The sequence below is a fragment of the Lissotriton vulgaris genome, chromosome 4_1 (genome assembly GCF_964263255.1).
Source record: "Lissotriton vulgaris chromosome 4_1, aLisVul1.2, whole genome shotgun sequence".
Classification (NCBI taxonomy): domain Eukaryota; kingdom Metazoa; phylum Chordata; class Amphibia; order Caudata; family Salamandridae; genus Lissotriton; species Lissotriton vulgaris.
This window is the reverse complement of record NC_141691.1, coordinates 1,112,148,490-1,113,215,799: the sequence shown is the minus strand read 5'-3', so window position 1 is coordinate 1,113,215,799 and position 1,067,310 is coordinate 1,112,148,490. Positions and strand designations below refer to the sequence as shown.

Genomic DNA, 1,067,310 nt, shown 5'->3' with positions numbered 1-1,067,310 from the left:
CTTTAAACTGGAGTGTAAACACTCATCAGATTGATGTACACTATCACTTTCCTAAACACACATCACTACCTTAAACCCAAAACAAATGCATTATGTAATAACACTCTTCCAAGATGATGAGTATCCTTTTCATTCCCTCATGTAGCTTAAAATCCTAATGTGCATGAAAAAAATAGCTTTGTACTCCTTTAAGGTTATCTCTGAAATAGTACTTTAAACTACCCATGTTAGTTTCCAAAATACTGTTTACCAATAAAGGGTGTGGCTCTAATCAGTAAGGCTGAGCACTTGATCTATCAATAACGAAAGAAATGCCAATACTGATACATTAATTGAAATATTTCAACCAAAGGTGTAAGAATCATCAAACAATACACCCATAAGCTCACAAATAGCTTTTATTTCGTAGCACAATTTATTTTCAATTTTTTCAAAAGGAAACACAATACTCAATGTGATGCACAAGAAATAAATAAATACACTGAGAATCCAATCCAACACCAGAACAAACAATAAATCAACTTACATTCACATACATCCAAACCCATTCACTCAAAATCACACCATACACATACAATTCACTTACTCCAAAAAAGAGTGCTTCACCTAGAAAACACCTAAAATGCCCAACACAAATAAGCTTAACTAAGATAGAAATTCTTCTCTTTATATATGTACCCTATACAATATTTACACTAATCTATACGAGATGGAATATTTACATTAATTGGGCACAACCCAAGTCAACCTAGTTAACAAAACCAATGTTGGGCAAAAAACGTGATCTACGCGTTTCGAATCCCTTTAATCCTGGGATTCGGTTCAGGACCAGAAACCACTGTTGAGAAAAACCCATCAGGTCAATTTTCAAAAGAGTACTGGTGTCTAGAAGCTCTGTGATATAATCAATGTCGCTCTGGCGATTCGTAAATCACGCCCTCAATGTCACGCCTAAATGTCTCGACCAAGTTGAAAACATGAAAACCGGGGTTCCCCTTTGCAAACGTTAGTGGCACCATTGTTTGTTACTAACGTTTGCAAAGGGGAACCCCGGTTTTCATGTTTTCAACTTAGTCGAGGCATTTACCAGTTTTTCAAAATACGGATAGGACGACAAGAAACAGAAGCTTTTCCGCATGCCGGCTGGCACTGGAGGATTCCATCATTCTTGATCTCTTGATCTGTTTGAACATTGAGGGCGTGATTCACGAATCGCCAGAACAAAATTGATTATATCACAGAGCTTCGAGACACCAGTACTCTCTTGAAAATTGGCCTGATGGCTTTTTCTTAATAGTGGTTTCTGGTCCTGAACAGAATCCCAGGATTAAAGGGATTCGAAACGCGTAGACCAAGGTTTTTGCAAAACATTGGTTTTGTTAACTAGGTTGACATGGGTTGTGCCCGATTCATGTACATTTTCCATCTTGTATAGATTAGTATAAATATTGTATAGGGTACATATATAAAGAGAAGAATTTCTATCTTAGTTAAGCTTATTTGTAGTTTGGCATTTTAGGTGTTTTCTAGGTGAAGCACTCCTTTTTTGGAATAAGTGAATTGTATTTGTATGGTGTGATTTTGAGTGAATCGGTTTGGAAGTATGTAAATGTAAATGTGAGTGTCTTGTAAAGCGCACTGCTACCCGGAGGTGTCCTGGCACTATAGACCGCTGGGGAACCAGTCCTGGCTTTCCCTGTGAGATGTTCCCTCCTGGGTATCTCCAAGGTGAAACCAGGCATCCCCGGCGTTTGTGGGGGGCCGTTGTGGAGATGAGGCAATCTAATGCCCAGAGTTGCCGAGTGTGATCCCTGGTTGAGTAGGCACCGAGGCGAGAATTATCAAGTCCTCCGACCCTGGTTCACGACCCTGCCGCGTCGGAAATTGAACCCTGGTCCTGGGCCGTCCTCTGCTTCTGGGTCTGCCGCCTCTAACCAGTGAGCCACACCACTCCACCAGTATGTGAATGTAAGTTAATTTATTGTTTGTTCTGGTGTTGGATTGTATTCTCAGTTTATTTATTTCTTTTGCATCACATTGAGTATTGTGTTCCCATTTGAAAACATTGAAAATAAAATGTTTTACGAAATATAAGCTATTTATGAGCTTATGAGTTTCCAAAATACAGCTTCCATAGAATTTTCCTCTGAATTCACCTTCAAAGTCAATTTTTCAGAGGTAAAACCATGGCCAAGATTTTGACACGGTCTGGTGACAAGGTTGTGGCTGCAGCAACAAACAATGCAATGATGCTTTGAACCAAGCATACATTTACACTATATATTTTCAAGATGGCCACCATCATTTCCTGTCATTGTAAGACCTCTGTGACATCTTGGGAAATGTTGATTCTGATGCTTGCCTTTGGCATGTATGCACAGCATTTTGCCAACATTCTGATTGCATCGCCAACCCTTTCTTCACCCAAAATGAGTGTAGCTCTTGTGACTTCATAATATAATGCTCAACAGGTGCACAAGTACCTGAAGGCGAGCCTGCCATTATCGAATGAGATCCTGGCAGTCCAAAATGCATATTATGCAATCCCACCTCAAAGTAAACGTTCATCTTCCCGACTGGACAAAAAGGGCACAGAACGTATCAACAAATTAGAACATTTTAACCTAAGGGTAGTTAATAGTCTCTTCCCATTGGATAGCCCACCAACAGCCTCTTACCACAATCGTAGAAGTAGTTCCCTTATCAACTGCACAATTATCAACCTCTCTGATCCATCTTGTTGATAGCTTTCAATTGGCAGCAAGAGGAGAGAGCGACACCTACCACAGGAATTGAGCCAAGCTAATTAACCTTGCCCATCATACGCCAGTCGAAGAAAACACACTGCTCAGTTTATACATTTACCAATAACAGAATGAAATGGTCAACTGGCTCTGCCCACAGTCTCCCAGAGCTTGCAAACATTGAAAAAATTACAGTGCTCAGTTCACCAGGAGGTTTGCTGAGCAACAAACTGTGCCATCGGTGAACCCCGGTCAATAGATGGAAGCATAAGGATCCCAGCCTCTCGCATATTAAGACCTAAAACACAAAGTAAATCAAGTGCTACGGGTAAGCCAAAAGCTGCTAGGTGATAATCTCTTAAAGCTGCAGCTGCAAGAGCAGCCAACAGGAAACACACCTGGGAGCTAAAGAGAAGCTAAAGACAAATTATGGCCAGGCTGTTGCATGACATCAGAACCAACAGACCTCAGAGAATTATGGAAGACCGTGAACAAATTAAGTGGCCTAATAAAAAAAAATCACAACAACTTCAAATATACCGAAAGAGAACTTGTCAGAGTTTTTGTTGAACCATTTCTACTACTCCACACTAAGGAATAACAACAAGAGTGAACCACTGAATGTTGTGTTCCGCTGTAAAAGGGCCAAAGGCCCTCAGAAAGACCAACCAGGGTAAGAAGCCGGACTCAACTCAAGCTTAGCGAGACCGCAAACAATCATAGGGAAATTAGTCCTCTAGAGCTGCAAGCAGAGATTATGAATCCCTTCGCTGCTAGGCCTTCTCCCATGCCCCCACCCCGTGCTAAGCCTTTTTTGGCTATATGGGGTAGTCCGCTCTTAAGCCCCTGTAATATTTTGCCCATATAAGGTATGTACACCAAATTTGCGTACTTTTCTTCCAACATCCTTAGGATTCAAAAGGTGCCCTTGGTTTGTGAATTCCCCCTGGAGGGGACTGAGCAATTAACCAAAATATAGCTAAATGTTATTTGTTTTTTTTGGGTGGGGGGGTTGGGGTAGTGCTGCAGATGAAAGAGTCTGCTTTTTTCACTGCAAATTGTATCAACAAAGGGTTTATGGTGCTGAAATCACCATCTTCCCAGCTTTCAGAAACAGACAGACTTTTGTTAAAAAACTAAAAGGTTTCTACACAGTTATGGCATTTTACTGGGACATAGCCTATTTTTCCTATTTTGTTTTATGCTTTCAACCTCCTTGTTAGTGGTAGAAATGGGTGTGAAAACAATAATGGATCCTGGAAAGCTATACATTTCTAAAAAGTAGACAACATTTTGAATTCAGCAAGGTATCTTTTGTGTAGATCCTTCAAGGTTTTCCTATAGAAACTAACCGTTGATATGAAAAAATATTGAAATGGCGTTGGAAAAAAACCCCCGCCATTTGTGCCGTTTTCACCTTTAACTCCTAAGTATGATGGATTTTTTTAAAGCAATATACTGTTATATTTGCTGGAGCCTTTTGGTTGCAGGGATATATAGGACTTGTAGGTTGACCAACAACCTGAGGTAACCAAAGCCAGTAACAAAGCTGCGCCTTGCAATGTTTTTTCATTGTGTACCGGGTATATAGCAATTCATTTAGCAAAATGTAAAGAGTGAAAAGTAGGTATCGAAGAAACCTACGTATTTCTGAAATGGGAGCAAAATCTAGAGTTTAGATGTAGTGGTTATTTGCACATCTCCAAAATTGTGGGTAGCCATACTAGCATGTGAATTAAAGGGCGTTTTTCAAAATAACGACTTTTTTTTTTTTTACACTTGGTCTTTCATATGGAAGGCAGAAATGCATTGAAAGTCAATTGGTTATAAGACTTGTCCTACCATTCTGTGTTCCCCTAAGTCTTCCAATGAAAATGGTACCCCCCTTGTGTGAGTAGTCCTAGTGCCTGAGACAGAAAAAGGCCCAAAACACAATGTGTACACATCTTATTTCTCCAGTGAAACTGACCTTTTTTTCACAATATGCCTAGCTGTTCATTTTGGACCCTACTTCAGCTGGCACCTAGGGAAACCAAGGAAACTAGACGCCGAGGAGAATCCAGGATGGGATGACTTGTGTGGCTTTCACCGGGTTCTGTTACCCAGAATCCCTTGCAAACCTCATACTTTGTAAAAAAAAAAAAAAAACGAATTTTCCTCACATTTCTGTGATGGAAAGTTCTAGAATTTACAGGAAACCTGACGACTCGGAGGAACATGGCGGCCACATTCTAACAGCCGCGGTCTCGCTCCCTCCGGCTCTACATGGCAGCTAGAAACCGAGGCTCAAATGAGCGTTTATTGTTAGTTTAAATCTTCCCTTTACCTCAGTTCCTCCTCGTTAGCTGTGTTTTTACGGTTGTTTCTGGATATGCGGGGGAGCCCGCTCATGCCTGTGCGAGATGACCCAGCTGTTCTCAGCGTTTCTGTTGGCGAGGGCGGAGCAGACACCAGGATACCGCGTTGGAGGTGGAGAGTTGCCGCGCTCGAGCAGAGGCGCAGGGATTCCGTTTCCCTACTGCTCCGCTTCACCAAGGGAAGGTCCAGCATTTCTGCGGAGGCTTGTCCAGGCTCCAGGTTTGAGTGGTCTTCAGAGGACAGTGCGCAGGTAGGGGGGCCTCAGTCCTCGCAACTTGCCCCTGTTGAAGATTTTAAGGCCTTCAGTTCCTCAGTAAATGACCTGCTGGCGGGTAAGTCAGTGTATGAAACCTTGACTGGCAGAGAGTGGACTTTGTGCAAATAGTGGTTTTTGTCTCGGTGGAGGTTGGGAAGCCTCTTTCTTGCATGGAGAGGAGTGTTGGGACTCAAGAGGGAACCCCCCCCCCCAAATTAAGTAGGTGCACCTTGCGAGCAATAGCAGCTCATTTTTCATCTAACACCGTGATTACTCATTCAGTTATACCTCCACGAGTCTCCCCCCCCCCCCCCCCCCCCAAAGCAAAAGTTGGAACGTCAGTCAGACAGCGCAAACAAGGGGGAGTAGTAGCGGGTTTGTAACCCCAGTAAAAGCCAAAACAATCAAGGGCAAGTGGAATCCTCTGGAAAGAAAACGTCAACTACAAAATCAAAAATCACTCCGTCCCCTGAAAACTTTTTACCAAGTCATGTCTCTGTCTTCGACAACTTCTTTGTCCCCGTCCTCGTCAACGTTTGCGATCACGAGCACGCTCAAGCCCAACCCTGTGTTCACTTCTATATCTACATTGGCCTCTACACTGTCCTCTGCTCCTGTTCCGGCGGGTCCAACATGTTCAACGGGAAAGGCATCAATGGGTGAAGGTAGCGAGCCCCCAATTAAAGCCACTCAGTCGAAGCCGCCCCAGACCCCAACTTCTGTTAACACTACTGGCACGGAGTTGGTGGTCCACCTGGCGATTAGCCTCACTAAGTGCTGGGATCATAAGATGATCAAGGGCAGAGCAAGAGTAGAGCTGAACAAGAGCATGTACAGGAGTTGGAGCCAGAACAGTGGGGGGGAGCAGGTATTGGCACAAATGTTGGACCTGGGTAGCCTGGGCTTTCAAAACCGCTGTAAAAATTTAAATCTTCCTCCCCCCTACTTGCTCAGAAGTTGGAGGAAGTCACTGCGAGGACTGAGGCAATTGAGGTTGAAATCCCCAAATTAAAAGAATCGATCGAAACAACCACCCCTCACTTGGCAAAATTATCGAATCAAAATAAGGAATTGAAGTGTAGAAAACGAGCCCATAATCCTATCGATGCCCAGGCCGCTGGCGCAAACCGCCTCTTAGCTCCCATGTTGATCAGTTACCAAAATAAAGAGACGGGCGCTGGAAGCAGGAATCAAGAGCAGAATTTATTTCTCATGAGGAGAGCATGTCATTTCGGACACGAAACACAGTGTCTTTCGGGAGGTGCTCTAGCAAGTGAGCTGAGACTCTTGCTTTTATACCCTACAGAACACTTGATAACACAATCAGGACTGTATGACGCAAAAGAAAGACATCCCTATAACCCTCGTGGTGATCCTATAATCCTCGTGGTGATCCTACCCACATACATTCACAATGGGGACCCTTGACCTGCTGATAAGAGGGGAGGGCAATCACGCAGCTGAGTGTCTCGTAGGATGTGTACGCCTGATCATAGCCCAGGGGATGGGGTGGCTAAGATCAATAGAGGATCCTTTGAAGAGGAGTGACTTCATATAATAAGGGCAGTAAATGGTATCTCCTGACCCAGGCGATGGCCTCGGACATGTGTGGTCAGCCGGACTCGGGGGGAAAGGGTCATCAAAGGAGTGGTATTCATGCCGCGTGGACAATCGAGCGCGGAGGGAAGGCTTTGTCAACAGAGGGGCATTTCATGGAAGGGAAGGAGGTGTTGGTCAGGCGCAGCCGTGACTCTCAAGGACAGGGCCTTGCAGAAGAAGAGGGTTTATGACTTGCCCACGTGAGGAGAAGGGAGGGGTAGCCAGGGTGGACACAAGGGTAGAGTCACACAGAGAGCGAGAGATCTTATGACCCGTATATGAGAGAGCGGGGGCAGTCAGGTGCAGCTGGGGAGGGCTACGTCAGCTAAGGCGAAGGATACCTCTCCAAGAAGGAATAGGGGGGGGTTTGTATGAGTCAAGGGGGAGAGTTGCCTTTCACAGCGGGGTCGCGCAGAGGGAGAGAGTTCCATGGTCTATGCATGAGAGAGGGGGGGGTTAAGATACGCGCAGGAGGGAAACCAGAGATCCTAATGGGTAAAAAGGCCATGGTGCCTAAACTGCTGTACATATGCACAGGGGTAGGGGCTTTTACGGGCAGAGTGATACGGTCAATAGTTTACGGTATTCATGGTGCGTGCAGGGAGAGGAGTGGGAAAAGGGAAATGAACGTTGCTTATGTACATCAATATTTCTAATTTTCTACAGTCGCCCCTTTTTACATAGCAAAAGTTCATTTTCGTGATCGATGATGGTACATATAAACAGGCACGGTCGCAGAATTAGCATTGTCAAGATTAGCATATGGTATATAATCATGGACAGTTGATGTGTTTGGTAGATTACGGCACATAGGAGATTGCATTTGTCGAGTTCCTACCATTTCAAAGCACTACATAGCATAAATGTTTCTGACTAAAAAAAATGTAACCAATGAACAGTTTTGACCAGGTAGTTGAGAGCGGAATTCAGTTCAATATACAATATTTCTTCGTCCCAGTGTCTTTTTGTCAGTGAGCCATCACTGGTAGGCTCTAGTCCGAGTACTTTCGTTGGCGCTGTTGAGCACCGGCGGTGGAGCTATAGGTCCAGCTCTGTTCTATCCTTTCGCGTTGCAGGGTGCGGTCAGTCCTCTGCTGTTAGACCACAGTCCTGTTCCCTAAACAATCCGGTTGGTGGCGCCTTATGCTCGGCACCCATAGTTCTATGGCAGCACCCTATTCCCAGTGGAATGCAGTTCTTTCCCTTGGCAAAAAGTCACGTGGAAAAGAGGGTGAGTGTGGTTCAAAATGTCGATAGGTGAGAGGGCGGAGTTGGGTCAGAGTTCCTGGGACACGCAAAAGGGACCAAGGGAGCAAAGGATAACAAGCAGGCAGGCCCATCAATCGGGCCCAAAGAAGGGGGACGGAGACTCCAGGCACGCGTGGGTTCAGCAGACGGAGGGCTTCAAGGCGGCCCGTCATTTTTCATTTTCCACGTTGAAATTGCGGTCTCGTCCCGTATCTTGTCGCTCTGTGGCTCCACCTTTGGTCGAGGTCACGCGTGTCCCAAGATCTGCAGTCAGGCTGTACGTCACATCTGACCCATCTCCTTCGGTGATCGTGAATCTTTGAATAGGTACAAAACAGGGTTTTAGAGAAATGGCAGAAGAAGATATCTACGCATGTGAATTCCTCCCCCAATTCTACGCATTTGGGAGACACGCTCATTGGTCACAGTCAGAGGTCCTATTACCAAGCAGTGCATGTGTCAATATTCCTACTGGGTTCATGGCAGGTCTATCCATCGTCTTATTTATAAATCAAGTGTGGTAAATGGGGTTCCCATTAATTGTGTATTACATCATATTCAGCATTTACAGAGCATTTCCCATCAGGACTGGCTAACCTTTTTGAACAGGGCGGGGGTGCCATTTTCGAGAGTCAGAAAAAACAGGGTCTTTTCGAGGGTCAACAGCTACTCATGTGCATCAAGTTTATATTCGGGACAGCAATTGGGGTTTATCAAAAATGAGGCGGGGATGCTTCGGGCGCTTGCGCTTGGGTGCAAAAAAGGGGGGGGGGTGGGGCAATCCGGGCGTTGGGGGTTCAATCTGGACGTTGGCGTTTGTCTCTGAAGAACAGACATAAGGTGCCATTGACTTACAGTTCCCCTATAAATGGCCAGATTTGGGGGACCTTAGTCGTCTTACCCGTCCTTTCCTTCTCAGCCAATTCAAGTTCATTCATTTTGCAGAAAGGAGAGGCAGTAATATGGCAAGGTACAATCATTTTAGTTTCAGTCAATTTCGCTGAACACCTTCGCGTTCAATAAATATCCAATCAGACTGGTGCCGGTGGGGCACAATTTTACCAAAAGAGAGAGAGAGAAAATAGGAAGACTCTCATAGAGAGTGAGAGTCGTCCGCAATCTAAACGAGCCATTCGGTACACGTATGACATGTAGGGAGAGAGAGAGAGAGAGAGAGAGAGAGAGGGAGAGAGAGAGAGAGAGAGACGTGTACAAAAATAGGTCATTTAGTGCGCTCACAACACAGAACAGCAAAGGTTAGGTAACATGCAGATACAGACAGAGGGAAGACATAAATCCGTACATTATACACAAACTCAGACAGGGAAGACGGCACATGTATTACACATATATAAGACATTCACGACAAGACAGGAAACAATTGTTAGCCTACAAGATCTGTTTTTATATATAGATATCCCACGTATCTTTACTATCCTATTTATTTACGTTCCTAGCTCTTTCTACCCTTCCCCCCTTTTCCCTTCTCGCTTGTCACGCCTGCGAGCGTTCCCTATTACCAATACTCACACCTCGGTTGGTCGATCAGTAATTAACCTGGTCGTGCTAGTTACCCATGGTTGGATCTTAAGCCATCTTTCTGTTTCCTCCTTTGGTGGGAAGTTCTTCAGGCTGAGGCAACGGCAAGTATTGATCGGAAAAACAGTCGGACAGCTTGGCTATATCTATAAGAGTGTGAGAAAGGGGGTAGCGCATTTTGAACATCAGCAACATTTCTAACTTCCTAGACGGGTGGCGCTGTGGCAACCCTTACCCGTATAATTTTTCTTTGTCCTTTCCCTACCTAGTCAAACGTCCAGTTACATTATTTAACACGTCATTTCTAGTCAATTTTTCGTCATTCAGTACCTGTCCAGTTTCTATGTCAGTCCATCCTCTCAGTCGCTATGTCCTAAGGAGGAACAGTCATGTTAGGCCTACGTCTTTTGTTTTAAAAAAACTTATTGTTATAACGACTGAACACATATTCCCCCTTTCCCTTTTTCGTCGGTGGTCCAACCGTCGCTCTTCCACACCTCAGTCGACGTTCTGACGTGACCTGCAGAAGGGAGGAAAAGAAGGGGTGGGGGGCAGCGTTCGAAGCACATCATCATGCAGTAGTTTGAAAAATATTTTTACCTACCATATACTCGCCCTATCTCCTCGTACTGCATTCCCTTGCCATCTCGGCATTTCAGCCCAGAGGGACCAGTGGTGTCAGATAATCATTGACGATCTGAGTATCTACATGAGCTACTTGGTCGTAACCCTCTTTATCGGGTGCAAGGGTGATGGTCAGGTGGCATTTTCTGTGGTATCATTTTAAGGGTATCTGAAACACTTTTCCGGCTGCTTGTGGCACATAAGGTGGCTGCTAAATATCTGATCCCTTTTGATCTACATCCTTCATCATACTTACTCTTCACTCACAGTAGTAAGGCATCCAAAACTCATTAATGCAACTGCTACGACCATGCTTTCTTCTTCAAAATACTTTTAATAAACGAAATTGGTGGCAGTTCATTGCATAAAGTGCAGCAGTGCAAATAAAATCGTATTAAAATTTCCTTACAGAGCAAGCATGATGCATGTTCAAGAATTCATTTTTAATTAATTCAAAAATTTATTATCCAATACTCGTTCGTTATCTAAGTTACACCAATTCATTTTCCAAATCATAATCAGTACCCACCCTGAGTCAATTCATTATCCAAGCACATACTCAACGCCCTTCATATCTACTTTCATTATCCAAAAAAAAACTGCACATAGATCTCGGGACAACAAGCTGCGTAATCTGGGTGCAACAGAGTTTATTCAAAGTACGTTTCATTTTGCGGCGGCGCCATTTTAGGTGGGGTCAGGCAAGTTCCAGTACAGTCAGAAAGTCTCTAGTCTCGCGTGGTTGGCCCAGAACTTTCCGTTGGTAGTTCAAAAAGTTTTGCGCTATGTGGTTAACAGTTTAGTAAATGTGGACCATGAGTCAAAGAGTGGGAAGGGCGGCAACAGTTTTCCTACCGGGTCATCCTGGCGTTCCTCCGGAACTGAACAAGTCCGTGCCGTGGCTTCATTTTAGCCATTTCCAATCCGAGGCTGGTGCCGGCAGGAGTTGCACCGGTGTCGTGGTTCCCAGTGAAGGGGGCGGGGGCACCCATGCGGAGGGATCGGGGTGCCCCCCGGCTCTTATAGAATCTTCAAGGTTGAGGGGAGAAGGCATGGAGCGTGTGCCCGTCCTGGGCAGAGGACCGCTTTATGATGTTGACCCTCTTTAAGTAAGAGCATTGGGGTGCCGCTGGAAGCCTCCACCTGGAGGGAGGTGGGGGAGGCTCGTTCGCGTCACCTCCCCCTTCCAGCGACCCCGCGCCGTTACTCGGCTCCGTCGTTTCGATATTGGCCGTGCTGGCTATTGAAGATGGGGGGGGGGTGGTCGGCGGCTGAGGCAAGACAGCCCCCCCCCCCTTTCTCTTGACATGTGGCGGGACTATCTGCAACTGTCCAGGCGTCGACATGTGGCGGCACTACCTGTAACTATCCAGGAATTTGACGTGTGGCGGGACTACTTGATTTGCCGCCATTCTCGCCCCTGGCTTCGGCCTTCTTCGTGGGTCGGACCAGGCGAGAGACAGAAGGGGGGGGTGGTCGGTGGCTGAGGCAAGACAGCCCCCCCCTGTGGCCTGCAGGGCAGGGGAAGAGGAGAGAAGGAGAGGACTCTGCCATTCTTTGGACCGCCTGCCCAACATCATCTCCTCCCGACCGTGGTCAGGCGAGCCCCTCGTGCCTCGAGGCCTCACCTTCCGGATGGGCGTAACCGCGGACCTGTTGCATTTTGGGAGCTTCCGGAATGGGGGTAGGTACCTATTGGATTGTTTCTATTTCATGTAATCGCTATTTGGGCGTGGCGGGCAATGAGGCAGGCATGTTGGGAGCAGGAACAGGCGTTAAAGCCTAGCTACCTCGTGGCTATCTTTGCTGCCAAACTTTTCGCCATTTTATATTTCTTATTATGAACTATTTCTAATGTTTCTTATTTTTAGTGAAGTCAAAAGCTCATCAGGGGGTTACTGACTTAGCCTGATTTCTTTTTAGTTTTCTTTCTCTTCCTTAGCGTGTTTCGAGCTAAGGCTTTCTGTTAGTAGGGAACGGTGATCACTTCATATTTTTATGTGTCCTTTTCACTAGGGAGTACTTCGGGGCGGACCAGACGAGTTCCCTCCAATAAATGGTCCGGGGTGGAACGAGATTATCGATCAAAAGGGGAACATATATTCCTTCATTGGGGTATCATCCTGGACAGACCGAGCGATGTACTTCCATCTACTAGGGTAGCCTCCTGGACGGACCAGATGGTCTACCTCCACTAAATGGCCCATGAGCGGGGAGTATATGTCCTCCATAAGGGTAGTCTCCTGGGCGGACCATGCGAGCTACCCCCCAAACAGTGGGGAGTGGGTAGGACTGACGAATTCACAAAGGGGCATAACCTACCCTTTACTACTTGCAAAGACTAGATAGAATATTTCTATTCCACGTTGTTTGCAGGCAGAAAATACCTCAAACAAAACAATTCCTGGAACAACAATGTCCAGGCAACCAACCAATCAGTGGGGAGAAAAACAGGCATGACGGATTACAACGGGGACAAATGTCTGCATTACCTGCCCTTCGCTATCCAAAAAGGGAGACAGAATATTTCTACTCGTCTCAGTTTGTAGACAGGGAAGATCTCAAAGAACAACAATCGACTATCAACCGACTTCAAACAATTCTCAAAGAACAACAATCGATTATTAATCGACTTCAACAATTCTTAAAGAACAACAATCGATTATCAATCGACTTCAAACAATTCAGTGGGGAGAAAAGTAGGCACGACGGATTAATACCGGGGACAAAAGTCTGTATTACCCACCCTTCTCTATCTGCAAAGAGGGACGACGTTCCTATTCGCCGCTGTTTGAAAATAGAGAATGTCTCGTTCTCAGAAGAGAACCAATATGTCAAGTAGCTCTCAAAGCTAAATGGACCAATACCAACAATTTCGGTATACAAATACCGATTTTCAATACAAACAATCAATCAATCAGGTGGATAGAACCACCCTACCAATCAGGCGTAAAAACGCCCTACTTAATCTTACCCGGACCGGACCATACGGACAGTTCTTCGATTTCCTCCTCCAGCGCCTGTTCGTTCTCTTACTCCATGTAGCATTCCTGTGGGATTCCAGTCAGGACAATAGGTCACTTCAAGAGAGGTCCGTTCAGAATTGGTGAAGCTCTGTCGATCGGCAGCCGGGCGAGGGCCCTCTCAAGGCAGGCATGCTCCGATCATTTAGATGTTCACTTCTTCGTCTGGATCTCTCTTACCGCACCCCATGTCACTGATGGACCCCGCGTTGGGACGCCAATTGTAGAAAACGAGCCCATAATCCTATCGATGCCCAGGCCGCTGGCGCAAACCGCCTCTTAGCTCCCATGTTGATCAGTTACCAAAATAAAGAGACGGGCGCTGGAAGCAGGAATCAAGAGCAGAATTTATTTCTCATGAGGAGAGCATGTCATTTCGGACACGAAACAGTGTCTTTCGGGAGGTGCTCTAGCAAGTGAGCTGAGACTCTTGCTTTTATACCCTACAGAACACTTGATAACACAATCAGGACTGTATGACGCAAAAGAAAGACATCCCTATAACCCTCGTGGTGATCCTATAATCCTCGTGGTGATCCTACCCACATACATTCACAATGGGGACCCTTGACCTGCTGATAAGAGGGGAGGGCAATCACGCAGCTGAGTGTCTCGTAGGATGTGTACGCCTGATCATAGCCCAGGGGATGGGGTGGCTAAGATCAATAGAGGATCCTTTGAAGAGGAGTGACTTCATATAATAAGGGCAGTAAATGGTATCTCCTGACCCAGGCGATGGCCTCGGACATGTGTGGTCAGCCGGTCTCGGGGGGAAAGGGTCATCAAAGGAGTGGTATTCATGCCGCGTGGACAATCGAGCGCGGAGGGAAGGCTTTGTCAACAGAGGGGCATTTCATGGAAGGGAAGGAGGTGTTGGTCAGGCGCAGCCGTGACTCTCAAGGACAGGGCCTTGCAGAAGAAGAGGGTTTATGACTTGCCCACGTGAGGAGAAGGGAGGGGTAGCCAGGGTGGACACAAGGGTAGAGTCACACAGAGAGCGAGAGATCTTATGACCCGTATATGAGAGAGCGGGGGCAGTCAGGTGCAGCTGGGGAGGGCTACGTCAGCTAAGGCGAAGGATACCTCTCCAAGAAGGAATAGGGGGGGGGTTTGTATGAGTCAAGGGGGAGAGTTGCCTTTCACAGCGGGGTCGCGCAGAGGGAGAGAGTTCCATGGTCTATGCATGAGAGAGGGGGGGGTTAAGATACGCGCAGGAGGGAAACCAGAGATCCTAATGGGTAAAAAGGCCATGGTGCCTAAACTGCTGTACATATGCACAGGGGTAGGGGCTTTTACGGGCAGAGTGATACGGTCAATAGTTTACGGTATTCATGGTGCGTGCAGGGAGAGGAGTGGGAAAAGGGAAATGAACGTTGCTTATGTACATCAATATTTCTAATTTTCTACAGAAGGACGACCTCGAACGATTGGAGAACCATTGAAGGAAAAACAACCTGAAGCTCTTAAATATTCCGGAAGCTCTTGAGGGGGGAGGATATTAGGGGGGTTTTGATCTCCTTACTGAAGGGTACTGTTCTTAAGAATCATCCAAACATCGATCTTAACTACGAAATCCAAAGAGTCCATAGGGACCCTTTTAAAAGGAACCCAGGAAGACAGAAACCCCGGAAAATATTGGTACATTTTTTGTCATACTCAGTCAAAGAGTTGATTTTGACTGCCGCTCTAAAGGAATGGGTCATACCTTCCCCATTCTCAGATCGATCTCCCTTCTCTTTCTCCATCAGATCCGACATTTCGCACATAACAGCCACAAGACAGTGGGAGTTGGGGAAGAGGTTGGCAGAACTAAACAGTCTAGGGGCCAAGGCCCAACTGAGGTTCCCTGTTACACTGCATGTGGTGTGGAATGACCACATGCACATGATTCGTTCAACTGATAGAAGTGTATACCCTTATGGCAAGGATACAATACGAGAAAGAGGGAGGGAAATAAAGGAGAAAGTAGAGGCTTTTTGAGAGCTCGGTTTCTAGATCCTAAGCATTTAACAATTCAATGTTATTAAATTAAGGCCAGAGGGGGCGGTGTCCGAATAGGCATCGCCTATTGGAAGGGAGGGTTCCTCAGCGTGCAGGGGTGCATAGGGGTCACGGGGGGAGTGGGGAGGTAGGGGGGAGCACTGGGTGGGAAGCAGAGAGGAAAAAAATATTGCTCATCATTTGTTTATTAAGGAATGCCATATAATTCAAGCAAAGGGTGCCCAAACTATATTAAAAGGGGTCGTAAAATTTGTTTAATTTCCTGGAATCTGAATGGTTTGAGATGCCCGCGTAAGAAAAGGTTGATCTTTAAGTACTTAGAACTTTCCACAGCACAGGTCTGTCTTCTGCAGGAGACTCACCTGAGTTCAACTAAGTCACAGACAGTTTTTTCAAAAATTCCCTGGATATAGTGTTTTTGTTTCTTTCAGCAATCAATAAATAGTCGCGGGGTTGCAATTGTGGTGAAGAAAGGGACTCCTTGTAGGATTAAATCTGTACAGACAGATCAAACAGGAAGATGGATCGTGGCTTGGTTGGATTTTGAGGGGGGGAGATGACTTGTTCTTCTTTTTATAGTCCAAACACTGACAACCCCACATATTTAGGTAAACTACAAGATAAACTGATCACGGCGAATCCTCCCTTTATAATAGGAGGTGATGTTAACAATCCCCTTGATCCTTCTAAAGACCGTTCTAACTCGAGTCATGTTATAGGGGCCCGCGATCACGCAGGGTTATGAAGAATCTGTTATTTAATGTAAATGTGGTAGATCTCTGGAGGGCTAAGATGGGTGATGCCCAAGGATTCACCTTTTATTGTAAAAAATACCATCACTCCTCTAGAATAGATTACGTTTTAGTCAACAGGGAAATCTTAGATAACCTTTGGAATATATCTGTTTTGCCTACATTTATCTGACCATGCCTCTCTTTTGTTTTTATATTCCATGGACGGCAATAGTTGACAAATGAGATGGACATTGAATAGATCAATGTTGTCGGACCCTGGAATTGTTCAGTCTATCAGAATGTCCTCTCTAGAATTTTTCTCATTTAATTTAGGCTCCACGTTATTAGAGTATGTTCGGGAAGCTTACAAAGCCAGTTTGAGAGGCATGCTACATGGCCTAATAAGCTCTAAGATTCGAGCAAAGTCCTTGGAATAACAGGTCATGGAGAGTAGGATATCTGAACTAGAATTGGAAAGGGGCTATACTAATCAGGAGAATGCAGAAAAACTGAAGCAGGTAGGAAGAAATCTGGAGGAGGCCGGGCAGGACTTCAGGTGCTTGCTGGATCAGAAATGTAAGATGCAATGGCAAGAGAGGAATATGGAACATTTTGAGTATGGGGAAAGAGCAGGGGCCATACTAGCCTGGAAGGCCAGGATTGACCGGTCAAAAAATATCAATGAACTCATTATTGATAGTAGTGGAGGAAAATCTAGTAAGCCTGAAGAATTGCAAAAATGCCTTCTTTCTCTCTTCTCAGATCTGTATAGGGAGAATCTTGACCCCTCCCAGGACATGATAACCTTCTGGCTAAGAGATAAATCTTTACCTGTTCTAACTGAACCCTGCAGGGATGTTCTTGACGCTCCCATAACCATCGAAGAGATCAGGGATCAAATAAAGAAGTCTAAAAATAAAAAAGCTGCCGGTTCGGATGCGCTTCCTAATGAAGTATATAAACTTCTTTCGGATGAACTCGCCTCAGTACTTCATACCCTATTTAATTCAGTTTATTGCACCTCAGGAGTGGTACTCAGATCTTGGAAAGAAGCCACGATCGTTTTAATATTGAACCCAGGGAAGGACCCACTGAAGGCTGATTCCTACCGTCCGCTCTCCCTGCTGAATGCTGATGATAAGATCTTTATGGGCATTCTGGCAGGGAGACTGGCTAAATTGGCACCGAGCATGATTAATATCGACCAGAAGGATTCTATGGTAGGGAGATTTATTCTGGAGCAGACGCAACTACTGATAGGGACCATCGATTTGGCCGAGATGAGGGCGGATCCTTTAGCAGTAATGGCCTTAGACGCTGCTAAGGCCTTTGACCGGGTGTGTTGAAGGTGCCTTTGGGGGGTCCTGGAAGCTATGGGTATGGGGCCTATCTTTGTGCAGACCCTAAGGAATTGTTATCAAGGAGCATCCGCAAAGATCCTCCTGAATGGCTCCCTGACTTCCAGCTTTGACATCCAGAGGGACCAGACGGGGGGTTCCCCCGTATCCCCCCTCGTATTCAACATTTATATCGAGCCCCTAGCACAAACTATTAGGTTGGATGATACTATCAGCCTGTTTAATTAAAAAAAACTATCAGTGTAAAATAGCATTGTATGCTGATGATGTTCTAGTGTACACCAGTAATCCGGAGACATCTATTCCACTGCTCGAGAGCCTGTTGGCGGAGTTTGGCTTGATTTCAGGATATCTCCCCAACTCTGCGAAAACTGAAGTCATGTGTTGGAACACCGACTACAGAAGCGGCCCCACCAGCATAGAATTTAGGTGTCTAGATATAAAAATTGTGAAGGACCTGAATAAAATACCTCTGATAAATCTGGGGAAAATTGAAAAGGAAATTGACTACCTCTTCGCCAGATGGAGTAACCTCCCTTTGACGATCTAGGGAAAGGTCAATCTGGTGAAGATGAGTGTCTTACCCAAACTGACGTACCTATTTAATGCAGTTCCCTTAATTTGCCCCCATAAGAACATAAGTAAGATTCCAGGGGAAAATTGGGAGTTTCATATGAGAAGATAAAAGTTCTATGATGTCCTGGAAAAAACTAAGAAGAAAACTTTTAAAAGGTGGGTTGGTTCTCCCGGATATCAATTGGTATTTCACGGCCTTCCAATTTAAGAGGCATCAGGATGCTGCTTTCTATTCCAGAGGAAACAAAGTGGGGCAGACTTTTTGGCGAAATTGTAATGGCTGAGGGAGGTAGTGGACAAGGAGGGTTTCTATACAAGTTTGGGGCCCCAAGGTACTTTAAACATGTTGGTCTTAAGGTTCTTAAGGCTGCCTTGACGACATGGTAAAAAGGGAGACGCACTTGGGGAATAGGATACTCCGATTTTGCCCCATTTGGCATTCCCCAGGGACCCCTCTTTGCCGGAGTAATAGCTTGGCGACTCCGATCAAGAGAGCTGGTTTGGTGAAATGGTCGGATCTGGTGGACACAGATGGGATTCTTCCATGGGAGATCTTATGTGCTCAGATAGGCCCCACATTTTCTAGGTTTAAGTTTGTTCAACTTAGATCATGGTATGAGGCAGAAGTGGGCGAAATGACAGGGAGTTGGAAACTCGAGTGGCTATTGCAAGATCCTCAGCCAAAAAAGAAAGAAATATCTTTGTGGTACACAAGGTTTATCGAAGCAGAATATCTGGAGATTCCTTCCCAAACATGGTCTGGAACCAAACATCACTTGCCCACGTTATTGAAGACTTTTTTGGCCCATCCCTTAAATTACTTTATTAATATATTAAGCCTGCTAGTTTAAAGAATAATATTTTTTTTGTTATTCAAATTATTCAACGCAGACGATATCCACATTTTCTTCGAATGTCCGGAGTTAAGATCTTTTTGGAAAAATGTGGGGTTCTCTATCATCCATCCTTGAAATTGATATTGAGATCAATCCCCATCTGGTGATTTTTGGCGATAATAATCTTATAGAAGGGGCGCTATCACAGATTCATAAGGGGTTGCTGTTATACCTTATATTGTTAGCCCGGAGGGAGATTTGTATAAGGTTGAAGGATTCGATCCCCCCTGATTAGAGAGGGCTGGCTGAAAGCTGTGTTTGGTATGGCACGTTTAGAACAAGATGGTAGCGAGGAAAACCTACATAATATTTGGCATCCTTTGTTAAGCTGGGGGACGGCGTCTGCGATTGTTAACCTGTTAAGTGATGGTTTCCCACCCGGGTCCTATGATTACACCAAGCCTCCATCACGTGAGCCAGGCCGGGTTGGCCTAGACAAACTCAGTTAGCCAAGAGGCGCCTAGAAGCAAAATAAGACGGCTTGTGCTGATGTCTTTTGGTGCGATAAGGATAAAAAAAATGTTTAAAGAATTGCGGGAAACCACAAACTTCCACCCACCCAGAATTCTCCCATGTCTCCTGATCAAAATGGTTCCTCATGTGTGTGGGTAAACCTTGTGCCTGTGACAGGAACTGGCCAAAATGCAACATGGACACATCACATTTTTCCAGTGAAAAATTACCCTTTTTTTTGGGGGGGGGGGGGGGGGTAACGCTGGGTGGTGGGACATTTGTGCCTTCGCGGTGACCCCAGACAGAAATGTGTGTAAAATATTATTTTTTTAGCTAAATTTGAGGTTTGCAAGGGATTCTGGGTAGGAAAACGATCGGGGATCCACGTAAGCCATACTTCCCTGAATTTCCTCGGGTGTCTAGTTTTAAGAAATGTTTGGGTTTGATAGGTTCCCCTAGATGGCCGCTGAGCTTGACCAAAAACACAGTTTCCCCCCAAGGAAAGCCAGGTCGGGGACAGAAAGAATGTGGCCATTTTTGTTTCGGGGGTGGGGGCGGCATTGGCATGACCATTCTGGGCAGCCCCCAACCCTACAAATAGAAACCAAAATAGTCCTTAGTGGGGGAGGGGGGGGGGGGGGGGGTTGATCAGGGGCTATTGCTCCCATATGCTCTGGGGGGCAGAAAGATTGTGCACATTTTTATGGGGGGCGGGGAGGCAGCTCCCCTTGTGTGACTGACTAGAGTGAATGCACAAACAGCCCAACTGTCACCCTCCCTCAGACGTGGATTCCACAGGCAGGCCGAGGTACAGAATAATAAAGCTAGAAAAGGCCCACTTTCTGAAAGTGTCATTTTCAAATATACAATTTAAGAACCAACTTCACTAAAAGATGTATTTTGAAATTGAGAGTTCAGGGACCACAAACTCCAAATCTCTATATCTTCCCAATTGGAAGTTACACTTGTAAGATGTTGCAAGGCAGCTCCAATGATAACCTAATGGGAGAGATAGTCCTTGCAATGGTGAAAAACGATATTAGCAGTATTTCACTATCAGGACATGTAAAACGTACCAGTACATCTCCTATCTTTTAAATACACTGCACCTGGGGTGCAATACATGTAGGAAAATGGAAGGTTAGGGCCTGGATAGTGGGTGAGCTTGCCAGGTCGACATGGCACTGTAAAACTGCACACACAGACACTGCAAGGGCAGGTCTGAGACATGTTTGCAGGGTTACTCATGTGGTTGGCACAATCAGTGCTGCAGGCCCGCTAGTAGCATTTGAATTACAGGTCCTGGGCACACCAAGTGCACTTTACTATGGACTTACTAGTAAATCAAATATGTCAATCATGGAGAACCCAACCACCAATACAATTTACACAGAGAGCTTACGCACTTCAACACTGATTAGCAGTGGTAAAGTGCCCAGAGTCCTAAAGCCATCAAAACTAGGACAGAATAAAAAGGAGGAAAGATGCTAAATGTTTGGGGATAACCCTGCAAAAAGGGCCAGGTCCAACAATATAGAATATATGTTACTGTGTCTTTTTTTCAATTGTATCTATCTAGCTAGGCGTTTTTTTTTTATTCTTGAGCAATGTTTTATGTAGCACATAAGATTAGTCATAAATGTTTTATGTTTCAGTTGAATAATAGAGGATAATATTTAGTAATGCATGTCATTGGAATGTAATGATACCATGAGGAATGGAAGGTAATGATGCAATCTGGCAAGGTTATTTTTCCTTTTGATCCAATTGGGGATTTTAGAGGCTGTCACTGTGCTGAAAGCTGTATTGATGAACTGTTTCAATAAACTCATTTTGAATCCTCAGCTTGTTTCCTGAAATTGTGATTAAAAGAAGAAAACAACTACAACAGTTGGTAATGCAATGCCTGTACCTAAACGTAAAACAGGGTGATGGAAATGAAACTTTTTTTTGGTAGCTCCCAGGAGAGGAATAATGTTGCAAGCACAGGCATCCCTTCAGTGGCAAACCAGTGAATGTGTCAGACGAGGCCCAGTACCAACCATCTGTGGGAAGAAAGCAAATTGTTCCATGAAACCTATGTAAGAAAATATAATAACTACCATTCTTGGCTAGTCACTCTCACTGCAAATCAATTACTTGTCTTCAATTAAAAGTGTAGTCTGAAAAAATTACAACTGCAATAGAACGGCACTGTTTTGCTGTCCAAAATTGTGTGTGCTTTCTACCAGGTGGCAGACAGATACACAATTGCTTTGCGAATGGGACTCAATGGGGGCAAGTGCAAATCCATGAACTTATTAAAACTTTTCCAAAGTGTTCATGTAGGAAAGCAATTTGGGTGTGCCAACCTACATCCGACGTCATCTACAGGGCATAAATCGGGGGTAGACACTGGTGTAGAGAGTCCCCCCGTAGCGTCCTCCTCTGCCTGGGTACCCGCCGATGACTACGCCACATACATAGCTTAGTATTACACGTCTTTATTATTCTGCGTGTAACTGCAAAATCAACATACTAAACAAAGCTTTTGTTGCATTCTGCTTTAACACCCACATCACAGCTCTACGGAGTCTGGTAGGAACCAAAAGGGTACCATCATAAAAACTCAGACACTACATCTCCCCCTCTCTTAAATGAAAATTACTTTTTCCTGTTTTTTCAGATCAGCATATATATACATACATATACATCTCTACAATTATTCTTTTTGGCGCTGTAATCCTACAACCCGATCTGGTTAATGGAAGTTGGGAGCTGTTGTCTTCAATGTCCCGGATCTTCAAAGATGGTGAAGAAGCAACAACAATCATTGTTTTTTCAGACTCAGCCTTTCATTCACAACTTCGATCAGGAGCCAAATGAGTTATGCCTAAAGTGAGAAGAGTCTCTGGTTACAGACTTCCCAGGACACTGGGCAGGATATGTCCCTTGTTGTATGCCACACAGAAGGGTTCAACATCATAGGGAACATCAGATTTTCTTTGTTTCATCTGCCGGGCAATCACAAGATCTCCTTCTGGGAACATGAGGTTCTTTGCCCGTTGCCTCTTGTCTGCATAGGTTTTCATTTTCTGCATGTTAACCGAGTCCTTTATGCGTGTGGTATTTTCACTGCTTTCTCATTGGTTGGTCCATTGAGGTAATTTGGTTGTCTTTGCCCTCCTGTACATCAAAGTCGCAGGACTATGACCAGTGATCGAATGCGGTGTTGAACAATAGGCTTGTTGTAGGGTAAAATTCAGTATAGTTTTCAACTTTAGCACTTTAGAGTTGCACGCTGTAATGCTTTCTTTAGCGTACTCATTAAAAATTCAACAAGTCTTTTGGCCTGTAGCCACAAAGGTGTATTCTTCTTATGCGTTATGTTCAAATGCTGTAGGAAATTCTTAAAGTCCCACCTATTAAAGGGCGAGCCATTATCAAACTTCATAATGGCTGGAATGCCCTATGTCACAAAGATGTTATCGAGTTTCTCAATCACCAGTTCATGAGTGGTGCATGAAAGATCTTCTATGAAGAGAAAGCGGGAATATTCATCAACAATTACTAGCAAATGATGTCTGTTACCAAGTGAACCAAATAAATTGATGGCATTCTCTCCCATGCATGCTTAGAGAGTTCTGAAATATTCAATTTATGTTGAGTCGCATTTGTAGAAAGGCACTTCCATAGATGACAAGCCTTGAGTTCCTTTTCAACTCGCTCATCTTGGGCTCTTTGTGGCAACTATACCACAATGTCTTCGTGAGTTACTTCAATCATTCTCTTTGTAGCAGCCTCTCCGGAATTAGAATTAACAACTCTCGTAGTATGACTCCTTCCTGAGTCATGGACAGTTCATCCATAAGGTTCATGTATTTTTGATATTCACCATCATTGGTTAGGGGTCAAGTGTGTCGGTCCCATGACTGATATGTAATTATCTCTCTTAATTTTAGCATATCACTGGTCACTATAATGACTTGTGGCAGTGATTATCATGGCTAATGATATGGCAGCTGGTGTCTTTGTTTTGACAATTAAATTGATATAGGCCTCAGGCGTCTTGTATGGAGTAAGTTGACCTTGTAGAGTCACTCTGGAAAAGTAGTCAGCTGGATTCTGAACCTTTACTGGGCGATGCACAATGGTATAATTGTACTCTTACAATCATAATCCCCATCTTTCAATCCAAGGAGGCATCTTTGCTTTAAGATTGCCAAACTTAGTCAGTAAAGCTTGATGATCAGTTACCAACGTAAAAAGTTTTCCATATAGGAGCACATAGAAGTATTTTTAAGCTCATACGACAGCTAATTTCTATTTCTCAGGTTGTCAGTTGGTACGTTCTATCTGGGGAAAACATCTACTGGCAATAGCAACAATATGCCTTTGTGCATTTGGATGTCCACTGTGCTATGCAAAAATAGCGCTTAACCTTACATGGCTAGCATCAACAATAACCTTTGTATGAAGCTTTGGATTGAAGTAGGCTATTTCAGCAGCACTTTCAATGGTTTGTTTAATCGTCTTAAAACTTTTTGTGCAATCTTGCGACCACTGAAATTAAACATTTTTCTTGTAATTGAGCGCTTACAGTATCAAAGTTTTGTATGTTTTGTGAACAGTAGCATGACACGCCAATAAATGAAAGTAGCATAGAGGCCTCTTTTGGGGGATCAACATTTGATAGTGCTTGTCGTTTTGCAAGATCAGGAATCATGCCCCCATCTGAAAAAATATGGCCCAAGAATTTCAACTTCATATTGTGGCACTCACATTTGTCTGCATTTAATGTCAAACTGCTTCTGCAAGTAGACTACATACTTGGGTGCGAGCTTTATCGTGCCCATTCAGTGTATCTCCAAAAACCATTGCTATAGTTGAATGCATTCACAACTGGCTGTATGATGCGCCGAATGACGTCTTGTAAAATTTCTGCAGCAGATGACACACCAACATGTAGTCTCCTGTAACAAAACAGACAAACATTTATAGAAAATGTTGTAATGTACCTGCAATCTTTTTCGAGTTCCAACTGATAATAACCTTTGTTTAAATCAAGATGAGAGAACACTTTTCCACTGTTTAACTGGGTTATCATGTCAGCAATGTGTGGACCTGGATGTCTTTCACTTTCAATTGTCTTGTTTGCCTGTCGCATGTCAACCCATATGTGTACAGTTCCTTCACTGTCCTTTTTAGGCACTACCACTGTGGGAGAAACCCATGGTGTCGGACCAGTAGAACAATCTATGTCTAGGCCAAGGCTGAGTTTCAACGGAGTTATCGAAAAACTGCGAGATTCCACGAGCAGGCAGAGTATCAGAATTCCGCTTGATGAGCATGCTGCACACTTGTTAATCACTCTAGGGTAGTTGCCAGCGCAGGCCTGGCTTGTCTGTTTACATGATTTTCTCAAGGGAAGTTCAGCCATACCGCAGGGCGTACAGTATGTGGTGTACAGTACACAGAGGGCTGTATTGAGGGTGAGTCTGCTGCATGCACTGTCTGTGCACAAACTCCCGCCTCCCGCTGCTTGCGTGAGCCACTCACCGGAGAGTCGTAGCAGTAGGTGCACTCAAAGCATGGGGATGTAGGGCACTAGAACCTCCCCCAAATCTGCAGCCATTTTTGCCTGCCCATGGAGTGCACCAGCGGCTGTCCCACCAAGGTACCGGTCCTGTTCAGCTATTTTACAGTGCCCTCTTTTCCCATCTGCAGCCTTCCTATGTGTGTACACTTCATAGTGCCTCCGGGGCACAAGCAAGAACCTACTGGATTGCTTCTACCATGGTGTCACAGTCAGTAGTCTCCCGGGGCACAAGCAGGCATCCACTTGGTGCAGACCATACGACTACGCGTCCCTTCTCCAGCTCGAGGGGCCTGCCTGAATCCACCAGCAAGAGAGGAACCGAAGAGTGGGGGAATTGGATGCCAATCCTGAGAGCCGTGACAGGGACTCTGCTTGTGACGCTGGTCCTAAGTGGTACTGGGAATAGGAGCGAGTCCCGCTGAAGCTGTCCAGCACTTCTTCGCGGGCAGCTCTGTGCTTGCCTAAGTTATAATTGGTGAGAGCGCTGGTAAACTTTGCTCAGCCGGCGGCAAGCAGAGGTTTTGCCGAACAACACTCCAAGCGGTGTAAACTCCGCAAACTCTGCCGGCAGAGGGGAGTCTGTGCCCAGCCCAAATAATGTCATGCCTAAGTAACAATTCAAGTTGTTTTTCAACAGCTTCTTGTAAGTGGAAAGTGTTAGACCTGACACCTTGGCGTGAGTCTCCATTCCACTTTTTGCTGATGTGCCTCAGATGTCTTGCTGGTGTTCGATGCTCAGGGCACTGCGCCACGACCGATCCGTGCCGCAGTGCAAGTGCTTCCAATGTAAAGTGTATGTGTAATTGATTTCCACGATTGGATTATTTGGTTTACTGTCAGTCCCCAGTAAAGTGCACGAGGCGTGCCGGGGCTTGTAGATACAAATGCCGCTAGTGGGCCTGCAGCGCTGGTTGCGCCACCCACAGAAGCGGCCTCGTAAGATGTCTCAGGTCCGCCATTGCTGACCCCGCGTACAGTCCCGTACTATCACGCTGACTGTGCAAGTGCCCACACTTCCCAGTCCCAGAACCTTCCCTCACCTTCATATCAGTCACCCCTATGGTAGGCATACGGGCAGGGTGCATTGTAAGCGTAAGGTAGGACACGCCTAGAGTGTGGCATGTCCTAGTAGTGAATTACCACCTCTCTCGTTCTTTACTATTGAAGGGCTACCTGTTCTCTTAGGCCAGATGAGCTGTCGGAGCTATTACACGCTATAGTCCCGGCAGGCTCAGGGAACACGGTAGCAGGTCGAGTTTAGTATGCCTGAACTCAGAATAATAAAATACTTCCTTTAGTAAGGTTTATTTTAATATCCTGTGTTTGCAAATGCTACTTTTAGAAAGTTAGCCTTTGCTCGCCGAACTGTTCAGCCCGCCTCTGCCAGGATGTGTATCTGCTGTCTGGGTTTGTGTGAGTGACCGGGCTGGGAGATTCCCGGGGGATAGTCGGGTGCTCCAGGTGGTGAATGAGATGCTTGCACCAGGATGGATGGGCGGAGTAGTCCTTGACTCTGAATACGGTTGTGCTCCACCACCACAATTCTGGCTCCACCTCCTGCGGAGGGTCTGATGTCTCTGCCCTGCACCCTGAAAGAAGACGGCAGCATCCTGTCAACAAAGTACTTCAGAACCGGGTTGAACCAGGCTCAGGCCCCCTGGCCTGCAAAGACAAAAGAAATGCAGGTTGTTACAAAATATTAAGATCACAGGAAACTTTATAAGGTCAAAGTTCGTAACCTAAGAAAAAACGTTCAAACTCAAATCACGTTTTTTCTTGGGTTATGAACTTTGACCTAGCGAGCAAGTGGTTACTTCCGGCTCACTTAATTTGGTTGACTCACGAATACTGCCCCTTAGGAATACTATCTTGGTAAGAACATACTACACATTGGTGCATCTATCTGCTTCTTCCTTATGGTTTTTCTTTCTGGACCTTGGGCTTTTTTCTCTCTTTTCTTGTACTCTCAGGTCTGGATTATCTTCTCTTAATCGCACTTATAAAGTTTCCTGTGATCTTAATATTTTGTAAAAAACTCATTTCCTTTCTTCCTCTTATTTGGTGTGTTTTTTAAATATTTTCTTGAGCTGTTTGGTTCTAGTCATATGTCTCTTGTCTGAATTTATCCTTTACCTATTGCTTTGTGATTAGTATTAAATATACTTGGATACAGACATGGGTCAGTCTTTTTATGTTGTAAATAGAACAGCTTGGAACAGTCCTCTCCAGGCTACAAGCATTTGTAAATATAATTATTTAATCTGTCTCCATAAACCACTAGCATCATTACCACAACATCAGTGAAGACATGCAATCAGATATTTTTTTTAATGGGCCATACTGACTGTTGTATTATATTTTCTGTGATCTGTTGTTTGTTGGGTTAGTCTAATTCAGTTTAGTGTTGTGAATACTTTTGTCCACATGTGACATGCTTTTTGTATTTGTATTTTTATGTGTTTATATAGGTTTGTAATTTTTACAGCCCTGACGAAGTTCCTTAAGGCAAATGGGAACGAAACGTGTTGGCTGTGCCTTTGTTTCACTAATAACCTTTGAATAAAGAAGAAGATATTTATAAATTACTTTTGTCACTGACTTCATTTGAGTGCACCTTCCATTCTGTTTCTTTGTATTTTTGATACAACCATACGACTGGTGTCCATTTGTGGTGGGTCAGTGGGTTTACTGTGTGTGATCATGAATGCTTAACTTACTATCGCCCTGAGGATTAGCCTTGTCTGCTCGCGCCACACTACCTAGAGGGTGAGCAGGGGTTATTCAAAGGAGTAGTTCCCTTGCCCTGACGTGGAGCTGAGGGTCCTTGCTTGTCACAAGTACATACCTGTGCCAACCAGAGACCTCTGGTTCTAACAGAAAGCAATTTGTCTATGTCCCTAAGCAACAGGACACACATCTGCATGAATATGCAATTTCACTAGTGGAAAGCAATTTGTCTGTCTCTAAGCAGCAAGACGGACATATTCATTAATATGCAATTTCACTTTCATGGTCATTAGCCTTTCTAACCATGAAACAACAAAGAGATTGACTTACAATTTTTTGTGATATGCATTAATTTTGTATTTCACAGAAATCAGTCCCATATCAGCAGGTGTGCTGAAGCTGAGTAGACCGGCACTTGACGCTGCACCTGGAAGCACATGGATGGGTGCTTCCTTTTCTTGTGTTTGATCTTCACGACAAACAAACCTTGACGTTTTATGTGAAGAGATTCAGCCCATGTATACATTTTTGTTTTCAATGGCATGAGTCGCGTAGTGGAGACAGTTCATTATATTTCTCTTCAGGCATTATTTTTATTGAGGCACCACTGTTGATGACAAAAGGTATTGGACATCCATTTATTTTCAATGTAATCTTTTGACAATATTTGTGTGACTTTTGAACTTTAGCATGTCGATTTTTATGTAACTGAATTTTTTTTTCTCATGCGGTCCAACATGCGCATGTTTCTCTGAGGTAAACATCAGCATGGCAATACCATCTTCTTTCGCTTTCACTCGATATTGAGGCAGATGAAGAGTTCGAGCGCAGCTTGGCCTTGTGGTTTTGAGTCAAACTTTGCTTCTAGAAGGTTCTGGCAGCCATTTTGTCTTGGCGCTTTGATGTACCTACATTTGCCTTCACTTTGCAAACTGCCAGAAGATGGTTCTTCTTCCCACCATCTTTACATGACTGCCCCATGTTGGGACATTTACCAAACAAAAACAAAATCCATATCTAAAACACAACTTATTTTTACCTGTAGACATCACTTTGTGTCCATCTGTCTTTGGCTTACTTTTTACGCTCATGACTGTTTCACTCCGGGCACCTCAGGCATCTATGTCAGCTGCTTGTCTTTTAATATGCTCTTCAGCTCTGGCAGACATCAAGTCAAGTCAGAGAATTTACATAGCGCACTACATACCCAGAGGGTCTCAAGGCGCTTAGAAAGGGGAGGAGGATTACTTGTCAAATATCCACGTTTTAAGTTGCTTTCTGAATGCTAGGTGGTTCTGGGTAAGGCGAAGGTAAGCGGGGAGTGAGTTCCATGTTTTAGCAGCCAGGTATGAGAAGGATCTGCCTCCCATGGTGGTCTTGTTGATGCGGGGTACAGTGGCGAGGGCTTGGCTGGAACTTAGAACGTAGTTGGCGGGGGGGGGTGTAGAAGGACAGTCGTGAGTTGAGGCATTCTGGTCCGATGTCGTAGAGTGATTTGTGTGCGTGGGTTAGCAGTCGGAAAGTGATCCTCTTATTGACGGGTAGCCAGTGGAGGTCTTTAAGGTGACCAGAGATGTGTTCGTTGCGTGGGATGTCTAATATGATCCTGGCTGAGGCGTTTTGGATTCGTTGAAGTTTCTTCTGGAGTTTAGCGGTAGTGCCAGCGTAGAGGGTGTTTCCGTAGTCCAGTCGGCTCGTGACCAGAGCATGGGTGACTGTTTTCCTTGTTTCGGTGGGGATCCAGCGAAATGTTTTTTTGAGCATGCGAAGGATGTTGAAGCAGGATGAGGATATGGCGCTGACTTGTCTGTTCATTGAGAGTGAAGAATCCAGGATGACGCCTAGGTTCCGTGCGTGGGCTGTCGGGATGGGTGCTTTTCCAAGGGCATCCGGCCACCAGGAGTCGTCCCATGCAGAGGGGTATGTACCTAAGATGAGGACTTCTGTTTTGTCTGAGTTCAGTTTCAGACAGCTTTGTTTCATCCATTCGGCAACTTCTTTCATTCCTTCGTGTAGGTTAGTTTTGGCGGTGCTGGGGTCATTGGTGAGAGAAAGGATTAGTTGAGTGTCATCCGCGTAAGAGATGATGTTGAGGTTGTGTTGGCGGGCGATGGTCGCGAGGGGGCTCATGTATACGTTGAAGAGGGTGGGGCTGAGTGAGGATCCTTGTGGTACGCCACAGATGACTTCAGTGGCCTCGGACTTGAATGGTGGGAGGTGGACTCTCTGTGTTCTTCCGGTGAGGAACGAGGTGATCCATTCAAGTGCTTTTCCTTGTATTCCGATGTTATTGAGGCGTTGTAAAAGAGTGCTGTGGCAGACTGTGTCGAATGCTGCAGAGAGGTCGAGGAGGATGAGGGCGACTGTGTCTCCATTGTCCAGTAGAGTTCGAATGGCGTCTGTTGCTGCAATGAGGGCGGTCTCAGTGCTGTGTTTTGCTCGGAAGCCAGATTGTGAGGAGTCGAGGGATTTGTTGGCTTCGAGGAAAGCGGCGAGCTGGTTGTTGACAGCTTTCTCGATGACTTTGGCCGGGAATGGAAGGAGCGAAATGGGGCGGTAGTTTTTGAGTTCGGTGGGGTCCGCTGTGGGTTTTTTCAGAAGGGCGGTGAGTTCAGCGTGTTTCCAGTCTTCCGGGAAGATGGCGGAGTTGAAGGAGCAGTTGATGACGTCTCGGAGGTGCGGTGCTATGACGGAGTCTGCTTTGTTGAAGATGTGGTGAGGACATGGGTCTGTGGGGGATCCTGAGTGGATGGAATTCATCAGGCGGATTGTGTCCTCAGTGGAGATTGGGTTCCAGTCGTTAAGGGTGTTCACGGGGGGAGAATGTTCAGCAAATGGAAGGGTGGGTTGGTCTCCAGGTTGGTTGTCGAAGCTGTTGTGGATGTCTGCAATCTTGTTGTGGAAGAATGAGGCTAGGGAGTCGCAGAGGGCTTGAGAGGGGGTGATGTCGTTGGAGTTGGCCGAGGGATTGGAAAATTCCTTGACGATGTTGAAAAGTTCCTTGCTGTTGTGGGCGTTGTTGTCAAGTCGATCCTTGAATGCTGTTTTCTTGGCCTTTCGGATTAGTTGGTGGTGAGTGCGGGTGGCGTTTTTGAAGGCGTCCTTGGTGCTAGTGGTTGGGTCTTTTTTCCAGGCCTTTTCAAGGGAGCGGCAGAGTTTCTTGGACTTCTTAAGATCGTCGTTGAACCATGATGCCTTCTTGCTGCCAGGTCTGCTTTGACGTTTTTTCAGTGGTGCTAAGGTGTCGGCGGTGTTGGATAACCATAGGGTGAGGTTGGCGGCGGCTTGGTTTGGGTTAGAAGAGTGTGCTGGGGTGTTTAGAAGGAGCGATGCGGAGATCTGGTCCGTAGTGATTTTGTTCCAGTTTCTTTGCAGAGTTGGTTGAAGGTGGTTGGTGAGTTTTGGTTTGTTGTAGGTGAAGTGGACGCAGCTGTGGTCAGTCCAGAGGAGATCCGTAGTGTGGCTGAAGGAGACATGATTGCTGGAGGTGAAGATGGGGTCGAGTGTGTGACCTGCGATGTGGGTGGGGGAAGTGACTAGTTGTTTAAGTCCGATGTTGGCGAGGTTGTCTAGGAGGGTGGTGGTGTTGCGGTCGTTGATCTTTTCAAGGTGAAAGTTGAGGTCTCCCAGAAGGATGTAGTCTTTGGAGGGGAGTGTGTGTGGGGTGATGAAGTCCGTGATGTCATCACTGAATTTTGCGCGGGGTCCTGGTGGTCTGTAGAGGAGGGTGCCTCTGAGTGTGGTCTTGGGGTCGATGTGGATCTGGAAGTGAAGGTGTTCGGAGTTGGCGAGATTGACGTCAGAGCTGGTTGAGATGCGGATTGATTTTTTATGGACAATAGCGATTCCTCCTCCTGTGTGTCCGGTACGGTCCTTGCGTGTGATCTTATAGTCTTCCGGGATGGCAATGGTGATGTCTCGCTCCAGACTAAGAGTTTCTCTCAGCATTTGTTGTCTAAATGAATCTGACGAGCATCCATCTATAACTCAAACATGCGTATCTTCTTCATCATTAAATTAATTGAACTTAGTGGTTGATGAGCGTATCAAGTCTGTCCACAATTTCATCAATGGTTTCAGCATTTTTTGCGTTCTTGGTTGAGAATGTATCTTTCGTAGTCAACTTTTGGGACTGGATTGAACTTGAGATTTAACTTTTCTTTAATCTGACAGTATATGATTCCTTCGTCCGTTCGCAGTGTTTTCTTTGACTTCTTTTACACCTTCACCAGAAAGATTTTGGAGATGCATTATAATATTTTTGTTATTAGTCTCATCAAGTGCATCAACAAAATCTTCAAATGTCTCTATCTATCACAAATATTTTTCTTTTTGGCAGTGTGGAAAGGTGGTAGTGGTGGTGGTATAAGGAACACAGCAAAGTTGTAGACCAGTGTGAACTTAACCACACCACTGGTAAATTTCTTGGACTTGGTATGGATAATTCATCTGTGACACCTTGCGACGTGCTGGCTTCTAACTCATCTCTAATTATGGCAGTAAACGTGAATTTCTTCGCAGCCATCTGAGAAATATCACTATTCCGAAAGGCGCTCTCTGCTCTTTTATTCTTCAAAGACCTGTTAAGTTGTTTTGAACCCTACTTTGCAGTTTTGGTGGCTGGCCATTTCACGTATGGACAGCTTAGTAAACACAATCCCGGGCACTTCTCCCTGAGCCATCTCACCAAGTGCTGTGGTACAATGACTCTCTTTAACGGAAACAGTAAGTCATTACCTCCTCGTTAGTCTTCCTCGCCACATGACTAACAAAGTGAGCTTCAGCTCCACACCAGAACCCTCCAAAGCAAAAACGTCAGCCTCCCATGCCTCCCATCCCTTCCCAATATGGCTGACCCATTACACCCCAGACCTCTATAAGAGGCGGGCCGGCCCAACCCTTCAGCCTGTTATTTTGGTTCTGTGTTGCAGATTCTCCAGAGCGTCTGATCAGGTAAGTTGGGCTGAGGTCCTGCTCCAGCAGGTCCCGGTGCCCTGGAGGGGGAGGCCCTGCTCCAGCAGGCTCACACTCTAGATTCCCCCGCCTTCTGGCCCTCGCCATGTCCCTTGGGGTTCACAGCTCTGCTCTAGCGGGCTCCTAGTGATTGCGGGCTCTTGGGAGTTCTGCCCTACGCCCCCTCCATTTTCTGTTTTCTGCCCTGCTTTAGCAGGCTTTCTATTTGGGCCCTGCCGTCTCTGTGGTAGGCACCTCTGGTGGGTTGGCTGGTGGGCTCTGGCAGGGTGTGCTCTCCTCTCCCGGGTGGCTGCAGGCTTCCTTTGTGTCTCGCTTCTCCTCCGGGTGGGTTTTTATCTCTTGGGCCTTGTGGAACAGGGCTCTGACCTTTCCGATCAGTGTGAGGCCCTGGCCTGTCGGTTTATGTGTTACTCGGCCCGTCTCAGCCTGCAGCGTTTTTTTTGCCCCCTCCTGTGGCGAGACTCCCGCTAACGACCCAGGCATCTCCTGGGGAGTTTTTTGCCTTGCATGCTGGTGGCAGCGCACCTCCATTCTAGCGGCCGCGCCCCCTTGCTGTCTGGCATCTGGGACATTTCACGCCATCCACGGCGGCGTGTTTTCTCGGGCTGCATTCTAATGTGGGGCTATGCTGTTGCCCATGTCAGCCAGCTATTCTGGTCGCATCTGAGCTGTGTGTCTTTCCGGCCGGGCTTCCGTGACTGGCTCAGTTCCCGGCACTGGCTCTCCCCTCACGGCCTCTCCAACCAGTGCATATGGCGGCGCAGGCGGCTTCCGCGCTGACTCCGGCTGGGGTTCCTGGCGGGTCGTCCTGCGGGGGTGTGGGCCTCCTTCGGCCTCAGCTCTGACCTCGGTTCCCTGATGCGGGGTTTGGGTCCTCCCTCCTGATGGGTCCTGCTTTCCACAGACTCACCTTCGGCTGGGGCGGGTGCAGTCCTCAGCGCTGCCTGGGGATTCCGCGCGGCGGGAAATGGCTTGTTGCCTCCGGCTTCAGTCTGTCCTGCGGGAGTTTGGCGGGAGCCGACTGTGCGGCCGGGGCTCCCTGGCGGGGTCCTGCACTTTTGGTGTGGCTTTGTGTCCTCACTTTTTTGTCCCTGGGTTTGGGGCTCTGTATGAGAAAATCAATGTGATTATAGCAGTTACATAAACTAGCTAGCATGCCACTAAACTAAATAGGCATAACGGATTGAATGTGAGACATCCTGAGATTGGTAGTATTTCAACAATCCATAAAATAGATCAGTAAGCATGTGAGTGAGAATGAGTGTATACTCAGGACCCGGTGAGTGTATGGAGTGTGAATGGAACCCCACATGAAGCTGTGGATAGAACCACAATCCCTGAGTACAGTGGGGAGGGAAACAGGGTCATATATGCCATAAGACTGAGCTTAAGACTATAATGTATAGTGTACAATATTAGGAGTGGGTTTAGAAACCAATGGTCGCTATGTGAATAACAATTAGGTATAATGTTGATGTTCACATTTACGTGCAAGAAATGTATGCTGTAATAGTTTTCATGAATAAAACACGAGGAATCAGAAGGGGATAGAGAAATTAAGACTAACAAACCCATTGAGAATTAGATATACGTCGATGCTTAAATTTATGTGTATGATATGCATATTGTAATGTTTTTTTAATAATGTATTGATATATGTTTTTTATATATTTTCATTTAGATTATTGAAAAAATGTGTTTATATGCAATAAGAAAAGAGACATTCAAATATTGTGGTCTTGAGAAAGGTGGTGCGTACCCAGCAGCTCACCAAAACGCGTTGACGCTTCTGTCATATTAAAATCAAGGTACTGTTTGGGATATTGATGATTCTTACCCAACAGTGACTATAAATCCTAATGAATTAATAATCTAGGATGTGTCCACATTGATTCACCTATTATTGTCTATTTTTGGTTTTTAATTGTTTTTATGAAATATTTGGGAAATTATTGAGATGATCTATATAGTTGATTATGTTTTTATATGTGTTTTATGCTTGTATTGAATACATTGATCTATTTTTTCTAATTTGGGATTTTTTCAGTTTCTTTGTGCTTATATTCACAGTTGGCAGAGGGTGTATCATTTGATATTGTATTTGAGTTGTGGTGAGAATGAGAGTATGATTGATATCTAAACCAAGGGAAATTCTTTGATTACTCTGGTTGTGTTGGCACCCTGTCCCTTGGATAGTTGGACCACTCCCTTTTTATTTTCATATTTGGAGCTCTGGGGCCTGTTGGCTCGGTGGCTTTCTGGGGGTGTTGATGTGGCTTGGGTTTGTTTAGCCATGTTTTCTCCTGGATGCTCGCTTTGTGGAGCGTTCCTGGGACGGCGGTCTCGGCCCGCCGCGCTGCGTGTCCCTTCCTTCGGGCTGTGTGTTTTTTTTATTTCTTCTGCTTAGGGTCTTCTGGGGGAGTCCCTGTGGCCTAGTGGTTGTGGTCTTATGCTCTTCCCCTCAGAGTTGAGTGTTTCGGTTCCAGGCGTTCGATGTTTCTTTTCCTCCTGTACGGAGGTAAGCACCTCTGGTTTCTTTTACTGGCCGTTCGCTTCCTTTCTAGTAGCTTGGCCTGGTCCCTTCCGCTCTTCGGCCTCCATGGGCGGGCCTCTGGGCCTTCTGCCTTGCTCGGTTGGCTGGTTGGGTTCCCTTGGTGGCCGGGTCTCTTCGGTGTCGTTTCCGGCTCCTTCATGGGTCTTTTTTGGCCATGTGCCTGCCTCTGTTCTCTCGTAGTCACGGTCCTTTCCGGGGGTCCCTTGTGTTGGCCTCCCTTGCAGTGTTGCTGTGTTTGTCGGACTGCGTCTCTCTTGCTGCAGTGGCTTTTTTGTTGGTCGCTGTGGTGGGGTTGCCCTCTGTGTCATGGGCTCTTGCCCCCCCTCTCCCTTTTGGCTGTCCGTTGGGCTGTCTTGGTGGGTTGCTGCTTTCTCTTCTGGGACCTGTTGCTGTTGCTTTTGGCTCTGTGCTGTCTGGTGCCGTGCATTCTCTGTCCTCCTTCGGTCTTTCCTGGGGATGCTTATTTTGACAGCACTTCGTGTCTCAGGGTCCGGGTTTTCGGCCTTTCCGTTGTCTTTTGGTCCCAGGCTGGTTCTTCTGGCTCGTGGTTGCCTTTCTTGGGTGGTTCTTCCGCTCGTCTGGCCTGTTTGGTTTGTCCTCTTCCGTGGGGGTCCCATTCTGGTCCGTTGGTTTCTTGTGAGTTTCCATGAAGCCACTTGGCTTTGGTATTTGCTCACTTTGTTAGTCATGTGGCGAGGAAGACCAACGAGGAGGTAATGCCCCGATTACTTACCGGTAATCTTCATTACTCCAAGTATAGTCTTCCTCGCCACATGAGTTCCATCCCTCCCTCCCTGTCTGGCTATCGGCTTCATGTTTATGCTTGGTAGTTTCAGGCTGATGGGTTGGGCCGACCCGCCTCTCTTATAGAGGTCAGGGGTGTAATGGGTCGGCCATATTGGGATGGGATGGGATGGGATGGGATGCATGGGAGGCTGACTTTTTTGCTTTGGAGGGTTTTGGTGTGGAGCTGAAGCTCACTTTGTTAGTCATGTGGCGAGGAAGACTATACTCGGAGTAATGAAGATTACCGGTAAGTAATCGGGGCATTATTTCTTGTCTTCTAAATGTAAATTTGCATTTTCTTATACCTAGTTGACCTCTGCCTGGAGCGCTTCTGTTTGCACTGTTATTTTGCAAGTTATGATTATCCGCAGCTGCACTTCGTAAACCTGTCTGACTCCCCCTTCAGCGTTAAAGCTCCATATAATGTACAACTTTATCTTGCGTGGCAGCATGTTACCTTCATGTATGGCCTGACCAACAGTTTCCCTGCCAGCCATGTGTCTATTATTTGCACTGTTTTTGTAATATTCAATTGTTTCACAGTGGCTGGAGCTGAGCTTTGACTCCACATGCATTAAGCGTAGATTCCGTACTTTGACAGTGACACGTGGCATGCATGAGCAGTCTGGCTGGACCACAGCAAACTCTCTGGAAGAGCACGGTTGTTCTTCTGGCTACTTATCCCCTATCCCATCACCAGTTGGTATCCACCCCAGCCTGGGTACCGCCCAATGACTACAACACACAGAGCTTAGTATTAAATGTATTTAGTCTTCTGAAGCCACAGACAGCCTGTTGGAGGGAGTGATTTAGAAAAGGGGGTGGAAGGGTATTCTCAGATGTGAGACCCTTGCTCATTGCACCATCAGGATTCAAGCAAACCGGGCCGAAGACGGCTGTAATGCCAGAAACCGGTCCCCGGGAGCTTGTTTCCTTCCCAGTGTAAGAATTGGCTTTTGTAGTTTGGTTTGCCCTGTTCCCATCATGCACTGGGACAGGAACAGACTAATTTGCATACAGCCAGGTTCTGAAACTGGGATGGTGCAGTGAGCTAAAAAACGGTGTTGGATCTAGCCCTGATCTCTTGACTGGGTGAGAGCTTTCTGCTTAATTCAGAGACTCTGTCCCTCACCACCCCTTGTTGTAAATATTTTTGTCCACCCTAAGCGTGGAAGGGTATTCTCAGATGTGAGACCCTTGCTCATTGCACCATCAGGATTCAAGCAAACCGGGCCGAAGACGGCTGTAATGCCAGAATCCGGTCCCCGGGAGCTTGTTTCCTTCCCAGTGTAAGAATTGGCTTTTGTAGTTTGGTTTGCCCTGTTCCCATCATGCACTGGGACAGGAACAGACTAATTTGCATACAGCCAGGTTCTGAAACTGGGATGGTGCAGTGAGCTAAAAAACGGTGTTGGATCTAGCCCTGATCTCTTGACTGGGTGAGAGCTTTCTGCTTAATTCAGAGACTCTGTCCCTCACCACCCCTTGTTGTAAATATGTTGGAGGGAGTGAGGCTGTCTCAATTTCGCTGCCACCGCTTGGAAGACTACACTTCCCAGACACCCCTGCTTGCTTGGATACTCGCAGACAAAAAGCGCGCTACGCTTTCGTGGCCCTGAAGCCGTGGACAGCCTGTTGGAGGGGGTGAGGCTGTGTCAATTTCGCTGCCACCACTGGGGAGACTAAACCTCCCATACATCCATTCTTGCTGTGATACTCGCGCATAAGAAGCTCGCTACGCCCCTGCGGAGCAGGACACGCCCAGACCAAGGGCGGGACCGTCCACGCCTGTTGGAGCCCAGAGGTTTCCCCCCCTAATGTGGGAGTTTTGTAAACAGGGCAGGAGAGACAGAACTTTCGGCAGATGAAGAAACGCAAATCCAACCCTGCAACTCATGGAGGTGTGTCTGCTCGCACCCTCGACTCGTTTCTCACTGGGGTATCTGAAGCTTTAAACAAGGAAATTCATATTGCAGAGCATAGACTCTCCTTGGGGAATTAGGCCCTAGGAATGAGCAATCACCCATTGGGGACTTTATCTGAAACTGGTAATAATCCTACAAATCCTGCACATCTAACAACCAGTACATCGATCACACGAACTAACCGCTCTAAATGCCAAACCCCATCGAATTCCACATTGGGCAATATTCCATCTTATCTGCCAGAACGCCCGACTAAAAAGAAAAAAGGGGGAGACCAAGTAAGCTTTCTCCCTCTCCACCAGGGTTTTCTGGGGATACTCCATTGGTTTCTGAGGCACCGATCTCCAAAATCGAACCGTCAATTATTAATCTGTTACAACCTCTCTGGGAGAGATTATCTAATATGGAGACTACTATAGCGTCACTAATTTCAATAAGGGGAGGGGCTCTTCCGAGTCATTTGATTAACCTGGTACCTGCAGTTTCTGCATCTAATGATTTAACAACGCTCCCCATGTGTCCCATCCAAAAGCCTGATGGCCCTCAGGCTTCAACGCAGATTGGTGGAGGGGGAGGGAGCAAAGGCCCCTTAACAAGCTTGTACCTTACAATGCTCGGAGGGCTCCTACAAGTGAAGCCCATTGCTCATCACAGCCAACAAATTGCTTGCCCCCACTCCCCTCCTGCTCCCACTAACTCAAATGTACCACAACCACAGAGACTAGCTAGGGACTGGGATTTGGAACCCTTTAACTTGGAATCAAGACCTGAATAACGATATATAGCAGTTCAAAAGACACATGTAGGACCTCATATAAGACTGGCTCTCCCACCAGAAGCGCGTCCCAGAGCTAAATGGTAATCAAAAGAAATCCGCGGAACAATTAATGTTTAAAGTGTGCCATTGGATTAACAAACATGTGGGGGATCGGGGGAAATCTTTTCTAAGATAATGGCAAGAAGGGTGAGTTGGGTGGGGAATTCAGAGAAAACTTTTAGGGGGGACTGTATGGTTGTACATTTTAACTCTCATTTAACGGCTCAGCAATTGCTTTGATTACTACAGAAAGGTCCATCACCTGACACACATATGTTTTCATTGCCATTAGTCTTTTTTTTTAAACCAATAAGGCTTTACTTTTGTGGTCAGGGCCCTGTGGTCCTCCCCAACTAGCCTTACTCATCGACCCAAGCCCCCTCTATGAGGCAAACTATTAACCCCATTCCAATTCGCAATCGGTTTACTGCATTAGCAGACCTAGAAGCTTGTGATTGACAGAGGATGAACAGAAGGACTGTCGCCTCCCTTCCCGTTAGGGATAGAATAGGGTCCGTGTACCCGCCTTATGCTACAGGAAAAGATGATCATATTTGTAGTAAATAAGGCAGTCTGTACACGAAAGTCACTTGGGCTTATGATGATTTATTTAAGCATAAGCGTAGAGAAAAACCCGACCAGCAAGACCGGGATCAAACGGGCATTCAACCGCCATTAGTCCGAACGCTCAGCCCATGACACCACAAACAGGTCACGAGCTCAGCGCGAGACACAGGCTCAGATAGATAAGAGCACAATATAAATATAACACATCTCCTTTCTTTTAACAACAAACAATGTGGATAAACATAAAATTAATCAAAACATAAAAACAAAGGGTGTACACATACACACCATAAAGGATGTTTTAAAGTCAAAACTATCTTGAATGTTTCAGTGTATAAAGTTTCAAGGTTTCATTAAACATTGTAACCCGACTCCTTTCCTAACCAACAATATTAAACAAAATCTTTTAAATAAGCAGGTGAAACTCTTTTACGAAGCGGTCTGCATTCCTTTTCCACAACAACTTTCTTAGTGCCTGATTCTGGATTTGTTCGCTTTTCTTTCTTTTGGTAAAGTGTTACCCTGCGGACATTCCAAGTTTGCCCAATCTGTAACTTTACATAGTTACCAACAACCGATTTTACTTGGTAGGGCCCTCGAAATTTGTTAAACATCCTCTGATTTCCGCCAGGTTTCACTTTAACCAAGTCACCTTCCGCTATGTTAGTAGAACTATTGTATTTACTTAACACATTGCGATCCACCCCCACCACTTTTTCCTGTAACCATGTGGGAATTAACTTTGTACCTGCTGATCTCCCTCTCATGAGTTCAAAAGGTGTCTTAGACATATTGTTATGTATTGTTGTCCGATATGCCCACAGCATTTCTTTTAACTCTTTCTGTACTGAACGATTTGAGGCTAATGCCAGTTGCTGTCCGTTACCTGACAAAGTATCGGAACGCTGCTTTGCGCTTCGCGCTCTATCTGCTGCATTGATATTTTAAACTACCCGTTTATTATTTGTGTTTTCCTCTGTTGCTTTTCCCCTGATTTTAATTAGGGATTTATCTCTCCTCTCACTTGCATTGTAATCGGTACACTCACCGCTTTTTAGAGCGAGTCCGGTTCCTGGGGTGGGGATCTCTTTTAGGCGCCATCTTTGAGTGGTGTGGGCTGATTAGAAGGCATAATCTGCGAGCGCTCTACGAAGCGCAGCAGGATCGCGCAGCGGGTGCGCCTTCGCTGCGCCTGAGTCGTGCCAGAGTCCTGCCCGTCTGCGCCCGTCCGCGTCCGGACGCGTTGGACAGGGCAGGACTCTATTTTTTGGCTCAGTGGTGGATGCAATGCTCAGCTACTCGAGGGACGTTCTTTTGTCCATCAGACAGCAAGTCTCTAGATGTGATGTGGCTCCGGTGAGCCCTTTGTGTGGGCCCCTACCAGTGTGCTTGCGGTAGGTGGTCGCTTTGTACCCCCGCCCTTCCCCGTTGTATGGGTAAGGTTTCAGTCCCTAGAAGTAAACGTCCCCTGCGTGAGCTTAGTATCTGGAATTTGAATGTTAGGTCGCTGGTGAAACACTACCAAGCTATCCATGACCTTATTAAGGATGAGTCACCTGATATTTTCTGTATTACTGAGACCTGGTTGCAGGAGGCTGACACGGCTATTCTTAACTTGGCTTTCCCCTCTGAGTACTCGGTATACACGCTTAATCGCTCAACTAGAGGAGGGGGAATAGCGCTTGCTGTCAGGTCCTGTTACCCCTGTGATTGGAGAGGCCTAAAAATTATTGGCTGTGAAAGTGCCTCGTTTAAGATTTCCATCACCCCCCACTTCTCTTTTTCTGGCATGTTGATCTATCGTCCTCCAGGTAGTGACGTGGCGTTTAGGGAGGCACTTCCAGACGCTATCAGTACGCTGGCTGTAGGGTGTGCCAATGTTTCCATCCTTGGGGATTTGAATCTCCATTTTGATCATTTGACCGCTCCTGCTGTGAGTAGCACTCTGGCCGATTTGGAGGCCTTTCAACTGTCTCAACTGGTCACTTATCCCACTCATGTAGGAGGCCATACTCTGGACCCTTTTTTTACGAATCTTGCAGAGGCCAGGGTAACAAGTTCTACCCCCCTGGCCTGGACTGATCATTCCTTAGTGACGATCCAGTGCCCATTGTATGAGCACCCTCTTAAACCTACGGCTAGAGTTGTCCCTAGACGACACTGGAATAAACTAAAGTTAGAGGATTTTTACCGCCTTTTGACTGAGGACCCATTGGACCTGTCAGATACTGTGGAAACGGGATATGACCTCTTCTGCGAGTGGGTCACTCGGGCTCTCGATTCCCTCATTCCGGTGACTCGGGGCAAATGTGGATCAAGGGACCCCAGCCCTTGGTATGATGGATCCTTACGTGCACTAAAAAGTACGTGTAGACACGCAGAAAGAGAATGGCGGAAAACATACGATACTAGTAAAAAAGTCCTGTATCTCGCCACCATCAAATCCTACCACCGCGCTGTCTGTAGAGCTCGTGCGGCGTTCTATGCCCTTGAATTCCGCAATAGCTCGAATCCTTCTAAAACCATTTTTAAGGCTCTTAAAGATCTGATGGCAAAAAAGGCCTCTGTGAATGAAACTTGTTCCATTTCACATTGTGAGACCTTGGCGGTCTTTTTTCTTGAAAAAGTCCAAGCCATTTATCGAGCCTTTCCTACTGCTATGCCGTATGATGGAGTCTCTCTTAGTCCTCAAGTGCATGATGTTTTGCATACTCTTCCCTGCTTGTTACCTGAAAGTTTTAAGAAACTGGCACAGCAAATTAAGTATGGTTCATCGGCAGACCCGCTAAGAACGGCTTTGTTTAGAGACCCGTCATCCTTCGGTCTTCTACCGGTCTGTTCTCTGATTAATCTCTCGCTTACCTCAGGTTTGGTTCCCGCAAAGTGGAAGCAGGCGGTGGTTATGCCCATCCTGAAGAAGCCTTCTCTGGACTCTCGTAAACCCGAGAACTACCGTCCGATATCGCTTCTTCCGTGGCCTGCAAAAGTAGCGGAGGCCCATGTGAATCTGGCCCTCTCAGACCATCTTTCGCGGGCCAATATCCTGGACGCCACGCAGAACGGTTTCCGTGCTGGTCACAGCACGGAGACAGCCCTCCTTTTTATGGTAGAACACCTGCGCACTGTGCTAGATTCGGGTCAAATGGCGGCGCTTGTTCTATTAGATCTTAGCGCCGCCTTTGACACCGTTTCGCACAGGATTCTTCTTCAGCGCCTGGAGGAAGCTGGCGTCGTCGGACCCGCCCTTCAGTGGTTCCGCTCTTTTCTTGCTGATCGATCTTTTTGCGTGGCTATTCCGCCCCACCAGTCAAAATCACATCCTCTGGATCTTGGGGTCCCTCAGGGATCCTCGCTGAGCCCCACGTTGTTCAACCTTTACGTGAGGCCGCTGGCTGATGTCGTCAAGCAGTGGGGAATGACTATGGTCTCATACGCTGACGACACTCAGCTGGCGGTCACGCTCAGCGGGGACTCTCGTTTGGATGCCCCTAGATTCCAGAATGGACTTCGGGCGGTTGCCAGCTGGATGAATTCCAACTGTCTCCAGCTGAACGCAAAAAAAACGGAGATCATGATCATCGGCAAGCAGGCGGAACTCTGGGGCGATATGTGTTGGCCTCCGGAACTTGGGCCCACCCCGACTCCGGCTACGGAGATAAAAAATCTCGGGGTGTGGTTAGATCCTGCCCTTAGCTTTGTCTGCCACACTAAGAGAACTGCTGCATGCTGTTTCGGCATCCTGCGTGGTCTAAGACCAGTGTTGAAATTCTTTGACGCTTCGACCAGGCAGCTTGTGGTGCAGGCGACGGTGATTTCCCGGCTTGATTATGCCAGCTCCCTCTTGGTAGGGATTAACCAGGCTGAAATCACTCGTTTACAACGTGTGCAGAATGCGGCAGCTGGAGCAGTGGTGGATCTGCCCAGGTTCTGTTCCGCTGCCAACACCTTGCGCTCCCTTCATTGGCTGCCGGTTAAGCAGAGAATCCAATTCAAAGTGCTTTGTCTCTCTTATAAGATCCTCAAGGGCTTCTCTGCCCAGATTCTTTTGAATCTCCTGTCTCCTTATGTTCCTGCCCGCTCTTTACGTTCCTTGGGCCATGAACTTGCAGTGGTACCCCGGTTCAAGCGTAGTCGAGCTGGTGGTCGCTCATTTCGAGTACGTGCTGCGGCCCTGTGGAACTCCCTTCCTTTAAAGATCCGTACCCTGGATGATTTTTTTTTCATTTCGTAGGGCCATTAAGACTTTTCCATTTTCTTAACCTGCTGCTTCTCTTAGTCTGCTGCCTTTTTTAGCTGTGTTGTGCTGTTACCTTGTCAAGCGCCAGGACGCTCCTTCGCTGAAGCAGCTGTGCGCGTTATTAATTTTCGTAACTTAACATAACATAACATTGTGGGTTGTAAAGTGAGGTACGTAAATGTTTTAAACCCAAAAATGTAAAATAATCTTCCATCACCCCAGAAGTAAGCTGTGTGCCATTGTCCGTTAAAACCATAGAAGGGATTCCTTCACGTCTGAAGATTTCATTAAGAACCTTAATAGTGGATTCTGCAGTGAAGCTCTTCATGAAAGCAACCTCCACCCATCTAGAAACTGAATCCACTAACACCAATGCAAATTTCTCAGTATCCTGCAAGTCATGAAACGGACCTATGAAGTCAATGCAAATTTTCTGCCATACACCTTCCTCAGATACTATTTGTCCCATAGAATTTCGACTTGTTCCAACTTGTAACCTCTTCTCCGATTCTTTGCAGGGCTGACATTGTTCTACCCAAGTCTTGACCTGTGCATCTATTCCCGGCCACCAAAAGTTAACTTTACTGCGTTTACCAGTGAGAGTTTGGCCCAAATGGCCCTCATGTGCTAACGCAATTATACGGGGTCTAAGAGATGTAGGTGGTATATACTTTTCACCCCTTACTAAAATAAACTGTCCCTGCAATGAAATTTCGTGCTGTAACTGTACGTAAGGCCTAAGGCTAGACGAGACAGTACTTTGTCTGGATACACCCTCTTTACACATTTTAACTAAACTTTCCATGATAAGATCATTTTTCATTTCTTCAATCCACTCCTGCTTAGAATTAGAGCTAGGTAAGTCACTCTCCAAATCATCTAAGTATGCAACAACACTTTCAGTTATCATTTCCTTCGGCTCTACCTTTGTGTCTGGCAATCTTGATAAACAATCCGCAACGTTATTGTACCATCCTGGTACATACTCCACATTGCACGTGAACTCTTGCACACTAACCGCAAGTCTTGCTAACCTTCCTGAGCAATTTCTAATTCCTCCCGGAGCCAAAACTTTTAGTAATGGCTTGTGGTCAGTTCTTAGTGTATATTAAATTCCCCACAAATACACCCTGAAATAGCGTGTGGCCCATGCAGCTGCTAATGCCTCTCGCTCTATGACCAAGTAATTCCTCTCAGTCTCGGTCAAAGAACGCGACGCAAACGCAACCGTGTTCTGCTTTTCTTGAAACCTTTTTGTGTCAAAACTGCTCCGATTCCAACAGAGCTTGCATCTACAGTGAGAATGGTGTGCAAAGACTGTACAAAGCTAGAAAGTATATTTGCATCCAAAATATTCTGTTTGATTAACTTGAATGCATTCTTTTGTTCCGTCCCCCAAACAAAACCTTTCCCTTTTCTCAAGATGTTTCTCAAAGGCTCTACTTTCTCTGCAAAATTTTTCACAAATTTTGCATAGTATTCCGCCATGCCCATAAATGATCTCAATTTTTCTTTGTCATCAGATTCAGACACATTACATATTGCGCTAACTAGATCTTGTTTCGGTTGTATCCCACTCCCAGATACATGGTATCCCAAATAATCTACTTCTTCTACAGCAAATACACATTTCTCTTTTCGCAATGTTAATCCAGCACTTGAGAGAGTGGTTAAAACTTAATCCAAAATCATATTATGATCATTTGAATTTAAACCATAAATCAAAATGTCGTCCTGAAAGAAGATAACCCGTTCAATGTTCTTAAGAACATCACTGATGATTCTCTGAAAAGCACTTGCTGCTGAACACAGTCCAAATGTAAGTCTCTTGAACTGATACGTTCCTTCCTGAGAGATGCATGATGTGTACTCCTTAGAATTTGGGTGAAGTTTAATCTGATGATATGCACTTCGAAGGTCCAATTTAGAAAATACCTTCCCCCCACCCAAACTTAGTACAATTTCATTTATATTAGGAAGAGGAAAATTATCCATTATTACTGCCTTATTCAAACTTCGCATGTCCACACAGAAACGCAGAGACTTATCCGGTTTTTGAGTGATCACAACTGGACTCAACCATTGTGTGGCTTCTACAGGTACAATTATGTTATCATCCAATAACTGTTTAATAATTTTCCTCACCTCATCTCTAGCAGATAAAGGTATCTTTCTCGCAGTATGCTTTATAGGTGCAACAAATTTCCTAGTTTTTATGACATGTTGCTATCCAATGGCTTCTCCTAATTTTTCACTAAAAATATTCTCATGTTTTTTTAGAATACTTTCTAAATTCTCTTGGATGCTATTGCATTCATTCTCACCATCTACACACATCACTGGTGGATCTGCCCTTGGATCCACTCTAATATTCAGTTCGTACTGGTGTAACCACCCCAGTATCGCAGGACCATGAGGAGATACATCAACTTTTCCCTGTGTAACTCTCCCTTTAAACTTAATACTAGCTTCAAAGAAACCAAGTACACAAACGCTTACCCCTTGATATCCTTTTAGTATAACACCAGATGTGACCATCTTAGCCTTTGTACATGAACAGTCATTTAATTTTTGAGGAATAATCGTATATAACGATCCAGTATCCACCATTAGGGTAAAAATTTCCCCATTCACTTCAAAATCTGCCTTAGGCCGAGATAAGACAATTTCCTCTGTAATCTTTTGACTCTCTGTGCACGTAATCATCATTACTTCCGCTTCATCATCCGTGACCTCACATTCAACCATTGCAACCTTCTTAGATGTGCTAGTACGACACATACGTGCAAAATGCCCTTTCCTCCCGCATTTCAAACAATCTCTAGATAGGACTGAACAATTCTTAGAGTCAGCTAGGTGAAAAGGACTACCACATCTGTTGCATGAACGTGTGTTTTGTCTAAACTGTTTGTTACTCCAGTTTTATTATATAGTGCTGTAGCTTTCCCTCCTTTTATTGCTTGTTTCCCATGTATTAGACTAACACCTTCCGATGCATCACCTTGTAAGGTTGCAATTTCTTGACTATTTGCATGCCCTTGTTGTATTCTTTTCAATTCTTTCATGCACTTATCACTTTCCTCTGCAACCTTAGCAATGGTGATAGCTTCTGTTAGAGTTGGGTTCTTAGCAGCCCATAACTTTTCTTGTGTCTTTTTGCTAACACACTGCACAATCAAATGATCGCGAATCATTTCATCTTGTATGTTCCCAAATTGGCATCTCACTGATAGTTCTCTTAACCTAGACACAAAGTCATCAATTGTTTCATTTTCTTTTTGGGGAGCAGTGTAAAACTTATGCCTCCGCATAACCACATTTTCTTGCTTTGCAAACCTAGTATATAACCTAAACAGCGCGTCTTTATATACATCATCAATATCTACTGGTGGATTTGGCAAATATTTAAAGATTCTCTGTCCCTCCTTTCCTAAGGCATCCAATAACAAGGCCTTCTTCCTGACAGCAGAGAACGTCGTGCCATCCAATGCCACAATATAATTCTCGAACGCCTCACACCAATCATCCCATTCCATGGATGGTTCACCTGGGACACCCAGAAAAGAAACAGGAGCTTGTATTGTATTGTTTACATTCATTTTTTAAAACAAAAAAAAAAAAAATAATAAACTGACCCCTCAAAGCAATTTAATACTTTAAAATATATATAGGTCAAGGACTGTTGCAGAATACAATACTCCAACTAGCTTATTTGTAGTCTTCCAAAAATTAGTGAGTGTATCACTGCTGTATGTTTGCAACACACTTCATACGCCAAATATTAAAGTGTGTGTCACTGTACCACTTCTGTAGGTATGTGACACACTGCATACACGAAGTATTAAAGTGTGTGTGTCACTGTAGTTAATGCCCAATCCAAACGCTCTTGAAGACTTTACGATATTTTCTTTAGGCAATGTCACCAATTCTCATGCCTCGTTATGCCATTTAACGCCTCATTTCACGTTTCTTTAAGTGTCGGTCCGCTCATTTTACATTTCCCCTTTAACAATATTGCCCTTTTAATTTCCTCCGTTAGGGGGTGCTGTTGTCCACGTTGACGAGCCAAAAATAACAGTTAAACCAAGCTCCGTCACGCCTCCTGAGGACAGTCTCAAATCTCCCCGGTGAGTTTTATTCCTCTAAATCAGGAACATACCTTTCTGCAATCCTTACTTTACTCGTAATCAGTAAAACGATCTCCTCACTCAGATCGTAGGCTGCTTACTCTGTCATCGGGGTTTTCTCCGTGTTTCTTCGTGTTGACTACTCCGCTTGCCGATGTGTCACTCTCTGCCTTCTCCAAAATGATGTCGCCATAAAATGTAGTAAATAAGGCAGTCTGTACACGAAAGTCATTTGGGCTTATGATGATTTATTTAAGCATAAGCGTATAGAAAAACCCGACCAGTAAGGCATCTAACCGCAGTTAGTCCGAACGCTCAGCCCATGACACCACACACAGGTCACGAGCTTAGCGCGAGACACAGGCTCAGATAGATAAGAGCACAATACAAATATAACAATATTAAATTAATTACTTGGAATATTGCAGGTCTAGGCTCCACATTAAATGATCAAGAATAGATCAACTTGGCGTGGCCAAGATGGCGTCGGAGTAAGACGCACTTTCGAGTCCCTCCGGCGCCCGACCAGCTTAGCGTTGTATACCATCGTCCACTGGGTGCTGATCGGCCTCCAGACACTTGCGGAGGCCACTGACATCGAGTGGAGCGGCCCGGCGCCTCCAGCGGGGCAGCGGGAGGCCAGAGAACACCATTGGGAGAAAGGCGACTTCCGGCCTTGTAAGCACCAGACTCGCGTGAGAAGGAGGCCGGCCCTGGCGTGCGGAGGCACCCGGCGCCGACTGGGCGTGGTGTCGAAGAGCCGCGGAGCCGCGGGTTCCATCTGCCTTCCATAAGACTTACCAGTTCTGTGGCACACCATCGAAGAAGGCCTGGCGGTTTGGGGCGCTCGGCTACAGTCGGTTGTGGGGAGTTGGAAGCCGGCCGGCCACGTGGAGAGTGCGATCGGGATATCGGCGGAGCTGAGAGAGGCTGGGAGCGGCCATTAGTGGAGCACGCCGGAGGTGCTGGTTGCAGCCACTGGAGGAGGAGGACGACCCTACTGCAGAGCACCTTTGGGATTTCTGGTGCACTGACCGCAGCGTGAAACAGCTGGTGACGAGGGGCAGGCCCGGACCTGAAAGCACCGGTCTGGAGTGAGAGCGCAACCGGGCCTTGAGGACGCCGCGGAGCTCCGCGGTAAGAAGACTCGGGCCCCCTGGTCGAATTGCCTAGCATCTGGAGCCGAGACGCGACGTTTGGTTCCCTAGGAGAGAGGGCTGGGGAGTCTGGCGGCCAGCGACACGCCTAAACCCACGGTGGCGATACGGCCTGCATCGCCTAGCGACCTGAAGAACTGGTCTGGTCTACTCCTCCAGCGGTGGCCGTGACATAGCCCTGAGAGGAGTGCATGGGAGCAGGGGGGTCCGGACTAGTGGCCCCGATCTACAGTGGCGGAGGTCCCGGGGACGGGCACAGCGCACTCTGCGGCCTTGACTGCCGGTCGAACGTATTAATGCATTAACTTTGGAAGCTTTTACGACACCATCTTGGCTGGGCAGCCACTGATTGTGGCGCAGTTACGCGGGGGCCGAGACTAGATACCTGGTGAGGTCTGGAGTTGCACCTGAGCGCCCCTTATTCTTGGGGAGTGAGCGACGGCCCTGGTCCCGCACCACAGCCGGAAATCCAAGATGTCTAACACGCTTCGTAAGGGAAGGCCGGGAAAGGACGGCACCTCTAAATCCACGCAGCAGCCGGCCTCCCCCGGGGCCAGTGGTTCATCCAAGTAGTCGGATGATGAAGCGCCCGCTACCAAGGCCTTTATGACTGAGCTATTCACCTCTATTAAAGAGGACATCTCTGAGCTCCGCGCCCTGTTGGCATCGGATCTCCGAGAGGTGCGGAGAGAGGTAGATGGAATTGGTGAACGTGTGGCGACGTTGGAGGATCATGATCTGAGTGTAGGGAACGACGTGCACCAACTACAACAGGACATCATCCGTCTTACTGAACAGAATTTGGACCTGCAGACCCACACGGAGGACTTAGAGAATCGTTCCCGGAGGAATTACATTCGCATTAAGGCGGTCCCATGGGACGGAGAAGCTGGGGACCTCCGTGGCTATGTCCAAGCTCTGTTCCTACAGATTTTAGACGAGGAAGATGTGCAAGAAATTAAAATGGATAGGGTACACAGAGTTGGCCTGCCTAGAAGGGGAGGGGGTCCCCCTCCGGACATCCTCGTTTGTGTACATGATTTTCAGTTGAAGGAGCGCATCTTGGGAAAGGCTAGAGCCATCACTTCCTTGCAATTCAGGGACCACCGCCCACAGCTCTACCAGGATCTGGCGGCGTCGACACTCCAGAAGCGGAGGGAATTCCGCCCCGTAACCTCCTTCCTGCGGGAACGCAACATTTCGTACTCCTGGGGGCACCCCTTCCGTATCATATTCCGGTGGCAAAACAGGCTGGCACAAATTCGCTCCCTACAGGTGGCAAAGGATCTTCAGGGTCTGGAGGACGTTCCTCCCTCCCAAGCAACTCGTTCCTCGCCATCGAGGAGACGACACCGGTCTTCCTCCTGGCATAGAATTGGTTCGTCCCCGAACCGGCGGCGACCGGATCGCGCTGCCAGCTTGCAGGAAAGAGGGGATGCGATGGCATCGGTGGCCTCGACCACATTAGCAGATTCTCAACAAAGCTCTGGAGCAGCGTGATCCCAGGTTTTGTGAAGGTTGGGCGCCGGAGGGACTCTGGCCCTAAGGTCCCGGGGTACTATTGTACTTTTGGAGAAGACACCCCGGACCGTGGCCCTGGGGGTCCCGGAGTTGGTGCCCCCACCCCGATTCCAGTCCGATGAGGGCCTTGTGTTTTGAGTTATGCCTTGTTGGGTTTTTGGCTGCAGGGGGGGGTGGAAGGTGGGGGGTTTCAGGGTTAAGGGGTACAGGGGGGGTTGGGGTGTGGGGCAAAGGGGGAGGGGAGAGTGGTGGTGACCGAAAACTGTGTGTGTGAGGTATTGTTTGCGCGGGTGATGTTCTTCATTGCAATCGCCATCTTGAGCCTTAATGAGTGTAGGAGAGTAGGGTCTGCAATCCTATGATCACCCAGATTTTTTGCTTTTGTTTCACTGGTTTACGACTTTCTCTGGCTGTGGGCCTGCCAATCAGACCCACAGCCTGGCTGTTCTCTTTCAAAATTACGACATGTACCCTAGGTGCATTTACCAATTGGTACTGGGCCACCTTATCAGACCCTGTAACTCAGGGCATAGGTGTACCCAGGGCTGCCAGGGGCTGCAGCATGTATTATGCCACCCCTGGCTGGCCTCTTAAATTTGACACAACTGGCTGCATGACAGCTGGGGCAAAGTCGTGTAACCACACTTTGCTGTAGGTGTAGTATACCTATACCTAACCCTAAAATGGACACACAGATTCCTATCAGTCACTCCTATGGCAGGCCTTGACAATCCTGAAGGCAGAGTGCTTGGAATCGTGTGAGATGGTGCTCTGGCATGAGCTGAGCCTGTCTGCAGCTTGTGGAACCAAGTCCTAATAGCTGTTCCATGATATCGCATACCATATACTCTTAAGTGCATTATAATCCTCGCGGTTAAATGCTAACTTTGGTATTGCTTTATCAAAACATGTTGAGTAAGGTGTCATACGAATTGGAATACTAACCCCTCGCCAATTCTGGCGACGGGGTTAGCATTCCACCCTTCCAGAGGGACACGACATGTATGTAACTGTGAACCCCGGTTAAAGTTAACTGAAGCCTCAGCTCCACAAAATGGATGCTGCCACCACAGACACGAGTCTGACCCCCTGCAGCTGGGAGTCCTTCCAGCGAGGGGAGCCTGGACAAAGGGTTTCCTGTCAGGGGCGGTGCTAGCACCGTCCCAGACATGGTTTTGTGTATCCTGGGTAGGCAGGGCTTTTCAGGAAGGTGACTGCTGAGTGGCACCCCGGTGCTCACTACGCATAGGCCGGTCTGAACCAGTTCCAGGGGCACACCAGCCCCTGGCCTGGGGAAGTCCGGCATGGCAGAGGGGTGTAACCACCCCCCTCCAAGTCCCACCCATAGGCAGGACCTAGTCACCGGGTCAGCCCCCTTTTTTTAGTATAAAGATGGGAGCGGGCCCCCTGTTCAAATTAGATCATCTTTGGAATCAAGACACGACTTTCTGCGAAAGGACTTCACGATTTCTTCATCAAGATTCTCCCTTGCGGCTAAGGAGTAGTCACCCTGCATCCGCAGGCACCATCCTAAAGAACACTGCGGTCTGCTGCAAGTCCTTCATCACGAATCCGACGACCCAGCTCGACAAGACCCGGCTTCCCTGGCACCTCTGACCTCTACTCACCTCTACAGCCAAGCTGAGAACCGTGAGTGCGACGAGACCTCGAGGGACCGACGATCGCCAAGACTGCACGACATCTTTACTGCAAGCCCACCGTGTCCTCCACGGGTGAGTGCTTTGGGGTCCGAGAAGCCCCGACCCTGCACAGCTCCAGCACCCAAGATCAGCCTCCCTGCATCTCCACGATCTGCGTGGGGCCCTTCTGCTGTTTGCTGTGCACCGAGTTGTTTGGCTACTAGCCGGCTGGCTTGTGGCCTACTGAACGACGCCAAACGACATCACTGCTGCTGGTCTGGTTGCTCCAGACTGGCCCTTGCTTCCTTCTTGAAGAGAGGCACCCCGGACCCTCTTGGTCCACTCCAGACGCCATTTTAGGTCCACCGCGTGGGCTTGAATTTGCCAAGGCTTTGTTGCCCAATCCTGGGTCCAGCGACGCCGACAGCTTCTATCTTCGTGGGACAGCTCGATCCTTCTTCCTGGTCGCCGACAACGCCTCCTGGTCCGTGAGATCTCCGAGCCCAGCGTCACCCACACGCCTTGTCGAGGTGGCTACCATCCGGTGCCCTCCTGGTGCCCACTGACTACTGGCTAGTAGTCTCGAACTTGGTCCCCTCTGCTTTCAGGTGTCATCTTCCATCGATCCAGGCTTGGATCCACCGAACTTTCTTCACTGGTCGCCTGCCAGCAACTTCTTTCTTCCAGGCTCCTGGTCCGTCAACGAGGATTCCCGACGTCTTTTGAGTCCTATGCAGCTGCAGCCCCTGGGCTAGGTAACTTCGGCATTTCGGTGCCCCAGCATAGCCTCAGTATCCAAGGGTCAGAATCTACTTTCGTTTTCTCCCTACCAGGTCGGGTTCGCCCGAGAACACTAACTTTGCAAATTCTAGCTACCATAGACTTTGTCCCGCATCTCGCGTGAGAGTGCACACACTGCACCCGAGTCCCCTGGGTCTCCTAGAAGTAATCTAACGATTCTATAGTCAAGTCCTAGCGATTCCAAAGCCTATTAGTACTGTACTTACCTGCTAGTATTTTCGCATTCCACTTTTCAAGTATATGGTTTTCCGTGCCCCTCGGGCATTTGTATATACTGTGCTAACTTAAGTATTTTCGTAAGAGTTTTGGTTTGTGCTTAGTACCCTGTCCTCATAAAGAGTACAGGGCTGTTGTGATCCTTAATAAATAACTGTTTATTTTCATAACACTTGTGTGGTGTCCTTTCACTTGGTGTTCAAGGGGTATATGTGGTATAACAGCTGGCTTAACACGCCCTCTCGAGTCTTTAGCCTTAGACTGCTCGTATCCACGCTACTAGGATAGCTGGTCTATAAGGTTGACTTACAACCAATCATCAATAAGGGTTGCTGGACTGATACATAGTGTTCACTAGAATAGTGACCACTGCATATCAGGCTACCTTCTCACATTGGTGAGCAGCGGTTGGGATTTGAGCTTGCTGTTGTTTTACCACACGTATCCTAAGAATATCTTGTTGAAAGATCACATAAGTACTGTTAGTACATATAACTAAGCTTAGAATACTCTGAGTTCTACTGAACCAGCTGTTGCAGCTCCTCAAGACCTAGCACACCTTGGCTGCAACTCTTAGCAAGGGATCAGTAGGTAAACACATAGTGTAGGTAGGTGCATCACTTACACCACACTAGAAACAGTATGTCGGACAAAGGAGGAAACTCTTTGTCTCCCCTTGTGTCAGTTGACCCTCCACAGGTCATCCATTCAAGATATACTGCGCTTAACTTCCATGAGTTACGACAAGTATGTACCTCTAGGAAGATTAAGCAAGGGGCTAACCCCACCACCTCCTTTCTGATTGGTCTCTTGGAGACTTATGATGCCAGAAAAGCTGAGAAACTTCTCAGCTCTTCTAATCCAGAAGGAGGCATGCCTCCCCTTGAGGGAACCAGAGGAGACCCTGACCTCATCCACCTCTCAGCTGAGAATGAAGATGTGGAGGAGGATGAGGATGAGGATCCCTCTGGGGATGAGGCAGATAAGGGACAGGTAGAAGTCGGTAGACTAAGCAGGTCCAACTTAAGCAAACATGACAGTGGTACTGGGGGACCCCTGGGGCCACTATCAGGTCAGCTTAACATTGGGAATGGACGAGCCAGATCTCTGTCAAGAGGCTCTGGCAGATCCCTTCAAACCAATGGCTCTCACAACTCTTCTCAAAGAGGGATGACATCCCCTCAGAGGAGAGTGTATGAAGCTAAAGAAAGGGCAGCCAATCTGGGGATTGAAAGGGAAGAACTTGCCCTGGCCAAAGAGAGGCTTGCCTTTGCTAGAGAGCAACAGTTAAGTGGGGTAGTCCCCACTGGTGGCAGCATTGTACCTAGCAATAGGGAAAGGAGTTTTGATACAAAGCACCTTGGTAAGATAGTGCCCCCCTTTAAACAAGGGGATGACATCCACAAATGGATTACTGCTTTGGAGAGGGCCTGCACTGTGCAAGGTGTTCCCCAGAGTCAGTGGGCAGCTATCTTGTGGCTCTCCTTTGAAGGTAAAGGCAGAGACAAGCTCCTCACCACAAGGGTAGAGGATGCTAACAATTACAAAATCTTGAAGAATACACTGGTTGAAGGGTTTGGCCTAACCACTGAGCAGTACAGGGTGCTGTTCAGGGATACCCAGAAAACTCAGTCTCAAGATTGGTCTGACTTTGTAGATTGTGCCACTAAGGCTTTTGAGGGCTGGTTGCTGGGCAGTAAGGTTACTGATTATAAAGGATTGTATAATTTGATGATGAGAGAACAAATTTTAAACAATTGTCAGAACCAGTTGTTGCATCAGCATCTTGTTGACTCAGATCTGACCTCTCCCCAAGAATTGGGAAAGAAGGCAGACAGATGGGTTAGAACAAGAGTTAAACAGAACCAGGGCCAGAATCAAGGTGGTCAGAAGAAAGCAGACCAGAAGGGTAAAGATTCTAAGGGGGAACAAAATGACCAGAAGTCTTCGACAGGTCCCCAACAACCCAAAGAGGGTGGGGGTCAGGCTCCCCAAAAGAAGAAAGAAGGCCAATCTAAAAGATGGTGCCAATACTGCAAAAGTAAAACTCACTGGTTTAGTGAGTGCACCAAGAATAGAGGAGGGCAGACTCCTGCCACTGCAGCCCCTAAGGCACCTGTGCCCCCTAGTACAGCCAGCAGTGGTAGTGCACCTCCCAAGGGTTTAGTAGGGTTAACCCTGGGTTCTGAGGGGTGTGACAACTCAGTTGGTACACTCACTCAGGCTGTCCTTGTCAGTACAGGGGATATGGATATGTCCCCTGACATAAGTCCCAATACTTTGGGCAAATACAGACAGACACCTTTCATTAATGGAAAAATGGCTCAGGCCTATAGGGACACTTGTGCCAGTGTCACAATGGTGACACCTAACTTTGTGGACCCTGGACAGATCATGCCAGGTACAGAATTCCTGGTGACCAATGCAAGCAATGTCACTACCAATCACAGTATGGCAATTGTAGCTTTCTCCTGGGGAGGCGTAACTGGCCAAAAGAAGGTTGTAGTTAGTTCAGACCTCCCAGTGGATTGTTTGTTGGGCAATGATTTGGAGTCATCACAATGGTCAGAAGTGGAGCAGAGGACTCACATGGAAATGTTAGGTTTGCCAGCACATGTGTTTGCTGTGACCAGGTCACAGGTCAGGAAATGCCCCACTGAACAGGTGCTGGATCCTGGAACAATGGACCAGACACCTTCCAAGAAAAAGAGCAGCAGGGTTAAGGCTGTGCCTTCCCCCTTGCCCCAGGTTGAGGATCAAGTCTCAGAGGAGGCTGACCTACAGGAATTGAGGGAAACTGAGCCCAGAGAGTTTGAACTTGATCAAGTTGAATTCTTGGGTTCAGGGGGACCCTCAAGGGAAGACCTGGGGAAGGACCAGTTAAGCTGCCCTTCTCTTGAACCCCTCAGACAGCAGGCTGCTGCTGAGGCTGCTGGGAACGCCACAGGTACCCACAAGGTATACTGGGAAGATGGACTCCTGTACACTGAGTCAAGAGACCCCAAGCCTGGCATGACCAGGAGGCTGGTTGTACCCTTGTCTCAGAGAGGTTTCCTACTTACCTTGGCCCATGAGATTCCCGTAGCAGGTCACTTAGGCCAGACAAAGACTTGGGACAGGCTTGTCTCACACTTTCACTGGCCTCACATGAATGAGGATACCAAGGAGTTTTGTCGCTCCTGTGTCACTTGCCAAGCCAGTGGTAAGTCAGGTGGCACAACAAAGGCCCCCCTTATACCAATGCCTGTGGTGGGGGTGCCCTTTGAAAGAGTGGGGATTGACATTGTTGGTCCAATGGAACCCCAGACAGCATCAGGGCACAAGTTTATACTGGTGGTAGTGGATCATGCCACCAGGTATCCTGAAGCTATTCCACTTAGGACCACCACAGCACCTGTGGTGGCAAGGGCCCTAGTTGGAGTGTTCTCCAGAGTGGGCTTCCCTAAGGAGGTTGTCTCTGAAAGAGGTGCAAACTTCATGTCAAGCTACTTAACTGCTATGTGGAAGGAATGTGGTGTCAATTACAAATTCACTACACCCTATCATCCACAATGCAATGGGCTTGTTGAAAGGTTCAACAGGACCCTAAAAGGGATGATTCATGGACTACCTGAAAAGCTCAGGCATAGATGGGATGTCCTGATTCCCTGCCTTCTGTTTGCTTACAGAGAGGTCCCACAAAAGGGGGTTGGCTACAGCCCTTTTGAACTTTTGTATGGGCATCCTGTGAGAGGCCCCCTGTGTTTGGTGAAGGAAGGATGGGAGAGACCTCTCAAAAAGCCTGCAACCAGCATAGTGGACTATGTACTTGGTCTCCGCTCCAGGATGGCTGAGTATATGGAGAAGGCATCAGAAAACCTTAAGGCCAGTCAAGAACTTCAAAAAGCTTGGCATGACCAAAAGGCTGTCCTGACTGTTTATCAGCCTGGACAGAAGGTGTGGGTGTTGGAGCCAGTGGCCCCAACAGCACTCAAAGACAAATGGTCTGGGCCCCACACAATTCTTGAGCAAAAGGGAGAGGTCACCTACCTGGTGGACCTTGGAACTCCCAGGAGCCCCCACAGGGTGCTCCATGTCAACAGGCTCAAAGCATATGTCGACAGGAAGGACATGAGTTTGCTCATGGCCATAGATGAGGGACAGGAGGAAGAGAGTGACCCTCTCCCAGACCTGCTCACTCAGAATCCTGATGATGGATCAGTAGATGGTGTTGTCTTTTGTGGCAGCCTCTCTGAGCATCAACAGAAAGACTGTAAACAGGTTCTTCAGTCTTTCAGACATATGTTTTCTCTGACACCCAGTCAGACCAATTGGTGTACCCATGAGGTTGACACTGGTGACAGTCTGCCAGTTAAGAGTAAAATCTACAGGCAGCCTGATCATGTTAGAGACTGCATAAAAACTGAAGTGCAGAAAATGTTGGAGTTGGGAGTCATTGAACCCTCAGATAGCCCTTGGGCTAGTCCAGTAGTTCTAGTGCCAAAGCCTCACACCCAGGGTGGTAAGAGAGAGATGAGGTTTTGCGTAGACTACAGGGGTCTCAATGCAGTCACTAAGACTGATGCCCACCCAATACCAAGGGCAGATGAGCTGATAGATAGATTGGCTTCTGCCAACTACTTAAGCACATTTGACTTAACAGCTGGGTATTGGCAAATCAGGTTAGCTGAGGATGCCAAGCCCAAGACAGCCTTTTCAACCCCTGGTGGGCATTATCAATTTGTGGTAATGCCCTTTGGTCTGAAAAATGCACCTGCCACCTTCCAAAGGTTGGTGAATAAAGTCCTTACTGGGCTGGATGACTTCTGTGCAGCATATCTAGATGATATTGCTGTCTTTAGCTCCACCTGGGAGGATCAACTGGTCCACCTGAGGAAAGTGTTAGAGGCTCTGCAAGCAGCAGGCCTCACTATCAAGGCCACTAAGTGCCAGATAGGGCAGACACAGGTTGTATACCTGGGCCACCTTGTAGGTGGAGGCCAGGTTCAGCCACTGGAGAGCAAAATACAGTCAATCAGGGACTGGGCTCCTCCAACCACCCAGACTCAGGTTCGAGCTTTCTTGGGCCTGACTGGTTACTATAGGAAGTTTGTCAGGAACTATGGTTCAATTGTGACACCATTAAATGAACTGACAAGTAAGAAAATGCCAAAAAAGGTTCAGTGGACAGCAGGCTGTCAAAAAGCATTCGATGACCTAAAGCAGGCCATGTGCACAGCACCTATCCTTAAGAGTCCAGACTACTCCAAACCATTCATTGTCCAAACAGATGCTTCTGAGTTGGGTGTGGGAGCTGTTCTTTCTCAACTGAATTTTGATGGTCAAGACCAGCCCATTGCGTTTATAAGCAGAAGGCTGACCCCCAGAGAGAAGAATTGGTCAGCTATTGAGAGGGAGGCCTTTGCTGTGGTTTGGGCCCTGAAGAAGCTGAGGCCATACTTGTTTGGCACTCACTTCAAGATTCAGACCGACCATAAGCCCCTCTTGTGGCTAAATCAGATGAAGGGTGAAAACCCCAAACTGCTTAGGTGGTCCATTTCCCTACAGGGGATGGACTTTACAGTGGAACATAGACCTGGTACTGATCATGGCAATGCCGATGGGCTCTCCAGATATTTCCACTTAGAACAAGAAGACTCACCTGGTCAAGGTTAGCTTATTGTCCCAAAGTTTGGGGGGGGGTCATGTAGGAGAGTAGGGTCTGCAATCCTATGATCACCCAGATTTTTTGCTTTTGTTTCACTGGTTTACGACTTTCTCTGGCTGTGGGCCTGCCAATCAGACCCACAGCCTGGCTGTTCTCTTTCTAAATTACGACATGTACCCTAGGTGCATTTACCAATTGGTACTGGGCCACCTTATCAGACCCTGTAACTCAGGGCATAGGTGTACCCAGGGCTGCCAGGGGCTGCAGCATGTATTATGCCACCCCTGGCTGGCCTCTTAAATTTGACACAACTGGCTGCATGACAGCTGGGGCAAAGTCGTGTAACCACACTTTGCTGTAGGTGTAGTATACCTATACCTAACCCTAAAATGGACACACAGATTCCTATCAGTCACTCCTATGGCAGGCCTTGACAATCCTGAAGGCAGAGTGCTTGGAATCGTGTGAGATGGTGCTCTGGCATGAGCTGAGCCTGTCTGCAGCTTGCGGAACCAAGTCCTAATAGCTGTTCCATGATATCGCATACCATATACTCTTAAGTGCATTATAATCCTCGCGGTTAAATGCTAACTTTGGTATTGCTTTATCAAAACATGTCGAGTAAGGTGTCATACGAATTGGAATACTAACCCCTCGCCAATTCTGGCGACGGGGTTAGCATTCCACCCTTCTAGAGGGACACGACATGTATGTAACTGTGAACCCCGGTTAAAGTTAACTGAAGCCTCAGCTCCACAAAATGGATGCTGCCACCACAGACACGAGTCTGACCCCCTGCAGCTGGGAGTCCTTCCAGCGAGGGGAGCCTGGACAAAGGGTTTCCTGTCAGGGGCGGTGCTAGCACCGTCCCAGACATGGTTTTGTGTATCCTGGGTGCTCACTACGCATAGGCCGGTCTGAACCAGTTCCAGGGGCACACCAGCCCCTGGCCTGGGGAAGTCCGGCATGGCAGAGGGGTGTAACCACCCCCCTCCTAGTCCCACCCATAGGCAGGACCTAGTCACCGGGTCAGCCCCCTTTTTTTAGTATAAAGATGGGAGCGGGCCCCCTGTTCAAATTAGATCATCTTTGGAATCAAGACACGACTTTCTGCGAAAGGACTTCACGATTTCTTCATCAAGATTCTCCCTTGTGGCTAAGGAGTAGTCACCCTGCATCCGCAGGCACCATCCTAAAGAACACTGCGGTCTGCTGCAAGTCCTTCATCACGAATCCGACGACCCAGCTTGACGAGACCCGGCTTCCCTGGCACCTCTGACCTCTACTCACCTCTACAGCCAAGCTGAGAACCGTGAGTGCGACGAGACCTCGAGGGACCGACGATCGCCAAGACTGCACGACATCTTTACTGCAAGCCCACCGTGTCCTCCACGGGTGAGTGCTTTGGGGTCCGAGAAGCCCCGACCCTGCACAGCTCCAGCACCCAAGATCAGCCTCCCTGCATCTCCACGATCTGCGTGGGGCCCTTCTGCTGTTTGCTGTGCACCGCGTTGTTTGGCTACTAGCCGGCTGGCTTGTGGCCTTCTGAACGACGCCAAACGACATCACTGCTGCTGGTCTGGTTGCTCCAGACTGGCCCTTGCTTCCTTCTTGAAGAGAGGCACCCCGGACCCTCCTGGTCCACTCCAGACGCCATTTTAGGTCCACCGCGTGGGCTTGAATTTGCCAAGGCTTTGTTGCCCAATCCTGGGTCCAGCGACGCCGACAGCTTCTATCTTCGTGGGACAGCTCGATCCTCCTTCCTGGTCGCCGACAACGCCTCCTGGTCCGTGAGATCTCCGAGCCCAGCGTCACCCACACGCCTTGTCGAGGTGGCTACCATCCGGTGCCCTCCTGGTGCCCACTGACTACTGGCTAGTAGTCTCGAACTTGGTCCCCTCTGCTTTCAGGTGTCATCTTCCATCGATCCAGGCTTGGATCCACCGAACTTTCTTCACTGGTCGCCTGCCAGCAACTTCTTTCTTCCAGGCTCCTGGTCCGTCAACGAGGATTCCCGACGTCTTTTGAGTCCTATGCAGCTGCAGCCCCTGGGCTAGGTAACTTCGGCATTTCGGTGCCCCAGCATAGCCTCAGTATCCAAGGGTCAGAATCTACTTTCGTTTTCTCCCTACCAGGTCGGGTTCGCCCGAGAACACTAACTTTGCAAATTCTAGCTACCATAGACTTTGTCCCGCATCTCGCGTGAGAGTGCACACACTGCACCCGAGTCCCCTGGGTCTCCTAGAAGTAATCTAACGATTCTATAGTCAAGTCCTAGCGATTCCAAAGCCTATTAGTACTGTACTTACCTGCTAGTATTTTCGCATTCCACTTTTCAAGTATATGGTTTTCCGTGCCCCTCGGGCATTTGTATATACTGTGCTAACTTAAGTATTTTCGTAAGAGTTTTGGTTTGTGCTTAGTACCCTGTCCTCATAAAGAGTACAGGGCTGTTGTGATCCTTAATAAATAACTGTTTATTTTCATAACACTTGTGTGGTGTCCTTTCACTTGGTGTTCAAGGGGTATATGTGGTATAACAGCTGGCTTAACACGCCCTCTCGAGTCTTTAGCCTTAGACTGCTCGTATCCACGCTACTAGGATAGCTGGTCTATAAGGTTGACTTACAACCAATCATCAATAAGGGTTGCTGGACTGATACATAGTGTTCACTAGAATAGTGACCACTGCATATCAGGCCACCTTCTCACAATGAGGAGTATACATTTTCTGATGTTTGCATGGAGGGGGGATGTCTGGAACTCTGGAGAGGGGTGTGTACTGTCCCCATGGGCAGGGGGTGCTTGGGACATTGTTCTTGGTGTCTTTATCCGATTGTTCTCAATGTGTGGATCTCTGCGGGACGTTTTATCTGCCTGGCTTTGAGTGGTCCGATGGTGTGGAATTACTGGGGGGAGGGGGAGATCTGCGGATTGGAGGAGGTTGTTGGGGGGTGGGTCGCGCCCAGGGGTGTGACCGGAGACTGGGCACTGATCCTTCTGCCAAGCTCACAGAGCGGAGTTTCCCACCATCACTATGCCTGTTAGTATAGGTACCTGGAATGTGAAGGGTCTCAATTCCCCGCAAAAGCGTCAGAAACTCTGGAAGTACCTGTCTGATCACCATCTTGATGTAGTTGCCCTCCAGGAAACCCACTTAGCTAGGAAAGATGAACTAAGGCTCCGACATAAACATTTTCCCCTTATCTATAGGGCGTCAGCATCCACCAAGCATAGAGGGGTGGCCCTCATGTTCCGGGCGTCTCTCCACTTTCAACCTCTGGGGGTGAGTAGTGATAAGGAGGGTCGTTGGATAATGGTGAAGGGGTCACTATATGGTCGACAATGTACGTTTGTGGTGGTTTATGCTCCTAATGCTGGACAAAATGTTTTTTTACAAGGCCTGATGGACAAGATGGGGGACTTTATAGAAGGGCACTTGTTCCTGTTGGGGGACTTCAATATGGTGTGGGACAGGGATCTGGATAGTTCAGGGGCGCGCAGGGCAGACTCTGGTGTCTTTTCAGAAGAAACGCAGCAGCAAATAGGCGATTTGGGATTGGTGGACAGCTGGCGCTTCTTACACCCCCAGACCAAGGATTATACATTTTTCTCACATGTCCATCGCTCATACTCTCGTATAGACCATATTTGTATTAGCCAGGCCCTCAGGGGGGATGTCCGAATAGCTAGGGTTTTCCCACTCTCAGTTTCTGACCATAGCCTGGTGGTTCTTGGGTTGCATTGGACCGTGGGGGGGGACGGTTGGCGGAAATGGTACTTCCCAGCGGCGTTGGTATGGGATGAGGTGTCTTGTAAGGAGTTGCGAAGGGCTATGGGAGAGTTTTTTGCTCTTAACCCGCCCTCTGATACATCTGTGTATACTACATGGGATGCATGCAAGGCCTCAATACGGGGTACATTCCTCGCCCTCAATGCGAATCTTAACATGCTTCGGAGGAAAGAGAGGGAAGCCCTGGAGACGGAACTCGCTGCTTTGGAACAGGCGCACAAGTCAAACCCCTCTAGGGTGACCCTCCGACCATTAACGGCGGTGAGAGGAAAATTGAAAGCCCACTACAACAACCGGGCTGAGTTTACCCTCCTGCGCCTTTGATGCGTCTCCTATTCTCAGGGGAACAAGGTGGGGCGTCACCTGGCCCGGCAGCTTTGTGATAAACGCGAGAAGGATTATATTGGGGGCATACAGGACCGTACGGGCTCTGTTCGGCACAGGGATGCGGACAAAGCAGCTCTTTTTGGCCGCTTTTATGCAGATCTCTATTCGGGCGACGCCCTTGATCCAGATGCCCAATCTGCGTTCTTGAATGGTCTCCCTATACCACAGGTTTCCAGGGAATGTAACGGCTTACTGTCTTCCCTCATCACTAGGGAGGAGGTGTTAGACGCCATTAAGGCTCTGAAACTCCACAAGGCCCCGGGCCCTGACGGTTACACGGCCCTGTTCTACAAGACGTTTGCGTCGGACCTCTGCGATTACCTAGTCTCCCTCTTTAATACAATGGCATCTGAGGGGAGAACCTCTGAAACTATGGCCGAGGCTCTGATTACCGTCCTCCCCAAACCGGGGAAGGATCTTACTAAATGCGCATCTTATCGCCCGATAGCGCTCCTCAATCTGGACGCTAAGTTGTATTCTTCTATTCTCGCTGGTAGGCTACAGGATTTGATGCCGGCCCTTATCCACCCGGACCAGTCCGGGTTTATAAAAGGTCGGCAAACTTGAGGCGCGTGATCCATCTAATCGAGAAGGCTAATAGATTTCACATACCGGCGGTATTAGTTGGGCTCGACGCGGAGAAAGCCATTGATCGCGTCGATTGGGGCTTTTTACATCGCACGCTGGAGGCCTTCGGCTTTTTGCCCCACTTCATAAGAATGCTTGAGGCTAACTATAACAACCCCACCTCTCGGGTGCTGATTAATGGCCATAGATCCGGGAGTTTCCACCATTCCCGCGAGACTCGTCAGGGGTGCCCGCTCTCCCCACTCCTCTTTGCCTTAAGCATTGAACCGTTGGCCCTAGCGATTCGGGAGAACGAACAAATTTTGGGCCTCCCCTTCTCAGGTGAACAACATAAGATATCGCTCTTCGCAGACGACGTGTTACTTTCAGTCAGGGATCCGGCATTATCGTTACCCCATGTCCATACAGTACTCTCGGACTTTGAGACGGTGGCGGGATTCAGAGTCAATTTCGACAAATCGTATATTCTGAACCTAACTACCTCCCGTAGAGGTGCACCGGACTCAAGCGCTTACACCACTATCATGGTCGACTTCGTCCCTATTATATCTGGGTGTGAGACTGACCTCTACTCTAGGCGCACTGTTCCATTCCAACTTTCCCCCGATGCTGGCGGCGATGCGTGCGGAGCTGGAGAGATGGAAGCCGAAGTACATCTCGTGGTTGGGTAGGATTCATGCGCTTAAAATGGTCCTCCTACCAAAACTTTTATATCTCTTCCAGGCATTGCCCATTCCGGTGGAATTGGACTATTTCCGTCGACTAAAGACCCTGATGTTGAAATTTGTAAGGCAAGGCAGCCGGGCGCGACTTTCCTATGCAGTGCTTCGACATCCACGAATGGAAGGGGGGGTGGGGTTCCCAGACATGCACTTGTATTATAAAGCTGCCCAATTAAGAGTACTGGTGGAATGGTCCCAACAGCTCTCAGAGAAGCACTGGCTCCATATGGATCGGAGTGTGGCCGGCAGATCCATCTGGGACCTGGCCTGGAAACCTAAGGCGGACCGGCCCAAAAACGCGTATATTAGCACCCCCACCAGCACAGTGTTGAAGGTCTGGGACACGGTCAGTGGCGACGACCGGTGGACCACCTTCCCGTCCCCATTTACTCCCATCCACTTCAACCCGGCCTTTCCTCCGGCCCTGACGGATGGACCCTTTGGTGTCTGGAGAGAGGGTGGTTGCAGAGCCCTCACTCACCTGTTTCATGGTACGGCGCCTCTTACCTTCCATAACTGTATGCGGGATTACTGGGTTTTGCCCACTGAGCGCTTTCGGCACCTCTAACTCCTACTCTGGGCGACGTCGCCTGGAGTGGTGGATGCCGCTATTAGACCATTGACGAAATTTGAGGCCTTTATTCTTCGCACATCCACCATGAAGGGAACGATTTCCTTCATTTATGGAATGCTACTAGCCACCACGGTGTCCCCCCGACCTCGATACATGGACCACTGGGAGACCACATTGGGTAGGGACATTTCTGACAACGAGTGGAGGAGCCTTTGGCGAGATGTAGCGGCACATAATCATTCAACAGATCTTAGAGAGGCCCATATGAAGCTTATATTTGACTGGTATCTGTATCCATCTAAGTTACATCAGTTATTTCCGACGACCTCCGATAAGTGCTGGCGTGGCTGTGGTATGCTGGGTGACTTCCGCCACATCTGGTGGGACTGTCCTACCATCCGACCATTCTGGTCTGAGATCCTATCCCACATCAAGGATGTGATGGGCTATCCAATTCCGGATTCAATGGAGTATGTCCTGTTGGGGCTTAGAGACCCGCTGTTGGAACACCGAACTAGGGCCGACAAACGCATTATATGGCTGTGCCTGGGAGCGGCCAAATTGACTTTGGCAGCCGCTTGGAAAAGCCCGACAGCTCCGGCCATTTCTTTATGGCACGCACGGTTATGGCGACTACTGAGTATGGAGAGACTGTCAGATATCTTCTTGGGGAATTTTAAAAATTTCATGTTTCACTGGGGCCCCTTGGTTAGGTTTTTGTCTCGAGGTTTGCCATCTGCGGTCTGCCCCTCAGCTCTTCGTGCATTACATCTCTTTCAAATTTAACCACCTGCTTGTATGACATTGTTTTGAGTGCATGATGGTCGCCACCACCGGGGACAGGGTGGGGGGTGGTGGGGAGGTGGGGGTGAGGGGGTTGTTAGGTTGGGGTTGTTGATCTACTTTTGGTTGCGACAAATTTGCATGTGAAGACGGATTACATGGCCTTTCTATATGATTGTGAGCCTGGTTGGGACACCACCTACATTTGAGATCTTTGGACTGTCTGCTGAGACATTGGTGCTCCCTCCGATCGATGGGGACTGGCAAACAATGACATTTGCACTGCATCTACCAAGCTACTGGCCGTCTTCCTTTATGTGATTTTGATTTTTTTCTGCAGCACTGTTCTGCAGCACCCCCTGTGTGGGGTTTTATGGCGGGATGTCGCCTGTTCCTTTATTCTCGTCTCCTCTTTTTCTCACCTTCTTTTCTCCTCTTTTTTTTCTTCCTTCTGCTTAAAATCTTGAATAAATAAAAATTTAACAAAAAAAGAATAGATCAACTTAATCACGACCTACGATCTGATTTGCTTACAAGAAAAATGGGAAACAGGCCCTGTTTACATAGGTGGGTTTCAGTCCTTCTACACTCCTGCTCTCCCATCCGAATCAGGTCGTGCAAGGGGAGGGATTTTGACATTACTGAACAACACCCACAGATTGGAAGCCGTGTCTATTCACAATGATTCCCCTTATTATAACTTGTTACATCTAAAAGGTCCAGGAGCTATTACAGTGTTGTTAATTAACTACTATAATAACTTTGCGGGAGAAATGAAAAATGTTGTTGACCTATTTATGAATGCTGTACCCCAGAACTGGAACTACTGATCTTTAAAATTAACATCTTACCCAAGGGCAGCTGGAAAGGGGCTTTGTTGTATCGCCCCCCTGGGCCATGTGCCAACTTTTCCATCTCGCTAGTGGAAGCGCTGGCCCCCTATGTCAATGAAGAACGTGATTTCATACTTCTGGGGGATTTCAATGTTCATAGTGAACTAAAGGAGTGCAAATAAGTTCAGTCCTTATTGACTGATCTGTCTTTACTGGGCCTAACACAAGCTAATAGCGGTACGACACATCAGGCAGGGCATACCTTGGACTTAATCTTGTCCAATTCCCCCATGATAAACTGTCTACCTCCATTACAGGTAAACTGGACTTATCATTTTATTGTGGAATTTTATACTCCTAACCTTAGCTCACTACCGTCATGCCCAGTGGCCCTGCCTACTAAACGGAGACAATGGCATAAAATGACCCAAGAACCCTTCAATGAGAGGTTTGTTGAACCCACCATCACTCCCACAGAGGGCATTGAGGTCGCTCTTACTAAATTTGAAGAGGCAATTACGACTGTGGTGGATATTATTGCCCCCTTGAAATTATTCAAACCACGTCCAGCACATAAGCAGGAAGTTTGGTTTTCAGAACATTTAAGGCTCTTGAAACAAGGTGCCAGAAAACTTGAAAAGATATGGAGATCTTCCCATTTGGACAAGAACCATAACTGGATGGCCCTCACTACATATCATAAAGCTATTCGCGCGGCACGCAAGAATCATCTTGCCTCCCAACTCACAGCTGCTGCTAATGCTCCGAGAGTCTTATACCAAATTCTACAGTCCTTTGTTAAGCCCGTAGCTTGCAAGATCTCTGAGTTAGCATCACAGAAACTGTGTGATGAAATCTCTCAGTTCTTTACAAATAAAATAGATGGGATATATGAAAAAATCATTAGCTCAAATCTGTCCTTTAGTGGAGATACAACACGACCACAAGTTATGGAAGAATCTCACCCTACCACGCACACCCTCGACATATTCCCTCCTATTTCTTTAGAAGAGGTAGAATCTTTAATGATTCAGATTAAGAGTGGATGCCCAGCTGATATTATCCGAGCTAGAATAATGCCCGTGGTTGGCAACAAGCTGGGTCCTGGGATCCAGCAACTTGTGAATCTGTCTCGGTCTGAAAGGGTGGTCCCCAGAGGGTGGGAAAAGGCTCTGGTAAGACCCATTAGGAAAAACTCTACAATCCCCTGGACAGACCTGTCCAATCTTAGACCGATATCACTGCTTCCGTTCATGAGTAAACTCACAGAAAAACATGTGAATCGACATCTATCAAATTACATCGAACAGGCTGGAGGCCTAGATTATTCTCAATCCGGCTTTAGGCCGAAGCACAGTACAGAGTCAGCTTTACTGTCAGTTACAGACGACCTGCATATGTATCAGGACAAGGGCTACTCCGTTGTCCTGATACGACGAGATCTATCGGCAGAGTTCGATACTGTGTCCCATAACATCTTGATTGGACGAATCACAAGCATCGGTCTTGAGAATAAGGCACTGGCCTGGTTAAGGAGCTTTTTATCCAACCGCACCTAATGCGTCATCATGGGTGCGCATCGCTCAGTGGAGGTAGAGATTACTAAGGGGGTGCCACAGGGCTCCTGTTTGAGCCCGACTCTCTTCAACATTTATGTGGCCCCCCTGGCTGGAATTATGAGAGCTTTTGGTTTCATCCCAGTGTCATACGCGGATGACACACAGCTCCTTTTTCCCTTCAAATCTCTCACCACTGAGGTTAAAACCTCCTTTTCTCGGGGCATGAATGCTGTGGCCCAGTGGATCTCCTCGAATTGCCTACAGTGTAACGTAGGGAAGATCGAAGTCATGCTCTTCGGGGAGGCTAAAATCCTATGGACTCCGGACTGATGGCCACAAGATCTTGGCCCAGTCCCCGACCCTAAACAAGTCGTGAAGAACTTAGGAGTTCGATTAGATCAGGAGCTCTCGCTGAAGCAGCATGGTAACTACATTGTGGGCTCATGCTTTCACGTGATAGGCCTTCTACGGAAAGTGTTTCCCCTGCTTCCTAACTCCATCAGGAAAACATTGGTACAGACCCTCGTCCTTAGTCGTATCGACTATTGTAATGGGCTGTTGCTATCAGCAAATGAAGGAGTATTGGCTAAACTCCAAGTTGTGCAGAATACTGCGGCCCGACTGGTCCTGAACGCCCCTCCCAGATCTGCGTCCAAACCTCTTTTGGACAAACTACATTGGCTGTCGGTCCGCCAAAGAATTAGGTTAAAGACTTGTTGTTTAATTCACAAGAGCCTAAACGGACTAGGGCCCTCATATTTAATAGACAAATTTGTACGTTATACTCCTGTGCGGTCCCCTAGGTCTAGTAACCAGCTGCTATTGTGTGTGCCCCGTGCAAAGAAGGCCAGACACGGAAGCAAAACTCTGTCAGTAGTCGGGCCCGCACTATGGAATAAACTCCCCTTAGCTCTCAGACAATGTTCGGAACATCTGCTGTTTAGGAAGCGGCTTAAAACTTTCCTGTTTCAAATCTAAGTCGTGTAAGTGTCCTTCCTTTGATTGTGCTTGTTGTGTTCTTAGGGCGCAGAGATACTCCTTTGGGAGTCGATTCGAGCGCGATATAAACCCGCAAATAAAGGGAAAAATCAATACACTTTAATAGTTTTAATCAGATACCTTGCCTCTTGTGGTTGGGTGGTTTTAACGCTCATAGCTGCTGTTTTTTAAACAAAGCAATATGCCGTCTTACAGACGAGGCAGGTGAGAGCATCCCTCATTTTATGCACAACCCTTGCATAGGCTCATTATCACCAAAGACCTACAAATAAGGAACTCCGCTGATGCAAGTACAGGTTCACTCCAAAAAACCTTTGGTAATATAACTCAGGGATCTACCATCGACTATATTATAGTCTCGGATTTTATCAAAAATCTTATATCTGATCTCCAAAGTGATTTTTCCAATTACTGCGATCATGCTGCTATTTCCTGTCAATTGTTATGGGAGGGTATTTATAGCAAGCAAATGAGGCATGTTAAACCTAAAATAACAAGATAAATGGTTTACCCTCAAATAGACATTAACCAACAAAGAAAAAATTATTCTCACGGTGGTCGCAAATGGATATAATGAAATTATGACCTGTTTAGATATGTACAATATCCGTCTATGGTTAGAACTGCCTTTGACTCAATTTTTTGTAAAGAAAAGGAGTGTGGTCCTGGGGTGCAGGGGAAGCTGGACCAGTTAAATGTGAGCAATAAAGAATTTGCTAACCCCCACGAAAATTATTATATGAAGAATTTTTCAGAAAAGCACAAACAAAGAAAATCTTCTGCTTGTGCAGGTATTTTATTTAAACCTGTTTCAATTTTTTATCAAATTTGTGTTTTCATGGAAGAGAAAGGTACTTATGAACCACATTTATACATATTTACAACATTTAAACGACAAACATATATACAAATATTGACAATTATTGCACAATCTTCTTTTACAAAAGCTACGTATTCACAAATATTTACTCTTTGTGAAATATTTCTCACTTGTGATTACCGACGCGTTTCGAATCTGAAGGTGAATGACAGATTCTCATCACGGCTCTTTCATTGGGGGTAATCTGAATAAAAAATGTGAAAGAAGATCATTCAGTAACTGGATCTGAAAACTTATTGCTCCCTTTACAGAAGACTGATGTCACACAGCCTGTTACCTTAATCTATGGGCAACGCGGTCCCGCGGGTCCAATATGTGTAACGAAGCTTATGACTTCTTGGGTCTTTTTGCTGTAGCTGTGGACCTAATGTGTAAAATGAGGGATATTTGCTGTTTACATTGATAGCCACTCAGAAGACAGTCTGTTATACAGACAAAAAAGCTGAAAATTCATACCTCTATTGGTGTCGGTAACGTGGAGGTTTCTTTTTTTTTTTTTTTTATTAGAAATTCCGAGGTTGTTGGAGATGTCCTCCGTACTCACACGGGGATTCCACACTCCTAGAAGGCATGGGGAATAACGCTTGTAAGAGCCTATTCTTTATTTTTGCTGTCCGCTGGATAATATTTAAAACGAGAGCCCAACGTACCTGTGCTGTTTTCTTTTGCTGCACACAGAGTTTTTAATCTTCGCGGGCCTCGTATATCTGTACTGTATTGATATCGCCGGTTAGGACCATCGTTCAGCGTCCTTCGCGGTAGAAAAGACAGCGTTTCAATTCGCGCTGTACATCTGCAATAAAGTATTGCGGTTTGGGTTAGGGAACTGGTACATGGATTTATGAAACAGCGGTCGCCCCCCTTCCTCGCTCACCTTCCTCTCAGTATGAATTCCTATCGTTGTGGACCATCCACCAATACCGTAGCCACGGATTGGCTCTTCCACTATATTTAGTCACCGCTAAGCATTATGGTCTCTGTAGTTTAAAAATCGTTTATGGAGATTCCAAGTGCTTCAAAGCCTCGAAATCTCGGACAATGAATTCAAGCCTGTTTGGGCGCTATTAAATTTAAAAATCAAGTAAGCCTCCTTTTTGAGCAACACTTGTTCTATATTGATTCCAGGTTTCATTTGGTTCATGCTGTACAAAACAGTCCACTGAAAGTCATTATCCACATGATTATTTTCAATGAAGTGTTGTACAAGGGTTGCAGTCTGGGCTTTATTTTTGAGACGTGATCGATGTTGTGTCATGCGTGCATTTACTTGTTGGGTCGTTTTCCCTATATACACTTTTGGGCAGGGACAAACGGTGGCGTATACTACATTTTTTGTCCTGCAGTTTGAAAATGCAGTGTGTGGCCAGCTCAAATTTGCGTGGTGAAAAGTATTGCCTTCGACGGTGGAATCACATGCCACACAGTTTCCACACCTGTGGTGACTTTCGATGGGTTTTAAGCCCCATTGTGATAATAAATCACTTTTGGGTTTGTTTAACCTTATGTCTGCACGGACAATCTGCATACGCAAAGGTCGGGCGTGGAAAGGGTACTTCAAGTTCTTCTAGAAGATGCCAATGTTTGAGCACCATTTGCCTTATGTTATGTGTCTCTGCGCAGAAGGTAGTAACGCACACCAGATTCTCTAGGTCTCGTTTAACTTTAGTCTCAAAGAGACACTCTTTCGGGGTATAGCGTGCTCTTTTGTAAGAATGTTTTAGCAACTTACTGGGATATCCCCTTTGGCACATTTCTTCACAGAAGGTCTGTCCATGTTGGTCAAAGTGTTTAATGTCTGAGCAATTTCTTCTAATGCGAAGAAGTTTTCCATATGGGACATTTGCCCTTAGGTTCCTTGGGTGTGAGCTCCTATAATGGAGAATGGCGTTTTTATCTGTTGCTTTCTTGTACAAGGAGGAACTTAGTCTGCCATCCGCATTTATTATTTCAACGTCCAAGAATGTCATTTTCAGATTGCTTGAATCTACAGAAAACTTGATGTCCTTATGTCTAGCATTGAGCCAATTGTGGAAGTCAATCAATTCAGTGTGGCTCCCCTGCCACAGGAGCCACACGTCGTCGATATATCTGTACCAATGGATTATGTGATGTTGGAAGGGATTGTTATCTTCCACGTATTTTTTCTCATACTCGGCCATGAACAGTACGGCCATCTCAGGTGCATAAGGGCACCCCATCGCGGTGCCCTTAATTTGCATAAAGAAATCATCGTTAAAATGGAAATAATTCCTTTTCAATGTGATTTCCGCTAGTTTGAGAATGAAGGACGTAGGGACTCTATGAGGTCTTTCTCTAGAGTCCAGGTAGAGCTCTATCACTTCCAACGCCTCATCCTGTGGGATCTGCGTATAAAGTGAAGTGACGTCCATGGTCACCATCAGTTGGGTAGTTTGATCAAACAGGGTTCCTTCAACTTTTTAAAAAAAATCTGATGTGTCTCTCAAATACGCTTTAACTTGTGTCACAAATGGCTTCAAAAAGAAGTCAACGTATTTGGATAGGGGCTCAAGGCATGAGTCACACCCCGAGACTATTGGACGTCCCGGGGGGTTAGACAGGTCTTTATGTATTTTGGGTAAAAAGTATGCCACTGGGGTTCTTGAGAATTTTTTTTAATAGGAAGTCTCCCTCTTTGGGGCCTAAAAACCCACTTTCCTTTCCAATTTCGACAATATTCGAAATTGAGGCCTGGATTTGTTGTAATGGATCTTCTTTCAACTTTCTGTACCATTCTGGATTATTGACTTGGGAAAACCCTTCTGCCAGATATTTTTCCCTGGGCCAAACCACAACTGCACCGCCTTTGTCGGCCTGTTTTATGACCACTGTGGGGTCTTCTTTAAGAGTCTTGAGTGCGGCCTGTTGTCCTTTAGTGATGTTGTGTTTTACAAACTTTTTCTTACTTTCCAGTTTGTTAATGGATGACAACAAAATTTGCTCAAAGGCATATATTTGTTTGGGGATGTTATGACTGGGAACAAAAGAAGATTTGTTCCTGAGTCCAGTGGTTTCGGTGATGGTATTAGGTGGTTGGTTGGCAAAAAAGGCTCTTAGTCTAATTTTACGGCAGAATTCAATAGTTTCCAGCTTAATTTTGGTAAAGTCCGTCTGCCTGGAAGGAACAAATTTAAGGCCCAGATTAAGGACTGATTCTTCATCTTTTGTTAATACTCTAGTGGAGAGATTAACTATAGTGGAAGAGCCTCCTACGACTTGTAAAAGTTTCGCCGCGTTCTCATCTCCCATGGCTGCTTGAATCGTACTTTTGGCTGTTGGCCTTTGTCTAAAAAAGGAGCTTGTTTTTTATTCCCTCTTGAGTCTGACCCTGATGATTCAGAAGAAGAAGTTTCTGAAAAGGTTTTAAACCTATTGCGTGACCTCCCTTGGAAGTTAGAGAGTGCTCCACGAGAATCCGTTTGGGAGTAGTAATCGTCTTTTAAAAAGGGATAAGCCCTTTCTAACGTAAAAGATTTGGAATCCCGTTCGTACTGGGCAGATTTGCCGTTGATGGTATTATCTTTAAAGATCTGAATTTCTTTGTCTAGCTTCTATAAGAGAGCCTTGGAGTCTGTAATCACCTCGCTGTCTCTGATGGCTTGAGTTAGTTCCTCAATTTCCTGTAATTCTTTCGCACAAAGTCTCTGGGCAGTTTCGATGGTATGGACCATCAGGTCCCGGCTGCACTTGGTGTTAATGCAGCTAAAGCCTTTCTTATAGTCTGCATCCTCAGTGAAAATCACTGGGACATTCTTGACCTGGAGCCCCCACGGGATGGTCCCACCTTTAAGGTGCTTCAGGAGGAAATGCCTGTGAAGTTCAGTGCGGATGTGCTTTTTGCGAAGTCTGGTGAGTTTGTCCGTTTCGTTCTGCTGTTGGGCTGAAGAACTTAATGTGACATCAGAAAAGGGGGAGGTGGCCAACAAGTTTTGAATATGGCTCTCGGAAAAAGATAAAGTATCTTTCTCTCCCATAACTTAGGAGGGACAAGATGTCACTCCTTGCTGTTAATTCAAAAAATGGTTATACAGCATTGAGTAAATCTTGGTACCCTTCAAACTCTCGCGGATGGAAACCCGCTCAACAATTTGTAAAGAAAAGGAGTGTGGTCCTGGGGTGCAGGGGAAGCTGGACCAGTTAAATGTGAGCAATAAAGAATTTGCTAACCCCCACGAAAATGATTATATGAAGAATTTTTCAGAAAAGCACAAACAAAGAAAATCTTCTGCTTGTGCATGTGCATATCTCTCATTTTACACATTAGGTCCACAGCTACAGCAAAAAGACCCAAGAAGTCATAAGCTTCGTTACACATATTGGACCCGCGGGACCGCGTTGCCCATAGATTAAGGTAACAGGCTGTGTGACATCAGTCTTCTGTAAAGGGAGCAATAAGTTTTCAGATCCAGTTACTGAATGATCTTCTTTCACATTTTTTATTCAGATTACCCCCAATGAAAGAGCCCTGATGAGAATCTGTCATTCACCTTCAGATTCGAAACGCGTCGGTAATCACAAGTGAGAAATATTTCACAAAGAGTAAATATTTGTGAATACGTAGCTTTTGTAAAAGAAGATTGTGCAATAATTGTCAATATCTGTATATATGTTTGTCGTTTAAATGTTTTAAATATGTATAAATGTGGTTCATAAGTACCTTTCTCTTCCATGAAAACACAAATTTGATAAAAAATTGAAACAGGTTTAAATAAAATACCTGCACAAGCAGAAGATTTTCTTTGTTTGTGCTTTTCTGAAAAATTCTTCATATAATCATTTTCGTGGGGGTTAGCAAATTCTTTATTGCTCACATTTGACTCAATTTTAGCAGAGGTGAAAAATAATCTAACCAGAAAAGGCCCCACTACTAACTCTGTAGCCCCTATTTGGTTTGACCATGATTGTACAAGGCTATTATCTAGTCTTCGTAAGCCACTTAGGATCATCCCTAGTGATGTAGAACAAGTGAAGTTCCTGCGCCATGGGGCGCTAGAGGGCGCACACACGGAATGGCTGCCTAAGTGTGCAGCTCCCGTTCCTTGGAGCAATATCCTACACTTATCCGCGGCCACTGGAGACTAAATCTAAGTTGCTGCTTGCCATCTGCTGCAACGAGTGACCCTCTGTGATCGTCCAAAAGTTTGGGTCTCTGGCGTCTGCTGGGACGGAGCAATCACCGTCCAAACATTCACCGTGGCGGCCCTCGGAGACTGTTGAACACGGGGGCCAGCCAGATAGAGCTACGCGAGGCCGCTGCTCGCCACGAGGCCGCGGGCCCCGCTTGCGCCTGCTTTCTGGCGGATCCCTGAGCCGGCTCGGACTTTGCGACTCCTGCTGCAGGTGGGGACTACTGCGGACTGCGGGGACGGGCTGCCCCCTGTGAGAGCTCGTCTGGTGGCCCAATCCCGCTCCTAACACATTCGCCTCCGGGGGCCTACGCTGACCGTCCCGGTGCGACCTGGATTCCAGCGGCGGGGGGAGTTGCCCGGGAGCCCTGCTTTCCCGCTGCAGAGGGGAGGCGAGTGGAGCTGGACTGCCGGCGGCGGCCTGATTGCCCGGGGAGCGGCGGTGAGTGAAAACCTGTGTTCTCGCCGAGCGGGCGCCCTTTGCTGCACCTACAAGGACTGCTCCTCTTAGGGGCACTAGACGGCAGCTCCTTCCTGCCGCACACCCCGGATGACACTCCATGCTCTAGCGGCCTGCAGCGACGGTGGGGGCCCACTGTAGCGGAATCGCCTGACCACTCTGCCCTATGCCTCTGAAACTGCAGTACTTACTATTGGCCCGACTATATCAGGACACCACGCTGCTGACCCTCCTGTGCTTGGCTCCTTGACTGGATGGTGGCGCGATGCACTAGCGCCCGAGAGACACCCCATGAAGCATCTCCCTGATCTGCTGGCACTGGGGCGCTCCATGTACCTATCCTTGCCGTGCAATTGAACCATATCAGCTGACCAATGTACTGACTGTTCTCCCTGCTCGCCGCATTACTTTCCTCAGCATTGGGCTCACTGCGTGGATTTAAGAGGCGCTGACCGTGGCGGGCGGCGATTACTGACGGCGCTCTTCCAAGCTCGCGACAAGCACAGAGGGTGGACTACCGGGCGGAGGGTGCTCAGCTGGCGAAATGGTGCGCCCCGAGAACCGCCAAACTAAAATTAGCTTTGATGGTGCGAGGAAGGGTGCCAAGTCGGGGCCTACCGACCCCGGACCCAGTGATGCGAACTCCTCTGCTATTGCCTCCCCTGCCAAGGACCTCGACCTGCACCGCATCTTTCAGGAGATGCGGCAGGGGTTTGCCACGGTCGTGGAAAAAGTCAATGGGATGACGTCTCGGCTAGACGCTCTGGTGCATAAGGTGGATCAGCACGAGGAGAGGATTGCTTCCACTGAGCAACGCATCTCGGACAATGATGACATCACCTCCTCCCATACCACGCAACTGGCCCGTATGGACAACTTGCTGCGCATCATAGCTGCCAAGAATGAGGATTTGGAAGCCCGTAGCCGCCGCAACAACATACGCGTCACGGGCATTCCGGAATCCACGGACACGGGCAGAATGGAACTCTACATCGAGAAGCTCCTCAAGGGGTCGGTGGGAGGAGACGTGTTCTCTCCCCAATTTATTGTCGAACGAGCGCACAGATCCTTGGCCCCTGTGCCCAAGCCCGGCCTGCCGCCCAGGCGATCATTGCCAAATTGCTTAATTACCGCGATCGAGATGTGGCGCTACGGGCTGCCTGGACCCAGCAAACCCTGCGATACAATGGACTCACTTTCTCCATATATCCTGACTTTACCCCGCTGGTGCAGGAGGAACGGCGAAAATTCCTGCCCCTGAAGAAAAAACTGCGAGATGCTCAGGTGGATTATGCTTTGCTCTATCCGGCGAAGCTACGCATCACGCACCAGGGGAAGGCTCGTTTTTTTCTAATCCGCAGAAAGCTGAAGACTTCCTAAAGACAATTCGAAGAGCTCGACAGGGCGGCCGAGATGCTGAGGCGGACTCGGGGGCAGATGACCCGTCCGTAGACTAGAATGAACACTAGCCCCATGGCCTTGTCTGGCCTGGACTTGCCATCTCCTTTCACGATCACTGTTGGCCCCCGCTTGAAGTCTGTTTGGGACATGGACACTTCGACTGCAGACTGGGATTGCTGATCTATCCAGTGGTAATGTATTCCAAGGACCACTATCTCTGCCCTGGCCTCCACCGAGGGTCATATAGTATGGGAGGCCAGTGGCGGGAGAAGTGGTTGTGCGTCCTTGCTGTTGTTTCCCTCACCGGTGCTCCCCATGTATTATAGCCGGATGTTGCAGATGTTGGGGGGGAGGGGGTGGGGGAGGGACATTGGGTGGGGAAAGGTGGCAACTGGCATGATTGGGATGCTGGGGTGGGTGGAGGGTTGGGTTGGTTCTGGGAGAGGCTTTTTTCGCTTGGAATGTTTGCTCGAGCTATACAATGTCATGCTTGCCTATGTTGGCTATTTAGAGTAAGCTTTGGTTCATCACATAGGCCACGGCGGGAACAATTGTTATTCTTCTGTCCATGGCTGCCCTGAATGCTAATGCACAATTGACCTGTCTGTCATGGAATGTTAGGGGGCTCAATGATGCTAAAAAATGTCGGAATGTCATCGCTTATCTCAATAGACCCCGTATACAGGTAGCCATGTTGCAAGAAACTCATTTGTCACCGCAGGGGAGGACTACCTTTGCGAGTAAGTGGGCTGGGGCCCGCACCTTCTCCTCTTATTCTACTTATGCGAGAGGAGTCACCATTCTTATTGCTCGCAATGTACCGTTTCATAAAACTGGGGAACTTGTGGATAGTGAGAGGTGATATGCTCTGTTGTGGGGCAGACTGGGTCGTGACACGTACACATTTGTTGTAAGCTATGCTCCTAACGTAGACACACCTGCTTTCTTTACCACATTTTGGGGCAAGATCATTGATGTTGGCTCTCGCCACGTTGTCTGGGGTGGAGACTTTAATTTGACACTGGTACCACACCTGGATAGGGCAGATGGAGTAGGCTGCTATAAGCCTAGGGCACGCGAAGCGCTGGAGGGAGTGATTACGGAGGGCGAACTGGTAGACATATGGCGACACCTACACCCCCTTGGGAGGGAAGGCACACACTTTACCTCATACACGGGAACATGGGCGCGACTAGACTATTTTCTTCTTACCAGAGGGATTGCTTCAGAGGTGCTGAGGGTGACACACTTACCACGGACCTACTCTGATCATAGCCCAGTGTTGCTACACTTCCGCGTACCCGGGTGAGATAGCCCCAGACCTTATTGGAGACTAAAGCCTGAGATCCTGTTGGACAGTCTGTTCCGATTCGAGCTGGGTGAAGAGATAGCTGCTTTTTTCCCCAGAAATAGAGGATCGGTGGATTCTGTCGAACACATTTGGGAGGCCTTTAAGGTAACCATAAGGGGATACTGCATTTCCAAGGGCTTTGGGGTCCTGCGGGATATCCAAAACACTATTCACACACTAGAGAGGGATCTGCGAACATTAGAACTACGCATGGTGGCAGATAATAGCCCTGACACGCAGGCGGCTTTCCGGGACACGTTGTCAAAGTATGAGGAAGAAGCTTCTAGGGAGGCTAAGTTTCGTGGGAAACACTGGCAGGCCAGAAAATACTGTGAGGGGGATAGGCCGGGAAGGGCACTAGCGACACTCACGCGAGCCTCTCGAGAATGTAACACCATACTTGAACTTATTGACGCTCATGGGACCACAGTCAGGGACTCAGACGGGCTACTCAACACTTTTACATCTCATTATCATACACTTTATACTTCAGACGTGGTGTCCGATGCATCTCATGCTGCTTATCTCGGGGATGTGGCACTCTGCTGGCTCAGCGATGGGGATAGGGCGTTTTTGGCGGCTCCCTTCGAACTGGATGAGATTCGCGAGGCCATTATGTCCCTCAAGAATGGCAAGGCTCCCGGCCTCGACGGTATCCCTGCTGAATTCTATAAGGCATACATAGATATTATGGCCCCTGTCCTCAGAGAGGTTTACGAAGAGTCGCTGAGTGACGGCATTCTCCCTGGCACTATGCGGAGGTGGTTATTACCTCTCTCTTGAAGCCCGACAAAGATCCCAGCTCTGGTAATTCTTACCGTCCGCTTTCCCTCCTAAATTGTGATGTTAAGATCCTTGCTAAAGTCTTGGCTACTCGCCTATCCCTACTCATGTCCAGGATCGTCCTGCCCGACCAATCTGGGTTTGTGGCCGGCCGCTCTACTTCACATAACCTCCGTACTTTATTCTCTTTACTTCGCACTTTGCACCCCGATATACCAGTCGCAGCCGTCTTCCTTGATGCCTCCAAGGCGTTTGACTCGGTTGAGTAGTCTTACTTATTTTCTGTCTTAGCCAACATAGGGTTTCCGAAACTCTTTATATCCTGGGTCCGTCTGCTCTATACTCGACCCACGGCGAGGGTACTTGTAAATGGTCAACTCTCACGCCCTATTGACATTACTAGAGGCACGCGTCAGGGATGCCCCATATCTCCTCTTTTGTTTGCTATAGCTGTTGAACCACTCGCTTGTCGTCTTCGTCAACTGCATCGGGAGGGAGCGATACAATGCTTGCAGCGGCAAATAGATGTATCACTGTACGCTGATGACATCACGCTTTATGTTAAACACCCTGAGAAGCACCTTAACCCACTACTCCGAGAATTTGTCATGTTTGGCGGCATGTCAGGTGTGCACATTAATTGGTCCAAGTCGCAGTTTTTCCCTTTAACGGAAGCGATCGCCGACTTTACCCTCGACTATCCGCTGGAGTGGTGTTGGACCGATCTCCGATACCTAGGTATCCAAATCTCCCGAGATAAGAACGAAACTCTACGGTCCAACTACGGAGTAGCAATCACTAAACTAGCTGCTACAATAGACCATTGGCTAACTTTACCACTCTCAATGGCCGGCAGAGCATCCCTTATAAAAATGGTGATTCTTCCCCGCTTCCTTTATCTTTTTCTTAACATTCCCTATTTTCCTGGTGCTTTTTTCTTTAAAACTCTGAAGTCGGAGCTGCGTCGATTATTCTGGGGGGGTAAGAACCCACGACTGCAATGGGCCACGCTCACCCTTCCATATGACAAGGGAGGCTTTGACGTCCCTGACTTTGAAGCGTATTATCAATGTGCACAAGCGCAGTTTGCCTATCACTGGATGGCCCCTACCCCCTTCATGCCACACATAGCGGTGGAAGACTGGATTGTACATCCCATTCCGCTCAATGGGCTGCTCCACTGGCCGGAATCATCCATATCCACACCGAACACCTCGGTCTCATGTACACTCGATGCCTGGCGCCGTATTGCCAAGAGCGTGTCCTGCCGCATACCATACTCGCCCAAGCTGCCGCTGTCTTATCATCCTGATCTTGCCCTGCTGCAGGAACAGGGCTTCCGTAACCTATGTGCGAGGATACGAGTTATGTGTTGGGGTGATCTGTTCTCCAACGGTAAGTTAAAGTCTGCAGAGCTGTTTTTTGCATCTTATAGCCACACACCGCTTGAAATCTTCTATTACATGCGCCTGCGCGCGGGGATGAGGGTCATTCTTCCGAATTTCCCTGATGAACCTGAAATCCTGCTACCGCTTCATTTCATACTATGCTCACAGGACGGGACACATCTGGTCTCTGGACTTTACCGCTAACTCCGGACTGCGGCTTCAATGCCCGGGACTGGTGCCCGGTTGCACTGGAATGCTGAGCTAGCTGCGGACCTCACTGATGAGCAATGGCAATACTGCTGCACACTTACATCTCGTATATCCTCGAGCAGTAGACTAAAGATTATACATTACAAATTCCTACAACGGATGTATTATACATCGGTGAGGAAACATAAATTTGGATTAGCGGATGATGACCGGTGCAGGCGTTGCCATGCCGAACACGCAGACTTCCTGCACTTGGCGTGGGAATGTCCTTTGGTACAGAGTTATTGGCGGCAGGTAACGGACGCCCTCACTGCGATGACGAAGGACACTGTGCCCATGGATCCGTTGATAGCCCTTCTCGGGCATACCCAGCATATCCCTAGATCATGTCGGAAGTTTGTTGATACTGCACTGCTCCTGGCTAAGAGGCGGGTAGCATGCCGCTGGGGCCGAGGCAGAGCGCCTAAATTTAAGGATTGGATAGCAGACCTGACTTACTGTCAAGAGCAACATACTACTTTCGCTGAACTGTTACCTATCATGAGTCGACCTAAGGATATTTGGGACCCACTAGTGAGCTATTTACTTGCGCAAGCGGATGCGGACGATGCACCGGTTGAGGACCGTGCTGGTGATTAGTGTCACTTCTGGGACTTAGAGTAGAGCCACAATCCTCAGCAACACATATACACTGCATCTCCTTTATGAGGGGGGTTGTCTCCTTTTTCCCGTGCCATGGGTCCCCGCTCTGCACAGCACACCCTAAGTGACGCTCACGGCCATTGATCTATCGTGGGGGCGTCTGTCCCCTTGCTGTCTCTGGGAGCCATTTATACCATTTTTGATGTAGTCCTGCCTCCCTCACTTTCAGTAACATTCCATGACACTACACATGATGCTTGCTGCAGCACTAATTGTACATCGCTAGGACGTTTTTGTTATCTGCATGGTATGATATGTATAGCCTTAAAATACTCCGCATTACTCTATCGACTCGGACCTTCATGACCAAGTGTGTTCATATAGCCTCATAGTTTGTTTAATGTTGGGAAGTTTTTTTCACCGTTAAGAAATGTAAACTGAAAACACTGTTCCACTGTACTGTATCCTCCATTGCCCTACAGCGCTGGAAGCGCCTCTGCTTTCACTTGATCCTTTGACACGCTGCCGGGCCTCCGGGATGCCGGCCACAAGGCTGTGTTCTATCTGATTTTCACGCTGCCGGCCTCCGGGTTGTAGGCGCAAGAAGCTGTGTATTGTCTTCTCTGTACAATAAAGCAGGTTTGAACACCAAAAAAAAAAAAAAAAAAAAGTTCCTGCGCCATCAGTATAAACAGGCTACGAAGACCAGAATAAAAATGTTGACGGAGGAAGCATGGAAACAACTTCTTCAGGCTGCCATCACAAATAACTATAGTGACTTCTGGAAGGTAATTAATGCTCCTTTTCTAAAAGCACCCACGGGCCTAAATTTAGATTCCCATGTAGACGAAAAATCTTGGGTTGCCCATTTTTCTAATATATTTGATCCTTTTGGTGTAGGAGGGAACCAAACAGTTCCCCTATTATTTTCATGGTGTACGTGTTGATTCTGTTAACTGAAGTAATATTAAATAACAATAATGTCAACTTTGGTAAACAACTTTTTTGTTGTCATTTATATGTATATTAACCCGTTAACCACGGCGGTAATTCCGCCGCGGTGCGGGCGTTTCCGTGCGCGGGTGGGGCCGCGGCGGCCATTGGCCGACGGCAGCACTGGGGAGGTAGCGCTGCCGTCGGCCATTGGCCGACGGCAGCAAGGAAAGGGTTAATAGCCAAGGCTTCTTCAGGAGTATGTTATATGTTACAGTAAAACTGCATTTGTTTTGTTTTGTAGTCAGGATAGCTACATTTGTTTTAAATGTTATAAAAGAAGTCTTTGTGCCAAAACATGAATATGATATTTCATTTGTATTTATTTTTCAACATTGTGTAAAAAAAAGTGTTTTTGCCTGCAGGTTTACATTGGAAGTAAATAACTTAGCTTTGTAAGCAAATCGTCGAGATGCAGTCTTTATTTTATTTATTGTATTTATGTAGTACACCCTAACTAATGTCCAACAGTGCGCTCTGCAGGAGTTACTCCTTGCCAAGAGAACATTCAGTGACAAAACAGATAATTTTGGGTTTAGTATTTTGAAAAGGTGTTTTCAAGATTTGCTGTCAGACACATCCAAGGTACACCGTGGGCAGCATCAGATCAAAAATCTTCACATGCACAGGACAGGACCAGCATGGCCATATTTCAAGATCTTACTGCCCACCAGAGGCATAGCTAGAGCTTGCGGCGCCCGGGGCTATCCCCCAGATTGCCGCCCCCCTGGGGTGGGGGGGGGTGTCCCATGACGCACTGCAGCAGCGCAGAGAAAGAGCGCCGTGCCCTGCCACCACCCCACTGCCCCTGCTCACACCCATTACCAGCGTCCTGAGCTGGAAAGAGGCTGCCCCCATGTGGGGGTTCGGCCAGGGTCGGTAGGTGTACAGAGGGGGTCTCGAACAGACTCGCACACACGGGTTGTCGGGGTAGTGCAGGTTTTATTATTTTATACAATCGGCGTTTTTGTACAGGCACTCTGTAAAATGGTAATGGCGGTTCCGCCTCCTCCGTCGTGGATCTTCCTCCTCCGGATCGTCTGTCCCAAGGTCTCCTGGGAGTTGTAGGCCTTTTCCCCGCCGTCTCGCTGGTCTCGTTGCGCCGGTACACCGAAAAAGGAAAGAGGAAAGTCCGTCTCAGTACAGGTGCTCAATAGAACTTCTCTCAGGGAAGGGTGTGAGGGAAAACACACGTGCAACCTCCTATCCTGCCTTCGGGACGTGAGCCCTTGTGCCAAGCCAAATAACAACAAGGGTGTGAAGTGGTGTTCTCGTCTTTAAGAGGGCTTCCCTCGTCTAGAGCCTTCCCACCCTGTGCCTTTGGACCGTACCTGGTTGAGCCACACTTCCGTGTTAGTGTGGCTGGGCGATGCGCGTTCCACAGAGCCTCCTGGCTTCCCGCGGTAGTCACCCTCAGGTTCGTTCTCTGGTCCTGCCTCAGCCTTCCCTCCTGGAGTCGCCTCGTAGCTCCGCCTCGCCTCCGGTTGTCTCCCCGTCCACCTTCGAGGTCTCTCTCCGCTTCCCTCGCCGTGCCTGCGATGATCTTGCACCTCCTCCGCCTCCGTACTACTCTCTCCGTCCTCCTCGTCCTCCGTCCTCCGATCTTCCTCTGTCTTCCTCGCGTCGTCCTCCTCCGTCCACTCCGCTCCGCTGTCTCGCCACTCGCTCCACCAATCTCCTACTCCGCCTCCGGGTGTCTCGCACACCTGGGTGGACTCCGGGATGGGTTTTACCTCGTCGGTGAGGGCGTGCCGCCATTCCAACTCCGCCCCCTTAAAGGTGTAGTCCTGTCGGAACTCTGCTTCGGGCCGTCTCCGTACGACATCAGGGGTGTTCCACGCCTCTGTATGCTGGATAGAAAGGGCAGACACGTTAATAGGCATACCAGGGGGCCCCTCGTCCGGGTCCCCCGTGTCACACATCCCCCCCCTAGGATTCTCCCGATCGGGGAGAGGGTACCGAGAAAGGAAGTCCGCATGGACATTCTCGGATCCCTTCTGGTGCCGGACCTGGAACCAGAAGGGTTGCAAGGCCAGGAACCACCTCATTACACGAGGGTTGTTGGAGATGTTCCTCGCCATCCATAAGAGAGGGGCATGGTCGGTGTACAGCAGGAAAGAACGCCCCTCCAGGTAGTAGCGCAGCTTGTCTACCGCCCACCTGATGGCAAGGCACTCCTTCTCAATGGTCGGGTACCTGACCTCCCGGGGAAACAACTTTCGGCTGATGTAGAGAACGGGCCGAAGGCCCCCATCCCCAGTGTCTTGGGACAACACCGCCCCGATACCAAAGTCGGAAGCATCAGTATGCAACACAAAGGTTTTGTTGAAATCGGGTGACGTAAGAACTGGCCTGGTGGTGATAGCCTTCTTAAGGGTCTGAAAGGCCGTCCACATGGCCGGCGTTGGGTTGTGGAAGTCTGGGCGGGTCTTCGTTTTCCTGAGGGTATCGGTCAGGGGTGTCGCGACCTCCGAAAAGGCGGGTATGAACCGACGGTAGTACCCTACCAGGCCTAAAAAGGCACGCATGTCCTTCAGGGTTTTAGGAAATGGGGTTTCTGCGATAGCCCTCACTTTCTCGACCTGTGGTTCAATGATACCATGTCCCAGAAGGTACCCCAAATACTTGACCTTATGGTATCCGATTCTGGACTTCTTGGAGTTGACATGGAGACCCGCGGATGCGAGTAGATTGAACACGACATCGAGATGGTGCAAGTGAGCCTCCCAGGAGGGACTGAAAATGATGATGTCATCAAGATATGCGGAGCAATATTGATGATGACCCCGTAGGACCGTATTCATGAGTCTCTGAAACGTTGCGGGGGCCCCGTGTAGACCAAAGGGCAGAACTGTGAATTCAAACAGTCCCTCAGAGGTAGCGAATGCCGTTTTTCTCCTGTCTTCCTCCCGCAGGGGTACCTGCCAATACCCCTTGGTCAGGTCCAGGGTACTAATATATTTTGCATCCCCGAGTTTCTCGATGAGTTCATCGATCCGGGGTATTGGGTATGAATCGAATGCTGACACTTCGTTTAATGCCCGGAAGTCCATACAAAAACGGCTACTGCCATCTGGTTTAGGCACCATGACAATAGGGGATGACCATTCACTCCTGGATGGCCGAATCACACCTAGCCTGAGCATTTCCGCAACCTCTTTAGCTATGGCTTCCCTTTTTGCCTCGGGAATCCTATACGGACGCTGCTTGACTACGGTACCAACAGGTGTCTCGATTCTGTGCTCTGCCAAGGTGGTTTTACCGGGAAGGTCGGAGAAAATGTGGGCGTATTTCCTCAGAACTTGTCGGAGCCCCTCCTGCTTGTCTTCATACAATTCCTCACTGACAACCAAGTCATCCACGGTGGTTGAGAGGGCCATCTTGGGGTTAGTCACCAGGTTTGCTGCCACAGGAGTAGTTCCTAGCCATTTTTTCAACAGATTTATGTGGAAAATCTGGGTCTTCCTGGTGGTGAGACGGAGCCGATACGTTGTCTTGCCTATCGTCTCGATGACTTCATAGGGGCCCTGCCACTCGTTACGGAACTTTTTGGCCATTGAAGGCAGTAATACCAGGGCCCAGTCACCGATTTTTAGCGACCTCCATTTCTTTCCCTTGTTATACTGGGTCTGCTGGTGTTTCTGGCTTTCCTCCAAGTGGGTAAAAGCGAGTTCCCTGATTTTCCCTAACTTGTTCCTCAAGTTCGTGCTGTACTCGAGAAGAGTTCTGGTTTCTCCGCCTTGTTCAGTTTCCCACATTTCTTTTGTCATGTCTAGCAAGCTCCGGGGTTGTCTCCCATAGAGCATCTCGAAGGATGAACACCCAAGACTACTTTGTCGCTGGCCTCTTATCACGTACAGGGCTAACGGCAACAACGAATCCCAGTCGGTGTGATTCACCTCTACCATTTTCTTCAGGACCGTTTTTAACGTCCTGTTGTACCGTTCGACTAACCCGTCTGTTTGAGGGTGGTACACGGAAGTCTTTATCTGGTGTAAACCCAACATTTGGCAAACTTCCTGCATAACCTTGGACATGAATGGGGTCCCTTGGTCTGTGAGGATCTCTTTAGGGAACCCCACTCGAGAAAACAATTCAAGAAACTTGTCAGCTATGTTCCTAGAGGTGGGCGCTTTTAGAGGAAACGCCTCAGGAAATCTGGTGGCGTAGTCCACAATGATGAGAGCGTATCTGAAACCTTTTTTTGTGGTGGATAAGGGGCCTATCAGATCCATCCCCACCCTCTCGAATGGGGTCCCGATGACTGGCAGAGGTTGTAAAGGTACTGCCGCAGGTCGTTGGGTATTTTTCCGTTGGCAAAGGTCACAGGTTTGGCAATGCTTTTTTATATCACTATAGATACCGGGCCAGTAAAAATTCCTGAGGACGTTTTGGGTCGTTTTCTCGCTCCCTATGTGTCCCGCAGTAGGTGGGTATGTGCGTAGTACATAATCTGCTCGCGAAAGCAGGCTGGCACCAACAGTTGCATCGGCTCACCCCTAGAGGCCAGTCTATACAGAAGATCATCCTTAATCACGAAGCTGGGGTAAGTGGGATTAGGATTGGTTAAACCGACGTGTGCCTGTTCCCAGGCATTGATGAGGGTGTCGTCATTGGCTTGGGCGAATCGAAATGACCTGTCCCCTTCCCAAGGACCCGTGGACAATAGGTTAGTTACTGCTACCCCCTGGTCACTGTCCAGGCGTAACTGGCCTTTGAAGAGGTTCAGGAAGTTCGGATTATCGGTGCCCAGGATCAGGGGTTCGGGTAGGGTGTCCATTACTCCCACTTTTACTACCATCCTTTCCATCCCCTCTAGACCTAGGGGAATGTGAGCCACCGGGTATTCCTTCACATCCCCGTGTACACATTTTATAAACACACTGTTCTCAGGCATCAACTGTAGAGGAGTCACATAGGTCCCTTGGATGACCGATTGCTTACAGCCGGAATCAAGGAGGGCCCTGACCACCACCCCATTAACCGTAACACTCACATGGAAGGAGCCTCCTCGTTCGGCTGAATACAACACCGCCTTTGGAAGATAGTTGATGTCCATTGGTTCTTCCTGGGTTCGTTTCTGGGGGCACAGACGTGCTATGTGGCCCCACTGTCCACAGTCAAAACACTGCGGACCCCGGAAAGTGGGGTGTTCGACAGCTGCTGGTCGCGGGAGAGGAGGGAGGGGTCCCGGCTGAGCCCTCACTCGGCGCTCGGGTCTAGTCGGTCCCTTTGTTAACCTGTCCGGTTCCACATTGTGAAGACGGGGTTGGGCTCGGGCGTAGGTGGTGGCCATCTCCATGGCCTGAGCCGTGGTCAAGTTAGAATGCTGGCGTAGCCACCGCTGTGTCCCATAGGGAAGGGCTTCCAGATACTGTTCGAGATATATTCTGTCCATGATTTGGTCTTTAGAACTCGTGGTTGGGGTAAGCCACTTGTCTGCTGCGGTTTTCAATCTAAAGAATAAGGTTTTGGGGTTGTCTCCGGCTTGTCCCCTCTCCTAGCGGAACCGAACCCTATAGGCTTCTGAGTCCAAGCCTAGGTGATCCAATATTATAGTCTTGATCTGAGCATAAGGGGTAGTGCCATTGCTGTTGGCTACCTGATATGCTGCCTGTGCCTCTCCACTCAACAATGGTGCCAAGAAAAATGGCCACTTGTCCACAGGCCAGCCACATGCCAGGGCCACCCTTTCAAAGTTCGTTAGGAAGGCGTCTGGGTCCTCCCCTGTGACGTATTTTTGTAAGGATATACCCGCTGGTGTTGGGGGTGCCCGGGTCTCACGGACGGGGACACTGGCGGGGTCTCCCGTAGCCCTCATTCCTTCCAATTGCTGTACCACTGTGCTTCGGAACGTGTCCCTGTCCAATTGGGCCGCCGCGAGTTGCTGCTCGACTGCCCATGCTAGTTGTTCTTGGCCCTTCACGAGGGTCTGCAGGATCGCGTCCATCGTTGTGTCCTCGATGTCAATCACTGGCTGACTGCCCGCATTCTCCACCACTTGTGGGGGTTCGGCCAGGGTCGGTAGGTGTACAGAGGGGGTCTCGAACAGACTCGCACACACGGGTTGTCGGGGTAGTGCAGGTTTTATTATTTTATACAATCGGCGTTTTTGTACAGGCACTCTGTAAAATGGTAATGGCGGTTCCGCCTCCTCCGTCGTGGATCTTCCTCCTCCGGATCGTCTGTCCCAAGGTCTCCTGGGAGTTGTAGGCCTTTTCCCCGCCGTCTCGCTGGTCTCGTTGCGCCGGTACACCGAAAAAAGAAAGAGGAAAGTCCGTCTCAGTACAGGTGCTCAATAGAACTTCTCTCAGGGAAGGGAGTGAGGGAAAACACACGTGCAACCTCCTATCCTGCCTTCGGGACGTGAGCCCTTGTGCCAAGCCAAATAACAACAAGGGTGTGAAGTGGTGTTCTCGTCTTTAAGAGGGCTTCCCTCGTCTAGAGCCTCCCCACCCTGTGCCTTTGGACCGTACCTGGTTGAGCCACACTTCCGTGTTAGTGTGGCTGGGCGATGCGCGTTCCACAGAGCCTCCTGGCTTCCCGCGGTAGTCACCCTCAGGTTCGTTCTCTGGTCCTGCCTCCGCCTTCCCTCCTGGAGTCGCCTCGTAGCTCCGCCTCGCCTCCGGTTGTCTCCCCGTCCACCTTCGAGGTCTCTCTCTCCGCTTCCCTCGCCGTGCCTGCGATGATCTTGCACCTCCTCCGCCTCCGTACTACTCTCTCCGTCCTCCTCGTCCTCCGTCCTCCGATCTTCCTCTGTCTTCCTCTCGTCGTCCTCCTCCGTCCACTCCGCTCCGCTGTCTCGCCACTCGCTCCACCAATCTCCTACTCCGCCTCCGGGTGTCTCGCACACCTGGGTGGACTCCGGGATGGGTTTTACCTCGTCGGTGAGGGCGTGCCGCCATTCCAACTCCGCCCCCTTAAAGGTGTAGTCCTGTCGGAACTCTGCTTCGGGCCGTCTCCGTACGACATCAGGGGTGTTCCACGCCTCTGTATGCTGGATAGAAAGGGCAGACACGTTAATAGGCATACCAGGGGGCCCCTCGTCCGGGTCCCCCGTGTCACACCCCAAAACTGCAATGTAAAATCCAATCCAATCCGTGGTTGCCGAGCAATCCCCCACAATCCCTTCAGGTCTCGGCACCTCTCACAGGCGCATCTCTACAAGCTCGTCAGTTCAACCACCTTAACTGCAACTCTAAACCTAGAACACAAACCTCAACCACAAACCTGCGGCAAGACCCAACCGAAACCACCTGTGATCATCCAAACCCCAAAACTAACTTGCAATCTACGCATAATCACACATCCATCTCTAAACCTATTGTCAATCCAAGCAATGCTAACAATTCCAGTCCTCGCTCCACCCCTATCCCACTCATCCAACCTTCACCCTAATCCTAGTTGCAACCCAACTCTTTCCAATACCAATACCAACTGTCACCCCAACTCAAACACCAATACCAGCTCCAAGGCAACCCCCATCTCATGCCCTAACTCGAGAATTGCAGATCTTGTTTCAGTGCAAGATCTGTGCATGCTGTGGTGCCCAATGTTAAAAACAAGATCTGCATACCTTAGTCCAGTGTCTAGATGTCTCCAGGCAGGCATGTGAAACCACCCCACTCCCTGGCCCATCGAGCCTGGCTTCCCCAACATTACCATCAATCTCAGCAGCAAGGCTTACTGCAAACATGGAAAGGGCAGACCACAGCTCATCAGTTCGAGAATGTCTGAGCTCACTCCCAGTAGAGAAACACTGCATACCCAGTACGGTGTGCACAACCCTCAAAGCCCCTCACCAACCCACTCAGCATCAGCAACCATGCGTCACTGGGCAAAACAGAAACCCCAAAAACAAAGAAGCACCGATGCCTGTAGCTCTGAAACTCAACACACAAAAACCGGATGGCCCTATCTAGAGACTGGCGAATGGAATACTCTGCCACGCAGCGGCACACATCCTGTGCTCTGTACACAAAGTCCCCAGGCTACAATGCATTTGTGTCTGAGTATCCCATCTGCCAAACTCCAAAGTAGGCCCTCGCTCCTTCCTAACAACACCACCCAGAACATGGATTTCTCACCTATCCAACAAAACTCCATATTCATGCATCACAACACCCAATACTAACACCTACGTCTGTGACATCCAACTGCAGCTTTCCACAGCACCTGCACTGCCACACATGCAGTGTCATTCCCAAATCAAATATTGTAGCACGAAGAACAAACTGACAACCCAACGCTCACTATAAGACAACACGTCTTTGCCAAAATGGATCCATATGACTTGGATGCACCTCTCAAAATATGCATCTACAAATTGCAAAATGCTGTGACATCATCCCGAACACCTCTTTGCAAATATGCATGTTCACCATTTGGAATCACTTCTCAGATTCCCCTGCAAAAAAATAAACTGTAGAGTACTTCAACGTCATCCGCATGTGGCACAAAATTTGAAACAAAAACAGAAATCACCAGCACTCGCAGGGCTCTACACTCCATGGAATGCTCTCCAACACCCCACTGCACAACCAGCGGCCATGTCCACGCCTCTGCAGCTGCAGGGCAATGCCCACAATGTTCAGCTCATGGCCTGTGCAAGTCGAGTCAAAAAAGAATTCACTGAGTCTCTGTTGACCTTGCCAAACTCAAACTAGAAGTTCACCAAAGAGAGAACGTACATACAAACAAACACATGCATTGGACTCCATGCTGGTCCACTGCGCTAGCAAATCCACCATTCCAAACATATTTGCAGTGCTCCCGCAGTGCTCCCAACCCTTCCAACGAACTCTGGGTCTCATGCACAGGCTCTATGGTTGCAAAGCCTGCCCGCAACCCGAAAAAGTCAATGGTGAATGCAAAACAGCGGCGGCAGACAGCAGCACGCATCCCCAGGCCCCTGAACACACACTCAAACACGACCATTTAGCAAAAGAAAAATGTTTCCTACCCTGGGTAGAACCCGAACCAACTGAAAACTCTGGAAAAAGGAGGCCCTGCACCTCGAGGAAAGCCAAGCTGACAGTGTGTGTGTGTCAACTCTGCGCCACACCATCCTGCTGCCGCGGCTGCCCTGAAGGTGTCGAGGTCAGGGAGGTCAGGGAAGGAGGACAACCAAACTCCCACCGGCGGTATGGGCAACTCCTTGGGGCCAGGCCCACCGGCAGTAAATTGGAGAAAAAAAACACACAACGGTGGTGCCTGCCTCTGAACGGTGCAACATTGTTGTCTTCCCACGTGACCCGACAGACCGGCGCCAGCGTTCGGGTCCCACTCCAGCAGAGGGCCAATTCGACTCCAAATGCCCAGGTGTGATCCTCGGCGCACTGTGTCACAAGCGGCGTCCGCCGCCGCCAAAAGGTGTCAGTGGAACAATAGGGAGTGGGTGGGGTGGCAGCCTCCTCCCCCCCCTCCCCCCCACCAGGGCAGCAGAGCAGGAACACAGAGCCTCTTGTCTAGAAATCTGACACCAAACACACACGCACCACAAGCTACCCTCCTCAAGTGTCAGAGGGGCTGGCGCTGCAAGAGTCGTGCCTCCACTTCCCACCCTCCTCTCCGAATTTTTCCGCGACACTCCTAGTTAGGCTTGTCAAGGCATATACTATGGTGGTCTGCAAAATGCTCATTTCTGTGGCATGCATCGTGCTGATCCTAAGAGCGTATTCCAAGGTGTGTTGTATAATGTCTTTACCGTTCCATGCCTAGTTGGACACCTAGTGGTACAAAATGGGGTGGTGTTGGACGGAGCATCTGAAACACTCGCACCCAGTCAACCGATCTGGGTTTAATCCATCACCGTTCTTTAGCCCACTCTGCCACCCCAGTTTAGACATGGCAATATGCAAATCAGTCTGACCCTGTGCCTCATGGGAACAGTCCAGACCGAACTGCCAAGCCATGCCGTCCCTGGACCGGAAACCAGCTTCCTAGGACCGGTTTCTGGCATTACAGCCGTCTTCAGCCAGGCTTGCTTGAATCCAGTGGCAAAGTGAGCAAGGGACTCACGTCTGAGCATACCCTGCCAACTTATGGCGAACAAAGCGGTACAAAAGGGGGTGGTGATGGACGGAGCATCTGAACCAATCAAACACTCACACCCAGTCAACAGATCTGGGTTTAAACCATCAACGTTCTTTAGCCCACTCTGCCACCCCAGTTCAGACATGGCCATACACAAATCAGTCTGACCCTGTGCCTCATGGGAACAGTCCAGCTCGAACTGCCAAGCCATGCCTTCCCTGGACCGGAAACAAGCTTCCTAGGACCTGTTTCTGGCATTACAGCCGTCTTCAGCCAGGCTTGCTTGAATCCAGTGGCAAAGTGAGCAAGGGACTCACGTCTGAGCATACCCTGCCAACTTATTGCGAACAAAGCGGTACAAAAGGGGGTGGTGATGGACGGAGCATCAAAGTTAGTTGGACACCTAAGCATATACCATGGCTGTTTGCATAATGCTCATTTCTGTGGCTTGCATCATGCTGATCCTGAGAGCGTATTCCAAGGTGGGTTGTATAATGCCTTTATCATTCCACCCATAGTTGGACACCAGAGCATATAACATGGCTAGTTGGATGAAACTCACGAGCAACACACCGGTCCTCCTCATGTGTCAGAGGGGCTGGTGCTGCAAGAGTCGTGCCTCCACTTACCACCCTCCTCTCCGAACCCCCGCATGAGCATCGCAAATTAACTATGATGCAGCTGCTTTGGAAAGAGCCCTGTGGCATGGGAATCTGCACAACGTCGCAGGCCCCGCCCGGCAGGTGCCACTCACTCTCTCGATCTAGTGAGGTCAGGGTCAGGCCGTAGTCTGACTGACTGGTGGCCCGTTGCGGTGGCCTTCACAATCTGCCTGGGGACTGGGGACACTGACTGACACTACTCTAAAGTGTCAGACAGTGAGTGTCCTCAAGTAAACTACCAAGGCCGCTGCAACGGCCCACCAGTGCCGCGCGGCCGCCTCCCAAATAGTGCCACCTGGGGTGGTCCGGCCCCTCATAGCTACGCCACTGCTGCCCACAGACTCCCCTATCAGTACTACTGCACAATTATGCAAGCATCACTGCTCCTTGAAAAACTTGGATTTCTCTAACTGGATGACTTTAAATTGGTTAATAGTCAGACAAGAACACATGAAAAGATACAGGAGTGTTTGCTGCAGAGGAAGAGGCATAACTTGCAGCAAATTGAGGTACCCATCACAGTTCAATAAGAGATTGCAGGAAATGTGATACTTGATGCATTGGTGTAAGAAAGTGGCTCTGTTTATACTGGACCAAAGCAAGGACAATTTAAAACTGAATTCTAGGCAAATTGTTTGTATACAAAATATATAGTTGTTTTATTTTAGAACCAGCAAGGTATCAAAATATACTTTCTCAGAATGAGTTACTTTAGTTAAGTACTTATCAAATAGGCAATAGACTTTTGAATGCAATAGTTACAGTTGTTGCAATAGGCAACCCAATTTCAAACACAATGTTACATTGAGCTCAATGGGAATTTCTCGTTAAATGTAATTAATTACTATAAGGATTACTTTTCTAACCACAGGACTGGATCTAGATTCAGTCCTGGGACATCTCCTGTAAACAGTTGAGTAAAAGCGTTTTAGTTATAGTTGTGATTTTGAAGGAATATTATTGTATTTTAAAAGTTGACACAAAAACTTTTTCACATAGAATCACCAATGTTATCCTATGGGAGGAAATTCACTTAGCAGGTAAATAGTCTTAACGTTACTTTTTCTTACTCAGTGTTGGATCCTGGATCCAGCACTGGTGCATTTCCTGTAAATAATTGAAAGAATGCGTTTAAGTCATGCAGGCGATTTTTAAGGAATATTTGTAGTTTTTGAAAATCAACACAAAACGTTTCTGGTGAAAACCAGTCAATGGATTCCTATGGAAGGAAATTCAAGTTACTGGTAAGTACGGTTAAAATTACTTTTCAGGGTCAGTGCTGGGCTGAAAGATGCAGCACTGGGTTCTCTCCTGATAACAGGTGACTAATTCGGAATTCGTTATTCGGCTGATTTTAGATGAATATTTTAAAGTTTCAAAACTCCACACTTAAAAGAATTTCAAGTGAAACCAGTCAATGTTACCCTATGGAAGAAAAGTGAGTTATTGGCTTTTGGTTAAGTACTCGAATGGCAGATTTAAGGTTCAGGGCATAGAATTAGGGGTCTCCCAGGGTCAGGTAGGTACAGTTGTTACACCCTCAGCGGCACAGGGGCAGCCGGGTGCAGAAAGAGAAGTCCCAATGTTATCCTATGGGCGGCAGGGGGCCTTTGGTTGGTGGCTGCTGGCAAGCAGGCCACCCGGCTGTGGGAGCTGGGCTCCTGGTCACGTGTTAAGGGCAAAGGGGGAAGTAGATCAGGACAGAGGTTGCACTCCCAGGGGCACTCGGGCTGCTGGGTGCAGGGTGCTTTTGAGCCGTCGGCGATAAATGTTATCCAATGGAAAAGCTGGAAGGTGAACAAAGGCTGCAGGCTCGGGGAAGGAGATTCTTCAGGTGCAATCACCACTTCGAGAGGTAAGTTGGGTTCTTGGAGGATAGGTAGGCACCCAGGAGTTGGGCACAGGGGACCGTGGGGCGCCGGGTACAGGGGTGTCTTTTGACGTCGAGGAAATCTTACCCTCAGCTGGTCGCGGTTGGAGGGGTCCCTGGTTGTGAGGCTGCAGGCATCGGCTGGGTCATCGAGGAGTGTCCTTAGACACTGGATTTCAGGTCGCAATCGCCGGGGGGACGTCCTCAGGGTCTTTGTCCACTCAGGCACAGGCCGGGCTCGGCGGGTGCAGAGTGGGCTGGATTTGTGTTTCCTGGCTGGCACCAGTCTTTTAGTTGAGCAAGGCAGGCAGGTCCTCCGGGGTTTTCGAGGTTGCTGTCTGTAGGAGACACCAGGGTTTAGCAGAAGCAGGTTCAAGGATCAACAGGCCAGTAGGGCTGGGGTCAAGTCAGTTGGTTTTGTCCTCTTGTTAGCAGCTGCGCAGCAGGTTGTCCTTCTTCTTGTTCTTCTTTCTTGATTTCAAATCAGGGAACTGCTGAAGGAAGGTTCAGGGTGCCCCTAAATACTACATTTAGGGGCATTACAGGTAGGGTAAGGGCAGGGACCATTGGGTCCCTGTCCTGGGGTGAGTACACCCCCTATCCTGCTCCTCTCCTGTGGGAGGGGGGCAGGGGCCTATCTCTGATTGGGCAGGGCTCCCCATCCTCAAGATGGCGGGAGCCCGGAGTTGTGCTTCACCTCGCCTCTCCCACCTGCGGGGTGGGGTTGGCAGAGGCTTGCACACCCCCTTCTCTTCCTTTGTTTTTCTCGTCTGTCTTCCCGCCAGAGTGGGGGTCAGAATCGGTGGGGACCAGTTGCTAAAATACAGCAAGTGGCCTGGAGAAGCTCACATGCCTTTGAAGCTCCCCCTGCCCAGCCTGGGGGAGGAGACCTAGCACCTCGTCCCAGGATGTGCATTGTTGCAGGCCCAGGAGAGAGGATGGCTCTCTACCCAGGGGTCCAGCAACATGTCTGCTGTGTGGCAGCCTAGGTAGCCTCTCAGTCAGGACACTGGTAGTTGGTTAGGTTTCAGGGGGCATCTCTAAGATGCCCTCTATAGTGCATTTTACATTAGAGTCCACACAGGCATCAGTGTGGGTTTAATGTGCTGAGGAGTTTGATACCAAACTTCTCAGTCTTCAGTGTAGCCATTATGGTGCTGTGGAGTTCGTAATGACAACCTCCCAGCACCATATACTCTTAATGGCATCACTGCACTTACAGTGCCCAGGAATGACCCTGGGTACTGTAGGGGCACAGGGCTTATGCACCTGTGCCCACACCACTGACATAGTGCACCCAGCTAGAGGGGTGACTGATGTATGCCAGGGCAGTGTGTTTGTGGGCATGGCACACAGGGATGTGTGCCATGTCGAATCTCTGTTTAGTTCTGTACCAAGACACTCAGCCTGCCAAGGCTGTGTAAGTGTGTCAGGGTACAGGGCCCTTAAGGGTGGCACAATAAGTGCTGCAGCCCTTAGGGGTCTTCTCTGGTCACAGTGCCCGGATACCTAGGGTACCATTTACTAGGGGCTTACCTGTGGCCAGAGATGCCAATTGGGTTTAGGCTTTAGTACAGTTTTTAGGGAAGGAACACAGGCCTGGGTACTTGATTGGCAGGGACCCAGGGCACACCAGGGAGAAGTGCATCAGGTATCAGGCAAAAAGTGGGGGCGGGGTTACTGCAACAGAAACCCACTTCACTACAATTGGTTGGTGTGAAAAAACAGAGAACACTCGAATCCTGTACTTAAAATGAGCTGGAGCGGTGTGCCCGTTTCTCAAGGTCACTTGTGTCATTTTATGTCCAGTTTCAGAAGCCCTCTCAGTCCTGCACGTAGCTCTAATGCTGTGTGCATTTCTCACAGGCTGACCCAGTGCATTGAAGCTATCTCTAGAGGTTACATCAGGCTTATTGTGTTGCATTCTAGAGGTCACTACTGGTATACTCATTTCGGCAGACCACCTTTGGCTTATTGTACCAGTTTGAGTGCTACTTCTGGCAATAAATGTCCAATTCACAAACTACATTAGAGGTATTGTGCCCAGTTCATGATGGCTATTCCAGCCTATGTTGTCCAGAATGAAAGGCTTCATCTGAAGTACTTCATCCAGCGCCGTAGACCACCTCTTATTGTATCCCCTGGCTTTACACAATCTGCAGCATTTCTCAATTTCTCACTAAGGGTTTGCAGCTACAAAGAGTCCATTGTAGTTTCTGGATGACTAGGGGCATGTCAAAGTACTTTTAGATAGTACTGCAAAACGTATGGGCTGAGTTTTATTGAATAGGCTGGAGAAATGGGCCATCGATAATAACGTCCTGATTCTAGTGCAATATGGTTTTAGAAAGGGGAGGACCTTTGCTTAAATTTAAGTCTCTTGATTGCTAAGTACGCCCAAGCCAAACAAGGCAGGTTATACTTAGCATTTTTGGACTTATCCGCAGCATCTGATTGCGTTTCACACCTCTACTTATGGAGAATAATGAAGGAGATGGGCATTGATAAGGCTATCATTACTTTTATAAGGCAGCCATATTCTGCTGCTTTAGCATGCATCCGCTATGGGAGGGAGGGAGAGTGCACCAAGTGGTTTCCGATAAACTGGGTTCGCCAAGGTTGCGTCCTGGCCCTATTTCTTTTTTCAATTTACACGAATGGAGTGGAAGCCCCCCTGTTAGAAGCCACACAGGATATCCCAATGATGAACCAGAAGCGCATCTCCATTCACCACTACGCGGATGATACAGTGCTTATTGCTCGCACTGGGATAGCACTCCAGAAATGATTAGACACATATGTTACCTTTATGCACAAATAGAATCTGAAAACTAATGAGACAAAATCCTTCGTTTTAATTACTGGTCATAAGGAAAAGAAGGCGCCATCATTTTATATAGAAGGTAGGAAAGAAGCCCCAACAGACACTTTTTCATATTTAGGGGTGACTTTTGATAGATCACTAAACTGCTCCTACATGATAACTATAAGGGGCCTAATGCTGGAAAACAGCATTAACGACCATTCGAAAAGTCCGAGTTCCTCCCTACCGAATTACTGTGGAACTCACGGATGATGGACCTTTATTGCCTGCTGAGAAGTGTAGAGGGGAGAAACAATTCATTCAAACAGGATCCCAATTTAAAAGAACTATGTCTGTGAAGAATCACAGACTCCGAATTATAAGTTAGTGGGGTTTGTACGAAGCCAAAAATAGCTGGTTGCACAAGCGCCTCATTACGAGGTTGAAGAAGTACATGAGAACTAATAAAAATCCAAACCTACGGGCTAACTTTTTGAGATGGATCATAAACGAAATGACAATCTCAAGAAGCAGAACACAGGCAATGATTGCCCCACATCTAGTTTGGACTTCATCTGCTGGGAATGAATGAAAAGCATTAGTCAGTCCCTACACTACCACTATTGTGACATCCCTACTTAGCATTTCCCAGGCAAGATCAGGGAAAAGGTGTCAGCCTGTGAAGACTTCCTAAGAAGTACACGCAGGTCGTATGAGTCAAGTAGCCAAGGCGAGTTCTAAGATGCTGCTCTCGCCTTCTCTCCTCACTCCTTCTCCTGACTCCACCCAGAGACACTATACAAAACACAAACACATAGAATCTCACACACCATCACCTCCTCTCGCTGGACACTTCCCATAGGTGCTTTTCCACACGGCGTCAGTGCTCCCAGATCCTAGCTCAATGACCTTGAGTCCTAGGCCTCCCTCAATGAGAAAGAACACCAGCTCCCAATTATCAGCTCTCCTCACCAACATGTATCATATCCTCCCGAACCTAACTTGTCCTAAACAAAAGACGTTATTCTAACTAACAAAGATGTCTTTCTCCACCTGCAACAGAAACATGAGAAGAGAACAAATTCAACATGCACATGAAGTTTCTCACAGCCTTGCTCAGAGCTCTCAGGGAAAATACAACTCAGGCCTACAGAAATCGGCCAACATAAGAGTGAAACACAAAGGCCTCTCAAATACATGTAAGTGAACATTTAATTTAGGCCTTTATATCTCATTACATTACAGAAGCACATCAAATACATGTTAACTGTAAGCAACTTATGAAAGTCTACAGGTAAATGCAATTAAGTCGTGTCTATGTGCAACTTTAATGTGGTGCATGTTTCAATCATACACAGTAAACAAGTTATTGTTCCAGAGCAAAGGACAGATTAGAGATTAGAATAAGTCAGTTCAGAAATAAGTAGTCCAGATGTACATCCAAATTGTGAAAGTTCAAAAAGAAATGTTTCTTTTATGTTCTTTTTTCTTTTGTTCGCATCACAGTTGCATAGATTTCAAACAATGATTCTTGTTGACGAGTTGATTAACATCACCAAATGCAGCCAAGCAGCCGACACGTGTTTCGTCTCGGGGAACAATCACCCAATGACTTCATCAGGGCAAAAACAAATCTTTGCGAATACAATCCCCACATTCCAGGTATGGCCTGTGTGTGGTCCCATACAACATGGGTCTAAAATAATTATATTTCTCCAATATAAATCACGTATCCTTCAGTTGTTTGGTATAATATATGGGCAAATTTCTCAAAAGGGACAATAATCTGGTCCAGCAAAAATGAGGTATATTCAGTTTGTAATGTTGCTGCAGTTGTAGTTACGGAACAGAGGACCCTAGTGATCAACGATCAACCGAATGATAGACATATACTAAATAGTATATATGACTTCTGTCCAGCCGGACAGAGTTGTTTATTTTCAGATATAAGGTTAAATGTGTCAGTATAACATTTATACAAAAGTGGGCACAACCTGTGACCCACAAAGGACAAGACAAGACATATGACAAACCAATTACGTAAAAGCGCACAAAGGCGGTCTGTACTAATAATCCATTTTACAGACTGGAATTAAACCATAGCAACCCATTGTTTAACGCAATATGTACATTGAAATAAAACATATGGTGCAATAAGGTCGACGACGTTTCGATGCAATTACCAAATGCATGCATCATCATCAGGACAGAAGCTTGTGTGTCAAGTTTGTCTTGAGAGGTTTTACAAGCTCAATACCCCTTAACTATGCATGATAGCATTCTTGGGGGTGATCGGTCTTTAATACGTAGAAACAGCTATAAAAGCTTATGTTGTTTAACACAATGTCCAAGCGTGTGAGGGAATAATCACAACGCCTTAGCCGGTGGGAATTAAGGTAATGCAGCCATGCTCGCGTTCTCAGCGGTTCAGAATTCCATAATTGGGTTCTCTGGGGGAGCAGAGGTTATCACAATGTCCCTGCGTGTGAGGGAATAATCACAACGCTTTTGCCGTTTGGAGTTCAAGTAATGGAGCCGTGCTCGCGTTCTCGGCGGTTTAAAAATCCGTGATAGGGTTATATTTCAGACATTGCCTGATAGCCGGACAGATGGGTTCTGGCGGCGATCCCCGCCAGAACCCATCTGTCCGGCTATCAGGCAATGTCCGAAATATAACCCTATCATGGATTTTTAAACCTCCGAGAACGCGAGCAAGGCTCCATTACTTGAACTCCAAACGGCAAAAGCGTTGTGATTATTCCCTCACACGCAGGGACATTGTGATAACCTCTGCTCCCCCAGAGAACCCAATTATGGAATTCTGAACCGCTGAGAACGCGAGCATGGCTGCATTACATTAACTCCCACCGGCTAAGGCGTTGTGATTATTCCCTCACACGCTTGGACATTGTATTAAACAACATAAGCTTTTATAGCTGTTTCTACGTATTAAAGGCCGATCACCCCCAAGAATGCTATCATGCATAGTTAAGGGGTATTGAGCTTGTAAAACCTCTCAAGACAAACTTGACACACAAGCTTCTGTCCTGATGATGATGCATGCATTTGGTAATTGCATCGAAACGTCGTCGACCTTATTGCACCATATGTTTTATTTCAATTTACATATTGCGTTAAACAATGGGTTGCTATGGTTTAATTCCAGTCTGTAAAATGGATTATTAGTACAGACCGCCTTTGTGTGCTTTTACGTAATTGGTTTGTCATATGTCTTGTCTTGTCCTTTGTGGGTCACAGGTTGTGCCCACTTTTGTATAAATGTTATACTGACACATTTAACCTTATATCTGAAAATAAACAACTCTGTCCGGCTGGACAGAAGTCATATATACTATTTAGTATATGTCTATCATTCGGTTGATCGTTGATCACTAGGGTCCTCTGTTCCGTAAAATATACTACTGCCCAAGGACCCCAGTGGCATTCCTTTTGGGTTTCCCTTGTCTTTTGAAAATGCAGTTGTAGTTACGGCCTAAGAGGCCTGCTGCGCCACACTGCATGACATGCTGCGCTGCTTCGAATAACAGTGTCGGACTGCTGGCACCACCCTGTGCGTCGTGTACGTGTGACACTTTTTGCTGGACCCGATTAATAGTCCCTTTTGAGAACTCCCTTTTTCGTCTCTGTTACTGTCAGTTTACCGGCTTTTTCTTCACCTGTTTGAGGCTCCTGGTGTTGCGTATTAGCAGAGAAGGAGCCGACGCTCTCCTCCCAGAGTATTGAAACCCGTTTTTATCAGTAGAGAGCTCCCAAGCTACATGCCACGTCCTTAATTGTTACGTGTATATATATATATATATATATATATAATGTACCAAAAGGACGTGGCGTGTAGCTTGGGATCTATCTATCTGTCTGTCTATCTACACACACATACACCACCACCAATATAGGTAACCTTACGTACTTTCTGTGTAAAAACCATAGACATTTGAAGGCAGATTTCTATCTGGCTTTAGATGGAAATACAGAAGCGCATGCACATGTTTGCTCGTGATAAGTGCTTGTACTCTATCCTAAAGTGTTTTTATAGCAGAACTGAGAAGCACAGGTACTCTCCTTTTCAAATTACTCCGTACCGGACCATTTAAAGCACTGCTAAAGCCACAACAAATCGCTAGTTTAAGTGAGTGCATGTGTGCATTGTCAATTTTAAAAAATGTGGAAAAATACTAACTGTAGAGTCGTCTTTTGCTTGTGGCAAAAATAAATGTGGATGAATACAGAAAAAATGGCCAAAAAATAAATATGGATAAATACAGACGGAAATGGCAAAAAATAAATACCATAAAACCGGGAGCCCTATTCAAAATATCCCTTACCGTAAAATATAATAAGCAACAAACTACATGTAATACCATATGTCAAAGGAAGATGGTGATAATGAATACCTTCGCCCATAGATGCAGGCAACTGCATACACACATAGCAATCTCTTACATCCATCATGTTAACGTATTCATAAAGCAGCTTGGCGTAAGCATTAAGCTTGTAATCACCTTTAGACAAATCTACGTGTAACATATGACTAGTCTGATCTAACATAGCCTTTTCAGCTCCTATAATACCTTCTTTTTTAGTGCTAAAAGTAACAGGTGTGGTTGTCCCCTTCACTTCCACCCCTTCAACTTCAGCATCATGTGAAATTTTTACAGAAACAATATTAACTACTGCTATTACTATTATCACTCCTAGTATGAATGTACCTCTCATACACTGAGACCCACGATTCGAATTTCCAGACTCCATTTTAATTTGTCGATTTGACGCAGCAAGAGGATTTGCACCAAGTTTTTTTCTCCTCTTATTGCTGCTATCCAGTTTAGTGCAAATCTCTGAAGTTCTGGAAATAAATTCACTGTTAGTTATTTTTCTTTTCATTTACACAGTTCAAAAAGACTTCCTTTTGGGGTGTGGCGTAGCGTGCAAGCATGGTGGACGCTGCCTAAAGGAGCTCCGTCCTGCCCGTAATCTATCCGACTAACTATCCTGTCTCCCCGGTCCTGGCTGCTACCCAGAGCGGCGGTCGAGCCTGCGGAACCCTCACGACACCCTCCGGTGCTGTTTTCGGGGTCTGGGGATCCGGGTCACGGAGCGGCAGAGAGGGACGGATCGGGGCCTGGCTGGGTGCCGTGCAGCTGTGGCCTCGAGTTTGGCGACCCCGAGCCTGAGGCATACTTCGTGGCGGGACCAGGGGGTGCGGGAGCGCCCCGGACTCCGCTGGTGTACAGCGGGGGCCCAACAGATATCTGGCACTGGCGGCAGGGGCAAGTGGAGCGCCTGAGCCCCCATAACGTGACGGAGATGCGGGGACCCTCGCGACGCAAGGCCTGGTTTCCCACGTGAAGCCGGGGCTTAAATTTTGGCTACAGTGGTGGGGGAACCCGGGAAGTGGGCGCCCCTGGCCGGGGGGCAGTCGGCCCTTCAGGGAGATACTGCGACACGACTGGCCCAGGTCTGGAGGCCACAGTGGGGAACGGCCACAGTGGACCATACCGGTCCAACTGATTTAATATTGGAGGTGTGCTGCCCTGGGCCAGAGCAGCTCGGTGGCCGCACCGGCAACACTTTCAAGAGGCCCTGGAAACTACCGCCGAGGACAGACAGTGGAGGGAGTGGCCTGGGCTCCAGAGCAGACCGGTGGTGTGGTGACCTTCTGCGGCGGGAGCGGACGGTCAGTGGTGTGGTCGGGGAGCGGGGTGCCTCCTGCAGGGATGCCCCCAGTGCTGCGACATCGTGAGGAAGGAGTTGGGGGACACATCAGCCTCTGGGGGTGGCCGTAGCAGTGCATGAGGCCAGGAGTGGAGGTCGCAGCATCAATTGGGCCTGAGGAAGTGCCGTGGCCTATGTGGGGTTCTGGTCGGAGAGCTGGAAGGTGCTATCCGTGGAGGCAGCAAGGGGCCAGGAACAGTGGTGAGCGGCGGAGTGATGCAAAGTGAGCCTGTGCGGTGGTGGCCCGCCTGCCCCTGATCGGTCCTGGTGAGACTGTCCGGCAAGTCGAGTACAGGACGTGGTGAGACCCCACTGGTTCCTTCCTCCCAGCGGCACAAGTGCGAACATCCCGGGGTTCGGGCATTGGGCCCCAAGGTGACTGCCACGGCCGCGGTCCAAGATGACTAGAGGTGGCAGTGGCGGAGGGACTTCGAAGCAGGGTCCCATTGATAAATTCACGGGGCCGAGTGGCGGCGCTGGGGCCACCGGAAGCCCACAGGGCTCGGGCCGGACAATGCAGTGGTTCTGGCGGCGATAACCCAATCCCAGGATATGTTGGATGCAAAATAGGAGCGGTGGGGGCAGATGTCACACTGTTGCGCCAGGACCTGCGCAATGCCGTGGCCCGCATCACAGAGGCTGAAACCAGGATATCGGGTGTGGAGGACGATGTGGCGGTCTTGAAACAGAAGGTGGCCAGTATGGAGGGGATCCAGAAAGGCCTAGCGCTCAGAGTCGAGGATGTGGAACGACGGGCCCGACGGAACAACTTGAGATTTGTAGGATTTCCGGAGGGCTGCGAGAAGGGCAACATGGAGAGTTTCCAGACCAGGTGGCTGGAGGGCTGGCACCCACCCGATTCCCTCTCCAGATGTTTCGTCATAGAGCGGGCACATAGGGCTATTATACAAAAACCGCCTGTGGGGTCACACCCCCGGCCAGTAATAGCCAAACTATTGAACTATCATGATCGGGACACTCTTCTGCGGCAGGCGCGGGCGAAGGAACCCCTCATGTGCAACAACCAAAAGATCCTGATCTTTCCGGACTACACCAGGCTCGTCCAGCAGCAGAGGCAGTCATTCACGGCAGCCAAGGCACGTCTACGGAATCTTAAGCTCCCCTATGCTTTACTATACCCAGCCCGCCTGCGAGTGGTGTACCAGTCCCGCACATTATTCTTCGACACCCCTGAGGAGGTGTTCCATTGGACCGATGAGACGGTGAAGGTGAGGGTGCATACTCCCCCGGGCCGCGACTCGGATTCTTCATCAAGCGGGGCACCGGGGAGGACTCCCGGACGCTCCCGGAGCCAAAACAACTGGAGATCCAGAGCTCTAACTATGCGTGGCAGATCTGCGGAGTATATGACCGTCTGCGGTACCTGGTAGGATGGGGACACCCTAAGACGTAATCCTGGGGCTGCAAGGAATGGCTAACATAGACTGCTGAACTGTAGTGATATTGCTTGTTTGGGGTGGCAGGGGGAAGGGGGCGATGTATTATGGGCGGACGCTTTCCCCCTGGTTTAGAGTTCCATTTTCTGGGGAGGCAGGTTGGGTGAATGGGCAGGTTGTTGGGGATCCATTGGCGTGGGCGCTCTCGGGTCCCACGTTCGGGGTCAGGGGTTGCTCACGCCGCGACAGGTACTTCAGAGGTTTTTTTTAGGTATGGGGGGTTAGGTGTGTTGAGGGGGAGGGTGTTTGCGGGGGGATGTTTGAGGTTGATTTGGGGGGGGAGCACGGTCCGGGCAATGTTGCAGTGGGGTTGAGTGTACACATACTTGGCGCATGTGGTACTTCTTTGATACAAGGGGTCCTTGATGTCCCGTCCGGATGCTGGGGCCGCGGGGCTTAGTGGAATGTAAGGGGAGTGCTGGATAAGATCAAGCGGGGGGCGGTCCTGAAGCAGGCCAAAAGGGCAGAGGCGGATGTAGTGATGTTGCAAGAAACACATCTAATGGGCAATAAAACACTATGCCTCCAGCGATATGGCTATCATCAGGTTTTCCATGCTGGTTTCGCAAGGGGTTCCAGAGGGGTAGCCAAACTGGTGCACCGCAGGGTCACATATGTCCACTCCACTCACTGGGTGGATGCACAGGGCTGCTACGTCTTTGTTCAGGGTACATTAGGGGAGGTAACTGTTGTGTTTGGCTGTGTTTATGCCCCACCCCGTTGCCATGGTCTCTGGTGGAAAAGATACTGGCGGTGTGGGCTGATATCCCGAATGCACTGGCAGTTATAGGTGGTGACTGGAATGATGTGGTTGATAGTGCACGCGATAGGTGCAGGCCGGGGGGGGGGGGGGCGATGGCAGCTGGACATACCAAACTGAGTACTATGATTAGGAACCTGGGCTGGTGGACACATGGAGGCACATACATGGCGTACGACGAGAATACACCTTTCTCTCACCAGTCCATAAATCTATCTCCAGACTCGACTACATATTTGTTCCTCTGGCGGCTCAGGGCAGGGTAGAGGCTGCAGACATAATGCCGCGAGGGCTGTCGGATCACTCCCCTACGGCTGTCACTATAGGTTTGGATCGACGGCGGCGGCCATTTCATTGGCGCCTCTCTGTCTGGCACTTGCAACTAGGCACAGGGGCAGCCGGGTGCAGAAAGAGAAGTCCCAATGTTATCCTATGGGCGGCAGGGGGCCTTTGGTTGGTGGCTGCTGGCAAGCAGGCCACCCGGCTGTGGGAGCTGGGCTCCTGGTCACGTGTTAAGGGCAAAGGGGGAAGTAGATCAGGACAGAGGTTGCACTCCCAGGGGCACTCGGGCTGCTGGGTGCAGGGTGCTTTTGAGCCGTCGGCGATAAATGTTATCCAATGGAAAAGCTGGAAGGTGAACAAAGGCTGCAGGCTCGGGGAAGGAGATTCTTCAGGTGCAATCACCACTTCGAGAGGTAAGTTGGGTTCTTGGAGGATAGGTAGGCACCCAGGAGTTGGGCACAGGGGACCGTGGGGCGCCGGGTACAGGGGTGTCTTTTGACGTCGAGGAAATCTTACCCTCAGCTGGTCGCGATTGGAGGGGTCCCTGGTTGTGAGGCTGCAGGCATCGGCTGGGTCGTCGAGGAGTGTCCTTAGACACTGGATTTCAGGTCCCAATCGCCGGGGGGACGTCCTCAGGGTCTTTGTCCACTCAGGCACAGGCCGGGCTCGGCGGGTGCAGAGTGGGCTGGATTTGTGTTTCCTGGCTGGCACCAGTCTTTTAGTTGAGCAAGGCAGGCAGGTCCTCCGGGGTTTTCGAGGTTGCTGTCTGTAGGAGACACCAGGGTTTAGCAGAAGCAGGTTCAAGGATCAACAGGCCAGTAGGGCTGGGGTCAAGTCAGTTGGTTTTGTCCTCTTGTTAGCAGCTGCGCGGCAGGTTGTCCTTCTTCTTGTTCTTCTTTCTTGATTTCAAATCAGGGAACTGCTGAAGGAAGGTTCAGGGTGCCCCTAAATACTACATTTAGGGGCATTACAGGTAGGGTAAGGGCAGGGACCATTGGCTCCCTGTCCTGGGGTGAGTACACCCCCTATCCTGCTCCTCTCCTGTGGGAGGGGGGCAGGGGCCTATCTCTGATTGGGCAGGGCTCCCCATCCTCAAGATGGCGGGAGCCCGGAGTTGTGCTTCACCTCGCCTCTCCCACCTGCGGAGTGGGGTTGGCAGAGGCTTGCACACCCCCTTCTCTTCCTTTGTTTTTCTCGTCTGTCTTCCCGCCAGAGTGGGGGTCAGAATCGGTGGGGACCAGTTGCTAAAATACAGCAAGTGGCCTGGAGAAGCTCACATGCCTTTGAAGCTCCCCCTGCCCAGCCTGGGGGAGAAGACCTAGCACCTCGTCCCAGGATGTGCATTGTTGTAGGCCCAGGAGAGAGGATGGCTCTCTGCCCAGGGGTCCAGCAACAAGTCTGCTGTGTGGCAGCCTAGGTAGCCTCTCAGTCAGGACACTGGTAGTTGGTTAGGTTTCAGGGGGCATCTCTAAGATGCCCTCTATAGTGCATTTTACATTAGAGTCCACACAGGCATCAGTGTGGGTTTAATGTGCTGAGGAGTTTGATACCAAACTTCTCAGTCTTCAGTGTAGCCATTATGGTGCTGTGGAGTTCGTAATGACAACCTCCCAGCACCATATACTCTTAATGGCATCACTGCACTTACAGTGCGCAGGAATGACCCTGGGTACTGTAGGGGCACAGGGCTTATGCACCTGTGCCCACACCACTGACATAGTGCACCCAGCTAGAGGGGTGACTGATGTATGCCAGGGCAGTGTGTTTGTGGGCAAGGCACACAGGGATGTGTGCCATGTCGAATCTCTGTTTAGTTCTGTACCAAGACACTCAGCCTGCCAAGGCTGTGTAAGTGTGTCAGGGTACAGGGCCCTTAAGGGTGGCACAATAAGTGCTGCAGCCCTTAGGGGTCTTCTCTGGTCACAGTGCCCGGGTACCTAGGGTACCATTTACTAGGGGCTTACCTGTGGCCAGAGATGCCAATTGGGTTTAGGCTTTAGTACAGTTTTTAGGGAAGGAACACAGGCCTGGGTACTTGATTGGCAGGGACCCAGGGCACACCAGGGAGAAGTGCATCAGGTATCAGGCAAAAAGTGGGGGCGGGGTTACTGCAACAGAAACCCACTTCACTACAATTGGTTGGTGTGAAAAAACAGAGAACACTCGAATCCTGTACTTAAAATGAGCTGGAGCGGTGTGCCCATTTCTCAAGGTCACTTGTGTCATTTTATGTCCAGTTTCAGAAGCCCTCTCAGTCCTGCATGTAGCTCTAATGCTGTGTGCATTTCTCACAGGCTGACCCAGTGCATTGAAGCTATCTCTAGAGGTTACATCAGGCTTATTGTGTTGCATTCTAGAGGTCACTACTGGTATACTCATTTCGGCAGACCACCTTTGGCTTATTGTACCAGTTTGAGTGCTACTTCTGGCAATAAATGTCCAATTCACAAACTACATTAGAGGTGTTGTGCCCAGTTCATGATGGCTATTCCAGCCTATGTTGTCCAGAATGAAAGGCTTCATCTGAAGTACTTCATCCAGCGCCGTAGACCACCTCTTATTGTATCCCCTGGCTTTACACAATCTGCAGCATTTCTCAATTTCTCACTAAGGGTTTGCAGCTACAAAGAGTCCATTGTAGTTTCTGGATTACTAGGGGCATGTCAAAGTACTTTTAGATAGTACTGCAAAACGTATGGGCCGAGTTTTATTGAATAGGCTGGAGAAATGGGCCATCGATAATAATGTCCTGATTCTAGTGCAATATGGTTTTAGAAAGGGGAGGACCTTTGCTTAAATTTAAGTCTCTTGATTGCTAAGTACGCCCAAGCCAAACAAGGCAGGTTATACTTGGCATTTTTGGACTTATCCGCAGCATCTGATTGCGTTTCACACCTCTACTTATGGAGAATAATGAAGGAGATGGGCATTGATAAGGCTATCATTACTTTTATAAGGCAGCCATATTCTGCTGCTTTAGCATGCATCCGCTATGGGAGGGAGGGAGAGTGCACCAAGTGGTTTCCGATAAACTGGGTTCGCCAAGGTTGCGTCCTGGCCCTATTTCTTTTTTCAATTTACACGAATGGAGTGGAAGCCCCCCTGTTAGAAGCCACACAGGATATCCCAATGATGAACCAGAAGCGCATCTCCATTCACCACTACGCGGATGACCCAGTGCTTATTGCTCGCACTGGGATAGCACTCCAGAAATGATTAGACACATATGTTACCTTTATGCACGAATAGAATCTGAAAACTAATGAGGCAAAATCCTTCGTTTTAATTACTGGTCATAAGGAAAAGAAGGCGCCATCATTTTATATAGAAGGTAGGAAAGAAGCCCCAACAGACACTTTTTCATATTTAGGGGTGACTTTTGATAGATCACTAAACTGCTCCTACATGATAACTATAAGGGGCCTAATGCTGGAAAACAGCATTAACGACCATTCGAAAAGTCCGAGTTCCTCCCTACCGAATTACTGTGGAACTCACGGATGATGGACCTTTATTGCCTGCTGAGAAGTGTAGAGGGGAGAAACAATTCATTCAAACAGGATCCCAATTTAAAAGAACTATGTCTGTGAAGAATCACAGACTCCGAATTATAAGTTAGTGGGGTTTGTACGAAGCCAAAAATAGCTGGTTGCACAAGCGCCTCATTACGAGGTTGAAGAAGTACATGAGAACTAATACAAATCCAAACCTACGGGCTAACTTTTTGAGATGGATCATAAACGAAATGACAATCTCAAGAAGCAGAACACAGGCAATGATTGCCCCACGTCTAGTTTGGACTTCATCTGCGGGGGATGAATGAAAAGCATTAGTCAGTCCCTACACTACCACTATCGTGACATCCCTACTTAGCATTTCCCAGGCAAGATCAGGGAAAAGGTGTCAGCCCGTGAAGACTTCCTAAGAAGTACACGCAGGTCGTATGAGTCAAGTAGCCAAGGCTAGTTCTAAGATGCTGCTCTCGCCTTCTCTCCTCACTCCTTCTCCTGACTCCACCCAGAGACACTATACAAAACACAAACACATAGAACACACCCACAGATCACCTCCTCTCGCTGGACACTTCCCATAGGTGCTTTTCCACACGGCGTCAGTGCTCCCAGAGCCTAGCGCAATGACCTTGAGTCCTAGGCCTCCCTCAATGAGAAAGAACACCAGCTCCCAATTATCAGCTCTCCTCACCAACATGTATCATATCCTCCCGAACCTAACTTGTCCTAAACAAAAGACGTTATTCTAACTAACAAAGATGTCTTTCTCCACCTGCAACAGAAACATGAGAAGAGAACAAATTCAACATGCACATGAAGTTTCTCACAGCCTTGCTCAGAGCTCTCAGGGAAAATACAACTCAGGCCTACAGAAATCGGCCAACATAAGAGTGAAACACAAAGGCCTCTCAAATACATGTAAGTGAACATTTAATTTAGGCCTTTATATCTCATTACATTACAGAAGCACATCAAATACATGTTAACTGTAAGCAACTTATGAAAGTCTACAGGTAAATGCAATTAAGTCGCGTCTATGTGCAACTTTAATGTGGTGCATGTTTCAATCATACACAGTAAACAAGTTATTGTTCCAGAGCAAAGGACAGATTAGAGATTAGAATAAGTCAGTTCAGAAATAAGTAGTCCAGATGTACATCCAAATTGTGAAAGTTCAAAAAGAAATGTTTCTTTTATGTTCTTTTTTCTTTTGTTCGCATCACAGTTGCATAGATTTCAAACAATGATTCTTGTTGACGAGTTGATTAACATCACCAAATGCAGCCAAGCAGCCGACACGTGTTTCGTCTCGGGGAACAATCACCCAATGACTTCATCAGGGCAAAAACAAATCTTTGCGAATACAATCCCCACATTCCAGGTATGGCCTGTGTGTGGTCCCATACAACATGGGTCTAAAATAATTATATTTCTCCCATATAAATCACGTATCCTTCAGTTGTTTGGTATAATATATGGGCAAATTTCTCAAAAGGGACAATTATCAGGTCCAGCAAAAATGAGGTATATTCAGTTTGTAATGTTGCTGCAGTTGTAGTTACGGCTAAGAGGCCTGCTGCGCCACACTGCATGACATGCTGCGCTGCTTCAAATAACAGTGTCGGACTGCTGGCACCACCCTGTGCGTCGTGTACGTGTGACACTTTTTGCTGGACCCGATTAATAGTCCCTTTTGAGAACTCCCTTTTTCGTCTCTGTTACTGTCAGTTTACCGGCTTTTTCTTCACCTGTTTGAGGCTCCTGGTGTTGCGTATTAGCAGAGAAGGAGCCGACGCTCTCCTCCCAGAGTATTGAAACCCGTTTTTATCAGTAGAGAGCTCCCAAGCTACATGCCACGTCCTTAATTGTTACGTGTATATATATATATATATATATATATATATATATATATATATATATATATATATATAATGTACCAAAAGGACGTGGCGTGTAGCTTGGGATCTATCTATCTGTCTGTCTATCTACACACACACACACCACCACCAATATAGGTAACCTTACGTACTTTCTGTGTGAAAACCATAGACATTTGAAGGCAGATTTCTATCTGGCTTTAGATGGAAATACAGAAGCACATGCACATGTTTGCTCGTGATAAGTGCTTGTACTCTATCCTAAAGTGTTTTTATAGCAGAACTGAGAAGCACAGGTACTCTCCTTTTCAAATTACTCCGTACCGGACCATTTAAAGCACTGCTAAAGCCACAACAAATCGCTAGTTTAAGTAAGCGCATGTGTGCATTGTCAATTTTAAAAAATGTGGAAAAATACTAACTGTAGAGTCGTCTTTTGCTTGTGGCAAAAATAAATGTGGATGAATACAGAAAAAATGGCCAAAAAATAAATATGGATAAATACAGACGGAAATGGCAAAAAAATAAATACCATAAAACCGGGAGCCCTATTCAAAATATCCCTTACCGTAAAATATAATAAGCAACAAACTACATGTAATACCATATGTCAAAGGAAGATGGTGATAATGAATACCTTCGCCCATAGATGCAGGCAACTGCATACACACATAGCAATCTCTTACATCCATCATGTTAACGTATTCCTAAAGCAGCTTGGCGTAAGCATTAAGCTTGTAATCACCTTTAGACAAATCTACGTGTAACATATGACTAGTCTGATCTAACATAGCCTTTTCAGCTCCTACAATACCTTCTTTTTTAGTGCTAAAAGTAACAGGTGTGGTTGTCCCCTTCACTTCCACCCCTTCAACTTCAGCATCATGTGAAATTTTTACAGAAACAATATTAACTACTGCTATTACTATTATCACTCCTAGTATGAATGTACCTCTCATACACTGAGACCCACGATTCGAATTTCCAGACTCCATTTTAATTTGTCGATTTGACGCAGCAAGAGGATTTGCACCAAGTTTTTTTCTCCTCTTATTGCTGCTATCCAGTTTAGTGCAAATCTCTGAAGTTCTGGAAATAAATTCACTGTTAGTTATTTTTCTTTTCATTTACACAGTTCAAAAAGACTTCCTTTTGGGGTGTGGCGTAGCGGGCAAGCATGGTGGACGCTGCCTAAAGGAGCTCCGTCCTGCCCGTAATCTATCCGACTAACTATCCTGTCTCCCCGGTCCTGGCTGCTACCCAGAGCGGCGGTCGAGCCTGTAGAACCCTCACGACACCCTCCGGTGTTGTTTTCCGGGGTCTGGGGATCCGGGTCACGGAGCGGCAGAGAGGGACGGATCGGGGCCTGGCTGGGTGCCGTGCAGCTGTGGCCTCGAGTTTGGCGACCCCGAGCCTGAGGCATACTTCTTGGCGGGACCCGGGGGTGCGGGAGCGCCCCGGACTCCGCTGGTGTACAGCGGGGGCCCAACAGATATCTGGCACTGGCGGCAGGGGCAAGCGGAGCGCCTGAGCCCCCATAACGTGACGGAGCTGCGGGGACCCTCGCGGCGCGAGGCCTGGTTTCCCACGTGAAGCCGGGGCTTAAATTTTGGCGACAGTGGTGGGGGAACCCGGGAAGTGGGCGCCCCTGGCCGGGGGGCAGTCGGCCCTTCAGGGAGATACTGCGACACGACTGGCCCAGGTCTGGAGGCCACAGTGGGGAACGGCCACAGTGGACCATACCGGTCCAACTGATTTAATATTGGAGGTGTGCTGCCCTGGGCCAGAGCAGCTCGGCGGCCGCACCGGCAACACTTTCAAGAGGCCCTGGAAACTACCGCCGAGGACAGACAGTGGAGGGAGTGGCCTGGGCTCCAGAGCAGACCGGTGGTGTGGTGACCTTCTGCGGCGGGAACGGACGGTCAGTGGTGTGGTCGGGGAGCGGGGTGCCTCCTGCAGGGATGCCCCCAGTACTGCGACATCGTGAGGAAGGAGTTGGGGGACACATCAGCCTCTGGGGGTGGCCGTAGCAGTGCATGAGGTCAGGAGTGGAGGTCGCCGCATCAATTGGGCCTGAGGAAGTGCCGTGGCCTATGTGGGGTTCTGGTCAGAGAGCTGGAAGGTGCTATCCGTGGAGGCAGCAAGGGGCCAGGAACAGTGGTGAGCGGCGGAGTGACGCAAAGTGAGCCTGTGCGGCGGTGGCCCGCCTGCCCCTGATCGGTCCTGGTGAGACTGTCCGGCAAGTCGAGTACAGGACGTGGTGAGACCCCACTGGTTCCTTCCTCCCAGCGGCACAAGTGTGAACATCCCGGGGTTCGGGCACTGGGCCCCAAGGTGACTGCCACGGCCGCGGTCCAAGATGACTAGAGGCGGCAGTGGCGGAGGGACTTCGAAGCAGGGTCCCATTGATAAATTCACGGGGCCGAGTGGCGGCGCTGGGGCCACCGGAAGCCCACAGGGCTCGGGCCGGACAATGCAGCGATTCTGGCGGCGATAACCCAATCCCAGGATATGTTGGATGCGAAAATAGGAGCGGTGGGGGCAGATGTCACACTGTTGCGCCAGGACCTGCGCAATGCCGTGGCCCGCATCACGGAGGCTGAAACCAGGATATCGGGTGTGGAGGACGATGTGGCGGTCTTGAAACAGAAGGTGGCCATATGGAGAGGATCCAGAAAGGCCTAGCGCTCAGAGTCGAGGATGTGGGAGGACGGGCCCGACGGAACAACTTGAGATTTGTAGGATTTCCGGAGGGCTGCGAGAAGGGCAACATGGAGAGTTTCCAGACCAGGTGGCTGGAGGGCTGGCACCCACCCGATTCCCTCTCCAGATGTTTCGTCATAGAGCGGGCGCATAGGGCTATTATACAAAAACCGCCTGTGGGGTCACACCCCCGGCCAGTAATAGCCAAACTATTGAACTATCATGATCGGGACACTCTTCTGCGGCAGGCGCGGGCGAAGGAACCCCTCATGTGCGACAACCAAAAGATCCTGATCTTTCCGGACTACACCAGGCTCGTCCAGCAGCAGAGGCAGTCATTCACGGCGGCCAAGGCACGTCTACGGAATCTTAAGCTCCCCTATGCTTTACTATACCCAGCCCACCTGCGAGTGGTGTACCAGTCCCGCACATTATTCTTCTACACCCCGGAGGAGGTGTTCCATTGGACCGATGAGACGGTGAAGGTGAGGGTGCATACTCCCCCGGGCCGCGACTCGGATTCTTCATCAAGCGGGGCACCGGGGAGGACTCCCGGATGCTCCCGGACCCAAAACAACTGGAGATCCAGAGCTCTAACTATGTGTGGCAGATCTGCGGAGTATATGACCGTCTGCGGTACCTGGTAGGATGGGGACACCCTAAGACGTAATCCTGGGGCTGCAAGGAATGGCTAACATAGACTGCTGAACTGTAGTGATATTGCTTGTTTGGGGTGGCAGGGGGAAGGGGGCGATGTATTATGGGCGGACGCTTTCCCCCTGGTTTAGAGTTCCATTTTCTGGGGAGGCAGGTTGGGTGAATGGGCGGGTTGTTGGGGATCCATTGGCGTGGGCGCTCTCGGGTCCCACGTTCGGGGTCAGGGGTTGCTCACGCCGCGACAGGTACTTCCGAGGTTTTTTTTAGGTATGAGGGGTTAGGTGTGTTGAAGGGGAGGGTGTTTGCGGGGGGATGTTTGAGGTTGATTTGGGGGGGGAGCACGGTCCGGGCAATGTTGCAGTGGGGTTGAGTGTACACATACTTGGCGCATGTGGTAGTTCTTTGATACAAGGGGTCCTTGATGTCCCGTCCGGATACTGGGGCCGCGGGGCTTAGTGGAATGTAAGGGGAGTGCTGGATAAGATCAAGCGGGGGCGGTCCTGAAGCAGGCCAAAAGGGCAGAGGCGGATGTAGTGATGTTGCAAGAAACACATCTAATGGGCAATAAAACACTATGCCTCCAGCGATATGGCTATCATCAGGTTTTCCATGCTGGTTTCGCAAGGGGTTCCAGAGGGGTAGCCAAACTGGTGCACCGCAGGGTCACATATGTCCACTCCACTCACTGGGTGGATACACAGGGCTGCTACGTCTTTGTTCAGGGTACATTAGGGGAGGAATCTGTTGTGTTTGGCTGTGTTTATGCCCCACCCCGTTGCCATGGTCTCTGGTGGAAAAGATACTGGCGGTGTGGGCTGATATCCCGAATGCACTGGCAGTTATAGGTGGTGACTGGAATGATGTGGTTGATAGTGCACGCGATAGGTGCAGGCCAGGGGGGGGGGGCGGTGGCAGCTGGACATACCAAACTGAGTACTATGATTAGGAACCTGGGCTGGTGGACACATGGAGGCACATACATGGCGTACGACGAGAATACACCTTTCTCTCACCAGTCCATAAATCTATCTCCAGACTCGACTACATATTTGTTCCTCTGGCGGCTCAGGGCAGGGTAGAGGCTGCAGACATATTGCCGCGAGGGCTGTCGGATCACTCCCCTACGGCTGTCACTATAGGTTTGTATCGACGGCGGCGGCCATTTCATTGGCGCCTCTCTGTCTGGCACTTCCAACTAGGAGATTACCAAGCGCACATGCGAGAGGCAATAGCGCAGTACTTGGCCGAGAATGTCGGGACAGTGGCGTACAAGGCGACGCTATGGGAGGCTATGAAGCCCACCTTGCGGGGCACAGACATTGCTTGGTGTGTGGCGGCCCGGAAGAGGCATAGGGAGGCCCTAGACCAGGCTGTGGGGAGATTAGGGATTTGGAGCAATGCAGTAGCCCTGAGGGGGAGAGCCGGACTGTGGAGCAGTTGATGTTGGCGCAGCAGTCCTATGCCTCGTTGCTACTGGATGAGGCACGGCAGCAGTGGCTGGCGAACCAGAGCAGAATATATCAATGGGGGGATAAAGCTGGGACGATGCTCCATAGACTGTGTCAGGGCCAGTTTCAGGCTCAGACCCCTACGAGGATCTTAGATGATTCCGTTTCCCTGATTATACACCCCAAGTCGCTTGCGGAGGGCTTTGCAGCTTATTACGCTGATTTATACTCCCCGCATGAATGCATATCTGCAGACCTAGTGGATAGATTCATAGCTGATTTGCCGCCGCGAGCAGTTTTGGATGAAGCCCGAGACCGCCTTGACTGTCCACTAACAAAGGACGAGCTGGGAGTCGCCCTGGGGGAGTTGAACACTGGGAAGGCCCCTGGCCCTAATGGCTTCCCCAGCGAATTCTTTAAGAAGTTCCATCTACAATTGGGGGCTCATTATAGAGCGGTGGTAGAAGAGGCTAGGGAGTGTGGCAGCTTGCCCCCGGACTGGAGACATGCGGAGGTGGTGGTGTTCCACAAACCTGGTCGGCTCCCAGAGCAGTACGCCTCATACCGCCCAATCTCCCTTTTAAACATGGAGGCCAAGGTATTGGCCAAGGTGCTCGCCAATAGGTTGTTGCCGTATATCACTGAACTTATACACCCTGATCAGGCCGGCTTTATGCCCCAACGGGTGACACGCCACAATATCCGGTGGGCCCATGTTGCAGTAGCGGCGATTCAGTCCACCGGGGCGCAGGCGGCGCTATTCCTGGCTGATATGGACAGGGCGTTTGATTCGCTTAGTTGGACATATCTGTTCTCGCTCCTGCCGCGGCTGAATCTGGGGCCCGTCTTCATGTCTTATGTGAAGTTGCTGTATACAGACCTGACGGCTTCTGTCGGGGTGGCGGGGAGTTGTCCTCGGGCTTTGTCATCAAGAGGGGCACCAGGCAGGGTTGCCCCCTCTCGCCCTCCCTATTCGCCTTGGCCATGGAGCCCCTAGCTGCTTGGGTCGGGGTGGATGCACGGATGAGGGGGTTCGAGTGGGGGCGGGGCCTGTCTGATCGAATTGCGGTTCATGCGGATGACGTCCTTTTTTTTTTTACGGATCTTAATAGGTCGGAGCCTCGTCTCCTACGCATCCTGCAAATCTTTGGCGAGACATCTGGCCTATATATGAACCCACGCAAATCTACCCTCTGGGTGTTGGGGAGTGGCCCGGCAGTTGGAGATTGGGCATCGGAGCTTCAGAGGGCGGTCGGGGGCATCAAATATCTAGGTGTGGTCCTGTCCGAGATCCCCGCAGTTTCATGGGAGTGAAATGTGGTGCCAGTCTGGGACCGGACCCGGGCGGATATCAAAATATGGTCCCGCATGCCACTGACCATTTATGGTAGATTGGCCATATTTAAAATGGTGGCCCTGCCTCGACTACTATATCAGTTGCAAAATCATCCGCATTTTATCCCGCCTTCTTGGTTTAAGCAAGTGGACTCAGTCCTGGGGCAATTCCTTTGGGTGGGCGGTTCGGTCCGGGTGCCGCTGCATACATGTTTCCGTTCGACGTACAGTGGGGGGTTGGCGACTTCGGATGTTCTTTCCTATTACCAAGCGTCACATCTCTTAGTATTGAATGATTGGTGGTATGGGGACAGGGGAGACCCGGCCTATGCACTGGAGCGGTTTCTGATGGAGCCACACACACTCCACAAATTGATCTATGCGACGAGTCGGCGCAAGGCCTTACCACCGGTGACGCAGGTTGTCTTTGATGTTTGGAGGTGAGCGCTGCGGCGGATGGGATGGTGGCAGACCCTGACCGAAGAAACCCCCCTTTGGCGAAATGGCCGCCTACCAGGCCTAGCGGCCCTTTCGGGATTTACGGGGTGGGACGACATTGGAATATCCAAATTGGGTGGTGTCATGATGGGGACGAGTGAGGAATATAATATGCCTCGCACACAATTCTTCCGCTATGTACAATTTCACCATGCCCTGGCACCTGAACTGGAGGGATTGACCTCGTTTCCTGAATTTAGTCCGTTGGAGGCCCAAGTTTTCATGGGGGAGATCGAGAATAAAAAGATTTCACGCATATACCAATCCCTGGTCATACACTGTTCCTCTGACTTGCAAATACTAAAGGAGGCCTGGGAGGCTGATGTTGGGACATTGGAGGAGGAGGACTGGAATGAAGCGCTGGCGGGTCCCAGGGGCGCGGCCATTTCGGTTCGCCTCAGGCTAATTCAGTTCAAATACCTTCACAGGGTGTATTACACATGGCAGAGGCTGTGGAGTGCGGGCATCATTGCGTCCCCAGAATGTACTAGGTGTGGATGTGAGGAGGGCACTTTCTTTCATACGAGGTGGAGTTGTGGACGTCTAGATGGATTCTGGTGTGGAGTTTGGAATGGTTTGGATGAGGCGTTGGGCTGGGTGCTCCCGCGCACGCCGCGATTGGGATTGTTGCATGTGTTAGATGGAGTGGGAGGCAACCTTTATAAGAGACATTTATTGTTACTAGGACTCACGGTGGCCAAACGAGATATAGTGAGGGCGTGGAAGGACCCGAGGGCCCCGTCACTTGTAGCATGGAAAAGGCGCCTAGATTTTTGTATGGGGATGGAGAAGCCTATATTTCTTGCTCGAGGCTGCCCCCGTAAGCATTACAAAATTTGGAAGCGATGGGTCGACTACAGGGGCCTGTGGCTAGGGCCTCCACCAGAGCAAGACCCGGACTTGGATGTATGAGCGAGCTGTGCCACTAGAAGTGTGTACACGGATGGTTGGACTTGTCAGAGACCGTGCAGGGGGGGAGGGATCCGGGTGGGATGGGAGTTGGGGGTAGTTGGGGGGGGGGGTTGGGTTCATTATTTGCAATGATACTACATGTTAAAATTATGATGGATTGCATTGTTTTATATATGTACCTATGACTGGCAGATACCTCTGGGGTACAGGGTTCTGTGATTTTTGTGTGATCAATAAACTCTGTTTTGAAAAAAAAAAGACTTCCTTTGCCCTCTTTCTTTCTCTATAGAAAGTTCCCTAAATGTATTCTTCTTCCACTCGGGCCTGAGTTATCATCTTTAAAGCAATGTATTTACAATTCACAGTCTAATCAACAGTCTCCTATGAGCTCAGAGCCAATTTCGGCTATGACAGGTTGCAAAATCTCAAGACGAACAGCTGTAATTTCCTGAACTGGTGCCTGAAATCCAAAAGTTGGAAAAGACATATCTTAGAGGATAAGAACTCGCACTTTGCTCAATATCGGATGCCTTGGCACTGTCAATGTCAACACCCCCTCTACTTCCAGTCCAGGAACTATCAGTTCAACATCAATTTTCAGTTCAGGGGTCCTGCTGACCACTCGTGAAGACCTCAGCCTCCCGGTCCCCGCTACCCCTGGCATCGGTAGCTAGGTAAGTCCATCTGGAGCAGCATATCTCTGACAAGGCACCCTCGCCCTTCTCAACCTTCACAGATTCTCCTGAGCTTGTTCTGCATCACTCACCTCCGATTCAGACGTCTCAGGCGCAAGATCTCTTTCAGGTGCCAATCTTAGATTCAATCTCCTTTGTCTCCCAGGCCACGTTTCCTCTGCTAACTCTGCCCTTCATGTCTGCCCCTTGCGCACCAGTTCTTTCAGCTGAGTCTGACTCTACATCACTTGCAACATTACCGTCTCCCTCAGAGTCAATACTTGGGCCTTGTTTAGCGTGACCCCCCCTCAGCTTGCTCTGGTGGGCAACCAGCTTCATCAGTAACCCTCACAGTTTGGCCTGTCCTCTCGTGTGGCCTCCCAACCACAGGTGGATTTTCTTCTTGGAGAGGAGCTGTTTCTTCCAACGGTTCTGAAACTCTGCAGATGTGGGAGGCGTGTATCCTGTACGGCAAGCCTCTGCACTTCACAGCTGTATTTGTCACTAGGATCACTTGATATGGGCCCTTCCAACGAGCTTCAAGGCAACTCTTCCTCACATGCTTGCGAACGAGTAGCCAGTCACCCGGACACATATCATGGCACAGGTCCTTCGAGGTCGGGACAGTCGCAGTTTTTACCTAGCGAGACACAGAATGGAGTATGTCAGCCAGTCCTTTGCAATAATCAAGTATCAAATCATCTGTAATGTTTATCAAAGCTGTAGATGGCACTGTTGGCAAGCGCATCGCCCTCCCCATCAGGATCTCATGAGGCGAGAGACCAGTCCTCCTGTCGGGGGTACTACGGATACTCTTCAACACCAAAGGCAATGCATCAGGCCATTTCAAAGATATAGATGAACACACTTTTGCCATACTCATCTTGAGAGTTCCATTTATTTGCTCCACCATTCATGATTAAGCATGGGCGGAAAATCCGTTACGCTCGCGGATTTTGCGGATTTTCGGGAAATTCACAATCCGCGAGATTTGCGAATTTCCCGCAAAATCCGCAAATTCGCACGCAGCGGATTTTTTTTGCGGCGCGCAGCGTTGGTGATACAATTTTTGCAGCACGCTGCGTTTATCATCGTTTGCCGAGTTGTTTTTCTCGATATTTTGCGAGTGCTGCGCCATTTTGGATCTTGCTGTGTGATCCCGCGGGAATTTGGCGAGCGAGATTACGTCATCGCGGCTTGCCAACTTGCACAGCGAGAGTTTGTCAACGCGAGTACGGCGAGATCACGTCTTGCGGTACTTCGCAATTGCGAGATTTGAGATGCGGCGAGCAGCAACAATCTCGCACAAGCGAAAATATAAAATTTGCAATTCTGCACAAGAAATCCACCAGCAAGCAGCATAAACCTTCTTGAAATGATGATTTTTATCTGAATAACTCCTTAGGTTGACATTTGCCTGCACTTTTTTAGCGAGGAGTCCATTTTGGGGAGGGGGGGAGGGGGGTGGGAGGAAGGAAGTGCCCCACAACTTCCTGTTCCTGTCCAGCAGGCTCCTCCCAGTGCTTTGTCCATCTCCTGGTCACTTTTCATTTGGATCTGGAGCTGGAAGGATTACTTTTTGTGGATGCTGCTGGATATTTGGATTTGAGGCCTTTTTGACTTTCTTTGGATCACTGTTGGATTAGAAATTTTACAAGTAAGTTTGTTTGGGGCATTACAGTTGCTGCAACTAAAATTTTGGAATTTTCGATTTTTGGGCTGTTTTGGGGCCTTTTGCCCAGGGGTACTCAGTGGTGGGTGGACTGAGTCTTTCTGTGGGTTGTCTTGAACTTAAACATCATGGAGGGCATGGATGGAATGGGATTGTGCTGATTTTTCAGTGATTTTCGTTTTTTGGGGCTGTACTTGTGGCCTTTTCACCAGGGGTATTTGAGTCTAGCATGGGCCTAGTCTTTCTGTGGGGTGTCTTGAACTTAAACATCATGGAGGGCATGGATGGAATGGGATTGTGCTGATTTTTCAGTGATTTTCGTTTTTTGGGGCTGTACTTGTGGCCTTTTCACCAGGGGTATTTGAGTCTAGCATGGGCCTAGTCTTTCTGTGGGCTGTCTTGAACTTAAACATCATGGAGGGCATGGATGGAATGGGATTGTGCTGATTTTGCAGTGATTTTCGATTTTTGGGGGTGTTCATGGGGAGGGACAGGCCATGTGGCTGGGGGCCATTTTGAGTGCTGCTACAGGCCCTGGCCATGTGCTGGGAGGCAAGTGGCCATTTTGAATGCAGGCTTTGTTGTTAGGCCTGCAACCATTTTGCCTACTTTTCAACCTTTATGCCCAGGGGTAGTGAGTCTTGCATGGGCCTAGTCTTTCTGTGGGTTGTCTTGAATTTAAACATCATGGAGGGCATGGATGGATTGGGATTGTGCTGATTTTTTAGTGATTTTCGTTTTTTGGGGCTGTACTTGTGGCCTTTTCACCAGGGGTATTTGAGTCTAGCATGGGCCTAGTCTTTCTGTGGGGTGTCTTGAACTTAAACATCATGGAGGGCATGGATGGAATGGGATTGTGCTGATTTTGCAGTGTTTTTCGATTTTTGGGGGTGTTTATGGGGAGGGACAGGCCATGTGGCTGGGGGCCATTTTGAGTGCTGCTACAGGCCCTCCCCTGGCCATGTGCTGGGAGGCAAGTGGCCATTTTAAATGCAGGCATTGTTGTTAGGCCTGCAACCATTTTGCCTACTTTTCAACCTTTATGCCCAGGGGTAGTGAGTCTTGCATGGGCCTAGTCTTTCTGTGGGTTGTCTTGAATTTAAACATCATGGAGGGCATGGATGGAATGGGATTGTGCTGATTTTGCAGTGTTTTTCGATTTTTGGGGGTGTTCATGGGGAGGGACAGGCCATGTGGCTGGGGGCCATTTTGAGTGCTGCTACAGGCCCTCCCCTGGCCATGTGCTGGGAGGCAAGTGGCCATTTTGAATGCAGGCATTGTTGTTAGGCCTGCAACCATTTTGCCTACTTTTCAACCTTTATGCCCAGGGGTAGTGAGTCTTGCATGGGCCTAGTCTTTCTGTGGGCTGTCTTGAATTTAAACATCATGGAGGGCATGGATGGAATGGGATTGTGCTGATTTTTCAGTGATTTTCGTTTTTTGGGGCTGTGCTTGTGGCCTTTTCAGCAGGGGTATTTGAGTCTAGCATGGGCCTAGTCTTTCTGTGGGGTGTCTTGAACTTAAACATCATGGAGGGCATGTATGGAATGGGATTGTGCTGATTTTGCAGTGTTTTTCGATTTTTGGGGGTGTTCATGGGGAGGGACAGGCCATGTGGCTGGGGGCCATTTTGAGTGCTGCTACAGGCCCTCCCCTGGCCATGTACTGGGAGGCAAGTGGCCATTTTGAATGCAGGCATTGTTGTTAGGCCTGCAACCATTTTGCCTACTTTTCAACCTTTATGCCCAGGGGTAGTGAGTCTTGCATGGGCCTAGTCTTTCTGTGGGCTGTCTTGAATTTAAACATCATGGAGGGCATGGATGGAATGGGATTGTGCTGATTTTTCAGTGATTTTCGTTTTTGGGGCTGTACTTGTGGCCTTTTCACCAGGGGTATTTGAGTCTAGCATGGGCCTAGTCTTTCTGTGGGGTGTCTTGAACTTAAACATCATGTAGGGCATGGATGGAATGGGATTGTGCTGATTTTTCAGTGATTTCCATTTTTTGGGGCTGTACTTGTGGCCTTTTCACCAGGGGTATTTGAGTCTAGCATGGGCCTAGTCTTTCTGTGGGCTGTCTTGAACTTAAACATCATGGAGGGCATGGATGGAATGGGATTGTGCTGATTTTGCAGTGATTTTCGATTTTTGGGGGTGTTCATGGGGAGGGACAGGCCATGTGGCTGGGGGCCATTTTGAGTGCTGCTACAGGCCCTCCCCTGGCCATGTGCTGGGAGGCAAGTGGCCATTTTGAATGCAGGCATTGTTGTTAGGCCTGCAACCATTTTGCCTACTTTTCAACCTTTATGCCCAGGGGTAGTGAGTCTTGCATGGGCCTAGTCTTTCTGTGGGTTGTCTTGAATTTAAACATCATGGAGGGCATGGATGGAATGGGATTGTGCTTATTTTTCAGTGATTTTCTGTTTTTGGGGCTGTACTTGTGGCCTTTTCACCAGGGGTATTGAGTCTTGCATGGGCCTAGTCTTTCTGTGGGGTGTCTTGAACTTAAACATCATGGAGGGCATGGATGGAATGGGGTTGTGCTGATTTTTCTGGGTTTTTTTTCGATTTTTTGGGGGTGTATAACTGAACTGATGTTCCTCTGTCTTCCATTGTTTTTAGGTGCACAAGACTCAAGAGAACCACCAGTGCCAGGAAGAAGTCCTGCAGCGGTGTGTGTGTGCAGCATAACGTCACGCGACGTCACGTCTGGCCTCAGACAACTCTACAATTCGTGCAACTGTGGCCTGCTGTCTGACCTGCTCTGAAGAAGATGGCCCCAAAAAAAGGTCTCCGTAGCTCCTCTAGCAAGAAAGTTGCTAGTAAGGAGCAGAAGAAGCAAGTTACCAAGGAGGCTGGTGTGCCAACCGCCACGTTTTTTGGGAGCAAAAAAAAAATACGCCTGCAGCAGCAGGATCTGCTGGGGACCAAGCTGGGAGCGGCACCCACGCTCCATTGGGTTCAGTGCCTCCACCCCCACGCCAACATAAGTCAAAGCCCTTGAGTGCTTCAGAGGCAGTCAGTGTACTTCTCCAATCACCATCGACCAGTGATGTTGGCTCATCGCAAGAAAGTAGCAGCAATGTCCCTGAATCAACACAGGTTGTTGTAACTCATCTGACAAGTGTTGAACAACCACAGCCGCAACAACAACATGTGCAAGTATTACAAGCCCAAGTACATGTGGAAGGAGAGGCAGCGCAAGGAGATGCGCAAGTAGAGGTGCATGGAGGGTCACAACAAGTTCCCACAATAGTTGTCCCTCCCGAAGTAGGGGCACATCAGGAAATCGACAATCAAGCCGAGGTATCATTGGAAGCCACTCCTCCTGATGATTATTCATTGTCTTCCACATCCCTAGCAAGGAAAAGATCAAGGGGGGTGTCTACATCTTCTTCAAGCCCACCTCCTTCTGATGATCTGGATGAAACTTGGAAACCACCACGGCCGTCTGAGAGTGAGGCACACCATGATCTGACAAAGATACCTAAGCGTAAAAGGAAGGTCGTCGAAAAACTCATACCTATGGAGTGTGATGAGGCTCAACAAGAAGTGACGCATACTGCTGCTGATGAAGCCCTTCACGACGACGATCCAGTCATCATAAATGTCACTGCAGCCCCAGCGGGCATGCAGCAAAGAGACATTTTGACCCTATCCCGAGAAGCTGCTGAGCGTGATGATGATGTCGACGAGGAGGCAATGGAAATGGAAACACAACAATCATTACATTTGGAGTTAACTAGTACACCAACACCTACCGCTTCCATATTTCTTCCTCGCAAGAAGGGACCCACCTCGACCTCAATTCGTGGTGGTGAAAGTGCAAAACGTACTGAAGTTCGGCAATCCACATCCTCCACTTCATCTGGCATTAGCAGCAGGACCACCACCACCAGTATCGCCGCCTCCTCCGGCCCCCAAAGACATTTCAGTCTCCAGTTTGGGACTTCTTTAGTGTTTGCCCAAAAATGGGAAACGTAGCCATTTGTAGCATTTGTAAGCTTCGAGTTAGTCGTGGTAAGTTTGGTTCTAACTATGGTACCAGAGGCCAGAGAGGTCATCTTAGGAGAGCGCACCCTGTCCAATGGTTTCCGCACCTAGAGGCGGTCAAGGAAGCCGGAATTGCACGTAATGAAAACGTTGATTTTTCATCTGATGATGACGAGGAGGAAGAAGACGATTCAAACACTTCACTTACACCCAGTACCCCTGTCAGCAGCACACCCCATGTGAGGCACACTAAGAGTGTGGGAGAGAGTGAGACATCAATGCGGAAAAGTTCATCAGCGAGCGTAACTGGGTCGAAGATATCATCATCATCCCGTAAATCCTTGGTCCAGGGCAACATTAAAAAGATGTTGTTTACAGAAGCGCAATATGAACGCAACCACCCACTGACGCGTCTGTATAACACTAAGCTGGCTAAAATGCTAGCTCTGGACCTTCTCCCTTTTTCTTTTGTAGAAGGGGTTGGTTTTCTAGAATTAGTGGCAGCGCTCTGCCCTAAATGGAAGGTTCCTAGCCGGTTCTATTTTGCCCGAGTTGCGGTTCCAGCACTACATGAAGATGTTCTGAAGGTGATTGGGGCAGCTTTGCAGAAGAGTGCTGTTCACACTATACATATGACAACAGACATGTGGACCAGTGGCGCAGGCGCTGATTACATGTGCATCACTGCACACTGGGTCTCTTTTTCAGGGGTTAAAGCAAAGCTAAACACAGGTGTTGACACAGACATTGTTTTTAAAGCTGCTCGGAAACATGCAACACTAGCCATGTTTGGTTTGGAGAAACGTCACACAGCAGAAAACATTTTGGATGTCTTTAACACAAAGGTCCTTAACTGGCTGTCCCCACTAAAACGCCAGGTTGGTTATGTTTCCACGGACAATGGCGCCAATATAGTTAAGGCCATGAGGGAGGGTAACTATTTCAGAGTGCCGTGTTTGGCGCACTGTATAAACCTGGTTGTCCAAAAATTCTTGGGTAATAAAGGCAGTGCAGCGTACAGAGTATTGGACACCTGCCGAAAAATGTGCAACCATTTCAGCCATTCTTTTAAGGCCCGGAAGCAGCTGAGGAGCCTGCTATATCAACGTAAAATGCCAGTGAAAGCACTCATCCAGGAGGTGGTAACACGTTGGAACTCAACCTTCTACATGCTTGAGCGTCTGTATGAGCAGTATACGGTACTCGATCAATATTTCCTTACAGAGGGTACAGAGGACCTGAGGATGGGTGCGGCGCAATGGAACATAGTTCAAAGCCTGACACGCATGCTTCGTCCTTTTGAGTTCTTCACGCGTGCAGTCAGCAAGGAGGACTGTAATTTGGGAAAAGCTATCCCATTGTTATACATACTGGAGGACCAACTGAAGGAGGTGTGTTCTGTGTTTGAAAAAGATGTAAAAAACCAAGACGCTTTTCTTCTGGCTGAGAAATTATTAGAGCTCCTACAAGGTGATGAACGTCTTAAAAATATCCACTCAGAAGAGCATTACATTTGTTCTACTATTCTGGATCCACGCTACAAAAAGGCGCTGGCAGGCCAAGCATTCTTTCCTTTTGATGATGAACATGTTCCAAAGTACAAACATTGGCTAGCCTTGTCAGCCAAGAGGTTTGAAAGAGAACGGCTGAAAATAGAAGGAAATGGCAGTACATCAGCAGGCCATCCCCAGTCAAAACAATCCACTTCTGCACCTGTGGCTGTGGCACAAGTGACCTCTCAGCCGTTAAAGACACCGGCAACCGGATCATCTGCACCAGACACAACAGAAACATTGGAGGCTGAAGAGGATTGGCTAGCTCTGCGTGGGTTTGGTTCTCAAAAGGTCAGAGGCACAGCAAGAGCTAAGCAAAGTGGAGGAACCTTGGATGAGGACCTTGAGTCGATAGTGAAGGACTATCTGAATGACTCAACAGAGGTCTATGTTAATTCTGACCCATTGGCGTATTGGCATGGGAAAAAAGAATTGTGGCCACAGCTCACCAACCTGGCTTTAAACTACTTGTCTTGCCCACTCGCAAGCGTGTCTTCTGAACGGGTTTTCAGTGCTGCTGGTGGCATTGTAACTCCCAAACGGAGCCGCCTCTCGCCCAAAAATGTGGAGAGGTTAACAATGATCAAGATGAATCAGCACCTCATACCACCAGATTTCAGAGTACGAGAAAGCGCGCCTGATGAAGACGAGGTGGCCAGCAACATAGATGAGGGAATTTCTACTCTGTCAGGTGACACTGAGCTCACCCTGCCTGAATTCGCAGAGTATGATGACGAAGCCTTATTCTCATTCCTGGACCGTGATACCGAGCCCTGAAAATGAGACAACGAATCAATAACTTTCTTTTTCGTCCTTATTCACTTTTATTCCTGTGTGTCTGTCTTTCTTTGGTGTGCACAGTTAATATATTTCAAACTTTAATCAGATAATCACAAAACAAGCCCATCAGAAGAACTGTCTTCACTGGTTTGCTAATTGATTTGAAGTTGCCGCAGTCTGCATTCCTCAGGTTCACAAGTTCAGAAGAACATGCTCCTCTATCCTCCTCCTTCAGACTCCTATTTCCATCAAACCAGAGGGCTGGTTTACGCCCAATGAAGAAAGACTCAGCACTTGTGGGGGTGTTGTTCTACCTCTTTGCAGGTGAGTTGACGGCTCTGGGACCATTGTTGGGAAGCTCTAATACCTGATAAAAGTGGTTTGGACCAAATCCGAGGCGCACATTTTTTAGTGTTTTTGCTGACTTGCTTGCCTTTGAGGTGCTCTTAGGGGGGGTTCCGTCTGTTTGTGGGTGAGTTTCGGGGTCTGGGAGCACTGCTGGGACACTCTAATCTTGATTGCATTTGCTTTTCAGGAAATCCGTGGTGGCAACCCCGACTTATGGCCTAGCTACGCAGCGCGTTTGGACCGAAGGCCGAGAAATATTGCAAGTATGAGATTTTGCTTTTGGCCTGTTTGGGGGTGTTATGCTTTTTGGCTGGTGGGTTGGCGGGTCTTGGGGCATTCCTGGGAAGGTCTAATACCGGGTTGAAGTGGTTGGGACAAAATCCTCGCGGAAAAGCCTTTTGGCACTTTTTGTAACTTAGGGTTCGTTAGGGTTAGCCCTAGCAGCAGGATTGCATGTGTTTCGGGGTGTTCTAGATTTTTGCAACTGAGTTCTGGGGTCTTAGAGCACTCGTGAGAATGTGTAATTTTGGTTGCAAGTCATTTGAAGAAAATCCATGGTGGGAAAGGGGGGATTTGGCATAGTTAAATAAAGCCTTTGCCACTATTCTTAACTTAGGGTTCGTTAGGGTTAGCAGTATTTCTTTTGCTTGTGTTTGGGTGGGGGGGGTTTTGAGTCTTGGAGCGATGCTGGCTATGGATACTTTTGCTTGGTTGCTTGCAAGTGGTTTGAATGCAATCCACGGTGGGTAAGGGGGTACTTGGGCCTACTTTTACTTTCAAAGTACGTTTTGTCACCAGTTTTCTGCTAGGCCTCGTTTTTTGAGATTTGATTGGGGGTCTTCTACATTTTTGCGACTGGCTTTAGTAAGGGTCTGGGACCGTGGGAGCACTGCTGGGAAGATCTAATTTTGTTCTAAAACACAGTTTACAGTACACCTAGCTTGAGGGGAAAGATCCGCTACATTAATTTGCCCCTACTTATTTATCCTTCAAAAGGTGACTCAGACAGAGTACGCACTTTCAAAAATATTGTACTGTCTACTAGGAAAATCAAAGTGTGACTTTTTGCACTCCACAGCCTACATACCTTATATTTATTTATCAGTGGTGTTGTAATATTATATCACTTCCTGTTTTTCGTTGAATAATTACAGGCCGGGTTTCAGTCTCTGCAATGGGGAAAAAAGGATGGAGTCAGGCTTCACATTAGCGACCCACAATTCAGCATCAGGCAGGCAGTGGACAGAGTGTCTTCTGGTCACCAACATTGATGGACGAAGCGTCAGCTGCAATGGAGGAGTGCCGCTAATGAGAGGAATTTTTTTCTGAATGCAACTTACTTACCAAATTCAACAGGACAACTACAACAACATACAGATACAGTATCCTTAGTGTTTTTCTCTGACTGTGACTGCATTTCTTGGATCTCTCTCTGCTTCTAAATTGATCCCTTAACACATCACTTAGTCCACTCCACTATCACATCTGCACCACACATAGTCATTTGTAAGTGCTCCTACGTAATTCGCAAGTCGCAGCACGCCCCAGCCCGTAGAGGACTGGGATGGCCCCAATGATGAAGCATGTCACCAAGGGGCAACCCTGGTGAGTGAGGGGACACCTAAAAAAAAAGCAATTTCTCCTTTTCTATCTACTATACCTTCCAGACCAACCCCATTGAGTGTTGTGAATGGATTTATAGTGACCAGCAAGGCTCTCAGGTATCTGGCTACAGAGACCTTATGTTGAATATAGTTATCAATATTTCCACACACGCCCTGTACTGTCGCATTCTTTCTTCCACAGTTGTCGAAAGTACTACTTACTTTTCACTGACATGCATGCAGTAGTGCATGCACTTTCAAAGATTGATGGATAGGTTTGTACCCAAAGATTTGTTTATGTTCAATTGTTTGTCCATGCTGTGCTTTTTTTACAGGGTGTCTTCTGGTGACCAACATCGATGGACGAAGCGTCGGCTGCATTGGTGGAGTGCCGCTAATAAGAGGATTTTTTTTCTGCAGGCAGCTTACTTACCACTTTCAACAGGACAACTACAACAACATACAGATACAGTATCCCTTGCCTTTTTCTCTGACTGTGACTGCATTTCTTGGATCTCTCTCTGCTTCTAAATTGATCCCTTAACACATCACTTAGTCCACTCCACTATCACATCTGCACCACACATAGTCATTTGTAAGTGCTCCTACGTAATTCGCAAGTCGCAGCACGCCCCAGCCCGTAGAGGACTGGGATGGCCCCAATGATGAAGCATGTCACCAAGGGGCAACCCTGGCGAGTGAGGGGACACCTAGAAAAAGAGCAATTTCTCCTTTTCTATCTACTATACCTTCCAGACCAACCCCATTGAGTGTTGTGAATGGATTTATAGTGACCAGCAAGGCTCTCAGGTATCTGGCAACAGAGACCTTATGTTGAATATAGTTATCAATAATTCCACACACGCCCTGTACTGTCGCATTCTTTCTTCCACAGTTGTCGAAAGTACTACTTACTTTTCACTGACATGCATGCAGTAGTGCATGCACTTTCAAAGATTGATGGATAGGTTTGTACCCAAAGATTTGTTTATGTTCACAATTGTTTGTCCATGCTGTGCTATTTTTTCTTGTCTCCCAAAACCTTTCCCAAAAACCCCCGTACCCATCCATTTTTCAAACCCTAACCCTCTTCCCCCGGGCTGTGTGGTTTTGATTGATGTGTGACTAAATTACAGCAATAAATCCACACACTTGCTGGGGAGGATAAGGTGATAGCAACAGGCTGGTGAAGAAATCCGAGGATATATTCTTACTCTGCTTGACAAAGACCCATGGCTAATGTCAAAGAACTTCAACCGAATTAGTTATACTTAAACATTTGTTAGGCTACAATGTGGCACTGTTCTAGTGTACTTCTGTCACCTGCTATATTCTCTATTGTACCGTTGTATTGCTCAGGAGGACAAACCAGATTTCATTTTCTTTTTTTTCATAGGCATGCAACTGCCACTGTGTCACACCACTAGTACCACCGCTATGAGGAAATTTTATCCGCCCAGGATTGCCAACCTTATTCGCTGTTTCCCGTGGAGCCAGCCCTGGGCCTAGCCCTACTTGCAAACAGAAATTACAGGTAAGATAGGCGTTTGGTTGGAGGTAGTATAATGGAGTATTAGGAGAGACGAGAGATTGGATTGACGGTAGTACTACTAAAGTCCTAGGACTATTCAGGAAAACAAACTTATTGTTAAACCCCCACCCACCAGACTCAAAAGCAGTAAAAAACAGGTATGGTCAGATAAAGTTTCAAAAAGTATATTTTTATAGCCCTAACAAAAGAATCTCCCGCAAGACCCTCCCTAACCCCAACGATTGTCCTTCAAAAGTCCCCAAAAATCCCAACTCCCAATTCCCACCCCCCAAAAGTCTCTAAAAAAGGGGCAAGGGACACTATGGCAGGGTGCTGTTGGAATTAGCTGCCAGGGCATCATGCTCCTTGCGGAGGGTGGCAAGTTCGAAGCGGAGGCCCTCCACCACGTTCTTATAGTTATGGACCTCCTGCTCCAGGTAGGACAGTCTGAGGGATAAGCGGCGCCGGTGTGCCTTGCAAATCCTGTGAGGGGCAGCTGCTTTCTTTGCAGCTGGGCGGTGGCGTTTGGCTTTGGTAGCCCGGCTCCGTACCGCTGGAGCACTGCGCTGGCTGGCAGCCCGCACGGAGGAGGATGCAGCTGTCCCAGTGGACGTTGTTGTTGTACCAGACTGCGTCTCCTCCTCCTCCAGGGCCACCAGCCGCCGATATTCAGCGACAGTGGCATCCAGCCTCCGTTGCCGGGCCATTCGAGCCAGCTCCTTCCTCCTTGATGGTGCCTTGGATTTGGAAGGAGCAACTACATGAAAAAAGAAAGACATAGTCTGTAACCAATGCTCCTTAAGATTAACACAAAATGATTGAGCAGAAAGTTGTCACAGTACAAGTAGCAAATTGAAAGCACAGTACATAACTATTAAGGACAGTATCTATGTAACCTCCGACTTCTTCATCCTTGTTCTAACATTAGTGGGAGTTTCAGGAACAAATTCTACGAGCACTATGGACTTCCATTACAGTCGACTATGACAGTACACCACTCTTATTCTTCTTCTTCTCTCTTGTTTAGGAAAATTGGTACGTTATCTAATGCAAGCCGGCATAATGCCAGCGCAGTGAACTTGCACCCGAGAAAAACAGACGCACACCATGGTGAGTGAGACAGACTTGCGTTACTGTACCGGTCCAGTACATGCAGGTGGTGAAGCTCTTACTTTTCTATTACGGGTGGCACTGAGAATACTCTGTTAAAAGGGCTACTGCTTAATTAATTTAGCTTTCACCCTACAGTGCAAATGAGTATTAGAAAAGGAAAATGAAGAAGCTAAATTATCTGGTTATCTATCACTTCACATGGGATGTATTTGATGACATATGGGATGACTTTAGGTGCTTTGCTTATTATTGAGTGAACAGTGATACCCCCACACATGAATGACGTACTACTACTAAACTAAAGTTATTAAGGGAGGTAGGGAGTGTCCACCGTAATAACCGGATATATGCTGTGCTTGCAGTTGCAATACAAACTACTGCTACTATTCATGGTAGTATTTGGACAACGTTACAACTTCTTTTCCTTGCCTTTCCTACACTGGAACGGACGTGCGGGTGCGGTGTTACATGCTCTTCAAAGTAACACTTAGTTCATCCAGTGACCGTCTACTCTCTCTAGATACACATATGCTATCTAAGAGTCAGATAGTACCATGAATGATCCAGGCATCCATCAATTCAAAGTATATTGCACACATACAGTTTCTGTCTCACCCACCCAGGCTGTTCTCCTTCCACCCATCCTTGCTTCATCATTCACCCAGCCATGCACCATACCATTTTCTTACCTTCCCAGCCACCTCGGGGACCAAGCAAACACATATCATTCTTCTTTGCCAGTCATCATTACATTTCTCGTGCTTCCACACTTACTTATACCCTTCTTTCGCTTTTCGTTCATCCCATCCATCAAGTTCACCTCAGATCTGATTGGGATTCTTCTCGCCAAAAACTTCACAGCTAAGACGAAGTACATTTAGAGGAGGCTACTACCTGCTTTTTTTATAATACACCCGTGCAGAAAGCACACTCTGCAGTCTTCAATCTCAATGACTAAGGAATGTATAGCTTACCTCTGCCCGCCACCACCGTGTGAACCCTCACAGGCATGTCCTTGTCCGGCACTTGCACCGCCTCCTCCCCAGAGTTGTCCTCCTCGTCCAATGCCACCACCACCTCCGCGCTGGCCCCGTCTCCAGATGTTCTACCTACAAAGTACATTTAATAATCTTAGAATACACCACTCACTACTATATAATATTTGGTATAGGAGGAAGAAAGAAATGTGAAAAAAACAGTGTACAATTTAATAATTTATGACTGTGTACTCTAGAGTAAAAATGTCCCTTTTTCCAGGGAAGGCTGTTGTCTTGCTGCACTTTTTGGCACAACTGATGAATGTTTGCTTTTTACTTTTTAACACGCACCACTTTTTCTCCTAACAGACAGAACCTTGACTTCTAAGAACACGAGCAGGATCAAGTTCAAACCAGGTGAGAGCTCGGCTCGACCACAAGAAATGTGTCCAATTAATCGTCAGCACTAAGCACTTTTCCATTTTCAGTTACACCTTCACTTTTATGACAAACTTGAATTTAATAAATGTGTTTACTTTTAATAAAGCTTTTAAACTTAAATAGACTCTGTGGTTTTTGGTCCTCCAGACTAGAGTGGATGAGCTAAAGGTTTTCGAATTTTTGCAAGCATGAGTCCGTGCCTCTGCCATTGGTGACTTTGGGAGCTAAATGACTCTGCCACACTATCTAGTCAGTAAGGAGATTGGGGGTTCAACTACAAAGTCTGTTATCACTGAGGTATGTGGAAAGTCTAACAGTTACAGCACCTATTATAATTGATAAGCTAAGCGATGCATTATTTAGTGTCCATAGTTCTGTTTGTGCAGATTTGTCCCTGCAACAGTAGTAGAATGGATTGTCCTCCTATCCAAACCAAAAGTAAAGTAGTATCTTATTCTTTCTTGGTGGTGGTCATTCACCTTTTTATTGTTGGCAATGGTCAAAGCATAATCATTTAGAATACTTGAAAAGACATTATGGACAATCCCAGAGGACTGCACTCAGTGCATAGAGCTATTGCTGACTAGAATGGGAGTCCAATGGAAATGCCAAATGTGCAATCTTAGTTAGCTACACAGACAGACTAATAAGAATAATCTAGTAATACCACACGGAGTCATAGTCGAGGCAGGATAAGAATTTAGATCCTGTCTACAAGAAGATCAAAGACGATTTAGAAAAAATCGAATGAGGAACGCTAGGAAAAAATAAGTACTCTATATTAAAATTAAAACTTACTGGGGCCAGCAAAGGAGCCCTCGCCTGCCCGGTCCTGGCCTGCATCGTCAACAGCACCCTCCTCCTCCTCCTCCTGTGTCCTCCTCTTGCCCCTGGGGGAAGCTGATGTACAACATGAAAGAAAGAAAAACAGAAAACATGGATGATATTTCTCAACCAAATCAAACATTTCAAAAGAACTAACAAAGTAACAAAATATTTTTGCGAAATAGCAAATAGGGAACGACTCCACAGGATATATTATTGACCAATCTCATGTGGTCGACTACGTCATTACTTTAGTATTGCTTGATTTGCGGACCGTCAAATTGGAAACTACCCTATGTAACTCACTAAACAAAGTACTAAAAAGGTTTGCCTAGGATTGGCAGGCAGCAGTCCGCAGCACGCAAAGTGACGGCCAAAGTCCATCGTGATTGAAGATCAGCGACAACACTAAAGTTTCCTACTACATTAACCAGTCATTAAAATACTCAAACTATTAATCCACCACCACTATTTCTTCTTATCGCCATGTGTACAAAGGAAGGACTGGACTTGAGTCTGTAGGGGCTGATTTAGAAGGCCCTTGCGGCTCTTTTGCTCCATTGTTGCGTGACTTTTGTGACGCAGCGACAGCACAAAAGAGGCGCAATGGTGCTGCGTTTATTAACAAAGTGACGCATATGGGAGATGCATCACGTTGTAAAGCCCTGCGCCAATAGGGGGCGTTCCGGCGCAAGGGAGGGCGTTCCTGCGCAGGAACGCATCCTAAAAGTGGCTGAGGGAAATCTACAAGATTTCAATCAGTCACTTTGAGGACAATGATGCGTGACTCAAACCATGCGCCTGCTTGAAGCAGACGTACGGCTTGACGCAGCATTGGGGAGATAGGGCACCCCAGAGCATTGATGGAGCTGCACCATCGTTGCGACGCAACTCCAGCAATGCGCCGCCTTTACGGCACAGATGCGTAACGCTTTGGTGACGTTTTGGGCCCATGGCGCGCCGCATTGTAAATACGGCGCACCATGGGTGATGGCGGCGTGACGCACAATTACTGGCGCATCCCTGCTACTTTGCAGGGATGCGCCGGTAATTAAAAATCTGAACCTTAGTGTGTAGCATTACGCAGTTCTTTCAACTACACTCATACATAATTTCACAGGCCAATGAAATGAACACAAAATCTAAAACAAATAAGCATAGTAGCAACACTACTGAGAAGAAGGAGAGCAGTGTACCTGAAATGCACAGAAGATTTTGAAATATAATTTACCTACAATGTAATGAGCAGCATTATTGCTCTTGGTAAAAAACAAAAATTTGCAATATAATAACACAGCAGGAGAAAACATAGTAGTAAAGACATAGCTACTACTACTCACCAAGCCCGGGGATCTCAAGGCCAAGGAGGTCGAGCAGATCTCGCTCACGGGTCAGGACATCCGTCCAGCGGTGGGTGGCCTGGTTGTAGGTGCGCCAGACCCGAGAGTGGTGGTAAATGGCCTGGCACACCTTCTCCCACCGCTTCCGGCGCTCCCGGGCCCCGTACCCGGCACTGATCTTGCCGCCTCCCATGATGGTCCTGGGGAGGCGGCGCTGAACATAAAAAACGAGTTGGCCCACCTCCTCCGGGGTAAAGATCTCTCGTGGCATCACTAGCTCCCCCCTCAAACGCCCGCACGGGAGCCGGACACGGGGTGCGGGACCCTTCCCCTTCTCTGGATGATTCCCGGCTCCCTTCACCATGGTCTGGGCGGAAAGGAATAAAGAAAATAGAATAGGGAATAGAAGAAAAGAAAAGAGTTTACAAAAGTAGTTTAAAATTAACCAAAAGTAGCAGTAAACACAAAAATATAGGGCTAGAAAAATAAAGGGATAGATAATAAGTAAAATAGATTAAAAAAAACTTCAAACAAGCAAAGGATGGCAGAGATTGACAGAGGATACAAAGACCATGCCCAGAACCATAGCAATGAATGAGAAACAAGATGGCTGCGCCCGTTCACGACCGCGCGGGTAAGTTCACGCGAGATTTTCCTTGCGAACACGCGCGAAACTGTACTGGCAAGCCGCGGACTTTGCGAGATTACACTTCGCGCCCAGAAACGGAAATACGTCAGGCAAACAAGATGGCTGCGCCCTTGAACGACCGCGAGGGTAACTCCGCGCCTTGCGCTACGAGCGGCTCGCAAAAACGCACAAAACCTTGCCAACTAACACGCCGCAAAAAAACCCAAATTACATATTCGCACAAATTTGCGGCTTCCGAATCCGATCTCGCGCGTGTTCGCGCCCCGCGAACCCCGCGAAATTGCAGAAAAACGAGTTTTTCAAAACTGAAAGCACTCGGCAGGGGCAAGAGTTCAAACTCATCATTAGTAACAATTCCCGGTAGTGCTTCCTGACTGGGGCCCCTCCAGAATTCAGTTGCTAGTTGCAACAATTGTATGACCCTGCTCTGACCCTCACAGCAGGCTCATAGAATAGCTACAAGTAGGCCACAAAGGTCCTGGGGAAAAAAAATGCACTGCAACAGAAAGCATAATTACAGATAAGGAAGCAGGTGCCAGACTGGAATTTTAAAACAGTGACACATTAATAAACTAACCCCAAATTAATTCATCTCGGTTGAAGCAGGGCTGGTGTGCTTGCTTTTCCCCCCCATAATCTACAGTAATGATGAACCAGAGGGTGGCATTGATGTAACAGAGGGTTGCAGTGGTGAAACAGAGGGTGCTGGGAACCTGTGATGATGAACCAGACGTAGAAACAACATAATTCGCGACCGTTGCGCGCCGAAATGTAAGTTCGCAATTGCGAACTGGTACGAAACCCTCGCGAACTGGCAGAAATCCTTGCGAACACAAAAAAAAAATCCGCAAACTCGCAAGAATTCGCGGATTTTGCAGATTGCGAGTTCGCAAATCCGCAAAATTCGCGAACGCGAGATTCGCAAAATTCGCCCATACTTATTCATGATGCCTCAGGCCTATAGCTACAATGCAGTCTCTGATCAACTTGTAAAGCGGCACAAAGCATCCTCAAGATCTCACTATGGAAATGCATTACTCTACCCTACTCCAATGAAGTTGGAAATCGGAAACGTGGTATAAGCTCTTTAAGCAATAACTTTGCTACCGTGAGACTATCACACCTCCTTGTCTGATAATCTTCCGCCCATCATGAGAAAACACACACGACAACCAAAATGTACCTCAATCCATTGCACCTAGGCATCTCTACAAAGTCAAGTTGGATTCTCTTAAAGGATCATCCTGACTTCCCAATGTGACTCAATTCAACCACAATCTTCTTTCCAGCATTCATTTGTTGACAGGTAATACATCTGTGACACATTGCTTCAGCAAACCCACAAAACCGTGGATTGAACCAGGTCTGCCTGAACACTCGCACTATGGCATCCCTTCCATGGTGCACTGCTTCATGAATCTGTCTTGTCATAGGGCTCAGTAAATCATATGCTAACACTGCTTGACCATCGGCTGAAACCCAAATGCCCTCATCTCTTTTCCCACAACCTGCTTTAATCCAACCAGCTTCTTCCTGTCCTGATAATTCTCCCTGCAGGAGCTTGACCTCATCCCAAGTGTCTGCTATGGCTAACATCATGCTGAGCTCGGTTCTTTCAGGGCTCTCTGCAGTATATTCTCCTGTGTAAATGCACCCTTGTTCAGCACAGAAATGTGCAACTTCATCAGCATACCTATTCCCAAGCATGACAAAGTCCTCCCCCCTCCCATGGGTGGCATATTTAACCACAGCAATTTCTTTTGGACATTGCAAAGCCTTCAACAACTTCCTCATATATTCCCCATTCCTGATCGGAGATACTGATGACGTTAGAAATCCCCTCTGTCACCATAGCTGTCTGAAGTCATGAACCACACCGAAACCATACTATCGGTGTAGATGGTGACTCTGAATTGCTCGGCAACTAAGCAATGATCTCAGCCAATTGTGCGGAGTATACTCCCTGTAAACAAGCAGCTTCCACAACTCCAGAAATGGTGCAGGTAGCAAATGCTGATCTCAGATGGCCCACATTGTCTCTTGGGCAAGAAGATTTCATCAGATTCAGACAGAGGTTTGTCGACAATGTCGGGTCTGGGTTTGGTGCAAAGTTCATTCACATCAAGACTGTCATGGTCCTCACAATCTCCATCATCAGCATTTGGCAAAGGCATCAAAATAGCAGGATTCAGTACAGAACATCTTTTCAAGAGTCACATTCTCTGAAGCGAGTATGACTTGCTCATAGCATGAGTCTGTTATTGGTCAAATACTGTGTTTTGATTCTCATCATCAGGAGCTCAACTGAGTGTGGAATATATACAGTTAAAGGGTGACCCATGACTATGCTCTCACGTCTTTTAATGCTGACACCTGTTGCAGCAACGGATTTGAGACATACGGGCAACGCTGAAGCTACTGGGTCCAAGGTAGCTGAGAAGTAAGCAACTGGTCTAAGGACACCTCCATGGGTCTGCATTAGTACTGACAGTGCGCAACCTTCTCTCTCATAGCAAAACAGTGGCAAGGACTCATAATCCGGCATTCCCAGAGCCGGAGGGCAACAAAGGCTTTCTCTGAGCTCCAAGAAGGCACCCAAACATTAATTATCCCATGGCACCAGATCACTTCCATCCTTGTTTGTCAATATCTGCAAGGGCTTCGCCTTCAATAAAAAGTTGGGTATCCATTGACGGCAGTACCCAACTATTTCCGGAAATATCCTGACTACTTTCTGTGTGGAAGACACAGTCATATTCATGATCGCCTTGATGCGGTCTGGTGACACTTTCCTCTAGCCTTTCTCAATTCGGTGACCCAAATACTAAACCTCAGTCAAATAGTACTGTAATTTGTTTGGCCACACCTTGTGTCCATTCTCAGCTAGATGATTCAACAATGCAATACTATCAATCCTGCAAGTATCTTCCGTTTCAGACATGATCAAGAGGTCATCAATATACTGCACGAGAACTGAATTTGGGGCAGTACGAGACCCTCAAGATTCTTCTTCAGGATCTGATTGAAAATCGATGGACTCTCTGTTTAACCTTGTGGGATACAACACCATGTTAACACAGATCTTCCAGACAGAAAGCAAATAAAAATTGGCTTTCTTCATGCAAGGATATTGAGAAGAATGGCTGACACAAGTCAATCACTGCGAACCACTCAACTTCACATAGTATCTGAAACAGGATCACTGATGGATTCGGTACCATAGGTCAACATGGAACTGCAATCGTGTTGACCTTTCGCAGGTCCGGCACAATTCTGAACTTCCTACTCGGTTTCTGCAATCCCATTATACGGGAATTATATGGGCTCCCCATTATCTCCTTCAGGATTCCCTGCTGGTTCATGGACTCAATTACAGGCTTGATTCCCGCCACTGTTTCCGGCATCAGATTGTATTGTGGCGTTCTTGGGAAATCAGCATTTGGCTTGACCTGAATATTAACTGGCTCAACTCCTTTGAACAATCAATCAATCAATCAATCAAGAGTATTTGTAAAGCGCGCTACTCACCCGCTAGGGTCTCAAGGCGCTGGGGGTCTGCTACTGCTTGAAAAGCCAGGTCTTGAGTTGCTTCCTGAAGGAGAGATGGTACTGGGTGAGTCGTAGGTGGGTGGGGAAGGTGTTCCAGGTCTTGGCTGCCAGGTAGGTGAAGGATCTTCCTCCGCTGGTGGTTCTGCGGATCCATGGGACGGTGGCGAGGGCGAGACTGGCGGAGCGGAGCTGGCGGGTTGGCGTGTAGAACGTGATGGGGTTGTTGAGGTATTCGGGGCCCAATTCGTGGAGAGCCTTGTGTGCGTGAATGAGGAGTCTGAACGTGATCCTTTTGCTGACGGGGAGCCAGTGCAGGTCCCTCCGGTGGGCGGAGATTTGCTGGAGTCTTTTCTGTAGTTTGGCGGGGGTCCCAGCGTAGAGGGCATTCCCGTAGTCCAGACAGCTGGTGACGAGGGCCTGGGTGACCGTTTTCCTGGTTCCAGTGGGGATCCAGCGGAAGATCTTACGGAGCATGCGGAGAGTGTTGAAGCAGGAGGAGGTAACGGCGTTAACTTGCTTGGCCATCGTGAGGGAGGAGTCATGGATGAAGCCCAAGTTGCGTGCGTGGTCCGTGGGCTTGGGTGGGGGGCCCAGAGCAGGGGGCCACCAGAAGTGGTCCCAGGCGGAGATGGTTGGGCCGAGGATGAGGACTTCCGTCTTGTCTGAGTTCAGTTTCAGGTGGCTGAGCTTCATCCAGTCTGCAATGTCTTTCATTCCGTCCTGGAAGCTGGCTCTGGCGGAGGTGGGGTCATTGGTATCTGTGAAATCCCATACTTCCAAAGAGAGAGAGTCTCTCAAATCAAGCAGTAAGTCTTCAACTGTCAACACAGGGAACATCTCTATGCGGAGATTCTAGTTCGCCAGTGTAAATGCAATGTCATCATGATTAGTCTGCAACTCAACTCCTTTGGGCATGCAATAGATGGTGCAATTCAATTTACACAAAAGACCATGACCCAACAAACAGACTGGACTCGAATCACACACCACAAATTGGTGTTGATAGTGAAATGTTCCTATTCTCACAGGTATCTCATCTGTCAATGGATTGGTCATTCTCTTATTTGCAACCCCTACAAAGTGGATCGATTGTCCCGAGAGGGGTAGGTTTAGGACTACTGCTGATCTCACAGTAGAACGGGTAGCACCAGTATCAATCAGAAAGGTGATAGGGTGACCATCAACATCTGCCTTTACATATGGTCCTCTCTGGTCTACCTCCAAGACTACTCCAAGGGTACAGGCTTCCTCCCCCTCAGGCACCGTCATTGTAATGGGTCTGGATCGAACTCCTAGAAAGTCTCAATGAGTGGCATCTGCTGATAAACTCTGCTAGCTTGTGGGATTCTCAGCGGTTGGGGAACTTGCACTTGTGGTCCTAAGCTTTCCCCTTGTACAGACCTGGGTTTTACTGTGGTAGTTAACCTCTCAGGTACCTGTACTATCTCTTCATCTTGGACAAGGTTAGTGAGATTTAACCTGCACTCATGCTTCCAATGCCCAATTTTGTGACAATAATGGCATGCAGTAGTCTTCTTCAGAGTACCAACATCCACTCCTGTCGTGGGGTCCACAGGTTTCCCTCTTCCCTGACCTGACGGGTTTTGGGCCTCCCTCTGTCTTCGTACTAGTGTGCCTCCGCTCAGCTGTGCCTGATCTATCCTTTCTGCATTTCTCATCTGGACCAGCATTAACTTATCCGTGAGTTTCTTATGCTTTGAGTCTACTTCATCACTACAGTATCTAGCATATCATAGAATTTCATCCACTGATTTGTTTTACCAACAGATCAGATGCTGTTGGATCATGAAGCTAATCTCTTGTCTTAACCCGAACACGAACTTGGAGACAAACTGTCCCATGTCTTTGGAATCTAAGTTATATAGCCCACTGTACTGCTTAAAGGCCTGCAAGAGCCTTTCATAATAATCATGAACTAACTCTTGGGTAGTTCGATCTATCTAAACCCAATCAATATCTTGTGGCAAAATCTTTTACTGTAACCATGTAAATACCTGATTCAACTCTTTCATAACCCCAGTTGAAGGACTATGGGTAATAGGATCTCGTTCTGGTTCTGACATTGGCCACTCAACAGCGATCTTACAAGCTGACCACAAATCACTTGGTACTATAATGTTGTCAGAGGGGTGGGGGGGGAAACAGAAGCGGGGAGGCCGTATGTGAGCAATAACAAGATAGTATTTATTATAACAAAAGGGATTCTCTAGGTGTTACACTTGTATGCTTTCTACAGTTCAGTTCCCCCATAGATACAGTCCTTCACACGATCCCTGTTAATTCCAAGGTGCAGTCCTTCACACCAACTGTTTTTTCAAAAGGGTTGACATATAGGAAAGGAGTGGTTCTTCCCTTCCTTCTGTGTAGTTTGGCTGGGTTTCCCAGGTTCACCTCTCGTAGGACGTCGCGAACATAACACAACAAAAAAAAAAGAAAAGAAAGGAACAATGAGCCTTTGTGCTCTAACTGGCTCTGTTTGGCTATCACCACACCACTGTGCAAAAAGCGTCGCTGAATGGACCGTGAAGGTGAGGGGATTTCATTGCATAAAAGAAAAAAGGTAAGAAGTAATCCAGTTGGCAACCGTTCGGGTGTCTCCCCGTTCCATGGTCCTAGGGTGATCAACAAAAATCCCACACTCGATGTGCCCCACCTTCTCCCCTCCTAATCACGTACCTCTCACTGCTGCAAGTCTCCTGAGTTGCGGCGGCTAGTGCTCATCTTCGTGGACCCACCAGTCCTCACACCACACTTCTGGAGGTTCCAGTTCTCCCGCGTCTCCTTCTACGGTGCTTCACTTCTGGCGTCTGTTCCTCAGGCGTCTGCTTCTTCGGTGTCTGGATTTTTTCGTCCTGTAGTTCTCTCCACTCTTCCTCGTCTCTGCTCCCGAACACCCCCCCCTCAGGCGGTTCCTCCCCCGCTCTTATTGGCCACCAGCACCTTTCCCTTCCAGCCTCGGACTGGGATGCGAACGTAACTCCGCCCGTCCAGGGTTCGGCTGCTCTGTTCTCTCGGGTCACTTCCTGTATAGAAGGATAGTCCATTTTCACTGTTGGCATCCACTTTCGGCTCCTGTCACCATCATTCGGCCCTCAGATGAAAGGAACCCACAGTGAAGGTACGGAATAGGGATCGGAACGGTTGATGGGCTTCCCGGGTACTCCCTCACAAATGTCAAACAATGTATTCAAATCAATCCACAATACTTGCTTGTACGATTCGACAGGTTTTTCCCTCAGCCGAGGAAAATCATTGGTGAATGCTGCCAAATCACCCCCGCTCCAAGGAATATGCACATACCCCCTTAGACCACCTCTCTTCCCACTTGTCAAGCATGCTTCATGAGCGTATCCCTACAAACAAATCTTGAATGTGTGTTTTTCAATTGTATGACTCTTTTCTCTTCCAATTCCTGATCACTGTAATTTAGCCTATGACTTCCCTGTAACATTTTCGTTTTGGACAGATTCACATCATACCTCTGTGCCTACTCTGTCAGTTTTTCATGAGCTTTACTTGCCTTACGAGTCACATCCTTCGCCGCAAACAGCAGCTCATCTTGCTCATAAAGTTCCATTCTTTCCAAAGTGCTACGCAAACAAATGATGGACGGAATGTTGAACAAAACATACATTCACCCCTAGTCAAGAGATCTGCGTTAAATCCATTGCTCTTTTGCTCACCATTTCACCCCAGTTGAGACCCAGCCATATGCAAATCAGTCTTGACCCTGTGCCTCATGGGAACAGTCCAGACCGAACTGCCAAGCCAGGTCCTCCCTGGATGCTTGTTTCCAGTCCAGGGGAGGACCTGGCATGGCAGTTCAGGCTGGACTGTTTCCCTGAGGCACAGGGTCAAGACTGATTTGCACATGGCTGGGTTCAAACTGGAATGGTATGGTGAGCAAAAAAACGATGGATTTAGGCTGTACTGGGGTGAATCTATAACATTGTTCTGCATTCTGTCCATCAACTGTTTCTTTTTCCATTCTTTCCAAATGCAAGTTTCTGCTTATAATTTCATCCGCTTCTGCCTTCAACCTCACCACGTCTAGCACTTTGGCCCTTATAGCAGATTTAATTGTTCCCTGACTTGATGTACTGTTTGCTCTCCACTTTCACTGTTCTGGTTTCCTCAGTGACTCCCTTCAACTATGGACTGTGAGACACCTTGAATCCCCGAAATTCCTGGATTCATCCCTCCTTCTGCTATTCTCCCCATGGGACCTCTGACTGGAGGTTCCGACATCCTCAAATCAGAACATGAGTCTGCTAACAACACTGATCTTACTGTTCTAGACTCAGTATACCCTCTAGAAAAATCTGCAGTAGCTGGCAATGGAGTACTAGCCTCTAAAGGTTGCCCAAGAGGACCAGTTCTACTCACTGTACCATTTTCTCCAGCACTGATACCTTCTCTTGCTGCTGGTAACTGTCTTTGACTACCGTTTTCTGCTTGATCTGGATCATACACTGACATTATGGGACCAATGGTGACCGGCACCGTAAGGGCATCCGGTAACTGTGTAACAGCATTAGCTCCACTCATGTCTGTATCTCTCAATTGCTGCATTCCCAGTCCCTCGAATCCTGTTGAAATCTTCACCAGTACTCTCACACTAGGACTTGTCTGCGATTCACCTGTCCCTTCTGTAAGTGCTTGTCTTCCCTCCTCCGATGTTGGATTATATGGAGGCGGACTCTCTGCTAACATCCTTTCCAAATAGCTATTGTCTGTGTTGCTATCATCCTTTTCTTCCTTTCTATTTTGGGCATCGCCTACTTTCACTAACAACAGAAATAGCCTTTCTCCCTCAATAGTCTCTACTCTCCATCTTTTCGCCAATGCATCCCATTGTGCATCTTGAATCGCCCTAATCAAACTAATTATTAAGGAAGTGAGCAACCCGGAATACCCTTGAGGGCTTGGGTAAGTAAATATAGAAAGGTAAAGATGCCTTCAAGGGACTTTGTTCAATCTAAGTTTTGTTATTTAAAATTAATATGAGAAGAACCAATTTATTGTCCTTACAATGAGTGAATCAAAACTGATCAAATTGTGTTGTCAACATGAAACATATAAACAAAGACACAGGGTGTATACGAAAAAAGTGTTTTTATCAAATAATTCATTGAGAAAAATCAGCTTCATATACAGACAAATAAGCGAATAAGATTTTAGGACTGTGGGTACACATAAAAATAAATTGCTAAGTGACTCAACAGAACCTAAAAAACACCTATCCCAAAACACATTGAGTAAAACAAAGCAAGGGATGAAGTGCAAAGTCGACGTTTCGGTTTCTTAGCAGTTATTTGATGAAACCATCCTCAGGACTGTAATCAGTTCAGATCTGTATAGAAATATTGTAGTCTGCAAGTTAAAAGATATTTACAGTTACAATATTACATTGGCTATATTCAACACACCCTGGTGACAAAACAATTACACTAAACTGTAGCGACAAAAGACATTATATTTACAACATATACGTGAACATAAAGTTCATGCTTCTAAAGACAATATCACTTTGTGGTTCATTAATTTAAAAGACAACAAGCATTGCATTGGTTTAATCTGTCCACAATAAACATTTACTTCTCATGTTCTATTTGTAGTAAAATCAAAAACATTCTAGAACCATTTTGTGTTCAAACAAACCATTTAACTCTTGGGTTGAAAGACCTATATTACATCAGGGTCATTGTATCCATATCAAACAAATGGGCGCATACATTAAATCATTGCTATGACGACTTCATAGTTGTAAATCTATATGTTCAGCATTAATGCAAAATCATTCAGTTGAAGAAATTATATATAGGATGTTATATGAAACCCTTTATGAATCAGTAGTGGTGTCCATCTATTAGTCTAGGTCTGTATGCTTTGTAAATACCTGTTTGCGGATTATCGTCATCCGCAAGAAGATCTTGGAAGGATCACAGTATCCTAGGGACCTGACTGGAAATTAAGAACTTATATTTTAGATCTGTGTATTAGTGGTCACAAGAAAAAAACCTATTTAGATGTTAAAGGACATACCTATCGAATGCGGAGATCGCTCATCCAAGTTGGATGTAGCGTCTGAACTTCACTCATATAGGGTTCACGTATTCATACACAGTAGAGTTCATCTAGAAAAAGTAATGGTAAATATTTTCACGATGTATTCAGTTTTTATAGAGAGAGCCCATTACTACTTAGAGGTAGATCTTACCCAGTGTATGTTAGGTGAATTATTATCAAATTTCTGAGACAAATCAGGGGTCGATGCACATAATTTGCGCTTAAACGAGCCTGTGAGCAGTCAGAGATCCTGCAGTGTCTGTCAGAGGGTACAAGAAAGGGTGCACATTAGATGCTAAAGTTTTTTTAAATCTATTGGCATTATAATACTTGTAATAGCCTGTGGAGCATCCCACGATATACAATAGTCTTAGGTTTAAGCTTTAGGTGGGTCACTATCATTTGTGCTGCGCAGACAGTATTTTAAGCGGGAGCGACCTAGTTGTAGGTGCATATAGGTACGAAATTATGTACACGCTGCTCACGTTGTGTTCATTTAATCCCAGCCAAACGCTATCAGAAATGCAAGCACGCGTTACTAACGTTGTGTGCGTTTGTGGCAATTGGACGCTGTTAAAATTATGGGCAACTTAATGCACAGAAGTTAAAATAAAAATGAAACTGGGCAGCCTGACCACAAGCGAATTTCAATTACAAAAGGCGACAAATTTCGTCTGCTACCTTACTCTATAAAGAGCGCAGCATGGTTTTAAGCGCATTTAGTTTCAGCTGGGCGGCCGTATGATTCTTACCTTAAGATGCAGCGAGGTGAAGTCAATAACGCGTGTGATCAAAGTGAAGCCACGGTTTGTTATCGGTCTCGCTGACATTTAAAGTCAGTGTTTGGAGATCCAAATGGGACTAAGTGTTTGGAAATCGAAATGGGACTAAGTGTTTGGAAATCGAAAAGGGACTAAGTTTGTCAGCCATTTTGAACTAGTCAAATGAATGCTGAGGACATATATTTGTCACGTTGGAATAAAACAAGGGAAATTATTCTGGAATTACTCATAGAACATCCGTATTTTCATTTTATGGAAGCAGTACACTTATTTTACAGAAAATAGATTACATTTATGGCATACAAAAAATTTTTTTTTAACTGCATAAACATATCGATATGTACAGCTGTTATTTCAGTGTTGGATATGTATTATACAGAGGCATAGTGGGAAACTCAGTCTAAATCGAGGATTATCCTAATTAGTAACTAAAGAACCTACATCATAGTTTGTTGAATGGTTCACGTAAGGCATGCAAGAGAATGCCATTCTGTGGCTGAGTTCAATCCTCGTTTTACAGTGTCAGTCAGGCAAATCAGTTTGCCTTCTCGCAATGTCAGGACTTTGTTGACATTGTTTTGCCTTTTGTTAGATTTTATAACTTCCAGCACCCACCATGTCATGTCAGTTTCTTTGTGTCCGAGTCGCAGGAAATGCTCCACTAGGGGAGCAGTTTCCTTCTTGCAGCGAATGCGCGACTGGTGTTGTAAGATGCGCTTCTTTATAGGTTGAATTGTTTTTCCCAGGTAATGTAGCAGACAGGGGCACTGAATGCAATAAACCACATTGGTGGTATTGCAATTCGAGAAACTTTTGTTTGTAAACTGGATGTTATTGATTGTGCAGTTCTTGACCGTCATAGTAGTAGCACAAGCAGCACAGTTATTACATTTAAAGTGGCCAACTACAGGGCTGAGTTGCCTCATGTTATCTACAATGTTGTCATTCAAAGGATGGTCATATGCATGGATCAGCCTGTCTTGTAAATTAGTGCCTCTTTTAAAGGCAAATAGTGGTTTCTGTGTAAATTCTGGGAAGGAATGGAGTAGATTCCATTGTTTTGACATGATTTTCTTAATCGCATTGGAATGCGTGCCAAAGGTGGTAACACAAACTATATTGGGTTCATTTGTCCGGTTCTTCACTGTCAGTAAGGCCTCACGGTCTTGGTACCAGGCCCTTTTCATTGATCTCCTTAGTAGTTTTCCTGGGTAACCACGGGTAAATAGTTTGTCTTTTAGTTTTTTAGCTTCCTGAAAATAATCATCTTTATATGTACAGTTTCGCCTAAGGCGAAGAAACTGTCCAAAGGGTAGACCGTCTTTCAACGCCTGCGGATGATGGCTGGTATACTTAAGTAGCGTGTTTCTGGCAGTTTTTTTAGTAAATAAGGTGGTGAAAAGTTGATTATTCATATCCACCTTAATTGTAATGTCCAGAAATGGCATCTCAGTATTGTTGTATTCCAGAGTGAATTGGAGATTAGTATTTCTGGTGTTAAGCCAGGTGTGAAATTCTTTCAATTGGTCAACAGTACCTTCCCAAATTAAAAACACGTCATCAATATAACGTAGCCATTTAAGAATTCTTGATGAGAAAGGGTTAGAGGGATGCCAGATGTAATCGTCCTCAAATTGGGCAACATAGATATTCGCAATATCTGGGGCAAAAACTGCGCCCATGGCTACCCCTTTCTGCTGTTGGTAAAACGTGTTTTGATATAGAAAAAAGTTTTCACACAGAGGTAATCTTGTGCATTCTATGATAAATTCAGTTGGAACAGAGTGGGGTCTGGGTCTGGATTCCAAAAGTTTGTGAAGTAAATCTAGGGCTTCAATCTGTGGAATATTAGTATACAGACTTTCTATGTCCATAGAAGCAAGTATACTGGTTGTTGAGTCAAAGTGGAATTTCTCAATTTGATTTATTACTGCTGTTGTGTCCCTGATGTATGTAGAGCGTTCAACAGCAAATGGCCTAATGAAAAAATCTGCGTATTGCGCCAATGGTTTAAGGACTGAATTGCACCCCGAGACAATTGGACGTCCCGGAGGGTTGTTTTGGTCCTTATGTACCTTCGGGAGCATATAAATCACTGGTGTAGTGGGTGTTTTATTGACTAGGAATGAAGCCTCCTTCTCATTAAGCCATCCCCCTTTCAAACCTTTTTGACTTAGATTTGTAATTTCTGTAGTTAGTCTTTTGGTCGGGTCACAAGTAAGTTTTTTGTAATGAGCAGGGACGGAAAGTTGTTTGAGCATTTCATCGTCATATTTTGATTTCTGCCATAAGACTATGCCACCCCCCTTATCAGCCGGTTTGAGTAGTGCATCCGGTAGCCTCTGGAGATTTTGAAGGGCTATTTGTTGTTCTTTGGGTAAGTTGGAGGTGTATCTTCGTGGAGTTTTAAAAAGATTTTCTATCTCCAGTAATGTTGCGTTCTCAAAGGTGATGATGTCTTTATTGACCATGGCATTGGGTGGATAAAAGGTAGAGGGATTCCTGAGTCCTGTGTAGCCTGGTTTTGGATCGGATGTGTTACTTGCGAAAAAGTTTTTTAACCTGACTGTTCGAAAGAAGCGGTAAAGTTCCAATTTTGTTTGGAAAAGATCGTTCTTGTAGGTTGGCACGAAACTGAGGCCGTTTGAAAGAACTGCAATTTCTTGTTCAGACAGTTTGTAAGTTGATAGATTAAAAATGGGAATTGTAAGGTTCTGATTTACCATTCGTAGTACCGGTTCGGGGTTTGGCGAAAGCCCGGGGTGTATTGTTTCCGGTACCATCCCCGTTTCGGTGGTTGATGTCTCCCTGGAGGCCTGGAGCCTCGTTGGCCCTGTCCTAAAAAAGGGGATTGGTGAGATGTTGAGGGTTCTTGGTCGTTGTGACGATAGTTGGAGTTGAATGATCTGTCACCCCCAGATTCTGAACCACTTTCAGAAAATGTGACTCTTTTGGAGGACTGGTTGGTGGGACCTTGTGATGTATAAAAGTCCTTTCTTAGATATGGATAGGTGTTTTCTTTATTATATCTTTTTATGTCGTTCTGGAGTTTTTCAGTTTTTTTGTGGGAGTTAAATTCCTCAAACTCTTTGATGGTCTGTTGTATTTTATCCAATAGAAGTTTACTATTGGTGATGGTACTGTCACCAGAGATCTTTTTCTCTAAAGCCTCTATTTCTTTAGTCAATTTTTGGATTTGGCGAAGGGCAGTTTCAATGCTTAACACCATCCAGGTGCGCGAGCACCGGTTGGCAGAAAAGCTGAAACCAATTTTAAATTCTTCGTCATCCACAAAAATTATTGGAACATTACGAATCTGTAGGCCCGCCGGTATGATATTGGCGTTGAGACAGTCAGTTAAGAATTTTGAATGAAGTTCCGTGCGTACCAATATCTTTTTAAGTCTCTCTAGTTGGTTTAGATCTGACTCGTAAGGTGAAGTGATGACTGGACCTTTATTCCCTAGAAGAGAGGGACCAGACGCAATTTTTAACATATACTCATCAGTATAGGCTAAGGTTTCAGCCTCAGACATTGATTGATGAGATTTTTAAGAAACAATATAGAGAAAACCACTGATTAAAGCGGCTCACACCAGACAGTCGTCTGTGCAAAAAGTAATTATTAAGGAAGTGAGCAACCCGGAATACCCTTGAGGGCTTGGGTAAGTAAATATAGAAAGGTAAAGATGCCTTCAACGGACTTTGTTCAATCTAAGTTTTGTTATTTAAAATTAATATGAGAAGAACCAATTTATTGTCCTTACAATGAGTGAATCAAAACTGATCAAATTGTGTTGTCAACATGAAACATATAAACAAAGACACAGGGTGTATACGAAAAAAGTGTTTTTATCAAATAATTCATTGAGAAAAATCAGCTTCATATACAGACAAATAAGCTAATAAGATTTTAGGACTGTGGGTACACATAAAAATAAATTGCTAAGTGACTCAACAGAACCTAAAAAACACCTATCCCAAAACACATTGAGTAAAACAAAGCAAGGGATGAAGTGCAAAGTCGACGTTTCGGTTTCTTAGCAGTTATTTGATGAAACCATCCTCAGGACTGTAATCAGTTCAGATCTGTATAGAAATATTGTAGTCTGCAAGTTAAAAGATATTTACAGTTACAATATTACATTGGCTATATTCAACACACCCTGGTGACAAAACAATTACACTAAACTGTAGCGACAAAAGACATTATATTTACAACATATACGTGAACATAAAGTTCATGCTTCTAAAGACAATATCACTTTGTGGTTCATTAATTTAAAAGACAACAAGCATTGCATTGGTTTAATCTGGCCACAATAAACATTTACTTCTCATGTTCTATTTGTAGTAAAATCAAAAACATTCTAGAACCATTTTGTGTTCAAACAAACCATTTAACTCTTGGGTTGAAAGACCTATATTACATCAGGGTCATTGTATCCATATCAAACAAATGGGCGCATACATTAAATCATTGCTATGACGACTTCATAGTTGTAAATCTATATGTTCAGCATTAATGCGAAATCATTCAGTTGAAGAAATTATATATAGGATGTTATATGAAACCCTTTATGAATCAGTAGTGGTGTCCATCTATTAGTCTAGGTCTGTATGCTTTGTAAATACCTGTTTGCGGATTATCGTCATCCGCAAGAAGATCTTGGAAGGATCACAGTATCCTAGGGACCTGACTGGAAATTAAGAACTTATATTTTAGATCTGTGTATTAGTGGTCACAAGAAAAAAACCTATTTAGATGTTAAAGGACATACCTATCGAATGCGGAGATCGCTCATCCAAGTTGGATGTAGCGTCTGAACTTCACTCACATAGGGTTCACGTATTCATACACAGTAGAGTTCATCTAGAAAAAGTAATGGTAAATATTTTCACGATGTATTCAGTTTTTATAGAGAGAGCCCATTACTACTTAGAGGTAGATCTTACCCAGTGTATGTTAGGTGAATTATTATCAAATTTCTGAGACAAATCAGGGGTCGATGCACATAATTTGCGCTTAAACGAGCCTGTGAGCAGTCAGAGATCCTGCAGTGTCTGTCAGAGGGTACAAGAAAGGGTGCACATTAGATGCTAAAGTTTTTTAAATCTATTGGCATTATAATACTTGTAATAGCCTGTGGAGCATCCCACGATATACAATAGTCTTAGGTTTAAGCTTTAGACAGTTTCTTCGCCTTAGGCGAAACTGTACATATAAAGATGATTATTTTCAGGAAGCTAAAAAACTAAAAGACAAACTATTTACCCGTGGTTACCCAGGAAAACTACTAAGGAGATCAATGAAAAGGGCCTGGTACCAAGACCGTGAGGCCTTACTGACAGTGAAGAACCGGACAAATGAACCCAATATAGTTTGTGTTACCACCTTTGGCACGCATTCCAATGCGATTAAGAAAATCGTGTCAAAACAATGGAATCTACTCCATTCCTTCCCAGAATTTACACAGAAACCACTATTTGCCTTTAAAAGAGGCACTAATTTACAAGACAGGCTGATCCATGCATATGACCATCCTTTGAATGACAACATTGTAGATAACATGAGGCAACTCAGCCCTGTAGTTGGCCACTTTAAATGTAATAACTGTGCTGCTTGTGCTACTACTATGACGGTCAAGAACTGCACAATCAATAACATCCAGTTTACAAACAAAAGTTTCTCGAATTGCAATACCACCAATGTGGTTTATTGCATTCAGTGCCCCTGTCTGCTACATTACCTGGGAAAAACAATTCAACCTATAAAGAAGCGCATCTTACAACACCAGTCGCGCATTCGCTGCAAGAAGGAAACTGCTCCCCTAGTGGAGCATTTCCTGCGACTCGGACACAAAGAAACTGACATGACATGGTGGGTGCTGGAAGTTATAAAATCTAACAAAAGGCAAAACAATGTCAACAAAGTGCTGACATTGCGAGAAGGCAAACTGATTTGCCTGACTGACACTGTAAAACGAGGATTGAACTCAGCCACAGAATGGCATTCTCTTGCATGCCTTACGTGAACCATTCAACAAACTATGATGTAGGTTCTTTAGTTACTAATTAGGATAATCCTCGATTTAGACTGAGTTTCCCACTATGCCTCTGTATAATACATATCCAACACTGAAATAACAGCTGTACATATCGATATGTTTATGCAGTTAAAAAAAAAAAATTTGTATGCCATAAATGTAATCTATTTTCTGTAAAATAAGTGTACTGCTTCCATAAAATGAAAATACGGATGTTCTATGAGTAATTCCAGAATAATTTCCCTTGTTTTATTCCAACGTGACACATATATGTCCTCAGCATTCATTTGACTAGTTCAAAATGGCTGACAAACTTAGTCCCTTTTCGATTTCCAAACACTTAGTCCCATTTCGATTTCCAAACACTTAGTCCCATTTGGATCTCCAAACACTGACTTTAAATGTCAGCGAGACCGATAACAAACCGTGGCTTCACTTTGATCACACGCGTTATTGACTTCACCTCGCTGCATCTTAAGGTAAGAATCATACGGCCGCCCAGCTGAAACTAAATGCGCTTAAAACCATGCTGCGCTCTTTATAGAGTAAGGTAGCAGACGAAATTTGTCGCCTTTTGTAATTGAAATTCGCTTGTGGTCGGGCTGCCCAGTTTCATTTTTATTTTAACTTCTGTGCATTAAGTTGCCCATAATTTTAACAGCGTCCAATTGCCACAAACGCACACAACGTTAGTAACGCGTGCTTGCATTTCTGATAGCGTTTGGCTGGGATTAAATGAACACAACGTGAGCAGCGTGTACATAATTTCGTACCTATATGCACCTACAACTAGGTCGCTCCCGCTTAAAATACTGTCTGCGCAGCACAAATGATAGTGACCCACCTAAAGCTTAAACCTAAGACTATTGTATATCGTGGGATGCTCCACAGGCTATTACAAGTATTATAATGCCAATAGATTTAAAAAACTTTAGCATCTAATGTGCACCCTTTCTTGTACCCTCTGACAGACACTGCAGGATCTCTGACTGCTCACAGGCTCGTTTAAGCGCAAATTATGTGCATCGACCCCTGATTTGTCTCAGAAATTTGATAATAATCCACCTAACATACACTGGGTAAGATCTACCTCTAAGTAGTAATGGGCTCTCTCTATAAAAACTGAATACATCGTGAAAATATTTACCATTACTTTTTCTAGATGAACTCTACTGTGTATGAATACGTGAACCCTATGTGAGTGAAGTTCAGACGCTACATCCAACTTGGATGAGCGATCTCCGCATTCGATAGGTATGTCCTTTAACATCTAAATAGGTTTTTTTCTTGTGACCACTAATACACAGATCTACAATATAAGTTCTTAATTTCCAGTCAGGTCCCTAGGATACTGTGATCCTTCCAAGATCTTCTTGCGGATGACGATAATCCGCAAACAGGTATTTACAAAGCATACAGACCTAGACTAATAGATGGACACCACTACTGATTCATAAAGGGTTTCATATAACATCCTATATATAATTTCTTCAACTGAATGATTTCGCATTAATGCTGAACATATAGATTTACAACTATGAAGTCGTCATAGCAATGATTTAATGTATGCGCCCATTTGTTTGATATGGATACAATGACCCTGATGTAATATAGGTCTTTCAACCCAAGAGTTAAATGGTTTGTTTGAACACAAAATGGTTCTAGAATGTTTTTGATTTTACTACAAATAGAACATGAGAAGTAAATGTTTATTGTGGACAGATTAAACCAATGCAATGCTTGTTGTCTTTTAAATTAATGAACCACAAAGTGATATTGTCTTTAGAAGCATGAACTTTATGTTCACGTATATGTTGTAAATATAATGTCTTTTGTCGCTACAGTTTAGTGTAATTGTTTTGTCACCAGGGTGTGTTGAATATAGCCAATGTAATATTGTAACTGTAAATATCTTTTAACTTGCAGACTACAATATTTCTATACAGATCTGAACTGATTACAGTCCTGAGGATGGTTTCATCAAATAACTGCTAAGAAACCGAAACGTCGACTTTGCACTTCATCCCTTGCTTTGTTTTACTCAATGTGTTTTGGGATAGGTGTTTTTTAGGTTCTGTTGAGTCACTTAGCAATTTATTTTTATGTGTACCCACAGTCCTAAAATCTTATTCGCTTATTTGTCTGTATATGAAGCTGATTTTTCTCAATGATTTATTTGATAAAAACACTTTTTTCGTATACACCCTGTGTCTTTGTTTATATGTTTCATGTTGACAACACAATTTGATCAGTTTTGATTCACTCATTGTAAGGACAATAAATTGGTTCTTCTCATATTAATTTTAAATAACAAAACTTAGATTGAACAAAGTCCCTTGAAGGCATCTTTACCTTTCTATATTTACTTACCCAAGCCCTCAAGGGTATTCCGGGTTGCTCACTTCCTTAATAATTACTTTTTGCACAGACGACTGTCTGGTGTGAGCCGCTTTAATCAGTGGTTTTCTCTATATTGTTTCTTAAAAATCTCATCAATCAATGTCTGAGGCTGAAACCTTAGCCTATACTGATGAGTATATGTTAAAAATTGCGTCTGGTCCCTCTCTTCTAGGGAATAAAGGTCCAGTCATCACTTCACCTTACGAGTCAGATCTAAACCAACTAGAGAGACTTAAAAAGAAATTGGTACGCACGGAACTTCATTCAAAATTCTTAACTGACTGTCTCAACGCCAATATCATACCGGCGGGCCTACAGATTCGTAATGTTCCAATAATTTTTGTGGATGACGAAGAATTTAAAATTGGTTTCAGCTTTTCTGCCAACCGGTGCTCGCGCACCTGGATGGTGTTAAGCATTGAAACTGCCCTTCGCCAAATCCAAAAATTGACTAAAGAAATAGAGGCTTTAGAGAAAAAGATCTCTGGTGACAGTACCATCACCAATAGTAAACTTCTATTGGATAAAATACAACAGACCATCAAAGAGTTTGAGGAATTTAACTCCCACAAAAAAACTGAAAAACTCCAGAACGACATAAAAAGATATAATAAAGAAAACACCTATCCATATCTAAGAAAGGACTTTTATACATCACAAGGTCCCACCAACCAGTCCTCCACAAGAGTCACATTTTCTGAAAGTGGTTCAGAATCTGGGGGTGACAGATCATTCAACTCCAACTATCGTCACAACGACCAAGAACCCTCAACATCTCACCAATCCCCTTTTTTAGGACAGGGCCAACGAGGCTCCAGGCCTCCAGGGAGACATCAACCACCGAAACGGGGATGGTACCGGAAACAATACACCCCGGGCTTTCGCCAAACCCCGAACCGGTACTACGAATGGTAAATCAGAACCTTACAATTCCCATTTTTAATCTATCAACTTACAAACTGTCTGAACAAGAAATTGCAGTTCTTTCAAACGGCCTCAGTTTCGTGCCAACCTACAAGAACGATCTTTTCCAAACAAAATTGGAACTTTACCGCTTCTTTCGAACAGTCAGGTTAAAAAACTTTTTCGCAAGTAACACATCCGATCCAAAACCAGGCTACACAGGACTCAGGAATCCCTCTACCTTTTATCCACCCAATGCCATGGTCAATAAAGACATCATCACCTTTGAGAACGCAACATTACTGGAGATAGAAAATCTTTTTAAAACTCCATGAAGATACACCTCCAACTTACCCAAAGAACAACAAATAGCCCTTCAAAATCTCCAGAGGCTACCGGATGCACTACTCAAACCGGCTGATAAGGGGGGTGGCATAGTCTTATGGCAGAAATCAAAATATGACGATGAAATGCTCAAACAACTTTCCGTCCCTGCTCATTACAAAAAACTTACTTGTGACCCGACCAAAAGACTAACTACAGAAATTACAAATCTAAGTCAAAAAGGTTTGAAAGGGGGATGGCTTAATGAGAAGGAGGCTTCATTCCTAGTCAATAAAACACCCACTACACCAGTGATTTATATGCTCCCGAAGGTAGATAAGGACCAAAACAACCCTCCGGGACGTCCAATGGTCTCGGGGTGCAATTCAGTCCTTAAACCATTGGCGCAATACGCAGATTTTTTCATTAGGCCATTTGCTGTTGAACGCTCTACATACATCAGGGACACAACAGCAGTAATAAATCAAATTGAGAAATTCCACTTTGACTCAACAACCAGTATACTTGCTTCTATGGACATAGAAAGTCTGTATACTAATATTCCACAGATTGAAGCCCTAGATTTACTTCACAAACTTTTGGAATCCAGACCCAGACCCCACTCTGTTCCAACTGAATTTATCATAGAATGCACAAGATTACCTCTGTGTGAAAACTTTTTTCTATATCAAAACACGTTTTACCAACAGCAGAAAGGGGTAGCCATGGGCGCAGTTTTTGCCCCAGATATTGCGAATATCTATGTTGCCCAATTTGAGGACGATTACATCTGGCATCCCTATAACCCTTTCTCATCAAGAATTCTTAAATGGCTACGTTATATTGATGACGTGTTTTTAATTTGGGAAGGTACTGTTGACCAATTGAAAGAATTTCACACCTGGCTTAACACCAGAAATACTAATCTCCAATTCACTCTGGAATACAACAATACTGAGATGCCATTTCTGGACATTACAATTAAGGTGGATATGAATAATCAACTTTTCACCACCTTATTTACAAAAAAAACTGCCAGAAACACGCTACTTAAGTATACCAGCCATCATCCGCAGGCGTTGAAAGACGGTCTACCCTTTGGACAGTTTCTTCGCCTTAGGCGAAACTGTACATATAAAGATGATTATTTTCAGGAAGCTAAAAAACTAAAAGACAAACTATTTACCCGTGGTTACCCAGGAAAACTACTAAGGAGATCAATGAAAAGGGCCTGGTACCAAGACCGTGAGGCCTTACTGACAGTGAAGAACCGGACAAATGAACCCAATATAGTTTGTGTTACCACCTTTGGCACGCATTCCAATGCGATTAAGAAAATCGTGTCAAAACAATGGAATCTACTCCATTCCTTCCCAGAATTTACACAGAAACCACTATTTGCCTTTAAAAGAGGCACTAATTTACAAGACAGGCTGATCCATGCATATGACCATCCTTTGAATGACAACATCGTAGATAACATGAGGCAACTCAGCCCTGTAGTTGGCCACTTTAAATGTAATAACTGTGCTGCTTGTGCTACTACTATGACGGTCAAGAACTGCACCATCAATAACATCCAGTTTACAAACAAAAGTTTCTCGAATTGCAATACCACCAATGTGGTTTATTGCATTCAGTGCCCCTGTCTGCTACATTACCTGGGAAAAACAATTCAACCTATAAAGAAGCGCATCTTACAACACCAGTCGCGCATTCGCTGCAAGAAGGAAACTGCTCCCCTAGTGGAGCATTTCCTGCGACTCGGACACAAAGAAACTGACATGACATGGTGGGTTCTGGAAGTTATAAAATCTAACAAAAGGCAAAACAATGTCAACAAAGTGCTGACATTGCGAGAAGGCAAACTGATTTGCCTGACTGACACTGTAAAACGAGGATTGAACTCAGCCACAGAATGGCATTCTCTTGCATGCCTTACGTGAACCATTCAACAAACTATGATGTAGGTTCTTTAGTTACTAATTAGGATAATCCTCGATTTAGACTGAGTTTCCCACTATGCCTCTGTATAATACATATCCAACACTGAAATAACAGCTGTACATATCGATATGTTTATGCAGTTAAAAAAAAAATTTTTGTATGCCATAAATGTAATCTATTTTCTGTAAAATAAGTGTACTGCTTCCATAAAATGAAAATACGGATGTTCTATGAGTAATTCCAGAATAATTTCCCTTGTTTTATTCCAACGTGACACATATATGTCCTCAGCATTCATTTGACTAGTTCAAAATGGCTGACAAACTTAGTCCCTTTTCGATTTCCAAACACTTAGTCCCATTTCGATTTCCAAACACTTAGTCCCATTTGGATCTCCAAACACTGACTTTAAATGTCAGCGAGACCGATAACAAACCGTGGCTTCACTTTGATGACACGCGTTATTGACTTCACCTCGCTGCATCTTAAGGTAAGAATCATACGGCCGCCCAGCTGAAACTAAATGCGCTTAAAACCATGCTGCGCTCTTTATAGAGTAAGGTAGCAGACGAAATTTGTCGCCTTTTGTAATTGAAATTCGCTTGTGGTCAGGCTGCCCAGTTTCATTTTTATTTCAACTTCTGTGCATTAAGTTGCCCATAATTTTAACAGCGTCCAATTGCCACAAACGCACACAACGTTAGTAACGCGTGCTTGCATTTCTGATAGCGTTTGGCTGGGATTAAATGAACACAACGTGAGCAGCGTGTACATAATTTCGTACCTATATGCACCTACAACTAGGTCGCTCCCGCTTAAAATACTGTCTGCGCAGCACAAATGATAGTGACCCACCTAAAGCTTAAACCTAAGACTATTGTATATCGTGGGATGCTCCACAGGCTATTACAAGTATTATAATGCCAATAGATTTAAAAAACTTTAGCATCTAATGTGCACCCTTTCTTGTACCCTCTGACAGACACTGCAGGATCTCTGACTGCTCACAGGCTCGTTTAAGCGCAAATTATGTGCATCGACCCCTGATTTGTCTCAGAAATGTGATAATAATTCACCTAACATACACTGGGTAAGATCTACCTCTAAGTAGTAATGGGCTCTCTCTATAAAAACTGAATACATCATGAAAATATTTACCATTACTTTTTCTAGATGAACTCTACTGTGTATGAATACGTGAACCCTATGTGAGTGAAGTTCAGACGCTACATCCAACTTGGATGAGCGATCTCCGCATTCGATAGGTATGTCCTTTAACATCTAAATAGGTTTTTTTCTTGTGACCACTAATACACAGATCTAAAATATAAGTTCTTAATTTCCAGTCAGGTCCCTAGGATACTGTGATCCTTCCAAGATCTTCTTGCGGATGACGATAATCCGCAAACAGGTATTTACAAAGCATACAGACCTAGACTAATAGATGGACACCACTACTGATTCATAAAGGGTTTCATATAACATCCTATATATAATTTCTTCAACTGAATGATTTCGCATTAATGCTGAACATATAGATTTACAACTATGAAGTCGTCATAGCAATGATTTAATGTATGCGCCCATTTGTTTGATATGGATACAATGACCCTGATGTAATATAGGTCTTTCAACCCAAGAGTTAAATGGTTTGTTTGAACACAAAATGGTTCTAGAATGTTTTTGATTTTACTACAAATAGAACATGAGAAGTAAATGTTTATTGTGGACAGATTAAACCAATGCAATGCTTGTTGTCTTTTAAATTAATGAACCACAAAGTGATATTGTCTTTAGAAGCATGAACCTTATGTTCACGTATATGTTGTAAATATAATGTCTTTTGTCGCTACAGTTTAGTGTAATTGTTTTGTCACCAGGGTGTGTTGAATATAGCCAATGTAATATTGTAACTGTAAATATCTTTACATTGCAGACTACAATATTTCTATACAGATCTGAACTGATTACAGTCCTGAGGATGGTTTCATCAAATAACTGCTAAGAAACCGAAACGTCGACTTTGCACTTCATCCCTTGCTTTGTTTTACTCAATGTGTTTTGGGATAGGTGTTTTTTAGCTTCTGTTGAGTCACTTAGCAATTTATTTTTATGTATACCCACAGTCCTAAAATCTTATTCGCTTATTTGTCTGTATATGAAGCTGATTTTTCTCAATGAATTATTTGATAAAAACACTTTTTTCGTATACACCCTGTGTCTTTGTTTATATGTTTCATGTTGACAACACAATTTGATCAGTTTTGATTCACTCATTGTAAGGACAATAAATTGGTTCTTCTCATATTAATTTTAAATAACAAAACTTAGATTGAACAAAGTCCCTTGAAGGCATCTTTACCTTTCTAATCAAACTAAGCCATTACTGCCCTCAAATGTTTTTGTTTTTACTTCCTGATGACAATCCACTAATCCCAGCGCGGCTTTACACCAACCGACCTATTGCAGCACGGCACACTCCGACATCACTCTTCCTCCTCACTCAGCTTAGCAGTTTACCCTCCTTTACAATCTCTTCCTTACACATTCACGCACCTCATTCATAGAAACAAGTAACTGTCTGTCCACAAAACGACCGGACAGTCTCACAAGTAATTGTCTGCCTCAACTTTGGTAACTGTCTGTCCGGGAAACGACCGGACAGTCACCTCAACTGTCTGCCTACGCACGGCTGGACAGTCATGTAATTAATTGATAGGACCACCCGCTCAAATCATTCATACACACAGTGACCCACAACCTGCGTTGGCCACTTGAATCGCTGTGGTCTGCCCCTGTGCACTAGCTTCCCACACAACTCTCTCAAGCTCTCTCACATACTTTCCATATCTCCCAGTGGGTTTTGTCAATGATGTCTCATGACTCCCACAATCACTGGTCAGACAATTACAGCTCTGGTGTCTTCACTCCACAAATCGATCCCGGGATCTTAGGCTGCTCTTCAAGCCTGACATCAAAACAAAACAAATTGTTTCACATGGACCGCGCGCATTCGGCCCAAAACCACAATCACTCGACTGTCAATCCAACTCCGCAAGACTTCAAACAATCAAATCATCACCGCAATCTAACACACACATCCCTATTCATACTCACTCCACAGTGAACTGCTGTCCCTGCCGCACTGTCACTCTCCGTTGGTCTCCGCCAAAGTCCGTCATCCTCCGCCTTCAATCTTCTGACCTTTCATCTTCTGGGCTTTTTGGGACTCCCTAATATTCCTATCTTCTCCCCTCACTGCAGAGGCAACCGTTGCTCTCCTATCAACTGAAAAGGCAGCGTTCCTCCCTACCAAATTACTGTGGAACTCACGGCAAATGGACCTTTATTGCCTACTGAGAAGTGTTGAGGGGAAAAACAATTCATTTAAACAGGATCACAATTTATAAGAACTATGTCTCAGAAGAATATCAGACTCCGGAATCCAAGTTAGTGGGGTTTATTACTAAGCCAAAAAGAGCTCGATGTACAAGCACCTAATTTCCAGGTTGTAGAAGTACATGGGAACTAATACAAATCCAAACCTATGGGCTAACTTTATGCAATAGTTCATAAACAAAATGACAATCTCCAGAAGCAGAACACAGGCAATGATTGCCCCCACGTCAAGTTCGGACTTCATCTGCGGAGAATGAATGAAAAGCATTAGTCTGTCCCTACACTACCACTATTTTTTACATCCCGACTTAGCATTTCCCAGGCAAGATCGGGAGAAAGGTGTCAGCCCGTGAAGACTTCCTAAAAAGTACACTCACATTGTATGAGTCAAGTAGCCAAAGCTACAGAGCTCGTTCTAAGATGCTCCTTCTCTCTCTCCTTCTCTTTTCACTCCTTCTCCTGACTCCACAAAGGGACACTATTCCTATTACAAAACATAGACACATAGAACACGCTCACAGATTACCTCATCTCGCTGGACACTACCGATAGGTGTTTTCAACACGGCATCGGTGCTCCCAGCTCCTGGCTCGATGACCTTGAGTCCTAGGCCTACCTCAATTAGAAAGAACACCGGCTCCCAATTATCAGCTCTCCTCACCAAAATGTATCACATTCTCCCGAACCTAACTTCTCCTAGACAAAATACGTTATTCTAACTAACAAAGGCTACTTTCTCCACCTGCAACAGATACATGACAACAGAACAAATTCAAAATGCACAAGAAGTTTCTAACAGCCCTGCTCAGGGCCCTGAGGGAAAATACAAGTCTGGCCTACAGAAATTGACCAACATAAGAGTGAAACATATAGGCCTCTCAAATACACATAAGTGAACATTTCATTTAGGCTTTTATATCTCATTACATTACAGAAGCACATCAAATTCATGTTAACTGCAAGCAACTTATGAAAGTCTACGTGTTAAATGCGATTAAGTCACGTCTATGTGCATCTTTAATATGGTGTATGTTTAAATCACACACATCACATCACATGTAAGCTATTTCGTTAGTCAAATGGCATCAAATACTATGAATTACAATATCCTAACATGAATGCTATGAAGTCTCTTTACATGGCACAACACCTTTCCCACCACTTACACTTTCAAATGTTATTACTGAACACTTTCTAACGGTCAAATGTTAATACATCATAGGAGTATATGCGAATGCGGACTACCCGTGAATATGATGCACCCCTACAAATTACAGAACACAATGGTGCTCCATCACCCTCTACTCTTTTATTAAAAAGCTGGGTGTGAAACCATTAGACATGCTCAAAATAGTATATATGGCTAAATTAATCTCAGTTGGAACATATGGGGTGAGAATCGAAATTTGCCTAGCTTACGTAACGGTAAGTTTCAATTCTATTAAGGACACGGAGACGAGGATTATGCTATATCTTCCTTCGCTTTATTAACATAAAGAAACCACAGCAGCTTAGGAAAAGATATAATAAGAACAAAAAATGCTTTAAACATAAAGCATTGACGTAATGTTCAACAAAAAATCAACAACAACTCCCAAGAGTCTCTTTGTTATAATCATAGTCCACAGTCCTTTGTCACTGTTCATCATCCCTATATAACCGGACTTCCCATCATCTTCCTCCTCTTTCTTCGCGCAGATCACGCTAAGCCTCATTGGTCCTGTTTAGCACCGTCGTTGCCTGCCAAAAAAGGAACAGCATCAGCGAGGTGGCCCAGGAAAAAGTTACAACAAGGCGAGGAGCATTCAGTGAAACAACACAGTACAGACAACGTAAAGGAAAACGCTTTACTTACTGCCATACGGGTGGGTAGAGACACCACCGTAGTCCGGGTGGGATAATCCTCGCCTCCGTGTCCTTAATAGAATTGAAACTTACCGTTACGTAAGCTAGGCAAATTTCGATTCTATGTCAGGACCGGAGGCTTCAGATTATGCTAGTTTAAAGCTTACTTACCACCAACTGAGCTAAATCCGCCACCGGCTTAAAATAAAACCTCTTGAAGGTGGAATCCGAGGACCAGTCCGCCGCTCGCATAAGGTCCTCCAGACGAGCACCCACCGAGAACGCCTTAGAGGCCATGGCCCCCCTGGCGGAGTGTGCTCCAAAGAGAGAAGTATTGATGCCCGCTTCTTGCATGACCCAACGCACCCACCTAGCGATAGTGGGGGAGGAGACAGCTTTGTGTGGCTTCCGCAGGGCAATCAACAACTGACGCTCGCCCGGAGGGCGAAGATCCAATGTCAGGTCCTCATATGCTTTGAGGCATTGCACAACACACAACTTAGGAGTGTCAGTAAAGGCTGGATAAGAAATGGAACGCGACGACGTCTTAGTGCGTCGACCCACCGTAAAAGTAACCCCCTCCGGGGAACAAATGCGTGCAGAAACATCCAGCGCGCGCACGTCCGAGACGCGCCTACAAGAGACCAGACATAACAACATGGCTAATTTCGCCGAAAGCTCCTTCAGAGACAGATAAGAATTCGCTGGCCACGATAGGAACAGGTTCAGGACCAAATTGACGTCCCAAAGGACGGAGTACCTGGGCTCTGGCGGCAGCGCGAGGCGAACCGCCCGCAGAAGCCGGCACACAAAAGGGTGTTCCCCTACCGGATGGCCATCTATGTTATCATGGCCCGCAGAAATCGCCGACCGGATAGCATTGATCGTTCTATACGCCAAACCCTTGTCGGCCAAATGAGCCAGGAAATTCAGCACGGGAACAAGGCCGGCGACCATGGGATCCAAATCCCTTCGTAAACACCAACGCATCCACTTAAGCCAAGCGGATCTGTAACGCTTCGTCGTACTATCGGCCCATGCTTTGGAGAGCAAGTGCTCAGCCGACCCCGAAAGGCCCGGGAGCGTCCAGCGTCTCCTGAGAGCCTCCACGCCACGAGGCGGAGAGTGTTCTGCATGACGAGAGGGTGAGGTTCCCGATCCGGGCTCGTCAGGAGCAGAGGAAACAGGGGGAGTAGGATTGGAAAATCCCAGGAAAGTTCCAGAAGAACCGGAAACCACACTTGAGACCTCCACAGCGGTGTAACCAACACCAGGTCCGCACCCTGGCGGCGTATTTGAGCCGCCGTTCGCATGATCATGGAGAACGGGGGAAACGCAAACGGCTGTTCCCGACTCCAATCCTGCAAGAACGCGTCCGTGGCCTCCGCCAGAGGGTCCGGCCTCCAGCTGTAAAACCTCGGCAGCTGGTGGTCGAGACGGGACGCGAAGAGGTCCACCGAGAAGGGGCCCCAAAGGGAGTGTAGCCACCGGAAGACTCCCGGATCCAGTTTCCACTGGCTGGCATCCCTGAGATGTCGAGAGTGCCAATCCCCTACCTGATTGGACTGGCCTGGCAGATACTCCGCCGTCACCGCAATGTGACGAGACAGGCAATAATCCCAGAAGTCCTTCGCTAAATCCGCCAAGGCGCGGGACCGAGGACCTCCCAGGTGGTTCACATATCGGACCGCTGAAACATTGTCCATCCGGAGCAGGACACAAGCCTTGACCGAATCCTTGGTCCAACAGCGAACCGCGAAGGAGCCCGCAAGGAGCTCCAAACAATTGATATGCAATTGTTGTTCTTCTGACGACCAGGCGCCGCCGGTGGAAAAATCCCCGCACCGGGCGCCCCAGCCCGACCTGCTGGCGTCGGACTCTATAATTAAGTCCGGAGCCGACCCGAAGATCGCTCGCCCATTCCATGCCTCCATGTGAGACAGCCACCATGACATCTCCTCCTTCACTTCGTCCGTGAGGGGAACCCACTGATCGTAACACATCCCACGGCGCAAATGCTGCGCTTTCAGGCGCTGAAGAGCCCTGTAGTGCAGCGGGCCCGGGAAAATCGCCTGGATGGAGGACGACAGAAGACCCACCACCTTGGCGACATGGCGCAGTGACGTCCGATCCCTCGCGATCGTCTGCCGAAGCAGGTGCCGTATCTGTGCGACCTTCCGGCTCGGTAGGCTCAAGACCGCCTGCACCGAGTCCACCACGAAACCTTAAAAGGTGATCTGCTGAGTGGGAACCAAGACCGACTTGGAGCCGTTGACGACGAACCCCAGTCTCTGAAGCAGGCCGACCGCTTGACGCAGTTGTCCTGCCAGCACCTCCGGGCACTGCCCCATGAGGAGGATGTCGTCTAGGTAAACTATCATACGGACCCCCTGGCTTCTGAGAAACTCCACTACCGGGTGAAGGACCTTCGTGAAGCACCACGGGGCCGAAGAAAGGCCGAACGGCAGGGCGGTGAATTCGAACACCTGGCCGTCCCACAGGAATTGTAGGAAACGACGATGAGGGGGGTGGATGGGAACGACCAAGTAGGCATCCTTGAGATCCAGTCGCACCATCCAATCCCGAGGGAGGAGCACGTCCCGAAGGAGGTGGATCCCCTCCATCTTGAAGTGACGGTAGACCAACCACCCATTGAATTCCTTGAGGTTGATCACAGGCCTCTTGCCCCCATCCGTCTTGTCTACCAAGAAGACGTTGCTGAGGAACCCATGCGGATGGCGCGTTGATAGGCGGATGGCTCCCTTGCGCAGCAAGTCCGAGACCTCCCCGTCTATCAATCGCGCGTCGGAATCTGAGAAAACCATTGGGCGCGGGGGCCTCACCTGAGTTGGCTGGTCGTGAAACTCTATATGGAAACCTCTCACAGTTTGCAAAACCCAAACATCGGCAGTGAGCAACTCCCACTCCCCGTAAAAGCTTGCCAGCCGCCCCCCAATCGGAACTTGATCCAAGCAAAGTACACTTACCGGGGGCATTTCCTTGTCCGGACTTCTTTTGGAATCCTCTTCCACCATAGCGTTGTCCCCTCGTGGGGTAGAAATTGGTGTAGTTGGCCGAGGTCTGGTACTGACCTCTTCCGGAGCCTTGTCCACGGTTGTTGGTCTGCTGACCACGGCCGATCGCGCGGCCCCTGCCGCGACCGGCCCCTCCAGAAAAACGCTGGTGAAACACCCTCTTGATGCTGGACTGGGCCTTGTCCAGCGACGTGAACGTGTTCACGAACTTTCCAAGCTCGCGGATGAAAGGTTCACCGAAGAGGCCACCCTGGGCCACTGCACCTGCCTCCGACGAGGCCAGGTCCCCCAGCTTCGGGTCCAGTTTAATAAGGAGCGACCGCCGCCGCTCCGTGGACAGGGCACAGTTGGCGTTGCCCAAGAAGACGATCACCCTCTGGGCCCAGTTGGAGAGCACCTCCGGTGAAATGGCGGTGCCATTCGCTCGAGCCTCCTCGGCCATATCGAGGATCTTCGTGGCGGGCCCGACCGCATCCAACAGCTTGTCCTGGCAGGCCCGCCAGGACCGATCGATCCCCTTCCTGGGGTCCTTCATGAATTTCGCCAGGAAGGTGGCCATCTTGGGGTCCAATTCTGGGGTCATAGCCACCTTCCCCTCCAACGTAGGCCGCGGGCATTCCCCGCGCAGGCAACCCCTCGCCTCCTTCTCCAGGGGCTTGCGCAGCCGGCCCGCGACAAACTTCGCCACCGTCTCCCCCGGGGCCCAGGCCGCGGATCGGGGGTGGACGATCTCGTCCGGGTCCAGCATGCCCGACTCATCTCGGGGCATCTCCTTTCCCGAAGGCGCCGGGAGCCAAGACCGGGTCGACTCCCCGTCGTCATCCGTGTCCGGAGAGTCGTAGATCGGGGAAGCGGCGCCGTTGACAGACCGCCCGAGGTGCCAGGGTCCACCAAGGGCGTCGGAGGCACCGCCGTCGCCTTGGCCAGGAAGGCGTCAGGAAGACGCTCGAAGGCGCCCTTATCCACGCCTTGGGCCTCCGATGAAGGCCCCTCACCCCGGGGTCTCTTCGGAGCGGGCGGCAACCCGCCGGACGTCCCCGGGAGCTCGGGGGCGGCGGCACCTGCGCCGCTGCCAGCTTGGCACACTCCTCTACGATGCGGGCCGAAAGGCGGTCCTCCATGGGCCCTACCACCTCCGTCACACAACGATAGATGGAGCTGTCCACCGCCTGATAAAACTCATCATCCTGCAGATAGGGGCAGGCCTCCTCATCATACTCCCCTTCCATGTCGGAACCAAGGGCAAATGCGGGGCACCCAAGAGGGCGGCAACCGAGAAAGTTCTCGAATGTGGGCAGGCCCAGCGGCTGCGATCACGTTTTGGGCCAGCTGACGTGGCAGGTGGGCTGCACCAACCCCCAAGCGCGCAGACCCTCCTCGCCGGGACCGGGTCTACGTACCCCTCAAGCGCGCTAGGCCACACACGAATAAAGAGGTGCACAGATCTCGCCCGAAGGCGATCCACGCGGTCAAACCGCCATACAGACCCCAAAGGGCGTCAATTTGTGAAGTACAGACCCGGAGCACCAGGTGTCAGAGGGGTACGCGAGGGTCGGCCCCTGCGCAAGCAGACCCCACGGCGCGGCTCCTCGCACCGCGGAGGCGCGCCGGAGGGTCGGCGAGGCGACAGGCCGCCCCCTTGCGGTCTATGTACACACCGCACACAAGTGGGAAAAAAGTCGCGTAGGAACGGCAGAACGTTCCCGCAACTAGGGGACTCTGAAAGGAAATAAACCATGCAAGGAGTCCCCAAAGACCGCAAGACACAAGTACAATACAAGAAGACAAATAGAAAAGCACTTATCTGGCTGCGGGAGCAGCGAAGAAAGAGGAGGAAGATGATGGGAAGTCCGGTTATATAGGGATGATGAACAGTGACAAAGGACTGTGGACTATGATTATAACAAAGAGACTCTTGGGAGTTGTTGTTGATTTTTTGTTGAACATTACGTCAATGCTTTATGTTTAAAGCATTTTTTGTTCTTATTATATCTTTTCCTAAGCTGCTGTGGTTTCTTTATGTTAATAAAGCGAAGGAAGATATAGCATAATCTGAAGCCTCCGGTCCTGACATAGAATCTGGGGATATTCTAATGTTTCAATTTTACAGACCATTGAAAACACCTTTTGGAAACAATTAGCAGGCCTTCCCAAAAGTTGTTCCAATATTATTTGCCATCTAGAATTGGATGTTCCATTTATGTCTGATCTGAGTAGACTTGCTCCAATTCTCTTATGGCATTCAGTCTGGAGAAGTGAATCTGTCAATTTGACCCCAAAGTTCATTGCAGATTGTCTTTCATTGAAGGATTTGCAAAAGAGCCCTTGGCTCATGTATGCCATAGACAGTGCAATCTCCCTAAGCTTAGAACAAATATTTGAAATCCCAAGTAACTGTTCTACCATTTCTAAAAAGGAGATCAAAACACGATTTCTGAATCAGACGGCAAAATCTAGATTAAAACGAATAGCCTAAATCACTCTGTAAATTCTTACTTAGAGGGTCAGATTACTTATAAAGGCATAGCCCCATATTTACTTTCTGCAATAACTCAACGACATAGAGTTATTTTAATCCGGTTTTGCCTAAATTTGATTCCCTGCATGCTAGCCAATCCATCGGAAATGTATTCATTTTTTTTTAAAGAATTTTTATTGCAGACTCATAGGTTACACAATACTTCCATGCAGGTGTTCCATTTCTGGTGTTGACTGGGCGCCAGTTGCTGTTCCGTTCCATACACAGCCATTAAGCCCACATCCCGGAGGTCCGGAAATGTATTCATTACAGGAACTTTCACCTTGTTCATGTGATAGTGTGTCCACACAATCCAATTTGCACATTCTTGTTTTTTGTAAGTTTTATGTGGAACAACATAAAAAATTTATATTGCCAATCATGCGTAAATATAATTTTAGGCAATGTCGTCCAGGGTTGTACTTTGTAAAATCGTTGCCTGCCCTCTTTGTCTGCTATAGCGTTACGTCCATTTTTATGCCTCTACTGGAAGACCAGGAAATGAGCTACTATTTGAGAACAAAATTTATGTTTTATCTTGTTTTTAACTTACATTCTAATATATTTTAATATTCTGTATAATGACGAATGTATTGTTATATATGTTTTCATGATCTTATTGAATAAGGATCAAATAAAATAATTGACTGACTGACTACTCTTCTGTGTGTAACTGAACTCAACATTCTAAACCAAGCTTACATTGCATTCCGCTCTAACGCTTCCATAACAGCTTTATGGAGTCTGGTAGGAACCAAAAGGGTTACTTAATAGCTCGTAAGACACTACAACTCCCACTATTTTTAAAAAGAGGAATCCAGTCCCCTTAGCCGGAGGCTGAGAGGTGTTACTTTATGATCTTCAAACATGAAGCACTTTTGTGTTTTGCAGCTAGCTAAAGAACATCAGCAAACAAATAAACATGCATTAACAGCAATTTTTTAACCACTTTATTTTGATTTTAAAAATTACAGTATCATAAATCAACCATGTCACTCACAGATTACACAAAACTTTGCCACAGCCTATACCATATGCGTAATATACATTATGTTGCCCAGCAATTCGAAGGAACTCTTCAGCATCATTCAGGAATTCACCAAACCCCTCCAGCGAAGCCTCAGAAGTCACACCTTCCCAGGACCTCTGCATCAAACTTGCCTCCTTCTTCCATCTCAAGATCAAGTCCCTCTACGACAACTCCAAGGAACAGACACCAGACACTGAAACCCCTCCTACCTCCAGCAGCGCCAGCCAGCCTACCATCTCCGCCTGGCCCGATCGCCACCGAAGACACTGGCACAACCATGAAGAGCATTCTCTCAGGAGCGCCCATGGGCCCCTGCCTGCCGCACATCTTCCACAAAGCCTGAACCGCCATAGCACCCGAGCTACGACACACCTTCATCGCCACTTTCCAATCCGGCTCATTCCCCGATGACTGGAAACAAGCAGAAGTCGAACTGCTCCTCAAAAAGCCCTCCACAGACCAAAAGGACCTCAAAAACTACAGACCCATCTCTCTCCTCCCCTTCGTGGCTAAAGTCACTGAAAAGATCGTCAACATTCAGTTCACAAACTTCATCAAAGCAAACTCCATCATCAACTCTTCCCAATCCGGATTACGCAGCAACCACAGACACAGACACCCCTCCTCGCCAACACAGACGACATATGCCCTCTCCTTGACCAGGACCACACTGCAGCCCTCATCTTACTAGGCCTCTCTGCAGCCATCGACACAGTTTACTCACGCCTACAAATCTCTCCACAACACAGGACCCCCAATGCCTCAACGAAAGAGTCTCCTTCCACGTACCCAAGAGAAACCTCCGCTCTGCTGACCTCGCGGATCCCCGTGCATCCGCAGAGCCAGAGCGGGTAGAAGAGCCTTCTCCTACATCACAGCAAAGACCTGGAACTAGCTCCCGCTCAACATCAGACGTTCCCCCTCTTTGCACACCTTCAGGAAGAGCCTCAAGACCTGGCTCTATGGCTGCATCGGAGCTGCACGCCCAAGTGCCTTGAGACCTCACCCTTGACTTGCGTGCTTCACAAATCCCTGATTGATTGAATGATTGGTTGCCAAGCTGAAATACAGAGAAAATCGGGGAAGTTATCTGCATCAGAAACACTGCTTGAACTAGTGTTTATGACATGAAGCCAAGCTTTTCGAATCAGTTCTAAGACCGGGCCAGTCTCCAAAAGTTTACCATGCATCATGTAGGTTCGAAAAGGAAGCCAGGTGGCTTTGAATGTATCCATCCTGTCGCGCAGCTGCTCAGTTAGTCTCTCAAGAGTATAAATTGACCATTTCTTTCCCCCACCAAATGGATAACGGTGGGATGCTTCCAAAATTACACAAGAGCCACCTGTACCGACACTTGCATGTGGGTAATGAGTTTGCCTGTGAAGTGGTTAATGGGTATATGCTCGTTTCGCTCGTATCACCTAACAGCAGCAAGATTGGGCGTCCGCAGGGAGGGGCAAGGGGGGGCACTGGCCCCTCCCTGGATCGGCGGTCCGTCTGGTGCGGAGTGTACTGGGGTGACGTGAACAGAATGGGTGCAAGGGAAGCATTATCCCCAGTATAAAACGGATGTGGGAAACAATAGCCTTCCAGTAGGTTTATGTGTGCAAGCCACCATGTATGGTAGAAGGTGCCCCTCTAGCCATAATTTTGCCAGCAGGATTCAGGGCTGCCAAACAGTGCATGGACATTAAAAGCAAGTTAAATGTTTAAAAAGGACACCAAGCGCATGTTGTTTAGTCACTAAAAGAAGTTTAACATTTTAATTTTACAAGGTCCACATGTTTGGGAGTTGTCCACTTCTTTTGCACATTAAAAGTATCATAAATTGAGCTGATGCTAATCTAGTTGTGTTTACACTGTCCTCGATCTTGTATCAATGTTACTGACTGTCCCGGGTTAATTGTTGATGTTCTTTGTGTTCAAATAAAGAATTGCAAAACTAACACTGATAAATTGAGAGATGCTCCTACAGACCTTTCGGCTCCCTATCTAACCAAGGACATTTCAACTGTCCCCGGCTATTGCCATATAATGTATCAATTGGATTGCCGAATTAACTATGAAAATGTCTGCAAACTCAAAGTAGTTGTGTGATGAGAGAATCTTCAACTATATTTTGTAGTAAATTGTTTCTTATTGCTCGATTCCTATTGGTGCATTTCCTGAGAGTACTGTACCTATGTACAATGTCCTTGTCTAAAGTCCTATAAAATAACCTGAAGATTTCTAGGTGGGAGAGACGCTTCCACCCACCTTAGAGGCAATTTTAATGCGGATTCACTCAGAATTGTACTAAATTCTTTGTACTTATGAAATGTACGCTTTGCGACTAAAAGTTTCCTATGGAATACTGTATGTAATTTGCCTGTTAATTTTATATAAAGCAATGGAAAAACAACCCTTGACTTCATTCTTACGAGAATGTCATCACCTGCTACTCTGTTAAATTGACTTAATTGACGTGACGTCTCCAGTCGAGGAGCACCAAAGCCGGTATCAGGTCTACACTGCTCCCAGTTCTAGCTGTTGGCGCCCCTTATGAGTCGGGTGTAACTTAGGATGTTCCATATTGACACGTCTGTTTTTTGTCACTTTCAGCCATTTCCAAGCTCAGTTCCAAGATCTTTGCATATGTGAAATGTTGGACTTGGCCCTTTTTGCAGGGTCATCCCTGGACATTTAGCCTTCCTCCTATATTTTATCTGACCTGTTGTTGGCTATTTTATGACTCTGGGCACTTTACCACTGTTGATCAGTGCTAAAGTGCATATGCTCTCCCTACTGTAAATTAATTTATGTATTGATTAGTGGTTCCATGATTGGATATTTGGTTTACTTGTCAGACCCTAGTACAGTGCACTGAGTGTGCCCAGGGCGTGTAAAGTTGTTCTTTTAGTATTTCTTTTTTATTGTGTTTTTTAGTAAAACAGACTCTTTTAGTAAGAATTAGAAGTGCAAGGCATCACTTCTCATGATGCCACTTCCTGCATAGTCATTTGTGAATTGCACATGATAATTAGTCCTCCTATCACCCCGCTATTTTCCTTACATGAAAATTGAAATTTATGTGTTGCGTGTCTCCAAAAGGCGTAATGCTACGTTTTTTAGGTCGACCCTGGGCAGTAAAAGCGTTGCTCTGTGGTGCATGCTTTATTAGAGTATGGACTTTCAGTCCCGCCCCCTGGGCGCCATATTTGTTATTGTATTGTGTCATTGTCCTTTATAAGTGCTGGCTTCTGACACGGTAATAGTTTTGTTAGTCCCTCCTTGTCTTCATTTGTAACCTCCCATGAGGACTGGCCTTTTTAGGTCTTGCCTCGTGCAGCGCATGCAATGCACTAGAAGAGGGCTCTTGGAATCACTTCAGACTTCCAAGAGCCTTCTCCGTGTGGGTGTGCGTCCTCTCACACATCCCATTGGCCTTTGCGTGTGACTTTCAATAATTGACAAAACACCACTGGGTCCGGGCTCCCAACTGTAAGGCCAAGCCTCTGACCTAATACGAAACTGAACAATTTGCCAATACTGTTGTATGCGATTCTTCTTAATTTTCACAGCACATTGGAATTAAACCAAATATGGGATTAAGACTGCAAGTTTAGTCTGAATAAATCATTATTTTATTAAGCTATTCAAAGAACATCCATCAATTAGTTTATAACATTTGTACAATTTTTTACAACCTACACACCAAAGAAACAATTTATACAATGACTAATACATAACACTGTACACATTCCAAAAAGATTTACTCACACTCAATCACCACAATACTTTTTCACAACCTTCCTCACACACCACAAAATACAAACATCTATTTACATTTAATTTCTCATATATACAAAAGCCATAGAAAAAACATTCCATGTAATTATATTTTGATTGGAACAATAAGATAATCCTTTGAGATCTATTGACGTACAAACTAGCGGTCTAAGCGTTTCGAACTCTGATCGTTAGGGAGTTCTCATCAGGACCTTAATGCTCCTACTGAAGAAGAGCCAAGTCAATCACTTCAGGGTAATACCTTTACTCCCACAACTTGTGGGTATCTCTAAGTGTTAGGGTTTTGTGTAGGAACTCGTTTGCAGTCTCTCGTCTTTGAGTAAAAGTTTAAAGTTTTCTCCCAGCTTTAGTTTGAGAGCGGCGATGCACTATGTCCACCTTCAGCTCCGTTTGTCATCGGTCACTCAAAGATGAGTCTGTTTTACATACAACAAATATAAGTAAGTATATGTGTATCACATGCTCCAGTTTTATAGAGGTGCACCTATACACAGAGGGAGGGACGTTTTCAGGTATTCCTGGGCAGATTTACGTAGTAGCCCTTATCACAAAGCAATTTAATTAACACAGATACACTGTGTCTAACATCTGCATTTAATTACTTGTGCGCTACTATCTATTTCCTACTTTGCTTAGCGCTGCTTATGAAGTCATTATGTGCTCCTTGGTTGCTATAGTCCTACTTCTGTGTTTGTGAAATGTCCCAGTTTTTTTGTTTTAAAAACCAGGTCACCCTCCTTGGCTGAGATAAAGAAGACTTGGTTTCAGTTTGCACATTATAGCTTTCCAGTTCCGTCAGTGGCGACAGAATGCCCATTCCCTACTTTCTCAGTTGCCCTGGATGCCAAAGGTGGACAGCCTGGTGGGTTCGAGCACTGGAAGCTGCCCAACCCATCATGTTTTAATTCCCTCTGACCAAGCAGGCTTTTTTCAAGTTCACCCATAGTTTTTGCCCTTATTTTGACTACTAGTTATTGGTGTTTAAGGCAGTTCTTAATTTGAGCCGCTTGTTTCCGATGCTCGGCACAGACAGTTGATTGTCAACACCTGCATGTGTGACAGTCTGCCACAAGGTGGTGCTGTCTTGCTAATTTAGAAATGACCATTACAGCAGTTAATTATCAATTAAATATACATTAAAAGTGACTATTACCTGCCGCCAAGCCATTCTTATAGCTTTGGGGGCCTGAAATAGTCTAAACTGTCACATTTGTAGGAATGTTATGGTTAGTAGTTGTGTTGTTACTACCATTGGCAACATGACAGGGGTAGTGTGTGGTGCAAGCTGCAGTGATCTCCTGACGAGAGCCATAGTACTTAGTTGTTTTTAGGTCTCGACTATAGCATTGCTTTAGCAATGCTTGTTTGTCGAAATTATAGTAAGGCTTTCAAAAGTCTACCCAAAACTGCGGATCGGGTACAGTTCAGGTGAGACAGGCGCGTGCACATCGTCAGCCACATCGCACATCGCACATCACATACCATTTGTCTGAGCCTCGGCATCAGACTTCAAAGGAATGCGCTCAACCCGCCCCAGCCACAGCAATGCCGAGAGCTTGTCTTCCACATACTGTAGCTGAGAGGGTTGAAATGTGAGCTCCGCTCTGCAGATCGCTGTCCCCTGTCTGCCCAAAATGAGCACCTGCATAATACAACATCGCAGAATCTCTCTCGAGTTAAAATTCACCCTGGTTCTGCTTTCATTCTTGTTTTCCTCCCCATCAACATCAATTTACTACACTTAAACAAAGGTGCTGGTGCGTTCGTTGTCAGCAGTTTGTCGGCTTCAAACACTTCCCCCGTTCTCCCTGCGTGACTGCGCTGGCCTGTTCTGCTGCTATGGGCGGAGATCCCTACTACAGCCCCTGCAGAGCAGGCACGAAAGACTGCTGCAGGTTTGTTTACATCGGGTAGATGGCCCTTCTCCTTTCATCTTCATCTGAAGATAATCTGGGTCACTTGAAGGGCAGTGGGAATTAATGGGCCTGGGTGGCTCTGCTTGTATTAGCACTTTGCGGATCTAGAGCGAACCCGACCGGAATGTATTGGAGGGTTTTACGAGAGCAGCACTTCTATTCCAGTGGCTGCTCATGGCGCTTTGCTCCTAGGCTTACTTACGGAAAACCATTCATTCGACAAACGGCTCTCACCCTCTTTTTCCTCGATTTGTTCCCCTGTGAAATGGATCCAAAAACACTTTGGCTTAAAATGTCTTCAGACATTTTTATATTCGAACATGCAGCCGTAGATTTAGAAATGAGGTGGGGGTAGGGGTGGTGCAGCCCTTTTTCTCTTCCCATTGCTTGTTTTTAATTTCCATGTAACTGTTACTGCATTTGTCACGATCATTGTGAGGGGCTGAAAGTGCACTATATTGGGGCAATGCTTGACTGCGGTGCCCTACTCGCAGTGAGGCCTCCTACTTGCAATAAGGATTACGTGGGAAGCATTTTACTGTTGTGTGTTAATTACCAGAGTACTTTTATAGTGTCCGTTGGTGCACTCTATTTTCACATGTAATCTTTTTTCTTCATGTAGTTTTTTGTGCTACAGTCTCCAAGTGTTTTGTCTGAAAACACTGTCTATATAAATCGATGCAAGGAAAAGAGGGGATTCCACTTTTGGCGGAGTTGTGCACACTTGTACTTAAGACCTTAAGGTCTATCTCACATTCATTCAGTAAAAATGATTTCTTCAAACGTATTCTCTTTGAAAAAGTATTCCAATATTTATTTCATATGTATACTTTTATCTTCATTTTATTTTCAAATCCATGTCACTTTTTAAATTCCACGTGTACCCAATGCATTTCGGGTAAACATAATGAATAGATAATCTCTACTCAAGAAAACAGAACAAACTGAATCCAAACCCACAGTATGTGTTCTAAAACATTCAATGCAAACCATTCAGATCACTAAAATCATGAGAAAACATTGGTCTATAATTACGCAGGAACCAGACCTCCAGCCATTATTTGCAGATCGTATCACATTTGCATACAACAGATCAAAAAACATCAAAGAACTGTTGAAAAGACGAAACTCAAAGTCACAAGATACAACATTCAAAGGCATGCAAAATGTGAAAATTGTACACACTGCAACAATGTTATATTAGGTCCAACATTTACACACCCTATGACGGGAAAACAAATCCCTTTACGACATTCCAGTACACGTGACACGAAAGGAGTAATCTATACCATTAAATGCCCCTGTGGAAAAGTGTATGTGAGTCAAACTGAGCTTAAAGTAAAAATAAGAATCACAGAACATAAGAGTAATATACGCCAGAAAAACCAGAAGTCTACAGTAGCAATGCACTGGATGAATGAAGGACACAATATTTCTCAACTGAGATTCACCATAGTGGAAGTGATTAAACCCCAACCAGATATGGATGTACACAAAAAAAGACTGAGAATAGAGTACTTTTGGATTCGAAAACTGTGTAGCCTACAGCCAGAAGGATTAAATGAAAGAATAGAACTGTCGTGTTTTTTGTAAATAATGAACTAGGAATGAACCCTTGACTTTCTCTGCACCCAACATCTAGATTGAAAGTAACCCACTCTAAGATGGCCGACCGTGTCATTGTTAAATGGAACTGTAGTCACACCATCAGAACAATGAAGCTTTAAATTCTCCTATTCTTTATTGTTTTTTTAAACTGAAATTACATGTGAAAGTGGGATCATTGATGTAACTTTAGATAATTTTTGTTATATTTTGCATCATTTCTAAAATTTCATCGATTTTGTCTACATACTTATTGGGATTCGATTCGACAACAACAAGTGTCTACCTAGATAATTTGTTGAGAAAAATTGACTATAATTACTTAGTATAGGGTACTTTTCGTAACATATTGTTACAGGGATCACGTGACCGCAATGTAGTCCAATCAAGGCATCTGTTATTATTTAGAGAAACAACATAGGCCGTTACGAAGATTTCTATTGGATTTGAATTATACACTAGGATGGTCCTTTTTAAGAGTATCATGTCACTTGTGCAGAGAACCAATCATATCGTACTACACTACTTTTAGTAAGCCCACAGGTAGTTAGCGTAACCAAGATTGGCCGAATATCGAGTGAGAAGTCACTTTTTCCATCTGTAAGTAACAGGGCGAAAACGAAACGCCGCTTTTCCAAATTGTAGGTTTATTTAACTTAAAAGTGTTTTGTTGGTTTATTCAACTTTTAATTAAGAATGTTCAACATCATAGTCTTTATGAGATAACCATTTCGTTTTAGTAGGTGAAGTACTAGCACATTATTTTCGTTTGTGGAAATTAGGAGACATATTATATATGTGTGTGTAATGTTAAACCATCCACTTTGTATATGGTTGCAACCCATTTCAACTTTCAACTGTTTATTAACTCATTAATCATTAGATAGTGATAACTATTTCCGAAAGGCATTGATTTTTTTGATTAAGCTTACGATTATGAAACATGAGTATATAATATTATGTTGTACAAGGCTGGCTCATAGTATCCTTGTTTCTTCCGCATACAGACCCCTGAGGAAGGGTAATCCTTTACCCGAAATGCATTGGGTACACGTGGAATTTAAAAAGTGACATGGATTTGAAAATAAAATGAAGATAAAAGTATACATATGAAATAAATATTGGAATACTTTTTCAAAGAGAATACGTTTGAAGAAATCATTTTTACTGAATGAATGTGAGTTAGACCTTATGGTCTTAAGTACAAGTGTGCACAACTCCGCCAAAAGTGGAATCCCCACTTTTCCTTGCATCGTTTTAATTACCAGAGTGGCACTCTTATCCTTTCTAGGTGCGCATCGGTGTGAGGGAGAAAGAAAAGTAACTCAGCCAGACCTGGTGTTTTCTTAGGTTTCGTTACAGAGTGTTTTGAAAACAAAGGTACAAACGGATCTACAAGTACCAGAATTTATTTATTTAAAATATTTATAAAGCGCGACTGTCACCTGGCAGGTATCCTGGCGCTGGTAGCTGCTCTTGTGGTTTATTGACAGGGGTGGACTGGGACTGGCCGGTTTTTAAAGGGACAGGGGAAAGAGCCATGTTTTGATACATTTCCTGAATGGGAGGAGATGAGGGATATGACGAATGTCGACAGGTAGACTGTTCCATAGCTTGGCTGCAGCTACTCTGAACGATCTTCCTCCCATCCTGGCCTTCTTACATCTGGGCACTCTCGCGAGGCAGGCAGTTGTGGACCTGAGTGTTCTGGTGGGGGTATACCAGGAGAACAGACGTTGAAGAGGTCTGGGCCCTATTCCATGTAGTGCCTTGAAGACCAGGCAAAGGGCCTTGAAGGCAATGCGTTGCCTCAAAGGCAGCCAATGCAACTCGGCCAGTGCGGCAGTGGCCGAGGATCTCCTAGTCCATCCCAGAGTCAGTTTGGCTGCTGCCGACTGGACTCGTTGGAGTCTGTCCAGTAGAGTCGCAGGAGATTCAAGCAGCAGGGCGTTGCAGTAGTCAAGGCGACTAAGAATAGTACACCTGACTACTTGTGCTCTGGCGGAGGATGGAAGTAGAGGCAAGACTTTGCGCAGTGACGCCATAAGGCCGGCGCAGGTTGCGACTGTTCTTGAGACCTGTGTTTCCATGCTTAATTGATGGTTGAGCATGACGCCCAGGTTGCGAACGGTGGTAACTGGTGGGGGGTTGTTGGAGTTTTCCGGGGGCCAGAACTCAGCGGGCAGCGGGCGGGGTATGCGACTCGCAGGGCAGTACATCACCTCGGTCTTCGAGGAGTTGAACTGAAGTGAGTTCCGGTGCAACCAGCATGCCGTGTCTCGTAGGCAGTCATGGAAGGCTTGCAAGGAGATGGAGTCTTCGCCTTCCCACGAGAGAAGGAGCTGTGTGTCGTCCGCATAGTTTACTGTGGTCATGTTGTGTGACTTGATTAACGTGACCAGAGGTTTTAAGTAAACGTTAAAAAGAATCGGACTGATAGAGGAACCCTGGGGAACACCGTGAGGGACCCGGGAAAAGACCGATTGGAAAGGGGGGAGGGAAACAGCCTGTTTTCTGTCGCTGAGGTATGAGTGAAACCAGATCAGGGCCGTGCCGTCGATCCCTGCCGCTCTCAACCGCTGGAGCAGGACCCTATGATTGACAGTATCGAATACGGCAGACAAGTCAAGTAAAATGAGGGCCACAGCTTGGCCCCTGTCTGCGCGCATTCGAAGCTCCTCCATGGCCGTGAGCACCGCGGTTTCAGTGCCATGGGCTGGGCGAAACCCAAATTGGAATTCGTCCAAGAAGTGGTGCTGCTCGAGGTGGGTTGAGAGGCATTTACTGACCCAGCGTTCGAGCACCTTCACTGGGAAAGGCAGGAGTGATATGGGGCGGAAGTTGGACAGACAATCTGGGTTTAGCGTGGGTTTCTTTAGCAGCGGGGTTATAAGCGCTTGCTTCCAGGAGCGGGGAACGACGCCGCAGCTCAGGGATTGATTACAAATCAACCGGAGGGTGTGAAATAGTTGGTGCCCGCAGATTTTCCATATTTTCGGTGGCAGAGGGTCAAGGGGGGATCCGGAAGTGATGCCCTGTGCGACTATTTCAAATTCTGCTTGAGAAATAAGAGGGAAAGCCAGCAATTTATTCGTGGGAGGACAGGTTGGCCTCAGAGATTCAGGGTTGGTGGGGTTGATTTCGGGGAGGGTGGAGAGAGTGGAAGACGGGGGCGTTGCCAGGTTATTAATGATAGTCTCAATTTTATCAGTAAAAAACTGAGCGAGGCTATCACAAAGGGACTGAGAAGGGGGGATGGAGTTTTTGACGCAGTCAGGGTGTAAGATATTGTCCAGAATCTGAAATATGCTTTTTGGACTGTTGGCCGCATTGGTAATGGTGGAGCAGTAGTAATTCGCTTTACTCTCTGCAATAGCGGACTTGTAGTCACGGAGTGCCTTCTTCCAGAGTGTTTTGTTGTTGTTACAGTATCCGTGTCTCCACTTTCTCTCAGCTTGTTTGCAGGCTGATTTGAGGGTTTTCAAAAAATCGTTGTACCAGGGAGCCGGGGCTCTACCTTTCGGTTTACAGAGTTTAAGAGGGGCAGCAGAGTCCGCAAGGGAGGTGATTCTCGAGCTAAAGGACCTGTAGTTATCTTCCACTGAGTTGGTAATAGTGAAACTGTCTTCCACCTCGAAGATTCTGGTGGAGGTGCTGAGTTTTTCTAGTGCTTTCCAGTTTCGGTACGAAAATTGTGGGGGCGGGTGGGATTTGGTTTTGCTTGTTGTGGCATTATTAATGTAGAGTTTGATGAGCGAGTGGTCTGTCCAACTCATAGGCAGGATGTCGCCTACTTGGGTCAGACCTGGGCTAGAGAAGATAAGATCGAGTCGGTTGCCTGCGGAGTGAGTGGGGTCCTTTATCAGTTGTTGGAGGCCTACACTGTCACAGGACAGCCGAAGGTTGTCTAGTCCTGCGTCTAGGCTGCCGTTTGGCCAGAGGTTAAAGTCTCCTAGAAGTACTAGTTTACTGTGAGAGGTTGCCATGTTGGTGATAGTCGTGAGGAGGGCTTGCTGTTGCGAGAGAGAAAAGGCCCCAGGTGGGCGGTAGCAGATGATTACCGTAAAGGTATCTCCTTGATGGCAGTTTATAGACAGACCAAAGAGCTCGATTCCAGGTGTCGGGTCTATGTCTAGGATGTTCGTTTGCCACGAGGCTTTGAAGATGACACCAACTCCGCCGCCGCGGCCTTTGGGTCTAGGAAGGTGGAGAATGTTAAAGTTTAGCGGACAGGCGGCTGCTAGGTCGGTCTCACAGTTTGCGTGTGTCCAAGTCTCAGTTATAAAGAGTACATCTAGATGGTGAGACTCGATAAGAAGATTGATTTCGGTGGCATGTTTTGGTAAGGATCTTACGTTCAAGAGGCCTCCTACAATTAAGTCCTTTTGTGTGAAGTCAGTTAAAGGGAAGGCCGTCTCTTCGAAGGAGAGCTTACCTTCATGCGCATACCCTTCATGCTCAGCAAGAACTCTAACAGTACACAAGCTACACATGTGGGATCTGAGACTTCGCTCTTCTCATACCGCGCTGTTCTGAGTCGCCTCTGGGCACTTGTTTATTAGGACGCTGGATGCCAAACTAAATGTGCGAGTGAAATAGCTTTGAGAGAGGTTTGTGCCTAATCCATGCAGGTAGTAGTAACAACGGTAATATTTCCCAAAGTCTGATGCACAGTGAAACAGTGCTCTCGGGACCGCAGAGACTACCTTTTGGATAAAGACCCTGACAACTACATGATCACAAATAAGAAGTTTTGTCTTGAATAAGCCCTTGCCCTGCCGGCCATACGGGCGAAACATATGTTGGCTGTTCTTTTTCTAGCTGCACTTTTGGAATAACAATAAAAATAGCATATCATCCTTTAAAAAAGTACATTGGACTTTGGCCATTATTACCCATGTTACTAGTACCGGGATAGATTACACAGACCTCTCTCAAAGCCCAATGAGGGTTTTGAAAGCTGTGCTACTCTCCCATTACAACTACTCGAACCATTTTCCCCCTCGTGCCCTGTGCACGCACCAAAACTTTGGAGGCAATCATCACTTGTTTTATTTTTTATTACAAATTAAGCACTGGTGTATTGGCTCTCAAATGCCTTGAGCCCTTCTGACCAGGACTTAATGCATGGTCCTCTGACCCTTAAAGATACATGTGTAATTGGCTTCCAATTAGCATTACCTTAACTTATTTGTAAGTCTGTAGTACATGTTAACATGAGTGCCTAGGGTGTGTAAGTTAAAGTATCCCCCAGGGACTCCAGCACTTCTTGTACCACCCGGAGAGTGACAAAGGAAACACGACTCCCAGGCTGGCGTTGCTTGCTGGCAGAGCAGTTTTAACTTCAAATTCGACTTTGAAATGCAAACCAATGTCAAAGCACAAACATCCCTTTTTAGGTCTCGCCTATTGTGTTCAATCTCGGCGGTGCTACTGTGACAGGGCGATGCCAGAGTGCATCCGTCTGTGGTACTCCCTGCCCCCACAGTTGGCAACCCTCCCCGGGCCGGGCACTTACAATATGTCCATCTAGCGCTTGGTGCCCGGGAGGGAGGGAGCACCTCATCGGCCCTGTAGTCTACCACCATGTGCAAATGATGTGTATACATGTGCACACGGGTGAGGCGGCCGCGAGTTTGCGTTCAGTCTCGGCTGCAGTTGGTGGTGGGCGGTGCCAACCTTGAAAGTACGGAGCGATACAAAAGGGGATGATGGACGGAGCGTCTGAGCAAATCAAACACTCACCCTCAGTCAACTAATCTGGGTTTAATCCATCACCATTCTTTAGCTCACTCAGCCACCCCAGTTCAGACATGGCCATATGCAAATCAGTCTGACCCTGTGCCTCATGGAAACAGTCCAGCCCGAACTGCCAAGCCATGTCTTCCCTGGACCGGAAACAAGCATCCTGGGACCGGTTTCGGATTCATAATCCTCATCAGCCAGGCTATCTTGAATCCAGTGGCCAAGTGAGCAAGGGACTCATGTCTGAGCATACCCTGCCAACTTAGGGCGAACAAAGCAATACAAAAGGGGATGATGGACGGATACTTATTTCCTGTCCAGGGAAGACATGGCTTGGCAATTCGGGCTGGACTGTTCCCATGAGGCACAGGGTCAGACTGATTTGCATATGGCCATGTCTGAACTGGGGTGGCGGAGTGAGCTAAAGAATGGTGATGGATTAAACCCAGATCAGTTGACTGGGGGAAAGTGTTTGATTTGCTCAAACGCTCCGTCCATCATCCCCTTTGTATCGCTTTGTTCGCCCTAAGTTGGCAGGGTATGCTCAGACGTGAGTCCCCTGCTCACTTTGCCATGGATTCAAGATAGCCTGGCTGATGATGATTATGAATCTGAAACCGGTCCCAGGATGCTTGTTTCCGGTCCAGGGAAGACATGGCTTGGCAGTTCGGGCTGGACTGTTCCCATGAGGCACAGGGTCAGACTGATTTGCATATGGCCATGTCTGAACTGGGGTGGCTGAGTAAGCTAAAGAATGGTGATGGATTCAACTCAGATCAGTTGACTGGGGGTGAGTGTTTGAATCGCTCAAACGCTCCGTCCATCATCCCCTTTTGCATCGCTTTGTTCGCCCTAAGTTGGCAGGGTATGCTCAGACGTGAGTCCCTTGCTCACTTTGCCACTGGATTCAAGATAGCCTGGCTGATGATGATTATGAATCTGAAACCGGTCCCAGGATGCTTGTTTCCTGTCCATGGAAGACATGGCTTGGCAGTTCGGGCTGGACTATTCCCATGAGGCACAGGGTCAGACTGATTTGCATATGGCCATGTCTGAACTGGGGTGGCGGAGTGAGCTAAAGAATGGTGATGGATTAAACCCAGATCAGTTGACTGGGGGTGAGTGTTTGATTTGCTCAAACGCTCCGTCCATCATCCCCTTTTGTATCGCTTTCAACCTTAAAAGTACAGCGTGATCCAGCTTAATGTCGGCATATCTGGGCCTCGCCGCCGAAAGGCATCTGGGTGAAAGTTACGCCTTGGTGTATTCTTCGAGCCCGCTCAGTGGGGTCAGGTGAGGACGGCCTGACCTAGCACATTTGTAGGACACAGCAGACTGGCATTTATCTAAATAACTTTACATAACGGGACTACTGTGCTCTATCTGGTGCGTAGAATAACGTTGCTTTGTAAAAGTCATATTCTCTACACTCACACAGACACGTACAAACTTCCTTTATAATGCATGCACTAGGACATTTGCATATTCCCGGAACTTCGTCTACATAGCAAAGAATTCAGTGCTGATATTAAAGCATGTTTGTAAATATATTGCACGCATATTGGTCTGGTTTACAACGTCTGGAACTCTTGTTGGAAAGAGAGTGGGCGTTTAACACTCCCACAGAGAGAGGCCTGCCGAAGTCTTGGCCCCGACTGAAGTCGGCACAACTGATGCTTCACTTCGCACAGACAGGCCCGACAAGTGTCTCCCTGGCTCACAATCTTTTTTTATTTAACTTTACATTTCCTTTGAGTAAAGTAAAATCGCCGAACCTTTTATCATCAATAAGTCTGTGAGCAGACATCAACACTTTACAAACGCCACACAACTGCTTAGTTGACTAATAATTTACAACAATTTGTAGCCCGTTTGTGCAAACAATTTCGAAGGCGCAGTTGCCACTAGTTGTTACCATATATCATTGGCTGAGCTTTGGTAAACAAGCACAGTGCTTGCTCCCTTAAAGATACAGGCCTTGCACGGCAGCATGTGTTTCTGATTGCGTGCCGGCTTCGGCCCAATGCAACTTGAACGCTGTATTTTCGTGACCTTGGCATTCATAAGGTAATAAGCATTTACAATACAACGGTCTCGCCTTTGCAAAATTTAGAGCTATTGGCATTGTAAATGACAAAAGTGTTATTATTGTGTAGGTTTTGAAAACAGATAAATAAATGGCATTGCCATTTACAATGCCAATAGCTTAATCTCTCTCAAATGCGAGACCTATTGCATTTGCACCCACACACACACAGAGCCACACACACACAGAGCCACATACACCCACAGAGCCAGACACACCCACATACCCACACAGAGACACACACAGAGCCACACACACAGCCACACTCACACAGAGCCACACACACACACACACACACAGAGCCACACACACACACACACACACGCACACAGCCACACACACACACAGAGCCACACACAGCCACAGAGCCACACACACAGAGCCACACACACACATACACACAGAGCGCCACACTCCTACACACACAGAGCACCACACTCCCACACACACAGAGCGCCACAAACACAGAGTGCCACACACACAGAGCGCCACCCACACAGAGAGCCACACACACACAGAGCACCACACACACAGAGCCACACACACACAACCACACACACATACACGGAGCCACACACACACACATACACGGAGCCACACACACATACACAGAGCCCCAGAGCATAATTCCAAGAGCCAGCAAAGGCTGGAAGCATAGGAACCAGGTTACACAGTAGTCCCTTTTCATGGCTGCCTGTCCCCTCCTTCCTCCTGCCCCCCCTCCTCTCAGCAGCATGTTCTCAACTGATCATTGATTCAGAGCAGATTTCCAAAGCTGGCCAGTCAGCATTTGGGCAGTCATTCCCCAGTTTAGGCCGATCACCTACTTACCTACTCATTGCCCGAGTTGTCTAACCTTGTTCCCACAGCTGCCCCGCCTCTGCACATCTACTGAATAACACAGCAGCACTGCACTGCGCTAAGACCCCATGGGTCGCCAGAAATGTCAATAGCTGCTTAAGAGGCATCTGCAATTACATTCCCTGGGTGTGTAACAGTCTTTAATGACATTTCCACGATCGTAAAGAATCTAGAATTATGCAGTTAGGCTTCCTTGTAACCTTTGACATTGGTAGTTGTTGGACCCGGCCTCGTGGCGTGGCCCGACCCCTCCCGCATGGCGGGTCCCGGACTACCGTTACCCCTGTTCCCCGGACAAGAGCCGCACCTTCCGCCCTCCGGGCTACCCCAGCTATTCCCCGATGGAACTCAAACTCATGTCCGCAACCTTCTCGGCTGGCCCGGACCCCTTTTCCCAGAACCCCGTCTCCGGCCCAACCGCCATCTTGGACCCTCCACGACCAGGCCTCGTGGCCTAGGGTCGACCTCAGCCTCAGGCCCAGCCAGGCCCCGACATCGAGGCACCACCATCCACCCAGGGGGTAAAGAGACCACTTGGCGAGTCAATGGGAGAAGGAGTGTCGATGGCTCCCATCCGCCTGGTTTCGATCGCCCCCAGCCTCCCTGGGCGCTGGCTCCACCCCCCTGCTGGGTGTCTGGACTCCCTCATCCTGGACCCCCCGACCTCCAAGTGCGAGGGTCCGTACATCAAAGGGCACCAGACCTATAACTGGGGCAGCTCCAGAGCAGGAAGCCAGTTGTATCCTGGAGTCGAGAGACACCGAGACAAACTCATCCTTGGAGGCCTGCTGGAGCTGCTGCAGCTCCTCTTCGTGAACCATCTTTGAAGGCCTGCTGGCGCTGCCGCGGCTCATCCTCGTGAACTATCCTTGAAGGCCTGCTGGCGCTGGCGCGGCTCATCCTCGTGAACCATCTTTGAAGGCCTGCTGGTGCTGCCGCGGCTCATCCTCGTGAACTATCTTCGAAGGCCTGCTGGCGCTGCCGCGGCTCATCCTCGTGAACTATCCTTGAAGGCCTGCTGGCGCTGCCGTGGCTCATCTCCGTGAACTATCTTTGAAGGCCTGCTGGCACTGCCGCGGCTCATCTTCGTGAACCATCCTTGAAGGCCTGCTGGCGCTGCCGCGGCTCATCTTCGTGCACCATCCTTGAGGGCCTGCTGGCGCTGCCGCGGCCCCTACTAGAGAACCCTCCAGCTCGAGGATTGAGAGCTGACCACCCGAGACCCCTGTACCAGACCGGTACCGAGACTGTCCCGCTACCCCCTTCCCACAGAGACTAGAATTGCAGGGATCCCAGTATCCTGCTCTTTCTGTAACGTTCTGATAACCTGCCTAAGAATACTGATAAAAGTGTTGAGAACCTATCTTTGTGTGGTGTCCATCTGTGGGGGGGGTGGTTGCCCGTCTGTACGATCTGAGGAGAGGACCCTCGCCAGGAGGCCTCTCCCCCTTGCTCGGCCGACCCTCAGGTTTCCCGTCTAACATTGGTGGAGAGCGGCGCGATTCGAGCCAACGCAAATCGTACGGAGAGTAACTCGCCCCACTACAAACGAAAAACACACAGCGACCATGTCGACAAAAGAAACCGGAACAACCGCAAAATTCCAGATGGAAAGGCTGGAAGAGTACAGTCACAAAGAATTGGAGCAATTCTGCATAGACTTGGGTATCGCTACCACGGGACTAAGTACCAAAGACGACCTCAAGCACGCTTTGCAGACTTGGGTGGAGACGGGAGCATCACCACCCCAAAACAAAAACATCGTGATCACAGAAATCATTGCAACCCCCGAGGAGGAGAGAAGCGCGGGCCTCTCTCCCGAGGAGGCCCGAGAACGAGAAAGGAGCCGGCTCCACGAGTTAGAACTGGCTAGACTCCGCTTAGATGGGGAACTGAAACTAGCAGAAAAAAAGATAGCCCTTGAACACTTGCGATTACAGGGAGAACGGGAAGAGAAAAAAAGCCAGAGGGAGCTGGAGGAAAAGAAGCTCGCTTATGAACATGAGCGCGGGTTAAAAGAACTAGAAATAAGAAAGCAAAACAGGGACCTCGGCGTCCCTGAGAACCAGAGCTCCACTCCCTCTACGGACACCAAGGTCCACATTCCGAAAGATGTCGTCCGAGAGTACTACCGGAACGACGACATCCAGCAATGGTTTAAGGCATACGAAGTAGCCATGACCTCCCACCGTGTCCCGCGAAAAGACTGGGGGGCCAGATTGTGGGGGAGATTCGTTAAAGAAGGAAGAGATGCCCTGCTACAGCTCCCCAATGCTGAGATGACCTCTTACGAGCATATGAAAGCCGCCCTTCTCACTCGCTATGGGCTCACACCCGAGATGTACCGGCAGCGATTCCGAGACTGTAAACGGATCCCCGGTACCACCTGGGTGAAATATGTGAACTTTTTTAGCAGAGCCTTAGAGGGGTGGATCAAAGGCAGCCAGGTCACCACCTACGAACAATTAGTCGATCTCATTGTGTGGGAGCACCTCTCCAATAACTGTTTCGTCGAACTAAGGCAGCATCTCCTCGACAGCAAACTGACTGAACCCAGGAAACTCGCCATTGAAGCGGATCGATGGGAAAGCACCCGGGTCCCCAGGAATTGGGCGGGTGACCAAGGCCGAGCCTCCCAGGGGTTCCACCGCCCGCGAGGAGGAGGAGGAGGCCAGGGTCGGGGCCGGGACACCACCACGATGCCCCCCACCAGCACTCCACCGGCCGGAAGAGGAAGTCCTCCGACGCGGCCGGGATTCCGCACCAACGTTGTCTGCCACAAATGCCAGCGACCAGGTCATTACGCCAATGACCCCAACTGTCCCAGAAACCAGCCAGGCCAGGCCATGGGTCAACTGAACCGCCAGATCACCGCCGTCGCCCTCGGAGAAGAGCGAGGCGAAGAAGAAGCCGAAGATTGTGAACCATACCCGGCAGAGTGGGAACCCGCAGCCATGTCCCTGGTGTGTCTAGGGGAGAGAGACAGGGTCCCTCGGGCCCCCATCCCGGCCAACACGCAGAAGTACAGCCAGTGGGTCACCATCAATGGACGCCGGGCCGAAGCCCTCCGCGACACAGGAGCCAGCGTAACAGCCATCCGTTGCCATCTGGTGATCCCAGATCAAATCTTGCCCAACGTACTGTTAGACGGTGACCAGAAGGGTCGGCCGAGTACAGGGGGAGAGGCCTCTGGTGAGGGCCTTCTCCGGTGATCGTACAGACAAGTAACTTCCCCCCACAGATGGACACCACACAAAGATGAGTTCTATACACTTTATAAAGGAATTTTGAGGCAAGGTGATAAACGATACAGTGGGACCAGGATACGAGGATCCTGCCAATTCTAGTCTCTTTAGGGAAAAGGGGTAGCGGGACAGTCTTAGTACCGGTCCGGTATGGGAGCAGTAGGAGATGGAGCTCACAATCCTCGAGCTGGAGAGTTCGCAAGGATGGGCCCCGGCAGCGCCAGCCGGCTTCGACGATAGTTCACGATGAGGAGCCGCGGCAGCGCCAGCAGGCTTGGACGATGGTTCACGATGAGGAGCCGCGGCAGCGCCAGCAGGCTTTGACGATGGTTCACAATGAGGAGCCGCGGCAGCGCCAGCAGGCTTTGACGATGGTTCACGATGAGGAGGGCCTCGGCAGCGCCAGCAGGCTTCGAAGATGGTTTCACGATGAAGAGGGCCGCGGCAGTGCCAGCAGGCTTCGAAGATGGTTTCACGATGAAGAGGGCCGCGGCAGCGCCAGCAGGCTTCGAAGGTGGTTCACAAGAAGGAGCCGCGGCAGCGCCAGCAGGCCTCCGAGGATGAGTTCGTCTCGGTGTCTCTCAACTCCAGGATACAACTCCTTCCTATTCTGGAGCTGCCCCAGTTATAGGTCTGGCGCCCTTTGATGTCCGGACCCTCGCACTTGGAGGTCGGGAGGTCCGGGATGAGGGAGTCCAGACACCCAGCAGGGGGGTGGAGCCAGTGCCCGGGGAGGCTGGGGGCGATCGACACCTGGCGGAGGGGAGCCATCGACACTCCTTCTCTCATTGACCTGCCAAGTGGTCTCTTCACCCCCTGGGTGGATGGTGGTGCCTCAATGTCGGGGCCTGGCCAGGCCCGGGGTTGGGGTCGATCCGAGGCCACGCGGCCTCGTCATGTAGTGTCCAAAATGGCGGCTGGGCCGGGGGCCGGGGTGCTGAAAGGAGCCCGGGCCAGCCGATACCGGGGGGTTCAGGAGCTGGGGTTCCGTTGGTGATGGGCCGGGGGTTGCCCCGGTGGGTTGCCGGGATGGTTCTTGTGGAGGACATAGGAGGAGCAGGGGTCCGGGCCCCACCATGCGGGGAGGGACCGGGCCTTCCATGAGGCCTGTCCAACATGCGTCCCCCCCAGCTGAAGGCAGGGAGAGTCACCCATCTCCTAGGGTACTCTCCTCGCCAAGGCGGAAGAAGCGTGACAGGTCGTCTGCGTTGGCGTGGTCTTGGCCTGGACAATGCGCCACAGTGAAGTCCATCCCCTGCAGGGAGATGGACCAGCGCAACAACTTTGGGTTCTCTCCCCGCATCTGCATTAGCCATTGCAGGGGGCGGTGATCCGTTTGCACCCGGAAGTGGGTACCGAAGAGATAGGGCCGGAGCTTCTTGAGGGCCCACACCACGGCGAAGGCCTCCCGTTCGATGGTGCTCCAGCGCTGCTCTCGGGCCAGCAGGCGTTGGCTGATGAAGGCCACTGGTTGGTCAACTCCCTCGGTGTTGAGTTGGGAGAGGACTGCCCCCACGCCATGATCTGAGGCGTCTGTCTGCACTATGAACTCCCGGCTGTAGTCGGGGGCCTGGAGCACGGGGGCGGTGCACATGGCGGACTTCAATCTCTCAAAAGCCGCCTGGCAGTCAGGAGTCCAGTTGACGTTTTTGGGCTTCTTCTTGGATGTGAGTTCTGTGAGGGGCCCCACAATGCTGCTATAGTTTTTTACAAAGCGCCGGTAGTACCCGGTGAGCCCCAAGAAGGTTCGGACCTCTGTTTGGGTGACCGGAGGTTCCCAGGCCTGGATGGCAGCGATCTTGAGCTGGAGGGGGTCCACCAGGCCGCTTCCCACTTGGTGTCCCAGGTATGTCACGGACCCTTGGCAAATCTGGCACTTGCTGGCTTTGATGGTAAGCCCGGCCTGCCGGAGGGCATTCAGGACCTCCTGGAGGTGGTGGAGGTGTTCTGCCCAGTGGCGACTGTACACAGCAATATCGTCCAGATAGGCGGCGCTGAATTCCTCGAGCCCCGCCAGTACCTGGTTCACGAGTCTCTGGAAGGTGGCGGGGGCGTTCTTCATGCCTGAAGTGGTAGTGGCCATCCGGGGAAGAGAAGGCGGATCGCTCTTGGGCCCCTGGGGTGAGGCCGATCTGCCAGTAGCCCGCTGTTAAGTCGAAGATGCTCAGGTAGCGGGCGGCCCCCAAGCAGTCAATCAGCTCATCTGCCCGGGGGATGGGATGAGCGTCGGTCCTGGTAACGGCGTTCAGGCCCCGATAGTCCACGCAGAACCTGAGCTCGGGGGCGACGCCCGGGGCGGCCGCCTTGGGGACCAGCACGACCGGGCTGGCCCAGGGGCTGTCAGATGGCTCGATCACTCCCAGAGCCAGCATTTTGGAGACTTCTGTCTGGATGCAGGCGCGTACTCGATCCGGCACTCGGTACGCCCTGTGTCGGATAGGGGGGCTATCCCCGGTATCTACGTCGTGAAGGCACCAGGGGGTGACCCCGGGGATGAGGGAAAACAGGTCGGCAAATTGGAGCAGAAGGTCTCGACAGTCTTGGTGTTGCTCTGGGGACAGGGCATCGGAGAGTCTGACCCCTTCCACGGAGCCGTCTTTTTCGAGCGTTTTCAGCAGGTCAGGGAGGGGCTTGGAGTCTTCTTCAGCCCCACTGTCGGTAGCCATCAGGAGGCTAAGTTCCGAGCGCACGAAGTGGGGTTTGAGTCTGTTTGCGTGGAGGACACGTAGGGGGTTCCGGGGTGACTCCATGTCGATCAGGTAGGTGACTGGACCCTTGCGCTCTACTACTTTGAAGGGCCCCATCCATTTGTCCTGTAGGGCGCAAGGTTCAACCGGGGACATCACCCAGACCTGTTGTCCCGGCTCGAACTCGATGGAGGAGGCATGCTGATCATACCATCGCTTCATATCTTCTTGACTGGCTTCCAGGTTGGCCTTGGCAAGTTCCCTGAATCGCCGGGTCTGGTTACGGAGGGTCAGGAGGTACTTGTATACATCCCGAGGAGTCTTCTGAGGAGCCACCTCCCACCCTTCTTTGACCAGGCTGAGGGGGCCCCGGACGGGGTGTCCATACAGTAGTTCGAACGGACTGAAGCCCAGGGATTTCTGGGGGACTTCCCTGTAAGCGAACAGGAGGCACGGGAGCAGCACGTCCCATTGGTGACGTAGGGGTTCTTCCAGGCCCATGATCATCCCATTGAGGGTGTGGTTAAACCGCTCTACCAGCCCATTTCCTTGCGGGTGGTAGGGGGTCGTGAATTTGTAGGTGACGCCGCACTGTTGCCATAGGGACTTCATGTACTTGGAGATAAAGTTCGTGCCCCTGTCACTGACGACTTCCCGGGGGAAGAACACCCGTGAGAAGATCCCCATCAGGGCTCGGCCCACCACGGGCGCCGTCACGGTCCGAAGAGGAATGGCCTCGGGATAGCGGGTGGCGTGGTCCACCAGGACCAGGATGAACCGGTGTCCTTGTGCTGTCCGGGGCTCCAGGGGCCCCACAATGTCTATTCCCACCCGTTCAAACGGGGTGGTGACGATGGGAAAAGGCTGCAGGGGTCCTTTGAGTTTTCGGCCGCTCTTCCCGCTGGCCTGGCAGGTTGGGCAGGCCCGGCAGTGGTTTGTCACATCATTCCGCATCTTCGGCCAGTAGAAGTGGGTCACCAGGCGGCTGTATGTTTTGTCCTGCCCCAGGTGTCCGGCAAGAGGCACATCGTGTGCTAGGTTCAGGAGGAAGTCTCTGAAGCGGAGGGGGACCACCAGCACCCGGCTGGCCCCCAACTGGCAATCTTTTGCTCACTGTAGAGCAGGTCATTGTCCCAATAAATCCAGTGGGCCCCCGAGGAGTCTCCTGCGTTCTGGGTGAGGGCTTGCTGTCGGAGTCCCTCGAGGGAGGGACACGTTCTCTGCTCCTGTCGGAATTGTTCCTGAGTAGGGCCACCCTCTTGACGCCACTGGGCCAGTTCTGGAAGGTCCCGGAGCCGATCAAGTCCTTCTTCTCTGGACTCCGGGGAACTGGGCTCCGGGGCTGCTCCTTCGGGGACGATCGGCGGAGGGGGTTCTGGCCATTCTGGTTCTTCGGGGCTGGAGATGGCGCGGGGGGCCATGGACCGGGTTGTTACGCAGACCCATTCAGGGAGGCCCAGCATCCCCAGGTGCTCTTTCCGCTCCACGGCTGACCAGGGGGAACTTTCGAGGTCGTTCCCCAGGAGGCAGTCTACTGGGGCATCGTCGCGGACAGTCACTTTCAGCATGCCGGATACCCCTCCCCACTCGAAGGGGACGCAGGCCATCCGACACAGGCTCTCGGAGTTGTCGGCCGACCGTACTGGGCAAAGAACATTTGGTAAGATCTGGTCCGGGGTCACCAGATGGCAGCGGACTGCGGTCACACTGGCCCCGGTGTCGCGGAGGGCTTCAGCCCGTTGTCCATTAATGGTGACCCATTGGCTGTACTTCTGCGTGTTGGTGGGAAGGGGTGCCCGCGGAACCAGGTCTCTTTCCCCTAGACAGACCAGGGACATGGCGGCGGGTTCCCACTCGGGCTGGTCTGGCCCGTACTCTTCGGTATCTTCTGGGGCCTGTTCTTCTCCCAGGGCGGCGGCAGCGACCTGGCGGGGCATGGGACTCTGGTTTTTCGGGCAGTTGGGATCATTGGCGTAGTGGCCGGGTCGTTGGCATCGGTGGCAGGTAACATTGGCGCAGAACCCTGGTCGCGTCGGAGGGCTTCCTCTTCCGGCCGGGGGCGGGGTGTTGCCGGTGGTGGCCACCGGGACGGTGTCTCGGCCCCAACCCTGGCCTCCTCCTCCCCCCCGAGGACGGTGGGGCCCTTGGGAGGCTCTGTTCTGTTCGCTGGACCAGTTTCGAGGAACTCGGGTGCTCTCCCATCGGTCTGCTTCGATGGCGAGTTTTCGGGGTTCAGTCAGTTTACTGTCAAGGAGGTGCTGCCTGAGCTCGACGAAGTAGTTATTGGAGAGGTGCTCCCATACAATAAGGTCGAATAGCTGCTCGCAAGTGGTCACCTGGCTGCCCTTGATCCACCCCTCGAAGGCTCGGCTGAAGAAGTTTACGTACTCCACCCAAGTCGTACCCGGGATCCGTTTGCAGTCGCGGAACCTCTGGCGGTACATCTCGGGCGTGAGCCCGTATCGAGTGAGGAGGGCGGCTTTCATGTGGTCGTAGGACATCATCTGATGGTCAGGGAGTTGCAGCAGGGCGTCTCACCCTTCGTTGACAAACCTTCCCCATAACCCGGCTCCCCAGTCGCTCCGTGGGATCCGGTGGGAGGTCATTGCTACTTCGTAGGCTTTGAACCATTGCTGGATATCATCCTTTCGGTAATATTCTCTGACGACATCCTTGGGGATGTGGACCTTGGGGTCCGTAGTGACCGGGGGGCTCTGGTGCCCAGGAACTCCGAGGTCTTTGTTCTGTCTCCGAATCTCTAGTTCCTTCAAGTTGCGCTCATGCTCATAGGCTAGTCTTTTCTCTTCCAGCTCCCTTTGACTCTTTTTCTCTTCTCGCTCCTCTCGGAGCCGTAAGTGTTCTAGCGTTATTTTTTGTTCCGCTAATTTGAGTTCTCCATCTAAGCGAAGTCGAGCCAGTTCCAATTCGTGGAGCCGGCTCTTTCCCCGTTCTCGGGCCTCCTCGGACGAGAGGCCCGGTCTTCTTTCCTCTGTAGGAGCGGTGCTTGTTTCGGTGGTCTCGAGGCTTTGGTTTTGGGGTAAGGGCGTTTCCGTCTCTGCCCAAGCCTCCAAGGCGTGTTTGAGGTCATCTTTCGTGCTCAGTCCTGTGGTAGCAATGCCCAGTTCTATACAGAATTGTTTTAGTTCTTTGTGGCTGTATTCTTCTAGTTTCTCCATCAGGAATTTTTCCGTTGTTCCACTCTCCTTTGTCGTCATGGTGGCTGTGTGTCGTGGGGTGAGTTACTCTCTGTACGATTATGCGTCGGCTCGGATCGCGCCGCTGGCCACCAATGTTAGACGGGGACCCGAAGGGTCGGCCGAGTACAGGGGGAGAGGCCTCTGGTGAGGGCCTTCTCCGGTTATCGTACAGATAAGTAACTTCCCCCCCACAGATGGACACCACACAAAGATGAGTTCCATACACTTTATATAGGAATCTTGAGGCAAGGTGATAAACGATACAGCGGGACCAGGATACGAGGATCCTGCCAATTCTAGTCTCTTTGGGGAAAAGGGGTAGCGGGACAGTCTTAGTACTGGTCCGGTACGGGAGCAGTAGGAGATGGAGCTCACAATCCTCGAGCTGGAGAGTTCGCAAGGATGGGCCGCGGCAGCGCCAGCAGGCTTTGACGATGGTTCACGATGAGGAGCCGCGGCAGCGCCAGCAGGCTTTGACGATGGTTCACGATGAGGAGGGCCGCGGCAGCGCCAGCAGGCTTCGAAGATGGTTTCACGATGAAGAGGGCCGCGGCAGTGCCAGCAGGCTTCGAAGATGGTTTCACGATGAAGAGGGCCACGGCAGCGCCAGCAGGCTTCGAAGGTGGTTCACAAGAAGGAGCCGCGGCAGCGCCAGCAGGCCTCCAAGGATGAGTTTGTCTCGGTGTCTCTCGACTCCAGGATACAACTCCTTCCTGTTCTGGAGCTGCCCCAGTTATAGGTCTGGCGCCCTTTGATGTCCGGACCCTCGCACTTGGAGGTCGGGAGGTCCGGGATGAGGGAGTCCAGACATCCAGCAGGGGGGTGGAGCCAGCGCCCGGGGAGGCTGGGGGCGATCGACACCTGGCGGAGGGGAGCCATCGACACTCCTTCTCCCATTGACCTGCCAAGTGGTCTCTTCACCCCCTGGGTGGATGGTGGTGCCTCGATGTCGGGGCCTGGCCAGGCCCGGGGTTGGGGTCGATCCGAGGCCTCGTCGTGTAGTGTCCAAAATGGCAGCTGGGCCGGGGGCCGGGGTGAGGAAAGGAGCCCGGGTCAGCCGATACCGGGGTACCGGGGGGTTCAGGAGCTGGGGTTCCGTTGGTGATGGGCCGGGGGTTTCCCCGGTGGGTTGCCGGGATGGTTCTTGTGGAGGACATAGGAGGAGCAGGGGTCCGGGCCCCGGCATGCGGGGAGGGACCGGGCCTTCCATGAGGCCTGTCCAACACGTACTATGCCCAGTACGGTCTGCCGACAACTCTGAAAGCCTGTGCCTGATGGCCCGCATCCCCTTCGAATGGGGGAAGTATCGGGCATGCTGAAAGTGACCGTCCGCGACGATGCCCCCGTGGACTGCCTCCTGGGGAACGACCTGGAAAGCTCCCCCTGGGCGGCCGTTGAACGAAGGGAGCACCTGGGGATGCTTGGCCTTCCTGAATGGGTCTGTGCGACGACCCGATCCATGGCCGCCCGCGCCATCCCCTCCACTGAAGAACCCGAGTGGCCCGAACCTCCACCGCCCGTCACCTCTGAGGACGCCACCCCGGACGCCGACCCACAGGGGCCCGACGACGAAGCATCGGAACTACTCCGCGACCTCCCGGAGGTGGCCCAGTGGCGCCAGGAAGGTGGCCCCACTCAAGAACTGTTCCCCCAAGAACAAAAAACGTGTCCCTCCCTCGAGGGGATCCGACAGCAAGCCGCAGCCCAGAGCGCAGGGGATGCCTCGGGGGCTCACTGGATCTATTGGGACAATGAGCTCCTCTACAGCGAACAGAAGGTTGCCGAGCTAGGGGCCAGCCGGGTGCTGGTGGTCCCCCTTCGCTTCCGAGACTTCCTCCTGAACCTGTCTCATGATGTCCCTCTCGCTGGGCACCTGGGACAGGACAAGACTTACAGCCGCCTGGTGACCCATTTCTACTGGCCCAAGATGAGGAACGATGTGATCAACCACTGCCGAGCCTGCCCCACCTGCCAGGCCAGCGGAAAGAGCGGCCGAAAACTGAAGGTCCCCCTGCAACCCTTTCCCATCGTCAACACTCCCTTCGAACGGGTGGGGATTGACATTGTGGAGCCCCTGGAGCCCCGGACATCGCAAGGTCACCGGTTCATACTCGTCCTGGTGGATCATGCCACCCGCTATCCCAAAGCCATACCCCTCCGGACCGTGACAGTGCCCGTGGTGGGCCGAGCCCTGATGGGGATCTTCTCCCGGGTGGGCCTCCCCCGAGAAGTCGTCAGTGATCGGGGCACGAACTTCATCTCCCAATACATGAAGTCCCTATGGCAACAGTGCGGGGTCACCTACAAATTTACGACCCCCTACCACCCGCAAGGGAACGGACTCGTGGAACGCTTCAATCGCACCCTCAAGGGTATGATCATGGGCCTGGAGGAGCCCCTACGACGCCAATGGGACGTTTTGCTGCCCTGCTTGCTATTTGCCTACCGGGAGGTCCCACAGAAGTCCCTGGGATTCAGCCCCTTCGAACTATTGTATGGGCACCCCGTCCGGGGTCCCCTAAGTCTGGTCAAAGAGGGATGGGAGGTGACCCCCCAGAATGCTCCTCCTGATGTATACAAATACCTCTTGACCCTCCGGAACCAAACTCGGCGATTCAGGGAGCTTGCCAAGGCCAACCTCGAAGCCAGCCAAGAAGACATGAAACGTTGGTACGATCAAAACGCCTCGTCCATCGAGTTCGAGCCGGGACAACAGGTCTGGGTCATGTCCCCGGTCGAACCTTGCGCCCTCCAGGACAAATGGACAGGACCCTTCAAGGTGGTGGAGCGCAAGGGCCCCGTCACCTACCTGGTGGACCTGGAGTCCCCCAGGAACCCCCTCCGGGTCCTCCATGCCAACAGACTTAAGCCTCACTTTGTGCGCTCCGAACTTAGTCTCCTGATGGCTACCGACAGTGGGGCTGAAGAGGACTCCGAGCCCCTCCCGGACCTCCTGAAGACCCTCGACAAGGAGGGCTCCGTGGAAGGAGTCAACCTCTCTTCCGCCCTGACCCCAGCACAACGCCAAAGCTGCCAAGACTTGCTACAGCAGTTTGCCGACCTGTTCTCCCTCACCCCTGGGGTCACTCCCTGGTACCTCCATGATGTCGACACCGGGGATAGCCCTCCTATCCGGCACAGGGCCTACCGAGTGCCCGATCGAGTACGCGCCTGCATCCAGGCAGAAGTGTCCAAGATGCTGGCTCTGGGAGTGATCGAGCCCTCCAACAGCCCCTGGGCCAGCCCGGTCGTGCTGGTCCCCAAGGCCGCCGCCCCTGGCATCGACCCCAAACTCAGATTTTGTGTGGACTACCGGGGCTTGAACGCCGTCACCCGAACAGACGCTCACCCCATCCCCCGGGCTGATGAGCTGATCGACCGCCTGGGGGCTGCCCGCTACCTAAGCACCATTGACTTAACTGCGGGCTACTGGCAGATCGGCCTCACCCCGGGCGCCCAAGAGCGATCCGCCTTCTCCACTCCGGATGGCCACTATCACTTCAAGGTGATGCCCTTCGGGATGAAAAACGCCCCCGCCACGTTCCAGAGACTCGTGAACAAGGTGCTGGCGGGGCTCGAGGAGTTCAGCGCCGCCTATCTGGACGATATTGCCGTGTACAGCCTCCACTGGGCCGAACACCTCCAACACATCAGGGAGGTCTTGGCCGCCCTCCGGCGAGCAGGACTAACAATCAAGGCCAGCAAATGCCAAATCGGCCAAGGGTCCGTGACCTACCTAGGGCACCAGGTGGGAAGTGGCCAGGTGGCCCCCCTTCAACCCAAGATCGCCGCCATCCGGGCCTGGGAACCCCCGGTCACCCAGACAGAAGTCCGAGCCTTCCTGGGGCCCACCGGATACTACCGGCGCTTCGTGAAGGACTATGGCAGCATTGTGGGGCCCCTCACAGAACTAACGTCAAAGAAGCACCCCCCGAAGGTACACTGGACCCCCGAGTGTCAGGCCGCCTTTGAGACCCTCAAGACAGCGATGTGCTCCGCACCCGTGCTCCAAGCTCCCGACTACAGCCGGGAATTCGTGGTACAGACCGATGCCTCCGATCACGGCATCGGAGCCGTTCTCTCCCAAATCAATGCAGAGGGAATTGACCAGCCGGTAGCCTTCATCAGCCGACGTCTGCTGGCCCGAGAACAGCGCTGGAGCACCATTGAGAGAGAGGCCTTCGCCGTGGTATGGGCCCTCAAGAAGCTCCGAGCCTACCTCTTCGGCACCCACTTCCGGGTACAAATGGACCACCGACCTCTGCAATGGCTGATGCAGATGCGAGGGGAGAATCTGAAGCTGTTGCGTTGGTCCATCTCCCTGCAAGGGATGAACTTCACTGTGGAACATCGCCCAGGCAACGACCACGCCAACGCCGACGGCCTGTCCCGCTTCTTCCGCCTCGGCGAGGAGAATACCCAAGGAGATGGGTGACTCTCTTTGCCTTCAGCTGGGGGGGACGCATGTTGGACCCGGCCTCGTGGCATGGCCCGACCCCTCCCTCATGGCGGGGACCCGGACTACCGTTACCCCTGTTCCCCGGACAAGAGACGCACCTTCCACCCTCCGGGCTACCCCAGCTATTCCCCCATGGAACTCAAACTCATGTCCGCAACCTTCTCAGCTGGCCCGGACCCCTTTTCCCGGACCCCCGTCTCCGGCCCAGCCGCCATCTTGGACCCTCCACGACCAGGCCTCGTGGCCTAAGGTCGACCTCAGCCTCAGGCTCAGCCAAGCCCCGACATCGAGGCACCACCATCCACCCAGGGGGTAAAGAGACCACTTGGCGAGTCAATGGGAGAAGGAGTGTCGATGGCTCCCATCCGCCTGGTTTCGATCGCCCCCAGCCTCCCTGGGCGCTGGCTCCACCCCCCTGCTGGGTGTCTGGACTCCCTCATCCCGGACCCCCCGACCTCCAAGTGCGAGGGTCCGGACATCAAAGGGCACCAGACCTATAACTGGGGCAGCTCCAGAGCAGGAAGCCAGTTGTATCCTGGAGTTGAGAGACACCGAGACAAACTCATCCTTGGAGGCCTGCTGGCGCTGCTGCGGCTCCTCTTCGTTAACCATCTTTGAAGGCCTGCTGGCACTGCCGCGGCTCATCCTCGTGAACTATCCTTGAAGGCCTGCTGGCGCTGGCGCGGCTCATCCTCATGAACCATCTTTGAAGGCCTGCTGGTGCTGCCGCGGCTCATCCTCGTGAACTAGCTTCGAAGGCCTGCTGGCGCTGCCGCGGCTCATCCCCGTGAACTATCCTTGAAGGCCTGCTGGCGCTGCCGTGGCTCATCTCCGTGAACTATCTTTGAAGGCCTGCTGGCGCTGCCCCGGCTCATCTTCGTGAACCATCCTTGAAGGCCTGCTGGCGCTGCAGCGGCTCATCTTCGTGCACCATCCTTGAGGGCCTGCTGGCGCTGCCGCTGCCCCTACTAGAGAACCCTCCAGCTCGAGGATTGAGAGCTGACCACCCGAGACCCCTGTACCAGACCGGTACCGAGACTGTCCCGCTACCCCCTTCCCACAGAGACTAGAATTGCAGGGATCCCAGTATCCTGCTCTTTCTGTAACGTTCTGATAACCTGCCTAAGAATACTGATAAAAGTGTTGAGAACCTATCTTTGTGTGGTGTCCATCTGTGGGGGGGTGGTTGCCCGTCCGTACGATCTGAGGAGAGGACCCTCGCCAGGAGGCCTCTCCCCCTTGCTCGGCCGACCCTCAGGTTTCCCGTCTAAGATTGGTGGACAGCGGCGCGATTCGAGCCGACGCAAATCGTACGGAGAGTAACTCGCCCCACTACAAACGAAAAACACACAGCGACCATGTCGACAAAAGAAACCGGAACAACCACAAAATTCCAGATGGAACGGCTGGAAGAGTACAGTCACAAGGAAATGAAGCAATTCTGCATAGACTTGGGTATCGCTACCACGGGACTAAGTACCAAAGACGACCTCAAGCACGCTTTGCAGACTTGGGTGGAGACGGGAGCATCACCACCCCAAAACAAAAACATCGCGACCGCAGAAATCATTGCAACCCCCGAGGAGGAGAGAAGCGCGGGCCTCTCTCCCGAGGAGGCCCGAGAACGAGAAAGGAGCCGGCTCCACGAGTTAGAACTGGCTAGACTCCGCTTAGATGGGGAACTGAAACTAGCAGAAAAAAAGATAGCCCTTGAACACTTGCGATTACAGGGAGAACGGGAAGAGAAAAAAAGCCAGAGGGAGCTGGAGGAAAAGAAGCTCGCGTATGAACATGAGCGCGGGTTAAAAGAACTAGAAAAAAGAAAGCAAAACAGGGACCTCGGCGTCCCCGAGAACCAGAGCTCCACTCCCTCTACGGACACCAAGGTCCACATTCCCAAAGATGTCGTCCGAGAGTACTACCGGAACGACGACATCCAGCAATGGTTTAAGGCATACGAAGTAGCCATGACCTCCCACCGTGTCCCGTGAAAAGACTGGGGAGCCGGATTGTGGGGGAGATCCGTTAACGAAGGAAGAGATGCCCTGCTACAGCTCCCCAACGCTGAGATGACCTCTTACGAGCATATGAAAGCCGCCCTTCTCACTCGCTATGGGCTCACACCCGAGATGTACCGGCAGCGATTCCGAGACTGTAAACGGATCCCCGGTACCACCTGGGTGAAATATGTGAACTTTTTTAGCAGAGCCTTAGAGGGGTGGATCAAAGGCAGCCAGGTCACCACCTACGAACAATTAGTCGATCTCATTGTGTGGGAGCACCTCTCCAATAACTGTTTCGTCGAACTAAGGCAGCATCTCCTCGACAGCAAACTGACTGAACCCAGGAAACTCGCCATTGAAGCGGATCGATGGGAAAGCACCCGGGTCCCCAGGAATTGGGCGGGTGACCAAGGCCGAGCCTCCCAGGGGTCCCACCGCCCGCCAGGAGGAGGAGGAGGCCAGGGTCGGGCCGGGACACCACCACGATGCCCCCCACCAGCACTCCACCGGCCGGAAGAGGAAGTCCTCCGACGCGGCCTGGATTCCGCACCAACGTTGTCTGCCACAAATGCCAGTGACCCGGTCATTACGCCAATGACCCCAACTGTCCCAGAAACCAGCCAGGCCAGGCCACGGGTCAGCTGAACCGCCAGATCACCGCCTTCGCCCTCGGAGAAGAGCGAGGCGAAGAAGAAGCCGAAGATTGTGAACCATACCCGGCAGAGTGGGAACCCGCAGCCATGTCCCTGGTGTGTCTAGGGGAGAGAGACAGGGTCCCTCGGGCCCCCATCCCGGCCAACACGCAGAAGTACAGCCAGTGGGTCACCATCAATGGACGCCGGGCCGAAGCCCTCCGCGACACAGGAGCCAGCGTAACAGCCGTCCGTTGCCATCTGGTGATCCCAGATCAAATCTTGCCCAACGTACTGTTAGACGGTGACCCGAAGGGTCGTCCGAGTACAGGGGGAGAGGCCTCTGGTGAGGGCCTTCTCCGGTGATCGTACAGACAAGTAACTTCCCCCCCACAGTTGGACACCACACAAAGATGAGTTCTATACACTTTATATAGGAATCTTGAGGCAAGGTGATAAACGATACAGCGGGACCAGGATACGAGGATCCTGCCAATTCTAGTCTCTTTGGGGAAAAGGGGTAGCGGGACAGTCTTAGTACTGGTCGGTATGGGAGCAGTAGGAGATGGAGCTCACAATCCTCGAGCTGGAGAGTTCGCAAGGATGGGCCGCGGCAGCGCCAGCCGGCTTCGACAATAGTTCACGACGAGGAGCCGCGGCAGCGCCAGCAGGCTTGCACGATGGTTCACGATGAGGAGCCGCGGCAGCGCCAGCAGGCTTTGACGATCGTTCACGATGAGGAGAGAATCCGAAGCTGTTGCGTTGGTCCATCTCCCTGCAAGGGATGAACTTCACTGTGGAACATCGCCCAGGCAACGACCACGCCAACGCCGACGGCCTGTCCTGCTTCTTCCGCCTCGGCGAGGAGAATACCCAAGGAGATGGGTGACTCTCCCTGCCTTCAGCTAGGGGGACGCATGTTGGACCCGGCCTCGTGGCGTGGCCCGACCCCTCCCGCATGGCGGGTCCCGGACTACCGTTACCCCTGTTCCCCGGACAAGAGCCGCACCTTCCGCCCTCCGGGCTACCCCAGCTATTCCCCCATGGAACTCAAACTCATGTCCGCAACCTTCTCAGCTGGCCCGGACCCCATTTTCCCGGACCCCCGTCTCCGTACCAGCCGCCATCTTGGACCCTCCACGACCAGGCCTCGTGGCCTAGGGTCGACCTCAGCCTCAGGCCCAGCCAGGCCCCGACATCGGGGCACCACCATCCACCCAGGGGGTAAATAGACCACTTGGCGAGTCAATGGGAGAAGGAGTGTCGATGGCTCCCATCCGCCTGGTTTCGATCGCCCCCAGCTTCCCTGGGCGCTGGCTCCACCCCCCTGCTGGGTGTCTGGACTCCCTCATCCCAGACCCCCCGACCTCCAAGTGCGAGGGTCCGGACATCAAAGGGCACCAGACCTATAACTGGGGCAGCTCCAGAGCAGGAAGCAAGTTGTATCCTGGAGTCGAGAGACACCGAGACAAACTCATCCTTGGAGGCCTGCTGGCGCTGCCGCGGCTCCTCTTCGTGAACCATCTTTGAAGGCCTGCTGGCGCTGCCGCGGCTCATCCTCATGAACTATCCTTGAAGGCCTGCTGGCGCTGCCGCGGCTCATCCTCGTGAACCATCTTTGAAGGCCTGCTGGCGCTGCCGAGGCTCATCCTCGTGAAACATCTTCGAAGGCCTGCTGGCGCTGCCGCGGCTCATCCTCGTGAACTATCCTTGAAGGCCTGCTGGCGCTGCCGCGGCTCATCTCCGTGAACAATCTTTGAAGGCCTGCTGGCGCTGCCGCGGCTCATCTTCGTGAACCATCCTTGAAGGCCTGCTGGCGCTGCCACGGCTCATCTTCGTGCACCATCCATGAGGGCCTGCTGGCGCTGCCGCGGCCCCTACTAGAGAACCCTCCAGCTCGAGGATTGAGAGCTGACCACCCGAGACCCCTGTACCAGACCGGTACCGAGACTGTCCCGCTACCCCCTTCCCACAGAGACTAGAATTGCAGGGATCCCAGTATCCTGCTCTTTCTGTAACGTTCTGATAACCTGCCTAAGAATACTGATAAAAGTGTTGAGAACCTATCTTTGTTTGGTGTCCATTCTTGGGGGGGTGGTTGCCCGTCCGTACGATGTGAGGAGAGGAGAGGACCCTCACCAGGAGGCCTCTCCCCCTTGCTCGGCAGACCCTCAGGTTTTCCGTCTAACAGTAGTCACACTACAAGCGTAACAGGATATATACAGCTACATACTACAGGGACATTTACACACCTACGTTTCCTGGCTGTGGAGGTTACATCATCTAGTAATTCCAGTGAGTACACATGTATGGTTACATTCCACAATCATTCCTTTGTATTAAGACATCTGGGACGGTACTTTCAGGGCATCCAGGCGTCTACAGCAACAATGCTTTTACAGGCAGCCATCTAGGCTTACATTCCCTTTGTAGGCAGGCGCTAGTTACATTCCCTTCACAGACAGGCCTCTTGGCACTGTCCCCCGTGAGGACAGGCGTCTAAGGTTACACACCCTTGTTAGGGAGAATCACTGGTTACATTCCCTGGGTATCCTGGCATCCTCCGCTACCCTCCTGTGGTAATGTGTGAGGGTGAGGGTGAGGGGATGTGAGGATGAGGGGGCAGTGAGGGTGAGGGTGTGTGTGAGGGTGAAGGTGTGTGAGGGTGAGGGTGTGTGAGGGTGTGTGTGAGGGTGAGGGTGTGTGTGAGGGTGAGGGGGTGTGAGGGTGAAGGGGTATGAGGGTGAGGGAGTATAAGGGGGTGCGAGGATGTGAGGGTGAGGGGTGTGAGGGTGAGGATGTGTGAGAGTGAGAGGGTGTGTGAGTGAGGGTGAGAGGGTGTGTGAGGGTGAGAGGGTGTGTGAGGTTGAGGGTGTGAGGGTGAGGGGGTGTGAGGGTGAGAGGATGTGTGAGGGTGAGGGGGAGTGAGGGTGATAGGGTGTGTGAGGGTGTGAGGGTGAGAAGGTGTGAGGGTGTGTGAGGGTGTTTGAGGGTGAGAGGGGGTGAGAGGGTGTGTGTGGGTGACAGGGTGAGAGTGTGTTTGAGGGTGAGAGGATGGGTGAGAGGATGTGTGAGGGTGAGAGGGAGGGTGAGAGGGTGTGTGAGGGTGGTGGGTGAGGGTGAGAGGGTGTGTGAGGGGTGAGAGGGTGGGTGATGGTGAGTACGGGTGAGAGGGTGGGTGAGGGTGAGAGGGTGAGTGAGGGTAAGGGGGTGTAAGGGTGAGGGGTGAGGGGGTGTGAGGGTGAGGGGTGTGAGAGGGTGAGTGAGGGTGAGAGGGTGAGTGAGGGTGAGGGTAAGGGTAAGGTGGTGTAAGGGTGAGGGGTGAGGGGTGAGGGGTGAGGGGGTGTGAGGGTGAGGGGGAGGAGTGTAAGGGTGAGGGTGAGGGGGTGGGTGAGGGTGAGAGGGTGAGTGAGAGGGTGAGTGAGAGGGTGGGTGAGAGGGTGAGAGGGCGAGTGAGGGTGAGAGGGTAAGGGGGTGTGAGGGTGAGAGGGTGAGGGGGGTGAGGGTGAGGGGGGTGTGAGGGTGAGAGGGATGTGAGGGTGAGAGGGTGAGGGTGTGTGAGGGTGTGAGGGTGGGTGAGGGTGAGAGGGTGGGTGAGGGCGAGTGAGGGTGAGAGGGTGAGTGTTAGACCCGGCCTCGTGGCGTGGTCCTCCCTGACCCGTAGCAACCCCCTTCTGAGCTTACACCACAACAGACCCCTGAGTCCCCCGTCCTAGCCAACCCTTCCCTCCATGTTAGTCCTGACCCTTCCCGGACTTCCCAGCCCGTGCCTCCATCTTCCCGGCCCGTAGTGTGCCCACTTTTCGGCACCTAAGATGGCCGCCCGAGCCAGCGCGGCCTAGGCTGAGAGGCGCCACCCTGGCGGGAGGACAGAGCACTCCCCGCGAGTGAGAAAGGGAGGAACAGTATCCTTCACACCTCCGACCTCTCCTCGAAAAGTGGGTTTCGATCGGAGATGTGAAGGATACTGCTCCTCCCTTTCTCACTCGCGGGGAGCGCTTTGTCCTCCCGCCAGGGTGGCGCCTCTCGGCCTAGGCCGCGCTGGCTCGGGCGGCCATCTTAGGTGCTGAAAAGTGGGCACACAGGGCCTATGGGCCGGGAAGATGGAGGCATGGGCTGGGAAGTCCGGGAAGGGTCAGGACTAACATGGAGGGAAGGGTTGGCTAGGACGGGGGACTCAGGGGTCTGTTGTGGTGTAAGCTCGGAAGGGGGTTGCTACGGGTCAGGGAGGACCACAAACACGAGGCCGGGTCTAACATGCGTCCGCCAGCTGAAAGTCGGGGAGAACTACCCATCCTCTTAGGGGTTCTCTTCGTTGAGGCGGAATAACCTGGAGAGGCCGTCAGCGTTGGCGCGGTTGGTACCAGGGCGATGCTCTACAGTGAAATCCATCCCCTGGAGGGAGATCGACCATCGCAGCAGTTTGGGGTTCTCGCCCCCCATCTGCATCAGCCACCGCAATGGTCGATGATCCGTCTGGACTCGGAAATGGGTTCCGAACAAGTAGGGCCGTAACTTCTTTAGGGCCCAGACTACGGCGAACGCTTCTCGCTCGATGGTGCTCCACCTCTGCTCTCTGGGGAGTAGCCTCCGGCTAATGAAGGCTACGGGCTGGTCTAGACCTTCCTCATTCAGTTGGGATAGTACGGCCCCAATGCCTTGTTCCGAGGCATCAGTCTGTACCACAAACTCCTTGGAGTAGTCAGGGGCTTGTAGCACAGGGGCAGTATACATGGCTCTCTTGAGGGCCTCGAACGCCTCTTGGCAGGCAGGGGTCCACTGCACTTTCTGGGGCTGCTTTTTGGACGCTAACTCCGTGAGGGGACCTACGAGGCTGCCGTACCCTCGGATGAACCTCCGGTAGTAACCAGTGAGGCCCAGGAAGGCCCGAACCTCTGTTTGGGTGGTGGGGGGTTCCCAGGCTTGGATGGCGTCGATTTTAGGCTGCAGAGAGGCAACATGCCCACTTCTGACCTGGTGCCCCAGCTAGACCACCGATCCTTGCCCGATTTGGCAATTGCTAGCTTTCACTGTGAGGCCTGCCTGGCGCAGGGCCATCAACACTCTCCGGAGGTGCCGGAGGTGCTCGCTCCATTCTGAACTGAAAACCGTGATATCGTCCAGATAGGCGGCACTGAACTCTTCCAGCCCGGCCAGGACTTTGTTTACTAGTCTCTGAAAAGTGGCCGGGGCATTTTTCATCTCGAAGGGCATCACGCAAAAGCGATAATGCCCGTCCGGGGTGGAGAGGGCGGACCGCTCCTTGGCTCCCTCTGTGTGCGCAATTTGCCAGTATCCGCAGGTCAAGGCAAAGGTGCTGAGGAAATGAGCAGACCCGAGACGGTCAATAAGCTCATCTGCGTGGGGAATCTGAGGGTTCGACCACCCCCCAAGGACAACATCTTCGAGACCTCGGCCTGGATGCAGGACCGGACTCGATCTGGGACTAGGTAGGCTCTGTGTCACACCGGCAGGCTGTCTCCGGTGTCCACGTCGTGACACACCAGTCGGTGACCTTGGGGACGAGAGAGAACAGGTCTGAGAACTGCCCCAGGAGCTGGCGGCAGTCTTCGCGTTGCTGGGGAGTGAGGGAGGGAGAGAGGTTCACTCCTTCCACGGAGCCATCTTTCTCTTTGGCGCACAGGAGGTCAGGGAGAGGCTCCGTTTCCTCTTCCGCCCCGTCATCTCTGGCCAGTAGCAGGCTCAACTCCGTCCGCACGAAGTGAGGCTTGAGGCGGTTCATGTGCAGGACCCGCAGGGGATTCCTGGGGGACTGGACGTCCACCAAGTATGTGACTTGGCTTTTCCGCTCAATCACCTTGAAGGGCCCTGTCCACTTATCTTGAAGGGCGCGCGGTTTTACTGGGGCCATGACCCATACCTGCTGACCCGGCTGGAACTCGACCAGAGTGGCATTCTGGTCGTACCAGCGCTTCATTTCTTCCTGGCTCGCCTCCAGGTTGGCTCTGGCCAGTTCTCGGAATTTCCTAGTCTGATTTCGGAGGGTCAGAATGTACCGGAACACCTCCTGAGGAGGGTCGCGGGGGGCCATCTCCCAACCCTCTTGGACCAGGCTGAGGGCCCCTGGACAGGGTGTCCGTACAGTAATTAGAACAGGCTGAGAAACTAAAGATCGAAGGCGAAATAAAATTAGCAGAAAAGAAACTGGCGTCGAGCAAATTAAGGTACAAGGAGAACTAGAGGAGAAGAAACTCCAGCGGGAGCATGAAGGTAGGAGACTTCAGCTGGAACACGAGCGAAGCTTGAAGGAGCTCGAACTCAAGGCAAGGAATGAAGAGAACTGGCCCCTGGGGAACCGAGAGACCGTCACCTCGGCCCAGCCGAAGGTCCACATCCCCAAGGATGTGGTCAAAGAGTATTACAAAAATGACGACATCCAGCAATGGTTCAAGGCCTACGAAGTCGCCATGACCTCCCACGAGTCCCACAAAATGTGAATGTGAATGTGTTTCGATTTATATAGCGCACTATAACCCAGGGGCCTCTAGGCGCTTGCTTAGGGAACCCGTCCTGGTATTCCCCTGTGAGATACCCCGGCCGGGTGTCCAAAAGGTGAAAGCCAGGCATCCCGCCGCGAGGGGCCGGATTGTGGGGTCAATTCCTGAGCGAGGGGAGAGACACCCTGCTCGATCTACCATCCTCCGAACAGACTTCCTACAGCCACATGAAGGAGGCCCTCCTGACTAGGTACGGCCTCACCCCCGCAATGTACCGCCGGCGGTTCCGGGACTGCAAGAAGATTCCTGGCATCACCTGGGTAGAATACGTAAACTTTTTTAGCCGAGCATTCGACGGATGGGTCAAGGGCAGCAAAGTGACCACCATGGAAGAACTAACTGACCTCATGCTATGGGAACATTTGTCCACGAATTGTTTTGTAGAACTCCGCCAGCATCTGCTCAACAGTAAGCTCGCAGATCTGAGGAAGCTGGCCGTCGAGGTGGATCGCTGGGTGAACACCCGGGTCTCCAGGGGCCCCATAGAGGATTCTCCCCGCACCAATCAAGGACCACCCCGCCAGAGAGGAGGTGGAAACCAAGGAGGACCCAGGGACGCCCAGTCTGGTCCCCAGCGTAGCCCCACGAAAAAAAAACAACAGAATTTCCCCACACCTCCACCCGCCACTGCTGGTCCCCCGGGCAGGCCGCACAAGGTGACCATCACATGCTTTAGATGTCAGAAGCCCGGTCACTACGCCAGTGATCCTCTCCACTCCCCCAGCTAGGCAGATAGCGAATGTAGCTTTAGGGGAAGAGTTTGAGGACACCGAGGAACGGGAACCTGCTGCCATGGCCCTAGTATCCCTGGGAGATAGGGAGATGGTCCCCGGGAACTCCCTGCCCCCCAAAACCGAGAAGTACTGCCAGTCCGTCATAGTGAATGGCCACCGAGTGGAGGCCCTCCGTGACACCGGCGCCAGCATCACAGGTGTCCTTAGCCATTTAGTACGAGAAGACCAGATCCTCCCCAATGTCCTGTGCCCTGTAATTTCAGCAGATAACACGGAGAGCTTGTGTAAGGTAGCCCTGATACCATTTGAATGGGAAGGAGTAGCAGGAAAATTAAAAGTAGCAGTACGGACCTCCCAGCCTGTTGACTGTCTCCTGGGGAACGACCTGGAAAGTTCTCCATGGAAGCAGGTCGAGCTCCGCACCCACCTTGGGATGATGGGTCTTCCCGAGTGGGTGTGCTCCACCACCCGATCTATGGCAGCCCGACTGCCCCCCCGACAGAGAAATCGAGGACGACCCGGCCAGCCTTCCCCCTGTGGATGGCGACCGGACCGATCCAGCCGAGGCCTTCGACCTCGTCCCACAAGGAGAGGAGGACCCTAACGACAAAACCATACACCCAGACCCCGAACAGATCACCGAGCTGGGTGATCTGCCCGAATTGGCACAGTGGAGCCACGAGGGGGGCCCCCGCCAGAGAGGAGTTCTGCCGAGAACAAGCTACCTGTCCTTCCCTGGTCGGGCCCCGGCGACAGGCCAAAGCCCAGGCGGCGGGCGACTAATCGGGTACGCACTGGCTGTACTGGGAGAATGACCTCCTTTACAGCGAGCATAAGTCAGCAGAGCTACGGTCAGCCCGGGTGCTGGTGGTACCCCTACGCTTCCCCAACTTCCTCCTGGGTTTGGCCCACGATGTCCCCCTAGCACGCCACTTAGGCCAAGACAAAACATATAGCCGCCTGGTTACGCACTTCTATTGGCCCAAGATGAATACGGACGTAGAGGCCCACTGCAAGTCCTGTCACACGTGCCAGGCTAGTGGAAAAAGCGGAGGAAAGCACAAGGCTCCCCTCCAACCATTCCCCGTCGTCAGTACCCCCTTTGAACGGGTCGGAATTGACATTGTGGGGCCCTTAGACCCCAAAACATCTCAAGGTCACCGCTTCAACCTTGTCCTAGTGGATCATGGCACTCGATACCCGGAAGCCATACCCCTATGCACCGAGAAGTCGTGAGCGACGGCGGGACGAACTTGGTGGCGACTTCTTTCCCGATCTGCGAGCGCTTCCGGCGATAGGCCCCCGTCTGGTACAGTGCTTCGTACCGGGCTGCTGCCGTTTTCTGTCTGGGGGAGTCCTGGTCGGTCTGGCTGTGCCGCCGCTCCTTCTGTGCGGGGGGTTCTGGACTCCACCCAAGTTTTTTGTTTTTTTTTAATTTTTAAAAACCTTTATTGTGCAATATCAGCAAACAATTACGGGCCTACAACCATCCGGCCGGCCTCGACGTCAGTTTAAGCACTTATGCAAGTTATACGGTGACTCAGCAGTACCTCAATATAAAATAGCGAGCATTCCGAATTACACTGAAGACTTATCAGACTGCTGAGAAACAGGAGGAATTAAGGTTCATTTTTTAATTTTTTAGGGTAAATATTAAAGTAGAAAATAAGAAGGATCAGAGTCCATACAGTCCACCGAAGGCACAGGGTGGGCAATGCATACCACAAAACATCGAACGAGCGGAGAAACATAATCGGATTAGCGGCACGAAGATACATATAGAAGGGTAAAAAAGCACACAGTATGTTTGGTGCCAGTCATTACCCACCCCATACCGAGCCTCCCTGCTGACCCAAAAGCAGAAAGAAGAAAGATAAAAAGAACTGAGGAAAGGAGAGAGAAGAAATGAAGGCCCATAGAAACTTAAAACGGACAAAACAACCCCCCCCCAACCCCCACCCTACACGCATGCAGAGGCTACGGCCTACCCCCCCCCCTAGCAGTGTGCCTGTCGCCCAGGAAAAGAGTACCCGAAATATAGACACAGAAATGAGAAAGAAAGGAAAGATAAAGGAATCATATAAAACCAGAGGAGGGCCATCCATATGTGCTCCCTGTCTCCCCTACCACGAATTTATACTCCACCCCAAGAGCAAAAGTCAACAACAGCAAGCAATGGATACGGTAATAAATGGGGAGAGTTATCACATACTGCGCAGCTAAGTGTGTCATAGAAACATTCCAACCCGATCCTCCGCCAGCCAAATAAACATCATTCGCGAAAGGGAACCACTTAGCCCTGGCCTGTTCGTGTGAGTCCCCCAAGGTATGACCGCTGGGTAAAGCCCGTCCCATCCAACACGAAGGAACAAAATGTCCACGCAGCGCAGAGGAGCGGCATGCAAATACAAAATGGACGTCGCCAGTCACCAATAGATCCATCTTCACTGACGGTCATCACCCCCAGTCCCGTCCGATGACATGCATTCCACAGCAAGGAAAGTAGGGCGTGGAAGGAGGAGGCAGTCACGGGAGCCAACAGTTGCAAAAACATTGTCCGGGTCAATAGTGGTGATACAATGGACGAAGTCACAGTCATCAGCTGAGAGAGGAATCCTTCAGTGTAGCAGAAGTAGACGGACAGCTGTCCGTAGGCACCAACGCAGTCCGGGATAGTGCTCGTCTTCGTACCTAGGGAGGTGGGTCCCAGGGTGGTCAGGTGCACTTCCTGCCCTCCCCTGAGGTCGCCTTCTAACATTGGTGGCAAGCGACGGGATACAAGCCGCAATCTAGAGATCGTACAGTACACGACTAATGTACTACCAAGCAAAGACAACAGAAGAAACTACCGTGAGTATCATTGAAGCTGACGCAAGTACGGCATTCCGTGTAGAACAACTGGAGGACTACACACACAAAGAACTAAAGGAATTCTGCAAAGAACTAGGAATCACTACCACTGGCCTCAACACAAAAGAAGACATGCAGAAAGCATTAAAAACTTGGGTGGAGTCCGGAACCCCCCGCACAAAAGGAGCGGCGGCGCAGCCAGACCGACCGGTGTGAGAAGTTGGCCTGATATGCAGTGCTCACTATTCTAGTGATCACTATGTATCAGTCCAAACAACCCTTATTGATGATTGGTTGTAAGTCAACCGATAGACCAGCTTTCCTAGTAGCATGGACAAGAGCAGTCTTTAGGCTAGACTCTAGAGGGCGTGTTAAGCCAGCTGTTATACCATCACATATACCCCTTGAACACCAAGTGAAAGGACACCACACAAGTTGTTATGAAAATAAAGTATATTTATTTAGAACACAACAACCCTGGACTCTTTAAGAGGACAGGGTGCTAAGCACAATAAAAAGCTCTTAGGAAAATACGCAAAGTTGCACAATTTACACAAATGCCCGAGGGGCACGAAAAACCATATACTCTAAAAGTGGAATGCGAAATTACTAGCAGGTAAGTACTACTCTATTAGACTTTAGGATCGCTAGGACTTGACTACTGAACCTTCAGATTACTAGCAGGAGGCCTAGGGAGATCGGGTGCAGAGTGTGCACTCTCACGCGGGATGCGGGACAAAGTCTATGGTTGCTAGGAATTACAAAGTTAGTGTTATCGGACGAATCCGACTAGGTAGAGCTGAAACGAAAAAGGATCTGGACCCTTGGATAGTGAGGCTATGCTGGGGCACCGAAATGCCGAAGTTACCTAGCCCAGGGGCTGCGGCTGCATAGGTCTGGAAAGACGTCGGGAATCCTCGTTGCAGTCTATGGAGCCTGAAAGAAGAAGTTGCTGGCAGGCGACCAGTGAAGAGATTCGGATGGATCCAAGCCTGGATCGAAGATGGAGGATACCTGTAAGCAGAGGGGACCAAGTTCTGAATCACTAGCCAGTGATTAGATGGGCACCAGGATGGCACCGGATGGAGTCACCTCGACCAGGTGAGTGGGCGACGCTGGGCTCTGCAGTCTCACGGACCAGGAGGCGTTGTTGGCGACCAGGATGGAGGTGCGAGCTGTCCCACGATGGTATCTGCTGTCGACGTCGCTGGACCCAGGATTGGGGCAACAAGTCTTGGCAAATGCAAGCCCACGCGGTGGACTCAAAATGGCGTCTGGAGTGGACCAGGGGGGTCCGGGGTGCTCATCTTTTGGAGGGGAGCAAGAGCCAATCTGGAGCAACCAGACCAGCGGTGTTGATGTCGTCGTTCGTCGTCGGGAAGGCCACAAGCCAGCGGGCTAGTAGCCAGACAACGCTGTGAGCAGCAAAGAGCAGAAGGGCCCCACGCAGATCTCGTGGAGGCTGGGAGGCTGAACTTCGGTGCTGGAGCTGCTCAGGGTTGGGGCTTCTCACACCCCAAAGCACTCACTCGAGGATCCCTCGGCGGTCGTGCTGGGCAAGCGTCATGCAGTCTTGAAGATGGCCGGTCCCTCGAGGTCTCGTCGCACCCACGGATCTCAGCTGAGCTGACGATGTGGGTAGAGGTCAGAGGTGCCAGGGAAGCCGGGTTTCGTCGTGCTGGTCAGTCGGATTCCGGAGGAAGGACGTGCAGCAAACCGCAGTGTTCTTAGATGGTGCCTGCGGGTGCAGGGTGACTACTCCTTAGTCACAAGGGAGAAATCTTGAGAAGAAGTCGAGAGTTCCTTTCGTAGAAAGTAGTTTCAGGATTCAAAGATGATCTAATTTGGAAGGGGGCCCGCTCCTATATTTATACTAGGAAAAGGGGCTGGCACGCGACTAGGTCCTGCCCATGGGTGGGACCAGGAAGGGGGGTGGTTACACCCATCTCCCATGCCGGACTTTCCCCAGCTCAGGGGCTGGTGTGCCCCTGGAACTGGTTCTAGCCGGCAGATGCATTGTGAGCACCGGGGTGCCACTTGCAGTCACCTTCCTCTAAAGCCCTGCCTACCCAGGATACACAAAACCCTGTCTGGGATGGTGCTAGCACCGCCCCTGACAGGAAACCCTTTGTCCAAGCCTCCCTCGCTGGAAGGACTCCCAGCAGCAGGAGGTCAGACTTGTGTCTGTGGTGGCAGCATCCATTTTGTGATGCTGAGGCTTGAGTTAACTTTAACCGGGGTTCACAGTTACATACATGTCGTGTCCCTCTGGAAGGGTGGAATGCTAACCCCGTCGCCAGAATTGGTGAGGAGTTAGTATTCCAATTCGTATGACACCTTACTCGACATGTTTTGATAAAGCGATACCAGAGTTGGCATTTAACCGCGAGGATTATAATGCACTTAAGAGTATATGGTATGCGTTATCATGGAACAGCTATTAGGACTTGGTTCCGCAAGCTGCAAACGGGCTCAGCTCATGCCAGAGCACCATCTCACACAATTCCAAGCACTCTGCCTTCAGGATTGTTAAGGCCTGCCATAGGAGTGACTGATAGGAATACGAGTGTCCATTTTAGGGTTATTATATAGGTATACTATATCTACAGCAAAGGGTGATTACACCACCTTGCCCCAGCTGTCATGCAGCCAGTTGTGTCAGATTTAGATGGCCAGCCAGGGGTGGCATAATACATGCTGCAGCCCCTGGTAGGCCCTGGGTACACCTATGCCCTGAGTTACAGGGTCTGATAAGGTGTCCCAGTACCAATTGGTAAATGCACCTAAGGTACACGTGTCAATTTAGTGAGAGAACAGCAAGGCTGTGGGTCTGATTAGCAGGCCCACAGCCAGAGAAGTCGTAAACCAGTGAAGCAAAAAGCAAAAATCTGGGGTGATCATAGGATTGCAGACCCTACTCTCCTACATGACCCCCCCCCCCAAACTTTGGGACAATAAACTAACCTTGACCAGGTGAGTCTTCTTGCTCTAAGTGGAAATACCTGGAGAGCCCATCTGCATTGCCATGATCAGTGCCAGGTCTATGCTCCACTGTAAAATCCATCCCCTGTAGGGAAATGGACCACCTAAGCAGTTTGGGGTTTTCACCCTTCATCTGATTTAGCTTCAAGAGGGGCTTATGGTCGGTCTGAATCTTGAAATGAGTGCCAAAAAAATATGGCCTCAGTTTCTTCAGAGCCCAAACCACAGCAAAGGCCTCCCTCTCAATGGCTGACCAATTTTTCTCTCTGGGGGTCAGCCTTCTGCTTATAAAAGCAATGGGCTGGTCATGACCATCAAAATTCAGTTGAGATAGAACAGCTCCCACACCCAACTCAGAAGCATCTGTTTGGACAATGAATGGTTTGGAGTAGTCTGGACTCTTTAGGATAGGTGCTGTGCACATGGCCTGCTTTAGGTCATCGAATGCTTTTTGACAGCTTGCTGTCCACTGAACTTTCTTTGGCATCTTTTTACTTGTCAGTTCATTAAGTGGAGTCACAATTGATCCATAATTTCTGACAAATTTCCTGTAGTAACCAGTCAGGCCCAAGAAAGCTCGAATCTGAGTCTGTGTGGCTGGAGGAGCCCAGTCCCTGATGGACTGTATCTTGCTCTCCAGTGGCTGAACCTGGCCTCCACCTACAAGGTGGCCCAGGTATACAACCTGTGTCTGCCCTATCTGGCACTTTGTGGCCTTGATAGTGAGACCTGCTGCTTGCAGTGCCTCTAACACTTTCCTCAGATGGACCAGGTGATCCTCCCAGGTGGAACTAAAGACAGCTATATCATCCAGATATGCTGGGGGGCGTGGCTAAGCGCGCGATGTGAGCAGACGCACCCGGGCTGAGCTCCGAGTGAAGCTCCCCTACCACGGGCCATTTCTCCTCCATTATCGGCAGTGGCGAGCCCAAACTTGCAACGAGTGCACCCGGGAGCCTCATCCGCCGCCAGGGCGATTTTCAGGCGGATTGGAGCGACGGACCCTCCGACCGGCCACAACCCCGGCACCTACCCGCCCTGGGCTCACTTCCGGCCGGCGGACCCAACTACTAGAGGCCGGGGATCCGGGCCTACGAGGTAGGCCGCGAAGCATGCGTCCTTCCCTGCGCACCCTGGAGCGGGGAACGAGATCGCGCCACAGCGCCTGGTGTCCCCGGCAACCCCACCACTCGGGGGCCCCGGAGGCTGACGGCGGTCACGACACCCTGTCCCACCGCGAGCTGTGACGCCAGCCCACCTCTGCCTGACGAAGCTGGGAACACCCAGCCGGGCCCCCACTGACATTATTGCCCCCTGGGCCCCGGCGACCACCAACGGAGGCTGTGAGGTCCTGTTTCCTGGGCCCCTGTCCCTACCGTCCGCCCTGCAGCAGCCGCTAACCGGCGACGAACCTGGCCGACACTCAGGGACCCAGCCCACGCGGCACACAGAACACGACCACAACTAAACAGCCCCACCGGCGGCCGGCCCTACACAGAGGAGACTACCCTGTGCCAGCGTGAGTGAGGAATCAGTGTGGCACCGCACTCATCACCACTGCTAGTCCCGGACTGAACCACTCGGTGCCCCACACAGAGCTAGGCGGTGTCCAGAGTCGCCTAGCCAAGCGTACCCTTCCAGGCCCGAGGGGCGGACACGACCGGAGAGACCACGCGGCCCGGCCTAGCGGACCAACACGTGGCGCTGCCAGGGGGGCGGTTCGCCATTGAGACACTTACAGTGACGGCCAGCGGCACATGAGGGCTCCCACATCAGTCGAGACGCCGCCATCTCGCCCTCCCCTGATGGTGTCATAGAGCAGGATCCTGAGGGCCTGGCAGCATAACGGTCCCCCCCCCGCTAACCGCGCACCGCCCGTTATGAGTGGAACAGAGAGCCTAACCTTGTGGCCATCACGCACAGGACTCAACAGTGTTCATTGAGGGGGCCTACCCACCCGGCTGCCTTGCAGCGTCGACCAGCCCCATGTCAGGGGGGACCAGAGCGAAGACCGGCACCGGCGGGACACTGAACAAAGGGAAGATGGTGAAGAACTCTGATGCTGACCAAACTGCCTCCAAATTGGACACTATGCTGGCGGCCATGGAGCGCCTGGAGGAATCCATGCAGCTGACCCGTACATCGTTGGAGACCAAGATCGATAAGGTGGCGGTGGACCTGACGCATCTCCGAGCGGACCACAAGAAATTGTCCGAACGCACCACGGCCCTGGAACAAACGATGACGGAGACCTCGCCCAAGCTGGCACAGACGGACAAGCACGTACGTGACCTGCTCAACCGGGTGGAGTTCCTCGAGGACAGAGCGGAGGATTCGGAGGGACAGGCCAGGAGAATCAATGTACGCATAGTAGGCCTGCCGGAACGATGGGAGCGGAGGGAGACAGCGGAGCACATGGAGGCCTGGCTCCGAGAACTATTGCCAGAGGGCACACTTTCACCGCATTTTATAGTGGAAAGAGCGCACAGAGTGCCATCTCCCGTCCACCCCCGGATGGCTCCAACCCGAGACCAATGCTTATGCGGGTACTAAACTACCGTGATCGTGACGCCATCCTTCGCGAAACATGGAAACTATCGGATATAAAGGTGGACAACGCCAAGGTGATGTTCTTCCCCGACTACACAGTGCAGGTCCAACGACAACGTCAATCGTTCTTAGCGGTGAAACAACGCCTCAGACGTCTGGCTCTCAAGTACTCACTACTGTTCCCGGCACGCCTCCGAGTGGTGGCACAGGACAAGACCCACTTCTTTGATACTCCTGAGGCAGCGGAGACCTGGTTGGATTCTGGGGTAGATACGGGTCACGGGTCCGCACCGACGGAGCAACGCAGGAACCGAGGCACCCGCAGACGAAGACACCGGCGCACCTCGAGGGCCGGATCACCAGCCGCGGACACCGAGATAGGCCCCACACCGGAGCAAATTCAGAATGAACAGCAAGAGGCCCTCGGGATAGCAGCTGAGATCAGTGGATCACAGTCACCCATCCTGATCTCCAACGCAAGCCCGCGATCACGCGGGAGCGAAGACGACGAATATTTGTACGGACTGCCAGATGATCCGAATACAGAGGGCCTACCAGATGTCACACCCCAAACGGCGGACCTGATAGCATAGCAACCCTCCTCACCCTAGCCCTGGCTGGGCCACTGCAACTGGCGACACTCAGCAGTTTGTACCCTACCATGGTTGACCCACTTGGGGACCCCCACCGGCACTCCTAGAGACCCCGGCGGCCACAGCCGGTTCTATCCCCGGGGCCTGTGCTCTGCTTCCGACCCCCCCCACCTCCCAGATAGACCATGTGCTGCCACTGCCGCTGGGAAGGGGGGACGGAGCCGTTCCACTCGAGTTACATCGGAAACACTGTGTTGGAGGGGTGGACGGACCCCTAGAGGTGAGTGCCCCCTCGGGGTAAAAGCAGATGAGGTCCCCCCCGGAACTAAACATCCGAGTCATGTGACATTAGACACTCTGGCCCTGCTTGAGGGCACTGCCATTGACTTCTGCTGCCATTTGGCCCACTGCCCGTGAAGGGGAGCCACCACGGCTCCCTTGGCCTAGTGAACTACTTTGTTTTACCTACGTGACGTACTTTGTCATCCCCCCACTGAACTCACGGATTGATTGAGCTCGTTGGAGCGTTTGGGCGACGACCTGTTTTGTTGTTGCCCTTTTGGTATTATGGTTCTGTTCCTGTTCTTTTTGAGACTAGTGTCGGCACTGCAGTGTTACAGCGCGCATTCCTGGGTCTGTGTGGGATGGCGGGTGGGAAAAATGGCCATTGATAACTGCTGCTGTGCGTGTGTGGGCGGGGCGGGCTGGGGGTTGGGGGGGCGAGTGCTTGGGCGAGATGGATACTGTGATGTCTACGGTTAAATTTTGTACCTGGAATGTCAGGGGCATGCACACACCCTCGCGTAGATACCAGGTGTACTCCTATCTTAAAAGACATCAGATACAGATTGCACTACTACAGGAGACCCACCTGGTCGCCACTGAGGTAGCCACACTTCGCCGTAGGTGGAGGGGGCAAATATTCGCCACGACCTTTTCAGCGTTTGCACGAGGGACTCTGATCTGGGTACGGCCGGGGGTTTCCTTTGCACTGACACACAGCAGTGTTGACAGTGGGGAAACAGAACACTTTGCTCCATTGCCGTGGGGGCCAATTGCATTCCGCTTACCTGCCCAGGAGATAGGAGCATCGCTGCCTGCACCAGGGACCCCACGCTGTCTGTCACCCCTGCCGCCGCTGCCTGCTTCACCGTGCGGCCGCCGAGGGGGAGAGACTACAGCTCCCAGGTAGCAGGGCAGTAGCAACGCCCACTTCCGCCCACCATCGCGCCCGGAGGCGCTCAAAAGGAAGGGGCAATTTCGGTGGAGCGGGGAAACAGAACACTTTGCTCCGTTGCCGTGGGGGCCAATTGCATTCCGCTTACCTGCCCAGGAGATAGGAGCATCGCTGCCTGCACCAGGGACCCCACGCTGTCTGTCACCCCTGCCGCCGCTGCCTGCTTCACCGTGCGGCCGCCGAGGGGGAGAGACTACAGCTCCCAGGTAGCAGGGCAGTAGCAACGCCCACTTCCGCCCACCATCGCGCCCGGAGGCGCTCAAAAGGAAGGGGCAATTTCGGTGGAGCGGGGAAACAGAACACTTTGCTCCGCTGCCGTGGGGGCCAATTGCATTCCGCTTACCTGCCCAGGAGATAGGAGCATCGCTGCCTGCACCAGGGACCCCACGCTGTCTGTCACCCCTGCCGCCGCTGCCTGCTTCACCGTGCGGCCGCCGAGGGGGAGAGACTACAGCTCCCAGGTAGCAGGGCAGTAGCAACGCCCACTTCCGCCCACCATCGCGCCCGGAGGCGCTCAAAAGGAAGGGGCAATTTCGGTGGAGCGGGGAAACAGAACACTTTGCTCCGTTGCCGTGGGGGCCAATTGCATTCTGCTTACCTGCCCAGGAGATAGGAGCATCGCTGCCTGCACCAGGGACCCCACGCTGTCTGTCACCCCTGCCGCCGCTGCCTGCTTCACCGTGCGGCCGCCGAGGGGGAGAGACTACAGCTCCCAGGTAGCAGGGCAGTAGCAACGCCCACTTCCGCCCACCATCGCGCCCGGAGGCGCTCAAAAGGAAGGGGCAATTTCGGTGGAGCGGGGAAACAGAACACTTTGCTCCGTTGCCGTGGGGGCCAATTGCATTCCGCTTACCTGCCCAGGAGATAGGAGCATCGCTGCCTGCACCAGGGACCCCACGCTGTCTGTCACCCCTGCCGCCGCTGCCTGCTTCACCGTGCGGCCGCCGAGGGGGAGAGACTACAGCTCCCAGGTAGCAGGGCAGTAGCAACGCCCACTTCCGCCCACCATCGCGCCCGGAGGCGCTCAAAAGGAAGGGGCAATTCCCGCGTCGCGGGACGCGCGCGGGCGGAGCCCGGGCAGAGGGCGGGCCGTCTTAGGCCGTCAGTGGCCGGAGGAGGCCGGGCTGGGCCACCCCCCCCCTTGGCTGCAGGAACGAGTAAGTGACCCGACGTCCGTAAAATATGTACTGCGGCTACCGAGGAGGTATTTGTGTGTTGTGTGGTTCCTAATTCTCCACACTTCTTTTGTTGTTACCCTGGCCCATTACTGTGGAATAACAACTTATAACAGTCTATAATGTCGATACAAACCACCTTAACGGATAATTATTTGCTCAAAGTTGTTAGCAGGATTAACAGTGAGAGAAGAAAATCTCTGGGGCAAAGTAATTTACCTGAGCCACAACTTGACTTAAACCTGGAATCCGCCAACGAAATTAACAACTCCCCCACTGTGACAGTTGAGTTTAAGGACACTAGTTGTAACATTGGAACTACTTCTGTAGAAATGTTAGATGACTCTATCTCTGTGGAAAACCTACCGGAAAGTACTGACGGTACCCCGCAACCATGCACAAGGGCTACACGTTCTATGAGAGCATGCAAGAAACTAATTACCAAGCGGGGAGGCCACATGTCCAGGAAAAAAAAGGAACCTACACCCAAGAAAACTATCTGCGACAAAGGGACATTAACCAAGGACAATTGCGTTACTTTAAATACTGAGCAATTCGATCTGTTGGTGGGTTGCATCGACAGTAAATTGAGGCTGATTGTTGATCCACTATTTGTTAAAATTGATGCCTTAACAGCAGAAGTATTAAGATTGGGATCCCAGCTAGATGTGTACGCAGCCAAGTTATCTAATATTGGACCGGCTAGTAAGGATGCCCTTAGCATTAATTCTGCCCCTAAGCCAATTAATGGGAGGTCCTGCTCTACGAAAAATGCAACTTCTGGCCCCAATATGACTAGTCTGACCCCGCAGGTCCCATCTGCCTTACCAAGTACGAGTATGTCACCAGCATGTCATCCAGGGAGGGTAATGCAGGCACCACCCGTGACGGCTACGGTTGGTGGATCTGCTGTGGGACCTTCTAGCAATATATCAGTTCTTAAGGCAGGTGGGGCAGCTCAGTTACCTGCAATGCCAGCCACGGCCGCAGTTACTGAGTCTGTAGGGGCCTCTGCTGCCTATAATCGCCCGGTGGACCTCCCACCCGAGTGTGTGCCTTACGTTGTGGTTCTAACGAACGTCCCATCCTTACCACCCAGCCAGGCCTCACCTCCCCATGAGCCGCGGGACTCGTTAAAGAACAAAACGGTCGCCTGGCTACATAGACACTGTGGGTTCCCCATCAATTTCTCTGACCAAATTCTTTCTACTAGAAGGGTTACATGGGTTGGTAACATTAGAAAGAATTGTGGGGGAGACTGCGTGATTGTTAATTTCAAACACCCCCAGCATGTGGCGACGGTCCTACTGAGAGCTGCTGCAATAACCCAGTATGAGACCGACGTAATCGCACGTCCTTTGGGCTATTTTTACAATAATCTTAATAAGTTACCGCTTTCCATTAGTAGAGATAGGACTTTTACCCCCAACATTGTATCCAATAGCGAGAGATCCTTTCAACCTAACCCTAATTTTGCTCCAACTGGTAATAGATTTTTCCTGCCTACACCAAACCCTATACCTACTGTAGATGTTTTTTTTTCATCCAACCCCTTTTTTCCATCTAATGATGTTAGATCTTTTCCACAAACCCAGGGGATGGGGATGGTTTACGAAGTCCCTGTCCAGAACAGGTATCAACTCCTGAGTTCCCTGGATCAGAATGATTGACTCCCTAGGAGACTTGGCCTTGAAGGGGATGCCAATAGGGGTGCCATTCTGATTAATTCCAGTGAGGTAAATGTGGACATTGAGAGTCAACAGTCTAATGATATCTTGGGCAATAATTGTAGTAGGGCAAACGTGTCTTATGCTGCTGTGATCTCTGAAGACCCCGTGAAGGATGCTGATACCAATAATGGGAGGTCCACAAATGAACATTGTAGCAAAGGCAAGAATCCTAATAATGCAGGGGATAGTTCTAATAATGACCTTACCATGGGGATTTCAATTGTTAGTTGGAATATTGCCGGCTGGGCTTCTAAGGCACATAAAATGGAGTGGGAGGGCATTATAAGGTCTTATGACATTTTATGCCTACAGGAGACATGGTGTGTTGCCAAACCAAGTTTTGAAGGGTATACATGCTATAGTCTAGAAGCTACTGAATCAAGGCATGGTAGGGCAAAGGGAGGTTTACTTTTTCTAATTTCAGTGGATCTAAAATTGACAATTATTAAACATCTGTTAGTCGAACCCCACTCGCAAATTCTTTGGGTCCGTACAAAGGACGGCACTGACGTGCTTTTAATAAATTTTTACAACAATAATTTTAACAATTTACGGCACAAAGTAATTGAGGAGTTAGATTGTGCCCTCATGAAGCTGATATCTGAGGCAAAATGCACTTTTACTTATATTTGGCTAGGGGATTTCAACTTAACAGTTTGCAGTCTGTCCTCGTCGAGGGCATGTGGGATTCAAACCAATAGTGGGGATTGCATGGCACACTTCCCACACCACGCCTATGGGGAAGCTATTAATAATGTGATGGCTTCCTACGACCTTGAGCTAGTAAGTGCTGACCTAGGGGGTAGTGATAGTCCCATTCCAACCTTTATTGGGCGGAATAGTGGATCCATAATTGACCATATTATGGTTTCATCTAATCTGGTACCTCACTGCCTGACCATGGTAAGGGATGCTTCTTCCCTGAGTGATCACAACTATATCACTATGCAAATTACTATATGGGAATGCAGAGTAGAACTGCCAACAAAGACTTTGGGGGGTGTTGAGCCACACAGGGCTAATGGGACCAGGCTAAGGTGGAAAGGGGAAAAAGCATCTATAGTGGAACCCATTATTGTAAATAAATGCCGTGCAGATATAGATATTATCCTGACTCCAGGATGTCCGCCTGCCTCTGTTATGACTCATTTCCTTAACATTAACAACATCATCAATAACATCTTCACGGGGACCAGTTCGGGTAGAAGCGAAAAAGGGATAGGCTGGTTTGACCATACATGTACGTCCCTTCTTTCGCAACTTAAACACGCTCTAGCCCCTACACCGAGAGATAAGAATAGAGTCAGACTTTTAAGAATTGAATACAAAAAGGCGTTATCTAAAAGGAAGAAGGAACTACAGCAGGAGGCCTGGGATCTTCTAACCAAGTCTGCAGAAACTGCTGACAGCCGCTTATTTTGGTCCACCATTAACTCCCCTTTCCTCCAAGATGATAATAACCCACAGCTCTCCTCCAATGTTGGGAGTGAGGAATGGGTGAAACACTTTTCCGCAATCTTTCAGGAAGATACCAACACGTCCGAGGACCAAAGGCTTTGGCCTGTGGTGCCTCTAGATATCGCCCTGAAGGAAGTGGAATGTAGTATTAAATCCAGCAAGGGTGGTAACGCCCAGGGGCCAGATGGAGTCCCACTTGATGTGTTCCGGGCTCAGCCGCAGCTCTGGGCACCAATACTTACTTTGGCACTCAATGCTGCGGTTACCACTCTGATCCCGCCTTCTTGGGGTGATTCCATCATTGTCCCCATTTACAAAAAGGGAGATAAGGCATCAGCTTGCAATTATCGGCCTATTAGCCTGCTTGACTCTTCGGTTAAAATTATGAGTCGAGTGTTGTTATATAGATTAGAAGAGTGGGCTGATGAGAATGGGATTCTTGCCGATTCACAATATGGATTCAGGAGGGGGCGGGGGACATTAGACCAGTGCCTGAATCTTGAATTGTTCATTGGCAAGTATACTAGAGCAAAGCCCGGAAATTTATATCTCTGCTTTGCTGACCTAAGCAGTGCTTTCGATTTGGTAAATCATTCTCTCCTGTGGTCAGTTCTGCTAGATATGGGTGCCCCCAAAGAGATTATTTTTTTCCTTGCTAGATTGTACAGTAAGATGCAAACATGTGTTCGCTATGGGGTTGGTGGGGAGTGTACCCCAAATTTTAACGTTAAACGAGGGATTAGACAGGGATGTGTCCTTGCCCCCTTGCTGTTTAGTCTTTTTATTAATGGGGTTGACTCTGCTTTGAAAACTGTTAAGGCTGATGCCCCACAGGTTGCTGGTAATAGTGTCCCTGTTCTGCTTTATGCAGATGACGCGGTACTTCTGTCCCGAACACCTGTTGGTTTGCAGCGCCTGATGGACAGGTTTACACTCTTTATTGGGAGTAGGAGGATGCTGATTAATAAAAACAAAACTCACACTATGACCTGTGGGACAAAGACGGGAAAAAATTGTGCCTTTTTTATAGAAGGGGTAAAGGTTCAGCATGTTAACAGCTTTTGTTACCTGGGGGTTACCTTTTCTAGCGATGGTAGCTGGGGGCAAGAATTAACCAATGTTAGGACGAAAATGAGAAAAAGCTCCTTTGGTATCTTCAAATTTGCCTCTAAACTGGGAGATAGGCGAATTAAGGATATGATGGAGATCTACAAGGCGCGCAGTGTATCTATCGCCCTTTATGGGGCGGGACTCTGGGGTTATTGCAACGTTGAGCATCTGCAGAGGGAAGAGAATGACTTTATAAAGAAATTACTATGTCTCCCTAAATCTGCCCCAACTGAGCTGATACACAAAGAGGTAGGGGTCGCATACTTGGGGGACCTGGCTTTACTTAGGCCTCTACTACTCTATCGAGCGACCTGGCTCAAGGAAGAGACAGAGTTTAATCAACTTGTCATTAGGGATTGCCTTGGTTTAGACAACTGGTCGATGATACCATGGCTTAAATACGTTGTGGACAGCTATTTGAGCATTTTTGATATTAATTTTCTGTTAGACCACTGTCCCCCACAAGGTCTTGTCAAACAGGACATGAAAAACACCCTTAAGTCCTATAGAACTCTGAAACGCTCAGCTGTGACCAATACCCTTGTTACTGTTAATCTCTACAATAAATATATTGCTACCGAGGGATTTCAGAATTACCTGAATGTGGTAACCAGGTCGGCGCATCGATTTGTGCTAACTAGACTGAGAGCTGGAATCGCCCATGTTTTGGTGGCCTTTCCACACCAAAAAAAGCACGCGGTTGGCCCTTGTCCCTGCGACGGGCATTCAAAACAAAGCACCATGCACTTTATGCTTATCTGTACGTTGTTTCAAAATGTAAGGATTGCATATTTGAAACCAATATTTCTTAGGTATGGTATTCGTACTGTGGAGGATGCAATGTGTATTTTATACAATATGGACTGCCCTTTTATATGTTTTTATGCTGCGAGTTTTATTTGTAAATCTATGACTTTCAGGAAAAGTATGATTTTTTAACATTACTGTCACTTACTGTATTTTATCTTGTTGCATTTTGCTATGTGCTTTTATGGTCATCGATTGTTATGATCCGAATAAAGCTTCATGAAATGAAATGACACTGAGGGGCGCTATGTTTTCATACAGGGCAGACTAGACGGGCAACAGATTGTTATAGCCTCCATCTACGCACCTAATGTCAAACAGGGAAAATTTCTAACACGATTATCGGCAGTGATTGCACCTTGGCCTGACGTACCCCTGCTGCTGGGTGGGGATTACAACAGTGTGCTAGATGTCTCCCTTGACCGCTCGTCCCCCCCCACGATGATCGCCCCTGCGCAAGCAACCTCCAGGGCCCTACTTGATTGGGCGGCGCAGCCACACCCTGCTCTTGGACAGATTGAAGAGCTTTGGGATTAAGGGCTCGGCGCTGCAGTGGTTGGAATCCTTCCTTACAGGCAGGACCCAAAGGATACAACTGGGGGATGAAACATCTGAGGTCGGGGTTTTAGAGTGTGGAGTACCGCAGGGGTCGGCCCTGTCCCCTCTTCTATTCAACCTATACCTGCAACCCCTGATCGCTGCGCTGGCTGCGATGGACTGTAAAGTCTTCAACTATGCGGACGATACGCAGTTGCTGCTAAGTATAAATGACACCTCGGCCGCACAACTCCAATCCCAGAACATCCTGGGGTTCACGGTACGATGGATGACAGATAACCTTTTAAAAGTCAATCTTGACAAAACTGAGATCTTGGTTATACCATCCACCCTCTCACCTTGGAGTGACCTCTACTGGCCCATGGAGTTGGGCCCGGCCCCTAAACCAAGCCTGGCTGTAAAAAGCTTGGGGATTCGGTTGGACGCTGACCTATCGATGGCGCCCCAGATCGCGTCGGTGGTAGGCAGCTGTACTAATATCATCCGGCAACTGCGGAAGTTATCCCCTATCCTTTCAGAGCCCATGATGCGCTCAATAGTAACTGCCACTATCATTTCCAGAATTGACTATGGGAATGCCCTCTATCTTGGCCTACCGAAAACCCTTACTAATAGGCTTCAGATTCTAATGAATGATGCTGCCCGACTGATTTTTAGACTCCCTAGGAGGTCTAGAGCCACTCCTCTACTACAAAACCTACATTGGCTTCCAATAAAAGAGAGAGTGGAATTCAAGAGTCTGTGTATAGCCCATAAGGTCATCTACGGTAAGGCTCCGGCCTATATCAAGGAGCGCCTACAACTGTACTGCCCGACGAGATCACTTCGGTCCTCGGACCTGCAGTTGTTGACTTGCTCTCGGTACAGGCTAGTGACGAAGGGAGGCAGAGCCTTCTCGGTATTGGTTCCCCAGCTGTGGAACAACTTGCCTGGAGGGCTACGTGAGGAAGGAAACCTCTTAAAATTTCGAAAGAGCCTGAAAACGCTACTGTTCAGGAGAAGCCTGAGCATGGCTTAATCCAATGCGATCTTTTGTTCTGACCTGTTGTGTTATTGTCCTATTCCATCTTTCCGGGCGCTTAGAGGCCTGCAGGTGATTAGGCGCGGTATAAAATTAAAATAACAATAACAATAACAATAACAATAACAAGATGCCTGGCGAGTCAGAAACCCCACCGCCCGGGTGTATTCCTACTACTCTGGGGCCCATTCGTTGCACGTCAGACTAGATAGATATATGATGCCCCGCGACCTGATCCCTTCCGTGACAGACACTGACTATCTGGGGCGGACACACTCAGACCACAACCCACACACTCTAGTTTATGGATGGAGGCGACCACGCCCTCCTGTACCCACATGGCGCCTGCAACCGGATCTCCTTCTCGACACCCCATTCCGAGAGGAGATATCTAGGAGGGTGATACAGTACTTTGAGGACAATAGCGACTCGACCTCGTCCCCGAAAATTGAGTGGGACGCCTTCAAGGCAGTGATCAGGGGGAGCTGCCTAGGAGTACAGGCGGGCCTACGGGGGACAGGTGGAGAGAGACCTGATACGGGCGGAAGAGGCGCTACTAGACAAAGAACGGGAGGCGGCGGAGGGCGATGACTCCCGGCTGGCCTCGGCCAGGGCGGATCACGCTCTATTGATGGAGAGGCTAAAGAACATTAATTTCGTGGCGCACTCCTGTAATGGCAGAGTTTTTGGCTTTATTTAGCAGTGATATAGATCATTAATCTTGCTCGCATCTAGTATAGGTATTCTTAGCCTGTGTTGGCCCTTTTAAGCCCTTTTTTCCAGACCTAGAAGAGGATAGCTGCTTAATATGCCTTTATTCTTGACTTTAACCTGTCTATTGCCTATTGGCTTTGACATATTAGACACATTGGTATGGTTTATGTAGGTATTCTGACAGAGCTAAGGAGCATTTCACCCCTTTCAGGCCTACAGGCCTAGAGCTAGAGGGACTCCATCTTGATGAAGCTGAGAGGCTTTTCAGGGCAAAGGCAAAGTTTATAGTTAAGGCTGTTGTTCGCTTGGAGAGAACCGGCTCGGGCTGGCCCCTATCGAAGGAATGTATTTTTCTCCACTCCGAAGACACAACTTCAGGCTGGCCAGCTGGGAACGTGTCCTTGGTACGGGGAGGTACAAGAATTTGGTGGGCGGCAGGTTACTGGCCGTAACTTCCCATGAAAGGACAAGCTTCCATATTAGTGAGCTACAGGAGAGGAGGAGTGGTCAGTTCAGTTTGGAGTTCAGTCCAGCGTGGTGTGCAGTTCAGCGTGGTGCTCAGAACAGCTTGGAGCACGGAACAGCTGGGAGCTCAGAACAGCTTGGAGCTCAGAACAGCTTGCAGAGAGAGAGAGAGCATCTGCTGGAGCTGCAGAATAGAGTGCAGTTCTTAAATGGAGAAAGAAGGCAGACGATTGCTGAAGATGAGGAGAGAGAAAGCAGTGCAGAGAGCATCAAAGAAGGCTGTCAGCTGGAGCAACTGAACCAGAGGCGTGGTGATGTGGTGAAGGAGGGAGAGACAGAGAGAGCCCTAATCCCACCAGAGGCAGAGAGAGAGCCCTAATCCCACCAGAGGCAGAGAGAGAAATCTTCCTTCTAATAGGTGAGGTAGTCTGAATTAGTTACACTTACACTTTATGTCTAATCTTTTCCCTTTCAGCGGAGTGTTCCTGTTATGTTTAATCCTTCTCTTTCAGCGGTGTGTCCTACCTATAGTCTTTGTCAGTTCTGTGTAAAGGTTTATATTGTACTAATAATAAATGACCCCATTAATTAGTGAATTAGTGTGCATGAGTTCTTTTATGATAAAGTTATCCTGGCTTCAAGCCAGTTGCTGTTGAGCCACTGATGGATCAAAAGGGAGTAGGAGCGCTTAAATCAAGAAATAACTCAATCACATAGTGTGTATATCTTTGTCCCCATACAGTGAGGGTAATCTTTCCTGGTAGGTATTGCTGTTTGAACAGATGCTACCCCTGATCAGGTAAGTAATAGTGAGGGAGAGAGGAGACTTGCAACTAAGGGACTAAGTTAGTACACCATCCCATAATATTATTGTAGTAGCAGACCCTTAGTGAAGAGACTTCCCAATATATATATATATATGTATAGGTGTTCATAGGAATGTGGTCGTCGTTGATATGCGGCGTTAATGAGAACACTGGGTAGGAGACCAGTGTGTATACCCACTAGATTGTGGCTTGAATAAATGAGAGCGCTAGGAGGTCGAACTAGCGTGTAGTTTTGCAGGATTGCAAACAGTTTGGAAAAGAGAGCATTGGGTTCTGCAGGCCCATGTGTAGACGCACCGGATTGTGTGTCATATCTGCCCTAGGGTAGAACGGTCTGGGTCAGGGTGGCCGCGAGACCAACTGATGTGAATAAGTGTGGTGTAGGGTATGGATATCCCTAGTAATCAGTGAGTATTCTTAGTATCCCTATAGATTTAGTGGTGTTTTTAATAATATGAGCTTGTATATTGCGAGTTCCCCATCCTCAGGTAGGTACCAGGTGCCTGGATAGTTGGTCCTGAGGAGGGATGTGATTACGTTCTGGCTGGGTTGGAGGGGCCCCTGGGGGCTGATCCCACCTACTCAGAAAATCCAGCCATAACATTTGGCGTAGTCGTCATCTTACGAAACCTGTGTGATCTGGCCATGTGCTTAGATTGTTTCCCATGTGTTCTGAGGGAGTGCCCTGAACGCTGGTTCCATCTGATGTAATGTTGCAGTTTATGTAGCCTGTTAGACCTATGGGCTTGAACAGTTGCAGCGTGAGGAGATTGCATTACATCATGGCATTTGGTTTATTTAGTGTGGAAGGAATGGTTTTCATCTTGGTGTTTAAAGTGTCAGGGTTGAAGGATGGCATTACATGAGGAAGCCAGTTACATCTTTGTGATGGTCCAATTGTATAAATGTGTGTAAAAAGTGCTTTTAAATTGCCCATTAAATTGCTTGCTGCATCTGCTTATGCTGTGCAATGTGAAATGTGTTCATTGTTCTATGGTTTGTGGAGTTCTTTGAATATAGCTCCTTGTAAATATGACTTGTGAATAGCGCCATGTTAATGTGGCTTGTGAGGTGCAGGTTCTCATGTTGATCTATTGTGTTCCTTGTGCATTGCGCCTTGGAAATATTGTTTGTGAAAAGCTTGTCTTGTAAATATGGCTTGTGAATAGCGCCATATTATTGTGGCTTGTGAGGTGCATGTTCTCATGTTGATCTGCTGTGTTCCTTGTGCATTGCGCCTTGGAAATATTGTTTGTGAAAAGTTTGTCTTGTAAATATGGCTTGTGAATAGCGCCATGTGGTCATGGCTTGGACAGGGCATGTTATCATTACGTTAGGCAGGAGAGAGCTGGATCTCTCTCGGGTGCTTGGGGATAACGTTTTTGAAAATATGTGGACGTGTTATCTGTAAACGTGAAGAAATGTGCTCATGACTTTCCCATGTATCCATGGACATTGGGGAATGATTGTGCTTGAGCTGCCAAAGGGTTAATATCTTGAGTTGAGATGGCAGTCTTTATTTTTAACATGCTGTCAACATGCATGGTTATCTGACCTGACTATAAAAGTCAGTGGATTATTTGATGGTTTGATTTTGACTTTTTTTTTGGTTCCTTGGTCTGCCTATGTGCTTTGTCAACTTCTTGACGGGAAGGTAACATCTTGTGCTTTGTAAAGGGTTTTGTTCATTTCACATTCTTTTTGAAATGCGTCTACGAATTTGTGTGGGTTTGCCTTGGAACTGATGTGGTTATAAATCAACCAGTCGGATTGAGATAAAGGGTTTGCACGGAGAGAGAAAATGAGTGAAATGTTAAAAAAAATTGCCCTGTTAGAGTGCACGCTACGGAGCTGTTTTCATTAATTATTTCTTTGAGGGGTTTCCATCTAGATAGGAATGTGCTGGTTGCAATGATCACAGGTTGAGAATAATCAATCTTGCCCGACAGTGCATGGTAACGTGTGCTTTTAATTAGTGGAAGGCAACCGTGTGCCTTTGAAAAAATGTTAAATGTAACATTATTATTTTCCCAAATGTAAATTATAATGTATTCTTTTATAAAATGTGTCAGCAAAACCTTTCTTGGTAAGTTAACCAATTCAGTTAGAAAATAATACGCTGTTTATTAGTGTAGGAATGTGGCCCTTTTATTAGGTTGGCTTACATGGCTTACATGTTAAATTACATTGTAATGTACAATTATGTTGTTTTAAAATTATTTCTCTTTCAGCAGCCATGTTAATTCGTTTTTTTTTCTCTTCAAATGCAGAATGTATAATCTTGTGTGCAAAACTTAGTTGCCCCTTTCTAAATAAGTGCCCATAGCTGAATTAGTTAGACAAAAGTCTTTTTAGAAACTGGAGCTTTTAATTAGCAGTACACTGTAACAGAATTGTTTTTTTTTTAAATGCTAGCTTTCGTTGGTTAGCACAATCAGGCCTGGGAACAGGCAAGGAATTTGTTTGTCGACCTTGGCAGACCAGCTGGTTTGTGCAGACGAGTTTTTTTTCCTTTCCTCTGCAGGTTCCGATCATGTCCCTGTTCGTTGTGATTGGCAACAATCCAATTTTCTTCCGCGGATGGCTTGTTTATTTAAGGGCGGGGGACCTCGCTCTTCCTGGCTGTTGACGCAGGCGGCTTCATTGCCTGCTGATAAGGGACTCTTGCAGACTCTTGCCCTTGGCGTTAGTTAGTTGCAGTGAGCCTGGGCGGGCTTCTCTGACCAGGGAAATGGGAGGCTTGCAGTGCCCTGCTCCTGCTGTGAGCTCATCACTTGGCGGTAATTCAAATTACTTCATACTGTAGCCTGGCTCCTGCTCTGAAGGGAGGGGCTGGCTTAGAGAGGATTAGGGTATGTTAGGCCCTGCTAAATGTCATTAAAAGTTAAATTTTGAATGTTTTTAATTAATTAGGATATTTTCTTTTCAATAATGAAAGGCACCCGGGGTGCTTTTTAAATGGAAAATTTTATTTTGCAAGATTAATGATACTTGTTTTCTTGTCTCTAGGATTGCTGGGTTGTGGTTATGCGTGGGTCCCTCCCCCTTCCGCTTCCTTTCTTGTTTTAGTTTTTTACTTTCATGTTTTTATTTTAGTTTATTATTTTTGGATGATGGAACCAGACCAGACCAGACCGGAAGGGTGATGGATGGCCGCATCGGAGGAAGTGTCCGGATATCGAAGATGCAGGGTGGTGGCCTACACTGAAGAAACAAAAAATTGACTTTTTTTTCCAAATGAACTTTTTCCATAATTCCTTGGCCTGCATTTTTTTTTCTTGACATCACTACGAGCAGGCCCCACTTTTAAGAAAAAAAAACACAAACATGTTTTATTTGTGACAGAATCATACAGGGATTTGGTTCCATAATCCCTTGGACAAGCAGGCCCCACTTTTAAAGCAAAAAACATGTCACCTATTATAGTTTTCCTGTTTTCTTCAAAACAGTTTTTGCCAATGAAGGACTTTTTTTTTTTTTGAATGGTGGTGCACACATGTGTTCCACAGTATGATATAAAATGGATGTTTTAAGCTTGGTGTTATACCAGCTATCTTGTAGAAATGGGGTTGTTTTTTTTTACTGTTCTTACATTTTCACCTTGATTGATCAAAGGGTGGTTACCTTAGACTTTGGATTGTTCTGGGTGGTGTGTCTTTTAGTATGATTATGTATTGATGTTTGCCCAAACCTTGACACAGTTTGTCATGTCTACTTCTCAGATTTCACTTTAAATTGACAAATGTCAGTAGGTAGGCCTCATTTAGGCCCATTGTTATTTTCATCCCACAAACAAGCCCCTACACCAATAGTTTCATGAGTCATCATTAGCTTAAGTTGCCTATAGTAGGTAGGGCTCATTTAGGCCCTTTCTTGTTTTCTCATTAGGAGTTGAAACACATTTAGTTCTTAAGTTGACAATAGTAGGTAGGCCTCATTTAGGCTTAAGTTGTCCGAAGTAGGCCCCATTTAGGCCCCTTGCTGTTTTCATTCAACACATAAGTCCCTACATCACTAGATTTCACCAGTTATCATTAGAAGTTGAGGCACATTTAGTTTGAGGATGCTTTGGTTACTTTCTGTTGTTACCAGATCCAATCTCAGATATGTTTCAGCATTCAAGTCAAGGGTGCTTTGATTTGTTTTCAGTTGGTTGTTAGGTTTCTATTCCCTACAATTGAGTTTCAGGTGGAATTTCTTTGAGTTGTCATTGTTTTTAGGGAGTTTTTTAGGTTTTGATTTGTTGATAGATTGTGTTGATGTTTGTTTATTTGGATGTTATTGTTTATAAGATGTTCGCAAGATAAGGATCTAAGGGTGGATGGCAGAGTTTTTGGGCTCTATTTAGCAGTGATATAGATCATTAATCTTGCTCACATCTAGGATAGGTATTCTTAGCCTATGTTGGATAGATTATGTTGATGTTTGTTTAGATGGTTGTTGTTGTTTACTGATGCTCGCAAGATAAGGATCTAAGGGTGCAGTGTAATGGCAGAGTTTTTGGCTTTATTTAGCAGTGATATAGATCATTAATCTTGCTCGCATCTAGTATAGGTATTCTTAGCCTGTGTTGGCCCTTTTAAGCCCTTTTTTCCAGACCTAGAAGAGGATAGCTGCTTAATATGCCTTTATTCTTGACTTTAACCTGTCTATTGCCTATTGGCTTTGACATATTAGACACATTGGTATGGTTTATGTAGGTATTCTGACAGAGCTAAGGAGCATTTCACCCCTTTCAGGCCTACAGGCCTAGAGCTAGAGGGACTCCATCTTGATGAAGCTGAGAGGCTTTTCAGGGCAAAGGCAAAGTTTATAGTTAAGGCTGTTGTTCGCTTGGAGAGAACCGGCTCGGGCTGGCCCCTATCGAAGGAATGTATTTTTCTCCACTCCGAAGACACAACTTCAGGCTGGCCAGTTGGGAACGTGTCCTTGGTACGGGGAGGTACAAGAATTTGGTGGGCGGCAGGTTACTGGCCGTAACTTTCCATGAAAGGACAAGCTTCCATATTAGTGAGCTACAGGAGAGGAGGAGTGGTCAGTTCAGTTTGGAGTTCAGTCCAGCGTGGTGTGCAGTTCAGCGTGGTGCTCAGAACAGCTTGGAGCACGGAACAGCTGGGAGCTCAGAACAGCTTGGAGCTCAGAACAGCTTGCAGAGAGAGAGAGAGCGTCTGCTGGAGCTGCAGAATAGAGTTCAGTTCTTAAATGGAGAAAGAAGGCAGACGATTGCTGAAGATGAGGAGAGAGAAAGCAGTGCAGAGAGCATCAAAGAAGGCTGTCAGCTGGAGCAACTGAACCAGAGGCGTGGTGATGTGGTGAAGGAGGGAGAGACAGAGAGAGCCCTAATCCCACCAGAGGCAGAGAGAGAGCCCTAATCCCACCAGAGGCAGAGAGAGAAATCTTCCTTCTAATAGGTGAGGTAGTCTGAATTAGTTACACTTACACTTTATGTCTAATCTTTTCCCTTTCAGCTGAGTGTTCCTGTTATGTTTAATCCTTCTCTTTCAGCGGTGTGTCCTACCTATAGTCTTTGTCAGTTCTGTGTAAAGGTTTATATTGTACTAATAATAAATGACCCCATTAATTAGTGAATTAGTGTGCATGAGTTCTTTTATGATAAAGTTATCCTGGCTTCAAGCCAGTTGCTGTTGAGCCACTGATGGATCAAAAGGGAGTAGGAGCGCTTAAATCAAGAAATAACTCAATCACATAGTGTGTATATCTTTGTCCCCATACAGTGAGGGTAATCTTTCCTGGTAGGTATTGCTGTTTGAACAGATGCTACCCCTGATCAGGTAAGTAATAGTGAGGGAGAGAGGAGACTTGCAACTAAGGGACTAAGTTAGTACACCTTCCCATAATATTATTGTAGTAGCAGACCCTTAGTGAAGAGACTTCCCAATATATATATATATATGTATAGGTGTTCATAGGAATGTGGTCGTCGTTGATATGCGGCGTTAATGAGAACACTGGGTAGGAGACCAGTGTGTATACCCACTAGATTGTGGCTTGAATAAATGAGAGCGCTAGGAGGTCGAACTAGCGTGTAGTTTTGCAGGATTGCAAACAGTTTGGAAAAGAGAGCATTGGGTTCTGCAGGCCCATGTGTAGACGCACCGGATTGTGTGTCATATCTGCCCTAGGGTAGAACGGTCTGGGTCAGGGTGGCCGCGAGACCAACTGATGTGAATAAGTGTGGTGTAGGGTATGGATATCCCTAGTAATCAGTGAGTATTCTTAGTATCCCTATAGATTTAGTGGTGTTTTTAATAATATGAGCTTGTATATTGCGAGTTCCCCATCCTCAGGTAGGTACCAGGTGCCTGGATAGTTGGTCCTGAGGAGGGATGTGATTACGTTCTGGCTGGGTTGGAGGGGCCCCTGGGGGCTGATCCCACCTACTCAGAAAATCCAGCCATAACAACTCCGCACGCACCCATAACGCAGGTGATAAACCTGGCAGGCTCTTGTCGTGGCTGATACGACAGGACACCCAGTCCGTGTCGGTGCTATCGATCCGTACGACTCAGGGCGTTGAAGTCTACACCCAGAAACAGATACACGAAGCGTTCACGTCGCATTACAGGTCCTTATACAGCTCACGGCTGCGGGCCACCGTGGTGGAGATCACGGACTATCTGGCGACACTACAACTTCCGACAGCCACTCCTGCCCACCAGACGGAGCTCGGTGCTGCACTTACCAGCGAGGAACTACGGGAGGTGATTTTTTCCCTCTCCAATGGCAAGGCACCGGGCCCTGACGGGCTCCCGGCTGAATTCTACAAGGCCTACTCATTGGTGTTAATACCGGAACTGTTGAAGGTGTATAAGGCGGCATCGGAAGATGCTGAACTCCCAGCGTACTTGAATGAAGCCAACGTGATCTCCCTGCTAAAACCAGGTAGAGAGGCAACCGAGCTCGGCTCGTACAGACCATTAGCGCTCCTCAACACCGATTACAAAATCTTAGCAGCGACATTGGCCCGGAGGCTTGCACCACTAGTCCCCATGCTGGTACACTCTGACCAGAATGGCTTTGTGCCCACCCGGAGCACGTCTTACAATCTGCGCCGCTTTTTCAGAGTCCAACGGTATGCGACTCCCACCTGGCCACGTTCAGGATGCATAGTACTTGATCTGGAAAAAGCGTTTGACTCGGTGGAATGGCCCTATCTCCTCCGCGTCCTCGAGAAGTACGAGCTGGGCGACGCCTATGTCCAGATGGTGGGGCTCCTCTACCAGGCACCCAAGGTACGAGTCCGGACTGGGCGATTGTTCTCTGACAGGATTCGGATTGGGAGGGGCACCAGGCAGGGCTGTCCCCTCTCCCCCCTATTATTTGCCCTTGTGATGGAGCCATTGGCAGAACTGCTCCGTGCCTCCGGCGACACCTGGGGTATCCCGCTGGCAGATGGCGTCCACTCGGTGTCTCTGTATGCCGACGACTTATTGTTATATATCAGGGACCTCGCCCATATACCCGCGGCAATCATGGACATCTTTCAAACGTTCGGGGACATGTCAGGACTCCGCGTTAACTGGGCTAAATCGGGAGCTTATGCGTTCAGTGACACGATGCCACAATGTGATGTGCGCATGATGGGAGAGACAATCCGATGGCACCCGACGGTATTCAGGTATCTAGGGATCCTCATATATCGGGACCTATAGATCTCCTGGAGGGCAACCTCGTGAGAGCCATATCCTCGCTATCGGCCCAGGTCACGTTCTGGAACTCCCTCCCATTGAATGTACCGGCCCGAGTGGCGCTAACCAAGATGATTATGCTCCCCCGGCTCCTCTACTTTTATGCTAACCTACCAGTGTATGTACCGGCACGCATATTCAATGGGTTGGAGGCCCTCACCAGGCGCCTCATCTGGAATAAAGGGCGCCCCCGAGTAGCATTGAGGACCCTCTACGCGGCCTCGGACTCTGGTGGCTTGGCAGTTCCCAATCAGGAACTTTATTATTTAGCGGCCCAGCTACAATGGGTTGCCTACTGGCTGAGTGGTAAGAACCTGATGGATACGGCCACGATCGACACTACCCTGTCCCCCGTACAAGTGCTGACACTCTTCCACCCCCTGACGCGGGGCCGACCCCCCGTTCAGATCCATGTGGCAGTCGCGAGGCAGTGCTATGTGTGGAGCCTCAGACTCACCAACAGTACGGTACCCTATGCCCCGAACCTGCCTCTACTGGGGACCCCCCTGGGTACTGGCGCGCTGTCTTCAACCGAGCTACGCAGCTGGACTGCGGCAGACTTGGACGAACTAGGCGGCCTGTATAGTGACGGAGAGCTGTTGCCTTTCGAGACCTTGGCCGCAGACACCGGCCTGCCAGTGAGCCAATTTCTGGTGCACGCCAGGCTTCTCTGCGAGCTAACGAAGGCATGGGGTGACTTGGCCCACGAGCCGTCCACACATATGCTAATCCAGTATCTACATGTGATGGGTGACGGTTCCCATATAGTGCATTGGTTGGAACAAGCGCTACACAGTCATACTCAATTCTCCTCCCAAAGGCTGAGAGAGAAGTGGACGACCGACCGGGGTAGTGTCTGGTCAGACAAACAGTGGGCTGCGGTATTGGCAGGCGCCGGAAATATTCCACGCAACGAGCGATTTAAGATCATCCAATATTACATAATACCCCGCGCATATTTGTCCCCAGACAAACTGAATCGCTACTTCGGACTCACATCGTCGGCGTGCCCCAGGTGCGGCCTCCAGAACTCAGACTTCCTACACGCACTCTGGAGTTGCGCCCAACTCACCTTGTACTGGTCGGCGGTCGCTGACACATTGACGGCGGCCACGGGCGATACCCTCCCCAAGACGTGGGAAGCATGCATACTGGGGCTCTACAAGAGAACCAAACAGACCAAACTAAGGGCACGTTTCTGGGACCTAGGTCTCATTACAGCTAAGCGGCTCATCACGAAACGATGGAAGAGTGCCGCCCCCCGCGCCCTGTTGACTGGCGCCGCTCTTTTGACAACTGGGCTTGCGCGGAGAGTGTGTCTCTGCACAGGGAGGAGACCGCGGGCCTTCGGAAGTACCCGATTGCCCAAGACTGGGACGCTGCCCTGACCGCGTACCACCGGGCGTGCACCCGGGCCGGCATAGGGTAACCGCCCCGACGCGGAACAGTGAGGGTCCTGTCGTCTACCGTCCGGTTGTGGAGTGAGCCCCCCCCCTCCCTTCCCTCCCCCGGCCACCGAGGTCCTGCCCAGCGGGAGGAGCCCCCTGTCGTTTCCCCCCCCGCCCCGCGATCGCAGCAGCCATACATACTCAGCCGCCCCCGCCCCCACACGGCCCACATAGGGTGCAACACACACAGCTAGGATCACTGATACATTACTGTACACGCACATACTAGTCAGACTGTTGTTTAAATGTTTCTCCCTCCCCCCATCTTTTACTTCCCTGTTGTGCTTCCTGGCTGGCAGTGTGATTGTTTCTACTGTACCCATGATGATGTCCGATTTCCCCTCCCCGTTTACTCTTCACACAATGCCTGTTGGACACTGCCAAGATCAGGAGACTGTAACCCAGCGACCCATGTAACAGTGTGGGATGTGATCCTGCCTTTGACCACTTCTGTGCCGACCAGGAAAAGCGGCCTAAGACAATGGTTGTTGGCTTACGAGACCACCTTGGTCCTTTTGCAGTGCTGCGGGCTACGAGCACCGCAACCCGAGACTTTTCCTGGCACTGCCGTTTGCGGACTAATGCATCTCCCCAGGCTACTGTTTATTTTCACTTATGTATGACTGACATGTCAATGCATGCTACTAGCTGGGTAACGTTTGTAGTAATTATTCTTTTTTATGACATTGTGTGATCAACTGCCTTATTACCTGTGAAACTAAATAAAGTTTGGGACCATTGGTCTTAAAAAAAAAAAAATCATCCAGATATGCTGCACAGAAGTCATCCAGCCCAGTGAGAACTTGATTCACCAGCCTTTGGAAGGTGGCAGGTGCATTTTTCAGACCAAAGGGCATTACCACAAATTGATAATGTCCACCAGGGGTTGAAAATGCTGTCTTGGGCTTGGCATCCTCAGATAACCTGATTTGCCAATACCCAGCTGTCAGGTCAAATGTACTTAAGTAGTTGGCAGAAGCCAATCTATCTATAAGTTCATCTGCCCTTGGTATTGGGTGGGCATCAGTCTTAGTGACTGCATTGAGGCCTCTGTAGTCTATGCAAAACCTCATCTCTTTCTTACCACCCTGGGTGTGAGGCTTTGGCACTAGAACTACTGGACTAGCCCAAGGGCTATCTGAGGGCTCAATGACTCCCAGCTCCAACATTTTCTGCACTTCTGTCTTGATGCAGTCTCTAACATGATCAGGCTGCCTGTAGATTTTACTCTTAACTGGCAGGCTGTCACCAGTGTCAACCTCATGGGTACACCAATTGGTCTGACTGGGTGTCAGAGAGGACATATGACGGATTGAAGAACCTGTTTGCAATCCTTCTGTTGATGGTCAGAGAGGCTGCCACAAAAGACAACACCATCTACTGATCCATCATCAGGATTCTGAGTGAGCAGATCTGGGAGAGGGTCACTCTCTTCCTCCTGTCGGGCATGAGCAAGCTCATGTCCTTCCTGTCAACAAATGCTTTGAGCCTGTTCACATGGAGCACCCTGTGGGGGCTCCTGGGAGTTCCAAGGTCCACCAGGTAGGTGACCTCTCCCTTTTGCTCAAGGATTGTGTGGGGCCCAGACCATTTGTCTTTGAGTGCTGCTGGGGCCACTGGCTCCAACACCCACACCTTCTGTCCAGGCTTGTACACAGTCAGAACAGCCTTTTGGTCATGCCAAGCTTTTTGGAGTTCTTGGCTTGCCTCAACGTTTTTAGAAGCCTTTTCCATATACTCAGCCATCCTGGAGCGGAGACCAAGTACATAGTCCACTATGTTGGTTGCAGGCTTTTTGAGAGGTCTCTCCCATCCTTCCTTCACCAAACATAGGGGTCCTCTTACAGGATGCCCGTACAGAAGTTCAAAAGGGCTGAAGCCAACCCCCTTTTGTGGGACCTCTCTGTAAGCAAACAAAAGGCAGGGTATCAGGACATCCCATCTACGCCTGAGCTTTTCAGGTAGTCCATGAATCATCCCTTTTAGGGTCCTGTTGAACCTTTCAACAAGCCCATTGCATTGTGGGTGATAGGGTGTAGTGAACTTGTAGTTGACACCACATTCCTTCCACATAGCAGTCAAATATCCTGACATGAAGTTTGCACCTCTGTCAGAGACAACCTCCTTAGGGAAGCCCACTCTGGAGAACACTCCAACCAGGGCTCGTGCCACAACAGGTGCTGTAGTGGTCCTAAGGGGAATAGCTTCAGGATACCTGGTGGCATGGTCCACCACCACCAGTATAAACTTGTGCCCTGATGCTGTCTGGGGTTCCATTGGACCAACAATGTCAATCCCCACTCTTTCAAAGGGCACCCCCACCACAGGCATTGGTATAAGGGGGGGCCTTTGTTGTGCCACCTGACTTACCACTGGCTTGGCAAGTGACACAGGAGCGACAAAACTCCTTGGTATCCTCATTCATGTGAGGCCAGTGAAAGTGTGAGACAATTCTGTCCCAAGTCTTGTTCTGGCCTAAGTGTCCTGGAAGGGGAATCTCACGGGCCAAGGTGAGAAAGAAACCTCTCAGAGACAAGGGGATGACCAGCCTCCTGGTTGCACCAGGTTTGGGGTCTCTTGACTCAGAGTACAGGAGTCCATCTTCCCAGTATACCTTGTGGGCACCTGTGGCGTTCCCTGCAGCCTCAGCAGCAGCCTGCTGTCTGAGGGGTTCAAGAGAAGGGCAGGATAACTGTTCCTTCCCCAGGTCTTCTCTGGAGGGTCCCCCTGAACCCAGAAACTCAACCTGATCAGGTTCAAGTTCTTTAGGCTCAGTTTCCCTCAGCACTTTGAGGTCAGCCTCCTCTGAGACTTGATTCACAACCTGGGGCAAGGGGGAAGGCATGCCTTAACCCTACTTCTCTTCTTCTTGGAAGGTGTCTGGTCCATTGTTCCAGGATCCAGCACCTGTTCAGTGGGGCATCTTCTGGCCTGTGACCTAGTCACAGCAAGGACATGTGCTGGCACACCTAACATTTCCATGTGAGTCCTCTGCTCCACTTCTGACCATAGGGATGACTCCAAATCATTGCCCAACAAACATTCAACTGGGAGGTCTGAACTAACAACAACCTTCTTTTGGCCACTTACCCCTCCCCAGGAGAAATCAACAATTGCATACTATGGTGGGTAGTGACATTGCTGGCATTGGCCACTAGGTACTCTGGTCCTAGCATGATCTGTCCAGGGTCCACAAAGTTAGGTGTCACCATTGTGACACTGGCACAAGTGTCCCTGTAGGCCTGAGCCATCTAGCCATTGATAAAAAGGTGTCTGTCTGTATTTGCCCAAAGTATTGGGACTGGCATCAGGGGATATATCCACATCCCCTGTACAGACAAGGACAGCCTGAGTGAGTGTGCCAACTAAGTTGTCATACCCCTCAGAACCCAAGGTTAACCCAACTAATCCCTTGGGAGGTGTACTACCACTGCTGACTGTACTAGGGGGTGCAGGTGCCTTAGGGGCTGCAGTGGCAGGAGTTTGCCCTCCTTTCTTGGTGCACTCACTAAACCAGTGAGTTTTACTTTTATAGTACTGGCACCACCTTTTAGACTGGCCTTCTTGAGTCTTCTTCTTCTGGGAAGCCTGACCCCCCCCCTCTTTGGTTTGTTGGGGACCTGTCGAAGACTTCTGGTCATTTTGTTCACCTTTGGTATTATTACCCTTCTGGTCTGCTTTCTTCTGACCACCCTGGTTCTGGCCCTGGTTCTGCTTGACCCTTGTTCTGACCCATATGTCTGCCTTCTTTCCCAATTCTTGGGGAGAGGTCAGATCTGAGTCAACAAGGTGCTGATGCAACAACTGGTTCTGACAATTGTTTAAAATCTGTTCCCTCATGATCAGATTGTACAATCCTGTATAATCAGTAACCTTACTGCCCAGCAACCAGCCCTCCAAAGCCTTAGTGGCACATTCTACAAAATCAGACCAATCCTGAGACTGAGTTTTCTGGGTATCCCCGAACAGCAACCTGTACTGCTCAGTGGTTAGTCCAAACCCATCAATCAGTGTACTTTTCAGGACGTGGTAATTGTTAGCATCCTCAGCTCTAGTAGTGAGGAGCGTATCTCTACCTTTGCCTTCAAAGGAGAGCCACAAGACAGCTGCCCACTGACTCTGGGGGACGCACTGGACAGTGCAGGCCCTCTCCAAAGCAGTTATCCATTTGTGGATATCATCCCCTTGTTTAAAGGGGGCACTATCTTACTAAGGTGTCTAGTGTCTAAACTCCTGTCTTTTTCTCTTGGGAGAATGCTGCCACCAGTGGGATCTAGCCCACTTAACTTTTGCTCTCTAGCAAAGGCAAGCCTCTCTTTGGCCAGGGCAAGTTCTTCCCTTTCAATACTCAGATTGGCTTCCCTCATCTTAGCTTCATGCTCCCTTCTCTTAGGGGATGACATCCCTCTATGAGAAGAGGTCTGAGAGCCATTGGTTCGAATGGATCTGTTAGAGCCTCTGGATAGAGACCTAACTCGTCCATTCCCAATGTTAAGTCCACCTGAGAGTGGCCCTGGGGGTCCCCCAAGGGTTCCCTCTAAGGGGGGCATATTCCCATCTGGATGAGAAGGATCTGTGTTGGCAGTCCTCCTGGCATCATACGTCTCTAAGAGACCAATCAGAAAAGAAATGGTAGGGTTAGAACCCTGTTTTAGCTTCCTGGATGTACAGATTTGTCTCATCTCCTGGAAGCTAAGAGCAGCATATCGTGAAGTGACCTGTGGAGGGTCCACTGACACAAGGGGGGCTTCTGAGTTCCCTCCTTTGTCCGACATGCTTCTAGTGTGGTGTAAGTGATGCACCTACCTACACTGTTTGTTTGCCTACTGATCCCTTGCTAAGAGTTGTAGTCAGGGTGTGCTAGGCCCTGTTGAACTACAACAGCTGGTTCAGTAGAACTCAGAGTATTCTAAGCTAAGTTATATGTACCTGGGTACTTATGTGATCTTTCACAATGATATTCTTAGGATACGTATGGTAAAACAACAGCAAGCTCAAATCCCAACCGCTGCTCACCAATGTGAGAAGTTGGCCTGATATGCAGTGCTCACTGTTCTAGTGATCACTATGTATCAGTCCAAACAACCCTTATTGATGATTGGTTGTAAGTCAACCGATAGACCAGCTATCCTAGTAGCATGGACAAGAGCAGTCTTTAGGCTAGACTCTAGAGGGCGTATTAAACCAGCTGTTATACCATCACATATACCCCTTGAACACCAAGTGAAAGGACACCACACAAGTTGTTATGAAAATAAAGTATATTTATTTAGAACACAACAACCCTGGACTCTTTATGAGGACAGGGTGCTAAGCACAATATAAAGCTCCTAGGAAAATACGCAAAGTTGCACAATTTACACAAATGCCCGAGGAGCACGAAAAACCATATACTCTAAAAGTGGAATGCGAAATTACTAGCAGGTAAGTACTACTCTATTAGACTTTAGGATCGCTAGGACTTGACTACTGAACCTTCAGATTACTAGCAGGAGGCCTAGGGAGATCGGGTGCAGAGTGTGCACTCTCACGTGGGATGCGGGACAAAGCCTATGGTTGCTAGGAATTACAAAGTTAGTGTTATCGGACGAATCCGGCTAGGTAGAGCTGAAACGAAAAAGGATATGGACCCTTGGATAGTGAGGCTATGCTGGGGCACCGAAATGCCGAAGTTACCTAGCCCAGGGGCTGCGGCTGCATAGGTCTGGAAAGACATCGGGAATCCTCGTTGCAGTCTATGTAGCCTGAAAGAAGAAGTTGCTGGCAGGCGACTAGTGAAGAGATTCGGATGGATCCAAGCCTGGATCGAAGATGGAGGATTTCTGTAAGCAGAGGGGACCAAGTTCTGAATCACTAGCCAGTGATTAGATGGGCACCAGGATGGCACCGGATGGAGTCACCTCGACCAGGTGAATGGGCGACGATGGGCTCTGCAGTCTCACGGACCAGGAGGCGTTGTCGGCAACCAGGATGGAGGTGCGAGCTGTCCCACGATGGTATCTGCTGTCGACGTCACTGGACCCAGGATTGGGGCAACAAGTCTTGGCAAATGCAAGCCCACGCGGTGGACTCAAAATGGCGTCTGGAGTGGACCAGGAGGGTCCGGGGTGCTCCTCTTTTGGAGGGGAGCAAGAGCCAGTCTGAAGCAACCAGACCAGCGGTGTTGATGTCGTTGTTCATCGTCGGGAAGGCCACAAGCCAGCGGGCTAGTAGCCAGACAACCCGGTGAGCAGCAAAGAGCAGAAGGGCCCCACGCAGATCTCATGGAGGCTGGGAGGCTGAACATCGGTGCTGGAGCTGCTCAGGGTTGGGGCTTCTCACACCCCAAAGCACTCACTCGAGGATCCCTCGGCGGTCGTGCTGGGCAAGCGTCGTGCAGTCTTGAAGATGGCCGGTCCCTCGTCGCACCCACGGATCTCAGCTGAGCTGACGATGTGGGTAGAGGTCAGAGGTGCCAGGGAAGCCGGGTCTCGTCGTGCTGGTCAGTCGGATTCCAGAGGAAGGACGTGCAGCACACCGCAGTGTTCTTGGATGGTGCCTGCGGGTGCAGGGTGACTACTCCTTAGTCACAAGGGAGAAATCTTGAGAAGAAGTCGAGAGTTCCTTTCGTAGAAAGTAGTTTCAGGATTCAAAGATGATCTAATTTGGAAGGGGGCCCGCTCCTATATTTATACTAGGAAAAGGGGCTGGCACGCGACTAGGTCCTGCCCATGGGTGGGACCAGGAAGGGGGGTGGTTACACCCCTCTCCCTTGCCGGACTTTCCCCAGCTCAGGGGCTGGTGTGCCCCTGGAACTGGTTCTAGGTGGCAGATGCATAGTGAGCACCGGGGTGCCACTTGCAGACACCTTCCTCTAAAGCCCTGCCTACCCAGGATACACAAAACCCTGTCTGGGATGGTGCTAGCACCGCCCCTGACAGGAAACCCTTTGTCCAAGCCTCCCTCGCTGGAAGGACTCCCAGCAGCAGGAGGTCAGACTTGTGTCTGTGGTGGCAGCATCCATTTTGTGATGCTGAGGCTTGAGTTAACTTTAACCGGGGTTCACAGTTACATACATGTCGTGTCCCTCTAGAAGGGTGGAATGCTAACCCTGTCTCCAGAATTGGCGAGGGGTTAGTATTCCAATTCGTATGACACCTTACTTGACATGTTTTGATAAAGCGATACCAGAGTTGGCATATAACCGCGAGGATTACAATGCACTTAAGAGTATATGGTATGCGTTATCATGGAACAGCTATTAGGACTTGGTTCCGCAAGCTGCAAACGGGCTCAGCTCATGCCAGAGCACCATCTCACACGATTCCAAGCACTCTGCCTTCAGGATTGTTAAGGCCTGCCATAGGAGTGACTGATAGGAATACGAGTGTCCATTTTAGGGTTAGATATAGGTATACTATATCTACAGCAAAGGGTGATTACACCCCCTTGCCCCAGCTGTCGTGCAGCCAGTTGTGTCAGATTTAGATGGCCAGCCAGAGGTGGCATAATACATGCTGCAGCCCCTGGTAGGCCCTGGGTACACCTATGCCCTGAGTTACAGGGTCTGATAAGGTGGCCCAGTACCAATTGGTAAATGCACCTAAGGTACACGTGTCAATTTAGTGAGAGAACAGCAAGGCTGTGGGTCTGATTAGCAGGCCCACAGCCAGAGAAGTTGTAAACCAGTGAAGCAAAAAGCTAAAATCTGGGGTGATCATAGGATTGCAGACCCTACTCTCCTACAACCGGGACTCCCCAGACAGAAAACGGCAGCAGCCCGGTACGAAGCACTGTACCAGACAGGGGCCTATCCCCGGAAGCGCTCGCAGATCGAGAAAGAAGTCGCCACCATGAGCTCGAGATGGCGAAACTAAAGATCGAAGGCGAAATAAAATTAGCAGAAAAGAAACTGGCGGTCGAGCAAATTAAGGTACAAGGAGAACTAGAGGAGAAGAAACTCCAGCGGGAGCATGAAGGTAGGAGACTTCAGCTGGAACACGAGCGAAGCTTGAAGGAGCTCGAACTCAAGTCAAGAAACGAAGAGAACCGGCCCCTGGGGAACGCAGAGACCGTCCCCCCCGGCCGAGCCGAATGTCCACATCCCCAAGGATGTGGTCAAAGAGTATTACAAAAATGACGACATCCAGCAATGGTTCAAGGCCTACGAAGTCGCCATGACCTCCCACCGAGTCCCACAAAAGGATTGGGGGGCCGGATTGTGGGGTCGATTCCTGAACGAGGGGAGAGACACCCTACTCGATCTACCATCATCCTGAGGAAATATAAATGTTATGGTCAAGTAATGTTCCCTAACGTGCACCCCACCGTCTCCATGTACCAGCTTAAAGTGCATGTAACTTCCCTCCTGTGCCAGCTATAAAGACGCAAATACATTTGCGTCCAACGTTAACATGTCCTCTTTCAGACCCACCCTGAATGGGTTGATTATTCCGTTTCTAAGTATGCTATGCCAACGTCTTTTTATGATGTACTTTACACGTTTTTCAGCTCTGGCAAAGTAGGCCCTGAATTCTGCCATCGAGCCTTTTTCCTGCTTTCTGACTCCGAAAGCCTCAGCCCAGGCTGTCTCTGTACCCGTGACCACTGCCTTAATCCCCGTGCGGCTCACGGCGCTTAGCTCGGCCTGCTGCCTGCCAAGACTGTATTCAACCTTCGAATTATCTGTTCCGCTCCTCGAAAATGCATTCCTGCCTACTAGTTTAAGTAAACATTCCCCCAGCTGCAGAGCAAAGGGCCCGGCCTCACTGTCTCCGTGCAAGTAATTCATAGCCTCTGTTACCATGGTAGGCCCATGCCCCTCGCATTCTCATGCAGACACTTAGGCGCTTATACACGCACTCACAGTCAGTATAGAATAGCTTCTGCCCCAGAGACCTATTCCTTCTAGATAATATGGTTCCCAAACATCAGATATCAGATATGATAGAAGTACGAGTTGATCTGACATGCCAGACTTCTGTCTCTTTCCGCCAGTGTAAATGTCAAGTCCCCTGCACCCTCCAGTTTCACGTCAATCACACGTCATGCAGCTGCGCGCGCATCCAGGTCTCAGATTTTTGCTGACATTACAAGATTCTGCTTTTGTTGCCACCCACTTGTGACACCTACCTGTGACGTTTCTAGCACACACCTCTATGTTCACGCCTAGTTCACGCCTTCTAATTACGTATCACTACCACGTGTGTGTTTTATCTTGTTTCTCTCAGCTGTTACGCATACTGTATTGGTTCCTATAATGTGACTTAAGTATATAAGCTATGTACTATCAATAAAATGTTGCTCTATCCCTTCCTACACCCCAGTGGTGGTAGGAACATGATATCCGGTCTGACCATTCCTTTTTAAGGAATAAAACCCCTAAGAACTCTAACACCACGGACTCTGCCTCTTTTTTTCCGATTGAGTTATTATTGATTAAGTACTTACCTGCATAGAAATTAGGACGGTAAATCAAATATTTACCACATTATTCTGGCGCCCGAATAGGGACCCCTCCCCCACCCCACGCGCCGGTTGGTGCGTTGCAAGCTCTGTCCCCTGCCATCAGTTAGACGGAACTACGCGTACTGGCAGGATTTCCTGTATCTCCCTCTGGCCCACGGAGGTGACGAAGACTGCGATCAGCACCCAGACGAGGCGGTGAGGAGTGCGGAGGATCCCGACCAGAGCCTAGCCGAAAGAAGCAAGGTCCGAGGTGTCAAGAGGCCCACCAGTTTCCGAAGTATCCACGTGTCGAGTCGAGTCCGGTCCAGTCCAGTCGAGTTTTCCGAGGCCTTCTGTTTCCGTGCTTCCCGGTGAGTACCATTGCTGGGACGTATCTAGACGGGTGCATTATTATGTATCCGGTAAAGACGGGTTTGGGTACACAAATTCGGTCTGCACTGTTTTAGACAGTGTATCTGTACTGTTTAGCAGTATATCCGTTATTCTAGTTCTTGCACTGTTCTTAGCAGTGTATCGGTGCTGTTTAGCAGTACATCCAGTATAGGGGGGTAGTCATATATGTCTCAAATGTCTTTCATGTGATTAATGTCGTGGTATGAGTGACTGTTTTTAATGTGCATTATTGTGTTTTTGTGTAACTAGCTGTGTTCAGAATTAAGTAGCAAGGATTGAGCATTCAGTACTAAGTAAACAAGATGCCGTTTTTCAATAAGTTAAAGCAGATAGGAACTAGGGGCCTTATTTATGAAGGACTTGCGCTGCCGATGCGTCACTTTTTCCCATGTTAAAAGTGACGCACCGGCGGCGCAAGTCCTTCATAAATAAGGCCCTAGGAAAGGGATACTAGAGGAAGAAATTCCTATCCCCCCTAGGGACACTCCTGGAAATTTCATGTACCAGAAACATGGCATAGACGCCATATTGTATCTAGATTTATGGGCCGATTATACTAAGCATCTAGACGAGAGACACAGATGGCCTGTTACCGGAACATGGGATGCCGAGTGCATCATGAAGGTAGAAGAAGCACTATGGAAAAAGAAAGCCAGACAATCTCAGAAAGACGCCATAGAATTTTGGCGTAAAGAATCACATAAACGTGCTGAAAAAGCACTCCGTAGAGAAGACAGACATAGAGAAGAATCAGATAAAGCCCGAGAAAACGAACTAGTTACTGAAGGGATCCGAGTAAAATCAGAACAAGTAGACCGCGCACGAAACAATCTTGTAAATGGTATGTATCTTGTGGCCGAGCGTTCGCCTGAAGCCACTTCAGAAATACCGAAAGATCTGCCGCCACCATTGGTTCCAACTAAAGTAAATCACAGGACTACTAAGGACATATTTCTGAATTCCTATCTAAACGATGTAGCACCCGCTTACACCAATCCACATGCCCACGTCCCGCCTACTGACGGTGACGGAGATGGCAACACGCCTCCAGACCATATCCCGCCATTACCGCAACAAGGTTTCCCCGTCCGACAGCCTGTCGTTCCTCCTCCTCCACCACTTCCTGCACCTAAAATTAATATACCAAATCCGTTTCTACCTGATCCTACTAAAAGACAAGTTCAAGTACATATACAGACTCCACAGAGGGATAATGCCCAAGCCTCTGCCTCAGGAGGTGCGACCGGGGGTTACCAGACCCCGCCAGCAACACACAGATTACACCTTAGGGACATGCAGAACCACCTTACGCCCCAATCACCCCGTCTCGACAGACTCAAAGGACCGCTTTCAGTTTGCAGATATGATCCAGTACCCGGCAAAGACGATAGAATGTTGATAGCATCGCTACGCTTACGACAAGCTACAGATTACCTAATATTGTTCGCAGGAATGAAAGAGCACCTAGATAGAATATATCATTTTGTCCAGACTGGGGAAGACCCTGAAAGTATTAAGGAGGCCATGGCACATCAGAAAGTTGACACTCAAGCATATATACTACGTTTTTTCATAAATTGCTTAATAAGAGAACGAGACAGGCCTGAGACAGAACAGGATGAATTAGAGGCACTCAACAAGTGGGGTCAAAATATATCCGAAGGAAAACATGATATAGGGGGTTGCATAGCCAGTATGTACAGGAAAATAATAAAAGCAGTGATAGAAATACACGAAAAAGAGAAAGAAAAAGCTTCCTCCGAGGAGGAGGAAGAACCTGAAGAACCAGAAAAGACTACAGATACGATAGCGTATGTAGGTAAGGGAACTTACCTTAGGAAAGGCATTCGTCCAGAAAGCAAGAGAGTTTTTCTCTCTGGCATATCAAAACCGAATTCTCCTGAACATCAGTTCCAAGAGACTGATAAAATGCTTCGAGAACGAATGGGGTACCATGTACTCAATTCTATGGATGAACAAGAACTAGCCCGGTCAGCAGTACTATGGGCTGACAATCCGAACATATACAATGATGACACAGTAGCGCAGACATTTCTGAACCTTTCCCCAGACGAGCAGAAATTAGCAGGTGTATACATGATTCAGCACCTCCTCACGTTATACAGAAACCAACATTCTGATCCAGGTCCCTTACACGATACATTAGAAGCACTACTCATGGACAGATGGAGAGGCCTAAGTACCAAGTTAATACAAATAATTCTAGAACAACGGCACAGATATAACACCTTTTTAATTTCACAATATGTTCCCGCTCTGCCCCCAGAAAGAAAAATGTACCATATGGAGCGTCTGCATGGCATTGAAAGTCAGAACCCCTTACGAGAAGTACATCCAGTTATGGGTACCGATAATACCTTGAAACGTGTGTATGTACACACACCTCTGACCAAGTTAGAACTATTGGAAATGAAGAAACTAGTACCCTGTCATGATAAAGACCCTGCAGGTTTTCACAGAGAACTTAAAGACATGTTACTGATGGGGGATTACACATATGCAGATATCATGAAAATGTTAAAGGTATTGTTGCCCACAGGCATCTACGAGAAACTTAAGGAAAGAGAATGGGAGGTGGGAGACAAAAAGATAATATGGGCAGAAATAGAAGACGAGGAAAAACTTCGTACCCCAGGGCTAGGCCTTGGGGAGAAAACTAAAGCATTACCAGGTTTGATAGTACAGGTTCTGCCAAGATTACTGACAACTAGAAAGGAAGACTGGGATGCAATCTCAGCCTGTAAACAGAAACACGATGAAGATACTAGTGACTTCTATTCAAGATTCGAGAAATGTTTCCTTATTAATAGTGGCCTTAAACCAAGTAGCGAATCGTACCCGCACCTTTTTGTATCAAAGTTAGTCGAGAATTCCCTGGCAGCAGTTAAAACTCGTGTATATAAAGTTGAAAGTACATGGCAAGCAAATACGCCATCCCAGATGTTACAAATGTTACAATACCATCAGAACAGAATCAGGGAAGAACAGGATCATGAACAGAAACGCATGAAAGATACGAAAATGAAAATGTTAGTGGCCCAGTCGGTTCCAGCCGACGGCCAGAGAAAGGGTACGACCCAGACCCAGAATTCAGCAGCTCCCGTTAAAGGGACATGCAACTATTGCAAGCAGCCAGGTCACTACGTACATGAATGCTCAGTCTTGAAACATAATATATCAACAGGTAAAACTAAAGAAAGACCGCGTCCACCTAGACAAGACCAGGTTCAGCAACAGACTTCACAGAATATACAGCCTATGCAGAATACACAGCCTATGCATGTTTCATCACATACAGCACAGACGGTAGCGGTACCACAGCCACAGCCCATTGCTGCAACTCAGCAAGTTTCACAACAGATGTACCAGTATGCCCAATCTGATTACCCCGATTATCCACGATACACATGAAACAGCCTAGAGAGGGAGTTTGGCTTGCCTCTTATTGAGATTCCTGTAGATCAAGAGGGTCCTTATGTACACAGTCAAGTATTGGGAAAAGACAGAAAGTTTTTAATTGACACAGGGGCAAGCCGCACAACAATCAGCCATGACGAAGTCCCAGGGGCACCCCTCTCAGGCTCACAGAATGTTTCCCTTGGTTTTTCAGGACAACCTATTGTAAATGAGGTATCGAAACCCGTCCCCCTGGCTGTGGGTCCATTATCACGTGTTACAGACTTGTTACTTACAAAATCATGTCCAGAAAATCTGTTAGGTATCAAGACATTGAAGGCTCTAGGAGCAGTGATATGTTGTTCTCCGGAAGGAGTTAGACTGTTTTTGCGAGATTTCAAGGGTCACTATGTATTACGAGAGTTTGATGTCAGATTGAAAAATGTACCGGATCTCTTGTGGGCACAAGGCCCAACCGATGTAGGCTGCATTCACATTACACCATACCGTGTTACACTGAAACCAGGTGTTGTTTTACCACGAATCAGACAATACAAGTTACCACCCGATGCTGTAGTGGCTTTACTGAAAATCATTGAAGAGCTCATTGCCCAAGGAGTGGTCGTAGAGACCGACTCCAACATCTGTAATTCCCCTATCATTCCGATTCTTAAACGTACTGATCCCAATGCACCGCCAGTATATCGGCTGGTGATTGATTTACGAGAACTGAATAAATGCATTGTACCACAGTACCCTGTGGTTCCCGACATCTCTTCCCTATTGACTGCCATTGATTCAGAAGCAACGTTCTTTACTGTAATTGACCTCAAGAACGCCTTCTTCAGTGTGCCTATTGACCCAGAGAGCCAATACCTTTTCGGATTCAGTTTAAATGGACGAAGTTTCAAATTTTCACGCGCACCTCAAGGATTCACAGAAAGCCCCAGCATCTATAGTCAAGCACTGAAAAGACAACTTGATTGTATTCAAATGCCAGTTAACACCGCCTTACTACAATACGTCGATGATCTGCTGATCACCGCACGAAGCGAACCCGAATGTGAACAAGCATCACTGACAGTTTTACATTTTCTGGCCGACAAGGGACACAAGGTGTCTCCTTCGAAGCTACAATTCTGTGTTCAGCAAGTTGTGTACTTGGGTCACTTGCTGTCCAAAGTGGGGAGACAGCTCACTCCTGACCGCATCCAGTTAATTGTAAATATGCCACAACCCCAGACACAAAAGGAAGTGCGGGCCTTCATAGGCCTCACCTCGTACTGCAGACAATGGATTCCTCAGTATGCATTTCTAGCTAAACCACTCATTCAGTTGACAACACAGGAGGCAGCGACTTCGACTGTCCTTCCTTGGACTCAGGAACATACACAGGCCTTTGAGGAATTAAAGAAAGCTTTATGCCAAGCACCAGTTTTAGCGACACCATGTTACAGCAAACCTTTTACACTTTTTGTTACAGAACGTGATGGTACAGCATTGTCTGTCCTCACTCAAGACCAAGCAGGTTCACATAAGCCTTGCGCTTATTTTTCAAGTACATTGGATTCAGTAGCCCAAGCACTCCCTGCGTGCCTAAAGTCAGTAGCAGCAACAGCCTTAGCAATCAGGCAGAGCGATTCAATTGTATTAGGACATCCATTAACAGTACAAGTTCCACATTCTGTAGAGGTTCTTTTAAACAGAACTCAGACTCAACACTTGACTATAGCACGACTGACAGGTTATGAATTAACGCTATTCCAGCCACACATAGAAATCAGACGCTGCAGCATTCTAAACCCCGCAACATTGTTACCTTCAATTATGACAGATCCAGCTCCGCATGATTGTATAGAGATCATTAATGCAGTAACAAAGCCCCGACGAGACTTAACCGATGTCCCATTGACAAATCCAGACCTGACACTTTACGTGGATGGTTCATGTATGAGAACAAGTACAGGAGAATTAGTGGCCGCGTATGCAGTGACCACTGAAACTGAAGTTAAAGAAACATATCGTATTGAGACACTGTCCGCTCAAGCGGCAGAGCTTATTGCTCTGACCCGAGCCTGTATACTAGCCAAGAACAGAAATGTTAACATATACACTGATTCCCGTTATGCTTTCGGAGTCGTACACGACTTCGGAATGTTATGGCAAGAACGAGGTTTTTTGACCTCTCACGGTGCCAAGATCCAACACGGTCCCCTCATTCAAGCACTGTTAGAAGCAATACATCTGCCTTCAGGCATATCCGTCATGAAGTGTAAAGCACATACTAAAGTTACAGATTCTGTTTCCCAGGGTAACGACCTGGCAGACCAGACAGCAAAACATACAGCATTGACTCACACCCAGACAACTGACGTGACAAAGACAATAGTACCGACACATTGTATGACAGTCAGGGATCCCACACTAGATGTAATCGATATCCAGACACATGCTACTACAGATGAAATAAAGAAATGGACTGAACTAGGAGGGATCCAGACAGATCAAGGTTGGATGACGAAGGGAAAATCTACATGGTTTCTCCCCGACTCTATGGTTCAAGTCATAATCAATACAGCACATAGTCCAGCACATCTAGGAGAAAAAGCGATGTTAGACAGTTTACAGAATCTCTGGTACAACAAACACTTACGAGCAGCAGCAAAACAGAAAGTGCGTACTTGCATGATCTGTTGTCAGTTCAATCCAGGTAAAAGCGTCCCTGTAGAGCAAGGTGGATTTCATCCTCCCGATCACCCTTTTGAAGTCCTCCAGATGGATTATATCCAGATGGACCGTTGTCGAGGATTCAAGTACGTCCTCGTAATTGTTTGTGCACTTTCCCGTTGGACCGAAGCATATCCAGTCCCAGATTACACTGCTCCGACCACTGCCAGGCAGCTGGTTCGAGAATTCTTCCCACGATACGGCTTGCCTCGTGTCGTGTACTCAGATAACGGACAGCCATTCTCATCCGAACTCATGAAACAGGTTTCCCTGCTGCTAGGATATCAGTGGAAATTCCATTGTGTCCGACATCCCAAAGCCGCTGGCCTTGTAGAGAGGCATAACCAGACACTAAAGACCCGCCTTGCTAAAATCTGTAAAGAGAAAGGGGTCGACTGGATAGTCGCCCTGCCAGTTGCATTGTTCTATATGAGAATGGTCGCACATTCGAGATCAGGACTATCCCCGTATGAAGTGGTCTTTGGCAGACCACCGAATATGTGGGGGACGCCCATACCTAAGAAAATTACCGATGTTGATTGTAATATGCTGACAGATTACCTTGCCTCCTTGATGTCTGCACTCCAATCATGTCGTTCACAGGTTGCCGCAGCCTTCCCTGACAACACTGATGTAAAGCCGCATGATGTCCGTCCCGGTGACACAGTCCTAATTAGGAACTTCGACAGGAAAAGTCCGCTGGAGCCCCGCTGGAAAGAGCCGAAGACCGTCCTTCTTACAACACAGACCGCTATCAAGGTGGAAGGCCGAAAGGGGTGGATACATACGAGTCATATAAAAAAATGCAATGAACTGATGCCAGAAACAGACTCGTCCACCCCCTCCAAAGACTGCATCGAACCTAAAGACTTTAAAGTTACCAAACAAGAGAAAACTCCCCAAGAGGAGTACCGCATGAAACTTCGATCTAGCAAGTCAGACAGTTTAATTGTTTAAGTCCTCCCCTAGGTGAATCGGTTAAATAGTTTCTGACATGTATCCCCTAGATCGAGATAGAGAGAGAGAGAGAGAACTCAAGAAACGTACATATTGCAAATCACTCCGTAGTCACTGTATAGTGACATTATTGATTATGTTTTTTCTAAGTCTTCTGATTATTGTTGCTAGTATATTGCTTCCCATATACTACCCTATCTTCAAGCGTGAACAATCTGCTTACAATGTTTCTGCTGAACATTCTTTTAGTGAATTACCTCCCCACCAACTTTCTTACAGACTCGCGCTGCGCAACAACACTTTCATTAGTATGTTACACCACTCCCATCAGACTAACAATGCTACAAACTGTTGGATATGTGGCCGACTCCCTCCCTACCAGAAATACAAGGGAGTTCTGCCCCTCTTTCCGTACCCGTTCACTCACAATGGCTCCTGTGGTGCATGGTTTAGAATAATTAATTCCTTAGATCCTGATGTCGCTGTTTTTAAAGGGAGCTGGGTTTGGGGAAACTTGAACTTAGTTCTGCTTAATGCCTGTTACCCTGACAAGAAGGGACTTCCCATTAGAATAGGAACTGACCTAGAAAATGAAGTATATGGATTAGGTAATTACACAATTAACCTTATGATTCTTACTGTCGAAGCCGAAGCTGCACCAGTTCTCCCTGCTATGTCAGTATTACCAGTCACTGGTGATTTATGTGTCAGTAAGAAGGGTTCAGTACACTTAGGTCATAGCAAATGTACTACTGTGGTCGAATTCAGTGACCAAGGCAAATCTTCCTTTAGAGCTACTCGTCATTCCTACTTTGTTTGTGGCCATACCGCATACATACGCTTACCTCCAGATTGGGATGGTACCTGTTACCTTGCATTCCTTCTGCCACCTGTTTTTCTAGCCCCTCCTGATTATCATAGAAATACAAATCTAGTAAAGAATAGACTCCGAAGAGATCTCCCGATTGTCGACTATACTGAAACGGCATGGGAGCAATACACAGATTTCAATAAAGGATTCTTTTTCTTCACAGGCCCCGTCCAAAATAGTAAACTAATACGCAGATTAACTAGAACACTTGAAGCAGTAGTGAATGAAACTGCCTCCGCCCTAGGTAACTTAACAGAGGAGCAGTCCGCCATGCGGGTTGTTGTTCTTCAGAATCGTCTTGTTATTGAAGTCATCTTGGCAGACAGAGGTGAAGCTTGTAAGGTCATCGGGTCAAGTTGCTGTGTTTTCATTCCAGAAAACGCGCCAACGGTATACCAAGCTATTACACGTCTTCATAAAATTGCAAATCAGATACAACAGAATCCAGGCACCTGGACTTGGTCCGGTTGGTTCTGGACAACGTTAACCGCTTGGGGATGGAAGATCCTATCCTTCCTAGGCATTGCCCTTGTCATAGTATTCAGTTGCTGCCTGTGCCTACAGTGTGGGGCAGCGATTTGTGGACTGTGTGCCACATCGTGCATTGAACATTCCAGTTTTCTCTCAAAACGTGAAAGGAAGAAAGAAGAACAAATGATGTTACAAGAACAGACTGATCGATTCATGAGGATCGATATATCATGAAGGGTCCGTAGGGAACAAGGAGGGAATGAGGAAATATAAATTTTATGGTCAAGTAATGTTCCCTAACGTGCACCCCACTGTCTCCATGTACCAGCTTAAAGTGCATGTAACTTCCCTCCTGTGCCAGCTATAAAGACGCAAATACATTTGCGTCCAACGTTAACATGTCCTCTTTCAGACCCACCCTGAATGGGTTGAATATTCCGTTTCTAAGTATGCTATGCCAACGTCTTTTTATGATGTACTTTACACGTTTTTCAGCTCTGGCAAAGTAGGCCCTGAATTCTGCCATCGAGCCTTTTTCCTGCTTTCTGACTCCGAAAGCCTCAGCCCAGGCTGTCTCTGTACCCGTGACCTCTGCCTTACTCCCCGTGCGGCTCACGGCGCTTAGCTCGGCCTGCTGCCTGCCAAGACTGTATTCAACCTTCGAATTATCTGTTCCGCTCCTCGAAAATGCATTCCTGCCTACTAGTTTAAGTAAACATTCCCCCAGCTGCAGAGCAAAGGGCCCGGCCTCACTGTCTCAGTGCAAGTAATTCATAGCCTCTGTTACCATGGTAGGCCCATGCCCCTCGCATTCTCATGCAGACACTTAGGCGCTTAAACACGCACTCACAGTCAGTATAGAATAGCTTATGCCCCAGAGACCTATTCCTTCTAGATAATATGGTTCCCAAACATCAGATATCAGATATGATAAAAGTACGAGTTGATCTGACATGCCAGACTTCTGTCTCTTTCCGCCAGTGTAAATGTCAAGTCCCCTGCACCCTCCAGTTTCACGTCAATCACACGTCATGCAGCTGCGCGCGCATCCAGGTCTCAGATTTTTGCTGACATTACAAGATTCTGCTTTTGTTGCCACCCACTTGTGACACCTACCTGTGACGTTTCTAGCACACACCTCTATGTTCACGCCTAGTTCACGCCTTCTAATTACGTATCACTACCACGTGTGTGTTTTATCTTGTTTCTCTCAGCTGTTACGCCTACTGTATTGGTTCCTATAATGTGACTTAAGTATATAAGCTATGTACTATCAATAAAATGTTGCTCTATCCCTTCCTACACCCCAGTGGTGGTAGGAACATGATATCCGGTCTGACCATTCCTTTTTAAGGAATAAAACCCCTAAGAACTCTAAAACCACGGAATCTGCCTCTTTCTTTCCGATTGAGTTATTATTGATTAAGTACTTACCTGCATAGAAATTAGGACGGTAAATCAAATATTTACCACAATCCGAACAGACTTCCTACAGCCACATGAAGGAGGCCCTCCTGACGAGGTACGGCCTCACCCCCGAAATGTACTGCCAGCAGTTCCGGGACTGCAAGATGATTCCTGGCACCACCTGGGTAGAGTACGTAAACTTTTTTAGCCGAGCATTCGACGGATGGGTCAAGGGCAGCAAAGTGATCTTCATGGAAGAACTAACTGACCTCATGCTATGGGAACATTTGTCCACAAATTGTTTTGTAGTACTCTGCCAGAATCTGCTCCACAGCTAGCTTGCAGGTCCGAGGAAGCTGGCCGTCGAGGCAGATCGCTGGGTGAACACCCGGGTCTCCAGGGGCCCCATAGGGGATTCTCCCCGCACCAATCAAGGACCACCCCGCCAGAGAGGAGGGGGAAACAAAGGAGGAGCCAGGGACGCCCAGTCTGGTCTTCAGCGTAGCCCCCCGAGAAACACCCAACCGAATTTCCCTGCACCTCCACCCGCCACTGCCGGTCCCCCGGGCAGGCCGCACAAGGTGACCATCACATGCTTTAGATGTCAGAAGCCCGGTCACTACGCCAGTGATCCTCTGTGTCCCATGGCCCCACGTATCCCTTCCACCACTCCCTCAGCTAGGCAGATAGCGAATCTAGCATTAGGAGAAGAGTTTGAGGACACTGAGGAATGGGAACCTACTGCCATGGCCCTAGAAACCCTGGGAGATAGGGAGATGGTCCCCGGGAACACCCTGCCCCCCAACACCGAGAAGTACCGCCAGTCCATCACAGTGAATGGCCACCGAGTGGAGGCCCTCCGTGACACCGGCGCCAGCATCACAGGTGTCCCTAGCCATTTAGTACGAGAAGACCAGATCCTCCCCAATGTCCTGTGCCCTGTAATTTCAGCAGATAACACGGAGAGCTTGTGTAAGGTAGCCCTGATACCATTTGAATGGGAAGAAGTAGCAGGAAAATTAAAAGTAGCAGTACGGACCTCCCAGCCTGTTGACTGCCTCCTGGGGAACGACCTGGAAAGTTCTCCATGGAAGCAGGTCGAGCGCCGCACCCACCTCGGGATGATGGGCCTTCCCGAGTGGGTGTGCGCCACCACCCGATCTATGGCAGCCCGACTGCCCCCCGACAGAGAAATCGAGGACGACCCGGCCAGCCTTCCCCCTGTGGATGGCGACTGGGCCGATCCAGCCGAGGCCTCTGACCTCGTCCCACAAGGAGAGGAGGACCCTAACGACGAAACCATACACCCAGACCCCGCACAGATCACCGAGCTGGGTGATCTGCCCGAAATGGCACAGTGGCGCCACAAATGGGGACCCTCCTGAGAGGAGTTCTGCCGAGAACAAGCTACCTGTCCTTCCCTGGTCGGGCCCCGGCGACAGGCCGAGGCCCAGGCGGTGGGTGACCAATCAGGTACGCACTGGCTGTACTGGGAGAATGACCTCCTTTACAGCGAGCAAAAGTCAGCGGAGCTAGGGTCAACCCGGGTGCTGGTGGTACCCCTACGCTTCCGCAACTTCCTCCTGGGTTTGGCCCACAATATCCCCCTAGCAGGCCACTTGGGCCAAGACAAAACATATAGCCGCCTGGTTACGCACTTCTATTGGCCCAAGATGAAGACGGACGTAGAGGCCCACTGCAAGTCCTGTTCCACGTGCCAGGCTAGTGGAAAAAGTGGAGGAAAGCGCAAGGGTCCCCTCCAACCATTCCCTGTCATCAGTACCCCCTTTGAACGGGTCGGAATCGACATTGTGGGGCCTTAGACCCCACAACTTCTCAAGGTCACCGCTTCCTCCTCGTCCTTGTGGATCATGCCACTCGATACCCGAAAGCCATACCCCTACGCACCGTCACGGCCCCCGTGGTGGGCCGGGGGCTGATGGGAATCTTTTCTCGTGTAGGATTTCCCCAAGAAGTCGTGAGCGACCGCGGGACGAACTTTATCTCCTGGTACATGACATCCCTTTGGCAGCAATGTGGAGTGTCCTATCGTTTCACCACTCCGTACCACCCCCAAGGAAATGGCCTAGTAGAGTGGTTTAACCGGGCTCTAAAGGGGATGATCATGGGCCTAGAGGAGCCCCTCCGGCGTAAGTGGGACGTCCTGATCCCCTGCCCCTTGTTCGCCTACCGGGAAGTTCCCCAGAAATCCTTGGGGTTCAGCCCGTCGAATTACTGTACGGACACCCTGTCCGGGGGCCCCTCAGCCTGGTCCGAGAGGGTTGGGAGACGGCCCCCGTGACCCTCCTCAGGAGGTGTTCCGGTACATTCTGACCCTCCGAAATCAGACTAGGAAGTTCCGAGAACTGGCCGAAGCCAACCTGGAGGCGAGCCAGGATGAAATGAAGCGCTGGTATCACCAGAATGCCACTCTGGTTGAGTTCCAGCCGGGTCAGCAGGTATGGGTCATGGTACCAGTAAAACCGTGCGCCCTTCAAATTAAGTGGACAGGGCCCTTCAAGGTGATCGAGCGGGAAAAAACAAGTCACATACTTGGTGGACGTCCAGTCCCCCTGGAACCCCCTGCGGGTCCTGCACGTGAACCGCCTCAAGCCTCACTTCGTGCGGACAGAGTTGAGCCTGCTACCGGCCACAGATGACGGGGCGGAAGAGGAAACGGAGGCTCTCCCTGACCTCCTGTGCGCCAAAGAGAAAGATGGCTCCGTGGAAGGAGTGAACCTCTCTCCCTCCCTCAATCCCCAGCAACGCGAAGACTGCCGCCAGCTCCTGGGGCAGTTCTCAGACCTGTTCTCTCTCGTCCCCAAGGTCACTGACTGGTGTGTCCACGACGTGGACACCGGAGACAGCCCGCCGGTGCGACACAGAGCCTACCGAGTCCCCGATCGAGTCCGGTCCTGCATCCAGGCCGAGGTCTCGAAGATGTTGTCCTTGGGGGGTGGTCGAACCCTCAGATAGCCCCTGGGCCAGCCCAGTGGTGCTAGTCCCGAAAGCCGCTGCCCCTGGTGTCGCCCCTGAACTGAGGTTCTGCGTGGACTACCGGGGGCTCAATGCAGTGACCCGAGCCGACGCCCACCCCATTCCCCGCGCAGATGAGCTTATTGACCGTCTCGGTCTGCTCATTCCCTCAGCACCTTTGACTTGACCTGCGGATACTGGCAAATTGCGCTCACAGAGGGAGCCAAGGAGCGGTCCGCCTTCTCCACCCCGGACGGGCATTATCGCTTTCGCGTGATGCCCTTCGGGATGAAAAACGCCCCGGCCACTTTTCAGAGACTAGTAAACAAAGTCCTGGCCGGGCTGGAAGAGTTCAGTGCCGCCTAGCTGGACGATATTGCGGTTTTCAGTTCAGAATGGAGCGAGCACCTCCGGCACCTCCGGAGAGTGTTGATGGCCCTGCGCCAGGCAGGCCTCACAGTGAAACCCAGCAAATGCCAAATCGGGCAAGGATCGGTGGTCTAGCTGAGGCACCAGGTCGGAAGTGGGCATGTCGCCCCTCTGCAGCCTAAAATCGACGCCATCCAAGCCTGGGAACCCCCCACCACCCAAACAGAGGTTCGGGCCTTCCTGGGCCTCACCGGTTACTACCGGAGGTTCATCCGAGGGTACGGCAGCCTCGTAGGTCCCCTCACAGAGTTAACGTCCAAAAAGCAGCCCCAGAAAGTGCAGTGGACCCCTGCCGCCAAGAGGCGTTCGACGCCCTCAAGAGAGCCATGTGTACTGCCCCTGTGCTACAAGCCCCTGACTACTCCAAGGAGTTTGTGGTACAGACTGATGCCTCGCAACACGGCATTGGGGCCGTACTATCCCAACTGAATGAGGAAGGTCTAGACCAGCCCGTAGCCTTAATTAGCCGGAGGCTACTCCCCAGAGAGCAGAGGTGGAGCACCATCGAGCGAGAAGCGTTCGCCGTAGTCTGGGCCCTAAAGAAGTTACGGCCCTACTTGTTCGGAACCCATTTCTGAGTCCAGACAATCATCGACCATTGCGGTGGCTGATGCAGATGCGGGGAGAGAACCCCAAACTGCTGCGATGGTCGATCTCCCTCCAGGAGATGGATTTCACTGTAGAGCATAGCCCTGGTACCAACCACGCCAACGCTGATGGCCTCTCCAGGTTATTCCGTCTCAGCGAAGAGAACTCCCAAGAGGATGGGTAGTTCTCCCCGACTTTCAGCTGGCGGACGCATGTTAGACCCGGCCTCGTGTTTGTGGTCCTCCCTGACCCGTAGCAACCCCCTTCCGAGCTTACACCACAACAGACCCCTGAGTCCCCCATCCTAGCCAACCCTTCCCTACATGTTAGTCCTGACCCTTCCCGGACTTCCCAGCCCATGCCCAGCCCGTGCCTCCATCTTCCCGGCCCATAGGCCCTGTGTGCCCACTTTTCGGCACCTAAGATGGCCGCCCGAGCCGAGAGGCGCCACCCTGGCGGGAGGACAAAGCGCTCCCCGCGAGTGAGAAAGGGAGGAGCAGTATCCTTCACACCTCCGACCTCTCCTCGAGAAGTGGGTTTCGATCGCCCCTCAACGCTGGCTCCACGTCTGCTGTGTGTCTGGGACTCCTCCCGAACCCGACCTGAATGGATCAAAGGGCCGCGTGGCAGGAAACCCCAACAAGCGCCCCCCAGGTGCCAAGTCCCCTGCAGACCAGACTCCGGAGATCAAAGAGGAGCAGTCCTATAACTGGGGTTGCTCCGGGACTATCCCGAGATTCGATCCTGGAACGACGAGAGCCCTGCTGACGTGGTTGCGGCTCGTTTGGCAGAGAAGGACTTCTGCTGGAACCACCTGAGCCCTGCTGAGGGACTCGCGGCTCCCCTGCAACCTTGAAACACCGAGCCCTGCTGAGTGACTCGCGGCTCTCCTGCAACTTTGAAACACTGAGCCCTGCTGAGTGACTCGCGGCTCCTCTTGCAACTTTGAAACACCTGAGCCCTGCTGAGTGACTCGCTGCTCCCCCGAAGAACGGAAGACCTCCAACATCTTGCTTGAGCCCTGCTGAATGACTCGTGGCTCTTGGACTCTCCTGGTCCGGCCGGACCCTGAAAGATCGCCCCCTATCCCCCGGCTCGAGGATTGAGAGCTGTGCGTTGGGTACGCAACGATATTGACACTAATCCCATAAGACTGTCCCGCTACCCCGACCCTGACCAAGACTCCTTGAGCACTTGCTCTACTTGTACTACCAGCTTTCTCTGATCATAAAGATCCCTTGAATCACGAGATAAAGAAACGTTCTTAAGAAGATACGTGTGGTGTCTCTTTGTCGTGTGGTGCTTGTGTAGTGTGTACGATCCTAGATTCGAGACTCTCCCCCTGAGGAGTCTCCCTCCAGTGCTCGTCTTCGTACCTAGGGAGGTGGGTCCCAGGGTGGTCAGGTATACTTCCTGCCCTCCTCTGAGGTCGCCTTCTAAGAGTGAGTGAGGATGAGAGGGTGTGTGAGGGTGAGAGGGGGTGTGAGTGTGAGAGGGTGTGCACCAGTGAGAGGGTGTGTGAGGGTGTGTGAGGGTGTGAGGGTGAGGGTGGGTGAGAGGGTGAGTGAGGGTGAGAGGGTGGGTGAGGGTAAGGGGGTGTGAGGGTGAGGGGGTTTGAGGGTGAGGGTGTGTGAAGGTGAGGGAGTGAGGGTGAGAGGGTGGGTGAGGGTGAGAGGGTGGTTGAGGGTGAGTGAGGGTGAGAGGGTGGATGAGGGTCAGTAAGAGGGTGACAGGGTGAGTGAGGGTGAGAGGGTGAGGGTGAGAGGGTGTGTGAGCGTGAGAGGGTGAGAGGTAGGGTGAGAGGGGGTGTGTGGGTGAGAGGGTGTGTGAGGGTGAGAGGGTGTGTGAGGGTGAGAGGGTGTGTGAGGGTGGGTGGGTGTGTGAGGGTGAGAGGTGTGTGAGGGTGGGTGAGGGTGAGAGTGTGGGTGAGGGTGAGGGGGTGTGAGGGTAAGGGGGTGTGAGGGTGTGAGGGTGAGGGGTATGAGGGTGAGGGGGTGTGAGGGTGAGGGGGTGTGAGGGTGTGAGGGTGAGGGTGAGGATGTGTGAGAGTGAGAGGGTGTGTCAGGGCCTGAGGGTGAGAGGGTGTGTGATGATGAGGGTGTGAGGGTGAGGGGGTGTGAGGGTGAGAGGATGTGTGAGGGTGAGGGTGTGTGTGAGGGTGAGGGGGTGTTTGAGGGTGAGAGGGGGTGAGAGGGTGTGTGTGGGTGAGAGGGTGAGAGGGTGTGTGAGGGTGTGAGAGTTGGTGAGAAGGTGTGTGAGGGTGAGAGGGTGAGTGAGGGTAAGGGGGTGTAAGGGTGAGGGGTGAGGGGGTGTGAGGGTGAGGGTAAGGGGGTGTGAGAGGGTGAGTGAGGGTGAGAGGGTGAGTGAGGGTAAGGGTAAGGGGGTGTAAGGGTGAGGGGGGTGAGGTGGTGGGTGAGGGTGAGTGAGTGGGTGAGTGAGAGGGTGAGAGAGTGAGTGAGGGTGAGAGGGTAAGGGGGTGTGAGGGTGAGAGGGTGAGAGGGTGTGTGAGGGTGTGAGAGTTGGTGAGAAGGTGTGTGAGGGTGAGAGGGTGAGGGTGAGAGGGAGGGTGAGAGGGAGTGTGAGGGTGAGAGGGTGGGTGAGGGTGGTGGGTGAGGGTGAGAGGATGCGTGAGGAGTGTGAGGGTGAGTGAGGGTAAGAGGGTGGGTGAGGGTGAGAGGGTGAGTGAGGGTAAGGGGGTGTAAGGGTGAGGGGTGTGAGGGTGAGGGTGAGGGGGTGTGAGAGGGTGAGTGAGGGTGAGAGGGTGAGTGAGGGTAAGGGTAAGGGGGTGTGAGGGTGAGAGGGTGTGTGAGGGTGTGAGAGTTGGTGAGAAGGTGTGTGAGGGTGAGAGGGTGAGAGGGAGGGTGAGAGGGAGTGTGAGGGTGAGAGGGTGGGTGAGGGTGGGTGAGGGTGGTGGGTGAGGGTGAGAGGATGCGTGAGGAGTGTGAGGGTGAGTGAGGGTAAGAGGGTGGGTGAGGGTGAGGGTGAGAGGGTGAGTGAGGGTAAGGGGGTGTAAGGGTGAGGGGTGAGGGAGTGTGAGGGTGAGGGTGAGGGGGTGTGAGATGGTGAGTGAGGGTGAGAGGGTGAGTGAGGGTAAGGGTAAGGGGGTGTAAGGGTGAGGGGGGTGAGGGGGTGGGTGAGGGTGAGTGAGTGGGTGAGTGAGAGGGTGAGAGAGTGAGTGAGGGTGAGAGGGTAAGGGGGTGTGAGGGTGAGAGGGTAAGGGGTGTGAGGGTAAGGGGCTGTAAGGGTGAGGGGGTAAGGGGTGTGAGGGGGTGTGAGGGTGAGGGGGTGGGTGAGGGTGAGTGAGAGGGTGAGTGAGGGTGAGAAGGTGAGTGAGGGTAAGGGGGTGTAAGGGTGAGGGGTGAGGGGGTGTGAGTGTGAGGGTGAGGGGGTGTGAGAGGGTGAGTGAGGGTGAGAGGGTGAGTGAGGGTAAGGGGGTGTAAGTAGTGTGGCTCACTGGTTAGAGGCGGCAGACCCGAGAGCAGAGGACGGCCCGGGACCAGGGTTCGATTCCCAACGCGGCAGGTTTCTGGACCAGGGTCAGCGGACTCGATAATTCTCTCGCCTCGGTGCCCACTCTGATCAGCGATCACACTCGGCAACTCTGGGGACTAGCTTGCCTCATCTTCACTAACGGCCCCCCCAGACCGCCGGGGATGCCTGGTCTCACCCTGGAGATACCCATTAAGGGACCATCTCTCAGGGAAGCCAGGAAGGGTTTCGCAGCGGTCGAAGCGCGGAGGTACCCCTTCGGGAGTGATTCCAGCGCTATATAAGCACATAATTAATTAATGAATTAATTAATTAATTAATTACGGGTGAGGGGGGTAAGGGGGTGTGAGGGTGAGAGGGTGAGTAGTGGGGGTGTGAGGAGGGTGAGGGTGAAGGTGTGTAAGGGTGAGGGTGAGTGAGAGGGTGAGTGAGGGTGAGAGAGTGAGTGAGGGTGAGAGGGTAAGGGGGTGTGAGGGTGAGAGGGTAAGGGGGTGTGAGGGTGAGAGGGTGAGGGGGTGGGTGTGTGAGGAGGGTGAGGGTGAGAGGGTGAAGGTGTGTAAGGGTGAGAGGGTGAGGGTGAGAGGGTGGGTGAGGGCGAGTGAGGGTGAGAGGGTGGGTGGGTGAGAGGGTGAGTGAGGGTGAGAGGGTGTGTGGGGGTGTGAGGGTGAGAGGGTGGGTGACGGTGTGAGGGTGAGGGTGGGTGAGAGGGTGAGTGAGGGTGAGAGGGTGGGTGAGAGTAAGGGGGTGTGAGGGTGAGGGGGTGTGAGGGTGAGGGTGTGTGAAGGTAAGGTGTGAGGGTTAGAGGGTGGGTGAGGGTGAGAGGGTGGGTGAGGGTGAGTGAGGGTGAGAGGGTGGATGAGGGTGGGTAAGAGGGTATGTGAGGGTGAGAGGGTGAGTGAGGGTGAGGGTGTGAGGGTGAGAGAGTGTGTGAGGGTGAGAGGGAGGGTGAGATGGTGTGTGTGGGTGAGAGGGTGTTTGAGGGTGAGAGGGTGGGTGAGGGTGGGTGGGTGTGTGAGGGTGGGTGGGTGAGGGTATAGAGGGTGTGTGAGGGTCAGAGGTGTGTGAGGTTGAGAGGGTGGGTGAGGGTGAGAGGGTGGGTGATGGTGAGAGGGTGAGTGAGGGTAGGGGGTGTAGGGGTGAGGGGTGTGAGGGGTGAGGGGTGTGAGAAGGTGAGAGGGTGTGTGAGGGTGAGAGGGTGTGTGAGGGTGAGAGGGTGTGTGAGGGTGAGAGGGTAGGTGAGGTTGAGAGGGTGGGTGAGAGGGTGAGTGAGGGTGGGTGGATGGGTGAGAGGGTGGGTGATGGTGGGGGAGAGGATGATTGAGGGTGAGAGGGTAAGGGGGTGGGGTGACGGTGAGGGGGTGTGAGGGTGAGAGGGTGAGGGGGTGTTAGGGTGAGGGTGATGGATTAAACCCAGATCAGTTGACTGGGGGTGAGTGTTTGTATTGTCAACGCTCCGTCCATCACCACCTTTGTTTTTTCTTTGTTCGCCCTAAGTTGGCAGGGTATGCTCAGACGTGAGTCCCTTGCTCACTTTGCCACTGGAGTCAAGCAAGCCCGGCTGAAGACGGCTGTAATGTCAGAAACCGGTCCTGGGAAGCTTGATTTCGGTCCAGGGAAGACATGGCTTGACAGTTCGGGCTGGACTGTTCCCATGAGGCACAGGGCCAGACTGATTTGCATATGGCCATGTCTGAACTGGGGTGGCGGAGTGAATTAAAGAACGATGATGGTTTAAACCCAGATCAGTTGACTGGGGGTGAGTGTTTGTATTGTCAACGCTCCGTTCATCACCACCTTTGGCTTTTCAAGGTGTATCTCCAATGTACAAAGAGCAAATTTAAAAACACATAGGCATTAAAACAGAGGTTAAAAACACATAGATCGTATGCAAAAACCCGTTTCTCAAAGTGCCCCAAATGGTATTCTAAATAGCCTCAGTGCAACAGTAGTCCTGCAGTAGTGCGAATTAGTTATTTTTTCATTAGAAAAGGTGGTCTCTCCCGGCTGAGCCTCAGGAGGACTTCTCTGATCGCGCTCGCACTTGCATCTGTTTTTGTACCGGCAGGGTCTCCCAACGCTAGACCGCTGACCGGAATACAATCAAGATGGCATTTAGGTGTATCTCAAATGTGCAAAGAGCAAATTAAAAAACACATAGGCATTAAAACAGAGGTTAAAAACACATAAATCGTATTTAAAAACCCGTTTCTCAAAGTGCCCCAAATGGTATTCTAAATAGCATCAGTGCAACAGTAGTCCTGCAGAAGTGCGAATTAGGTATTTTAAATTAGAAAAGGTGGTCTCTCCCGGCTGAGCCTCAAGAGGACTGAGAGGGAGGGTGGGTGAGAGGGTGAGAGGGTGAGTGAGGGTGAGTGAGGATGAGAGGGTGAGTGAGGGCGAGGGTGAGGTGGTGTGAGGGTGAGGGGGTGAGAGTGGGGGTGAGGGTGAGAGGGGGTGAGGGTGTGTGAGGGTGTGATGGTGTGTGAGGGTGAGAGAGTGTGAGGGAGTGAGGGGTGAGTCAGAGGGGGTGAGAGGAGGTGAGAGGGCATGAGGGTGGGTGAGGGTGGGTGGGTGAGGGTGGGTGGGTGAGTGAAGGTGGGGGCAAGGGTGTGTGAGGGTGAGAGGGTGAGGGGGGTGGGGTTGAGGGTGAGGGGGTGTGAGGGTGAGGGTGAGGGGGTGTTAAGGTGAGGGTGTGTGAAGGTGAGGGGGTGGGTGAGGGTGCAAGGGTGGGTAAGGGTGAGAGGGTGGGTGAGAGGGTGAGTGAGAGGTGAGTGAGAGGGTGAATAAGGGTGAGAGAGGGTGAGTGAGGGTGAGAGGGTGGGTGAGGGTGAGTGAGGGTGAGAGGGTGGGTGAGGGTGAGAGGGTGGGTGAGAGGTTGAGTGAGAGGGTGATTGAGGTGAGAGGGCAAGTGAGGTGAGAGGGTGAAGGTGAGGGGGTGTTAAGTTGAGAGGATGAGGGGGTGAGGGTGAGGGGGTGTGAGGGTGAGAGGATGAGGGGATGAGGGGGTGAGGGTGAGGGGGTGTCAGGGTGAGAGGATGAGGGTGTGTGAGGGTGTGAGGTGAGGGTGAGAATGTGGGTGAGGTTGAGTAGGGTGGGAGAGGGTGGGAGAGGGTGAGATGGTGAGTGAGGGTGCGAGGGTGGGTGAAGGTGAGAGGGTGGGTGAGGGTGGGTGAGAGGGTGAGTGAGGGTGAGGGTTAGGTGGTGTGAGGGTGGGAGGGTGAGGGGGTGAGAGTGAGGGTGTTAGAAATGGGATCTCTGGCTGGCCAAGGCTCGCGCCAAAGTCAGTCAGAGACCACCACTCTAAGTCAGGGCAAGGGAGTTACATGCCAAGATAACCCCTGCTCACCCCCTTGGTAACGTGATACGAGCAATAAGGCTAAACTCGGAGGCTATGTAGGTTAAGTGTTTGCGCGCGCACCCAGCAACAACACCAAAGGCCCACCACAAAGGAAACTCCACACAAGGTTATATAAAAAATAGCCTTTGTATTATACCAAAACACATTAGATAAAAACACACACTTTACAATGTGCCAACAGGCACGGGCAGAATTTACAGGGGATATGTATAAGACAGGGCCACCTGGACCACTGTCAGGAATAGGCACTTTTAGAACTTAGCACTTTTAGGAATAGTAATTAGCACATAGAAAACTTGTAGCATCAAATAGCAAATGTAGCACAAAATATAAAAATAGAGCACACAACCAGTAACTACTGGTAACAGGCAAGTACCACCTACGCAACCCTAACCACCTTAGGAGAATATTACGCAGGGAACCTGGACCTTACTAGCAACACCTGTACTAGCAAGAACAACCACCTAAGTATCACCAAACAGTTAGGGGTATAGGCAAGAACACAAAACACATGATGCATAAAAACACAAATTCAGCGTTGTAAGAACAATTGCGCAGAACTCACATAAGTCACCACCTGTGACTGTCCCTAGGCCAACTGGCCTTGTTGGGGCTAGGACGCCCTGTGTCCCAAAGTCAGGGCAGGCTGCAGGCAGCCAAGAACAAGCCTAAACGTGGCAGCGGCCCACTAAGTGCTGGGCAGCTGGGAACTCAAGTCTGGCCCCAGCGTGCCTCCTGGCTCTTCTTCTGGGGCTTAAAATAAACTGTGCCCCCAAAACAAGGTGTGAGCCACGTGGGAGCCCCGCTCGGGGGACTCAAAGAACAATGGCCCCTCGGGGCCCCGTGGGCTCTGTGAATAAAACAAAATGCCCTCTTTGAGCCTCGAGGGTTCTTGAAACAGAGTGGGGGGGCAAGTGGGAGCCTTGGGGGCTCAAAGGAATGTGCCAGCACTGAGGGGAGCGGCCAGCTGCCAGCTGGGGCCGCTCTACCACCCTCAATGCCCCTCAAAACGTTGGAGTCCCTCTCGGGGAATTCGAGAGGTAACTATGCCCTCTGAGCCTCACAGGCGCTAAACGCACAAAAATGCCCCGGAGCCCTCGTGGGCTTGAATTACTAAGAATGCGCCCGAGCCTTGCAGGCTCTAAAGAAACTAGGGCCCCTAGAGCCTTGACTGGTTCTTAAACAAATATGCCCCTACAAGCCTCTCTGGGCTCGCAACGAACGGAATGCCTGGAGCCTCTCGGGGCTCTTCTGTTGCCACCCTGCCCAGAGCGGAGGAGCGACCCTGGGGACGCCCGCACTCACCAGCTGTCTGAGGTGGCGGCTCATAGCGGCGTTGGCTCCTCTCCGCTGGGCTTTTCCGGGTGGCAGTGGTGGGGCTCTCACCTCAGGAGAACCTCGCCGGAGGACGGCTCTGCCTTTCTCCAGGGCCTTCTTTTTCGTTGCAGGAGCGCGGGGTGGGCTTCCGTCGGCTTCCTGTTGTCCCGCCCCCGGCCTGCCTTACTTCCGATTCGGGCGCCGGGGACAATCTCGGCCAAACGAGGGGTAGGCACCCGCTTTAATTAAAATATAAAGCGAGGTGGGCACTCGCTCGGGTCATATAAAGAAATCACCGCAAGGTCCCTGGCGGGGTGGGCACTCGCCAGGGATACAAAAACCGGCAAATCAACGGGGCAAATGCCGGATGGGCACCCGCTGAGACCAAAAGCGCTCCCAGGCGCTAGGCTGAGAATCACAGCGCTCCCAAGCGCTGAAGGGCAAGATAAAGTGCTCTCAAGCGCTATAAGTAAAATAAAGCGCTCCCAAGCGCTAGAAGCAAGGTCCAGATCCAGCAAAGTTCTTTAGGTAGGCAGGGGGGCAAGGGCTGGTCCCAGAGCCAGCTCACTGGGCCTCCAGGCAGGGAGGCAGTCCAAGTGGCGGTCCTCCTGGCGCTCAGCAGCAGCAGCAGCCCCCCTCAGATAGGATCCTGGAAGAGAACAGTTTGTGTGTGGACACAGCCCCTTTTTATATACAGCATTCCTTTGTCTTTGCTCAGGGTGAGGGGAAAAACCATTTGCAGCTGGTTTGTGAGCACTCTTGATGTGCTCAGCCCCTCACTCTATTCACTGTCAGGGCTAGGGACATTAGACGCACCACAGGGGGCGGAGCCAGCATTGTGTGGGGAAAGTCCAGCCCTATTCAGGAACCAGGTGCACCCCTCCCTCACATCGGCATGCTAATCTCACCACTCACCACCGGGCAGACCCATCCAGACTCCTAGAGCCAGGCTCACCAGCCACCTCCAGGCAATCACGTGCCAGCACACTCACTGCACACGCACACCCATGTCTAGAAGCGGCACTTCCGTACTACAAACAAACACGTCGCACGCATCATTGCGCAGCTTTCAATCACACGAGTTTGCACATACCAAACTCGAGCCTGCTCACCTCACGCATCAGGAACTACCAGGGACACAGACATTCCCCATACATTCCTATAGGAGGGCAGGCAAACCTTACTCCACGCACTCAGAGTGCGCACGCATTTTCCACTGGGACACAGTGAAAGTGCGCAGAAACCAAAAATCACTACCACCAATTCACATATAAAAAGCAAAAAGTTTAGGGGTGAACCTGCCAGAAGGGCCAAGTCCAACAGAGGGTGAGGGTGAAGGGGTGTGAGGGTGTGTGAGGGTGTGTGAGGGTGAGGGGGTGGGAGGTGTGAGGGAGTGAGAGGGTGGGTCAGAGGGGGAGAGAGGAGGTGAGAGGGCGTGAGGGTGGATGAGGGTGTGAGAGGGTGGGTGAGGGTGAGAGGGTGGGTGAGAGGGTGAGTGAGGGTGATAGGGTGAGTGAGGGTGAGGGTTAGGGGGTGAGAGGGTGAAGGGGGTGAGGGTGTGTGAGGGTGTGTGAGGGTGAGGGGGTGGGAGGTATGAGGGAGTGAGGGTGGGTCAGAGGGGGAGAGAGGAGGTGAGAGGGCGTGAGGGTGGATGAGGGTGTGAGAGGGTGGGTGAGGGTGAGAGGGTGGGTGAGAGGGTGAGTGAGGGTGAGAGGGTGAGTGAGGGTGAGGGTTAGGGGGTGAGAGGGTGAAGGGGGTGAGGGTGTGTGAGGGTGAGAGGGGGAGGGGGTGAGGGGGTGTAAGGGTGTGGGGGGTGTGAGGGTGAGGGGGTGAGAGGGTGTGATGGGGTGAGAGGGTGGGTCAGAGGGGTGAGAGGTCGAGAGGAGGTGAGAGGGCGTGAGGGTGTGAGAGGGTGAGGGGTGTGAGGGTGAGAGGGTGGGTGAGGGTGAGAGGATGAGTGAGGGTGAGAGGGTGGGTGAGAGAGTGGGTGAGAGGGTGAGTGGGGGTGAGAGGGTGTGTTGGGGTGAGAAGGTGTGTGAGGGTGAGAGGGTGTGTGAGGGTGGGTGGGTGTGTGAGGGTGAGAGGGTGGGGGAGGGTGAGATGGTGGGTGAGGTTGAGAGGGTGGGTGAGGGTGAGATGGTGGGTGGGTGGGTGGGTGAGAGGGTGGATGAGGGTGGGGGAGAGGGTGAGTGAGGATGAGTGAGGGTGAGAGGGTAAGGGGGTGTGATGGTGAGGGGGTGGGGGTGAGGGTGAGGGGGTGTGAAGGTGGGGTGGGTGAGGGTGAGAGGGTGGGTGAGAGGGTGAGTGAGAAGGTGAGTGAGAGGGTGAGTGAGGGTGAGAGGGTGGGTGAGGGTGAGAGGGTGGGTGTGAGGGTGAGTGAGAGGGTGAGTAAGGGTGAGAGGGTGAGGGTAAGCGGGTGTGAGGGTGAGAGGGTGAGGGGGTGAGGATGAGGGGGTGTGAGGGTGAGAGGCTGAGGGGGTGTGTGGGTGTGAGGTGAGGGTGAGAATGTGGGTGAGGTTGAGAGGGTGGGAGAGGGTGAGAGGGTGGGTGAGGGTAAGATGGTGAGGTAGGGTGAGAGGGTGGGTGAGGGTGGGTGAGTGAGGGTGAGAGGGTGAGTGAGGGTGAGAGGGTGAGGTTTTCTGAGGGTGTGAGGGAGTGAGAGGGTGGGTCAGAGGGGGTGAGAGGAGGTGAGAGGGATGTGAGGGTGGGTGAGGGTGTGAGGGGGTGGGTGAGAGTGAGAGGGTGAGTGAGGGTGAGAGGGTGAGTGAGGGTGAGGGTTAGGGGGTGTGAGGGTGAAGGGGGTGAAGGTGAGGGTGAGGGTGAGAGGGGGCGAGGGTGTGTGGGGGTGTGAGGGTGTGGGGGTGTGAGGGTGAGGGGGTGAGAGGGTGTGAGGGGGTGAGAGGGTGTGAGGGGGTGAGAGGGTGGGTCAGAGGGGTGAGAGGGTGAGAGGAGGTGAGAGGGCGTGAGGGTGGGTGAGGGTGTGTGAGGGTGTGTGAGGGTGAGAGGGTGGGTGAGGGTGAGAGGATGAGTGAGGGTGAGAGGGTAAAGGTGGGTGAGGGTGAGAGGGTGGGTGAGGGTGAGACAGTGGGTGAGAGGGTGAGTGGGTGAGTGAAGGTGAGAGGCAGTGTGAGGGTGAGGGGGTGTGAGGTTGAGCGTGAGGGGGTGTGAGGGTGGGTGAGGGAGTGAGGGTGAGGGGGGTGAGAGGGTGAGAGGAGGTCAGAGGGTGAGCGAGGGTGAGAGGGTGAGTGAAGGTGAGAGGGTGAGTGAGGGTGAGGGGGTGTGAGGGTGAGAGGGTGAGGGGGTGTGAGGGTGAGGGGGTGTGAGGGTGAGCGTGAGGGGTGTGAGGGTGGATGAGGGAGTGAGGGTGAGGGGTGAGAGGATGAGAGGGTGGGTGAGAGGGGGTGAGAGGAGCTGAGAGGGTGAGGGTGTGGGGTGAGAGAGTGGGTGAGGGTGAGAGGAGGAGAGAGGGTAAGAGGGTGAGAGGGTGAGGTGGTGGTGGTTGATAGAGCGCACAGGTCGCCCGACCCTAAGTTTTACCAGATTTCACCCACTTGGGCCCATGACGTGATTAATTGACAAATATTTTTGTGAGTCGGGTGGGTTTACACACCACTATCAGTACTTTGTATGTGTTTACCTTTAACACTACTACTTATGTACCTGACTTACCACAGGCACATATTCTCCTGATGAATCAGGAGCTAGCAGTGGACAAGATATAAGATAATAATCTAAAACACTTTATTCATCCTATAACACTTTGAATTATATTGACCACAGACACCTGGAGGGTTTTAAAAGTTTTATATAGTAAGTAAAATTCAGAGTGACAAGAGTATAAGACTTATACAGATCAAAATATCAATAATCAGGATAACATCTATAATGTAGCTATGGATGAGGGCAAGTACCATTAAGTGCGAATGGAAATCTACTGGGTAAGGGTAACAGGGAACATGCTATTCCGATTCAGGCTTATACTAAGGTAGGTGAATTTAAAACACATTAGTCAGTGAATTTCTAGAGACCTATAAGTGAAAACTGATCTTGGTCTAACTAATTCAAACCTAAATTCTAAAAACACCAGTGAATTTAGTTCACACTAATTAAGTAAAAACAGTTTCAATAATATCCTACAGGTAGGGGAAAAATGGAACACAGCTAATAAACAGTTTGCATATACGACATTGGAGATGAAAGAGAGAATATCATGGGCATAGAGGCTTTATTTAAAGAGCAGGAGGAAGGTGGATAGAAAGACGAACACTCACAGATAATATTTACCTAGGACAGGAATGAGGACTAACCCTGGCCACGGGTCAGCTTTGGGAAAGACGAGGACAAGGACCCTCAAGGATTTAGGATGCCAGTAGGTGAGCAGGTACAGCTCACGGACAATCAGGACAGGATACCCCTCAGGATTTGGGTCAGGACTGGGCTCACCAAAGGGCACGACCAACACCTACAGCTTCGGATGCAACGCCTGCGCTACCCCCTCTCTGCAGGGAATCCGCCAGTAACCCCGATTGGGTTCTTGAATCTCCCAGCAAAGTGCTTCGCCAGCACTTTAAGACTATTTCCACCCTTTGGAGTTTGTGGAAATTTCGGACAGAGCACTCCGCAGCCCTCTGTATCAATCCCCTATAGAGTTCGTAGGGTCGGTGACAGGTCAGCTACTCGGACAAGTCGGACAACTTCTCTAACTAAACTAGGCTAGTTATACCCTTTTCGGGTCCCTAGACCACCCACAAATGTTGCAAGTGACAGGGTCCCCAACTTATGATTGGTCAGGAGAGGTGGTTAGGTCATTGTCACCACCTAAAATTCTGGGTTCCCATATTTAATATTCAATTTTCAGTACCCACCCCTTACATTCCTGTTCCAAGGCATACGTGTAGAAGAGAACAATAGAGCACACAGTGGAAAGAAACAAATGTAACGATTTCAGGTGAAATTCAGCTTCTTCTCCCTGGGTCAGGGGGCAGGTTCCCAGGAGCATCTCAGCTTCTGTAGCCAGCTGGCTGAGTTCCACTGATGCAAGGCTCGGTTCTCATGTCACGTGATCAGGTCCGCATAGACTTCTAAGATGGAGAGGCTCCCCACTCCCAGGCCCCCAGATACACGGTACATGAAAAGGAAGCGAAAACAAATTAGAAACACAGGAAAAATTGAATACACTGTACACCATGATAATCTACACTGCACCCCTTACTTTATAATAACTATAGCGGTTAGGAGTTATTGCAGAAATAGACAGAAGTGCAAAGCGGCATGGGCAAGCAGAGAGCGTGTTTAAAGACAAGCGGCCATTTTAGCAATAATGCGTATGAGCGAAAACATCCCTCCAAAAATGCGAGTGCGTCACATCACATGGGTATGACCGACGCATGCGCAGACTGGATTTCTGCGAAGCAGCCATTCTGTAGTATGCAAGCTTTGTTAGGATTAATAGACACATAGGCAAGCGTCTCTGGGACACCCGCATGTACTGTAAAAAATGCGATATTAATGACAAACGGGATTGGTAATACTATTACAGGTTTAACGAGGTTCATGAATGTGAGCAAGTCACTTTACGTGCGAATCCTTGCTCCATCAATCCCCTCTTTGATGATATTTACTATCATCACTATTAATGGTACAGATGCCAACTTCGTTTCTCACCTATCACTCATCTCGATTTCAACAAATTTGTTATTGAGCTTCTTCTCAGCATCCTTGGATGGAAACTCTTAGCCTTTTTATAGATTTGGTTTCTCAACTCTTCTAATTCAAGTTCGTCAATATTTCTCTTGACTCCTCTCTTGTTTACCATATACTTCTTTCTGCACTTTTGACATTTGCAGCAAATAATTATAATAAACACAATCAAACTTATTCCAGCTATTGGCATCAGCATTTTCCCAACAAGACTGCGTCCTATGTTCGAAAACCAACTACCTACAGAGGAGAGACCATCAGTCAGTCTCTTCCAGGCACTATCAACCTCCAGTGGTTTGAGTTCTTTTTCCAAATTAGTTATGTTTCGCACATATTTCTTAATTTCTACACTCTTATCAGGAATGTAAGTGCAACAATGTTGCGCCTTCAGCATCCTGCAGACTCCGCCCTCTTTTGCCCATAAGGTATCAAGAGCAAGTCGATTCTGCAAAACCATTGATCTGATCGCAACCATTTCAGTATTGACCAACAGGAATCCAGCAGCAGTGTCAGTAGATAACCGATCCACTACTGTAGATAATTTGCAAATACGGTGAATATTCAGAACCCCTCCCACTCCAGGTATTGGTGCACTAAATATATCACCTATAATTTCTCCTACACTTTCACGTCTACTACGTACTAAACCATTAGTATTTTCATTGCTTCCAGCAGCGTTGTTCACATGGTATATTTTTGGGAACACAATGCCAAAATAGCAGCTTCCATACCAGTTATCTGGCAATTTGAAACAAGCCTTGTTTCCACATATATATTAAATTCCGGGAAACACAGGTTCTGACCCATTTTTGAAACCCCAATCTCCAATTACCTTGTAATTATGTTCGCATTCACTGGAACCGATGAATACATTGTTATAATAACTAGTCTTTTCTCTATGAAGACAGAGTTTCCCTTTCCGTTCAAAATCCAGCAACAGTGCAGGATTTGCTTCGCCATTTGAGGTGTTTTCCATGTATTCAGCCCATTTAGGAGTTTTCTGTCTCTTATCATTGGCCTTTCTTTGGAAACTCTCCCTTCTCTTTTCTGCCATTTTCAAAAACATCTTCTCCTGCTCATGTAATGAACAAGTCAAATTACCTCTGCGAGCTTCATTTAAATCTATGTCACCTATAGTCAGGAAGTATTCTCCCAAGTAATGAGTCACTTCGCTTCTAACATGTACAATGTTCAGGTTTCCCCGAATAGGAAGTTCAGAAAAAATCACGTCAGTGTTTGAATAGTAGTACTGTAAAGTGCTTCTATAAACAAGCTTGCTAATATACTACAGGAAATTCCATAGGTCAGGGGTAAATGGTGATAGGTCACGCCTTCAGCTACTGAAGTGGGTAGCTTCATGCAGACATAACAATCTTCTATTTCCATAGCTTCTACATAATGCACTAAAAGATTAGCAAAGACATTTAAATGTGTTCTGTTTCTCATTCTGTGAAAATGTAGTCCTTACTCATCTCGTGCTTCTAAGTCAGGTCGTGTTTGTTTCAGGCTAACTGAATTATCACGTCTTTCTACACTTCGTGGTGTTTCTTCGATATGTACAACTTCTGTGTCTGGGGTCATCGATTTAGTAGGGTACAAGTTAGTATCTTTACTTATCATGAAAGGTATAAAGACTGTTAGTCCTTGTAGGAAGGTAGATACCTGACTATGGTTACCCCCAACTTTTTTTGCCTGGTGTTTTGCTGGTTTTCCGACTTAGTTGACCTGGGGCCCTGCCAATCAGGACCCCAGGCCTACTGCTCTCTCTCTAAAATGGATTCCATGTACCTTAGGTACATTTCCAATTGGTACTGGACCACCTTGTCAGACCCTGTAACTCAGGGCATCGGTGTACCCAGGGCCTACCAGGGGCTGAAGCATGTATTATGCCCCCCCTGGATGGCCATCTAAATCTGACACAACTGGCTGCACGACAGCTGGGGCAAGGTGGTGTAATCACCCTTTGCTTTAGATATAGTATACCTATATCTAACCCTAAAATGGACACCCGGATTCCTATCAGTCACTCCTATGGCAGGTCTTGACAATCCTGAAGGCAGAGTGCGTGGAATCGTGTGAATTGGCGCTCTGGCATGAGCCGAGCCCGGTTGCAGCTTGCGGAACCAAGTCCCAATGGCTGTTCCATGATAACGCGTACCATCTACTCTTTAATGCTAACTTCGGTATCGCGTTATCAAAACATGTCGAGTAAGGTGTCATACGAATCGGGATACTGACCCCTCACCAATGCTGGCGGCGGGGTTAGCATTCCACCCTTCTAGAGGGACACGACATGTACATAACTGTGAACCCCGGTTAATGTTAACTGAAGCCTCAGCTCCACAAAATGGATGCTGCCTCCACAGACACGAGTCTGACCTCCGGCTGCTGGGAGTCCTTCCAGCAAGGAGAGCTTGGACAAAGAGTTTCCTGTCCGGGGCGGTGCTCGCACCATCCCAGACAGGGTTTTGTGTATCCTGGGTAGGCAGGGCTTTACAGGAAGGTGACTGCGGAGTGGCACCCTGGTGCTCACTACGCATCTGCCGGCTAGAACCAGTTCCAGGGGCACCCCAGCCCCTGACCTGGGGAAAGTCCGGCATGGGAGAGGGGTGTAACCACCCCCCTTCCTGGTCCCACCCCTAGGGCAGGACCTAGTCGCGTACCCACCCCTTTCTTTAGGATAAAGGCAGGAGCGGGGACCCTTCCAAATTAGATCATCTTTGAATCCTGAAACTACTTTCTACGAAAGGAACTCTCGACTTCTTCTCAAGATTTCTCCCTTGTGGCTAAGGAGTAGTCACCCTGCATCCGCAGGCACCATCTAAGAACTCTGCGGTTTGCTGCACGTCCTTCCTCAGGAATCCGACTGCCCAGCTCGACGAGAACCGGCTTCCCTGGCACCTCTGACCTCTACCCACATCGTCAGCTCAGCTGAGATCCGTGGGTGCGACGAGACCTCGAGGGACCGGCCATCATCAGAACCTGCATGACTTCTAAACCGGCACGACCGCCGAGGGATCCTCTGGTGAGTGCTTTGGGGTCCGAGAAGCCCCGACCCTGAGCAGCTCCAGCACCGAAGTTCAGCCTCTCAGCATCTCCACGATCTGCGTGGGGCCCTTCTTCTTTTTGCTGCTCATCACGTTGTCTGGCTACTAGCCCGCTGGCTTGTGGCCTTCTCGACGACGCCCGACAACAACGCTGCTGGTCTGGTTGCTCCAGACTGGCCCTTGCTCCCTTCTGAAAGAAGAGCACCCCGGACCCTCCTGGTCCACTCAAGACGCCATTTTAGGTCCACAACGTGGCCCTGAATTTGCCAAGGCTTGTTGCCCCAATCCTGGGCCCAGCGACGCCGACAGCATCAATCTTCGTGGGACAGCTCGCACCTCCATCCTGGTCGCCGACAACGCCGCCTGGTCCGTGAGACTGCCGAGCCTAGCGTCGCCCACTCACCTAGTCGAGGTGACGATCATCCGGTGCCCTCCTGGTACCCTCTGACTACTGGCTAGTAGTTCCGAACTTGGTCCCCTCTGCTTTCAGGTGTCATCCATCTCTGATCCAGGCTTGGATCTCTACGAACTATCTCCACTGGTCGCCGGCCAGCAACTCCTTCCTTCCGGCTCCTGGTTCGTCAGCGAGGATTCCCGACGTCTGTAAAGACTTATGCAGCCGCAGCCCCTGGGCTAGGTAACTTCGGCATTTCGGTGCCCCAGCATAGCCTCATTATCTAAGGGTCCCGAGTCACTGTCGCTTCCGACTTACCTTATCGGGTTCGCCCGAGAACACTAAACTTTCCGTGCCCTCGGGCATTTGTGTACATTGTGCACTTGAAGTATTTTCCTAAGGGTTTTGTTGTGTGCTTAGTACCCTGTCCTCACAAAGAGTACAGGGCTGTTGTGATTCTAATAAATACACTGTTTTATTTTCATAACACTTGTGTGGTGTCCTTTCACTGGGTGTTCAAGGGGTATAGGTGATGGTATAACAGCTGGCTTAACACGCCCTCTAGAGTTTAGCCCGAAGACTGCTCGTATCCACGCTACTAGGATAGCTGGTCTAAGGTTGACTTACAACCAATCACCATAAGGGTCGTTTGGACTGATGCATAGTGATCACTATAATAGTGAGCACTGCATATCCGGCCAACTTCTCACATTGGTGAGCAGCGGTTGGGATTTGAGCTTGCTGTTGTTTTACCACACGTATCCTAAGAATATCTTGTGAAAGATCACATAAGTACTTCAGGTACATATAACTTAGCTTAGAATACTCTGAGTTCTACTGCTGTTGTAGCTCCTCAAGGCTTAGCACACCTTGGCTGCAACTCTTAGCAAGGGATCAGTAGGAAAACATATAGTGTAGGTAGGTGCATCACTTACACCACACTAGAATCAGCATGTCAGACAAAGGAGGAAACTCTGAGTCTCCCCTTGTGTCAGTGGACCCTCCACAGGTCACTTCCAGATTTGCTGCTCTTAGCTTCCAGGAGATGAGACAAGTGTGTACCTCCAGGAAACTAAAACAGGGGTCTAACCCCACAATTCCCTTTCTGATTGGTCTCTTAGAGACTTATGATGCCAGGAGGGCTGGTAACCCAGACCCTTCTAATCCAGATGGGAACATGCCTCCCCTAGAGGGAACCACAGGTGACCCTGACCTTATCCATCTCTCTGCAGAAGGTGAAGAGGATGAGGATCTAGAGCCATATGAGGATGAGGCAGACAAAGGTCCAGAAGTAGTTAGCCAGCTAACTAGGGACAACTTAAGCAGGCATGAGAATGGTACTAGGAGACCCCTGGGGCCCCTCTCAGGCCAGCTTAACATTGGGAATGGACGAGTTAGGTCTCTATCAAGAGGCTCTAACAGATCCATTCGAACCAATGGCTCTCAGGCCTCTTCTCAAAGGAGGATGACATCCCCTCTGAGGGGAGTATATGAAGCCAAGGAAAGGGAAGTCAATCTGAGGATTGAAAGGGAAGAACTTGCCCTGGCCAAAGAAAGACTTGCCTTTGCTAGAGAGCAAGAATTGAGTGGGACAAATCCCACTGGTGGCAGCATTCTCCCAAGAGAAAAAGACAGGAGTTTAGACACTAGACACCTGAGTAAGATAGTGCCCCCCTTTAAACAAGGGGATGACATCCACAAATGGATGACTGCTTTGGAGAGGGCCTGCACTGTACAGTGTGTCCCCCAGAGTCAGTGGGCAGCTATCTTGTGGCTCTCCTTTGAAGGCAAAGGTAGAGATAAGCTCCTCACTACTAGAGCTGAGGATGCTAACAATTACCAAGTCCTGAAAAATACACTGGTTGATGGGTTTGGTTTAACCACTGAACAGTACAGGTTGATGTTCAGAGATACCCAGAAAACTCAGTCTCAGGATTGGACTGACTTTGTTGATTGTGCCACTAAGGCTTTTGAAGGCTGGCTACTGGGAAGTAAGGTTACTGATTTTAAAGGATTGTACAATCTAATTATGAGAGAGCAAATCTTAAGTAATTGTCAGAACCAGTTATTACACCAACACCTGGTAGACTCTGATCTGACCTCTCCACAAGAATTGGGCAAGAGGGCAGACAAATGGGTCAGAACCAGGGTCAGGCCTAAGAACCAGGGTGGTGACCAAAAGAAGGAATCAACCAAGCCTCAAGAGAAGGGTGGGAATAAATCTTCTGATCAAACCACAGGGCCCCAAAATTCCTCTGAAAAGAGTGGGTCCCAAACTTCTCCCAAAACCCAAAAGAAACCTTATTGTCATACCTGCAAACAGGTAGGCCATTACAAAAGTGACAACAGTTGTCCCAAAGCCAACAACAATAAGGAGAACATACCCCCAAATAAAGCTTCCCAGCCTCCTGTTACTACTAGTAGTAATCCCCCAGGTGGTGGGAGTGCCCCCAAGAATCTGGGTGCATTTTCTTTGGGAGTGCCTGGGGACTCTGGCCTAACCAGGTCCCCTGACTTAGATACTCTTGTCTGTGAGACTGGCATGGGGTTTGCCAACTTCACAACCTGTCCCAGCACTTTGGGCAGGTACAGACAGGAGCCCCTCATCAATGGTTCAAAAGTTGAGGCCTACAGAGACACAGGGGCTAGCATCACCATGGTGGCTGAGAGCCTAGTCCCCTCAAGGCAACTTATGCCTGGTGCCACATACCAGGTAGTGAACATTGATGGAGTGCAGAGAGATCATCCCATAGCAGTGGTAAATCTCAGCTGGGGAGGTGTCACTGGTCACAAAAGAGTGGCAGTGTCACCAAACTTGCCTGTAGATTGCCTACTGGGGAATGATTTAGAGACCTCAGCCTGGGCTGAGGTAGAGCAAAAAACCCATTTTAAAATGGTAAACCTCCATGGTAAGGTTAGTGGGGCAGTGATAGCCACAGCCCCAGTCCAAGATGTCCTCCCTGAACAGGTCAGGAGGGCTGTGCCAGTCACAGCCCTATCCCAGAAAGATGCCTTTCCTGAACAGGTTGGCAAGGCTGTGATGGTCACAGCCCAAACCCAAACTGAGTCCCTTCCTGAAAAGGTTGGTGGAGTTGTGATGGCCACAGCTCAAACTCAGACAGATAATAGTGTTGTGAAGCCTGAAACAATGGATCACTCCACTCAAACTGAGAGCATTGAGGAGGAAGAAAAGTCTTCCATCTCCCAGACACTAGGTGAGAGCCAGCCTCCTCAGGGAACTGACTCTACCCCTGGTGAAGGAACTGCCCCAGAGGTAGCCAGGCCTAGCCTGGCAGAGCCCCTGATGGCAGTGGACCCTTCCCAGGTGGGACCCAGTCTGGATCAGGTAGCCTGCCCCTCTCAACCCTGCCTCCATCAGCCCAGGGCTGTAGAGGTCAGGGAGGCCAGTGGTGGACCCCAAAGGGCCCCCTGTCCAAAAGAACTTCCCAATCAGCAGATTAGGATCACTGAAGCTAGTAGTCCTAGCCAAGTGAAAATAAAACACACTCCTGAGGGATCCCCCTTAAACTTAGTTAGGGAACTCCCACAGCTGGACACTGCTGGGCACAGCCAAACCTGGGGCCTAAAAACCCCAAACCTGACCTGTCCCTCCAGTAAGCCAAAAAGAGGGACTCAGCCTCCAGCTTTAGGTAGCCAGAGTTTGACCCTGAGAGCTCATAGCAACTCAGTACTGGAAAGAAAGGCACATATGGTGGATAGTGATTGGAGGAAGTTGAGCCCAATAGTAGTGGAGTCTCATTTCAGTACTCCATTCCCACACCAGCCTTTTACTTTGCCAAAGCACACCACAGGTAGTGATTCCTTATGGTGGAGACCCTCAGATACCCTTAGGGTGAGGGGTTGCTTAGTGGACCATGATACAGGGGGTAACCATGCCAGTGCATGTACCACCTCATATGGCCACTCAGGCAATATAGGCTTACCTGGACAAGGATAGCCTTATCTCCTTTCGTTTGTGGGGGGGGGTTGTGTAGGAAGGTAGATACCTGACTATGGTTACCCCCAACTTTTTTTGCCTGGTGTATTGCTGGTTTTCCGACTTAGTTGACCTGGGGCCCTGCCAATCAGGACCCCAGGCCTACTGCTCTCTCTCTAAAATGGATTCCATTTACCTTAGGTACATTTCCAATTGGTACTGTACCACCTTGTCAGACCCTGTAACTCAGGGCATCGGTATACCCAGGGCCTACCAGGGGCTGAAGCATGTATTATGCCCCCCCTGGATGGCCATCTAAATCTGACACAACTACCTGCACGACAGCTGGGGCAAGGTGGTGTAATCACCCTTTGCTTTAGATATAGTATACCTATATCTAACCCTAAAATGGACACCCGGATTCCTATCAGTCACTCCTATGGCAGGCCTTGACAATCCTGAAGGCAGAGTGTGTGGAATCGTGTGAATTGGCGCTCTGGCATGAGCCGAGCCCGGTTGCAGCTTGCGGAACCAAGTCCCAATGGCTGTTCCATGATAACGCGTACCATCTACTCTTTAATATTAACTTCGGTATCGCGTTATCAAAACATGTCGAGTAAGGTGTCATACGAATCGGGATACTGACCCCTCACCAATGCTGGCGGCGGGGTTAGCATTCCACCCTTCTAGAGGGACACAACATGTACGTAACTGTGAACCCCGGTTAAAGTTAACTGAAGCCTCAGCTCCACAAAATGGATGCTGCCTCCACAGACACGAGTCTGACCTCCTGCTGCTGGGAGTCCTTGCAGCAAGGAGAGCTTGGGCAAAGGGTTTCTTGTCCGGGGCGGTGCTCGCACCATCCCAGACAGGGTTTTGTGTATCCTGGGTAGGCAGGGCTTTACAGGAAGGTGACTGCGGAGTGGCACCCCGGTGCTCACTATGCATCTGCCGGCTAGAACCAGTTCCAGGGGCACCCCAGCCCCTGACCTGGGGAAAGTCCGGCATGGGAGAGGGGTGTAACCACCCCCTTCCTGGTCCCACCCCTAGGGCAGGACCAGGGCCGGACTGGGAACCAGAACTGGCCCTGGCAAAGAGCTCGGCCGGCCCCCCTAACCCCCCTGCCCCCCCTTCGGGAGGAGAGGGGAGGGGGAGTGGTGCGGCCGCGCTCTGTGACAGGGCCGGTTTTCGGACGTTTTTGTTACAGGGCCGTTTTTGCAGCCTAACGCCCCTGTAACAAAAACGGCCCCAGGGGCCCAAAACCGGCCCCTAACCATGCGGCCCACCGGGGGATTGCCCGGTGCCCTCAACGGCCAATCCGGGCCTGGGCAGGACCTAGTCGCGTACCCACCCCTTTCTTTAGGATAAAGGCAGGAGCGGGGACCCTTCCAAATTAGATCATCTTTGAATCCTGAAACTACTTTCTTCGAAAGGAACTCTCGACTTCTTCTCAAGATTTCTCCCTTGTGGCTAAGGAGTAGTCACCCTGCATCCGCAGGCACCATCTAAGAACTCTGCGGTTTGCTGCACGTCCTTCCTCAGGAATCCGACTGCCCAGCTCGACGAGAACCGGCTTCCCTGGCACCTCTGACCTCTACCCACATCGTCAGCTCAGCTGAGATCCGTGGGTGCGACGAGACCTCGAGGGACCGGCCATCATCAGAACCTGCACGACTTCTAAACCGGCACGACCGCCGAGGGATCCTCTGGTGAGTGCTTTGGGGTCCGAGAAGCCCCGACCCTGAGCAGCTCCAGCACCGAAGTTCAGCCTCCCAGCATATCCACGATCTGCGTGGGGCCCTTCTGCTTTTTGCTGCTCATCACGTTGTCTGGCTACTAGCCCGCTGGCTTGTGGCCTTCTCGACGACGCCCGACAACAACGCTGCTGGTCTGGTTGCTCCAGACTGGCCCTTGTTCCCTTCTGAAAGAAGAGCACCCCGGACCCTCCTGGTCCACTCAAGACGCCATTTTAGGTCCACCACGTGGCCCTGAATTTGCCAAGGCTTGTTTTCCCAATCCTGGGCCCAGCGACGCCGACAGCATCAATCTTCGTGGGACAGCTCGCACCTCCATCCTGGTCGCCGACAACGCCGCCTGGTCCGTGAGACTGCCGAGCCTAGCGTCGCCCACTCACCTAGTCGAGGTGACGATCATCCGGTGCCCTCCTGGTACCCTCTGACTACTGGCTAGTAGTTACAAACTTGGTCCCCTCTGCTTTCAGGTGTCATCCATCTCTGATCCAGGCTTGGATCTCTACGAACTATCTCCACTGGTCGCCGGCCAGCAACTCCTTCCTTCCGGCTCCTGGTTCGTCAGCGAGGATTCCCGACGTCTGTAAAGACTTATGCAGCCGCAGCCCCTGGGCTAGGTAACTTCGGCATTTCGGTGCCCCAGCATAGCCTCATTATCTAAGGGTCCCGAGTCACTGTCGCTTCCGACTTACCTTATCGGGTTCGCCCGAGAACACTAAACTTTCCGTGCCCTCGGGCATTTGTGTACATTGTGCACTTGAAGTATTTTCCTAAGAGTTTTGTTGTGTGCTTAGTACCCTGTCCTCACAAAGAGTACAGGGCTGTTGTGATTCTAATAAATACACTGTTTTATTTTCATAACACTTGTGTGGTGTCCTTTCACTGGGTGTTCAAGGGGTATATGTGATGGTATAACAGCTGACTTAACACGCCCTCTAGAGTTTAGCTCGAAGACTGCTCGTATCCACGCTACTAGGATAGCTGGTCTAAGGTTGACTTACAACCAATCACCATAAGGGTCGTTTGGACTGATGCATAGTGATCACTAGAATAGTGAGCACTGCATATCAGGCCAACTTCTCACAGTCCTATCCATACTACTATTGCTATTGCTACACTACATAAGCATATTTTACAGCAAGTTTTACAACAATTCCCTCTAGGTCTTCCATTCACATTTGAATCAGACATTTTTGCTCACAGGTGGCTTTCCAACCCCTCTTTGTTTCTCAACACAAGAGGCTTACGCAGTTTTACTTTCAAGTTGGGTCCTCTTCCTCAGGACTCAGATCCTCAATCGAATCTTGATCGCTTCTGTCGCTTATTTCGGGATCATCAATTTCTTCCAACACCAAATAGGTCCATTCAAGACTTCGGTAGTTTTTGTTTTGTCTTTTTATCCTGGTACTGCGTCTGTTTTGCTGAGATCCTGCTCTCTGTCTTTCACTAGAAGCTCTTTTCCGGTCTTCTATTTTCTCTTCCACTGTTTTTAGTCTTAATTTCAGTCTCTCTTTATGTATCTGGGTTCACTTTTCTTCTTGAGCCTTTTTGCTATTACTGTAGTTTGGCCCTCTTCACAAGCTCTTTTATTTTCGTTCTGTTGTGGCACTATTGTTTTGGCAGTGTCTTTTTCCCTTCCTGTCTGACTAGTTCCAGGTCTTTCTTCAGTTTCTTCTGCCTGGTTTCTAAGCTGGCCTTGTTCAGGTATATATTGGATTGGTCTTTGGTTTTCAACTGTTTCTGGCTCTGCCTCCTGAACACGTTCGTCTATGTCTATCTGTTCCTGTTCATGCACTTCGAACCCTTGATTTTCTTCCGCATGAACTTCAGCTCTAATTACTGTCTGTCCCTTCTCAGTTTCTGGAGTCTTTGGAGGTGTCTCGATGACTTGGTCTGTCCCTACTTGACCTATTTCCTGATCAGGTCTGACGTGAATCTCGATAACCTGACCTTCTTCTTCTAGCCCTGTCTCATCCTCACTAACCCACTCTCTATCTAGATAGGAATATTTTCTGGTTCTTATTGGATCAAGAATCAGATCGTCTGCTGGGAACCATTCGTCTTGACTGGTGCTCGGTAGTATGACATCAGCTAGATCTGGACCCTCGTCTGGAGTCTCCTCGGCTGCACCACCTTCAGCTTCAGTCGCTTCTTCTTCGGGTACCTTCTTGGTATGGCTGGCGTGGATCCACTTTGGCACGCCGGCGCACTTCACAGCAGTGGTAGTGACAAGGATCACTTGCCTCGGTTTTCCCCACTTTGGTGCAAGGCAACTCTTCCGGGTGTGTTTCTTTAACACAACCCAATCCCCAGGTTTCAGTTTATGGGCTGGAGTTGTTGGCCATTCGACAGCAGCCTCCCCAATCTGGTGAGAGATAGAACGCACTTGGTCACCCAGCTGCCTGCAGTATTCTAGTACCAAATCATCAGAAATACTTAGCAGTTTGTGTCCAGGTACCCATGCCTGTCGCATCACTCTTCCCATTAGTATCTCATGGGGGCTCAGGCCTGTTTTTCGGTTTGGAATGCTTCTTAATCCCATCAGGACAAGAGGTAATGCCTCTATCCAGTTCAATTTTGTAGAATTACACATTTTGTGCCAGTCTTGATTTTATAGTGCCATTCACTTGTTCGACTATTCCAGAAGCCTCTGGATGATATGCACAGTGTAGCTTAGGCTCAATCTTGAACGCTGTATAGAGCTGTGTTAAAACTTCGTTGGCAAAGTGCCCACCTCTGTCTGTTTCAATTGTTTCTGGAAATCCATACCTAGGTATTAGCTCCCTGAGTAAAAATGTTGCTACAGTAATGGCATCATTTTTCTTTGCTGGGTATGCTTCCACCCACCTTGAGAATAGGCAAACTATCACTAAGACATACCTATACCCTTTGCACATGGGTAACTGAATAAAGTCTGCCTGTAGTCTGACGAAGGGGCCTTCTGCCTTTCCAATTGTACTTTGTTCCACTACAGTCCTCTTCCCTGGGTTAAACTGCTGGCACACCAAACACCTATGGCAAAGCATCTCCGCAATGTTTCTGAACTTTGAGTTATAGAACACCTCATGGAACATACGGCACATCGCATCCCTCCCAATATGTGTGTCTCCATGGATCATCCGGGCCATTGGGGCAACCATGCTATCTCGTAACACAGGCACACCCGTCTTATCAACCATAACACCATCCCTTTCTCTGGGCTGACATTCCACAGTCTCCCATCTTTGCTTTTCCTCCTCTTCTGCTGCTTGCTGCAACTCTTTCAAGTCAAGTCAAGTCAAGTCAAAACATTTATATAGCGCACTACATACCCAGAGGGTTTCAAGGCGCTTAGGAAGGGGAGGTGGATTATTTGTCAAAAAATCCACGTTTTAAGCTGCTTTCTGAACGCTAGGTGGTTCTGGGTGAGGCGAAGGTAAGCGGGGAGTGAGTTCCATGTTTTGGCAGCCAGGTATGAGAAGGATCTGCCTCCCATGGTGGTCTTGTTGATGCGAGGAACAGTGGCGAAGGCTTGGCTGGAAGAGCGAAGTTGGCGGGAGGGGGTGTAGAAGGACAGTCGAGAGTTGAGGCAATCTGGTCCGATGTCGTAGAGTGATCTGTGTGCGTGGGTAAGCAGTCGGAAAGTGATCCTCTTATTGACGGGTAGCCAGTGGAGGTCTTTAAGGTGACCAGAGATGTGTTCGTTGCGTGGGATGTCTAATATGAGCCTGGCTGAGGCGTTTTGGATTCGTTGTAGTTTCTTCTGGAGTTTGCCGGTGGTACCTGCGTAGAGGGTGTTTCCGTAGTCCAGTCGGCTCGTGACTAGAGCGTGGGTGACTGTTTTCCTTGTTTCGGAGGGGATCCAGCGAAATGTTTTTCTGAGCATGCGAAGAATGTTAAAGCAGGAAGAGGATACGGCGCTGACTTGTCTGTTCATTGAGAGTGAAGAATCAAGGATGACGCCAAGGTTCCGTGCGTGGTCTGTCGGGATGGGTGCATTTCCGAGGGCTTCCGGCCACCAGGAGTCGTCCCATGCAGAGGGGGATTTGCCTAAGATGAGGACTTCTGTTTTGTCTGAGTTCAGTTTCAGACGGCTTTGTTTCATCCATTCGGCGACTTCTTTCATTCCTTCGTGTAGGTTAGTTTTAGCGGTGCTGGGGTCCTTGGTGAGAGATAGGATCAGTTGAGTGTCATGCGCGTAAGAGATGATGTTGAGGTTGTGTTGGCGGGCGATGGCCGCGAGGGGGCTCATGTATACGTTGAAGAGGGTGGGACTGAGTGAGGATCCTTGTGGTACGCCGCAGATGATTTCAGAGGCCTCGGACTTGAATGGTGGGAGGCGGACTCTCTGGGTTCTTCCGGTGAGGAACGAGGTGATCCATTCCAGTGCCTTTCCTTGGATTCCGATGTTTCTGAGGCGTTGTAAAAGGGTGCTGTGGCAGACTGTGTCGAAGGCTGCAGAGAGGTAGAGGAGGATGAGGGCGACTGTGTCTCCATTGTCCAGTAGAGTTCGAATGTCGTCTGTTGCTGCGATGAGGGCGGTCTCAGTGCTGTGTTTGGCTCGGAAGCCAGATTGTGAGGGGTCGAGTGATTTGTTGGCTTCGAGGAAGGCGGCGAGCTGGTTGTTGACAGCTTTCTCGATGACTTTGGCCGGGAATGGAAGAAGCGAGATGGGGCGGTAGTTTTTGAGTTCGGTGGGGTCTGCTGTTGGTTTTTTCAGAAGGGCGGTGAGTTCAGCGTGTTTCCAATCTTCTGGGAAGATAGCGGAGTTGAAGGAGCAGTTGATGACGTCTCGGAGGTGAGGTGCTATGACGGAGTCTGCTTTGTTGAAGATGTGGTGAGGGCATGGGTCTGTGGGGGATCCAGAGTGGATGGAATTCATCAGGCGGATGGTGTCCTCAGTGGAGATTGGGTTCCAGGCGTTAAGGGTGTTGACGGGGGGAAGATGGTCAGCAGCTGGTAGGGTGGGTTGGTTTTCGGGTTGGTTGTCAAAGCTGTTGTGGATGTCTGCAATCTTGTTGTGGAAAAAAGAGGCTAGGGAGTCACAGAGGGTTTGAGAGGGGGTGATGTCGTTGGAGTTGGCCGAGGGGTTGGAAAATTTCTTGACGATGTTGAAAAGTTCCTTGCTGTTGTGGGCGTTGTTGTCAAGTCGATCCTTGAATGCTGTTTTCTTGGCTTTTCGGATCAGTTGGTGGTGAGTGCGGGTGGCGCTTTTGAAGGCGTCCTTGGTGCTGGTGGTTGGGTCTTTTTTCCAGGCTTTTTCAAGGGAGCGGCAGAGTTTCTTGGATTTCTTAAGATCATCGTTGAACCATGAGGCCTTCTTGCTGCCTGGTTTGCTTTGCCGTTTTTTCAGTGGTGCTAAGGTGTCGGCGGTGTTGGATAACCATAGGGTGAGGTTGGCGGCGGCTTCGTTGGCGTTAGAGGAGAGGGCTGGGGAGGTTTGAAGGAGTGATGTGGAGATCTGGTCTGTGGTGATTTTGTTCCAGTTTCTTTGTAGAGTTGGTTGGAGGTGGATGATGGGTTTCGGCTTGTTGTAGGTGAAGTGAACACAGCTGTGGTCAGTCCAGAGGAGATCTGAAGTGTGGCTGAAGGAGACATGGTTGCTGGAGGTGAAGATGGGGTCGAGAGTGTGACCTGCGATGTGGGTGGGGGAAGTGACCAGTTGTTTAAGTCCGAGGTTGGCGAGGTTGTCTAAGAGGGTGGCGGTGTTGCGGTCGTTGATCTTTTCAAGGTGGAAGTTGAGGTCTCCCAGAAGGATGTAGTCTTTGGAGGGGAGCGCGTGTGGGGTGATGAAGTCATTTTGTATCGGGCACAATATTGTGCAATTTGGTCAGCATATCTATTTCCGGCTGTCACATCGTCATTACCAGATTTGTGAGCAGCACATTTGACCACTGCCAATTCTTTGGGTAACTGGATTGCTTCCAGTAGGTTTTGTACCACTTTTCCATTTCTGATAGGGGTACCTGAGGAAATCATGAATTCTCTTTGCAACCATAGCTGGCCGAAGTCATGAACAACCCTGTAACCATATTGACTGTCAGTGTATATGGTTACTCTCTTATTTTTCCCTTGCTTGCAAGCTCTTGCCAAGGCAATTAACTCGGCTACTTGGGCAGATTTTATTTCACTTAAATAGGATGCTTCCAGGGTTGTTTCTAGAGTGACCACGGCATAGGCAGCACTCAACCCTCCATCCTCATGTCTCAAGCAGGAGCCATCCACAAACATCACAAGGTCCTCTACAGGTAGAGCTGTTTCTTTTATATCAGGTCGTGGTTTGGTGCTAAACTCAGTGAAGTCAATGCAATTATGTTCAATTTCACCCTCCACTTCTGCATTTTGGGTGATTGGTAACAAGGTTGCAGGGTTCAAGACATTACATCGGGAAATTATCACATTCTCTGCACCAATAAGAATTCTCTCATACTTAGTCAGCCGACTAGGTGTGAGGTACTGGGTCTTGGTTCGGGTCAACAGAATCACAACTGAGTGTGGAACATAAACCGTTACAGGATGTCCCATGACAATGTTTTCACTTTGTTCCAGACTAACACAAGTGGCAGCTACTGCTTTCAGACACCCAGGCAGTCCAGCAGCCACTGGGTCCAGAGTAGCTGAAAAGTAGGCCACTGGACGTCTGGTCAGTCCATGTTCTTGTGTTAGGACTGAGAGTGCACAATTGTCTCGCGTATCACAGAACAATTCAAAGTTCTTGGAATAATCAGGCATTCCTAATGCAGAAGCTGAGCACAGACAATTTCGTAATTTTATCCAGGCAGTCATGCTTTCATCATCCCAGCTAACTGGATCATCTACTCCTTTCTTGGTCATCTTTATCAATGGCTTGGCTAAAACAGCAAATCCCACAATCCACTGTCTGCAGTATCCCACAACCCCTAGGAACATTCTGACTTCCTTCTGGGTTCTAGGTAACTCCATATCTCAAATTATTCTAATTCTTTCTGAAGTAACCCTTCTGATACCTTTTTCTATCTGGTGCCCCAGATATTTCACCGAATTTTTACAGAACTGCAATTTGTCAGGTGATACTTTATGTCCTCCTTTGCCTAAATGATTCAATAAGGCAATGGTATCAGTAACACAGTCGCTTTGACTTTTAGACGCCACTAGAAGGTCGTCTATGTACTGAACCAAAACGGATTCTTTTGGCAAGACCAAGGACTCAAGGCATCTTTTTAAGATCTGATTAAAAATGGAAGGACTTTCTGTGTACCCCTGGGGGACGCGATTCCAGACGTAGACATGACTGTCGAACTCAAAAGAGAAAAGAAATTTGCTGTCTGGATGCAATGGGATGGAAAAGAATGCATGACATAAGTCAATGACAGTGAACCATTCCGCATTCCATGGAATCTGGTACAAGATCACTGCAGGGTTTGGTACAATAGGACAGCAAGGTACAACGATCTGGTTTACCTTTCGCAGGTCCTGCACTACCCTGTACTTCCCGCTAGGCTTTTTAATTCCAATTATGGGAGAGTTACAAGGACTGCTCATGACTTCCTGTATGATGTTTGACTCAGGTAACCTGTTAACTTCCATTGCGACTCCAGCTTTTACTTCTGCACTCATGTTATACTGTCTAGTTTTCGGGTAGGTAGCATTGGGTTTAATGGCTATTTTAACTGGGTCCACATTTGCCATTAATCCTACATCTCTCCCAGTGAAATCCCACACCTCTGGTATCACCTTTTGTTGGAGTTCTTCAGGTAAGTCGTGAATTGTCAGAGCTTTAATTGCTGCATCTGGCCTTAGCAACATATGTTTGTGCAGGCCATCTTCGTCTGGGGTCTGAATTTCGACGCCTTTTGGTGTGCAAAAGATGGTACAGTTCATTTTGCACAGCAAATCACGTCCCAGTAGATTCACTGGACTAGAGTCACAGGCAACAAATCTGTGCATTTCTTTGAAATTCCCTATAGAAATCTCCATTGGTTCAGTCACAGGAGTACTAATTATCTGATTTGATACGCCCACTACTTGGATAGCTTCTCCCGAGAGGGGTGGGTTTGGAACGTCCGCTGTTCTCACAGTCGAACGGGTAGCACCAGTGTGTAACAGAAAGGTGATGTCATTTCCTTCAACCTTTCCTTCAATGTATGGCCCTGTCTGGTCTACCGGTAAGGAGGCGCCAAGCACGCACTCCTCTTCCTCCCCCCTCAGGCTCCGTCAGTATGGTTCATCGCAGAGGAATGTATCATTTAACAGGAATTGTGAAGTCGCTGCATTTCTCTCATTCCCTCCTTCCCATACCTCAACCCCCTCATTCTGTTGAGCCTGATTCTTGTAATTATGTCTAGGAGCTCAAGGCAATGGATGCTGATTTACCTGTTGCTGATTCTTTCGTGGCCCCTCTTTCTGCACCTGTGGATTTAAACCATTTATGGGGGCATTACCAGCCTGCAAATGTGGACACTCGTCTCTCCAGTGCCCTATCTGACCGCACCCGTGGCAGGGGAACTTTTTCTTAGCCTCTTCTTTGCTCATCTTTACTCGGGGCATCCCTCCTCCCCCAGAGTTAGTGTTTTGATTATTGTTATTCATTTTACTTAACTGTTTCTCCTGTTGCTCAGCCAATTTTACTTGTGCCCACATAACCTTCTCCTTCAGGGCCTTCTTTTTGTTCTCCATCTCATCCTCACAGTACTTGGCGTACTTGAGAACCTCATCTATGGGCTTTCCCTGCCAACAGATTTTATTATCCCTGATCCACGGGGATATTTCAGGTCTCAAACCCAGCACAAATCGATAAATGAAATGGGTCATGTCCTTCATTTCAATGTTATCGATCCCACTGTAGGTTTTGAATACCTGCAATAATCTTTCATAATAGGAATGCACAGTTTGGTTATGATCCTGAGTAGTTCTATCTATTCGGGTCAAATCAGTTTCTTTTGCTGGCACTTTTCCTTTTAGATATTGTATGACTTGATCATACTTTCTCATTACATCAGGAGAAGGAGCTCCGGTTCGGGAGTCTCTCGCATATTCATCACTGGGCCAATCAATTGCAACCTTGCACTCAGTCCATAAATCTACAGGAACTACAATGTCAAAGAACCCATCCAGGTCCTTCAGGAGACACTTTTGGACTTTCACAAATCGCTCCACCTGCCTATACCACTCCACTGGCTTCTCTCTTAATTTTGGGAAGTCATTGGTAAAAGACACAATGTCTTGTCGGGACCACGGGACATGTACATATTTCCCACCTGGCACTTCTCTCATGGGATACCGTTTTTCTGCTTGGCCTACTTCTTTTAACACGTATTCGGAAGTCTTTGGTTTGGCCTTACTATCTTCCTTTTTCTTTGCCCATCTGGCTTTCCATTTGTCCAGATCTCCCCATTTCTGTAGTATGTTCAGTAATTCCTTTATCTGTATTTTCTTCCCTGACACATTCATGTTCTCCAAATCCTTGTCGGAGAATTCTGCCATATATGGTTTCTGCAAGACTTTGGTTCGACTTACACCAATTCCCATATCAGCAGCAGTGTCCATTAATTTTTCGTGGAGCACTCTGGTATTTCGGGTAAGGCTTTTGCTGATAAACAGCAACTCTTCTTCATTAAGAGTATTCAATCTGTCTAATCCCACATTTCCGGCCATTAGTTCTTCCATTTCTATCCTTAGTCTGTAGATGTCTAAAGGCTTGGGCTGGGGAGTTTCCCTTTCTATCTCTTTGGTCCATCTATCCAGTTCTTCTGGAGTTACCACTGTGGCACTCCTGGTCCCTGAAGTTGTTTCAATTAGGACTTCCTTTGCCTTAGCCTGATTTCCTGCCCGTGGTTCACTGGTTCCAGGCTCCCTTATGGGCAAATCCATTAAGGAGATCACGGACTCACATTCACTTGCCTGGTCATCAACTATGAGCGGCTCTTTTCTTGGGGGCGCTGCAATTGGAGTAATTACTGGAGTTTTTGGACTAGCCTGCCTATCCCCATAAAGAGGTATAGCAGGACCAATAGTTACTGGGATTGTTAGGGAGTCAGGACTGGGATGTATCTGAGCTATAGTCTGAATTAGGTCATTTCGCTGCTTAATCAGGGTCTCTCTTACCCGTTCATGCAACACCCTTTCCGTCGAGTTGTCATGCATCACTTGGGGTACTAAAGGAGGGTATATACTCGGGGCAGTTGGGATTGCTAATCCTGGTCTGTCTTCCCCAAAAGGTCGGTAATTTGGGACTGCGGTACTAGGTCTGCAAAAATCGTCACTATTACTGGGTTTGCTACCAACACCAGATACATCTGTCTCGCTGGCCCTTCTACTTCTTGGATGTCGGAAAAAAGGATTTTTCGAGCTTAGGGTCCCAGACTCTTCAGCATAAGAAGGTGGATTTTTCATTAACAAACCTTCCAGGTATTCATCCTCTGAATCCCCCATGGCCATTAGATGTCGAGTCTTCTCTACCTTTTTTCCTCCCCCTTGTTCAGTTACCCCAAACATCGGAAATAATCCCTCAACCATCATATTCTGCCTCCACTGCTTCATCTTTTGCTCTTTTGTTTCTCGCTGCAACTTTGGATACCATTTACTCACTCCCTTATCCATCCGGGGCCTGTCTCGCTCTAGAGCCTCAATCTACCATTCCTCTAAAGCTTCATATTGCGTTAATCTGGGTCGGGGGTGTAATTCATTCATTCGAGTTCTTAAGTTAAATAGGATTCTACCATTAAAGGTACCATCGAGGGGAAATGCTATGACTCCGTCATCTTCAGTATACTTCACCCAATTTTCCAAACATACACAGGTATGATATCCTTTATCAAACATCATAAAGGATGCGGGAGTATTAGAAGGTGGAATGATCACACCCTCCCTAGTTCTAATTCTTAAAATAATTCTTGATCTTTTCGGCGAATGACAATTTTCTCTTTCCTCCGTACATATTGTAAGGTCTACCTCTTAGCATCTGTTCCTTATGAAAACCTAGGTTTTGCGGATTAGGTAAGAATTCGGGATACCACATACACCTTTCCAAACTATCTTCAAGCTCAGATTGATTAATTTTGTTTACTTATGTGCTTCCAATGCCAGCGCGTCTTCCAACTCACGGCAACCAATCAGCACTGAGGTGGCAAACTCTGTTGACCAATGGGTGTGCGGCCCCTTCGTGAGACGCGGTCTCACTCTTCTGCGCTCACCCTTCCCTTACAATTCTGGCTTCGCTACACTCCCGCTGGCTCAACCAATACCAGCGCGGCACGGAGTGACATCAGTGCAGCCTTGCAACCGACTCCCTCCTTCACAAAGTAACGGAAACTTTGAATTTTTCTTAAAGGTCAAGTGCTGATTTTTGTTAACAACGTATAACGTTCGCCACTGTGCTTGAGGGTTTTAAAAAGAAAGAGGGTTTTTCTTTTACTGCAAGTAAACCACTTTTGTCTACTTTTCATTCACTACAGATAGATCTCTTCTGCCTATCCTCTCACACAAGCAATAGAGAACCTGCTACTCCTCCGACTAATCCACTTCTTTCCGGGATATATACTAAGTCAAACTTTCACCAGCGAACTCTTTTTGCTGTCACTCAAGCTCCAAAGAACCTATTACTCCTGCCGCACGTGACCCTTACTAGGTGATATCACAGCGGGAGTTTCATCAGGGTACTTGTAGCTAACATTTACACCTCAAAATTCAGGAAAAATCCTAATTAGCGCTTCCAGTTCTGCCTAACCATGCACTAATCTCCCTCTTAGCCAGTGACCTCACATCCAAGTGGATTCTACTTACCACCTGCTATTTTATTTCCCCGGGGATTCTAAACAACATAGAACACTTACTCACAATTTTACATGCAATAATATAGCAGCATTTCATGAGATATAAAAAACCCTTATTTCATAACATTTAAATGCAAAAACGTATTTTAGCAGCACAAATTTTAGCAGCACATTTTATTTTTCACAGTTCATCAGAAATTATCCTATCTACTTATCTTAACTAGCCCTAACCATCTATCGGCTACCAGAAAATACTGATAGAGCGCGCAGGTCGCCCTACCCTAAGTTTTACCAGATTTCACGAACTTGGGCCCATGACGTGATTAATTGAAAAATATTTTTGTGAGTCGGGCGGGTTTACGCACCACTATCAGTACTTTGTATGTGTTTACCTTTAACACTACTACTTATGTACCTGACTTACCACAGGCACATATTCTCCTGATGAATCAGGAGCTAGCAGTGGACAAGAGATAAGATAATAATCTAAAACACTTTATTCATCCTATAACACTTTGAATTATATTGACCACAGACACCTGGAGGGTTTTAAAAGTTTTATATAGTAAGTAAAATTCAGAGTGACAAGAGTAAAAGACTTATACAGATCAAAATATCAATAATCAGGATAACAACTATAATGTAGCTATGGATGAGGGCAAGTACCATTGAGTGCGAATGGAAATCTACTGGGTAAGGGTAACAGGGAACATGCTATTCCGATTCAGGCTTATACTAAGGTAGGTGAGTTTAAAACACATTAGTGAGTGAATTTCTAGAGACCTATAAGTGAAAACTGATCTTGGTCTAACTGCTAATTCAAACCTAAATTCAAAAAACACCAGTGAATTTAGTTCACACTATTTAAGTAAAAACAGTTTCAATAATATCCTACAGGTAGGGGAAAAATGGAACACAGGTAAGAAACAGTTTGCATATACGACATTGGAGATGAAGGAGAGAATATCATGGGCATAGAGGCTTTATTTAAAGAGCAGGAGGAAGGTGGATAGAAAGACGAACACCCACAGATAATATTTACCTAGGACAGGAATGAGGACTAACCCTGGCCACGGGTCAGCTTTGGGAAAGACGAGGACAAGGATCCTCAAGGATTTAGGATGCCAGTAGGTGAGCAGGTACAGCTCATGGACAATCAGGACAGGATACCCCTCAGGATTTGGGTCAGGACTGGGCTCACCAAAGGGCACGGCCAACACCTGCAGCTTCGGATGTAACGCCTGCGCTACCCCCTCTCTGCGCGGAATCCGCCAGTAACCACGATTGGGTTCTTGAATCTCCCAGCAAAGTGTGACAGAGTGCTCCGCAGCCCTCCGCAGCCCTCTGTATCAATCACCTATAGAGTTTGTAGGGTCGGTGACAGGTCAGCTACTCGGACAAGTCGGACAACTTCTCTAACTAAACTAGGCTAGTTATACCCTTTTCGGGTCCCTAGACCACCCACAAATGTTGCAAGTGACAGGGTCCCCAACTTATGATTGGTCAGGAGAGGTGTTTAGGTCATTGTCACCACCTAAAATTCTGGGTTCCCATATTTAATATTTAATTTTCAGTACCCACCCCTTACATTCCTGTTCCCAGGCATACGTGTAGAAGAGAACAATAGAGCACACAGTGGAAAGAAACAAATGTAACGATTTCAGGTGAAATTCAGCTTCTTCTCCCTGGGTCAGGGGGCAGGTTCCCAGGAGCATCTCAGCTTCTGTAGCCAGATGGCTGAGTTCCACTGATGCAAGGCTCGGTTCTCATGTCACGTGATCAGGTCCGCATAGACTTCTAAGATGGAGAGGCTCCCCACTCCCAGGCCCCCAGATACACGGTACATGAAAAGGAAGCGAAAACAAATTAGAAACACAGGAAAAATTGAATACACTGTACACCATGATAATCTACACTGCACCCCTTACTTTATAATAACTATAGCGGTTAGGAGTTATGCAGAAATAGACAGAAGTGCAAAGCGGCATGGGCAAGCAGAGAGCGTGTTTAAAGACAAGCGGCCATTTTAGCAATAATGCGCATGAGCGAAAACATCCCCCCAAAACTGCGAGTGCGTCACATCACATGGGTATGACCGACGCATGCGCAGACTGGATTTCTGCGAAGCAGCCATTCTGTAGTATGCAAGCCTTGTTAGGATTAATAGACACATAGGCAAGCGTCTCTGGGACACCCGCGTGTACTGTAAAAAATGCGATATTAATGACAAACGGGATTGGTTAATACTATTACAGGTTTAACGAGGTTCATGAATGTGAGCAAGTCGCTTTACGTGCGAATCCTTGCTCCATCAGTGGTCACGCACTTACCGTTCACGTCCGCAGCAGCCGTTCTTTCATCTCACAGGCGGAGTGCGGCCGCACACAGGACTGTCGGTTCAGCAGACGAGGGGGTCCCAAGCGTCCCTTAAACCCCGTTTCAGAAGGCTCCACAAACTCCTAATGGGCCAGGAAGAGGCTTACTTCTCCGGGCGGCAGCGTTGTATGTGACAAGAGGGGTGGACGCCAGAGAAAAACCTCAACACGACAGTCATTACCTGCTCCTCACCGTCAGTCTCGGGGAGACTGCAACACTTGTTCCTGTCGCCCCAGCATCTCGGGAGGGGTGCATACCATCACCGCAGCCTGATCCTGCGCCATTGACTCAGGAGGGGGCTACATTTCCCATAGTCTTCCTGTCACGCCTGTCATCGCGTCTGCACCCAAGTGCCAGGAGGCGCCATTAAAACATCTGTGGGCCCCCGCGTCGTGGGACGCCCGAGGAAAACCTCACCACAACAGTCATTACCTGCTCCTTGCCGTCAGTCTCGGGGAGACTGCAACGCTAGTTCCTGCCGCCCCAGCAGTCTCGGGAGGGGCTGCATACCATCACCGTGGCCTGATCCTGGGCCATTGACTCAGGAGGGGATTACATTTCCCTTAGTCCTCCTGTCTCGCCAGTCATTGCATCTGCGCCCCAGCGCCAGGAGGCACCATTAAAACATCCGTAGGCCCCCGCGGCGCGGGACGCGCGCGGGCGAAGGGCGGGCCCGTCCTTGCCCGTCATCGTCGGGAGGAGACTGGGCTGGACCACCCCTCTAATTCCTGGAGCTCTGGGCGCTTTGCTCTATTGCCTGGATCTGAAGGTACTGTGATCCGATTTTTATCTGTTTGTTGCCGCATTCACTAAAATTCTTTCGATGGCACCACCAATTCCCCTTACTCGTGCGCAAGGGAAACACGCCTGTGCAGCAAAGCGTACTGTTCCTAAATCGAATCCCCCGTCACCTCTAGTCCCCACAGCAATTGGCTTAATGCTTCAAAGGGCAATCAGAGTAGTCACTACAGAAATTGAATTAACCGAAAGACGTCTCTCAATCACACCTGATTGCTTTCCATTGACCTCTTCTCTACCAACTGACTCAATGAACTCATTAGAACTAATTGGGAGTCCAAATATGGTTGTGGACAGTAATGAACATACTACCTTATCAAGTTCTGTGCCCAGACATGAGGACCCTCCATCTAATGCTCGTCTGCCAAGAACAAGGACTCTGGGTAGTAAACGGGGTCCTAAAGCAAAAAAATCTAGGGGTGGTCTTGGCAGTAGCAAAGGTCTCGACAAGACAAAAAAAGGTGATACCACTCTAGCTACCGCTAACAAGTGTCCAGCAGACCAGACCTACCCCCGATGGGCCAAAGCTTTAGTGGTAGACCTGTTGTCCCAGTGTAGAATGATGGTAAGGGAAGAGATTGCTCCTATTTTACAGCACATTCAAAAATGTTTACTTCCTAAAAATCCAACAGAAACTATTCCTAACAATGAAGCCATTATCAATCCAATTGTTAGTTTACCCAATGCTGGGCCGCCTGTTTCTTTGGACCCACTTTTGAGTTTGCCAACTAAGGTACCCAATGTTGTTAAAGCGCCCCAAATACAAGCCCCTTCTACTACCGAAGTTAAAAACTCATCTGGTGATAGAGGGTTGCCATTTAATGGCCTAGGATCTGCATCAATACCTGCCCACCAAGGTGGCCAAGAGAATACTTCTAAACTGCCGAAGCCGCTTACTGCCAGAAACATCCCATCTAGTAAAAATCTATTTGATGGTGATCTAAGTGTTTTGCCTCCTGCTGAGGAGAACCCAGGGAGTGGAAATGGTATGTCTCAGCAATCTACTCTTCCTAAAATCAACCTCCCCCTGAGGCTGTTCCTTATGTAATTATTCTGGCAGGAATTCCAGAACTCAAGGAAGGCCGTAAAGAGTCACAGCTTGAACTCCGTAACAAGATTTTGTACTGATTTGTAAAAAATAGGCAGTTCATGTATGACAAGGCAGGCAAAATCGTGTTGGTAAGGAGGGTAGCTTGGGTGGGCCCTACACAGAAGTTAATTGTAGATGATTTTGTGATTATCAACTTCAGGGACCCAGAAATTATCCAAGGCTTAGTGGCTCAATCCCCATTTTGTATTAATCACTCTATGTCTATCAGAGCACTTACCTTGGATTTTTTCTACCCAAGACCATGGAGGGCAGGCTTCCCCTGCCCCCTAGTTGATTTCGATAGATAGGTCAAACCTCGTTACATGGCTCCCACTACTCCATATCTATATCTATCGCATTATAGCATTCCGTAGCTAATCGGTTTGCCCCATTGGAGGATGTTGATTGACTGGCAGAGCGGGTTGTTTTAAATAATGTTCAAATCCCACCCAGGCCCTTGGATAATCCCTCTATTCAAAGTTTGATCTCTATAAATCTGGGGTTAGATAATAACTGTCACAATTGGGATAACCTAGAAAATAAAAAATCTGCAAAAATCAGATCCTGGTAGTTTTGATGGTCACTATTCATCACCCTCTGTTTTTCCCATTTTGCAAACCATGGAGAAGGAAACCATTGATTTTGAACTCCAAAAGAGCAATTGTCCCTCTAATGGCCCAGTTTTGGGCAACAGGACCCCAATTGAAAACTGTGACAGGTCTCAGATCTGTGATGATAAAATTTCTATTCTGTCTTGGAATGTGGCTGGGCTCACCAATAAATTGGCCAACCCCGATTGGGGACTTTTTATAGACAAATTTGATATTTGTTTTCTTCAGGAGACGTGGTCTAGGGAAAACTTCCACAGGCCGGGTTACCTGTCAATTAGTAATTTGGCTTCGAGTGGTATCAGGGGAAGACCGTTTGGGGGCCTGACTACTCTTATTGGCTCCCATTTAGGTTGTACCATGACCCAATTAAATTCCCCTTCCCCATATCTTTTATGTATTCGACTTTCTTTTTGGTCAAAATTAAGTGTGACCCTTATTAATGTTTATTCAAGACCTACTAAGTTGGGTAAAGAATCTTTAATATTGGATTCTCTTGACAACCTTATTTCTACGGTTAAGGGGGCGAGCACTTTGATTGTTGCAGGAGAATTCAATTGTCAGTATGAGCCACTCCCGGGTAGGATTGATCCTATTTCCAGTATAGAAGTCTCCTTGTGGTCCATTCCTGATTTGCTAATATCTCCGATAAAGGCTTGGTCACCAATAGCTCTCCAACTGACTTCCATCACGTTGGCCCACTCACTGAGAGCTTGCAATGGTCGTACAAAATCGGATTTGGAGGGTAAGAACACCTTTAATCGTCTAGGGCAATCCTCCTGTATTGATTACATCTTGGTTGAGGCCTGCATTTGGTCCAGGGTAATTGACTTTGTGGTCCTAACTCGCCATGATAGTGACCATAATGCCCTTGCTCTTGAGTTGGGTTTTGCAGAGTTGAGCATAAATAAGGGAACAGCAGATGTAAATTGTGTACCATTGGTAATATCTAATGATAGAAGAAGGTTAAAATGGCCAATGGTAAAGGGTTCTCATGAACTAATGAGTTCTCTTTATTAAACAGACCTTCGGGCACTTGACGATCTAAGTTGCTAATTAGATCTGGGGCAGGACCCTCCTGGAGCCCAAATTCTTAACATCCATGCTGGGCTAGTTACCCCCATTACCTCATTGTTTAATCCACCAATGGGAAAACCTAGGAATAACAAGAAAAACAATACATGGTATGATTCCAACTGTGGGATGGCAAAGGGGGCTCTTTTAGCTGCAATTAAAGCCTCAAATAGATCATTAATAAAAATTAAGAGGCTTGAGTACAAGAGAGTGCAGTCTGAGGCTAAACAGACGTGGGAGAACACTAAATGGGCTGCTATAAAAAATGCACTTGGCCGTAGGGACATGAGAGAATTCTGGTCCATAGTCCGCTCTGGTAGCAAGGAAGGTCAAAATCCCCCTATTCCTAATATTGCACCGGAGAGTTGGGTGGACCCTTTTCAGAGCCCATATGCCGCTCCTGCTGAAGAAATTCTCCTAGCAGAGATTCCCGATCAGCTCCCAGACCAGAACTCGCTCCCAATTAGTTGAATGGAGCTTCCCACTGTGGGTTACCTTACCAACGAATGTTTAGAGCCCATAAAAATAACTATGAAGGAGCTAGAGTCAGCTATAAATAGGCTCCCAGCTGGTAAGGCGCCAGGCCTTCAAAAAATCCCTGGCGATCTTTACAAAGATCAAAATGGGATTTGGATCCACTATCTTTACTTGTTGTTCAATGCCATTCTACAGGGTGCTAAATTACCTGACACATGGGTAGGAGCAGAGATCATACCTGTTTTCAAAAAAGGTTCGCCACTTCTTCCGCTCAATTACCGTCCGATCAGCTTGATTGTTGTGAGTCAAAAACTATTCTTGCGCATCATTCTTGATCGGCTCAAGAATTGGATGGAAGAACGGCAGATCCTTAGCCCTTTTCAGGCTGGTTTTAGGGAAAAGACTTCCACGGTCGACCAATTACTAAGGCTCCAACTATTGTATTTGAAGACCGTGAGAGTAGAGGGTGGCAGCCTTTACTTATTCTTTGTCGACCTCAAGACAGCCTTTGATCTGGTGCCTCGTAAAATCTTGTGGGATGTTTTGGCGGATATGGGGGTTCCAACCGATCTCCTTAACATCATCAGGAGACTCCACTATGATAACTTTGCCCAAGTTAGGAGTGATAAATGGGGTAGTCTTAGAACCAAAATCCCAATCAATAGAGGTGTTAGACAGGGGTGCGTGCTGGTGCCCGACCCAATTTTGTCTGTTCATTAATGCTCTGATTACCCACCTTAGAGGTGTTAAAGACATCGACGGCCCAAAACTGAGACATGAACAGGTGGTGGCATTAATGTTCGCCGACGATACTCTTCTATTGTCAAAATCACCCATGGGAATCCAACGTGTCCTGGAAAGCTTTGCCAATTTTTGACATCTAAGGGGGTTGGAGATCAACACTCAAAAAAACAAATTTATGGTCTGTAATTCGACCAAGACCAGATGTCCCAACCCCTCCTTGAATGGCATAGCTTTGGACAGGGTCACTGTTTTTGAATACCTGGGTATCACTCTCACGGACAAAATGGATTGGGGCCCCCAATTTGGCAAAGGCCAAACTTAGACTTGCCCAAATTACGGGAGGCATTGTTAAAATGCATTGAGAGTCCATAACCAAGCCAGTTGCATCAATTATTGAAATCCATAAAGCACAGGCTAGGGGAGCAATCCCATACAGAGTTGAATTGTGGGGGCATCGTCCGGTGGGTGGTATTAGCAAGACGGAAAATCAATTCTTAAGATCCTTGCTGGCCCTCCCACCCAGTACCCCCCTCACCCCATTAAGAATGGACCTTGGCATTAGACCTCTAGAAGACGAAGTTGCCCTATGCCCCATAATTTACTGGCGTAGGCTGTGGGTGACCCCTGAACTAATCCATTTTAGGTCAGCCTTGGAAGAGGTATTAGCCCTCCCTGGGGCAGGGAAAATACCTTGGTTTGCTTTCATAAAAAAGGAGTTTGCAAGACTAGACTTACCTGGCTTTTGGTCTAATCCTGCTGTTGCCTGTGCCCAGCTGTCGCGTGATGATTTGGTTAAGCTGGACCATGGAAATAGGCTTGAGGCCATTCTTGCTAGTTCTTCTTTGGGCCCACTTACTACTCAGTTTTTTAATCTAAAAGATGCTTATAGAGTTGAACCATTTTTAGATGAAATGTTAGCTTCCACAGCGAGGAAATATTATATACAATTCAGACTTGGAACACTACCGCTTAGGATCTTCTCCAACAAATGGTCGCCCATTAAATCCGTAGAATGCCCAGCGTGTGGGGCAAAGGAAGAATAAGAGTCTCACGTTTTCTTTTTTTGCCCGACATATAAAACCATACGGCAACGCTGGCTTATTCAACTTTGTAAAAACTTGGTATTCAGGCATTACAAAGAGGCCCTTAGAATACTTAAGAGTAATACTTCTACCCCAGTTGTATTCTCGGTGTCACGCTTTATTGATGCCATGTGGAGAAGGAGAAGATCTTATTTGTAGGTTAAATTCTTATCTGTGGAATTGATTTATGAAATGTATTTATGTGCTTTTAATGCTGTTCAGTTTTTACATTTTTATTCTTGTATTTATTATTAGTGTCCACGGACAGTGTGTTTATTTTTGATTTGGATGGTTACTCTGCATCTTTTATGATATACGATCGAAATAAAGATTACCTGACTGACTGAAAACCAGCGCTCGGAACAAGCACTTGGGATGACGTCAACTTTCCGCTTTTAGAGCAGTCCTTTTCAGACTGGCTTGGCCTGACTTGCTGGTGGCGTAAAAGCTTGTTTATCTTCTTTATGGGGCCATCTGTTGGCCCCATAAAGAAAATAAGAAAGCTTTTACGCCAGCAGGAAGTCAAGTCAGCCAGTCTGAAAAGGACGAGGCTTAAAGAGAAAGAAATACATCATGGCGACCTCTTCTCTAATGGCTGGCCACCGTTTAGGAGGCCAGCCAATGGAGAAGAGGGGCTGGGCTTAACCCTCGCTAGAGAAACTCACCCTAAAACATAATATCTCTCGAGCTTGACTGCGCATGTGCGCAGTACACCACGCAAGACCTAAAAAGGAAGCTTTTTTTCATCAACACATTACAAATTGCCTCATGCGAAACTGCTTGAAAGCAGAAGCGTTCGGTTGCCTTCAAATGCACAATTCATTTGCGTCTTCATTAACTGGAAGCAGGACTTTCAGACTGAAGCAGACGCTGGATTTGAAAACTTTTTCTTCATTGCTTAATTTGTATAATTATATACAATAACTTTTACTGTTGTTTTTTTCGCCGACATCTCTCCATATGTACACACTATTGGCAGAAGAGAGGAGAAAGCGTGGTTGCAGCCAGCGATGGCTGCTTTGAGAGACACCTGGTTTCTTTGATCTCCTCCGGGTGATTTAATGTCTTTCCTCTTGATCTGTGATAAGGCTGTGAGTGACCAGTTTATTGCCATGCTTTTGCCTGTTCTTTCCCCAGCCTGTGTAATCAGTGCTTGGATACGTCCCAGACATGCACAAATACAGCCTCTGGAAGGGCAGAGTTATTGTTGTGGGCCCTTTGAAATTTAGATAAACAACCCAATTTACAAACATCAGTGAGGCAGGGCAACTTACCCTGACTCTGTACCTCCTCATCCCTCCTGATTACAGTAATGCTAATAAACTTCCATTGTTTTATTTCACTTTTTCAGTTCGAATTGTCTCTGCATTTTTGTTTCAAAACTTGCTTATAACCGCCCTTTAATTTGTGAATGCTACAAACTCTGTTGCAGGAATACAGTTGGGGAATGCCTCTGCCACCAAACACAAGGAAAGGAAGTCCGACTACAAAGTCAGAGGATTTAACGGTGTGACTTGTTTTAAAAAGCCACTATCACAAAACTTTGTTTTCAAAAGCTTGTATGAACTAAAGGGCACTTTTAAGAGAACCAGATGGTCACATATTAACAGTTTTTTGGTAGCGCAGAAGGCATTGCTCACATCTGCAGAGCGATAAATAGGGCACATTCTGTCAGAGTGACATGGGAAGCCACAGCTGAACAGTCCTGTGTAGAGCAAACTACAATCCCCCCCAACAACCCATATCACCACTTGAACAACCTCATGTAACACTTGATGTGTTTGTGGAGATACATGAAAAGATCTGTTTCCAACCTAAATATGCAGCCGTTGTTTTTTTCTTTTTCAGTATTTAGTGAAAAAAATGTGTGTGCAATTTTTGTGCTTCTGATTTCTTTCCCTCCCACTTCCTCAAAAGAGAACCCTCCCCGGTCTTCAACTTGATGACCATTGGGACAATGCTGATGCCTTCTGGGCATGGCATGATGGCCTCTTCAAAAGGCTGTGCCCTTTTCATTATTTCTGCACGGCAATGTGGCTGCTGCAGGCCCTCGCACCCTGCTGTACCAGTAAGTATGTGTCCTTGGGAGCGAGCTCCTTCTCATGCGCTTTGAAAATGGCAAAAATAGTAATTGTATAGCTATTTAATCCCTGGCAGCACACCACCCAGGATTATATACTGCATAGCTAAGCATTTACAAGGTCCCAAAGGCGAGACCTATTGACTATGCCATTGCTTGTTTCTTCGGCTGTTACACAGTAAGTCTTATTTCGTCTTCAAGCAGTATTTTCTTTAATAGGTTTCTCCTTCTGCCGACACCACATGCTTTCCTAAAACATTCAGTGCGCCATGCATGCTTTCCCTTTCCAATCAATAGGTCTCTGTATTAACAAGAGTTTGAACTATTTGCATTGTAAATGATAATGCCTTTTATTTGTGTTAATAATCAAAACAGATAAATAAAAGGCATTGTCATTTACAACGCCAATAACTTAAAACTCTCGCAAATGCGAGACCTATTGCATTTTAAATGCCTCTTCTCTTTTGTCGTTTTTTCGGTTTTAGCCCTCCTCTGGGGAAACCACCTCTCCGCATCAACAAATAAACAGGGAGAGTAGGCAGCTATCGCCCGCTTCGGAACGAATTGAACTTAAAGACCCATCTGTCTGGAAAAAAATGCGGGTTGCCAGTTAAGGACCTGTCGAGTAAATACAGCAACTGCAGCATGAGGAATTTATTTATAGGTTTGACAATATTAACCTATATAAAAGTGAAAGATCTAGCACGCAGTGCCGAAATACGAACCTTGGGGCAGATTTTAACCTTTAAGGAAATTTATAGTAAACCTTGGGCTTGTAACCTACTGGCAGAACGTACACTCAATACATTAATTGACGTGCTTTCGGAACGATTAGTTCCGATTGAGTACGGACGTTTAGTTCCGCATAAAGACAAAAGAAAGACTTAACTTCAGACTTTTTTATTAAAACAAAAACTTTATTGAAAATATCTTGACTGGCCAGAAACCTGGAAGAAAGACTCATGCGCACACTATTTAAAATCGCAAATCCTGGGCTGTACAATAATCAGAAGGGTCTCTCGCACTCTGGCGATTAGCACTCACCATGGATGTGCTTTCAGAACGTGGGCTACCACCGACCGACGCGTCGTCACTCGTGGACCGGTACTATACTCGCTGGTACAAGCCAGGTAATTTATCTCATCTTTTCGACTCGGTCACTGTCATTCACTATGAGTTTATTTTTATTTTTCTGGTTGCCGTTTTCTATAGTAAGAACTAGACCGAAGGTATCGGAGCGCTTTACATAGCACCAAACGAGTCTGAGTACTGTTCACTGATGACCATGCGTACCGGGTTTGCTGTGACCGAACATATTTTAGTGCATCTGACTGCCCCCCGCCCCCCGCCCCCCAAGTGAAACACTGCGTCCGGACTTATGTGACTAATCCTTGTACTAACCTTTCTATGAGTCTCTTGATAATGCTTACGGAAGTGCTTTACGTGGGATGAAAAAAGTGTGTGGATGTTGGGGATGTTTGGTGGGGTCGATTTGGGTGTTCTGAAAGGAGGTGTTGCCTAAGTAATTAAGGCCATGGATTAAACACGTAAATTACATTTCTGTGATATCCCTAATGTCCCACCCGACCATTATTTTGCTGTCTCGCTGAGCTTTCTGTTATTACATCCAGATATGTACGCCACCAAAACCAGTTAAAGTTTATTAACTTTCTTAATGGTTGTTAGTTATTTGAGACAAATAAGTAACAACAATGATTTTGCTATAAATAATTACGATTGAAAATGTTTCACTTCTGACATTATGAGACTGTAAAATAAACACTACCGAGGTCTGTGAAAGGTGCAGAGTGTCTCAGTCGCACTTGTTATGTTCACTCTATGTTAACACATATATACACTTTTTCTCTATATATTCTCCTCCTGCACATTTTACACCATATATCTTTTTTCTTTTAGTACCTTCTTTCACTCTCCCAAATGCTTTTGCTTGCTTCTCCTTTATTTCCAAGCACAACGCACCCAAAGCCCTGTTATCACTATATTTTCTTTTACTTTTGCCTAGTCAATATTTTAATATCTTTGTACCTCCTTCATACACATTTACACAGAATCCTAGTTGCAAGTAGATTACACAATAATTTGTCTATGCGGTCTTCAGAGTGGCTAAGGATTGGATAACCGTGTATTCTGAACAACTTTTTGATTCACTGTGAGAAACTCGCACTACCTTCGGCCTCAACTCCAGAGTTCCTTCCTATTTATGGCCTGTTATAAGCACCTGGAGTCACTATACAAGAGTAATATACAACACCCCAAAAAATACAAAAGCACACAATCCCAGAAATGGTTAACATTCTTAGGGAATGCTAGATTAAAGAAAACATGCTAGAAACTACATAGCTGACATGAATTAATAGTTCATAGTTCAATAATCTTTATTCGGATACAAAGATCCATAAAAGCACAGTTCAATCACCACCAACAGAAATACAACTCCTATTAAAAATTCTCATATAGTTTCATATTTAAAATATTATTTAAATGCGCTGTGCCTAAGACTAGCTAGAACACATACATTTGATAAGAAAAATTACAACTATATACAATATGTAAAAGAGTATAATATACGCCAGCACAACCATATTAGCAATTTGCGAGTAAACAAACCAATAAAATTAGTGTTTAAAAACCATTAGACTGGCATGTAGAAGCAACATCATATTAAAATAAAGTGCGATTAGATGTGAGGAATATTAACAGCATATTTAAGCTTCCATGCCTGCGCAAAAGTTAAAAAGGGTTGGACATGCTTTGATATATTCATTGGTCATAAATCCATCGGTGATTTTGATTGTGAAGTTAAGGACATAAATAGAGGACCTGAAAGGAACCTGCTTTATAGTTCTTTTTTTAGGTCTCGCTAGAGCCACCTCATGCTCTGGTCTGGTGAGACATTTAGTAGCTGCTTCAAAAGTGCAAATTTGCCGGCCACCAGCTTGCTATTACGCGCACAAGCGCGTGTGATGTGCACAGCACTTTTTCCCGTCGCATGCGCGCGCACAGCTCACTTTTTATAAACTTAATTTTTGCGAGCACAGAGCGCGTCATCGCGATAACTTTCGCTTTCATCGCGATGATTTTCGCAGCCGCGCACCGTTACTTTTACGGCAGCGTGGCCAATGCTTGTTATTATAGACTGTTCTATTCATATGTTCCAAACATTACATTAATCTTTTCTTTGTTCACTCATTAATTAATTCTTCAACTTTTTGTGTCCCTTCGCTTACCTTACATAGCCTCACTAGCGCTTGCAGTTCCATAATGGGCGCCTAATGGATTCCTCCCGTGGGGATCGAGCGCTTTGAAACCAAACGCTACGATCGGAGCATTTTAAATTCCTGACTGTCACTCATGAAAGGGGACGTTTATTTGTGTATAAATATAGGCCATTTCATGTAAATCTGTGTAAGCTCACGAGTGAGGCACCTCAGACTTAACCATATAGTGGTGACGTGGCTGCTCATTATCTGTGCGATAATGTTAATGCGTGTTTACAAACCTTCAAAACACCTTCAGGTTGGAAGAGGCTCATTAAGCAGCTGCCAAAGAGCCGCTTAATTACGTTTATGAATGCTCCATTCCAAGTGTGCCTTAGTTAATGGGGTATATGTCACTTTGTGAAAGTGTCTCGGGTCGCCTGTTGTGAACTGAGGGCTGTTCAGTGTAATGCAGTCTGGAAAGGCGACCATAAAATACAGACACAGTGAACTGAACTTTACAGGGAACGGGAGCCGAACAATGGGGGGGGGGGTTAGATTTATGCCCTTCAGATTGTGTGGTAGAGTTATTGAGGCGACTAGACTACTGCCCCCTCCACGGATTTTGTAGTTTGGTGGAAATTGAAGATTAAACAGAATGTGAGGCGCTGTGACCTCAGCAGGACACTATGACCTCTGCTTTCTTTGTTTTGTTAGATATTTATTTACACTCAGTGAGCGAGGAGCCGCTTCTAAAATTGTTTTGTTGTCAAATGAAGTTAGAATAGCTGGCTGTGACATCAACACAACAAGCATTGGAAATGTCAATGTCTCGACTTTTGCATGTTGGTTTTGCAATGGTTTTTATTAATGCTGTGCAGCACCTCCTGAAGCTGAGCAGCATGGCTTTAGCGACATGTAAAACAAGCATTGGCATAGCCAGTAGGTCTCCTCACTTTTGAGACCTTATAAGTGTTTAGTTATCCAGCACAATATCCTTGGTGCAACAACATCAACTGTTGCATGCCTAAACACGAATAAGATCCCAAAGGTGATACCTATTGACTATGCCAATGCTTGTTTATAATCCCTACAGGGTCTTAGACCTGGAGGGACCCTGCCCATTTAAAGCCCTGGTTTATGGCGTGGTGGAAATGTGTGTATCTTTTTACCAGTGCAGCTGGTTAGGGCGGCTCTCCATACTCCTTGGCAGCAGGGTTAGGGTCCTAAGAATACCAGTGAGTAAGTAGGGCCACTGCATCTTAACAACCTGGAACTACATGGCACGCCTGGGGAGTAGGCAGGGGGAGTAGTTGGGGGAAGGGTGTTTGCAGGTGAAATGGCATAAAAATACGGGTGCAGAGCCGAGGGCAAATATTGTGTTATTCTCACAACCTGAAGGGAATAATGCCATAGGCATTATATGTAGACCTACTTGTATCTCACATAACCTGGTTGTAATTTTGCTAACTGACCGGGGCATGACTTCTAGGCCCCCTTCTTGTATGTAAAATCAATAAAATTTGTTTGAAAAAGAGGGTCCTGAGGATACGTCAAAACCACCGTCCCCAAGAAGGCTGTTCCTCCACATAAGACACTCGCGCCCACTAACCTATACTATCCTTTCTAGACATCACCAGTCAATTGACCTTGCCAATAAGAGGAGCTACGCTCAGGCGCCCGCCCTCACTCTAGTTAGCCTCCTCACTCCTGTCTCTTTGTGGTTATTTTCATTGAGGCGGGCCTAGTGCCCCCAGCACTGCACAGGGGTTGCAGCTGAAGTTATGTGATATATCAGCATGTCACACTGTTTTGGGCTTCGTTGCAAAATTGTTACAAAAACGAGTGTGTGTATTAATCATGCAACCTCAAGTTAGAGCAGTAGGTCATTCATTGCGGTTCTTCTTCTCGGAGCGAGAGGAAGAAATCCGCCCAAAAAAATAGGAGGCAGACACACTGAAGCAACAAAGTGACACTACCCAGCAGGCAATTAAAGAAATAGGGTACACAGAAGATAGGCAGAATGTTCTTGTGAAACTACAGATGAAATGGATATAGCACGATATACTATGCCAAAATGGCTCCATCAAGCATTAGCAATGCCAATTGGGCTGTTTTCGTTTTTTTTTAAAGTGCCTCCTCATTCAATGCTGGGTTAAGTTATTGTGAGAACAAAATAGGGCTGGCTCTAATCAGCAAGGCTGAGCCTATATAGCAAATAACAAAAGAGGATGCCAGTGCTGATAATATTCACTTAGGGCTCGGATTAATCCTCCACAAACAGAAAATAGAATTCCAGAAAGGGAGCTGCTGTCTAGTAGCAATTTTATTTGTAGAAAATCAACAATATATTATAAAATTCATTTTTACATTAAGGGAGAAAACATTAGGAAGAAATCAAGGTGAAAACGGACACATAAGAGTACATTCAATTGAGGCAATCCACCATTCGAAACTGCAATCATGTCACATCCGCAACACATTCAAATTTGACTCAAGCATACCACATAACACTGTTCTAAAGAAAAGGGGTGTAAAACTGGGTCTGCCTTAGTTAATCAAAAAGGTTCAGAATCATTATTTGGAAAAATAGTACAAAACCAAGGATTTATACAATTTTAAACATTCATTGCAAATAGAAATCAATAGGTAATGTACATAAGTTATTGGTCTTGCACTCTTCTACAACTCATATTAGCAATCCTGCGACCATTCATCATCCCACTGACTCACTTTTGCATTCGGCTACTTACACAACTACAATAAACTCACAAACAAATGCAGGATAAATAAAAAGAAAACATGGTGCTGTCTGAACTTGGCAGTAACAAATAAAATTAAATATAGCAACAGTTGGCCATCTTGTTATGGTATTGTACTTGGTGGTTTTGAAGTTTTTAAGTTCCCTCAGGGCCCCCACATTTTAAAATCAATGTGTGGGCAATCTTGGAATGATGATACAAAAGGGGGTGGTGATGGACGGAGCATCTGAATCAATCAAACACTCACACCCAGTCAAAAGATCTGGGTTTAATCCATCACCGTTCTTTAGCCCACTCTGCCACCCCAGTTCAGACATGGCTATATGCAAATCGGTCTGACCCTGTGCCTCATGGGAACAGTCCAGCACAAACTGCCAAGCCATGTCTTCCCTGGACCGGAAACTAGCTTCCGAGGACCGGTTTCTGGCATTCCAGCCGTCTTCAGCCCGGCTTGCTTGAATCCAGTGGCAAAGTGAGCAAGGGACTCACGTCTGAGCATACCCTGCCACACTTATGGTGGCCAAAAGCGGTATGGCCATGTCTGAACCGGGGTGGCGGAGTGAGCTAAAGAACGGTGATGGATTAAACCCAGATCAGTTGACTGGGGGTGAGTGTTTGTATTGTCAACGCTCCGTCCGTCCATCATCCCCCTTTGGTTTTTCTTTGTTTGCCCTAAGTTGGCAGGGTATGCTCAGACGTGAGTCCCTTGCTCACTTTGCCACTGGATTCAAGCAAGCCCGGCCGAAGACGGCTGGCATGCCAGAAACCGGTCCTGGGAAGCTTGATTCCGGTCCAGGGAAGACATGGCTTGGCAGTTCGGGCTGGACTGTTCCTATGAGGTTCAGGGTCAGACTGATTTGCATATGGCCATGTCTGAACTGGGGTGGCGGAGTGAGCTAAAGAACGGTGATGGATTAAACGTAAATCAGTTGACTGGGGGTGAGTGTTTGTATTGTCAACGCTCCGTCCCATCACCCTTTTTTTTTTTTTTTTTTTGTAAATTTTTTTTTATCTTGGAATGATAACACAGTGAAACTGTGGATAATGCCATTCCATGATGATTGTCTCTTATAGAAGCTGTGACCTCCTAGTATGCTGTGCACTGCAGATGAAACGAGTGGCAACCAGCCTGTTTGCACTATCCGTGGAGCTGCAGTATCTCAATTAATTAAAAGATGAGAAGGAAAGAAAGGAGAGGGAAACAAATGGAAAACCGAAAGATTGGCATGGCAGTCCTGGCACTGAAGGGCTGAAGTTTTTAGGTGGATGCAGACGGGGTCTGAAAAATTCAATTGCTCATGGGGCAGTTGAGCCAATATATGAAGTGGCTGACCCATTGACCTATGCTGAATGATATGATGTATGCAAGCAATCTGCTTCAACCTTTGGCTCTATTCCATTGGCTTTATTTCCCAGTGAATTACAGATTTGTTTTAACTGCCGTCTGTGTGTCTATCGTATTTTTTATGTTTTTTATTATAATAATTGTGGCAGATAAGTAAGCCTGTATGTCCTTTTGAAGAGATTCTAACAAGAATTATTAGAGTGCAAATCCTTTAATCCTTCCTCCTACGCCTGGGTTTGTTACTGGGGACGATCAACACCAAAATCTTTGCCCACAATGGAAGTCTGTAAGATTTTATTAATTATTTACATGCCTGCAGGCTTAACATGGTATAATAATAATAATCCATCCTTGAAGAATTATTGGCTTTAACACAGACATAATAAAAACAAGCATTTGCAATGCAATAGGTCTCGCATTTACGCAAGTTTGAGCTATTGACGTTGCAAATGGCAATGCCTTTTATTTTTGTTTTTAAAATGTAAATAAATGCCATAGCCATTTACAATGCCAATTGCTTAACCAGACCCCCCAGGATATAGCGGCATGAACTAGTAAATTTAGCGGCACAAATCAGGAAATTTAGCGGCACAAATCTGGGAATTTAGCGGCATTTAGCGGCATTTTATTTTGGGTTTTTTTCTACAACAAACACAGATATCTTACTGTTTGAGTTAATTCACAACAGCAGGCCCCCACAGTACATGTGCACACACAAAGAGGGGTGTAGAGTACACAAAAGCCACAAGACAAACTAAGGCAAATCCATAAATTGGAAAAAACTGCCCTCACTCACATAGCGAAGTATGTGACATGCTTCATCATAGGGCCTGCTTACAATACGCCCTGGTGTAGCCACACTCAGGGCGGAGCATAAGGGAGGGGGAACAAATAATAAATTCCACACAACACAACGTATGACCATAAAACATAGACAACACGTAACATATAATGTGGTGAAGCCTGTGGAATTCACCCAGTGATGAAATAAATAGAGCGTCAAGTGCAGTTAATGGCCCCCACAGTACATGCACACTCAATAAATTAGGCGATATCCTGGAGGGTCTGAACAATGTCCATAACGTCAGAGGAGTTCTTAATTCCAAGTACGTTAACGGAACAAAAAAGAGAACATGTGCAAACACACAAGTCTTATCCAAGATAATATAAACACCATCTGTTGTGTAGAAAAATATCCACTCACTAGCTAGGTTTCCATTGGTCAGGATTCGCCCTGCCAGTTTTTATTTAACACATTTTACAATTTGGAAGATTGGCTCTTCAAGCAAAATGGGTTATTAAACAGCCAAACCTGTGTGATTATGAAACACAAACAAGTGTTCGGTGCGATACGAAAAGCAGAGCCCGGCATGACTTACTGAAGAACCCAGATGACAGGCGGGCAGCGCGCGTCTCCCCTCACTTCAGTAGAAGTTTTCCATGTAAAACTGAGGAAGGGAAGAGGCGGGGCAGGGAGAGCCCTGGCAGATTACGTCTGCACTGGCGGAGGAGACACCAAGAGGCCTCAGAGCACACATTGCTTCGGGAGTGGGGACAGCAGCCACATCACCACTAGCAAATTTCAAAGTCACACAACACGAGGGGCAGCGCTTTAATTTACTGCGCAACAGTAGAGGAGGCACACCTGTGACTGCTGCCCGAGGGGACTGGGGCATGCAATGAACCTTGGACCACTGTAGCGCTCATTTGTGTTTCCGAGGTTCAGAATGCTGCGCGCCTTTGTTCAGCAGGCGTCGGCACGGTACCAACCGCTCCCCAAGGGCACGCTGATGTACGAATCGGAGCTCGAGCGTGTGTACATCACACCTGAAGGTAAGGCCTGGACACCAGGCACCGGACAGTGGAGGGCTCTGCGCCCTCACAATATAATGGCGGAAGGCGGAGATGGCTCAAAATCCTGGAATGGCTGGCAAAACGGCGGATTTCGCGGGCGTTTGGGCAAATATCGCGGGATTTGCGGCGTTCGGCCGATTTCGCGATTTTTGTGCAAATCGCGAAATCGCGATATCCTGGAGGGTCTGCTTAACATTGCGTAAATGCGAAACCTATTGCATGATAAATGCTTATCTCCTGCTGGAACCGTAATCCTGCCTTCCTGTCTCTGCTTAGAGGGCTGCTTAGGAATGAGCTTCCCGGAGATAAGCAACTGTTTCATGAGGTCTTTGAGCTCAGCATGAAGACCCCTTGAAGTTTACAATCAGTTGTGTTCGGACTGTTGTATTTCTGGCCTTCACAGTCGGATGCCAGAAGCTTTTTAGATGTTAGCTGTATATGGGTTTGTGTTGTAATTGTGCTGCATGCAAAAAAGGCTCGCTTTTCAGCCAGCCATAAGCGGTATTTGGTGCTTTAATGAATGTTTAGTATGAAAATAAGTTAAATAGTAGGGAAGTAACTCCCCTGCTGGGCCGACTATTGTTCAAAAGACCCATAAAGTCTCTTTTTAAGAAAAGCCTCACAAATTTTCTCATAAGCATAGCGCATGTTAGAGCTGAGTTCTCCGCTATTTTTCAAACAAAAAGTGAAGACTCTGAAGAAGTCCTTCCCGAGATGAGCCATGGTGTACGAAAGAAGCACTCTTTTCATAGGTGCGTTTGAAATGCAGTAATAAAAACCTGTATATGTTCCAAAGCAATTTAATAACCCGCATATGAAGTGTGTACCAGCACGTTGCCGTACGCACAGGCGCATAAGATAGGCCAGTATATTCAGAATTTGTAAGAAATGTGGCATACATTCTTTAAAGATCTTGCGCTTGCGTGAGGAGCACTTCATCCACTTATACTAATTTAAAAATGCCAAGCGCCGAATGCTCAGTACTCACAGCTAAACTATTTAACGACTCCTCTTATGGCGCATGCTTGGTCTTCGGGTAGGTCATCACCTCGAAGCAAAACGCTGTACTCCTTCAGCCCACACTGTGCACAATCCTATTCAGCCGCAATAATCCTCACAGACACCGGACTGCCAGCCAGGCAAACATTAATTGTGTGTGCGGTTTGAGAAATAAAGGAAATGCTTGGCCCCACTGGGTTACCCGATGAGGTTTTTGTTTTTCAGCCGCCAGCCTCTCACCCCCGCTTTGCCAATGTGGCCTCTCCCCGCTGGATTGGCCCCGCTGGTTATTTCGACATCATGAAGTAATGGCAACACGTTGGACGGCTCAGGCGGCGCCCGAGGAAGATGGCAAAAGGAGGATGCGGCACCGCCTGGGGTCTGAGGACGAGGTAGAGAGCCCACCTGATGCACATTTTGAAAAAAGGTGTCGGCATTGTGAAACAAGCATTTGCCCGCAAAACCTGGGAGGGCGGGGGATGCCCGCGCATGCGCGGCATTTCTAACTTTAATTCTGAGAGCCCCGGCCCCTGTTAGAAATGCCGCGCATGCGCGGGCAGCCCCCGCTCTACCAGGTCCACCAGCTCCAGTCCCGTCGTGAATCGGCTGCCAGCTCCCGTCGTGAAGAACATCGAAAGGGCCGAACATCAACATGCCTAAGGGGCGCCGCCTGGGGTCTGAGGACGAGGTAGAGAGCCCACCTGATGCACATTTTGAAAAAAGCTGTCGGCATTGTGAAACAAGCATTTGCCCGCGAAACCTGGGAGGGCGGGGGCTGCCCGCGCATGCGCGGCATTTCTAACTTTCATTCTGAGAGCCCCGGCCCCTGTTAGAAATGCAGCGCATGCGCGGGCAGCCCCCGCTCTACCAGGTCCACCAGCTCCAGTCCCGTCGTGAATCGGCTGCCAGCTCCCGTCGTGAAGAACATCGAAAGCGCCGAACATTAACATGCCTAAGGGGAGAGGAGCCCGGTGAGTGGGGGTGAGGGTGGGGGTGTACGCGCGTGTGTCTGCGTGTGTCTGTTCGAGTGTGTCCTTGCGTGCGTCTGTTAAAGGGGGGGTGCGTGTATGTATGCAGTGTGTGTGTGTGTCTGTTTAAGGGGGGGTGCGTGTGTGTATGCAGTGTGTGTGTGTGCCTGTGTATGTGCGCATGCGTGAGTGTGGCTTTGTTTGCGAATGGGAATGAGAGGCACGGCGACGCGACGTGCGCGCTCCCGGGGTGAAATCTCCTCTGTCCACATTCCCCCAAAAGTAACAACATAAGCTGTCTCGCCCTAGACGCAAAAGCTTCGCTTTTGCTTCGTCTAGACGAGACCTAAAAAAGAGCCCTACTTCATTTTTTGTGTAGCTTTTATTAACACAGAATAGATCTGTGGTGTCTGTCTATGGCTTCGGACACAACTTTTACCAGGACCCAATCATGTCTGTACCCTCTAACATTGGCTTGTTATCATAACCAACGCAGTACTACTGTACTGAGCTTAAGCTTTCCAACAGGACAACCATCACGTGAACAGTCACAAGATTAAAAATGTACCCAATATTACAGTTGGCAAAACAAAATACCTGGGACCCTATGACACATAGGGTGCCCTTTTCCTTTTTGCACACCTTTAAATAGGGGCACCTATTTAAATGGAGCGAAGAATGAAGTGCGCTTCCTATTCCAGTGACTGCCCTGCCTCTAGGGCAGCCGTCTATGCGGGCAGCGCATTTAAGTGAAATACTGTCAGGTTCCCCACAAGCACCTTTTTCTTGTGGAGAGTTCTCGCAGAGACAACACGAGCTATCACCCCCACACCACCCTACTCTGGATAAGGAACAAACCAAGATAAGGATGGGAGTGGGGATGGTAGCCAATATTTAAGGATCAGGATGGTGTTAGGTAGGTAGTAGTGGACGTCCCTCTACTTGGATGGACCTTGGGCACCAGCTGGACAGGAAGACAAGGGAACACAGGTTACCAATAAATCGCCAACCTGGCAACCACTCGCAAACATACACTCATGTTGGAAACAGCTTACCTCCTATTAGTCCATAGAAGCTCTGCTACCATCAAAGAAAAGAATCTGAAAGTTATAAGCGCTCCTGCGCTATGTGTCAAAGAAAACCAGAAGCGCTCCAGCGCTATGTACAGTCGTTAGTATGTAGGGCACATGTGCTGCATAACAAGACACCCAGATGCGCTCTTGCGCTATGCAAAAACAACAAGCGCTCCTGCACTAAGTACCAAGAAATAATAACAAAAGCGCTCCTGCGCTATGCCCTAGGAAATGTAAGAAGCGCTCATGCGCTATGACTAAAGAAGGAAAACCATAAGCGCTCCTGCGCTACGACAAAGGAAAAGTCATAAGCGCTCCTGCGCTATGCCCAAGGAAATGTTATAAGTGCTCCTGCGCTAAAATGTAAGTATCCCAAACGCGCTCCTGCGCTAAATACCCTGGGCGTTCTTACGCTAGTAACTTACGGAGTTCAGGTGGAGAAGGATCCAGCAGCAGAACTGCGCTCCTGAGGTGTTGGGGAAACTGCGGCTGAATCTGAAACCGGGTACTGTAGAAAGCGCTCCTGCGCGGTCGGGAACGGGTTTTGGCAACGAGGTATCCGGAACCAGGAAGCAGGCTGAAGAAAGTATACGAAGCGCCGTAACCTGGGAAGTCGCATCTGATAAGCGATCTTCCCCGGAAGCGCTGATGACGTAACTGCACTTCAGGCCATAGGCTGCACCGCTAACGTGCCGAGGCCGGTAGTGAGGAAGCTGTGTCCCACGCGAGTGACGGCAAACACATACTGGCAACAGGTAAGCTGGAGGGGGGGAAACCAGGGACCATGACCAATACAAAGTGGCTGCTTCAAAGCCACACCATGTTTTATTGTGCAGCAACAACGCGCCTACACTTTAAAGAGTGATAAGAGATCCCTTTACTGGCATGTGCAGTGAGTGACTGCACCCGCCTGCAAGGGGATGTCTGAGGACTGCCATCAGTAGGTGCACTGAGGGTGTGCCGCCTTTTTATGTCGCACTTTTAATGCACCTCCTGACAGCTTCTTGGTGCCCGCGTCCCTAATACCGCGTAAGCGCAGAGGTAAAAAGATTCCCTCATTTGCATGGGGCCACGCCTCCATCCAAATGTGGGAATGCCCTCTTGAGATAGCATTGGCGCTACATGTGTGTCAGTGTATCTTTGTAATTGACACCTAAACCCTTGCCTACTACAATAAACTGTGAGATTCTATATCTGCTCATTTTAATAGCATAATAACAATACACTCAAATGCCTATTGACTTTAACATATCTACTTCACAATAAATGTCAGGCACACTGACGTTATTGTAAGTTTTCATACTAAGCCTATCTAACTTATATCCCTAAACATTAGCTTGCTGCCATAACCAACAAAGCGCATCTATATTGAGAATAAGCTTTCACACATGACAAATAGAAAACATCAAACAAATAATTATTTGATAATGGTGCAGACACAGAATATCGAGTCATAAATATTGAGTTGCACAAATATCGAGGAATAAAAATCGTGGGTCAGAAATATCAACAGCAAGAATATCGCGGTCAAGAATATCTATTTAAGGGGGGAGGAGCCAAGCAGGCATTCGAAATGGCCGCATAGTCTCTCGGCTCCGCGAGCCCTTTCGCCCCACACGTCTATCCTGACCCACGGAGGCATACTTTGATAAAGGAAAGAAAACGAGCACCTACCTTTGCCTCCGAAGCTCCTGTGTGCCGCCGATCCTGGGAATTCTCCCCGACTGCTCTGCGGCCCATGCAATGGTGAGACCGGGGCGTTGATTAGGCGGGGCCTACGGCCGCAGTTGCAGCACCAACGACCGTTGATGGCGGCGGAGAGCCTGCCGGTGGGGGCCGATGATATGAAGCACCGCTGCCAGCGGTGATGACCCGACCGCTTGTCGGGGACCCTTGAGGGGCAGCGTGGTGGCGCAGGATTGAGGGGGGTGCTTGACTCCTGCCCCCTCTCCAAATTTTGTTGCCCGGGCATAGCCAAAGATTGCCCCCGACATAGGCGGGCGACTCCCGGGGCCCTGCAGGACTTTAGTCTTTTGGTGGCTCTCCTTTCTGGACCCTGCCCCGCAGTTCGTTTGCCATGGGTACGCATCCTGCGGTGCCCTCACAGTAAGGCCTGATCCCTGAATATGGTGAAGAGGGACGGGCCGACTGGATTAAGATGGCGGCCGGTGCCCCTCTCTGCGGCTCACGTCCAGGTTGGGCGGCTTTTGCAAGGAAGGGGCCGGGATGCCCGCAACGCATGACAGAGTTCACATCCTGGGACGTGTTGGCTGCCCTAACAGTTTTGCACGAAACTATTGATTGCCATGCCCGAGACCTGGGTACAAGGATGGACGCCATTGCTGTTTCGCAATCTATGGCGGCCACGGTCCTATTCCAGGGATCGGCCGATGGACTCTCTGCTGTATCCGTGAAGGAGGTTTCGGATCCTCGGGGGCACCTTGGGTCACTTGAAGACCGGGCTTCCGTGCCCGCGCGGACTGTCTTGGTCGCTCGTGTGGAGGTGTCCTTGGGACACATGTCCGGCTGGTGGCTGGGGGTGGAGCTCTGTTTTCCTTCTTGGACTGGCCTGGTTGTGTCGCGGTGGTGGCCAAACTATTTGACTCTCCTTTCCTGGATGATGTTATTATTTGCCAGCTTTGGGAGGTTCATGGGACCGGCGTTGTTGTTGCCTGATCTTTGCTCTCTATATTTGGACAGATTTGGATTACTATGCTCTTTCATGGCTTTGCCCCGTCCGGACTCATTTATACTGTTTGGACCCTCGGGACTGTGCTTTACATTGATTAACGAGAGGACTTCGGGTGGTACTACTGCCAAACAGGGTCAGGGATGAGGTGGTTTACAATCTATCTGCTTTATTGCTGACAGACGGTGCAGTGGGTAACTTCAATCGATATTTCACTGTTTTTGTGCTCTGGGTGTGTTGTTCTTCCTTATGGTATTGTTTCCTATTTGGGATTTCCGAAGTGTAGGGGTGAAGGGCGGGGCCGTGCGGCAAGATGAGGGCCCTCCTCCGCTTATTTTCTCTTCCTCCCTTTTTTTTTTTTCTTTTTTTTTCCCTCTTTCCTATCTTTCTATATTTCGGGTTCTATTAGGGCGACAGGCACGCGGCTGGGGGGTAGGCCTTGACCTTCTGCGGGTGTGCAGGGTGGGGGGTTGCGGGATGGGTGTTAGATTAGTATTTCTTTTGTTTCCATGGCCCTTAGTCCTTTTTCTTTTCTATAGTGTCGTCTTCACTCATGGTTCCTGAAACAATTTATTGTTTTAAGAGGTGGGGTTAGAGTTTGCTACCCATTGGATTTGTGCCTACGTTTCTCCTGATTTGTATGCCTTTCCCCACTACTTCGTTTGTATTTATGCTAATTGTTGATATCCTGATTGCGTGCTGTGTTGCAGGACCGCATGTGATTGTATGGCACTTTTTCAGTTCTTATAAATTAAAAAATGAACCTCCAGTAATCCTGATTTCGGACCTGATCGTTTGTCCACGAGTTGTCTCCTGATCTACGTATCGTCCTGGCTTTTGAACTGTCCTGACTTTCCGCATTGATTGCTACACTTTTACTCTGCTTCGCGGCCGGCCGAGAAGGTTGTAGGCCTGTACCTGTAATTGATTGCAAGACTAATAAAGGTTTAAAAAAAAAAAAAGAGTATCTATTTAAGGTAAGTAATGTCGATTTTAAAAATATCGTATTCAATATCCTTTGCAAAAATATAGTTTAAAAATATAGTTTTTAGTGTTATGTACTTTAGTATATATTTTAAATGTATGTGATGTGTATTTTTGTATATAATGTTTGTATTTTTAATATGTTACATTTTTCATAGTTATTTTTGTTTATTGTTTGCATTTTGCGCTTTTAGTTCCGTTGTGGATTTATAGGGGACTAGGGTGGGAAGTAATTTAATTATGTTAAATGTATTGATTGATATTTATTTATTAATATTTATTTTAATTTATTGATATTTGTTCAATTGAGATTTTAGTGTTAAATGTGTAAAGTACATTATTTAATTGGTTTTTAATTTTAATTGGTTATTAATTTTGGTAATTGTGTAATGAATTTTAGATGTGATGTTTTTATAGGTGTGAAGTAATTTATTTCTAATTGAATTAATAATTGGTTAATTTGAATTAATAATTAATTATTGTAATTGTGTGATTAATTTTAGGTGTGTGTTGTGGTGTTTATAGGAGTAAAGGGTGGTAAGTAATTTGTGTTTAATATGTAGTTGGTAATGTTAATTATTTGATATTTATTTTGGGTAATTGTTTATATTTTTGTGTTTTTTACTTTTAAAGGGGTAAAGGGTGGGTATTAAATGTAATTATTTAATTATTATTTGTTGATAGTAATAGTTTTAAATTTTAAAATAAGTTTTAATTGTTTTTTATTTTATAGTTTTAGTTAGGTGTGTCTTGTGGATAATATAGTGTTAAAGTTTGTGTAATTAATGTGTTTTTATTAATATTTTTTTTAATTGTTTATTTACTGTTAAGTTAAGGGGGCGTGGCTAGCAGGCCAACATGGCGGACGGAGTTTGCTAGTGCTCCGGTGCCGCTGGGAGAGGTAAAGATCCTGTAGCCTACGCCGAGGGTCATCTCCACCTGGAAATGGTTGTTTTCGGAGGCGCTTCTCCCCCGACTGCTCCGATGAAAACCCTGGAGCTCTGGTGACCGGGGTTCCGGACTTACGCCGTGGCTAACAGAGGGGCCTAGTGTCACGCTGCAGACCGGGGCCTAGAGTGACAGGGGTGCCCGGAGAAAGAGGACGGTGAGGCAACAGAGCACCGGAGCCTCCGATCCTGAAGGCGGACACCTGCACCTGGGATCCTGACCCTGCGGCTGCCGAGGGGCGAGGACGGCGCCTTGTGTACCCGAACGTCGGGAGGAGGAACGGAGGCTGTGGACGGACCGGTGCTGCAGGCTGGGACGCTGAGACGCGGGCGCCGAGGGCCGGACATTCCCGCCGCCGGCAGTGCCTACCTGCTGCGGGGCCCCCCCGCCTGGCTTGCTGTCTGCCCGAACTGCATTGAAGGTGAGGAGCCCCGGGAGAGTGCGGGGCGGACCCCTGGGACCCTGCACTGGGCGGCGAGCCGGGTCTCGTGTGCCATTGCTGCCCTGTTTCCTGAGAGGGCGGACTGCGGAGAAGCGGGGACCCCTGGATTGGGGACCGGGTCCGGCTGGGGCGCCCTGGACGCCTGGCAGAGACAAGGCTGGAACACGCTGGTGAAGGGACTATCCCCACGCGGTGGGCTGAGGACTGGGGCGCCGGAGAAACATGCAGCAGCACAGCTAACGCCCCCCAAAACGGCACTGTTACTGCGCTACAACCCATTCCCTCTGTAACTACGTTGTGTCCATACATAGCTGGGGGCCCAGGCGGGGCGGCGCCCAACTGCTCCTACTGCCGTTCTTGACTGCTGCGGATGGCCTGGTGAGGTGGGGGACATAGCGCTTCAGGGTGGTAGGCCCAGTGAAAACCCTCGGCGCTCATATACGCTGGGTGTGGTGGAAAGCGGCCCCTCCCCCCTGCGGAGACGCGGACACTGCCAACAGCCTCCCCAAGGTGGGAGCATCAGGTGAGACCGGTGGGGAAACAACTGGAACATAAGACGCACACTAGACGGCAAATACTCGCCCTGACCCGCGCTCCTACCGCCAACCAGGCGCCTGACGTCTAATATGGTGCGCAAAGGCGTGAAGAACACGGAGGGCAAGGAGGGTCCGGGCATAGGACCTGCCCAAGATACGGACCCTGGGGGTTGTGCACCGCTGACACTGACCTCCAGCATCTCAGAGAGCCAGCAAAGCGACAAACTAGACCTTATCCTAAAAGAGATCAGAGACTCTAGGGCCATGATGGAGACGCAGATGGACACCCTCACCACTAACCTATCCTTGCTTAAGGCGGACCACGAGAAATTGGCGGATAAAGTTAAAGATCAAGGTCTGGGGGGGCGCTAGAGGGCGCCGAGCAAGATGGCCGCACGTATGTGAGGCTCTGCCGGGACCGTCTATAATCTGCATTAAAATCCTGCATTTCCCGTTGCCTGCCGCCCCCAACTCGACGGCAATGCACATCTAAGGACCCGGGGGCACGACTGGTGAATTTTCGCCCGCCTGGACGGCTGTCCGGAGGAGATATTGGGCTAACCGTCGGCTGGCGGTTTGCCGCCCGGATCTGAGCGGGCTGGTGGCGCTGCTGGCGCGCCGGTTGGAGCCCTCCGATCGGCCACTGGCTTCCTGTCTCTATATCGACTTCGGTGCTACTTGGGGGCCTGTGAACGACATCGACGGCTCAGTGACGACCCTCTGGTGCTGGGGCCTAGAGGAGTGGAGCCCTGTCCGGCGAGCGGTGGTGAGCGGGGGGCTGGCCGACGCGAGACCGGGGCTGCGGAAGCGGAGCTAGGCCTCGCGGGGTTTCCCCTGCAAGCTGCCCTCGGCTGGGAGGTGAACGAGAGGCGAGAGAGAGACGAGCTACAGCGACTGGTGGCTGGGTGAACACACGGCACTTTTGCGCCTTGCAGACTTCGCCCACGGCAGACCCGTTGAGTGTGGGCCCCTGCTTCTTTGCCGGCGGCTGCCGGCGCGCAGCTTGGGGGAGCCTGTGCCACGTGGGCGGTGGATCCTTCGGCCGGGGAGTTGTCAGGGCCACGTAGCCGCAACATGGGCAGGCAGGATCGCACCCAGCCCAAAATCAACTTTGAAACGAGGAGAACGACGACCTCTCTATCACAATCGCCAACGGATGCAGGGACATCGGGGGCCGTTGGCGGGGCCCCGACCCTGGAAAACACTTTGGTCGCCATGCAGAAGACATTGCAATCCATAGAATGCACCATGGAGGCGGTCAATCACAGACTCGACCATTTGGCCTCGCAGTTCGATCGCCAGAATGAAAGGATGGGTGAGGTGGAGCAGAGGGTGTCGGCGACGGAGGATGGACTGGCCACTATGTCCGCCAAGGTATTTAACATGGAGAGGGTACTGGCGGTCATCCAAGCTAAGAACGAGGACTTAGAAGGGAGGTCCAGGCGCAATAACATCCGCGTCACGGGCCTTCCGGAGACCACAAACGTGGGCCGCATGGAAGATTTTATGGAGAGAATGCTGGTGGACATTTTTGGCGCTGAAAAGTTCTCGAAAGTGTTTATAGTGGAGCGCGCACACAGATCGCTAGCTAAACGGCCGGCAACGGGTGCTCCTCCGCGCCCAATTATTGCCCGGCTCCTCAACTACAGAGACCGGGACCTGGTGCTACGTCTCGCCAGGGAGAAGGGCACCATTGACTATCAAGGCAGCCGCCTGGAGTTCTTCCCCGATTTTACTATGGCGGTTCAAACCGCGCGCAAGGAATTTGCTCAGGTGAAGCAACTGCTTCGGGACGAGAACATTCCATACGCCATGTTGTACCCGGCTCGCCTGCGGATAGGACCACCCATGGATAACAAAATTTTTGCTACTCCCAAGACGGCCATGGACTACGCGAAGGAGCAAAAGAAACGCAAGAGGGACGCTAATATGCAACGGGATCCAGGGGAGGACGCCATGGAGGATGTCGAGTAGCTGATTGTGGTCCGAGGAGTGTTGCTGTGCCGATTGGAGACGTGCGGAACGTAGCCTCTTGAGATATTGGAGGATGTTGCTCTTATCCCTGCTTTGGATGGTGAGGGGGGGCCACCTGGGACACGCACTGCTGCTGCGATGGTGGACTTGGCCCTCCTAGGTAACTGTTGAAACCTTTTTTTTTTTTCCTCCATCATATTCGTACTGCTCTATGTGGAGGCATTGCGTGAGAACTTACAGATCTCTTGCTGAGAGGGACAGCTGCTTGCCTGGACCCACAGGGTGGTAATATTTGTTGAGAATGATAAGTGCTTTGCTGTTGGGGGGGGGGGGGGGACGGGGAAGGCGCCCATCACTTGTACGGTCCGCTCTCTTGTCAGTTTTCTGGCGGGAGAAGTGCGCCGCTACGTCCCCGCATATGGGAGATCCCCACACAGTTTTGAACTCACAGTTGGGCTTGTTGGGGGATGGGGGAGGGGGTCGGCTTTGGCAGGTTGGGGATGCTGAAGTGGGTGGTGGGGGAACGGGGGGAAAGTTTGTGTCCTGGGCTCGGTCATGGTATTACAATCAATGTGCTGGGAGGTATGTGTGGCATAGGCCTTGGCGGGGGCAGGGTAAGGCCTGGTATATTTCTAAGTGGTATGCTGTCTTGTTTGCTCCGGTGGGTTTGTACGAGGGATTGGTGCTGCATTTGGGGGGTGAACTGCTATCCATCAGTCTAGGCTATTGGGAAGGTTAAATGACGGGGGGGGGTAAACTTGTTTGTATTACGTGGAATGTCAGAGGCTTGAATCGCCCGCAAAAATCTCGACAAGTCTTGGCCTTTCTTAACAGACATGGCGCGCACGTTGCCTTTCTGCAAGAAACGCACTTGTGGGGTGCGGCGGCGGACACTGTGGGTAAGAAGTGGGCGGGAGTTCGACTTGCATCCAGCTACTCTTCATATGCACGCGGGGTGATGATTTTGGTTAAAAGGAATGTGCCTTTTATTGTTCAACATGCAGACGTGGATGTGGGAGGTAGATATATTATTGTGCAGGGTACTTTGTATGGCTCACCACTTACGCTTATAAATGTGTATGGGCCTAATATTGATGACCCAGATTTCTATGTTACGCTCTGGAATAAGGTGCATACTTTACCTCAATCGGCTGTGCTCTGCGGGGGTGACTTCAATGTGGTCCTGGATGGGGAGTTGGATAAGAAGCGGGACAGGCCGTGGGTGCGAAAGAGGGCAACTGATGAGATTGTGGGGGGTATGCGAGAATTGGGACTGGTTGATGTGTGGCGTCTGCAGCACCCCGGGAGGGCAGAGGGCACTTGCTATACTTCTGCGCACGACACTTGGTCACGTCTGGACTATTGGCTGGTGACTCGGGATGTGAGTGGATGGGTGTTGGATGTTGCGCATCTACCGCGTACACTGTCTGATCATGCTCCGGTCTGCCTGCTATTGCAGATGCCGTCGTGTGCGCCCGCTCCATTCACTTGGCGCCTGTCACCGGGCACCCTGACTGATCCAGTGCTCTGTGAAAGGCTCAGGGAGATTATCGAGGAGTTTTTTGAAAAAAATGTCGGCTCGGTTGATGATGCATGCACGGTATGGGAGGCCTTCAAGGTCACTGTTCGAGGGGCGTGTATAGGACTGCGCTCCGGGGTGCTAAAGTCCTTACGTGACTCCATGTCCCGGCTGGAGAGGGAGCTGAATGGGTTGGAAAGGCGCCTGGAGGAACGTTCTGAGGACGCACTCCTGGCTGATATACGATCAAAAGTGACTGAATATAATGAACTGGCTGATCAAGAGGTTAAATTCTTGTCTAAGCATACCAGAGCGCGCTACTATGGCGAGGGGGGAAGACCAGGCAAGGGGCTTGCGGACCGCATACGCCAGCCGTGGGCCAAGCACTGTACTGTTCAGGAGCTGGTGGAGGACGGAGAGGTTGTCACGGACACTCCTGGCATTTTGCAGTGCTTTACCAGGTATTATGAAGGCATGTACGGATATACCGAGACTGCTTCAGAGGCTGAAATCGCTGACTACTTTGCTGACATAGCCTTAGTGTGGCTCTCGCGGGGGCAGCAGGAATTCTTGATGCATCACATCACTGAGGCAGAATTGCGGGAGGCGATAGCAGCTCTACCTAACGGGAAGGCTGCTGGCACTGACGGCCTACCGGCTGAATTCTATAAAGAATATGTGGATGTCCTACTCCCGCAGTTGGCTATGGTGCTAGAGGAATCTGTGGAACGGGGCCGCTTCCCGTCCACGATGAGGGAGGCTCTGTTGGTGGCATTGCCAAAGCCTGGGAAGCCTCCGGATCGTTGTGAGTCCTACCGCCCCCTTTCGCTCATGAATACTGACGTTAAAATTATAGCCAAGGTTCTGGCCACTCGGCTACGGCTATTGCTTCCGGTGATGGTCCTTCCGGACCAGTCGGGGTTTATACCGCTCCGCTCGACCACACACAATCTAAGGGCCCTATTCGCTGTGTTACATCTCCTTAAACCGGACCTGGCTGCGGTGGCGGTGTTATTAGATGCTGCGAAAGCGTTTGATTCGGTGGCGTGGCGGTACATGACTGCTATCTTGCATCGCATGGGTGTTCCCTTTTTTTTCACCTCGCTGGTGACTCTCCTGTACACTGACCCTATGGCGCGGGTTCGAGTTAATGGCCATGTCTCGGCTGCGTTCCCGGTGAGGAGGGGCACCCGGCAGGGTTGCCCTCTCTCCCCTCTATTGTTTGCACTTGTTATGGAGCCGCTAGCCTGCGTCCTGAGACAGAGGTATGCTGCTGCAGCCCTGAAATTCCCCCTCCGCTCGCTGGCTGTCTCTATGTATGCTGACGATATGGTGCTTTATGTGCGGGAGCCTGCCCTGCATCTAGAACCTATCCTGCGGGAATTTATTCGGTTCGGGCGATATTCCGGATTGACCATCAATTGGGATAAATCTATCCTACTGCCTCTCACGGATATCACTGTACCATTCCCACTGGAGTTTCCTCTGGAGTGGGCTGAAGAATCGGTACGGTATCTTGGGATCCAAATCCACCGGGACAGTCAGGAAGTTATCAGGGCCAACTACGGGGTGGCTGTATCGAAGCTAGAGGACCAAGTGGCCCGATGGGTCAGGCTCCCTCTTACCCTAGCGGATCGCGTGGCTTTAATCAAAATGGTTGTGCTACCGAAGTTTTTGTATCTCTTTGTTAACGTACCCCTGCGGCTGACTTCTCACTTTTTTGCACAACTGCGCTCGTTGCTGATCTCCCTGGTCTGGGCGGGAAAGAAGCCTAGGGTGACGTGGGAGGTGTTGACTAAGCCTTACTCGCTTGGCGGTTATGCTGTCCCGGATATGAAACTGTACTACCTCTGTGCACAGGCTCATTTTGCTGCATATTGGATTTCTGCTCCCCCGTACACGCCTCATGTAGCGCTCGAAGCCAGTGCCGTTCTACCTTATCCTTTGCGAGCCATGATGGGCAATACCCACTCGATCTTTGAGAAAGGGGAGGTGGACACAGTTCGCTCTACGGCTGAGGCGTGGCACGAACTGGGCAGGAGAGCCGATAGACTGCCACTCTATGCCCCCGACATGCCGCTGCTGTATCATTCCGGTGTCTCTGTGTCGAGCGAAATTGGAGGCCTACAAGTGCTCCAAGGAGCCGGACTTCACACTATGGGGACGCTGTTCCCGGGGGCCCAGTTCCTGCCGCTACGAGCACTGACAGACCAGGCCACCAACGAGACCATGGCTACCTTCCTTTATGTTCGGCTCCGCGCGGCTGTACGCTCCTTATACCCTACGTTCCCGGAAGAACCCCCGACATTGTGTTCTTTACAACTGCTCTATACCACGACGGACAGGGTAAAGTTGCTCTCCAGACTATACAAGGCTGCCCAGGAAGATGAAGGGGGGGGGGCTTTGCTGGCCAAGGCGAGATGGGACCGGGACTTACCTGAACCCCTGACTGACGAGGAGTGGTCTGAATCCTGCTCCATGACCGGCAGTTATGTGGCCAACGACAATTTTCGCCTGCTTCATTATAAATTTCTCCATCAGTGGTATTATACTCCCAAACAGTTGGCTCGGTATGGCCTTAGAGATGCTGCGACATGTGTTAGGTGCGGAGCGAATGATGCAGACTTTGTGCACTTAGCGTGGGGTTGTCCCAAGGTGTATGATTTTTGGCTGGCTGTGACGGAAGCCCTTGCTAAGATGACGGCCACGGAGGTGCCGATGGATGTGCGCCTGTGTTTGTTGGGGATTGCCTCGGGAGTGCCCAGTAAGGAACGGAAACTGATCGTGCTGGCTTTACAACTCGCTAAGCGGAGAGTGGCTATGGGTTGGGGGGGGTAGGAGGGCGCCTGATGCACATTTATGGTTGAAAGATATGGCTTATTGCAGGGACCAGCTGACATGCTATGCAGAAACACTTCCGGAGAAGTCCCGACCCCGGGACATCTGGGCCTCGTACACTGCCTACATGCTTGGTTTGGAAGACACTGACAGCCCTGCAGACGGGGATGGGGTGGGCTTGCTTGTAGACGGAATGCCTGAAGATTAGCTTGTATGTTTGAATCTTTGATGACACTTGCACCGGGATGTATGGATCTGATTTCAATGGGTTCCTGGGGGGCGGTTTGGGTTTACAGTCTCCCATGTCCTGCGCACCACCTGATGGAGTGAGATTCCTCGTGCCTCTGAGTTGATATCGCCTAACTGCCGCTGAGCAGTCGCTAGCGTACCTTTTGCACTGATTACTACTTTTGCACTACTACTAAGCACTTTACTTGATCTGAGACCGGGATGGTTTATTTGGGGGAGGGGGGTTTGTTACTTTTCTTGAAAATAATGCAAAATAAGACCTACAGGGCTTAAGTGGGGAACGCTTGTAGAGGCTCATATTTCTTTGGACTATGGACATTCGTTGCTCTCTACAGACTTGACTTGTCCCTGCCTGTTATCCTTGATATGTGCTTACTGACCCGCAATGTTGTTATGATAGCAGCCGGCCCTGTACGGGTTGTAGGCAAAATGCTGTGTATGTGAGCACGTTTACCAATAAAGGTCTTCAAAAAAAAAAAAAAAAAAAAAAAGATCAAGGTCTGTCGATAACTGAACTCGCCCCGACAGTGGCGGAACACACGGACTCCATCCAAGTGATCCAACGTCAAGTCAAAACCCTGCTGGAACGCGTGGAGGACGAGGAAGGGCGCAATCGGCGCAATAACATTTGCGTTATTGGCCTGCCGGAAAGAAGCGAGGGGTCCCGGCCGGCAGAGTTCATGGAACAGTGGTTCCGAGATAACGTTGCCCCTGAGGGTCTGTCGCCGTTCTTCTGTGTAGAGAGGGCACATAGAATCCCAACTGGCCAGCCAAAACCGGGACAGACACCACGGCCGCTTATTGTCCGGATCCTCAACTACCGGGATAGAGACATGCTGCTAACTCAAGCCAGAATCAAATCGGTCATACCGTGGGAGAATAAACGAATTTCACTATACCCGGACTATACCACTCAAGTGCAAAAACAACGGTCCTCCTACTATGAAGTAAAACAGAGGCTCCAAAAGGCTAAACTGCGCTACGCAGGTTTAGAGGCTGCGCCTTTACAGTTGGGGTTTGGGATAGGGAGGGTACTGTCTCCTGGGGGGCACGGAAGAATCACTCAATAGGACATATGGGAACACTACTTTTGACACCAACACGGGGCTATGACTGACACACACTGAAAGTATAGGCTGGTCACCTGGAATGTGAGAGGGCTGGGGGCAGTGCAGAAGAGACACAGAGTACACGCTTTCTTACTACGGCAAAGGGCACACATAGTGTTCCTACAAGAGTCACACCTGACACACTCCGAGGCACTCCTATTAAGAAAGAAAAGGAGGGGTACTGTTTTTTTCTACAACATACTCTGCCTTCTCAAGAGGGGCCACAATATGGGTGCGCCATGGTACTCCATTTGTGGAACTGGAAAGGCGGACTGACGAACGGGGACGCTATGTGTTGGTGAGAGGCACCTTGGACGGGGAGGTGGTAGTGCTGGGCAGCATTTATGCCCCGAATTTTGACCAGGACAGGTTCCTTACTGCAGTGGGCCGGGCTTTAGCGGATTGGGTGGACGTCTCCTGGATTCTGGGTGGTGACTGGAACATGATCTTAGATGTGACCCTCGACAGATCACACCCCCCCCCTCCAGGCGGCGGGAATACATAAACTATCAGAGTCATTTGGGACGTGGCTTCGGGGTTGGAGTCTGGCGGACATCTGGCGCACACTGCACCCGACACACAAAGAATACTCATGCTACTCCCCTGTACACAAATTACATACCAGATTGGATAGGTTTGTATGCTCTAACTCTGTAGTGACTAGGTGTGCCACAGCAGATTACCTTGCTAAAACGTTCTCGGACCACCGACAGCTGGCGATTGACCTACACTGGGGTAGAGTACCCTCACCAGTTCCTACCTGGAGGCTTAACCCTGCGCTGCTCGAGGATGGCCCGTTTCGAGCACATTTAGCTGACGCCTTAACTGATTACTTCAATACCAATTGGGATTCCGCATCCTCGAACCTAGTGGTGTGGGACGGAATGAAGGCTGTAATACGGGGGGCTGCTATAGGCCGACAGGTGGTAGCCAGACAGGAGATCCACGGTAAGCTATGTGAGGTGGAACAGCGCTTGCGCGACCTAGAAAATGCGGTGGGGCAGGACCCTGGCCGTACAGCTGAGCTACAGCAGTGTAATATTGACCACGCAGAATTGCTAGAAACCCTGAGGGTGATGGACTATGGGGCCTATCTGAAAAGACAACAGGCGGAGGCGGACAGATCCGGCGCGCTGCTTGCCCGGCTAGTTCGGGATGCCCCCGAATGCCCTACCATAACGACTATTAGGAACGCAGCGGGTACACAGGTGCACACTCAAATGGGGATTAACACGGTATTTAAGACTCACTTGGATAACCTCTACGCCCCCCCCCTCTGTAGGGACCAGGGAAGACATAATGGGATTCCTAGATGAACTAACGCTCCCAGTGCTGACCCCGGGAATCCAGGCGGCTATAGCCGGGCCTATTACACAACACGAAATAAAGGTAGCAATCCATACACTTAACCGGGGCAAAACCCCGGGCATGGATGGCCTGCCGGGGGAATTTTATCAAACCTACGCTGATGTGCTGGCCCCCGTCCTGGAGAAAATTTACAACACCGCCTACGAGGTTGGCCACCTCCCGACTACCACCATGCAGGCCTTGGTGATCTCTATCCCGAAGCCCGGCAGGGATGCTCAAGATGTGGGTAATTACAGACCCCTATCCATGGTCTCCACGGAGTATAAGATCCTTAGTAAGGCTATTGCCATGCGGATCCAGCACCACCTCCCTGGCCTGATCCATTCTGATCAATGTGGCTTCCTTCCAGGGAGGAGTACCTCCCAGAACTCGAGGCGACTCCACGCTCTCATGACAACTACACCTCACAACTTACCGCACGCTGGCTGCATAGCCCTTGACCTCCGTCAGGCTTTCGATTCCCTGATGTGGGACTTCATGTTTGAAGTCCTGCATCGTTTTGGGTTCCCAGAGGCCCTTATAAAATGGATCCGCTTGTTGTACACAGGCCCGACGGCTAGGGCACGCACGGGAAGACACACATCTGACTGTTATGAGGTCCATAGGGGCACACGGCAGGGCTGCCCACTGTCGCCACTGCTGTTTGTGCTGACGTTGGAACCCCTGGCTATTGCGCTTCGCATTAGAGCTGCGGAGGAAGGCATACCAGTAGAGGGCACCGACCACATGGTCTCAATATATGCTGACGACATCTTGGTATTTCTTCGGAACATGCGAGGGGACCACTCGCCCCTGGCGACTGTTTTCAGACGCTTTGAGATCATATCTGGACTGGCTATAAACCCGGGAAAGTCCCTGGGCTTCTTCTTCCGAGAGGGCCAACAGCCCCCCTACATACAGTTCGGGGCCTATGAAATTCAAGTGGCACCAACCACGTTCAAATATCTCGGGATACAGGTCTACCGGGACCCAGAGGCTCAAATTGACGGTAATATCCGTAAGGCCATTACTGGCCTGCGAGGTAGCATAGGTTTCTGGACGTCCCTACCCCTATCGGTAATGGGACGGGTGGCGGTCTCGAAGATGGTCCTGCTCCCCCGCATATTATATTACTTTGTAAACCTGCCGGTCCTGCTCCCGCGACAGATTTTCACCACACTTGATACATTATTGGTCAGCCTCATAAGGGGATCGGGGAGAAGACGAATCAGCCTTAAAAAACTGCAACTTAACACCAGACGGGGCGGCCTGGGCGTACCGGACCTGCGAAGCTACTACTATGCCAGCCAGCTCCAATGGTTGACCCGATGGGTGGCGGGTAGAGACTTGCATGAGATCGGTTACACGACGGACAAATTAGCACGTGGAGACCTACACTCCCTCCTCTTGCCCAATGCTAGGACCCCCAGAGACTGCCACCCCCTCCTGCATGTGGCCCTGACCTGCTGGAAGAAATCGATGTCATACACGGCGGGGACCTCTACATATGCGGATAATATCCCTCTACTGGGGCTCCCGACACCACAGGGGACTCTAACACAGCGCAGACTACGCCCATGGACGGAGGCCGGGGTGGACAGGGTGGGAGACCTGTTCGGCGATGACACCATACTGGACCATGCCTCATTTGTGCAGGTCACAGGAACCCCTTCACGTTTATACCTCCTACACGCCTCGGTAACGCACTACATGCGATGGACCTGGGCCCCACAACGTACAAAACCAGATCAACATGAGTTAGTACACCTCATGCATTATATGGGCACGGGGGGACACTTAGTGAAATGGCTGTATGTTGGTATCAGAGAACATGTGACGTCGCCGATCGCCACACTCAGGGAGACCTGGACTGTAGACGCGGGTGAAGACATATCGGACGGAGAGTGGAAGATAATTCTTGGTCATCATAGACGGGTATCTAGGAATGTTAAATTTCAGTTCATACAAGCCATGATTCTCCATAGAGCTTACCTTACGCCCCAGAGACTACACAGAATGTTCCCTACCGCTGCACACTGCTGCCCGAGATGTCAACAAGACGAGGCACATATTCTTCACATGCTATGGGCATGCCCGAAATTACATACTTACTGGGGGACGATCAAACACATGCTGCACTCCATAACAACACTCCGGATCACGGAGGGAGCATTACCCTGTCTACTAGGGAACAGGAAACGGCCCAAAACATGCAAGGCACAACTGAAGTTTGCGGACCTGGCGCTAGTGCTGGCGATCAGGGTGCTCACTATGAGGTGGAAGTCGCCCAGGGCCCCGCAAGTAGCAGTGTGGCGCAGCGACATGCTGAAATGGGGTAAAGCAGAATCTGCAGCTTTGGGGGAGGAGGAGAGCAAGGGCCTTCGCAAATACCCCATAGCACAGGAATGGGACCAAATGCTGATAGAACTGGAAGAGACAGACCTGGACAGCCCAGGAGACCCGGTGGGATGAACTTACACAGATGGCAGGGGGGGGCTGAGGCTCACGAGCAATGGGGCAACTCACTGGGGTTAGACCAGACCTAGGACCTTACACAAATTCCAGATAGACAGAGCCACCTTGGCCCGGGATATCGAGTGTAGGAGAGAGACCAACCAGGAGACAGAGGGGGGCGGGCGGGGAGGGGGGGACAGTTGGGGTTTGCCATAATGAAAACCATGATTATGGTGTTTGAAACACATACTTGGGATGCATTCGGGGAATGTTATGATAAGTACCTCATAACTGAAATGTTATACCCCCACAATTAATGGTTAAGAAAATGGAAAAGACTGCTGAGTGATATGAGGTGCAATTAAACAGAAATGTATGTCATCCTGAAACAGTCACGAATAAAGAGTTTAAAAAAAAACAAAAAACTGTTAAGTTAAGTGTTTTGTTATTGATGTGATATAGCTTAGGAAATAAAAACATTTAGGATTTATTTATTTTTATGTTTGTAAATTTTGTAGTTTAAAAGAATTTTTAAAAAAATGTAGTAATTTTATATAATATTTCTAGGTTTTTGTTATGTATTTAATGTGTTCTTTTATTATGTTTAATACTTTTGGATTTCTTAAATATTGTTATTTTTTATTACATTTTTAAAGTGTTTGAGTGTGAATAGTATTTTTTTTTTCTCCGCTAGCCAAGACTTTCCTTACTGTTGCAGTCACTGGAGCGGGCAAAGTAATTTTTCGCTCTCCGCTATCCAATACTTATTCTACTGTTGCACTCACTGGAGTGGGAATAGTAATTTTTACCTCTCTGCTATCCAATACTTATTCTACTGTTGCACTCACTGGAGTGGGAATAGTAATTTTGACCTCTCTGCTATCCAATACTTATTCTACTGTTGCTCTCAGTGAATTGGGAATAGTAATTTTGACCCCTCTGCTATTTAGCACTTTCTCTACTGTTGCTCTTACTGGGGTGGGAATAGTCATTTTTTTCCCCTCCGCTATCCAACACTTTCCCTACTGTTGCTCTCACTGTGCTATCACATTGTTTTCCTCATCTCCCTGTTGTGTTTCCTTCCCTCCCCCACCGCCTCACCCCGTGATGCTGTGGCTGCCTCCCCTTTTCTATCCCTGCGTGGAACCGTGGAGTCAGCTACCTTTATTGTTTCTGTTTGATCTTGTATATCCCGCCATCTTGGGTTAATGCTATCTGTCTTTCACTTTGACTGTTTTTTTTCCCCCTGAAGTCCTTTTCCTCCTTGCTGGTCTGTCTGACACAATCTGCAGTCCTTACCCCTGTTTACCGTTCCCCCTCTACTTTTCATTCCCCATAAGATGTGTGTCTTGGCTATGCTAAGCGCCAATAACTCCTATTTTGTGTAATCTCATGTTTTTCTCCTATGTCTAAATTTGGCTCCTGTAATTGATGTAATTATGTAACCTGTAACTCGCCGATCCTCATTTAAAGCTCTCTGATATCTCCCGGTCTAGCCAGCGCGATATAACATTTTGCAAATACAATAAGTAGTGGGAATAGTAATTTTTGTAAACATTTTTTTTTGTAAACAAGGAATAGTAATTTTTACCCCATTGCTATCCAACACTTTCCCTACTGTTGGACTCATTGGAGCTGGAATACTAAATTTTATTATTTTGCTATCCAACACTTTCTCTACTGTAGCACTTATTTTATGGGGCAATTGAAGTTTAAATATTTTTTTATAGTTTAATGTTTTAATTTATTCTAGAATTAAAAAAATATATTTTAGATTTTTTTAATATAAAATATGTATATTATGCTGCTAAACTGTTTCCGACGGGTGCCTCCGGCATGCATGTAGCTTGCACACTTAAACATAATCACCAAACTTCCTCCACCAGGAAAAACGTAGCACTCTTACGGGTATGGCAATGCATTTATTCAGCTCAATACTTCCTTTTCCTTAAATGAACATTTCTTTCTCAAGCATGACACATTTTGGCGAACAGCCTTTTTCAAATGCTTCCAGTGAAAGTCCATTCTGTGCCGGTGGCTATGTAGTTTGCAATGCTCCTCCTGTAATAGAGACAAAAGAGGACTATGATTTTGTTGTTGTTCTTTCGATTTCTAGCTCCGCCATCTTCAAATGTTTTTAATGCCATTAAGTAATATTAATCTCAGTGATCGCATTTCATTTTGAGTAACTTTTCGTATCGCATCAACTTTTATTCGGTTATCACATAGCAAAACCATAAAAAGTACATAAAATATTGCAATACGTGTTAAATTCACGATATTTTGATACAGATAAAAACTATTAAGCATTTAAAAACCTTTAGTAAAAATAATTCATTAAAATGCTGTGCAAGGGAGCATGGAAGCATGTAAACAGAAGCTCAAACTTTACAGCGGATTTTTAAACATGCTTTTAAAAAACAGGCTACACACTTAGCAGCATATTGGGAATCTAGTAACTGCAGGGCCAAATAAGCAGGCCGGTAGGTTCTCAGGCCCATTTCTCGAAGGAGGGGAATAATCCAGCGCTTGCGGGGGTGCTCATAAAATCTGCAGAACAAAGTTACATGCATTGTGATGATATTCCGTCACATGGACATTTCATTAAATCATGCGACCAGTCAAATTCATTGGGGAAAGTAACAAGGCGGAAAAAGGAATTTAAATCGAAACCTAGTCAAAACATATTTTTCGTGGTTAGTTAAGACAAAAGTTAAGTATGGTTGAATACCAGGAGCTGACTGGACCGTTAGGATCTGCACATTAGATGGTTTAATTACTTCTAGGGAAAGACGCAAATCTCTGAGATAGATTAGACCGAGATTTTTCAGGACTTTCCTGGTGATGTCTGACATTGTGGTGGGCTCAGAGAAGTAAGATGTACAGTTCAAATCCTTGAGGAAATTGGAGACGTATAGTAGCCAAGGAATTTTGCTCCAATTTGTCAGGGATAAGCAGTCGGTTATTAGTGAACGGGTTAAATGGCATTGCGTTTTAGTCCAAATACGGTGCCACAGAAGCATCGGCTGGCATCTGATGTTATCTGTCAGGTAGTCGATGCCCAGCTCAATGTGGCAACCGTATATTGGGGCACTTTGGGGAAGTGCCAAAATGTATTTTAAAAACCTGTTTTGAACCTTTTGTAAGTTATCTACAGGAGCGTAACCCCAAACCCCTGCGCCGTAAGTTGCTACGCTATGGCATTTGGCGTGGTAGATTTTGAGCAACTCGGCTGGGGCAGGTTTGCCCAGTTTTCTCAAGAAGGAAACAAGAGCTGAAGTTGCTCTCTGAAAGAGTAACTTTTTACTTATCATGGCTTGTTTCCAGGATAGTCGGTCGTCCATTAAAATTCCTAAATAAGGATATTCACTGGTACGTTCCAATCTAACTTGTTCTATGAAGACTGGGTTTGGGTTTTTCGCCTTGGGGCCGATGTGCATAACAAAGGTTTTATTTTCATTTACTTTCAACCCCAAGGAAAGCATAAACTGGCAGTATTTGTCCAACTGTCTTTGTAACTGAATTAATGTTCTTGCTAAAATTACAGAGTCGTCCGCGTAAAGCAGTGCGGGAATAGGGCGGTGATTAATAGATGGAAGGTCCTGGCTCCCTACTAACATGGCCGATTCCAGCCCGTTGGTATAAAGATTAAATAAAAAAGCGGCCAGGACACAGCCCTGTCTAACTCCTTTATTTACTGGAAACAATGGGGATAGTTCGCCGCCAATCCCATATCTCACGCAAGCAGTAGCATCGTAGTAGAGTTCGCGGAGAAATTGAATAGGAGGAGGGTCTACCCCCAATTCACTGAGAATGGACCACAGCTTTGAGTGTATCACACAGTCAAATGCTGCGCTGAGATCGACGTAAACTAGGTACAGGTTACCTCTTTTTGCTCCTACGTATTTACCTATCAGAAGGGTTAGGTTCAGTGCTTGCTCAACAGTACCAAGTCCCTCCTGAAAACCATATTGGAGATCTGTCAGGATGTTGTTCACAGACGCCCAGTCCTGGAGACGTTCCAAGATCAGCTGACCAGCGACTTTCCCCAGGGAGTCCAGGAGGGAGATGGGCCTGTAACAAGCTGGATTATTACGTTCACCCTTCTTGAAGATTGGGAGCAGGCTAGAAGAAGACCAAGAATCTATTAGGCCTATCTTTGTGACTGCCGCCATTACCTGGGTGACAAGGGGTGACCAGAGTTCCATATTACTTACAAAGATATCTAGTGGAACCCGATCCGGACCGGGGGCTTTACCAGTTTTGGAAGCTGATAGCGCGTTGATGACCTTATTATAGTCAAAATGAAGGTCAATTGGAAATATTTGGTCCCCGATACATTCGCTTTCCATCTGAACCTCGGTTGTAATATCGGCGGAGGGACCACCAAATATCTTTGAAAAGTGAGCCACCCACTCGTCAGCCGTCACTGCCACATCTAGATGTTGGGAAGATGTGGCATCTACCAAAAAGGGTGATTTGACTGTGCGCCAAAACAGGAAGCTGTCTTTACATAGGCAGCTCTCATGTAATTGGGCCCAAAGATTTTTCTTTATTTCCTTTTTACGGTTGTGCTGTGCCAGTTTGTAAACCTTTCTAAGTTTAACTAACTCGGCAGTGTCTCTATCTTGGTAGTGGAGTGCTCTTTTTAGGTCGGTTAAAGCTTTACGACAAGTTGAGTTAAACCAACCTTTGGATTCCTGTTTCCGGGATTCATGGTGAAGAAATAATTCTGCCGGTATAATTTTAATAATTTCCAGAAAACTAGATATAATCAACTGGGGTGAGGAATCTACTGCCAAACAATTAATCATCCATGGAAGGGCTTTGGATATCACTTTACCAGTAATTACTTCGGGGTCAACTTTGGACCATTTTACGGAAAAGCCATTTACTTTATCCATGGACAATGTTTGTTGGTTTAGTAAGCTGACCCTGGAAAGCTGAGGTAGAGCAGTGTTAATTGACAGGGTGACACTATTAGGAAAGTGGTCACTGCTAATATCTGAACCTGTTTTAAAAGATTGCAGCTGACCCTTTAGTATCTGGGAGCATAGAATATAGTCAATGAGACTTGACAGACCCCTTCTGTGAAATGTTGGAAGAAATTCAACGGGTGGATCCACAAGGTCATTCGCATATTCCAACTCCAATGAGAAAAGACACTCATTCAGGGTATTACCTAGATTCGTATGTAGAAAATGGGTCAGGGAGCAATCGTTTTCATCTTGAAGGCCACAGATACCATTCTTGTGATTATTGCACAGATGAACATTAAAATCTCCCCCCCCCCCCCCCAATCACATAGCAGGTAAGAGAGGTGTACTTGTTTCGTTGTTCTTTTATAAAGGATGTAAATTCGACTAGAGTTTTTACACAATCGACGGGCTTGAGGTTGGTATAGAAGTTGACAAAAAAATGCAACGTGCACTATGATTTGAAAGTTCTCGCTGGTAAGAAGAACAGTTACGTTCATGAATGGTAAATTATTTGAGATGTATACTACTAGACCTCCCTTGGGTCTACCATGAGTTATAAGACTAGCTGGAACATAGTATGTTTTGTAACCCTGAATGTGTATAGGCTCAGTGGCCCAGGTTTCCTGTAAACATGCTATTTGGTGTGCATTTACTGTGTCTAGCCATGGTTTGTAGTTTATCTTGGAGCGGAGGCCTGCTACGTTCCAAAATAAAACAGAAAGGATCTGGGTAGGGATTACCGGATCACTTATGTTAGAGGGGGCATTGGAAGCTATAGTACCTGGCCGTGGAGGTGAGTGTGATATCGAAACGGTGGAATGTAATTCAGAGTGGTCATCACAGGTAATAGGGTTCGCTAGCAGTAAATCTGGGTCTATTGGTGTTGGGAGAGCTACCTTCCTAGTATTATCAGGTAGCTCGGTAAATATTATTACGTCTGAGGACATAGATGGTTCAGAGGTTGTTTCTACGGGAGAGGATGGTATTAATATTCTAGGTTCTATCATCGTATCAGAGATACCGTTTGTAAAAAATGATCTCGAGGAGCGTAAAGTTGATTGCAAGGATTTAGACTCCAGGAGCGAGAGACCTGTACTATCCTGACTATTACACACTGATGGTCAATCCACCATTTCTAGGCAGTCAAATCTATTTGCAAGTGGAATGCCTCTCCATCCCAAAGGTGGAGCAACATCTCTGCCTCCATAACCTGGCCAGTCAACCCAATCTCTTCTCCTGTCCCAATTTCCTACTTGGGTCCAGTTCCATTCTGGTCCTTCATTATATCGAGGTGTTGGCGGGTAGAAATAAGAGTCTTTTGATATCTATCCCGTCATTTGCTGATTGCATACCCCAGGAGCAAATGTGCTCAACTGTGAGTGGGTCATCAAAATGGACAATGACTCAGTCTCCCCGGATTCTTTTCGGCTCTTTGCCTATCCAAGGGACCCTGCGAACCATTGAAACTCTACTAGCTGAATACGGTGGTAGAGGTCCATTGAGAGACAACCAGTGCAGTACTTTGTTTTTTGGAGACCAGCCTGGTTCTTCCGTGTTTGTACTCAGCTCAGGAACCCCAGTCATAATCACCACATATGGACTTGCTTCTGGTGGTAGGTGAATAGGGTGTCCACCCCTCCCCCTGGACCTAGGGTTAGTATTTTGTACCCCTGGTGGCTTAGCTTGAACAGGCGCCTGAGTTATGGGGGGAGCTGGAGTTTTTGTTGTAACAGGAACTTTCTTCACCACTTTTGTCGTACAGATGACACTAAGGTTGCCGGTTTTGTGACTTGTGCCCCTTCCTTAGTGGTTTTGATATTAGTTTTTTGCACCACTATTTGACCAGGACCCGTCTCCTTTTGGGGTTTTGGAGCTGCAGTCAAAGCTGCTATCTGCTTTTCTATCTTTAGGAGGGTCTGTTCAATGGGTTGCACATAGGTTTTAATTAGTTCCCCTAATCTAGTCAGCAGTTGATTGTTTATACCGCAAATTTTGCTCCCTCTTCCCACGTTGCTGTTTTCACGAAGATGTGCTATGTTTGTGGAAAGGTTAATTGTTTCTGCGGGTGAGGAGATTAACTCTCATTGTTTATTTTATTTGAGTCTTATATAGCGCATGGTTACCCTTGGGCATCCCAGCGCTTATCAAGGAGTCCGTCAGGCCGATGCGAAGCTATCCAGCGTGTTAAGATGGAAAAAGGTGTGTTTTCAGAGACTTCCGAAAACGAAGGATGCAAGTCTCACGACGCAGTTGCATAGGGAGCGAATTCCAAAGGGTGGCTGTATGCACCGAGAATCTTCTGCCTCCAGTGCAAGCTTTGTGGACTCTGGGGACCTGTAGCAAAAATTTTTGATCAGAGCGAAGAGCTCTGTTGGGCTTGTAAGGCACCACCAGCTTCCTCAAAGAAGGGGGTCCTTTCCCTTGAAGAATCTTGTGGGCCGTACAGAGAGCCTTAAACTTGACCCTCTCTCTTACCGGGAGCCAATGCAATGCTTCCAAGGCGGGCTTAGCTGATTATCTCCTTGATGTGTTAGTCAGCAGCCTAGCCGCAGCATTTTGCACCTGCTGCAGCTTACTGAGCGTGGCTTCCGGAGCACCAAGGAATATGGCGTTGCAGTAATCAAGCCTGGAGATAATTAACCCCTGGATGAGTACCCTCCTCGATGGCAAGGGGAGGAGGGGCAGGACTTTACGGGCTGAACGAAGAAGCCCAAAGCAAACCCCCGCCGTTTTCTTGGCCTGAGTTTTAAAGGAGAGATCCTGCTCCAACCAGACTCCCAAGCTCTTGATCTCCTGCTTGGGGCTGGGGAGCTCCCCCAGACAGCTGGGCCAAACGGTTAAGGGGAGAGGGGGAGTCTTGTGCCCTAACAGCATTATCTCCGTCTTGGAACCGTTTAGTTTGAGCGACGATTCACACATCCAGGTGTGTAAATTGGTCAGGCATAGGCGCAGCGCATCTGGGTTCTTCTCCAGTTGAGACAATGCGACCACCAGCTGGGTATCGTCAGCATAGCTGACGATTTTTATCCCAAAAGGGGCCACCACATCCTCCAGGGGGGCCATATAGACGTTAAACAACGTAGGACTCAACGAGGAGCCCTGTGGCACACCACACTGGAGGGGGATAGATGGAGACTTCTCGCTGCCTTCCCAGACCTGATAGGTACGGCCATGCAGAAACGACCTAAGCCATTGCAACGCCACTCCTGTGACCCCCACATTGGACAGCCGTTGGATCAACAATTGATGATTTACAGTGTCAAAGGCAGCACTGAGGTCCAGAAGGATCACTGCCACTGACCCTCCTGAATCCAGAATGCTCCTTGCTTCCTCAACAACTGCCAAGAGGGCAGTGTCTGTGCACTGTCCTGGCCGAAAGCCGGTTTGAGAGTCTCTCAGCAAGCCATTGGATTCCAGAAAGACGGATAGTTGTCGATTAACCAGTCTTTCAGCGATCTTACCAAGACCCGGCAGCAGAGAGATGGGCCTGAAGTTAGCTAAATCTGACGAATCCAGATTGGGTTTCTTCAGAAGAGCCTTTACAACTTCTCTTTTCCAGCTCGGCGGCACCACACCCTGGGTAAGTGATGCATTAATCAGGTTCGCTATAGGAGCTGCAACCACAGATGTTGCCTGTTTCAAAAATCTCATTGGAGCTGGATCCTCTGGTGAACCACTCTTCATGGATCTTAGCTCCTTTGCGACCTCAGCTATAGGGATTGGACCGAAGGTATCCTGGCAGGGACCTTCTCCTGCTATCTGATTGCCTATTTGTGCAACCTGTACGACTTGGGGCAGGGCAGCTATGATGTTTTCAATTTTTAGATGGAAAAATTCTGCTAGCTCTCTACACTTCTCAGCAGGATTATCCTGAGTTGGTGGGGGCTCCGGGATTTTGAGGAGTTCCTTTACCACTGTAAAGGTCTCTCTCGAAGAATTGGAGGCACTCTTTATCCTTTCTTCAAAGAATTGCGCCTTAGCACTGTGACGGGCGTTTTTATATGTTCTTATTGCAGTGCGATATTCATCCCGGCTTGCCACCTCCCAGTTTTTTCTCCAAGTTCTCTCCAGCCTCTTGCATCCTTTCCTAAGGATGCGTAAGTCCGGCGAATACCAAGGGGCGGAACCCAACCTTTTTTTTTTTCCCCTCTTTGCTACTCTTTTTTTTGGGGGGGGAGAATGACATCCAGGGAGTTGGTTATCCGCAGCACAAAGTCTGTATCAGCTGTAACCGGATCCGCTGCTACCGGGGGGCATGAGCTCTCAAGTCTCGCAATCCAGTTATCAACTGATAGCCTCGCCAAGCTCTCTCCAGAGTACAAACTCTCGGAGAGGGAGCCACTCTCTGGTCAACCTGCAGACTGACCTGAACCAGAAAATGGTCAGTCCAAGGCAACGGACAGGTGGGCAGAGCTGTAAGATACGGAATATTTGAGAAAATAGGATCAAGAAGGCGACCCTTGGAGTGGGAGGGTCCCAGGTTTTTTAGGATAAGATTATAAGTTTTCAGATCACTCAGCAGATCCGCCGCCACAGAATCCGTTGGATCGTTAAAATGGAGATTCAAATCTCCTAGCAGCATAAAATTAGTTGTCGCGGAAGCCAGCTGCGTGACTGTTTCCATCAGAGAGTCAACAAAACTCCCTAGCACTCCCGGTGGGCGATAGATCAAGATGCCTGACAGTCACCGTAGGAGACACCTGTAAAGAGAACTGACAGCTCTCACAGTCCAGTAGGTCGCAGTTATGCGCCTTACACACCAATGTGTCTCTATATATAATGGCGATACCGCCACCCTGCCCCTTAGGTCTATCAAGATGGTATATCAGAAAACCAGGGGGAAGGGCTTGAACCATGTCTGTGCCTGAGCTGGCAACAATCCAAGTCTCCGTCAGGAACAGGATGTCCAGTTCATGATCTTGTATCAGGAAATTAATTTCCAAAGCATGACATGGGAGAGATCTACAATTAAGCAGCGCCATTAAAAGGGTGCTTTTTCCCTTATCTAGTTGCATAGTAAGGCAAGTCTTACAGGCGGTGTAGGGTGACGAATCCTTATAGATGTACTTACATGAAGGCTTTTTAGGAGCGCGCAGCGACATAATGTCCTCTCGAGAGTACGTTATCAGCGTCTCTGAAGAAAGAGCCAGAGATTCAGGCCCTAGGCCCGTCTGGGCCCGGACGGGCACAGACGGCCTGGACTCTGACTCTGACTCTGGCATGACTCCTGCGCAATTACGGCGCACCCGCTGCGCGTCACCGCTGCGCGTTTCCATGTGAGGATTAAGTAGGGAGCTCGTGTGTCCAAGAAAACACTAGACAACTAACTAGAAAGGCCAGTCACGTCCCAACCTCCACCCAATATGGCCGACACGCTTTCCCCAAGACCAGCAAGACCAGCAACCAGCTAATGGCCCACCAAACAGCGGTGAAGATCACCAAGTTAGAGTGCAGGTAGGCGCTCTAATAGCAGTGCGAAAACGGCGATTTTAGCAGCATAGACGGCGCATTTAAAACTGGGGCAAATACAACTAAAATACAAAACAGGGAAAGCAAATTAAAAAAGCGCGAACGCTTAGAATACAGTGGCTGTAATACTAATAAAAACGCTGGGAAGTGCAGGGCAGCGTCATGCAGGTAGCCTTGAACCAGCTTGACTTGGAGACTGAATGGTAGATAAGACTTTATGATTAGGTTGTTTCCTGGAATGAATCGCTTTATGCGATTTATTTATTTATTTATTTTAAAAAATGTTTTGGTTTCTTGCGTTTGGGTATGGCTCCCTCCCTTAATCCCCTACTTGGTGTTGTGTTGGAGTCCTCCCTGGTCGGGCTCGCAAAAAGAACATGGGTTTTCTCCAACATCATTGATGACTGTGAGTCTGAGAACTCTAAAGATGCAGGCAGGTCAACAGTACATGGGACAGTGTGTGTTTCTACGTGCACTTCCAGTAGTGACCTGGGTTCTAGAGGGCGTGAAGGTGTTTTGGCAACAGCAAGGGAGCCCAACGAGGACCGTTTGGCCATGGCCAAATCCTGCGAAACCCTTCGTTCTAGCACGATTATACCCTGGTCAATTGCCTCGTTAGCCCTAGTGATAAATTGGTCAATTGGGCCAGTTATCTGAGCAGCACCTTGTGCTGTTTTGCTTCTGCTACCTCTAGTTGTCATGGTCAGATTGGGGGATAATCAGGAATAATACAATATATCAATTGTGCAGCAGCGTGACGGTGAAGTAATGCCCAAATATTTCCTGTTCATGAGCAGTGACCCTCGTAAGATTTCCGAGCTCCGCCGGGTATTGAGAGCCTTTGTAGCGCCTCCTGGCGCTCTGGTGACGTGAGCAGCCTGCGCCCGCCGCAGGGGTTGGTGGGAGTGCGAGTCCTCCGCTCAGCGGCCGCAGTGATGGTGAAGGCGGCGGGAGGACTCGTGCAGCAGTGTGACGGTGAAGTAATGCCCAGATATTTCCTGTTCATGAGCAGTGACCCTCGTAAGTAAGTAACTTTTCATAATATTGTTTCTGATGATGGCATTTTTCATTTCACGCTGTGATTCAGGGGTAACTACAGGGCACATTGTCCCGTTCGTCAGCTGCATATCTCCCATACAGGATTGCAATGCCTGAAGGTGTTGGTTATAGTGACTGCCTCCTTGCCATCTAAGTCATGCCTAACTCTGTGTCAGCAGACAAAGTTCAATTTTTGGGCTGAGGCGGTTCTGGCAGATCCTTATTCACAATCCAACAACTGCCGAACTCTTTCCGACGGGTGCCTCTGGCGTGCATGTAGCTTGCATGCTTAAACGCTACTGGCATTGTAAATGACAATGCCTTTTATTTATGTTTTAAAAACGAAAACAAAAGTAAAAGGCATTGTCATTTACAATGTCAATAGCTCAAACTGGTGTACATGCTAGACCTATTGCATTGCAAATGCTTGTTTTTTTGTATTGTGATACAGTTAGAACTTCCCCAGTCTTTCATTATTCTAATGTTGCTAAAAAGAGTTTGTTTGAGCAGAAATACATTTTTATTAATAAAGCCAACCACTGGGGTACGCTCTAAATCCTGCAGTTTGTGCTTCTCCAGATCAAACCCTCTTAAAATATACTGCCCACCAGTATGGATTACGTGATTCCTACACCTTGTAATCCTCATATGGTTTATGTAACATTCCGTATAGACTGATTTACATACTTGTATGATTCATTGTCTCTGTATAATGTGTACATGATGTAAAGCACTGCGACACTTTACACTGATATGCGTAGCGCAACATATAGTATACAACTAATGAAATGCATATGAGAGAGGGGCTACAGAGAGATGTTGGAGGGTGTTAGTAATCGTATCTGCAGAAACAGAAGTCATTGGTGGGACGCCAAAAAAGACTTTCACACTAGTGCTGATGCCAGCCTGTGATGGCCTTTCTATATTATTTATTCAATTAGCAGGCAGGTCATTAGGGCAACTGAGTAACATATATTTTTTTTAAATAAATCTTTTTATTGTTTAAAGCAAAAATTAGACAGACATATCTGGTGCCATACATACATCCAATAATGACAGGGTGAAATGGTACATAAAAACAGGATAGTCGTGGAATAGCAAGGATATTCGAGAGGCTCGCACTATTAAGCACAAAATAAAATTGCATAAGTATAACCGGTTAACGTTTAGTTGCAGGCCCTCAAAACCTTCCCACCCATAAAATCAAAACTGCAGGAGAATCATGGCAACCAGATACAAGAGGTTAAGGATCAACGTCAGGATATTTCGCCAATGTTACGAGTAAAGGAAAGACGGAGAATAAATTGAAAAAGAGAAAATACCATATGGGCGATAACAGAAAGAAAACAATAAACCCATCCCCCCACCCTGCACCCCTGCAAACGGCTATCGCCTAACCCCCAGTAGCAGCGTGCCTGTCGCCCCAACTAACTAAGTTCTAAAAGAAGAAATCTACCGAAGTAGAGAAGAGAAGTGGAGGAGGGCATATTCGTACAGGCTCCCAGTCCCCCCCACCCCACCCCCACCCGGCAGAACCAAGGACCCCCAAATTGAAGTCAAAAAATCAATCGGACAGCATATATGTGTCTTGACAAGGGGATCTTCAAACACCGCCCAGCCTTACTATAGCATAAGTTTAGCAAATCTCGTGCCCATCAATACTTGAGTCAAACCCAGTCTTTCGATCTCATCATTGCCCTTTCCGATCAGACACATGAGTCCCCTCCTGATAAGCCACCTCTTCCGCAAGACAGTCCGAGGAAAATATAATAGAACTCAATGCAAGACAAAGTAGTAGAACGAGAGTGCCGTGAACGTCATAAGGTCCAGAGACTCCCTTCCCCATTGTAAACTCCCAGCGTTGATTAGTCCGCCATCTTAGCAGCTCCGATACATAGGGAAGTGAAGCAGTGTCATTACAATAACAATTCTCATCAAATATTTCTGGGGTGGGAACATCAATTAGTCCTTCCATAGTCGGCAACGATCGTATGTTTAACAATCCATTGGTGGCATTGAACTTGTGTTCATCTTTCAAAACACTGGTCAAAGGCTCCGATACCTCACACAATGGGGGGTCTACTTCCTTCACCAGAGTGGCCATATTGGGTGTCTCTGTTGTCGCTGTTTCTTGTAATGGAGTAGGGTCCGGTCCGATTCGTACCATCTCAATCAAGCGCTCCATCGTCATCTGAATGCGGTCTTCAATGTACACGTGAAGTGACCCAATGGCCGCCAACACAGTTCGCAGCGACGGTTCACTCACAGTCTGTTCAACCACTCTTGGATCGGTAACGATCATGATCGCTTCCCCCAGCGGCTCGATCTCTCAGAGGGGAACGGGCAAATAGGAAACGGTCGACTGCAGAGGGAGACATATATTGTTTCGATGATATCCTGGGGCTGCCACCGCAGTCGGAGAACCAAACCCAGCAAACACCAGCAGGCCCGTTACAGGGTCACCAGGCAGGGCCCCCGTCCACAACTGCTAGCGTTGGGCTGTCACCCCTCCTCCGACCCTCACCAAGGCAGCCAACCATCATCCGCATTTATCCGAAAAAGCGAAAGAGAAATTTCCTTTTTCCACTCCGGTAGACTGGATCCAATCACACCACCACAGCCGATGTTGTTCAACTGGAACCCGGATGGGCCAGCACTCGAGACCCCGGCTTCCGGGCAGATCTAGGCCGCAAACTTCCACTCGACATATCTTTGTCAGCCGAGCAAGTAGAGATCTCGGGATAGCACCTTGAATCTCACGGCAGGTTCATACACATTGCGGCTGGGCGCAAAGTCAGGATAAATGACAGGATATTCCGGCGGGAGGCAGAGGTCGGCGGAGCCGGGAGCCTACGCGGCCATCTTGGTTGCTAGCGTGGCTCCTCCCCCCTGAGTAACGTATTTTAAAGTGCATGCTAATGATATTTACTGCTATATTCAATGTTTTAAGTTTGAAGGTGATTTTACTAATTGTTTTTACCGGGAATAATGAAAGTGGAGCTGGATGAAGGCTGAAATGGGGCTGCCACCTGGTTACATCCAGTCACCGTGGAAGCAACTCTTTTCCCCATTGCCGGAGCCTACTAAACCAAGACAAAAGTTTATATTTAAAGTTTGAGGGGAAGGAGCAAACACACAGGGTATATATACTTTAAAAAAGTAGCCAGAGTTAGAAAAAGGTCCAGAGAGTAGCTTGAAAACCGAGGGAGGGGAAGGAGAGAAACTCTCACGTAGCCTACAGCAGCCCTGAGTAACCCTTCTAAAGCAATAGCGTCTCTCCTCCGTGCCAGAAGCCAGCCAAGTCCCTCTTCGATAGTGACATTACCTGAACGTCACAAAGGCTACGCCCACAATATTAAAGTGATCCACACCAGGCTGAACTTTTAAAGTAGCGTCCATAAGCGTGTGCTGCGCTGTTGTCCTCAAAATGCATCAACTTTGTATAAGTGTAATAAAAAAAGAGGTTTGCTTATTTTAACAAGGACAAACACATTTAAAATCGGCGCTAAAAATACCAATGGCTTTAGAGGAGAGAGTCGAGAACCGAATCGAGGAAGCATGAGAGGGGCGCGGCTAAGTCGAAAGGAATGCGTGACGCCCTGCAGTAGTATTGCTGGGAGGAAAATGCAGAAGCACAACGTGACTCGTGAGATGACTGTTTCTGGGGAAGGAATAAGGTTAAGGAAGTCGCGGCCACACCGGAGACGTGCACGCTGGCTCCCCAGGAGCCGTGCTACAAGAGGGAGCAGAGAGGCGACTGGCAAGTGGGACCCATGGCAGGCGCGTGCCTGTCATGTTGTGCTTTGAAACGTACAACATGCATTTTTAGCATTGCGGCGGGCGGTGCTTTCAGCGCCGCCCGCCGCAATGTTAAAAATGCGTGATGCACCCACCACTGTGGCGGGTGCATCCTAATTCGAGGCACGACACCTCCGCCCCTGTAGCGGACGGTCCCGTCCCCCGACAGGACTTTGTCCGTCCGCCATCCTAATTGACCCCTTAGTTTGTGAATGTCATCTTTGGAGGAGGTTTCTAGATAGATCTGGGTGTCATCTGCATAGAGGTGGAAAAGGATGTTAGCATTTTTGAGTAGGTTGGCAAGGGGTTCCATGTGTATGTTGAACAGTTGAATTGAGAGCACTGAACCTTGTGGGACACCCCTGTTGACGGGGTGTAGGTCGGAGGTAAAGTTTTTTTTATTTTTACCCTTTTTGAGGGGCTGTGTAAGAAGGAGGAGAACCAGCGTAGGACCACCTAATCGGCACCTACCCTTTCTTGCAAAGCCTTGATGGGAAGTTGATGATCAACCGTGTCAAAGGCTGCCGATAGGTCCAGGAGAATGAGGAGGCAACATTGGTTGGAATCGAGGGATTTGTGGATGTCGTCTGTGATGTTAAGGATGGCGGTCTCGGTGCTATAGCCTTTTCTGAAACCCGATTGGTGGGGGTCAAGAAGGTTGATGCTATCCATGTGCTGAGTCGGTTGTTGGACGCATTTTTCAAAGATTTTGGATAGGAGGGGGAGATTAGAGACTGGTCTGAAGTTATTTAGTTCCTTGGAGTCAAGGCCTGTTTTTTATTAGTAGTGGTGTGACTTGGCCAACTTTGAGGCATTCAGGTATGCTGCCAATTCTCAGGGAGCTGTTTATGATCTTGCACCAGAACGGTGCTATGGAGAGTTTCAGTTTTTTGGTCAGTTGGGTGGGTATCGGGTCAAGGACGTGATAGGCTGGTTTGGAGGAGGAGATCAGTTTGAGGATCTCGGTTTCCGGGATCGGTTGAAGGACTTCCAGGATTTTTTGGGGTGCTTGGGGATGCTATCTACTGTCACTGGGGGCAGGCTTTTGCAGATGGGGTTGACATTGATGTCCAGTGAGAGCTCAATCTTGGTGATTTTTTCTTCAAAGAAGTTGGCAAAGTTTTCACACAAGTCCTTGGAGACCTGTAGGGAGGATTCCGGGGGCTTGGAGGTTTGTGTCCTGATGATTTTGAACAGTTCGTTGGGCCTGTTTTTTGCGTTATCCAGGGCGGCACAGAAGAAGGTGGTTTTTCGCTGCTGATGTATTTTTTGTATTTCCTTCGGGCTGCTTTGAGTTGTTTGAATATGCTTGAGGAGGGGTTGCTCCTCCATAGACTTTCTGTATTGCTTAACTGTCTTCTTTCGTTGTTAATGTCCGTGTTGAACCAAGATCTGGATGATTAGTTCCTGGGTTTTTTTAGTTTCAAGGTTGCTACCTGATCTAGAATGGATGTCATGTTTGTGTTGTAGTGGGAGGTGAGTTCTGTTGTGGAAAGATCTTTGGAGGCAGTGAGGAGAGAGTTAACCCTTCCCTCTAGGTCAGTCATGTTAATCAGAGTGAAGTTTCTAATCCATTTCGGAGGGTCTTGGGTGGGGGGTTTAAGTGTGATCTGCTGAGTGAGGTGGAAAAGGATTAAGTAGTGGTCAGACCGGTCCACGGGTAGGGTGCGGTCTATTGTGACAGTGTCGTGCTGGGCGATGATGGAGTCTAGGATTGTTCCTTTGTTGTGGGTTTCCTCTCACCAGTGTTGGTTAAGGTTGTTGCTGTGAAGCAGCTCCTTCAGGTTCTGGATTTGCAGGTTGTTTTTTTCATTCCAGTGTAGATTGAGGTCGCCCAGAATAAGGTTGTTCGTGTCTCGTAGGGAGCAGTCGGCAATCAGGTTAGACAGGTGATCAGTGAATTTGGTGGTGTTGCCTGGGGGGTGGTAAATAAGGTGGCAGATACGTGTTTTGTTGCTAGTGTTGATGTTGGCGGTTAGGCACTCAAAGCTGTTGTAGTTGAAGGAGTCTATTTCCGTCACAGAAATATTGTTTTTGTGGATGATTGCTATGCCTCCACCTCTTTGATCTTTTCTGTCTTTGTTGGTGATTACAAAGCCAGTGGGGACAAGAGTATCCATGAGTGGACATGAGGAGTCATTTCGCAATGTCTAAGTGATGAATGCTATGTCTGTCGTGGGTGAGGATGGATTCCGCTAGCTTTGTGGCTTGCTTGGTGGCTGATCTGCAGTTTATGAGCATGCAGTTTGTGGGGGATGTCTCTGTTGCAGGTTTTTTCGTTTGGGGGGCCGTGGAGATAATGCATGTGGCCGGGGGTCTAGGGGATTTCGGAGGGGCCTGTTCTCTTCCCAGTCTGGTGATCACCTGTATTTTGGATTGGAGGGTGGCAGTAATAGGATTGTCGTATGAGGAAGCGAGAGCTGCCGCTTCACTCGCAGATGTTTACTCTCTAGTTCTTTTAGGTCTCTGTGTCTGATTGGAGAGGGGAGTAGAGATCCCTTTCGGGTGGGGAGCCTTGGAAAACCGCTGAGTGAGAGAGGGGAAGGAAGGTAAACGGTGAGGCTATAGGGGTGCGGCGAGGTTGGTATGGATTTCACTAAGACCCTGGATTATGGTTATCTGGTTTTCAAGCCGGGTGAGGCGCTGCTCAGTCTCTGTTCATGTGGGTGTTTTGGGCGGATAAGTTAAACTGGGGGGAGAGCCTAACGTTGTTAAGTTGCTCATCATAGGGAAGGAGGGCTGGGGTCGGGTGAGGGTGGTTGCCGGAGGGGGGTAGAGGGGTCTTGTTCTCTCTGGTAGTGTTGGGGGTGGTGTTTTGCAGCTGGCCGAGGGTGCTGGGAGGCGGGGGCTGTGTTGGGGCGTCGGTGTTAATTTGCATGTGGGTTTGGGGAGGGGGTAGGTAGTCACATGCTGTGTCTTGAAGTGGGTTGGGAGGGGTGGAGGATGTGGGTCGGGTGAGGGTGGTTGCCGGAGGGGGGTAGGGGGGTCTTGTTCTTTCTGGTAGTTGTGGGGGTGGTGTCTTGCGGCGGGAGGTGGGTGTTATTCCTAGGGTGCACCGGAATAATGGGTGAGTACGTTTGCGCGACGGGTTCTTCAGGGAGAGGAGGATGGGCGGGCAGGGGAGGAGTGCGTGGTAGGGGGGAAGTCCGGAGGGATGGGAAGCGGGCATCAAAGGATTCTAGATTGACATTGTTGGCTTGTATCAGGACTGTTGGAGTAGATGGTCGCAGTGGTGTTCCCATTTTGCCTAGTGCGGTTAGGGGCTTAGAAAGTCAGTTCGCAGCTATGGGAGGTGTTAGTCATTTTGGAGATATTGAGTTGCAATCGGAGGATGGAGTTCCATATTTCGGGTCTTTCCGTGTGGAAGATGAGATCCGTTTTTACCTGTCCTTTGGAGGTGCAGTGATAGATGTCTGAAAATACTGATTGAGGATGTTGTCCGATCAGTTTTTGTTTAAAGTTTTTTTTCGGTTTGGGTGAGAGGTTAGGGGGGAAACTGATCGAGAAGGACTTCGGGCTGTCTGGTTTTAAGTGGTTCGCGTAGGCCGGTTGGAGTAGGCTGACGTGACGGATGGCATAGTGACTATGTGGGACGGGGGGCAGGCGCCCTATATGTAAGGGTGGGCTAGAGTTTCCAGAGCCGTCCTTTGAGGGTAAAGTGTGAGTGGTAGAGAGATTCATGCTATTGCTCTAGGGCTGGTCGTGGACTCTCGGGAGCATAAGGCTGAGGGTGACTCTTGGGGAGCCATTGAGTGGCGAGATAACAAGAGTCAATGGGGTATGTTTAAAAGCTTTGGAGGCATTTTTTTGAGAGATTAGTGGGGTACGAGAGTGAATATGAATTCCTACCTTCAGGTTTCAGATGAGACCCTGTCATGGTTATGATTGAACTAGCTTCCCAGACCACCATTCAGAGTTAAAGGTAGTGACAGTGCCTAATTACAACTTAATATTACTTTTTATATCCCGTGGGTTCATCATCCGGACCTGGGTCCACTTTCCTGCTGGAATGCCAAAGGGAAATGCCACAGAATTGTAGTGATCTAGGACACTGAGCCCAGTGTCAGTTACAAACAATGAGGGCAACACGCTGAGAGACTGTAGATCTGCAGTGATAGTGATCTCATACCTATATTTGCAGTGATGGTGATCTCACACCAATATCTGCAGTGATGATGATCTCACACCAATGTCAACAGTGATCGAGATCACACACCTATATCTGCAGTGATAGTGATCTCATGCCTATATCTGCAGTGATAGTGATCTCACACCTATATCTGCAGTGATAGTGATCTCACACCTATATCTGCAGTGACGGTGATCTCACACCTATATCTGCAGTGACGGTGATCTCATCTATATCTGCAGTGATGTGATCTCACACCTATAGCTGCAGTGATGTGTATCTCTCACCAATATCTACAGTGATGGGGATCTCACACCTATATCTGCAGTGACAGTGATCTCACACCTATATCTGCAGTGATGGTGATATCGCACCTATACCTGCGGTGAAGGTGATCTCATACCAATATCTGTAGTGATGGTGATCTCACACCAATATCTGCAGTGATGGTGATCTCACACCAATATCTGCAGTGATGGTGATCTCACACCAATATCTGCAGTGATGGTGATCTCACACCAATATCTGCAGTGATGGTGATCTCACACCAATATCTGCTGTGCTGGTGATCTCACACCTATATCTGCAGTGCTGGTGATCTCACACCTATATCTGCAGTGCTGGTGATCTCACACCTCTATCAGCAGTGATGGTGATCTCACACCTTTTTACTGTTAGCACACCACTACAGCAAGGCCAAGCGAAAGGAGCCCCTTGGGCGTGAAGGGGCGTCTTGAGACCTCAATAAACAACAAAGGAAGGCTGGACTCTGGTGTTGAGCAGTGACTGGTTGAAGAGTTGAAAGGAGCCTCGGCGGCTGGCAGAGGGGGGAGATGATGCTCACTTGTACTCTGGAGGCAGAGGGGGGAGATGTTGTATGCATATCGGCACAGAAATCAGTTTAAACTAAACATTAGATTTAGGGTGAGGAAAAACATTCACTTGCATGAACGTTTTATTTCGGTGTAGACTGTGCGCTGTGCTGTTTTGTAATGTCATCACTGGCAGACATAATCACATTTAGGAAAAAAAACAGACTTCGGAAACATGATCCGTCACTACACGCCTCCTTTAGATAAGAAATACCCTCACAACAGCTGATAAGCAAACGATCCAGTCCAGATGGGCTGTCCCAAAAGGAGACAGGGCGGTAACAAAGAAGCCTCATTTTCAATCTGAGGCCACAGTTTAGCATAAACGATGACATCAGCCAGGCTGGGCTGCAAGGCTCGGAGCCACCAGGTATGAAGCGGTTGAGCAGCGCGCATGCTCTCCGGCATCCTACATCCACCTTGCTGTGCCGGCACGCGGAAGCCATGTAGACGTCATCAATGTTGCAGCTGATCCTTCACCTGAGACCGCCTGTTGGGGGATTGAGGACACAACACCAGCAGGACCTACACTGGACTTTGTGTGCAGTGGGAGATCTGCAGCTGTAGTCCTTTGGACCCCAAATTCCAGCCTCCGTCGCTAGAAGAAGTGAAGAGGGGCTTGTCCCTGCTTTCGCTGTCACTGCAAAGCCCGGGCTAAGTGTGGGCTTGTCTGCGCTGGGCCACTCTCTTAGCTGATGACGCAGGCATTCTATCTTTTAGGTACTGTTGCACTGTTTGAAATTTCTATAGTGGTTTTTAGGTATGCGCTGCTCTGGCGAGACTTTTAGTAAGTGTGCTTCAAAAAGCTCACCACACGCTTTTTGTGTAACCTAAACCGTGCGGTTACGCGCACAGGCGTCATCTGGCTTTCCTCTTCATGGCTCATTAAGCGCATCGCTTGCGGGTACCCTTACACTCGCGGGAAGCTGCAGCTGCCGCGTGCGCACCACTCGCGTGCTTTTTTAAAATGTCCTTTTAGTGCGCGCGCACACAACTCCCAGGCTCGTTAAACGTGTGATATGTTAATATAAAATTATACAGATGCGTGTTCTGTAAGAAAACTGAATTGTTCTAGTTTCAAGTTTGGACAGCAGTGTCTCAAAGATCGAAGTATCCATTATTGTTGAGATAGGTGTACTGCTAGCGGCAATGCAACGTTTAGGGTTCAGCCTTTTGGTTTGCTGACCCCCAGGAATCTAGTACTTTACACATGTGTTCTGTAAGTGATCTGTAAATCGATATACACATAAAAATCAACGCTGCACAGATCTTGTTTTTTCCCATGCACTTCTGTTCTTGACATTTCTGAATTCGTCTTATTGGTGTGATGTTTGTTAAAGTAGAGTGAAACCCTTGTTTGTTTGCTTAAAGTGCACTGCACCCTCGAGTCCGTCTCTACTCAACACTAGTCTAATATAAACAGCAATTGAATTTTAATTTAAAAAAAATACCAAATTTAAGTCAGCCCCATGACAAACCCGCATAAATGGTTTGTCCATTTGTTTCGTGTAGTCTGCCTGTTGGCATCGTATTTACTATTCTTTTTAAAGCAAATAGGGTTTCACAGCTGACGTTTTTTTTTTTTTTAAATTTGTTTTTATTGTTGCATCACAATATCAAATTCAGTATCACAAGCATAACGACGAGTGGCGTCAACATTCCGCCAGCTGTCATCAGGATCGCAACTTTTTCATTTTTTATAACTAACAACGATAACATCCAGGTGTGTAACTTGGTTTGACAGAAGCTTATTATGTACACATTACCATCTAGGCATTGCATGTCTACCTCTACATCCCTCCCCCCATAGACAACCACCTATTCTCTTATGCCTAAGGGACTCTGGAGACCCAGTGTGCCCGTGTCCATCCCCTCATGCCCGTTCTCCTTCTACTTCATCGTCCTCTTCTGAGCTATCCCCTTCATCGTCTTCGGGCAATGGTTCGCATGGCTCCCCTCTATATGTATTCCACGGTAGCCATATTTTGTTCCACTTACGTGGATTCGCCCTCTGTTGGTATATCGCCCGTTCCGTCATCATGATCATGTCCATATTTTTACACCACTGTGCCAAAGTCGGTATCTCTGCCGCTCCCCATTTCTGTGCTATATCTCGCTTTGCTAGCATCATCCCTATGACCACCCATAGTCGCCCTTGTGGCGTGAGGTCGGTCGGGCCCCACACATTCAGCAAACAAATTCTAGGGTCTGGAGTGAACGGGAGTTGTAACGTCTGGGCGACCGTGCGTGCCACTTGCTTCCAGTATTCTACTACGTATGGACAGGACCACAGGGTGTGAAACAATGTGCCCTCCTCCCCACAGTTTCGTAAGCAATATGGGTGTTCTGCCCTCTGGAATTTGTGGATTGTGGTGCGCGTGTAGTATACTCGGTGTAGTATCTTGAACTGTATCAGACGGAATCTCGCTGATATTCCCGCCTCTCTAGGTGATGCCATTGCGGCATTCCAGTTTGCCTCATCCAGGTCCCCGACATCATCCTCCCATTTCTCTTTCAATTGTTGTAATGGGTCAGGCAAGTTATTTACTAATTTGCGATATGTGAGGGAGGTGGCGCTGGCTTCCATGTAATCAGTGAGTAGTCGGTCTTCCAAAGGGGCCGATTCCGGGACGTTGGTTCCCGGTGTTAGTACTGCTAGCAATGCGTGCCTAATCTGAATGTAGCGGTATGTCTCAGTGGTGTTCAGCTCATACTGTTCTCTCAGGGTGTCAAATGGGACCACCCCCTCCCGTGTCCATAGATCCCCCACCGTGGAGATCCCTATAGTGTCCCATTGATCAAATCCTTTACTACGTCTCAAGTTGCCCAGTGCCCTAGAGTCCCACAAGGGTGTAAGCTGTGTAATCACCCCTCCCCATTTCAGACGAGATTGGGCTTTGTGCCATAAAGTTACAGTGTGCTTAGTCGGGCCTATTAGTTTCGCTGTCAGGCCCTTGTTGTAGAGTGGGGCAAGTAGTGTATTAGTGCCAAGCTGACGTCTGTCCGCTAAGTATGCCGGGTCCTCCTGCGGCGCATGCATCCATTGGTTAATCACCTTGAGGTGTGCTGCCCAGTAGTATAGTTCCAGATTCGGGAGTGCAATCCCCCCACTGTACCAGTCCCTAACCAGCTTCGCCTGTGCTACCCTCGCCGGTTTATCTCCCCATAGTAGGCCTGACAGTTGCCCCGCTATCTGTTTGAAAAAGGAAGGTGGGACCAGTGCCGGCGTATTTTCCAAAACATATAGGAACCTGGGTAGCGCCATCATTTTGAAAAGTGCGGCTCTGCCCAGTAACGTCAGCGGGAGTGTCCTCCAATGGCGCACGTCCGCCTTCAGTCTATCGAGCAGGGGCCTGAGGTTGAGATCCTGAAAGGTCACCTGATCTCGGGTGATCCGAATCCCTAGATATCGAAAGGAGATGGTTTCCACCACCAAGGGGCAGTCCGCCTCCAAACACGGTGGGGTCCCATACAGCATGTAGATCACCGATTTCATCCAGTTAATCTTGTACCCTGAGGCTATTCCCTGTCGTTCACATAATGCCAGCAACACTGGAATTCCCTCTGCCGGGTTCTCCAGGTAGATTAGCATATCATCCGCGTATAAGGACACTCTGTCCTCCCAGCCTTCACCCCAGGTAATGCCACGCAGCAGCGGTGTGGTCCTAATTGTAGCCAACGGCTCAAGTACCAGGGCAAATAGTAGCGGGGAGAGCGGGCAGCCTTGTCTCGTGCCCCTTGTCAATGTAATGATTCTCGAGAGATGGCCATTAGCCGTCACTCGCGCCGTGGGAGCACTATATAGGAGCCTGATCCATGCTATGAATTTTGGGCCGAAGCCCATATGTTGTAGGACTGCAAAAAGGTACCTCCATTCCACCAAGTCGAACGCCATCTTGGCGTCCAACGAGAGGATTGCTGCATCAGTTTTCAACAACGGGGCCCTTGCCATAACACCGTGCAGGCGCCTGAGATTCAGCGCCGTGCTTCTGTGCGGCATAAATCCCGATTGGTCCGGATGGATAAGGTGACTAAGGTGAGGCAACAGCCTGTTGGCCAATAATTTGGCCAGGATTTTGCTTTCAGCATTGAGGAGGGAGATCGGTCTATAAGAACCGCAATCCTCAGGGGGCTTGCCCGGTTTCGGGATTGCCACAATAGTGGCCATGCACTGATCTGGCGGCAGGTGTCCTCGTTCCAAGCTATCTATATACATGTTTAGTAGTGGGGTCGAAAGCGATTCCGACATGGTTTTATACCACTCAATCGGGATTCCGTTGGGTCCCACGGCTTTCCCTGGACGTAGTGCCGCGATAGCTGCCTGTACCTCCTCAGCCGTCAGGTCTGCATCTAGGTCCTTAGCATTATCTGGCAGCAGGGTTCGGGTGGGCACCCCCACAAGTGCCACCTCCGCCATCTCCCGTGTAACCTCTATCTCAGAGGTATACACCATCTGGAAATGATCAGCCAGGATTTCCGCTATCTGGGCAGGGCGGGTGTGCAGCGCCCCTCCCCCATCCTTCAACTGCAAGATATTCCTCTGCCCCTCCCTTTTTTTTTCTAGCCAGGCTAGGAGCTTACTTGCCTTATCTCCCACCTCGTATATCCTATTCGTAGTGGCTGCTATGTTTTCAATCACTCTACGTCTCAGGAGATCAGCATGGCGTTTCTGACACAGTTGAAGTGTGTGGAGCGTGTCCCCGGTCGGGTCAGCCGTATGAAGCTCGTTTGCCTCGGCAAGTCTGTCCTCTAGGTCTAGCAGTTCTACTTTCTGGGTGTGTTTGTAATTCGTTATAGTGGAGATTGCTTGACCTCGGAGTACCGTTTTATAGGCCTCCCAGAGAGTCGACGGGGAGGAAACCGAGCCGGTGTTTTCTGCGAGGTAACATCTTGTCGCTATTTTAAGAGCTTTGGTCACCTGTGGGACCCTGAGGTATCCTGGGAATATCGGGTATATGCGCTTTTGGGACCGCTCTGGGTTTGAGAGGGTCAGCGTCAACGGGGAATGGTCCGAGACGCCCCTTGGTTTGATCTGTATATCGTCGACAGTAAGGAGACCCTGCCCCGGGGTAAGAAAATAATCGATCCGTGACAGACTGTCGTGGACCGCTGAGTGATAAGTGTAGTGACGGTCTGTTGGGTGCATGTGCCTCCAAAGGTCTATCAGGCCCTGCGCTTCCAGGAAATCATGCAGCCGGGAGGGCCCTGGTGTTTGTGTTCGTGATGGGAACCTATCTAGCGTGTTGTGTGCCACTGCGTTGAAATCCCCCCCTATTATGAGGTCACCTTCTGGGAGTTCCAACAGAAATTTACCCAATTCTGGGAGAGCTATCGTGTGCAGTGCCGGTGGAATGTATACCGAGACCACATTCAGCCGCCTCCCCTCCCACTGTCCAAGTGCCGCTGCGAAGCGCCCCTGTGTGTCTACCTTCGTGGATTGGAGTATAAATTTGGAGGATCGATGCATTAATATTCCTGTCCCCCGGGACCCCTTCGTGAACTCCGAGTGGGCAATCATCCGGTAGCCTTTCCTATCTAAGGCATGTGTGGCTGTGCCTGTGAGGTGCGTTTCTTGCAGTAGGACCAGAGCCGGGCCGAACCTCCTTATACTGTGTAACACCAGCCCTCGCTTGACCTTGTCTCCCAGGCCTCTAACGTTCCATGACATAAGCAGTAGTGGCTCCACAGGTCCTGTCTCAGGATCCCCCCTCCGTATGTCATACCGTGTAGTGTGTGTCATTGTTTCCGTGGTAGAGAAAATCCATGTATCGTATGGAGTGAGGTGCAGGGCCCTGGCCTGCGCGTGCCCTGTGCAATGTGTGCATCCCGTGGTACCATTCTACACCTGTAAAACAAGTCAAAAGAACCGAAACCCCCCAACCCCAACTTCCCCCCTCCCTGCCCCCCTGCTTGACGGACCCAGAACTGCCCGCCCCCCCAACTTAGCAGAGTGCCTGACCCGAAACCCAAACACAGTACTTGCTCGTCGGGGTGAGGGACTCTCCGGAGTCGGCGGCCTCCCTCCATGTCCGCGGAGGACCTCCGCCCGGTGTCCTTGACGACCAGTCCAATCAGCAGTACATTTGGTCTACACCATTAGGTCCGGGATTTCATTGTTCATCGTTATTCTCAGTGTCATGTGCCTCACTCAGTGGGGAGTGCGGATCCAGGTCTCCTCCTGATGCTTGGGAGCCCGGACGAGATCCACTTGCACAGTATTTATTTGGGCGTGTGGAGCGGCGAGGTGGGCCCGTTTGTCTCCATCCTTCCAGCCAGTCATGTGCAGCCTCCGAAGTGTCGAAGAACCAAGTTTTGTTGTCTGCCACCACTCTCAACTTGGCTGGAAACAACATGGCATAAGGGAGTTCTCTTGCCCTCAGTTCCTTTTTTAGGTTTAAAGTATTTTATTAAGGCATAAAAAACACGGGGAGGGGAGCAGGAGGTCAGGCAAACATACATTACAACAAGCGAAACGTTGCAGCGAGTCAGAAGAAGAAGAGGGAGGCAGGGTGCCCCAGAGGGTAACAAGGCAAAAAACATGAGGCAGTAAGGCACTGTAAACAACCCCCCATAGGCCCCCACTCCCTAAGCAAGGCCAAGTCAAAATAACACTCTGCGGCACAGCAAAAAAGAAGCATACCACACCACCAGCCCCTCGACCCCAGAAAAAGAGAAGAAAAGCAAGGAGGAAAGGAAGGAAAACAACACCCCAACATCCCCGTCCGAAAAGCAGCATTAGAAGTATATAGCCCCACTCCCCTCCCCAGCCCCCGGTCCCCAATCCGCACAATCACTCCGCCGCAGGCGCCGGTGGAGTCAGCCTAAGGAGGCGCAAGTACCGTGGGCACGTCAGCTCGCGAAATTCCGTGGACAGCAGTGCCAAAAAGGGATGCCAGAGCTCCTCGAACTGGTCAACATTCCCAGCCACCGTTAGTGATATCTTCTCCATACCCAGTACCTGCCAGAGCCTATGCAACCAACCAGTGATAGAGGGGGCAGTGGGGGTGCGCCAGAGGACAAGTATGTTCTGAACGGCTGAGCCGAGCGCAATCGCAATCTGCCTGCCCCTGCGGGATTTCAGCGGGTACATCAAGTCATTGGGGAGGCCAAGCAAGACATACGCGGGGAAGCGCGGGAGCTCAATCTCAAAATGCCTATCCACCTCATCTAAGACTTCCTTCCAGTAGGCCGACAGCACCGGGCACTCCCAGAGAATGTGCGTGAGGGTGCCCTCCTGTCCGCAGCCGCGCCAGCAACCCTTATCGCCTAGTTTGCGCATCTCGTAGAGCCGCTCCGGGGTGTAGTACCAATAGGTGGACACTTTAGTGAAGGTTTCCGTCAGCCCAGTGTGGTACGCAGAGTGCCTCGCCCGATACGCAATCTTGTCCCACTCCTTGTGGCTCAGGGTCCTTCCCAGTTCCCTGTGCCAGCGTTCCCTCCCCGGGTTATGGTAGTGAAACGGCGGGGGTTGGAGAAATTTATACAAATCAGTGATGAGTTTGGCGTCCGAGGCCCGGGTCACCAACCATCGCTCATAGGGTGTAATCGTACGGGCGGCGACGTCACGCACTGAGGGTTGAAGAGCCCAGTGGCGGACCTGCATGTAACGCAGTCTGTCCCCCTCCGTCAGGCCAAACTCCTGTCGGAGCTGCTGGAAGGGGAGCACGCCCTCCGGCCCGTAGATCTGGAAGAGCGCTCTACATCCCGCACTCACCCAGTGGGAAAAGGCCCCCGGCTCCAGGCCCGGAGTGAAGTCCGGGTTGTCAGCAATGGGAGAGAACGGCGACGGAAAAGTGGTGAGCTCCCGCAGCTCACACACCGCGTCCCACACTCTTAGCGGGACCCGGGTGATAAAGGAAGCGTAGAGATTAGGCGGGCGGTGAGCGCGCCGTAGGAACGGGACCTCCTGGAGGGTACGGCCCGCAACTGCCTGGTCTTGAAAGAGCCAGTGTTTGTCCGATTCCCACCGGCTCCACTCCACCAGGTACCGGAGCTGCGCCGCCTGAAAGTACTTCCGGAGGTCCGGGACCCCGAGACCTCCCGCCTCTGGGGCAAGCATGGAGAGGACCCGCTTCATCCGAGGCTTACGGCCTTGCCACACAAAGCGGGAGATGTCTGCCTGCGCCTGCCGTATCCAGCCCACGGGGGGCTGAAGAGGTAGAGCGCGGAAAAGATACAGGATCTGGGGCAGTATCGTCATCTTCACCGCCGCAATACGGCCCAGCCACGAAAGCAGGCCCTTGTTCCAACGGCCGAGTTCCTCCTTTATCTTTGTGCCTAGAGAGGAATAGTTAGCTGCGACCATGGCAGGCAGGGTGGGAGCAAGCAAAATGCCCAAGTAAGGCACCGTGGAGGAGGACCACTGCAAAGGGAAGAGACTTTGAAGGTCCCGTCTGGTGTCGGCAGAGAGCGACACATCCAGTGCAGCCGACTTGGTCATGTTCATTTTAAAGCCCGCAACGCGGGCAAAAGCGTTCAACTCCTGGACGCAGGCAGGGAGCGACCGCCTGGGGTCATCTAGGGTCAACAAGACATCGTCCGCGTATAAGCTGACAGTGTGTGTGTATTGCCCCATCTTCACCCCAATAGCGTCCGGGTTGTCGCGGATCCTCTGCGCAAACGGCTCCATATAAAGGGCAAAGAGGAGCGGCGAGAGAGGGCAACCCTGTCTCGTGCCGCGCTCAATGGTGAAGCTGCTGGAGCTGTGTCCATTGACCCGCACTGACGCCGACGGTCTCCTGTAGCAGTTAAAGACCATAGTGCGGAACTTCTCGCCGATCCCCAGTTTCCCAAGGACCAGCTCGAGGTATGGCCAATGAACTCTATCAAAGGCCTTCTCCGCGTCGACTGATAGCAGCATCCGCTCCCCCGGAACGCGTGAGGCCTTTTCCAGGACGTGCGTCACTCTCTTCGTGTTGTCGACCGTTTGCCTACCGGGTACAAAACCGGCCTGATCTGCCTCCACCAAACCTGGTAAGTGTAGACCCAATCTGGCCGCCAAGATTCCGGTATAAAGCTTGAGGTCCACATTTAGGAGCGAAATGGGCCGGTACGAGCCGCACAAGGTCCGGTCCTTCCCCGGTTTGGGGATAACCGACACAGTCGCCGAGAGGAGGTCCGGTGGGATGGCGCCCGGTTCGGAGAAGGAGTTGAACAAGCGAGCCAGGAGAGGGGCGATAGTGGGACAGAAGGTCTTGTAGAACAAGGCCGTGTAACCATCCGGGCCCGGGGCCTTGCCATGCTTCAGCCGTGCGATCGCGGAGATGACCTCCTCCACGTGAATGTCCCTCTCTAGATGGTCCGCCTGGGAGGGGTCCAAGGCCGGGAGGGTCACGGATTCCAGATAGGCCTCAGCCTCTCCCGGTGGGGAAGATTCTGAAGCGTACAGTGCCTCGTAAAAGGATCGAAAGGTATCCGCCACCTCCGCGTCACCAGAAACCGGGATCCCATCCACACCCACCAGCTCCTTCACCACATTGCGTTGCTGCGCAACCCTAAGCCTATGGGCCAGGAGCTTACCGCACCTGTCTCCGCCGGTGTAAAAGGCATGTTTCAGGCGCAGCGCTGCGTATTCCGCCCGATCCAGATCCAGCGCAGAGAGGAGTTTCCGTGCCGCCTTCAGTTGCTTCCAAACCCGAGGTGCCCCCGTCCGGCGGTGGACCTGCTCAAGCTCCCTAACCTGCGCCGTCAGTTCTTCCCTCTTGCGCTGGCGTTCCTTATTTTCCGCCGAGGAAATGGAGATAAACTCTCCCCTGACGACCGTTTTCAAAGCTGCCCACTGTGTAGCCAGGGACGTGTCAGAGTTGCTATTGTGGGTCAGGTAGTCCTGGATGACCTCCTCCACTCGCTTCACCACCGATTTCTTATGAAGAAGCGTGTCCCGAAGCCGCCACATCCCTCTCGAGGGGGGGGGCGCCGGCCACGCAAAAACTCCGGAGACCGGCGCATGATCGGACAGAGACAAGACCCCGATGTCCGCCGCCGTAGCGGCCGAGCGAAGTGGGCCGCTCACCAAAAGATAATCCAACCGCGAATAAGTGCGGTGTGCGTGGGAAAAGTAGGAGTAGTCCCTATCGGTGGGATGCATGGTGCGCCAGAGATCATGCAGGTCCATCTCTGCAATCTGGTCCCGCACCGCTTTAGAAAGTTCCCCTGTCTGCGGAAAACGCTGGGCAGACCTATCAAGAGTGGAGTCGAAGACCATATTCAGGTCTCCCCCCAAGATGACATGGCGGTCGGGCGAGGCAGTAACGTCCACCAACACCGAGTCCAGGAAACGATCCTGGTGATCGTTTGGGCTATAGACCGAACCAACCGTAAAGGTAACACCTCCTAAGCGCATGCGATACACTAAGAGCCTCCCCTTCTGCTCGGCATGTTTATACAGCACCTCCCCCCTAAAGGAACTGGCTAGGAGAATGGCCACCCCAGCGGTCTTAGTCGCAGCAGAGGAAAAAAGTTGCGTGGGGAACTTGGCAGAGCGCAACCTATGGCAATCTCTGGAGAGTAAATGGGTCTCCTGCAGGAGGCAAATATCCGCCTGCGACCCCTCCAATAGGGAGAGGATCGCCCTACGCTTTACGGGGTTATTCAGACCCTTGACATTAAGGGTCACTACCTTCAAGGGTGGCATCGCCTCCAGGGAAACAGCGCGCTATGCAGCAGGCGGGGGATCAGCGGAGGGGGCGCGCGGGGTAGGGGCGCAGGGAAGGCCAGAGGCGGCATCGTACTCATTCGGACAACTTCGGACGGGACCCCCCCCACGACAAACCAACAATGAAACCCCCCCAAAAACCATTGATGGCAACCAGCCAAAACAAAAAGCAAAAAACAACACCCCATAGTCTCAGTCTAGCCCAAATGGGCGAGTCTGCAGAAAACAATCAAGTGGACGTCCAGCCACACACCACCCCCCCGCCCCCCAGCCCCCAGCCCAGCATCGTGAAAGCTAAGAGTCTCTCCCCCCGGAGAAAATTAGGCCGTCAAGGCCACGCCAGTAGATTCAGGCAAGTTCCTGGCCGCAGTCCTCAGGGCCTCCGCCATGTCAGCTCTGATGGTGGGCGAGTCCGGGCGACTCACCGGCGCTGACGATGGGCGCCTTCTCGACCTCCGTCGGCCCCGCCGCTCAGGGCGCCTCCATGCGGGTGTAGCCCCGTCCTCCTCCGTAGCAGTAAGACCCAGCACCCCGCAGACATCTTGTAAGGAGCGCAGCTGATGCAACACCCCATTCCATCGAAAGATAAGACGGAAGGGGTGACCCCAGGAGTAGGCTGTCTCGTGCTCTCGCAGGAAGTCCGTAGCGATGCGGAAAGACCTGCGCTTTTGCAGTGTGATGGCAGACAGGTCCTGATAGAGCGCCACAGGTCTGTCGCGGAAGGTCAATGGTTGCTTCCTACGGGCCTCAGCCATGATGCGCTCCTTTAGAGGGAAATCCGGCAAGAATGCCAGGATATCAGGCGGGGGTGCCGATGACTGGCGCTGGCGGCCCACCCTGTGTGCTCTGTCAATGCGGATGGGGAAATCCTCGCCCTCCTCCAAGATGTCACGGAACAGGTCCCGCAGATATGCCACCAGGTCCGCACCCTCATCAGCGGATGGAACACCTCGGACCCGGATGTTGTTCCTCCTGGACCTGTTCTCGAGGTCCTCCGAGTGGGCCTGGAGCTCGACACATTGCTCCCGGAGGCGGAGGACGTCCTGTTGGAGATGGGTTATCTCCTCATCGCGGCGTTGAGCCGCCGTCTCCACAGTCTCGACCCGTTCGCCCAGGCCCTCAACTTCCCTGCGCACCTCCCGGACCTCTCCAGCCACTTCGGTCTTAAGAGTCTGAAATTCCTCCTTGAGGGAGGCGAATAAGTCCTCCATGAAGGACCGCGTGATCGGCGGCTCGCCCGCAGTTGCGTCCGTTGATGCCCGGGAGGCCCCCGGGGACGGCTGCGTCCTGTCGCGTAGTTGCTGGGACCTGCCGAGCATTTCCGGCAAGGTGCGATCACCCCGTGCCGCGCCACGTCTTCCAGTCATCTTGGGGCCCGGCAAAGCCCAGAATCAGTTGTTGTAGGCGAGCGCCACCGCTCGCGGGCACCAGATGTGAGGCCTTCGCCGAGGACAAGAGTAGTGCGTCACAGGCGACAAAATGGCGGTCCGGGCATGGGCAAGACGGCTCTCGGGCCAGCAGGACAGGTAGCAATGTCCGAAGAGTAGGCCTCCCGTTTCGTGTTCCCAGGGAGGGCAGTAGATGAGCTGGCACCAGAACGAGTCAAGGCTCCCGTGTGAGAAGGGCGCGGGCAGGGGCCATCGGGCTCAGCCACACAAAGACAAGATGGCGGGAGGGTGGGACCCAGGAAGGCAGCCCGGGCCAGCAAGTCCGTGGGCAACTCTCAAATGATAACGGGTCCGGAAAGCGCGAACCCGGTGCCTCCCCTGATCACCAGTCGATTGCCCAGCACGGGCACTGCTCGGACTCCGCCATCCAGCGCCTCCGGGCGCGGAGTTCGCAAGGCGTCGCCCCTCGAGACCCCGGATAGTGGGGGGATCGCCGGTACAGGCTAAAGTCCGTCTCCCAGCAATGGTGCCTGCCACCAGGGCACCGCCAGGAAGCCACCTCGCTCCGCGGAGTCCGTCTAGTCCGCTCCTTCGGGATCTCCGGCGTTCCGCTGTTCAGCACTCGGGCCAGCCAAGGCGCGCGGACAGCGCCGCGCTACGCTCCGCCTCCAGGCTCCTCTCCTCGGGGCGACCCTGGCTCTAATCCTCGGAGCGATCTCCGAATAAACTTTTCGGGAACTTCCCCCGGGGCTTCAGAAGTCAAAGTGGCACCAAAATGTGCCCCAGGAACTCCGGCACAACACCCTCGCCCGCAGTGCGGCCGCGGGGGGAGAGAGGCGCAGGAATCGGGGCTCGAGCTGAGCCGGGCTGGAGGAGCTACGGGAGGAAGCGTCTGCTCACCCCGCCATCTTGGCCACCTCAGTTCCTTTTTTACTTCAAAGAATGTCCTCCTTCTACGTGCGACCTCCGCCGTGTAGTCTGGAAAGAACGCCAGAGTTGAGTTTTGGATCTTAACTGGAGGTGAGTTTCTAGCCGCTTGCAGGATCGCGTCTCTGTCTCTGAAATTGAAGAGACGGGCAATGATCGGCCGAGGTGCTGCGCCTTGCTTTGGTCTGCCCCCTGGGATCCGGTGTGCCCTTTCCACAAAGAAGGCGGATAGGCCCTTGGGTTTGAGTTCTTGTTCAATCAAGTTTTCCACGTAGAGGTCCATTGCTCTCGTGTCCTCTGATTCCGGAACCCCTATAATGCGGATGTTGTTCCGCCTTGAGCGCCCTTCCTGCTCATCCAGCTTTGCACGTAGGTCTTTGTTTTCGTTCGAGATTCGCTCCACATTGATCTGGAGTTCCGAGACGTCTTCTACCAAAGATTTGGTCACAACCTCCATTGATGAAACTTTTTCGGACATCTTATGGAAGTCAGCTCTTATCAGGGTTATTTCCGTTGAGATCGATCCCACCGTAACCTGAACTTGCGTCAGGGCTCGCATAACGTCTTCAAGGGTTGCTTTTTTGTCCCCCTTTTGGTCGGCCGGCTTGCTCGCCTGTGCTTTGGCATCTGGTGGGCAGGCGGCCGGTTTTTCAAACGCATATCTCTCAAGACGCGACTGTGCATTGCCTCCCTTCGGACCTTTGCCCGCCATGTCCTTCGTAGTTGCCCCAAGGCGGTCGCTGTGAGCAGAGCAGTCAGGAAGATATATTTCCTCAGATGGAGTCCCGGTGTGTGCCCACCGTCGTGACTGCGGCCTTGAGGTGCGGCCGGCCAAAGGAGCTATTTTCAACGACCCTGTTCCCAGGTCCCTCGGTGAGGTTAGCTGATGGGGTTGCTCTACCGTGTGGTCCGCCGGACCTGCAGATCTGTGTCCCTGAGGGGGCGTACTTCGCTCTTAGACTGGGCGGCGTGCGTTTCCAGCTGACCCTCTCCTTGGCCCCCCTCGGTCCTCTATAGTACCTGATGCCTCTCCACCTCAAGCCGTGATGCGTCCGCCACATCCAGGGGCGCGCCTACCAGTCTGCGTGTCTGAGAGGACCGACAATAGACCAGGAGCCTCTTCCGTGTTTTCTGCGGTCCCGCCGCTCCCAGTCTCAGCTGGATGTTTGAGGGTGTGTGCGCCCAGGATGGTCGGCGCAGACCGGCAGGGTGAGGTGCCGCCTTAGCAGTGCGGCCGTTTTTCCAGTTCCCCAATGGCCGTCCCCGTACCCCCTCTCGGGATCCTGGTGTCCCCCGTGTCAGGTCCTCCGCTGGGTGACGGCTGTTTGCCACGTCGGGTCGGCAAACACGGCCCCCCGGCGGGGCTGATGTCTGGATCCTCCGACGATCGGGAGGCAAGATGGCTGCCCTGGGTTCCGACGGGACGGGTCCGGCCGCCCCCGGACCGATGTCTAGTTCGCCCGTTCACTCACCGGGCTTCAGTCTATGTGTGGCTCTCTCCCTCTTGTAGGCCACAGACGTGTCGCCGGCCACTCCGAGCTGCTCACCGCTCGTGTCCCTGGTGTTCCGCTGTGGGCGATCACTTCCGGCCCTTCCACGCCGACTCCGCGGCACTTCCTGTCGGCCCCGTCTCGCCAGGCGGTCCCCCGGCTCCTGTGTCCTCCCAAGGCCAGAGCGGGCGAGTCGGATATCTTGACTTCCCGCAGTCGGATTTTCCGTCTGTGTGCTGTCGGGTGTGCCGCCCGGTCCCGGACTTCAGTCCCTGCCCGCAAAGTGAAATTTTGCACCGGATTAGTGCTCGGATAGATCTGGAGGCCGCTTCAACCGCGGAGCTCGCCCTCTAAGCTGCCACCATCTTAGGCTGCTAGCCACGCCCCCCACAGCTGACGTTTTTGACAGGATTTTATTTAGTTATCGGCTATATTAAGACTGGTATTTGTATCGTTTTTGGTACCCTTTCGATAAACTAACAGTTGATTTGTATGGCTTGCTAATTTGTTGACAGTTATTCTCGTACTAGTGAAATAAAAAAGTAAGCTGTTCGTTGCTAACCGAAATGGTAAAAATGCCTGATCTGTAGGATTGGGAGGCTGGAGCAGTAGCAACATGTTGAAGTATTTGAACCAGTGACCTGAGCCCTGTGGATTCAGAATTCATGCCTGTTTATCTTCGTGTTTTTACCAGGAAATGCTGCGCATAGTAACTTGGTAGTACATTCGATCACTGCAGATAATTGAATTAAATGCACATGTAACATTTTGTGTCCACCTCCCCCTCTGCACAGAGACCGCAGAAGGTTGATCTAGTTTGTCTGCAACCCCACAGTGACTAGTATAGTTATAACGTGAGATTTTATCCCATGTTTTGAGGTTCCACAGCAAGCAAAGCACATCTGTTTTAGGGATGTTTGCATAATTTGCTTTCTTGTAAGTGTACAAAATTACGCACAATGCATATCTGTAATTTCGTGCTCTGTTTTAGTGCGAAATGCGTCTTTGCCTTATTTGATGTGAGTTTGCATTAAATAAAAGCACCGTGATTAACGGCTACTTCTGTTCTATTATGTTTCTGCACAATCAATTAAATTTTTTTCCACAAATGGCACATACTTATGCAAAGTGACGTAATTTCTAGAATTTCATTTAAGCATAATTTGTAGTTCTCAAAATGAAGCAAATTGCATGGCGCCATTTAAATTCCCCCCAGGTCTAACCTACTTTCACCCCATTGTCGTGGAAGAGCGATAAGATTTTCACATCTTAGCCTCATGATTCAACAAGCATTGGCATAGCCAATAGGTCTCGCCTTTGGGGCCTTATAGGTGTTTAGCCATGCAACAGTTGATGTTGTTGCAGGAACTATATTGTACTGCATAACTAAATACTTATAAGGCCCCAAAGGCGAGACCTATTGGCTATGCCAATGCTTGTTGGTATTTGTGCTATGCTACAGTTGAACTATTTGATCAAGTCTTTTCTGTAATAGTACATGGGGAAAAGGAACGCTGGGGAAGGGGCGACTGTGACATCGGCTGCTGGGAACTGTGTGTTCGATCGTATTGATAACCTTATCACTGAATGTGTGGCTATTGTAAACCCCACCCCAGCTGCTAGTGGTAATTCCCACTCAGTTGGAGCTCTTAAGCAGATTCCTAAGATGTTTCATAAAGCTAAGAGGGGTCGAGGTTTATTGTCCGAGGTATTACAAGCTGACCCTCTCAGACCTTGCAAGTGTGTAACTCCTCTGGCAGATATCGATGAAACAGTAATTGAATGTCATCATCGCTTTTCGATCCTCTGCCCTGATGTTGATACAAGCGAAGAGACCTGTAGTGATATTCCTAGATCTCCTTCACAGGATTGCTACTCTATGCTCCACTGTTTGATGGGTGTGATAGAGGATTTAAGGAACAAAATAGTGTCTCTTACGAAGATGGTAGCGAGCCTTGAGGAGAAGGAGATATTGAGGAATATTCTAAAGCTTCTGGAACATTGTTACAGGAAAAGATGGATGCACATGTATCCATAAACCAGGGGGTCACTAATGAAATGTTGAATATTAAGCCTATTAAGGAAATCCCCCGCAACAACTCCCCAACATGTTGTAGCACCAAACTCCCAAGCATAGCTCCTACCATGGGGACTTTCGCTATGGTGCCAGGAGTAATCATATGTTTGCGAGGGACATGGAAGTTGGCTGAGGGAGCGGAGGGGACCTAGGTTACCGTTTGTGCAATATCATCCTCCAGTTAATACCTACCCACCCTGCCCTAGGGGAGTGATGAGAAATAGTTGTTATGTAAATCATCCGGATAATGTTCTTACACAAGTTTTTTTCTTACTTCAGTTCCCAGGTTGCTTGCTGGTGGTAAGGAAGGTCTCAAGTCCCTTATAAATGAAGTTGTTCACTGGTCTAGGACAGTTCGCCAGTGTTGTTCCATCATAAGAAGCTACATTGTGGGTGCCGAAAGATTGTCAAGCCTAAATGTAGAAAATGATAGTGTCGGGGGACGTGGTTTGGCCACGCCGTAAGATGGCGCCTAAAGAATAAGCTCCAGCATGAGATGGGTCCCTGGCAGGATTTCTTCACTTACCTGCATCCGCAGGGCTTCATTTTCCTGCCCAGCTGTTGTCGAAAGGCATGAGGACAGGTTTGACCTAGTTTCCTGGTGGCTGACGATGGCGGTTTCCCGACGCTAGAGCATTGGTGAGGTGGCCCTTCGGCTCCGCTCTGCACCGCGATTCCCGTCCAGCACGTCACCCTAGGCCACGCCTTCTCTCCCTCACAAGGCCGCACCTTCTATGCCGTCGGGAATAGCGAGCGCCACCTCAGCCTGAACCGTGCCTCCTTCTACTAATGAAGCCGCGCCTCCTGGTAACTTCAGCCTGGCCGCAGGGGAGGTAAAACTTTTCAATGTCTAAATAGCATTCCTCAGACCTTGTCAGACAGGTCCATTTCTCCTCATCTTCTACAGCGAGTGCGCCTCTTTCTGCAGTTTTAAGAGGCTTCTTTTGTCTAATGGGACCGCGCCTCCTGTTCCTGCTTTAGTGACATATTTATGAGTTACTGAAGCTGTGCCTTTCACCTCAAATACAATTGAGCCTTTATTGTCACATATTGGTGTCTTTAGTGGGAATTGACAGCATAAATTATTATTTTCTCCTCACATTTATTATTAAGGAGAGTTTCTTGACATTCCTCAGCATATGCTTACCTTGAACTTGCTTCCCTCCTTTTATTTGACTGCATTTTTCAAAAGTATACTTATATATGCCATTTTATATATAAGTTTGTGAATTGAGGAGGAGACCAGCAATAATTAATTTTCCAGCGGAATTTGTCTCTCCTTTTCTCCTCAAAATGTACGTAACTTCTCAGCCATTGTCTGTGCAATTCTAGTATATTGTGGATATCTCTCATGAAATCTTCTCTTTGCCTCCACACATGCTCTTTATAACAAACTGAGTTTGGCTACTAATGTACCTGACATACTGCTTATCTATGCATTTATTGACTAAACAGTTACCAGCTGTGATATTGTTGTAAGCATTTTTAAAAATTTCTTCAGCTGTCTTTCACAATAAGTTTTTTCAAATCGACTATATACAATTTCTTTACGTCACAAAATAAAGTCTCTACGCTACTGTAAAGTTTCTATCAAACGTAACATCCGAATGTCTACTAATAAGCATGGAAGCAAAAATCCTAAACAACCTCTCTTCGCAGAAGTTCTAAAACAATCTAACGCTATGCCAATGAAAGGAAATTCATCATCTTCAACCAATTTATCTCCGGCTTCGCCCCCTGCTACTGAACAGGCCTCAGCGGAGACCATACAACATATAGTACACAACATTTCTGGGGTCAGTCGCCGACTGGAAGGTATAGCTGCCACAATTGCATCTTTGGCTGGAGATATTAAGTCAATTGGAGCATACATCACAAGCTTTCATACCAGAATTGAAGGTCTTGACTCTAGAATACTGGTAATGGAAAATGGTCTTGGAATGGAGTGGAATGGAATGAGGATTTGTAACGCGCGTTGGCTACCCAGGGGCGTCCCAGCGCTGAAGAGAGCTTGAACTGGTTCAGGGAGGTGAGAGGCGGAGTGAGGTTTTAAACCGAAGTTTTGCTGAATAGCCAGGTTTTGAGAGTTTTCCGGAAAGTGAGGAGGTTAGGTTCGGATCTGATGTGGAGAGGGAGGGAATTCCAGATCCTGGCTAGATTGTAGGAGAGCGCTCGACCACCACATCTGGCCTTCCTGATGCGTGGTACTGAGGCGAGGTGGGAGGTCGCAGATCTGAGAGAGCGGGTGGGCTGATAGGCTTTCACCAGGGGGGAATTGATGAGGGGGCCTGTTCCCCAGTAAGAGCGATGTGCAATGCACATGCTCTTAAATTCGATTCTGGCTCTCACCAGGAGCCAGGGAAGGTCTCTCAGTCTGGCTCTTACTGAGGTTCGGCGAGGAACGTTCAGGAGGATTCTTGCCGCACAGTTTTGAATAACCTGGAGTCGGTTTAGTGTGGATTGGGGTGCTCCGAGGTATAGGGCATTTCCACAATCGAGGCGGGAGAGGATCAGTCTTTGAACCATAATTCGTCTCTAATGGAATGGAATGGGAGGAGAGGTAGAATTTTGTGCAGCAGTCTCATCAACCCAAAGCAAGTGGCAGCTAGCTTGGTAGCCTGATGGTTGAAAGAGAGGGTGTCGTCCAGCCAGATGCCTTGGCTCTTGATTTGCTCCTTGGGTTGCGGGGGATTACCTAAACAGAGAGGCCAGATGGAATCAATGGTTTTTGCGATGTTATTTCCAAGGAGCATTATCTCTGTTTTGTCCCCGTTAAGTTTGAGACAAGAGCCGGACATCCAGGTGGCGACTGCTTCCAGGCATTTGTGTAGGCTGTGATGAGAGTTTAGGGGGGGTCCAATGATACCACTAGCTGCGTGTCGTCCACGTAAGAGACGATTTTCACACCAAATGGGCGGACGACATCAGCTAGGGGGCGTAGATAGACATTAAAAAGGGTGGGGCTCAGGGAGGAGCCCTGAGGAACTCCACAATTAAGAGGTCTACTGGCAGAGGAAAAGTCCTTCTTAAAAACCCTGAAGGATCTGTCAGTCAGGAAAGATCTCATCCAGCTGAGAGCGGTCCCCGACAATCCTATTCCCTCCAGACGCTGGAGTAGGATGTTATGATTGACAGTGTCGAAGGCGGCACTTAGGTCAAGTAGGACGATGGCCGTGGATCCGCCATCGTCCAAGATCCTTCGCGCCTCCTCCGTAACTGCAATCAGTGCCGTCTCCGTTCCGTGACGTGGCCTGAAGCCGGTCTGGGAGAGATCTAGGATGTTATTGGCTTCTAAGAAGTCAGTGAGAACGGAGTTGACATGCTTCTCGAGGAGTTTACTGAGCCATGGTAAGAGGGAGATGGGACGGTAATTGGCGGGGTTAGATTGGTCAGGATTATTTTTTTTTAATAGAGCTCTGACCATTGCTCTCTTCCCTAGAGGAGGGACAATACCAGTATGGAGTGAGGAGTTGAGCAGGTCTAGAATGGTGGGCGAGATCAGATGAGTAATCTGGGTGAGGGTACTGGGAGGTGCTGGGTCGGTAGGTGATCCAGATTTAACCTGTCCCATAAGTTTCTCCAGCTTGGTGAGATCTAAAGGAGGAAAGCTGTTGAGAACGTGAGAAGGGACTATCGTACACCCTGTGTTGACGAAATCTGTGGGTAGAGTGCCGGGGTGGGGAAAAGAAGAATTGATGGTTTCTATTTTCTGGTGAAAGAAGTCAGCTATTTCCTCACAGTGGATCTGAGTGTTATTATGGTGCTTTGCAGGTTCTGGGAGTTGCAGGAGGGTTTTGGCTATTCGATAGATCTCTTTGGGTTTGGAAGCTGCGTTCTCAATCCTGAGTTCGAAGTATTTAGATTGCGCTAGATGAATTTCCGTTTTGTAATTTTTAATTGCTGTTCTGTAACTAGTTTTGTCTGATGGGAGGTAGCTGAGGCGCCATTTCCTCTCCAGTCGTTTACATACACGTTTGGCCTCTCGTAGTTCATTTGTGTACCACGGGGCTGTAGGATTGCCCCGCTTGGGGTGGGAGTTTTTTAGAGGTAAAACTGTATCAAGGGAGCTGGTGATCCATAGGTTGTAGGTATCATTGTCTTGGGTGGGAGTAGAAGTATTGGTGGGTTTGGTACTTTGTAGGAGATCCTCCCACTCCGGTAGGTGGAGTTGAGACCAGTTGCGAGATCGTTGTATCATCGGGGGTTTGGGGGGGGTGAGAGGGCAGGGTCCAGGTGAGCGGGATGAGGAAGTGGTCGGACCAGGGAAGGGGAGAAGGATTTCCGATGTGAAGGTTATTACAGTTGCTGAAGACAGGGTCCAGGAGATGACCCTTTAGATGGATGGGCCAAGAGACATGCTGGTGTAGTTCAAGGGCGCTTAAGCCGAAGGATAGTTCCCTTGCTATGGAGTCATTTGGGTCATCCAAGTGGATGTTAAGGTCACCCAGAATTGTGAAATTTGCAGCGCTAACTGCAAGACTTGCCGCGATCGAGGTGAGGTCTGTTAGAAACTGCCTTTGTGGTCCAGGAGGACGATATATAAGCATACCCGAGAAGGTATGTGTAGCACTTAATTTTATGAAAAAAGGAAGGCACTCGCAGTCTGGGAAGTCTACAGGGGTGCTGGTGACAATATAATCTGATTTGTAGATTATAGCTAGACCGCCGCCGATGCCCTTTTTTCGATCGAGGCGGAGTATTTGATAGCCCGGTGGAAGTGCTTGTACCAGGTCGGGTTCTGAGTGTTCCTGTAACCAGGTCTCTGTGGCGAAAAAGACGTCTGGGCTTCTCTCTTCTAACAATAGAGAGATTTCCGCAGAGTGTTTGGGAAGCGAACGGCAATTAAGCAGCAGCATGGAGAATGATGTGGGATTCTTTATACCATGAGAGAAACTAAATCCGCACTGATTGCAGGCGGGGTGTGTTGGGTAGAGGGGTCCCATGTATGTAGACAGGATAGCCCACCTGTTTGGTTTAGTTGCCGAATGGATTGCGGGAGATAGGTTATGGTCTGGATTAATGGTTGGCAAGGGGGGGTGGCCCCTGGTCCCGGTCGGTCACGGACGGGCGCAGACGGGCTTGCCTTAGGCGCGCCTTCGGCACGCAAACGTCACGCCCGCTGCGCGACCGGAAGAAGCACACGATTTATACTGTGCCAGTGATTGAGGACCGTGGGGGCGTGGCCTAAAAAGGGGGTTTGGCCTCTGCTTGTGGCGCGAGGAGTGTTTGACGGTTTGCGTGCTGTGTCAGCGCTGGCTCCGCTGTTTCCAGCAGCTAAATTCCGACAAGTGAGTGATTTTAAACAATTTACACAAGTAATTCTGTGACAATTTACAGTTTTAAAAATGAAGTCTCTCCCGGCTTCCGCCTCAGGAGTGCAGCTCAAAGCTTCTACTTGGCGCCCTTGAATCGGCGTCTATAAGTAGGAGTCGGCGGGGGCGGGCCTAAAAAGGGGCGTGGCCTCTGCTCGTGGCGCGAGGAGTGTTTGACGGTTTGCGTGCTGTGTCAGCGCTGGCTCCGCTGTTTCCAGCAGCTAAATTCCGACAAGTGAGTGATTTTAAAAAACAATTTACACAAGTGATTCTGTGACAATTTACAGTTTTAAAAATAAAGTCACTCCCGGCTTCAGCCTCAGGAGTGCAGCTCAAAGCTTCTACTTGGCGCCCTTGAATCGGCGTCTATAAGTAGGAGTCGGCAGGGGCGTGGCCTCTTAATTCAGTTCAAAACACAGACCAAGAACTTCTCTTTCTTCACAGCAAAATCGTTGACATAGAAGATCGCAGTAGAAGAGACAACATTTGCTACTTTGGATTTCCAGAACATTTGGAAGGCCAAAACACCGGAACATTTCTTTGCGGTATCCTTCCAAACCTGACTGGCATTTCCTTTACTCCACCTCTAGAAATTCAAAGAGCTCACAGAATTGGCCCTCCACGTAAAGACCCTGCAGCGTGTCCGAGACCAACTATAGCCTGTTTTCTTCGTCATGAGCAAACAAGACAATGACTGGCTGCAGCTCGCTCGCAAGGCTCCTTTTCGTTTAAGGGTCATATCATCCACATGGCAGCTGATTTTTCTAAGGAGACGAATGAAAGACGAAGGCATTTCTCTCCATGAGACCTCAATTACGACAACTAGACATCAAGTATGGTCTGTTTGAACCTGCGCTCTACTGCATCACCAGAAATGGAGATACTAAGGACTTTTATTATCCAGAACATCTACAGAAATTTCTGGATGGTATCAGGTATCAAGCCTCAAGACATGGAAACACAACCCTCACAACATGACCGGTTTTAACTATCCTCTTCCTTCTCCTCCCAGTTGCCGGAGTACAGTCAACGAAATCTTAGTAACTTTAGGCACCGTGGTAGGGATTTGGAAAGAGCCAGTCGCTCCCAAAAAGATAAAAACCCAGCTTTGCAATCAGTTTCTACTTTCACCCAAGAACCGCATAGAGCTAAATCTAGGTCCCCTCTTAAAACTCCCTCAGATGCGGACTGAACAATTTACTGTTATTCAATTGGTTATTTATATGCTTAGATATAGGTAATAGTACACATTGTATTTATTCTTGGTCTTTATTCATTAATATTAATACTAGAATTAATTTGTTTGCCTCTGCATGTTATTATATTCATACATTATTAGATGAATTATAGTCCTTATTATTCCTCTGATGCGGACTGATCAACTTCCTGTTATTCAACTGGTTCTTATATGCTTAGATATAGTTAATACTCATACTTATTCTTCATTCATTATTAATACTAGAATTCATTTGTTTGCCTATGCATATTATAACATTCAAACATTATTAGATGAACTATAGTCAGTATTATTACTCTACTCTCTATTTATCCCATTCTATATCTATGGTGATATTTTCACTTATGAGTGCCTGCTTTTCCATCATATTATAGTACATTACGTTACCTTCAATTACAGTATACTATTTCAATATATATTTTTCTATTCATACCTCTGATATTAATTACTAGTATGTTCCACACCCTTTTAAGCTCTTTTCATTGCTAGTACCTACATTACGAGTAATTCACATTTTTTTTCTTTCTTCCTATTATGAAGAATTCATTAATTACTAAATTCTCATTTTGGTTTTATTCACTCTTCTGCCATCTTCTGTCGTATTCATGTATCTTTACCAATATGTTATCATGGGCTCTCTATCATATACTATTACCTGCCCTATTAATTCCTTCTTTTGCCCGGTGGGGTCCTTTGTCGCGGTGGTGCTCTAGTGCGCCCAGACCCGCAGTTCACAGACTAGGATCCCCAACTTTCTTTTATCTGTACCCTCTTGTCTCATTTAACTCCTTCCCTCCCTCTTTCCATTCTTCTACTCCCAAAAAACAAACCTCTTATTACATTGTTTCCACTTTATTATCTATCTAACCCTATTTCTTCATGTTTGATTGTTCTCGTTTAACCAACTACTTATGTTTTTGTGCCGAGCCAGGGTACCTTTTTTCCTTTTCTCCTTCTACTTGTAATTTCTTGCTTTTCCTCCTAGCTAAGGATAATGAACCTCGTTTTATTTTCTATTATCAATATTGGTTCTGCTTTTATATGACAAAAACACACCCCTTATGCACAGTCACATGGTCTCACCCATTACATTAAACAGAAGAAAGTACTTTCTTATCTTCAGTCCAAACATATGAATGTGGCCTTGTTGCAAGAAACACATTGAGACACACTAGAATCTGACAAGCTATGCAGGGAGCAGGTGGGAAAGGTCATTCACAGTAGTGTTCAAAAATGTGAATCCACAGACGCTGGCCCTCTCCGCAAATGTGGAGTTGCAATCTTTCTTCACAAATCACTTCCAGTAACTGTCTTAAAAGAGTGGTCCGACTCTGATGGGTGTTCTGTCTTTGCTAAACTGTAAATTGGTGTCTCACACATTTGTGTAGGATCTGTTTATGCTCTGACGGGTACCGAAAAGTAATTCTCTTGAGTTGTCCTGTCTATTAACAGAAATGAATGCATCACAATATCTGATTGGCAGGGATTGGAATCTGACACAAGATCAAATTCTAGATAAAGCAGGTCCATTAGACAGGGGAAAGGCTGCAGATAGGGCTTTATTAGGTGACATAATATTGGATAATGGATTAGTTGACCATTGGCGTTTTAGTCATCCAACAGATATTGCATACACCTTCTTGTCTTCCGCTCATGGCACATTTACTCGTTTAGATTATTTTTTTGACATCACAAAAAGTTGCTCAGTTGATCACGGACTCCTGCATCCTGGAAATATCTTTGTCTGATCATTCCCCTGTCCTCTATCCCTTGAATTGGGACTTTCTAAACCAGGACGTAAACCCTGGCGCATGAGCACACAATGTCATAGAATTCCGAAGGGCAAGTCTCAATTACAATCATAATCTCCAAGATTATCTCTAAACTAATCGGGGTTCTGTAACTTCTAGCAGGACTATTTGGGCTGCAGTTGAAGCCACTCTTAGAGGTCAAGTAATGCGAGATGCAGCACTTATCAATAAACAAAACGCCAGACGGCAAACAAATTGAATGGGATATTCAATATTATACTCGATTGTAGGCACTAACCCCAACATTGCAAAATCGTAAATCACTTGAACAAGCTTGCATGGCCCTAAATAGCCTTTTCACATCCAAAGCAGAATATGCTTTGCTGAAAATGAAAGGACTGCATTACGAACTGGGTGAAAAAGCAGGAAGTATATTTTCTGCACAACTACGCCAGAGAGAGGCGGCTACGGCTATCCTGGACATTCTGATAGCACAAGGTGATCTGCTTACAAAGCCTCAAGACATTGTCAAAAAGTTTGCCTCCTTTTACTAATCTCTGTATACTCCAGATAATCACATAGACTTAGATAAGCTGTCTACATTTCTTACCAAGGTGGATCTCCTCCGTCTATGAGATGATGGTAGAGCCCTACTTGAAGGTGAAATCACTAAAGTTGAGATTTCCCGTACTATAGCTGCCCTGCCTTATCCTAAAGCTCCTGTGAGGATGGATTCCCTGCTGAATTTTATCATTGCAGACGCCGCACGCGAGCAGACAGAGCAGGTCGCTCCTTCCGAACAATTAGCTTGATTAAGAAATCTATCTACAAACTACGAGGTCGTCATTCATGTGAGACGAAGTCTTTGATCTATCAGAGCCAGTTGCTCCTTTCGAACTAAACAGCTTGCTCACGATATATGCCAATGAACCACGAGGCCGTTATCTATACTTACAGTTTCAAGAAAACTTCTCTACCGATTGCGTTTAAGACGCATTCTCATGTGAAGAATTCCGGCATTCTCGAGGCCATCTAACTGCAACGATACATGAGTGACGTTCAAGTGGCATGTTCAGTTTCGGCTCCATCCAGTCCGTGTCCTGAGAAGAACTCATACTAATATTGTGGTTTGAAACGCGTTGACCCCAAGCCTGGGAAAAAAAAGAAGGGTGCCACTAGGGTCGTTCAAAACTCAATACATTCTGTTATCCCTAGTTTTGCAATCCTATAATTCACTTCTTGATCCCCGGCCTAGTAAGACAGGCAGGCAGTGCTCATAAACTGTTTGTCCGCTTGTCTTCTTGTACCTAATACAAAGGACTGGTTCCTAGCGTGGAATAATTGTTAGGTATCTGATTAAATTGTTTTGGTGTTGTTTCTAAAAAAGTGATAGTATTGATTGTAAGGATTTTGCACACTTGTATATATTACGCACATTTTATTTGTCTGTATGTATTTTTCACTGTTTGATAACTGTCTGTTTGATGATATATGTAAATCAAATGAGAAAATGTTTTGCTAAAAATATACAAAAAATACTAAAATAAAATATGGGTTCATATAGAACGTTATTTTTTTTCCACAGATTCAGGTCTCTTTCTTTTGTATGGTAGTGGTACTAGTCGTTTTGATTCTAAAAACCCAATTTTATCTGGTATGCATAAATCTTGGCAAAGAGGACATAGTTTGTTAGGTTTCAGCCCACGTATTCAAAGCAAGGCTCCCCTCTGGCATAACTCAGGTATTCGTATTAATGGACGTACTTTATCTTGGCCTGTGTGTCAAGCAGCAGGTATTCACTACCCGGATCAACTTTTTCATAATGGCGACTTCAAATCATTCTCACAATTAAGTAAGGAATTTAATCTTTCTACACAACATTCTTCCAAGTATCTTCAACTCCAACAGTGTTTGAAAAAGCATCTGGGGCCGCCCCCTTGGTCATTACACGCTTCTCCAATACTGTCCTATTTAAATACATGAGGGAAACTTAAAGGAGTGACTTCCGGTGTCTACAAAATCTTTGCATCTCATCTTTTTTTCTAAACCCCTCTCTCATGATCTTCAATGTAAATGGCAATCTCGTTTATCAATCTCTTACACAGACACTGAATGGGAATAGCTCCTGGAGAATCTACATAAAGGAGCCCGTGAAGCAAGGCTCAAATTTTGTTTATTCAAAATACTTCATGATTGCCACTGGTCACCAGTCACATTACATAAAGCTGGTCTTGTTCCCCATACTACCTGCTGGAGATGCTCCAATTCTGGATGCGACACAACACACATTATCTGCGAATGTCCAAGTATACAATCTTTTTGGATTTATATTGGTACTACTTTGCACTCCACAATGCAATTGCATCTACCACTCACACCAGCTAATATTCTCTTGCATGATTTAAGACATTCCCCAAAACTTTCCAAACCACAACATCGTCTTTTTCACACTGCTTTGGCCCCAGCTAAAATCTGCATTCTACGTCATTGGAAAGCTTCTTCACCACCTTCACAGGAAGAATGGTTGGTAGCTATGATACAAACAGCTTCACATGAAAGAACAATCTATAATCTTCAAGATCAAGCTGACATATTTCTTCAGACGCGGTCTCCCTTTCTAATAACAAAAGTTGTTGATCCTTCTGTCCCTCTAGTTGTTCCTACCTCTAGTTGTTCCTAAAACACCCAATCAAGAAGACTAATTACTCTATATCCTTGAGTACTCTGTTTTATAACCTCTTTTACTCTTCTATCCTTCTCATATTCTTCCCTTTTCTTTTCCTTTCTTTTCTTCCTACATACTTTCCCTTTCTTTTTCTCTCCCTCTTTTCTCCGTATCCTGGCTCATTCCCTTGTATTAATCCTCCTGCCTTATATTTTTCTTCTCTTCTCATCTTTTATATTATGACATTCTTTATCCCTAATCTACTTTGTCTTAAACTTGACAAGGTAAGTACTTTCCTTTGATAACACTTATTTATATCATTTACATATTTATTAATTCTTACTCTTCCTGCATTTCTCCCCCCTCCCCTTTGTCTATTTAAATATTTAATAGTACTATAGTTATTCACATGTCATGTCTGCATACTTTATTTAAATAACAAATGCCATGTAATTATTGCTACTTTTGACTTTTACAAATGTTGTTATTTATTTATTACCAATCTTATTGCCGCCTCTTCGTCCACAGGCATGTAGTGGATGGCCTGATGGCCATGGAGGCTAAAACTAAACCCCAGGCAAAAACCCAAATTGTGATCAAATATCAGAACAAGGAAATGGGTGTTAGCACCACTACAAGAGCTCTGCTCCTGGCTTTGGGGGTTGGGGTGTGTGTGTGTGTGTGTGTGTGTGTGTGTGTGTGTGTGTGTGTGTGTGTGTGTGTGTGTGGGGGGGGGGGAGTTAACCATCACAAGTAGACTGTTCCACCTTCCCCTTTTTCGGCTGTAGAGTCAGTGGTTAGTGAGTGTTCCCCCCATTCAACCAAATGGTCCTCCGTTGTAATGTTTGTCATGGAATGTTGCTGGAATCTCAAAATTGCATCCTGATTTGGAATAGGGCAACTTTATTGATTCCCACGATGTTTGCCTCTTTCAAGTGATCTGGACTTTCCCACCCATCAATAGATCTAGGTTCACATCTGTAAATGTAAACGTAACCCGGTGTGGATGGGGCAGACTCTCAGGTGGCCTAGGGATTTGAGTTAAAACCTCTCTTCCATGCCAAATTTAGAAAATTAATAATGACTCACTAAATTGGATGGTGGTCGAGATTCTTTTGCCCTTTAGTATGGCTTCAACCATCTTTAATGTTTATAATAGAGCGAGGATCGGTCTAGCAGAGCCGGTTGTCCTTAATTTCCTTGAAACGGCAATCACAGAACAAATTGGGAGGGGTTTCCTTTTGCAGGAGACTTTAATAAAACATTTGAACCCCAGACTGATAACCAACTGGAATTTACGGCAGATTATGATGGTCTGTAGGGTATTCCCCAGCTGGATTTGCCTCCGGTATGCTGGTCTTTAAAAGCCAGACAGGTTTTGGCCCTCCCACTTAATTTTAAGAGCTGAAAATAGCAGGACACCATTTGATCGTTTAACTATAATAACTTTTAATAGACCTAGTTATCAGAGTCGGATTGATTACTTTCTTGTAGATGTGAAGTTATGGTCTCATATAATTGATATGGAACTTGTCGATAGATAGTTTGTGGGGGCATTGAAATCCAACATGCGCCATAATATAACCAACAGTAAGTCCAAATATAGACAGGCTTTGTCAAGGTTAGGAAGGAGTAGGAGGACAAAATGTGGCTAACTCTTCATTCTGCCATGATTTTTAAAAATAGCCCTACATTCTGGTGCCTGGCCTCCACTACATAGTATCCAAACCGTGTTGGATCTTTGTATACAACAAAATGATTGGGTGGACCATTTCAGTAAGCTACATTCTAGCAGTGGAGCAATAGCTTTGGATGGTAAACAGAGTTACTGTGTCTATGCTCAGGAATTTAATAACACTTGTGTCTTTATTTTATCAGAGACTCTAAATGCCAATAATTCATGCATTCCTGCCAGTGCCCTGGGTCGGGATAGGTTTCCTAACGATTTATTTAAAGCTAGCACTGAAGTGTGGGGTCAGTATATAAATATTCTGTCAAATGCTATATATTGCAATTCCACTGTCCTGGAAGTTTGCTGAGATCCTGCCAATCTTCAAGAATGGGGATCGGGCAAGCCCGGCAAACTATTGTACCATAAGGTTGATTGATTCACTGCAAAACATTTTCTGCAAACAAGCATTGTTTTACTTGAAGAATTGGATTAATGAGTAGGGTATTCTATCTGACTTCCAGGTGGGTTTTTGCAGTAGTATCAATACCCTGAAACAGGTGCTTAGGTTCCTATGTTTATATTGGCATGAGGTGTTACTCCATGGAGGGCAGTTGTATGTCACTTGTAGACTTTCATTCAACCTTGTTGTCAGTAAAAGCTTTATTCGATTTAAATTTTCAAATCATAAAAGCATAACATTCATAAAACATACATTGCAATAACACAAAATATCTACAAGTTAAAATATGAGCCCATCCTTTAGATGCAAATTACTATCTAATTATGTTCATTTAATTGGATTTAGCATTTGAAACAATACCGTTACAGCTGGTTGTCCCTTAATTAAAACAATTAATCACAAACAAGGTGAATCTATTGAAACTTTTCCATATGTAAGTTAAGGGTAGCGGTTATACAATGGTTCAAAACAGTTAAACGTGGAGATATTACAGCCACTCAATGCGCGGACACTTCCGCCCATCGGGTGGCTATACTTAGCGGTCGGTCTTGATGAGCGAAAGCATGACATAGTAGGGTAAAAGTCATGTAGATCCCAGGTGGATATAGGGCCATCTCCTTTTTGGGGCTGCCAAGTCTGAAGATATGGAACAACGTGTTTGTTCCTGAATTTTACTAGAACCAGGTCACCGGGGATATCTTTTCTGACCACCCTTCTAACTCTCATGATTCTCCCATCTATAGTGAGGGGCAGGGGTCTATTTTTTGTTAGCCAAAAAGTAACCTTATTTAATAGGTCCTGTTGCCTTTCTGTTTTTCCACTTGTGAGTGCTGGCACTCCGAGAGAACGCAGACAAATGGAGCAGCTTCCGGTGGTAGGTGAATGTGATTAAGTGATCTTGGCATATTGCCGTGGTTAGGAACTGTCCCCTTATGGAATGTTGGATCTTTACTCCATCCTACTCTGTCGGAAGTGCACTGTACTAATGTGGGGTTAATGGATACTCTAGGAGTATCTGTCACTGGCGTGAGTGAGGCTACTGGTTGAATTTGGACCTTAGTACTTTGTGCAGATGGTTTAGGCACTTCTGTGGTAGCGAGAGACTGGGGTTGGTTAGATTTTGTAATGCTTTTTATGAGTTGTCGAACTGGCCTTGATTGTTTCCTCTAATCCCGTGAGCCTATCCCCTAGAATGTTCATTTTTTTAATCACTGGAGATATTATAGATTCTACCAGATGTTCAATCTGGGCCAATAGTTTTTCATCAATGGAAGGTGCAAAAAAATTAGAATTTTTTGAATTTAGATTTAAATTTGAATTAGAGGCGACCACTGCGGCTGGCGGGGGAAGTGATAATGGCCAAAAGGGGGCTTGGGCACAATTTCAGTTGTTTTGCCTGGCTTCCCTGATGTGTAATCCCGTTTTGCTTTCTTTTAGCCGAGGGATCCGGAGGGAGCGCTAGATTTAGGGTGATAGCTTTTGCAGATAGCGAGTGGGGGGTACCTAACAGACTATCATTTTGGTGGAATGGTGTACTATTCTGGGGATTAGTGCTTGCTGTGGGGCAGTTAAATGCGGCAGTTTGCTTAATTCTTGGTTCCAGCAAAGCATACTTTGTTTTACATATATTATTTAGTTCCTCCAGTAGAGATAGATTTTGTGCTGTGTCGACTACCTGTAAGGGAGATCGCTTGTTAGGTGTACTGTCTATGGACTGGGATAGTTCTAAACTCTCTGTTTCATGGGGTATAGAGAATATTGTCCTACTTAGGTAATGGTCAAGTGTCCCGTTCACCGAATCCCTCTGGGGGGTGGCATTTTTGGTAGCCCCCTTGCGAATCATAATGTAACTAAATTTAAAAACATTGAGTGCCAAAACTGCAGCAGGATCTGGTAATAACAGAGTTCACAAAACCAAACAAAAATAAACGTTGGGGAGGTCTGTAAATAAGAAAGTGCGAGTCTCTTTACCTCCTCATGTTCTGATGCCAAGGGGGGTGACCCGTCCCGTTCTCTTCATGCCTCTGAGGGCCACAGAGGGCCCGCCCTTTGCCCGGCGTCCCGCGAGGGAGGGCTGTCGTAAGTTTTATGCGCCTCCTGGCGCTGCACTGCGGTCGCGTGGTTCCCTGGGCTGCTGGGGATTGCAGTTCCCTGACCTGCACTCCACACGGTGGCCAGCGCTTCCCCAGATGGAAGTGGGAGTGGGCAGCGGGAGGCAGGCAGCAACCCCAGCAAGTCGGAAAAGGCAGCAACCCTTCACCCGGGCTCCCCAGCGTCAACAGGCAAGTCCCAATGCGCTCCCCCCGCTCTGCAGGGCTGTCGTAAGTTTTATGCACCTCCTGGCGCTGCACTTCGGTCACCTGGTTCCCTGGGCTGCTGGGGATTGCAGTTCCTTGACCTGCACTCCACACGGCGGCCAGCGATTCCCCAGATGGAAGTGGGAGCGGGCAGCGGGAGGCAGGCAGCAACCCCAGCAAGTCGGAAAAGGCAGCAACCCTTCACCCGGGCTCCCCAGCGTCAACAGGCAAGTCCCAATGCGCTCCCCTTGTTAACTGGGCAAGTATGTGAGAGTACTGGAAAACCTGAGCATTCCCCCTCCCTATTGAACATTTTGGTGAGACTCCATGTGGGAAATAAGCCTCAGGTTTGATGGAGCTCAGATGGGCAGCTTACTGATCCATTTGGGGTGGTGCAAGGAGTCCGACAGGGCTGTGTTTTAGCTCCTGCTCTTTTTTTCTTTGGATAATAATGGGGTGATTGACCACCTTAGTAAGGAGGGGTGTAATGCGCCAAGTCTCTAGGGAAGGAGGGCTTAAGCCCTCCTTTTCGCCCATGATACTGTATTAATTGCTAAGCATCCACAAGGCCTACAACTGCTATTAAAGCATTTTTATTCATTCTGTGCTAAGAGGGGCCTTGAGCTAAAGCGTACCAAAACCAATTGTATATTTTTCTCTAGAGCCTGACATTTTCGTTGCAGAATTCATATATCCTGGTAGAAAACATGCCAATCTATCATGTGTACTTCTTTGATTACTTACGCGTTCGGTTGATACCTAATCTGAGCTGGGCCCAGCAGATTGAAAAGGCACAATCAATGCTTACCAAACAGTCTGTAAATCTGATGAGGGTCCACCGAAGAACTTCCAGGCGAGTGGCTCCTGTTTTGGAGATTTATAATGTTAAAGTTATTGGGTATGCATTGTATAGTGCTGAAGCGTGGGAGATCTTCAAACCATAATAGCCTTTCTATGGCTGAGACCAATGAGGTCTATCCTTTCACTTCCAATGAGTACGCCGCTTGTCTCTCTGTATCTGGCTCTTGCCCAGAGGAAGATATTGCACAAAATTGAATGTTGAATGTTGCTGTTTGGTATCGTTTATGGACCTCAGCCGATCTTGAACCCAATCACGAAGGTGTCAGAGATTTGTTGACTCATCCGGGTGTAATAAAAATCCTCTGGTTCCATGTTATCAACATTTCTTACAGAGGTTGAGTCTACATGATTGTTGGCTTTTCCTGGACAATTGTGCCAGTTAACTAGCGATAAGATCAAAAATTTGAATTGGGAAGCAGCAGCTATGGACATAGTGACTAGTCACACAGGTAGCCTCACTTTATCCTTTGTTGATTTTTAAACTATTTATGAGCTTTAAGACATCCATTGATGAAATCGAACCCTCTTTTGCACGAAAACAAGATTTGCAGTTTAGAAATTGTATCCTTCCAGTTAAATCTTTTATTTTGAACTGGTCCGTTGGGAATGAGGGTGATGATGACCAATGCCCGCCATGTGGAGGTAGGACATTGGAACACCTATTGTTCTTTCGTCCCTAGTATAGTAGGTTGCGAGCAAAGTGGATTTTTCCACTATGTAAGAATATTGGTACTAAGAAACACCAGATTGTTTTTAGAACTTTAAGTACCAGCACAGCTGGGCCTTTGGGTTGTCACATTTATTATGGAAACCTGGATAAGGTGCTCCAAGTGCCTATTAGGTGTGTAAGTCACCTCTTGGGCAGTATAACCAAGTCAAATACAGTGGAATGTTTTGTAAACTGTATATATGTTTAGGACATATATTGTTTTATCTTGTTTTTATAATTGTATACATTTTATGATAACCGCTGGACTGTCCTTTTTATCTATTTAGTACTCTGTAAACTATGTCTATTTTCTACTTTGTTGATCTGTGTGATTGAAATAAAGTATTTTGACTGACTTAAATTAGTGAGGCTGATGCAAAGACTATTAACTTCCCTAAAGGCATCATGCCAAATGTGGTTTTCATAATAAGCTATTGTTTGGATATGTATTGTTGAAAGTTGTAGTTCCTCTTTTATTTCAGATGTGGCACTCTTAAAAATATTTTTGAAAGGTAAATATAACATTTTTGACTTTGGCATAGTAGTTTTGACTATGAAAGAAAATTCCCTTCCTTGATATAGAAGCCTCCATCCTGTCTTGTAAATTATGCGACCTGTGAAAACATGAGGTTTTGTTGATCCATAATACAGGGAGAAAAATATTTGTCATGGTTGCACTTAGAAACTTGGTTTTGTAGTACGCTGCAGGACTTTTTAAAGCGGGTTATGCTGCTTCTGGTTAATTTGAGCAGAGGTCACTCAAGAGGTTTACAGAGTTAAATTTTCCGTAAGCTCCAACGTTGTGCTAATGTAATTCCATTGTATTGTCCATCTGCAGTGAGAGTTACTATTGTGCATCAAACTAGAAAGAATATCAGTTTACATCTGCCCATTCTGAATTCAGTATTTGTAATATTTCCATAAAACACATTCAAGACCTTGAAAGGGCTAAAACTCCCTTGCATTCTAAATATCCAATCTACTGCAATTGTGGAAGCTGGACCAAAATTTGGGTTGTATATCTTTACAACTAATGCCATTAACACTCATGCGATATAACATGTTGATCTTTACAACACGGTGCATTACATTGTGAACCTTTATCACACATTTCTGTGTATTATTCTCGCTCTCGCTCTCTCTCTCTCTCTCTCTCTCTCTCTCTCTCTATATATAAAATCATTATTGCAGATTCCTTAAAGTCTCGCAACAATAAGGTAGAGTCGCACTCAGGAATATATTATAGAGAATAAAGTTGTATTGACTGATGCGTTTCAACCTCATGGTCTTTGTCAAAGTCACTCCTCGACCCAGAAGTGGCTGTATATAAAGATTTTTAAAAAAATGTCAAAGTATAAACCTAAAAGAAATACATACATGTTGGGGTCTGAACAAAAAATTAAAAAATACTCCACTCACGTTTTAATGCAAATGTCAATTACATCACATTTGGTGTAGATACATGGTATATATACATGTACATAACGTGAAACTACATAATAAAAATTAAAACAATCCGTTCTTCAAGTGCAGGTTTTTGTTTGCAAAGTCTCGCAGGTGCTGTCTAATATTAATAAATAGTATACGTGCTGAGTTTCAACAAAATGCTTATGGCCTCTCAAGCATACTGGTGCACATTTATTATCTGCCTATAAAGCAACCCAGTGGTTGAGAGATGCCCACGTGCAGTGACTGCGCCTAGTGGCCGTGTGGATCAGTGGTAAGGACGAAACCAGTAAATGCACGCACAATAAAAATAAAAATGGCAAGTGGTATGTCGTCATGAAAATTGCCACAATAGTACACCATGAATACTGACTGGCAAGGTATGGAGACTTTACTGCCCCACTGCTAATAGAAAAAATAAGTAACAAAAATACACAGCTATTTCAGTCTTGATAACAAATATTACATCCAACTATCTGGAGTAGCTATGGGAAACTGCGTAGCACCTGCCTACGCCAATCTCTTCATGCATGAATATGAAACCTCCAACATACTTACAATTACACACTGGCAGAATCCTCTCAAATTCTAGTGCAGATACATTGATGACATTTTTTTGTTATGGTCCGGTTCAGAGGAGCAATTGGTTTCAGCCATACTCACGCTTAACACAGTTAACGACTGGATACAGTTCACTCATACCATCAACAAATCAAGAATATCGCTTTTGGACGTCGACATCAAATTCAATGGTAGCAGCTTGGAAACCTCCATCTTCATCAAACCCACAGACCGCAATAATTTCCTTCTTCAATCAAGTTTTCACCAACCAATCTCAAGAAACACTTACCATACTCGCAATTACTCTGAGCTAAAAGAATTTCTTCTACTGAGGAAAATTACAAACATGACAGTAGGATTATCATGGAGTAGCAGGTATTGAACGTCATGACTTGTTAAAATCCAAAGATGCCAAATGTTCATCTGAAACACGCAGTGTTCATATCTAAATTTTCCAACGACAGTAAAATGATCAAAAATATCATTAAACGTCATTGGCAAGTTCTTGAACTGGAACCAGATTTTAATAAAATCTTTGAACAACAACCAATCTTCGCATATCAGGGATCCAAGAACCTACAACAAATGTTGAAATTTTCACAAGATGAACCCATGATCTACAAGGGCACGATTCCATGCCAAAATTGTTCTAACTGCCACAGTATCATTCCTGGGAACACTGCACCCTACTCGAGGCACGTCAATTCGCCTTAAAGTCAACGCAACCTGTGATACCACTAATGTGGTTTACCTTCTGAAATGTCCTTGTGGCCTCCCATATGTGGGAAAACTGAGCGCAAAATAAAAACTAGACTTACTGAACATCGAAGTAATCTTCGAACCAAGAATCTAAAATCCAGCTTAGCAGCTCATTACATCCAGCAAAATCACAACCCCAGCCAAATTCGTTTCCAGATTCTTGAAGTTGTGAAAAAACCAACGGGCATTGACCCGAATAAATTTCTTTTGCAAAGAGAACTGTTCTGGATTCACAAAATGCATTCCTTGAATCGAAAAGGACTCAATTCAATTCAAGGGTTCTTTATTCGATGATTAAAAATCACCATAAAAGCACATACATATATACATAAGTAAAAATTCATTAAATCATTTTCAAGATCCCGATTATAGTAATTATTGTTTACATGTTACAAAAAGGTAAAAACAGATTTTAACTCATTACGAAAGATTAATAACAATTTTTAAACATCATTCTTCTCCTCTAGTTACCCTTAAACGAACTGCCACTTTAATAAAATTCATTATGCAGCATAATGTTAAAGGGTCAGATGCTTTCTGCAGGTAGATTAAGGCCTCTTTAGCATGTTCCAAATTGGCTTGTTTTAAAATTTCCACTAGACATCTGCGCCTAGGCATGGTAAAAAAAGGGCTGAGTAGTACAAAGTGAAGGGAGTCCTGCGAAGACCTATTGTCGCAGCCGCAGGATCCCTTCTGCTCGATTGTTGTTGAGAACCCTGCTGTGATGCCAGTATGTATGGGAGTAAATTTAGTCTAAAGCGACACATCAGAAATCTGTCCTGAGCATTGTGCATGAGATACAAATATGGCTCCATTCCCTCGACGCTCTTGACCAGGTTGTGAGCCCTCACTGTCTTTTTAAGCCCTTCAGCCTCAGCTCTCTGTTGTACTTTTTGCTCTAAAAAAGCTTTTTTTACTAACAACTTGTGCTGGGATACAATTGCTACAGGGTTGGTGAAGAGGTTCCTATAGCCAAGGGCCTCTAAGGTAAACTTTACATAATTGAGCCATGGTATTCTCATACATTTGTCCCTTTCTAAGCAATCATTTAAAATTTCTCTGCTTAGAGACGCTTCAGGGTTGACTCAAGTTTTTAACCAGGCCACTATTGGCCTAAGTTTTACCAGATCTTCTAGGTAAGGCCTCCCTATGTCCCTGTGTGTTATAAAGCCCGCAGTGCTTGGGGGTACCCTCAGGATGGTTCTTAGATATTTATTTTCCTCCCGCTGGATTTTTGCAGTGTTAACAAAGCCCCATACCTCTGCCCCATAGATCACTTTGGAGCAGCATATGGAGCTATACAAGTTCATCACCTGTTCAAGGCTCCATCTACCTACCCTCCTGCCATAGCTTGCTATTGCCCCATTGGTAGCGATCATTTTACTGCAGCGCTCCTCAACAAGGAAGTTAAATTGTAAAGCCCCGTCAAAAGTTACACCTAGATAGGGAAATGTTTTAACCTCTTCTATTTTGTGGTTTCCTATTGTGTACTTAAATTTGGTGCAAGGTTTATTACCAGCCAGCAGCACATATGATTTGCCCAAATTTACAAAGAGGTCTAGGGAGCCCATAAATTTAACAAATCCGTCAATCAGAATCTGTAAGCTCCTAGGCGTGCGTGCGAGCAGGACCGCGTCATCTGCGTAAAGCAGAACGGGGATATGACGCGTCCCCGCCCTTGGGCAATCTGTCTTTAGATTTAACAAAAAGTGCTCCAAATTATTTATATAAAGGGAGAATAAAAAAGGGGCAAGAATGCAACCTTGCCGAACCCCGCTTTTGCAAGAAAATGAGTCGGTCAGCCCCCCCCCTCCCTGTTAAAACTAACCTTAGCAGAGGTATCGCTGTGAAGTTCCCTTAGGATATTAATTCGGCCACCCTCTATCCCCATAAGAGACATCATGACCCAAAGTTACTCCCTATTAACATGATCGAATGCCGCTGCCAGATCCATGAACCCCATATAGATGGCTTCATTGCTGGCCATGGTGTATTTGGCTGTCAGCATATAGAGGTTCAGGCATTGATCACTGGTGGACCTCCCCGTCCTGAATCAATATTGGGTGTCCGAGAAGGTGTTATTTTCTTCGGTCCACTCGGACAGCCTATTAAGGATCGCCCTTCCCAGGAGTTTGGCAGATACATCAATCAGGGAAATCGGGCGATAACACTTAGGGTCATCCTTATTGCCCTTCTTAAAAATAGGGACGATTATGGCCTTATACCAGGACGGTGGCAGGCCACAGGTGATGGGGGTATTTATGACCCTGGTCATTATGGGAGCCCAGAGTTCTACACAGCTCAAAAACAAATCAGGGGGGATTCCGTCAGGGCCAGGGGCTTTATTTTTTGTCAATCCCTCTATTCCAGCCGTGATCTCCTTGATGGTGAACACTACTGTAGAGTCCTGATGTAAAATCTCAGGATACTCTTTAGTGGTTCCTGGCTCGTAGTTATACAGCCCCTTGTAATGAGAGACCCAATGTTCTGGTAGGATATTAGATCCTATCTCCGCGGTGTTATTTTCCTGGAAAGTAGGTTGATTAATAATTCTCCAGAACCCGGACATGTCCCTTTTGTCCCCCGCTTCTCTTAGGTCTGCCCACGCTCTCCCTGTAAAGCTAATTTCCTCCTCTTAATCTCCCTCTTATATTTATTCCTACACGCCATAATTTGTAGGGTGTCCCTTGGTTTGTTTTTAAGACTGCTTTTGAGCTCCCTCAAAGCCTTTGAGCAGTCTCTATCGAACCAACGTGGGTTACTATGGTTCCTTATGGGCGCGCTGGTTTTTAATAGACCGTCTATAAGGTCAGAAATCTGGCCAAATGCTTCAAGTAACCTCGGACCTTGAACATCCATATCTAAACAGTCATCAATGGCGGGTTTACCAGAGTCCATCAGGGATTTATAAAAAGTTTCCCCGTCTATTTTGGACCACCTTAATCTCCTACCCTGGTCTGTTACCTTCTCCGTAATTGTGCCTTGGTATCTACTTTTTGAGCCCGCCCGATACAACAACCCCAATACAAGGGGGTTGTGATCCCTAAAGCTGCTCCATTCAATCCCTACACTGGTGACTCTATTTATTAGTAATCTAGAAACCAAAATATAATCAATAATAGATGAACATCCTCTCCCCTTGAATGTGGGTGGGAGGGTGCCATCCCTCTGCACACCCATCATATTGATAGTGTGCTCTAGATCCTAATTAAGCCGGAGCTTCCTAAAAGCTAACCCATCCGGCGTGTAGGAGAAATGCGGCCCATTCTCTACAGGGCAATGAGACCATTCTGCGTCTATTGGGACCAGTGCCGGGCATAGGTGACAGTTAAAGTCTCCCATGACCAGCAGAGCAGGTACCTGCCCCCTTTTCTGCGCTGTAATTTCCTGACCCAATCTGTCTGCCAACTCTCCTACAAATGAGATATGGTCGCCCCCTGCCCCATTGTTGTAAATATTGAAAACAGTAAGTCTTAGCCCCTTCCTGGAAAACCGTACTGCTTGTATGGCATGGGATTTCCAGTCTGTGGTGGACCAGGTGCCCGGCAGGTTTAAATCTACATATATGGATAGTCCTCCCATGGCTCTCCCCGATCTCGTTTTTTGCGCCGGAACAAAAAACATTTATACCCCTGCATATGGAAGTTCTGTAGTAGGAGATCTCTGTGTATAGTCATAATCTAGTGAATAGTCCCGCCCATGTGCGTGGACCCCGGCAATCAAAAATAATCTCTTAAGTTGTCAAAATAATGCAGAAACTGCAAAGACACTTAAGAGAGAATTTAAAGACAAATAATGCAGCCTATATCCACAGGCTACACTGTCCAGTACTTCAACTAGAAATTCCACCAAAATTCACCACACACAGTACAGCCTGCTGGTTTCTATCATAGAGAAACCTGCCTCCCCAGTCAAAGACTCAGGAATGATAGAGAGGAAGGCAGGGACAGACAAGCCCCATAGGCTGCCATTATGTGGCTTAAATAGGATACTGTGCCTTTAAGAGAACTTTCCAGAACTTCTCCCAGTATCCCAGAATGCATAGCAGGTCCCTCTTACTTCAGTTCTTTTTTCCGGCTCCTGCTTACAGGACCCTGGCATTGAGCTCTCCCTTTCTCAAGGGTTTATTGGATTTGTTTTTTGCACTTTTGAATTTTAAAAGTGTTACAGTTTATTTCTTGGTGCTCTCCTCTCCCTTTTGTGCTGTTTTAGGTGTTTTGGGGCTCCAAAATGCCTGGCCTTTTTGTGAAGTGCCCAGCATGTGAGAGGAAGAAGGCCAAGAGTGATCCCCATGAGGTCTGCATCGTGTGCCTTCCGGAAGATCATGTCCCTGAGGAGTGTGTAATCTGCCAGCAGCTTTCTGCTCGGACCTTGAGGGACAGATTGAAGATCAGGCTGGCTGGCCTGGAGGATAGGCGTCTGCGGGCTGCAGGTGGGTCTAGGCAGCCTGGGAAGGTTCCCTCTGCCTCTGCTGAGGCCCCCGGGGGGCTCCCCGGGGGCAGGAAGTCCAGCAATCGGTCCCATTCTCCGTCGACGTCGATGGCATCGACGACGGCGTCGAGAGGGATGACGACGGCGTGCTCCCCTTCTCCCCGGGGCTCCGGGTCGAGACGGCGGGATGGCTCGACGGCGAAGGAGAAGCCGACGTCGAAGCCGCCGTCGACGTCATCGTCGTCGACGTCGAGATCTTCCTACCGTCGACGAAGGCACAGTGACGTGTATCGACGCTCGCCGTCGAAGCGGCGCCGACGCTCGCCGTCGAGGCGACACCGTCGGTCGTCGTCGAGGCGACACCGTCGATCGCCGTCGAGGCGACACCGCCGATCGACGTCGGGGCTCCTCGACGTCGGGATCATCAAGACGGCGGCGCTCGTCGTCGAGGGCGGGCCGCCCGACGTCGAGAGGACGACGGGAGAGGTCGCGAAAGAAGAGGTCGACGTCGAGGAGTCGGCGTTCGACGCCGAGGAGAAGAGGGTCGACGCCGAGGAGACGCGTTCGACGCCGGAGTCCAGGAGATGTCATTCGACGCCGGAGAAGCGTCGTTCTGCGTCCAGCAGACAGCGGTCAGCGTCGGAGTAGGTCACCCTCTCCAAAACGGCGGAAAAGGGACTCTGGTCCCAGGAGTCACGCTGCGTCCAGTGGAGGTCGCAAGAGGAAGAGGTCGCCTGCTGATGGGGATGGCTCTCCGCACCCCTCGCCTAAGGGATCACCGGGCTCGGTGTACGAGGAAGTGTACACTCCGTCTCGGCCCAGGACTCCTACTCCTCCCCCCGTGCCTAAGGAGGACCCTCCACCCAAACCACCGCTGCCTTCGGGAGATCCCTCTCCACCTCCGATCCCTCCGCATGGGCCCACACCGCAGCCGAAGGTTCCTCCGCCGAGGTCCACTTCCCTGCCGTCCCTGCCTGTTCCTCCTAAGGGGACTCCGAAACCAAAACCCCGGGAGGAGCCGAAGAAACCCCGTGATGGACCACGGAAGACCCCCCCACGTAAACCAAAGGAGCGCCCACGAGCTGGCAGGTCACGCTCTCGCTCTGGGCGGAAGGAGAGATCGCGGCACAGATCATCCACGCGATCGCGGCACCGCCATAGGAGGCGCGAATCGCGCTCACACACGAGGTCCTCTGGGACCAGGGATTATTCACCTACCCTATCGGGGTCACCGGACACCAGAGTGTCCCCGATAGATGACCTGGTTGCCTTTCAGAACGTCCTGTTGAGGGGAGCGGCGAAGCTAGGCATATCCCTGACCGTGCCTACGCCGAAGACATCGGTCATTTTCGAGACTCTACATCAGAAGCATCTGTCTCGTCCCCTCCTGCCCCTGGTGCCGGGCCTGGAAGAACCGGCTATGGCTCTGTTTCTCACCCCGGCGGTGACGAGGGCGGCTCCGTCGATTACCAAAGAAGTACCGGGCTCCCGACTCGGATCCGGCCTTTTTGAGATCTGAGCCCCCGCCTGACTCCGTCATCGTCACGGCGGCCCGCAAGCAGCATGCCACCACTCCGACCTCCACGGTCTCCCCGGACAAGGAATCTCGGTGGATGGATTCGGCGGGGAGGAAAGTCTGTGGAACTTCCGCTACCTCCATGAAGGCGGCAAGTGCCACAGCTTTGTTGGAACGCTACGACCGCGCCCTCTGGGACTCCCTTGAGCGCTTTGCGGAGCATTTGCCCCGGGAGCAGCGTGAAGACTTCATGGAAGTCCTGAGTGAGGGGATGCTGGTGGCCAACCAGATAATCAGCGCGGCTGCGGACTCTTCCCTGTTGGCGGCTCACGGATTTTGCCACGGGATCAACCAGCGGCGCCACGCTTGGCTCCGGCTTATGTCCCTGAAACCGGACGCACAGCAGAGGGTGGCCAATCTGCCGTTCTTCGGTGAGACCCTCTTCGGGAAGCATGCGGATGATGAAATGGCCCGCATGAAGGCGGAGGCAGAAACGCTGACGGCTGTGGGCCTGGAGAAGCCCAAAGAGACCAAGAAGCAGTACCGCCCCTTCCAACGGCGGTTCGGCGGACAAGGCCGTGGACGAGGACAGGCTTCGGGGCACTCGCAACAGCAGCAGCCGTTCCGTAAGCCGTTCCAGAAGCGGCAGAAGGGCAGGGGAGGCCAGCAGTCGGCTCCAGCGCCCAAGGGCCAGGCGGGGTCTAGGCCCTAGGAACTTACTTCCCCCGGATCCGTTACCCACTCCGGTAGGGGGAAGCATACAACTTTTTCTGGCAGAGTGGAGAAAAATTACTCAGGACAAGTGGGTGCTGAATATTGTTTGCAATGGATACAGTCTTCGGTTCACCAGCCCTCCTCCGGCTATTCCCCCGGTCGGCTCGCAGTTTCAGCTGCGCGTGCTTCAGGCGGAAGCGGATGTCCTGTTAAGGAAAAGGGCGATAGAAGATGTACCTCTGTCTCAGAGAGGAAGAGGTCTGTACTCCCGATTCTTTCTGGTTCGCAAGAAGGACAAGAACGAGTTCAGGCCCATTCTGGATTTGCGACAGGCAAACAAATGGATTCGCAGAGAAAAGTTCCGCATGCTGTCGTTGCATCAGATTTATCCTCAGTTGCAACAGGGAGACTGGCTTTGCGCTATAGACCTACAGGATGCTTACTTCCATGTGCCCATTGCACACAAACACAGGAAGTTCCTGCGGTTCCAAGTCGGCACCAATCATTATCAATACACAGTACTCCCATTCGGACTGAAGTCTGCGCCGAGAACATTCTCGAAGTGCATGGCGGTGGTAGCAGCACACCTGAGGAAGAACAAGGTGTTCGTCTACCCTTACCTGGACGATTGGTTGATCAAGGCATCCTCCTTCTCGGAAGCGCGAGCGCACTTCCAGAAGACGTGCGTTCTCCTGAACAATCTGGGGCTGCACATCAACATGGCCAAGTCTGTCCCGACTCCGGTCCAATGCATACAGTACTTGGGAGCCTCCATCAATACGCTGTCAGCAAGCGTGTCTCCTTCGGAAGAGCGACGATTATCACTCCTTCGGAAGGCTCAGGCTCTTATGACGACTCCATCTACAACAGTGAGGACGGTGTCTTCTCTACTGGGATCGATGGCCTCTTGTATCTTCCTGACGCCACACGCACGGCTGCATATGAGACCGTTGCAGGAGTGCTTGGAGGACCAGTGGGATCAGAGGAAAGGATCTTGGGACGACAAGATTCGACTGTCGCTGCATGCTCTTCAGTCTCTGAAGTGGTGGTGTTCGGCGGAGAATCTCCTCAGAGGGGTTCCCTTTCACAAGGACATTCCCACGCAGACTGTCGTGACGGATGCGTCTCTTCTGGGATGGGGAGCGCACTCCGGGACTCTACAGATTCAGGGCACGTGGTCACCGATGGAGACCACGTATCGCATCAATTTCCTGGAACTCAGGGCTGTTCACTTGGCGCTGAAGGCCTTTCTTCCGTCCTTCCAGACCAACTCTCTGCTTGTACAGACGGACAAAACCACCACGATGTATTACCTCAACAAGCAGGGGGGCTCGAGATCGCGCACCCTGTCGCAGGAGGCGCAGACGATCTGGCACTGGCTCCTGGCCAGAGGACTGACGATAACGGCCACCCATCTACCAGGTGTGCAGAATGTTCAGGCAGACGCACTGAGCAGACAGCTGCAGGAAAACCACGAATGGGTCATAAACGACGAAGTACTAGGAGAAGTCTTCGCAAGGTGGGGAACTCCAGACGTAGATTTGTTCGCCACCGCCGAAAACAGCAAGTGCAGAGACTTCGCCTCCAGATACTTCCAACAAGGGACTCTGGGGAATGCGTTATGGATCAACTGGACGAACAACTTTCTGTACGCCTTTCCTCCCATTCCCCTGATTCCGGCGGTGCTCATCAAGCTGGCCCGGTCCAGAGCTCGGATGATACTCATCGCCCCGGAGTGGCCCAGGCAGTGGTGGTTCACGGACCTACTTCACCGGTCTCTCCTTCCTCACATTCGGTTGCCGTGCAGGCCGGACCTTCTCACGAAGTTCGGGGGACGGATGTTACACCCCAACCTCTCGTCTTTGAGTTTGGCGGCATGGCTCCCGAGATAGTGCAATATGGCCATCTGAATCTGCCCGATGATTGCATGGACATACTGAAGGAGTCTAAGAGACCTTCCACTCGGACTTCATATGCTTACAAGTGGAAGAGGTTTTGTATCTGGTGCCAGTCTAAGAACCATGACCCTACGACATGCAAGGAAGATGTCATCCTTCCTTACCTTTTACATTTAGCGCAGTCTGGCCTTAATGTCCATTCCATTAAGGTTCATCTTGCTGCATTGACTGCCTACAGGAAATGCCCTTCACAGACTTCCTTTTTCCAGATCCCTGTGATCAAAGACTTTCTGGAAGGCTTGAAGAAAGTATTCCCTCCTGTCAGGCTTCCCTCGCCTTCATGGGAATTGAATGTGGTGCTGTCCAGATTGATGAAGGAGCCTTTTGAACCTATTCATAAGGCTTCATTGCAGCACCTGTCCTGGAAGGCGGCGTTCCTCGTGGCCATTACATCGGCCCGCAGGGTGAGTGAAATTCAGGCGTTGTGTTGTAATGAACCTTATACTGTATTTCATGCTGCTAAGGTTGTTATGCGTACTCACCCTAAATTTCTTCCCAAGGTTATTTCTGATTTTCATGTCAACCAGACTATAACTTTGCCTACGTTTTTTCAGAACCCTTCATCCCCAGCGGAGAGGTCTCTCCATTCCCTGGATGTTAGGAGGGTGTTGAAATTTTATCTGGATAAAACCAAGGATATTCGTAGGTCTGACCAGTTGTTTATCAATTATGGGTCGGTCAGGACGGGTCTTGCGACCTCGAAGCAGTCCATCTCTAGGTGGATTGTGTCCTGCATACAATTGTGTTACCAGAAGGCTAATAAGACCTTAGGAGGTAAGCCTAAGGCTCATTCCACCAGGGGCAAAGCTGCCACGACGGCTCTGCTCCGTAACGTGCCGATTGCTGAAATCTGCAAGGCAGCCACTTGGAAGTCGGTTCATACCTTTGCTAAGCATTACTGCCTGGACACTGACGCCAGGGCAGACGCTCAGGTTGGCCAGGCTTCGCTGCGGAATTTGTTCGCACAGTAGTGGCGTTATGTATTTATTCTCCACCGCCGCTTTGGTGTGGGGATGGGCTTGCCATTCTATTCACTAGATTATGACTATACACAGAGATCCCCTACTACAGAAGGAGTATTTTCTGTCCTGTAACTCCAGTTCTGTAGTAGGGGTATCTCTGTTATAGTCATAAGCGCCCGCCCTCCTCCCCGGTGGAGATTTTTTCATCATACTAGAATGCGACAGGTCTGGCGTGCTTCGCCTTCAAAAAGAACTGAAGTAAGAGGGACCTGCTATGCATTCTGGGATACTGGGAGATGTTCTGGAAAGTTCTCTTAAAGGCACAGTATCCTATTTAAGCCACATAATGGCAGCCTATGGGGCTTGTCTGTCCCTGCCTTCCTCTCTATCATTCCTGAGTCTTTGACTGGGGGAGGCAGGTTTCTCTATGGTAGAAACTAGCAGGCTGTACTGTGTGTGGTGAATTTTGGTGGAATTTCTAGTTGAAGTACTGGACAGTGTAGCCTGTGGATATAGGCTGCATTATTTGTCTTTAAATTCTCTCTTAAGTGTCTTTGCAGTTTCTGCATTATTTTGACAATTTAAGAGATTATTTTTGATTGCCGGGGTCCACGCACATGGGCGGGACTATTCACTAGATTATGACTATAACAGAGATACCCCTACTACAGAACTGGAGTTACAGGACAGAAACTACTCCTTACTATTGTCAAGGGCCCATGTCTCCTGGAGGCTAATTACATGAAAATTACTGATATAATTGCGCCACTCTTTGTTATTAAATTTGGCTGCCAAACCTGCTATGTTCCAGGAGATGATTCTCAGAGCCTCGTTGACTTGCTCAATTCCCCCATAAAGCTCAGATTGTTCCACAGTCTCCACCCGACCCGTTTCCAGCCCGTTTCCTCCCCCTGTAAGATCAGTGGCTGTAATCATGGGCACATGTGCCTCAGTCCTCCTAACGCTACTAGATGAAGTTTGTTGTGCCGGGGGGCTTTGCTGCTCCAATTCCAATATTGAGTCCCCTGTTTTTACAGCTCCTGGGGATGCAGTTCCCATTGTGTTGATATATCTGACCGTGTGTCAATCAATCCCCTCAAGTCCATTCAGGCAACTAAATCGATTGAAACTGTGGAAGGGTAACTCCGGGCGATGAACGACTGGCCGAGCGTTGAAATCGTGGTGTCTGCCCCTCCGAGCGACCCTCGTCCAGGTGTCAAAGACTTGATTGGGGTGTATTGGGTTAGGGGGTAAAAAAAAAGACACATGGAGGGTCTGAATGGTTGATTCCAGTGATCTGTTCTTCCCTCGACATATATACTTAACAGTCCCAGCATCTCTAAAACTCACCAAAATGCAATCCCCTAATATAGATTTATTTGATTTGCCCACCCAAGGCACCCTTCTCACCATAATGATTTCGTTATTGAGATGTACCGGGAGGGGTCTGTTCACATTCAACCACTTAATTACCTTACTTTTCAATGAGCAAAAGTTCTCAACTTCGCCCGCTTCAAGTGGGGGAACACCCGCCATGACTACCATAAAATCGTTTGCCTCTGGGGGGAGATTGGGCCTACGTGGCCTAGGAGGAGGCTTCATTGGGAGTGGGGGAGCAGTACTACCAGTAGTTGGTATAGGGGGAGCTGGAACTGGAATTGTAGGTGAGGGTAGCCTGTTAGGATTAGGTGGATGGGCTAGGACTGAGTTAACCGTGAGTGGTTGTAGATGGGGAGCAACAGTGATGACCCGGGGGGAGGCTAAACTAGCTGCCCTGGTAGAGGGCTTCTGAGGGGCCATGGGAGAGGGAATAGTCTCAGGAGATCTGCCCTGGAGGCCCACCGAGGATTTCATGCTATTTAATGTAGCCTCCAAAATGGTGAGTCTGATCTCAACCTTTTTAATACTCTCGCTAATTGGCAATAGTAGGGACCTGAGCAAAAATTCAAGATTTCCTAGCGGGACAACAGAAAGGGGGATATTGGAAGCATTATTAACCGTGGCATCTGCCAAGTCGGTAACAGTGGTAACCTTTTCAGGGGGTGTTGAGTGTACCTCTTCCACTAACCTCTCAGTGGGTGGGGGGGTTTTTGTTGTCCTCCCGAAATACGAATGGGGGATTTTGGTTTTAATTTTTCCTTGGCCACCCCTCGACTTCCTCCTGCGTTTATTCGGTGGGGGTCCATATACCCCTTGCACGGAGGTTAACTTGGGTTTAGCTTTCCTGGCTTTAGTAGCCGGTGGGGGCTGGGAAATTAGGTCAATGGTCACACTGCTTGGGCTGTTAGAGGGGTTTAATTTAATAGTTGGATCAGTCTGGTTGTTGGTACAATCCCTCAGCAGAAGGGGAACATCGTCCAGTGAGGTTGACGCCTCACTAAGTGATATGGCATTGTCTCCTAGGGACCTATTTTTCAGATTTTCTATAGAGGGGAAATAGTTATCTAGAGTCCTATTTTTTACCACTCCCGGCTTCATGGGAGTGCCCTCTTAGCCGGGGAAGGCATGACTAACCGTGATGGGTGCAAAACTAGAGAGAAGTTTAACAGGCAAATAAACCAATATTCAAGAGACAAGCTAAAGAGGGTGGGCCCAGGCCGGCCTACGACGGCCTTAGACGGTCCCGCCCTTATCCCGGGCTTCTCCCGGCGCGCTCCCGCGAAGCGGTAGCACTGGTCACCTTTAAACTAACTACAGCACACTCATAGGCTGATAGGCGGGGGGGCGTGGCCAGCGGGAAGAGCAGCCCATGTGTCTTCAATCGGGCGCGCAGGTATTCCTGGACACTGGAGTCCCGGCGTTTATGCTCGCAGCCCTGCTGACGCTGTCACCTGACCCGCGCTCCTCTCCACAGGTTCCCAGTCAAACAGCAGTTTTAGGAGCAAGACGCTGCGGGACCCGCGAAGCGGGTCCGGCGAGGCGCTGAAGTAATCCCAAGTGCAGAAAGTCACAGGGACACAGAACAATCCGACAACATTTATTTTATTTATTTATTTAGAAGTTTTCTATAGCGCTAACAAGACCCGAAGGTATCTGAGCGCTTCACAGTAGAGGACATGAAAAAGAGAACAACATGAGACAAACCCAATAAAAGCAATCGGCGAGAGACAATTTGGAAAGAAGAAAAGTTCGGACAGCAGGGCTTCTTGGTGCTGGATTCAACATTACCGCATGGATTCTGAGACGTTTGCAGCTCCAAGTTATCCACAACCAAGGGAGCGGATAAGGCACAAGGATTTAAGTTGGCTCTTGAATTCTGAATAGGACGGTAGAGTTCTGATGTGCGGGGGGATGGCGTTCCATATTTTGGGGGCATTTCCTGAGAAAGAGCAGTCCGCAGTTCTCTTCCTTCTGGATTTTGGTAGGATGAGCAGCAGGGAGTTAGAGCTTCTCAAATTTCTGGCATGACCTGCTTTTTTGAGCTTGTTAGCCAGGTATTCCGGTTTGCCGGTGTGGACGGCCTTGTGGGTTAGGCAGGCTGTTCTGAAGGTACTTCGCATTTCCGCAGGGAGCCATTCGAGTTCTTTGAGTGCCGGGGAGATGTGGTCATATTTTTTGCAGTCTGTGATCATTCTTGCTGCCGCGTGAAGTGTTGTTTTTAGTGGTGCCAGGTGCGATTTGGGGATGCCTGTTAGGATTGAGTTCCCATAGTCCAGTCTTGATAAAACTAGCGATTGCGTGGCTAGTTTGAGGTCCTTGTTGGGAATGTAAGGTTTAATTTTGTTCAAAAGTGTGAGGTTGAAGAATGCGCTTTTCGCTGAGTTCTTGATGTGGTTTGTCAGGGTTAGTTTGGGGTCTAGGGTGAAGCCCAGGGATTTAACAGAGTTGGCTAGCGTAAGGTTACCTTTGAGAGCATCGATCGACTTTAGCCACTCGGTGATTTGAGGGTTATCTTCTTTGTTTGAGATGAGGAATGTTTCTGTCTTATCGGGGTTGAGTTTCAGGTGATTCTTTGTCAGCCAGGCTTGCACTTCATTTAGGACATCGTTGAGTCTGTGGATGTCTTTGAGAGAGGAGGTTTCCAGGTAAATCTGCGTGTCATCCGCGTAGAGGTGGAAGTGGATGTTGGCGTTCCTGAGTAACTTGGCGAGTGGTTCCATGTAGATGTTAAAGAGCTGGGGGGAGAGCACTGATCCTTGAGGGACACCCTTGTTGACTTGCTGGGTATCGGAGGTGAAGTTCTTGATTTTTATTAATTGCGAACGGTTATGTAAAAAGGAGGAAAACCACTTGAGAACTACTTCGCCAAGGCCGGCTCTTTCTTGAAGAGTCATGATGAGGAGCTTGTGGTCCACCGTGTCGAACGCTGCTGAGAGATCAAGGAGTATGAGGAGGCAGCGCTTGTCAGCGTCAAGAGATCCATGGATGTCGTCTATGATGTTCAGCATCGCGGTTTCAGTGCTGCGGCCTTGTCTGAAGCCAGATTGGAGGGGGTCCAGGAGATTGATGTTATCCAGATGTTGCGTCAGTTGCAGGAGTACACAGCGTTCAAGTGTTTTCGAGAGTAAAGGGTGGTTGGATATCGGTCTGAAATTGTTCAAGTCAGTTGAGTCGAGACCGGGGTTTTTTTTTTTTTTTTTTTTTGCTGTGTCCTCATATTTGCCCTTGGAAACCAAACAATAACGATCAGTTTAGAGGGGATTACTGAGACACTGACCCAGATTAACTGAGGGGGACTTTCTTGGATCCTACCGGGGTATCCCGCAGTGCCAAGCATCCACACCTCAATGATCGAATAATGGTACCAACTGGACTAGCGTACTGCTCAATACAACCCAGATTGTGACCGATGTCGCCCTAGTTGGGTATGTATAAAAGGCGAGGATCGAGTAAACGACCCCACAGGCAGCGAAATCATAGGACATGGGGGGAAAAAGAAAAAAAAAAACCCCATTACCAATTCAAAAGCAGCCAAAATCTTCTCTTGTGTTGGTTACCTTCCCTAGCCATGTCTAATTTAGACATCTGTAGCATTGCTGCACGCCAATCGGTAAGGAGAGGGGGTGTCTTATCTTTCCACCGTCTGCATATTTCTCTTCTGGCTAGCAGGCAGCTATAGAAAACCAATTTTTTACACATGCCGTCTGCTCTGGTATAATGCCAAAGAAAATTAGCATGGGACTAGGGTTAACATGCGAGCCTATTGCTAACGAGAGAGAAGCACAGATTTCATTCCAAAATAATGATATAAACGGACACTCAAAAAACATATGAATATCTGATGCTGCTACCAAGCCACATCTAGGGCATGCCACTTGATCATTATTGGGGAACTTTAATAGACGTAATGGAGAGTAATACACCCTATGCAGAGTAAACAGATGGTTGCGACGGAGCCAAGATGGTTTAACGATCTCACCCAAAATCCTAAATGATTTTATCCATAGGCCCTCCACGTCAATGTCAGATATAAAGGTTTTCCAAAGCGAAAGGGGTAACAGAAACTCGCCATCAGTCTCGTCTAGAATAAGATTGTACCAAAATGTAATTTCTTTTTTAAAAGGTGGTTTATCCATCAGGTGGGTTAGTAAATTACTCTCGATACCTATTTTAAACCTACCCCTTCCTTGGCTATAGGCCTGTGACCAACTCTGCATTTGGAGATATTTAAATCGTGAAAAACGAGTTCCTATAGTTAGGCTCAACGTCTCCCATGTGAGTAAAGTTCCTTCAACAAATAGATCCCCCCCATGATGAAAGTCCGGCTGCCCTAATTGGGAGAGCTAAACTATCTAAGAGGTGTACCTGGGAAGTCCCAAAGGGGGGCCCTACTAGAATAGTAATCCAATTTGAGTGTTCGTCTTAGACTAGCCCATGTTCTAGCCAGGTCCCTTAAAACCTTTAGTTTGACCTTCTTGAAATATTTAGGGTCGCCAAATTTTAATAGAAAATTCGTCAGCCCGATTTTTTCCCCCCTTAAAAGTGCTGAAAATAGCTTCCCACATCCAGCATTATTAGGGGTCTTTAAGAGCATCCTGGTATGTGAGAGTTGGAAGGCCCAGCCATAGAGTTGCAAGTCTGGTGCTGCAAGACCTCCTTTTTCTCGACGACGTCTAATCTTCTTCCAAGATAGTCTAGGCGTATGACTGTTCCATATAAATCTATTTATTTCAGTTTGAAGTTTGGCAATCAAGGATGAATCAAAAAAAAGAGGGATTGTATTGAATAGGTATGTGATCTTGGGCAAAATGGACATTTTGACGAGGTTAGACCTGCCTATTAGAGAGATAGGGAGAGCAGACCATAATCTCATCGATCTTCGAGCCGCCTTAGCTACTTCAGCAAAGTTTAGGGGGACAATCTTATTGATATCAGTGTAGATGTTTAACCCAAGATATCTGAGGGTAGAGCTGGGCTGTACTCCTACAGTCGGTACAGGATGATTCCAAACCATGATATCAGTTTTGGATGCATTGACTTCGTATCCGGATATAGCCCCGAATTCTTCCGCTATAGATATAACGGTAGGAAAGGACGAGTTCAGCTCGAGTGAAAAAATAAGAACATCATCCGCATACAATGCTACTTTCTTCTCCCATCCTTCAAAAATAAAAGGTTTTATATTAAGGTTATCCCGAATTAACTGAGCAAAAGGTTCAATATATAAGTCAAACAAGAGTGGTGAGAGAGAGGACACCCCTGACGAGTTCCACGCGAGATGTTAAATGGCTCAGTAAGTTCACCGTTAACAAGTAGTGAGGCAGAAGGGCTTTTATATAGTAACTTAATAGCTCGCCTAAAGTTATCACCTAAGTTAAATTTACTCAACACTTCCTCTAGGTAAACCCAGTTTACCCTATCAAAAGCTTTTGTTGCATCAAGGGTAAAGACTGCTAAAGGTAAAGATGCTGATGTGGCCATGTCTATTGCTCCAATAAGGTCGTAAGTCAATTCATAGAGTTGCCTTCCTTTTACAAATCCCTTCTGATTGGCATGTAAGATGTTGTTTGCAACTTCCCCCAATCTGTTTGCGAGGACCGATGTAAAGAGTTTATAATCTGTACAAAGAATTGAGATCGGCCTGTATGACCCATAGCTAGTTGTGGGTTTACCGGGTTTTAAAATCAAGGTTATAGAGGCCCTATCCCAGGATGCAGGAGGTAAGGCACCATCGACTAAGATACTGTTAAAGAGGTTTGTTAGATGGGCAAGAATTATAGGGGACAAAAATTTATATATTTCAGAAGGTAGCCCATCGGGACCTGCAGCTTTATTTTTTTTACTTTTAGAGATGGCAAGGTTTACTTCCTTCTGTGTAAAAGGGCGGTTTAAGAAAACCCTTTGTTCTGAATTTAAGGATGGTAGAGATATACCAGTTAGCCAGTCCCTTGCTTGACTAGGTTGTACCCTCTTATCCTCTTGATATATATCCGTAAAGAAACTTTTAAAAGCTCCACTGATTTCCTCATCTGCAGAAAATAGAACTCCATCTTTACAAATGGAACTAACATTATTTCGGACCCTATCTGTCTTAGCCTTCCAGGCCAGGAGCTTCCCGGCACCTTCCCCATATTCAAAGTGGGCCAACTTACTAGCCTCCCATCTCTCTAAGACCCGAGCATTTAGAACTGAGGAGAGATCTCCTTTCAAGACCTTTAATTTATCTTGCAGCTCCACTAGTGGGGACCCTAGATTTAGATCGATCTCTTCTTGAAGGCCTGCAATCCCTAATTCAAGCGAGGCTACTGCATCCCTGTAGGTCTTATTTTTATATGAGGATAAGTTGGTTAAATAACCCCTTAGCGTGGCTTTAAAGGCATCCCAGGTGATCCCGGGTGAGGCAGTCCCCTGATTAATCACCCAGAAGGACTTAGATTCCTGTATTAATGCTTCTACCATATTGGATGAGGCTAGAATTGATCTATCAAAAGACCAATTTCTTAAAGAGGGCCTAGAAACAGCGTCAAGCTCCAGAAGGATGGCAGTGTGGTCAGAAAGATGAAAAGGTAAATGAGAGATTGATTTTACCTGTTTAACTAAAATATGGCTAATCAATATAAAATCTATACGAGACTGGTGGTGAAATTTAAAGTTCTTAAATGTCACCCCCCTTTGAGACCCATGGAGTTTCCTCCAAATATCAATGTAATTCAATGCTTTCATGTTATTTAATAAATACATCCTAGTTTTGGATAGGGATTTAGCCCTATTGGAGGGTGACTTGTCCAATACTGGGTCCAATACTATGTTATAATCGCCAGCCAAAATAACAGGTTCTGGGAATAGGTACAAGTGAGAAAAAAGTGTGGTTAAAACAGATGGATCGTCCTGGTTAGGGCCATAATACCCTACTATCGTGAATGCTGAGCCCAAAGCAATAACAGAGGCTATTGCCCATCTACCATAAGGGTCTACCTGTTTAGAAATTAGCCTTGCCTTGATAGATTTTTAAAAAAGAATGGCCACCCCCCTAATGTGTGAAGTTTGTGAAGTAATGACCCCAAAGTCTATCCATTTGTTCTTACAGAGCAGATTTTGCATTTCAATCTCTGCCAAGTGTGTCTCCTGGAGCACTAATACTTGTGCAACCGAATCTCGTAAATAATGCATGATAATGTTCCTTCTTGGGGTAGAGCGGAGACCATTAGTGTGCCAGGATAAAATGTGTATATTATGCATTATACTGAAACTGAGTTACCAGAACCAGGGGCCAATACTGCCAATCTATGAATACTGAATTGTACATATTCATAACTTTCCCCTCCAAGAACTGTTTTAAAGGACATTTAAGAGGACAATTTTTGCTTTTTCCCCGCCCCCTACCACCCCTCCCCCCCAGACCCCCCACCCGTGGGAAACCCCTACTCTATCTATCTGGATAACCAGAGAGATAGCACCCTGCTATGAACCCCCGCCACCATCGAAAAAGTACCAAAATTTGGAGGGAAGACCTAAAGAGAATCAAAAGTTGGGAAAGAGAATCATGAATAAATATAATATTATTTCCCAGTTTGAGAAGAACCTTTTGAGAGGAGATAGAAGTTTTTTTTAAAATTTTTCCTCCTTTCCTTTCTTCTTACCCCCATTTTTTTTTTGTATTTTCTCTATCTTTTTTTTTTTTTTTCTCCTTTTTTTTTTTTTTTTTTTTTTCTTTTTACACGTATGCTTTTCACTGTGTACTATATACCTCCCATAGTATTATATTATTGTATATTATTTTTGTATTTAGAGTGTTTAGTCTCCTTATCTCAATACAAGGAATAGAAACTTAAACCCTTTACAAGATAATCTAAGCAAGCCTCAAAGACTCGACTGAGATCAGACAAGGGAAATAAAAAAGTAACTAGTATATACAGAGAAGCAGATAGTATAGGAAAGTAGACCGAAACTACTTAGGAGACTCCGACCTTCTACCCATACTTAAGAGGAAATTATCTGCGGCCTGCACTGATCTTATATTGTGCATTGTGTTTTTATACATTACTCTTAGTGCCGCAGGGAAGACCAGCTGGGCTACGGCCCCCTGACTCCTGAACGCTTCCAACCTCTTACCCAGCTCCCACTGCCTATCCAGCGTTATCCTAGACAGGTCTGATCTGATCTGAAAGTTGAACCCCTTAGCATTAACCACCTTCTGTTTCAATGCTGTATTCAGAATGGTTTCTTTAAGAGAGTAGGTAAGAAAGTTGACCAAAACTTTTCTGGGTTTGGTTCTCTGAGGATTCTTTCGAAAAGGCTCTCTATGAATGCGCTGGATATCCAGAGCTATTTCTTGCTCAGAGAAGTCCAGTCTTAACGCTTCTTTTAACAGGGAAACCACGAATTGTTTGATGTCAGAGCCCTCTTTCTCCTCGGGAATATTCAGAATTCGTAGATTGTTCCTCCGAGCGTGATTTTCCAAAGTCTCCATCCTATCGGACAAACTCTGGTTTTCCTGTCTGAGGTTTGTTAGTTCAGTTTTTGTGGCGTTCAGGTTAATATTTACTTCCGTGACAGAATCTTCAAGTGTTTCCGTTCTAGTGGTAAGATCCCCTAGCTTACTGTCCAGTGATTGACAGTAACATCGGATATCGGCTTGATTGGATGCGGAAGTCTCAAACCCCTTTTTAATATCTGCCGCCAGAGATGTAAACATTGTCTGGAAAGAGGCCTGCAGTGTGGACACGAGATCACTATTCAAGGCCTGGGTGGTATCCTGGAAAGAGCTAGGATCTTCCTGGTTCCTAGTAGAGGCCTTAGAGCCTGTTTCTTGAAGGATTGACTGCAGGCTTAGCCCTGCTGCTATGCTCGGAGGGGCAAGCGGTAGTGGTGGAGCTAAGGGATTGAACAGAACCAATGAAGACACAGAAGGCACTGAAGGCATAGCCTGCTCCAAATTAGAAGGGATCTGACAATCGACTAGCCCCACTTGACTGACCTCTCCTAATGTAGGGGAGAGAAGTTGATCGTCGTTGGTTTCCATGCCCTTATCAGTGTTATTATGGATAACCATATTGCTGTTTGTAAGGGTGTTTGTACTCGCTGCACCCTCCAAATCCTCCATATCCGCAATAGGGGAACCTAACACCAATTTAGCCGCTCTCCGAATTTCAAAAGCAGTATCACCTTCGTTTCCTAACCGCAGTACTTGGGGAACCACTTTAAAGTAGGAACGCAGTGAGGGGGTTATTTTGGAGGTAGAGACCAAGGTCTTTGATTTAGTTTTGGCTATTTTGGCTGTTTTAGGGGTAAATGAACGCTTTGCCTTAACCTGACCTGTTAAGTAGGTTGATAGTTTTTTATTCTCAATTCCAGCTGTATTCGTGACAGTAACAGTGTCAGCGTCAGCGTCAATAACAGCATCAAGTCCCTTTAACCCTGGACCCCTCACACCATCAATTGTGCAGTCCAGATCCTCAACATCAATAATAGTGGTGGCTGTAATAACTTCAGAGGCGGGGGGAGTATCTTTTGGTTCCAAGGTTTGGGGAATAGGTGATTTACATACTTCTTTTGAAATAATGGAGACCCATTTCTTCCTTAAAGCTGCTTTCACCTTTCCTTTCCCCCTCCCTTTGCCCCCTCTGCCCCCTCTGGTGGTTTCCTTCGTGTTAGCTGTTACCCCTTCAGAAGACAAGGTAGCTGGATTACACCCACTGGCCCCTTCCCCACCGTTACCAGCGATACCTCTGACACCTTTTTTGCAGCGCCGGCTGTATTGCGTGTGCTGTGGATTCTGCTTTACTTGATGAAAATCCTCGTCCAGATTCTCCCCTTCGCGTTGGTCAGCCTGCTCCCAAAACGCTACCATGGAAGCATGTCGCCTCGGCAGAGTGTCGCGTACTCGACGACCTCTCCTGAGCTCCAGGGCGGCTCTGATCCAAATCAATCCCCCCGCCAGCAAATGCGGGGGTCCCTGCACCGGCTGCCCAGAGTCGCCTGCCGGGATCGAAGATGCTACTACCGCTACAGCGGAATGTCTTACACCGGTCCGCTCCGCGGCCGCTGCTAGGGGAGCTGCTGCACTAGTCTCCTCCCCCAGGCACATAGGCTGTAAAGGAATGGCGGAGAGACACCTCCGCTGTTGGAAAGCTGCAGAACCTGAAAAACTTGCAAAAACGAACGGCCACCTCGAGAAAAAAAAAAAGCAGAGAACACCAGCTGATCCAGACCGCGCTGTCGGCAGTTCGGCTTCAGCGGTAAGGTCTAACCCTCGGAATCATTGCTTACGACGGGAGTCCAAAAGCAGAGAGCTGCCGCGGCTCAACCTGCCGCCGCCATGTTTCCCCCCCACAACAAAAACCCGAGACCGGGTTTTTTCAGAAGAGGAGTGACTTGTCCCATTTTTAGTAGAACAAGGGGAGCTTGGCCCTAGGGGACAAGTGAGGAGGCTGGGCCTGAAATTAGGAATCAAATGAGTGTGCCTCTCACTATTCAATCAAAGCCAAAAGTCAGGGCGTTTGAAGACGCTATTTGTCGTATTCAACACGGTATTTTTATTTTTACCAATTACTTTTGTAGTTTGTCAAATATTTGTCGCACACAACATATGATCAGCAGAAAAGACCTGTACAACACAGCAATTTTTACACAAAGTTTGAATCAATCATTGCAACACATTGTCAAACTTAAACGTAGACCTGAATGCGGTCAACAGATAGAAACATTAAACATATGTGACAAGGTACATAGTGCAACACATATTTATATCAGTGCAAAATTTGATTAAAGCAAAAGCATAGCAAAGAAAGAAAAGATTAGAAAAAAGGAACGCGAAAGTGAATTCGAAACTCTATATTGTCATCAGCAATGACTTAAATTCGAATTGTCCTTTTCTAATTCGCCGACGCGTTTCGAATACAGAAATTAACTGTCAGGATTCTCATCAGGGCATAGTTTATCTATCTGTGAATTTAAACAAAGGGGGAAAAAGATTTCAGTGTCATGGTTTGACGTGAGGACAACTCTCCTTATGCTGTGACAATCAGCATTGACCTACCGCTTTTTAGAAGAAGCTGATTTCAGCCTGGGATTGCAAGTGCAGACTCAAGATTGGGTCCAAAATTGAAGCGCCTACAATTAAAATGGGCGTACATTTTAGCACGAATTGTACATTTGATTGTTTACACTTAAAAAACAAATCTCCACTGAGCATACCGTTATTGGGTTTGAAGTCGATCAAAACGGCTGCTTGATGCGGGGTGAGGGCTCCGCAGCGTGTTCGCTGCCTATGAGAGGGCAGTAGCGCTGTGTGCAAAAAAGGGTTTGTATATTGGTACTGAATGAGTTACAGACTGGGTCTTAAAACAATTCTTTACCGGCTGGCGGGGAGTGGTACCTTTTGCGTTATACCGCTGCTTTGGTCCAAAATGGGATCCTATTCCCTGAAGGGCGCAGTCACCTTTTTAACGTTTAGTTGGCGTGCTCCAACTCCGCTGGGGAAGAACGAAGTTGTTGTTAGTCAACAGCCAGAGTCAGCCCTAGCGAGCGCGCTGGAACGCGGCGCTTTGCCTGCAGGAGCATTGCTTACCTCGAAGTGGTTCAGTTGGCGGCTCACAGCATACTGTTTGGTTTCCCAAGATGGATGCTGCTGCAGTTACTATGGTGATGCATCATTAGGGTGCCGCTTTGCATTGTGGGATTTGTAGTTTGTGTAATTGTCAATTATTTAGTAGGGAAGAATCCGTGTTGCATTTAAAACATACTGAGACGCGACCAAGTCGGTCATCTAGAAAAACAAGACACTATTGAATTAGAGTCTAGCGACTTCAGATAAAGTATTAAGGCCCCTCTGCACGCTATTAAATTTCAATATCAGATAAGCTTCTGTTTTTAAAAGCATCCTATCGATATCCACATTACTTTGTGCCGGGCGTAGTGTATACAACACTGTCCATTTGAGGTGATTGACATCATGGCTTGCATTTATGAAGTGCTCCACCATGGGGGCAGTCATGATTTTATTCTTGATCCTGGATCGATGTTGGCAAATGCGTGTGTTCACTTGTTGTGTGGTTTTGCCGATATAAATCAGATCACAGGGGCACTGGACCAGGTAAACGACATTCTTGGTCTTACAATTTGAAAAGTCTGAATGCTTCCATCTGGTAGTTCCATGTTGGAACTCGTCACCTTCGATAGTGTTTGGGCATACAACACAGGTACCGCACTTATGGTGCCCTGTGATTGGTTTGAGGTTCCATTGACTCAGAAGGTCACTTTTCTTTTTTGGTAAAGTGACGTCCGCCCTCATAAGTTGTTGGCCTACATTTTGATTCCTCCTGTAGGCGAACAGAGGGTTGGATAGTGGGCAATCTAAGTTCGCCAATAGGTGCCAATTGCTCAGCACCGTTTTTCTCAGTTTGTGGGTGTCTGGTCCAAAGGTGGTAACGCAGACCAACCTTTCAAGCGTGGGTTTGGGCCGTACTTGCAGTAAAGTTTCACGGGGGGTGAAGCGCGCTCTTGTTAGGGAGTGCTTGAGTAATTTTTTAGGATACCCCCTCTCCTGCATTTCTTGGCAAAACGTCTCTGCATGAGACGTAAAGTCCCTCAGGTTCGAACAGTTCCTCCTTATGCGCAACACAGCGCTACTGCCCTCTCATAGGCAGCGAACACGCTGCGGAGCCCTCACCCCGCATCAAGCAGCCGTTTTGATCGACTTCAAACCCAATAACGGTATGCTCAGTGGAGATTTGTTTTTTAAGTGTAAACAATCAAATGTACAATTCGTGCTAAAATGTACGCCCATTTTAATTGTAGGCGCTTCAATTTTGGACCCAATCTTGAGTCTGCACTTGCAATCCCAGGCTGAAATCAGCTTCTTCTAAAAAGCGGTAGGTCAATGCTGATTGTCACAGCATAAGGAGAGTTGTCCTCACGTCAAACCATGACACTGAAATCTTTTTCCCCCTTTGTTTAAATTCACAGATAGATAAACTATGCCCTGATGAGAATCCTGACAGTTAATTTCTGGATTCGAAACGCGTCGGCGAATTAGAAAAGGACAATTCGAATTTAAGTCATTGCTGATGACAATATAGAGTTTCGAATTCACTTTCGCGTTCCTTTTTTCTAATTTTTTCTAACCTTTTCTTTCTTTGCTATGCTTTTGCTTTAATCAAATTTTGCACTGATATAAATATGTGTTGCACTATGTACCTTGTCACATATGTTTAATGTTTCTATCTGTTGATCGCATTCAGGTCTACGTTTAAGTTTGACAATGTGTTGCAATGATTGATTCAAACTTTGTGTAAAAATTGCTGTGTTGTACAGGTCTTTTCTGCTGATCATATGTTGTGTGCGACAAATATTTGACAAACTACAAAAGTAATTGGTAAAAATAAAAATACTGTGTTGAATACGACAAATAGCGTCTTCAAACGCCCTGACTTTTGGCTTTGATTGAATAGTGAGAGGCACACTCATTTGATTCCTTGTCCCATTTTTAGACAATCGGGGACCACACCGCTTTGTAAGGAGCTGTTTATGATTCTTCCCCAAATGGGCGCTAAGGTAAGCTTCATTTTTTTTTTATTAAAGATGGGGGAATGGGGTCTGAAATGTGTGCTGAAGGTTTGGAGGTCGAAATCAGCGCGATTATCTCAGTTTCCTCGACGGGGCGAAAGCTTAGCCAGGGGGAGGGAAAGGAGTCGGATGGGAGTGCCACTGGGGTGGCCGAGTAGCTCTTCTGGAGGTGTGGGTTGTTGATGTCTAGAGTTCGATTTTTAGGACTTTATCGTTGAAGTTGGCAAAGTTGTCACAGAGTTCTTTGGAAACCTGTAGGGTTGAGGGCAGGGGCTTTGTTGTTTGTTGTCTGATTATGTTGTAGAGTTCTTTGGGTCTGTTTTTGGATTTGACCAATGCCTCGCGGAAGAAGCTGGATTTCTTGTTTTTGATATGGTTGTTGTACTTCCTACGGGCTGATTTTAGTTGAAGGCGGAGAATGGCGGTTGGGTTGTTTCTCCACTTTCTTTCTTTGGTTCTCAGGTTTCTTCTTTCTGCGTTGAGGTCCACAGTGAACCAGGTTCTGGATGGAGTGGCTCGGCTTCTTTTGAGCTTTAGAGGAGCTAGATTGTCAAGTATGGAGACTACCCCCGAGTTATAGTGGTCGACGAGGTCGTTGGTCGAGAGGTGCATTGTGTTATTTGGAAGAAGTGCGCTTAGTTGACCTTCCAAAATGCCTTGGGGTACTTGGGAGAGGTTTCTCGACCATTTAGGGGGGTCTTGCGGAGATTTAAGCGAGACGATGGGGTGATTGATGTGGAATAAGATCATGTGGTGATCTGACCAGTCAACTGGTAGTATGTGGTTGACCGTGATAGAATTCTTATGGGCAATGATGGTAGGGCGTGCACACAGCTTCCAAAAGGACTCAATGAAAGACTGGAGCATAGTAGTTTTTAGGTCTCGTGACCTACAATGCGCGCAAGCGCAGTTAGGGAGCGAGAATTCAAGTGCTCAAAATCCTCGTGAAACCACGGGCTTTTTGCTGCGGTTTCCGTCGAGTTCACGTGGCCTCAGGCACGCCCTTCTGGGCCATAAACTTGCATTTCTCCTCCCCCTCCCCAGCCAGCTTCCCCCAGGCCGTAGCAGCACTCCTCCCACACCTTTGAAGTGAAGCTTAGCTTCACTTCAAAGGCCCCTGCTGCTTCACACCGTGTCGCATTTCTCCTCCCCCTCCCCTTCTCTGCCTTCCCTCCGTCTTGTTGTTAGCTGCCTCCTATCTAAAATTGCTTCTGCTTCAACAGAAGTCAATGATGACATTTTTAAATGTTGTCGTGTGGCAGTGGTATTGTCACTTCAGTGCATTGCTTTTTTTTAAGAAACTTTGAGTGTTGTGCACCAAGACATATTTTAATTTGCCTGCAGACATGTTTATGTCGCACGCTTTCATATATGGGCATGGATAAGCTTAATGACCCTGCATTGTTTGGCCTGTTGTCTATGGTTTTAACTGTGCGTACGGAGGTAGATAGATTTTGGACATTGGAAAAAGTGAGGGTTCCGTTGGTTAAATACAATGTTTATGGCTACCAACAAACACAACAGACACACCAATAACCAGTTCCAATACTAAAATTGGATTTTCTTCATAGCGGATCATTAGCGCAAATCCCATTTGCCTCGACTGGTTCCACTACGATCCATTTGTAACTGGCCTGGTGACATTTCCACCAGGGGAACATGTTTTCACAAATTAAACCATGCTTTGAACACCGTTTGTTTTGGGGGAACATGAATAGGTTAATGGTAACCCATTGCTTTTCGTAGAGGCCGGAAGTGTGCTGAGCTCCCAGAGTGGAAGTTGTGCTTTTCATACCGACCTACAATGATCGATGTGACATGTTGGTTTGAGTCCTAAATCTCGACATCCCAGAAACAAAAGACTTCCCGGCTGCGGGTGGCTTTTGTCTGCTGTAGAAAGGTAGCAGTCAGCGTCCAGTGCGCCGGACCTCTGCTCGGGCCGCAGCTGGCGCTGACCTTAAGTATCACAGCCATATGCTTGCTTCGGGGAAGCGCTTTCAAAGGCCCCGAAAGGGTTGCGTTTGTGTTTGGCTATTGACGTTTGCTTTACTGGAGGCTCCGCCCTCCCCATCAGATAAATAAAACGCTGCAAGGGCTCTGTATATATCCCTTTCCCTCATGCCCCTCACCCAACCTTCACAGCTGTCAGTCAGGCAGGCTCCTCACCCAAAATGGTACCCGACGGAACGAGGCTGTGACGCTGAATAGACTCTTTTTTTCCGCAGAACCAGCTCTCCCCCCCCCTCCCCTCTTTTCACTGAGACATCTGCCATCTTTCCACTGCACTTTAAAACACATTTGCTGCAGCTGCAGTAACAGGCTGCCAAGGGTTCAAATGGGACTGTAAGTAATGCCCCTTGACATACTAGCGAAAATGGCTGCACAAGTGTGCAAAAAAAAACCACTCCTGTTCAAAATATTCCTGGAAGTATGTTACAAAATGTTCTGAGTGCCTGCTTGGCTGTCTTTAAAATGTATTTGTTTCCTTACTTCTGTTGGACTTCCTTAGTGAGAACTTACACGATGACCATTACCATGGCAGGATGCTGTGTGCCCTTGGGCAAAGCAAAGAAAATGGCCCCTTTCACTGCTGTTGAGGTAGTCATATATAGCAATCACCAGGGTTCCATGTGCCCCGGTGCTACCGCACCTGCTGCGCCAATGGTATCTACGCCCCTGATGACTACAAAAGGAATCTTTTGTCAGAAATATAGCATTCACATGTCATTACGCTTTGTTGCAAATCTATTGACCGTAATCTCTCGCCGAATAATAGAATGTTTGACCTAAATGCCTTCTGTGTTTGCAGATGGGGCTCTGTGGGCCATACGATGGGCTCCCCTGGCCCAGGGCAGAGTCTAGCCCCTCCTTTTCTGCGTTTGCGGCGAGGTAAAGTGGATTCCTGTAAGCAAACCTTACTCACCTATTTCCAAGGTTTACGGACTGAAAATTAGGCCCCAAGGCAGAGAAATACAAAATAGAACTGAAAAGCTAGATTAACAAAACAAGTAGGAAAATAAAAAACGAGGGTACAGAAAAATAAAATATACTAAAAAGTGCAAATCATGTATGCAAAAAATACATAAGTTGGGGCTGGTTTAAGAGGTAGGTTGGGCAAAGGTTAGGGCTATGTTTAGGTTATGTTCAGCACTTACAGTTAGAATACATTATGGTGTGAGCGCAGATGCAAGGTAGGGTGTGGAGTAAATGTTCGGGTGGCAGTCAGGGTAAGTGTTTGGCAAGGAGTTAGTAGTTGGATTTAGGTTAAGTTAACTTAAGTGGCTGACTTAGTGTTAGACTGAAGAACTGAGTAAGGGAAGGTGTTAATGTTGGAGTAACAGTTAATTGATAGGATTGGGTGACAATTAGGTTTGGTGTATGGTATGGGTAAAAGTTATATTAAGTGTAGCGGTTTAGTTAGCATTTGATACATTGAAAGAATAAACAAGCACTGGTTTATAATGCATCCGATTTGATCAATCTTTCTGTTCTTTCCTTGGCAGCGCACCCATTTTTCTCTTAATATCTTGTTTTCTCTTCATGGTTCTTTTTATTCTTCCTTTTTTTTTTCTCTTTTTTTCTCTTCTCTTCCAGAATTCTTTTTTTTTTTCTCTTACTTCTCCTTACATATGTGGACTATCATTCCTATTTTTGGTCTTATTCTAGCACACCTACCCATTTCAAATACTTATTCCTCTTTTCTTGTGTTTTCTTCTAATTTACCTTCACTTTCCTAATGTTATGTGTTGTTACCATGATATGTCTTTTCAGTCTATTCAGTGTTACAGATTGCACGTATTATTTCATTACTGCCATTCGTTTCACTAGTTAATTCATTGCTTATTTGTTATACCACGTTCGTTCCTTATTTAAGCGTATTGTACACATTTCTCTACTTCGTATCTTTATTAGTCCGTTTGTTTACATTCATCACTCCATGGTTTGTCCCTTGTCCGTTCACGCTGTTGCCAGCTCTGCGTATCACACTTTGGATTTCCTCCCACTTAGTCCTATTTCTATGCGCACCAACCTGAAGTTTCACTCGTTAGTCTAGCGGTTTTGAGTGCTTATCATGGCGCTCTGCACGCACTGGAACTTGTTTCTACTTTCTGATTACAGCGTCATACCCGTACACATCGGTGAGTTTTTTTGAACAGTTTCCTTGGGATACGGTATTTTTCAGCATGTACTGGTCTCACCGTGCCATTATGGTGACTCGCTCACGAGTTCGGGGCACAGTTTACATCGTTCTTTCACTTATAATGCTTTCTTGACCATGTTTTCACTTCATGTAGCGTTCACTCACGTTTTTCGCTACTTTGGTCTATTTTCCAAGTTTTTGTGTCCAGCTTCTCCTTCTTAGGGAACTGTACCATATCTTAATGAACAATTCTTGGTTACTAGGCATCACCACGAACATATATAGTTCCTTCACTATCGTTTTTCTTGGCATGTCACCTTTTCAATTGTTAGTCATGCATGTCCACGCCACTTGCTTTTTGTTTTATCTGTTTAGCCTCGGGCTCTTGATAAAATCAGTTTTACATTTGCTTTCTCCTTAGACATCGTACCCCCTGAAGAAGAGCCAAGCCCGGCTCGAAATGCATCGGGGTCATTCAGTACTGTTATGAAAAATGATGTCCACGTTTTGATATCCTCATGACTTTTTGCGACCAAGAATTACATTGGAATAACGCAATTTCTACATTTGAAAAATTGATATTTTGAATACATTGATGACTACAAAGCGTTGGCATGCTCAAGAGATCCACCTTACCCTTGTAAGGTTCTTTTGCTAGTTACAGGGAAGACAAGACAGTCCAGATACCAATAAGCTTACAGGGCTGGAGGGAGGGAGGGAGGGAGGTATGAGAGAACCAAGGCAGAGATTGTGAATACCCCGTGGCGAGGGTTAAACCCACATCAGGTAAATAAAAAGATAACAGTATATACAGTGTCCAAAAGAGTGTAAGGGCACCACTTGTATACAGTATATTCTCTGTTCTAGATAGACATGAAGGCATTCCTCACAATTGAGGCCTCTGGGAGTCTTGCTATGTAGGCGGATGAAATATTCTGATTCCAGGCGCCGTAGGCTGCGTTCACGGTCACCTCTACGCGGATAAGCTGCAATCCTGTCAATACCACAATAGGAGATCTTAGAGCTGATGTGAGTAATTTACCCATGTTCCAATGCGTGGCAACTGTGTAGGTCAAGTCCCTGTTCCTAATATCGCACAGGTGCTCTAGTATAAGTTTTTTGACTGTAAAGATTGTGCTACCAACATAGCGCAAGCCACAAAAACAGATTAGGACGTAGACAACTAATTCAAAGTTGCAATCAATGAGTGAATGTATTTTTTCACTTCTAGTAACTGGCAGTTGATCGCTTTTCACATTGCGACTGTTACTGCAGGCCTTGCACCGGCCACATTTATGAAACGCAGGGAGTTCCCACAACCATGTGCCTGTTGATCTACACTTTTGTCTCGGATGACTGTGCACCAGTGTGTCCTGTAAAGCCTTGCATTTACGTATTTGATGTGGGGTTTTGGACTAACCAATGTGCCTATGATTTTATATCTATCTATCTATCTATCTATCTATCTATCTATCTATCTATCTATCTATCTATCTATCTATCTCGGCACAAAGAAGTCAATCTTTTTTAATAGATTTATTCCACCGGTGTGAGGAGGTGCCATCTTTCTTGCATGGTATGCCCCCACTTTTTGAATTGCTGATGTGCTTTGACTGAGTGTGCCCTGGGCTCCTGTCAATCAGGTGCCCAGGGCCTGTGTTCCTTCACTAAAACTGTGTTGAAACTAAAACCCAATTGGCATCTTTGGCCACGTCAGCCCCTGGTAAATGGTACCCTAGGCACCCAGGGCATTGTGGCCAGAGAAGACCCCAAAGGCTGCAGCACTTGTGCCACCCTTGGGGGTCCTGCACTCTGAAACACACACACACTGCCTTTGCAGACTGAGTGTCCTGGTGCAGAACTAAACAGTCGACATGGCTCACCTCCCTGTGTGCCATGCCCACAAACCCACTGCCCTGCATACATCAATCACCCCTCTAGCTGGGTGCCCTATGCCAGTGGTGTGAGTACAGGTGCATGATCCCTGTGCCCCTACAGGGCCAGTCCTGGGCACTGCAAGTGCAGTGATTCCATTAAGATTATATGGTGCTGGGAGGTTGTCCTTACGAACTACACAGCACCATAATGGCCACACTGAAGACTGACAAGTTTGATATCCAACTTCTCAGCACATTAAACCCACACTGATGCCAGTGTGGGAATTAATGTAAAATGCACTACATAGGGCATCCTAGAGATGCCTACTGAAACCTAACCTACAACCAACGTCTTTTCAGAGAGGCTGCATAGGCTGCCACACAGCAGACATGTTGCTGGGCCCCTGGGTAGAGAGCCATCCGCTCTCCTGGGCCTGCAACAATGCACGTCCTGGGCGAGGTGCTAGGTCTTTTTCCCCAGGATGGGCAGGGGAAGCTTCAAAAGGCATGCCATCTTTGTGAGCTTCTCCAGGCCTCTTGCTGTACTCCGCAACTGACCCCCACCAGTTCTAACCCCCACTCTGGCGGGAAGAATGGCGGAAACTCTCAGTGAGGAAAGGGGGTGTACCAGCCTGTGCCAACTCCACCCCTCAGGTGGGAGAGGCAAGGTGAAGCACAACTCCGGGCTCCGGCCATCTTGAAGATGGGGAGCCCTGCCCAATCAGAGATAGGCTCCTGCCCCCCTCCCGCAGGAGAGGAGCAGGATAGGGGGTGTACTCACCCCAGGACAGGGACCTATTGGTCCCTGCTCTTGCCCTACCTGTAACTCCCCTAAATTTAGTATTTAGGGGCACCCTGAACCTTCCCTCCTCCGATCCCTCGATAACCAGAAAGAAGATCAAGAAGAAGAAAACCCGCTGTGCAGCTTCTAACAAGAGGACGACACCAACTGACTTGGCCCCAGCCCTACAGGCCTGTTGATCCTTGATCCTCTAACCTGCTCCTGCTAAATCCCGGCGACTCCTGCGGACAGCAACCTTGAAAACCCCGGAGGACCTGCCTGCCTTGAACCTCTTAAAGACTGGGACTGCCATGAGCAGTGGTTCTGCTCAAACCGCAATACTCCTGGTGCCAGCCAGGAACCGCGAATCCAGCACACTCTGCACCCGCCGAGCCCGGCCTGTGCCTGAGTGGACAAAGACCCTGAGGACGTCCCCCTGGCGATTCTGACCTGGAATCCAGTGCCCAAGGACCCTCCTCGATGACCCAGATGACGCCTGCAGCCTCACAGCAAGGTACCCCTCCAACCGCGACCAGCAGAGGGTAAGATTTCCCGACGTCAAAAGACACCCCTGCACCCGGCGCCCCACGGCCCCCCTGTGCCCAACTCCTGAGTGCCTACCTATCCTCCAAAATCCCAACTTACCTCTCGAAGTGTTGGTCGCTCCTGAAGAATCTCCGTCCCCGAGCCTGTAGCCTTTGTTCACTTTCCAAGATCTCCATTGAAAAACATTGAACACCTGACGGCTCAAAAGCACCCTACACCCAGCGACCCGAGTGCCCCTGGCAGTGCAACCTTGGTCCTAACCTACTTCCCCATTTTCCCTGAGCAATTGACCAGGAGCCCAGCTCCCACAGCCGCGTGGCCTGCTTACCAGCAGCCACCAACCGAAGGCCCCCTGCCTCTCGTTGGATAACATTGGGCCGAACTACCTCTGCACCTGTGCCGCTGAGGGTGTACCAACTGTACCTACCTGACCCTGGGAGACCCCTGAGTCTATGCCCAGAACCCTTAACTCTGCCAATCGAATACTTACCCAAAAGCCGATAGCTCACTAGTCTTCTAATAGGCTAACATTGACTGGTTTCACTTGGAAATTCTTCTAAGTGTGGAGTTTTGAAAATTTAAAATATTCACCTAAAATCAGCTGAACAATGAATTCCGATTTACTCGCCTGTTATCAGGAGAGAACCCAGTGCTTCATCTTTTAGCCCAGCATTGACCCTGGAAAGTAATTCTAACCGTACTTACCAGTAACTTGAATTTCCTTCCCTAGGAATCCATTGTCTGGTTTTCATCAGAAAAGTTTCTAAGTGTCGATTTTCAGAAACTACAAATGTTCCTTAAAAATCGCCTGTATGACTTAAATGCATTCTTGCAACTGTTTACAGGAGATGCACCAGTGCTGGATCCAGGATCCAACCCTGAGTAAGAAAAAGTAATCATAACACTACTTACTTGCTAAGAGAATTTCCTCCTGTAGGATAACATTGGTGATTCTATGTGAAAAGGTTTTGAAGCGTCAACTTTTAAAATACAATAATATTCCTTAAAAATCACTACTGTCACCAAAAATGCTTTTACGAAAATGTTTACAGGAAATGTCCCAGGACTGAATCTAGGATCCAGTCCTGTGGTTAAAAAAGTAATCTACAAAGTAACTAATTGATTTTAACTAGAAATTCCAATTGAGCTCAATGTTGCATTGTGTTGCCTATTGCAACAACTGTAACTATTGTAATCAAAAAGTCTATTGCCTATTTGAAAAGTATTTAACTAAAGTAACTCATTCTGAGAAAGTATATTTTGATACCTTGTTGGTTATAAAAAGAAAACAACTATATATTTTGATGCAAAACAATTGGCCTGGAGTTCAGTTCTTGTGTGTGAGACCATTTGCTGACTGTGTACAACAAATGCTTCACACTGTCCTCTGATACTGCCTTACTGCTCGACCAAGCTACCACTTTAGAGAGTAAGGTTCAGTCTAACTTTAGCCTCTGCCAAACCTCTGGGGACTGTGGTCTCTGTTCACACTGTACCTTACTTTGGTCCAGTATATACAGTGCCACTTTCTTACATTGGTGGCAGCGGTGGGATACAAACTTGCATATGTTGGACTACTTGGTTACCGTCTGATCACACGACTGAACTCCTAAATTGCCTTTAGAATTCTGTTCGTCCTAAATTGGTTTCTATAAAATACTAAAAGTCTTGTCAGGGCCTTGCTTAAGTCCAAATAGTATTTTAAAGAAATAAAAGTCACTGTAGTCAAGAGTACAGGGTTAGAATGTCTCAACAGCCCCCAACTATTAGTGAAGATAATAATATGCAGGACCTGGTTGAGGAGCTCGACCTCACACCTTACTTACACTTGTCTTTCAAGGAATTGAGGTCCTTATGCAAACCTAAAAATATACCAATGGTCCTGCATCCAACCAAACTAGGGCTCCAGGAGCTCCTGGCTGAGTATGCTAAAGGCCACCCCTCTGAACATGGTGATGACCAGTCAGAGGGGGAAGAGGTGACGGAGGAGGATAATCCCCCCCCCCCCCATCATCTCTAGGGAGAGGAGGGCCCCCATACCCTTCACTCCAAGAATCACCCTTCGGGATCCTACACAGGTGGACCAGGGCCCAGAGAAAACATTGGGAATAGCCCCAGTGAAGAGGACAGCTTGTTAGCCAAGCTGGCTAAGAGATTAGACCTAGAGTCCAGACTCCTGGCTCTAGAAAAAGAATGGAGAGAGATGGGTTTAGCACCCATCAATGGTGGCAGTAATACTAAAGATAAGGATAGGGAGGAAAGTTCTGATCCTAAAATCCCCAAAGGGATTGTCCCTAAATTTGAGGAAGGTGAGGACATCACCAAGTGGTTCACAGCCTTTGAGAGGGCGTGTGAAATAAGAAGAGTAAAGTAACCTCTCTGGGGGGCACTCCTGTGGTAACTGTTCTCTGGTAACTGCAAAGTCGGGCTTCCGACCCTCTCTTGGCCAGATGCTGGGTCCTATGATCTCATGAAGAACACTCTGAGGGATTTTGACTCACTACTGAGGAGTACAGAACTAGATTCAGGGGGCTCACAAAACCCAGACCCTGTCCTGGATTGACTTTGTGGACTACTCAATAAAGACACTGGATGGCTGGTTAGCTGGTCATGATGTGCATGATTTTACTGGACTTTACAAAATGTTTATGAAGGAACATATATTAAGTAATTGCACAAATAAAATGTTGCATCAGCATTTGGTAGACCTAGGTCGAATTTCTCCCCAAGAATTGGGAAAGAAGGCAGACCATTGGGTCAAGACCAGGGTGACCAGGACAGCCACTAGGGGTGACCAGAAGAAGGTGGTCACAAAACCTCCCCAGGGGAAAGGTGGTGAGAAACCCCAAGATAAAAGGTCTGAGTCTTCCAAAAGGCCCCAAAAACCTGTACAGGTGGGTGGGTCCCAAACTACTCTCATGTGCCTCCGCTCTATAGGGGAAAGAACTTTGATCCCTCAATAGCCTATTGTAACAACTGTAAGAAGTTGGGACATTTAACTGTAGATAGAAATTGTCCCCACAACAAGGCCCCTAAGGCACCCAGTAAGCTAATCCTGGGGCAGCAAGTCTACAAATGTGATCAAAATAGTGCCCTGAGCAAATCTGGACGCACACTCCAGCAAGTCTAGGTTGAGTTTGGCAATGTAGCTGTGGGGCCACCCAACTTAAAGAAGTATTTACAGTACCCCTGGGTGAAAGGGAATAGGATAGAAGCTCTGAGGGATACAGGTGCCAGTGTCACTATGGTGAGAAATGCACTGGTTTCCCCTGAGCAATACTTGATTGGGAAAACCTACCCAGTCACCAATGCTGACAGTGTTACCACTAATCATCCAATGGCTATGGTGATATTAGGCTGGGGGGGGGGGGGTTACTGGCCTGAAACAGGTAGTGGTCTCTCAAAGTTACCAGCTGACTGCCTGCTGGGCAATGACCTGGAAACCTCAGCCTGGGCTGAGGTTGAGTTGAAAACCCATGCAGCCATGCTGGGTATCCCTGAATTGGTGTGTGTGCAAACAAGAGTACAGAGCAAAACGAGGGGTGAACAAGTAGGTTTGGAGCCTGAAAGAATGGCCCAACCAACCAAGAGAAAAAGCAAGAAGACTAGGGAACCAGCTTCTACACAGCAAACCTATCTGGACCCCTCTCCTCGGGGAGAGGACTTGGAAACCTTAGAGGGAACTGAGCCCATGGAGCTTGAGCCTTACCAGGTTGAACTCCTGGGCCCAGGGAGACCCACTATGGAAGAGCTGTGCGAGGGTCAGCAAGACTGTCCCACTCTTGAAAGCCTTAGGCAGCAAGCTGTTTCAGAAGCACAGGGAGAGGTCAGTGGTACCCACAGAGCTTTATTGGGAAGAGGGATTACTGTATGCTGAGGCAAGAAACCCCACTCCTGGCACCACCAGGAGAGTGGTAGTGCCACAGAAGTACAGGGAGTCCCCCCCCCTAACTGTGGCTCATGACATCCCCCTAGCTGGACATCTGGGGCAAACAAAAACTTGGGAAAGGCTAGTTAGTCACTTCTACTGGCCCCAGATGTACCAAAAGGTGAAGGAGTTTGTTAGCTCCTGTGTCACTGGTCAGGCCAGTGACAAGACAGGTGGCCACCCAAAGCCCCCCTTGATACCACTGCCAGTGGTGGGGGTTCCCTTTGGAAGGGTAGGTGTGGACATTGTGTGTCCACTTGAGCCTCCCACAGCCTCAGGGAACAAATTAATTCTAGTAGTAGTTGATCATGCTACAAGGTACCCTGAAGCAATTCCACTAAGGACTACTACAGCACCTGCAGTAGCCAAGACCCTCCTGGGTGTTTTCACCAGGGGGGGTTTCCTAAGGAGGTGGTTTCAGACAGAGGTTCTAACTTCATGTCTGCTTACCTAAAGCACATGTGGAAGGAGTGGTGTGGAGTGCAGTACAAGTTTACTACCCCATACCATCCACAAACCAATGGCCTTGTTGAAAGGTTCAACAAAACATTGAAAGGCATGATCAAGGGACTTGCTGAAAAACTCAAGAGGAGATGGGATGTCCAGTTGCCATGCCTGCTTTTCGCTTATAGGGAAGTGCCACAGAAGGGAGTAGGGCTTTCCCCTTTTGTTATGTTATGTTATGTTAAAAGGGGTGCTTCTATAGCGCACGGCTACTCCGAGGAGTGTCCCGGCGCTGTCGGAGCCTCACAGGTCAAAGGGAAAAGCAAAAAGAAACAGGCGGTACAGGCAGCATGATAAGAGGACCAGGTGGAAGAACTTATTGCTGAAACAGCCAGGTTTTCAAATCCTTCCTGAATGTCAAAAGATTGGAGCAGGATCTGAGCGCGAGAGGAAGATCGTTCCAAGCAGGGGCGCCAGATGTTTAAAGGCGCGTCCGCCGAGGCGAGCCCGATGTATCCTAAGGGTGACTGCCCTAGCTTGTGACAAAGAGCGAAGGGATCTCGAGGGAAGGTAGAAAGTGATCCACTTCTGAAGATAGCGGGCGCCTAAACCATGTAGTGCTTTAAAGGCGATGGTCAGGGCCTTCAAAGCGATCCGCTTCTTAATGGGCAGCCAATGAAGAGTTCTGAGGAGCTCAGTCGCCCTGGCCCTTCTGGTAAGGCCAAATATGATCAGGTTTAATTTTATAGTTTTGAAAGTGAACTCCATAAACAAGGTGAAACCGAAAAGGGACAAGGAAAAGAAGGAAAAGGGGAGAAAGAGGGGGGGAGAAGGAGAAGAAGATGGCAAGGCAAAGGAGCATAGAAAATCGGTAAGGCACATATTCAGGGGGAGAGGCAGGAACTTCCGCATCATGAAAAACCATTTCAAATAAGCACACATGTGTAAGGGGAGCAAGAAACAGGATTACGTCACGTGAAAACCTGGGTGGAGGGATTAGCTATGGTGAGAGACGAATTTCCGGTTGGACTACCTCTGGGGGCAAACAAATGTCACCTCTATACGAATTCCAGGCACCCCAGACCAGCCCACACATCTTGGGCTTACCCCGGGCTAAGTAGACAGTTTTCTCCCGGAGCATGCACCAGTCCATGTTGGTTTTCCAAAGACTCACAGTGGGGGGGGGCTGGAGCACCCCATCTCTGGGCAATGTCCCTCTTGGCCACCATATTCCCCAGGGTGACCCAGCGGGTCTGAGCGGTATTGTAGTCGGTCGGACCCCACACATTCAGCAAGCAGCGTTGAGCCTCCTCAGGCAAATTCACACCAGTCACAACCCGCATAACAGCATGCACACGCTCCCAATAAGAGGCTACGACATGGCACTCCCAAATGGTATGCATGAAAGTGGCCGTCGCACCACCTCCCCTCCTGCAAAGGCCATCCTGAGAAAGCCCCATACGAATCAACCTGGGGCCAGTGACATACACCCTGTGGAGCACTTTCAGCTGGACCAAGCGCAGTCTGGCCGAAATAGCCACCTCCTTAGGGGAGGAAACCGCAGACTGCCAGTCCTCGTCATCCATCTCAATCCCATCATTCATCCAGAGGTCTCGTACTTTCACCAACCGGTCCGACCGAACATTAATAAGTTTTTTGTAGGTATAAGGCCAAATATGGCCCGGGCTGCCGAGTTCTGTACTATCTGAAGGCGCGATATGAGATATTCCGGTAGGCCAAGGTACAGAAGGTTAGCGTAGTCCAGGCAAGAGCCAATCGGGGCCTGCACCGTGGTCTTTCTGTGCTCGATGGATAGAAGGGGCAGGAACTTCCTCAGCATTCTCAGGATCGCAAAGCATCTGTGTGATCGTGGGCGAACGGCGGACTGGAAAATCAGGCGAGGAGGCCGGATATAGTGAGCGATAGTAATTTATTAAGTCTTTGTACAGCGGATTACGGGGACAGGGGAAGAGGTCAGGTCCAAAAACCCCGGGCCGGGTATGCGTCTTCTTCTCTGGTTGGTCGATTCTTCCGAGGGTCAGATGGGCGTCCGGGTCTTGCGTGTAGCTGCCTCGGTATGGTCGGAGAACACCTCGGAGGGCAATAAGAGAAGAAAGGGAGCCGTTAGTTACTTGGACTCGAGATCCGATCCCATCACCGTTACCCGGTCGTGTGAGGAAGCGAAAGGGAAGTGAGGGAGGTACGGGTGGGGGAAGGTACGGGCGAGAGTTGGAAGGGGAAGTAAAAGAAGTGCACAGGGTGGTGGGGAAAGGGGTGCGCTTTATACAGTGCTAAGTGCGTATATACAATTTGCCTAGTGCCTACTGGTGACGTGCCTAGGATAGCGGGGAACAAATTTACACAGGGAGGGGATTCCTAATATGTACACAGTGCACCTAATGTGCTTAAGAGGGGAGCTGGTACTCACGCGCTCCGCCGTAACTCTCCTCCGAGTTACGGCCGCTCTTCAGCCACCTCCGTGGGACTCCACCACTCTTTGGACCACTCCTCGCTGTCTCCGTTCCCGTCTTCTCCGTCCGTCACCGCTCTAGCCGAAAGCTCCTGCCACGATCCTTCGACGGCGTCAGTCTCTCTCCTTCCGTCTTTTCTGTATCCGGCCGTCTGTAGAGAGGCGGGACTTCCGGGGTCATAGGGCAGTCCTTCGTTCCACCTGATTGGACCCTGCAAAGGAGAGAGGGGCGGGATTTCGGTTGTCAAGGACGCTGTTGTTGGGGACCCCTCGCGCCTACGCGGGCATGATGCGGAGCGAGGTGACAACAGAGGTGAGGGGGTGACTCGCAGTTGGGTGTCCCGTGTGGCGGAATCACATTCCCTTCCCCTAGCTGTCTTTCTTGTACCCGGTGAGGAAATAGGGTATCGAGACAGATAGTCGGCGTTACCTTGGTCTAAACCTTTCCTATGCACGGTTGTGAAGTGGTATGGTTGAAGGGACAAGAACCATCGGAGGACTCGATCGTTGTGCCCTTTATTCCGAGCCATCCACTCTAGGGGAGCATGGTCGGTATAGATGGTGAATTGTCTTCCTTCTAGATAGTACCGGAGGGTTTCTACCGCCCACTTGATGGCGAGGGCTTCCTTCTCTACCACGGCATAGTTTCTTTCTCGTGGGAACCGTTTCCTACTGAGGAAGAGAATGGGTTTCTCGTCTCCCTGGGGGTTCTTTTGTGATAGGACGGCCCGAGTCCTTGTTCGGAGGCGTCAGTCTGTAGTATAAAGGGTAGTGTATAGTCGGGGCTTACTAGTACTGGATGGGAAGTCAGAGCGTTTTTCAGATCGGAAAACGCCTGTACCAAGACGGTCGTGGGCGTTTTAAGAAGGGCGTCCGTTTTCATGGATTTCTTTAAGAGGTCCGTGAGGGGGGCCGCTCTTTGGGAAAAGTTGGGTACGAAGCGTCTGTAGTACCCCAGGAGCCCTAGGAAAGCACGGAGGTCTCTTTTGGTTTGGAGAAAAGGGAGGGATTGGATGGCTTCAATTTTACTTTCCTGCGGTCTTATCAATCCTTCACCCAGGAGGTAGCCCAGATATTTAACGGTCTGCGCTGCTAGAGTAGTTTTCGCAGGATTTATGGTGAAGCCATAGTTCCCCAGGGATGTGATGACCTGGTGAAGGTGCTCCAGATGCTGTGTCCAGTGGTCACTGTAAATGACGATATCGTCCAGATACGCGCCTGCATATAGTGAGTGAGGCCGTAAGATAGTATTCATGGCGCCCCAGCCACGTTCCAACGGGCCATGAAGACCGAAAGGGAGGACTAGAAATTGGTACAACCCATCAGGGGTGGAAAAGGCAGTCTTTTTTCGGTCCTCTTCTCTGAGGGGGATTTGCCAATACCCCTTACAGAGGTCTAGCGTGGAGATATACTGTGCCTTCCCTATACGTTCAACCATTTCGTCGACGCGGGGTAATGGATAGGTGTCGAAGGAGGATATTTTGTTGACTTCCCTGAAGTCTATGCAGAAGCGGACAGACCCGTCCGGTTTGGGCACAAGGACTATCGGGGAGTTCCACTCGCTCACTGATGGTTCGATGATTCCCATCTTTAACATCTGTTCTGTCTCGTTTCGTATTACCTCCCTGCGGGCCTCTGGGACTCTATAGGGCCTTTGTCGTATTACCTTTCCGGGCACTGTTTGTATAGTGTGTTCAGTAATGGTGGTGTATCCCGGAGAAGAGGAAAAGACTTGTCGCAATGGGAAAAGGACTGTCTCAAGTTCCTGCCTCTGTTGTGACGTGATATCGCGGTCAATACAGGGGGTGAAGGAAAGGGGACCCGGGTGAGGTGCTCCAGATAAAACCGGACGAGGGCCCTCCCACTTTTTGAGATGATTGACGTGATATATTTGAGTTACCCCACGGGCGTGATCAATGTCTAGTTCGTAAGTGACTGGGGTCACCTGACGTAGGATGGGATAAGGGCCCTGCCACTGTCCCAGGAGTTTTTGATCGGAGGAGGGTAACATCAATAACACAAGATCGTCTACTGCGAAGGTTCTGGGTTTGGTGCCTTTATCATACTGTCCCTTTTGCTTGTTCTGGGCACTCTCGAGATTCTGTCGTACTATGTCTCTGATGACTGCTAGATGGGTTTTTAGATTTTCCATGTATTCTGGAAGGGGCCGAGTACGGTCTGGTTCTGCTTCCCATGCTTCTTGGGCCATGTCAAGCAGGGTACGAGGGGCCGCCCATATAACAATTCGTAGGGCGAGTATCCGGTGCTACTCTGGGTGGCGCATCGGATGGCAAACAGGGCCAGGGGTAGCATATCCTCCCACCGTTTGGCTTCCAACCCCAGCAGTTTCTTAAGGGTCTGTTTCAGGGTGGCATTGTACCTCTCGACTAGTCCGTCGGTCTGAGGGTGGTATGCAGAAGTTCGGATTTGTTTGATTCCTAGGTGGGAACAGACCTGTTTCATCAGGGCAGAGACAAAAGGAGTACCTTGATCGGTTAAAATTTCTCTGGGAAAACCTACCCTAGTAAATACTGAAATGAGGGCCTTTGCAATGTTCTGTGTGGTGGGCTGTCGCAAGGGAAGGGCTTCAGGGAAGCGGGTTGCATAGTCCACAATAACCAGGGCGTAGCGACATCCGCTGCGGGAAGGTAACAGGGGTCCGATTATGTCCATCCCTACTCTGCTGAAGGGGACATCAATCACGGGAAGGGGTTGTAGCGGTGCCCTAGGGGGTCTGTACCTACTATGTTTCTGACACACGGGGCATTCTTTGCAAAACCTTTTGATGTGTTGGAAAATCCCGGCCAATAGAATTTGTCCAAGATTGTTTGGCTAGTCTTTTCTTCTCCGAAGTGACCTCCCAGAAGGTGACTATGGGCTAGGAAGAGCACCTTCTCCTGAAAGGGGCCGGGGACCAGGGGTTGGGGTTTCTGTTGATTCCCACCCTGGCGATACAATAGCCCGTTTTTCTTGAAGAAGTAGGGACCTACGGTAAGGGGATCCTCTTGCTCCACGGCCCTTCCCCAGGCTTCCTGTAGTAGAGGGTCTTCCTGTTGTGCTGCCCTAAATTCTCGGTCTGTTTGCCAAGGATGGTCCTCCGGGATCACTGGGTAGGCGCCTGTATATTCTCTTCTTTCTTTTTTCTTCTGTGCTTTGGATCTGGTTGGTTTGCGTGCCTGTACGGGGGAGGACAGTCCTTTTGGAAAGGGTGCTTCTTCTCACCAGTGGGACAGGGATTCAGTGGTGTCTCGTAACAGTTCTGGTAATCCTGGATAATCGCTCCCCAGAATCGCCTGTTCCGGTAGGGTGGGGATCAGTCCTACAGTGAGAGCGGTTCCGGGATCCTTGTCGTGCTGGACTTTTACCAGTGTGGTGGGGTACGTCTTTGTGTCCCCATGAACACACTGTATGGCTACCGTGTTGGACGAAGGTTTAATAGGGTGCGATAAAGCCTGAGGTCTGAGGACGCTCTGTCGACACCCTGTGTCGGTTAGGGCCATTAAGGTTTGTCCATCAAAACTCACTGGACATCGAAATGGAGGGGGGGGGTGGCCCCGGGTATGGAACATACATAGTTACGCGCCAAACCCACTTCCATCGGCTCTTCTTTGTGCGGACACATTCTGGCGATGTGACCAAATCCGCCACAGCTGTAGCATTGGGGACCAGGATTGATAGGACGTTGTATCATCGGAGCGGGGGAACACAAGAGGAGGGTCAGGCCTTCTGGGAACAGGGGGGCGAGGGGGTCGTGAACCGGTAGGAGGATGGGATCTGTGGGGGTGATCCTCTCTTCCCCTCTGGACCTCCTGGGCCCGGCTATAAGCGCTTGCAATTTCAATTGCCGTGTCCAGGGTTAGGTGGGCATGCTGGCGCACCCATCTTTGTGTGCTTGGGAGCAGGGATGACAGGAATTGTTCCAGGTATATCTTTTCTAGAATGTTCTCTTTAGTGGAGGTATCGGGTTTTAGCCAGCGGTTGGCTAGGTCTTTTATCCGGAAGGAGAGGGCTCTGGGGGTCTCCTGGGGTCCTTCCTTTACCTGACGTAATCGTACTCGGTACGTTTCCTCGTCAATGCCCAACCGTTCAAGGATGCATTTCTTTACATCCGCATATGGACTGTTGCCCTGAATGTTTGCTTGCTGGTAGGCGGCCTGTAGGTCACCCGTTAGCAGAGGTCCAAGATAATAAGCCCACCGATCTGCAGGCCAGGTGGCCGCCTGTGCTAGCCGTTCAAAGTTAGTAAAAAAAGAAGTCAGGGTCCTCCCCCGGCACATAGTTCTGAAGAACCACCGACGGGAGGGAGGACATCGGCCTTGGTTGACCTAAGACATCGGTCAACTTCCCCATGGCTTGTTCATGGGTGGTCCCCTGTCCTTTTAGTACATCATGGAGTTGTCCATGGTCATCCTCAGCTGTTTTTAGGAACTGATCCATTAGCTTTCCCAGCTGTTCCTGGGATTCCGCCATCCTCTTCATCACGGCCTCCATACCTCCAGTTAATCCCACTTCTGACACCAGATGTGATCGTGGGCGAACGGCGGACTGGAAAATCAGGCGAGGAGGCCGGATATAGTGAGCGATAGTAATTTATTAAGTCTTTGTACAGCGGATTACGGGGACAGGGGAAGAGGTCAGGTCCAAAAACCCCGGGCCGGGTATGCAGTGCTAAGTGCGTATATACAATTTGCCTAGTGCCTACTGGTGACGTGCCTAGGATAGCGGGGAACAAATTTACACAGGGAGGGGATTCCTAATATGTACACAGTGCACCTAATGTGCTTAAGAGGGGAGCTGGTACTCACGCGCTCCGCCGTAACTCTCCTCCGAGTTACGGCCGCTCTTCAGCCACCTCCGTGGGACTCCACCACTCTTCGGACCACTCCTCGCTGTCTCCGTTCCCGTCTTCTCCGTCCGTCACCGCTCTAGCCGAAAGCTCCTGCCACGATCCTTCGACGGCGTCAGTCTCTCTCCTTCCGTCTTTTCTGTATCCGGCCGTCTGTAGAGAGGCGGGACTTCCGGGGTCATAGGGCAGTCCTTCGTTCCACCTGATTGGACCCTGCAAAGGAGAGAGGGGCGGGATTTCGGTTGTCAAGGACGCTGTTGTTGGGGACCCCTCGCGCCTACGCGGGCATGATGCGGAGCGAGGTGACAACAGAGGTGAGGGGGCGACTCGGGGTTGGGTGTCCCGTGTGGCGGGATCACAATCTGCCAGCCAGGCCCGACACTTGACCCCTGAAAGAGAGGCAGTTGTCGACCTGGATACCTAGATTCTTCGCCGACCCAGAGTCACTGTCAGGAGGGAACATAGCGGCCGGCCACCACTCCTTCCACCTGGGATCAGCAGGGCAGCCGAAGAAGAGTACTTCCGACTTTTCGGAATTGCACTTGAGGCAGTGTTGGCTGAACCAGTCAAACACTGCCCCAAGGCAGTCCCGTATAGCAGTCCCGTCAAAGTCGTGGCCCTTGTCGCAGGTGAACAGGAGTTTTGTGTCATCAGCGTACGACACGATCTGGGCCCCAAGGCCCTCCGCGAGTGCCGCCAAAGGGTTCGTGTAAATGTGGAAAAGCGAAGGGCTCAAGATTGAGCCCTGCGGAACTCCGACCTCCAGAGGTGGCATCGCGGCGGAAAAAGGTGGGGCCTAGATAGTTTGCTGACGGTTAGAGAGGAAGGACCGGAACCAGTTGAACACCGTCCCCCTCAGACCCACCTCCAAGAGTCTTCCAAGGAGGCGGTTATGGGGGACGGTGTCGAAGGCCGCAGAGAGGTCGAGCATCACCAGCATGACTTTTCCTCCCTTGTCCAAGGTTGCCTTGATCACTTCAGTGACCTCGAGGAGCGGTTTCAGTGCTTTTGAACTTCTGTTTGGTCATCCCGTGAGGGGACCACTTTGTCTTGTGAAAGAGGGTTGGGAGGGGCTCTCCAAGAACCCAAGCAAGACATTGTGGACTATGTACTTGGCCTAAGCTCCAGAATGGCTGAGTACATGGAAAAGGCATCCAAGAATCTTGAGGCCAGCCAGGAGCTTCAGAAGAACTGGTATGACCAAAAAGCTGCACCGGTTGAATTTCACCCTGGGCAACAGGTGTGGGTTTTGGAGCCAGTGGCACCAAGGGCTCTCCCAGACAGATGGAGTGGCCCTTACCCTATCCTAGAGAAAAAGAGTGAGGTCACTTACTTAGTTGACCTAGGCACAAGTAGTACACTCAAAAGGGTTATCAATGTGAACCCCCTAAAGCTCTACAATGACAGGGCTGACATCACCATGTTGATGGTGACTGATGAGGAACAGGAAGCAGAGAGTGAACATCTCCCTGGTCTCCTCTCCTACAGCCCAAAAGATGGGTCAGAAGATGGGGTTGTCTTTTCAGACACCCTCTCTGCCCAACAGCAGACTGACTGCAAGCAAGTCTTCCAATAGTATGCTAGTCTCTTTTCCCTGACCCCTGGTCTGACAAACTGGTGTACCCATGATGTGGATACTGGTGACAGTTTACCTGTCAAAAACAAGATCGATCGCCAGTCAGACCAAGTCCAGGAAAGCTAGTGGTTCTGATCCCCAAACCTCATCAACAGGGTGAAAAGAGAGAGATGAGATTCTGTGTGGACTATAGAGGGCTCAACTCTGTCACCAAGACAGATGCTCACCCTAGTCCAAGAGCAGATAAACTGATAGACAAATTGGGGGCAGCCACTTTTCTCAGTACCTTTGACTTGACTGCAGGGTATTGGCAGATTGGCATGGCCCCAGGAGCAAAAGAGAAAACAGCTTTCTCCGCCCCTGATTTTGTGTGAGAAAGTGACATCTTTCTTGCATTGTATGCCCCCACTTTTTGCTGAATTGCTTATGTGCTTTGACTGAGTGTGCCCTGGGCTCCTGCCAATCAGGTGCCCAGTGCCTGTGTTCTTTTCCTAAAACTGTTGAAACTAAAACCCAATTGGCATCTCTGGCCACGTCAGCCCCTGGTAAATGGAACCCTAGGTACCCAGGGCAGGGCTCGACAAATCCACTCGCACGCTCGCATTTGCGAGGAAGAATGGATGAGGACGAGCTATTTTTAGGTACTACTCTCCCTTTTCTGGAGAGTAGGAAGACAAACTAACTTTTGTCCTCTGTCTTTGAAAACGGAGCAAAAGTGACAAGATAACAAGATTTAAAGGCATTTTTATTGCTGAACAATAAAGATGGCATTAAATCTTGTTAACTTGTCACTTTTGCTCCGTTTTCAGAGACAGGGGTCAAGTAGGTTGCAGTTGGGTTGAGGGGATTTTCCAAGTTACTAGACCTGCAGGACTAGTACAATTTTTCAGATTTGTAGAGCCCTGCAGGGCATTTGGGCCAGAGAAGACCCCTAAGGGCTGCAGCACTTGTTGTGCCACCCTTAGGGGCGGACAAAAATATTTACAACAAGGGGTGGTGAGGGACAGAGTCTCTGAATTAAGCAGAAATCTCTCACCCAGTCAAGAGATCAGGGCTAGATCCAACACCGTTTTTTAGCTCACTGCACCATCCCAGTTTCAGAACCTGGCTGTATGCAAATTAGTCTGTTCCTGTCCCAGTGCATGATGGGGACAGGGCAAACCAAACTACAAAAGCCAATTCTTACACTGGGAAGGAAACAAGCTCCCGGGGACCGGTTTCTGGCATTACAGCCGTCTTCGGCCCGGTTTGCTTGAATGGATGGATCAAGCCCTGATCTTTGGACTGGGTAAGAGTGGTCTGCTTAATTCAGACACTCTGTTCATCACTACCCCCTTTTCTAAATCGTTTTTGGCCACTATAGGTGTGGCAGGGTATACTCAGACATGAGTCCCTTTCTCACTGCTCCATCAGGATTCAAGCAAGCCGGGCCGAAGACGGCTGAAATGCCAGAAACCGGTCCCCGGTAGCTTGTCTCCTTTCTGGTGAAGAATTGGCTTGGTAGTTTAGTCTGCCCTGTTCCCATGATGCACTGGGCCAGGGACAGACTGATTTGCATATAGCCAGGTTCTGAGCTGGGATGGGGCAGTGAGATAAATAACGGTGATGGATCAAGCCCTGATCTTTGGACTGGGTAAGAGTGGTCTGCTTAATTCAGACACTCTGTTCATCACCACCCCCTTTTCTAAATCGTTTTTGGCCACTATAGGTGTGGCAGGGTAGACTCAGACATGAGTCTCTTTCTCACTGCTCCATCAGGATTCAAGCAAGCCGGGCCGAAGACGGCTGAAATGCCAGAAACTGGTCCCCGGTAGCTTGTCTCCTTTCTGGTGAAGAATTGGCTTGGTAGTTTAGTCTGCCCTGTTCCCATGATGCACTGGGCCAGGGACAGACTGATTTGCATATAGCCAGGTTCTGAGCTGGGATGGGGCAGTGAGATAAATAACGGTGATGGATCAAGCCCTGATCTTTGGACTGGGTAAGAGTGGTCTGCTTAATTCAGACACTCTGTTCATCACCACCCCCTTTTCTAAACCCTTAGGGGCCCTGCACCCTGACACACACACTGACTTTGCAGGCTGATTGTCCTGGTGCAGAACTAAACAAAGAGTCGACATGGCACACCTCCCTGTGTGCCATGCCCGCAAACCCACTGCCATGGCATACAACAGTCACCCCTCTAGCTGGGTTCCCTATGCCAGTGGTGTGGGCACATGTGCATGAGCTCTGTGCCCCTACAGTACCCAGGGCCGTTCCTGGGCACTGCAAGTGCTGTGATGCCATTAAGAGTATATTGTGCTGGGAGGCTGTCATTACGAACTCCACAGCACCATAATGGCTACACTGAAGACTGAGAAGTTTGATATCAAACTTCTCAGCACATTAAAGCCACAAGATAATAAAGCACTTATTTAATTTTTTTCATTTCTCTGAATGTGATAAATGAAGATTGTGGGTACTTTTGTACACCATGTGATGCCAATAACTATATTGGAACTTCCAAGGTCGAGTTGGAAGATTTTATTCTGCTGATTAAAAGCAACCTTTAAGACAGACAGTGGTACTTGGGATCTAAAACCTTTCATTGATAAGTCCAAGATTCTATATATTACAACTTGTATGTAGCAGTGATCAAAAATAAACATTTTACCGGTTTCAGGAACTACATACATAATCATTGCAGTTTCAGTAGGGAATTTGTTCACTCTCTGAAAGTAAGAATACGATTGTTAAGATGATCACAACAACATTGGTGAATGAATAGGCTAAATAAAAGCATATTAAAAGAGCAATCTGTTTTCTCATAACTTCTTTTTATTAGGCACATTAGCAGTTCACAGAATGAATGTATGTCGCACAAAAGAGTATGTTGCAGCTAACCCCACATTTAACACATTGTCTAACAAAGTCACACTTTCACTAGAAAGTGGGAAGGATGTCGCCAACCTTCATTCCCGACAGCACATCCTGTCTGACTCAAGAAGTACATCATTAAAGGTTTTAGAAAAAACCCACCCCCCTCCCCTTACCCACCCTCAACAAGGTAACTTAACTACGAAGAGGCAGTCCTTATCAGAACGATTGCTGGGCTCAGGATCTAGTTCTGTTTGACTGTAAACATTGGGTACACTTCTGCTGTCCTGCTGGTTTTCCAAGATGATCAAGTGGTTACTAACTAAAACTGGAATAGGTGCATATCCCGTAATGAGGGAGTGCATACCGCCAAGGGGAGATCACTTGTAAGGTAGGCGACAAGAGAGCCCCACTTCTATTCACATTTTTATAGTCTGTGAAAATATCCACCATCCTTTCCATAGACTGAATTTTCCAGAGACGGGCATGCCACTGAGAAAGCACTGGCGCAGCCTTTTTAGGTCGAGCTGGACTAGCATCCGTAGGATGCTGTCCAAGTTCGACAACTATAGTCATCGACTTCGGGGGGATTAGGACAAGAGGGTGCCACGCGCTTTAAACTGTGGATTTGACCTCGTGCACGCGCACGTCGGCTCCGTCCACATTCGCAGCAATTCCCGCGCCGTGCACATCCCCACACATACACACATGCATGCGCATACAGACAGACACTCGCTCACACACACACACACACACACACTCTCTCCCCCCGCCGCAGTCATCGGGCTCTTTTAAACACAGACACGCATACACACACAGACTCCAAGACACATACACACACGCACGCTCACACACATACAGAGCGCCCCACACACACACACATGCCCCCCGCCCTCGCAGCTCAGCAAAGGCCCCCACTCACCGGTACTTGTCTCCAGGCGAGGGCTCGTTGCAGGCGGCGGCGGTCTCATCCTTCTGTGCGTGCGAGGCTCTCACCTCACGGAAGTGTCTTGACGTCCCGCCCCCGGCCTGCCTGTCTTCCGCCCGGGATGTCTATGTCTACTATGAAAGAAGTACTATTATTCCAACACATTTCCATTTGTGGCGTGCCTTACTTGAGTATACAATGGTGATTATTTGTAATAATTGTGCTTCTAGTAACCCACTGCAGTAACTGCGTGATTACAATGCGTGCTACAGATCAGGATGTTGCTGCTTCTTTCCCTTTGATGGCGGGCTCATGCACCTGTTGTAACTATCGCTGTGCAACCAGCCTGACACATTTTAGGATCCCCGTTACTAAGCGTTTTTATGTTTCTGCTCCCTCTAGTGACAATTTAGTGCATAAAAGACATTCTGAAAATAAACGCTGTTACAGTAGAAAATAAATATTATTTCGGAACATTCCCAACGAAGAGAATGAACTTAGACTGAGGCAAACTCTGATATCCATTGAGGTACACCCCTCCTTTCTTGAGCCATTACAAGGAAACGCAGACCAACAACAGATTCAGGAATATAAGGGAGACAGAGAACTTGAACGGCAAAGCTTCAGTGGTTCCCAAACTGGTGCGCATCTGTTCGCGGCGCCCCTGGCTTGTATTGACAGCACAACGGACTGCCCTGACACACAGATTGGGAACCGCTGGATTTGCCCCAATATTAAATGAGGATTCCCCCTTCAAAAAATAAAGTGGAAGGGCAGAATATCACTAAGGGGCCCCACTGTGTTTCCGATTAAAATACCTCCTGGAGAAAATCCATGGACTAAAAGCTGACTATGAGAGTTGAAGAGTGTGTTTTTTAGGTCGAGCTGGACTACACGGACACCACCACTGCCATGCACACACGGACACCACCACTGCCATACACACACGGACACCACCACTGCCATGCACACACAGACACCACCACTGCCGTACACACCACCACTGCCATGCACACACAGACACCACCACTGCCATGCACACACAGACACCACCACTGTCATGCACACACGGACACCACCACTGTCATGCACACACGGACACCACCACTGCCATACACACCCAGACACCACCACTGCCATGCACACACAGACCCCACCACTGCCATGCACACACGGACACCACCACTGCCATGCACACACGGACACCACCACTGCCATGCACACACGGACACCACCACTGCCATGCACACACGGACACCACCACTGCCATGCACACACGGACACCACCACTGCCATGCACACACGGACACCACCACTGCCATGCACACACGGACACCACCACTGCCATGCACACACGGACACCACCACTGCCATGCACACACGGACACCACCACTGTCATGCACACACGGACACCACCACTGCCATACACACACGGACACCACCACTGCCATACACACACAGACCCCATCACTGCCCTGCACACACGGACAGCAAAAAATAAATTTAATGCAAAGCATTGTCATTTACAATGCCAGTAACTCAAACTTTAATGCTGCGAGACCTATTGCATTGCAAATGCTTGTTCTTTCAGGCTGCTGCGATTGTTACTTTGGCCGCCTCATAGCAAGTCCACATTATTGCCTTGTTTGCTGCTCTAGGTCTGGATCTCTCAGTAATAATAGTGCTCCTTCCTTCGTGGTAGGGAGAGGGTAACCCAGGATATCTTTCATATGAGACAAAATCGCCTCCCAGAAGGGTCGGATTGAGGGGCAATCCCACCATATATGACTGAAGTCCCCTAAGAGGCCGCTCCCTCTCCAACACAAATCAGGAGACTCTGGGAAAATCTTTTTGAGTTTCTTTGGTAAAAGTACTAATCAAAGAGAATCTTATAGTGTCCTCCCTTAGGTCTAGTGAGTGATTATCTTTGGCAATATCCCTCCACAGATGTTTCCATTCTGTATCTGAGATCTCTCTCCCGGTCCATTGTTCCTATGTCTGCATATAACGGGGTCTTGGCGAGTGTTCGGTTACAAAAGAAAGATCACCCCTCTCATGGATCCCACCTTATGTACAAATTTTTCCATGGTGTCATTTCCCGAGTCGCATCCTCCCTGACCTGCAGATGGAGGGCCCAGTGTTTGAGTTGGAATAATGGAAGTGCTCACTGGGCACAACCTTGAAATCCCTTTAACAGCTGGCAAAGGTGAGCATGTCGGAATTATGAAACGGGTCTAATAGCATCAGACAAGCCCCCTCCCTCCATAAGTCAAGTGGACCCTCTCGCAGCGCTGGGGGGAATTCAGGATTGAAGTGAATAGGAGTGTAGGGTGAAGGGAAAGTAGAGCACTCTAGTCCCCTGGAGACCTCATCCCAAACTTTGTGTGGTGCGTGTGGGAGTTCTAATGTACGCGTTTAGTGGCCTGTCTTTCTTGGACTTCCATATCAAATTCCCATATTGTTCTTCCCATCACTGCCCTGTCCATATACAGCCTGTGTTTATCTGATTCTGTCTTTGAACACTCCCCTAAAATATGGAGCTGGGCTGCTTTAAAATATAAGTGGCGGTCCGATAGCGCCACCCCTCCGTTGCATACTGCCCAACGGAGCGTATGAAAACTAAGCCGCTCTCTACTGTTCTGCTAGATATATCATGTAAAGAGAGACCCCAATTTTGGCAGAAAATCCCAATCTAACTTTATTGGGAGGGCCTGGAATAGATACAATAATTTAGGTAGAACAGTCTTTTTTTATTGCTTGAATACACCCCAACCATGAGATAAAAGGAGCCTTCCATTCTTCAAATTCTTGCTGGATTTGGAGCAATAGTGGGGAATAGTTAGCCCTAAACAGACCTTCTAGCGTGGGAGTCAGGTTAACACCCAGGTATTTGAGTGTATGTTTACCCCATTGAAGTGGAGTACAGTCACACAATCTACTTTGGGCCTCCCTAGACAGTGTGAGACTCAAGATGAAAGATTTTGTAAGATTTGCCTTAAAACCTTAAACTTCTCCGAAAGTCCTCAGTTCATCCTGTAATTCCCCCGTAGTGACTGGTCGGGGGAAGTAAGAGATAAAAGCACGTCTTCAGTGAAGAGCATTATTTTATGCTCCTTCTCCCCCCCCCCCCCCCCCAATAGAATGCCCCGCATTCCTGCTATTTTACGAAACCGTAGGGCCAGTGGCTCTATGCTTAAAGCGAAAAGTAGTGGCAAGAGCTGGTCCTGTTAATCATATCTATAAATGGTTTACAAAATCCAAAGTGTTTGTGCTCAAAAGCCTTTTCGGTGTTGAGGCCCACCAACACTGCAGGTATCTTAAATTTGGTCGCTTTCTGGATTAGGTGAATGGTTCTACGAATGTTGTCATGGGTCTGTCTGCCTTTTATGAAACCCGATTGATCAGGGAGATTAGGTTTGGCATCAGGTCTTCCAACCGCGTTGCCAGGATTGAGGAATAGAGTTTGGCATCTAGATTCATAAGCGCAATAGGTTTGCAAGAGGCACATTCTCTGGGGTTTTTCCCGGGTTTGCGGATAACCGTAATGACGGCCTCTCCCATTGATCGGGGGACGGACTGGCCTTCCACTATTGCGTTAAAAAGAGTTGTTAGGTGTGGGGTGATGTCTGGTGCAAAGGTTCTGTAAAAGTGAGTTGTCAAGCCATCTGACCCAGTGACGTGTTAGGTTTGAGAGCTGTATTTGCCCTCCCTATTTCTTCCCCCGAAATGGGAGCGTTTGGCCTCTCATTCCAGTCCTGTGGAACCTGTGGAAGTTCTAGAGATCATAAATAGTGGTGTTGTGCTGCAGTTGGTAAATGCTTTATTGTACAGTTAATAAAAACCATTACAAATAGCTATTAGTAATAAAAGAAAATGATCAGTTAAAGGAAAACAGTTAAAAAGGTCGGTCTAATACCATTAAAAATGGGACAATGATCATCCAGCAATATATACAGGTAAATTCTGTTTTAGATAAAAAAATTGTGTGTATGTCCGAGCGCATGCTTTCGGCAAGTGGGTTTTTCTATATCCTCCGCTCCCCTTCTGACCGGCTTCTCCCAGAGTGTTTGTGCTTCATGGGGAAGGTACTTTAATGTTCTTGGTCAATATGGGTCTCTTACCCGGTCTGAGGACTGGAGGCGGATGATGTTATATAGGCGATGTCAATGTCCGCTTGTGCTCTTGTCATTTTAAGCCTGGTGTCTGCCAATCGTAGGTATTTTACCAGTCGGCAGGCCATTTGCACGTCGTCTCCTCTAAAACAGCTCAGGACTGCTTCTCTGCAAGACCTGATTCCTTTGTTTATAAACAAGGGTCTCAATAGGTTCTTCCGGTCTTGCTGCAGCTCTTTGCAGATGGTTATGAGATGTGTGATATTTTCCTCATGCATTCCGCACAGGCGGCATTTTGCTGGTTTTGATGGTCGCAGCCATGGGGCCGTGTGGCCCGCTGCTGGTAACACTCCTAGTCATAGTTTTAAAAAGGATTCTTTTGTTGTTTTGGAGAAACTGTTCACTAGGTACGCCTGAGGATTAAGTTTGTTGTATGTTTGCACCGTCAGCCAGCCATGTGCTCTCTTGGCTAATGAGGCTTTGTCTTGCAAGAGGGATTCTTTCTTGACTATTTTATTAATAGTTTTTTTGAAACCTGACGGGCTCCCTTGAAGGTCCCATAGCTGCCTTGCCCCGAGATGATTGATGGCCTCCTCCAGGAAATGTCTTGCAGGACAGTCATTTTTGCTTTGCAGATCTTTCCAGAGGAGAGCGTTAAGGGTATTTTCTTCTCCTCTGCTTATCTTGTGCCAGGTCTTAAGGTAAGTTCCCTTTCGTGCAAGTTCTTCTTTGGTCAACCCAAATTCTAGGCGGATCTGAGCCGGTGAAGTGTATTTCGGAAGACTGAACATGATCCGCATTGCTTTTGAAACTACTCTGTTCAGGGTTCCCGTATCCCTCCCTCTCATTGCTTCACTTCCATATGTGATTGATGGAATCAGCTTGGCTTGAATCACTTGTAGGAGCGGAGCAAGGTTTGGGCCAACGATTTTGTTTTTGAGGTTCCTAAGTGATACTGCTATCATTAGGCCTCTCCTCTTGATCTCCTCCAGTTGTGGTTTGAAGCTACCCCTTTCGTCTATTCTCACTCCCAGGTAGCAATATTTGTTTGTGATTTCCAATTTGTTCAAGTCCAAGTACCATCTGAATGGTAGTTTTTGCTTGCGGTAATTAAGGGGCATGATTTTTGTTTTACTGTAGTTGATGCAGAGTTTATTAGCTTTAGAGTATTCCGCAGTGATGTTGAGGAGCCGCTGTAGCCCAATCTGGGTCCGACTGATCAGCACCAGGTCGTCGGCGTAGAATAGGCAGGAAAGCTGTTTGCCCCCTAATTTTGGAGCGTGCAAATTGTTAGCGTTAAGGTGTTGTGCTGCAGGTTCTAGGGATTCCCTAGAGTAAAGGCCTGTATAAAAAGCCCCAAAAGTGTTGGCTTTAGCGGTATCTTCATGGGAAGTGTGCCCTGCATCTAATATGTCCCCATAAATTCTTTCTCCCCCTTTTTCCGTAGTTGTCTAGCTAGGTGTGAGCCAATCTTATTCCCCTGTGCGTAAGAGATTTGGCGTATGTTCTGCCCTGTTGGAATAAATCGCTGTGAGTTTCCCCTGGATTGCTCTCATCTGGTGCAGTACTGTGCTGGAGGGGTTCATTTTGTGTTCCCTTTCAATGTCCCCCAGAGATTTTTCTAACGCTGCCCTCTCCTTGGCGCTTTGTTTATTTAAAGGCGAGTTGAGTTCTGTACATTTTCCCCGTATAACAGCATTAAAGGCGTCCCAATTATTCAGTGGTGAAGTGTCCTGAGGCAAGTTTAATCGAAAGAACTCCGCGATGGCCCCTTGAAGTTCCTTCCTTAATAATCTAGCTCTTGTTAGAGCAGCCAGGAAGTACCATTTGGGCACCTTCGAGGAGCCACCCCACCCAAGTGAGACAAATCGTAATCAGACTATGTTCTTAAATGGAGTTTAGGAGGATTTTTGCTTCCTGAAGAGACCCCAGAAGGCCTTGACTAATAAAAATATAATCAAGTCTCAAGTATGTTGGGTAGAGATGTCGCCAAGCCTAATGTTTGCGTCAACTGTTTAAGGCTCCCTGGGAAGCTACCTGTAAAGGACCTGTGAGTGTGTACTGTCCATTTCTCCATCGCATGTCAGGTTAAAGTCTCCCATCAGTTTCATTGGGCCTTCTGCAAACCCATCTATCATAGTTAGCAAGGCTGTGAGAAAAGTCGATTGACCTGTGTAAATGCTCATATACTGATATGAATGTGCATAGCCTCCCTCTTACTTTCCCTTTCACCATAATAACCCTGCCTTCCTTGTTTGACTTAATATCTTCAGGTTGGAATTTCAGGGAATAGTGAAACGTTAGAGCGATCTCTCTGTTTGGTCGTCGCTGAGGATCTGTAGATAAGAGCATAATTTTTGGTGCGCAACCGCAGCTCCTCCGGTCTCTTTAGGTGCGTTTCCTGTAAAGCCAACACTTCAAAGCTATGGTCTAACATATATTTCCAGACCTTCAGCCTCTTAAGGGGCGAGTTCAGCCCTTTTACATTCCAAGACGCTATGGAAACCGGCATGACCCTGGAGTACCTTTTACCCTCATGATTAACTCTTGAATGACGCTCGTCTGTCTCCCACCAAAAGAGAACCCCCCAGCCTGATCAATGTACTGGTGCAAATTCTGAGCCATCAGCAATACGTATTCAAAACCTCTATTTGTGCTACTTCAACCCCGGAGCTCTGATTTGAACTCCCTGAGGGACGCCTAGAGCTCCTCTTTCGTAAGGGCCATGGTGTCTGCACTAGTCTCCTACTCCTGCGCTTGCTTCTTCTCTGCTGTAGGGAAGTAGTTGGACACCTTAGCTGGCCTCTTTTTCGGTGGCATAAGTGCTGGCCAACCACTCCCTCACTCCGTGAATCACCCTCTTCTGTGCAACCTCTAGATGCTGCTTCAGACTAATATCCTGTTGTCGGCAGGATTGTGAGGATCCTGCACTGCAACACATCACTGGCCACGTGCTCCTCCTGATGATTCCACCCTGCAAAGTAGGGCTATAGCTCATCTGGCTTCCCAGGGACCTCTGGGCGTCTCGCAAAGGTATTTTTGCTGCAATTGGGCCAAAGCTTCACGTCTTGTGTGGCAGGTTGTTTATATTATGCCCTTAGTTGCGTAGCTCTTAAGGCAGACCGCCTCATTCATCCCCTGTGGGTCCTCTTCTTCATTCAAGCTAGTGTGAGTGGTCGGCGCCGGTCGCCATCTTGAGGTCAGGCATCAGGGTCCTGACCTCCCCCATGATGTTCCCCTGCATCTAGGGTGCTTCAGGGGGCATGGTCCCACCATACAATGGGGTTTCCCAGGGTCCACTGCGTCCCCAACCATCGAAATCAAGTGCCTCCTTCCTGCAGCAGGTGCGCCTGAAAAATGCCTGAAAAACGAATAAAAAAAAGATCTGCCGTGGGTCAAGATTTCCTTACTACGCATGGCACTTGCAGGAAGAGAGGCTAGAGAGCGGAGGGAACAGTCTGTACTGGCCCATCAAATAGTAAAAACAACGTATTCTATAGAGCCTTACCTAGATATAGTCATCAAGCCCCAACATTGTTTTCTTTTAACAAGACTGAGATTCAACTATCTGCACTTTTTATTGTCCGAACCCCAGGGGTGGAAAAAGGTGGAGGATTTGGGGCCCTGCACTTGTGACAATGTCTCCACTCGATTCTTTGAATTTTGTCTTATGTGAGCACTATGTGCACATTCGTAAACGTTTTATCTTGCCAATCCTAAAAGACAAAGGCTTTCTGTTGGCTAAATGATTTATTCAATGTTTATGGGGGCGCACCAAATAGAAGTCCAAAAAAACAGTTTCGTTTGAGTATGTAGAAAAGTTCTGTATTTTAAGAATGGATAAAGATAAATAAAGATCACCAGATAATATACAAAAAGGTCAGCCAACGCGTTTCACTCCCTACCAGGGAGTTTCTTCAGGGCTGAAAATACAAATAGATAAAAGAAAAACTAACATCAGTTTCCTGTGTCATAGGTCTTGTACACATTTCCCATTTCACAGTTCATTTTAAAATTGAGACACATTTTCTCAAAAAAGGAAATACACAATATTCAAATTTAGGGAAAGACTGCTAAAGAGCTGTTAAGAACACTCAACAATAACTTGTGCAATCATATTACAAAACACACGCTTTGTGGTTATCCCAAAAACCACCTCTCTAAAATGTGCCGCCACGGAAGGGGGACAGAAAGAATTACATGGAAGGCCATAAAGAGAAATGGAGAATCAACGACTGATTACCAGAACCACAGATAGCTCTTGTTAGGTTTCAAAAATTAACACACTTTAAGACAAACTAGCATCAAACAAGTTTTAAACCATATACCATAATGTCATTAACAATACATTGTTCCCTATCTGCTCATGGTCATTTCATATCCTCATGGTACATTTTCAATGAATATTTTCAATAAATTTCATACATGATATGCTTTCCTGTCATATTCCTGTCCTTTGGAGTATGGGTTTTCCAAGGTGAGGAGCAGAAGAAGAGGAGGGGAGTTTTTTTTAGGGCAAGGGCAAATAAAGAATATTTTCAATAAAGTTTAAAAAAGAAGAAGAAACTGATGTAAACTTGGAAGCTAGTTTGTTACATACGCTCTTTTCCCGCTAGTATGCTGACTTGTCTTGCATATACATCACAATGCTTTTTGAGTTGTCCAATTCCTATTCCCATATATACGTGTAGTACTGACAATATAGTATCGAGGTACAGGTTCTTACCACAGCTGTCTTTTCTGGTAGCGTGGGGTCAAGTAATTCCCTTTTTCCAAACTGCTTCCCTTTAGTCCTGTCCACTTGTTTATTCTTGTATCGGTCTATTCAGGAAAAGAGAATGTTTTTAGGTCCCTACATTTAATGGGATCCTTTGGTTTTCTTTATTATTTATTTTCTTTTATGCATACCTTTTATCAGTGTAGTTTGTTTCTTCCCTTATAGGTATCCACGTTCCTGGTGTTGGAAATTGTTGCCACAAATAGTCCAGGAAGTTCAATTTCTTCCTTTCCCTGGCCGTATCTATGTAAGGTTGTTGCGATTCTAAATAGTGGAGAGACCAACAGTATCAATTAGCCAGTCTCCAATAAACAAAGGTGCTTGTCCATTAAAAAAGGGATAACCCTTTGCTACACTATATTGGAGCAAACTCTGTACAAATATTGCCTCCCACCTGTGAGCCCAGTTAGTATGGCCAAGTACTTAAGCTGCCAGCATGTTATTTATATATTGCCCCAAGCATAAATTAATCTCTAACTTGCCAGTTCACGAACCTAGTTAGTGTAGCCCAGTAACTAGAATGTTGGCATTTTATATATAGATAAGCATAGAATATTTCCTGATTCTGCAATTTGTGCAGTATACAATCAACTATCGACCCCACGTGTCCTGTACCTGGTAAGTAGTACAAATGAGGTATGTTTGTCATATATTTATGTACACCGTTAGGGAAGCCACATCGTTCGGTTGGTGCAGCCAGGCATTCCCTAGCGGTTACGGGTTTCAATGAAGCACTAAACATGTGCTTTGGCCATCTAGTCACAACGGCCAAGTGGTTCACCTGATATTTGTATATATAGCGCGGCATTCAATTCTCGCAGCGCGGTGTTCCCTAAAGGTTATACGTTCCGTGGAGCACTCGCCTGTCATATGGCCACATTTGTCACATATTTCGAGTTTCAATAAAGCACTAGCGTAACCTAACCTTTATATACATAGCACTGCATTCGATCCTCGCAAAGTGGTCTTTCCTGAAGTTTGAGTTCAATGGAGCACTCGCATGTCAGTTCAATTCAACGGAGCACTTGAATATTATATTGCCACATTTGAACATATGTCAACAGAGTCATTTCCACGTATGCTATTATCCTTCCTTATCTCAAACCCAGAGGAAGACAGTCATTACGAAAATGAGGATATAGACCCCCCCCATGTTAGGTCCACAAGCCCAGTACAGCCTAATATAACGCAGTAAGGGGGAAGTTCCCCTTAACCATATACTATAGTCCTTCCCCCGGTTTCTCACCTGTATCTTTCGGCGTGGATGTATTACCGTAGCGGCATGGCTGGTCCCAAGCTGAAGCCGCCATATCGGAGACAGCCTTATATTCTAAGTTGCAAGCCACCAATTAGGTAGCGATTCTAAACCCGGAAGTGTATCTCTTAGTTCTTGCCTGATCACGGGCGCCATGTTTTAATAGGCATTAATTGCGTGAGCATCGTTTAAAATATATAAGGAATTGGGCGCCAAGTTTGAATAGGCATTAATTACGTGATCATCGTTTAAAATATATAAGGAATTGTGTGCTCATATCTGAAGCGGACTAATTCGCGCTATCTCAAGGCCGTATAACAGGAGGTACATTAATAAGCCCGACGTGTGTTACCTAGTTTTGTATCCCTCTCGGTTGGTCACATCTTATGATGTTATCTTGATAAAGAAGGTGCTATATACCGGTGTAACCCCAGAGTGTCCACTGGGAGCGTGTATGGTATTTAACATTTTGGTCCCACTTTTAAAAAAGCCTGCGATGGTAGATTAGCGGATCGTATCCTTAAGGTATGGCTAGCCCAAGCATAAATCTCTCCATGGGCGCCATCTTAAGATGGCATTTGCGCTTGGCTGTGGTTAAACAATGTTGTTTAATTCCTTTTTATCTAGTTTTTTTTTTTTAATTTTTGGAAGACCTTTATTGATAAAGAAAGGCAATTACAGATCAACAGGAGCCCTGGGGCTCACACATACGGTACATTACAAATTACTGAAGCACACAGGATTCATTGCAGAAGGACTGAGGTCTAGTTTTAAAAGTTTTCCTTGTAGGATAGACATGAATAGGATAACGTGGTGCAACAAGTCAATACTGGTGTAAAACAATCAGGATAGATAATCTTAGAGCATAAAAAACACCAGAGTCGCTGCGCAGCACCCAGGAAAGAAGCGTCTAAACCCCAGGGAAGGAAAAAAGGGGAAAAGAATAGAAGGCCCATAGAACAAAAGAAAAAAACAAAAAGAAAGCATCCCCACCCCCCACCCTGCACCCCTGCAGCTGGCTACGGCCTGACCCCCCCTAGCAGTGTGCCTGTCGCCCAAGAAAAGGAGTCCCGAAATATAGAGAGTAAGAAAGGATGGAATCCTAAGACTCTCAGAAATAAAGAAAAGTGGGGAGGAGCCCACTACCTGTCCCCCAGCTCCGCCGTCTCACACCAATAGTTCCTACAGTGGTCTGGCGCCCAACAATTATAATATGCCCAGTATGCAGAAAAGGTGAAGTCGCAGCAGCAGCGCGCAATCTATGCCAGGCAACAACACCCAACCAAGCTCAAGCCCCCACTATAATCTTCTGTCCCCACCAACACATGTCCGGGTCACTCAAAGAGACTAGGTCCCTCGCCGTCCCACCCACGATAATAGCGCAAGAGTAGGAGTCAGTAGCCCGATGGCCATAACACGGTCCCAGAGCACAAAGTGGAGCACAGCGGCAAAAACAATAAACAGAGTATCGACAATATGTCCCACTCCGTCACGATCAGTTACCAGGAACCCATCAGTCCAATAATGGAAGTGTCTATCCTTGTCCCGTTTTCTCCTTACCACCGCAGATCCGTACGGTTGATGTAGGTGCAGACGGCAATCCAGGGAATAAACCACGGTGCAGGTGTCCCGGCGCATGCAGGGCAGTTAAATCCAGGAGTCCCAAAGAAAGCGCCGAGTATGCCATCTCAAACTCTCCGGGTGTAGCCAGGGCAGGGAGGGAAACCTCTGCGTACCTCTCCTCTCGGAGCGAATCTCGGGGGTCCATGAACATGACGAGGAGGGCGGGCTCACGTCGTGGCGAAGGGTCCAGACTGTACGAATTCGGGAGCCACTCTCCTGTGACTGATGGCAGCGACAGGCTTGGGGTCATGGGGGTGCCACCGATTCCAGCGGGCACCACCGGAACACAGGCGAGGGTGGAACAAAGAGCGGTGCCGAGTCCCCGTGAGTCAGCCATCTTGGGGCGAGTTGAAGCACTGAGGATGCCCTCCATTTTGTCCAGCAGGGCGTAGCCAGAGCGTAGAGCCTCAGATCGGAAGGAGAGGACCGCTTCCAAAATGCTCCCATAGCTGTAGGAGGGAGCACACAATATATCAGGCATGTTTCTCCACCTAGTGAGTCCAAAACACCAATCACGGCCAATCAGTCACGGCACACAGCAGCATGTCCGCCATAGCATCAGGCAGGGAGACCCCGGGTAGGAACAGGCAGCGCACTCTAGAAGGACAACCGGGCGTGGTGCAAAGTCAGACGTCCGAGCCTGGGTAAAGACAGTATTATAGTCCGTCCAAAACGTTGTTCCGCTTGGTTTCTAGCGCCTGGCCAGGTCGGAAGCCCATCGCCAATAGCGGGACGAAATGCAGGCAATAAGCACACAAATCACGGTGCAAGTGTCCGTAGCGTTAAAGTTCTAGGCTGGTGCAGTTGTCGCAAAGCCAACCGTGCAGCGGGACGTGGGTGCAGGGTCCGCTGGCCGATGATGGCTGCCAATCGGGATCTCACCGCCACTAAGCCCGGGGGAGCGCGTCTGATGACCGGCCTCGATAGACACGCGAGGCCCCGGTCTGCACGTCGATGCGGGCCGCCAGCTGCGTCCAAGCGTTTCTCCGACTTGCCAAGGAGCAAAAGCTTCAGGATTTCATAGCGGGTCAGCGAAGTGCGTCCGCTGTCGGAATCAGCCACTGTATTGCAGGATATCTGGCAGGAGAGGCTTGAAGGCGGAGACGGTCCCCGGAGCCGAGGGACTACACGTCCGCTCCGAGCGCCATCTTGGCTCCTCCCCTTTATCTAGTTTTTTAACAATGTGAATAACCATTAGCGAGGGCATCTAGGTTTCTTTTGCAGTTATTGTAGCTTATGATTATTACCAATGTATATAAAGAAGACACATTGTGTCCTATTGGTTATTACCAAATTGAAGGTGTCCGTTCAGATAAGCCCACATGATCAGTCGTATTTCTCAAAACGTAGGGATGGGTGTATGATACATTCTAACTTCTTCACAGTGGAAAAAGAGGGGTCTCAAAATTACAGAAAGACGCTCAATAGGTGAGAGCATCCAAGCTATGAAGGAGTACAATAGTTCACTGAACAAGGTAAAGGGAGTGTTTTTAAAGAAAGAAAGTACAGGCCAATCTGCTTGTGAGAAGTATAAGGGAAAAATGAGGGGGGAGAAGAATGAAAGTCGGGGGAGGAAGAAAGATAGTGAGAGGTGACAGGTGACAATGGTGGGTTTCTAGGGTAGACGATAACCTCTTATACAGGAATATCCAAACATGCCTAGGTATAGCTCACATTCAGTTTTATCCCTTTTTATGGAAGAACCTTGTTGGCACGTCTGAGTATCCCTTACACATCAAACTCATCACAATATACAGATTTCAAGTATCCTATATTTCTGTCATTACAACTACAGATCACTATAGGTTATGACAAAAAATGGTGCATTTCATCATCCAAGTTCATACCGTATTTTATGCACTGTAATTTACATATCCATCTTGCCTCTCGCTGTCTGAGCAGTAGCTCTCGAATCCCTCCTCTTGTGCGAGGTTGTATCTGTTCCAAACCATGGAACCAAAAATCTGGTTTCCCACCATGTTTCTCCCAGAAATGTTTTGTATGAGCATATTTTTCGTCTTTGTTCAGGATGGCTCCCCTATGTTCCTGAATTCTTACCCTCAAACTGCGTTTGGAGCTGCCTACGTAAATTAAACCGCAGGTACAACCCAATATATACACCACAAAAGTGGTAGCACAATTTATAAAGGATAAAATCTCAAAATTTTGTGAACCATTAAATGCAAACTGCTTGGTTTTGTCACGACCATATTCACAAATATTGCAGTCCCTGCATACAAAGAAACCCTTCGGTTTCTGTGGCAACCAATTTGCACCATTGTCTTTTTTAGGTTTTAGATAACTAGGGCATAATTCATTGCGTAGGGTCCTGCCTCTATGATATGTCACTGATGGGTTGGTCATTATATGTGGCTGCAGTCCTGGGACCTCCTTCAGGAGGTACCAGTTGTTCAGAATTTTTAAGATATTACTGTTGTGTCTAGTATAGTTTATGAATCTGACATTTGTATTTGTTTTTGTTTTTTTGAGTTATTTAACCCCTTGCATGCTGATGACGAACCCCAGCCGTCATGCACTACGGTGCTCGTGTGCTGATGACGGCTGGGGTTCGTCATGACCCGCCCCTGTTCATTTGTTTACAGCACAGGGGCGGAAACGGGCCAGCAGTGAAGGGGTTAAATGTGAGGGTTTCGTTTCTGTGGATTTTGCGTGTCCTACTCTCTGCTTTACAAATAACCTCCTTGTTGTACCCCCTGGCTTCAAATCTGTTCTTTAGCATTTGTAAATTCACATCAAATAGTTCTTCCTCAGTACAATTTCGCTTGAGGCGTACCATCTCGTCAAACGGTATGTTTATCGTAGAGCTAGCGTGTGCACTACTTGCGTGCAGTACCGCATTACATGCGGTATCTTTGCGAAAGAGAGTACTCTGGATTTTGTCATTTTTGATGTAAAATTTCAGGCGCAGGAAATGTATACTCTCTCTGCTGTATTCGATTGTCAGTTTCACATTCATGTAGTTCCTATTTAGGTACCCAAAATACTCCAAAAGATCAGTTTCAGATCCTGACCAGAGACAGATGATATCGTCAATGTACCTCCCCCAGAACACGATGTTATTGGTCCAGGGGGAGGCACTCTGGTTCCATGCATGTTCTCTCTCAAATTGTCCCATGAAGAGACAGGCATACGATGGTGCAAATTTTGTTCCCATCGCAGTACCTCTCTTTTGGTGGTATCACACTTCATCGAATAGAAAATAATTTTTTGTTAACACTACTTCGATCATTTCTAAAACCATTTGGTTTCTATGTAATAGGTCGGCCCCTTCTCTGTCTAGGTAGAATTCGCTGGCCTTTAGGCCGATGTCATGCTGAATAGACGTGTAGAGACTTGTAACGTCTAGAGTAACAAAATATAGGTCATTTTACCAGTCAAAATTCTGCAGTTTGTTCAGAATGTCCTTGCTATCTTGGATAAAGGATGGTAAGTTTTGAACATGTTTATTGAGTTTGAGGTCAATATACTCTGATAGCCTCTCAGTTGGTGATCCTATTCCCGAAATAATTGGCCGACCGGGCGGGAAGGCCCCCCCCCTTCTGTACTTTTGGGAGGATATAGATGCAAGGGGATTTAGGATTGGAGACTAGCAGGTATTGGTATTCTAGGTCACTGAGTAGTCCCATATCTTTCCAATCCAATAATTTGAATTGATTTCTATGGTCCAGAGACCTATCGGGTTGTGTGTTATGCGCTCATAACACTCCTTATCCCCAGCTGTCTCTCAATCTCACTTGCTGTTGCACAGCACTATCTTAATCAATGTCTGCCATGACTGGATTGGTCAAACAGCATCCATAGTTTCTCTGCTTCAAAAAGCCATACAGCTGCTAGTTACTTTGCCAGTGTGAATTTTGAAGGTGAAAACTCATTTGATCATGTTTGCTAGGATAATGAGATTTATGTGGTAGTTTCTTAAAATTCGTACAATGTCATATTGAACCAAGGTACCAGTGGCACCGATTTAACACCAGAAGAAACTGGGCAGAGTTTTTCCCTTTCCACCATTGTATCGCTGTCCTTGCAGTAAACCTGCTTCATCTCAATAAGCATTGTGATTTATGATAAACTCTGAGGAGCTCATTTTTAATTGATATTGTGAGAAAACAGGCTTTTTGCAGGTTCCCCTAGTTTTTTGACCCATTTTGTACTGCTCTCTGTATCGACTTGGAGAATGCACTGATGTCCAGACCTCAGTGATAGTGTTCTTTCCTTTTCAAAACGGGGTGTTTAATTGGGTGTCTTACTTATAAACGCCTAGTATATGGTAATCAGGTACCCCGGGCATGTAAGCCTAGCTGTCCACACAAGAGCTGGAGCACTGATTGTATGTTCATAATAACGATGTTTCCCCCCCTTATCAGCCTCCTTGATTACTATATTGGGGTCTTCTCTTAATCTCTTGAGGGCAGCTCTTTCTCCCTTTGTGAGGTTAGAGTTCCTGTATCGTTGTTCCCTACTTTCCCTCTCATGTTTATGTAAGCCAGCACTGACTCGCTCATTAAATATGTCAATATTTTGATGGTATGTGTTTGGGAGAAATCTGGATTTGGGATGTAGTCCACTATCCCCAGAAACATTTTCAGAGATATTGTTTTCAGATCGAATGGTGTCTAGATCCACCTCCATTTCTTCATGCAAAGTAGTTAAACATTGTAAACTTTTTATCTCAGCAATAGACATAATTACAGGTTCCACTGCATCCCCTTGGTTCCCAGATATCGAATTACACATGGGTTTGTTGCTGAAAAAATTCCTTTAATTTTAGCTGTCTTGTGAATCTAAATAAGTCCACATGTACATCAGAGACGTCCCCATCCTGAGTAGGACAAAACCCCAAACCTTTACACAGTAAACTTTTTTCATCTGGATCTAAGCTCCTGTCTGATAAATTGATTATTCTCAATTCTGACTGATTACCCCTTTCTTCATTTTCACTCCCTTCACTCAGTTATTGCTTCACTTGTTCCTTGGGTTTGTTCTTCCCTCTTTCTGATCTCCTCACTTGTTCTTCGCCCTGCTCTCCCATGGGACCTTTGGTGCCTCCTGCCCCCTCTCCTTGTCTTTTTTGGTGTTGTACTTTCCTGGCCTGGCCCCCACTTATTCTTAATTTACCATTTCTTTTTGGAAAGTGGAGGAGCGACCTTCCATAGATACGGCCAGGGAAAGGAAGAAATTGAACTTCCTGGACTATTTGTGGCAATAATTTCCAACACCGGGAACGTGGATACCTATAAGGGAAGAAACAAACTACACTGATAAAAGGTATGCATAAAAGAAAATAAATAATAAAGAAAACCAAAGGATCCCATTAAATGTAGGGACCTAAAAACATTCTCTTTTCCTGAATAGACCGATACAAGAATAAACAAGTGGACAGGACTAAAGGGAAGCAGTTTGGAAAAAGGGAATTACTTGACCCCACGCTACCAGAAAAGACCGCTGTGGTAAGAACCTGTACCTCGATACTAGATTGTCAGTACTACACGTATATATGGGAATAGGAATTGGACAACTCAAGAAGCATTGTGATGTATATGCAAGACAAGTCCGCATACTAGCGGGAAAAGAGCGTATGTAACAAACTAGCTTCCAAGTTTACATCAGTTTCTTCTTCTTTTTTTAAACTTTATTGAAAATATTCTTTATTTGCCCTTGCCCTAAAAAAAAAATCCCCTCCTCTTCTTCTGCTCCTCACCTTGGAAAACCCATACTCCAAAGGACAGGAATATGACGGGAAAGCATATCATGTATGAAATTTATTGAAAATATTCATTGAAAATGTACCATGAGGATATGAGATGACCATGAGCAGATAGGGAACAATGTATTGTTAATGACATTATGGTATATGGTTTAAAACTTGTTTGATGCTTGTTTGTCTTAAAGTGTGTTAATTTTTGAAACCTAACAAGAGCTATCTGTGGTTCTGGTAATCAGTCGTTGATTCTCCATTTCTCTTTATGGCCTTCCATGTAATTCTTTCTGTCCCCCTTCCGTGGCGGCACATTTTAGAGAGGTGGTTTTTGGGATAACCACAAAGCGTGTGTTTTGTAATATGATTGCACAAGTTATTGTTGAGTGTTCTTAACAGCTCTTCAGCAGTCTTTCCCTAAATGTGGATATTGTGATTTTCCTTTTTTGAGAAAATGTGGATATTGTGATTTTCCTTTTTTGAGAAAATGTGTCTTTCAATTTTAAAATGAACTGTGAAATGGGAAATGTGTACAAGACCTATGACACAGGAAACTGATGTTAGTTTTTCTTTTATCTATTTGTATTTTCAGCCCTGAAGAAACTCCCTGGTAGGGAGGGAAACGCGTTGGCTGACCTTTTTGTATATTATCTGGTGATCTGTATTTTAAGAATGGATAAAGATAAATAAAGAACTTTTCTACATACTCAAACGAAACTGTTTTTTTGGACTTCTATTTGGTGCGCCCCCATAAACAATGAATAAATCATCTAACTGATCTGGAAAGCACAGCAACGTCAAACAGCAGCTGACGTTTGGGTTGGCAGTACAAAGTATAAAAAAGGACTTATTTTGGAACTGGATTTTAGGTGCGGCGTTATAGGGTCCGCTGTTGCTTCTTGTGTTGAGCTTTCTGTTGGCTAGACCAGCTTTAATATATCTGCAGATGTTTAATAACCCATGGGGAATTTTTATTGTTGCTAGTTTTTTCGTGGCGGCAGTAAGGAAAAGAAGAAAAAGAGGACCCATACGATCTGACCTATTAAATGCTCATTCCCTTTTAACGTAAAATTATTTCCTTGTAAATCTGGGTGACGAATATTATAACCGGTTAATTTATTCCTTTAAAAAAAAAAGATTTTATAATGTACAGTTGTTACCTGGGCTATATATTATGTTTGACTTTTGCAGGATCGTTATGTATTATTCGGTTTTTATCAATGGATTTTTTAGCATGCTCTATGGTTTTGTTTAACCGAATAAAGTGATTTTGACTGACTAACTGTTTGAACATATAGGCTTATGATTTACCCTGAATGACTGATAATCTAGGGTTTATTATCTTTATGAAACTGATTCTACCATGTAAAGAAATTGTTATTTTCTGTAGATGCCTGATTAAGGAAGAGACAATAATGGCACGACTAAATCGTTTTAGGCCTTGAATTGTTCTAAAATATTTAATAATATATTTTTTAAAAAGGCAATGGCTTGCCTGTCACTTTTATCAAAATCAAATGTCAATGGTTTGAAAAATAGAAAAAGGAAATTCATTCTGGAGTCTCTTCATAAGTGCTGGTTATCAAATCTTACTGTTTCAACACTACAACAAGCAATCTGGCAAAACAATGTTCTCCAAGAAAAAATGTTGATTTACTTTATCCACATTGGTAGATAACAAGATAAAAGCGGAAAACCACATGCTTATTTGTGCTTCTCTCGATGGTTGATTCTTTCCTAGTTTGGAAAGATTAATAAACTTGGTTAACGATTCATAGCAATGCTGCCCAATGTCTGTCCGATCATGTATGAAGTAATCTGTCTATCAATCAAGTTATGGATTGGTGAAAATAGGGTTTTTAGACAGGTGAAATTGTTCAACAAGTTAAAACTAAGAAGATGTTATGACTGATAATTCATTTCTACGATTTTTTAAAAAGCTTTTTGAGCGGGTTATATGATATTAGTTGAGTGCCACCAGAGAAGATGTGAACATTCTAAATATTGTATGTAAATTACTCTGCTATTCCTCCTTGCAAAAAGTACGCTTCGCATGCAGGCACATGTTAGAGCTTACTTTGACTAAAGACACTTGAGTGTTATTTAAGGCTGTCTTTTGTTAACAAATATTAAAATATGCTGCTTTGAATTTGGTGAACAGTGTGGGTTTCTCTTTGTTGCTCGGATTAAACAAGTGAGAAGCATGATATTCATTCTGCTACATCAGTTATAATAGTGCATAGTCTAAATGCAGTAGGATAATTCTACAACTAACCCTTTGTATTCTGTTGGTATACCGTTTGATGAAGAAACTTTGAACGGTACATGTACACTGATTATATCATCCGGGCATGCATTTGTAGTGAATGCCGCAATTGGGATAATAATTTAAAAATGTGCAAATGAACATAATGCTGGCTCAGTAAACAGCACTTTTCAAAAAGCATCTCAAATGATCACAGCCTCCTTCAGATGATTCATGAAATGGCCGAACTCTTATTACCTGTAACCTTTCTATTGTATTTCTCAAAAACATAAATATATATATTTTTTAATATCTATTTATCCTATTAGTCTCATCGACTCGGATTTAATATTGGTCAAGATTTTAGTTAATTGGATAAATCGGCTTGTATCGCATGTTGCACAGCACTATCTTAATCAATGTCTGCCATGACTGGATTGGTCAAACAGCATCTTTAGTTTCTCTGCTTCAAAAAGCCATACAGCTGCTAGTTACTTTGCCAGTGTGAATTTTGAAGGTGAAAACTCATTTGATCATGTTTGCTAGGATAATGAGATTTATGTGGTAGTTTCTTAAAATTCGTACGTCATATTGAACCAAGGTACTAGTGGCACCGATTTAACACCAGAAGAAACTGGGCAGAGTTTTTCCCTTTCCACCATTGTATCGCTGTCCTTGCAGTAAACCTGCTTCATCTCAATAAGCATTGTGATTTATGATAAACTCTAAGGAGCTCATTTTTAATTGATATTGTGAGAAAACAGGCTTTTTGTAGGTTTCACTACATATAGAAAATAAATTTGAGGAGGGTCAATGTAGGGCTATATTTAATGACCAAGAACCACTCGTGCCCTGAGAGAAACTGTCAAAAAACAAAGAATGGCCTGGTCAAGAACCTGTAAGTATGCCGCAGCTGTGCTAATGCCCCAAAACCATTAGTAGCACTAGAAGTGATAGCCTGGGTTTATGAGAAAAATTCCCATCAGCCCACCCATGTGGTGGAGTATCGTCATGTGGGAGATGTCACCAATCCCGGTCTCAAGCAATGCACCTAGTCATGGTGCAGAGATGGACTACCATGGTGTAGGTTCAAACCACTGGGCTTCACTGGTGATGCTAATGGGGTGCAGTGCAAAAAACATAAGTGAAAAATGTGCATATAAAATTAACTCCAAGGGCCTAAATTAAGTTTAATCAGTAAGGCGCCTGGGTCAAGATTAAAATATGTTGCCTAAATAGTTTGAAATAATAACTATATATGGGCAAAGTGAGTGAAGGTCGACATGTTTCAGCTATTTATGACTGCTGGTCTTAGCTTTCTTCAGGACCATTACAGAAACTTGCGACTGCAAAAGAAAAAGTGATGTACGCTAATGTACAAAGGATAGATCCTACCAGTTCCTCTGAGCCCAGATGAATACTGTAGGGAATCCAGAATTTTATGTATCTCCTAAGGGAGAGATATAAGCGTAAATCAGAAACCGAGGATGGAGGTCTCCGCAGTGAGTTATTTACCAAACCGATGGCAAGAAATTCACTCTTGTCATTCGACAGTCATCACCCACGCTCCCTGAGGGAGAATCTCCCAGTGGGACAGTTCCTCCGGGTCAGGAGGAATTGTTCATCCTTACAACTCTTCAACAAGCATGCAACCACACTAGCCACACATCTAGAGGAACGCTATTACCCCCAACATCTGGTGAAGAAAGCATGGAAACGTGCCTCGAACAACAACCGCGAGGCACTGATTGAAAAACGCCCACCCAAACCACCGACAGAACGCCTAACATTTGTAAGCACATTCAGTACACTGTCCAACTCTGTCCAGAGAATGGTACGCAAACACTGGACGATTCTTAACAGCACTGGAGCCAACCTTCCATTCCCACTGTTCTCGTTTAAAAGGGCACCGAGCCTTCGCGACACTCTTGTACATACAAGACCTAGACTTACCAAGACTGACGGCTCGACAACCCTATGGAACCTGCCTCCGGTTTCTGGCCACTACCCCTGTGGGTCATGTAGCGTCTGCCCCCAGACTGAGAGAACTACTACAGTTGACATAGGGACTGGGAGGTCATGGGTGCTCAAAAAGCACACCAACTGCAACACCGACAACGCTATCTACATGATAACGTGTCCCTGTTCCCTTAGATACGTTGGCTATACCACCCGCAAGATCAAATTAAGAATAGGGGAGCATAAAAGCACAATTAGGTGTCGTAAACAGTCTACCAAATTAACCAACCACTTTTTGGAGCGTGGACACAATGCTGAAGAAATGAAGTGGGTCATTATAGAACGGCCATTCATTCCGTCTCACATCAGTGATGTGGCGAAATTCCTTTTCAAAAAGGAGCAGAAATGGATTTTCCTTTTGAAAAGTCATATACAAGGTTTGAATGATGACATACCGTGGACGTCGTTGTAATCCAACCAGTCCACATGTTTTGTCATCTGCCTTCCACTCTGATCAACCTTGCCATCACTCTTTCAAGTTAATATAAAGTTTCCATTGACCATATATGGTCACTGAGCGCTTTCTAATAGTGATTCACATAATGAACTGTATGGTTCCAGTATTTAGACTTCTAGCTAGCAATAACACCTGCCCTTCAATTATATCTAACAGGGGTTAGTTAAGAACATATCCCTATGAAATCCGCAGTGATTCACTATATGTTAGAGAGGACACTTGCCCTTTAAACATACCTTGGAGGTATTAGAGAAATACCCATCGCTATAGATACATTGTGAGTCAATTTGCGTTTGGAGAGGGCTCTCTGCTTTAAAACACAGAGCTCCGCTTTTGCGTTTCCTGTATAGCGGACGTGTCTCTAATTTCGCGCATGCGCAGTTCATTCTGGGGCATGCGCGGCTAGATACACTCGGTCCGAAGCTCGCGCATGCGCGCTGCGGACACTACGCGGTGCGCATGCGGGCTGCGATGTCAGTACTCAGGCTGCTCTGAACATGCGCCCTTCGGCGCTGTCATCCCGCTACAATGCCGGTGCGATGGTAATTGAAAACAGCTGTAATGAGTTGGCTAATTGAATAGCGTATAAATACGCATGCGCCCCACACGTCGGTACCTCCGTTCCTTCTCGGACGCTGGCATCGAGGTACCGACGGACAGGTAGGGCCCCTATATATTTTTGTGGTATTTTTGTGGTATTTACAGGGCTAGTCACTGCAGTCCCAGTAGGCGAGCGCTAGATTGTCCTAACCATACACCTTACTGTCCTATACTTGGGGTTTGACAGCGCCAGAGCCTACTTTAATGAGTATATAGCGCTGAACACAGCTCCCCACCATGTTTTGAAATAATCATTGCAGAGTCCCCCAGTCATTTTTCTTACATTTGGTTGAGTCTCTTTCTGCTTTTAAGCTAGGTATTGTTAAGACTCATCTTAGGAATGGCAGCACATTTGGCTTGTAGTCCCTTTGCTAATTTTCAAAGGTACTTTCCTGTCCATTTCCTTCCTTAACTAGAGCGGGGCCTCCCTTTTTCCCGAGTTGGTTCCGGGTGAGGTGAGGCATACTCCCACATAATGCTGGGTAAGTTACCATATATTTACATGTTGGTGATTTTTATACACTGTTCTCAACATAGTTGTATGAAATAGCGGGGAGAGACTTTCTCCTTCGCCCTGTTATGTGTGCTTAGCATCCTGTGCTTGTTCTCTTGTAACCTGCTGTGCACTATATGGTTTCTGATTTACGCTTATATCTCTCCCTTAGGAGATACATAAAATTCTGGATTCCCTACAGTATTCATCTGGGCTCAGAGGAACTGGTAGGATCTATCCTTTGTACATTAGCGTACATCACTTTTTCTTTTGCAGTCGCAAGTTTCTGTAATGGTCCTGAAGAAAGCTAAGACCAGCAGTCATAAATAGCTGAAACATGTCGACCTTCACTCACTTTGCCCATATATAGTTATTATTTCAAACTATTTAGGCAACATATTTTAATCTTGACCCAGGCGCCTTACTGATTAAACTTAATTTAGGCCCTTGGAGTTAATTTTATATGCACATTTTTCACTTATGTTTTTTGCACTGCACCCCATTAGCATCACCAGTGAAGCCCAGTGGTTTGAACCTACACCATGGTAGTCCATCTCTGCACCATGACTAGGTGCATTGCTTGAGATCGGGATTGGTGACATCTCCCACATGACGATACTCCACCACATGGGTGGGCTGATGGGAATTTTTCTCATAAACCCAGGCTATCACTTCTAGTGCTACTAATGGTTTTGGGGCATTAGCACAGCTGCGGCATACTTACAGGTTCTTGACCAGGCCATTCTTTGTTTTTTGACAGTTTTTGTAGGTTTCCCCTAGTTTTTTGACCCATTTTGTACTGCTCTCTGTATCGACTTGGAGAATGCACTGATGTCCAGACCTCAGTGATAGTGTTCTTTCCTTTTCAAAACGGGGTGTTTAATTGGGTGTCTTACTTATAAACACCTAGTATATGGTAATCAGGTACCCCGGGCATGTAAGCCTAGCTGACCACACAAGAGCTGCAGCACTGATTGTCACACACGGATTGGTACAAAGTGAAAACACGACTTTTAGCTGCCATTGCAGACTGGAAAGGCTGTGCATGCACTGCATACACGACTTTGCCGCTACCAGTGGTGGCTAGTGAAGCCGTAAGGCAAGAAGCTGTATATTGTTAGGACAGACATATTTTTGATATGCCTGTACAGCAAAACTCTGTAGTTTTGGTGTTTTCTGAGGGCAGGTAAATAGTCTTATAAGGTAATTGCATGGTTAACGGTTTGCATCCCAATGCGTCCAACTCCTGACAGAGGCTACCAAACCATGTCATGTAAGGTATCAAATTAAAGGGGAAAATAAATGTGACTCCATAGTGCTTTCGACATTTATGTCAAATGCAATGCTGGACACTTGCGAAAGGTGCCACTCCTTGACCCAGCTGGTCCAGTGACTTTGCAGAGACACTGGGACTGAAACAGGGTTCTGCCTGCCTGTGGAGACATGAAAGCGACTCTCAGGCCAGGAACAAAGGCTGTTGCTGCACTGTAGGTGTGACCCTCTCCACACAGGATTGCCTGAAGAGGGAGTTAGCCCGAATGGCAGGCATCCAAGGTGACGCCACCTTTGAAGGGTTGCTGCAACAACACTCCCACATAGGAAGCCTTTTGTATCCACTAGACAAGGTAGAGACAGGGTGAAGGAAGGGAACACTTGTTTGAGAACCAGTTTTCTGTGGGTGTGCAGCCCATGGTAGCTACACTCCTGGGAGTGGGCTTCCAAGGTCTTTGCACTCAAGGAAGACTTCAGCCATGTTTATTGTGGCATGCAAGTTGCCCTCTGGGATAGCCAGATGCCACACATCACTCGAACTGTGCCACCAGATAGGAAGGGACCTACTAGCCCATTGACTAGGACCCCATTGTCGCCTGCGGGTAATTTGCTGGGATATAATGGGAGCTGGATTTGGAACCAGACTGGAAGAAGACTACTTTGCACCCGTTGGAAGCCCACATGAAGAGGCTGCGATGTCCGAGTGAATTTACCTGCTGCACTTTGGGCTAGGGGAGTTTGGCCCCTGCTCTGCATGCCTTGCTCTGGGAAATGTTGATTCCCAGCCCCAATCCGAAGGTCAGGTGGCTGGCCCCTCAGAATGGCGCTGTGGACATTAAAGCTGGTAGAGCCCAAACTGCCTTTCTGGTAGCCACCGCAGCTGTTTTTCTGCTAATGGATGCAGGGCACTTCAACAGACAATTTGGGGATAGCCAAAATTTGCACCCGAATCTGATGGATCCATGGGTATTGGTTGTGACTGCTGTATTGCTAGAACAAAAGGTCTACATCTGCAGCACTTTGACCCATGCAAAGAGGACTTTGTGACACCCTGAGATCCATGGGCAGAGTTGCCTCACCCCCATGGACTGCTCAGCATGTGGAGCATACATTGTGCATCTTTAAGCCTGCATCCCTCAGCATTGGGACCACTGCAAAGAAGTCAATGGCGGTTGTCCTATGAAGTTTGAAACTCTCTAAAAACACTCTGGTTGCCAAGTAACTATCCAAAGATTCATTTTAGGCCTACTAGACCTCTATGCTATCAGATTTGATAGCCCAACCTGGGTTGGAGTCGCAGAAGTCGTGTTACAAACTCTTACAAACTTTGTAAACTTTACAAAGTTTTGACTTGCCCGTGTTCAGTTCAAAACAACTTTATTTCGATTCATGACGAATCATAAAAAGTACACAGACACAAAATACATAATCATGGGGTACAGTTACGTTAAATTGATATCACTATTAAAAGTGAACAATTAAAATATTTACAAGTTTTAAAAAGTGCAACAGTTTCTCAAGGATTCCATAAATTGTCGCCAATGATGTTATTTTGTCTGTTTCCGGCACGTGTTTTAAGGCGAAAAGCAGCTACCAAGAAGTTTGCGACACTAAACATTGTTAATGGTGAATCTAGCTTTTAAAAATAAAATAGAGCTGGTTTGGCTTGGACAAACCCCTTGTTTTTGAGCAACGGGACAATATATTTTTTCCTAGGCAAGGCGTAAATGCTGCAAAAAAACATAAAATGTATAGTGTCCTGCAGAGAGTGACTATCGCATTTGCAGACAGGTAAGTCCTCGGGCTTAGCCCACACCTTTGAGTCATTTAACAGGAAGTGAATCTGATTAAGTCTTAATTTGGTTAGTAACCAGCGGTGTAGCGGTATTGACACTACCGTTAAATAAGGTTCGATGGCCATTGTGGACTTTGAAACATAGTGCTCCCTCACAGTGGGTTTTACAAGCTCACAACTTTCCCGCTCTGTTTCTCTCATTTTAGTAAAATTCACTTTGAACCATTCCAGATCATCTTTAACAATACAATCCGGGTTACAGAATAGATCAGGGCGGCCCAGGGAGTTTAGGGTATTTTTAATGTATGCAAGCCACGGGATATTTCTCATATTGTCCAAGCGTAAACAGTCCCTCATGATTGTGTGGTTCAAAGTTAAATTAGGGTTCAGCCACATTTTTAACCATATCAAGATTGGGGACTGTTTGATAATGTCACTTATATACCCCTGGCCTAATTCCGTATGAACGGAGAAGGTAGCTGTGGATTGTGGCAAACCTAGAAGCATACGTAAGAATCTGTTTTCTTCAACCTGGATCGCTTCTACATTGTTGGTATATCCCCAAATGGAAGCCCCGTACCTTGCTACTGCAATAGATTTCGCTCTGTAAAGTGCTAGCATTGCTTCCGTGGGTTTGCCACCCACGCGTTTCGCAAAGCCGGCGATAGCAGCTGCAGATCTTTTCATAGCGTTAACTTTGACCGTTATTTGTGGTGCCCAGGTGCCCTTATCGTCCTATACCACCCCCAAATAGGTGAAAGTTTTTACGCTAGAAATTGGTGTATTTGCACAAAAAAAGGACTTCGGATTCTTGTTTTTTCTCCCTCCCACTGACATGACATGTGACTTGTCTGTGTTGATTTTTAAGTCCAGGGAGGTCATAAAGACATCGAATGCTGCCAGTAGTCTTTGTAGCCCAAGGGGAGTACGTGCCACAAGCACGGCGTCGTCCCCGTAAAGGAGGACCGGGGTGGCCAGTCCACCAAAGCGCGGGACGTCTAATGTTGCCAGCTCCAGCGTGGATTCCAGATGGTTTATATATAAAGTGAATAACATTGGGGCGAGGATGCACCCCTGTCGCACCCCTCTAGTAGACTTGAAACCAGCAGTGCAGGCTCCCTCCTGTGTCATCCTGATAGAGGCTTCAAGATCCCGGTGTGCCTCAGCCAGGAAATAAACCAAGGAGTGGTCCATCCCTAGGTCCAGGAGGATTTCCCACAGACTGGACCTGTTCACTAAGTCGAAGGCTGTGGACAGATATATAAACCCTAGGTAGATTGATCCACTGGATGCCACAGTGTATTTACCTAGGATCAGGTGTAAATTGAGGCACTGATCCTCAGTCCCTCTTCCCCTTCGGAACCCGTATTGGGCATTAGATAGAATGTTATTGTTGGCAGCCCACTCATCAATCCTGGCCAGTATCACTTTCCCCAGGATTTTAAACGAAGAGTCGATGAGTGAAATGGGGCGGTAACACCTCGGGTCTCCCCTTTGTCCTTTTTTGAAAATGGGTATGATGGTGGCTTGTGACCAGGAGGTAGGCAAGCTGTGGTTGGTGGCGGCGTTGAAGACGTTGGTTAAAATGTTAGCCCAGAAGGAAGTGTTGGCCTTGTACATGTCGGCTGGGACACCATCCGGGCCTGGCGCTTTCTTCCCTACGGTATTAATTATGGCCTTCTCTACTTCTTCCACAGTAAAGGAGAGTGCTGGCTTGGGAAAGTTATTTGTAAGAAGAGTTGTTGTTTCACATACATGATCACTCCCATAGATGGTTTTGAAATGCGCTAACCAGTCCTCCTCACTAATATTGGCCTCCAAGTTTCCATTTGCCTCTCCTGAAAAAAGAGGATTATTTATAATGGCCCAAAAACTGGCACTGTCTCTTAATGTTGCCTTTTCCATTAGAGAGGCCCAAGCATCCTTTTTGAGTGCATCTTTGCGTGCATGGATGGTGTTATTATATACTTTTCTAAGTCTGGCAACTTCCCCCCTGTCCCTTGGTGTTTTTCTTAGTTCTTCCAGGAGGCAACTGTGTGCTTTTGAGCAAGCTCGGTCAAACCAGCCCTTATGTGGTTGTGCCTTCTTTCTGGATTTGACAGTTAATTCTTCCGATACTAAGGCACACATGGTGGCAAAGGCGATGATTACTTCCTCCCCCTGTTTTGAGTTGTCTTGGCAGATATCTATTTCTTTGCGAGCTTTACATGATATATTGTTGAAGAACTCTACACGGACCACTATAGACCACTTCACCCTTCGGCCTTGGTCCGTGGATCGCACAGCCGACTGTCGTTTTGCTAGTTCCCTCCTTGAGTAAGCCAACAGAGCTGGCGAGCTCGAGGATGACTGGGTTATGGTCACTAAACGCAGCCACAACTGCGTTGTAAAAGAAAACCAAACTCAGTAAACCGGGGGAAATAAAAATATGCCAGTGCTTGTTCGCGGTTGATGTCAACATTTTTAAATGCGTTAAAACTTCAGATCTCTGGAATCCTCTGGTGGATTGTGGTCATCAAGGGCACTAAAAATCAATAAAATTATGCTATCATTTTTTAATAAAATGCTGTGCCCCTTTCTTGTTCCTTGACTTTCTTATTCTGTTGTTTGGTACTGTTTTTTTTTTGGTGTGTAAATATTTTACTTTAAAGAAAAGCCTGTGTACAACAAAACGCAGCTTCAAGAATCCGTAGGCAGTCAAGGTAAGTAAGCAACACATCAATGCCAAGGGGCATAAGCAAAAATCTGGATACAAGCATGCACATTATTATGTAACAGTGATTCCTCATAGGACTATGGGGAATAAAATTGGGTACCAGTGTAAATAGGCAACAAATCAACCTTTTCAAAAGAATAATGCTCAATATTACCTCCCCTCTCACGTCATCTCTCCTCCCAGTTTAGCATGAACATATATAATGTGATATTCAACAGGGGATCAATATCCGTTAGGGGTCTCCCAGCCTCATTTATCAGGGTGTCACTCAGCCAGGGCCAACGGGTCCTTCAACTTAATCAAGTAGACCTCCCATCTCTAGCTCATGTGTCAGCCCATATTGAGAGCTCTGCTGAGGCCCACTGAACTACATCCGTCTGCCATGCTGTGATTGAGGGGGCAGTCTCTGCTTTCCAGGACATAACAATACAATGCTTTGTTAGGACAAGTGCCAAAGCCTGGAAGTTCATTGACTGTTTTGTCTTTATTGAAACCATGTTCTGGATGCAATGAGCAGGGTCACGGGTAGGATGGAATTCTTAATCAATCAATCAATCAATCAAAGCATTTATATAGCGCACTACTCACCCAGAGGGTCTCAAGGCGCTGGTGGAGGGGGGTCCGCTACTGCTCGAACAGCCAGGTCTTGAGTTGCTTCCTGAAGGCGAGGTGGTCCTGGGTCAGGCGGAGGTGGGTCGGAAGGGAGTTCCATGTCTTGGCGGCGAGGTAGGAGAAGGACCGTCCCCCTGTGGTGGCTCTTCGGATGCGGGGGACGGCGGCGAGGGCGTGGCCGGTCGATCGAAGCTGGCGTTTGGGAGCGTAGAAGTTGAGGCGGCTGTTGAGGTATCCTGGGTCTTGGTTGTGTAGGGCTTTGTGTGCGTGGGTGAGGAGTCGGAAGGTGATTCTCTTGTTGACCGGGAGCCAGTGCAGGTCTCTCGTGTCCGGATATGTGGCTGCGACGGGGGATGTCCAGGATGAGTCGTGCTGAGGCGTTCTGGATCCGCTGGAGTCTCTTCTGGAGTTTGGCAGTGGTTCCGGCGTAGAGGGAGTTGCCGTAGTCCAGCTGGCTGGTGACGAGGGCCTGGGTGACCGTCTTCCTGGTCTCGGTGGGGATCCACCGGAAGATCTTACGTAGGGAGATGTGGTGGTAGAAGGTACAGTACGCATGTTATAATAGCAGAAATACAAGCGATCACAGATTCCCAGTAATCTGAGATCATTGGGCATACCCACAGTATATGAAGAAAGTCCGCACTGACCTATTGGCATCTGGGACATTTTGTGCCGGCACTAAGTTCCATAAATAACTGAATAGCCCATCTCAAGCTTACTGTAGTCTTCATTACTTCTAGTGGCCCAGTCACTCACGACAAATCTTTCTCGTAGTCCCCCATTCTACCAGCCACCTCACCTAGGGCCGAATACAACAGAAACTGTCGTGGACGCTGACTGCCCCCTTTCATCAGGTCCTCGAACATGCGTACTGTACCTTCTACCACCACATCTCCCTACGTCGTATATTCGCCACAGTACAGGCATCTGTTGAGTGAAGCACTGTCAGAGACCTTCATGGTGGGAGCTCAAACAAGGGCAAACTGGGTGTGTATGATACTCCCCTCAGTTCTCAATGTATATATTTTATACAACACTATACTACCACATTCACCAAAACATTCGACATCAAGCGATAGGAAGGACATGTTAGGAACCCCCCCAATAGGGAGACATATCTCAGATCAAGACCCTGGATGTCTCTTTCGGGACACGATATGTCATGTAGCCAGCGTAGTTGCAATTGAAGTTGACCTTTGGCACAGTAAAGCTCATAATTGGGAGCACTCAAGCCTCCCACTTCCAATGCTGGAGTCATCGTCCTGATCACAACCCTATGTCTCCCAGCACTGAAGATCAGGGAGATGAGCAGTCACAGGAGTTACAAAAGAATGGTTTCTTCAGAATCACTAGGAGTGCTGCAAAATAGTAAATGAGTCAGTGAAGAATTAACATCTTTGCTATGGACACTATACCCATAGGAGACAGTGGTAACTGTGTCCAAAAGAGCAGTGATTGCCAGATTGAGGTGAGCACCTTACCGAGATTACCATCTATAAGATCTCATTCCAAGTGGTAAACGGGGATCCCTAAATATTTGAAAGTATCAAATGCCCAACTCGGGTGTGAGTTTACACCTGGAGTATACAGAGACTCAGGCATTTGCAGCAGTGGGAAAAGGCACTATTTCCACCAACTGATCTGGAGTACAGAAACCTGGCCAAAGTCTTTCAAAGCCGACATGACTTCCTGTAAAAGCGATGGGTCTGCTTTCAAAGAAATCTGGGTCTCATCAGCATGCATTGAAACTATCTGCGAGTGATTTTCAACCCGGTATCCCCATGCGATTGCTCTTTCCCATAGTAGACAAGCAAGTGGTTCTATAGCCATGGCAAACAACAAGGGAGACGGGGTATCCCTGCCTAGTCCTGTGTTCAATAGGAAAACTCTCTGAGTTAATATCACCTGTGTGTACCCTGGCCATTGGTAGTTATAAAGGACCTGAATCCACCTGTGAAACCTGCGCAAAATCCCAGCCTCTGCAGGGCACCCTGTAGTTAGATCCATCCCGGGCATCCCACACCTTATCTATGTCTAAGGAGGCCACCCAACCATGAGTGTCTGTTCTGCATGCCCAGTCCCTGATACTAAATAAACAACTGATATATCCGAATGTGTGTCCTGCCCGTAATAAACCCTTTCTAGTCTGGGTGGATCACTGTATTTATTTGTTGCCATTTATAGAGCGCAACGTATACCCGAAGGCGTCAAATTGGGGTCAATCTATTCGCCAAAACCTTCCCCAACACCTTGTAGTCCAGGTTGAGTAGAGAGTGGCCAATAGGAAACCACCTTGTGTGGGTCCCTTCCGGGTTTCGGAAGTACTGTGATCAGGGCTACTTGCATGCTTTCGAGAGGTTACCACCATCCCTGGCTCATTATTATCAGATGACCAAAGGGAACACTGGGTGGTAGGAAATTTGTGCCAGCATGGTGATCCCAAACAGAAAAGGGAGGGAAATGTGATTATATTTTTTTTTTACAAAGATTGAGGCTTGCAAGGGATTCAAAGGAGCCACACTAGTCCTCCCATCATGGATTCCCTTGGGTGTCTAGTTTTAAAAAATGTACAGCTTTGCTAGGATTTCCTATGTGCCGGCTGAGCTAGGATCCGAAATACACAGGTAGGCACATTGGGGGAAAAAGGGTCTATTTTCACTGGAAAAAAATTATGTGTCCATGTTGCTTTTTGACCCATTTCCTGTGGCGACCTCTAGGCCTACCCACACAGGTGAGGTACCATTTTTATTGCGAGACTTAGGGGAACACAGAATATTAGAACAAGTGTTATTACTAGATGTCTTTCTATGCATTTCTTCCTTCCAAACATAAGACCGTGTGTAAAAAAAAAAGAAGACATTTTGAAAAATGCCTCCTAATTCTCATGCTAGTATGGCTACCCACAAATTCAGAGGTGTGCAAATAACCACTGCTTCTAAACTCCATTTCTACTTCCCATTTCGGAAATACCTATTTTCACTCTTTATATTTTACCAAATGAATTGCTGTATACCCAGTGCACAATGAAAACCCATTTCAAGGTGCAGCTCCGTTATTGTCTCTAGGTACCTCGGGTTCTTGGTGAACCTACAAGCCCGAAATATATCCCCGCAACCAGAAGGGTCCTGCGAACATAGCTGTGTACTGCTTTATAAAATCTAACATATTTACAAGAAGTTAAAAGTGAAAAAGTAGGGAGTGAAAATATAGGCACAAATGGCTAGGTTTTTTTTCACCTCAATTTCAATATTTTGTTATTTCAATTGTTACTTTCTATAGGAAAACCTTTAAGGAGCTACAGAAATGACCCCTTTCTGAATTCAGAAATCTGTCTTCTTTACAGAAATGTATAGCTTTCCAGGATCCAATATTGCTTTACACCCGTTTCTATCACTAACTGGGAGGAGGCTGGAAGCACAAATAATAGGAAAAATAGGTCATGTCCCAGTAAAATGCCAAAACTGTGTAGAAAAATTAGGTTTTCAGACAAACGTTTCCCTGCTCCTGAGAGCTGGGAAGATGGTGATTTTCGCACTGCAACCCCTTCGTTGATACCATTTGCAGGGAAAAAACAGATGCTGGCTTCTGCTTCACTTTTTTCCCTAAGAAGCTCAAAATGTAGCTGTATTTTGTTTAATTTCTCGTTCCCCTCCAGGGGATTCCACAAACCCTGGGTACCTTTAGAATCTTCTGGATGTTGGAAGAAAAGGATGCTAATTTGGTGTGGATACTTTACGTGGACAAAAAGGTATGGGGGCCTAAGCGCAAACTACCTCAAATAGCCAAAAAAGGGTGTGGCACGGGGGGGGGGGGCTGGGGGGGGGGGGGAGGCCTGGCAGCGAAAAGGTTATAGGCGTTATTGAAATTTAATGTACTGATCTAGGGCAGATAATGTTTATATTTAAATATAAAAAATAAACACACCATTGGCAATGAAAGCAATTAAAAAGGTAAAATGTAAAACAAATTGAAACATTGTGATAGTATTTCAGTAATTAATTGCATAACTGATAAATTCAGGCCTTGATAAACAACCCCTCCCTTCCAACCCCTAGCTAAGATTTCTTAGCGCCCAAGTGTTTTTCTGAGTTTCTTTAGGTGGCATCTAGCTTTCATACCTTAGATGAACAACAGGCCTGTTGTTTAATTAGCTTCTGTACTTGAAGAAGATTGCTTTCTATCTGTTATGGCGCTCCTGAGCTGATAGACTTTCTGGCTCGCTAGAGAAGTTTGCAGGTCAGCTTGCATAAATCTCCTAAGAACCTGGAGATTCCTCTGTGCCTAATACGTGCCCATACCAGGCTTAAGTACACTTGTCTGATTATTTTTAAAAGAGCAGACTATGTGATGAATTATGTAAGATGCAGAAATGTCCATATTATTATTTTTTATTTGTTTATTGCAATTTCAAAGATAAAAGAAACAAGATACCACAAAACATAAAAAAAATTGTGAAATCACAAGCATCGATCAGCACAAGTAAGAGAATGATTACATCTGTCAGGATCAGCAGTGTTATAAGAATGATTACACCTTTCAGAAAATCAAGAGGGCAGCAACATAATGATATCTGTAAAAAGGGCATAGATCCATGCAATGAAGACAGACTTTCTGACAAGACCAAGCCATCTATCGAGTCTAGTTCCCAACACCTTAGCTTCACAGAGCGAGCTGCCCAAACTAAGGAGTTGTCAGTGTTCATCCCACCCAGCATAATAGGCATGTCAGTACTGTCGTAGCAGACGTCTCCTGCCGTCGTTTCCTCACTAATTTGCGCGCCTCCTTCATCTGCACTGTCCCTGTCCTGAGCATTTGACATTAACGTACCATCCAGTATTAGGGACCAGAAGTTCTTAGGTCTGTTCTTCGGAGGCATCAGATCGCTGTATAATTTAGTTTGCGTTCAGCAATATATAAATGTTCTCGTCCATAAATTAAGGGGAGGGGGGGCCTCTCATCCATGCTCTAGCAATGCACCATTTAGCTATCAGAAACGCCATGTCAACTAATCTCCTCGGGGCAGGGCGTAAGTGTTTTGAGTATCCCAGGAGGGCTAGCAGAGGGTCTGGGGCTGGGGTTAAAGACATTACTCTGTTAATTTCACCATATATCGCCTGCCAAAAAGGGAAGACAGCAGGGCAATTCCAAGCTACATGCAGAAAATCCTCTAGTGGGGCTCTGCATCGCTCGCATTCCGATGAGTCGCGCAGACGGTACCTGTGAAGTCTCTCTGGGTTGTAATAAGTCCTGTTCAGGAATTTAAAATGTATGAGTATGGGGCGCCCATTTAGGGAGATCTTCCTAGTGCTAGTGCAGCAGTACTGCCACAGTTCCTCATTCAGTTCGGTACCTAAAACATGCTGCCAGGCTAATCTCGGCTTCGTGTATTTAGTGTATTTCTCAGTTTGGGCTATCCTATATAGGTTAGTCGTTAGTTTCAAAGGGTACTTGGCTGCTACCACATAGTCGAATGCGGCAACCATCACCGGCTCCTCCATGGCATCGCCTAGGAGCTCCCGCATAGCATGTCGCACCCTGTGGAACTGAAAACTAGATATCGGAGTGGGGTTCATCTCCGCAGTATTAATATCGTCCCAGGTTCGTGCCGTGACACCCGCCAATAAGTCTCCCATAGTGCGTAGTCCGAGTTCATGAAGAGCCAGGATTACCCCTCTCTCCCGACATGGTGCTAGCCAATGGCGCCATTCAATCTCCGCCCTTGGGGAGTACAATAAAGTGTACGCCTGGATCTCCATCATGTGATGCCAAGCATGGATAACAGAGTTCAAGGAATCTAATAAGCCTGTACGGCGATCTCGAAATAGCGTCAGCAGTGCCGGCAAAGGAGTCTTGTCCGCGACAATCCTTTCAATACGGACATAGGGAGCGTCGCGCGGGCCGTGTATCAGGAGAAAGTATGAGCACTCTGCGCAGCGCGATAATAGAGTTCCATGTCTGGAGCGTTCAGGCCTCCCGCTGCATATGGTCATACTAGGACATTCCAGGCAACCCTAGGCTGCTTACCCGCCCAGGCAAGGTGTATTAATAGGGACTGTAGCCTGCGAAAGGAGTGGGAAGATAGGATCATCGGGATATTGCAGAATAAGAAGAGAAATCACGGGAGAATCACCATTTTCATCAGGGAAATGCGCCCCAAAAGTGATAGCGGAAGGGAAATCCATTTCTCTATGTCGTCCTCTAGTTTAGATATGGCGCACCCATAGTTTTCGCTAAGAACGATCTCTGAATCCGTATGGAGGCAAATTCCAAGATATCGAACCGCCCCAGTAGTCCACTGTAGTGGATACTCTGGCTCGAACTGTACTGTGGAGGGCGTCAAAGGGAACATAATGGACTTAGCCCAGTTAACCTGTATGCCTGAGAGTGATCCAAAGAGAACCACCTCTCGCAGAACCGAAGAGAGGTGCGTAGAGGGGTCCCTATCATAGAGCAGTGTGTCGTCTGCATAGGTGGAAACAATAAGATTATATGACGGGAAGCGAATGCCTCGATGACTATGATACTCCCGAAGAGCACACGCAAGTGGCTCAGCAGCCAATGCATAAAGTATCGGGGAGAGGGGGCATCCCTGCCTCGTGCCTCTACCGATAACAATGGGTTCTGAGACCAGCGGGCCAATGCGAATGCGTGCCATCGGTAAAGAGTACAATACCGTCAGAAGTTATAAGAACAGCTGCCCCACACCCATCCTGCCCAGAACCTGATGGAGGAACGCCCATTCCACTGAATCGAATGCTTTCTCCATGTCCAAGAAGATTGCGACAGCCGACACCTCCGGACGCATATGTTGGAATGCAGCAAAGACAGTTGTAATGTTGTATGTGAGATTGCGCGTTGGGACAAAGCCAGATTGCTCCGGGGCTACCAGGGTTGTGACCAAGGGTTGAAGGCGGTTGGAAAGGAGCTTAGCGGAAAATTTTGTGTCGACATTCATGAGAGAAAGTGGACGGTACGAGGCGCAGTCACTCGGGTCCTTGCCCGGTGTAAGAATCGACACGATGATTGCCTCTCATGGAGGGCAGCATGGTACCCGAATTGGCCATATTGTCAAACAAAGTAAGTAAGTGTGGTATCAAAAGTTCAGAGAAAGCCTTATAGAAGGCAACTGTAAGACCATCGCTGCCCGGCGCGCTTCCACTTTTCATGGACGACAAAGCTAGGGCCACTTCGTCCCTCTCAAATGGACGAGCGAGAAATTCTCGATGTAAGTCGGAGAGCCACGGGAGCTCGATATGTGCCAGGTAGACCACGATACGCTCCTCAGGAGCAGGTCCTCTTGACGCGTGCAACTTCGCGTAATACTCTCAAAACCGTTCCGCCATAGATTCATTTGGAAGCGGAACATACGATTCCTCCGAACGCAGCATCAGTATAGAGGTGCTATTTCTACCGCGTTTAGCCAGACTGGCCAGCACAGAACCCGGGCGCTCACCTTCACAGTAGTTCCGGGCTGTGGCATACTTTCCTAGGTGCTTGATTTCCGAGTCCGCCTTGTCATTATATTCTCGTAGGACCCTCGCTATTTTGTGATCAATTGAATCATCCCCGGTCAGCGCCCTTAAGGCCTCTAGATCCTTAAGTTTGCTTTCCAACAACTCTAGTCAGCCCCTGATCGACTTCAGCACCCCTGCGTGTTTGGAGATGGTGACCCCTCTAGTGTATAGTTTAAATGCCTCCCAAACCGATTGAAACGCATCAACAGAACCCACATTTGTTTCGAAGAATATCTCCAGTGTCGTCAGCAGTTCCTCTTTAAAGAGAGGATCCAGCAAAGAGTATCGGGGAAAGCGCCAGGCAAAATGCGGAATCGGTCGGGCGGGCATGAAGCAAGTAATCAGAATTGGCAAATGGTCCGAGTAGGTTTGCGGCAAGACTTCGCATGCTCGCACGTTCTGGAGAAATCGAGAGGTCACAAACCAGTATTCTCGTATATATATTATGGGGGGCTGATTAGTGCGTAAACCCGCCCTGCGACGGGTGTCTATGTCGCCAGACATCTACCAAGTCCAGATTTTGCAGCTGCATGGATCGATTCCGTGCAGAGGCCGAGGGAGACCGCGTTGGGCCATCCGATCTGTCCAGCCCAGGGTGTCGTGTCAGATTGAAGTCTCCTCCCCAGTAGATGATCTTGTCAGCATACGTAAGGATCTTTGCCGCCAGGTCTGTATAGAAGGTAGGAAATCAAAGTTGGGGCCATAAGTGTTCACTATGCACAAGTCTGCGCCTTTGCCATAGCAGCTAGTGATTGCAAATCGATCATCGCTGTCTGTCACTAGCGGCGACCATGTTAAGGAAGACTTTGGATTGAACCAGGTAAGGACCCCTCTGGCGTGAGTGGAAAAACCTGCTGCGTGTATATCACCCTTGAGCCCTCTATATCTAAGGATGGGACTATCTAATAGGAGGTGCGTTTCCTGCAAGACAGCAATGCCTACTCTATGTCTGACTAGATATTGAAGGACTTTGCGCACTTTACGGTGGTCATTCAGTCCTCGCACATTCCTGGGTCAGGAATCTTAAAGTATCAGGCGCTTCAACTCCTACTGTCCCGTCATCTGCCATGGTGTGCGTGGAAGGGTCATCTCTACCATGTCAAGTGTAAGTGTGAGGTGTCTAGTGGACACATGTCTGCCTATCTGTGCATCTCGCTTGTTTGCCATGAACCATGTAACCAATAAAGAACTTTGCATAAAAACAATTCCCACAGGTTCTCTTTCCCAATCCCCCACCCACGCCTGCCTGACCCCAACTAGGCCGCGTTCACTCTTCCGCTCCACCAAACCGTCCCCAGCCCTCCTCTCATAATCCAACATCCAAACACTCACAAACACACATACCCACACAGTCAAACCTCCCCACCCACCCCCTGAATATACATTTGAGATCAGTGGTAATCACACCGGGGAAGATTTAGTCGACAAAAACAGTGCATCAATCACTCTAAAACAATATCAAGTACGCTGCCCCCCTTCACCCTTCCGACCCAGAAATCAAGAAAATAGGAGGGTGCCAATACCACCCCTTGTTAAGTTGCCAAATGGCTCAATCTTCAAATGCGAAATCGTAAACTGCAAAAAGACACGAAAGCAGAGAGCTCCCAAGACAATAAGCAGTGTTGTAAGGTTCAAACGAGTACTCCCAGACAGAGTGGGACCCAAAGAATCAAGGAGCGAACCCTTTAGGACCCAGGGACATAGGGTCATCTTATAGTATTAAACATACCTGTAGAAAGCAATAATGAACATGTACCCCAGCCTCCCTCCCGTACACCAAATGTGCCGCGTAATAAAACATCAGAAAATACACTTAAGGTTGCATTCAGTCTTGCTCCTCCAAGGACTCCCCCTCCACATCCTTCCTCTGCAAGCGTTTCTCCTTCTGCCAGTCTTTCAGGGCCTTTTGTAGCGCCTTGGGGTCTGTAGAAATCATAGATCTCCCCTGCCTATTGATACGTAGTTTTGCTGGATATAACATCGCATAATCTGCGCCCAGCTCATGTAACTGATGCTTCATAGGAGCAAACAGTTTCCTGGCCTCCTGCACCCTGGCCGTAAAGACGGGATATATGGACAGAGCCGAGCCCTCGTATTGTAGCGGCTGCTTTTCTCTGGCCAGGCTCAGAGCAACGTCACGGTTCCGATAGTTTAACAGTTTGGCAATGATGGGTCGAGGGGGAGCCCCCGGCTTAGGTCGTGGACCCAAGGAGCGATGTGCCCTTTCAACAATAAACATGGATGAGAATGCCGTGTCCCCAAGTAGTTTCTTCAGGAGACCCTTCATAAATCGCTCCATATTGCCTGTCTGAGTGTTTTCTGGAAGGCCTGTGACGCGCAGGTTACATCGGCATGAGCGGGCCTCCAAATCCTCAGTTTTGTCCTGGAGGGACTGCATGGCTCTACCAATTTGTTTGTTCTCCCAGTCAAGTGTGGTCTGGGCCTCCTCCACTTCAGTGAGCCGACGCTCCGACATATCTATTCACTCCGCTCGTTTGTCGAGCCGCTCGGCCATATGATCCATGCGGTAGGTAAGAGCGTCTATTTTCGTGCCCAGGTTCGCCATACCCCCTTGCAGGTTCTTTTCCATGGAAAGAAGAATACCTCGTAAGTCCTGCTACAGCGTTTCTTCTGTCTCAGGCCTATCCGCCTCACCGCCTCTGGCCGTGTCCTCCATCGTCCTAGGGCCTTTGGGACCGAAGGAAAGCTCGGACTGCGTCCTGTCGGAGCGACCCATAGCAGTCGGGAATGCACCCCCTCTCCGCAGGGATGAGGTCCAGGTCCGGAATCCCCCAAGGCAGGTTGCAGTATCTGAGTCCCACTCCAAACACACCCTCAGCCAGATACGTCTCCAGACACAGCGACTGTGTCCGTGTAGGGTGGTAGCTTCAGCAAGGGGATTAAGAGTGAGGGCATGCAGACTGCTGAAGTATGGCCAGGGGGAGCAGGTGGGTGCGCAATTGTGAGGCAGTCGGTACAGGCCCGGGGAGATGGAGGGGCGTGGGACCACACGACGCGGGCAGCGTCCAATATAAAGGCGTTCAGCAGCGGGCAGACAACGGGCAGAATCAATTGTCTCTAGCTCGGTTCCAGTACATGTGTCGCAGGCCCAAACAGCAGTGTGGCAGTCGTTGTGCACCAGCGAGGGAGTTATCAGCACGTGCGTGGCTAGTCGCCCTCAGCAAATTTGGGCAGAGCCCACTCCCCGCCCAAGCGCCATAATCATTCCAATTTGCGCTGGTGTCGGGGGGGGGGGGCGGGGGAACAGTGACGAGTGTTGTACCCCGCTGTCATTTGGGCCCGCCACAGCAAAGAGCTCTCTTGTGTTGGTCACTGGGGGGCAGAGCGGGCCTTCGGCCCGAGTAGCGTGACCTCCAAAGTGTGGGCCCCTCCTTAGTGGTCTCAACAGCGATGCGGCAGGCCTCACGTCGCCAGTCCGATCTGCGAAGCGGGAGGGGGGAAAGGATGTGGAGGAGAGACCCGATGCTCGGGGTCCTCACTATGGTCACCAAAGCCCCCCCCCCTGAAGTCCGCACTCCCCCACTCACCGCCGAGTCAGTCTCCTTGGAGACTTCAATGTCCACAGTGAACTGTCTGACAATGCAGAAGCGCGTAACCTGCTGGCTGATTTATCTGCCCTGGGCTTTAAACAGTGCAACAGAGGTCCGACCCATCGGGCTGGTCACACCCTCGACCTAATTCTGTCCAACTCGCACTCCTTGACTTGTTACCCTCCAATTCAGGTGGAATGGACCGACCACTTTGTCATCAACTTCTCCCTCCCTACCCTTATCAAAGAACGTTCCCAACCTGCTTCCCTCCCGTTATGGCGCAGGCAGTGGTACAAGGTGTCCGCTGACACTTTTAAAACTACTTTCGCACCCCCTGACTTTCTCCCCTCTGACTCCACCAGTTCGGCCCTGTCTAAATACAATGATGCCTTGATCACGGCGGTCAACCTAATTGCCCCTTTAAGACGCTGCAACCGGCGCTCTGACCGCAGGCAGGAACCATGGTACACGGACCTACTGCGTGCGGAGAAAAAGGTCTGCAGGAAGATGGAGAAATCCTGGAGAAGCTCACGCAGTACGGCCGATAAAGATCGCTATAGCTCTGCCATGAGACTCTATCATAAAAACATCAGAGCTGCCCGTAAATCCCACATTGTCTCCCAATTGTCTGAGGCTGGCAATGATTCAAAGCTACTGTACCAGGTTCTCAGCACATTTACCAAGCCCGTCGCCTGTGACAGTCCGGAAATGCTGACCCAAAAACTGTGTGAAGATACTGCTGGGTTCTTTGCCGATAAAATCGATTCTATTTATCGAAACATCTCCCTAGCAAGCCCACCTATTGAGGAAATGGTCCCTTCCTCTAGCCTCCAGCCCGGAACAATCAGCGCTGTTTCTGTTACGCTGTCCTCCATTCCCGAGATTAGCTTAGAACAGGTCAACTCCCTAATTGGGACTATTAAATCAGGCAGCCCAGCGGACCCTGTACCTGCCCGTATCATGCACCTCATTGGGAGTGTCCTCAGTCCCTCCATTCAGATGGTGATCAACCGTTCCCTCTCTGAGGGACGGGTCCCCCGGGAGTTGAAAGAGGCCATGGTCAAGCCCATTAGGAAAAATACCTCCACCCCCTGGTCAGACATGACAAATCTGAGGCCAATCTCCCTCTTGCCGTTCATCAGCAAATTGATGGAGAAGCATGTGAATCACCACCTTTCCAGCTTCATTGAGCAAACCGGCAGTCTGGACCACTCTCAGTCAGGGTTCAGGCCTAGGTATAGCACCGAAACGGCTCTTCTTTCCGTCACAGATGCTATACGCTTGTCCCTGGACAGAGGAATGTCAGTGGTGTTGGTGCTGTTGGACTTGTCCGCAGCATTCGACACCATATCCCACGCCATCCTCCTTACCAGATTAAAGGAGATTGGCATTGATAGATCTGCCTTGGCGTGGTTTACCAGCTTTCTCTCCGAGCGTACCCAGAAGGTGAATATGGGCTCGTTCAGCTCCCCCTCGGCCAGCATCACCAGAGGAGTCCCGCAGGGCTCCTGTCTTAGCCCTACGTTGTTTAACGTATATGTCTCCCCTCTGGCTAATATTATGAGGTCCTTCGGGTTTATGCCCATCTCTTACGCTGACGATACGCAGCTGCTGTTCACTTTTAAAAAATTCACCCCGGAGATAAGACAATCCTTCTCCAACGGCATGACTGCGACCGCCAGCTGGATGGCCACGAACTTTCTCCAGTGCAATGTGGGAAAGTCTGAGGTCATGTTATTCAGAGAGGCAAAAATCCTGTGGACCCCTGACTGGTGGCCCTCCAGTCTGGGTCAGGCCCCTTCCCCTAAACAGGTGGTGAAAAACCTGGGGGTTCGTCTAGACCACGACCTCACCCTTGCCCATCATGCCAGCACCACGGCGGGATCTTGCTTCCACATCATAAGCCTCCTTCGGAAGGTGTTCCCCCTTCTACCAGACAACACAAGAAAGACCTTGGTCCAGGCCCTCGTTCTGAGCCGCCTGGACTACTGTAATGGCCTTCTCTTGGGAGCTAACGAAGGAGTGCTTAATAAACTTCAGGTGGTTCAGAACACCGCGGCCCGCCTGGTGACCAATGCCCCCCCTAGAACTCCATCTTTGCCCCTTCTCAAGGCCCTCCACTGGCTTCCCATCCGTAAACGGGTGGAATTCAAGATTTGCTGTGTGGTACACAAGAGTCTCTACAATCTCGGCCCACACTATTTGGCCGAGAAATTTGTATACCACCGCCCCTGCCGCAATCTCAGGTCCAGCAACCAACTATTACTCCAGGTTCCTAGACATCACAAGACCAGACAGGGAGGTCGTGCCCTTTCCATTTTGGGCCCGCGCCTATGGAACAATCTCCCCCTTTCCCTTAGAGAGTGCCCTAGCCATCTAGCTTTTAGGAAACTCCTAAAGACAACTCTATTCTAGTGTGAGCGCTGTCCGTCCTGTTCTTCACAGCACCGCGCGGAGATACACCTTCGGGTGTGATGCCGGCGCGTTACAAGCCCATAAATAAATAAATAAATAAATAAATAGCTGCAGCTTCAAACCTCAGCGCGGTGTCTCTAGGGGCCTCGATGGGAGAGGCCTGGATCTCTGCCGCAGGAGGTGCGAAACTCGAGACCTCGGCTCAGTAGGCCCGCCGCGCGTCTCAGAGCAGGTCACTCGTTCTCGGCTCTGCGGGTTCCAAACTCGGGCAGAGTCGCAGGATTCAGGTTCCCAGCGTGTGCACACACTCCGGGGCTGCAGTTTGGCAAAAGAAATAAGGCAACTAGCCAGGGTTAAATGTAGTATCGTTCGTATGGGAGGAGGAGCTCCGGACTCAGGCAGCCATCTCGGACGCCGGCTAGCTCCGCCCCCCAATTGTCATATTAATTTGTTACATCTTCACTAAATTCTACCACACATTACAAATACCATTAATACTTATAGAAGAATACTTGATGATGCAAAAATGTGTGCTTAGATTGACATTCAAAGAATGAATTATTGCCTTTAGAGTTGAGGGCCACAATCACAAAATGTTTTAGAATGTATTTCAAGCCTTAAATAAATCAGTCATTTTTTCTTTTATTTTATACTTTTGTTTCATTTTTTGTTTCCTCGAAATAATGTCTAAGGCTCCCAAGGTTTCCCGTTTTTACAGATTTGTACTGATAAATACAGACAAAAAACATCTATTTTTCGGTCTCTTTTTATTTGTAAAAATCGATAAAAACAGAAATGTGTTTGTTTTTGAGTGATTTTAAATACAATCAATTGTGACTAACAGGCCAATACCTGTGTGGGTTACCAGATAAGGGAGTCAAATAGGAGAGAACATTTCCTAATGAGGCTTTAAAATCAGCAGATGTGTACAAGGTTGATACTAAAATGTACACTTTCACACCAGTGTATCGATTTAGCATTTATGGTTATATTATGTGAACCTGTCCCGTGTTCAAGTATGAGTGTACATTTATTGATTAAATAAAGTTGGAAATATACTAGTCTCGGCTTACCTTTTTTCACTAAACCCAAAATAAATATGGCTAAATACAGAAATAATTATCATAGGATAAACAAAAATACATGTAAAAAAAAAATACCATAAAACCATGAGCCTTAGTAATGTCTTAGAATTCGCTCCTGCGATTACAGGTGGTAGCAAGCTAATCCCATGCCTAATTATTTTGTGTATGTTTCGGTCTTTTGACTAATCACCCCTGTAATGGCTATTTAAATCATTATGTTTTTATATTTCAATCAAACTTGGGTCGTGGTATTGGAACTAAATCCTTAACTTATTTTTTCTTGTCAATAATAGTCCTTTGTAGCCATTTAAGGTGTATGATTAAGTCTGCATGGGTTGCCCTTTTCCTAGTAATGATTCTACAATGTGTGTATTTGATCAATATGTGGACACAAAAATGAATAACATTACAGTACATTTAGGGATCACCATAACTTAGTATTTTAGTTTTCAAAAACTTTACTACATGAATTACATGCCCCTCCTTCCAGGTCAGTTTTATGATAGAAAAAAAATGAATCTACAGTTGTAGGTTTTACCTTATGTGCGACCATGACATCCATCTATGTGAATAGTACTAGCATTAGACGTAACATCTGTAGATTGATGTTGCATTAACACCTTTTTAGATTTCCCTATAACTCTTGTTTTATGGGTAGGACCCTTTTTACAAGTTTTTGTTAAAGTCTTCCTTCTATGGATCGCTTTTTTGTTTTATATATGAGGCTCCTATTGATGTAATTCACAACAGTAAGCATAACTAAAATATAAGAACATAAAAACATGCAATTAAAGGCGTTTATCATAATCAAAATGTTGATATAAATATGTGTTAAAATAGTTTCAGTCCTTTAACTATGTTGCATGATTCTTTTTTTTTTACTTCTTTTCAGATGTGAAAGGGAAGGCATGTGAAGATCATTGTATATTGCAACATTCTAATAGGCAAGTACATTGGTGTCCATATCTACGGTAAAGATTTACAGTGTGATGTTCAAAGGGAAAAGGTTGTATGTGGACCTAGCTACAAAACTGTGATTACAAATGTAAAGGGCTGCTGTGTAGCTGTCGTTCGCATGTGACATGCCGTAGCATCAAGAATTCATTTAAGTCTGCTGTGTTTGTTACACACATCAATTGGTATATCAGAGTAGCAATGGAGAAAGTGTATGCGCACAAAGCATAAATTAAAGAAAAGCAAACCTTTATTGTTCCTGAATTTAGTTTCTTTTAAATATAACAAAATTACAGCATTGCAGTCCTTTCTCAGTTATCAAAAATCCCCCCATAACAACTTGTTGCTACACTTACAAAAATGAGTCTTCAGCTGATATCGTTGTCTAAATTCATCATACCTCTTAAAGAAAGGGAAGCAAAGCCATAGAAAACCAAAACACAAAATTCTTCATAGTTTATATGTTGTCCCAAAAACATAATTCAGCTGTATGTCTCAACAAAGGAACAATTGATTGCAATACATTTTCTAAGGTGTAGCTGCTTTCCAAAAATGTCTTTTCCAAACCCTTCCAGTTTCATCAACTGTGCCTACCACTTTTTGACTCTGGGCTTGGAAGGATCCTTCAATTTGGTTATTATAATCTTTTTAACTGTCAGTAAGGCTTTAGGGCCATATGTACATAGAATAGGTACAGTTATTAAATCCAAATTGCTATTTGGAAATCGCTTTCCTCATATATGCAACTTTTTGGTTCATACTTGCGATTCATAGTGGGTCGCAAATCAATATACCTCATAAATATTAATCAGGTAAGTCAAAGTTTGCGACCCATTAGGAATTGCAGCTGAGGTCAGCAGACCACTATGTCTGTGATTGTGCTTTTGTAAAGTTTTTTTTTTTTTTACTGTTGAAATGCAATCCCTTTTTCCCTAAAGGAAATCTAGATGCGTTTCAACAATAAAAACATAATTCCCAAGATTCACAAAGGGGAAGGGGTGCCATGGGGACCCCTGCCAATTTGCAAATGCATTACCACCAACTTTGAGTTGGAGGTAAGGTGCAAATGTTTTGTGACCGCAATCTGGTCACAAAACATTCATACATACCAATGTGATTCGATATTTGGGAGAGGCGCCCTTAACACACCCCTTCAAAATACCAAATCGCAAAACCCAAATTGCGGTTCAGTAACAAGTTACTGAAGCTCAATTTGGGCTTTCCACATCCCAAAAAGCATTTTTTCAGTCGTAAACGGGCTGATTTTGGAATTTGGCCCATTTGCACCCAGGAAAAGACTTCATACATATGCCACAAACCATTTTGCACAGACTAGCATCAAACCATAATGCATACATTATTTTGTTCTAATTAATTCACATGAATGACTGATGCATACTTTGTCCTGCAGATTTCTCACCTTCTGAATAGTCTGGAAAGAAATGTCCTCAACAGTAGCTCTCATACGCTGTGACCCAAAGATTTCATGCAAAGAATCTCCTGTGTTATTAATACCTTATTTTACTTGCCATGCAAAAGTGCAGGTAGCCAATGTGTTGAAGCAAATATATATTTGCAAATATATATCCCATTCTTCCATGAGTGTGTGCAGTATCATGCTTAGCAACCCAAGGTAAGCCTTAGCAGGCTTCTCCTATATCGATCATTGTCCATGTCGCTGCAATGCAATAGGGAGGGTCCAACATTGACCGGCCCCTAGGCATGAAAGAACCCTTGTGAGGAGTGCGCCATTACAATGCCCTGTGGTATTTGTATCTGTATTTATTAAGCGCAACAATCATCCCAGGGAACAACACAGCGCTAGAACAGCATTATTCCGGTATGGCAGTGAAGAATATCCTAATAGTTTTAAGGCCTGAGATTTCAGACAAAAGGTGATGCGTGTTTTTGGTTATGTTTTAGGGGACCGCTATGTTTTTAGTTTCTTCCTGAAGGACAAATGTTCGTCCGTTAGGCGAAGCTCTAAGGGAAGCTCATTCCAATGGACCGCCGCCAGATTGGAGAACGACCGCCCTCTGGCTCTTACCTTTTTAATCCGTTTAGTCTTGGCCATAGCCTGATGACGGTATCTCCGATTTCGGGTGGGCATATAAAATTCAATGTTATTTCTTAGGATTCGAGGGCCCATTTTATGTAGTGCTCAGGAGTTTGAACTTAGCCCTTTGGCGAATGGCCAGCCAGTGTAATTCTTTTAGACTTTCAGTTGCTGAGCTGTACTTGCTCTTGTTTGCAGACCAATCTAGCAGCAGCATTCTTGACCACCTGTAATCGGGAGAAAAGGTAGTCAGACATGCCCACATAGAGAGCATACCCATAATCTAGTCTGCTAGAAAGTAGCGACTGCGTAATGGATTGTCTACAGTTGAAGGAAATCTTTGAAAAGAGTCTAGGCAATAGTTTCAACAGAGCAAAGCTCTTTCCACATAGTGCTCGACCTTGGTCTTGCATTGTTAGAGTATTGTCGATGAGAATGTGCAAGTTCTTTGCCATGTGCTTGGGTTCTGGGGCGGCCCCCAGTGCCTAGGGCCACCGGGTGTTGTCCCGAATTAAGTGTGCTCCACCAAAAAGTAAGATCTCAGACTTTTTGGTGTTTAGTTTCAGGCTGTGTTCCATCATCCAAGTTGCTGTTTCTGTAAGACAGTTAATTAGGTTGTGTTTAGTATTTTCATGCCTTTCTTCAAAGGCAATTAGCAGCTGAGTATCATCAGCGTAAGAGCAAATATTGAAGGCCCATTTCCTGCTGATCTCCGTCAGGGTGGAGACATAGGCATTAAAGAGTGGGGCTCAAAGAGGCCCCCTGTGGTACTCCGTGCTTGATAGTTCCTGAGCTAGAAAGGTGGAGGCCCATTTGGATTTTTTGTTTTATGTTGGATAAAAAAGAGGTGAACCACTGAAGGGCTTTTAAATATATTCCTTTTTCGTACAGAATATGTAGTGGGTGGTCATGGGAAAAGAATCGAAAGCCGCTGTTAAGTCCAGAAGTATCAGTGCAGCGGCTTTCCCTTGATCTATCAAGGTCCTGATGTTAGCTGATACTGCAAGTAGAGTGGCTTCTGTGTTATTCGCTCTAAAACCGGTCTGGGAAGGGTCTAGTAATTCATTAGTTTCCTAGAAGTTTACCAATTGCTTGTTCACCAGTTTCCCCAACACCTTGGACGGTAAGGTAATTGAGAGATTGGCCGGTAACTGGCAGGGTTGTAAATTTCTAGACCAGCTTTTTTTAATAATGGGAATACTATGGTTTCTTTCCATATGTCCGGGCAGGATGCTTGTTGTGAACCATTTTAGACACTATTGTAAATTTCCTGATTCATGCCCTTATGTAGGTATAAATCACCATGTCCTTATATAGGCATAAGAATCATAACCATATTTAGTCGTAGCTCATGCAGGCCAAGTACGGCAGGGCTACTTCCACTAGTTCAGAAAATCTACAACAATTTCTTGGAAAACGCTGCTTCAGCAGCTAGGGACTTTACCTTGCTCGAGAACTGACTTGTCCAAGAACTCCATGAAGTTTTCAAAGAACTGAGAGTCTTTAATGACGTTATTATGTCCACCTTTAGGTCAAAGTCGGCAACTTCAAGGTATAAATATGCCCACACTGGCCTTAGCGAACACACAGTGGTTTGGAGCAGTTCGACTATCTACTTGCCCGACGCATCCTGCTACTGCAAGTGCCGAAGGAAGCCAACCCTCCAGCAGACGCACTGAGAGAGACGCTGTCTTTTCTCCTTCCGAGAAATCCAGCTCCAGTGTTTCCAAGCTACCCTTGCAGGTTGTTGGGAATTAGAGTCCTGAGCCTGACCTTCATTCCAAACTAAGGTACGGAGCTGATTAAACCCTAAGAGAAATCTTGGACAGATTCTTGGCAAAAGAATACTATATTTATGCTACACCTCACTTACTTCTTCCCTCGTACTAAGCTTAGGTTAGGTACATCGGGGTAGGCGTATTTTAGAAGCACCAGTTGAATACATTTAGCCTCTGTTATTTATGTATGTATTTATCTATGGTTTACGAACCATACAATGCTCTTACAGTATTATTTTATTCCACTCTTTATACTGTATGCATTATATTTTACAACCAGTTTTACGATTGTAGCAGTTCATTTCTTATGCTGGAGAAAGAAGACTGTTCAATAAATACTTTTATTGAAAACGCCAGTCTCTATTTTTCAGCACCTCTGGCAAAACGAAGCATGCACGATTGACTGAGTGAAATATCGGTCTATTGTTTCCACGACTCTGAAGATCAGTTTTATCTTGGGGAAACAAAGTTGACATGTTTATGCGGTTGTCAGAAACTAATCCCTTCTTGTGAATTTGAGAAAGATTCTAGTGGCCTCTGAGCTCGCTGGCATTCACAATTAAGTCTAATGTATTCGATGGAGACTTAGTAGACCTCAGTCCTACGTCTAATCTATAGGATATATTATTCCAATGCGCAGAGCCTATTGGGAATATAGGAACTACACTACATGCTGAGTCTAGAGATTTATTAAAAATGCGAGAGACATACAGGCTTAGGACAGAGGCAAGTTTTGAGAAAATAAAGGGAGGACAGGGGTAGAGTGGAGATCCTGATTTAACCTCCATCATAGCTTTTGTAACTTCATCTGAAAAAGGGGCCAGGTTGCCTAAATAAGCCTGTGCTTTGGGGGTGTGGTGCTGATGTCTCACTGTCTGATTTATTGACCGTGAATTGGCTATTAAAGAGAGTACATTTTAGTGACTTTATCAGTTAAGAAGTTGTTGATTATCTCGCAATTATCAACAGAAGGGGTCATCGTGTGAATCATACTAGCTGGTTTACAGAGTTCCTTCACTATATTGTATAGTTCTTTAGAAGAGTTACAATCCTCTTCAATTCTTTTTGTATAATAGAGGTTTTTTTGCGCTTTTAAGGGCATTATGATCGATTTTTAAATCCTCTTTGTAGAGAAGTCTATCATTGTTTTCGTTGGATAGTCTCCACCTGTGTTCTAGGGTTTTACATCTCCTTTTTTGTAATTTTAGCTCTAAAGAATACCATTCCTCAGATGGTATTTTCCTGCTAGATTTATTTACTACTCATGGGGCACAGAGGTCCAATGCATTAATGATGTCATTATGCAAATGTTCAGCCTCAGCCTGGGCAGAGAGTGTTTTCGCAATATTTAGGTCGCAAGCCAAAAAATGGGACGCAAACAACTCGGGGGGGTAATAAGGTTCCATGGCCTTTTTGTCGCTGTAGTTTGTGTGGGCGCCTTGGTTAGCTTAATTGGCAGTTTAAGGGAAAAGGAGATTAGGAAGTGGTCAGTCCATGGCAGAGGTGTGACCTCAGAAACTTTGGTATCCTCGATGTAAGAAAATAGATGATCCAGTGTATGCCCATCCATATGGGTTTTCCTTTAATCCATTGTTTTAATTGCAGTATCTGGCTGTCACTTTTTAAGTGTTTCACTGTTGGGCCACTGGAATTTTTGAAGTGAACATTAAAGTCACCAATAGCTACGAAGTGTTTGTTTTAGGCAGGCAGGGAACAATTGGGACATCAGTTTAGTGCTAAACTCTGTCTTGTATCCAGGAGGATTATAAATCACTGCCCCTCCGAGCAGAAAATCCTCTGGCTGGGGGGACATTGAAGGCAATGATGTGTAGGGACCACCCCCATCCTCCATAGCCTTTCTTTGGTAAAGTAGCTTTGAAGAAGGTATATTTCAGTTGGACAGCGCAAATTCTGGTTGTGATGCCAGATTTGTGCAAGGATTCAAAGGCCTTATGGCAATCATTGTCTGCAGTTGGGCTCAGGGCTCATTCAATTGCTTCACGCAGTTGCATAAAGGAGTCTAATATTAATCACTAGGAATATAGATATACTTGAGTTTTTACGCTCACTAGGGTGTTTGAGTATGATCTTGGTTTGTAGAAGGCTGTAATCTGGGAGGCCCTCAAGAATAGAGTTGTTTGATGTGAGGGCGTGTCTAAGTTGTACATACTACTAAAATTGGCTATGGCGATGACAAAACTCTTTATGTAAGTCTTTGAAAGATTTGAGCATTGTCCCTGTCGTTATGTTATGTTATGTTATGTTAATGGTTTGTTTGAGCGCACAGCTGCCCCAGCTAGGGGGCGTCTCGGCGCTCACCGTAACATAGTACCGGAAAAAGAAACTGCAATAGAGAAAAACCTAAGTCAAAGGAAAAAGAAAGGACTTAATGGCTTTCCGAAAAGGGAGAAGTAATCGATGCTACGAATAGATACAGGCAAGGAGTTCCACAGTTTGGCCACCAACAGTCGGAAAGAACGACCTCCAACACGGCAGAGTCTGAACTTGGGTATGTTTACCAGATGTTGACCTAAGGAACGCAAGTAACGCTGAGGAGTGTACGGAGTTAAGAGTGGGCGGAGTAATTCAGGGCTGGTGCCTTTCAAGATTTTAAACGCTACAGTGTTGACACCCTGATGAGGTCTTATTGCTGAACCCCCCTCATAGTTCCACCACCTGTTGGAGTTGCTTACCAGCCCAGAGAAGTGTTACTAATGTCAAGCATTAGGCAAACCCCGGGCCCCAAGTGCAGCGTTCCAAACTGTGAACACCACTGTTGTAGCACAGAGAAGAGGGAGCATGCTTGAGCCACTGACCTCTAATCCGTTGAACCTCCATTCATTAAGGACAAGTAGGTGGGAAGCCCTGTAATATGAAACTGTACCTGGAGTGGCAATACTCCCCATTGTAGGTAGACTTGAAGCATTTTGTCAATGCAATTTATGGAGTTTAGTGATCCCACAAAATGTCACGCAGCACGCCATTAAGCTGGGAAATGAAGGAAGTGGGGACGGGGTATGTTAAGCTCTGGGGCTGGTAATGAAGGCGCAACAATGCTACGATCTTAAAAATCACTCATCTGCCCATGAAAGAGAAGGGGATTTTGGACTAAAATGCGATGTCCTTAGTCAGTCTATCCATTAGGGGTTCTGATATATTCTTCTGTGCTTGTTGAAGATCCCTCGAAACTTGTAAACCCAGATGTTTGAATCCATCTCTCAGCACCTAGATGTCGCTTGTCCACGCCGTAGGGGCGTAAGAGGAGTGGGTCACATGTATGGAGGATCTTGCTGTGTCAATTCTAAGGCCTGTAAAGTTGCCAAATGCACTCTGGATATTGAGGACCCATGGTTCAACCATTCCAGGTCATTTAAGTAGACAAGATCGTAGTCTGTGTAGAACACCATTCTCTCCACGATGCCCTCTCAATCTCTTTACCTGTGCGTCTGTCTGAAGCCATGATAGAAAAGGCTTTATGGCCCGCACATAGAGGAGATGGGACAGGGTGCAACTCGGTGGGTTACCACGTTGGAAAGCGAACTCGCGTGACACACTGCAACCTATTTTGATTGAAGTCCTACATCTTAACTGAAATCTTGCAGCTGCCCTCTGCAGCTCCTTAACCATTTCTTCCGTTCACAGAGGTGCTTTTGATGCCAGTTCTAGCTGCATGGTCTAGCAGACCACAGATCAACTGCAGTGTGTTTAGAAACCTCCAAACAGACTTTGATGTGCAGTCTGGATTCCACTGAAAAAGCTTGATCCATGGCTACAGCATTAGGGCTGTCACCCTCGAACAGTTAAAGTGTTGTGACCCAAAAGAGCCATCGCACGGCTTGTGCTGTTCTCGACCCCAGTGTCCAATTTGGGTGCTGCAGTGTAAATAAGGGCCTTCACTCTGGTACAGTGCAGTACCAAGGAAGAGGGCTGATGCCCTGGTTCAGTGCTGTGACTCAAAAGGGTTGTCGCCAGGAGTGCGCTGTTTGTTACCTCAGTTGCCAGGAGTGGGCGAGACTGCTGTGAAGAAGAATGCCGTCATGCTGGAGTAGCGTGCATTAGAACAGTGTTGTGGGTTGTGACCTGAAGGAGAAGAGCACCAATTCCATAACCATAAACCAAGAGCACCCGAGACGGCCGCAAGACTCAGAAACACTTGCCACATGAGTGGGGGAGAGCTGTCGATGCTTTCCACCTTGCCACAGCATTCAGACTTTTGCTCACTGCTGGGCCGATGACATGCACCAGGGCCTGTCAAACCGTAGCTCCACGCGAGAGTTAGTAAGACTGATCGCTGGACCATCTATCCCCATGGGAACTTGTTTTGACTACAAGAGCTACTGAGTTAACTTTTATTTATTTCACGGGTTCATTACAGCAAGCAAGATTGTGATGTACATATAGAATTTTTTTTTTTTTTTTTAAAACCGATTTTATTTGTCAGGGGTCACATATGATGCAAGGGCCCCGAAACCCGGAGTTTCTGCACACATTAATATATCAGCAGTACAATCCTAGACACTTTACATCAAAGCAAACAACACCCCCCTCCCCCACCCTCCATTTGTGCCCATGCTGCCACCTAATTACATAGAATCTGTACATTGCATGTCAAGTCCAACGAAACACTCCCTACTCTCCATCCAGGAGCCACTTGTCAAAAATCCGGGTGGTCAATCCGCCCAGGCGGCGGGTCCAGGTCCAGACCACAATAGTCTGCCCATCGCTTCCATATCTTAAAATGTTTACGGAGGCATCCCCTGGCTTCGAATATAGGCTGCTTGAGTCCCACACAAGTCCATCCCATTCTTCCAAGCAGGCAGCGGTGAGGCTTGGGGCGCCTTCCACGCCTTAGCAATGTCTCTCTTTGCCAGCGTTAAACCGAGCACTAGCAAGTGGTGCTTATATCTATTGCCCCCTATCCCCTCCATCACGTGCAGCAGGGTTAATTTCGGTGTGCGCGGGAGCACCTACGCCAGAACCTCAGACAGACAAATGAACCCTTGCAGAGCTGAACACTCCCACACAGTATGGAAAGCGTGCCCTCCTCTACACCACAGCGGAGGCAGTCGGGAGAACTGATCATGCCCGCCCTCCAAAGGCGCATCCGGGTGAAATATTTGCGGTGTAAGTATTTGATGCGAATCAGTTGCAAGTGCGTGGATATGGCCGCTCCCCTCGGACTAGCCAGGGCCTCAGCCCAATCCTCCTCCTCCAAGTCCCCCACGTCCCCACCCCATGCTGCCCTGAGTCAGTGTAGGTCTGTGGAGCAGTGGTGCACCAACGTCTGGTAAATATGTGAGATTTTCTTGTCTGGGAGTTCGTCCATGAACACCTTGGCCTCTTATCGGGCTGAATTCTTGAAGGGACCCTACGTCCGTCAAGTAAGGCAGTAGGGCGTGCCTGAACTGGAGGTATTTAAAAAATTGGGAACGTTGCATCCCGTACTCATCTTGTAGATTCTGAAAGGACTTCAGGGTACAGCCCATCATGACATCGCCCAACGAGGAGATCCCTATTGCATACCAACCTCCAAAACCCCTTCCGGGCATTCAGATCGGGAAACCGACCATTGCGCCACATAGGAGTCTCTTGGGTCAGCACATTCCACTACCCCATCCTACTCAGACCCCGCCTCCAGACAGAGAAAACCACCTGTGTGGCGGATGGGAGGTGTCGCCGAAGCGGCGCAGAAGACAGCAGAGCATGGACGGACATGGTACCCATCAAGTGTCGCTCTACCGCGTAGGCTGGGTCACCCCGATCCCCATACCACCATTCGTTGAGTATCAACAAATGCGCCGCCTGATAATACGAATGAATATCGGACGTAGCAAGCCCTCCCGAGTAGGTAGACCGAAAACACGTACGCAAAGCCACCCGTGCAATCGCCCCTCCCATAGGAACCCACCCAGCACAGAGTTGCCCTGCCGGAACCAATGGGGCGTAATCGTAAAGGGATGGGTCTGTAGCTGGTACAGTAGACGGGGAAGCGACACCATTTTGAAGATCGACGATCTGCCATAGATCGTTAAATTGAAAGAACAAGGGAACCCACTCGGTAAGCAAGGACCAAGGGTACCAGAATCCGAAAGCAACAACGGTCCTTACACGAGGAAATACGGTGTCAAATAATTATAGGCCACAATATGCACTTTAATGAAAGGAGAAGTCCAGCCGGACCTCAAATTTAATCGATAAGAAGATGAAAATGATATCAAACAAACATAAATACAGTGGGACACAATCCTGTATCCAACAAGGCTAGACAAACAATAGACACTGTACAAAAGGTAAGGAGTTTCTCAGGCAATTAGCAAATTGTGAGCAGCTACAGAATTGGTAGAATTGATTTAGCTTGACTCGTGTTGAAAAAACAAAATTATGCCACATAATAGTGAACTCATGTTTAGACTACATTTACTGTCGACGGCGTTTCGATCATATCTAAGTCAAGGATCATCATCTGGACAACCAGTGTATTGCCTGCATAGAAAGCCTGTATTTACAAAGAGGAGACAAAACATATAAAACGTAAATTACCCCTCTGACCTCTAACAATAGCTTCGAGCAGTTACAGTTTACACGCCATGCTTAAGGAGAAACCTTACATACGTGTAGGTGAATACCAAAAGTAAGTGCCAACCATACACGGCGCAAGTGCCATAAAAACCATATGTAATTAAGGGTAGGGACTAACGTGTGTAGGTCAGAATTACCCATGCAATAGGAAGGCACCAAGGAATGTGCCAAGTAAAACCTAATTCGAGAAGGGAATAAAAAGGGGGGGAGGAAAGGGGTTAATTTGCCTAGACTAGGGACCATGTGGTGGCCTCTAACATCAGCAATGATTGGACGCGGTCAAGGACCAGAATTGTCACGTTCAGGCACTTGGTGACAAGTAACCAATACGTGAGGAAAATTGTACCCAAGGTTGGGCATACCACAATGCAAGTGGAATTACGAAGCCGGGCTTACCTTGAGGGCACTGTGATCAATAACACAGTATGCTGACTGCAGCCGGTCCACCACGAAACGTTATGGGGGGTCCAGACCGGGAACACTGTCAAAAGGACAGGGAATTATAATGGAGTAGGACCAGGGAGATTTAATTAGTTCATAGAAAGGAAGATCGCTTACCCAATTTCGTCAAGATAAAGGGGGAATGAAGAATGGTAAAGGCCTGCAATAAGGCACCTGTTAGAAAAAACCAGACAAGGGTTAAAGATCCGAGGGGGCGTGGCTTGGGCGCCGATGGCGATGGTCGCCTGAGAGCTCGGCTCCGGGACTGAGCCCGTGATTATCCTGTAAATCGGAGGCTGCGGGGCACCCCGGACCCCGCATTCTGATGAACGGACCGACGACGACCTGCCGGGGCCCTTGATGTGGCTCGGACGAGTGGTGATCCGGCGTAAAACCGAAGTTTGCGGAGTTGCGGAGTGCGACCCAACATGGCGCCCGGACTTCATTGTCCCCCTAGCCGGATCCATTGAACTGGAGGAGCGTCGCCAGCGGCATCTCGCCCCCGGCTTGGCCATCCCCTGCTGATTTGTGCACTAGATATCGGCCAGATCGGACTTTCTACAACAAGAATGCACTCGGTTGGGTGACTGGGCGGATGCCCACGTTATAGTGGATCCCGGGAGCGGACGTCGGGTGAACCAGGCGGTGGCCCCACTCACGACACCGCACCTAGCTACATTTTCCTGGCCAGTCCACTTCTATGGGAGGCGCGACACCCTGGCGCCACAAATTGTCCGGGGGAGTTGGTGACCCTCACCCCGGGACTTTAGCGGCTGAGCGGGCCTGCCCGACCTGGAGGCGGTTGTCTCCGCCCCCTTATCGGTGCCCTCGGACGCCGCGGTGGTGGCGCGAGCCGAAGCGGAGAAGTTCCCACAGGCCCTGGAGAAGGAGGCCTCCGATATTCGACTTGAGGTCCAGTAACCGGGAGGGTCGTGGTCGGCATCTGCACCCGGAGACGCCTGCTCCTGGACCATCACGGAGTGCCCCCGGCGACATGGGGAAACCTAGAGGAGCCAAGGGGACTACCCCTACCGCCTCAGACTCGGAGACCCAGGACAAAGAGGAACATGGGGACCCAAAGAGTTCTGGTGGTGCATCGATGCAACAGCAATTCGACCGCGTCCTGGAGGCGATAGCGACCACGCGATCGGCCCTCCAACAGGACATTGCCCAGGTGGCGACGAGCCTTGGTCTCCTTAGAGCGGACCACGGCAAACTTTCGGACCGGGTCAAGGAAGTGGAGAGCTCGGTGAAAACCTTGGAGCCGGCGCAGCGAACCTTGGCTGCGACTATGAAGGATGCCTTATCCCGGATTGCGACCCTAGAGCAGAGAGCGGAAGATGCGGAAGGCCGCAACAGGAGGAACAACATCCGTGTGGTGGGCCTTCCGGAAAAGATCGAGGATGGCGACATGGTGGCATACTTGGAGGCCTGGCTCCGTGACACAGTGGCCCCGGAGGGGCTATCCTCCTTCTACACCTTGGAGCGTGCCCACAGAGTCCCGGCGCGGCCGCCGCAGCAGGGACGTGCCCCGAGACCAGTGGTGGCGCGGTTATTACACTTTCGGGACAGAGACTTAATCCTCAACGCCGCCAGGCATAATGGTCCGTACAAAGTGGCGAACAGTCAGGTGAACATCTTCCCGGATTACACCTACGAAACTCAACGCAGGCGGTTCTCCTTCCTGGCGGTCAAGCGCGAGCTCAGGAGCGAGGGCATCCAGTACTCGCTACTCTATCCTGCTAGGCTCCGCATCATTGTCGATGACAAGACTCAATTCTTCGACACCCCGGAGGATGTCTATGCCTGGCTCAAGCTTTACAGAGCGGGGAAAGATGGCTTCGGCTCCTCATCCCAACAGGCAGAGGAGCCGGAACAGAGACGGCGATCCAGGAGGATTAGGAATCGCCGCGGCCGCTCAGGGGGGCCCTCAACGGCAGAGACGTCGACGGAGCGGAGGGGAGTGCTGGAGGTGTTATCTGAGTTGTCTGGCGCCCGGGATGATGCCATTGAGGAGGAAGCGGACCCGGGTGACGAGGGGGCACCATCGGACTCTGAGGACTCAGTGACTGATAGCGCCCATACACCGGTGATCACACCGAAGTCGGTGGAAGACCTTCTGGATGGACAGGGGTAACGGGGTGAGCTATCTCATTTTGGGAGGGGGCCCGGCAGGGGGGAGGCGGTTGCCGTGAATTGATGCTAACAACGAGGGCGGGGAGGGTGGGGTGCCCCTGTTTTTTGCCCCGAGGATCTTTGGTACTGTTTTGGGCTTGTTTTAGTCCTGGTAGCCTGAGCGTCGAGGGCCCACTGCCTCCGCCCGGCCCGCACCTGGCCCTTAAGGCCTTCCTACGGTGGCGACCGCAGGATTAGTAGGGATTATTGGGTTGTTGGTGGGCAAGGTTTGGATGGGATCTGGATGGTGCTGTTTGGGTCCTGTTCTGGGGAGGGTGGGTGGGGGTTTGGTTCGTTCTTGGGTTGTTTGGCTTTGGTTGGGGAAAATGGCCGCCATCAGTGCTGGGATGAATGATGTACTTTTTTTGTGGGGACCCGGATGTGGAGACTGTGCGAGAACAATATGGGACAATGGCTGATGTTGCTAACTTGAAATGTGTTACTTGGAACGTGAGAGGGCTTCATACTATGTCCAGGCGTCACAAAGTCCACGCTTATTTAGTGCGTAGGGGAGTGCAAATGGCGCTGCTGCAGGAAACGCATCTGAACAAGGCGGAAGGGGCGGCGCTACAGCGTAGATGGAGGGGGCAGGTCTTCTACACATCGTACTCCGCGTATGCCAGGGGGGCGCTAATATGGGTTAGAGCTGGGGTCCCCTTCCAGGTCACGAAAACAGTGATAGATCCAGAGGGGCGTTACGTGGCCATTTCGGGCACTTTAGGAGGGAGGGACCTGAACGTTTGCTGTGTGTACGCTCCTAATATAGACCAGACTGCCTTCCTTTCCAGGTTATCGGGCTCGTTGGCCCACTTCTTCTCCGGGCCCCTTTTGCTCGGGGGAGATTTCAACTCAGTAGTGGACGTAGACACTGACCGCTCACATCCACCCCTTCCCGATTCTCCGGTTCGTCGCACGGCTAAGGGTCGTAAGGATTGGCAGACCCACTGGGGTCTGACGGATATCTGGAGGGCGCACCACCCCATATCTAGGGACTATTCATACTTCTCGAGCCTACATGAGTTGCATGTCAGACTGGATGGATTTCTTGGCTCGCCCGAACTGGTTTCGGCAGCGGTCCGATCCGTGTACTTGTCCAGAACCATTTCAGAACATAACCCCCTCCTGCTAGACCTTCGCTGGCTCCCCGGGGCGCCGGCGGTGCCCACCTGGAAGTTACGACCCGAGATTCTTGAGGACAGTGTTTTCAGGGCGGACCTGGGGGATAAGGTATCGGAATATTTTGCGTCCAACAGCGGCACCGCGAGTACAAGAGCGTTAGAGTGGGACGCTTTTAAGGTAGTGGTGAGGGGTTACTACATCTCTAAAAAAGTGGGCATGAGGCGAGTTATCCTAGCTGACCTAGATGCAGCGGACCGGAAACTCCGCGAGCTGGAAATTCGCCGCCCCGGGCGCCCGGAATTACAGGTGCACACGGCGGAGGCGAGGGAGAAGGTGGCGGCGGAGGTCGAACGGCTTCGCTGTTTCGACTACAAGGCCTATACGGTCCGGTCCATCGCGGAGGGGGACAGATCGAGCGCGTTGCTGGCATGGCTGGCCAACCCTACGCGTCAGTCCTCATTGACGACAAGTATGCGTAAGGCGGACGGAACCGAGGTATACACTCAACCGGAGATTCTCAGCTGCTTCCGGCATTACTACAAAGGTTTGTACCGCAGTCGCTCCGCCCGAGACCCTGACCGGCTCGATGCTTATCTACGTCCACTGGAGCTCCAAACAGTGGAGCAAGAGGTGGCGAAAGCCCTGGGGTCCGACATAGAATTGGGGGAGATCCGCGGTGCCATTAAACGGATGGCGAGAAATAAGACCCCGGGCCTAGACGTCCTGCCCGTGGAGTTTTATGCAGCTTATGCTGACCTCCTAGCCCCTAGGTTATTGGTGGTCTACAGAGAGGCGAAGAGGCTGGGGCGACTCCCGAGCTCGATGTGTGAGGCGTTGGTGGTTCCTCTCCTCAAACCAGGAAGGGACCCGTCCGACCCGGGGTCTTACCGTCCCTTATCGATGCTGACGGTGGACTATAAAATACTGAGCAGTATCTTGGCCTCGAGGCTGCTGGGACACATGAGTTCCCTGGTCAAGCAGGTTTTATCCCGAGGCGTAACACGACTATGAACATTCGCAGGTTGTTCCGTTTGCTAGGGGAACCGTTTGTGGATGCCCCGTCCCCGGTTGTCTTATCGGTGGACCTAGAGAAGGCTTTTGATAGCCTGGAGTGGGACTACCTTTGCACGGTGCTGCGGAGATTCGGCCTCGGTGAGGGCTTCATCAGATGGACCACTGATTTCCTCGCAATATCCGGTAGAACGAGGCACGAGGCAGGGGTGTTCGTTGTCCCCACTTCTATTTGCGCTGGCGGTGGAACCACTCGCGCTGCATCTTCGATCGGGAGCCCACTATATGGGCCTGTGGACGCCTTCGGGCCCGCACTACGTTTCGCTGTATGCAGACGATCTGTTGCTCTTCCTAGAGGACCCGCTCGACGCTTTACATGGAGCGGCGACGGCGCTCACGGAGTTTGGGGAGGTGTCGGGCCTCCGGGTGAATTGGTCCAAGACCTGTCTTTTCCCGGTTCGTAAGGGTGCCCCCGCCCCTACTCTAAGTAGGGAGATTAGATGGGAACCCGACTGCTTTAAGTACCTGGGGTTATTCGTCTATCACGACCCATCCGACCTCCTGGATGGGAACATTGCCCGCAGCACTCGAGCACTTCGAGGCTGCATGGACTTCTGGGCCACGCTGCCGCTCTCGGTGGCGGGTCGGATCGCTCTGCTTAAAATGGTGGCGCTTCCCAGGCTCTTATATTATTTCCGGACACTACCGATCTGGGTCCCACCGGCCACGTTTCGACTATTGCGATCTCTGGTGGTCGGATTCCTCTGGGGCTCGGGCCGCCGTCGGGTGGCCCTCAAGACCTTGATGAGGCCGAAAGATGAGGGGGGGCTTGCGGTGCCGGACTTTGAAAAGTACTATCTGGCGGCGCAGCTCCAGACCCTCACCCAGGAGATCGCCCGAGAATTCCGGGGCCCGGAAGACAGAAGGGGGACGGGCATGGCCAGGCATGTTCTCTCCTTCATAGCGCTGCGACAACGTTTGGCCCTGCGGGATTTGTCGTTGGAGGAGCGGACCGTCCGCCTGTGTTGGAATCGGGCTCACGCCCGAGGCCATCTGAGAACACCGTATGCGCCCGAAATACCTTTGGGAATGCTGACGGCCCTCCCCCATGGAGGCGATTGGTCACGATTGGCGGCCTGGGAGGACGCCAGCTTACAGCTAGTTGGGGATCTGTATGAGGATGGGGCGCTCTTGCCCTTCCAGGATCTTATCAACCGCTTCGAGATCCCCCGTGGTGACTTTCTGTTGCACTCGGCCATTGTTCGAGCGATCCAGGCACACTGGAAGAGCGGGCAGGAGGAACCCGCCTTATCTCCGGTGTGCCAATACGTGATGATGTCTGCAGGCACGGTGAAGGCGGTCACTTGCCTTTACGGTAGATTGATCAACGAAGGGTTGGCTCCTCTCACTACTTTGAGAAACCGCTGGGAGGAGGACATTGGCAGGGAGATCCCGGAGACGACCTGGTCCCAGTTGGTGCGGCGAGCCTGGAAGGGCACACGCCACGCCCGTTTTCAGCTGGTCCACTATTACGTTCTCCATAGAGCGTATCTGACCCCAGTGAAAATTAAGCGATATTTTGCCACGAATTCAGCGGATTGCCCTAGGTGCCCAGCTCAGGAGGCGGACCTCCTCCACATGTTATGGGCCTGCCCGGGATTATCATCCTATTGGGTGGCAGTGGGGAAGACCCTGGAGGAGGTGACGGGGAGATCCTTATCATTTGATGCGGCGGTGGGACTCCTACACTGGTTCCCTCATACCCCCAAGAATAAAATTTCCAGCAAATTTATCGACCTAGGGCTCCTTCTTGCTAAGCGAGAGGTGACCAGGAACTGGAAGGCACGAGTTGGTCCGACAGGGAGTCGATGGCACGGCGAGCTTTTGAAGTGGGCGGCGGGGGAGAGCACACTGAGATACCAACTGGCTTGGAGGCAGCGTAATGAGAAGGCGCAGGAGGCAGCGTTGGAGTGGGAAATGTTAGTGCAGGCCCTCAGGGATTATTGCGCCCCCAGCGACTCTGAAGGTGAAGAAGCGACTAGCCCCGAGTCCCATTAAACATTTGCACTATTAGTCCTGTTGCTTTCCCCGTGGGTCCCATAGCAGATCCTGTTGCGGTTGTTCCCAGGCGCTGATGGCGGGGTTGGGTGGGATTTACTTTGGTTAGTAGTATTTTGAGGGTGGGGGGTTTTTCTTTTGGGTTTATAGACTTGTTTGGAAAAGCAGATGAAGGACAGTGGATCATCCGGACCAGCTCTGACATCCTTCTGAGCCCCCATTGACTTTCGCCGCCCGACCCCAGGGTTGTGGGCCGGATGGCTGTGTACGGAACTTACGATGCGGGGACAGAGGGTTGTATTTCGCTGATATTGCTTGTGTTATAATGCTGGTCGATTTTGTAACGATTTACTAATTCCTGCAATAAAAATATATTTAAAAAAAAAAAAAAAAGGGTTAAAGATCTGTGTGTCTGGTCACGGGGACTACCTAGATTGGGTAACATATCTCATGCTGCGCTTACCAAGAAGTTCCAATTGGAACTTTTAAGGACGTCCGGATATGCACATCCGAAATCCGGGACGGGTAATAGGGAATGAAGGAATTGGTGAAAGCCTGCAGTGAGGCACCTGTAAAACCAAACCGACCACGGGTTAGAGATCCGCGTGTGTAAGTCGCGGGGGCTAACAGAGATTAAATTATAGTTCGAATAGCGTGCTTACCGGGAGGTTCAATTGAAACTCTCACAAACGTCTGGAGGGCCGAATCGCACCGGTCAGACGCCGGGTATCTGCGCTTGCTTCATAAATATACACGCAATCAGCCATTACGTCGGAGACTAGTTACAGAGACTGGCAGGGTATAGCGGCCATTTTGGGAAGGGCAGAGCTGGCCCATTGCGGCGGCCATATTGGAATGGGGTGTATGAACGGCCCAGTGAGGGGACGTGCAATGGTCTTGGTAATTACACAAGTGGTGGAAAAAACGTGAATTAAAGTGAATTAAAACAAGGAGATAGTGCCATAAAGTTAATTACAGCTAGTCATGCGAGTGACATTAAAAAGGAACACCTTTTAAAATTTTTCCAGAGCAATAATTCCCAGCTTAAACAGACTGTCGATAGTTTACAAAATGGTACATATTCTAAAGAAGGGAGGTCCAATCCTCATTGCGATTTAGTCCATTCTTTATGCTGTCCATTAGCAAAATCATTTTCAGTTCTTCTCTGTTGAGTAGGTGTCCGATGTCTCCTCCACGGGGCGGTAGTCTAACAGATTTAAGGACGGTCCACTTAAGATCATTGTCACTGTGTCCTTTATCCGTAAAGTGGTCCACCAGAGGAGCGTTGGGGGTCTTGCAGCGGATCTGACTACGGTGTTGACCTATCCTTGTTTTGATCTTCTGCCTAGTTTGTCCCACATATACAAGTTGACAAGGACAGTGAATCAAGTAAATTACATTGCTGCTATTACAGTTGGTAAAACTTTTACAGTTAACAGTGACATCATTAAATACTAATGATTTGCCCTCGATAGTTAAATCACAGACATTACATGATCCGCGTTTGGCATGACCTACAAGTGGTGTTTGAGTCCACAACGAATCTATTGTGTCACGTGTGGGTGGACTTGGGTGGGCCGCCCTAACCAAATGGTCCTTAAGATTCAAGCTTTTCTTGAAAGTAAATAAAGGATTGTTAAGAAGTAGGGACCCTGCATTAAGGAGAGGCCAATGCTTGTTATACTTTTTTTTTTTTTTTTTTTTTGTTTACAGCATTTGAGGCATTTGAAAACGTAGTCACACATGCTATCCTTGAGTTGGATTCTTTTTCTTTGGGACAGAGGAGAACCTCCCTTGGGCAGTACCATGCCCGTTTAACTGCTCTTCTGACCAATCTGCTTGGATAGCCCCTGTTTTTCAGTGTATTAGATAGGACTGCGGCTTCCCTGAAGTAGTCCTGTTTGGCAAAACAATTGCGTCTGATACGTAAAAATTGAGAGTAAGGCAGGGAATCCCTCAGTGCTCTCTGGTGGTTGCTATTGTAGCATAGCAACGTATTCCTTTCGGTGGGTTTACGATATAATCGTGTATGTAATAGACCGTCACATTGGTAAATGGTAAGATCAAGGAAGGGAATTGACTGGCTATCAATCGTACTGGTGAATGTTAGCCCACAACAGTTGTTATTGAGCCAGTGGACAAACTGGTTGAGACTGTCACAATCGTTATTCCAAATTAAAAAAATATCGTCAATATACCGTCTTCAAATGGAGATGGCAGACGAAAATGGGTTAGAGGGTGTAAGTATGGTGCCAGTCTCGATTTTATCCATATAAAGTATCGCCAGATTGGGGGCAAAAATAGCCCCCATTGAAGTTCGCTTAACCTGTTGAAAATATTGCTGGTCAAATGCAAAAAAAGTTTTTAGTCAAACAGATTTCCAACAGTTGAAGAATAAAGACAGATGGAACTCGGTGGGGTCTTGGTCTGGTTTCAAGAATATCACGGATGACTAAAAGAGCAGCTGTTTGTGGAATATTCGTGTACAAGGACTCTACGTCCATTGTACACATAACTGGTCACCCACTAAGAAAGGTGTCTCTTCAATTAGGTTCACCATGGCCATACTGTCCCTAACGTAACATTGGGTTAAAGGTACAAAATCTTTGATAAAGAAGTTCACGTACTGGCCCAAGGGCTCGAGAATGGACCCGCAACCCGACACAATGGATCTACCCGGTGGGTTAGTGATGGACTTATGCACCTTGGGTAAGGTGTAAATTACAGGCATTCTGGGAGATTTCATATTCAAGAATTGGAACTCTTTTTGACTAATAATTCCCAATTCAAGGGCATCTGTGGTGACCTTGGAAATGAGAATCTGTAATTCTTTAGTTGGATTTGAGGGGGGGCTGTAACGACCGGATTCTCGGACCAGATAGAATAAGCTCACCAAGACACCACTAACCCAGCCAAAACGTAACCACCTCCCTCCTTAGGACCTATTTACAACAGGTATCTGTGTTCCTACCAAAGGATGGGGAATTAGCAATATACAAGCTTAGATCTTCTAAAATACCACACTCATACAATATAGTCTCGCGACCACATGAGCCCAGACTAGTCTACCCTAAGGCAGTTCTGATTACTTACAGTTACACACTGACTACAACCAGTGCTCACTCAAGCCACAATCCTGTGGGTATAGGCACTGTATCCTCCCAGTGCTCTCATTATTACACAAGCCACAATCCTGTGGGTATACACATCGACTACGGTCAATGCTCTCATTAACGCCGCTTTCCCTAGAGGCGATCTCACTAAACACCGTTTCCCTCCGGTGCTCTCATTTACGCCGCTTTACCACGACGATCACTTTCCTATGAATACCTTCAGCTCTCCATGTTAGGGAATCTCTTACTATCCACTAGAAGTACAATACTACAATATTATGGATCACACAAGAATGGCCAAATTACACGGTGTACGACTTATTCCTTATTTCAAGAGCTCCTCTCTCCCTCATTATTCAGTTACCATTTACCTGGACGGGAATTGCATCCGTTCACATAACAGCATCTGACTAGAAGAAAGGCTAACTTTATCATAAGATAATAAAACATACACACTGGTTCACTAAGAACTGGTGTATCTTTATTCATTAACAATATCAACAATATAATACTGCACTATAACATATAGCCTGAAAAGGAAAAGGAAAGGTTAGAATGTGTGCACACTAATAAGAAAGGGTCGATGTCACCTTATGAATATGAAGTCTGGACTCAGCAGTCATCTGGGTTCCCTTCTCGTCTGTGCCTTGGCTCGTCTTAGGATCACACCTCTGCAGTCACGGATACACGTCTGTTCCGCTATGCTCTGTCTCCGTCGTTTCTCTCCAAGTCACTGAAACCTTCCTCTTATTCTCTCTCATCAGCTGCTCTCTCTCTGGCTGTTCTGCACTACTCCTTTCTCCTCTCAATCACGGACTGTCTCCACTTTTCAGCTTCGATCTAATGAATCAGTTTATACCACTCTGGTATTCGTTCTCTCAACTAACTGCTTCACTCTGTATGCTCTGATCTTAATGTCAAAGCTCACCAGCTGCTCCTACTAAAATAACTTCAATCTTTCTAAGAGAGTATCAGCTTCTCGGTCTTTCTCGGACTTCAAGATGGCGACTGTCTGCCTTGAAATAATTAATCGCATTGATGCTAACGACTAGCTGCCGCCTACGGACTGACTTACTTGCTACCTCATGCTTTCGCTAATATGGAAGCTTGTTCCTTCATGGAAAGTTATGGCCAGTAACCTGCCGCCCACCAAATTCTTGTACCTCCCCGTACCAAGGACACGTTCTCAGCCGGCCGGCCTGATGTTATGTCTTCGACACGAAGAAAAATACAGTCTTTCGATAAGGGCCAGCCTGAGCCGGTTCTCTCCAAGCGAACAACACCTCGTAACTAAAACATTACATTTGACCTAGAGCAGAGGTCTTCAAACTTTTTGATGCCGAGACCCCCTTGTAAAACCTTTTTAGGCGTAAGGACCCCCTTACGACAAAAGATTCTAGAAACTGGTACTCCTCATCATCAACAACTATCGACAACCATAAATGCGCCTGTTAGACCTCATCACATCCATCCATCCATCATTCATCCACCCACACTTTCACACATCCATCCACCCTTTCATCCTTCCATCCATACGTCCATCCTTTACCTATCCACCCATCTATTCATCCACCCACCTTTTCACACATCCATCCATCCATCATTCATCCATGCAACCTTTTACCCATCCATCCATACATCCATCCTTCATCCATCCACCCTTTCATCCTTCCATCCATACATCCACCATTTCACCTATCCATCCTTCATCCATCCACCCTTTCATTATTCCATCCATACATCCATCCACCCTTTCATCCATACATCCATCCTTCATCCACCCACCCTTTCATCCATCCATCCACCCATCATTCATCCCCCCACCTTTTCACACATCCATCCATGCATCCATCATTCATCCATGCAACCTTTTATCCACCCATACATCCATCCTTCATCCATCTACCTTTTTGTCCTTCCATCCATACATACATCCTTCATCCATCCACCCATCCTTCATCCATCCACCTACCCTTTCATCCATCCATCCATCCACCCATCATTCATCCCCCACCTTTTAACACATCCATCCATACATACATCCTTCATCCATCCACCCTTTCATCCATCCATCCACCCACCTTTTCACACATCCATCCATCCTTCATCCATCCATCCACCCTTTCATCTTTACATCCATCCACTCATCATTCATCCACCCACCCTTTCATCCATACATCCACCCACCTTTTCACACATCCATCCATCCTTCATCCATCCATCCACCCTTTCATCTTTACATCCATCCACTCATCATTCATCCACCCACCTTTTCACACATCCATCCATTCATCCTTCATCCATCCATCTACCCTTTCATCTTTACATCCATCCACTCATCATTCATCCACCCACCTTTTCACACATCCATCTATTCATCCTTACATCCACCCATCCATCCTTCTTCCTTCCTTCCATCCATCCATCCACCCACCCTTCATCCTTCCATCCACCCATACATCCATCCTTCATCCATCTACCTTTTTGTCCTTCCATCCATACATACATCCTTCATCCATCCACCCTTTCATCCATCCATCCTTCATCCATCCACCTACCCTTTCATCCATCCATCCATCCATCCACCCATCATTCATCCCCCACCTTTTCACACATCCATCCATCCACTCATCATTCATCCACCCACCCTTTCATCCATCCATCCACCCACCTTTTCACACATCCATCCATCCTTCATCCATCCATCCACGCTTTCATCTTTACATCCATCCACTCATCATTCACCCACCCACCCTTTCATCCATCCACCCACCTTTTCACACATCCATCCATCCTTCATCCATCCATCCACCCTTTCATCTTTACATCCATCCACTCATCATTCATCCACCCACCTTTTCACACATCCATCCATTCATCCTTCATCCATCCATCTACCCTTTCATCTTTACATCCATCCACTCATCATTCATCCACCCACCTTTTCACACATCCATCTATTCATCCTTACATCCACCCATCCATCCTTCATCCTTCCTTCCATCCATCCATCCATCCACCCACCCTTCATCCTTCCATCCACACATACATTCATCCTTCATCCACCCACCTTTTCTGTGCCTCTCTCATGGGGGTGGGGTCAGTATCTCTCTGTGTCTTCTTCCTTCTTCCTCTCTCATGGGAGGGCATCTCTGTGCTTCCCTGCTTGGGGGGGGGGGGGGGGCAGACAGGCTGTATAAACACCTCACGGTGAAGAACAGTTTCAGGCACATTTCTCCTGCACAGGCGCCAGGTATGTGGGACTTGAACCAATGACTGTAATGTCCTTCTGCTGTTTGCTATGTGTGTTTGTAAAGCGCTCTGATACCTACGGGTTAAGCTAGCGCTATATAAAACGTTAAAAATAAAAATAAACCCCACAGCTAAGTCCATTGATTGAACTCAAAGGGCTACAGCCTCCTCCCCCAGACACCCCCCCCCCCCACTCCCCAGCACGTGTAAGTGAGCCCGGCTGAAACAGCTTCGGGACACACAGAAAGGCACACCCGAGTACTTCACAGGTCTTCAGAAGACCTTTACTTGTTAATGAGGCGTGAATTAGGCCTCCACTGTGATCACCCGGCCTCAATCAGCCTGACGCCAGGAACTGCTGCACGCTCCAACAGAATCTGCGACCCCCTTCCCAGGACTCCACGACCCCCCTGGGGGTCGCGCCCCACAGATTGAAGACCTCTGACCTAGAGCATCTCAAGCTGCCGGGGCAGAAAGAAAGATGGAGTCTCTCCCGTTTGAGGCCTACAAGGCCTGAAATAAGCCTAACTCCATCGGAAATATACTAGCACTCTTATAAAAGGACGGATTACTACTAATACTAAGGAATATATCCCTTAACATAGATTTATAAGCCCTAAAATGAAAGGAAGGGTAAGGGATTGCATCAAACGCCTAATGAATAGGCCCTATCCAAGGTTCTAGTCCTTCTATTAGAATGATAGCAGACTAAAGTCACCTCCAATCATCCTCACTCAAGAAAGGGGCAAAAAGTCGGTCAGAACACTTCACCCTTGACTTCAGGCTACTAATCATTCGCTAAATGGACCTAACATCCGTAGAGGAATAATAAACAAAACTAACTGATCTATTTCTAGTACCACATCTACAGGTCTGAAGTAAGGAAGGGATGCACTGAATAAAACAGCAAATGGCTACTAAAATGCAAATAGTAATCAGGATACCCCCTAATAGATGTCGTAAAGAATGTAAGTCAGGTAACCAATTAAAGAGCCAGTCAAACCAGCCCTGGTCAATGTGTTTTCTAACTTCTTTGGTCAAGTCATGAAGTTTGTCAATATAAGCCTGAATGGATCTAGTATGGTCTGATAGATTGAAACAGCAAAGGCCTTCAAAGTCAGAACAGTCATGTCCATGTTTGAGCAAAAGATAGTCAATGGCAGCCCGGTTCTGCAAAATAGCTCTGCGTTCACCCTGGGCGTCCAGTAACATGCCAGATAAAATTGTAGAAGTATGATTGATAGATTTAACCATCCAACAGGCCATCTTCCCAAAGGACTTTGCATTGTAGACTGCTAAGGCAGGGACACCCACAATTGAAAAAGCTAAACTAAGATATTCAGATTCAGAAAATAAATGTAGTGTAGAGTCACAATCGTCATGTAACATTACAGCATCACAAACAACACGGGAATGCATATTAGGATGTGAAGAAAACATCAATATGCTCAGTCTAGTGATGGCACAAGGTCCTCCAGAAATGTTTGTGGGAATGTAAGGCCAGGATGTATTACCACAAGAGAAAAGCCATCCAGAAGGTAACAGCATTGTACGATAATGGCTAGGGGTAACTACTAAACTCTTACAGGTCATATTATTTTTAACAGAAGTACATAATTTTGGTGATCTTCGGGAACACAAAGTTCGTTCATGAGCTGTAAAGGAAGTAGCACCTTTCAATTTTAAACGCACACATTCAGTAATAGCATTGGGATCACAGGTAAGGAAAAAACATAAATCACCCAGCGTGATATTATACGTGATTATTTGGGAATGAATCGGGGGTGTTGTATCTGAAAGTACAGTACATAAAGGACAATATTCGTGCGTAGCAAAATCTCCAAGAATAATATTAGGACAGGCATTTGATATATTAAAAATATGGGCTAAAGTCTCCAACGAAGCAGGGACAGCAACCAAACAGGTCGCTAGTATATCGGTCACCAAACGCATCGGTGTTAAACAGAAATGTGGAGAATTGGTTACTCTCCGAGCTAAGGTAGTCTAAAAATTAGATGAGGAATCCCACGCAGCAAAGGAACGCGGTACTCAGGTTATCGAATCAACCAAAGTCTGTGGGTTCCCTCCTTTCCCGACGTAATAGGCCAAAAGGAGTTCAACGCCGGCACATCCTGCAACAGCAGTTCAAAAAGTGATCTGAAAGAAAATCAAATACAGGCATTATTCATTCTCGTAAATAACATTTCTCAGCCGGGACAGCTTCCCAGCTATCTTTCCCTGGTCTCATGACGAGTATTTGTATTATCATGACCAGTTGCAATAACTTCAGCTTGTTCAGGGGGATTTTTAGGCGATTGCACCCACACTCTTGCTCCTGGATTATCTGTGGAGCCAAAACCTTTTTGTCCTCGTACAGTTAACAAAGTTGGGGCAGTGCCTTTCTGAATCTCACCACTGAAAACAGGCATGATTAGCAACTGAGCAATTCGGTCAGTTTTATGAATCGATAGATCAACTTCACTGCTATTCAGCAGGAGTACCTTAATCTCTCCCTGATAATCACTGTCAATGACTCCTCCGAGTACTTGAATGCCTTTTAAGGCCAGGCCCGATCTAGGGGCAATCAGTCAAAAATTTCCAGTTGGTATACAAACACCAATACCAGTTTCAATGATAACTCGATCTCTGTTTTTTATGATAGTGTCATTCATGGCATGCAGGTCTAAGCCTGCCGAACCTGGGGTTGCTCTGCATGGAGCTAATGCTCCAGGGGCAACTTCCCAATACATTACTGTATTGTCAATTGTGTTTGGTTTTGCATCAATAGCTGGAGGAAATAAAAGCATTAATGGAGATTCAGCATTCAAAAAGGGACGATTATTCAAAATCAACAGTGCCTGACACAAATATTCTCTCCAATTTTTATATTTATTGTCAGTTAGTTTGCGCAATTGATCTTTTAGCAAACCATTTATTCTTTCTATAAGGCCTGCTGCCTGTGGATAATACGGTATATGAAATACCCATTCAATGTTATTTTCCACACAAAATTCCTGCACCAATCTTCCTTTGAAGTGGGATGCATTATCAGATTGAATTTGAAATGGAACACCATAATAGAGCATAATCAATTCCAATGTTTTAATGGTATTCACCTGGGTAGCTCGATTACAGGGAAAGGCCACCAAAAGGCCACTGTATGTATCAACGATGGTGCAAATATATTGGCAATTTTTACTCATAGGGAGTGGACCAATATTATCAATCTGCCAAATTTGAGCGGGTAATTTTCCTCTGTGTAAATGTCCTTTAACGATTCGGGGTACTTTTCGCTGTCTAGAATGTTGACAGATAGGACAATGCAATATTGTATCTTTAATCAAATTTAAAGGAATATAAATTCTGTAGTAGGGGATCTCTGTGTATAGTCATAATCTAGTGAATAGTCCCGCCCATGTGCGTGGACCCCGGCAATCAAAAATAATCTGTTAAATTGTCAAAATAATGCAGAAACTGCAAAGACACTTAAGAGAGAATTTAAAGACAAATAATGCAGCCTATATCCACAGGCTACACTGTCCAGTACTTCAACTAGAAATTCCACCAAAAAAACACCACACACAGCACAGCCTGCCAGTTTCTACCATAGAGAAACTTGCCTCCCCCAGTCAAAGACTCTGGAATGATAGAGAGGAAGGTAGGGACAGACAAGCCCCATAGGCTGCCATTATGTGGCTTAAATAGGATACTGTGCCTTTAAGAGAACTTTCCAGAACTTCTCCCAGTATCCCAGAATGCACAGCAGGTCCCTCTACTTTCAGTTCTTTTTTCCGGCTCCTGCTTACAGGACCCTGGCATTGAGCTCTCCCTTTTTCAAGGGTTTATTGGATTTTTTTGACACTTTTGAATTCTAAAAGTGTTGCAGTTTACTTCTTGGTGTTGTCTTCTCCTTTTTTGTGCTGTTTTAGACGTTTTAGGGCTCTAAAATGCCTGGCCTTTTTGATAAGTGCCCAGCATGTGGGAGGAAGAAGGCCAAGAGTGATCCCCATGATGTCTGCATCGTGTGCCTCCCTGAAGATCATGTCCCAGAGGATTGTGCCATCTGCCAGCAGTTTACTGCTCGGACTCTGAGGGACAGGATGAAGATCAGGCTTTCTGGCCTTGAGGAGAGGCGTCTGCAGGCTGCAGGTGGGTCTGGGCAGGTTGGGAAGGCTCCCTCTGCCTCTGCTGAGGCCTCTGGGGGCTCCCCGGAGGCAGGAAGTCCATCAAATGGTCCCGGTCTCCGTCGACATCGATTGCATCGACGACGACGACGTTGAGAGGGATGACGGCGGTGTGCTCCCCTTCTCCCCGGGGCTCCGGGTGGAGACGGCGTGACGGCTTGACGTCTAAGATCATGGAGAAGTCGCCGTCGAAGCCACCGTCGACGTCATCGTCTTCGTCGACGTCGAGGTCTTCCTACCGACGCCGGAGGCGTAGTGACAAGCATCGACGCTCGCCGTCGAGGCGACACCGTCGATCGGCGTCGAGACACCGGTCGACGTCGAGGGGCTCCTCGACGTCGAGAGCATCAAGACGGCGACGTTCGTCGTCGAAGGCGGAACGCTCGACGTCGAGAAGGCGGCGTACGGCGTCGCGGAAGAAGAGGTCGACGTCGAGGAGTCGACGGTCGACGCCGAGGAAAAGAGGGTCGACGCCGAGGAGACGGCGATCGACGCCAGAGTCGAGGAAGCGTCGTTCGACGCCGGAAAAGCGTCGCTCTGCGTCCAGCAGACAGCGGTCAGCGTCTAGGAGTCGGTCAGCCTCTCCAAAACGGCGCAAGAGGGATTCTAGTCCCAGAAGTCACGCTGTTGCAAGTGGAGGACGCAAGAGGAAGCGGTCACCTGCTGATGGGGCTGGCTCTCCGCACCCTTCGCCTAAAGGGTCACCGGGCTCGGTGTACTCAGAGGTGTACACACCGTCTCGGCCCAGGACTCCGACTCCTCCCCCTGTGCCTAAGGAGGACCCTCCACCCAAACCTCCACTGCCTTCAGGAGACCCTCCTCCGCCTCCGGTCCCTCCGCATGGGCCCACCCCGCAGCCGAAGGTTCCTCCTCCGAGGTCCACTTCCCTGCCGTCCCTGCCTGTTCCTCCTAAGGGGACCCCAAAACCGAAACCCCGTGAGGAACCGACGAAACCCCGTGAGGAACCGAGGAAGACCCCTCCACGAAAACCGAAGGAGCGGCCACGAGCAGGCAGGTCTCGCTCTCGCTCTGGGAGGAAGGAGAGGTTGCGGCGCAGATCATCCACGAGGTCGAGACACCGCCGCAGGAGGCGCGAATCTCGCTCACAAACGAGGTCCTCTGGGACCAGGGACTATTCTCCTACCCTATCGGGGTCACCGGACACGAGAGTGTCCCCGATAGATGACCTGGTGGCGTTCCATGACGTCCTTTTACGGGGAGCTGCGAAGTTGGGCTTCTCCCTGACGGTGCCTACCCCGAAAACGTCAGTCATTTTTGAGACTTTACATCAAAAACACCTGTCTCGCCCTCTCCTGCCTCTGGTGCCGGGCCTGGAAGAACCGGCTATGGCCCTGTTTCTCACCCCTGCGGTGACGAAGGCGGCTCCATCAAGATTACTGAAGAAGTATCGGGCTCCCGATTCGGATCCGGCCTTTTTCAGAACGGAACCTCCTCCTGACTTTGTCATTGTGACGGCGGCCCGCAAGCAGCATGCCACCACTCCGTCCTCCACGGTTCCCCCGGATAAGGAGTCAAGGTGGATGGATTCGGTGGGGAAGAAAGTCTGTGGCACTTCCGCTACCTCCATGAAAGCTGCGAGTGCCACGGCGCTGTTGGGCTGATACGACCGCGCCCTCTGGGACTCCCTCGAGCGATTTGCGGAGCATTTACCTCGGGAGAAGCGTGAAGACTTCATGGAAGTACTGAGTGAGGGGATGCTGGTGGCCAACCAGATTATCAGCGCGGCAGCGGATTCTTCCCTGTTGGCTGCTCACGGATTTTGCCACGGAGTCAACCAACGGCGCCACGCATGGCTCCGGCTTACGTCCCTGAAACCGGGCGCACAGCAGAGGGTGGCCAACCTACCGTTCTCTGGTGAGACCCTCTTCGGGAAGCATGCGGACGATGAGATGGCCCGCATGAAGGCGGAGGCCGAGACGCTAACGGCTGTGGGCCTGGAGAAGCCTAAAGAGACCAAGAAGCAGTACCGCCCTTTCCAACGGCGGTTCGGCGGGCAAGGCCGAGGACGGGGACAGGCTTCGGGGCAATCGCAACAGCAACACCAGTTCCATAAGCCGTTCCAGAAGCGCCAGAAGGGCAGAGGTGGCCAGCAATCGGCCCCAGCGCCCAAGGGCCAGGCTGGGTCTAGGCCCTAGGAACCTACTTCCCCCGGATCTGTTACCCACTCCGGTAGGGGGAAGCATTCAATTTTTTCTGGCAGAGTGGAGAAAAATTACTCAGGACAAGTGGGTGCTGAATATTGTTTGCAATGGATACAGTCTTCGGTTCACCAGCCCTCCTCCAGCAATTCCCCCGGTCAGCTCGCAGTTTCAGCTGCGCGAGCTTCAGGCGGAAGCGGATATCCTGTTGAGGAAAAGGGCGATAGAAGACGTACCTCGGTCTCAGAGAGGAAGAGGTCTGTACTCCCGGTTCTTTCTGGTTCGCAAGAAGGACAAGAACGAGTTCAGGCCCATTCTGGATTTGCGACAGGCAAACAAATGGATTCGCAGAGAAAAGTTTTGCATGCTGTCGTTGCATCAGATTTACCCTCAGTTGCAACAGGGAGACTGGCTATGCGCTATAGACCTACAGGATGCTTACTTCCATGTGCCCATTGCACACAAACACAGGAAGTTCCTGCGGTTCCAAGTCGGCACCAATCACTATCAATACACAGTACTCCCATTCGGACTGAAGTCTGCGCCGAGAACGTTCTCGAAGTGCATGGCGGTGGTAGCAGCGCACCTGAGAAAATACAAGGTGTTCGTCTACCCGTACTTGGACGATTGGTTGATCAAGGCATCCTCCTTCTCGGAAGCGCGAGCACACTTCCAGAAGACGTGCGTTCTCTTGAACAAGCTGGGGCTGCACATCAACATGGCCAAGTCTGTCCCGACTCCGGTCCAATGCATACAGTACTTGGGAGCCTCCATCAATACGCTGTCAGCAAGCGTGTCTCCTTCGGAAGAGCGACGATTATCACTCCTTCGGAAGGCTCAGGCTCTTATGACGACTCCATCTACAACAGTGAGGACGGTGTCTTCTCTACTGGGATCGATGGCCTCTTGTATCTTCCTGACGCCACACGCACGGCTGCACATGAGACCAGTGAAGGAGTGTTCGTAGGACCAGTGGGATCAGATGAAAGGATCTTGGGACGACAAGATTCGACTGTCGCTGCATGCTCTTCAGTCTCTGAAGTGGTGGTGTTCGGCGGAGAATCTCCTCAGAGGGGTTCCCTTTCACAAGGACATTCCCACGCAGACTGTCGTGACGGATGCGTCTCTTCTGGGATGGGGAGCGCACTCCGGGACTCTACAGATTCAAGGCACGTGGTCACCGATGGAGGCCACGTATCACATAAATTTCCTGGAACTCAGGGCTGTTCACTTGTCGCTGAAGGCCTTTCTTCCGTCCTTCCAGACCAACTCTCTGCTTGTACAGACGGACAATACCACCACGATGTATTACCTCAACAAGCAGGGGGGTTTGAGATTGCGCACTCTGTCACAGGAGGCGCAGACGATCTGGCACTGGCTCCTAGCCAGAGGACTGACGATAACGGCCACCCATCTACCAGGTGTGCAGAATGTTCAGGCAGACGCACTGAGCAGACTGGTTCAGGAAAACCACAAATGGGTCATAAACGACGAAGTACTAGGAGAAGTCTTCGCAAGGTGGGGAACTCCAGACGTAGATTTGTTCGCCACCGCCGAAAACAGCAAGTGCAGAGACTTCGCCTCCAGGTACTTCCAGCAAGGGACGCTGGGGAATGCGTTATGGATCAACTGGACGAACAGCTTTCTATACGCCTTTCCTCCCATTCCCCTGATTCAGGCGGTGCTCATCAAGCTGGCACGGTCCAGAGCTCGGATGATACTCATCGCCCCGGAGTGGCCCAGGCAGTGGTGGTTCACGGACCTACTTCACCGGTCTCTCCTTCCTCACATTCGGTTGCCGTGCAGGCGGGACCTTCTCTCGAAGTTCGGGGGACGGATGTTACACCCCAACCTCTCGTCTTTGAGTTTGGCGGCATGGCTCCTGAGATAGTGCAATATGGCCATCTGAATCTGCCCGATGATTGCATGGACATACTGAAGGAGTCTAAGAGACCATCCACTCGGACTTCATATGCTTACAAGTGGAAGAGGTTTTGTATCTGGTGCCAGTCTAAGAACCATGATCCTACGACCTGCAAGGAAGATGTCATCCTTCCTTACCTTTTACATTTGGCGCAGTCTGGCCTTAATGTCCATTCTATTAAGGTACATCTTGCTGCATTGACTGCCTACAGGAAATGCCCTTCACAGACTTCCTTTTTCCAGATCCCTGTGATCAAAGATTTTCTGGAAGGTTTGAAGAAAGTATTCCCTCCTGTCAGGCTTCCCTCGCCTTCATGGGAATTGAATGTGGTGCTGTCCAGATTGATGAAGGAGCCTTTTGAACCTATTCATAAGGCTTCGTTGCAGCACCTGTCCTGGAAGGCGGCGTTCCTCGTGGCCATTACATCGGCCCGCAGAGTGAGTGAAATTCAGGCGTTGTGTTGTAATGAACCTTATACTGTATTTCATGCTGCTAAGGTTGTTATGCGTACTCACCCTACATTTCTTCCCAAGGTTATTTCTGATTTTCATGTCAACCAGACTATAACTTTGCCTACGTTTTTTCAGAACCCTTCATCCCCAGCGGAGAGGTCTCTCCATTCCCTGGATGTTAGGAGGGTGTTGAAATTTTATCTGGATAAAACCAAGGATATTCGTAGGTCTGACCAGTTGTTCATCAATTATGGATCGGTCAGGACGGGTCTTGCGACCTCTAAGCAGTCCATCTCTAGGTGGATTGTGTCCTGCATACAATTGTGTTACCAAAAGGCTAATAAGACCTTAGGAGGTAAGCCTAAGGCTCATTCCACCAGGGGCAAAGCTGCCACGACGGCTCTGCTCCGTAACGTGCCGATTGCTGAAATCTGCAAGGCAGCCACTTGGAAGTCGGTTCATACCTTTGCTAAGCATTACTGCCTGGACACTGACGCCAGGGCAGACGCTCAGGTTGGGCAGGCTTCACTGCGGAATTTGTTCGCACAGTAGTGGCGTTATATTCTCCACCGCCGCTTTGGTGTGGGGATGGGCTTGCCATTCTATTCACTAGATTATGACTATACACAGAGATCCCCTACTACAGAAGGAGTAGTTTCTGTCCTGTAACTCCAGTTCTGTAGTAGGGGTATCTCTGTTATAGTCCTAAGCGCACGCCCTCCTCCCCGGTGGAGATTTTTCATCATGTAAAGAATGCGACAGGTCTGGCGTGCTTCGCCTTCAAAAAGAACTGAAAGTAGAGGGACCTGCTATGCATTCTGGGATACTGGGAGAAGTTCTGGAAAGTTTTCTTAAAGGCACAGTATCCTATTTAAGCCACATAATGGCAGCCTATGGGGCTTGTCTGTCCCTACCTTCCTCTCTATCATTCCAGAGTCTTTGACTGGGGGAGGCAAGTTTCTCTATGGTAAAAACTGGCAGGCTGTGCTGTGTGTGGTGTTTTTTTGGTGGAATTTCTAGTTGAAGTACTGGACAGTGTAGCCTGTGGATATAGGCTGCATTATTTGTCTTTAAATTCTCTCTTAAGTGTCTTTGCAGTTTCTGCATTATTTTGACAATTTAAGAGATTATTTCTGATTGCCGGGGTCCACGCACATGGGCGGGACTATTCACTAGATTATGACTATAACAGAGATACCCCTACTACAGAACTGGAGTTACAGGACAGAAACTACTCCTTCCTCGGTCAGCAGCCCACCTGCTAGTGGCTCTCTCTCCAAAATGTCCTGCTTTCTGGTGGGCCCATTTCGCCAATCCCGCCAAATCAGAATCTTGCATGTCCACCACTGCCTCAGCAATTTTAGATTTCTCATCTGCAATGTTATGAAATAATTTGTCAAGGGAGTCTATTGGTGTATGAGCATCCACATGAAAGATTGTAACAGTACTTTGTGGGAGCATCTCCCAAATTTCTTGCCATAATTCTTTACCCCAAAGTTCTTTAGAATGCAGTTCCCAATTATGAGGATGCCAAGTTGTTAACCAAACAGCCAGTCCATTAGCAGTGGACCAGGAATCAGTAAAAAGATGACATGTACCAGGTAACTCTTGTTTTAAAACTTGGTAAACAGCATATAATTCAGCAAATTGACTACTCTTTCCTTCACCAGTTGTACTCAGCAATTTTTGTGTGATGGGATTATAGGACACTGCTTTCCAATGCCTCTTCTCTCCTATGTACCTCGCTGAACCATCCGTAAACCACACATGGTTTCTGTCCTCCGTGGACAGATCATCAAATTGCTTACCCCATTTAACAGGGGATTCCTGTACTACAGGTACGGAGCAACTACTCTCAGTCTCAAGCGAAGTCGCCTGCGCCAATTGCTCATGTAATGATGCTACACCTTTCGGTCCCACACATGCCCTGTCTTGTATATACCATTTCCACTTAATCACACTCGCCTCTTGAGCATGTCCGATTCGATGAGTTTTCGGCGAAACCCATTGCATAATAGGAATCTCAGGTCTCAAAATCACATCATGCCCCAAAGTCAATTGCTCGGTATCCACCAGAGCCCAATAACATGCAAGTAATTGTTTCTCAAAAGGTGTATAACGCTCACCAGCATCAGGGAACTTTTTAGTCCAAAAACCTAATGGTACTTTATTTCTGCCTTGGTTTTGCCACAAGCTCCAATTTGCATAAAGACCTTGCACGGACACATTCAGATCCACATCACCGTCACGCACAGGCCACAAATCCAAAGCATACTGAATTGCTTCTTTCGCCAAATCAAACGCATCTTGCTGCGATTTACTCCATTCAAACACATTCTTTTTACGAGTAACTCTGTATAAAGGGGCCAATATCTGACTCAAATGTGGGATGTGCTGACGCCAAAAGCCAAATAAACCAGTAAAGCTTTGAGCTTCTTTTCGGTTTCTCGGAACCGCAAAATTAAGAAGTTTCTGTTTTACTTGTGGAATCACCTCTCTATTACCTTTATGCCAATTGATGCCTAAAAATTTTACACTTTGTGATGGACCTTGCAATTTGTCGGGATTGATTTCCCAACCTTTTTCACGTAAATGATCAATAATTTGATCTAACTGAGTTTGAACTTGATCTTGTGTTTCACCTTGAATCAAAATGTCATCAATATAATGACACATCTGAATTTGTGGATTTACGGGTATTTCAGATAAATGTTCCGCCACCAGCCGATGACAGATCGTAGGACTGTGTACATAACCTTGGGGAAGACTTCTAAACGTCATTTGACGTCCATTCCATGTAAAACTGAATTGTTCCTGACACTCAGGGGCAATTGGGATTGAAAATAAAGCATTAGCAATATCAATAGACTCATACCATATTCCTGGATGCTTCTGAATTCTCTCAATTAAAGTAATTATGTCTGGTACTGCAACAGTCAAAGGGGGTGTATGTTTATTCAATTCGCGGTAATCAACAGTCATGGGCCAAGAATTATCACTTTTACGTAAGGGCCAAACGGGATTATTCCAAGCAGAGGTAACCGGAGTTATAACTGCTGCATCCACTAGGTCTTGAATTGTAGCACTAATTTCTTCATGGCCACCTGGGATACTGCTTTTGGGAAACAACCTGTGTAGCCTGAGGAATTTTTATAGGGGGCATTCTCAAACGACCAACTCGTACAGGTCTGGATGATATATAACTTTTACTTCCAAATTGATAACAGCCGTCATCTAAATGCAATGTCATTCCTTTTAAAATATCAATTCCAATTATGTATTCCAAGAGTGGCACAACCAAAACAGAATATTCTTTTCGGGGAATTCTACCTATTTTCATTTCAAGTGTAGTTTGCACTGCGGGAGTTTCCTTTCCACCTAAACCAGTAATTGTGAAAAACTGACCTTTAAATTTCTTTGATTTTCCATGAATAAGAGTGGCCTCCGCTCCTGTATCTACCAATGCTCGGGCCCTTTGGATATTACGATGTTTCCAAAAAATTTCAATATCTACATAGGGTCTATTGTCTCTGTGAGCCCACCTGCGTACTGGAGCTTGACCTATTTCCTAGTCATTTTTATTGCGTTCTGATAACCAAGACAAATCAGGGTAAATGCTGTCATATTTCTTGGACGATATAATGTCATGTTCATATCCATCCCCATTACGAAATGGAGTCTTGTCATCTGCATGGTACTGTGAATTTCTATCGGAAAATCTGTGTCGATCCTCCCTTCTCCTCATCTCGGGGGACTGATCCCTTTCATCCCTATATCTGCTGCTAACATGGTCATCTCTCCCCCTTTCTCTTTCCCCCTCTCTCCCTCTCTCTTTTTCACGCCGAGGGGACACATCATGGCCATGCCGTCGTCCATCACGACGGTCAGAATCATCACAACGCTTATCGTCTCCACTGTCATCAGAATATTCACTATCACAATCATTCTTTCGCACACGTCGGGCACCCTCCTTTCGATCCAAACCACGCTTGCGAAACATGTCCCACAAGCGATTATTAGGTTCACCATCAATGTCCTCACTCATCACACCATCAGCCAGTAAAGCAAGAAACATATTACGTCTAGAGAACTTATAATTTCCAGCAGTACGCCCTTCAGGTCTGGACTGTCTTTCAGGTTTAAGCCATTCGCCCAACTCACCAAGCTGACGCACAGATTCAAGCACCAAAGATAACGCATTGCCAGTCTGATTGATCAACAAAGTCATCATAACCTGTTTATAAGCCACTGGGGAACGGATGATACGATTCCGCACAGAAGATGTCAACAAACCATCCAACAATCTGTCAGATGTACTCAGAAAAATCGCAGTTTTCATCACCTCCTCCTTGAGCCTTTGTGCCGCATCACGCAACGTATGCCATGGCTTGTCATTCAGGGGCCAATCAAATTCAGTAGGGTATTTGTGATAACAACCATCAGTCGCTAACTGAAGCAGACTAATTTGACCAGCACCATTGTAATTACGAAAATTATCTTGGATAGTAGAATCAGAACTCAAAGAACAAAATTTCAAAGCATCTCCCCCATCCAACATGATGCCAGCAGCACCTAGTTCATAGAGACGCACCATCCATGTAAGCAAGGCCTCACCAGGCCGTTGCCGAAAACGTTGCAAAATGTCACTAACTTCCTGTTGTGTAAAATCTTCCAAACTATCCAAAGGAACACCATTCGGATTACCAGGAGCTTGTTGCAATTTTCGACGAAAAACCGGATGAGCAGAAACTTCAGGACGAGCATCAGAAGAGGCTCGATCAATAGATTTAGAGTGACAATCAGAGCAAGAAACATCATCAGAACGGAAAGAGCCACCACGGTCGCTGGAACCATCAAATTTGTCACAAGAAGCAGGTTTACAATCCCGTCCGGAGCGAGAAAACTCGCGCTTGACAGACTCCTCAGCCGAGGAACCAGAATCATTCGAGTCCCAGATATTACCATCCCATTCATCAGGATTCCAATCCAGTCCGGCTTTCGCCACGACCAGACGCACCTTCCGTTTACAAACACGACCACGGCGATTCTTATATTTGTATTTTGCAATTCGAACAGCAGCCCTTTCGGCTATTGTCTGATAAGTCTCAAGTTTGTCGGCAAGCAATTTATTTTGACATCGTAAAAGAGTATGAACATTCTGCACTTCAACAAACTTTTCTTCCATATCGACATATTGTCTCTGTAATTTCAAAAATTTCTCATGTACAATCTTGTATGCAGATAAAACAATCCAACCTCTGCGCCCTAAGATAGGAAGCTCCTCACCCTTCACTACTGGCACTTTTTGTAAACAAGCAATCACGTTAGCTGGCTCCGCCAGTTCCAAACAAGAATTCCAATTTTCACTCAAACCAGTAGAATCGGCCCACTCACGGGCCAAAGCCTCGTAAGGCGTTGATTCCCAGCCGGGAATTTCAATAGGCAATTTGAAAGTAGATTTCGACCTTCTCAAAAACATTGTAACAAACCAAAAAAGATATATACAACTATAAACAAATAATATACACAATGAACTTCGTACGTGCCGAGTGCAAACCAACAAGATAAAAACAATACAGCGCACACAGGCTTCGTAAACAGTTCGTGGCGCCAGATGTAACGACCGGATTCTCGGACCAGATAGAATCAGCTCACCAAGACACCACTAACCCAGCCGAAACGGAACCACCTCCCTCCTTAGGACCTATTTACAACAGGTATCTGTGTTCCTACCTAAGGATGGGGAATTAGCAATATACAAGCTTAGATCTTCTAAAATACCCCACTCATACAATATAGTCTTGCGACCACATGAGCCCAGACTAGTCTACCCTAAGGCAGTTCTGATTACTTACCGTTACACACTGACTACAACCAGTGCTCACTCAAGCCACAATCCTATGGGTATAGGCACTGTATCCTCCCAGTGCTCTCATTATTACACAAGCCACAATCCTGTGGGTATACACATCGACTACGGTCAATGCTCAGATTAACGCCGCTTTCCCTAGAGGCGATCTTACTAAACACCGTTTCCCTCCGGTGCTCTCATTTACGCCGCTTTACCACGACGATCACTTTCCTATGAATACCTTCAGCTCTCCTTGTTGGGGAATCTCTTACTATCCACTAGAAGTACAATACTACAATATTATGGATCACACAAGAATGGCCAAATTACACGGTGTACAACTTATTCCTTATTTCAAGAGCTCCTCTCTCCCTCATTATTCAGTTACCATTTACCTGGACGGGAATTGCATCCGTTCACATAACAGCATCTGACTAGAAGAAAGGCTAACTTTACCATAAGATAATAAAACATACACACTGGTTCACTAAGAACTGGGGTATCTTTATTCATTAACAATATCAACAATATAATACTGCACTATAACATATAGCCTGAAAAGGAAAGGTTAGAATGTGTATGCACACTAATAAGAAAGGGTCGACGTCACCTTATGAATATGAAGTCTGGACTCAGCAGTCATCTGGGTTCCCTTCTCGTCTGTGCCTTGGCTCGTCTTAGGATCACACCTCTGCAGTCACGGATACACGTCTGCACCGCTATGCTCTGTCTCCATCGTTTCTCTCCAAGTCACTGGAACCTTCCTCTTATTCTCTGTCTCATCAGCTGCTCTCTCTCTGGCTGTTCTGCACTACTCCCCTCTCCTCTCAATCACGGACTGTCTCCACTTTTCAGCTTCGATCTTATGAATCAGTTTATACCACTCTGGTATTCGTTCTCTCAACTAACTGCTTCACTCTGTATGCTCTGATCTTAATGTCAAAGCTCACCAGCTGCTCCAACTAAAATAACCTCAATCTTTCTAAGAGAGTATCAGCTTCTCGGTCTTTCTCGTACTTCAAGATGGCGACTGTGCCTTGAAATAATTAATCGCATTGATGCTAACAACTAGCTGCCGCCTACGGACGGACTGACTGACTTGCTACCTCATGCTTTCGCTAATATGGAAGCTTGTTCCTTCATAGAAAGTTACGGCCAGTAACCTGCCGCCCACCAAATTCTTGTACCTCCCCGTACCAAGGACACGTTCTCAGCCGGCCGGCCTGATGTTATGTCTTCGACACGAAGAAAAATACAGTCTTTCGATAAGGGCCAGCCTGAGCCGGTTCTCTCCAAGCGAACAACACCTCGTAACTAAAACATTACATTTGACCTAGAAGCATCTCAAGCTGCCGGGGCAGAAAGAAAGATGGCGTCTCTCCCGTTTGAGGCCTACAAGGCCTGAAATAAGCATAACTCCATCGGAAATATACTAGCACTCTTATAAAACGACGGATTACTACTAATACTAAGGAATCTATCCCTTAACATAGATTTATAAGCCCTAAAATGAAAGGAAGGGTAAGGGATTGCATCAAACGCCTAATGAATAGGCCCTATCCAAGGTTCTAGTCCTATTAGAATGATAGCAGACTAAAGTCACCTCCAATCATCCTCACTCAAGAAAGGGGCAAAAAGTCGGTCAGAACAGGAGCCTCATGTAATGATCGGTGTTACCTAGTTGTCTGAGGATTTCTGCAGTATAAGTATCTCTATTTTGTAGGACAATACCTCCACCTTTATCCGCACTTTTAATAATCAATGTGTCCATGTTTTTCAGAGATTGAATAGCTTTCTTTTCCTCTAAGGGCAAATTATAAGGAATTATGTTTTTTAATTTCCTTAATGGCATTAAGATCTTTGGTGACCATCTTCTCAAAGGTGATCACTTAAGGTGGCACCATCCCTGCTGTGGAAGAGAATGTAGACGGTGGTCTAAAGGGGGTGCTTGCAATACTCAAGGGTGTGGGATTCATTTGAAAGAAAGCCTCCAAACGAATTCTACGGAAAAATCTGAGGATTTCTGTCTGCAGCTCCATAAAAGCAGTGCGTATGGTAGGCACAAAAGATAAACCCTTTCTTAGAAGTGAAGTCTCAACGGCAGATAGGTTGTGTGTAGATAGATTGAAAATTGGAATGGTCTGTGTATTCATTATGTTGATATCTACCATTAGTAGAATTTCTGCCGGGTTTGTCATTCCCCGGGAGTGTTGTACAACCGTGGGACTAGTTTGACTTTCCCTCTGGTCGGAGGAGGCACTTACTTTTGGTATTCACCTACACGTATGTAAGGTTTCTCCTTAAGCATGGCGTGTAAACTGTAACTGCTCGAAGCTATTGTTAGAGGTCAGAGGGGTAATTTACGTTTTATATGTTTTGTCTCCTCTTTGTAAATACAGGCTTTCTATGCAGGCAATACACTGGTTGTCCTGATGATGATCCTTGACTTAGATAGGATCGAAACGCCGTCGACAGTAAATGTAGTCTAAACATGAGTTCACTATTATGTGGCATAATTTTGTTTTTTCTACATGAGTCAAGCTAAATCAATTCTACCAATTCTGTAGCTGCTCACAATTTGTTAATTGCCTGAGAAACTCCTTACCTTTTTTTTTTTTTCAGAACAAGATTTTATTTTGGCGTTGATAAATTGCATAACAAGCTCGGCACCCCGGAAATCGGAGGAGCTGTGAGCATTAGAGTCGTAATCACAGGCAAGCAATTCAATCAACAGTTCAAGAAGAAGAAATGTAACCAAGGCCCCCCTCCCTCCACCCTCCCGCTCCCCCAACCCGGACCCCCCCCCCCCCACCCCTTGCACAGCGTCTAACCAAATTCCAAATACAGATATAGTAAGAAGCGTAGAGTGTGTATGACTCATGGCCCGGATTCAGCGTCCAAATGCCCTTCCGCTGGCCGATCCGGTGTTGGCGGTTCCTGCCACAGTCCACGATAGTCCGCCCATCTCTTCCAAATTTTATAGTGTTTCCGAGGGCAGCCTCCAGCTGCGAAGATCGGGCGTTCCAGTCCAATGTAAAAGTCCAATCCCCTTTTCCACACACCCACCAGAGGGGCCCTAGGGTCTTTCCAGGCACGGGCCACGTCTCTCTTGGCCACAGTGAGGCCCAACAATAGCAGATGTCGTTTATAAATATCCCCCCCCACCTGTTCCATGACATGTAGAATTCCCAACTGTGGCGAACGGGGGAGCTCCCAGCCCAGCACCTCAGAGAGGCAGTCCCACACTCCAGACCAGAACCTCTGCAGCCCGGCACACGACCACACAGAATGGAGAAAGGTGCCCACTTCTCCACCACATCTCTAACAATCCGGGGACACAATCAGGCCTGCCCTCCACAACCGTTCCCTTGTGTAATAGGCCCTGTGGAGATACTTGAATTGAATAAATCGTAGGTGCACCGCAATGGCTGCTCCTCTCGGGGCCTCAAGCGCTTTCCTCCAGTCCTCCTCCTCAAAAGTACCAACATCCCTCTCCCATTTATTCCTTAGGCCATCTAGGAAAGTTGAGCAATGTGTCACTAATGTTTCATAGATAGTGGATTTCTTTTTACTTTCTAATTCCCCCATGAAGACTTTGGCCTCTAGTGGGCTGAATTCCGGTAAGGAGTCTAGGCCCCTCAGGGTGGATGTAATGGCGTGTCTAATCTGCAAATATCTAAGGAACTGGGTCTGGGGCACATCCTATTCCTCGCATAGTTCCTGGAACGACTTGAGGGTAGTGCCCCTAACAACGTGTCCCAGGGCTGATATTCCAATCGCGTCCCAGCCCTGAAACCCCGGCTGGGACGCCAATGACGGCAGTAGCCCATTACGCCAGAGAGGAGTTTCTCTCGTAAGTGTGTTCCACCACCCCATGCGGCGGAGGGCGTCGCGCCATATACGATACACCATTTGAGTGACCACAAGGAGTCTCTTTCGCCTTTTTGCTGAGTAAAGTATGGTATGTAGCGTGTCAGGGTGCCTCTCCAGGGCATAGGCCGGGTCCCCTCTGTCCCCATACCACCACTCGTTCAATATCAGAAGACGGGAGGCCTGGTAATAGGATAGAATATCTGACGTCGCTAGGCCGCCACAGTATGTGGAAAGGAAGCATGTGCGTAGCGCCACTCTCGCCACTCCCACAACGGAACTGACTAAGTGCCGTGTTGACTTATCTGAACCACTGCAGTGAAATGGTATATGGATGGTTTTGTAGTTGGTACAACAGGCGCGGGAGGGCCACCATCTTAAAAATGGCTGAGCGGCCATACACATTAAGAGGCATGCGGGACCAGGTGGTCATATCCGAGCGGACGCGTTCCCACACTGGCACAACATTGCGCAACCAGGAGACTCCACACAAATCAGTCAGAAACACACCGCTCCCCCAACACCCACAGCACGGATTTACGATGGTTCAGGCGGAGGCCCAACACCTCTCCAAATGTCCGCATTATATCCAGGACCCGCGGCCCCGATTTGTTCAGGTCAGTAAGGAAGAATAGGACGTCATCCGCATATAGTGCGATTCTATCGGAGGGTCCAGCCTGCCACTCGACACCCCGCATCTGAGCGTCAATTCTCACCCATGCCACCAACGGCTCCATGACTAGGGCGAATAAGTAGGGCGACAGAGGGCATCCCTGCCTGGTGCCCCGACCTATAGGGAAGGGGTCGGACACAGCCCCAGCCACTCTCACGGACGCAGTTAGGTCTGTATATATAGTAGATGCAGATATGACAGAAAGCGGGGCCCGAGGTTTAGGCGGGACAGGAGTGCGCGAAGGTAGACCCAGCTCACTGAGTCTAAGGCCTTATCTATGTCGGCCAGCAATAGCGCCGCAGGGATCCCTGCTGCTCGGGCTGCCTCCACCACCACCTGGGCACGTCTAATATTATGTTGTGTTCCTCTATGGTGCATGAACCCGGCCTGATCGGGATGAACAAGGTCGGTAATGTACGGAAGAAGACGATTGGCCAGCGCCTTCGCCAATATTTTCGATTCGGTGTTTAAGAGCAATATTGGCCTGTAGGACTCGGGTAGATCAGGGGGCCTACCGGGCTTGCAAAAAAACACAATCTCCGCATGCCTCCAGTCCCTTGGGAGTCGGCCCCTCTCCCTGGCCGCCTCCAGGGCCCTGCCGTAGTATGTACCCAGCTGGAGATGGAATTTCTTGAAAAATGCACAGGTGAACCCATTGGTTCCAGGGGCCTTGCCTGCATTTAACTCTCCGAGGGCTGTTCCTAGCTCCTCCGCCGACAACGGGAGGTCAAGTCGAGTGCGCCCTGCATCCAAAATTGCTCGTGGCGGGAGGTCAGCGAGAAATTTGTTCACTTCCTCCGCCTGAAGGTGCTCCCGGGGGGCATATTGGGCCGCATAATTTCATGCGAAACTGGCCGCCAGGGCCGCTGGGGCTGTCATGGGTGTACCCTCCTCATCACGAAGACTCGGCAGGTGCTGCGCATGGAAGGTGCTCTGGCAGAGTCTGTATAACATCGAGCTGGACTTATCGCCCCATTGGTAAATCCTCCTTTGGGTCGCCAGCCACAGCTGCCTAGCCTCATCTATCTGCAGGGAGGCGTATGACTGCTGCAGCAGCAGCAGTTGACCCACGTCCTCCTCACTCCCACCCACGCGGCAATGTTCTTCCTGATCACGAACCCGATCTGCAGCATTTACAATATTTTCCCTACGCGCCTTATGGGCAGCCGCACACCAAGCGATGTCTACCCCTCGAAGTGTAGGCTTCAGGGCTTCCCAGAGAGTCATGGCATCTGTGTCAGGGTTATCATTCTCGTTCCAGTAGTATGCAATAGCCTCCCTCATGTGTGTTTGATAGGGTTCTTGCTGCAAGTGCCACGTGGAGAGACGCCATCTGAACGGCTGTCGTCGTTTGTCCAGGAGTAGGTCCATCACTACTGGGGAATGGTCAGACAGACCTCGTGGCAATATAGATGTGGAGCCCACCCTCCCAACCCAGGCGTGGGGGACAAATAGGCAGTCGATCCTAGAGAAGGACTTATGCACCGCTGAGACATAGGTGTACTCACGACTTTGGGCGTGTTGGTGTCGCCACACGTCTACCCATCCCATTCCTCTCACGATGCCATTCAGTTTAGTGGTTGTATCCGGGGGCAACTCACCCCCTAGCCTGTGTCTATCCATCCGTACAATCATTACATCGTTCCAGTCACCACCAATCACTGCCATAGCATCGGGTTTCTCGGCCCACACACTGAACAGCTTTTCAATAAGGGCTCCTTGTAGTGGAGGCGGGGCATACACACTCCCAAAGACTATTGGTTCAGTGCCCATCTTATTTATTTATTTATTTATTTTTAAAGTTTTATATAGCGCGAACAAGATCTTTGCAGATATCAGAGCGCTTTACAGAAAACAGTAGGTAGGATAAACAAACTGTTAAACAGTATAAAATTCGGTAGTGAGTGAGTTGCAAAATAGGGTAGCAATCGCACAAGAGTATGCACACTAATACAATCATGAAACAATAATATAGAAGCCGTCCAGGGTCGACTCGAATAAGATTATAGCACCCCAGAGGGTGAGGAACCACACTGTTGTAAACAGAATAGTAGGCAGTAGTGAGTGGATTGCAAGTTAGTAAAGCACTCAAGTCATAGTGTACAGCCCTAATAAACAATCTGGAAACCAATAATATAGCATCCGTGCAATGATTTTAATCCAGTAGCAGACATAAAAGAGTCTAACATAGATAAGCATTCAGGTAGCCGATAATATAGGAGCCATGTACTGTCATTGTTCCAGTAGCAATAGGGTTCAGGTGAACTTAGCCATAAGGATGGCTTTTACCTCTTTCTTGAAGAGTACAGAGGAGGGGATAAGCCTAGTTTCTGGCGGGAGTGCATTCCAGATCCTAGGTGCCATTCCAGAGAAGGAGCGTTTGTATGTTTTTTCCTTCCGGAATCTACGAGGTTTCAGGAGGAGATTCTTTGTGCTTCTGTTGGATCTTGAGCCTCCTGATATAGTCTGCTTGTGAGTGAGGAAGTTGGGTGACTTGTGGTGTACGGCCGAGTGTGTCATACAGGCAATTTTCAGCTGAGCTCTGGCTTCAAAAGGCAACCAGTTCAGGGCTTTTAAGTCAGGGGATATATGCAAGTGTTTTCTTGAACCAGTGATGAGTCTCGCGGCCGCGTTCAAGGAGGCTCGTAGGGGCGCCGTTGTTGTTAGGGGGAGCCCGCTGAGAGCCACAATTCCGTAGTCTATGCGAGGAATTACTAGGGCTTGTACAACAGTTCGGAAGTCCTTGGGTGGTAGGAAGGGTTTGAGTTTTCTCAGCGTGTTGGAAGTTGGCTCCTTTTAGTTGCTTTGCTAATATGCTGCTGCATGTCAAGATTGGAGTCAAGTGTGATGCCAAGGGATTTTGCAGAGTCCACGATGGTGGGCTGGACATTTAGTGCGGTTAGATGATTGAGCCAGGTTTGGGTGATGGCCTTTTTCGCAGGAGGTGAGATCAGAAGGAACTCAGTTTTCAGAGCATTTAGTTTAAGGTGATTGTCTGCCAGCCATGCTTGGGTGTTTCTTAGTGTGGCATTCAAAAGTTTGATGTCTTCAGGGGATTGAAGCTTGAGGTAGAGCTGAGTGTCGTTGGCGTACATATGGAAGTGTACATTTGATGCTTGAAGCAAGGTGGTGAGTGGTTCCATGACGAGGTTGAACAATGTGGGGGATAGGGAGGAGCCTTGCGGGACGCCTAGTGTTACGGGCACAGGCGAGGACAATGCGTTGTTGATCTTGAACTTCTGAGACCGGTTGTGCAGAAAGGAAGTGAACCATTTGAGAACAGTCCCGGATATGCCCATTCTGGTATTTAACAGCTCCAGTAGATTCTCATGTTTGACCGTATCAAATGCTGAGGAGAGGTCAAGAAGGATGAGGAGGCAGGACTCATTGTGATCAAGGATTTGGAGGGCGTCATCAATTATGTGTGTCATAGCCGTTTCCGTGCTATGTTTTGCTCTGAATCCTGATTGGTGAGGGTTTAGGAGGTCAAACTGCTCAATGTGTTTTGTCAGTTGGAGTTGTACGCATTTTTCTAGCAATTTGGCCAGAGTGGGAATATTGGTGATAGGTCGGTAATTGTTTAGGTCGGCCGGGTCAGCTGTGGGTTTCTTGAGTATAGGCGTGACTTGCCCTATCTTGAGGGAGTCTGGGATGAGTCCTTGTTGCAAGGAACAGTTGATGATTTTAGTCCAGAGTGGGAGGAGCAGGGGGGTGAGTGCTTTAACAGCGTTGGCAGGTAGGGGGTCTGTGAGGTGATTGGCGGGTTTCAAGGTGCCGAGCAGCTTGTGAATTGATTCTTCAGTATAGGTGTCGAAGGACGTCCATGAAGCGTTGTTTTTAGGTTGAGTGTTAGTTATGCATATGGAGCTGGAATATCGACTTACATCCTTGAGGAGATCACTTCTTATATTGTTGGTATTTTGCTTGAAGAAAGCAGAAAAGTCTTCGCAACTTGGAATATCCTTTGTTGAACTGTTAGGTTGTAGAGGTTGCGTCTTGGTTTGGGTTTTGACTAACTCGAAGAGTTTTCTTGGTCGTTTTTTTGCTTGATCCAGCTGTTGGCTAAAGAAGACTGATTTCGAGCGTTTGATTTTTCTGAAGTAAGCGTTTCTCTTACTCTTAAGCGCTCTAAGGTGCAGTGCTGGGGGGTCAGATCTCCACGTGCGCTCTGCCATGCGCATAGCACATCTGTCTTCATTGAGTCTACCATCATACCATGGGTTCGAGTTCTTGGAGGCGATTCTCTTCATTTGCAGTGGTGCGGCTTCATTGATTATTGCAGACATAGTGTCTAGGTAGAGGTCGGCCAGTGAGTGCACATCAGAGACGCCCGTCGGGGGAAGAAGGAGACTGCCTGTGTGGGCAGGCAAGGAGTTTGGGTTAAGATTCTTCATGTCCCTCTTCCAGATCTTGGTTTTGGCAGGTTGAGCCGGGTTAAGTTTGACCTTTTCGTTGATGAAGAAGGTGATGATGTGGTGGTCTGACCAGTCACAGGGTTCGATTGCCTCCAGCTGGGTAGAGTCTTCTTTGGCGATGATAAGGTCAAGGATAGAGCCTTTTTCATGTGTTGGACGGTTGCAGATTTGGGTGAGGTCCAGCGCGTTGAGGAAAGTCTTAAGGCTATTCACCACAGCGTCTTTCTGGTCGTTCCACTGGAGGTTGAAGTCTCCCAAGTAGATTTGATTGATCTGCCGACCGGCGTTGGTGGTTATCGTGTCCATGAGTTGTTGGGAGAAGGTGAGGTTGTCCCTGGGTGGGTGGTAGATAACATGAAGGGAGCACACAGGTTTGCCCTCGCTAGTAATATCGAGGGAGATGAGTTCGCATGAGGAGAGGGAGGTACCTTCAGTGACAACGAGGTTGCTCCTGTAGATGCATGCGATTCCCCCGCCCGTCTTGCCATTTCTGTCGAGTCTAATAATGTGATAGTTGGGGGGTACTAGTATGTCCATTATAGGTGTGGAGGCTTCAGTTAGCCACGTTTCAGTCAGAATGGCTAGATCGAGGTCCATTGATAAGATGAGATCCGCGATGCCGGAGGAGTGTCTCTGGGCCGATCTGCAGTTGAGCAGGATACACTTTAGTCTGGGGGTGATGAGAGTGGGTGAGTGTTCTATGGAGAGGGGGACTTTTCTGAGATTACAGGGGACGGAGCTTCTATTGCTCATTGTGGGGGGCCTGAGGGGATTTGTGAGAATCGTGGGTATGGGAAGGTGTGTGGTGGGTGGGAGTTTTGTGGGACCTGGGCCATATGAGCGGAGTAGAGTGTGCAAGTCTCGGTCAGAGAAGGGGTGTAGGGTGCGACGGGGGCGGCTGGTGGCATTGCGATCGGGGATAGAGGGCCAGCGCGGGAATGATGAGTGAAAAGGTTTGAGGGGCGAGTGGTGTATTTGATGGGCACAGAAGTGGAGGGTAGTTTGTGTCTGGGGTGTGTGAAAAGAAGTTCTTTGATGGAGTGAAGATCTTCTTTGACTGGTAGGAGGGTGGATATGATCATGTCCAGAGTTGGATTGGGGATGGTATTGGGAGTGAGAGCAGTGAGTGGGTGATTGAGTGGGGCAATGGGGTGGGCGCTGGATCGAATGGGGCAGGATGTGCATGCGATGGTACATGGCTCTGGCTCTGCGGCCGTAGTAGGTGGGGTACAGGGCTCTGCGGCCGTAGTAGGTGGGGTGGCATTTGATGGATGAGAGAGTTCGTGAGCAAGGGGCGTGGATGGCGTGGATGAGGACAGGGGAGGTTTGTAGCGTAGGTGATGGCGCTGGTGGAAGGCGGCGCAGGTGAGATGAGGGATGAGTGTAGGCTGGAGAGGGAAGGAGTAACAGTAGGATGGTGGGGGCTAAGAATGGGGGGGGATAGAGGATAAGGGGTTGGGTTGAGGGAGGTGGTGTGTTCCGTGAGTCTGGCCGGTAGAGTGGGGTAGTGGGGGGGGGAAAGGGTGAGAGTTGGTCGTGTCGTGGGGCGTGGGAGATGAGCACAGTGCGGTGGAGGTGGGTTCTGCGAGACTCGTGTAAGGTGTGGGATGGGGGTAAGGAGGGTGGGGGTATAGGGGATGTGTGAAGGGGGGGTGATATTCACCAGTGCATGAGGGGTGTGGGGCAGTGAGATCGGATGGGTGATTGATTACAGTGGGATCTGCGGCGTTCGCAGGAGTCGTGAGGTGGGGGGTGAGGAGGGTGGTGGTATGGGGAATGTGCGAGGGGGGGTGATCTTCGCATGGGGGATTTTGGGAAGTATGATCGGGTGGGTGACTACCGCGCTGGTTAGAGGGGAGAGGTGTGAGATGCTCCTCTGCTGTGATGGTTTAGGCAAGAAGTACTGACGCTTGGAGTTAGGGGGTGTTGTGTAACCTGTGGTGTTAGGCGTGGGGTATGAGGGAGAGTGTTCTCTGCCAATAGATGCGGGGTGAGGAGATGTTAGGTTGGGTGTGTGACTGACTATAGCGCTGGGGGGATGGGAGAGGTGGGTGTCGATCAGCTGTTGAGATGATGGAGATAGGGGATTGGAGTTGGACGGTGTTGTGTAACTTGATGTGTTCGGAGTGGAGGTCCGCCGTTTGGCGATGTGTTCTAAGAATGTAGGGAACAGGTTGTCGAGTCGGTCGAGGTTCCTATCAGTGGCTTGGAATAGTATGGTCCCGTTGTCTTACCCCGGATGAACGCATACCTGCCTTGTGTGTCAAGCCATTGAGTTTCATGAACGTAGGACAGCCTACGGTGTACCAAGATTGCCATTCCACGTGATCCCCTCGTAAACCCGGCATGGTATACCTGCTGAAAGCCGTACTGCTGCAGGCTAAGTGTTTTAGTACCCATGAGGTGAGTCTCCTGTAACAGTAATACATCCGCCCCATCTCTCTTCCCCTGTCTTAGGACCGCCCCTCTCTTAATCCTGTTTAGCATCCCCCGCACATTCCAGCTCACAACACGCATCAAACGCCCTCTGTAGGCCTGATTCAGGGGTATTAACCGCCATCTAAGGGCAGAAAAATGAATAGTCCGAGCATACGAGACCACACACACATCTCGCGTCAATAGTACATGAAAGAACACTGTGCAATTCAACGCCTCCCACCCCGTACCCCCCTTCTGCAAACCCTCAAAAAGCCCCCCAACCCCTACCCCCTCCCAAGTCCCACCAACAACAGCCCCACTCCCCCCACCCCATACCTCAGAAACGTTGAAGTACCTGTCACGGTATAGGTCAACTCCGGCCCCCAACGAGAGGCCAGAGATCCACTATCCCAATGGATCCCCATGAACTTCCAACTCCGTGCCCTCTCTACCCCCCCCCCAACAAAACTCCTCTAAAATGAGGGGTTGCCGCCTTGTAGTCCACTCCCCCCCACCCAACCCGCATCCCGCAACTGTAAATCCACAAATAGTTGCCAGTGTTAGTGTTACCATAGGCGTGGATCGTCTCCATTCAGGTCTGCAATAGCCTCCACGTAGTCTGTACCATAATAGACAAATCAAACAGGTACCCCCCGTCTCTCAACTCCTCACGGATCCACTGTCTGAGAGCCTGGGGGTTTAGTTTCTTCTGCGGTCCCCTTCTTGGCCGGGGAGCGTTTCGTGGGGCAAGATCTCCAGTTGCTTCTGCTGCGTGAGCGCCGGGGCGTCCGCGGCGGCGCAGCTGAAGAGGACGAGTCTGAGTCTCTAGCTGGCGGCGTGTGTGGTCGGACACGTACAATTTCGTCTGTCCATGCAAAGACTTCCTCAGGGGAATTAAAGAAGAGGGTGCGGGATTGAAAAATCACTCGTAGCCGAGCCTGATATAGTAGAGCATATTGGATCTTGAGGCCCCGCAGGTGGGCTTTAGTAGCCGTGAAGGACTGCCGCTGTTGCTGCACTAATCGTGTGTAGTCTGGGAAGATCATGATCCGCTGATTATTTCACAGGAGGGGCTCTTTCAACCGGGCTTGCTTCAGGATCGTGTCCCGATCATGATAGTTAAGGAGCTTGGCTATCACCGGCCGCGGTCGTTCACCAACTGGTGGCTTCTGAGCAAGCGCCCTATCAGCCCGCTCGATGATGAAGCAGCGGGAGAGGCACTCCGGCGGGATACAACCCTCCAACCACTCAGTAAGAAAGGCTTCCATGTTGCCCTTCTCACAGTCCTCTGGAAAGCCGACAAAGCGCAGGTTATTGCGTCGAGCCCGTCCTTTGGCATCCTCAGCTCGGAGGGTCAGGCCCTTTTGTATGCCCTCCATATTGGTCACTCTTTTCTTCAAGGCCGCCATTTCACCCTCCACTCCAGTAATCCGGGTTTCTGCCTCCGTGATGCGGGCCACTGCATTCCGCAGATCTTGTCGCAGCAGGGTCACATCAGCCCCAACGGCCCCAATTTTTGCGTCCAATATATCTCGGGATTGGGTAATTGCCGCCAGGAGAGTGGTGTTGTCCGGCCCGGCGGCCTGCTGCCCTCCAGAGTCTCCAGCGTTCCCACTCGGGCCCGTGAATTTGCTGATTGTTCCCTGTTTCGAGGTCCCACCGCCACTCCCACCTCTGGTCATGGTGGACGATAGGGAGGGCAGTCGCCGGGCACCCCCGCCGCCCCTCCACAGGCCCCGACAGTAGGCAGCAGGGAGCCCGATCCACGGCCACCTATCTCGGTCACAGAGCCTGTCCGCGGCGTCCCACCTCCGGACTCGCCAAAATTCCACACTGACCGTTGGGAGCTGAAGTCATGTATCTAGGGCTTCGTGAGTAAGTGGGCGCAGGCCGTCACTGGTCCGTCAGGTTCCTCCAGGCCGCTGCCGCTCAGCCACGTTGCTTGCAAGATGGCCGTCTCAGGGGCTCGATTCCGGGCGCCCGCCTTAGCCACCCACTGCCAGGCGAGGCCTATTCGTTGAAGCCAAGATCTGCTGTCCACCGCCAGTGTCGGCCGCCAGAGTATCAGGCCTCACAGAAAGGGTGCCAGTGAACTCCCCCCGCCTCAAGGTCAGCGCACTCGCGCTTCGAGGTCAAGGGCCTCCGCGGTCTGATCTGACCGCCGGGTCCCCGCAGTCCTCTCGTCGCTCTTGCACGCCTCTGGGCTGCCGCCGTGTGCTCCAGCGCACACCCACCACAGAGGTCTCTCCGCCGGGTGTCTGGCCTCCCTCGGGAGCTTCGCCCCCACCTCTGGTCAATTGGCCACAGCTAGTGGGCCCCCTCGATGTAGTGCACTGCCCACCGCAGGGTATCGGCCGCTGTCCCTCTCCAGCAGCTATGCCTCAGGAAGGGTCGGGCTGCCATGCAGCCCCGCTCCACCTCTCGCCGTCCAATAGTTCCCGCCTCGGGCGCCCTCGAAATCGAGGTCCCGACGTCACCCTGTAGTGCAGGCCGTTCCGCCTCCGGGGCAGATTGCTCCCGTTCCAAGTCACCGGAGCGACCAAGAGCTTCACCACACCCTCCGCCACTCTTCTCTGTCGCGGGACGGGCGCTGGCGAGGGGAGAGGCAGGATAAATTTCCCAGTAAGAGGAACGGCGGGACGTAGCTACTCTAGGCTATGTCCGCCATGTTCGCCGCCTTGGCCACGCCCCAACTCCTTACCTTTTGTACATTGTCTATTGTTTGTCTAGCCTTGTTGGATACAGGATTGTGTCCCACTGTATTTATGTTTGTTTGATATAATTTTCATCTTCTTATCGATTAAATTTGAGGTCCGGCTGGACTTCTCCTTTCATTATAGTGCATATTGTGGCCTATAATTATTTGACACCGTATTTCCCCTTGTAAGGACCGTTGTTGCTTTCTGATATATCGTTAAAGGCATGCGAGACCAGACCTTCGCAACCTCACCTCCGTGTGGGATCGCACGCGTGAGGATCTGATCTCGGGAGGCAGTCGCCTCTTCCGACAGGTAGACCCCCAAATACTTAACCCCTTCGGTCGCCAGCTGCAGCCCGGAAGCCCATGTGCCCACCCGTTTCTGTCCACCCAGCACCCACATCGTCGACTTTGCTGACTTCATGTACAGACCGGAGATTTCACCGAAGATCTCGAAGAAGCGTAGCAAGCCTGGCCCTTAACGATCTAAATCAGTAAGGAAAAATAAGACATCGTCCGCATATAGTGCTATTTTGTCGGTGAGATCCGGTGCCCACCAGAAACCCTTGAGCTGGGCATCTATACGAACTCACGCCGCCAAGCGCTCCATGGCCAGCGCGAAGGGATAGGGGGAAAGGGGGCATCCCTGCCGAGTGCCCCTCCGGACCGGGAAGGAGCACGATATTGGTCCCCCTACTCGTACCAACGCCATACGGTCAGTGTATAATAACCGTAGGTAAGACATGAATCGTGGACCAAAATTCAGGCGCCGCTAGAGGGCGAATAAGTATGCCCAGCTCAGGGAATCACATGCCCTGTCCATATCGGCTAGGAAGATAAGCACAAACAGAAACCCCCCCGCCACCCCCCTCCCTGCACCTCCCAAAGATGAAAGCACCTGTCGCGGCCAGAGTGTAGCCAGGACCCCAACGGGGAAACAAAAGCCACCCCTTCCAACGATTCCAAAACAGTACCCCATATCCCTAGGGCGCCACTCCCTCCCGCCCAGTCCTGCAAGGCAAGGCCCCCAGCCCGAAGGAACTAGCCCACCTAGACATCCACCCATAACAGAATGCAAATCAAACCAAAAGTCTACTGCTTCACTTCACTGCAGTTTGCTGCTCCGACGATGAATCCCCCCGCCAGACTGCGGAGCCAGAGCGAGAGCTGCGCCCGGATCGCGATCTTCTGTTCCATCGCTGCTGACTCCTGAGGCTGTCTCGAGCTATCACGCTGGAGGAAGAATCAGATTCTCTCCCCGGTGGCGTATTGACACGCAGCTTGACAGTTTCGTCCGTCCATTTGAACACTTCCTCCGGGAAATCGAAGAACAACGTGCGGGACTGGAAGATGTCTCTCAGCCGGGCCGGGTACAACAGGGCGTACTGGAACTTGAGGCCTCGGAGTCTCGCCTTAGCAGCCAGGAAGGATTGTCACTGCTGTTGAACTAGGCGCGTATAGTCCAGAAATATGAGAATGATCGCGTTATTGCACGTAGGGAGGCCTTAATCCGCGCCTGACGCAGGATAGTGTCCTGGTCCTAGTAATTGAGGAATTTGGCGATGATGGGCCTCGGGCGCACCCCAGGGGGGGGCTTCTGCGTCAGGGCCCTGTGGGCCCGCTCCACCACAAAGCAGCGAGACAGCACCGGGGGAAGCCAGCCCTCCAGCCACTGGGTCAGGAAGCGTTCCACGCTGTCCCCCTTGCAGCCCTCCGGAAAACCCACGAAGCGAAGGTTATTCCGCCGAGCACGCCCTTCAGCATCCTCGACGGGCAGGGCCAGGCCTTTCTGCAAGCATTCCATATCCGCCATCTTCTTCTTCAGGATAGACACATCGTCCTCCACCTCCGAGATAAGAGTCTCTGCGCCCGTGATGCGTTCAACTGCGTTCCTCAAGTCCTGGCGAAGCAGCATCACGTCCGTACCCAACGCGCCGATTTTAGCATCGAGCATGTCCCTGGACTGGGTGATGGCTGCCAGGAGAGCAGCATTATCGGGCGACTGGCTTTGCGACCCCACCGACCCAGTGGAGTGTCCGGCCTCCATAAACTTGTCCATAGTTCCCTGCTTATTCTGACCACCACCGGTGCGGTCCTGTGTCATCGCAGCAATCCTCAGCACAGTCTCAGACACGTGGGACCTGCAGCCGCTCCCCACGCCGTGAACAACAGGACAATGTGACAACGAGAGGGCCCAGCACGCTGCCGCCGCTCTTTTCTCTCACTAGTCGAGGGCCCATCAGTTCACAGCCTCCCCCGTGGCCCTATCCGACCACCGACCTTCCTGATTATCCTGCACGGTGACTGCCCAAAGATCTCAGCCAGGGAGGGGGGGAAAGAGGAGGAAGGGGGTTGGGGGGGCCGCCACCGCACTCTCCACCCGACACAGGTCCACTCCAGCTCACCGTGCTTTCAGGCCCAGCGCCGACAGCCTCAGCAGTTCCAATCCGCTCCCGGTCGGCCGGGCCGGCCGATCTGCCACATCCAGGGCCATGAAGAAAAGGGAAGGGGAGGGGGGAAGGCCCTCGGTCAGCTCCCCGCTGCCACCGTCCCAGAATCAGCCAATGCAGGGCCGGGCACCAGCGCCGCCTGTCTCTTCAAGGCGCCTGGCGTGTAGCGCATAATGGTGGCTGCACTCCCGAGGACGGACCCAGCGGCCCGATTGCAGCCAGTCCCCCGGCACCAGACACGCCAGCAGCACCTCCCGATGCTCCGCCGAGCCGGGGAGGGGAGGGGGTGGGCGTCCACCCGCCCAGGCGCCGACTTCGTGTGTGCTTCGTCGGCGCTGGCTGCTCCGCCACAGCCGCGCAGGTCTACAGGTGTCCCGGCCTGGCCGCTCACAGGCACCGGCCTGCTCTCCGCCCACGTCACGGGAGGCCTCTCTCAGCCCCTGGGGTTTTTGCTCCGCAAAAGCACCGGAGCACAGCCTTTGCAGACACTGGAGGATCGCCGAAGGGCAGGCGACTTCGACGGTGCTCAGCTTTGCCCTGCAGATGTCCAAGGGCAGGATATTACAGCAGGATATCTACAGGGCCGGTCGGAGCTCTCACCTCATACGACCGCCATCCTCGCTGGCCAAGCCACGCCCCAAAATGATTTTTAATTTTTAATGCTGTTTTAATTTGCCACGTCTTAGTCTCAATATTATGCAATTTCTGTATATGGTTATAGGCTGTTGTCCTGTGTGAGATGGGATATGGTGTCCAATAGGCCATAGTTGGGGTAGGATAAGAAGTTACCCCGGAGTGGTGTTCCTGCTGTGGTCAGATGGAGGACAGGTGGGGGGGTCAGGGGGCGTTTCTTGAGGAGTCTGTTTTTGTGGTTGAGAACATTCCATCCATTCTTGACTTGTGGGGAACGGGTGATCTATCTGTTACACCTCCCTGGTATCTTTTACCAGTTTTCATATAGTTTCAGATTGGCGCCCATCTTTTCTCGAATTTGTGAGGTGTACCATGATTTATTGCTGTCAATTTTTCATTGTTAAATACTACTCACAACTTGGTCCACAACATGTGGGAGGGGCAGGGACAAAGCTTTATTCCAAAATTGTGCTAGTATTAAGCAAGTAGGCAGTTGTAAGTGGTTGTATGACAGTACCATGCATGCTTTTACCTTGCATGTCTTTATCATGCCTGCCTCTACAACGTGGTCATTACAATGGATATGCCTTTATCTCTAAAATCTTTATCATGCATATGCTTTTACAAAAAAAAGTAAGTATTTCGCAGGCAAGTATATTTTAAACACAATCCTCCTTTCAGTCCTTGCTAAGACACGACACGCACTCCAAAATTGTGCTTAGACGGGCTTTAATCCATGAAATTAGTCACCAAGAGCAGCCAGTGGTAAGGAACCACAAAACACCCAATGCATTTCAGCACACCTGCCGCCCAACGTATTCCGAAATGCATTGTGCGCCCAGACGTGCACCACTTCTGATTGGATCCAGGGGCCGGAGGCCCCTTGTGCATTATATATATGTGTGTGTGTGTGTATATATAAATGTGTATATGTAATCCTAAATAAAAAATCTGGGCAACTTACGTTCCTGAGAGTGCTGGTGCAATTTGTGTGTACCATGAGCTGAGATCTTGGAGATCTGCGTGGTGTCTGTCACCCCGCAACAAAGCACTCGATCGCGAGTGCAAGGGAGTTCAAGACAGAAAGTGAGCATGGAATATATATATATATATATATATATATATATATATATATATATATATATATATATATATATATATATATATATATATATATATATATATATATATATATATATATATATATATATGCAATACCAAGAAATCGCTGCACACACCTTGATGATTACGCAGTTTCTTTATTTTCAAACGTGACAAACACCCTACGCGTTTCGAACCGTAGTTCCTGTTCACGGTAGCTTAGGTGATTAGTCCCTTCACTATTTCAACACATTCAGCCTGTATGCACACCCTCTGTTTAACTAGGGCATGCTGGGACTTGTAGTTTAAATTAATGTTATTGCCAAATCAATTATACATTTCCAGGTCGTGAGTTTTTGCAACATTGGGGCATTTATTTATGTTACTGCATGTGTAAAGCGTGTCCGCAGTTAACAAGGACAATATCGCTTTGCTGACGCTCGTGAATACACGTGCGTATATAATCAACTCTCTGTTTACCTGAGGGTTGATTGCGATGCGTAACTGTATGGACTGAGGTCCTTTTGACATTAAAGGGCTGAGTGCCCTACGTCCCCAATGTGTGCAGCTGCCCGCGACATTTGGTTACTTTGTCAATGGTTGGCAGTCCTGTATAACCAAAGATAACTCCGTTGTCGTGACTGTTATTAGCAAGGTTACTATAGCATTGGTTCTAAGAACACATTACTGTGATTATTGATCAAGAGTTTATGCCTTGTGCAGGATAGTCTGTTACTTGGTCCTCATAAATGAACATAAAGTTCTTCATCGCCGTTGAGGCCAGCAGGCTGTTTCGTTTTGAACCTCATGATTAACTTGGATTCAAGTCGTCTTAGTCTTTGTATACGATTGCCTCCTCTCTCATGCTGTGGTACACTTGCAAGTCCAAAATATCTTACATCTAACCAAGTTTTGTTTTCATGATTTGCTAGATGTTTTGCAATTGCATAGGAGTGGTCGCTGTTCTGAATGGCTCGTATGTGTTGAAGTATTCGTGTTTTTACCGAGCATGTCGTGCTTCCAATGTAAGATTTTCCACAATAACATTGGATCATATATACAACAAATGACGATTCGCAGTTAATGTTGGTTCTAATTACAAAGTTTTTTCCAGCAGCGTCTTTTAAGTTTTTGATGTTCCGTCCTATCTTACATGCTTTGCAGATTGCACATTTGTTAAATCCATGTTTCCTTATATCAAGCCAAGACTCTGGTTTTTTCATTTCGAAATGACTTTGAGTTAGTTGGTCCGCGAGATTCGGTGCCCTTCTGTAGGAGATTAAAGGATAATCTCCTATGGTTGTTCCAATATCTGGATCTTTGCGTAGTACGTGCCAGAATTTCATCATGGCTTTTTGTATCTTGTAGCTTTCTTTACTGAAAGTCATTATCATCCTGTGTTGAACCTTTTCTTATTTTCTGTGGTTTCTTCTGTGGCAACAGTCACGATGCTTTGTTTGTTAATGAGGGTATCTTCTCTTGATTTGCTCGCTACCTGTGCGTGGGCTAACACACTCTTGGAACCCAGAAAGAAGTGACAAATGTCCTTTTTGTGTAACGGAAGTAGAAACTATTGAACATCTACTATTCTGCTGTCCAAAGTATTCATTACCCAGAAGAGTCTGGTTAAGACCAGTATGTTGTTCGTTGGCACTAGATCTGCTATGGCTGCCAGTATGATTTTGAAAATGGACACTACTGCCTTTATTGTCATCGGTGTGGCAAAGTTTATTAGCTGGGCCTGGTCTATACGTTCCCGTAACCTTAGTCACTGAGTCATAGCTTTTACGTCATCTGTTTTGTAATTGTGTATTATCGTATGTCGTAGTCATGGTCTCTTTCTGTCCAATTTAATGCTGTTTTACCCAAGTTTTAACGTGTATTGTATTTATTGTCTTAATTTTTCTATGAAATGTATTTTATGCTTGCTGTATATTGTCTTTTATGATATATATCGAAATAAAGACCTTTTGACTTGTATAATCATCTCAGTATGGTTGAGATAAGAGATTGATCTGGTGTTGAGGAACTGGCGACATGCATTGATACCATCTGTATGTCTAATGGATGTTCCATAATTTTATTTTGGGTTGAATCACCATATTTAATTCATTATCTTTGCCCACTAGGGATATCGATTATGTATTGTGGGTGCCATTTGGCCACTTATACTGTCAGAATTAACTTGTACAGATATGGATATGGACAATACCTAATAATGTTACCCTTTTATGTTAAGGAACATGTTTAACAAATATGTGTCAGAATTTTGGTTATTGAGATTGTTTAAGATAATATTCTTATGACCGGTCACCAATGATTTAGAGTGTTTTGCCTTTACATCACTCTTAATGCACTTGCACTGGTTTAGCCATTGATTCATTGTTATACCAGGAATACACCACTATAAGATGGCCGCTTAGTAACAAGCCGAAGTCCTTCCTTTATTCTCACATTTGTGTTCACACGAGATTTGTTTGTTGAAAAAAACTTTATTTGCTGTCTAGTATCATTGTAAAAATACCCGTGATCAAGGCGAGTGTTTCGCCGAAACGCGTTGGGGTTTTGCTCCACTGCCCGTTTTTCACATGCTGCAATGAAGAAATTAAACTTTCCGTGGACTGTGCATTGGTAATTGGCGTGATCTCTTACTTTCGGAGAAGAGTGCATCGGCGCAGTTCAGGCTGCGCGTTGTGAAACTGAATAGAGTAACAGGGTTACCTCTGCCCCTGTGATGCACCGCTGTCTCGGTGTCCCAGTGGAGGACGTGGACATTGGATATATATATATATATATATATATATATATATATATATATATATATATATATCAAAACACCACAGTTGCCCATGTGGGGAGCCACACACCTCCAGAATCACACCACTTTGTGGGCGGCCGTGGTAGCAGCAGGCACTCAGCGCTCCTAATCGCCATACGCGTTTCGAGCTCTTGGCAGCTCTTGTTTACTGGCATGAAGAGGCAGGAAGCTGGTAACAAAGAACAGTACTTTATTAAATGATTGGAGTCCCGCCCCAGTGGGCGTGTCAAACAAGGCATGCTGGTTATAGTAGTCCATAGGTACTGCCTCAGACTCCTCAAGTTCTCTTACCAAGTGGCCCCAGTCCTGCCACTCACTATGATAAAAAGTCCCTGTAGGGAGGAGAGCTGCATGTGTCTCGCGGCTGTACACCTCCAATGTCTCCACGAGTGAGGCTCTGGCAGTCCATCGAGTGCCGGTGTATTCCAGCACTCAGGGTCCGTTTTTACAACGTCGGGGCTCCCCGCGACCGGGCAGGCCGCTATAAACCAAAACACCACAGTTGCCCATGTGGGGAGCCACACACCTCCAGAATCACACCACTTTGTGGGCGGCCGTGGTAGCAGCAGGCACTCAGCGCTCCTAATCGCCATACGCGTTTCGAGCTCTTGGCAGCTCTTGTTCACTGGCATGAAGAGGCAGGAAGCTGGTAACAAAGAACAGTACTTTATTAAATGATTGGAGTCCCGCCCCAGTGGGCGTGTCAAACAAGGCATGCTGGTTATAGTAGTCCATAGGTACTGCCTCAGACTCCTCAAGTTCTCTTACCAAGTGGCCCCAGTCCTGCCACTCACTATGATAAAAAGTCCCTGTAGGGAGGAGAGCTGCATGTGTCTCGCGGCTGTACACCTCCAATGTCTCCACGAGTGAGGCTCTGGCAGTCCATCGAGTGCCGGTGTATTCCAGCACTCAGGGTCCGTTTTTACAACGTCGGGGCTCCCCGCGACCGGGCAGGCCGCTATAAACCAAAACACCACAGTTGCCCATGTGGGGAGCCACACACCTCCAGAATCACACCACTTTGTGGGCGGCCGTGGTAGCAGCAGGCACTCAGCGCTCCTAATCGCCATACGCGTTTCGAGCTCTTGGCAGCTCTTGTTCACTGGCATGAAGAGGCAGGAAGCTGGTAACAAAGAACAGTACTTTATTAAATGATTGGAGTCCCGCCCCAGTGGGCGTGTCAAACAAGGCATGCTGGTTATAGTAGTCCATAGGTACTGCCTCAGACTCCTCAAGTTCTCTTACCAAGTGGCCCCAGTCCTGCCACTCACTATGATAAAAAGTCCCTGTAGGGAGGAGAGCTGCATGTGTCTCGCGGCTGTACACCTCCAATGTCTCCACGAGTGAGGCTCTGGCAGTCCATCGAGTGCCGGTGTATTCCAGCACTCAGGGTCCGTTTTTACAACGTCGGGGCTCCCCGCGACCGGGCAGGCCGCTATAAACCAAAACACCACAGTTGCCCATGTGGGGAGCCACACACCTCCAGAATCACACCACTTTGTGGGCGGCCGTGGTAGCAGCAGGCACTCAGCGCTCCTAATCGCCATACGCGTTTCGAGCTCTTGGCAGCTCTTGTTCACTGGCATGAAGAGGCAGGAAGCTGGTAACAAAGAACAGTACTTTATTAAATGATTGGAGTCCCGCCCCAGTGGGCGTGTCAAACAAGGCATGCTGGTTATAGTAGTCCATAGGTACTGCCTCAGACTCCTCAAGTTCTCTTACCAAGTGGCCCCAGTCCTGCCACTCACTATGATAAAAAGTCCCTGTAGGGAGGAGAGCTGCATGTGTCTCGCGGCTGTACACCTCCAATGTCTCCACGAGTGAGGCTCTGGCAGTCCATCGAGTGCCGGTGTATTCCAGCACTCAGGGTCCGTTTTTACAACGTCGGGGCTCCCCGCGACCGGGTAGGCCGCTATAAACCAAAACACCACAGTTGCCCATGTGGGGAGCCACACACCTCCAGAATCACACCACTTTGTGGGCGGCCGTGGTAGCAGCAGGCACTCAGCGCTCCTAATCGCCATACGCGTTTCGAGCTCTTGGCAGGTCTTGTTCACTGGCATGAAGAGGCAGGAAGCTGGTAACAAAGAACAGTACTTTATTAAATGATTGGAGTCCCGCCCCAGTGGGCGTGTCAAACAAGGCATGCTGGTTATAGTAGTCCATAGGTACTGCCTCAGACTCCTCAAGTTCTCTTACCAAGTGGCCCCAGTCCTGCCACTCACTATGATAAAAAGTCCCTGTAGGGAGGAGAGCTGCATGTGTCTCGCGGCTGTACACCTCCAATGTCTCCACGAGTGAGGCTCTGGCAGTCCATCGAGTGCCGGTGTATTCCAGCACTCAGGGTCCGTTTTTACAACGTCGGGGCTCCCGTGTTCTGTGTTACCAGCTTCCAGCCTCTTCATGCCAGTGAACAAGAGCTGCCAAGAGCTCGAAACGCGTATGGCGATTAGGAGCGCTGAGTGCCTGCTGCTACCACGGCCGCCCACGAAGTGGTGTGGTTCTGGAGGTGTGTGGCTCCCCACATGGGCAACTGTGGTGTTTTGGTTTATAGCGGCCTGCCCGGTCGCGGGGAGCCCCGACGTTGTAAAAACGGACCCTGAGTGCTGGAATACACCGGCACTCGATGGACTGCCAGAGCCTCACTCGTGGAGACATTGGAGGTGTACAGCCGCGAGACACATGCAGCTCTCCTCCCTACAGGGACTTTTTATCATAGTGAGTGGCAGGACTGGGGCCACTTGGTAAGAGAACTTGAGGAGTCTGAGGCAGTACCTATGGACTACTATAACCAGCATGCCTTGTTTGACATGCCCACTGGGGCGGGACTCCAATCATTTAATAAAGTACTGTTCTTTGTTACCAGCTTCCTGCCTCTTCATGCCAGTGAACAAGAGCTGCCAAGAGCTCGAAACGCGTATGGCGATTAGGAGCGCTGAGTGCCTGCTGCTACCACGGCCGCCCACGAAGTGGTGTGATTCTGGAGGTGTGTGGCTCCCCACATGGGCAACTGTGGTGTTTTGATATATATATATATATATATATATATATATATATATATATATATATATATATATATATGTTTGAGATACAACTTGAATAGCAGCAGTACCCTATATATCTGATATTCCTGGACATTTGTCTAACTTCTCGGTTTCACTTTGGGACTTTAAAAGTACATCTAAAATACCAGCACAATGCACTGTGGGAGTAGCAGTATTGGGATTTTAAGTCACGTGATGCACCGCTTTCAACAAATGCCTGAGCACACCTGGGCGCTTGCATTTCATGTCTGTGATCAAGGCAGACTAAGCCGAAACGTTGGACGAAGAGGAAGCAGGCGCTTGTGACTTTTGAAATAAATGCCTTCTCCACGATATTGGGCTTCACGTTGTTTGCTTGTCTGAGTGATGTTAATGGGCTGCTCCGTGCCCATGCAGTGTGGCCGCCCTGAAGGGTGAGAGGCTCCGGAAACGGGGGAACGCTTTTGCAGCTTCTTTTGAGAATATATATATATATATATATATCTCCCATTGGCGGTTGCCACTGGGTAGGTATAGTTAGTAGTGCGTTTGTATTTGAAATTGAAAATAATTTTTTGACTTGCTAATAACTTTGGTGCCTTTTTGTGAACCTTCATGAAACGTTCCAAAAAAAAGTGTTGTCCACCTCAACTCATTCCTGGAAAGGTTTGGGGTGCCCAGTGATACAACTTCCTGAACATGTCTATCTTCTCGGTTTCAAATAACACTTTTTGAAACTGATTAGTTACAAGGTGTAACAGTATTCCTATACTAATGGTTCCAAAGTGTCTTTTACCATGAATTTCTGCTGAGCTCGTCATCAGCATCGAAGGGGTTAAGGTTGGCTTTCCTCTTCTTAGGCCAGGATGTTCTATTAGCATCGATCGGGACTGATCTCATTTCCTCACCTCTGCCTCTGTCTTTAGACTCATATGACCGGAGTAAGGTTATGGTTTCATCTTCCGATAAGTATTTAAGATTTCTGTGTGGTCGATTATGCCTATTAGATAATGTAATGGCTGTCTCACTGCTCTTTCCTTGCTAATTATGCACTCATTTTTGGATGTGCTCGACTTTGGAGTGAGTGCTTACAGTGATTTCTATTATTTTTTCCATAGCTTGCAGTGCGCTTAGAATGTCATGTGACCACTTGCTCACTTGTGTTTGAAGAGCTTCGATGTCTCTCTGAGTCTGGAGAGATATTAGGAGTATGCTTCTGCCTATTTCGGGATTTGTTGTTTGTGTCCCAGTGTTTTAGATCTGTGATTTTTTCAGAGTTCCTTTTTTTGTCATTGGTTTGGTTGTTTGTGCCTCCTTTATGTGCGATGTGAGATGTGCTCCCTGTGTCCTGTGATCTTGATACCAGGCTCGGGGGATATGAGTTTCGTAAGGTCATAGGTGGAATTTGTGCTGTTGTAGAGGGGGGTATGGAAGGGTTGTTAGTCTCCATATCCTTTATTTCTGGATGGTGGTTCCCGTTGAATGGTCTACGTGTGGGAGAGGTCAAATCCTGGGGGAGTGGTGCTGATTCTCCCTCCTGTGACAGCGTTGTGGCGGTATTAGCATATAAGATAGATTTTTCTGTTGTCTCTGTATCCTTCCCGTCCAATGTGCCTCCTGTCAAGGTTGTGTCTCCTGGCAGCATTGTATGTTGTGGTTCTTGAGGGTCTCTAGGTATTATGATGTCTTTGGTGGTAGTGTTGGTGGTGTATATGGTGGCTGCTTTTGTGGTCCGGTGTTGTTGAGAGCTTGAATTATCTACACACTCTTTTAAGGTTAAAAACAGGTTGTCAAACTTTTCCAACTCGTTGGCTGCTTGTATAAGTACAATACCGTTCTTGTAGATAGTTATGCATAGCTCCGCTCTTAGTTTTGGTGACGGTATGATCACTAGTTTTGTACCATGTGAGATATTGCTTACATTTTTTATGTTGAGCATCTTCGTAATGACAGTGCGCCATTTAGCCGTTTTTCTGGTGACGAATATCAGGTCAGTTACAATAATGCCTTTGTCTAGATTAAAGGAGGGGGTCAGAGATCAGCGTGTCTGTGTCTTTTCTAATTAGATTGTGTTTGAATTTTTTGGGTGCATTCTTGGATAGGTTAGCTGGGTACTTTATGACGTAAGAGTTTATACCTGCTGCTTTTAAATTGGTTCCAGCCATATTGGCTGAATGGTGTTAAAAGCTTTTCCAGGGTGTTCCTGCAGTGGTGACCTCACTTAGATGTCATTATCTGTCCTCCGGCTGTTTACAGGTCTATTGTAGTTTCTGTGGTGTCTCTCTTCGCCTTTGTTTCCTTGTGTCCCACTTTCATGTATCCTTTTGTCCCCTGGGTCTTTCTGTGGTTTCTGCTACTGTCTTGGCTCTCTTTTTGTACCTTAGGTTTATGATCGTAGAATTTGTTTTATTCTATATCATTTGGTTAGGGCGTATGGTAAAAGTACTATTCAATGTACTTTCCCAGACCATTCCACATTTCCATTCATTGGGGCTATATAGAGTCATTCCAAGATGTCCGCCGTCTTAGTGGTCTAAGCTCATCTACTAGCTGAATTTCCCTTTTCTATTTCTATTTCTATGCATTGTACTCTTTCACATGCCCTTTCCTGGTTACTTCCATTTTTCGAGATCGATTTGATGCCTTAAGAGGAAGCCATCCTCTACTCTAAATGGCCGGGGCAATAAGGCAGGAAAGATGAAGGCAGCGTGTGAAAAACGAAAGGGAAAGGAGACAAATGTTTCTGTCTATTTTCTGCCTTGCATTGCATCACACCACTTTAGGTCTGGTAGTTAGCGGCGGCTACCATTTTAAAGTCAGGCAGGCTGCATCCACACCACCCAGCTCGGTGTGTGCGATTTAGCCAGCTTCACTATTACTGTTTTCTTTAAACCTTTAATGTTGTTCCGGAGCGGCCGTGAGGCATCGCAGTGATGTGACGGAGGCAAGCCGTGGACCAGCATCTGGACCTCGAGCCCAGGATCCCCTCTCCAGTGGGTAACAACACGGGGGACCAGGCGGCGTGTGGTCCGCGGTCTGCGACACACCAGAGCCTCAGTTCCTTGACTTCTGGTGACCTACTATGCTCAAGAACGGCCAGTGCACCTGGTTGAAAGCCTTTTCAGCATCGATTGACAGGAATAGTGTTGGTGTCTGGGACCACTGAGTCTTATCTAACAGGTGGAAAAGGCGCTTGGTGTTGCCTCCACAGGTGCTGCCGGGTATAAACCCTGACTGGTCAGGATCGACCAATCCAGGCATATATTGCCCCAATATATGTGCCAATATCCCTGCAAAAATCTTAGCGTTTACATTGATTAGTGATATGCGACGGTAGGACGCACAGAGCTGGGGATCCTTCCCTGGCTTTGACAGGACTGGTGTGATTGCGATATGCATGGACTCTGTAAGCGCTCCCGAGGAGCTAAGAGTTGTACAACCGGTCCAGCACAGGAGACAGCAGCACCTCGTATAGCGTATAAAAGGCAGCTATGTACCCATCCTGACCGGGGACCTTCTCCAACTTAAGCCTCCCTATCGCTTTCAGAACCTCCTACTCTGTTATGTCGGCATCTAGTGGTGCTGCAGTATGCTCCAGTAGTTTCGTAGGTGGAGTCTGTTCTATGTAGGTGGAGCCTGTTCTATGTAGGTGGAGCAGTCCCTATTAGATAGCTTATCCGCCCCATACAGCTGAGCGTAGAATTGGACAAATTCAGCTGCAATGTCCTCATCTTGTGTTTTTAAGTTTCTGATCTTGATCTTGGTCTATCAAGCCATTATGCAGCAGGAGTGAATCTGAGCGCACAATCTGTGGACCAATAATTTTGCAGCCTTGTTTCCCCCTGCATTGTATTTCTGTCTTGTGCTTAGTAGGGCATGTTCTGCTGCGTCCATGTCAAGCTCCTTGTGCTGCTTTTGGGTGATAGTCAATTGTCGTTGTGCTGTCCCTATGTGTGCCTTCTCCAACTCTCTCACCAGTGTCTCTAATCCTGCACGTTCTGCCTTGCACTTCCCGTTGAAATTCCCTGCCGAAATTCGCCATATCCCTCACCTCCTCCCATTCAGGAAACGTATCAAAACTTGGCTCTTTCCCCTGTCCCGATAAAACAAATAACCGGCCTTTTTCAGCTCCCCCCCGTCAATAAACCACAGGAGTAGCTATCAGCGCCAGGATACCTGCCAGGTGACAGTCGCGCTTTATAAATATTTTAAATAAATAAATAAATAGTTGAGCTGTGCTGCTATGGCAATATATGTTCCCCTCACCACTGCTTTGAGAGTGTCCCATATTATCGCTATTGCTGTGTGTGGGATGTCCTTGATCGCAAGGTAATCTAAGATGGTACTTTCCACCTCTTTAACTGCGGGATCGTAGGATAGCATTTTAGGGTTGAGACGCCACATTTTGGAATCATGGTTACAGGCTGGGAGATGCAGTATAAGCTGAATGGAGGCATGGTCCGAAATGGAGGCTACCTCGATGGCTGCTTGTGCCACCATCCGGAGTAGAGATGTCGAAATTAAAAAAGTAATCGATTCCGGCATAGGACTGATGTGCGGCCAAGAAAAAGGAGTAAGATTGTGTGGAAGGGTGTAATGTCTTCTAGACATCAACCAGCCCTGCATCTGTCAGCCAGCGGGTTCCCTTTGGGATGAATGTCCCGGTGGGCCCTGCCCGTTGAGGTGACCGATCCATGGAGGTATCAGGCCCCAAATTAAAGTCTCCCCATCACTATTTTTATATCGGGCGTAGTGAGGATGGTACCGACTGCTTGATGTATAAAGATCTCATGGTGGTCATTGGGTGTGTAAATGCATGCTACTGTAAAAGTGTATTTCTAGAGAGATATGCGCACCAATAGCATGCAGCCTGTGATATTTGAAGGACTTGTCCCTGGAAATGTGTGGCAACAAGAATGGGAACACCTGCCTACTTCCCTTGTCCTTCAGACAAGAAAAGACGGTCAAACCATTTATATCGCATTCAACCTTAGTCATTTTTCAAGAGGTGAGTCTCCTGAAGGAGACCTATATCACGGTGAGCCATCTGCAGTTGGGCCAGTAATTCTACTCTCTTAGTTAGTGAGTTCAGACCCCTCACATTCGAGCTAATTATCCACACCATGTAGCGGTGTAATTACCGGCAGCTACATGGGTTCTGATTGTAACAGTCCCTCTCCCCTCTCCCCTCTTCCTTCTACCTTCAGGCGTGTTGAGGTGTGACAGTGTGGCATGGGTGTGGGAAGTACCCTGTTTTTCATCACGGCCTAGGAGATGGCTCGCGCTGTGATTGAAATGGCGGCTCGACTTACGGAGTAACGGGAGACTTTCCTGCTTGCACAGCGGCGGCGCGGACGCAGCAGCATTTGTGAGGAGCGCTTCACCACCCAAGGTACTGTTTGTGGGCATTAGCGGTGTGCAAAGCGCCTTTTTGACTCTGGCTGGCGCTGCATTATCTACATTTGCCTGTCCCTAAGATGGCGGCGATGTCGTGTCAAATGGTGGCGGACTTCATCCCTTCATAACCGATGTCCTGGGGATACCAGAGATTTTCACGCCGGGGGGCGCTTTTAATGCAATATATAGCACGTCCTTCCCTCCATGCCCTGCGAAGCTTGCATGCACCTACTGATGGCGGCGGTCCGATCGGATCTGTGAAGAAGGCGTCTGCTGAGGGCTGTGGACAAACTCCAGGTTTGAAGCTGCGGGAGCGGTGGGGAGCGAGTGTTGGTGGGGCTTCATCAACCTTCCCTATCCTTCTCCCCCCCCCCCATCCCTTGACTCTTTATGATCCCTCGGTCCGCTTCCGCTGTGTACTGGGCCGCTGTGACGTGGTGTCATGCAGCGAGTCCCGCTGAGGAGGTCAGAAGCGGGCACACCTGCCTGTGTAATGCTGTCGGCACCGGTGGTGGTGTCCCAGGTGGTACAGTGATGGAGGAGCGGCAGAGGAGGGCTCGCTCACACCCCAGTGAATGCTGCAGCCCCGGAGAACGGCCGACCTCATTGGGGGAAAGATCAGCGGGGGCCAAGATCATCAGAGGCAGGCCGGCGTATCTCGAGCCAAAGAGCGACCAGTGATCGGCGGAGAACTCAGCCGCTCCAGAAGAGGTGCCGCCGAGGAGATGGGTCCCTGATCAGTGAAGTTTAAGGAGGCCGGCAGACAGGGGAAGGACCGGCGATAACCGTGAAAACATCAAGACAGGCACTGTGAGCTGTTGAGGGAAGCGGGGAGCGCAACAGCCGTACAACCGGGACCTTAGTTTGAGGGATTAGCGCTGCCCCCCCACCCCCCTCACACTGCCGATAGACTTAGCCAATGGGCTGTGAACCAGCGACAGAGAAAGTTCATGGCATGACATGGAACCTGGCAGTGAGGCACAAAGCATGTAAATGGGCCAACACAAATACAGTGGCCAAGCCCAAAAAACAGTGGTATGCAGTGAGTTTTCAGCGCCTACAGGGACACGAGAGACAACAAAGCTGTGATGTAGTCACCCCACACAGTGATGGCTCCTAAAATACTGCCTGTACCTGCCTAAGATGACGGCCGCAACAAACCCTCCTGCGTCTCTCCTGACCTTATCTCCCTCCTCCCCCTACCCTTCTCTGCTCTACACTTCTCCACTTTCCTGCTACTGACCTTTGCCCTCACCTGTCCTGGCCCTTAGTCCCCACCCTATTTATCTGTGAATTTTCCCTCGTCAATTGAGATCTAGCTATTTTGTCTGATGCCCGATGGAGCTACCTGGTTTAGCTATAGGGGAGACAGGCCGGGGATTCCTTCCTTGGCGTCACCTACCCAGTCGGTCTTAAGACAGACTTCCTTTCGTCTCTCCTGTCGTCTCTTCCTGCATCCTCCCTCTATTTATGTCTCTCCTTCTCTCCTCTCTCAATGTATTGAGACTGAACTATTTTGTCTGATGCCCGATGGAGCTACCTGGTTTAGCTATAGGAGAGATGGGCCGTGGATTCCCTCCTTGGTCGTCACCTACCCAGTCGGTCTTTAGACAGACTTCCTTTCGTCTCTTCTTGTTGTCTCTTCCCTTATCCTCCCTTTCTCACCTCCCCTGCCCCCTCCACTACTTTTCTCTCTCCTAATTGTATTGCCTATTTTTTGATGTATAGTGTAATTGTTGATCTTTTTCTATTACATTGTTGATTCTCATGTAAAGGCTCTGATACCTTCGGGTCTAGCCAGCGCTATATAAAACTCTTTAAATTAAATAAATAAATAGAGCATGGTGATGTATAACAACTGCATAAACTTTAAAACACGAGAAACCAGAGCACCAAATGGTGCAATACTAGTGATTACGTTGTAGGGGTCCATGTCGTCGGTCACTCGTGACAATGCTCCAGGGAGTGTTGGAAGTGCAGTTGCTTCTGCCGCTGCCAGCGGATTATCAGCTAGTTAGAGGCAGACTCGAAGGTACCCTCCCCAAACGCCAGCTCAGCAGGTCCCGCCGAGGCACCAGCATCACCATCTCTATAATGTTCAACATTTATGGGGATCAGTATTCCCTGGAAAGTACTTCCATCCACATGTGATTGGAGCCTCCTCGTTCGCATCCTGTCTCTCTGAAAGCCCTTCTTAAGTGGTATGACACGGAGAGGCCAAGTTCGGGCCGGCCCCGTCTGTTTGGTGAATCCCTTGCTGAGGAGTTCTTTAATGGTGGTGTACTTCTTGGGCCTGGTTTAAGTAATTGTAACTGCCTCTGTCATCCTTTCTCAAGCATGTTCCTGGCCAGGGCCTTTAATAGCCAGGCGAAAGAAGGGATGGGCCCCCCGGGTGCCCCGTTTCTGTTAGTGCTGCCCTCCTTTCATGTGCACTTCAAAATTGTTGCTCCCAACCTCTCAGTGGAGGCGGGCAAGGGTATGCTTCTTCGCGCTATGTCGACTGGGCCTGCAAAGTCCCCTCAGGAAGAGATTCCGGCCCAGTAGCGCGTTGACCAGAGGATCTCCCGTTCAGCTGGTGTTCCACCCGCAACTATCGCGCTGCCTCCACACACAGGCTCTCCATGGTCCAACACTGTCCGGGCACCTAATGAGTTCCCAGCCATAGTTTGCTTCGGTGCTGCCCAACCGCCATTTTGTGTTCAGGTCGGCCCGGGCGTTGTGTAGGGCTCATTGCCCCAACGGATAGCCACTGCTAAGCTGCAACTGGGATGCAGATCTGCTTTCTCCTCAAAATGCCACCAGCGGTGGGGAGGCCAGTAGAGTACCAAGGGCCCCACAGCTCCAATGTGGGGGAGGGGGGCACGGCCCACAACCTCTCCGTGAGCTCCCACCCTCACCCAAGCCAATTTGATGCTTCCTGCACCCCTACCACCGTAAGCTGAATCCCCAACTGTGCCCCGGTGCAGTGGTGAGCCTCTGGATTTTTGATAGTTTTCCGTCCCCACCCAAGAACGCCCAGCCCCCATCTTACAGCCCGGTCAGCACGAGCGTCCGGTTGATATCGCCTCTCCGCAGCTTTCGATCTGGGCGTACAGGTCCCGTGCCAGCGTCTCATGCTGCCCCCACCTTGCGCCAATGAACGGCGGCCACCCCAGGATCCGCAGATTTAGAAGTCCGTACTGAGGAGCCCTGTAAGAGTGCTACTGGGTGGACGCCATCTTGGACATGCCTCCTCATAAATAATGCTGTGAAGTAATCCCAAATAATATATGGGGTTGCAGGTATGTGGTTTGCATCAAAATACACTTCCTTCTGTACAGAATAGAATCCAACTTTTTAATTCTTCATTCTCCAAAAAGAAACATTTTCCCTTTGGGAACTGGCCCACCTGTAAATATCGCCATGGTCAATGAGTAGTTATCAGAAAAGATTGCAGGCTAATTTATCTCATTTTGATCTACCTGAATTTGTTGGTACTAGAAAAAATCAAGGCTGTCTGGAGTTTTAAATCCGCTTCTGTTGTATGTTTAGTGATGCTTCTTGGGCAATCTCCATTGCCAAAGTTGTCTCAGGCCATGTTTGCATTTTGTCCAGCAGAAGGTTCATAACTGCTCTTCTTTAAGTTTTAGCCCAGATCCCAGGGCCTGAAGCATCGTGGTTTTGAAAAGTGAGATTAAAGTTTCCTCTAAAAGTTATGGAATGATGATAAGCTGCAAGTATCATCTTTTGTTGAAGTAAGGTTTCAGAATCGTTGGAGACTAGGCTGTATTAGGAGTCTGAAATTAACGATACCCTGTGGCTGCTCAAGTATGTCCCTAATCAACTTTACTTATGGCTACATGACAATTGGCAGATTTTTAAATCTCTGAAAGTTGATAGCTATACCTCGGTTTGCTGTTGAGGCGCAGAGAAATATATTCTCCTTGTTAGACGGAGACCCGGAGGGTCGGCCGAGTACAGGGAGGAGAGGCCTCCGGTGAGGGCCGTCTCCGGTGATCGTACAGACAAGTAACTTCCCCCCCCCCCCCACAGATGGACACCACACAAGGATGAGTTCAACACACTTTATATACGGATCTTGAGGCAAAGTGATAACGATACAGCGGAACCAGGATACGAGGATCCTGTCAATTCTAGTCTCTGTAGGGAAAAGGGGGTAGCGGGACAGTCTTAGTACCGGGCCGGTACTGGAACGGCAAGGGATGGAGCTTGCAATCCTCGAGCTGGAGGGTTCGCAACAGATGGGCCGCGGCAGCGCCAGCAGGCTATGAAGATGGTTCGAGGTGGTGAGGGCCGCGGCAGCGCCAGCAGGCTATGAAGATGGTTCGAGGTGGTGAGGGCCGCGGCAGCGCCAGCAGGCTCGGAAGGTGGTTCACGACGAAGAGGGCCGCGGCAGCGCCAGCAGGCCTGGACGATGGTTCACGAGGGTTAGGGCCGCGGCAGCGCCAGCAGGCTTCGAAGGTGGTTCACAAGAAAGGGGCCGCGGCAGCGCCAGCAGGCCTTCAAGGATGAGTTTGTCTCGGGTCTCTCGACTCCAGGATACAACTGCCTTCCTGCTCTGGAGCTGCCCCAATTATAGGTCTGGGCTCCTTTGATGTCCGGACCCTCGCACTTGGAGGTCCGGGATGAGGGAGTCCAGACACCCAGCAGGGGGGTGGAGCCAGCGCCCGGGGAGGCCGGGGGCGATCGACACCTGGCGGAGGGGAGCCATTGACACCCCTTCTCCCATTGACCTGCCAAGTGGTCTCTTCACCTCCTGGGTGGATGGTGGTGCCTCGATGTCGGGGCCTGGCCTGGCCCAGGGTTGGGGTCGATCTGAGGCCACTCGGCCTTGTCGGGCAGTGTTTCAAAATGGCGGCTGGGTCGGGGCAGTGGTACTTGACGTGGGCCCGGGCCAGCCGATATCGGGGTGTTCAGGAGTTGGGGTCCCGTTGTGGACGGGCCGGGGGTTGCCCCGGTGGGTTGCCGGGATGGTTCTTGTCTTGGATGCAGGGGAGCCAGGGTCCGGGCCCCGCCATGCGGGGAGGGTGCGGGCCGTCCACGAGGCCTGTCCAACATGCGTCCCCCCAGCTGAAGGCAGGGAGAGTCACCCATCCTCTTGGGTACTCTCCTCGCCGAGGCGGAAGAAGCGTGACAGGCCGTCTGCGTTGGCGTGGTCTTGGCCTGGACGATGCTCCACGGTGAAGTCCATCCCCTGCAGGGAGATGGACCAGTGCAACAGTTTTGGGTTTTCTCCCCGCATCTGCATCAGCCATTGCAGGGGTCGGTGATCTGTTTGCACCCGGAAGTGGGTACCGAAGAGATAGGGAAGGAGCTTCTTGAGGGCCCATACTACGGCAAAGGCTTCCCGCTCGATGGTGCTCCAGCGTTGTTCTCGGGCCAGCAGGCGTCGGCTGATGAAGGCCACTGGCTGATCGACTCCCTCGGAGTTGAGCTGGGAGAGGACGGCCCCCACGCCATGAACTGAGGCGTCCGTCTGTACTATGAACTCCCAGCCGTAGTCGGGGGCCTGAAGCACAGGGTGGTGCACATGGTGGACTTCAATTTCTCGAAGGCCGCCTGACATTCCGGAGTCCAGTTGACTATTTTGGAGTTTTTCTTGGATGTGAGTTCTGTGAGGGGCCCCACAATGCTGCCATGGTCTTTTACAAACCGCCGGTAGTATCCGGTGAGCCCCAAGAAGGCTCTGACCTCTGTTTGGGTGACCGGAGGTTCCCAGGCCTGAATGGCAGCGATCTTGAGCTGGAGGGGGGCCACCAGACCGCTCCCCACTTCGTGTCCCAGGTAGGTCATGGACCCTTGGCCGATCTGACATTTGCTGGCTTTGATGGTAAGCCCGGCCTGCCGGAGGGCGTTCAGGACCTCCCGGAGGTGTTGGAGGTGTTCTGCCCAGTGGCGACTGTACACAGCGATATCGTCCAGATAGGCGGCGCTGAATTCCTCGAGGCCCGCCAGTACCTGGTTCACGAGTCTCTGGAAGGTAGCTGGGGCGTTTTTCATGCCAAATGGCATCACCTTGAAGTGGTAGTGGCCATCTGGGGTAGAGAAGGCGGATCTCTCTTGGGCCCCGGGGGTGAGGCCGATCTGCCAGTAGCCCGCCGTTAGATCGAAGATGCTCAGGTAGCGGGCAGCCCCCATGCGGTCAACCAGCTCATCTGCCCGGGGGATGGGGTGAGCGTCGGTTCTGGTAACGGCGTTCAGACCCCGGTAGTCTACACAGAACCTGAGCTCGGGGGCGACGCCCGGGGCGGCAGCCTTGGGGACCAGCACGACTGGGCTGGCCCAGGGGCTGTCAGAGGGCTCGATCACTCCCACGGACAGCATTTTGGAGACTTCGGTCTGAATGCAAGCGCGTACTCGATCCGGCACTCGGTACGCCCTGTGTCGAATAGGGGGGCTATCCCCGGTATCCTTGTCGTGAAGGCACCAGGGGGTGACCCCGGGGATGAGGGAGAACAGGTCGGCGAATTGGAGTAGAAGGTTTCGACAGTCTTGGCGTTGCTCTGAGGATAAGGCATCGGAGAGTCTGACCCCTTCCACGGAACCGTCTTTTTCGAGCGTTCTCAGCAGGTCGGGAAGGGGCTCGGAGTCTTCTTCTGTCCCACTATCGGTAGCCATCAGGAGGCTGAGTTCCGAGCGCACGAAGTGGGGTTTGAGTCTGTTGGCGTGGAGGACCTGAAGGGGGTTCCGGGGTGACTCCATGTCGATCAGGTAGGTGACTGGACCCTTGCGCTCTACCACCTTGAAGGGTCCCGTCCATTTGTCCTGTAGTACGCAGGGTTCAACCGGGGACATCACCCAGACCTGTTGTCCCGGCTCGAACTCGATGGAGGAGGCATGCTGGTCATACCATTGCTTCATGTCTTCTTGACTGGCTTCCAGGTTGGCCTTGGCGAGTTCCCTGAACCGCCGGGTCTCGTTACGGAGGGTCAGGAGATATTTGTATACATCCGGAGGAGTCTTCTGAGGGGCCACCTCCCATCCCTCTCTGACTAGGCTGAGGGGGCCCCGGACGGGGTGTCCATACAGTAGCTCGAATGGGCTGAAGCCCAGGGATTTCTGGGGGACTTCTCGGTAGGCGAACAGGAGGCACGGGAGCAGCACATCCCATTGGCGACGTAGGGGTTCTTTCAAGCCCATGATCATCACCTTGAGGGTGCGGTTAAACCGCTCGACCAGTCCATTTCCTTGTGGGTGATAGGGGGTCGTGAATTTGTAGGTGACCCCGCACCGTTGCCAGAGGGACTTCATGTATTTAGAGATAAAGTTCGTGCCCCTGTCGCTGACGACTTCCCGGGGGAAGCCCACTCGTGAGAAGATCCCCATCAGGGCTCGGCCCACCACGGGCGCCGTCACAGTTCGAAGAGGAATGGCCTCGGTATAGCGGGTGGCGTGGTCCACCAGGACCAGGATGAACCGGTGTCCTTGTGCTGTTCTGGGCTCCAGGGGCCCCACAATGTCTATTCCTACCGGTTCGAACGGGGTGGTGACGATGGGGAAAGACTGCAAGGGTGCTTTGAGTTTTCGGCCACTCTTCCTGCTGGCCTGGCAGGTTGGGCAGGCCCGGCAGTGGTTTGTTAGATCATTCCGCATCTTGGGCCAGTAGAAGTGGGTCACCAGGCGGCTGTACGTTTTGTCTTGCCCCAGGTGCCCGGCAAGAGGCACATTGTGTGCTAGGTTCAAGAGGAAGTCTCTGAAGCGGAGGGGGACCACCAACACCCGACTGGCCCCTAGCTCGGCAATCTTTTGCTCACTGTAGAGCAGTTCATTGTCCCAATAAATCCAGTGGGCCCCCGAGGTGTCTCCTGTGTTCTGGGCGAGGGCTTGCTGTCTGAGTCCCTCTAGGGAGGGACATGTTCTCGGTTCCTGTCGAAATTGTTCCTGAGTGGGGCCACCCTCTTGGCGCCACTGGGCCAGTTCGGGAAGGTCCCGGAGCCGATCCAGTCCTTCTTCGCTGGACTCCGGGGAACTGGTTTCCAGGGTTGCTCCTTCTTGGACGATCGGTGGAGGGGGTTCCGGCCATTCTGGTTCTTCGGGACTGGGGATGGCGCGGGCGGCCATGGACCGTGTCGTCACGCAGACCCATTCCGGGAGGCCCAGCATCCCCAGGTGTTCTCTTCTCTCAACGGCTGCCCAGGGAGAACTTTCCAGGTCGTTTCCCAGGAGGCAGTCTACGGGGGCATCGTCGCGGACAGTCACTTTTAGCATGCCGGATACCCCTCCCCACTCGAAGGGGACGCAGGCCATCCGACACAGGCTCTCGGAGTTATCGGCCGACCGTACTGGGCAGGGATGTTCGGTAAGATCTGGTCCGGGGACACCAGGTGGCAGCGGACTGCGGTCACACTGGCCCCGGTGTCGCGGAGGGCTTCAGCCTGGTGCCCGTTAATGTTGACCCACTGGCTGTACTTCTGCGTGTTGGCGGGAAGGGGTGCCCGCGGAATCAGGTCTCTTTCCCCTAGGCAGACCAGGGACATGGCGGCTGGTTCCCACTCGGGCTGGTCTGGCTCGTACTCTTCGGTGTCTTCGTGGTTTTGTTCTTCTCCCAGGGCGGCGGCAGCGACCTGGCGGGGCATGGGGCTCTGGTTTTTCGGGCAGTTGGGATCATTGGCGTAGTGGCCGGGTCGTTGGCATCGGTGGCAGGTAACGTTGGCGCGGAACCCTGGTTGCGTCGAAGGGCTTCCCCTTCCGGCCGGGGCCGGGGTGTTGTTGGTGGGAGCCACCGGGACGGCGTCTCGGCCCCGACCCTGGCCTCCTCCTCCCCCTCGAGGGCGATGGTGCCCTTGGGAGGCTCGGTTCTGTTCGCTGGGCCAGTTTCGGGAAACTCGGGTGCTCTCCCATCGGTCTGCCTCGATGGCGAGTTGCCGAGGTTCCGTCAGTTTACTGTCAAGGAGGTGCTGCCTGAGCTCGACGAAGCAGTTATTAGAGAGGTGCTCCCATACAATGAGGTCAAAGAGCTGCTCGTAAGTGGTCACCTTGCTGCCCTTGATCCACCCCTCGAAGGCTCGGCTGAAGAAGTTCACGTACTCCACCCAAGTCGTACCCGGGATCCGTTTGCAGTCGCGGAACCTCTGGCGGTACATCTCGGCCGTGAGTCCGTATCGAGAGAGGAGGGCGGCTTTCATGTGGTCGTAGGACGTCATCTGATGGTCCGGGAGTTGCAGCAGGGCGTCTCGCCCTTCGTTGACAAACCTCCCCCATAACCCGGCTCCCCAGTCGCTCCGTGGGATCCGGTGGTTGGTCATGGCTACTTCGTAGGCCTTGAACCATTGCTGGATATCATCGTTCCGGTAGTAGTCTTTGACGACATCCTTGGGGATGTGGACCTTGGGGTCCGTAGTGACAGGGGGGCTCGGGTGCCCGGGGACCCCGAGATCTTTGTTCTGCCTCCGAATCTCTAGTTCCTTCAAGTTGCGCTCATGCTCGTAGGCTAGTTTCTTCTCTTCCAGCTCTCTCTGCCTCTGTTTCTCTTCTCGCTCCTCTCGGAGCCGTAAGTGTTCTAAAGTTATTTTTTGTTCTGCCAATTTGAGTTCTCCATCTAAGCGAAGTCGAGCCAGTTCCAATTCGTGGAGCCGGCTCTTCTCCCGTTCTCGTGCCTCCTCCGGTGAGAGTCCCGGTCTTCTTTCTTCTGTAGGAGCGGTGCTCGTTTTGGTGGTGTCGAGGCTTTGGTCTTGGGGTACGGCCGTACCCGTCTCCGCCCATGATTCCAAGGCGTGTTTGAAGTCATCTTTCGTGCTCAGTCCTGTGGTAGCAATGCCCAGTTCTATGCAGAATTGTTTTAGTTCTCTGTGGCTGTATTCTTCTAGTTTTTCCATCAGGAATTTTTCCGTTGTCCAAGGGATGGAGCTCACAATCCTCGAGCTGGAGGGTTCGCAACAGATGGGCCGCGGCAGCGCCAGCAGGCTATGAAGATGGTTCGAGGTGGTGAGGGCCGCGGCAGAGCCAGCAGGCTATGAAGATGGTTCGAGGTGGTGAGGGCCGCGGCAGCGCCAGCAGGCTCGGAAGGTGGTTCACGACGAAGAGGGCCGCGGCAGCGCCAGCAGGCCTGGACGATGGTTCACGAGGGTTAGGGCCGCGGCAGTGCCAGCAGGCTTCGAAGGTGGTTCACAAGAAAGGGGCCGCGGCAGCGCCAGCAGGCCTTCAAGGATGAGTTCGTCTCGGGTCTCTCGACTCCAGGATACAACTGCCTTCCTGCTCTGGAGCTGCCCCAATTATAGGTCTGGGCTCCTTTGATGTCCGGACCCTCGCACTTGGAGGTCCGGGATGAGGGAGTCCAGACACTCAGCAGGGGGGTGGAGCCAGCGCCCGGGGAGGCCGGGGGCGATCGACACCTGGCGGAGGGGAGCCATTGACACCCCTTCTCCCATTGGCCTGCCAAGTGGTCTCTTCACCTCCTGGGTGGATGATGGTGCCTCGATGTCGGGGCCTGGCCTGGCCCAGGGTTGGGGTCGATCTGAGGCCACGCGGCCTTGTCGGGCAGTGTTTCAAAATGGCGGCTGGGTCGGGGCAGTGGTACTTGAAGTGGGCCCGGGCCAGCCGATATCGGGGTGTTCAGGAGTTGGGGTCCCGTTGTGGACGGGCCGGGGGTTGCCCCGGTGGGTTGCCGGGATGGTTCTTGTCTTGGATGCAGGGGAGCCAGGGTCCGGGCCCCGCCATGCGGGGAGGGAGCGGGCCGTCCACGAGGCCTGTCCAACACTCCTGCATCCAATTATATTTCTGTTTCCTTTTAAGTGCTTCTTTTTTTTCTTTTGAGACATGAGTTTCAAGGATTTGAATTTTAGTATGCTTTGAATAGTAAAACAAAGCTCCAAGTTCTTATTACTAAATAGACCTTTGACATTCATGGTCAAACTGTGTAGGTGTGCCACTTGCTTTCAATAAGCTTTCTAATTCCACACTAGCTTTCCGTGACTATTTTTTTTCTCCCCTCCCCTTCCCTTCTTTCTTTCTCGCATCACCTCTCCTACTCTTTTCTCTCCTCTATCCAGCAGTCAGGCAGTCATCAGCAGGAGCGCTTGAGTTTGCCTTTCTGATTCTATCCACCATTGTCCAGTTTCAGTGGAATGCACATTTGGGCATTTCTGAGGAAAATACAGAGTAAGTCCCATAAATGTGCTCAAAATACCCGTGTTGCCTCCCAAAGCCATAGTGACTCTAACAAACAGGTCTCCCCAATTATCACTACCCCATTGTTTTATGTATTGTCAGTCTTAGAATACACTTACAGAGTGTTTAACAAAACATTTCTCTGCGTTTCCTTCTGAATGATCAATGGCAGAAAAATACCCCGAAAAAAGAGGAATATGGAAGATTAGCAGCATCATTATTACGGGCCGAAATTTTGGATTTGTTTCAGAAAGTTCCTGATCTCCTCAAGCTCTTGAAGTATGTGCATTGATCCTCCCCAGTCGATCTTGAGTTTGATATTGAGATTATAGACTGGTGCTCCAAGCTTTTTAATCTCTGATATCCCTGTTCGCTTCAGTCTTTTGTCAGTACTAAATTGCAACTCTGGAATACAGAGAAGGTATACTCGCTGATTGCATTACATGTCTCGAGCTTTGCTGACCTCTTATTTTTGATCAGGAAGTCCTGAAAAAAATAACAATTATTGTTCTTGGAAGGAAGCTACTTGCCTGTTAAGGTTTGTGTTAGACCCACTTAAGCTCCTTAGGTCTCTTCTACGCAGCGTGCAAGCGCTGCTTTGGAGTGACCTCTTGGGATGACTCCGGGCTTTTGTTGAAACTCGTGCAGGTTTTGCACTGTTTCTTATCAGCCCTCGTGCATGTATGGCAGTTCCCTTGCTGGAGCGAGTTGCGGCGCCATCTGTTAGCAGTTATCGCGCCTGCCGCTGCTCGCTCCCGCAAGGCAAGCGCTTTTGCTTTTTTTTCTACTTTCAATTAGTGCCTGATGTACTTTTATCTCAGACCGGCAAGGGTGCAGCTATCAGCCCTGGGCCGGTACCAGGCTTTCAGAGGCCCGCAGCAACACAAAAGCTGACCAAACTTAAAAGAATAGTCACAAAAGCTGACCAAACTTAAAAGAATCGTCTGGGTACAGGATAACAGTAGCACCGCCTTATAACAAGGCGTAGCGAATGCAGGTAAGCGCTGATAGAGCAGGCTTGGTAGGCTTGGTTCGCGTTCGCTGCTGCTTCAGTCTGCCCTATCCAAAAAAGTGTGAGACACTGGACACCTCTATTCTGCGAATCGATCCGAATCAGTCAGAAAACACCCTTCTTCCAAACAAAAAGAACTATCTAACACACCTAAACTAAAACATAAGTCCATCAGCAGGCAACTGTTCATTCTCCACTTCCGGGGCAGCGTTGCAGTCTCTACCGGGGCAAGGGGCATTTGACTGAGCTGGCATTTCGGGGCAGGACCCTTCATTTTAACCAATCTCAGGATGAATGGGGCAGGACAGTGGCCCACCCTCGCTGTAGTGTAGTTCCTATATTCCCAATAGGCTCTGCGCATTGGAATAAAATATCCTATAGATTAGACGTAGGACGGAGGTCAACTAGGTCTCTATCGAGTATACTAAACTTAATAGTGAGTGCCAGCAAACTCAGAGGTCACTAGAAAATTCTCAAACACAAGAAGGGATTTGTTTCGGACAACCGCATAAACATGACAACTTTGTTTCCCAAGAATAAGAAATATATCTCTAGAGTTGCAGAAACAATAGATATATGTATTTCACTCAGTCAATCGTGCATGCTTCGTTTCTACAGAGTTGCAGACAAATAGAGACAGGCTTTTTCAATGAAAAGGTTTTATTGAACTGTCTTCTTTCTCATGCATGAGAAGTGAACTGCTACAATCGTAATGCAGACTGCAAAGTATAATGCGTACAGCGAGAACAATATTATAAAAAAAATACTGTAAGAGCATTGTATGGTATCTTCGCCATGTAAAATACATACATAAATACACAGACTAAAATACTCAACTGGTGCTTCTAAAATACGCCTACCCCAATGTACCTAGCCTAAGTCTAGTACGCGGGAGGAAGTAAGTATTGTGTAGCATAGGTTTAGTTTTCTTTGCCAAGAATCTATCCAAGATTTCTCTAGATTCTAATCCGCTCCATACCTTAGTTAGAATGAAGGAGGTCTGGTATGCAGCGGGAGCAGCTCTGCCCACGGGCATGCCATCTCATGCCCGCCACCATCACACTTAGCCATTGCATTTCACCCATCGCTGTCTCTCCCAGGAAGTCTTAAAGCAAGGGGGTGGCACCATCCAGCACTACTAATGCAGCCGGGTGTGTCATCTCATGTCTGTTGTGATTCCCACACCGCTGATGTGAGAGAGAGGGTTTGGATCTGCCCGAAACACTCATCCGACTAAGTACGTATAGTGCATAAGAGTTTACCTTCTTATTTCTCCTGTCTCTAAGCATTTCTAATGCACGAAGTGTCTGGCATGCTAAACCTTCCATTATCAGGCACCTGAAATGCAGGGGTCATTTATGTCTGCTTGTGGCTGCCGGGTACCTTTAATGCAGGTCACCCGCCCTGTCATGCCTACCTCTATCTGTACAGGAGGGTGGGCGACTCATCTCCCTGCCACTCTCAAGCATCGTTAACACACCAGGGTGTCATCTCATCCCTTTGCATATTAGGCCAGTGGTAGTTATAAAAGTGGGGTGTGTGGTTCTGTCATCTCATGCCTACCGCCGTCACTAATGCAAGGGGCGAGGCTCCCGCTCTCAATGGCCCATGTGTGGTGATGACACCATGGTCAGCTCACCACCAAAGTCTCCACGTTCGGCAACGTGGACACTTTCCGAGTTGTGGCTGCCACAGACTCGGAGAAGGGTGCGATCCGGAACCTGGGCCGCGACCCTGACCCTGAAGTTTCCCGCAGTCATCCCTGGCAGAAGCAGAGCAGAGCCGGAGCCAAGAAACCTGTGCAATGGAAACAGCTGGCCGGTGCCGCACAAAGGTACAGAAAGGCAGGGGCGGCTAGTGACATTTGAAAGTGGTGGGGCGTAAACTAATTTGCATATTGCACCGCAGCGAGCGCAGCAAGCGAGCCGGAACCACCTTGCATCCATCCATACATCATTCATGCATCCACCCATACATCCACCCATCCTGCATCCATACATCATTCATTCATGCATCCACCCATCCATCCATTCATCCACCCATCCATCATCCATCCTGCATCCATTCATGCATCCACCCATCCTGCATCGATCATTCATTCATCCATCCACCCACCCATCCATCCACCCACCCGTCCATCCTGCATCCATCCTGCATCCATCCATCATTCATTCATGCATCCACCCACCCATCCATCCTGCATCCATCATTCATTCATGCATCCACCCACCCATCCTGCATCCATCATTCATTCATGCATCCACCCATCCATCCATCCACTCATCCATCCTGCATCCATCATTCATAAAGGGGTGGGGATCGTGGGGAATAAACATTGCATGTAACACTGACAAACACAAATGTTGCAGAAGGGCAGCAAAACGAGTGTAAATGAGGGCAGAAGGGCAGCAAAACTAGTTGCAGAAGGGCAGCAAAACGAGTGTAAATGAGGGCAGAAGGGCAGCAAAACGAGTTGCAGAAGGGCAGCAAAACGAGTGTAAATGAGGGCTGCAGTAGGGTTTCCGTTCTCCCACAGAACTGTGCACAGAGATCTAGAACCTGGGTGAGTCAGGGTGACCCAGAACTCACCTTTGTTTCAGAAATCCCCTTGCCAAGCTAGCTACAGTGTCTCATCGGTAGTAAATACTTCCCAATGACTTAGACAATCCAGAACATGAACTTAGAATACCTCAGGCATCGTGGAACACATGAACACTCTTTCGTTATATAATCATTCCAAACCGAAACTGGGAGGCAGAGAACACACGTGCAAGTTTGAAATGTTTATTTTTCAATGCAACATTCTCAAACGCAGTATCTTATATAATATCAATATACATATTATAAAAATCAGAGTTAGCAGCATAGTCACTAATCCATAATAAGCAAAAGGTGATAGCATGTTATGATGCAGAGATCTATATAATTCTGTATCACCTATATTTCGCGCACCCTAATTAGCATATTATATTATATCTAAGAAGGTCTCATCTGGGTTCTTAGCAGGGCGGACCCATACCTCTAATTCTCAGTAGGAGGAGATCACATCAACCGCTACCAGCTCTCTGCATGCCAAGCATCAAGTGTATTGTTTCATTCCCTGTAACTCTATCTTAAACCCACGTAGCGCTCAGTGTTGGCAGCAACATTATTTATGTTATGACTAACGTGGTGCGAGGATCAGGCCTTCAACAACCTTGTGTTAGGTTATACTTAGAGTGTGCAGTTCTCAGTGTGCAGACAGTTGTACCAAGTGTACCAAGCACGACTGATACCAGGGCAATAGCATATTATTCTCAAATAAATCACATCTTTCGTCTAGGTTGAAAGCTACAATAACAATTAGGTGTCGTGTGCAAACCGAAGTAGAAAGAAAATATGGCGTTTAAACATTTAATAAGCACATGCTAACTTAACACAATATATAGAAACGTAGTAACCATATGACACCCCCCCAATGATCCGAGGACAGTTAAAAAAGAGAAATTATAAGCCAATACTCTATGAGAGGCAGGACATGAAAGCAGAGTTCAATGATATTGAGCCAAGCTAAATGTATGTAAATGTATATAAAATTTAAAAATAAAAATTATATATGAATGCCTATAGTGGCCACACAAAAATATAAAAATTCGAACTAGAGGCCTACTCTCAGGTAATAGGCTCGGAACATCTGAAAAAATCGAATGTTCGTATTGAAAGAGGCACCATTCAGAATTACTAAAAAGTCACGTGCCATAATGATGGAAGTCTTCAAAGTCACTCATGGGTTGAATGAATATGCAAAATAGGTAGCCACAGCTTCCAACATGAAATCACTGTCATCATCCGAAAACAGTTCAGCCATCCAATTAAGCAATGGGAAAGAACATACGTGCTCCTCCAACACCGATTCCTCTAGCAACATCAGAGGACAACTCAGTGGGTTCTCGAGAACGCTCTGTGCCAGAAAGTCATGCGCCACTGCGAATATGTCCCACTGACCCATTAGTCCATGCATCGCTGCCACAGCCATAACCCTTTCGCCAGAACAGACCAGCTCGTGAGCCACTACGGGGTTCATCAGCTGATCAAAGTTGACGTCAGGAGAAGTCGGTAAACAGAGACACAAATCAATGGCCCAGTCGAAATCACAGCTCAGGCAATGAAACACGGGCTGGACACATGTGAAATAGGAAAATCTGAAGGATAATCCAAAAGCCGTGCTTAAAGTCGCAAGCGGCAGGGAGCCATAGTAATCAAGCATCCGGTTGCGAAACTGCATCAGTAGGTGCTGAGCGTTTCCTTGCGCAGGATGGGCATCCATGTTTTATAAAGTAAAATATCACCAAAACGCCTGCAGCCAAAGCCAGCAAAACAGGAAATCCGCCAAACAGGCTAGCGAATATAGAATGAAAGAACGCAGGGATAATACCAAATACTTTTTCAAATGTAGTCACGAGACCACTGCTAACCATTTTAAAAAAATGAGCCAGGCTCGTTGTGGAGGAGGCATTGAAGATTTGATGAACCAGCTCGCAGAAATGAAACGGCAAATCAGTACTTAAAAGTGCCTGTACTTCTGTGCGTGTATTTGCTATGTGAAGGACATACGTTTCGCGGGCAGAGCTCAGGGCCACCTGCTTTTGAGACAATAGGGCTCTTATACGGCCTAAACCATTGAACTCAGCTCTCAAGGTTGGTATTCTTGGCCAAATTAAAACATCTGAATTCCCATGCGTGGGTGGATATAACACATTCTTGCAACAAACCACCCTTTCTGACACGGTAACCACATATGCGATACCGGCCTCTAACCCACAACAAAATTCGTTATTCAAAAGTAAATAACTACCGTTGGACAACAAAGTGAACGTGGGAACTATTGCAGGAACTGGTGTCCCTTTCAAAACACAGGCTAAATTAGGTTTGTCCTGATTACAAGAACCATGCAACTGGATGTGCCTGCATATTAGTGAGCGGTCAGGTGACTGTGTACATTCTTCACCATTCAAATTCACTTAATTTCCCTCTTTTAGGCATCTATAAGTGTATGGTAAAGACCATGTCTCATGGAGAAAAGCACTGCCTAATGGTTCATATCGCCCAATGGCTATATATTTCATACAATTTGTAAATTTATACAAAGCAAAAGGTAAGGTAATAACACCATGGATAAGCCATGTAGCAGCGGTCACTTCAGCCACAGAAAAAGGCAAGGATTCTAATTTTTCAATGTGTAACATAGAAAATGTCGCATCTCTCATTGATAGCATGCGCTGTTTTTCAGTCAGATTAAATGGGGCAAATAGTGATGATACATTCATAAAATTCCAAGGCACTCGACCAGACTTAAGAGTTTGTAGTGTCCAAGCAAATTGCATCACAGAACGTAATTGATTTTGACCATGATATAACACGGACACTTCATCATGTACAATGTCAACAACAGAAGACACAATATTGTTTAACGTGTAAATCCGGGAAGAAAGCCTGTTAATACTGTTATCAACAACTGCAAGCACCTTTTCTTAATTTGCTTGATCAATAGCTCTCCGGCGTTTAGCAGCCTCAACCTGGGTAACTTTCCAAATTTCATTGTAAATCGCATACAGCCATCGTTTAGATCTACCTTTAGCTGGGCCTTTTATAAAATCGTTCAAATCCACATTATCATTCAATAGAGACAGATGTAGTTTAACTGCAGCTAATGTGGAATGTTGTAACCAATTCTGACACAGCTTCCCCACAGAATAAGTCGTGACAGTATAGTCTTCTTCAAAACGGGGATCGAGTCTGACTTCTGTGAACCCCTCAGCCAAACCCAGAAAACGGCGTTGGCAAGAATCAGCACTCCTATGCCACACCAGCCAACTCTTGGAATCCAAACTGGAAATGTTAAAGGACGAATTGTGCAAAAGAGTTTGCAACTCATGAATGGACAAATCAGTAAAATTACCCCAACCTGTATATTCCTCTAAATCTGGGATGGTCGGTGTATTTAATTTTTTAGAAGTAGCCAATCCAAAGCATGTTGTTTAGAAAATGGTTGAATTTAAAAACATGTGATGCGGGATGAGACATGCACGGTGCAATGCCTCAGTGCCTTGTACCTGCCAATCTTTGGTACCCCAAACCGATTTAAGGTCAATTGTTCCTTTCCAAAACTCGTAGCCATCTACAGCCAATTTGTCTAGAAAGGACGCTGAATACAGCATTTTTGTATCTGTAAGTTTAACTTTGGACATGGGCTTTTGTGTCATTTTAAAATAGAATGACTCGGGATTTGATTAATTAAAGTCTGTAAAATAGGTGTATTTTTTCAGAAACGTATTGGAGCTGCCACCGAATGGAGCAGGGCAGTGTTCCCATTGTGTATAATTTACAGCAACCCTCCTGGAATTTGTTTTATGTAAAAAATGATTACCATAGTGTTGAAAACAAAACAAATCGCCATAATTAATAGAATCTGTATACAGATCCTCAGCATCGAAGGCAGCATAATACTTCAAATCAGAGAATAATGCTTCTACGGCCTGAATATCCCAATCATCAGAACGTATATTTTGTTTAATCACATCTCCCATGTTTACTCTAAGCACATTTGGAACATTAATCACTTCAGTGGGCCCATGTATCTGAAACCTAACCGCATCCCACACAATCCCATCAAGGACAGGCCAAGCAGTAATGTTAACTGTATTTAAGTTTTGTTTCAGTCTGTGCGCTGAATGTGAAGAGGAAAGAGGGGCCAATGTTCCATTAAGGTACCGAATTCCTGTTCTTTCTTTAACGTAGTGTCCATCAATCAGACGGAAAAAATAAAACACAAAACCAATCGACATAAAAAGATAAAATGAAAATAGGATCAACCAAATGTATGTCCAAGGGGGAATTAAAAAATGTTTTTTAAACAACGTGGCATATCTTGCAATGTTTGAGGGTTTCTTTGAAAGTTCCGAAACAGAGTCAAAAGAGAATCTGGACTGGTTGGCCAAACGTGTCTGCAAATCAGGCATTGATAAATCAGCAGGATAGGTGTAGGTCAGCTCATCAATGTTAGTAACAGGAATAGTATTTAATAAAGGACTGGATATGGCAGGCATCTTGAGGGACACCTCCTGTTCTGCGCCAGATGTTATTGCTAGTACAGAGTGCCTCACCATGGAAGGACAGGATACAGCCGGTGTCATGCTATGAAGAATCGGCCACCCTGTGTGTCTTGACATTGTCAATAGAAATAAATCTGTTTTCCTTACGACCAGGAAGCGGTGGTAAAATGACTGTTCTTGTGCCCTTCACTCCAAGAACTCGAACCGGTGCTCGATATGAGGGACCAAACTCTTTCTTGTTATCGATCTTCTCTCGAACCAGTTCTCCAACTCGGGGTAGCCAGCCAACTACCGGGATCTGCAGCGCATCATCCGATGTGGAGGGCAAATGTTCCTTTGCAAGACTGTCTCTGGTCTTTTGTAGATTCTGTAAAACATTGCAATGTTCATCTACGTCAAAGGCCGTGGCCTGGGCCTTGGAGTCTAGCCCATCGAGGTCAGGTACATACATCTTGATACCAAAGAGCATTTCGTATGGGGTCCGCCCACCCAGAGACCTTCTAGGGAGATTATTAAGCGCACGCTGCACGCCTATGAGGTGGGCTAACCAGTTTCTGCCAGTGCCTATAACTCGAGCTGTCAAAGATTGCTTTAAGTCACGGTTCATTCGTTCAACTACACTGTTACCCTCGGGTCTGTAGGGACTCGAAAATTTGAACAGGGAGAAAAAGGCTTTTCATCAGTATAGACACAGGTGCACAGCCCGTTTATACGCACTTCAGTGTAAAGATGATTGACTATTTAGGTGCAGAACGGTGAGTGGAGAAACCTTAAACCACTCCAAAGAGTAGAAAAAATACTACCCCTATATGTACAAAAACAGATTACCGTTGCACTCAAGACAGTGTGTGTAGTGTTAAGTAACACAAAATCAACATGTATTTCACAAAATGGCAGAATTATCCAAACAAAGCACTCTCAATATGTAGATCTTGGAGTCTTTAATATGTTGAACAGCCAGCCGACACGTGTTTCATCGCAATTATGCGAATCCTCAGGGCTGAAATGAACAAAAAATTGGCAATGGAGCATGTTTTACACTTAGATGTTTCAAAACAATAAGACCTGGTTACATGGTCTTGCATGCACAGTAGTTGCCACTACCAGTGTACAGCAATATGTCTCCTGTTATTGAGTGTTATCCCAACACATCCGTGTCGTTGGTGTGAAGTTATCACTATTATCTCTAACCGTGCAATCTAATAGTGATCTTGTGCAGAATATGTGGTTGTGACAAAATACATAGATGTGGACACACACTATATGATCCATAGGTGAGCTATTTGTGGACAATACAATCATACTGCATGCCATAGTGAATCAATGTGAAAGTATCTGCCCTATGAACTTCAGAACGTGTGTCCGTATCATACCTGAAAGGCTAAGATCCAGTCAAGAAGGTCTAAAAGGTAATGCGGAAGAAAACACGGTAACAGAAAAAATCTCATTATCACTAGTCATAGTACTGCAAACAGGCAAGACGAAAATAGTTGTGAGAATGTAAAAGATTAAGTATGCGAACGCTCACCGCTCAGCCGGTGATACTTCCAACCCAGCTGGGCTCTTGACCGTAGAAATTTCAATTGTATATATCGAAATAGTTCTGTAATTAGATGAGCGATCTAAGTATTAGCAACAGGCATCTGTATATCATAAGATGACCGGATATAGTTCATTACAATATTTGCTATAAACGTCTCTAGATTTCGGATACAAAATCATTATCTCCTTATCACTACAGACAACTTGCCCAAGCCTACCACAAGTATATATGGCGATTCACGAAATATATGCAAACACTCCTGCTTTCCCTATTCAAGTCTCTAATCAAGGACTTAAAAGTGGGATGGTTCAGTAACATATCTTGTGCGCACTAAACATTCCCTTGTTATGCAAGGTAATATGGTTACACTTACTGTTAATTTCTCGAAGTGTGTCCAATTTTAATATATAAATCCGCTTGACAATCCAATTTAGATATTAATGGCACATCTTTACACAGTGCGTAGAATTGAGCCCTGGAAGAGTAATGGGCATGGTTCAGTAATCGATTCTGTTAGGATTAGATTGTAATATACCTGATAGTAGATATATGTTCTGTCTTACCCAATGTTAATAGGTAAGAGTCGTGCACCGTGGTAATTAGTTCCAGTAATGTGTCTCCCAGCTGAAACGACATAATAATCGGACGGACTTATAAGACCTGGATATATCGTTTATCTAATTCATGTTGCTGAAATAGAGGTCTGCCGTCACAATAAAGACGGTAAACTAACCTTAGTCGAGCGGAGAGCCGGCTTGTAGACGTCCAAATCCGACGATCGTGTTCCTGTATGGACACGTGACCGTCGCTCTGACGTCATATTTGTGGCGTCAGGGAATCGCGTGTACCGAAAGACTAGACTGTGTCTTTCCCGAAGGAGACCTCCATGTTAGGGTGCCCATAGACGCTATCCATTATGTATATACAATCACGCAACAATGCCGATCGGATATTACAGAGAGATAGATGCCACGAAATAGTGCCACTCAATCCAACAAAAGTGGGCGGGTGGCGAGAGGTTTGTAGAGAAACAAATGACTGTAGCGCTTGTTAAGTAGAATGTGGGCGGTCCAGCGAGAAGTGAGAAGTGATAAGGTAGGAACTTTTACAGCCCATGCAGCAGGTCACTAAAAAACAGAAATTGAAAGTGAGTGTGTTCAAACCCATACTGAGGCATGGTGAACATAGAATGTGATCACCGTGCTGGGGATCTGTAAAAAAGAAGTGCTCATTTCATTCACACGTGGGTATATACACCTATACATATAAAATGCTATTTCAATACAGTATTCCATTACACATAGAAACATCCTATGCAGTTATATAGTAGCACAAAAAAGAAAATTATATCATATCAGAAGAAAGTACAGGGTAGTCATTATGACATGAAGGAAATATGTACAAATACTTAACAGGATATCCAAAATCATCTCTATCCAAATGTAGGCACGTAGCAGTGTCATTCATCGCTACATTACTTAACAGGATATCCAAAATCATCCAAATCCAAATGTAGGCACGTAGCAGTATCATTGATCGCTACATTAAATCAGTTGCCTAGGAAATATTGCATTTCATGATCGTAATTAAGTCCCTGTTCCACCGTTTTAAGACGCATGATCCAAGTGGCCTCGGTGCGCCTCAAACGTAATTCCCTGTTACCTCCCCTAACATCCAGGGGTACTGAGTCTATGCCAAAGAATTTGACTACCTTATTCATCCTATCACTTTGGCAGGAGGCCACATGTAGGGCTACCGGATACTTAGGATCCCCATTGAGTATCGCCCTTATGTGTTCAGTTATTCTTTCTTTTAGTTGTCTGATAGTGCTCCCTACATACATTTTTCCACAAGCACATTCTATCACATAGATTACAAATTTGGTAGTGCAGTTAATGTTGTACTTGACCGTGTAGGCAACATCATCTGGGCCTATGAATCTAGTAGTGCCATGTTTTGCCCATTTACAAACATTACAGAAACCACATTTGTAAAAGCCAAGACTATGCTGTGTCATCCAAGTTGTCGTAGTAGTGTCTCTAGGTACAGTGGGACTCAATTTATTCCTAAGAGTATTACCTCTCCTGAATGTTATCTGTGGTCTATTAGAAATACAGTCAGTGAGAGCTCTTTCTGATTTTAACAAACCCCAATGTTTGGTAAGACTCCTGCGTAAATTGTTATGGAACGAGTTGTAATCCGTTACCATCCTGATCTGTTCCCTTCCAGTGGTGCATGACTTTTGTGTCTGTACGAGGGTGTGTGCTCTCTCTACTTTTTTCACCCTCCTTTCAGCTTTCTCAATGATCCTTTTAGTGTAACCTCTATTATGAAATCTTTCCTTCATACCGGTCAGACATCTCCTGTACTCTCCATCCTCACTACAGTTTCTTCTTGCCCTTAGAAACTCGCCATAAGGTATGGCGTTTATTTGGTGAGGCGGATGTGAGCTTGAGGCATGCAAGACTGCATTGCATGCGGTGGATTTCCTAAACAGTCTACTGTGAAGACAGTTTGATGTCACATAAAATTCAATATCCAGAAATTCTATATTGGTTTTACTCCAATTCATGGTAAATCGGATGTCCCAAGAGTTGTTATTCAGATATCCAAAAAAATCTTGCAAAAGCTCCTCAGAGCCCGACCAGATCAGGATGCAGTCATCAATATATCGACCCCAAAAAATAATGGAGTCGATATATTGTGCACCCTTCTTACTCCAAATAAGATCAGATTCCAAAGCACCCATAAACAAATTGGCAAACGAGGGCGATATTTTTGAGCCCATGGCTACACCCCTCTTTTGACAATACCAGTTTTTGTCAAACATAAATACATTATTCCTCAGTATCAGCTCAATCATTGCAGATAACATTTCAGTGTGTTGCCAAAGTGTGGCAGGTCTGTTGTGTAGAATTTTGTTTACGGTCTGAATACCTAGGTCCAAGTCAATACTTGTGTACAATGAGACAACATCTAATGTGACAAGTAAGGATCCCTCTTGCCACTGGATGTCCGCAAGGGTACTGAGAATATGTTTACTGTCCTGTATATAGGAGGGTAAGTTTCTGACCATTGGACCCAGGAAAAGATCCACGTATTCCGCTAATCTCTCGGTGGGACCTCCAATGCCAGAAACAATCGGTCTCCCTGGTGGAAAAGGGAGTTCTTTATGGACTTTAGGAAGCGTATATAGCCATGGGTAAGTTGGTCTAAACACTTTGAGATATAGGAATTCTTCCTCGTTTAATAAGCCCGTCTGTTTCCATTTGAGCAGTAAAGAGTTGATTTTCAAAGTTAAGGGACCCATAGGGTTGTGTGTGAGATGTTCGTAGCAAGACTCATCCTGTAGTTGTTGGGAGATTTCAAACTGATAATCAACTCGATCCATTATAACAACATTTCCCCCTTTGTCTGCTTCCCTGATGGTTATAGTATTGTCTTTCATCAATGTGGTTAGTGCCTGTCTTTCCCCATGGGTTAAGTTGTCCTTATATTTAAACATCCTGTCCTTTCGATGACTGTTCAGGTTGTCCAAATCCTCTATCACCCGTTTGTGAAACATATCTATTGCATTGCCCCCAGGTAGTGTGGGAATCCATTTGGATTTTGATTTTAAACCACTGACAATGCTAAAGTCCGATTCTATATCCAGCTCCTCCAACAGTTGGTCCATGTCAAGAGGAGAATCTTCCATATCAGTTAATGACAACAAAAGGTGGGTTGCAAAAACATCTTTTATTGATAGTGTATCAGAAGTGTTTTGTACAGGTCTTAGTCTTTTTTCTCTCTCTTTTTTATCTAATCCAAAAAAATGTTTTTTAAGCTTTAGGTTTCGGATAAACTTAAAAAGATCAATCTTTAGTTTACAGATATCTCCTGTGTTGTAAGGGTTAAAATTTAAACCCCTACTCAAGAGAGAAATCATATCTGGCGTAAGAATTAGTTTAGAGAGATTGATAACCTGTACACCCTGATTATCAATGCTCATTGATTCTTGTTGGCCCCCGATCTCAACTTCCTTCGATAGTCTTCTGAGCTTCCTGCCCCTGCCTCGTCTGGTTTTTGCTCGGGCTGGTTTCTTGGGGGCACGTATCTGTTGCCCTTCCTTATGCGTAAAACCTCCTGAAAAAATGCTGGCATGTTTTGTCTTTCTTGATTGTCCGAATCCCCTCCAGTAGTGTTAACAGAGTTTAAGGAGGCGTTACTGGACGATAAGGAGGCAGGTTCAGAGCTAGTCTTATTTTTACCACTAGGTTTGGAGCTATTTGGGATCATGGAGTCGTATTTTTTATCAAACGTGAAAATTCTTCCACGTACATAATCCAATTCGTCCCTCCTAAGTTGTCGAGCTTTCCTGTTTTTAATGTCCGATTGATGTTTCAAAAGGATTTCATCCAAAATGGTATAATTTTTGATTGTCGGTTCAGGCAAATTAAGGTCCTTAATTTCTTGTTCTACAACGGCTATTTCCGCCTGTAGCTTAGTAACTTTGCGTTCTGAACTGACAATCAAAATCTCCATAAGGGTAATGGAGTTATTTGTAAGAGATTCCTCCCATTTAACCATGAGGTCTGCATCCAAGTCGTCATATGTGGGAAATATCTGACCTCTCAAACCCCTGGGAATACGTTTTAGTCTTAGATATTGTTTGAGGGTCACCCCATCCCACCACTTGGAGTTCTCTAATTTCTTAAGTCTTTCTAACTTCAAGAATTTGTCTTTCAAACCCTCTACACGAGGAGGGTTAGTACTGGTAGAGGCAGATTGTGTGGACATCCCTTTAGCTAGGTTATCAAATAGTTCTTCTGCCACTTTGGTACGATCCATATTCAGGATGGGTGTGTATCCCTATCTAGGGGTAGTCTAGATGAGAAGGGAACAATTAGAAAAAATATTGCGTGCGTGGCGGCTACCTTTCACTGACAAAGACTAAACAGGGAGAAAAAGGCTTTTCATCAGTATAGACACAGGTGCACAGCCCGTTTATACGCACTTCAGTGTAAAGATGATTGACTATTTAGGTGCAGAACGGTGAGTGGAGAAACCTTAAACCACTCCAAAGAGTAGAAAAAATACTACCCCTATATGTACAAAAACAGATTACCGTTGCACTCAAGACAGTGTGTGTAGTGTTAAGTAACACAAAATCAACATGTATTTCACAAAATGGCAGAATTATCCAAACAAAGCACTCTCAATATGTAGATCTTGGAGTCTTTAATATGTTGAACAGCCAGCCGACACGTGTTTCATCGCAATTATGCGAATCCTCAGGGCTGAAATGAACAAAAAATTGGCAATGGAGCATGTTTTACACTTAGATGTTTCAAAACAATAAGACCTGGTTACATGGTCTTGCATGCACAGTAGTTGCCACTACCAGTGTACAGCAATATGTCTCCTGTTATTGAGTGTTATCCCAACACATCCGTGTCGTTGGTGTGAAGTTATCACTATTATCTCTAACCGTGCAATCTAATAGTGATCTTGTGCAGAATATGTGGTTGTGACAAAATACATAGATGTGGACACACACTATATGATCCATAGGTGAGCTATTTGTGGACAATACAATCATACTGCATGCCATAGTGAATCAATGTGAAAGTATCTGCCCTATGAACTTCAGAACGTGTGTCCGTATCATACCTGAAAGGCTAAGATCCAGTCAAGAAGGTCTAAAAGGTAATGCGGAAGAAAACACGGTAACAGAAAAAATCTCATTATCACTAGTCATAGTACTGCAAACAGGCAAGACGAAAATAGTTGTGAGAATGTAAAAGATTAAGTATGCGAACGCTCACCGCTCAGCCGGTGATACTTCCAACCCAGCTGGGCTCTTGACCGTAGAAATTTCAATTGTATATATCGAAATAGTTCTGTAATTAGATGAGCGATCTAAGTATTAGCAACAGGCATCTGTATATCATAAGATGACCGGATATAGTTCATTACAATATTTGCTATAAACGTCTCTAGATTTCGGATACAAAATCATTATCTCCTTATCACTACAGACAACTTGCCCAAGCCTACCACAAGTATATATGGCGATTCACGAAATATATGCAAACACTCCTGCTTTCCCTATTCAAGTCTCTAATCAAGGACTTAAAAGTGGGATGGTTCAGTAACATATCTTGTGCGCACTAAACATTCCCTTGTTATGCAAGGTAATATGGTTACACTTACTGTTAATTTCTCGAAGTGTGTCCAATTTTAATATATAAATCCGCTTGACAATCCAATTTAGATATTAATGGCACATCTTTACACAGTGCGTAGAATTGAGCCCTGGAAGAGTAATGGGCATGGTTCAGTAATCGATTCTGTTAGGATTAGATTGTAATATACCTGATAGTAGATATATGTTCTGTCTTACCCAATGTTAATAGGTAAGAGTCGTGCACCGTGGTAATTAGTTCCAGTAATGTGTCTCCCAGCTGAAACGACATAATAATCGGACGGACTTATAAGACCTGGATATATCGTTTATCTAATTCATGTTGCTGAAATAGAGGTCTGCCGTCACAATAAAGACGGTAAACTAACCTTAGTCGAGCGGAGAGCCGGCTTGTAGACGTCCAAATCCGACGATCGTGTTCCTGTATGGACACGTGACCGTCGCTCTGACGTCATATTTGTGGCGTCAGGGAATCGCGTGTACCGAAAGACTAGACTGTGTCTTTCCCGAAGGAGACCTCCATGTTAGGGTGCCCATAGACGCTATCCATTATGTATATACAATCACGCAACAATGCCGATCGGATATTACAGAGAGATAGATGCCACGAAATAGTGCCACTCAATCCAACAAAAGTGGGCGGGTGGCGAGAGGTTTGTAGAGAAACAAATGACTGTAGCGCTTGTTAAGTAGAATGTGGGCGGTCCAGCGAGAAGTGAGAAGTGATAAGGTAGGAACTTTTACAGCCCATGCAGCAGGTCACTAAAAAACAGAAATTGAAAGTGAGTGTGTTCAAACCCATACTGAGGCATGGTGAACATAGAATGTGATCACCGTGCTGGGGATCTGTAAAAAAGAAGTGCTCATTTCATTCACACGTGGGTATATACACCTATACATATAAAATGCTATTTCAATACAGTATTCCATTACACATAGAAACATCCTATGCAGTTATATAGTAGCACAAAAAAGAAAATTATATCATATCAGAAGAAAGTACAGGGTAGTCATTATGACATGAAGGAAATATGTACAAATACTTAACAGGATATCCAAAATCATCTCTATCCAAATGTAGGCACGTAGCAGTGTCATTCATCGCTACATTACTTAACAGGATATCCAAAATCATCCAAATCCAAATGTAGGCACGTAGCAGTATCATTGATCGCTACATTAAATCAGTTGCCTAGGAAATATTGCATTTCATGATCGTAATTAAGTCCCTGTTCCACCGTTTTAAGACGCATGATCCAAGTGGCCTCGGTGCGCCTCAAACGTAATTCCCTGTTACCTCCCCTAACATCCAGGGGTACTGAGTCTATGCCAAAGAATTTGACTACCTTATTCATCCTATCACTTTGGCAGGAGGCCACATGTAGGGCTACCGGATACTTAGGATCCCCATTGAGTATCGCCCTTATGTGTTCAGTTATTCTTTCTTTTAGTTGTCTGATAGTGCTCCCTACATACATTTTTCCACAAGCACATTCTATCACATAGATTACAAATTTGGTAGTGCAGTTAATGTTGTACTTGACCGTGTAGGCAACATCATCTGGGCCTATGAATCTAGTAGTGCCATGTTTTGCCCATTTACAAACATTACAGAAACCACATTTGTAAAAGCCAAGACTATGCTGTGTCATCCAAGTTGTCGTAGTAGTGTCTCTAGGTACAGTGGGACTCAATTTATTCCTAAGAGTATTACCTCTCCTGAATGTTATCTGTGGTCTATTAGAAATACAGTCAGTGAGAGCTCTTTCTGATTTTAACAAACCCCAATGTTTGGTAAGACTCCTGCGTAAATTGTTATGGAACGAGTTGTAATCCGTTACCATCCTGATCTGTTCCCTTCCAGTGGTGCATGACTTTTGTGTCTGTACGAGGGTGTGTGCTCTCTCTACTTTTTTCACCCTCCTTTCAGCTTTCTCAATGATCCTTTTAGTGTAACCTCTATTATGAAATCTTTCCTTCATACCGGTCAGACATCTCCTGTACTCTCCATCCTCACTACAGTTTCTTCTTGCCCTTAGAAACTCGCCATAAGGTATGGCGTTTATTTGGTGAGGCGGATGTGAGCTTGAGGCATGCAAGACTGCATTGCATGCGGTGGATTTCCTAAACAGTCTACTGTGAAGACAGTTTGATGTCACATAAAATTCAATATCCAGAAATTCTATATTGGTTTTACTCCAATTCATGGTAAATCGGATGTCCCAAGAGTTGTTATTCAGATATCCAAAAAAATCTTGCAAAAGCTCCTCAGAGCCCGACCAGATCAGGATGCAGTCATCAATATATCGACCCCAAAAAATAATGGAGTCGATATATTGTGCACCCTTCTTACTCCAAATAAGATCAGATTCCAAAGCACCCATAAACAAATTGGCAAACGAGGGCGATATTTTTGAGCCCATGGCTACACCCCTCTTTTGACAATACCAGTTTTTGTCAAACATAAATACATTATTCCTCAGTATCAGCTCAATCATTGCAGATAACATTTCAGTGTGTTGCCAAAGTGTGGCAGGTCTGTTGTGTAGAATTTTGTTTACGGTCTGAATACCTAGGTCCAAGTCAATACTTGTGTACAATGAGACAACATCTAATGTGACAAGTAAGGATCCCTCTTGCCACTGGATGTCCGCAAGGGTACTGAGAATATGTTTACTGTCCTGTATATAGGAGGGTAAGTTTCTGACCATTGGACCCAGGAAAAGATCCACGTATTCCGCTAATCTCTCGGTGGGACCTCCAATGCCAGAAACAATCGGTCTCCCTGGTGGAAAAGGGAGTTCTTTATGGACTTTAGGACTTTAGGACTTTAGGTGCTTTGGAATCTGATCTTATTTGGAGTAAGAAGGGTGCACAATATATCGACTCCATTATTTTTTGGGGTCGATATATTGATGACTGCATCCTGATCTGGTCGGGCTCTGAGGAGCTTTTGCAAGATTTTTTTGGATATCTGAATAACAACTCTTGGGACATCCGATTTACCATGAATTGGAGTAAAACCAATATAGAATTTCTGGATATTGAATTTTATGTGACATCAAACTGTCTTCACAGTAGACTGTTTAGGAAATCCACCGCATGCAATGCAGTCTTGCATGCCTCAAGCTCACATCCGCCTCACCAAATAAACGCCATACCTTATGGCGAGTTTCTAAGGGCAAGAAGAAACTGTAGTGAGGATGGAGAGTACAGGAGATGTCTGACCGGTATGAAGGAAAGATTTCATAATAGAGGTTACACTAAAAGGATCATTGAGAAAGCTGAAAGGAGGGTGAAAAAAGTAGAGAGAGCACACACCCTCGTACAGACACAAAAGTCATGCACCACTGGAAGGGAACAGATCAGGATGGTAACGGATTACAACTCGTTCCATAACAATTTACGCAGGAGTCTTACCAAACATTGGGGTTTGTTAAAATCAGAAAGAGCTCTCACTGACTGTATTTCTAATAGACCACAGATAACATTCAGGAGAGGTAATACTCTTAGGAATAAATTGAGTCCCACTGTACCTAGAGACACTACTACGACAACTTGGATGACACAGCATAGTCTTGGCTTTTACAAATGTGGTTTCTGTAATGTTTGTAAATGGGCAAAACATGGCACTACTAGATTCATAGGCCCAGATGATGTTGCCTACACGGTCAAGTACAACATTAACTGCACTACCAAATTTGTAATCTATGTGATAGAATGTGCTTGTGGAAAAATGTATGTAGGGAGCACTATCAGACAACTAAAAGAAAGAATAACTGAACACATAAGGGCGATACTCAATGGGGATCCTAAGTATCCGGTAGCCCTACATGTGGCCTCCTGCCAAAGTGATAGGATGAATAAGGTAGTCAAATTCTTTGGCATAGACTCAGTACCCCTGGATGTTAGGGGAGGTAACAGGGAATTACGTTTGAGGCGCACCGAGGCCACTTGGATCATGCGTCTTAAAACGGTGGAACAGGGACTTAATTACGATCATGAAATGCAATATTTCCTAGGCAACTGATTTAATGTAGCGATCAATGATACTGCTACGTGCCTACATTTGGATTTGGATGATTTTGGATATCCTGTTAAGTAATGTAGCGATGAATGACACTGCTACGTGCCTACATTTGGATAGAGATGATTTTGGATATCCTGTTAAGTATTTGTACATATTTCCTTCATGTCATAATGACTACCCTGTACTTTCTTCTGATATGATATAATTTTCTTTTTTGTGCTACTATATAACTGCATAGGATGTTTCTATGTGTAATGGAATACTGTATTGAAATAGCATTTTATATGTATAGGTGTATATACCCACGTGTGAATGAAATGAGCACTTCTTTTTTACAGATCCCCAGCACGGTGATCACATTCTATGTTCACCATGCCTCAGTATGGGTTTGAACACACTCACTTTCAATTTCTGTTTTTTAGTGACCTGCTGCATGGGCTGTAAAAGTTCCTACCTTATCACTTCTCACTTCTCGCTGGACCGCCCACATTCTACTTAACAAGCGCTACAGTCATTTGTTTCTCTACAAACCTCTCGCCACCCGCCCACTTTTGTTGGATTGAGTGGCACTATTTCGTGGCATCTATCTCTCTGTAATATCCGATCGGCATTGTTGCGTGATTGTATATACATAATGGATAGCGTCTATGGGCACCCTAACATGGAGGTCTCCTTCGGGAAAGACACAGTCTAGTCTTTCGGTACACGCGATTCCCTGACGCCACAAATATGACGTCAGAGCGACGGTCACGTGTCCATACAGGAACACGATCGTCGGATTTGGACGTCTACAAGCCGGCTCTCCGCTCGACTAAGGTTAGTTTACCGTCTTTATTGTGACGGCAGACCTCTATTTCAGCAACATGAATTAGATAAACGATATATCCAGGTCTTATAAGTCCGTCCGATTATTATGTCGTTTCAGCTGGGAGACACATTACTGGAACTAATTACCACGGTGCACGACTCTTACCTATTAACATTGGGTAAGACAGAACATATATCTACTATCAGGTATATTACAATCTAATCCTAACAGAATCGATTACTGAACCATGCCCATTACTCTTCCAGGGCTCAATTCTACGCACTGTGTAAAGATGTGCCATTAATATCTAAATTGGATTGTCAAGCGGATTTATATATTAAAATTGGACACACTTCGAGAAATTAACAGTAAGTGTAACCATATTACCTTGCATAACAAGGGAATGTTTAGTGCGCACAAGATATGTTACTGAACCATCCCACTTTTAAGTCCTTGATTAGAGACTTGAATAGGGAAAGCAGGAGTGTTTGCATATATTTCGTGAATCGCCATATATACTTGTGGTAGGCTTGGGCAAGTTGTCTGTAGTGATAAGGAGATAATGATTTTGTATCCGAAATCTAGAGACGTTTATAGCAAATATTGTAATGAACTATATCCGGTCATCTTATGATATACAGATGCCTGTTGCTAATACTTAGATCGCTCATCTAATTACAGAACTATTTCGATATATACAATTGAAATTTCTACGGTCAAGAGCCCAGCTGGGTTGGAAGTATCACCGGCTGAGCGGTGAGCGTTCGCATACTTAATCTTTTACATTCTCACAACTATTTTCGTCTTGCCTGTTTGCAGTACTATGACTAGTGATAATGAGATTTTTTCTGTTACCGTGTTTTCTTCCGCATTACCTTTTAGACCTTCTTGACTGGATCTTAGCCTTTCAGGTATGATACGGACACACGTTCTGAAGTTCATAGGGCAGATACTTTCACATTGATTCACTATGGCATGCAGTATGATTGTATTGTCCACAAATAGCTCACCTATGGATCATATAGTGTGTGTCCACATCTATGTATTTTGTCACAACCACATATTCTGCACAAGATCACTATTAGATTGCACGGTTAGAGATAATAGTGATAACTTCACACCAACGACACGGATGTGTTGGGATAACACTCAATAACAGGAGACATATTGCTGTACACTGGTAGTGGCAACTACTGTGCATGCAAGACCATGTAACCAGGTCTTATTGTTTTGAAACATCTAAGTGTAAAACATGCTCCATTGCCAATTTTTTGTTCATTTCAGCCCTGAGGATTCGCATAATTGCGATGAAACACGTGTCGGCTGGCTGTTCAACATATTAAAGACTCCAAGCTCTACATATTGAGAGTGCTTTGTTTGGATAATTCTGCCATTTTGTGAAATACATGTTGATTTTGTGTTACTTAACACTACACACACTGTCTTGAGTGCAACGGTAATCTGTTTTTGACTCGAAAATTTGACTTGGACCCCCATCGAAACCATGGCATCCTTATATGCCTTAGAGGCAAAAGCCGGACCCTGATCCGAATGGAAGGTACCACAGGCAAAAATTCCCACAAAGACTCGCAAATCCTTTATGACAGTACGTGAATCAGCGCTTCGATGTGGCCATACCCACACAAAGCGTGTGCATGAATCTACTGCTACTAAGATGTACTTGTACGCAGTATCAGAAGAGAATGGACCGCAGTGATCCAAATAAACGCATCCAAGTGGTTTATTCGAGATGTACAACTGTGTCTGAGGCGGACGCGCAGCAGTTGAAGGCTTAATCTGCTGGCAAATGTCACATTGAAGAACATATTCGCGCGTCTGTTTGTACAGCCCCCGCCACCAGAACCTTTGTTGTAGCTGAGTTACAGTGGCTGAGACGCCCGCATGCGCAGACGCCACACCTTCATGAGCCGCTGCAATCAAAACAGCCCTGCGATCCGAGTTGGGAACTAGACGTTCGCCAACATCAGGGATTTTCACATAAGGAACCTTATCGGGACTTAAGTGGTATGTGCATTTAGAAGGGAACCCCGCAGGATATTTACTTCCCTTCTCTGTTGCAGCAACTACTGCCAAGATGTCATCATCTATTTTGCTTTTGGACCTCGTGACTGCTGCAACTAAGTATTTTGATACCGCTGATTTCGCTGCTTCATCAGCAAGCGAATTGCCAACAGCGTGGACCCCCACGCGCTGATGACCGAGAGTATGAATCACAAACACGAGTGGCAGCTTCTCTTTAAGTTCCGTTACTCGGACCCAGATCATTTTATGTTTTATTGTGCTACCTTTGGAGTCACGAAATTCATTCTGAATCCAAAAGAACAAGTTTTCATTGTAAGACTGGACACAGTAGTAAGAGTCACTTACGATCAAAGTCGTCACACTAGGATCTGCGTACTCCAATGCAAGCATCAGAGCACGAAGCTCTGCTAATTGTGCGGTGCAGTCCCCAAGCGTCTGTGTGTGCACGACACTGGACTTGAACTCATCGTTCACCATGGCACCGACCACAATGGCGCAAGCGGAAACGTAGGCATGTTTAGAGCCATGCGCAACCTGCGCCGAACCATCAGTGTAAATGATGCAATGGAAATCCTCCAACGGCCGCATTGCTAAAGGAGCAGGATGAACAAATTCATACTGTAAATACTCCTGCGACCGTAACGTGGCGTCAAAAATGAACGTGACATCCTGGGACGTCAAGGATGCCGCCCATTGAATCCACCGAGGGTGCAAAGCTTTGGAATTAGGTACACTGGCTTTCGTAACCGCCTCTAAGGCAGGACACGGGGTAACAACCAACATGCGTTTTCCTTGTGACAGGGCACGTTCTTTAAGAATCGCCATCTGTACAGCCGTTAAAACTTTTTCTACAGTGGAAAATCGCAGTTCAGCCGAAGTGTACAAGTGTGACTTGTAAGCAATAGGTACTGTATCTCCTTCATTAAAAGTCAGGTACGTGAAACCCACCGCCCCAGGGATAATCCTTATCACCAGGTTGGTCTGGTTATCACGAGTCTGTAAGTATTCAGAAGCGAGCAAATCAGCCTGCAAAGACTGCAGAATGGCCGAATGCTCAGGCAGCCAGCATGATTTGGAAAAAGATGGTTGTATCAAAGCATACAAAGGCTTGATACGCTGGGCATATTCCGGAATGTATGTTCTCCCAAAATTCAAAAATCCCATCAAAGACTGTAATTTTTTCAGTGTTGTCGGAGAGCACAATTGTGCGCATTTCTCCAGGAAGTGAGGTGCTAAACCCTTCCCTTCGTTGTTAAGCTCGTAACCTAGAAACAACGCCGTGTACTCTGCAATGTGCGACTTTGCAAAGTTAAACTTGTAACCAATGTCTGCAAAGTTACAAATTATGCTATTTACTCGACACAGATGCTCCCAAAGATCGTCGTCTGTGAGATAAATGTCATCCACATACGAACAAGCAACTGGGTCGAAGCTCTCCAGAAGAGAGACAATGTGGGCGGAGAATACTCCAGGACTGTTCTTATAGCCCATTGGAAGACGCCGAAACATTTTTTGCACACCGCCGCATGTAAAACTGGTCCATTGGGAACTTAGACCGTCTAATCTATGGGCATAAAAACCATTGGAAATGTCAAGCGTGGTTTTGAACCGTTTATGCTCAAGACTATTCACTAACGCAGAGCCATGAGTATTCTGTACTGCGCAGTTACGGCAATGCGAGTTCAAATGCCTATAATCCAAAACCAAACGATATGAGCCGTCTGGCTTGTTTACAGTAAAAAGGGGGTTATTCATCGGTGACACACACGTTTCAATTACACCTTGATATTCCAATTGTTCAAGGATAGCCGCGACTGAAGCTTTGGCTTCACGCCGTATGGGATATTGAGGTTGAGGCTGGGGCTGAGACCGTAAAGGAATCTCGTGGCTCGGAGACAATTTATCCCAGCCACATTGATTACGGTACACAGCCGGCGCAAGCGCCAGAGCCCACTCTTCTGCAAAATGCAGCGCTTCCACTCTCGGCACTGTGTGCGCGAAGCTGGGCAGGATTACCTCCTCCCCTCGCGGAGCTGCGAGAACAAAAGGTGGGGGCCAGTCAGCCTCCGAAAGCAAAATGTCATATGTAGACGAGAGATTTTCCCAAAATACCCCTTTTACAGTTCGCTGCATGTCACCTTCAATTAACAGGACAATTTCAAAAAGTCGTTCAGGGGGAGCAACATGCGTGTCAGCAGTTTCAATCACAACATAAGAATCAGTCGCTGTCACCTTCAACAGTGGACGGAGGGCCTCTCTCACTATGGTAATCTCTGCTGCGCTGTCCAGCAAGGTCAGAGCCCACGTCAGATTCCGAAGCCGCGTTCTCACTATCTCGGGCATAACGATGCGCTGTCAGGGCGGCGACTTTCTTCGTGGCAAACTGCGGTCTCTTGGGCGTAGAGCCTTCCTGCTGATCTCCACCAGTACGTGGGCGGGGTTGACCACGTCCTTGCTGGCCACCCCGGCCCCTGCCGCCCCCTCCTCCACCGGTTGACGGAGCCGATGAGTCCTGAAAGGAACGAGGAGAGCGTTGGTCAGAAGCCTGAAACCTTTCAGGCGATTTAATCATCGCGCGGTCGCGCAAATCATAAACTCGATCCGACTGCGCAGGCAACGGAGACGCAGGAGCAGAAACCTGTGTTTGTTGTTGTTGTTGCTTACCCTGATTCTGCTTTTTAGGCCAATTTTGCTTCTTGGACTTTTGCTGACCACTAGTTTCCGAAGTTTGACCCTGGGGCTGTTTCTTCTCCTTATCAGGAAAAGCTTTAACCCCCATTGCATTGCGGCCAACCATTTTGTAAGCAGCCACAATTATCCTTGCCAACCGTCGGGGTCGTTCGGCCTCGGGAACCAGCGCCAACGCGTTAGCAACTTGAAAGTTCACTGCATCCCCCTTGACATTTGCAAGGATCAGATCGCAAACTACATCAAAGGAGCCACACAGGCGCATACCCAATTCAACAGCCGACTCTGGTCCGTGCTCGTCTTGAACACGATTAAGGACCCCACGTAGATTGGTCACAGACGGGGAGCCATAGCACCTCGAATAGACCGCTGCAAAAGTCTTGCCCCAGGTCTCACAGTCAACAAGTTCAGGAGCCAAATCCTTCGGCAAACTCAGTGTAAGAATCCTGTGTTTATCACCCGGACTCGTGTTGGGAAACACAGCTTCCAGCTGGCCGAATTTCTCAGCAAGCCAGAAAGGAAAATCCTCCTTCTCTTGGGGCTTCTTGCCCATCACGGAATTAACAATGACCGGATTGATTTTCAGACCCGCATGTTCTGCTCGAAGCTGTGCGCCTCTAGGGGCCGCGTCCTGAACATTACGGCTAGTGTAATGTACAAGCGCTCTAATCACTTCCACCGCGACTTCATGAAGCCGCCGCAGATCAGCCACGTTACAAGTGGCGCGTTGAGGGTGAGGAGTAAATCCAGCCAAAGCGGGCCAACGTGTGCCCGGAATGGACAAAGGACCTAACCTCGGAGCGGTTAAAGCGTGTGGTAGGGCGCCACCAAACCAAACTCCATGCTGCCAAGCGTCAATAGGTACCTCCAGTGCTCTGTACGGAGAATACGCAACCGGTACAGCCGAAGCAGTGTATGAGTGGAACACACCAGAATTAGCGTCCACTGGCGGAAATGTCACCCACGAATAAAACAGTTCGTACGGGTCACCACCAGAACGACAGCCAAGCCTTCCACTGGAACATCATACATCCGCAAATGGTCACGCACCGCAATGCGACTATGCTGCGGGATGTCCACGGCTTGTGCCATGCCAGCACAGAAAAGTGAAAACACAAAGATTACTTTGTAGCACAACTGGGTAGCAATTCAAAGAAACCGTTTATAGATAGAATCAAGCTTGAAAAAGACCTATTTCAAAAATAGGTAGGTTTTTCCGACACTGCCGTTTTCCGCAAACGGGAATGAAGGCATTAGGGTTTGAACGTTATACTACTCGAGTGTCATGATATAAGGCCAACCAACGTACGGGCGCCATGTAGTAGGGTTTCCGTTCTCCCACAGAACTGTGCACAGAGATCTAGAACCTGGGTGAGTCAGGGTGACCCAGAACTCACCTTTGTTTCAGAAATCCCCTTGCCAAGCTAGCTACAGTGTCTCATCGGTAGTAAATACTTCCCAATGACTTAGACAATCCAGAACATGAACTTAGAATACCTCAGGCATCGTGGAACACATGAACACTCTTTCGTTATATAATCATTCCAAACCGAAACTGGGAGGCAGAGAACACACGTGCAAGTTTGAAATGTTTATTTTTCAATGCAACATTCTCAAACGCAGTATCTTATATAATATCAATATACATATTATAAAAATCAGAGTTAGCAGCATAGTCACTAATCCATAATAAGCAAAAGGTGATAGCATGTTATGATGCAGAGATCTATATAATTCTGTATCACCTATATTTCGCGCACCCTAATTAGCATATTATATTATATCTAAGAAGTTCTCATCTGGGTTCTTAGCAGGGCGGACCCATACCTCTAATTCTCAGTAGGAGGAGATCACATCAACCGCTACCAGCTCTCAGCATGCGAAGCATCAAGTGTGTTTTTCATTCTCTGTAACTCTATCTTAAACCCACGTAGCGCTCAGTGTTGGCAGCAACATTATTTATGTTATGACTAACGTGGTGCGAGGATCAGGCCTTCAACAACCTTGTGTTAGGTTATACTTAGAGTGTGCAGTTCTCAGTGTGCAGACAGTTGTACCAAGTGTACCAAGCACGACTGATACCAGGGCAATAACATATTATTCTCAAATAAATCACATCTTTCGTCTAGGTTGAAAGCTACAATAACAATTAGGTGTCGTGTGCAAACCGAAGTAGAAAGAAAATATGGCGTTTAAACATTTAATAAGCACATGCTAACTTAACACAATATATAGAAACGTAGTAACCATATGACAGGGCAGAAGGGCAGCAAAACGAGTGTAAATGAGGGCAGAAGGGCCAGCAAAACGAGTCTAAATAAGGGCAGCAAAACAAGTCATTAGCAGTTAGATGGCCGACAAAGCTACACTCATTTGTAGCAGCGCGCCAAAAACCGCAATTCCAAGCGCGTGCATAACGACGTTACTTCCTATAGTGTTTCTTTAATGAGTTAATCAGGTATTTACTTTTCTATCACCACATTTCATAAGCAAACCTGTGCTGCCTAACTGGCGATTGCTACTGTGGCATAATTTAATAAATAAAAATCACTCGGCATCTATATTTCTCAAGGTCGGATTTCACTTTCCGTGTACACTACACTACTACAGTGAACCCGTTTAGTAAACAATGTTCCTTCATAGCACTCTAATCATACCTGAGCTGGTGTGAACGCCGGGTCTCCCTGGCCGAGCGGTTCCTTCGGGACTTGACTGTCGCAGTGTCGCCCTCTCAAGTATTCCTTCCTGGGTCCGGTCAGGTCAGGTCTGAGGTCAAGACTTCCATCAAACGAACCCCATAAACAAACAGAGGCCGCAGTACGAGGGAGGGAGAGAGCTCTGGCCCCCCAGACAGGGAGTTATGTACCCGGGCTAGGTATTGACCAGCCAATCCTGGCGCTGTGTGGTGCCCCCCCAGCCAGGATTGGCTGGGGGGGGCACCATAACTGCTCGCCCAGTCGCCCTGTACAACCCCGGGGGCTGCCGCCCGCCCCCACGTCCTCTCTCTAAAGGGAAAATCAGGGGGGAAACAATCTGCGCATGCACGGGCATGTTTGTGCCCAAAAGTCGACATGCGCAGCTTTAGCAGGACCATCCGGCCCCCACCCCCCCTGCGCACTCCGGGAAAGTCGGGTGTCTCCCGGATTCCCGGCCGGCAGGTAGCGCGATTTTTAAAAAAAATTGTATGTGGTTTAGTGGCGACGCAGTGGGTCCATGGGGCTTAGTGGGGCTACGCCCCTACGCCCCAATGGACACACCGCGCCTGCAGAAAGGCAAGGGGGCTGTAATCTCATTCTGGGATGCCTTGTAGGGTGCGGGATGTCACTGGGACCGTTCTCCGAGTAGCATCCAAGAAAAGCGTGAAACGGGGAATTAAGCATAGAGCATTCTAAAACCTAAGAATGTTTATTTTCCAGCAATATAATAATAAAATGATTGAGATTGTGATCCTTAATGTATTCCTTCTTGAGTTTTTAGCACAGGGAAACTTGCCACATGTACTACTACATTGTGCGGTGCATGCAAGTGCATTGTGTTAAAAGAGATGGTAGGTTGGTTATTAAGTAGGCCAGCTGGGCTCCTGTCAATATGTGCTCATCTCATGTTTGCCCCTTTTCGGTAACAGGACTTCTTCGTGTGGGAGAAGGGCTGCTACTTTGCACGTAAATGAAAAGAAGCTTCAACGCAGCGGCTCACAGCTCAGTCAGTGTGTGTTCTCTTCCTTCTCCATCCAGTGTCTGCTGCACTACAAATTGGCAAGTCCACCTGAACTTTTGTCCGAACCTAAACCTCCAACCGATTGACTCAAGCATACATCTAAACATGCATTATTTTGATATTTGGCTGCAGGACGACCTGGGAAACACTAGAAGTAATTAGTCACATTAAGAACTTTCGGATGGCTTATTTACACTACTTCAGAGAACCATTGTAGAAAACAACTCTTCTCCATTCTGCCCGACGAAACGTATTTGTTTTGTGACAGGCTATTTGGAGGTACACAAATCCAATGAAAATATTTTTTACATGTCTGTACTATACTGGGGTGATAACCAATACTCTTCCATGCATTGCACTTGACTAATTTTGGGCTCGAGTGGTAAATTGAACCAAAGTAAACTTTAGTCTACTTGCTGTGATTTTATTGGTAGTTTTCCCAGCCCTGCACGTTTATAATGGTCGACAGGGGGGTGAGGCAAGAGTGTGTCCTTGCTCCCACCCTCTTCTCTATATATATAAACGGGGTGGTACAATATTTCAAGGATTTCCCCACAGATGCTCCAACATTAGCAGGGACTAAGATTTAGGGCCTCCAGTGTGCCCTGTCCCGATTTGGGGAGTTTTGTCTGGATCATGATCTTGTTATCAATGTTGACAAGACCAAGTACATGGTACTGACGAACTCCTCTAAGGCTGTCGGTGTCGTCCGGATGAACAAGGGAATCCTTGAACAAACAGACTTTCTCATACCTGGGTATTCTAATGGACAGGAAGGTCACCTGGAAGCCGCAGGTTACTCAACAAGCAGTTAGACATGCCGAACTTGCGGGAGCTTTATTGAAGGAACACAGACTCTCTCACACTAAGCCCATAGCACCGGTCCTCCAGCTCTATAAATTCAAAATTGGTGCTTTGATACTATATGGAGCAGAGCTGTGGGGCTATGCAAATATTGATAACCTAGTCATGGGTCAGAAAAAATTTCTACGTTCTATAATCGGTCTTCCACAATCGACCCCTCTAGTCCCCTTGTTTTCGGATTTAGGGTGCTACACCTTTAGAGATGTGGTACATTATAGGTTGGTTGCCTATTGGAGAAGATTATGGGTATCCCCTGAACTTATCCATTATACCCAAGCCCTGTTTGAAATCAAGGACTTGTATGTCAACAAGAAACTGGGCTGGTTCAGGACTGTACATAATATACTATCAGATATGGGTTTGGTCCATTTGTGGTCATCCCCAACTGATTGCATATTTCCATCAAAATCTGAGTTTAAAGCTGCTTATTGGGCTATGGTCAAAATGAAACGTATCCAGACCTCTTCTGTTTCCTCCCTTTCTAGTTTCTTTTTAGATTCCAAGCTGGAGCCCAAATTTGAGGTATATTGGGATATTATTTCATCAACCCGCAACAGGAAATTGTTCCACCAGTTTAGAGTGGGAACGCTACCTACCAACAACTTTACAAGCAAGTGGGCCAATACGCAATCCAGGCACTGTCCGTTTTGCATAGACACTATAGAAACAGTAGGCCACATTTCTTTAGCTTGTCCTGCTTACAGTAAACCAAGAACGAGGTGGCTGAAACCAACCTGTGCTAATATGGGTATTAGGTCCAGTCTTGAGGCCCTTCAAATCCTTAAAACCTCTGTGGCCATTCCGGTTGTGGTAGCAGTAGCAAAGTCCCCATGGTGGGTATGGGTGCGCCGCTGGAAAGAGAAGAGGAAGAGGTAAAGGCTCATCTTTAGCGAAGCTTTGTTGATTTCGAATTACCATCCTGTATTATCCCCGTAGACTAACTGTACCCTATCCAAATGCTGTGAGCCAAATATAGGTTCATAATCATATTTTTCTTTTAACGTGTAATGCTTTTTAAACTATTTAATAATAATAATTTTTAAAAACAGTGGCGTCCCTCCGCCATATCGCTGCTTCCTATGTGTTTGGGGGAGGAGATTATTGCAGCGTCTGCAGCTGCGGCGGAGACCGCGGAGCTCACTGGACCCTCAGTAACGCTCCCATTACCGGCGAGTGAGCAGGCTCTCGGAGACTTTGAACAGCCGGTGCAGTTGAAAGAACCCCCATGTTGGCCCGCGGGGGGCTTGATCTGGTCCCGAGCCGCCCTGGAGCTCAGGAGGGGCCGCCGAATACGCAATGTTATCCCAAGGCGGTATGGATTAAATTTAGAGTCTCGAGTGCAGGCAGACTGCCGTGGGGAGGAGACACTGGAGGAGAATCTGCCACAAGCCAGGCAACGACGTCAGCATAGACGTCGGCAGAGTAAAAATCGTCTCAGTGGTAACAGTGGGGAAGGGAGCAGTGGTGGTTAGTCAGATTGCTTGTATTCTGAGGGGGCATCGGTTAGTACTGTGGAACCCACCAAAGGAAAAGGAAAGGTGATAAGGCGCTTAAGAAAGAAACATTATTCTAAAGTAAGAAAAGAACTTAAAACACTAAAAGAATCAAACAAAGTACCTTTTTTTCAAAAACCTGAACCAAAAAGTAATCCCTCCGCTTTTAAAGCTGACACAGCTACTAATATAACCGATTTGGAGGAGTTAAATAACTTAAGTAATGGAGGCTGTGACGCAGATTTAAAGGGGCTAAATTCCCATACTAGCTCCATTAATAACACTTTTGCTGATACCGACACTACTGTCAGAACTGACAATAAAAAACTGTCATCCTACCTAACTGGTCAGGTTAAGGCGAAACGTTCATATACTCCCAAGTCAGCAAAAAACAAACCAAAGAACTTGGTCACGACCTCCAAAATAACTCCCTCATTGCGTTCCTACTTTAAAGTGGTCCCACAAGTGGTGCTGTTAGGTAATAGCCCCCCCCCTCCCCCCTGCGGGGGCGGCAGGAAGGAGATACTGTTTCTGAAAGACAGAAGGCTTCGGAAGAGGCTTCTAAAGAGGTGGTAGGATCTTCTACCGAGGACATGGAGGCTACGGCAGGCGCAAGCGTCCCCACTTTTGATCTCTCTCCAGACCTCAATTTAGAATGTCCAGAACGGCAAAATGAATGGCAAAATGATATTAATACACCTGCAACTGCCAACCCCATCGAAGTCAGTAAGCTGGTAATATACAATAACAGTGACAAGGGCAGGGGCAAGGGAGTTAACGACGGCAATTTAGACCAACTGTTCTCCTCTACGTTAGGAGAAACTGGTCGAGGAGACATAGCGGACTGTCACGTCCCCATCAATCTGGAACAGTCTGCACCTTCTTTGGTCCTGTTTAACCCTTTAGCTCCACCATTACCTCTTCCTCCTCCGAGTATAGCGTCAGGGCTGAGTTTACAATCGATCTTTCAAGAAGCCGGCTCAACAGCAGCTACTGGGGGTCGGGAAGATTCCAGCTTTGCCAATGACACCACTCAAGTCTTGAATACTGATCTGGTATCCACATTGCAGGCTTCTTTTCAGGCAATGTTTGCAACCTTGGCGTCAGACATCAAAAAGGGCTTTGAGATCTCTGCATCAAATCAAGCTGATATTTAGGGTTTTTGTCAATCCCTTGATAGTAAGTTAGGTGCTCTTACTACTAGGACAGAAACTCTTGAAGATGCCGTCACAGAAGTGAACATTAATCTAAGTGCCACAAAAGCTGAAATAATAAACCTCAGACAAGAAAACCAGAGCTTGTCCGATAGGATGGAGACTTTGGAAAATCATGCACGGAGGAACAATTTACGGATTTTGAATATACCGGAGGAGAAAGAGGGTTCTGATATTAAACAATTTGTGGTCTCCCTGTTAAAAGAAGCGTTATGACTAGACATGTCTGAGCAAGAAATAGCTAGGGATATCCAACGCATTCATAGAGAGCCCTTCCGAAAGAACCCTCAGAGAACAAAACCCAGAAAAGTTTTGGTCAATTTTCTTACTTACTCCGTTAAAGAGACCATTCTGAATATCGCGCTGAAAGAGAAGGTGGTAAATGCTAAGGGGTTATACTTCCAGATTAGATCAGACCTGTCTAGGATTACGCTTGACAGACAGTGGGAGCTTGGCAATAGGTTGGAAGCTTTCAGGAGTCAGGGAGCTGTTGCCCAGTTGGTCTTTCCTGCGGCACTAAGAGTTATGTATAAGAACACTATGCATAACATAAGAACAGTGCAGGCCGCAGACGAATTCCTCCTAAATATGGGAAGGAGGACGGAGTCTCCTAAGTAATGTAGCTCTATACTATCTGTTTTTTGAGCTTATACTAGTTATTTTTCTCCTTCTTCTGCCCCTGCCTGGTTTCTGGTGAGTCTACTTTTGGCTTACTAAAGCCGATCTTGACTTCGCTAATATAAATCTCAAAAGGCCTAGACTTTTCGTCTATACTGATATAAAGTGATTAAAATACTCTAAATCGAACATATATGAGTTACATAGTACATATTGAAACAATCTTGGGCAGGCTGAGATGAAGGAAAAAAAAAAAAGGGGGGAGGGAAAAAATAAAAAAAGGAAAAAAAAAAAAATAATAATAATATATAGGTGGAACACCTTTAGTATCGGTTAGCACTTTTTTGATAAAATGGGTAATAAGACATACAGTCACTTAGGGCCTATTTCTCACTCTATTTCACTTAGGTTTTTCCTCCTAATTTTTGGTACATGGTTGGTGGTGGCAGGGGTCCATAGCGGTGTGCTATCTCTCTGGTGAGACCAGATAGATAGAGAGGGGGTTTCCCGTGGGTGGGGGGTTTGGGGGGGGGAGGGGGTCTAGGGGGGGGGGAGGAAAAACTGTCTTCTTAAACGTCCTCTAAAGCATTTTTTGGAGGGGAAAGACATGAACCTATACAGCTCATTTTCCTTTGTCTGGCAGTATTGGCCCTCGGTCCTTGTAATTTTCTTCCAACATAATGCATAACTTACGCATTTTATCCTGGAACACTAATGGTCTTCGGACTACGCCAAGAAGAGACATCATCATGCAATATCTTAGAGATTCTGCTGCGCAAGTACTAGTGCTCCAGGAGACACACTTGGCAGAAAACGAAATGCAAAATCTGTTGCGTAAGAACAAATGGATAGATTTTGGGGTCATTACATCACAAACTTCACATATTAGGGGGGTGGCCATTCTTTTTAAAAAATCTATTAGGGCAAGGCTAATCTCTAAACAGGTAGACCCTTATGGTCGATGGGCAATAGCTTCTGTTATTATCTTGGGTGCATCGTTTACGATAGTAGGATATTATGGCCCAAACGAGGACGATCCATCAGTTTTGACTACACTTTTTTCACAACTATATTTATTTCCAGAGCCCGTTATCTTAGCAGGCGACTATAATATAGTTCTGGATCCAGTATTGGACAAATCATCCTCCAATAGGGCTAAAATTCTATCTAAAACTAGGATGTTTTTGTTAAATAATATGAAAGCACTGAATTATATTGACATCTGGAGGGCACTTCATGGGTCGCTAAGGGGGTACACATTTAAGAACTATAAATATCATCATCAGTCTCGGATAGACTTCATTTTGATCAGTCATATTTTGGTTAAACAGGTAAAATCAATCGCCCATTTACCTTTTCACCTTTCTGACCACACAGCCATCCTTCTTGAACTTGAGGCTCCTTCTAGCCCCTCTTTAAGAAATTGGTCCTTAGATAGATCAATTCTTGCTTCACCCAATATCATAGAAGCATTAAATCAGGAAATTAAGTTTTTCTGGGAGACTAATCAGGGGTCTGCCTTACCTGGGATTACCTGGGATGCTTTCAAAGCCACACTAAGAGTTATTTAACCAATCTATCGGCATATAAAAACAAAACCTATAGGGAAGCAGTAGCCTCTCTTGAACTAGAGATCGCAGGGCTTCAAAAAGAGATTGATTCAAGCCCGGTAGCATCAGGGACCCCCTTAGTGGAGCTGCAAGACAGATTAACGGTCTTAAAAGAAGATCTCTCCTCAGTTCTCAATGCTCGGGTTTTAGAGAGATGGAAGGTCAGCAAGCTGGCCCATTTTTAATATGGAGAAGGAGCCGGAAAGCTCCTAGCCTGGAAGTCTAAAACAGATAGGGCCCGAAACAATGTTAGTTCCATCTGTAAGGATGGAGTATTATACTCTACAGATGAGGAAATTAGTGGAGCCTTAAGAAGTTTCTTCACTGAAATATATCAAGAGGATAAGAGAGTAGAACCGAGCCAAGCGAGGGACTGGTTATCTGGTATCTCTCTTCCGACCCTAAATTTAGAACAAAGGGTTGCCTTAGATCGCCCCATTACACGGGAGGAAGTAAGCTCCGCCATCTCTAAAAGTAAAAAAGGTAAGGCTGCAGGACCCGATGGGCTACCCTCCGAAATTGATAAATTATTTGCCCAACAACTCTCTCCCACTTAACGGACCTGTTTAACAGTATTCTATTGGATGGCGCCTTACCTCCAGCATCTTGGGATAGGGCCTCCATAACTTTGATTTTAAAACCGGGTAAACCTGCAACTAGTTGTGGGTCATACAGGCCAATCTCAATCCTTAGCACAGATTACAAGATCTTTGCATCTGTGCTTGCAAATAGATTGGGGGAGTTGCAAATAACATCTTGCATGTGGACCAGAAAGGATTCGTAAAGAGAAGGCAACTTTACGAATTGACTTATGACCTTATCGGTGCAATAGACATGGCCACACTAGCATCGCTTCCCTTAGCTGTTTTTACTCTGGATGCTACAAAAGCTTTTGACAGAGTAAACTGGAAATATTTAGAGGAAGTCCTGAGAAAGATTAATCTAGGTGATAATTTTAGGAGAGCAGTTAAGCTACTATACAAAAACCCTTCTGCCTCATTATTGGTTAACGGTGAACTCACTGAGTCATTTAACATCACTCGAGGAACCCGTCAAGGGTGTCCTCTCTCACCACTTCTGTTTGATTTATATATTGAACCTTTTGCTCAATTAATTCGGGATAACATTAATATAAAACCTTTTATTTTCGAAGGATGGGAGAAGAAGGTTGCATTGTATGCGGACGATGTTCTTATTTATTCATCCGAGTTGGGCTCGTCCTTTTCTACCGTTATATCTATCGCGGAAGAGTTTGGTGCAATATCGGGATATGAAGTGAATGCATCAAAAACGGACATCATGGTCTGGAATCACCCCGTACCGGTCGCAGGGGTACAGCCTAGTACTTCCCTCAGGTATCTTGGGTTAAACATTTATACTGACATCAATAAGATTGTCCCCTTAAATTTTGCTCAGGTGGCTAAGGAGGCTCGAAGATCGATGAGATTATGGTCTGCCCTACCTATCGCCCTGATGGGCAGGTCCAACTTGGTCAAAATGTCTATTTTACCGAAGATTATGTTTTTGTTTAATACTATCCCTCTCTTTTTTGATCCATCTCTGATTGCCAAACTCCAAACCGAAATAAATAGATTCATCTGGAATAGTCATACGCCTAGATTATCTTGGAAGAAGATAAGACGTTGTCGAGAAAAAGGGGGCCTCGCAGCACCAGATCTACAATTCTATGGATGGGCCTTTCAACTTTCCCATATCAGGATGCTCTTAAAGACCCCTAACATTGCTGGGTGCGGGATATTCTTTTCTGCACTCCTTAAGGGGGAAAAAATTGGGCCGACAAACTTTTTGTTAAAGTTTGGCGACCCTAAATACTTTAAAAAAGTAAAGCTAAAGGTTTTGAGAGACCTTGCCAGAACATGGGCGAGCCTAAGACGAACACTCAAAGTGGATTACCATCTTGGTAGGGCCCCGCTATGGGACTCCCCAGGAGCGCCGTCTTGTCTTTTAGATAGCTTAGCTCTCCCAGTTAGAGAGGCCGGATTCACATCATGGGGGGAATTGTTTGTTGAAGGAACTTTACTCTCATGGGAGACCCTGAGTTCTATAATAGGAACTCGTTTCTCACGATTTAAGTTCCTCCAAATCCAGAGCTGGTCGCAGGCCTACAGTCAAGGCAGGGGTAGGTTTAAAATAGGCATCGATAGTAATATAGTTACCCATCTGATGGATAAACCACCTTTCAAAAAAGAGATTACATTTTGGTACAACCGTATTCTGGATGAGATTGATGGTGATTTTCTGCTACCCTTCTCGCTATGGGAATCCTACATCACCAATACTGATGTGTAGGGTCTGTGGGTAAAATCATTTAAGATTCTGGGAGAGACTGTTAAACCATCTTGGCTCCGCCGTAATCACTTGTTCACATTGCACAGAGTGTATTACTCTCCATTGCGTCTATCAAAGTTCCCCAATAATGATCAGGTGGCATGCCCTAGATGTGGCTTGGTAGCAGCATCAGATGTTCATATGTTTTTTGAGTGTCCGTTTATATCATTATTTTGGAATGAAATTTGTTCTTCCCTCTCGATAGCAATAGGTTTGCAAGTTAGCCCTAGCCCCATGTTAGTTTTCTTTGGTATTATACCAGAGCTTGACGGGATGTGTAAAAAATTGGTATTCTATAGCTGTTTGTTGGCCAGAAGAGAAATTTGCAGACATTGGAAAGATAAGACGCCTCCTCTCTTCACTGACTGGCGTGCAGCAATGCTACAGATGTCCAAGCTAGACATGGCTAGAGTAGGTAACCAACACAAGAGAAGATTTTGGCTACTTTTGAACTGGTAATCATAGACTATAATACTAAGGGGTTTTTTTTTCCCCCATGTGCTATGATTTTGCTACTTGCTGGGTCGTTTTTCTCGATCCTTTTTTGTTATACATACCCAACAAGGGAGATGTTGGTTACAATTTGGGTTGTATTGAGCAGTGTGCTAGTCCAGTTGGTACCACATGACGATCATTGAGGTATGGATGCTTGGCACTGTGGTAAGAACCACTAAAATCCCCCCCAGTAAATCTGGGTCAGTGTCTCAATCATCACCTCTAAATATTCGTTCTTATATGGTCACCAAGGGCGAATATGAGGACAAAAAAAATTATAATAATTTTTAAATGTTTAAATAAGGTGCTAGACTATAGATACTGCATCATTCAATGTAATTACCATGAGTAACCCTGTCACTGGTTTTATTATATATTTTGTGTATGTTTTAACTTTTGTGATTTTAAACAAATTAAACGAAATAAAGTTATAAATAAATTAATAAAAAATATATAATGGTTCCTACTCTTGTAGCTGTCAAGGGTCAGACGTTCACACCTCAAACAAGCACTTGCAGTGCCATAGGTCTCGCATTTGCCAGAGTTAGATCTATTGACATTGTAAATTATAATGCCTTTTATTTATGTGTTTACAAAACCTGTAAGTGGTGCTCAACCGCCGCTTGCATGTTTTATAAACACATAAATAAAAGGCATTATCCTTAACAATGCCAATAGCTCAAACTCTCGCAAATGCGAGACCTTTGGCACTGCAAGTGCTTGTTTGTTATTTGTTGCCGCAGTATTACTGTGGGTATTACTTTCCCAGTTTCCTTTAGACCACCACAGCCAGTGGCAGCACATACATTTTGGCTTTGGGAGGGAGCCTCATTATAAACCACTATATGAAGGAGGCTGATAGCAGGTCAGATCATTTCTAGTCATCATTCAAGAATTTACATACAATGCTTGCGCCTGTGTTGGCAAGTGGTTGTGATTAGCTATAGTTCTTACTCAACATGTTGTGTGCATTTAGATGCAGGGAAAAAGGATCAAGGCAGGGCTGTGCACACGGTCCTTCCTACTTTCTTTCAAGCTTTCACTTTATCTTCACCTTCCCCCTCCGCTAGTCTTTCCTTCCTGCCCTCTCCTGGCTGCAGCCAGTCCCAGGACACTTTGCGCGAGACACCCGCTTGCCCCGAGTGACTCTTGGTTGTGGAGCGCGGCCCCCACGCCGGTCGCATAGAGCTGTCTGCACCGGGAGCACACACACTGGACTTCGCCTAAAATGGAATACTGGACCTGGGCTGCTCGTGCAAACTCGGACAAAGAACCGAGCGAGTTCCCGTGCTCAGGCGCGGTGCGTCCATTGGGGCGTAGTGGCGTAACCCCACTAAGCCACATGGACGCACCGCTGTCAAGAGCACACTAAAAATAATTTTTGCATTGCCATGCATGATGGCAATCGATTCTGAATATTATAAGCGCTGCAGCGCCGAATCGGGACACACCTGGCTTCATCGGGAGTGAGCAGGGGGTGGGGATGGGCTGGGCTGATGCAGCTTGAGTGATAGTCACTCAGCTGCGCAGTACTACTGCGCATGTGAATTTTGGGGCTGTAACTAGCCTGAGCATGCACACTACCTCAGTGAAGGTCCCCTTACTAGTAGAGAGGGACCAGGGGGGTTCTGCTTCTTACAGCAGCCGTGCCGCAGCACCCGGGGTTCCAAAGGGCGAGTAGTCAGTGTGCCCCACTAGCCAATCCTGGCGCGCCAGGATTGGCTGGTCCACCACGCAGAAGGGCAGGCAATCCATTATTGGATGCTGCGTGTGGGTGGTGGCACACACTGCCTCAGCCGCACTTATATGGGCAATCACTGTGTGACTTCATGTGAAGCCATGCAGTGATTGGCCATTTCAGGACGCTTGCGCCGCTGGTGTGCAGGTGAGTGACGTCTCACTCTCTAGGGGGTCGTGCTGACGTGCGCAGGCAGCAGACCGAGTCGACTCCCGCCTCTGCCTCACCACCATCACGCTCGCTGTGTGTGTGTACTATGACTGTCTGTTTGATATTTAACAATCTAGGCAACCATAAGAGACAATCAAAGAAGTTTTAATAAATGGAAGGGAATTAAGCTACAAAATGTTTGTAAAGAAAACAATTTATTAAGAGTTAAAAAGAACAATATCACATTCAGATTTAATATGTACGTTAAAAGAGGGTAGTTTAAACAAACTAGACTTAAAAAAACAATCTATAAATCACATGGCATGAATCACAATGCAAATGAGAACATATATAAAGTTAAATACTGGAAGTGGCAGATTGGTACTCAATGATGCTGCGCGTGGGTGGTGGCACACACTGCCTCAGCCGCACTTATATGGGCAATCACTGTGTGACTTCACGTGAAGCCATGCAGTGATTGGCCATTTCAGGACGCTTGCGCCGCTGGTGTGCAGGTGAGTGACGTCTCTCTCTCTAGGGGGTCGTGCTGACGTGCGCAGGCAGCAGACCGAGTCGACTCCCGCCTCTGCCTCACCACCATCACGCTCGCTGTGTGTGTGTACTATGACTGTCTGTACAGTTATTGTTATTACAGTACGCAGGACGTCGTCGTCTTCCAGATCCGATCCTCCATGCTGCTGCTGTGAAAAAAGTAAGAGTGAGACGGCCTATAACTGTGCGCCACTTGTTAGTCTGCTCGGAATGCGGTGCACTTTCAAGTGGTATTTCTTGATTTTGCCTTTTTTTTCTCATATCCAGAAGTCTACACATCTCGTGCCTTATTCTTGGTACCCAGCTTTCTCAGCATAAACCTCAGCCTTTGATTGGGAGCTTAAACTATGCGTGTAACTAACACTTGGAATGCACCGAGAAAGCCTGTCAGGAGGATGGGTGTGGGGCAAATGTTAAGAGGAAGAGTCGACCCACCCAAAATGCTCTCCTTCGAGAAAGAAGGTCTCGAATTCCTGGTTCCCTAGGATTAGTGTGATTAGGCAGGTTAGTTGTCCCTTGCTTCTCGTTTGTGCAATTCCTCCTCCTGAAGTCTGAATTACCTGCTGAGCCTGCCTGTCCTCAGAGATCCGAGAAGCAGACGAGTGGCACCTGTGTGGCTCTCTCTCTCGGTCCCTTCCGCAATATCCCCCAAAAATTTTCGACTGTTGTGTGTGTGTGCGCGCGTCTGTGTGCGTGGGTGTGTGTGTGTGTGTCAACAGGGATTGAGCGAAGGTCTGGGATTCTCGAGGGCATTGACAAAGAGCCCTGTCCCATAGAGAAAGCGATAGATCCTGAGTTTTGATAGGGACAACATCATTGGTGTGAGATAACACGGACTGCCCTTTGATAGGGACAACATCATAGGTGTGAGATAACACGGACTGCCCTGTTATCATCCACTTTCGCTTGCTGCCCCTTTCTGTCTCCCTTTACCGTCACAAACTCCAGCTTGCAAATACCCGCTGCGTTTTGAAAACTTATGTTCACTTGTCTCTTGGCATCATGCTGATCACTGTCATCCCACTACATATTGCTGACAAGCGTCTGTCCCTCTTCACCTTCTGCACTCTGCTGCACTTCCCTCTCTGCTGTCCACCTCACTTTTACTGTCTTCTTCATGTTTTGCTAGCCAGGCTGTCTCCTTTTTAACGCCACACTGCACCCCAATGTACTTAAACTGCCCGTTTGTTTCATTCCACTTCTGTCATCTGTTGCCCTCACTGCCCTCCACTTCAGTCACTGATAACCACTGCTTTACATTCCATTCCCTGGGAGCATCTCCACCAAGCACTACTCGTTATTGCCCTAATCTGCCCAATACCTTCAACCATGGCTTCTTGATTTGCTCTGTCATGCCTTGTACCTCGCTTTCACACTGGTGTCTGGTAGATCCAAAGATGATGATTTACTAATTTGTGAGGTAGAGAAAAATGTAATACAGTATTAAGGCAGAGAGAGGTGAAATAGAGAAAGGTGAGGCAGAAAGAGAGGGGAAAGGTAGAGCGTGAGCAGTGGAAGACAGCAGGAGGCAAGAGTAAGCTGCAGCGAGGTAGAGCAGATGTGAAATGTAAAAAGAGTGAGCAATGTAGGGAGAAAAGGTGATAACACAAGGGATAGGTGAGGTATAGAAAGAGATATAGGTAGGGAGTAGACAGCGTTGTTGGCAGAGGAAGAGATATACCAGAGAGGAAGATAACATTCTTGCTTTCTGAAACCTCCTTGAAAATGCACAATTTGGCCGCTCTTTTTCCAAAATGTCCTTGATATGTTCGGGCTCGCACGCTACGTTCACTCGCCACAGTGTACCGCACGCAACTTTTACGCTCACCACTTTCAAATGTCACCAGCCACCACTGCCCGTGCTGCTAAGTTATGCTTCAAGTTGTGGCTGACGGCCGGCGCACAGAGCCCAGCCCTGCCCCACACAAAGGCTGCGAAGAGAGGAGTCGGGGTGGGTACCGGATGGGCTCGTTCAAGGGAGGCACCCGGGCACACAGGTTGCGAGGTCTATTCATGAATGTTGTTTTGTTGCAAACTAGCCAGCCTTCGCTGGAGGGAGAAGCACGCACAGATTGCTTTTATATTGACGGCCTGCCTCCTTCTCCACATGTGAGTTATAGTTTATATAGCCTATATAGCGTCCATATAGTTGACTGCACTAGTACAACAGATAATTTTCAAACTACGATATTTCTAGTTTACTTTTAAAGTGATGTTTCTTTCTGATCAACAGCAGCCAATTAAGGTAGCCTACCAGGTCCTGCGTACGCTAATGTTGATTAGTTATGAAGGATGGCAAGCTGCTACCTCAAACTAAATGGGGAAATTACAGAGATCATGGTACTGGGTAATATGCCTAACCCCCAGCTGACTCTCAAATGGCCAATGTGTCTGGGCAATGCCCCCACCCCCATTAAAAGCCTGGGAAAGGGGCTTGGCAATTCTCTTTTTACAGAAGCACAAGCTAGAAAACGTACCGCCAGCTGTTATGGCATTCTCAGAACTCTTTGAACAAGCATTTACAATGCAATGGCCTCGGCATTATTAAAGGTAGAGCTATTGGCATTGCTCATGACTTTTTCTTTTATCATAAATAAATGGCATTGTCATTTACAATGCCAATAGCTTAATCGCTCGCAAACGCATGACCTATTGCATTTACACCCACACAGAGCCACACACACAAATCCACCCACACACACATACAGAGCCACCCACACAGTCATTCACATAGAGCAACCTACACAGAGCCACCCTCACACAGACAGAGCCACCCACACATAGAGCCACCTACAAAACAAGATTCAGGCACACAAACACACTTATATGGCACACAGGAAAGGAAAGGCGTCCCCTGCAGTGGCCTGGTAAGCAATGCCTTGGGCCTGGCACTTTTTTATTTACAAATTAAGCACTGAATTACTAATAGGTTGTGGGTAAAGTGGGATCTGAGAGGAATAAACACAGTAACTGTAGTGCCTTTTTTAATAGAACACTATGGAGCATTTTTCTGCATATTAAATATCTGATGTTAGTTCAGCTTAGTAGCTATAATGGCGCTCAATGTACTGACCCCTGTAAGCATAGAAGACTGAACTGATTTTGAGGAGATGTGAACCCGTAACTTTCTTCCTGCCTCTTCTTTGACATTGTGACCCTGCCTGCCTGTGTCATTGTGACCCTGCCTGCCTGTGTCACGAAGTCTCGTTGTTCTTGTGTGGTCAGTTTGTCCACGACTGTCTGATGTTGCCTACCTCTGACTGTTGCTGTGAGTCTGCCCTTCCATCTTCCTGTCTTTTCTCTGACTGTGTGACCCGGTCAGCTTCTCACTGAGTCAGATTGTGGTTTTGTCAGCCTGCGTGTCCCATGACTGCCTGATGTTTCCTGCCTCTGACTGTTGTAGTGTGTCTGATGTTCAAGCTTTCTGTCTCTTTTATGGCTGTGCGTGCCTGTCTGGCACTGAGGCAGAATGTTGTTTTGTGTCTGCCTTTCTGCCTCCCTCCTCTCCTCTTCTATGACACTGTGATCCTGCCTGCCTGTGCCAGAAGTGCAGCGGAAAGCGCTACGTAAACAGGTTAGTTATCTTCCCAGATTGCATCTCCATCATTCCACTACACTCCGGGGAAATGCTTTCATCGTGAACGGCAGGATGGCTCAGTGAGTTGAACACATGTCCCCGGCACATGAGGTGGTCTGTGGATTCCGGCGAGGCTGACTGAGCCTTCCGTCCATCGGGCATTTGGAAATTGAGACATTTTGCATTTACAGCGTTTAAAAACACAGACCCGTTGGTGTAAGCGCTACACAACAAAAGTTGTTATATTAAAAAAGGAAAAATACCCTGGTAGAGCTGAAGAGGGTGATATAAATTTGACTCACTCCTTATGGTTAATTACAGTTGATGGAGTTAGAGTGACTTCCTATTGCGAGCACTGTTGACACACATCAGTCCCTTTTGGCATCTACTCTAGAGACTGGGCTGTGGAAGACCCGGGGGTGTGAAATTAGGACAAAGTGACCCATAGAGCACCCGGAATGAGCGCCGGAGGCGCTGTACTGTGGCTGCTATATCTTAAACACTCCAGCGTGAGCGGCGCAAACAATGTAGGGTTAAAGAAAAGGATGAATCCTTTCATTTTCCTAGAGATATTCAAAGGCCAAGGCTAGGAAAGCAGACTTAAGATGTCATTCTTTTCCAGGCCAATACACACACTACTCAGAGGAGTGTGTGTCCCCCAGAAGGAACTAAAACACAATCTGTTCAGGGCAATGTGTGTCACAGACTACCCAGTGCTCTGTGTGCCCCACACTAGATACTAGGCCGGGGCCCATCCTGTCCAGAGCAGTGTGTCTCCAGCAGGCACAAAAATAGTCTTGCTCCGAGCTATGTGTGTCCCTCAGTAGGTGCAGATACACAGTCAACTCAGAGGAGTGTGTGTCCCCCAGCAGGCACTGAAACACAGTAGACAATGAGCTGTCTCTGTCACCAGGAGTCCCTGAGAGACATCTGTGTGTCTCTCGCGGCCCCAGTAGACACAAACGTCCTCTTTATTGTACTTTTAGAAAAGTAGACTTTACGTTTTTGGTTAAAATAAGACCAAATAAAACCATACATATTCATAAACAACGCACGTTTGTAGTTCTTCACTCAGGTAAAACACACCACTTGCACTTTCAACTTATAATAAGCATTTGTAGGAGAGGGTGTGGAGAAGAAGAGCTTGTAGGGTGAGTTTGGGGTGAGACTGCTGAAATGTTTGTGGCTGAGGGGGAGCTTGCTGCTGACCCTCTCCCAGGCCCTAGGCAGTCTTTCCATCTGTGCCCCATTGATGGCGGGTGCTAGTGTTGGGGTGGGGAGGGAGTGTGAGGTGGGAAGGTGTGGGGATAAAGTAGGTTGAGTGACACAGAGTGTGGGGCTGGGGGGGGTGAGAGACAGAGAAGAACCTCATGACCGAGGAAGAGTTCGGTACAGACTCTCTCACAGGCCGAAGTCTTTCTATCTTTGCCCCATTGAGGGTGATGGGTGCTTGTCTTGGGGCAGGGAAGGGAAGGGAGGGGAGGATGGAGGGTGTAGGGATGAAGAACTCGTAGGGTGAGTTTGGGGGTGAGACTGAGGATAAGCTCGTGGCTGAGGTGGAGCTCGCTGCAGACCCTCTCCAAGGCCCCAGGAAGTCTTTCCGTCTGTGCCCCATTGAAGGCGGGTGTTTGCTTTGGGGCTGGGGTCCTGACCGTGTGTCTGCAGAGGGGCTCTTCTGTAAATGTTGTTTCAGGTGGCTGCGCTTGTGGGGGAGAGGGGTTTAATGAGCTCGATCATGGAGCAAACATTGGCATTAATTTTCTTCATTTAAGACGCCGGAGTTGTTTTAAAAAACTGTAATTGGTAAACACATCTCGATCCCTTTCGTAGCCCCCTCCCTGTTACAGCCCCCCTCTCAGGATCTCTTCGGCCGCTTTCATCTTGGGAATTTCCGTGTTTGTATTGAAAGTAGAATGTGCAGAAATAGCACATTTCGCTGAAGCGAGAGTGCTGCCAGGCACGGGAGCTGGCACTGGGTTAATACAGGCAGCGCTGCACCAGTAGGCGGGCACTACACAGGCAGTGCATGCAGTGCGATGTGAGAGTAGGCACGGTACTGTGCTCCTACGGTGGGTGCTGTACTAAGTGGGCCAGTGCTGCGGTCCGCATCAGTACAGCACCCTTAGGGCAGGTGCTGTGTTACCAGGATACTGCACTCAGATGTTCAACTCAGTGAGTAGATACTGTTCTGGCTGAGCAGGCACTGTGCTCATTGCACAAGTACTGCCACCCCCACCCCAGTAGGCACTGTGCTCACTGAACAGTTGTTGCTCTGAGCAAACACTGCACTCAAATACGCGGGCACTGCATTTGTTGAACACACTCTGCACTAAACTCATCGAGCAAGTCTTTCACCCGCCATGGTTTTATTCACTGAGAATGTACAAACGCACGTGCATCAAACACAAAGCCTACCCTAATAAACTCAGTAACAAACAACGAAAAGCATACATTTGCAAATGTAAAGAATGCTGTGAGCTTTTTTTCAAGATGTGTGTTCTAATATTCATTGGCTATGTCAGAGACTGCATTAGACACAACAAGGGCTGCGGGTACCGCGGAAAGAGGAGGGAGGGGTGGGGGCAGACTCCGAGCTCCGAGAGACACACGGTCCATGAGAGTGCGCTGGGATCCAGCCCTGGACAAAACTGTGGCAAAATGAGGGAGAACTCCGCCTTAAACATGATGGAGCCGGCCAGCACCACTGGGACCCGAGTGCCGACCTGAGAGTGCGAGGCAGAAGTATACATGCTAATGCGTCCATGAGTGTCCATGTGCGCCGTTTGGTCCCGGAGTTCACCACCGGCAGCTTCTGGACTTCCGGCGGCGGTCGTCCAGAAATGGCGTCACAAAAGCGGCGCCATTTTTGCGATTCGGGGGTGTGTTTTAGCTGTTGAGTGACGGATGACGTCACGGCTTAAAAACTGCAAAAAACACGCCCCCGAATCGCAAAAAGACGGGGCTTGAACAGAGTGACTCCCTTCTCCTCCAATGGCTAGCGTCTGTTTAGGAAGCCAGCCAATGGAGAAGAGGGGCGGGTTCAAGCCCCACTGTAGCCAAAACATAAAATCTCAGACTCTGCCCATTGCTTACGCAGTGCGACTCAGGCCGAGACCTAAAAATCCAAGACCTATTCCCCCATCCTTCCAGGAATTGCTGTCCTATTCTTAGTACTATCTCGTCTTGACTATGGGAATTTCCTATACCTAGGCTTTCCATGACATATTACAAAAAGACTACAAGTCGTTCATAGCACGGCAGCTCGGCTGCTGCTCAATGTTCTAAAACACATCTTGGCTAAAAATGCCTTGGTCTTCCTTTACTGGCTCCCCGTTGAGCAATGTGTAAAGTTTAGGGCGTTCTGCTTAGCACATAGAGAACTTCATACAAAAGGACCCTCTCTGCTGAGGGCCCTGCTGACACCCTTTACCCTTAACAGGGCTCTGGGGTCATTCACTGCACAATTTTTGACTGTGCCCTGAACACTAAGGGCTCAGTGGGGTGGATCCTCCTTCACCCATCTAGTCTCAAAACTATGGAACTCAATGCCTATTGAGATCAGGACGGTAGAAAGTAAGACTATGTTCAGTAAACAGCTAAAAACATGGCTCTTTCCCAACTAACATATGAACAATACTGATTTCGGCTCTGTGTAGGTTTTCAAATGTCTATTTATATATGATTAAAACAGTGACTAGTTGTCCACGCCCCTTTCCTGAAACTCATGGAGTCCATTTAGCACATGACAAAGTCCACACTTGACAGCCTTTTTGCTAGCTCTTAATTCCGCAGTTCAGCCACCGCCATTGGTGTCTTTCGTGCCAGGCAGATGGTGGAACACCCCGCTGAGTCTGAGTGACCAGGAGTGCAGAGGCACCAGCGCGGACTAAGCAGTATGGAGGGGTCACCATGCACTGACTGCAGCGTTCAGCAACATACAGTTCTCCTGGACATGCATGAACCCCGGTAAGCTTTCAGTACTAGCACAGTTCTTGGTATAAATGTAAGAGATGGGGGGGTTAGGGGGGAATAACATTTTTTATGAGATTTGCAGGAGTTGCATCTTCAGTATATATTATGTTAAGCAGGAGAGTAAGAGCATACATTATCTACAGTGGTAACCATACACCCTTTGACAGTCTCCCCAACCACGGCCTCCCACTCTCCACTCCATAGTTTTCATATTTCCTTCTCCTCCTGTGGCATTTTACCTGCCTATACTCACTTTTTCTGTTTCTTCCCACTCCTATTCCTCCTTTCTCCTGTTAATGTTCCTTCCCATGGTCTGCTTGTACAAGTGCGCGAATATTGAAGACACCATAGCAGGACACCATACCCTACGCCCTTAAGTGTTTTTCCAAGACTTTAACAAAAATTATTAATACGTTTTATTAAAAAATAACTCATAGTAATTTAGGATTTACCAGAACTATGGTGCTCCCACCTCTTGTCTGGACCTGAAATTATATATCAGATTATTTCTATTTTGTCGTATCATCAAATATTTTCTTATTTTAAATTTGTCATGCATCAAATCTGAGATTCAATAGATTTAACCTTTCAGAAATAAGTTGTTATAGATGAAATTCAGAAAGACAGCATAGCTCTGCAAATGAATGGATGCTTTATGAAGCCAAAGAAATGTAGTATTGACTACATCCGTGACGGTTTGAGGACAGGGTGGACCGTGTTCTTATGAGCTGCACCTCAACCAAGCACTGACTCGTGTATTGAGAAAAATATGAGGCTGGTAGACTGGTATATTAAGAGAAATAAAACTGTGTATTATTGATGACCGGTTTCTACCTCTGAATAATGTGGCATCAGCAAATAGTGCTTTTCTGACTTTCAAATGTGCATATATAACTTACTGTAGACCACTGGCAAATGTATTAACTGTACGCAACTTAGTGCAGCAAACAAAATAGCTGTGGGCGAAAGGAAGAGAGCCAAACAGTGTCATATCTACTAACATATGGCCCACTTTTTCTCTATCTCCCTTTGCTAGTGCACTTTAGTCTGCCAAGTGCCAAGATGCACACCCTTGCATGATTATGCCAAGGTTTGTGTGTACTGGTAAGCACAGCGTACTTGGGTACTCCTACGCAACTTCCATGGATATTGAAGCTTTCCCAGATTTACCTCTAATGGTAGACCAGGGAATGTGCCAAAATGCTTGTACGCCTTCCAAGGGAGGCATAACAATATTTCTGCTTGTTGCTTCCTCTTTCAATGTGTGCAGCATTCTACAGCACACATAGATAGAGGAAAATGCCTCAGGGGATTATTTTTGTGCAGGAAAGTGCCCCTTCCTGCACATAAACAATCCTGCATGTAACAAAGGCACCCTTGCACCATGGTGCAAGGGTGCATGCGTTGGCGCTAGGCAGCCTAAAGTGGGCCAGTGCTGAGAAAAGTCAGGAATATTCCATATTGTGGTAAATATGGCACATTCCTGCCCTTCCTCTGTAACACAACGCAGCAAGGTGACTTTCTGCGCTGTGTCACTTTTTCCATACATTTGTGCCTAATTCTATATTGCTTGAATAAGGAAGATTCTTGGGAACGAGAGCCTACTGCTATTGTTTAGTGCTGTATTCAAGAAGTTAGCCTCTGTCTCAGTTGTTATAGGATTGTATAGATCCAATTTATGGATGAGGAACTTGGCCCAGTTATGTAGTGGAGCACTGTTCAGAAGCTCTTGTGGATGTAAAAGATATTCCCAGGAACATTCAATAATCAGAATAGCGGTCGTAGGAGTAAATGCAATTTTAAGAGATGAATTATACAATCAGTAATAATGTGGTGAGTGCATTCAGGTTCTCGGCAGCAGAGGTGGTTGTGTCTGTTAAGAGGGAATAGTCAGAAATCTAAGGGCCCATTTATGAGCCGGTTGCATCGCTCTTGCACCACACACGAGCAACGCAAACTTTAAATGTGATTTATGAAGCCACGCATGACCTCAGTGGCTCCTTAAATCTGGAGTAAGGTAACGCAGGTCAAATCTCTGCGTTGCCTTACTCTGCCCTGGGAAGGCGTTACAGGGTTGTTGTGTGGGTGTTCCCATGCAACTCCCATTGTTTTTGCCACATTTGTGTTGGTCTTCTAAGGGCACTACAAAGGCTGCATACTAACATGTGTATTAGGATTAAAGTGGGGGACAGCTCCCTGCTGTCCAAGATTATACGAAAAACTGAAGGATTAAGAGGTCTGTATACTGCCTGTATCAAAACATTACCTGCCTTTGAGAATAAAGGAATGCAGGGAACTTTGCAGACTTTGTGTACATGCATTAGAGGGCATCATTCATGTGCTGTGTCTTTTCAAAGCATCCGTGGAAGTGTGCTGGAAACTCCTACACAAAGACTTCATCAAGAGAGGGTTAAGATCATATGGAGAGGCAGTTGTTGCGTGTTTCAACCCTACGGACGACTTAAGACTGAACTGTGCACTGGCATAATTTCTCAGGATAGTGAAGAAAAGGGTATTGGCCGTAGAACGCAAAGAAACAGACCTGGCGAGCAGGGTGCGGTTCATCTATGGGGCCCTACTGACATAATTTAAGGAGGGAGGGGCATTACAATGCTTAGGCACATTTGCACTTTGATTTTGCAATCTCTAAATGGCTGAACACTAGTTAGGATTCCAATAGAGTATACTACACAGAAACAAAAGCTCCCCTTGTGGGCTCTTTAAATTAACCTCCTCCGCACAGAATGGCTCAGTCACAGGTAGAGAGTTCTAGTATCTTTTTACCATCACTTTAAAGCCGTGGTTCCCAAACTGTGCGCGCGGCACCCAGGTGCGCCATTATGAGTTGCCAGGGGCGCCGCTGCACGATGTGGTTAACTGCAGTGGCAGTGCTGCTGATCTTTAACCGCATGCGTGCGGGCGGAATTCCGCTTGCACGCTGAGTTTTTTAAAAACGCATGTTACATGACGAGCTGGGCTCGTCATCAGCGTGCGAGCGGGCTACGCCATGACGAGCCCAGCTCGTCATCAGCATGCAAGGGGTTAAGTAACATGCAGAGTGGAGCTGCAGGGGCTCTTAGAAGGGGTGAAACAATAGCAAGACCTCATTAACATGCAAACGGTCTTTTAAAGACCTGTGAAGAGCTCGGGTGGGGCTGCATGTGTGCTCAGAAAGAGGGCTTATCCTCGGGCTGCCATACACGACTGGGGGGCGGGGGGGAGGAGGGGGGTCTGGGGGGATGAAGCCCTTTGAGTTTAAGGGAAGCTTTACTGCTGTGTAACAGCAGCTGAAGAGGCTGAGCCCGGGCGCGGAGGAGGGACACAATCAAGCGGTGGGTACAGCTGTCATGATCAGTTGATATATGGTGTCCCTGAGAGAAATAATAGGTGGCTTCGGAGACCAATCTGATTATGGAGAAAACCTGACTTTCCTGATTACTAAATTGTTGCCGCTCCATATGTTGTTTCAGAGTTGTGATCAGCACGATAAGTAGGTTGTTTGGGGATCAACTCCAATGCACCGACTAAATATGTATTGATTTTGTTCTTTCAAGCTTTTTAGCTTTAGCATAGCTAAATGGGCCGAGAAACTCACGCAGCACAGCCCTGCAACAATTGACAAATGACAGACAAGGCCAAAAAACTTGAAACACAGCAGAATGCCATTCATCTGCTTCAAAGCTAATTTCATCCAGTCTATATCCTCTTAAGATGTCAATTATTTTGGCCATCAAATTGCAGTTATGCAATTTTCATAGATAATACTGAGATTCTCGTGATGATTCATCGATTCGTTGTATAGCTAAAGGGTGCATTATTATTTGTGTGTGTTTTTTTTACAGCAAGCACAACTAAAGCGATCTATAACAGAATGACTATATGAAATATGTTTTGCATCCGTTCTGAATTGAGGCGCAGCCATGCTATACATTGCTAAGTTGTTTTGTAGGACATAAGCAGAATTTAAAACATTTTACCTGCGTAGAAATACTGATTTCAAAGTTTAGTAGCTAGAGCTATTTCATAAAATCTTAATGGCACATTTTTTATGAATTTTTGAAACAGGCCCATGAGAGATTTCCGTTAATTCAGAGTAATCTTGAGACCGTGGAACTGACCTATGGCGCCTAAGGGATTTCTGTTTGCTGTTCACCAAGGACTCGTAAAGCGCCTCGCCGGACCCGCCTCGCGGGTCCCGCAGCGCTTGAGGAGAGCGTCACCTGGATTGCTGACTGTTTGAAATACCACCGAGGGAAGCGCGGGGCAGGCAAGTGTGTCGGCGGGTCTGCGAGGTTACAGGCAGGGACTCCAGTGTCCAGGAGTCCTTGCGCGCCCAATCTGCAACACTTGGGCTGCTCTCCCCGCTGGCCACGCCCCCCCGCCTATCAGCGAGCTGCATAGAGTATAAAAGTCCTTAGGGCTTCCGTCTCGCGGGAGCGCGCCGGGAGAAGCCCGGGACAAGGGCGGGACCGTCTAAGGCCGTCATAGGCCGGAGTAGGCTGGGCTGGGCCTACCCTCTTGCCTTGGTCATTAGAACCCTGGTCCAATTCGCTGATATAGCCTTTTCATTGTCTACCATCAAACATCTGCTGATATGCCGTCTCCGGCAAGGGAGGGTACCCCCATGAAGCAGGGAGGAGTTAAAAACAGGACCTTAGAGAACTACTTTCCCCGGGCGGTGGGGGATGGGGACAAGGAGAGTACCTTAATCCGACTAAGGGCAGAGCGGAGACGCTCTATAGACAACCTGAAAAACAGACCCCTTGGAGAATATCCCACCACGCCTAGCGAAGACTCGACCTCAATAGATGATGTCCCACTCCTGTTGAGGGATTGCACGAACACCCCACTAGTTCCATCCACGAGTCTAACCCCAGCCATCAGTCCAAGCCCTAGCAGGGAGACTATTGACCTAATCTCTCAGCCCCCCCCAGCTCCGAAAGCTAGGAAAGCTAAACCCAAGCCAGCCACCGTACAAGGAGTACATGCCCCCCCCCCCCAAACAAACGCAGGAGGAAGTCGAAGGGTGCCCAGGGCAAAAACAAACCCAACATCCCTCACTCTGACTTTGGGAGGTCATCAAAACCCTCCACATCCCAAACATACTGCACTGGATGGCTTGGCCCCTGCTCTGACAAAAGACACAGGAAATAATATTGCTAATGTCCCCCTTTCTGTTGCCCCGCTAGGTAACCTGGAATTCCTGCTCAGGTCACTATTACTTCCAATTAGCGAGAGTATCAAAAAGGTCGAGATTAGACTTACCATCCTGGAGGCTACACTAAGTAGCATGAAAATCCCGGCTGGCCTCCAAGGAAGATCTCCGGAGCTCATTCCCACCCCACCGGCCCCACACCAGCCTCCAAATAGCGCTATGAGCTCAGCCCCCCAACACACGGCCGCGAAGGCTGTGGCCCCTCCACAACCCCTAAGGACTAATCCTGTACCAACTAAGTCCCTTAATCCCAATAGGCCTATTCCCCCTGCAGACCCCGTCCCTCTGGTACAGCCTATAGACAGCGCCGCACCGACTCCTCTAATGAAGCTTCCCCCTAGGCCACGTAGGCCGAATTTACCCCCTGAGGCAAACGATTTCACTGTAGTTATGGCGGGCGTCCCTCCACTTGAATTAGGTGAAACCGAGGATTTTTGTTCCCTAAAAAGCAGGGTAATCAAGTGGTTAAACATAAACAGACCCCTCCCGGTACACCTAAATAATGAAATTATACTGGTTAGAAGGGTGCCATGGGTGGGGAGAACATATAAATCCATAAAAGGGGATTGCATATTGGTGAGCTTCAGGGATGTTGGAATTGTCTCTCACATATGCCAAGGAAAGAATAGATCTCGGGAATCTACCATTCAAGCCCTTCAGGTGTCCTTCTTCTTTCCCCCTATCCCTGCTCCTGTACACCCGTTCCAAATTTATGATAACTGGGAGAGGGTTGGTCGGAGGGGGAAGCATCACGAATTTAACCCCAGGCCATTATTCAGCTGCCCAGAGCCACCCTTTCATACTTTCAACCGGTTTAACTGTTTGAATGGTCTTGAGGGGGTGGATTGACAAATGGATAATGTCCTACTGGGAGACGGGGAAAAAGGAGCTTTGGCAGAGGAGATGGAGGAGCAAAGTCTCCTGGCACAGCAAACAACACCGAGTGGTGTAGGGAAGTCTGTGCTGGATGGACCTGGGGTTATAGATACTGAATGTATAGGAGGGGGACATGGCCTGGACACAAGAGTTAGAGCGCGAGACACAAACGAGGCATCATGGGGGATTAGTGCAGAGTGGTGAGGCACTGAGATTGATTTTTTGGAATACAGCAGGTTTGGCAGGCAAATTCAACAACAAAGAGTGGCTTGATTACATTAGAAAATTTCATGTAATCTGCGTGCAGGAGACATGGGCCCCGGAGAATAACTATCACTTACAGGGGTATAAGTGTTTCTTTGTACCTGCGCAAAAATCCAGGTCAGGGAGAGCCATGGGCGGATTATCCATCTACATAGATTTAGACCTTCCGGGTACTTGGTCTTCCCCAGATTGGAACTCCCATGGGATTCAGGCAGTTCGGTTCTTTGGGAAGGGGTTAAGATTTACAGTTTTTAACATCTATAACAACGAGATAGCGGGAAACCATACCTCATTAGTATCCGAACTGGATCACAGGTTGGGTCAGGAATTAACAGTCCAGAAAAAGGGGCAGTCACATGCGCTGCTGGTCATGGGAGACTTTAATTGCCACCTTTGTCCGGCACTGGTCCAAACAAATACAGACTGGTCCCAATGCCCCATGGAGAAGGGGACGCATTTTTCCCATACGCCGACAGGGTCAGCTCTCAGTATGCTCCGGCTCAAGTATGATCTTGAGCATACTATTAATATAATAGGCACACAAAAGGATGGTACACTCCCACCCACATTCAAGGGTAGAGGATGCTCATCCGTTATAGACTACATTCTGGTCTCAAGATCCCTGCTAAATAAGAGAACTAGTGTAGGGATAGAATGGAGTAGCTTCAGCGACCATAACCCACTTGTTCTGGAGCTGATGTATAGGGCGGGTTCAAGAACTAGAGACCATCGCACAATCACGGAGAGGGTAACAGATCAAGGCAGGAGATTAAAGTGGTCCAAAATAGATGGGGAAAAGTTTTATAAGGCCCTGGTGGACGCGGGCAAATCCGCCATTAATGACTGTTTAGACACAGAAGTCCACGGATCAAGGCTATTGGAAGCATTCGATCAGATTGCTAACCTGATCGATGGGCTACTAAAAACTAGTGCGCCCACAAGGAACCACGATAACCCTCGATGGTTTGATAAAGATTGCTCCAAAGCACTGAGGGAGCTGAAAAGCTGCCTTAAATTTAAACCAAGGGACCCTCAAAAAATCAAGGTGTGTAGGGAAAAATATAAAAAAGAGACCAAGAGGAGGAAACTCGCTCTGCAGGCAGAAGCGTGGGCAGAGCTAAGAGAAGCAGGGGAAAGAAAGGATCTAGCGGGTTTTCGGAGAATTATCAATAAACCAACCTTCCAGGAAAACGATACCCCGGAGATAGGGTCTAACATCCTCCCAGAACAGTGGGTCACCCATTATAGGGGTCTGTATAACCATGAGCCTGGTACTCCTGTAGAGCTACCTGTAACTCCTACTCGGGCTTCATCGGTGGTATTTACCATTAAGGAGATCACTGCTGGGAAAGAGGGTCTGACTAAAAACAAAGCCCCGGGCCCTGATGGAATTCCCCCCGATCTGTTTCTGAGCAGCATAGAACTATGGGCCCCTTTAATGACCAGGGTTATAAATACCGCAATTACCTGTGGTCTGCCACCGTCCTGGTCCAAAGCGATTATTGTGCTGATCTTCAAGAAGGGCAATAGGGACGACCCCAAGTGTTATCGCCCTATCTCCCTGATCGATGTATCGGCTAAACTTTTGGGTAGGGCGATCCTCAACAGACTGTCCGAGTGGACCGAAGAAAATAACACCTTCTCGGACACTCAATACGGTTTTAGGACAGGGAGGTCCACTAGCGATCAATGCCTGAACCTTTACAGCACCGACAACTCCCTGACCACCGCCGAACACCTGCATTTCCAGATCCACACCAACCCGAACACCACCCTCAGAGGCACCCTGATCTACCGACCCCCTGGACCACGCACACAATTCAGCGAGGACATCGCCGACTTCGTCAGCCCACATGCCCTCCCCTCCGCTGACTACATCCTCCTGGGAGACCTCAACTTCCATCTGGAGAACAACAACGACCGCAACACCAGCACCCTGCTCGACAACCTCACCAACCTGGGACTCAAGCAACTGGTGTCCACCCCCACCCACCTCGCCGGACACACACTCGACGCTGTCTTCTCATCCAGCAAGGACATCAACTTCAGCCACACCACAGAGCTTCAATGGACGGACCACAGCTGCGTCCACTTCACCTTCAAGAAAACAACGACCCACCACCACCAGCAACAGACCGCCCGCAGAACCTGGAACAAGATCACAGCAGACCAGCTCGCCACCTCCCTGAGCCAGCACCCTCCTGCCAGCTCAGCGAACCCCAGCCAGGCCGCCGACAACCTCACGAAGTGGATCAGCAACTGCGCGGACGAACTCGCCCCACTGAGGACCCCGCCCAGCAGACCCTGCAGCAAGAAAGCCCCATGGTTCACCGACGAACTCAAGAGCTCCAAGAAGAACTGCCGAGCCCTCGAGAAAGTCTGGAGAAGGGAACCGACACCGGACAACAGGACCTCCTTCAAACTTGCCACCCGGAAACCCCACCAGCTGATCCGCGCCGCCAAGAAAACAGCATTCAAGGACCGGTTGGACAACAACGCACACAACTGCAAGGAACTCTTCAACATCGTCAAAGAGCTTTCCAACCCCAGCGCAGGAAACAACGACATCACCCCATCGCAAGACCTCTGCAACTCCCTGGCTTCATACTTCCACAACAAGATCGCGGACATACACAACAGCTTCAACAACCAACCAACGCACACCATGACCGAACAACCACCCCCCACCACCACCCTCCGCGCCTGGACCCCGATCAGCACCGAAGACACCATCCGCACGATGAACTCCATCCACTCCGGAGCACCGACCGACCCCTGCCCTCACCACGTCTTCAACAAAGCCGACGCTGTCATCGCACCCCACCTGCGAGACATCATCAACACATCCCTCGACACCACCATCTTCCCCGAGAGCTGGAAACACGCCGAACTCAGCGCCCTACTCAAGAAACCAACAGCGGACCCCACCGACCTCAAGAATTACCGCCCCATCTCGCTCCTCCCGTTTCCAGCCAAAGTCATCGAGAAGACCGTCAACAAGCAGATGGCCGCTTTCCTCGAGACGAACGGATCCCTCGACCCCTCACAGTCCGGCTTCCGAGCCAACCACAGCACCGAGACCGCCCTCATCGCCGCCACCGACGACATCCGAGCCCTGATGGACAATGGAGAAACAGCGGCCCTCATCCTCCTAGACCTCTCCGCGGCATTCGACACGGTCTGCCACCCCACCCTAGTACGGCGCCTCAGCAACGTCGGAATCCAGGACAAGGCGCTGGAGTGGATCACCTCCTTCCTCGACGGGAGAACACAGAGAGTCCGCCTACCACCGTACAAGTCAGAGGCCACCGAAGTCATCTGCGGCGTCCCCCAAGGATCATCTCTGAGCCCCACCCTCTTCAACGTCTACATGAGCCCCCTCGCGGCCATCGTACGCAAACACAACCTCAGCATAATCTCCTACGCCGACGACACCCAGCTGATCCTCTCCCTGACCAACGACCCCGCCGCCGCCAGAGCCAACCTGCACGAAGGGATGAAAGAGGTAGCCGAGTGGATGACGACCAGCCGCCTGAAACTGAACTCGGACAAGACGGAGGTCCTCATCCTGGGCTCCTCTCCCTCCGCCTGGGACGACTCCTGGTGGCCTCCCGCCCTGGGCACCGCACCCAAACCGACAGACCATGCACGCAACCTGGGCTTCATCCTGGACTCCTCCCTCTCCATGACCAGGCAAGTCAACAACGTCTCCTCGGCATGCTTCAACATCCTACGCATGCTACGGAAGATCTTCTGGTGGATCCCCACCGAGACCAGGAAGACCGTCACCCAGGCCCTCGTCACCAGCCGACTGGACTACGGCAACGCCCTCTACGCCGGGACCACCGCCAAGCTCCAGAAGAGACTCCAGCGGATCCAGAACGCCTCAGCCAGACTCATCCTCGACATCCCACGAACCAGCCACATCTCCGGACATCTGCGAGACCTTCACTGGCTCCCCGTCAACAAAAGAATCACCTTCCGCCTCCTCACCCACGCACACAAAGCCCTACACGACCAAGGCCCGAGCTACCTCAACAGCCGAGTCAACTTCTACGCTCCCAAACGCCACCTCCGATCAGCCAACCACGCCCTCGCCGCCGTCCCCCGCATCCGAAGAGCGACTACAGGAGGAAGGTCCTTCTCCCACCTGGCCGCCAAGACCTGGAACTCCCTCCCGACCGACCTGCGCCTGACCCAAGACCACCTCTCCTTCAGGAAGAAGCTGAAGACCTGGCTGTTCGAGCAGTAGCGGCTCCCCCCCCCCCCCCAGCGCCTTGAGACCCCACGGGTATGTAGCGCGCTTTATAAGTGTCACTGATTGATTGATTGACTGCCAAATATACCCTGGCCAGCGATGAATCGATCTATTTGGGATTCATGGATTTGGCAGCGGCATTTGACCACGTCAACAGGGAGAAACTGTGGGACATGATGTCAAGTATGGGGATTGAGAGTGGCTTAATTAATATACTGAGGGAATTGCATAGTGACACCACGGCTAAGGTTCGATTTAACAGGGAGGGGGACTGACCGACTCTTTTCCCTGTAGGAGTGGAGTCCGGCAAGGCTGCATTCTCGCCCCTTTTTTGTTCTCCCTTTACATTAATAATTTGGAACAGTTTTTGTTAGGCTTAAAGGCAGATTGCCCAAGGGTGGGGTCGCGTCATATTCCTGTTCTGCTTTACGCAGATGACGCGGTCCTGATTGCACGCACACCCAGGAGCTTACAAATCTTGATCGACGGATTTGTTAAGTTCATGGGCGCCCTAGATCTCTCTGTTAACCTGGGTAAATCGTACGTGCTCCTGGCTGGTAAAAAAACTTCCCTTAAATACACTTATACAATAGGAAGCCACAGAGTAGAAGAGGTCAAAACGTTCCCTTATCTTGGTGTAACTTTTGATGGTGCCTTACAGTTTAACTCCCTGGTGGAGGAGCGTTGTATTAAAATGATTGCCTCTAATGGGGCAATAGCTAGCTATGGCAGGAGGCTAGGCAGATGGAGCCCGGAACAGGTGATGAACTTGTACAGCTCCGTATCATGCTCCAAAGAAATCTACGGGGCAGAAGTATGGGGCTTCGCTAACACCACAAGAATTCAACAGGAAGAAAATAAACATCTGAAATCCATCCTGAGGGCACCCCCAAGTACTGCGGGATTTGTAGCACACAGGGAGTTAGGGAGACCATATCTAGATGACTTGGTAAAACTCAGGCCAATTGTGGCCTGGTTAAAAATCTGGGTTAATCCTGATGCGTCCCTTAGCAGAGAAATCTTATCGGACTGTTTAGAGAGGGATAAATGTATGCATATTCCCTGGCTCAATTACGTAAAGAACACCCTAGAGGAACTAAGCTTTGGGAATCTCTTCACTAACCCCGCAACAACTGTAGCCCAGCACAAGATGCAAGTAGGGAAAATTTTCCTAGAGCGGAAAAGCCAACGCAGAGCTGAGGCCGAAGGGTTTAAAAAGACAGTGAGGGCCCATAACCTGGTGAAGAGTGTGGAGGGTATGGAGCCTTATTTGTACCTTATGCATAACGCGCAGGACAGATTCCTGATGTGCCGTTTCAGATTGAACTTACTCCCATTTATGTTGGCATCTCCAGTAGGATTCGCAACACCAATTGAGCAGAAGGGACCCTGCGGCTCCGACAACAGGTCTCCGCAGGACTCCCTTCACTTTGTTCTACTCTGTCCCTTTTTTACAATGCCCAGGCGCAGATTTCTTGTAAATATCTTAAAAAAAGCCAACAGGAACACGCCAGGGAGGCATTAGTCTTTTTACAAAAAGCATCGGACCCCTTAACTTTGTGCTGTATAATGAATTTTATTAAGGTAGCGGTCCGTTCAAGACTAACTAGGGGAGATGAATGAAATGTCTCTGATTTTACAATTTTTAAAAGTGTTACATTTTTTCCTGCCTGCTTTTCATTTTAACGCTAATATTTTGTATAAGGATCTTGAAAATGTTTAATGACTTTTTATTCATGTAAATATGTGTGTGCTTTTATGGTGTTTTTTAATCACCAAATAAAGATCTTTGAATTGAATTGAGTAATCTTGCATAATTTCACACAATTCGCTTTACACGTGGTAATTAAAATTAATTAAATTATGACATTATGTCACGAGGCGTAAGTACGTTTGCAGCAAAAAAATTGCCCTGGTACATGGCAACAACACAACTGGCCAAAATGCAAGCTGCTGTTTCTTGCAACTTTTGTGTTTTGTTGCGCTACTCGTTTCAGGAGTAAATGGTTCCTTGTGTACAAAATAGTTGCATGTTGCTCTTATTCTGTTTGTGTACTTTCACTGTACATTTTGCCCTTAGAGGTTAGTTTAGTGGTAAGATTTTACAGCAAATTTCATCTAAGTTTGCAAAGTGTAGTAATGGCGTAATTTCTGGAAGCGGAAGAAGAAGGGCCATATTATCAAGAAAAAAGCGTCAGGGGGAGAGTGTGGCAGAGGGGGGAGGGTTGGCAGGGCTCTGGCAGACAGAGGTAGAGGGTTGACAGGGGTGTAGTAAATGAATTTTGGCGTGCGTGTTTGCCTGTTGGGTGCATTTTTCCTCCAGTATTGAATGATAACACCGAGTGGCTCCGTCTTAACTTGGTGGAATTTAACTCCAGATTAACCGAGAGTTCTACTGGGTTTGGTCTAGAATAGATTAGAAAAATTACAATGGCCCTGTCTGTAAACGCACATCTGAAGATGTTTTTTAAACAAAATACACTTGTATTGTAAATGCATATTCCTTATATTCAATAGGGAATATGCAGTTACAATTAAATAAAAAGAAAGTGTATTTTATTTAAAAAACATCTTCAAATGTGCGTTTACAGACCGGGCCATCGTCATTTTTCTAATCTATTCTAGACCAAACCCAGTAGAACTCTCGTATGGTCCCTGAAAGGGGAAGGCATTCAAATATTACTGAAACATCCGTATGGTCACTGGCTTCAATAAAGCCTCCCACGCCTGAGTTCACAACGCATTTACATTCTCAATGAGAGAAAACGTATCAGCACATAAAACAAAAGTTTGTTTTTCCCCGTTTACATCTGTAATTTTTTTATTTTGTTACGCATATGATTAAATACCTTCATTGCATCCCAATTAATTTAAGGAAGACAACAGGAAGTACTCCCGAGGTCGGGCTTAAATCCCCACCCACCCGTCCACCGGTAAAAAAAAGTGGGGGGGGGGGGCCACGGCCAACTGCCAATTAGGTCAAGGGAGCCACGGGTCAAAAGTTTGGGAACCACTGCTTTAAAGATTTAATTTTCATAGTCCTAGTAGCCACTCGCCCCCATCAGTCTCTGTACTTAGGTTTTAGGTGAACTGTCAGGAAGCCATGTTTAAAAACTTGATAGTTTTATTTAGATTTTACTCTGTGTAGAGATTTGGGCTAAGTAGTTTATTTAACTATAGTTTAATTTGTTATCTGGAGATTTGGTCACAGTTTTATTAATGAATGTTTTTTTTTAACTCACTAATGGGTAAATGACAGATTGCAGAAGCTGTAACATTGCGTTTGATGTATTTTAATGTATTGAGGGACATTTGTATTGCAATGGTTTTAATGACTATGCAAATAAACTAAAATTTGAAAAGTGTGTGTCTCTTCTGTGTCTCTTCTCCATTGCTTATACCCCCTCTCAGTATGTCTCTGGAAGATTTTTTGTCTTTCTTTAAATCTCTGTGGTACTTGACTAGAACACTGACTGCAAAATCGTGGGGTCAAAATATTGAGGCCATAATATCAAGGACCAAATTATTGTGAAGTAAAGTGTATATATAGGTAAGTATTGATTTATTATACCTAACTTGACATCGTCAAGTTATGTGGATGTGGTGTTAAGAACATCAAATCTATACTTCCCTACATGCACTTACCTTCACAATATTTCAGTCTTAAATATTTAGGCCTCTATACCCTGAACCTACAATATTTTCCTCCTCAATATTATGACAAACAACCATCTCTGCAGCATATCTGTTTCCTCTCTTTTTTTAGTGTCTAAGTAGCATTTCTCATATATCCAGGGCCAGACTGGGAACGCAAACTGGCCCCAGCAATTGAATCAGGCCGGGGGCAGGGGGGAGATGGTGGTAAATTGAGTTACTTTTGTTATAGGGGGCCGATATCGCAGCTATGCTGCGAAACCAGCCACTGGTAAGAAAAACGTCCCCCCAAGGGTCTAAAACCGGATCTCACCCTGCCGACCACCAGTGAAATGCCCGGTGGCCGCTACGGCCAGTCCGGCCCGCATATATCTCTTCAACAGCCTTACAACATTTCCCACACTATTTTGAGTATCTCTGTAGCCGAGCTCATGCCTGTGCCAACCCCCTCTAGCATTTATCATACTATACTCTTCAGTAACTAAGGAGCACTTCATCAGGATACTGCATCTCGGAATCAGGATACTGCATCTCTGCAGTATCTTTGCATTAAATCTTGTGTCATTTTCCTCAGGATGTTTGTAGCAGCTCTCGGTAGCAGACGCCATGTTACTCTCAGTCTCAGTAGTATGTCTTGTCTCACTCATCAGTGCCTGTGGAATTTCACAACCACCTCTGGTGTCTCCGCATATTTTATGTTGTTTCAAAGTGCAGTTCACATGCTCTTCATTAAATCTACACAATGTTACATATCCCTTACCAGTTTCTCTGTAGCGTTTTACATCTCACTCTACAGAACCTCTCCTGCTAAGCTTAGGTCCTTCCTAGTAGTTAAAATGAGTGCAAATAGCACTTTGCCTCTGAACATTAAATCGCTTTCAGATAGGAAGTGGAACATCTCAAAGATATTTTAGGATGAAACTTCCAGAAACATCCCTGTCTTGGCTCGAGCTCCAAATCAAGGCTGTGAACAAGAATAGTTCCTAGACCTCCTACAGTTTTGGCACAGTATGATGTGAAATCAGAGCTCGGGTGCGGCTTTGCTTCGACAGAGTAAGTGCTCTGGTGATTCAGTCTGATCTGTAGTAAAACACACACTTCGCGCAGTCTGACTGTGCATAGCCATCTTGAAACGGTAATAATGCTCATTTAGTGCAGGGCAGAAAACTGTGAAAGTAACCTAGATTGTCTTTGCTGTGAGTTTACCAACTGGTTCTCTTAATTTTTCAATGAGTAAAAATGTGATTGTTGCTGTGAGCCAAAGCACGAAACAAAACGATGGCTACGCTCTGTTTACCTGTTTGAACTTTAGCTTTCACACTGTAGTCCTCTGTCTGTTTCGGGAGCAGCGAGCAGGGAATCCGTGTGTCCCGAAAAGGCAGGCGAAATGTGATTCGTTGCTGATTTCGATTATGCAGATTTTTAAAGCAGTGAGTTGCCGAGCATCTACTTACAATGCTTTATTGGGAAGAAAGCATCTGCCTGTGCATCTTTAAATTGTTATTTTGAGGTGTTATACAGCCATGTGTTTTTATTGGAGTTCAGATGCCGAACCTTTTCTTACTGTACGTAAGAAGGGTTTTTACTTTTTCTGCCCGTTTGAGCTGCAGTTCGTTGTGTCAAGACTATACTATCAGGGATCATTTCTATAGTTCTTAACTGAGGAAATGTGTTCGAAAGTGTCTGGTCTTCGCTAACCACGATGAAGAGATTTAGTGTTTCCTTCTGAGCGCGAAGCGAGCGGACAGTGTTGCATTCATGCAGCTGCTGTTTGCTATTGATGACCGTTCCTCTCTTCCTTACAGGAGAGCTAGAGGAAGGAAGCACAAACTGAGGGGTTAGATCCTTACTGTAGTATAAGAAAGATGATAATCAATCAATTTCTAGGAATGCGTAGAAAAACCGTGGGTGGATGGAAGCACCCACTCTCCACCCATTTAACACATTCTCGGCGCAGAGTAACGCAAACTAGCGGGTTGCTGCTGCCCTGCGGGTTTCCCTTGCGTGAAGTGCTCATAACACTGCAGAGACCCTGTTAAGTGCTAAGAGCCGTCGCGCTGACTGGCACCTCGTTGCTGCCACACTTGCTTGTGTTCAGAAAAGAACAGGCCACTGACAGTGCCCCAACCCTAGGAGCCTTTAAGAGCCACCAGTTTATATTGTTATTTTCTCTACTTGTCACTACACTTCAGTTGCCCGTTTCAAGTCATGTGCCTGTTGAACCCCAGTCCTTGTTGCACCTGGTGGTAGCTGGTACCTGGGTGTATTTTATGTGCAAGTATCTAGTGGTATAGATTAGACTTCCAAGCGCTGTGGAGAATCTGATTCGGGCATTTGCAGATATTTAGCCAAGGTCTCAGCGCAGTGACGTCAGATGAGGGTTTTGCTCTCATGCTTTGCATTCAAACCCCATGCCACATGTTTCAGAAGTCCCTGCTGCCTCACCCCATGGGATGCCAAGCAACTTTACACATATGTACAGCCAGCTCCTGGCAGCGTTATTTGTCTCGGAGGACGAGGCACATGTATATCATGTGAAGCCTCTAATCAGGTATACTACCAGAGCAATTATATAATGCCTTGTTTAAGAGCCTCGTTTCACGACATCCAATCTATGAGAGGGCTTGGAGGCTTCTTTAGGGCTACGAAGCACTGCATAAATTATAACTCTGGAGTACCAATTTATTGAACAATCAAGAAAGAGCTTTAGGCCTACCAATAGGTATGAAAAGTACTGCATGAATGCCCATACAACACAGTCCTCCCAATTATATTGCTAAGATTTAGAATTCCAGGAGAGCGGGGGTGGCGGTGGGAGATGTGGAGTCTGGGGGGTCATGGAACAGGGTGTTATCACCATCCAGCTGGGGAAACGGGTTCGAGTCTCGACAGGGACGTACAACAGCCTGTGATTCTGGGCAAATCACTTGGGGGCAGATTTACAAGCCCCTTGAGCCACTTTTGCGTCACTTTTCCCACATTAAAAATGACGCAAAAGTGGCGCAAGGGCCTTGTAAATAAGCCCCATAATCTCCCTGTGCCTAACAAAAAGAATGTGTCTGTAACACAACTGGTGCTCAGGTAAAGGTTGCGCTATATAAAAACAGAAAAAAAGGTCTGAGTACCCTTCTTTTTTGGGAAAAAACACCTTGGTAACCTCCTAGCTCTTGTTTGAATTAGAAGGTCAACACCGAAGTTATAATCAAAGCCCCAGATTGCCCCTGACATCAGGGAGGAGAGCATTTGCACAGAACCTACGGTCACAAGTTGCAGCGATTTGGCAACGTTTAACAAACAAAATCTTAGAAATATACTGTTCCCTACAAAGTACAACAAGCATTTGCAATACAATAGGTCTCGCATTTAAGCAAGTTTCAGCTATCAGCATTGTAAATGACAAAGCCTTTTATTTATGCTTTAAAAACAAACATAAATAAAAGGCATTGTGATTTACAATCCCAATAGCTCAAAACTGCGTAAGTGTGAGACCTATTGCATTGCAAATGCTTGTTCTTCAGTGTAAAAACCCCACAGGAAAGGCAGATCTTGGTATTTTTTTTTTAGATTGTTTTCTGAGATCTCTCCCAAGTGAAGCTCATGGCCATATTGTTTGAAATGTATGTTGTAATCTGAACCCACCAAACCAAATTTGAATTAAAAAAAATTAATGGGGAGAGAAACCCCCCCCCCCCGAACCTTCAACAGGCCGTTGAGGCTCACTTACACGCTCGTTCAAACCCAGTTGTATTGTATTGTATTATAATTGCATTTATATAGCGCTTACTACCCCTGACGAGGCGTCAAAGCGCTTTTTCGGCGGGTAGCACGCTACTCCGGGACCCATAGTGGATTAGTGTTGAATTAGTATAGTGAAACATGCAAGTACATTTTAAGTGGTGGATAGGTTAGTCAGTCAGTTATTTGGATATGAAATGATAGCAGAAGGATAGAGTAGGATAAAGGGTTGTATTTATTTATCGCTTGTTGACGCACGCTATTCCGGAAGCCTATAAAGGATTACTGGTGAATTAATATGGTGAAATATGAGGTAATTTCAGTGGCGGATATTAGTCTGTTACTTGGAGTGAGCAGGATAGCGGAGGGATAAAAGGGGAAGAAAGATTAGCATTCATATAGCACTTGATATCCCTAATGGGTGTTGTAGCTCTTTTCTGGCGAGTAGCACACCACTCCAGAACCCATAAAGGATTTGTGTTTAAAATTAGTATACTATAAATGTGAAGTAATTTGAGTAGTAGATATGTTATTCAGTTATTTGTGCAGTATGTTAGTATAGTTGAATATGGAATTTGAGAAGTGAACATGTTAGTCTGTTAATTTTGATTGAAAAGGATAGTGGAGGGATAAAAGAGGGAAAGTTAAAAAAAAAAAACATTTTTTTAGGTCTTAGCAGTAGGAAGAGAAATGAGGAAAAGGGCAGCATTTCTGGCCCTAGTCCCGAACAGGCTCAAACAGCCAACTACCCTTGTCCTCTCCGCCCTTAGCCTCGATACCCAGGCTGAGACGCACTAACCCTGGCCTCGTGTAGCCCTAGTAATCAGGTGACCCCTTCAGCCAATGAGAACCCTAGCCCTAACACTATTCAATCACACTAGCCCAAAAATCTAGAACCAATAGGAAACCAGGACCTTACTGCCAATCCTTGCCCTAGTCCAATCAGTTCAAAAACCCTGATCTCTACGTCCAATAAAGGCCTTAGCCCTCCCAGTAGTCCCAACCCAAGTCCATGCAGCCAATGGTACAGGTAGCCCTAGTCCCTACTTCCAATAGAAACCCTAGCCCTAGTCCCAACCCTACAATGATTGAATCACAGACCCAGAAACCAATCAGAACCCTCAAATCCCCAACCAATGATGACATTAACCCTAACCCAATAGAAACACCAGATACAACCACCATCAGTGTACACATGTGCCAATAACTAGCAGACCATATAAGGTCCCAGCGACCTCAGACAAGGTTTGCTGGCCAGGGAGGTGAAAGTTGCTTCTCCTGTTCAGAATCTCCTAGGAGACAGACAGGCTCAATCCACACTTTGGACTTCTGAAAAGGCTTCACTAACTCGAAATCTAACAATACTGTTTGAATGAATCTTTACTTCCCCTGCTGGCCAAAAAAGGAAGTGCACAGGTCCCAGTGAATACAGTTTAAACATCTCACAGAAGCACCCTCTGATGTAGAATATCCCTGTTGCTGGGGGGGGGGGCTTACTGGCTTGTGAACACAAAATGATGGCTGGGGTTGCACTGCTTTAACACACAGGTCTTAGCACAGAGCAAAGGAGAAATTTGGAGAGAAAACAGATTTGTCACCAAGGAATAAGAGGGACAAACTACAGAGGTTGGACTGCAAATCCCACAATTCAACACGTTAAATATAAGCAATCATGGGCAGGGAAAACCACAAGTTTAAAACACAAAACAGGTGATAAAATATCACAGGCAGGTCAAAACTGCAATTTTAAACTGTAACAACCACATGCAAAGACAGTAATCACAGAACAACTATTGCGCTGCCTCCACACACAGGCTCTCCATGGTCCAACACTGTCCGGGCACCTAATGAGTTCCCAGCCATTGTTTGCTTCGGTGCTGCCCAACCGCCATTTTGTGTTCAGGTCGGCCCGGGCGTTGTGTAGGGCTCATCGCCCCAACGGATAGCCACTGCTAAGCTGCAACTGGGATGCAGATCTGCTTTCTCCTCAAAATGCCACCAGTGGTGGGGAGGCCAGTAGAGTACCAAGGGCCCCACAGCTCCAATGTGGGGGGGGGGGGGGCACGGCCCACAACCTCTCCGTGAGCTCCCACCCTCACCCAAGCCAATTCAACGCTTTCTGCACCCCTACCACCGTAAGCTGAATCTCCAACTGTGCCCCGGTGCAGTGGTGAGCCTCTGGATTTTTGATAGTTTTCCGTCCCCACCCAAGAACGCCCAGCCCCCATCTTACAACCCGGTCAGCACGAGCGTCCGGTTGATATCGCCTCTCCGCAGCTTTCGATCTGGGCGTACAGGTCCCGTGCCAGCGTCTCATGCTGCCCCCACCTTGCGCCAATGAACGGCGGTCACCCCAGGATCCGCAGATTTAGAAGTCCGTACTGAGGAGCCCTGTAAGAGTGCTACTGGGCGGACGCCATCTTGGACATGCCTCCACATAAATAATGCTGTGAAGTAATCCCAAATAATATATGGGGTTGCAGGTATGTGGTTTGCATCAAAATACACTTCCTTCTGTACAGAATAGAATCCAACTTTTCAATTCTTCATTCTCCAAAAAGAAACATTTTCCCTTTGGGAACTGGCCCACCTGTAAATATCGCCATGGTCAATGAGTAGTTATCAGAAAAGATTGCAGGCTAATTTATCTCATTTTAATCTACCTGAATTTGTTGGTACTAGAAAAAATCAAGGCTGTCTGGAGTTTTAAATCCGCTTCTGTTGTATGTTTAGTGATGCTTCTTGGGCAATCTCCATTGCCAAAGTTGTCTCAGGCCATGTTTGCATTTTGTCCAGCAGAAGGATCATAACTGCTCTTCTTTAAGTTTTAGCCCAGATCCTAGGGCCTGAAGCATCGTGGTTTGGAAAAGTGAGATTAAAGTCTCCTCTAAAAGTTATGGAATGATGATAAGCTGCAAGTATCATCTTTTGTTGAAGTAAGGTTTCAGAATCGTTGGAGACTAGGCTGTATTAGGAGTCTGAAATTAATGATACCCTGTGGCTGCTCAAGTATGTCCCTAATCAACTTTACTTATGGCTACATGACAATTGGCAGATTTTTAAATCTCTGAAAGTTGATCGCTATACCTCGGCTTGCTGTTGAGGCGCAGAGAAATATATTCTCCTGCATCCAATTATATTTCTGTTTCCTTTTAAGTGCTTCTTTTTTTTCTTTTGAGACATGAGTTTCAAGGATTTGAATTTTAGTATGCTTTGAATAGTAAAACAAAGCTCCAAGTTCTTATTACTAAATAGACCTTTGACATTCATGGTCAAACTGTGTAGGTGTGCCACTTGCTTTCAATAAGCTTTCTAATTCCACACTAGCTTTCCTTGACTATATTTTTTTCTCCCCTCCCCTTCCCTTCTTTCTTTCTCGCATCACCTCTCCTACTCTTTTCTCTCCTCTATCCAGCAGTCAGGCAGTCATCAGCAGGAGCGCTTGAGTTTGCCTTTCTGATTCTATCCACCATTGTCCAGTTTCAGTGGAATGCACATTTGGGCATTTCTGAGGAAAATACAGAGTAAGTCCCATAAATGTGCTCAAAAATACCTGTGTTGCCTCCCAAAGCCATTGTGACTCTAACAAACAGGTCTCCCCAATTATCACTACCCCATTGTTTTATGTATTGTCAGTCTTAGAATACACTTACAGAGTGTTTAACAAAACATTTCTCTGCGTTTCCTTTTGAATGATCAATGGCAGAAAAATACCCCGAAAAAAGAGGAATATGGAAGATTAGCAGCATCATTATTACAGGCCGAAATTTTGGATTTGTTTCAGAAAGTTCCTGATCTCCTCAAGCTCTTGAAGTATGTGCATTGATCCTCCCCAGTCGATCTTGAGTTTGATATTGAGATTAAAGACTGGTGCTCCAAGCTTTTTAATCTCTGATATCCCTGTTCGCTTCAGTCTTTTGTCAGTACTAAATTGCAACTCTGGAATACAGAGAAGGTATACTCGCTGATTGCATTACATGTCTCGAGCTTTGCTGACCTCTTATTTTTGATCAGGAAGTCCTGAGAAAAATAACAATTATTGTTCTTGGAAGGAAGCTACTTGCCTGTTAAGGTTTGTGTTAGGCCCACTTAAGCTCTTTAGGTCTCTTCTACGCAGCGTGCAAGCGCTGCTTTGGAGTGACCTCTTGGGATGACTCCGGGCTTTTGTTGAAACTCGTGCATGTTTTGCACTGTTTCCTATCAGCCCTCGTGCATGTATGGCAGTTCCCTTGCTGGAGCGAGTTGCGGCGCCATCTGTTAGCAGTTATCGCGCCTGCCGCTGCTCGCTCCCGCAAGGCAAGCGCTTTTGCTTTTTTTTCTACTTTCAATTAGTGCCTGATGTACTTTTATCTCAGACCGGCAAGGGTGCAGCTATCAGCCCTGGGCCGGTACCAGGCTTTCAGAGGCCCGCAGCAACACAAAAGCTGACCAAACTTAAAAGAATCTTCTGGGTACAGGATAACAGTAGCACCGCCTTATAACAAGGCGTAGCGAATGCAGGTAAGCGCTGATAGAGCAGGCTTGGTAGGCTTGGTTCGGGTTCGCTGCTGCTTCAGTCTGCCCTATCCAAAAAAGTGTGAGACACTGGACACCTCTATTCAACGAATCGATCCGAATCAGTCAGAAAACACCCTTCTTTAAACAAAAAGAACTATCTAACACACCTAAACTAAAACATAAGTCCATCAGCAGGCAACTGTTCATTCACCACTTCCGGGGCAGCTTTGCAGTCTCTACCAGGGCAAGGGGCATTTGACTGAGCTGGCATTTCGGAGCAGGACCCTTCATTTTAACCAATCTCAGGATGAATGGGGCAGGACAGTGGCCCACCCTCGCTGTAGTGTAGTTCCTATATTCCCAATAGGCTCTGCGCATTGGAATAAAATATCCTATAGATTAGACGTAGGACTGAGGTCAACTAGGTCTCTATCGAATATACTAAACTTAATAGTGAGTGCCAGCAAACTCAAAGGTCACTAGAAAGTTCTCGAATACACAAGAAGGGATTTGTTTCTGACAACCGCATAAACATGACAACTTTGTTTCCCAAGAATAAGAAATATATCTCTAGAGTTGCAAAAACAATAGATATATGTATTTCACTCAGTCAATCGTGCATGCTTCGTTTTTACAGAGTTGCAGACAAATAGAGACAGGCTTTTTCAATGAAAAGGTTTTATTGAACAGTCTTCTTTCTCATGCAAGAGAAGTGAACTGCTACAATCGTAATGCAGACTGCAAAGTATAATGCGTACAGCGAGAACAATATTATAAAAAAATACTGTAAGAGCATTGTATGGTATCTTCGCCATATAAAATACATACATAAATACACAGACTAAAATACTCAACTGGTGCTTCTAAAATACGGCTACCCCAATGTACCTAACCTAAGTCTAGTATGCGGGAGGAAGTAAGTATTGTGTAGCATAGATTTAGTTTTCTTTGCCAAGAATCTATCCAAGATTTCTCTAGGTTCTAATCAGCTCCATACCTTAGTTAGAATGAAGGAGGTCTGGTATGCAGCGGGAGCAGCTCTGCCCACGGGCATGCCATCTCATGCCTGCCGCCATCACACTTAGCCATTGCATTTCACCCATCGCTGTCTCTCCCAGGAAGTCTTAAAGCAAGGGGGTGGCACCATCCAGCACTACTAATGCAGCCGGGTGTGTCATCTCCTGTCTGTTCTGGTTCCCACACCGCTGATGTGAGAGAGAGGGTTTGGATCTGCCCGAAACACTCATCCGACTAAGTACGTATAGTGCATAAGAGTTTACCTTCTTATTTCTCCTGTCTCTAAGCATTTCTAATGCACGAAGTGTCTGGCATGCTAAACCTTCCATTATCAGGCACCTGAAATGCAGGGGTCATTTATGTCTGCTTGTGGCTGCCGGGTACCTTTAATGCAGGTCACCAGCCCTGTCATGCCTACCTCTATCTGTACAGGAGGGCGGGCGACTCATCTCCCTGCCACTCTCAAGCATCGTTAACACACCAGGGTGTCATCTCATCCCTTTGCATATTAGGCCAGTGGTAGTTATAAAAGTGGGGTGTGTGGTTCTGTCATCTCATGCCTACCGCCGTCACTAATGCAAGGGGCGAGGCTCCCGCTCTCAATGGCCCATGTGTGGTGATGACACCATGGTCAGCTCACCACCAAAGTCTCCACGTTCGGCAACGTGGACACTTTCCGAGTTGTGGCTGCCACAGACTCGGAGAAGGGTGCGATCCGGAACCTGGGCCGCGACCCTGACCCTGAAGTTTCCCGCAGTCATCCCTGGCAGAAGCAGAGCAGAGCCGGAGCCAAGAAACCTGTGCAATGGAAACAGCTGGCCGGTGCCGCACAAAGGTACAGAAAGGCAAGGGGGCTGTAATCTCATTCTGGGATGCCTTGTAGGGTGCGGGATGTCACTGGGACCGTTCTCCGAGTAGCATCCAAGAAAAGCGTGAAACGGGGAATTAAGCATAGAGCATTCTAAAACCTAAGAATGTTTATTTTCCATCAATATAATAATAAAATGATTGAGATTGTGATCCTTCTTGGGTTTTTAGCACAGGGAAACTTGCCACATGTACTACTACATTGTGCGGTGCATGCAAGTGCATTGTGTTAAAAGAGATGGTAGGTTGGTTATTAAGTAGGCCAGCTGGGCTCCTGTCAATATGTGCTCATCTCATGTTTGCCCCTTTTCGGTAACAGGACTTCTTCGTGTGGGAGAAGGGCTGCTACTTTGCACGTAAATGAAAAGAAGCTTCAACGCAGCGGCTCACAGCTCAGTCAGTGTGTGTTCTCTTCCTTCTCCATCCAGTGTCTGCTGCACTACAAATTGGCAAGTCCACCTGAACCTTTGTCCGAACCTAAACCTCAAACCGATTGACTCAAGCATACATCTAAACATGCATTATTTTGATATTTGGCTGCAGGACGACCTGGGAAACACTAGAAGTAATTAGTCACATTAAGAACTTTCGGATGGCTTATTTACACTACTTCAGAGAACCATTGTAGAAAACAACTCTTCTCCATTCTGCCCGACGAAACATATTTGTTTTGTGACAGGCTACTTGGAGGTACACAAATTCAATGAAAATATTTTTTACATGTCTGTACTATACTGGGGTGATAACCAATACTCTTCCATGCATTGCACTTGACTAATTTTGGGCTCGAGTGGTAAATTGAACCAAAGTAAACTTTAGTCTACTTGCTGTGATTTTATTGGTAGTTTTCCCAGCCCTGCACGTTTATAATGGTCGACAGGGGGGTGAGGCAAGAGTGTGTCCTTGCTCCCACCCTCTTCTCTATATATATAAACGGGGTGGTACAATATTTCAAGGATTTCCCCACAGATGCTCCAACATTAGCAGGGACTAAGATACAGGGCCTCCAGTGTGCCCTGTCCTGATTTGGGGAGTTTTGTCTGGATCATGATCTTGTTATCAATGTTGACAAGACCAAGTACATGGTACTGACGAACTCCTCTAAGGCTGTCGGTGTCGTCCGGATGAACAAGGGAATCCTTGAACAAACAGACTTTCTCATACCTAATAGACAGGAAGGTCACCTGGAAGCCGCAGGTTACTCATCAAGCAGTTAGACATGCTGAACTTGGGTGAGCTTTATTGAAGGAACACAAACTCTCACACTAAGCCCATAGCACCGGTCCTCCAGCTCTATAAATCCAAAATTGGTGCTTCGATACTATATGGAGCAGAGCTGTGGGGCTATGCAAATGTTGATAACCTAGTCATGGGTCAGAAAAATGTCTACGTTCTATAATCGGTCTTCCACAATCGACCGCTCTAGTCCCCTTGTTTTCGGATTTAGGGTGCTACACCTTTAGAGATGTGGTACATTATAGGTTGGTTGCCTATTGGAGAAGATTATGGGTATCCCCTGAACTTATCCATTATGCCCAAGCCCTGTTGGAAGGCAAGGACTTGTATGTCAACAAGAAACTGGGCTGGTTCAGGACTGTACATAATATACTATCAGATATAGGTTTGGTCCATTTGTGGTCATCCCCAACTGATAGCATATTTCCATCAAAATCTGAGTTTAAAGCTGCTTATTGGGCTATGGTCAACATGAAACGTATCCAGACCTCCTCTGGTTCCTCCCTTTCTAGTGTCTTTTTGGATTCCAAGCTGGAGCCCAAATTTGAGGTATATTATTTCATCAACCCGCGATAGGAAATTGTTCCACCAGTTTAGAGTGGGAATGCTACCTACCAACAACTTTACAAGCAAGTGGGCCAATACGCAATCCAGCCACTGTCCGTTTTGCGTAGACACTATAGAAACAGTAGGCCACATTTTTTTCGCTTGTCCTGCTTACAGTAAACCAAGAACGAGGTGGCTGCAACCAACCTGTGCTAATATGGGTATTAGGTCCAGTCTTGAGGCCCTTCAAATCCTTAAAACCTCTGTGGCCATTCCGGTTGTGGTAGCAGTAGCAAAGTAACTAGGGTGGGTATGGGTGCTCCGCTGGAAAGAGAAGAGGAAGAGGTAAAGGCTCATCTCTAGCGAAGCTTTGTTGATTTCGAATTACCATCCTGTATTATCCCTGTAGACTAACTGTACCCTATCCAAATGCTGTGAGCCAAATATAGGTTCATAATCATGGTTTTCTTTTAACGTGTAATGCTTTTTAAACTATTTAATAATAATAGTTTTTAAATGTTTAAATAAGGTGCTAGAATATAGATCCTGCATCATTCAATGTAATTACCATGAGTAGCCCCGTCACTGGTTTTATTATATATTTTGTGTATGTTTTAACTTTTGTGATTTTAAACAAATCGAAATAAAGTTATAAATAAAAAATATATAATGGTTACTGCTCTTGTAGCTGTCAAGGGTCAGACGTTCACACCTGAAACAAGCACTTGCAGTGCCATAGGTCTCGCATTTGCCAGAGTTAGATCTATTGACATTGTAAATTATAATGCCTTTTATTTATGTGTTTACAAAACCTGTAAGTGGTGCTCAACCGCCGCTTGCAGGTTTTATAAACACATAAATAAAAGGCATTATCCTTAACAATGCCAATAGCTCAAACTCTCGCAAATGCGAGACCTATGGCACTGCAAGTGCTTGTTTGTTATTTGTTGCCGCAGTATTTCTGTGGGTATTACTTTCCCAGTTTCCTTTAGACCACCACAGCCAGTGGCAGCACATACATTTTGGCTTTGGGAGGGAGCCTCATTATAAACCACTATATGAAGGAGGCTGATAGCAGGTCAGATCATTTCTAGTCATCATTCAAGAATTTACATACAATGCTTGCGCCTGTGTTGGCAAGTGGTTGTGATTAGCTATAGTTCTTACTCAACATGTTGTGTGCATTTAAATGCAGGGAAAAAGGATCAAGGCGGGGCTGTGCACACGGTCCTTCCTACTTTCTTTCGAGCTTTCACTTCATGTTCACCTTCCCCCTCCGCTAGTCTTTCCTTCCTGCCCTCTCCTGGCTGCAGCCAGTCCCAGGACACTTTGCGCGAGACACCCGCTTGCCCCGAGTGACTCTTGGTTGCGGAGCGTGGCCCCCACGCTGGTCGCATAGAGCTGTCTGCACCGGGAGCACACACACTGTACTTCGCTGAAAATGGAATACTGGACCTGGGCTGCTCGTGCAAACTCGGACAAAGAACCGAGCGAGTTCCCTTGCTCAGGCGCGGTGCGTCCATTGGGGCGCAGTGGCGTAACCCCACTAAGCCACATGGACGCACCGCCGTCAAGAGCACACTAAAAATATTTTTTGCATTGCCATGCATGATGGCAATCGATTCTGAATATTATAAGCGCTGCAGCGCCGAATCGGGACACACCTGGCTTCATCGGGAGTGCGCAGGGGGTGGGGATGGGCTGCGCTGCTGCAGCTTGAGTGATAGTCACTCAACTGCAGCAGTACTACTGCGCATGTGAATTTTTGGACTGTAACTAGCCCGAGCATGCACACTACCTCAGTGAAGGTCCCCTTACTAGTAGAGAGGGACCAGGGGGGTTCTGCTTCTTACAGCAGCCGTGCCGCAGCACCTGGGGTTCCAAAGGGCGAGTAGTCAGTGTGCCCCACTAGCCAATCCTGGCGCTCCAGGATTGGCTGGTCCACCGCGCAGAAGGGCAGGCAATCCATTATTGGATGCTGCGCGTGGATGGTGGCACACACTGCCTCAGCCGCTTTTATATGGCCAATCACTGTGTGACTTCATGTGAAGCCATGCAGTGATTGGCCATTTCAGGACGCTTGCGCCGCTGGTGTGCAGGTGAGTGACGTCTCACTCTCTAGGGGGTCGTGCTGACGTGCGCAGGCAGCAGACCGAGTCGACTCCCGCCTCTGCCTCACCACCATCACGCTCGCTGTGTGTGTGTACTATGACTGTCTGTACAGTTATTGTTATTACAGTACGCAGGACGTCGTCGTCTTCCAGATCCGATCCTCCATGCTGCTGCTGTAAAAAAAGTAAGAGTGAGACGACCTATAACTGTGCGCCACTTGTTAGTCTGCTCGGAATGCGGTGCACTTTCAAGTGGTATTTCTTGATTTTGCCTTTTTTTTCTCATATCTAGAAGTCTACACATCTCGTGCCTTATTCTTGGTACCCAGCTTTCTCAGCATAACACTCAGCCTTTGATTGGGAGCTTAAACTATGCGTGTAACTAACACTTGGAATGCACCGAGAAAGCCTGTCCGGAGGATGGGTGTGGGGCAAATGTTAAGAGGAAGAGTCGACCCACCCAAAATGCTCTCCTTCGAGAAAGAAGGGCTCGAATTCCTGGTTCCCTAGGATTAGTGTGATTAGGCAGGTTAGTTGTCCCTTGCTTGAAGCAAGAGACAACTAACGTTTGGTAAGGCGATAAACTAACGCAAGACAGTTAGAGTAACTCAGGCGTGCATATTTCACACAGACCCCTTTCTCCCGTAAATACTCCAATAGACGTCTGGAGTGGGTGAAAGGTTAAAATCCGCCCGACCTTAGTAGGAAGAGATTCCTATGTAAAGCTCTGGTTTATTCAACGTTGAAGGATACAGTGTTCCAAAATATTGTGCACCTAATCTTTGTCTCCTTGGAGACCTACTCTGCAAACCTTGCATTTTTACAATGCCAGAAAATAACGGAACCAATGGGGCCGCAGTAGATGCGACTCAGCAAGGTCCCGAACACACAGACCGGGTGCAATAATCATCCGGGTACATTTAAGAAGATCTATAACTTTAAAACTTATAGAAAACGGACTGACACCTCAAGGTGGTACAGTAATTTTCGTGATAGAGGCTCACGAGTATCGGCAGACAGAGGTATTCTATTCATGGATAAACTTTCCAGCGGTAAACGCTATAACAAAAGAGTTTCACTATTACAAAATAGAGAAACCTCCGGAAGAGTACGCTCCTTTCGAGGAGATTGAAATTCCACTTAAATTTCAAGAGCACCTGCTCTGGTTTAATGGCGCCCTAAAACACAATGATCACATAACCAGGCTCGGTCCACTAGGTAGACCAGGAGCAACGTGGCCGGTTCTAGCCAGCTACACACCACATCCTGACATTGCAAAAATGTCAAAAGAAGAACTCTTATTTAACATAGGAAAATTAACAAAAGCTTATAGAGAGTTAGTAAAATTCTTTATTAAAAATAATTTAAACACTCCTAAAAAGAGCTGGGATGGAAATAAACAATCCACTCCCAAGGAAAAAGTTTTCCAGTCCAGAGGAAGGTCTCCTCGACGGAGGGAAAGAACTCCGACTCGAGAACGCCAGTCTCCCCAGCGGGAGCCCTCTGAGAAAAGATATAACCTTAGAAATAGGGATAATCTGAAAAAACCTGATAGATATCAAAGTATTGATACACGTCCCTCTCGATCCTTTCCACAGAATTCGGAAAGAAGAGGACGGTCAGACCCAGGAGAGCACACCAAGTCCAAAGACAAGGAACCTGCTCAAAATAAGAAATCTCAATTTCAGAAAAAGAAGGTAGCCAGTATTAGAGTAATCAACCATGCCGAGAATACTGAGGACACAGTTGAAAAACGGGGAGTGGGCATTGACAATGTTGGACAGTGCAGCAGAAATCAGTATAGCGCGCAAGATCTTGATGAGTCATCTGGAGACAGTGGACACGAATGAATACATTCAGGTTGAAACTGCCGACGCCAGACTTAGCGAGCCCCATAAGATATACGAAATAACATTGCGTATAGAGGGTGATAAGACTAGGAAAATTAAGGGTCTATTTTGGGATAAGCTCTCAAAAGGCTATGATATTCTGTTAGCTGAAAAAGATTGGCCCCCAGAGTTTGTCAGGGAGTGCCCTCGTGGCGAAGAAGTGATTATGCCTGCCTTCTCGAATCACATTCCGATTCACAAAAAATATACATATGCAAGGAAATGGGCAGTAGCCCAGGTACCTGCATTATATAAAAATCATGTAGGATGGGATGAGGATTCACCTCCTCACAAAATCCAATTAAAAAATGAACCAACTGCCCAACGGCAGTATCCCATAAAGCAAGAAGCTAAAAAACAGGTCAGGGAGATCTTAGATCAACTTGAATACCAGGGGGTGATTGAAATATGCACCTCTCAAATGAACAATCCTTTGTTTCCTGTCTCCAAGCCAGACAATTCATATCGTCTAGTTTTGGACTACAGACATCTTAATACATGTTGCAAAACTTTTGCAGTACAAAACTCGCATAGTGCAGCCCTAATGAATAACATAGTTAGGAAAAAATATAAAACGACATTAGACATTTCTAATGGCTTCTTTTGTCAAAACATTGCACCAGAAAGCAGATATTTGACCGCTTTCTCTGCATTTGGGTCACAGAAAAAATTCTGTCGACTCCCACAGGGGTTCAAGAACAGCCCAGGACTATTCTCAGCTAGAGTAACAGAGTTACTACAAATCTATCGTTTGTGCAATTCCTCCTCCTGAAGTCTGAATTACCTGCTGAGCCTGCCTGTCCTCAGAGATCCGAGAAGCAGACGAGTGGCACCTGTTTGTCTCTCTCTCTCGGTCCCTTCCGCAATATCCCCCAAAAATCTTCGACTGTTGTGTGTGTGCGTCTGTGTGCGTGGGTGTGTGTGTGTCAACAGGGATTGAGCGGAAAGTCTGGGATTCTCGAGGGCATTGACAAAGAGCCCTGTCCCATAGAGAAAGCGATAGATCCTGAGTTTTGATAGGGGCAACCTCATTGGTGTGAGATAACATGGACTGCCCTTTGATAGGGACAACATCATTGGTGTGAGATAACACGGACTGCCCTGTTATCCACTTTTGCTTGCTGCCCCTTTCTGTCTCCCTTTACCGTCACAAACTCCAGCTTGCAAATACCCGCTGCGTTTTGAAAACTTATGTTCACTTGTCTCTTGGCATCATGCTGATCACTGTCATCCCACTACATATTGCTGACAAGCGTCTGTCCCTCTTCACCTTCTGCACTCTGCTGCACTTCCCTCTCTGCTGTCCACCTCACTTTTACTGTCTTCTTAATGTTTTGCTAGCCAGGCTGTCTCCTTTTTAACGCCACACTGCACCCCAATGTACTTAAACTGCCCGTTTGTTTCATTCCACTTATGTCATCTGTTGCCCTCACTGCCCTCCACTTCAGTCACTGATAACCACTGCTTTACATTCCATTCCCTGGGAGCATCGCCACCAAGCACTACTCGTTATTGCCCTAATCTGCCCAATACCTTCAACCATGGCTTCTTGATTTGCTCTGTCATGCCTTGTACCTCGCTTTCACACTGGTGTCTGGTAGATCCAAAAATGATGATTTACTAATTTGTGAGGTAGAGAAAAATGTAATACAGTATTAAGGCAGAGAGAGGTGAAATAGAGAAAGGTGAGGCAGAAAGAGAGGGGAAAGGTAGAGCGTGAGCAGTGGAAGACAGCAGGAGGCAAGAGTAAGCTGCAGCGAGGTAGAGAAGGTGCGAAATGTAAAAAGAGTGAGCAATGTAGGGAGACAAGGTGATAAAACAAGGGATAGGTGAGGTATAGAAAGAGATATACGTAGGGAGTAGACAGCGTTGTTGGCAGAGGAAGAGATATACTAGAGAGGGGGATAACATTCTTTTTTTTTTTGAAAACCTTTATTGTGCATAAACAGCAAACAAATACGGGCCTACAACCACCTGGCCGGCCACAAACCTGTAAGCACTGTTGCAAACCATACGGTATATCGACAGTAAGGTGATACTAATAGACAAGCAATTGAAGTTACACTGGGCCATGCTGTACTGCCGATATGCAGGAAAAGTGAGGTTAATTTAAAGTTTTATAAAAGCAATAACAGAAATTAGGTCCAGGAGAGCCACTGTCCAGTCAGTCCCACTACAGAACAGGTAGTCAGCGATCAGCAGGCGAGTCCCATGAGACATAGTAACGTTGCAATCATACTAGTGGCATCGCAAAGGTCACAACAGGATAATTAAGCAAGCAATACGACGAATGTCGACAGGAACCCACCCAGCTTTAAGCCAAACAATAGCCCAAGGACAGAAAGAAGACGAGAAAAGGTGAAATAAAAGAAGAAAATGAAGGCCCATAGAAACTAAACAACATACATTTAATCCCCCCACCCTACACACATGCAGAGGCTACGGCCTACCCCCCCCCCCTTGCAGTGTGTCTGTCGCCCAGTAGAATACCCGAAATATAGGAACAAGAAACAAAGGAAAGAAAAAGAAGAAATTACCCGTACTAGAAAGCCGGAGGAGGGCCCAATACAGTCATTCCCGGCCAATCCCGCCATGCAGTCCATCCCACCCCGTGAAATAGAGAAATAATATCAGTCTCATTTACGGTATGAAACGGGGCAAGACATTCCGGTTCGCACAATCCAACGCGTAGTTATAGGTGTTCCAATCCGAGTCCCCGCCAGCCTATCAGTCCCGGTCATTAAACAGAGTTTTTCAGCCCTGGCCAGAACGCGACAGTCCCCCCAAGCACAGTGTCCGAGGAGGGCCCAACCCAAACAAAGCCTGGAAGGAAAATGGCCACCGTTGATGAAGAAGTGGGAGGTAGGGACAAAATGGAGGTCCACAGGCATCAGCCGAGCCACAGGCAAACAGTAGAAGGACCCCCAAACTCACAAATGGACATACCTTCCGTCGCTGGAAAAGAGGTTCTTGGGAAGCAGCAAGCTCAAGGGGATACAGTTGCAGCATGACTGGAAGTTGGGGAAACAATAACATCCCCACAAACAAAGGCACGGATTCCGCTGATAGTTGCAACAATGTATCCCCGGTAGTACTGTCGGACTGCCATTCACAGGAGTCGTGGCTTCGAGAGATAATCTTCACCTCCTTTTCAGTGCTCGGCACCTCGTCATCCCCTTCCGCAACCGACAAAGGTGATGCAGTGCAGCGCCGAGAGTTGGCCGGCCGGACCCATTCCGGCCGCCGTGCTGCTTCGTCTCCCCTCATGCCGGAGAACGCTCGCCATTCCGCCCTGAGCTCAACTAGTGCATTAAAGATATCCCGGCAGGTCGGCTCCGTCTGCAAGCACTGCTGCTCCTCAGCGCGAGACGTTGCGTGCAGAGCGGCTCCCAGTTCGCTGTCGGGCAGGGGGTTGCTGGTATGAGGCGAGAGCACAGTCACCGCTACAGAGTGGGCCGCCGCCATTTCCAATGCCTTGGGAAGTGCACAACAGGAAAGGGGCGAATCCAGTCCCAGAGGGTTCAAGTCCGGGCGAGTATGTAGCACGATTCCGGAGCGTTGCAAGGGATAGAGCACTGCCGCCGCGATGCAAGTCGGGGCAATCCAGGGGCGACCCCCTCACACTGAACAGCGCAGGTCAGCCTCAGCCAGGGGGACGATCGCCACAAAGGAACACTTCACCACCATGTACCGATAGCACAGGTCGGGACGTCCAGGTGCATCGAAAGGGATCCGTCCGACTCCCCCAGCGACGGTGCTACAAAAAATGGATCCACGCTTCCAGGGCTCGGCGGACTGCAGCCGGTCTGGAGGTCCACGGTGGCAGGGAGCGACACTGGTCTCGGAGCCTGGATGCGGAGACCGCCGCCCGTCACGACGATATCTCCGGAAATCTGGCAGGTAGGGACCTCGGTGGAACACTGGGAGTTTCAGTGCGGTCGTGGCAATGTTCCGCTGCGGTGCGAGGCCGGGTTTGGGGTCAGGATATAGGTGCGGAACGCACAAGCTTGCGGAGCCGGGAAGCGAGCGTCCGTTCAGGTCGCCATCTTGGCTCCTCCCCCGGGGATAACATTCTTGCTTTCTGAAACCTCCTTGAAAATGCACCATTTGGCCGCTCTCTTTTCAAAATGTCCTTGATATGTTCGGGCTCGCACGCTACGTTCACTCGCCACAGTGCACCGCACGCAACTTTTACGCTCACCACTTTCAAATGTCACCAGCCACCACTGCCCGTGCTGCTAAGTTATGCTTCAAGGTGTGGCTGACGGCCGGCGCACAGAGCCCAGCCCTGCCCCACACAAAGGCTGCGAAGAGAGGAGTCGGGGTGGGTACCGGATGGGCTCGTTCAACGGAGGCACCCGGGCACACAGGTTGCGAGGTCTATTCATGAATGTTGTTTTGTTGCAAACTAGCCAGCCTTCGCTGGAGGGAGAAGCACGCACAGATTGCTTTTATATTGACGGCCTGCCTCCTTCTCCACATGTGAGTTATAGTTTATATAGCCTATATAGCGTCCATATAGTTGACTGCACTAGTACAACAGATAATTTTCAAACTACGATATTTCTAGTTTACTTTTAAAGTGATGTTTCTTTCTGATCAACAGCAGCCAATTAAGGTAGCCTACCAGGTCCTGCGTACGGTAATGTTGATTAGTTATGAAGGATGGCAAGCTGCTACCTCAAACTAAATGGGGAAATTACAGAGATCATGGTACTGGGTAATATGCCTAACCCCCAGCTGATTCACAAAAGGCCAATGTGTCTGGGCAATGCCCCCACCCCCATTAAAAGCCTGGGAAAGGGGCTTGGCAATTCTCTTTTTACAGAAGCACAAGCTAGAAAACGTGATGCCAGCTGTTATGGCATTCTGAGAACTCTTTGAACAAGCATTTACCATATAATTGTCTCGGCATTATTAAAGGTAGAGCTATTGGCATTTTTTTTAATCATAAATAAATGGCATTGTCATTTACATTGCAAATAGCTTAATCGCTAAATGGCAATGTCATTTACAATGCCAACAGCTTAATCGCTCGCAAACGCATGACCTATTGCATTTACACCCACACAGAGCCACACACAAAGCCACCCACACACACATACAGAGCCACCCACACAATCATTCACATAGAGCCACCCTGACATAGAGCCACCTACAAAACAAGATTCAGGCACACAAACACACTTATATGGCACAACGGAGAGGAAAGGCGTCCCCTGCAGTGGCCTGGTAAGTAATGCCTTGGGCCGGGCACTTTTTTATTTACAAATTAAGCACTGAATTACTAATAGGTTGTGGGTGAAGTGGGATCTCAGAGGAATAAAAACAGTAACTGTAGTGCCTTTTTTAATAGAACACTTTCGAGCATTTATATGCATATTAAATATCTTATGTTAGTTAAGCTTAGTAGCTATAATGGCGCTCAATGTACTGACCCCTGTAAGCATAGAAGGCTCGACTGATTTTGAGGAGATGTAAACCCGTAACTTTCCTCCTGCCTCTTCTATGACATTGTGAACCTGCCTGCCTGTGTCACGAAGTCACGTTGTTCTTGTGTGGTCAGTTTGTCCACGACTGTCTGATGTTGCCTACCTCTGACTGTTGCTGTGAGTCTGCCCTTCCATCTTCCTGTCTTTTCTCTGACTGTGAGACCCGGTCAGCCTCTCACTGAGTCAGATTGTTATTTTGTCAGCCTGCGTGTCCCATGACTGCCTGATGTTTCCTGCCTCTGACTGTTGTAGTGTGTCTGATGTTCAAGCTTTCTGTCTCTTTTATGGCTGTGCGTGCCTGTCTGGCGCTGAGGCAGATTGTTATTTTGTGCCTGCCTTTCTGTCTCCCTCCCCTCCTCTATTATAACACTGTGATCCCGCCTGCCTGTGCCAGAAGTGCAGGGGCAGCGTAAAGCGCTACGTAAACAACAGGTTAGTTATCTTCCCAGATTGCATCTCCATCATTCCAATACACTCCGGGAAAATGCTTTCATCCTGAACGGCAGGATGGCTCACTGAGTTGAACACGTGTCCCCGGCACGTGAGGTGGTCTCTGGATTCCGGCGAGGCTGACTGAGCCTTCCGTCCATCGGGCATTGGGAAATTGAGACATTTTGCATTTACAGCGTTTAAAAACACAGACCCGTTGGTTTAAGCGCTACACAACAAAAGTTTTTATATTAAAAAAGGAAAAATACCCTGGCAGAGCTGAAGAGGGTGATATAAATTTGACTCACTCCTTATGGTTAATTACAGTTGATGGAGTTAGTGACTTCCTATTGCGAGCACTGTTGACACACATCAGTCTCTTTTGGCATCTTCTCTGGAGACTGGGCTGTGGGAGACCCGGGGGTGTGAAATGAGGACAAAGTGACCCATAGAGCGCCCAGAATGAGCGACGGAGGCGCTGTACTGTGGCTGCTATATCTTAAACACTCCAGCGCACGCGGTGCAAACAATGTAGGGTTAAAGAAAAGGATGAATCCTTTCATTTTCCTAGAGATATTCAAAGGCCAAGGCTAGGAAAGCTGACTTAAGACATCATTCTTTTCCAGGCCAATACACACTCTACTCGGAGGAGTGTGTGTCCCCCAGAAGGAACTAAAACGCAATCTGTTCAGGGCAATGTGTGTCACAGACTACCCAGTGCTCTGTGTGCCCCACACAAGATACCAGGCCGGGGCCCATCCTGTCCAGAGCAGTGTGTCTCCAGCAGGCACAAAAATACAGTCTTGCTCAGAGCTATGTTTGTCCCTCAGTAGGTGCAGATACACAGACAACTCAGAGGAGTGTTTGTCCCCCAGCAGACACTGAAACACAGTAGGCAATGAGCTGTCTGTGTCACCAGGAGTCCCTGAGAGACTTTTGTGTGTCTCCCCCGGCCCCAGTAGACACAAACGTATTGTACTTTATAAAAGTAGACTTTACGTTTTTGGTTAAAATAAGACCAAATAAAACCATTCATATTCATAAACAACACACGTTTGTAGCTGTTCACTCAGGTAAAACACACCACTTGCACTTTAAACTTATAATAAGCATTTGTAGGAGAGGGTGTGGAGAAGAAGAGCTCATAGGGTGAGTTTGGGGTGAGACTGCTGAAATGTTTGTGGCTGAGGGGGAGCTCGCTGCAGACCCTCTCCCATGCCCTAGGCAGTCTTTCCATCTGTGCCCCATTGATGGCGGGTGCTAGTGTTGGGGTGGGGAGGGAGTGTGAGGTGGGAAGGTGTGGGGATAAAGAGCTCGTAGGTTGAGTGACACAGTGTGGGGCTGGGGGGGGGTGAGAGACAGAGAAGAACCTCATGACCGAGGGAGAGTTCGGTACAGACTCTCTCACAGGCCGAAGTCTTTCTATCTTTGCCCCATTGAGGGTGATGGGTGCTTGTCTGGGGGCAGGGAAGGGAGGGGAGGATGGAGGGTGTAGGGATGTAGAACTCGTAGGGTGAGTTTGGGGTGAGACTGAGGAGAAGCTTGTGGCTGAGGTGGAGCTCGCTGCAGACCCTCTCCAAGGCCCCAGGAAGTCTTTCCGTCTGTGCCCCATTTAATGCGGGTGTTTGCTTTGGGGCTGGGGGTGTGACAGTGTGTCTGCAGAGGGGCTCTTCTGTAAATGTTGTTTCAGGTGGCGGCGCTTGTGGTGGAGAGGGGTTTAATGAGCTCGATCATGCAACAGACATTGGCATTAATTTTCTTCATTTAAGACGCTGGAGTTGTTTTAAAAAACTGTAATGGGTAAACACATCTCAATCCCTCTCGTAGCCCCCTCCCTGTTACAGCCCCCCTCTCAGGATCTCTTCGGCCGCTTTCATCTTGGGAATTTCCGTGTTTGTATTGAAAGTAGAATGTGCAGAAATAGCAGATTTCGCTGAAGCGCGAGTGCTGCCGGGCGCGGGAGCAGGCACTGCGTTAATACAGGCAGCGCTGCACCGGTAGGCGGGCACTACACAGGCAGTGCATGCAGTGCGATGTGAGAGTAGGCACGGTACTGTGCTCCTATGGTGGGTGCTGTACTTAGTGGGCCAGTGCTGTGGTCCGCAATCAGTACAGCACCCTTAGGGCAGGTGCTGTGTTACCAGGATACTGCACTCAGATGTTCAACTCAAGGAGTACATACTGTTCTGGCTGAGCAGGCACTGTGCTCATTGCACAAGTACTGCCACCCCCACCCCAGTAGGCGCTGTACTCACTGAACAGTTGTTGCTCTGAGCAAACACTGCACTCAAATACGCGGGCACTGCATTTGTTGAACACACTCTGCACTGAACTCATCGAGCAAGTCTTTCACCCGCCATAGTTTTATTCACTGAGAATGTACAAACGCACGTGCATCAACCACAGAGCCACCCCTAATAAACTCAGTAACAAACAACGAAAAGCATACATTTGCAAATGAAAAGAATGCTGTGAGCTTTTTTTCAAGATGCGTGTTCTAATATTCATCGGCTATGTCAGAGACTGCATTACACACAACAAGGGCTGCGGGTACTGCGGAAAGAGGAGGGAGGGGTGGGGGGCAGACTCTGAGCTCCGAGAGAAACACGGGCCATGAGAGTGCGCTGGGATCCAGCCCTGGGCAAAACTGTGGCGAAATGAGGGAGAACACCGCCTAAAACATGATGGAGCCGGCCAGCACCTCTGGGACCCGAGTGCCGACCTGAGAGTGTGAGGCAGAAGTATACATGCTAATGCGTCCATGAGTGGCCATGTGCGCCGTTTGGTCACGGAGTTCACCACCGGCAGCTTCTGGACTTCCTCTGGTGGTGGTCGTCCAGAAATCGCGTCACAAAATCGGCGCCATTTTTGCAATTCGGGGGCGTGTTTTTAGCAGTTGAATGACTGATGACATCACGGCTTAAAAACTGCATGAAACACGCCCCTGAATCGCAAAAAGACGGGGCTTGAACAGAGTGAAGCCCCTCTCCTCCAATGGCTGGCCTCCGTTTAGGAAGTCAGCCAATGGAGAAGAGGGGCGGGTGCAAGCCCCATTGTAGCCAAAACATAAAATCTCGGACTCGGCCTACTGCTTACGCAGTGCAACGCAGGCCGAGACCTAAAAATCCAAGACCAATTCCCCCATCCTTCCAGGAATTGCTGTCCTATCCTTAGTACTGTCTGGTATTGACTATGGGAATTCCCTATACCTAGGCTTTCCATGACATATTACAAAAAGACTACAAGTCGTTCATAGCACAGCAGCGCGGCTGCTGCTCAATGTTCTAAAACACATCTTGGCCAAAAATGCCTTGGTCTTCCTTTACTGGCTCCCCGTTGAGCAACGGGTAAAGTTTAAGGCGTTATGCTTAGCACATAGAGAACAGGGCTCTGGGGTCATTCACTGCACAATTTTTGACTGTGCCCTGAACACTAAGGGCTCAGTGGGGTGGATCCTCCTTCATCCATCTAGTCTCAAAACTATGGAACTCAATGCCTATTGAGATCAGGACGGTAGAAAGTAAGACTATGTTCAGGAAACAGCTAAAAACAGGGCTCTTTCCCAACTAACATATGAACAATACAGATCTCTGCTCTGTGTAGGTGTTTAAATGTCTATTTATATATGATTAAAACAGTGACTAGTGTCTGTCTACTGCATCGCATTGTGATCCACAGATAGCATCTTAGGGATACACTACCATCTTGGAAAGGGCACATTGTAAGGCTTGTCCACGCCCCTTTCCTGAAACTCATGGAGTCCATTTAGCACATGACAAAGTCCACATTTGACAGCCTTTTTGCTAGCTCTTAATTCCGCAGTCCAGCCACCGTCATTGGTGTCTGGCGTGCCAGGCAGATGGTGGAACACCCCTCTGAGTCTGAGTGGCCAGGAGTGCAGAGGCACCAGCGCGGGCTAGGCAGTATGGAGGGGTCACCATGCACGGACTGCAGCGTTCAGCAACATACAGTTCTCCTGGACATGCATGAACCCCGGTAAGCTTTCAGTACAAGCACAGTTCTTGGTATAAATGTAATAGATGCGGGGGTTAGGGGGGAATAACATTGTTTGAGATTTGCAGGAGTTGCATCTTCAGTATATATTATGTTAAGCAGGAGAGTAAGAGCACACATTATCTACAGTGGTAACCATACACCCTTTGACAGTCTCCCCAGCCACTGCCTCCCACTCTCCACTCCATAGTTTTCATATTTCCTTCTCCTCCTGTGGCATTTTACCTGCCTGTACTCACTTTTTCTGTTTCTTCCTACTCCTATTCTTCCTTTCTCCTGTTAATGTTCCTTCCCATGGTCTGCTTTTACAAGTGAGCGAATATTGAAGACACCATAGCAGGACACCATACCCTACGCCCTTAAGTGTTTTTCCAAGACTTTAACAAAAATTATTAATACGTTTTATTTTTTTAAAAACTCATAGTAATTTAGGATTTACCAGAACTATGGTGCTCCCACCTCTTGTCTGGACCTGAAATTAGATATCAGATTTTTTCTATTTTGTCGTATCATCAAATATTTTCTTATTTTAAATTTTGGCATGCATCAAATCTGAGATTCAATAGATTTAACCTTTCAGAAATAAGTTGTTATAGATGAAATTCAGAAAGACAGCATAGCTCTGCAAATGAATGGATGCTTTATGAAGCCAAAGTTATGTAGAATTGACTATATACGTGACGGTTTGAGGACAGGATGGACCGTGTTCTGATGAGCTGCACCTCAACCAAGCACTGACTCGCGTATTGAGAAAAATATGAGGCTGGTAGACTGGTATATTAAGAGAAATAAAACTGTCTATTATTGATGACCGGTTTCTACCGCTGAATAATGTGGCATCAGCAAATAGTGCTTTTCTGACTTTCAAATATGCATATATAACTTACTGTAGACCACTGGCAAATGTATTAACTGTACGCAACTTAGTGCAGCAAACAAAGTTGCTGTGGGCGAAAGGAAGAGAGCCGAACAGTGTCATATCTACTAACATATGGCCCACTTTTTCTCTCGCTCTCCCTTTGCTAGTGCACTTTAGTCTGCCATGTGCCAAGATGCACACCCTTGCATGATAATGCCAGGGTTAGTGTGTACTGGTAAGCACAGCGTACTTGGGTACTCCTACGCAACTTCCATGGATATTGAAGCTTTCCCAGATTTACCTCTAATGGTAGACCAGGGAATGTGCCAAAATGCTTGTACGCCTTCTAAGGGAGGCATAACAATATTTCTGCTTGTTGCTTCCTCTTTCAATGTGTGCAGCATTCTACAGCACACATAGATAGAGAAAAATGCCCCAGGGGATTGTTTTTGTGCAGGAAAGTGCACCCTCCTGCACATAAACAATCCTGCATGTAACAAAGGCACCCTTGCACCATGGTGCAAGGGTGCATGCCTCGGCGCTAGGCAGCCTAATGAGGGCCAGCGCTGAGAAAAGACAGGAATATTCCATATTGTGATAAATATGGCACATTACTGCCCTTCCTCTGTAACACAACGCAGCAAGGTGACTTTCTGCGCTGTGTCACTTTTTCCATACATTTGTGCCTAATTCTATATTGCTTGAATAAGGAAGATTCTTGGGAACGAGAGCCTACTGCTATTGTTTAGTGCTGTGTTCAAGAAGTCAGCCTCTGTCTCTGTTGTTATAGGATTGTATAGATCCAACTTACGGATGAGGAACTTGGCCCAGTTATGTAGTGGAGCACTGTTCAGAAGGCCTTGAGGATGTAAAAGATATTCCCAGGAACATTCAATAATCAGAATAGTGGTCACAGGAGTAAATGCAATTTTAAGAGATGATTTATACAATCAGTAATAATGTGGTGAGTGCATTCAGGTTCTCGGCAGCAGAGGTGGGTGTGTCTGTTAAGAGGGAATAGTCAGAAATCTAGGGGCCCATTTATGAGCCGGTTTGTATCGCTCTTGCACCACACACGAGCGACGCAAACTTTAAATGTGATTTATGAAGCCACGCATGACCTCAGTGGCTCCTTGAATCTGGAGTAAGGCAATGCAGGTCAAATCTCTGCGTTGCCTTACTTTGCTTTGGGAAGGCGTTACAGGGTTGTTGTGTGGGTGTTCCCATGCAACTCCCATTGTTTTTGCCACATTTCTGTTGGTCTTCTAAGGGCACTACAAAGGCTCCATACTAACATGTGTATTAGGATTAAAGTGGGGGACAGCTCCCTGCTGTCCAAGATTATGTGACCAACTGAAGGATTGAAACAGGTCTGTATACTGCCTGTATCAAAACATTACCTGCCTTTGAGAATAAAGGAATGCAGAGAACTTTGCAGACTTTGTGGACAAGCATTAGAGGCCATCATTCATGTGCTGTGTCTTTTCAAAGCATCCGTGGAAGTGTGCTGGAAACTCCTACACAAAGACTTCATCAAGAGAGGGTTAAGATCATATGGAGAGGCAGTTGTTGCGTGTTTCAACCCTACGGACGACTTAAGACTGAACTGTGCACTGGCATAATTTCTCAGGATAGTGAAAAAAAGGGTATTGGCCGTAGAAGGCAAAGAAACAGACCTGGCGAGCAGGCTGAGGTTCATCTATCTGGCCCTACTGACATAATTTAAGGAGAGAGGGGCATTACAATGCTTAGGCACATTTGCACTTTGATTTTGCAATCTCTAAATGGCTGAACACTAATTAGGATTCCAATAGAGTATACTACACAGAAACAAAAGCTCCCCTTGTGGGCGCTTTAAATTAACCTCCTCCACACAGAATGGCTCAGTCACAGGTAAAGAGTTCTAGTATCTTTTTACCATCACTTTAAAGACCTAATTTTCATTGTCCTAGTAGCCACTCACCCCCATCAGGTTCTGTACTTAGGTTTTAGGTGAACTGTCAGGAAGCCATGTTTAAAAACTTGATAGTTTTATTTAGATTTTACTCTGTGTAGAGATTTGGGCTAAGTAGTTTATTTTACTATAGTTTAATTTGTTATCTGGAGATTTTGTCACAGTTTTATTAATGAATGTTTTTTTTTAACTCACTAATGGGTAAATGACAGATTGCAGAAGCCGTAACATTGTATTTGATGTATTTTACTGTATTGAGGGACATTAGTATTGCAATGGTTTTAATGACTATGCAAATAAACTAAAATTTGAAATGTGTGTCTCTCTTCTTTGTCTCTTCTCCATTGCTCATACCCCCTCTCAGTATGTCTCTGGAAGATTTTTTGTCTTTCTTTAAATCTCTGCGGTACTTGACTAGAACACTGACTGCAAAATCGTGGGGTCAAAATATTGAGGCCATAATATCAAGGACCAAATTATTGTGAAGTAAAGTGTATATATAGGTAAGTATTGATTTATTATACCTTACTTGACATCTTCAAGTTATGTGGATGTGGTGTCAAGAACATCAAATCTATACTTCCCTACATGCACTTACCTTCACAATATTTCAGTCTTCAATATTTAGGCCTCTATACCCTGAACCTACAATATTTTCCTCCTCAATATTATGATAAACAACCATCTCTGCAGCATATCGGTTTCCTCTCTTTTGTTAGTGTCTAAGCAGCATTTCTCATATAGCCAGGGCCAGACTGGGAACGCAAACTGGCCCCAGCAATTGAATCAGGCCGGGGGGCAGGGGGGAGATGGTGGTAAATTAAGTTACTTTTGTTACAGGGGGCCGATATCGCAGCTATGCTGAAAAACCAGCCACTGGTAAGAAAAACGTCCCCCCAGGGGCCTAACCCGGATCTCACCCTGCTGACCACCAGAGACATACCCGGTGGCCGCTACGGCCAGTCCGGCCCGCATATATCTCTTCAATAGCCTTACAACATTTCCCACACTATTTTGAGTATCTCTGTAGCAGAGCTCATGCCTGTGCCAACCCCCTCTAGCATTTATCATACTATACTCTTCAGTAACTAAGGAGCACTTCATCAGGATACTGCATCTCTGAATCAGGATACTGCATCTCTGCAGTATCTTTGCATTAAATCTTGTGTCATTCTCCTCAGGATGTTTGTAGCAGTTCTCGGTAGCAGACGCCATGTTACTCTCAGTCTCAGTAGTATGTCTTGTCTCACTCATCAGTGCCTGTGGAATTTCACAACCACCTCTGGTGTCTCCGCATATTTTATGTTGTTTCAAAGTGCAGTTCACATGCTCTTCATTAAATCTACACAATGTTACATATCCTTTACCAGTTTCTCTGTAGCGTTTTACATCTCACTCTACAGAACCTCTCCTGCTAAGCTTAGGTCCTTCCCAGTAGTTAAAATGAGTGCAAATAGCACTTTGCCTCTGAACATTAAATCGCTTTCAGATAGGAAGTGGAACATCTCAAAGATATTTTAGGATGAAACTTCCAGAAACATCCCTGTCTTGGCTCGAGCTCCAAATCAAGGCTGTGAACAAGAATAGTTCCTAGACCTCCTACAGTTTTGGCACAGTGTGATGTGAAATCAGAGCTCGGGTGCGGCTTTGCTTCGACAGAGTAAGTGCTCTGGTGATTCAGTCTGATCTGTAGTAAAACACACACTTCGCGCAGTCTGACTGTGCATAGCCATCTTGAAACGGTAATAATGCTCATTTAGTGCAGGGCAGAAAACTGTGAAAGTAACCTAGATTGTCTTTGCTGTGAGTTTACCAACTGGTTCTCTTAATTTTTCAATAAGTAAAAATGTGATTGTTGCTGTGAGCCAAAGCACGAAACAAAACGATGGCTACGCTCTGTTTACCTGTTTGAACTTTAGCTTTCACACTGTAGTCCTCTGTCTGTTTCGGGAGCAGCGAGCAGGGAATCCGTGTGTCCCGAAAAGGCAGGCGAAATGTGATTCGTTGCTGATTTCGATTATGCAGATTTTTAAAGCAGTGAGTTGCCGAGAATCTACTTACAATGCTTTATTGGGAAGAACGCGTCTGCCTGTGCATCTTTAAATTGGTATTTTGTGGTGTTACACAGCCATGTGTTTTTATTGGAGGTCAGATGCCGAACCTTTTCTTACTGTACGTAAGAAGGGTTTTTACTTTTTCTGCCCGTTTGAGCTGCAGTCCGTTGTGTTAAGACTATACTTTCAGGGATCATTTCTATAGTTTTTAACTGAGGAAATGTGTTCGAAAGTGTCTGGTCTTCGCTAACCACGATGAAGAGTGTTAGTGTTTCCTTCTGAGCGCGAAGCGAGCGGACAGTGTTGCATTCATGCAGCTGCTGTTTGCTATTGATGACCGTTCCTCTCTCCCTTACAGGAGAGCTGGAGGAAGGAAGCACAAACTGAGGGGTTAGATCCTTACTGTAGTATAAGTAAGATGACAATATTCAATCTATTTTGTATTCCCTTCTACTGCTGTTGCCAGCGTATAATAGCGGAGCGGTTACATATATGCATGTGGGTTGAAAACGTTCGAGTCTCCTCTTTAATTTGGTACATTTGACTTTGAAAAGTTCTAAGAGCACTCTTCAAATGGACCCTGGACAGATTTATCAAACCTTCCTCGCAATGCAGCTGCACAATTTGCCGCGCTGCCATGCCTGAAAGGCGAAAGCGTACAATGTTGACGCCGTCCGTCCCAGGTTTATTACTCTCCGTAAATCTAGGAATGCGTAAAAAAGCATGGGTGGGCGGATGGATGGAAACACCCACTCTCCACCCATTTAACACATTCTCGGCGCAGAGTAACGCAAACCAGCGAGTTGCTGCTGCCCTGCGGTTTTCCCTTGCGTGAAGTGCTCATAACACTGCAGAGACCCTGTTAAGTGCTAAGAGCCGTCGCGCTGACTGGCACCTCGTTGCTGCCACATTTGTTTGTGTTCAGAAAAGAACAGGCCACTGACAGTGCCCCAACCCTAGGAGCCTTTAAGAGCCACCATTTTATATTGTTATTTTCTCTACTTGTCACTACACTTCAGTTGCCCGTCTCAAGTCATGTGCCTGTTGAACCCCAGTCCTTGTTGCACCTGGTGGTAGCTGGTACCTGGGTGTATTTTATGTGCAAGTATCTAGCGGTATAGATTAGACTTCCAAGCGCTGTGGAGAATCTGATTCGGGCATTTGTCTCAGCGCAGTGACGTCAGATGAGGGGTTTGCTCTCATGCTTTGCGTTCAAACCCCATGCCACATGTTTCAGAACAGAAGTCCCTGCTGCCTCACCCCGTGGGATGCCAAGCAACTTTACACATATGTACAGCCAGCTTCTGGCAGCGTTATTTGTCTCGGAGGACGAGGCACATGTATATCATGTGAAGCCTCTAATCAGTTATACTACCAGTGCAATTATATAATGCCTTGTTTAGGAGCCTCGTTTCACGACATCCAATCTATCAGAGGGCTTGGAGGCTTCTTTAGGGCTACAAAGCACAGCATAAATTATAACTCTGGAGTACCAATTTATTGAACAATCAAGAAAGAGCTTTAGACCTACCAATAGGTATGAAAAGTACTGCATGAATGCCCATACAATACAGCCCTCCCAATTCTATTGCTAAGATTTTGAATTCCAGGAGAGCGGGGGTGGCGGTGGGGGATGTGAAGTCTGGGGGGTCATGGAAGAGGGTGTTATCACCATCCAGCTGGGGAAACGGGTTTGCGTCTCGACAGGGACGTACAACAGCCTGTGATTCTGGGCAAATCACTTGGGGGCAGATTTACAAGCCCCTTGAGACACTTTTGCGTCACTTTTCCCACGTTAAAAATGACGCGAAGGTGGCACAAGGGCCTTGTAAATAAGCCCCATAATCTCCCTGTGCCTAACAAAAAGAATGTGTCTAACACAACTGGTGCTCAGGTAAAGGTTGCGCTATATAAAAACAGAAAAAAAGGTCTGTTGAGTACCCTTCTTATTTGGGGAAAAAACACCTTGGTAACCTCCTAGCTCTTGATTGAATTAGAAGGTCAACACCGAAGTTCTAATCAAAGCCCCAGATTGCCCCTGACATCAGGGATGAGAGCTTTTGCACAGAAGCTACGGTCACACGTTGCAGCGATTTGGCAACGTTTAACAAACAAAATCTTAGAAATATACTGTTCCCTACAAAGTACAACAAGCATTTGCAATACAATAGATCTCGCATTTACGCAACAGGTAAAGTTTAAGGTGTTATGCTTAGCACATAGAGAACTTCATACAAAAGGACCCTCACTGCTGAGGGCCCTGTTAACACCCTATACCCTTAACAGGGCTCTGGGGTCATTCACTGAACAATTTTTGACTGTTCCCCTGAACACTAAGGGCTCAGTGGGGTGGATCCTCCTTCACCCATCTAGTCTCAAAACTATGGAACTCAATGCCTATTGAGATCAGGACGGTAGAAAGTAAGACTATGTTCAGGAAACAGCCAAAAACATGGCTCTTTCCCAACTAACATATGAACAAGACAGATCTCGGCTCTGTGTAGGTTTTTAAATGTCTATTTATATATGATTAAAACAGTGACTAGTGTCTGTCTATTGCATCGCATTGTGATCCTCAGATAGCATCTTAGGGATACACTACCATCTTGGAAAGGGCACATTGTAAGGCTTGTCCACGCCCCTTTCCTGAAACTCATGGAGTCCATTTAGCACATGACGAAGTCCACATTTGACAGCCTTTGCCTAGCTCTTAATTCCGCAGTCCAGCCACCGTCATTGGTGTCTGGCGTGCCAGGCAGATGGTGGAACACCCCTCTGAGTCTGAGTGACCAGAAGTGCTGAGGCACCAGCGCGGACTAGGCAGTATGGAGGGGTCACCATGCACGGACTGCAGCGTTCAGCAACATACAGTTCTCCTGGACATGCATGAACCCCGGTAAGCTTTCAGTACTAGCACAGTTCTTGGTATAAATGTAATAGATGCGGGGGTTAGGGGGGAATAACATTGTTTATGAGATTTGCAGGAGTTGCATCTTCAGTATATATTATGTTAAGCAGGAGAGTAAGAGCACACATTATCTACAGTGGTAACCATACACCCTTTGACAGTCTCCCCAGCCACGGCCTCCCACTCTCCACTCCATAGTTTTCATATTTCCTTCTCCTCCTGTGGCATTTTGCCTGCCTGTACTCACTTTTTCTGTTTCTTCCTACTCCTATTCTTCCTTTCTCCTGTTAATGTTCCTTCCCATGGTCTGCTTGTACAAGTGAGCGAATATTTAAGACACCATAGCAGGACACCATACCCTACGCCCTTAAGTGTTTTTCCAAGACTTTAACAAAAATTATTAATACTTTTTATTAAAAAAAACTCATAGTAATTTAGGATTTACCAGAACTATGGTGCTCCCACCTCTTGTCTGGACCTGAAATTAGATATGAGATTATTTCTATTTTGTCGTATCATCAAATATTTTCTTATTTTAAATTTTGGCATGCATCAAATCTGAGATTCAATAGATTTAACCTTTCAGAAATAAGTTGTTATAGATGAAATTCAGAAAGAAGGCATAGCTCTGCAAATGAATGGATGCTTTATGAAGCCAAAGTTATGTAGAATTGACTATATACGTGACGGTTTGAGGACAGGATGGATCGTGTTCTGATGAGCTGCACCTCAACCAAGCACTGACTCGCGTATTGAGAAAAATATGAGGCTGGTAGACTGGTATATTAAGAGAAATAAAACTGTCTATTATTGATGACCGGTTTCTACCGCTGAATAATGTGGCATCAGCAAATAGTGCTTTTCTGACTTTCAAATGTGCATATAAAACTTACTGTAGACTACTGGCAAATGTATTAACTGTACGCAACTTAGTGCACCAAACAAAGTTGCTGTGGGCGAAAGGAAGGGAGCCGAACAGTGTCATATCTACTAACATATGGCCCTCTTTTTCTCTCTCTCCCTTTGCTAGTGCACTTTAGTCTGCCATGTGCCAAGATGCACACCCTTGCATGATAATGCAGGGTTAGTGTGTACTGGTAAGCACAGCGTACTTGGGTACTCCTACGCAACTTCCATGGATATTGAAGCTTTCCCAGATTTACCTCTAATGGTAGACCAAGGAAAGTGCCAAAAATGCTTGTACGCCTTCCAAGGGAGGCATAACAATATTTCTGCTCGTTGCTTCCTCTTTCAATGTGTGCAGCATTCTACAGCACACATAGATAGAGGAAAATGCCTCGGGGGATTATTTTTGTGCAGGAAAGTGCCCCCTCCTGCACATAAACAATCCTGCATGTAACAAAGGCACCCTTGCACCATGGTGCAAGGGTGCATGCGTTGGCGCTAGGCAACCTAAAGTGGGCCAGCGCTGAGAAAAGTCAGGAATATTCCATATTGTGATAAATATGGCACATTCCTGCCCTTCCTCTGTAACACAACGCAGCAAGGTGACTTTCTGCGCTGTCACTTTTTCTATAAATTTGTGCCTAATTCTATATTGCTTGAAAAAGGAAGATTCTTGGGAACGAGAGCCTACTGCTATTGTTTAGTGCTGTATTCAAGAAGTCAGCCTCTGTCTCAGTTGTTATAGGATTGTATAGATCCAATTTATGGATGAGGAACTTGGCCCAGTTATGTAGTGGAGCACTGTTCAGAAGGTCTTGAGGATGTAAAAGATATTCCCAGGAACATTCAATAATCAGAATAGTGGTCTCAGGAGTAAATGCAATTTTAAGAGATGAATTATACAATCAGTAATAATGTGGTGAGTGCATTCAGGTTCTCGGCAGCAGAGGTGGTTGTGTCTGTTAAGAGGGAATAGTCAGAAATCTAGGGGCCCATTTATGATCCGGTTTGTATCGCTCTTGCACCACACACGAGCAACGCAAACTTTAAATGTGATTTATGAAGCCACGCATGACCTCAGTGGCTCCTTAAATCTGGAGTAAGGCAACGCAGGTCAAATCTCTGCGTTGCCTTACTCTGCCCTGGGAAGGCGTTACAGGGTTGTTATGTGGGTGTTCTCATGCAACTCCCATTGTTTTTGCCACATTTCTGTTGGTGTTCTAAGGGCACTACAAAGGCTGCATACTAACATGTGTATTAGGATTAAAGTGGGGGACAGCTCCCTGCTGTCCAAGATTATACGAACAACTGAAGGATTAAGAGGTCTGTATACTGCCTGTATCAAAACATTACCTGCCTTTGAGAATAAAGGAATGCAGGGAACTTTGCAGACTTTGTGGACAAGCATTAGAGGGCATCATTCATGTGCTGTGTCTTTTCAAAGCATCAGTGGAAGTGTGCTGGAAACTCCTACACAAAGACTTCATCAAGAGAGGGTTAATATCATATGGAGAGGCAGTTGTTGCGTGTTTCAACCCTACGGACGACTTAAGACTGAACTGTGCACTGGCATAATTTCTCAGGATAGTGAAGAAAAGGGTATTGGCCGTAGAACGCAAAGAAACAGACCTGGCGAGCAGGGTGCGGTTCATCTATGGGGCCCTACTGACATAATTTAAGGAGGGAGGGGCATTACAATGCTTAGGCACATTTGCACTTTGATTTTGCAATCTCTAAATGGCTGAACACTAGTTAGGATTCCAATAGAGTATACTACACAGAAACAAAAGCTCCCCTTGTGGGCGCTTTAAATTAACCTCCTCCGCACAGAATGGCTCAGTCACAGGTAGAGAGTTCTAGTATCTTTTTACCATCTCTTTAAAGATTTAATTTTCATAGTCCTAGTAGCCACTCGCCCCATCAGTCTCTGTACTTAGGTTTTAGGTGAACTGTCAGGAAGCCATGTTTAAAAACTTGATAGATTTATTTAGATTTTCCTCTGTGTAGAGATTCTACTCTGTGTAGAGATTTGGGCTAGTAGTTTATTTTACTATAGTTTAATTTGTTATCTGGAGATTTAGTCACAGTTTTATTAATGAATGTTTTTTTTAACTCACTAATGGGTAAATGACAGCAGCATTTCTCATATATCCAGGGCCAGACTGGGAACGCAAACTGGCCCCAGCAATTGAATCTGGCCGGGGGGCAGGGGGGAGATGGTGGTAAATTAAGTTACTTTTGTTACAGGGGTCTGATATCGCAGCTATGCTGCAAAACCAGCCATTGGTAAGAAAAACGTCCCCCCAGGGGTCTAAAACCGGATCTCACCCTGCCGACCACCAGAGACATACCCGGTGGCCGCTACGGACAGTCCGGCCCGCATATATCTCTTCAATAGCCTTACAACATTTCCCACTCTATTTTGAGTATCTCTGTAGCAAAGCTCATGCCTGTGCCAACCCCCTCTAGCATTTATCACCTCTACTCTTCAGTAACTAAGGAGCACTTCATCGGGATACTGCATCTCTGAATCAGGATACTGTATCTCTGCTGTATGTTTGCATTAAATCTTGTGTCATTCTCCTCAGGATGTTTGTAGCAGTTCTCAGTAGCAGACGCCATGTTACTCTCAGTCTCAGTAGTATGTCTTGTCTCACTCATCAGTGCCTGTGGAATTTCACAACCACCTCTGGTGTCTCCGCATATTTTATGTTGTTTCAAACTGCAGTTCACATGCTCTTCATTAAATCTACACAATGTTACAAATATGTAGTAACTTAGTCCACGTAGATTGTAATGTTTCAAGAGGATTTATTAAGATAAGTTACAGCATTGAAGTATAGATGTAATCAGCCCCACCAGGAGCAGCCAGCAAGGCTGTCGGCCCTTCTCCAACTGTCTGCTTCATGCACCAACATTCTAAATGAGATCAACATTGTAGTGTTCTACAGATGGAGGAGTGCAAAGCATGTAAAACATTAACTAAGATATTACATATCCTCTTCTCTTCCAAATGAAAACAAAGATATTACATATCCTCTTCTCTTCCAAATGAAAACAAAAGAGATAACAAAAATGAATTCAGGTGTATTAGCTAGAAGGGAGAAGAGTGCAAGAAAGAAACGATAAGAGAAAGAAACAGAATAAAAGAAAGAAATAGATAAACATATCCTCTTTTCTGATAATTATGAGAAAGAAACAAAGCGAAGAAAAAGAAATAAGAAAGAAACCATCAATGATTACCCTCTACACACCACTGGCCAGGAAAGCATGCGAGTGAGCAATCCACATCAGGAGAAAAGAAGGTGACCGAGAAAGAGAAATGCAACGTAAAACTCCTTCTCCATACATTTTAAACATTTGAGTAATGAATAAAGATAAAAAGTACTGGGCTACAGTGTACTGAAAGTTAAAGAAATAAAGAAACGCCCAGTCTTAAATGGACCACTGTAAAAAACAACACACAATATGATTGTGCAGAGGTATTAAGAAAGAATCAAACTATTGTGCACAGTCGAAATAAAACATATAATCCAACTAGACACCTTAAGTAAGGTTACAACGTGCACTGTAGTGAAAGGAAAAATAAAATGACATCTGTAATGTCAAGTCCGAGTGAGGACGTACCTCGACCAGAGGAACCATGAAAAGCATGGAACTTACACCCACTAAAACAGAAACATGGGACTAATACCCATAAGAACGATGTAGATGGGACTGACACCCACTACAGAAACATGGGACTTGGACCCATAACACTAAGTAGATGGGACTGACACCCACTACAGAAACATGGGACTTGGACCCATAACACGAGGTAGATGGGACTGACACCCACTACAGAAACAAGGGACTTGTACCCATAACAAAGAGGTAGATGGGACTCAAACCCACTACTGAAACATGAGACCTGTACCCAAAGACAAGGAGAGAAAAAAAAAAAGAATCTTGTGAAAAGGTAAAAACAATCCATGTTGTGAACAAAGACATCATGACACCCTATGTAGGGTAGAATAAAAACAATGTGTAGGTACGCTGGAGGTCACAGTATAAGCACAAGAGAATAGGAGAAAACCAACGAAAAACTTCAAAGGTTAAAAGACATTGTGCTCATTAACATAAATGAATACTTAACAGTGACGTACTGAATGTCAACCTCACAAATACAGATTTGCCAGCAATTAAATCGAAGTACAAAACAAACATGCAAAAAAAAAATTACATTCAATTTCAAACAAGACACTAGATGGCAGTATAATACAAGGCAGAGAATATACCAAATCGCAGCTGCATACAACAGAACGTCCATATATAATTCAACAATACCCAGAAGCCTTAAACTAAAACACAGAATAACATCTCCAAAGAGAAAGGACCCCCTGCCATGATAATTAACTCCTCTGAGATATGTCAATATGACTTTCACAGACATCGCAGAACTAAAGCAGTACCTCCCGTGATTAAACAACATTTCCGGAAGGAAGTGGAAACATCTTCATTTGACGTAGCAGTCAAGTCAGGAAAATAAACTTCGGTGGTGCCAGGACGCACTAGCTGCGAATGCCAGAATATTGAAAATATTTGGTCACAGGCACGTGGCGCAAAGGCGGGTGGCTCACGGCACTTCCTCACACCAACAGCATCGGAGAATCCTCACTGAAGAAACTGGAACTGGCACTTGAGCGTTGAGGGCGACCGGTGGGTGGTCACTGGTGGGGCTGATGTGCCAGATGAAGAGATGGAGTGGCCGCCATCGAGGCAGTAGCGTGTAGCTGGCGTGCCGAGGGTACCGGGGTAGAAAATGGCCTGCGCCCGTCCCTTGATATCTGTGTACTCCGAAAAGGGGGAGGTATCAGGAAAAAATGTCACCTTGCCTGCTGTGTTCAAGGCTCCTATTCGCCCAGATATTGTGAACTTTGTTCACACTAACTTATGGAAGAACAATAGACAACCCTATGCTGTCAGTGAATTAGCAGGGCATCAAACTAGTGCTGAATCATGGGGTACAGGCCGTGCTGTTGCTCGTATACCTCGTGTACGTGGCGGTGGTACGCACAGGTCTGGCCAGGGTGCCTTCGGCAACATGTGTCGTGGAGGTCGCATGTTTGCCCCTACCAAAACATGGAGACGATGGCATCGTAGAGTGAATATTACACAGAAACGTTATGCAATCTGCTCAGCGTTGGCTGCTTCAGCTCTCCCTGCCCTGGTAATGTCAAAGGGCCACAGAATCGAAGAGGTTCCAGAGGTCCCTTTGGTGGTTGAAGACAAAATTGAAGGCTACAAAAAGACTAAGGAAGCCGTACTGCTTCGCAAGAAGTTGAAAGCTTGGAATGACATCAAGAAGGTTTATGCATCCCAACGTATGCGTGCTGGGAAGGGAAAGATGAGAAACCGCCGTCGCATTCACCGTAGAGGCCCCTGTATCATTTACAGCGAGGACAACGGCATTATCAAGGCTTTCAGAAATATTCCAGGCATTACTCTGCTTAACGTTAACAAGCTGAATCTTCTTAGACTAGCTCCTGGTGGGCACGTTGGGCGTTTCTGCATTTGGACAGAGAGCGCCTTCCGCAAGCTGGATGAATTGTATGGCACGTGGCGTAAACCTGCAACGCTTAAGTCCAGCTACAACCTACCAATGCACAAGATGACTAATACAGATCTTAGCAGGATCCTGAAAAGCCAAGAGATCCAAAAGGCTTTGCGTGCACCCAACAAAAAGATCAAACGCAGAGTTCTTAAGAAGAATCCTCTTAAGAATTTGAGAATGATGGTAAAACTGAACCCGTATGCAAAGACTGTACGCCGCAATTCAATCCTGCGTCATCTTCCCAAACCAACACCAGACACAACTGAGAAGCCTGAAGTTGTCAAAGTACCCAAGGAAGACAAAAAACCCAAGGAAGCCAAAAAGTCCACGGATCCCAAGAAGAAAGTCAAGGGGAAACCCTCCAAATGAGCCCGAGACAGTGTTTCTAAACAATGGTTCAAACTGGCTGTAAAACAGGTCTAGCCATAATAAAGTGCTTAAACTTCAAAAAAAAAAAAAAAAGAAGAGATGGAGTAGTTGAAATTTCAAAACTTGCAGAGGTTGTGAGTAGGAACTCAGGATGTCCACAGCGGTCCTCAGAGGAAGCAGAGGCAGGTTCTTTGGTTAAAAATCGTCGCCATAAAATATGTAGTAACTTAGTCCACGTAGATTGTAATGTTTCAAGAGGATTTATTAAGATAAGTTACAGCATTGAAGTATAGATGTAATCAGCCCCACCAGGAGCAGCCAGCAAGGCTGTCAGCCCTTCTCCAACTGTCTGCTTCATGCACCAACATTCTAAATGAGATCAACATTGTAGTGTTCTACAGATGGAGGAGTGCAAAGCATGTAAAACATTAACTAAGATATTACAATATCCCTTACCAGTTTCTCTGTAGCGTTTTACATCTCCCTCTACAGAACCTCTCCTGCTAAGCTTAGGTCCTTCCCAGTAGTTAAAATGAGTGCAAATAGCACTTTGCCTCTGAACATTAAATCGCTTTCAGATAGGAAGTGGAACATCTCAAAGATATTTTAGGATGAAACTTCCAGAAACATCCCTGTCTTGGCTCGAGCACCAAAATCAAGGCTGTGAACAAGAATAGTTCCTAGACCTCCTACAGTTTTGGCACAGTATAATGTGAAATTAGAGCTCGGGTGCGGCTTTGCTTCGACAGAGTAGTGCTCTGGTGATTCAGTCTGATCTGTAGTAAAACACACTCTTCGCGCAGTCTGACTATGCATAGCCATCTTGAAGCGGTAATAGTGCTCATTTAGTGCAGGGCAGAAAACGGTGAAAGTAACCTAGATTGTCTTTGCTGTGAGTTTACCAACTGGTTCTCTTAATTTTTCAATAAGTAAAAATGTGATTGTTGCTGTGAGCCAAAGCACGAAACAAAACTATGGCTACGCTCTGTTTATCTGTTTGACCGTTAGCTTTCACACTGTAGTCCTCTGTCTGTTTCGGGAGCAGCGAGCAGGGAATCAAAAATTAGCTAGCATTCGCGCCAAGAATTTTCAATTCTATTAAGGACACAGAGGCGAGGATTATGCTTCTCTTTCTTATATTTGCTACTCACAGCAGCCAATGAAAAACGTTTTGTATGCAAATAAAACTACATTTCCCATGATGCTTGTACATACATCACATCCTGTATAGCCCAATAAGAGCTGCTGTACCCTGTGTCTCCTCCTCTTTCTTTGCTCGAACTTATATAGTCCACACATTAACAAATCCAGTCCAATCCACGGAATAAGAGTCTTAATAATAATCCTTCAACATGGAAGAACCACCTTCGACTGGAAAGATTACGTCGTCTAGGCCAGAAGAACACCTGCTCCTTCATCCTTACTGGAAGCTGTAAGAACCCTCTTCAAGCTGGAAAGTTTACGTCTTCTAAGCCAGAAGAACCCCTGCTCCTTCTTCGTTACTCGAAGCTGAAAGGAATGAGACAGGAAAAACCCGTAACTTCTGTTGATACAGAGTATCAAGTACATGCGGGTGGGTAATTATTACCAATAATGTAATAAACCGGGTGGGATAATCCTCGCCTCTGTGTCCTTAATAGAATTGAAAATTCTTGGCGCGAATGCTAGCTAATTTTTGATTCTATTACAGGACCGGAGGCTTCGTATTATGCTAGTTGAACGCTTATAACACACAACAATAATCATATCACCCACCGATGTGTAATAATTGGTGAAACAGAAAATCAGAAATCGAGACCTTGAGGTGTTTGAACAATCAGAAATAATCATATAACATTGCAAACCATGACATCATGGACAGACTGTGACCAGACATTTGGTATTAAATTATGCCCTGGCATAATCGTCCTCGATCATGTGGTTATTATAGTCGCTGGCACATGTTAAAAGATTATTTGTAACACAACCAATCATTAATATATCTTGGATCCTGAAGCAACTGGAACAGAATGTGCCCCAAACATTCAGGGAAGGGATCCCTGCCGCCTTTATAGCAGACTTCAGCCAGTGGCTATCGAGACCGCAGTAACAGGTTATAAGCAGGACCTCTTGAAAATTTTAAAAAACAATAAACCCACAATATGTAGCTGGAAAGCTTGCTATGTAGTAGAGCCTGATAAGTTGTGATCCTGGTATAAAGTGAGATGAAAACCATGTTTGAAATGCTTACCGTACCTGCAAGAATCCGGTGGTGTTACCTGCTGCCAGAACTGCGACAGGTATAAAGGCCCAGAGTCACCGCACGATCCGGAATCTAAACCTGGGAGTATGTATGAATAGGCCCTTATAAATAAGGGAAGCTAGAGAAAAAAAACCTCATCCCCTAGAGCAGAGGTCTTTAAACTTTTTGATGCCGAGACCCCCTTGTAAAACCTTTTTAGGGGTAAGGACCCCCTTCTGACAAAAGTTTCTAGAAACCGGTACTCCTCATCATCATCTTTTGACAACCATAAATGCGCCTGTTAGACCTCATCACATCCATCCATCATTCATCCACCCACACTTTCACACATCCATCCATCCATCCTTCCATCCATCCATCCATCCTTCATCCAGCCACCCTTTCATCTTTCCATCCATACATCCATCCTTTACCCATCCACCCTTCCATCCATCCACCCATCATTCATCCACCCACCTTTTCACACATCCATCCATCATTCATCCATGCAACCTTTTATCCATCCATACATCCATCCACCCTTTCATCCTCCCATCCATACATGCATCCTTAATTCATCCACCCTTTCATCCATACATCCACCCACCCATCATTCATCCTCCCACCTTTTCACACATCCATCCATGCATCATTCATCCATGCAACCTTTTATCCATCCATCCATACATCCATCCATCCACCCTTTCATCCTTACATCCATACATCTATCCTTCATCCGTCTATTCTTCACCTTCCTTACATCCATACATCCATCCTTCATCCATCCACCCTTTCATCTTTCCATCCATACATCCATCCTTTACCCATCCACCCTTCCATCCATCCACCCATCATTCATCCACCCACCTTTTCACACATCCATCCATCATTCATCCATGCAACCTTTTATCCATCCATACATCCATCCACCCTTTCATCCTCCCATCCATACATGCATCCTTAATTCATCCACCCTTTCATCCATACATCCACCCACCCATCATTCATCCTCCCACCTTTTCACACATCCATCCATGCATCATTCATCCATGCAACCTTTTATCCATCCATCCATACATCCATCCATCCACCCTTTCATCCTTACATCCATACATCTATCCTTCATCCGTCTATTCTTCACCTTCCTTACATCCATACATCCATCCTTCATCCATCCACCCTTTCATCCTTCCATTCATACATCCATCCTTTACCCAACCACCCTTCCATCCATCCACCCATCATTCATCCACCCACATTTTTACACATCCATCCATCATTCATCCATGCAACCTTTTATCCATCCATCCATCCCTCCCTCCACCCTTTCATCCTCCCATTCATACATCTATCCATCATCCATCCACCCTTTCATCCATCCACCCACCCAACCTTTCATCCATCCATCCACCCATCATTTATCCCCCCACCTTTTCACACATCCATCCATGTATCATTCATCCATGCAATCTTTTATCCATCCATACATCCATTCTTCATTCACCCACCCTTTCATCCATCCACCCATCATTCTTCCCCCACCTTTTCACACATCCATCCATCCATCATTCATCCATGCAACCTTTTATCCATCCATCCATCCCTCCACCCTTTCATCCTCCCATTCATACATCTATCCATCATCCATCCACCCTTTCATCCACCCACCCACCCAACCTTTCATCCATCCATCCACCCATCATTTATCCCCCCACCTTTTCACACATCCATCCATGCATCATTCATCCATGCAACCTTTTATCCATCCATACATCCATACATCCTCCGTCCACACTTTCATCCTTCCTTCCATCCATCCACCCTTTCATCCATCTATCCACCCTTCATCCGTCCACCCTTTCATCCTTACATCCATACATTTATCCTTCATCCATCTATCCTTCACCCATCCAACCTTTCATCCTTACATCCATACATCCATCCTTCATCCATCCACCCTTTCATCCTTCCATCCATACATCCATCCTTTACCCATCCACCCTTCCATCCACCCATCATTCATCCACCCACCTTTTCACACATCCATCCATCATTCATCCATGCAACCTTTTATCCATACATACATCCATCCACCCATTCATCCTCCCATCCATACATCGATCCATCATCCATCCACCCTTTCATCTATCCACCCACCCACCCTTTCATCCATCCACCCACCCACCCTTTCATTCATCCACCCATCATTCATCCCCCCACCTTTTCACACATCCATCCATGCATCATTCATCCATGCAATCTTTTATCCATCCATACATCCATCGTTCATCCATCCACCCTTCCATCCATCCATTCACCCATCATTCATCCACCCATCTTTTCACACATCCATCCATCCATCATTCATCCATGAAATCTTTTATCCATCTATACATCCTTCATCCAGCTACCCTTTCATCCTTCCTCCACCCTTTCATCCATCCACCCTTTCATCCATCCACCCTTTCATCCATCCACCCTTTCATCCACCCTTTAATCCACCCATTCATCATTCATCCACTCACCTTTTCACACATCCATCCATCCTTCATCCTTACATCCATCCATCCACCCATCATTCATTCACCCACCTTTTCTGTGCCTTTCTCATGGGGGAGTGGGGGAGTGGGGGGGTGGGGGGGGGGGGGGGGTCAGTATCTCTCTGCGTGTTTTTCCTTCTTTCCCGATCATGGGAGGGCATCTCTGTGCCTCCCTGCTGGGGGCGGGGGATGTGTCACGGGACCCACAGCTCCAGGCGCGCAATATCCATTGACCTCAAAGGGCAGGCTACAACTACAGCCTGCTCCCCCAGCCCCCCTCCCCCACTTCCCCCAGCTCGAAATGGCTTCAGGGACACGCACAGCCACACCCGAGTACTTGACAAGTCTTTTACTTGTTAATGAGGCTTCGATGTTTTTCACACCTCGAGCCATGAGCACCCTCATCAGCCCAAGCCAGGGACAGAATCTGCGACCCCCTTCAAAGGACTCCACGACCCCCCTGGGGGTCGCGCCCCACAGATTGAAGACCTCTGCCCTAGAGGAATATTCTGATCTGGGAGGGAGGTAATGGAATACCTGACGAGACAGATTGGAAAATACTAGCCGAAAATAAACGATCCAATGGCTGTTGTAAGGTAGAGCGAAATCCAATATGTAAAACATTTTTGGTAGAGGGTCGGCCGTCATGCGGGGAAAAATAACCCTACAGTAGAGTCATGTGTGATGTATCTATCAGCTAACATGGCCTTTCCACGCGGAAAAAATCGCAAAGCACCGAAGAACCTGGAGTTATAAGAGATCGCCTGCAACGCAGGTAAGCGCCTGGCAAGTGTCTGTCATTATCTGGAAACCTTGAAGCCGAAAGGAGATTACTTACTTGATGGCGGACATGCAAGAATCCTACAAAGCACCCGAGCAGGGCACAACCCTTGGCCCTGGGTGTTGAAGGCAGCATGGAGGTCTTCACACATCATAAATGCTAGGATCCGTTTCTGCTGACAGCGAAGGTGTAAAAATAACAATTAATTCGCATTTGAAAAACGCGAACGATCACCCGTAAGGGTCTCGAGATGTAGGGGTCGCCAGGAAGATTAAGCAAGCTATTGCCCCGAGTCACATGGTGCCGGGCCAATCTGGCGCCGAGGACCGAACCGTGAACCCCAGATTCCAGCGTCAATCGGATTGGCGCCAGACCCCTTGCCAGTGTAAGGCATTGGAAGGGTGTCTGAGGGAATAGGAGTTGACCCCTCAATCAGTAGGAAGAGCAGGCACCTTTAATTCGGCGATAGCGCCGGTTACAAATACATTGTGAAAATGTCAGAAAACTAATGGAAACAAAGTTAATAATACCAGTACACCAAGTCCCCGAAGGGCTCTTGCACGGAGAGCTCCAGAGTGCGCTCCAAGGGGAATAAGTGAAGGATTGCACCATCAGAGAGTACCAGATAACGAGGTACCGTCTGGGGGACGAACCCCCTGAGGCAACGGGGAACTGGAGTGGAGCTAGAACCAGCCATGATATTGTGCATTCCCGAAAAAGGGGACAGAAAGCTGAAAATCCCTGAAGCAGAAGGGATTATAGTCGAAAAAGGTCATAAGAAAGTGCAAAAGTAAAGGACTGTTATTATGACGTATCCTTGGGAATCCAGGGGAATACCAAACCCCATATACACTAGACACCTTTGGAACAAAAACTAATGGTGAACTAACACCCATTTGACACTGTTAAATTGTCCATTTAGAGAGAAAAAGATTTGCATCTCTAGGAGATGGGGCGAAAAAGAACCCATAAACGTATTGTGTTCACTGCAACCCACGGAGCCACCGGGAAGACTAAACCAGCTAGCGCGAACGTTCTGGAAAATCCTTCTACAAAGATCTAGAATCAGGAGGGGGTGGATGTCAACGGTAGGAAGACCAACCTTGGCATTAGGAGAAAAGAAAAAGATAAAAAAAACAAGAGAAAAACAAGAGAAAACGAGACAAGACAAAAAACAACGCCCAAAGAATATGCGTAAATAATAATGATGGGCGGTCATGGGACTTACTACCCCGTGCTGGGGATTGAATACCTGGGACCCTGGTGACCGACACTGGGACGGAAAAATCCCGATTGGCACCGAATGCATTCTGGGGCGAACGCCCCCTAATGTAGGAGTGGATGTCAACGGTAGGAAGACCAACCTTGGCATTAGGAGAAAAGAAAAAGATAAAAAACAAGAGAAAAACAAGAGAAAACGAGACAAGACAAAAAACAACGCCCAAAGAATATGCGTAAATAATAATGATGGGCGGTCATGAGACTTACTACCCCGTGCTGGGGATTGAATACCTGGGACCCTGGTGACCAACACTGGGACGGAAAAATCCCGATTGGCACCGAATGCATTCTGGGGCGAACGCCCCCTAATGTACGTTTCATCCTCCTTGTATCTCACCCTGCCTGTGTATGGGTGTCTGAATGTAATCTTGTAGTGCAAGGCACCAGTCATGGAGGAGTAAGAGGGGGAGCCAACCCTTTGCACACTAGAATTTAAATAATAAAACTTATCTGGCTCCTCAGCAAAGCTGTAGTCCAATTTATTCCAGCCCCCAAGGGCGTCAGAGCCATGTCACGTTATAAGGAGCGTGTGCGCACTCCGAGGGCCCTCCTGTTGTTACAGCCTGGAAGGCGTGAATCAAAATCGCTCCATCTGAACCAGAGGCATTAGGAGCCTAGGAGCAAGTTGGGAACGCGTGCGAAGGGCGTAATCCAAACTGATATGAAGTGAACCTGAGTGGGATACGCCCCCCCGGAGCGTCATTGGCTCTATTCCGCACTCAGCCACTAGGGAAGGCTTTTGGCGGGTAAGCGCGAAACTGCGCCATCACAGGAAGTATCCCTGAAATACACATGGACATATATTGTGAGAATACTAGTTTGGAACCATATAGTACATACCTGCATTAAACATGTATCAGTAAGATACTTATCCACTACCTGACAGTGGCTTAGTAGTAACGCTGGCACTCTAGCGCGGTGCCTTGCTCTCCTGGATTGCGTGCGCAATTGGGCCAATATATGTAGAGTCAATATAGACGGTGAGAGCACGCCATCTCCACTCCCACAGGAGCGTCCACAGGCCGTGTGACCGGAAGGGTTAACCGTATCGTGATATGACACATAATCATCTAATAGGCAGTTGCCAAATGAAGCCTATAATGTAAACTGTGCCGGTATAGCAACCTGATGCGCACAGTGCTAAAACGCAACCGGTCAAGGAATATTTTAATCACCTCGCCTGCGGGCGAAAACAATTCCTAGCTGGAACGCTTAATAAGCGTGAGCAACTAAGGGAACAGTAAATACCACAATAAACTGCAAGATCCTTACTAGACCAGGAAATACACATGAATACCTATAACAGATCCGTCCTGCCTTCATTGTAAAAGGTACAATACATATGAATAACAGAATAAGTCCTCAAGAGAGGATCTCTTGCTTAGCAAGCGCAATCGTAAAAAATGAAAAACAGAGACATCGGCACCAGAAGCACTGTATATCCAATTCTACAGGAGGCAGAGCTAGCCTTCATACCATGTGCTTCCTAAGGAAGTCTGACTGGCCGGCCGCGTAGACCGCAGCGAGAATGCGTTACCCGCCTAGCGGGGCACGGACAAGGAACACCTGAGCACTGAAAAAAAAAAACATGCCGCCTAAGACAGCGCGAGATCACAAGTACACGGGAGGCTTTGTAATATTCTATGTGGCCGGATGTCAACAAAACCTGAATAGCGCCCGCCAGAGGTGGGAGAAGGGCCTTCGCGCGCTCGCTTAGAGTCCCAAAACAAGTCGGCACAGCCGCCGTAAATTAAATACTTTATGGGGGGGAGGGGGGGGGGGCAATTAAGGGCGCTAGCGCAACTGGTAGGAAGCACACGAGTTCAGCGGGGGAAATCTTATGAGCGCGGGCCCGCCCGCATGATCCCTAAGCTCCGCTCTCCGCGAGAGCCTCCTGAGGTAATCGCTCCCAGCTGGAGCTCATCAGCATGCCTGAAGTCGAAGGCTATCGGGAAAACAGCGTTTTGCAAACGTTACACTCGTAACAGCAGAAAGTTGAAACACAGCGCGATGCTGCGCTATCGTAAAACAGTATTACTGGATATTATTGCCAATGAAGCTGTAGCGCGCCGCGCACGGCTCAACCAGAATTACTAGCAAACAGCACAAAGTGCGCTCAAAAGTCAAAACACATAACAGCAGAGTTTAAAAAGTAGCACTAACTACGTGTAAGCATAGGCATACAGCATAATCATCACATCTCAGCATAATCAATTAAGTAAGGCAAAATCATGTTATAGTCGAGCACTTAACTTTCTGCGTGAGCAGGAAAGAAAGAGAAGGAGACACAGGGTACAGCAGCTTTTATTGGGCTATACAGGATGTGATGTATGTACAAGCATCATGGGAAATGTAGTTTTATTTGCATACAAAACGTTTTTCATTGGCTGCTGTGAGTAGCAAATATAAGAACGAGAAGCATAATACGAAGCCTCTGGTCCTGTAATAGAATCCGTGTGTGTCCCGAAAAGGCAGGCTAAATGATTCGTTGCTGATTTCGATTATGCAGATTTTTAAAGCAGTGAGTCACCCATAATCTACTTACAATGCTTTATTGCGAAGAAAGCGTCTGCCTGTGCATCTTTAAATTGTTATTTTGTGGTGTTCTACAGCCATGTGTTTTTATTGGAGTTCAGATGCCGAACCTTTTCTTACTGTACGTAAGAAGGGTTTTTACTTTTTCTGCCCGTTTGAGCTGCAGTCCGTTGGGAGAGAGGGGTGTGGGGAGAGGGAGCAGACCCAAAAACCATTGAAGTGTGAAAAAGGCCGCTTTATTGGAACAGGTGCACATTTACAAATACACACAACTCGGCAACCGCCTCACAATCTAAATCACAGTCCAAGTTTTTGTTTGTTTTTTATTTCAAACCCCAAACCCCGCCCCCACCCCACACCCTCCATCACACCCACCCCCACCCGTACATACCCAACACAAAACCATACAAACCCCAATAACATTATAACATTATAACATCACCTAACAAATATAAAATATCACATCTCCGACTATAAACCAACTGATCATATCCCCCGACCCATATTCTCCGAACCCCACCTCAATCAGTCTGAAAAATCCCCAAACAAGATCCGATTACAACTAACGGGTCCAAACTTGGCCCAAAACTGACCATCACATATCAAAACCGCCATCCAGAAAGCCGTGGGGTGAAAGACTGATATGGAGAGAGCCCCACCTTTCTGCCCCCCACACCGACCTAAAGCAGGGGGAGGGGGGGGGGGGGGGCGAGGGAGAGCATATAAGAAAAGGAGGGGAAACCAAAACTACAACACCGACTACCACTTAATCACCAACAAACTGTTGCACAGCCAAACAGCGAGATAGAACCTCCCGCAACTCCAGCAGATATAGGTCCATACCCATACGGGACAAATGGACACCGTCCCCCCTAAAAAATTCCACCGCATCATATTTAATGTCACTATGAACGATGCGACCGAAACCCAAGTCCCTACAAAAACGGGAAACCTCCAGATTCACCTTCCTCCGGGATTTATCCACCGCCTTCGGTTTCATCGCATACCTCCAAACCCTCCGCGGCACCATTTCCGTCCAAATGACATGACAACCCGACCACTGGCTGTGCAATAAGGCCAAATCCTTTTTAATTGCCCGGAGCAGGACAACCCCTTTAACAGAACCCATATCATTTTCACCCAAATGAAGCACCAGAACATCAGGGCAAACCCCCCCTACCAACCAAGAATTCAAGGCAGGGATAAGTTCCTTCCATAACATACCCCCCCTACCCTTCCAAACCACATTAAACAAACGATCATTGAAACCCAACGATGAACCAAAATAACTCTGACGAGCTTGAACTTGAGCTCTCCTAACGAAGGAATGGCCCACGATCCAAACTGTAATGTAAGCAGCCTGAGGACCAGCCACAGAACCTGTAAAAGAAAACAGAATCAGACAGGCAAAACAGATGAAGACGCCAGCGCTCCAGCAGCCTCATTACGAACATAGCGCCGAAAACAATTAGAAGTCCAGCGCCCCAGTCCCATGATGTCCTCCCTCGACCAGCCCCTGTTGAAGGCCTCCGTGGCCGCCCCAATCCGAAAGGAGTGAGTACCGTATAAAGACCCATCCAAACCAATATGTCGCAGCGCTTTACGCAGCACCATGCGCAGTTGATAATTTGTCACACACGAACCATTAGCATGGCGAAAAACTTGAAGATCCAAAGGCCCCCCCGACAATTTCTTCCAACATATAGCCCATTTTAAAGGGCACGTTTCCGGAGGCGAAACCGACTCCAACCAGACACCCTTACCCATACTCCTCTGATCCGTTTTGGAGTGTGAGAGCCAGATGTGGACCCCCCGCTCCGATATTTGAACATCCCCCACAGAAGGCCAGGGGAGGACCTGTTGCCAAGCAATTCAGACACACGAAAGGCTCCAAAAAACATCCACACCATCAACGTGGCAAACAAACACGCTTCCACTCGGTCAGTACACACAACCGGGAGAACATAAATAACTTGAAACAGCCTTCGCCACGACAAAGGGGATCGCAAGGTGCGAATAGCACCACTCTCTCTAGACCACCCCTCCAACATTCTCCTACCCAACTCCCCAGCCGACGGGGAGTAACCCCACAAAAGCTTACCCATGAAAGAAACACCAGCCAGTATACCGGAAATAGTAATTCGAGACAACTTCTTATCCATCAAACCCAAAATGAACTGTACCACATCCTCCGACCGTTGCCAATCCAGTTCCCGCCAACAAGCACCCGACTCCAAAAATTCCTTCCAGGCTAACTCATACGCTGTCCTCGTGGAAGGAGCCAGGGAACCTAAAACCAGGTGAATGACCCGGTGTTGCCTACCGTCCACAGGTGGTCTGGCATGAGAGTCGGCTCCTCGTCTGCCTCCAAAGCAAGCCCACGGAATCTCTCCCACTGTGAACGAGACAAAGCATCCGCAATGTCATTGTCCACGCCAGGAACGTGCAGGGCCCGAAAACAGATATCATGTTTCAGACAACCCAACACAAACACTCTCAGAAGCTTCAAAATCTGGGGATCTCTGGCCGACTGTTTGTTAATCACCTGAACCACGGCCATATTATCGATCCGAAAGAGAACCTTTTTGTGGGCCAACTCTGCCCCCCACAGTGTGACCGCAACAACCACAGGAAAAAGTTCCAGAAAAGCAATACTTCTACCACCATTCTTCCACTGCAGGGGCCACTGTTGAGCACACCACTTTCCTTGCCAGTAGAGACCAAAACCCTCACTACCAGCGGCATCAGAGAAGATCTGTACCTCCCAACACCAATCCACCTCCCAACACAAAGGCACACCATTGAAGGAATGTAAGAAGAAGACCCACATACGTAAGTCCTCTTTCACCCCCGCAGACAGTCTCACCCTATGATGTGGAAGGGAATGACCAGACAAAGCTCTGCCCAACCGCCTACAGAAAGTCCTACCCGCCCGAACCACTCTGCAGGCAAAATTCAGATGTCCCAGCAAAACCTGTATCTCTCTCACAAACACTTTCTCTTTCCCCAACATAGTTCCAACCAGCTCAAGCATTTTCTGTTTCTTGTCCAATGGAAGACGAGCCTGCATCAAATGAGAGTCAAGCTCGATCCCCAAAAAAGACATGGTCGCGCAAGGACCCATGGTCTTCTCCGGGGCCAATGGCACACCCAAGTAACTCATCAATGATTGAAACGATGTGAGAGCCGCTTGGCAAACCAATGAATTGGCAGCACCCACAAAAAAGAAGTCGTCCAAATAGTGAGTGACAAGGTCATGGCCACTCTGTGTAGTAAACCACCATTGAAGAAATGTGCTGAAAGTTTCGAACAACGCACAAGACATGGAACAGCCCATTGGCAACGCCTTGTCCACGTACCATTTTCCAAGGAAATGGATGCCCAGAAGACACCAGTCTTCAGGATGGACTGGAAGGAGCCGAAATGCGGATTTGATGTCGCATTTTGCCATCAGAGCATCAGGGCCCGCAGAGACAACCAGCTGCATGGCTACATCCACCGATGAATAAGATACCGATGCAGCTTCAGTGTCAATGAAATCATTCACCGACCCACCTTCAGGCCACGATAGGTGTTGAATGAGCCGGAACTGACCAGGCTCCTTCTTGGGGACTACACCAATAGGGGATACAATTAGGTTCACCAGAGGCCAATCATCAAACGGGCCCGCCATTCGACCCTCACTTACTTCCTTGTCCAATTTCGACTGTACAATGTCAGGGTGTTCGCTCGCTGACTTCAAATTCTTGGACCAACGTCTTAAACGTGGACCTTCATACCCCAAACGAAACCCCACCTGAAAACCCAGCAACAAGACCGACCGCAGCTCGGCAGGCTCGTAGTCCCGCAAAGCAGCGGCCAATCGAGTAACATTAACCGGCGTACGAGCCTTTGGGCCCAGCACCGGATGAAGACTTCCCTCCCCTGGGAGCTGAGGGTTGCTGTGGTGGCACGAAAGTTCCTGAACTCTGTTGAGAACCCTGGGGCCCTGGAGTCCTAGGACCCCAGCAACGGGATAACGGATGACTCTTCCTCCCACATTGTGAACATTCGTGACGGAATTTACAGAACTGTCTAGTACAGGTCCCGGTATTAAAATCCCAACACGTGCCGGTAGGCGACTGGGTAGTAGAGATGGCCCCCACCCCTCCCCGGGTGGGACGGGACTGAAAGGGACGATATACTATAGGAAGACCGCTGGCTGTAAAAATGGTTTTACCAGAGGCAGACGACCCCATCGTTTGCTGCCAAAGGTCAGAGTCCAACTCACCCCATTTCGCCTCAGGATCCCAAGCCATACGCGCCCGAAACTCCTCATCATATTGGGCCCAAGCATAATCATTCCTAGTTAGCTGCGCCTTACGGATAACATCCATGTACTTAAATAAGGACACGCAGCGCTCAGGGAACTTTTCACAGTAGACGCTGGCAAAAATTAAAAAGGCCGCCGTCCAATTTTCTATAGTCAAAGGCACTTTAGGGCGTTTTGCCAATTCAAACTCCTCCTCCTTGGAACCCTCTTTAGCCCTGACCTCCCTGTGGAGCAATTTCAACAGTTCCACATACTCACCATTCCATATCCTTTCCTTCGTACTGAGCATCAAATGAGCCCCCAAAGGCTTCGTAACACCCATGTACGGCAACTTTTTGATTTTAAGCTCTTTACTGTGAAGTACATTTTTCATAGTACCCAAACCAACAGTGGACGTGCCACTATCCACCTTTTCACTTGTATTAATATCATCCCCGTTTGTACCTACACCTTGATCTCTTACAACACGTCCTTTATGTAATTTGCCATCCTTTTCAGTAGATATTAAATCTACACCAACACCAATAGACACCATATTGGGCCGCACGGCCTGAACCACATTCTCACCTGGACGTAAAAGAGGCGGTTGACCGGCTTCCGTCCTCCACGCCGTCTGTGCACCGTCGTCCGCCCTCCGAGGAGCCCTCACCGAGGGGCCGAGCACTCGTGGCCTTGACGATTCCACACGACTCCGAACCACTTGGTCCTGTAACATATCACAAGAAACATTAACATGCCCCCCCCCCCAGACACCAACTCACGAACCTCGCCCTCTTCGGGGCTATCTTCATCATAGTCTAAAATGAGCGATTCCTCCAACTGAGGGGGGGCAGGGACAACCACTGAAGTCTGCCTTGACTCCACCGTGTTCGAACGACCATTGGCCTTACCAGCCCTCACTCTGGACCTAGGCGGGGAGGACGACTGAACTCGTCTATACATCCCCCCACCAGCATTACTAACAACCTGTTGACTTCCAGAAAAAGATAAACCAGCAGCATAACCACCACGTGGCACGAGAGAGGTCGTACGTAACCCGCTCCCATGTACAACGCTGGAATCCACCGCTGAGGACGGGAAGGTCGTGCCAGACCCGGAAGCACCGCCCATGTTGAAATCCCTCGTTGGGACCATCGAGGTCGTAGTAAACCTGCGTGTGATGGCCGCGGCGGGATCCCTCGAAGGTATGGGACGTGCCGCGCTAGGCTCCACCCGCACTTCTCCTCGGCGTACCCGGGCTGCCTGCCGCCCTGCCAAGTCTGCTGCCGTAGGTCGAGCTTCTTCCTGTAAAGAAAAAGGCCGGACTGGTGTGCCGGGTCCCTCACAAAAACCAACTCTATGAGCAGAAGACAAACCGCCAACAGTAAAACCGCCACCCCTGCCAGACACCATAAAACTTCCAGAACTAACAGCACTTTTACGTTTTAAAGCATCGCAAAGCCGAGGAGACGGCGGACAAACCTCCTCATCCGAGCTACCATCCAACACAGCCTGAATAATCCGCGAAGCCGTTCCCTGAGCATCCCAATCCTGCACCCCCCTAACAGCAACAGCACCCCGAGATGCATGCCCCGAAACCCCCTTCATACCAGGACACTGAAATTCCCCCGACAGCCTATAAAAAGACCCTTCTGCATCCTCACGTTGCCGAGCAACATCCTCACCACTCACTACCCCCCGATAGGAAGGTCTCTTACCATCTCCAACTGGCGGTAACTCCCCACCGACCCGCCCGCGTCACCCAAATCCCCACCAGGTACAAGAATGTCAGACCGCCCAACACCCTCCCCCAAACCCATCTGGGCCCATTCCCCCTCCCCCAAAGAACTGCAACCCCCGGACACAGCTTCCCCCCCAACAGATCCCGAGGGAGAGAACAATAACGGACTCTGCATATCCCTCCCCACAGAACGAACAAGCACGCCACGGCCCTCAGGCCCGCCAACTCCAGGATTCGATACCAAAGGACGCGCTATGGGCACACCTACTGCACCACCGTCAACCGTTAATGGGACCTGAACCACATGGCGTATAACGCTCAAAGGAGCGACCACCTCCTGCATGTCCTGACCCGAAGCACCCCGTAACGGTTGCTGCGCCACAAAAACCACATCCAAAATGGCCTCCGCCCGCCCCATCTGTGTGACGTCAGTCCCCACCCCCACGGAGGCAGAAGCCGAACGCCGCGTGCAACCACGTTGCCTGGAAGCGCGACGGCCCCGCAAAACGGGAGCAGAGGCTGCTCTTTCCCGCAAACCCACCTCAGAAACCCCCCCCTCCACAGAAGGAAAACCACCTTCCCCAGCCACTTCCAACAACGAGGAATCCAAAGAAACGGCCGGATCAGAAGAACTGGCATCACTCCCCCGCCGGGCCCTAGAACCCGCCCGCCGAGTTCTGGAACGACCCCGTTCACTTACCCCATCCTGCCTCCGACGTTTCGGAGAGTAACATGCTGCCACCACAGCCGACACCCTCGCAGAGGCCTCCCGCTGGGGGCGCGGGGTCTCAGTCTGACCCCGGTCGCCAATGACCAGGTCCAAACGCCCCGCCTCGCTAAGCAGGCGAATAGCCTCCAACACTCGGTAATCCTCACCAGACATGACCACGAATCAGAAAGCACAAGGAAACAAGACAAAAAATTCTATGCTCAACCGGCCACCAGGTCACCAAGCCCAAAATGGTGCCCGGAGCGAGGAGCCCCGCCCATTTATAGGGGAACGCACAATACAACCAAAACCAGCCCAAAAAACGCCCAATGGAACCTGCTAGAATAAAAACCCCCACCCAGATCTCCCAAACCGCCCGGGGGAGGAGACCTCCCGGGGGTCGGCTGCCCTCCCCAAGCCCCCCTTGTGTTAATTTTATACTTTCAGGGATCATTTCTATAGTTCTTAACTGAGGAAATGTGTTCGTAAGTGTCTGGTCTTCGCTAACCACGATGAAGAGTGTTAGTGTTTCCTTCTGAGCGCAAAGCGAGCGGACAGTGTTGCATTCATGGAGCTGCTGTTTGCTATTGATGACCGTTCCTCTCTCCCTTACAGGAGAGCTGGAGGAAGGAAGTCGAGTCTCCTCTTTAAGTTGGTACATTTGACTTTGAAAAGCTCTAAGAGCACTCTTCAAATGGGCCCTGGACAGATTTATCAAACCTTCCTCGCAATGCAGCTGCACAATTTGCCGCGCTGCCATGCCTGAAAGGGGAAAGCGTACATTGTTGACGCCGTCCCAGGTTTATTACTCTCCGTAAATCTAGGAATGCGTAAAAAAGCATCATGGGTGGGTGGGTGGAAGCACCCACTCTCCACCCATTTAACACATTCTCGGCGCAGAGTAACGCAAACCAGCGGGTTGCTGCTGCCCTGCGGGTTTCCCTTGCGTGAAGTGCTCATAACACTGCAGAGACCCTGTTAAGTGCTAAGAGCCGTCGCGCTGACTGGCACCTCGTTGCTGCCACATTTGTTTGTGTTCAGAAAAGAACAGGCCACTGACAGTGCCCCAACCCTAGGAGCCTTTAAGAGCCACCATTTTATATTGTTATTTTCTCTTCTTGTCACTACACTTCAGTTGCCCGTCTCAAGTCATGTGCCTGTTGAACCCCAGTCCTTGTTGCACCTGGTGGTAGCTGGTACCTGGGTGTATTTTATGGACAAGTATCTAGTGGTATAGATTAGACTTCCAAGCGCTGTGGAGAATCTGATCCGGGCATTTGCAGATATTTAGCCAAGGTCTCAGCGCAGTGACGTCAGATGAGGGTTTTGCTCTCATGCTTTGCGTTCAAACCCCATGCCACATGTTTCAGAAGTCCCTGCTGCCTCACCCCATGGGATGCCAAGCAACTTTACACATATGTACAGCCAGCTTCTGGCAGCGTTATTTGTCGCGGAGGACGAAGCACATGTATATCACGTGAAGCCTCTAATCAGGTATACTACCAGTGCAATTATATAATGCCTTGTTTAGGAGCCTCTTTCACGACATCCAATCTATGAGAGGGCTTGGAGGCTTCTTTAGGGCTACGAAGCACTGCATAAATTATAACTCTGGAGTACCAATTTATTGAACAATCAAGAAAGAGCTTTAGGCCTACCAATAGGTATGAAAAGTACTGCATGAATGCCCATACAATACAGTCCTCCCAATTCTATTGCTAAGATTTAGAATTCCATGAGAGCGGGGGTGGCGGTGGGAGATGTGGAGTCTGGGGGGTCATGGAACAGGGTGTTATCACCATCCAGCTGGGGAAACGGGTTTGAGTCTCGACAGGGACGTACAACAGCCTGTGATTCTGGGCAAATCACTTGGGGGCAGATTTACAAGCCCCTTGAGCCACTTTTGCGTCACTTTTCCCATGTTAAAAATGACGCGAAAGTGGCACAAGGTCCTTGTAAATAAGCCCCATAATCTCCCTGTGCCTAACAAAAAGAATGTGTCTAACACAACTGGTGCTCAGGTAAAGGTTGCGCTATATAAAAACAGAAAAAAAGGTCTGTTGAGTACCCTTCTTATTTGGGAAAAAACACCTTGGTAACCTCCTAGCTCTTGATTGAATTAGAAGGTCAACACCGAAGTTATAATCAAAGCCCCAGATTACCCCTGACATCAGGGAGGAGAGCTTTTGCACAGAAGCTACGGTCACACGTTGCAGCGATTTGGCAACGTTTAACAAACAAAATCTTAGAAATATACTGTTCCCTACAAAGTACAACAAGCATTTTCAATACAATAGATCTCGCATTTACGCAACGGGTAAAGTTTAAGGTGTTATGCTTAGCACATAGAGAACTTCATACAAAAGGACCCTCACTGCTGAGGGCCCTGTTAACACCCTATACCCTTAACAGGGCTCTGGGGTCATTCACTGAGCAATTTTTGACTGTGCCCCGAACACTAAGGGCTCAGTGGGGTGGATTCTCCTTCACCCATCTAGTCACAAAACTATGAAACTCAATGCCTATTGAGATCAGGACGGTAGAAAGTAAGACTATGTTCTGGAAACAGCCAAAAACATGGCTCTTTCCCAACTAACATATCAACAATACTGATCTCGGCTCTGTGTAGGTTTTTAAATGTCTATTTATATATGATTAAAACAGTGACTAGTGTCTGTCTATTGCATCGCATTGTGATCCTCAGATAGCATCTTAGGGATACACTACCATCTTGGAAAGGGCACATTGTAAGGCTTGTCCACGCCCCTTTCCTGAAACTCATGGAGTCCATTTAGCACATGACGAAGTCCACATTTGACAGCCTTTGCCTAGCTCTTAATTCCGCAGTCCAGCCACCGTCATTGGTGTCTGGCGTGCCAGGCAGATGGTGGAACACCCCTCTGAGTCTGAGTGACCAGGAGTGCAGAGGCACCAGCGCGGACTAGGCAGTATGGAGGGGTCACCATGCACGGACTGCAGCGTTCAGCAACATACAGTTCTCCTGGACATGCATGAACCCCGGTAAGCTTTCAGTACTAGCACAGTTCTTGGTATAAATGTAATAGATGCGGGGGTTAGGGGGGAATAACATTGTTTATGAGATTTGCAGGAGTTGCATCTTCAGTATATATTATGTTAAGCAGGAGAGTAAGAGCATACATTATCTACAGTGGTAACCATACACCCTTTGACAGTCTCCCCAGCCACGGCCTCCCACTCTCCACTCCATAGTTTTCATATTTCCTTCTCCTCCTGTGGCATTTTGCCTGCCTATACTCACTTTTTCTGTTTCTTCCCACTCCTATTCTTCCTTTCTCCTGTTAATGTTCCTTCCCATGGTCTGCTTGTACAAGTGAGCGAATATTTAAGACACCATAGCAGGACACCATACCCTACGCCCTTAAGTGTTTTTCCAAGACTTTAACAAAAATTATTAATACTTTTTATTTGAAAAAACTCATAGTAATTTAGGATTTACCAGAACTATGGTGCTCCCACCTCTTGTCTGGACCTGAAATTAGATATCAGATTATTTCTATTTTGTCGTATCATCAAATATTTTCTTATTTTAAATTTTGGCATGCATCAAATCTGAGATTCAATAGATTTAACCTTTCAGAAATAAGTTGTTATAGATGAAATTCAGAAAGAAGGCATAGCTCTGCAAATGAATGGATGCTTTATGAAGCCAAAGTTATGTAGAATTGACTATATCCGTGACGGTTTGAGGACAGGGTGGACCGTGTTCTGATGAGCTGCACCTCAACCAAGCACTGACTCGCGTATTGAGAAAAATATGAGGCTGGTAGACTGGTATATTAAGAGAAATAAAACTGTCTATTATTGATGACCGGTTTCTACCGCTGAATAATGTGGCATCAGCAAATAGTGCTTTTCTGACTTTCAAATGTGCATATATAACTTACTGTAGACTACTGGCAAATGTATTAACTGTACGCAACTTAGTGCAGCAAACAAAGTTGCTGTGGGCGAAAGGAAGGGAGCCGAACAGTGTCATATCTATTAACATATGGCCCTCTTTTTCTCTCTCTCCCTTCGCTAGTGCACTTTAGTCTGCCATGTGCCAAGATGCACACCCTTGCATGATTATGCCAGGGTTTGTGTGTACTGGTAAGCACAGCGTACTTGGGAACTCCTACGCAACTTCCATGGATATTGAAGCTTTCCCAGATTTACCTCTAATGGTAGACCAGGTAATGTGCCAAAATGCTTGTACACCTTCCAAGGGAGGCATAACAATATTTCTGCTCGTTGCTTCCTCTTTCAATGTGTGCAGCATTCTACAGCACACATAGATAGAGGAAAATGCCTCGGGGATTATTTTTGTGCAGGAAAGTGCCCCATCCTGCACATACACAATCCTGCATGTAACAAAGGCACCCTTGCACCATGGTGCAAGGGTGCATGCGTTGGCGCTAGGCAGCCTAAAGTGGGCCAGCGCTGAGAAAAGTCAGGAATATTCCATATTGTGATAAATATGGCACATTCCTGCCCTTCCTCTGTAACACAATGCAGCAAGGTGACTTTCTGCGCTGTGTCACTTTTTCCATACATTTGTGCCTAATTCTATATTGCTTGAAAAAGGAAGATTCTTGGGAACGAGAGCCTACTGCTATTGTTTAGTGCTGTGTTCAAGAAGTCAGCCTCTGTCTCAGTTGTTATAGGATTGTATAGATCCAACTTATGGATGAGGAACTTGGCCCAGTTATGTAGTGGAGCACTGTTCAGAAGGTCTTGAGGATGTAAAAGATATTCCCAGGAACATTCAATAATCAGAATAGTGGTCACAGGAGTAAATGCAATTTTAAGAGATTAATTATACAATCAGTAATAATGTGGTGAGTGCATTCAGGTTCTCAGCAGCAGAGGTGGTTGTGTCTGTTAAGAGGGAATAGTCAGAAATCCAAGGGCCCATTTATGAGCCGGTTTGCATCGCTCTTGCACCACTCACGAGCGACGCACACTTTAAATGTGATTTATGAAGCCACGCATGACCTCAGTGGCTCCTTGAATCTGGAGTAAGGCAACGCAGGTCAAATCTCTGCGTTGCCTTACTCTGCCCTGGGAAGGCGTTACAGGGTTGTTGTGTGGGTGTTCTCATGCAACTCCCATTGTTTTTGCCACATTTCTGTTGGTGTTCTAAGGGCACTACAAAGGCTGCATACTAACATGTGTATTAGGATTAAAGTGGGGGACAGCTCCCTGCTGTCCAAGATTATACAAACAACTGAAGGATTAAGAGGTCTGTATACTGCCTGTATCAAAACATTACCTGCCTTTGAGAATAAAGGAATGCAGGGAACTTTGCAGACTTTGTGGACAAGCATTAGAGGGCATCATTCATGTGCTGTGTCTTTTCAAAGCATCAGTGGAAGTGCGCTGGGAACTCCTACACAAAGACTTCATCAAGAGAGGGTTAAGATCATATGGAGAGGCAGTTGTTGCGTGTTTCAACCCTACGGACGACTTAAGACTGAACTGTGCACTGGCATCATTTCTCAGGATAGTGAAGAAAAGGGTATTGGCCGTAGAACGCAAAGAAACAGACCTGGCGAGCAGGGTGCGGTTCATCTATGGGGCCCTACTGACATAATTTAAGGAGGGAGGGGCATTACAATGCTTAGGCACATTTGCACTTTGATTTTGCAATCTCTAAATGGCTGAACACTAGTTAGGATTCCAATAGAGTATACTACACAGAAACAAAAGCTCCCCTTGTGGGCGCTTTAAATTAACCTCCTCCACACAGAATGGCTCAGTCACAGGTAGAGAGTTCTAGTATCTTTTTACCATCTCTTTAAAGATTTAATTTTCATAGTCCTAGTAGACACTCACCCCCATCAGTCTCTGTACTTAGGTTTTAGGTGAACTGTCAGGAAGCCATGTTTAAAAACTTGATAGATTTATTTAGATTTTCCTCTGTGTAGAGATTTTACTCTGTGTAGAGATTTGGGCTAGTAGTTTATTTTACTATAGTTTAATTTGTTATCTGGAGATTTAGTCACAGTTTTATTAATGAATGTTTTTTTTAATTCACTAATGGGTAAATGACAGCAGCATTTCTCATATATCCAGGGCCAGACTGGGAACGCAAACTGGCCCCAGCAATTGAATCTGGCCGGAGGGCAGGGGGGAGATGGTGGTAAATTAAGTTACTTTTGTTACAGGGGTCTGATATCGCAGCTATGCTGCAAAACCAGCCATTGGTAAGAAAAACGTCCCCTCAGGGGTCTAAAACCGGATCTCACCCTGCCGACCACCAGTGAAATACCCGGTGGCCGCTACGGCCAGTCCTGCCCGCATATATCTCTTCAATAGCCTTACAACATTTCCCACACTATTTTGAGTATCTCTGTAGCAAAGCTCATGCCTGTGCCAACCCCCTCTAGCATTTATCATGCTATACTCTTCAGTAACTAAGGAGCACTTCATCAGGATACTGCATCTCTGAATCAGGATACTGCATCTCTGCAGTATCTTTGCATTAAATCTTGTGTCATTCTCCTCAGGATGTTTGTAGCAGTTCTCGGTAGCAGACGCCATGTTTCTCTCAGTCTCAGTAGTATGTCTTGTCTCACTCATCAGTGCCTGTGGAATTTCACAACCACCTCTGGTGTCTCCGCATATTTTAAGTTGTTTCAAAGTGCAGTTCAAATGCTCTTCATTAAATCTACACAATGTTACATATCCCTTACCAGTTTCTCTGTAGCGTTTTACATCTCCCTCTACAGAACCTCTCCTGCTAAGCTTAGGTCCTTCCCAGTAGTTAAAATGAGTGCAAATAGCACTTTGCCTCTGAACATTAAATCGCTTTCAGATAGGAAGTGGAACATCTCAAAGATATTTTAGGATGAAACTTCCAGAAACATCCCTGTCTTGGCTCGAGCTCCAAATCAAGGCTGTGAACAAGAATAGTTCCTAGACCTCCTACAGTTTTGGCACAGTATGATGTGAAATCAGAGCTCGGGTGCGGCTTTGCTTCGACAGAGTAAGTGCTCTGGTGATTCAGTCTGATCTGTAGTAAAACACACTCTTCGCGCAGTCTGACTGTGCATAGCCATCTTGAAACGGTAATAATGCTCATTTAGTGCAGGGCAGAAAACTGTGAAAGTAACCTAGATTGTCTTTGCTGTGAGTTTACCAACTGGTTGTCTTAATTTTTCAATAAGTAAAAATGTGATTGTTGCTGTGAGCCAAAGCACGAAACAAAACGATGGCTACGCTCTGTTTACCTGTTTGAACTTTAGCTTTCACACTGTAGTCCTCTGTCTGTTTCGGGAGCAGCGAGCAGGGAATCCGTGTGTCTCGAAAAGGCAGGCGATATGTGATTCGTTGCTGATTTCGATTATGCAGATTTTTAAAGCAGTGAGTCACCCATGATCTACTTACAATTCTTTATTGCGAAGAAAGCGCCTGCCTGTGCATCTTTAAATTGTTATTTTGTGGTGTTACACAGCCATGTGTTTTTATTGGAGTTCAGATGCCGAACCTTTTCTTACTGTACGTAAGAAGGGTTTTTACTTTTTCTGCCCGTTTGAGCTGCAGTCCGTTGTGTTAAGACTATACTTTCAGGGATCATTTCTATAGTTCTTAACTGAGGAAATGTGCTCGAAAGTGTCTGGTCTTCGCTAACCACGATGAAGAATGTTAGTGTTTCCTTCTGAGCGCGAAGCGAGCGGACAGTGTTGCATTCATGCAGCTGCTGTTTGCTATTGATGACCGTTCCTCTCTCCCTTACAGGAGAGCTGGAGGAAGGAAGCACAAACTGAGTGGTTAGATCCTTACTGTAGTATAAGAAAGATGATAAATTAATCCACTTTGTATTCCCTTCTATTGCTGTGACCAGTGTAAAATAGCGGAGCGGGTACATATATGCATGTGGTTGAAAACGTTCGAGTCTCCTCTATAATTTGGTACATTTGACTTTGAAAAGTTCTAAGAGCACTCTTCAATTGGACCCTGGACAGATTTATCAAACCTTCCTCGCAATGCAGCTGCACAATTTGCCGCGCTGCCATGCCTGAAAGGGGAAAGCGTACAATGTTGACGCCGTCCGTCCCAGGTTTATTACTCTCCGTAAATCTAGGAATGCGTAAAAAGCATGGGTGGGCACCCACTCTCCACCCATTTAACACATTCTCGGCGCAGAGTAACGCAAACCAGCGGGTTGCTGCTGCCCTGCGGGTTTCCCTTGCGTGAAGTGCTCATAACACTGCAGAGACCCTGTTAAGTGCTAAGAGCCGTCGCGCTGACTGGCACCTCGTTGCTGCCACATTTGTTTGTGTTCAGAAAAGAACAGGCCACTGACAGTGCCCCAACCCTAGGAGCCTTTAAGAGCCACCATTTTATATTGTTATTTTCTCTTCTTGTCACTACACTTCAGTTGCCCGTTTCAAGTCATGTGCCTGTTGAACCCCAGTCCTTGTTGCACCTGGTGGTAGCTGGTACCTGGGTGTATTTTATGGACAAGTATCTAGTGGTATAGATTAGACTTCCAAGCGCTGTGGAGAATCTGATCCGGGCATTTGCAGATATTTAGCCAAGGTCTCAGCGCAGTGACGTCAGATGAGGGTTTTGCTCTTATGCTTTGCGTTCAAACCCCATGCCACATGTTTCAGAAGTCCCTGCTGCGCCACCCTTGGGATGCCAGCGTTATTTGTCTCGGAGGACGAGGCACATGTATATCATGTGAAGCCTCTAATCCGTTATACTACCAGTGCAATTATATAGTGCCTTGTTTATGAGCCTCGTTTCAAGACATCCAATCTATGAGAGGGCTTGGAGGCTTCTTTAGGGCTACGAAGCACTGCATAAATTATACCTCTGGAGTACCAATTTATTGAACAATCAAGAAAGAGCTTTAGGCCTACCAATAGCTATGAAAAGTACTGCATGAATGCCCATACAATACAGCCCTCCCAATTATATTGCTAAGATTTAGAATTCCATGAGAGCGGGGGTGGCGGTGGGAGATGTGGAGTCTGGGGGGTCATGGAACAGGGTGTTATCACCATCCAGCTGGGGAAACGGGTTTGAGTCTCGACAGGGACGTACAACAGCCTGTGATTCTGGGCAAATCACTTGGGGGCAGATTTACAAGCCACTTTTGCGTCACTTTTCCCACGTTAAAAATGACGCAAAAGTGGCGCAAGGGCCTTGTAAATAAGCCCCATAATCTCCCTGTGCCTAACAAAAAGAATGTGTCTGTAACACAACTGGTGCTCAGGTAAAGGTTGCGCTATATAAAAACAGAAAAAAAGGTCTGTTGAGTACCCTTCTTATTTGGGAAAAAACACCTTGGTAACCTCCTAGCTCTTGACTGAATTAGAAGGTCAACACCGAAGTTATAATCAAAGCCCCAGATTGCCCCTGACATCAGGGAGGAGAGCAATTGCACAGAACCTACGGTCACACGTTGCAGCGATTTGGCAACGTTTAGCAAACAAAATCTTAGAAATATACTGTACCCTACAAAGTTTAACAAGCATTTGCAATACAATAGGTCTCACATTTAAGCAAGTTTCAGCTATCAGCATTGTAAATGACAATGCCTTTTATTTATGCTTTAAAAACAAACCTAAATAAAAGGCATTGTGATTTACAATCACAATAGCTCAAAACTGCGTAAGTGTGAGACCTATTGCATTGCAAATGCTTGTTCTTGAGTGTAAAAACCCCACAGGAAAGGCCGATCTTGGTATTTTTTTAGATTGTTTTCTGAGATCCCTCCCAAGTGAAGCTCATGGCCATATTGTTTGAAATGTATGTTGTAATCTGAACCCACCAAACCAAATTTGAATAAAATAAAAATGAATGGGGGAGAGAAACCTCCCTCCCCCCCCCCTCCCCCCCCCCCCCGAACCTTCAACAGGCCGTTGAGGCTCACTTACACGCTTGTTCAAACCCAGTTGTATTGTATTGTGTTATAATTGCATTTATATAGCGCTTACTACCCCATACGAAGCGTCAAAGCGCTTTTTCGGCGGGTTGCACGCTACTCCGGGACCCATAGAGGATTAGTGTTGAATTAGTATAGTGAAGCATGCAAGTACATTTTAAGTGGTGGATAGGTTAGTCAGTCAGTTATTTGGATATGAAATGATAGCAGAAGGATAGAGGAGGACAAAGGTTTGTATTTATTTATCGCTTGTTGACGCACGCTATTCCGGAAGCCTATAAAGGATTAGTGGTGATTTTAATATGGTGAAATATGAGGTAATTTCAGTGGTGGATATTAGTCTGTTACTTGGAGTGAGAAGGATAGCGGAGGGATAAAAGGGGGAAGAAAGATTAGCATTCATATAGCACTTGTTACCCCTGATGGGTGTTGAAGCGCTTTTCTGGCGAGTAGCACGCCACTCCAGAACCCATAAAGGATTTGTGTTTAAAATTAGTATAGTATAAATATGAAGTAATTTGAGTAGTAGATATGTTATTCAGTTATTTGGGCAGTATATTCGTGTAGTTGAATATGGAATTTGAGAAGTGAGCATGTTAGTCTGTTAATTTTGATTGAAAAGGATAGTGGAGGGATAAAAGAGGGAAAGTTAAAAAAACATGGTTTTTTTTAGGTCTTAGCAGTAGGAAGAGATGAGGAAAAGGGCAGCATTTCTGGCCCTAGTCCCGAACAGGCTCAAACAAGCAACTACCCTTGTCCTCTCCGCCCTTAGCCTCGATGCCCGGGCTGAGACGCACTAACCCTGGCCTCATGTAGCCCTAGTATTCAGGTGACCCCTTCAGCCAATGAGAACCCTAGCCCTAACACTATTCAATCACAATACTAGCCCTAAAATCTAGAACCAATAGGAGACCAGGACCTTACTGCCAATCCAGACCTCCTCTGGCTCCTCCCTTTCTAGTGTCTATTTAGATTCAAAGCTGGAGCCCAAATTTGCGGTATATTGGGATATTATTTCATCAACCCGCAATAGGAAATTGTTCCACCTATTTAGAGTGGGAACGCTACCTACCAACAACTTTACAAGCAAGTGGGCCAATACGCAATCCAGCCACTGTCCGTTTTGCGTAGACACTATAGAAACAGTAGGCCACATTTTTTCGCTTGTCCTGCTTACAGTAAACCAAGAACGAGCTGGCTGAAACCAACCTGTGCTAATATGGGTATTAGGTCCAGTCTCGAGGCCCTTCGAATCCTTAAAACCTCTGTGGCCTTTCCGGTTGTGGTAGCAGTAGCAAAGTACCTAGGGTGGGTATGGGTGCTCCGCTGGAAAGAGAAGAGGAAGAGGTAAAGGCTCATCTCTAGCGAAGCTTTGTTGATTTCGAATTACCATCCTGTATTATCCCCCTAGACTAACTGTACCTAGTGTAACCAGGCGCTATATAAAAGGCGTTTATTATTATTATTATCATCCAAATTCAGTGAGCCAAATATAGGTTTATAATCCTGGTTTTCTTTTAACGTTTAATGCTTTTTAAACTATTTAATAATAATAATTTTTAAATGTTTAAAGGTGCTAGAATATAGATACTGCATCATTCAATGTAATTACCATGAGTAGCCCTGTCACTGTTTTTATTATATATTTTGTGTATGTTTTAAACAAATCGAAATAAAGTTATAAATAAATAAAAAAATATAATGGTTCCTACTCTTGTAGCTGTCAAGGGTCAGACGTTCACACCTCAAACAAGCACTTGCAGTGTCATAGGTCTTGCATTTGTCAGAGTTAGATCTATTGACATTGTAAATGATAATGCCTTTTATTTATGTGTTTACAAAACCTGTAAGCGGTGCTTAACCTCCGCTTGCAGGTTTTGTAAACACATAAATAAAAGGCATTATCCTTAACAATGCCAATAGCTCAAACTCTCGCAAATGCGAGACCTATGGCACTGCAAGTGCTTGTTTGTTATAGTGTTGCCGGAGTATTACTGTGAGTATTACTTTCCCAGTTTCCTTTAGACCACCACAGCCAGTGGCAGCACATACATTTTGGCTTTGGGAGGGAGCCTCATTATAAACCACTTTATGAAGGAGGCTGATAGCAGGTCAGGTCATTTCTAGTCATCATTCAAGAATTTACATACAATGCTTGCGCCTGTGTTGGCAAGTGGTTGTGATTAGCTATAGTTCTTACTCGACAAGTTGTGTGCATTTAGATGCAGGAAAAAAGGATCAAGGCGGGGCTGTGCACACGGTCCTTCCTACTTTCTTTCGAGCTTTCACTTTATCTTCACCTTCCCCCTCCGCTAGTCTTTCCTTCCTGCCCTCTCCTGGCTGCAGCCAGTCCCAGGACAATTTGCGCGAGACACCCGCTTGCCCCGAGTGACTCTAGGTTGCGGAGCGCGGCCCCCAAGCCGGTCGCATAGAACTGTCTGCACCGGGAGCACACACACTGGACTTCCCTGAAAATGGAATACTGGACCTGGGCTGCTCGTGCAAACTCGGACAAAGAACCGAGCGAGTTCCCGTGCTCAGGCGCGGTGCGTCCATTGGGGCGTAGGGGCGTAGCCCCTCTAAGCAACATGGACGCACCCCCGTCAAGAGTACACTAAAAATATTTTTTGCATTGGCATGCATGATGGCAATCAATTCTGAATATTATAAGCTCTGCAGCGCCGAATCCGGACACACCTGACTTCATCGGGAGTGCGCAGGGGGTGGGGCTGGGCTGGGCTGCTGCAGCTTGAGTGACAGTCTCTCAGCTGCAGCAGTACTACTGCACATGTGAATATTTGGGCTGTAACTAGCCCGAGCATGCGCACTACCTCAGTGAAGGTCCCCTTACTAGTAGAGAGGGACCAGGGGGGGGTGCTGCTTTTTACAGCAGCCGTGCCGCAGCCCCGGGGGTTCCAAAGGGCGAGTAGTCAGTGCGCCCCCCCCTAGCCAATCCTGGCGCTGCATGCAGCGCCAGGATTGGCTGGTCCACTGCGCAGAAGGGCAGGCAATCCATTATTGGATGCCGCGCGTGGGTGGTGGCACACACTGCCTCAGCCGCACTTATATGGCCAATCACTGTGTGACTTCATATGAATCCATGCAGTGATTGGCCATTTCAGGACGCGCGCGCCGCTGGTGTGCAGGTGAGTGACGTCTCACTCTCTAGAGCAGAGGTCTTCAAACTTTTGTAGGTTGAGCCCCTCCAGCTGAATTGTTTTCGATGTTGGGCCCCCCCACCACCTGACAGAAATTTCTGGAATCTATTACACTACATAATCGACCGCCGCGCACATATCACGGGCCATATCTATTAACTAAACTGCAGTTATCAATTACATCTTTTTAAACACTTATCCGCAGCTGCCGTGAATAGATTGCTGTTACCGTTTTTTTAGCTATGTGACTAGGTTAGTGTAGTACTAGTAGTAGGGTAGAACCACGCCACGGAAGACCGCAGCATGGGGGATTTTAGTTTAGGATGGGCTCACCACCTTCTGCTTTGGGAGGCCTACAGTCAGGAGCCACAAGTGATGACAAGAACACCATGCTGGCATGGCTGACCTGCAGCCATGATGTATTTTTTACTCATGTATGTATGTATGTGTCAGTTTAACAGAAGACAACTGTAGATTTGGCGGCCCAGCTACTGCGGCCTGGTAGAGACACTGCGTCTGCTACAGTGGCGACGAGGCAGAAAATAACTTTACAAGGCCCACAGTCTGTACTATCCAATTGACATAGGCCTTTTCCATCGGCGATCCAAGTGGCAGTGAGCAGGATGGCACACAAGTTTACCTGAGTGAGGTGAGAGGAAGGAGGACTGTGCATGGGGGTAAGAAGAACTGTGAATTAAATACCGTCACGATCATACAAAACCTTTGAATTTCGGAAAATATAATCAAATAGGAATGCCGGTGGCAGCATGGCAATCGAAAACAATATGTCACATTTAAAAGCCAATCAATATTCTGAAGCTCTCAGGTAGCTTGTTCGTAAATATATTTAGCCAATCATGACTTTCAAGTCAATGTATGATTCTGTCATTAAATAACAGAGTTATCCCATGGAATAAAAAGCCAAGATACACAATGCAAATTTTGATATTAGAGAAATTGTTTTTAAAGAACTGATAACTCACATAAACTCTGCAGCCAAGGAGGTCTAGAATTTATACAAGTGAATACATTGAATTATTGCTCCAATATGTGTTTAATTTCTAATGTGTATATACATTTCCCACGTCATTACTGTTTGATTTTGCTCGCAAGAAAAGTGTCACTCAGTGGTTGAAATGTAACTCATAATTACACTGAAATTATAAAAGTGTCACACAAAGCAATCTTAAACCTTGGCAGCTATGGAACATTCATTTCAGCTATGGTGGGAGGCAAGGAGTCTCCTCTGCTTTGAAATCGAATGCAAAGGAACAGGACTCTCTTCCTTTGCTTTCGGTTTTAGCTGAGGAGACGTCCTGCCTCCCACTGCAGCTAAAGCGCTAGCTATTAACCCCCTCCTGTGATGGTAAACAGTTAGCACTTTGCAAACAAAAGCATGGGCCCGTTGTGCCCAATGATTTCTCCTCCCTCCCCAACCCTCGGTCACCGGGAGTTCTCTAATGAAAGAAATTCCCATTTGAAATGGGTGAAGACTTGCGACGCGGAGGACAACAAAGGTAAGATTTTAGGGCCGAGTTTGAGCCCCCCCTGGGATGGTGTAGCACCCCCCTGGGGCGGGGTGCGCCCCACAGTTTGAAGAACTCTGCTCTAGAGGGTCGTGCTGACGTGCACAGGCAGCAGACTGAGTCGACTCCCGCCTCTGCCTCACCACCATCACGCTCGCTGTGTGTGTGCACTGCGACTGTCTGTACAGGTATTTTTCTTACAGTACGCAGGTCGTCGTCGTCGTCTTCCAGATCCGATCCTCAATGCTGCTGCTGTGAAAAAAGTAAGAGTGAGACGGCCTATAACTGTGCGCCACTTGTTAGTCTGCTCGGAATGTGGTGCACTTTCAAGTGGTATTTCTTGATTTTGCCTTTTTTTTCTCATATCCAAGAAGTCTACACATCTCGTGCCTTATTCTTGGTGCCCAGCTTTCTCAGCATAAACCTCAGCCTTTGGTGGTGGGCTTAAACTATGCGTGTAATTAACACTTGGAATGCACCGAGAAAGCCTGTCAGGAGGATGGGTGTCGGGCAAATGTTAAGAGGAAGAGTCGACCCACCCAAAATGTTCTCCTTCTAAAAAGAAGGTCTCGAATTCCTGGTTCCCTGGGATTAGTGTGATTAGGCAGGTTAGTTGTCCCTTGCTTCTCAATTGTGCAATTCCTCCTCCTGAAGTCTGAATTACCTGCTGAGCCTGCCTGTCCTCAGCGATCCGAGAAGCAGACGAGTGGCACCAGTGTGTCTCTCTCTCTGTCCCTTCCGCAACAACCCCCAAAAACCTTAGACTGTTGTGTGTGTGTGTGTGTGTGTGCGTCTGTGTGCGTGGGTGTGTGTGTGTCATCAGAGAGTGAGCGGAAGGTCTGGGATTCTTGAGGGCATTGACAGAGTGCCAACAGACTCTCATGCCCCCCCCCCGCAGCAAAATTTAACCGCATCCGTGCTGCGCAAATTCCCCGCCCATGCTGACTCCGCCTTGCGCGGGCGGAGTCATGACGGAACGGTTCCGTCATCAGCACAGCTCAACCGACGCTGATGACGGAACCGTTCCGTCACCAGCATCGAAGGGGTTAAAAAGGGGCGTTGGTAAAGAGCCCTGTCCCATAGAGAAAGCGATAGATCCTGAGTTTTGATAGGGACAACATCATTGGTGTGAGATAACACGGACTGCCCTTTGATACGGACAACATCATTGGTGTGAGATAACACGGACTGCCCTGTTATCCACTTTCGCTTGCTGCCCCTTTCTGTCTCCCTTTACCGTCACAAACTCCAGCTTGCAAATACCCGCTGCGTTTTGCAACTTATGTTCACTTGTCTCTTGGCATCATGCTGATCACTGTCATCCCACTACATATTGCTGACAAGTGTCTGTCCCTCTTCACCTTCTGCACTCTGCTTCACTTCCCTCTCTGCTGTCCACCTCACTTTTACTGTCTTCTTCATGTTTTGCTAGCCAGGCTGTCTCATTTTTAACGCCACACTGCACCCCAATGTACTTAAACTGCCCGTTTGTTTCATTCCACTTCTGTCATCTGTTGCCCTCACTGCCCTCCACTTCAGTTACTGATAACCACTGCTTTACATTCCATTCCCTGGGAGCATCGCCACCAAGCACTACTCGTTATTGCCCTAATCTGCCCAATACCTTCAACCATGGCTTCTTGATTTGCTCTGTCATGCCTTGTACCTCGCTTTCACACTGGTGTCTGGTAGATCAAAAGATGATGATTTACTAATTTGTGAGGTAGAGAAAAATGTAATACAGTATTAAGGCAGAGAGAGGTGAAATAGAGAAAGGTGAGGCAGAAAGAGAGGGGAAAGGTAGAGCCTAAGCAGTGGAAGACAGCAGGAGGCAAGAGTAAGCTGCAGCGAGGTAGAGAAGGTGCGAAATGTAAAAAGGGTGAGCAATGCAGGGAGACTAAGATGATAAAACAAGGGATAGGTGAGGTAAAGAAAGAGATATAGGTAGGGAGTAGACAGCGTTGTTGGCAGAGAAAGAGATATACTAGAGAGGGGGATAACATTCTTGCTTTCTGAAACACCCTTGAAAATGCACCATTTTGCCGCTCTTTTTCCAAAATGTCCTTGATATGTTCGGGCTCGCACGCTACGTTCACTCGCCACAGTGTACCGCACGCAACCTTTACGCCCACCACTTTCAAATGTCACCAGCCACCACTGCCCGTGCTGCTAAGTTATGCTTCAAGGTGTGGCTGACGGCCGGCGCACAGAGCTCAGCCCTGCCCCACACAAAGGCATTGAAGAGAGGAGTCTGGGTGGGTACCGGATGGGCTCGTTCAAGGGAGGTACCCGGGCACACAGGTTGCGAGGTCTATTCATGAATGTTGTTTTGTTGCAAACTAGCCAGCCTTCGCTGGAGGGAAAAGCACGCACAGATTGCTTTTATATTGACGGTCTGCCTCCTTCTCCACATGTGAGTTATAGTTTATATAGTCTGTAACGCTATATAGCGCCCATATAGTTGACTGCACTAGTACAACAGATAGCTTTCAAACTACGATATTTCTAGTTTACTTTTAAAGTGCTGTTTCTTTCTGATCAACAGCAGCCAATTAAGGTAGACTACCAGGTCCTGCGTACGCTAATGTTGATTATTTGTGAAGGATGGCAAGCTGCTACCTCAAACTAAATGGGGAAATTACAGAGATCATGGTACTGGGTAATATGCCTAACCCCCAGCTGATTCACAAATGGCCAATGTGTCTGGGCAATGCCCCCACCCCCATTAAAAGCCTGGGAAAGGGGCTTGGCAATTCTCTTTTTACAGAAGCACAAGCTAGAAAACGTGATGCCAGCTGTTATGGCATTCTCAGAACTCTTTGAACAAGCAATTACAATACAATTGTTAATCATAAATAAATGGCATTGTCATTTACATTGCAAATAGCTTAATCGCTAAATGGCAATGTCATTTACAATGCCAACAGCTTAATCGCTCGCAAACACATGACCTATTGCATTTACACCCACACAGAGCCACACACACAAAGCCACCCACACACACATACAGAGCCACCCACACAATCATTCACATAGAGCCACCCTCACATAGAGCCACCTACAAAACAAGATTCAGGCACACAAACACACTTATATGGCACAACGGAGAGGAAAGGCGTCCCCTGCAGTGGCCTGGTAAGCAATGCCTTGGGCCGGGCACTTTTTTATTTACAAATTAAGCACTGAATTACTAATAGGTTGTGGGTGAAGTGGGATCTCAGAGGAATAAAAACAGTAACTGTAGTGCCTTTTTTAATAGAACACTTTCGAGCATTTATATGCATATTAAATATCTTATGTTAGTTAAGCTTAGTAGCTATAATGGCGCTCAATGTACTGACCCCTGTAAGCATAGAAGGCTCGACTGATTTTGAGGAGATGTAAACCCGTAACTTTCCTCCTGCCTCTTCTATGACATTGTGAACCTGCCTGCCTGTGTCACGAAGTCACGTTGTGCTTGTGTGGTCAGTTTGTCCACGACTGTCTGATGTTGCCTACCTCTGACTGTTGCTGTGAGTCTGCCCTTCCATCTTCCTGTCTTTTCTCTGACTGTGAGACCCGGTCAGCCTCTCACTGAGTCAGATTGTTGTTTTGTCAGCCTGCGTGTCCCATGACTGCCTGATGTTTCCTGCCTCTGACTGTTGTAGTGTGTCTGATGTTCAAGCTTTCTGTCTCTTTTATGGCTGTGCGTGCCTGTCTGGCGCTGAGGCAGATTGTTGTTTTGTGTCTGCCTTTCTGTCTCCCTCCCCTCCTCTTCTATGACACTGTGATCCCGCCTGCCTGTGCCAGAAGTGCAGCGGCAGCGTAAAGCGCTATGTAAACAGCAGGTTAGTTATCTTCCCAGATTGCATCTCCATCATTCCACTACACTCCGGGGAAATGCTTTCATCCTGAACGGCAGGATGGCTCACTGAGTTGAACACGTGTCCCCGGCACGTGAGGTGGTCTGTGGATTCCGGCGAGGCTGACTGAGCCTTCCGTCCATCGGGCATTGGGAAATTGAGACATTTTGCATTTACAGCGTTTAAAAACACAGACCCGTTGGTTTAAGCGCTACACAACAAAAGTTTTTATATTAAAAAAGGAAAAATACCCTGGCAGAGCTGAAGAGGGTGATATAAATTTGACTCACTCCTTATGGTTATTTACAGTTGATGGAGTTAGAGTGACTTCCTATTGCGAGCACTGTTGACACACATCAGTCTCTTTTGGCATCTTCTCTGGAGACTGGGCTATGGCCCATAATGAGCGACGGAGGCACTGTACTGTGGCTGCTATATCTTAAACACTCCAGCGCGCGCGGCGCAAACAATGTAGGGTTAAAGAAAAGGATGAATTCTTTCATTTTCCTAGAGATATTCAAAGGCCAAGGCTAGGAAAGCTGACTTAAGACATCATTCTTTTCCGGGCCAATACACACTCTACTCAGAGGAGTGTGTGTCCCCCAGAAGGAACTAAAACACAATCTGTTCAGGGCAATCTGTGTCACAGACTACCCAGTGCTCTGTGTGCCCCACACAAGATACCAGGCCGGGGCCCATCCTGTCCAGAGCAGTGTGTCTCCAGCAGGCACAAAAATACAGTCTTGCTCAGAGCTATGTTTGTCCCTCAGTAGGTGCAGATACACAGACAACTACACAGACAACTCAGAAGAGTGTTGTCCCCCAGCACACACTGAAACACAGTAGGCAATGAGCTGTCTGTGTCACCAAGAGTCCCTGGAAGACTTTTGTGTGTCTCCCCCGGCCCCAGTAGACACAAACGTATTGTACTTTATAAAAGTAGACTTTACGTTTTTGGTTAAAATAAGACCAAATAAAACCATACATATTCATAAACAACACAAGTTTGTAGCTGTTCACTCAGGTAAAACACACCACTTGCACTTTCAACTTATAATAAGCATTTGTAGGAGAGGGTGTGGAGAAGAAGAGCTCATAGGGTGAGTTTGGGGTGAGACTGCTGAAATGTTTGTTCCTGAGGGGGAGCTCGCTGCAGACCCTCTCCCAGGCCTTAGGCAGTCTTTCCATCTGTGCCCCATTGATGGCGGGTGCTAGTGTTGGGGTGGGGAGGGAGTGTGAGGTGGGAAGGAGTGGGGATAAAGAGCTGGTAGGTTGAGTGACACAGTGTGGGGCTGGGGGGGGGTGAGAGACAGAGAGGAACCTCATGACCGAGGGAGAGTTTGGTACAGACTCTCTCACAGGCCGAAGTCTTTCTATCTTTGCCCCATTGAGGGTGATGGGTGCTTGTCTTGGGGCAGGGAAGGGAGGGGAGGATGGAGGGTGTAGGGATGAAGAACTCGTAGGGTGAGTTTGGGGGTGAGACTGAGGAGAAGCTTGTGGCTGAGGTGGAGCTCGCTGCAGGCCCTCTCCAAGGCCCCAGGAAGTCTTTCCGTCTGTGCCCCATTGAATGCAGGTGTTTGCTTTGGGGCTGGGGTTGTGACCGTGTGTCTGCAGAGGGGCTCGTCTGTAAATATTGTTTCAGGTGGTGACGCTTGTGGTGGAGAGGGGTTTAATGAGCTCGATCATGCAGCAGACATTGGCATTAATTTTCTTTATTTAAGACCCTGGAGGTGTTTTAAAAAACTGTAATGGGTAAACACATCTCAATCCCTCTCGTAGCCCCCTCCCTGTTACAGCCCCCCTCTCAGGATCTCTTCGGTCGCTTTCATCGTGGGAATTTCCGTGTTTGTATTGAAAGTAGAATTTGAAGAAATAGCAGATTTCGCTGAAGCGCGACTGCTGCCGGGTGCGGGAGCAGGCACTGAGTTAATACAGGCAGCGCTGCACCGGTAGGCGGGCACTACACAGGCAGTGCATGCAGTGCGATGTGAGAGTACGCACAGTACTGTGCTCCTACGGTGGGTGCTGTACTTAGTGGGCCAGTGCTGTGGTCCGCAATCAGTACTGCACCCTTAGGGCAGGTGCTGTGTTACCACGATACTGCACTCAGATGTTCAACTCAGTGAGTACATACTGTTCTGGCTGAGCAGGCACTGTGCTCATTGCACAAGTACTGCCACCCCCACCCCAGTAGGCACTGTACTCACTGAACAGTTGTTGCTCTGAGCAAACACTGCACTCAAATACGCGGGCACTGCATTTGTTGAACACACTCTGCACTGAACTCATCGAGCAAGTCTTTCACCCGCCATAGTTTTATTCACTGAGAATGTACAAACGCACGTGCATCAACCACAGAGCCACCCCTAATAAACTCAGTAACAAACAACAAAAAGCATACATTTGCAAATGAAAAGAATGCTGTGAGCTTTTTTTCAAGATGCGTGTTCTAATATTCATCGGCTATGTCAGATACCGCATTACACACAACAAGGGCTGTGGTTACCGCGGAAAGAGGAGGGAGGGGTGGGGGGCAGACTCTGAGCTCTGAGAGAAACACGGGCCATGAGAGTGCGCTGGGATCCAGCCCTGGGCAAAACTGTGGCGAAATGAGGGAGAACACCGCCTTAAACATGATGGAGCCGGCCAGCACCGCTGGGACCCGAGTGCCGACCTGAGAGTGCGAGGCAGAAGTATACATGCTAATGCGTCCATGAGTGGCCATGTGCGCCGTTTGGTCACGGAGTTCACCACCGGCAGCTTCTGGACTTCCTCTGGCGGTGGTCGTCCAGAAATGGCGTCACAAAATCTGCGCCATTTTTGCGATTCGGGGGCGTGTTTTTAGCAGTTGAATGACTGATGACATCACGGCTTAAAAACTGCATAAAACACGCCCCCGAATCGCAAAAAGACGGGGCTTGAACAGAGTGATGCCCCTCTCCTCCAATGGCTGGCCTCCGTTTAGAAAAGTCAGCCAATGGAGAAGAGGGGCGGGTGCAAGCCCCATTTTAGCCAAAACATAAAATCTCGGACTCGGCCTACTGCTTACGCAGTGCGACGCAGGCCGAGACCTAAAAATCAAAGACCTATTCCCCCATCCTTCCAGGAATTGCTGTCCTATCCTTAGTACTGTCTGGTATTGACTATGGGAATTCCCTATACCTAGGCTTTCCATGATATATTACAAAAAGACTACAAGTCGTTCATAGCACGGCAGCGCGGCTGCTGCTCAATGTTCTAAAACACATCTTGGCCAAAAATGCCTTGGTCTTCCTTTACTGGCTCCCCGTTGAGCAACGGGTAAAGTTTAAGGCGTTATGCTTAGCACATAGAGAACTTCATACAAAAGGACCCTCACTGCTGAGGGCCCTGTTAACACCCTATACCCTTAACAGGGCTCTGGGGTCATTCACTGCACAATTTTTGACTGTGCCCCGAACACTAAGGGCTCAGTGGGGTGGATCCTCCTTCACCCATCTAGTCACAAAACTATGGAACTCCATGCCTATTGAGATCAGGACGTTAGAAAGTAAGACTATGTTCAGTAAACAGCTAAAAACAGGGCTCTTTCCCAACTAACATATGAACAAGACAGATCTCGGCTCTGTGTAGGTGTTTAAATGTCTATTTATATATGATTAAAACAGTGACTAGTGTCTGTCTACTGCATCGCATTGTGATCCACAGATAGCATCTTAGGGAAACACTACCATCTTGGAAAGGGCACATTGTAAGGCTTGTCCACGCCCCTTTCCTGAAACTCATGGAGTCCATTTAGCACATGACTAAGTCCACATTTGACAGCCTTTGCCTAGCTCTTAATTCCGCAGTCCAGCCACCGTCATTGGTGTCTGGCGTGCCAGGCAGATGGTGGAACACCCCTCTGAGTCTGAGTGACCAGGAGTGCAGAGGCACCAGCGCGGACTAGGCAGTATGGAGGGGTCACCATGCACGGACTGCAGCGTTCAGCAACATACAGTTCTCCTGGACATGCATGAACCCCGGTAAGCTTTCAGTACTAGCACAGTTCTTGGTATAAATGTAATAGATGAGGGGGTTAGGGGGGGAATAACATTGTTTATGAGATTTGCAGGAGTTGCATCTTCAGTATATATTGTTAAGCAGGAGAGTAAGAGCATACATTATCTACAGTGGTAACCATACACCCTTTGACAGTCTCTCCAGCCACTGCCTCCCACTCTCCACTCCATAGTTTTCATATTTCCTTCTCCTCCTGTGGCATTTTACCTGCCTATACTCACTTTTTCCGTTTCTTCCTACTCCTATTCTTCCTTTCTCCTGTTAATGTTCCTTCCTATGGTCTGCTTGTACAAGTGAGCGAATATTTAAGACACCATAGCAGGACACCATACCCTACGCCCTTAAGTGTTTTTCCAAGACTTTAATAAAAATTATTAATACTTTTTATTAAAAAAAGCTCATAGTAATTTAGGATTTACCAGAACTATGGTGCTCCCACCTCTTGTCTGGACCTGAAATTAGATATCAGATTATTTCTATTTTGTCGTATCATCAAATATTTTCTTATTTTAAATTTTGGCATGCATCAAATCTGAGATTCAATAGATTTAACCTTTCAGAAATAAGTTGTTATAGATGAAATTCAGAAAGACAGCATAGCTCTGCAAATTAATGGATGCTTTATGAAGCCAAAGTTATGTAGAATTGACTATATACGTGACGGTTTGAGGACAGGATGGACCGTGTTCTGATGAGCTGCACCTCAACCAAGCACTGACTCGCGTATTGAGAAAAATATGAGACTGGTATATTAAGAGAAATAAAACTGTCTATTATTGATGACCGGTTTCTACCGCTGAATAATGTGGCATCAGCAAATAGTGCTTTTCTGACTTTCAAATGTGCATATATAACTTACTGTAGACTACTGGCAAATGTATTAACTGTACGCAACTTAGTGCAGCAAACAAAGTTGCTGTGGGCGAAAGGAAGGGAGCCGAACAGTGTCATATCTACTAACATATGGCCCACTTTTTCTCTCGCTCTCCCTTCGCTAGTGCACTTTAGTCTGCCATGTGCCAAGATGCACACCCTTGCATGATAATGCAGGGTTAGTGTGTACTGGTAAGCACAGCGTACTTGGGTATTCCTGTGCAACTTCCATGGATATTGAAGCTTTCCCAGATTTACCTCTAATGGTAGACCAGGGAAAGTGCCAAAATGCTTGTACGCCTTCCAAGGGTGGCATAACAATATTTCTGCTTGTTGCTTCCTCTTTCAATGTGTGCAGCATTCTACAGCACACATAGATAGAGGAAAATGCCTCAGGGGATTATTTTTGTGCAGGAAAGTGCCCCTTCCTGCACATAAACAATCCCTCATATAACAAAGGCACCCTTGCACCATGGTGCAAGGGTGCATGCGTTGGCGCTAGGCAGCCTAAAGTGGGCCAGTGCTGAGAAAAGTCAGGAATATTCCATATTGTGATAAATATGGCACATTCCTGCCCTTCCTCTGTAACACAACGCAGCAAGGTGACTTTCTGCGCTGTGTCACTTTTTCCATACATTTGTGCCTAATTCTATATTGCTTGAATAAGGAAGATTCTTGGGAACGAGGGCCTACTGCTATTGTTTAGTGCTGTATTCAAGAAGTCTGCCTCTGTCACAGTTGTTATAGGATTGTATAGATCCAAATTCTGGATGAGGAACTTGGCCCAGTTATGTAGTGGAGCACTGTTCAGAAGGTCTTGAGGATGTAAAAGATATTCCCAGGAACATTCAATAATCAGAATAGTGGTCACAGGAGTAAATGCAATTTTAAGAGATGAGTTATACAATCAGTAATAATGTGGTGAGTGCATTCAGGTTCTCGGCAGCAGAGGTGGTTGTGTCTGTTAAGAGGGAATAGTCAGAAATCTAGGGGCCCATTTATGAGCCGGTTTGCATCGCTCTTGCACCACTCACGAGCGACGCAAACTTTAAATGTGATTTATGAAGCCAGGCATGACCTCAGTGGCTCCTTAAATCTGGAGTAAGGCAATGCAGGTCAAATCTCTGCGTTGCCTTACTCTGCCCTGGGAAGACGTTACAGGGTTGTTGTGTGGGTGTTCTCATGCAACTCCCATTGTTTTTGCCACATTTCTGTTGGTGTTCTAAGGGCACTACAAAGGCTGCATACTAACATGTGTATTAGGATTAAAGTGGGGGACAGCTCCCTGCTGTCCAAGATTATACGAACAACTGAAGGATTAAGAGGTCTGTATACTGCCTGTATCAAAACATTACCTGCCTTTGAGAATAAAGGAATGCAGGGAACTTTGCAGACTTTGTGGACAAGCATTAGAGGGCATCATTCATGTGCTGTGTCTTTTCAAAGCATCAGTGGAAGTGTGCTGGAAACTCCTACACAAAGACTTCATCAAGAGAGGGTTAATATCATATGGAGAGGCAGTTGTTGCGTGTTTCAACCCTACGGACGACTTAAGACTGAACTGTGCACTGGCATAATTTCTCAGGATAGTGAAGAAAAGGGTATTGGCCGTAGAACGCAAAGAAACAGACCTGGCGAGCAGGGTGCTGTTCATCTATCTGGCCCTATTGACATAATTTAAGGAGGGAGGGGCATTACAATGCTTAGGCACATTTGCACTTTGATTTTGCAATCTCTAAATGGCTGAACACTAGTTAGGATTCCAATAGAGTATACTACACAGAAACAAAAGCTCCCCTTGTGGGCGCTTTAAATTAACCTCCTCCGCACAGAATGGCTCAGTCACAGGTAGAGAGTTCTAGTATCTTTTTACCATCTCTTTAAAGATTTAATTTTTATAGTCCTAGTAGCCACTCGCCCCCATCAGTCTATGTACTTAGGTTTTAGGTGAACTGTCAGGAAGCCATGTTTAAAAACTTGATAGATTTATTTAGATTTTCCTCTGTGTAGAGATTTTACTCTGTGTAGAGGTTTGGGCTAGTAGTTTATTTTACTATAGTTTAATTTGTTATCTGGAGATTTAGTCACAGTTTTATTAATGAATGTTTTTTTTAACTCACTAATGGGTAAATGACAGCAGCATTTCTCATATATCCAGGGCCAGACTGGGAACGCAAACTGGCCCCAGCAATTGAATCTGGCCGGGGGGCAGGGGGGAGATGGTGGTAAATTAAGTTACTTTTGTTACAGGGGTCTGATATCGCAGCTATGCTGCAAAACCAGCGATTGGTAAGAAAAACGTCCCCCCAGGGGTCTAAAACCGGATCTCACCCTGCCGACCACCAGAGACATACCCGGTGGCCGCTACGGACAGTCCGGCCCGCATATATCTCTTCAATAGCCTTACAACATTTCCCACACTATTTTGAGTATCTCTGTAGCAAAGCTCATGCCTGTGCCAACCCCCTCTAGCATTTATCATGCTATACTCTTCAGTAACTAAGGAGCACTTCATCAGGATACTGCATCTCTGAATCAGGATACTGCATCTCTGCAGTATCTTTGCATTAAATCTTGTGTCATTCTCCTCAGGATGTTCGTAGCAGTTCTCGGTAGCAGACGCCATGTTACTCTCAGTCTCAGTAGTATGTCTTGTCTCACTCATCAGTGCCTGTGGAATTTCACAACCACCTCTGGTGTCTCCGCATATTTTATGTTGTTTCAAAGTGCAGTTCACATGCTCTTCATTAAATCTACACAATGTTACATATCCCTTACCAGTTTCTCTGTAGCGTTTTACATCTCACTCTACAGAACCTCTCCTGCTAAGCTTAGGTCCTTCCCAGTAGTTAAAATGAGTGCAAATAGCACTTTGCCTCTGAACATTAAATCGCTTTCAGATAGGAAGTGGAAGATCTCGAAAAGATATTTTAGGATGAAACTTCCAGAAACATCCCTGTCTTGGCTCGAGCTCCAAAATCAAGGCTGTGAACAAGAATAGTTCCTAGACCTCCTACAGTTTTGGCACAGTATGATGTGAAATCAGAGCTCGGGTGCGGCTTTGCTTCGACAGAGTAGTGCTCTGGTGATTCAGTCTGATCTGTAGTAAAACACACTCTTCGCGCAGTCTGACTATGCATAGCCATCTTGAAACGGTAATAGTGCTCATTTAGTGCAGGGCAGAAAACGGTGAAAGTAACCTAGATTGTCTTTGCTGTGAGTTTGCCAACTGGTTCTCTTAATTTTTCAACGAGTAAAAATGTGATTGTTGCTGTGAGCCAAAGCACGAAACAAAACTATGGCTACGCTCTGTTTACCTGTTTGAACTTTAGCTTTCACACTGTAGTCCTCTGTCTGTTTCGGGAGCAGCGAGCAGGGAATCCGTGTGTGTCCCGAAAAGGCAGGCTAAATGTGATTCGTTGCTGATTTCGATTATGCAGATTTTTAAAGCAGTGAGTTGCCGAGAATCTACTTACAATGCTTTATTGGGAAGAAAGCGTCTGCCTGTGCATCTTTAAATTGTTATTTTGTGGTGTTACACAGCCATGTGTTTTTATTGGAGTTCATATGCCGAAGCTTTTCTTACTGTACGTAAGAAGGGTTTTTACTTTTTCTGCCCGTTTGAGCTGTAGTCCGTCGGTCAAGACTATACTTTCAGGGATCATTTCTATAGTTCTTAACTGAGGAAATGTGTTCGAAAGTGTCTGGTCTTCGCTAACCACGATGAAGAGTGTTAGTGTTTCCTTCTGAGCGCGAAGCGAGCGACCAGTGTTGCATTTATGCAACTGCTGTTTGCTATTGATGACCGTTCCTCTCTCCCTTACAGGAGAGTTGGAGGAAGGAAGCACAAACTGAGTGGTTAGATCTTACTGTAGTATAAGAAAGATGATTAAATCAAATCTATTTTGTATTCCATTCTACTGCCGTGACCAGTGTAAAATAGCGGAGCGGGTACATATATGCATGTGGGTTGAAAAGGTTCGAGTCTCCTCTTCAATTTGGTACATTTGACTTTGAAAAGCTCCAAGAGCACTCTTGAAATGGACCCTGGACAGATTATCAAACCTTCCTCGCAATGCAGCTGCACAATTTGCCGCGCTGCCATGCCTGAAAGGGGAAAGCGTACATTGTTGACGCCGTCCCAGGTTTATTACTCTCCGTAAATCTAGGAATGCGTAAAAAAGCATGGGTGGGTGGGTGGATGGAAACACCCACTCTCCACCCATTTAACACATTCTCGGCGCAGAGTAACGCAAACCATCGAGTTGCTGCTGCCCTGCGGGTTTCCCTTGCGTGAAGTGCTCATAACAATGCAGAGACCCTGTTAAGTGCTAAGAGCCGTCGCGCTGACTGGCACCTCGTTGCTGCCACATTTGCTTGTGTTCAGAAAACAACAGGCCACTGACAGTGCCCCAACCGTAGGAGCCACCAGTTTCTATTGTTATTTTCTCTACTTGTCACTACACTTCAGTTGCCCGTTTCAAGTCATGTGCCTGTTGAACCCCAGTCCTTGTTGCACCTGGTGGTAGCTGGTACCTGGGTGTATTTTATGTACAAGTATCTAGTGGTATAGATTAGACTTCCAAGCGCTGTGGAGAATCTGATCCGGACATTTTCAGATATTTAGCCAAGGTCTCAGCGCAGTGACGTCAGATGAGGGTTTTGCTCTCATGCTTTGCATTCAAACCCCATGCCACATGTTTCAGAAGTCCCTGCTGCCTCACCCCATGGGATGCCAGCGTTATTTGTCTCGGAGGACGAGGCACATGTATATCATGTGAAGCCTCTAATCCGTTATACTACCAGTGCAATTATATAGTGCCTTGTTTATGAGCCTCGTTTCAAGACATCCAATCTATCAGAGGGCTTGGAGGCTTCTTTAGGGCTACGAAGCACTGCATAAATTATACCTCTGGAGTAACCATTTATTGAACAATCAAGAAAAAGCTTTAGGCCTACCAATAGGTATGAAAAGTACTGCATGAATGCCCATACAATACAGTCCTCCCAATTCTATTGCTAAGATTTAGAATTCCAGGAGAGCGGGGGTGGCGGTGGGGGATGTGAAGTCTGGGGGGTCATGGAAGAGGGTGTTATCACCATCCAGCTGGGGAAACGGGTTCGAGTCTCGACAGGGACGTACAACAGCCTGTGATTCTGGGCAAATCACTTGGGGGCAGATTTACAAGCCCCTTGAGCCACTTTTGCGTCACTTTTCCCACGTTAAAAATGACGCAAAAGTGGTGCAAGGGCCTTGTAAATAAGCCCCATAATCTCCCTGTGTGTGCCTAACAAAGAATGTGTCTGTAACACATCTGGTGCTCAGGTAAAGGTTGCGCTATATAAAAACAGAAAAAAAGGTCTGTTGAGTACCCTTCTTATTTGGGAAAAAACACCTTGGTAACCTCCTAGCTCTTGATTGAATTAGAAGGTCAACACCGAAGTTATAATCAAAGCCCCAGATTGCCCCTGACATCAGGGAGGAGAGCAATTGCACAGAACCTACGGTCACACGTTGCAGCGATTTGGCAACGTTTAGCAAACAAAATCTTAGAAATATACTGTTCCCTACAAAGATCAACAAGCATTTGCAATACAATAGGTCTCGCATTTACGCAAGTTTAAGCTATCAGCATAGTAAATGACAATGCCTTTTATTAATGCTTTAAAAACAAACCTAAATAAAAGGCATTGGTATTTTTTTTAGATTGTTTTCTGAGATCCCTCCCAAGTGAAGCTCATGGCCATATTGTTTGAAATGTATGTTGTAATCTGAACCCACCAAACCAAATTTGAATAAAATAAAAATGAATGGGGGAGAGAAACCTCCCTCCCCCCCGAACCTTCAACAGGCGGTTGAGGCTCACTTACACGCTTGTTCGAACCCAGTTGTATTGTATTGTATTATAATTGCATTTATATAGCGCTTACTACCCCATACGAAGCGTCAATGCGCTTTTTCGGTGGGTTGCACGCTACTCCAGGACCCATAGAGGATTAGTGTTGAATTAGTATAGTGAAGCATGCAAGTACATTTTAAGTGGTGGATAGGTTAGTCAGTCAGTTATTTGGATATGAAATGATAGCAGAAGGATAGAGGAGGACAAAGGTTTGTATTTATTTATCGCTTGTTGACGCACGGTATTCCGGAAGCCTATAAAGGATTAGTGGTGATTTTAATATGGTGAAATATGAGGTAATTGCAGTGGTGGATATTAGTCTGTTACTTGGAGTGAGAAGGATAGCGGAGGGATAAAAGGGGAAGAAAGATTAGCATTCTTATAGCACTTGTTACCCCTGATGAGTGTTGAAGCGCTATTCTGGCGAGTAGCACGCCACTCCAGAACCCATAAAGGATTTGTGTTTAAAATTAGTATAGTATAAATATGAAGTAATTTGAGTAGTAGATATGTTATTCAGTTATTTGGGCAGTATATTAGTATAGTTGAATATGGAATTTGAGAAGTGAACATGTTAGTCTGTTAATTTTGATTGAAAAGGATAGTGGAGGGATAAAAGAGGGAAAGTTAAAAAAACATGTTTTTTTTAGGTCTTAGCAGTAGGAAGAGATGAGGAAAAGGGCAGCATTTCTGGCCCTAGTCCCGAACAGGCTCAAACAAGCAACTACCCTTGTCCTCTCCGCCCTTAGCCTCGATGCCCGGGCTGAGACGCACTAACCCTGGCCTCATGTAGCCCTAGTATTCAGGTGACCCCTTCATCCAATGAGAACCCTAGCCCTAACAATATTCAATCACAACACTAGCCCTAAAATCTAGAACCAATAGGAGACCAGGACCTTACTGCCAATCCAGACCTCCTCTGGCTCCTCCCTTTCTAGTGTCTATTTAGATTCAAAGCTGGAGCCCAAATTTGCGGTATATTGGGATATTATTTCATCAACCCGCAATAGGAAATTGTTCCACCTGTTTAGAGTGGGAACGCTACCTACCAACAACTTTACAAGCAAGTGGGCCAATACGCAATCCAGCCACTGTCCGTTTTGCGTAGACCCTATAGAAACAGTAGGCCACATTTTTTCGCTTGTCCTGCTTACAGTAAACCAAGAACGAGCTGGCTGAAACCAACCTGTGCTAATATGGGTATTAGGTCCAGTCTCGAGGCCCTTCGAATCCTTAAAACCTCTGTGGCCTTTCCGGTTGTGGTAGCAGTAGCAAAGTACCTAGGGTGGGTATGGGTGCTCCGCTGGAAAGAGAAGAGGAAGAGGTAAAGGCTCAACTCTAGCGAAGCTTTGTTGATTTCGAATTACCATCCTGTATTATCCCCCTAGACTAACTGTACCTAGTGTAACCAGGCGCTATATAAAAGGCGTTTATTATTATTATTATTATCCAAATTCAGTGAGCCAAATATAGGTTTATAATCATGGTTTTCTTTTAACGTTTAATGCTTTTTAAACTATTTAATAATAATAATTTTTAAATGTTTAAAGGTGCTAGAATATAGATACTGCATCAGTCAATGTAATTACCATGAGTAGCCCTGTCACTGTTTTTATTATATATTTTGTGTATGTTTTAAACAAATCGAAATAAAGTTATAAATAAATATAATGGTTCCTACTCTTGTAGCTGTCAAGGGTCAGACGTTCACACCTCAAACAAGCACTTGCAGTGTCATAGGTCTCGCATTTGCCAGAGTTAGATCTATTGACATAGTAAATGATAATGCCTTTTATTTATGTGTTTACAAAACCTGTAAGCGGTGCTTAACCTCCGCTTGCAGGTTTTGTAAACACATAAATAAAAGGCATTATCCTTAACAATGCCAATAGCTCAAACTCTCGCAAATGCGAGACCTATGGCACTGCAAGTGCTTGTTTGTTATTTGTTGCCGCAGTATTACTGTGAGTATTACTTTCCCAGTTTCCTTTAGACCACCACAGCCAGTGGCAGCACATACATTTTGGCTTTGGGAGGGAGCCACATTATAAACCACTTTATGAAGGAGACTGATAGCAGGTCAGGTCATTTCTAGTCATCATTCAAGAATTTACATACAATGCTTGCGCCTGTGTTGGCAAGTGGTTGTGATTAGCTATAGTTCTTACTCGACAAGTTTTGTGCATTTACCAAGGGCGAGGCTAGACGAGCCCGCCTTTAGGGGCCGGCCCCCCGGCCCACGCACCCCATTCGCAGAGTGTAGCCGGTCGTCCACCCTATGGGAGGCGACCGGGTAGAGGAAATCCTTCCAGGTGGCGGTGACGCATTTCCGGCGCGGGCGGGGTCAGAGGCCGTGACCTATATAGGTCACACTCGCAATTCGGTCGGCCTCTTTCCTTGTCTGCGTACGGACCTGCTCGCACCTACTGCCCCCCCCCCTTTACCCCCAGGCTCGGTAGCCTGTTTTCTTTAAACTTTAAGTATTGACCGGTCCCCGATCTTGTAGCTTCCCCTGCCCCATAGTTGGCGCTGACCCTCACTTCCCTCGTGGTTTCGAAGGAGTTGCGGCGGCTGTTCGTGAAGGCGTGGAGGAGTGCGAGCAGGACCGAGCGGAATCGCGGTGGAGCAGAGTTGAGCAGCAGCGACCAGTGCGACAGGTAAGGGGTTGTGGCTCACGAGGCTGCGGGCTTGGGTGGGCTTCGGGGTTCGCCCTGCTTCTTAGCCGTTCCGTGGGTGTCCCTGGGGCCTGCTCAGGCTGCGGCGTTTTGTTTGTAGGTATCCGCTGAGCTCTGACTCCCCTTACCTGCCGCCTGGGCGCGAGCTGCGAAGGCGGGAGGGGGTTGGCTGGAGCGGCGCTGCGTAGGGTATTCTGCGAGCGGGAGGCTCAATTTTTTTAATTTTCCCGCGCGCGGACTCCTGGGGCACTATGCCACCCAAAGGCGTGCACCAGAAGCGAAAGGGTAAAGACCCAGAGGTAGCGCAGCTGCTCAAAGCGTTGCTAGCCAAATTTGATGGTGGCGAGGACAGTAGTGAGGAGGAGGGGGACGGGGAGCTTCCTGAGCCCGAGGCGGAGCCCGAGGCGGTCGTTGAGCGCCCGCGGAGGCCGGGTGTCCCCCCTAGGGCCGCTTTCCCCCCTCTGAAGAAGAAACCTAGGGTACAGAAGCAAGGCGGGCGGGGCAAGAACAAGAAAGCGGGAGGTCGGGCGAAGGCGAACCCTAAGGAGGTCCCGCTCGAACCAGATGTTTTGATCGTACCGCCCCCTAGGCAGCCTGAATTACCGCCAGCAGCACCTGGCAGCCCCCAGGGTAATCCGGGGACGCCCGCCCCTGTTGGCCCACCGGAGGACAGGACGGGGGCGATTTTGGAGGAGATTCGGGGAGCATTAGCGGCCCTTGCGCCGGTCCCGGTGACGGGGGGAGGGGTGCATCCACCTGGCACAGTAGCACCAGTAGCACCCCTACCAGCGTCCCATCGGCCCCTCAACCTGCAGCACCAGTGACTCCTCTCCCAGGGGGTGCAGCTTCGGGCCCGCTCACTGAAATATTGAGGGCCCTTAAATCATTGTCAACAGGTCCTAGGGTGCAGGAAGGTGGGGGGGTAGGGATGACGCCGGTGGCGGTAGCCCCCTCCCCCGTGTCAGGGGCAGTGGTTGCCACCGCAGCAGTCGCGCCACGGGTGCCAAGTGCATCTGATGATCCCACCCTTAGCGAGATTAGGGCCCAACTAGCGTTACTGGTCAAGGAGCGGGGAGCCAATGGGCAGTTAGGTCAACAGACCACCGCATCAGGGACGGTCGGTCCCGCGTCTTCAGGAGGTAAGCCTGAGGGCCCGAGTGTTTTACCTGCCAGTGGGCAAAAAGCTGAGGGTGGGCAGGGTTATGTGCTATCTAAACCTGGCCGCTTGGCTACTCATGTGTCACTTGAAATTAAGGAGAAGATCTGGAAAGGGGAATATGTGGATCTGTTTTCTCTCGTTCGACCCAAAAGGTGGGAGGTAGAGTACAAGGATAAAGATGGTAAGGACAGCGCTTCCAAGGATAGGAGGCCGAGAGTAGAGGAGTCCATTACAAACTGGCTTTTTGGTTTTCAGGTGTTCATGACAGTGTTGATTGAAAAGAAGCCAGAGCTAGCTGCATCCTTGGTTTATTATCAGCATAAGATTTTGAAGGCACACGCAACTCATGGTGGTTCGGCTTGGTTAGACTATGATAGGGACTTTAGATGGGAAAAAGTGCAGGATCCTGACATGGGGTGGGACCAAGTGGAGGTCAATGTTTGGCTGGAAAGTGTGAATGGTGGCAAGTCAGGGGGGTTTCAACCAGCTAGACAGCCCTTTCGGACTTCGCAGGGGGGGGGGGCGGTGAGAAAAGAGCAACCTGTTGGGCCTTTAATAGGAAGACATGCACCTGGCCCTCGGATAAGTGCAAGTTCAAGCACGTGTGCTCCTACTGTGGGCATCACTCCCACCCAGAGTTCAAGTGCATTAAAAAATCCAAAGAGAAGGGAGGAGGGGGTAAGGACATCAAGCCCCCACAGCCTTGAATTGCCCACTCCCATAGACATTGGGAGACTGATTTATTGGCTGAATCAGTATCCTGACCGGTCAGCAGCCGCAAATTATTGTACCTTGGTTTTTCTGAGGGTTTTCGCATCCCAGCGCAGGACGTTCCCCCTGTTGATTATTGCAATAATTTACTTTCGGCACGGGCCCAGCCAGCAGTGGTCAAATCCAAAATTGACAAGGAACTGGGGTTGGGGCGGGTAGCGGGCCCCTTTTTGACTCCTCCCCTGCCTGGTTATGTGTGTTCTCCTTTAGGGGTGGTCCCCAAGAAAGACCCTGGTCAGTTTAGGATGATACATAATCTGTCGGCGCCCAGAGGGGCCTCAGTGAACAATGCAATTGACCCTGCCCTGTGTTCAGTGAATTATGCCTCATTTGATGCCGCTTTACAGAAATTGAGGGACCTAGGCCCAGGAGCCATCATGGCAAAAACAGACATAGAATTTGCCTTTTGCCTTTTGCCGGTACACCCGGAGGACTATCACCTGTTAGGTTTCCAGTTGGATGGCAAGTTCTATTATGACCGGTGTATGCCTATGGGGTGTGCAGTATCTTGCAGATATTTTGAGACATTTAGTTCAATGCTCCACTGGCTATTTTCATATAGGTCAGGTTACACGGGGGTCGTGCATTACTTGGATGACTTTATGGTGATGGGGCCAGCGGCTTCCGCAGACTGTGAGCATGCTTTGGAACAGTTAGTGGCCATGTTTCATGAGTTCAAGATACCCCTGGCCCCTGGTAAGACGGTGGGCCCGGCGACGTGTATGTCATTTTTAGGTATAGAGATTGACACAGTGGCGGGCGAGTGCAGGTTGCCCCTTGATAAGGTTCAGGCTTTTTCTAGGGCCATTGAGGCGGCATTGTCTTCTGCTAAGGTGACTCTACATCAGTTACAGGTACTAGTTGGCCAGCTGAATTTCGCCCTGAGAATCATTCCTATGGGGCGCCCTTTCTCGAGGTCAATTGCAAGAGCTATGGTAGGCCTGGCCCAGAAGCACCACAGGGTTCGCCTCAGGGCGGAGGTGAAGAATGACTTGAAGGTGTGGCTGAGTTTCCTGACAAACTTTAATGGTTCTGTTGTCTGGCCGGCACCGGCGGTCTCTAGCAAAGAACTGGGATTGTTCACGGATGCGGCTGGGAGCATTGGTTTTGGGGCAATCTTGGGCCCACGTTGGTGTGGGGCTGAGTGGCCACGTGAGTGGCATGAGAGTGGTCTGACTAGGAACATTGCATTCTTAGAATTGTTCCCGATCTTGGTAGCAGTGAGCATTTGGGCAGAGCACTTCAGGAACAGATGGGTGATCTTTTGGTCAGACAACATGGCTGTGGTGGAAGCTATTAACAGGCAGGGGGCTACATGTGCACACGTGTTGAGATTGCTGAAGCGGCTGGTGTTGGAGTGTCTGAGGTTGAATTTGACGTTCAGGGCTGCGCACATTCCGGGCGTTGACAACCACGCTGCTGATGCTTTGTCTCGTTCCAAGTTACAGGAGTTCAGGGAGTTCCACCCGGAAGCGGAGGACGAGATGACAGTGTTTCCCCCATCACTGTGGAGGATTGGAGCCCCGCTCTAGCGGGGCTGGTAGGAGCCTCACAGAGTGACCGCACTCGGGTTGGGTATCAACAGTGTTTTTTGACTTACAGGTCCCTGGTCCAGGAGGCGGGCAACACAAACTGGTTCTCCGATCAGGCCATGTATTCTTTCTTGCAGCGAATCAGGGATCAGGGCAGGTCTCTCTCTTATGCTAGGGCTCATATTTCAGCGGTGGGGTTCTTCGCTAGATTGGCTGGTTCACACGATCCTGGGTCATCCTTTGTAGTTAAGAAGGCTTTATCGGGTTGGGCCAGGCTGGAGGGGCCCAGGCGGGATTGCAGACGCCCTTTAGATGTGAGGACTTTGGGGGACATCCTGGGGTATTGCCTATGCTCTGCACCTCAGCATATGAGGGCAGGCTCGTTGCAGCAGTGTTTTCCTTGGCATTTTATGGTGCCTTCCGCCTGGGCGAGATTGTAGGGTCTTCCCGTAACAATCAGGATGGGGGGATTCAGTTTAGGGACACGAGGATTGAGCGCGGTGACCTGGTGGTGATCCTTACGAAATCCAAGACAGACCAGGCGGGTAAGGGGGCGGTGATTCACCTGCGCCCCGCTCTGGCCTGCATGCAGGAGTACCTAGCCTTACGCCCTAGTGGGGGGTGGGCAGCCTTGTTCATCCATGAGAGTGGGGAGTGCGTATCGCAGTTCCAATTCAAGGCGGTGTTGCAGAAGGCCTTAACACATCTGGGTTTAGGGGGCGCGGGTTACTCTTCCCATTCCTTCAGAATAGGGGCAGCAACTTTGGCGGCAGGAGCAGGGTTGTCATCTGTGGCTGTGAAAAAGGTGGGCTGCTGGTCGTCCGATTGTTTTAAGCGTTACATTCGCCCTGAATTGCTTTGACAGACAGTTTTTGCCACGATTTTGCTTAACTTTTCGATTTCCTCTCTGATTAGTATGCCGGGAATGGTGGTGTGGGTGTTGGGTCACTCATTTGTGCGGCGGGCGGCTGAGCATCTGCGACGGCGCCGTCTGAGGAAACCACCGAGTTTGGTCGGGGCTGAATTTCTATGGCACGGTGTGGGAGGAATGTGCATCCGGCATCTGCGGCGGCTCGTGGAGGAGATTAAAGAACGCGAGGGACAGAAGTCCCCGGACCTAATCATAATCCATCTGGGCGGCAACGACATGGTGGACCGTGGACGCTTGGCAGTCAAGGAGGCGCTCCTCTGGGAATTTTCTTGGCTTGGTCACACCTTCCCACAGGCCAGGATTGCATGGCCATGTATGATTCCAAGGAAATGTTGGGGCAATGGCATCAGGGCTAGGGTTTTGAACATATCAGTGAGACGTCTGAATGGTGAGTTGGCAAAGCTGTGCTCAGCGAAGGGCCTTTTGCTGCACTTACCCCATAAGATGATTTCTGGCCCGGCTATGTTTCACCAGGATTGAGTGCACTTGTCGGACATTGGCATGGACGCATGGATTAATGGAATCTGGTCTTTTGTGCTGCATCTGCTGGAAGGGGGGAAGGGCGTCGGACCTATGGCCCCTAGTCGCCCTTGTGGCGGAAAAGAGACATTGGAACACTGATCTTGATAGATGGCATAGACGGGAGTCCACCTTGAGCACTCCCTTAGGCCAGCACTGAGGGGAGAGAGGGTAAGCTCTTCACAGGGGGATGGAGACCACCGGTTGGGGAGGCTAGGGCGACAGGTATGAGCCTCCTGGGTCCCTGGTCAACCTGGTGGAGGAGTGGTGGTGCCCTGGAAATGGCGGACAAGGTTACGAGGGCTGGGGCCCATCACTCTATGACGCATGTGGGTTGCACCTCGCGTGGGCATCGCTTCCTGGGGAGAGCCTAGCCAGAGGGCCTCTTGGTGCTGGGGGGATAATGTCATTCTGTGTGATTATTAAAATGATAATGTACAGTTTAATTTTGTGTTCTGATTTGCAAATTTTCAATAATTTTAATAATTATGCATCGTCATGTTTATGTTGTGTTGATATTAAACGTGGCCGTTTTTTGACACCCACCTAAATCTCAAGTTTTAATTATTGGGTGGGTGATGGGAGGGCGTGGAGCATGCTGGGGGATCCGGTCCCTATAGATGCAGGAAAAAAAGATCAAGGCGGGGCTGTGCGCACGGTCCTTCCTACTTTCTTTCGAGCTTTCACTTTATCTTCACATTCCCCCTCCGCTAGTCTAACCTTCCTGCCCTCTCCTGGCTGCAGCCAGTCCCAGGACAATTTGCGCGAGACACCCGCTTGCCCCGAGTGACTCTAGGTTGCGGAGCGCGGCCCCCAAGCCGGTCGCATAGAACTGTCTGCACCGGGAGCACACACACTGGACTTCGCTGAAAATGGAATACTGGACCTGGGCTGCTCGTGCAAACTCGGACAAAGAACCGAGCGAGTTCCCGTGCTCAGGCGCGGTGCATCCATTGGGGCGTAGGGGCGTAGCCCCTCTAAGCAACATGGACGCACCCCCGTCAAGAGTACACAAAAAATATTTTTTGCATTGGCATGCATGATGGCAATCAATTCTGAATATTATAAGCGCTGCAGCGCCGAATCCGGACACACCGGACTTCATCGGGAGTGCGCAGGGGATGGGGCTGGGCTGGGCTGCTGCAGCTTGAGTGACAGTCTCTCAGCTGCAGCAGTACTACTGCACATGTGAATATTTGGGCTGTAACTAGCCCGAGCATGCGCACTACCTCAGTGAAGGTCCCCTTACTAGTAGAGAGAGAGGGACCAGGGGGGGTGCTGCTTTTTACAGCAGCCGTGCCGCAGCCCCGGGGGTTCCAAAGGGCGAGTATTCAGTGTGCCCCCCCCCCCTAGCCAATGCGCCAGGATTGGCTGGTCCACCGCGCAGAAGGGCAGGCAATCCATTGTTGGATGCCGCGCGTGGGTGGTGGCACACACTGCCTCAGCCGCACTTATATGGCCAATCACTGTGTGACTTCATATGAATCCATGCAGTGATTTGCCATTTCAGGACGCGCGTGCTGCTGGTGTGCAGGTGAGTGACGTCTCACTCTCTAGAGCAGAGGTCTTCAAACTTTTGTATTTGAATTTGTTTATTGCACAGTTAATAAAAACTCACAATTTTACACAAAGATTAAAATAAATTTAAAAGTCTTTTGACTATGTAAAACTTTTCCTAGCGAAAAGGATGTTGCACATAAATAAAGTCTCGAAGAGTGTGATCGGTTAAGTGGATCGTCCTGTTGATCGCTGCTATTGTTAGTTGTAGTTCTTGTAGTTATTAAGTAATTGCAGGATCTATGTTCCCCTGATTTAATTAATTTTCGCTCAGCAGTCTTAATACTTTTATTAAGGGGTCGTATGAGAAGGTTACCTTTGTCCCAGTACGGTTGGTTTTTCGCGTCCTTGTTCTGTTTCATTTAATTTTTTGGCCACTATTTCGAAATATTTAACTGTTCTACAGTTTAACTGGGTTTCGTTGGGGTCGAAGCAGAGCATTACTGCTTGCCTACATGATCTTACACCCTTCTGGTTCCATAGGGGCCGGAGCATTGACCGCCTTATATCCTCAAAAGCTTTACAGATGCATATAATATGTATAAGGTCCTCCGTTGCAGATTGGCAAAGGCGACATGTGTTGGACGGATCGGGCCTTTTCCAAGGTTCCAGGTGATGTGCTATGGGTATGTTGCCTAGGCGCATGTTTAAGAACTTGCTTTTTATTTTTTGTGTAAGGCCCCTTAATAGATATTCTTGTGGCTTGATGGCTCCATAGCCTTCGAGCACTACCCATCCGTGAGCTCTCCTGGTCAGGGTGGCTCTATCCTCGAGTGAGGAGACCAGTTTTGTGACCTTTGTCACCGTTTTCTTAAAGGTCCCGAAGTCCGTACTTGTTTCCCAGAGCTTATTTAATCCTAGGCTCTCCAATGAGTTTATTAAGTAGGCCCTTGCTGGGGAGATTTCTTTGGCGTGAAGCTCGGTCCATAGGTTCGCATTTAGCGATCCCTGCTCCGATTCTTTGATTTTGCGCCAACTTTTTACATATTGTCCTTTCCTCTCCACCGATTGTTTCAATAATCCGAATTCAAGACGAATTTGGGCAGGCGAGGAGTTTTTTGGGAGATGGAAAATTGCCCTATATGCATGACTGATGGTTTTGTCCAGAGTGCTTGCATCATTACCCCGCATTGATTCGCTGCCGTAAGAGAGCATTGGCAGTAGGCGAGCTTTGATTACTTTTGTAGGTTGAGCCCCTCCAGCTGAATTGTTTTCGATGTTGGGCCCCCCCACCACCTGACAGAAATTTCTGGAATCTATTACACTACATAATCGACCGCCACGCACATACCACGGGCCATATCTATTAACTAAACTGTAGTTATCAATTACATCTTTTTAAACACTTATCCGCAGCTGCCGTGAATAGATTGCTGTTACCGTTTTTTTAGCTATGTGACTAGGTTAGTGTAGTACTAGTAGTAGGGTAGAACCACGCCACGGAAGACCGCAGCATGGGGGATTTTAGTATAGGATGGGCTCACCACCTTCTGCTTTGGGAGGCCTACAGTCAGGAGCCACAAGTGATGACAAGAACACCATGCTGGCATGGCTGACCTGCAGCCATGATGTATTTTTTACTCATGTATGTATGTATGTGTCAGTTTAACAGAAGACAACTGTAGATTTGGCGGCTCAGCTACTGCGGCCTGGTAGAGACACTGCGTCTGCTACAGTGGCGACGAGGCAGAAAATAACTTTACAAGGCCCACAGTCTGTACTATCCAATTGACATAGGCCTTTTCCATCGGCGATCCAAGTGGCAGTGAGCAGGATGGCACACAAGTTTACCTGAGTGAGGTGAGAGGAAGGAGGACTGTGCATGGGGGTAAGAAGAACTGTGAATTAAATACCGTCACGATCATACAAAACATTTGAATTTCGGAAAATATAATCAAATAGGAATGCCGGTGGCAGCATGGCAATCGAAAACAATATGTCACATTTAAAAGCCATTCAATATTCTGAAGCTCTCAGGTAGCTTGTTCGTAAATATATTTAGCCAATCATGACTTTCAAGTCAATGTATGATTCTGTCATTAAATAACAGAGTTATCCCATGGAATAAAAAGCCAAGATACACAATGCAAATTTTGATATTAGAGAAATTGTTTTTAAAGAACTGATAACTCACATAAACTGCAGCCAAGGAGGTCTAGAATTTATACAAGTGAATACATTGAATTATTGCTCCAATATGTGTTTCATTTCTAATGTGTATATACATTTCCCTCGTCATTACTGTTTGATTTTGCTCGCAAGAAAAGTGTCACTCAGTGGTTGAAATGTAACTCATAATTACACTGAAATTATAAAAGTGTCACACAAAGCAATCTTAAACCTTGGCAGCTATGGAACATTCATTTCAGCTATAGTGGGAGGCAAGGAGTCTCCTTTGCTTTGAAATCGAATGCAAAGGAACAGGACTCCCTTCCTTTGCTTTCGGTTTTAGCTGAGGAGACGTCCTGCCTCCCACTGCAGCTAAAGCATTTCAGCGCTACCTATTAACCCCCTCCTGTGATGGTAAACAGTTAGCACTTTGCAAACAAAAGCATGGGCCCGTTGTGCCCAATGATTTCTCCTCCCTCCCCAACCCTCGGTCACCGGGAGTTCTCTAATGAAAGAAATTCCCATTTGAAATGGGTGAAGACTTGCGACGCGGAGGACAACAAAGGTAAGATTTTAGGGTCGAGTTTGAGCCCCCCCTGGGATGGTGTCGCACCCCCCTGGGGCGGGGTGCGCCCCACAGTTTGAAGAACTCTGCTCTAGAGGGTCGTGCTGACGTGCACAGGCAGCAGACCGAGTCGACTCCCGCCTCTGCCTCACCACCATCACGCTCGCTGTGTGTGTGCACTGCGACTGTCTGTACAGGTATTTTTCTTACAGTACGCAGGTCGTCGTCGTCGTCTTCCAGATCCGATCCTCAATGCTGCTGCTGTGAAAAAAGTAAGAGTGAGCCGGCCTATAACTGTGCGCCACTTGTTAGTCTGCTCGGAATGCGGTGCACTTTCAAGTGGTATTTCTTGATTTTGCCTTTATTTTCTCATATCCAAGAAGTCTACACATCTCGTGCCTTATTCTTGGTGCCCAGCTTTCTCAGCATAACCCTCAGCCTTTGATTGGGAGCTTAAACTATGCGTGTAACTAACACTTGGAATGCACCGAGAAAGCCTGTCAGGAGGATGGGTGTGGGGCAAATGTTAAGAGGAAGAGTCGACCCACCCAAAATGCTCTCCTTCGAGAAAGAAGGGCTCGAATTCCTGGTTCCCTAGGATTAGTGTGATTAGGCAGGTTAGTTGTCCCTTGCTTCTCGTTTGTGCAATTCCTCCTCCTGAAGTCTGAATTACCTGCTGAGCCTGCCTGTCCTCAGAGATCGAGAAGCAGACGAGTGGCACCAGTGTGTCTCTCTCTCTGTCCCTTCCGCAACAACCCCCAAAAATCTTAGACTGTTGTGTGTGTGTGTGCGTCTGTGTGCGTGGGTGTGTGTGTGTCATCAGAGAGTGAGCGGAAGGTCTGGGATTCTTGAGGGCATTGACAGAGTGCCAACAGACTCTCAGCCCCCCCTCCTCTCCCCCCACACTGCAACACACTGTAACAGAATTTAGAAAGGGGCGTTGGTAAAGAGCCCTGTCCCATAGAGAGAACGATAGATCCTGAGTTTTGATAGGGACAACATCATTGGTGTGAGATAACACGGACTGCCCTGTTATCCACTTTCGCTTGCTGCCCCTTTCTGTCTCCCTTTACCGTCACAAACTCCAGCTTGCAAATACCCGCTGCGTTTTGCAACTTATGTTCACTTGTCTCTTGGCATCATGCTGATCACTGTCATCCCACTACATATTGCTGACAAGTGTCTGTCCCTCTTCACCTTCTGCACTCTGCTGCACTTCCCTCTCTGCTGTCCACCTCACTTTTACTGTCTTCTTCATGTTTTGCTAGCCAGGCTGTCTCATTTTTAACGCCACACTGCACCACAATGTACTTAAACTGCCCGTTTGTTTCATTCCACTTCTGTCATCTGTTGCCCTCACTGCCCTCCACTTCAGTTACTGATAACCACTGCTTTACATTCCATTCCCTGGGAGAATCGCCACCAAGCACTACTCGTTATTGTCCTAATCTGCCCAATACCTTCAACCATGGCTTCTTGATTTGCTCTGTCATGCCTTGTACCTCGCTTTCACACTGGTGTCTGGTAGATCAAAAGATGATGATTTACTAATTTGTGAGGTAGATAACAATGTAATACAGTATTAAGGCAGAGAGAGGTGAAATATTTTTAAATCCTTTTGGAAAAAACTGGTTTTAATTATTGCTTTTAGCCTACACTTTACCACCAACCTCCTCACAGGCTCAACAGTTGTGTGTGCTCCTCACTGCGCACTTTGCACACAGACTTTGTTGCAAGGCATGCTTTTTCAACTTCAATGGCATGCTTTACTGTATAAACAATCTGGCATCAACTGGAACTACTGACATGCATATTAGCATTTAATGGTTTTCCTTTTTCTTTCCCTCTATGTCTAGGCATAGGAGTACCCACAGAGGTAACAAAAGACACACATGACACTAGCATGTTTGCCCCTGCACATTATTAAGGTCCTGATGAATCGCGGGTGACTAGACCCACAGCGTGAAACATGTCGACCAACATCACCTTTAGCCTCATCTAGGGTCACCCGACCTAACCTGCTGACACCTAGTGAGCTAAACCCCACTTTTTAATTGCAGCCAGGGGACCCCCAGAATAAATTGAATTCCGGTACCCCTTGCTACATTTTAATACCCCACACACCACCACACCTAGCCCGGCCCACACACCCCCACCTCACCATAAGGCAGTTGGAAAAAGATCTCCACCAAAGAGCCCCTCTTTGAGGTGAGCCCGTCGGGGATTGCACCGCCTCCCCGACGAGGAGCAACCGCCGATGATGAAGCATGACATCCTTCGGGGTGTGTGAGGCCATTACATCCAACAAAATGGATGCCCCAGGATGTTACTATAACATCTGTGGTCATGCCAGCTAAACACTTCCCACACTTTTCATAGGAACAGTACAGCGACCTCCCTTTGTTTCCCTAGTGCAAGACACGGACACAAGCTGCAACTGGACCTTCCACCCCCCTGGGTGGTAAACCGTGTCCGTTGATCCATTGATCACCTACTCTAACTCCCTCCTTTTGATACAGAGGTGAAATAGAGAAAGGTGAGGCAGAAAGAGAGGGGAAAGGTAGAGCCTAAGCAGTGGAAGACAGCAGGAGGCAAGAGTAAGCTGCAGCGAGGTAGAGAAGGTGCGCAATGTAAAAAGGGTGAGCAATGTAGGGAGACAAGGTGATAAAACAAGGGATAGGTGGGGTATAGAAAGAGATATAGGTAGGGAGTAGACAGCGTTGTTGGCAGAGAAAGAGATATAGTAGAGAGGGGGATAACATTCTTGCTTTCTGAAACATCCTTGAAAATGCACCATTTGGCCGCTCTTTTTCCAAAATGTCCTTGTTATGTTCGGGCTCGCACGCCGCTACGTTCACTCACCACAGTGTACCGCAGGCAACCTTTACGCCCACCACTTTCAAATGTCACCAGCCACCACTGCCCGTGCTGCTAAGTTATGCTTCAAGGTGTGGCTGACGGCCGGCGCACAGAGCTCAGCCCTGCCCCACACTAAGGCTGCGAAGAGAGGAGTCGGGGTGGGTACCGGATGGGCTCGTTCAAGGGAGGCACCCGGGCACACAGGTTGCGAGGTCTATTCATGAATGTTGTTTTGTTGCAAACTAGCCAGCCTTCGCTGGAGGGAAAAGCACGCACAGATTGCTTTTATATTGACGGTCTGCCTCCTTCTCCACATGTGAGTTATAGTTTATATAGTCTGTAACGCTATATAGCGCCCATATAGTTGACTGCACTAGTACAACAGATAGCTTTTAAACTACGATATTTCTAGTTTACTTTTAAAGTGCTGTTTCTTTCTGATCAACAGCAGCCAATTAAGGTAGACTACCAGGTCCTGCGTACGCTAATGTTGATTATTTGTGAAGGATGGCAAGCTGCTACCTCAAACTAAATGGGGAAATTACAGAGATCATGGTACTGGGTAATATGCCTAACGCCCAGCTGATTCACAAATGGCCAATGTGTCTGGGCAATGCCCCCACCCCCATTAAAAGCCTGGGAAAGGGGCTTGGCAATTCTCTTTTTACAGAAGCACAAGCTAGAAAACGTACCGCTAGCTGTTATGATATTCTCAGAACTCTTTGAACAAGCAATTACAATGCAATTGTCTCAGCATTATTAAAGGTAGAGCTATTGGCATTTTTTTTAATCATAAATAAATGGCATTGTCATTTACATTGCAAATAGCTTAATCGCTAAATGGCAATGTCATTTACAATGCCAACAGCTTAATCGCTCGCACACGCATGACCTACTGCATTTACACCCACACAGAGCCACACACACAAAGCCACACACACACACATACAGAGCCACCCACACAGTCATTCACATAGAGCCACCCTCGCATAGAGCCACCTACAAAACAAGATTCAGGCACACAAACACACTTATATGGCACAACGGAGAGGAAAGGCGTCCCCTGAAGTGGCCTGGTAAGTAATGCCTTGGGCCGGGCACTTTTTTATTTACAAATTAAGCGCTGAATTACTAATAGGTTGTGGGTGAAGTGGGATCTCAGAGGAATAAACACAGTAACTGTAGTGCCTTTTTTAATAGAACACTTTGGAGCATTTATTTGCATATTAAATATCTTATGTTATTTAAGCTTAGTAGCTATAATGGCGCTCAATGTACTGACCCCTGTAAGCATAGAAGGCTGAACTGATTTTGAGGAGATGTAAACCCGTAACTTTCCTCCTGCCTCTTCTATGACATTGTGAACCTGCCTGCCTGTGTCACGAAGTCACGTTGTTCTTGTGTGGTCAGATTGTCCACGACTGTCTGATGTTGCCTACCTCTAACTGTTGCTGTGAGTCTGCCCTTCCATCTTCCTGTCTTTTCTCGGACTGTGAGACCCGGTCAGCCTCTCACTGAGTCAGATTGTTGTTTTGTCAGCCTGTATGTCCCATGACTGCCTGATGTTTCCTGCCTCTGACTGTTGTAGTGTGTCTGATGTTCAAGCTTTCTGTCTCTTTTATGGCTGTGCGTGCCTGTCTGGCGCTGAGGCAGATTGTTGTTTTGTGTCTGCCTTTCTGTCTCCCTCCCCTCCTCTTCTATGACACTGTGATCCCGCCTGCCTGTGCCAGAAGTGCAGCGGCACCGTAAAGCGCTACGTAAAACAGGTTAGTTATCTTCCCAGATTGCATCTCCACCATTCCACTACACTCCGGGGAAATGCTTTCATCCTGAACGGCAGGATGGCTCACTGAGTTGAACACGTGTCCCCGGCACGTGAGGTGGTCTGTGGATTCTGGCGAGGCTGACTGAGCCTTCCGTCCATCGGGCATTGGGAAATTGAGACATTTTGCATTTACAGCGTTTAAAAACACAGACCCGTTGGTTTAAGCGCTACACAACTAAAGTTGTTATATTAAAAAAGGAAAAATACCCTGGCAGAGCTGAAGAGGGTGATATAAATTTGACTCACTCCTTATGGTTAATTACAGTTGATGGAGTTAGAGTGACTTCCTATTGCGAGCACTGTTGACACACATCAGTCTCTTTTGGCATCTTCTCTGGAGACTGGGCTGTGGGAGACCCGGGGGTGTGAAATGAGGACAAAGTGACCCATAGAGCGCCCAGAATGAGCGACGGAGGCGCTGTACTGTGGCTGCTATATCTTAAACACTCCAGCGCGCGCGGCACAAACAATGTAGGTTTAAAGAAAAGGATGAATGAATCCTTTCATTTTCCTAGAGATATTCAAAGGCCAAGGCTAGGAAAGCTGACTTAAGACATCATTCTTTTCCAGGGCAATACACCCTCTACTCGGAATGTGTGTCCCTCAGAAGGAACTAAAACACAATCTGTTCAGGGCAATGTGTGTCACAGACTACCCAGTGCTCTGTGTGCCCCACACAAGATACCAGGCCGGGGCCCATCCTGTCCAGAGCAGTGTTTCTCCAGCAGGCACAAAAATACAGTCTTGCTCAGAGCTATGTTTGTCCCTCAGTAGGTGCAGATACACAGACAACTCAGAGGAGTGTTTGTCCCCCAGCAGGCACTGAAACACAGTAGGTAATGAGCTGTCTGTGTCACCAGGAGTCCCTGGAGAGACTTCTGTGTGTCTCCCCCGGCGACACAAACGTATTGTACTTTATAAAAGTAGACTTTACGTTTTTGGTTAAAATAAGACCAAATAAAACCATACATATTCATAATCAACACACGTTTGTAGCTGTTCACTCAGGTAAAACACACCACTTGCACTTTAAACGTATAATAAGCATTTGTAGGAGAGGGTGTGGAGAAGAAGAGCTCATAGGGTGAGTTTGGGGTGAGACTGCTGAAATGTTTGTGGCTGAGGGGGAGCTCGCTGCAGACCCTCTCCCAGGCCCTAGGCAGTCTTTCCATCTGTGCCCCATTGATGGCAGGTGCTAGTGTTGGGGTGGGGAGGGAGTGTGAGGTGGGAAGGTGTGGGGATAAAGAGCTGTTAGGTTGAGTGACACAGAGTGTGGGGCTGGGGGGGTGAGAGACAGAGAAGAACCTCATGACCGAGGGAGAGTTCGGTACCCGCTCTCTCACAGGCCGAAGTCTTTCTATCTTTGCCCCATTGAGGGTGATGGGTGCTTGTCATGGGGCAGGGAAGGGAGGGGAGGATGGAGGGTGTAGGGATGAAGAACTCGTAGGGTGAGTTTGGGGGTGAGACTGAGGAGAAGCTTTTGGCTGAGGTGGAGCTCACTGCAGGCCCTCTCCAAGGCCCCAGGAAGTCTTTCCGTCTGTGCCCCATTGAATGCGGTTGTTTGCTTTGGGGCTGGGGTTGTGACCGTGTGTCTGCAGAGGGGCTCTTCTGTAAATGTTGTTTCAGGTGGCGGCGCTTGTGGTGGAGAGGGGTTTAATGAGCTCGATCATGCAGCAGACATTGGCATTAATTTTCTTTATTTAAGACGCTGGAGTTGTTTTAAAAAACTGTAATGGGTAAACACATCTCAATCCCTCTCGTAGCCCCCTCCCTGTTACAGCCCCCCTCTCAGGATCTCTTCGGCCGCTTTCATCTTGGGAATTTCCGTGTTTGTATTGAAAGTAGAATGTGCAGAAATAGCAGATTTCGCTGAAGCGCGAGTGCTGCCGGGCGCGGGAGCAGGCACTGCGTTAATACAGGCAGCGCTGCACCGGTAGGCGGGCACTACACAGGCAGTGCATGCAGTGCAATGTGAGAGTAGGCACAGTACTGTGCTCCTACGGTGGGTGCTGTACTTAGTGGCATAATGTTTAGAATGGTAACATTTTATAATGTGTGTCCGTATAATTGTTTGAACAATTACCCGTGACTATGGGCCTTCAACTTGAACAATATAGCACCATGTAAAGAGACCCAATACTTGCCCATGTACTTAGAAGAAGCTCTGACCCACTACATAAGTTTGTGGATTCTATCCAGACCACACAAAATCTCTTTTTTTTAAAATCTAAAATAAAGCCCCATATTACTTTTCCGCATTGTGTTTTTCCGAAAAATTGGTGGGTACTGATTCGGAAAACATTATCCGGGTGAGCCCAGGAGGAGTAGTCTTTCTACTACCTCCATCGCGGCCCGGGGGTTAGGCTCCACCCTCCCCTTCCAACCAGGAAGTTTACTTGGCCCGGTGAATCGGACGGAGATCAGAGCGGCGTTCGTTTGCGCAATATGTTTCAGCGCTGATGGTAAGTGCTTTGATTATATTCTGCCCCTCGCTTTAGGGTATTACAAGACAACGTGCTATACCGAGACTAAATATACATTAAACCCATCGGTTTTTTCTTTACAGAAGGGTTCTGTTGGATTAATACGCTCTACTATGCCTGCAAAACCTAGCCCTTGAGGTAAGCCTGACGTCTGTTATCAACGTGCCGTCTGTAGTATTTCTCCTTTAATACGGCCTCAATACCGACTGTCCTCCTTTTCCCTCCATGTAACCAGTAATTCCCAAGGCTCTGGGTGTTTGATACAGAGCGGACTGCGTTTGGCTGCATAAATATAATACTGCTCCACAAAACGCGCGGAAGATAGTGGTACTGATTAAATACGACCCACTCCACTGCCACATTATAGAAGCTGAGGTAAGCTTCACTTGAAAAACCATACAGTTCGAATGTTAACCAGTTTCCATACGGTTTCCATATTTAAATGCACTCCTCCCTATCCATAGGCAGAAGAGTTTTGGAACTGATAAATAATTCTTAGGAGAGACGCCCCCAGACCCCTTTTGTGTTCAGAGGTATGTTTGGTATTCTGTTCCCAACGAGGCACACTCAAATGTGCTTTAAATATTCTGCAATGATAGAACCTTTTTTCTGATTTTGTCTCCCTTACATAGGCGTTTTTTCTACCCCCAATGATTCGATAGTAACAAGTAACATAGGGTCTCAAGGTATGGTTTTTAAAATTGAAATGCATTATGTTTTAATGTAGAATTAGGGACCGGTAAACCTAATATATGCCTCCGTATCGGTTGCAGATAGACGACATTCAGATCTATACCATAGACGCCATTCGAGACATTATAGAAGCTTTTGTGAGGTATGCCTTCTTTAAATCTTGGGGTTGTGACTTCTTAAAAAGACGTCTTTGGCTGAATGTACCCTAGGAATGTAGTATGTCTTTTAGGGTTGAACTAGAGATGGGATCACCTAATGTATACCTTATAATTGGTTGCAGAGAGACGGCCCTCAGGTCCTTGCCACCTATGAAGTATACATGCTTCTAAATAATCCACAAGTGTTTGTAAGTTACGTCATTTTTGAGCCCTAGGTGGGTAGGTGGGTAGAATGTGAAATTGGTGCATTTGTAACATATACATTTGAACTGAGACTCTGATATTTATCCTGGAACCTTGAGTCTGGCGAAGCCCTTCTGGGTAATCCAATAACGTCTATGTAACAAGATGACAATGGTGGTGTCTGTTTATCTATTGATATGACAACAATGCCTTCCTTGCAATTTTTATGCAGAAACCCTATCACGAGGTCCAGGCGATATCATCACCCCCTGGCTACTCTGTCCCTCTCGCCCTCCGCGATAGGTGAGCCAATACTTGAATTTTTATATCTGGCATTGCAATTCCCTGCAATATTAGAACCATGAGTTGAGTGTCATTTGTAAATTGACCACGCATTTTTAACTGATCCGCCTTCCTTGTATTAAGCTACAGGATTGGTGTGTGTTAATTGATCTCTTTTTAATTGCCCTTAGGAAGTCTCCCACCCACAACTGTTTCGTCCTGAACAAGACCCGCTTTGTAAGGACTACCATCCTACATATATCTTGGGTCGATACGTAGACCATACAACTATCACCAACTAATACCCCAAGCTAGACTTCAGCAGCTGAAAGCGAGTTAGGTTGTCTATACTGGCTCTGTCAGGACTCTGTATGAGCCTTATATATTGTGGCCCTTGTCACAAGGAACCACATGTACTTGGTCTTTGAATTGTGAACAATACTTGTCACTGAGTGATTCAGACTATCCCCTCATCCTACTTTATCCTTGACACTTTCCCTCACTTCACTCCCCTCCCTGTTGTGTATGTGGGCACATATACCAAAAAAAGTTTGTTGAAAAATTATGATGTGTTCTAACCAATGCAAGGTAACATGTGCAAATTTGAATTAAACTCTTTTGCATTTAGTAATTTTGTTTCTTGAAATAATTGTATATATTTTTCATTTAAATCACTTTTGAATTACCTGTCCTTTGTCTGGGACCCCTTTTCTGCTGTAGTACTTAGTGGGCCAGGGCTGTGGTCCGCAATCAGTACAGCACCATTAGGGCAGGTGCTGTGTCACCACGATACTGCACTCAGATGTTCAACTTAGTGAGTACATACTGTTCTGGCTGAGCAGGCACTGTGCTCATTGCACAAGTACTGCCACCCCCACCCCAGTAGGCACTGTACTCACTGAACAGTTGTTGCTCTGAGCAAACACTGCACTCAAATGCGCGGGCACTGCATTTGTTGAACACACTCTGCACTGAACTCATCGAGCAAGTCTTTCACCCACCATAGTTTTATTCACTGAGAATGTACAAACGCACGTGCATCAACCACATAGCCACCCCTAATAAACTCAGTAACAAACAACGAAAAGCATACATTTGCAAATGAAAAGAATGCTGTGAGCTTTTTTTCAAGATGCGTGTTCTAATATTCATCGGCTATGTCAGAGACCGCATTACACACAACAAGGGCTGCGGGTACCGCGGAAAGAGGAGGGAGGGGTGGGGGGCAGACTCTGAGCTCCGAGAGAAACACGGGCCATGAGAGTGCGCTGGGATCCAGCCCTTGGCAAAACTGTGGCGAAATGAGGGAGAACACCGCCTTAAACATGATGGAGCCGGCCAGCACCGCTGGGACCCGAGTGCCGACCTGAGAGTGCGAGGCAGAAGTATACATGCTTATGCGTCCATGAGAGGCCATGTGCGCCGTTTGGTCACGGAGTTCACCACCGGCAGCTTCTATACTTCCTCTGGGGGTGGTCGTCCAGAAATGGCGTCACAAAATCGGCGCCATTTTTGCGATTCGGGGGCGTGTTTTTAGCAGTTGAATGACTGATGGTATCACGGCTTAAAAACTGCATAAAACACGCCCCCGAATCGCAAAAAGACGGGGCTTGAACAGAGTGATGCCCCTCTCCTCCAATGGCTGGCCTCCATTTAGGAAGTCAGCCAATGGAGAAGAGGGGCGGGTGCAAGCCCCATTGTAGCCAAAACATAAAATCTCGGACTCGGCCTACTGCTTACGCAGTGCGACGCAGGCCGAGACCTAAAAATCCAAGACCTATTCCCCCATCCTTCCAGGAATTGCTGTCCTATCCTTAGTACGGTCTGGTATTGACTATGGGAATTCCCTATACCTAGGCTTTCCATGACATATTACAAAAAGACTACAAGTCGTTGATAGCACGGCAGCGCGGCTGCTGCTCAATGTTCTAAAACACATCTTGGCCAAAAATGCCTTGGTCTTCCTTTACTGGCTCCCCGTTGAGCAACGGGTAAAGTTTAAGGCGTTATGCTTAGCACATAGAGAACTTCATACAAAAGGACCCTCACTGCTGAGGGCCCTGTTAACACCCTATACCCTTAACAGGGCTCTGGGGTCATTCACTGCACAATTTTTGACTGTGCCCCGAACACTAAGGGCTCAGTGGGGTGGATCCTCCTTCACCCATCTAGTCTCAAAACTATGGAACTCAATGCCTATTGAGATCAGGACGGTAGAAAGTAAGACTATGTTCAGGAAACCGCTAAAAACAGGGCTCTTTCCCAACTAACATATGAACAAGACAGATCTCGGCTCTGTGTAGGTGTTTAAATGTCTATTTATATATGATTAAAACAGTGACTAGTGTCTGTCTACTGCATCGCATTGTGATCCACAGATAGCATCTTAGGGATACACTACCATCTTGGAAAGGGCACATTGTAAGGCTTGTCCACGTCCCTTTCCTGAAACTCATGGAGTCCATTTAGCACATGACGAAGTCCACATTTGACAGCCTTTGCCTAGCTCTTAATTCCGCAGTCCAGCCACCGTCATTGGTGTCTGGCGTGCCAGGCAGATGGTGGAACACCCCACTGAGTCTGAGTGACCAGGAGTGCAGAGGCACCAGCGCGGACTAGGCAGTATGGAGGGGTCACCATGCACGGACTGCAGCGTTCAGCAACATACAGTTCTCCTGGACATGCATGAACCCCGGTAAGCTTTCAGTACTTGCACAGTTCTTGGTATAAATGTAATAGATGGGGGGGTTAGGGGGAATAACATTGTTTATGAGATTTGCAGGATTTGCATCTTCAGTATATAATATGTTAAGCAGGAGAGTAAGAGCATACATTATCCACAGTGGTAACCATACACTCTTTGACAGTCTCCCCAGCCACTGCCTCCCACTCTCCACTCCATAGTTTTCATATTTCCTTCTCCTCCTGTGGCATTTTGCCTGCCTATACTCACTTTTTCCGTTTCTTCCTACTCCTATTCTTCCTTTCTCCTGTTAATGTTCCTTCCTATGGTCTGCTTGTACAAGTGAGCGAATATTTAAGACACCATAGCAGGACACCATACCCTACGCCCTTAAGTGTTTTTCCAAGACTTTAACAAAAATTATTAATACGTTTTATTTTTTTTTAAACTCATAGTAATTTAGGATTTACCAGAACTATGGTGCTCCCACCTTTTGTCTGGACCTGAAATTAGATATCAGATTTTTTCTATTTTGTCGTATCATCAAATATTTTCTTATTTTCAATTTTAGCATGCATCAAATCTGAGATTCAATAGATTTAACCTTTCAGAAATAAGTTGTTATAGATGAAATTCAGAAAGACAGCATAGCTCTGCAAATGAATGGATGCTTTATGAAGCCAAAGTTATTTAGAATTGACTATATCCGTGACGGTTTGAGGACAGGATGGACCGTGTTCTGATGAGCTGCACCTCAACCAAGCACTGACTCGTGTATTGAGAAAAATATGAGGCTGGTAGACTGGTATATTAAGAGAAATAAAACTGTCTATTATTGATGACCGGTTTCTACCGCTGAATAATGTGGCATCAGCAAATAGTGCTTTTCTGGCTTTCAAATGTGCATATATAACTTACTGTAGACCACTGGCAAATGTATTAACTGTACGCAACTTAGTGCAGCAAACAAAGTTGCTGTGGGCGAAAGGAAGAGAGCCGAACAGTGTCATATCTACTAACATATAGCCCACTTTTTCTCTCTCTCTCCCTTTGCTAGTGCACTTTAGTCTGCCATGTGCCAATATGCACACCCTTGCATGATTATGCCAGGGTTAGTGTGTACTGGTAAGCACAGCGTACTTGGGTATTCCTACGCAACTTTCATGGATATTGAAGCTTTCCCAGATTTACCTCTAATGGTAGACCAGGGAATGTGCCAAAATGCTTGTACGCCTTCCAAGGGAGGCATAACCATATTTCTGCTTGTTGCTTCCTCTTTCAATGTGTGCAGCATTCTACAGCACACATAGATAGAGAAAAATGCCCCAGGGAATTGTTTTTGTGCAGGAAAGTGCCCCCTCCTGCACATAAACAATCCTGCATGCAACAAAGGCACCCTTGCACCATGGTGCAAGGGTGCATGCGTCGGCGCTAGGCAGCCTAATGAGGGCCAGCGCTGAGAAAAGTCAGGAATATTCCATATTGTGATAAATATGGCATATTACTGCCCTTCCTCTGTAACCGCAGCAAGGTGACTTTATGCGCTGTCACCATACATTTGTGCCTAATTCTATATTGCTTGAATAAGGAAGATTCTTGGGAACGAGAGCCTACTGCTATTGTTTAGTGCTGTATTCAAGAAGTCAGCCTCTGTCTCAGTTGTTATAGGATTGTATAGATCCAACTTATGGATGAGGAACTTGGCCCAGTTATGTAGTGGAGCACTGTTCAGAAGGCCTTGAGGATGTAAAAGATATTCCCAGGAACATTCAATAATCAGAATAGTGGTCGCAGGAGTAAATGCAATTTTAAGAGATGAATTATACAATCAGTAATAATGTGGTGAGTGCATTCAGGTTCTCAGCAGCAGAGGTGGTTGTGTCTGTTAAGAGGGAATAGTCAGAAATCTAGGGGCCCATTTATGATCCGGTTTGTATCGCTCTTGCACCACACACGAGCGACGCAAACTTTAAATGTGATTTATGAAGCCACGCATGACCTCAGTGGCTCCTTAAATCTGGAGTAAGGCAATGCAGGTCAAATCTCTGTGTTGCCTTACTCTGCCCTGGGAAGGCGTTACAGGGTTGTTGTGTGGATTCCCCCATGCAACTCCCATTGTTTTTGCCACATTTCTGTTGGTCTTCTAAGGGCACTACAAAGGCTGCATACTAACATGTGTATTAGGATTAAAGTGGGGGACAGCTCCCTGCTGTCCAAGATTATACGAACAACTGAAGGATTGAAACAGGTCTGTATACTGCCTGTATCAAAACATTACCTGCCTTTGAGAATAAAGGAATGCGGGGAACTTTGCAGACTTTGTGGACAAGCATTAGAGGGCATCATTCATGTGCTGTGTCTTTTCAAAGCATCCGTGGAAGTGTGCTGGAAACTCCTACACAAAGACTTCATCAAGAGAGGGTTAAGATCATATGGAGAGGCAGTTGTTGCGTGTTTCAACCCTACGGACGACTTAATGATTCCAATAGAGTATACTACACAGAAACAAAAGCTCCCCTTGTGGGCGCTTTAAATTAACCTCCTCCGCACAGAATGGCTCAGTCACAAATAGAGAGTTCTAGTATCTTTTTACCATCACTTTAAAGATCTAATTTTCATTGTCCTAGTAGCCACTCACCCCCATCAGTCTCTGTACTTAGGTTTTAGGTGAACTGTCAGGAAGCCATGTTTAAAAACGTGATCGTTTTATTTAGATTTTACTCTGTGTAGAGATTTGGGCTAAGTAGTTTATTTTACTATCGTTTAATTTGTTACCTGGAGATTTGGTCACAGTTTTATTAATTAATGGTTATTTGTAACTCACTAATGGGTAAATGACAGATTGCAGAAGCCGTAACATTGTATTTGATGTATTTTACTGTATTGAGGGACATTTGTATTGCAATGGTTTTAATGACTATGCAAATAAACTAAAATTTGAAATGTGTGTCTCTCTTCTTTGTCTCTTCTCCATTGCTGATACCCCTCTCAGTATGTCTCTGGAAGATTTTGTGTCTTTCTTTAAATCTCTGCGGTACTTGACTAGAACACTGACTGAAAAATCGTGGGGTCAAAATATTGAGGCCATAATGTCAAGGACCAAATTATTGTGAAGTAAAGTGTATATATAGGTAAGTATTGATTTATTATACCTAACTTGACATCTTCAAGTTATGTGGATGTGGTGTCAAGAACATCAAATCTATACTTCCCTACATGCACTTACCTTCACAACATTTCAGTCTTAAATATGTAGGCCTCTATCCCCTGAACCTACAATATTTTCCTCCTCAATATTATGACAAACAACCATCTCTGCAGCATATCTGTTTCCTCTCTTTTGTTAGTGTCTAAGCAGCATTTCTCATATATCCAGGGCCAGACTGGGAACGCAAACTGGCCCCAGCAATTGAATCATCCCGGGGGGCGGGGGGGAGATGGTGGTAAATGAAGTTACTTTTGTTATAGGGGGCCGATCTCGCAGCTATGCTGCAAAACCAGCCACTGGTAAGAAATACGTCTCCCCAAGGGTCTAAAACCGGATCTCACCCTGCCGACCACCAGAGACATACCCGGTGGCCGCTACGGCCAGTCCGGCCCGCATATATCTCTTCAACAGCCTTACAACATTTCCCACACTATTTTGAGTATCTCTGTAGCAGAGCTCATGCCTGTGCCAACCCCCTCCAGCATTTATCATGCTATACTCTTCAGTAACTAAGGAGCACTTCATCAGGATACTGCATCTCTGAATCAGGATACTGCATCTCTGCAGTATCTTTGCATTAAATCTTGTCATTCTCCTCAGGATGTTTGTAGCAGTTCTCGGTAGCAGACGCCATGTTACTCTCAGTCTCAGTAGTATGTCTTGTCTCACTCATCAGTGCCTGTGGAATTTCACAACCACCTCTGGTGTCTCCGCATATTTTATGTTGTTTCAAAGTGGTTCACATGCTCTTCATTAAATCTCCACAATGTTACATATCCCTTACCAGTTTCTCTGTAGCGTTTTACATCTCCCTCTACAGAACCTCTCCTGCTAAGCTTATGTCCTTCCCAGTAGTTAAAATGAGTGCAAATAGCACTTTGCCTCTGAACATTAAATCGCTTTCAGATAGGAAGTGGAACATCTCGAAAAGATATTTCAGGATGAAACTTCCAGAAACATCCCTGTCTTTGCTCGAGCACCAAATCAAGGCTGTGAACAAGAATAGTTCCTAGACCTCCTACAGTTTTGGCACAGTATGATGTGAAATCAGAGCTCGGTGCGGCTTTGCTTCGACAGAGTAGTGCTCTGGTGATTCAGTCTGATCTGTAGTAAAACACACTCTTCGCACAGTCTGACTATGCATAACCATCTTGAAACGCCAATAGTGCTCATTTAGTGCAGGGCAGAAAACGGTGAAAGTTACCTAGATTGTCTTTGCTGTGAGTTTGCCAACTGGTTCTCTTAATTTTTCAATAAGTAAAAATGTTATTGTTGCTGTGAGCCAAAGCACGAAACAAAACTATGGCTACGCTCTGTTTACTAGTCCTCTGTCTGTTTCGGGAGCAGCGAGCAGGGAATCCGTGTGTGTCCCGAAAAGGCAGGCGAAATGTGATTCGTTGCTGATTTCGATTATGCAGATTTTTAAAGCAGTGAGTTGCCGAGAATCTACTTACAATGCTTTATTGGGAAGAAAGCGTCTGCCTGTGAATCTTTAAATTGTTATTTTGTGGTGTTGCACAGCCATGTGTTTTTATTGGAGTTCAGATGCCGAAAGTTTTCTTACTGTACGTAAGAAGGGTTTTTACTTTTTCTGCCCGTTTGAGCTGTAGTCCGTCGGTCAAGACTAGATTTAAAATGTGTGCAGCAAAACAAAGATAGAGGTTTTTTTGAAATTACGTTTTTTACAGAGCTGAAATATGAAATTTTCTTACAGGGAGTGTCACTCATGTGTTCACATGAGAACCTCAAGGGGGTAAAAATTACTGCTATGGCAGCAGCAAAGGAGGTGCCAGTAATTGTCCATATGTACAATGCCCACGTGTCTACATGGGAGATTGAATGTTTTTTAAATAGGTTTTGCGCAAAGGTGAGGGGAGGTATATTACAGAGAAATAAGTTTGGAATCTGGAATGGCAAGAGGAAGTTTTTTGTGATACTTAAACCAAACCCTGCTGGGGGAGTGACCCACCTCCCACAAACCTTTGCATTGGGCCCAAACAGAGGCTATTTAAACTACCCAAGCCAACCACAATATTGTAGGAACTGTTTAAGTTTTGGCCACCTTAAAGAAGAATGCAAAAATGAGAGTTGCAAGTTCTGTGGGGACATAGGCCACAAACACACTGAATGTAATGCCCCCAAATCATGCAACCTATGTGGATCCAAAGAGCACCTTTATAAAGCATGCCCAAAGCAAAGATTCTCATATGCGGCATCTGCAGCTGCCAAACATCACCAGCCAGGGGATAGTAAACCTTACGCCGCAGTACTGGCACCATTAATCTTCAAGACAGTTAGTGATGGAGGCACCGGGGAAACACCCAACACAAAAAAACAAGTAATACAGGTTGAACTTACCCCTACCCCACAGGCAGAACAGGAACAAACCAAGGAAAGTACACAGGTAGTAGAGGAGACTCAAGTGACAGAAATAGTGGAAAGTGAAAAGAAAGTTAAAGGGATGTCAGACATAGACTCACAAGTGGAAGACAGGGAAATAGATTCAGATTGTACTCTTATTCCTACAGATATATATAACATCATCAAAGAAGCCAAGGACAGGGCACAGGAAAAAAGGGAAAGAGAAGAACAGACCTCCTCAGAAGAGGAAACAAAAACCACAGAGGGCCAAATGCAGATGGTTAAAAAAAGAAATAAAATCAAAATTAAAAAGCAAACGGCGGACCCAAGTGGTCCGGCCGCAACAGAACAGAAAGATAATAGGAAGAAAACTCTACCAAGAGAGAACTGCTCAGGGTCCAGGTATAGTGTATTAGGGGACCTCTCAGACTCAGAAGACCTAGGATATAGCTTATTCTCACAAGAGGTAGGAGTAACCCCCCACAAAGACCTTTTTCTACAGTCCCCATACTTAGGGGGAGCAGAAGAAATTGGCGGGCAAGAGACGCAAAATAGTGAAAGCAGTCAGCAAATAAGTGACAGCATCTGGTCGCCATTGAGCTTTGAAAATGTTCAGGTTTAACATGTATTGTATATCGTGCAAAGAAATCACCATTGTAAATATAATGTTTAACATCATATCATGGAATGCCCGAGGAATGGGCTCACAAGTGAAAAGAGCGTCAGTGTTTGAGCTCTGCAAAGTACAAAAAGGGGACATTATATGTTTACAGGAATGTGCAATCCCCCACTCCACGGACTACAGTCACATATCCAAATATTGGGAAGAAGGCCCCTCCAAATGGTCTGGGGGTGGAAACAAGAATGCTGGAATAGGCATTCTCATAAAAAACAAAGAAATGTCAATCCTTGATACTAAAATCATACAGCCAGGCAGGGCTATGATGGTCACCATACAATACAGAAACACCACCTTTAAGGTCTGTAATATTTATGCACCAACCGACAAGAATGAAAGAATGTCCCTGTTTGAAATGCTCCCACTTTTTATTGCAGGTGCAACCCCAATGGTGTTAACAGGGGATTTCAACTGCATCATAAACCCCACAGACAGATGTGGCAAGAAAAATTGTTACGAAATTGATAAGTCTGCAAAATGTCTCAAAAACATGTGTAAAGATTTGCAACTGTCAGATACAGGGGCAAAATCAGGGTCAAAACAAAGGTTCACATGGGAAGCAGAAAGTGGCAAAGTCAAATCAAGAATTGATTTCATTTTCACCTCCAAAAATATAAAAGCAAGGAATTATGAAACAAACGAGAGTGGTATGTCAGACCACAAAATCTTGAAAGCAACCGTTGAAATCTCAAACATGTGTCAAATGGGGAGGGGTGTGTGGAAAATGAACACCTTGTTATTACAAGAGAAAAATATATGTAAAAATTACAGTGATATGTACAACAACTTAAAAACCAGAAAGGAAAGTTTCCCATCCTTAGCAGAATGGTGGGAAGAGGTAAAAAAACAAACAAAACTTTTTTTCAGAAAACAGAGCATGATCAAAAGCAAGGAAAAGTTTCAAAAATTTGATGAAATACAACAAAGAATAATCACGCTAGAAAACCTGGAAAGGGGTGGAATGGAAGTAGGTGAGGAAAGAGAAAAAACAAAAACGGAACTGAAAGAATGGCTGAAACAACGAGGGAAAGAGCACATTTTTAACTCCAGGGTCAAGATCTTTGAGGAAGATGAAAAGTGCTCAAGGTTTTTTTTCAAAAAGGCACAGCAAGTGCATAAGGTAATGAATGAACTGAAAGACACAAATGGACAAACACAAAAGGGCACAGAGAAAGTAGGGAAAATAACAACAGCCTTTTTTTCCCAATTGTACAAAAAAGAGCCATCAGATATAAGTGCATGTGAAGATTTTCTAGGGTCTTTGCAGAGCTCTTTATCCCAAGAGGAACAACAATTTCTAACCACCCCCATTTCAGGAGAAGAACTATTCCAAATCATTCAGGAAGCCCCAAAAGGATCAGCCCCTGGGCAAGACGGCCTTCCATGGGAGTTTTACAAAACTTTCTGGGGGCTTATTGCAAAGGATTTTTGGAGTCTGTTGAAAGAATGCCTGGAAAAAAATGTTTTACCCCCCTCCTTTCCACAGGGCATCATAAAACTGCTGGAGAAAAAGGGGGACAAGCTGGACATCAACAATTGGAGGCCAATCACCCTCTTGAATGTGGACAGTAAGATCCTAAGTAAAGTCCTGGCAGGAAGATGCAGAAAGGTGCTGGCCTCCATCGTGCACCCAGACCAAACATGTGCGGTCCCAGGAAGGAAAATCTGGGACAGCTTGACCATTATTAGAGACACCTTGTGGTTAGCGAAAGACAGGGGGAATCCACTAGCTATCTTGGCCCTTGATTTCCAGAAAGCCTTTGACTCCCTAAGTCATGAATACCTTTTCAAAGTGCTCAGGAAAATGGGATTCCCAGAAGGTTTCATCAAAACTATTGGCTTAATATACACTGGATGTGAAAGCCAGGTCCTTATAAATGGTACACTATCTGAGGGGTTCCACATTGAATCGGGGGTCAGACAAGGATGCCCCTTATCACCGGCACTCTTTGTATGTGCAATTGAACCTCTCCTATGTGCCATCAGGAAGGACAAGTGCATAACTGGCCCTCTGGTACCGGGCAGCCAAGGCAAACAGGTCAAATGTGTAGCATACATGGACGATGTCACCATTGCTTGCACTGACGCTAGATCCATGAAAAGAACTTTCCTTATAACCCAACTCTTTTCCCTAGCAGCTGGGCTACAGGTGAATGTGGAGAAAACACACTGCATGACGGTGGGAAAATGGGACAAACTGTCTCAGCTCCCAGTGAAACCTTCCAAAGACCCAGTAAAAATACTGGGGATTCTTTTTTCACAGGACATGACGGGAGAAATAAACTGGGAGAAGATCCAGACAAAGCTCAAGCAGAAAATGGCGCTCTGGACGACAAGAAAACTTTCCCTGGAAGGGAAAGTCTTGGTGCTGAAAGCAATATGTCTACCAATCCTGATGTTTATTGCCATGATTTTCCCTCCATCATACAGGTGGACAAAAGTGACACAAAGACTTTTTGCAAACTTCTTTTGGGGGTCAAAAATTGAAAAACTAAAAAGAGACACAGTTTTCAAACTACCCACAAAAGGAGGGAAAGACCTGCCAAACCTCCATGACTTCCTGATGTCACATTTTGTTAAAAACATACTGGGGAATGCAAAGAAAGACTCACATGTGGCTGCCTACACTCTGTTTGCTACAAGCTTCATCTTATCAAGAGAGGGCATATGTAATCTGGACAATACAAAGCCTTTTTTACTAGAACCACCCCCTGCGTACAAAGGCATCAAGCCTTTCTTCAAGAAGCTGAAAGAGAGACAAATTCAAGCGAAGGACATCACACCCCGGATGGCCTTAAGCAAAGAACTGAAAGAAACAGACTCAGTGACAATGGTAAACAACTTATCAGAGAAGCAATCAGGGAAGGTTTGGGAGATGGTGAACCACAAAGACTTGACAAACTCCCAGAAAGACTTGGCATGGATGATGGTATCCAAATGCCTACCCGTGAAACAATTCCAACATGCAAGGAAACTGGCAAAAACAGCAAGGTGCCCCACACCAGGCTGTGCAGCAGATGAATCCCTGATGCACTTCATTTGGAACTGCGGCGGAGCACAAAGCATGTGGAAGGCAATGGGACAGCTCATTAAGGAATTAACAGGACAGGCATCCCTCTCCTATGAACTGGTTCTATATGGGTTGGGCATGAATTGCAATGCAAATAAAGAAAGGACACTATGGAGAATAATAAACTGCGTGAAAGAGGCGATGTGGGAAAACAGGAACCTTTCCTTGTACAAACACCAAGCAATCACGGAAAAAGAATGCCAAAAACTTGTTTTCACTAAAATGTTCTCTTACATGTGCATAGACACCCATAGATTTGGACAAGAGTGGGCAAAGGAAACCTGGAAAATCAGGAGTTGGTCTGGATGGGTAAAATGAGAAATCTTGATGGAAAACCACCAAAGATAGCCTGATGCGCTTCTTTGAGAATGGTTAAATGTACAGCACCCAAATATAAGGGACTGCTTAAAATGTAAACCTGACAAATATTTTAAATAAAGTATATTTTTACAAAAAAAAAAAGAAATGTGTTCGAAAGTGTCTGGTCTTCGCTAACCACGATGAAGAGTGTTAGTGTTTCCTTCTGAGCGCGAAGCGAGCGATCAGTGTTGCATTTATGCAACTGCTGTTTGCTACTGATGACCGTTCCTCTCTCCCTTACAGGAGAGTTGGAGGAAGGAAGCACAAACTGAGTGGTTAGATCTTACTGTAGTATAAGAATGATGATTAAATCAAATCTATTTTGTATTCCATTCTACTGCCGTGACCAGTGTAAAATAGCGGAGCGGGTACATATATGCATGTGGGTTGAAAAGGTTCGAGTCTCCTCTTCAATTTGGTACATTTGACTTTGAAAAGCTCGAAGAGCACTCTTGAAATGGACCCTGGACAGATTATCAAACCTTCCTCGCAATGCAGCTGCACAATTTGCCGCGCTGCCATGCCTGAAAGGGGAAAGCGTACATTGTTGACGCCGTCCCAGGTTTATTACTCTCCGTAAATCTAGGAATGCGTAAAAAAGCATGGGTGGGTGGGTGGATGGAAACACCCACTCTCCACCCATTTAACACATTCTCGGCGCAGAGTAACGCAAACCATCGAGTTGCTGCTGCCCTGCGGGTTTCCCTTGCGTGAAGTGCTCATAACAATGCAGAGACCCTGTTAAGTGCTAAGAGCCGTCGCACTGACTGGCACCTCGTTGCTGCCACATTTGCTTGTGTTCAGAAAACAACAGGCCACTGACAGTGCCCCAACCATAGGAGCCTTTAAGAGCCACCAGTTTATATTGTTATTTTCTCTACTTGTCACTACACTTCAGTTGCCCGTTTCAAGTCATGTGCCTGTTGAACCCCAGTCCTTGTTGCACCTGGTGGTAGCTGGTACCTGGGTGTATTTTATGTACAAGTATCTAGTGGTATAGATTAGACTTCCAAGCGCTGTGGAGAATCTGATCCGGACATTTTCAGATATTTAGCCAAGGTCTCAGCGCAGTGACGTCAGATGAGGGTTTTGCTCTCATGCTTTGCATTCAAACCCCATGCCACATGTTTCAGAAGTCCCTGCTGCCTCACCCCATGGGATGCCAGCGTTATTTGTCTCGGAGGACGAGGCACATGTATATCATGTGAAGCCTCTAATCCGTTATACTACCAGTGCAATTATATAGTGCCTTGTTTATGAGCCTCGTTTCAAGACATCCAATCTATCAGAGGGCTTGGAGGCTTCTTTAGGGCTACGAAGCACTGCATAAATTATACCTCTGGAGTAGCCATTTATTGAACAATCAAGAAAGAGCTTTAGGCCTACCAATAGGTATGAAAATTACTGCATGAATGCCCATACAATACAGTCCTCCCAATTCTATTGCTAAGATTTAGAATTCCAGGAGAGCGGGGGTGGCGGTGGGGGATGTGAAGTCTGGGGGGTCATGGAAGAGGGTGTTATCACCATCCAGCTGGGGAAACAGGTTCGAGTCTCGACAGGGACGTACAACAGCCTGTGATTCTGGGCAAATCACTTGCGGGCAGATTTACAAGCCCCTTGAGCCACTTTTGCGTCACTTTTCCCACGTTAAAAATGACGCAAAAGTGGCGCAAGGGCCTTGTAAATAAGCCCCATAATCTCCCTGTGCCTAACAAAGAATGTGTCTGCAACACATCTGGTGCTCAGGTAAAGGTTGCGCTATATAAAAACAGAAAAAAAGGTCTGTTGAGTACCCTTCTTATTTTGGAAAAAACACCTTGGTAACCTCCTAGCTCTTGATTGAATTAGAAGGTCAACACCGAAGTTATAATCAAAGCCCCAGATTGCCCCTGACATCAGGGAGGAGAGCAATTGCACAGAACCTACGGTCACACTTTGCAGCGATTTGGCAACGTTTAACAAACAAAATCTTAGAAATATACTGTTCCCTACAAAGTTCAACAAGCATTTGCAATACGATAGGCCTCGCATTTACGCAAGTTTAAGCTCCTAAATAAAAGGCATTGTGATTTACAATCACAATAGCTCAAAACTGCGTAAGTGTGAGACCTATTGCATTGCAAATGCTTGTTCTTGAGTGTAAAAACCCCACAGGAAAGGCCGATCTTGGTATTTTTTTTTGATTGTTTTCTGAGATCCCTCCCAAGGGAAGCTCGTGGCCAAATTGTTTGAAATGTATGTAGTAATCTGAACCCACCAAACCAAATTTGAATAAAATAAAAATGAATGGGGGAAACCTCCCTCCCCCCCCGAACCTTCAACAGGCCGTTGAGGCTCACTTACACACTCGTTCAAACCCAGTTGTATAGTATTGTATTATAATTGCATTTATATAGCGCTTACTACCTCAAAGCTCTTTTTCGGCGGGTTGCACGCTACTCCGGGACCCATAGAGGATTAGTGTTGAATTAGTATAGTGAAGCATGCAAGTACATTTTAAGTGGTGGATAGGTTAGTCAGTCAGTTATTTGGATATGAAATGATAGCAGAAGGATAGAGGAGGACAAAGGTTTGTATTTATTTATCGCTTGTTGACGCACGCTATTCTGGAAGCCTATAAAGGATTAGTGGTGATTTTAATATGGTGAAATATGAGGTAATTTCAGTGGTGGATATTAGTTTGTTACTTGAAGTGAGAAGGATAGCTGAGGGATAAAAGGCAAAGAAAGATTAGCATTCATATAGCACTTGTTACCCCTGATGGGTGTTGAAGCGCTTTTCTGGCGAGTAGCACGCCACTCCAGAACCCATAAAGGATTTGTGTTTAAAATTAGTATAGTATAAATATGAAGTAATTTGAGTAGTAGATATGTTATTCAGTTATTTGGGCAGTATATTAGTATAGTTGAATATGGAATTTGAGAAGTGAACATGTTAGTCTGTTAATTTTGATTGAAAAGGATAGTGGAGGGATAAAAGAGGGAAAGTTAAAAAAAAACATGTTTTTTTTAGGTCTTAGCAGTAGGAAGAGATGAGGAAAAGGGCAGCATTTCTGGCCCTAGTCGCGAACAGGCTCAAACAAGCAACTACCCTTGTCCTCTCCGCCCTTAGCCTCGATGCCCGGGCTGAGACGCACTAACCCTGGCCTCATGTAGCCCTAGTAATCAGGTGACCCCTTCAGCCAATGAGAACCCTAGCCCTAACACTATTCAATCACAACACTAGCCCTAAAATCTAGAACCAATAGGAGACCAGGACCTTACTGCCAATCCAGACCTCCTCTGGCTCCTCCCTTTCTAGTGTCTATTTAGTTTCAAAGCTGGAGCCCAAATTTGCGGTATATTGGGATATTATTTCATCAACCCGCAATAGGAAATTGTTCCACCAGTTTAGAGTGGGAACGCTACCTACCAACAACTTTACAAGCAAGTGGGCCAATACGCAATCCAGCCACTGTCCGTTTTGCGTAGACACTATAGAAACAGTAGGCCACATTTTTTCGCTTGTCCTGCTTACAGTAAACCAAGAACGAGCTGGCTGAAACCAACCTGTGCTAATATACGTATTAGGTCCAGTCTCTAGGCCCTTCGAATCCTTAAAACCTCTGTGGCCTTTCCGGTTGTGGTAGCAGTAGCAAAGTACCTAGGGTGGGTATGGGTGCTCCGCTGGAAAGAGAAGAGGAAGAGGTAAAGGCTCATCTCTAGCGAAGCTTTGATTTCGAATTACCATCCTGTATTATCCCCCTAGACTAACTGTACCCTATCCAAATGCTGTGAGCCAAATATAGGTTTATAATCATGGTTTTCTTTTAACGTTTAATGCTTTTTAAACTATTTAATAATAATAATTTTTAAATGTTTAAAGGTGCTAGAATATAGATACTGCATCATTCAATGTAATTACCATGAGTAGCCCTGTCACTGTTTTTATTATATATTTTGTGTATGTTTTAAACAAATCGAAATAAAGTTATAAATAAAAAAAAATATATAATGGTTCCTACTCTTGTAGCTGTCAAGGGTCAGACGTTCACACCTCAAACAAGCACTTGCAGTGTCATAGGTCTCGCATTTGCCAGAGTTAGATCTATTGACATTGTAAATGATAATGCCTTTTATTTATGTGTTTACAAAACCTGTAAGCGGTGCTTAACCTCCGCTTGCAGGTTTTGTAAACGCATAAATAAAAGGCATTATCCTTAACAATGCCAATAGCTCAAACTCTCGCAAATGCGAGACCTATGGCACTGTAAGTGCTTGTTTGTTATTTGTTGCAGCAGTATTACTGTGAGTATTACTTTCCCAGTTTCCTTTAGACCACCCCAGCCAGTGGCAGCACATACATTTTGGCTTTGGGAGGGAGCCTCGTTATAAACCACTTTATGAAGGAGGCTGATAGCATGTCAGGTCATTTCAAGTCATCATTCAAGAATTTACATACAATGCTTGCGCCTGTGTTGGCAAGTGGTTGTGATTAGCTATAGTTCTTACTCGACAAGTTGTGTGCATTTAGATGTAGGAAAAAAGGATCAAGGCGGGGCTGTGCACACGGTCCTTCCTACTTTCTTTCGAGCTTTCACTTTATCTTCACCTTCCCCCTCCGCTAGTCTAACCTTCCTGCCCTCTCCTGGCTGCAGCCAGTCCCAGGACAATTTGCGCGAGACACCCGCTTGCCCCGAGTGACTCTAGGTTGCGGAGCGCGGCCCCCAAGCCGGTCGCATAGAACTGTCTGCACCGGGAGCACACACACTGGACTTCGCTGAAAATGGAATACTGGACCTGGGCTGCTCGTGCAAACTCGGACAAAGAACCGAGCGAGTTTCCGTGCTCAGGCGCGGTGCGTCCATTGGGGCGTAGGGGCATAGCCCCTCTAAGCAACATGGACGCACCGCCGTCAAGAGTACACTAAAAATATTTTTTGCATTGGCATGCATGATGGCAATCGATTCTGAATATTATAAGCGATGCAGCGCCGAATCCGGACACACCTGACTTCATCGGGAGTGCTCAGGGGTTGGGGCTGGGCTGGGCTGCTGCAGCTTGAGTAACAGTCACTCAGCTGCAGCAGTACTACTGCGCATGTGAATATTTGGGCTGTAACTAGCCTGAGCATGCGCACTACCTCAGTGAAGGTCCCCTTACTAGTAGAGAGGGACCAGGGGGGGGGTGCTGCTTTTTACAGCAGCCGTGCCGCAGTCCCGGGGGTTCCAAAGGGCGAGTAGTCAGTGTGCCCCCCCCCCCCCCCTTACCCAATCCTGGCGCTGCATGCAGCGCCAGGATTGGCTGGTCCACCGCGCAGAAGGGCAGGCAATCCATTGTTGGATGCCGCGCGTGGGTGGTGGCACACACTGCCTCAGCCGCACTTATATGACCAATCACTGTGTGACTTCATATGAATCCATGCAGTGATTGGCCATTTCAGGACGCGCGTGCCGCTGGTGTGCAGGTGAGTGTCGTCTCACTCTCTAGAGCAGAGGTCTTCAAACTTTTGTAGGTTGAGCCCCTCCAGCTGAATTGTTTTCGATGTTGGGCCCCCCACCACCTGACAGAAATTTCTGGAATCTATTACACTACATAATTGACCGCCGCGCACATATCACGGGCCATATCTATTAACTAAACTGTAGTTATCAATTACATCTTTTTAAACACTTATCCGCAGCTGCCGTGAATAGATTGCTGTTACCGTTTTTTTTAGCTATGTGACTAGGTTAGTGTAGTACTAGTAGTAGGGTAGAACCACGCCACGGAAGACAGCAGCATGGGGGATTTTAGTTTAGGATGGGCTCACCACCTTCTGCTTTGGGAGGCCTACAGTCAGGAGCTGTCGGGTGTCAGTTGTGCCAACAATACTAAGCCACTAACCTTCAGGACGGCCAGCAGGAACAATGTCGTGAAGAGTAGTTCCAATGTCCCCTAAACACTACACCCACCACAGTGTAGTAGCGCACTATGGGTAGCGAAGTATTCCCGGGAAAAGGGGAAGGGACAAAATAATAAAAGTAGCCTGTTCCGTCACAGGAATGAGAACCTTTTCTAATCTCAGTCAGGAATCCCTGCATATAGAAGACAACAAGAACAGTAATGAGTAATTCCGCAATCACTCCCCCTTTTAGCTCTGAAAAGCACACTCCGTTCCATTTACATGAACTGGCCAAGGATCTCTCCTCAAAGAAGGTTCGTAGGGAAGCAGGGAGCTTTGTGAGGAAGGTTCCGTGGAGCGCTGGTCCCTGCGTGAGGCAAGAAAGGAACACGGACCTGCGCAGACTCCGCCTCTCCAGTTGCGCTCCTCTCACCGGAGCTATGTCACCAGGCAGGGGGTTTACTTTGTCTTTAGGGTTCACAGGCCAATCCGATGTGAATGTCCGAAAATAATAATAAACAAAGTTCAAGGAGGTCCTTCGGTTCGGTTCCAGAACCATGACTTAAGAAGGAGGTGCTTCCGTGGAAACACAGTTCCGCTTGCAGGGAGGTTTAACTTCACTCTCCCAACAAGCGCGAAGGTATAGGCGTCTCCTGTTCCGCTCCTGGGAACAGAGACGCGGCTCAAGGTATAGGCGTCTCCTGTTCCGCTCCTGGGAACAGAGACGCGGCTCTCTCTCTCTTTTCCGCGGTGTACCGCGAACAATGCAGACAAGCTCGAAAAGCGCTAGTGCGCTTCTGGTCAAGCGTTCCTCTATATCCGGACAGAAACGTGAGTGGAGATTCTCAGGAAACTTTAGCTATCCAAAACGGCAATCAGCAATGAGCTCCGCAGGCAGTTTGTCAAGCGCCGTCTCTTTTGGAGGCGGGGCTTTAATAGGAGTGTGCTCCTTCCTGTCGGCCTACAATGTGCCCCTTGGCCTTATGGGAGATGTAGTCCCTACCACATTCGTACGTGTCATGCGTAACCGAGAAAGGTGAGGGTTGGGGGCTGTATGCTGACCCGTGATCATGACAGGAGCCACAAGTGATGACAAGAACACCATGCTGGCATGGCTGACCTGCAGCCATGATGTATTTTTTACTCATGTATGTATGTATGTATGTGTCAGTTTAACAGAAGACAACTGTAGATTTGGCGGCCCAGCTACTGCGGCCTGGTAGAGACACTGCGTCTGCTACAGTGGCGACGAGGCAGAAAATAACTTTACAAGGCCCACAGTCTGTACTATCCAATCGACATAGGCCTTTTCCATCGGCGATCCAAGTGGCAGTGAGCAGGATGGCACACAAGTTTACCTGAGTGAGGTGAGAGGAAGGAGGACTGTGCATGGGGGTAAGAAGAACTGTGAATTAAATACCGTCACGATCATACAAAACATTTGAATTTCGGAAAATATAATCAAATAGGAATGCCGGTGGCAGCATGGCAATCGAAAACAATATGTCACATTTAAAAGCCATTCAATATTCTGAAGCTCTCAGGTAGCTTGTTCGTAAATATATTTAGCCAATCATGACTTTCAAGTCAATGTATGATTCTGTCATTAAATAACAGAGTTATCCCATGGAATAAAAAGCCAAGATACACAATGCAAATTTTGATATTAGAGAAATTGTTTTTAAAGAACTGATAACTCACATAAACTTCGCAGCCAAGGCGGTCTAGAATTTATACAAGTGAATACATTGAATTATTGCTCCAATATGTGTTTCATTTCTAATGTGTATATACGTTTCCCTCGTCATTACTGTTTGATTTTGCTCGCAAGAAAAGTGTCACTCAGTGGTTGAAATGTAACTCATAATTACACTGAAATTATAAAAGTGTCACACAAAGCAATCTTAAACCTTGGCAGCTATGGAACATTCATTTCAGCTACAGTGGGAGGCAAGGAGTGTCCTCTGCTTTGAAATCGAATGCAAAGGAACAGGACTCTCTTCCTTTGCTTTCGGTTTTAGCTGAGGAGACGTCCTGCCTCCCACTGCAGCTGAAGCATTTCAGCGCTACCTATTGACCCCCTCCTGGGATGGTAAACAGTTAGCACTTTGCAAACAAAAGCATGGGCGCGTTGTGCCCAATGATTTCTCCTCCCTCCCCTCTCCAACCCTCGGTCACCGGGAGTTCTCTAATGAAAGAAATTTCCATTTGAAATGGGTGAAGACTTGCGACGCGGAGGACAACAAAGGTAAGATTTTAGGGTCGAGTTTGAGCCCCCCCTGGGATTGTGTGCGCGCCCCACAGTTTGAAGAACTCTGCAGGGTCGTGCTGACGTGCGCAGGCAGCAGACCGAGTCGACTCCCGCCTCTGCCTCACCACGATCACGCTCGCTGTGTGTGTGCACTGCGACTGTCTGTACAGGTATTTTTCTTACAGTGCGCAGGTCGTCGTCGTCTTCCAGATCCGATCCTCAATGCTGCTGCTGTGAAAAAAGTAAGAGTGAGACGGCCTATAACTGTGCGCCACTTGTTAGTCTGCTCGGAATGCGGTGCACTTTCAAGTGGTATTTCTTGATTTTGCCTCTTTTTCTCATATCCAAAAAGTCTACACATCTCGTGCCTTATTCTTGGTGCCCAGCTTTCTCAGCATAACCCTCAGCCTTTGATGGTGAGCTTAAACTATGCGTGTAACTAACACTTGGAATGCACCGAGAAAGCCTGTCCGGAGGACGGGTGTGGGGCAAATGTTAGGAGGAAGAGTCGACCCACCCAAAATGCTCTCCTTCGAGAAAGAAGGTCTCGAATTCCTGGTTCCCTAGGATTAGTGTGATTAGGCAGGTTAGATGTCCCTTGCTTCTCGTTTGTGCAATTCCTCCCCCCGAAGTCTGAATTACCCGCTGAGCCTGCCTGTCCTCAGAGATCGAGAAGCAGACGAGTGGCACCAGTGTGTCTCTCTCTCTCTGTCCCTTCCGCAACAACCCCCAAAAACCTTAGACTGTTGTGTGTGTGTGTGTGCGTCTGTGTGCGTGGGTGTGTGTGTGTCAACAGAGAGTGAGCGGAAGGTCTGGGATTCTTGAGGGCATTGACAGAGTGCCAACAGACTCTCAGCCCCCCCCCGCCCCTCCCCCCGCCCCACACTGCAACACACTGCAACAGAATTTAGAAAGGGGCGTTGGTAAAGAGCCCTGTCCCATAAAGAAAGCGATAGATCCTGAGTTTTGATAGGGACAACATCATTGGTGTGAGATAACACGGACTGCCCTTTGATAGGGACAACATCATTGGTTTGAGGTAACACGGTCTGCCCTGTTATCCACTTTCGCTTGCTGCCCCTTTTTGTCTCCCTTTACCATCACAAACTCCAGCTTGCAAATACCCGCTGCGTTTTGCAACTTATGTTCACTTGTCTCTTGGCATCATGCTGATCACTGTCATCCCACTACATATTGCTGACAAGTGTCTGTCCCTCTTCACCTTCTGCACTCTGCTGCACTTCCCTCTCTGCTGTCCACCTCACTTTTACTGTCTTCTTCATGTTTTGCTAGCCAGGCTGTCTCATTTTTAACGCCACACTGCACCCCAATGTACTTAAACTGCCCGTTTGTTTCATTCCACTTCTGTCATCTGTTGCCCTCACTGCCCTCCACTTCAGTTACTGATAACCACTGCTTTACATTCCATTCCCTGGGAGCATCGCCACCAAGCACTACTCGTTATTGTCCTAATCTGCCCAATACCTTCAACCATGGCTTCTTGATTTGCTCTTTCATGCCTTGTACCTCGCTTTCACACTGTTGTCTGGTAGATCAAAAGATGATGATTGTTGGACAGGCCTCGTGGAAGGCCCGAGCCCTCCCCGAATGGCGGGCCGCGGACCCCTGCACCGCCTGGGTCCCGGACAAGAACCACCCCTGCAACCCGCCGGGTCAACCCACGGCCCTTCCCCGACGGAACACTGGCTCCTGAACACCACAGTATCAGCTGGCCCGGGTCCCTTCCAGAACCCCTGCATCAGGCCCAGCCGCCATTTTTGGACACTACACGACCAGGCCTCGTGGCCTCGGGCCGACCTCGGCCTCAGGCCCAGCCAGGCCCCGACATCGAGGCACCACCATCCACCCAGGAGGTAAAGAGACCACTTGGCAGGTCAATGGAAGGAGGAGTGTCGATGGCTCCCCTCCGCCAGGTTTCGATCGCCCCCAGCCTCCCTGGGCGCTGGCTCCACCCCTCTGCTGGGTGTCTGGACTCCCTCATCCCGGACCTCCCGACCTCCAAGTGCGAGGGTCCGGACATCAAAGGGCGCCAGACCTATAACTGGGGCAGCTCCAGAGCAGGAAGTCAGTTGTATCCTGGAGTCGAGAGACACTGAGACGAACTCATCCTTGGAGGCCTGCTGACGCTGCCGCGGCTCATCCTTTCGTGAACCATCTTGAAGGCCTGCTGGCGCTGCTGCGGCTCATCCTTTCGTGAACCATCTTGAAGGCCTGCTGGCGCTGCCGCGGCTCATCCTTTCGTGAACCATCTTGAAGGCCTGCTGGCGCTGCCGCGGCTCATCCTTTCGTGAACCATCTTGAAGGCCTGCTGGCGCTGCCGCGGCTCATCCTTTCGTGAACCATCTTGAAGGCCTGCTGGCGCTGCCGCGGCTCATCCTTTCGTGAACCATCTTGAAGGCCTGCTGGCGCTGCCGCGGCTCATCCTTTCGTGGACCATCCTGAAGGCCTGCTGGCGCTGCCGCGGCCCCTACTTGCGAACCTACCAGCTCGAGGATTGTGAGCTCTACACCTGCTATCCCCGTACCTGTCCGGTACTGAGACTGTCCCGCTACCCTTTTCCCCAAAGAGACTAGAATTGACAGGATCCTCGTATCCTGGTCCTGCTGTACCGTCCGTTACCTTGCCTAAAGATACCTATAAAAGTGTGCAGAACTCATCTCTGTGTGGTGTCCATCTGTGGGGGGGAAGTTACTTGTCTGTACGATCACCGGAGAGGGCCCTCCCCAGGAGGCCTCTCCCCCTTTACTCGGCCGACCCTCCGGGTCCCCGTCTAACAATGATTTACTAATTTGTGAGGTAGAGAAAAATGTAATACAGTATTAAGGCAGAGAGAGGTGAAATAGAGAAAGGTGAGGCAGAAAGAGAGGGGAAAGGTAGAGCGTAAGCAGTGGAAGACAGCAGGAGGCAAAGAGTAAGCTGCAGCGAGGTAGAGAAGGTGTAAAATGTAAAAAGAGTGAGCAATGTCGGGAGACTAAGATGATAAAACAAGGGATAGGTGAAGTAAAGAAAGAGATATAGGTAGGGAGTAGACAGCGTTGTTGGCAGAGAAAGAGATATACTAGAGAGGGGGATAACATTCTTGCTTTCTGAAACATCCTTGAAAATGCACCATTTGGCCGCTCTTTTTCCAAAATGTCCTTGATATGTTCGGGCTCGCACGCTACGTTCACTCGCCACAGTGTACCGCACGCAACCTTTACGCTCACCACTTTCAAATGTCACCAGCCACCACTGCCCGTGCTGCTAAGTTATGCTTCAAGGTGTGGCTGACGGCCGGCGCACAGAGCTCAGCCCTGCCCCACACAAAGGCTGCGAAGAGAGGAGTCGGGGTGGGTACCGGATGGGCTCGTTCAAGGGAGGCACCCGGGCACACAGGTTGCGAGGTCTATTCATGAATGTTGTTTTGTTGCAAACTAGCCAGCCTTCGCTGGAGGGAAAAGCACGCACAGATTGCTTTTATATTGACGTTCTGCCTCCTTCTCCACATGTGAGTTATAGTTTATATAGTCTGTAACGCTATATAGCGCCCATATAGTTGACTGCACTAGTACAACAGATAGCTTTCAAACTACGATATTTCTAGTTTACTTTTAAAGTGCTGTTTCTTTCTGATCGACAGCAGCCAATTAAGGTAGACTACCAGGTCCTGCGTACGCTAATGTTGATTATTTGTGAAGGATGGCAAGCTGCTACCTCAAACTAAATGGGGAAATTACAGAGATCATGGTACTGGGTAATATGCCTAACCCCCAGCTGATTCACAAATGGCCAATGTGTCTGGGCAATACCTCCACCCCCATTAAAAGCCTGGGAAAGGGGCTTGGCAATTCTCTTTTTACAGAAGCACAAGCTAGAAAACGTGATGCCAGCTGTTATGGCATTCTCAGAACTCTTTGAACAAGCATTTACAATGCAATTGTCTCGGCATTATTAAAGGTAGAGCGATTGGCATTTTTTTTAATCATAAATAAATGGCATTGTCATTTACATTGCAAATAGCTTAATCGCTAAATGGCAATGTCATTTACAATGCCAACAGCTTAATCGCTCGCAAACGCATGACCTATTGCATTTACACCCACACAGAGCCACACACACAAAGCCACCCACACACACATACAGAGCCACCCACACAATCATTCACATAGAGCCACCCTCGCATAGAGCCACCTACAAAACAAGATTCAGGCACACAAACACACTTATATGGCACAACGGAGAGGAAAGGCGTCCCCTGCAGTGGCCTGGTAAGTAATGCCTTGGGCCGGGCGCTTTTTTATTTACAAATTAAGCACTGAATTACTAATAGGTTGTGGGTGAAGTGGGATCTGAGAGGAATAAAAACAGTAACTGTAGTGCCTTTTTTAATAGAACAATTTGGAGCATTTATTTGCATATTAAATATCTGATGTTAGTTCAGCTTAGTAGCTATAATGGCGCTCAATGTACTGACCCCTGTAAGCATAGAAGGCTGAACTGATTTTGAGGAGATTTAAACCCGTAACTTTCCTCCTGCCTCTTCTATGACACTGTGAACCTGCCTGCCTGTGTCACGAAGTCACGTTGTTCTTGTGTGGTCAGTTTGTCCACGACTGTCTGATGTTGCCTACCTCTGACTGTTGCTGTGAGTCTGCCCTTCCATCTTCCTGTCTTTTCTCTGACTGTGAGACCCGGTCAGCCTCTCACTGAGTCAGATTGTTGTTTTGTCAGCCTGCGTGTCCCATGACTGCCTGATGTTTCCTGCCTATGACTGTTGTAGTGTGTCTGATGTTCAAGCTTTCTGTCTCTTTTATGGCTGTGCGTTCCTGTCTGGCGCTGAGGCAGATTGTTGTTTTGTGTCTGCCTTTCTGTCTCCCTTCCCTCCTCTTCTATGACACTGTGATCCCGCCTGCCTGTGCCAGAAGTGCAGCGGCAGCGTAAAGCGCTACGTAAACAACAGGTTAGTTATCTTCCCAGATTGCATCTCCATCATTCCACTACACTCCGGGGAAATGCTTTCATCCTGAACGGCAGGATGGCTCACACGTGTCCCCGGCATGTGAGGTGGTCTGTGGATTCCGGCGAGGCTGACTGAGCCTTCCGTCCATCGGGCATTGGGAAATTGAGACATTTTGCATTTACAGCGTTTAAAAACACAGACCCGTTGGTTTAAGTGCTACACAACAAAAGTTGTTATATTAAAAAAGGAAAAATACCCTGGCAGAGCTGAAGAGGGTGATCTAAATTTGACTCACTCCTTATGGTTAATTACAGTTGATGGAGTTAGTGACTTCCTATTGCGAGCACTGTTGACACACATCAGTCCCTTTTGGCATCTTCTCTAGAGACTGGGCTGTGGGAGACCCGGGGGTGTGAAATGAGGACAAAGTGACCCATAGAGCGCCCAGAATGAGCGACGGAGGCGCTGTACTGTGGCTGCTATATCTTAAACACTCCAGCGCGAGCAGCGCAAACAATGTAGGGTTAAAGAAAAGGATGAATCCTTTCATTTTCTTAGAGATTTTCAAAGGCCGAGGCTAGGAAAGCTGACTTAAGACATCATTCTTTTCCAGGCCAATACACACTCTACTCAGAGGAGTGTGTGTCCCCCAGAAGTAACTAAAACACAATCTGTTCAGGGCAATGTGTGTCACAGACTACCCAGTGCTCTGTGTGCCCCACACAAGATACCAGGCCGGGGCCATCCTGTCCAGAGCAGTGTGTCTCCAGCAGGCACAAAAATACAGTCTTGCTCAGAGCTATGTTTGTCCCTCAGTAGGTGCAGATACACAAACAACTCAGAGGAGTGTTTGTCCCCCAGCAGGCACTGAAACACAGTAGGCAATGAGCTGTCTGTGTCACCAGGAGTCCCTGAGAGACTTCTGTGTGTCTCCCCCGGCCCCAGTAGACACAAACGTATTGTACTTTATAAAAGTAGACTTTACGTTTTTCGTTAAAATAAGACCAAATAAAACCATACATATTCATAAACAACACACATTTGTAGCTGTTCACTCAGGTAAAACACACTACTTGCACGTTCAACTTATAATAAGCATTTGTAGGAGAGGGTGTGGAGAAGAAGAGCTCATAGGGTGAGTTTAGGGTGAGACTGCTGAAATGTTTGTGGCTGAGGGGGAGCTCGCTGCAGACCCTCTCCCAGGCCCTAGGCAGTCTTTCCATCTGTGCCCCATTGATGGCGGGTGCTAGTGTTGGGGTGGGGAGGGAGTGTGAGGTGGGAAGGTGTGGGGATAAAGAGCTGGTAGGTTCAGTGACACAGAGTGTGGGGCTGGGGGGGTGAGAGACAGAGAAGAACCTCATGACTGAGGGAGAGTTCGGTACAGACTCTCACAGGCCGAAGTCTTTCTATCTTTGCCCCATTGAGGGTGATGGGTGCTTGTCTTGGGGCAGGGAAAGGAGGGGAGGATGGAGGGTGTAGGGATGAAGAACTCGGTGGGTGAGTTTGGGAGTGAGTCTGAGGAGAAGCTCGTGGCTGAGGTGGAGCTCGCTGCAGGCCCTCTCCAAGGCCCCAGGAAGTCTTTCCGTCTGTGCCCCATTGAATGCGGGTGTTTGCTTTGGGGCTGAGGTTGTGACCGTGTGTCTGCAGAGGGGCTCTTCTGTAAATGTTGTTTCTGGTGGCGGCGCTTGTGGTGGAGAGAGGTTTAATGAGCTCGATCATGCAGCAGACATTGGCATTAATTTTCTTTATTTAAGACGCTGGAGTTGTTTTAAAAAACTGTAATGGGTAAACACATCTCAATCCCTCTCGTAGCCCCCTCCCTGTTACAGCCCCCCTCTCAGGATCTCTTCGGCCGCTTTCATCTTGGGAATTTCCGTGTTTGTATTGAAAGTAGAATGTGCAGAAATAGCAGATTTCGCTGAAGCACGAGTGCTGCCGGGCGCGGGAGCAGGCACTGCGTTAATACAGGCAGCGCTGCACCGGTAGGCGGGCACTACACAGGCAGTGCATGCAGTGCGATGTGAGAGTTGGCACGGTACTGTGCTCCTACGGTGGGTGCTGTACTTAGTGGGCCAGTGCTGTGGTCCGCAATCAGTACAGCACCTTTAGGGCAGGTGCTGTGTTACCACGATACTGCACTCAGATGTTCAGCTCAGTGAGTACATACTGTTCTGGCTGAGCAGGCACTTTGCTCATTGCACAAGTACTGCCACCCCCACCCCAGTAGGCACTGTACTCACTGAACAGTTGTTACTCTGAGCAAACACTGCACTCAAATACGCGGGCACTGCATTTGTTGAACACACTCTGCACTGAACTCATCGAGCAAGTCTTTCACCCGCCATGGTTTTATTCACTGAGAATGTACAAACGCACGTGCATCAACCACAGAGCCACCACTAATAAACTCAGTAACAAACCACGAAAAGCATACATTTGCAAATGTAAAGAATGCTGTGAGCTTTTTTTCAAGATGCGTGTTCTAATATTCAGTGGCTATGTCAGAGACCGCATTACACACAACAAGGGCTGCGGGTACCGCGGAAAGAGGAGGGAGGGGCAGACTCTGAGCTCTGAGAGAAACACGGGCCATGAGAGTGCGCTGGGATCCAGCCCTGGGCAAAACTGTGGCGAAATGAGGGAGAACACCGCCTTAAACATGATGGAGCCGGACAGCACCGCTTGGACCCGAGTGCCGACCCGAGAGTGCAAGGCAGAAGTATACATGCTAATGCATCCATGAGTGGCCATGTGCGCCGTTTGGTCACGGAGTTCACCACCTGCAGCTTCTGGACTTCCTCTGGCGGTGGTCGTCCAGAAATGGCGTTACAAAATCGGCGGCATTTTTGCGATTCGGGGGCGTGTTTTTAGCAGTTGAGTGACGGATGACATCACGGCTTAAAAACTGCATAAAACACGCCCCGAATCGCAAAAAGACTGGGCTTGAACAGAGTGACGCCCCTCTCCTCCAATGGCTGGCCTCCATTTAGGAAGTCAGCCAATGGAGAAGAGGGGCGGGTGCAAGCCCCATTGTAGCCAAAACATAAAATCTCGGACTCGGCCCACTGCTTACGCAGTGCAACGCAGGCCGAGACCTAAAAATCCAAGACCTATTCCCCCATCCTTCCAGGAATTGCTGTCATATCCTTAGTACTGTCTGGTATTGACTATGGGAATTCCCTATACCTAGGCTTTCCATGACATATTACAAAAAGACTACAAGTCGTTTATAGCACGGCAGCGCGGCTGCTGCTGAATGTTCTAAAACACATCTTGGCCAAAAATGCCTTGGTCTTCCTTTACTGGCTCCCCGTTGAGCAACGGGTAAAGTTTAAGGCGTTATGCTTAGCACATAGAGAACTTCATACAAAAGGACCCTCTCTCCTGAGGGCCCTGTTAACACCCTATACCCTTAACAGGGCTCTGGGGTCATTCATTGCACAATTTTTGACTGTGCCCCGAACACTAAGGGCTCAGTGGGGTGGATCCTCCTTCACCCATCTAGTCTCAAAACTATGGAACTCAATGCCTATTGAGATCAGGACGATAGAAAGTAAGACTATGTTCAGGAAACAGCTAAAAACATGGCTCTTTCCCAACTAACATATGAACAATACTGATCTCTGCTCTGTGTAGGTTTTTAAATGTCTATTTATATATGATTAAAACAGTGACTAGTGTCTGTCTACTGCATCGCATTGTGATCCACAGATAGCATCTTAGGGATACACTACCATCTTGGAAAGGGCACATTGTAAGGCTTGTCCACGCCCCTTTCCTGAAACTCATGGAGTCCATTTAGCACATGACGAAGTCCACATTTGACCACCTTTGCCTAGCTCTTAATTCCGCAGTCCAGCCACCGTCATTGGTGTCTGGCGTGCCAGGCAGATGGTGGAGCACCCCTCTGAGTCTGAGTGACCAGGAGTGCAGAGGCACCAGCGCGGACTAGGCAGTATGGAGGGGTCACCATGCACGGACTACAGCGTTCAGCAACATACAGTTCTCCTGGACATGCATGAACCCCGGTAAGCTTTCAGTACTAGCACAGTTCTTGGTATAAATGTAATATATGGGGGCGTTAGGGGGAATAACATTGTTTATGAGATTTGCAGGATTTGCATCTTCAGTATATAATATGTTAAGCAGGAGAGTAAGAGCATACATTATCCACAGTGGTAACCATACACTCTTTGACAGTCTCCCCAGCCACTGCCTCCCACTCTCCACTCCATAGTTTTTATATTTCCTTCTCCTCCTGTGGCATTTTGCCTGCCTATACTCACTTTTTCCGTTTCTTCCTACTCCTATTCTTCCTTTCTCCTGTTAATGTTCCTTCCTATGGTCTGCTTGTACAAGTGAGCGAATATTTAAGACACCATAGCAGGACACCATACCCTACGCCCTTAAGTGTTTTTCCAAGACTTTAACAAAAATTATTAATACGTTTTATTTTTTAAAAAACTCATAGTAATTTAGGATTTACCAGAACTATGGTGCTCCCACCTTTTGTCTGGACCTGAAATTAGATATCAGATTTTTTCTATTTTGTCGTATCATCAAATATTTTCTTCTTTTCAATTTTAGCATGCATCAAATCTGAGATTCAATAGATTTAACCTTTCAGAAATAAGTTGTTATAGATGAAATTCAGAAAGACAGCATAGCTCTGCAAATGAATGGATGCTTTATGAAGCCAAAGTAATGTAGTATTGACTACATCCGTGATGGTTTGAGGACAGGATGGACCGTGTTCTGATGAGCTGCACCTCAACCAAGCACTGACTCGTGTATTGAGAAAAATATGAGGCTGGTAGACTGGTATATTAAGAGAAATAAAACCGTCTATTATTGATGACCGGTTTCTACCGCTGAATAATGTGGCATCAGCAAATAGTGCTTTTCTGACTTTCAAATGTGCATATATAACTTACTGTAGACCACTGGCAAATGTATTAACTGTACGCAACTTAGTGCAGCAAACAAAGTTGCTGTGGGCGAAAGGAAGAGAGCCGAACAGTGTCATATCTACTAACATATGGCCCACTTTTTCTCTCTCTCTCCCTTTGCTAGTGCACTTTAGTCTGCCATGTGCCAAGATGCACACCCCTGCATGATTATGCCAGGGTTAGTGTGTACTGGTAAGCACAGCGTACTTGGGTACTCCTACACAACTTCCATGGATATTGAAGCTTTCCCAGATTTACCTCTAATGGTAGACCAGGGAATGTGCCAAAATGCTTGTACGCCTTCCAAGGGAGGCATAACAATATTTCTGCTTGTTGCTTCCTCTTTCAATGTGTGCAGCATTCTACAGCACACATAGATAGAGAAAAATGCCTCAGGGGGTTGTTTTGTGCAGGAAAGTGCCCCCTCCTGCACATAAACAATCCTGCATGTAACAAAGGCACCCTTGCACCATGGTGCAAGGGTGCTTGTGTTGGTGCTAGGCAGCCTAAAGTGGGCCAGTGCTGAGAAAAGTCAGGAATATTCCATATTGTGATAAATATGGCACATTCTTGCCCTTCCTCTGTAACGCAACGCAGCAAGGTGACTTTCTGCGCTGACTTTCTGCGCTGTCACTTTTTCTATACATTTGTGCCTAATTCTATATTTCTTGAATAAGGAAGATTCTTGGGAACGAGAGCCTACTGCTATTGTTTAGTGCTGTATTCAAGAAGTCAGCCTCTGTCTCAGTTGTTATAGGATTGTATAGATCCAACTTATGGATGAGGAACTTGGCCCAGTTATGTAGTGGAGCACTGTTCAGAAGGTCTTGAGGATGTAAAAGATATTCCCAGGAACATTCAATAATCAGAATAGTGGTCGCAGGAGTAATTGCAATTTTAAGAGATGAATTATACAATCAGTAATGATGTGGTGAGTGCATTCAGGTTCTCGGCAGCAGAGGTGGTTGTGTCTGTTAAGAGGGAATAGTCAGAAATCTAGGGGCCCATTTATGAGCCGGTTTATATCGCTCTTGCACCACACACGAGCGACGCAAACTTTAAATGTGATTTATGAAGCCACGCATGACCTCAGTGGCTCCTTAAATCTGAAGTGAGGCAACGCAGGTCAAATCTCTGCGTTGCCTTACTCTGCCCTGGGAAGGCGTTACAGGGTTGTTGTGTGGGTTCCCCCATGCAACTCCCATTGTTTTTGCCACATTTCTGTTGGTCTTCTAAGGGCACTACAAAGGCTGCATACTAACATGTGTATTAGGATTAAAGTGGGGGACAGCTCCCTGCTGTCCAAGATTATACGAACAACTGAAGGATTAAGAGGTCTGTATACTGCCTGTATCAAAACATTACCTGCCTTTGAGAATAAAGGAATGCAGGGAACTTTGCAGACTTTGTGGACAAGCATTAGAGGGCATCATTCATGTGCTGTGTCTTTTCAAAGCATCCGTGGAAGTGTGCTGGAAACTCCTACACAAAGACTTCATCAAGAGAGGGTTAAGATCATATGGAGAGGCAGTTGTTGCGTGTTTCAACCCTACGGACGACTTAAGACTGAACTGTGCACTGGCATAATTTCTCAGGATAGTGAAGAAAAGGGTATTGGCCGTAGAACGCAAAGAAACAGACCTGGCGAGCAGGGTGCGGTTCATCTATCTGGTCCTACTGACATAATTTAAGGAGAGAGGGGCATTACAATGCTTAGGCACATTTGCACTTTGAATTGTGCAATCTCTAAATGGCTGAACACTAATTCAAAATTTGCAAACATTCGTGACAAGAATTTTCAATTCTATTAAGGACAAGGAGGCGAGGATTATGCTTTCTCATTTCTTTAATGAAATGCTCAGCAGCCAATAAAAACAACCAAAAAACTACATTTCCCATGAACACCAGGGAGTAACCATAGATGGTAGCGTATAAAAGGTCCCAACATTAGTCTGTCTTCCTCTTTCTTTGTGGAAATATGTCCAAACTAAAGTAAAATCCCAAATACAACAGGAACAACAATTCCAAACAAGCCGCCGTCATCCACAGAATCCGGAAGTAGGCAGCTGAAGAACCATGGGTCCAGACGACAGGAGGAGAAACAGATCCCGGCAAGGCAGGAGCGACATCACTTCTGATCTGAGCCTGAAACAAGAGACAGAGCCATAATATCCAAACCCAACAAGACTGTCAAGAGTCATCCAGGGAAGGGAACAGGGAGAGAAATATTTGCAAATGCATGTATACAGTCCTAATACATGAGCATACAAATATGGAAAAACCTGGGTGGGATAATCCTCGCCTCCTTGTCCTTAATAGAATTGAAAATTCTTGTCACAAATGTTTGCAAATTTTGAATTCTATGTCAGGACAGGAGGCTCCGATTATGGTTTTTTAAAGCTGATCCACCACCACAGAAGCAACACAATCAATCGGTTTGTAATAAAACGTTTTAAATACAGAATCAGATGACCAATCTGCAGCTTTCATTATGTCAAACAAAGTAACACCCATGGAGAAGGCTTTGGACGCCATAGCCCCACGTGCAGAATGTGCGCCAAACACAGAAACATCAATACCTGCTTCAGACATAAGCCCCCGTACCCAGCGCGCCAAAGTAGCTGGAGTGACAGGGCGAAAAGGCTTTTGCAAAGCAATCAGCAATTGACCCTGCATGTCAGATCGCAAAGAAGCGGTACTCACCTCGTAATCTTTTAGGCATTGCACAACGCAAAGGTTGGGATGCGAGGGAAAAGAAGGATAAAAAATAGAAGGCGTATTAGATTTTGTACGCCTAGAAAGACGAAAAGAAACCCCTTCAGGAGTAAAACTACGACCAGCAAGGTCTAAAGCGTGGACATCAGAAACACGCTTACAGGAAACCAAACACAGTAACCTAGTTAATTTCGCCGACAACTGTTTGCGGGAAAGCAAAGAGTTCGAAGGCCAGGCCTCCAAAAAACGGAGAACAACCGAAACGTCCCACAATGTAACATACTTGGGAGTGGGAGGTTTCGCAAAAAGAATTCCCTTAAGGACCCTGGAAACAAAAGGATGTTCACCTGCAGGTTTCCCATCAATGTGAGCATGGCCTGCCGAAATAGCAGAGCGGAAGCCATTAATAGTGGAGTAAGCAAGCCCCGAGGTGGCTAAAGAAGCCAAAAAGTTAACAATCGTACTGACATCTGCTGAAACGGGATTAACTTGTTGTTGATCACACCAATCGCACCATCGCTTCCAAGACCCCTTGTATCGTTTGTGAGTATTGGGGGCCCATGCCTCACGAAGGTACTTGGAAGCGTCGCTTGAAATGCCTGGGAGCGCCCAACGATCCCCGAGATCTTCCACGCGAGCAATTGTAGGGAGCCCGAGGTGATCAGGGGATGAGGATCTCCGAGAGGATCCAACAAGAGATTCCACAACGGGGGAAGGAGAAACGGCGGAGCGGAGCACATTTCCAGAAGCACCGGAAACCAAGCTTGAGCCCTCCAGAGAGGGCAATCAGAATCAGATCCGTCTGGAAACGTTTGGAATAAGCCAAGACCCTGGGAATCATCAGAAACGGTGGAAAGGCATAACAAAGGGTCGATGGCCACTGTTGGAGAAAAGCATCCGTGGCCAGAGCTTGAGGGTCCGGTCTCCAACTGTAAAAGCGCGGGAGTTGCGCATTTAGACGAGAGGCAAACAGATCCAGTTGACAAGGACCCCAACGCCTTTGGAGAGCACGGAAGACTCGAGGGTGAAGCCTCCAATCGCTGTAATCCCGGAGATGTCAGGAGTGCCAGTCCGCTATTTGATTGTGGCATCCCGGAAGATACTCCGCAATAACAGTGATCTTCTTCTGCAGACAAAAATGCCAGAAATGTTTGGCGATCTCCGCCAAGATTTTGGACCTGGTCCCGCCCAGTTTGTTCACGTAGCGGACTGCCGACACATTGTCCATCCGGAGAAGGACACAACAACTCGGTCGTAGGGGAGAGAAACACTTGATCGCAAAGGAACCCGCCAGGAGTTCCAGACAATTGATATGCAGAGTCAATTCCAGAGGTGACCAACGACCCCCGGTCGAGACAGACCCGCAGCGGGCTCCCCAACCCCACCGGCTGGCATCGGACTCTATCACTAGATCCGGGGATGACCCGAAGAGGGCTCGACCATTCCAGGCCTCCATGTGGTCCAACCACCACTGCATCTCCCAACGGACCTCCTCCGTAAGAGGGATCTGGTCTGAATATCCGAGACCCTTCCGGAGATGCAGAATTTTCAGGCATTGCATTGCCCTGCAATGCAGAGGGCCCGGAAAGATCGCTTGAATGGAGGACGCTAGAAGACCCACTACTCTCGCCAACGACCTCAACGACACAGTCGGTCTGGAAATAACAGATGTCAACTCTCTCTTGATGTAACGCATCTTTTGCTTGGGTAAGAGAAGTTGACAAGCCACCGAATCTATCTGGAAGCCCAGGAAGTCTATAGACTGGGAATGAACCAAAACCGACTTCTGAACATTGATCAGAAAGCCCAGAGATTGTAACAGATCGACAGACCATTCCAGATGACGCATAAGCTGAAGAGGACAATCCGCCATCAGAAGAATATCGTCCAGATAAATTATCAACCGCACACCCCGAGAACGAAGATGTTCTACTACTGGTCTCAACAGTTTCGTGAAACACCACGGTGCCGATGACAGACCGAAGGGGAGAACCTGATACTCGTACCAAACCCCTTGCCACAGAAACTGAAGAAAACGGCGATGGGGTTGAAAAATTGGAATCGAGAGGTATGCATCCTTGAGATCCAGACGGACCATCCAGTCCCCCTCTCGTAAGAGATCCCTCAAAAGATGGATGCCCTCCATCTTGAAATGACGGTAGACTACCACCCCGTTGAAATCTTTCAGATTGAGAACAAGGCGAGAGCCGCCTCCTTTCTTCTCGACCAGAAAGACAGAACTGGCAAACCCCAAGGGATGACGAGTCGTGGGAACAATCGCCCCTTTCTTGAGGAGGGTGGCTATTTCCTCGGAGAGACACTCTTGGTTCTTCAGAGGAAAATGCAAACAAGGGGGAGGACGAGTTTGATGCACTGGATGATAAAACTCTATTTTGAACCCTTGAACAGTTTGCAGAACCCATGCATCGCTTGAGATCATGCGCCAATTGTGCAGGAAAAATTGAATGCGACCCCCCAACATCACATTGCATGCATTTATTAGGCTCACCTGTAGAGGAGGCATCATGGTACTGTCCTTGTTGACCACCAGATCGGCCTTTCCCATACTGGCCTTTTCCTTTTCTCGAAGGATAAAAGTTGGCTCGGGTGGAGTAGCCGGAGTCATAGGAGCCTCTCTGCTGAGAGGAATTTCCCCTCTGGGACTGATTCGCAGAGCCTCGGCCGAACGAGCGTCCCCTTCCACGTCCGGCCTTAGCAAAAACCGGGCGCATGGCCCGTCTCAAAGAGGCCTGCGCCTTGTCAATGCCGCTAAACGTTGATACAAAACGGGTGAGTTCCTTCAGGAACGGTTGGCTGAACAACAGTCCTTGAGCTTCAGGGCCTGATTCAGACGTCGCCAATTCCGAAAGCTTTGGATCCAACTTTAAAAGTATGGACCTGCGACGTTCAGTCGACACCGCGCAATTTGCATTGCCTAGATAGCAAATCGCCCGCTGGGCCCATTCAATTAATTCCTTGGGATTCACCAGAGCCGAAGCCTCGTCAGCCTTATAACCAAGGTCCAAGAGTTTGGTGAGGGGAGCCAATAAGTCGAGCATCTTGTCCTGACAGGACTTCCAAGATCTGTCCAAACCTTTCTTAGGGTCTTTCGCGTACTTTTTTAAGTACGTGACCATCATGGGGTCAACTTCTGGGGTGTCAGCCAGATGGTCATCAAGTCCGGTCTCGGGCACTCGGAGCGTAACCGTGCCCGAACCGAGGCCTCAAAAGGCTGGCGAATGTGGGATTCAATATAAGCCCCCACAGCAGGTGAAGGCGTCCACGATGAAGAGTTCGGGTGGACAATGTCCGCCGGCTCGAAATTCAGGACTGAAGGACGCTCAGGGGCGTCCACAAAGTGTTCTTTACAGACCCTCTTCCGAGAGGGCGGTGAAGCATGGTCAGAAGAAGCGGAAGAGTGGGCATTATCCGACTCCGACTCTTGAGGAGCTGAAGAAGCGGAAGGAGTTGCCGCCAAACTCTTCGCAAGGCGCTGAAAGTCCGCCTTATGAGGATTCACCGGCGACTTAGCCGATTTCTTGGCAGCAGGCAACCAACCCTGCTGTTGGGCGTACAGATTTAGGTGACGCTTCAGGGGGTTAATTGCACGCACCAGTGCCTTGTTAACGGACTGTTGGACCACCTTGTCCAACTGCTCCACCAAATTCTGCTCCAAGGAGTCTTCCTCCTCGCCATCGTAGTAGTAGTCGTCGTCAGCGTCATAATATTCAGCCATTCTACCAAGTAGAAAAGTAATGCCCACAAAACGACTAAAGTTCAGAGTGCCAAAACACCAGTCAAGGGGGAGTGCGTAAACCCCAAAGCAGGCTTTGAAAGAAGCAGGAACCGGGTCCGGACTTCAAGAAAACAATTCAAGCGTGGAGGGAGCCAAAGCCTGCACAACACCACACTCTAGGCAAAGCCTATGCCACAATGTTGCAACCGCAGTCCTCAAGAAACCACGGCGTCTGACGGGGTTAAAGTTTGTAGACAGGTCGTGGGCAGTACGCCAAAGACGTCGTCACTCAACCAGTTCTGAGGAGAAACCCTGAAACCGGAAATAGGACAGTGCGCACGCGCGACTGTCACCTGTCACCAAACACCGTCTCGAGAGCGCTCGCGCTCCCCCAAGGAAACGGAAACCCCTGCTCCCACTCCACAAGAGGACACGAGCGCGAGATAGCGCACGGAACAACGGAGGTGACCACACGCTCCAACGGAAGAGAAAAGCCGACTAGCAGCTGAAGAAAAACCACGTAAGTAATACGGAGACAAAGCCCCAAACACGTGAACCTCAAATGCGCAAAGCCCAACAGGTAAGAAAAGCAACAAAGTCAACAGAGTAACAATATGCTTAGGAGAGAAAATATGCACTTAACTGGCTGCGGAGCAGCAAAGAAAGAGGAAGACAGACTAATGTTGGGACCTTTTATACGCTACCATCTATGGTTACTCCCTGGTGTTCATGGGAAATGTAGTTTTTTGGTTGTTTTTATTGGCTGCTGAGCATTTCATTAAAGAAATGAGAAAGCATAATCGGAGCCTCCTGTCCTGACATAGAATTAGGATTCCAATAGAGTATACTACACAGAAACAAAAGCTCCCCTTGTGGGCGCTTTAAATTAACCTCCTCCGCACAGAATGGCTCAGTCACAGGTAGAGTTCTTGTATCTTTTTACCATCACTTTAAAGATCTAATTTTCATTGTCCTAGTAGCCACTCGCCCCCATCAGTCTCTGTACTTAGGTTTTAGGTGAACTGTCAGGAAGCCATGTTTAAAAAGTGACAGTTTTATTTAGATTTTACTCTGTGTAGAGATTTGGGCTAAGTAGTTTATTTTACTATAGTTTAATTTGTTATCTGGCGATTTGGTCACAGTTTTATTAATCAATGTTTTTTTTTTTTAACTCACTAATGGGTAAATGACAGATTGCAGAAGCCGTAACATTGTATTTGATGTATTTTACTGTATTGAGGGACATTTGTATTGCAATGGTTTTAATGACTATGCAAATAAACTAAAATTTGAAATGTATGTCTCTCTTCTGTGTCTCTTCTCCATTGCTCATACCCCCTCTCAGTATGTCTCTGGAAGATTTTTTGTCTTTCTTTAAATCTCTGCGGTACTTGACTAGAACACTGACTGCAAAATCGTGGGGTCAAAATATTGAGGCCATAATATCAAGGACCAAATTATTGTGAAGTAAAGTGTATATATAGGTAAGTATTGATTTATTATACCTAACTTGACATCTTCAAGTTATGTGGATGTGGTGTCAAGAACATCAAATCTATACTTCCCTACATGCACTTACCTTCACAATATTTCAGTCTTAAATATTTAGGCCTCTATACCCTGAACCTACAATATTTTCCTCCTCAATATTATGACAAACAACCATCTCTGCAGCATATCTGTTTCCTCTCTTTTGTTAGTGTCTAAGCAGCATTTTGCATATATCCAGGGCCAGACTGGGAACGCAAACTGGCCCCAGCAATTGAATCAGGCCGGGGGGCAGGGGGGAGATGGTAAATTAAGTTACTTTTGTTACAGGGGCCGGATATTGCAGCTATGCTGCAAAACCAGCCACTGGTAAGAAAAACGTCCCCCCAGGGGTCTAAAACCCAATCTCACCCTGCCGACCACCAGAGACATACCCGGTGGCCGCTACGGCCAGTCCGGCCCGCATATATCTCTTCAACAGCCTTACAACATTTCCCACACTATTTTGAGTATCTCTGTAGCAGAGCTCATGCCTGTGCCAACCCCCTCTAGCATTTATCATGCTATACTCTTCAGTAACTAAGGAGCACTTCATCAGGATACTGCATCTCTGAATCAGGATACTGCATCTCTGCAGTATCTTTGCATTAAATCTTGTGTCATTCTCCTCAGGATGTTTGTAGCAGTTCTCGGTAGCAGACGCCATGTTACTCTCAGTCTCAGTAGTATGTCTTGTCTCACTCATCAGTGCCTGTGGAATTTCACAACCACCTCTGGTGTCTCCGCATATTTTATGTTGTTTCAAAGTGCAGTTCACATGCTCTTCATTAAATCTCCACAATGTTACATATCCTTTACCAGTTTCTCTGTAGTGTTTTACATCTCCCTCTACAGAACCTCTCCTGCTAAGCTTAGGTCCTTCCCAGTAGTTAAAATGAGTGCAAATAGCACTTTGCCTCTGAACATTAAATCGCTTTCAGATAGGAAGTGGAACATCTCGAAAAGATATTTCAGGATGAAACTTCCAGAAACATCCCTGTCTTGGCTCGAGCACCAAATCAAGGCTGTGAACAAGAATAGTTCCTAGACCTCCTACAGTTTTGGCACAGTATGATGTGAAATCAGAGCTCGGTGCGGCTTTGCTTCGACAGAGTAGTGCTCTGGTGATTCAGTCTGATCTGTAGTAAAACACACTCTTCGCACAGTCTGACTATGCATAACCATCTTGAAACGCCAATAGTCCTCATTTGGTGCAGGGCAGAAAACGGTGAAAGTTACCTAGATTGTCTTTGCTGTGAGTTTGCCAACTGGTTCTCTTAATTTTTCAATAAGTAAAAATGTTATTGTTGCTGTGAGCCAAAGCACGAAACAAAACTATGGCTACGCTCTGTTTACTGGTCCTCTGTCTGTTTCGGGAGCTTCGAGCAGGGAATCCGTGTGTGTCCCGAAAAGGCAGGCGAAATGTGATTCGTTGCTGATTTCGATTATGCAGATTTTTTAAAGCAGTGAGTTGCCGAGAATCTACTTACAATGCTTTATTGGGAAGAAAGCGTCTGCCTGTGCATCTTTAAATTGTTATTTTGTGGTGTTACACAGCCATGTGTTTTTATTGGAGTTCATCTGTAGTGAAGGAAATACTTGAAAAAGTATTCAAATGTACTGCTAAGGATTTAAAATGTGTGCAGCAAAACAAAGATAGAGGTTTTTTTGAAATTACGTTTTTTACAGAGCTGAAATATGAAATTTTCTTACAGGGAGTGTCACTCATGTGTTCACATGAGAACCTCAAGGGGGTAAAAATTACTGCTATGGCAGCAGCAAAGGAGGTGCCAGTAATTGTCCATATGTATAATGCTCATGTGTCTACATGGGAGATTGAATGTTTTTTAAATAGGTTTTGCGCAAAGGTGAGGGGAGGTATATTACAAAGAAATAAGTTTGGAATCTGGAATGGCAAGAGGAAGTTTTTTGTGATACTTAAACCAAACCCTGCTGGGGGAGTGACCCACCTCCCACAAACCTTTGCATTGGGCCCAAACAGAGGCTATTTAAACTACCCAAGCCAACCACAATATTGTAGGAACTGTTTAAGTTTTGGCCACCTTAAAGAAGAATGCAAAAATGAGAGTTGCAAGTTCTGTGGGGACATAGGCCACAAACACACCGAATGTAATGCCCCCAAATCATGCAACCTATGTGGATCCAAAGAGCACCTTTATAAAGCATGCCCAAAGCAAAGATTCTCATATGCGGCATCTGCAGCTGCCAAACATCACCAGCCAGGGGATAGTAAACCTTACGCCGCAGTACTGGCACCATTAATCTTCAAGACAGTTAGTGATGGAGGCACCGGGGAAACACCCAACACAAAAAAACAAGTAATACAGGTTGAACCTACCCCTACCCCACAGGCAGAACAGGAACAAACCAAGGAAAGTACACAGGTAGTAGAGGAGACTCAAGTGACAGAAATAGTGGAAGGTGAAAAGAAAGTTAAAGGGATGTCAGACATAGACTCACAAGTGGAAGACAGGGAAATAGATTCAGATTGTACTCTTATTCCTACAGATATATATAACATCATCAAAGAAGCCAAGGACAGGGCACAGGAAAAAAGGGAAAGAGAAGAACAGACCTCCTCAGAAGAGGAAACAAAAACCACGAGGGCCAAATGCAGATGGTTAAAAAAAGAAATAAAATCAAAATTAAAAAACAAACGGCGGACCTAAGTGGTCCGGCCGCAACAGAACAGAAAGAAAATAGGAAGAAAACTCTACCAAGAGAGAACTGCTCAGGGTCCAGGTATAGTGTATTAGGGGACCTCTCAGACTCAGAAGACCTAGGATATAGCTTATTCTCACAAGAGGTAGGAGTAACCCCCCACAAAGACCTTTTTCTACAGTCCCCATACTTAGGGGGAGCAGAAGAAATTGGCGGGCAAGAGACGCAAAATAGTGAAAGCAGTCAGCAAATATGTGACAGCATCTGGTCGCCATTGAGCTTTGAAAATGTTCAGGTTTAACATGTATTGTATATCGTGCAAAGTAATCACCATTGTAAATATAATGTTTAACATCATATCATGGAATGCCCGAGGAATGGGCTCACAAGTGAAAAGAGCGTCAGTGTTTGAGCTCTGCAAAGTACAAAAAGGGGACATTATATGTTTACAGGAATGTGCAATCCCCCACTCCACGGACTACAGTCACATATCCAAATATTGGGAAGAAGGCCCCTCCAAATGGTCTGGGGGTGGAAACAAGAATGCTGGAATAGGCATTCTCATAAAAAACAAAGAAATGTCAATCCTTGATACTAAAATCATACAGCCAGGCAGGGCTATGATGGTCACCATACAATACAGAAACACCACCTTTAAGGTCTGTAATATTTATGCACCAACCGACAAGAATGAAAGAATGTCCCTGTTTGAAATGCTCCCACTTTTTATTGCAGGTGCAACCCCAATGGTGTTAACAGGGGATTTCAACTGCATCATAAACCCCACAGACAGATGTGGCAAGAAAAATTGTTACGAAATTGATAAGTCTGCAAAATGTCTCAAAAACATGTGTAAAGATTTGCAACTGTCAGATACAGGGGCAAAATCAGGGTCAAAACAAAGGTTCACATGGGAAGCAGAAAGTGGCAAAGTCAAATCAAGAATTGATTTCATTTTCACCTCCAAAAATATAAAAGCAAGGAATTATGAAACAAACGAGAGTGGTATGTCAGACCACAAAATCTTGAAAGCAACCGTTGAAATCTCAAACATGTGTCAAATGGGGAGGGGTGTGTGGAAAATGAACACCTTGTTATTACAAGAGAAAAATATATGTAAAAATTACAGTGATATGTACAACAACTTAAAAACCAGAAAGGAAAGTTTCCCATCCTTAGCAGAATGGTGGGAAGAGGTAAAAAAACAAACAAAACTTTTTTTCAGAAAACAGAGCATGATCAAAAGCAAGGAAAAGTTTCAAAAATTTGATGAAATACAACAAAGAATGATCACGCTAGAAAACCTGGAAAGGGGGGGAATGGAAGTAGGGGAGGAAAGAGAAAAAACAAAAACGGAACTGAAAGAATGGCTGAAACAACGAGGGAAAGAACACATTTTTAACTCCAGGGTCAAGATCTTTGAGGAAGATGAAAAGTGCTCAAGGTTTTTTTTCAAAAAGGCACAGCAAGTGCATAAGGTAATGAATGAACTGAAAGACACAAATGGACAAACACAAAAGGGCACAGAGAAAGTAGGGAAAATAACAACAGCTTTTTTTTCCCAATTGTACAAAAAAGAGCCATCAGATATAAGTGCATGTGAAGATTTTCTAGGGTCTTTGCAGAGCTCTTTATCCCAAGAGGAACAGCAATTTCTAACCACCCCCATTTCAGGAGAAGAACTATTCCAAATCATTCAGGAAGCCCCAAAAGGATCAGCCCCTGGGCAAGACGGCCTTCCATGGGAGTTTTACAAAACTTTCTGGGGGCTTATTGCAAAGGATTTTTGGAGTTTGTTGAAAGAATGCTTGGAAAAACATGTTTTACCCCCCTCCTTTCCACAGGGCATCATAAAACTGCTGGAGAAAAAGGGGGACAAGCTGGACATCAACAATTGGAGGCCAATCACCCTCTTGAATGTGGACAGTAAGATCCTAAGTAAAGTCCTGGCAGGAAGATGCAGAAAGGTGCTGGCCTCCATCGTGCACCCAGACCAAACATGTGCGGTCCCAGGAAGGAAAATCTGGGACAGCTTGACCATCATTAGAGACACCTTGTGGTTAGCGAAAGACAGGGGGAATCCACTAGCTATCTTGGCCCTTGATTTCCAGAAAGCCTTTGACTCCCTAAGTCATGAATACCTTTTCAAAGTGCTCAGGAAAATGGGATTCCCAGAAGGTTTCATCAAAACTATTGGCTTAATATACACTGGATGTGAAAGCCAGGTCCTTATAAATGGTACACTATCTGAGGGGTTCCACATTGAATCGGGGGTCAGACAAGGATGCCCCTTATCACCGGCACTCTTTGTATGTGCAATTGAACCTCTCCTATGTGCCATCAGGAAGGACAAGTGCATAACTGGCCCTCTGGTACCGGGCAGCCAAGGCAAACAGGTCAAATGTGTAGCATACATGGACGATGTCACCATTGCTTGCACTGATACTAGATCCATGAAAAGAACTTTCCTTATAACCCAACTCTTTTCCCTAGCAGCTGGGCTACAGGTGAATGTGGAGAAAACACACTGCATGACGGTGGGACAATGGGACAAACTGTCTCAGCTCCCAGTGAAACCTTCCAAAGACCCAGTAAAAATACTGGGGATTCTTTTTTCACAGGACATGGCGGGAGAAATAAACTGGGAGAAGATCCAGACAAAGCTCAAGCAGAAAATGGCGCTCTGGACGACAAGAAAACTTTCCCTGGAAGGGAAAGTCTTGGTGCTGAAAGCAATATGTCTACCAATCCTGATGTTTATTGCCATGATTTTCCCTCCAGCATACAGGTGGACAAAAGTGACACAAAGACTTTTTGCAAACTTCTTTTGGGGGTCAAAAATTGAAAAACTAAAAAGAGACACAGTTTTTAAACTACCCACAAAAGGAGGGAAAGACCTGCCAAACCTCCATGACTTCCTGATGTCACATTTTGTTAAAAACATACTGGGGAATGCAAAGAAAGACTCACATGTGGCTGCCTACACTCTGTTTGCTACAAGCTTCATCTTATCAAGAGAGGGCATATGTAATCTGGACAATACAAAGCCTTTTTTACTAGAACCACCCCCTGCGTACAAAGGCATCAAGCCTTTCTTCAAGAAGCTGAAAGAGAGGCAAATCCAAGCGAAGGACATCACACCCCAGATGGCCTTAAGCAAAGAACTGAAAGAAACAGACTCAGTGACAATGGTAAACAACTTATCAGAGAAGCAATCAGGGAAGGTTTGGGAGATGGTGAACCACAAAGACTTGACAAACTCCCAGAAAGACTTGGCATGGATGATGGTATCCAAATGCCTACCCGTGAAACAATTCCAACATGCAAGGAAACTGGCAAAAACAGCAAGATGCCCAACACCAGGCTGTGCAGCAGATGAATCCCTGATGCACTTCATTTGGAACTGCGGCGGAGCACAAAGCATGTGGAAGGCAATGGGACAGCTCATTAAAGAATTAACAGGACAGGCATCCCTGTCCTATGAACTGGTTCTATATGGGTTGGGCATGAATTGCAATGCAAATAAAGAAAGGACACTATGGAGAATAATAAACTGCGTGAAAGAGGCGATGTGGGAAAACAGGAACCTTTCCTTGTACAAACACCAAGCAATCACGGAAAAAGAATGCCAAAAACTTGTTTTCACTAAAATGTTCTCTTACATGTGCATAGACACCCATAGATTTGGACAAGAGTGGGCAAAGGAAACCTGAAAAATCAGGAGTTGGTCTGGATGGGTAAAATGAGAAATCTTGATGGAAAACCACCAAAGATAGCCTGATGCGCTTCTTTGAGAATGGTTAAATGTACAGCACCCAAATATAAGGGACTGCTTAAAATGTAAACCTGACAAATATTTTAAATAAAGTATATTTTTACAAAAAAAAAAAAATGAGGAAATGTGTTCGAAAGTGCCTGGTCTTCGCTAACCACGATGAAGAGTGTTAGTGTTTCCTTCTGAGCGCGAAGCGAGCGGACAGTGTTGCATTTATGCAACTGCTGTTTGCTATTGATGACCGTTCCTCTCTCCCTTACAGGAGAGTTGGAGGAAGGAAGCACAAACTGAGTGGTTAGATCTTACTGTAGTATAAGAAAGATGATTAAATCAAATCTGTTTTGTATTCCATTCTACTGCCGTGACCAGTGTAAAATAGCGGAGCGGGTACATATATGCATGTGGGTTGAAAAGGTTCGAGTCTCCTCTTCAATTTGGTACATTTGACTTTGAAAAGCTCCAAGAGCACTCTTGAAATGGACCCTGGACAGATTATCAAACCTTCCTCGCAATGCAGCTGCACAATTTGCCGCGCTGCCATGCCTGAAAGGGGAAAGCGTACATTGTTGACGCCGTCCCAGGTTTATTACTCTCCGTAAATCTAGGAATGCGTAAAAAAGCATGGGTGGGTGGGTGGATGGAAACACCCACTTTCCACCCATTTAACACATTCTCGGCGCAGAGTAACGCAAACCATCGAGTTGCTGCTGCCCTGCGGGTTTCCCTTGCGTGAAGTGCTCATAACAATGCAGAGACCCTGTTAAGTGCTAAGAGCCGTCGCGCTGACTGGCACCTCGTTGCTGCCACATTTGCTTGTGTTCAGAAAACAACAGGCCACTGACAGTGCCCCAACCGTAGGAGCCACCAGTTTCTATTGTTATTTTCTCTACTTGTCACTACACTTCAGTTGCCCGTTTCAAGTCATGTGCCTGTTGAACCCCAGTCATTGTTGCACCTGGTGGTAGCTGGTACCTGGGTGTATTTTATGTACAAGTATCTAGTGGTATAGATTAGACTTCCAAGCGCTGTGGAGAATCTGATCCGGACATTTTCAGATATTTAGCCAAGGTCTCAGCGCAGTGACGTCAGATGAGGGTTTTGCTCTCATGCTTTGCATTCAAACCCCATGCCACATGTTTCAGAAGTCCCTGCTGCCTCACCCCATGGGATGCCAGCGTTATTTGTCTCGGAGGACGAGGCACATGTATATCATGTGAAGCCTCTAATCCGTTATACTACCAGTGCAATTATATAGTGCCTTGTTTATGAGCCTCGTTTCAAGACATCCAATCTATCAGAGGGCTTGGAGGCTTCTTTAGGGCTACGAAGCACTGCATAAATTATACCTCTGGAGTAGCCATTTATTGAACAATCAAGAAAGAGCTTTAGGCCTACCAATAGGTATGAAAAGTACTGCATGAATGCCCATACAATACAGTCCTCCCAATTCTATTGCTAAGATTTAGAATTCCAGGAGAGCGGGGGTGGCGGTGGGGGATGTGAAGTCTGGGGGGTTCATGGAAGAGGGTGTTATCACCATCCAGCTGGGGAAACGGGTTCGAGTCTCGACAGGGACGTACAACAGCCTGTGATTCTGGGCAAATCACTTGCGGGCAGATTTACAAGCCCCTTGAGCCACTTTTGCGTCACTTTTCCCACGTTAAAAATGACGCAAAAGTGGCGCAAGGGCCTTGTAAATAAGCCCCATAATCTCCCTGTGTGTGCCTAACAAAGAATGTGTCTGTAACACATCTGGTGCTCAGGTAAAGGTTTCGCTATATAAAAACAGAAAAAAAGGTCTGTTGAGTACCCTTCTTATTTGGGAAAAAACACCTTGGTAACCTCCTAGCTCTTGATTGAATTAGAAGGTCAACACCGAAGTTATAATCAAAGCCCCAGATTGCCCCTGACATCAGGGAGGAGAGCAATTGCACAGAACCTACGGTCACACGTTGCAGCGATTTGGCAACGTTTAGCAAACAAAATCTTAGAAATATACTGTTCCCTACAAAGTTCAACAAGCATTTGCAATACAATAGGTCTCGTATTTACGCAAGTTTAAGCTGTCAGCATTGTAAATGACAATGCCTTTTATTCATGCTTTAAAAACAAACCTAAATAAAAGGCATTGTGATTTACAATCACAATAGCTCAAAACTGCGTAAGTGTGAGACCTATTGCATTGCAAATGCTTGTTCTTGAGTGTAAAAACCCCACAGGAAAGGCAGATCTTGGTATTTTTTTTAGATTGTTTTCTGAGATCCCTCCCAAGTGAAGCTCATGGCCAAATTGTTTGAAATGTATGTTGTAATCTGAACCCACCAAACCAAATTTGAATTAAAAAAAATGAATGGGGGAGAGAACCCCCCCCCCCCCCCCCCCTCCTGAACCTTCAACAGGCCGTTGAGGCTCACTTACACGCTCGTTCAAACCCATTGTGATGTGCTTAAAGTATGTGTATGGTGATGTGCATTGTGCAGTGAAAGGAAATTGTGCGTCAACCGTGCTGTAGCACAATTAATAGTTTGTACTAAATGTGAGAGAAACATTTCGGGCATCGGTTTGTACTAAACGTGAGTGTAACACTTCAGCGGGTGCCTCAAAATAATTTTATATCATAAGGAATGCTGTCATTGAATATCTCATTGACCAATTGTACTGATGGAAATTCTGGCCCCATTCTGGTCCGCTCGAGATATAGGCAGCATTTCCAGAGTGCTCGAGCAAATTGGATGTATGGGCGCTGTGTTTAAACAAAGCGTGGCACTCGTGCATATATCTGTTAAACACATGGCCGCCATGGTAATACAAAAGTAATAATGATGAAAACGCCCATGCATATTAGACATATATGCGTATGGCAGCCCATTAAGCGGGCGACATTCTACAGAAGACGAACATAAAATGTCCCAGGGGGGCCCTCTACCCATCCAAATACGGGACAGTCGGTTTGTAGAAGCTGCAACCGGACACAGCAGAGATAAGCTCCAGATGCAGTAGATTTGCCAGAAGAAATGCCTGCTCCGGCTTGGCTCCCCCTTCACCCCTCTGTCAGCGGCGCTGAGAGCGGAGAGCCTTCTGCACGCTGAACTCCGTGCACCACACAGGGGTCTGCTTACGCAGCCTTCAGATTTCCTGCTCACGTGTTTAGATTTCCCGAGATCCCTGTTATCAATCCAGGGCTGCCCATGAGCTAGCCTCTTCTCCCCATCTCACTCACATGCTGGCCCTCCCCTCCCTAGCTCACCCTGGCACCAGACTTGCTTGGGCTCATTACCATTTTGCTCTATTCTATAACCAACTCTGCTTTCTGACACGGGCCATTTAGCAGAAGAGGAACCGAAACGAAGCATCCAACTCGAGAGAGGTAAATGTCTATTTCCGTACCTGATGGGGAGTGTCTTGGGGGCTGGGAGGTTGACCTTATTGAGGAGATGGTGGTGTTAGATAATGGGAGTCAGGGTCGGATTGGGATCACAATTCGGCCCGGGCACTGACGAAAAAAGTGGCCCACATTCAAGAGGTGTGGCCCATATTTGAGGGGCGTGTCCTTTCATAAAACACCATTTGCACAGACAAGGAATGAAAGTGGGAGGATACTGTTCTTGCACACGACACAGGGCCAAGGTGACAATGGCCTACATGCTGAGCAACTAAAAAAAATAGCAAGGCCCCTTTTTGTCACAAAATTATTCCAGCCCTCCAGCACAGGAGCACCTGAAAAGCAGCAAAGCCCCTGCTATTACTAACCTACTCAGCCCTCCCCAGACCTTCAGCTCAGGAGCACATGAACAGAGGTAAGGCCCCTGCAATTAGTAAATTAATCAACCCTCCAGGCCTTGGGAAAATGTCCTGGCAGGGGAGCACAAAACACAGCTTTCTGGGTCATCCAAGGTAGCCAGGTAGCCAGGGGGTAGGCTGAGGTGAAGCTGGTGCATGGGAAGTGCCTTTCCAGTGTGTTCTGGCAGTTTGAGTATTTACCATTCATTGCAGTATTACCCTTCTACCTGTGTATGGTACCCTTTTGGAACTTGCACACGTCACTTTTCTCTTGTAACACACTGTTTGCTACCTCTCACTTTTGTTTGCTTTAGATACTTGCACAAGTGCCACCATTGCCTACGTAACGTTTGTTCTTGTGCTGGAGTGTCTGCCATTAATTGCAGTATTATACCTCTACTTGTATTTTGTACGCTTTTGTAACCTACACACGTCACTTTTTCCTCCTGTAATGTATCGTTTGCTCCTCTTGTATTTTGGTTGCTCACTATTGTCACTTTTGATTCATGTAACTTAACGTTTGCTTTTGTAATTTGCCCACTTATAATTTTCTCCTCATGTATTATTGCTGTTCCTAGTGTGAAGCGCTCTGACACCTTCGGTAAAGTCCGCGCTACATAAAATCGCATAAATAAATAAATAAAACAAAAAAATTCCAAACATCACCAGGCCCCCACAGCAAGACCCATTCTTCCTCGCCCACTGTGCCCTGAATGTGAAGGGCTGTGGGCAAGGTGTTAAGACAAACACCGTTTCTGGGCTGCATGGGCGCCAGGGGGCCGAGGTGCAAATGGCTCAAAGGCCTGAGAAACACCTGGCCCCCAGGGAGGCCGATTATTGCAAACAATCACCCCTGCCCAGCCCAGCCTCAGCTTGATTGCTTGGCAGGGCAGGGGTGAAGGAGAGGCCACAGCTGACAATCGCTGTCTGGCCGCACAGCAAGGCTGCTTTCATTTTCTAGGTCTGTCTCCGTGCACTCTGTGGGCCGGTTTTTTTTCTCCCCTTTCCTAGTCCACTCTCTGTGGACTGGGACAGGGGAGAAAAAAACGGCCCACAGAGGGCACTGAGGCACCGGCCCTTCGGCCCATTCCCGAATGCCCGCCTTGCCAATCCGCCCCTGATGGGAGTCATGGTAAAGAGGCTATTTATGTGTTAAACGTTATACAGCTTCTAAAGAATGCTATACACTTGAACAATTACATTAAAGATACAGTTTTATAATTTTAGGAATGATTTTAAAAATCTGTACAAACGATACCATACATTAACAGAAATCGGTTAATACATCTGTGAAAGTAGGTGGTTCTGTATTTACTATACCAAAGTAAGGTATATTGTGCATAGAGTACAGGGAGTCCCCAGACGTTTAGCAGAGGCTAAATTAGACAAACACTGACAGCTCTCTTTGTGATAGTGCGGGCAAGCAGTTAGGCTTAGCCAGAGGGTGTGTTTAGTATTTATTATATTCACTCGATCAAGAACTGATTACACACTCTCGAACACTGAATCCAGACCAATTGGGTAAGTATGAAAAAGGTATACTTATGTTTTATTTTGAGAACCAAGCAGAACATGATTAAAATATTTGAGAACCAAGCAGAACATGATTAAAATATCTGGAGTATGATCTTAATTCCTGACCATGAGGTGGCAGTAACAAGGGCTCCTGGCAATAAAATGTCAGTGGTGCATACATTTATTTACTCAAAATCAAATAAAGCTCTTTGAGCACAGTTATTGCTGCAAATAAGGTGATAGTTGGGAACAAATTCGTATTTACAAAAAATGAAAGCTAGACTTTGAGAAACAGATTGTGTTTTTGGAAATAGATTTCTTTGATATAGCACGTGCAATTCCAAAATACTTCAAGCTGATAATTAGCTATAATTCCTGTTGAACCACAAAGGATTCTTTTTGATGTCATAGCAATATCTGCTTGGTTGCAGAGGACACATTGTTCCTTTCAATGTTGATATCTCATGACAGTATGGACCTTGTCCTTAATTTATTATCATTGCACATAACTTGTAGTTTCTTAACCTGCGAAATCTGTTTCACCTTTAATCTTTTCACATTTCAAGTAGATAATCTAGCCACTTCTGGAATTAAGAGGCAACTCGTAATGGAGGCCTAACTGAACTTTCCACTTCCCCTAGGTGGTTGCTAATCTACTACCATTAAAACAATTATTGGAAATCCTATTTTTTCTCCATGATTTATTTTGATGTATGCCGAATATCATGTTGATGCTCGATGTCTGCACGCCTGTTAGTGGCAATGAGATGAAGGTTTAAGACACATGTGTCAATTTAAGAGAGTTGTGTGCTTTCGAGTTGTGCTGTTTTATATCTCGCTGTGACGAGATCATTTTATTTGGTTTTTTTTCTATTGGGTGGCAGTTTATATAAAACTAGAGTTGGCCTACTGGATCCCTGTGGAACGGGGGCCATTCTTATTGCTTCTTTGGCCACAGCGGTTCAGATGTACTGCCATGGAAGATAACATGAGGGTGCTTTATGCAATGTTTGGGTGTTGGTCAGCTCACACCATCTACTGAGACAGTAAAAGGGACGGAAGTATGGGCCAGTTACTAGGTGAGCCACATAATCCTAGAATAATTTTATTTGTAGGTCAATCTCATAGTGGACCTTCAGGCTGAGAGTGCAACTGTGGTCAAAAGTGGTAGGTGTATGTATACTGGGTGCAAGTGCTGCGTGGGCAGGAATTCATATATTCTTCCAGAACGGAGTAGAAAAGACCAGAGTAACCAGGAACAAGGTTGCCATCACTTGCTTTGATATTTTCCCAAGAGTCCCATGCTTTCATTTAGGCTTAGGCCATAGCTATGACGTATTCGCAAGCAGCACTTGGCACAACCAAAGTCAAGTAGCAAACCAAAGCAGAACGTGAGGTTTCACAGACAGGCGATGCACAAGGAGTTCGAGCAGACAGTCGATTGTTGGTCGAACAGAGTCTCATGCACAGACCACATCACTGAACAAAAAAAGGAACATTTCTCTACAGTCTATCATAAAATGCGTGCCAATAATGACCCCCAAACAATGGTGAAAGTGGCAAGCACCTTGCTTTAGGGTCATATATTTGCTCGTCAGAGTTTGCAAACTGAAAGTGATGGTTGGGCAAAATGCAGCATGGCTTTTAGGACGTGACAGTTTTCCAGGGGCCAATCCTTTCATTGTCTGTAAGTACCTGTTATTACAACAAGAGTTGCACACATAATGCGGTCTAATGAACAGATACGTTCCTGTATATTTAGAACCATTCCTAAAGCTCAACTTGCTCACAAATTGTGTGGGAATATAGTTCCAGTTAAGGCTGAGCTCGGGTAGCATCCTTACAACTATTGAACAGTTGGACTACCACATAGTGGCAATTGGTGTACTTTATTAATGGTTGGCCATACAGTACACCAGTATGACCAACTCTCCCATGAATCCTCTACCTTTGCCTTCAGTAGTGCCCATTTCTTCACATTTATACTATATTCCAGTCTCCCATTCATCAAGAATTCCACTTATCCAGGACTTGTAAAGGATTGCTAAGCAGTGGCAGCACTTTGAAAACAGCATTCTCACAGTAGAGAAGGCACATCCACCTTGAGCGATGCTCATAGAACAGATGGGCAGGGAGTACCAGTTAAATGTTGTAACTTCTGGTCTGCACTTTGGGACAGGAAGCCTATTGACAGCAGACATTCTCAAATCCCCAGTCCAAGCCTGACATAATGGCTGGATAATACGATTTTTGGGACTTGTCTCTCATTCCCTAATCCTAAAAAGCAGAAAGCGCAAACTAAAATCTACAGGGACCACTGGCAAGATCATCCCAAAGGAACAGTGTATTTCTCTGTAAGCAATTTGAAGATTCATGTCCGAAAAACCCTTTACCGTTTTTGAGTTCATGTAGACCATTACCCCACCACTGGTAGCAAGCCAAACTGACAGTAGCAAGTGGAAGCTATTTTGAAAAGCATGAGCAACACCATTGCCTTGCAAGTTGATTTTTGAGGGCCTGATTCACAAAGGGCCTCTGCACTCGTGGCGGAGGCCCTACAGTCGTGGGGGAGTCTCTGCACTCTTGAGTAGAAACGCCCTAATGACAATTTTTATTGCGGAGATTCCGCCCTGAGTGCGAAAACTCCCCCACTACTGCGGGGCTTCAGCCACGAGTGTGGAGGCCCTTTGTGAATCAGACTCTGGTTTTTTCATTGAGTGCTGTCCTCGCTTTACGGGACCTACATGCCCAGTATTGCCTATTCTGTAATAGCATTTCCACAGTTACCGTTTTTCTCTGGAAAAAAAATCACTGTTTTATATGCTAGTATTATGACATTTTGGGTGAGTGGTAATATGGAAGATAAGCAGTAACTCAGAAATGGAAAGCTGTTAGAGAAGCATAGTAGGTGCCAGTCTTGGTGCAGTCTCTCTTTGCTGGGTTCAGGAACAGCAGGCAGTCCTTCAGTCCTCTCTTCAGTACGGAGTTGATCTGAGATGTGGGTGCCACTTTTATGCCCAGTTTGTGCTCTCAGGGATGTGGTGACTACTAGCCAATAGGCTTCCAGATCCTCTCTCACCTAGTGACGCCTTCCTGTGAAATGTCAGAACACAAAACAACGAACCTACCGTACACTCCTACTACTCGTGGAGTAACGAACAGTTAACTTTTATTTGTCCGAATGGAATTTTTATTAGACTATTCCTGTTTCTTTAAAAGTTAATCAAAAAATTTTTGGGGACTGAAGAAGAAACATAGACTTCTCAAATTCACACATGAACTTACACATATACACAATTCACAATAACATACACTTAAAGACAAAAATGGACTTAGAAACTGTGAAAAAATCATTAGCAACGGCTTACAACATGACAAAATCAGCAAATGAATTCATACATTAATCTGATGCAAAACACATTTTTAGAAAAATTTACAAAATTTAGTAATAAACATGAACATATCCAATTTTATGAACCACATATGTTATTCCGCTTCAGCGTCAAGAGTATCTGAATAGTGTATCAATCCTTTATCCAATAGTCTCCTTCAACACTCGCCGCATTCAGAATTAACTAAAGGCCTCCCAAAATGCCAACATGTTTCAAGACCCAGGCGAATAGTACTGGGACTATCATCAGGGCTTCATATAAATGGAACGGATATTCTGTTTTCTAGAGTTGGAGCAGCCGCTCCAGCTCGTTTGCTCCAAGAGTTTTTGGCTTTTCTGCCACTGGACTCGTTTATGTTACAGCTTACGAGGCTCCCTTAACTTTGTCAGTATAAATTTCTTTACTGCAGGTATGGGCAGGAGTTCCTTGACTCTTTATTTTTAGCGCATCTTCACCAATTCAAAACTCTGGATGCAATGGACTATCATTTTGCTCAAATACAGGCGTGCTTTCCCTCACGAGTATTATTTTTCACTCAAAAACGAGAAGGAATATTCAACTTGTGCACCATGCTGGTTGTGACTCAACTTGGCATCTCAAAACTCAGTGAAATGTGGCATCTAGCCAGCCCAGAATGCATCATTCTTTCCACTTTCAAGGTTGCAGGACCCATCTCTTAGTGTGTGCAGTTCCCTAGCCCACCCCAGAGGTATGACTACCTGGGGATTACATACCCCTAGAAAAAAAACGGTTTAGCAATGGCTTCATCCTCAAGAATATTAGCGCAGCCCCTTTCGTGTGGGTCCACCATTTGCCCTTCAAAGGCGGCTTCCCTATTGAAGTTGGCCTTTTGGTCACACACCCTATTTGGCCTTCGTGTCATCGAGAGATCACACCTCTTCCATCGCAGGTCCTTTGTTTTCCTTCCTGAAAGTAATTCACACTTCACCCCAGGAGGGCAGAAGGCTGTCTGGTGGCCTGCAACCGTAAACGGTCACTGGAAAACATTAGGCAACAAAGTGATTATTTACTAACGTTGTCAATTGTACAAAAATGACAATATATATTCGACTTGCCCTTTAAGTTGAATTTAATCCAAGGACTCCTTTGAAGTCTTGAAGTATTATATTTAGTGTCCTTTTCAGGAGTTAGCACTGCAGAGTTATCATTGTGTAACTCTGTACTTGCCAATGGGGCTACTAGCCTTTCCAAATTAAAAACAACAATGCAGTTTATTTTGCTGTCGGGGCATTTAAAATTAAAAACTACATGTCTAACTTTTTAATATAATGCACCCTGCCTTTAGGGCTTAGAAGGCCTGCCTTAGGGGTGACTTATAAATATTAATAAAAAAGGAAGGTATGAGCTTTGTCATTACTTTAAGTGGCAAAGTCGAGCTAGAAGTTTAAAACTACTCTGCCAGCTAGCAGTGGCGGTTAGGAGTCACCCTTTGCTTGGTCACACTCGTGTTGGCACAAACAGTGCTGTAGTCCACAAGTGACACTTTAACTTACAGGCCCTGGGTACCCTGGTACCGTATAAAAGGGACTTCTAAATAAGTTCAAGTATGCCTATTTTGGGTCTACCAGTCAGATATTTTACCTTTTAAAGTTCAGAGCACTGGCACTGAGGTCTGTTTAGCAGTCCTCGCTGCACCTTCCAGCAGCATCAGTCCAAAAACGTAGAGGTGATTTTGAAAAAAGAGGCATTTCCTTGCAGGGTCCGTTTTGTAATATTTTACAAATTAACTTTGACGTGCAAGGACCATAAATCCCACATTTAAGTTTTATTGCATACGGCTGGTGCAGCAATGCTTTCTTACTTTGAGTTTCAGATTGCGGTGCATAGATGCTACTAGTTAAAGTACTAATTGCCCAGTGTCCTCTGCTATGCCGACTTATGTATCGCCGGGCTGGTTAGTTGTGGTTCTTATCCTTATGGACCATAATTTCTCTTCCATTGCTCTGTTAATGCCTGCTTTCTGGGTTACTGATTGCTCCAGGTACTTTTTTTCCAGGGCAACAGTTAGCTAGTTGTGATTCTAATATCCAGGTCTACTCCTCTAAAGCGCTACAAATTTCTTCAAAACAACCTACATCACTGATGACTGTAATGCAGACCACCAAGGAGGATCTCTGTCCTCTCCCCACTTAGCCCATAGAGTTCCAGGACTTGCACAGTGAATGCCCTAATTACTGTATTCAGAATAAGAGGTTGATTGAAATGTATAGTTACCCACCATAAACTGGGACCTGGTGAGTTACTTATAGTATCCAGTAAAGCTTGTCTGAGCATGTTGTATCTCTCACTCATCTTACTTCATCACACCATTAAGCACTGCCCCTCAAACGATAAAAGCGCCAGTCTGCCCACTCACTGAACGCCAGTATTCTTCCCACAAAGGCACAGAGCAAGAACAATACCCTTCCAAACAAACACTACCCCAGCAGTGTAGCGTGGTGGCGGTCATGTTCTTTGGTACAATGCAGTGGGGTATGAAGCACCATACAAACTCAAATACTACTACTACCGGGTTAATCCTTCTCATTTATGTTTTTTTTTAGAAAAACCGTCTTCCCTAAGATTACCACATTTTTTATAGCATTTATTTTCCGTTCCAACTAATTTTTCACCTTACAGTGCCATTTCCTGTGTCACTTCTGTACATGCGAAGAGCAATCCATAAAGTGAATCTGAAAATGTTTTGCATGTTCATCCATAGACCGCAAAACCATTTAATGTGAAGCATTTGTTGATATATTATGTGCACCATTCCTTGTTGCTATGGTACTTGTAGAGATGTTGACTGAGAGCCTAGGGGCCTATGCTGAATCGAAAGCAAATATTCTTCTGCAGGAGTTTCGTAAGACTGTGTTTTAGGGCAAATGTCACTGTTTACCAACACTTCTATGTTGATTTTCACACTAAAGCCATGTCTGGTAAATTAGTCTTCCAACATGTATGCAATAAAAACCTTGTTGCAGGGCTCTATTTGCTTCCCACGTGTCAGGAGCACTGCAGTGGTCTGTGATATTTGATGGTAAAGGTGTGGGTATCCTGAGATAGAGGAACCCAGAACCACAACCACAGAGGCCCATGTCAATCTGGCCCTGTCTGAACATCTTGTACGGACCAATGCCCTCGATCCCACACAAAACGGATTTCGTGCCGGTCACAGCACAGAGACCGCGTTACTTGTGATGGTGGAACATCTCCGTGCAAGGTTGGATGCTGGTCAAACGGCGGCGCTTATATTATTAGACCTTAGCGCCGCCTTTGACACGGTAGACCACAGCATCCTCCTGCATCGGCTCGAGGAGACTGGCATTGGCGGCCAGGTACTGCAATGGTTCCGCTCCTTTCTAGACGACCGCTCCTTCTGTGTTGCCATCCCTCCCTTCAAGTCCAATTTCCAACCGCTGGCCATGGGGGTTCCGCAAGGGTCCTCGCTGAGTCCCACGTTGTTCAACCTTTACGTGAGACCGCTGGCTGATGTCGCTAGGCAGTGGGGCCTAACTTTGGTCTCATATGCCGACGACACACAGCTGGCGGTTACTCTCAGCGGGGATGCGGAGATTGAGGCCCCCAGGTTTCAGTCTGGACTGAAGGCGGTGGCTAGCTGGTTGACAGGCAACTGTCTCCAGCTAAATGCCACAAAAACGGAGGTGATGGTTGTCGGTAAGGGAGTGGAGTTGTGGGGTGACCAATGGTGGCCCCCAGAGCTGGGACCCACTCCGACCCCGGTATCGGAGGTAAAAAACCTGGGGGTTTGGCTGGATGTGGGCCTCTCCTTTGTAGGGCACACCAAAAAAACTGCGGCCTGTTGTTTCGGACTGCTTAGGGGCTTGAGACCTGTTCTCAAGTTCTTTGATGCCCCGACCAGGCAGCTGGTGATCCAGGCAACTATCATCTCCCGCCTGGATTATGCCAGCTCTCTTCTGGCCGGGGCCAACCAGGCCGAGTTAACCCGTCTGCAGCGGGTTCAGAATGCTGCGGCGAGGGCGATTGTCGGGCTGCCCAGATTCAGCTCGGTGGCAGGTGTCCTTCGTTCCCTACATTGGCTCCCTGTAAGGAAGCGCATCCTTTTTAAGGTTCTGTGCCTTGCCTTTAAGATTCTGAGAGGTATAGGCCCGGAAATCTTATCTAGCTGTCTCTCCTTCTATGTTCCCACCCGTACCCTCCGTTCCCAGGGCTTGGCCCTTGCTGTGGTCCCCAAATTCAGGCTCAGTCGCATGGGAGGCCGCTCGTTCAGTGTAAAGGCCGCGGCAGCATGGAACTCTCTTCCTGTTGAAATCCGTCTGATGGAGGATCTCTTGACTTTCCGGAGGGCTATAAAAACATTTCTGTTTTAGCTGTTTTTATGTTTTTTACTCTCCTGTTGTGTTATGGTCTACCTTGTCTCTGCGCCGGGACGCTCCTTGGCTGGAGTATCTGTGCGCATAATAAATCAACATAACATAACATAACATAACATAACAGGTCTGTGGGCAATGATGCTTTTTGCAGATCAACCTAAGAAAATATTTGATTAGCTTTTGACATTAAGAGCATACTCAACTAGGGGGGGAGGAGCTTCGCGGGCAACCAAGATGGCCGCGTAAGCTCGGAGCTCCGCGGACCCTCCGACCCTCAGCAATAATCCTGCACGAAATCCTGTTCCACCTTGGTGGGTTCTACTAGCTGACGGGTCACTGACGCGGGAGCTGCTTTCCGCCTTTGAATCGGTGGTTCCTACGCTGAGCTACGCCGCGTGGGACTCCGTGCCAAGGGTGCGCCATTGTCTCCTTGGTCTCCGCCACTCCGCACGACTGGAATGCGTAGTGCTCGGTGGTGATCCCTAGGGGCGAAGTGCCTGTGACTGCGGTGTCTACTACCATCGGCCTGACCTGAACATCTGGCCCCGACCACTGCCCTTGGTTTATTTGGCTTGAACTCGTGTGGTGTGCCCCTTTGTTCTCATCGGACCTAACATGGCGGGCAAAGGCGATCCCGACAAGACGTCGAGCAAAGGCGTTCGTGGTAAATCCCAAACTCAACTGGACAGAATTGAGCGATATGTTCAGCCGCGCACTTCACCTGCAGCGGGGGCCTCCGCTAAAGACCTTCTTTCATCGGGCTCGCCCGATGGATCCAAGCCCACCCTCAGTGACATTATGGGGGCCATCTCGGGCATACGGTCCGAACTGCAGAAACAGCATGAGCTCTTAACCCACAAGGTGGACACTTTGGCAGTGGATCTCACCCTCATCAGAGCCGACCTGGGTAAAACTAATGACCGGGTGAAGTCGTTGGACATCAAAACCTCTAGCCTCACCACCGACGTCTCGGACTTGCAAACTGAGGTCCGGACTTTGCGACTAACTTCTGAACAATTCTCCAGGAGGCTGGAGGATTTTGAGGGACGTGCCAGGCGGCAAAATGTCCGCATTATTGGAATTCCGGAAGGTTCGGAAGAGGCGGCAGCGGACCTATTTGTGGAGGACCTGATACAGAATCATCTAGCTCCTTCCGGGTTGAGTAAATTCTTCTCGGTGGAGCGCGCTCACCGGGTACCGGGCGGCCCGCCGAAGTCGGGCGTGGTGCCTCGACCCATCATTGCCAGGCTCCTCAACTTCCGAGACCGGGACGCTATTTTGCAAGCGTCTAGAAGGCAGGGACCGCTCCAGTTTCAGAACTCTGAAGTGCATTTCTATCCGGATTTTACCAGGGCGGTTCAGAGGCAGCGCCAGAGCTATGCGGGAGTGAAACGGCGATTGAGAGACATGGGCCTAAAGTACTCGATGATGTTCCCTGCCAAACTTCGGATTGAACACGATGGTCATGCCCTGTTCTTTGACTTCCCGGAGAACGTTAGCAAATGGCTGGACACACTGCCGCAACGCAGGGAAGACCACGACGGACACAATGGGGGCGCGACTGGTGGATCTGATCAGTGAGACCTGGCTCAACTACGAGGACTTTGGCGGTTGGTGGTCCTGCAATATGTGACTATCGTTACTTTATTGAGCTAACTTGCAGATCTCCTGTTGATTCAAGGAGGGTGGCGGGAGGTGTCCGTGGGGATTCCTCACTCCTTTGGGGGCTTTTTGTAGACTAGTTAATGGGGCGACAGGCACACTGCTGGTTGGGGGGGCTCTTTAGTCTGATGCAGGGGTGCAGGGTGGGGGGTGGGTTTGGGCAAGTTCATTCGTTTGTTTGTTCTTTCTTTCTTTCTTCTCTTAGGCAATGGGTTGTGTATAGTGTTGATTCTTTCTGGCTGTTGAGGTTTGTTGGGGCTGGATGGGGCGGGCGGCACGATGATGGGGGGTAAGAAATTAAAAGTAATCAGTTGGAATGTTAATGGGCTGGGTGACCGTATCAAGAGAGGGGTTGTGCTTCAACTGCTTAAGCGACACATGCCTGACGTTGTCCTTCTACAGGAAACACACTTCTGTAGTAGGGGATCTCTGTGTATAGTCATAATCTAGTGAATAGTCCCGCCCATGTGCGTGGACCCCGGCAATCAAAAATAATCTCTTAAGGTGTCAAAATAATGCAGAAACTGCAAAGACACTTAAGAGAGAATTTAAAGACAAATAATGCAGCCTATATCCACAGGCTACACTGTCCAGTACTTCAACTAGAATTTCCACCAAAAAAACACCACACACAACACAGCCTGCAGTTTCTACCATAGAGAAACTTGCCTCCCCCAGTCAAAGACTCTGGAATGATAGAGAGGAAGGTAGGGACAGACAAGCCCCATAGGCTGCCATTATGTGGCTTAAATAGGATACTGTGCCTTTAAGAGAACTTTCCAGAACTTCTCCCAGTATCCCAGAATGCATAGCAGGTCCCTCTTACTTCAGTTCTTTTTTCCGGCTCCTGCTTACAGGACCCTGGCATTGAGCTCTCCCTTTTACAAGGGTTTATTGAATTCGTTTTTGCACTTTTCACTTTTAAAAGTGTTGCTGTTACTGCTTGGTGTTCTCTTCTCACTTTTGTGCTGTTTTTAGGCGTTTTGGGGCTCCGAAATGCCTGGCCTTTTTGTCAAGTGCCCAGCATGTGAGAGGAAGAAGGCCAAAAGCGACCCCCATGATGTCTGCATCGTGTGCCTTCCAGAAGATCATGGCCCTGAGGAGTGTGTTATCTGCCAGCAACTTTCTGCTAGGACCCTCAGGGACAGATTGAAGATCAGGCTGGCTGGCCTGGAGGATAGGCGCCAACGTGCTGCAGGTGGGTCTGGGCAGCCTGGGAGGGATCCCTCTGCCTCTGCTGAGGCCCCTGGGGGGGCTCCCCAGGGGCAGGAAGTCCAGCCAACGATCCCATTCTCCGTCGGCGTCGATGGCATCGACGACGGCGTCGAGAGGGATGACGACGGCGTGCTCCCCTTCTCCCCGGGGCTCCGGGTCGAGACGGCGCGACGGCTCGACGGCGAAGGAGAAACCGACGTCGAGGCCGCCGTCGACGTCATCGTCTTCGTCGACGTCGAGGTCATACCGACGCCGAAGGCACAGTGACGTACATCGACGCTCGCCGTCGAGGCGGCGCCGACGCTCGCCGTCGAGGCGACACTGTCGGTCGTCGTCGAGGCGACACCGTCGATCTCCATCGCGGCGACGCCGCCGATCGACGTCGAGGGGCTCCTCGACGTCGGGAACATCAAGGCGACGGCGGCGCTCGTCGTCGAGGGCGGACCGCCCGACGTCGAGAGGACGCCGAAGGTCGACGTCGAGGAGTCGGCGTTCGACGCCGAGGAGGAGGCGGTCGACGCCGAGGAGACGGCGCTCGACGCCGGAGTCCAGGAGACGTCATTCGACGCCGGAGAAGCGTCGTTCTGCGTCCAGCAGACAGCGGTCAGCGTCGGGGAGCAGGTCACCCGCTCCAAAACGGCGGAAAAGGGACTCTAGTCCCAGGAGTCACGCTGCTTCCAGCGGTGGTCGCAAGAGGAAGAGGTCGCCTGCGGATGGGGATGGATCTCCGCGCCCCTCGCCTGGAGGGACACCGGGCTCGGTGTACTCGGAAGTGTACACTCCGTCCCGGCCCAGGACTCCGACTCCTCCCCCCGTGCCTAAGGAGGACCCTCCGCCCAAACCACCACTGCCTTCAGAGGACACTCCTCCACCTCCGGTCCCTCCGCATGGGCCCGCACCGCAGCCGAAGGTTCCTCCTCCGAGGTCCACTTCCCTGCCGTCCCTGCCTGCTCCTCCCAAGGGGACTCCGAAACCGAAACCCCGGGAGGAACCGAAGACGCCTCGTGATGAGCCAAGGAAGACCCCTCCGCGCACACCGAAGGAGCGCCCACGGGCTGGCAGGTCTCGCTCTCGCTCTGGGCGGAAGGACAGGTCGAGGCACAGATCATCCACGAGATCGAGGCACCGCCATAGGAGGCGCGAGTCTCGCTCTCACACGAGGTCCTCGGGGACCAGGGATTATTCACCTACCCTATCGGGGTCTCCGGACACCAGAGTGTCCCCGATAGATGACCTGGTGGCCTTTCAGGACGTACTGTTGCGGGGCGCAGCGAAGCTCGGCATCTCCCTGACGGTGCCTACACCGAAGACATCGGTCATCTTCGAGACGCTGCATCAGAGGCATCTGTCTCGTCCTCTCCTGCCCCTGGTGCCGGGCCTGGAAGAACCTGCTATGGCTCTGTTTCTCACCCCGGCTGTGACGAGGGCGGCCCCTTCGAGATTACTTAAGAAGTACCGAGCTCCCGAATCGGATCCGGCCTTCTTGAGGGCCGAGCCTCCACCTGACTCCGTCATCGTCACGGCGGCCCGCAAGCAGCATGCCACCACCCCGACCTCCACGGTTCCCCCGGACAAGGAATCGAGATGGATGGACTCGGCAGGAAGGAAAGTTTGTGGTACTTCCGCGACCTCCATGAAAGCGGCGAGTGCCACGGCTTTGTTGGGTCGCTACGACCGCGCCCTCTGGGACTCCCTGGAGCGCTTTGCGGAGCATTTGCCCCGGGAGCAGCGTGAAGACTTCACGGAAGTCCTGAGTGAGGGGATGCTGGTGGCCAACCAGATAATCAGCGCGGCTGCGGACTCTTCCCTGTTGGCGGCTCACGGATTTTGCCACGGGATCAACCAGCGGCGTCACGCATGGCTCCGGCTTACGTCCCTGAAACCGGACGCACAGCAGAGGGTGGCCAATCTGCCGTTTTCCGGTGAGACCCTCTTCGGGAAACATGCCGATGATGAAATGGCCCGCATGAAGGCGGAGGCCGAAACGCTGACGGCTGTGGGCCTGGAAAAGCCCAAAGAGACCAAGAAGCAGTACCGCCCCTTCCAGCGGCGGTTCGGCGGACAGGGCCGAGGTCGAGGACAGGCCTCAGGACACTCCCAGCAGCAGCAGCAGTTCCGGAAGCCGTTCCAGAAGCGGCAGAGGGGCAGGGGAGGCCAGCAATCGGCTCCGGCGCCCAAGGGCCAGGCGGGGCCTAGGCCCTAGGAACTTACTTCCCCCGGATCCGTTACCCACTCCGGTAGGGGGAAGCATCCAACTTTTTCTGGCAGAGTGGAGAAAAATTACTCAGGACAAGTGGGTGCTGAATATTGTTTGCAATGGATACAGTCTTCGGTTCACCAGCCCTCCTCCAGCTATTCCCCCGGTCAGCTCGCAGTTTCAGCTGCGCGAGCTTCAGGCGGAAGCGGATATCCTGTTGAGGAAACGGGCGATAGAAGACGTACCTCGGTCTCAGAGGGGAAGAGGTCTGTACTCCCGGTTCTTCCTGGTTCGCAAGAAGGACAGGAACGAGTTCAGGCCCATTCTGGATTTGCGACAGGCAAACAAATGGATTCGCAGAGAAAAGTTCCGCATGCTGTCGTTGCATCAGATTTACCCTCAGTTGCAACAGGGGGACTGGCTTTGCGCTATAGACCTACAGGATGCTTACTTCCATGTGCCCATTGCACACAAACACAGGAAGTTCCTGCGGTTCCAAGTCGGCACCAATCACTATCAATACACAGTACTCCCATTCGGACTGACGTCTGCGCCGAGAACGTTCTCGAAGTGCATGGCGGTGGTAGCAGCACACCTGAGGAAGAACAAGGTGTTCGTCTACCCGTACCTGGACGATTGGTTGATCAAGGCATCCTCCTTCTCGGAAGCGCGAGCACACTTCCAGAAGACGTGCGTTCTCTTGAACAAGTTGGGGCTGCACATCAACATGGCCAAGTCTGTCCCGACTCCGGTCCAATGCATACAGTACTTGGGAGCCTCCATCAATACGCTGTCAGCAAGCGTGTCTCCTTCGGAAGAGCGACGATTATCACTCCTTCGAAAGGCTCAGGCTCTTATGGCGACTCCATCTACAACAGTGAGGACGGTGTCTTCTCTACTGGGATCGATGGCCTCTTGTATCTTCCTGACGCCACACGCACGGCTGCACATGAGACCGTTGCAGGAGTGCTTGGAGGACCAGTGGGATCAGAGGAAAGGATCTTGGGACGACAGGATTCGGCTGTCGCTGCATGCTCTTCAGTCTCTGAAGTGGTGGTGTTCGGCGGAGAATCTCCTAAAAGGGGTTCCCTTTCACAAGGACATGCCCAAGCAGACTGTCGTGACGGATGCGTCTCTTCTGGGATGGGGAGCGCACTCCGGGACTCTACAGATTCAAGGCACGTGGTCACCGATGGAGGCCACGTATCACATCAATTTCCTGGAACTCAGGGCTGTTCACTTGGCGCTGAAGGCCTTTCTTCCGTCCTTCCAGACCAACTCTCTGCTTGTACAGACGGACAATACCACCACGATGTATTGCCTCAACAAGCAGGGGGGCTCGAGATCGCGCACCCTGTCTCAGGAGGCGCAGACGATCTGGCACTGGCTTCTAGCCAGAGGACTGTCGATAACGGCCACCCATCTGCCAGGTGTGCAGAATGTTCAGGCAGACGCACTGAGCAGGCTGCTTCAGGAAAACCACGAATGGGTCATAAACGACGAAGTACTAGGAGAAGTCTTCGCAAGGTGGGGAACTCCAGACGTAGATTTGTTCGCCACCGCCGAAAACAGCAAGTGCAGAGACTTCGCCTCCAGGTACTTCCAACAAGGGACGCTGGGGAATGCGTTGTGGATCAACTGGACGAACAGCTTTCTGTACGCCTTTCCTCCCATTCCCCTGATTCCGGCGGTGCTCATCAAGCTGGCCCGATCCAGGACTCGGATGGTACTCATCGCCCCGGAGTGGCCCAGGCAGTGGTGGTTCACGGACCTACTTCACCGGTCTCTCCTTCCTCACATTCGGTTGCCGTGCAGGCCGGACCTTCTCACGAAGTTCGGGGGACGGATGTTACACCCCAACCTCTCGTCTTTGAGTTTGGCGGCATGGCTCCTGAGATAGTGCAGTATGGCCATCTGAATCTGCCCGATGATTGCATGGACATACTGAAGGAGTCTAAGAGACCTTCCACTCGGACTTCCTATGCTTACAAGTGGAAGAGGTTTTGTATATGGTGCCATTCTAAGGACCATGATCCTACTACCTGCAAGGAAGATGTCATCCTTCCTTATCTTTTACATTTGGCGCAGTCTGGCCTTAATGTCCATTCCATTAAGGTACATCTTGCTGCATTGACTGCCTACAGGAAATGCCCTTCACAGACTTCCTTTTTCCAGATCCCTGTGATCAAAGACTTTCTGGAAGGTTTGAAGAAAGTATTCCCTCCTGTCAGGCTTCCTTCGCCTTCGTGGGAATTGAATGTGGTGCTGTCCAGATTGATGAAGGAGCCTTTTGAGCCTATTCATAAGGCTTCGTTGCAGCACCTGTCCTGGAAGGCGGCGTTCCTCGTGGCCATTACATCGGCCCGCAGGGTGAGTGAAATTCAGGCGCTGTGTTGTAATGAACCTTATACTGTATTTCATGCTGCTAAGGTTGTTATGCGTACTCACCCTAAATTTCTTCCCAAGGTTATTTCTGATTTTCATATCAACCAGACTATAACTTTGCCTACGTTTTTTCAGAACCCTTCATCCCCAGCGGAGAGGTCTCTCCATTCCCTGGATGTGAGGAGGGTCTTGAAATTTTATCTGGATAAAACCAAAGATATTCGTAGGTCTGACCAGTTGTTTGTCAATTATGGATCGGTCAGGACGGGTCTTGCGACCTCTAAGCAGTCCATCTCTAGGTGGATTGTGTCCTGCATACAATTGTGTTATCAGAAAGCTAATAAGACCTTAGGGGGTAAGCCTAAGGCTCATTCCACCAGGGGCAAAGCTGCCACGACGGCTCTGCTCCGTAATGTGCCGTTTGCTGAAATATGCAAGGCAGCCACTTGGAAGTCGGTTCATACCTTTGCTAAGCATTACTGCCTGGACACTGACGCCAGGGCAGACGCTCAGGTTGGACAGGCTTCGCTGCGGAATTTGTTCGCACAGTAGTGGCGTTATGTATTATTCTCCACCGCCGCTTTGGTGTGGGGATGGGCTTGCCATTCTATTCACTAGATTATGACTATACACAGAGATCCCCTACTACAGAAGGAGTAGTTTCTGTCCTGTAACTCCAGTTCTGTAGTAGGGGTATCTCTGTTATAGTCATAAGCGCCCGCCCTCCTCCCCGGTGGAGATTGTTTCATCATACAAGAATGCGACAGGTCTGGCGTGCTTCGCCTTCAAAAAGAACTGAAGTAAGAGGGACCTGCTATGCATTCTGGGATACTGGGAGAAGTTCTGGAAAGTTCTCTTAAAGGCACAGTATCCTATTTAAGCCACATAATGGCAGCCTATGGGGCTTGTCTGTCCCTACCTTCCTCTCTATCATTCCAGAGTCTTTGACTGGGGGAGGCAAGTTTCTCTATGGTAGAAACTGCAGGCTGTGTTGTGTGTGGTGTTTTTTTGGTGGAAATTCTAGTTGAAGTACTGGACAGTGTAGCCTGTGGATATAGGCTGCATTATTTGTCTTTAAATTCTCTCTTAAGTGTCTTTGCAGTTTCTGCATTATTTTGACACCTTAAGAGATTATTTTTGATTGCCGGGGTCCACGCACATGGGCGGGACTATTCACTAGATTATGACTATAACAGAGATACCCCTACTACAGAACTGGAGTTACAGGACAGAAACTACTCCTTGTTTGGTAGCTCATGCAAAGCGCTCAATCGCAAAGGTTACAAGATGGTTGCCCACTCGGGGTTCTCTTCAGGCTCTCGAGGGGCGGGCGTCCTTGTACGTACTTCCCTTCCGTTTGAGATTGACGTCACTACGATTGATGATAGAGGGCGCTACGCCGCGGTGGCTGGGAGATGGGAAGGGCGTGCCCTCACTCTACTTTCGGTTTACGTCCCCCCAGGCCTACAGGCCAGTACTTTTCGAGACCTTGGTGGCGCCATTTTAACTCTGCCTGCTGGTTTGTTGATTGTGGTGGGGGGGGACTTCAACCCAGTCTGCTCTGGCTCCCTGGACCGACATCCGCCTAGAGACCTCCGTAGCTCCCAACTGTGGTTGCCCTCTTTTCTAGAGTCCATGGGCCTAGTGGACAGTTTCACCCCACGCTTTGCCATTTCTCCTTCCTTTCCGGTGCACATGGCAGTCTCTCCCGTATAGACTACGTTCTCACCTTAGCAGCACACGCGTCTGCCGTGTCTGAGGCCCGATTTTTGGCGCGGGGCATTTCCGACCATTCTCCGCTATGGGTCTCCTTCGACTTTGACGTTATCCTGTCGGACCGGCCGGCGGTGATTAACCCGCGGTATTTCCGCAACCCTAAAACTCGCGCTCTCCTAGCCAAAGCCATCGACCTTTATTTCTCTGAAAATGAAGGCTCGGTTAGGTCGGCCGGGACCCTGTGGGAGGCATTTAAGACTGTTTTGAGGGGCGAGGCTTTCGCTCTGATAGCGGAGGCCCGTAGGATCAGAGATGCTGACCTACTACGCATCGAGGAAGAGGTTCTGAACCTTGATTCCCAGCTGGGGCCTGAACCTGACCCCGCTCTCCTCCATGCTCTTTCCCTCAAACAGTCGGAATACCGCGATCTTGCCAGGAATGCCGCCCAGACCTTGGCTAGGGAACAACAAGGTCGTATTTATGACGTTGGAGACAAGGCTGGGAAGCTGCTGGCCTGGTTGGACAGGAGGGAGATGGCTAACCGCGTCGTACCTGAGATTCTGGGGGGCGACGGGGCTGCCGTCACCGACCCCAGTGCCATTGCCGAGTCCTTTGCCAATTATTTCCGGGGTGTCTACACCTCTACTTCAGACTACTCCGAGGCTGACTCGACAGCGCTTCTCTTGACGGTTGACCTTCCCTGTCTCTCGGAGAAGGACCGTGATGATTTGGATAGAGACATAACTACCGACGAGATCGTTCTCGCGATCCGCTCGTTGCGGTCTGGCAAGGCATCCGGTCCCAACGGCATCCCGGTCGAGCTATATAAGATACGACCTGACGTAGTATCCCCGTATCTGCGTACTATGTTTCTGGAAGCGCGAGACGCCGGCCTTCTTCCCCTTGACCAGAGGCTGGCCACCATTGTGGTCATCCACAAGGAAGGGAAGCCGAGGGACTTGTGTCGATCCTATCGCCCCATCTCTCTCCTGAATGTCGAGCCTAAGGTTCTTGCCAAACTGCTTGCCAATCGACTGATTGGAGTTATTGGCGACTTAGTGCACCCGGACCAGTCGGGCTTTATTCCTCACCGCAACACTGCCCTCAACCTACGTAGACTCCACGGTGCCCTGGCTAGGGCCCATACCCTTGAGGAACCGGCAGTCCTAGCCTCTCTTGATGCCACAATGGCCTTCGATTCCCTTGAGTGGAACTACCTCTGGGCAGTGCTGGCTAAGCTTGGTTTTGGTCCGGTTTTTGTGGGTTGGGTGAAACTTCTCTACGCTAGCCCACTGGCTAACGTATTAGTAAACGGCCATCTGTCAACGTCCTTTGCCTTACACAGAGGTACCAGACAGGGTTGTCCTTTGTCGCCTCTCCTTTTTGCCCTGGCTCTCGAGCCGCTTGCGGCCATGTTGCGCGCGCACCCTGACCTGCATGGCATTACCTGGGCCCCCGGCTTCGAGGACAGGGTCTCCCTATACGCCGATGATATCCTGCTCTACCTGACTTCCCCCTTCAAGTCCCTCATCGTGGCTTGCGACGTACTCAGACTTTTTGGGAGATACTCTGGCCTAGTCATCAACTGGACCAAGTCCTCCCTTTACGTCCTGAAAGGGGACACGCCGCGCCTCCCCAGGGGCTGCAATATCCAGGCGGTTGTACAGGGTTTCAAGTACCTAGGGATCTACATCTCCGTGAGTCCGAAGGCGCGGTACGACCACAACTTGCTCCCTCCACTCCAGCATCTCCGACGTGATGTGGAAAGCTGGCGGAAGCTCCCGCTCTCCCTACTCGGCCGTGCAGCCCTGTTCAAGATGATGTCCTTGCCCAGGTTTCTCTATGCCTTGCAGAACACCCAAGATCCTGTTCCGGCCCCATACTTCAGGGAGATTGAAGGTCTCCAACGAGCCTTGCTCTGGGATGGTGGCCCTCGTGTCGCTGTCACGAAGCTCACGCTTCCGTGGTACGACGGGGGCATAGCTCTGCCGGATGTACGTAGGTATTACTGGGCCTCCCAGCTCGCAGCTCTCAATCACGGGTTTTATGGCCCGGTGAGCAGCCCCGGCTACGCCATGGATAGGTGGCTCTTGAGTGGTGGTAACTATTACCGGGCCCTGTACTCGAGATCCCTGGATCGTCGGATGTCGGGTCCAACGAAGACGGCGGTCTCCATCTGGTGGACGATTACCAAGGCGCAGGGATGGCAGGGCAGACTGACCAGATTTACCCTTCTGTACGATTCCGACATTTTGGGCAGGTTATGGCACACCAAGGGTTTCGATAAGTGGGACCTCATTGGCATCTCTAGGGTGGACGACATGATCTCTAAGGGTGAAATCAAGACCTTTCCTCAGTTGCAGATTGAACACCAGTTGGGCGGCTTGGAGTTCTTCCGCTATGCCCAGCTGCGGCACGCGCTGCTCTCTGCCATGCCACCGGAGGGGGCGATTCCAGAGAGTTCTCCGCTGGAGGACAGAGTGTTGGACGGCCATATGCCTGACAGTGCTATCTCACTGTCATACAAAAAACTAATCAATGTCCGCACCGACCTTCTCCTTGGAGTGCGTGATCAGTGGGTGAGAGATGGCCTGGAGATCGACGATGAAGATTGGCAGAGCGCAGTGTCCTCCCCTAAGGAGGTTGCCATCTCTTCTCGTCTCAGACTGGTGCAATTTAAGATCTTGCACAGGGTGTATGTGACTGGCCCCCGACTGGTACACATGGGTTACTCGCCCGACGGTCTTTGTCGTCGAGGTTGTGGTGCCCTCGCCACCTTCCTGCACATTCTATGGGAATGCCCAGTCATAGCCTCCTATTGGAGTAGGATATACAGTGTTATGAGTGAAGTGACCGGAGTGGCGACTACGGCGGAGGCTCGGAGGTGTCTCCTTAACATCTGGGAACCATCTGATCATAACACGGCACAGACCCAATGGGTGACCCTAGGCAATATGGTGGCAAAGCGAGACATTGCTCAGAAGTGGGGTGCCGCTACGGCTCCCCTTGTGGTACAATGGAAAGCCAACATGGATTGGTGTATGTTCCGGGAGAAGACGGTCTATGTTGCCAGGGGCAGGCCCCGTAAATGGGGTAGAGTGTGGGGAGCCTGGAATGCTTACCGGGGGGGATGTATGCCTGCCACCCGAGCCTGTTTCTCTGGATGAACATATGTCGCCATAGCCTGTGACACCAACTGTGACACGTTACCTGATTGATCCTGTCTTTCCTCCTCCCTTTAACTATCCTCCACTCTCCTGTATCATTGATTCGTTGCTTTCTCTCCCCTGCCTGCTACCAACACCTTGCTGCATTCTTTATCTCATTGCCACTCTCTAGCGCCTTTTGGCGCTTTCTCTCTTTTGTTCTCTTCTCTTCATTATAAAATACTAAAAACAACCTGCATTGATCTGATGTACCTGTTTTGCACTACTACGCTCCTCTCTTACCATGCTGCCTTGCCTCCGGGATGTTAGGCTGAATGGCTGGGTGCTCTTTCAAAATAAAGGTTTTAAATCTTTTTTTTAAAAAATCAAAAAAAAAAAAAGAGCATACTCAACTTAAAATGGGTCTGTGGTTGTGGTTGGGTATGGGTATTTATTGTGTTACATTGCATTTCAGTTGCATTTGTGTAGTGTTTGTATAATGTAGCCAGCCATAGTATATGCTCTGAAGAATCCGCCATGCTCTGAAGAATCCACCATTGCTCAACAAAGAAGCAGCCTTTATACGATTTGCCATTGTTGGTTCTAAAGAAGTCTACTAGGGAGCATCCATAGCAATAGGCATTATACGGCCATCCATAATACGTGCAGTTATGGGTCACTCTACACTACGACAGAATCAACCATTTTTTTGATTAGACATGGTATGTAACTGAGTAGTCTACTCAATTGTGGAATGGAGTAACTCGTAGTAGTGGACATTATATAACCAGCTATGGTAAATGTTCTGTGGACTCTATCCAGCATCTGCAACCAGCCACAGTCCCTGTGCCCTGAGTCCGCTTAGGCGCTACAAATTGAACCGGCCATTTTAACCAGACATGATATATAATCTTTAAGGTCCTTAAAAGAATGGGATTGGCCATTAATAAACCAACCAATAGCGGTATCTTGAGTTCTAACAAGGCACCCTCTAGTGATGGGCTGAGTACAATGCTGAATTAAAACAAAGCACATGGGAAACAAGGACAAATGGTAGCCTTGTGCTCTTGTAGCAAGTTGCCTCCACATTTTTAAAAGCTTGGAAAGCCTAACGTTACTAGCAAGCATGGGTAACACCACTGTAAGGAATTAGAATATTAGTTGAGGCATTGAGAACCCAGCTCAAATACTAATCATAATCCTTGTCAGAATGAAACATTAAAGTCCCAAAAAAACTTCAGTTTCACCCTCTGGTAGCTTGACACAAAATCAGCCAAGCTTAACTTAGAAGCAATATTTAAAGTATTTATTCAGTACTCAAACAGTAATCAAATGAAAACACAACAGAAGAGAAGTACCAAACCAATAAAAAAATATATTGGATGTTTTAATAAATAAAAGGACACCATAATGTCACAAATCCAATAAGTAGAACCAATTCAATCCAATTCTCTTTATTTCGGTAGTATACCACAAAAGAGATACACAAAACATAAATGCAATATCTACAGGAAGTTAAAATCAACATCAACAGGCTGAAAAGCTAAAACCATACACCATGGGAAAAAAATACCAATACAATTTGTGTGATCCTTGCAAGACCAAGGATAATAAGTAATAACAAATAAAAAATAAGTGCATAGAGTATAGGATTGAACAGCAAGTGCCATATAGTTCGATTCAACATACTTTTTGTTTCTTATCCACCAGGCATGAAACAGAAATCTAGATAGGGAGAATACCAGGTATGGAGTCGTATCAGCTTGAAGGATCCAAAATGCGTTCTCAAGCCTTGTGGTGCCTAGTTTCCTGCAAATAGATATCGTCCATTTAACACGTGGTCCTTTATAAGCAGGACAGAAGAATAACAAATGGGTTACATCTTCTCACTTATAACCACAGATGCAGCACACAAGATCTATACTATTCAAAGGTCCTAGCCATTTTAAATTGAAACAATTGACGGGCAGGTTTCCATGTCTGAACTGGACATAGCTTGTTTACTAATTTTGGCTCTGTCATCACAGACATTTTCCAGATAATAATTATCTTTTATCTCTACAAATGATGTGGATAAAGTGCTTTATGTATGTATAATGAGATTATTTTGTTTGACGTTTTTAAATTGGGTTTTCATCTTATTTAGTAATTAATGGCCAGCTGCCCTCTCAGTCATCCCAGAGATTGGCCAAGCCAAGCTCCATTAGGGTGTCTTTGACGAATTTGATTCAGGGGAGTTTGGTTGCATTTGGGTAGCTGAGAATTTCCTCCAACCCACTTTGATATGACAGAAGTTCAGGGTTGGCCCAAATGTGTTTACAAAACATTAATGGGCGAAGTTCTATCTTGTCCATAATCAGCCTGAGTCCCAAATCAAACCTCAATGGTAGTAAAGGAGTGCTGACCAGTAAGCACAAAAGCTGCCTTCTTAACCTATTTTCTACCATTGTCAAAGGTTTTTGATTTTTTTGAGCCCCACTATCTCTGCACCATAAAGGGCACCTGCAAAAGCCTGGTACAAATATAGCTGGGTAACAGGCTATACAAATTTCCAGGTGGGCCCCTTGTATGGCTTTAGCAACCCCCCGGTTTGCTATTCCAATTTCAGGCTTCGTTTTGCGACTTGCGATAACCAATCTAACTTCTCACCTAGGGCGAACCCCAAATAATCAAAACAGTGTACCTGTTCTACATCGAAGGTGGGGTTGGGGCGCGTGGAAAGATAGGGATTGAAAACCATAAATTTAGTTTTTTACTGATATTCATTTCCAGCCCCCTCATCCCACAGAATCTGCTAAAACCATGAACCTGTTTTGGAAGCCCCATATGTCAATTTGAAAGCAAAAGAGTGTTGTCAGCAAACATGAACACCAGAACCCTCATGCCAGGGGCGTCATTATCACTACTATTTACAGATAAATCCACTAAATTATTTAACCCCTTGGCCACGGCGGTAATTCTGCCGCAGCGCTGGGGGAGGGGGGGAAGCGTGGCAACGCCATGCTCGTGATGGAACAACGCCGTCATGAGCCACGGGCACGCTGTGCTTATGACGGCGTGGTTCCGTCACGACTCGCCCACACAGGCGGGAAATCATGCCAAGTGGGCGGAGCGTCCGCACCATGACGGAACCACGCCGCCATGAGCACACGCCGCCCGTGGCTCATGACGGCGTAGTTCCGTCATGAGCATGGAAGGGGTTAAAAACAAGGTAAAAGGGGTGGGGGCCAAAACACAGCCCTGCCTTACGTCTTCTCTCGAATGGAATGGTCTCAGTAATCTCACCCAGCCTACCACATCTGATTTGCGCAGAGTTATTCTGATGTATTCTGTCTGTTATACTGCACAGGTAAGCAGGGATGCCCAAATTCAGCTAGGCGTTTCCACAACCGAGTTCTGGGTACCAGGTGATACGTGGCTGTAAGGTCAACAAAAACTGCATTGAGCCTATCCTTCTCAAAGCTTACGACCTTCCAGTAGATCAACTGCAGTCTAAAAACCTGGTCAACAGTGGAAGTATTGGTTCAGATGTCTGCTTTGAAGGGGACAAAGTATGTTGCTCTCTTCAAGCCAGTTTTGGCTATTCCATTCTCTCTTAACTCTTACAAGGGCAGTTTTATATGCAACTCTATTTTCCTGGATGTCTTCCCTCCTATTGAATTTAATAGCAGTAATTAGAGCACTCTTTTGTTTTGTTGTAAATCTGTTTATTGGTTTTCACAGTAGAAAGCAAGAAACCACATTCACATGCATGATATAACCACATGAATTATCCCTGGAAAGTGGAGCGGTCTGGATTTACTAGGATATACACTGTGATATGAAGGATAAAAAAGTAGTCATACACATGAGGGCCAGTTGCAGATATCAATTGTGGCGTAAGTGCCACCGTGGGGTCCATGAAAATGCACGCAGTCCAAGAGTATCCTAACACAGATTTGAACAGGAGAGTAGAGCTCAACAAAATGAGGACAAAGTAATTCAAAGGAAGTGGGGGAAGTAACTGTTAGTGACATGTTGCAGTGCCGCCCCGCCCAATGCCCCTCTGCATGTGCACTGCTTGTGCTTGAAATGTTGTGTGTGTGAATACTAGCTCGCTGGCTGGCTTAAGGTATACCTTGTTTATGTAGGGTTGAAGGGATATTCCCAATCATGGTGCTACAACGGTCTGCTCCTCCTCCTCCATGAAGGAATCTACCAGGACTATGTCGTCTTTCTGCAGGTCAGCTAGAATAGCATCCCAGCTGGCAGACAGTGGGATATTGCGGAGGCCTAGCAAGTCTTCCCTGTGTAGAGCGATACTTTCTGCTTTCGCCCAGGTCCGTAAAGAGCGACGCCACACTACTATGGGCGGGCCTACAGGGGACTTCCATCTCTTAGCAATTAGTCATTTAGCGGTTGCCATACCCAAGTCCAGGAAACAGGAAGTGACCCCATATCTTCTGCCCCTACCGAATAGATGCAGAAGATAGACCCCCCATTCGAAAGGGATGTCGCGTTCAGTGCAGCGGGCAAGGGTGGCAGCCACCTCAATACAGTACCCATTGAGAACGGGGCAGCTCCACAACATGTGTAAAAAGTCTGCGTCAGCCAAATGACATTTGGGACAGGTAGAGTCCATGCAATGAAAATACTTGTTAATCTTTGCTGGGGTAAGGTATGCTCAGTGCAAAATAAAGTATTGGATTTGGCGGAAGCGCTTGTTGCGAGGTATTCGAGTGGGGCTCTCAAGGGCAGCCGTCCATTCTGGGTCGGGGAAGGGGCGCTCTAAGTCTTCCTCCCAGTGAAGTCTTAAGGCGTCTAGTGAAACTGTAGCATCTTGGCGGAGAGAGGCGGTGAACCACCGAGTCAGGTGGCCACCTTCGCCCATCATGTGCAAGTATTGAATTGTGTAATGCATGGCGGGCTCTGTGGATAAATTGCCCCTTCGGGCTGAAAGAGTTGCAATAAGGGAATGATGCAGTTAAAAACTCAATTGGGAAACCGATTGCGGTTGTAGATCTGCCGAAGTTTCCATCAAAAAAGTCATTTTCCTTCCTGTAAATGTGGATACCTAAATAGCGGAAGGTGTCAGTAACAACAAACACTAGGCCCCATTCCGAGAGCATCCCGGGTCTGGGGTGGTCTCAGAGAAGGGGTAGAGAGAGGACTTCAGTGCATTGGCATGCGGTCCCGATACACTGGCGAACGATGAAGGCTCCACAGCCAGTGAGGGGGGAATGGAATGGAGATCTCTCACATACAGCAGAATATCGTCTACCTATACAGAGATTGTGTGCATGTCATACCCCAAGGGAATTCCCACATGAACTCGTGTACAGACATATTCAGCTAGTGGTTTCACAGCTAAGGAGAAGAAAAGGGGGCTAAAGGGGTAGCCCTGCCAGGTTCCGCGACCCACAGCTTTGGGAGCAGATATGCAAGGGCCCATTTTGACGCAAATAGTTAGGTGCTTGTAAAGTAATCTGACCATACCAATGCAGATCGACCCAAAGCCAAATTTAGATAAAGCTTCAAAAAGATAATCCCGTTCGAGAGAGTCGAAGGCCCTCTCAAGGTCCAGAACTAGGCATCCCGAGTGAGGCCAGCGCAGCGGAACATACTCCGCCACTCTGAAATAGCGACTACAGTAATCAGAGCGCTCTTGGCTACACTACATTCTTTGTTAAACCAGGGTGGTACATTGGCTGTTGGCTGCTGACTTCTCTGAAAAAGTCCACCTTTAGGCTATTAAAAAGGGAGTTATGTAGGTCTTCATCCTTTGGTTCAGCTGTTTCCTCAAAAGGCCCTGCAAAATGTCTCCAGGGCTTGTCCCACCTTGGTATATATTGATCTCAGGGCCCTCTCTGACCTAGCAGTTGAAGACCAATGAATTCTAAGTTTATTATTGGTTAACTTGCATCTCATGTCTAATGGTTGAGAGAGAGCTAGCTGGATTTGTACTTGTGGAAGTTCCAGCTCCACTTCAAGCGCATTGTGAGATGATGTAATTGATAAGGCTAGGACTGCTATTTTATTAAAGGTATGGATACCCTTTCTGGCAGATTTCGTTATTTCGTTTCATGCTCGAATCATGCAGTCCAGGAATGAGCTTTAATTGTATTGCCAAGGGGGACCACTTTTTAAGTGGGGGTAGGGTGAGTGCTGGGACTAACCAGGTTCTCTCCTCCTCGGACAGGGATTGATGGTTAACTAAATCCAGAGGTTCAAACTGGCAATTAAAAACACCCCCCAATATTTTTGACACATCGGGGTGTAGACCAGCTAGCGATATGTGAGATTAGCACATCTATAGTAATGGATTCCTGGCACTTAACAGACTGTCTCGGATAGATGTTATAAATATTAGCTAGGCATCCATTGGGGAGTTTGATAGATAAGCTAAGAATGTCCTCAGCTACTGTTTCTGACAGCACCTCACACCCCACATGTACCCCAATCCATGTAGTTAGGCCCCAGAAGGCCTACCCTTCCAGAACGACCTGGCATTGACACAGTGGTGCCCAAATTCAGGAAGGCTCGCACCGGCGGTCGCCGCTTTTCGGTCAAAGCCTCCACAGCGTGGAACTCACTCCCTCTCAGTCTACGCCTGGAACCCTCCCACACGGTGTTTCGCAGGAAACTTAATACCCTCCTGTTCCCCAAATAAGGCACTCTCTCTTCCCCCCTCTGGATCTTTACAGGCTGAATAGCGCGGGGATGCCTACGGGTCACCAGGCGCTTTAGAAATCGCAAAATAAATAAATAAATAAATAAATAAAGTTGAGACCGCTAATTTCCCGGCTTTGCCATGTTTCCTGAAAAAGACATTTGTTGAAAGTGTTGATGTAATTGGCAAAGACGGTATCACCCAGTTTGGAGCCCAGACCAGCAACGTTCCAAGAAAGTATCCTTAATTTACTATTATTCATCAGGGAGAGTCTGCTTGACTCTGCTCCCCCAAGGTGCCCCATGAGACTCCCTCCCGCTGAGTCGAGTGGCTTAGAGCATCTAACACATTATGCTCTGGAGGATTAATGTTAGACGGGGGTTCTGATCCACCTGTAAAGTTCAGAAGAAGCCCTAGCCTCACGAGCCAATTATTGGGGAGCTCCTATTACTTTTGGGGGTATGACTGTGCTGTATGTGTACTGGAGGTCCCAGGCTTAAGTTTCCAATACAAGAAGAATCATTAAAACAAACGTGTTTTCTTCCCAGGTAAAGTCCTGCTACGTACATTGACATTTGTGTCATTGGTATACTACCATCATTGAGTCAATCAACTAGGTCCAAATAACCATACCTGTTGTGCACTGGGATGTTATAACAATCACCTAGCTGGGGCTAAATGGCACTATAGTGCATTGGGCACAGAGGTGGGAGTTTTTTTTTTAAAGCTTCGGGGAACCTTGGTTGGAAATGGGGCTGTGGGACGGGCTTAGAAAAGTAGCCCAGCATAACCAGACTCACGCCAGAGGCCCTCATGTGTCTGGATCCACTTTTAGATAACAAGTTATGGACAACAGCAGGATTTCGAAAATTAATCACCACATAATTGCCAGGACGATCTGTCAGTCCCTTCCCAAGCCAACCCAGACTCTGTGTAAACCGAATGTTCTTAGCCATCGAGGTAGGGAAGCTTCTAAATTTCCCCAGCCAATTGAGACATTGGTTGCTCAATTGTGTGTTGGTTTCCCTTAGCCCATCCCCAGCAACCCCAGTTATCACAATCGCATAGGGACACGCTTCAAGAGGCAAATCAATAGTCACAAGACCCTTGGTTTCCCGGGATGGTAAATTGGCCACACCAGTACCTACTGAAGAGCCTCTAAGCTCTTGGTGAGCAACGTCTGGCATACAGGTGTTATTCTTTAGATCTAAGCCCCCTGCACTCTCCACACCCTGGGGCATGCCTGCATAACCTCCAAGGGACAAAGGTTTTGTAGTTCCAAGGGTACCAACACCTGTTGGCGTTTCTGTGTGAGAGGAAGAGGCTTCAGGCGTTGGGCCTACTAAATGTGAATTTGCTTTGGTCAAAGAGTCTACCCTGGATTGAAGAGCACTCCAGTCCTGATCGGATCACCCCCTTAAGTTGATCCATCACATTTACCAGAAAATCATCTGTCCAGTCCGGTTTGATTGCGTCTGGTTATTTCTCCTTTTTTTGTTCAGCTGTACTGCAGGGTTTGGATGTGGTAGGAAAAATAGATGTTGAGTCAACACTAGTCAGAGGGAGTCTGTTTGAATCAGCCCATTAGTTTCATTAAGGGGTTTCTCTTGTCTCCTGAGATTTATTCCCCCTGTCCATGGCAGCATTTGAGAGGGACCTAGATAGCGTGGTGTTTTGCCTACTGGCCTCAGTTTTGGAAGCAGCTATAAATTCTTTGAGGGCCTTGGGAGGTGGGGGGGTGTATTTAAGGTATTCCATCTACTGTACTTAATGGGGATTCTCGCCCCCCTCCCCCCAGAGAGAGCCTCCTCTCTGTAGGTTCTATTTTGGTGGCTATAATGCCTATGCCCTCTGGAGCATTTTGTCGATTGTGGCTACTTTAGCAGGTTGCTGGGCAGCAGGTTCCTCTCCAATACATTTGTGTTTCCCCATATTAATAAAGGTTAGTGGCCTCTCAAATTTATACAGAATCAATGAACTCACCCTTGCAAAACATAGTACTTTTCCAATGTGATAGCCAAGGGGAATGGGCCAGCCCAGCCTCGTCCGGCTGTGGACAGACGCATCTGCTCTTGGCCGGGGTCTAACCCGGGCATGTCCCATTCAGCGGGAGCCCCGCGGTAATTAGTAGGGGCCTCCGGACATTGGCATTAACATTGGCAGCTTCCTCCCACAAAGAGGACGGGGGCTTGGCGTCCAGCCCCCACCACCTTCAACAGGCTTTTCCTCGCTTGCTTCGGGAGCCCCGCAGGAATTAGTATGCGTCTCCAGGCTCTGGCAACTATGTTGGAGGCTTCCTGCCGCAAACCGCAAAGAGGACAGACAGGTGCTTGGAGTCCAGCCACCACTACCGGCAACAGGCTTCTCCTAATAAAAAGAACCTGAAATGTAATTTTCCTATTTGTATGTCAAACTTTAAAAATCATTACTTTCTAAAAGTCAAATTTATAAAATAATAATATAAAATCCGACTTGACTATTAGGTTGCATTTTTAGTTCGTATTAAAATGTGTTATTGTCCCGTTTTCTAGCTATTCCCAAACAGAATTGAGCACTTTTTAAACGTAATTGTGTAAACTAGTGTTAAGCTAGGGAGACCCAACCGAACCACTGCGAAAAACGAATGGAGGGTTCTCGCTTTCATGACATGTAAAACATTGAATATGCAGGTCCTACTTTTTTAACATCATGCACCCTGTCCTTGGAGCTTTAAGGCCTACCTTGGAGATGCCTTATATTTATTAAAAAGAAATGTCTAGCCCTTGTAAAAGGTTTATTTTGCCAAGTCAAACTGGCAGTTTAAAACTGCACTACAGGCTGCAGTGGCAGGCCTGAAGTCCTGCTTTACCGTGATACTTTAATGGGTGGCACAATAAGTGTGTTAGCCCACTTAGTAGCATTTAATTTATAGGCCCTTGGTGCATGTACTACCATGCACTAGGGACCTGGAGTAAATTAAACCGGGAGAACACAAGCAGTTGATTACTGGTTAGCAGTTGTTAAATGCACAGAGTTCTGCAGCCAACAAAATAGGGTTCAGTAAAAAGGCAAAAAATCCCTGGTGACCCTGTCATCTCTCAGCGCGACTAACCCCAGATCCACTGGCACTCCCCTTGCAATTTCGTCCATCTCTTACTCCTTGCTCTCAATCTGGGTGTTGGACAGGCCACATGAAGGGCCGCTCTCCCCCGGCCCAACCAGGCCTGAGTCCCGTCACGCAAGTACCACACACCACCATTGCACGTCCTCCGTCCTCTCAGGGCCCCTGCCCTCGAGCACGTTAACCTCGTGGGTCCGATCCACTGCCGGCCCACGCGCCCAGCCTGGGCCGCCATCTTGGACACTTCACCACGAGGCCGCCTGGCCCCCGATCGACCTCAACCCTGGGCCTAGCCCGGCCTCAGACATTCCGGCACCACCCTCCACCCAGGAGGTGAGCGGGCTACTTGGCAAGTCAATGGGAGAAAGAGGTGCCGATGGCTCTCCCCCGCCAAGTGCCGCTCGCCCATCGCCTCCCCGGGCGCTGGCTCCACCCCCCTGCTGGGTGTCTGGACTCCCTCATCCCGGACCTCCCGACCTCCAAGTGCGAGGGTCCGGACATCAAAGCACGCCAGCCCTATAACTGGGGCAGCTCCAGAGCAGGAAGGCAGTTGTATCTTGGAGTCGAGAGACGTAAAGAGGAACTCATCCTTGACGGACTACTGGCGCTGCCGTAGCTCTGTCCTGTGCACCATCGTCCTGCCTGTTGGCGCTGCCACAGCCTTCGCAACCTTCAAATCCATCATCGTCGTCGGGACCTGCTGGCGTGGCCGCGGACCGTTGTAACCGTCATCTTCACCGGGACCTGCAGGCTCCGCCGCGGACCGTCGTCCTTCCTTCGTCCATCTCGGGACCTGCCTGGCTCCGCCGCGACCCGATCATCTAGAACGCCGAGCTCGAGGATTGAGAGCTATTTTCCACTCATTGGTAACAAAGACTGTCCCGCTACCCCTTTCCTCAGCCAGAGACTAGAACCGAGGGGACCCCTGAGTCCAGACCTCCTTGTATCATATCATCGTAACCTAAGAATTGCATATAAAGTCTCGTTAACCTTCAATCTTGTGTGGTGTCCGTCTGTGGGGGAGGAAGTTACTTGTCTGTACAGTCGTTGGAGACGGCTCTCCCCGGAGACCTCTCCCCGTAATCTCGGCCGACCCTCCCGGTCCGTCTAACACTGGGCCTCTGTACTCTCCGTTTAGGAGCAGTACTCCCAGACAACAGAGTGTTCATGGTACCCTGGGCACCCTACCCCTCCCAACTAGTCTATCACTAGTAGTAGTTAATTTGAAGCATCTGGGAAATAATAATGACCCTTCTCTGAGCTTATTGTGAGTTGCCAGTTCACTGCCCTTTTCAAGCCGCTGGACCCACCATGAAAAGGGTGGGGCAATGGCAGCAAAGGGAGCCCTTACATGGCACCTTGCCAGATTTGGTCCTGCAGGTGCATGCGGAGGGGGACCCCTATAGTGCCCCCCTGGATTTTCACCCCCCCTTCCTGCAAAGTGTGGCATGTATGCCACAACGTGCAGAAAGGTGTGGTCGGCACTATGAGAGCAGCGGTGTACCTGTTGAGCTCTTTTATGAGTCTGACAAACTGCTGCTCTCAGACCGCCGCAGGACAGCCCACCAGGCCAGGAAAAAACTTCTGAGCTGGCAGGCAGTCTCACCACAGGTTTGGTGGTCCCACAGAGGAAGGAACGTTGCACCGTCCCCTGTGGGACCGCTAAACTCGTAATAAGGCCCTAAGCTTTAGCCAGGGGTTGCTCTAGGCTCATGGCGGCCCTGGGCAGGGAGCGCAGGTAGAGGGCCCCCGGAGGAATGCAGGCACGGAGGCCAGTGAAGAGGGGGCGTCTGGGTGTTTGGAAGTGGAACAGCGCTGGAGGCCGCCAAATCCCTGCCAGAGGCCGCCACACAAATATGTATCCATCCTCAGAGGATTATTATATTAAGGATATATATTGGCGTGGCTGCCCCTGGGGTTTGGCGGCCCTGTGCAGGTGCACAGCTTGCACATGCCTAAGACCGCCCCTGCTTTAGCTTGCTATGATTGGTAATGACGCTATAGCTGTACTAATTTAGTGAACTGGTGAGTAAAGGGTGCATAATTGAAGTAAATATTAACTAGTGGGAGTCAAAATCCAAAGAGCCTGTTAGAGAAACCAGTATTTCTTAAAGTCATGATATTATATTTCTTTATAGAATTTGCGTCATCACATTGGCCGAATCACATCCTGTTTTTCAAAACGGAAGAACGATCACGAGCATTAATTACCAGATAAGTGCCAACTGCTGCAGATTACAAAACAAGGTGTCCGGAAAGTCAAAGCGGGTAAGCTTCGTTTACTTCCTTTATTGCCTATCTGCCAGGTAAAACTGTTTGGATTTCGTTATGTTTTTTTTTTACTCTCTATGTACGTCCATCTTTTCAAATTAAATGTCGCACCACTCTTTGTCACGAAGACTACAGTTAATGCGCTTTGTCTACAGCTCAAAATATGCCCTGGGGATTTTTATTTCTCGTCCGACCAATACAGATCTGCTATCGAAAATCCTGAATTGGGCTTTATCTGAATCAGCCAATTATTCATTTTTTTCAAAACTGAATCATACGAAATCAGCTGGAGAGCCATGAGACTGGTAGCCCAACGACATATGCAAAACCTAATTAAACATATCTCTGTAAAGTCACTGTGGCACTTAGGAATGTAGCTTATATAAAACGCATTTGCAATGCAATAGGGTCTCGCATTATTATAGCCTGATAGCCCGCCGTAGAGGGCTATACCGGCTATTAAAGGCCCTCTCCAGCGTTAAAGGCCCCGAGCCGAAGGCGAGGGCCTTTAACAAGGGAGAGGGACTTCAATAGCGGTATAGCCCATCTACGAAGGGCTATAAGGCTATTAGAACATTCTGTCACTAGAGGACAGAATGTTCTAACAAAAAAGACAAAGCCTTTTGGGAGCGTGAGGGGATTGGAATCCCCTCAGGTTCCCTGAATCCTTTGTTCACAGCCATAGCTGTGAACAAAGAAACATTGGAATGTTGGAGCTCCAGGCTTATACCAGCCATTATAAGCCCAGAGCACTCCATTGTTTTCAATGGAGCTCCCAACATTCCAATGTTCTAATAAAGTTTGAGCTATTGGTGTAGCATTATTTAGCTATGCCAATAGTTCAAACTTTAATAATGCGAGACCTATTGCATTGCAAATGCTTGTTATAAATTGGCGTGGGATTTTTATTATATGTTGTGTTTTACTTATTTAATGTATTGGTGTTTTTTAAATGCTTTACATACCTGTCTACCAGGTTAGTACTGACTGCTCGGTTACAGCCACCGAGGGACTAATTTATTGAAAGCTTTACTGGACCCCATACCATGTTAGTGGACTTATTTCTGGTGGTACGTTCTTACCCCTACCAATAACCCACTTTCAAACAAAGCCTTACTAGCATCATCACATAATACTCCACATTCCCACGTTTCCTATGGAAACTCTGACCTAACTATAGCAGCACAGTGGTGACTGTCACTGTCTAACATATATCTATATTGATATCTATATATCTACGTCTATATATTTCTATATCTACAGATATAGGTATAATTTACCATTTGAGATAATATTAAAGTCTTCTTATTTTACATAAAATACCAACACTGGGGGGCGCATTCCTCCCTATTATATATGGGATATGGAAACCTCTGACATACATTGTAAGGATATTAAAAGTCAGACAGGAGTTCTGTTATCATATACAAGAACGAGACCGAAGATCAAGTTCCTTTATAAGGTCAAAGACTTCCAAGGGTTTGCACTATTGTTTTAACATATAGCAAATTGTATATTTCTCCTTAAAACACATGGTCACATCATAAACCTCTTCGATCCTTGGTATCTTGATATTTCATATGAAAGAAAAAGTATGTTTGTAGACATGAAGAATAGAAGTAGAATCTGTACAGTGAAACTAAACACACCAGAAAGCACTTAGTCATTTTTTGAAAAGAAGATATTCAAATTAGTTTAATTTTAGTTGATACTTAAATAAATTATCGGGCTCGCAAAGTATAGATAAATGCAGAAGTATTCTATTTATCCTGTAATGATCTTTAATGTATAAAAAAATCCCATAAATATCTGTTTTCTACTGATCACTGTACATTAAAAAAATAAAGACAAGAAGTTTGAAAATCCAGTTCCCATTTTCCTTGCTAAAACTGTAGCTGTAATGGTGCTCTGTGACCTGCCTTTCGGCTTGGATGCTGACTCTAGCTTGGAGAAATTATGTTGCCACAAGTCAACTGTAATAAGTTATTACAGTCATACAGCTGTGTCATTCATCATTTACAGTTGACTAGAAATTAGAGATGGGTGGATATACTGGCATTGCAGGCTCCCATGTAACACATCTGTGATAATTGTGATATACTTTCCCTTGCCTCAAGTTTCACACCCTTCCATTGAACTACCCACTCGATTAAGCTACCTGGAGATTCAAGGAAGCCAGCATTCTGTTGCAGACTGAGTATGGGTGTTATGATTATTGGGAAGATCTATGGCTACAAGGATCCCTGGATGAAGACTAACATATAGTGACCTAGATAAATAGACACAGAAGGCAGATGGAAACCTCAGTCAAATTTCATCTGCTTATTTCCTGATTTCTATTGCACAATACACTCCTCTTAGCTCTGGACCTGTCTTTGCTCCTATGCAATCCTTAAAAACTCCACCGCTGAATAAACTACTAATCTTGCCACACTATGGCCCTATTACAAATTGTGCACAGCGGAATGTGTGGAATTCCGATCCGCACAATTATAACTAATTTGGTGTTTCTGCCCCTGGATATCCTGGGTGCAGGAACACAGGACTCGGTTTTACCAGATAGTATAATCCCAGAGGGAAAATGCTTCAGTGACCCCCTCCCGACCCTCGGTCAAGGCACGGGAGGGCATGTGATACCAGGCAAAATCTTTCCCTTCTCTCCTCCGTTCTCCATAACCCCCTTCCTCCAGATCCTGACCCGCATCAGACCCTGCAGACATTTACCACCAGCTAAAAGGAAGTGGCAAATGTCTGCATTAAAACCTCCAGAATAGGGAAGCCGGTATACATTCATTCATTCATTTATTCTTTATTTCGGTTAAGAATAACCATAAAAGATTGCTCCAAACAGTACAATTATTTCCACAATACATCCTATGGGAATTAAACTCCGATGCTACATAATTCATTATAGAGCAAACCTAGATCTAGCCAACCAATTAAGCGATGTTCTAGCGGTAAGCATTAAATAATTAAAAAGTATTGATAAAAGACAAATTTGAGGAACAGCTCTTTCAGGGCATCCTAAAAGGAATACCTATATAAATAAATACCAATAAAATTAATATTTTTTTTTAAAAAGGATATTCTCATAAAACAGACTTTTTACATGATATATAAAAAAATACATATTTCATTTATTCTAGTAAAGTGCATGTGCCAAGTTCATACAGACTTTCCATGAATTTTCTTGTCCTAGAGTTTCAGACGTTCCCTTTTCCTTATCAAGCTCACACCAAACAGATCTCGACTGACACTAAAAACCACAGGCTATCGGGTGTCAGAACATAGTAGTCTTTCTGCTTCAAGGCAGGATCTAGTGCCAAGCAAACAGCAAATAGGTTTTATCCATTTCTTCCTACAGCGCGCATAGGCCAGACAGAAGAACAGGTTTGCATCATTCTCCATTATACCTAAATCGCACTAGGCACATCTATCCTCTTCGTCCTTGCCCAGTGCTCATTTGACTGTATTTGACTTTATTTGTAAGATGCCATAACGGTACTCAAGGTTTAGGGACTTAGCCAATTATGGCTGTTTTTCATCTATTAAGAGTTCGAAATTCCAAGCTATTTTCATTTGGAGAAATCGTGTGGTCAATCACCCAACCCTAGAAGAATGGGACATAGAATCATGTATAAAAGACCATTAGTTTTCCTTTATAAGCTTTTTAGAGGCCAATGTCAAATCCGACGGCTCATCCCAGTAATACCTTAGTCCCAATTTAAGAAACCAATCGTGAATGTGTTTTAACCAAGGCAAACCCATATCTTCACTTAGTCTCAGAATTTCTTCTAGACCCTCCCTGTAGTGGATAAGCTCTTCTGTACTTCATAAGCGATCCCAAAACAACAATGTTCTAAGGTTAGCCTGGTTGTCCACACAATTAAAATTTAAATCCATCAGTACAGGAGTCAATGGTGTACGTGTGGGCAAACTTAGTATTTTTCTAAGGAACTTTTTTTTCACCCACCTTGAATGTTTCATTTACAGCAGAACCCCACAACTCTGCCCCGTACAATGAAGTCGCCTGTGCTTTATATTTGTACACTTCAAGAGCAGGTGAAATTGCTTTGGATGTACTACTTTCGATTTTCCTCATTAATGGAAAAGTGTTCTGGGGGAGGGTAGTTCTGCTTTTTTCTAACTCCAGGTCAGTTTTGAATCCAAGGTAATACCCAAATAGTTAAAATCATGCACACACTTGATAGTCTGGTTATCTGCAGTAAAATATTTCCTAAAGGTTTTGTGTGGGTTAATTGACATATTTTGTTTTACTGGGGTTTATTTCTAACCCCTTGGTTTTGCAGTATTCCCCAAACGAATTTATTAAGCTTTGTAACCCCTTCGGTGTTTGTGAAATTAAAATCGTATCGTCAGCAAAGAGGAGTGCCGGTGCAGGCAGCCCTCCTAGCCTAGATGAATCATGAACACATCCCAACAGATGGTCAGGGATGTCGTTGACATATAAAGTAAATAAAGTCGGAGCTAAAACGCACCCCTGTCTTACACCCCTATTAACCCTAATTGGTTCAGTTAATTTGCCTCGTGGTCCCCATCTGACCTTTGCCCAATTATCTTCATGTAATCTTATAATCTGTAAAAGAATTTCCCCCGGGACCCCTAGGTCCTTTAAGGACTTCCACAGGAGATTTCTAGGAACAAGATCGAATGCTGCTTCTAGGTCCACATAGGCGATATACAGATGCCCCTTCCTGAATATTAGGTATTTCCAAGCTATACAAAGGAATCTAAAAACCTGGTGAACCGTGGCAGTCTTCACTCTAAAACCTGCCTGATACTGTGATAAAATGTTATTTTCCTCAATCCATTCAATCAATCTATTTAACATTTGCCTAGTGTATACCTTCTGCAGAACATTGATGAGACTAATTGGTCGGTAATTGGATGGGTTATGCCGATCACCTTTCTTAAAAATAGTCGTAATCTTTGCCCCTTTCCAAGTTTCGGGTAATGGTGCACCTGATGCAAGAGAATTACACAGAAAATTAATATAGGGCACCCACACACCTTTATCTTGCTTCCATCGATCTCCAGGCATTTTATCAAGACCAGGCGCCTTTCCCGGCTTTAATGCATCCATGGCTGTGAGGGTTTCCTTTAGACTAAAAGATAAGGGGGCAGCATTTATTTTAGTTACATACCTCGCCGGGCAATAATCAATATCATTTGGGGAAGAAGAGTAGAGACTAGAAAAATGTGTTATCCAAGTTTCTGCATCTAAAAAAGGGTCCCTACTACAACTGCCTTTTCTATTTCCCTTTGAGATTAATCGCCAAAAGCCAGCTTGGTCTTTTGCTTTCGCTGCTACTAATAATTCATCCCAAATGTGCGCCTCCCATTCTTTCTTTGCGGAGGTTAACAATTGCTTATACTCTATCCTTTTTTCCCTTAAGGCAACTATGTTTTTAGCTTTAGAAGCCATAATGAGCTCATTTTTTACAGTACGGCATACTTTATTGTACCAAGGATTTTTTTAACTCAGCCGCCGTAATCGCATTATTAGCTTCCTTCGGGATTTTACTTAGTATGGGTTCCAAGTCCTTAACTAAATTATGGTGAATATCCACTATTGGAATATCTAATACAGGGAAATCTACATACGGGGAAGCCCAATCCACAAGAGCTTCATAAATCTGTTTGATAGCCACTAAGTTGTTCTCTATAGAAGGCCACTTTAAAACTCTCCTGTTATTGCTTACGCGTGGATCTATAATTCTACTGCCAGAATCCCCTGTGCTTAAGGTGGCAAGATTAAAAAGGTGAGCTGACAGTGTCTAACATAATGGGTAATGGTCACTCTCTACTCTAGTGTCAACTTTCAGGTCAAGGGCCGTTGACCAAAGCTCAATTGAGATCATTATATAATCTATATGGCTTTTTGTATTGTTCCTAGGGAATGTGTAGGCTGCTGGGCTATCGGACGGTAGACTGCCATTACAAGCTTTCAAGCAGGGTCCCGTAACAAGTCTTAGTAACTGGGCAACCGCTACTGTACACGGCACTACTAGCTGGCTGTCCAGGAGCGAAATATTATTGGCCAAATCTTCTTCCTGAAAAATATTTTCTAGCCACTCCACAGGTTCGTATTTGCGATTAAAGTCGCCTCCCACTATTTTCAATGCCCTTACCGCAATAGTGCTTAAGAAGTTATCTAGCTGCTCAATTACCTTTGATTGTTTACTTGTAGAATATGGTCTAGAGTATATATTTATTATATGGACTTCTTTTTTATCGGGTGTTTGAAATTTTACTCCCAGGATGTCCTTTGAACATATATCGACTAGTTTAACGTCTAGACCAAGAGTAACCTTTACCCAAATACAAATGCCACCCAAAGGCCTCCCTCTAGCAGATGGAATAGCACAATAGCTAAAAGTTTTGTAACCTACTTTATGTAGCGGCTCTACAGACCAAGTCTCTTGCAGTGAAATTATAGTGTGGCTCACCGGTTAGGGAGAAGTGTGGCTCACCGGTTAGAGGCGGCAGACCCAGAAGCAGAGGTCGGCCCGGGACCAGGGTTCAATTCCCGACGCGGCAGGGTACGGAACCAATGTCAGCGGGCTCGATAAATCTTGCCTCGGTGCCTCTCTAACCCTGGGTCCCATGCTGCAACTCTGGGCAATAGCTTGCTTAATCTCCACAACGGCCCCCTCGCTGCCGGAGATGCCTGGCTTCACCTTGGGGGATGCCCAATAGGGACCATCTGACAGGGAAAGCCAGGACGGGTTCCCCAGCGGCACACAGCGCCAAGAAACCCTGGGGTGAACGTGCGCTCTACAAATTCATACTAACATAACATAACATAACAGAACATATCTTTATGGTCGATGTATTCCTGCCATACAATATCTTCTAAATTCATTTTAAGGCCTGCAACGTTCCAAGATATCAATACTACATCTTTAAGGCTTACTCCCTCACTTTCTTTCATACACCCTGTTACTGTGCTTAATATACAGGCTGGTCGAATGGGATTTTTACGACAATTAACATTGTTAAGTGGAACCGTGTTTAGATTGGTAGTAATAGCTGAGGCAAACCCTTCCTCTTGGGTTTGCCGATGGACTGCAGACGATTCTACAAATGGCACTGATGATTGTCAGTATTGGGCATCCAAGTCTGACAATGCTTGGTATCTGTTTGTCAATACACTGTGTACTGCCTAGATGTTGGATTCCACGTTGGTGGTCTGTAAAAAAAACCCAATGGAAGTGCACAGATGTTACTGTTTGTCAAGCTCATTTCCTCATTTCTATTCAGAATATAGTGTACCAACTGTGGCCAATGGAAGTTTACCACTATACAATATCCTTCTATAGTTCTGGAGGAGTGGCTAAGCCAGCCTACCCTGCGGACCATTAGTATTTCCTTAGCTAACCAATCTATGGTTTTATTGCGGAGATATTCCTATCTTTCTTTCTCACTTGTTCTAAGGGCAGGGACGCCAACTAATATTATCGTGTATGGGCATGAAGCAGGGGGCAGATTTAAAATGTCTGTGTTGGCAGTTCTACTCTAATTACGTGCATCATGTAACCTATCCACTTTTGGGAGTGCTGTACAGTTCGAAAACAACAATTGATGGACAGAATGCAGAACAATGTCAAACATTCACCCCAGTACAGAGATCTGGGCCTAAATCCATCGTTTTGTTGCACTCCACACCACCCCAGTTCAGACATGGCAATATGCAAATCAGCCTTGACCCTGTGCCTCATTTGAACAGTCCAGCCCGAACTGCCAAGCCATGTCTTCCCTGGACCGGAATCAAGCATCCTAGGACCGGTTTCTGGCTATCAGCCGTCTTCAGCCAGGATAGCTTGACTCCAGTGGTGTGGAGAGCACAGGACTCACATCTGAGCATACCCATCCCGCTCTGGGTGACAAATTCAAAAACAACTGTTGATGGACAGAATGCAGAACAATGTCATACATTCACCCAGTACAGAGATCTGGGCCTACATCCATCGTTTTTTTGCACTCCACACCACCCCAGTTCAGACATGGCCATATGCAAATCAGCCTTGACCCTGTGCCTCATGGGAACAGTCCAGCCCGAACTGCCAAGCCATGTCTTCCCTGGACCGGAATCAAGCATCCTAGGACCGGTTTCTGGCTATCAGCCGTCTTCAGCCAGGATGGCTTGACTCCAGTGGTGTGGATAGCATGGGTCTCACGTCTGAGGATACCCTTCCCACTTGATGGATTTAGGCCCAGATCTCTGTACTGGGGTGAATGTATGACATTGTTCTGCATTCTGTCCATCAACTGTTGTTTTTGCATTTGTCCCCCCGAGTGGGATGGGTATGCTCAGACGTGAGTCCCATGCTCTCCACACCACTGGAGTCAAGCTATCCTGGCTGAAGACGGCCGATAGCCTTTTAGTTCAATCTCATGAATCAGTAATCACTCAGCCCTGACCAAAAAGGCATCCAGTGTCTCTACTGAACCCTTACGTTTCTCCATCTCCTTAAAATACTCGGTTAATTATCTGTGCAGCTTGGTCAACCAAAGTACAGAACAACAATGTGAAGGGGTTTCACAAGCACAGTACCTTCCTGCAGCGGCGTCCAACTGGTGCTTTTTCAGAGGGCAAAGTGTTAGAGGCGTGGCCCAGCCCAGCCTCTTCCGGGCTATGACGGGTGCCCGCAGGCCCACCCTTGGCCCTGGCAGCGCCCAGGCATGCCCGTGCGCGTCCCGCGCTGCGGGAGCCCTGGCCTCCTTATGTGCGCCTCCTGGCGCTCGCAGCCTGGTGCGCGCAGTGCGCGGCGTTCTCCCGTAAGGGACGATGGGGGATGTAGTCCCCAGCAGCCAGTGGGTAGTGGCAGGACTCGGGCGACACTCTGGTATAGCGTTGCCCTAAAAAAAAAACAAGCCGCCCCTTAGTAGCAACCTCTGGTTGTGGCAGGAAAGACATCAAACGGGCTCCCGTGCTGCGGCACCCTGGCCTCATTATGTGCGCCTCCTGGCGCTCGCAGCGTGGGTGCATGTGTTGCGTGGTGTTCTCCAACAAGGGACGATGGGGGATGTAGTCCCCAGCAGCCAGAGGGTAGTGGCAGGACTCGGGCGGCACTCGGCCCCAAAACAGCCCCAAGCAGCCCCTTAGTAGCAACCTCTGGTCGTGGCAGGTTGTGGCCGGAAAGACATCAAACAGGCTACACTGCATCCAGTGATTTCTGGTTCACATAGTTATTCCCCATTCAAGAAAATTAAATGGGAATTCAAGGGAATTTACATCGAGACTCCGGACAATTTCAAAAATTCAGTCGGTCCGGAATCGTTGCATACAATTCTTCACGGGTGAAAATAAGGCCCTAGGTCTTACCAAACAACCACCAACCTCAAACTCAGTGTGCTAATGATTTACCCTATAAAAGTCGCATTTGTTGCAATTGTCAAGCCTTATGCCTTAAGGTGTCAGTTAATGGTTTTTTTAAGCTTCTCAGATGTGGAGGCGTTTTGGTTTCATCTTTGCAAGTATGTGAAGGTAATTATAAACGGATCATTGTATATTTGATTCTAAAGAACAAATAATTATCGTGTATAACTACTAGCCAGTCAGTCAGTCAAAGTACTTTATTTCGGTAACATACCATAAAAAGGCCATACATACACAAATAAGCACATCAAGATAACAAAATAAAACTGGTAATACTATGTTAAAAAAATCTCATATAAACAGTTCCTGGAGATATTAAAAACATCGGTTAAAACACCAAAATGTCAGTATATAAAAATCTCTAAAATTGTATAAAAAGTGTAGCACCTCCTAAAAAGAACCCCTTAGAATGAGGTATGAGCTTCCAGCTTTAGTATTGCACGTCTCGTGTACCACATAGATTGGAGAAATCTTGCTGTGGAAAACACTATCAGGGGGGTAGTGTTGTATTTGAGAATCCTAAAGACCTCCCTGTAATCCCTAAAGCCCCTAGCCCTACATAGCTGCAAAATCCATTTCTCCCTTGCTCTGGCATAGGTGGGGCAGAAGAGCAGAACGTGCAGATCTGTCTCTCTGCCGCTCGAACACCCCGGGCAAGTACTCGCCGTTGAGGGGGCATTCCGCCATTTGTGCGTTACCGCCCTCAGTGGCAATGAACTGTCTGAACTGGATAAAGAGTTTGTTGGCCAAGGAGGGCTGGATATCATCCAAAAAGACTTCAAAGAGGGGATAAGTCTTAATGTTCAAAAAAGTATCCGTTAACCTGCCCATTGAGGGATTACTTGTAGACTCCAGACGGTACCTCCTTAGAGCGAGATTCAGTAATTTTTTGGAAAGCAATGGGCAGGAGTCTTTGGGAGACGACCACATATCTCCTCTACCTAAAGCGTGACAGAGGTACTTGATGTAATTCAACCAAGGTATTTTCCCTGCAGTCCCTCTCCGCAGGATGTCTCTCAGGTCCTCCCTATAGCTCGAGAGCTCAGGGTCGCCCAAAGACGCCTCCAATACAGGAGAGGGCGATTTGCTATGATCTCCTGGATAGGTGCCAGGCCCAGGTCCAACCGCAGCGGAATCGAGGGCGAGCTCCTAGGCAAACAGAGGAGGCGCCTAATAAAGCTATTTTCCGTAAGCATCAGGGGGGCGGCTGATGTATGGCCCCAAAGCTCTACGCCATAAAGCGCAACCCCTTTTGCCTGGGCCTTATAAATCTCGAGAGGCGGGCTAAGAAGTTTCGATGAGGTGTCGTTAAAAACCTTTAAGATCCCGCCCGAGGATTGTGCCAACTTTACGTTGGCCCTAGCCTTGTGGGACCCCCAATCCATCTAGTCATTGAGTGTAACCCCCATGTACTCGAAAGTGGACACTCGGTCCAGCACCGTTCCATTCATATGCGGCCGTGGGCAATTGGCCGATTTGTTATTGTAGACCATAAACTTTGTTTTGGAGATGTTAATCTCTAGATTTCTCAAATGACAGAAGGAGCAAAATGCCTCTAATGTGCGCTGTATACCCCCTGACGATTTTGACACCAGGAGAGTATCGTCTGCGAACATTAGGACTGGTATCCGACTCCCCGCTAAACTTGGATAGTCCAGATCATTTGCTACAGAGAGATGGTCTATTAGCCCATTAAGAAAAAGGGAGAAGAGGGTAGGAGCCAAGACGCAGCCCTGTCTTACTCCCCTCTCGACCGGAAAGGGGGCCGACAACTCCTCACTCCTCCCATACCTCACCCTAGCGTATGTGCCCTGGTGCAATTGTTTAAATAGGTGGCACAGGTAGGGTGGCGCACCCATCCCCAGATGTAGGGCCCACAGCTTATCCCTGTGGACTAGGTCAAACGCGGACCGAAGGTCCACAAAAATCAAAAACAAACTACCCGCCCCAATAGTGACCGTCTTCCAGTAGACCAACTGTAGTCTAAACAGTTGGTCTATGGTGGAAACCTTTGCTCGAAAGCCCGCTTGAAGGGAGGTTAGGATGTGTTGGTCCTCCATCCAACACTGCAACCTTGATAACAAAAGGCGGGCAAACATTTTCTGGAGGACATCTATCAAACTTATGGGGGCGGTAGTTGCCCGGGTCGAGGGGGAAGCTTGCTTTTGAATGGGGATTATTTCGGCTCCCAACCAGGTTTCAGGGATCTCCAAACCCTGAAAGATGGCATTGAAGTAAACACAGATATAGGGGGCCCAGACTTTATGTTCGCTACAGTAGAGGTCGCCAGGGATCCTATCCAGGCCCGGGGCATTCTATCCAGGCCCGGGGCTTTCCCTAATTTCAGGCTTCCAAGGGCCACCCAAACTTCATGGACAGAACAAGGGGGGCTGACCGGGGCCTGAGCTTCCAGAAAAGCCAATTCTGGGGGGCAGGTTTGCATTACGGCCTCCTCATGGTGATCACTATGGCCAAATGAATACAGGGGCTTAAAGTGATCGAGCCAAGAGTCTTTACTAAGATTGGGGATGATTGCAGACTTCCCCTCGGCCGACCCAACTTGCACAAGATTCCAGAATGACCTAAAATCACGGGTTCCCAATGCTGCTCGGATATTATCCCACCTAGTGGCTTCCCACTCGGCCTTAGCCTCCTTGATCAAACTTTTATACACCTCCCTCGCCTTTCTGATGCTGGGAATTGAACCCTATTTAACCTCCCTGATCAAGCACCTCTTTGCGTCTCTACATGCTTTATTGAACCTGCGATCCCGCTTCTTTGTCCCACTGCTCCTAACATCAGCAGAATAAAAGTAGCAGGCCAGGGAGCCAAAAAGGTTGTTATGTATGAGTTGCAGCCCCTGGGAGTAAGAAGGGGGTGGTTCACTGGCTACACACAGGAGGTCGGAGACCTCCGTCAGAGAACTTACGAGTTGGTATAGTTCTGCCAGCCTCTCAGGCGCCAGCGCAATCTTCTCCCATCTAACTCTTCTCTCTCCCGCTGCTATGACTAAGCTACAGTCAGTGGCAGTCTCCTCATGCCCTTGTTCATTGTGACAGCCAAGGGGAGCTAACAATTCTAATGACAGTAGATTGGGATCGCTATCAATCCTGGGATCACGGTAAAAGCTCTGAGGGAGGCCCAAAACTCTACATTCACCAGTATGTATCTATTGTCGAACTTCCACCCAATCTATTAAAATTGCTAGTCCCTGGAACATCTGGGGCCAATCTACCATTACAAGCCCTTAACGAATATAAAAAAAACAACTTGTTAATCGCAAGGGCCAGTGGTAGTAGGCGTTTTTCAGGGTACATGGTGCAGTCTGGAATGAACCAGCTTTCGTCCTCATCCGAGGATATAGAGGGAACCCCCGAAAGTGTCTCAAAATGACAGTTAAGGTCTGCATCAATAATTTTATGAGCACACAGGGGAAGGGATTGAAAGAGAACCTCCAGTGCTTCCAGAGTTGATAGGGCCAACTGGAGAGGATGGGGGCGCAGATATATATTGAACACTGCCAACACAGTCCCCCCATTGAAATTCAGTAGAACACAAAGAATGTCTGGGTAGTGAGAGTCTATGACCTTTACAGTGCAACCCAGATGGACAGCAACCCAAGTACATAGCCCCGATGGTCTGCCCCTCAAGCCCTGGACTGCTGGAACGTGGAAGGACGCGTATCCCTCCCTAACCGGAGGGGTCAGCATCTAAGTCTCTTGGAAGAGACATAGATCGTAGGATTCCATCAGCTCTCCCCACTTCAGATTTGGCAGTTTCTTCCCAAGTCCTGCTACATTCCAAGAGCCAATAGATGGAAAGAGAGTTGGAGCAGGGACCGGGGAGTCTGCCAGCAGTAGAGGCTCAATAGGGCTGGAAGGTATAGGATGCAAAAGGTTACCCACTTCCTCTACCGAATTGACTAACCCTCGATTAGGTGAGGGCGGAGCAATATTTGCATTTGCCCCTTCCAGACCAACTATCTGACCAGAGGCACCCTTCACTCTGCTAGAGTTCCCCCCGCCCTCACCCACCAAATGGGGCAAATCAGATCCTACGGGGTACCAGGTTCGTAGTGGTCAGTCTACATTACTTAGGGCAGAGAATCTTTTACCCACTGGGATGTTAAATTCATAATCATGGCCAGCAAGAAAGGGGCGCAAGGGATCAAGCCCGCCTAAAGCTGAAGGTTGTGAGTAGAAATACCCCAAATGGGCAGTGTTAATAGAGTTCACATAAGGAAACCCTCCATTGTGTAATACATGTTCCACAGCCCTTGGGTCCCGAAAATACACAATCACACAGTCACCACTAATGACCTTGGGTCTCGTGCCCAAACAACTTACTCTACGTGCAAACATAATTTCCCCCTGCCTGGCACCCATTAAAGGTCTGTGCCTACTTAACCAGAAGATAACTTTGTTCTTCAATTCCGGAAAAGATTCCCTTATATCGCAGGGAAGGGCAGAGACGACTGTGAGCACCACCACATAGGGCGAGGCTTCTGGAAGAAGCTGGGGTAGGGGGGGAAATTTATAAGAGCCCAGCATATTGATATTTCCTGGCGGGCGCTCTATGAGCCCGGTTGACTTTGTCTGCCGTGCAGTGGTCGAAGTGGGGGAAAAAAGTAGGGGAACTGTGGTCAGAGATCAGGGGGCGGGAACAACCCAAGGATTGGGTCAGTGGGCGGAGTCAGAGGTGTGGCCATAAAGAGCAAATCATTCACATTTTTTGTCTTTGTTTGGCATATGACTACCCAGCTACAGCTTATTACGTTATTTAATTCAGCCAATAGATACACATTTATTTAAGGTTTAATATGAGTTATTGACATTAAAATACATTCACAAAGTGGGGTTTGTTTTCAATCACAGAATGTCCCAAATATGCTTAACCCCTTCCATGCTGATGACGAACCCCAGCCGTCATGCACTACGGTGCTCGTGTGCTGATGACGGCTGGGGTTCGTCACGGTCCGCCCCTGTTCGTTTTGGTTACAGCACACCAGGGGAATCGCGGCCGCATGGAAGGGGTTAAAAGTGGAATCACTAGCGATTTGCCTCCGAGCCATGGAGTTTCTGTCATTAGCACTTCTTCCTTTTTCCACAAGACTAGTTCTAACATGAATGGCAAAATATCCTAGTTTGCAAATGTTTTCTATACAATTATGGCTTTGCAATATTTGCCACATAATGCATCACCTGCTGCATAATTTCACGATTTTAACTAATAAATTGTTTGTAGCTCAAACGGATCAAAAGTTTCAAACAAACATGACTTGTGTTTCTGTGAAGTGGACAGCCCTTTGTAAAGGTTGACTGATCACGCTTCTCACTGCAGTATTTTTATGATGCACTGCCACTAATAAGGCAAAATAGTTGCAGACTGTTAGCATGTGTAATGATAATAAAGTATCAGAAAATATACAGCATTACTTTGCAGCTTTTTTTTGCTGCATAATTTAGTCAACACTGCAGAATAAATTTGTCTTCCATTGCTACATAATTGCAGTGGCCCCAGAGCAGCTAGCACATGTTTAAAGTACTTGTGCATGAAGCAGCGAGACCGTGAAGTTTGTGAACTAAGTTTGGTGTTCGTGCAAATCCTGCATCGCCGACCCCTAGTGAGTTGCACCTACTACTGCTGAAACAAGGCCAATGGAGGTACCAATGGCTGCAGCAGACTGGTCTCAAGGGCAAGGCCGGCTTTAACACTGTGGAGCCCTGTGTGACCATGTTTGTTGGTGCCCCCCAATGACTCCCTCCGACATGGATTCCTTCGCTACCACCCTTCAACAGTGCCCCTCGAGTCTCCATAACCAAGGTCTCGCTCAGATGCATTTGATTTGATTTACAGCGTCACTGATACCAGTGTAGCGTGTAAGAGCACTTTACATCACACACACTACAACCAGTGTAGGGTGTCAGAGCACTTTACATCACACACACTACACACAATCAATCATATGTGTGTAAATCACTCTATAGGAAATGCATAAGAAAAAGTACTACAAGGTGAAGGAGTCACATGCCACTACTAGTAAGCAGTATGTGTTTCTCCAGACCAATCACTATTAAACCAAACTCTGGATTTAGAACGTAATAGCATGGTTGGGGGTTCTCTTTAATAATCAGAATTGATTTTATTCCTATGAACGACCTTTGCAACATTAGGATAATCAAAGACCGGGGGAAAAAACATAACTCTTTAATTTATACTTGCAGTTTGATTGCAACTCTTAGATGACAGTTAATAGGTCACTATCCTATGTTAGGATGTTGACTTATAAACTGCAAGTAAGAAAAGGATCTTTCTGACAAAGCAGTAACCCACTAACCTGTTTACATTATGTGCACTTTGTGATCTGCATGGTACATGTTCTTTGCAGCAGGCACATTAACCCTCTGCACTACCTTTCCACGAGACAAAACTTCCCCTCGACAAAACTCTATCTCACTCTAGGAAGAACATTAATCACTGGAGTTATCCTTAAATTTGTATTGTTTCCGAAATTGCTGGAAGCCTGGAAGGAGGCAGCAAGTGATTTTAGAAACATAATATACTTGCAAACATAACGCACCCAGTACCTCTAGGAATGGTGCCCTTCTCCACTCATGGAAAACAATGTTGTTCAAAGAAAGACAAGAAAACAAGCAGCGCTTCACTGGCAAACTTAGTAAAGTGGAGCTAATATGTTTTGGTGAATAAAATCAAATGTTTTGGTGAATAAAATCAATCTGGCCATTTTGAGACCACTCTATCTTTTATTGTATTGTAATTGCATTTTTTGATAGCGCGTACTACCCCTGACGTAGCATCTAAGCACTTTTTCTGTGAGTAGCACAGTACTTCGGGACCCATAAAGGATTAACGGTGAATTAGTATAGTGAAATATGAAAAATAATCTGAGTGGCGGATATGTTAGTCAGTTATTTGAATCAAGAAGGATAGTGTAGGGATAGAAGCGGGAAAAAGGTTTGCCTTTATATAGTGCTTGCTACCCCTAAATGGGGTGTTGAAGCGCTTTTTCAGTGACTAGCGCGCTACGCCGGAACCCATAAAAGATTAGTGGTGAATTAGTATAGTGAAATAGGAAATTAATTTGAGTGTTGGATATGTTAGTCTGTTACAAAAAACGGGAGTGGGAGGGCATTCAGTGATCTGACTGAAAGGAGTGGACATGTTCCTGAGGCTGAGTCTAGCTGGTGGCCCCATGCTGCACAGCCCTAGGAAGTGTGTATCACCAACTTACTGCCTCTCGCCACCATAGGCAGATCTACTCCTTCTCCTGCTCACCCAAAGGTTGCCCAGCCAAAAGGGAGTAGTGCAGAGAGCTGTCCCAGCCCTCTCAGTAACTACTGACCCGAGGACACACAGTGCCAATTTTATCTTAGGCACTTAAGTATCCTGGGAGTTGGGGTGAGAGGTCGGTGGCTGCAGCACAAGAGCACACGTCAGCTAGGGCCCAACAGAGTTGTGTCTCCGTGCTCCAGCCCTCTGAACAGGCAAACCTAGTATTTCTGCTGGTTGACATACAAAAATAAAATATGCTGCAGCTCACCTCTAGAGCAGTAGGTAGGGAAAACAGGTCTCCTGAATGGACAATATATTTCATATATTTGAAGTGTATGTGAACATTCAGCCAATAATGTCCACATATACGGCATAGAACATAAAAGTAATTGTTAACTACCCTTTAATTAGCGTTAAATACTGCGTGAGTTACTTCCCAAAGGTACTAGTTTGATCACCCTCAGAAGAATGAAAACACGAGTTGGCCCTGCAGGGGTTCAAATGTATGCTACGGACACGACAATCAGATGATTGCAGCATGTGCATAACACACTTCGCTTTCGTATCAGTAACAGAACCTATGCCCTACAGGTGGTCACTAAATCTCTAACATATGCTTGAGCCCAAAGAGCACTCTGCTAGGATTCAAACATGTGACATACAGATCACGCACAGTGCATTGCATCGAACACACTGACCAACTGAGCTATTCCATTAGTTTGAAAGAAAGCAGTGACTCTGATTAGACATGGATAGCTGCAGCAAGTCCCTTAACCCACTGAGATATCTTACAATCTGATGCATCTGGCGCCTCATACAAACATTACAATAGCCGAGTGAGGGAATGATTCTATTGAGGACATCTGTAAAGCAGTTGAAACCCATGGACTCCTGTGTCACTGTGGCCAGCACAGCTTTTCATCCCTCAAAGGTTGATTAATTAAAACCACGGAAATTGGAAAAAAAGACACAGTTTCATTACAGTGTTACATGACAAAAAGTCTGGTATAGCTAATACGCGATGGGCTTATTTAAAGTTTGACAGGATACTACCTCAAACAAGAATTTGTAATGGAATAGTTTCAATAAGTGCGGAGGAGCAGGACATAGAGTGGGACAGAGTAAGAAAGTTAGTGTGGGCAGCTGCTGGGGGTGGTGGGCAGCTGCAGAGCTGGAGAAGTGGACACTGCATCTCTCGTTAGGAAGGAAATGAATGTTATCATTACATCTTTATCGTTTCCTTCTTCGGGCAGCAGAGGCGCAACTAGAGCAACATTCGGGGGGGGGGGGGGGTGAGTGTGTGTTAGGGGAGCAACAAAAAATGTTGTGGGGTGGAGGGGGGTAGAGCTGACTCTTTCAGCAATATGCAGAGTGACGATGCAGGGGCACAAGAAGGGGTGAAAAGCAACAAGCCCTCGTTAACACGTAATTGGCCTTTCAAAGACCTGTGAAGTGCTCGGGTGCGGCTGTGTGTGCCCGGGCTTCCACACACGACCGGGGTGGTGGTGGGGGGCGGCGTGCAGGAAGGAAGAAACAGCGCCCTTTTCCTTCTCTGCCAGTCCTGCCTCCCCAACCTGCCACGAACGGCAAGCCTTATCTTTGGATTTTGACTATTTCTGGCCCTGGGATGAGTGTTTATCTAAAAAGGTAGGGGAACGGAATCAGTTAAATGAAAGAAGTAGGGGCACGCCGTGCCCTGACATTTTCCTCCCACTTCGACCACTGCTGTCGTGGCAGATCCTGTGCTTTATATCCCGGGGCAGATGGAGACATAGTAGGGCGACCAATGGGGCCTGAGCCGTTAATAGCTGTGGTGGGAATCGGGATCTTAGGGGGGATCAATGCAGGGGTGGGGGTATTAGGGCAGAGACTGTTGCCCGGGGGTTGACCCTTCGCAGCCTCGTGAGTGGGTCCTTTAGCCCCTGCCGAGCTAGTATTCCCCAGCGCGGTGGCCGGCTGTGCTTTACTCGGGCCTTTGTTATTTATCAGTGAGACCAGTCTATCAATCTTAGAAGACAAGGATTTAAAGTGAGTATTGATGACCAGTTCCATGTGGGCCTGGAGGTTGGACAGAAGGTCGGTAGCCCAAAGAGGGGGACCAGAGAAGACACGAGGACCGGGATTAAAGTCACAAGTGCCCTGATCGTAATCTCCACAGGCAGGAGTAGGTACTGGAACCTTAGTAGGTTTCCCCTTTTTCTTTGACTTCTTTGGTCTAGCACCACACACTTGCTCCTGAGGTGGTACCCGAGAGGGAGAAGGGGAAGATCGAGATTGAGCGCTCTCTACTACAAAATCTAGGTCCGGCCCAATCTGAGCGCCGGGTAGGTCTGCAAAGGAGGGCATAAGGGAAGTCATAAAATCGGCAGGAAAAGCTGTTGCTACCGAACAGTCTTCCAAAAGAGTAGAGGAGGGCAAAGCAGGGGTAATCGAAAGGCGCCTTTCCGTGTTTTCAATAGCGTTCGCCACAACCCCTATCGTTTTTTGGAGCATTTTATCAATAGCCGTAAGGCTAGGTAGGGGTTGCGTCTAAGCCGCTAGTAGCCGAGTCGTAGGGCGATGAACAGGCGTCTTATCTACCTTACCCATGCTGCTGATAGCAGCCACTTACAACCAATTGGGGTGAAAATAAAATACCTTAAAAATGAGATTATAACAAGAACACAATGAACGAAACCAAGATGGCCCAAGGAAATATCTTGGATACAACAACTAATGTTATTGATCACTTCGACTGAGCAATATGAAGTAACATTAAAACGAGGTACCGCTGTAAAGTTTACCCAGCAAATCTTCAGAGAAGGCTTAGAGGGGTGGCCCAGCCCGGCCTCCGTCGGCCCCGGACGGCCACAGACGGTCCCGCCCTTGTCCCGGCTTCTCCCGGCGAGGCCCGCGCGCGTCCCGCGATGCGGGAGACGTTCCTCAGTTTTCAAGCGCCTCCGGGCGCTTCAATGGTGTCACACGAGCGCGGTGGCCGCCGGGGCACCTGGGGATTGTGGTTCCTGCCCTCGCGGCGATGTTATGGCTGGTAGAGCAGCCGTTCCCCTAACGGCGATGTTGGACGCTGGATTAACAGGCCGTTCCCCTCACGACGGAGTCACAAGGGTTTACAGTTCGGGCCAATGTCCAGAAAGGTCTCCCAGAGAGCACTCTGCGCTCCTCAGTTTTCAAGCGCCTCCGGGCGCATCAATGGCGTCTCATAAGCGCCGTGGCCGTCGGGGCACCTGGGGATTGTGGTCCCTACCCTTGTGGCGATGTTATGGCCGGTAGAGCAGCCGTTCCCCTCACGGCGATGTTGGACGCTGCATCAAAATACCGTTCCCCTCACGGCGAAGTCACAAGGGTTTACAGTTCGGGCCAATGTCCAGAAAGGTCTCCCCACATAACTACTAGCTACTTTAACATGTAGAGCTGCGAAAATAATTTGAGGACTGGCTTGTAGCAAAGCTGTGCTTACTATTTTAGAACTGTGGGCACGTCATCAGGCTAGTAAAATAGCTCAGTGATTTCAGCTATTGCTCTTGACAACTGTGTCTGGTCGGCAGATCATAGAGTTGAATTTTGGCAATGTTGACTCATCCTCTCATCCTTTCCGATGTCGAAAAAATGAGCAGGCATTCTGACTAAATAATAATCATTCTTTCATTATAATTGCCTAATAATTATTAACCTATATGTCCTTTAAATAATAATTGTTCTATTAATATTTTGCATGAAGCGCTTCGGATAAAAGTGCTGTATAAGTGTACAATATATAAATTATTATCTTGTAACACTACATATTAAAATAGATAAAGACTAAACAGCTATAAAACCAATACACAAATACTATATACCACAACAGGTCAAACTGATTGACTCTGCCAATGCTTGTTCTCACTGGAGGTACCAGAGACTGCCTCTCATTTGTATAGAATGTGCAATCTTGTTTTGCGAGGTTAATATCTTCCAAAGAAGGCTCCATATCTTGTCCCCTCTCTCCTTTTTTAGAAATGCATTATTCTGGACAGCAATACAAGTAACACAACCCTGCAGGTATTGCTGCAATTCAAACACAAACCCTTATATCAATCTGAGTTATAGTTTCAGTGAAATCGGATTAAAAATAAATGTTTTATTCTTGCACAGGGTTTACCCTCTGTAGAATCTGCCGGTGCATTATTTGCTATTGACTTCTGGAGAATGGTGCCCGCATCAGCACTGGTCCTTGAACACCTGCAGTATTGGCATTTATAGGTGCAGTGAACTCTCCTCCATCAGGTAGCCTCGCTCACAGTCACAGCCACAGTTGTCAAGGCACACAATCACTGGGCTGCGCTGCGCTGCGCTGACGCTGGATGAGGGCATGTCACAAGAGAGGCTCAGCCTCTCAGCATTAAAACTGCCCGCGCGTGCAGAGATGGGCGTTGTGCCCACATCCCAACAGAAAATACAAAGGGAATTGTATCCCCAAATTACAGAAAATAAAGTGTTTGTTTAAAACTCATACCCACAAGCTTTCAGAGTTGTTCTAATCATTGCTGGTTGAGGCTTTACAGTAAACTCCTGTTAAGCAAAACTATTAATTGGTGGTGTTGGCTCTACTGTGTATAATAGATGCACAGTCTTAAAACACACATGGTGATCCAAGTAACTGTACCAGTCACACACCCATGTTTCCTCGCCGAGTTCATGTAGACTAAGAGCTATATGGAAAACCTCATAAAGTAGCATTCCTTCTGCATTTATTATATACATCATTTGTCTCCTGGGAGGCCATTTCAAGTCACTGAATCATCAGCATCTGATTTGCCTCTTTCCTATGACCTGCTGTCAAGTTCCATTCCTCACACCATGCATTTTATTTGAAACGAGCAGCGGACTGGCGCGAGCCTAACACAGAAGGATAGAGAGAATTGCGTCTGTGTATAAAACACAACGCATACAGTTGGGTAACGTGTTCTGCAGCAATTCTCGTAATTTCTGTGGAAACGAAACTTTTACTCACATCATCAAGGAAGAAGGACATGCCCTTGAAGATATTTGAGGATCCATGCAGGCCCTTTGGAAGCGGAGAGCGGTGACCTGCCTTTGCCTGAGTGCGAGCAGATCCTGCTGTCTGGTCCGGAGTTGAGAGAACTGCGCTGCTGGCTGGCGGCGCATGGATGTACAGTGCTGTTACACACGCTTGGCTGGATGCTGTCTCTGCCCCGGATGACTTGCTCTCAGCTCCTTGCTGCTAGTGTCTCCCGACAGCGCCACAGCCTGTCAGCTTCGCAGAATTCTCTTTCCGACATGATTATCTTACTGCCTGGTGCTCGCCCCCTCCCTCAGACTCCCCCCTCATCCATTCTCCGCAGCTCAGAGTCGTCTCACAGCGCCTGTCTGAGAGTCGAATTTATCACTATTGCGGTTTAAGACTATGGGATATTATATCTAGTTTGCCTGGCAATACAGGCTCCTAATTGCCTGCTGCTTACTGCCAAAAGTAGCCATTAAAAATAAACAAGCCATGAAGAAAGCTCCTCTCGCTGAATCACAGGAAAAGTGAGCCTCTGCTTAGGTGAACAAGCGGCAGGGAAAGCGTTTGCTTTCACTTCCGCTTGAAATACAAAGAAGCCCCCGAGTGGTGCAAGCGCAACTGCGAGCCATGCTTTCAATTATCGCGCCTGTGTCTGGGCACGATAATTGAAACCACGTGACTGCCTATTGGTGTCTATTACGCGCACCAAGCGCGTAATAGACACCAATAGGCGGTGGCCGGAGCAATGCGCCTGCCTTTGGCCAATAGCGTGCAGTCTTTCATTAAAAGACGCACGCTAAGACCAATGGGGTAGCTGAAAAGGAAACGCACACGCACTTGCACTAGCGTCTGCGATTCCTAGGTCAGCTTGATTTCCCCGTTTTTCACTTACTAAAGGTCTCGCAAACTGCACGAGCACTGCTGCGCAGTGCGACGCAGGTCGCGAGTCCTAAAAATTGAGATAACGTTTTTGAAAATAGAGTACTGAGATGTTCTCAGAAATGTTATTGAATGAGTAATGAAAAATACATCACCCGTTGAAATTGTAGGGTATGTTTAATGTAGACAATTCTTACTGTGGAAGAAAGGAAATTTCCATGAGCGTGTTATGGATTTGGCTTAGAGGTGATGCAAGGCACACCTAGGATTGCAGACTTCATGAAATCGACTGTGCAAAGTTGTATTGTGTCTTACTGGGTCGGATTGGCATATAGGGCAATCAGGCAGTTCCCAATGTACTAGGATCACAGGTAAGTGTGTGGGCCGGTTTTATGGGTGTTTGTGGGCCTGTTTTATGGTGTGGTGAGTCGGTTTTTTGTGTTGATTTACCTGGTAATAAAAGCAACATTGCCTGCAGCTTGCTTAAATGCTTGCAGTCTCTCATAATTTGCAAAACATGTATACAGCGTGTCTTTACTAGTTAAAAACTGCCCCAGTTTGCAAACATGAGCTAATATTTTTTGTTATCTAATACACTAATGTGGTCCACTTTTATTTTGGTGCTCGGACCCATTTTCTGTCCCAGTCTAACACTGATGTATTGTGTTACACATGGGAAAGGGGAAGGGAAGTGTTCTAATGTACTCCTTGTGATTCCTGGCTCCAGTACATTCCCCCTGGTAATCCATATCTTGCCAGGTTCTATAATCTGTCCGTGACTTTTAGTGTATTTTTTTGTTTTCTAAACCAATCTGGATGAAAATCTATAAGCCATTGTAACATCATTATGAAAGCTTCATACACACAAATTTCTTATGCTGATGAAATCTTTTACTTTGGCCACTTCCAGACACAAAGGGTAACATTATTGGTGAAAAAGTGTATATTCCTTACAAGGCATTATCATGATGCCTCTTATTCACAGTATATAATCTTGCTTTTCCGTAATGGAATCTGCATGAGATCACATCTCAAGATTAATTTGTTTTTTATTGTAGTGAGATACAACTCACACTTGACTATCACTCAAAAGTTTATTTCAGAAAAAGCGTTCGATAAAACATATTACTATATTAGGCAATTCCTACGTTGTTTGAGAACATAAAACCTGATCATTTACTGTTCATCATTGTAAATATACAGTTCACAGAATCTTAAGAACAATGTTCTTCATGCCAAACTTGAAGTAAGCTACCTTAATAATTTCTAATAAGGCAATCTGCTATACACGTGAAGTGCTTCCCCTGCCCCAAATTAAAATTATTCTCAATAATGTTTAGAACTAACATTCCCATCTCTAATAAAGCAATCATTGCTCGCCACGAATAAGGCTCTAACAATCATTTTGTGAACTGAATGCAAACCGCTATATTTTCTAGATGCATTATAACCACCTTTTGGTATGTTTATGGTTACCATTGGACTTGTTCTCCCTTATGAGTACGCCAGTTAGAACTGATTAATTGGTAACAGCTAGATTATAAAAATTAAAGTTCAGGGGCCAGATGTAGGTGAAATAGATTTACCGATTTTAAATTGCCGAATTTTACCGATTCGGTAATTTAAAATCGGTAAATCTATGGGGTCGACATGTAGGTATTCCAGATGTGCTGGAATACCGAATCGGATGAATTCGGTATTTACCGATTCGGTAAATACCGAATCGGTAATGCCCATTCATTCCTATGGGCTTTGAAGCCGATACCGATTTTCACAAGGGTCCAGGGGGTGTCACTTTGACACCCTCTGGCACCCCCAAAACAGGCTCGGGTGCCATGTGGCAGGCATACATGCCCTAAGGGCAGGTCTGCCTGTCACATGGCATAGGTGTGCATGCACACATGTGCATGCACACCGGAATCGGTATTTTACCATGAAATTGGATTTGATGATAAAATACCAATACGGTAAGGCTCCTGGGACTCTGAAGAGTCCCACCTACATATGGGTGGCTCAGATTCGGTAAATTTACCGATTTTTATTTTATTTTACCGAATCGGTAAAATTACCGAATCTGTAATTTTACCGATTCGGTAAAATAATGCCCCCTACATGCCAATCACCTATTTACCGATCGGTAACGGCCGAAAATACCGATTTTCGGCCGTTACCGACCGACCTACATCGGGCCCCAGATGCTTTAAGTGCACCGTGAAAATGTAACTGCAATATCACTGAAATGTATCTGTGTGATCATAAAGACTCAATATATTTTCAATAACATCTTCAGGGATATATGATATTACATTACAATACAATAAAAAATGGTAACATTTCAGACCCCTCTTCCTCCACAGGTGCCCTACTGCAAATAGGTAACAACTCAAACAAATTATTATATGCGGGATGTATCACTTTTTAAGACCCGATGGCTTCTAAATATTCCCTGATGCTTAAATTGCAACATAAAGGACAAATCCATTTCTTTCTAGGGCTTGCATATATAGGACCGAAGAAAAGAACATGTGCCACATTTTCTTTAACATGCAAGTGGCACAAGGTACAATCTCCTGTCACCAGAATTATATTTTCATTTCTTTGTATGGGACCTAATTTCTAAGATGTTGTAATAAAACTTTATATAAAGTGTTTTGGCCAGCTGTGGTTGTATGTTATCCATAAATACTTCGTAATGTGGTATGGGTTTAATTGCCAAGAATTGTGCTTAGGATCTCCTCATTCTCGAGCTTCGGTGTAAATTAACGGTCACCTATTCCTAGTAAATCAATTTCAATCTCTTTTTGGAAAGTACAGTCAAAGATTGAGGGTCCGTCCAAAAAGATCGTAAGCCTAATTAAATAAAGTAAGGATTCAACATTTCGGAAGCACTGGAAACTGGTGGACTTGTTTAAATCCAATAGTTCCCTCATACTCTCCCTATACAGGGCGAGCTTCTGCACAGTCCTAATTCTTACTGCATAGAGTAGAGGTCTCAGAACTGTCACTTGCTCTCCTCTCTTGAGGGCTACATCCGGAAACCGAGGAATTAGAGGAGTTCAATTAGGGAGGTGTTACAAGGACCTTATAAAATCATTCTCACCCAAAGTCGAATTTTCAAAACTATCTACTCAAATTTTGGCTCCATATAAAGTGTCTGCCTGTGCTTTTGACTTATAACATCAGTAGCCGGGGCGATGGCTCTTGCCTGCTGCTTTTTAGGTCGAGCTATTATATCCCACAGGGATTAATAGCGAGAGCATATAGTAGGGGAAACAAACTCTTGAACAAGCTCGGATTCCTCCCAATGCATGTGATGTATTCAAGCGTGACGCTTCGCCAGCGTGAGCTTGGCCTCACTTCTCACTCACACCCCATATGCTCGTTCCCTCCCACTCCCTCGCTCCCCTGCTCCCCCACCCCATCCGACTTGAAAGGAAGCCTTGCACACCACCATGTCCGTTCCCTCCCACTCGCTCGCTCCCCTGCCCCGCCCCCCCCCACCCGACTTGTTTAGCATTACTTGCATATAGGCTGTGCATTTATTTCTCTATTCCTTTCGCTCCTCCCACCGTAATCTATTTGTGTGCTTCATCTTTTAGCTTGGCAGCCACGCACCTTTTCTTTTGGTGTGCGAATCAGTCTGCACTTTTGTTTTAGCATTACTTGCGTGTGGGCTGTGCGTTTAGTGCTCTATTCCTTTCACTCCTCATACCGCTATCTATTTGTGTGCTTCATATTTAAGCTTGACAGCTGCGCACCTTTTCTTACTAAAAATAGGCATATGCCCAAAAATCTCTGCTGACACTCTTGATGCCAAAGCCAACTCTCGAGTTGAAATGAATATACTATTCTACAGGTCATCAGATCAGCTGTTGAGTCTCCTTTTGTACAATTTCCATCCACCATGCTCGTTCCCTCCCACTCGCTCGCTCCCCTGCCCCCACCCCCATCCGACTTGAAAGGAAGCCTCGCACACCACCATGCTCGTTCCCTCCCACTCGCTCGCTCCCCTGCTCCCCCGCCCCCCCCTACCGACTTGAAAGGAAGCCTTGCACACCAACATTTGTCTCTCTTACACCACCATCAGACATCGAAGGCTGCTGCTCCCCCGCCCACCCCCCTACCACAGCAATGCCGAGAGCTTGTCTCTTTCTCTGTCTTCCTCTCTCTCTCTCACTTTCTTTCTCTCTGTTCCTCTCTGTCATTCCTTACAAGTATGATCTTTACAATATCGCTTCCTTTCTACCTTGCTTTCTTTGATGCTGAAGTACATTCACCAATTCACTGTTATTTGGTTTGCTCACTGATGCGCACCGCGTGCCCTATCGCCCTCCTGCGCCTCTAACATTTCGCAGCATTCTTTTCATGGCCTGCCTCCCCTATCACGGACGCTCTGTTCAGCTGGTGGGGCCTTCCTCTCTCCCCTCCTCTTCCTCCGCCAATTAGCAACAGACGTGCAGCCAATTGGTTTGTTCTGCTTCTGCCCGAGAGCCGAGCAGTAACTCATCCTCTCAAACGGGCATGCTGATATCATCCTTCTGTTTTGTTAACTCCTACAAAAAAAAACAGAGAGGCCCCCTGCAATGGATGGCTTTGCAAATGTGGATGTTTTAAAACATGAGTAATGCAGAAAAGATGCATTTTTTGCCGGTGACAATGGAGGCAGTTGAGCAGTTGCATCGTCCTCAGCACCACTCTGGTGGCTGGTGTAATCTAAGCACCTATGCAGTTTGCACTACATTGTTTCAGAAAGACAACACCCAGTGTATGGTATACAGGGCAGGAGGCGCTATTGGAAAAAATATATGCCAGTGCCTTGCCACCACACTGAATTGAAGCATTTCAATTATAGCACTTTCTTACTGTTTGAAGCACTGAATTGTTTTAGCTTTAAACATCTTAAGCCCGATGGCTTCAAAAGTAAAATAAATAGAAAAAAAGGCAGGCGGCCACCATTTGTTTTCCATTAACTTTTGTAGCAAAGGCGGCTGCCGTGGTTTATCCTTACATATTTTTTTACACACAGCTCATCTAAAGAAAGGGGTGAGGCCAACATTAACGTGACAGCGCGCCATGGGGCGCTTTTACAAAAACTGCATTTGCAATGCAAAAGGTCTTGTTTTCTACCTCCCTTTGTCCCTCTCATCCTCTCTCATCCTCATTTTTTTTCTCTAAACATCTCCCTTCCTCCCTGTTTCTCTATCTTGTCACTCTGCTCTCTTTCTATCCTTTCTCTCAATTTATTCATGCATTTGTTTCTCCCCTGTCCACACTGTCTTCCTTTTCACCCTTTTCTTTTAGTGCTGACCTGCTGCCAAATGCTAATCTGGGTTAAAGGTTTGTGATTAGGACGCTGTGAAATGTTTAATCAGCTTTATTTACTTAAGTAGCACACGTTTTTCTCTGCCCCCTTCCTCTCTCTGTGCCTGCTCGCTCTCTTGCCTCTATTTCTCTCCCTCTCTCCTACTTCCTCGTGCCCTGTTTCCCCACCTTCTTTCTCGATTGGCCCCTCCTCCCTTCCGTTCCTTTCATTTTTTTTCTACCTCCCTTTGTCCCTCTCATCCTCAAAGTCACAGCGTCACTCAGCACCACTCAACGCCACAGCACCACTCAACGCCACAGCACCACTCAACACCACAGCACCACTCAACACCACAGCACCACTGAGTGCCACCGCATCACTCAACGCCACAGCATCACTCAACGCCACAGAATCACTCAGCACCCCTCAACACCACAGCACGCTCAACACCACAGCACCCCTCAACACCACAGCACCCCTCAATGCCACAGCACCACTTAATCACCCCTCAACGCCACAGCATCCCTCAACGCCACAGCATCCCTCAACGCCACAGCATCACTCAGCACCACTGAATGCCACAGCATCACTCTGGATGTATGACGTTACAACGCATGCTTTTACCACGCATGCTGTTACAACACAAGTATTACAACGAAAACTTTTACAACACATTACACTTGGGGGTGCTGGATAGTGAATAGTTTAATTTACTATTCCAACTCCAGTCCCTGTGGACACTAGGGAAGGTGTTGGATAGTAAATTAAAACTATTCCTTATCCTAGAGCGCCCCCCATTGTAATGCGTTGTAATGGTTTTCGTTGTAATACATGCGTTGTAACAGCACTGCGTGGTAAAAGTTGCGTTGTAAAGGTTGCATACCCATCACTCAGCACCACTGAAGGCCACAACATCACTCAGCACCACTGAAGGCCACAGCAATACTCAGCACCACTGAAGGCCACAGCAATACTCAGCACCACTGAAGGCCACAGCAATACTCAGCACCATGGAAGGCCACAGCATCACTCAGCACCACTGAAGGCCACAGCATCACTCAGCACCACTGAAGGCCACAGCAATACTCAGCACCACTGAAGGCCACAGCATCACTCAGCACCACTGAAGGCCACAGCATCACTCAGCACCACTGAAGGCCACAGCATCACTCAGCACCACTGAAGGCCACAGCATCACTCACAACCACTGAAGGCCACAGCATCACTCAGCACCACTGAAGGCCACAGTGTCACTCAGCACCACTGAAGGCCACAGCATCACTCAGCATCACTGAAGGCCACAGCATCACTCTGCACCACTGAACGCCACAGCATCACTGCGCAACCATTCAACAACTGGTTCTAATATGTTCTCTCAATGTTTCAAGCTTTATTACAAATGTCACAAAAAGATGTTAATATTCACTTCTGTTCTTGGATTTTCATCACAATAAAATACACTGAACATAATCTTCCCAAAAGTTATTTACAAAAGTTTAAGCTATTGCCATTATAAATTACAATAACTTTTATTTAAGTATTAATTATTAAAAATAATAAAAGCCATTGTTATTTGTAATATTAATACATCTAAGTCATGTAAATACAACACATATTGCATTACTAATGCTATAGGTGTCACGTTTGCGAAAGTTAAAACTATTGGCATTGTAAATCACAAAGCTATTAATTTCGCTATTTTCAAAACCAACACATAAATAAAAAATGTGTCATTTACAATACCAATAGCTCAAACTTTCCTAATGCTTGTTGAATATTGCCATAGCTCTGTCTAAAAGAACGGCTTAACAATTTTCAATATGTGTGGTCCACGACAGCTTGCAGTCAATTATTATTCCCAAATACTTAAAATTAGGTATACTTTCTAGTCTTTTCTGTTGCAAACCTATATTCCCTCTACAGGTCCCATGAGGTGTATTAACCATATATTTGGTCTTATTTACATTCATTTCTAGTCCCTTAGCTTCACAATAGGCGTTACAATTGTCCAGTAGCATCTGCAATCCGTTCGGGGTTTAGGACAATAGAAGGATTTCATCTGCAAATAACAGTGCATGCACTGGAACCCCTGCTAACTTGGGAGCCGTGATTACACTCCTGGAGAGCTTTTATGAAACCATTTAGATAAAGTGAAAAGAGTGCAGCCTTGTCTCACTCCCCTACATATTGGAATAAAATCAGTAAGTTCACCCTGGGGCCCCAGTGAACATGGGCGTAATTCCCCTGATGCAATCTTTTTATCTGAGTCACAAGATCTTCAGGCACTCCTTGCGTCTTAAGGAAAGCCCATATTGAGCCCCTTGGGACTGGGTCGAATGTCATGATCAGGTCAACAAATGCAATGTATAGATGGCCTTCCCTCAATTTGATATACTTCTACATAATGGAAATAAGCCTAAACACCTGGTCTATTGTACCTGTGACCTGAAGCCGGCCTGATATGGTCACATGATCTTACTTTCCTCTATCCACTCAGTACGTTTAACATCGCCCTAGTATATACCTTTTGAAGGGAGACTTTTTGGTCTATAATTCCCTTGGTTGTGGATGATTCCCTTTTTAAAAATAAGGGTTATCTGGGGTTTTTGTCAGGTACCAGGAACCGGGGTTTCCGAGGCTACAAAATTATATAGCATGTTGACATAAGGGGCCCATATCAATACATTATGCCTCAGTAAATCCCCTCGAATTTGTTTTCTGGACCCAGAGATTTACTAAGTTTAATAGACTCTATGGCCAGCTTGATCTCTTCCATAGTATAATATGGTTGCATTTCATTGCCTTGCATGGCTACTATGTGAATTAAATGGAGGTGGGAGAGGTGTATCATCATTAATGACTTGAGAATAGAGGTCAGAGAAGTGTTCAACCCAATTGCTTGGATTTAAAAAGTAGTCTATCTGTGTATATGAGTTCGTACTCCCATGGGCTATGATTTTCCAGAATGTTGTAGTATCGCCGGTCTTTTCTGCCTCAATCAGATCTATGCAATTGGCATCTTTCCAGTTCCATTGTGCTGTTGCTCTCCAATATTGTACCCTAGCCGCTCAGACAGCCAAAGAAGATATAGATTGTATGGCCATAACTAATGCCTTTTCGGTCATTGGGTAATTCTTCATGTACCAGGGGTTTCTCCTGGTTGTTTATTTCCTCACACGCCCCAGGCGTTTAGAAGATGCGGTTTTAGATTTTAACTAGGCTCTTGTGAATATCTGCTATGGGAATTTCAGATAGAGGAAGGTCTGTGAATGGAGTCAGAACCTTAGAGTGAACATTATAGATCTCAGTTAGAGTGACAGTATTGCCCAGTGTCATTGGCCAGTTAATGGATTTGCGTTAATTTCCAACAGTTGGCATCACAGTAGGGAGACCAGCGAACAGGCTCGACTGCTTAACGAGAAGTATTAACATTGTTAGATGTAAAGGGAAATGATCACTATCAAATCTAGGATCTAGCTTGAAATCTATCATTTTATTCCTTAAGGAAGTGAAGAACTGGATTAACCCACTTACTGTGTCTCGGTGGCGGGGGAACTGCCCAATCCTTCCATAGCCTTCATACGTAGTAAAAGGAGTCACAGGAGCCTTCGTCTGCAGGAGGAACCCAGATTTATTCAAATAGCCTGGGCTATGGAACAGAGTCCCAAGCTCGTCAGAAACAAGACAGAGGAGGCTGCTGCTATACTCCGCAGCTTACAAGCCTTTTATACTTTTTCATTCTGATCTTTTAACTGTTCATTGTTCAATCAGGGTAGTGTTTGCAGTTGATAATGATAACCAGATCCAGACGATGTTTGTAGATGGTGACCTGGTCAAGGCTTGGTACACAAATCAGTGTTCACTCAGTTTGATCAAAGCTCGGTCTTTCAGGTCATTGTCCACTCAGCTTGATCAAAGCCCAGTCTTTCAGGTCATTGTTTAATCTCCCTGATCAGGGCCTAGCAGTCAGACCCTTGTCCAGATAACCTGATCACGGTGTCAAGGATGTTTACCTGGCTGGGAGCAGGAGATGGAAAACAAATCATTTACACAGGGTGTTAGTGTCTCGTGGCTTTCTGGTGAACTGCAAAGAACAGGGGGGGTTGGGTGTGCGACAGTTCCAGGGCAGAAATGCAGGCTGCAAGATGGTTGTTGTAGTGTTAGTTAGATTTTCCTCCGGCAGCAGCAGAAATTACCAGGTGGGTCGTGTGGAAGTGTTTGACACGAGATGGCAATGAAAAAGTAATAGAGTCCCGGTACAAATGATGCAGATCAGAAGAACACTTTTCCTCAGAAGCATCAATCAATCAATCAATATATAATAATTTTAGGCATGGTTTTGCCTTTCTTAAATGTATATCAGCCTGGGTTGTCGGATTAAGACCTGCCATTGCAGACTCGCAGGCCCTGTGCTACAGTTAAAATGGTTACCTGCGTGGTGGCCACAGTGCATGGAACACTGGGGCTGCTATCAAGAGTCGGTCCACCCCGTATTACGTCCTCCTTTGTGACCAAATCAAAGCCACATATAGGCACATACATTTTTTATTTTTTTAAATTTATTTATTGAGTTTCATCAACAGTAGAAACATCATAGACATGTCTGGTAGTGCATTAGTAACCCCCCATAGAAACGGACCCCCCTCCCAATTGGCCCCCCACCCACCCCAGAACTGATACAAATAGAATATCAAAGCAATGAGGGACGTACACATGGCATAGTAACATCAGGCAAGGAAAGCAAAAAACCTAATGTTCCAGAGACCTGGAAGGTAACGTGCATTAGAGTCATAAATAATCCACCAACAACCGCTATTGGATAGAGAAACACTCTCACCATGAAGCTGTGCAAAGGACCGTTCATGAGCCTGGACAAGAATCCAGTACTGCCATATAAATGTAGAGTTATATGGAATCCGGGCAAGTCAGTAATTATGCAGTTAGCGGGGGCCAGAAATCCTTTGGACTTGAACTTTCAGGAAGTTCCTTCTCGTAGGTTTGTAATTGAGCTTTACAGTACAATAGGTCCCGGAGCCACTTTCCTTTGGTCGGAACTGCCTTCGACCCCCAACATTGTGCCACAGCTCGTTTTGCAAACAGAGTAGACAGTGCACCTATTAGCCTGTTACAGGGCTTAAAATGTTTCACATACCTTAGCAAACAAAGTTCTGGAGTGCAGTGTACTGGTTCCTGAACGACCTCCGCTAGCATCTTTACCACCTCCTCCCAGAAAGCAAACACACGCCCGCACTGCCATGCCACATTCATGAAATCCGAAAAAAACTGAATGCCAACTATACAATTGTTTTGGGTCCTCTATTTTGAGGAAAAAACCAAGTGGTTTATTTTGGGTATATTGCTATTACCCTCTTTTGTTTATTATTTTCATCTTTTTTCTTATTTCATATATGAAAAGAACACTTTTCGTATTATTTTGCTCACACACAAAAACAATTATTTACAACACAAAACATTTTCATAACATCACATAAATACACCACATTGTATATACACAGTTATTCGTTTTGATATATACACAGAAAACAAGCATTCATTTTCTTGTAAAGACAAGAGTCGCGCTATGGACTCCAAGTTAGAATAGACAATTAATGAAAACCAAGAATGAATAGACAATAAATCAATGTAATTAGCTATTCTTTTCCAAAAAATAGACCATATATTAATTCTTTAGTCTATTAGTGAGCTGGTGTCTACTCTCTTTTGCGCCAACGCGTTTCGAATCCGGTATGTTCACTCAACGGATTCTCATCAGGGCTTTGTCTTTATAGAATAATCTAAAGGTGTATAAAACGAAACTTATTTTAGCTTCTTTCTCTCTATTTGTTATTTTATTTAAGCTTTCTCTGTCCAATGTTAGTGTTACTCATATTACCTGTTTCCCAGCAGTCGCCGGTTCGCAAGTACAGTTTTATTCTTGGCTGAATATATTTCACTCTGCACCTATGGGTAAATAGGGACATAGTAACCTTTTCTATTTTCACCTCGCTGAATAACGGAGGGCACATATCTATTTGACGTACCTTAAAGGATCGAGTCTTTGCCCCTTTATTCTCCTCGGTTTTAATTTCAGCTAGTGTGGGTTAGTTACAGCCTGCAAATGATATGACATTTATTTTAAAATACTGTTAGCAGTAAGTCAGAAGAGAAACGCTCACTCCTCGGCAAGGCATACCTGCTCGTCTTTACTTCCTGCTTCGTCTGTACAAACTTTATTTTCTTTTCTTTTAGCTGCGAGCGCTCGCTTTGCGCATTTTGCATATGGGCTTTTGTCCGTCTGGATAAGCATTCGGATCCCTAAAGAAGAAATGATATTTACTAACTTGTCACTAACACTGTATCAAGGGCGGCACTGTGACATTGTATCTATGGACTTACTCTCTAACGCGGCAACCCGGTGACTGGCTCATCGGTCTCTGGATGCGGCGGCCATCTTAGGATGGTGTTTTAATGCTTTCTTGTGGGCAAATGGAGCGGCGGCCATCTTTTAATAGGTTTTTTGACTGGCTTTTTAACTGTGGGACGGTGCCATGTTAAGTGCATAAAGAAGGTGAATTACAGTTTAGGTTGGGTAAACTTATTATATCATCAATCCTATTTACAATTATTGCATTATAATTTCAACACTGGCGGAAATTTTTCTGAATACATAGTTGTAAGTGTAGTATTGTCCTGCAACTACAATCTAGAAACTTCAGATAGTGAGTTGAGGCCAGTTAGTGCACTATTAAATTTCAGTATCAAATACGCCTCTTTTTGCAGCAAGATTTTATCAGGATCCATAGGTCTGGATTGTTGCAAAACATACAGAATTGACCATTTGAAGTCATTTTCAGTATGTTTATTTTCAATGAAGTGTTCCACCATAGGGGCGGTTAACACTTTATTCTTCAGCCTTGATTTATGCTGAGTTATGCGCGTGTTTACCTGCTGTGTTGTCTTGCCTATGTAGATTTTTGCGCATGGACAAGTAATTACATATACTACATTGCGTGTCTTACAGTTAGAGAAACTCAAATGTTTCCACCTTGTTCTTCCATGCTGGAATTCCTTCCCTTCTATAGTGGTCCCACATGCCGCACAGGAACCACACTTGTGGTGTCCCTCAATGGGTCTTAACCCCCATTGCGACAATAGGTCACTCTTGGGTTTTGGTAATGCAATATCTGCCCGTACTATTTGTTGCCCAATGCTCTTATTTTTCCGGTACGCAAAAAGCGGACGTGGAAAAGGGCAATCCAAATTTTCTAGTAGGTGCCAGTTTTTTAAGACAACCTGTCTCAGTTTATTGGTGTCAGGCCCAAATGTAGTGACGCAGACCATTCGGTCCAATTCTGTTTTTGGTTTAGTCTGCAACAAACATTCGCGAGGGGTACAACGCGCCCGCTTGAACTTACCATATGGCCAACTACTCCGCATTAGAAGAAACTGCACGGAGTTGTCTGAATATGAAAGACATGCGGACAGATTTTGTAATGAGCTGGAAAATAGGGGATACCCTAAAAAACTGTTCGTCTGTGATGTCTAGCTCTCATTCTGTGCACCATTCTTGTAATGCTTTCATATTTAGCGGACCAACGCCTGCTTTGGAAAGGGTATACAGTATCGAGATCAGGTGTTGGGGGAATTGAGCTTGTATTAAATATGTTAAGAGAGTGTATTCCCGGGGTTCTAGCATTTCCTCCCCAAATGGTGCACGCAGCGCATGCCTAGCACAGAAAAAGTGGTATTTGCTTACATGGGGGTAGCCTTTGAGTCTGTTGCAGCATATCCCATTGCTTAACCACCCCCTCCTTAAAACAATCGCCTACAGTGGCAATACCCACTGCATAGCTAAAATAAATTCTCTCTCCTTTCATATCGGCAACCATCCGCACAGTTCTAGCGGCAATTTAGGCGAGTAAAGTAGAGTTATTTTCTGGCTGCTAGTGGCACCCCAAAGCAGGCTCCTTGTGCTCCCAACTGGGTCTATGGTATGATAGCGCCTCGTGGTGTCCCGAGTAAATATTGTGACAAAGTCAAGCGAGCCACTGCTTCCCTTTCGATGTGGCATTGTAGGCTGTCCTGGGCTCCATGTAGCCAGTGATATGCATTCATCTGCTGGTCAGTGCAATAGTGCAGTTCGAAATCAGGAGCATTCAGCCCCCACTCTGAGTAGGGTCTGATCAGTGTTTCCCAATGCACACTTGTTATTGTTTCTCAGCCCAGGCGAGTCGGATCAAGAGAGAAGGTAATGTGCGAAAGAATGATTTTGGCAATAAGATAGGTAAAGTGACAAATAAGAACAGGAACCGTGAGAGTACTATCCTCTTCATGAGCGAGACTCGCCCCAATAATGACAGCAGTAGCTGAATCCATTTTTCAGCAGACTCCGAGAGCTTCTGTATGGTTCTGCCGTAATGGTCGCGAACCACCACTTCATGGTCAGTGTGAATCTGCACGCCCAGGTGACTAGTTGGCTCCGATGTCCACTCAGTAGGGTAAGTGCTCTCAACTGGAAGAGTGTTAGGTGTCAGGGGGAATGCAATGGATTTACTCCAATTTATATCCAAGCCTGAGTGGTGTCCAAATCGCTCCACATCCTGCAGGATTGGTGATAAATTTCACGCCGTCTCATTGACCTATAAAAGTGTATCATTTGCATATGCCATAATTATTAAATGATACTGTGGTAAATGTATTCCACAATGCCCATTGTATTCTCGCAGTGCACACGCAAAGGGCTCCGCTGCCAGCGCATACAACAGAGGGGACAGAGGGCACCCCTGCCTTGTGCCCCTTGTGATGGATATTGTCTCTGAGAGGAGCACGGTCACACACACTCGCGCTGTGGGCTTCTCATACAGTACATCCACTGACCACAACAGTAATCTGACAACCTTTGATAAAGTGAACCTCCTACACTCCCCCTTCTCTTGCAATTTATATTCCATCGTGATAGTATTAAGATTCAACCAGATATGTTAAATGTAGACAATAAAAACAAATTCTGTAGTAGGGGATCTCTGTGTATAGTCATAATCTAGTGAATAGTCCCGCCCATGTGCGTGGACCCCGGCAATCAAAAATAATCTCTTAAATTGTCAAATCATGCAGAAAACTGCAAGACACTTAAGAGAGAATTTAAAGACAAATAATGCAGCCTATATCCACAGGCTACATTGTCCAGTACTTCAACTAGAGATTCCACCAAATAACACCACACATAATACAGCCTGCCCAGTTTCTACCATAGAGAAACTTGCCTCCCCCAGTAAAAGACACTGGAATGATAGAGAGGAAGGCATGGACAGACAAGCCCCATAGGCTGCCATTATGTGGCTTAAATAGGATACTGTGCCTTTAAGAGAACTTTCCAGAACTTCTCCCAGTATCCCAGAATGCATAGCAGGTCCCTCTACTTTCAGTTCTTTTTTCCGGCTCCTGCTAACAGGACCCTGGCATTGAGCTCTCCCTTGTTTCAAGGATTTCTTGGAATTTTGGCACTTTTGTGTTTTAAAAGTGTTTCAGTTTACTTTCTTGGTGTTCTCCTTCTCTTTTGTGTGTTGGTTCAGGCGTTTTAGGGCTCTAAAATGCCTGGTCTTTTTGATAAGTGTCCAGCATGTGGGAGGAAGAAGGCCAAGAGTGATCCACACGACGTCTGCACCGTCTGTCTCCCTGAGGATCATGTCCCTGAGGACTGTGTCATCTGCCAGCAGTTTTCTGCTTGGACTCTGAGGGACAGGATGAAGATTAGGCTTTCTGGCCTGGAGGAGAGACGTCTGCAGGCTGCACGTGGGTCTGGGCAGGCTGGGAAGGTTCCCTCTGCCTCTGCTGAGGCCTCTGGGGGGCTCCCCAGAGGCAGGAAGTCCAGCAAGCGATCCCGGTCTCCGTCGACGTCGATTGCATCGACGACGACGTCGAGAGGGATGACGGCGGTGTGTTCCCCTTCTCCCCGGGGCTCCGGGTCAAGACGGCGTGACGGCTCGACGTCAAAGGGCCTGGAGAGGTCTTCGCCGAAGCCACCGTCGACGTCATCGTCATCGTCAGAGTCTTCCTATCGACGTCGGAGATGAAGTGACAAGCATCGGCGCTCGCCGTCGAGGCGTCGCCGCCGATCGCCGTTGAGGGGCTCCTCGACGTCGAGGGCATCGAGAAGAAGAAGGAATCGACGCTCGTCGTCGAGGACGGAACGTTCGACGTCGGGGAGGCGGCGTACGATGTCACGGAGGAAGAGGTCGACGTCGAGGGGTCGGCGTTCGACGTCGAGGAAGAGGAGGTCGACGTCGCGGAGGCGGCGTTCGACGCCGGAGTCGCGGAGGCGACGTTCGACGCCAGAAAAGCCACGCTCAGCGTCGAGAAGAAAGAGGTCGGCGTCTAGGAGTCGTTCTGCCTCTCCAAAACGGCGCAAGAGGGATTCTGGTCCCAGAAGTCAGACTGCTTCTAGTGGAGGGCGCAAGAGGAAGCGATCACCTGCTGAAGGGGCTGGATCTCAGCCCCCTTCGCCTAAGGGGTCACCGGGCTCGGTTTACTCAGAGGTGTACACGCCATCTCGGCCTCGGTCGCCATCTCCACCTGTTCCTAAAGAGGATCCTCCACCCAACCCTCCGCTTCCATCAGGCGACCCACCGCCACCAGTTCCTCTGCATGGGCCCGCCCCGCAGCCGAGGGTTCCTCCGTCGAGGTCCACTTCGCTGCCGTCTTTGCCTGTACCTCCTAAGGGGACCCCAAAACCTAAACCCCGAGAGGAGCCAAGGAAGACCCCACCACGGAAACCGGTGGAGCGGCCACGGGCTGGCAGGTCTCGCTCTCGCTATGGGAGGAGGGAGAGATCGCGACACAGATCGTCCACGCGGTCGAGACGCCGCCATAGGAGGCGCGAATCTCGCTCCCACACAAGGTCCTCTGGTACCAGGGACTATTCTCCTACCTTGTCGAAGTCACCGGACACGAGGGTGTCCCCGATTGATGACCTGGTGGCGTTCCATGATGTCCTTTTAAGGGGCGCTGCGAAGTTGGGCATATCCTTGACGGTGCCTACTCCTAAAACTTCAGTCATTTTTGAGACATTGCATCAAAAACACCTGTCTCGTCCTCTCCTGCCTCTGGTGCCGGGCCTGGAGGAACCGGCTATGGCCCTTTTTCTCACCCCTGTGGTGACGAAGGCGGCTCCATCGAGGCTGCTGAAGAAGTACCGGGCTCCCGACTCAGACCCGGCCTTTCTGAGGGCGGAACCCCCTCCAGACTCTGTAATTGTGACGGCGGCCCGCAAGCAACATGCCACCTCCCCGTCATCCACGGTTCCCCCGGATAAGGAGTCCAGATGGATGGATTCGGCAGGGAGGAAAGTGTGTGGAACATCGGCTACCTCCATGAAGGCTGCGAGTGCCACGGCGCTGTTGGGACGCTACGACCGTGCCCTCTGGGACTCCCTCCAGCAGTTTGCGGAGCTGTTACCTCGCGAGAAGCGTGAGGACTTCCAGGAAGTGCTGAATGAAGGGATGCTGGTGGCTAACCAGATTATCAGCGCTGCAGCGGACTCTTCCTTGTTGGCAGCTCATGGGTTTTGCCATGGGGTTAACCAACGACGTCACGCCTGGCTCCGTCTTACGTCCCTGAAACCGGACGCACAGCAGAGGGTGGCCAACCTACCATTCTCCGGTGAGACCCTCTTCGGGAAGCATGCGGACGATGAGATGGCCCGCATGAAGGCGGAGGCCGAAACGCTCAAGGCTGTGGGCCTTGAGAAGCCTAAAGACACGAAGAAGTCGTACCGCCCGTTCCAACGGCGGTTCGGTGGGCAAGGCAGAGGACGTGGCCAGGCTTCGGGACAGTCGCAACAACAACAACAGTTCCGTAAGCCATTCCAGAAGCGCCAGAAGGGCAGAGGAGGCCAGCAGTCGGCTCCGGTGCCCACGGGCCTGGCTGGGTCTAGGCCCTAGGAACCTACTTCCCCCGGATCTGTTACCCACTCCGGTAGGGGGAAGCATTCAATTTTTTCTGGCAGAGTGGAGAAAAATTACTCCGATCAAGTGGGTGCTGAATATTGTTTGCAATGGATACAGTCTTCGGTTCACCAGCCCTCCTCCAGCAATTCCACCGGTCAGCTCGCAGTTTCAGCTGCGCGAGCTTCAGGCGGAAGCGGATATCCTGTTAAGGAAAAGGGCGATAGAAGACGTACCTCTGTCTCAGAGAGGAAGAGGTCTGTACTCCCTGTTCTTTCTGGTTCGCAGGAAGGACAAGAACGAGTTCAGGCCCATTCTGGACTTGCGACAGGCAAACAAATGGATTCGCAGGGAAAAGTTTTGCATGCTGTCGTTGCATCAGATTTATCCTCAGTTGCAACAGGGAGACTGGCTATGTGCTATAGACCTACAGGATGCTTACTTCCATGTGCCCATTGCACACAAACACAGGAAGTTCCTGCGGTTCCAAGTCGGCGCCAATCATTATCAATACACAGTACTCCCATTCGGACTGAAGTCTGCGCCGAGAACATTCTCGAAGTGCATGGCGGTGGTAGCAGCACACCTGAGGAAGAACAAGGTGTTCGTCTACTCGTACCTGGACGATTGGTTGATCAAGGCATCCTCCTTCTCGGAAGCGCGAGCACACTTCCAGAAGACGTGCGTTCTGTTGAACAAGCTGGGGCTGCACATCAACATGGCCAAGTCTGTCCCGACTCCGGTCCAATGCATACAGTACTTGGTAGCCTCCATCAATACGCTGTCAGCAAGCGTGTCTCCGGAAGAGCGACGATTATCTCTCCTTCGGAAGGCTCAGGCTCTTATGACAACTCCATCTACAACAGTGAGGATGGTGTCTCCTCTACTGGGATCGATGGCCTCTTGTATCTTCCTGACGCCACACGCACGGCTGCACATGAGACCGCTGCAGGAGTACTTGGAGGACCAGTGGGATCAGAGGAAAGGATCTTGGGACGACAAGATTCGACTGTCGCTGCATGCTCTTCAGTCTCTGAAGTGGTGGTGTTCAGCGGAGAATCTCCTCAGAGGGGTTCCCTTTCACAAGAACATTCCCACGCAGACTGTCGTGACGGGTGCTTCTCTCCTGGGATGGGGAGCGCACTCCGGGACTCTACAGATTCAAGGAACGTGGTCACCGATGGAGGCCACGTATCACATCAATTTCCTGGAACTCAGAGCTGTTCACTTGGCCCTGAAGGCCTTTCTTCCGTCCTTCCAGACCAACTCTCTGCTTGTACAGACGGACAATACCACCACGATGTATTACCTCAACAAGCAGGGGGGCTCGAGATCGCGCACTCTGTCCCAGGAGGCGCAGGCGATCTGGCACTGGCTCCTAGCCAGAGGACTGACGATAACGGCTACCCATCTGCCAGGTGTGCAGAATGTTCAGTCAGACGCACTGAGCAGGCTGGTTCAGGAAAACCACGAGTGGGTCATAAACGACGAAGTACTAGGAGAGGTCTTCGCAAGGTGGGGAACTCCAGACGTAGATTTGTTCGCCACCGCCGAAAACAGCAAGTGCAGAGACTTCGCCTCCAGGTACTACCAGCATGGGACGCTGGGGAATGCGTTATGGATCAACTGGACGAACAGCTTTCTGTACGCCTTTCCTCCCATTCCCCTGATTCCGGCGGTGCTCATCAAGCTGGCCCGGTCCAGGGCTCGGATGATACTCATTGCCCCGAAGTGGCCCAGGCAGTGGTGGTTCACGGACCTACTTCACCGGTCTCTCCTTCCTCACATTCGGTTGCCGTGCAGGCCGGACCTTCTCACGAAGTTCGGGGGACGGATGTTACACCCCAACCTCTCGTCTTTGAGTTTGGCGGCATGGCTCCTGAGATAGTGCAATATGGCCATCTGAATCTGCCTGAGGATTGCATGGACATACTGAAGGAGTCTAAGAGGCCTTCCACTCGAACTTTATATGCTTACAAGTGGAAGAGGTTTTGTATCTGGTGCCAGTCTAAGAACCATGACCCTACGACCTGTAAGGAAGATGTCATCCTTCCATACCTTTTACATTTGGCGCAGTCTGGCCTTAATGTACATTCCATTAAGGTTCATCTTGCTGCATTGACTGCCTACAGGAAATGCCCTTCACAGACTTCCTTTTTCCAGATCCCTGTGATCAAAGATTTTCTGGAAGGATTGAAGAATGTATTCCCTCCTGTCAGGCTTCCTTCGCCTTCATGGGAATTGAATGTGGTGCTGTCCAGATTGATGAAGGAGCCTTTTGAACCTATTCATAAGGCTTCGTTGCAGCACCTGTCCTGGAAAGCGGCGTTCCTCGTGGCCATTACATTGGCCCGCAGGGTGAGTGAAATTCAGGCGTTGTGTTGTACTGAACCTTATACTGTGTTTCATGCTGCTAAGGTTGTTATGCGTACTCACCCTAAATTTCTTCCCAAGGTTATTTCTGATTTTCATGTCAACCAGACCATAACTTTGCCTACGTTTTTTCAGAACCCTTCGTCTCCAGCGGAAAGGTCTCTCCATTCCCTGGATGTTAGGAGGGTGTTGAAATTTTATCTGGATAAAACCAAAGATATTCGTAGGTCTGACCAGTTGTTTATTAATTATGGATCAGTCAGGACGGGTCTTGCTACCTCTAAGCAGTCCATCTCTAGGTGGATTGTGTCCTGCATACAACTATGTTACCAACAGGCTAATAAGACCTTAGGAGGTAAGCCTAAGGCTCATTCCACCAGGGGCAAAGCTGCCACGACGGCTCTGCTCCGTAACGTGCCGATTGCTGAAATCTGCAAGGCAGCCACTTGGAAGTCGGTTCATACCTTTGCTAAGCATTACTTCCTGGACACTGACGCCAGGGCAGACGCTCAGGTTGGGCAGGCTTCGCTGCGGAATTTGTTCGCACAGTAGTGGCGTTATTTCTTTCTCCACCGCCGCTTTGGTGTGGGGATGGGCTTGCCATTCTATTCACTAGATTATGACTATACACAGAGATCCCCTACTACAGAAGGAGTAGTTTCTGTCCTGTAACACCAGTTCTGTAGTAGGGGTATCTCTGTTATAGTCATAAGCGCCCGCCCTCCTCCCCGGTGGAGATATTTCGTCATGTAAGGAATGCGACAGGTCTGGCGTGCTTCGCCTTCAAAAAGAACTGAAAGTAGAGGGACCTGCTATGCATTCTGGGATACTGGGAGAAGTTCTGGAAAGTTCTCTTAAAGGCACAGTATTCTATTTAAGCCATATAATGGCAGCCTATGGGGCTTGTCTGTCCATGCCTTCCTCTCTATCATTCCAGTGTCTTTTACTGGGGGAGGCAAGTTTCTCTATGGTAGAAACTGGGCAGGCTGTATTATGTGTGGTGTTATTTGGTGGAATCTCTAGTTGAAATACTGGACAGTGTAGCCTGTGGATATAGGCTGCATTATTTGTCTTTAAATTCTCTCTTAAGTGTCTTGCAGTTTTCTGCATGATTTGACAATTTAAGAGATTATTTTTGATTGCCGGGGTCCACGCACATGGGCGGGACTATTCACTAGATTATGACTATAACAGAGATACCCCATCTACAGAACTGGAGTTACAGGACAGAAACTACTCCATCTGCATGTGTGGTGCTTTCAAGAAACACCTGCATGGCAAAACACACAAGATGATGGACGGAATGTTGCACATAGGCAAAACATTCACCCCCAGTCACAGATCTGGGTTTAATCCATTGTTATTTTGCTCACCAGTTATTTTTAAAAATTATTTAAAAAAGTATTATTATTATTAAGTTATTTTTACCCCAGTTCAAACATGGCCATATGCCAATCAGTCTTGACCCTGTGCCTCATTGGAACAGTCCAGCCGAACTACCAAGCCATGTCTTCCCTGGACCGGAATCAAGCATCCTAGGACCGGTCCCGTGCTCTCCATGCCACTGGAATCAAGCTACTCTGGCTGAAGAGGGGCGAAACCCCGAAACCGGTCTTAGGATGCTTGTTTCCAGTCCAGGGAGGACCTGGCTTGGCAGTTCAGGCTGGACGGTTCCCATGAGGCACAGGGTCAAGCCTGATTTGCATATGGGTGGGTTCAAACTAAAATGGCATGGCGAGCAAAAAAACTATGGATTTAGGCCCAGATCTCTGTACTGGGGTGAATGTATGACATTGTTCTGCATTCTGTCCTTCAACTGTTGTTTTTGCATTTGTCACCCAGATTGGTTCGGGTATGCCCAGTCGTGGGTCCTGTGCTCTCCAAGCCACTGGAGTCAATCTATTCTGGCTGAAGAGGGGTGAAACCCCAAAACCTGTCTTAGGATGCTTGTTTCCAGTCCAGGGAGGACCTGGCTTGGCAGTTCGGGCTGGACTGTTCCCATAAGGCACAGGACTGATTTGCATATGGCTGGGTTCAAACTGGAATGGCATGGTGAGCAAAAAAACGATGGATTTAGGCCCAGATTTCTGTACTGGGGTGAATGTATGACATTGTACTGCATTCTGTCCATCAATAGTTCTTTTTGCGTTTGTCACCCCGAGTGGGACGGGTATGTTCAGACGTGAGTCCCGTGCTCTCCATGCCACTGGAATCAAGCTATCCTGGCTGAAGAGGAGTGAAACCCCAAAACCGGTCTTAGGATGATTGTTTCCAGTCCACGGAGGACCTGGCTTGGCAGTTCGGGCTGGACTGTTCCCATAAGGCACAGGGTCAAGGCTGATTTGCTTATGGCTGGGTTCAAACTGGAATGGCATGGTAAGTAAAAAAACAATGGATTTAGGCCCAGATATCTGTACTGGGGTGAATGTATGACATTGTTCTCCATTCTGCCCATCAACTGTTGTTTTTTCATTCAAGATACACCTGCATGGCATTAGAATTCTGATCAGATTTCTTGTCATGGGTTCAGGTAAACTGTCTTAGCTGACTCACCTACACATTGTATTATTAGTTATTATTTATTAGAAATGGGAGTTCCCTGTGCCATCAATGGGTTTCCATGGTAACCCGTTTTTTCTGTTGAAGATTGAAGTAACCCACTGTAAAACATCCTCTCAAATGCCTCTGCCTGTACTACAGGCACTGGATCACCTTACCTTTCTCCTGTCAATCACGGAGAAGGAAAGTGAAAGTTGCGAATTCTCTAGAAATATGTTCCTTAACAATAGGCCCATAGATGAAGTCTGTTACCCTGCCTCTAAAGCAGTTTCATAATGCTTTCTTATTTCTGTTCCGAGAGCTGGCCGGATGGCAGGCATCAAAAAGGCCAAAGTCCACATGACAACTGTTATGTGTTCAACTATTTCCAAAATATTACCCAGAAGGGGAAATATTAGAGATTGAACAATGAATGGTCAAGATGTCAATTTTCAAATGTTATGTATGCTGCATGATTTGTCCTAAGGCAATTATAATGAACATCCTGACCACAAGATTTTGCATGGGAAGATTTGACCAGTATGAACAATAATACAATCACTGATTTACGAGGCTCATTCAGCAGGAAGTAAGCTTCACGTGATCTTGGTTACCCCAAGATCTAGTCCATCCCACAGTAATCCAAATGAAATTAGATTTAGAGCTCATACACGTCTATAAGTGATTTTTTAGTATTTACAGTAAACAATGATTCATCACCATTAATAAGGAAATGCTTAAAATGATGGTGCAACTGTATCTATTTGGCTGCCACACCTTTTGGAGAGTTTAGAAGGATAGTCTCTTACAAGCCCTATAAGCATACTAACTAGGCATACTTCTACAGCTTTGTTCCCTCATATTGCCAATCTTTGGAAACCTGCTACCCAGTGTACTGTCCTGAAACTGCTCCTAAAAGTGATCGTACAAAGCTTTGTGCAGATGCTTCAACTCTTACTTATGTTGATACTCTGGCATGCCATGTACCTTTTTCTGCCACATGTTATCTTGAACTTTTTTCTCGCACACTCACTAATTCCATACATCTGTCCTCCCAGCCTTTCTTTCAAGTGGGCAGTTTTGTTTTGTTTTCTCTTTCTTTTTTGACTTGGACATCCTATGTCACAACAGTGAGGAGTCTAGCTCTGGATGAACTGCCACAAGCAGTTGCAGCAGATGATTGGGGATTAAACCATCCTTTCCATGTCTCTGCTCTGTGTACAGTCATAAAAGCAAGTTGTTTGAAAAATCAGCTTGAGTACATGTAGAACAAGGGAGATTCCATACCACTGCAGACGTTGGATTTCCTTTTCAGGAAGAGTTGTTAAGATACGTATGGATGCTTTTGAACTGAGCACAACTTTAGTCATTGAGGAAGCAAAGTTTACTATACAAATGCCATTTCTTTCAAGTTAAATAAGTTCAAGTTCAATATTTGTATAGCGCACTACTCACCCAGAGGGTCTCAAGGCGCTTGAGGGAGGGTGGTACTTTTAGTTGTTTTCTGAAGGAGGGGTGGTTCTGTGTAAGGCGGAGGTTGGTGGGGAGAGAATTCCAGGTCTTGGCCGCTAAGTAGGAGAAGGATCTTCCCCCCCATGGTGGATCTATGGATGCGTGGAATTGCGGCGAGGGCTTGATTGGACGATCGTAGTTGGCGGGTGGGGGTGTAAAAGTACAGGAGCGTGTTGAGGCATTCGGGTCCTAGGTCGTAGAGGGCTTTGTGTGCGTGGGTGAGGAGACGGAACGTTATTCTCTTGTTGACGGGTAGCCAGTGGAGGTCTTTCAGGTGACCGGAAATGTGAGCTTGGCGGGGGATGTCGAGTATGAGTCTGACTGAGGCGTTTTGGATGCGCTGCAGTTTTTTCTGTAGTTTGGCTGTGGTTCCGGCGTAAAGGGTATTTCCGTAATTCAGTCGGCTTGTGACCAGTGCGTGGGTGACTGTCTTTCTTGTTTCGGTGGGGATCCAACGGAAGATTTTTTTGAGCATGCGTAGGATGTTGAAGCATGATGATGAGACGGCGTTGACTTGTCTGGTCTCGAGAGGGAGGAGTCCAGGATGAAGCCCAGGGTACGTGCGTGGACCGTAGGAATGGGTGCTGTTCCCAGGGCCGGTGGCCTCCATGAGTCGTCCCAGGCAGAGGGGGATGAGCCTAAGATGAGGACTTCCGTTTTGTCCGAGTTCAGTTTTAAACGGCTATTCTTCATCCACTCGGCTACTTCTTTCATTCCTTCGCGTAAGTTGGTTTTGGCGGTGTTTGTGTCTTTGGTGAGGGAGAGGATTAGCTGGGTGTCGTCTGCGTAGGAGATGATGTTGAGGTTGTGTTGGCGCGCGATGGATGAGAGGGGACTCATGTACACGTTGAAGAGGGTGGGACTGAGTGATGATCCTTGTGGTATGCCGCAGATGACTTCGGTGGTCTCTGATCTAAAAGGGGGGAGGCGGACTTTCTAGGTTCTTCCGGCGAGGAACGAGATGATCCAGTCCAATGCTTTTCCTTGTACTCCGATGTTGCTGAGGCGTTGTATGAGGGTGCTATGACAGACTGTGTCGAAGACTGCGGAGAGGTCAAGTAGGATGAGGGCAACTGTTTCTCCGCTGTCCAGTAGTGTTCGAATGTCGTCTGTTGCTGCGATGAGGGCGGTTTCGGTGCTGTGTTTGGCTCGGAAGCCGGACTCTGAGGGGTCGAGAGATTTGTTGGATTCGAGGAAGGCGGCAAGCTGTCTCTTGACGGCTTTTTCAATGACTTTGGCAGGGAATGGGAGGAGCGAGATGGGGCGGTAGTTCTTAAGTTCAGTGGGGTCTGCTGTGGGTTTCTTCAGAAGGGCGCTGAGTTTGGCATGTTGATGATTTGACAGGAGGGTTTTGGTGAAGCGATGTGAAGAGCTGGTCGGTGGTAATTTTGTTCCAGTTTCTTCGGGGAATTGGTTGTGGGTGGTTGTGGGTCGTGGTCTTTTTGTAGTTGAAGTGAACGCAGCTGTGGTTCGTCCAATGGAGAGCTCAGGTGTGATTGAAGGAGATGTGCTTGCTGGAGGTGAAGATTGGGTCGAGCGTGTGCCCGGCATAGTGGGTGGGGGTATCAACAAGTTGTTCGAGTCCGAGGTTGGCCAGGTTGTCTAGAAGGGTGGTGGTGTTGCTGTTGTTTTTCTTTTCCAGGTGGAAGTGGAGGTCTCCCAGTAGAATGTAGTCCTCGGAGGGGAGGGAGTTTGGGCTGATGAAGTCAGTGATGTCTTCGCTGAATTGTGTGCGGGGTCCTGGTGGCCTGTAGATGAGGGTGCCTCTGAGTGTGGTCTTGGGGTCGGTGTGGATCTGGAAGTGAAGGTGTTCGACGGTAGTGAGGTTATCGTCGGAACTGGTCGTGATGCGGATGGTGTTCTTATGGACGATGGCGATGCCTCCTCCTGTTTGGTTGGTGCAGTTCTTTCGGATGATCTTGTAGCCGTCCGGGATGGCTATGGCGATGTCGGAGCCGACGAGGCGTTCATCCAGGATTCTGTAAGGAAGGCGACGTCCGGCGATGTGGTGTCGAGTAGGTTCCAGAGGTCAATGCCGTGTCTGTGGACCGAGCGGGTGTTGAGCAGGATGCATTTCAGGTGGTTAGTGTCGGAGCTCTGTTTGCAGTTTGTGGATTTGGTGTGGGTCCTGATGCAGTGAACTTGCAGGAGTGACAGGTGAAGGGTCCATGGGTGTGTCCTGGGGCGGCTTGGTAGCAGTTTGGTGATCGGCCGGGGTTAAGGGTTGAGAGGGTTGTGGCGTCGTACGTTATGCGGGCGGAGTGGGTATTGCTGGGGCCAGGGGGTCTGGCGCTGGGCGCGGTCCAGGCGCGGACGGGCGTAGACGGGCTTACCTTTGGCCCACCTTCGGCGTGAACGCTGCGCGCAAAAGCATCTGTCATAAGTGGATAGTGGGGGGGGGGGGGGGGGGGTGGGGCGAGGGAGGAGCAGCTGGGAGGCGGGAGCGGGGTGGAGAGCCGGGCTGGGAAGGCACAACAACAAACAACAAAATGGCAGCAAGCCAAAAGCCACACAGGACGAGACCCCAACAATCGGTATTAAAAGGGAAGCGTCACCGACACAATCAGGCACGATTCAAGCCAAACACCCTGTCTGAGTATATGGGTGCCAGTGTACGAGCAAGGCTGCCTCTCTTCCTGGATGGTGTGACCGTGACATGTTGCACCAAGTGTATTGTCTCCTCCCTGGGTGCAATTCAGTAAACCAAGTCTTACCCCACTCAGTCATAAATTAGCAAGGCTCATAATTTCACCTTCCTCTGTCACTCCTCAAGGAGGACTCATGGGAGTTCTCCGCCACAAAATCCGTTCATAGGCGATCCATCACTAGTCACTGAATTTTGTCTGTGCAGAGATCTCCGCCGGCCATACCCTTGTATGTAAAGGCTGGCTCCTTAGAGAATGTGTCATACTATTTTTAACACAGACTTGGATCACACAACCGTGAGCTTAAACTATAGCTATCGATTACTGTTGGGCTGAGGTGTGGATTTGTCATTCTCAATCTGAGGCCAAGGGTTTAAGTCTATTCCCTATGTGCAACCCGGGGAACAACCTTTACGACGCAACTTTTACAACGCAGTGCCTTTACAACGCGGTATTTACAACGAAAACCATTACAACGCATTGCGCTGGGGGGCGCTCTAGGATAGGGAATACGTTTAATTTACTATCCAACACCTTCCCTAGTGTCCACGGGGACTGGCGTTGGAATAGTAAATTAAACTTTTCACTATCCAGCACCCCAAAGCACTATGCGTTGTAAAGGTTTTCGTTGTAAATACCGCATTGTAAAGGCATGCGTGGTAAAAGTTGCGTCGTAAAAGTATGTGTTGTAACGTCATACATCCGTGTACCACTGGAGATAATTATGATTTGTTTTCAGATTGTTGTTACTGCTAGACTTCTCCAGCACCATGGCTTCCATCACTGGTCCTCTGTTCCTATCCATTGACCTGGCCATAGAAGGCATTGCTGACTAGAACTCCTTTATGTTCTTGGTCCCAGGAGCCTCCCCAGAAACCTTTAGAGCAAGATGAGAGACTTTTACATCAGATTCTCAGATTCCGTTCCACAACTTCTTCCACCTCCCTTGCCACTGCTGCTTTCTGTACCTGCTACCATTGCCACGTGAGGTCTTTGTCTGCTTGAGAGGATGGTGCACATATGTTGCAAAGAATATCTGGATCGCAGTCTCTCAGACCACAGTTTGCTCCTACTGGCATTTCAGCAGACGGAGGAATGGCGCAAAATACCATTGTGGAGACTGCTCACAGCTGCCCTCTTTTGTGTCTCCTTTCGGGCCTCGTTGCTGGAACATGTGGAACAGTATTTCGCTACCAACCTTGCAACAGCCTTGATCCACTTGGTGGAGTGGGAGGCCTTTAAGGTTGTGGAATGGGAGTAATGCCTGAGCCAAGCAGTGGAATTCTTCAGAGAGCTTGATCAAGAACTCGCAAGGCTAGAAGACCTATTGCATGAGCTGGACCACAAGCTGGGCACCCACCCAGACACCCTTTCGAGGCTACTGAAACCTAGAGATCAGCACAAGGTAATCATGTAGCGGCTCAGATGCCACAACTACAAGGATTACGTTAGCCGTGCTCGCGAAGTAGGGAAGGTCGGGAAGGCTACTGGCTTGGCTTGTCCCCCTGAGGACAGAGGAGCTCCTTTCACCCGCGTACTCGCCCCCGGGATATGACACTCTTCTCCCCCCGGCAATATCAACTCAGCATTCTAAAACTACTACATCTCCCTTTACTGGGCCCTTGAAGCCGCACTCCTGGTTTCATTTGGTGCCCTAATGGACAGACCAGCCCTTTGAAGTTTACCTGTGGAGGTGTTGGAAAGTCTTGGGGGCCGATGAAGGTTCAGGAAATATGCAGTGCCATCGAGGCCATGGTGATTAGGAAATCCCTGTGCCCAGACGGACTTCCTATGGAGATTTATGTGATGTTTGCAGGAGTGCTGGCTCCACGGCTCTAGTAGGTGTAAGCCAGGGCGCACATGGTGGGACAGCTCCAGGCCACAACTAGGGAGGCACTGGTGGTACTGTTGCCCAAGTCCAGCTTCCCAGAGGCGCAGGTCACGTACTTGAAACCGCTCTCCATGCTCAATACAGACTTCAAGATCCTTCGCAAAGTGCTTTCCACCAGGTTGCTGCCCCACAAGTCAGACCTCCTCATGGGGTTGTGTGAGTGACAGGTGAGGTGGGTATGACTGCTGTACATAAACCTCACTGCAAGGGTGATGATGGACACGCAATTTCTGAGACATACTTTGTGCCAGGGTTCCCCAAAGAGGAGGAGGCAAATTCCACAGAAGCGAAGATGAAAGTCCCCCACACTTCCAAACAGCAATGACAAGAGTGGTTTAAACACACTCAATGCCGACTGCTCCCAAAAAGTGTGGGGGGAATAATCCAAGGAGTGTACCAACTCTCCCCTAGCTGGATGATTGTAGCTGTAGTCTTGAAGTCAGGAGAAAGCTGTAACAAATATACAATGCGTCTAAACCTCAAGTATAACCTCCAAAACTTACATACATGTGTTCAACATGAAGCTCCACTTACCCCAGGATAGTGAGCGTCTGATCTTGAGTGAAGAGACACCAGGATTACTCCAGAGAGGCAATGAGCCAGGTAGGAACGGAGTGACACCTGGCTAATAGCAACACAAGTGAAAAACACACTCACAACCACGGGAAGTCTTACCAGCTATGCACAGAACTCAGCGCGGTAAGAACATGAACTAGCCAAAGAGGCCACCCAGTCCTGCTCTTAAACTAAAGACAGAGCAGACCGGGAATACAAAAAACACAGATGAAAAACTCCGCCCCATTTATGGAGCTAAAGACAATATGGAACGGAATACACACACCACGTCCGACTCATAACCTTAGGACAGAGCGGAACGGGTGTACACCAAACACGCACACAAATGAGCAGCCCCGTCCGACCCCTAAACTGAAGACAGAGTGGAACGAGGGTCTCATACGGCCAGAATGACACAGACTTCCAGAAGACACAATGGAGTGCCGTCCGTCTCTTAAACTGAAGACTGAGCGGAACAAGCACTTCACGGGACAGACACACACAAAGACATCACTCACGAACACGATGTAGACAATACCAGGTGGAGGTGATAGAGGAAATATCAAGGGATGGCGGAATGCGGAAGTGCAGGATAGCGGGGGCAAGACACCCTGCCCCTCGAGGGAGGGTGAGGGAATCCGGGGAAAAATAGGTAGACCGCCAGATACCAAGGATCTATCCACCAAACGAATGGCCAAGGGACAATATCAGAAACTCGAGCAGGAAGGAAACCAGGAAACAAGGCTCCGGTAGCTTCTACGAAGCACGAAGAGCGAACGCTGGTTAAAAGGGACGTGGTCATGTCACAATCAGTAAGCCAAGCAGGGATTCACGTGAGACGTCCTTTTCAGTTCCTTAGGGATCGTCTCCAAATTACAGGACAGGGCATAAGGAAACACAAGGAGCTCTATTAGGGGATATCTAAAAACATGCAATTCTGGTTAAAAGGGAACACCATGCTGAACACATGCTACAGAGGGTCTGTGAATCCGACCACCCCTAACACTTTGTCTTGCATGTTGCGAGGCAGGGATGCCCACTTTCGACCCTCCTCTTTGCCATTGAGGTTGAGCTGTTGGCGGAGTGGTTTTGTGCAGACGGAAGGTGTAGGGGAATCACAGTGGGGGAGGGGGTAAGCACATCTTTTCCCTGTATGCAGAAGTTCTGCTGATTTATCTGCAGAATGGCGAAGAGGATATCGCCTATGCTCTTTAGCTCCTTGTGGAGTTTGCCTCCTACTCTGGAGTGCGAGTGAACTGGAGAAAGACGTGCATATTTCTTGTGGTTTGCACTACCCTTGCCCCACCGGCTGTCCTTCTGCTATCCAGTGTGCACCGTGAACCTTTAAGTACCTGGGCATTCAGATCTTCCATGAGATGGGGGACCTCTTAGAAGAAACCGGGGTAGAGCGCTGAGATCGCAAATGTCCTGTGTCCCCTTCTGGAGATCACTCAGGTTGCCAATAATGGCGACATATCGCTTTCCAAGATGGTCATGCTCCCGCTGTAGCTCTACTACTTCGTAAACCTCCTGTGCGGATCCTGGTGCCATGGTTCAGGCAACTAGACGTTCTCCTGCTGGAACTAATCTGGGATAGGGCCGCCACAGGGTTGACCTTGACACCCTTCGCCGTACCCACAGAGGGAGGACTGGGAGTCCCGCAGTTTAAGTTGTACTTTGAGGCAGTACTACTACAGTGGATCAACAGGAGGCTGGATGGGGCCGGGCTGGCAGAATTTGGACCAATGGGTTCTGATCCCAAAAGGGATTTTGCTAGCTAAGCTGATCAGTCCTTCATTGAGGGTCCCTCGGCCGAGTCTCCTACTGACCACGGCATTGAGCTGCTGGCAGCGCTGAGTGATGTATTTGGAGGGGGGAGCAGTGTTTATGCCTCTGAGCTCCTGCTGATGGTTACCCCTCAAGCACATTCAATACAGCTACATGCACAGGACATACCCGACACCACACAGGATCAAGGATATCTACTGGAGCGACACTCGATGCTGACTTCAGTCATATGACATGGGGCTGTGCTTGGCTGCCGAGATTTAGCGAGGCGGTCTTGATGAGGATTATTTCAACCCTTGCCCGACCACTCGAGAATACACCAGAGGTGTGCCTGTTGGGGAACTTACCTTGACCATTGGCCAAAAAGGTCAGGAACAGGTTAATTGACATGGTGCTCCTACTGTCAAAGAATTGTACAGTAGTGGCCTGGAAGAATCCTGGTATGGCCTGTTGTGGAGATTTGGATCAGGGGCGTAACCATGTGGGCCCACGTTGAAGAGAGGGCACTGCTGAGGGAGCAAGCATGCATGGTCCACAGGAGACTGATAGCAGACCTGTGGTTGGAGGTGGCATACGAACAGGAGGTGCCTTTGGCTGCAAGAGATTGGTGATAGGTGTGGCTGGGCCCCCCTACATCCTGATCCACTATGATAGTCCTCTGGAATATCCTCCCCTAAGGCCTCCTCAGAGCCCTACAACACCCCAAGACAATAGTTGGAGTTAGATTAAGGTTTGGTTAGTACTTTCGCTTTATGACGTGGCTGTCATAACTCCGGCCCACATGAAGGCTACATGCAATCATGCGAATAGTCGCTACACCCAAAAAACCCTGTCGCAATTTAGGGGTAACTTAACCCCTGTACCAGAGGAGTGTGCTCCCAGGACACTTTAGCCGGGCCTGGCTCCATCAGGTGCACATATAAAATTGGGAGAGCTGTGACATAGCAAAGGCAGGCCCAGTCATCCAGCCGGGGGGTGGGGAAATAGGAATGGGCACACAGCAGTGCAGTCCCCAACAAAAACAAACAACATTGTTGTATAATCTCACAGTTTGTATATTGTCTCTCAAAGCCCATTCTGAATTGTATGATTCTCAAATACCAATAAAAATAAGTGTATAGAAAAAAGATTATTTGCTTCACTGCCATGTAGATTATAGCCAGGAAGAATTTGTTATATTTAATAATAGGTATTAACCCCCACATTCCTTGCCGCACACCTTTTGATGGCAGATTCACCTGGATATTCAGTATTTTCGAAATGCAGGTAGTATCCTTTTTTTATTTTTAGAAATGTTCCCATATTTTGTGAGAAAAAACTCCTGTGACCCGCACCCTTTCAAAAGAGATCACTAGTACTGGTTCCAGTTTTGCCTTGTGTAGGCTACCACATAGTATTTTCAGTTGAATCAACCTGAACCCTAACCTGATGAGCAAATATTTTGGACGTGTATATGCTATATCCCAATTTCCCTCATCCAATCCATTGATGACTGTTGCATCCTTGCTTTTCCACTGCTTGTTGATCTGTTCTGCCCTACCTCAGTGTGCTGGAACCTGGAATGTATGATGCGTGCCTGCATCTTACATCCTTGGTTCCAGATTCTTTCCCAACTGTATTATCTCCCTTTACCTCTTACTTATTGGATGTGCTGTGCTTCCCTTCATCATATCTTAAATAAAATACTATTTTTTATAAAAGAAGCTTCCTACTTTTTTACACTGGCGACGTGGGACCCTCATCTTCTTTCTGCCACATCTCTCCGAAGCACAGGAGCAGAAATCAGAAGAATCCGCATTTTCAGCCTCAAAAGTCCTTCTGGAGTGAAACGGAGTACTTCCTTTTTACTTTCCTCCAAGTCCGGTGAAAATACGCTAAGTATTCAGCGTTTTAACAGTTTTTATGCATTTCTTCGTTTTTCCTTCGTGGAAACAGCAGCTGTTTACGTCAAACAAATACCGAGGCTTTAACCAATCAGCGTCTTTCAGCGTTTCTTGCTCCTCATTGGCTGCTGCGAACCAACCTCTGTGACTCATCACGCGTCATCGCGTATGACTGCGCAGTGAATCCTAAGCCTTTGCGCTTCACGCAACGTTGCTATAGCAACCTAATCACCGAGTGAGTGCCACACGAGGGATCATTTCCTTTTCACCGGGCAAGCGCATTTCCTTAACTTCGCGCTAACTAAAAGGACAAAGGTACTGTTTTACACGCTTTCCCTCAGTGCGTGTATTATTTTCTTCATTCATTATTTTGCGCATATTCTTTATTTTGTAGCGCTATTTCAGTGACTTGTTCATGGCTCCAGAATGCTCATATATAACAATTTAACTGTTTTTGTGGAGTTGCCTATGGAAAGCTTCTGTACTAGTTCATTTTTCTTTCACTAGACTGCCATCTGCTGGATATTTTAGGCATTTTTTTTTTGTTTAGTGACATTTCTTAACAAGTCATTTGGACATTTATTTTTATCCTACTGCCAACATGCAATTTGATCCACCATCAAAATTTTTACAGTCTAAGGGTGATCCACCCATTCCATGGACAAGATGGAAAGAGGAGTTTTTCACATACCTCAAGGCCATGGATGGAGAACGTATGTCTGCGGAGAGGAAGAAGAACATATTTCTACACTGTCTAGGCTCAGAAGGGCAATTAGTTTTTAGAACTTTACCACCTGTAAGATCTGGAGGTGACAGTAGTGTATATGATGAAGCTGTTGCTAGAATTGAAGGGAGGTTCAAACCTGTTACTAGTGTCGCTCTTAATAGGTTTAAGTTTTATACCAGAGTTCAGGATGAAAATGAGTGCTTTGATGATTTCCTTACAGCTTTACGTGCATTGTCGTTACATTGTAATTTTGGTCTTATGACGGATGAAATGATCAGGGATCAGATCATTGTGCATGTAAAAAGTAAGAAGGTTCAAGAGCAGTTGTGGATTTTAGGTGATCCCAGTTTGGAAATAGCGATCAGTACTGCTAAAGCTCTTGAACAGTCCGATAAATGGATAAAAACATTAGATAAAGCATCTACTGCTTCCTCCTCCTCAACTAATTCCACTTCTTCTAGCGAAGTTAGTGTTGTAAAACCCCAAGAACAAAGAAATGTTGTGTCTTCCAACAGGAGTGATGGAAAAGCTAAACAATTCTATTGTTTTAGATGTGGAAACCCTGACCACATTGCTTCCTTTCCTCAATGTCCAGCTATCTCTAGACAATGTAATAAGTGTGGACGCTCTGGTCATTTTTCTAATATGTGCAAAACTTCCACAAGGTCCTTTCAGGACACTAGAAGACCTTCTATCCCTTCTTCTAAACGTTCTTCTGGTAAAATATCATATGTCAATGATGATGCATGCAATGATCCAGATATTAAGGAATTTGGTATTGTAATTACTATACAGGAGTCATTTGATTTATCCCTGGCTGATACCCTTTCCTCTCCTAAAAGTCCCGTTACCATTTTAGGCAAAGTGCTAGAGCTTATGGTAGACTCCTGTTCTCCTTGGACTATAATCACGCATGACTATTGTATTAAGTCCTTTGGTGATTTAATTGATATTAATTCCTTATCTAAACCTGACATACGTGGCTATAATTTTGATGGCTCCAAGATCAATATTATTGGCTTTAAGGAAGTTGTGCTTACTATCAAAAATAATTCTGCAAATGTGAAACTTTACATTGCATGGAAGGGTGTGAATGTCTTGGGGTGGAGGGACCAAGCGAGACTTGGTGTTTCTTTAAATCCCAGACTTAAAGATCCTGTCTTAGTTTTAGCTATATCCGACGGAGATTCCACTGAATCATCTGAGTTCACTGAGATTTCTCGTGCTTTTCCTAAAGTGTTTTCTGACAAATTAGGCAAATTGAATGGGTTTAGTCATAAGATTAAAGTTAAACCTAACTCGGTTCCTGTTAAACAGAAGTTAAGGGGAGTGCCTATTAGTATTAGGGACGAACTCAGGAATATGCTTGACACCATGGTGAAAGATGGTATAATTGAGGAAGTGGAATCGTCCGAATGGGTTTCCCCCATTGTTTTAGCCATTAAACCCGATAAAAGTATTAGGCTATGCATTGATTTAAGGGCACTTAACAAGAGTTTAGTCACTGACTGTCATCCACTCCCTAATATTAACGAAATGCTTTGCATGTTGGATGGGGCTAGTGTGTTTTCTACATTAGACCTGAGATCTGCGTATCACCAGATCGAACTCACTGAAGACTCCAAACAATTTACTGCTTTCATTACCCCTCATGGGTTATTTCAGTTTAAGAGAATGCCATTTGGTCTAGCTTCGGCTGCTTCAGTGTTTCAGAGAGCCATGTACCATATTTTCAAAGACCTGTCATTCGTCAAATGTTTCCAGGACGATATTCTGGTTTTTTCAAAAAACAATAGTGAACATCATGCTCACCTTAAAGATGTCTGTTCTAAGTTAGAGCATTTTGGCTTGACCATTAAAGCCAGCAAATGTAAATTTTTCTGTAAATCAGTAGAATATTTGGGACACACTCTCTCTGGAGATGGAGTGGTACCAAAGAAGAACCTTGTTGACGCAATTATGAATGCACCGGCCCCTGATAGTAAAGAGAAGTTACTCTCTTTTGCGGGGTTGTGCGAATATTATAGTAAATTCATTCAAAATTTTGCCAACAAGATGGAACCTTTAAGGGAGCTGACTAGAAGCTCAGCCAAATTTGTCTGGTCTGACAGGCAAGACATTGCTTTCAAGCAAATTAAGAGTGAGATTGTTAATGCCCCCACTCTCAAATCTTTCTGTATAAGTAAGAAATGTGTCATTACTGTTGATGCCAGTTTGTATGGCATTGGTGCCGTGTTGAGTCAAACTGCCGGTAAGGATGAGTGGTGTGTAGCCTTCGCTTCCAGAACTTTATCTCCCACTGAAAGGAGATACTCTGTTATTGAAAAGGAGCTACTTGCATGCATTTGGGCTGTAGAACACTTCAGAAACTATGTCTGGGGGAACAGGTTTGTTTTGAGAACGGACCACAAACCATTGGTAGGTATCCTCTCCCCTGGTGGTGGTTGGAACTCGACTGCCAGGATTGCTCGCTTGTCCTCACGCCTCCAGGAATATGATTTTGAAATCATGTATGTTCCTGGAAAAAGTAACGTAACGGCAGATTTTTTATCCAGACTACCGTGTAGTGTTGATAAGGTTTCCACCATTGACCAGGATGTTGATGTTATTGCTTCCATTGAGGATTGTATTTCGAGTGAGTTTTTGACATTGTCTGAGGAGGAGTGGTTTAGTGAAATGGCAAAGGATTCCATTTGTCAACAAATTTTTGGTTTTGTGAAGGATGGTTGGCCTAATAATAGATCCATTCCTTCTGAATTAGCTTCCTTTTCCCAAGTTTCTTCAGAGATTGAAGAATTTGGGGGGTTTCTGTTTAAGTCTGGCAAATTAATTCCCCCTGCTTCTTTACAAGAGAAGATTTTGTTGTTAGCTCACCAAGGCCACATTGGCATGTCGTCCATGAAGCGCCTGGTTAGGGAAAACTTTTGGTGGCCTGGCATTGACAAAATGATTGATAGGATGGTAAGGGAATGTCCTCAGTGCATTACCAGTGACAAAATGCTCCATTTGTCTTCTGCCCCCCTCAAACCCGTGGCTTGGCCCAAATTTCCATGGCAAAAAGTGGCTTTTGACATCTCAGGCCCTTTTAAACAGTTACCTTCTAATACCCGTTTTGCACTTGTGTTGGTTGATTACCACTCTAAATGGCCTGAAGTTAAGTTTGTAAATAGTATTTCCTCTCAGGTCATTTTGCTTTTCTTAAAAGAGATCTTTGCCAGAGAAGGCTTTCCAGAAACCTTTGTCACAGATAACGGTACACAGCTTGTTTCCTCCGAAGTTAAACAGTTCCTTGACTGCTGTGGTATTAAACATCATACTGTGTCTTTGTACGAGCCGAGAGAAAATGGTCTGGTGGAACGTTTTAATCGTGTCCTCAAAGATTGTATCTCTGGGATTGGTTCTTCCAATGATTCCTGGTTGGAGATGGTCAGGAAAAGACTTTGGGTCTACCGTATCACGCCTCATTCGGTTACAGGTGTGAGCCCTTTCAAACTCCTAAAGGGTAGAGAACCTTCTTCTGCCATTTGCCCCTGGTGGGTTAAAAAACTTAATAGGAATGATTCTAAAGTTGATGTCGAAAGTATTGCCAAGCGTGTTGAAGACAAACAGCAGAGTATGAAACTTGCTTATGATTCCAGAATGAATGTTAAGCTTCATGATTTTGTTGTGGGTGAGTGGGTGAGGATAAAGAAACCTGGATTCTTAATTAAAGGTTTCTCCAAATTTTTTCCTCCTATTAAGGTGGTCAAGGTGTTTAAAAACTGTGTTGCCACACAAGATGGGAGGGTTTGGAATGTTCGTAGGGTTGCTAGATGCCCTGCTACTTCTGATTCTTTTCCATCACCATCACCATCACCATCACGTGCTCAGACCAACTCGCCTTCTCCTGCACTTGTCAATGTTCCTCCTCATGTACAAGTTAATGTACCTCCTCAGACTCCTGTTCTTAAAGATTTGTCTGTTGCTTCTAGGGTTAAATCTGATGTTAGACCCAAGATAACTCCCAGTAGGTATCTGTGTTGATCCTTTTCTTTTATTGGGGTAAGATGTGTTGCATCCTTGCTTTTCCACTGCTTGTTGATCTGTTCTGCCCTACCTCAGTGTGCTGGAACCTGGAATGTATGATGCGTGCCTGCATCTTACATCCTTGGTTCCAGATTCTTTCCCAACTGTATTATCTCCCTTTACCTCTTACTTATTGGATGTGCTGTGCTTCCCTTCATCATATCTTAAATAAAATACTATTTTTTATAAAAGAAGCTTCCTACTTTTTTACAATGACTGATTTCCATTAGGATTTGAGATCATCTGTTGTACAATGAGTTCTTATCCAGGGGATACTCATCAATAGTCATAATCTATGAATAATCCCTGCCAATGTGCGGGATCCCGGAGCATATAGAAAATACACACAGACATATATATATATATATATATATATATATATATATATATATATATATATATATATATATATATATATATATATATATATATATATATATATATATATATATATATATATATATCCAGTCATCCATCCAACTCCAAGGAGAAAGTGGCACGTACTCATGGTCGGTGTGAGTATAAGGCTAATTTATTTTGTTCAGGTCTCCCACGACCCCGCAATGATAGAGAGACGCGTTTCGCCTGCGCAGCAGGCTTTATCAATCTCAGTTGGCGCCATAAAATCCAAACTATATATAGCCCTCCCCTTTAGTACAGGCAATAATAGACCTAGAGAACAGACTACATGGGTTAATCCAAGTCTGAACAAAACCTTCAATACAACTTAAAAAGGTCAAGTGCCTACTGCAACACATCAAATAAATTAATTAACAGTATAATGCAGAATTACCCTGTTGTGACAGTAGAGACATTGAGGATGCGTTCTCAGCCTGGGGAAAGAGCATATAAGAATAGTATTCCAATGTGAATTTGGAAATTAATACTGGTACGACACCAAAGCTCTCAAAAGCGTGCAGCCCAACCAATTTATCTTAAAAATAAAACATACTTTAAAAGATGTGCTCATTGATACTTTCATGGAAGTCGGAAAACCACATTGTTGCCACATTAAGAAAAACGAAAGAGAAATACATTTCCCCAAATGGCAGATACGGCGAACAAAACAGGACATTTGATTAGATTACAGTTTGTATACATTTTATGGAACACATTAAGGAGATAACAGTCTTGTGAGAAATCCACGGGGCTCAGCTTGCACCAACTGAGTGCACTTACGACCTGCATGTCAGCCTCCGGACAGTCTCTACAAGCTGATAGAACCACAAGATCCAGAATCCCCTTCGACGGAATTATTAGTTCAAAATCCGTGCAATAATTGCTGCAACAGTTCCAAGTAAAGCCTCACCCTCCTGTATCGTCAACTATCCCACCATCACTGACTGCTGCCATCTCATCAGTTGCACAGTCATCACAGACTGACTTCTCTGTTTAACTGTTAGGAGGAAACCTCCTAGGGATAATGCCTGCCAATGAGGCCATCATCAGTGATGCAAAAAGCACCATGTCAGATTGCCAGAAAGTACACTCATTTTGCACACAGGATTCTATACTACTCTGATTCCGTCATATACCTTTCCAACTAAGGTGGCAACAGAACTTCCTGCACGCTCTTGCAAACAGATGCTGAGGTGGAAAACGAATGACGCTTTGGCCCCAGTGATAGCGGGAGCCAATTGAATGTAAACAACCATGAAGAGTAGAAGGTTCTTAGAGAGGATTCACAGGCTAAACAGAGTTGCGATGACCCTGAAGGCTGACATCACCCTTATGTTTAAGGCCTAGAGAACATAGATTACAACTAAGATTTTCTCTTTTCTGCTAGGGATTACAAGCATTCTATGGATGACATTGTTACAGAGGACCCCATGTGCTCTAGGTTTTCTAAGACTGATTGGAGGCTTACATAGTATGATGAGAGCCTTTTACACTAGGCTCCTGGACACAATTACAAAACATCAACAATCACCCTTGCCATGGCTGCTTCAGCTACCTATGCAGCAGCGGCCATTAAACATGAGCGCCAGCCTCCCTAGTGAGATAATTTACTGCCGCAGAGGAGGAAGAGGCTGGCAGGAAGTAAGAAGGAGAAGTTGCCCAATGTCCAGACAGTAAAGATGGGGTGAATGAGAGGATTATATTACATCTATGCTCACTAGCCTTCCACCAGTTCTCGCTCTGCCTGACTTCATTGCAAACTTTCAGTAACTTGTGCAGCAGGCATTGAAAATGCATTAGCTCTCACTCATCATTGAGAAGCAGACAGTGATTTGTCCAGAAAAGTACTCCTACCAATCAATGACCTGGTGAGAGTGAAAAAGATCATGCAAGCCAAGCCACATGCCCACAATCATTACATCTCTGGATAAAACTTACAGGTTGCCTGAGGACACACCTTGTCTCATTTTGTATCATAGTGTTGGCATTTTTTAAATTGAAGATTTTGGTGGGAATATGTAGAAGAAATCCTACTAAAAAGGTAGTGTTGTCAATTATTTGAGTGCTCTACCTACACCAAGGGTTGTTTAATCTACATATATCGTTGTATGGCTTCTTGTTCTGCTTTGTAAAGTACTGTTTTTAGGTCAAGCTTCAAGACCTGTTGTATATACTTTGTGGGCTTCTGGTCCGCCCATTGCTTTTCATTTTTTTATTTCTAGGTCTTTTAAAAATCCTTGATTCCAACTGGTTAATCTTTCCTATTTGTTGATCCTTTTCATGGGTTCTTCACTCCCACAGAGATGAGCTGCATTGCTTGTACCCTTCCACTGGTCCCAATATTAGCATCTGTTTAGAGACTACTTTTTCTTTTCTCTAAGAGCATTTCACACAAGCTCTCAATGTATTCAGTGGCTCTGAGTTCTATAAACAGGGCTGTAATGCCCCACAACCCCCTTCTGCTTCTTCGCTTCAGCCGTCTCCCCCACCTCCTCCCTTTCCTTGTGCGGTAAAGGAGCCCTTGTATAATTGTGTACACAGAACAGTGAATATTGTTCTTTTCTCCTCACATTTGCCTTCTGTTTTCCAAAGATGCCCGGCACACAGTTAATCCAGACTTCCCTCTGCAGCTCTGCTGGCCGCTCTCGGGGCATAACTTGTTTGGCTTTCCAAACACGCTCAGCCTAATGCTGTAAATTATGTGGTTCTTCTCCCCTCTCTCAATCACCCTCCTCCCTCTGTTGCTTGGTCCTGGCTGCTTTTCCTATGCTTCTCTGACCATCCCAGACAACTAAAAATAGGCATAAAAAATAGCTGCCTACGCCCAGATTTAAAAAACTCAAGAGCTCGGGCATCTCTTAAGGAATGCATCTTAACATGCCAAATGTGTATCTGTCAGACTGCCCCAGAGGGTAGTCAAAACTGGAAGCTACCTGTGGTAGTGGTAATTTTTTGCTTCGCGGGAACCATCACTTCCGTCAGAGGGGGAGACACAGTAGTCTGAGTCTCTGTCATCCTTCTCTGCAGCCACACCAGCCCCATCCCCATGCCTAGCCCACCCATTCATTGCCTATGAATCTCCACTATAAGTTCATACATTGCTTGCTGTGTATGTAATATTTACTGACCAGTGACTCAGTTGACCCAGCAGGTCATCTCTTCACATACCGTTTCTTCCTCCCAGAGCATAACAGAGCGCTGCTTTTACATCACATGACTGCAATTCCTCCCCACCTCTCTCTTCTTACCTCCTGCCTGACCCTACCATGCAGTATCCCAAGGCTCTTCTGCCATTCTCCACTTCTTCAGCCACAGCCCCATCGTGTGGCGTGTCTCCAGCGTGTTGCTTGTTCATTTTGTCCTCCTGCGCTCCCCCACAGTGTGCACTGCGAGACCTTCTGTTTAGCAGCAGGTTCTACCCCAGAGTGCTACAATCACCCAGCAGTGAGCTTAATTTAATCTGCAGAGCCGCACAGTAAATTTCTGTGACTGACTTTTTTTTTTGCCTGTTACATCAGAGTTTACCCTAACACGACCATAAGTTTCAAAATGCTGAACGAGTGAGAAGATGCGTTGCTCCGAGCCATCGCGCTGGAATCTCTGTCTGAATGCAAGCATTTCTAGGGTTGCAGCTGCGAGTGCAATAGATTTAATTTGGCATTGACCAACTCACTTTCTCTTTCAGCACCAGAAGCAGTGGAGACATCCTATGTAAACACCACATTGGTTTGTGTTTGCATGCAGGTTAAATGAGAAGCTGTGGGGTTTGAAAGGGCCATGAGCGGGATCTATTGATTCTGAGAATTTAGAGCCAAGACTGCAGAAAGAAACACTAAAAAGCTGCTATTTTCACATCTACTTTTTGGTGCCTTCTACTATTTGCTATCCTACTGACAAACACCCGCCCTCCCACTCTTCACCCCCACCCACCAGCCTATTGTCTGCTCCTGTTCTCCGATTTCCCTCCCCCTCTCCCCCATTTGACATACCCTGTGTCAGGCTACGTGGCCGTCAGTACATTTCCCCCTCTCTCTTGCCTCTTGACCTTTAGAAAAAGGGGGTCAATTAAAAGGGTTTTTGGCAGTAACGCTGATAAATGTCTTTCATCCAATTTTAGGTCTTAGTGCGCTTTCCAAAATACACCTATCACCGGCGAGTTTATCTTGGTGCTGAGCGGGTATGTCTGCCTAGCATTGCCTATGGTAGGTAGGTTAATTGAAAAGCCAGGTCTTCAACTGCTTCGGGAATTCAGGAAGAGAGGATGAGGCTCAGATGTGGAGTGGGAAGTCGTTCCAGGCTTTAGAAGTGATGTAAGAGTACACAACTGACCTCCTGATCTCATTCTGTTTGTGCTTGCAATGAGTGTGAGTAGTAGTCCTGCAGAGTGGAGTTGTCTGGGGGGTTGGTGGAAGGAGAAGCAACTGTTCAGGTAGGTATAGCCTAAGTGTGTAGTGTGTGTGTGTGTGTGTTTGTGTTTGTGTGTGTGTGTGTGTGCGTGTAGTTTGAAATATACATGAATGTTTATTGGGAGCTAGTGGAGCTCCGTGTAGTGTGGTGTTATGTGAGTTCTGTGTGCGAGTGCAGGATGGCGCAGGCTGACTATTCTTAGATGGTTTGTAATATTCTGATGAGCTGCTTGGTGATCACAATGTACACTCTACTCCTGTAGTCCAACTTGCTGATGACTAGGGTGTGAGTGACTATTTTTCTAGTGTTGCGTGGGAGCCATTTGAAGATATTCCTCAGCATCTGGAAGCAGGATGCAGTGATGCATTGACTTGTGCGGTCAGGTCTAGTTTGCTGTTGATGATGATTCTGAGGTTCCTAGGGTGGACCAGAGTTCTGCTGGGCATCAGTTGAAGTCTCATGGTGAGGTGTTCTTGTTGAAGGTCACTACTTCTGTCTTGTCAGTTTTGAGCTTGAAACAGTTGGTTTTCATCCTGTTAGGGACTTCAGTCATGCAGGTAGTGAACTTGATTCCGGTCTTGGGAGTCTTGTCTAAGAGTTTGAGTATGAGTTGCGTGTCATCTGCCTACGAGAGGATATAGTGCATGGATGACACTGGCAAAGGGATCCTGTTTGCATTAAACATTGTGGGGCTGAGCAATGAACCTTGAGGCACTCCATAGATGAGTTTGTTGGCTTCCAAAAAGTTATGTATCTGGATGACAGCTTCCGTTCTATCCATTGAGAAGGAGCAGATCAAGCAGAGAGCGGGACCTTGGATGTCAAACTCATTAAGGCGTCTGATGAGGATGCGGTGTGAGACCATGTCAGATGCTGCAGAGAAGTCCAGGAGTAGGACAGCTGATGTGTCTGATCTATCAAGGACCATATGGATGTCACTAGTGGTGGCAGTTAATGCTGTTCTGTATTATAGTTAGGTTCGCTGATGGGTAGGAGTCGTTTGGTGAGGGTGTAGTTGTGGCAAGAGTCAGATAGGGCCCCAGAGTGGATGGTCTTCATGGTAGCAGAAGTTGTGATGGTGGTGAAGGTCGGTCATGAGGTCAGGGTTCATTCTTCAGGCGTGATGAGACATTTAGTTATGACAGTGACTGTGTCTGGTTGATGGTTGAGGTGGTCATAGATGGAGATTATTTTGTTACAGAAGAACTCAGGGACGGATTGTTGCAAAGGTCTTGCAAGGTGGTGATGTTGATGGAGGTGGTAGGAGGCGCAGTAAAATCTTTGATGATGGCAAACATTTCCTGATAGCTGTTAGTGCAGGTGTGGATGCAATCTGCAAGAGCTGTGCCCTTAGTGTTCTGTGTTTGTTAATGGGAGCGTCTTACGATGTGTTTGAAGATGTCTTTATCTGTGGTGTCTTGACTTGTTCTCTATTTGCACTCCAGTTGCTTGCAGTAGCGTTTTGTCACCAAGTTTTACTGCATAGCAGTTGGCCTGCTGTTGGACTGCACTTGACGGGAGTCAGGGGCTCTTACGTAGACCACATTTAGCTGCCTGTTAAAATGTACTATGCATAGTACAAGAACTTAAATGAGCTTTGGTTCAGCACACTAGTTAGCATTGGTTGACATTCTTGTCAATTTTATTTGGTTGCTTCTTATTCAATATGTTTTCTTCCTCTTCTTGTGCTTGCCCCTCTCCTGCAAAATGCTTCTTTATCATACTGGACGTCTTATATTTTTCCACAGGAGCACACCAAGGAACCACTTTTTTTTTCTTCTTTGCAGTACTCCCTTTTTTTTGTCCTCATCTCACCAAAGACTCCGGCAGTTTTAACAAGTCAATTTATACTTAACTAGTCGCCACTCGACTCACTTCGTTTGTCTACCCCACCACGGCCTTCCCCTTGATCCCGAGGAGTGGTGTAATCATTGGACGCATCAACATATGCAAGTTCGTTAACGGTTTATCAAGTGCAGGCGGTAACCCCAGGTTCACGGAGGAGACCAGATGTTATCAGGAGGTTCCTCTTGATCTAAACTAGCCATATGTAAAGCAGCTTTAAGCCAGCTTTCTCTAGTGTGGGAGACTGGATCCTTCCATCTTACACATATCTCCTTTCTGGCCAAGATCACAAGGTAGAGGAGCAAACCAAGATGAGACTGTTAAAGTGACCTTGTGCCTTGATTATTCAACCCAAAAACCACCAGGTGGAGATCCATCACTAAATGTATTTAAAAAATATCTGAGAAGGTGTCCCCTATGTCTTTCCAGAATATGGCTAATTATGCACATTGAAAAAACATGTGAATGTCGTCCACTTTACTAATAGAACACCTTGGGCATACTGGAGCAGGAGCAGATACAAATTTGGCAATTTTGGCCGGTGTGTAATAAAGTCTGTTTAAAACAAAAAAATGTTTTTTCTTTAACCTAGCAGGCTTGATATATTTATACAATAACTTAAAAGAAATTTCTGAAAAGTTTTCTGTTTCTTGGGCAAGTGGGGTAGAGTTCCATACCGATGGCTGAAGGGGGACCTCGTGGTCATCTGCTTTTAAAAGGCTTAAATAACACAATGATATTTCTTTTTTCCTTGGACATGGGTCTTGAAATAACTGCTTGAATTCCCAATTTCCTACTGTATCTTGAGCCTCCGCCTCATACCATGACCGTAACTGAAGATACTTAATCCTGGAAAATGCGGGACCAATCTTATCTAACAATATCTTCCATGGGAGAACCCCTTCTGAGTCCAACAAATCCGACCACCTCTCCAAGCCTGCTCTTCTGATCGGAGTCGCTAAGATGTCACCCAGAGGGGTGTCTCCGGAGAGTCCCAGATTGGTGCAAAAGGAAAAAAGTAACCAATACCCCAGATACATCTTAAATTGTGCCATATGAGCAAGGCAGCTTTCAAAACCTTGAGGCGTACCCGCTTGAAAAATGTGTGGGGCCCCATATTTATATAGAAACCCCACCTGCCCACCACCACCCCCTACATTTACTAAGGCCAATTCACCCTAAAGTCTACCCCATGAAGTATTCTCTGGAGTGGAGAAAAGTATTCTTATGCCCTTAAATTGGAAAGCCAGCAAATATAACTCAATATCAGGAAGTGCCAGGCCACCTTTTAAAAGTTTCCTTCTTAGTTTCTTCCAGGATAACCTGGCACTTTTCTGTCCCCATATAAAACTGCAGGTTTTGCCCTGAATTTTATTAATATTTTCCTGAGGAAAGATAAGAGGTACTGCACTAAAAAGGAAGGTCAATTTAGGTAATACCGACATCTTCACCAGGTTGACCCTCCCATAGTTCGTTAAAGGGAGGTTTTTCCACCTGGCAAAGAGGAAGTCAATATTTTTTTCATTTTTTTCAAATTAATCAACTGGATTTTATTCAAATCCTTGACTATTTTTATTCCTAAGTACCTAAACTCTTTACTTATGGGACCTGGACTGTACATTGGATTCCAGCTCATAATCTCGGTTTTATCAGAGTTGGCTAAGTATCCTGATATCGAGCCAAACTCCTTCACAAGGGTTTCAAGTTGTGGAATGGAGATCTCCGGATCAGCGGTATATATTATACCATCATCCGCATACAGGGCGATTTTGGACTGATAATTTTCTGACTTGAAAGGGCTTCTAATATTATCCAGCCCAATCGCCTGCGCAAGGGGCTCAATATAAATGTTAAACAGGAGGGGAGACAGCGGGCACTCCTGTCTCGTCCCTCTCTGATTTGCAAAGCTTGGACTCAGAGAGCTGTTCAATAAAATCTTTGCCGGCACTCCAGAGTAACAATTCTTTAAGGTCTGTTTTGCAGTACTCCTTGTCATTGCATGTCTTTTCTTGCTCTTTCTCTAATATGCTGCTTCCTGACTGAAATCCCCCTGTGCTCTGTGTTACCTTCTGTCTGTAAACTTCCCTCCCTTGAGCTTGTTTGTTGCTTGCCCTGTGGGGCTGTCTCTTTTTTTTTTTCTTTTTTAACAAGGTTTCTTTGCACTACCCTCGCCCCCATGCAGCTGCTCCTGCTGCTCATGGCGGTTACTCCACCCACGCACCCGCAACTTTGTTGCTCTTCCATTACACTCTTACGCACATTTGTTGCTCACACTGTGGCCATTGTATCATTATGACTCATATCTCCGTATCTGATAGAGACATCCAGCCGCAGATTCCTCACCTTATAATTTCTCAGGTGTCGGACTGCATCTGGAAGACTTTTAATCAAGCACTACCTTTGCGTGCTGGTAGGTGGCGTTTGTCGGCTCCGCGTAACGTCATTGGCATCGTCTCTGCCCTTGTGACGTCCAAGTCACATATATAGGCGCCACCTTGGCAAGAGAGGTCATTTCTTTTCTTTCCGCAGCAGCCAGCACAAATCTGTGAAGAGAGCTACCCTCTGTCACTTTTTGACAGGCTTATTTTGATGTTTTGTCAGACATTTTTTGTTGTGTAGGTTTTTCCAACTTGTTAAAGAAGACTTCTGGATGCAAATCGTGCAGCGCCTGCCACCGCCTTATCCACACCAGATTTGTCTTTGGTGCCTGAAGCGCGACCATGACTCAAAGTTGACTGCTGGGCAATGGCTCCGAAAGCTTTGAGGGAATGGTCCCTAAATCTGCGTATGGCGAGGTGCGCATTGTTCGCTCCGGAGGTCTTGTTCTCGCTCCCAGTCGAGAAGTAGGTCCAGGCCCTGTTCCGGGAGTCCTAAGTCCTCGTCCTCTCACTCGAAGTCATCGAGTAGGTCAGGTAAGCCTTCTACCCCTATGGACCTCTCTAACTCAGTGGATCCTTCCAGACCCAAGACCACTACCCCTGAGTACAACACCGCCTGAAAACCTAGCTGAACAATGGCAAGAATTTCCTGCTCTGTAAATATATAATCTATAATTGTCCAAGCCTAATCACCTGTTAAAATGTAATCCTGAGTGAATTTTCAATTTGTGTATAGATTTATAACTCTAACCACTAGTATATGTAGTAGACAGTTGTACTTACTACCATTCCTATGTGATTTTAGAATTTATATGATTGTATCTCTTCCTTGAGTGACTTTACATCTTGTACATTTGCAATTTTTCCCCTCCTTTCACTCCACTTGTATATATAACTCTAACCACTAGTATATGTAGTAGACCTTTGTACTTACTACCATTCCTATGTGATTTTAGAATTTATATGATTGTATCTCTTCCTTGAGTGACTTTACAACCTGTACATTTGCAATTTTCCCCCTCCTTTCACTCCACTTGTATATATAACACTAACCACTAGTATATGTAGTAGACCTTTGTACTTACTACCATTCCTATGTGATTTTAGAGTTTATCTGTTTGTATCTCCTCCTTGAGCGACTCTCCTACTTTTACGTTTTCAATGTTTCCCTCCCCTCGCTCCACTTCTACATTTGCAATTTTTATTCTCCTGTTTATATCTCTTATGTATTATCTGTTAAGTGCTCTGATACTCAAGGGTCCTGTCCGCGCTATATAAAACTCTATAAATAAATAAAAAATAAATGTAATCCAAAGTCCTTAAGTAACGCAACTGGTTCTTATGTACAGTGCTCTGACACCTTCGGGTAATGTTCTCGCCATATAAAATCGCATTAAATAAATAAATCTGGTTCCGCTCTGGCGGCTCCGGCCCAATGACCCCCCTGGATCTGGTAATGGATCCGGACCGGTGCTGGTCGTTCCACTGCGACCTTCCCCGGCCCCTGCGCCGAGACTCTCGACACTGGTGGAACCTTACTTCTTTCTAACAGAGGTTTATGGGCAGTCACCCTCTCACCATGGTAGTCCGCTTTCCCTACATATAATTGTTTTTAAATTCCAATGGATCCTTCAGCTTATTCGTCTTTGGAATCCTTTGCCCAGAAGCAGCCATAAAAACTCTGTAACTAATCCACTTCGGAGTCAGATCTTTTTTTACGTCTATGGGCAATAAACAAAGATTTTTTTGTTGACAACAATGTTGTTGCCAGGGAGGATTACTTTATTTTATGTATAACCTCACCTTAGCGGATTCTGTAAAATCTCTAGGGATCACCCTAGACCCAAACTGGACATGAAGACACACATCACAAGATATGCTAAAAGTGCCTTTCTCAACCTAAAACTACTATGCAAAATTAAACCCTTCCTCCCACCCAAGGACCTTCAACAAGCCACCCAAGCATTGGTCCTTTCCAGAATAGACTTGGGGATCGCTACCTTAACTGGGACAGCAAAATCCCACCTCGCCCCCCTGAAGACAACCCTCAATGCAGCTGCCAGAATTGTCACTGGAATTAAGAAATTTGAACACATCTCGCCAGCACTCCGAGAACTCGGTTGGCTCCCAGTTGAGTTGCGAACCAGCTTCAGAACAGTCTGCCACATGCACAAAGCCCTGCACACTGGCAAACCGGAATACCTGGCTGCCAAACTCAAGAGCCCCCGCACACGAGGCAATATCTACCCCCCGTAGCGTGGGTTTCCCCCAGCACATACCTCAAAACTGTTGAAGTACCTGTCGTGGCAAGGTTGGCTTACGACCCCCAATGCGGGGCCCAAGATCCCCCATGCCAATGGATCCCCACCCTACAGCCCATAACTTCCTGGATCACCCCCCACAAGTACCAGACTGAAGGGGATCAGCCCGTAACACATCTCCCTCCCTCTAAAGGTAGAGAGATAACTATCTGTCCCCTAGGAGGAACAACCCGACATCATTTGAACCATAGGACACAAGAGTCTAGAGTCCGCGGTTTGTTCCCCTGGAGCGGGGTACCCCCGGACCGAGGCCCCACCGGATTCAGAGCGCCGCCGGGATCGGGATCGCCAGTTTCCCCCCCGGCGAGATCCCCTGGAGGATTTGGACTGTGCCTCGCTCATAGAGGAGTCTGAGTCCAGCACCGGCGATGTGTGCACCCGCACCTTCACCGTCTAATCAGTCCACTTGAAGACCTCCTCCGGAGTATTGAAGAAGTGAGTGTGTGACTGGAACACCACCCCCAGGCGGGCCGGGAACAGCAAGGCATATGGAAGCTTGAGGTCCCTGAGACGGGCTTTAGCAGCCAAGAACGACTGACGCTGCTGCTGCACTAGGCGTGTGTAGTCCTGGAAGATCATGATGCAACAGTTCTCGTACAGCAGAGGTTCCTTGGCTCTGGCGTGTTTCAGTATGGCATTGCAGTTGTGATAATTCAAAAGTTTTGCAGTCACCGGCTGCGGATGGGCCCGCCCCCTACTGCAGGTTTTTGAGTAAGAGCTCTGTGGGGCCCGCTCTATCACGAAACACCGGGACATTGCACCAGGGGGAAGCAGCTTTCCTGCCACTGAGTCAAGAAATTCTCCATATTGCCTTTCTCGCAGCCCTCCGGAAAACACACAAAACGCAGGTTATTTTGCCGCGCTCGCCCCTCGGCATCTTCAGCCCGCAGCACTAGACCATTCTGGGTGCTTTCCGTACTGGCCACCTGACACTTCAGGGCCGCGACATCGTCTTCCACCCCCGAGATTCTAGTCTCTGCCTCCATAATGCGGGACACGGCGTTCCTTAGATCCTGCCGCAGTAGCATGACATCCGAGCCCACTGCGCCAATCTTAGCGTCCAACATGTCCCGGGACTGAGTTATTGCGGCCATCAATGCCTCATTATCCGGCCCGGGTTCCGGCTGCCCCCCAGCTGCTCCAGCCCCACCGCCAGGTCCGGTAAATTTGTCAATGGGCCCATGGGTTTGGGCGCCACCGTTGCCCTTGACCCTCGTCATGTCCACCTGCAGCAGGGCACCCACTGACGTGGCTCAAGTCTGGAATGCTGCCCCCACCAGACTCAGCTCCCCTTAGGCACCCCCAAGGTCAACGCCGACATTTTTTCCACCAGAAAGCCTCCTCGATCCAGGGTCCGCAGCCCTCCTGTTGTAAGTCAGCACTCCCAGTATCTCTGCCAGGCTCACCTCGCTCGCCTCGCTCGCCTAACCCTCCGCTAGGATATCACTGGCGCCGGTATGGGGCTGCATGACACCACACTGGTACCTCTGCCGCTCTACTCACCTGTGAGGCCTGAGCCTGTTGCCACTGGGCTTGCTCCAGTCTAGTTGCGTCCACAAGGCCTTCCCGCGGCCTCCACCAGGCCCTCTGATCACTGTCCTGACACCTCCATGCCCCGCGGGCACACCCCAGGCCCAGCCAGTCAGTGAGGCCGCTATCACCAATGCCGCTCAGTCCGCCAGGCACCACCACTCAACGACCAGTGTCCACAGCAGCAGTCACGGCCTGGCCCAGCAACCAGGAGGCACTCGGTGGGGAGAACTCAACGCCAGGGGAGGGGGCCTTTCCCTCCGGGGCCACTGAGCATCCAAGACCTCTGCAGCCATGTCCCTGAGGGGTGCTCCAGTCGTTCGAGCCCGCTTCCGCGGGCCACGATCTCCGCCGCAGCCGGCCTTTTGCACCCAGGCCGCAGGATTAGGCCGCGTCACTAGGCCCCGTGCTCCGCTCCGGCCTCACAGCAGGATCTCCCAGGGGTCCGACCAGCCCGGGTCTCTGGCCTTCAGGTCAGTTGCCTCAGGCACTCACAGGGCGAATATTGATCCCAAAGGCACCGGCTGTCCACACTCACGGGACGCGCCAAAATTTAGTCCCCGGCTCCTTTGCCCCACACCGGGCCTCACAACTCATTCTCGTAATAAGGCCAGGCGACTGATGAAGCGTCGGAACTGACCGCATGTGTACCACTGTCTCCCGCGGGGGAAACTGCAGATGCTCCGGAGGAACCTCGGTGCAGGGAACCACGCCAGGCGGCTGAGGCCACCGCCACGGGCCCTTATCTCTGCTCCTACCTCCTGATCCTCCCTTGGCAGCAGGACCGGCCGCAGCGTCTGCTCTAGGCCACTCCACACCACTCCGAGATTAGTGCCGGAGACCTCTGGGAGCCGATGTGCCCCCCTCAACCTCTGTCTGCCAGGCCCACCGGGTGAGCAACAGTTGAGGATCCGCCTGCCCAGCGCGGCTACCGGATTTGCCAAACTCGATGCCCCGGCTCCACTGTTCGCCTCCAGGCCGCGCCACGCGGGGGTCCCCAGCTCTGACCCTAGGACCCTCCGGGCACCGAAACCACAAAGGAAGCGGTGCAGCGGACTGCAGGTACACCAAGATTACCTCCGGGGCTACAAACGTGTAGAGGGAGTCAGGATAATAGCAGGATAGTTATCGGGCTGGTCGGATTACGGCTAAAACACGTCCGACATGCTGGCTCTTAGCCACGCGCCCCATAACCTAACCTTTTCAATTAAAGAAAAAAAACGGAAATTCACCAGCTATAGTTTACTTCGCGAGCTACAACTTACACCCATGCTATGCACTGTTTCTGAATATGATGTTACATATGATATCACTCATGACATGTTCAATTACTTAATTGATGACATCAACCACCCTACAATTGCTCAGTTTACTCTCTAATAATAATGTCCAGTCCCTTCTACGCACAGCCTCCCCCCTTTGCATACGTCTTCACAGAGAGCACACTCGCTCCAGATTCTCAAGTCCCATTAGGTGGACATGCTCCTATTATGCTGTTTATGTCCTGTGCACAACTTTTCACGGAGATCCCACTCTCTCCAGATACTCAAACGCCACTAGGTGGCCAAGCCTCTATTACACACAGGCCTTGCCCTGTGCACAGACTTCACCGAGAATCCAGCTTCTCCTGACACCCAAGTCCCATTGAGTAGAGAAGCCCCTACTACGCAACGCGTTCACCCTATGCACAGCTGTTCATGGAGAGGCCACTCCCTCCAGATGTTCATTCCCCATTTGGTGTCCAGGTGCCCCCACGAACAATAACCTTCTCCCTCCTTAGTGAGATCATCAATTATGTCATCAGTGATATCATCAATGATGTTATTGAATATATTATGAGTGATTTAGTATGTGAGGTCATAAGCAGTGCATGGCGGCGTAAGTTATAGTTAGCTCAGCAAACCCATGAATTTCCGTGATTTTTTTGTTTGTTTAAAATATTATGTTATAACTGACATTTTCACCCAACTATAAAGCCCCTTTAATCTTTTTTCCAGTGAATCTGTATAAAAAACGCAGATGTGCAGAGTGCAATATGCTACCTATTTACTATTGTTGATGTTTGGTGCGGGCCATAACACACAAGAGGCAAAGCCTCGAATGAGTGATGATGCCTTTACTCTCCCTTAACTTAGCTTGAAAGGCTCTCTGTGCCTAGGCATCTAGTTTATTTCACGTTCCCTCCTTCATAATGGCAGGACAGGACTATTTTGATTAAGAGTAAATAAAATAAATGGGCAAATAATATTTTTTAGGTTAGGTGTGCTCTTATAGTTTAGAATACTTTCTATATGTGTAGTAAAATGAAAAAGCACCTCATTTATAGATATGAGTTGTTTAGTTTTACAGGATCCTGCATAGATGTGAAATATTCTGGGGAATATTTACAATTGAAGTGGTGGAGCGTGTCGTTAGCCTCCTTGGCTTAACAACACGCTCCTCCACTAAAGAAACGCAGAGCTGCACCATATTTAGAATCTGGTGCAGCCCTGCGTTTCCCTCTGCGCTGGCGATACACTTAGCTGTGTAGTGCCAACACAGGCACCCTTGCACCATAGTGCAAGGGTGTCTGCCTGCAGCGGAAGGTTGTTTATGTACAGGAAGGTCCCTCTTCCTGCGCATAAACAATTTTGAAATGCTGTTTTGTCACTTCTATGTGTGCTGCTTAATGCAGCACATATGGAAATTACAACATGCTTCTTTTCTTTTAAGTATTCACCATCCTAAACATAAACAATCCAAGGTGTTTAGCTTTTTCCACGTATGTTGCACAAGGCAGCACACATGAAAAAAGCAAAAACGAGGAGAAATAAAGCATTTCTCCTTGTTTCGCCAAGACCAGGTTTTCCCTAGTCTTAATTTTGGAGCTGCCTCCTATTTACTCTGCCCTTGTAAATATGGAGCAGCATCAAAATCTATGGGTGTTGCGGTGAAACGCCCACCGCAACACCCTCTGCCCACCCCTTTCACACTGAGCATAGCATGAAAGATTGCCTTATTTACAAGGCAGTGTTAAGTCAAGTTAAGTGACTTAACGCTGCCTTGTAAATAAGGCGAAGCCCCTATCGCCACAGGAACGTCGCAAAAGTGACGTTCCCATGGCGATAGGGGCATATAAATATGCCCCACTGTGTCTTGCTTTATTCAGCAAAGATACCTACGATGGAGCACCAGTATTACACATAAGTAACCTTTTATTCCAGTAATTAATATAACCTCGAACATAAACTGAAAACATGCCCAAGCCGGGGTACATTGAACTATTCCAGCATGATTTGTTATATTTGAAAGCACTCACCCTGTATTGCAATTAACGAAAAGAAAAAAAAAATAGTTTAATGCAGTTTTAGTTTTTACATTTAAAATGTTATCCCTGTGGAAGTTTATTGTATTGCTGTTAAATCGGCTTAGAATTTGTCTTTCATTGTCTGGAAAGAAAACACATCAGCAATAATGAAGAGTAACATCGGTTTATTTTGTTTTTATTTCCTAGGGTGGTCAGTTTCTAACAGAATTTGCGCCTCTTTGTAGAATTTTGTGCTCCGATGGCGAGGAGTACACAGTTAGCAGGTAATGTATTATGATCTATTCTGTATTATGCACACCGCTTTTTGGGCAGCTTAAATATAGATGTAATATTTAGCAGCATGTTGTAAGTAATGCTGTCAGTTAGTGTGTTCAGTCACTGCACTGTTTTTCAGTTGAAACTGGTAGGTAATGTATTTGGCATTTCACAGTAAGGTAATAAATGACAAGTAATGTGCTTTCTGTTCCTAGCATTTGTGCTAAATATCCATTTAGGGTGCACTTGTCCCCTGATTTCGGTCTAGCAATCAGTTTGAAACTTTCAGGCCAACATCTTGCAACATGTTTTATAAAGGAGGCTTACAAAGACTTTGTAATCATGCACTCCTGACCTGACTCCAGGTTTGTGAATACAGGAACAGAATTTGCCAATTTATTTTTTGGGATGTCCAAATACTCTGAGTATATTTCAATTCTGCCATCAAAATTGCTTAGCCTACAGGTATCTTTTCAACACTTTCTATTGTATTGCATTAAGTAGCATCTGGGGTGGGAGAGGCGTCATGAATACTGGGTTCATTTTTTGATGTAACAAGCCTTTTAATATTTTTGCATAACAAGTCTTTGGATCTACCCATGTTTTTGCTACCTGCAATATCAAATTCTTTATTAAGGTTGCCATTCCCCTAGTCCTTCTGGTAGCTGTCTTGAACATGTTGTATGCATTGTGTTATCACCACCAAAAGGCCAATGGGTGACTTTTCCAGTTGAAACAATAGTTCAGGCTTATGTCATTTTACCAGTTGCATCTTTGCCTGTCTTTGAATGTTGATCTTCAGCTCATTCACACTACAATCGAAATCCTCAGACTGTGTGCTTCCTTTGTCTTCAACTAAGTGTGTGCATTTTAGAATCAATCGGTTTTTATTAAGCAGCATATCATCCCGTAACACAGCTTGGCTGCCTACATCCATCGGCCGGCAGAGCACGAGCTAGCAATAGTTAAACACAGCCTTTGGGCCTACACCCTGGGGGGCGACCCGGCGAGGACATACGAAAAAACCAAGAAGAGCAGCCAGGAATTTCAATAGTACTGCATTTTATAGAAAAAAAAGAAACCAAACAGTGCAACAAAAACACAACCCATCCCACCCCCACCCTTCCCAACCCCTCCCCCGCCCCACCCTTCCCAACCCCTACCCCGCCCCCACCCTTCCCAACCCCTCCCCCGCCCCCACCCTTCCCAACCCCTCCCCCGCCCCCACCTCCCTCCCACCTCCCTTCTCTGCGTCAGCCCTGCATACCCCTCCATGCATGGGAAATCCTTCCCCACTGCCAGCGCACATCAGGCCACACCACCTTAGTCGACAGTACCCCGTGTGGCCAGCGGGATTAGCCGTAAGATTTGCAAATACTTGGGGCATGTGACCTCGCGCAAGTCGCGAGATAGAATGTGTAGGAACGGTTCCCACAGCTCCGCATACAACTCACCCTTGCCATCCACACAGAGCGACAGCTTTTCCATGGCCAATAAGTGCCAAAGCCGTCGAATCTAATCCCTCGGGTCAGGGGAAGCAGGGGATCGCCATTGCGCAAGTATGACCAGGCGCGCCGCAAGCAAAGCTAAAGCTATCTGCCTACCCCGTGTAGACCGCACGGGGAACGCTTTGGGGTGCGAGTGTTTTGGAGCCCTGGGGAACGTGATGTGGAAGGCCTCCTCTACATCGTCCAGGACCGCCTTCCAGTACCGCTCCAGTTTCGGGCAGTGCCAGAGAAGATGCGTCAAAGTGCCAGTACACCACAGCCCCGCCAGGAAAGACCTGAGCACTTAGGGTCCCATGCGTGAATCCTCACCGGGGTATGGTACCAGTAGGACACCATTTTGTAGGCCGACTCAGCACCCGCCACATTGGCCGCCGTTTGTTGCACGCGATAGAATACCTTTCCCCACTCTTTACTAGACAGCAGGCGGCCCAATTCCATCTCCCACCTAACCTGGGCCTTTGTACGCGGAGCCTTAGGGCGAGTGTAAGCGAAAAAAGGAGTGTCATATGGTATCAACGGAACCACACGAATGAGCAACAACAAAAAGGAAAAATGTATTGTAAAAGACTGTGGAGTAGCCGCAGGCCCTAGTGATTTGCCTACCTTCTGATGGGATATAGCTGAAATGGCTTCTTCTATTCTAATGTCCCTATCTAGATGTTTGGCCTGAGCCAGGGTAAGAGAGGATATGCCTGCAGCCGCTACATAATCAGCACTACCAGGGGGGTTTAGGTGTTCGCCGGTGTAGAGTTGTCCCTAGGCAAGGGTGGGCCTTAGCGTGCCCATACCGCCAGGGTTTAGTACACCTATATAGTCCTGATGAATGCCTGGTAACTTTACACCGTTTCAGAGGCAGAAACATGTTGACTGACAATTAAGGAAATAACCACACAATTAATCTGTGGACTGCTTTCCTACACTTAATTTTAATAACATGTCCTAAGTGATCACCTAAATGAATCATTTTTGATACACTAAAGACATTTTTTAATCCCCTCACCACTATTTAGTTTATTTTTCACTGCACGCCTTGAACTCCCATATCCTGCTCCGCAGTAGATCTGGCGTCGAAGCACACTGAAGAGGCATTCGGCCTCTTCAGTGGGGCCCAATGATGAAGCATGTCATCACCAGGTGGTGAGTGAGGGCTTTCCTAAAACGTCCTGAGTGAGGCAGTTTTTTCCTTTTTGTTGTTGCTACGAGTGGTTCCGTTGAAACCATATGACACTTCTTTTTTTGCTTATTGAACATAACCGGGGAATAAGAGTGTCTCAAACCACTCCCTACCTCTCCTTTTGTTGACATAGCCTTAGGGCAAGTGACAATCAGCGCATATAGCTCAGAAATAAGTTTGCAATCATCTTTTTTACAGATTACCCATCGTTCCAGAGCCGTCATAGGGTGAGACATTTCGGCCACATTGTGAGGTTGTGTAACCCAATGGGCTACCTGCGAGTATGGGAAGGCGTCAGCTTCCGGGAGGGCAAAGTGATCCCGGCGCAATGATGAAAACGGGATCAGACCATTTAGATCAAAGAGGTGGCCCACCCTCTTGCAGCCCAGCTCCCTCCAACGTTGGAAGACTGGCGACACGCACCCCGGGAGGAAATCCGGGTTATCTACAATGGGCGTCAGGGGTGACGGGAAGGTGGTCCAACCCCTTCGTCGTGCCAGTAGGCAGACAAAGGAACTCAACTCCTTGGTTAAATATTGCAAATACACCCCCTTGTGTCCCTGAAATTTCAGAGGAATTGATTTATCCCAAATATAAGGGTGCTAGTTGTCTAATTTACTATTTTGTATGAAAACTCTGTATTTCGTATTGTGTATATATTGATTGCTCTTTGTGACATTTCATTCGTTTGTATTGATGTTTGATTATTATGAGTTTATTTGTAATTGTATGTCAAACACATTTTCACGTTGTTCATTTTCACTGTGTAAATACTAATGTGGTATTTCGTTTAGTTGACTATGTGTTCTTTTTGTGATCAACGACATTAATTTAAAAAAAACAATGAAATAAAAGGCAGAAATTACTGCTAAGGTAAACGTAAGGTAAACTGTTGAAGCACTCATTCAAGCGGGCGCGTTGTACCCCTGGCCTGGCAGCTCCTTGTTCCTCGGTGTGGTAAGAAGGCTGTTCTCTTCTCTGCTGTCCAGTTCTGCTTTTTTCTTATTCCGGCCCTTTCTTTTTTGCTTTCGTCGGTTTCGGGCGTTAGGTGGGCTCTCCAGTGTCTCGATTCGTCCTCTTGTGAGGGTGTTCTGGGGAGGTTCTTCGGGTAGAGTTGTGGTGGTTGTGGGCTGGCACCACTGCGTGATGGTTTTTTGTGGGTCTTTGCTGTTTCCTGTTACCCTTTTGTTAGGAGGGCTATCGGACCTGGCCTCTGTTGATGGAAGTTTTGTTGTAATTGATTCTGTGTCGGTCTTATCAAGCCTGTCGTTTGTTGGGGGAGGCTTTGTGATAGTTGTTTTTATGTCCTCCAAGAGGTTGCCCAACATTGTAGGTAGAGATGATCGTTTATCAATTATTGGCGAGCAGATGCAGTTTCTTTCAGTTTGGATTAGTTTAACTGAATCTTGTCCTCTTTTTATGAGGCCGTTAAGATCAGCAAGTTTTCTATCAATCCCCATGGTGGCCTCTGGTAGCCTTTGTAAGACTGTCAGTTGGAGGTCAAGCTTGTCTGATTGGTACTGAAGTTCCGTTGATGATAGCTGTATTGTGTTAAGTAAGGTTGCCCAAAAGGAGTTAACGGGGTCTCTGGTACCCTCTGTGGGCGGGTGGGAGCTTTCTTCGCTGTTACTGTTAGTAGGTTCCGTTACGTTATATGCTGCCACTAATTCGCTCCATTCTTGGGATACCAGGAAGGTCATGTCCCTGTCTGGGGGACTTTGGTCCCCTCTTGCAATGGTTGGTGAGGAATTTACGCAGTCGGGTTTTAGTCCCGGTGTGACAGGAGCCTCAGTGTGGCCTTGAGTTTTTTGTTCTAAGTTTGGGTGAGCGTCGAGTGATTGCGAGAATAATGTTTCTTGATTTGTTGCTGCTTCTGCCACCGCCTGCTGAGTGTGTGGGGAAGGAGTGATTGGGGATAAATGACAATGTTTTTTGATGCTGTTGTGGAGCCCCAAGGGCCCTTCCAGCTCCGGGGCGTAATTTCTTGGTGTCCCACATTGGTGAAGGACTTATTTGGTTTGTTTCCTCTGTGCGTCCCTCGATACTTCCCTCTATGGGTCCCTCTAACAAAGGGGCTTGGCTAATGGCACCTTCTGGTGACATTTGCCTTCTAGTATCTTGTGCCCGGTGGTCCCCTGCGCCTGCTTCGTCTCCGATGAGGTCCATTCTCTCCCTTGGCGATGGTGCCTTGTGTATTTCTGCTGCTATGTAGCCTTTGATTTGAGGCAAAGCATTGTTGGTGCTAGCTGGTTGTAGTGGAGATTGGAGGCCTGTAATGGAGTCATTTGTAGAGTAGATGGCGTTTCCTGGATTTTTTAAAAAGGTAAATTTTGTGTAAATTTTCGGCTGGAAGTTGCATTTTGGTTTAATTTGCTGTCCGGCTAAATTAATTAGTTGGTGGGGATTTTTCCTTTTGCTGCTACTGGGTTGTGCCAGAGGTAAGATTGGGCTCTGGTCAAAATCTTTGTCGGGTGACAGACCGTCGATTGTGCTAATATTGATTTCGTTGGGGCTAATTTCCGACAAGTTGGTATTGCTGATTGTTTTTTCGTTTTCTTTGGTGGTGTTAGATATTCGCTTATTTTTTTCCGGTGACGCTGAGCTCGTGGTTGTGTTATTTCTCTTTCGTTTGGCTGGTTGCTTTGTTGGAGGTCTTCTTTCTCTTCCCGACCTCATGGTAGTCCTCTGATAGTACGCTGGACCCCTTTCAATGTCTCTTAATGTCTCTCAGTACCTCCGTGCCTGTGTCTCCGTGTCTGTCTCTCACGGTGACAGTGCTGCTCACTGCCGTGGACCGCTATTTAGGCGCTCATTAGCGTTGCTGTGGTTTGCAGCGGCTTGAGTTCTCCCTGCTTGCTGCTCCGCAGCTGCTCACGGTATTCACAGTGCTCCGCTCGCGGGCAGTGACTCGCGTGCTGCAAGCGGGCTGTGAGCTATAGGCTGTGGACTGTCTCACTCTCCTACGGCCGCGCTCAGCTTCGGGGGCGGGATTGAGGGAAGGGGAGGGGGACTGCTACCAGGAGCCTGTCGCTGGGAGTCCCAGCCTCCTACCTGCCGTCACCTCGCTCCTCACACCACACTTTCTCTCGCTGGCTGATTATCAGTATGGGGCCGCAAACAGTTGTCTCTTCGATGGTACGGCCGTCAGAACACCAGTAGGGATCAGTTGATTAATTAATTATTTCAAGCAATATGGGGTGAGTGCGGGTAAAAGTACAGGTGACAGTTTATCTCGTGCACACACTCACCGCCGTCAATGGTCAGATCCGAGTTCTGTGCCAAGACCGCCAAAATGCTCTCTCTCTCAGCTCCCGCATCCACTCGCGGGCGGGGGAATTTGTGTCCCGGGAGGGGCAGGCTGGAGGCTGGAGGCTGGGCGTCCCGGTGCACTGGTGCAAGTGCAAAGTGCCTCGCCTCGCCTCTCCTCGCCACGCCTCTCCGTGTAGCTCCGCTGTGGCCGCTGTAGCCGTATCCCCGCTGTGGTGCAGTGATGGCCCAACCTGGCGTAAGGGAGCCGCTTGCGTAGCCGAGATATTTGGCAGATATTTGGCAGTCACTTGGGGCGCTTAATGCTTGGAGGCTTGGAGGATTAAAGGACCTCCAAGCGCTCGAACCTCAGTTCTATGCTGCTGGGTGGCGGCGGCGTCCTGCTCGCCCTGCTCATTTGCTGCTTGCTGCTTCGAATGCTCCGCTCCATTTCCACTAGCTCTCTGCTGCTCTCTAGTGGTCTCTCGGAAGAGTAGACCAACTGGTGCATTGACAGGGAAACCAGTTGAGTACGTTGGTCAATGTATTTATGTATGTATATATTTTATCCACTTTAAAGTATCATATGGCTAAGAAACCGTATCAATGCTTTTACAGTATTATTTAATAATACTACTTTTACTGTACGCACTTTACTTTAAGTATTGCAATTGTGGCAATTCATTTCTCTTGCATGAGAAGGAAGACTGCTCAATAAATAACACCTTTTTATTGAAAACGCCCGTCTCCCTATTTCTCTGCATTCTGGTGAAACTAAGTATGCACTGCTAACTGAGTGAAATAGCTGTCTATTGTTTTCACACGACTCTAGAGATATACTCTTATTCTGAGGGAGCAAAGTTATCATGTTTATGCGGTTGTCGGAAACTGAATCCCTTCTTGTCTGAGCCAGGGGAGCTTGTCCCTCCCTATTCATTCAAGAAAGTTTCCAGTGACCTCTGAGCTATCTGGCGCAAACCTAAATTAAGTTTAACATAGTCAGTAGAGACCTAGATGACCTCAGTCCTACGTCTACACTGCTGTTTATGTTATTCCAATGCGCAGAGCCTATTGGGAAAATAGGAACGACACTACATGGCGCCCAACGTGTGGTAAGGCGATAATCTAACGCAAGACACTAGAGTAACTCAGTCGTGCTTTTTCACACAGAACCCTTTCCCCGTAAAAACTCCAATAGACGCCTGGAGAGGGTGAAAGGTTAATATCCGCCGGAACTTAGTAGGATGAGAATCCTATGTATTAGTTTCTGGTTTGATCAACGTTGAAGGATACAGTGTTCCAAAATATTGTGCACCTAATCTTTGTTTCCTTGAAACTCGATCTGCAACTAAAAAACTTTCAGTCAGTAAAATGCCAGAAAGTGACGAAGAAAGGGAGCGAATAAGACTAGCAGCTCAACTCTTAGAGGAAGACACAAGTCTCCATGAAACCGAACCGAATGCTATTATCATTCCGGTCAATGTAAGAAGAACTATAACTCTAAAACTTATAGAAAATGGACGGACACCACGAGGTGGTACAGTCATATTCGTGATAGAGGCACATGAATATCGACAGACAGAGGTATTCTATTCATGGATACATTTTCCAGCAGCACACGCTACGACAAAAGACTTCCACTATTACAAAATAGAGGAACCTCCGGATGAATACACTCCTTTCGAAGAGATTGAAATTCCACTAAAATACCAAGAGCACCTGCTCTGGTTTAAAGGCGCCCTAAAACTTAATAATCACATCACCAGGCTTGGTCCACTAGGTAGATCAGAAGTAACGGGGCCGGTCCTATGCAGCTATGCAACACACCCAGACTACGAAAGAATGTCAAGCGAAGAACTCCTAGTTAAACTAAAAGAATTAACAAAGGCATATAGAGAATTAGTTCAATTGGCAAGGGATGATATAGAGAAGGAAACAGATATAGCAGCCCAACCATTGGAACTTGCCAGAATCATACAAAAATCCTATGAAGAGCTAGGAAGAGATAGTTTGGGTGGGGAACCGGTAAAACCCCAACTAACTGAAAATCCTGAAAAAACATTTATTAAAAATAATTTAAAGACTCCAAAAAAGAGTTGGGAAGATAATAAACAAACCATTCCCAGGGAAAAACGTTTCCAGTCCAGAGGAAGGTCTCCTCAGCGTAGAGAGAGATCTCCAGGCCGAGAAGACTAGTCTCCCCAAAGGGAACCCTCTGAAAAAAGATACAACCTTAGAGATAGGGATAAAATAAGAAAACCAGACAGATACGAAGATGTTGATGCACGTCCCTCTAGATCCTTTTCACTGAATCCTTCTCGATCTTCCTCACAGAAATCGGAAAGAAGAGGACGGTCAGAACACAGAGAAGAGCACGCCAAGTCCAAAGACAAGAAACCTGCTCGTCAAAGTAAAAAATTACAATTTCCCAGAAAGAAGGTAGCAAGTATTAAGGTTAAACATGCCGAGGATACTGAGGACACAGCTGAAAAACGGAAAGTGGGCACAGACAATGCTAGACAGCGGAGCAGAAGTGACCATAGCTATCAAGACCCTGATGAATCTTCTGGAGACAGTGGACACGAATGAGTACATTCAAGTGGAAACTGCAGACACACGAGTTAGTGTGCCCCATAAGCTATATGAAATAACATTACGTAGAGAGGGAGATAAAACCAGGAAAATAAAAAGTCTCTTTTGGGAAAAACTTTCAAAAGGCTATGACATTCTGTTAGCTGAGAAAGACTGGCCACCAGAGTTTGTCAGGGAGTGCCCTCATGGCGAAGAAACGATTATGCCTGCCTTCTCGAATCATATCCCGATTCATAAAAAATACACATATGCAAGAAAATGGGCAGTAGCCCAAGCTCCTGCTTTGTACAAAAATCATGTAGGATGGGATGAAGACTCACCTCACCACAAGATCCAGTTAAAAAAAATCAACCCACTGCACAAAGGCAGTACCCAGTTAAACAAGAAGCTAAAAAACAAGTCAGGGAGATCTTAGATCAACTTGAATACCAAGGGGTGATCGAAACATGCACCTCTCAAATGAACAATCCTTTGTTTCCTGTCTCCAAGCCAGACGATTCATATTGTCTAGTTTTGGACTACAGACACCTTAACTCCTGTTGTAAAACATTTGCAGTACAAAACTCACATAGTGCAGCACTAATGAATAACATTGTGCGCAAAAAATATAAAACGACATTAGATATCTCTAATGGATTCTTCTGTCAAAACATTGCACCCGAAAGCAGGTATTTGACCGCTTTCTCAATATTTGGATCGCAAAAACAATTTTGCCGACTCCCTCAGGGATTCGAGAATAGCCCAGGATTATTCTCAGCAAGGGTAACAGAGTTACTACGAACATATGATGATGAAGCATTATCATATGTCGATGACCTCTATCTCACAGATGATGAACTGGAGACTCACTTAAAAAGGGTGAACACCATAATATTTGGACTCGCCTCAGAGGGTTACAAATTCAACTTTAAAAAGTCACGAATTGCCCATCTAACTGTCCTATTTTTAGGATATGAATTGTCAAGTGAAGGCAAAAGCCTGGCAGACAATTTCTTAGAAAAATGCGCTGTACTCCAAGCACCAAAAACGCTGAAGAATTTACAATCATTACTAGGTTTCCTGAATTTCGGAAGAACATACATTCTAAATTATGCTGAGAGGGTTAAACCTCTCTATGAATTAATAAAACCAGATTTCAAACAAACGAATTTGACTCAGAAACACACAGAAATTTTGAGATCATTACAAACAGACATGTTAACTAAAACAAAATTGCAAACATGTGAAAACACACGCAATCTTGTAATCCGAGTCATCCCAGGAAGATGCGGATTCACATACCTGACCTCTAATGAGGGAGAAACGGTACCCATAGCTTACAAATCACATTTGTACACTGAAGCTGAAATGAAATTCAGCTCCACAGAAAAAATTCTAACTGCGGTTTAGAACTGCTGTAGCTAAAGAAAGAGCCCTAGCCCAAGGCAGAAGAATATCTGTTTTTTCAGCAGAATCAGCCCTTGAAGCGTTAACAAGTCCTCGTATCCTGGTTAAAGGGGTATTAGATCCAGAATGGATAGAATGGGAAACTTCTTTTGCTACAGAAGACGTGAAATACTATTTTGACCCAAAACTGAAAAAACTAGATGATCTAATATATGAACGCGAATATCCTCTGCCAGCTGAAATTCTGCCTCTAGAAAAATATACCTGCGTAATCTACATGGACAGATTCGCACAACACTATGATGTAGAAAATAAATCCTATGATGCAGCGTGCGCGATTGTTAGAGGTCGCTGGCGCTCTGGTAAATTCAAACCAATGATTACCAAAACGGAATCACTCAGGAAATGTTCAGCTCAGCGAGCTGAAATAAGAACTTTAAAGATGGCGCTCGAAAATGCCGATCGCGAATTCCCCACACTAATAGTGTGCGATTCGTATTTCTGCATCAAATCCTGTAACAGTGACATGCAGACATGGATCAAAAACGGTTACAAAGATGACACAGGTGCTACAATAAAGCATAAAAGGCTTTGGGAACAGGTAGTTCTTTTACAGAAAGAACTACGAAAGACTCGCGTGATGCACGCATTGAGTCATCGACGTGATGGCGTTCACGTTGCAGGGAATTCATTGGCTAACACAGCCACAACGGAAGCGGTTCAACCGGCTTCCTTAGCCACTAAAAAGCGTTCAGAAAAACACATAGATGGGGAAACCATGCTAGCAGTACAAGCCTCATTAAAAGGCGATTATTCAGCATTACCTCTCAACTATCCACTCAGTAATACATACATACTTGATGCAAACTCCGTTCCGTTTGCTCGAATCCCTGGAGTGGGGGATAGGGTCATTCCAAACTCGAACAGGAGAGTCTTCCTGATCGAAGACGCACACATGGGACTGGGTCCGAGGCACCAAGACTTCGCGAAATCTCTAAAAGAATTACAATCAGGATACTGGTGGCCGGGGATGAGCCTGCAATATTACAAATTTCCAAAGGATTGTCCGGACTGCAACAGAGATCGCAGTTGTGAACCGACCGGAGTAATGCCAGGACCCTTTTATTAGAAAGCATCAGGCTATCTATAACGCAGAAATCCGGTCGGAGAAATGCATCCCCATAATAATTAAGACTAAATTCACATAAAAATGTAGATCACTGCACTCGGCTGACGCCAGAACTGGTATAAAAGATTTGCGAGTCTATATCGGCACATACGCAATTGGCATGCTACATTCTGATCAGGGTCCTGCGTTTAGCTCTCGAGCTTACAAAGAGGCCATGAATAGAATGGGCATCGCATTGTGGTATTCTTCTCCCTTCCATCCTGAGGAAAATGCGGTTGTGGAAAGAAAAAACCGTGGGCATAAAGCAATCTATAACGGCGAGGGTATTAGGTTCGGGTGATGGGTGGGTCAAACATTTAACAAGTGTCCAACGTAGTCTTCATAATCTGCCAAGAATCTCTCTAAAAGGTCTCACTCCAAACGAACTATTGTTCGGAACTAGAATGCATATTCAGGACCTTGATAGTCACACTTCAGTGGTAGAAGAAAAAACTTTTGATATCCAAGATCGTTTGGCTGTTTTACAGGATTTAAATGAAAAAAGGAAAAAACCTGAGTACTATAAAGTTGAAATAACAGTCGACATCCACTGAAGAAAAACTACCTGTCCCAGCAAGACCTGTCTGGATTCCAAAGATTGGGGATCTGGTCAGAGAAAAGATTGCGGTAAAGAAGGAATTTGGGCCTTCGTACAGAAAAGCAGTACCTGTCTTAGCTATCAACGGAACAAGATCAGTAGTACTACCGCCCCTTGCTGGTAAAAAGGAGAACCGAGTTGTATCCATCGACCTGGTAAAACCACAATCATGTGGCCAATAATAAGTTGTTGGCCAAGTGGACTCCCAAGAAATAGCAGAATACCGAAGTTTGCTACAATCCAAGAGGCTCATGCTGAGAGACTAATCAAAATTGAGAAATCTGCAATGAATAAAGGACTATGCAATAATGCCATGGAACTTGCGCCTCTTGAAACCCAAATAGTAACAATTCGTCAAGAAACACCGATCTAAAATGATATAGCCTCAGACTATTCTAATGAAACAAAGAAAAATGCAAAAGCAAATGAAAATCCGGAAGCAATTCCAACAATTGACAGAACTGCATCAGGCTACTTCATCAACTTCGACAATTTCTGTGAAGACCCAAGCGAACGTGAAGAAACGCCTCCAACAAAAAGTGTTAAAAACAATGTAATTGAACTTTTCCACCAACTAAAAGAGACATATCTAATTTCACCATGGATTGAATTTTGGATTGTGTTAGGTGTACTTTTCTTCCTGCTTTGGCTCATCGTGGTTCTATGTTTGGGAAAATTCATTGAGGGGGAAAAATAGTACAATGGACACAGCAAGTCAGAACATCAACTTGGTCCTAAAGACACACACATACTCTCAGTTCGAGAAAAGAGAACTGTCATCAGTGAACATCACAGCCATTCCAATACCCGGTGGGGTAGCATGGGACAGAACTGATTGACATTCTGGGCCCGGTCGAGCTCTTGAAGTATCCTCACTAGCTCAAGATTTCATTAAATGATTTTGTGACACCTAGTACCTTCTCTGATGACTGGGACTTTGAAAACATTAATAATATGATGTCAGATTTAGTAATGTCAGCCAAATTTACAGAACAAGATTACTTGCAGGGGTCATCCAATTATGAAGAGCTTTACTGCTACAACCATTATGGTGATCACTATTTGCATAAAAGTGCTCAGCCTAGAAATGTTTTATCTTTCAACCAGTGGGAACACTGTCCAACTCCACCTAAAGGCAGTTCGAATTTTTTTTGGGAGAAATTCCTATACTTCTCAGGGTTTAATAAGTGATCCAAGAAAGTTTTATTTTAAAATGTCAAATAGAACAGGAATGAAAACAATGTTGACAAATACTAAATTGATTTATTCAGAAATTTTTTATGACAAAATGTCTACATTAGGTTTCGAATTTTGGAAAAACACCATTAAAACAAAAACATTCTGGGGTTCCAAAGATTGGCAAGTACAAAGTCTAGAAGCACTGTTTAGGGCCTGCATGATCCCAGAACAAATGATATTCTTGAATGACACAATTCAACAAACTACTTATCTTGGCCTAGCTAAGATAAAAGACTTGAATACACCGTCTATTCCGAAACCCATGCCTGATGGTGACAGCTCTACTGATGTGGAGATAGACGTTTCTAATATTTTACACCAAAACAGAACACATACTGATTGGAAAAAGTGGTTGATCTGGCCAACAGACACGAATAACTGATAAGATAGATTCCTGAACAAAACACAGGGGTTCAAAATGACCAGACCAGACCCTAGATATTCCCAGAGACAACATCCAGGGATAGTTACAACATACAGTGTAGGGAAACTATGCCTGGAGTGGCTACAAAAATCCACACTGGCTGAAATTAAGCAACACTTGACTTTACTTAAAGACGGTGCTGACTTGCGTGATTTCATAATGGGACCACGCAAACAGCGTCAAAAACGTTTCATAGCGACCGGTATACACGCTGCATACAACGAAGCATGGAAAGTAATGCAAATTGAGACAGCAGAAAAAAATACGAGAAATTGATCGTATAAATTTGGAAAAATCACTTTCTGTTGTGGACAATGGGTTAACGACTCTGTCTTCCAGAATATATTCACTGGACAGCATTGTATCGTCTGCCTTTGATATAATAGAGCAGGACTTACTAATGTTACAACATGATCAGTCCCAATTACGTTCTATTGTACAGCTTGGATGGACGTAGCAAAATCTGCGTTCAGGCTACGTACCATGGCGTTTAATCAACACAACGTCATTATTCGGTATCTTTAACCTTACTGATAAACAAATCAGTTTGGCACAAAAAGGAGCAGACTATACAATTCTGAGCATTGAAAAACTCGAGAGATTACCATGACAATGTCAGAGAGACCTGTCATCGAATGGATAATACATGGAATGATTACAATTCTGATAACAACTTTCCAGTTTAATTACTGTCAAGAGTATATACCAGCAGGCCAGTATGAAAGGTTGGGTAAAGAATACATCAAATCAATCTGGGATTTACCTTATACACACAAATGTTATAGTGAAGGAAACAAGGAGGTATTTCATAGTGGTAAAAATTGTAAAAAATCACTAAGCGGTACACTTCTGTGTCAAGGTATTAATTTGCATGGAGCCTGCGAAGGGTCTTCAAACAACCTTTCATGTCACCTGCATGGCACGCCTGCAAAACAGATAGAGCCATTTTTTAGACCACTTTCTAACGGTACTTACATTTTAATAATTGACCACAACTGTTGTGGCATGCTGCCAGGAAAAGCCTATCTGACAACTGTAACATCCAGGGCCATTTGCTGTATGCAAGTATTGAATCCACACAGCAATCCAGATATGGGGGCTGCGTTATGGCTCGGTTGAATATCTCTTCTATTCGAATTGATACTTTAAGCAGAATGAAGTCTATTCTTTTACAAACAACTGTGCCTCTAACGTCATCAAAAGAAACATATGATCTGCAAGTTGCAAGGACAGCAGCAGAGATACATACCCTTTTATCAACAAATTGCCCCGTACATTTTGTAGAAGTGTTAAGCCAAATCTTAAACATGTCTGATACCAGTGGCATCGCACATGTATTTAAGACAATTTTTTCGGGACTGTTAACACCCTTTGAAACAGTTCTGGGCATCTTCCCGAATTTTGTCCATTCTGTCTTTGGCGGCCTGCCCTTAATCTTGGTACTCGTGGCAGGAATTTTATTTTTGCTTCTTCTGCACCGATATGGCAAGCCAATCCACAGGCAAGACTCTAGCAACGATGGAAGAAACGATCCTAGCAATACGATACCGAGACCGTATCACTAAGGTCCTCGGATTAGACCGGCTAAGAGATCTGACTACAACCTGGTTTCTTTCATTCAGACTGATCTGACAAAATTGCATCATACCTGTGCTTCGATGTCTGCTATGCGGACAAGAATGCGTGTTGGACATCTGTCTTACACTACAATCAGCAGTACCAATGGATATCGATACTTTGCTAGGTCCCGTAACGACTCGTGCATCGTGTTGTCCCCAGCGGCTACTGATTCTGATGACGGCATTCGTTGAGACTTCCCCACTACGAATAGATGGCGGTGAAGTACGAGAGGAGAGCAGCACCAAACAGGTACAACCTTCTCTGAGCATTGCTGATCCAACCATCGATGATAGCAATCACGCAGGAAACTGCACAGTTGGAGTATTTTCGAACTTGGTCGAACTTTCACCTGATGTGGTAGACCAATTTTTTGCGGGTCTGTCTAAAATAATATTCTCTCCAATCAACGAGAATAATTCTTAAATAAAAACAATGAGCACACAGCGTTCCCTGAACTCTGAATTCGGCCTTCAGTTTTTTGATAAACAAAGCTACAGAAAATATTTGGAACTTTTCCCCTGAAAGCGAAATCATTTTTGCCCATATTTTCAAAATATTTACTTTTTTTGGCACATAGTACACTGCTTAAAGTAGAACTATTCTTAGAGAACAGAGCTTCTATTTTAGGATACTAGAGACAATATTTTACCTCAGCCTCTAGCACATATACAGCAATTTGTATAAATATGTGATGAAATGGTCTCAACCTACTTTTCTGTATTTAGAGCCATTTCATGTGTAATTTTTGCAATTCATTCAGCTGATATATATATGCATTTATCTGAATGATAACACTGCTTGAAAAGCGTACAGTACAAATACTCATTTTTCGTGTATTTACCTTATACCATTTCAAATGCGAAATATGTATTTTGGGGTGGGTCAGAAAACACACATGCATCATTGAATGTTTACTATTGCTTAGTTTTTTAGTAATGATGAACATCAATCCATGGAGTGGGTGTCGTGTTCATATCTAGGACCCTAATTCGATATTCCCGATTTATGCCCTTGTGGGGTTATAATCAATAATATCCTGACAAAGGCATAAGAATCAGATTCATATTCAGCAATAGCCCATGCAATCCAAAGCTCAGCACGGCTACTCCCATCGACTCCTAGAAAGCACAACGCGTTCTTTAAACAAACCAAGCCTCCAGCAGCCTGGGAAAACCCCCCTGCTTTTGTTTTTGATTTGAACAAGAACTCCTGAAGTCCTGCAAGAACTGTTAGTTCTTGGTGACATCTTATGTCCAACCTTACGTCAAACCTGGCACCTTTCAGGTATAAAATACCAACAGTTGCCTTAAGCAAACACACGGTGGTTTGGAGCAGAGCAGCCATCTACTAGCCCGAGAGCTCAGCTGATGCGAGTGCCCACTGAAGCCGCCCCTCCTGTTTGACGCACTGAGAGAGACGCTGTCTTTTTCTCCAGCCGAGAAAATCCAGCTCCGGTGTTTCCAGCCTACCCTTGCCAGTTGCTGGGATATCGAGTCCTGTGGAAAGAGATACCAGACCTCCCACATTCTATTATCAAGGTACGGAGCTGACTAAACCCTTAAGAGAATTCTTGATGCAGATTCTTGGCAAAATTGTCTTAACCAACTTAACTTAAAACTGCTACTTACTCATCCCTTCCCACGTATTGGGCTTAGGTCAGGTACATCGGGGTAGGCTTAGTTAGAAGCACCAGTTGAGTAAGTTAGTCAATGTATTCATGTATGTATATATTTTATCCATTTTAAAGTATCATATGGCTAAGAAACCGTATCAATGCTTTTACAGTATTATTTCATAATACTACTTTTACTGTACGCACTTTACTTTACTTTAAGTATTGCAATTGTGGCAATTCATTTCTCTTGCATGAGAAGGAAGACTGCTCAATAAATAACACCTTTTTATTGAAAACGCCTGTCTCTCTATTTCTCTGCATTCTGGTGAAACTAAGTATGCACTGCTGACTGAGTGAAATAGCTGTCTATTGTTTATGCACGACTCTAGAGATATACTCTTATTCTGAGGGAGCAACGTTGTCATGTTTATGCGGTTGTTGGAAACTTAATCCCTTCTTGTCTGAGCCAGGGGAGCTTGTCCCTCCCTATACTCAAGAAACCAACAGCGGACCCCACCGACCTCAAGAACTACCGCCCCATCTCGCTTCTCCCGTTTCCAGCCAAAGTCATCGAGAAGACCGTCAACAAGCAGATGGCCGCCTTCCTCGAGACGAACGGATCCCTCGACCCCTCACAGTCCGGCTTCCGAGCCAACCACAGCACCGAGACCGCCCTCATCGCCGCCACCGATGACATCCGAGCCCTGATGGACAAAGGAGAAACAGCGGCCCTCATCCTCCTAGACCTCTCCGCGGCATTCGACACGGTCTGCCACCGCACCCTAATACGGCGCCTCAGCAACATCGGAATCCAGGACAAGGCGCTGGAATGGATCATCTCCTTCCTCGACGGAAGAACACAGCGAGTCCGCCTACCACCGTACAAGTCAGAGGCCTCCGAAGTCATCTGCGGCGTCCCCCAAGGATCATCACTGAGCCCCACCCTCTTCAACGTCTACATGAGCCCCCTCGCGGCCATCGTACGCAAACACCACCTCAGCATCATATCATACGCCGACGACACCCAGCTGATCCTCTCCCTGACCAACAACCCCGCCGCCGCCAGAGCCAACCTGCACGAAGGGATGAAAGAGGTAGCCGAGTGGATGACGACCAGCCGCCTGAAACTGAACTCGGACAAGACGGAGGTCCTCATCCTGGGCTCTTCACCCTCCGCCTGGGACGACTCCTGGTGGCCTCCCGCCCTGGGCACCGCACCCAAACCGACAGACCATGCACGAAACCTGGGCTTCATCCTGGACTCCTCCCTCTCCATGACCAGGCAAGTCAACAGCGTCTCCTCGGCGTGCTTCAACATCCTACGCATGCTACGGAAGATCTTTTGGTGGATCCCCTCAGAGACCAGGAAGACCGTCACCCAGGCCCTCGTCACCAGCCGACTGGACTACGGCAACGCCCTCTACGCCGGGACCACCGCCAAGCTCCAGAAGAGACTCCAGCGGATCCAAAACGCCTCAGCCAGACTCATCCTCGACATCCCACGATCCAGCCACATCTCCGGACATCTGAGAGACCTTCACTGGCTTCCCATCAACAAGAGAATCACCTTCCGCCTCCTCACCCACGCACACAAAGCCCTACACGACCAAGGCCCGAGCTACCTCAACAGCCGAGTCAACTTCTACGCTCCCAAACGCCACCTCCGATCAGCCAACCACGCCCTCGCCGCCGTCCCCCGCATCCGAAGAGCGACTACAGGAGGAAGGTCCTTCTCCTACCTGGCCGCCAAGACCTGGAACTCCCTCCCATCCGACCTGCGCCTGACCCAAGACCACCTCTCCTTCAGGAAGAAGCTGAAGACCTGGCTGTTCGAGCAGTAGCGGCACCCCCCCTCCCCAGCGCCTTGAGACCCTACGGGTATGTAGCGCGCTCTATAAATGTCATTGATTGATTGATTGATTGATTATTCATTTAAGAAAGTTTCCAGTGACCTCTGAGCTATCTGGCGCAAACCTAAATTAAGTTTAACATAGTCAGTAGAGACCTAGATGACCTCAGTCCTACGTCTACACTGCTGTTTATGTTATTCCAATGCGCAGAGCCTATTGGGAAAATAGGAACTACACTACAGTGTGTTTTCGCTATAATGCAAGTAATGTGTTGACTCTGTGGCATGTTAACTCTTTTTACTGTTCCAAGATGGCGCTCGATGTACAGCTACCTGACGAGCAGAATCTTAGTGCCTCATTTGGGTTTATTATTTTGTTTACTTAAGCACGTCTTTCTTCACAGTGATTATCGTGTGATCAAGACACCATCGTGTGTCGAAACGCGTAACGGTACGGAAGAATAAATTCTAGTGAATTACCTCGCCTGAGTGCACATATTACTTTCTTCTTGGATTTGCAAAATAATTAAAAATTTGCTATCATTCGTGCCAAGAATTTTCAATTCTATTAAGGACAGGAGCTGAGGATTCTTCTTTCTCATTTCTTTACTGAAAAGCACAGCAGCCAATAAGAACACAGTAAAGAAACAAAAAACTGCATTTCCCATGAGTACCACTGATGACCATAGAGGCTAGATAGTATAAAAGGTACCATAGAGGACAACACTTCCTCTTTCTTTGTCCAGAATAGTTCAACAACAAGAATAAAGTCTCAAGAAGCCAAAGGATCCATGAAGAAGATCACGAAGAACAGTCCACCGGAAGGCAGAACGAAGAACTGAAGCCGAAGATCTTCCGTGCAAAGCACCAGCTTCTGGCAACGGGGAACACGAGAGCAGCACCTCATTGAGGATCTGAACCTGAAAGGTAAAACAGAGCCGTAATACAGAACACCCACAAAGGTACAATGTATAGAATAATCAAATAGGGTGGTAAAAAAATAAGGCCTTGACCAGCATGAAGCATAGCATAATACAATTGCATACAAAGCAATGATAATGAACAATCTAATGCAGATCTAAACAAGGGTGGGATAATCCTCGCCTCCTGTCCTTAATAGAATTGAAAAATCTTGGCACGAATGTTAGCAAATTTTTAATTCTATGGCAGGACGGAGGCTCCGATTATGCTCATTCAAAGCTTAGCCACCACAACTGCAGCAACATCCACAATAGGTTTGAACTAAAACGTTTTAAACACAGACTCCGAAACCAATCAGCGGCCTTCATGATATCATGGAGACTGACACCCAAGGAAAAGGCTTTAGAGGCCATAGCCCCCCGTGCAGAATGAGCACCAAAGAGGGAAACGTCAATGCCAGCCTCCAAAACGAGCCAATGCACCCATCTCGCCAACGTAGCAGGAGTCACAGGCTTGAAAGGTTTTTGAAAAGCAATTAACAGTTGACCATGTAAATCATGTTGAAAAGGAGCAGTACTCACCTCGTAATCATTGATGCATTGAACCACACAAAGTTGTGGATTGTGAGGAAAAGAAGGGTAAGTCACAGAAGACATGTTACATTTAGTACGCCGAGAAATAACAAAGGATACACCTTCTGGGGAGAACGTGCGACCAGCAAGGTCCAAAGCTCGAACATCTGAAACGCGTTTGCAGGACAACAGGCACAACAACATAGTCAGTTTGGCAGACAATTGCTTGCGTGTCAGCAAGGAATTGGAATGCCATGATTCCAGGAAACGCAGAACAACGGAAACATCCCATAAAGCGACATACTTAGGACAAGGAGGTTTTACCATCCGAATGCCTCTGAGTAATTTGGAAACCAAAGGATGTTCCCCAACAGGCTTACCATCGACAGAAACATGCCCAGCTGAAATGGCAGAACGAAAATTATTAACAGTTCTGTATGCCAAACCAGACGAAGTAATGGACGCTAGAAAATTCAGAACTAAAGTAATATCCGCAGAAGCGGGATCCACTGTCCGTTGTGAACACCAATCACACCATCGTTTCCAAGCTGATGCATGTAGTTTGTGTGTGTTGGGGGCCCAAGCTTCACCGATAAATCTGGCAGCGTCTGAAGATAGGCCTGGGATCTGCCAGCGACCCCCTAAATGCGCCACGCTACCAGACGAAGATGACCCGATAGCACAAGGGGGTGAGGTTCTAGAAGAGGGTCCAGCAACAGGTTCCATTTGTGGGGAAGAAGGAGCGGCGTTGAGCATCTCATCTCCAGAAGAACCGGAAACCAAGCCTGGGCTCTCCAAAGAGGAGTGATGAGAATGAGCTCCGATAGAAAGTGCCTTGTGTGGGCCAGAACTCTGGGAATCATCACAAAAGGTGGAAAGGCATAACACAGGAGAGGAGGCCAAGACTGGAGAAAGGCATCCGTGGCCAGGGCCTCCGGATCCGGACGCCAACTGTAAAATAGGGGAAGCTGCTTGTTGAGGCGAGAGGCAAACAGGTCGAGGTGACAACGTCCCCAAATCCGGGACAATGCGTGAAATACCCGAGGGTGAAGCCTCCAATCGCTGTAATCCCGCAGATGGCGAGAGTTCCAGTCTGCTATCAGATTATCGCGACCAGGAAGGTACTCTGCAATAACTGTGATCTGTCTTTGCAGACAAAGATGCCAAAAGTCCTTTGCAATCTCCGCCAGGAGTTTGGACCTGGTACCCCCCAGTTTGTTGACATAGCGCACCACTGAGATATTGTCCATGCGGAGGAGAATGCAACAATTCGACACTTGAGGGGTAAGACAAGAAATTGCGAAGGAGCCCGCTAGAAGCTCCAAGCAATTGATGTGAAGGGTCAGCTCCTCCTGAGACCAACGGCCCCCCGTTGCAACAGGGCCGCACCGGGCTCCCCAACCCCAAAGACTCGCGTCCGATTCTATCACCACATCCGGAGTCTTCCCGAACACCGCACAACCGTTCCTAGACTCCATGTGCTCCAGCCACCATAACATCTCCCAACGTGCATCCTCCGATAGAGGAATGAGATCGGAATAACGAAGACCCTTCTGAAGATGCTTGATCTTGAGGCGCTGAAGAGCCAGATAATGTAACTGACCTGGGAAGATTGCTAGGATCGAAGAGGACAACAGACCTACAATTCGAGCCACCGATCTCAACGAGACCATCTGTTTGGACAGCACCATCCGCAATTCTCTCTTGATGGCTCTGATTTTCTGACCAGGTAGGAGGACCTGGCAGGAAACCGAGTCGATCCGAAACCCGAGGAAGCCAATTGTCTGAGAGGGTTGGAAATCGGACTTCTGAGGATTCACAAGAAAACCGAGTGATTGTAAGAGTTCTATGGACCAATGTAAATGAGTCTGCAAAAGGAGAGGGCATTGAGCCATGAGGAGAATGTTGTTGAGGTACACTATCAGGCGAACCCCGCGGGCTCGCAAAGACTCCACCACTGGACGCAGAAGTTTTGTGAAACACCACGGAGCTGATGAGAGACCGAATGGGAGGACAGTGTACTCTAACCACTTCCGGAGCCATTGAAATTGGAGGAATCGGCGATGAGGCCCGTAAATTGAAACCGATAGATAAGCGTCCTTCAGGTCGAAGCGGACCATCCAGTCACCTTCCTGAAGAAGGTCCCTTAAAAGATGGATGCCCTCCATCTTGAAGTGACGGTATACCACTCCGCTGTTGAAGGCCTTTAGATTGAAGACCAAGCGTGCACCGCCTCCCTTTTTCTCCACCAGAAAAACAGTGCTGACGAAGCCGGTGGGATGCAGAGAAGTGGGAACAATGGCCCCTTTGGTCAGAAGAGAGTCTATTTCCTCGGAGATGAACACCTGATCTTGTTGGGAAAAAACAAGGGGTAGAGGAGGGCGGTGTTGGTGAGGATGTTCGTAGAACTCGAGTCTGTAACCTTGCACCGTCTCCAACACCCAAGCATCGTTTGAGATTAGCTGCCAATTGTGGAGGAAAAACCTCAACCTGCCCCCCAAAACAACCTCTGAAGCCATAATCAAGCTCACCTGAGTTTGAGAAATCGTGACGTCCCCCTTGGGTTCCGCCGTAACTTCCTTTTTTAAACTGTCCTCTCCCTTTGCGAGAGGGGTAGAAGTTGGACTTGTTTGAATTGTAGGAATCCTGTCCTCCACCTCTCTGGGACTGGCCACCGCGTTGATTTTGTTGGTAGTTTCCCTGGCCGGACGAACGTCCCCTTCGTCCGGCCCATCCAAAAACCGGGCGGAAAGCCCGACGCAAATTGGATTGCGCCTTGTCCAGGCCACTGAATGTTGCCACAAACTTTGTAAGTTCCTTAAGGAATGGATGACCAAAAAGCAAACCCTGGGCCAGGGAACCAGATTCATAGGGAGCTAAATCAGTCCGTTTTGGATCCAGCTTTAGGAGGATAGAGCGGCGGCGCTCACACGAAATTGCGCAATTCGCATTGCCCAACATACAGATAGCCCTCTGTGACCATCCCACCAGCTCATCCGGATCGATGAGAGCATCAGACTCTTTAGCTCTGAACGCCAAATCGAGAATCTTAATCAGCGGACCGAGAACGCCTAACATCTTGTCCTGACAGGACCTCCAAGACCTATCCAGACCCTTTTTTGGATCCTTGGAGTATTTCTTCATGTAGGTCACCATGGTTGGGTCAACGTCAGGCATATCTGCCAACTTATCTGAAAGATCCGGACGGGGACACTCCGATCGTAATCGGGCCCGAACATCTTTATCAAAGGGACGGCGAATATGTGTCTGCATATATTCTGCCACTTCTGGGGAGGGAAGCCAGGCAGTGGAGTTAGGGTGAATAATGTCTGAAGGATCAAAGGTAAGAACATGAGGGTTAGAAGGGGCATCCACAAAGTGCTCCTTACGAGCCTTCTTTTTTGGCGGAGGAACCACAGGGCCAGATGACGAGGAATCTGAGGAGGAGGAGTCAGCATCTCAAGGAGAGTCTTGTGGCGTAGGTACAGACTTCGTAGATTTCTTAGAAGGATGTGAAGTGGACAGAGTCTTTGCTAATTTTGCAAAATCCGCATGATGCGGATTTTTTGGCGACTTTTTTGAATGCCCAGAGAAGGAGGCAACCAACCCTGTTGTGTGGCATATTCTGACAAATGCCGCTTCAATGGGGCAATGGCATGGAACAAGGCTTGACCCATCAAGTCGCCATCCACTGAGCCTGAGGGCTCGTCTTCATCGTAGTAATACTACTCATCTTCATAGGAGTCTCCCATTATTCCAACAGAAATTTGGAGTATGCCCACGAGAGGAGAAGAAGTAATATTAACAACCCAAGGGGCAATGCAGGGGGAGTGTAACCCCAAAGCAAGCCAAAGTAATGCAGGAACGAACCTGACAGCACCAGAATATTAAGTGTGGAGGGAGGGCTTGCTTCAAAACCTAATGACACTCTAGGCAAAGCCTATGCACAATTTTACAACCCTCAATCTATTTTGAATAGGGGCGTAGGAGGAGGCAAATCGACCAGGCAAGTGGGCACAGGCTGAAGAAGCCGTTCAGTATCGTCTCCTGAGGAGAAAGCTGTCACTGCGCACTCTGTGACGGCCGCCGGAGCAGAAGGTCAACAAAGTCACTGCGCATGCGCGTGACAAATGCTTCCGGTCGATAGAAAGACACGCGAGCTACACGCGCGTCTCTCAGCCCCCAAACTCCCGCTCCACCAATTTAGAAAACAGGCGCGGACAACGCACGCCTGCAACCGGGGAGGTGACGCACGCTCCCGGCAGGAACGCCGAAGCACAAGCGGGCGAAATTGAACCCGTAGAAAAAACAGCAATTAGCAAGCTGTGAAATGCGGCGAATTACAAAGACAAGCAGAACACAGGTAATAATAACATGAACAGCACAATAGCATAAGCAGAAAGAAAGTGCACTTAACTGGCTGCGAAGCAGCAAAGAAAGAGGAAGTGTTGTCCTCTATGGTACCTTTTATACTATCTAGCCTCTATGGTCATCAGTGGTACTCTTGGGAAATGTAGTTGTTTTGTTTCTTTACTGTGTTCTTATTGGCTGCTGTGTTTTTCAATAAAGAAATGAGAAAGCATAATCAGAGCATCCGTCCTGCCATAGAATTAGCAGCTTTTGGGTATCTGACGGCTATGCGCCACCTGACCATGGGATGGACCCCGGAAGGACCCTCTACGCATGTATATGTGTATATATATATATATATATATATATATATATATATATATATATATATATATATATATATATATATATATATATATATATATATATATATATATATATATATATATATATATATATATATATATATATATATATATATATATATATATATATATATACAGACCTGCATTTGAGTTGATGTTAATGTTAAGCTACATTTGTAAAGCGCACTGACACCGGAGGTTTCCTGGCGCTGAGATTGAAAATGGGGCAGGAGAAAGGGCTAGTGAGAGTTTGAAAAGAGCCAGGTCTTTAAGCCTTTTCTGAAGCTCAGCAAGGTGTCAGAGGTTTTAATGTGTAGGGGGATGGAGTTCCACAGCTTGGGTGCCAGGGAGCTGAATCTCCGGCCACCCAATTTTTTTAGCTTGAACACTGGGGAGGTGAGAAGATGAAGGTGAGCAGAGCGGAGATTGCGGGTCGGGCGGTGGGGATTGATGAGGGATTTCAGAAAGGTCGGGCATTTGGTATGCTGTGCTTTGTAGGTTATGCATCCGATCTTGAAGGCGGCCCTTTGCTCAATGGGAAGCCAGTGCAGCTTGGCCAGGAGAGGTCTAGCAGATTGCCATTTAGGGACTTTACAAATAAGCCTTGCAGCCTGGTTCTGCACCATCTGGAGGCGGTGGAGCAGGGACCTGGAGAGGCCCCAGTAAAGGGCGTTGGAAAAGTCGAGGCGGGAAAGAACGAGGGAGATGACAATTTGCACCAAGGCCTCGTGAGAGAGCAGATGAGAAATTTTCCGGATTTTGCGAAGCTGGAACATACTAGCAGAGATAATGGCTCCGACATGAGTTTTCAGGGAGAGATCATTTGTTGGTGTTCTGTGTATCATCTAAAATGTCATTGTTATTTGGAGCAACCATGCTACATCATAACTAACTATGCTCTAAATAGGCACACAAGCTCCAACCTCTTCAAAAAGGTTTTGAATGAAAGTGCACCAGGTGCTGTGCAATCCCAGGCTCAGTGCTGTACATGTTTAAAATGTTGAGGACTGCCAGTGACTGACGTCAATTTGATTAGGTAGGCCACGAGTCCTAGCTGAGGTGCCACAAGTGCAGATACTTAGCAGAAGGGAGTAGAGAGCTGTGTCTCTTCGGTAATCCGAATTAATGGATTTTCACTGAAGTGAAAGTGCCTGATACACCCTGGTCCACGTTTCCAAGTAATGGTTGTTCGGTTTGTGCAGGTAAAGAATCTCCATTTGGTCTTGTAGGTGTTGTATCTTTGCTATCCAGCTCGAAGTTGTGATAGGATCCTAAGGACGAAAGTTGGTTTTATCCCTCTAGGGTGGAACAGATGCACACGGAAATGAGCATTTGGGCAAAGTGGAAGATATTTGCTTTTTGACTGTGTAGTCTCGACGGGATCCACTGGAGTGGAGAAGGATCCTGATGCTCCTATGAAATTCTAGTAGAGTAAGGTGTATGGGATAAGAGTGAATGTGTCAAATTCGACATGGTAAAGTGCCTCTTGTCTTTCTAATATCGCATTGATAATTTGTATGCAATTTAAATCAAAATTGTTTATTACGGTTCACTGTTAATGAAATGTGGATACATCTCTTTTACTTTAGAGAGCATAATTGGATATTTTTGCATAAGTCTTGTGTTTCGAAGGTGTTATTATATAAAAAACAGGAAGGTAAATCAAGAGAGGAAGTATGGCAGTATATTCTCATGTTTTGTTTATAACTGCTATGTTAAACTTCAGTCCAAGAAGGGCGTATCCAGTAGAGATATTGGGGCTGTCCCCAGACTATGTAGTTAAGTCTTTTAGTTTAAATCAGCAGTTCTTAACCTGTGGTCAGGGGATTCCAGATAGTCTGCACCGCATACACATGGGGTCCACAACTGCTTGGAAATGAAATAATATTAACAGATTAATACACTGTATAAAAATAAAGAATCAACATTGAAAATTTGAATAAGTAAATGTGAAGCAGTTTGAAATTGGAGGCTAAAAATTAAGTTGGTGTCCTCGCATTGATTCGTGGGAGACATGCAAATGCATTAAACAGAAATGCTATTGACGTTAGGTGGCCTCAGTTGAATTTAGAAAGCCCAAACTTTATTTATGTTCGGTTGTGAAGTAAAGGAAATATTTAATCATTTGTGTGTTTGTTTGATAAAAGTTGTTTTCTGTATTTTTGTGTTTTGTGGTTCAAATGATCGAAATTGTTTAGCTGGGGTCCCTGGCTTCAAGCCGCAGTGGCGGTTTCTCTGTGCGGGCGTCTGGGCTCCGCCCCAGGTAATTTCCTCAGGATTTAAGTTGACATTAAGATCAGGTTATTTGTTTGTTAAATAAATTTCAAAGAACACACAACACGGGGCAATGTTGTCTCTGACTCTGCTGACTGCTGCCCAGCCCCAGTCACCGCCGCCGCATCAAGTTTATACAAGATCAGTCAGTGACGTCCACTGATTGACTTGCTGCTCGGTCTTTTGCCAGCTGAGAACCTCACAGCCCTGAAGGCTGTGTTGTCATCACTTGGCAAAAGACATAGCCTGGAGGCCCCGTCTCCACCCCCTGATGGCGTGGAGATTAAGTTAGCCCGGGATTGCTAACGTCTCTCAGAGTGGAGGAGACTCAGGAGAGCTTGCTGTCGTGTTCCCAACCCCTCCCAAATCGTCACAGGGCGTGGTGAGACCCACCCTGTGACGAGTTGGGATAGGGACCGTCTGCGGCTGCGCAGACTCACTTCTTCCCGCGCATGCTTGCAGTTGGAGCCTTGGGGAGAAGTAGCGCAGCCATTTTATGCAGCACTAGAGAGACTAGTGAAGCAGCCAGCAGGTAGGGCCCCCCAGGCTGGCAGTTTTACATTTAACTTCTGCAAATACGTCGCATAATTCGTCTACCCTTGCCACATCATTTGCTTTTACTTGCCGACCGCATAATTCAGTCGGCCCTTTCTACATAATTTGATCCCTGACTATCTTGTAATTCAGGCCCAAGTGTATCACAGCCAGAGTTTTGACAAGAGGCCCAGGGTGCTTGTGAGGCGATTGTCAGGAAATATTTGCAAAGTTGTTTTGTAACTGGAGGAGAAAACAGTTCAAACAGGTTTTTTTTTTTGTTGGGTCGGGAGGCGAAAGGGGAAAGAGGGTAGTTTTGGCAGTGCATATTGACGCCGAGATGACTGAATGAACTAAAGTTGTTTATTTTTTGTGAACAGCTCGCGAGAAATCGTTTTTCTTTGTCCTCGTAAACAGGTTTACTTTAAAGCGCCATTAAATGTAATAACATGTAATTATTTGGTGGTAGGCCTTGAAAGTGTTTAGAAGTTTGGTTCTCTTTGCCCTCAAAAATGTTGCTTTTGAATACATACTGCTGGAATAAGTGCAATTTGGTTTGTCAGGTCACCAGGTTAAAACATGTATATATTTGTTACAGATGAGCACAAAAAGGAGTAGAAATGACTGTAGAAATGACTTTAAAATAGTTCAACATATTCTAGACCGTAAAGTCCTAGTTTACGCTTTACAATAAACTTTATCCGTGAAATACTTTGAGTGTTGGAAATGTGTAGGTATTACTCATACCCTGGTGATGTCTAGTAATCGTGGAGCGGATTGGTGGATCTGTGTAGTTTGATGCCTTAGATTAGATGATGGTGTTGAAACAAAACATGATGTACAAATAATGGAAATAAATGTTGAATTCAATATGGTCACTTCCTGTGTATAACTTGCTAAATATATATATATCGCATTCCTTTCCATTTGCAGAGCGATATGTATGCTCAAGTTCAAATAAGTAATTTTAGTTGCAGTGGAATCATTTAAGGAAATGAGTGTGGTGCTTTGAAAAAAAAACATTTAATAATGGTGCAGGTGCAAATACAACTTGAAATAAATCGGCCAACATTTTAGATGAAAGCAACATTTTTTTAAATCTGCCTGTGTGTATGGCGATCTGAAAATAACCCACGTTAAGAAATCTCGTGTCCTTTATCGTTATAAAATAAGTTTTGTTTTTTACACATTTTAGGACTTCAGCGTTTTCAGTCCTACATTTGATATGGTAAAATATAGAAACCACACGCTCCGAAAATCAACTTAATTGGCGGGCCATAAATACTGCTGTTAGGGTGATCACCTGGCATGGATGCAAATTCTGATAGTGAGTGAAAAAATTCAGGACAGATGGTCAAAATTCAGGTCAAAAGTTAGTTTGCCGACACATCAGAGGAGTTGTGCAACAGTATAACAGTATACAAGTAAATAGATACCAAACACAAGTACAAGTCACAATAAGTTTGCTAGTTTAAAAAGTAGTGAAGCATACCAAGTAAATTTGACTGCTGATGTAAGTGACAGTTCAAACAGGCGCCATACCTTTGTTAGTTAGGTTAGCACATATTTACACATCAAAGCAGTAAAGCAGATCTTTTAACTTCTCTCCATGCACAGTGCTATTTCAAGGACATAAAGAAAGGCTTGTGATTTATGTATAATTTATGAGTTATCAGACCCCCATGTTTCTTGGATTTCTGGACTGACTTGCTTACGCCCAACATATTTTAAGATCCCCGCAGCTTAGGCAGGACATTTCTGTAGAAAGTGCTGGAACAGGTATAGTTTCTTCAAAGTTAATTGGCCATGTTGGCCCACTCGGTATTGTGTTTGTTTTTCACAAACAAAGCCTCGAAGCAGGGGTTGTGTCGTCAGAAACTATTAATTGCCCTGACATGCGAAGACTTTTCTCACTGTGCACGGGGGTCGCTGATTATTTTTGCAAGCAAGTCCTTGGCATGAAAGATGTGTTGGAAGGGAGGGCATTCCATGTACACGTATGACATCCTGTGGTGGGTCGTGGGTGGGCCGCCAAATAAAGGTTCCTGACAGCTGAGGCGTTTTCATCTGAAACTTCGAGATTTCCCTAAATGATGTAAGAAACCATGTTTATGGTGGGCCTGGACACCTGTCAACTCATGCTCTTCCCAGATCTAGATGACATGTCACATTTACATGGCGCAGTGCCACACATGTGGCGTGAGCCGTTGAGAGTTTTTCAACCTAGATTTTATCAAAATGGGTCTGGACTCAACACGAGCAAATTCAGTCGAGGCCGAGGAGGCTGCTTCCCCACAGGGTGTAAATGAGAGGCCTGTAAGAGCGCAGCGTGAATGCAAAGATGTAAGACTCTGCTTTACATGAGCATCAGTTACATTACAGACGGACATATTCATTTTGGTAGGCACGTGGAGATGAAGTGATTTGCCCAGAATCACAGGATGTTGAGTTGTTCTTGGCGAGACGCAAACCCGGTTCTTCAGGTTTGAGGTTGACTGCTGTAGCCGTTTGGCCAAATCCTGTCCTTAGCCAAGAATCCTTCATATTCGGAGCCACATTTAGGAATTAATAGGCCAGCCACTAAACCACTGGGTCATTAGAGGCACGATCAAATTAGGAATTGCTGCTAGCGCCATGCTTTTTTTCACCAAAAGTGCTTCAGTCCACAAGGTCCAGTACTTTTGTTGAAAACACACATTATTGGCCTTTAACCCCATGCCACCACAGCCTGAGGGACTGGCTAGCATTTTTTTTTTCATTTTTTCAGACAATCCCCCAAAGCAGTAGTTGACTATCCCAAAACATTGAATCAATATTCATGAGGTGTTGGAGTTTTCACCCAGATTGTAGCATGCACTGATCATTTCCTAATCTTAAAACCAGTTATATGTCACATTACAGCAAAAATATCAACTAACATAAATAATATGGCCTAAATATTGTTTGCAAATATATTGGTTCATTGGGTAAAGACTTACTATTATTAACTCCAGTTCTGAAACATTTTTGTAAACAATATTTAGGGCAAAATATTTTGGTATCATACTACAGCACCACCAAGCTATTCATGATTGCTATGTAAAGCTGTCCCAAATGGAGAAGAAAATGGCTAACTTTCTTTTGCACATCCTTAGGTAAATAAGATGGGCCTTCTGATACCATACAAGGTGGCAGACCAGTCACTGAGAGGGTATTTTCGATAGTGGAGACAGGTGTTGCTCTTCCATCTGAAATGTAATACTTCTCCTGCCTCTTAATGTGGTTGGGGGGGACTAGAAGCTGGCCAGTTGGGCAATTTGGTAGAGTATGTCACATTGCTACAGGGCTCTCAATGACTCCCATGATCAACGAGATGGAGGATAATTGCATACAGCAGTATAAGGGTGAAGGCGTTATCAGAAAAAGTCTTTCATGGAGCCAAAAAAGCCTAGGAAGAAGACTGGGCGAAGACAGACATTGCAAAGTATACAACTCTAAGTAGAAGGTAGCTATCCGTGGCATAAGCATGAAGACATGTAAGGTTTGAAGGAAGTTCATCTGGGGTCTTGCCTTGATCCTCTCTTCATTTGTTGACGGTCAGTTGTGTGCATTAATCCATTGGATGATACTAATGATTTCTGTATGGATAGGGCTCAATATGCATCCACAGTCCAAAATGTTCAGACCAATAGAACATCTTCATGTGCTAGGGGCTCTCTGTCCAGTAGACAATTTTTATATCAATATTTAAGGGCTTTAGTAGCCAGCTCCAAAAAGAGGTTGCAGATACCACTGCAAACTAGAGACCTAGCAGGACCTGAGAGTTAGTGCAGGATACTAGCTTACAGACTCTGGTTCGCAAGTCCTTCATGCAGCAGAGACCCAGTAAGGGCTTCTGACAATTCAATACAGTTATTTTTGTCTAGTGAATAGTTTATTTTATTTGGTCGAGCACTTGAATACTCCCTGATGGGTGTGTGTAAGAAGTGGGCTTCCGGCTCCTACGCACTTTTTTCCACTTTAGTTACGGAGTCACGCAAGAGGCAAAATTGTATTCAATAACTGAATAAAGACCTTAATGCGGTCGCTAACAGCCACGTGACGTACAGAGATGTTCCACAGAAGCTGATAATAAACTTAAGTGTTCAAATGCTTTGGTAGCATGCCAATGCTTTAAAAAATATATTTTTATTGGCTTATTGTTTTGAGTATGCCTGATGCAAGAACATGTTTTAAAATTAATGATCACTGACTGCTTAGTTTATATAGCCTGAACTTGGCCCAAAGGTATGGATCACTTTACGGTGAGCCCCAGTTACATTACACAAAGTCACATCACATTCATTTTGTAGTCATGACTCATGAGGAGATTAAGTGTGTCGCCCACAAGCACAGAGGGTGATAATCCGACGGTGCCTGCTGATGCTCCAATATGTAAAGGAAACCAAAACTACATTATGTTATTTAAGGCGGCGCAGCATCCTGGCGGTCTCGTCCTCTTTGTCTTCTTGGACCCCAGGGAAGCCACAGGAGCATTGTAATGGTGGGTTTCAAGAAGGCCTGGCGTAGTATTTCTCACGTAGCCACTGGGTCAGTAGACAGATCCAACCTATTTATGCACATTGTTAAAATTAATTGTGGTTTATTGCAATTTAGAATGGTTTATTCACGAGGCCTTGGAACTGATGATATTTTTAGGGGAGGCAGTAGCCTGTTTCTGTTAAGCACAATGGCTTCCGAAAGTCTTGAAAATCCACCATTTGACTGCTAATTTTTCAAAATTTTCTCGGGGGGAGAACCCCCCGAACCCTCCTTAGGTGGTTCGGGCTCGCTCGCTTCACTCGCTCGCACGGTGTGCTACACCAAAAATTTTCCGCCCCACCACTTTCAAATCTCACCAGCCGACAGCTTCCATTAATGACCTACTGGGGGTCTCCGGATTCCAGCGATGATTAAGTGAGGGTCCACAGAAGTTAAAGTTAAAGAACCAATGCTTTAGTTCGTTGCATGTTAATGCATTTCATGTGGCTTGCCTGAAAATCTGCCAATTGGGCGCAACTACACTCACATACATATATAACATTGTGAGGAACATTACACATTGTGGTAATTTTTAATTTTTCACTTTTACATCTTACATGTGAGTAAGGGGAGGGTAAGTGCATTCACCCTTGTCCTGAAGAAGGGGGCTTTGACCTCCGAAACATGTTGACTTTTAACACAGTGGTTTGATACCCTAATACGTATCTTTTTAAAAACCACGCCTTGCACTTTAATTTTAATAATACCAGCCGGGGATTTAATAAAGTTTTTTTCTTCCCACGTGCCAGGTATTTTTTAAAATCACTCACTTTTTTCACCTCACCTCACTCACATCTTGGTATTAAACACACACACCCCCACACATAGTTCACTTCAAGTGCTCCTGCGTATTCGCGAGTCGTAGCACGCCGCATCCCGTAGAGGGGTGCGAAGGCCCCGATGATGAAGCATGACACCAAGGGGCCTGTTGGTGTGTGAGGGGCATTTAAACAACACTGTGTGTTCCCCATCACTCTAGGGATCACTATCACTCGAGTGGATTCCACTTTGTTTATTTATATGACTCGGGAGACTGAATCCACTGACTCTCTCTCTCCCCCCTCCTGTTAGAATTTGCCTGAAAATCTGCCATGTGTCCTTGCTGGTCCTATGTTAGACACTTCTGTTTTCTAGCCTTATGTTCTTGACTTTAATTAAAATGTATCTTTTTGAAGAAGGCAGTGTGACTGTATCAAACGACTTATCCGGACAAAGTAAACAAACAACCTTGTTGTTTGTTTACTGTACATTATTACGTTATTGCAACTGATGTAATTTGTAACGCAATGTTCCTCTGTTATAGCGCTCTGATACCTACAGGTCTAGCCAGCGCTTTATAATCATTTTTAATGTACCTTCTAATGCAACATTACCCTGGTTATACGCTCTGATTCCTCTGGGTCTAGATAGCGCTATATAACCGTCGCAAATCAAATAAACTAAACACAGTTTTTTCCTGAACTCTACCTCGTTGTTTGTTTACTGTACATTATTACGTTATTGCAACTGATGTAATTTGTAACGCAATGTTCCTCTGTTATAGCGCTCTGATACCTACAGGTACAAATAAACTAAACACTGTTTTTTCCTGAACTTTGAGATCTGAGCAACATGGCTGATGGCCGGTGGAGCTGCTTGACAGCTAATGAGGAGATGGGCCCTGGTTTCCCCCTTGACCGTCACCTACCCAGCCGGACATTGGGCATAGTTCCTCCTCGTCTCCCCACTATTACTTCTTCCTCCCCTCCCTCCTACAAATTATTGAAACATTGTTTATGTGCACTGTACCTTACTATGCTCTTGTATCTGATGTAATTTGTAATGCAACGATCCTAAATGTAAAGCGCTCTGATACCCTCTTGGGTCATGTCCACGCTATATAAAACTTTATAAATAAATAAAGTTGACTTTATTCTCTTTTTATTGCAGTTGTATTAGAGGCCGATTATTAGAAGTTAATGAAAATATACTGCGCAGTCCAGCTCTTTTGCAGGAGAAGGTAGGCAACTACATGTATATTTGCCACAGTGATATTAGTGGAAGGACAGACATTGAGATCTGATGGTGTGGGGTCACTCTCAATTAGTTAAATAATCTGCTGGTAATTTGAAATAGCTATTTATGTTGGTGTATTCACAGAAGTATATGTTGTTTGTCCAAGCCTTTTCTACACACTAACGACCACTGACTTCAAAACAGTCACGTTGTTGCTCTAAAACTCATCTTTTCACTCCAGAACAATGCATTCAATATATACTGCAACCCCAGAGTGCACCGCTGTTCCTGCCGTTCCCCGCAGCTGCCGCGAGTGAGGGGGAGGCGGGGCCAACGCGGTCATAGCGCAGCCTCCCTCACCGCAACGCGGAACGTAGCCCGGACAAAGCCCGGGCCAAGGGAGGGCCCGTTTGTGCCCATCAGGGGCCGGAAGAGGCTGGGTTGGGTCACCCCTCTGACATCTGTCATTGAGAAAAGCATCCATAGTGTAAGTTCCAAGTATTGCTAATATAATTCTTACACATTATTTGAGAGTGTGCTACCTCGTGGCTCTACAATCTGACTGATTAGGTTTGTTGGAAAATGAGCAAACGAAGGGAAATAGCCGGGACACTGGATGCTTTTCTTGTGAGGGCTGAGTCCCTGTTAACCCATGAAATTGAACTTACAGAGCGCCGCCTGTCCCTCGACCCAGTCTCCTTACAATCTTGTTTATCATTAGGTGGTTTGATTACAGATAGCGTAATTTGCGCAACTCCAAAAAACGTGTCGCTAACGGAAGCATGCCCCGCTTCTACAAGCCTACCGTCATCAAATCTTGGAGCTTCCAGTGAGGCTACCCTGGACGCGCCTAGTCTTAACACCAGAGCACGGGCAGCATGTCCACAAAGGAATTTCAAAGCGAAACCAACATTATAAAAAGAAAGAGGAACACTGGGGCGACTAAAACTAAGACCAAATACACTAAAGGCTGCCAACCTGCTAATAATGCATCAAACCAGGTGGCTGTTTCTACCGACTCGGTGGGCACACAGACTGATGTTTTCTCCAACTCTTTCTGTAAAGATTTCAATACAGATACCATGGGAGCCGCTGTTGACACTGACCTTGCAGTGGAATTTAGTCTTGTCCTGAATAAAGATGTCAAAAATAGTAGTAATTTAAATGTATTTCCAGCGCCACTATTTATCAGCGAGCAGAGGGGAAGACAGGACGCTCCTCAACCCAATGTAGTCAATCTAATTTCTGCTCTAGGAAGTAGTAATTTTGAGCCACAGACTAGTGCTCCTGCAAGTGATCTGAGCGTAAGAAAGGATACTTCTAGTAGCTTTAGGACGTCTAGCATGAGGCCAAACACTGATGTACTAAGCTTACCTCCTGCCTCCTGTTCCTATGTGCTGGTGTTGGCTGGGGTCCCTAATTTAGTGGAGGATCAAAGGGAGTCTTGGGTAGACCTGCGTATTAAGTCCGTAGACTGGCTTTGCAAATATAAGGGTTTTCACCCTTCTAATATGAATGACATTTTTATGGCCAGAAGAGTAGCGTGGGTTGGGCAGTCTGCCAAGAATATAAACGGTGACTGTATTGTTTTGAATTTTCGCAGGCCCCATATGGTTCACCGCTTAATGAATATTTTTGAGCATCTCTCCACACAAAAAATCTGTATTAGTGCGCTCCCCTAGGGCTATTTTTATGAGCCACCTTTTAAACCGGTTAGGGACACTCACGTCCTCCCTTTGTTAACCAACAAGTTTAACGCACTCTCCAGCTTAGACGCACAGGACTGACAACTACCATTAATGGCAGCCCAACAGCATCAGCTGCCCTATTTGGCGGACCCTCCCGCTACTATAGCATCAACCCATAATGATAAGGATAAGCCACTCCGAATTAAGACTGTTTCTCCTGCTATTACGGTATTAACTTACAATGCTAATGACAAGCCATCCTCAATTAAAAGAAGTATTAGAGCAGACTTAAATATCCTAAGTTGGAACGTAGCAGGGCTGCAGTCTAAGCTTGGTGACCAGGATTGGTTGCGCCTAGATAATGAACAGGATGTAGTTATGGTCCAGGAAACTTGGGCCACTCATGACTTAAATATTGAGGGGTTCCATTGCATTAGTGTAGCAGCATCCCATCATAAACTGGGCCGTCCATCGGGGGGACTTGTCATTGGGCTCAACGTAGCAGCTGGAGGGAGCTTCAAGGTCCTACCAACTAATAGTTGTAATTATCAAGTTGTACTTTATAAAAGAAAAGTCTCTTTTTATTTGGTAAATTTTTATAATAATGATTTCCAATTCGTTCCTAATAGGAATTTTATTGCGCTTTTTGTTTTTATTTCTAATTTAGATTGTCCGCAACGCTCAGGCGATACTATTGGGATTATTTTAGGGGGAGATTTTAACGCAAAACTTAATGATACATATCATGGTGTAGAGACACTTAACCCAGGTTCCTCCTCTCGTGGGGGCGCAGAGCTGGCTGTGTTCTTAAGCTCACATGACTTAGTTAACGTTATGGACCAGATGGGTCAAGCACACGCCATTAACTATCAGCCTCCGCCATTCAGAGGTAGTGGCCATTCCGCTACAATAGATTTTGTTTTTATTTCTTCTGTGCTTGCGGACTACTTAACGGCCGCAGAGGTTATTGCCACGAATCATGGGGATCATGACCCTATAAAATCCCGACCCGTGTTTTCAGTTGAATGTGGGGCTAAAGACCTAACGCCATCCACTGACAATCTAAGATTATTATGAAGGGGTGTTGATAGTGATGAATTGTTTAAGTTACTAGTGAAGGGTAATCTGCTCCTCATGAACTCATGTCTGTCATTTAAAACCCCGCACCTAGAGGTAGTTCATGATTTTTTCTAAACTTTGCATGGTCATCAAAACCTTACTGTCGAAGCCCGCTTCTTTGACGATAAATGTTTACTGGCGAATAGGAACCTACGAGGGCCCTTTCAGCCAAACCTAGGTGTGCCTCAGATATGAAATTGGCAGGGTAGAATTACAATGCAGCGATTAATAACATAAAGGGAGTACTTCTAAATGATCGTTGGGAAACCCCATCTCAGACCGCTACTAATAAAAAGGGTAAAATGTTTTGGTCTGCTGTAAGGAATCTCCGATCCACAGAACAGTTACTAACCCCCATCAGCTGTACCATATCCAGTGAATCTTGGGAAAACCATTTTTCCAATATTTATGCTATTCCTTCATCAGAGACGGAGCAGTACAAATTCACGAGTATCCAGATAACACTCTTCGAAGTAGAAGAAGCCATTCATCAGACCATTGGGAATAAGGCCTCGGGCCCAGATGGGCTACCAATAGACTTAATTAAATGGAACCCGGACTTTTGGGCCCGCTCCTTTTGAATGTTTTTAACAATCTAATGTATGCCCGCTACCTAGTACCTGGGCAAAGAGTATCATTGTCCAAATATTTAAAATCAGGGATCGGTCACAGCCTAGCAACTATAGGCCGTATTATTGATTGATAATACTCTTAAAATTTTGGGCAGTCTTATACAACAAGATCCTGGAATGGTCAGAGGAATGCAGTATTCTAGAGCAGTTAGGTTTCCGCAGCAAGGTTGGTACTAACGAACAATGCCTTAACCTTGTAATTGGGAAGTACACTAGCGCACGGAATTCCCCGGTCTATTTAGCCTTTATGGATTTGTCCTCAGCATTTGACCTTGTGAATAGGTCAAGGCTTTGGGATATCCTACTGGCTTATGGGCTGGATGAGCCATTGGTTCATTTTCTGGCATACCTCCATAAAGACCTCCAGGCACAGGTGAGGATAGGTAGTGGCGGAGAGGTACCGGGAGCCATTAAGGTTGGAAGGGGGGGTCAGGCAGGGATGTGTCTTGGCCCCCCTCCTTTTCATTATTTATATTCATGGTCTAAATAAGTCACTGGTACCCATGACTCGAGATGTCCCCATGATTCACGGGAAATCCCTTCCTGTACTACTTTACGCATATGATGTGGTTCTCATAGGCTGCACTCCTAAATCTGAAAGAAACAGGTTAGTATTAGATTCCTTACCTTAGAATATCCCCAGGCGTCAGACTGGATCCAGAAACTTTTGCGTAGCAATACCCCTGCGCGTCGGTAGGCGTCGTCCGCGGCTCTGCGTCCGTCGTCGGCGTCGTTAGCGCCGGAATGACGTAGTCGGAGTACTTAGACGTGGCCCCCGCGCGCGGACGTCAGTTCTTCTTTATTCCGCACCAGCTAGCGCAGATCCGGAGAAGCTCTATCCCATGGTCAATTTTTGACTAAACTTTTTGATCTTTTGATCAGTTTTTTCGAGTCGATAACGACTCCGACGGTGCCGGTAGGGATGCCCTGGTTCAAACCCTGTTCCAAGTGTAATCGACTGATGTCGAATACCGACCCCCACTGAGGTGCCGGGTTTTTAGGAACCCGGTGGTGCCAGGGGATAACACCGGAAGACCTCTGAGTTCTCCCTGTTCCGGACCACAGAAACACAGAGTCTTCTAGGTGAAGTCAGAGATCGAGTTTTATTGGTTGCAACCAAGTAACATGTGTCCTAGAATTACAACAGCACGGGCTGTAAGTTCTCAGGAGACTGTTCGTTTTTACAGAACCAGCCTTCCCTCTTTATACAGAAATAACAGCTGCAGGCAAGAATTCTTGAGTTTATGATATGGCTATACACATATTTCTACAATAATACAAAGAGCGAAGTCATACTGGTCAACACATATTTTAGATGTTTGGATCGTGATGGATGACCCAGCTCGGCACAGAACTACCATCAGATATCGACAAAACCCCAATAAAACAGGGCACCTCCTTGTCGTAAAACTGGCCATAAACAAGGAACGTGGACAGGTGTATGTGTGTAGAAAACATGGTCTGTATGTAGTGAATGGTTTTATGGCATGTTATGCATTGATGCTATCTTATTCGGCCACTGGGCGAGGAGTTGCCCAAACAGGTTTGGCTGGAGGCAGTGGAGTCAGTTTGGCCAGGTCATGGGGAAGTCAGCTAAGGTGGACGTGTCCTTTCAGATCAAGCTCGGCCTCAATCAATTGAATTATATGAGGGCAAGTCATAAGATGGATGCCGTTCGCAAAATGGAGTCCGAGGGTTCGGAACGGAAACCATGATTTAAGGGTGTTAGCATCGCTCAATCATGACGCAAATGCACAGGGATAATGTCCTAATCATTACCGGTCTGCCGATACCAAATTCGTCATGGTACGACGATATTTTGTGACACGAGTGTTGGACCTCGGTACCGGTATTACAGCAGGGTCCAGAATTTCAGAACCACAGACCCTCCTTTTGCCCTCATATTAGGCAATAACTCATGTTAATCTGAATCCAAATCTGTATTGATGAATTCATGGAGATGCTGCTGTAGCATCATTCTGTTGCTTAATTCGTCCCTTGACACAGGCTTCTTTACACATGAAGTAGCACAGAGGCCACATATTGCAGGAGCGCACTGCACAAACAGGCAGAACATAAACAGAACGGCTAAGATCATCCCAATGAAGATCAGAGTCTTCCATCCCCAGCCAGATAACAGTTCCCAGAACCACCCTAGCAAGGACCAATTCCCTTTCTCCACGTGAAGGGAATCAGAGATTTTGTGTAGTTTGGAGATGGCCTGGTACACTGTAGGAGCATTATCAGGGATGTAAATGCAGCAACTGGATTGGATCACTCTACATACACCACCACGGTCTGCAAGTATGACATCTAGGGCAACCCTGTTCTGAAGGGTCATAAGTCGATCCGACTGAAGTTCAGCCGTCAGGTTGCCAAGGGCACCAGCCGTTTCGGTCACGGCGAACTCAACTATCCTCGTTAACGGGCGAATATTCCTGCTGTTCACCATAGGACCCCAAAATGGCAGAAAACCCTTTGCGAAGTCTCCAAACTCTTGACCTGCTGTGTCGTCTTGACTCACGACACCCCTAACTGTCCTTGTCCGGTGGTAATCTGCCCCGGCCGTGTAGGTGGGTGGCAGCAGAAACGAGATAAAACATGTGCCCGAGAAGTCAGGGGGCAACCATGTGTATGCTTTGTCATGGCAGATGAAGTATGTACCCTTAGCCGCTAGGAATGGAGGGGAAGTTCGGGATGCGAACACATATGTTTCCGTGCATACGCTCTTCCCCAACTGTGCTTTGGGATCCCTGCCAATACCTTGCAGACATAGGTGACCTCGATGGGGTACTATCCAAACTGGGGAGGATTTCTTTGCTTTCTGGCTTTTACTCAAGGAAACCCCATATTTAGTTACGTTCCAACGACTGTATGGAGTGAGTTCGTCTTTAGGAATCGTTTGATACGTGTCAATATCCCTGCTCATATTTCTTATTCCTGCCACTAGTGCCTTGTTGCTGGAATCGCTCTCTGTGGAACGGGGCGGGTATGGTTCTAGGGCGAACAGGAACATGGTCTGGAAAGCCCACAGAGAACCATAATAACTGAATGGCACGATGAAGTATGGGATGCCCTTATCTGTTGTGTGGGGCATGAGTCCACATATCCAACAGTTCGATGTGTTCATTAAAGACTGGTGCTGATGTAGGAGCTGGATGAATGAGTTATTTACAAATTCTAGTCTTCTGGCGGACTCGTGTTCAGGCAAAGGGTGAAAGGAGTGTGTAGGAACAGTAGGAGGAGGTGTGGGCTGAGTGTTATTTACAAAGGTAACTTGGAACGTGGATAGAGTGTAGCTAATCAAGAACATCGTTATGCTGCACAACAGTAGAATACATACTATCAAGAATCTCTTTCTGGTCATCACAGTGCATATTTGCTTTTTAACGTTCGTGGGTCTAGCAGGTATCTCTACCCTCGGAAACTCCATCCTCTAGTTGCTGCCCGCGGTGGGAGTTTGATTCTGCCAAGGAGTGCGCTCTGTTCAGTCCGGGGTAATTCCCTCAGACCGACCAGAACCGTTGACCTAGGCGTCCCCAGCTGCACTCCTCAGACTATCAACCGCGACCCTAGCAGCAGAACCGGATGGCGGTTCGAAAATCAAAAATGAGCTAGTACCCTGGGCGAGAGAGCTGTAAAATCAAAAATAGTTCTTAGGAGAAGAGAGAATCGTAGTAATTTGTTCCATTAGTCTCTTGTTCTTGACCTCAGATTGTATCGTTGTTTCCCAGGTACAGTGTGGTCTTCAAACAATGTTTCAGGTTCGGTAGCGTCCAACTGCATTGACGGTGGCACAAATCCTTGCAAAATACGATCACTCTCCTTTTCCGTACCAGTTCCTTTCAGTCATGCATCGCTGAAGAGTGCAAAGCGAGGTACAGATTCGGTCTCAGAGTCAGCTATTCCGTCCTGGACCCACCGGTCATATGGAAGGGGCAGAGGGACCCGTTTACAGTGGGTCCCGTGGATCCAGTTCTTTTTTCCTTCCACCCGAACGGCTGATCTTGTGGAAAGAAGGATGAGGTGCGGTCCGGTCCACCTGGGCTGCTTGTTGTTTGTGCACTGAAAATTCCGCACCAAACCCAGGTGCCGGGTTCAATGGAGTGACCTGGATCATCAGAGGCTGGCGGAGAGGAACTGTGAACTTGTTGGTGTAAAACACGTAATTTAGTTGTCAATTCGTGTAAATAGTCAAGCAGTACAGGGTGCTCTATTTCACTGAGTCTCCTGGGTCTTGGCACACCCCAGATGTTGGCTGGGCGGCCAAATACGATCTCATGGGAGCTAAGTCCTAATCTGGAATGGACAGTCATTCTGGTCGATAGGAGTGCTAAAGGCAAGGCGTCTGGCCACTTAAGACCTGTGCTGGCTTGGATCTTGGCCAATTTTAACTTTAACGTGCCGTTATAGCACTCTACTAATCCAGCTGATTGGGGGTGATTTGCAGCGTGAAATTTCTGGTGTATGCCTAGACACTCGCACACTCTCTTCATCACTCGTCCCACGAATTCACTTCCGTTATCACTCCAGACAATTCTAGGCATACCGAATCTAGGGAAAAATTCCTTGACGAGGGCTTTGGCAGTTGACAAGGCAGTGTTGTCCTTAAGGGGATACGCTTCCACCCACCTGGAGAAGGCGCAAACAACAACAAGCACATATTTCAGATTGTTGCACCTTTCCATGTGAATGAAATCGAGCTGCAAGACCTCGAACGTATACGTTGGAGGTGCAAAATGACCAGCTGGAGTTGGGGTTCCGCTACCGGGATTGTACTTCAAACACACCATACAATTGCTGACCAAATTCTCTGCACATTTTGGGATACCGCTATTCTGCCATACTGGGGCCAACAGTTTACAGATTCCTTTCACACTGATGTGCGCCATTCCATGGGCCATTGTCACCACTGCGAGTACATATGCGTCGGGTAACAGCCATCGTTGGTGCTCTGACAATTCGACCCAACAATGATTCGCGTCCAATCTACCCTTGCTTTCTCTCCATTCATTCACCTCTTTCTCAGTGGCATCAGCTTGTATGGACTTCACACTTTCAATAGTGTCCTCACACATACCCACATCAGTAATCCATCTTGCAGGACCTACAACATACATCCGACTCATTGTGTTCCTTGCAGTCTCTTTCGCAACTTCGTTGGCAAATGCATTCCCGCGACCAACATCATCTTGAATCTTTCTGTGTGCACTGCATTTCACAATCGCAACTTGTAGGGGCAAGGTCAGTGACTCGAGAAGGTCGTTCACCAGTTGACCATGTTGGATTTTTGCACCGTGTGATGTCAGGAACCCACGTTCACGCCACAATCTTCCAAAACTGTGGGCTACGCCATAGGCGTATTGGCTATCTGTATACACATTCACTCGCTTTCCTTTTGCCAACACACATGCTCTTGTGAGTGCAACTAACTCTGCTGCTTGCGCGGAATTGTGGGGGATGCGAGCTGTCTCTACAATCGTGTGTAATGTCGTCACAGCATATGCTGCAGTCGTATCACCAATTGGCAACTTGAAGCATGAACCATCAACCCATAAATTATCATTACATTCAGGAAGGGGAGTGTCCTGCAGATCTACTCTCCCTTTTGTCTCTTCCTCTGTCCTAAATGCGCAACCTTCCTTCTCATGGACATATAATGTAAAAGGCTTACTGTAGTCTGGGTTGCCCAACACAGGAGCCGAAAATAATGCATCACGCAACTCATGGAAACTTGTCTGACGATCTTCAGACCAAGGCATAGGATTGGGTGTGTCTTTGCAGAGTAGTGCCAGCAAAGGTTTGGCCAATAGGGCGAAATTCGGTATCCATTGTCTACAGTACGATGTAATGCCCAAGAAAGCCCGAACTTCTCTCTGTGTCCTTGGGGCACTCAATCTTGCGATTGCCTGTATTCTTTCTGGGGTCAGTCTCCTTCCCTCCTTCGATAAGATGTGACCTAGGTAGGTCACTTCTTGTCGGCAAAATTGTAATTTTGAAAGAGAGACTTTATGCTTCATGTCACATAAATGACGCAACAACGACAGTGTGGCTTGCTTGCAAATTTCTTCAGTATCTGCAGCGATCAGTAGATCGTCTACATACTGAATCAGAGTCGCACCATCAGGTAGAACAATCGTATCAAGTTGTGTTTTTAGAGCTTGACTGAATATTGATGGACTTTCACAGTAGCCTTGAGGAGCGCGTTTGAAGCGGAAGCTTCGTCCTCCTAAATTGAAGCCGAAAATATCTCTGCTCTCCTCGGCAATCAGGATGCTGAAGAAAGCGTTCTTCAGGTCAATCACCGAAAACCAAGAGGCTGAAGCCGGAACCATGGTCAATAATGCAGTAATGTCAGGGACAACTGGAAACTGTGGTATAACGATCTTATTCACTTCTCTGAGATCAATCACAAATCTGTACACAGGGGGCTGTGAAGGATCGGTATACACCTGTTACAACGCAACTTTTACAACTACCTACTATTACAACGCAACTTTTACAACGCATACCATTACAACGCATTGCGCTGGGGGGCGCTCTAGGATAGGGAATAAGTATAATTTACTATCCAACACCTTCCCTAGTGTCCACGGGGACTGGAGTTAGAATAGTAAATTATACTTACCACTATCCAGCACCTCAAAGCGCTATGCGTTGTAATGGTATGCGTTGTAATGGTCGCGTTGTAATAGTAGGTAGTTGTAATGGTATGCGTTGTAACATGGTACATCCTGAAGGATCAGTACGCTTTAAGACAGGCAGAATAGGACTGTTACGAATGTTGCCTGTTGTCTCTTCAATGACATCTTTCTCAATCAGATCGTAAATGATCGCTAACAACGCCTTTTCACATTCGCTAGAGATCTTGTATTGGGTAATACGTGGCAACCTAACATTGGCTTTCAATGTTATGACATGTGGTGTTATTTCCAAACGACCTACATCATTAGAACCGGTAGCCCAAAGTATATCTGGAAGAGATGACAATTCAGTTGGAATATTTTCCTTTGACAAATACATTGGGGAAATCACTTTCTTACCAAGGGTAAGTTGTACTCCCGAAGGAGAACAGTACAAAGTCGCATGTAATCTCTTTAACAAATCCAACCCTAACAAGTTTTCGCCATAACCTGTCGTAAGAATGAGGGGTGCTTCCAATTCGTATGGGCCAACAGAAAGGGGCATAGGACTAGAGATCGGGTTCATAACGGGGGTGCCGGAAAAACCTACTGAAACATTCATTTCGCCAGACAAAGGTGCGCCAGGAAGTTTTGAGTGTATAATAGAACTTTTTGTAGCACCAGTATCCAGCAGAAATGGTTCTGACACTCCTGATGTGGTCACCTCGACATAAGGTCCATTCTGATCTACTGGAACTGAAACAACTCCCTCTCTTTGTCCATGGCTGTCCTAGCAATTATTACTCTCATTCTCGTTTTCGGCGTAATAGTCATCAGCATAGTACTGAGCTGACCTAGAAGATGCATTATTCTGTTGATCAAAGCTATTCATAGAATTCTGAGGCGGGAAAGAAGTGGTGTTCTGGGGGAAATGTCCACGGCCCCTACCCCTAGGAGCCTGTTGAACACCTCTACCTCTTGCGCCGGAAACACCGTTTAAACGTTGCGCAAGAGCTGGACAATTACTTTTGAAATGACCCTCTTCTTTGCAATAGGCACATTGATTCGCGCCATATGGCAAACGCTGATGGGAAAACTCATTTCCTTGCGCGTTTCTCGAATACTGCTGTGGTTGCTGATAATTGGGTTGACTAGGAGTGCGAGGCGGATAGACTTGCTGGAGAAGAACTTTGGTCTTTAAATCTTTAGTCTTTTTGTCTGCCTTATCTAGCTCGTCTTTGCGCCTGTCTTCGTAGTACTGGGCTGTGGCTAAAATCTGTGCTGACGTGGAAACAGCCCAAGCACTCTCTGAATCTTTCAATTTATTGCACAGTTCAGGAAGCAGAATATGTACAAATTTGTCTACAAACAATCTTTGGCCACCCTCGGTAGCCATATCCTGACCACTATGATCGGTGAAAGTCTCCTCAAATCTCGTGAAAAAGTCAGACACATTCTCATCTTTCTTCTGCTTGCACGCAGATAGCTTGTCCCAATTAACACGTAATTAAGGCATTAAGGTTTTCATGTACGTGATAATTCTACCGGGAAGTTCTGCTATTAAAGGCTCAGGTTTGGAACCACCAACTTGTCTAGCATCCGTAGCGGTAATATTAGCCCACGTGTCACCTAGTTCTTGATCATGATCTGTATGACGAATTTTACTCCATAGAGGATGCGGAACAACGTTCCCAAACAACATGTCTACATCAGCTAGATTCATTATACATGAGCTGGCAGTCTGTGATAACTCCTTATAATACCCTGCAGGATTTTTACGTGGATCAGGTAATGTCTGCTTGAGCGCTAACACTTCAGATCTTTTCCAGGGGACATGTACCCATACGCGCTGAAAATGCGGTAGAACGGGTGGATGCGCATTCGCATCACCCTCCCTCCAAACTGGAGGAACTTCTCTCATAGGGTACTGTCGCGCCTTTTTCCTACCTGACAAATCATCCTCATACAGTGATCTAGAGACATTTCCCTTACTCCTATAGGATAATAACAGATCTATTGCTTTTTCAACATCGGCACCTACAATCATGCCTTCATAGAACTTAAAACGCACACGAAATAATTCCTGCATTTTGCGCTTTGGATCGTTTGTCTCCAAATCTTCGCAAAGATATACACACATCTCTTCGAATACGTATCTCTGAGTGGGTGCATCCCATTGACGGAAAACTTCCATAACGGACTGAACATCATATCTAACAGTGTCAGTAACCCATTTGCGTGCTAACTCATTCAGCACTTCTCTTTCCTCGTAATCAGGCAGTTGACTACGCAACTGTCTACGTCCTGTTTTAGGGGTCGTTTTAGGCGACCCAAAGAAAGGTGAAACCAGACCAGTGACAGTACTTGCCACTCTCTGTCTAACAGAAGGAGAAGCTTGCGGAGAGGCAGATGCGCCAGAAAAGACAGGCTGATGTAAAGAGGAAGTCGAGGCAATAGCAGAGGAAGTCGAGGCAGTAGCGGACGTAGTATCATAGTGAACAGTTGGAGCAGTAGGCAAAGTTGTAGAAGTAGATGGAGTATGTAGCAAAGGCGGCGGCCCTTGAGAAGGCTGCGCCGGAGAAGTAGGAACCAGCTGAAGAGGAGCTGGCGCTTGTGCAAGAGCTGCATTTCGTGCGCCGGGGCGCGGTATAACAATACGCTTCGGGGGTCCAAAAATACTCGATGTATATGGGGGTGGTAAATTCAATAAATGGGACATTAATGGATCTTTCTCGGATGTTCCCTTTGAATCTTGTCCCTCATGTGGTAACATCGGGTAGCATTTATCTACTGCTAGTTTCTTGCTTCTGAGCATTTGTTCACTTTCCTGCTCTTCCTCATTATCCCTGTATGCAACGGCGGCTTGCACCATTGACATACCTCTTTTATTCTTCTTTGCTAGTTTCATTTCTTTCTGTTTGGCTTCTTTGCGCCATAAGCGAAAAGAGTCAAACATCGCCGGCCGGGCTTTTTTCTTGAACAATTTTACCTCGAGGTTATCTAAAATTTCTGAGTCAAAACTACCATATTGGGGCCATTTTAAAACACCATCCTTGCAGGTGTATTTTATCCATACCTCATTATATGTGATAGGGCCTACTCCGTGCTTGATATATAACTCATATGTTGGAGTTCCAATCGGAGGAACCGGACACAAATCCTCTAATCGGGAGTCCTTACCACAACCAAGACAAAACAAGTTTCTAAGTCTGCTAAGACCAGGCATCTTCGCTCACTAGTCTAGCTTCAAACTTCGAGGGATTATCTAACTAGGATATTTTCGTGAATACACGAATCCCTCGGTTTTGGCGCTTGCAAGTTCCAAACAAGGTGTATCTCAAAGATACCAAAACTAAGAACCAAACTAAGGACTGGGAGACGCTCCACTTATACTTAACTGAAGTATTGAAGATCGGTGACGTCACTAGAAGACTCGTCTATCGTTTCGCTCTACCAAGGATCACTGGGTCCAAAACAGGGCGATAGTCAGTGCAGCAGTCCTTCGTAGCCGTCAGGACGCGGGGAACCTCGCAGCAAAGACCTTCGGAACCACGTCGACATACAGGGGTCGCTGAAGTGGCTGGCCGTCCTCTGGAATTTTCACACGAAGCTCCTCACGAACATCTGGCTTGGACCGTCACCGCTTGATACCGCCCCGAGTTGGGCGCCAACTGAGGTGCCGGGTTTTTAGGAACCCGGTGGTGCCAGGGGATAACACCCGAAGACCTCTGAGTTCTCCCTGTTCCGGACCACAGAAACACAGAGTCTTCTAGGTGAAGTCAGAGATAGAGTTTTATTGGTTGCAACCAAGTAACATGTGTCCTAGAATCTGTAAGTTATCAGGAGACTGTTCGTTTTTACAGAACCAGCCTTCCCTCTTTATACAGAAATAACAGCTGCAGGCAAGAATTCTTGAGTTTATGATATGGCTATACACATATTTCTACAATAATACAAAGAGCGAAGTCATACTGGTCAACACATATTTTAGATGTTTGGATCGTGATGGATGACCCAGCTCGGCCCAGAACTACCATCAGATATCGACAAAACCCCAATAAAACAGGGCACCTCCTCGTCGTAAAGCTGGCCATAAACAAGGAACGTGGACAGGTGTATGTGTGTAGAAAACATGGTCTGTATGTAGTGAATGGTTTTATGGCATGTTATGCATTGATGCTATCTTATTCGGCCACTGGGCAAGGAGTTGCCCAAACAGGTTTGGCTGGAGGCAGTGGAGTCAGTTTGGCCAGGTCATGGGGAAGTCAGCTAAGGTGGACGTGTCCTTTCAGATCAAGCTCGGCCTCAATCAATGGACTTATATGAGGGCAAGTCATAAGATGGATGCCGTTCGCAAAATGGAGTCCGAGGGTTCAGAACGGAAACCATGATTTAAGGGTGTTAGCATCGCTCAATCATGACGCAAATGCACAGGGATAATGTCCTAATCATTACCGGTCTGCCGATACCAAATTCGTCATGGTACGACGATATTTTGTGACACGAGTGTTGGACCTCGGTACCGGTATTACTGCAGGGTCCAGAATTTCAGAGCCACACCATCGCGGGTGTCTTCAATGCTTAGGACTCAACCACGACGACCGAGCCTGCTCCGACTGCCGGGCCCTGACGAGCAGGGCTAGGCGGGAGCAGTCACGCAAGCGACTCGAGCTCCGGCCCCGCGCCGCTCGAGGTCCCAGTTTCACAGGAGGCCGATGGACCGGTGGCGGGGTCGGAGCCCTCATAGCTCCGGGAGTCGACATCTGTCTTCAGGCTCATCCTCAGGTAAGAGGCCAGAGAGGTCGGAAAGGCGTCATCGCTCTTCCGACTGCCCCCGACGCTCGCGCGAAGCGGCCGGGGATTCGGGTGACACCACCCACGCGGCTCCGTCTGAGTCGCGGGCGCCGCATCCTGCCCCATTCCTGCCGGTCCTTGGGCATGATGCGACGCCGGAGGAGATCAAGCGGTTCGAGGCATGTGGGCTGCTGAATTCATATCTGTGCATAGATCGCCGCCTAGTGTTGGGTCCGGATGATTGCACATTGTTGTCCTGGAAGAGTCTTCGAAGTATCACGAGATAGGTGGCTCCTCCCCTGGACTACAGTGCGCATGGGCATCGCCTCCATCCCCAGATTGTTTTTTTCCGCCATTGGGTTCGGATGTGTGTCGGTTCCCTCTGTCGGAACCGATAGTTGTTAACTCTCTTAACTCGAGACCAAAAGGTCTTTAGGCATTGGCGCCGGTATCGTTTTCGTTCGGGTTTACTGTTTCTTCAGCTCCGAACTCTCGCTGCCCTTCCGCGTGCTGTCGGCGCGGACGGGCCTACACGACGCTCCAGACATGGAACGGACTCCGTTTAAACGATGCCCGGTGTGCAACGCGAAATACTCGCACCTCGACGTGCACCCAGTGTGCAACACTTGTCTGTCGCCGGACCACGACGAGGCCAGGTGTATGGCCTGCTCGAAGTTCCGGTGCAAGAAAACCCTCAAGATTCGACGGGCTGCGAGACTCCAGGCCAAGCTGTCGGCGCCCCCGCCGGACGATATCTTCGAGGAAGACGTTGGAAGCGACAATGTCCAACAAGTTTCGGACTCTGATCCTGCGTCCGAGGGGGAGGCCTACGACGCAGGAGACGAGGACTATGACGAAGCCGGCGACGAGGTAGGGGACGACGATACGGCCTTTGCCATCGTGGGGGATAGCTCGGAGGAGGAGCTTCCCCAGACTGACTCGGGGGTCGACCCCCTTCCAGCGGCCCAGGTCGAGGGATCGCCTTCGGGCCTTACCCAAGACCATGTTATTAGTCCAGCAGCCCCGCCTACGGGCCCGGCCACGGACATTTTGGAGGTGCCACTCACATTTCCAAAACCGAAAGTGAAGCCTTCGGGTTCAACACCTCCGGTTTCGAAACCGAAAGTGAAAGTGGTACAGAAGGCTCTGGAGGCGTCAAAACCTAAAAAAATCCAAGATGGCCGGCATGGCCAGTCCCGCCAAGATGGCCGACCCGAAGGCCTCAGGGTCGGTGCCAAAGGCGAAGTCGTCCGACGCGGCTGCGTCGGCGCCGAAGATGGTCGCGGTCGATGACCCGAAGAAGGCTTCGAAGAAGCGTCAAGGCGATCCCAAAGCTCTGGCTTCCCCGGCTCCGGCCGTCGGAGCCGAGGACAGTGCCGCATCGACTCCGAAGACGGTGCCTCTCGCCGACAACACTCCCAAGTCAGGGAAATCACGCGTGGCGGTCACTCCCTCTCCAGCCCTTTCGAAGAAAGTCGAAGAGTCCCTGCAACGGATTCGGAAGGTCGCGGAGCTTCCCGACCCTGAAGCTGGGGTGTCGAAGCCCGCGCTGACGCCGTCAAAGGCACAAGCGCCTATCCGCTTCACCCTGCCGCCGAAGTCGGCGCCGAAGGCCTTCGCTTCGAAGCAGGTGGCTGGGGTGCCCTCGAAGGAGGTGTCGATGCCCAAAGCGTCTCCGGTTGTGTCTAAACCTCGCCTCCAGCCACTCGCGGAGGAGGAACGTCGTGAAGTCATCATCGACGCCAATACCGGGAAACTGTCCCTCCTCAAAAGGAAAATCACCACGGAGCCGGTGTTAGAGCACTTTCGCATTCCTCTCAAGAACAAGAAGGACTCTGCGGGTACTTCAGCGCCTTTGGCGCCGACGTCTCCAAGTGACCTGCCGCGTTCCCCAACTCACTCCAACGCGGGGGATGGCGACGAGGAGGACGTCGAGTACAACTATCCGGCGTACTCGGATCCGGAGGAGGAACATGAACCTTGGTCTGCCGGAGGCGACCCTGAGGACCCGCAGTCAGGTCATGAACCGCAACTCTTTGCGGCTAAAACTTCGCCAACGGAGGACTCTGCTGCCTTCAACGCGTTGATCGAGAGGGCTGCGGCTAACCACGATGTCGAGCTGCACTCTGATCCCGTGGATGTGGACTTTTTATTTGACACTTTCTCTGTGGCCGAAAAGTCAATAAAAACTTTGCCAATGCTCAAGGGAGTGCTCAAGCACGCACAGGAGGTCTTCAAGGAGCCCACTCGGGCGCGTGTCATCAATCCACGCATTGATAAAAAATATAAGGCAGCGCCCTCGGATCCAACATATATCAAGGGACACTTGCCACTGGACTCTTTGGTCGTATCCAACGCTCACAAGAGGGCGAACTCACAGACGACTGGTGACGCTCCTCCCCCAGACAAAGAGTCAAAAATATTTGAGGCATCAGGGAAACGGATTGCTGCACAGGCAGCTAACATTTGGCGCATCTCGAACACTCAGGTCCTACTTGCACGCTACGATAGTGCTCATTATGACACCCTAGAAGCACTGCTACAGCACTTGCCTGACCAGTACAAGGAGGCAGGGGAAATGTTAATTCAAGAGGGAAAGCTCATCACAAACGCTTCAATCAAATGTGCGCTAGATGTAGCGGATACAGCCTCCAGGGCAGTCAACACTAGTGTGTTGCTCAGAAGACATGCCTGGCTTAGGATTTCAGGGTTTAAACCTGATATACAAACGACCATCCTGAACCAGACGGTTAATCCTGACCATTTGTTTGGCCCTGAGGTCGATGCGACGCTTGAGAAAATGAAAAAGGATACAGACACTGCTAAGTCTATGGGGGCCCTTCAGTCTCAGCAGTTTCGGGGTGGTTCCTTTCGCCGCTCCAATACCAGAGGCACCTCAAGGGGTCAGGCATCGCAATCAACCCAGTACTACAAGGGCAATACCCAAACCTCGTACACCAACAAGGGTAGAGGTGGCTACAGAGGCAACAACATCAAAGGCAGGGGACGTGGAAACAACAGCTCCAGGTCCACCGCCGCCAACAAGCAGTGACGCCTTGTCACTGCCCCCCGACCACACCACCCCGGTCGGGGGGAGACTCCAGCAGTTCCTGCCCGCGTGGAATTCCATCACCACGGACAGGTGGGTCAAGTCTCTTATCCAGAACGGTTACTGTCTGGAACTTACTTCCACTCCACCGAACATACCTCCAAGAAGCCGTCCTATGTCCGGCGAGCACTTGCTCTTGTTGCAGCAGGAAGTTCAGGTCATGCTGCAAAAAGGGGCAATAGAGCTCGTCCCACTGCAGGAAAGGGGTACGGGAGTTTACTCTCTGTACTTTCTAATCCCCAAAAAGGACGGTTCCCTGCGGCCCATCCTGGACCTCAGGCCCCTCAACTGGTACATTCTTTCGGAGCATTTCCATATGCTCACGTTGCAGCAGGTACTCCCTCTGCTTCAACAGGGGGACTTCCTGGCTACGTTGGATCTGAAAGATGCTACTTTCATATCCCCCTGCATCCTTCCCACAGGAAGTATCTCAGATTCATGATCCAAGACCAGCACTACCAGTTCAGGGTTCTGCCGTTCGGGGTCACCACAGCGCCAAGGGTCTTTACGAAGTGCCTGGCGACTGTGGCGGCGCATCTACGACGCCAAAACGTCCACGTCTACCCTTACCTGGACGACTGGCTCATTCAGGCAGAAACAGAACAACAGTGCGCCGACCACGTGTCCCGCACCATTCATCTCCTGCACGATCTGGGATTCTCTCTGAACTACCCGAAATCCCATCTCCAGCCCGCCCATGTACGACAGTATCTGGGCGCGACGATCAACACTCTGGCAGCCACTGCGCAGCCAAATTCAGTGAGAATCGCCAGTATCCAAGCGCTGATCCAACGATTCAGACCTCAACACTCGCTTCCAGCGAGGGTGTTCATGCAGTTGATAGGCATGATGGCCTCCTGCATCTCCATTGTCCCGCACGCGAGACTACATATGCGCCCGCTTCAGGAGTGCCTGGCACGTCAGTGGACTCAGGCTCATGGGCAACTGACAGACCTAGTGTTGGTGAGCGGTCGGGCATACAACTCTCTGCATTGGTGGAATCCACAAAACCTTTGCAAGGGCCGACCTTTCCAAGAGCCTGTGCCACAGATTATCCTGACGACGGACGCTTCTCTCCAGGGATGGGGAGCGCATGTACTCCACTACACAGTGCAGGGACTATGGACACTACAGCAAAGGAAGATGCACATCAACGTGTTGGAACTGATGGCAATCTTCATGGCCTTAAAGGCGTTCAGAGTACATCTGTGCAACAAGGTCGTGTTGATCCGGACGGACAACATGACAGCCATGTACTACATTCAGAAGCAGGGAGGTACACACTCTCCGCAGCTGTCTCATCTGGCTCAGAGCATGTGGAAGTGGGCCATTCAGAGGAACATCTTCCTCATGGCGGAGCATCTCCCGGGCAAGGACAACCAGATGGCGGACCTGCTCAGCAGGCACAGCCATCAAATGCACGAGTGGGAGATACATCCATCAGTACTCCAACCGTACTTCCAAAGGTGGGGTCATCCAGAGATGGACCTGTTCGCCACAAAGGAGAACGCAAAATGCCAAAGCTTCGCCGCCAGGTTCCCACACCCGCAATCACAGGGCAATGCGATGTGGATGAACTGGTCAGGCAGATTTGCGTACGCTTTTCCCCCAGCACCTCTGATACCGCTGGTGGCACGCAAGCTCAGGCAGCACTCGATGACGCTCATCCTGGTTGCTCCAACGTGGGCTCGCCAACCATGGTACACCACGTTTCTGGAACTCTCCGTGGTACCGCATCAAAGGCTTCATCTCACTCCCAGCCTTCTGACGCAGAGCCATGGCGACATTCAGCACCCAGATCCGCAACAGCTCAACCTGGCGATCTGGCTCCTGAAGTCCTAGAGTTTGGCTACCTCAATCTTCCTCCCGATTGCATGAGCATCATTCGGGAGGCAAGGAAGCCCACTACTAGAGCTTGTTATGCGGCTAAATGGAAGAGGTTTGTCATTTACTGTGTTAACCACGATATTGACCCGCTAGATGCTTCAATTCAAAACATCATTTGTTACCTGTTCCACCTGTATCAATGCAATTTGGCGTACTCTTCCATCCGCATTCACCTGTCTGCTATGGCAGCATACCTCCAGAACAGGCAACACCTGTCACTTTTTAAGGTCCCTGCTATCAAGGCTTTTCTGGAAGGACTCAAGAAAATCATTCCGCCCAGGACCCCACCAGCTCCGGAATGGAACCTCAATGTGGTTCTTACAAGGCTGATGGGTCCCCCCTTTGAGCCACTGCACTCTTGTGAGCTCCAGTTTCTGACTTGGAAGGTTGCTTTCTTAGTAGCAATTACATCGCTACGGAGGGTTAGCGAGTTGCAGGCGCTCACCATCCAAGAACCTTTCTTCCAAGTACATGCTAACAGGGTTGTGCTCCACACTAACCCTAAATTCTTACCCAAGGTTGTGTCTCAATTCCATATGAACCAAACAATTGAGTTGCCGGTATTTTTCCAAAACCCAGAGACGCTGGCGGAGCGGATGCTCCACACCCTTGACGTTAAAAGAGCCTTGATGTACTATGTGGACAGGACAAAAGATTTTCGCAAAACCAAGCAGCTTTTCGTTGCTTTTGCCTCACACCACAAGGGAAACGCTATCTCCAAAGCTGGGATCGCTAGGTGGATTGTGAAATGCATTCAAATCTGTTACGCTAAAGCTAAGCGCACTCTCACTATCCCACCAAGAGCCCACTCCACCAGGAAGTTGGGGGCCTCTATGGCTTTCCTAGGTAACATTCCCTTAGAAGACATTTGTAGAGCAGCCACATGGTCTACCACACATACTTTCACTAAACATTACTGTGTAGACGTGCACTCCAAACAGCAGGCAGCTGTTGGTCAGGCTGTTCTCAAGACACTTTTTCAGACTGCTGCAGCTGGCACGGGCGACCGCCGCTAATGGAGGGACTGCTATGTATTCTATGCACAGATATGAATTCAGCAGCCCACATGCCTCGAACTGCAAATGCTACTTACCAGTATGCATCTGTTCTTGGCATGTAGGGCTGCTGACATTCATATCGCCCACCCTCCTCCCCGGCGCCTGTAGCAACTGCAGTCTTCATATATATATATATATGCTCAAAGCATGGTCATCACTCACATAATTCACTCCATCTCTGCCAATGGCTAAAAACAATCTGGGGATGGAGGCGATGCCCATGCGCACTGTAGTCCAGGGGAGGAGCCACCTATCTCGTGATACTTCGAAGACTCTTCCAGGACAACAATGTGCAATCATCCGGACCCAACACTAGGCGGCGATCTATGCACAGATATGAATGTCAGCAGCCCTACATGCCAAGAACAGATGCATACTGGTAAGTAGCATTTGCATTACCTCATGGCCATGAGGTCGCTCTCTCCTCAGTCGGGTTCTGCGGCGCCTTCGGGCCCAGCGGCCCCGGCTGGGGGGCCTAGCGGGTCGGGTTCTTCGGCCCCGACGCCGTCGGGTGCTTCGGTCCCGGCGCCACCGGCGACTTCGGTCCCGGCGCCGCAGGCCCCCACTGGATCCGGTTCCGGATCCGGGTCGTCGCCGGTTGACCTCACCGGCTCCGACCCCTAGGTTGTCACCCCCGGCGCCCCTTCCGGGTGGCGTCATCCCCAATCCTACCCTCGATTTGGTTCCGGCGCCGGAGCGGCGCCGCTCTCGATGCTGTTTGGAGATTTGTATTTCTATGAACCAACCCCATCCTTTGAACCTGAAGACCAGAGACCAGGTGATGGGTGACGAGGAGGATTGGGAGGGGTCTGAGGACCCTCTGACACGTGAGTGTCAGTCCCAACTGGACTGGACAGGCGAGCTAGGTGGCGCCAGTGGACTGGACACCTCTCCAGACACTGGTTTTGTCTCTTCTCCTACCGTGGCTTCGGAGGAGGGGGCTGCTTACAGTGTAGTGTTGCGCGGGCAGCCAAGGCATTGGACCTACAGCTCCCCGTCGCGGCAGTGAGCACTAACCTCCTCACTGAGGTCCTTAAACCGCAGGCAAGCTCGGCCGAGCCTCTGCTGCCGTTTAATGAGGCCTTATCTGACGTTCTTTTGGGCACTTGGTCCAGGCCCGACACACAGGTCAGCCTGTGGATAGAAACGTGGCCAGACGCTACCGCCCGGCTCCGGGTGACCCTTGCTTCCTGTCCACCCACCCCACCCCCGAGAGTCTGGTTATCCAGGCCTTTAATTCCCAGACCGCATTCCCGACGGCCCCTCCCGATCGGGAATCCAAGAGGTATGAACAATTCGGAAAGAAAGTGTTCTCTTCCCTGAGTTTGGGACTGCGGTCTGTCAACACCGCATGCCATTTGGGCTGCTACACCCACACTCTCTGGGACACGGTCGCGGACGTGCTGCCAGATTGTCCGGTGCAGGTTCGGGCAAAACTCACCGAAGCCCTTGAGGAGGGTCGAGATGCGGCACAGTACTCCATCCGGTGTGGGCTGGATAACACGGACTCGCTTCTCGGCTGATGTCCAAGCTACACTTCTGGACATGCCGTTTGATGGCCGTCGCCTCGTTGGCGACAAGGCAGACCATGCGCATGAGCGTTTTAAGGACTCCAGGGCTACGGCCAAGTCCTTGGGCCTCTCGGCAAACGGGTGTTTTTGCTCCTTTCGTGGCCAAGGAAGGGGTGCTCCCACACGTGCTGCCAGCCACGCACCGCAAGCTAACACGCAGCGCGGTGGCGGCCGTGGAAACCACCGTGGAGGCGGTCGGGGACAACGGCGAGGCCAGTCCACACCTTCCCCTGCAGCATCCACCTCCAAGCCCTCCTAGTCCGTGCTTTCAGGCCCATGTGACGCCAGTGGGGGGCAGGGTTCGCCATCACCACTTCCACTGGCGCACTGTCACTTCGGACAGGTGGGTGCTGCAAATCGTCCGAAGGGGCTACTCCATCCCCTTCGAGGCGACCCCTCCAGCCATGCCACCACGATACCACCGCGTGTCAGGGGATCATTTGCAACTTCTGAAAGAGGAAGTTATGGCCCTCTTGGCCAAGGGGGCCATTGAGCGCATTCCTGGGCCGGAAGTAGGGTGTGGTTGTTACTCCCACTACTTTTTGGTACCCAAGAAGGGCAAAGGGGGCCTACGCCCGATCTTTGACCTACGGAACGTCAACGGCTTCCTCCGGAAGGAGAAGTTCAAAATGCTGACATTGCTTCAGGTCTTAGCTGCCCTAGACCCTGGAGACTGGATGGTAGCGTTGGACTTGCAGGACGCTTATTTCCACATCCCCGTCCTGCCGGACCACCGGCGCTACCTACGGTTCACGGTAGGCCACAAGCACTTTCAGTTTACAGTGCTCAACTTCGGCCTTACCACCCCTCATGGGTGTTCACGAAGGTGATGGCGGTGGTCGCAGCTCATCTGCGCAGGTTAGGGGTTTCAGTCTTCCCTTACCTCGACGACTGGTTGTTGAAGGCGGGCTCGCCCCAGACAGTCGTCAGCCACCTCCAGACGACGGCAAACCTCCTGCACCAGCTGGGGTTTTCCATCAATGTGCCGAAGTCACACCTGTGCCCCTCTCAGAAGCTCCTCTTCATCGAAGCGGTTCTCGACTCGGCGCAGTTTCGGGTTTTTCCTCCCGAGCAGCGGGTTCGGGATATTCAGGCACTGATTCCAATCTTTCAGCCTTTATACCGGGTCTCGGTCAGGTTGACGCTACGTCTTCTGGGGCTGATGGCCTCCTGCATCCTTCTGGTGCGTCATGCCCGGTGGCGGATGCGGGCTCTGCAGTGGGACCTGAAGTTTCAGTGGGCCCAGCATCGGGGCAACCTGTCCAACCATGTCCTGATCTCGGAGGGCACTGCGAGACAGCTGCAGTGGTGGCTCACGGACCGTGATTGGGTCAGCGCCAGATCCCTCTCCCTTCCCCCACCGGAGCACGTGGTTGTGACGGACGCGTCCCTCCAGGGCTGGGGAGACCACATGGGAGAGGGGGAGATCAGAGGCCTCTTGTCTCCGGCTGAGTCCCGGCTCCATATCAACCTTCTGGAGCTGCGGGCGATCCGGCTTGCACTGAAGGCATTCCTCCCCTCTGTCCGGGGCAGTGTAGTGCAGGTGTTCACGGACAACACCACCGCCATGTGGTACTGCAACAAACAGGGCGGGGTGGGGTCGTGGACCCTCTGCCAGGAGGCTCTGCGCCTCTGGCAGTGGCTGGAACATCAGGTGGTGACCCTGGTGGTTCAACACCTGGCAGGTTCTCTGAACGCCAGGGCGGACGAACTCAGCCGACATTGCATGATGGATGACGCATGGCGTCTGAACTCGGACGTGGCGCACAACCTCTTTCTGCAGTGGGGAGAGCCTTGGTTAGATCTATTCGCCACCGAAGAGAACGCGCAATGTCATCAGTTCTACGTGTTGGAATGTTCAAGGCGGTACTCGCTCAGAGACGCTTTTCGTCGCGAGTGGAGCTGCGGTCTGTTATACGCATTTCCGCCAATACCACTTCTGCCCAGAGTGCTGAAAAAAAATCAAGCGCGACCGGGCCCAAATCATACTTGTGGCTCCAGACTGGGCACGAAGGTACTGGTATCCCAAGCTACTCAGTATGTCAGTCGATCCTCCGATTCGTCTGCCTCTTCAGGAGGACCTTCTGTCGCAGCAGCAGGGGACGGTCCTTCACCCGAACCTGTCCAGTCTCCGCCTCCATGCTTGGAGATTGAGCGGCGACAGTTGAGGCCATTTGACTTGCCTCCTGAAGTCTGTACTGTAATTCTGGCAGCCAGGCATCCCTCCACAAAGTCGGTGTATGCCTGCAGGTGGAACAGATTTGTGGCATGGCGCACAGCAAAGGCTGTGGATCGTCTCAATGCTCCCCTTTCTGAGGTTCTCCTCTTTCTTCTCTCTCTTGCCCAGCAGGGTTTTGCTATGGGCACTATCAAGGGCTACCTTTCTGCCCTTTCCGCCTTCTTAAGGCTACCTGATCAGCCTTCTTTGTTCAAGTTCCCCATTGTAAATAGGTTCTTGAAGGACATCACACACATGTTCCCTCCTGTTCCTTTCGTGATGCCTCAGTGGGACTTGAACCTTGTACTAACTTATCTAATATGCGCTCCTTTCGAGCGACTTCACAACTGTCCTCTCCGTCTTCTTACACTTAAGACTGCTTTCCTGGTTGCCATCACCTCTGCCACGAGAGTGAGTGAGCTCCGGGCTCTTTCTTCCAAACCTCCTTTCCTTTCAGTCTATGCGGACAAGGTTGTGTTAAGGACGAGACCCTCTTTCCTGCCCAAGGTAGTCACAGCCTTCCACATCGGGCAGTCCATCACCTTACCAACTTTCTTTCCGCCTCCGCATCCCTCAAAAGAGAAAGAGCGGCTCCACCGTCTGGACCCAAAACGTGCGCTCTCATTTTATCTGGATCGCACACGCCAGTTCCGGGTGGATGACCAACTCTTTGTTGGTTACGTGGGAGCTAAGAAGGGCAGGACACTGCAGAAACGGACCATCTCTCGGTGGGTCTTTTTGTGCATCAAGGTATGCTACTACTTGGCTAAGAAGGAGCCTCCTGTTGGGTTGAGGGCCCATTTCACTCGGGCCACGGCGGCTTCTACTGCTCTTGGCCGTGGAGTCCCCTTGCAGGACATCTGTCAGGCAGCTACGTGGGTCTCGCTGCACACGTTCACTAAGCACTACTGTCTGGACAGCCAAGTCTGGAGAGATGGCTTCTTTGGCCGTTCCGTTCTTCAGGACTTTCTGGTGTGATTATTGGTTCGCAGACCCACCACCGGGGTTGGTATTGCTGGGGTATATATTCTAAGGTAAGGAATGTGAGAAGTTGGCCTGGTATATAATGCTCACTAATTCTTAGTGATCACTTTGTACCATGCCAAGCAACCCTTATGATGATGGTTGTAATTCAACCTTGTAGACCAGTTATCCTAGTGGTAACGTGGACAAAGCAGTCTTAGGCTAAACTCTGAAAGGCATGTGAAGCCAGCTGTTATACCATACACAACCCCCTTGAATACCAAATGAAAGGGACACCACACAGATATATATTGAAAATATATATTGATTTATTAACTATAAAATCCCCTGGACTCTTTATGAGCACAGAAGCACAAGCGTTAAATCACAAGACAGTTTAAAATACACAAAAGTTGCACAATATGGATGAGCCCTAGGGGCCACCTAAACCATATACTAAGAAAGTGGTATAAGAGATACCAATAGGAAAGGGAACAGGCCTAGGGCCTTGGGAATCGCTGGAGCTATTCGAGACTAGCAATGATTAAGTCGGGAAAGGCCCACGGGACTCGGGTGCAGTGTTCAAAGTGCACGCACTTTCCAATGCAAAGTCTATGGTACGTAAAAAGTACAAAGTTAGAAAGTTAGGAACCTTCCGAGTGACCTACGGAGCTGAAACTTAAGACACAGGCCCTTGAGATGTGTACCAGTGCAGGAGCACCGGCGGAGCTGAGTTACCTCACCCACAGGAAGCGGGTGCACAGGGTCGAAGTAGTGTCGGGTTTCGTCACGCTGGTCGATGGTGCTTGGTGCTGAAGATGCTGCAGGCTCGATGTGAAGAGTTCCGGTGGATCCAAGGGTGGATCTGAAGATGTGAAGACCTGAAAGCAGAGGGGACAGTGTTCAAAGTCACTAGCCAGTGACTACCGTGGAACCAGATTGGAACCAGGCGATGTCGGGTGCAAACAGGCGTTGTCGGGTAGCTTCTTTCTGCAGCCACGTGGATACCCGGGGTCGAGGACGTCCAGGAGTCGGTCACGAGCTGTCCCACGTAGGCTTCTCGCTGTTGGCGGTGTCGGCGACCTGATCGGAGCAAACCGGCCTTGGCAAATGCAAGCCACGCAGAAGTTGAAAGATGCTTATCACTCGGACCAGCAAGGTCAGAGCGGGTGCTCCTTTTTACAGGAGCTGGGTTAGGTCTGGAGCAACCAGACCTGCTGTGTAAATCGTCGGTTTCGTCGCCAAGATGGCCGCTGACCACGTGGCTAGTGGCCGGGATGGCGTGTCGAGTGGCACAATGCAAAAGGGCCCCACGCAGATCGTGGAGATGCTGGAGGGCTGATCTTCGGTGCAAGAGCTGCTCGGTGGTGGGGGTTCTCAGTCCCCAAAGCACAACGTCGAGGATGCCTCAGAAGCTGCGCAGTCAGCTTTTCGAGTGTCTTCCAAGAGGTCCGGTCCCACGTCACTCGGTGCCTCCACGGGTCCCTTCTTTGCAGGGACTGTGGATCGGGCTCTGAGAGGTCTGGGAGTCTGGTTCTTGTCGGGCTCTGGGCTCAGGCTCCGGCGGGAGGCGGCGGCAAAGCAGACATCGAGTTGCTGGTTGGTACCTGTGTTCACAGGGTGGCCACTCCTAGGCCACAAGGGAGATTCTCTTCAGTCTTCTGTGCAGCAGAATGTCGAAGTCCAGTCTTCTTCTTCGTGTAAAGTTGATTCAGGATGATCTGCTGTGCAATGGCACTGCTCCCACTCTTATTCCCAATCTGAGGGGTGGATCACCTACTAGGTCCCTCCTCTGGGAGGAACCAGGAAGGGGGGCGGTTACACCCCCTTTCCTTTGTCCAGTTCCGCGCCAAGCCTGGGTCTGGAAAGTCCCAGGACCGGTTTGGACTGGCCTATGCACGGGGACACCTTGTGTGCCCCGAGCATGTCTGATTCTATTCAGCCCTGTCCTACCCAATACACAAAACCCTGTCTGGGGTGGTGCTCGCACCTCCCAAGGCAGGAAACCCTTTGTCCAGGCCACCATCTGCCGAGTTTCGGTCAGCAGCAGGAGGCCAGACTCGTGTCTGTGGTGGCAGCATCCATTTTGTGATGCTGAGGCTCTGTTTAACTTTAACCGGGGTTAAGGCTACACACATGTCGTGTCCCTCTAGAAGGGTGGAATGCTATCCCCGTCGCCAGAATTGGCGAGGGGATAGTATTCCAATTCGTATGACACCTTACTCGACATGTTTTGATAAAGCCAAACCAAAGATAGCAAATAACCGCGAGGATTATAATGCACTTAAGAGTATATGGTATGGCAATATCCCGGAACAGCTTAGGGAGTGGTTCCCGACAGCTGCAGACAGGCTCAGCTCATGCTAGAGCACCATCTCACATATTTCCAAGCACTCTGCCTCCAGGATTGATGAGGCCTTCCATAGGAGTGGCTGATAGGAACATATGTGTCCAGTTTAGGGTTAGGCACAGACATACTGTACCTAAGTAAGAGGTGATTACACCAACTTACCCCAGCTGAGTGATCAGCCAGTTGTGTCAAATATGGAGGCCAGGCCAGGGGTGGCATAATACATGCTGCAGCCCCTGGTAGGCCTTGGGTAAACCTATGCCCTGGGTACCTAGGGTACACTACTACAGGGGCTCATAAGGTGAACCAGTTCCAATTCGTAATGCACCTAAAGTGCATTGGCAGTAATTTAGAGAGAGAACAGCAGGCTGTGGGTCTGATTAGCAGGCCCACAGCCACATTAAGTCAGAAACCATTGAAGCAAAAAGCAAAAATTTGGGGTGACCATAGGATAGCAGACCCTACTCTCCTACAAGGAATCTAATACTAACCTGTTTCTTTCAGATGAACAAGTTACTTACCTTCGGTAACGATCTATCTGTAAGAAACAGTAGTTGGTATTAGATTCCTTACCGCCCCACCCATCCTCCCCGTTCTGTGAACCGATATCTAGGGTTAAGGTCATCCCCTTTCAGGGCCCTAGTTTAAATGGCACCAGTGTTGGTTTTTATCATGGCTCTGCGTATCTGGCGCGGAAAAGCTGTGCATAAGAACTGACGTCCGCGCGCGAGGGCGGCGTCTAAGTAGTCCGACGTCATTCCGGCGCTAACGACGCACGCAGAGCCGCGGACAACACCTACCGACGCTTAGGGGTATTGCTACGCAAAAGTTTCCAGATCCAGTGTGACGCCTGGGGATATTCTAAGGTAAGGAATCTAATACTAACTACTGTTTCTTAAAGATATATAGTTACCGAAGGTAAGTAACTTGTTCTGCTATTCTAGCACAGTCCTTTGTTAAATATATGTATAGTTTGGACTTGTGTGTAAATTAAAAAAAATATTTTTAATGTCCTGAGGCCCTTGGAAATGCCAGCTTAGTGCTATAGTCGCTGGCAATCAAAAATTGACAAGTACCTGTAAATTCCCTTACCTCAAGTTGTCTTTGCTGCGAACGGCTCCTTGACTGAGCACTTTACTCATTCTAGGAGCAAGTTCTCAAAGACTATTAACTCTATTTTTAGTTTTCCCCGCCCAAAGAACACAAGTGCTATTTTAACCAGTTAACATTTTTTTAAACTACAATGTGTCCCTGTGGCCACGTATGCAGCTGAGATTTGGGGTACCACAGATAGCTCCTGTATTCAGCTGGAAGAAAACAGGTTTTGTAGAAAGCCGTTGAGTATCCCAATCTCGACTTCACAATACATCTGCCACAAGGAACTGAATTTAAATTATATATCTGATTTTATATGTGCCCGTCCAGGTCTTTTTTGGCTATCAGTTTGGAAGAATCATTCAGCTACCTTACCAAAACATATTATAACAGACTGTTTGAAGTGTGAGAAGGTGGTGGACATTCCCTGGATATCTGGAGTGTATCAGAGCTTATGCAGCGTCAATAAGGCTGCATCTTCTTAAATCCTAGCGAAGCCGACACTGTAAATAAAAAAGAACTTGGATGCGTTCTCTATTCGTCATATAGCATTGCAAGAACTGTGTTGGAATCAAAGAAACCCTCTGTTTCCAGTTATATGGCTTACAAATGGCACTGCTACCCCCTTCCAAATTATCTCACCCTACCCATGAGTCGTTGGGTAAGGAGCCTCTTATTCCGCCTGAGGGCTGGGACAGTTACATTTGCATTGTGTTTCCCTTTGTTTTACCACCCTAAACTTGATTCACTACCCTGTCCATGTGACAGGGTGAGTGGCCAATCAATCCAACACTTCTTGTTTTTATGCAAGTACTAGATGAAATATATCAAGTGGCTTCTTCTCTCATGTTTTAGCAAGAGCAGGCCCATCAGTTTGGATTCTACTTACTCAGGTATGCTTGCCTTGGCTGATGAAGAGCTGGATTTTCGTTTAAGCACATTTCTGAGAATTGCCATCCGGGCGCACAAGACAATGCTTAATCACTGAGTTTTAATCATGCATGGACAGTTCATAATCATTGAATGGATTGGTTTTATATATTAGTGATTTATCTATTATTGATGAATTTTTGCCTCAATTTGCCATCTAAATCTTATGAGATTGTGTTTATACAACTGTAACTCTTACTATTATGTATTGCTATCCTTTTCTGTTATTTTTAACTATTGTCGCACTTTTATGGATACAATGTTTATCCGAGTAAAGTTTGTGAACTGAACTGATATGGGTAGATCACACAGGGTTTACCCAATGAAACTGAAACCAAAACCTAAGGGAAGTGAGTAGGAAAAAAATAATGCAAATGACAACTGTAATTTTTTGCCAAAATGGGCAATTTACAAAACAAACATTGTTACTGAACACTCGATACTTGGAGCAGCCTATAGTTATTTAATTTTTTTCATTGTTTTCTGACCATGCATTATTTGCTGAAGAAAAATCTAATGAATGACAAATGGGTTTGAAAGACAGCTATGCATTTTTAAATGTGTCCAAGAGGTTGAGTTTAGAAATGGTAATAATTTGTACGACTCTGATTTTGGGATTACTTAGAATATTGGGATTTGCATTTGGAAGCAAAACCTGGTTGGGAATTCAATAGGTAGTAAGAAATGTTCTACTATTCTGTGCTACATGCAAAAACAACAATTGATGGACAGAATGCAGAACAATGTCATACATTCACCCCAGTAGATCTGGGATTAAATCCATCGTTTTTTGCACTCCACACCACCCCAGTTCAGACATGGCCATATGCAAATCAGCCTTGACCCTGTGCCTCATGGGAACAGTCCAGCCCAAACTGCCAAGCCATGTCTTTCCTGGACTCGAATCAAGCATCCTAGGACCGGTTTCTGGCTATCAGCCGTCTTCAGCCAGGATAGCTTGACTCCAGTGGTGTGGAGAGCATGGGACTCACGTCTGAGCATACCCATCCCACTCGGGGTGACAAATGCAAAAACAACAATTGATGGACAGAATGCAGAACAATGTCATACATTCACCCCAGTACATAGATCTGTGCCTAAATCCATAGTTTTTTTGCATTCCACACCAGCTCAGTTCAGACATGGTCATATGCAAATCAGCCTTGACCCTGTGCCTCATGGGAACAGTCCAACCCGAACTGCCAAGCCTGTGCTTCCACACTTCTCCGAATTAAAACTGTACCTCGACTTGTAACAGGAATGGCTGCCAAATGCAACCTGGAGACATCAAGATTTTCTTGGACTTTGTGTATCTGAAAGAAACAGGTTAGTATTAGATTCCTTACCTTAGAATATCCCCAGGCGTCAGACTGGATCTGGAAAAGTTTGCGTAGCAGTACCCATGCGCGTCGGTCGACGTCGTCTGCGACTCCGCGTCCGTCGTCGGCGTTGTTGGCGCCGGGATGGCGTCGTCGGAGTACTTAGGCGCCGCCCTCGTGCGCTGACGTCCGTTTTTCTTTTTTCCGCACCAGCAAGCGCAGGTCTGGAGAAAGTGGTACCCTTTAGTCACTTTTTGACGAAACTTTTTTGATCTTTTTGATCTGCTTTTCGAGTCGACCGACTCAGACGGTGCGGATAGGGAGGCCCGGGTTCAAACCCTGCGTCGACTGCAGCCGACTGATGTCGGTTACCGCCCCCCATTGCCGGTGCTTTCATTGCCTGGGGCCCGATCACTACGACAAGTCGTGCCCTGACTGCCGGGCCTTGACGCCGAAGGCTAGGCGGGAGTGGTCCCACAAGCGCCTCGAGCTCCGGCAGTCGGCCCCGTGCCGTTCGAGGTCCCGGTCCGGAAGGAGGTGGAGGGACCGGTCGCGGGGCCAGAGTGGTCATAGCTCCGGGAGTCAGCATCATTCCTCGGGCTCCAAGTCTTCAGGTAAGAGGCACAAGAAGTCGAAGAGGCGACATCGCTCTTCTGACTCCCCCCGACGCTCGTGCGACACGGCCAGGGGTTCGGGCGACACCACCCACGCGGCCCCACCGGAGCCGCAGGCGTCGCAGCCTGCTCCATACCCGCCGATCCCTGGGCAGAACGCGACGCCGGAGATCGAGGCCTTCCTCATGGCCATGAGGTCACTCGCTTCTCCGTCGGGTTCCGCTGCGCCTTCGGGCCCAGCAGCCCCGACTGGGTCCCCAAGCGGACCGGGAGCTTCGGCCCCGGCACCGTCGTGTTCTTCGGCCTCGGCGCCGTCGGGTGCTTCAGTCTCTGCGCCGTCCGGTGCTTCGGCCCCGGCGCCGTCCACGACTTTGGTCCCGGAGCCGCAGGGCCCCGCCGGATCCGGCTCCGGAACCGGGTCGTCGCCGGTCGTCCTTACGACCTCCGCAGCATCAACCCCCTGGGTGTCGTGCACAGCGCCGTCCCTGGTCCTACTCTCAATTCGGGTCCGGCGCCGGAGCGCCGCTAGGAGATTTTTTCTTCTATGACCCGGCCCCATCCTTTGACCCTGAGTATCAGGAGATGGGTGGCGGGGAGGATTGGGAGGGGTCTGAGGACCCTCTGTTACGTGTGTGTCAGCCTTACCAGGACTGGGCAGGTGAGCTTGGGGATGCCAGTGGTCTGTTGCAAAAAACACAGTTGATGGACAGAATGCAGAACAATGTCTTACATTCACCCCAGTACAAAGATCTGGGCCTAAATCCATCGTTTTTTTGCACTCCACACCACCCTAGGTCAGACAATGGCTATATGCAAATCAGCCTAGACCCCATGCCAGTGGTCTGGACACTTCGCCAGACACTGGTTTTGTCTCCCCCCCCACCCCCTACCGTTTTACGGGGAAGGGGGCTGCCTATAGTGTGGTGTTGACGCGGGCGGCCAAGGCCTTATCCCTTGATCTCCCCGTCGCAGGCAAGCTCCTCGGAGCTTCTGCTGCTGTTTAATGAGGCCTTAACTGACGTTCTTCTGGGCACCTGGTCCAGGCCCGCTACAGGTCCGCCTGTAGATAGGAACGTGGCCAGACGGCACCTCCCGCTCAGGCGACCCTTGCTTCCTTTCCACCCACCTCACCCGAGAGCCTGGTCATCCAGGCCTCTAACTCCCAGACTGCATTCCCGACGGCTCCCCCCGATCGGGAATCCAAGAGGTACGAACAGTACGGAAAGAAAATGTTCTCCTCCTTAAGTTTGGGGTTGCGGTCAGTTAACACCGCGTGCCTCTTGGGCTTTATACCCACTCTCTGTGGTACACAGTCGCGGCCGTGCTGCCACAATGTCCGGAGGAGGCCCGGACTAAACTCGCCCAAGCCCTTGCGGAGGGTCGCGATGCGGCACTGTATTCTATCCGATGTGGACTGGATATAACGGACTTGCTAGGTAGAGCGATGGCAACGACGGTGGCGATTCGGCGCCACGCCTGGCTGAGGTCCGCCAACTTTTCGGCTGATGTCCAAAACACCCTTATGGACATGCCGTTTGATGGCCGTCGCCTCTTTGGCAACAAGGCACACAGTATGCTTGAGCGCTTTAAGGACTCCAGGGCTAAGGCCAAGTCCTTTGGCCGGTCAGCAGCGCGCCAGCAACCTGCTGCCTTTCGCTCCTTTCGTGGCCAAGGAAGGGGTGCCCCCACGCGTCCTGCCAGCCACGGGCTGCAGACTAACATCCAGCGCGGTGGCGGACATGGTAACCACTGTGGCGGTGCCCGGGGACAACGGTGAGGCCAGTCCACATCCAACCTGCAGCATCCGCCTCAAAGCCTTCCTAGTCCGAGCTTTCAGGCCCACATGACGCCAGTGGGGGGCAGGGTTCGCCATCACCTCCTTCACTGGCGCAACATCACTTCGGACAGGTGGGTGCTGCAAATCATCCGAAGGGGCTACTCCCTCCCCTTCGAGGCAACACCTCTAGCCATGCCACCGCAGTACCACCGCGTGTCGGGGGATCACTTGAATCTTCTGCAGGAGGAAGTTACGGCCCTCTTGGCCAAGGGGGCCATCGAGCGCGTTCCTGGGCCAGAGTTAGGGTGTGGTTGTTACTCCCACTACTTTCTGGTTCCCAAGAAGGGCAAAGGGGGCCTACGCCCTATCTTGGATCTGCGGAACGTCAACGGCTTCCTCCGGAAGGGGAAATTCAGAATGCTGAATTTGGCTCAGGTCTTAGCTGCCACGGACCCGGGAGACTGGATGGTAGCGTTGGACTTGTAGGACGCTTATTTTCACATCCCTGTCCTGCCGGCCCACCAGCCTTACTTCCGGTTCACGGTAGGCCACAAGCACTTTCAGTTTACCGTGCTCCCCTTCGGCCTTACCAGCGCCCCACGGGTGTTCACGAAAGTGATGGAGGTGGTCGCAGCTCATCTGCGAAGGTTAGGGGTTTCAGTCTTCCCCTACCTCGACGACTGGTTGTTGAAGGCGGGCTCGCCCCAGACAGTCGTCAGCCACCTCCAGACTACGGCCGACCTCCTGCACCTGCTGGGGTTCTCCATCAATGTGCTGAAGTCACACCTGTGTCCCTCTCAGAAGCTCCTCTTCATTAGAGCGGTTCTAGAATCTGCGCAGTTTCTGGTTTATCCTCCCGAACATCGGGTTCAGGATATTCAGGCTCTGATTCCGATCTTTCAGCCGTTATCCCGGGTCTCGGTCAGGTTGACGTTGCGGCTTCTGGGGCTGATGGCCTCCTGCATCCTTCTGGTGCATCACGCCAGGTGGCGGATGCGGGCTCTGCAGTGGGACCTGAAGTTTCAGTGGGCCCAGCATCAGGGCAACTTGTCCGTCCATGTCTTGATCTCGGAGGGCACTGCAAGGCAGTTGCAGTGGTGGCTCACGGACCGCGATTGGGTCAGCGGCAGATCCCTCTCCCTACCCTAACCGGAGCAAGTAGTTGTGAAGGACGCATCCCTCCAGGGCTGTGGGGGCCACATGGGAGAGGCGGAGATCAGAGGCCTCTGGTCTCCGGCGGAGTCCCGGCTCCACATCCACCTTCTGGAGCTGTGGGCGATCCGGCTTGCACTGAAGGCATTCCTCCCCTCTGTCCGGGGGAGTGTAGTGCAGGTGTTCACGGACAACACCACCGCCATGTGGTACTGCAACAAACAGGGCGGGTGGGGTCGTGGACCCTATGCCAGGAGGCACATCAGGGCGTGACCCTGGTGGTTCAACACCTGGCAGGTTCCCTGAACACCAGGGGGCGGACGAACTCAGCCGTCGGTGCATGATGGATCACGAATAGCGTCTGAACTCGGACGTGACGCAAGGCCTCTTTCAGCAGTGAGGAGAGCCTTGGTTAGATCTATTCGCCACAGAAGAGGACACGCAATGTCATCAGTTCTGTGCGTTGGAATTTCCAAGGCGGCACTCGCTCGGAGATGCTTTTCGTCGCGAGTGGAGCTGCGGTCTGTTGTACGCCTTTCCGCCTATACCACTTCTGCCCAGAGTGCTGAAGAAGATCAGACGCGACCGGGCCCAAGTCATCCTTGTGGCTCCGGACTGGGCTCGAAGATACTGGTATCCCCAGCTACTCAGCATGTCTGTCAATCCTCCGATTCGTCTGCCTCTTCAGGAGGACCTTCTGTCGCAGCAGCAGGGGACGGTCCTCCATTAACCTGTCCAGTCTCCACTTACATGCGTGGAGATTGAGCGGTGGCAGTTGAGGCCATTTGACTTGCCTCCTGAAGTCTTTAATGTCATTCTGGCAGCCAGGCGTCCCTCCATAAAATCGGTATACGCCTGCAGGTGGAACAAATTTGTGGCATGGTGCACAGCAAAGGCTGTGGATCCCCTTTCTGCCCCTCTTTCAAAGGTTCTCCCCTTTCTTCTCTCTCTTGCCCAGCAGGGCTCTGCTCTGGGCACTATCAAGGGCTACCTCTCAGCCATTTCCACCTTCTTAAGGCTCCCTGATCAGCCCTCTTTGTTCAAGTCCCCGGTTGTAAATAGCTTTTTGAAGGGCATCACTCATATGTTTTCTCCTGTTCCTTTCATGATGCCTCAGTGGGACTTGAACCTTGTTTTGACTTACCTGATGTGCGCTTCTTTCGAGCCACTTCATAACTGTCCTCTTCGTCTCCTTACTCTCAAGACTGCATTACTGGTTGCCATCACCTCTGCCAGGAGAGTGATTGAGCTCCAGGCTCTTTCCTCTAAACCTCCTTTCTGTCCATCCGGACAAAGTTGTGTTGCGGACGCGACCCTCTTTCCTGCCCAAGTTAGTCACAGCCTTCTACATCGGGCAGTCCATCACCTTGCCCACCTTTTTCCCGCATCCCTCGAAAGAGGAAGAGAGGCTCCACCGTCTGGACCCAAAACGTGCGCTCTCATTCTATTTGGATCGCACACGCCCGCTCCGGGTGGACGACCAACTCTTTGTTGGTTACGTGGGCGCTAAGAAAGGTTGGGCGGTGCACAAGCGGACCATCTCTCGGTGGGTTGTGTTGTGCATCAAGGTATGCTACTCTTCGGCTAAAAAGGAGCCTCCTGTTGGGCTAAGGGCCCATTCTACTCGGGCCACGGCGGCTACTACTGCCCTGGGTCAGGGAATCCCCTTGCAGGACATCTGTCGGGCAGCTACGTGGGCCTCGCTGCACACGTTTGCAAGATACTACTGCCTGGACAGCCAAGTCCGGAGAGATGGCTTCTTTGGTCGTTCCGTTCTCCAGGACTTTCTGGCGTGATCATTGGTTCGCAGACCCACCACCGGAATCTAATACTAACCTGTTTCTTTCAGATGCACAAGTTACTTACCTTCAGTAACGATATATCTGTAAGAAACAGTAGTTAGTATTAGATTCCTTACCGCCCCTTCCATCCTCCCCATTCTGCGAACCGATATCTAGGGTTAAGGTCATCCCCTTTCAGGGCCCTAGTTTCATGGCACCAGTGTTGGTTTTTATCATTGCTCTGCGTTTCTGTCGCGGAAAAGCTATGTATAAGAACTGACGTCAGCGCACGAGGGTGGCGTCTAACTACTCCGACGTCATCCCAGCGCCAACGACGCAGACGACGGACGCGGAACCGCAGACGACGCCTACCGACTCGCAGGGGTACTGCTACGCAAAATTTTCCGGATCCAGTGTGACACCTGGGGATATTTTAAGGTAAGGAATCTAATACTAACTACTGTTTCTTACAGATATATCGTTACTGAAGGTAAGTAACTTGTGCTTCTGGCAAGTGGGTAGCTGCTGTATTTGGTCCCAGGGTCAGCCAGCACTAAGAGAAGGTACTATACCCAGACATTTCTGAAAACTAGACACTTCAGGTAGTTGGGCAGGCTGACTTCGGATCCCATCACTTTCTCTTACCTAGAATGACCTGCAAGCCTCGAACTTTGCATAAAATTACAGGGTTTCATCACAGTTCTTAAAGGAATAGTTCTGAAATCTGCCGGGATCCACAAATGTCCTTTTAGCCAGTGTTCCCACACTTATTTCAATACAAATGGTACCCCATTTGTGTGGCTGCGCCAATTGCCAGGGACAGAGACCAGTCAAAACTTGAAGCATAAGAAATTAGTGTAGTGACTAGTGTCAGTGTGGTTTTCAGACAATTACATGTTTGGTCTATTCCAATGACGTGCACTAGGCCCACACACACTTGGAGGGTAACGTTATTAATAGGAACAGATTTGGAATGCAGTGTGGGGTGGTAAGACGTTGGCATGGCTGTAAATGCCTGAGTTTTCCGTGGCACAAATATACGAGAACTTTGATTTTCTTTTTACCCTTACTTAGATGTTTACAGGATAAGAAAATGTGCTGGGATTCATACAAGTCCCACAACTTTAAAGTCCTCTGGGCCACAAGTCTTCAGTTTTCCCAGGATTGGTACTGTTCCCTGGGTGCCGGACTATCCCTGGCTGAAATGTTAGAGCTATCACCTGTGGAAAGAGAGAAGGCAGTGGGAGCTTTATTAATATTTTTAATGTTTGAAGAGAATTCTGCATAAGAAAATCTGCTAAAGTCCACGCAAGCCAAACCACTCTGAATGTATTGGCCATCTGTCAGGCCACGCAGGCGCAAAGGTTTAGTATTCATTTGCAGCAAACCATGTCCCTTTGAATATGAGGGAACGCCCCTGGTGATCGCGTTGGTGTAATCCATATAGGAGAATGGGTCGCACAAGCCTCTGTGCCACCCTCCAAAAAACCTTGTACTGTATGGACCGGTAGCTAGTGTACCTGTTTGGCACTTTCTGTAATTTGGGTTAAGAACCTTCTCCCTTCTGTTCCAGAGGAGCAGCGGTCTCAGTTGCTACGGCTTCTGCTTGATGGTGGGGGAATGGCACAATTTTCGCTTCGTTATTCCCTTTATGTCACTGACTCTGTTGGGCGAGCTCTTGCTCGGTCTATGGCTTTGCGCCGCCATGCATGGCTGAGCGACAGTTGTTTCCCTATAATGTTCGGGATGCCCTCAGAGATCTACCGTTTAATGGTGTGGACCTTTTTTTTTTTTTGGAAAACCTTTATTTACAGAAAAAGGTACACCGCTATTCAGCCATACATCCCGGAGGCCAGGCAGCATTAAGGCAACAGGATAGGTCATGTACCATATCAGAGACAGGAGCAATCAGGTTTAATTTTAAATAACAGCAAAATCTGAAACAAGTAAACCATGAGGTAAAAGGGCCCAGAAGGCCAAGAAAAAGAAGTGTGCAGGAAGCACGGGAGAAAAAGAAGGGAAGAAAGGGTAGGCTGAGGACAATACAGATACAGCGGACTTGCGTGGCGGTAGGTGGTCGGGGACTGCACCCCCAAGGTAACACACTGATAATGGCAACAATGAGGCACGTGGGAAGCAGTACCGCAGGATAAACAATCTGGAACCACAGGTAGGGGGCATCACGGGGAGAGCTGGATCTCGGGATCAAGTTCAACGGAGGGGTCACAAATATCACCTCTATAAGAGTTCCAGGCACCCCAAACAGATCTCCACATTTTAGGTTTACCCCTGGCTACATACACCGTCTTTTCACGCAGCATGCACCAGTCCATATTAGTTTCCCATAGGCTGAGCGAGGGAGGAGCAGGCGCACCCCATTTCTGGGCGATGTCTCTCTTAGCCACCATGTTGCCCAGGGTGATCCAACGGGTCTGTGCAACATTGTAATCGGTCGGGCCCCAGATGTTGAGGAGGCATCTCCGGGCCTCTGCCGGCAGGGCCACACCAGTCACTTCTTCCATAACCTCATGCACACGCTTCCAATATCGGGCCACATCCGGACACTCCCATATGATGTGTAGGAAGGTCCCAAGCATACCACACCCCCGCCGGCACACGCCATCCATAGAAAGCCCCATACGTAGAAGTCTGGGGCCGGTGACATACACTCTGTGCAGTATCTTCAGCTGCACCAGGCGGAGCCGTGCCGATATGGCCACCTCCCTGGGAGAGGAGATCGCCGATTGCCACTCTTCGTCATCCACCTCTATACCGTCATGCACCCAAAGCTCTCTCAGTCGCACCAGCAAATCCACTCTCACATTAATAAGTTTTTTATACGTTAGAGAGATAGCGCTGTCCGGCATATGGCCGTCCAGCACCCGATCTTCCAGGGGGGATGATTCAGGGATAGACTCCCCTTCCGCTACATAGGGAGAGAGGGCATGACTAAGCTGGGCGTGTCGGAAGTATTCCGTCGCCGCCAGTTGGTATTCAGACTGCAGCGCCTCAAAGGACTTGACCCGTCCTCTGGCCACCATGTCCCCAACCTTGGAGATCCCAATGGTGTCCCACCTGTCGAAGCCCTTAGTATGCCACAGCTTCCCCAGTATATCCGAATCAAACAGTGGAGTGGCCATAGTAACCTTATTATGCCAGCCCAGGGTTTTAGTGATTGTGCGCCATATATGCACCATCGTCACAGTGGGACCCGTCAGCTTCCGATCCAGAGATCCGGAGTACAACGCTCTATAGTAATTCCCATCTCCCACTAGCCACCGATCCATAGCGTAGCCCGGGTTGACCGCCGGGCCATAGAGGCCATGATTAATTGCCGCCAGCTGGGACGCCCAATAGTAGCGCCTCACGTCCGGCAGGGCAATGCCCCCATCATAGCTTGGTATAGTCAACTTAGCCAACGAGATCCTCGGCCTTCCATCCCACAGCAACGCCCGCTGCAATGATTCTATATCCGCAAAGTATTTTGCCGGTACGGGATCCTGTGTATTCTGCAGGGCATACAAGAAGCGAGGCAACGCCATCATTTTAAAAAGTGCGGCTCTACCCATCAGGGAGATCGGCAACTTCTTCCAGCCTTCGACGTCCCGGCGCAATCGCTCCAGTGGCGGGAGGAGGTTGTGAGAGTACCGGGCTCGGGAGTCCCGCGACACGTAGATGCCCAAATACCGAAAGCCCTGCTGGGCCACCTGAATTGAGCACCCACGGGGGAGGCGCGGCGTGTCTCCGGACAGTACATACAACGAGGATTTAGACCAATTGATTACCAGGCCCGAGTGGGTCCCGAAGGTCCCCAAGAGGTCAAAGGCCATTATGAGCGAGTGGCATGGAGAGGAGAGATACAGAAGGATGTTGTCCGCATAGAGCGAAATCCGGTCCTCGAAGCCCGGGGACCACGTTATCCCAGAGATATCGGGGTGCGTTCTGATCCAGGCCGCCAGAGGCTCAAGCGCTAGGGCAAACAGGAGCGGGGAAAGCGGGCAACCTTGCCTAGTGCCCCTGTGCAGCGCAAAAGAGGCAGACAACCGACCGTTGACCGTCACATTGGCCAGCGGAGCGGAGTACAGCAGCCGGACCCATCCGATGAAAGCGGGTCCAAACCCCAACTTGGCCAGAACTGCCCACAGGTAGTTCCACTCCAACGAGTCAAATGCCATAGTGGCGTCGAGGGAGGCGAGGACAGTGGGTTCACGGAGCAGATGTGCACGCGCCATTACTGCGTGAAGCCGTCTCAGATTGAGCGCCGTATTCCGGTGCGGGATGAAGCCGGACTGGTCCGGGTGCACCAGGTCTGAGATCACACCCACCAACCGATTAGCCAATAGCTTGGCCAGAATCTTGGGTTCGGCGTTTAAGAGGGAGATGGGTCGGTAGGATCGACAAAGATCGCGAGGCTTCCCCTCCTTATGTATCACCACAATGGTGGCCAGCCGCTGGTCGGGGGGGGAGTTCTCCCACCTCACGGGCCTCAAGGAACATGTTCAACAAAGGTGCCGCAAGCGCGTCGGCCCTGAGTTTATAGAGCTCAACCGGGATGCCATTGGGCCCCGGCGCTTTGCCCGAGCGTAATGATTTAATAGCCAAGGCCGTCTCATCCACCGTCAGGTCCCGATCCATGTCGTCGCGCTCGAGGTCCGAGAGGCAGGGAAGCTCAATGTTCTCCAAGAAGGATGCCGACGCAGACTCCGGGAGGGGGTCCGCCGAGGCGTAAACCTCCCCAAAGTAGTCCGCGAAGGACCCAACTATAGCCGCCGGGTCCGTGAGGGATAGGCCTTCCGCACTGGTCAGCTCCGGGACCACCCGAGACGCGAGTTCCCTTCTATCTAGCCACGCCAGGAGCTTGCCAGCCTTGTCACCCGCGTCATAAATTCTGCCTTGCTGCTCCCTGCTCAGGGCTTTCGCCGCGTCAGTGGCGGTCGCCCGGAGCTCAGACTGCTTGAGGGAGAGAGCGTGGAGCAGCTCGGGAGATGGGCCCAGCTCCAGCTGGGAGTTTAATGCAGCAATGTCAGATTCCAGTCGAACTACGTCCTCGTCCCGCCGACGGCGGACCTCCGCAATCAAGGAGAAGGCCTCGCCGCGAAGCACAGTTTTGAAGGCCTCCCAAAGGGAAACGGACGAGTCAACTGAACCTGTATTCTCGATAAAGTACCGATCCATAGCCTTAGCCAGGAGCGACCTGGTCTTCGGGTCGCGAAAGTACCAAGGGTTGATGGGAGCCACCCGTGAGGACACGGGGATTCGAAAGTCGAAGGAGACCCAAACTGGGGAGTGATCCGAAATGCCCCTAGCCAGGAGACGCGCAGTGGACACGGACTGCGCCTGGGCGGCCGGGGTGAGGACGTAGTCTAGTCTAGAGAGGCTACCATGGGCGCCGGAGAGGAACGTGTACTGTCTCTGGGAGGGGTGCAACAGACGCCAGCAATCAACCATCCCCATGGAACCTAGGAAATCAGACAGCCAGGACTGGGAAGGACGCAGATCTCTGGATGGGAAGCGGTCCAGGTCCCCGGAAACGACAGAATTAAAGTCACCACCCACAAGCAGCAGCCCCTCAGGGAGACCCAAAATGGCGCCAGCTAGATCCCTGAAAGTAGTCTCTTGTAGCCCCGGGGGAACATAAACCGAAACTAAAACTAGCGTACGGCCCTCCCATTTGCCCACCACAGCAACATATCTGCCTCTCTCATCCGCAAGCACCGACTCCACCTCCAGCGGGAGGGACATGCGCACCATGATGCCCACCCCTCGCGATCCCGAGGAGAACCCCGAGTGTGCCACCATTTTGAAACCACGTCTAGTTAGAGCTTTACAAGTGTGCCCCACTAGGTGGGTCTCCTGCAGGAAAACCATATCTGGCGAACAACGTTTGAGCATTTGCAACACCACACCCCTTTTAATACGGTCCCCCAACCCGTTCACATTCCAGCTTAACAAGTTAAGAGTTCTACCCCCCATCATCAGGGACGCTCCGCCCCCTCCCCCCCACCCACGCCCGCAATGGCGCCCACATCATTAACATAGCAGCGCAATAAGACCTCAGCCAGGACAAAGAATAAGACAAGAAAAGAAGTTGAAAAAACACACCCCAACTACCCACCACCCTGCACCCCTGCATAAGACTAAAATCCACCCCAACTAGCAGTGTGCCTGTCGCCCCTTAACTAACCTACAGAAAGCCCACAGAGGAGAAAGGAGACATCCTATCACCCCCCGTCATCCCCCATATTATTGACAAAACGAGTCAAACCATAGCAGCAGTGTCTTAAGTGAAAGTCCCATACGGCTACCCAGCTCACAGAAAGTCAAACAATAAATATTCATTCCTGCGCTTCCGCGCCCTCGGTGGACTCCCCCGTCTGGTCAGCCGGTTCGCGTCGCTCCTGTGGCAGGGTATCCAGCCAGTGCCCCACCTCGTCCGGAAAGTCAAAAAACAAGGTCCGGTGGTCCCGCTCAATGCGGAGCTTGGCAGGGTAGAGCATGGAGTATCGCAGGCCCATTTCTCTCAGTCTTCTTTTCACCCCGGTAAAGCTCTGACGCTTTTTCTGCACAGCCTGAGTAAAATCCGGAAAAAAGTTCACGTCGGAGTTCTGGAATCGCAATGGGCCCGCGGCTCTCGACGCCTGCAGGATAGCGTCTCTGTCCCTAAAGTTAAAGAGCCGCGCGATTATGGGGCGAGGGAAGGCGCCCGACTTGGGTGGTCCCCCCGGTATCCTGTGTGCCCGTTCCACCGAGAAGAACTTACTCAGGCCCCCCGGCGCCAAGTTCTTAAGCACCAGATCCTCCACGAAAAGTTCAGCCGAGTCCTCTTCGGCCTTCTCCGGTACCCCAGTAATACGGACGTTCTGGCGCCGTGCGCGGCCTTCAAACTCGTCCAGTCGGCGCGCCAGCATTCCGTTCGCCAATTTCAGGTCACGTACCTCCGTCTGGATATCAGACACATCAGTGACCAGGCTAGTCGTCTTGAGATCCAACGACTTCACCCGGTCGTTGGTTTTCCCGAGGTCAGTTCTGATGAGGTTCATCTCGATCTTCAGGGAGTCGACCTTGCTGGACAGTTCCTCCCGGAGTGCGTGCATCTCCGTCTGTACTCCCGTGATCGCGCCCAGAACGTCCCGAAGCGTTATGGCAGAATCGTCCGGTGATCCATCCCTTTTCGAGTCATTAGTGCGGCCCGCCTGCACCGGCGAGCTTCTGGACTGGGAAAAGCGTTCCGGGATAGTAGACTGGGATTGGGACGGTCTTCTGTTGACCCGCTGTGACTTGCCTCTGTCCAGGTCTCCTTTGCCCGCCATGTTGGTACCCTCGGGTCAGACGGCCAGCAGGGGTAAAGAGCCTCTTGGTAGGCGCGCCACACACACGATGGTAGAACCAGGGTCCGGTACTTAGGCCGAGTAGCAGGGCATGCAGATATCAGAGTTGCTCATCGGTGGGACTAAGCTCAGACAAAGAGGCGCCCGTGCGGAAGCACCGCTGTACCCCTCAATGGTGTTCAATGACGCGGAAGGAGCCTCCGGGTTCCGTCGAGCTAACTAAGTCCAGGAATGTCCGATTTTCATTCCGAAAGCGGGCGCCGCATCAGGACCCACTCAACAGTCGATTCCCACTGTCGTGGGACAGGATAGATAGCAGGATTATTGCGGAGGACCGGGAGGTCTTCGGAGCTCCGAGCTCACGCGGCCATCTTGATCGCCGGCGAAGCTCCTCCCGGTGTGGACCTTTTTGATCACCATATGGATACAGCAGTCTCCCGGCTGTTGTCTCGGTTGCCATAACTTTTGCACACATCTCTGCCTTCTTTTACTATACCTCTATAACACACGTGTATAGTAGGTTCCATGGTTGATGTCTGCGGCTGTTAGGCCTGCTCTCAATTGTTAAACGTTGAGCCGTATGGCTGGTTTGGTCTTCTTTTCAGTCCTCTGACTGTGTGTTTTGCCCAAGAGGATCCCCTTATCAGGGGTTGACACTTACCCTATGTGGGGTATATGCTGGTACTAGGCGACTGCCTTTGCCTTGGTACGCTCCTATGGAGTATTCCTCACAGACATCCTTCTGTGAGTCCCTCTCTGTCTTTTCTCCTGCGATCCTATTGTTAGCATCGCTCTATCGCACTTTGGGTGCCTTTGGTCCCACTTGTCTGTAGTGCTTCTATCCTTGCTTTACAGCTCACACCTTTTCTGCCGCTGTGAAGCAATGCTTAGTGCCATTAGTACAGACTTGGGCATGTAGTCCTTATTGGGCTCGTCCTCCAAGGTACCAGATCAGCATTTATATCTCTGTTGTATGTGGCCTCTTTTTCCCACCGCTTCTCCTACAGCTGTTTTTACCATGTTCCCTGCTGCCCCGCACAGGTATTTCCACCCTACTGCCTGGATCTTACTGTGATCTTTCATGGGGCGTATTTCTTCGGAATACATGCTTCTTGTGGTCCAGGGCACTTGCGTTGATCCTCACTGTTTCCACTGTCGTGCCTGGTTCTCTCCCACCTAGCTTTCAGGGTTCCGTGGTTCCTCCCAGGCGAGGGGAGGATGTTGCTTATTACCTTATCTAGTTTCTTTCTTTCTCTTCTGGATCTGCTCTGTCTTGGACAGAGGTTGGATGCAGGTTTTTTCCTTCATGCGGTGTCCGGGGTCACTGGCCCAGTCGGCTTGTGCCATCACAGCTATGTGGTGCCTGGCTGCCTGGTGTCCCTTTTGAGCTGTTGCCCTCTTCATGTTGTGCGCATTTGAGCTGCTCACGTTGCCCTGCAGGAGGTCTTTCCTTTTTTCGCGTGGTCCCAACGTACACATGGTGTGCTTGGGTGCCTTCTGGTATCCTTAGATATCTTACAGTGTCGCTCCTACTGTGACGCTAGGCTGTGTGCCCTTGGCCTTTCGCCGGTTGTAACGGACCTCCTATGTTTTGGCGTGTCTTCCTTTTACCACTGGCCATTGATTGGTCGCCTGCCAGTGTTGTCACATGCGTCTAGTTGCTGAAGCTTGAACAGTGCTTCTTTCGCTATTCTACATACTGGGCCGGTATGCGCTATCTGTCATACCGGTTGCCATTCCTCTGGGTTTTGCTTCCAGCTATGCATTGCATCTGGTGGATCTTTCAAACCCTCGGTCCAGTTCCACTTCTGGCAGAGTCATGTGATTCCTTTTAACTCCAGCATATCTAGTACGCGTTTTCTTTTCCCGTACCGGCACTTGCTGGGCAGGAGTCTGCCTTTGGCTTCCGTTGCACCATGTATCTTGCAGGTTCAACAGTGTTTTTTCCACTGTTTTGCCTGGTTGCCGGTAATCGCCTTTTTCTTTCTGTCGACGCCTCGGATCCCTCAGGCCCTAGGCTTGGTTCATCTTCCCCTTTGAAGTTGTGAACTGAATGGGGTTCAGTCGCAGATCCACCTCCTCTACATGTATGGCTTTGGTATCTATTCTAAGTTTAGGAATCTGCTGCTAGATGTCTCCATCAGATGAACGAGTTACTTACCTTCGGTAACGATGTATCTGGTTGAAACATAGTCTAGCCGCATATTCCTTATCCCCCCCCCCCCCCCGTCCTCCCCGTTCTGCAAGGACCTTTTCAGGATGGGCTTTCTATACTCGCCCCCTCTAGGTGGTTTGCCCTTCAGCAGGGTGACATTTCTTTTCATTCCGACACAGAATGCTTCATCTATTTTCATTGCTACTCAGCTAATTTTTCGGATTGGTTGGTATGCTCATATGTCATGTGTTCTTTCCAGCCCTCGGCCTGGATTGTGTGGTGTGAAATCTTTCATGTTTTTCCCCCCACCCCACTCTCCCCTTCGCTTTGGGGTCTTTTACCACCCTGGTGACCCATTGGTTCAAGTCTGTTGGCTCTACCAAATTCTATGGGTCTCTTCCTGGGGTTACTACATCTCTCTCTGGTGACGCCTTGTGGTGAGTTATCCTTAACCCTGTGTTCTGGACTTGTTGTCCTTCGCGGTTATGCATTATGGGCGTGAACTTTCTGTCGTCTGTCAGACAGTTTTTTCCTCATCTCCCTCTAGAGGTGATTTGACCTTCACTTTGAAGGGTTGTTTTTCAGAGCGGTGCTCTGCTCTTCCTTTTTCTGCTTTTCAATATCCAGTGCCTGACACTGTTCTTTATGGTGCTGTTTTTCACCTTTCAATATCTTTTTCATCCCTTTTGCACACTGTTCACATTTTCCCACAGTTTTTGGTGGTGGCTCCACGTTCTGAATCAGAAAAGTTTCTCTGAAGAAAACTGACGTCAGCGCGCCTGGAGGGGCATATATGGCTCCGCTGACATCATGTCTGTGGACGACGTCAGGGCGTAGTCGTGCGGCGCCGCCCCCAGCGCGCAGAGGTGATGCTGCAGAAAGTTTTCCTGATCCAGTCTGATGCCTAGGGAAATTCTAAGTTAAGGAATCTGCGGCTAGACTATGTCTCTACCAGATACATCTTTACCAAAGGTAAGTAACTCTTTACTGCAGTATCCTCAGTAGAAAATGCTTATTCATAACCTCTATGGGAAAATCATGAGAACACTGTTTTCTCTCAAACATAATCAATGGAATCCCAGCAGAAGGCTTTGTCATAGGGTAAAATCACCTTAGAGCACACCACAATTCCTAAAACCAGTATGGTACCATTAACAAATGATTTATATTGTAACTAAAATCTGTTATCACCCTTTATAAGTTTTCCTTTTTGTGACCCTCAAAACCATTCAATACGATGCATTTCAGTGTGTTGCTATCATGTATATTGGTCCCAAGATGGCTGCCAAACACTTTCTGGTTGAAGTGTTGGCAGCCAATCAGTTCCCACTATGAGATCTGTGCTTAGGCTCTGGCCTGATATGCAAATTTGCTTTTCAGTTAATATCTCCAAAGCTACTGAACGGATTTACACTAAAAGCGTGATCTATGGAACACAATCTACCTTTCTGACAAATTTGGTGTAATTCTGTCCTGCAATTTAAGCTGCAGGCGTGTCTAAAAACTCTATGGGAATTAACATGGGAAACACAATTTTTTTTTTTTTGCCCCGTCCCCCTCTTTTTCAGCCCTCACTTGAGTGACCACCCCAAAACTTTACATGCAGAACTAGAATCACTGAGGCACTTTTTTGGGAACATTTTGTGAAGATACATCAAACGTCGACAAAGATATAAGCAAGTCAAAAAACGCTCTTCCTCTGGAAAACATGGTCCTAACTATAACAACCTACTGGTGACCGCGCCAGTAGGGGGTATATATATGTATGTGTATATGTATATATAATATACACTGCTTCCCTTGTCGGCATCCTACATTGCCCTGCTGAAGGTAAAACAGTTGACTGTTGCAGTCTACTAGGGTTATCCCAAAGTAGCTCCATTAAGGCCACCAGATTGTGCATGTGCCCTGACTAACCACAGCCTTCAACATTTTCAGTTTTGTGGCACTTTTTGACATTAAACAATACCATTTCTGGTTCCCTTAAGTTAGATTTAACCAGGTGTGTGTAATTTTTCTTCTTATTGTTTTCTCCTTAATAACTTGGCTTGGGAATTTTATTGTTTTGTATCTGGACTTCAGTATCGTTTGGATGGTGCTTAAATACTAAACAAATATCTATTCAGACAAAACAATGCAGCTTTTGCCATTGGTACCAGGGGTCAAGACCAGTTTTATTTTTTCTTTGAAACTGTGTTTTATTGAGACCAGAAAACTAGATTACTTATCGGGTGGGACCCTTTCCCCAAATGTATAATCCAGAACCTCACAAGATCCTTTAACTTTCCAAAGTATCTTGTTAACCTCTCATGATGTAGCTGGCTTTTTTACTGTGGGATGTTTTTACTTTAAGCTTCTTTTAAATGGATGAGTTATAGATTGAAGCTAGTGGCGGTAGTAGGCATAAAAATGATTTATTGCATGCAGTAGTTTAGGTAGTACAAAATTAATTTTTGTCAGCTGGTAGACCCATGAGTGCACGATACTGAGCGTCAGTGTGGTCATGTCTCCTTCCACCACCAACTGTAAATACATTTCTACTCTGGCCACGTAACATTCCAAACATCATCACATTTTAATTCCCTGTCAGCATTCTAATGTATATCACACACAGTGTATACAGACAATCACAAACTACAGCAGCGCGCTATTCATTGAGTAAATGAAGACAGTTGGTGTTTTTCGTGTCTACTGTTAATGTTGTCAATCGGCCAAAGCATTGTATGCACTTAGTGCAGTAAATTAGATTAAATAATCAAAATCACATATACCTAAGGGAAAACAGCCCTTACTCTACGCTTTACAGTGAAATGAATCAATGTAAAGGAATACATTCTTGTTCTAGAAGGAGTTTTTGCCTCTCCGAAGATCTTAATGCTTTCTTGGTATAAATGGAAATATCTAAACCCTGTGACCAAAGGAACCAGAATATTTATTTCAGTGTCTGAATTGAGATGAATATTACTACCATTAATTAAGCATAATATGTACATTTACAATTCCATCTATTCAACATAACACATTTTTTAAAACAGAGTTTTATATAGTGCGAACTTGACCCGAATCGGGTATCAGAGCGCTTTACATAGCACCAGTTGCGTTACATGAGGACACATTCATTTTTTTGTGTTAGACACGGGGAGATTAAGTGATTTGCCCAGAATCCTAGGATCTTCAGCGTTGTTGCAGAGTCTCAAACCCAGTTCCCCAGATTAGAGGATGACCGCCCTAGCCGTTAGGCCAACTCCTCTCCTACATATGCTTCTTTAAAGACATTTTCTGAGAGTTGTAAGTTTCTCACCTCTGTTGGAATGCAGACAATCATGTGGGAGTTTCATCTCTAGTACGACCCCTGGAACAAGAGACTGACAGACAATCCTTTCAAAAACCTTAGGACAACTTGGTAAAAGACTTCATCAGCAGTCTCATTTCTCTTCCAGGGGATACTCATCAATAGTCATAAGCAATAGCCAATAATATGTATGTATATATATATATATATATATATATATATATATATACATATACATATACATATGCAGCCCAAAATAACCATACTAGGCTCAGAAGACTGCCCCCAAATGCCTGAAAAATCTTTACATTTGTTAAATAAAGACATATAAATTACATTATATGAAAATGCAAAGAAGAAAGCACTGCCTTTGTTGACTTTGAAACACACAACCTTTATTTTCAAAGGTAAAACAGGCAGGATCATAGAGGCAGCTTTAGCCTAGATAGGCTGCATTGTAACAATAGGAAAAAAACTGGCGCCGTGCCTTTAAGACCTCTATGAGCCTCCAGGCTCCCATCATGCACCACAGGTGACAGTTAGGTCAGTTCTTTTTTCCAGCTCCTTCTGTGAGGATCCTGGAGCATTGAGCTCGCCAGTTGGTGATATTATTTCACTTTCTTCTGGTAGTTCTTTCAATTTTTTGTCTTTACTCAACGTCTTTAGTCATTATCTGACTAAATCAACAATTTTTTGTGGTTTTTTGGCCTTTTTTCTTGCCACAATGCCGGCCTTATTTATTAAGTGTCCGGCCTGTGGTAAAAAAATGTCCAAGACAGACCCACATTCGGTCTGTGTGGCTTGTCTTCCATCTACACACAAGCCAGAACTTTGCTACCATTGCAGCAAGTTGTCGAACAGAACTTTAAGAGACAGAGAGAAGAGCAGGCTTCAGTCCCTGCATGACAGAGGAGAAACCGTGAGTGGAAGAGAAGACTTTCACTCCAGGAAACCTTCTTCTCAGCAAAAAGAACGTAAGGAAAGAGGGGAGAAGAGAAAACATCGTTCCCCTTCAACTTCGAAGGACAGATCTTCTTCTAAAGTTCCGGTATGTTCAAAATCGTCGAAATCAGCGTCACGTCTTCCGTCGACATCAAAGTCGCCGTCGAAGAAGAATTCGCCGTCGATGAGAGGTGAGAAATGCCATGAGCGTAGGCGATCCAAGTCTGGCTCCCCTACGTCTACGAGAGGACGGGACTCGACGTCGTCTCATCGACGTTCACCGTCGAGAGGCTTGAAAGATCAGTCAAGGTCGCCGTCGAGAGGCGCTATGACATCGACGTCGAACCGGGCATTGGAGGTTTCGACGTCGAAGAGCCCAGGTCAGGTGGCGTCGAGGCACACGACGCCGATGAAAAGCGCCGTCGTCGAGGCACACGACGCCAACACCTAAGAGACACTCGACGTCGAGGAGGTCGCCGTCGAGAAAGTCGACGCCGAGGGTGTCTCCGTTGAGGAAATCGTCACGAGGAGGTCGTCGCCGAGGAGGTCGTCGCCGAGGAGGTCGCCGCCGAGGAGGTCTCCGCCGAGGAGGTCGCCGTCGAGAAGGACACCTTCGAGAAGATCGCCTTTGGAACGATCGACGTCGAGGAGACAGAGGTCCAGGTCTCCTGCAGCTAAGAGGCCTGGAACGGTTTCTAAAGAACGATCTCAGGTTTCTGTGGCTTCTTCTGGGAGTTCTTCTTCCTCCCCTGGTCTGAAGATTGTACAAATCTCCCCAGAGCCCTCAAGAGCGCCTTCACCTACAGGTGCTAATATCTCTCCACGATGGTTGGGAGAACTAAGAGACTGGAAGATAAGGAGAATCAACCTTCCAAGGTCTAGGTCCAGGTCGCCGGTGTCGGAAAGACCCGCGTCAAGATCAAGGTCACCTCTTTTACGAGTGATCCAGTCTCCTGTAAGACGTGAGCGTACTCCGCAGAGGAAATCTCCATCAGCGAGAAGGCGGACTTCACCTTCTCCGAGGTCTTCACATCACCGTTCATCCAAGAGACGAGGTCTTCGACAAAGTCTACGGATTCGAAGAGAAATTACTCACCGACGTTGTCGTCGACTCCTCCAAGTAGGATATCGCCGATTGATGACATAATCACATTTATTGAGGTTCTTTGCCGTGGAGCAGCGAAACTTAATATAGAAATGCCTGTCTCTACTGCGAAGACTACGGTTATCTTCGAGACATTGTATCAAAGATTATCGTCGAGACCTTTACTTCCTCTGGTTCCAGGTCTATTGGAGCCTGCTGAGCATAAGTTCTTGACTCCTGCTTCTTTGGGAGCGGTTCCCTCCCGAATCGCAAAGAAGTATAGGGCTCCAGACAATGACCCGTTATTTCTAAGATCTGAGCCACAATCTGATTCGGTCATCGTCTCAGCGGCACATAAAAATCAGAACGGGGCGACGCCCTCATCTGTTCCCCCAGACAAGGACAGCAAAACTATGGATTCGGTAGGGAAGAAAATGTGTGCCACTTCGGCTTCCTACGTGAAGGTCGCCAGCGCCTCCGCTTTGTTGGGTCGCTATGACCGCGCGCTTTGGGATTCCTTATCCCGGTTCGCTGAAAAACTTCCCAAAGAATACAAGAATGACTTCCTGGAAATCCTTCATGAAGGTGGGCTAGTGTCTAATCAGGTGATTAGCGCAGCTGCGGATGCTTCCGATCAGTGTACGCATGGCTATGCTCATGGTCTTTGCGCAAGGCGCTCAGCTTGGCTAAGACTTACGGGCCTTAAGCCTGAAGCCCAACACCGCATTTTAAACCTGCCGTTTAATGGGAAATCGCTCTTTGGGTCTCATGCTGACGATGAGATGTCAAAAATGAAGACAGAGCTGGATACTGTGAGAGCTGTAGGTCTCGAAAAGAGAAAGGACAATTTTAAGAGAAAATACCGTCCTTATGATCGGAGACAGGGCCAGCAGAGGGTTCAAACCCCTCAATGGTCTTCGCAGCAAAATCAAGGAAGATCTCAGTTCTCCCAGCGTCGTCCTGGTAGAGGAAGAGGCGGCATATCCAGACAGTCTGCTCCTGGAAACAAGCAACAACAGCAAAAGCAGTGAGTGTTTGCTTTCCGTAAGCCCGTTGACCACTCCGGTGGGGGGGAAGTGTGCGTTTTTACCTGGAGGAGTTGAAAAACATCACAAACAACAAATGGGTGCTGAATATTGTGCAAAATGGATATGCAATCAGATTCAAGTCTCCTCCCCCTTCCATTCTTCCTCAAAAGACTGTATTCCATCGACTTCACCTTTTGAAGCAGGAGGTGTCTGTGTTACTCCTAAAGAAGGCCATCGAAGAGGTCCCAAGGACACAACGTCAACAAGGAATTTACTCCTGTTACTTTCTAGTTCAAAAGAAAGGTCCAAACAAGGAGTTCAGGCCCATACTATCTCAGGCGCCTCAATCAGTTCATTCGGCGAGAAAAGTTCAGAATGCTGGCGTTACATCAAATAATTCCACTTCTGCATCAAAATGACTGGATGTGCTCCATAGATCTTCAAGGTGCGTATTTTCACATCCCCATTGCCCCAAAGCATCGGAAGTTTCTAAGGTTCTGCATACAAACCAGGCATTACCAGTTCGCAGTCTTGCGCTTCGGGCTAAATTCAGCTCCTCGCACCTTTTCAAAGTGCATGGCAGTCGTAGCGGCTTTCCTAAGGAAGAGACATATTTTCGTCTATCCCTATCTAGACGATTGGCTGCTAAAGAGTGCCTCTCCAGTTCTACTTCAGCAGCATCTCACGTTCTGTATTCATCAGCTGCGAAGACTAGGTCTGCACGTGAACTTCAAAAAGTCTATCCTCAATCCCACGCAGAGGATTCACTATCTGGGCGCACTTCTGGATTCAAAGGACGCAAAAGCGTATCCTTCGGAGGAGAGACTATCCTCCATTCTCCTCAAGTGTCAATCAATGTTAAAGACTCTTCGACCAACGGCCAGACAGATTTCGTCGCTGCTAGGGTCCATGGCGTCTTGCATTTTCCTTGTTCCAAACGCCAGGCTGCACATGAGACCTCTGCAGCAGTCGCTGGAGGATCAGTGGTCCCAGTTTTCAAACCGTTGGGAAGACAAACTGTCACTACCTCTGTCGGTGCGGATCTCCATTCAATGGTGGATGCAGCGGAATCATCTGGTTGTGGGAGTACCTTTTCAGGAGGACATGTCCAAACGATCCCTGGTGACAGATGCGTCCCTGCAGGGTTGGGGTGCCCATCTGGAGTGACTTCAAGTTCAAGGAGTGTGGTCGGATAAAGAAAAGTTGTATCACATCAACATGTTGGAGCTCAGAGCTGTCCATCTAGCTCTCAAGACTTTCTTCCCTGTGCTCAAGACAACCTCTCTGCTTGTTCAGACGGACAATACAACAACGATGTACTATCTGAACAAGCAGGGCGGAACGAGATCCAGACCCCTGTCGCTGGAAGCACAAGCAATCTGGAAGTGGCTTCTGGCTCAGGGTATGAAAATTTCAGCTGTCCATCTGCCCGGTGTTCTCAACGTCCAAGCAGACTAACTAAGCAGACACTTCGCAGAAGCACACGACTGGGTCTTAAAAGACGAAGTAATAAGAGATGTCTTCCAAACCTGGGCGTTACCAGAAATCGATCTCTTTGCGGACGCCGAAAACGCAAAATGCCGCGTCTTCGCGTCCAGGTACCCACAACGAGGATCCAAGGGAATGCTCTGTGGATAGACTGGTCAGAGACGTTACTCTACGCTTTTCCACCGATTCCACTCATTCCCTTGGTGATCAAGAAACTGTACAAGTCTAAGACAGACATGATTCTGGTAGCTCCGGATTGGCCTCGCCAATGGTGGTACCCGGATCTCCTGCATCTCTCCAAAGTGCCACACAAGAGGCTTCTTTGCTGTCCGGATCTGCTGACGAGAGAGAACGGCAGGGTGTTCCATCCCAACCTGCCGTCCCTGAAGCTAGCAGTATGGTACCTGAGTTCGTCCAGTATGGTCATCTAGGTCTCTCTCAGGACTGTATGTTCATTTTAAAAGAGGCAAGGAGAGCTTCTACAAGAAAGACATATGCTTTCAAGTGGAAGCGATTTTTCACGTGGTGTGCTGCTGAAGGTCATGACCCGATTCGAGGTCAGGAACAGGTACTGTTACCATACTTACTTTCTTTGGCCAAAGCAGGTTTGCAGTATTCATCTATTAAGGTCCATCTGGCAGCAATTACAGCGTATCGAAAGTCCCCTACTCAGGTTTCTTTTTTTCAAATGCCAGTTGTGAAGGATTTTCTAGAGGGTCTCAGGAAGGTGTATCCTCCCGTGAGGGCCCCTCTCCTCCTTGGGAGCTTAATGTGGTTTTGTCTAAGTTGATGGGTCCCCCATTCAAACCTATACATAAAGCTTCTCTTCAACATCTGTCGTGGAAGGTGTCTTTCCTTGTAGCCATCACTTCTGCGCGCAGGGTGAGCGAGATTCAGACTTTTTGTGCAACAGAACCCTATCTCGCTTTCCATGCGAATAGAGTGGTGCTTCGGACTCATCCGAGATTTCTTCCTAAGGTAATCTCAGATTTTCACATAAATCAATCAGTGACACTACCTACGTTTTTTGCTAATCTGAGCTCTTCAGCAGAAAAAGCTCTGCACTCTTTGGATTTGAAAAGAGTTTTAAAGTTTTACCTTGATAAAACTAAGAGTGTCAGAAAAACTGATCTGTTTGTGAACTACGGTCCTCTGAATACGGGCTTGCCTGCTTCTAAGAGGTCCATTTCTAGATGGATTGTGTCATGCATTTTATTATGTTATCAGTTGGCACGAAAGCAGCTCCCGGGTAGACCGAGAGCGCACTCCACTAGAGGAAAGGCTGCTACTATAGCAATGCTTAAAAAAGTACCTGTGCATGAAATTTGTAAGGCAGCTACGTGGCGGTCGGTTCACACATTTGCCCGCCATTACTGTCTTGATTCTGATACTCAGGCGGATGCCCAAGTTGGTCAGGCGTCCCTGAGGAATTTGTTTGGGTAATTGTTATAATTGTGTGCTGTCTAAAGAGTCTGGTATTCGTCCGCAGGGTATGGGATGGGCTTGCTACTCTATTCAGTGCTTATGACTATTGAGGAGTATCCCCTGGAAGAGAAGGATTAGTTACTTACCTGTAATCCTAGTTCTCTTCCAGGGGTATACTCATCAAAGTCATAAGCACACCCACCCTCCTCCCCGGACGAATACCAAATCTGGCTATTTTACACATTACCCATGCTGTGATTACACTGTTATACGCCGTCCAAAAGAACTGACTTAACTGTCACCTGTGGTGCATGATGGGAGCCTGGAGGCTCATAGAGGTCTTAAAGGCACGGCGCCAGTTTTTTTCCTACTGTTACAATGCAGCCTATCTAGGCTAAAGCTGCCTCTATGATCCTGCCTGTTTTACCTTTGAAAATAAAGGTTGTGTGTTTCAAAGTCAACAAAGGCAGTGCTTTCTTCTTTGCATTTTCATATAATGTAATTTATATGTCTTTATTTAACAAATGTAAAGATTTTTAAGGCATTTGGGGGCAGTCTTTTGAGCCTAGTATGGTTATTTTGGGCTGCATATGTATATGTATATGCATATTATCTATATATATATATATATATATATATATATATATATATATATAGTTATTTTATGTGTATTTATATGTATGTATTTATATGTATGTATATATATATATATATATATATATATATATATATATATATATATATATATATATATATATATATATATATATATATATATATGCATATTATTAGCTATTGATCCGGGGTCCCGCACGAGGGCGGGACTATTCAGTGCTTATGACTTTGATGAGTATATCCCTGGAAGAGAACTAGGATTACAGGTAAGTAACTAATCCTTATGGGTACTTTAATATATTTTGTGTAGGAAATTAATCTTTTCTATGTGGTCACTCACCCCGGATCTTTCAACTTTTGCGGAACCTTCTAACCAGTATAGAAGTGCCTGTGCTCTCCCTTTTAGGATGGGATAGGATAATATCTATAAAGCACACTTATATCCATGGGTGTCAAGGCGCTAAGCAAACGGGTTAGAAGAAAAAGGACCAGGGTCCAGCTAAAAAGCAAATAACCAAGTTTTTAGATGTTTCCTGAAACCGGAAGAAAGTCCGCCTTTGAAATAGAAGGGGGCAGGGAGTTCCATAGCTTGGTAGCTGCCACAGAGAAGGAGCAACTGCTCCATCTGGACCTGTAAAATCTGGCAGAAACCAGTCTTCTTTGTGAGGAGGATATTCAAGGACCTCCCTGGTGTACCACTGAAACATGGTTTTTAAGTGTGAGGAGCCAGTGCTGAGCATAGCCGCGTACACCATATTTGGGACCTTAAAGGAAATGCACTTCCTGATAGGGACCCAGTGCAAGGCTTGAATTCCTTCCTTAGCTGACTGATACTTCGGGATGTTAAGAATCAGCCTTGCCGCAGGGTTCTGTACTATCTGAAGCTTGTTCAGGGGTACTGCGTTGATGTTACGGTACAGAGCATTGCAGTAGTCCAGCCGGGCTGTAACTAGTGCAATGATAGTAGGCCGATATAGTTCAGATGGTATATACGGCAGTACTTTCCTCAGGGTTTTAAGATGTAGAAACAGGTGCTGACCTGGGCATCAAAGGTCAGACTCTCGTCAAATATGACCCCCAGATTTTTAGCAGTTTTCACTGGTACCGGAAGGGGACCGCAATCTGCCGGCCACCATGCATTAGGCCAGATGGAGTTCTGTGATCCAATGACCTAGTACCTCGGTTTTGTCCGCATAGATCTTTAATGAATTGTCCCTCATCCAGCCTATAATGCTGGACATTCATTGATTACATTTTTGGGCAACTGATTGCAAATCATTTGTTATGAAAACAATGATTGTGTGTTGTCTGCGTAGGTTGACTTGGTATTCTTTTAATTGGTATATTTAACTTGCCTAATATATGCAAAAAATGTAGCCAGGGCTTGGAAGTTAAATGCAACTATCTGAAAGAAACGCATAGTGATAGATTGGCTCTGGAAAGTTTTTTCATCAGCTGTACCCCTGCGCGTCGGTAGGCGTCGTCGTGCGGCTCCGCATGCGTCATTGGCACCAGGACGACATCGCTGGAGCTACTTAGACACGCCCAGGCGCGCTGATGTCGGTTCTTTCTTTTTCCGCGCCAGCAAGCGCAGATCTGGGAAGAGCAAGTACCCCCTGTCATTTTTTGACTGAGTCTGTTTGAGGCCTTTTACCTCATCTTTTCAAGTTGATCGACTCCTGGTGTCGTAGAGATGCCCGGTTTCAAGAACTGTGGGGACTGTCACTGCACGATGTCGGTGACGGACCCACACCGCATGTGTCTCTACTGCCTGGGGCGCGACCACGACCACGAGTCGTGCCCCGACTGCCAGGCCATGGCGACAAAGACTTTGCGGGAGAGGTCCCGAAAGTTGCTTGAAATCCGGCAGTCTGCTCCGCTCGAGGTCCCGGTCCCGTGGGAGGTCAAGGGACCGGTCTTGGAGTCGTCACCATCATTCTTTTGGTTCTAAGTCTTCCCACTCGGGGTCAGGTAAGTTGAAGCATTCCAAAAAGAAGTCAAAGAAGCATTGTCGCTCTTAGACTTCCCCTGACCCGTCGCACGACGCGGCTGACGGTTCGGGCGGTGCTACCCTCGTGGCTCCGGTGGAGCCTGCGATGTCACCCCCAGTCTACCCCCCCTTTCCAGGTACGGGGGAGATGCCTGCTCAGGTGCAAGAGTTTCTTGCTGCCATGGCCCGACTCATTGGGCCGTCTGGCCCAGCCGGTGCGCCTGCGGGCCCGACTGTGGGCCCTGCTTTGCCATCTCCGGCCCCAGTGTCGCCGGCGGCTCTGGCCCCGAATCCGCAGGCCCCCCAAGGATCCGGTTGATCTAGTGACCCCTCCACCGGTGCTGATCTCCTCGGGAACGCTTCCGACGTCGCCCGCTCCTTGGGACGACGACGTCCCCAGGTTCAGCCCCGACCCGGACATGGTGCTGGATCGGCGTCGCCCAAAGCCAAAACCGATGGGCCTTTTTGTGCCCTATGTCCGTTCTCCTTATTTTGAGCCTGTTCTACAGACTTCGGGGAAAGAGGAGGACTGGGATGGGTCTGAGGACCCTCTAGCACAGGACTGTGCTTATGATCCGGACTGGACAGAGGATTTGGGGGAGGCCAGTGGTCTTGACACCTCGCCTGACCTTGGCATGCTGTCTCCCCCTACCATGGCTATGGAGGAGGGAGCCAGTTACGCAGTAGTGTTGCGTAGAGCGGCCGAGGCTCTCCACCTCGAACTCCCTACGGTGGCCGTCGGGACTAATCTCCTGACAGAAGTGCTCCAACCGGCAGCTACCTCTTCGGAGACTTTGCTGCCTTTTAATGAAGCACTATCCGATGTTCTTTTGGGCACCTGATCCAGGCCCAACACAGGGGCTCCTGTGGATAGGAACGTGGGCCGACGCCTTCGCCCAGCTCCGGGCGACCCCCTCTACCTACATCCAAGAGCGTGTTCCCTACCGCACCTCCGGATAGGGAATCCAAGAAGCTGGATCAGTTTGGTAAGAAACTGTTTTCATCTGCCAGCTTAGGGCTATGGTCGGTGAACACTGCATGCCTCTTGGGCTGTCATACCCACGCTATGTGGGACACGGTTGCCCAGGTGCTGCCAAACTGCCCAGAGGAGGCCCAGGTAGTTCTTTCCCAGGCGATTGCGGCCGGGAGAGACGCAGCAAAGTTCAACATAAGTTGTGGGCTAGTCACTGGCGACTCACTGGGCAGGTCGATCTCCACGACGGTGGCACTTCGGTGCCACGCCTGAACGAAGACAACTGGCTTCTCAGGGGATGTCCAGAACACTCTGATGGACATGCCCTTTGATGGCATTCGCCTTTTTGGCCATAAGGCAGATAGTGCGTTGGAGCCATTCAAGGACTCCCAGGCTACGGCCAAGTTCTTAGGCCTATCGGCCGCTTGGCCTCCTCCGCCTTCTGCTTTTCGTTCCTTTCGTGGCCACAAAAGGGGCACCCCACAGTGTTCACAGAGCCACAGACCACAGCACTAGGATCCTCAGCGCGGTCGCGGATGTGGGAACCGTCGAGGCGGTTCAGGGGGCCAGTGGGGGGGGTCAGTCCACTTCCATCCACGCAGCATCCACTTCAAAACCTTTCCTAGTCCGACCTTTCAGGCCCATCAGACGCCAGTGGGTGAACGAATACGCCATCATCTCCACCCTTGGCGCAACATCACCTCTGACAAGTGGATGCTGCAAATTGTCCGAAGGGGCTACTCCCTCCCCTTCGAGACAACCCCTCCAGCCCTGCCACCCCAGTGCCACCTCATGTCCGGGATCACTTGACGCTTCTCCAGCAGGAAGTTACGGCCCTCTTGGCCAAAGGGGCCATAGAGCGCGTTCTGACGCCAGAAGTAGGTTGTGGTTGTTATTCCCACTACTTTCTGGTTCCAAAGAAGGACAAGGGCCTGCGTCCTATCTTGGACCTTCGGAACGTCAATTGCTTCCGCCGAAAGGAGAAGTTCAAGATGCTCACACTTGCTTAGGGCATGTCTGCCCTGGACCCGCAAGACTGGATGGTGGCGTTGGACTTGCAGGACACCTATTTTCATATTCCCGTCCTGCCTGTCTACAGGCGCTACTTGTACTTCACGGTAGGCCACGAGCACTTTCAGTTCACCGTGCGCTCCTTTGGCCTTACCAGTGCCTCTCGGATGTTCACAAAAGTGATGGCGGTGCTCACAGCTCATCTGTGCAGATCAGGGGTTTCAGTCTTCCCCATCTCGACGACTGGCTGTTGAAGGCGGGCTCACCCCAGGCAGGTGTCTCCCACCTCCAGACTACTTCCGACCTCCTGCGTTTGCTGGAGTTCTCCATCAACGTGCCTAAGTCACACCTGATTCCCTCACAGAAGCTCCTTTTCATCAGAGCAGTTCTGGACTCCGTGCATTTTCGCGTTTATCCTCCCAAGCAGCAAGTCCGATCTTTCAGCCTCTGTCCCGGGTTTCGGTCAGGATGACCCTTCGACTACTGGGTCTAATGGCCTCCTGCATCCTGCTGGTGGATCATGCCAGGTGGCATATGCAGGCTCTGTAGTGGGACCTGAAGTTCCAGTGGGCACAGCATCAGGGCAACCTGTCCGATCACGTTCAGATCTCGGAGGGCACTGCACAGCAATTGCAGTGGTGGCTCACTAATTGCGATTGGGTCAATGGCAGATCCCTCTCCCTTCCCCAACCGAAATATACAGTTGTGACGGATGCATCCCTTCTGGGATGGGGCGGCCACCTGGGGGAGGCGGAGATCAGAAGCCTCAGGTCTCCGGCGGAGTCCAAACTCCACATCAACCTTCTGGAGCTTCAGGCGATCCGACTTGCACTGAAGGCATTCCTTCCTTCTGTCATGGGGAGAGTAGTGCAGGTGTTCACAGACAAAATCACCGCCATGTGGTACTGCAACGAACACGGCGGATTGGGGTCGTGGACCCTTTGCCAAGAGGCTCTGTGCCTCTGGGCTTGGCTGGAACATCAGGGCATGTCCCTGGTGGTTTAACACCTGGCAGGTTCTTTGAACGCCAGGGCGGACAAACTCAGCCGCCGGTGCATGATGGATCACGAATGGCGTCTGAACTCGGATGTGGCGCAAGGTCTTTTTCAGCAATGGGGAGTATCTTGGTTATATCTATTCGCCACCGTAGAGAACGCCTAATGTCATCAGTTCTGCGTGTTGGAATTTCCAAGGCGGCACTCACTCGGCGACGCTTTTCGTCGCGAGTGGAGTTGCGGTCTGTTGTACGCCTTTCTGCCTATACCACTTCTGCCCAGAGTGCTGAAGAAGATCAGGCACGACCAGGTCCAAATCATGCTTGTGGCCCCGGACTGGGCTGGAAGAGTATGGTATCCGAGTTACTCAGTATAAGCATCGATTCCCCCGATCTGTCTGTCTGCCTCTTCGGGAGGATATTCTGTCGCAGCAGAAGGGGATGGTCTTCCATCCGAACCTGCCCAGTCTCCACCTCCTTACGTGGAGATTGAGCAGCGTCAGTTGACGTCTTTCGACTTGCCTCCCGAAGTCTGTAATGTTATCTTGGCAGCCAGGCATCCTTCCATTAAGACGGTATACGCCTGCAGGTGGAATACTTTTGTGGCATGGTGCACAGCAAAGGCTGTGGATCTCCTTTCTACCCCTCTTTCAGAGGTTCTTCTTTTTCTTCTTTTCTCTTTGACCCAGCAGGGCTCTGCTCTGGGCACTATCAAGGACTATCTCTTGGCCATTTCCGCCTTTTTAAGGCTTCCAGATCAGCCTTCCCTTTTCAAGTCCCCTGTTGTAAATAGATTTTTGAAAGGCATCAGGCACATGTTTCCTCCTGTTCCTTTCGTGATGCCTCAGTGGGACTTGAATCTAGTTCTTACTTTTCTGATGTGTGCTCCCTTTGAGCCACTTCACAATTGCCCTCTTCATCTCCTTACTATAAAGACTGCTTTCCTGGTTGCCATCACCTCTGCCAGAAGAGTGAGTGAGCTCCAGGCTCTTTCTACTAAGCCTCCTTTTCTCTCTGTCCACCCGGACAAAGTTGTTTTAAGGACTCGTCCTTTTTTTCTGCCAAAGGTTGTCACTGCCTTTCACTTCGGGCAGACCATCACTTTGCCCACCTTCTTTCCGCCTGTGCATCCTTTAAAAGAGGAAGAGAGGCTTCACTGTCTGGACCCAAAATGTGCGCTCTCTTTCTAGCTGGACTGCACACAACAGTTCTGGGTGGATGACCAGCTCTTTGTTGGCTACGTGGGTGCCAAGAAAGGTCGGGCTGTGCACAAGCGGACCATCCCTCGGTGGGTCTTTCTGTGCATAAAGGCTTGTTACTCCTTGGCTAAAAAGAAGCCTTCGGTGAGGTTGCTCTTCCACTCTACAAGGGCGATGGCAGACACTACTGCTCTGGGATGGGGAGTTCCCTTGCATGACATCTGTCAGGCAGCTGAGTGGGCTTCGCTGCACACGTTTACCAAGCACTACTGCCTAGTCAGCCAAGTCCGGAGAGACGGCTGCTTTGGCCGTTCTGTTCTCCAGGACTTTCTGGTGTGATCTTGGTTCGCAGACCCTCCACTGGTGTTGGTATTGCTGGGGTATCTATTCTAAGGTAAGGAATCTATCACTACGTGTTTCTTTCAGATGCACAAGTTACTTACCTTCTGTAACGATATATCTGAAAGAAACATTAGTAGTGATAGATTCCTTACCGCCCCACCCATCTTCCCCGTTCTGCGAACTGATTTCTAGGGTTAAGGTCATCCCTTTCAGGGCCCTAGTTTCATGGTACCAGTGGTCAGTTTCTTGCATGGCTCTCCGTTCCTGGCGCAGAAAGTCGTGTACAGAACTGACGTCAGCGCACGTGGGCGCGTCTAAATAGCTCCAGCTACGTCATCCCGGCGCCAAAGACACATGCAGAGCCGCACGATGATGCCTACCAACGCGCAGGGGTACTGCTGATGAAAAAACTTTCCGGATCCAGTCTGACGCCCTGGGGGTAATTCTAAGGTAAGGAATCTATCACTACTAATGTTTCTTATAGATATATCATTACCAAAGTTAAGTAACCTGTGCAGTGGAATGCCGCACCAAATGTGCCATCCACTGCAGTGGCAGTGCAAACATGGCTTCAGCCCTACCATTGTAGCCTGACTGTAGCAGTATAAAAACTGCAATTCAACCTAACAAAATAAACACCTTTGACCGGTAAAAACCTTCTTTTAAAATATTAGTTACACCTATGTAGGCCTTGTCACCCACAAGGCAAGATACATGGCATTCAAAAGTAGGACAAGCAGAAATGTAATGTTCAAATGTCCTTACAGTGACTAACACTTAAAACCTATTTTTACTTTAGCAGTCCTCACTGTCCTATATAGAATACCAGAGTACAGATTAAAATCCTAATATTGTATCTCTTGTATGGGACTACTAGAAAAATAATTAAACACCTATTTTTAATAGTTGTTAAAATTCCAGTTTAACAATGAAGTCGGATTTTTAATAAATATTAAGGAAAAGTAACTTTTAGAAAGTTACATTTTCCCGGCCTGAATAAAGTTCCAGGAGGCAAATTTGCATTTGCTATGTAACTTCTCCCTGCAAGTAATTAACATTTCAGTAGGTGTGAAATTCCGCCTAGGAACTACACATTAGGTCACAATTATTGAGTTTGACCTGATTGGGCAGGGATTCCTTTGTACTCAGTAGATGGGTAGGGGATGTGAGCATCCTATTTTCTCATTACCGTGTTAGATCCTGCTGGAGTGTCCAATCCTGCTTGACAGGTCTGTGTTGCATACATATAACACTTTGGGCACACTTGAAAGGACAGAAACAAGATGCCAAGACAATTCTTGTGTACCCACAGTCTGGCTCTGGGAACCCCTGTTTTTGTTCTACTTCTGTCTAGGTGCTTATTATGGGAACAGTGGCTGCCCCAAACTGGATTTTATGTTCAATGTGGGACAGCGAACACTAGAATTCCCATAGTCAAGGCCACTGGAATTATGCGGCAAAGCAGGGACCAATTATGAGGCATGGTTTACTAAACTTTGCACCAAGAAAATGCAAATTATGTGGCATAATGCACCCATTTGGTGATAGTATCAGTTCATTATTTTGTCATCTTTACACTTTAACACTGTCTGGACAATGGTTTTGCCATATTAGTACTAGTTTAACACCCAGTTAACTAATATGCAACTGAAAGCTGAACAGCCAACCTTTCCTAAGTGTCTTCTAATGCACAACAACACGTCCCCACATTTGTAGTAACCTTCGATGGAGCCAGAAACAGATTTGTGTTAAAATCTGCAAATCATTCAGCAAATTAGGCATTCTGGGGCAAATGCGGCAAGTCCATAATTATCCGGAAAAAAAACATTGCAGCTGCAGAATCGTATAATTCTAGTGGCCCTGCCCACTGTACTTTTTATCATTTTGGTTTCATTTGATTTATTACATTTTACTCTATTTTCCTAATTCGGTTTGGGATTGTATTACCCTTTTAGTACTATAGAAATAGTTTACACATTGCCCTAAATTGAGGCTGTCTGCTCTGTGCCAATAATACTAAGAGGTGGAGTTCAGGTTAATTTATTGACTTTGAGGATTCACCCAGACAAGGGTTGTAATTATTCGTTCAGGTGTGTAGTCACCCACCCCCAATAATTCAGTTTCCTGCATGTTCTTTTACTCTTTCTGCTAACTCTAGACAGCCAGATTTCCACAATACTTAATTGCAGTTTTCCACAACTCTCGAAATTCCAATTTGTTAAATGTAATTTTGTAGTCCTGGTAAATATTCTACATGCTATTATCTGGAACTGAGAAAATATTTTGTCAACAAATGTAGTCTATTTTATGAGAGGTATATAAAGACCTCTTTTACATCTATACTTGTGTCTCTGGAGTCTTGCTCTTTTGTGATCTTCTTTACTTTAAAACCTAACCTATATAAGAAAGCAAGGGGCATATCAGCAACAGACAGCAGTAATTATCGCTAAGCACATTTAGCGCGAGTATAATTATCACCAGCTATCGCTGTATTATATCGCCGAGTTAGCGCGCTCTCAGCAACGCTAATCTCCAATGCGTTAAAAAATCCAGCGATAGCGGCTAAATGTGAGATTATCGCTGGAAATCCAGCGATAAAAGCAGGGCGATAGGCGAATCCTTGATGATAGGGCAGGGTGGACTCATCCATACAATCCACCTCCCATAGGATATAATGGCTAAGTCAGATTGTAAGCAGGTGTTAAGAAACCAGTGATAAGCGCGGTTAGCGCTACTTTTAATATCGCTACGCAGGTTTGCTGCTAGATTGATGATAGAAGATAGTTCTGTTAGCGACATTTTCCAGGTTATTTTAGAATGGTACGTCCACTTTGCATATAATTAGCGTTGCGAGGTTGGCCGTTAGAAAACGGGCGCTGAGGCAAGGAATCACGCGCTAGCGTGTCCTTGCTGATAGTGCGATAAATTTATCGCAGTTTTTTGCCTGAAAACGGACGCTAAAGCAGCGATATTTTTATCGCGCCCCTTGATGATATGCCCCCACATTTGTATATCATAACATTTCTCCTAGGTCTCTTACATTGTTCAGATGTGGGCATTACGTGTGCTGCAACCACAGAAAGCAAGTTGGTGAACCTTCTTGAGTCCCTTTTCCAAGTTTGGAATGCGTCCCTGAGAACTAAAGTACTCATTAAAGCTTCAGCACTTAGTTAAGGTATTTTATATCCCTCTAACCTAGATTCAAGCATAAGAGGAGCAATTCATAGAGAAAATAATACTATATTAGGAGTGTCTCTAAGTGTTGGTGCTTTAGATAAAACAGTATTGTTTTGGTGATGTGCATGACAGTAACCTGAACACAATACTAGTAGTGTTGTGCCTCATTATATTCCCTTCTATGAGGCACCCACTCCAGCAGCTGTTCTAGGCTCCTTTGTTCCAAAATAAAGGTAGATACTACTTGTTGCTTACAAACCAACAAGAAACGAAGACTGTCCTTTGTCATGTTTGATGTGGATCTTGTCATAACATGCCATTAACCGTGGTGAACCGGATGACCTTGAACCTAATGATGCAGAAGGGCATGCCCCCCTACCCCAAATCGTCTCTGTATATGTTTTCCTTGTTTGAGGGAAGGCCTGAACCATTTTTTCTTCTTCCTGTTGTACCATTAACTGTCTCCGGTAATCTGTTTTTCCAATGTTTATTTTCTAGCATTAATGGCATGATTCTCATTGTGACAGTCTGTAGTCCAAGTAATTTTCCTGTTTTGACATTCAGAAATTCACCTCTTTCTGACGGCATTGTATGGAATGTGGAAGGAATTGATTTTAAAGCAGAAGGATCTCTTTGCTTGGTCAATCTATCCTGTAAGCATTTCTGTTCTCAGTGTTTTAATGAGTGGTCTTCTCTGTTATCACTAGATTACTCTAGAACATGGCATGTGTTGTGTTTCCACAAGCAGTAGCCATGAAAAAGTTTTTATACGTAGCTATGGATGGGCGTCATTCCACATATACTAAACTCATACTACAGAAAAACTGATGTGTGGCTCTGAGGACTATCTGCACATACCTAGGCACACATTCTCGTCTTCTCATTCACCTGGGATCTGAATGTACTTGTTTGTGGACTACATAATATATGGTACATTATAAAGATTTTGAAAGATACCAAGGAGTTCGCTGACCATATATTGGAACGAGGCCGAAGGCTGTCTTACTTTATAAGGTTATGAAACTCCCAGATGACTTGTAATCTCCGTATCGTATATAGTGGGGGTACTGTAGCCCATATAATACATGGTCCCACAATTACCTTTCCCACAAAAGCAGTTTCATATGAAAGAACAAGCATTAGCCATGCAATAGGTCTCGCATTAGGAAAGTTTGAGCTATTGGTCTTGTAAACGACAATTTTTTTATTTATGTTTTGTTTTTGAAAATAGCTAAATTAATAGCTTTGTCATTTACAATGCCAATAGTTATAACTTTCGCAAATGTGACACCTATAGCATTTGTAATGTAACATGTTTTGTATTAACGTGACTTAGATGTATTGATATTACAAATAACAATGGCTTATCATTTTTTTAAATAATTAATACTTAAATGAAATTGTTTTTAATTTATAGTCAATAGCCTAAACTTTTGTAAATAACTTTTGTGAAGATTAGGTTCAGTGTATTTTATTGTGACGAAAAACCAAGAACAGAAGTGAAATATTAACATCTTTTTGTGACATTTGTAATAAAGCTTGAAACATTGAGAGAACATATTTGAATCAGTAATGATGGGTTGTGCTGAGTGATGCTGTGGTTTCGCTGAGTGATGCTGTGGTTGCGCTGAGCGATGCTGTGGTTGCGCTGAGCGATGGTCTGGTTGCGCTGAGTGATGCTCTGATTGCGCTGAGTGATGCTCTGGTTGCGCTGAGTGATGCTCTGGTTGCGCTGAGTGATGCTCTGGTTGCGCTGAGTGATGCTCTGGTTGCGCTGAGTGATGCTCTGGTTGCGCTGAGTGATGCTCTGGTTGCGCTGAGTGATGCTGTGGTTGTGCTGAGTGATGCTGTGGTTGCGCTGAGTGATGCTGTGGTTGCGCTGAGTGGTGCTGTGGTTGAGCTGAGTGGTGCTGTGGTAGTGCTGAGTGGTGCTAAGTGATGCTGTGGTGGTGCTGAGTGATGCTGTGGTGGTGCTGCTGAGTGATGCTGTCGTGGTGCTAAGTGGTGCTGTGGTGGTGCTTAGTGTTGCTGTGGTGGTGCTGAGTGGTGAAGAGTGGTGCTGTGGTGGTGAAGAGTGGTGCTACTGAGTGATGCTGTGGTGGTGCTGCTGAGTGATGCTGTGGTGGTGCTGAGTGGTGTTGTGATGGTGCTGAGTCGTGCTAAGTGGTGATGTGGTGGTGTCTGCATGGCAGTGGTGGTGTCCGTGTGTGCATGCCAGTGGTGGTGTCCGTGTGTGCATGCCAGTGGTGGTGTCCGTGTGTGCATGCCAGTGGTGGTGTCTGTGTGTGCATGGCAGTGGTGGTGTCTGTGTGTGCATGGCAGTGGTGGTGTCCGTGTGTGCATGCCAGTGGTGGTGTCCGTGTGTGCATGGCAGTGGTGATGTCCGTGTGTGCATGGCAGTAGTGGTGTCAGTGTGTGCATGGCAGTGGTGGTGTCCGTGTGTGCATGGCAGTGGTGGTGTCCGTGTGTGCATGCCGTGTACAGCCTTCAGAATTCCCCCGAAAAACTGCTTGCTTAAATCTTCCAACGTGCGTTTGTCTAATAAATTAGCGCACCTTAGAATAGCTAAAGACATCTCCAAGATCACGTTCCTCTATCGGAAACGACTATTCCCAGTTAAAGAGTTTTACTTGCCAGGGGAAAAAAATGACAAATCAACAAAGGTATACTCCTCTCGTAACAAAAATCAACTCTTAACGTCCCAGTGCCAAAAACTAACACGAAAGACGTTAGCTTCTTCTATCACAGACTTTCAGGAGCCACAAAAGAGACCACTTGCTAAAAAGTAATCCTGGACTCAGAAGACTCACATCTTTGTCTAGGGAGACCCTGGTAACCCCGTTCATTGTCAGCCGGACACAGGACAACTCGCAGCGCCAATTATCAGGAACATTCCCCGTGCGTACAGGTTCAGACAAATACAATCTAAGCGCATGCGCTACAGTAGGTGGCACTCTCTCACACTTGCGCAGACTTCAGTTTCGTATTCCGCCTACCGTAAAGACGGAGTCTAATTAAGCCTGACAAGACGGCCATGATGGAATGGGAAACGATCAATATACATATAATTAAAAATATGTTAGTTAAGTTCTCTAGCGAAGTGCAATCAACATCATTGATCATGTTTCCCAAAGTCTCAGGACTTTCAATTATATATGACCATTTGAGCCGTCTCATGTCGTTGGTGGAAACAACATGCGGAGCATGAGATTCAAACTACCCGACGTGCAATAGCTCAGACTTCTACCATCCATGTGTAACACACAAGGGATTGTGGTCACTTTCAAGGCGATCCCTTATCGCCATATCGTCAATTGAATGCCAGAATTTCACACTAGAGAGAATGTAGTCTATCCTACTTTTGCTGTAACCATTCTTAAATGAGTTGGCCCCAAACCTATCTTGCGGCATCCTACCGTTAAGGTCCCTAAGCCCCTTTTCATAGCAGATGGTGTTAATCTGGATGGCCACTTCCGTCCATTTTTTTACTGGGTCAAGTTCTAATTTTGGGACTCCCATTCGGGCGTCTTCTTCATCGGTAAGGTGCCAGTCAGGGGTAGCAAGTGGTTCAAAGGTTGAATTTAGGTCACCCGCAGTAATAATACTATTATCTGTTGAGTAGAGGTGGAGAAGGTTGTCCAAAGCCGCTAAAACTTGGGACTTTCCCCCCTCGAACTCCCCTCACATAGACATTGTAGATGTCGACGTTCCGTATGGGGCCTAGGTTTATCCTTATCGCCTGAATATCACTGCTCTTAGATGGGAATTCTTTAATACTAAGACCCAGTGCTTGACAAATCCATTTAGTAAGGCCACCTGCTGGTCGACCTTTTGCACCTTTGGTATCTGGGACATAGAAATGTAAGTAGCCTACACAAAAGTGCGGTGCCAGAAGACATGTCTCTTGGAAAAGAGAAATATCAAACCCATTGACAAAGTAAGCCAATCAGGCATTATTATTTTTGAGCCCAGACCTGCCATGTTCCATGACATTAGTGAGCCCCAAGTAGGGGCATAACCAACAGGCAATGGATCATTGTCTTGCCTTAGGAGATTGGCCATAGACTGGTGCTGGAGGTTAGAGCCAGGAGCATGCATGGATCATATTACATTAGTTTTGGCAGATCTCGTTATGGTGGTGTGACTAGTAATATCCGGACTATCCGGCTGATGTCTAACAACATTAGCAACTAAGTCCTCTTCACTGTCAGTGCGTGGACCTTGTGTGTGTTCACCAGATAGTCAGTCATTGTGTTCTAGTCCAGAACTTCCCACCCGGCCTTCCAACTGCTGCCGAGAGAATGGTTCACCTGACTGTCAGGTAGGGCCCTCCTTAGCTGGATATAAGAATAATCAGGGGGGCTAGTTCTAAAGTCAAGGGCAAATAGGTTTTCGGCCAGCTCCTCTCTCTGTAATGTCAATTCAATGCAGTCAGATTGTTCAGTGGTGGAAGTGAGCCTACGTGCCTTAGAGATGTCTTCCCTGATCACGGATCGACAACTTCTAACGTGGCGTAGCCAGTGGATTACTTTGTTAGTCAAAGAGTCTGTACTTTCGTTACTTCTGTCTTATTAGTGTTATGTATGTTACCTACATTCTTTCCCCCCCCTTCCTACCCTAGAATTGTACTGATGATTTACAGGTGGGCAAATATTCCATCTCCTACTAGGTGGCTGGTACTCTCTCATCATTTCCTTTGCAGGGAGACTTAAACAATTTTTTGTAACGAGTGGGGCTCTGTTTCTAGTGGGTAATGGAGCTATGGGTTTTCTGTGCTTAGCCACCTTAATGTAGGAAGCAATGATTTTGCGCTGACCACCAGCAATTGAAGTACCAAATGGTTTTGGCAGACCATTGTTGGAATTTAGCGGGGAGAGATGGTGTCCCTCGGGGTCGAATTTGCTTGGAAACGCGCCCGCCGTTAGGCAGGGACCCAACCATGGAAGGTACGTTTTCAATCAGAACCCTCATGGACCCTATCTCGTCCCGTAGTAAATACTCCATCTTCACTAGGTCTTGTAGAGCTAGTATGCAGTTTGTATCCATGGCAGTGGCTTGGGGCCTAATGGATGATTTAAGGCAGCATCCATGATTATTCCTGATGATTGACTTGATAATTGCGTGGCACTCTCGATATGTATGTTTGACAAGATGGAGAACCTATTTGAGCAGGGTACACTAGTGTGGGGGTTGACTACTGTCGGATGGTGGAAATCTATCAGTACTACCAGCCATGAGGCTCTCCTTTGCTGAGTCCGCTCCTATCTCATCGCCACTGACATTCCTACCTTTCTGTTTCATAAGAAACATGGCATGAATGGCAGGACCCTTGTGCGAACCCTCCAACCCCAGCTCAACTGCATTAGGATGGACCACATCCCAGTCTGGTTGCAAACTTGGCTCAGATACTAAGATGACCTCGAACTCCTCAACTATACTATCAATTTGGTCAAGTACACAATTGCTGGCAGCATGCTTGGCCATCCTTCTGGCTTTTTTCCCTTACAAGGTCTGCTGGCATTACCAGCGTATCCCCCCCTCCTCCCCCTTCCATAGTCTTTCTTTTGCCCATACCGATATGCCCCCCCCCACCCCCCCCCCCCCCAGACAACTTTGCTAGTTCGCAGGCAGCGTCCAAAGTTCCTCCAAATTAGTGTTCAGAGTTTGTACACCGGTAGACAGTACCTTCTGGGGCCAAGATGAGCCCCGCTTCTCCTCGACACCCACTGGCAGACTGTAAAAGTAAGGGAGGTGGCCCTACCCTGGCTCTTTCTGGCGATGACGGGCGCAGGACGGGCCCGCCCTGGCGCGTTCCACGCCGTGGAGGGAGAGGCAGCTCTTTATAGAGCGGTCGAGACTCCTCCCCCTCTCACTAGTGAAACTGAGGCTGGGCTTCCTCGCGTTGTACCCTGCGACTTGTGGTCCCAACAGGGCGAGTGACAGACAGGATTGGTGCAGTAGGGAGAGTACAAAGCAGTGAAACACAGCAACCTGGGCTTACGCTCCCGCCAGGATCAGAAATAAGCAGCAGCAAGCTTTAGATGGCAACAGGCCCCCCTTCTCGACCAGCGCGTCCCTTGCCGCGGAGGGAGAGGCCGCTCTTTACAGAGCGGTCGAGACTCCTCACCTGTGGCACCTGTGAGACTGAGGCTGGGCTTCCTCGCGATGTACCTTGGGACTTGTGGTCCCAACAGAGCGAGTGACAGACAGGATCGGTGCAGTAGGAAGAGTACAAAGCAGGGAAACACCACAACCTGGGCTTACGCTCCCACCAGGATCGGAAATTAGCAGCAGCAAGCTTTAAATGGCAACAGGCTCCCCTTCTCGACATGTTCCTTTTTTTAGGCCTTGCCTGCTGTTGTGAAAGACCTATTGTGAACCTACAAGCCCACCCACTGCTTACCACAGGTTGGGATAATTGTCACTCTCTTTTGCTTGCTACTTATTTGATGTCTTGTGTGTGCCTCTTCCGTGGAGCATAGCCACTTTACAACCCTTTTCTTAAGCTGACTTGTATTCTTCTACTGCTCACATTTATGGAACTACTTTGTTCTTGTTCATTTAGTGTTCCTTTAAAGTATATGTATTCTTTAGCTCTCTTTTGTGTGCTGCTTCCCCCTCAAATACCTGCCCCTTCACCACACTGTGTTGCTCCCCATCCCTTCCTGCTTGTTCGTAAAAACACAGGAACAGGGATATTATTTTGCTGCAGCATAGCGGAAGAACATACTTTAGAGTTGCCTTTGTTTTATCTCCTGCATTCCAAATGTTGCATGAAAGCACAAGCTTTGACACACAAAAACCTTTATGGCATTGGGAGGAGAGCTATCTGCTGGCGTCTGAGTCAGAAGGTGCATTTAGAATGACACTTCTCCTGAAGGACCATAAAGCCGCACCTGGGCTACTACAGAGGACTAATGACGGAATCTGGTGGAAAGTAAATTAGGCACTGGCAAGCGTTTCCCTTTACATTTTGGAACACTTTCTTATTCTCTTTCAAATATGTGCAGCTTCTCGAGTGAACTGAATTTGGAAAATAGACCAACCCATTTATAAAGATTAAAAACATTGAATTAATTGTATAGTTTGGAGATGCCATACAACGTTTTCCTTTCCTCCAGTATTTTGAAATGGGTTTTTTCTTGTAATTTGTTTTAAACAATACTTTACAAACATTGCCACAGTTACAGCACTCCCGTTATGAAAGTGTGACTTAGCGGCTTTGTCAATGCTTCTCTTGTAGTTATACTTCTAGATATTTTGAAACTACCCATGTCTATTCACAGAACAAGGTGAAACTACACGTAGATGTTGAGGGATTTCAAGTAATATTTTATTTTCCTGTAACTTGGATAAACGGCAGTCTTTAGCCTTCTGTGCTTTCAGTGCATTTTCTAACACTGATAGCCTTTCTTCCTTCTAAGTTTCAGCATGCAGTGTAAGCGCCCATTTCATTAGATTTCTGGTTTCAAGGACAGTGTCATCATCGTTAGGATAATTTCTTCTTTCAGTTCAATCAAAATAGCAATATCTTGGTGGAGATTTCAACTTGAGTGAAGAAGAGTCCCTAGGGACCCAATGTAGGTGTATCTTTCAAGGTAGGATATTTCCAGCATTGTCCCCAACACCATAAGGTTATATGATCACATTTGTGTTTTGATCTGTGCACAGAGCAGGACTAATGTGGATACATGTCCCTTACCTTCTACCTCCATTGGCACATGAGTGTTAACGTGGCCACAACAGCTGTGTTGTGCTACTGATGTTACATCATTGAAGTGATTCTGAAACTGCTGTGTCCTTCAATGATTCGGACAGCCATACAACCCTGGTCACCCCACTGGTCCCGAGCACTTTCAGAAGCTGTCTGTCCATAAGGCATTTGCTTCCGATTGTTACAATGAGCTTCCAGCTCCTCTTTGCAATATTGAAAAATTGTTCCGCAGCAAAATGAAAAACAGTTCTCTGTAAAGGTCCTATATACAAGGTGATAGTGGCTATGCCTGAATATTTGCACATCCTAAGGTGTACACACATTTAGAAAATCAGTATACAAATCAAAGGACAAAGTTTTTGTTGATGCTTTCTTGGTATGGACACGTGACACCTATGTTGTGATGACCAGAAGTGGAGGAACCCCACTTTGGCATATACGCACTCAAAGAGATACTGAGACACACAAAGAAGTCCAAAGTCATACATTCTAATCAATTAAGAAGTTTAGTTAGGTTTTAGTTGTATTTTGCGTGATTTATTCTTTCCATAGTTGTTCAAATTTCTTGTATTAAACGTGATACCCAATACAGACCGGCAGCTGGCACGTGTTTCATCACAGAGACTTTTTCAAAGCTGCAATTCATGAGAAAGGCAGTATTCTGATTAAGCGTGTTGCAAAGTAGTGCCTTACTTTAGAGTACCAGCGTAGCACGCACACACACACGTACGCGCTCTCACACTCACACACACACACACACACACACACACACACACACACACACACACACACACACACACACACACACACACACACACACACACACACACACACACACACACACACACACACACACACACACACACACACACACACACACACACACACACTGTGCAGGTGAGCTCAAAGAGTATTTTGAAGCCTTGGTAAGCCTGTATAACGTCAATGTGAAACACACAAAAATTATGCGGATGAAGACTGGAAGTTCAATACAAACCCTTTGTAATCCTGGTGAGAGTGGTGGAGCCTTCTTCGTGTGTTGCCAGAACGAAGTAAATATATACTTATTATATATATATATATTCACTGAAAAAACCATAAGTTTCACACCAGTTATAGTTAGCTGGAAATTTTTCTGATATAAAACCATTGAAATTCCCACGTTATAGTTAGTTGGACTCACTATAACTTGCGCGTGCAATGCACTGCTGATGACATCACATATTACATCACTCATGACATGGTCAGTGACATCACTCATGACATCACTGATGACACCATCCAGTGAATGTGTGTCTTTCTGAAAAATAAATAAATAAGAAAAAATGTTTAAATAAGTGTCTAAATGGATGTTTTTTTAAAAAAAATTGATTGGTTAACTGGCTTATTAAGTGTATCTTAGTGAATACATATATTAGCGAGTAATGTTTAAATATTTAAATATATGTATCAGTGTTTCACTTTGTGTATAAGTGGCTGCATGGGTTGGTGAGTAGCTACATGTGTGTGTATATGGGTTATTAGATTTTTTTTAGTATCAGTATGAGTGTCTGTATGGTTTGGTGGGGCTGTTACTTAGCACATAGATGCATCAATGACCGACTCACTGTTTGTATGTGTTTTGAAGACAGCATTTGTGTAGGATTGTATGGGTGGATGAGTGTGTATATGTGTGTGTTAGAGAGTGAATGCCTCTCTCACTAGTGTCTTTATGAGTAACTACATATGTTTTAATCTTGTATATATGAGAATTGATGTATATAAGTAAGTATATGTGAGAGTGAGAGATTGAAAGAGTTCCTGTTTAAATAAGTATGTGTTTCTATAAGTGATTGTTTAAGAGAGTAAGTATGTGTAAGTTTCCTTAGAAGTAATGTGCTAATGTGTGTATAGTTGTATATGCAAATAAATGGATGTTTATTAGTTTATTTGTATGTGTGAGTATATGTATGAGTAAGTTTTTGATGACTGTCAGTGTGTAACAGAATGAATAGGGGTATCACTACATATGATGAGTGAGTATATGTATGAGTGAATACATAAAACTGTTGGTGAATGTGTGAATTTGTATATAGATGGTGAAATTACTGAATTGGTTGTTGTAACTGGTATGGGTATATCCACTTTTTTGTTATTGTTAGTTTCTATTTTTGAATATGTGTTTCAAAGGTTACTTTACAGTGAAAGGAGGTCTGTCACTCTGTCACAAGGATGGTGTCATCAGTGATGTCATGAGTGATGTCACTGACCATGTCATGAGTGATGTAATATGTGATGTCATCAGCAGTGCATTGCACGCGCAAGTTATAGTGAGTCCAACTAACTATAACGTGGGAATTTCAATGGTTTTATATCAGAAAAATTTCCAGCTAACTATAACTGGTGTGAAACCTATGGTTTTTTCAGTGAATTTAATAGGTTTTTTAAATGCTAATTCCTAACTATAACCGGTGTGAAACCTATGGTTTTTTCAGTGAATTTCATAGGTTTTTTAAATGCTAATTCCTAACTATAACTGGTGTGAAACCTATGGTTTTTTCAGTGAATTTCATAGGTTTTTTAAATGCTAATTTCTAACTATAACTGGTGTGAAACCTTTGGTTTTTTCAGTGAATTTCATAGGTTTTTTCAATGCTAATTCCTAACTTTTTATACAGACTCATACCTATGTGTTTTTTAGTGAATTGCTAAAGTATGTTTTTCTAAAAATGAACACTATAATGTATATTGAGATAATATTTTTAATTTAAAATAGTTTTTTTTTTTTATATTTCACCCTGGTGCGCTTTCGGTACGCGCACCGGTGCGCGTACCGTCAGCGCACTAACAAAAAAAAAGAAAAAAAAATAATGAAGGAGTAACCATAAGGAATGGTAACAGAAAGAGTGGTGTTAAGAGAAAGAGAGCTAAAGGGAGGAACACAGAGAGACTGAGTAATAGATAGTAAGACAGAGAAAAAATGTAAGAGGAAGTAACTGAGAAAAAGAAAAATGAATAAGGGAGCAAAAGAAAGAAGAAATAGGAAGAAGACTAAAGCAGAGGTAAATTACATGACAAAAAACACACTTGTAATGTTAGAATTTACAACCAATTAAAAAGTATCTTTCATTTTCTACGATTATTTCCTGACGTTTGATTGGTTAAGTACAAGAATATATATAAAAGAAGAGAGGGAAACACAGCCATTTTGACTACTGCTTCCAGAAGTACATTTGAGAACAAATATCACTGACAACTTCAACTGATTTCTCTAATGTAAGTTCTAATTATGGAAGTATATTGTACACTTTAAGTTAATTTCTGAAAAAATATTCTGTTAGTTATATGCTATCCCTCTTTAATAGTTAGAGATAGAGATAGACTTCTCTGTAATAGTTATGGATTGAGTTAGGCTTCTCTGGTATACAGTACCCTAACTCTACTAATATAGTTAATTTGTATGCAATTTTCAGAAAGAAAATGGAAGGAGAAAATCAGGCAAATGATACTTCTATCAAAGTAAAGGTGGAAAAACCAGAAGATCAAAAAAAAGAAGTTGATTTCATGGATGACTCTTTGGATGAACAGTTTATAGAATGTTTGGAACAAATGGAATCATGTACTAATAATTATGAGGAAATTCCGGACAATATTATGTTAGAAATTTTATTAAATTATGAAAAAGAATCAGAGGAATAAATTTATATTTAATAATTTCAAATTGTTTGAGACAATATTCATTTGTATATGTAATTCATAAAGTATTACCAAAAATGTTTAAAATATAAAGTGAGACTTATAGTATACTGTTCAACTATTTTTCTGTTACATAGTAAGTTTACCCATAGTTACTACCTTTCTCACACTATATTATCTCCTATGTATATTTTACACCTCTTTTTCATAAGGGAGCAGGATAGACTACTCATGATCCCCTAGAAATTCTCAGGGAGTGCTTAAAAGATCTGTTTCTGCTTTCCAGACAGACTATGTTATAACTTCCATATACCACAAGAAATACAATAACAACATGCAAGATATCTACAGAGGAGATGGTGTACATTAAATTAAAGTCTCTGCATTGGTACCTACATGTAGGTACTTACAAAAAATAAAAAAAACAATTAATAAACATACAATTTTTTAAAGTGATTATTTTTCCAAAGTACCCTCCTTGGAGCGCTCCCCGGTGCGCTCCCCGGTGCGCGTACCAGGCGCTTCCCCCGCGAAAAACGCAAAATGGTCAATTCCCCCCTTTGTTTTTGCCACCTCTTATGACTAGATTTTACCGATAGACAAGATGGTGGCCGCTCCGGACTGTTTAGAATGTTTACAGACAACTGAGAGCCAATCAGTTTTCTGCGCGCAAGTCGCGTGTCGCGCCGGGAGCGCTCACCGGTGCGCGCACCGGAGAGCGCCTATAGATATATATATATTTTTTTGAAAGTTAATTTCTCAAAATCCACTGAAGCACATATCTTGAGACATAGCAAAGGCACATCGGGCTACCAGTCCCTACAATTTTGCCAAGTTTGGTGGAAATCCATTCGTTCGGGCTAAAAGTGAAATCGACCGCCCTATGGAAATTAACATGGGGAAAACGCGTTTTGGGACCCCCCTTTTATCTCGCCCCCCGCTTGACGTATCCCCCCCCAAACTTTCAGGGAAGGACCGGAACGCCGCGAGGCCATTTTCAGGAAATTTTCAGGCAGATTCGTCAACCGGCGCCAAAGTTATTCCAAATAGAATTTTGAGATTTAACATTGAAAAAAATCCTAACTATAACTACCTACTGGCGACCGCCAGTAGGTAATATATATATATATATATATATATATTACCTACTGGCGGTCGCCAGTAGGTATATATAGTTAGGATTTTTTCCCTATGGGATTTCTGAAAATTCTATGCCTAATAACTTTTGCGTTCGTGGACGGAATTGGCTGAAATTTTCAGGAAAATGGCACATTTTGTTTCTGAGCAGACCTTGAAAATTTGGGGGGGTTTTGTGGAGGGGGGGCCGAGAAAAAAGGGGGGTCCCAAAACGCCTTTTTCCCATGTTAATTTCCATAGGGCGGTTGGACTCACTTTTAGCCCGAACGGCTGAATGGATTTTCACGAAACTTGGCAAAATTGTAGGGACTGTTAGCCCGATGTGCCTTTGCTAGGTCTCAATATATGTGCTTCAGTGGATTTTGAGAAATTAACGTTTAAATCAAGATATATATCTGTAACAGCGCTCCGGGCAGCTATCCGGTTAGCGAACCTTTCGCGTAACGGAACTTTGCGATGAGAAGCTGATTGGCCCTCCGGTGTCTGTCAACATTCTAAACAGTCCGGAGCGGCCGCCATCTTGTCTCTCGGTAGGATCGAGAGACAAGAGGAGGCCAAAACAAAGGGGGAAATTACCATAAGGGGGCATAGTAGATCCTCGTTGACCCCCTAGGTTTTATGTGGAGGTTTTAAAAGGGCCTAGGAGGGTCCAAAAAAAAAAATTTTTTTTTGCGTGGTAAGCGCCAAGTTCGCGAACCGGATAGCTTTCTGGGCAGCGAACTTTATGGATAAAAGAATGAAAGACTTTTCTAATACTGTATGTTAATTGTTTGTTGTTTTTCTTGTTTTTTTTTGTTTTCTTTATTTATTTATTTTTTTTATTATGATTGTGTTTCATACTTTATTAAATTTTCTAACATTTCATTGTCAGAAATGTCATAATTTATTATAGGGTGTAATTGTTTTTCATTTTGAAGCAAGTTGTCTACTGCTTCAACACATTGTAGAAGTTCGTGGTCTCTACTGTCATCCATAAAGTCATCAAGTTTGTCTTGGCTGCTCTCCTTCAGTTCAATCGAAAATGAAACTTGCTGCTCGCCTTCCATTTTGCCTGAAATTTGGATTAAAAAAATATATATTAGTAGAGATAGGGCACTGTTGGGATTAATTTTAGATAGGCAGTTTTTATCAGTGAATTTATCTTTTGGCAGTGTATAGTATGAGAGTGGAAATAGGACTAAAAAAAAGTGTATGTGATTTAACCAAGACACTACTACTACAGAGGGATAGTGTATATGTAGCAGAAAAAGTCTACTATATTAAGTCATAGTGCACAATATATTAAATTATAACTTACCTTCACAAAGAAGTTGAAGTTTTTTGAAGCTTTTGAAATAGGAGGTACAACAAGAAGTAGTAGTCAAAATGGCTGTGTTTCCTTCTCTCCCTTTATATATATACAGGTATATAACCAATCAAATGTCAGGTAATAAAAGTAGAAAATGAAAGTAACATTTTCATTGGTTGTCAATTCCAACAATTCAGATGTGTTTTGTGAAGTAATTTACCTCACGGTACTTGGAGAGGTCTACAGGCTAAATGGCTAAATGGAATTTCAATGAAATTTGTGAGAATGGAAGGGATTGTTATGTAGTATGAGCTAATCTATATTTGGTGAGAGTGTTTCTAGTCGTTATTCTGTAAATTACTTTCCCGCCTTTTTTTAGGACCGCTTTCCGGGAAGCTGCCCGGTTAGCGAACCTTAAGCGTCACGGGAGTCCACCATTTTGTGTTTCGTTCGCATTAAGATACAAGATGGAGGGCAAATAATGTTTAGAATGGGTAGAAGGGGTCATGGTAGACTTATCTTGACCCCCTAGGTTTTCTGAGCGTGGCTGAGGAGGCTTATATGTGCGGAAAAAAATTTTTTTTTAAAAAAATTCCGCGAGGTTAGCTTTCGGTTAGCGAACCGGGTAGCGCTCCGGGGAGCGAATTTTGTGGAAAATTAGTGAAAAAAGTTAGAGAAAAATAATAATTGTGAGTGATCAGATGTAGGGTAGCTCTGAGAAGAGCTTTTGGGTTTATGGTACATTTAGGTACTTATAAGTAGGTACCAATGCAGAGTCTTAAATTCAGAATGAAAATTCTGTTGCCCTCATCTGAGAAGTGAACTCCATCTCCTCTGTAGATATCTTGCATGTAGTAACGCAAGTTATTGTTGTACAGAGAGCCCATTCCATGGTCTCTCATGTAAGCTGAAACAGATTTGTTTACATGCTTCCTCGCTTTCTCAATTTGTGGACAAAATTGGTTGGACCACCTCCATTTCTGTCTTTGGCATATATTGGAATATACCAAGGCAGTTTGAGGAAAAAGTGCCATTAATTGCTCCAAGGTGTCCTTTAAAAGCATTTCCAGACCTACCCCTGTCAAAGTGCCCAAATCATTACCTCCACAGTGCACTATTAACAGGTCAGGTTTTGGCAAATGCATAAAGGTTTTCACCAATGGTATCAATTGGTGACATTTTAATCCTCTTTGGCCCAACCACTTAATTTCCACATCTTGTAAATTGAGGTTGTGTAAATTTCTGCTCTCAGCATACCTTTGAGCCCAGTGGATGTAACTATGTCCAACAATCCAGACGTTAAACATGGTGGAAGAAGGTTGTTCTGCAGTCAGATGAAGTGTGGTAATGAAAGGGCAGTTGAAACAGTAGGAGTTTCTAAAGAAAAAAAACTGTGGATTTACAATGCTAATGATTCATTAGCAGTGATTGGTGCATTTCCATTTCTGAAAACAGAAAGTTAGGGTGCATGGATGTGTTCTTTGAAAGATGTAATTTGAATGGTCAAGGAAGAAACATTTAATGAAAGATTGCACTGGATACGCAGGTGCACTGAGAGTTCAGAGTTCAATTGAAACATTGTTGTGTGAATTTGCAAACATGAGAGGTCTTCCAGGAGGTGGTTGCTATGGAAACAAGGCAGACAGGGCAGAGGGGGGAAGGGTTTTGATTTGAAAAAAGTGAGGGAAGAGGTATGATTGGCTAATATGAGAGATATGTGAAAAGAATATCTGTATTTCTGTGCTTTCAATAGCTGCAGCCTTTGGAGTGCATCCTTTTTCTTCTGCTGAAGACAATTTGGTGTATTTCTGAGACTGTTTTCAAAACTCAAAAAATATTTGCTAAGGTGAGAAAAGATTTATTTAATTTAGATAGAGAATAGTATGATTTAAGGAGAAAATGATGAAGAAAGCTGTGTTTTTAAAATGTGGTTTTGTCTCTAGTGATATACTAATAGAATTAGTTTCAAAGAGAAATTATAATTGCATATTTGGTGTAACATTCTGGCATGCAGTTACACAAGATATTGTAATACATGGAGGCCATTTCATGGTCTGTTATGTAAGCTGAAACAGATATGTTGCTTTTAAAAACGATTTAAGAAATCAATTACATTTCTAGATATGTACTGCTAGAGCTTCATAGGTTGTTTTGGGCCATATTTATAAGGTATTTGAGTGTCTAAGATGTTGTGTTCGCCTTTTAAAATGTAAAGTGTTCCTCATGGGACAAGTGTCTTGTAAATACGCTCCCACTTGTGCTTGGCAAATTTAGATTTTGATTATGGGAGTTACCTAGCCATGTTAATAGTGTCCCAAAAATGGTGCTAGGGCATTCCAGAAAACACTTTCATGTGTCTCAAGGACATTTTTAGTCATTTCTTCATGAATGCAGGTATACAATTGATTTATATGCTGTGTTTAAAAACGAATTTTGAAATGAATTAAATTTCAGGATATGTACTGTTAGAGCTTCATAGGTTGTTTGGGGTCATATTTAGAAGGCATTTTAGTGTCTTTGAAGTTATTTTTCCCTTTTTAAATGGAAAGCGTTCCTCATGGGGCCCTGAGCAGTTCTTAGCCATGTTATTTAATAGGAAGTGGATAACATGGCTAAGAGCATTTGCTGGGAAATGCATGAATATCGCTGATTTTTCTGCTATATTCATGCATTGTGGCCGTTTTTTTTCACATTGCTTCATAGGTTGTTTGGGTTCATATTTAGAAGGCATTTTAGTGTCTTTGATGTTATTTTTCCCTTTTTAAATGGAAAGCGTTCCTCATGGGGCCCTGAGCAGTTCTTAGCCATGTTATTTAATAGGAAGTGGATCACATGGCTAAGAGCATTTGCTGGAAAATGCATGAATATCGCTGATTTTTCTGCTATATTCATGCATTGTGGCCGTTTTTTTCACATTGCTTCATAGGTTGTTTGGGTTCATATTTAGAAGGTATTTTAGTGTCTTTGATGTTATTTTTCCCTTTTTAAATGGAAAGCGTTCCTCATGGGGCCCTGAGCAGTTCTTAGCCATGTTATTTAATTGGAAGTGGATAACATGGCTAAGAGCATTTGCTGGAAAATGCATGAATATCGCTGATTTTTCTGCTATATTCATGCATTGCGGCAGTTTTTTTTCACATTGCTTCATAGGTTGTTTGGGTTCATATTTAGAAGGCATTTTAGTGTCTTTGATGTTATTTTTCCCTTTTTAAATGGAAAGCGTTCCTCATGGTGCCCTGAGCAGTTCTTAGCCATGTTATTTAATAGGAAGTGGATAACATGGCTAAGAGCATTTGTTGGAAAATGCATGAATATCGCTGATTTTTCTGCGTTATTCATGCATTGCAGGCCTTTTTTTATCACATTTGCAAGCATTTCTTAGCCATGTTATCCAATGGGAGGTGGATAACATGGCTAAGAGCATTTGCTTCAAAGGTTGTTTGGGGTTATATACCATTTTTGGGAAATTATTAACATGCCTATCTAACTCCCATAATCAAAATCTAAATTTGCCAACTGCAGGTGGGAGCGTATTTACAATAAATTTGCACCATGAAGAATGTAAAATAGCATACTAGATACTCAAATAACTTATAAATATGATCCAAAACATCTTATGAAGCACTAGTAGTGCATATTTCCAGAAATGTATTGGTTTTCATTTAATGATTTACTTCATTGGTAGGCCTTCACATGTTTTTTTACCTTGGTTTTTTTTCAGTGAAAATCTTATCTGCAACCATGTGTTGGCCTCACCTCAAATAAACAAAACAGGTGATGGACTGAATGTGGATCAATGACACACATTCACCCCAGTCCAAAGATCTGGGCCTAAACAAACCTTTAGATAGGCTACATCTTATCGTCATCCTGAATTAATGATTTAAAATATTAGGGAGTGATTTATGAGTGTTGTATGCCTGTTTTGTACCATTGAGTGTCATTTTTGTGATGCAGTGCTGGTGGAAAATATTTGCTATGTTAAATAATTAGTACAGCATTAAGTTTTAGATGACTGTTATTTATTTACTGTTTGGTAATAGTGGTTAATAACATTTTATATTATATTTTTTCACAGATTCAACTGCAGATTCTTTCATAGTTTGGAAAATGCCTTCCAGAAGTCGAATACGAAAGGCTAGAAAACGTCAAAGACAGCAGGATGATGTTTTATTGCAGCAGTCCTCTTCCCCAAATACTTGTCAAAACACCAAGAAAGGTCCGGGTAAGAGCACGAAATCATTCTTAAGAAATATTTGTAGTAAAAAAAATTTTGCTCAAAAAAATGTGTCTCTTAACAAAAAGAGAAGTAATTTAAATGGAAAGGAGAGACCCATCACAAATGTTACTGGTAGAGGAAGAGATAACTCTGTGCATGATAGTAGAAGGAAACAACAGTTTAGGGACATTCGACAACGAATGTTCCGTAATAGGATATTAGTTAATTTATTGAAAAATATTAAAAAGAAAGGCCAACAGAAAGCGGCATTTTATAGGAAGAAGAAAAATGTAGAGAAAATTATTGATCATGCTTTTGAAATCAAGCGAAAGTTGTTTATTTTGGTAATCAATAGAATTAGGAAACTAAGCAAGGTAATTTCTGATTTCAAAACAAAAAGTAGATGGAAGAGAGTAGTAAATCGTACTAACTTTTGTGAAGTTTTTTCTGGAGAATGGATGCATAGTTCAAGTTCTGAGGCATTTTTTAATGAGGAGACTTATTTTCAGGATAATGATTTGGTGCATGCAGTTGACATCAGTGGTCGAGCTTATGAAGTGAAGGATGGTTGTCCAGTTGAAAAAGAACTACTTGTGACAACAGAGACAGAAGAGGCGCTAAGTGATGAGGTTTTAGGAAGACGTCCTAAGGGTCCTGTGTACATTTGGAAGTGTAGTTCTATTTGCAGTGTGCGACAGGTTTCCATCAATTTGCTATGTGATTTTATACGGACATTTAATAAGAAAAGTTTGAAGCAGAAAATGAAGTTGTTGCAAGATTTAGATCCTTGCAGAGTGAGACAAATGACACAGGTTTGCGTGGTCATTCACTGGCTTGTCTTTCCAGGAGAGTATGCCAGAGTGTTTTTCATCATTTCAGGATGCTAGCAGTGCATCATAATAAAGTGAGAAAATTAGTGAGAATGTTGTATTATGCTAAGAGTCCAGCAATTATGCTTAAACAGTTATGTGCTGCTCTTTTGCATGGTTCTGAAATAGATGTGAAGAATCTTTGTGAAGAAATTGAGTTTTGTTACTTTGGTAGTAAAGATGAGAATGTTCAAATTGACCCTGAAGTAGAGGGTAATGTGGAAGATAATGTACAGGTTTCCAGTACAGATAATTTTCAGAAGGAAATTGCCACGTTTCAGATGAAATCAAGTGAGAGGCCTAATTTCACTTGTGTATGTTGTCGACGCACTTATTATAAGAATCAGACTAAGGTAGTGGATTTATATGCAAAAAGTGAAAGGGAAAATAATAGTGAATGGAAGGATTTAGCCACATACTTGATGGTAGAAAATTATTTTGATTTGGGATCGGATCAACGTGTGTGTACTTATTGTTGTAATAAATTAAACCAAAACCAGATGCCTGCTAGGGCAGTTCATAATAATCTGGAATTGGTTGAGATTCCTTCTGAATTGAAGGATTTAAATACTTATGAATCTATTTTGATTCAAAGTATCCATCCCTTTCAGGCTATTGTAAGAATGGAGCCAAAGACAGGGAAATTGCCTCCAGCAGATTTACAGAGAGGATTAAAGGGAAGAGTTGTTTATTTGCCTCTAGATTTGAACAAAAACATTAACACAATTGGAATAGAAAAAGTGGAAGAGGAACCTCTGGTTATCTTGGTTAATGGGGTTCCGACAAAGAATAAGAAAATATGGCAAGATTTAGTGGATGTTAGGAAAGTCAAAAAGGCAACAGTGTATTTGAAGAAAAATAATAAGTACTATAAGAATGTATATGTTGCAGAAGAGGAAGTAAGTGATGAAGAGGATAGCGATTTGTGTGCTGGCCAAATTGAGAAAGTAGAGGCCTCTAAAAGTGAAGAAATATATGAACATTATAGTGTTCATCCTTTGCATTCCAAGGAAGTGATGGGGAATGCTATTGAGTTGTTTCAAATGAAACAAGCCAAAGGGAGTCCCATTAGTGTTTGGGAGGAAAGTTTGGAAGCTCGGTGTTTCCCACAGCTATTTCCCACAGGTCAAGGAGGAAGATATGATGAGCGACCTCGTGAAATTCCTGCGTCTGAATACCGGACTTTACGATTGTATGCAGAAGATCCTAGGTTTCGGCAATGCATTCCCTATTTGTTTCATCTCCTGTTTGAAAGCGATCTGTCTGGACTGTCATATGCAGTGAACCACATCTTAAAAAGTGGTATACAGATGCGAAACATCTCGGCAAGTGACTTTATGCATAAAGTCAATGTCCAAGACAGTATTTTGGATTCTCACTTAATTAATCTCATGGCGTGTCAGCGTGGTACTAATGAGTACTGGTACCGTCGTCATGGTGACTTAAAATGTATGCTGAGGAACTTAGGAACTCCGACATGGTTCCTCACTCTGAGCTGTGCCGAGTATGGCTGGGATGACTTACTTGAATTTCTACGAGAGGCAAATGGAAATATTGAAAACATTGAATTCAAGACACCTGGAGAACTGTGTTCTTTGGATCCTGTGAATGTATGCAGGTACTTCAATCATAGATTTGAAGCTATGATGTCTTTCATCACAAATAAAAAGAATCCACCTCTTGGAGAGGTGTTGGATTTCTTCTGGAGAAAGGAGTACCAAGCAAGAGGTGCCCCTCATATACATATGTTGCTGTGGATCAAGGATGCACCTAAATTTGGAACAGATCCGGATGACTTAGTGATGAATTTCATCGAACAGTATTCTACGTGTGCTGTTCCAAACGCAACGGAGAAGAAAAGTCTAAGAGAACAAGTTCTACGTTTCCAAAGCCATCGTTGTGGAAAGTACTGTCGTCGTAAATTCAGAAACAAGGACAAGTTCTACACCAAATGTCGTTTCAACTTTCCACGACCGGTGATTTCTAAAGGAAGAGTGAACAGTTTGATGTCTTCGCTGCGACATAATGTGACGAGGAAATCACCCAAGAATACATACAATTTGAAAAGGAACGAAGAGTCCAAGTACATCAATGACTACAACCCAGTGATTTTGTCCATGTGGAATGCCAACATGGATATACAGTTTGTGGCTGACAACTGTATGGCTGTGGCTCGGTATGTGACATCTTACATCACCAAAAAAGAAAAGACCGAACTGAAGGATATGTGGGAGGACATTTCCCATGAAAAGAGCCTCAGCAAGAAGTTGTACAGTTTCAGTCTGAAGATGTTGTCGCATCGAGAAATCGGAGCTTACGAATGTTCTGATCGATTGTCTTCAGCAAGTCTCTATGCCAAATCCAGGAGTCTCGTTTGGGCGAGTCTTGGTCTTGCTGCAACGCGAAATCGAGTTCTAAAACCTGTTCGGGAAATTGAGTATTTGGCAGAAAAGGAACCAAACAGTACCGACATTTTGAAGACCAACATGTTGGATACATATTATCCAAATCGAAGCAGTCACCTTGAGAATATTTGTCTATATGAGGTTCTCCAAAATTATATATTCAAGAGGAACATCAAAGAAGATATTGAGAAAGGAGTGTATGCTGTAATTGGAAGTGAGGGATGCCTGGTCAAGCAAAGAAAATGCCAATTAGTAAACCATCGAAAATTAAGTGGCGAATCTCCAGAAAAAAAGGAGTTTTTCTATTTAGCACTTTTGCAACTTTTCAAGCCTTGGCGTGCAGAAGAGGAACTGCTTGGAGATTTCCTCTGTTACGAAGACTCTTTCAATGCAGCCAAGGAGTCCATAGAATGTCCTGCTTTTTCTAAATATCAAGAAATGCTAACTTTGGAAATTGAGCAGGAAGCAACGATTGCAGCCGAGATTGCCAGAGACAGTTCTCAGGACAGTCAGAGTTCTGTTTCATTGAGTCAAGATCCACTTGGAGGACCTATTATCGAAAATGAAGCTGCCACTGCTATGAATGAAGTAGAAAGAGCCATGGCACATGCTCAGGAGGATTCAGTTAACTTACAAGACTTGGAAAAACAACTCAACGTTGAGCAGAGGAAAATATATGATGAAGTTACCAAGGAAATTGAGCACGGATTAAGTCATGAGAAGAAAGAGTGCTCGTGTACGTCGTTGAAGCCTGTCCGACTGTACGTGAGTGGAGAAGCGGGAACTGGAAAAAGTTTCCTCATTAAAGCAATCTCTTGTTATTTGCAGGAAAGGACTGAGTCATCGCTGTCTTGTGTTGTCACCGCTCCTACTGGACTGGCAGCACATAATATTAAAGGTATTACTTTGCATCGTCTATTGATGCTGCCGGTGGAGCATGACAACAAATTACAATACAACAAGTTATCTGGAGATGCTTGCTGTGAAGTTTCAAGAGTTTTGAGGAAAATGAAACTACTTATCATTGACGAAGTAAGCATGGTTTCCAATGTCATGCTTGCCTTTGTGCATTTGAGAATGCAAGAAGTACTTAAAACTGAATATGATGTCTTATTTGGTGGGAAACACATTATTGTTTTCGGAGATCTTCTACAGCTGACACCAGTAAAAGGTCAACCTGTGTTCAAAATACTCACGCATGAAGATACCAGGAAGTGCCTAGGGAGCATTGGCAACGTCAATATATGGTTAAACTTCAATTATGCAGAACTGCATCAAAATATGCGTCAGGCAAAGGATGAAGATTACAAGAATATTCTACAAGATATTAATTGGAAAAGTGACCGAGCATGGGAAAGAAGCTTTAAATGCACGGTTACTGTCAAATTTGTATCCCAAACAAGATATTGTGCCTGAGAATATTTTTCAGAAAATTACTGAGAAGAAATCCGGGATATGTCTCATGCCAACTCTTGCAGAATGTGCCATCTTCAACAACAAAATGTTGAATTTAGAAAAGCAAGAGATTGTGAAACTTGAAGCTATCGACAAATTAGAGCATATGGGATCAACAATTATTTTGTCAGACAATTTGAAATCAAAATTGGATTCATTAGAGAAGACTATATCTAAAACAGCGGGTTTTGAAAAGACTTTGAATGTGTGTTTAAATTGCCGAATTATTTTGAGAAGGAATTTACATGTAGAAAGAGGTCTGGTAAATGGATCAATGGGTAATGTTGTTGATTTTGAGAAATACAGAAATAGAGATGGAATAGAATTTTTAAAAATTAAATTTGATGGCATTGAGGAAGTACAGCAAATTGGTCGTTGTTCTGCTAGGTTTTTGCTTGTTAAAGATTTATATGTTCGCCGTAAACAGTTTCCTGTTTGCTTGGCATATGCGGTGACAATCCATAAATCGCAAGGTTTAAGTGTAGACTGTGCATTGGTGAATATTGGCAGTTCTGTGTTCAAGGAGGGTATGGCATATGTGGCATTGTCACGAGTTAGAACTTTATCGGGATTGTACTTGATTGACTGTGATGTCACAAACATTTGTGCGGATCTAGATTGTGTTAAGGAATACAATAGGTTAAGAAGAGAGTATGCGCCACATTTGCCTCAATATCCTTTGTTTGAGAAACGTGTGGTAGGCCGCAAACGTAGAAATAGCAGTAATAGTAGGGAGGTTGTTGCAAAAAGACTAAAAGTCAATGAACCGAAAATTGTTAGCAGAAAGAAAGTGGATTCTGTTGAAGATGTTGTCGGTTTTCAATTTGAAAACAGTTCTGGTGTCAACTGCTATGCAAATGTAGTGGTTAATGTTCTCTTTTCACTAGAGAGTTTAAAAGAACAGATTCTGTTGAATTCTGAACAAATTTTATGCTGTTTGTTGAATTCTGTTTTCGAGAAATGTAGCAGTGATCGAACAAAAGTAGAAAGTGTGTCTGAAGTTCGTTATCTGTTAGATGAATGTTCAGGTCAAACAGACTTCTCTGAAAATAATCAGCAAGATTGTCAGGAGTTTTTAATGTATATGCTTGATATATTGCAAGTTGAGGGTGTAGATGTAGATCACCTGTTTGGGCTTTCTTATCAATGGCAGCATGACTGCGAGAACTGTATGGTATCAAGTACTACTAGTGTAGACTCAGAAAGATTTATATATTTAACTTTGCCAGACAGTAAATCAGTCTCCTTTAATAAGCTAGTAAATGCAGCGGATCACAACATGGAGTGTAGCCAATGTAAATGTGATATGATGTCAACATTATTTATACGTAGATATGGCCAGTATGTCATTTTAATGATGCAACGATGTAGGCCTGATGGAACAAAATTGTCAACTTTAATAAAAAATTTTGTGGCTTCTCAGCTGTCAATATCAGGGAGGACTTTTGTTACTGTAGCAATTATCTATCACGATGGTCCATCAACAACATCAGGACATTATACAGCTTACTTAAAGTCTGGAAACGGCTGGTCATTCTGTAATGATTCTGTTGTAACGTTCAAAAAAAAATTGCCGTTTGACCTTAAAAATTCTTACCTGGTGTTTTTAAAACCAAAATTTTAAGTAGAGGGAATGTAAGTCTGCAATGCTGTCTCGATTAAAAATTCAACTATATAAACCTAATGCAAGTAAGTCTGCTTCATAGTAAGCAGTATCAGTGTCATAGGAAAAGGAGAACATGACTGACAAAGAAGAGTAAGATATTAGTAGTCCAGGATTGTGAAAATAATCTCAAATATTTTATTTTTGAAAGTTGCGAAAATAGAAAATGTCGGGATTTGATTGGAAGAATTACAAGATTTGCGAATCGCGGCAACATGATTTGGCCTAGTGGAAACATGTGATATAATGAGAGAAGTTTTTTTTCTATGTAACATATTTCACGTATCGATGGAGGTTTTCTTTCAGAAAGTGGCGGGCTGAAAATATTTAAAGCACAACAGAGTGGATGCTGTTTATAGGAGATCCTTCGACGTCATTGAAAGTAAGTTAATTTTAAGAAGTTTTGAAATCAGATTTCTTAGGTTGTATGGGTTTTTTAAACACAGTCATTTTGATTGTGTTTTTTTTTCCCCGCTGTTACATGATGAATACCTTCAAGTCACTGATTTAAGTGAAATTTGATACATTCTGAGAACAGCAAAAATAAACCATTTAACATGTATAATTAATGTTATGCTTTTTGTCCTTATGATATACATTTAGAAATGTGTGGTACATATGGGTAAGGTGAGTTCTGTAAATATCAATTTTAATGCTTAGAGTGCTGTACTTCTGGGTAGTGTTTTTTTTTTATAAAAAAAAGAGGCCTCACCTCAAAGAAAGCTCTTGAAAGCACACATCTTATTTGCATCCTAAAACAATCATTTACAATGTTAGACACAATTTTATTATGACTTTACATCTTTTTTGCGCTGCTATTGCATCACTATTGTGAGACATTAGCAGTGCAAGAAAAACATCATGTTTCAAAATAGGCCTCAGTTCAGCAATATCAAGATACAGTTTCTTTCGAATATATATCTTTAGGATTGTGTAGGGAACGTAGAGAAGCAGAGACTTCTGTAAATGTCAAAGTTGTTGAAAAACTGTTTGTTTTTGAACCTTTTCCCTTGTCTTTTCTAATTTTTAAATACATGTTTTAATATTTTTTGAAATGTTTGTTCTTTGTTTTACAGATTGAAAGTATGAAAAAATATTTAAAAAAGGTAACAAGAATTATAAGGTAAATGTTTTCCACTCTTTTTACCCGCAATGCACTGCTGATGATGTCATTGACAGTATCTCTCATTTACTCTCTCTAGCTGTCTTTCTTTTTACATTATTCTCTGTTTACTTCCCTTATACTAACTCTTCTTTTTTTTTAAAAAAATATTTTTTTTAGTTCGCTTAAAGTTCGCGAACCGGTCAGCGAACTTGAAGCGAACCAAAAGAAATAGAGCTTGCCAGAGTGATAAACATTCTAGCAATTTTGTTTGAAAGGGGAGGTAGTTCTGAAAAGAACTGTTTTTTTTTGTTTTTGTTGTTTTATGTTTTTTTTGTAATTTTTTGAACATTTTTTGATTTTTTTGTATTTTTAGAACTGTTTTATGTTTTTTTTGTGTTTTTTAAGGAGGGGAGACAACAAAAAACAGGCTTTCAAAACGGCTCAACTGGAGCAAAAAAAAAGAAAATTACTTTTTGGGTGCATTAGGGCACTTATGATTTTCATATGCAATGTTCATGAGGTTGACACTCATGTTGCCATATGACAGCATAGCACCACAGTAAATACAAGACACCTTCATGTGCTGGAAGTTACGTTGGATGTTTGGCACAGTCTCTTGTGCCTCTCTTCCCGTCAAAGACAATGTGGATGTAGATCTTGCCACAGGAGTTGCCGTCGGATTGTCTTCAAGATCCCTCAACTCAGCCCGGCTGTAGTTCAAGGGATGCCACCTGCTCATGTGACGGTGCATTGTATAGTTCCCCATACTGTACTTCTTTTCTGTGCCTCTCGACAATCTGTGGTCACAGATGAGGCAGGTGGCATATTTTGCATTCACTTTCTTGGTTCCAGGAGGGATGGTGAAAAACTGCCAGATGAAACTGGTTTTTCGTTTAGAAACCCGGGGCAACTCATCAACAAATTGTTGTCCCTCTCTCTCCTCTTCTTCTTCTTCCTCATCTTCCTCCTCTCTGTTAGTCATAATTTGACTGGGTGGTCCTCTCTTCTTATGGGGAGGTGGAGGTGGTGGTGGGGGTGCACCAGCTGCAGCAACAATGGAAGCCATTGTGGATCTTCAGATAAATGGTCTTTCTCTCACCAAGATGAAAGTCAGAGTGAGGAAATAAGGAGGGGTTTACTTGATTTGGGGAAAACAAAAGTTCTGAGCCAATGAAAAGTGTTATTTTTAGGTCACATGACCTAGTCATACATCATTTGGAAACCAAAAGTGAAATGAACCAATGAGAAGTTTGATAAACAAGTCACATGACCTGTTCCGCTTACGTTACGCGGCGCGCGCCGCGTCCCAGATCGCTTCCGGTTCGCGGTCCGGAGCACTTCCGGGAGCGCTAACGCGGCGCGTCATTAGACGCATTACGCGATAACGTGATACGTCGCGCTTCCGCGGCGCGTCACTGTTCCGCTAACGTAACGTTGACCGGTTCGCGGACTAGATCGCGGCATCAAGATGAGCTAACGGAAAGCTTCCCGGTTCGCGAACTAGAAGCGAAGAAAAAAAATATTAAAAAAAAAATTATCAATAAACATCTAAATATATTTTGGGATTTAAAGAATAATACATTTTACAGCTACAGATGTTAGCTTTTAAAAAACCAATGAAATTCACTGAAAAAACCATAGGTTATAGACCATATATAGTTAGAAATTTGCATTTAAAAAACCATTGAAATTCAATGAAAAAACCATAGGTTATAGACCATATATAGTTAGGAATTCGCATTTACAAAACCTTATTTTACTCGCATAAAACCATTGAAATTCCATATATAGTTAGTTGCGCTAACTATATATCGCGCACCCGCAATCCACTGCTGATGATGTCACATATTACATCATTCATGACATGGTCAGTGACATCACTGATGACATCACTGATGACATCTCAAATGACATCACTGATGACAACATCCAGTGACTGTATGTTTCTGTGAAGTTAAAATATGTCTTACATATTGAAGAATGAGTGGATGTATAAGTGTCTGGATGAAGGATTTAGTAGGTGCATGACTGACTGTATGAGTGAGTGATTAAATGTGTCTCACTGAGTGCATGGGTTAGTGACTAAACTGTCTTAATTTGTGCATCATTATGTCTGTTGTTCTGTAAACTGTTGCATGTGTTGATAAGTAGCTATATGAGTAACTATATGGGTTATTGATTGGTTACCTTAGTATTTGTATGGGAGACTGAGTGTGTGTGTGGGTGGCTGGGAGGTGTATGACTCTGTGCATAGATGTGTGAGCAGTTGATTCACTAGAGGTATGGTTTCAAAAGTGCATGTGGTAACAGCTGTATGGGCGGTTGACTGTGTGCATGAGTGTATTGGTGAGTGAATGGATATCTCAGTGCTACATGTCAAAGTAAGTACATATGTAAAACACAGTACATGTGAGAGTTGACATATATAAATAACTGTGCATAAGAGCCAGTGAATGTGTGAGTGGCTGTATGGATCATTGTGAACTTGTATCAGGGATTGTATAAGAGAGTAAATATGTGTTAGTATATGTTTGAATAAGTAAAGTTTGTATAACTGTATAGTTGAGGAAATGGAGGTGTGATTGATTCTTTGCATGACTGACTAGGTGTGTGAGTAACTCCATGGATGAGTGACAGTCTGTGAGTGTCTGTTTACACTGATTGTATCTAAGGTTATATTAGAGTCTGAAGAGGTTCATCGTATTATCACATGAATGATATCATCAGTGATGTGATCAGTAATGTCAAATGAGATGTCATCAGTGATGTCATCAGTGATGTCATTTGAGATGTCATCAGTGATGTCATCAGTGATGTCACTGACCATGTCATGAATGATGTAATATGTGACATCATCAGCAGTGGATTGCGGGTGCGCGATATATAGTTAGCGCAACTAACTATATATGGAATTTCAATGGTTTTATGCGAGTAAAATAAGGTTTTGTAAATGCGAATTCCTAACTATATATGGTCTATAACCTATGGTTTTTTCATTGAATATATATATATATATATATATATATATATATATATATATATATATTGTAGGAGTCTGGCTTAGCATATGGTGTACACTCATGATGCACTTTGCACTAATCCAGGCAACCCGTATGGTGATTTTAGTGGTCTTTGGTAATCATAGAAAGCTCTCAAAGTGGTAGCTGTGGAGAGCAGCCTCCAGGATTATCCTGATGGGCTGTAAAGCAGCTTGTTATACCACAGTGTGGGGATGGGAACAGACTCACGGACACAGGTACTGTGGGTAAGGCTGGTTTTATTGTCTTCAATACTTTTCTTCTCGGTAACACTTTACGATAGTAGGGTAGGGGAAGGTCTCAGTCCGCCTCTGCTCTGGTTACTCTTCTTTCCCGGTGTCTTCTGGGACTTGTAGTCCGGACGGTAGGCGCGTCGTCTTCCAGCTCGATGTTCAGGTCGGGGAAATGAAAGGAGGGAAAGGAAAACCTCTTAGGGTGGTGTTCTACCGAATATTTAATGCTTCAGGGAAAGGGGGTGAGGGATCCACTTGTGCACAACAACAACCCCTTATGCGGAAGTGAATGGCTTTGCCGTGACTGGGGAGGGTAGCGCACTGGGAAGTCGGGTGAAGTCCTCAAGGAGGTTTAGCCCACTTACGTCCCGCCCAGCCCGCAAAGCGTGACCGTACCTGCGAGAGCCACACTTCCCTTGAAGTGTGGCTGGGCGAAGCGCCTTCTGGTTGGCCTCCTGGCTTGTCGGTGCAGTCGTCTCTTCTTCCTCCGGTCTCTCCTCCGAACGTCTGCTCCTTTGTCTCGATGTTCCCGACGCTTTCGCTGTCTCCGCTCGCCTCCTCCGATCTTCCACTTCTGGCCTTGACTCCTGGCTCGCCTCCGATGTCCTCTTCTCCGCTCTTCCTCTCCTTGCCGATTTCCAATCTTCCACTCCTCGCCGTCGCACTCCTCACTACTCCAAACTCCGCCTCCGGGTGATGAACACACCGATGTGTGGATCTCGTGGGCTTTTACCTGGTTGTCGGGGGCGTGGCTAGCCCCGGGATTCGCCCAATTAACAGTGATCCTCAGGGTGGTCGTACTAGAGTCCCGGAGCTACAACGTCGTCAATCTTCCAGTTCTCGGGGTGCTGTTTGAAGAAAGGCAAAGGGTCAATGTTTCTTGTGTCCTCGTCTGCAGCACTCCCGTTACACACCTCCCCTCTAGGATTCTCCCGATCGGGGAGAGGAAAACGAGACAGGTAGTCAGCATTTGCATTATCCCTCCCCTTTCTGTGATGTACCTGGAAGGAGATGGGCTGCAGGGAAAGAAAACATCGCAGAACCCTAGGATTGTTGGAGATGTTGCGGCTCATCCACTGCAGGGGGGCGTGGTCAGTGAACAGGGTGAACGGATGCCCCTCCAGGTAATAGCGTAGCTTATCAACAGCCCACTTGATGGCGAGGCATTCTTTCTCGATTGTTGGGTATTTAATCTCCCTAGGGAACAGTTTGCGACTGATGTATAATATAGGGTGCTCAATCCCTGCATCGGTCAACTGTGATAACACGGCTCCTATCCCAAAGTCTGAGGCGTCAGTATGAAGGATAAATGGTTTGGAAAAGTCAGGGGAGGTGTCAGGATTCACCGAGTAGCCACTGTAGTTTCCCCAAGACTGTGGGTTAGCTCCCTGCCTTGGCCCCGCTCTGCACGAGCTAATGTGTGGTTTCCTTGTCCCTCCGGTAGACTGAGAAATTCCAGAGGTAATCCGAGTCAATGAACTAATGAACTGCTAAGACTGTATATAGTTCCCTCCCTAAGATGGCCGCTCAATGTTCCATTTACTGCATCCAATCGATGCGCCCTCTAGTGGACTTCGGGAAGACGCGCGCTCCTAACTGCGCACTTCAACGAAGATTCCGTTCTAGAAGCTTGTTCTTGTCGCTGCTCCGCGTCAACTATTCATGACGGGAGATTAACAGCAATTATCAAAGACCTTCTAAATACCATAGTATCAGAGTTTTCAGAGACTTTCATGAGAGAAATCTTTGTCGTGCGCTCTCATTACTCAGAGAGGCACTTTGGTCAAGCGAAGTTCTCCGTCGCAGTTCCTGAGCTGTGACAGCTGTCATCCACTATCCTGCGGTTCGTCAGAAGAAGACGAGTGGCAACGAGGATACAACCTGACAAGACGTAGTTGAATATTCAGTCTGAAGAGAAACTTGAACTCTACAAGTAAGGTGTTTCATCTTCTCGTCAAGTCAACCAATATCCAAACTGTATTGCTTCACTCGCATTCCCCCGCAGTCGTTCCCCCCGTGCGTTTCTCCTTGCCTTTCCTCCCCTTTGTACCTACCCTTTTCCTTTTTGCGTGCTTCATGGAATTTGTGAACTTTAACCTGCAACTCTAACCCGAAGATATCTCTGCACAGAACCCCCAAGACAAAGTCTGACGAAGAACTTCACAGGTACAATTTGGGTTCATAGGGAGAGTGTGAGTCTGGGTCGAGCTATTCTGAGGAGAGATACTAATGATCGTATATGTCTTCCCCGTAGGAAGTTCAGTCAGATAACATTCCAAAATATAGAAGAGAGGCAAATACCTGGGCAGAAACTGGTAGGACAAGTTTCGTTTATCATTTAAGAATAGTCAGCACAGTGTGAGAAGGTTTGTGGTATATTCTCTCTCTCTCCCCCTTCTGTGTATTAGGCACCTTTCGAAATGGCGGCAAGATGAATAGCAGTCGCTGGAAGTAGGGTGCCAGTCAAGTACAGGTATTCTCTTCTCTGTCCACTTCCCCTTTCCCTGCTGCTGGTGGTCTTGCTCTTGTAGCGAGGGTACCGGTGGAAGGGTGATCGGGACATTCGTCAGTACTGCCTCTGCGAAGCGTTGGAGCACCTGGATTCATGACAGTTTGAAGTGCCCACGTATTTTACCTTCGCCCGGGCAGTATGACTGAGGGAATGGACTTGAAGGAATTAGGCGCTATTCTAGTAGGGATTCAGAGAGATTTGGGAGCCGTCAGAGATGAAAACCAAAGTTTAAGGGCAGAGTTAGTGGCTTCCCGTCAAGAGGCTAGGTCGTTAGCACAAAAGGTAGATGGGTTAGCTATGGGGAATCCCGTACAGAGTCCGGCGGTACCCACCACTAGTGGTGCTGCAGTGGATCCAAAATCTGTAGCTCAAGTAATTCATTCGGTATCTCCGTTGATCCCGTTGGCAACTCCTGAAAGGTTTTCGGGAGATCCTCAAAAGGCTCAATATTTTTTGACCCAGTGTTCCCTTCATTTCATGTGCCGACCCACCTTGTTTCCAGACGCCCAATCTCGAGTGGCATTTATCCTGTCATACTTAAGTGGTGATGCTGCCAACTGGGCTATGCCTTTAGTTAGTGAGGATGATCCTTTGCTTAGTGACTTCACTAAATTTAAGGCTGAATTTCTTAGAATTTTTGATCGGAGAAGGATATCTCAGGCCACTGATAACGAATTATTGGAACTGCGTCAAGGATCCAAAGATTTAATTACTTACCTCACACAGTTTAATAAATTGATCTTAGAGACCAACTGGCCAGAAGAAAAGAGAGCTGCCTTGTTTTATCGTGGTTTAAGAGATGAAATCAAAGACACCCTGGCTCAAATTCCCAATCGACCCACCGAGTTGTCAGCGTTGGTAGATTTGGTTTTGGAATTGGATTTTCGGAACTCGGAACGCAAAGGCGAGAAGAAGAAAGATTGGAAGATAAATTTCCCGCGCTTTGACCGAGCGAAGAGCGAAAAAGGACCTGGAGGAAATTCAGAGGCAGAACCCATGCAAATAGGGACTGTTCGAGGCCCTTTGAGCAACGAAGAAAAAGAACTACGGAGACAAAAGAAGTTATGTTTGTATTGTGGTACTGCCGGCCATTTTGTGAAGGATTGTGTGAAGCGCCCGAAGACTCCGTTTAAGGGAAACGAGACGAGCCGCCAGTAGACGGGGTCGCTCTGGTGGTGACAGAAGATAAGACGACTCCAAAGTCTCATTTGGTTTTGAATACGCTGCAGACCATGACTCCTCATGTCATCCTTCATGTAACCATGCGATTCCGTGAACACCAGATTTGTGGAGTGGCCATTATGCTTGATTCTGGGGCCACTGGAAACTTTTGTGATATCCGTTATGCTAAACAGATGGGAATTAAGGCCATTGCAAAGGAACATCCCGAGCCAGTACGTGCAGTAGACGGGACTAATTTGACCTCCGGACCCATTACTAGTCACACTGAAGAATTGGAAATTACTCAAGGAGAGGGGCATCGGGAGGTGTTGCAGTTCAATTTGATCGATGCTCCCCAATTTCAATTAATCCTGGGACTGCCCTGGTTAACCCTCCACAACCCGACTATAGATTGGGAAAACCGGACAGTCAGTCTGCATTCGGAGTTTTGCCTGTCCCACTGTTACGGAGCCAAGAATACGGAAAAAGAGCCTACGCCGTCCATGCTATTGTCATTTGGCGGACAGTCTATTGGAGCAATTGTGACTGAAGAGATTCCTCCTGAATATCGAGATCTCAAGACGGTGTTCAGCGAACAGGAAGCTGAAGTATTGCCCCCCCATCGTGCTTATGATTGCACCATCGACTTGGAACCGGGAGCAGCTCTTCCTTGTAGCCGAATCTATGCATTGACTGAAGCCGAAAATGTGCATTTAAAAGAATACCTGGATCGATATCTTGCGAATGGATTTATCCGGCCCTCTCAGTCCCCAGTTTCCTCACCTCTGTTCTTCATACCGAAGAAGCAAGAAGGTAGTCTCAGAACTTGCATAGACTATCGTGCCTTGAATCAGGTCACCATTAAAAATAGATACCCGTTGCCGTTGATTTCTGTTCTTCTGGATCAGATTAAGGAAGCACAAATCTTCACCAAACTGGATTTACGAGGAGCTTATCACTTGGTTCGAATGAAGGAAGGGCATGAGTGGAAGACCGCCTTTCGAACCAAGTTTGGTCTTTTCGAGTATTGTGTTATGCCATTCGGCCTTTGTAATGCTCCTGCAGTATTTCAACACTTTATCAACGACATTATGAGCGATCTTATGGATAAGATTGCCATCGTCTATCTGGATGATATCTTGATTTACTCGCAGAATCCCCAGGAACACACCCAGCATGTACGTTTGGTCCTGGAACGATTGCAAGCAAACCAGCTATTTGTTAAATTGGAAAAGTGTGTCTTTCATGTGTCTCAAGTGGAGTTTTTGGGATTCGTTATTGCGCCTCAAGGAGTGACCATGGACCCAAGAAAAGTACAAGCAGTGGAAAATTGGCCAGCTCCCAAGAATGTGAAAGAAATTCAAAGGTTTCTGGGGTTTGCCAATTTCTATCGGCGATTTATTCAAGGATTTTCACAATTGATTACTCCCATCACAGTTCTCTTAAAGAAAGGAGTAAAATTTGAATGGACTGATGAGTCAAACTCCGCCTTCCTGAAATTGAAGAAACAATTCACCTCTGCCCCTATCTTACTGCATGCGGATCCTGCTGAACCATTTTACGTGGAAGCTGATGCTTCAGATCAGGCCATCGGGGGAGTTCTCTCTCAACGCCATCCAAAGACTGGGCAGTTGCATCCTGTGGCGTACCGCTCCAGAAAATTGAACTCTGCTGAAATAAATTATACCATCACAGAGAAAGAGCTATTGGCAGTAAAGGATGCTTTTGAAGACTGGAGACACTATCTGTTGGGAGCACGTCATACAGTCACCGTCTATTCTGATCACAAGAACCTGCAATTTTTGAAGTCGGCTAAGACCTTGACTCCCCGTCAGCTGCGTTGGTCCCTTTACTTCGCGGACTTCGACTTCGTGATTACATATCGACCTGGCCCCAAGAATGGGAAAGCGGATGCGCTGTCTCGACTTCAAACCGAAGAATCTGAGCATTCCGTAGAAGCGAAACCAATCATCCCAGAAACAAAGATCGTGGGGGCGCTTACATTGGACAATTTCAAAGAAGAGGTCCGTAAGAGTTTAACCTCAGAAGAAATTCAACAGTGGGTGTTACTCGGAGAAGAGCGTCAGTGTCGACAACAGTTACCATATGTCAAGGAAGCCTTATATCTTCCAACCCTCGAACTTCAGGAAAAAGCTTTGCGAAATTGTCATGACCATCCTCTTGCGGGTCACAAAGGAATTGCCAAGACTCAAGAATTAGTGCAACGTTATTTTTGGTGGCCTGGAATGTCCGATCAGATCAAAAAGTATGTTCAGTCTTGCGAATCTTGTGCTCGGAGTAAACCCACTAGACAGGCTCCCCAAGGTTTGCTTCAGCCTTTGCCCACTCCCCCTTCCCCGTGGCATACGATTTCCTTAGACCTCATCGTAGACTTACCTTTGAGCAATGGATTTGATACCATCTTGGTGGTGGTTGATACATTCACGAAAATGAGTCATTTCATCCCCTTGTCAGGAATTCCCACGGCAGTTCAATTAGCTAGAGTGTTCAGTGAAAATATTGTCAAAATTCATGGTGTCCCTAAAATAGTGGTCTCAGACCGAGGTCCCCAATTTATTTCCCATTTCTGGAAGGCCTTCCTAAAGGGAATGGGGATAGAGGGTAGATTGTCCACTAGCTACCACCCAGAGTCCGATGGGCAGACAGAGAGGACCAATCAAGAATTAGAACAGTACTTGAGGCTATTCTTGTTGGATCAAGGTGGGGAATGGTCCGAAAAGTTGTGGATGGCCGAGTTTGCCTGCAATAATGCGAAGAGTGCATCTACTGGTTACTCTCCGTTTTATTTGAACTTTGGTAGACATCCAAACTTTATGGTGCTACAAGAGGAGTTAGACGTCCCTGCAGCCAAGAGGGCCCTTTTAGACTTCAGTTCTTTGCATAAATCAGCTGAAAAGAATCTAGAGAAAGCTAAGGCGTCCTATAAAAGGTTTGCAGATTCACATAGGAAAAAACCCCCACAGTACCAAGCAGGAGATCAGGTGTGGTTGTCCACTAAAAATTTGCATTTGAGAGGTAACAGAAAATTTCAGCCTAGATTTGTGGGTCCTTATACTATTGAGAAGGTGTTAGGACCAGTTACAGTAAAACTGAAACTCCCAGCCAAGATAGGTGTACACCCAGTTTTTCATGTATCCTTGCTGAAAAAGGTCCAAGTGCCTATACGGCTTACCAAACCTCCAGATCCACTTACAGTCCAAGGGCATCCAGAATATGAGGTTAAGGACATTTTAGATTCCAAGTATGTAAAAGGGAATTTGAAGTATTTAGTGGATTGGAAAGGGTTTGGCCCAGAAGAAAGGTCTTGGGAACCGGTCAGCAACATTCACGCCCCACAACTGTTGAAACGCTTTCATTCCAGATTTCCACACAAATCAAGACCGATAAATCGGTCCTCGGGAGGGGGTACTGTCAGGATTCACCGAGTAGCCACTGTAGTTTCCCCAAGACTGTGGGTTAGCTCCCTGCCTTGGCCCCGCTCTGCACGAGCTAATGTGTGGTTTCCTTGTCCCTCCGGTAGACTGAGAAATTCCAGAGGTAATCCGAGTCAATGAACTAATGAACTGCTAAGACTGTATATAGTTCCCTCCCTAAGATGGCCGCTCAATGTTCCATTTACTGCATCCAATCGATGCGCCCTCTAGTGGACTTCGGGAAGACGCGCGCTCCTAACTGCGCACTTCAACGAAGATTCCGTTCTAGAAGCTTGTTCTTGTCGCTGCTCCGCGTCAACTATTCATGACGGGAGATTAACAGCAATTATCAAAGACCTTCTAAATACCATAGTATCAGAGTTTTCAGAGACTTTCATGAGAGAAATCTTTGTCGTGCGCTCTCATTACTCAGAGAGGCACTTTGGTCAAGCGAAGTTCTCCGTCGCAGTTCCTGAGCTGTGACAGCTGTCATCCACTATCCTGCGGTTCGTCAGAAGAAGACGAGTGGCAACGAGGATACAACCTGACAAGACGTAGTTGAATATTCAGTCTGAAGAGAAACTTGAACTCTACAAGTAAGGTGTTTCATCTTCTCGTCAAGTCAACCAATATCCAAACTGTATTGCTTCACTCGCATTCCCCCGCAGTCGTTCCCCCCGTGCGTTTCTCCTTGCCTTTCCTCCCCTTTGTACCTACCCTTTTCCTTTTTGCGTGCTTCATGGAATTTGTGAACTTTAACCTGCAACTCTAACCCGAAGATATCTCTGCACAGAACCCCCAAGACAAAGTCTGACGAAGAACTTCACAGGTACAATTTGGGTTCATAGGGAGAGTGTGAGTCTGGGTCGAGCTATTCTGAGGAGAGATACTAATGATCGTATATGTCTTCCCCGTAGGAAGTTCAGTCAGATAACATTCCAAAATATAGAAGAGAGGCAAATACCTGGGCAGAAACTGGTAGGACAAGTTTCGTTTATCATTTAAGAATAGTCAGCACAGTGTGAGAAGGTTTGTGGTATATTCTCTCTCTCTCCCCCTTCTGTGTATTAGGCACCTTTCGAAATGGCGGCAAGATGAATAGCAGTCGCTGGAAGTAGGGTGCCAGTCAAGTACAGGTATTCTCTTCTCTGTCCACTTCCCCTTTCCCTGCTGCTGGTGGTCTTGCTCTTGTAGCGAGGGTACCGGTGGAAGGGTGATCGGGACATTCGTCAGTACTGCCTCTGCGAAGCGTTGGAGCACCTGGATTCATGACAGGAGGACAAGACAGGACTGGTTGTGATTATTTTTTTCAGCGTGTTGAAAGCTTTCCACATTTCTGGGGATGGTGTTTGTAGGTCCGTAGCAGTCAAGCGTTTCTTTAAGGTATCCCTGAGCGGGGCTGCGATGTTTGAAAAGGAGGGGATGAATCTCCGGTAATAACCGACAAGGCCCAAAAACGCTCTCATATCTTTTGTGGACTTGGGAAATGGGATGTCAGCTATCGCTCTCACCTTCTCGGTTTGGGGCTCTATGAGACCATGTATCCCAAATATTTCACTTTTTGGAACCCTATCCGGGACTTTTTGGAATTGATGTGTAGCCCGGCCGATTGTAGTTGATGTAGGATGGGTTGTAGATGTTCTAGATGGCTTTCCCAGGTAGGACTGAATATAATGATATCATCAAGATAAGCCGAGCTGAAACACTGATGGTCTTCAGGACTTCATTCATGAGTCTTTGGAAGGTGGCAGGCGCTCCATGCAGACCGAAAGGCAGGACGTTGAACTCATATAACCCGTCCGGGGTGGCGAAAGCTGTCTTCTTTCTGTCTTCTTCTCTTAATGGGACCTGCCAATAACCTTTAGTAAGGTCAAGTGTACTGATATATCGGGCTTCTCCGCGTTTTTCGATTAATTCATCAATTCTGGGTATGGGGTAGGAATCGAAGGATGACACCGCGTTCAGGGCCCTGAAGTCCATACAGAATCTGCTACTTCCGTCAGGCTTGGGTACCATCACGATGGGAGAGGACCACTCGCTCCGCGAGGGTCGAATAACTCCGAGCCTGATCATTTCTTGTACTTCTTTGCGTATGGCGTCTCTTTTGGCTGCAGGTATTCGGTAGGGATGTTGTTTAACCGTGGTTCCGTCAGGGGTCTCTATCCTGTGTTCCGTCAACGTTGTCTTCCCGGTTAGATTGGAAAATATCTGTGAAAAGGGGAGAAGCGTTCTCTGTAGTCCCTCCTGTTCTGATTGTAGGAGCTCTTCGTTGATCACAAGCTCACCCAGGGTAGACTCGTCGTGGGGTCCTGTAGGGAGGACAAGATGGTTATTTGTTGAGGGTCCTCCCAACCATTTTTTTTATAGATTAATGTGGAAGATTTGTGTTTTCCTCCCAGCGAGCTGCAGACGGTAAGTGGTCTTTCCTATGGTTTCTGTCACTCTGTAGGGGCCTTGCCATTCGTTCTGGAACTTCTTTGTGGGGGACGGCAGTAACACCAGAGCCCAGTCGTCCACGGCGAGCCTTCTCCATTTCTCTCCTTTATCGTAGTGGGCTTTCTGCTTCATCTGGCTATGTTCTAGCTGAGAATACGCCAGGTCCTGTATCTTTCCCAACAGGTTCTTCAAGTTGTGGCTATATTCCAGTAAGGTTTTGGTCTCTCCTTGCTGTTCTGCCTCCCATACTTCTTTCGTCATTTCCAATAGGCTTCTTGGCTGTCGTCCGTAAAGCATTTCAACCGACGAACAACCAAGACTGCTCTGTCTTTGACCCCGGACGACGTATAGCGCCAGAGGAAGGATTGAATCCCAATCCTTCCCGTTTACTGTGAGCATTTTCTTCAAGGTCGACTTCAGAGTCCCGTTGTACCGCTCCACCAGTCCGTCCGTCTGGGGATGATATACAGAGGTCCGGATCTGGTGGAGGTTCAAGAGCTGGCAGACTTCCCTCATGACTCTGGACATAAACGGGGTACCCTGGTCCGTCAGGACTTCTTTTGGGAATCCCACCCTTGAAAACAATTCGAAGAATTTGTCAGCGATGGTCTTGGAGGTAGGGGCTTTCAGCGGAAATGCCTCCGGGAACCGAGCGGCGTAATCAACGATTACGAGAGCATACTGGTTTCCTCTTCGCGTTTTGGGGAGAGGGCCGATGAGATCCATGGCCACTCTTTCAAACGGGTCCCTATGATTGGGAGAGGTTGTAGTGGTACAGCTGGGGGTCTATGCGCATTTTTCTGCTGACACACGTCACAAGTCTGGCAGTGGGTTTTTATGTCCTTGTAGACTCCTGGCCAATAGAAGCAACGTAGCACGTTCTGGGTGGTCTTTTCACTACCTGTGTGGCCGGCCAACAGGTGAGTGTGTGAGTAGAACATGATCTGTTCTCCGAAACAGGTCGGAACCAGAGGCTGTAGAGGGTCATCGGGGTTTCCTTGTCTATACAGTAGATCATTCTTTATCAAAAACCGGGGATATCTGGGAGAGGGATTGTCTTTGTCCGTATGGGCATGCTCCCAGGCGTTAAACAAGGTTGCATCGTTTGATTGCGCAAACCTGAAGCTACGGTCACCCTCCCATGGGTCAGAGGAGGTTAAGGCAGATAGGGGCTGAGGAGTATTCCCTTTTTGTAAGGTTTTGGTGAACAGGCCAAGAAAATGGGGGTTGTCAGTCCCTATTATAATGTCCTCTGGTAGGTTGTCGAGTAAGCCTACTTTCACCACTAAGCTCTTTTCCCCTTCTATCTCAAGAGGTACATAGGCTAAGGGATACTTTTTAATATCTCCGTGGACACACTTAATGTGGACCACTGTTCCTGGCATAACCTGGTGAGACCTAACAAACCCGCCCTGTACCACGGACTGTTGACAGCCCGAATCAAGGAGTGCTCTGATTGAAGCCCCGTTCACCCCTACATTTACGTGGTAGGCCCCTCCCAGTTCTGCTGTATACATGATGGCCTTTGGAACATAACCAACATGCATGGGCTCTTCTTGGTTCCGTTTTTGGGGACACAGTCGGGCTATGTGGCCCCATGCGCCGCAGTCAAAGCATTGAGGGCCCCTGTGCACGGGAATTGCAGGAGTCATAAGGTGAGGGACAGAAAACCCGGGAGGGGGTCGTGGTTTGCGTTCCATCCGGGGAGCAGGCTTGCTGGACCTGTCCTGTTCGCCAGGGTTTATCCGTGGTTGGGCCCTGGCGAACGTAGAAGCCATCTCCATGGCTTGAGTGGTGGTCAGGTTGGAGTATTGCCTCAGCCATTTTTGAGTCGCATAGGGCAGCGCCTAAAAGTACTGCTCCAGATATACTTTGTCCATGATTTCCTCCTTGGTGCTGGAGGCCGGGGTAAGCCATTTGTTGGCGGCGGACTTTAAACGAAAGAACAGGGTCTTGGGATTCTCTCCCTGGGTTCCCCTTTCTTTCCGAAAGCGTACACGATGTGTTTTGGCGTCTAGGCCCAGGTGGTCTAGGATGACAGTCTTTATAAGTCCATACGGGGTTTGTCCTGTGCTATTGGCCACCTGATAAGCCGCTTGTGCTTCGCCTGTCAAGAGCGGTGCGAGAAAGAATGGCCATTTCTCTGGGGGCCACCCACAGGCCAAGGCTTCAACAAGATAAAAACTCAGCAACCTCGGAAAGCCCCACTTGCTATGTTTTGATTAGTAATAGAACTCTAATGAGCACTGAGAGACGATCACTTCCTAGTGACATCTTTATTGACGTATTATGTCCAAAAACTTACGTCAAACAAGGCACCTTTCAGGTATAAATATTACCAACGTTGCCTTAAGCAAACGCTGAAGCTGCCACGCTGATACTGATGCTATCGCTGTCTCAACGACATCAGCGAGCGATGGTGTGGTGAACATAGGAGCAGAACAGCTGATCCCCTGCAAAGCCCAGCAGATACAAGCTGCCCACGGACGCTGCCCCTCCTCCTCCTCGACGCGCTGAGAGAAACGCTGTCTTTTCTCCTGCCGAGAAAATCCAGCTCCGGCGTTTCCAGCCTACTCTTGCGAGTGACTGGGATATCGAGTCCTGGAAGGAGATACAAGACCTCCAACATTCTATTCCAGAGGTATGGTGTTGACTAAACCCTTAGAGAGAATTCTTGAAGCAAACCTTGGCAAAACCAACTTAACTTAAAGCTACTTACTTACTCCCTCCCAAGTATGAGGCTTAGGTCAGGTACACTGGGGTAGGCGTAGTTAGAAGCACCAGTTGAGTATGTTAGCCTAATGTATATATGAATGTATATATGTTTTATTCATTTTAAACCATTGTATGGCTAAGAAACCATATCAATGCTTTTACATTATTATTTTGCAATCCTCATTTTACTGTACGCACTTTTTATAATAACTAGTCTTGCAATTGTGGCAATACATTTCTCTTGTACGAGAAGAAAGACTGTTCAATAAATAATACCTTTTTATTGAAAACGCCAGTCTCTCTATTCTCTGCATATTGGTGAAAGTAATCTGCACAAAACTGACTGAGTAAAATAACTGTCTATTGTTTCACACGACTCTAGAGATTGACTCTTATCGGAGGAGCAAAGTTGTCATGTTTATGCGGTTGTTGGAAAACTGAATCCCTTCTTGTCTGTACCAGGGAAGCTGATCACTTCCTATTCAGTCAAGAAAGTTTCCAGTGACCTCTGAGCTAGTTGGTCACAAACCCAATTAAGTTTAGCATAGTCAGTGGAGACCTGGAAGATCCGCACTTCTACATCCATACTACTGTTTGTTATTCCAATGCGCAGGGCCTATTGGGAAAATAGGAACTACACTACAGCTGCAGCACTAGCTTGATGGCAGACCCTGAAAGACTGGTACAGGGAGTACAGTGTGCTCTGCTAAGGGCCACCCCCCAGTACATGGGATCATACCTCCAACACCAGAATTGGTGTGGGGTATGATTGCAACATATTTGATACCAAACATAACCAGGTTCCGTGAGGCCATTATATAGTTAGACATCTTGTAATGACTGATGTCCACCAGATATCTTAAAATGGCTGACCCGACTTACAAAGCCTGGAGAGTTGACTCCGAGGTTTGTGGGGGTGTGCTGCGCATGGTAACCCTCACACTTATAACCAAACACCCTGCCCTCAAGACTGTTGGACCTACTATAGGGGTGACTTATAGGTTTTAAGTGTAGTGGCCATCCGGGGAGCAGGCTTGCTGGACCTGTCCTGTTCGCCAGGGTTTATCCGTGGTTGGGCCCTGGCGAACGTAGAAGCCATCTCCATGGCTTGAGTGGTGGTCAGGTTGGAGTATTGCCTCAGCCATTTTTGAGTCGCATAAGGCAGCGCCTAAAGGTACTGCTCCAGATATACTTTGTCCATGATTTCCTCCTTGGTGCTGGAGGCCGGGGTAAGCCATTTGTTGGCGGCGGACTTTAAACGAAAGAACAGGGTCTTGGGATTCTCTCCCTGGGTTCCCCTTTCTTTCCGAAAGCGTACACGATGTGTTTTGGCGTCTAGGCCCAGGTGGTCTAGGATGACAGTCTTTATAAGTCCATACGGGGTTTGTCCTGTGCTATTGGCCACCTGATAAGCCGCTTGTGCTTCGCCTGTCAAGAGCGGTGCGAGAAAGAATGGCCATTTCTCTGGGGGCCACCCACAGGCCAAGGCTACCCTCTCGAAGTTGACGAGAGGCATCCGGGTCTTCCACCGCTATGTACTTTTGCAGTGATATGCCGGATGGGGTTCGATTTGGTGTTCTGGCTTCTCTTGGCGGATTGCTTGCGGGGTCAATAATCACTTCCTGCAATCCCTCGATCTGTGTGGTGACGGACGTGCGGTACGTCTCCCTGTCAGCTTGTGCCGAGGCGAGCTGTTGTTCTACAGCCCATCCCAATCTCTCTTGTCCTTTAATTAATGCTTGCAGTAGTTCTTTCATCTTTGTATTACAGACGTCTATCGGCGTGCCCGCATTCTCCACCACTTGTGGGGATGAGAACAGACTCACGGACACAGGTACTGTGGGTAAGGCTGGTTTTATTGTCTTCAATACTTTTCTTCTCGGTAACACTTTACGATAGTAGGGTAGGGGAAGGTCTCGTCCGCCTCTGCTCTGGTTACTCTTCTTTCCCGGTGTCTTCTGGGACTTGTGTTCCGGACGTGAGGCACGTCGTCTTCCAGCTCGATTCAGGTCGGGGAAATGAAAGGAGGGAAAGGAAAACGTCTTAGGGTGGTGTTCTACTGAATATTTAATGCTTCAGGGAAAGGGGGTGAGGGATCCACTCGTGCACAACAACAACCCCTTATGCGGAATTGAATGGCTTTGCCGTGACTGGGGAGGGTAGTGCACTGGGAAGTCGGGTGAAGTCCTCAAGGAGGTTTAGCCCACTTACGACCCTCCCACCCCGCAAAGCGTGACCGTACCTGCGAGAGCCACACTTCCCTTGAAGTGTGGCTGGGTGAAGCGCCTTCTCGTTGGCCTCCTGGCTTGTCGCTGCAGTCGTCTCTTCTTCCTCCGGTCTCTCCTCCGAACGTCTCCTCCTTCGTCTCGATGTTCCCGACGCTTTCGCTGTCTCCGCTCGCCTCCTCCGATCTTCCTCTTCTGGCCTTGACTTCTGGCTCGCCTCCGATGTCCTCTTCTCCGCTCTTCCTCTCCTCGCCTTTCCGATTTCCAATCTTCCACTCCTCGCCGTCGCACTCCTCACTACTCCAAACTCCGCCTCCGGGTGATGAACACACCGGTGTGTGGATCTCGTGGGCTTTTACCTGGTTGTCGGGGCGTGGCTAGCCCTGGGATACGCCCAATTAAAGTAGCAGTGATCCTCAGGGTGGTCGTACTCGAGTTCCGGAGCTACAACGTCGTCAATCTTCCAGTTCTCGGGGTGCTGTTTGAAGAAAGGCAAAGGGTCAATGTTTCTTGTGTCCTCGTCCGCAGCACCCCTGTTACACACAGTTAATCAACAGTGTAGATTAATGAAATGGGGCCACACAGTGTTTATAAAAATGTATATTTATTACACAACACAATCATTAACACATTGCTATATCTTCTACCCGGAGATATCAACAATACACATTAAAACACTCAGTAAGTAGCACAAATATAAACTGGTCTCCAGGGTGAGACCAAACCATATATTAAGAAAGTTGTGTCCAAACTGCAAGGAAGAATGGAACTTGGACCAGAAGACTAAAAGGAGCTGGGAGAACAAGTGACCACCCAAGGTAGGTACCCAAGAACCCCACGGAGGTTGTGTGCAGAGTAGCAACAGTTGCGTGCCCAATGGAAGTCGTTGGAGAAGTCACAGTTGCAGTTTTAAAGAAAAAGAACCCTTCCCCGAGGACCCGAAAAAAACCCTTTGGAGGACAGAAGGTTGGAGAGCCACCCCACCTGTGGAGGTCCAAGGAAGCAGGTTACCTGCACCGGGGAAGCCAGGTGTGAAGTGATGTTCGAACCTCCCGTAGAATACAATAGACTTTGGAGAAAAGGCCTCAGCAGGAGTTTGTGACGATATCCGATGGAATCCAAGGGTGGATTCTTGAAGAGGAGATCCCTCAAGCAGAGGGAACAAGGGCTATGCCACTCGGAGGTGACCAGGAGGCATGGACGTACAATGCCCACCTTGGCAGGGAGCTCAGGAGAGTTGATGAGGACTTTGTTGCTGCAGCTGTGGGGAGGGGACCATGCAACACTGAGGAGGGTCTGGAACAGTTCACTAGGTGGTCGGTGTCCAGCTGGAGCACCAGAAGCCTTGGAAGCGCAACTGGCGTGGGAGACGAAAAGATGCAATCATTGGGACCACCAAGGTCCAAGGGATTCATCGAGTGCAGGAGAGTCAAAGCAGACCCCCGGCAAGCAGGAGAGAGAGCCCACAAAGCAGAAGTCGACCCTCAAGAAGACCCACAGGCCCAAGGCACAGAAGTCTCAAGAGGACATCAGACAGCTCACCAAAGATGGAGGCCCACAGTGCAAGGGATGCAGTGAGGATGCTGATCTTCGAGGGATGAGGTGCTGGAGGCTGGAGCTTCCTCTAGCCTGAAGATCTATGGAATGCAGTGCCAACAAGCCTTGGCAATGGCAAGCCAATGCACAGGGGTTTGTTCCCAGGGGCTCCGTTTAGGGGTACTGGTCTCCAAATTGCAGGAAAGACAGGTCAGGCCTTGGGAGAGCCAAAGAACGACTTAGTGTTGCTGAGCCTCTAAAAGTTCGTAGGACGACAGGAGCAGCAGACCAGTCAGCTTTGTTGCGGTGCCTGCAGATGCAGGGTAGTGACTCCTTTGCTCCAAGGAAGATTTCTTTGGATTTCCTTGATGCCCACGTGCCTTCTGAAGAACCTGAGCGAACCACAGATGAGACAGAAGACTTGAACAGTTAGACCAGGAGCAGCAGGAGTCTTCCTTGATGTAGTCTCCATTCCAGTCAAAGTCCAACGAAGTACAAGTGTCCAGACGGTCGGAGAGGGTCTTGTTCCACGATGAAGTCAAGGACCCACTCATAAGAGAGCCCTTAAGTACCCCAGGAAGATGGTTGGAATGACTCTGGGTACCTCCCAGAGGTCCTTCTTCACGCTAGAGCAGGAACCAAGGGTTCCTGAACTGGCTCAAACCAGAGTATGCAAGGACGGCACCAAATGTGCCCTTCACTGCAGTCTGGTGGCGCTGCAATATACTTGGGGGTATATTTACAAGCCCCTACCACCACCATAACGTCACTTCTTTGACATTGTGGTGGCGATACAGGCTTTGTCTTACTTACAAGGCAGCGTTAAGCCACGTTAAGTGGCTTAACACTGCCTTGTAAATAAGGCCCCCTTTCACACTATATGTAGCTTGAAAGGGGTGGACAATGGGTGATGTGGTGGCTGTTCACCCACAACACCAATTGATTTTGACGCTGGCCCATATTTACAAGGGTGGCGTACATAAGGGGCAGCACCAAAATAATAACCTGGTCTTACCCTGGTGAAATGAGGAGAAATGCTTTATTTCTCCTCGTTTTCGCTGTTTCTTGTGTGCTGTGTTGTGCAGCACACATAGAAAAGCAAAATGCCATTGATTGTTTATGCAGGAAGGTACACCAATAAACAATCATAAAACAAATTACGAGTTGCAACTTTTATGTGTGCTGCATTCTGCAGGACACCTAGAAGTTACAAAACACAATTTCTGATTGTTTATGTGCAGGAAAGTGTCCCTTCCTGCACATAAACAATCTTACATTGCAATGCAGGCACCCTTGCACAATGGTGCAAGTGTGCCTGCATTGGCGCTAGGCAGCTAAAGTTCGCACCAGCGCATGGTGAAATGCAGGGCTGCACCTTATTGTTATAAATACGGTACAGCCCTGCGTTTCAGAAGTGGCGGAGTGGGGCATTAAGCCAAGAAGGCTACCGCCGCACTCCATCAATTCCTCGTACATATGCCTCTTAGTCCTGTCTGGGAGGTGGTCACACCTCCCTGTGACATTAATCCTATTGGTCTACCTTCCCCTGCTTGAGCTCAGCTCAGCAGCAGGAGGGCAGAATAGTGTTTGTGGCAGGCTGTGTCGCGTTCTAATCTAGGACCCTGATCAATACTGTGACCTTATGCCCCTATACGGCTATAATCCCTTTGTACCCCTATATTGGCATAACCGATCAAATGCAATATTCAGAAACTCGTCTCTGGCCTCACACGATCAGAGCCACATTTCAGAATCACTTCCTCTGTAGCTTCCTCTGCAGCTCATTAGAGCAAATGACACAGCAGAAGCCACTATCTAAGATTCCTAGATTACACTCCGATTTCTTCAACAAGATAAAAACTCAGCAACCTGGGAAAGCCCCACTTGCTATGTTTTGATTAGTAATAGAACTCTAATGAGCACTGAGAGACGATCACTTCCTAGTGACATCTTTATTGACGTATTATGTCCAAAAACTTACGTCAAACAAGGCACCTTTCAGGTATAAATATTACCAACGTTGCCTTAAGCAAACGCTGAAGCTGCCACGCTGAAACTGATGCTATCGCTGTCTCAACGACATCAGCGAGCGATGGTGTGGTGAACATAGGAGCAGAACAGCTGTCCCCCTGCAAAGCCCAGCAGATACAAGCTGCCCACGGACGCTGCCCCTCCTCCTCCTCGACGCGCTGAGAGAGACGCTGTCTTTTCTCCTGCCGAGAAAATCCAGCTCCGGCGTTTCCAGCCTACTCTTGCGAGTGACTGGGATATCGAGTCCTGGAAGGAGATACAAGACCTCCAACATTCTATTCTAGAGGTATGGTGTTGACTAAGAGAGAATTCTTGAAGCAAACCTTGGCAAAACCAACTTAACTTAAAGCTACTTACTTACTCCCTCCCAAGTATGAGGCTTAGGTCAGGTACACTGGGGTAGGCGTAGTTAGAAGCACCAGTTGAGTATGTTAGCCTAATGTATATATGAATGTATATATGTTTTATTCATTTTAAACCATTGTATGGCTAAGAAACCATATCAATGCTTTTACATTATTATTTTGCAATCCTCATTTTACTGTACGCACTTTTTATAATAACTAGTCTTGCAATTGTGGCAATACATTTCTCTTGTACGAGAAGAAAGACTGTTCAATAAATAATACCTTTTTATTGAAAACGCCAGTCTCTCTATTCTCTGCATATTGGTGAAAGTAATCTGCACAAAACTGACTGAGTAAAATAACTGTCTATTGTTTCACACGACTCTAGAGATTGACTCTTATCTGAGGAGCAAAGTTGTCATGTTTATGCGGTTGTTGGAAAACTGAATCCCTTCTTGTCTGTACCAGGGAAGCTGATCACTTCCTATTCAGTCAAGAAAGTTTCCAGTGACCTCTGAGCTAGTTGGTCACAAACCCAATTAAGTTTAGCATAGTCAGTGGAGACCTGGAAGATCCGCACTTCTACGTCCATACTACTGTTTATGTTATTCCAATGCGCAGGGCCTATTGGGAAAATAGGAACTACACTACAGCTGCAGCACTAGCTTGATGGCAGACCCTGAAAGACTGGTACAGGGAGTACAGTGTGCTCTGCTAAGGGCCACCCCCCAGTACATGGGATCATACCTCCAACACCAGAATTGGTGTGGGGTATGATTGCAACATATTTGATACCAAACATAACCAGGTTCCGTGAGGCCATTATATAGTTAGACATCTTGTAATGACTGATGTCCACCAGATATCTTAAAATGGCTGACCCGACTTACAAAGCCTGGAGAGTTGACTCCGAGGTTTGTGGGGGTGTGCTGCGCATGGTAACCCTCACACTTATAACCAAACACCCTGCCCTCAAGACTGTTGGACCTACTATAGGGGTGACTTATAGGTTTTAAGTGTAGTGACCTCAGATATAAGGAACATTGTATATGTTGCGAGAGGTGCAAGCACCAACTCACACAGGCAGCAATGGCAGGCCTATAGTTAAAGTTGAAGTTTACTCCCATGGGTTGCCCAATACATGTTGCAGCCCATGGGAAAACCCTGGTGTACATATGCCCTGGGTACCTTAGTTCCATATACTAGGGACTTACAAGGGTACACCAGTACCCAATTTGGGAGGTATAAAAGTACTTACCAAAGTCATTTTTGGAGAGAGAGCACAGATGCTCGGGTCCTGATAGCAAGATCCCAGCAGACTACTGTCAAAACACCATGCAAAAAGTGGAGGTAACCATGAAAGCAAATCCAATTTTCCTACACCACCCCTCCCCAAATGTAAGGACATGATACTAACTATGCCCAGTTGAGTCTTCATTTTCTAAGTGGAAATATCTATAAAGTCCATCTGTGCTGGCATGGTTACTCCCAGGTCTATGTTCCACTGAAAAGTCCACCCCCTGTAGGGAAATGGACGACCTCAAAGGTTTGGGGTTTTCACCCTTCATCTGTTTAAGCCATAAGAGGGGCTTATAGTCTGTGTGAACAATGAAGTGAGTGCCAAACAGGTTTGGCCTCAACTTCTTCAGGGCACAGGAAAAGGCCTCCCTCTGAATAGCTGACCAACGCTTCTCCCTGAAGAGGTTCAACCTTCTGCTGATAAAAGCTACTGGTTGATCCTGGCCCTTTGCATTCAGTTGTGACAGTTCTACACCTATCCCTGTCTCAGACGCATCTGTCTGGACAATGAATGGCTTGGAGTACTCAGGACTTTGCAGAATTGGTGCAGAGCACATGGCTTGCTTCAGGTCATCAAATGCCTTTTGACAGCTAACTGTCCACTGAACATTCTTAGGCATTTTCTTAGGGTGAGATCATTATGTGGTGTCAGTATGGACCCATAACTCTTAACAATTCTTCTGTAGTACCCACTCAGCCCCAAGAAAGCCCCAACTGGAGTCTGGGTAGTGGCAGTAGTCCAGTCCACGATGGCCAGAATTTTGCTCTCCAGTGGTTGAATTTGGCCTCCACCTACAAGGTGGCCCAAGTACACAATCAATCAATAGGAGTGTTAGGGGGATATAAGATAAGGCTGCCCACCAATCAACTAAATAACAACAAAGTGGAGCATTATCTATTCACAACACCTATATAAAGGACCTACTGAAGGGATCTGATATACCATCATTTTTCTAAATCCCATGGATTTGTAAATTAGCACTGGTCCCTTAGGTCAAGGAGTATATTCTATATATAAAACGTCTCACCAGGCCACTTCTCACTGTGAAAAAATGGTGAAAGGAGAGTGCCTCACGGTAGCAATACCCGAGGGGGTTTCTGGTTAGCAATTACCAGTCCAACCACTTCTCATCATTGGTCACTCTCTCTTTGTGGTGTGTAAAGAAGGAAAACCAAAAATATGTTGTGTGCATAAAGAATAATTGTGAGGTGCAATAATAGTGAACAGAGACCAATATGTGCACTATTCAAAAAACTACATGTGTATGTACCTAGAACCCCAAAGAGAACCAGTGCATTCGGTTCGCAAAATTAAAAATCTGGTAAGGTTTGCTGGCTATCCACCTTTATTCCAATGCTGCAAACCCTCCCAAATAAAAATGGTTAACTACGTACCATACTCATGACTTAATACCAACATGTTTCGTTGCTCAACATTCCAGCAACTTTATCAGGGCAGTGTGGGGTTCTCTATTCTCAATCTTCACACTCAATCATTCAAAAGGCCTGTGATGACATTAAAAACAGAACACAACAGTGAATTTACAACACCCCTTCATCCAAAGGTTTTCATAGAGAGCACGTCAAAACATAACATAGACTGTAACAGCCAGAATTGTTTACCTGACTGTTGCCAAGTCAGTGCATACGAGCAACCATGCGATAAAACGGACCCCGTCTCACGATCACGTGTCCACCAGTGGCTCGGTCTAACTCAAGCCCCCTGTATGAGATAAAGAATGAATAAATAAAATACCATACGTAAGGCACAACCTTGCTCTGCCCTATCCAGCACTTACTGGCCATGATAGTGAGGCCTGCCTTTTGTAGGGCCTCCAGTACATTTGTGAGGTTGACCAGGTGATCATCCCAGGTGGAGCTGAAAAATAGCTATATCGCCTAAATATGCTGCACTAGAGGCTGCCAGACCTGTGAGGACTTTGTTCACCAGCCTCTGAAATGTGCCAGAAGCATTCTTCAAACCAAAAGGCATCACAATACACTGATAATGCCCACCTGGGTTGGAAAATGCTGGTTTGGGTTCCTCGGAGAGTATGATTTTCAAATAACCAGCAGTTAGGTCAAATGTACTGAGATACTTGGCAGAGGCCAGAGTATCAATCAATTAATCTGCCCTGGGAACTGGATGGGCATCAGTCCTGTTGACTGCATTGAGGCCTCCGTAATCAACACAAAACATCACCTCTCTCTTACTATCTTGGGTGTGAGGCATAGGGACTAGCTCAAGGATTTGCTGAAGGCTCAATGACTCCTTATTCTATCATATTTAGGGTCTTTGTCCTGATGCTAGATGACATGGTCAGGCTGTCTGTTAATTTTACTCTTCACAGGCAGGTTGTCACCCGTGTCCACTTCATGGGTACACCAGGTGGTCTGACTCGCTGTCAAAGAAAAGATTACAGAAAACTGACTGAGAACTTGCCTGCAGTCAGCTTGCTGTTGATCAGTGAGGCTGTCTTCTAAGACTTCTTCTTGAACTGACCCATCAACAGGGTTGTGTGAGAGGAGATCAGGAAGAGGGTTACCCTTTCTCCTGTCCCTCAGCAGTGGCCATGAGTAAGCTCATGTCATCCCTGTAAACACAAGGATTCAGGCATTTCACATGAAGTATCCTCCTGTGGGCTCTTCGTGGAGTACCTAGGTCAACCAAGTAGGAGAACTCGCCTTTCTTTTCATCTATGGTGTGGGGCACTCCACTTGTCCTCACACTTGACCCACACTTTCTGTCCTGGTTGGTAAACAGTCAGTACAGCCTTTTGGTCATGCTAAGCTTTCTGAAGCTCCTAGCTGGCCTCAAGCTGTTTGCTGGCCTTCATGTACTCAGCGAGGCAAGTACATAGTCTACTATGTCCTGTTTAGGAGGCTTAAAAGGTTGCTCCCAAATAGAAGTTCAAATGGACTGTGGCCCACCCTCTTCTTAGGAACCTCGCTGTAGGCAAAGAGAAAGTAAGGTAGTAAGACATCCCATTTTCCTCTGTTTTTCTGGGAGTCCCATTATAATTCCTTTGAGGGTCTTGTTGAAATTTTCAACAAGCCCATTGCCCTGTGGATGGTAGGATGCGGTAAACTTGTAGTTTACACCACACTCTCCACATAGCAGTGATGTAGCTAGACATGAAGTTAGTACCTCTATCTGACAAGACCTCCTTCCTTAGGGAATCCAACTCTGAAATAGATTACCAGGTGGGCCCTGACCACTACAGGAGCTGTAGTGGTCCTAAAGGGAATCACCTCTGGATATTTAGTGGCATGGTCCACCACCACTAGGATAAACGTATGATCAGATGCTGTTGGTGGGTTTAAGAGACCTACAATATCTATCCCTAACCTCTCAAAGAAAATCCCAACCACAGATAGTGGGAGTAAGGGGGCCTTTGTAGTGCCACATGACTTACCTCTGGCTTGGCAGGTGACAAAACTCCTTGGTGACTTCAAACATGTGGGGCCAGTGAAAGTGAGGGACAAGTCTGTCCCAAGTCTTACTTTGCCCAGTATGTCCTGCAAGGAGAATGACCTATGCAAGAGCCAATAAGAATCCCCTGTACTTCTGAGGTATGGCCAACCTCCTGGTGGCACCAGACTTGGGGTCTCCACCCTCAGAATACAGGAACCCATGTTCCCAATAAGTCCTGTGGGACCCACTGACATTTCCTGTTTCTTCAACCGCAGCCTGCTGTCTGAGTTGTTTAAGAGAGGGGCAGGCCTTATCCTCCAGACTAGTCTTCCCTGGAAAGTCCCCCTGACCCCAGTAGCCCTGCTGTGTCAGGCCTAAGCTCCTCTGGGACAGTTCCTTCACAGGTGCCGAGATCATCTCCCTCAGGAGACTGATACTCACTGGGAGTCTGAGATGAGGCTACATCTTTACCCTTCCTGGTCCTTATCTTGGGAACTGGCTGGCCCATTTTTTTAGTGTCCAGGTCTCCCTCAGTGCCTAAGGTTTTGGCCTGAGCCCTGAAGATAGCAAAGACACTGGCTGAAATTCCCATAATTTCTGCATGGTTCCTAAACTCCACTTCAAACCAGGCTGAAGTTTCGAAATCATTGCCCAGTAGACAGTCCACAGGTAGGTCTGGGGATACCACAACTCTTTGGGCCAATTACCCCTCCCCAGCTGAGATCGAGAACTGCCATGGGATGATCTGTCCTGACATTGTTAATATTGGTCACTTGGTAAATCTGACCAAGTAGAATTTGCTCAGGAGAGACAAGTTTCTCTGTCACCATAGTGACACTACCCCGTGTCCCTGTAAGCTATAGTTCCCTAACCATTGATGAGAGGCTGTTGTCCGTATTTGCCCAAGTTAGTGGGACTTACAGCAGGGTGGCAAGCTCAATGCCATCGCCACAGATTAAGACCGCCTGAGTGGTTGTCCTGCCTATGCCAGAACCCACTTTAGTACCAAGGATTAACCCAGCTAAACCCTTGGGGGTCACTACTACTACCACCACCAGTGCTATTGCTAGGGGCACTAGGAGGTTTGGGAGCAGTAGTAGTAGTATTGGTGCTAGACTTAAAACAATTACCATCCTTTGCCCTATGGCCTTTTTCTTTACACAAATAGCATCAAGGTTTCTTGCCAGAGGAGGAAGAGGATTGGGACCCAGCCCAGAGGAAATTTTTGGGGACCTTTGGAAGACTATTTCTTTTCTTTAGATTTATCCCCACCCTTTCTCTTGGGCCTTAGAATAATTTTGCTTCTTCTGGTCACCACCACCATGAGACTTTGGTTTCACCCTGGTGCAAACCTACTTGTCTGCTTTCTTGCCCAATTATTGGGGAGATGTCAGATCCAAGTCTACCAGTTACTGGTGCACTTGCTGAATCTGACAGTTGATATATACATTGTATAGTCATTCATAATCATGTACATTACTCTCATGAAGCCAGCCTTCCAGAGTCTTAATAGCACTAGCAATAAAATATACCCAACCTTGAGTGTGTGCCTTCTGTGTGTCTCTAAGCTTAACCCTGTATTGCTCACTGGCTAACCCACACTAATCTATGAGTGCACTTGTCAAGACTTTGTAATTATCTGCATCTTCTTCCCTCACAATCACGAGTTTGTCTCTACCTTTGTTAGCAAAGAAGAGCCACAAGATAGCTGCCCACTGCCCCTGAGGAACCTTCTGAACTTTACAGGCCCTCTCTAAAGCAGTAATCCACTTATGGATGTCATCACCCTCCTGGTAACAAGGGACTATCCTGATCCGTTTCCTAGTTTCAAAGGAATGTTCCCTAACCCTAGATTCCCTAGTGCTGCCACCGTGGGATTCTAATCCTAAATTCTTCCTAGCTTTCTGGACTTCCAGGGTCTCCTTATCTGCTCTTTCTTGATCCAGAGCTTGGCTCTTTTAAGTTGGATGTCTGTATCTAGGTGGTTGGTGTCTGCTGGGAGCACCAATAAGCCTTGGCAGCCGCAACTGGTGTGGGAGACGAAAAAATGCGATCATTGGGACCAGCAAGGTCCAAGGCACTCACCAAGTGCAGAAAAGTCAGAGCAGACCCTGAGCAAGCAGGGGAGCCCATCAAAGCAGAAGAAGAGCCTCGAGAGGACCCGAAGGGACAGGAGTTGCAAGACCACTTCAGGCAGCTTCCCAAAGATGGGGGCATATGGTGCAAGGCATCCAGTGAGGATGCTTATTTTCGAGGGGTGGGATGCTGGATGCTTGTAGCCGAAAGATCTCTGGAGTGCAGAGCCAACAAGCCTTGGCAATGGCAAGTCGACAGTGCTCAGGGGTTTGGTCCCAGCGGCTCCGACGAGGGATACTGTTCTCCAAATTGCAGGAAAGACAGCTCAGGACTCAGAGAGTCAAAGAACCACAGCCTGTGTTGCTGGGCCTTAAAGTCCGTAGGATGACAGGAGCAGCAAACCAGTCAACTTCATTGCGGTGCCAGCAGATGCAGTGGAAGGACTCCTTCACTCCAAGGGAGATTTCTTCAAATGTCCTTAATGCCCACGAGTTTTCTGGAGAACCTGAGCAACGCACAGATACAGACGAGGCAGAAGACTTGAAAAACAGCGAGACCAGGAGCAGCAGGAGTCTTCCTTGATGCAGTCTCTGTTCCAGTCGAAGTCCAAGTATCCAGACGGTTGAAGTCTATCTTGATTTCCGAGGTGTCTTGTTCAACGATGAACCTGAGGACCCACCCACCCTTAAGTAACCCAGGAAGATGGTTGGAATGACTTGGGGGGGGGGGGTCTGGAAAGAGGGGAGGATACTCCCCTTTTCTTTGTCCATTTTTGCATCAGAGCTGGAACCACAGGTTAATGAAGTGGCTCAAACCAGAGTATGCAATCACGGCACCAAATGTGCCCTTCAAGGCAGTCTGGCGCTGCAGGTTTGCCGCCTCCCCCCACTAGCGACCCCCTGCCCCCCACCCCGCTAGCGCCCCCTTCAGCCCAATACACGCTAAGTCCTGTCTAAGAGGTGGTCACACGTCTCTGGGACAGGAGACCTATTGTTCAACTCGAGCTCAACCAATCAGCTTTTGGGCATAATTGTGTCTGTGGTTGACCGCAGCACTAGCTTGCTGGCAGACCCTGAAAGGCTGGTACCGGGAGTACAGCTGGCTTTCATGAGGGGCCTCCCGGAACATGGGATCATAACTCCAACACCGGAATCGGTGTTGGGGTATGATTCCAATTCGTTTGATACCAAACATGACCAGACTTGGCACAGCAATTATAAAGTTAAAATAAAAATGTTATTCTCTTTATTAATTTTTAAATCCGAAACACAGCATCGGTGTCTTAACAAGGCATTACAAATACCAAACAAACAAACATCATGTGATTGACTAATCTCTCATCTTGTATCTTGTTGGGACGATATGCGATTCCAAGGAACATGCATGCACAATATTACCAACCTTCATCATTCAATGTTAATGGCTGGACTTGTGAGCGCAGATAGTGTTGCAGAGGTTCCAAAAAAAACCTTGGTTTGTAAGACGATGGCAGCTCTTCTGCTTGGAGTTCAAGTTTTTCTTTACAACGTACTAGGTCCTTTTACCCATTGGTCTGGTCCTGGGGCCAGAGTACTCTCCCATGTCAGCACCACCCGGCGTTTCGCCATCAGCAGTGCAATTCTTACAAATTTGCCTACAGCCCCCATCATCTGCGGTATGTAGCACAGTAAACTAACCTGCGGTGTACATGCACAGGGACCAATGACATAGCTTGTATGCACCGCACCACTTCCTCCCAAAACGCAGACACTAGCCTGCATTCCCAGGTCAAGTGCCAGAAATCTGCATCCGGCCTCCCACATCTTTAGCATCTGCTATTATCCAGAAGCCCAAGCTTGTGTAGTTTAAGTGATGTGTGGTACACTTGATGGATATATTTGAAATGGATAATGTGCAGATTTCCATTGGGCGTGGGGCGCTGGTGATTTTACCGCAGTGCTCCCACTCTGTTTGTGTTAGCGGAGGATTGAGTTTGTCGTTCCAGAGTGCAAGGCTTTTATCAGCACAACTGACCCTTTTCGCCCCTCACTGCCCTCTACAGTTTAGTGACTAGCTTGCGGCGTTTGAGAGTAACCATAGGCAATTGTAGAGAGTTCAGAGTGGGCGGCTCTGCTGGGAATGTGCATTTATTGCCAGCCTCAATCTATGCAGTGTGAACCGAAATAGCGGTGATGAGTTATGAATGTATTGCAGCTCCTCTCCTAAAATGAGACAGTACCTAGCTGCGAACTAATACACCTCCGACAGCCAGAGCTCAAATCCTCCTTAAAACATCCCTTTTCTGCTGCAAAATTACCTGTTGTCACCAGCATGCCGGACTGCTAATATCTTGATGTAAGTGGCCGCTCAGTGGTTTCAGCACGAAGCCTGACAGCCGCTGACTGGAGGAAGCCCTCCCATGCTACGCCCTGTGAGAAGATCTTACGAATGGCTGGCTCTCTAAGTGCAGCTGCCGTCCTATTTCCGAGATTGCCCGCTGCCCAACACCTGATTGGCAGCTGAGGGGCACCTGATGGGGCCCCAAGTGTGAGATTGCTTGAGCGTAGGCACGGCCGGGGACAGCTTCTCGAGGCTGACAACCCAAGAGGCACAGGGGCCTAACTTCTGGCTACACACTGTAAGCCGACTGTGACCTGTGAGGCGAGCACTGACATGGCGGGATAACCAGAGCGGAACCTGCCTGACTTGGCAGCATTATACTGGCGCAGACCTGTAATTTCACAGCTATGTGACCACATAAGGGAGCTGCCTGCCTCTGGTGTCTTGAAGCACAGCCGACTCCTCCAAATTCCTGTGGTGCATTGGAGCCATGAGTGTGGATATTGTTGCTCTGCTGGGTATTAATATGCATGTTCTGTGCACCCTAACTGTCCATTTTGTATACTTATGACTCTCCCTTGTTTGGGCTTTGAATAAAATTCCCAATGACTAGTGATCATTTGACTTACACACGCACTGATACCTAGCTTGTGACTTTTCATTCACAGTGGTAAGCACTCAGGGCTGATTGGAGCCTCTGTACTCCTGCATCTCAATCCATGTACATTACTCCTAATGCTTCACAATGGGTAAATCTGATGCCAAACAATTATCCTTAACATTTGAGTCTAAGAAACACTCCAGGCTGCCATCACCTAAACCTGCCCACAATTTGGATCAAGAGGTGAGTATAGAGGGTTTCTCCATCCCAACGAAGGATATCAAAACTTTTCTGATGGAGATTAAATCAAGCTTATCAAACAGACTGTAAAATAGATTCCCTAACCTGGAGAATGGATGAGATGAAAGATTGCATAGATAATTATCATACGCACCTGACTAATGCAGAGCAGTGGATACCTGACATCAGCAGACCAAAATGGTGGGGAAACTGAAGGAGGCCTGGAAGAAATGTATCACTGTCAAGAAGCAATTGCAAGAGGGTGGATGAGCTATGCAACGTTATACACGGCGCTTCACTAACTTGCTTGGAAGGGTAAAACTATGGTGCTCACTGTAGGGGGCCTCACTTTCCCCCAAAAGCAATCCCTGATGCGTGGTGCCACAGCGCCCTGGAATAGGGCCATCCCCGGGTCGCCCCTTGATGAGGTTGAATGAGGATGATACCTAGAAGTCTGCCTTTTTAGGTCATGTCTAAAGGCAGTGCGCATGCTCTTCGAGGCATGCTGTATTGGAGTAGGCTCTTGAAGCCCCGCCCACTCTCCGCCCATATTTGTCATTGGCTTTTGTTACTGCCCTTCATAAATTCGGGCTTCTTATTCGTACATAGGCTTGTTAGTCCCTCCTTAGTCTTCACTTGTAACCTCCCGCGAAGACTGGCCCTTTTACTTTGGTTGTTACACAGTCTGCTTTAGTTGGTGAGCACTATTTTCTTTAATGCTCTTCCCCTATTCCGCCCACTGCATCAGAGCACTCGCCCGCTTTGTCTAAATAGTAATATATTTTTATTCAAATTACAGTGCAGTCCACTTTTTAGCGGCTGCACTTATCTTATTAATTAATGTACGGTAGGGTCCACATTCATTTTAGCGGCCGTGCCTATTTAATCACCAGCGCGGGCTACTTTCACTTTATTGGGCACGCTACAGAGCTTTAGAAGTTACTTTTTTTTTAGAAAACGTTACGTGAAAGCACCATACGCGCTTTCACTGTAATGGTGGCCAAGCCCCTTGTGTTTAGACTCTACTCACAGTAACCTGAATATGCGAGCAGCGTCTCAAGAAAGGGGCGTGGGTACCATTATAGTGGTCTCGCATTTGTGAGAATGTGAGCACTTGGCATTAAAAACACCATACATACATATATGTTCCTTTTAAAAACACTTAAATAAAAGGCATTGTCATTTTTAATGCCAATAGCATAAAAACTCACAAATGCGAGACCTATTGCATTGAAAATACTTGTTTCTGTCTTCTTTAGGTCATCCGTGGCTAAAGAGTACTGTTTCAAGACACTCTTCTGGCCTCCTAGAGGTTTTAATTTCTTTGGTGATTGTTATATGTGCCGCAGGCCAGAACCTGGGGTTGGCCCGTCAACTAAGGAAAGTATACTTTAATGCTGTGATGTATTTCTAACTGTATGGTTTTATATAATGCCAGCGTAGTGCTCCATCAGTTGTCACCCCAGGCTGCAAGTCATGATGGATACAATTCCGGATGGATATTATGCTTCGTTGTTGCCTAATTCCAGTTGTTTAAGATTTCAATGCTTGGGATTTTCGATAGGAAATTGGGTCCTAATGCTGGCAAGAGGGGTGGGTCCTAATGCGGGCGTGACAGGTGCGCTTTCACAACTGGCAGTGGTAAATGTTACATAAATCAGGCAACACTTGCCTATCACACTCCTCATCCTGGAACCGATACCTTCACAAAAATGGTTGGCGGTCTTGACCTCGGTCCTCGCTCCGTAAAATTAGTTGCTTGGAATGTGAGGCCGGGCTAAATAGCAGGCAGGTGATTGCTGATCTCAATAGACATGCAGTGGATAGTATATTGCTGCAGGAAACTCATACCTCGCCTGGCCGTGAGAAAAACTTGACATCCACATGGGCCTCACACCGATACTTTTTTCCTATTCCTCAAGTTCAAGAGGAGTCGCTGTCTTCGTCAAAATTTAGGTGCAAATCCATCACATAAGAGCAATATCTGACCCAGATGGTAGATTTCCTATACTTCAGGGGATGTTCAATTATACACATATCACTCTATTGAACACATATTGCCCAAACACAGATAGGATGGACTTCTTTTGGTATTAAAGCAATGCATGGTGGTTGACCCGCGTACAATTATGTGGGGTGGGGGGGCCTTTATATCATTAATGTGGGGCTAGACTGCTCTGACCTCAATGTGGGGCAGTTCACCAGGTCTAGGGATGCCTTCCTTGGCGCTCTGTTAAATTTTGATCTGGTCAATCTCTAGAAATGGAAACACCCGGCGGCACACGACTACACCTTCCACTCCTCTGTGCATGACTACTCATTCCGCATTGACTTTTGGGTGGGTTCAAAGGACGTGCTGGGTTGGATAGAAGAGACTATATTTCTCCAGAGGAACCTATCTGACTACTACCTGGTAGTGCTACACCTCCTAATGCCTAATAAATGGCATCAAGCGCCCCTGTGGCGCCTCCAACCCAAGAATCTGTTGGATGTAGTATTCAGGGAGGAAATCATACAAGCCATTAAGAACTATATTGAGCCAAATAGTGATTGTCACTTCAGTTACCAACCTATGGGAGGCACTAAAGGCTGTTATCCTTGGGGGAATGTATAGCAAAGGGAGACTGTATCCTCGAATTGCTTAAGACTAGACTCGATGTGCTGGTGATTGGACTGCGCAGCCTAGAAAACACCTATGACTCTACTCGAGACAGAACCGTCCTTGATCCGATGCACACCACACTGCTTGAGTTTCAGGTGGAGGCAGACAGAGAGCTAACCTTTCTAAGCAAGCCCCAAAATACGGGGAAGGGATAAGCCGGGGCATACACTTGCAGCGCTGCTCAAGTCTAGCTGGGCGAACAAAGCAAACACAAGGGCATAATCGATGGAGCACTGAAAATTTTCAGATACTCACTCCCAGTAACAGATCTGGGTTGGATCCATCATCATTCTTTAGCCCACTTCGCCACTCCAGTTCTAACCCAGCCATATGCAAATCAGTCTTGACCCTGTGCCCCATGGGAACAGTCCAGACCGAACTGCCAAGCCAGGTCTTCCCTGGAACGGAAAAGCATCCTGTCCAACAATTGTTCTTTTTGCATTTGCCACTCAAGTGGGACTGGTATGCCCAGACGTGGGTCCCGTACTCTCTATGCCACTGGAGTCAAGCTATCCTAGCTGATGAGGGATGAAACCCCGAAACCAGTCCTAGGATGCTTGTTTCTAGTCTAGGGAAGACCTGGCCTGGCAGTTCGGGCTGGACTGTTCCCATGGGGCGCAGGGCCAAGACTTATTTGCATATGGCTGGGTTCAAACTGGAATGGCACGGGGAGCACAAAACGATGGATTTAGGCCCAGATCGCTGTACTGGGGTGAATTTATGACATTGTTCTTTTTGCATAAGACGTGGCTGGGCAGCGCATCCTATACTGTGTGTTCATACTACAGATGTGAGAATGGTGTATGATCCTTCCAACATCATGAACACATTTGATAAGCTATTGTACACATCCAGAATGCAGGTGGCACCTGCTAACATCAAGCTAAAAATTGTGCTTCCAATATCATTGGTTGCATCCCCCTGTATGCACTCCTAGTGTATCCTTCTGAGAGGATGTTAATATAATGTCCCATGCTCCAATGCATTTCGAACAGTAATTGCTCTTCATCAGGGAGCTGTTTTGTGAACAGAATTATTACACACCTTTTTTAACATTATACACACATTGTACATTGTTGTACACACGTATTCATTATGACTTGCACTTGGTGTTAACAAAAACTGTGTTTGCCTGAGACCATGGTAGCACCTTTATGGTGTGACCCCGTGTTTTGCGTATTGTGGGTATTGCATGTTCAACCATTAATGTGCTTGAATTTGTGGAAAAGTTGTTGTGCAACAGAATGATTGTGCCCGATGTTAAGACCTATTTACTTACGAGTACTCTTAAAACTCGTCTGTTGATATCGGGTCAAATAGACTGTAACGGAAAATAAATATGCATGTAAGCTCACCGTTATTTACCTCCTACAGCTAAACGATCGAACGCTATGATGGCACTTACTTTTATCTGTTGTAACAACTTTGCGGCGTTCCTCCGTGTTCAACTTGATTCTCATGGTGAGAATCTTCTGTCTACTTTCGGTATTAATACTAAAAACTAAACGAAGGACTCTGCTCTGAAGCGAGTGCGGCAGCCATGTTGCTACTAGTAATCTCATTCACGGGGAATGCTCTAGATGCACGTAGGTTTAAAACCTATGAAATAAATGACATACTAATTGCCGCAAAACATTGCGACTAGCATGTTGAATGTATTCCGAGTAGACGCGAGTGATGCTCAAAATAAATAGGGTTCCCACATATGTGAGAATATGTGGTTTCTATAATTGGTGACTCTGAAATGCGTGACAAAATACGCAAAAAATGTGGATAATAATATGGTTGCATTTAACTGTTTATTGGATATCCGTTTTGCACAGTCTTGTAAATATATGCTCATTACTTTTCTACACACTTTGAGCTCTCTTGATTCCTATATATACTTGAGCATTCTTTCTTACACGTTCCCAAGAACATTCTCCTACCTTCTTGACCCTCTAATGATTGATCCTTTAAATGACTAAATAAATATATTGTAATAATACTTAGTGGTTTTTCTGTACATCTGTTTGTTTTAATTATGTTCACAATGTACAGACTTTTGTGAGCAGATTAATGTAAGCTCAAATAAATTGATAATTCTGTTAATCTAACTCTTCCTTGAATAATTGGTCCAGGACCATTGTTTCTTTAAAATAACCAATACTCCGGTCCAGGGACCATTTGGGAACACCCCATTGTTTATAATGGCTGTCCGCTACCTAAGCACACTGTATTACACTGATATCTCAACTATCCTCCAGCAGAATTATGGAAACTACTTAGAGATTTTACAAACACAGGTTGATCACTGGATCAGCCTACGCTGTTAATGGTGGGCAGGATAACCCTGATGAAGATGAAATGCGTTACTTACCTGTAACAGCAGTTATCCAGTATTGGTGTCTTTCATAGATTCACATGCCTGAATCATTCCCCGTCGCCGAGACGGGAGCCTCCGGTACATGAAAAAGTAATGTCCTAAGGACATACATAGAGAATATAGGCCGAAGGGCCTCCCCTTATGGGGCCTTTCCACGTCCTTATGTAAAAGGACCGAACTCTCATCGTTAGCCAATCAGCTCCGACCTCCTTCTAGAACCTTCCCGGGAGGAGCCTCCGTCCCTCAGATTTTCGTACGCACCCAGCTAGGGTGTCGCAATGTAGACCTAGAGGTACGTGAGTCCTTACCGGGGAGGCGGGAGGGTTGCATGTGAATCTATGAAAGACACCAATACTGGATAACTGCTGTTACAGGTAAGTAACGCATTTCTTATCCAGTATTTGGGTGTCTTTCATAGATTCACATGCCTGAATCAGAGTAGCCAGCAGTTATACATGCATAGTGGTAAGGCACATTCTCACATACAGTAGGCCTTTAGAAAGTACAGGCAACCTGAGAGAAAACATGGTAATATATATTCATGCATATAGCAGAGAAAACCATTAAGAATGTGCATACCTGGATGGCGGGACGAGGTAAGGCTCACCTTATTGGAAGAGATGGCGCAGCACCGCTTGTCCCACTGCAGCGTCCTTCTGCAGTTCGATGTCCAGGCAGTAGTGCCTGGAAAAGGTATGCGGGGACTTCCATGTCGCCGCTCGGCAGATGTCCAGGATCGTCACTCCAGCGAAGAGCGCCGCTGACGTTGACATCGCTCTGGTCGAGTGGGCAGCCACTCGGTCTGTCAAAGGCCGTCCGGCCTGATCATGGCAGAAAGCAATTGCTGAAGAAATCCAGCGTGAGATGCTCTGTTTTGTCAAGGGCAACCCCATGCGCGGGTTGCTGTAGGCTACAAAGAGTTGAGAAGACTTCCTGACGTCTTTGGTCCTGTCCAAGTAGAATTTGAGACACCTTTTAATGTCCAGGGAATGCAGCGCCCTTTCCGCTGCCGTGGAAGGGTCCGGAAAGAACGACTTGAGGACAATTGGTTCGTTCAGATGAAAGTCTGACGGCACTTTAGGAATGAATTTAGGGTTGGGCCTGAGTACCACTCGGTCGTGCCTGAATTGGAGATACGGTTCCTGAATGGACAGCGCCTGAAGTTCGCTGACCCTTCTGGCCGACGTCAGGGCTAGCAGGAGAGCCGTTTTCCAGGAGAGATGCTTGAGCGATGCCCGGTGTATGGGCTCGAAGGGGTGTTTCATTAATTGGTTTAGCACCAAGTTCAACTGCCAGGTTGGAGGAACTTTCCGAGGCCTCGGAAAGGATCTGTAAAGTCCTTTTAGAAATTGCTTTACCAGTCGACTGGACCAGAGGGAGGGTCCCGATGGGGTCCTGGTGAACCTAGAAATCGCAGCCAGATGAACTTTAATGGAGGCGTGAGCCAGTCCCGATTGAGCCAGGTGCAGTAGGTACGGTAGCAGCTGTACTGGGGTGACCCGGAGCGGGTGTAAGTCTTGTTCCGAACACCACACGCAGAACCTCTTCCACTTCAGCGAGTAGGTCTTGGTCGTGCTGCTCGCTCTCGCTTTGGCCAGTACCGCCCTGCAGTCCTGCGGTATGTCTAGCTCCCCGAACTCACGGTGCTCAGGAGCCAAGCCGATAAGTTGAGCGAACGGAGGTTCGGGTGGTGTACCTGGCCTCCGGACATTGTCAAGAGGTTCGGGAGTTGTCGCAGGTGAATCGGGGGCCTGATGGATAGGCGAAGAAGATCCGAGAACCAATGTTGTCTCGGCCAGTACGGAGCAATCAGTATCAGCGTGCACGGTTCCGTCCTCATCTTCCGGAGGAGCCTCGGTATCATCGGGAACGGCGGAAAAGCGTACGCAAACACGCTGGACCAGCCGATGGAAAAAGCATTTCCCAGCGACCCCCGTTGGGGATGCCAGCTTGCGTAGCTTCGGCATTTGGTGTTCTCTGCCGTCGCGAAGAGATCGATCCTCGGGGTGCCCCATTGTGAGAAGACGCGGGCCACCGTGTCGCCGTTGAGCTCCCATTCGTGGGAGAGAGAGGTCTGCCTGCTGAGGGCGTCCGCGATAGTGTTCTCCTTCCCTGGAACGTACTCCGCCTTGAGGGAGAGGCCGTGCGCCACCAACCAGTTCCAGATTTTTTGCGATTCTCGTGAGAGAGAGAGAGATCGCGTTCCCCCTTGTTTGTTCAGGTAGTGCATCGTCGTGGTGTTGTCTGTTTTGACGAGCACAGGGGAAGAGCCGATGCGTGGTAGGAAGGCCTGTAGAGCCAGGTACACTGCCCTCAGCTCCAGGAGGTTGATGTGTAGTTGTGTCTCCTGGGCGTCCCATTTGCCACTGACTCGAAGGTCTAACAGTACTGCGCCCCAGCCTTCCAGTGAGGCATCGGTCGTGATGACCAGTGGTGCCGGCGGCAGGAGGAACGGCAATCCGGCCGTCAGGTGAGTCCTGTTTCTCCACCACAGCAGGGCCTTTATGATGGCCGGCGTGATTGTGAGAATGTCGTCGAATGAGCCTGAACACTGTTTCCATTGTCTCGCCAACGCTTCCTGTAGGGGGCGCATGCGGAGCCTGCAGTGTGGTACCAGGAGAATGCATGAGGACATCATCCCTAGCAAGGAGGTGAACGTCCGGACCTTGATGCGAGGCTTCTTGGCCACCGCCGCGGCCAGAGACAGCACTTTGCAGATCCTGTCCTCTGAGGGGAAAGCCTTCGCACGCTCCGTGTCCAGGGTTGCCCCCAGGAAGGTGATCCTCGTTGACGGAGTAGTGCATGATTTTTTGAGGTTGATCGTCAGACCCAGCTGTTGGAAAAGAGCGCTGCAGGCGTTGAAGGAAGCCAGCGCGTCCTCCGGGGAAGGAGCCTTCACCAGCCAGTCGTCCAGGTAGGGGAACACCTGGTGACCCCTTTGTCGCAGGAAGGCAGCCACGGGCGCCAAGCACTTTGTGAAGATACGTGGGGCAGATTTGAGGCCAAACGGCAAGACCTTGAACTGGTAATGTCTGCCCGCTATTTCGAACCTTAGGTATTTCCTGTGCCTGACGAGGATGGGGACATGGTAGTAGGCATCCTGTAAGTCCAGGGAGACCATCGAGTCGCCTCTTTCCAGTGCTCCTAGGATCTCCTGGATTGTGACCATCCGGAAGGATTGACTCCGTAGGAAGGCGTTGAGCGCCCGGAGGTCTAAGATCGGCCTCCACTTGTCCCCTTTCTGTTGGACCAGGAAGAAGTGGGAATAAAAACCCTTCCCTTTCTGGGAGTCTGGGACCTTTTCGATGGCTCCTTTGACCAACATGGCAGAGACTTCCTGGAGAAGGAGGTGCAGGTGTCTGTGAGCACGCTTCAGCGGAGGGGTGTTGGGAGGGGTGTTGACCAGTTCGAGGGAATGTCCAAATTGAATTATTTGTAGTACCCACCGATCCGTAGTGATTTTTCGCCAATTGTGGAGGAAGTGGGTCAGTTTTCCCCCAATTCGAAAGGATTGAGACGGTGGTGGGACTGGCTGGAGTAAGTGGTCACTGGCGGCCGCCAGCGCCCTTCTTGGCGGATTTGCCTCTGAAGGACGATCTCCCATAGGATGACTGTCGGGACTGTTGTTTCTGCTGGGGTTGGTTCCTGTTGCCATAGGAATAGGACGACCGATTCTGGTAGGAACCTCTGTAGGAGTACTGACCTCTGGAACGGCCCCCCCGAAAGGATTGGTTCCGGGACTGGAGGGAGCCCAGAGCCCTCGCCGTGTCGGTGTCTTTTTTGATGGCCTGGAGTGCCTCGTCTATCTTCTCCCCAAAGAGGAATTGCCCATCGAACGGCATATCCAGCACTTTAGATTGGACCTCCTGCCGAAAAGACGTCGCCTTCAGCCAGCCCTGGCGGCGGAGCACGGCGGCCCCGGCCAACTGGCGGAATCCCGTCATGGCTGCGTCGATGGCGCAGTCGATAATTTCAGCCGCGGAGTTTTGTCCTTCCGCCAGAAGAGCTTTCACCTCGTCCTGGACCGTGGCCGGCAGGCCTTGCAGGTAGGGAGCTATGTCTTCCCACAGCTGGCGGTTGTAGCGGCCCAGGAGGGCGATGGAGTTTGCCACCTTGATGGACATGGCGGATGTGGTGGAGAACCTCTTGCCTATGGTGTCCAGCTTCCTTCCTTCCTTGTCCGGGGGCGCGGACAGCGGCGAGGAGGGGTTTCGGGATTGTTTTTGGGCCGCCTGAGTGACAACCGAGTCCGGTTTGGGGTGGCCGGTCAGGCAGGCAGGTGCGGAGTTCGGGGCCTTATATTTTTTGTCCAGGCGCGGAACCACCGCCGGCACCGAGGCAGGCGTGAGCATCAGCTTCTTGCCCTGTTCCCATAGAAAGTCTATCAGAGGAATAGACTTGGTCGATTTCTGTGTGTGCTCCTTGAAATCATGGAGGAAGCATTCCGTTTCCGCGGATTCCACCGCCATGTGAAACCGCCTTGCAGCCCTGTCCACCAGTTTGTGGAAACCTCCCACGTCCGCCGCTTCAGAGTGGCGCGGTCTCGGGGATGCCGGGGCAGACGAATGGTGTGATGACGCAGCATCGGCATCGTCGTCTCTGTGGTCCGAGGCGACGTCTTGCACCTCGCCTTCCTCTAAGTCCGTGTCATCCTCCTCGCTTTCCGATGAGTCCTCCGCCTGTGTTTGCGGTCGGAGTTGGCTCCGAGGACGGGCCGGGGGAGCGGAAGGGTGCGAGGCCGACGGTTGCGGTTGGGTGACCGGTTCCTGGGCACCGCTGTCTGCGTCCGGGAACCTTCGTTTATAGTCCTGCACCAGGGATTTCAAGTCGTTGACCAGCGACAGTGGCAAACAGATCATCGGGGTTTTCACCGTGTCTACGGTCAGGGAGCTGCCTTGATACGTCACTCCGTCCCGGATCTCTTGGACGTCCTGGTGTTCTTCGTGAACCTCATGTTCTTCGTCCGACTCTTCACTTTGTAGTGTGTCTTGTTCTTCCTCGGGTGCCAATTCCACTGTTGGGCGAACCGAGGGTGTAGGACTCGAGTGAATAGAGACTTCGACTAATCTCGATTCCTTCCAAGATGGCGCCGGGGTCTCTTCCGACGACATGCGTGAAGATGGCGCTCCCGCCATGTGCGTTGGTGATTTGGGCACCTCCGTCAGGGTTAATGGTACCAATTTTTGCGGGGATAAGGGTTTCGCCGCCTTACTGATGGTAGGGTCGTGGACTTGAGATGCCTTTGTCGAAGGTGTGGTTTTTGAACTTGACTTCGACTGTTTAGGAGACGAACTTGACTTCGATGTCTTGGGTGACGAGTCTTCGGTATGAGGTGTTTTCGGCGAAGGCGTACCTGAAGATTTAGACCTCTTAGGTGAGGAAGAGGCGGCCTTCGAGGGTTTCAGAGGAATGGTCGAGGAGACCGGTGCGCCCGAGGACGCAGTGGTGGTCGTCGTGGTCGCCGCGGAGGGCGATGAGGCCGTAGTAGTCGACACAGTGGTCGTGACTGAGGTGGTCCGCTTAGTAGATGGAGCGGGCTTCTTGAACCTCTGGCCATCCTGAACAGACACGGAGGAGGTGGTGGAGCGTGCCTCCGAAGGCTTCCTGTGCGCCTTCTTAGGAGGAGTGTCTGTCTCTCCAGGGGACTGCACCCTGGGTCTCTTCTTGGAGACTTTGGAGGTCGCGGAGACACTACCCTCGGAAGATTCCAGAGTGTCTCGGACCTTAAGCCTGTCGAGCCATTCGCGAAGGCGAGTTTCCCTTTCCTTAACCGTCTTCTTTGGGAAGGCTCTACACACCCTACACTTGTCAGTGACGTGGTCAGGGTACAGGCAATATATGCACAGGTCGTGCTTGTCCTCCGCTTGAATCCGCTGCTTGCCGCAGGAGGAGCAGGCCCTTAGGAGGGCTTTCTTCTGTGAGTCCGCCATGGACGAAGTTTTCTTATTAGATTCCGACATGTAGTCGATGCTAGGATGAAATCCTTTTCGTACAAGTGAATTTCGGCGAAGTTTGAGACTTCGAATTTTGGAAACCTGAAGAGCTCAGGTTGGAGACTCCCTAGCACAACGTGCGGTAGAAAAATCTGAGGGACGGAGGCTCCTCCCGGGAAGGTTCTAGAAGGAGGTCGGAGCTGATTGGCTAACGATGAGAGTTCGGTCCTTTTACATAAGGACGTGGAAAGGCCCCATAAGGGGAGGCCCTTCGGCCTATATTCTCTATGTATGTCCTTAGGACATTACTTTTTCATGTACCGGAGGCTCCCGTCTCGGCGACGGGGAATGATTCAGGCATGTGAATCTATGAAAGACACCCAAATACTGGATAAGGTGGTGTTGCCAAGACTTCTCTACCTGTCCCAAAACATTCCAATCCCAATAAATAAGGCATTTTATAGTTTTTACCCAGTTACGCTCCTGCTTAGGATGGCATGGGCTGGCAAACAATCACAGCTCAGTTTTCACAGATTAAGACACGGGTTGCAGAACCCCATTTTAAAGTGTATAACCTGGTGGCACAGGTGCAGTTCGTATATAAATGGATTCATAACAGCAGACATGCCCCACACATCAGCCTCGAATAGGGACAGGGACACCCACTTCAGATACAAGCAGCTCCCTAAACCCAATTTACCAGCCCATCACGTGAAATACGCCAGTTGACTCGCCGTGAATAAAACAGTGACTGCGGTATGATGGGAACACATACTTGTGTATCTCACAAGTAAGAGTAGAACTCCGATCGACCTGCCGAGATCAGAACTCAGACTGCAATAGTACGGGACTAATGAAACATTCCTAATTGCCATAAAACGACTTTAAAATACTGATATGTATTGACACATTTGGACGTATTGGCAGGGAATTGGATTCTGAATAACTATAGAAGAATACTATTTTGTTTATTTGAGGAGGAGGAGAAGACGAGAATTATTTATGAGAAGGAACTATCTTTTGTGTGGAAAGAAACCATGATGCCGGATTTAATGGCCATATGTACTATGTGCCAACCCTGAAGAAGTCTAGTGCTTGACTACAGCACGACGAAACACCTGTTGGCTGCTGCTGTTTTGGAATTGTGTTATGATGGATGAATAATACAAACTATGGATAAATGGATTATATGAACTGTAGCAATTGAAGAATATTTCCGTATTGGAAGAAGAACTAATAAATATATGGACACTTACATAATTGTGATTTGAGTGCTTGGGGAGGGTGTTTATTTACGTGAAATACACACCGTGCGGAGCACAGCATGGGCGTGGACTTTCCCCGTATACCCATAGGACATCTCGGTTTGCTCGGTTGGACCACTCCCCCAATCTGCTGACCTCCCTCGGTAGGAAGCGCATTAACGCTATGGGCGATCTATTCCAGAAGCATAGGTTTTAAACATATTAAGAATTTTTAGGTGACTCTGCTACCACTTTGATAGACTTTATCAAATAAAGCAAGCTTTCGCATGAATCCTGCCGTCTCTTTGACACAATCCCTGCGGAGCCCCCAGAATGGCCAGTGCTGACAAACCTATTATTGTGAATGTAAATGTAGTAGTATTTGTATAGCGCACCGAATCGACCCCCGAAGGGGTATCGCAGGCGCTTGTACGCATACCGCTTTGGAACCCTTCATGGCTTTTCCCTGTGAAGTGCCCACTCCTGGGTACCCCCAAGGTGGAGCCAGGCATCCTAGCGTTGTTGGGGCCGTTGTGGAGATTAAGCAAGCTATTGCCCAGAGTTGCCGAGTGGGACCCATGATTAGAATAGCACCAAAGCGAGAATTATCAGGTCCGCGGAAATTGAGCCCAAGACCCGCCGAGGTGGGAATTGAACCCCGGTCCCGGGCTAGACCTCTACATCAGGGTCTGCCGCTCTAACCATTGTGCCACACTTTTCCACACTATTCAACCCTCACCCACAGAAACTTATTACAAGAATGCACAATGCTGTCATGGAGGGTATAGAGGTGGGTGTTCCTAAAGCACGGCTACGATGGTCAAGGGGTCTGGGACTCGAAATCACAGATGAGCTGTGGCAGTATTGCTGTCAACAAACCATAGCGATCTCTCCAAATGGAAGGTATTGATCAATACATTATAAATATTTGCATAGAGTGTATCTTACACCTGTAATCCTAGATAAATACAACCACACAGATGACACTAGATGCAAACACTGGTGCTGGGAGGGGGGCTTCCTCCACCTGGCATGGACGTGTCCGACAGTTGATGCATACTAGGCACAGGTTATGGAGGCAGTACTCAACTTGATGGATCATAATTTCCAGCTCACCCCTTATAATGCTCTTCTTTGATATGTTAAGAATATACCTATACCTATTCACCCAAGATTAATTTTTTTCTGCCTACCTCACTGTCTTCCCCTCAATAAGTTCTTTCGACCCATTCAGAAGCTACGCGCGGAGATACCCCTTCGGGGCTGATTCAGGCGCGCTATAAGAATATAAATAAATAAATAAATAAATACCAAACGAATATCGCACATTTACTACCACTGCGCTTCTGCTAGGTAAACGTAGAGTAGTCATTGTCTGGTGGGTGGGGGGGGGGCTCTTTTCCAGGACTGGCTCAAGGATATGTCTCTTTGCTAATACTGGTCTGGGACTTATTTGCCTTACTTTCTAGGCCCGCAAGTTCGAGAAACTTGTGGGAACCGTAGCAGTCTTATTTATCTGCTTTAACTCCCAGTTAAAGTCTATGATGATACACCACTATTCTCTCGAGATTATATTGGCCATTGCTTGCGGCCAGTTTGTTCCTTGTTCAGGACAGTGGGCCTCTCCTGTGAATTGCTATTCCATGTGATGCATTTATAGAACTGTGGGGCTAATATTGTGGACGCCATATAGGCACTTCTGTGATCATATAATGGATTTTTGAAGTCCATACCGTAGGGTCTTGCTATGTACTTATCTGCCTAATTGTTAAATAAAATGTATAATATTAAAAATGAAGAACCACATAAACACAAAGGAGTTATGTAGTTGGGGACTAATACAATGTTGACTAATAGCTACTTTTTGTGCTGAATTTATTTCACTAAATCTTTTCTTTTGTTTCACAGCCATCTACTGAGGGATATATTGCTGTTGTTTTGCCCAAATTTGAAGAAAGCAAGAACATAACAGTGGGACTTCTTACACAGAAGGGATACGAAGAAGTATTGTTAAAGCGAAGTGCGGCCCAACCTGATAAATCATGAACCTTCCACTTTACAATAATTCTTATACACTGTTACAAAATATACCGCAAAAGGTGTTTTGTAAGATATACAAGTTACCTTTGTAAATTGGCTCCTCAAAGTGAGATGCGAAGCCACAACAAATTAATTGAGATCTTGAGTTTTTTCAGACAATGGAAACTACTATATAATGTGCAAAGTCATTATGTATTATTTCTTTTATAGTTTTCAAAATTGTTTCTTCAATCAATAAAGTGCATTCTTATGGTATTCACTTTCTGTTTCACAGTTAGTTTTGGCAATATATTCGTTCATTTTTTTTTATTAATGAGTGTAAATATTTCATCTATACCACAGGTGTCGTCTCCTAGACAACCTAACATTTCAACCTGTAAACAAAAATGACTTGAACAACATAGGCACAATATCTGTACTGAAATATGAAAACAGAGATCAGGCCATTGGCCCCATCGACCCAAACGAATATGTGACGTTTTTCCGCATACAAATACTCCACATACCATCACTCCGCAAAAAATGATTCCGCAAATACTATCACTCCGCAAATTAACACAACGTAAACTTTTACAACGAATATGCCTTTACCACGCATGCCTTTACGACGCAAAGGCATGCATGTTAAAGGTATACTCATTGTAAAAGTTTTAAAGGTAAGTGAGTACCCTGCAAAAAACACTAACCTACACCAACACCAAAACACTACCTACTACGCTACACTAACACTACCCTAAACCACTACCCTACATTACACATACACTACCTTACACTACACAAACACTACCATAAACCCTAAAACACTACCCTATACTACAAAAAGACTACCCTACACTACACCCACACCACAACACTACCCTAACCCCTAAAACACTACCCTACACTACACATACACTACACTAACACAACCCTAAAACACTACCCTACACTACACATACACTACACTACCCTATACAAACACACACTACCCTACACTACACATACACTACCCTACACTACACAAACACGACCCTACACTACACAAACACGACCCTAAAACACTACCCCCTGCATGACCCTACACAAACACTACAACACTACCCTAAACCTTAAAATACTACCCCCTGCATGACCCTACACTACACCACTACCCTAAACCCTAAAACACTACCCCCGCATGACCCTACACTACACAAGCGTTACAACACTACCCTAAACCCTAAAACACTACCCCCAGCATGACCCTGCACTACACAAACACTACACCACTACCCTAAACCCTAAAACACTACCCCCAGCATGACACTACACTACACAAACACTACCCTAAACCCTATAACACTACCCCCAGCATGACCCTACACTACACTACACTACACCACACAAACACTACCCTAAACCGTAAAACACTACCCCCAGCATGACCCTACACTACACAAACACTACAACACTACCCCCAGCATGACCCTACACTACACAAACACTACAACACTACCCTAAACCACCACCCCTGCATGACCCTACACTACACAAACCCTACACCACTACCCTAAACCACTACCCCCGCATGACCCTACCCTACACTACACAAACACTACAACACTACCCTAAACCCTAAAACACTACCCCCAGCATGACCTTACACTACACAAACACTACACCACTACCCTAAACACTAAAACACTACCCCTGCATGACCCTACACTACACAAACACTGCAACACTACCCTAAACCCTAAAACACTACCCCCAGCATGACACTACACTACACAAACACTACAACACTTCCCTAAACCCTAAAACACTACCCCTGCATGACCCTACACTACACAAACACTACCCTAAACCCTATAACACTACCCTCAGCATGACCCTACACTACACAAACACTACCCTAAATCGTAAAACACTACCCCCAGCATGACCCTACACTACACAAACACTACAACACTACCCCCAGCATGACCCTACACTACACAAACACTACAACACTACCCTAAACCACTACCCCTGCATGACCCTACACAACACAAACACTACAACACTACCCTAAACCACTACCCCCAGCACGACCCTACACAACCACCACAACTCTACACTACACTAACACTACACAACACTACACAATCACTACCCCAGAACGACCCCCCACCCCTAAAAAATTAACCCAAACCCCCTTACCTCTCTCGTCGTCGTGGTTCCACACTCCTCCGGGTTCCATCTTCTTGAAGTCTATTTTTTTTTCACAACGCATGTGCAATTTACCATACATGCCTTTACAACGTAATTCGTCGTACTATCTCGCCTGGACTATGGGAATGCCCTCTATATGGGAGCCCCATCCTTTGTCACCCAGAAGCTCCAAGTCGCCCAAAACAGTGCGGCCCGGCTGCTTTACAATCTCCCTCGCTGGCAGTCAGCAAGGAATGCCCTAAGGGAACTTCATTGGCTCCCTATAGCGGCCAGAGTTCAATTCAAGGCCATGTGTATTCTACACAAAACCTTCTACCGCCAAGGCCCTGCAATCTTACAGCCCCTGGTTACTCCCTATGTTCCTCCTCGCGCCCTCCGATCCGGTACCCTCCAATTGGCTGCCTTGACCAGAATCAAGAAAGCCCGCTGGGGAGGCCGCTCTTTTTCACACACCGCGGCCAAATTGTGGAATACTCTTCCTTTATCCCTGCGAGAAACCATTAATCATCTCGCCTTCAGGAAAGCTTTGAAAACTCACTTGTATGCTAAACTCTGCTGATCTACCCGAGCCTGCGTTAACTAAGCTTTCAGTCACAAGCGCTACGAGGCCTCCGGGTAGATAGCGCTATATAAGTGCAGTTTTCATTCATTTCATTCATTCATGCGTGGTAAATGCACATGCGTTGTGAAAAAATGCGGAGTGATGGTATGCGAGGTCAAAGACCTCGCGGAGTAATGGTATGCGGACTGAAAGTACGCAGAAAAAAAGATTCGGAGTAACCGTGCCGTACCACCCAAACTTATGGCAAATTCACAAAGTTGTCATGCACGCAGCGATCAGAGTTGCTGTGCTGCATTGGGTGAAAGAGAGAGAGAATAATGGACCACATCTACTAAAAAATAGTGCTCCTGCTCTCTTTCCTAGTGCTGCTGCATAATCAGGCTGCATGCTCCATTCACACACTATACCAATGTGCAGAGGTGTCTGTGTGATGTCTAGCATAGGTTTTATACCGGAAGGGTACAAAATAATATGCTTAGATAAACTTTAAAACGTTTTCCACTTTGTGTGCTGTACCGTGCAGCACACATACAAAGTCAGAAAAGTTTTGAGAAATACAAATAATTCCCCTTTTAAATGGCTCAATGAGTTTTTTTTGGTGTAA

At 47.5% G+C, this 1,067,310-nt stretch overlaps 1 protein-coding gene, 1 long non-coding RNA gene, 6 other non-coding genes and 2 pseudogenes across 10 annotated transcripts; all 10 read left to right on the top strand.

Annotated features, from left to right (window-relative positions):
• Nucleotides 1-307,380: 307,380 nt before the first annotated feature.
• On the top strand, nt 307,381-1,064,225 carry ABITRAM (actin binding transcription modulator). 2 transcript variants are annotated; one of them, XM_086965344.1, is made up of 6 exons: nt 307,381-307,516; nt 487,455-487,506; nt 816,495-816,624; nt 892,799-892,875; nt 926,792-926,861; nt 1,063,841-1,064,225. In XM_086965344.1, exons 1-6 carry the CDS (start codon nt 307,480-307,482, stop codon nt 1,063,976-1,063,978), a joined length of 504 nt encoding a protein of 167 aa, XP_086821470.1. In that variant the 5' UTR covers nt 307,381-307,479; the 3' UTR covers nt 1,063,979-1,064,225. The 2 variants fall into 2 exon arrangements, with proteins under 2 accessions (XP_086821470.1, XP_086821469.1); XM_086965343.1 differs by lacking the exon at nt 307,381-307,516 and adding an exon at nt 308,037-308,658.
• On the top strand, nt 459,226-460,496 carry LOC147722953 (uncharacterized). Its single transcript, XR_015309895.1, has 3 exons — nt 459,226-459,358; nt 459,446-459,540; nt 460,381-460,496. It is a non-coding gene; the product is annotated as an uncharacterized LOC147722953 (long non-coding RNA).
• LOC147722952 (small nucleolar RNA U3) lies at nt 629,910-630,127 on the top strand. Its single transcript, XR_015295450.1, has one exon. It is a non-coding gene; the product is annotated as a small nucleolar RNA U3 (small nucleolar RNA).
• Nucleotides 659,163-659,380, top strand: LOC147722951 (small nucleolar RNA U3). Its single transcript, XR_015295448.1, has one exon. It is a non-coding gene; the product is annotated as a small nucleolar RNA U3 (small nucleolar RNA).
• LOC147722950 (large ribosomal subunit protein uL4 pseudogene) lies at nt 664,642-668,852 on the top strand (annotated as a pseudogene). Its single transcript, XR_015309894.1, has one exon. The product of XR_015309894.1 is annotated as a large ribosomal subunit protein uL4 pseudogene (transcript).
• On the top strand, nt 685,295-685,503 carry LOC147722949 (small nucleolar RNA U3). Its single transcript, XR_015295453.1, has one exon. It is a non-coding gene; the product is annotated as a small nucleolar RNA U3 (small nucleolar RNA).
• LOC147722948 (small nucleolar RNA U3) lies at nt 692,441-692,658 on the top strand. Its single transcript, XR_015295449.1, has one exon. It is a non-coding gene; the product is annotated as a small nucleolar RNA U3 (small nucleolar RNA).
• Nucleotides 711,865-712,082, top strand: LOC147722947 (small nucleolar RNA U3). The gene has a single exon (XR_015295447.1). It is a non-coding gene; the product is annotated as a small nucleolar RNA U3 (small nucleolar RNA).
• LOC147722946 (small nucleolar RNA U3) lies at nt 746,849-747,061 on the top strand. Its single transcript, XR_015295451.1, has one exon. It is a non-coding gene; the product is annotated as a small nucleolar RNA U3 (small nucleolar RNA).
• Nucleotides 779,338-779,540, top strand: LOC147722945 (small nucleolar RNA U3; annotated as a pseudogene).
• Nucleotides 1,064,226-1,067,310: the final 3,085 nt, after the last annotated feature.

What these genes read in the sequence shown, in the direction of transcription:
- ABITRAM (XM_086965343.1), top strand. Translation starts at nt 308,574, where the DNA reads ATGGATGTGCTTTCAGAACGTGGGCTACCACCGACCGACGCGTCGTCA. An exon ending in TGTCCGGAAAGTCAAAGCGG is followed by an intron (nt 816,625 to 892,798) that starts GTAAGCTTCGTT and finishes TTTATTTCCTAG; the next exon opens with GGTGGTCAGTTTCTAACAGA. An exon ending in CAGCTCTTTTGCAGGAGAAG is followed by an intron (nt 926,862 to 1,063,840) that starts GTAGGCAACTAC and finishes TTTGTTTCACAG; the next exon opens with CCATCTACTGAGGGATATAT.